The 1,153,433-nt window shown below is 42.6% G+C and overlaps 2 protein-coding genes, 1 non-coding gene and 1 pseudogene across 4 annotated transcripts; all 4 read left to right on the forward strand.

Moving 5' to 3' along the window:
• Window positions 1–163,602: 163,602 nt before the first annotated feature.
• Window positions 163,603–912,821, forward strand: LOC126336093 (mucin-19-like). Its single transcript, XM_049999574.1, has 5 exons — window positions 163,603–163,924; window positions 500,822–500,970; window positions 799,437–799,563; window positions 889,995–890,243; window positions 908,238–912,821. The coding sequence occupies exons 1-5, from the start codon at window positions 163,603–163,605 to the stop codon at window positions 908,402–908,404; spliced, it is 1,014 nt and encodes a 337-aa protein (XP_049855531.1). The 3' UTR covers window positions 908,405–912,821.
• On the forward strand, window positions 646,419–646,493 carry Trnas-cga (transfer RNA serine (anticodon CGA)). Its single transcript has one exon. It is a non-coding gene; the product is annotated as a tRNA-Ser (tRNA).
• LOC126337136 (5S ribosomal RNA) lies at window positions 734,341–734,458 on the forward strand (annotated as a pseudogene).
• Window positions 912,822–1,009,131: 96,310 nt separating the features above from the next.
• Window positions 1,009,132–1,127,008, forward strand: LOC126335557 (cytosolic endo-beta-N-acetylglucosaminidase). 2 transcript variants are annotated; one of them, XM_049998971.1, is made up of 12 exons: window positions 1,009,132–1,009,584; window positions 1,035,486–1,035,634; window positions 1,046,855–1,047,158; window positions 1,063,672–1,063,837; window positions 1,063,948–1,064,163; window positions 1,064,234–1,064,451; window positions 1,075,533–1,075,658; window positions 1,093,814–1,093,939; window positions 1,094,029–1,094,154; window positions 1,110,653–1,110,802; window positions 1,125,734–1,125,867; window positions 1,126,410–1,127,008. In XM_049998971.1, the coding sequence occupies exons 1-11, from the start codon at window positions 1,009,340–1,009,342 to the stop codon at window positions 1,125,855–1,125,857; spliced, it is 1,950 nt and encodes a 649-aa protein (XP_049854928.1). In that variant the 5' UTR covers window positions 1,009,132–1,009,339; the 3' UTR covers window positions 1,125,858–1,125,867; window positions 1,126,410–1,127,008. The 2 variants fall into 2 exon arrangements, with proteins under 2 accessions (XP_049854928.1, XP_049854929.1); XM_049998972.1 differs by lacking the exons at window positions 1,125,734–1,125,867; window positions 1,126,410–1,127,008 and having other exon boundaries at window positions 1,009,178–1,009,584; window positions 1,094,029–1,094,144.
• The last annotated feature ends 26,425 nt before the right edge of the window (window positions 1,127,009–1,153,433 follow it).

Here is a 1,153,433-nt window from a genome sequence, read left to right on the forward strand (position 1 = left end):
AAGGCAAAGGTTCCGAGTTCGAGTCTCGGTCGGGCACACAGTTTTAATCTGCCAGGAAGTTTCATATCAGCGCACACTCCGCTGCAGAGAGAATATCTCATTCTGATAAATATATTTAATCAACGAAGGTTATTTAAATCTGTCTATTATGTTAGATCCATCATTGAAACAAACCACCATGTCTCCAAATAATTTATTCCATTTATGTTGTGATGTGTGTACGTTCCAGTGACAAGGCAGGTTAGGTAGGCGGCGGATTGTTCGGCCATGAACGATCAGACACTGTTTGTGTTCTTAATTGCTCTTCTATTAGGAGCCAGAAATACCTGAGATATTTAAGTCTATAATTTTTGTGTATGTACGAAACACTATATAGAAAAAAATCACGCGAGTCTTGTTGGCTTCTGTTTCCGAACAATTATTCCCATCAACCTACTCACTAGCCTAATACAAGAGGAAGTTACTGAGTTAATAAGAGGCTAAGTTCCAGAATGTACCGAATAGTAAATATTGCAAAAATTTCAATACGCTGTACTGCAGCGTGCAGTTTGAGCACACAGTAGTCGTCTTCAAAGTGGTTTGCCTTCATGTCACGGCTGTTCTATTGTACTAAGTAGTACAATTTGCAAGCTGTCAGATTATCGCCGCACCTTTCAGAAACCTTTAATTTTTTTTTAGCTCTGAAAGGAGTGCAACACCGCAATGGCAAAACTATTCCACCTGGCGTACAAGATGTATAAGACAAGCGAGAATCCCTCAAATTCCAAAGTAAGCAGGTGCTGACAGTTGTGAATAGTACCCATCTAGCACTATAATAAGTTATAGTTGATCTATACTGACACGGACTGAATTATCTGCAGAAGAATGGAGAATCTTGCAGAATCCGGTGAAGATCAGTTTGCATTCTAGAGAAATTTAGGGACACGCAAAACAATACAAATCCTACAACTTCTCCTAGAAAATAGGTTAAACAAAGGCAGACCTACTTTTATAACATTTGTACGCTTTCTCTGGGTCTTTAACAATTTAGACTGGAATATACTCTTTGGAATTCTGAAGCAGTTGTAGGGAAAGGAGTAGAAGAAAAGGTTAAAGGAGAATAGGGGATTGGGACAAGGTATGAAGAGAAGAAAGATTAATTGAGTTCTGTAATAAATTTCAGTTAATAATACCAAATAATATGTTCAAGAATCACAAGAGGAGGAGGCATACTTGGAAAAGGTCGGGTGATACGGGAAGATTTCAGTTTGATTATATCATGGTGAGGCAGAGATTCTGAAATCAGATACTGGATTGCAAAGCATACCCAGGAATAGATATAGACTGAGACCACACTGTAGTAGTGATGAAGAGTAGCTGAAAGTTTCAGAGACTAATCAGGAAGAATCAATACAAAAAAAAAGTGGGATGCGGAAATATTTCGGAATGACGAGACGCTGGAAGTTATCTAAGGCTAAAGATACAGCAATAAGTATACCTCATTAGACAGTACAGTCGACGAGCAATGTACATCTCTGAAAAGGACGATCACAGAAGTTGCAATAAAGGTAACTGGGAAGAAACCATGGGTAACAGAAGAAAAACTTTAGTTGATCGATGAAAGAAGGAAGTACAAAAATGTTAAAGGGAATTCAGAAATACGGATATCCAAATCACTGAAGAATGAAACAAATAGGAAGTGCAGGGAAGTTAAGGCGAAATGGCAGCACGAAAAAAGTGAAGAAATGGAAAAAGAAATGACTGTTGGAAGGATTGACTCAGCACGTAGGAAACGCACAAAAACCTTTGGTGAAAGTAAAAGAAATGTTGCTAACATTAAGAGCGCAATGGGAATTCCACAGTTAAATGCAGAGGAGAGCGCAGATAGATGGAAGGAGTATATTGTAGGGCGAAGATTTGTTTGGTGTGACCATCTGACTTTCGGAAAAATATCATCCTCACAATTCCGAAGGTTGCGAAAGCTGAGAAGAGCAAGAGTTATCTTACAATCAGCTAAACAGCTCAAGCATCCAAGTTTCTGACAATAATAACATCCAGACGCATGGAAAAGAAAATTGAGGATGTGTTCGATGACGAGCAGTTTGGCTGTAGGAAAGGTAAAATTCTGTCGTTGAGGTTGATAATAGAAGGAACACTAAAGAAAAATCAAGACACTTTCGTAGGATTTATTGACCTGGAAAAACCATTCGTCAGTGTAAAATGATGCAATACGTTCGAGCTTCTGAGAAAATAGTGGTGAGTTATAGAGAGAGACGGGTAATATAAAGTACGTACAAGAACAACGATGAACGAACTGCTCGGATTAAAAGAGGCAAGTCTGTAGCCCCTGCTGTTCAATCTGTACATCGAAGAAGAAGTGATTGAAATGAAAGAAAGTAGCCGGAATGGAAGTAAAAGGATACCAATAATACGATTAGCTGATCAAATTGCTATCCTAACAGAAAGTGAAGAAGAATTACATGATCTGCTGAACGGAATGGACAGTTATCAATTGAAGACATGAAGTCAGTATATGAGTCTGCGATCATTTTATTTATAACACTTTTATTTTCACAAGTCCGTCTTGATAACATAGATTTCTTTAAAATTTATGACCGGCTTCGACTTACCGCCATCTTCAGGTCTGTTATAAATATAAATATTATGTAAGCGACCAGGTTCAATTAATTTAAATTAAGTCTATATAATTCTTACTGATGCATGAAATCTAAAATACAAAATATTTATAGCGACATTTGGCAGTCATACACACCGTTAAAATATTCTAACATAAATCATCGTCAAGTTAAAGATGTGCGTGCTAATGCTCAGACTGCGTCAGTATTTATACAAAAACCTAATGACAGCAGAGGGCACTTTAGCCAGAGTACATGGTAAACCAGTGTCGACAATATAAAGATTAAACTGCGGTTTGCATTGTCTTTAGTTAGAAATTTTGTTCCCCCTTGGCTAAACGAGCTTCTGTCATTAAAAATACATACTGATAAACTATATGTGAAATTAGACCCATACTTGAAATCCATAAACTGGACAAATAACACATAATACAGCCTTTAGCCTGGTTAGGTAACATACCACTTTTAGGAATGTCAGTATAAAAAGTATAAAATAAAAAACAAAAATAAAAAATCACATAATCTTCTTTCCTAAGACCAGTTAACAGTGAACGAAATCATAATACAATTAATAAATTAGTGATCCTTAACTAAAAAGAAAATTGATAGTCGATGTTATATTAGAGTGCAGCATCGATGGCGAATATGTCGAGACTTCTCTGCATGACGTCCTTGTTTTCCTGCGTTTGATCTCACCGAGCTTCTCGCCGCCACCGGCCGGCACAGGCCAATCCGCTGGGATGCTCCACGCAACTCAAACTAGTAGGTCTCTGAATATTTCAAAGTAAGCATTCCGGTTAAATTCGTTCTGTTCATTCAGCAGTAATACCGTTTGTTGTTTCCTGTGCACCTCTCCGAGCAGGTTCATTAACTGACCCTTTGGTACCCTATGTAACGCCCTCATATTACCATCTATACGTCCTACCGAATGTCTTTCTCTGTCCAAATGTGTAGCGAAAGCGCTCTTGTTTTGATTACATGTATGTTCTCTAAAACGAGTCTGGAAATTTCTTCCTGTCTGACAGATGTAAAAGTTATCAGGGGTCCTGGTAGCTAATCGTATAAACACCAGATCCCATACATTTTTTGCTGTCGGTGCCAACTTTGTGCCGTAGCTTACAACCAACTGTACCTTTCGTTTGAAACCCAATTTTTATTTTCGTTTTTCCGAAGACATGCGCAATTCTGCCTGAAAATGTACCATTGTATGACATAACCATAAACTTCTTGCTCTCTGGTTCTATTGGCTTCTTCCTGTCACATATTTTTGATTTTAGTTTATAACAAAGATTCATTACGTCACGATCTTTATATCCGTTTGCCCTGGCCTCTTGTTTAATCGCACTGAATTTCTTCTATCTCGTCATCAGGGTTAAGCGGCAATTTCAGCATCCTGTTAAACATAGCTCTGAAGTATACCCATTTATGCTTACTGGAATGACAGGCCATCGCATGTATAATAGTGTCAGTGGCCGTTGCCTTCCTAAATATGCTAATTTTATGTCCTCCATCCCTTTTAGTTAACCTAAGACATAAAAAACTTATACTTCCTTCTACTTCAAATTCTAGTGTTTAATTTTTTCGTGCATCTCAACCATCCTTTCTGCTATCCCACGTATTTCACTTCCGTCTCCTTTGTGCAGACAGACTAAATATCTTGAAGCAGAACGGTTTAGTGGAAACCAGAAAACGATTTATATTTCCAGTTTATAGAAATGTATGGCACTGCGTTTCACATTTGTACCTGTACTCATTTATATCTGAACGTGTGGCTTTCGTAGCCTGTCGTAGACAAAAGCAGAGTCAGGCTGACCCCATATGAGTACAGCAGAAACAGTGATCTTGTACTGAACTACTTTAGTGAAACTGTAGCGAGACATGAGGTAGAATCATGTTCTGACATGGGGCAGTAGTTAAGTCAACTGTGATCGACTCAGTGTCATCCACCTTGTAAAGTGAAACTGTATTTGTGTATATTAAACCGTCGCCGGCCTAATTAGGCAAAGTGATTCCAAGTAAATACAGTGTTGATCAAGAAGCCTAAGTGCTGTATGTAATTTCACTTGTTCCTGAAATATGTTTTTGTTACGGCATAGAGTCAAGCACCAGCACCCAAGTCGGGAACGATAGAGAAGAGATGGCAGACTTGGATACTTCGATTGTACGCTCTGTGTAGCACAGACTTGGAATTGTTTGCACTGGAGAAGATTTAATATCTGGAATGTCACCCTTTGGTTGCGACACATCTGTGTAATTGCGAAGTTAAGTATTGTATCTTCTCAGTTTGTAATAAAACTCATTAATATGATTTGCTTGAATTGTTTTTTCTAGAGAACCGATTACGTTTGATTCCTAGATACCACGTACTTGACGACGAGAATGGAGACACAATAGTTTTGTAAACTGGACACGAAACAATAGCGTTATCTTCCAATTATTTGTGAAGTAACTATTCATGAGCAACACAGATAAAAGCTTAACATTTTTTGGGAACAATCTCTCATTAACACACACTCTCTGTTTTAAAGCAGGAAAATAAATGTTCAGTACGCAGTACTACGCAACACGGGAGAAGCACATCTAAGTTGTACAGGAGGTAACTTTCACATTTTACTTTTCAAAGACAGTAATGCAGAAATGATCATAAAAGTGTTGCTCTAACCAGTATGATTACAGAATGTTTTGAAGTGGATTATACACTCCTGGAAATTGAAATAAGAACACCGTGAATTCATTGTACCAGGAAGGGGAAACTTTATTGACACATTCCTGGGGTCAGATACATCACATGATCACACTGACAGAACCACAGGCACATAGACACAGGCAACAGAGCATGCACAATGTCGGCACTAGTACAGTGTATATCCACCTTTCGCAGCAATGCAGGCTGCTATTCTCCCATGGAGACGATCGTAGAGATGCTGGATGTAGTCCTGTGGAACGGCTTGCCATGCCATTTCCACCTGGCGCCTCAGTTGGACCAGCGTTCGTGCTGGACGTGCAGACCGCGTGAGACGACGCTTCATCCAGTCCCAAACATGCTCAATGGGGGACAGATCCGGAGATCTTGCTGGCCAGGGTAGTTGACTTACACCTTCTACACCTTCTAGAGCACGTTGGGTGGCACGGGATATATGCGGACGTGCATTGTCCTGTTGGAACAGCAAGTTCCCTTGCCGGTCTAGGAATGGTAGAACGATGAGTTCGATGACGGTTTGGATGTACCGTGCACTATTCAGTGTCCCCTCGACGATCACCAGAGGTGTGCGTCCAGTGTAGGAGATCGCTCCCCACACCATGATGCCGGGTGTTGGCCCTGTTTGCCTCGGTCGTATGCAGTCCTGATTGTGGCGCTCACTTGCACGGCGCCAAACACGCATACGACCATCATTGGCACCAAGGCAGAAGCGACTCTCATCGCTGAAGACGACACGTCTCCATTCGTCCCTCCATTCACGCCTGTCGCGACACCACTGGAGGCGGGCTGCACGATGTTGGGGCGTGAGCGGAAGACGGCCTAACGGTGTGCGGGACCGTAGCCCAGCTTCATGGACACGGTTGCGAATGGTCCTCGCCGATACCCCAGGAGCAACAGTGTCCCTAATTTGCTGAGAAGTGGCGGTGCGGTCCCCTACGGTACTGCGTAGGATCCTACGGTCTTGGCGTGCATCCGTGCGTCGCTGCGGTCCGGTCCCAGGTCGACGGGCATGTGCACCTTCCGCCGACCACTGGCGACAACATCGATGTACTGTGGAGATCTCACGCTCCACGTGTTGAGCAATTCGGCGGTACGTCCACCTGGCCTCCCGCATGCCCACTATACGCCCTCGCTCAAAGTCCGTCAACTGCACATACGGTTCACGTCCACGCTGTCGCGGCATGCTACCAGTGTTAAAGACTGCGATGGAGCTCCGTATGCCAAGGCAGACTGGCTGACACTGACGGCGGCGGTGCACAAATGCTGCGCAGCTAGCGCCATTCGACGGCCAACACCGCGGTTCCTGGTGTGTCCGCTGTGCCGTGCGTGTGATCATTGCTTGTACAGCCCTCTCGCAGTATCCGGAGCAAGTATGGTGGGTCTGACAGACCGGTGTCAATGTGTTCTTTTTTCCATTTCCAGGAGTGTATAAGTATCTGCATTACGTACAACTCAATTAAAACATGCTGTAGGCAGTTATGTTTATAACAACACGGTTTTCTTTAGAATGACTACTACACTTCATAAACACTTTGACTGTAAGGAATTACTAAACTACTGGCTCGACATAAATCAAGGTTCCAGAAACTGTCTGCTAACTGAGTTTAGTACATGTACTTCTGACCAGGCATAGTACAGACAGATGCATAGATACGTGGGAATATCAGAATAAAAGCACTATTAAAAACCTGCGAAGAACAGAATAGTTGTGTCGTCCTTTAAACCGAAATGACGTATCAATATTTCTAATAATTACAACTCTATTCTGTTACTTCATATTGAGCAGAGCTTTAAATTAAATCTAAAAATGAATAACGTAATTAGTTCCTTTTCATAGCAATTGTTATTTGGGAATACTTTTACTGAACAGGTGAGGACTTTAATACAAACATTATTTAAACACTTGGAAAAATTTTAATTTCACGAAAACAGGTAACACTTTTGCAATGGTAATGATTCTGTAGTTGATTAAATATTGGATGGATACTTTAAATCATTTTAGCACCAAGAATAAGGACATAGCAAGGTGAATGATTTAGGATAAAATTAGTGCTCTTCAGACAAAGTTGGAATTAAACTGCTTATTATTTGCACGTTAAGCAAATTACTGGTCGATGGAAATAAGTACAATACTACCTGAAGGTGGTGCTGCTAGCGATCTACAGTGGTGCTAGTATGAGGTCGTCATGCTACATTATGGCACTTGACGTAAAATAGTTACGTCTATTCTCTTCTTGGTCCTGGAATTTTGTGATTCAGAGCAAGCAAAGAAACGACAAGACCCAATAGTCAACAAACATCTGCAACAGAGGAGCGATTATTTCATTCTTGCTGCTATCTTTGACCCCTCTGGCACTCAAGAAATTCACCGTTTGCGAGCTAGCCACCGACCACTTCTCTCACAACCACTTATGACATTTGTACTATCCCGCTTACATAGTTTCGTTATGGAGAGACTTCCCTCCGAGTTTTACATCTGAATAGTCTATGTAACCTGTGCATGATCCAGTTTTACACGTAACATTTTAACGTATTTACAATTTAAAAGAACAAAATTTTCACAATTACGTCAAAAAGTCAATTCTTGTTAAATAATTGTGCAGGAAACAAGAACAATTATTCAGTTACTGATGAACCAGAAAACATAGTGTAGCGGATGTTGCGTTATAAATAGGAAAACATAGATGTTACATTAAGTAAATGCTACCTACATCGAACATAAGTGTTGCATGCTCAACCTCAAACCCGAGTTACATGACTTAAACGTGAAACAAGTTTCACGTAACCAAGCTTCCGTAAGTAACTGAAACACATGCCACAATAGTCAATCTAGCTGGTATGTTCTCCATGTCTGTTAATGAATGCAAATGCTGCAATCTCGTTGAAGCTACAATCCCGTTTTTCTCAATCTCATTTTGTTATACAAGAAAAAGATAACGCGAATGGCTGAATAGCACTATCACCAAGCAATGACCTAGTCTAGTAAATTTTGTTCTGTATCTCTCAGAATTAAAAAATAAACAAGTTTTTCCTTAAGTTCATTCAGTTTTACACAGCTACCCATTACAATTTCAACACAAAGAAAGACACGAAACAATCAGATGTTGCTTATTGTACGTGTACTGTATAGTACGAATTATAAATCACTAAATTAGTAGTCCACTTGTTAAGGGCCCACATAGGTTGCGAAATTGAGTAGTTGGAGCAGCTACAACGGCTGTGACCCGGATGGGCATCCAGTCGAACTGAGCTTGGATTACAGATGCGTGTACATCGTTCCATGCTGCTTGCACTCTGAGCCAGCGCTAATCAATTGTGGTGGCTGGCGAGTGGGCACATACCACTCTCGGTAACCCGCCCAGTGGGTGAGAGGTGTGGAGAAGGCGCCGGGCGGGGCTGCAGTATCGAGGTACTGTAGATCTTGACAGCGCGCCAACACGCGGTCTTAAACTGACCCCTTCTCACGTCCTGTCCGAATAGATGCAAATATACCTTCACAATGTAATGGTACTTGAATTACGTAACCATTACGGCACCTCACCTCAGCCTCTCGATACCAGCAATACTCTACTGTGTTTCTATAGAAAGGTTAACATATTTCTGATTTGATTTCATTAATGTAGAGGTACTTTGATATATCGATATGTTTATATTTCAATGATATTATTCTTATGTGTACTTTTTCTTTTGTCACTATGATCTCTGTCGTGCTTGTAAATGGGCGCGTAAGCGGTTATTAGGGAGTCAAGTCTTGGTCATCATGTTGAAAAGACGCAAATTGTATTCATTTTATAACATGTGAACTTTAACAGTGAGGAAGATATTTTCACGTATGTTTTATATTGTGAAGTGATGTTTTGTGAGTTAAGTGATATTGCAACAAAAGTAATAAAAAAGAAGTGTAACTTAAATTTGGAGTGCTGATTACTTTTTTACATCACCATTATGTTTAATCCTCAAGAATGGTTTATGAAACACATCTATAAAACTTTTGAATATCGCAGAATATCACCTCGGCCTCTTTTCACCCGAGCTGGGAATCATCACCACCTAGATTTTCGACGATTGAGCCATGAGTTCACAACGAGACCAGCGTGGGAAACACGAAAATATGAGTGCCTACTTTATCCATTATTTCATGAACTGACTTTATTAACTGTGCTCTAATGACACCTGCCACATAATGTAACTTTGTTGTTGCCCTAAAATGCAATGTTTAGTACCGTAAGCAACACTACAATCATAATTAATTTTTTAGCTTTGTTGTGGTATAGTTGTTAGAAGAAACACACCCTGAATAAATTCACTTTTTCTCTTACACTTTAGGTCCAAAAAATGATTAGTAACCCTTTTTGTGATTTAAAAAGGAAGAGAACGTACTGAAGGATAGCGAGAGCTTACTTTGCCCGACGGGAAGAATAAATGAATATTTGAATGAATTTTCTGATCACAGAAACTTGTAATAAGTTCATAATCTGATTTCAAGAACGTGCAGATAACCCATCTCGTATGCTAGTAATGTGCTACGAGCCTGCGTGGCTGAGTCACTCAGTCATTTTTCAAAGTACCACATAGATAGAAGTCAAGAGGTGTAAGGTCTAGAGACCAAGGTGGTCATCTCCTCTTCGGCCGCTCCGGTTAGATTTCCATCCATGTAGGCTCTGACACCTCTGTGGTAGTCAGTCGGGACGCCATCTTGTTGTAGGTTAAATCTTTCCTTCCAAAACACTCCTAGGATGGCAGGTAAAATCAATGTTTGCAGCATTTGAAGATACACCTCACCAATTACGGAACCTTTAAAGAAGAATGCACCAATCAAAGCCCGCGATGACAGACTGTGCCACACATTAATGTTTGTTCAAATGAACGTGAAGATTTTCAGGGGCCCAGTACAAACTCTTGTGGCGGTGTACAGTTCCGTTCAGCTTGAATTGCGTCCCGCCAGACGAGATAACTATCCCTGCAAGCCGTTCTTCCTTGCGAAGCTTGCCTTCAAAGCACTCGCAGTAATCGATCCTGCGCTTCGGGTCGCCCTAGTTCATATCGTTCAGCGATATTGGAATGTACACTTTCCTCTTTGCAGCCTTCACGCTTTGTTGTACGCTTGATCGGTTTAGCCCGCTTTAACCTGTAACTTGCATCACAGATTCTAGTGGTGACCTTCTAAAATGTTGCAACACAGCAGTTCTGGAAGATGGACTTGTTGATGTTTTTGGTCGGCCAGAACTTTCTATCTGCACAGCATGAAGAGTAGCATCGGCTTCAAATTTAAGCAGAATACGATAAATTGTTGTACATACTGGTGGCTAAGTTCCGTACACATTACGCCATTGGCGTTGTACTTCCGTCAACTTCTTGTATTTCTAGTACCATTTCAATATGGCCCTGGTTTGCTCAAACGATAATCTTACTTCACTTATTGCTTCACTGCCGTCTGCTGGAAAAGATCTATTGAAACAAAATGGACTACGCTACTGTGCAAAATTGCAACGATGTCATTTGTTCCAAAGATATTAACTACCAAAGAATGTGTACATTTTTGCACTCTGTATTTGTTATTTCTTCGTAGTCATATCCGACAGTTTAGGCAATGAATTTCTGAACACTTTGTATACGAAAGAAGATAAGAAATGTAATCATTTAGGAATATAAGCTTAAGAGGAATAGAAAATACAAAAAAAAAAGAAATATAAAAGAACTCTGAAGATTAAACCGCAAAGTTTGAAACTGATAGTGCAGCAATAAACATTTAGTGTGATGTTAGGTAGAACTCCACTTATAATTGGTAAAATTGTTGTTTATTAAACCGCATCATCAGAGGAATAACGTTGAAAGGTCATTGGTATAGCTGTCGCTCCTAGTCAAAATTTGCTATTCAGAGAATATCGTCAACATTATAGTGGGCGAAAGGTATAGTAAAAGTGCTCCATATAAAATAGTTTGTGACACATTTAGCGACTGAAGTAAGATTTTTGCAACACTGCAGTACGAACTTTTGATACACATTGATATTGGGAAATGAAATTAATTTATAACTGACTGTCGAATAAAGAGAGAATATGAAAAATAGATAATCGCTATTCAAGATACCGTGTTTCCAGAAAGCAAATCGTTCTCTGAGGTGGAAGCTTTAGCCAAATTTCTTTCGCTAACACGCGGTTTCACTTTACATTATCATTGTACCCTTCAGCGTAATGCATATTTGAAATGAAAACTTGTAACCTGTTGCTGGATGAGGGATGATGCTCCCTTCCTTACCACAGCCTCACTTATAATTCATAAGTATCACGATTTTCTCCTTTTAACCGTTTCTGGTATTAGGTGTGTGATGAATATCCGTACATCTAACTTTTTTTGAGATCTGGAAGAGTTCAAGGACTGATTGCTTAGCATTCAAAGAAAAATTAGGAATGGTGCCATAGTGAATCATAAGAAAAACTTACCGATCTGTTACTAGCTCTCTAGGTAATTAATTGAATCAAGGGTATTAATTTGGCTTTATGAACATTTCTGAGTCTAAAGAAGCGATTTAATTTTGTGCTGAGAGTGCTATGAAACGAAACAAATTAAAGTTGCACTTTCGTCTCCCATCCCTTTCACACAGACCTCAGAAGGTGTCACCTAGCCACTGCGACTGTTCTTGCTGACGTTAGCCAACGCCCGTCTTTATGACCTATCGATATCATGATCGAACTAATTCCGAATGAAAGAATATCGCTGACCGTAATGCCGGCAAGAAACCAGAGCTCCGCAATTCACACCGCCCAGAACGACGTCGTAAAAGCACGGACCGCAGGTGACTTTATTGTTATCGGGGACATCGCAGTTTTATGGCTTGGAACACAAGCTCAGATCGTGCCTCAGACACCGAATGGCGCTGTCAGTATCACAGGGAAAGCTTGACCATCATTTAATGCCGGCTACTTAAAAGTGCATTTTTAGATGCAATACAGGCAACATGCTGTTATGTACCTAAGTGTGTATCTCAGTTCGCTTGTTCGAGACGATACAGATTGATTGCTAAATGTTGGGTGCTTACTGCTTCTTCTTCTTCGTCTACCTTTTGAGGCAATTAAACACCACGTGACCAGTCATCAGTACCATCTCTATCTAAGCCGTTTATTACTTCTTCAGCCACCTCAGTTGTGGGATGAATTGTTTTAGATGCTCTACTGTTTGCCAGCGTAGAATTTATACCATTGAAATGAAACTAAGACACAAGATCGACGACAATGCAGATGGTTAGGGGTACATGAAATAGATTGTGTAGGGTGTTTTAAGTCTTACATAGAAGAAACAGGCCACAGTTTCCACACTCGGTTAATGGAACACGTAAGCGGAAATAGTAAACAGCGTTCGGTAGAGACAGAAACCGTGCAAAGCACAAGACATAAAATGTAGAACAGCACATTTACGTAACGCATACATTCTCAAAAATACATTTCCTTAGCATACTGGAGAAACCTGAAATGTTCGGGCATCTCTCGATGGAGCCAGACAAACTGCACAATAAACAAAACCATTTTCAGATACTTAGCATTAATGAACTTTATAAAGACATTTTATGGACACATACTATCATATAGGCTGAGACCGTTACACCATTGCGATGTTTACACTGGCCGATGGAACCTGTCCAGCGACAACAAGACTAGACAATCAGCGTATTTGAAGTGCGCGCTGAAGGTGATTCCGAGCCACAGAAAACAACGCGCTGTCGTGGAACACTCGCAAAAGAAGCACACCCGCATACAAAACTGAAAAATTTGTTGGAGCCGTGAAGTGAGGGATTTTATTTCAAATTACTGTTAGTTTACTGAACGTAAATTGGTTTTATCTTTGTAATTGTTTTTTTTTAACGTACTAACTACTCATCTTTATCTTCAACATACAGAGAGCGGGACAGTACCTTCTTACGTGCGTGCCGGCGCTCCTTTATAATTTGCTTCGTTTTTAATATATGTGCATGAGTGACTTAGAGCGGCCTCGCGTAGGACTTAAAACTGAAGGGCTAATATTCAACCTCAATAGCTATTGCAAACACCAGAGTTTTCCAAACTTTTTGATCAAGGCGACCCCTTTCTAAAACACATAATTTCAGACTTTCGATAGGTACCGTATCAGTAATGTTAACGACAGGGATTCTGTTGTAACAAATAATGTTTTAAAGATATATTAATTATTTCAGAATCAAAACAGTCTCGGTAGCAAAGTTGTTTTATACCAATAACTCGTTTCGCCTTTCTCGGACATCCTCAGATTATAAAACCAGAAAATGATTTATTAGAAACAAGTAGAGGAAGAGGCATGGTCGTGTCTCGTACGACTACCCAGGTAAAATAAACTAAAAGTAATAGAAACTTACGCAAAAGTGGCAGTATATGTAACCCATCCGCCATAAAGCCATATAACATAGAAAACTGACGCAAAAGTAACTGGATATGCAACGCATCCGTTACGAAAACATATGAAATGGAAAGTGTTAAAAGAAAACCCACGGTATATCGTCCATAAGGTACAAGAAAGTGGCGGAAAAACTTTAAAACTATCGCTTGTTGCCTTGCCCACAACAGCGGACCCCGTATAGTAACACAGAATAGGACATCTCGAAAAATAACGCTGTATGAGTTGCACACAGCACATAACATCCGTTTGGCGCGCACACAAATCTTACGATGACAGAGCAGGATCCAAACCCTGGGTACAGAGCAGCAAAATCGGCGCAAGACTGGAGTAGAGCCTATTTACGGAATACAAAATATACATGAAAAGTGTAGATTAAGATGCATGTATGCAAATCTTTGCACTCAAATGAAACCGAAAATACATTAAGGTACCCCTACAGAAAGCAAAGAAATAGGTACAATGATGACATGATACATAGCGATTCAAAATACGTCATTAGAGCTCTCTTATACGGAGTAAAATAACTACGTTTTTACGTGCATTCACAAACCATGTATTTAAGATCAACTAACCCAACCATGAAAAAATCAGGATCAGAGTAAGTCGAAAATGTTGCAGGTTAAAGACGTACTTTCAGTAATTGTAAACAAGAATTATAAGTTATAAAATATAAATAAATAGAGTGACCTAAAAGAAAATAATTTTGCTAGAATATTAATGTATGTATTTCATTAATTTTATATTTATAATTTTTTTTATATTTGATTTATTTTATAATTATCTTTGAAACAGCTTGTCACAGATTCATAACTTTTCAACATTATTATGAATACAAAGAGTCATATGGGCTTGATGAGCATTACAAATCTGTCTTATATTAGCTCAGATGTAGGAAAAATTAACACACATTTCCTGGTGTGGATTTCTCATACTTCCACGTTTAACTGCTTTTGGATCAGTCATAATAAGAAATACACTTCAATACGAATATACTGTAGATAACTGCAGTAAAGTGAACAGCGCTCTTTTACTTAAGTGAGCGAATCTTGATGAAAAGAAATAAAAACGTTGCGTAAATCTGATTCTTGGTAATTAAGGATTAAAGTAAGGCTGTTCTTCCATTCTGCCAGTTCCTCCCCGTCATCAAGTACTAATGGATTTCTTATCCATCATCCTCTCTATAATTGCTCTAAATAGCTATGAATCAGTTATGTTACGAATTCCAAATTAAGCTGTCAATAGAACAACAGAATAATTTCTTGTCGAGAACTTTCAATATATTAGAAAGGAAAGATATTTTTGAGCTCCAGAGCTCATATTTCAATGCATATAATAATTCGGTTTGGCTTTCTTATTCAGACAGCTGTACCACTTCATCCTTAACACTTCATTCTCCATACTAAGCATTCTTCCCCCTGATAGTCAACACCTTTGTTATGTAGGGAAAGGCAACAAGCTGTTTTCCTAATCCTTCAAATATTTCAGCTGCAAGTCTTGACCTGAGGGGACCTCTAGTAATGTAATTTATCATTTTAACAGTCTTCCGAAGCAGATTTCTAATTCTTTCCAATGATCACGACAGCCTTAATGCTACTACTCGACACCAAAGCGTTCGGGATACCCGGTTTGGAAAACTCTGGTATACACATTTATGTTTATCACATACGTGCTTCAGATTAAGTACGCAAGGTCAAACTTAGCACGACTCTTATTTGTTGTGATATCTCAAGATGTTTAAAAATCTAAAGAAGTTTATAATCGTTGTAAAGACAAATGCGACAGTTTACTGCAGTTAAAAGTATTAGAATAAAAATACTTTTATCAAGGAGTTAATTCCACTTGACATCATGTTCTAATATTTCTGGCTTTACAGCCATCATATTTAGCTACAAGAAGCTCTTCTTAGAGCAGTTGAGAAGGCAGCAGTGGGAAGGTGACGTAATGTGGTATGAAGTACCCGTGACAGATGGTTTATTCTGTACGTGTATCGTGAGAAAGGCCTCCTAAATTGTGGTCCTCCTCCGCAGTTGACTGCTGCATTAGAAAGTAGCGAGCCAAAATGATAAATTCCTGTTGTTAATCTTAGAAACACTAAGCAATGAATTTACTTGCCTTTCATGTAAAAGAGTTTCTGAGTAGCAAGTTGAAATTCCATTATTTTAAAAGCTTTAATTAGCAACAGAATAATAAACAGTTACTTAACGGAAAGACAGGCGAATCCCTTCGGAGACCTTGGGGTTGCGGCTAGGTTAGATTGGGGAGGGGGGGGGGGGGGGGTAGTTGTTGGGCTGTAAATATTAGCGCTGGTCCGTTAGTTTCGGAAGACACACATGTTGTCTGAAGCGATCGGAATCAGTTAATACATAATTAGCAGCCTCTGGTTTGCATATGTAACAGCTCGATAGGCAGTTTCAGACGCCAGACGTGTTGTATGCCTTGGTCGCTATTGGTTAACAGTTAAATTAGCCATGTCTATTTGGACATTCAACTGAAACCTAGTTTTACATTCATTACGCGAACAGACACTTCATTCTTTTTTTTATTCTCTTTGAAAGTGTGAAGAATCGAAACTTTTCGTGATTCGTAAGCTTAACTACAACTGTGCAGCTTATCATATTCGGCTAATAAAAGAACTACTAGCACCCCGTTAAAAAATTCAAAATATAATAATTTTTACTGTATCAGTTCCTCGCTAATAGTTTATTGCAGCCTGAGGATAACGGACTTACGAGTACAAACAGTTTTATGCAGAGGGCACAACTGTACAATGCTGCAGGTTGATGAACACTATACAGTACCTTGCGTGTACTGCAGTCTTAGTGCAAATGTGATCAGCGACGCATCATCTGCGGTAACAGAAAGGCGGTATGAAGGGAGAAAATTTCCGAGGGTAGGGGTTCGTTATACACACTAAATCGCCATCGTTATCTCTCTCTCTCCTTCCCTTTCACTTGCCATAATATCAGTCTTTACCAACAGTAACAATTGCTGTGTAAATTTCCTATTGAAACAGAATGTAGACATCTGTTCTGTCTGCTTGACGCGGCTGCGCAAAAATAATACCCCACATGCAATATCCAAGCACGTAGTGCAGTTCACTCCAATTGACATTTTCTCTATGCCATCCTCATACTATTGTAATTTGAATGGTGAACAGTGGGTTTTAAAATCTTTGGTGGGTAATGTATATTTCCATTAATGTGGAAAGTTGGTCTGCGAGGTATACAGGGTGTTACAAAAAGGTACGGCCAAACTTTCAGAAAACATTCCTCACACACAAAGAAAGAAAATACACTCCTGCAAATTGAAATAAGAACACCGTGAATTCATTGTCCCAGGTAGGGGAAACTTTATTGACACATTCCTGGGGTCAGATACATCACATGATCACACTGACAGAACCAGAGGCACATAGACACAGGCAACAGAACATGCACAATGTCGGCACTAGTACAGTGTATATCCACCTTCCGCAGCAATGCAGGCTGCTATTCTCCCATGGAGATGATCGTAGAGATGCTGGATGTAGTCCTGTGGAACGGCTTGCCATGCCATTTCCACCTGGCGCCTCAGTTGGACCAGCGTTCGTGCTGGACGTGCAGACCGCGTGAGACGACGCTTCATCCAGTCCCAAACATGCTCAATGGGGGACAGATACGGAGATCGTGCTGGCCAGGGTAGTTGACTTACACCTTCTAGAGCACGTTGGGTGGCACGGGATACATGCGGACGTGCATTTTCCTGTTTGAACAGCAAGTTCCCTTGCCGGTCTAGGAATGGTAGAACGATGGGTTCGATGACGGTTTGGATGTACCGTGCACTATTTAGTGTCCCCTCGACGATCACCAGAGGTGTGCGTCCAGTGTAGGAGATCGCTCCCCACACCATGATGTCGGGTGTTGGCCCTGTGTGCCTCGGTCGTATGCAGTCCTGATTGTGGCGCTCACCTGCACGGCGCCAAACACGCATACGACCATCATTGGCACCAAGGCAGAAGCGACTCTCATCGCTGAAGACGACACGTCTCCATTCGTCCCTCCATTCACGCCTGTCGCGACACCGCTGGAGGCGGGCTGCACGATGTTGGGGCGTGAGCGGAAGACGGCCTAACGGTGTGCGGGACCGTAGCCCAGCTTCATGGAGACGGTTGCGAATGGTCCTCGCCGGTACCCCAGGAGCAGCAGTGTCCCTAATTTGCTGGGAAGTGGCGGTGCGGTCCCCTACGGCACTGCGTAGGATCCTACGGTCTTGGCGTGCATCCGTGCGTCGCTGCGGTCCGGTCCCAGGTCGACGGGCACGTGCACCTTCCGCCGACCACTGGCGACAACATCGATGTACTGTGGAGACCTCACGCCCCATGTGTTGAGCAATTCGGCGATACGTCCACCCGGCCTCCCGCATGCCCACTATACGCCCTCGCTCAAAGTCCGTCAACTGCACATACGGTTCACGTCCACGCTGTCGCGGCATGCTACCAGTGTTAAAGACTGCGATGGAGCTCCGTATGCCACGGCAAACTGGCTGACACTGACGGCGGCGGTGCCCAAATGCTGCGCAGCTAGCGCCATTCGACGTCCAACACCGCGGTTCCTGGTGTGTCCGCTGTGCCGTGCGTGTGATCATCGCTTGTACAGCCCTCTCGCAGTGTCCGGGGCAAGTATGGTGGGTCTGACACACCGGTGTCAATGTGTTCTTTTTTCCATTTCCAGGAGTGTATGTTATGTGGACATGTGTCCGGACACGCTTACCTTCCATGTTAGAGCTCATTTTATTACTTCTCTTCAAATCACATTAATCATGGAATGGAAATACACAGCAACAGAATGTACCAGCGTGACTTCAAACAGTTTATTACAGGAAACGTTCAAAATGTCCTCCGTTAGCGAGGATACATGCATCCACCCTGCATCGCATGGAATCCCTGATGCGCTGGAGAATGCCGTATTGTTTCACAGCCGTCCACAATACCAGCACGAGGAGTCTCTACATTTGGTACCGGGGTTACGTAGAAAAGAGATTTCAAATACCCCCATAAATGAAAGTCAAGAGGGTTGAGGTCAGGAGAGCGTGGAGGCCCTGAAATTGTTCCGCTTCTAACAATCCACCACGTTCGTGATGAACACTAACCGGTTGATGCTACGTACTGATGTGCTTGATGCTAGTAATGTAGAGCAATGAGTCGCATGTCAATACAACATTACCTTCCTCCAGTTGAGCCAACTGGCGGTGAATCGAGGAAGTACAGTACATACTGACGGAACTAAAATGAGCTCTAACATGGAAATTAAGCATTTCCGGACGCATGTCCAAATATCATCTTTTCTTTTTTTGTGTGTGTGAGGAATGCTTCCTGAAAGTTTGTCCGTACCTTTTTGTAGCACCCTGTAATTGTGTTAGTAACCTTACTGTTCCCCTACATCACATGATTGAGTGCGATACAGTTTGGTTGCTTAATTCACGCCTGTATTATCTCGGACGGTGTTTCTGAGACTACACTGAACTGGTAGGTAGGTTTCTGCTACCGCCACAAGCACGATATCGAAAGTACGGTATCTGGCCGCGGCGTGGCGAATCTCCCGTCACTCAGAGTAGCTGAGGCTTCCGGAGAACGTGATGGCCATTTACGTAGATCGGCCGGCATGCCGCTGCCCATTCACGTGCACGGCGACGCGCGGCGGTGTAATTAAGTGGCCAGGCCGCCATGTCGTCCGTGCGACGCGCCTAGTGGGCGGCTGCCCGCACGCCGCCCGGCCGGAAAATTAACTGCGCGGCATCGCCGGCGCACCAGTAATGAAGCACCGGCTCATGACGCCCCCGCGCGACCTGTCATCAGCACGGCCTTCACGCTCACCGCGTAAACTATGCCCGCCGCACTTCTTAGAATCTTAAATTTTTCCGTGCGAACCCTGATTTCTGTTATTTTATCGTGATGATCATTTCTCCCTATGTAGGTGGGTACCAACAGAATGTTTTCGTAATTGGAGAAGAAAACTGATGATTGAAATTTCATGAGAAGATCCCGTCGCAACGAAAAACGCCATTATTTTAATGTTTGCCTCTCCAATTCACGTATCATATCTGTGACACCAGCTCCCCTCTTTCGCTATAATACAAAACGAACTGCCCTTCTTTGTACTTTTTCGATGTCATCCGTCAGTCCCACCTGATGCGAATCCCACACCGCACAGCAGTACTCCAGAATAGGGCGGACAAACGTAGTGTAAGCAGTCTCTTTGGTAGACCTGTTGCACCTTGTAAGTGTTCTGACAATGAATTGCAGTCTTTGGTTTACTCTACCCGCAATATTATCTATGTCATCGTTCCAGTTTAGGTGATTTTTAATTGCAATCCCTAAGTATTTAGTTGAATTTACAGCCACCAGATTTGTGTGACTTACCGCGTAATCGAAATTTAGCTGATTTCTTTTAGTGCTCATGTGAATAACGTCGTTCTTTCCTTTATTCAGGGTCAATTGTCACTTTTCGTACTTTACAGATATATAAATCATTTTGCAAGTTGTTTTGATCACATGATTACTTGACAAGACGGTAAATAACAGCATCATCTGCAAACAATCGAAGACGGCTACTCAGATTATCTCCTATGTCATTAATATAGATCACGAACAACAGAATGCCTATAATACAAGGCCAATCCTCTCATCTGTTGTAAATAGGTTGTTTAGGTACTTATATTGGTAACGCCGCCGCCAGGTAGCGCTCTGTATGAAAATCACTGGCTGTGTTGTGTGCAGTCTGTGGCTGGTTTGCATTGTTGTCTGGCATTGTAGTGTTGGGCAGCTGGATGTTAACAGCGCGTAGACTTGCGCAGTTGGAGGTGAGCCGCCAGCAGTGCTGGTTGCACAAAGTTACTTGATTATATAAAGTTCCAAATGCTCTTGAAATTTATGTTGAGTTTTGTGTACATTGTGTGTTAAAAGGTGTAATATCAATTAAACTTCTTTGACGTGAATTTTATTTAAATTTGTGCTGTGTAGAAAATATGTGATGAAATAAGTCTAGCCCATGCCAAATTTTCAGTTTAGCAGTGACTTGCATTTGTAGTATTGATGAAATTATTCGGTTTTTCCAAAGTATTTAAGTTTGATGAGTGTAACAGTGTCTTTTGTATTTGTGAGAACGTGAATATCTTTCTGCTACTGCTTTTACCCAGTAAAAAATCTTCTTTTGCTTGTGACTGGGTTCATTGCACTTTCATATGAAAGAAGGATAGGCTGAGTTATTTCATTAAAACTGGAATGAGATTTTCACTCTGCAGCGGAGTGTGCGCTGATATGAAACTTCCTGGCAGATTAAAACTGTGTGCCCGACCGAGACTCGAACTCGGGACCTTTGCCTTTCGCGGGCAAGTGCTCTACCATCTGAGCTACCGAAGGACGACTCACGCCCGGTACTCACAGCTTTACTTCTGCCAGTATCCGTCTCCTACCTTCCAAACTTTACAGAAGCTCTCCTGCGAAACTTGCAGAACTAGCACTCCTGAAAGAAAGGATATTGCGGAGACATGGCTTAGCCACAGCCTGGGGGATGTTTCCAGAATGAGATTTTCACTCTGCAGCGGAGTGTGCGCTGATATGAAACTTCCTGGCAGATTAAAACTGTGTGCCCGACCGAGACTCGAACTCGGGACCTTTGCTTTTCGCGGGCAAGTGCTCTACCATCTGAGCTACCGAAGCACGACTCACGCCCGGTATTCACAGCTTTACTTCTGCCAGTATCCGTCTCCTACCTTCCAAACTTTACCTTTCGCGGGCAAGTGCTCTACCATCTGTGCTACCGAAGTTTGGAAGGTAAGAGACGGATACTGGCAGAAGTAAAGCTGTGAGTACCGGCCGTGAGTCGTGCTTCGGTAGCTCAGATGGTAGAGCACTTGCCCGCGAAAGGCAAAGGTCCCGAGTTCGAGTCTCGGTCAGGCACACAGTTTTAATCTGCCAGGAAGTTTCATTAAAACTGTCTACTTTTTCCTTAAAGGAAATGTTACACATTTCTATGACCAATTAGGCTGGAGACCGTGTTCTATTTCATTTGAGTAGGTTTGAGTAGTTAAAACAGTTTCTAAATTAGACCTGTTACTTTCTGTGTCTTTTCGTAAATTTAATTTCATGTCCGATAAGCAAAAACCCTTTAGGTCTTTCTCGGTCAATTCTGCAAAAATCGTTACGGATGGACCATTACACTGCATCTAAATACCATAATTGGTTACAAATATAGTTTTAGTAAATAAAGGAGAGGCAGTGTAGTGTTATAACTTGTTTCCAAAACTTAAAAAGCACTTTCGATGACTTCACTTTGATAGTGATAAAGAGGTGCCTGCAGATGGGACGTTGTGACTCTGTAGAAAGATAAAAGATCCTACCCTGACGGCATCAGCAAAGTGGTCTCCCGTAGAGAAAATGTGTTCGTAGCCAAGGTAACAATGTTGAGAGACGTAAAGAATAAATGTGTACGTGTTATTAACGTTTGTTTTACTTAAGAAGCTTTAAGAGTTTACAAGTTAAAAATTCGGATTCAATACTTTTTATCTCTCCCTCGTATCACGATGTACTGCAAATGAAGGGTATGGCTGACCTACTGTAAGTCTATGGTAGCTGTAGATAACAAATATTTCTGACGGCATCCTTCTGAAGACCTCACGTGGAAGTTCGGTAACAAAGCGCTTTGTGATCGTTGACTTGGCGGGCGCCTGTGTGGCTCATCAGTGCCCACAGTTTTGTTCGCCTGCTCTGCTGGATGCAGAGGAGCCGTGGTCGCGCCGGAATCAGTAGTCGCGAGGAGCGACGCTAATTCTGGGCTAAATGGCGCGTAAAAGCCTAAAACGTTGACGCGGGTTATCGGCGCGAGTTGTGCCGCAGATAGGGCGCGTTTATCATCGCTGAGCGCGCTGGCAGGGCGCCAGAACGCACCCGGGGGGCCGCTGCGGCTGCGGGCGCCGGAGGCCGGCCACCCCAGTGCAGGCTGGCTGTAGTGGAGCAGGGAGCCTTGCTTGTGCAGACCAACCGATGCCGTTCCGAAGGGGCCCCAACGCCTACCACTGCGTCTTGTAACGCTCTTCTTTCAATTATGTTTATACAACGCTTCATCCATTATACAAATGTTTGCCCTTTATGGATGAAATTGAGGAGAATCACACACAATATTAAAGTGTTAAAATATAGAGGAAAACGTCCTCCGTAGTAGACTGTAATGTGAACGGTCTTTATTTCAGTAGTGCGATTACAAGTTGTACTCAGTACCGACCTCTACATTTCTTACCGCAGCTGTTTCCTTGCTACCCATATTTGTATTTTATATCTGCTGATAGGTCTTCAGAAGTTTTTTTTTCATTTATGGGACGTATTTCTTAATATAAAATGTTTCTTTATTACTGGCTGCCGCTTCAATTGAAGCCTTGTTTACTAATAACAAGTAATTTCTATTACCTCATACTTATTTCATCACATATTTTCTACACAGTACAAATTTAAATAAAATTCACAAGCAGTAAGGTTCACACTATTCATAAAGTCAAAGAAGTTTAAATTCTGATGGAACAGTTTTTACTTCCGCTTTCGCTAATTTTGCTACTTGGTTACCATATACACTCCTGGAAATGGAAAAAAGAACACATTGACACCGGTGTGTCGGACCCACCATACTTGCTCCACACACTGCGAGAGGGCTCTACAAGCAATGATCACACGCACGGCACAGCGGACACACCAGGAACCGCGGTGTTGGCCGTCGAATGGCGCTAGCTGCGCAGCATTTGTGCACCGCCGCCGTCAGTGTCAGCCAGTTTGCCGTGGCATACGGAGCTCCATCGCAGTCTATAACACTGGTAGCATGCCGCGACAGCGTGGACGTGAACCGTATGTGCAGTTGACGGACTTTGAGCGAGGGCGTATAGTGGGCATGCGGGAGGCCGGGTGGACGTACCGCCGAATTGCTCAACACGTGGGGCGTGAGGTCTCCACAGTACATCGATGTTGTCGCCAGTGGTCGGCGGAAGGTGCACGTGCCCGTCAACCTGGGACCGGACCGCAGCGACGCACGGATGCACGCCAAGACCCTACGGTCCTACGCAGTGCCGTAGGGCACCGCACCGCCACTTCCCAGCAAATTAGAGACACTGTTGCTCCTGGGGTATCGGCGAGGACCATTCGCAACCGTCTCCATGAAGCTGGGCTACAGTCCCGCACACCGTTAGGCCGTCTTTCGCTCACGCCCCAACATCGTGCAGCCCGCCTCCAGCGGTGTCGCGACAGGCGTGAATGGAGGGACGAATGGAGACGTGTCGTCTTTAGCGATGAGAGTCGCTTCTGCCTTGGTGCCAATGATGGTCGTATGCGTGTTTGGCGCCGTTCAGGTGAGCGCCACAATCAGGACTGCATACGACCGAGGCACACGGAGCCAACACCCGACATCATGGTGTGGGGAGCGATCTCCTACACTGGCCATACACCTCTGGTGATCGTCGAGGGGACACTGAGTAATGCACCTTACATCCAAACCGTCATCGAACCCATCGTTCTACCATTCCTAGACCGGCAAGGGAACTTGCTGTTCCAACAGGACAATGCACGTCTGCATGTATCCAGTGCCACCCAATGTGCTCTAGAAGGTGTAAGTCAACTACCCTGGCCAGCAAGATCTCCAGATCTGTCCCCCATTGAGCATGTTTGGGACTGGATGAAGCGTCGTCTCACGCGGTCTGCACGTCCAGCACGAACGCTGGTCCAACTGATGCGCCAGGTGGAAATGGCATGGCAAGCCGTTCCACAGGACTACATCCAGCATCTCTACGATCGTCTCCATGGGAGAATAGCAGCCTGCATTGCTGCGGAAGGTGGATATACACTGTACTAGTGCCGACATTGTGCGTGCTCTGTTGCCTGTGTCTATGTGCCCGTGTTTCTGTCAGTGTGATCATGTGGTGTATCTGACCCCAGGAATGTGTCAATAAAGTTTCCCCTTCCTGGGACAATGAATTCACGGTGTTCCTGTTTCAATTTCCAGGAGTGTATCTTTCTTCAGGTGATGTGATGTTTTACCATGTATTCCATTTAATATTAGATGCATATACATCATTCTGAGAACAATGCTTTGCCTTCCTTATGTGGCCAGTAGCATATGTTACAGTGAATGTTGGGTATCTGTCGTCATAGTCCTTACCTTTTTTTAAAGTATAGTGTTAATTTTTGACCATTTCAAATATTTCGAAGTCATTCTCACTTTCATATGGTCTCTTACTCTTTGTTCAAACATTTCAGGTTCATATGTATTCATTTTCACTTTTCAACGTCATCGTCTCTTGGTCTTTTGTATTTACAATCAGCTGACTCCTAAAGTATTTTAGTTTATTTTGTATTTTGGTAACATCATATATTCTAAGTCATGAAGTACATGATGTGCCCTGTATTGGTTGGTACGTTTTATCGCAGGTGCCATTTGTTTGTTCCGTGTCTTGCATTTTATATTGGCTGACAGATTGAAAGGTGGTGTGGTCTCCTGACCTTCAATTCTTACATATTCCGTCCTCACAGTCGTATTCTGCACATCAAGTCGCTTCATTCAGACCCAAACTCGATAACGTGGAGTCAATTTTGTATGAATTACATGTAAGCTATATGCAATTCTAATTAGTAAATTGCAAGTGCGCACTGAGGTTGTAAAAGTCAAGGCTGGTGTACACAACATGACGGCCACGGGAATTTTCGTTGTAAAGAGGAAACCAGCCCACTATGAAGACCATCCTTTCAGAGGGCTGGATCAACAACATACGTACTTTGGCCAAAGCGACCACCCAGAGAGAAGACAGCTTTTGCCAGACCGAAGGGATAGCGACCCCCATGTTCGACTTAAAAGCAAATTCTGCTACATTGTGTGGTAGCGCGCGGAAGACGCATTTTTTCATGGACAAACTGCGTAGCTACGGAGTTCTCACAGGAGGACAGTATACACCTAATGGAGACGTTACATCTTTCTGCATTGGTCGACTTAAACGAAACGTCATTCTCCCATTTAAAAGAGCAGCACTGACTGGCGTAATATTTCTGACACAAAGAGTCAGAGGAGTGAGGGAAGATGGCGGATGATATACCCCTGATACCTTTCCAGAAAAAGGGGCCGTTGCATTGTCGCTCTTGGAGCGGGAAGACGTAACGAGGGCGAGTGTGCTCATACGTGTATGCAAAGAGCGAGGAACAAAGTCTCTCCTCAGTACTTCACAGGGAGAGCACCTCTGTCGTTAGCGAATTGGAGTTCACTCATAATGAGTTGCTCGCATTTAAGCGTTGTTCACAGTGTTGGCCGCCACATTTACTGTAAGGTGTAAACACAGATAGAGTACTAGTTAAATGCCTGCGAGCAAGCATTGAGTGGCATCGCAGTAGACTGATTATCTGATCGTTGTACCACGCCGATAGTCAGACTAGGGGTGGATAGGAGTCCTTGACTTCATCAGGGTGTACGGAGAGATTGATTGGCGGAGGTCAATCCAGATAGAAAGAGATAGTTGTGTACTTGGCAGCAGCGAGCGACGCAGGCAGCAGTCGTCCCACCACTATTGTGAACTACAGTGTATGCGAGCCCCATCTGTCCTCCCTAACAGTGCACTCCACTACATGTCTCACACGACCCCCTTGCCTGTACCTAGAAAAGTTTTCAACTTGTGTAGGCGCAGCTCTCAGCTGTTCTGCTTAGTAAATAACATTCTTAAAGAAAAGGGAGAAAAGAACCTTTCCATACTTTGTAAAATAATGGCGTTCCTATACATAAGAGGAAATCTACTGTTCCGAAAGGAACCCGGAAATTTATTAATTTTTTATAAGGAAAAGTTTCACTTTATTTCTCAGAATTTTTTTGCAATAAATAATATTTTTCGTTCGTTTAATGTTTTTCTTACACTAACTAGCAATACTCCCATTCTCAAGTATACCACTAGTTACGTAAGAATATATAAAACATTTTTGTGTCTTTTTCTTACAGCGGACGACTCCAGAAGATATTTGTAGCTGAATGTTTTTCAAGCAGTTCTTGTTGGAACATTAGTTCTGACTTCTGTAGAACTGTGAGGTGGAAATTGTTTCTTGCAGGAGCCAAAGGGTACTTGTTGGATCAATCCATTGCGCAACTTGACAAAATAAGACCCACACACTCGTAAGATGTTAAAAAACATTCTTCTCTTTTGGTCCAAATACTATTCTGATACCTTGTCTCTTCCATTAATGACTCTGGAATGTCCCATACGTTCTACTGAGTGCATGTCATAGCATAAATGTTACATGGTATTACCAATTTTATTACTTGATTCCAAACATTCTTACAGTGTTACATGTAACTATTTGTTTGCTTAAGGTGAGATGCATGTACATGTTTTTGGGATGATCATTTTGGCAACCTTGTGTCCAATAAGATGTACTCAGAAATGGGTGTCGGTTATCCTTGCAGTTAATTTCGTTTTGTTACATACTATCACTAATCATCCACTATGGCTGAACACAGTGTAGGCATACAGACATACAAGTGAATAAACTGGTCTCTGTTAGAGGATTCTGCTGGGTCATGAATGATACTTTTGTAAAGTGTCAACAGTCTTCTGAACCGTTTGATACCACCTGCCACGAATTCCTCTCCTCTGACAACCTCTTCATCTCAGAGTAACATTTGCAAACTATATCCTCAGTTATTTGCTGGATGAATTCGAATCTTTGTCTTCCTCTACAGTTTTTACCCACTACAGCTCTCTCTAGTTCCATGGAAGCATTCCATCTTGTCTTAACACATGTTCTATCATCTTGTCTCTTCTCCTTATCAGTGTTTTCCACATATCCTTTTCCTCTCCGATTTTGTGCAGAACTTTCTCATTCCTTACCTTATCAATTCACCTAACTTTCAACATTCATCTCTAGCACTACATCTCAAATGAATACATTCCCTTCTGTTCTGGTTTTCCCCACAGACCCTGTTTCACTATAATACGATGCTCTACTTCAGATGTACATTCTCAGAAATTTCTTTCTCAAATTAAGATCAATGTTTGATACTAGTAGTCTTCTCTTGGCCAGGAATGCCCTTTTTGCCGTTGCTAGTCTGCTTTTGATGTCGTCCTTGCTCCCTTTGTCATTGGTTATTTTACTGCCCAGGTAGCAGAATCCCTTAGCTTATTCTACTTCGTGACCATCAATCCATATATTGTTTCTTGCTCTTCTCATTTCTGCCACTTCTCATTACTTTCATCTTTCTTCGATTTTCTCTCAGTCCATATTCTCTACTCATTATATTGTTCATTCAATTCAGCATATCACGTAATTGTTCTTCACTTTCACTCAGATATCAATGTTATCAGCGAATCATATAATTAATATTCCTTCACCTTGAATTTTAATTCCACTCCTGAACTTTTCTTTTATTTCTATCATTGCTTCTTCGATGTACAGACTGAACAGAATGACTACATCCCTCTCTTACTCCCATTTTAATCCAAGCCCTTCGTTCTTGGTCGTCCACACTTATTATTCCCTCTTGGCTCTTGTACATGTTGTATATTACCCATCTCTCCTTACAGCCTACCCTTATTTTTTCAGAATTTAGAGCATTTTGCTTCATTTTACACTGTCGTCCAATTCTATGAATGTGTCTTGATTTTTTTTAGTCTTGCTTCCACTATCAACCACAACGTCAGAACTGCTTCTTTCGTGCCTTTACCTATCCTAAAGCCAAACTGATCGTCATCTAGCACATCCTCAACTTCCTTTTCCATTCTTCTGTATATTATTCTTGTCAGCAACTTGGATACATAAGCTGTTGAGCTGATTGTGCGATAATTCTCACACTTGTTAGTTCTTGCACTCTTCGGAACTGTGTGGATGATATTTTTCCGAAAGTCAGGTGATTTGTCGGCAGACTCATACAATCTATAAACTAACGTGAATAGTCGTTTTGTTGCCACTTCCGCCAATGACTTTAGAAATTCAGACGGAATGTAATCTACCCCTTCTGTCTAATTTTATCTTAACTCTTCCAAAGTTCTTCTGAATTCTGATTCTAATACTGGACCCCCTGTGTCTTCTAAATCGACTCCTGTTTCTTCTTTTATCACATCAGTCAAATCTTCCCCACATGGAGGCTTTCAATGTATTCTTTCCACCTATCCACTCTCGCATATGCATTTACAGGTGGAATTCACGGTGCACTCTTAATGGAAATGAAAATGCCTTGTGGCTAGGGCCTCCCGTCGGGTAGACCGTTCGCCTGATACAAGTCTTTCGAGTTGACACCACTTCGGTAACTTGCCCGTCGATAGGAATGAAATGATGATGAGGAGGACCACACAACACCCAGTCTCTGAGAGGAAAACATCTCCTACCCAGCCGGGAATCGAACCCGGTCCGTTAGGTATGACATTCCGTCGCGCTGACCGCTCAGCTACCAGGGGCGGACGCGCGCGCTCTTAACATCCTTGTTTTTAATGTCACCGAAGCTTGTTTTGACTGCCTGTATGCTGAGTCTGTCTTTCCAACAGTTATTTGTTTTTCAGTTTCTCCACATTTTTCATGGAACCATGTCGTCTTAGCTTTCCTGTACTTCCTATTTATTTCATTTTTGAGCAGAATGTATTTCTGTATTCCTGAGTTTCCAGGAACATTATTGACTTCGTGTCTGTCTCTGGTTGCTGAGTGGCCAGCGCGACTAAATTTTATACCTAACGGCCCGGGTTTGATTCCCAGCTGGGTCAGAGAGTTTCTCCGCTCAGGGCCGCGGTGTTGTGTTGTCCTTATCATCATCATTTCATCCTCACCGACACACAAGTCGCCGAAGTGGCGTCAACTCGAAAGACTTGCACCAGGCGAACAGGTGAACTGTCCACCAGTCGAGAGGCCCTAGCCACACGTCATTTCCATTTCCATTTACTTCCTCCTTTCATCGATCAGCTGAATTATTTCCTCTGTTACCCATGGTTTCTTCACAGTTACCTACTTTGAACCTATGTTTTTCTTTCCAACATCTGTCATGGCCCTTTTTAGAGATGTCCATTCTTTTTCAACTGTACTGCCTATTGAGCTATTTCTTAAAGCTTTATCTATAACCTTAGAGAACTTCAAGCCTAATTCGTCATTCCTTAGTACTTCCAAGTCCCATTTCTTAGCGTACTGATTCTTCTTGAGTAATGTCTAAAAGTTCAGCTTAATCTTGATCACTACTATATTGTGATATGAGTCCATATCTGTTCCTAGTTACTTCTTACAATCCAGTATCTGATTTCGGAATCTCAATCTGACCATGATGTAATCTAATGGAAATCCCCCCGTATCACCCGGCCTTTTGCAAGTATACCACCTCCTCTTGTGATTATTGAACATTGAATTTGCTATTACTATCTCAAACTTGTTACAGAACTCAGTTAGTCTTTCTCCTCTCTCATTCCTTCTCCCAAGCTCACATTCTCCTGTAACCTTTTCTTCTTTCTTCTACTCCTTTGCCTACAACTGCATTACAGTCCCCCAAGGCTATTAGCTTTTCATCCCCCTTTACATACTGTACTACCCTTTCAATATTCTCATACACTTTCTCTATCTCTTCATCTTCAGCTTGTGACGTCAGCATGTATACCTGAACTGTCATCGCCGGCGTTCGTTTGCTGTCGATGATGATAAGAACAACCCTGTCACTAAACTGTCGACAGTAATACACTCTCTGCCCTGCCTTCATATTATTATCGAATCCTACCCCCGTTATGACCATTTGCTGTAGCTGTTGATATTACTCTATACTCATCAGACCAGAAATCCTTGCCTTGTGCCAATTTCACTTCGCTGACTCCTACTCTAGCCAGATTGTGCCTTTGAATTTCCCTTTTCAGAGTTTCTAGTTTCCCTACCACATTCAAGCTTCTGACATTCCACGCCCCGACTAGTAGAACGTTATCCTTCCATTAATTATTCGATCTTTTTCTCATGGTCACCTCCCCCTTGGTAGTCCCCTCCTTGAGATGCGAATGGGGAGCTATTTCGGAATCTTTTGCCAATGGAGAGACCATCGTGACAGTTTTATTTACAGGTCACATGTCCTGTGGATACACATTACGTGTCTTTAATGCAGTGGTTTCCATTACCTTCTGCATCCTCAAGCCGTTGATCATTGCTGATTCTTCCGCCCTTGGGGTCAGTTTTCCACCTCTAGGACAAGAGAGTGCGCTGAACCTCTGTCCGCTCGTCCGCCTTCTTTGGCAAGCCCTTTGGTTGAATGAGAGTAACTCCTTATGTCGGAAGTCTTGGACACTGTAACACCCCCAATATGGAAACTGTAACGAAAGCCCTTTGGTAGTAAAACAAATAGCAAAATTAGTTATCCTGACATTGGCGGAAGCTACTGGCTACTAAATTAACACTATTGCAAGTTTGACTAACAGGAATTCTACGTAACTGTAGTCTGATTTAAAGTAGTTGTCAGTTAACAGGCAACGTGCTGCAGGGCTCCCGCCACCAATAAACCAATGGCAGGCGGCGCTGTCGGCTGCCACTGAGCTGCCACTTCGCTCTGATGAGCTGACTAAGGCATTGTGCCAGACAATCCTCACCGATCCGTTGTAGACGTGCGGGTGAGAGATTTGAGTGGCTTGTAGCTTCGCGTGTTTACGATGTCTGATGAAAGCAGTCGCAAGAGAGGGAGGCCGAGGCTGCACACTATTCGGAAACCTCCAAAAAGTGGCGGACATGGTGTCGTTATACGCAGTCAGGCGCTTGAATACGTGTGTTCCTTAAGGGAGTATTTTGAGAGAGAGAGGGATGCAGGAGGGCCTCTCGTTCCTTTGGATAATGTGGTGGAGCGAACTGCAGCTGTTCTGCAAGTTAGCGAACGATCAGTAATAAGGATCTGCAAGGAGAAATTCACGAAAGAAGGCTCAAGTGACTCATCTAAATTGGAGACAACTGGGAAAAAGAGGCGACTGGAGAAGAGGGTCACAAAACTTGACTCTTTTCAGGAAGCTGGCATTCGTCGTCAAATATACGCATTTTATTCGAGGAAAGAGTATCCAACACTCAAAAAACTATATGCTACCCTCACAGCGGCTGACCTGTTTCAGGGTAAAAAATCGTCTTTCTTACGAGTCGTGAAAATGTTAGGATTCTGCTATAAGTCCATCTCTGGCAGAAAGTTACTAATGGAACGCCAAATATTGCAGCCTGGCCATGCCGCTTTCTTAGAGAATTAGTGGGGAGACATTTTGATGACATCGCTTGGCTTGATGAAACGTTGGTGAATGCAGGACACAGTTTAAAAAAAGGCTGGACAGGCGGTACCATCAGCGGAAGTATGGCAGCTCCGACCGGCAGAGGAAAAAAGACAATTGTAGCACATGCCAGAAATTCAAAAGGTTTCATTCCAAATTGTCTGCTGCTGTTCAGTTCAAATAAGACCTCCGACTGCCACGAAGAGATGAACCACAATACTTTTGTGAAATGGCTTGAAGACTGTGTGCCCCAGAACTTAACAAAAATCTCTGTCCTTATAACGCTCCCTATCATTCAGTAATACAAGACAAAGCACCCACAAAGGCAACGAGGAAAAACGACATTGTTAGCTGGTTACAGAAACATAAGGTGCAGTTCGACTGTAATTTTACAAGGGCAGAATTATTAGAACTTGTATCGCAACACAAGCCAAAGAACCCGATTTATATCGTGGATGAAGTAGTAAAAAAATACGGGCATAAATTCTCAAATTGCCTCTTTACTATTGCCATTTCAACGCAACAGAGCTGATTAGGGCTCAGGTTAAGCGGCATATTGCTGCAGAAAATAAGAAATTCACATTAACCGAAGTGGGACGCCTTTTGAAAGAGGCAGTTGAAATTGTGACATCGGAAGACTGGCAGAAGGTAGTACATCAGGTGAAAGGAGTGATACAGGAACAATGAAGGTATCTTACAACAAAGTGTCGAAGACTTGATTATATCTGTCAATACAAGCAGCGAGACTGGTAGTTCCACTGACTCTGACTCTGAATTAAGCGGTGTTTTTGCATTGTCTGATTAGTGTGTAGTGTACTCATTGCCATTAAATAGTATGTTTGTGAATTTATTTCGATTAATTCTTATTCTTGTTGTGAGACTAAGAAATACTGTTTGGCCAGCTCTCGTCATCTCCTTATGGTAAGTTAGACTGAATTTTAATTATATTTCATTTTGTATATACACCAAGATGTTATTCAATGTGTGTAATAGTTTTCGAGATTTGCAATCTAAAGAAGAAAACTCTTCCAGGCGCGAAAATTTCTCACACTTCAATAGTTAATATAACAACGGCCCTAATCAAAATTAAGAAAATATATTTGATTTGCTTATAGATACCACTGAGACCGATACTGTAACTAAATTTCAATATATTTACATAATATTTATAGGAGATACAGATTTTAAACGTCATACTTGTTTCGAGTTCAGTACTGATAGGGTTGCTTAAAAATGCTGTTTTCAGAAATTTATATACAAGAAACGTGATGCACTACGAATACCTTTAAGGATTCTTTGCCGAGTGCATTATTTTGTTAATGAACGGAAAAAAATATTTTGCTGTGACACCAATAGTTTTTCAGTAATGACGTGATAAGTTAGAAGCAGTATGAGAAATCGAGAATTTAAATGTTTTCAAACAAATTAACGTAGCTCTTGTCCTAATTAAAATTAAGAATAGATATTTGACAGATTCAGGGACATTGTAGAGATACACATCATAAGTGGGTTCGAAATTTTTGACTTACTTTTTGTAGAAGATACAGGCTTTAAAACGATTTTCTATCGCCGGGGGTAGCGATGCGATGAGGCGGCTGCCCCCAGCCAGTGCTTGACGTGACAAGGCCGCAACTTCGCAGCGCAAACGTCAGGTGAGAACTACTTTAAATCGGACTGTAATAACGTTTATTATAACGAAAGGACTAAATGAAAGAATATCTGATGATACGAAACCTGAAATTTTAAATAAATAATTCAAAATATCCAACTTTGAACATGGCTGACGTTTGCAGCAACCGCATACACATATTTAAAAATACGTAAAATACAGTCAATCAGTTGCATGGGTTTTCTATATACCTTAGCCAGCTTTCGTCACCTCTAAGGGCGACTTCATCAGAAGGTAAGGTAACTACCTAAAATGATTTTTTTTCCCTTTATTGATTTTCAATTTCCCCCGAAGGGGGCGGGCTGGCAGCAGCTTAGTACGCTGCTTTACAGCCTACAGACTTTTTGTAAAAACGGAAGAAGAAAAGAAACAAGAAAAACAGGCCAGGAAACGGTGACATAAAGTGTAAAATGACGGAAAATTGTGGAAAGTTAAAGCAGAAAGCAAAGAGGTTGGCACAGGAGTCAGACAAGTAACACAGTAGACACACAATTAAAAAATATGGCGACAGTCTGGTTTCTGTTCACAAGGGATAAAAAACCACACTCAGCGACAGAATGATGGCCGTTCGCAACACTTCCCAAATGACACACAACACGTGACACTCACTGTAAAACACTGCAGAAAAAGTCGGTACAATGATGACACTCCCTAGCCAAGGGCAGACGGGGGACGTGGGGGAGGGGGGTTACAATGAATAAGTCTTATTAAATTGTTATCTAATAAAAGTTACATTAATGCAAACGAGTGTAAAACAAATAATACTTACATGAAGAACATATCGTCAAAGATGTACTGTGATTTAAGAACTGAGTTGCTTAAATTATACATTAATGTATAAAACATAATGTTCTTCAAAAGGTCAAACATTAAAACATAAGTAACACCGGTGTGGTGTAAGGAGACTGACTGTGTGGCAGCTAGTCACGCTGCCAAGTAAACGTAATGTGAGGCGCGCCACAAACGGGGCACTACTAACGTGAGCAAAACAATTTGGTACATCACACACTTTCTCCTTCCCCATGAACCGTGGACCTTGCCGTTGGTGGGGAGGCTTGCGTGCCTCAGCGATACAGATGGCCGTACCATAGGTGCAACCACAACGGAGGGGTATCTGTTGAGAGGCCACACAAACGTGTGGTTCCTGAAGAGGGGCAACAGCCTTTTCAGTAGTTGCAGGGACAACAGTCTGGATGATTGACTGATCTGGCCTTGTAACAATATCCAAAACGGCCTTGCTGTGCTAGTACTGCAAATGGCTGAAAGCAAGGGGAAACCACGGCCGTAATTTTTCCCGAGAGCATGCAGCTTTACTGTGTGATTAAATGATGATGGCGTCCTCTTGGGTAAAATATTCCGGAGGTAAAATAGTCCGCCATTCGGATAGGTTAAAGTTAGATATAGTGGGAATTAGTGAAGTTCGGTGGCAGGAGGAACAGGACTTCTGGTCAGGTGACTACAGGGTTATAAACACAAAATCAAATAGGGGTAATGCAGGAGTAGCTTTAATAATGAATAGGAAAATAGGAATGCGGGTAAGCTACTACAAACAGCATAGTGAACGCATTATTGTGGCCAAGATACAGTCCTGGAAATTGAAATAAGAACACCGTGAATTCATTGTCCCAGGAAGGAGAAACTTTATTTACACATTCCTGGGGTCAGATACATCACATGATCACACTGACAGAACCACAGGCACATAGACACAGGCAACAGAGCACGCACAATGTCGGCACTAGTACAGTGTATATCCACCTTCCGCAGCAATGCAGGCTGCTATTCTCCCATGGAGACGATCGTAGAGATGCTGGATGTAGTCCTGTGGAACGGCTTGCCATGCCATTTCCACCTGGCGCATCAGTTGGACCAGCGTTCGTGCTGGACGTGCAGACCGCGTGAGACGACGCTTCATCCAGTCCCAAACATGCTCAATGGGGGACAGATCTCGAGATCTTGCTGGCCAGGGTAGTTGACTTACACCTTACAGAGCACGTTGGGTGGCACAGGATACATCCGGACGTGCATTGTCCTGTTGGAACAGCAAGTTCCCTTGCCGGTCTAGGAATGGTAGAACGATGGGTTCGATGATGGTTTGGATGTACCGTGCACTATTTAGTGTCCCCTCGACGATCACCAGAGGTGTGCGTCCAGTGTAGGAGATCGCTCCCCACACCATGATGTCGGGTGTTGGCCCTGTGTGCCTCGGTCGTATGCAGTCCTGATTGTGGCGCTCACCTGCACGGCGCCAAACACGCATACGACCATCATTGGCACCAAGGCAGAAGCGACTCTCATCCCTGAAGACGACACGTCTCCATTCGTCCCTCCATTCACGCCTGTCGCGACACCACTGGAGGCGGGCTGCACGATGTTGGGACGTAAGCGGAAGACGGCTTAACGGTGTGTGGGACCGTAGCCCAGCTTCATGGAGACGGTTGCGAATGGTCCTTGCCGATACCCCAGGAGCAACAGTGTCCCTAATTTGCTGGGAAGTGGCGGTGCGGTCCCCTACGGCACTGCGTAAGACCCTACGGTCTTGGCGTGCATCCGTGCGTCGCTGCGGTCCGGTCCCAGGTCGATGGGCACGTGCACCTTCCGCCGACCACTGGCGACAAAATCGATGTACTGTGGAGACCTCACGCCCCACGTGTTGAGCAATTCGGTGGTACCTCCACCCGGCCTCCCGCATGCCCACTATACGCCCTCGCTCAAAGTCCATCGACTGCACATACGGTTCACGTCCACGCTGCCGCGGCATGCTACCAGTGTTAAAGACTGCGATGGAGCTCCGTATGCCACTGCAAACTGGCTGACACTGACGGCGGCGGTGCACAAATGCTGCGCAGCTAGCGCCATTCGACGGCCAACACCGCGGTTCCTGGTGTGTCCGCTGTGCCGTGTGTGTGATCATTGCTTGTACAGCCCTCTCGCAGTGTCCGGAGCAAGTATGGTGAGTCTGACACACAGGTGTCAATGTGTTCTTTTTTCCATTTCTAGGAGTGTAGATACGAAGCCCACACCTACTACAGTAGTACAAGTTTATATGCCAACTAGCTCTGCAGATGACGAAGAAATTGAAGAAATGTACGATGAAATAAAAGAAACCAGATAGTGAAGGGAGGTGAACATTTAATAGTCATGGGTGACTGGAATTCGAGTGTACCAAAAGAGAGAGAAGGAAACGTAGTAGGTGAATATGGATTGGGGCTAAAAAATGAATGAGGAAGCCGCCTGGTAGAATTTTGCACTGAGCACAACTTAATCATAGCTAATACTTGGTTTAAGAATCATGAAAGAAGGTTGTATACATGAAAGAACCCTGGAGATACTAAAAGGTATCAGATAAATTATTTAATGGTAAGACAGAGATTTAGGAACCAGGTTTTAAATTGTAAGCCATTTCCAGGGGCAGATATGCACTCTGACCACAATCTATTGGTTATGACCTGTAGATTAAAACTGAAGAAACTGCAAATAGAAGGGAACTTAAGGAGATGGGACCTGGATAAACTGAAAGAACCTGAGGTTGTACAGAGTTTCAGGGAGAGCATAAGGGAACAATTGACAGGAATGGGGGAAACAAATAGAGCAGAAGAAGAATGGGTAGTTTTGAGGTATTAAGTAGTGAAGGCAGCAGATAATCAAGTAGGTAAAAAGACGAGGGCTAGTAGAAATCCTTGGGTAACAGAAGAAATATTGAATTTAATTGATGAAAGGGGAAAATATAAAAATGCAGTAAATGAAGCAGACAAAAGGAATACAAACGTCTCAAAAATGAGATCGACAGGAAGTGCAAAATGGCTAAGCAGGGATGGCTAGAGGACAAATGTAAGGATGTAGAGGCTTATCTCACTAGGGGAAAGATAGATACTGCCTACAGGAAAATTAAAGAGACCTTTGGAGAAAAGAGAGCCATTTGTATTAATATCAAGAGCTCTTATGGAAACCCAGTTCTAAGCAAGGAAGGGAAAGCAGAAAGGTGGAAGGAGTATATAGAGGATCTATACAAGGGCGATGTACTTGAGGACAATATTATGGAAATGGAAGAGGATGTAGATGAAGATGAAATGGGAAATACGATACTGCGTGAAGAGTTTGACAGAGCACTGAAAGGCCTGAGTCGAAACAAGGCCCCCGGAGTAGACAACATTCCATTGGAACTACTGACGGCCTTGGGAGAGCCACTCCCGACAAAACTGTACCATCTGGTATGAGACAGGCGAAGTACCCTCAGACTTCACGAAGAATATAATAATTCCAATCCCAAAGAAAGCTGGTGTTGACAGATGTGAAAATTACCGAACAATCAGTTTAATAAGCCACAGCTGCAAAATACTAACACGAATTCTTTACAGACGAATGGAAAAACTAGTAGAAGCCAACCTCGGGGAAGATCAGTTTCCATTCCGTAGAAATGTTGGAACTCGTGACGCAATACTGACCTTACGACTTATCTTAGGAGAAAGATTAAGGAAAGGCAAACCTACGTTTCTAGCATTCGTAGACTTAGAGAAAGCTTATGATAATGTTGACTGGAATACTCTCCTTCAAATTCTAAAGGTGGCAGGGGTAAAATACAGGGAGCTAAAGGCTATTTACAGTTTCTACAGAAACCAGATGGCAGTGATAAGAGTCGAGGGACATGAAAGGGAAGCAGTTGTTGGGAAGGGAGTAAGACAGGTTTGTAGCCTCTCCACGATATTATTCAGTCTGTATATTGAGCAAGCAGTAAAGGAAAGAAAAGAAAAACTCGGGGTGGGTATTAAAATCCAGGGAGAAGAAATAAAAACTTTGAGGTTCGCCGATGACATCGTAATTATGTCAGAGACAGCAAAGGACTTGGAAGAGCAGTTGAATGGAATGGATAGTGTCTTGAAAGGAGGATATAAGATGAACATCAACAAAAGCAAAACGACGATAATGGAATGTAGCCGAATTAAGTCGGGTGCTGCTGAGGGAATTAGATTAGGAAATGAGACACTTAGAGTAGTAAAGGAGTTTTGCTATTTGGGGAGCAAAATAGCTGATGATGGGGGAAGTAGAGAGGATATAAAATGTAGACTGACAATGGGAAGAAAAGCGTTTCTGAAGAAAAGAAATTTGTTAACATCGAGTATAGATTTAAGTGTCAGGAAGTCATTTGTGAAAGTATTTGTATGGAGTGTAGGCATGTATGGAAGTGAAACATGGACGATAAATAGTTTGGACAAGAAGAGAATAGAAGCTTTCCAAATGTGGTGCTACAGAAGAATACTGAAGATTAGATGGGTAGATCACATAACTAATGAGGAAGTAATGAATAGGATTGGGGAGTAGAGAAGTTTGTGGCACAACTTGACCAGAAGAAGAGATCGGTTGGTAGGACATGTTCTGAGGCACCAAGGGATCACCAATTTAGTACTGGAGGGCAGTGTGGAGGGTAAAAATCGTAGAGGGAGACCAAGAGATGAATACACTAATCAGATTCAGAAGGATGTAGGTTGCAGTAGATACTGGGAGATGAAGAAGCTTGCACAGGATAGAATAGCATGGAGAGCTGCATCAAACCAGTCTCAGGACTGAAGACCACAACAACAACAACAACACATTTTTTGAAGTAAATCATATGTATAGCCAATATAGCTTTTAACAAAAATTTATTTTACAAATTATTGAGTATCATTTATAAATGCGCTTCAAACGGGATAAAATAGTACAAAGTTCGTTACGTTTTACGTAGCACAGGTAGAACCAGAGTTAAATATGACTGGAATTACATACATAACATTAGTTTATTACATGATACAAAATTTGAAACGAAAGCTTGCATAACTAGGGCACAGAGTTCATCTGGTAATGAGATTAGCTTATCAGATGTAAAATAATGATTGTGAAAAGCAGGAGAGAACCTGGATTATAAGTATCATAAAACTGGGAGTCCTGGTTTAAAAGCATTAAAGAAATTTCTATTTTTCAACTTTTCTTGTTCATTCAACATGTAATCTTTATTTGGTGTGTGCCTGAAAGTTTCAAGTTCTTCCAAGACATCAAGTTTTCTCCCTTTCTTTTCTCTATGCAGAATTGTCATTTCGTTTAATTCTTTAGGGTTATACCCTTTTATGAAAAGATGTTCTGCAAATGTTGAATTGTGCACATTAGTGCCTTTTTTGCCTAAAAAGATGTTCTTTGTATTTTACGTTTAAAGCTCTGCCTGTCTGTCCAATATAAAATGCTGGACATGTATTACAGGAAATTATATATACCCCTGAGCCACGTAACGGTTGGTTGGAAGCTTTTTTATTATGAATTAAATTTTTCTGTAAACTGCTATTTGTGGAGAAAGCAACCTTGTAGCCGTATTTTTTAGTTAAGAGACGCTGAATCATATACGATATTTTACCTACAAAGGGTATTGAAATGTACTTTTTATCATTATTATTACTTTAACCAGTACCTAAAGTGGTGACTCTTTCTTTAGATTTTTCTTTAAGGATGTTTTCCACTAGTGAGTGTTCATAGCCGTTATTAAATGCTGTTGTCTTAAGTACAACAATTTCTTTCTGCAGTTTTTCTGGTGATAAGGGAGTAACCACGGCAAAGTGAATTGCTGAAGGAAAGAAAGCTTTGCCGGCCGCGGTGGTCTAGCGGTTCTAGGCACTCAGTCCGGAACCGCAGGTTCGAATCCTGCCTCGGGCATGGATGTGCGTGATGTCCTTAGGTTAGTTAGGTTTAAGTAGTTCTAAGTTCTAGGGAACTGATGACAACAGATCTTTAGTCCCATAGTGCTCAGAGCCATCTGAACCAAGGAAAGCTTTCTTATGAGATTGAGGGCGTGTCGAGTGTCCAGGTACGGTATGGTCAGTACTCGTGGGTTTCTGAAAACGTCGAAAATTATTTTATTCTCTATTATCGCTAACTTCAGATCAAGGAAATTTAATTCGCGGCGTTCATTTTGTAGCACACACGTGAAACTATTTTTTTCATGGAGGTTATTAAACAAATTGAACAGCTGACTGCTTTTCAGATACATAAAATCCTTTCTTAACATCAAGCAATGTGCGAAGGAACCCCAAATGTTCAAAACTTTTGTGCAGAAAGCCGTTTCAGACAGAATTAATACTTTTCATAAAAAGAAATAAAGTTTATATGAAGAAACATATTATCTGTTTTTAGAGCTAACTAAAGCGTTCCGTTTACAATTTAATTTTCAAGTAGATGAATTCTGGATCTCTACCACTGACTGGCTAAACGATTTTAAAAATGTAATATCTGCTAGACACGAAAATAAACTAGGTAAATTAAAAAGTTTTGTACCTAATGTAGAAAAACGTGATGTTACAGTGCCTAAAATGTCTGACCATAAATTTCTTACAAGAGTGATAAACAAAACGGAAATACAATTTACCAGAGAACAAAGAACTCTCCTCGAGAAAGGGCTTAAACATAATGTAATGCCTAATGTCTCAGAGCCAGATGTAACTGAAAACCTATTTATAGATCTTAAGATTGGACTAGATAGTATAAAAATGGAAAGTGCACAACAAGTCAGAGCAGCTCACGATGTTTTTAATATTCTCAGTACAAACAATTTTTCTTGTCAGCCCTCTAAAAATTCAGATGTTAAATTAATCAAAAATATCAATGCAAAGTTAAAGCACAATGACGCCTTAGTTACTAAATCTGACAAAGGCAGTGCTATAATTGTCTCTAGTAAGAATGAATATATCTGTAAAACCTTAGAATTTTTCAACGCTAATAATGTACCTGAAATAGAGGAGGACCCTACTCCTGGACTACAAAAAGAAATTAGATGTGCTGTAAATGAGGTTAAACATTTGCTAAAGTCCTTTCAAAAGAAACAGCTGATAAACAAGAACCTCCAGATTCCCAAACTTGGTTCTCAATTCAAAGTACATAAAATAAACCACCCTATCCGTCCAATAGTAAACAATATTAGTTGCGGATCTCACGGTTTAGCCAGGTTTCTTCACGACAAGATTAAAAAATTGTACGTATTTCAGATTAATTATTCAATAACGAATAGCCGATCACTAATTTCGAAGTTCAAAAAACTCCAATATAACCTTAATGCTTCGTGCCGAATACGTCATTTAATGGAAATTTACTGTGTAGTTATGAAATTAACTATTTCTTGAGAGAACGCAGAAGTTAAAGGTGATTTAGTGATTTTATTAACAGTTGATTTTATTAACAGTGAACAGCAAGTTTACACCTAAATACGAAGCTTTCGGTACGTTGTCAGAAGAGTATTTTATCTCTGGAATTACGTCGTATTAGTTGTTGAATTTACACCGTAGCGACGCCTGGCGACGCTATATTAATTAATAAATCAACATCCTCGCAGAAACTACGATGTGGCAACGGCTTGAGTGATGGACTTTATACTTCAAGACTAGTGGACCCGACAGACGTTGTCCAGCATGATATTTCAAGCGATTAGGATATTAAACAAAGTACAAAATGAAAGACAAATACTATAATAATTTCTTTATTCTTTATTTTGAAGTAACATCAATTTTTGCTTTGTAGATTTCACACAACAATGGTGAATGCGAAAAGGCCCACTGATTGTCAGTGTCAACTGTTGTACCGTTTGACATGTGTAATTGATATGATCGACCACCACGGTCAGTGTCTCTACGAAGGTACAATGGATAACCATCGATATTAGTGATTGTATATTTATATAATTTTTTGGAAAACGTTTAGTACATTTTCATTGTCCATGCATGGCGCCATCATGTTTATAGCACCGCATGGACCACGAATCATGTTAGTGGTAACAGTCTCATACAATGCTTGATCGATACTCCGATCCGGAATTTCAGCTGAGATAATTTTATCAATTTCTTCAGACTGTATTTTGTCGACCAACCAAATCAAAATACGCGCGTCTGGCAAACTTTGTTTTTGCCATTCAACAGACTACAGCCAGCAACGTGTTTTGTCAAATCCAGGGTTATAAAGTATAATAAAGTACACAAACTATTTTAACTTTTGTCTGAAGACACGTGCAGTGATATTGTGCCGATCTATTGCAGTTTGACCTGTCAATAACACAATTTTAATTTCATCCCATTTTGGATTACACGTAAATATAATGAACAAATCTGGTCGTCCGTACGCGCTCACTAAAGTCATGGCGTCTTTAATATATTCTTGCATATTACTTGGGCTACCAATATATGATGATGGAAGAATATATGAAGTACCGATGTCGTTGATATTAGTTACTCCATGTGTGTTACCAACAACAGCATCACGCAAATGAATGTAATCCTCAGTTCGAAGTTTCGCTTGATTATACGTGATGTATCGTGATCGCTCGCATTCAATTTTCATATACATATCAACGATATATTGGTGAAATAGCTGGCGGCAACGGAGAATACGATTGTCTTCATTGGTTTCTGCACCAGCAAAGTAAAAATATAATCGAGACAAAAAGAAATTAATCGTGCATAAAAATGATATATTAGGTAATGACGTGTGTAGATTGTACCTGTTGCTAGATTTCTTTGTTTGATATTTAAATGATATCCATCTTCTCCTTCCCAAAATATCAATGGATATTGCAAAGCGTCGTAAGAGCGATGACTGTCTTCAGTCGTATGCACTGTGTTATCTCTGTGTTGGATCCGTATATCTCGACGTTCAAATGCGTCGCCAACCACAAAATTGAACAGTCATTCGCAAACCGGGCATAAGAACCACAGTTATTAAGCTCTTGTAAGCTTATCAGCTTGTTGCCAACAGGCGAAGCATATTTAGTTAATTGTTTCAGATCAAGGGAGTTCATCTCTGGCGGTAATCCGGAAGGATACCGCCCTTCGATTGGCCTTTCGGTTCTAATGGAAGCGTTAGGTATATTGCAGGTTGCAGTCACCCAGCAGCGGTCCAGCCAGCAGCGGTCCCAGCCAGCGGTCAACAGCGGTTCCTGCCAGCAGCCAGCAGCCAGTAGAAGTTCCTTCCAGCAACCAGCAGCCAGCTTGGTTCCTGCCAGCAGCCAGGAGCCAGCGTCCAGCAGCCGACCCAGCCAGCGTCCAGCAGTGGTCCCAGCCAGCATCCAGCAGCCAGCAGCAGCGTCTGCACCGGATGGCCAGCCAGGTCGCCACCCCCGCCAGCAGCAGCAGAGTGGGGTTTCGGCCCCAGTCTTCTTCATCGTTTCTCCGTCCCTTTTACTCTGTGTTTGTCGTCGCCTTGACCATCCCTCATTTGCTTCTTTGTCCTGTCCTGTGTGCTTCCCCTTATCATCATGTCAACCCCCACCACCACCACTACAGCCGCCACCACTGCCATAGTATATCAATCTCCCTCCGCCACTGCCACCAGTATCACATGTGTGCTCAATCCTCCCCCCTCAATCCATCCCCCCACTCCTCACTCTCCTGTCTCCCTCACTCTTTGTTGCTCCATCCCAGGCTCCTCCCTGCCTTGCCTCCTCTGATCCCTTCCCTCCACTCCCCCCATCTGCTCCTTCCGTTTCCACGGCCCACGCTCAACTTTCCCCTTCACCCACATTATCGTCTTCATCGTTACCGTCGCCATCGCCCTCACCATCTCCGGCGCCGATTCCAGCACCAGGACCTGCCCCTTCACGCCACCTTGCAGTTGCTCCCGTCCCCCACACCTCCTCTGCCCTAGCGCCACCAATGCCTCTTCTGCATCCAAAACGGCTCTGCCTCGTCCCCCTTCCCCAACCCATGATGCCTGTAACCACGCTCATCCTACTTACTCCCAGAAATGTAAGGCCTGGCCCCCTCCTAGCACTTCTGACCTCACTGTTCCTGTCCGCCCTCTGGACGCCCCCACCCCTTCTGGCAATTCCCTTCGCCCACCCCCTACATCACCATCGTCCTTCAGAATGTTCATCCTTTTCGGGGCCCCCACACCCTCCACCAGATATCCCTCGCCACCCGTTCCGTTTGCCAACTAAAAATGTATGCCACCTACTCCAACAACCAGGCCCATTTCACCTTCTCCCGTCTTTACACCCTCATCTAAATTGCTGTCATGTCACGACAGCACCGTATACTTTTCAACGACATCCGCTCCCTTCCCGGCAACAAAAACCTATTCCAGCACACCCTCGCCACCCACCATGTGGATGACTTCCTCCTCAATGCAACCTTCCTCCAACCCCACCACACTGTCCACACTTCGCCCTACTTCCCTCACCACTCCGATAATCCCCTCCTGATTGTGCGTGGCAGAGTTGCCATTGGTCACCACTGCCAGATCTCCGTTCAGCTCCAACCTCTGCTTCCTGACCCCACCAAACACCTGATCTTTAGTCTCTTCTTCCCCGGCATTACCGTCACCTGTGCCACCAATTTTGTCCGCTCTAACGCCCCTATTCCCTTCATCTTCCTCTCCCACATGGACCGTTCCTTCTCCTCCTAGATGATCGCCGGCGACCTCAACATCCATTGTCGTTCCGCCGCTCAGTTACGTCGGTGGCATTGGTTCCTCTCCTCCCTTCAAGATGATCTCATCCCCATCCCCCAGCACACCCGTCCCAAATCCAACTCCACTCCCGATGTTATCCTCTCCTCCCACAACCTCCTTGGCTGCATATCGGTGGATATCTTGGACCCTATTGGTAACGACCATCTCCCAGCCCTCCTTATCATTTCAGATAGTCAGCGCCCCCGCCCTACCCTCGTAATGGCCCTCCCCCGAAGTACATCCATGATTAGTCCCGTGCTGACTGGACTGCCTACCGGGATACCCTCTACACCCAGGTCGAAGGTCACCCATTCACCTACCACCACCCTGACGATGTAACCCATGCCGCCTACTTTCTCCAGCAGACCTTGTCTGTGGCGGTGGAGGCCCACTTTCCTACTGTCGCCATCCACCCTCATCATCCTACCTTACCCCCACAGGCCATCCTCCTCCTTCGTGAATCTTGCCATCTCTACCATGCCTTCCTCCACACGTATGACCCGGACACACTACAACGCCACCGGCACTCCAGCGACACATCCGAAACTTGCTCGCGGCTAAGAAACGCCTGGACTGGCGACAGACATGCACCCGCTTAAATGCTACTCTACCTATAAACTCGTCCAGGTTCTCGTCAGTTTTCCGTTGCCTTACCAGAACTAAACCCTCCCCCTACTATCCTCTTCTCCATGATGATCACCCCTTCCCTGCCACCTTTAGTAGGCCAATCACTTTGCCTCCTACCTCTTCGATGTGTTTTCCGTCCCCGATGATCCCCATTTCGATTACTCCCTCTTCCCGGATGTCCACAATCGAACTGACACCTCTGTCCCAACCCTCGCACCTGGTTTCCAGTACTTGGACAACATTGCACACAGAACTCAATGCCCCTATCACTACACAGGATCTCATTCCTACACTCCACACAAAACACCGCTCCTGGTCATGACTGTGTCACCTACCGTCATCTTCATGAATCTCCTGTCCCTTTCCTCACCACCCTGGCCAGGCTCTACAATGTAGTCCTGTCCACCGCTTACTACTCCAATCTGTGGAAAACCTCCCATATCCTGATGTTCCTTAAATCTGGCAAACCGCTGTCTGCCATCTCCTCCTACTGTCCCATCAGCCTTACCTCAGTCTTCAGCACGGTCCTGGAATCTATCCTCACCTGACGTATCCACCAGCATCTCCACCAGCATCGCCACCTTGCCATTACCCAGTGTGGCTTTTGGCCGTCCTTCTCTTCCAACGACCTTCCCCTTCACCTCATTCATCTCCTTTCCGAACAGCTTAATTCCCGTCGGCTCCGCAATCTTCCTGTCCCTGGACCTCGAACGTGCTTATGACCAAATATGGCATTCCGGTCTCCTCTTCAAGCTCCAAACCTTCGCCCTTCCCATTAACTACGTCCATCTGATTGGCTCCTTTCTCTCCCACCGTCCTTCCTACGTCACAGTCCATAACACAGACTCCTACACCATTTTCCCCTTCGCCGGTGTGCCCCAAGGCTCCGTCCTCTCCCCTCTTCTGTACCTTTTGTATATGGTGGACATGCCGCCCCCTATTCACCTCCCATCCACCTTCTCCAGTTTGCCGATGACACCGCCTTCCTTGCCCTTGCCCACACCCTGCAGCGCTCCCAACACCTCCAATCCCATCTTGACTGGTTCACCGCTTGGTGCAACCAGTGGTTGCTAAGGGTCAATCCCTCCAAAACCCAGACGATCATTGTAGGCAAAACCACCCCTTCCTTCCGCCTCCTTGATTTCTATCTCACCATCTATGGCCGTCCTATCACCCTCACCCCCACCCTCAAGTAGCTTGGCGTCACCCTCAACCGTCACCTCTCCTGGACCCCACATCTCCGGACAATCCAAGCCAAGGCACACTCCCAACTCCGTCTCCTCAAGCTCCTTTCGGGCCGTACGTGGGGTCTGGACCCCTCCACCATCCTCCACACCTATAAATCCCTCATCCGCTCTATCCTTTGTTACGCCCATCCAGCCTGGATCTCCACCCCCCCTACCTTTTATAAATCCCTTCAAATCCTTGAACGCCATGCTCTCCGGCTCGGCTATCGCATCAGTCTCCCCTCCCCCAAGCGGATCCTGTACACATCCCAAAAACTCGATCCTCCTCCCCCGCTTGTCTCGCCCATCCTCTCCCACCCCTGCCCGCTGCCGCGCCTGTATTCCCACGTTCCACCCGGTCTCCATCTCTGCACCCTCCTTACCCTCTACCAAGGTGGCTTCCGCCAGCTCCCCCTCCCTGATGATGTCCTCCTCCCCTCCTATCAACTTTGATCCTCCCCCCATTTCTTGTGTCCTTTCCATTAGTCACCCTCCCTCCCTTCTGTTTCCTTTTCCCCTGCCCCCTTCCTCCACCCCTCTTCCCCGGGCTTTCCCCTCCCCCTTCCTCCCTTCCCCCTAACTCCCCTGCCGATGGAATCTGCTCTCCCCTCTCCCTCTCCCCAGTCCCCCTCCTCCTCACTTGGCAGGTCCCCGGACTCATACACAGTTAGTGAACATTCACGCGCCGGAGATCAACGCCTCTTGTTTCTGTGTGTGCCGTCGTTTTTTTCTTAAGTGATTCAGTGTTATTCGTTCTGTGCACCTACATTCACGTGTGACAATTTTCGTCTCTGTATGTGTCAAAGTGTCTCAACAAATTTTATCTGGGACTCTATGCCCGTGAACGGCACCATGTATTTTAAAAAGGGTTTGTCTCCGTTTATATGTCCATCATCTTTTTTCTCTCGTTGTCTTCATTTGTATCTTTTGTGTTTCTCTGAGGCCATAGTCGGCGTAGTATGCTGCTGCAGGCCTGCCCGTAAACAGGTTTAACAGTAACAATAAAGAAAAAAATTCAAGGGAGTTGTTGCGGTACCGAATGGTGCAGTCGCTGTGGGTTCGAAATAAAGAACACCGACAGACTTCGAACACCAGTGCTTCAAGTTTAAACAAGGGCTGCTTACACTTTCCGGCGTGCTGCTCCATCGATACTCTGATATCAGTCTAAGGGAGATAGTGTCTGAAACTAATCAACCAAGCGAGTAGTTTGTTTTTAACAGTTACAGATCGCAGTCGCCGCGATCGATGGACGCTGTATCATGTTAACCAGACTGGAACAACCATCACCATTGAGCCGACACAAATACAACGCCACAGCATAATTTAAAAATTTTATGGAATGAAAGAAACATTACTTTACAAAAGTAGTATGAGCATCACCCACAAGGCAACATATGGACGTATTTTGTGGAAGAAATTTATAAAAATACACATCATCATCATCATCATCATCATTTAAGACTGATAACGCTGTAAGGCATAATCAGTCTTAAATGATGTTGATGATGATGATGATGTATATTTTTATAAATTTCTTCCACAGAAAACGCCCATATGTTGCTTGTGGGTGATGCTCATACTACTTTTGTAAAGTAATGTTTCTTTCATTCTTTCATGTGAATAAATATGCGGCTATTTTTACTTTATGAGCTTTCTGGGATTGATTAATATGCAGTTCAGATGTAAATTGCGCTTGGAACTGGAAATGGTCAGAAAGGGGGAGAATATCGGGTAGTATGAGCTGAAATAGTGAGCCGCTTGGCTGTAGTTTATTCGGCCAATCCGGGGTGGCTGAGAGGTTCTAGGCGCTACAGTCTGGAACCGCGCGACCGCCACGGTCTCAGGTTCGAATCCTGCCTCGAGCATGGATGTGTGTGATGCCCTTAGGTTAGTTAGGTTTAAGTAATTCTAAGTTCTAGGGGATTGATGGTCTCAGACGTTAAGTCCCATAGTGCTCGGAGCCATTTGAACCATTTTTTTATTCGGCCAGTCAGAGAAGATATCTTTCGCTCCCTTTCATACGGGGAATTGATTCCTCGCCTTCGTCTCTGGAATTCCATGGCCGGCCTTCGTGACTCGATATCGTACAGACTCGAAACTAATCAGTTATGTTAAGATTGTGTTACATTGCTCTTTGGAGGATAAGATTAATTTATAAACGGATGTGACTAGTCGTGGATGACAACTACAGATATGTCGAGTATTTTAGTGATAACTGAGACTTACTTTCCAGGAGTGTCAGTTCCGCGTGGCGTGCTCTGTAGTCATGTTCATGAAATTCCAGAGCCCCGAGAAGGCTGAGTGCCGCAGTACCTGAGTGAAAATTCAAAACCATTAAACATTGTGTAAATTTACAAACTACTTATTGACTGATTAAAAGTGCAGATTTTTGGATATCAGGTGGCTGTTAGAGTGGGAGAGTGCTGTTAAGTGTGAAACAAATAACACAAGTTGTGATTATTTTCACGCTTTCATTTTTGGTACTGCGTGTTAGGGCGGAGCGGGTACCAAACATGATACCACAAGTGTTTGATTCACGAATTCTTTTCGTTTAGTAATTACAGCTGGACTTAGTACAATGAACTCGTTGCAAGAATCGTGTGAATTACATACTGGAGAGACATATACCGACACTAGATGTTGCATTCAAGGCTTACTCAGAAGCAGGTTCAGGCTCAGATTGCTATATAGTAGTGTGAAGAGAAGGTTGAAGCTCAAGAGATCCGTCCAAAAGACTAAGTGCGGAAGGAAAAGGAATGCTAAAATACTGAGAAATGATGATGTGCCCTCTAAGGCTGTCGTTACTGAAATACTAAACTACCGTAGCAAGACGTTCGCCTGGAAACGACACTCATAGAAAATGGGCACAAACGTACAGGGACATTCGGAAAGTAGCTTTTTCATTGTTTTTTAAGGATGGGGTGATACACCAGGCGACTCAAATAAACGTAATATAAATCAGCAGCCATTGCCAGTCCTGTGACGGAAGAGGCAGCAGCGATGGAGGAATGGCACATGCACTGAACGCTGAAGGAGAGAGAACAGCAGAAGACCGGCGTGCCCGAGGTAACCGAGGCACCATCTATGAGGCGTGCCACCGCGACACCATCAACAAACTCTGGTCAGCCGTTAAACAAAAGCGACCAGAGCTCTTGAGTTCAAGTATTGTCCTGGTGGACGACAGAGCGCAACCATACACAGTAATGCTCACACAGGGTCAGATTCGTCGCTTCGGATGGGAGATAAGGGATGGCTCGGACTGCAGCGACGATCTTAAGCCACCGGACTTTCACCCTTTCCCTGCACTGAAAGCCGCACCCTCGGGGACAGTGCTGAGGCGCAGTACGCTGTACGACAGTTCCTAGGGACTGAGTGCTCCGAGATTTGCGATTAAGAAAGGCAGAAAAAAAAAATAACATTCCTTCGGAATTTATAAAAACAATGAGGGTAATTAAAACGAAACATAATTAGCGTCAGTGTTTAGAATCTATTAAACTGGAGACGTACCGAAGACCTTTCGGGAGGAAATCAAGCACACAATGCAGATATTTCTGACGATTATCGCACAATCAGCTTAGCAGCTAATGTGCACAACTTTCTGACTAGAGACATATACCGGGTGATCAAAAAGTCAAAATAAACTAGAAAACGCAATAAACCACGGAATAATGTAGATAGAGAGGTAAAAATTGACACGTTCTTGGAATGACATGGGGTTTTATTAGAACCAAAGAAAAAAAAAACCAAGTCCACGAAATGTCCGACAGATGGCGCTGGACAGCAAAACGTCAGTGACTGTGCATGATAATCGTGCATAAAAGGAGCTGTAGTGAGAGAGAGACAGAGAGAGAGAGAGGATCAGATGCGCCAGCAGTTACCTCAGTTACCTGAAAAAGCGCTTTTAGTGAAGCTGTATAATCAGAATGGGGAATGTGCTAGTTCAGCGTTACGATCCTATAGCCATAGGAAGGGGATTCGAACGGGCAAAGGTCCGTTGACAAATGCAGCTGTGGCGAGAACGGGTTGTTTAGACGATAGACCACGAAGTGGCCGACCGAGCACAAGGCGTGATGCTGCTGAGACAGTTCAGGAAGAAATGGACTGTAGCGGGTTCGCCTACGCACGGAGAAGTCAACGCTCGTGCAGTCGCACGTCTCACCGGCATTCCATACACTAGTGTTTGGTTGGCACTTAGGCGTATCCTCCGATCCTATCCGTACAAAATTCATCAGCATCATGAACTGTTACCTGGCGATTTAGTGAAGCGGAAGGCATTTGCGGTGTGGGCGTTTCAAAAGATGGCGGAAGATGACGATTGATTGAGTAAGGTATTCTGGACCGACGAATCTCATTTCACGCTTCGAGGGTCTGTCAGCGCCCACAACTGCAGAATTTGAGCTACCTATTATCCTAAAACTGTCGTGGAAACTCCATTGCATGACGAGAAAGTCATGGTATGGGTTGGATTTACCACATCTACCGTTATCGGGCCTTTTTTCTTCGAGGAAATGCGTGTTTCTGGTTTTGTAACTGCTACCGTTAAGGGAGGGGAGGTACGCCGATATGTTACAGAATCGCATCATCGCCAGCCTGGCTTATAAACACCTGCTGGAAAGTACGTGTTTATGCAGGATGGTGTTCCACCCCATACTGCTAGACGTGAAAAATCTCTTGCGCGCATCGTTTGGTGATGATCGTGTGCTCAGCAGTCATTTTCGTCATGCTTGGCTTCCCAGGTCCCCAGTCCGTGCGATTATTGGCTTTGGGATTACCTGAAGTCGCAAGTGTATCGTGATCGACCGACATCTCTAGGGATGCTGAAAGACACCCGACACCAATGCCCCACCATAACTCCGGACATGCTTTACAGTGCTGTTCACAACATTATTGCTCGGCTACAGCTATTGTTGAGGAATGATGGAGAACATATTGAGCATTTCCTGTAAAGAACATCATCTTTGCTTTGTCTTACTTTGTTATGCTAATTATTGCTATTCTGATCATATGAAGCGCCATCTGTCGGACATTTTTTGAACTTTTGTATTTTTTTTTTTTTTTTTTTTGTTCTACTAAAACTCCATGTCATTCCAAGCATGTGTGTCGTTTGTACCTCTCTATCTACATTATTCCGTGATTTATACAGTTTTCAAATTTATACTGACTTTTTGATCACGTGGTATATTATAGTGAAAAAAATAACGCTGATGATCTGTTAAATGACGATTAGTTTGGTTATAGAAAATGTTCACACGTTTAGCTTAGTGAAGGAGGCAAGATGTAAGATTAATTGAGAAACTTCCACTGCTCGCCATACCTCCGCCGAACGGTCAGCAGAATGTTTACTGTCAGTTTTCGTGGATTTGGTCTTTAACCGTAACTAAAACAAGAAAACCGCTTATGCAATGACTTCAGCGGCAACCTGAAGATATTCAAAGAAATGAAACCGGTAGTAACACAATTAATAAGTAATAATATAGTTGAAGTGGATCTATGAATCATTAAAATCTCTATGTTATCCCCCTCCCTGACAATGCATCCCCGCAACCCACATCACGGGCAGTAAAAATGGAAAAAAATGGCGAGTGTTAAGAAAATTTGTGTGTCCCAGTGTCCCAGTAGTTAGATAGGTAATGACAGATGAATTTTGTGTGTTTTATTGCTTTCTTATAATCGTTATGTATTACTTATGTTACTGTAGTAAATTTTAGGTTGTTGTATGAGATCTTATTTATCCCAGCTTATTTCAAAAGTTTTGACAAGATAAAATGTGTTGTACAATATCTATGTTGGATTTTTCATCTGTAAAATGCAGACTTTCGTTGTGAAATTTCTATATTGACAAAGTGTAGCTATTTTTTCCTCCAATTTTTATTCATTAAGTGGAGAAACAGCACAGATATTTTCTCCGTCTCTATTTTTACAAACTACTATTTAATTCAAATTCGAAGCTAACCAGTGTGATTTTATACATGTTGAGTTAATATGGGAAACAATGTAGCTTGTTCTCGATATGGAAAATTTTTAGACATTGTCAAGGAAGTAACTTTTCTGTATTCAGACAGCGTTTCTGCCCTTTTTTTATTTTGATGTTTGTGAGCGGCAGTTTTACCAACAGACAATGAAAATCGATTGAGCCACTGCCGAAATGAAATTCATAAATTTGAATATCGACTGAAATGATTGGTTTACGCAGTCTGAATTTATAAAACACTTCTCTCGGAAATGTATTCATGAAAAGAATGGCGCGCGTGACGTGAAAGAAGTGTAGTACAGTGAAGAGGGAGTGACGTGGTGGGGAGTAAAAAGAAAACACTTAGGAAGCAAGCCTTCTTCTCTGCCCCCTACCCCCTTTATATGTCCTCTACATCGAGCGGATGATCTCGTCTGCCACTCTATTCCCGGTCCCCCCCTGCCCCCCCTCTATCTCCCCCCCCCCCCTCTCTCTCTCTCTCTCTCTCTCTCTCTCTCTCTCTCTCTCTCTCTCTCTCTCTCTCTGCATCTCAGCCATTCTCCCCTCCACCTCACCACATTTAGCAATAGCAGTTTAACACACAGAAGCAGAGACGCGGCGGACGTGTTGTCAAAATACAGCGACAGGAGACGGGTGCAGGGGCACGGTTGCAGCAGCACCGCCTGCGGTTGACGCGTCGTAACGTGTGGCGGAGTAATGTGTGCAGGTAGCGTGCATACAGGCGCGTCCGTAGCATTCCCTGTGTGGCCTGTATAGGGAGCGTTATTGTTCTGAGGGAGATAACACCAGGCACACGACCGTCCGTCTGTCTCTCCCAACACTTGAAGGCTGCTCTTGTCACACTATAAACAACACACACACACACACACACTCACACACACACGCACACACACACACACACACACACACACACACACACACACACACACACACACACATACATGTGCGCGAGCGCAAAAATTTATAATTTTTTTCCTTTTTTTTTTTTTGTCTATCAAGATTTTGAAGAAACTAGCTATCTCAAGAGATAAATAAACCTGTGATCTTGGTCGGAAGTCAACTCATGGCAGAAATACACTGCTGGCCATTGAAATTGTTGGAAAACCAGGAAGAACAGCTAATATAGATATTTTACTTGTTGTGAGTGTATAGTAAGATAGGAAGAACACTCGATTAAAATTTTAGATGCATAGGAGGTACATAGCACTGAAATACCTGAGTCGAAACAAGGCCCCCGGAGTAGACAACATTCCATTAGAACTACTGACGGCCTTGCGAGAGCCAGTCATGAAAAAACTCTACCAGCTGGTGAGCAAGATGTATGAGACAGGCGAAATACGCTCATACTTCAAGAAGAATATAATAATTCCAATCCGAAAGAAAGCAGGTGCTGACAGATGTGAAAATTACCGAACTATCAGTTTAATAAGTCACAGCTGCAAAATACTAACACGAATTCTTTACAGACGAATGGAAAAACTGGTAGATGCGGACCTCAGGGAGGATCAGTTTGGGTTCCGTAGAAATGTTGGAACACGTGAGGCAATACTGACCTTACGACTTATCTTAGAAGAAAGATTAAGAAAAGGCAAACCTACGTTTCTAGAATTTGTAGACTTAGAGAAAGCTTTTGACAATATTGACTGGAATACTCTCTTTCAAATTCTGAAGGTGGCAGGGGTAAAATACAGGGAGCGAAAGGCTATTTACAATTTGTGCAGAAACCAGATGGCAGTTATTAGAGCTGAGGGGCATGAAAGGAAAGCAGTGGTTGGGAAAGGAGTGAGACAGGGTTGTAGCCTCTCCTTGATGTTATTCAATCTGTATATTGAGCAAGCAGTAAAGGAAACAAAAGAAAAATTTGGAGTAGGTATTAAAATTCATGGAGAAGAAATAAAAACTTTGAGGTTCGCTGATGACATTGTAATTCTGCCAGAGACGGCAAAGGACTTGGAAGAGCAGTTGAACGGAATGGACAGTGTCTTGTAAGGAGGATACAAGATGAACATCATCAAAATCAAAACGAGGATAATGGAATGTAGTCAAATTAAATCGGGTGATACTGAAGGAATTAGATTAGGAATTGAGACACTTAAAGTAGTAAAGGAGTTTTTTGATTTAGGAAGTAAAACAACTGATGATGGTCGAAGTAGAGAATATAAAATGTAGACTGGCAATGGCAAGGAAAGCGTTTCTGAAGAAGAGAAATTTGTTAACATCGAATATAGAATTTTGTATCAGGAAGTCGTTTCTGAAAGTATTTGTTTGGAGTGTAGCCATGGATAGAAGTGAAACGTGGACGATAGCTAGTTTGGACAAGAAGAGAATAGAAGCTTTCGAAATGTGGTGCTACAGAAGAATGCTGAAGATAAGGTGGATAGATCACGTAACTAATGAGGAGGTATTGAGCAGGATTGGGGAGAAGAGAAGTTTGTGGCACAACTTGACTAGAAGAAGGGATCGGTTGGTTGGACATGTTTTGAGGCATCAAGGGATCATAAATTTAGCATTGGAGGGCAGCGTGGAGTGTAAAAATCGTAGAGGGAGACCAAGAGATGAATACACTAAGCAGATTCAGAAGGATGTAGGTTGCAGTAGGTACTGGGAGATGAAGAAGCTTGCACAGGATAGAGTAGCATTGAGAGCTGCATCAAACCAGTCTCAGGACTGAAGACAACAACAGGAGGTACATAGGGAGCAAATTTCATTGCTCAGATCTGCCACCTTTAGCAGCAATAACGGCTCTAACCCTACTGCTCATCGAGTCAAACTGTAGGTTGATGGGTGGCGGATACGTCATACAGTGCTGCTTCAGTTCCGCGAAAGAGTTGAAGAGCCGTAGGGCCTGACGAATGATGGAGTGCCTGTCTCTCGACAATCATGGCCAGGTGTTTCCAGCTGGTGCGAGGTCTGAGCCAGGGCAGCAGTCGAGCTGCGTTCGTAACGAGGTCGGTCGTGACGACACGGAAGCATCCAAGCTAGTGTTCAAAAATAACAACATGGAGATCCTGAATACAGGATACGGCCACTGGAGTATGATACGAGAGATATAACGTGCACAGTTCAAAGTATCAGCTATGCGAACCACCTGACGCCCCCCTATTTCTTCAGGCCAGGTGATATTCCCATATGGCGATGACGAACCCAACCAGGCAACATTCGTTCTTTTGGGAGCCTCCACAAACAGATTCGTCCTTCGTAATGCTGCATATAGAAGCAGGACTCGTCTCAAGAAACGACGTGGTGTCATTCTTGCGTCCAATGATATCTGGGATCGCACCATCGACGGCGCCCCTCTATTCGTTGCAGCATCAAAGGAAGTCAAAACAGTGGTCGCCGGGTTGCCACTCCATGCTTGTCCAAATGGCCTTGCTTTATCCGTATGACAACTTCTTTTGCTACCAAGGTGTCTATTTACTGAGTCACAGTAGGTGAATGGACGTACGATCCTACACAGTAGAGCAAATAAAATATTTGTACTTCTTGGCGTTAGCCGAGTGACGCTACTGAGATCTTGCATGCTGCTGAGGCGATCTTCGTGAACCCAAGGATTCTAAATTCGAATGATTGTAACAAGTGCCTCTGTCGGCTGTGAACCTACTGCATTCTCATTGCGACACGTATTGGAAGACGTTTCTCCTTCGTAATTCAGGCATAATGCTATCTTCTCATAAACAGTCAGCAGTATTGTAATCAATAATTGAATGCTGTTGTGTGTGATTACGTTGAAATGCTAATCATGTGGCTACTTATACTGATCAGCCAAAACATTAGGACCACCAACCTACTATCGGTACAAGCCCATCGATTCGTAGGCGAGGAATGACTGCTAGACATACACACGCACAATGCATGTAGCGTCAGCTGGCCGTGTGTCGATGGGGAAGGCGCTCGATACGTCTTAATTTCATCGATGGGAGATTTTTATGGTCTGGAGGCTCGTTACTAGCTTTTGCAAACTGCACGACTTGTCGGGTGTTCAAGGAGTGCTGTGGTGAGTGTCTTCAACTCTTGATGACACCATGTCCAGACGCCTTGGCGTCGTTGCAGATGTCGGAGGTCGTAGTCTCGGGCACTGGTAAAACAGCACAGGCGGAAAAGATTGGCGGAACTAACATGAGGCTATAGTGCTGGACAGAGATCAAGAACACACAGTGCACCGAACACCCCTAACGGTGGGTCTGCGCAACCGACTATAAATGTGTGTGCCAACGTTAACACCACGATATCGGCAACTACGACTGAAGTGGGCACGTGACCATCAGACCATGGCCGGCCGGTGTGGCCGAGGGGCTCTAGGCGCTTCAGTCTGGAACCGCGCGACCGCTAAGGTCGTAGGTTAGAATCCTGCCTCGGGCACGGATGTGTGTGTTGTCCTTAGAGTACTAGGTTTAAGTAGTTCTAAGTTCTAGGGGAATGGTGACCTCAGATGTTAAGTTCCATAGTGCTCAGAGCCATTTGAACCATTTGAACCATCAGACATGCATACCCTTTCATGGAAGTCATGTTTCCCTGTAGTAGTGGCATTTTTCACCAAGATAATGCGCCATCTCACAAGACGAAGAGTGTGGTGCTGAGTTCCAGTTGATGTCCTGCCCACCCCCCCCCCCCCCACCCTCCCCCCAAATCGCCAGATCTGAAACCGATCTAAGACAGCTCGCAAGTGAGTGAACGTGGCTTTAGAGCTTATCGGTCTGCGGCCTGGAATTTACTGGATTAGATGACTTTGTACAAATGTGATATGTGGTGCCAACTCCCTTCAACGACTACTAAGGCCTCATTGCTTCCACGCTATGAAGCATCGCCCTTGTTATCCGTGCCGAAGGTGGACATTTCGGCTATGAGGTAAGTGGTCATAATGATCTGACCGATCATTATATATGTACATAGAGGAAGTGGGCGTACAGTCGGGTATCAATGGAGAAATCGAGATATCAATGGCAGTTTTCACTGTTGGGGCTTCAAATTTGGTTGGCTCTGAGCACTATGGGACTTAACATTTGTGGTCATCAGTCCCCTAGAACTTAGAACTACTTAAACCTAACTAACCTAAGGACATCACACACATCCATGCCCGAGGCAGAATTCGAACCTGCGACGGTAGCAGCCGCGCGGTTTCGGACTGAGCGCCTAGAACCGCTAGACCACCGCGGCCGGCACTTCAGATTTATTTTAGTGAAAATTAACAAATCTTGAACGACATATTTGAATTATGAGTACTTATTTTGATGGTTTCTGTGGTGTCACCGCCAGAGACCTCACTTGCTAGGTGGTAGCCTTTAAATCGGCCGCGGTCCGGTAGTATACGTCGGACCCGCGTGTCGCCACTATCAGTGATTGCAGACCGAGCGTCGCCAGACGGTATCTCTAGTCTAGAGAGACTCAATAGCACTATCCCAGTTGTACAGCCGACTTTTCTAGCGATGGTTCACTGACTTCTACCGCTCTCATTTGCCGAGACGACAGTTAGTATAGCCTTCAGCTACGTTATTTGCTACGACCTAGCAAGGCGCCAGTATCAGTACTATTCATATTGTGAATCATGTATCATAAAGAGCGAAGTTCTCCATTAATGGATTAAAGTATTCCACCAGCTATGTCCGTTTTTCTCAATTCTAATTCCCTTGTCATGTTCCAGACCTCACGCCAGGCTGCGTGAGCTAAAACGCGTGCATTTCGGCCTCCTTTAGTAACACGGTGTTGGCTCTCCTGCCAACCGCAACAGTTTCAATGATATGTCATGTAACTCACTACTATGCAATATACTGTTATACCGCATACCTTGTGCTTAAAGCCGGTAGTCTGTGGGGCACAAAGAGGCAGTGTAATATCTTCCCCCTGGGGCGTGGGACACGCCGATATTCATGTAAAACATCTTCAGTCCTACAATCCTCATGGGCCCACTTCTCGCACTTTAAACGTTGTATCCTGTCTAGTTGTCAAAGATAACCTGCTTCTCGGATCGATAAACAACAATTTAAGCAAATCTTATTAAAGAGTTTTATTGCGAAATGAAAATGGCAATACGTTGAGAAATACATATGTGTCGCAAGCAACGGGCCACATACAAAATAAGAAAGCTCTGCAGTATAACAATTGTAATGCAAGTGAAGTAATACAGTTGATACTTCTACACAGGTCGCTGGTCTTGACGCTTCTGTAGAACTGGCTGCGGCCAGTCGGATGCAGCGCTTATCTTATGTTCTCTTCACCCAGAGGCCGCTGCTGTCACGTTGTCATCCTGGAGAGGGGTCGATCAGCATGCAGTTGGCTGACGTCCTCTCACAGCCCTCTCTGCTCTAACCATCCCGACTTTACGCAGGAACATTGAATACTGTAGTCAGTCACCTAATTTCCTCGAAGCCCAGTAGGTCTCTTAGCAAAGAAGACAAGTTACGTTTGTTTGCCTCACACGTCTTCAGATTCCTCTGAATCTTTTTCCTTGTCCAACAAATTTTTTAACACGCTGGGGAAATTCTTTGTTGCATTGAGTTCATTTTTCTAGGGACACACTGTGATCATTGAGCATTTTCCTCTTCATCTGGTTGATGATGGTCTCGGGTGGTGAGGAACTGGCTTTACACACTCAGGTGATACAGTGAATGAAGGCTGTGATTGCCCTTCAGTCGACGGATCGGCATGTGGAGAAGAAGTTGTAACAGACTCTGTCATATTCTGAGCATCTGATATTATTCTTTCTCTTGTATCTGATGGTATACATTCCTCTTCGCCAAATGCATTTGCAATAAGCGGGAAATTGCCCGCCTTTTTTCTATCCAGATAGGTCATTTTGCAATGTTGCTGTTACAGCATATGCGAGTACGAACAACTGACCTCTTTGGTAGTGGATCGCCATTCTTCCCCGATATCGTTTGAGCCATACCATAATTTCCTGGCTGTATAAATGGCCCCACCTCAAATGCAAATATACTTCTTCATTGAGGCTTAATTAACCAAATTATTAGTGAGAAAATTATCTGAAACTTTAGATAAAATAATTGCAAATTTTGTATGTAATTACTAAATTGTTCTTATTAAAAGGGGTACACACAAGTAGCGTTCCGTTAAAAGCACATAATTCTTACACCACATATGTAAGTTATATGTAACGAAGTCATGGATTAATATGAGGTAGTTCCGGTTTTACCTCAATGCTTTTACCCAGTTTTATGCCAGCTTTACCTTGTGTGTAAAATTTCTTCTACATAAACAAGAATCGTTTAACATGGCATCAATCCATATAGTCTGTTCGAAGTATTATTCATTGTATTACTAGTTTCGGCTTGTAATACGACAGTATCAGTTCCTTACTGAACACAAAATATCAGAAAAGTAAGGTACACAACCACAAAAACAGAAAAATTCGTTTTGTTCAAAAATAACGAATCTGATTGTCGTATCGGCCGCCGCACAGCAGCCGTCAACTCGGCGCCTCGTGCCACAACACGCGCGGCGCACAGCGAGTGCCGCTGGCGCCGCACACGGTGTCAACAGCTGGCGCCAGTGAACGCGTCGTCGCTGGGTTACCGACAGCGTACACACCACTATCGACACGGATTACCCTGGCGGCGCTGCCCTTGCCACCAGAGTGAGCAACCGTATAAGGGCGCCATCTACCATCACTCTGGTTGGCCGGGCCTCCGGATTTAAGCGAGCTCCCTGAGCCCGTTTAACCAGTTCGATCTTCTCCGGTGACTGTGTTACTACCCGGCTGCTGGATTCACGACGACCGAACCGTACTGTGGCCTCCCTGGCTGTAAACATGCGACGCGTCGGTATCGACTGGTTGGCAGTAGTTTGGACTTGTATTCTCTGCTAGTGACTCTCATTTCTCCTTGGCGCTACAGCCAGCGAAGTGTTGTGTAGTCGAACTTAAGTTTTGTTTTGAGTGACAGAAGGTCAAATAAATTTGGTTATCACGGAATTTTTGTTGTGTTATAGTGCGGACATAGCACTCCTGCTATCAAACCTCATGACGACATTGAAGTTGCCAGCCGTCTTCATTGTCTAATGGACAGAAAACAGCGTTACCAACTCATAAAGAGAAATATGAGGGCCCGCATCTCGTGGTCGTGCGGCAGCGTTCTCGCTTCCCGCGCCCTGGTTCCCGGGTTCGATTCCCGGCGGGGTCAGGGATTTTCTCTGCCTCGTGGTGGCTGGGTGTTGTGTGTTGTCCTTAAGTTAGTTAGGTTTAAGTAGTTCTAAGTTCTAGGGGACTGATGACTGTAGATGTTAAGTCCCATAGTGCTCAGAGCCATTTGAACCATTTTTGAAATATGAGGGTTCCCAATTCCACCATTACAGGATCATACGCCAAATTTGTTAGCATATAAGGAGTGATCAAAAGGTTTCCATATGGAGCATACAAAGTCTGGATTCGGTGTGCCAACTGGGCAAAATCGACGTGAGCATCGAGGCATCTCACAGAATTACCAGGTTGAAGACATCGGACTGGTAAAGCTGCGCCCTGCTTCATCAAGAAGTCAGTAACAGCCTGCTGCACATCCTCGTACGAGAAGAATCGTCCACACTTCAAGGCCCTTCTTAAGTAACTGAAGGTATTACACTACCACTGGGAGAGGACTATAGTGTGGTGTCACCGCCAGACACCTCACTTGGTAGGTGGTAGCCTCTAAATCGGCCGCGGTTCGTTAGTATACGTCGGACCCACGTGTCACCACTATCAGTGATTGCAGACCGAGCGCCGCCACACGGCAGGTCTAGAGAGACTTCCTAGCACTCGCCCCAGTTGTACAGCCGGCTTTGCTAGCGATGGTTCACTGACTTCTACGCTCTCATTTGCCGAGACGATAGTTAGCATAGCCTTCAGCTAAGTCATTTGCTACGACCTAGCAAGGCGCCAGTATCAGTTAGTATTGATACTGTGAATCATGTACTGTCAAGGGCGACGTTCGTCATTAAATGGATTAAAGTTAAGTATTCCACCAACTACGTCCCTTTTTCTGAAGTCTAATTTCCTTGTCCTGTTGCAGACCTCACGCCAGCCTGCGTGAGCTAAAACGCGTGCCTTTCGGCCGCCTCTAGTAACACGGTGTTGGCTCTCCTGCCAACCACAACCACAGTAGGTTACAGTACGCTTGTTCGCCCAATGCTTGAATACTGCTCAGCAGTGTGGAATCCGCACCAGGTAGGGTTGATAGAAGAGATAGAGAAGATCCAACGGAGAGCAGCGCGCTTCGTTACAGGATCATTTAGTAATTGCGAAAGCGTTACGGAGATGATAAACTCCAGTGGAAGACTCTGCAGGAGAGACGCTCAGTAGCTCGGTACGGGCTTTTGTTAAAGTTTCGAGAACCTACCTTCACCGAAGAGTCAAGCAGTATATTGCTCCCTCCTACGTATATCTCGCGAAGAGACCATGAGGATAAAATCAGAGAGATTAGAACCCACACAGAAGCATACCGACAATCCTTCTTTCCACGTACAATACGAGACTGGAATAGAAGGGAGAACCGATAGAGATACTCAGTGTACCCTCCGCCACACACCGTCAGGTGGCTTGCGGAGTATGGATGTAGATGTAGATGATGTAGATATAGCGCAGATGCTCCAGAGTTCCCCACACGAGTTAGCTAACTTATGCATTATGTCATTGGCGATATGAGGAATGGCGGCCTGCGTTATCGTGAAGCAACAACACTCCTTGTAACACCATTCTACAACTGTGGCTCTCAGAAGGCATACTGCCCCATACACATTTTTGATTCTCAGACGGGCGTCAACCGGTGTTTGTCCTTCGGCAGCCAAGAAACTAGTAAGTTCACCTTGGTCCTGTTTGGACACATTTAGGAATAATGGCGCCGTAGCTGACGTTTCAGCATTTACCCGCCAGGGTAGCCGAGAGCGCTAACGCGTTGGTTCCTGGACTCGTGTAGGCGCGGTGGCCCCAGATCGAATCCGCCCGGCGGACTAACAACGAGGGCCGGTGTGCTGGCCAGCCTCGATGTAGTTTGTAGGCGGTTTTCCACATCCTGTTACGTGAATACTGGGCTGGTCCCCACGTTTCACCTTACACTAGACGTAGACAGCTGGGGTACAATGATTCCGTCCCGGGGGTATGGGGTGGCGAAAGGTAGAGCATCTGGCCACCCCTTAAAATTAACATGCAACGTCCATTTAACCGTAACGGCGGACCCCGCGTATCAGGATTAATGCTTTGAAAGAGAGAGTTGATGTTTCCGCATTTACAGCTCGCATGATGGAGAGACAGGAATGCCATGCTAATCCCTTGTCTATAAATCAGTTTCTACATACATCCTTGGAATGACAGTGCACAGCATATAGCTACAGCAATGTCCTCAAACGAAAACTTTCTGATCACCTTATAAATTGCAGGTTGCCATCAGGTGCATGACGGACGATACCTCAACCACTATTACTCGTTCCATTTCTTAGCCCATTCGTAAATCGAACCTTCTTCCTAATTCCATCTATTGCCCACAGTAAAGTCTTTTATGAATATTTGAGAGGGGCGAAGATTACAATAAACTTTGTAGTTTACTTAGCTTTTCGTGTTGAATTGACTCCAATACTTCTTTTCTAGGGGTGTGAATCTTAAAGCTGAAAATGTCACATCAGGTCCTCACGGTTGGTTTGGATTAAATAAATCTGAAGGTTGTTGTTGCAGCATTTATATTACGTAAATATATTTGCTCACTGTAACGTAGCAAGTTATTACGAAATGACATTCGTTGCTTGCAGGCGTTTGGTATGGTGGACGCAACATGGCTACGTCATTTTTCACTTTGTTCACAGCGTAGCTGACGCTGTCAGCCGTGATAACTTCATAGACTAACATTCATTCGGTACGAAAATTCATACCCTCTACGAATCTAAATAATCCGTATTAGTTATTTTTCGATTTTGTTCAAATTTGGTACACAGACTATTATTATCAATGCAATGATGTTGTCAAAATTTCAGATTTTTATTTATTATAGTTCCGGAAATAATGAAAATTAGCTAAAAGTCCTAAAACCGACGCTTATGTTTTAAAACCCAGTTAGGAACAATAAAAAATTGACTTTCATTATCATTTGAAGCCATTACAAAGTTAGCACTGCATAAAATCAATTAATTAGAATTTTCTTTTCAAAACTTTAGTTACTTTATATTATGTAATACAAAAATCGCTCAAAATTATTATTTGCTTATAATTTTACTGTGGGTGTGCATGACAATGATTGAAAGAGTGTGTGTGGTACACACGTTAAAATTTAATACGTCATTTTATATAAAGCCTTGTGCAAACTAACCGTGGGCAGTTATGGTGCAACCACGAATCAGATGACGTACGTCGATGTGAGCTTGCATTCATATAAGGACAGCCAGAATGAAATTTGGAGGCTCAATAAGTATATTTATCAATTTGGAAAATATTTTGCACTTCGCTTATTTTGATTAAACAATATACTAGAAAATGAAGTTATAATGACGTTAATTACCGCCAGGATAGTGATTGGATAAGGCAATTTTTGCCGCGAGGATGATCTGGAAGGTACATTCTGATTGGTCGCTCAGGTCAACAGCCAATCAGAATTAAGCTGCTCCAGCGTGAATGTAGTGAGGTGGGCTGAGAGTAGAGGAGCTCAAACAGTCGCTTGCTAACCGGCCTACAGATAACACCATGTTAGATAGCTTCTTAAAAATAGTCTATAAGATCAAGAACTAGTGAGTTCTTTTCTATTAGAACGTGTTATGACTGAAGCAATGGAGTTACGAATATTTTAATGAAAGTTTGGTGTTACTAAATTAAATAATTGGAGATTTATGAGGGTGTGAACTTTCTGGTCGTAGCAACCATTTCCGCGTGGCATATTTCGTGCTCTGTACGGAATACTTTTGGCGAACACTTCTTTCGAAGAAGACCACTGAAACGACCGAATGTTTGGTGGGACTGTGACTGTTCGATCGTGAAAATTTGTCGGGTCTGACTTGCAAAATTTCTGGCTGCTTTTCGAGTGAAAGTTTGTTGTACAGACAGTGAGTTCAGAACGATAACGTTTACAGTGTTAAATACGGACTTGATAGCATCGAACGCCCGATTTTTTGAATATGAAGTTTCAGGAACTGACTTTCAACTTGAGGTACGCGGCCTCTGTGTGGTAGTTATTAGGTAGTGGCTTCATCAACGCTGCTTTACTCTGCCTAGCACGAAATGAAATGATCGTATGGCACATGTATCTGCTTCTACAGAGTGAAGGGACGCCGGAAGGAAGGAATATCGAGGTAGGTGGACATTCGATAAGAGAGAGAGAGAGAGAAGTGACGAAGATAACCGGCCACGCCCCACCGCGTCACAAGTTTTCAGAAAAGCAAATGAGATAACATTGACCTGTCCAAAATTCAAGAACTGTTGAGGAAAGATAATGCTAGAGGATTATGTCCCGTTACAGTAGGACACCTAATTTCTTCTATCTTGTTTTCGAGCTCCTTATGCGAGATGTACGATGGTGGCAGTATAATAATTCTGCAGCCACTTTCCGGTTCTTCCAAGTTTTCCTATAGCGTTTCGCGAAAACAATCACCTTTTTCCTAGAGATTCCCATTTGCATTCACATAGAATTTCTGTAATATCCGTATGCTGATCATTCTGTAAACAAAAACGGGACTCCAGAGCCTGTCGCCAGATTCGAACCGGGGGGGCTACGCTGGTCGTGGGGAAGAGGATGGTGGGGGTGTGTCCATGGATAGCACAAGATGACAGTATAACAACATTTATTGATCAGCCGAATACATTGGTAGTTGGCCGTGTAGGCGAGGTTTGCTTCCACTCTTAATATTCTCGACGGCGTCGAAGGTGGCTCACACGTGCTCTCGCTGCTGCGACTGCAGCTGCTCTGCTGTAACCGGAATCCGCTGAGTTTACAGCGGCGCTCTGTTGTTATAGCGGCTGTGGGTGTGGCGTTGGAGACAGTCAGACCGGTCAGTGCCTTATCTTAGCGACCATCCCCGGCTCCGGCCACAGTGTTTGTGGAGGCGGCGTGCCAGCCGATGGCGACAGTGTGTTACCATAACGCACCCCAGGCGATGACTGCCATTACGGGCGGCTGCCTGCTGATGGCGTTGACGATAGTAACGGTGATGTCTACAGCGGCGGCGTTTCTCTGGCGCCTTCTACGTGACGACGTGTATTACGACGGTGCCTATTACGATGACTGCAGTGACAGTGACATCTCCGAGCTGGAGGCAACGCCTGAGTGACACAGGCTCTGCGTCACTTCGACGACTCGCAATGGTCAATGATGACGAGCTGGCTGCCGCTCGTTAAATACGGCTTTCTACCGCTGATGTTTATTACTCCTCCCCAGTAGATCGGTGGAATATTCTGCTGTTTCTCGGTTGGCGTAACTGAACCGATTACAGCCCTGGATGTTAACCCTACTGCTTCTTGTCACGTCCTCCATTGGTCGGTGACACAGTGTTCACCTCCGCGTTGCTTCATTCAGCGCTCCGTCGACCCACTTGCATCAAAGTACCATACTACTGAGACCAGTGCAGTAGAATGTAACACATATGCTACTTCTGGTCCCCAATATTCCCTGCACATTTTATGTAATTTCATTACTGTAAAAATCCTACCTTTAAGTAACTTAATCACTCTAATAATTCTGGATGGGTAGATCACATAACTAATGAGGAAGAATTGAATAGGATTGGGGAGAAGAAAAGTTTGTGGCACAACTTGACCAGGAGAAGGGATCGGTTGGTAGGACATGTTCTGAGGCAGCAAGGGATCACCAATTTAGTATTGGAGGGCAGCGTGGAGGGTAAAAATCGTAGACGGAGACCGAGAGATGAATACACTAAGCAGATACAGAAGGATGTAGGTTGCAGTAGGTACTGGGAAATGAAAAAGCTTTCACAACAATACAACCTTCTGCATAGCAAATCTAGAATTGCTTCAATGTCTTCCTGGAATATGACCTAGCAGCGCGGAGGGGCCGCGTGGTTAGAGGCGGCATGTCATGGATTGTGCGGCCCCTCCCGCCGGAGGTTCGAGTCCTCCCTCGGGCATGGGTGTGTGTATTGTTCTTAGCATAAGTTAGTTTAAGTAGTGCGTAAGTCTAGGGACCGATGACCTCAGCAGTTTGGTTCCTTAGAAGTTCACAGACATTTGAAAATTTTGAACATAATCTGACCTTGTTGAAATCCCAAACACTCACCAAGTATTCACGAATCTGTCGCTCAACTCTTGTATATGAGGTGTAATTTATAAACAAGTTAAACTTTCTTAGAATTCTCCCTACTACCAACCTTACGTGCTTCTTCCATTTCATATTGCTTTCTTAATAGACTGAGCGGACTAAGGCGCTGCAGTCATGGACTGTGCCGCTGGTCCCGGAGGAGGTTCGAGTCCTCCCTCGGGCATGAGTGTGTGTGTGTTTGTGCTTAGGATAGTTTAGGTTAAGTAGTGTGTAAGCTTAGGGACTGATGACCTTAGCAGTTAAGTCCCATAAGATTTCACACACATTGGAACATTTTTGTTGTTGTTAATAGACTCGAGTGTGTGAAACAGCACAATATTAATATTAAATGCAATATTGTAGGATTGTTTCTTCTACTCATCTCATTAACTTCAATTTTTCTGTATTTAGAGCAAAATGCCATTCATCACACGAAGTAAACATTCTTTGTAAGACATCCTGCATCTTTTGACAGTCACTGAACAACACCTTTCTGTGGACTACAGCGTCACCAGCAAACAATCGCAGAGTCACTGATTCCTGCTTACTCTATGCATCACATTATGTACACTGACGGAAGAAAAATCGCAACACCGAGAAGGAGTTGTACGACATAAGCAAAAGTTGGTAGACGTGTTTCTACATCTGAAAATGACGTCTATTAAAATTTAGCGCCAGCTGCTAAAAAGTGGCGCTATTCGTGTCATTATGAGGATGTAAACCAGGTTTGCTTTAAACACATGCTGTACCGGTCTTGAACGTTATTTACCTTTGAGATTGGACGTTATGAGTCGATGTTAATCAAGAACACCTTTAACGAGACAAAGAGACCATTATCAACATCTCACTGACTTTGAACCTGGTCGTGTAATAGTGCGACGAGAATTAGAAGTTCGTTCTCCAGTACTGCAGAAGGACTTTGCAGAAGCGTATCCACTGTTCATGTTTGCTGGCAGCGGTGGTCACAAGAATGCACGGTCGCAAGAAGACGTGGTTATGGACAGTCACGTGGTACTACCGAGAGGGAAGACAGTCGCATTCGGCTTATCGCTCTAGAGTACCTTACTATACCTGCAGCAAATATTTGCGCAGCAGTTGGCACCACGATTAACTGCTATTAGTCAGTTACATCAAGGACACCTCCGAGCCTAACGCTATGTAGCGTTCATGCCACTGACACCAAACTACCACTGTTTGCGATTTCAGTGGTGTGAAGTGACCTCTGATTAGAGGGCAGGGTCGAGGTCTATTCTGGTCTCTGATGAAAGCTGGTTCTGCTATGGTGCCAGTGATGGCTGTGTGTTTGTTATGGGAAGAACAGTTAAGGGTCTGCAACCAACCTGCCTGCGTGTTGGACACACTGCACCTACACCTTCACTTATGAGCTGCCGGCCGCGGTGGTCTCGCGGTTCTAGGCGCGCAGTCCGGAACCGCGCGACTGCTACGGTCGCAGTTTCGAATCCTGACTCGGGCATGGATGTGTGTGATGTCCTTAGGTTAGTTAGGTTTAAGCAGTTCTAAGTTCTAGGGGACTGATGACCGCAGTAGTTAAGTCCCATACTGCTAAGAGCCATTTGAACCATTTGAACTTATGAGCTTGGGTGCGATTTTATATGACAGCAGGAGAACTCTCGTGTTCATCCTAAGCACCCTGAGTACACATTTATGTGTCACTTTGGTGATTCGACCTACTGTGCTGCCATTCATGAACACCATTCCATAGGATTTTCCAACGGCACAACAATCGCCCGCGTACCACTCCTGTAACACAACATTCCCTACAGGGTGTTAACAAGTTGTCTTGGCCTGCTCGATCGACAGAACTGTCTCCAGTAGAGCACGTAGCGGACATCATTGGGCGACAACGTCATCCACAAACAGGATTAACCGTCGCTGTACTGACCGACTAAGTTCAAGAGGCATGGAACTGAATCCCACAAACTGATATCCGCCACTTGTACAACACAATGTATGCACATTTACATGCTTGCACTGAACATTCTGGCGGTTACAGCTATTATCAATGTACCAGCATCTCACATTTGCAGTGGCTTATCTCGCCCTCACATTAACTTGTTGAGCCGTGACGAGGTAGCTGGCGTCGCCGTTCATATTCCTGGCGCCATTGCTCGATCTGTCGTGTGATGTCCCTACGGTTTGAGGCCACTCAGATCTCTGCTCGAGGTCGTTGATGAGAACAGGGCGTGTTGTTGCGTTGCAGTTGGGAGTTGAGTAGTTGTACTGGAGCGAGGAGGACGGTGTGAGAGGCCCACCCGGCGAGTAAAGCGAGCACTTGCGCAAGCGTCTTGGGTACGGAGTCAGGCGAACGCTTGCTGGGCACATTTGTGGGCCGATTTGAATTCGTTGCTGACGTCGAGTGCCGTCTTCGTACGTAGGTAGCCTGGCCAGCCAGCTCTGGGACGTGGCACACGATGAGAGAGTTGAAGCCAGTCTCGCTGGGCTGAACTCTGGATCCCCTTTGGAACCGGTAAGCTTCAGCCTCGATTCGTAAACCTCAGTTAAATTTTGGATTTTTAGGGCCTAACTATTATATTCTTATTCATACCTATAGGTCTGTTGCAATCATTGCTAGTTCTAAGCTGATCTGTTTCTCCATCAGTCGTTTCCTTGAACTGTGGCTGTTGTTTGCGTTTTCTGAGTCGATACTGGCCATGATTGTTTGTTAACAGGATATCTTAAACTGTGTGAGCCGATGGTGTTTCCTGAGCCGGAGCGATAACGTATACCATCAATGCTGTGGTCGGAAATCCTCCCCCCCCCCCCACCCCCCACCCCGTCGTCACGCAGTAATACCCTTAGATGGTTGGGTTTGAGCCGAACTCCATGTCAGACGTCTTCGAATACCGTACAAGTACCTTTCTCTTTTAATACGGCTGGGTGCCGGTTTCGAGACACCTTCGAACATTGCGGACGTCATTGCTCTGTTAATTATATTGGCATAGGTGGCGCCTCGGTCTCAAAATCTGCAATTGCTGAGGCTATGTAATTGGATTTGGCAGCCTAGTTTTCTTCCGGGCGATTCTCCGTCGTTGTAAGGGCGGTGTCATACAGTGGCGCATGTGTGTCGTTGCATGTAATTAACCTTGCTGCGTTAATATTTCTTTTGCCGGTCTGTACCCAACAAAAAGGGGCTTGGAAGGCCGTCTCTCTCCTTTTAATCTTTCTTGTCCTTCTCATTTGGTGTAGTCTTGGGCTCCTTGCGCGTAAGCGTTCTGGTGCACCCGTTGTGAGGAGGAAATTCAAACACTCGGGTAGGTAACTGAAGCCGTGCCTCAAGACCTAACTGTTTTCTATTTGATAGCTCTGTTTACCTAAAGCTATTATTATTGAAGGCCTCCCTGTTTCATTTTAATTAAATTAAGAGCTATTTCGTAATTTGGTTTAGCTGAAACTCTTATTAATCAAGCCCTACCTGTTTTATTGCCCTGTTATCTACTTTGGATATCTTACTCTGTGTCGTAATTAACCGTTTCAGAGGTATTTATGTCAGTAATGTAGTAACAAAAAATGGTTCAAATGGCTCTGAGCACTATTGGACTCAACTGCTGTGGTCATCAGTCCCCTAGAACTTAGAACTACTTAAACCTAACTAACCTAAGGACATCACACACATCCATGCCCGAGGCAGGATTCGAACCTGCGACCGTAGCAGTCACGCGGTTCCTGACTGAGCGCCTAGAACCGCTAGACCACCGCGCCCGGCTAACGTAGTAACAGAAAATCGCACGTAATGGTACGTGGGTCCTATCTTATATTCTTTATCTACAATTGTAGGTTTCAGCTGTTATCTTGCAATGTTAATCACTTTTATATGTATTCTCGAATTTCATTACCCCGCATTATTTGTCTTCAGGTGTTGCAATTTTTTCCATTCGTGTATATACAAATGTAGAGCTCACCTATCACACTTCCACGAGGCACACCAGACGATACCTTTGTCCCTTATAAACACTCACCAAGCTGGAGAACGTAGTGGGATTTATTACATGAAAAGTAATCGAACCACTCACATACTGAAAACCGATTCCGTAAGCTCGCATCTTCGCTGACAGGCTGCTTTGGGGCAATGAGTCACATGCTTTCGAAACATCTGGGATTACGGGACCTGCCTGTTACCCTTCATCCATGGTGCGCACGATATCCGTGTGAGAAAACGCAAGCTGAACTTCACATAAGCGATGCTTTCGAAATCCATGCTGATATGTACTCTGAAGTTTTTCAGTCTCAAGGAAATTTATTACATTCGAAAGTAGAACATATCCGAGAAGATCTATTTTGTAGACGTATAAATTCTTCTTGTACCTTCCACTGTCATTATTGTTAATAATCTCACAAATATGGTCATTATTATTATTATTAGTAGTAGTAGTAGTAGTAGTAGTAGTAGTAATACCAGTAGTAGCTGTAGTAGTACAACATTTTTACTATTTGTGGCTGTAGCTGCAGCAGTACATGTAATACCAGATTTAGCTCCGTTAGTTCGTATTCACTGTAATTTACTCACACTGCCACTTCAGACACTTGTATAATTTTAATACTAGTTATAATATTAAAATTGTTATTTTTTAGATAACTATGATGTAACAGATACTGTGTGTGTGTGTGAAGCTATGGTCCGATATAACGGAGGACCTGATGTTCCTAATCAGATCAAGTTAAATTAAATAAATATACAGGGCGATTCAAAAAGAATACCACAATTCTAAAAATGTGTATTTAATGAAAGAAACATAATATAACCTTCTGCTATACATCATTACAAAGAGTATTTAAAAAGGTTTTTTTCACTCAAAAACAAGTTCAGAGATGTTCAATATGGCAATATCAACCCGACACTCCAACTCGTTCCACACTCTCTGTAGCATATCAGGAGTAACAGTTTGGATAGCTGCTGTTATTTCTCGTTTCAAATCATCAACGGTGGCTGGGAGAGGTGGCCGAAACACCATATCATTAACATACCCCCATAAGAAAAAATCGCAGGGGGTAAGATCAGGGCTTCTTGGAGGCCAGTGATGAAGTGCTCTGTCACGGGCTGCCTGGCGGCCGATCCATCGCCTCGGGTAGTTGACGTTCAGGTAGTTACGGACAGATTAGTGCCAATGTGGTGGCGCTCCATCCTGCTGAAATATGAATTGTTGTGCTTCTTGTTCGAGCTGAGGGAACAGCCAATTCTCTAACATCTCCAGATACTGTAGTCCAGTTACAGTAGCACCTTCGAAGAAAAAGGGACCAAAAACTTTATCGGCTGAAATGGCACAGAAAACGTTCACCTTAGGCGAGTCACGTTCATACTGAGTTGTTTCCCGCGGATTCTCAGTGCCCCATATACAGACATTGTGACGGTTGACTTTCCCGGAAAGTTGCTTCATCACTAAACACAATCTTTGAAACGAAAGATTTCTCTGTTTCCATTTGAGCAAGGATAAAATCACAGAAATCGATTCTTTTAATCTTATCAGCTGCATACAGTGCTTGAACCAATTTAAGACGATAAGGTTTCATAACTAACCTTTTTCGTAGGCCTCTCGATACAGTTGATTGTGGAATTTGCAGCTCTCTGCGAGTCGATTTTTCTGGGCTGCGAACAAATGCTTGCTGGATGCGTGCTACATTTTCATCACTCGTTCTCGGCCGTCCAGAACTTTTCCCTTTGCACAAACACCCATTCTCTGTAAACTGTTTATACCAACGTTTAATACACCACCTATCAGGAGGTTTAACACCATACTTCGTTCGAAATGCACGCTGAACAACTGTCGTCGATTCACTTCTGCCGTACTCAATAACACAAAAAGCTATCTCTTGAGCGGTCACCATCTTAGCATCAACTGACACTGACGCCTAGTCAACAGCGCCTCAAGCGAACAAATGTACAAATAAATGAAACTTTATAGCTCCCTTAATTCGGCGACAGATAGTGTTTAGCTCTGCCTTTTGTCATTGCAGAGTTTTAAATTCCTAAAGTTGTGGTATTCTTTTTGAATCACCCTGTATATTCTCGCTATTGTTTCATGCAGGAAGCACACGTTTGACTGTCACAAGACTCTCTCGCTAGTCCAGGCTGACAAGGGAAACCTACGCGTCGCCCCTGTAATGGCATGAACAGTTCTGAATTAATTTTTGACAAATTACTGAACAGTTTATTCCTGGCACTGAAAGGCGAAAGCTACTTTACCCTTGATGCTGTTATGACTAATGTAATTAACATGATTTCAGCAGAGTGGTATTTTTTTTCTGTGTGAGTATTTTTCTTACGTAATCATACCAGGGTGAAGAACCGCGTTGGAAGCCGAGCTGAATAATTTTTATATTTTTTGATTATGTTCGACAATCAGATTCATATATTCCACGTTATCCGTATTTCTAACCATGGATGAACCCTCTGATTTGTAAATGTGTGAGTGTCTCCAAACGCATGTAAACTGATGGGATCAGCACAGCTTGTTTGGTTTCTACAGTAAGGCGTGGGTATGGCAGCTGAATTTTCGCTGCCAGTTTGTGTCGCCAGTAAGACCGTGGCGTCTGCCTGTCCCTCTCCTTTTCGAGGCTTGTTTCTGCGATTGGTGCTTCGGACTACCGGCCAAGGCGAGCTCACGTTAAAATTTCCGACGTTCAATCGATGTAAATTGTGAGCAGCGGGCAAAGGCGTTATTTCAGTTACACGTTTTCCTACGCGTGGTCTGTGACGTGGGTGTTCAGACCGCTACCCGCCGGTCGTATGCGCCCGGCATTGAGGGCGGCGCACCCAACATCGTTCGTTCTTGAATTCTTTTTTTTTTTTTTTTTTTACTTATCTTTCATTTCCTCCCGAAATGGAGAGAGCAGGCCCAGCCTAGTGGATATTAGGCAGGGGGATCCGAGTCTGGAATACAATTCACCACAAGTTTTAACTTCGCCATGCCATTTTAGGATTCGCCAGCATTATCGAACGAGACCACTTTGATGCTCCACTTGTTGTGCCGTGGGGAGGCACAATGTTGCACACACACACACACACACACACACACACACACACACAGACAGACACACACACACACAGACCTCCAGAACTCTGAACACGGTGGCTCACTAGTCAACGTTGTTGTACCACTGTACTCCTTCCCCAGTTATGTGATTTGAGGTATGCATTATACCCTGGCTTGATTTTTATCGATGACACGGCGCGAACGCATCGCACTACGCAGCTGGAAGAGCTCACGCAACGAAAGGATATTCTCCGAATGGACAAGTGTGCCTCGACTTGAGTCCCATAGAAAATGTTTGGCGTGCGTTGCTGAGACGTATTGGAGCTCGTCTACATGCACCGTCGACCATCCAGAAGGTGTCAACCGCACTGCGGAGGAATAGAATGCCCTACCACAAGGGCTCGTTTTCCAGCCATGTGGGCAGCACGTCGGAGAGCATGCACTGCCGTCCACTGCGATCACACACTGTATTAAGAATCACGTTCTGCATTTTGTATTGTCCAAGAAGCCTTCATGAACAGCGGCGACGTCAGTGCAATTATTGTCTTTGAATCACTCATTTCTTTTCTTTTCGTTGCGTATGTGTTTCAGTTACCTTCTAAGGTTTTTACTTGCTTATTCTTGAATTGTGAACAATTGTGTGAGGTGAAATGAAAAGTTTAATGCCGCAATATTTCTCACCAAGTTGCAGCTTTTCACACACTTTCAACTCGCCAACATAAAAACAGCGCAATGGATAACGCATCTTGCCAACATAAAAAAGTGAAATAAGTTTATACACAACAATGTTAAATATTAACTCTCTGAAAGAACTTTAATCTTAAGAACAATATTATGAAAGTTTAATTGAAATTTTCTTTACATTCATCCTAAGCACAATAATATGAAAGTTTAATACGACGTTTCTTTACAAAATTGCTCCTACGCATACGTTATGATGTTGGCCAGTATTACGGAAAGCATCCGATTCCGGTCCAAAGTTCGGTACTATTTAGGATGATAATCAAGTCTACTGTGGATGGTTAGTCAAGTGACAATTTGAGCACAAAATTACCCAAGGCCGCTAGAGTTTACAATGGACGCAAGCTGGCGAACCAATAAAGTTTACGCCTCTGCACGTGGTATTTCCCTTAAGCTGCGACGTGCTGCTATCTGCAAGGCCGCTCTCTCCCACTGAAATTCCTACAAATGTAATCTCGCCTTTGCTGAACTTTCCAGCAAAAACTTTCCCTATGCTTCTCATTATGCGAGAAAACGTGTGCTCAGCCCTAGTCTTATTATGTGGCGATATGCATGTGCATGGTTGGAGAAGCATGTATATTAAAATGTCCTCTGAGTTCTAGCAAGAACAATTAACTAATTTGGCTGGTTCGTTTCTTCACAGTTGGAGCTAAACGTTGCTGCAGGTAATTTTAGCTGGAGTGCAGCCGCTGTGAACGCAGTGTCCACACCAATTTATTCTCTACATCGAATGGAGCGTTAAGCGCTCCGTTCTCCACTTGACGTCAGTTCAGAGAAGAGTCCACTCAAAATTTCTCTCTTGTCCTCTCATGGCAGAATTGCCTCCCTGCACTGGGGCTCCTTTTTCACATCACGGCTTTTTCCAGCCAATAGGAGCGTTCCTCTTATTTTGTAGGAACACTCTTTACCAATCGCAATGTCCCTTCTATTAAACTGCGTCGAAACTTCAGTAGTTTTCCCTTCCTAGTGAGTTTCCGCCAACTGGACGTTGTGCGCCCGTTCTAGATGCCTAAAGTACATTCACCTTTCCATGTGTCACACTCGCTGGACGATAATGCGTCGCTTTCTTTTGTTCGTATCCCATAGGAATTTCGAAAGATAGTTTCCTCAAGCTTCTTCTCTGCTCTTGTGCCGATTCCCTCTCTACAGGTGGCTCTCCAGCTTGAACCACCTGGCTTGGAATCGCTGCCCTCTTTCCTGCCACCCCTTTAAGTGGTCGACAGCGTAACTCCCGCAGCGCGGTTTCGCTACGCTACTGTGGAACTGGCTTCTCAAAACTAAAATCGAGTTGATTCACATTCCCTGTTCTACCTTCCACTCAAAGACATGCATTGTATTGGAATGGTGTGTTAATTTCCATCGACTGACTGTCATCCCTTTTGCCTGATGTATTGATAGGCAAATGATCTCATAACTGTCGGTTTACGTTAGGTGTCATCTTCACCTTCTTATTGCGATTTGTAAAGGTCTCATGCAAGGTGCGAATCTGACCATTTATTCTGCCACCTTACAACCTTCTGTACTGTACTGTATTCTAGTATGGTAGTTTTTTCTTTGTATGGTTGAAGTTTCATCCAGCTTTCTTACTAGGCAGTGATGCATTGTGCTAAAGTTACTTTCGTCATTACGTTTTGCAGACCACTGTATTTCAGTGTATTTCTGGGAACCCTATAAACTTGTTGTACCCTCCATAGCTGAGTGCTCAGTGTGATTGACTGCCATGTGCAGGACCCGAACTCGATTTGCTGTACAGCCACAATTTTTTTCTTGGTGGAGGAAGTATGACGTGATGCACTTGTCCTCGATCAGCCAATTGTGGAGCTTCTCGACCGAGTTGTGGCGGTACCAGCTTCTAAAGACTATTTTGCACTGACCGTCACTTCGCGTCAAAACAATTCACTATGCTTTTCAAATAGAGGAATTCACACAGGCCATCAACAGACCGTTACGTTTCGTCTTGTCACGTCAGAGTTTCTCGGGAAGATAGTTTTGACGGCGTCGTCGTCTGCTAACATCCGAAATCAACGTATACTTGCCGTCCACACAAAAAAAGTTATATTAGTGGACTTTGTTCTTTTCCGTCTTCTTAATTTTTAATTTAAGACAACGCTTTGTTTTCTTTAAAAAAATTTAGATGTTCCATAATGCCTTATATAGTTTTTCCATTGCGTATTGTATCATAATAGAGCTCAGACGCCTGAAAGCGAAAAATTATTTCGGTTTTACAGTAACAGAACTTAGCTGACGCCCACACTGCAAATAAATAAGAGCAGAAGTTTATCAAGCATTTTTCGTTAAATAATGTTGTAGGTAAAAAATTCAGCTCAAATGAAGGAGAAAAATTCAATTGTCTATGTCATTATTAGCTTCGTGATCTAGGAGTAGCATCTTTGACTAGTAATCGAAATCAGCTCAGTCTCTTGTTCAAAGGTCGAGACAGCATGAATATTGAGTAAAAAAAAGTTATTATCAGTAGCGGCCAATGACTTCCGGCATTAAGAAGTCGCCCTCGATGTGTCAACGGCCTTGTGAAAAAGGGTGGAAGAATGGACAGCTCTTCAGGGCTCTCTCTTGCCCATGAGGTGGGCAACTGCTCCTAAAATTTGGGTTACTCACCAGTGATCAACTGCTTAAGGCCTGCATTAAAGACACAATGTGTAACCACAGGGCTCTTAATTGACAAAGTGCCATTGGCAAAAGTTCCCGAACTAGTCCCTATTCGAATCTCCTGGATGTGCCAAGAGAAAAATATTGAAAAACCCAGGAGAGGATAACGTTCTACGAGTTGTTGCATGGAATAGCAGAAGTTTGAATGTGGCAGGGAAGCTAGAAAATCTTAGAAGTGAAATGTTAAGGCTCAATCTATATACAGTAAAGCAGGAGTAGGATTCATTATGAAGAGAATGGTAGGGCAGAGAGTGAGTTACTGTCAACAGCTCAGTGATACGGCAGCAAACCGACACCGAGAACAATAGTTCAGGTACACCAGTCCAAGTCGCAAGCACAGTGCAAAGAGATGGAAAAAGTATATGAGGATTCTGATCTGCTGATTTCGTAGTAATGGGGGTAGGAAGGTGGACTTAGTGGAAATAATGGAAGAAAGAGTTAAGAGAGGATATGGGTTTGGTAGTAGGAATGAAAGAGGAGATACACTAAATGAGTTATGAAATAAATTTCAGCTAGTAACAGCGAGTGTTTGGTTCAAGAATCACAAAACGAGATTGTATACTTGGAAAAGACCGGGAGATACGGATATATTTCAGATAAATTGTGTTATGGCCAGACGAGATTCCGAAATTATAATATGTATCCAGGAGCAGCTGTAGACTCACATTACAATTTAGTTATGATGAAAGTAGGCTAAAATTTAAGAGGAATAATCTGCGCCCACGGAAGTACTAAGAAATGAAGCAAAATGCGTGAAGTTAACTGAGACTATAGTTACAATGGTTAAGTTGAAAAGGAATGAACATCTCTTAAAAATGGCAAACACAGATGTTGAATAGGTGCAAGGATAGTAGCTGTGAAGAAACAATAGATAAGAGAAGAAATACTTCAGCTGATGGCCGAAAGAAGGAACTGCAAAAGTGTTAAGAGAAATAGAGAAATAAAAGCCACTTTTGAATGAAATAAATGAGAAGTGCAGGGAAGCTACAGCAAAATGGTTGCTTGAAAAACGTGAAGGAATCAAAAAAGGGATAATTTCCTTAAGGACTGACTCGGCATATAGAAGGATCAAAACAACCTTCGAGAAAATTAAACTCAATGGCCGTAACATTTAGACCGCAATGGTAATGCCACTGTTAAACGCAGAGGAGGAAGCAGATAGAGGGAGAAGTAGATTGAAGGCATATATCAGGGGCAGGGCTTGTCTGGTAACGTGATAGCAGAAGAAACAACAATCTTCTGGGAGAGGGGAGGGGGAGGGAGATAGAGGATCAACTATTATAATCTGAATTTAAAAGGACTCAGGACCACTTAAGATCAAATAGGCCAGAAGGGGGTAGATAACATTCCATCGTAAATTCTACAGTCATCAGTGTAAGTGAGAACAAGATGACTGCTCATGTGCAGAATGTATGAGATTTGCGATACATCATCACACGTTCGGAAAAATATCATCAACATAATTACGAAGATAGGAAGAGCCGACAAGTGCGAGGTTAATCTGACAATCAAAGTGGCTAATAAGAGTAAAATTCAAAAGAAGACAAAAGAAAATTTAGTATCTATTAGACGATGATCAGTTTGGTCCTAGGAAAGGTAGAGGCACCGAAGAGGCAAGAAAACGCAAGACACATTCATAGGATTCGCTGACCTTCGGCAATGTAAAATGTCGCAAGATATTCAAAATCTGAGAAAGGCAGCCGTAAGCTGTAGGCAAAGATGGGTCATAAACAGTCTGTATAAGTACCAAGAGGGAACAAAAAGATTGGAACACCAAGAATGAAGGGGTCGGATTAACAAGCACGTAGGACACTGATGAAATCTTTCGCTCCTGCTCTTCGATATATACTTCTAAGAAGCAATCGCGGAAATAAATGAAAGATTCAAGAATGGAATCAAAATTCAAGGTGAAAGGATATCAATGACAAGATTCGCCGATGTCATGGCTATCCTCATTGAAAGTGAAGACGAATTCCAGGACCTGTTGTACGGAGTGAACAGTCTAAAAGTAGAGAATATGAAATGGGAGTAAGTAGAAGAAAGATTAAAGTAATGAGAAGAAGCAGAAATGAGGGCAATGAGAAACTTAACACCAGGGTTGGTGATCACGAAGTAGTTGAAGTTTAGGAATTTTTTTACGTACCAAGCCAAATACTCCATTATCGATGGAGCAGGGAGGACATAAAACGCAGATTAGCACTGTCAAAAGGCATTCCTGGCCAAAAGAAGTCTAGGCGTATGAAACATAGGCCTCAGTTTGAGGGAGAAATTTCTGAGATTGTGAGTTCGGAGCACAGAAACCTATTGTACTGAAAGATGGACTGTGGTAAAACCTGAACAGAAGAGAATCGAAGGATTTGAGATGTGACACTATAGAAGAATGATGAAAATTAGGTGGACCTATATAGTACGGAATCAGGAGGTTCTCCGTAGTAACGGCGAGGAAAGGAATATATGGGAAACACTGACAAGAAGAAGGTACAGGATTATAGGACACGTTGACATCTTTTAATGGATCAGGAAATAATAGAATAACAACTGTTCTACTATAGGGAGCTGTACATGGTAACAGCTGTAGCGGAAGACAGAGACTGGAATATATTCAGAAAATAATTGAGGACCTAAGGTGCAATTGCTGCTCTGAGATGAAAGGTTGTCAACAAATACGAATTAGTGGTTTCGAGCCACAAAAAGCAGTCAGACGAGGGATGACCCAAAAAAATGGATAAGACTAACAGGCTCTATTTAATCTATTATAAAAATTGTTTGATATGTTTGTTTGTACATATTTTCGCTAACAAATTAATGTCGATGTTTTGAAACGTTGTTTCCTTAGCAGCAATTTACCACACAACTTTATCGTTGTTAGTTCCTTAATTCGGATACTGTGCTCCTACTTGTAGCACAGTCTCACTTCCACTGTTCGGTACAGGACTAAGGGAACAAACGTGGCGACACGGACAGAGTAATATCGCCTGAAATGGACGACTGCCTTGAGACGGGTTTGTTGACTCCACACATCTATGACGTCGGTGTCTGAGGGTGACCTGACAGTCGGCCTGCCTTTATGTGCCCGTCTTTGGACTCAACGCCGTGGTTTCCCTGTAGGCCTGGTGGAGTACTGCTGCAATTCATTTACACCACCGGCCATTAGAACTGCTGCACCAAGAAGAAATGCAGATGATAAACGGGTATTCATTGGACAAATATATTATACTATAACTACATGTGTGTACATTTTCACGCAATTTGGGTGCATAGATCCTGAGAAATCAGTACCCAGAACAACCACCTCTGGCCGTAACAAAGGCCTTGATATGCCAGGGCATTGAGTCAGTGCTTGGATGGGGTGTACAAGTACAGCTGCCCATGCAGCTTCAACACGATACCACAGTTCATCAAGAGTAGTTACTGGCGTGTTGTGGCGAGCCAGTTTCTCGGCCACCATTGACCAGACGTTTTCAGTTGGTGAGAGATCTGGAGAATGTGATGGCCAGGTCAGCAGTTGAACATTTTCTGTACCCAGAAAGGCCCGTACAGGACCTGCTACATGCGGTCGTGCATTATGCTGCTGAAGTGTAGGGTTTCGCAGGGCTCGAATAAAGGGTAGTGCCACTGGTCGTAACACATCTGCAATGTAACGTCCACTGTTCAAAGTGCCGTCAATGCGAACAAGAGGTGACCGAGAAGTGTAACCAATGGGACCCCATGTCACCACGCCGGGTGATACGACAGAATGGAGATGACGAATACACGTTTCCATTCTGCGTTCACCGCGATGTCGCCAAACACGGATGCGCCCATCAAGATACAGTAAACAGAACCTGGCTTCATCCGAAAAAATAACGTTTTGCCATTCGTACACCCTGGTTCGTTGTTGAGTACACCATCGCCGGCGCTCCTGTCTGTGATGTAGCGTCAAGGGTAACCGCAGCCATGGTCTCTGAGCTGATACAGCATGCTGCTGCAAACGTCGTCGAACTGTTCGTGCAGATGATTGTTGTCTTGCAAACGTCCCCATCTATTGACTCAGGGATCGAGACGTGGCTGCACGATCCGTTACAGCCATGCTGATAAGATGCGTGTCATCTTGACTGCTAGTGATACGAGGCCGTTGGCATCCAGCACGGCGTTCCGTATTACATTCCTGAACCCACCAATTCCATATTCTACTAACAGTCATTGGATCTCGATCAACGCGAGCAGCAATGTCGCGATACGATAAACCACAATAGCGATAGGCTGTGATCCGACCTCTATCAAAGTCGGAAACGTGATGGTACGCGTTTCTCCTCCTTACACGAGGCATCACAACAACGTTTCACCAGGCAAAGCCGGTCAACTGCTGTTTGTGTATGAGAAATCGGTTGGAAACTTTCCTCATGTCATCACGTTGTAGGTATCGTCACCGGTGCCAACCTTGTGTGAAGGCTCTGAAAAGCTAATCATTTGCATATCATAGCATCTTCTTCCTGTCGGTGAAATTTCGCGTCTGTAGCGCGTCATCGTCGTGGTGTAGCAACTTTAATGGCCAGTAGTGTACATATGCAGAGCCGTTTCTAGCGTTAGGCAAGACTAGGCGGGGAAAATGTAATGTGCGGCAAATGGCGGAGAAATTTAATTTCAAATTGGCGAGAAAAATTGAGGAAATGATGAGAAAAAAATGGGAAACAGGAAAAATTGAAACACCAAAATGTTTGGAAAACGTAAGATAACAGTTACTTAATAAGTCTACTTACTTCGATGAAAATTGAATATTTTGAAGGATGAGATTTATTCTCCATCCTAAAAATATTTCAATTAAAACAGAAATGAAGTAACACCACGATTATCCAGATGACCTAATTGGATGTTTCGTCATGCCTCGCAAAAGCGTAGCAGGATTTTCAAGTGCCGGCCGGAGTGGCCTAGCGGTTCAACGCGCTACACTCTCGAACCGCGCGACCGCTGCGACCGAAGGTTCGAATTCCGCCTCGGGCATTGGTGTGTGTGATATCCTTAGGTTAGTTAGGTGTAAGTAGTTCTAAGTTCTAGGGGACTTATGACCTGAGAAGTTAGGTCCCATAGTGCTCAGAGTCATTTGAACCATTTTTTTTTTTCAAGTTCAAGGAAAAATTCGTTCTCACCAAATAGTAGTTCCACACCTTTGACTATATTCTCTTAATTATATAAAATGAGTAACTGATGCCACATTCTGTCTCACCGGTATATTCAGTTGAGTTCTAGTTTAAACGTTCAGCTATTGTGACAGTTTCATAAACTGAAGACAAAAGATACGAATTTTAGGTCATTTGTTGTCCTCAATTAGGTTTAAAGGAATTGAAGACAAAGGATGAAAACTAAAGAGTATCGCCATAAAAAGAGGTTGTCTAATTACCTTAGTTTAATGATTAATAGTATATAATAGAAGATCTGCACTGCTGTACCGTTGGATGTTGGTGGTGGTGATGGAAGTCGGGGGGATATCGAGGAGACTGATTATAGTAAAAATACTGTGGTACCGATAGCTACGATGCCACGGCGTAGGTGCAAGTTCTTAAGTTGGCACTGCGACAGACAACGACGATAGCGCCCTCTAGCCGGCGTTGTGGAGCCCTACGAGCTCAGCTCCAGATTCAGCCCATTTGATCAAGAACATACGGCCGGGACACTTCGCTTCAGCTTCGCTTCATGTAGAGAGTGTGCTCAGCTACACAAAGTTATGTATGCCTCTGTATATATACCGGCACCAGTAAACCACTTTTACATACTTGCAGTACCGACGTGTTTTACCTCACCTGCTCCTACATGCTTCCTTCATTCGGCCAACCCTTCAGTTTGCAGGTGAAGATCCACGATAAAAAAAAAAACGGTGGCATCATTTTTACGTTCTGTCAGAAAAAATCTATCAAGGGGCCTGTACCTATGGGCGATTGTCACAAGCAGCGGACTTATTATCCATCTTGTTCTTGTTGCTGTGGTCTTCAGTCCTGAGGCTGGTTTGATGCAGCTCTCCATGCTACTCTATCCTGTGCAAGCTTCTTCATCGCCCAGTACCTAATGCAGCCTACATCCTTCTGAATCTGCTTGGTGTATTCATCTCTTGGTGTCCTTCTACGATTTTTAGTACCAAATTGGTGATCCCTTGATGCCTCAGAACATGTCCTACCAACCGATCCATTCTTCTAGTCAAGTTGTGCCACAAACTCCTCTTCTCCCCAATTCTGTTCAATACCTCCTCATTAGTTACGTGATCTACCCATCTAATCTTGAGCATTCTTCTGTAGCACCACATTTCGAAAGCTTCTATTCTCTTCTTGTCTAAACTATTTATCGTCCACGTTTCACTTCCATACATGGCTACACTCCATTCAAATACTTTCAGAAAAGACTACATGACATTTAAATCAATACTCGATGTTAACAAATTTCTCTTCTTCAGAAACGCCTTCCTTGTCATTGGCAGTCTACATTTTATATCCTTTCTACATCGACCATCATCAGTTATTTTGCTCCCCAAAGAGCAAAACTCCTTTACTACTTTAAGTGTCTCATTGCCTATTCTAACTCCCTCAGTATCATCCGACTTAATTCGACTACATTCCATTATCCTCGTTTTGCTTTTGTTGATTTTCATCTTATATCCTCGTTTCAATACACTGTCCATTCCGTTTAACTGCTCTTTCAAGTCCTTTGCTGTCTCTGACAGAATTACAATGTCATCGGCGAACCTCAAAGTTTTTATTTCTTCTCCATGGATTTTAAAACCTATTCCGAATTTTTCTTCTGTTTCCTTTACTGCTTGCTCAGTATATAGATTGAATAACATCGGGGAGAGGCTACAACCCTGTCTCACTCCCTTTCCAAACGCTGCTTCCCTTTCATTTCCCTCGATTATTATAACTGCCATCTGGTTTCTGTACAAATTGTAAATAGCCTTTCGCTCCCTGTATTTTACCCCTGCCACCTTCAGAATTTGAAAGAGAGTATTCCAGTCAACATTGTCAAAAGCTTTCTCAAAGTCTACAAATTCTAGAAACGTAGGTTTGCCTTTCCTTAATCTATTTTCGAAGATAAGTCGTAGGGTCAGTATTGCCTCGCGAGTTGCAACATTTCTACGGAATCCAAACTGATCTTCCCCGAGGTCGGTTTCTGCCAGTTTTTCCATTCGTCTGTAAAGAATTGGCGTCAGTATTTTGCGGTTTTGGCTTATTAAACTGATAGTTCGGTAATCTTCACATCTGTCAACACGTTCTTTCTTTCGGATTGGAATTATTATATTCTTCTTGAAGTCTGAGGGTATTTCGCCTGTCTCATACATCTTGCTTACCAGCTTTGTTAGTCCTGGCTCTCTCAAGGCTGTCAGTAGTTCTAATGAAATGTTGTCTACTCCCGGGGCCTTGTTTCGACTCAACTCTTTCAGTGCTCTGTCAAACTCTTCACGCAGTATCATATCTCCCATATCTCCGAGCTTTCATAGTGCTAAAGTTCTAATGGCCATTAGTCTACTTCCTCAGTGCGTATCCTTTACTCATTACTCCAGTTGCCTTAAGAGATTACCGCTGTGGGAGACACTATTCTCTTACCACCACGGAGCCCCTCCTTTGGTTCCTTGGGACGCCAGCGGCCCGGGGTGGGCAGGTGCGGTGTGGTGCGGCTGGCCGGGTCCGGGCAGCACGTAATAAACCGCGCCGGCGACGAGGCCGGCCGTTATTGGCCAGCGTATTTGCCGGAGAGGCCGCAGCCGGCGCCAGGGGGAGTCCCCGGGGCTCATATCGGCTCCAGCGCCGGGAGTCCCGCCGGCTCGCCTGCCAGTACTAACTAGGGGATCCACGCGCGCGTCAGGCGTGCCGCCTTGATTAAATAATCCCAGATGAACGCCGGGGAGCAATCTGGCGGCCGTGACGAGCAATATTTGCCGTCTCCTTTTATTGCTTCGAGGCGTCCATGAGTCACCGCATCTGCATAATGCCTCCGCTTGATGGGAGTCTCTCGAGGAGTACTTTGCCGACAGAAAAGTAGGGTGGGAATTGATTACTCTCCCCCTCTCACGTGGCCTAGAAGCACGTTACCACATGTCAGCAGGCAGTACTCAGTGCCTGTGTATAAATCTACATTTACGTCTGTATTCGGCAAAACCACTGTGAAGAACATAGCTGATAGTTCTTCCTACTCTAAGCGTCCCATTCGTATTTGGAGCGCAGGAAGAATGACAGTTTAAATGCCTCTCTGCTGTCTATAATTAAAATAATATCATCCTTGCCATTCTAAGACGTGTATATTTCTATTGTCTATTGTCAAACCACAATTTATGAAAGATGTTTATATTTTATTAATAGGATTACCTTTTACTGGCCATTGCCCCTTTTTAGGGACGCGTATATTTTACTTATTTCTACATAAGCAATGGAACTTTTAGCCTTTATTGTTGCACCTGTAGATTCAACTAACTACTATAATGCCTGTAAATGTAAAATAAATAACTTTTTTCTAAGTACTTCACGTCAGGAAAGTTATAAACTTGCCGATTTTTTGTTCTCGCACTTGGCAGCACTATATGTCTACTTGTAGTTCCTGGACGACAATGAGCTGTGATTTAGTTGTGTGGGTATGTTTGTTATGAACATATGGATGTCAATGTAAGATTAAGTATACTTCAGACTTTTTCAAGTAAGTGCAATATCGATATATTTTATGCTTCCCAATAATGGGACAATGGCATGTTACACTATCAATTATTGTTAATGTGCCCTATTCTTGAATACACGTATTATACAGAGGAGAACTGCATTTTACGTTCTTTATATCTGCTTTTTTTCGTGTTCTATTCGAATTTTAAGATTCCAACAGAATAAAAACATGCCGCGTGGACTTACACTCGAAGAAATTCTATCAGAACTAGCGAATCATCAAGAGAGTAAAGACGAAGATGATGACGTAGAATTGGCGATTATTCCGCCCGATGCAGATGTAAGAACAAATGAAGAAGGCATTGACAAAAATGTATTGAACAATGAGTATGTTGTACAAGATGTAGCCGGTACTTTAGAGAGAATCTCTCACTTTTGGATGTCCGACAGAGAATAGTGATGTTTTACCTATCAAAGAAAACATAATCAGTACCAAAACGAAGAGGACCACAAGGAAGCAAATTGATGGGAGGACAGATGAGCACAGATGTACGACTAGATCCAGGAAATCATTTCATTGTGTCAAGTAAAACACAGAAGAGAGTAAAACACAGTAGAGATGTGCTTAATGCAAGAAAAGAACAACAAAAATTTGTGATAGGTTCAATGTTGGTGTACATGACAAGTGTTTTGCTTCATTTCATACTGAATAGACATTCAATAATATTAAAACATCTTTATTTATTGTTTTGTGTTGTTCCTTACAATATTATGCATGGAGAATAAGGTTGTGAATTTGGATAGAGAAGGGCCGGTGCTTTATTGAAGAAGAGTTCTCTTCTAATGCTAGATCAGTTTAGTAATCATTTGAAAAATTCTATCAAAGAGAAACTGAGGCAGGGAAGTACAGAGCTTGCTGTTATTCCGGGAGGACTTTCTTCATACTTGCAGTCTCTTGATGTCTCTATAGATAAATCATTTAAATTGTGTATGAGGTAGGAATGGAACAAATGGATGAAACCCAACATGAATTCACGCCGAAGGAAGCTTTAAAACGATAGACAGTCAAAAAAGTGTGCCAGTGGATAAAACGGTCGTGGTCTAGAGAGAGAGAGAAGACTTTGTTATATCTTCCAAGAAGTGCGTCATAAATAATGCTGTTAATGGCAGTTAAGGCCATCTTATATATGAAGAGAACAACGATTACGACGAAGAGGAGGAACAAGAAGCAGATGAAAAAGAAGGAGGAAGAGGACGAAGGTCAGATGACGATTTAAAGGGATTTCAAAGGTGAGTTCGTTTTCATGAACTAATAATTTTGTCTAGAGTGGTTTTGGAGTCTAATAATAACAATGGTAAAAACGTTATTTTAAAAAAAAATTGCTTGTAAATTAAGGTGTGTCGTGTAGTCCGTAACGTCTTGCAGTCCTAATGTGGTAACCAGTTTCAGAGGGAACGCTGCCAGAGGAACACCATGCAGTGGATATTACCTCTCATACCAAGTCATTATATGATATGAGTTGCCGGATTATAACTGTGACTCATTGATACTGTATTTTGTGGGAGGCACAGATTTAAGTTTATGAGTATTTGAATCAAGTTGCGGATCCTACCGCCACTTTGAAATCTTACCAAGGTCCCACTGGATACCTGTGCGGATTTCATCACACAATATTGCATTGTAGTTAATTTCATCATCAGCGGAAAGTCTAAGGTTACTTTTATTATTTTCTGCTAGCCCACCAAGAAGAACATGAACCGTAATTGCCTGAACATACTTCTCTGTTACATACCCGAAGTCACTTCTAACTCTGTCTCCATCCTAGATAAAAGGCTGTGTCTTTCCTACTAAGAAATCCTCAATTCACTTACAAATTTCGCTTGATAGCCCATACGACTGTACCTTTGATAAAAATCGTAGGTGTCATACGATCCACGGATTTCCGGTTGTTGTGCAAGAGAACGAGTTGACTTTCGCGTGATCGATGTTTACGGCATCCATTGTAGTTAGCATAGAAGAGATCATTCTGTTCGAGGTACCGCAAGAGTGAGATGAGTCCTGGAGTCCTGCTCCCGCGCTATCGGAGCTTTAAAAGTAACAACTCAATATGTATGGTGTGTATTCGATGTTGTCGAGAAACACTTCCGTTACAAAGTATTCGTTGCTCTCTTGTTCCCTTACCGAAGGTCTTTACTTTGTTTCTCTTCGTTTGTTGCGCACAAACTCTGTATGAATGTACCTGTTAAAAGAATTACACATTCCCATATTTCCTGGTTTTTCTCTGAAAATATAAAGTGGCACCGCTTTGTTTCTTTTCCGTTACATGACGATTGGGATACACAATAAGAATCTCTACTAAATTATCATCAACGGGGATTCACATGAGTAGCAGGTATATCGAGACAATGTAAAATAGAACTAATCTCTGCGTTCAGTTTTTATCACAGTTTAATTTTACAATCAGTCTGAAATTATTGTAAGAAACTTTGGTAAGTCAAATTGTTTGATGTCAGCGACACAGTGTTCCTGTACAAGTCATTCTTGTTATCCACTGCATTTGAACTCATAGTACTAACGAAGCGATTTTTGAAGGGATTGATTAAATATATAGAAAAGCCAAAACAAACAGATGGAAAAAGCGCCAACATTAAGAGTACAATAGTAATTCTTCTGTAAACCTCGAGCGGGGAACAGGTGCCGGCCGAAGTGGCCGTGCGGTTCTAGGTGCTACAGTCTGGAATCGACCGACCGCTACTGTCGCAGGTTCGAATCCTGCCTCGGGCATGGATGTGTGTGATGTCCTTAGGTTAGTTATGTTTAATTAGATCTAAGTTCTAGGCGACTGATGACCTCATAAGTTACGTGGCATAGTGCTCAGAGACATTTGAACCATTTGAGAACGGGTAGGTGGAAAGACTCTACAAGGGAAGGAGCTTTGTATTGAAATGGGAGTCAGCATAGAAGAAATTGGCGTCAGAGTTTGGAAATATTGAGATGAAATAAGGCAGACGACACAGATAACTCTCCTTTCGGATTTATAAAATCATTAGAAAAAGTGCCACCCAAATCACTATGTAGGATAGTCTGGAGACATACCATCAGACTTTCGGAAAAATAACACCCACACATTCCCGAAGATAACGAGGCAGATAACTGCGAGAACTGTTGCACAGTCAGCTAAAGAGATTATGCGTGCACATTGCTGACAAGAATAGTAAACAAGAATTGGCGTTCTATTAGATGATCAGTTTGGTTTTCAAAAAGACAAAGGCACCAGAAAGGCAGTTCTGACGTTGCGCTTGACAACCGCAGCAAGACGATGCAAAAAGGTGCAGAACTTTCGAATTCTTCGAATATAGCTGTGTGCTGTAGGTAGGGAAGGTAAATATACAATGTATACAAGAACCAAGAAGGAAAAATAAGAATGAAATACCAAGAAAGGAGAACATGGACTGGAGAGTGTGTAAGGTAAAGTATTAGTTTTTCCCGCCTACTGTTTAATCTACTCATCGATGAAGGAACAATGTAAACAGAAGAAAGGCTCAAGAGTAGGATTAAAATTCAGGGCGATAACTATAACAATAGACTGGCTGGGTGAGATTAAGATATGTGAACACAAAATAAGCAGTCTTGCATATCCGGATGACTTAGTTATGATGGCAGATTCGATTGAAAGTTTGTAAAGTAATATTTCAGAGCTAGATCAGAAATGTAAGGACTATGGTATGAAGATTAGCATCTCCAAAGCGAAAGTAATGTCAGTGGGAAAGAAATATAAACGGATTGAGTGCCAAATAGGAGGAACAAAGTTAGAACAGGTGGATGATTTCAAGTACTTAGGATGCATATTCTCACAGCATGACAACATAGTGGAAGAACTGAAAGCGAGGTGTAGCAAAGCTAATGCAGTGAGCGCTCAGCTACGATCTACTCTCTTCTGCAAGAAGGAAGTCAGTACCAATACTAAGTTATTTGTGCACCGTTCAATCTTTCGACCAACTTTGTTGAATGGGAGCGAAAGCTGGGTGGATTCAGGTTACCTTATCAACAAGGTTGAGGTTACGGATATGAAAGTAGCTAGGATGATTGCAGGCACTAGTAGATGGGAACAATGGCAGGAGGGTGTCCAAAATAAGGAAATCAAAGAAAAACTGGGAATGAACTCTATAGATGTAGCAGTCAGGATGAACAGGCCTAGATGGTGGGGTCATGTTACACGCATGGGAGAAGCAAGGTTACCCAAGAGACTCTTGGGTTCAGCAGTAGAGGGTAGGAGGAGTCGGGGCAGACCAAGGAGAAGGTACCTGGATTCGGTTAAGAATGATTTTGAAGTAATAGGTTTAACATCAGAAGAGGCACCAATGTTAGCACTGAATAGGGGATCATGGAGGAATTTTATAAGGGAGGGGGGGGGGGGGCTATTCTCCAGACTGAACGCTGAAAGGCATAATCAGTCTTAAATGATGATGATGATGATGATGAACGATAAGATCCGCTGACTGATATCCTCAGTGACAGTGAAGAAGAATTACAGGACCTGTTGAACGGAATGAACAATCCACAGCGCATATACTATGGCTCAAGAGTAATAGACGGAAGACTACAGTAATGCGAAGTAGCATAAATGATAGGCGGTAAACTCTCATCAAAACTGGGGATTCTACGTAAATGAAGCGAACGAATTGTATTACACAGGAAGGAAATTGACGCATGATGGAAGACTTCCGTAGAATTTAAGAAGCAGGCTATCACGGACATTCCTCGTAGAATAATGTCTTCTAGTATCAAACGTAGGACTTAGTTTCACGGAAGAAATCTTTGAAAATGTACATCTGGAGCACACCGCTGCATGAAAGTGACTCAGTGAAAGTGGGAAAATCGAAAAAAATAATCGAATCGCTTGAGATATGGCGCTACAGGAGGATGCTTAGAATTAGGTGTATGGATAAGAAATGAAGAAGTTCTCCTCAGAATCTGCGAGGAGAGGAACCTATGGAAAACATTAACAAAAAGGAACAAAATAATGGAATGCGTGTCAAGACATCAGGGGGTACCTCCCATAGGGGCCGACAGGATACAATCCATAGGGCAAGGTTGAGATTGGAGTACATCCAACAGCTGAAGACGCTGAGTGCAAGTGCTACTCTGAGATGAAGAGATTGGCCTAGCAGAGAAATTCGTGGTGGGCTACATAAAACCTGCCAGAAGACTGATACAACCTTCACGAAAAAAAGAAAACATGTCTGGGAGTAAGGAACTGGAGGCTTACTAATACTGTCGACACCGCCCGAGTCGGACATCTAATGCTCCCGGAAAAGAAAACGTGGCGACTCACAAAATAATATTCAGCATATGGCATATCTACTGTCTAGGACGTTGAGAGAAGGAAACTGAATAGAAGTCTAAAACGATCGAGTCAGTATGACCAGCGCATGGGGAGGGAGTAACTAAACATTTCATTGACTTCGACTGCTAATTTGAGGAATACGTGAACTACCCCCTTGTCCGAGTCGAAAACTAACTGTGTGCGAGGAAGAAAACATGCTATTAACTGAATGTTTTAGGCAGCGAGCAAACAGTATTTAGCCTCGTAGAAAGTTCACTGCTCGGTGCGAACACATTCAACAGGTCTAAACGCTATGCTTACGTCAAATAGAACTCTGCAACGTGTGAGAGCAGATCAAGATGCTAATCCATACAAAAGGCTACAATTTATCTTATGTCTATTTCAGTACACTAGTAGTTATCAAACTTTATAAGACGTTTCAAATAGCAATAGTTCACCATTACAATTTCAAGTTTAATAGTTAACGAGATGCAGAAATATACATTTTTCGTATTTTACACAGACTACCTACCTCATACACTACTTTTTTTTTTTTGGTCATCAGTCTACTGACTGGTTTGATGCGGCCCGCCACGAATTCCTTTCCTGTGCTAACCTCTTCATCTCAGAGTAGCACTTGCAACCTACGTCCTCAATTATTTGCTCCACGTATTCCAATCTCTGTCTTCCTCTACAGTTTTTGCCCTCTACAGCTCCCTCTAGTACCATGGAAGACAATCACTCGTGTCTTAGCAGATGTCCTGTCATCCGGTCCCTTCTCTTTATCAGTGTTTTCCACATATTCCTTTCCTCTCCGTTTCTGCGTAGAACCTCCTCATTCTTGCCAGTCCACCTAATTTTCAACATTCGTCTATAGCACCACATCTCAAATGCTTCGATTCTCTTCTGTTCCGGTTTTCACACAGTCCATGTTTCACTACCATACAATGCTGTACTCCAGACGTACATCCTCAGAAATTTCTTCCTCAAATTAAGGCCGGTATTTGATATTAGTAGACTTCTCTTGGCCAGAAATGCCTTTTTTGCCATAGCGAGTTTCTCGCTGTTCTCATTTCTGCTACTTCTCATTACCTTCGTCTTTCTCCGATTTACTCTCAAACCATACTGTGTACTCATTAGACTGTTCATTCCGTTCAACAGATCATTTAATTCTTCTTCACTTTCACTCAGGATAGCAATGTCATCAGCGAATCGTATCATTGATATCCTTTCACCTTGTATTTTAATTCCACTCCTGAAACTTTCTTTTATTTCCATCATTGTTTCCTCCATATGTCGCTAATAAAGATAGCACACGATTCTCTTGTAGCATTTAAACATATATTTATACGCATATCAAAAAGAGTTTTGCATCACCCCACTCCTGAAGGTAGACGTTGACTGTGGATTGTATCACAGACAGTCCCTTTGATTGTTCAGAGATGTCACTAAACCCGCCCCGCGTATTAGACGGAGGGGGTCCGACAGCCGATTAGTTCTTCCACCAGGAAGGAGGTACACGGCTCGTGTTGTCTGTAGTTCAACCATACCTATATGATCAATACCGCCGTTCGATCGCGTCCGCGTTGTTAATTTGTGCCAGGAAGGGCTCTCAATAAGAGAAGTATATAGGCGTCTCGGAGTGAACCAAAGCGATGTTGTTCGGACATGCAGGAGATACAGAGGTAGGAACTGCTGACGACATGCCTCGCTCAGGTCGCCTTAGGGCTTCTACTGCATTGGATGACCACTACCTGCGGATTATGGCTCGGAGGAACTCCGACAGCAACGCCACCATGTTGAATAATTCTTTTCATGCAGCCACAGGACGTCGTGTTACGACTCAGACTGTGCGTAGAAGCCTGCGTGATGCGCAACTTCACTCCCGACGTCCATGGCGAGTCCATCTCTGCAACCACCACACCATGCAGCGCAATACAAATGGGCCCAACAACATACAGAGTGGAGCGCTCAGGATTGGCATCACGTTCACTTCACCGATGAGTATCGCATATGCCTCCAACCAGACAATCGTTGGAGACGTGTTTGAAGGCAACGCGGCCAGGCTCTACACCTTAGACACACTGTCCAGCGAGTGCAGCAAGGTGGAGGTTCCCTGCTGTTTTGGGGTGGCATTATGTGGGGCCGACGTACGCCGCTGGTGGCCATGGAAGCCGTCGCAACAGCTATCCTCCGACCGATAGTGCAACCATATCGGCAGCACTTCGTTCTTGATCGTCCACTCTTATTATTCCCTCTTGGTTGTTGTACATATTGTATATGACCCGTCTCTCCCTATAGCTTACCCCTTCTTTTTTCAGAATCTTGAACAGCTTGCACCATTTTATATTGTCGAACGCTTTTTCCAGGTCGACAAATCCTATGAACGTGTCTTGATTTTTCTTTAGTCTTGCTTCCATTATTAGCCGTAACGTCAAAATTGCCTCTCTCGTGCCTTTACTTTTCCTAAAGCCAAATTGATCGTCACCTAGCGCATTCTCAATTTTCTTTTCCATTCTTCTGTATATTATTCTTGTAAGCAGCTTCGATGCATGAGCTGTTAAGCTGATTGTGCGATAATTCTCTCACTTGTCAGCTCTTGCCGTCTTCGGAATTGTGTGGATGATGCTTTTCCGAAAGTCAGATGGTATGTCGCCAGACTCATATATTCTACACACCAACGTGAACAGTCGTTTTGTTGCCACTTCCCCTAATGATTTTAGAAACTCTGATGGAATGTTATCTATCCCTTCTGCCTTATTTGACCGTATGTCCTCCAAAGCTCTTTTAAATTCCGATTCTAATACTGGATACTGGATCCCCTATCTCTCCTATATCGACTCCTGTTTCTTCTTCTATCACATCAGACAAATCTTCACCCTCATACAGGCTTTCAATGTATTCTTTCCACCTACCTGCTCTCTCCTCTGCATTTAACAGTGGAATTCCCGTTGCACTCTTAATGCTACCACCGTTGCTTTTAATGTCACCAAAGGTTGCTTTGACTTTCCTGTATGCTGAATCTGTCCTTCCGACAATCATATCTTTTTGGATGTCCTCATATTTTTCCTGCAGCCATTTCGTCTTAGCTTCCCTGCACTTCCTATTTATTTCATTCCTCAGCGACTTGTATTTCTGCCGGCCGCGGTGGCCTCGCGGTTCTACGCGCGCAGTCCGGAACCGTGCGACTGCTACGGTCGCAAGTTCGAATCCTGCCTCGGGCATGGATGTGTGTGATGTTAGTTAGGTTTAAGTAGTTCTAAGTTATAGGGGACTGATGACCGCAGCAGTTGAGTCCCATAGTGCTCAGAGCCATTTGAACCAACTTGTATTTCTGTATTCCTGATACGTACTTCCTCTTTTCATCAATCAACTGAAGGATTTATTCTGTTACCCATGGTTTCTTCACAGCTACCTTCTTTGTACCTATGTTTTCGTCCCCAACTTCTGTGATGGCCCTTTTTAGAGACGTCCATTCTTCTTCAACTGTGTTGCCTACTGCGCTATTCTTTATTGCTGTATCTATAGCACTAGAGAACTTCAAACTTATCTCGTCATTCCTTAGAACTTCCGTATCCCACTACTATGACATCGTACACCTGTCGCACAAGAACGCGAGTAGGTAATAAATTCACTTCTGGCTTTCAGACACGTAAAGATATCTCCGTACATCCAACTTCCGATGAATGGTAAGACGACTGCTGTTACTATTTTTTTATGTAGAAAATACGACACCGTCAGTTGGTTTTATAGGTAATATTTTTATAGCAATCGATTTCAGTGTTCAGTTACACCATCATCAGGCTCCTCCATCAAAGAAGGGCCTAACAATGGTGTAATAAAACACCTAAATCGATTAATAAACAAATTATACCTGCAAATATAGCTGAAGGTTTCATTCGTACTGCATAAAGACGTAAAGATAATATCAACTGAAATTTTTCTAGAGTTCTTAGAGAATATGTTGTAGCGGAAGACCCAGATTCGTATCGTGGAGTTGGGATCTACTACTCATAGAGTAAGGCTATGTTTCCAGCGGCTCTGAAAATTGCTCCAAAATGTTCAACAATGTATTTTTTCTGTTTTTATGAACAGTTTGATATAGGCCAGTATGAAATGTTCATTACTGTTGTTATCTGATCTGGGAGATTGTTTATGAGAGTTTTGTTAGCTACAGAGATAACTGTTTTTCCTGCTACACGTCGTAATACCGCTTGGCAAATATGCGGACTTTGCTCAGAAACACTGGATTGTAAGCAAGTGCGTAATATTTTGGCGAGCATAATTAATCGTTGAATAGTACGTGAATATTTGACCTTAAGTAAACTGGCTTCGTCATGATTTCTTATCAGAAGGTTTTTGTTATGATGCACATACTGGAAGGCGGCACGTGGGCCTGCTCCTGTAATCTGACAAAAAATCCGAATGAGAGGAAGCGAATAGGAGGAGGTGAGGTAAAGCACGTCGGCACTGCAAGTAAAGTGAAAGTGGTTTTACTATAGCGTAAACATATTCAAACATATTATACAACTTTAGGTGATGAGCACTTAGGTGTGCAGCCAAAGTACAGGTAAGAAAGTCTCAATAGCAAGTTAAGCTAAAGCGATGGTTCTCAGTCGTCTGCTCTTCATGAACTGGGCGAAATTCGAACGGCGTTGGTAGAGCTGCCCAGTGTCGGCTAGAGGGCGCTGTCGGCGATGTAGCTCGTCCGCTCTCGTATTGCCAACCTACTCTGTGCCGTCGATACCACAAAGAGTGCTTGGTATGAATGAAAATTGCTCAGATATGTGTGAATTCGTAAGGGACCAAATGGCTGAGGTCATCGGTCCCTAGACTTACAACGTACTTTAAACTAACTTATGCTAAGGACAACACACACACACACACACACACACACACACACATGCTCGAGGGAGGACTCGAACCTCCGGCGGGAGTTTGTTAACATGGTGCCTCTAACGGCACGGCCACTCCGCGCGGCGGTGTCAACGAACTGTGGAGTGAATTTAAAGATGAATTTCAATTTTTGTGCCATTAACTGTTTAGCCAGGTTTTTGTGACTGTCTATTTTAAGGTACAGCACAGCTGGTTTTCAAAACACTTACCTCAGTTAGTTAGTGAACCTAGACTTGTTCGCTAGATGGTAGGAGTGTACGGACACACTAAAGCGTATCCTGGAATAATATTAGTATTGCTGATCGACTAGCAGTTGCAGCAGCTATGAGAAGTGTTGTGTTATGCACGTTTTACTTACTGAAGGTATGGAGTCTACTGATATTAAACGCAGAACGAAAATCAACAGTGATGATGTACATTTGTCACCAAGTCTACAAAATGTGGAGTGGGAAGTTCACAAATGGTGTGACATTAGTTGACGGTCCGCCCCGATAGCTGAGTGGTCAGCGTGGCGGATTGCCGTCCTACAGGCCCGGGTTCTATTCCCGGCTTTTGCGGATTTTCTCCGCTCAGGGACTGGGTGTTGTCTTCATCATCAATTTATCCCCATCCGGCGTGCAGGTCGCCCAATGTGGCGTCGAATGTCATAAGACCTGCACCAAGGCGGGCGGACCTGCCCCGTAAGGGGCCTCACGGCCAATGACGCCAAATGCTCATTTACATTTCCATTCGTTGACGGTGTTCCTCTTCCGAATTTGCACTGCTTTGCGATTCTGAAAACAATTGCAGCTGTTGAAGTATTACGATTTCAAACTGGCGAATAACTCTCGATGTTACTAAAAAAAAAAAACTGTAAATATTAGCTGTGGTTAAAAACACACAACATCGTGCATGTGCGCACCTATTCCAAATGTGTCTGAAACTTGGATGCTATGTTACCTATCTCCTGAATTAATACAGCAACATGCGAATGTAACTAACAGCTTCTGTGAAAATGAAAATCAACGCTCCTGTGAGAATCGTCACCGAAGAGAAACGTGGCACTCCTATCATTAAGCTGATACGAAGAGAACGAGTAAGGGATGGTCGCATTCATGGACACTTCAACCAAAATAAATTACTAATACAGTGATCAACAACGGTGATTAAACTGGTCCCCTTTTGGATAATCACACCTCATGAGTAATCATTATCTCAGCCCCGGTAGATTCAGGCCTCCTAATACACGAGCTGAAATCAAATCTAAATACCCATGATTTTTGTCTGCAAGAATTTGATTGCAAGATGAAAATGAACTCATCCGTACCGTTTTCGCAACTATTAAGACGAAAACAGAGCTGAAGTTTGAGTGCCATCGGCAGGAGCCATATTCACCAACCTGCTTCCGTGAGATTTCCATGTTTTTGGAGCACTCGAAGAATTGTAAGGCAGTAGTGTGTTGCGTGATTCAGGAGGACACAAGCCATAGCGCTGTTGCGTGAAACACTTGCTGAACACTTGTGCGGTGGGAAATCGAGGAACCACCCGAACAAGAGCAGTGGCTCCAAGGTCTAGGAGATGGCAATAGGTGGAAGAGCGCTGTTGTGGGCCCATGACCCTCCATACTGTACCCAAACGTTCTTTACGGCAGAGGTTGCCATGGCATCGCATCCTTTCATGGGCCAAATCGTAGAGTTACATTTATTAGGAATAGTCGCTGATATTCTGCATCAAATATGAGTAAAATACAGTGACAGTAACAGGCCTGAAGTCTGTTACCTTCCACATGCGCTACACTCGCTAGACCTCCACCCAAGATTTCCATGTGTTTGAATCACTTAGAAAAGTATTTGGTGGTTGGATATTCCATTCTGATGGAGAGGTAGACAGCACGGTATCCGTCGCGTTCCACAGACTCGAGAACGAAATTTTTCTTATAGGAAATCATGCACTTTAAAAGCAGTATGCGAATTTGCTTTGAAAGCGACAAATATTACGGCAGAAACTGTTATGGTTTTATGCTAATTGCGAACATTATATTACATTTTCTTTAAGCTACAGTTTTTCTTTGAGTGGCCCTTGTATATCCTGCCCAAGTTAAATTCACAAAACAACATAATTCCATCCCCGTTAAACACATTGAAACGTCCCCTCAGAAAAATTATAAATGACTGTGCTTAAATTGACACACAATATTTTTAGAGCAACGCAGTCTGACTTTTAATAATCCCTACAGAAGAATACCTCCCCCCATGAAGCATGGACCTTGCCGTTGGTGGGGAGGCTTCCGTGCCTCAGAGATACAGATAGCCGTACCGTAGGTGCAACCACAACGGAGGGGTATCTGTTGAAAGGCCAGACAAACATGTGGTTCCTGAAGAGGGGCAGCAGCCTTTTAAGTAGTTGCAGGGGCAACAGTCTGGATGATTGACTGATCTGGCCTTGCTACGCAAACCAAAACGGCCTTGCTGTGCTGGTACTGCGAACAGCTGAAAGCAAGGGGTAACTACAGCCGTACTTTTTCCAGAGGACATGCAGCTTTACTGTATGATTAAATGATGATGGCGTTCTCTTGGGTAAAATATTCCGTAGGTAAAATAGTCCCCCATTCGGATCTCCGGGAGGGGACTACACAGGAGGATGTCGTTATCAGGAGAAAGAAAACTGGCGTTCTACGGATCGGAGCGTGGAATGTCAGATCCCTTAATCGGGCAGGTAGGTTAGAAAATTTAAAAAGAGAAACGGATAGGATAAAGTTAGATATAGTGGGAATTAGTGAAGTTCGGTGGCAGGAGGAACAGGATTTTTGGTCAGGTGAATACAGGGTTATAAATACAAAATCAAATAGGGGTAATGCAGGAGTAGGATTAATAATTAATAAAAAATAAGAGTGCGGGTAAGCTACTACAAACAGCATAGTGAACGCATTATTGCGGCCAAAATGGACACAAAGCCCATGCATTCTACAGTAGTACAAGTTTATATGCCAACTAGCTCTGCAGATGATGAAGAAATTGATGAAATGTATGATGAGATAAAAGAAATTATTCAGGTAGTGAAGGGAAACGAAAATTTAATTGTTGTGGTTGGCAGGAGAGCCAACCGTATTTTTCTACAGGAGGCCGAAATGCACGCGTCTCAGCTCACGCAGGCTGGCGTGAGGTATGGAACATGACAAGGGAATTAGAATTGAGAAAAACGGAGTAGCTGGTGGAATACTTAACTTTAATCCAATAATGGAGAACGTCGCTCTTTATGGTACATGATTCACAATATCAATAGTACGGATACTGGCGCTTTGCTAGGTTGCAGCAAATAACGTAGCTAAGGCTATGCTATCGTCGCGGCAAATGAGAGCGTAGAAGTCAGTGAACCATCGCTAGCAAAGTCGGCTGTACAACTGGGGCGAGTGCTAGGAAGTCTCTCTAGACCTACCGTGTGGCGGCGCTCTGTCTGCAATCATTGATAGTGGTGACATGGCGGGTCCGACCTCTACCGGACCGCGGCCGATTTAAAGGCTACCACCTAGCAAGTGTGGTGTCTGGTGGTGACACCACATTCCTCCCCAGAAAATCGGCGTACGGTTGTGGCATAAGGCTTCCGCCCGCCGTGGGGAGGACCGCATGTTGACGTATGCGACGAGGTGGGGAGCCTAACAACAGGCGAGGCTGTGCCACCCGCACCCTGCCATTCGGACCGCGGGGCAAAATAGAAGGCAGCGTCGGTAACACCTGGGGCTGAGGCGAGCCAGTAGATGGGTCCCCGGGGCGCTGACCGGATGGCACCGTCGCTGAAAGCAGAGGGTGAGCGGCAGATCCCGTGCGACGACAGAGGCGCAGCTGATGGAGATGCCGACGCACCTCACCAGAGGCCCCCAAAACCAGATACATAGCGCTGCCGAGGCAGCGAAGAATGCGCCCTTCGAGCCAACGCCGTGAACCTCGGTAGTGGCGATAGTAGACAACGTCGCCTGGAGCACAAGCAGGAGTCTGCCGCAGCACAGGAACCTGATGCGGCGGATGTAGCAAAGACATCAAGTTTCGATGAGGGCGACCGTGGAGCAACTCAGCCGGCGAGCGACCATCTCGGGGCTGAGAGCGATACGAGGACAAAAAAAGCAAGAACGCGTCCTCTCGATAATGCGACTCTTTCAACTTCAACATCTGTAACTTGAAAGTCCCTACCAATCGTTCAGCGGCACCGTTTGCCTGCGGCGAAAACAGCGCGGACGGCAGATGTTGAATACCACTGGCCTTGCAGAATGACTGAAATTCTGCGGACATGAATTGTGGGCCATTGTCGGAAACAATAGTCTGTGGAACACCTTCAATGCAAAAGATAGCGGATAACGCTTGGATGGTGGCAGATGACGTCGTGGAAGACATCCGGACAACAAAAGGAAAATTACTGAATGAATCTACCACAACCAACCATCGAGCATTCCAGAAGGGACCAGCAAAATCGATGTGTAAGCGTTGCCAAGGGGAAGTGGCTTTTGGCCATGGAAAGAATTTCCGCGGTGGTGCTGATTGTTGTTCGGCACACACCATGCAAGAAGAGCATATATTCGTAATCGCGGCATCGATTCCGAACCAAGTACAGTGCTGACGAGCAAGTTGTTTCGTTCTCACTATACCCCAATGTCCTTGGTGGAGAAGCTGTAAGACAGAGGACTGTAACGAACGTGGTATCACGACCCTGGACTGATCATTATCAGAACGCAACAGCAGAACACCACGTCGTACAAAAAGACTCTCCTTGTGAGCAAAAAATCGGCGAACCAACGGGTCCCCGATCCGTGACTTTGACAAGGGCCATTGCGTAGCAACAAAACGCAGAACGGGAGCAAGGACAGGGTCGGCAGCTGTGGCTGTAGCTACACGACGAAAATCAATCGGAAACGATTCGACAACGTCATCGGTTTCGGCATCAATGAACATGCAATCAAGTTCGGAGGAATCGAATGCCCTATCCTCAGCAACAGGCAAGCGGGACAACGCATCGGCGTTTCCGTGCTTAGCAGTGGACCGATATAAGATAACGTAGCGGTACTGCGAGAGGAAAATAGACCAGCGAATGAATTTCTGCGCTGTACGTGGAGGTACAGGCTTGGTCGGATGAAAAAGTGGTGTCAAAGGTTTGTGGTCTGTGAATATGGTAAAATGACGACCATACAAGAAATCATGAAACTTTGTAACACCAAATACGAGAGTCTACGCTTCTTTCTCGATCTGTGAATAATTTCTTTGCGCAGACGAGAGCAATTTGGACGCAAAGTCAATAGGGCGATCGTGCGATCCATCTTTGTGTGCAAGCACAGCTCCGATCCCGAAATCCGATGCATCCACCATCAACAAAAGGGCTTCCGGGGATCGAATGGCGTAAGGCAAGTATTGGAAAGCAACGCTGATTTCAACTGGCGAAAGGCGCATTCGCATTCCGTCGTCCAGACGGACTGCGTAAGAGATGAAGCGAAGCTGAAATGGAAGAGGCATGCGGCACATATTTATTGTAATACGTAATTTTTCCCAGCACACTCTGTAGCTGCTTCAAATTCTGCGGCGAAGGCAAGTCTTGTATGGCACGAAGGTGCGTTGGACTGGGATGTATGCCTTGGTCATTGAGTACATGTCCCAAGTATGGCAAATCACGAGCAAAAAACACACATTTATCCTTTCGCAAGCGAAGACCATTTTGTCGCAAGACCTGAAATAATGTTCTGAGATTGGCCTAATGTTCTTCTTCCGTCTTTCCGGAGATCACAATATCGTCCCGATAATTTGCTGCAGTAGGGACCGATGCACAAACAGTTTGTAGATATTGCTGAAACAATGCAGGGGCGGATGCACACCCGAATGGTAGTCGTTTGAATTGATACAACCCAAGATGCGTGTTAACCACCAAATCGCGCTGGGATTCTTCGTCCACCGGTATTTGCAAGTACGTATCTGCTAGGTCCAACTTCGAAAAATATTTACCCGGGCACAGTTTGTCAAAAAGATCTTCCGGGCGGGGTAAAGGAAAAGTTGCAATCACTAGTTGTGGATTCACTGTTGCCTTGAAGTCCGGAAGGTTTTGGCAAAATTACTAAGGGTGATGCCCAGAGAGAAGCCTGCACACGTTCAATTACACCTTGTGATTTCAAATCGTGTAATGTTTTTGCGACCTCATCACGGAATGCGTGGGGAACATTGCGCGATCTGAAAAATTTCGGTTGCGCGTTTACTTTCAGTTCCAAATGTGCTTTATAGTTCTTAGCGCAACCGAGTCCTGGTGCAAAAATGTCTGCAAATTCTTCACATAGACAAGAAACACTGTCTGAAGGCACAGTCTGGTTCACTGAGAGGACCTGATTTACTATAGACAAGTTAAACAACTGAAATAAATCGAAACCAAACAAGTTCACTGCAGAAGAAGAACGAAGGACGTAAAATGACACAAGTTTTTTTTGTCCTTTATATGTTTCAAGAAGGCTGTACTGTTCTACCACAGGGATAAGTTGACCGGAATAGCTGGACAATTTAACATTTGCGTCACGCAACGGAGGTGTGCCCAGCAGTTTGTAAGTGTCTTGATTGATCAGTGAAACTGTAGCTCCGGTATCGAACTGGAATGGTATCACTTTGCCGTTAATGTCCAAGTCCACAAAAAGTTTATTGTCCTGCTGACGACAAGAGCGACTGTCTCGTGCAACGTGAACTAACAATGGTACATAATCACTTGCGACTTGACGGGAGTTCCGGCGATGTCGACGCACACAGTCACTGTTACAGAGAGTGGCACTGCGGGGAGAGTAATGAACTACATGAATTTCCATGGGCGAAGTTTCGCTAGCCTGAGTGTCCTTGATTCGATTCCGATTCCGGCGCTATGCAAAGGGCCTGGAACGTTTTGAGCTTCCGATCTGAGCTTTTTATGGCAAACACTCTGAACATGTCCTTTTTTATTACAATAAAAACAAATAGCTTGGTGTGATGGGCAATTCTCACGTGAATGTTTAGTAGCACATCACGGGCATGATTTGATCACTGCATTTGCTTGTCTGCGCGGCACACGAGGCTGAGAGCCTGGCGGAAGCGGCGCGGCCGGGCGCGAGGGCTGTTTACTGTTCCGTGCAGCTCGCCCGGCGGGCCGGTTACCGTGACACACTGCTGGCGAAGGTTCAAATGATTCCTGAGTCAAGTGTGTCCTGCCGATCCAATATGTCCATCACTTGTTGAAGGGAGGGATTTGCTAGTTTCAAAATCTGTTCCCTTATACGAACGTCAGAAACGTTCTGTGCAATTGCATCACGTACCATAGTATCTGAATAAGGGAGTCCACATTGACACTCGAAAGCACAATCCCTAGTAAGACCCTGCAAGGTTGCAACCCAATCCCTATTAGTCTGACCTGCCGTACGTTTTGTACGAAAGAAGGTATACCGTTTCGCAACTACATTGACTGATTCTTTGAAATATGCATCTAATGCAGACAAAATTTCTTCGTAGGACAGAGTTGCTACGTCACGTCGGGGAAATAATTTGACTATCACACGGTACGTGGTCACCCAGACGGATGAAAGCAGAAAAGGCTGCTGCTCGTTACCTTGAATTCTGTAGGCGGCGAGATGGAATCCAAATTGGCGTGACTACTCCGTCCAGCTTTCCAGTGCAGCATCGAAAGGTCGAAAAGTTGGTGCAACAGCGTGTTGTGGCTTCGTTAGCGGTGAAGCGGCTGCTGCCGCATCGTTTTGCATCGCACGTTGACCCTGGACGAGCTGTCCAAGGGCATCCAGTAAGGCCTGCGTCTGCTGATTCTGTAAGCGATAAAATGCGGACAGTACCTCTGGAGATTGTGGTGAAGCCATTACACAAGTAAATCAGGGCAATATCGATACGAACGCGGTTTTGCCTCGTCGCCAGTGTTGTGGTTAGCAGGAGAGCCAACCGTGTTTTTCTAAAGGAGGTCGAAATGCACGCGTCTCAGCTCACGCAGGCTGGCGACATGCGGGTCCGACGTATACTAACGGACCACGGCCGATTTAAAGGCTACCACCTAGCAAGTGTGGTGTCTGGCGGTAACACCACATTAATAGTCACGGGTGACTGGAATTCGTCATTAGGAAAAGGGAGAGAAGGAAACACAGTGGGTGAATATGGATTGGGGCTAAGAAATGAAAGAGGAAGCCGTCTGCTAGAATTTTGCACAGAGCATACCTTAATCATAGCTAACACTTGGTTCAAGAATAATAAAAGAAGGTTGTATACATGGAAGAATCCTGGAGATACTAAAAGGAATCAGATAGATTATATAATGGTAAGACTGAGATTTAGGAATCAGGTTTTAAATTGTAGGACATTTACAGGGGCAGATGTGGACTCTGACCACAATCTATTGGTTATGAACTGTAGATTAAAACTGAAGAAAATGCAAAAAGGTGACAATTTAAGGAGATGGGATCTGGATAAACTGACTAACCAGAGGTTGTACAGAGTTTCAGGGAGAGCATAAGGCAACATCTGACAAGAATGGGACAAAGAAATACAGTAGAAGAAGAATGTGTAGTTCTGAGGGATGAAGTAGTGAAAGCAGCAGAGGATAAAGTAGGTAAAAAGACGAGGGCTGCTAGAAATCCTTGGGTAACAGAATAAATATTGAATTTAATTGATGAAAGGAGAAAATATAAAAATGCAGTAAATGAACAAGGCAAAAAGGAATACAGGCGTCTCAAAAATGAGTTCGACAGGAAGTGCAAAATGGCTAAGCAGGGATGGCTAGAGGAGAAATGTAAGGATGTAGAAGCTTATCTCACTAGGGGTAAGATAGATACTGCCTACAGGAAAATTAAAGAGACCCTTGGAGAGAAGAGAACCACTTGTATGAAAATCAAGAGCTCAGATGGCAACCCAGTTCTAAGCAAAGAAGGGAAAGCAGAAAGGTGGAAGGAGTATATAGAGGGTTTATACAAGGGGGATGTACTTGAGGACAATATTATTGAAAGGGAAGACGATGTAGATGAAGATGAAATGGGAGATACGATACTGCGTGAAGAGTTTGACAGAGCACTGAAAGACCTGAGTCGGAACAAGGCCCCCGGGGTAGACAACATTCCATTGGAACTACTGACGGCCTTGGGAGAGCCAGTCATGACAAAACTCTCCCAGCTGGTGAGCAAGATGTATGAGACAGGCGAAATACCCTCAGACATCAAGAAGAATATAATAATTCCAATCCCAAAGAAAGCAGGTGCTGACAGATGTGAAAATTACCGAACTATCAGTTTAATAAGTCAGAGCTGCAAAATACTAACGCGAATTCTTTACAGACGAATGGAAAAACTGGTAAATGCGGACCTCGGGGAGGATCAGTTTGGATTCCGTAGAAATGTTGGAACTCGTGAGGCAATACTGACATCACGACTTATCTTAGAAGAAAGATTAAGAAGAGGGAAATCTACGTTTCTAGCATTTTTAGATTTGGAGAAAGCTTTTGCCAGTGTTGACTGGAATACTCTCTGTCAAATTCTGAAGGTGGCAGGGGTAAAGTACAGGGAGCCAAATGCTATTTACAATTTGTACAGAAACCAGATGGCAGTCATAAGAGTGGAGGGGCATGAAAGGGAAGCAGTGGTTGGGAAAGGAGTGAGACAGGGTTGTAGCCTCTCCCCGATGTTATTCAATCTGTATATTGAGTAAGCAGTAAAGGAAACAAAAGAAAAATTCGGAGTAGGTATTAAAATCCATGGAGAAGAAATAAAAACTTTGAGGTTCGCCGATGACATTGTAATTCTGTCAGAGACAGCAAAGGACCTGGAAGAGCAGTTGAACGGAATGGACAGTGTCTTGAAAGGAGGACATAAGATGAACATCAACAAAAGCAAAACATGGATAAGGGAATGTAATCAAATAAAATCGGGTGATGCTGAGGAAATTAGATTAGGAAATGAGACACTTAAAGTAGTAAAGGAGTTTTGCTATTTAGGAAATAAAATAACTGATGATGGTCGAAGTAGAGAGGATATAAAATGTTGACTGGCAATGGCAAGGAAAGCTTTTCTGAAGAAGAGAAATTTGTTAACATCGAGTATAGATTTATGTATCAGGAAGTCGTTTCTGAAAGTATTTGTATAGTGTGTAGCCATGTATGGAAGTGAAACATGGACGATAAATAGTTTGGACAAGAAGAGAATAGAAGCTTTCGAAATGTGGTGTTACAGACGAATGCTGAAGATAAGGTGGATAGATCACGTAACTAATGAGGAAGTAATGAATAGTATTGGGGAGTAGAGAAGTTTATGGCACAACTTGACTAGAAGAAGGGATCGGTTGGTAGGACATGTTCTGAGGCATCAAGGGATCACCAGTTTAGTACTGGAGGGCAGCGTGGAGGGTAAAAATCGTAGAGGGAGACCAAGAGATGAATACACTAAGCAGATTCAGAAGGATGTAGGTTGTAGTAGGTACTGGGAGATGAAGAAGCATGCACATGACAGAGTAGCATGGAGAGCTGCATCAAACCAGTCTCAGGACTGAAGACCACAACAACAACAAACAACAACAGAAGAATGGCCCTGACTAACATTAAACTATACTTTTCATGAATCACTTACCTCACAAAAATCTTCGTTATCTAACTACTGAAGTCACTAACTACTAATGGACATAGTTAGCAAATGAAAGATTTTGATAAAGAACAAACAATATATATATATATATATATATATATATATATATATATATATATATATATATATATATCAGTTCAAGATATCCAGTATCACAAATTTACTCTTTCTCGCGCACACACGTCCAGATCGTCCGCTCTTAACATTCTGCCTTCTCTCTCCGCACATCTACCACTGCTTGCCGCTCATCCCCGACTGCCCAACGCTACGCACTGTTAACAGCCAACTGCCCAACATTACAATAGCAAACAACAATGCAAACCAGCCACAGACTGCACAGCCAGTGATTTTCATACAGAGCGCTATGTGGCATTACTAATAAAAAACCTATACAACCTACTTACAACATATTCAGAAAAGGTTATACTGTTGACATGTCTAGTGTCTACAGCAAAATTTCGTACCATATTCTAGACCATCAATAGTACTGAATTACTATAAATAGAAACTATTTTATTTGAGTGAGAACATTATTAGGCATCTGGGGTGGAATTCTATCTATTATACACAACTTCAAGATTGAGAAATAGCTAAAATTAAGTAATAATAATAATAATAAATTTGGAGACATAATGAAGATCACGTAAATACAAATAAAACAAATAGGACGAGGCACTGACATTGAAGCAGTTAAAGCCAATTCACCTGTCATCTTTGTTAACAGCAGTAAGCCTGTGTACAAGTAATTATACAATCATCTTCAGCTTCTCTGCCATATTTTAGAGGCATTCTAAAGTTACTATTAAACTGTACAGGGCTTCTCAAATGTAAGTTTCTCATAATCGTTTGTGAAATTAAGAGATGTGTCCTAACGAAGACATCGCCATCTACATTATGCTCTCAACTTGAGCCCATCAAATGAACAGAAACACGAAATTTTTCATATATGCCTTACAGCCAACTCCATTAATAGGAAATTCTAGGCCATTGTAAAAATTTTAATAGAATCATCAGAAAGGCTTGTTAATTAGGGAAAAAGTCTTCTTTGTATTACTGATATGACTTGTATCGAAAGCACTGAAACGGCAAATCCAGTTAGTCTATTTCTTTGTCTCTGTGGGCAGTACCTGTAAGATTAGCAAGCAAAGATTGACTTTCTCGAATATGTTTGTCCTAGTGGCACTGCATATACTATGCCTTACGCCAAAAATTGTCCCCGCCAATATTAACATATGCTCAATGAAGAATTTATTAGTCACGGCTTAAATGAGTGCGCTAGTCCCTTTGAAGAGTTGTAGAAGATGTACAACTGGTTCCAAGCGGTCATGTGACCCTCCACAGATGACTTAGCTCATGGCAATGATATTGGGTCTTCAGAAACAGTGCAGTAAGATGGATCGATGTGGAGACGTGACGAAAGCGCAGGAGGGAGCTGCGTGTTCCCACGAACGTAGTTTCCCTGTTTGTTGGTGTATCAACGCCGACTGCCCAGCGTGTGTGCAAGGAATGAAGTAACACTCACAATCAAATAACATGGTGCAAGAATAGTAGCAATAAAGACCGAATCCAGCAGGGATCAAGACAAGTGTCCTATTTTGTAAGAGACACTCAGCTTCAAACTCGAAGGCAACATCTGCAGTGACGGCAGCGATGAATGCAGGTGTATCCCAACCAGTTTCTGAGCGGACCTTGCGAACGGCGCTGTGTTCAGTGGACGTTTGGAGTCGGTTATCTTGCAAAAGGCCGTTGCTCAAAGTGGCAAATGAAGTTGCACGTCTTCGGTGGGTTAAATAACACGGGAAATGCACGTTAAGTGTTTGTAGGCGTGTAGCATGATCCGAGAAGCCGTCACTTTGCTTTTTCTCACGTAGCACCTACCAGACGTGACAGTGATATTCTTTGTGTACTCATACGCGGTACAAAACATTAATCGTGCGTCGACAAGTCGGACACCAATCAAAGTAAAATAACAATTGTAAAACTCTGAAAATGCGCGTGGAATTAACTGTCATAACGGTAATTTGTAACGAAACAAAATAATAATGGTACAAGCAGACTTTGTAAGATTACTATATGGAATGTATGTAGTAATGTAGTTGTCCTTTTATTCTCTGGCGCAAGAAACCAAAAAGACCAGCGTTTGTGATTTATACTCATCGTGCATTTTTCTTTCATGTGTATAGTGACCTTCATGCAGAAGTAAAAATAAGATTTAGTTTCAAGATTTTCATTACCCTAGACAGACAATAAGAACGGCCGAACAATCGACCATTATTGGCAGACATCTTGCGTACGAATAATTTAATTGTAATTTCATTGCGTTCCGTCATCAACGGACACTTTCGAATACTCGCATCGTAATTATTAAAGAAAAGAAAATGAATACATTAATTTATTTCGTATTGAAGTAAAAACTAAGAACATTCAGTTCAGTACAGACATTGGCTGCTCCTCGGCAAAACAAAGATTATTATTGCGTTTAAAACAGGAAATACCTTTTTTAATTCAAAGGTCTCTTTTAATTAAATTTCACTAGGGTAAAGATATCCTGGAGCAATGTTTTAATGTGACAAAATGAAATATAATCGCTGAGAATAGGTTTACGTTATTTTGCCACTACGAATGCTCCACGTAGACATCAATTTTTACAAATTCTAAAAGCGCCTCACGCAATCCTATATAAACAAGGCGTTGAGTCACGCGCTGTTAAATAATCAGAGCTCAGAGAACTGTGTTACGAAAGTACAGATTCCGGTCCCCCGCATCATCATAATTCTTTCTTGAGTCCGCTCCGCGAAATAAGGGCTGTATTCACGCTCTTGCCGGGTGTAAACATCAAGAAAGTTAGGCGGTAAGATTTTCTTACACTCATTTCGTCACATTCGTTGGCAACACCATAAGCGTGCTTGAGACTGTGTCCGGACCTGGGCGGAAGCACGACATTTAGAAGTTTTTCGTACCATGGCTTGCGCAGAGAGCCCATTCACGTTGCCGTATACGTGAACTAGGATATTTATTTCAATGTTTCTCTGTGACCACGGATTGCTCTTTCTTCTAGATATTTGTTACGAATCTGCTGTGGATGCTGCCGTCTTCCTAGATGCCAACAGTCGCGTTCACAGGCCTACGCCCTCACCTTCCTGTTTCAGCGATCACTCAGCCAAGTATCGCGTTTTGACTGACCCGCTAAATCACTCTACCTTCAGCTCAAAAAGAATGTTTGGGACTCTTTGAAACTGCGGGTGTAACACAACAGTGAAAATGGCATTTGGAAAATAAGGGAGATTTTGCCGTTGATGAGTGATTTCAACTAGTTACAGAAACACCCCCGACTGAATTTTGGTATAGTTTTTTCTTTTTCTTTTCTTTTTCCTGTCATCAGTCTTCTGGCTGGTTTAATGCGGCCCGCCACGAATTCCTCTCCTGTGCCAACCTCTTCATCTCAGAGTAGCACTTGCAACATATGTCCTCAACTATTTGCTGGATGTATTACAGTCTCTGTCTCCCTCTAACGTTTTTGCCCTCTACAGATCCCTCTAGTACAATGGAAGCTATTCCCTAACGTCTTAACAAATGTCCTATCATCCTCTCGCTTCTCTTTATCGGTGTTTTCCACATATTCCTCTCCGATTTTGCACAGAACGTCCTCATTCCTTGCCTTATCAGCCACCTAATTTTAAAAATTCGTCTGTAGCACCACATCTCAAATGCTTCGATTCTTTTCTGTTCCGGTTTTTGGTATAGTTAGCGGTCGAATACTGCAGCACCCTCACCTTCATTTAATGATGGTGACCTAATGGATAAGCGTTCATCGCTACTGGACTGCTTAAAATCGAATTTTAAATGCGCAGTAATATTGCATTCAGAGAATAGAGACATGTTTTACTGCTAAAGATAAAATGGAGACAATCAGTACCATTGTGATACATTTTTGTTCCAAATTTAACTTCAGACTGATAGTACCCATTAGTTCCTTCTTACTTGACAACACTCCAGATGAATGATTTGCCTTCCGCTCCATCTATGGGATACTGCATTCCGCATTCAACTTTAGAGTGTGTTGTAAAAATTCGTTTTAACCGTTTGGTAAATGTCATTGTGTGCAATACTCTTTTTAGATCATACTTTTGTTTTGTAATAGCCTTGATGTCCTAATTATCACTATTCGTTGCCAAAATGACATTATCTTGCCTCAGCGGCAAGGTATTATTACTAAATTTCCTATCCATTTCCCCAGATATATCCTCCTGTTCTTGTGTACCTTCTTGCAAATGTTTGATGTCTCTCTCTCCCTTTCTCTCTCTATTTCTTATCTCAAATTCTAATCCAGTTCCTCGGTTTCTAGTTCTACACTGTGATGTCGCATTCTCGCGGTGTCTCTATCTTTAACCAGCTGCTCATAACATGTCCCATCGTCTTTAATCTCCTTTTGTCTTCAGTCTTAGCTTCAATAACATCGTTTAGTGTATCTTCGTTTACCTCAACTCTCATGTTATTCCTAGCATCTCCCAGTTCATCTGAATTTTCCTGCAGCCTGGCATCTGTTTTTTCACGGTCCTTGTTAATTCTTTCATCACGCTCACGCAACCGCTTCTCCCTGCTTTATTTTTTGGGGATAGTTCTTTCACGATCTTTTTTTTTCTTCTTGTAATACCTTCTCTATGTACATACTCTTTGTTTCCTCGTGCTCTCTTGTCTTTGTTCTCTTGGTACACCCTTAAATTTTCATTGAGTATGTTCTCTAATCGCATGTTGTTTTCCCATTTCTTTTGGCAAAGTTTTAATATTCTTGGGATATTTTCTTCATACTCTCTTTTAATTATTTGTGTAATTTAGTGTTCCTTGGACTATTTTCTTGTTTTCTTGTAATATCTTCTCTGTGATCTTTTTGTGCTTATGTGCTCTCTTCTCTTTGTTTTCTCGTAATGTTATGAGGAAACGAAGACAAGAGATCGCTGCAGCACAACGATAGCATCGACAAAATATCCTCCATGCTTTTTCTGATATTCTTAACCTTACAGTTGTACCCAAAGATCAACCTGACCTTAGAATATCTCGTTGCTGCTGAACATATGCAACACGACATACAAAGCCGGCTGACCCAATGTAGATTCAGTATTGAGTGGGACCTAGTACGGAACAACCGTTCGAAATTGTGAGACTGTTGGTTTCATTAATTTAACGAGAATACCTGTGATCCTGGAGTACATTATTCTGTCGCTGAGTGTCAAAATGGAATATAGAAATGACATTATACTAATGCAAGCACGGGAAGCTTTGTTAGAGGACCTCGATAGTGAAAGTGACGTAAATCCCTTTCCTGTTGCAAGTCATTCTGGAGCTGATGCCCCGGCAGCAGTTACTAACAATGCCGAAACTGAACCATCTGCCGAAACTTGAGACAGCGATGGAGAAAATACTCTCACCCACAATAAGAATAGGTATGTTGGAACATTGATGTTCCTACTAGAAGCGTCCTGGCAGTTGCTGTTAACACCAATACTTATTCCACGTTTTACAGCCAATTTGAAGAACGTGAAGTCAGAATATGGGGCCTGGAATTTAATGAGGGAGCAGTCAATTGTAAAAAAGCAAAAAAAAATTTCACTTTCAAAAAAGTTAATGTTCAAGATACCATTCTACATAGATTCTTTTCAGTGATTTTCTCGTGTGACGAATCAGAATAAAGTTCTTTCTCTCATAGAATTATATTACGCTTGAGGACTGCTCAAAAGCAGTAAACCAAATTTAGATGATTTAAGATCTGAGATCGCACGCCGTCACTGATATCGCACCCGTGGTGTAAGGTGTTGCATCTTTAATTAGTAATCAAAACGTCCTCGGCCCCGGATTCCAAACCTGCCACCGCTTACATTTTGATTAATAACCATCATTGGCGGCCGGAGGCTTTCGGCATAAGATGTCACTCTCATTCTGCCAACAGCCTTGTCAAAGAGGGCTGAAGGGCAGACAGCGTTTCAGGGCACACTTGTCCTTGGGGTGAAAGCTACTCCTAAAGGGGGGAAAATCAGCAGTGATCAACGACATGAGGACGCAGAAGACAACGGAAACCACTGCATTAAAGACAGGTAACGTGTATCCACAGGACGTGTGGCTTGTAATTGAAAAAGTGTCCAATGGCAAAATATTCTGGAATAGTACCCCATTCGGGTCTCGGGGAGGAGACCGCCAAAAGGGTGTGACCATGAGAAAATGATTTAATAACCAACGAAAAGATGGCGTTCTACGAGTCCGGTCGTTGAATGTCAGAAGCTTGAACGTTGTAGGGAAGCTAGAAAATCCGAAAAGGGAAATGCAAAAGCACAATCTAAATACAGCAGGGATCAGTGAAGTGAAATGAGAAGAAGACAAGGATTTCTAGTCAGGTGAGCATAGGGTAAAATCAACAGTAGCAGAAAATGGTATAATGAGAGCAGTATTCGGTGTGAATAGGAAGGTATGGCAGAGAGTGATTTCGAACCAACACAGTCAACAATAGTGTAGTTATGCATGCCGACGTCGCTAGCTAATGATGAAGAGATAGAGTATATGAGGATATTGAAAGCTTATTACAGTATATAAAAGGCAATGAAAATCTAATAGTCACAGGGGACTGGATGCAGTTGTGCGGAAGGAATAGAAGAAAAGGTTAGAGGAGAACGTAGGCTTAGGACTTGGAATGAGAGAGGAGAAAGACTAATTGAGTTCTGTAATAAATTTCAGCTGTTGTTGTTGTGGTCTTCACTCCAGAGACTGGTTTGATGCAGCGAATACTCTATTCAGACACCACAAGAGGGTCAGGTATACAGAAAAGGCCGGGGGATGAGGGAAGACTGCAGTCAGATTATGCCATGCTCAGGCAGAGATTCCGAAATCGGATATTAGATTTTAAGGCGTACCCAAGAGAAGGTATAGACTCAGATCAAACTATATTATTGATGAAGGTTAGGCTGAAGTTTAAGAGATTAGTTAGGAAGAATCAGTACACAGAGAAATGGGATACGGAAGTACTAAGGAATGACGGGATGCCTTTGAAGTTCTCGAAGGTTGTAGATACAGCAATAAGAAATAGCTTAGTAGACGGTACAGTTGAAGAGGAACGGATATCTCTAAAAAGGACAATCACAGAAGAAGGAAAGGAAAACATAGGTACGAAGTAGATAACTGCGAGGAAACCAAGGGTACCGTATGAATTACTTTAGTTGATCGGTAAGAGGAGGAAGTATAACAATTTTCAGGGGGATACTCGAATGCAGAAATCAAGTTACTATGGAATGAAATAAATAGTAAGTGCATAGAAACTAAGGTGAAATGGTTACATGACAAATGTGAAGACATCGACAAAGAAATGATTGTCTGAAGGATTCATTCAGCATATAGGAAAATCAAAACAACCCTCTTTGAAATTAAAAGCATTGGTGACAAAATTGATAGTGCAGTGGGAATTACACTGTTACATTCAGAGGAGAGAGCGGATGGGTGGAAAGAGTACACTGAAGACCTCTGTGAGGGGAAAGATTTGTCTGGTGTTATAGAAGGAGATTCAGGAGTCGATTTAGAAGAGAAGGGGGTTCCAGTACTAGGATCAGAATTTAAAACAGCTTTGGAGGACTTCAGAACAAATGAGGCAGAAGAGATAGATAACATTCCTGCAGAATCATTAGAGGGAAGTGGCAACAAAACGACTACTCACTTTCGTATGCACAATGCATGAGCCGGGTGGACTTTCGGAAAAATATCATCCACTCAATTCCGAAGACTGCGAGAGCTGACATGTGCGAAATTATAGCACAATCAGCTTAACAGCTCATGCATCCAATTGCTGACAAGAATAATATACAGGAGCATGGAAAAGAAAATTGAGGTTGTGTTAGGTGGCGATCAGTTTGGTTTTAGGAAAGGTAAAGTCGCCAGAGAGGCAATTATAACATTGTGGTTGATAACGTAAGCAAGACTAAAGAAACGTCAAGACACGTTCATAGGATTTTTCGACCTGGAAAATTAGTTCGACGATGTAAAATGGTGCAAGATGTTCGAAATGCAGAGGAAAAATAGGGGTAAGCTATAGGGAGAGACGGGTAATACTCAATATGTACAAGAGTCGAGAGGGAATAACAAGAGTGGACGGCCGAGAACGATGTGCTGGGATTAAGGAGAATCTAAGTCAGGTTCTCGCCCCTACTCTTCAGCCTGTATATTGAAAAAGCGATGATACAAATAAAAGAATGGTTCAAGGCTGAAATTAAAGTTCAGAGTGAAAGAATATCAAAGCTACTGTTCGCTGTGGCATTGCTATCCTGAGTAAAGTGAAGAAGAATTACATGATCTGCTTACTGGAGTGGACAGTCTATACAGTAGAGAAATGGACTGAGAGTAAGTCTAAGAAAGGTCAAAGTAATGACAAGTAGCAGAAATGCGAAACTCGAGAAACTTAACACCAGGATTGATGATCAAGAAGTAGATTAAGTTAAGGGACTCTACTGCCTAGGCAGCAAAATCACCAATGATGGACGGTGCAAGGAGGACATCAAAAGCAAGCAGCATTCTCAAAAAGGGTATTCATTGCCAAGAGAAGTTTACTAGTATCAAATATAGGCTTTTATTTGAGGAGAAATTTCTGAGAATGTACGTCTGGAGCACATCATTGTATGTTAGTGAAACATGAACTGTGAGAAACCCGGATAAAAGAGAATCTAAGCATTTGTGATGTGATGTCACAGAAGAATGTTGAAAATTAGGTTGTCTGGTAAGATAAGGAATGAGGAGGCCCTGCGCAGAATGGAAGAGGAATTCGCGGAAGAGATTGACAAGGAGAAGGGACAGGTTGATGGGATATCTGTCAAGACATCAGGGAATGACTTCCATGGTACTGGAGGGAGTTGTACCGCGGAAAAAAATTAGAGGAAGACACAGACTGAAATATATCGAGCATTAAGGATGTAGGTTGCAAGTGCTACTCTAAGATAAACAGGTTGGCACAGGAGAGGGATTCTTGACGGGCAGAATCACACCTGTCGGAAGATTGATGACTCAAACAAACAAAAAAAAGACAAGGATCTGACGATTCTGGTATTCTTGCAACAACGAGCGTAAAGCACGTCAAGTTTGTCATAGCCGCCTAAGGTTCGACAGTATACGTACATGGGCAGAAAGTCGCAAACACATAAACTGTCTCCTATTAGAGATGTATGGAACCTTTTGTAACTGCAGTTCATTGCGCTATCCGCATGTTTACTGTACTGTAGTTAAGCAAAACGATACAGTCGTCATGCTTACTATGCTACAGACGACCGCTTGTAGCAAGGTTTATGCGCCACAGAAAGCTAATAAACATGGTATGAAAACTGTAACGACAAATGAAGCCAGGAGGTGTTATGTAATGGTGATGTGTACACTGGGGCAATACAGAAGAAACAGTTTTGAACGTATACCTGGTACAAAGCAAAATTTGACCATGGACACAATTGGTTCACGAGAGTGCGAGTAAAAAGTCGTATTTTCTCTTCTTACAAATTAACGATTTTACTCACACTCAGAAAAGACAAACGTGACATACATCCTTCATTTTGATTTCAATCAAAACCAGACCTTCTATCTTATATATCAACCAAGAAGAAAGTATTTCTCCTTTTGTCAGCCAAGCATAGAGACATCACCACTAAAGAAACTGGAAAACCACAGATGGTGGTATAACATGAACAATTGAGGATCTGATACCTCTCATCAGTTATTCAGCATATCTTCCGTGGCGAGACGAACAAGTCTTTGGCCGCTTAGCCTATGGTCCACCCTAGTGTATCAGGCAGGTATCAGTGCAATGATTCAGAGTAGAATGGCAACTACAACTGTAACGACCCAAGACGGCAGTTTCTGACGAATCTCCATCTTTTTTATGTTATTTTACTTTATTTATTTTTTATTTTATTTATTTATTTGTTTTTGTCTTTTTAGTCACCAGTCTTCTGATAGGTTCGATGCGTCCAACCACGAATTCCTCTCTCGTACCAACCTCTCAATTTCAAAGTAGCACTTGCAACCCACATCCTCAGTTATTTGTTCCATTTATTCCAATCTCTGTCTTCCTCTACAGTTTTTACCCTCTCCACCAGCATCTGATACCCTGGAAATTGTTCCCTGATATCGTAACAGATGTCCTACTATTCTGTTGCTTCTTCTTTTCAGCGTTTTCCACATATTGCTTTCCTAGCCGATTCTTCAGAGAACTTCCTCATTCCTTACCTTATCAGGCTACTTATTATCAACATTCTTCTGTAGGGCCACATTTCAAATGCTTCGATTCTCTTCTGTTCGAGTTTTTCCACAGTCTATGTTTCACTACTATACAATGCTGTGCTCCAAAAGCACATTCTCAGAAGTTTCCTTCTCACATTAAGACCTACGTGTGATACTATTAGGTTCCTCTTGCCAGGAATGCCCTTTCTGGTCCACTCCTCATGTCCTTCTTGCTCCATCCGTCATGGGTTATTTTGCTGCCTAGGTTGCAGAATTCCATGACGTCATTTACATCGTGACCAACAATCATGATGTTTTTCGGGGTCTCATTTTTGCTGTTTCTCATTAATTCGTATTTATTGTCAGACTCTTCATTCCCTTCAGCAAATCCTGTAATTTTTCTTCACTTTCTACATCTACATCCACATCTACATTCATACTCCGCAAGCCACGCAACGGTGTGTGGTGGAGGGCACTTTACGTGCCACTGTCATTAGCTCCCTTTTCTGTTCCAGTCGCGTATGGTTCGCGGGAAGAACGACTGTCTGAAAGCCTCCGTGCGCTCTCGAATCTCTCTAGTTTTACATTCGTGATCTCCACGGGAGGTATAAGTAGGGGGAAGCAGTATATTCGATACCTCATCCAGAAACGCACCCTCTCGAAACCTGGCGAGCAAGCTACACAGCGATGCACAGCGCCTCTCTTGGAGAATCTGTCACTTGAGTTTGCTAAACATCTATCACAGTTACCAAATAACCCTGTGACGAAACGCGCCGCTCTTCTTTGGATCTTCTCTATCTCCTCTGTCAACCCGATCTAGTACGGATCCCACACTGATGAGCAATACTCAAGTATAGGTCGAACGAGTGTTTTGTAAGCCACGTCCTTTGTTGATGGACTACATTTTCTAAGGACTCTCCTAATGAATCTCAACCTGGTGGTACCCGCCTTACCAACAATTAATTTTATATGATCATTCCATTTCAAATCGTTCCGCACGCATACTCCCAGATATTTTACAGAAGTAACTGCTACCAGTGTTTGTTCCGCTATCATATAACCATACAATAAAGTATCCTTCTTTCTATGTATTCGCAATACATTACATTTATCTATGTTAAGGGTCAGTTGCCACTCCCTATACCAAGTATCTATTCGCTGCTGATCTTCCTGCATTTCGCTACAATTTTCTAATGCTGCAACTTCTCTGTATAGTACAGCATCATCCGCGAAAAGCCGAATGGAACTTCAGACACTATCTACTAGGTCATTTGTATATATTGTGAAAAGCAATGGTCCCATAACACTCCCCTGTGGCACGCCAGAGGTTACTTTAACGTCTGTAGACGTCTCTCCATTGATAACAACATGCTGTGTTCTGTTTGCTAAGAACTCTTCAATCCAGCCACACAGCTGGTCTGATATTCCGTAGGCTCTTACTTTGTTTATCAGGCGACAGTGCGTAACTGTATCGAACGCCTTCCGGAAGTGTAGGAAAATAGCATCTACCTGGGAGCCTGTATCCAATAATTTCTGGGTCTCATGAACAAATAAAGCGAGTTGGGTCACACACTATCGCTGTTTCCGGAATCCATGTTGATTCCTACAGAGTAGATTCTGGGTTTCCAAAAACGATATGATGCTCAAGCAAAAAACATGTTCTAAAATTCTACAACAGATCGAAGGCAGAGATATAGGTCTATAGTTTTGCGCATCTGCTCGACGACCCTTTTTGAAGGCTGGGACTACCTGTGCTCTTTTCCAATCATTTGGAACCTTCCGTTCCTCTAGAGACTTGCGGTACACGGTTGTTAGAAGGGGGGCAAGTTCTTTCGCGTACTCTGTGTAGAATCGAATTGGTATTCGGTCAGGTCCAGTGGACTTTCCTGTGTTGAGTGATTTCAGTTCCGTTTCTATTCCTTGGACACTTATTTCGATGTCAGCCATTTTTTTCAATTGTGCGAGGATTTAGAGAAACAACTGCAATGCGTTCTTCCTCTGTGAAACAGCTTTGGAAAGCTGTGTCATCCTCTGTTTCAAAGACATCATCATCCCGGAGTGTCTGGATATGCTGTTTCGAGCCACTTACTGATTTAAGGTAAGACCAGAACTTCCTAGGATTTTCTGCCAAGTCAGTACATAGAATTTTACTTTCGAATTCACTGAACGCTTCACGCATAGCCCTCCTTACGCTAACTTTGACATTGTTTAGCATCTGTTTCTCTGAGAAATTTTGGCTGCGTTTAAACTTGGAGTGAAGCTCTCTTTGCTTTCGCAGTAGTTTCCTAACTTTGTTGTTTAACCTCGGTGTGTTTTTCCCGTGCCTCACAGTTTTACTCGGCCCGTACCTATCTAAAACGCATGTTACGATTGCCTTGAACTTTTTCCATAAACACTCAACACTGTCAGTGTCTGAACAGAAATTTTCGTTTTGATGTGTTAGGTAGTCTGAAATCTTCCTTCTATTGCTCTTGCTAAACAGATAAACCTTCCTCCCTTTTTTTATATCTCTATTAACTTCCATATTCAGGGATGCTGCAACGGCCTTATGATCACTGATTCCTGTTCTGCACATACAGAGTCGAAAAGTTCGGGTCTGTTTGTTATCAGTAGGTCCAAGATGTTATCTCCACGAGTCGGTTCTCTGTTTAATTGCTCGAGGTAATTTTCGGATAGTACACTCAGTATAATGTCACTCGATGCTCTGTCCCTACCACCCGTCCTAAACATCTGAGTATCCCAGTCTATATCTAGTAAATTGAAATCTCCACCTAAGACTATAATATGCTGAGAAGATTTATGTGAAATGTATTCCAAATTTTCTCGCAGCTGTTCTGCCACTAATGCTGCTGAGTCGGGAGGTCGGTAAAAGGAGCCAATTATTAACTTAGCTCGGTTGTTGAGTGTAACTTCCACCCATAATATTTCGCGGGAACTATCCACTTCTACTTCACTACAGGATAATCTACTACTTACAGCGACAAACACGCCACCACCGGTTGCATGCAATCTATCCTTTCTAAACACCGTCTGTGCCTTTGTAAAAATTTCGGTTGAATTTATCTCTGGCATCAGCCAGCTTTCTGTACCTATAACGATTTCAGCTCCGGTGCTTTCTATCAGCGCTTGAAGTTCCGGTACTTTACCAATGGAGCTTGGACAGTTTACAATTACAATACCGATTGCTGCTTGGTCCCCGCATGTCCTGACTTTGCCCCGCACCCTTTGAAGCTGTTGTCCTTCCTATACTTGCCCGAGGCCATCTAACCTAAAAAAACCGCCCAGGCCACGCCACACAGCCCCTGCTACCCGTGTAGCCGCTTGCTGCGTGTAGTGGACTCCTCACCTATCCAGCAGAACCCGAAACCCCACCACCCTATGGCGCAAGTCGAGGAATCTGCAGCCCACACGGTCGCACAACCGTCTCAGCCTCTGATTCAGACTCTCCACTCGGCTCTGTACCAAAGGTCCGCAGTCAGTCATCGAGGATAGCAACATCATCAGCGAATCTTATCGTTGATACTCTTTCACCATGAATCCTTATTCCGCCCTTGAACGTTCTATCTATTTCTGTAATTGCTTCTTCGATGTAAAGATTGAACATTAAAGGCGAGAGGTAATATCCCCGTCTTACACTCTTTTTAATCTGAGTACTTCGCTCTTGGCATTTCCCTTTTAATGTTGCCTCTTGGTTCTTGTACACATTGCTTATTACCCGTTTTCCCCTAAAGCTTACCCCTCTCTACTCCTGGAAAAGATTGTCAACTGCAGGTTACAAGTGATTGTGAGGATCAGAATTTCTCAATTTGTTCAAAAGTCTCTGGTTGTGAACACTTCAAGAACTTCTTATGTTGTTAGTTCGAAGCGTTGATATGCCCATATTCGAAGGATAGAAAAACATCACTGGTATGCAGTAACTGCAGCAAGTCCTACTGCCCTCAACACAATGTAAGTAGTGCCAAAAGCACGGAAGTAATAAATTAATTTATTTGAGAATAATTGATAATATCTCAAAGTATTTGTCTAATGTGTGTATTCCATTAAATGAGTAGCATCTTCATCTAATCAAACAGCAAGTAAAATCATTAGATCCAGATCACTTTCAGTCTTCATCTGTAACCTCCCCGTCACTTATCGACCTTAATGACAGTGAAAAATTAAACCGCGCGTACCTAATGGAAATTTGGGAAAAGCACTCGTCGCCGAAGTTAATCTGTCGGTAAAGAGCGAGGAAAGGTTAAATCTAAATGAAACAATAAATGCAAATGAAATTGGTGGAAATAACTTTTGAAAAAGGATAAAGTTAATAAAGAAAGTAAATGTGCGGTCGTTACGTCAACAATTAACTGGCTTTAATTAGATACTTGAGATTTGGGGAAAATTACAGTCGCCAGTCCTACCGACAACTACTATAATAACTGAAAAAGAAAGGTTAATAGACATATAATTACCACTAAAAGCGTGGTAACTCAAGGTTGACACGTGTTGTGTGAAAACTGAATGTTTCTCAGAAGTAATAAATTTCGCTACACTCTGACTTAAAGTAGCAAAAGAATTAATAAAACCAGAAAGTTGAAAGTCAATGTAGTGACTGAAATTAATAGTGAACTTTGTTTCTGAAGCACTACGAAATTAAATTAAATACGATTAGTCGTGGGCTACCTCAACAATCATCTCAAAAGCAACTTGAATCTACGCAATTTAGAAATAAGTGATTTAACTTCGAACTTGAATTAAATGATTTTGAACAATTAACAATAGTAAAATTTAGTACATACCAAGCTGAGCTGCAGTCACAAGTAAGCTAAAATATGGTAACAAAACTCGCACTCTTAATTTGTGCTTGAATAATCTAAATATAGTTCTGTTTGTTGTTTATTGTAGCCAGCTATGAATACTTTAATTGAACTTTGAAATTAAAGCAGTCAAATGGAATGATATTACTTTAATGCTGGCGTTTGAATTTCAACGACACTCGGGTTCATTTCGGAAAAGGAAGGGACCTAGCTAGGTAATGCAATTGGGACAGTGAGTAACAGAAGTTCATGCTAAGTTGCTGTATTGTAGTGATGCAAATGGAACAATTTGAAAAGCTGAGGCCTGCCATACAGTTCTCAAACTTTACATGCTTTTAGTCTTCCTTGTTGGTTAACTGAAGGTTTGAAGTCGTCAATCGAGGAGGTGGCGACAATCACTTATTGTCGGCCATCGGTGTTACAGAAGCTGGATGTTGGCGCGCCTTCTTCTCGACACGGTCAGCAGGTGAAACGGGCTTTTGATGTGCGCCAGCTAATGTTTCCCCTCTGCAACAACGTGTCAGAAACTATCATAGAAAGTCGAGCGCAGTTACATGCTGCCAAACCCCGAAAGCGGGGCAACTCACGGGAGCGTCACTCAACACACCTGCTCCACTGCCCTACTCCAGCCAGACTCTGCTCTGCCCACGCTCCACGTGGCAGAGTTAACACTACCCAAGATCCTAAACACTTTGGTTCTCCACACGACCTATCGATGTAATCATTCGATAGCGTAGTTTTCCCTAGGCAAGACCCAGTGTAAAAATACAAATTATATTTACAAAACAAACCAATTATACATCGATACAAACTGTAAAACAATTAAAATATATAAAGACACCGAAATGTCATATCTTCAGATAACAAAAAATGGCTCTGAGCACAATGGGACTTAACTGCTTAGGTCATCGGTCCCCTAGAACTTAGAATTACTTAAATCTAACTAACCTAAGGACATCACACACATCCATGCCCGAGGCAGGATTCGAACCAGCGACTGTAGCGGTCGCACGGTTACAGACTGTAGCGCCTAGAACCCCAAGGCTACACCGGCTGGCTCAGGTAACAAAAGAAGAAAAATATTACAGTACAATAGATGGAAACTGGAGGATATGCATTTCTGGCATTACACATCAATGATACCTTTCCATGGAAGTTTTTTCTTTGTCTCGAATTTTGGATGCATTAATACTAATGTTGATTGAAAAAGTATATGACAGAGGTGACGTAAAATGCATTTTAGTAGTTGAGAGTCCAATTTACCATAAATTATTCCATGTTTAGGCAGTTTCTCCATCAAATCATTAAAGGTCACTATGACCCTGGTGCACAGTTCGTATGACAGTTACAGAGGTGTACACTACTAGGTTTAAGAGTGCTTCAAACATCGATTGTATATTTTCCCCTTTTACACTTGACTTCTCTCTAATTATTTTCACTGGTGTCGCAATGAATCCAGTTGAGTAACCTAAAGGGCTGTCGACCGATAATTCACAACCACCAATTCCTGAACCCTCTTTATCTTCCTGAACTACCTCCATTTTTCCAGATGATTCACCCCGAATACCTTGCTTTCGCCCAGAAGACATCCTGATTATGCACAATTAACTGACAAAAACTATTGAAGAACCACTTAGCAATCAAAACGCTCTTCCTAATTAACAAATAATTAAGTAAACTTTAAGTGATCTACATCAGATAACCTACAGTAAGATACTGGCTATCACCACCTAACATAGTAAAGATCAGAAGCTTTCCAAAAGATGGACCTAGCTGTTTGTGCGGTGGTTTATGTGCCTGGTTGATCCAGACAGCTACACCATACATGCAGCCACAACAGAAGGATATCTGTTGACAGACAGACAAACTTGCGGTTCTTGAAGATGTGCAGCGCCTTTTCAGTAGGGATCGGGAACAGCAGTCTTAATGACTGACTGATTTGGTCAACCGAAATGGCCTTGCTGTACTGGTCCTGCGAAGGGCTAAAGGCAACGGGGAACTAAATCTGGAACTTTCTCTGACGGCAAGCAGGTCTACTGTATGGTTAAATGATGATGGCATCCTCTTGAAGAAAATATTCTAGAGGTAAAATAGTCCCCAATTAAGGTTTCTGGGCGGGGGTACACAGGAGGATGTCGTTGTGAGGAGAAACAAACCTAGTGTTTTATAGAGTGGAAAATTAGATTTCTTAATCGGGGAGATAGGGTAGAAGATTTAAAAAGGGAGATGCAAATGCTGAATTAGATATAGTGATAATTTGTGAAATTCGGTGCCAAGAGAAATAGGACTTCTTGACAAATGCATACAGGGTTATAAATATAAAGTTAAATAGAGGTATTGTGGGAGTAGATTTAATAGTCAATCAGAATGTAGGAATGCATGTGAGTTACAATGAACGCCATAGTGAATGCTTTATCATAGCCAAGATAGACTTGAAGCGCACCCCTACAGCAGTAGTATAAGCTTATGTGCAAATTATCTCCAGAGATCATGAAGAGATTAAGTAAATGTATGTTGAGTAAAAGAAATTATTTAGACAATTAGGGGAAAGGAAAATTTAATTGTGATGGAGGATAGTAGGAAAACACAGAGAAGGCAAAATATTAGTTGAATATAGACTGAGGGAAAGGATTAAAAGAGGATTCCACCAAGTAGAATTTTGCCCAGACCACAATTTAATCATCACTAACACTTGGTTTAAGAATAATGAAAAATGTCGTACATACTGAAGAGATCTGGAGACACCATCATGTTTCTGATTATGTAATTTTTAAACCACATTTTAAATTGTAAGATATTTCCAATAGGAGATGTGGACTTTGATCATAATTTATTGGTTATGAACTGTTGACTGAAACTGAATGAATAGCATAAAGGTAGGAAATTGAGGAGATGGAAAACAGATAAGTTGAAAGAAACAGGGGTTGCTGAGAGATTTAGAGGGAGCATTAAGCACGTTTCAGAGGGAGTATTAGGCAATAGTTGCCTATAACAAAGGAAAGGAATACTGTAGAAGACGAATGGGTGAAGGTAGCAGAAATAGGTAAAAAGAGAAGACGTAGTAGAAATCATAAGATAAGAAAGGAGATATTGAATTTAATTGAGGAAAGGAGAAAATGTAAAAATGCAGCAAATGAAGCAGAGTGAAAGGGTATAAAGAAATCTAAAAATGAGATTGACAGGAAGTGTAAAATGACTAAACAGAAATGGTGACAAATATAACGATTTAGAAGCATATTTCACTAGGGCTAAGGTAGACACTTCCTACAGGAAAATTGAAAATATAGGAAGAAAATAGAAGCAGCTACACTCATGCTCATAAACTAAGGATAATGCTGTTACATGGTGAAACAAAGCTCTGGTGGGCAGTTTGAGGGTGTAAATCACCTCGGGGTATGACCTTGCGGTGTATTTGACCTGCGGTCGTCGTACGGTGGCGCTGGCAGCAGTCCACATACGCAGAGGTGTGTTGGTGCATGTCCGAGTACGGTTCAGTGAGTAAGTGTGCCGACGTTTTCAGACATGCTAATGGTGACTGTGTGTTGAAAATGGCTCAAAGAAGACATATGGACGACGTTATGAGGGGTAGAATACTAAGGCGATTGGAGGCTGGTCAAACACAGCAGGTCATAGCACAGGCCCTCCGTGTGCCAGAAAGTGTGATCTCAGATTATGGCAACGATTCTGCAGAAAGGAAACGTGTCCAAGCGCTACAGAACGGGAAATGTACAGCGTGCAACACCGCAGAAGACCGATATCTCACCATCAGCGCCCGCAGACGGCCACGGAGTATTGCAGGTAGCCCTGTTCGAGACCTTACCGCAGTTACTGGAACAGTTGTCTCCAGACACACAGTCTACAGACGGCTGAACAGACATGGTTTATTCGGCTGGAGACCTGCAAGGTGCATTCCACTGACCCCTGGTCACAGGAGAGCCCGTAAAGCCTGGTGTCAAGAACACAGTACATGGTCATTGGAACAGTGGTCCCAGGTTATGTTCACGGACGAATCCAGGTATAGTCTGAACAGTAATTCTCGCCGGGTTTTAATCTTGCGTGAACCAGGAACCAGATACCAACCCCTTAATGTCCTTGGAAGGGACCTTTATGGAGGTCGTGGTTTGATGGTATGAGGTGGGGTTACGATTGGTGCACGTACACTCCTGCATGTCTTTGACAGGCGAACAGTAACAGGTCAGGTGTATCGCGACGTCATTTTGCACCAGTGTGTCCGCCTTTTCAGGGGTGCAGCGGGTCCCACCTTCCTCCTGATGGATTATAACTCACGGTCCCACCGAGCTGCCATCATGGAGGATCTAACAACCCTACCACAACAAAAGGTCAAAATTTAATAATGATTGTGGTGTAGCTCACGCTGCTAAATACTGCATTTTCAGGCAACAACAAAGTTATTATGTGGAAGGTGTAATTAGAGCACAGTTAATAAAGTCATTTCATGTAATAATGAATAAACTAGACACCCATCTTTTCGTGTTTCCCACGCTGGTCTCGTTGTAAAATCATGGTTCAAGCGTCGAAAATCTAGGTGGTGATGATTCCCAGCTCGGGTGCAAAGAGGTCTAGGTTTTATTCTGCTATATTCAGAAGTTTTATAGATGTGTTTCACAAACCTTTCTTGAGGATTACACTTTTGCAGGACAATGGTGATGTAAAAAAGTAATCACCACTCGAATTTAAGTTTTACTTCTTTTTTATTGCTTTGGTTCCAGTATCACGTAACACACAAAACATCACTTCACATTAAAAAAAACATACTTGAAAACACCTTCCTCACTATTAAAGTTCACATTTTATAAACTGACTACAATATGCGTCTTTCCAATATTACGTCCAAGACTTGACTTTTTCAAGGTCCGACTCTCTAACTAAATATCTTGCGCGCCCAAAAATCAAGAGTTACAAGTACGTCAAAGATCATAGTGACAAAAGAAAGAATATACATAAGAATAATATCATTGCAACATAAACATATTGATGTATCAAAGTACCTCTACATTAATGAAATCGAATCTGAATGTCGTCTCAGAAACATGTTAACTACTTTACAGAAACACAGTAGAATATTGCTGGTATCGAGAGGTTGAGTTGAGGTGCCGTAATGGTTACGCAATTAAGTATCTCTACAAGGAGTACGTGGAAACAGATCAGGCGAATGGAATGGCCTGCCTGTTCTTCAGACCTACAGCTCATAGACCACGTGTGGGGATGCTCTCGGTTGAAGTATCGCTGCATGTCTTCAAACCCCCAGGACACTTTAGGAGCTCCGACAGGCACTGGTGCAAGAATGGGAGGCTATACCCCAGCAGCTGCTCGACCACCTGATCCAGAGTATGCTAACCCGTTGTACAGCCTGTGTACGTGTGCATGGTGATCATACCCCTTATTGGTGTCGGAGTACATGCTCAGGAAACAGTGGCGTTTTGTAGCACATGTGTTTCGGGACGGTTTTCTGAACTTATCACCAATACCGTGGACTTAGTGTCGTGTGTGTTCCCTGTGTGCTTATGCTATTAGCGCTATTATGGTAGTGCCACATTGTGTGGCACCACATTCTGCAATTATCCTTAATTTATGAGCATGAGTGTATATGAACATCAAGAGCTCGGACGAGAAAACAGTCTCAAGCAAACAATGGAATGCTGAGAGGTGAAAGGAGTATTAGAAGGTCTATGCAAGGTAGATCATCTTGCAGACAATATTACAGAAATGGAAGAGGACGCATATAAAGATGAGATGGGAAATGTGATAATTACGAGAAGAATTTGACAGTGCACTGGACAACCTAAATGAATCAAGCCCCCAGGAGTAGAAGACATTCCGTCAGAACTTCTGATAGCCTTCAGAGAGGTTCTTCATCTGGTGTGCAGGATGTATGAGATAGGTGAAACATTGTCAAACACAAAGAAGAATTTAATAATTCCAATTCTAAAGAAATTAGTTGCTGACAGGTGTGAAAATAACCGAACTATGCACTTTAATAAATCATGGTTGCAAAATAATAACATGCATTTTTTGCAGAAGGATGATAATATTGGTATAAGCTGATCTCGGAGAAGATCAGTTTTGATTTTGGAGAAATTTAGGAATACATGAGGCAACAATGACCCTACGACATATCTTATAAAGTTGATTCAGAAAAGCAAACCTACTTTTATAGCATTAGCAGGCTTAGAGAAAGCTTTTGCCGATGTTGACTTGTTACTCTATTTGACATTCTGGGGGTAGCTGGGGTAAAATACTGGGAGCGAAAGTCGATTTCCAACTAATGCAGATACAAGAGAGCAGTTGTAAGAGTCGAAGGGTATAAAAGGGTAGCAGTTGTTCAGAAGGGAATGATACAGGGTTGTAGCCTATCGCCAACATTATATAATCTGTGTATTGAGCAAGTAGTAAAGGAAACTAAACAAAAATTCGGAGTAGGAATTAAAGTTCAGAGAGAAGGAATAAGAACCGATTTCGTTGTAATTCCGTCAAAGACATCAAAGGACTAGAAAGAACAGTTGAATGGTATGGACTGTCTCTTGAAAGGAGGATATAAGATGAACACCAATAAAAGCAGAATGAATGGAAAGTAGTGGAGTTAAATCAGGTGATGCTGAGGTTGTTAGTTTAGGAAGTGAGACAATTGCAATAGCAAATGAGTTTTGTTATTTGGGCAGGAAAATAGCTGATTAAAGAACAGTATTAAATGTGGACTGTTAATAGCAAGAAAAGCATTTCTGAAAAACAGACATTTGTTAACATCGAAAATAAATCTGTCAGGAAGTCCTTTCTGAAGGTATCTGTGTAGAAGGTAGCGCTCTGTGTAAGGACGAGAAACAGTTTAGACAAGAAGAGAGTAGAAGCTTCTGAAATGTGGTGTTACAGAAGAATACTGAAGATCAGATGGGTAGACCGCATAACTAATAAGGAAGTAATGAAAAGAAGTGAGAAGAGAAGAAATTTTTGGCATAATTTGAGTAAAAGAAGAGATCAGTTGACAGGATATATTCTGAGACATCAAGTTTTCACCAATGCTCTACTGGAGGGAAGTGAAGGGAATGAAAATCGTAGAGAGTGACCAAGAGATGAATACAGTACTCTGATTCAGAAGGTTTTAGGTTTCAATAGTTATTTGAAGTGAAGGGGCTTGCAAAGGTAGAGTAACGTGGAGAGCTGCATCAGCTGAAGACCACAACAAAGATAACATCCAAAACCAAACACTAACGTCAACATTCATTATATCACACAAAATATTTGAGAAGGCGTGTATCACAAATTAAAAAGTTTATAAAACTCTAATTTTCAATAAATTGCGCGTCTGAATTGCTACCACAGTCACTGTTCAGCGCCGGCCGCTGTGGCCGGTCGGTTCTAGGTGCTTCAGCCCGAAACCGCGCTGCTGCAACGGTCGCAGGTTCGAATCCTGCCTCGGACATGGATGTGTGTGATGTCCTTAGGTTAGTAAGGTTTAAATAGTTCTAAGTTCTAGGCGACTGATGACCCCAGATGTTAAGTCCCATAGTGCTCAGAGCCATTTGAACCATCACTGTTTAGTTTTGTAAACGTGCACACTTAAGCATTCAATACTACAAAGCAGAAATCTAAAAAAAAAGAATTACAGTACTGTTTCTCACACCCTGCTAACGCAAAAGCGAATTTAAAATCATTTATCTGAAGAAGACTCTAGGAACAATGGTAACTGTAGCGCCAGCAGATCGTCTGCTGTCACCATTCACACAAGCACAAGGCGCGATTTTTGGCGTCCGTGCGGATGCTGGACCGCACCGCGTGTTTGGAGTATCTGCGTCACACCGTGGGTCAGGGTCCTTGGCGCGCCAACGTATTGTTGGCTGCCGTGGTGCTCGTAGTCCGCTAGTCGGCTACTCGGTGGAGCTGTGCAACTCATTCGTTCGCAGGTCCGCTGATACTAGAGCCCGCTGCTGTGTTAGATTGGAGTTTCACCAATAGCTCTCGAGGTCGGTGCTTCATGTTCCCAGTATTATCACTTCGCATGGTGTGGTGTAGTTCATCTGCGATATCCACATTCCTTGAACAGGTCTAGCAGCGTGTAAAATTACTTTGCCACTTCCTACTCTTTGTCTCGTTGTTACGGTCTGCGACCGTGACGTCATTTAATAACAGCGTCGTTTTCGGAACTCGCGTACACATTACAGCTTATGGGCCTACATAGATCTATCGATTTTAGTCACTCAAATTGCCCTGTGTAGTATAAAATGACTAGAAAACACTTCCCTGACAAGTTCTTTACGAATATTTGACCTGTTTAGTTGCAACAATCTCCACACATGTCTTTCTTTAGTACCTGAACGTCACTATTTTATACATGGAATTTCGTGTTCGCGCGTTCTGACAATGCACATTGACACTATTTATATCATTTTATATTTTGAAAACAGTTTCTACTCAAGATATACGAGATACTATTTCGCAGTGCAGTCCATACTGAATTGTTACTTCCCTTGGTTTTTGGGTTTCAAAATTATGTTGTACCACATTGTCCACAGTTTAAGATTCGTTATGATTCCATCCAGAAAACAGGTCCTAGGCACAGTAGCCGAGATGAAACATTACTGTCCCTCACTCAACAACAAGATGAAACCGCCCCGATTAAACTTCAGTATTGTTTGCGGTCGAGTACGTAACAGCTTGACCTCTATCTTAATGATCATGATTTAATGCAGGCCTGTTCAGGTGGCTGCTAGACAGCCATAAGCGTTGAAGCTCGCTCGCCGCCCCAGCAGTGAGCGAACGTGGTAAAATGTGGCTGTAGGACGTCATTTCGTAGCTCAGGGGAAGGGCAAACTGAGGGCTGTCTTCAGAGCAATGACAGCATGTTAAGATCTTCATAATGTTACACCCAAGCCTATATACTTCATGTCGTAGTAAGTAAAGTGTACAGTAGTTCTTTTAAAATCCACGAAAATCAGAAATGTGGCAGGTTAGACATTTCAAAACAAAGTCCGAGGAACCAGTATAATTTTGTAACAACAGTGCAGAATGCCTAGATATACGTAGAACTTACAGACTAGCAGTGTGAAAAGCAGTTGAGTGTTTCACGTGTGAATAAAACAATAACTAAATAAATGTTAATGTCAACTTAAACGTCGAAGTAAACGACGACATTCATAACAATCCCCCTACCATTATTCGCCGCGAGTCTGTAGGCTGCTCACTGCTGAGGTCTGAGCGCGAACCAGCTCGCGTGAGAAAATGTATGGACGAGTCGAACTGCACTTGTATTGTAGTAAAACTAGAGCAGTTTTGGCACAGTACACTAATGATGTAATAACTGGTGGAACTACCGATAGTACTGGAAGGGCAAGAGCCATAAATGAGTTTGTGAGACACAAACTGGGAACTGACGAATTCTCTTTGTTTTTTTGTTTAATTGTTTTACACATAAATAAAACTGCACAGCGTTCAGTGTTAGTCCGTTGCGTATTTGACGTCATCTGAAAACACAACTTGCATTTTATAAGTAAGAAAAATTAGTTCATCACGTAAATTATGCGCTTTTACATAACCAAAGCAATTACTTTTGGTGCAGTTTACATGCACAAACTAAAAAAAAGTGTAATTATTGTTATTATTTTGTACGCAATGGGCCTTTCTGCATCATTATGACAGGCAAGTGTCTCCTGTTATTACTGATAAGTGCGAAAGTAGTTTATGAATAAAAAAATAGTTTTTATATAAAATCGACAAAATATTGAGCGGAAGTTTGATACGTTTCTGCTTTCTCATTTTTTGGAGTAAACTGCGTTTTCTACATCTATATCTACGAGATTACTCTGTTATTTACAATGAAGTGCCTGATAGAGGGTTCAATAAATCACCTTCAAGCTGTCTGTCTACCGTTCCACTCTCAAACGGCACTTAAATTTTTCTGTGGGAGGCATAATTTCTCTTATTTTATCGTGCTGATCATTTCTCCCTATGTAGGTGGGTTCCAAACGAATGTTTCCGCAATGGGAGGAGAAAACTGGTGATTCAAATTTCATGAGAAGATCCCGTCGCAACGAAAAACCAATTTCTCTTAATGATTCCCACTGCAATTCACGTATCATGTCTGTGGCACTATCTCCCCTACTTCGCGATAATACAAAATGAGATGCCCTTCTTTGTACTTTTTTGATGTCATCAGTCAGTCCCATCTGATGCGAATAGCACAGCAATACTCGAGAATAGGGCAGGGAAGCATGGTTTAAACAGTCTCTTTAGTAGATATGTTGCACCTTCTAAGTGTTCTGCCAATGAATCGCAGCCTTTGGTTACTCTACCCTCAACATTATCTATGTGATCGTTCCAATTTAGGGCATTTGTAATGTAACCCCTATGTATTTAGTTGAATTTACAGCCTTCAGATTTGTGTGACTTGTCGTGTAATCGAAATTTAGAGAATTTCTTTTAGTACCCATGTGAATAATTTCACACTTTTCTTTATTCAAGGGTCAACTGCCACATTCTTATCTAAGTGATTTTGCAATTCGTTTTGGTCATCTGATCACTTTACAAGACGGTAAATGACAGCATCATCTCCAAACAATCTAAGACGGCTACTGAGAATGTCTCCTATGTCGTTAATATATATCATTAACATAACACTTCCTTGGGGACGCCAGATATTATTTCTGTTTTACTCGATGACTTTCCGTCTATTTCTACGAATTGCGCCCTTTTTGACAGGAAATCACGAACCCAGTCGCTCAACCGAGGGGATATTCCATAGGCACGCAGTTTGGTTACAAGACGCTTCTGTGGAACGGGGTCGATGCCTTCTGCAAATATAAAAATATGGAATGAATTTGACATCCCTTGTCGGTATCACTCATTATTTCATGAGTATGAAGAGCTAGTTGTATTTCGCTAGAACGATATTTTCTGAATCTGTGCTGAGTACGTGTCCATAAATCTTTTTCTTAGAGGTACTTCATAATGTTCGAACACAGTATATGTTCCAAAACGCTACTGCAAATCGACGTTAGTAATATGGGCCTGTAACTTAACGGATTACTCCTATTTCACTTTTTGGGTATTGGTGTGACATGAGCAATTTTCCAGTCTTTAGGTACGGATCGTTCTGTGAGGTAGTGGTTGTATATAATTGTTAAATATGGAACTATTGTATCAGCATACTCTGAGAGGAGCCCGACATGTATCCAATCTGGACCGGAAGCCTTGATTTTATTAAGTTCAAAAAATGTCTCTGAGCACTATGGGACTTAACATCTGAGGTCATCAGTCCCCTAGAGCTTAGAACTACTTAAACCTAACTAACCTAAGGACGTCACACACATCCATGCCCGAGGCAGGATTCGAACCTGCGACCGTAGCAGTCGCGCGTTTCCGGACTGCGCGCCTAGAACCGCGAGACCACCGCGGGCGGCTTTTATTAAGTGATTTAAGCTGCTTCGCGACACCGAGGATATTTATTTCTACGTTTATCTTGGCAGTTCTTCTTGATTGGAATTCAGGAATATTTACTTCGTTTCGTTTGATGAAGGAGTTTCGGAATAGTTTAAGAACTCTGCTTTAGTGGCACTGTGATCAGTAACTTCACCGTTGTTATCTTGCAGTGAAGGTATTCAATGCGTCTTGCCACTGGTATACTTTATCTACGACCAGATTCTCCTTGGGATTTCTACCAGACTCCGAAAAAGAGTTTCGTTGTGGAAGTTATTGAAAACATCTCGCATTGAAATACGCACTGTATTTCGAACTTCTGCAAAACTTTGCCCATCTTCGGGATTTTGCGTTCTTTTAAATTTGGCATGCTTTTCTCGCTACTTCTGCAACAGCGATCTGACCCGTTTTGTGTACCTTGGGGAATCAGTACCATCACTTATTAATTCATGTGTTATATATCTCTCAATTGCAGTCGAGACTATCTCTCTGAAATTATTCCACAACTTTTCTACACTTACATGATCAGATCGGAAGGAGTGCAGACTGTCTCTTAAAAAGGCGATAAGAGCATTTTTATCAGCTGTTTCAAATAGATATACTTTGCGTTTCCTTTTTTATGGTTGTAGGAGTTACGGTATTCAGCCTGGCAGCTACTGCCTTGTGGTCGCTAATCCCTGTATTCACCACGATACTATGTGTCCAGGATTATTTGTTGCTAAGAGGTCAAGTATGCATTCGCAACCATTTACACTTCGAGTGAGCTCATGAATTAGCTGTTCAAAATAATTTTCTCAGAACTACTTTTTACCAATTGTTCCGCGGTTTATTTCGTGGTGTCTCGAAGGCGATGCTTCCTAAAGTTCCCGTACTTCTTACCTGAAATGCGGGCTATAATCGAAATACAGTTTGTACTGATAACAGAATAACAACTGTGATAGAACGATTGTCGCAGTATTGATGTAAACCTTTCTGCAACGATTCATCTATTTGGGCAGTGATCGAGAGTCTGCCTGATAAGAGGGAGCGGACTGTACGCCCTTCACAGTGGGCGTGCAGGTGCAGACATGGCATGGCCGATGGACAGAGACTGATGGCTGTGCGGAGATCGCATCGGTGGAAGGGGACTGAAATTCAGCTTCATTCGATAAAGAGATGTATACTACGGCTCTAGAATCGAAAAAGGGACGGTCTTGCAAAATTCCAAGCTTAGGGTCCTGAGAACACGTAACATGCAATTATTATACTTAGTAGATTGCACCCATGTTTTAAATTTTTGGTTTGCATTTCAGTCTCAGTAGCTGATATCACTTTCCTTATTTAATGCTGCATTCAATATTTCCAGGTTCAAGGCCTACCTTACACATCAATACCTCTTTGAAAACATATTGAGTGTAAAATTTAACGAAAGTGAGCAATATTTCCATCTTTTTTATTTTTTTGTGTTGCCTTGAAGTCGGTAGTACATATTACATAGTGCGTTGATAGTGCTAAGAGTGTGCTGAAACGTATTTTCATGTTGTGGGACCTACTTGCACATCAGAACATCTTTGAAAAGTATGTTGTTAATAAAATGCAGCAAAAATTAACGAATTTTGTTCTTTTTTAATTTTTTCGGGTGTTATGGAAAATACCTTGCTTTTGCTTAAACAAGGTGCACCACGAACTCTCAACTCTGTATAATTTTACTCTGTTATTAGTTAGCCGCTTAGTGACCAGAAACTATGACAGCGGCCATAAACGAGACAAGTGTAAGATCTCACCATCGTAATTCAGAAATGTTGCTATTGTAAGACACATTAATTCGTGCTGAGCGTAATTACCAATCCTCATCACAGTCGGCCCCAGCAGACTCGCTGCCACTAATTTATCCCTAATGTTTCAGGTAATATTCGTCAGACTTTCAACACTGTATTTCATTCTGTATTGTACGGATGAAAGCTTCATACATTCATTGCGATTCCTTTCAGAAACGCTAAACAGCTAGCTAATTATGCTGTTATATCTACGGAAAAGTCTCTCTACCTACGACGCCGTGAAAGCGGAATTTTTCCCTGTTACTTCTGAAGTATGATAAACATATTTTGTTGAATATTGCGATGATTTATGTGTCCACACTCTTTATGACTCCAAATGTATTCGACAGATTCAGACCGAGGTTTTTAATACACAATCTTAGCCAGCAGTCACTTTACTTCTGAAATAAGATGATATACAGGGTGTTCCAGGAGGATTAGTCAATATAATATTCAGGACAGGAACAATCACCTCTCCCCCTCCCCCCTGGCCAAAAACAGTCTGGTAAACATGGGATCTAAAATGCATACATTTAGAGCTGTGAAAGCATTTCCATTTTTCATAGTGCGAGACACATTTCTTTTACTGCCAGGTTTTTGCTTTCCGTACTTTAAGGAGTGGTAGTATGGACTAAATCAAGAAAAAAATTGCCTTGAAAACATGAAGTCTAAAATGCATACCTTATTAGTTATCAGCACTTACGCAGTTGCCAGAATGAGATTTTCACTCTGCAGCGGAGTGTGCGCTGATATGAAACTTCCTGGTAGATTAAAACTGTATGCCAGAGTGAGACTCGAACTCGGGACCATTGCCTTTCGCGGGCACGTACTCTACCACCGGAGCTACCCAAACACGACTCAGGCCCCGTCCACATAGCTTCTGTAAAGTTTGGAAGGTAGGAGATGAGATTCTGGCAGAAGTAAAGCTGTGAGGACGGGGCGTGAGTCATGCTTCGGTAGCTCAGTTGGTACAGCACATGCCCGCGAAAGGCAAAGATCCCGAGTTCGAGTCTCGGTCCAGCACACAGTTTTAGCGTGTCACCAAGTTTCACTTACTCAGTAGAAGTATGAGTTGGACACTAGCGAAGATGAACAAGAGCCTGTAATTGTTAAGGTACACATTTTATAGCTCATATTTAAGACTTATTGCTTAGAGTGATCGTTATTGTCGAATCCCTGAATACTGATAATTACTTCTGGAACTATTTGTGTATGGGGTTACCATTTCCATAATCCGGTAGTTAAGCATCCTGAAGATAACCCCTCCAAATACAGTCAAAACGTCGCTTTTATTTTTATTGTTTTAATTTTGGCCTAATGGTCAGAAATGTTTTATTGAAATTGGCGCTTGCAGTGGAAGCCTACCAATTTATATTAATATTTCGTTATTTAACAGCCTTCCTGCTGTTGTGAGTTTGATGACCAGCAGACATATGAGAGGCGCCATTAATTGCACAGAGCCCTCTTCTTATTTCGAGATTCCACGTTCCACTGCAAGCCAAGAAAATTTTCTTTTTCTAATGTCTGTCTCTTGTAATGACCGTGGGGAATAAATTAAATTCTGATGTGATCATAAAGGAGGATGCGAGAAATGGGGAGTAGTTCATGTATTATGCAGGGTGTTACAAAAAGGAACGACCAAACTTTCAGGAAACATTCCTCACACACAAATAAAGAAAAGATGTTATGTGGACATGTGTCCGGAAACGCTTAATTTCCATGTTAGAGCTCATTTTAGTTTCGTCAGTATGTACTGTACTTCCTCGATTCACCACCAGTTGGCCCAATTGAAGGAAGGTAATGTTGACTTCGGTGCTTGTGTTGACATGCGACTCATTGCTCTACAGTACTAGCATCAAACACATCAGTACGTAGCATCAACAGGCTAGTGTTCATCACGAACGTGGTTTTGCAGTCAGTGCAATGTTTACAAATGCGGAGTTGGAAGATGACCATTTGATGTATTAATTAGCACGGGGAAATAGCCATGGCGCGGTATGTTTACAGCGAGACAGGTTTCCAGAACGAAGGTGTCCCGACAGGAAGACGTTCGAAGCAATTGATCGGCGTTTTAGGGAGCACGGAACATTCCAGCCTATGACTCGCGACTGGGGAAGACCTAGAACGACGAGGACACCTGCAATGGACGAGGCAATGCTTCGTGCAGTTGACGATAACCCTACTGTCAGCGTTAGAGAAGTTGCTGCTGTACAAGGTAACGTTGACCACGTCACTGTATGGGGAGTACTATGGGAGAACCAGTTGTTTCCGTACCATGTACAGCGTGTGCAGGCACTATCAGCAGCTGATTGGCCTCCACGGGCACACTTCGGGGAATGGTTCATCCAACAATGTGTCAATCCTCATTTCAGTGCAGTTTACGGATGAGGCTTCATTCCAACGTGATCAAATTGTAAATTTTCACAATCAGCGTGTGTGGGCTGACGAGAATCTGCACGCAATTGTGCAATCACGTCATCGACACAGATTATCTGTGAACGTTTGGTCAGGCATTGTTGGTGCTGTCTTGATTGGGCTCCATGTTCTTCCACGTACTCTCAATGGAGCACGTTATCATGATTTCATACGGGATACTCTACGTGTGCTGCTAGAACATGTGCCTTTACAAGTACGACACAACATGTGGTTCATGCACGATGGAGCTCCTGCACATTTCAGTCGAAGTGTTCGTACGCTTCTCAACAACAGATTCGGTGAACGATGGACTGGTAGAGGCGGACCAATTCCATGGCCTCCACCCTCTCCTGACCTCAACCCTCTTGACTTTCATTTATGGGGGCATTTGAAAGCTCTTGTCTACGCAACCCCGGTACCAAATGTAGAGACCCTTCGTGCTCGTATTGTGGACGGCTTTGATGCAATACGCCATTCTCCAGGGCTGCATCAGCGCATCAGGGGATCCATACGGCGGAGGGTGGATGCATGTATCCTCGGTAACGGAGGACATTTTGAACATTCCTGTAGCAAAGTGTTTGAAGTCACGCTGGTACGTTCTGTTGCTGTGTGTTTCCATTCCATGATTAATGTGATTTGAAGAGAAGTAATAAAATGAGCTCTAACATGGAAAGTATGCGTTTCCGGACACATGTCCACATAACATATTTTCTTTCCTTGTGTGTGAGGAATGTTTCCTGAAAGTTTGGCCGTACCTTTTTGTAACACCCTGTATTTACATCTCTCATACACCATATGGTGATATGAGCAAAACCAAAGAAAATAAAGAAAAAGATGAAGTCATTCAATACTAAGAGAAATCCCCTGAATTTCTATTACGCGATACCGTAAATTCGGACGGACACATAGATAATGTTGTGGGTAGAGTCAACCAAAGACTGCGATTCATTGGAAGAAAACTTAGAAGGTGCAACAGGTCTACTAAAGTGACTGCTTACACTACGCTTGTCCACTCTATTCTGGAGTATTGCTGTGTGGTGTGGGATCCGCAGCAGATGGGACTGACGGATGACATCGAAAAAGTACAAAGAAGGGCAGCTCGTTTTGTATCATCACGAAGAAGCGGAGATAGTGCCACAGACATGATATTTGAACTGGAGTGGCAATCACTAAAACAAGGGCGTTTTTCATTGTGGATCTTCTCATGAAATTTCAATCACCAGTTTTCTCCTCCGATTGCGAGAAAATTGCTTTGGCACCCACTTGCATAGGGTGATGATGATGGAGCCCCCCTGCGAATGACTGCTGTACTGCGCCGTCTGGGCTGCGTCTGCACTTCCTAAACATTTGCCCAGCTAATGTAAACACCTCTCGCAACCGGAAGAACAAGAGTTAGGAACTCTTCTGGTCGCTTATTCCATGCCGTTTGCCCTAAACTTAATCAAAAAGTGTTCAAATGTGTGTGAATTCCTAAGGGGCCAAACTGCTGAGGTCATCGATCCCTAGACTTACACACTACTTAAATTAACCTATGCTAAGGACAACACACACATCCATGCCGGAGGGAAGACTCGAATCTCCTGCGGGAGAGGCCGCGCAATCAGTGACATGGAGCCTCTAACCTCATGGCCATCCGCGAGGCTTAAACTTACTGCCGGTATGGTTCCTTTGAAAGGGCACGGCCGATTTCGTTTCCCATCCTTCCTGAATACCAGCTTACGCTCCGTCTCTAATGACCTCGTTGTCGATGGGACGTTAAACACTAATCTCCTCCTCCTAAACTTACGTGCAGTGTGCAAACATTAGGGATGACGGCCATCAATGAACCCACCGGTTTCCGGTTATGTCAGTTTTTTTAAAGCCATTCTAACGGAATATTAAAACCACTCAAACTAATTGGACCCTCAAAAAATCGATTTAATTTTGTGTAGTTATTTTGAGCCGCAAGGAGGTAAACTTCCTTGCCAAGATCGCTAATAATAACCTTTATTCTCGATGACAGCCGAGCGGGGTGGCCAAGCAGTTCTAGGAGCTACAGTCCGGAACCACGCGACTGCTCCGGTCGCAGATTCGAATCCTGTCTCGTGCATGGGAGTGTGTGATGTCCTTAGGTTAGTTAGGTTTAAGTAGTTCTAAGATCTAGGGGACTGTGACCTAAGATGTTAAGTCCCATAGTTCTCAGAGCCATTTGAACCCATTTTTCTCTGTGACAGGTTTCAGTAAACAATGTTACCATCTTTGGATTTGGAAAGTATCCAGTGTAACTAGAGGAAGAGGCAACATTTATAATAGGGGTAGTAATATGACGTGCTATAGCTTCTCGCCTTGTAATTGCTGTACTCTGGTGAGTTCCTTAAAAACTACGTTCACCAACTGTAGACGGTTCACATCGCAGTTGTCAGCCATTGTGAGTGAGTGAAACTGTTTTATCGTACCCACTAGGAGGAATGATAGTTACAGGTATATGGTTTTCAGTTTCAGTCCTATCATAATGAAGAAGTTGTTAATATATTTTATAAGCAGGCTCTTAGGTAATACATTAAACTGTAAAGGGATGTGTTTGTTGCCTATTTAAATTTAATTTTCTATTTTACTTTATTTTCTGTATTTCAAAATGATTTGTTACTAAAATAGAATACTACTATTCCATATTTGTATCCTAATATTCATATTTGTACAGTACTTTTACAAACTGGTTTATTTATAGGTATCTCTTCAGAAATGAGCCGGCCGGAGTGACCGAGCGGTTCTAGGGGCTTCAGTCTAGAACAGCGTGACCGCTGCGGTCGCAGGTACGAATCCTGCCTCAGGCATGGATGTTTGTGATGTCCATTAGGTTAAGTAGGTTTAAGTGGTTCTAAGTTCTAGGGGACAGATGACCTCAGATGTTAAGTCCCATAGCGCTCAGAGCCGTTTGAACTATCAGAAATGACTTCACGAACTCGAAGGAGTGGGACGAGTTTCCTGTGCAAACAGCAATTTCAAACGTTAAGAAAAGTACGATGGACTTTCTGAAGGCGTCAAAAACTCTCCAAGCTCCCAGGGCTACTCCACTTTTTTTTTTGTTTTAATGTCATCAGTCTACTGACTGGTTTGATGCGGCCCGCCACGAATTCCTTTCCTGTGCTAACCTCTTCATCTCAGAGTAGCACTTGCAACCTGCGTCCTCAATTATTTGTTTAACGTATTCCAATCTCTGTCTTCCTCTACAGTTTTTGCCCTCTACAGCTCCCTCTAGTACCATGGAAGTCATTCCCTCGTGTCTTAGCAGATGTCCTATAATCCTGTCCCTTCTCCTCATCAGTGTTTTCCACATATTCCTTTCCTCTCCGATTCTGCGTAGAACCTCCTCATTCCTTACCTTATCAGTCCACCTAATTTTCAACATTCGTCTATAGCACCACATCTCAAATGCTTCGATTCTCTTCTGTTCCGATTTTCCCACAGTTCATGTTTCACTACCATACAAAGCTGTACTCCAGACGTACATCCTCAGAAATTTCTTCGTCAAATTAAGGCCGGTATTTGATATTAGTAGACTTCTCTTGGCCAGAAATGCCTTTTTTGCCATAGCGAGTCTGCTTTTGATGTCTTTCTTGCTCCGTCCGTCATTGGTTATTTTACTGCCTAGGTAGCAGAATTCCTTAACTTCATTGACTTCGTGACCATCAATCCTGATGTTTAGTTTTTCGATGTTCTCATTTCTACTACTTCTCATTACCTTCGTCTTTCTCCGATTTACTCTCAAACCATACTGTGTACTCATCAGACTGTTCATTCCGTTCAGCATATCATTTAATTCTTCTTACCTTTCACTCAGGATAGCAATGTCATCAGCGAATCGTATCATTGATATCCTTTCACCTTGTATTTTAATTCCACTCCTGAACCTTTCTTTTATTTCCATCATTGCTTCCTCGATGTACAGATTGAAGAGTAGGGGCGAAAGTCTACAGCCTTGTCTTACACCCTTCTTAATACGAGCACTTCGTTCTAGATCGTCCACTCTTATTATTCCCTCTTGGTTGTTGTACATATTGTATATGACCCGTCTCTCCCTATAGCTTACCCCTATTTTATTCAGAATCTTGAACAGCTTGCACCATTTTATATTGTCGAACGCTTTTTCCAAGTCGACAAATCCTATGAACGTGTCTTAATTTTTCTTTAGTCTTGCTTCCATTATTAGCCGTAACGTCAGAATTGCCTCTCTCGTGCCTTTACTTTTCCTAAAGCCAAACTGATCGTCACCTAGCGCATTCTCAATTTTCTTTTCCATTGTTCTGTATATTATTCTTGTAAGCAGCTTCGATGCATTAGCTGTTAAGCTGACTGTGCGATAATTCTCGCACTTGTCAGCTCTTGCCGTCTTCGGAATTGTGTGGATGACGCTTTTCCGAAAGTCAGATGGTATGTCGCCAGATTCATATATTCTACACAACAATGTGAATAGACGTTTTGTTGCCTCTTCCCCTAATGCTTTTAGAAATTCTGATGGAATGTTATCTATCCCTTCTGCCTTATTTGACCGTAAGTCCTCCAAAGCTCTTTTAAATTCCGATTCTAATACTGGATCCCCTATCTCTTCTAAATTGACTCCTGTTTCTTCTTCTATCACATCAGACAACTCTTCACCCTCATAGAGGCTTTCAAAGTATTCTTTCCACCTATCTGCTCTCTCCCCTGCATTTAACAGTGGAATTCCCGTTCCACTCTTAATGTTACCACCGTTGCTTTTAATGTCACCAAAGGTTGTTTTGACTTTCCTGTATGCTGAGTCTGTCCTTCCGACAATCATATCTTTTTCGATGTCTTCACATTTTTCCTGCAGCCATTTCGTCTTAGCTTCCCTGCACTTCCTATTTATTTCATTCCTCAGCGACTTGTATTTCTGTATTCCTGATTTTCCCGGAACATGTTTGTACTTCCTGCTTTCATCAATCAACTGAAGTATTTCTTCTGTTACCCATGGTTTCTTCGCAGCTACCTTCTTTGTACCTATGTTTTCCTTCCCAACTTCTGTGATGGCCCTTTTTAGAGACGTCCATTCCTCTTCATCTGCCTACTGCGCTATTCCTTATTGCTGTATCTAAAGCGCTAGAGAACTTCAAACTTATCTCGTCATTCCTTAGAACTTCCGTATCCCACTTCTTACCGTATTGATTCTTCCTGTTTAATGTCTTGAACTTCAGCCTACTCTTCATCACTACTATATTGTGATCTGAGTCTATATCTGCTGCCGGGTATGCCTTACAATCCAGTATCTGATTTCGGAATCTCTGTTTGACCATGATGTAATCTAATTGAAATCTTCCTATATCTCCCGGCCTTTTCCAAGTATACCTCCGCCTCTTGTGATTCTTGAACAGGGTATTCGCTATTACTAGCTGAAACTTGTTACAGAACTCAATTAGTCTTTCTCCTCTTTCATTCCTTGTCCCAAGCCCATATTCTCCTGTAACGTTTTCTTCTACTCCTTCCCCTAGAACTGCATTCCAGTCGCCCATGACTATTAGATTTTCGTCCCACTTTACATACTGCATTACTCTTTCTATATCCTCATACACTTTCTCTATCTGTTCATCTTCAGCTTGCGACGTCGGCATGTATACCTGAACTATCGTTGTCGTTGTTGGTCTGCTGTCGATTCTGATTAGAACAACCCGGTCACTGAACTGTTCATAGTAACATACCCTCTGCCCTAACTTCCTATTCATAACGAATCCTACACCTGTTATACCATTTTCTGCTGCTTTTGATATTACCCGATACTCATCTGACCAGAAATCCTTGTTTTCCTTCCACTTCACTTCACTGAACCCTACTATATCTAGATTGAGCCTTTGCATTTCCCTTTTCAGATTTTCTAGTTTCCCTACAACGTTCAAGCTTCTGACATTCCACGCCCCGACTCGTAGAACATTATCCTTTCGTTGATTATTCAATCTTTTTCTCATGGTAACCTCTCCCTTGGCAGTCCCCTCCCGGAGATCCGAATGGGGGACTATTCCGGAATCTTTTGCCAATGGAGAGATCATCATGACACTTCTTCAACTACAGGGCACATGTCCTGTGGTTACACGTTACGTGTCCTTTTTAATGCAGTGGTTTCCATTGCCTTCTCCATCCTCGTGTCGTTGATCATTGCTGATTCTTCCGCCTTTAGGGGCAATTTCCCACCCCTAGGACAAGAGAGTGCCCTGAACCTCTATCCGCTCCTCCGCCCTCTTTGACAAGGCCGTTGGCAGAATGAGGCTGACTTCTTATGCTGGAAGTCTTCGGCCGCCAATGCTGATTATTTATCAAAAATTTAGGCAGTGGCGGTGATCGAACCCGGGAAGAAGACGTTTTAATTATGAATCAAAGACGCTACCCACTTAGGCTAGTAAAATCGGATTTGCCGGCTGATTTAGCCACTAAGATTAAACTGGGCGAAAAACTATTCTATCTACGAGCATGAGCAACAGTTGTCTGAATGACAACGAAAAGTAATTTTTTTAGACTTACCCGAAAGGATGGGATTTCAGTTTACCAAAGCCAGTAACACCCAGAAATATTTATTGGGTGAACGGACTGGGGAGGGTGGTTACGACTTTTCTACAAGCGCCACAAAAAGGATATTTCGACTCGAAAACGCACAATATCCTCATTTAATAGGTCTCTAGGTTTCACACGAGAAAATGTAGCAATATTTTTTTCTCTGCTTTCACATGAGATGGAGGGAAACAGCTTTCCTTCTATAACCGCTATTTTAATTGAGAACAATATTGTGAGGCCAAATCTCGTAAAGGGAGTGATCGATAATATAGATAATAATAACATTGAAAAAATTTTAATTAAAATTATCGATGTATAATCTCTCATGAGAATAATGCCCGCAGCAAAGTAGAGCTTCAGGGAAATCAAAGAGGGTTTTAACGCGGCTACTGTTGTTTCTAAATTCTACTATATAAACCATGCGCCGGTATTGTTGGTTCTCTTGCCCCTTTTTCTGCTCTATGAATAAGTATACGTAGCTGCGGCGAGCGATATAGCTTGCATTTCCGTGTGATATGCTACGTAATGGATCAGGGCACTTTTGTTAAATTCGAAGAAAATTGACTATATTTAATTTACACGTGACAGACTTTTGCCGTAAGATCACGGACTAAGACTATTTGAGGAATCGTGTGCGCGAGAAAAAGTAGCGCTTAGTGTTAAATTCTGTTACATACCAAATGACCGATAACAGGATCTGTGGATTATACAAAGGGACGTTAAATTGAATTACAGAACGAAATTCGACACTTAACTTTGTGAAAATAAAAGCGTACGAAGTTTGAGTGACAGTTTCGAAGTATACTAATGAACGATAGCCCTTTTTATAATATCTTTGACTTGCGAACTAAAAATATCACTGACATTTTAGTTGCCGAATTGTTGAGAGTAATTGTAGGATTAACCCTCCCTTTCTCTATATGCAAAACGCAATCATTGATAAACATTTAATTACTATTAAATGTTGTTGATAGAATAGCAAGTGTATTAGTCCACGATAATTACGGGGAAGCTGCAAACTGTATCTGTGGATTATGAAATATTACGAAGGGTAAACTGTAACTTAAAACCTATTTAACATTTCATTTCCAATTGGCCGAAATAATAATAATAATCATCATCATCATCATTTAAGACTGATTATGCCTTTCAGCGTTCAGTCGGGAGGATAGCCCCCTAATAAAATTCCTCCACGATCCCCTATTCAGTGCTAACATTGGCGCCTCTTCTGATGTTAAGCCTATTACCTCAAAATCATTCTTAACCGAATCCAGGTACCATCTCCTGGGTCTGCCGCGAATCATCCTACCCTCTATTGCTGAACCCATGAGTCTCTTGGGTAACTTTGCTTCTCCCATGCGTGTACCATGACTCCACCATCTAAGCCTGTTCGTCCTGACTGCTACATCTATAGAGTTCATTCCCAGTTTTTCTTTGATTTCCTCGTTGTGGACACCCTCCTGCCATTGTTCCCATCACCTAGTACTTGTAATCATCCTAGCTACTTTCATATCCGTAACCTCAACCTTGTTGATAAGGTAACCTGAATCCACCCAGTATTCGCTCCCATACAACAAACTTGGTCGAAAGATTGAACGGTGCACAGATAACTTAGTCTTGGTACTGACTTCCTTCATGCAGAAGAGAGTAAATCGTAGCTGAGCGGTCACTGCATTAGCTTTGCTACACCTCGCTTCCAGTTCTTTCACTATGTTGCCATCCTGTGAAAATATGCATCCAAAGTACTTGAATCCGTCCACCTGGTGTAAGTTTTCTCCTCCTATTTGGCACTCAATCCGTTTATATTTCTTTCCCACTGACATTACTTTCGTTTTGGAGATTATAATGTTCATACCATAGTTCTTACATTTCTGATCTAGCTCTGAAATATTACTTTACAAACTTTCAATCGAATCTGCCATCACAACTAAGTCATCCGCATATGCAAGACTGCTTATTTTGTGTTCACATATCTTAATCTCACCCAGCCAGTCTATTGTTTTCAACATATGATCCATAAATAATATGAACAACAGTGGAGACCGGTTGCAGCCTTGTCTTACCCCTGAAACTACTCTGAACCATAAACTCAATTTACCGCCAACTCTAACTGCTGCCTGACTATCCATGTAAAGACCTTTAATTGCTTGCAAAAGTTTGCCTCCTATTCCATAATCTCGTACAACAGACAATAACTTCCTCCTAGGAACCCGGTCATATGCCTTTTCTAGAAGTATAAAGCATAGATACAGTTCCCTGTTCCACTCATAACACTTCTCCATTATTTGCCGTAAGCTAAAGATCTAGTCCTGACAACCTCTAAGAGGCCTAAACCCACACTGATTTTCATCCAATTGGTTCTCAACTAATACTCGTACATTCCTTTCAACAATACCTGAGAAGATTCTACCCACAACGCTGATTAAAGAGATACCTCTGTAGTTGTTACAATCTTTTCTGTTTCCATGTTTAAAGATTGGTGTAATTACTGCTTTTGTCCAGTCTGATGGATCCTGTCCCGACTCCCAGGCCATTTCAATTATCCTGTGTAGCCATTTAAGACGTGACATTCCACTGTATTTGATGAGTTCCGACTTAGTTTCATCCAACCCAGCTGCCTTATTGCACTGCAATCTATTGACCATTTTCTCCACTTTCTCAAATGTGATCCTATTTCCATCATCATTCCTATCCCATTCTACCTAGAAATCTGAAACATTACTGATCGTATTTTCACCTACATGGAGCAACTCTTCAAAATATTCCCTCCATTTGCCCAAGGCACCCACAGGATTCACCAGCAGTTTTCCTGACCTGTCCAAAATACTTGTCATTTCCTTCTTACCTCCCTTTCGAAGACTGCTAATTACACTCCAGAATGGTTTTCCAGCAGCTTGACCCATAGTCTCCAACCTGTTTCCAAAGTCTTCCTAAGATTTCTTCTTGGATGCTGTAATTATCTGTTTAGCTTTGTTTCTTTCTTCAACATAACTTTCTCTGTCTACCTGAGTTCTAGTATGTAGCAATTTTTGATACGCCTTCTTTTTCCTTTTACAGGCTGTGTCATTCCACCAAGCTGTTTGCTTCATCCTACTTTTACACATTACTGTTCCTAGACATTCTTTAGCCACTTCTAGTACTGTGTCCCGGTACCTTGTCCATTCCTTTTCCAATGACTGTAATTGACTACATTCAACTAACTGGTACCTTTCTGAGATCGCTGTTATGGACTTGTGCCTGATTTCCTTATCCTGAAGTTTCTCCACTCTTATCCTTCCACATATGGACCCGACCTCCTGCACTTTCGGCATCACAATACCAATTTTACTGCAGATTAAATAATGATCAGTGTCATCAAAGAATCCCCTGAATACACGTGTGTCCCTCACAGCCTTCCTGAATTCCTGATCTGTTATTATATAGTAAATGACAGATCTGGTTCCCCTGCCTTCCCAAGTATACCGGTGAATGTTCTTATGTTTAAAAAAGGAGTTTGTGATTACTAAGCCCATACTTGCACAGAAATCCAAGAGTTGGTTCTCGTTCCTGTTGGCCTCCATATCCTCTCCAATTTTACCCATAACCTTTTCATACCCTTCTCTTTGATTTCCAATCCTGGCGTTAAAACCACCCATGAGCAGAACACTGTCCTTGTCCTTTACTCTAACAACTACATCACTGAGTGCCTCATAAAAACTATCCATCTTATCTTGATCTGTCCCTTCACAATGCGAATATACTGACACAATCCTAATTTTCTTGCTAGACACTGTCAAATCTATCCACATAAGTCGTTCGTTTACATACCTTATTGCAACTACGCTGGGTTCCATTTCTTTCCTGATGTAAAGCTGTACACCCCATTGTGCTATTCCTGCTTTGACTCCTGACAGGTACACCTTGTATTCTCCCACTTCCTCTTCTTTCACACCCCTTACCCGAATGTCACTAACAGCTAAAACGTCCAGCCCCATCTTACTTGAAGCCTCTGCCAGCTCTACCTCCTTCCCAGAATAGCCCCAATTGATATTAATAGCTCCCCATCTCATTACCATTTGTTTGCCAAGTCGTATCTTAGGAGTCCCTGGTTTGTCAGTTAGAGGTGGAGCTCCGTCACGTCCAAAGGTCCGAGGCATTTTGCCCTTATTGTTGCCAGCATCATATTTAAAGTACCAGGGAAGCAGGTTGCTAGCCTTACTTGCCCCGAGTCCCATTGGGTATTACCCCTAACGGTTGAGGGACTAATCGGTGTATTTGGTAGTCTTTGCCGTATGAGCTCAAAGGTGACCACGACCCCGAATATGTCCGAGATGCCCAGCCTGATTCCAAAGTAACTGGTATCCCGACTGTCGGGACCACTTACTTGACCACTCATACGTTGCCCGTGGTTCATGAACTAGGACATGACTACAGGAACCCACACCATGAACCACAGAAATAATACAAAATCAAAAACAGTGCAGATAAGTAGGAACGTCGGAAATAGGAGGTTGAAATAATAACTAACATCCAAAGACTTTGTTAACTATCTTGTCTTCGGTAACGCAGCAACGTCTAGAGTGAGCATTCACATGCGCAGAACAGATTTTGTGTTGTCAACACACATTGCCGGCCTAGTCACGTGTTCACGGGACGTCGTGTGTTTGTGTGTTTGTCCCTATAGCGCCCTGTATATTTAGAATGTCACTACATCCCTAGTACAGACGGATTATTTTCGTACGTGTCGTGGATTATTTATATATGTTGCGCAGACATTTTAACAGTATCCATTTGATACCGGGAATAAACAAGCTACGTAACTTTTAAGCGCAAGTGATATTGCATTCTGCTTCTTTGCGATAGATTTCACAGTTCAGATGGACTCGATTTTTGGCAGTTTTCGGTGTGATACGGCACTTTATAGTATTACAGAGCCTGACGTACATTTTTGCAGTGATAGTCCTGCAAAACGACTTGACAGTACGCTAGTACTTTTGAAAGTGTCCGAAAAACACTGAATTAGCCATTATGTCTGCGATTTTATCCCTGCTAATTAGACCTTTTTTCTGCTATTTATGCGTATTTATTTTCTCGTTTTTGCGACCTGAAACACAATTTTTCTTACTGGTGACACTTCGAAATATTTATTTAACGCATTTTACGTACTTGCTCCCAGTTTATTAAATAAACAATAGACTGAGTAGTCTATATACTTAATCGAAAAGTTGCTGATAAATGCATGGAGGATAGTATTTGCTGAAACAACTAATGATTCCCTTTCCTGTTCCACTGGCAAATTTACGAGAGGAAGCGATTGTTTGTAAGCTTTTGTACGAGCCGTAATATCTATTATACAGTCATAAAATCGTAGAAAAATAGGTCTACAGAATCAAGCCTTAATTATAATGCGTCTCGAAATTTTTAACATATACAGTGTCTCTTAGTAATATGATAACTATAATTAAAGCTACATGGTATGTACCCATGAAAAGTTACTATCCATCCTTTCACATATTTTTCTTTGCATCCGTAGCAACAACAGTAATTCACCATCGCTATTACACTATCAAGAAACGATGAAATACAACAAAAACTCTTGATATTATAAACTTTAAACGCTGCGGAAAGCACACACGCACAACGAAGTCCCAAAAACACGTGACAATCCCGGTTTAATGATCACAATATGCGCAGAACGCAATGCTCACTCCAGAGATATTTACTCTATGGCAGCAACAAATGAAGGGTGATCGACTGTGCAAAATGTCAACATTCATTATTATTAAAACCCGAAACTTAGTCGCCATTACAGTGAAGATGTTTGTGGATGCTCCACCTGATATGTAGGTATAGCGAAAAGTCGGGCATTTATGGTAGATAACAACATCAATATCTTACGTCAAAGAAGTCGACGACGGCAGATGGACGGAGGGCGGCTACAACTAGCGCCTAACGCGTCGCTCGAAGAAAGGGTATGAAACAATTATTACGTAATAAACAGTGGTGAAATATAATTAGGCCTATTGTGTTGCGTAATGAACAGTGATGTTAATACGAGAGAAGATCTGTTGGATCCTGAAATGTAAAATTTGAGTAGAACTTGTCTGGTGAGGAGTAATTACCGTATCTAAAGTGACGAGGTTGAAGTTGTAGGTACTTGTGGGAAAGTATTCCTACCTGTGTTGTCAGTATGACAACTGGAGATATCAGTATCAATAAGCGGTTTGAATTTCTACTGAAATCAAATCAGGAACAAATAGAGCTGAATAAACAACGTAATCTTAGATTTAAAGCCTTTAGAGAGGAAATTTTAGAACAAGCTTTTCGGGAGGAGATGTGAGGATTACAGAAACAACGAGATCATCAGGACCAATCATTTAAGATAGAGGTATTAAAGATTCTTAATGATCTAGAATAGCGCACTAGGAACAGCGATGATTACTTATCTACCGAGATATGTAAATTAACATTAAGTGTAAAATCTTCTTATGAAATGAGAGGAACATTGCAAACTTCGACCTCAAAATTAGAGGGGAATGTGGAGGAAATAAATAAAGAACAGACTGAAATAGTTGAACACGTAGATAAGTAACTAAACAATCAGAAGATTTAAAAATCACAAGTCAGTAGTATCTTGATGACTATTTTAGTAAACAGACGATGAAGATAGAGGAGGATTTCTCAGAATGGTTAGAAGCAAAGGCGAGGGAAGTTCACACGCAGGTTCAGAATGCCATCGAAAAAGCGACTCAGCAGAATAAACCAAATGCACCACGACGCAAGGAGGTAGATAGCGTGGAACAAATGAAAGCTCAATTCAGTCTTATTAAGATGAAATTTTTATCCGAGATGCCTATGTGTCAGGAATATGTAACAAATCGTTTGTCAAAAGATGAAAGTAGTCCCAAAAGGCAAAACGAATTTGAAAGATATCCGGAACCATATTTCAGAAATTAATCTTCCGTTAGGAAGCGAAAGTGGTGAGAGAGCGATCATAGTAATGGTAGAAGCAGCAATGACTCGGATCTTAAAGATCGATATGATGATCGCAAGTGGACTGTTTCTCTCTCTAAGGTTGAACATAGTATTTTTAAAGCTAAGCAGTTTCAAATTCTTTCGAGCGATAAAAATTCTATACACGCAATGGTGTTTATAAAAAGTATCAGAAATGTATTTCCGCGATCTTGGAAGGAACAAGACAAAATACAGTTTAAAGCTTCGAAGACTACTGGAGAAGTTTCATTGTGAGCATCGGAAGCGGCTGAAAATTGCAGAACATGTAGAGATTTTAAAAAATTATTCATCACGAAATATTGGTCGCAAAGCAAACAAAATCGATTAAGGAATGAAATTTATAGCCTGGGATTTTACGATCCCTCCAACAGATGTGATTTCAGTTTACCAAACCCAGTAACACGCAGAATCAATTTTTGGGTGAACGGAATGGAGGAGAGTGCTTACGCCTTTTCTACAAGCGCCACAAAAAGGATATTCCGATTCGAAAGCGCACAGCATCATCATTTAATAGACGTCTAGGTTTCATAAGAAAAATTTTGACAATATTTTTCATCTGCTTTCACACGAGTTGGAGGGAAACAGCTTTTCAGCTCACAAAATATATGACGACGAAACTGATCTCAGCATTGCGCACAGCCAAGTTCCCCACGTTGTTGAAAGAGAGGGAAAGCGACCAGTGGCACTCATGTCTTCAGCAGAGCATGGATCACTTGTGACCCTTGTCATCTCCACGAGTGGTACACATGCAGAATGGTTCAGATGGCTCTGAGCACTATGGGGCTTAACATCTGAGGTCACCAGTCCCCTAGAACTTAGAACTACTTAAACCTAACTAACCTAAGGACATCACACACTCCCATGCCCAAGGCAGGATTCGACCCTGGGTCCGTAGCAGTCGCGTGGTTCCGGACTGAAGCGCCTAGAACCGCTCGGGTCACAAGGGCCGGCACTGAATGTGCAAGTTACCATACAGAGAGATATATGTGTGACTTCTGCAAGTAAAATTACGTTAACAGTTTAAAACTGAAAATGGTATATTTTCTGTGTTTTCTATTTTGTTATTATGTTTATAGGGTTTTCTTTGAGAATGAATACCTAGATTTACCATTGTTTGTCTTAACTTTGATAATTTTGAAACGAATAGACTGTTCCATATTTGTACCCCATGATCTGAAAAACTAAAAATGTCAAACTTTGTATTAAGCCTAATTTAGAAATGTTCCTGACATTATGTATTCGAAAATGTAGGGAAAAAATACATCGCAAAGTTAGTACTGCAAATAGTTTGTTTGGTTAATGCGAAAATCCGAGGAAGTTATGTAAGAACAACAAAAGAAAATGGTATTTCATATGTGTACCACTTCCTTTACATATCAATCAGCTATAATACGCAGTATCAGGTAAAATATAAAAGAAAAACCAAAAAAATACTACATGCCTCGACAGACTGGTTATTGAATATCTCCTAAATAAGGAGCAAGAGTACCCTCTCTCGGAAATTGGCACGTACGTAACAGAATAGAAGATAGATTCATCAGCATGTCGAAATCAAAACAACCATATTCGTAGTTATCCATCACACACATGTGTTTGCTAAAACAGAAATAATGTCTGATGGGATACCGCAATCACTGGTTACACAATTTTACTTATGATCCATGTTGTTTGCAAAAATCTTTATTCACATGACCGGTTTCGGTTCCTCTAGAACTATCTTCAGATCCGCAATTTCGGTTTCACATGCTGCGTCACATGGTTCTAGATGAACCGAAACCGGTCATGTGAATAAACATTTTTCCAATCAAAATGCATTAGAAATAATGTTGTACACACATGTGTCTTATGTCACTCACAACAGAGCACATCATTGCAACCAGGGCACTCTTAGACTGGGAGCAGTGGCCAATACTGGAGAGACGTTGACAATTGGACCGTCGAGGTGCCACTAATGTAACGTGTATATTCTTTCTAAAAATAAATTTTATGATTACATTAGAACGTTCTAGCATGAACCTAGATTAAAGCAAAGGTTTACAAAATTATTGGCAGTAATCAATTTAGTCGGACTCTAAATAAGTTAGTCTTATAGCTTACCTGATACTGTATCTACAATTGCTTATACACTGTATAAATGTTTACCAAATCTGAAGATGGTATCACTCACTACTGAATCCATTTATCAAGAATAAAAGTTATCATTAGCAAGCTTGGCAGAGAAGTTTATCTTCTCTAATCCAACCGATTTGAAGGTTTTTGTTCCAATTGTTTCCTCCAATAAACTTAAAAATCGAACAAAGATTCAAAAATTTTGTTTCCCTCAATTTCAAGATAAATAGAACAGAATACGAAATTTAATAGGCAAATAAAAGAAAACAGCCCGACCACAGTTTGTTTCTTTTCTCGAAATGTGTTTTAAGTGGTTAACTACTGAGAGAAATCATCAGTATTCTCCTCTTGACTCTAATTTTGTTAATGTTGCTCAATAGTCATGTTGTAATCGCCGATCACACCACTACTTCAACATTACGAACAGTCAGCGAAAAAGGGTGATAACTAAGGACAAAAACTTATTTTTCGTCTTAATTTGTCCGCTTTCAAAGGCTGCAGGCGTATCAATGCAGTTATGTAAGCACAGGCAAAATACCAGCTGGTTTGTATTTTTTATTGCAAACTATAAATGAATTGTTAAATTTAAAGTTTAATCCTCACGTTATGTCACAAGTACTTTGTGGTTACTCCACTTTTTTAATCTATTAAAGCAAATGGAGTATTGTAATTCAGTGGTACCGCACTTAGTAAAATCTTCGAGGCTAGAGATGGTGGCATTCTGCAATACAACTAATGACCGACGACGACAATGAGAAACTACAACACAGACCGGATGGGCCTAGTCTTGACCAATGCATGTAGACGCGTACCATCTAATAGGCCGTGACACGTGGTAACAGCTACATTATTGTCTCAGCAATTCTGCAGCAATTCTTATGCTATGTGTAAGTTCCTCGGTTTTCTCGGCATTGTTGTTAAAAAAGCACTTGTCGCATTTTCAATTTTCTATAATAACACAGTGTTTCAAAACAATGCGAATTTTACGACTAAGTATTACTCCTTTGTCAAAATACGTTCATTCAAAAACGAAAACTTTGAGCACTGCTGCTATGTATAACTGGTATTTCGCTTTTACCAGGTTATAAAAGATAAATGAAAACATCTGTTATAACCGAGACCAAACAAATACCGATAAATACTGGTTATTCAGAAATAATTCATATGCGTCAGTTTTAACAGGTCGGTTTTTCCCACTCCTACTAAGCATCCAGCAGCCAGAAGTGCAGCTTCGTAGGACTCCGAAAAATAAATAAGTAAATAAATAAATATCCAACAGAAAGTGTTCGAATTGGACGCCATTTCGGCGACTTGCGTGTCCTGAAAGCCAATGGCACCCTGTTGTCCCCGAACGGTCTCCAATTCAAGTACTATCCGGGCCCAAAGTTGTTTATTTTCGGAGATCGGGCGGGAACTGGTGTTAAAAGCGTACCGAAAAATGTGTCTTAAGTCTTTCAAACAGCAAAACCAATTTATAACCTAGTGAGATCTTTACAATGAAAGAGACAGAATAACAACCCTGGCCGAAAAATGTACCATAATTACAACTGGTTTTAATGTTTCAATGACCTGTATTTTACTTCCATATTACGTATTAACGGGTTGAAATGTTATTGCAATTTTCGTCACATTTTATTGTTTTTACGATTGAAGATTATCTTATAGAGGTCACTCTAACCAGCGGAAAAAGTAGGAGACTGAAAGTACACTTGGTTGCGTGTATACACTTCCCTATTTTCCGATTTTATGTTTAATTCACAACGCTTGAACACTTGTCACTAAATGGCGTCCATGTGTATGAATGTCATGCGTGTTAATAGCGCTTTACCAAGCCGGCAAGTAGACCTAGTGAAAACAATTGCACCTGTATCAGGTATTAGCATAATCTTTTGTTTGCATTACCGTAGCATTTGAAGATGGTCGTTGTAGGCAGAAACTCACTGTGTCGAAACTAAAAGAGTAATACCTACCAATAAACCAATCACCGTCTCCGCTAACAGAACGCTAATGTCAGTGAAGATCCATATCGCAGTCCGTGTATGACGAGGCGGCAGAAGTCATGAGATATCCCCCAACATCGTGTCAGACCTTCTTTTTCCCAACGTAGCCCAGCAATTGGACGTGGTAAGGTCTCAACAACCTGATGGAAGTCAACTGCAGATACAATGAGTCTTGTTATCTCTGTAGCTGTCCATAATTGCGAGAGGGTTGTAGGTGCAGGATTTTGTGCACGAAATGACCTCTCGAGTATGTAGCATGTCGGGCGATATGGGTGGCCAAATCATTCGTTCGAACTGTCCAGAATGTTTTTCAAACCTATCGCGAACAATAGTGGCCTCGTGACGTGTGGTGTTGTTTGTGAACATGAAGTCCATGAAAAATGATCTCCAAGTAGCATAGCATAACCATTTTCAGTCAACGATCGGTTCTATTGGATCAGAGGACCCACTCCATTTGATGCAGCCTACACTATAATGGAGCCATCAACGGCTTGAACAGTGCTTGTTGACAAGTTCGGTCCAACCACTGTCTCTTACCATCTGAAACTGGGATTCATCTGATCAGGTTACGGATTTCCTGTCTCCTAAGATCCATCTGCTGTGCTTACGAGTCCGGATATGCGCTGCACTCAGTGTCGTCCTGTTAGCAAAGGCATTCGCGTTGGTCGTCATTAACCACAATTTGGCGGCACTGTCCTAACGAATACGTTTGCCGTACGTCCCACATTAATTTCTCTGGTTGTTGCACAAAGAGTTCTTTGTCTTTTAACAACGACAACCCTACGAAAACAACGCTGCTCTCGATAGTTTAGTGAGGGCCATCGGCCACTGCGTTGTTGTTGGTCAGAGGTACCACCTGATAGACAACGCGTCATGCAGCTAGCTTCCACTGCGTTTACGCATTCAAAGACTGTTAATTCCCGCAGTGCTGTCACAATCACATCGGAAACCTCTTGACTTGAATTACCTGGGCACAAATGACAGCCCCGTCAATTTATACCTGTTGTACACGATACTTCCGCCATCTGTTCACACGCATATCGCTGTCCCAAGACCTTTTTCACGTCAGTGTAGCCGCTACACAGCTTCACCATCCTCTTTACTCCGTTTATATGCGTATGTCTCACGAGTCCGTAGTGCAAACATGTGGCATTCAGTTTAACGGTGATAACTGCTCATAGTGTTTTTATTCATCTCTGTGGTTTCTCTAAAATGGATGGGCCGCATGCAGCCAGTAAATATGCTACACCCACTGCTTCAGTATGGCTGGACCTATGCCATGAGAGGCTGTGATTCTGATAATCAATCTTCGGAGGAAGGAGGGAGGTTGTCAGATTTTTGCATGGATTCCAGCAGTCCGCACTATTCCGTTGTGTCAATCTCTGTCACCATGGAAGCTCTTCTTTGGTGACAAAATTTGACCTACAACAACACCTATTCTTCTAGTTAGGTTTTTTCATATAATATGTTCAGTGCAGAAAATTCACCGATTTCTTTCCCAGTCTTTCTCTGATCTTCTCAGCATCCTTCTGTGACACCAATCTCAACGATTCGATTCTTTTTTTTCGGTTTTCTCACATGCCACGATTCACTTCCGCGCAATCCTGTGCTCCAGATAGACCACCTCCTACACCTGCGGCTCAGAAACGTTGAAATGTGTGTCATTTATAAGGGACCAAACTGCTGAAATGATCGGTCCCTCAACTTACACACTACTTACACTAATTTAAAGTAACTTATGCTAAGAACAACACACCCACCCATGCCCGAGGGAGGACTCGAACCTCCGGCGGCAGGGGCCGCGCAATCCGTGACATGGTGCCTCAAACCACGCGGCCACGAAACGCGGCCCTGCGTCTCAGATTAAGGCTTAACATTTGATGCTAGTAGACTAATTTTGGCGAGGATAACTTACTTTCGCTACGCTAGAATATTTCTTATATTCTACTTGCTTCATCCTTCATGCTTAAGTTTTCTTCAGGGGTAGCGAATTCCTTCACTTCTACTTTCGAACACGTGGTTAAATCCGCAGGACAGAACAGGTAGTTGGAATTATAGAAAGGGGCCAAAAATGAGCGGCTGTCAGTTACACTCGAACACATATAACTTTAATTGGTTGCCCAAACATTACAGCGCAAATTTCCGAGCTTAACTATCTGCTGAACGTCACACAATCGTATGGCTTAAGGGCACAAGCTCTTTAATTTTTAAAACATCTGAAGGCTCATGATTTAAAACACAACTACAATAATTTTAAAAAGGTAGAAAGCATAAGGTTTTATCCATAAATAGTATTTCAAATGAGGCTGAAGTCCCAAACTACCTAAGACTCGACAAGTAAGGAATTTTAATTTTAAAACGTATGAAAACCCATGATTTAAAACCCAACTAAAAGCGTACAAATTCAGACCATAGGCTATGTGCCATTAAAATACACAATGAATCATCAATAAGATAAGTCAGTACAGCCAGCGGCTCTCAGGAGTTTCCGGGGGTCTGTCAGCACTTGAAATATTAACGTTCTCTTAGGGGAGATAGGTAGTTGGCCAACTATATCCAATCCGCTGGCAACCTAACCAAGAGACAGTCAACGGACCAACCGACAATACGACTTGCTTTCCACCCGACCAGTACACAAGGAACTCCAAAACAAAAACGTAAAAGGCATTGCGCCAACAACCAAGTATGCATAAGCTGTGAAAACTACACACACATGTTGGACAGCGACAAGACGGTGAGGAAAGGAGACCGCCTGAATTTTATGTCAGCAACCAGCGCCGGTAATCGAACGCTAACGGCCACAAGGCAGAAAATTTCGCTGGTGTTCTTGGACTTCAAATAACCAAAATACAGTCAAACTCCAGCGGACGGTGGCCAAACTATCGCCAACTCGAACACTCGCTGTTGCTCACAGGAATACTCCCAACAGCCAACCATGAAAACCAACGGCACAATGTGAACAGACTAGCTTCGGCAATTAAATCACCACTCAACTTTGATGTCCTGGGTCGGTGAGCCACGTACCTCCCACTGGGTAGAGACCGCCAGAGGGCCCGGCTCTTTGGGCTGTGCGGAGATTTCCTGGCTGATCCACACCAACCGACCGACTGCCGCACACCGGCTAGCCGGAAACTATAAGCACCAGAGCAAAGGTAGTACAAGGTGCGAATATACACACCGCTGCTGCCACACGTAGAAAGAGATAGAATCATGGCATAACCGCGGGAAACCAAACGCAGATTAACAGTCAAGGTTTAAACCAACGCATAAGCTGGGGCCAGCACGGCTCATACTTCATGGTCCTCCATTTTCTATCGCAGCTATGCCGTTAATCTCATTTTTGCTACGCCTTTTTCTTCAGTGTACTTTGAATCCTTATTCTTTCCCAATAGAGTGTACATCCCAGTATAGTGAGTTTTGTACAGTGAGTTCTGTACATTATGTCAGGAGTATCATGAGCGAACTTTGCCGGTGTTCCTTGTCTCCCTGAATTTCCATCTCGATTAAGTTTCTGTTTGTTTTCTTCGGCTTTTCGAAGAATATTATTCTGGCAGCCACTTACAGATTGGTATTCAGACAGAGCTGCTTAAATGATAAAGTCTGACCCAGCGTAACGCAGACGCTACCGTATGAAAAGCATCCGGACCCGCTCTCTAACGCGGAATACACCAGTAGATGCCACGAGTGAAGGAACCGCCAGCAAGGGAGTAGGCGGAAAGTATTGTGCTGTTAGAAGAGAAGCAGCAAGAGCAGAATGGATCGGAGCAAACAGTTCAGAGAACTCTGGCATGGGCTGGTCACCAGAGTAATAAATCCGTCAGGGACACTTCAACTCTTTTAAAGCAACCGATGTCTGCCGTTGGTCATGCGACTGTGAAATGGAAGTTGACAACCACAGCTAAATCAAGCCTCGGAAAATCTCATTTACAGACGGAGGGAGACCGTCGAAAATTGCGAAAGGTGGCTGTAAAACATCGCACGAAATCAGCGTAAGGAATTACTCGTGGATTACAAAGTTCTATCAGCAGTCCAGTTAGGATGTTGAAACGAATGGTGTGCTACGACGGAGCACATTCTCATAAGCCACGCACTTCTGCATTCACCACTAAGCGGTGCTTGAGATGGTGTAAATAGTAACGCCAAGAGATAGTGGTTGAATGGAAAGGAGTGATCTGAAACGATGAATCACGCTGTACGCTGTGGCCGTTTGATGGATGGGTTTGGTTTTGACGAATTCATGGATACCGTTGTAGTTATGATGTCGTCCCTTTATTGCGCTTAAGAAACAGTAAATGCTGGAAAGTATGAACACATTTCATAGGATTCTGTACTGCGTACAGTAGAGAAACAGTTCGGATAAGATGGTTGTTGGTATCAGCGTGAGAATTCATCCTGTCACAAAGTGGCATCTGTGAGGTAATGGTTTGTAGGCAATAAATTCCTGAAATGGACTGGCATACACAGATAGAGATGGGGCCCCTCCACGCCCGCACCAACGTGGTGACCAAACCAAAAGTTCTACTGTCACCTCCGTCAACATGTTAGTTATCTAGTAAGTGGATTACAGGATGCTGGACTGTGATGTTATCCGTTCGTCTGGGTAAGACTACGCATTAACACGGCCCATCAGGTGATATATAGTGGACGAAACGCGAATGAGGGTAGCAATTTGAAGAGCAGAAGGAAAAAATGACACGGCTAGTGCCGTGGGAAAAAAAATCTCTGCGACAGGTTGGGTAGTAAATGCAGTAGTGACTTACTAGCTGCGATAGTTCACGCAAGGTTGGATTTGTTAGTATGGGTATCATGCATCATTACCGTGGCAGGCGATGGCGATGTATCCCAGTTGTTGCAGCTGCGGCATTCCTGGAACAATCAGGATCGTTATACAATAGTGGGAGATCGGCCATAGATCATCTCACTGTGTGGGGTGTGTGTGGAGCTTGTCTGCATGTAGTGTACGGTACAGCTTCCCTGCGTGGTGCCAGCTATTCAGCAAGTGTGTTCCAACTGGATATCCAGTTATGGTGGCTGATTAACAGGAGCTCACCTGTACCGTTGCGTTTGCGTGTTCTTGGTCATAGATGTTAGGTCCTGACAAGTATGTCATTTGGTCTTTCATGTTTCCATCTACGGTTGTGGTCGTAGTTCGCTAGATTCAGTATGAACGGGTTCTATTAATATCTGGAGTTTCGGTATAGTCTTGTGGTGAGTTTGTGGATTACCTCCGTGAGAGTCTCAAGTCGGTATTCCCGGTGAAGGTCCGCGATGCTTGTGTATCGTGGAGCATTGCTTATGACTTTGAGTATTTTGTTTTGTATGATCTGCAGACGCTGCAGGCGTGTCGGCGCATCGTATCTCTAGACAGGGGCTGCGTACGTCATCATGGGTCGAATAAGTGTCATTTACATGGACCTCGACACCCGTCTGTTCAGTGTGCTACGCCTGTTGAGCATAGGGTAGAGCTGTTTGACCCTGGCGCTTACTCGGTTGATCATGTGTTGTATGTGGTTCCCCCCAGAGTAACTTCCGGTCCAGCCAGACACCGGGGTATTTGACTTTCACGCGGAAACGTATTGGGTGTGCATGTAGAGTTATTGGTCTGCAGTATCGGTGTTTGCACAGTTGCTTCGGTCTTCTAGTGAACAGAACGGCTTCGCACTCGTTGACGTTTACTCTAACACCCCATTGGACTACACAGTCCGGATTCAATGAAATGGAACACCTTTTGGATGAGTTATTTATTTATTTATTTATTTAACCTGGCAAGATTAGGAACATCAGGCCCTCTCGTACATCTAACCAGGCATTCTACATATTTTACACTCATATGTTTTAGTAGGCATGTTAAACTACATCTAGTACAAAAAGTGAAATAAACGATTACAAAGGCACACCTCGAAAAATGCATACATATAGAGTTTATATTCGTAGATCATAAGTACTGTTATAATTAGACATTATTGAAGAGACAGATTTTAGATAGGAGGGCTGGCAGCAGGGAGTATGAGGGAGACTCATGGTGAAGGGAGGAGAAGAATAGAGAGACATGATGAAACATAATTAAGGAAATACAAAGGAAAGGAAGATTGCGTGGCTAATAGAGATAGATGAAGAGGAAGGCATCTCAGGAGCAAGATAGGAGACGCTAGCTTTGCTATTTGACAGATGAGAGGATTGGCCTTGTACATTAATTTTGTGGAGAACGTTATGAGGATGATAGTAGGAAATGTTTCAACTTCTTCTTAAAAGCAGCAGGAGATTAAATTTTGCGCAAGGTAAGGGGCAGTTTGTTCCAGAGGCGGACAGCGGCAACTGAGAAGGAGTTTACAGAAGTTTTTGTTTTGTGAGTGGGCACAGTTAGGATACCAAAGAAGAGTGACCTCGTGTTTCGATTATGATGGCATGACAGGTGTTTAATCTCTGAAGCAAGGTACTGGGGTGCTTGCGCGACGAGGAGCCGGTGAAGTAGACATAGAGCATGGTAGTCTCGCAATTTGTCCGGCCGCAGCCACCCTAGCTCGGATTATGAAGCACTAATATGATCATATCGGCGCACACAGGCATTCATGGTTAGTTCTAGCCGTCTTTTGTTTTCACTACTCATGCCTTGTTGAATTACATCACAATAGTGGAGGTTCGGTAGAACGAGTGCTTGCAGGAGCTGGCGTTTCAAGTCGTGTGGAAATATGTTCCGAAACATTTTGAGAGCATAGAGACAAGCAGACATCTATCGGCACACTGCGACTGTATTCTCCGCCCAGTTGAGATGCTTATCCAAAGTTACACCCAAGTTCTTAACTGCCTTCTGATATGGTATTGGAGTACCGTCGAGCAGAATAGGAGGTAGCCGTTCGCGGAAATCTGAACTTATTAATTTCTGATGGGCTATTAAGATTACTTGCGTATTTTTTTGCATTAAGTTTAACCCCCAGGTTTTTCGCCCATGTAACTACTGAAGACAGATCATCATTCATCTGAGCGATTGCAGTGTTTACATCTTCAGGTCTGACACTTAGGTAGAGCTGGAGGCCGTCGGCATAGAAATGATAGTTACAGGAGGACAGAACCGACGAAATATCGTTGACATATAAAGAAAATAAAAGTGGTCCTTAGACTGATCCTTGTGGCACTCCCGAAGAAATCTGTTTCCAGGAAGATTTTTCATTTACGCAGACAACACATTGCTGTCTGTCTTTTAAGTAGCGTTCAAAGCATCTCGTTGCAGTATCTGAGAAATTAAGCTCTTGCATTTTTCTGAGCAATATGTCAAAGTTAACAATGTCAAAAGCTTTGCTGAAGTCCAGTAGCGTCAATATTGTTTCCTTTTGGTTGTCGATGGCATATTTCAGGTCATCAGTTACTTTAATTAGAGCAGGGTTTGTGCTGTGATGTTTATGGAAACCGGATTGAAATTTGTCATATAGGCTGAATTCATGTACGTGTTCAGTGATTTGGACATGAACAATATATTCAAGTGCTTTGGAAACAGCAGGCAGTATGCTAATTGGTCAGTAATCACTAGGCAGTTGCGGATTTCCGATCTAAGGGATGGGTCGAATTATGCTTCTTTTCCATGCAGTGGGGTATATTCCGTTCACGGGGGAAAAATTATTTATGTCAGTTAAGACAGGTACTAATATATCGGCAACATTCATGGTTATACCGATACAGTCATTGCCTATCGCATTAGAAGAGATTCTCATTAATGATTTTCTTGCCGTATTTATTGTTATATGTTTTAGATGGAAGGTATCGTTGTTAGTTATCCTGTTTGGGGATTTTTGTGGACGATCACGTTCGCACTAGACCCCAGCGTCCAGCACCACTAACTTCCGGCTTTTGGGAATAATGGGCTGCTGTTCCTCCGCAGAGTTAGAAATAGCGGCTCCGAGTTACGAAAACTGACAATGGATGGGGGAGCGGTGTGCTATCATAAAGGCCAAGGGTGGACACTCCCCCCTCCATGTGCTGTCGTAAGGGCGAAGAGGCGAAGGGTTGACCAAACGCCCCTCCCCCCCTTCCCACACTAATGTTCACTATCAGGTATCCGGATATTTTTAATGCGTCGCCCTTCAGTACATCTATCCTTATTCGTTCACAATGTCCAGCTGCATTTATAATGTTGATAATGTGAGGCAATATTACCTCTTTTCTTGCATCTGAAGATAACCAGCGAACACGAGTACAGCCTAAGTGCCCGGTTTGGTATGATGCTCCGAAATACAGTTCCACTCCGTAATGTATAATCACCACAGCGTTGCGAGCACTCCTCGTGCTGTTGAGGCACCGCTGAGTGGGTACTGCCGCTGCCGGTATTCGAGCTGGAACGCCGATCTCGCCGCCGCAGGAGGTGGGGGAGGCGGCACGGAGCACGCATGCGCTCGGCCGGGCCGCCGTGCGCCGCGCGGACCGCCGCTTCCACCCCCGCCGCCTCCGCCGCCGCTGGCAGTACACCTGTGGCTGCAGACGCGACCGCCGCCGCCTGCAGCTCCGACGCAGCTCGCCCTGGTCCCGCGTGGCATGGCCCGACGCTAGCCGCCGCCTCCAGCGACCGACGCCTGCCGCCTGCCACCGCGACGCCAGTCACCCGCCTCTCGCTGTCGCCACCGCCACCGACACAGCTGCCCATGGCTTTCTCCGGCGTCGCCTATCTACTACTCGCCTCTTCAGCAGCATTCTTCAGCTACGGGCTAGCCGGTGAGTACCACTTCCTTATCGCCGTAGCCGTAAATCTCTGTCATCTCCTCACAAATGCTCTCTGAACTAAATGTAACTTTATCTGGTAACCAATTGAGGTGTATTGTCGGCGACTCTTAATTCTCACAATCGATTTCGAATATCTACAATTTTATCTTGTAGCAAACCAAGCCAATCGAAACAATGTAGTACACAAAAGTGATCCAAAATCAGTGCATTCATTGGTATCATCGCTACAATACTAAGCATGACAACACCTAGGAGACCTACCATAAGTAACGCATGATGGAACTACAGCTCTAGCAAGAACCGACAAAATATCGCTACCGTTCGATGTTAGCATTCATTAGCAAGTCTACACTAGTTTTTCCATAGCATATTATTATACTGACTAAGACACGAAACTGCGATAAGGGTTTTAACTCCATATTGGCCCAACACGATGATTTATATTACCTTCGGTAACCCAAAAAAACCGGAGGTCAGAACCGTACCTTAAACACACAACGGCTATTTGTGATTCCCATCCTTTTACAATAAACGTTGCCTAGGCCCTTTAGGTCTCAGATTTTGATCTGCTCATCCATTTTCACTTTCTCTAATTTCTTAAATTGCTCCAGAATAGTGCCATAACGTTTTTCCTTCTCCCTTTTGTTCGAGAAGATTGCAACCGTTGTGTTTCCCTCATATTCCTCACCAACGAGTATCTTGCCCTCTGTTGCAATGGACTCAACGAGAAAGAGGCACTTTTTAAGACTCTGTAACATAATCACATGAAAAATTAACTTAAGAAAACTCTTAGGTCAGCTGTATTTAGTAACATTATGGCTTTTTTAATTTGTGAATAGTTTTCGCCAAAACTAAAAATTCTTCGACACAAAACGCGCTTTACGCTATTTGTACACTTACTGTGCACAACACCAAGACACATACACTCGTTCGCGCTGAACGTTCGACAGCCGTAAGAGATGTTTGAGCTGGTGACCCAGTAACATTATTTAGTACATGAGGTAGTATCCAACAGATCCAATCACGATAGCATATGGATGCAACTTTCACTGATAGCAGTGTTTCTTTATAGGATCATGCGGTTTGACAACGTACAAATTATTTCATACTGTTAAAAAAAGTCTGGGAATGTCGTGCAACAAAAATTTGACCAACATGGACAACTCCTTTAAAAGAATAAATCTTCTCAAAGTGAAGTTTTGAATCATCCAAGACTCATGAGCTTACGGCACTTACACTTGTTGTAGAACCGAACAATGTAGCGAAGAACAATAGAAAAGTAGAATAGCATTCTTAGCATCAAATATGTTCTTCTTTCCATAGTTATCTATAAAAATAATTCATGTTAAATCTTGCAATATTCTGTCATAGTGCCACTAACTACAGTGAAATAGCAGGAGTTGAATAATTCGTTCCGTAGTTTGGAAATGAATATAAATAGATGATTTTCCAAAGCCAGAGTGAGCTGCTCCAGTCAGCACTTACGTAATATATTTCCATCAAGTTAATTGACAGATTTTCAACATAAATTTAATTATTACTTACTGTTAAACTTTTCTGTAAATGCAGACTTCCTGTAGTCATAATACTGATTCAAGCAACTCCTTCACCTTTTAGAGAGTGTTCCTTTCATCCAGCGTATTCATCTCAAACTTTATCAAAGTGTCCTAACAAAGTTTGCTGGACCCAGATTTACCTCTGTGAGTAAGTAATGTGTTTCTGGATATCTGGTTAAATTTTTGACATTCATGTTAGCTAATGATAGAGAATAAATGTTGCGGCAACTACTATGTCGGCGTAAAAATAGTCAAATCATAGTGTTTAATCCAATTACATTGTACGCGGACATCCTAAATTTTTTGAGCCTGTTGTGGTTGTCGCCTTTTTCTGTCGCTAGGTCTCTCTGGACTACGTGTATCTCGGTTTTCGACGGTTAGTACGCAACCTTACCTAAGTATTTCTCATTGTGTTCATCAGAGTTGTTCTTCTTCCCCTGTAAGTTCTTATCGCTCGACTCGTTTGTTTTTACTTCCTTAACTGCTTCAGTAAAAATGAACGTTTCTAGATTCTGAAACTGCAGCCCACCGGAAAAAAAACTTTATGACACTGGTCTGACAAAAATAATATTTTTTTGTCAATAATTCATTCATGTCTGATGAGGCTGAGTCTCATCGAAGAAAATTAAGGGGCCGTTCGGTTATATTTTCTGAGTATATGGTCTCATCTGGCTTCTCAGTAGGTAACTGAATTAATTTGGTTTCATACCCTTATTAAACTTTGTATCTGTATAGCACTGCATTGGTCCATTGATCGTGACCGGGCCAAATCGCTCAAGAAATAAGCGTCTAACGGAAAAACTACAAAGAACGAAACTTGGCTAGCTTGAAGGGGGAAACCAGATGATGCTATTGTTGGCCCGCTAGATGGCGGTGGCATAGATCAAGCGGATATCAACTGCGGTTTTTTTTAGAAATAGGAACCCCCATTTTTTATTAAACATTCGTGTAGTACGTGAAGAAATATACATGTTTTAGTTGGACCTTTCTTACGCTTTGTGATAGATCGCGCTGTAATAGTCACAAACATATGGCTCACAATTTTAGACGAACAGTTGGTAACAGGTAGGTTTTTCAAAATTAAAATACAGAACGTAGCTACGTTTGAACATTTTATTTCATTTGTTCCAGTGTGATACATGTACCTTTGTGAACGTATTATTTATGAGAGCGCATACTGTAGCAGCGTGATTACCTGTAAATAAGACGTTAATGCAATAAATGCTCAAAATGAAGTCATTCAACCTCAATGCATTCGGCAATACGTGTAACGACATTCCTCTCAACAGCGAGTAGTTCGCCCTCCGTAATGCTCGCACATGCATTGACAATGCGCTGACGTACGTTGTCAGGCGTTGTCGGTGGATCACGATAGCACATATCCTTCAACTTTCTCCACAGTAAGAAACCTGGGGACGTCAGATCCGGTGGACGTGCGGTCCAATCCACCTGTCATGAAATATGCTATTCAGTACCGGTTCAAGCGCACGCGAGCTATGTGCCGGACATCCATCATGTTAGAAGTACATCGCCATACAGTGAAACATCTTGTAGTAACATCGGTAGAACATTACGTAGGCAATCAGCATACATTGCACCATTTAGATTACCATCGATAAAATGGGGGCCAATTATCCTTCCGCACCCATAATTCCGCACGATACATTAACCCGCCAAGGTCGCTGATGCTCCACTTATCGCAGCCATCGTGGATTTTCCGTTGCCCAATAGTGCATGTTATGCCGGTTTACGTTACCACTGTTGGTGAATGACGCTTCGTCGCTAAATACACTCCTGGAAATTGAAATAAGAACACAGTGCATTCATTGTCCCAGGAGGGGGAAACTTTATTAATGCTGGATGTAGTCCTGTGGAACGGCTTGCCATGCCATTTCCACATGGCGCCTCAGTTGGACCAGCGTTCGTGCTGGACGTGCAGACCGCGTGAGACGACGCTTCATCCAGTCCCAAACATGCTCAATGGGGGACAGATCCGGAGATCTTGCTGGCCAGGGTAGTTGACTTACACCTTCTAGAGCACGTTGGGTGGCACGGGATACAAGCGGACGTGCATTGTCCTGTTGGAACAGCAAGTTCCCTTGCCGGTCTAGGAATGGTAGAACGATGGGTTCGATGACGGTTTGGATGTACCGTGCACTATTCAGTGTCCCGTCGACGATCACCAGAGGTGTACGGCCAGTGTAGGAGATCGCTCTCCACACCATGATGCCGGGTGTTGGCCCTGTGTGCCTCGGTCGTATGCAGTCCTGATTGTGGCGCTCACCTGCACGGCGCCAAACACGCATACGACCATCATTGGCACCAAGGCAAAAGCGACTCTCATCGCTGAAAACGACACGTCTCCATTCGTCTCTCCATTCACGCCTGTCGCGACACCACTGGAGGCGGGCTGCACGATGTTGGGGCGTGAGCGGAAGACGGCCTAACGGTGTGCGGGACCGTAGCCCAGCTTCATGGAGACGGTTGCGAATGGTCCTCGCCGATACCCCAGGAGCAACAGTGTCCCTAATTTGCTGGGAAGTGGCGGTGCGGTCCCCTACGGCACTGCGTAGGATCCTACCGTCTTGGCGTGCATCCGTGCGTCGCTGCGGTCCGGTCCCAGGTCGACGGGCACGTGCACCTTCCGCCGACCACTGGCGACAATATCGATGTACTGTGGAGACCTCACGCCCCACGTGTTGAGCAATTCGGCGGTACGTCCACCCGGCCTCCCGCATGCCCACTATACGCCCTCGCTCAATGTCCGTCAACTGCACATACGGTTCACGTCCACGCTGTCGCGGCATGCTACCAGTGTTAAAGACTGCGATGGAGCTCCGTATGCCACGGCAAACTGGCTGACACTGACGGCGGCGGTGCAAAAATGCTGCGCAGCTAGCGCCATTCGACGGCCAACACCGAGATTCCTGGTGTGTCCGCTGTGCCGTGCGTGTGATCATTGCTTGTACAGCCCTCTAGCAGTGTCCGGAGCAAGTATGGTGGGTCTGACACACCGGTGTCAATGTGTTCTTTTTTCCATTTCCAGGAGTGTAGATCACAATTACTTGTCCGAAATACTGAAAGCGGTGATCATATCTGAAGCATGACACCGTACGACAGTGGCTTGAATTTATCGCTGGCAGACTGAAATCACGGTTTAGTCACTGGAGATCGCTGAATAGCCGGCCGGCGTGGCCGATCGGTTCTAGGCGCTACTGTCTGGAACCGCGCTACCGCTACGGTCGCAGTTTCGAATCCTGCTTCGGGCATGGGTGTGTGTGATGTCCTTAGGCTAGTTAGGTTTAAGTAGTTCTAAGTTCTACGGGACTGATGACCTCATAAGTTAAGTCCTATAGTGCTCAGACCCATATGAACCATTTTTTTTACATCGCTGAATAAACAAACAGGTTCTCAGCTGTCTATTGCCATGAATGGATTTTGCTTTTCATTAGTTTCACTCCATTCATGTCGGTATTTTATTCCAATAAGAAACTGATTCAGATACAATATCTTGTAAACAACAATTTGTTTAAGATCATCCTTTAAAAGTTGTAGAGTAATAGTAATGAGATACGAGGAGTACATTGGTGTATTGTTACTATATGCTCATAAATATAAATACACATATTCGGCAACCAGTTTGAAGCTTTCTGGGAGGTTCACACTGTATGCCAGACGGGACTCTAACCTGGGATGTCTGTCTTTCGCAGCCAAGTACCCTACTGACAGAGCTGCCCAAGCAGTACCCAGGACCCGCCCTCGCAGGTGCGCGAAAAAGTAAAGCTGTGAGGACGAGTCATATGTCGTGTTTGGGTAGTTCAGTTTCTAGGGCACTTGACTGCGAAAGGCAAAAGCACCAGATTCGTGTTGAAGCCTCTCCGCTATATTTTATTTCTTTATGTAATTTAACCCATATTTACTACCTATTACCAAAAACAATGTACTTAAAAACTGATATCCAATATAAACTCGTGTATTAGTCTTTCGCTGAACAAAACCTAAATTCGAATGAACTGTAACTGATCTGAACGCAACTTGTCTTATATTTAACGAGCAACTGAAGTAAAACAGTTATCTGGCCCTAATCAAAATTTCCACTTGCCTCGCGTCTTGACAAAATTGTTGCAGAGTTCTCGAAAACACATCAGCAAATAGCAAGCAGACAGCTACTAAGCTACATTTCCATTTCTAATTAAAATTTCCAACTGTTGCATACCACATGTCGTAATGCGCGGGCTAATGATAAACAGTATGTGCGTAGAGTAATTATTCCTATGAAATTATATTCCAACAGAACGATTTTAGAATGAAGGATGTATCCGAAAGCGCGCCCGGCTAGCCGCGCGATTTAATGCGCTGCTTCCCGAGCGAGAAAGCGTGCCGGTCCCCGGCACGAATCCGAACGGCGGATTAGTGTCGAGGTCCGGTGTGCCGGCCAGTCTGTGGATGGTTTTTAAGACGGTTTTCCATTTGTCCCGGCCAATGCGGGCTGGTTCCCCTTATTCCGCCTCAGTTACACTATGTCGGCGATTGCTGCGCAAACAAGTTCTCCACGTACGCGTACACCGTAATTACTTTACCACGCAAACATAGAGGCTACACTCGTCTGGAATAAGACGTTCCCGACGGGGTGCACTGGGGGCCGAACCGCACAATAACCCTGGACTCGGTGTGCGGCTGAGATAGGGTGAGTGGTCTGCCGCAGCCTGTTGTGAGGTTTTGTACCACCGAGGACTACGCGGGGACGAGGTCTTTCCGTCGTTCCTAGGTCCTAAGTTCAATACATGTACTGAAAGAGGCAGAATAAAATTTCGCGTGATGTTCACACGTAACATAGGTCTGAAAAATAGTATACTTAACAAACAATTATTTAAAAATGGTTCAAATGGCTCTGACCACTATGGGACTTAACATCTGAGGTCATCAATCCCCTAGGACTTAAACTACTTAAACCTAACTAACCTAAGGACATCACACACGTCCATGCCCGAGGCAGGATTCGAACCAGCGACCGTAGCAGTCGCGCGGTTTCGGACTGAAGCGCCTAGAACCGCTAGGTCACCGCAGCCGGCTACACTCTGCTTTAAATTGGTTTTAATGTTCCAACTACCTGTATTTTACTTTCATTTTTCGTGGTAATGGTTTTAAATATTATTGCAACATTTGTCATATTTTATGGTTTTTACGATTGAAGATTATCTTATAGAAGACGCACTGACCAGCGGAAAAAGTAGGAAAATTGTAGCACACTTGGTTGTGTGTATACACTTCCTTGTTTTCCGATTTTATGTTTAAGGACATCAAACACATCCATGGCCGAGACAGGATTCAAACAATGATTCAAAGAGGGTACAATGTTAACAGAGAATTTCTATAAAAAACAAACAGCTTACTTAATTAATATGTTAGTGCATGACTCACGGAGGTAGGGTGGCCTTTATCTCAGCTTTGAGCAGAGTTACCTAGCTCCCAATAATCATTTGTACAAATTAGGTGCTCACTGCTGCAGTCTTACCTCAAACTCCTGCTCTTCAAAACCTATTAACATTATTCTAAATTTATATTCACCTCACTTTCCAATATATGCGTCATATTCATCCTTGCTGTTCTTTACAATAAATCTTTCCTCATCTAACAGATACAAATCACAAGTCGACACAGCACTACTAAATACGTCCATGAGCTACCACAGTACAACTAAGAATACACCAGACTGAGCTGAGGCAATGACTGTGCCACGACAACAGCAAAGACTGTGTAACACTAACGTTACTCGCTCCCTCTCTGACGTGCACATCGATAACACACAAAAACCAAAATGACACGACCACCTTACAGAGTTCAGCTGCAGTCCAGCACAATTTTAATGTACCACGAAGTTTCAAATCAGCACCCACTCAGTGCAGCGTGGAAATTCATTCAGAGAGCAATCAGCCTTTTCCTTGACTCATATACCACCTTCCTCATCGTTTATTCTATGGAAGGTAAAGTAGTATACCATGTACCGCAGTAAATCCTTACGCCACACGCTAATGACATGTGTCTTGCAAATCTTTTTGACGTTAAAAGGATGTATTGGCCTAAGAAGAACCGCCCCTTTCTGAAATTCTACGCGCTCTCCGCTTTGCGAAATCTATTTAATTTTCCGTACGCCATTAGGGAGCCGGGCGCCCCACCCTCTCCCCTGTATTTCCCCTGTGGTGTTTGCTGGCAGCGGTCCACGGTACGCGATGTTCGCCGTATGATTAACTGCCTCAAATACTCCCTCTAAGCGGAATGCGTTTTTTAATCATCCGCATCGCGCCGTCCTGTTGAGCTGATGCATGGTTGCTGGAGATGAAATATCTCCGTCATTAATTAAATGTCTTTGCGTTGGGCAAAGCAAAGAACGTATTCGAGTACACAAGCTTTTTTTCGGTTTGCCACGCCGGTTCCTGTTGGTACTCAGTTCATATAGAGACGTTGAGAGATCTTGGGTGCCAGTCAGCAAGGTTCACCATACTTACCACTGCTATCAGTGATGCCGAAGAGAAGCAGTGTTAGTATTTGGAAAAACTGGTTTCATTTCTCCAGTCAATAACATCCATGTGGCTACAGGGAGGTGTGCGAAAAACTGGCCTCGAGTACAGCTTGCTCGCCATTTACGCAAAAAATGATTCAAATGGCTCTGAGCACTATGCGACTTAACTTCTGAGGTCATCAGCGGCCTAGAACTTAGAACTCATTAAACCTAACTAACCTAAGGACATCACACACATCCATGCCCGAGGCAGGATTCGAACCTGCGACCGTAGCGGTCGGGCGGTTCCAGACTGTAGCGCCTAGAATGGCTCGGCCACTCCGGCCGGCTTTACTGAACTCATCTGCTCTTTTACTTAACATTACTTACTATGCTGAACATTATTTAATTGTGCTTGCACGCACTTTTGCGCACGCCCTAACATGTTAATAAACATTTTGTGTTGCTCTGCCGCATCCATTCTCAAAATTTCAGTTCGAATTTTGTCCTTCAGGTCTTATAACTTTGTTGGGTTATTTGTGTACACAAATAGAGAGTCAGATGTGGTTAGGTTCGGCAAAGGCGGCGGCCAAAGTCCCTTGCTGGCACTTCTTTCTTCCGTGAGTCATGAATTCGTGATATTGACTTAGGCGAGGTGTGACAAGTTAACCAAGCCTCTAGAAAGACAGCATAAGTACGTTCATGGGGGGGGTCAACTGTGCATAAAATTCCTCAAACATCGAGTACACGCGGCAGTGTGTACTGTTGTTCCAAAAAGTATGGGACCCGTAATCTGACATACTGGCTCGGCACCCGATACTCCGATTTTTTCAGCGTGAAGCTGATCCTTATAAATCCTATAGTGATTGTTTGTTTTCCAGTATCTGGTGTTCTTGGAGTTCACATCTCCTGTCAGCTGTAACCAGACTTCATCGCTCATGAAATACTGCAGAGGATCTAACATTCCACTCTAAATTGTTTCACATAGCCACTCACAGTAGTTCCTACGTTTTGCTTTGCCTTCTGCCTTCAGTTCTTCGACACATGCCATTTTGCAGGGCGTCATCCCTATGTGGGTCCGCAACTCGTGGTCTAGGGCCTAGCGTTACTGCCTCTGGATCATGGGGTCTCAGGTTCGATTCCCTGCCGGGTTGGGGATTTTCTCAGACCGGGGACTGAATGTTTGAGCTGTCCTCATCATTTCATCATCATTTGTGAGAGTGACTAGATGGGATTGTGTAAAAATCGGGACTTTGTACGGGTGCAGATGACCGCGAACAAACCAAACATCACGATCCCTATACGGAGTAAAACACGTTAATAGACCTACGTGAAACGTTCAGTTGTTGCGATAGTTTACTTGTCGACTTCTTTGGGCTCTGGATGATTTTTTTTATCAACTGACCCTGTAGTAGGCCTCTTTGTTACCAACTCCTGTACACTGCTGTCTGCTGGGACAGAAACTCCAGGAAGCTTCTTTGCAAAATACGTTCCGCGTTTCCTTAAATGAACCAGTAGACACGTATGCCTCCAATATTGTGATCCTTTTTTGGAGAGGATAAATCTCGCTGCATTATTTAATTCACACGTCTTGACCAAGTCGCAATGGCTTGCCCACTGACAGCAAAAGAAAAGTAGTCTCTTCAGCTTCGAAATGATAGACGACAATAGATGCACGGCAGTGCGCAGTCTAGTACTCGCGGCCAGTTTTCCGTGCGCCATCCTGCAATACTGGTAAGAAAAATCTCTGATTTTTACATCAAACATTAATTTATGATACTCATTTGCAAATCAACATACACTGACGCTTTCGAGCCTGTTGATCACTCGTTATCAGATTTTGACAAGAAGCAGTAGATTGTTTATTGAATTTTATACCTCGCATGGAGCTACGTCAATGAAACTGTCATTCGTACCAATCTCTGATGAGTGAAACTTCGTTCACTATACGCACTGTACTAAGCCTACTCTTAAAAATCTACAAACTGCAATGCAAGGTCTTCTGGATACGTGACGAAGCAATATTATTGGCACCTGTTTATGCGTTACTTGTAGAGTAACATCGCTTACAATAACTTGGAACCATGTTGATCTTTAAGGACATGATAACCGTACTACAGCATCTCATTTCAGAGACTGCAAGACAATCTCCAGTTCAACTATCGCAAGTCTGAATACAAAGAGGCAACAGGTTACGACTATAGTGACGCTAAAACATTACAAGCGGATCGATGCAATCTATTTCTGCAGATATCAATAAATTAGCAAAAATATTTCCAATACTGGAAGTTCTTAAAAATATTCTAAGCTAAATACAGGTGACTTCATCGTTGTATTGTACTTTCGTTCCCTCTTTTCAGGAATCATTGTGAGCAACCAAAGTATATAATTATATTAAAATTGTTGCGAAAAATGATAGAAAGGAGAAAGAGATTTGCCATATTTCTGGTATAATCAATTAAAATGTTCGACATACTGCCATAGTAGTTAGTTAAATGAGCAACCTTCCTTGGCTTTTAGTAGAGGAACAAAATACTGCCGCCGATACGGGCAGTGTTTTGCGCACCTTCAGACCAGACTGCTCTTACAAGACGTAGATGGCGTAATATTTTACTACAACTATAGTAAACGCAAACTATACCTGCAGTTAACAGTGAGGTAAAAAATAAGTTAACAGAGAAACGTATTGCCTTCTTTTAATTATGAACGTTGCAGAGTACCTCATAACCTCATTAGAATAACCATAATGTAAGGTTTATAGATAATGTGTTCTGCTTGCTATCATCTAACGACACGCAACATTGCAAAGGTGTGTTTGTTAACATTCTGCGGGAGTGCCAAAAGCCACTGTTACGTAAAAAAACGTTGTAGATTATTGTCACTCGTGGGTTCCATCATAAACTCAACCTTGAAATAATATATTAAAGCAGAATGTTAATGCGAGGACATTAGTTTTCTGGCATCTATATCTCTGTACACAACGTTCATATTACTCTGTAGGCTCTTAAGTTGTGGAGGGCCTATACAGAAGAGGTAGTGATCTAGCAAAGAATATATAGGGCTGAACAATACAAGCAGAGACACAGAATCTGCCTTCATACCCTGTAACTTCTTCCTTGACTCTTAGACATTCTCAAAGAAACCGATGATTCGATAGCGAAAATGTACCATCGAACATTCAAATAGGATCTAAAGTAACAATAGGGCAGATACATGAGTAGGCTTTCGTTCCATAAAAAGGCAGTTGCTTTTTCATTGTTTTATTTTGAATTTCATTGCGTCGGAATGGTGTTCTAGTGTCATGGCCATCATGAATTCTGATCGCTCCGATTACGAAGGCCTCCATTGTATTTCTCATTTAAGTCCTTTACCTCTTACAGTACTCTGCTTCCTATTTCCACATGTCTCTTCGTTCTCTGTACATTCGCTTCCGGCATCTCTCCCACATCCGTTACTCATGGAAAACTCCAGTCGCACTGGCTGTATTAAGTTGAAAAGACTGTATAATCTTCGCATCAGCAAATTTTGGACTTCTGAAAGGATTACAGCGCCTCACAGAGGTAATATCACGGGATTGCAAGAAATAGAAAACGTTTAAGTGTAAAAAAAAAACAATCTGATTTTTCCCACTAACATTTGTTAATTAGAAACTGATTTTCGATTTGTTTCTGTCATGAAGTAACAAACAGTTCCGGCATCTCTCCCACATCCGTTACTCACTAATAAGCCGAAAAACAGTTTGTTGTAAACATGTAGTAATGGGACCATATGCAGTTGGTTTCGTTTTTCCACCTACCAGTTTTCACGATACTGTAATACTAGTGTTGTTCTTAATTACTATGAAATATTCCTTCGAGCAGGCGTGAACTGGGTCGACTACAGCCGTTATGAAATACACGAAATGTATTCGCAGTTGCGAATATGGACAACCATCAACTGTATAAGGGAATGGAGGTAATGAAACTTTGTGGCGGACTGGAAACCCAACCCGAATTTTTTCTACCAAAACGGGTTGAAAATCGAGAAAGGTAAATACTAAAAGCCGTATTCGTGTCATGCAGCGTTGCATTACGTGAAAGATGTGCTGCATAAAGATAGTCAGCATATACAAATACCTGGTTATAACAGTATGTACGGATACGAAAGGAATCATTACATTGTCCCGGATGTAAAGCGGGCTACAGTTTCAATTCATTGACAGGTTACTGAGATAATCAAGTTCATCTAGAAAAGCGTGCAAAACGCTCGTGCGGCCCATACTACAGCATCGCTCGAGTCTTTGGGATCCGTACTAAATAAGTATACAGGTGATATTTAACATACACAGCGGAAGGCTTCACAAATAGTCACAAGGTTTGCTTGACGTGAGGAATAGCGTAATAAAAACATTGAAGAACCGGAAATGACAAACACCATCTATGCCTGGAAACACGATACTGCATACGTAACCGAACGAATAGGCATTGCAGCGACTCCAGCCGTTATGAAATACAGCAGTTGCGCATACGAGCTACCTCCAACTGTAGAATGAACTGACGACCTTCAAAATTTATGCCATACCATGACCCGAACCTGGATTTCCCGTTTCCCGTTAGCGGTCGCCTTAACAATTTCGGTGATCCGTGCACGCTTCGCGGCTAGTCTCAAACTTCCATATGTCGTTGTCCATGTGTCATTAACTTGCTTGCACTCTTACTTCTAACATACACAGGCACTGCAGTACGGAATTTATCATCTGATACCGGGGTGGCGACTTTCGATTAAAATGCGTCCGCTTTACGGAATTAGAGTACGTGTACGAGAGCAGGTTAATGACACATGGATATTTGGAACTTTGGGCCTGACTATGAAGCGCGCAAGGACAGCCGAAGTAGTCAAAGACGGTTTATCGGGTCCTGTAACGTGGACGACCCGATGACGTCGTGGAGAGGAAGCAGCCGAACGTCAACTGGCGGGTAGTGTGGAGGACAATTCACGACGTAACACTGGACACTGACGTCACGGCGATGTGGTATATCACTGTCAACGGTAAGCAGTTGACCAGATCAAGGCTACAAGCGATCCACATGGTAGACTCACCCACGTGCACGAGCTGTGGCGTTCAAGACAACGATGAACACCGTCTTAGCTGTGGAGAGTCTACAGCAGTGTGGCATTTAGTGAGCATACTTCCTTCGAGTAACGCCGAATCATATCGACCCCAATACTATCTTATTCCCGGATGAGACATATTACCCCACGCACTAATACTAATACAATGACGTGGCTTCATGGACATGCAGTGCATTATTTGTTTCAAGACGGCACTAAGGACACTTTGGACTTTTGGTACTATTTTGCAGGAACGACATTGTAAGGTCCTCCGTAACCCAAAGTGTCGACAGTATTTTTCCAATTAATTGTGGAGTGCGTTCCACGACCCTCCACGTAGCTGGAACATCGCGGGTAAGAGAAGCTAAAATTACAAGACGATGATAGACCACTACACGGTACTACGTGGGATCTACCTTGGTCATTAAGGGAAGTCATACCTGGATGATACAGCAGATGGAGAGTTTCGTCGTGAACCCTCACACTCTGTGGCAGTATTTGTCCCATTTCCTCTTTTTGTCCCTGGTGCGAAAAGGTCTTCGCAGTTTTTGTTTCCCATCCTGTGCAAGGTGTAGCACTGTTTAATGGTGGTTTGGATTCCACACTTCAGCACTTTGCTCTCTTTCAACTACTAGCATGCTTTTAGTTATGTGCGTCCCCAACTCGACGTAACGAGTGTACTTACTGGTTTTCAGTACCTTACTGTTAAAAAAAATTTAAAAAATGGTTAAGGCGACCGCCACTGACAAGCGGAAAGTTTGGGCTCGAGTCGCAGTCGGTCACAAATTTTGAATGTCGTCGTTCGACTCTACAGTTGAAGGTTAGCCGTATCCGCAACTGCGTGTACATTTATTGTATCCCCCGAAAGCGAAGAATAGTAATATACGGTACGCTGCGTGTCGGAGCCGACCGAAGCTGCGGTAACGAGCTACAGGATGAGCTCTTCACTTATGAGTTGTCCTTATTCTCCCTGGGTGATAAGTTTTATCATCGCGCGCTGAAAAGTAATATTTGCAATTTTTTTATGATTCTCTTCTCAATATCGGTAAACTTTCGCGCTTTGCTGAAGCAAGTTACAACCCACAGCCGCTAGAGGGTTCCCAATCGTGGCATGTAAAGTGACGTAGTGTAACGTAACTATGATGGCGAGTGACAGACCCTCTTCCTCAGCTTGACAATACCAGACCACGTACGAGCGCTGCAACATATGCAGCAAAAAATGCCTCCGAGCACTATGGGACTTCACTTCTGAGGTCATCAGTCCACTAGAACTTTGAACTACTGAAACCTAACTAACCTAAGGACATCACACACATCCATGCCCGATTCAGGATTCGAACCTGCGACCGTTGCGGTCGCGCGGTTCCAGACTGTAGCGGTTAGAACCACTCGGCCACCAACATCTGCAGCAACCCGACTCCTTAGGTTCACTGTCAACAGTCATCACCTATCCAGTCCCGAAATGGCACCATCCGGTTTACGTCGGTTTCCGAAATTTAATGAACACCGGCGAGAACTTCGCTTCGATAGCCATAAAGCGGTGCAAGCAGAGGTGAAGTTGTGGCTCCGTCAAAAAGTCAAAGATTCTACAGTGACGGTATCAACGAACTGGTCTATCGATCGGAGAAATTTCGTCTCCAGGGTGAGTGCTGAGAAACAAATATGTAAACATAAATAACAAAGGTGTAAAATGTTAACGAAGTTTTGCTTTTCATGTGTACACGGAATACTGGTGTGCATACAAGACACCGGCACGAATATGAATTGCACTTCCTGCTCCCAACACGGATTAATAATAATAAAAAAAAACTTGCACGTTCCACAGAATACAGACAAGATCTCAGGAACCAGTAGCAGGTACAGTTTTAAGAATACCATTCACTGGAATCTTAAGGTCAGAGAAAACAACTGTGTGAACCAACATGGAATGCAAAGAATTATGTATGTCACCTCGTTCCACAAACACTGTACTTTTCATCCTTCAATTAATGTATATCATTGAAAGTATTTATTTGTTTCAATAAAAAGATGTTAAGTTTTTTAAACAAATCAGGTAACACGTGTGCGTACCTTACTACCTTGCAAATATGATATCCTACGTGACAATTTGTTCCTTAATTAGGTACACCGATTACAGTTGTGACACTTCGCTCGGAATTTATTTCGCTTAAATATGCAATAAGAGATGGCTACGAAGATTGCGGTCTCGTGTTTGGATAACGTTGACCTCAACGAATTACAGGCTGTGTTTCAGTTACAATTTTGTCAAACTCATCGTTCATCCGCCAATCAGCTATCTTGGCTCTGGTATAGCACAAACCTTTATTTCTCCCTGACCTCGATATCCTCTACCTTACGTGCAGAGAACATTGTATCAGTGAAAAACACGTCTGTGCACAGTAATATTTTTAAAACGAATGACTTCTAAGAGATGCATCGTATTGTTTTAAGAAGCGATACTGTAAACAGTCGCGACGCACATATAGCGCTTTTTTTTTGTTAACATAATGCATCCTGGTGTCACGTTACAAAAAATCATCCAAGCAGATCTCCAACCATAGTGGCACTAAACGATAAAACATTTCCTTAATCGCCAAAATAATTTTATTTCTAATCTCATGGCGCGTTTCGTAAGAACCCTATCATTAGAACTATTAAAATCAATACAGACCATCTTTTCAAATCCTAATCCGTTGTTCCTGCGTAGTATACCAGACAAATGCCGCTATTGTAAATATGACACATCGACTGTGGCTCGTACATAAGTCCTTTCTTTGCTCTCCTATTCTCATGTAACTTGTATTAGGTTCAGAACTTCTGTCTCTAACCTGGTCGTAGGTTGTGTTCCAAAAATGAACAGCATAGAGACAGAAGTGATGACACTTTTTGCAGGACCTGACCATCATTTTGCAGGACAATGCTCAAGCAAGTACAGTGCAAGCTGTTACTGATTTGTTTGACTGATGGGGCTGCTAAGTGCCATACCACCTACTGCGCTCCCCCTACTAAGTTCAACTCGATTTCTAAACTGAAAGAAACACTTCACGGCATTCGCTTCAGAAGTGCTACAAATTCATCGGGCCATAGACCGCTCTGTTCGAAGTGTTAATACAACTGGCACAGCTAAGAGTATCCTGCGACTTCCGCATCACTTGCTACGGGTTATACACAATGGTGGTGACTACTTTGAAGGTCAGTAAAACTTTGAAACGCGTATCTATTTTGTACGAGCTGTAAATAAATAGTTGCCACTATTTAAGTTCCAACCCTCGTATATATCATAATCATCATCAGCAGCAGCCAATTCAAGCATTAAATGATGTGGCCTCTTCGAGTCGTGGATTCAGGTAGGCTTTCAGCAGTCTTCCCCAAGTGGGACGGTCTTGGGCAGTTCTCTGCCAGGTGCTACCGGCGATCTCCTTGATGTCTTTGTCCCATCTGTCTGGTGGTCTTCCTCTACGCCTCCAGTGCTCTCTCGGACTCCACTCCAGTACTAGCTTCGTCCATCTGTTTTCTTGCGACGTGGCCAGCCCACTGCCATTTCAAGGAACCTACTGTCTCTAAGATGTCATTAACCTTCGTCACAGACCGGATGTCATCTGCCCTTTTCCTGTCCTTTCTTGTATAGCCCAGCATTGATCTCTCCATGGCTCTCTGTGCTGTCGTAAGTTTTCCTTTTGTAAATGAGTTCAGTGTCCATGTCTCGCAGCCATACGTCATCACAGGAAGAATGCACTGATCAAAGACTGCTTTCTTCAAGTTTACTGGCATTTTTGATCTGAATAGACTGTCCTTGACTTTCACATCTCCAGCTGGGACCCATTTGTTGGACTTTACTTTTGTTTTGGAAAGGTTCATGTTCAAGCCAACCAGCTGACATTCCGATGCAAGATCTGCAACTAAGTTTTGGAGGTCCGCGAAGTCTTTGGCCAGTAAGGCAATATCATCAGCTAATCTCAAGTTGGTAAGCCTTCTTTCATTAATTCTAATTCCCTTACCATCCCAGCTCAGCTCTGACACAGCCATTTCCAATACAGCAGAGAACAGTTTTGGGGAGATGGGATCGCCTTGATTGACATCCCTCATGATGCGGAATTCTTGAGTTGATTCGCCGATGTTAACATAAGCTGAAGAATTCTCGTAGATATTCCTGAGCACTTCAATGTATGCTGCTCCAACTCCTTGCTCACTCAAGGCTTGGAGGACAGCTACATGGCTAACGCAGTCAAATGCCTTTTCAAAGTGAACAAAGGCAATGCAGAGAGGCAGTTGGTATTCATTCGCTCTGCTTGTCACTTCACTAACGGTCAGAATGTGGCCAATAGTGCTAAAATTGCTTCGTAATCCTGCTTGTTCTAATCGTTGGGCTGAGTCTAGGGTGGAACTAATTCGGTTTAACAAGATCTTTGTGACAATTTTGTAGAAAATTGAGGGCAAGCAAGCTGATAGGCAGGTAGTTTTTTGTATGACGAATTTCAGTTTCAAACGTTGAAATTTATTCCTGAAACTGAACTTAACTGTAACAGGTATAGATACATTACTTAAAGCAACAAATGAAAATTTGTGGCGATCTAGATTGGTCGAGGGAGCATGTTCGGATATCCAAAGTGATTAGGTGGGAAATCCGGATTCAAGACCATGTCCGTTACAAATTTTCATTTTTCATACGTCGCATTCAGAAGTACACCTAAACGTATAAATTTCAATTTGAGTTGTATTCCTATAAATGGCACGCCCCAGTGTACCATCGACCCTACTCCTGATGAGCTCATGAGGAAGGGGAGAGGTCATCGTTTTGCAACTTCGTAGTGATGGTGGGATGGAATGAAAGTCTAATGAGTACAGATTACGGATTGAGAATAAATCGAAAAAAGAAGAAAGTAATGAAAAGTAGCCGAAATGAGAACAGCACCAAACATAACATCGAAACTGGTGGTCACGAAGTAAATGAAGTTAAAGAATTCTGCAACGTGGGTAGCAGACTAACCTATGGCGGTCGGAGCAAGGCTGACATAAAAAACAACCTGGGACTGGCAAAGGCACTCCTGGCCAAAATAAATGTATTAGTGTCAAACACAGGTGTTAACTTGAAACAGAAATTTCTGAAAATTTGCATCTGGAACACACCCAGCGTTGTATGGCAGTGAGACATGGATATTGGGAAAACAGGAAAGAAAAATACTCGATGTATTTGAGAAGCAGTGTTACAGAAGAATTTTGAAAGTTAGGTGGACTGATAAGGTAATGGATGAGGAGGTTTTCCGCAGAATTGGCGATGAAAGGAATATGAGGAGAGCGCAGAGAAGAAAAAGGCACTGGATGACAGGATCTCTTTAGAGACATCAGAGAGTAACTTCTTGGTACTAGAGGGAGAAATAGAAGATAAAAACTGAAAGGAAGACAGAGCCTGCGATGCATCTGCTAGAGGGGCTGTAGAGAAAGATATTGGGATACACCCAGCAAATAATTGAGGACGTGGGTTGCAATAGCTATTCTGAGAAGAAAATGTTGGTACAGCAGAGAAATTTGTGGTGGGCCGTATGAAACCAGTCAGAACATTCAGGACTCAAAATAAAAGTGAAGCAAATACTCTGGTCGACTGTATTAAGATCTTCCAAAACACTTTAAAATTTCTCACTACCACGAGACCAAAAGAGGACGTACCATCCACATATCTTGGAAAGCACGCAGGTTTCAACGTCGCCGACTTTAGGACACGTTCCTCGGACTTCCCTTATGGAAGATTTCTAGGGACGTGGCCTGGAGTCGGCGACTCGTGACATTGGCCAGGTGACCCGCCTTCTGTTCCCAGGCGCTGCTACCTGCTACGTGATCATTCTTGTGCCAGCCCGACTGATCTGTGACACAGATGTCGCAACGCAGGGCACGAGTCAAAGCGTGAGGACCGGAGTCGCAGCGGGCCATTGCCTCGAGCTATCGATCTGGCGCTGTCTTGGCGACTCGGTGCGGCGGCCTGCCGGCCTGAGCTGCGTACCCTCCTCCTCTCCCCGCCCCGCACCCCTCCCCCCACCCCCCCCACCCACCGGCTGTGCTTCCCGGAGAACTTGCACCCCACAGCCGGCGGTCGGTGGCCAATTACCGCCAGGCGGCGCCTGCGGTGTTGCAGAAAGCACGTATCCCGCTATACCGCCATCGACGGCCACCTATACTGTAGAAAACTCCAGCAGGCGAGCGTCTGATCACGGTCCACTCTCGTATGACAGAGCCGATGTTGATGACTCTGTCGAAGGCGTTTGACTGTGCGTATGACAACACAGTCTTAAATGAGCGTAAAATTTATGGCTTTCGTAGTGTAATGAAGTCGTTAATTTTATATTTACCTCGTGCAAAAAAAAATGTGTTAGCTCAATCTTCTTCTGCATAGGGACAAATTAGCAGTGACGTTCCACAGGGTTCAATTCAGAGACCTATCCTGTTCTTGCTGTACACAGGGTGTTACAATAAGGTACGGCCAAACTTTCAGGAAACATTACTCACACACAAAGAAAGAAAATATGTTATGTGGACATGTGTCCTGAAAAGCTTACTTTCCATGTTAGAGCTCATTTTACTACTTTTCTTCAAATCATATTAATCATGGAATGGAAACACACAGCAACTGAACGTACCAGCGAGACTTCAAACACTTTGTTACAGGAAATGTTCAAAATGTCCTCCGTTAGCGAGAATACATGCATCCACCCTCCTTCACATGGAATCCCTGATGCGTTGATGCAGCCCTGGAGAATGGCGTATTGTATCACAGCCGTCCACAATACGAGCACGAAGAGTCTCTACATTTGGTACCGGGGTTGCGTAGACACGAGCTTTCAAATGCCCCCATAAATGAAAGTCAAGAGAGTTGAGGTCAGGAGAGCGCGGAGGCCATGGAAATGGTCCGACACTACCAATCCATCGGTCACCGAATCTGTTGTTGAGAAGCGTACGAACACTTAGACTGAAATGTGCAGGAGCTCCATCGTGCATGAACCACATGTTGTGTCGTAATTGTAAAGGCACATGTTCTAGCAGCACAAGTAGAGTATCCCGTATGAAATCATGATAACGTGCTCCATTGACTGTAGGTGGAAGAACATGGGGCCCAATCAAGACATGAGCAACGATGCCTGCCCAAACATTCACAGAAAATCTGTGTTGATGACGTGATTGCACAATTGCGTGCAGATTCTCGTCAGCTCACACATGTTGATTGTGAAAATTTACATTTTGATCACGTTGGAATGAAGCCTCATCCGTAAAGAGAACGTTTACACTCAGATGACGATTGACACATTGTTGGATGAACCATTCGGAGAAGTGTACCCGTGGAGGCCAATCAGCTGCTGATAGTGCCTGCACTCGCTGTGCTTGGTACGGAAACAACTGGTTCTCCCGTAGGGTTATCGTCAAATGCACGAAGAATTGCCTCGTCCATTGCAGGTGTCCTCGTCGTTCTAGGTCTTCCCCAGTCGCGAGTCATAGGCTGGAATGTTCCGTGCTCCCTAAAACGCCGATCAATTGCTTCGAACGTCTTCCTGTCGGGACACCTTCGTTCTGGAAACCTGTCTCGCTGTAAACATACCGCGCCATGGCTATTTTCCCGTGCTAATTAATACATCAAATGGTCATCTTCCAACTCCGCATTTGTAAACATTGCACTGACTGCAAAACCACGTTCGTGATGAACACTAACCTGTTGATGCTTCGTACTGATGTGCTTGATGCTAGTACTGTAGAGCAATGAGTCGCATGTCAAGAGAAGCACCAAAGTCACTATTACCTTCCTTCAATTGGGCCAAGTGGCGGTGAATCGAGGAAGTGCAGTACATACTGACGAAACTAAAATGAGCTCTAACATGGAAATTAAGCGTTTCCGGACACACGTCCACATAACATCTTTTCTTTATTTGTGTGTGAGCAATGTTTCCTGAAAGTTTGGCCGTACCTTTTTGTAACACCCTGTATAAATGGCTTTCCCACTTACGCTGATAAAACAGAAGCACTGCTCTTCGCTGATAATGCAAGTATCAAGTAAAGCCCAAAGGAGCTGAAAAGACAGAACGAGCAATAAATTAAATATTCAAAAGTATTATGTAAGGTACAATCAAAATGTTACCGTTTGCGGGCGTTGCTGCATCAACTCCGATGCGAGTATATAAGCAGGGACATGTAGGCAAGGAATTAGTGTAGCTCGCTGTTGAGAGGAATGTCGTTACACGTATTGCCAAATGCATAGTGGTTGACAGACGTCATTTTGAGCATTTATTGCATTAATGTGGTATTTGCAGGTAATCACGCTGTAACAGCATGCGTTCTCAGAAATGATAAGTTCAGAAAGGTACATGTATCACATTGGAACAACCGAAATAAATTGTTGAAACGTAGCTACGTTCTGTATTTTAATTTAAATAACCTACCTGTTACCAAATGTTCGTCTAAAATTGTGAGCCATATGTTGGTGACTATTACAGCTCCATCTATCAGAAACAAAAACAGTGGCCCAACTGAAACATTCAAATTTCTTAAGGTACTACACGAATATGTAATGAAAATGGGGGTTCCTACTTTTAAAAACGCAGTTGATAACCGTTTGACCTATGGCAGCACCATCTAGCGGGCCAACCATAGCGCCATGTGGTTTTCCTCTTCAAGCTAGATGAGTTTCGTTCTTTGTAGTTTTCTCGTTTTATGCTTATTTCGCGAGATATTTGGCCCGGTCACTATCAATGGACCACCATGTATAGCCGAACAAGACCAACATGCTGTCATTATTTTCCTGGCTGCTGATGGGTAGAAGTAAAACGAGCGAATCACATCGCTGGCCGGGAGGCTCCAGTCGGGGAAGTTCGGTCGCCTAGTGCAAGTCGTAATTCATTCGACGCCGCATTGGAAGACTTGCGCGCCGGTGGTGAGGATGAAATGATGATGAGAACAGCGCAACACCCAGTCCAAGACTGGGGAAAATCTCCAACCCGGCCGTGAGTCGAAACCGGGCCAACTTGCATGGAAGGCAAGAATGTTACCACCGAGCTAAGTAGGCGGACTGCTGATGGACAAATGCCACTAGACAACCATCCGAGAATGAAGAATGTGCATGGGGCACCATGTTCTCATTAACCACAGTTGCGCAATACGGAGCCAAATTCCGTGCTCGTCGCGATTCAATACAAGATGCTAGTCAACCATTACGGACAACAACAAGCACACTGTAGATGATGTGATTAGTCCTGATCTCCCCCCCCCCCATGCTATTAAAATACCTTCGGGCCCTTACAAAAGGCTTTGAAGGGTCGACTATACCTGTCGAATGACGATCTGCAGCAGGCAGTTATGGACTTCTTCATGCAGCAGGTCACAGTGTTGTACTAAACGGACATCTTCAACCTGGTGCGCCAATGAGATGATTGTCTCGATGGTCACGTCGGTTTTGACTAACTGGCGCACTGATCCTGGACTGGACGGCTTTCGAACGAAAGCTTTCTGATCACCCCACAATGGCAGGCTAGTCTTAGGAACGAATGTAACTTTGACATGATGTTTCACTGCCAAGTAACACACCATGATGTAACTTGGAGCATACAAGGAAAGAATTACCAGTATACAACAGAACGTACATTATGTTAGTCCTCTGAAAACTGCAAAATGGTGAAATTTGTAGATTATGGGGTGTGTTATCACCACAGGCAGCAAAGCATGCCCTGCAACGTGTTCCCACGCTCGTGACAAGTTTGGGAAGGAGTTAGTGTGGTAGGGCGTTCCATTCATCCACGATCAACCAGCGCGGGTGTTCCTTGTTGCAATTGGACATGCTACAGTACGCCTTCCAAATGCATTCAACAAGTGCACGATGGTTCAAGTGATATGGGACTTAACATGAGGTCATCAGTACCCTAGACTTAGAACTACTTAAACCTAACTAACCTAAGCACATCACATACATCCATGCCCGAGGCAGGATCCGAGCCTGGGAACCGCAGCAGGTGCGCGATGGCATTTAACTCTGGTGAACGTGCTGGCCACTCCATTCGGCGAATGTCACCTCGGTCGAAGAGCTCCTTCACCTTCGGAGGTAATTCAGTAGTGCATTGGTACTCACAAAAATGACGTTTGGACCGTATGCATTCCCTAAAAGACGCACATCAGGAATCAGTACACTCTCACAACTACGAAGACCGGTGAGAGTACCCTGTTCAAATATTTGGAGGTCTGTACGCCCATGCAACATTACGCCTCTCCACAACATTATAGCTGTTGTTCGACAGTGTAACTGGGTGCATCACCTCTTTCCACCTCTCAACACATCAGAGTATAAAAAGAATCACCTTTCAGACTGCTCTCATCCGAGCATTTCTCGTCGGTCAAGCCCCTATACTCTCGACAACGTCGTAAGCTGCGCACAGTATACCACCCATAAAAACACTGCACATCTTCACTCGTCTTCTCTCCTATCCACACATTTGTGTTTTAAAGTGATACTGGATAATTGTTGCTCACTTTCCTAATTCAGGGAGGGAGGATCTTTATAGCTTTACTCAGTACCCCATCTTCGGCCGTCACTTGTCTAAAAACAAATTGTAGTCAACATTAAATAGAAAACACTGTCTAATGCTCTGCAAAATTCTGATCACAAACATGGGCAATGCTTCTTCTTAGTCGATACTTCAAAAGATTGGCAGTATGATTTGTAACATTCTGTAGATAAAACATTTATTCCACTCACACAGGGGTACATTTGGTAGATATCTACTAATGACGATCCATGAAAACAGAAGTGTTTCTCATTACTACGCTTTCATTGTTTTCTTTTCTTCTTACCGCAACAGGCTATTCTCATGCATCATCAAATCACAATACCTCATCCCGCAGCTCGGTGCTTTTCATTCAGCAACCAGCAAAACAATATCTTCATCAACATCCCCAGTTTTCTCATTGATCTCCGTATTACTAACATCCAACATTCACTGACCAACTACAATAAATTTAAGAAAAATTGCAAACACTGGTTAATTTTTCGTTGGTAGTTGCCCTTTCCATTCATTGCAACCGCAAGAGGAAAATAGCTCAATACGTATCTCCACCTGAGGGGAACCAATGCACTACACGGCTCGCGTCTTACCAGTTTACAAGAAAACAGACACCACAGTTTATAGAATTCATTTATAATCACTAAACCCCAAAACATCACTGAACAACCTCATCACAGCATCTCAGTGACAAAACATTCCTTCCCTCAGAGTAATCAAGTCATCTTTATTTTCTGTTTCTGGAGTACCAAGATTGACTCAAAGTAGTAGACTTACTTGACTTTACGTAGAGTAGAAACGGACCCCTTAATGACGAAATAGCATTGCCGCAACTCGGCGTCCTAGTGCCCACCTCGTACATATCCACAAATAACAGTAACGTGCTGAGGGGATACTATTATTCTGACTTGCATGAATCCTCCATACTATGAATTTTATAGTGACGTTAAAAACGGTATGAGGCCAATATTCTCTATATAACATGGACCAACACACAGAAATAAAAGGCCACTGCAAAGACCCATTGTTAGAGTCTGCCCACCTGGATGGATAAGTATAGACTGAATCTACTTTACAAACACCGTCCTTCATTTATGGAAACTTCATTAGCCAAAAGAAATATGTCATTTCACATTTTGTTCCAAAAATTCTTTTTCAGAATCAAACTAAATCTTTATTCTAGTTAAAATGTGAAAAATACTTAACTACAAGATTATTTTCAACATCTTCAGGGCATGTGAAAAAGACAAATCAGCTTTAAAAACCATAAAAAATAAACTACTGTCAGCAGATAAAAGGACTGACTACAACATTAGAACAATTCAACAGTTGCAGAGCACATAAGACTGAATGTTTCCCATAACTTACTCTCCAAATATACAGTTGAGTCAGACAATATTTGTTTACAGTCGACTTTCTAACAAGAACAAAAATCAGAATGAACACATCATTAGAATATCACTAAGTTTTGCAGAAACTAGCCTATCCTATCACGGAAAACTAATTGACGTCGTTCCTCATATAAATAGCATACAGTTATAGAAAGATTACTCACCAAAAATATTTAAATACAAATATAAATAAGTTTTATTGTACACTTTACACTTACCACCTTTTGATCAGAAAATATCATATGTATAACAACTGTTATCCACTCTTAACTGACCTCCTCTCAGTTTGGTTTAACACATTGCTCCTCAAACATCGTATTACGTAATCCATTAAATACGAATGCAACACCGCTCTTCTCTGTATTGTCACAGAAACGAAGATAAGTTCTAGTTTGACACCTATCTAGAACTTTAGGCATACCTCCTATAAACTTTAGCAAGGACATGGCCTCTTTTGAATTTCCTGACTTTCTGGTACTGTGTAATATTTAATCATTATTTACAGGTAACTGAGTCACGACATGAACTAATTCATCTCTCTTCCACGAATCTTCACTCGATACCCTCTTGCTTATTACTAGTTCACTGTCACCAACACCTTTGAAAGATTCCAGCCCCTTCCCTAAGTTTTTGATAGCTAAGTACTTGTTGCTGCTACTGGCTTCGATCGTCAAAGCGTGCAACTAAATTTACTTTATTCTTCCTCATCATCCACATGAATCTCCTTTAATGTTTTAATGCATTATTAATTGTTAACTGACTGTGATGAACTTTGGCTGATTTTCATCCCTGAACTAATGCATCATGTGTATTGAGAGGACTTTAGTTATAGCCACAGGCACTTCCCAAACAGCTGTGAAGCAATCCCGTAAATTGTTATTCTGTTCCTTTAATTCACAAACACTGTCTTTCTGTTGTTCCTTCATTTCTTCCCTCATCTCTCTGAACTCTTTTACTCCTATAGACTAGGACCCTTTCTGCTCCCTCGTACTAATCTCCAACCGTTCTGATTTCTCTTAAATGCTTCTTGTTGTTCAGCAGACTTCCTTGACATTTCCGTGAAAGTAGCCTCTGACAGCTCTCCTATTCTTCTACGCAATGCCTTCAGTAATCCTTATTTGGCTTTCGTTAATCTGCCACAAATCATACTTTCTGTAATCATCGATGTTTGAAGAATCAGCCTTGGCATTCACTTGAGCCATCTCCATCTTCTCAAATTAGAAGAAAGATCATGGCTCGTTCAGTTGTGTATATACACTTACTTTTCCCTCGATAAATGTACGATTGGAGTAGTCAGAAAATGGCCTATATTGTTACGAAGTATCCTCCACATGCGCTATATAGTAACTTGCGGCATATATACATAGAAACTGATGGTTTATGAGTTGTGGTAGTCTAGACCTTCTAGACCTATACAGGACTGACAACCGATTCCCGTCTCCGCAGTTACGCCAACGTCCTTCTGAAAATTTCAGAAACCTCGCGTATATTTGTAGTAATGAAACTGACATGAACTCCGATGACAGGTGAAAAATCAGAATCATGGAAAATCTTCTTCATCGCGAAAGCGTTTCATAGTGAAGTTTTAGTGTTTCTTGTTTATCTTATCATTCCCCAGAACCGCGGGTGTTGTTTTACCTTACTCTAATGAGAAACTCTGGGAACAAGGTATTTATTTATTTATTTATTTTTGTCGACAAAATAAATGTTTTTCGAATTTTACCATGTCTTGTACTGAATTTTTTCAGATACTGTTATTTGCAGCTGTTAGTTATTGATTATCCGAAATCCTGTAAATTTATGATACTTCCTGTTCAGTACTTCCATACGAAGATTTTTGGTCTAATGTGCCGTACGTGGTTCCTGATTTCCCACTTCTCAAAGAATATTAATATTTAACTTCTCGTTTCCGTGTTGTAACTCGGTACTTGACACTGACTTATTAATTTGACGACGCATGAATCATTAGAACTCACTTGCTCGAGTGTCGTCAAAACAGTAAACATGATCCCAGAGAGAAATTTATAAGCAAACACAGGGATTAAACTTTATGGAAAAGCATTTTCTGCCTTGTTTTTTGCAACTAAAACATCGTTTCTAGTATTAATAAATATTTAACTTCAGTTTTAATTCTTCGCAATAACGACATACATTATTTGTGGGCATATTTAAAATAATTTATGAACACATGATTAATTTCGAGCGTTTAATATTTATCAAATAGCCGTTCCGCACTGCTATCGAAATCCGAGGCCACCGTCCGATAATTAGTTGTACGACGTGAATAAATTGCATCGGCAAGCGAACAAATATCGACGGACTGTAATTACGACATGTGGATTGTCCACGCGCTCGATTTAGTCAAACGCACAAATGTTACTCCAACCGTGAAACGAACAAAATGAATTCCGCCAGGCACGCAGCTACTGAATAGCGGTGTGAACAAATCGCTTAAACGCTTAGCCGAAACACACACCCTCCAACATTTCATGAATTTTAAAAGAGAAAAGCAGCTAGCAAACAAAACGTCACTGTGCCGATTTGCAGAGGCACGGTTTGCGGGTACTATCATTTGCGAGTGCTTCCATTCTGTCTAGGTTTATCGATGTTTCGTGGAACATTTTCTTCCGATCTAGGGCAATAATTTAGTACGAAACAGTCAGGCACTTTTTTAAAAGTTTTAAAACAATGATAGGCGGAAAAAGCGACGTCTTACATCTCTTTATAGCATCTTTAATCTTTTTATATGTCGTATTCTTCGTTTTCTTATTAACCCCGAAATACACATTATGAAACATTTTGTGTCCCATCCATTTACTGAAACGGCTCTTCAGTTTACTGCTTTCAATTGCAGAGGACGTGTATCCAATCAAAGTCCATGACTTTGGAAGACCCGCTGTGAAATGTTAACGACAACTGGAGGCATGCTGCCGAAATAATATAAGCGCTACCTTGCGCAATCGGTACTGATCATCGAAAATAATGCTACGTCATTTCTATGATTTTCGCCGTGCTGCTGCTTGAAAATTATACTTAAATTAGGATAAAATAAATGTGTGACTAGTGTCTCCCGTCGGGTAGACAGTTCGCCTGGTGCAATTCTTTCGATGTGACGCCACTTCGGCGACTTGCACGTCGATAGGGATGAAGTGATGGTGATTAGGACAGCACAACACACAGTGCCTGAGCGGAGAAAAACTCCGACCCAGCCGGGAATCGAACTCGGGCCCTTAGGATTGAAATTCTGTCGAACTGACCACTCAGCTACCAGGGACGGACATGAAATTATGACCAGTATGACATATCTAGAAATTGTTTCTTACCAAATCAGTATCCTGTCCACTACCCTAATAGTGTATAATTGTTGAAAAACAGAATTGCGTCCTAAAGTGTGCCACTTGCTCTTACGTGATAATGTGGATTCTAAAACGCCGCGGAACTAAGTTTCCCAAAACCACCGGATTCAGGTATTCAGATTGTAAGATTGTAAATTCATATAATACACGGGAGTAACATTTTTGTTGATAACGAAACTATTAATGGTATATGCGTAAACAATCCTTGCGATGGTTAGTGGGAGCTTGAAATTAAACTGATATGACCATTTAGTGGATAATTTTTAGGAAAGTTAATTTACTGGTCTCGCTTTTAGAAGAAAAGATGTTGCTGTACTGAAACACCGCTGCTCACTTAATACAAGGTCAAATGTACCCTCCCACTTTGGAAGTTAGACAACCATCAGTTTTAGAAATTTCTTTGCATTCTTTCTTAGTCTGTAACTCGAGACGAAGTGCACACACACACACACACACACACACACACACACACAATGCTTAATTCTTTTTAGAATCCGATATATATATATATATATATAAGGAGAAACCCCTAACTGAAAATAATATCTTTAGGAAACCTGAAATGGATCAGACCACACATTCTATTAGATACGGTGGCACACCATTGACTGAGAACATTTCACGCAATACTACGTGTATTCTCTACTGTGAACATCACACTTCTAAAATAAATACAGATGGGTCATATGCTCCAATACTGATAATGCGAAAGGCGTTTGATAACTGGAAACTTTTGATTACTTCGAGCCAAACTAATCAACTTATTGAATAACTCATCTCTTTCATCTTGCAATCTTGCAATCTTTGCTTGACATAACATCATCTCATATACAAGTCACACGGTTAGCAGTAATTTTAAAATCTATGTATTTTAGGTTACTGTTTCGACCGTATCAAACCATCATCTGCAGCTCGGTGAGGAGTACTAAACAATAACGGTGGTCCACCTGTGTTTCCAGTCCGTCCGAATGTGACCGTTTGATACAGGTTAAAATAGTAAACTAAAGCACAAAAATTTGAATGTACTTGGGAGAAAAAATTGTTTCACTAATATAAAAATCATGGTCATCTTCACATGACGAAAATGTTCTTCATCTGCCAACTGAAAACTTTTTACTACTGTAGCATTGCTTTTGAAGCTTCTTTTAGGAGTCCTTATGTTTCTTAATTAATTGCTACATAACAATGCAATCCAGAAGCACAATTTTGTGGTCTCCGGGTCAGTATTTTCAACTAAACTGATGGACAGCATTGTGCACAAATTTCTCGCTTATTTAGGAGGATACATGTAAACACGTATAGGCAAATCTGGAACCTGTGAATGTATCGAGTTTAATTTTCTGCTTCAAGCAATAATGAACCACGCAACGAGCAGCAGACGAGTTTAAACACTATTTCAGCTGCGGGTACGTACACTCCGAGAAGTCTGTATCAGATATATCAGACGGAAGCCCAGCCTAAAATAATAAACACAACGAACTAGATTCTGAAAAGGTAAGACCGCTTTCGCTGTTAGTCCTTTATTTATAAGCTCACCAGATAAGTTACGTATCGTATCTCAGAAGCGTGCTCTGTGATTTTATTTTTGATGTACTGTACTTAACGAAAATGTGCTGATTTTGTACGCTGGATCGTTCCATTACCTTCTTTTCGATCTGGACATGACCTGATTTTATTACACCTGATACAGCAAAAATGTGGGATGCGACACGGAGTACGAGCTTGTATAGGAGAGGGATGGCAAATGAGGTCGGCCACGTCCTTTCAGAGTAACAGTCCTGGAGCTCGTCTTTAGCGATTTAGGAAAATCATGGAAAGCCTCAAGCTGGTTGGCAATGACTAATGAGAGCCATCTCAGCTCCATTATTGCACATTTGTATTGCGACCGGTGGGTTTCCTTGAACATCCTTAGGTTTCCGAGTTGTTCAGAGAAACGAAACCGTTCTTGACACAATAAAAGTGCACTACTACAGCTGAGGTGGCTCTCGTCAGTCATGATCAGAAATGTCAGCAGTGGCCTCGACATTACTAAGCTTATTTCAAGCTGGTGTGTCTGCCTCCGTACATGAATGGGCAGAGTGGCTCACTTCCGCACCGAGTAACCTTATTCAATTCCCGGTACTGCCAAGGATGTTCCCTTGGTGATAGGACAGGAACAAGGTCCATTCAGTCTCGTGATGCCGAGTCAGGAGTTACCTTAATGAGAAGTTGCGGCACCGTGGTCTGTGGAACCGACAACGGCCGGGAGGGAAGTGTGCTGGCACCAAGCCCCTCCATACCACATCGAGAAGACGCCTTTGGCTGACGATTACATGGCGATCGGATGGTCCCGACTGGTTCGCCTGAAGTTAGAGCGGTGGAGCCTTGCTTTCTCCTGTCCAGTGTATTAGCGCTGCGCAACCTAGTTCTGTGTGTGTTGTGGGGCAATACCACAGTGACAATGTCGTATTTGAGAACGGAGTGCCGGTCGGTGTGGCCGAGCGGTTCTAGACGCTTGAGTCTGGAACCGAGCGACTAATACGGTCCCAGGTACGAATCATGCCTCGGGCATGGGTGTGTGTGATGTCCTTAGGTTAGTTAGGTTAAGTAGTTCTAAGTTCTAGGGGTCTGATGACCTCAGATGTTAAGTTCCATAGTGCTCAAAGGCATTTGAACCATTTGAGAACGGAAATGTCCACTCATAATGTTATGAGTTAAATTTGTTTTGCTTCTTACTTCTGAACTGTAATATAAACCAGTACAATTTTTACGTTATTATAAATATCTGGTGCTTAAACATCGATAAGTGAGGAAATGTATTCATCATAGCATGGCCCTGAACCAAAAAGCCAGGAAAGAAGAAAAAGGAAACCTAGTGGACGTTCCCCTTTATTTCATCTCCACATGACTATATAACGCGTGAGCTGCAAGACTGCGCCGAGTATAGCTCTCGCCTGCAGACCAGCGTTACCCTCTTTGGGGATTTTTGTATTTATTTGACTGTGTGTATACCTAATGGACAGAAGGTATCGAAACATTAATTTCGTATAAGTGGCAATCAATAGAAAACTGAAAGGCTTTACTTTGGAGGTAGTACTGGTATTGACATTGATACAAATGAAATAATAAACAGCCGCCAGCCTAATTAGGCATCATAATTTGAAACATTACGTTTCAAGAAAATTTAACACTCCTTTTGTATAGTGCAATGAATAAACACGACTCCCGGACGAACTGAGTAGTGGGTAGCAGTGGTTACTGTTTACACAAATCAGCAATCATTGGAATTTAAAAAGTTATTTCACTAATAGTATTAACAGTCGCTGTTGCAATCAATAGCTAACTCAGCTATAAGATGTTATTAAAGACCTCACGAGACTAAAATTAGGCATGACCAGTGTCCTGGTTCAACTAACATACAGACACCACAAATGAAGTTATATAATATTACACAGACACTTTTTATACTCACTGTTATGGAAATGCTTCAAATTTCTTTAGCAAAAGCAGTATTTAATATATCTTCCTTATAATAGAAAAGATCATAGTGGGGACCCATAAACTGAAACTGTCTTTAGAGGCAAATTCTGTAACTATTTCCGAAACAAAATGCAATTTTTCCACTATTGCTTTCTAGCCCCACTTGAAATAGTTTATATATTCATACTTCAAAGCAAGTAATTCAAATATTAAGTTCAATTAACTTCAGAAAATAGTTCACAGTAATAATCCAAGCAAAATTATTTTCATACAAGTTCAATTTGTGTGCCTTTCTCACTACCTGTGAAGCAGGCAATTTAACTAGCAACATTTATCCACTTTGGCACTGAACTTTGGCACATTTAATGCAGAAACAAATCAATAGTTATTCAGAAACAAGATACTCAGCCGGAGCGGTGGCGCAATAGTGGTGGCAAGCACGTGACGGCTAAACTCTTGCTGTTGAATGCTCTTTATAAATTCTTCTTGGCGGCGTATTATCCTCGTTTTAGAGCCATTCCATAATACAAAGAGCACCATACGACACCCAAAGCCACATCCGAGGCAATTTCAATATAAATTGGCTTTCAGCTGCCTCATTTGGCACCGTTAACTCGATGTTAACCGTACAACGGCTAGCCACTGACTGCGTAGAGTACTCACCCTGTAGCTGGCAGATCGACCGCCAAAACCACTTTTTAACGCGCGCCAGGCAGCTTCCGTAGCGGAGAGGGTTTTCTACACCTTTTGTGCTATACAAGACAAGATCCCTAAGCCTCAACCAGTTTTGAAAGTACAATTTCTCTTTCGGATCATACATTTTTTTTTAACTTAATTTTATCCATTGTTTACCAGTGTTTCGTCCGCGACTGTTTTACTTTCGTAAAATAAAGAACAAACCGCCTTCAGTCACAAGTTGCGTTTATTTATTGCACTATGCATTTCGAGCCCTGGAGGCTCATCTTCAGGTGCTTTTTAGTGATTTACTTCATGTGTTGTAGTTGTTTGCCTGTTGATATTACATTATTGGTTACAATGTTAACTGTAAGTTACTTTCATATTATTAACGCTGTTAGACTTATATTTACAATATACCATGTTGTAACCAAAAATGTAATATCAACAGGCAAACAACTAAAACACATGAAGTAAATCACTAAAAAGCACCTGAAGATGAGCCTCCAGGGCTCGAAATGCATAGTGCAATAAATAAATGCAACTTGTGACTGAAGGCGGTTTGTTCTTTATTTTTTTTTTAAGTTTCGTTATTTTTGATTATTATTTTAGTTTTCATAATACATATAATACAAACTTCAACTTTCTCTCTGCCAGTTCAATGACATTCATTAGAAAAGAACAAATACTTCATAGTCAAATACACCTAATTACACAGTATAAACTACTTACAATCGATATTGGTGTTACAACTAGAACGATTGAATTTTAACATCTGCCCCAATTCTCTTCTGTTGCAGTCAGCAAGACACCCGGACACGGTTATGCGTCCAAAAATTGCCTCTGAAGTCATAATTATCTTTCTGATATTGCTTCTGATGTATATTGTTCATAGTCTTTTAAGTATTGCATTGTATTGTAAGTCATCACAGTTTTGTAATGTCTTGTTATTCTTGTGATGATTGTTACCAGTAAATTATTATTATGATTCTGTTTTATTAGCAGTGGTGCCAAATGAGCATTGTGTGAATTCTAGAGTGAATATAACCCTACGTTCAGCGACAGAACTTTTAACCCTGTGATTTCCACAACACGAATTCAAACGTCTTAGAAACTGGGTCACTGGTCCACTGATATGCCTCTGTTGGCAATAATTCGGTTACAGAAATCTTGTTTCCTAAACAGCATTATTGTTTTGTCGTTTCTGTTTCTTGTAAGTGCCGACAGGGATGTTCCCACATTTCATATCAGTGCTCTTACGATATCAGCATAAACATTTCTGAGTGTCAGTTCTTTACTCGCCCTCTCTATAATCAGTGGTGTTTCTATTTTACCTCTGCAAGTTGTGGATCTGCATTTCAGTTGGTAAGTTACATTAATTTTGATTTCTGAGCTTATGATTACAATAGCGGGGTTAAATTTGAGGAATTTTTCAGGATTTGTGACCATGTCACGATTAGATAACTACTTCAGATAGTTTCAGTCGTAATAAGGACGTGTGCTATTGATGTAGTTTCAAAAAAGCGAGCTATGTTAAAGACGCGTCACGTGATGTGTTAGTCTCGGCATCCACATTGTGACTGTATGAGGGAACAGTGCAGAAATTTGGAAATTTGTGGTAACTTCCTACGGGACCAAACAGCTGAGGTCATCGGTCCCCAGTCCTACACACTTCTTGACCTAACTTAAACTGACTTACGCTAAAGTAAATGCCGAGGAGAGAGCAGATAGGTGGAAAGAATACACTGAAAGCCTCTATGAGGGTGAAGATTTGTCTGATGTGATAGAAGAAGAAACAGGAGTCGATTTAGAAGAGATAGGCGATCAAGTATTAGAATCGGAATTCAAAAGAGCTTTGGAGGACTTAAGCTCAAATAAGGCAGAAGGGATAGATAACATTCCATCAGAGTTTCTAAAATCATTAGGGGAAGTGGCACCAAAACGACTATTCACGTTGGTGTGACTTTCGTGGTGACTTTCGGAAAAGCATCATCCACACAATTCCGAAGACAGCAAGAGCTGACAAGTGCGAGAATTATCGCACAATCAGCTTAACAGCTCATGCATCGAAGCTGCTTACAAGAATAATATACAGAAGAATGGAAAAGAAAATTGAGAATGCGCTAGGTGACGACCAGTTTGGCTTTAGGAAAAGTAAACGCACGAGAGAGGCAATTCTGACGTTACGGCTAGTAATGGAAGCAAGGCTAACGAAAAATCAAGACACGTTCATAGGATTTGTCGACCTGGAAAAAGCTTTGGACAATATAAAATGGTGCAAGCTGTTCAAGATTCTGAAAAAAGAAGGGGTAAGCTATAGGAGAGACGGGTCATATACAATATGTACAACAACCAAAAGGGAATAATAAGAGTGGACGATCAAGAATGAAGTGCTCGTATTAAGAAGGGAGTAAGACAAGGCTGTAGCCTTTCTCCCCTACTCTTCAATCTGAACATCGAGGAAGTAATGATGGAAATAAAAGAAAGGTTCAGGAGTGGAATTAAAATACAAGGTGACAGGATATCAATGATACGATTCGCTGATGACATTGCTATTCTGAGTGAAAGTGAAGAAGAATTAAATGATCTGCTGAACGGAATGAACAGTCTAATGAGTACACAGCATGTTTTGAGAGTAAATCGGAGAAAGACGATGGTAATGAGAAGTAGTAGAAATGAGAACAGCGAGAAACTTAACATCAGAATTGAGGGTCACGAAGTCAATGAAGTTAAGGAATTCTGCTACCTGGGCAGTAAAATAACCAATGACGGACGGAGCAAGGAGGACATCACAAGCAGACTCGCTATGGCAAAAAAAAGGCATTTCTGGCCAAGAGAAGTCTACTAATATCAAATACCAGCCTTAATTTGAGGAAGAAATTTCTGAGGATGTACGTCTGGAGTACAACATTGTATGGTAGTGAAACATGGACTGTGGGAAAACCGGAACAGAAGAGAATCGAAGCATTTGAGATGTGGTGCTATAGAGGAATGTTGAAAATTAGGTGGACTGATAAGGTAAGGAATGAGGAGGTTCTACGCAGAATCGGAGAGGAAAGGACTATGAGGAAAACACTGATAAGGAGAAGGGACAGGATGATAGGACATCTGCTAAGACATGAGGGAATGACTTCCATGGTACTAGAGGGAGCTCTAGAGGGCAAAAACTGTAGAGGAATACAGGGATTGGAATACGTCAAGCAAATAATTGAGGACGTATGTTGCAAGTGCTACTCTGAGCACTTGGGTTAGCTCAGGAAAGGAATTCGTGGCGGGCCGCATCAAAACAATCAAAACAGTCAGTGGACTGATGACCAAAAAAAAAAAAAAAAAAAAAAAAAAAACGCCAAAGGACAACACACAAACCCATGCCCGAGGGAGGACTCGAATCTAGGACGGGGCTAGCCGCTCGAACTGTGGGAAGGCGCACAGTATAGGCTGCAGGACTTTTACATAGGTCAGGATAATAATGCGGGGCAATTTTAATCTTACGCATTGTAGTACAAAGCTTTTATTTTGAAAAACAAACGATGCGAGTTTACGCCGATATAGGAAGGATATACATAAAAGAACTTCCGTTTTCAATAGCGTTGGTGTTTTCAAAGTGTGTGCCGCAATTACAATTCCACCAGCTGTGAGGTATGTTCCGTAATAGCGTTTCCTTCCGGGAAAAAAATGTAAATCTAATGAAATCCATCTTAAATTTTGTGAAGTTTACGGGCCAGACGTAGTGTGTAAAGGGTGTGTAAGATACTTACGTTCCAAAATGGGTGAACCAATGTCCATGATGAAGAGAAAACTGATTGACTGAGTAAAGTGAACGCCGATCTGACTCCTTTGGTTATCGAAGAGCCTAGAGAAATTCACCTTCTCCGGGCTTTGTGTTCATTAAGAGTACATTAGTCGTACTCTTCTGTGCAAGGTTGTTTACCGAAGATTTGGGGTACAGGAAATTACTACCAGAGGGGTGCCTAAACTTTCTGAAGAACAACGGATCGGTGTATGGTAGCAGCACTGTCCATCTTGTGCGTTAAGAAAGGAGAAGGTGACGTTTTTCTCGATTAGACTGTGAAAGGGGATGAGAAGTCGGGGCGGTACGTGAATGCAGAAACGAAACTTCATTCAATGTGGTGGGACCATACTGGGTAACCGGAAATGCTTGAAAAGTGTAGCGAAACACTTTCCAGCAGGAAACTCACGGCGTCTTATGAGGCACAAGAAGAAATTTGCTAGTGGAGTTCTTGGAGAGAAAAGCCACAAGTAACGCTGAAAGCTACCGTAACATATTAACAAACTTCAAAAGGGCCATCCGAAACAAACCTCGTGGCATATTGAGCTCTGGGGCGATTTTCCGGTATGATAACACCCGCTCGCGTACAGTGGGACCTACTGCGACCAAACTGCGAGACTTCGATCGAGGACAGATTGTCGTGGCCCGGAAGCTGGGCATGAGCATTTCGGAAACTGCACGAGATGTCGAGTGTAAGAGGAGTGCTGACTGAGTGTCTTTGATTCACGAAAGTGAAACCACGTGCAGACGCCGTGGGGCTGCGCGTTCATCTCTTATAAAAGAAGTCGGGCCACGTAGGCTGCGGAGACTGGTAAAGCAGGACAGGCGGCGAACTGTGGCGGAACTAACGTCAGACTTCAATTCTGGGCAGCGTAGAAGTGTGTCTGAACACACAGTGCACCGAAACAGTCCTAACGACGCATGCATCTATGTTAACACCACGAAATCGGAACTATGACTGAAATGGACACGTGACAGTCAGCACTGGACGTTGGCGCAGTGGCACATCACTGCATGGTCTGATAAATCCCGATACCTTCTTCATCATACCGATTGGAGAGCGCGAATCGGTCTTCTTCCAGGGCAACAGCTCCTTGACACCTGTAATGTGCGGACACAAGTTGGCGGCGGCTCCATTATGCTGTGGGGAACATTTGCGTGGGCAACCATGGGTCCAGTGGAACTCGTGCAAGGTACCATGACGGCGAAAGAGTATCGTTGCAGACTACGTATACCCCTTTCATGACAATCATGTTTCCCGACGTCAATGGCATTTTAGAAAGATAATGCGCCGTGTTCAAATGTGCGTGAAATCTGCTAAGGTTATCAGTCCCTAAGCTTACACGCTACTTAACCAAAATTATCTTAAGGACAAACACACTCACCCATGCCCGAGGGAGGACTCTAACCTCCGCCGGGACCAGCCACACAGCCCATCACTAATGCACCATTTTCACAAGGCCGGTAGTCTGATGTAGTGCTTCGAGGAACACAGTGGCGAGTTCCAGCTGATGTACTGGCCCGCCAACTCACCAGATCTGAACCCGATGTAACACATCCTGGATGTGATTCAACGTGGCGTCAGAGCTCATCGCCCCCTCCCCGAAATTTGAGAGAATTACTAAGTTGTGTATGCAGATGTGGTAGCAACTCCCTCCAGCGACCTACCAAGGCCTCATTGATGATGATGATGATGATGTTTGGTTTTTTGGGGGCACACAACTGCGCGGTCACCAGCGGCCGTACCAAGTCCCAACGTTTACACGGTCCAGTTTTTACACATTCCAGTCTACCCACTGTCACGAATGATGATGATGATGAAATGATAAGGACAACACAAACACCCAGTCCCCGGCCAAGGCTTCATTGCTTCCACCCTACTACTTACCACAGGCCGGGGTGGCCGAGCGGTTCTAGGCGCTACAGTCTGGAACCGCGCTACCGCTACGGTCGCAGGTTCGACTCCTGCCTCGGGCACGGATGTGTGTGATGTCCTTAGGTTAGTTAGGTTTAAGTAGTTCTCAGAAGTTAAGTCCCAGAGCCTACTACTTGTCACCGCTGTTATCCGTGCCAAAGGTGGACATACCGACCGTTAGGTAGGTGGTTATAATGTTCTGGCTGATCAGAGTATGTCGACACCTTTCTGTTTGGAGCGTTGTCGAGCCGAGGATAACGTTGCAGGGCGCCACGGTTTGCACCACTATAGGAAAGTTGTAGGCACCTCTGAGCCAAATTTCAAGCTTTTGCCTCGCAGTGGGAGTCAATTACGGAATTTCGGAAAAGGGATCCTTTAATTATGTTTCGCAATGGCTTCCTTAATGGATGTGACGGGCTGCTTAACTACATAGTTCTGAAGACGATTACATATTCACCGAAACTAGTCATCAGAAAAATAAATATGCAGACGAGACGGCGAAATAAAGGACAAATTTAGACGAATATTTAGTCGACATATCCCACAGCTATAGAAATATTGCAGAGTCAGTATGGTAGCACTCGGTCAATGCTCTTTTTCTTATAGATATGAGTGGTGTCTGTTCAGTCACACAGGTCAGAGAGAACAGACACCACTCGCGATGAAGCAGATGGGTCGTATACATGAATAACTAGGGTGAAAAGATGGGAAGGAAACAAGGTGGGAAAGAGATGGGAAGGATATAATTAGCTCCATTCGTGTTGGGAATTGCGGCAATGCAACGGTTAGAGTTGAAAATCTGTGCCAGACCGGGAGTCGAACAAGGACGTTTTGCTCTGTAACGATTGTCGAGACAGCTAAGTCGACCGTTCTAGAGAAGCAGAGCAACCGTGTTCAAATACTGGTCCGGCACAAAGTTTCAACTTTTGCCGTTGTATTGCCGCAGTGCTGCTAGAAGTTATTTTTCTTTCCTACCTCTTTCCCACCCCATTTCCTTTCCAGTCCATTTATCCCATTACTCATGCCAAGTATATCTGCCAACTTCCTTGAAACGTCACACACAAAGCTGTATCTTGAGAGCTTGCACGTTTACATGGTAATATGTAAAATCTTAACTTTAAATGCAGAACGACACCTGCACTTCACAGGTAATCGTAGAAACTGTCTTGATTCGCATAGGAACAAATATCAGATACCCTTCTTCGTTAGAGACACAGTGCCCTCCTCCATGCAGTATAACTGTTACTCTAGGACGAACATCATCTTGTTCAAGTTAGGAGACAAGTGATCTGTAAAACAAATTTTAGGCCACTGTGACTCATATGTACCTGGCTACATCTTTGTTAATTTTAAATCTAAAACAGAATAATTAGAGCAGTACGATCTGGGTACGTTGTTTACTGGAAAATACGAAATATCCAATAGAATATTCCAGTGCCACTGAAACTTGGACGTAGAATGTCGTCGAATCTGAACTTGAGCAGTAAAGATGGAAACATGAACTATAGGCGATATCAGTAACTGGAAGAAATACCTTTCAGGCGATGTTTCTAGTGCGTATGTGGAGTTAACTTCCTTAAAAATTGTACAAATAGTACTTCCGTCCCTGTATGCTCCAATGACGAAGAAATCTCCTTACTATCTGTCACCATTGTACAACATTGACACAGAAATTGAAATCAAGACGTTCAACTATCACTTACAGCAAACAGAACATACTAATACCACTTGAGGACCACATTCACAGAGTCCGTCGTAGTGTATATTGTCACATACGACCACCTCTCGTCTTCGTCAGTCGGAGTTTGTGTCAAGATTCTTGTCAGAGATCCCATTTAGTTTGCAAATTAATTCCATCGTCTTCATTTGAGTTAAGTGGCTGTCATCAGGAAATGTAAACTAAACACAACGGCGACATAATCTAACTTCACATTGTTTCGTGTCATTATACCATTACAAGACGCGGTGCGTCGAACACTCACATCATTTACAGCAGTAACTGCCTCGCACAGGTTTCAAATGAGGCAGCAGTTACGTCGGTAATGGAAGCTCTCGCTTTCCCTTTAACTGAGGTCGCTAGCATGAATACTGTTAATTAACACCGCAGCCATTTAATGCAAAACAGTACCGACCCCATTGACTCTACGCAATACGAAGCTCTAGAAGTTTTGTTCTGCCACGAATTTTCTTCATTAATTGACATAATGTTCAAAGTAATTCAGCTGAAAGAGAAATGAATGGAACACAGACCCGTAACGACATTTGGAAAATGTTTCCGAGTTTAAAAAGCAGAAGCATACATAGTATCAAACTAAACCTCTCTTAATTAAGTTCTGATGGAAATATTGCTATCCATAAATTTAAGTGTTGATGCGTACAGTACTTTTATTTTAAACCCGTGTGGGTTTGAAATTTTTAATTGCCCTTGAGTTTGGTTTTTAACTATTCTACAGACATGTAAAACGCCATGTTACAAGATAAATAGGAAACAGAGATCTGCATCACTGTCTTCGCTTCAAAAAATTAAAGCAATTAGTATCATGAAGTGCCCTCGAAAAGATTGCAACTTGCATATATTGCTGAGAGTAATTCGATGGGGAACTTCTGCAGCAACACATGCGATAATACAGTATCTAAATATTGCTTAATGTTCCATTTATTAACGAAAGCGAATAATCACAAGAGATTGTCGCGCAGTAGCATTCATAACAAATTAATGTGTTAGCGATACTGTTTTCTCCTCAGTAATGTAATTGTATTTCCTGGCAGTTAACGTGATGTTATGATTTATTACTATCCGCTATCTACTCTGTCTCCCACAAGCTTCAAAGGGCTCTCGGAAGAAATCTTGTCGTTGTTTGTTGGGTACTCTCTTTCTCAGTGTCTCAATGACCGAAATGTAAAATAATGCAAAAGTTTATTAACGACCAACACACTTTTGGACTCAACATTTATTTATTGAGCTACTCTGTTACAAAAAGGTGAGCAGTCCTCTCTTTGGGTCCGCTTAGTTCAACATTCCCCAGAAGACAAAATACACCTGTCTACATTTTTTCATTTATTTTGAGGCAACTGTAAATGTGGTGGCAGCAGGGATGAAACTGTCCAAGTGAGCGGCTAATGTATACTAACATACAAAGGTTCCACACCTCTCGAAAAGTTCTTTACCGAGTCACGTTAGATTAGAGACTGGCAAACAGAGCAACGAGTACTGGAAAGTTATCGATTGCAAACAGTTCTCTTTGTTCTCCAGAACATACGCGAGTTCTCGATTTTCACTTCTCGCTTTTTCCTGTTATAGAACTGGTTTGAAAAGTTCTCAGAATCACCACGAGAGGTCAGCGTCAGCGCAACTAGTTTTTCACGTTACTTTCTTTGGACTGTTGCCTGTAAACACGTGCCACGTCAGTGTTCTTTGGACTGTTGCCTGTGAACACGTGCCACGTCAGTGTTCTTGGAAGAGAGCTGTGGTGGTGACGTGTCTCTGTTGTTGTTCGCGCGTAGTGATTTGCACAGATGGAAAAAAGTTGAGATTCGAGCAGTGATTGAATACTTCGTATAGAAGGGTATGAAAGCAAAGGACACTCATGCCGATTTCCAAAATACATTCGGGGACTCCGCTCCTTCATATTCAACTAGTGCCAGGTGGACAAATGAATTAAAATTTGGTCGAGAGAGCTTAGAGGATGATGCACGCAGTGGTCGGCCAAGATGTGTCACTACTCCAGAAATCATAACAAAAGTGCACAAAATGGTCTTGGACGATCGTGGATTTAAAAAGCATGAAGTTGATCACGCTTGCCAGATGTCGTCTGAAAGGGTATATCACATTTTAAGTGAAGAATTAGAAATGAAAAAATTATCTGCACGATGGCTGCTGCGACTCTTAACGCTAGATCAAAAACGGATGAGAATGGACAGGGATTGTGTGTGTAGATTATCTCCCCAAAGGGCAAACAGTTACTGGAGTATACTGTGTTAACCTCCTGGACAAATTGTAAAAAAAGATACGGGAAAAATGGTGAGGTTCAGCTAGGTAGAAAGTCATTTTCCATCAAGACAATGCTCGCCCGCACGCATGTGCAGTCGCTATGGCAAAATTACACGAACTAAGTTATGAACTGTTGACACACCCGCCTTATTCACCTAATATGACTCCGGCAGACTTCCATCTCTTCCCAAAACTGCGAATTTTTCTTGGTGGACGAAGATTCACTTCAAATGAAGAATTGATAGCCGGAGTTGACAACTGTTTTGCAGGCCTGGAGGAAACTTATTTTCGATATGGTATCAAGTCACTGGAACATCTTTGGACTAAGTGCACTAATCTACAAGGAGAATACATTGAAAAATAAAAAAGTTTCAGTGATGTAAGTAATTTTTCCTATTCCGTTCCGCATTTTAAACCACCCTCGTACTCCTACTACTGGTGCAATGACAGGCAATGTGGCACTCAGCCCATAATTAGTGATGATGAAACAAATTTCGTAGTAAACAGGTAAATTGCTACGTAGTGGATTAAACAGTGCCTGATTCATGCTGAAGGATATAGGTTCAAATCTCGATTGGTTTTTTAATTATTTTTCAAATATTTATAAAAATGGCTTTTGAATCATTATCGATATAATTTTTAAATCTTTATCGAAATAACTTTGATCATTATTTTTATTCTGTTAATTGGTTTAAATCTATTTTTTTTCTAAGCCGCTGTTTCATCACTTTAATCATCAAGTTAAATTTATTTACCCCTCCCCTTTATTCTTATCATTCCATTTTCCATTAGAATATTCGTCAATGAGATGTTAACAATATTTATGTATTAACTTAAATTTAATTTCTGCTATCTTATCATTTTATATATTCGTCTATGTTGTTGCTTTCATTAGTACTATTTCCATATTCGCTTGAATAACGTTTTGCCGTTTAAATTTTCATCTGCGTTGTTTTGTTCAAACACAACAAGGATGTGTGTTTAAAATGTTTGTATGACAATGAGGACGCAAAAGTTTTAGTTTTCTTAAGGGTCTCTGTTTTCGGGTCTCGCTTCTCAGTTCTCGAATGGTTCAAATGGCTCTGAGCACTATGGGTCTTAACATCTGAGGTCATCAGTCCCCTAGAACTTAGCATTACTTAAACCTAACTAACCTAAGGACATCACGCACATCCATGCCCGAGGCAGAATTCGAACCTGCGACCGTAGCAGTCGCGCGGTTTCGGACTGAAGCGCCTGGAACAGCGCTGCCACCGCGGCCGTCTTCTCAGTTCTCATTTCTGATTTTTCGTTTCACAGTTTTCGTTTCTTAGTTCTCGCTTCTAAGTTATCGGTGTCTGGATTTTGCTTCTCAGATCTCGTTTGTAAGTTCCCGCTTTATGGTTCTCAATTCTTAGATCTCGTTTTTCAGTTCTAGGTTTTGTATTCGTTTCCGTTGACGTAACGGGAAGACTGGAAGTGGTTTTGTAATTTCAGCCCGTCATGTGTTTTCAAACTGGTTTCTCACCGAAGTTATTATCGCTGTAAATTTTTCCGTGATCCATCGCTGTGCATTAATAGCATTTTCTTCTGTATCAGAACTTGCGTTTTTAAATCTTGCGCCTAACAATGCTCCTTTCGCTACAACGCTGTTGGTTTTGAGGTTTTCCAGTCTTCTGCCAATGGCGTCTCGACGATCTGCTGGGCCGGCCGAGGTGGCCGAGCGGTTCTAGGCGCTACAGTCTGGAGCACGCGACCGCTAAGCTCGCAGGTTCGAATCGTGCCTCGGGCATGGATGTGTGTGATGTTCGTAGGTTAGTTAGGTTTAAGTAGTTCTAAGTTCTAGGGGACTGATGACCTCACAAGTTAAGTCCCATTTGAGCCATTTGAACGATTTGCTGGCGTTGCTGAACACATCCCCTACTAGGTTCTATCGGTTTCACTGGTTTTTTGTAAGCCACGAATTAGTGGCGGAATTAGTGAGCCTGTGATGTAAGTTTCGCCTGACATGTACATGGTCAGTGAGTCAAAGGACTCCAGTATGGGAACACTGTTTTCTAGTATTTTCCACTTTTTGCCTTTAGGAAGTCTGGCGCTGTCTTTAAACAGTTTCTTACAACTCAAATAGGGCCTTTTTATTGCAACCTTTTTCTCTGCCATAGTAAGAATAACTTTCCATCTTGTTGGACAATCCTGCTTTACTTTTAGAATGTGGTAGCCTATCTTCACTTGAACTGTCTTCAGTTTTCCTGAAACCAGAGTACTTTGCTTAAAATATATAACAATGCCCCGACATTTTTTCAATATATTTCTTTCCATTGCCTCGTTCATAGTTAAAATACGTGCATGGACTAGACAAAGAGAGTGGTATTTTCTCAGATGCTCATTAACAGAATTTTTCATATTTTCTACGTTGTTACTAACAACAGTTACGATTTTGTCCTGAATACCTCACTAATTGAATGTTGAATTTACCAACATACAACCTTCGTGGTTGAAATGTGATACGAGCACACAACATCTTAATATATGAAATGGGATGTTGTTGCCTTATGTGATTTAGTGCAATCAGAAATTTATGTGTCTGCCTTTATAGCCAAAAAAAGCGCTTCATTCGTCTTTGACAACAGGTTGTTCTTGCAATATTCATAGAACTGTGGCAGCAATACTTCAGCAAGCTTTTTCCGGGAAGGCATTTTGTATTTTGAGTTCGGGTTGTAAACCAACTCACGGAACTCTTCATTTTCAATAACGAACAATGGTTGAAGATCTCTTACAAGCATTTTTGTCACTGCAGAATCAACATCGTTCATTTATTTAAGGCTTGTTTCCGAGTGCACAGAGTTTTAACTGCTGACATTTCTTGTTGAGTAAAAGTTTTTGATCACGAGTTGTTGTTTCACTCAAATTACCGGCAATGTTTTCTTGAGGCACTCCCACGCCTGTTGTTATCTCTTGGCCTTCGTCAGAACTGTCCACATTTGTCCTCATGACTTGAACAGTTTCTCTGTTCTAGTTGTATGTGATGAATACGCTGTAGGTGTTTCTCTCAATTTTAAGCGTTTTCAAAATATGTTAATTCCTTACGACGCAAGCTGCAAGACACTAAATTGAGTCCACCAACGTGGTCCTTCTCGCGTACAAAAAGTTCCCACACCTCAGAGTTATTACTTATTGAAGCCTTCATCAGTCCTGAAAATAATATTCACTATTTAAAACGCTCTTGACGGTATCACAGATGCAGACAGTAATTTTGGTCCCACGATAATAAAAATACACGGATACCGAAACGTCAAAAGTCGATATAACCGTTTATGTCGCTTTCATGGTGAACATGAACGTCACAGTTTCGGGCTGCTTCTCGAATACGTTCTGGGAAGAACTTGGCACAAACTTTTGTCACGGTGCTTTGAATACGCCTCTATGTAAATTATGAAAAGAAGAAGCCACCGTAATTAAAGCAAACTTCCCTTTGACCCTAAATAAGTTGTTGAATAGCAGCAGACAGCTTTTAGAAACTCTGAGATATCGAAAACTGTTAACGTAACAGTTAGTTGTTAGAACTAGTAACTGTGTTGGATGAGAGGATAGTTTGATCGATTTTGCTTGTAGTCGACATGTTTTATTTCTTACATCTAAATCTACGTGATTACTCTGCAATTCACAGTAAAGTGCCTGGCAGAGTGTTCATCGAACCACACTTCAAGCTATCTCTCTACCTTTACAATCTCGAACAGCGCGCGGGAAAAAACGATCAGTCACATCTTTCTGTGCGAACTCTGATTTCTCTCACTTTATTATGATTATATCTCCCTATATATTTGGGTGCCGATAGAATATTTTTGTAAGAGGAGAAGAAACTTGGTGACTGAAATTTCACTACAAGATCCTACGGCAACAAAAAACGACTTAGTTTTAACGATTAGCACCCCAATTCGTATCATGTCCGTGGCACATTCTCTCCGATTGCGTGATAATACAAAACGCTGCCCTTTTCCATGTACTCCGTCAGTCACATCCGATGCGGTCCACACGCTGCCCAGCAATACTCCAGAAGCTGGAGAACAAGCATGGTGTTAACAGTCTCTTTAGTAGACGTGTAGCACTTTCTAGGTATTCTGCCAACAAATTTCCATCTTTGCTTTGCTTTACCCACAAAATTATTTGTGTGATCTTTCCGGCATAAGTTATTCGTAACTGTAATCCCTAAATACTTACTTGAATTTACAACTTTTAGATTTGTGTGATTTATCGTGTAACAGGAAGTTAGCAGATTTATTTTAGTGCTCATGTGGATGACTTCACACTTTTCATTATTAAAATCAATTGTCCCTTTTTGCCCCACACAGATATCTTGTCTAAATCATTCTGTAATTGGTTCTGATCGCCTGATGACTTTGCAAGACGTAAGTGACAGCATCGTCGACAAATAATCTAAGAGGGCTGCTGAGATCGACGTCTATGTAGCTTGTGTGGATCAGGAAGAGCAGACAGCCTCTAATGCTTTCTTGAGAAACGCTAGCTCTTACTTCTGTTTTACTCGATGACTTTCCACCAGTTACTACGAACAATCTCCCTGACAGGAAATCACGATATCAGTCGCGCAAACTGAGGTGATACTCCCAAGGAACGGAATTTGTTTAGACAATGCTTGTAAGGAACGGTGCCGAAACCTTCTGCAAATCTAAAAATATGGATTCAGTTTGACATCCCCTGTCCGTAGCACTCATTACTTCGTGAGAATAAATATCTAGTTGTGTCTCAGAAGATCGATGTTTTCTGAACCCGTGCTGATTATTGGTCAACAAAGCCTTTCTTCGAAGTAATTCATGATGTTGGAGTACAGTGTACCTTCCAAAACCCTACTTCAATTAGACTTTACTGATACGGGTCTGTGATTCAGTGAATTGCCCCTGTTTTCTTCTTTTCGTATCGGTGTGACTTGTGCAGCTTTTCGTTCTTTAGGTACGGACTCAGCTCGCATGTGAACACAACATTCATAGTTCCTACCCATACTAAAGACGGTGGTGAAGACCTACTCTAGGCAGTAAATAAACATGGAACTGCGCCTGCTAAATAGACAAAAATGCACCAAAACAACGAATTTAAGCTAAAGAGCCCAGATGAAATTTAAAATAGGTCATCTCTTATGAGAACCGGTGCCAAACTCACCTATAAAAACAAGCGGTAAAACGGGGTCGGGTCTCTCCAACTTGCCGGTAAACGAGAAACAACTTCAATCTAACTAAATCAGTCCTCTCAACGGCATGTAAAGAGACGTTGGAATTCTAAAATATTTTCGAGAATAAAGTCCTCGATTCTTCAAAGTTACCGATAGAGTACTTTAATAAACAATCGGACGCACAAAGACTATATAATTTTAGTATGGAACATATTAAATGAGTAAAGATAAGACATTTCGAAAATTTCTTAGTAGGATACTAGGACAACATTCCAACGGTCATAGCTTCTACTTTTGTTTTAACAATAATGGACACTTTTCTATTATGCTGTGCTGTGATGCCAAAACTTACAGATTCGTTTCCTTTCTTGCAGTCGATTTTAACTACGATAACAGGTCAGTTGAAGCATTAGTTTGTGAAGTACTCCAGAAGCAAAACGCAACCAATTCCTTCATTCTGCCCGATAACAAAGTTGCTGTTACTGATGACAGCACCACTAAAGCAGGCTTACTAAACACGGTTTTCCGAGATTCCTTCACAAAAGAAGACGAGGTACATATTCTAGAATTCGAATCAAGAACGACTGCCAACATGAGTAACTTAGAAGCAGTTCCTTGGAGTAGCGAATCATCTTAAAATATTTAAGAAAGGCAAGACTTCCGGTATCATACAAGTCAAGTTATTTTCAGAGTAGCTCCATAATTAGCAGTAATATACAACTACTCGCTCGTAGAAAGATCCATTCCCCAGACTTTCACAAGTCACACCAATGCTCAAGAAAGGAAATAAGAGTAATCCGCTGAATACAAACCCGTACCACTAACGTCGCTTTGCAGTAGGATTTTGGAACACATGCTGTGCTCCGACATTATTAAGAAAACCATTTATTGACAAACAGCCAACACGAATTCGGAGAATATCGTTCTTGCGAAAAACAACTAGCTCGTTGCTCTCACGAAATAACGAGTGTTACCGACAGGGGATGTCAAATTGATTCCATATTTGTAGATTTACAGAAGATTTTGACAGCATTCCTCACAAACAACGTCCATCTAAAATGCATGCCTGAGGGGTATCGCCTTAGTTATGTAACTGGTTTCGTGATTTCCTGTCATAAAGGTACAGTTCGTAATAACTGATGGAAAGTCATCGACAAAAAGGGAAGTAATATCTGGCGTTCCCCATGGAAGTACTACAGGCCCTCTGCTGTTCGTGATCTACACTAACTACATAGGCGATGATCTAAGCAGTCTAGATCGTTATCAGATGATTGTGTTATATACCGTCATGCAATGTTATCACATGGTCAAAAGTAATTGCAAAATGGTTAAGACACTATACCTCTATAGTGCGAAAAAGTGTGAAGTCATCAACATGACCACTAAAAAGAATGCGGTAATTTCAGTTACACGATGAATCACACAACTCTAAATGCTGTAAATTCATCAAAATACTCAGGGGCTACAACTACAAATAACTTAAATTAGAACAAGCAAACCAGGGATCGTGATTTATCGACAGAACACTTAGAAAATGTAACAGGTCTAATAAAGAGACTGCTTTCACTGCGCTTGTCCGCCGTCTTCTGGAGTACTGCTGTGCGGAGTGAGATCCGCATCAGATGGGACTGACGGATGACATCGGAAAAGTTCAAAGAAGGGCAGATAGCTTTGTATTTTCACTAAGTAGTGGGAGGAAGTTTCACGGATATTATATTCGACTTGGGGTGGCAGTCACTAAAACAAAGGCTATTTAACCGCAGGAGAACATCATGAAATTTCAATCACCAGATTTCTCCTCAGAGTGTGTAAGTATTTTGTTGGCACCCACCTACATCGGTAGACATGATCATTATAATAAAATAAGAGAAATCAGAGCTGGCACGGAAAGATTTTGTTCGTTTTTCCTGCCAGCTGTTCGAGAGAGGAGCAGTAGAGAATCAGCGTAAAAGTGGTTCGATGAACCCTCTGTCAGGCACTTCACTGTGAGCTGCAAAGTAATCATGTAGATGTAGACAAATTGTTTCCCCCATATGTATTGTATCTCTGCATATCTAATTTTAAACAAAATTTGTGTACACAACAAGTAGTGCTTTGTTTCCTTCCTCGCTGTCGGTTTTAACAGAAACCATATGTATTATGAAAGTTTATTTATCGTTTGCAACGTCAACATGCGGTTTTATTTTATTCCTCGAATTTCGAGTTCTGTACCTTCAAAGTCGCAACGAGGAAGCGAAATCTGCGTCCGAACACAAATCTGAGGAATACCCAAAACTAGGGCGTATATGCAATTCTCAAACATGGACCGCGAAGAACTGGCGAGTTCGCAACTCGGTAATTGAGCTTATTTCACGAGAAATATAAAGATGAAACCGCTACATAAAACCATCAATGACACAGTCATTGCAAGAATGATACAGTACATCTGTACGCACTTACACTTTACCGTCAGATGTGCCACTGAATGGACCGATAGCGCTAGTTGGTGAAGCTGCAAAGATGGATCACTTCTGTGCTGGCTCCTTTCTCCGAAAAAAAAGCTCCTTATCAGATAACGAAAACAACATGTGACTATTGTTAAGCTACTCAGAGCCTAAAATATTTCATTTTCTGAACTGTCTCACATATGTATGCTGCTGCGTAATCTTACGATGAAGTTTGTCAAAAGCTACTAGGTGCCCCATACACTCTAAACAAGAAAGCTAAGACTTTATTCAAATCATTTGCTTCTAGAATAGCGTTGTTGTTTCACATAATAAAGTGTGTAGACTTTTCTCGTACACTGGGATATGTAGAAATTTCCCTCTGCCAACATCATATAAGCTGCACTGATAAGTTGCAATAGTTCTATAAGTAGTGCCGGAGGTACTAGATACTCCAGATAACACTAGATTTGAATGACGAACTCGAGCCGTCTGTTTGGTAGAATTAGAAACAGGACTACACTTTGAATTTTGTTCCCCTGTGCGCTCGGATGCACTATCTGGCGAAACACAAATGGCAAAATGGATAGTTATGTACTGACCTATTGCATTAATCTACAACAGAAATAATTCAGTGAAAGCTCCGTTTAAAGGCGAGAAATTATATTTCTAAAGCAGGAAATAGTGTTCTATTTACGGTAATACACGAATAGTTAGAAAACTGTGCCTTGCTGGGGGTTTAACTCCAATCTTTGCCTTTCGCAGTCAGTGCGGTAGCAATTACTACATTCGCGTGCGCCTCTGGAAGCGCCTGAAAGCTTTACTTGCCATGGACTTCACGTATTTATATTCTTTCCTTTAATTTACTTTTTTCTGTATGCGTTCTTTCAATATTTCGCATTATTTTATGTTATAACAGTGTAGTATACGTAGTTGTAATATATAATTAGGTAAGCCATATGCGAAATAAATGAAATCCCTATCAATTGCTCAAATAAAAGTTATGGTGAATGGACTTTCAAAACATACAGTATTGCACTAAAGAGGCTAGTATCAAAGGTCTACATTCAAAACTGCATACAGCGGGTTGAATCGGGTACGTCATTTACGACGTTACGGAATATACCTGAATAATTTCGTTCAAGTACATCTACATCTACATCCAACTCCGCAAGAAACCTTACGGTGTGTGGCGGAGGGTACCCTGAGTACCTCTATCGGTTCTCCCTTCTATTCCAGTCTCGTATTGTTCGTGGAAAAGAGGGTTGTCGTTATGCCTCTGTGTGGGCTCTAATCTCTCTGATTTTATCCTCATGGTCGCTTCGCGAGATATACGTAGGAGGGATGTTCTCGAAACTTCAACAAAAGCCCGTACAGAGCTACTGAGCGTCTCTCCTGCTGAGTCTTCCACTGGAGTTTACCTATCATCTCCGTAACGCTTTCGCGATTACTAAATGATCCTGTAACGAAGCGCGCTGCTCTCCGTTGGATCTTCTATATCTCTTCTATCAATCCCATCTGGTACGGATCCCACACTGCTGAGCAGTATTCAAGCACTGGGCGAACAAGCGTACTGTAACCTACTTCCTTTGTTTTCGGATTGCATTTCCTTAAGATCCTTCCAATGAATCTCAGTATGGCATCTGCTACACCGACGATCAAGTTTATATGATCATTCCATTTTAAATCACTCCTAATGCGAACTCCCTGATAATTTATGGAATTAACTGATTCCAGTTGCTGACCTGCTATATTGTACCTAAATGATAAGGGACCTATCTTTCTATGTATTCGCATCACATTACACTTCTCTACATTGAGATTCAATTGCCATTCCGTGCACCATGCGTCAATTCGCTGTAGATCCTCCTGCATTTCAGTACAATTTTCCATTGTTGCAACCTCTCGATACACCACAGCATCATCCGCAAAAAGCCTCAGTGAACTTCCGATGTCATCCACCAGGTCATTTATGTATATTGTGAATAGCAACGGTCCTACGACACTCCCCTGCGGCACACCTGAAATCACTCTTACTTCGGAAGACTTCTCTCCATTGAGAATGACATGCTGCGTTCTGTGATCTAGGAACTCTTCAATCCAATCACACAATTGGTCTGACAGCCCATATGCTCTTACTTTATTCATTAAACGACTGTGGGGAACTGTATCGAACGCCTTGCGGAAGTCAAGAAACACGGCATCCATCTGGGAACCTGTGTCTGTGGCCCTCTGAGTCTCGTGGACGAACAGCGCGAGCTGGGTTTCACACGACCGTCATTTTCGAAACCCATGCTGGTTCCTACAGAGTAGATTTCTAGTCTCCAGAAAAGTCATTATACTCGAAGATAATACGTGTTTCAAAATTCTACAACAGGTAGACGTTAGAGATATAGGTCTATAGTTCTGCACATCTGTTCGACGTCCATTCTTGAAAACGGGGATGACCTGTGCCCTTTTCCAATCCTTTGGAACGCTACGCTCTTTTAGAGACCTACGGTACACCGCTGCAAGAAGGGGGGCAAGTTCCTTGGTGTAGTCTGTGTAAAATCGAACTGGTATCCCATCAGGTCCAGCGGCGTTTCCTCTTTTGAGTGATTTTAATTGTTTCTCTATCCCTCTGTCGTCTATTTCGATATCTACCGTTTTGTCATCTGTGCGACAATCTAGAGAAGGAACTACAGTGCAGTCTTCCTCTGTAAAAAAGCTTTGGAAAAATACATACGCACGTCGCATATACGTACGTAGCACAATACTGTGAACATGAACAGATGATAGAGGGAATAAACTGTCGAAATTCATTGCCAAAAGGAATGGCATGTTGGTGACTGCGACATTAGAGGTGGAAGGAGCAGCGGCGAGGAAACGTTGTGGATGCCGACGAAGATCAGTATATGAAAAGTGTTGGAGGGATGTACGGGTGAAGTGGTTACAAAGAAATATAGGTTTATATATTTTATTTGAATGCTTCTAAGTAGCTGGTAGAGTAATAACAATTATGGAGCATAATCGCAGCCTCATAACAAAGCCTGACGCCATCAGCCCAGCATTTCACTTCCTGATGTACAGATGTTACTGGGAGGCTTGCGAGAACCAGCAGAATCCCAGCTGTACCGATCGATCTTCGTGCTTGTCCTTCTCCTCGCTAATGACGAACTCATTCTGGTGCTTCATTAGGAATAACTAAGCGAATTGCCACAGAAGGTAACTACCTCTTTAACAAGTCTGTACTGTGCAACTAAGCAAATATTTTAGTTTTATAGCTGTGGCACTCAATCCATAGGTTGCACACATAGAGTTCCTGAGATTCTCAATAAAGATTAAGCAACAAATTTCCGTAAAGTTAAGTTCCAGCTTGACCATATTCAATTAAATCAAAATGTATATACAACTTCTCCTATTGAAATTTCCAGCACTAGTTTCCTGACGTGTTCTACATACGTATTTACAATTACGAAGAAAGACGAAACGGAAAGGAAATGTACACTGATATCTAAAAAACTAAATTTGTCTTCACTGTCTTTTATACGAGTTGCTGAACTTGCGAGTTGGACCCGTAGCTGTGGGCCCAAACTGAGGTGTATAAAAATTTATGTTATGCAAATAATGTTTTTAAAATTTATGCGCACTCGCCTCCTTACGCTGCAAACTACAACGGGTATAAATCCAGTGGGGCAAGCGTCTTCCTTCACGGCTAGGCACACAGAATACCTGTCTTTCAAGATCTGCCATAGGCCTCCCGCCTTGACGTTCACGAGTATCTTTTCACTGCAAACAACGATTGGAGTTTTAACGTCTGTTTTTGTCTTTACATAGGCTTTCAGAGGAAGCAGTCAATTGTAGCCCATAAATTACAAATAAAAAACAGCAGGTTCTTGACAGGTCATTGAAAGCAGTTTTTGACCCTGTTCGAACAGCGCAAGAAATATAATTTCTTAATTCCGTTCACCGCAATCGATGCTTTTGTAAATTCTGCAACTGCTTCATTAATGATTTAAATAATGAAAAAGATCTCTATAATATGTTTTAATTACAGGAACAAACAGTGTTAGTGACAATTTACATGGGTGTGATATATAGCGGAGGAGGCACAATATATGTGAGAAGACAAACAAAAACAGTCTCTAACATTATCATATATTCCAAGATTTCTTTTGTCCGATTTTTCGATTTCAGTAGAACACAAAAATGACAACTGCAGTCCAAGAGAAGCAGAAAATCACACATGCAAACATCACAAAAAAGGATTTAAACAAATGCACTTGAAAATGAGAATACATTTCTGTTGTGCTAAGCGCGAAAAAATAATTAAATCGTTCAGTTTTTCATTATTTAAATCAAAAGGAAATATAGGTCTACTTTACATGACAGACGTCATCTTCGAACTTATGTCGTGTCTACTCAAGAATTACAGACATTTACTCTGAAACACCAGATAGCTTTCCCTTATGAAGGCAATTACGTAACTCGATCCCAATTAACACGATAAATATCAACACTGATTACGTTAAAAAATATTAAACATTAGTCTGTCAAGAATAAAAAGTAATGCGTATGTCGATCGTATTTCCAATAACATGTGAAAAAATTGTACTCATATGACAGTTACCATCATTTCTGAACTGTTTCATGCATCGCTAAGGGCATTTTTCAGTAAGATTAAAATATGTATTTACTCAAACCCTTTACAGAGAAAGTAAATTCAGATGTAAATCACGTCCGTGTTCATTTTGTACAATTAATTTATTCATTCACTGAATTCAAGAACACTTGTTTTACGATATGGCTTTGCTACACTCGGTACACCGACCAGGCCCCTTCACGTCGCATCCACAAGACTCTGCAAAGCAATGGATGACACGGCGGCCGGTAGACATACCTTGGGCCTTCAAACCTTGGCGTGGAGATCGTTTTTCATAGATTTAGAAAATTTGAATGTTATGATGTCCCATCTGATGGTATATGTTTAAGGTGTAGCCGTCTAAAGAAGTGGAATGTGGGCTATCGGAAGCTTCAGTTTGGTATTGGCGGGTGACGTGTCTCGGAAGGAGCGGGAGAGGGCGAGAGAGGTTAAAACTTTATTTTAGATGGAGATCAAGGCTTCAGCATAGCACTGAATGGATGTTACGGCAGTTATACGGAGATGTAAAGGCTTGCAAAGTATAGACTAGAATTGGGGGCTACATTAAAGCTGTCTTCTAACTAAAGATCACATCAGCTACCAAAATAACGCGACGTATTCAATTGTGGACATAAAGAGTTACATATTCAGTTATGAAATTTTAGCATGGCCATGAGTGGAGAGTAGGATAAACTCCAGAAATTTTGGGTGTAGTATTTGACGAGAAATTTTCTGTTTCATTTCAATCAAGAATGCGAAGTCGAGGAGTGCGGAAACTTAGCTCTGGGCGTTCACTGGGTGTTAGCTTGTTACGTTCACTTGTGTTAGCTTGCCTGTTTTTCAGATGTGTGTGAAATCTAATGGGACTTAACTGTTAAGGTCATCAGTCCCTAAGCTTACACACTACTTAACCGAAGTTATCCTAAGGACAAACACACACACCCATGCCCGAGGGAGGACTAGAACCTCCGCCGGGAGCAGCCGCACAGTCCGTGACTGCAGCGCCCTAGACCGCACGGCTAATCCCGCGCGGCTTAACGTGCCTCTGCAATGCCTTTGCGACATGGATACCGTCTACACTGAGCTTCTTCCTTCTTCTTGTAGACAAAGTAAAAGGCTTGTATGGGACCAAAGTACCATAGGGAACCTTTGCGACTAGACCTGCACTCTTGGTTACAGGAATTACGTTCTGGAGTAACCTGTCTTGGAGAAACAAAGATTTAATTGCACAAAAGTATACTGCGGGAATAATACGTAGCGTTCACCACGATCGTCTCATAGGCAACCGTTCAAGATTTACTTATTAGTATCACAGTATATACTTCCTCTCATAGCGTTTGTTGTGAATAATCCGTTGTAGTCCGGAAGAACGTCCACACCTACAGAATCTGTATTCGTTACCTTCCTCTCTCTTCATTTAAGCTGGTTTCCTCTGGTGAAGGAATACATAATGCTACCAAAACCTTTAGATGACTTACTATATTCTGTTAAATGACCGTCAGACAGCTAAGTTAAGTCTATTACAGTGTTTCTCCTGAGCAAATGCTTGTACTGCATAGAAGACCTTTCATTTAGCAAGTTATTACACGCTTAATTCTATTACAGAACTCAATATTCTGCAATTTTATAGTCATCTCGCAACCGTACTTTAAATCAAGTTAACTTAATAACGTATAAATTAGCTCATTCAGCGCAATTTCTGCATATAGTACAAGAGACATATTCACCAACTAACAGGGAGACAAACAACGTACTGACAACCATGTGAGCCGTGCTGTAGTTAAGATGGTAAACTCGTAAAAAGTTTGTTCATCTTCGTTGGTGCCACAGGCGTCTTTTTCTTGAGACTGCAGGAAATTCTGGAAGAGGATAGCACGTTGCCGGTTAAAGTTTGCTTTTAATGTTATTTATGAAAACAACATGCAACCCAAAAGACCAATATGTAGTTTCTCTAGCATATTGCAGTTTTTAACATTATGCAGCTAATTGACTCTTATAACTTATACATTAGTCTAGCTAAGCTTGAAAAGTATATCGCATGAAAAAGAAATTAAATTGTTAGTCATATGGAGAGAAGTGAATACAAAAACAAACAGTATGTGCACATCAGTGTGGCAGTGCAGGTTTAAAGTATACGTCAGATTCAAGAGTACATGGTGGATAGTGCAGTAACGACATGAAATAAAATAAACTGCTGTATCAAATACACACCAGGATGTGACGAACTGTAACAGTGGTCTAAGAAACGTGATCATGTTACTTATTAACGACACAGCCGAGGGCATTAACTGTAATCTTAAAATCAACTTTCCACAGATGGTGTTATCTATGAGAAACTTCTGTCCGCTACCAGTTTCAGTAACATGCAGTTAGATCTCGACGAAATATCAACCTCGAGCAAATACTAGCAGCTAACTGTTAACGTAGAAAATATACATCAAACTTTAATATTGTTTAACTGTAGCATTAATGAATCGTTCCCAGATTCATTCGTGTGATACTAATACTTGGGTGTTAACAGAATTAAAAATGTGAAGCGGAACATCCATGTAAGCTCAGCTGTAGGTAAAATAAACGACAGACTTAGATTCGTCGGCAAGATTTGCGAAAACTGCAGTTCATCCACAAGATATTTTGTACAGAGCAGCTGTACATATCACATTTAAAAATTGTTTAACCCTTTGAGCCCCAGTGGTTTCTGCCGGAAATCACCATTTTTATAATTGTTTTTGAGTACCAGTGCCATTTGCATGAAATCACTGCTGATACTGAAAGACAGAGACCTCTAGGGGCACAATGAGGTACTTCTACGAATTTAATGCTTCTTAGCAGTCACTTATAGCGTTGAAGCAACATCGGCACGGAGATTGTACAACGTGCTTGTAGGATATTCCGACATGCGGCTTTTTTGTACTATCCCTATTGAGGATATCAGTGAAACTATCTATATCTAAGTTGTTATTACGTAATACTGAGTCTGTATAACTGCCTTCGTGAGTATTTGCAAAACGAAACCACTGGGTCATCATGTAGTTGTAATATAAAGTTCATTAAATTTTAGACCGATTTTTCTTGTTATTTAGGACTATAATTTCTGTTGGGCGTTATGAGTTCATGGAAGTTTCGAGATGTCGCTTCTAGCCTAGGGAAAACGCGAATCTGCTTTGCAGTGAAATGATGGATGATGCAAAACTACATGTCCCAGTGGTTCCAAAGTGAAGTCGCTTTAAAACAATTGATATTTTACCGTTTGCCTATTTTATGTTATATTCGTTGCTTTCTATGATGATAGCGATTATTTTCTGAAAAATTTTATGTTATAAGCTGAAGTGCAACCACCTCCTTAAAACAATTTATTGTTTACTTTTTGCCAATTTCTTTTTTCATTTTTTGCTTACCATGATAATATTGGTTAACTGTGTTAATAATTTTAAAATTATATTTTTTCCCGTCCTGTTTAGGACACAAAGGGCGATGTGTATAGGATCCATATCAGGTCGGACTAGCAGCACTCATTGAGACATTGTCAGATGCTTGTTTGTCCATGTTATTTGAAATCTCTGCCACACTTTATAAGGGAAACGCGGTACATCTCGCAAGAACCACCTTAGATAACTCCAGTAACCTGCAGTAAGCGTATGACTCCACATATTATTCAGCCATCAAGCAATCGGTACCATAGATATTGTACAGGAGTACACGCCTTCTTCCCACGCTCCATCCATGAAAGGAGCCGAAAGAAACCTTAATATCCGGTAAAGTGTAGTGGTTAAGACATTCAAGTCAAAAATGTTTATGTGTTTTCTATTGGTGCCGCAGCTGTCTCTCAACATATTTCAAAGTAAGTCCATAGTACAGCCGTAAGTGTCGTAGATGATGAGGTTTGATGCCTTCACCTACATTTCGTCACAGATTAATAGCATCGAAGTAATCTGAGACACGTACATCAACGACATGTTAGAAATTGTTCTGGCCATGCGATCCCAGCCTAGAATTAGCAGTGAAGCCCAAAATCAGTATGAGCTCACGCCCCGGACTGATGGAAGTGATCAGCTTTCCTCTAGTTTCACGTGTACGTTCCAAGCTTCAAAGAGGCTCTCTTACTGTGCCACAGATCTAAAATTTTACGTGAGAAAGAATATATCGAAGCTTTAAACCTCATAACAGTATGCCCAGTCTTACGTAATTTCAACTCGTCAGAGTGCTCCTTGTTTAATGCAGTAAGTAAAGGAATGCGCATATTATATAGCCGTCAACAGTCGTACTGGAGTACACACCTTCCTCCCATGCTGATTCATTGTGACTCAGTATCGTAGCAAATCATCTAATCTGACATATCTTTGGGTGAAAGCTTTGAGGTCACACAGTGCTTCCTCGTACTTTCACCAATTGCGTCATAATTGTATGAAATCAGCGCTACACCTGTAGCGTAGACCGTCTTTTTATTCACTGCGTAAAAGCTCAAAAAATCAGTGCTGATCCGGTGCTCATTCTAAAGCTTCTCTGTTTATGGTCGAAGCAATTACCGCGATCGTTTATCCGAACTGTTCTCCCGAATAAACGACAATACTAATTACTAGTTCTGCAGAGCGCATGAATATCATTAAAACCGGAGATACGATCAGGTCCGTTGCACGCTGGCTAGTTCGTCCGTTTATGTTCACAATGACCTTTATATTCTATAATCCTACTGTTTACTGTTGCTCTAAATCTTTCGCTGAAGCTGTACGTGCGACATAAAATACTCCCAGCACCGTATATCGCTTTCGTTCCCGGGTATCCATTGTTAACGTTATGGATTTTGCACTTAGAACTTCCGAACTAGTTCTGAAGCCTTCAACAAAAATAACTTGGCGGTAAGCAGCCCTTATTTCTCCTATCTGGCAACAGACGGTATCTCACAATGTTCTTAGAGAGATTTTAATCGCGTTCATATTATAGTACGTACGTACACTGTAACAGGTCACGGATCTTTCGCTTGTTAACTTATTCCATTCTGCAACTTGTCCAAATCCTAAAATACCGATAGTCAGTCATGTGTATCTTAAAAATCTGTCAGCTCAGCACACGATGACAATGGCCTATAAGAAAATCTGAATGGTGTCCAATTCAGATTTACGATGTCAGCTGCTTGTCGGTTTCAGATGACAATGTTGTTACTGAATGCCGTGATAATGTGCTGTTATTAAACCACTACCACGACCCATTCCACCACAAACCTCTTCTCTTGTCACAGGCGTCTCTTCTTGGAATTGAACAAGCGTTCGATGTCCTGTGATAGACCAGCTGCTGTGACACGAACTACTGCTCACAGTTCTTCCTGCTGGAAACGCAATCCTTAGGGCATTTCTAGTATTCATTTTCCCACATACAGCTTCTATGGAATAAAACCAGGAGCTACTGAGGCCCGTGTCTTGGCGTTCCTGATCGGAAGCTGTCTCTTGGGTATAGCATCTGTGTAAGCTCTAAATTGGAATGCCAGAACTTTGCCTGAGTGCGCATTACCAAGTAAGGGACAGCAGTTAAACGTGGGTGTTACAGTATCGCCTCTGCAATATTAATGCACAGGGTGACACGTCTTCTACCACTGCACTGCTCTATAACAAATCATGTTGCTGGTCATTGTTCGGGATGCCTCTTAACTCGAGCTTGCTGATTATCTCGAGTTACTAGGGAAGGAAGACTTATCCCTTAACAGATTGTAAATACTCTCTCGTATTATCAACGTTAAAGATTCAGCTCGACATGGTGAAAGGCTAAGAGAGAAAGTGCGCTGAAGGTCGAGGCATACACCGTATGATAAAAAGTATTCGGACACCTTTTTGTGGACATTTTATGGGCTGCGTCCATTCTTCGCTCTATTGACGGCTTCAGCTCTGCTGGGAACATTTTAAGTGAGGTGTCCAAGTATATATGGAGGAACACCTGTCCATTTTTCCTCAAGAGCCGAAACCAAAGAAGGTAGTGACATTGGACGCTGGAGTCTCGAGCAAAGTCGACCTTGGAACTCATGCACTGTATGCACCGTACATGTTCATTGTACATTTCTGACATCTTCAGAAATGCCATTTTCGACTAGGTTACGATGATCTGAAAACGAGTTTCGGCCCAAAACTAGTCACAGAGTCAACAAAATGTAATAATTTTCAACTTTGGACTGGTTGTTCGTTCTACTGTCTCACCACAAAGGTATTCCATTGCGTTCAGTTCGGGGCAGGTCATTGCATACAGACCTTTGTCTTGCCAACGCTGTTTTATAACAGGGTGGTTTCTCATGCTGATACAGTCATCATCGGCGAACTATTCCTCTACAGTACTCAGTACACAATGTTATAAAAGTGTTCATATATTTTGGCATTGATCGTTTTCTTAAGCATAATCAGCGGACCACAATCTAATCGCGAGAAACATTCCCTTACTTAACACTATCTCCTCCGTGCTTCACAGTTAACACGACACATGGTGCCAGGTATCGTTCTCTAGGTATTTGGCAGACCCAAACCATTCCACCGCATTGCCACAGGGTATATCGTGATTCGTCACACAAAAGTACCCGTTTCTGTCCACTAGCCAGCGGCTTCACACTTTACTTCACCTCAAGAGCCACTTTGCGTTGACTAAACGTGTGGGTGCCTGACCACTCTGCCCCAGTCTTATTACCTCGCTGCGCTCAGTCATTGTGACAAGTGGACTGCGATTTTCTAAAGTACCCTCCAGGATCCTCGACGCTGCCTGTCGGTCTATACATGAGTCTGTCTGGTCTTTGTGTAACTGTGATTGTTTCTTCGACTCTCAACTTCGCAGTGTCATCACCAACAGCTGACAAGGGCAACTTTAGAAGGGATCAAATTTCCCTGATGGATTTGTTACTCAGATGACGTCTGGTGACTAGTCCACGATCGAAGTCAAACGTAGCTCCATACATGCCGACGTTTCTGTTAATGCCTCTATAATGACAGCAGAACATCACCGCCTCCTTTTATTCTGCGAGGTCGAGTCCTCGTGATACCTAGAGGTGAGTTCTGTATTACATTTGATCACCTAGTCTGTGTACTCTCCATCAAGTTATCTGCCAGTACGACAAGACAGATTGACGCAAGTACCAAAGTTTTTGTGATGTTTTATTAACTTGTCTGTTCCAGCCTTTTATGGACAATTGTCAGGTTACCGATGAGCCATCGAAATACCCCTGTGGATGACAGAAAGATATGTGCAGGGTAATCTTACCGATAACCACATCGTTCCCCGTAGGATAACGTGAATGTAGTTACAGGTTTCCCTAGCATACGTGAAACATGGGTGCTCTAATTCAAAAGATGATAAAATAGAGAGCTCATCAAACTACTGAATGAAACAGTGGTTACTACAAAACCCTATTCACTACAATCCCATATAGATTTCAAATTAATGTGGAGAATGACAGGAACCGTTACGTACATGAAATTTTCTTACAGTTTACATTGGAATTAAAATATCAGCACCTTGGTAAAGGTCAGGTAATGAGACTGAAGTGAATACATTGAAGTCATTTTGGGAGACAACTAAATTCGTGGAGGGCGTGCAGCGGTTGCCGAATGTAAACCTGAGAGAAAACAACTAGACACGGAAAAAACTCATTTACCCACTCACTACTTTGATTGAGCACCTACTAAGCTCAAGATTGCTAATAAATGTAATTGAATTAATCAATCAGGAATCTTCGCGTACGTGCTACAGCTCGGTTTGCGAAGACTTCAATTGTTCACCGTACTTCGCGTTATCGGTGAACTCGAATGGCGGCTGTTGTGACTAAAATTTCATCTGGCCTGCAATGAAGCATAATTCCCTCTGAGATCCCAGAATCGAAGCCCCTCTCCAGAGTTCTCCTAGCAAGAAGCAGGTTCAAAAATGGCTCTGAGCACTATGGGACTTGACATCTGAGGTAATTGGTCCCATACAACTTAGAACTACTTAAACCTAACTAACATAAGGACATCACACACATCCATGCCCGAGGCAGGATTCGAACCTGCGACAGTAGTGGTCGCGCGGTTCCAGGCTGTAGCTCCTAGAACCGCTCGGCCACTTTGGCGGGCCAAGAAGCAGGAATTTATCTTTTTGAGGGTGGCCTTTGTGTATGATTGTGATCAACAATGACAGTGATTCTTCCCAAAGCCAACCAACTACATTTATATTAAAAATGCACCTGTCTTCCTTACATAACTATTTTTAACATAATTTACCCATCGTTGGGGTTTCTAGCACTGCCCTGTTTCGCGTTTCGCCAACGAGGCCTTGTCCAGATACACAGAAGCGAGTTCGGTTCTCCCACTCCAGAATTATTTATATTATCCAAAGGTAGCTGCTCTTACTGTTTCTTAACGAACAACAATTAATTTAGTGCCAGCAGCACGGCTGTGTGTACCATAATCTTAAGCAGGAAAGAGCCCACTGGCCTCTTCTCTCTACATCAGAGATTTTATCTTTGCATCGTGTCAGAGCCAGCGGTTCCAAGAATATGGGCTTCCTGCAGGATGTAGGACATTGCTATATTGTGCTACCTCTCACTGTCGGCTGGCAACACGTCTCCTTGACGCAAACGGACTCTCCACGTCAAAAAAAGCAAAAAATAGCTATCCGTCGTTTACGGCACAAAAACGGACAGTGGCTCTCCAGCGGAGGTTGGGCTGCAACCAGTATACTTATCCCAACTCCTACATGGCTTCTCCTCCCGTTGCTTGCCCTTTGAAGAAGACTGAACCCCCTCCCCCTTCAGTGTCTGGTCACTATCTCGCTCTCTCCTATTCTCCTGGCCTGTGCTGAACATAAAGTCAGTAGGATCCGCCACTATACATTAAACCAATTCTGAGAATAAGAAATTACTAAGGAAATTTGGTAGTTAGTATGGCAGTCACTGACAATAACCGTAATTTTACTCTCATTTCTGGCTAGGAATTAATTTAAGAGGTGCTTATTTTATTGGAGTTTAGAAAAGAATGAACATATAGCACACTGTGTTTCAAGGGCGTTCCCACGGGTGGTACTACTTTCTGTAATTTTTTATAGGTCAACTACTTTTTGACTGGTTTTACTGTGTCTCCTAACTTTTTTCCTAACATCCCATGCCACTACAACTCCCAGCTTTATAATCCAGTATGAATATTTTCCCATTGGTTCGCCCCACTACGTTCCTCTCTGCTTCTCCTTCCAAGATGAGTTAACTATTCTTGCACGCTGAAGCATATGTCTCACTAGCATGACACTTGGTCTAGTTTCGGATTTCTACAGTCTTCCTTAACTGTACTGTTCCTTCTTTTTCTTCTTGTAATTTACTGCCCACTTAATTTTAACATTCTCCGATAGCACACCACCTCAATTGTTTACAATTCCTTCTTCTTCTCCTTGCATTTAAATGTTCAACGGTTTCACATAGAATTCACTTCTAGGAACTTCTTCCTCAGTTATTTATCTGAGAAATCTTTATTAAAATAGGTTTCCTTAGGCAGTGATAATTTACTTGTGATTTCTCCCTTGAGGCCTTCATTTGTAATCTGCCGTCCTGGACAGGAGAATTCCTTCCCTTCTTCCATTACAATATATTTCCAATTTTGATATTAAACAAATCGTTATTCTGCTTTCTATCACTATACATCGCTTTCGGTTTTGCTAAGTTTACTCTGAAGTGATATTCTGTGCTGTACATTTCTTTCAAAAGAAGAAAAAGTTTTCCATGCATTCAGCCAGAATGCCTTCCTTTGACGTGTAGGAACCTTCGCATTGATATCTATTCGTTTTGCACATATATCTCTCTTTCCATATTTTCTTTCATTTTCTTCATTGTTACTTCGACGCACAGACAGACTAGCTGTGGTTATAATCTGAAACCCATCCCTACACACTTCTGAACACGATCTCGTCTTTCTTTAGGTTCCATGTTTACTCTTCCTATGGTTCTTGTACACCTTGTAAATTATTCATTTATCTTCAGTCGTCGAAGTATGATGAGTATCTTATTCCCCCCAATACAGTCTAATAGATCACTTAATACATTTTCACTCATTACATTTCAGCTGCAGCAATCATCAGATTCAAACTTAGAACTCATATAAAAGTTGAGTGTCAGTAGCTGAAATGTCGTAATAAGTGAAAATATATTAAGTTATCTACAACGCTTTACACTGAGGAAGGGTGTCTTAACATCCAATTTCCAGAAAATTATTATCGTCACATTTGCAACGGTGGCATACGCCGATAAGTATGAAAAATTGCCTGATGATTAAACACACGGGAAAGAGAAAAACTCATCAATCCACAATGATAGCAGAGTTATTTACAGATTTCTCTCAGTACTCGTAATAAGTTAAGACACTCGTTTCACACATTCTCGACATTGACTCCAACAATTTTAGTTCTTATACCTGCCGTGAATTTCAGCAATTCTGAAGATAATTCGGCTATGTACCACGTATGAGATGGAGCAATGAAGTCTACAGGTCTGCAACTGCAACCGATTCGTTGTGTCCAGCTCATTTAGGTGCGCTGTTTTCGATAACAACTTTTCCCAGGGATGGACCTTCGGCTAATGTATATTAAAAACGGTTGTTACAGCAAAACTGTCAATTATGTTTTACCGATCGTTTTTTAGAGCTGCAATCAAACGGAGGCATGATTATTTCCGTTACACGAGATGTGCTGATGAGGTCGTTACGCGCTTTCAATAGAAAATACCGGCTAGCCTCGAAAATATTCCAAAGATTTCTTCTAAATGAAATTTAATTTGTATCCAGGGGCCCAATTTACGCACTTGTCTTCTTAACACGTGCAGTTATGAGTTTTTGTTAAGTTATTAATTTCTGTCGAACAGTGTTGAGCTTGTAATCAGAAACACAGTTCTGTGGCGCTAATTGATTGAAGTGTTTCCGTGAACGAAGAGAGAAAAAGGACACAAACAAATCGGGCTACGTAAAGTCGGGATGAAACCGTCGTTCGCTTAAAAGCAGGTAAAACAATAAGCAGCAAGGAACTTGCTGGAGAAACGGTGCTCTGATTGCAAGCGCGACACTGTTCGATATTACTCTTTGACGGTAACGCGTAGTTGGAAATATTAAGATTAAAAGCGCACTAATTACTCCCTTCACAAAAATACAATTAAATTTTGGGAAATCTTTGGGAATGTTTCAAACATAAGGGGTATTTTACATTGTAAATACCGTAATTTGCTACGTACGTAAACGAACAACCTAGACACAATTTGTTACGTAGCCTTCGGTTATTGCTTTATTCTCTGACAAAAACATGACTGCAATTCGAAATAAACAATCAAAGTGAGTTCTCAGCTGTTAAAACAATGAGGAACATCACGACATTCAGATTGTTTTTCATTCCTTGAGATCACGGACAGTTAATTTGAAAAGCAGAACGCAATAGCAACGTATATAAATGCAGTATGTGGAGGGGGAGGGAGGGGGAGATGAAAAAGAAACAAATATTCAGATAGGAAATAACTGAATTTCTTCCGTATGAGAAACCTGAACATGTTCATGAATGTTATAAGCCTGGAACATCGAGCAGTCCTTAAGAACAAACTAAATATGATAATACAGGCTTTCTAGTCTGAAACTCGCTGAAGACTTCTTCTCGGATTTTCAACAGAGGAAAATGTAGCGGTTCCTTCATATTAAGAATTCTTTCTCCCTGATACATTCACATTAGCCATAGCTGAACCCTCCAGAGAAAAAATTATAAATTTTCATGCGTTAAGTGTAGAGCTGTAAGACTACTGTGCCCTACCGAAGACTATAGAAAGTAAGTGTAGGCCGTGGTAGTTTTCCTAGTGGCCTTGGTCAGTTAAGGTCATAACCGTATTTCCTGTATGTTAGGTGTGTTATATACTTATAGGGGCGTCACTTCCTTTCAATCTCTTTGTTTAATATGTGATCAGTATCCTACTAGATTCCACTAGAAACGGTAAGTGATGAACCTTCTTGAAGCTGAGTGGCACGTATAAAGGGCTGCCCAACTTAAGGAATTTGTTCTACAATCAGTTACTCAAAAATAAACACTATCTATAGCAAAGTTGACATCGTCAATGTTTAATCCCGGTTTCATTGGGGAATTGTTGATTTGTAACGTCAGAGGAATGTTGTAGTAAGAACAAAAAAAAAAATCACAGATCTATCATATAGCACTAGAAAACGTCAGTTTCTCAAAAAATTTAAAAAAATAAATAACACGTAAAATTAAACAAAAACAAAAGACGCAAAACAAAAACACATCAAACATCTCTTCAGCATTTCGTCGAGATAATACAATAAGGCGAAAAATTCCTAACACCAAAAAGATAATTAATGCACATAACGAAATTTCGAGAATACATTTGTCTAGGTGGCATATCGAAAGACTTGCACCAGGCGAGCGGTCTAACCGACGGTAGGCCCTCGTAACACGCCATTATTATTATTTAAGTGATTATTATTGCAAATTCACAGGTTTATGCAAGCGCGAGATGGACCTTTGTAAATGTGAAATGCCGGTACATCAACAAACGGGGTAACCGCCAGAACGCTGAATGGGAGCGTGCTAAAGTGCATGTATTGTGTTGTACAGGTGCCCGATATCAGTTTGTGGGACAGAGTTCCATGCCTGTCGTACTCAGTTGGTCAATACAGGGACGGTTACTGCTGGTTATGGATGACGCTGGAGCTTTCGTCCGATGATGTCCCATAAGTGCACGATTGGAGATAGATCCGATTGTCGAACAGGCCAAGGCAACACGTCGACACTCTGTAGGACATGTTGGGTTACAACAGCGGTATGTGGGACAATGTTATTCTGTTGGAAAAAGCACCCTGGAACGCTCTTCACGAATGGCAGCAGAGTACGACGAATCACCAGACTGACATACAGATTCGTAGTCAGGGTGGTTGGGTTAATCACGAGAGTGTTTCTGCTGGCATTTAAAATCGCACGCCAGACTATAGCTCCGCGTCTACATCCAGTGTGTCTAACACGCAGACGGGTTGATTGTACGCTCTCAATTAGCCTCCTTCTAGCCAACAGACCGTATACTTCCACCACGCCTTCTAATAAGCTCTTACTTCAGGCCATTGAAGTGGCAAATTGTGGTGTTTTGGGGGCAGTGGAATGCACCCTACAGGGCATCTGTGTCGGAACTGTCCTTGAAGTGACCGAGTTGTTATGTCACTGTGGTGACAGCTGCTACACAAATTACTGTTGCAGATGTAGCGCTGCGCCAGAGCCATACGCCGAAGACGATGCTCTTCCCTCCCAATAATGCCACCTGGCCGTCCGGAGCCCTATCTCCTAGCGACTGTTATCAGTCTCGACCACCGCTGACAGCAGTCATGTACAGCGACTAAGTTTCTGCCAAGTCTTTCTGCAGTATCGCACAGGGAATATCCAGTTTCTAAACGATCTCTTCCAAACTCAGTCAGGTGCTGATAATGGCGTTTAATGTCACCTTAGAGGCATTCGTGGCTGACATCAACTCGCCACGTCCAAAGGAAGTTCGTTATAGCGTGTGTTTAAAGCAAACCTAATCTACACACTCATAGTGGCGCTAATGTGGCCCTCTCACGCGACTGGCGCGAAACTGGAACAGACACCATATTTTCAGATGTAGAAGCACGCACACCAACTTTCGTTTATGTCACTCTGCTCCTTGGTGTTGCAATATTTTCCCCTTCATGGAATAAAACATGTTCCTGTTATTCATAAACAACTTTCCCTTGATCATACTGAAGACTGTTCTACTGGGTTCAAAATAACAACAATATTTATATAAATATTTAATTTTTGCGCATGTAAACTGTACCAGAGCCAAAAATAATTGCTTTGGTTACGTAGAAGCGCAGCAGTTAAGGGGACCACACCCTGCCTATCTAACCCATGTTAATGAGGCAAGTATTTGACCCAATTCTGAAAATCTATTTAACGCAGGACCTTAATACTTTGATTGTATGTTACATGATGCTAATAGAGTCAACTGTACTAAAATCTACGTTATCCATTTTATAGTTTCTAAGAAATTCTTTTTTAACACAATATATTTACATTTTTCTGCAGAAAATATTTTTTGTGAATATTAATGAATGTAGTACCAGAGGTGGCTTTTATGTTATGCAGAGTATCTGAAAATTTCATTCATTTATCTATGATAGTTTCTGGTATAATGGAGCATATGTACTGAAAATTTTAGTTTGCGGGAAATTGACTTTGAAGAACTTTTGACATTTGTTACTTACACTAAATTAAAACTGTCCTGCTGCATATGATGGCCCTTCTTTGGCCTCTAGCTGGTCTTCCAGCTTCTTATTCGCCTTCCCGGATGTTTGTCTTGCTTTCTTGACCATATTAGATGCAGGCTTGTCTGCTTCGGCTATCTTGACTTTATCGCAATGTTACAGCCCAGTGATCATATTTTCACTAGGATGAATTCCCATCTTTTTCAGTACCCAACACCTTCCAATGTTACGACAATTGAATGTAATAACTGCAACATGATCTCCTAGTTTCACTGTATCCTTGCCTACAAATACAGTTTTACTAAGGCAGTTTCAAATTATACTGTTGAAACATTCATTTGGGTTCTGTGTCTGCCCGTGTAGACATTTCCTTAGAAGGCCAGGATGAGCCAAGTCTCTGAAAATAGGTTTAATTGCTGTAACAACAGCAGCAGGAAGAGAATGCTTGTGAGAATAAGATTCTCCAGTTGCCTGAGCCCTGTTGTAATTGCACCACGAGTTTTCTCCTGGCGGACACAATCCATGACATGGCTTATCTTCAGTAGAGGACTTATGAAATCACTCCGTCTTCAGGCCACAAGTGGCCCATCGGGATCATCCGACCGCCATGTCACCCTCAGCTGAGGATGCGGATAGGAGGGGCATGTGGTCAGCACACCACTCTCCCGGTCGTTACGATGGTTTTCTTTGACTGGAGCCGCTACTGTTCGGTCGAGTAGCTCCTCAGGTGGCATCACGAGGCTGAGTGCACCCCGAAAAATGGCAACAGCTGAAGGCGGCCCGCATGGTCACCCATCCGAGTGCCGCACACGCCCGACAGCAATTAACTTCGATGATTTGACGGGAAGCGGTATATCCACTGCTGCAAGGCCGTTGCCACTTATGGAAGAATCTCCCTTCATTACCTTCAGATTTTCTTTATTTCTCCTAATTGCCTAACCATAATATACCTGAAAGTTTTGTATAACAACTACTCGCAATCACACTTGAACAAAACTAACTCCGTGTTTGAAAGCGTGTTGTTTACAAACAGCAGAAACAAAAGAATGCCGACCGTAACATTCCAAGAATAGCCAACACAGTCGGGAGTAAAAAATATCCAAACGTGCAATGTAGGGAATATAAAGATCCAATATGTATGCAGAAAAGTGTTTGACACAAAAGAGGGCGTGGCACATAAACACACGTGTAGGACAATACTCTTTAAATGCTCGAAAAAAAATTTTTTTCAGCAATATCCTTTTCAGAGTACTTGAATAAAACCTTAATCTATGGAAATATGATGAAAACCGGAAATAAATTTTTTTAGACCTGCTCATAAATACAATTTATATTTTGTAAGGTTATAAAATACGCAATGGATTGGCAATGAACAATGTGCGGTTCTAATTAAGTGCAAAGTTTCACAACTTAGCTGCTACAGGAAACAGGTGTAGTGGCAGTCGTAACTTAGTGCAACTGAGCTCAATTAAACAGACTGCTAGGTCTCAAGGCATCTGTTATAATCCGTCAGCGGTTTTGCCGAACCATTTCAGAAACATTAAACCGAGAGAGGCGTTTTCAGTCCGCAAGAGTTCAGCAAAAAGTTAGACAAGAACTCGCCATTTCAATCTCAATGCGCTACAAGTTTACAGTGACCGTTTCTTAGTCAAGTGGCGAACAAGAAGATAATAACACTACACCCCGAGACGGTAAAAGCGTACACATTAAACGTAAAAGGTGAAAAAAGGGAAGAGATATCCACTGCGTGCTCCGGGAAACAGACTTTAAAATTTAAATAATGCAAGTTAACTTCAGCGCACCCTGACCTACAAATAAGACTTACCAGCAATTTCCGTGATACTCCCCAAGGCGATGCACTGGGTTTTTGTTGCTTTGATAGTAAGTACTAAACTTGTCTCTAGCTCGTAGTCGTGGCAGAGACGGTTGTTTCTTTCAAAATCGGATTATGTACAGTTTGTGTGATGATTCATGCAACTTATTGCTATAATTATCTGTTCTCTGTAATATACCTTTTGTTTCCACACCGAAGTTACCATTAAGTGCGTAAAATTACAGTTTTACCTTAGATGTCCCTAGCTACTTTCATTTCCTCATGCTTCTTCGTAAGTGATTCGAAACACATCACTATTCTTTGTATCACAAGACGTATTGCAATTTCCTCGGTGTAAATTATAGAGTTCTTACACATACCTACTAAGAAAAATTGCGTAACGGGCAATCAAAAAATGTCTGTTTGAGGATGTCGTTGTGGCTTATTCCTTCGTAGCGTGATTCCGATGAAGGTAGGGTCTAACCTGCTGGAAAAAAATAGTGCATCCCTTTAGATATTTCCAGGTCGCTCAGGATTTATTGTTGCAAGAGTACGTATGGATTACATTTACATTTACAGATCAGCAGCCAACCGTTATGATCTACCAGGCATCGACCCAAGCTGAAACACCGACACTAGAACGCAGTGTAGCCTTCACGGACGGAAATGTACGCGGTAACATTGCCAGTCAATCGTACAGGCGGCGAATACTGTCCTGGGACACACAGTGCCACACCTGCTGTTCACGTAGTTCTGTAAGAGTTGTTGGTTGGCGAGCCGCGTCAACCACTTCTCGTCTCGTCATATCACACATCTGCTCGACTGGAAAGAAGTCCGGAGGAGATCGTGCTGGCCAGGAAAGTTGCTGTACGTCTTGCCGAGCACGTTCAGTTTCAGGAGCAGTGTGTGAGCGAGTACTAGCCTGTGGGATCATCTAGTTCGTGTTGCAAGAGCGGCAAAAGGACTTGTCTGACAACGTTCTGAACGTACCGAGCGCTGGTTAGCGTACCCTACAGGAACACCAAATGTGAATGTGAGTTGTAACTTACCACGAACAAGACTGTAAAGACTGGGGTGAGGCTAGTGATTGCATTCTACGAGACAGCGCTCACCTGGTCTACGTAGTAGGCGCAAACCATCCTCACGTGCGTGTGGGCACAATATGCTTTCATCGCCGAAGGCCACTGTGCGCCATTCCATCTCCCAAGCGATCCTCTGAGACGGCGCCAGTGAAGCCGCACACGTCGATGCTGTGGCGTCAGTGAAATTCGAGCTGCAGGTATTCGTACCTGTAGTCACACAGCTAACAATCGGTTCGCAACGATCTGACGCGTCTAGCCTCACAAGCCCTCTTTATATCTACTGTGGTAGCTGTACGATCTGGCAATGCTGCACTTTCAATACGATGATCCAAGGGTGGAGGATGTGGGAGGGAAAGGCGCCTTTGCTGTGTGGGCTTCATGAATCTCGTCTACGGCTGTGAGGCGTTCACAAGACTACTGTGCAACTGGCGCACCAGTCCAACCTGTGTGGCTACTCTCCCAAAGGACCGTCCCGCCACTCAATTTGATTCCTGTCAAACTCGCTCAGTTGGCTGTAGAAAGCACGAGTGCGTCTCCGTGGCACAGTTGCGTGCTTGCTTCACGTACACGGTGTTACACAAAGGTACGGCCACACTTTCAGCAATCATTCCTCACACACAAATAAAGAAAATATGTTATGTCGACATGTGTCCGGAAACGCTTCCATATTAGAGCTCATTTTAGTTTCTTCCACCTACGCTCAATGGAGCACGTTATCATGATTTCATACGGGATACTCTACCTGTGCTACTAGAACATATGCCTTTACAAGTACGACACAACATGTGGTTCATGCACGATGGAGCTCATGCACATTTCAGTCAACGTGTTCGTACGCTTCTCAACAACAGGTTCGGTTACCGATGGGTTGGTAGAGGAGGACCAATTCCATGGCCTCCATGCTCTCCTGACCTCAACCCTCTTGACTTTCATTTATGGGGGCATTTGAAAGCGTCTACGCAACCACGGTACCAAATGTAGAGACTCTTCGTTCTCGTATTGTGGACGGCTGTGATTCAATACGCGATTCTCCAGGGCTGCATTAGCGGATCAGGGATAACATGCGATGGAGGGTGGATTCATGTATCCTCTCTAACGGAGGACATTTTGAACATTTCCTGTAACAAAGTGTTTGAAGTCACACTGGTACGTTCTACTGCTGTGTGTTTCCATTCCATGATTAATGTGATTTGAAGAGAAGTAATAAAATGAGCTCTAACATGGAAAGTAAGCGTTTACGGACACATGTCCACTTAACATATTTTCTTTCTTTGTGTGTGAGGAATGTGGCCTGAAAGTTTGGTCGTACCTTTTTGTAACACCCTGTATTTGCACCAAACTGAACCTTTCGCATGTGACATTCCTTGTTAAAGGTTGGAAACATATGAGCACTGGTAGCTATGCCACTACTGCTGTTCACCAGGTGGCGTAAACCGTGATTGGATCAAAATTGACGTCGTTTACCCAAGTGTACTACTTTTTTTTTCGGCAGTGTATGAATACCGAGATATAGGCCAGGGATTAGTGTCGTATTAGTGTCTTACCGAGGTGCGTACCGTAAATGCGGAGATCTTATTATGAAATATGTCGGAACAAGACGAACGTGCTGTTATTCTTTTCTTGGATGTCGAAGGACAAACACCGTTAGACTTCCATTGAAGAATGAATAGTGTGTAGGAGACAGTGTGCCTGTAGAAAACGACCGTTGCAGAAAACTGCCACAAGGGGTGCTGCTGATTCGTGGTAACACTCGCCCCATGTCGCAAATGTCGTAACGCAGAAGCTACGTCAAGCAGAAGACACTCGGGCACCCGCACTATAGTTCAAAATGGTTCAAATGGCTCTGCACACTATCGGACTTAACTTCTAAGGTCATCAGTCCCCTAGACTTAGAACTACTTAAACCTAACCAACCTAAGAACATCACACACATTCATGCCCGAGGCAAGATTAGAACCTGCGGCCCTAGCGGTCGCCCGGTTCCAGACTGTAGCGCCTATAACTGCTCGGCCACCCTGGCCGACGATATAGTTCTGACCTCTCCCCATGCCATTATCACTCCCTCGGTCCCTTAAAAAATCTTGAAGGAATCGACGATTCTTGACGGGATGAGGATGTGCAGCAGGCAGTTACAGACTTCTCACCACATCAAGACACGGTGTTTTGCCAAACGGGCATCATCAAACTGGTGCATCAGTGGGGTGATTGCCTCAGTGCTCATGGCGATTTTGCCTGATTGGCATATCGACCCTGGACTGCACGGCCTTCGATGAAAACTTCTTGCAACCTCTTATATGTTGCGTTGCTTTCACAATGAATAGTCTAATTCCATTGTTAGTCCATTGTTCCAGTTGAGAAAACCATTAATCTACTTTATACGCATTTCACAAATAGTGACGCCCGATATAGAACGAGTGACTTACCATGCATCGTCTGTTCGTACAATTTGTTGAACCAATCACTATCCGCGTAATATTTGAACTGATGCATGGGATCAACGAAGTATAGTTTTTCGTGAATCTTTGAGGAAACACAGCTGCATATTAATGGTACGTAGGCACACTAAATCATACTTCCCTTTCAGCTTATTTCGAAGTTCAACGAAGTTTAGTTTTTCGTGAATCTTTGTGGGATCTCAGCAGCATGTTAATGGTATGTAGGCAGACTAAATCATATTTCCCTTTCACCCTATTTCGCAATTCTCAGCGACGGAAAACGAGAAAGGTCAATGCCGAAAACATTAGGTAAGGGTTCATTAAATCACCAGTGTAAAGGTTACACAGTCTCATCTGCAGATAAAGAGGACTCCGATCTTATTTATACGTTGACAGGAACAGAATCGAAAGACTTCAGGCTCTTTAGCTTTGAAGCATTAATGGTGACCCAGGCACGCGAAACATACGTGATAAAAGAGTACACTATGGTGGTAATTAACGACCTATTTCCCGCTACATAGAAAATAGCGTGTTTCGAAAATAATCGAGATATTTTCATTCGTATCATCACATTGAGAACAACATCTGCATCTACGTCTACATGATAACTCCGCTATTCAGAATAAAGTGCCTGGCAGAGGGTTCATTGAACCACCTTCAAGCTGTCTCTCTACCGTTCCATTCTAGAAAGGAGCGCGGGAAAAACGAGCATTAAAATTTTTCTGTGCAAGCCCTGATTTTTCTTATATTATAGTCTTATATTATAGTGCTGATAATCTCTCCCTATGTAGGTGGGTGCCAACAGAATGTTTTCGCAATCTAAGGGGAAAACTGGTGATTGAAATTTCATGAGAAGATCCCGTCGCAATGGAAACCGCCTTTCTTTTCACGATTGCCACTCAAATTCACGTATCATGTGTGTGGCACTATCTCCCCTATTTCGCGATAATACAAAACTAGCTGCCCTTCTTTGAATTTTTTCGACGTCATCTGTCAGACCCACCTGATGCGAATCCCACAGCGCACACCAATACTCCAGAATAGGGCAGACAAGCGTGGTGTAAGAACTCTCTTTAGTAGACCTGTTGCACCTTCTAAGTGTTGTGAAAATGAATCGCAGTCTTTGATTGGCTCTACCCACAACATTATTTACGTGATCATTCCAATTTAGCCGGCCGTTGTGGCCGAGCGGTTCTAGGCGCTTCAGTCCGGAACCGCGTTGCTGCAACTGTCGCAGGTTCGAATCCTGCCTAGGGCATGGATGTGTGTGATGTCCTTAGGTTAGTTACACTGGACTCGCATTCGGGAGGACGACTTTTGAATCCCGCGTCTGGGCATCCTGATTTAGGTTTTCCGTGATTTCCCTAAATCGCTCCAGGCTACTGCCGGGATGGTTCCCTTCAAAGGGCACGGCCGACTTCCTGTCCTGTCCTCCCCTAATCCGATGACACCGATGACATCGCTGTCTGGTCTCCTTCCCCAAGCAACCCAAACCCAACCTTAGGTTAGTTAGGTTTAAGTAGTTCTAAGTCTCGGGGACTGATGACCTCAAATGTTAAGTTAAGTCCCATAGTGCTTAGAGCGATTTGAGTTTTGATTTCCAATTTAGATTATTTGTAATTGTAATCCCTAAGTATTTACTTGAATTTACAGTCTTCAGATTTGTGTCACTTACAGCGTAATCGAAATTTAGTGGGTTTCTTTCAGTACTCATGTGAATAGCATCACACTTTTCTTTATTCAGGGTCAATTGCCACTTTTCGCACCATACAGACATCTTATCTAAATCATTTTGAAATTCGTTTTGGTCATCTGATGACTTAACAAGACGGTAAATTCCAGCATCATCTGCAAACAAACTAAGAGGGCTACTCAGATTATGTCGTTAATATAGATCAGGAACGATAGAGGGCGTATAACACTTCCTTGGGGAACGCCGGATATTACTTCCGTTTTACTCGATGACTCGACGACCAAGCAATATCGTTCCTATTTCATAGTGGACTAGCCACTACAGATTTCGCCTGTGTAACTTCGGAGAACCTGAGACATCCGGCTTCGTTCCTACGTGCTCCTCAGTACAAAGTTATGCATTCAGCTTCTTGCTAAAGTAAAGGTGATCTAGTAAAACCACATTTTTGCAGTACCGAGAATTTTACCTCACCTGCTCCTACTCGCTTCCTACATTCGGCGTACTCTTCAGTTTACAGGAGCAGACCCACGCGCCGCCTTACAGGCGGAATACAAAATGGTTTATAAACACAAAATGCCCCATATAAGTTGGTACTCGGACACAACCATTCCAAACTGCAGACGCTGTTTAATCTGGGACAATTCCGGGTCTTTTTTTGTTGGGTAAGGTCTCTAAATAAAGCAGGCATCTCTGTCTAGATGTCACTGAAATTGGCTTCCTGATCAGTCGCTCATGGAAAACCATTCTCTTCATCCGAAGACTCAGGGCGCCAGCAATGACATTTTCGCTGCCCCTTATGTGTTTGACTAGAAACTTGACCGCCAAAATACGCACCGCCCATTTAACATTAGGTACTGTTCTACGAGGGCGTGATATGACACGCGAGAGCGTCTCATTCTCCAAGCTCAAGTAGAACTTGAACTTCTCTGTAACAAAGAGAATAGCAAGGGCCTCAAGCTCATAGGGGGATTACTTTGACTCAGTAGCTGTTAAAGCGCGTGACGCGTAAGCAGTGTGTTTCTGCAACAACACTGTTGCTATCCAACGAACTGATGCATCGGGTTGCAAGATAAACAGTAACTGAAATTGTGGATGGCCAATACTGGGGCATTACTACATTACCAAGCGCGCGTTTCAGTGCATCGAAGGCAGCTTACTGACTTTCTGTCGACCTGAACTCTTGCCTCTTTCTACGGAATAAAATGAAAGGGGCTCCCAGCTAGGCAAATTTTGGCACTAGCTTAAGAAAAAAGTGTGTCATGGCGACAAACCGAGCTATTCACTTTTTTCTTGGGTCTTCAGTCTTGACGCAGCCCTCTGCAAATTCCTCAAATGAAGGCCTATGTTTGATACCAGCAGACTTCTCTTGGCTAGAAAGGCTCTCTTTTGCCTGTGGGTGTCTGGCTTTTATATCCTCCATGCTCCGTCCATGAAGGATAATTTTGCTGCCTATGCAACGGAATTACTTTACTTCGTGATCACTAGTTTCATGTTAGTTTCTTGCTGTTATCATTTCTTTTACTTCTAATTTCTGCCGTCTTTCTTCAATTTACTCTAACTCCATATGCTGATCAGATTACACCGTTCATTCCGTGCAACAAATAGTGTAAATCCTCTTCTTCCACCGAGCATAGCAATGTCATCAGTAAACATTATCATTGACATACTTTCACCTTGAATTTTAATCCCCCTCTTCAACCTTTTTTTTTTATTTCTATCACTACTTCCTCGATGTATACACTGAACGGTAGGGGAAAGACTACATCCCTGTCTTACACCCTTTTTTAACTCGACCACTTCCTTCTTTCCCTTCTAGTCTTATTATTCCTTCCGCGTTCTTGTACATTATCCACCTTTCCGTATAACATAACCTCATTTTTCTCAGATTTTCGAATACGTTGTACCATTTGACATTGTCGAACGCTTTTTCCGGGTCGAAAAATCCTATGAGCGTGTCTTACATTACTGACCATTAAAATTGCTACACCAAGAAGAAATGCAGGTGATAAGCGGGTATTCATTGGACAAATATATTATACTAACACTGATATGTGATTACATTTTCACGCAATTTGGGTGCATACATCCTGAGAAATCAGTACCCAGGACAACCACCTGTGGCTGTTATAACGGCCTTGATACTCCTGGGAATTGAGTCAAACAGAGCTCTGATGGCGTGTACAGGTACAGCTGTCCATGCATCTTCAACACGATACTACAGTTCATCAAGAGTAGTGACTGGCGTATTGTGACGAGACAGTTGCTCGGCCACCATTGACCAGACGTTTTCAATTGGTGAGAGATCTGGACAATGTGCTGGCCAGGGCAGCAGTCGAACATTTTCTGTATCCAAAAAGGCCCGTACAGGACCTGCCACATGCGGCTGTGCGTTATCCTGCTGAAATGTAGGGTTTCGCAGGATCGATTGAAGTGTAGAGCCACGGATCGTAACATATCTGAAATGTAACGTCCACTGTTGAAAGTGCCGTCAATGCGAATAAGAGCAGACCGAAACGTGTAACCAATGACACCCCATACCATCACGCCGGGTGATACCCCAGTATGGCGATGACGAATACAAGCTTCCAACGTTAGTTCACCGTGATGTCGCCAAACACGGATGCGACCACCATGATGCTGTAAACAGAACTTGGACTCATCCGAAAAAATGACGTTTAGCTATTCGTGCACCGAGGCTCGTCGTAGATTACACCATCGCAGGCGCTCCTGTCTGTGATGCAGCGTCAAGGGCAACAGCAGAGACGGTCTCCGAGCTGATAGTTCATGCTGCTGCAAACGTCGTCGAACTGTTCGGGCAGATGGTTGTTGTCTTGCAAACGTCCCCACCTGTTGACTCATGGATCGAGACGTGGCTGCAGGATCCGTTACAGCCATGCCAGTCATCTTGACTGCTAGTGATACGAGGCCGTTGGGACCCTCCTGCACCCACTGATTTCACATTCTGCTATCAGGCAATGGATCCCGACCAACACGAGCAGCAATGTCGCGATACGATAAACCGCGATCTTGATAGGCCATGATCCGACCTTCAACAAAGTCGGAAATGTGATGGTACGTATCTGTCCTCCTTACACAAGGCATCACAACAACATTTCACCAGGCAACGCCGGTCAACTGCTGTTTGTATTTGAGAAATAGGAAACTTTCCTCGTGTCAGCACGTTGTAGGTGTCGCCACCATGCCAACCTCTTGTGAATGCTCTGAAAAACTAATCATTTGTATATCACAGCATCTTCTTCCTGTCGGTGAAATTTCGCGTCTGTAGCACGTCATCTTAGTGGTGTAGCAATTTTAATGGCCAGTAGTGTAATTTTTCTTCAGTCTTGCCTGCATTATCAACTTCAACGTCGGAACAAATTTATAGTACCTTTATCTTCCCTATAGCAAAACTGATCACCATCTAAGACATCCTCAGTTTTCTCTTCCATACCCGTTACGGTGTGGTAGTTAAAATTTTAGGATTCCCCTTCGTGCACAGGAGACACCGTGCAAGCCATCAAGATCAGTAAGCCTATAACTCCAGTATACAGGCACACAGCCGCCTCCCTCGCCGGCAGGTGTCTGCGCAGGTGCTCCCGGTAGACGGAGCCGCACCTGACGGCGACGCGGCGGGGGCGGCGGCTGATGGATCGCCGCGCGGCTCCTAAACCGGTGTAGCCGCCGTCCGCGCGGCGCGCAGCCACAACTCAGCCGGGCCTCTCAGCTTTATTACGGCGATATTTCCTGCGGCGACACCCTCCCCCCTCCCCCCCCCTCCCCCGGATCACCCATCGAACGCTTCCTCTCTCACTTCCCGCAAGCGCCGCTCACCTCGCCTCGCCTCTAAGTTACGCGTGCTGCTGGGAGACGTCGATGAGGGAGGTGCCGTGAGGTGGCGCACCAGCCACACACCTCACGGTGTAGGACGCCGCAGCCGCCGGCCTGGAGCGCCCCCGGAGACTCTACTTCGACAGGTCCTTCTTTCCAATTTCGGATATGCCATACCTTGCTCCCGCAAGGTTACCTCATTTTGTTTGAGAGCTTCCTTTCATCTTCTGCATGAGACTGCATTCTTTCAATATAAAAATCAATTGAATTTGACACAGTATTCTACGTTTTCAAAAACTTTGTTACAGCTCAAAAATATGATATCAACACATGACTTTAGACATATTAACTTCGTAACGAAATATTTTTCGGCTGCCTCCCTAAAAGAACTCGCCATTAAAATTGCTACACCACTAAGGTGACGTGCTACAGACGCGAAATTTAACCGACAGGAAGAAGATGCTGTGATACAGAAATTACTAGCTTTTCAAAGCATTCACACAAGGTTGGAACCGGTGGTGACACCTACAACGTGCTGACATGAGGAAAGTTTCCAACCGTTTTCTCATACACAAACAGCAGCTGACCAGCGTTGCCTGATGAAACGTTGTTGTGATGCCTCGTGTAAGGAGGAGAAATGCGTACCATCACGTTTCCGACTTTGATAACGGTCGGATTGTAGCCTATCGCCATTGCGGTTTATCATATTGCGACATTTCTGCTCGCGATGCTCGAGATCTAATGACCGTTAGCAGAATATGGAATCGGTGGTTTCAGGAGGGTAATACGGAACGCCTTGTTGGATCCCAACGGCCTCGTATCACTAGCTGTCGAGATGACACGCATCTTATCCACATGGTTGTAACGGATGCTGCAGCCACGTCTCGATCCCTGAGTCAACAGATGGGGACGTTTGCAAGACAACAACCATCTGCACGAACAGTTCGGCAACGTTTGCAGCAGCATGGAATATCAGCTCGGAGACCGTGGCTGCGGTTACCCTTGACGCTGCATCACAGACAGGAGCGCCTGTGATAGTGTACTCGACGACGAACCAGGGTGCACGAATGGATGAATCCAGGTTGTGTTTACAGCATCATGGTGGTCGCATCCGTGTTTGGCGACGTCACGGTGAACGCACATTGGAAGCGTGTATTCGTCATCGCCATACTGGCGTATCACCAGGCGTGATGGCATGGAGTACCATTGGTTACACGTCTCGGTCACCTCTTGTTCCCACTGACGGCACTTTGAACAGTGGATGTTACATTTCAGATGTGTTACGACTTGTGGCTGTACCCTTCATTACATCCCTGCGAAACCCTACATTTCAGCAGGGTAATACACGACCGCATGTTGCAGGTCCTGTACGGGCCTTTCTGGATACAGAAAATGTTCGATTGCTGTCCTGGCCAGCACATTCTCCAGATCTCTCACCAACTGAAAACGTCTGGTGAACGGTGGCCGAGCAACTGTCTCGTCACAATACGCCAGTCACTACTCTTGATGAACTGTTGTATCGTGTTGAAGCTGCACGGGCAGCTGTACCTGTACGCGCCATCCAAGCTCTATTTGACTCAATACCCAGGCGTATCAAGGCCGTTATTACGGCCAGAGGTGGTACTGATTTCTCAGGATCTATGCACCCAAATTGCGTGACAATGTCATCACATGTCAGTTCTAGTATAATATATTTGTCCAATGAATACCTGTTTATCATCTGAATTTCTTCTCGGTGTAGCAATTTTAATGGCCAGTAGTGTAGCTTCGAACTCTTTTTCGAATCGCTCCGTCTTTCTTTGACTCCCAAAGGCTGTCCAAGTAAACTGTGCTGGAAATGAGCATTTATACATCAGCAGCACAGTAGTCAATGGAAGCGAATAGTGAGCTGAACGTGCTTAGAGATCAGTAAATTTTGCATAGGGAGTAGCTAAGGTGCCAGAACCCTGTGCAGCCGTTGTCCTATCCTTTCTGCCTTATTTGATCTTAAGTCTTCCAAAGTTCTTTTAAATTCTGCTTCTAGTACAGAATCCCCTATCTCTTCTAAATCAATCACGTAACCAGACAAGTCTTTCGCCTCTTCAGTGTACTCTTTTCACATACCCGCTCTGTCCTCCGCATTTAACTGTGGAATTCCCATAGCACTCTTAGTGTTAACATTATTGCTTTCAATTTTACCGAAGGTTGGTTCGTTTGTTCTATATGCTGAGTCATTACTTCCAACAATCATACTTTTTCGATTTCGTCACATTTTTTATGCATCCATTTCACCTTAGGTTCTCTGCACTTGCTATTTATTTCACAGTTAAGATACTTTTATATCTGTGTTCCTGATCTGCTCTGAACATATCTGTGCTTCCGTCTTTCATAGATAACTGAAGTGTTTCTTCTGTTACCCTTGGTTTCTCTGCAATTACCTTCTTTGTACCTATATCTTTCTTTCCAACTTCTGTAACTGCCCTTTTTAGAGATGTCCATTCCTCTTCAACGGAACTGCCCACTGATCCATTCCTTATCGCAGGATCTATAGCCGCAGAGAACTTCATACGTCTCTCGTCATTCGTTGGTACTACCGTATCTCACTTCTTTGAGAACTGATGCTATCTGACTAGGGTTTTAAGCTGTAGTCTGCTCTTCACAACTAAATTGTGATCTGAGCATACATCTGCTCCTAGATATGCCTTACACTCCACTATCATATTCCGGAGTCTCTGTCTGACCATGATGTAATCTAATTGATATCTTGCCGTACCTACCAGTCTTTTCCTAGTCTATCTCCTCCTGCTTTGTTTCTTGAACAAAGTATTTGCTATTACTAGCTAAAATTTATTGCATGACTCAATTAGTATTTCTCCTCTCTCATTGCTATTACGAAGCCCATACTCTCCAGTAACCCACTCCTCTGCTCTTTTCCCTACAACCGGATTCCAGCCCCCATGGCTACTAGTTTTTTATCTTCATTTATACACTGAGTTCCACCGTTGAATATCCTCATATACTTTCTGTGTCTCCTCATCTGCGGTTTATGACGTCGAAATATACACCTGAATTAAAGTTACCTGTTTTCATTTTCTGTCAATTCTGTTGAGAACAATACTATTACTGAACAGTGCACAGTAACACACTCTCTACCCTGTCTTCGTATTCGTAACGAATCCTTCTCCCGTCATACCATTTGCTGTCGATATTACCCTACACTCGTCTTACCAGAAATCGTTGACTTCTTTCCATTTCACTTAACTTACTACACTATATGCACTCTGAGCTTTGGCATTTACCTTTACAGATTTTCTAGCTACCATACTACGTTCAGACTTCTGACATTGCACCCCTCGACTCGTAGAATTTTTTCCCTTCCGTTGGTTATTCATTCGTTTTCTCATGATCACCTCCCCCTTGGCAGTCCTCTCCCGGAAATCCGAATGAGGGACTAGTCCTAAACCTTTTTTCAAATGGTGAGATCATCATGATACTATTTCAGTTAAAGGCAACATGTCCTGTTGGTATAGATTATATGTATTTAATGCAGTGGTTTCCATTGGTTTTTGCATACCCATGCTGTTGGTCATTGCTGGTTCTTCCGCCTTCAGAGGCAGTTTCCGACCCGAAGTGCAAGAGAGTGCCCTGAAAGTGTGCACGCCTACACATGTTAGAAGTGTTGGTTTGCTTAATTTATTTTATAAGATAAGTCGCAGGGTCAGTATTGCATCACGTGTTCCAATATTTCTACGGAATCCAAACTGATCTTCCCCGAGGTAAGCTTCTACTATTTTATCAATTCACCTGTAAAGAATTCGTGTTAATATTTGGCATCCGTGACTTATTCAAGTGATAGTTAGGTAATTTTCACACCTGCCTACACCTTCTTCCTTTCGGATTGGAATTATTACATTCTTCTTGAAGTCTGAGGGTATTTCGCCTGTCTCATACGTCTTGCTCACCAGGTGGTAGAGTTTGGTCATGGTTGGCTATCAGTAGGTGTAATGGAATGTAGTCTTCTGCCGTGGCCTTGTTTCGACTCAGGTCTTTCAGTGCTCTGTCAAACTCTTCACGCGGTATCATTTCTCCCGTTCCATCTCCATCTACGTCCTCTTTCATCTTCATAATATTGCCCTCAGGTACTTTGCCCTTGTATAGGCCATCTATATACTCCTTCCGGCGCGCAGTCCGGAACCGTGCGACTGCTACGGTTGCAGGTTCGAATCCTGCCTCGGGCATGGATGTGTGTGATGTCCTTAGGTTAGTTAGGTTTAAGTAGTTCTAAGTTCTAGGGGACTGATAACCACAGCAGTTGAGTCCTGTAGTGCTCAGAGCCATTTGAACCATTTGAACTCCTTCCATCGTTCTGCCTTCCCTTCTTTGCTTAGAACTGGGTTTCCATCTGAGCTCTTGATATTCATAGAGGTGGTTCTCTATTCTCCAATTGTCTCTTTAATTTTCCTGTAGGCAGTACCTGTCTTAACCCTAGTGATATACTCCTCAACATCCTTACATTTGTCCTCTAGCCATCCCTGTTAGCCATTTTGCACTTCCTGTCGATCTCATTTTTGAGACATTTGTATTCCATTTTTCCTGTATCATTTACTTATTTTTTATATTTTCTCCTTTCATCTGTTAATTTCAATATCTCTTCTGTTACTCAAGAATTTCTACTAGCCCTCCTCTTTTTACCTACTTGATCCTCTGCTGTCTTCCCTATTTCGTCTCTTCTTCTACTATATATCTTTCTCCCGTTGTTGTCAATCGTCCCCTAATGCTCTCTCTGAAGCTTTCTACAACCTCTGCTTCTTTCAGTTTATCCAGGTTCCATTTCCTTAAATTCTCACTTTTTTGTTGATTCTTCAGCTTTAGTCTACAGTTCAAAACCAGTAGATTGTGGTCCATGTCCACGTCTGCCCTGTAAATGTCTTATAATTTAAAACTTTGTTCCTAAATCTCTGTCTAACCATTATATTATCTGTCTGAAACCTTCTAATGTCTCCAAGCCTCTTCCACGTATACAGTCTTCTTTCATGATTGTTAAACCAAGTGTTAGCTATGATTAAATTATCCATTGTGCAAAATTGTACCAGGCGGCTTCCTCTTTCATTCCATACCCCCATTCCATATACACCTAATACTTTTCCTTCTCTTCCTTTTCCTACCGTCGAATTCCAGTCCGCAATGACTATTAAATTTTCATCTCCCTTCACTATCTGAATAATTTCTTTTATCTCATCATACATTCCTTCAATCTCTTCGTCATCTGCGGAACTAGTTGGTATATATACTTGTACTACACTTTTAGGCATGGGCTTCGCGTATATCTTGGCTACAATGATGCGTTCACCATGCCATTCGTGGGAGCTCACGGGCGCTCCTACTTCTTTTATTCGTTATTAAAACTACGCCTGCATTACTCCTATTTGATTTTGTATTTTTAACCCTGTATTCTCCTGAGCAAAAGTCTTGTTCCTCCTGCCACCGAACTTCAAAAATTCCCACTATATCTCATTTTAATCTATCCATTTCCCTTTTTAAATTTTCTAGCGTACCTGCCCAATTAAGGGATCTGACATTCCACGCTCCGATCCGTAGAACGCCAGTTTTCTTTCTCCTGATAACAACGCCCTCTTGGGTAGTCCCCGCCCGGAGATCCGAATGGGGGACTATTTTACCTCCGGAATATTTTACCCAAGAGGACGCCATCATCATTAACCATACAGTAGAGCTGCATGCCCTCGGGAAAACTTACGTCTGTAGTTTCCCCTTGCTTTCAGCCGTTCGCAGTACCAGCATATCATGGCCGTTTTGGTTATTGTTACAAGGCCAGATCAGTCAATCATCCAGACTGTTGCCCCTGCAACTACTGAAAATGCTGCTGCCCCTCTTCAGAAACCACGCGTTTGTATGGCCCTTCCATTGTGGTTGCACCTACGGTACGACCATCTGTATCGCTGAGGCACGCAAGCCTCCCCACCAACGGCAAGGTCCATGGTTCATGGGGTGAGGGGAGCAGGGGTTGTCCTCATCGCGTACGTAATAATGCACGAGGCTTTTAAGCCTTTGGCTCGGGTTCGTTCCTTACTACAGTCCCACGTCTCTTTTTTATATCTCTCTGTTATTCAGTTTTAGGAAACCAAACGATGATCACTTTTGGCGACATCGACTCTGGAGGACCGCTTGAACTTTCGCGTGCAACGGCCCGATCGGCTAATTAACGTGGAAACGGTGCTACGTACCAATCCTTTTCTGAGCAATTATTTCTCGGCACAACCTACCCTGAAACACCCTTACTAGCTTTTCAGACTGTTTCTGAGCATGCTGTATATGGATGATCAGCTCGTTTCGGTTGGCAACAGCTGAACACGAAACTCTAGTAGCCCGAAGTCTTTCAACAGCTATTATCGATTCAGAACTAAGTTAATAAACAATAGGTTATTAGCTTTCTTTATGAAATCATCTACGCAATGGATAAAAGAATACAAAATTTTGATGACTGCAAGTAAAAGGCTTGAGTACAAATTGGCGTATTTATGTTTATACCATGGAATGAGAAGGTAAGTTAACTGCTACTTAATATTTTGATTCATTTCCGTGCAGCTATTCAGAAATGAAGTAAAATTCATCTGTGGTTATATCACGTCTTCTGTGTTCGGAGATATGTTGTTTATCCGAGTCCGATAGGTTTTTCTGTAGGTGAATATGCTGAAATTTGTTAATTACGGACGAGTCTCCATAGCTACGTCATATTAGACGGTAAGCCAGGTACCTAGCCTGAAGTTTCGTCGCCTACAGCTAGAACATCCTTAAAGGCTATGGAAATTTCTCATTGAAGCTCATACGCTAAGAATTCGAATTAAATTTGTGTAATAGTCGTTCAGCTACCGAAATCGTTTCCTTCAGCAAACCGATAGAAGTATGGACTGAATTCGTCTTTTTAAACCTTTAGTGTTGGAGAATCGACTAGCTACCTTCGCAGACTTCGTGGGTGTCTCAAGCAGCAATAGACGACGCTTGAGGGACAAAAACGTGCTCTGCAACTTGGGTAAATCGCTCCTCCACATCTGCATCTATAATAAAAAAATAAAAATGCAAAGAATGTAGGTATTGGTAACAAACTCTTGTACCGTATCTCTGCCAACGACTGTTTCACCGCAGGGGAGTATAGGAAAGCGCATCCATATTCATTTGAACAGGTAAGGCTCTGAGTAAACGTCTAAGCTTAAAATTCGGTCCTACGTACGTTATCATTTAAGAACTCTAACAAAGTTTCCTCTATTTTACTACATATGCAGTAGGCCGCAAAGGACTGCAACGTAGTTTACTCGGTTTAGCAGTAACGTTACAACGTCATTCATAGTAATGTGGATCTCCTGGATGCTAGGTTACTGTCCTTCCTTTATAATGGAAGAAATGTGGACTTATAAGTCAGTGACTAAATCGTTTGCCTGTGTTGTAAATATAAATGAAGCATAATCACAGCAAGACGTCTCTACTGGTACTTATCGGATCGTTCAAAGTCGTTTGTTTCACTGTTAATCCCTATGTGATCTTGGGAACAAATCACCTCTCCCGTAACTTCATTCCTCAAATCAAACATCTGAACCACACGGAATTCTCAGTCACTTACTATTTAAATACTGGCTACTACCATAGGAAGAAAGCGTGGCACAATCGTTTATACTCCCTCTTTCTACTTTTCCATCGGCTATCAGGAGAAGATACATTAATTATAACAATCACTCATGAACTAAAATATATTCAATGCTAAATGTATGATAGGTTTTGTTACGAAGCCGAACAACAGTCCGTTCTACATGTAATTCAAATAAAGACGAAATCTTAACTAATGTATTGTGTATTATATATATTCTATAACTCGTCTCCCTGCCCGTTAATTAATATGGCGTTTGAAGAGAGGAACTGCCTGCGAGTAATTAGCTAATTAAGAATAGTCGCATCATGAAATATCATCAAATGTTTAAATGCTGATAAAATTCATGAATTGTTGTTGTATTTTATGACGTGGTGGAGCTGAATTAATTTTTTAGGTTCAAAGAGAAGTCCCATGCTATAGAATCTATTGTAATTTCCTACTCGTTCATATCGACCCCTAGATGGGTCGAAATCCCTTTTGTAATTCTCTCTGGTCTCCGTTATAAAAATGAGGAATCGTACTTTTCTCAATTGTATTGCTCTCTCTTAAAAATAAATGGAATTGCAAAGACGTATCTTCATGCTGTGTCTGCTTTGGCAGTGAGCTCTCTGATGCTGCAATGATCTCTACATTTTGTGGTAGATCACGAAAGGTGGTGGTTGGCTAAGATGTCGAATTTATTATTGCAATATTGTGAATTGATCCGCATTAACTGTAGGTTTTAACGTCCCACTCTGTAAGGACGTTAATTTTGTTATTTTGTAAAGCCTCAAATTTCTGTAGCAACAGAAGTGTAAAAATAATAGAAGTAATCCACTAAATTACAGGCTCATATAGCTAACGTTGAGATGCAGCCGGATTTTAAAACATATATTGTGTTCCAACATTATGAATTACCTCGAAGGAAACGGTCAATTGACACACGGCCAACAACGGTTAGAAAACATCGTTCCTGTGAAACACAACAAGTTCTTTATTCACATGAAGTGTTGAGTGCTATTGACGAGGGATTTCAGATCGATTCCGTATTTCCGGATTTCCGAAAGGCTTTTGACACTGTACCAACTAGCGGCTCGTAGAGAAATTGCGTGCTTACAGAATATCGTCTCAGTTATGAGACTGGATTTGTGTTTTAATGTTAGAGAGGTCACAGTTCGCAGTAACTGACTGAAAGACTTCTAGGAAGCAGAAGTGGTGTTCCTTAGGTAGTGCTATAGGCCCTTTGCTGTTCCTTATCTATATAAACGATTTGGGAGACAATCTGAGCAGGCGTCTTTGGTTGTTTGCAGATGGCGCTGTCGTTTATCGACTAGTAAAGTCATCAGAGGATCAAAACAAACTACAAAACGATTCAGAAGAAATACCTTGAGTGGTGCGAAAACTGACAGTTGACCCTAAATTATGAAAAGTGGGAGTTCATCCATATGAGTGCTAAAAGGAATCCGTTAAACTGCTGTTACACGATAAATCAGTCTAATCTAAAAGCTGTAAATTTAACAAAATACCTAGGTGCTACAATTACCAACAACTTAAACTGTAAGTAACACATGGAAAACGTTGTGCGGAAGGCTAACCAAAGACTTCGTTTTATTGCCAGGACACTTAGAAAATGTAACAGACCTACTAAGGAGACTGCCTACACTACGATTGTCGGTCCTCTTTTAGAATACTGCTGCGCGGTGTGATACAGGGGTTGGGCTGGAAGTCATGAAATCATTAAAAGAAAGGCGTTTTCGTTGCGACGGAATCTTTTCACCAAAATTCCAATCATCAACTTTCTCCCCCGAATGCGAAAATATTTTGTTGACACCGACCTACATAGGGAGAAACGATCACCACGATAAAATAAAGGAAATCAGAGCTCGTACGGAAAGATATAGGTGTTCATTCTTTCCGGGCGCTATTCGAGATTGGAATAATAGAGAACTGTGAAGGTGGTTTGATGAACCTTCTGCCAGGCACTTAAATGTGGTTTTCAGAGTATCCATGTAGATGTAGATGTGGATGAAATAGTAGTGTTAAGTTAGAAATGTAATACAAAGCACGATTTACATGGAAGCAAATAATCGCTTGTAATTAGACAATAAAAGGACCGTACACGTGTCAACAGTATAATACAGAAGGAATGGGTAGATCACTATAAAATTTTATGGCACGCTGACATTGTCATTCAGAGATTACCTGCAGTGAATGACATGAAGATATGCATGACATTTATATGAGAGTATTGACGGAGACTCTAAACGTTACAAAGGTAGGAAACTCGGATTTGAATGGTATTAATGTGGAAGTGATATGGAAGCATAATGGAAAAGGAAGAAATTCTAAAGCATATATACAGTATTTCTTTAGTAATTTATATGAAAGATCACATGAACCACTAGGAAAACGGATGATGAAGTCCCCAAAATCCTCCCAGAAGAGATAAGAAAGCTATAAACGAGGTGCACAATGGCAAAGCACATGGTCTTGATGGTCTGATAATTGACATGCTCTTTACTTCGTGTATACAGAATGGCAGCATCCCAACCTGCTGGAACAAAGCAAACATAATCTTATTACATAGGAAGGGAAGTATTCACGATCTGAAGAACTACCGCCCCATTACCTTACTTTCTGCTATATATATGAAGTATTCACTAAGGTTCCGATAAATCGCATTAAATTGGCAGTGGAGACTGCACAGCCCATAGAAAAAGCTGAATTCTGCAGTGGTTTCAGTACAATTGAGCATATAAACTATACTAAATAACAAGCCAAGATTAACTAGAAATTTAATAACTTAGTACTGATAGTATATACGGCTGCAATGGTTTCATTTCGAAATCAATCACAAAAGCAATAGTAAATACTCAAATTTGCGCTGCGATACCTTTAAATGTCTTCATTATCAAAGAAACCGCATGTCACAGTCTTCTACAGTGTGTGCTGACTGTTGCTTTGATCGCTATGAATGACTGCTAAATGCAATACATTCGTCGGAGTACCCCAGTGTAGCATGAGAGGTCTCTGTCTTGCAATAGCATCGGTGGATCGATGCAAAAAGCAATGGTATTTTAAAAAATCGGTAAAATGATGGTTTCAGGCAGAAACCACTGGTACTCGAAGAATTAGTTAATAATCTCCCGTTTTAGCAAAATCATACAGATATTCTTGTTGCTTCCTGGGCCATCGCATTACGCTGAAAAGGGAGTAGATCTATATAGGCGTTGCCGACCGCAGCGCCGTATTCTACCTGTTTACATATTTCTGTATTTTAATATGCGTTCCTATACCAGTTTCTTTGGCGCTTCAGTGTATATCCTCCCTTCAAGACAATCTCCATTCCGTTCAACTACTCTTCCAAGTTTTTCGACGTCTCTGACAGAATTACAATATCATCAGCAACCTCCAAGTTTTATTTGTCCTCCCTGGACTTTAGTTCCTACTCCAAATTTTCTTTTGTTTCCATTACTTCTTGCTCAATATGCAGATTGAATAACATCGGGGATAGGCCACAGTCCTGTGTCACTCCCTTTCAACCAATGCTTCCTACCATGCCCCTTGACTCTTATAACAGCTATCTGGTTTCTGTGCAAATTGTAGGTAGCCTTACCTGAACTGTATTTTATATCTAAATCATCTTTCACGCCACCCAAACAGTTATTAAGAGTTTAATTTGGTACAGGAAAGCAGTCATGAAATCAGCTATTGTCTATATGTCTTTGGACATAGCGTAAGTTTCTCTGAGTGCAAGTAAAGGTAGGAACAGCTTAGCCAACTTTTGTGTATAGCAAAGGGGAACTCTACCGAGTCACAGAGACACCGACGAGTGATTACCTGTCGTTTTCGTTAAGATGGCGCAGACAGGTTGTGCACATTGACTGTCCACCGGATTCCAATCCGCAGCAGGGACTGAGGGTGAGCAGCGAGGAATCTCAGTGCTCTGGGAATCGTCGAAGACGTAACATACTATTTTAGCCCTTAGTGTTGTAATTTTGTTAAGTTTCAGCTTAACTGAGTCCTCAATTCATTTCTTAATAGGTTTCAGCTAATATAGAATAACTACAGACAACTTGTGTAGGCAGGAATTGAGAATAATTTCGCGACGTTTGGAATTTTTAGTAGTGTTTTCTATGTCATCTATAACTTTGTGGTTGTCGTGCATAAGGTCACGTGGATGTGTGAGCGTGACTGGATGCCTGAATCTGTTTTGTAAATGATTATGAGCAGTGCATATGGTTTTAACATTCGCTAGTCATCTTACGAAAAGAAAAGGCTACTGTGTTTCGTATAGATTTGAGTAAGTATTTCGTTTGGGATCCCTATCAGGTCGGGCTCTGAGCACTATGGGACTTAACATCTATGGTCATCAGTCCCCTAGAACTTAGAACTACTTAAACCTAACTAACCTAAGGACATCACCCAACACCCAGTCATCACGAGGCAGATAAAATCCCTGACCCCGCCGGGAATCGAACCCGGGCGCGGGAAGCGAGAACTCTACCGCACGACCACGAGCTGCAGACACCTAACAGGTGGGATTGAGGGAGTACATAGAAGCAATTGAGAGGCGAGCTGCTAGATTTGTTACTGGTAGGTTTGATCATCCAGCGAGTGTTACGAAAATGCTTCAGGAACTCGGTTGGGAGTCTATATAGGAAAGGAGGCGTTCTTTCCGTGAATGGCTACTGAGGAAATTTAGAGAACCAGCATTTGAGGCTGACTGCAGTAAAGTTTTACTGCCACCAACTTATTTTTCGCGGAAAGACCACAGAAATAAGATAAGAGATATTAGGGCTCGTACAGAGGCATATAGGTAGTCATTTTTCCCTCGTTCTCTTTGGGAGTGGAACAGGGAGAGAAGATGCTAGTTGTGGTACGAGGTACACTCCGCCACGCACCGTATGGAGGATTGGGGAGTATGTATGTAGATGTAGACTGTCAAAATATGTTGTGGAGAACTGCCAGTGCTTGAGTTACTTTGTGGAACCACGGAGACTTCCGACCGTCGAGGGGACGGAAGAATACCTGCGAGCGCGTCTGACAGCTGCGCCGTGTTGACATTTGACGTGGGGCCGCGGACAAACACGCGCGCGCGATGCTCCGCCCCCCCCCCCCCCCGTCACCCCCCCCCCCCCTTCCAGACCGCACGAGCGCTCGCCGGCCCGCGATACGCGAGATCCCGCGGCGACCGCCGGTGTGTAAACAGCTGCCCGCCGCCACGGCAGGGTCTCGCTGCGCCTCCGCAGCCGCCGCGCTGTAGCGGGAACTTGTAGAATCGAGTTACGCGCCGTTCCGCTGGCGGGGTGCGTCTCTCTGACAAGGCGAGAACACGGACAAGTTTCTCAGGCGCAGTTGCCGGCGACCGACGGATTAGAGCAGCTCTCTCCAGAATTGGATCTCAATGTTTGTTGTCTTTGCGGGGACCGACACCATAATTTCGCTAATTACTAGAAGCCGAAACGGCACTACAGTCTAGTTTATAAATTATGTGCGATAAGGGTCCGTAACGTAGACACAATGAAAACGATCTGCACTTAACTTTCTACGGTGTATACATGGTGCTACAAAAAGGTACGGCCAAACTTTCAGGAAACATTACTCACACACAAAGAAAGAAAATATGTTACGTGGACATGTGTTCGGAAACGCTTACTTTCCATGTTAGAGCTCATTTTATTACTTCAAATCACATTAATCATGAAATGGAAACACACAGCAACAGAACGTACCAGCGTGACTTCAAACACTTTGTTACAGGAAATGTTCAAAATGTCCTCCGTTAGCGAGGATACATGCATCCAGCCTCCGTCGCATGGAATCCCTGATGCGTTGATGCAGCCCTGGAGAATGGCGTATTATATCACAGCTGTCCACAATACGAGCACGAAAAGTCTCTACATTTGGTACCGGGGCTGCGTAGACAAGAGCTTTCAAATGCCCCATAAATGAAAGTCAAGAGGTTTGAGGTCAGGAGAGCGCGGAGGCCATGGAATTGGTCCGCCTCTACGAATCCATCGGTCACCGAATCTGTTGTTGAGAAGCGTACGAGCACTTCGACTGAAATGTGCAGGAGCTCCATCGTGCCTGAACCACATGTTGCGTCGTACTTGAAAAGGCACCTGTTCTAGAAGCACAGGTAGAGTATCCCGTATGAAATCATGATAACGTGCTCCATTGAGCATAGGTGGAAGAACATGGGGCCCAATCAAGAAATCACCAACAATGCCTGCCCAAACGTTCACAGAAAATCTGTGTTGACGTGATTGCACAATTGCGCGCAGATTCTCGCCAGTCCACATATGTTGAATTTGAAAATTTACAATTTGATCACTTTGGAATGAAGCCTCATTCGAAAAGAGAGAATTTGCACTGAAATGAGGATTGACACATTGTTGGATGACCCATTCACATGTCAATATTACCTTCCTTCAATTCGGAAAACTAGCGGTGAATCGTGGACGTATAGTACATACTGACGAAACTAAAATGAGCTCTAACATGGAAATTAAGCGTTTCCGGACAAATGTCCACATAATATCTTTTCTTTATTTGTGTGTGAGGAACGTTTCCTGAAAGTTTGGCTGTACCCTTTTGTAACACCCTGTATAAGTAAACCGAATAACCCGGTGGGCGAGGAAGACTTTTCTTGCATTCGTGATCAAAAAGTCAGTATAAATTCGAAAACTGAATAAATTACGGAATAATGTAGATAGAGAGGTAGAAATTGACACACATGCTTGGAGTGCAATGGGGTTTTATCAGAACCATAAAGATACAATTGTTCAAAAAATGTCCAACAGGTGGCGCTTCATCTGATCAGAATAGGAATAATGAGCATAACAAAATAAGACAAAGAAAAAGATGATGTTCTTTACAAGAAATGCTCAAAATGTCCACCATCATTCCTTTACAACTGCTGTAGTCGAGGAATAATGTTGTGAACAGCATTGTAAAGCATGTCGCAGTTTCGGTGAGGCATTGGCGTTGGATGTTGTTTTTCAGCGCCCCTAGAGATGTCGGTCGATCACGATACACTTGCGACTTCAGGTAATCCCAGAGCCAATAATCGCACGGCCTGAGGTCTGGGAACCTGGGAGGCGAGGCATGTCGAAAATGGCGGCTGAGCACACGGTCATCACCAAACGACCGCGCAAGAGGTGTTTCACGTGTCTAGCAATATGGGTTGGAGCGCCATCCTGCATAAACATCGTAAATTCCAGCAGGTGTTTATGAGCCAGGCTGGGGATGATGCGATTCTGTAACATATAGGCGTACCTCTCACCCGTCACGGTAGCAGTTACAAAACCAGAATCACGCATTTCCTCGAAGAAAAAAGGCCCGATAACGGTAGATGTGGTAAATTCAACCCATACAGTGACTTTCTTGTCGTGCAATGGAGTTTCCACGACAGTTCTAGGATTTTTGGTAGCTCAAATTCTGCAGTTGTGGGCGTTGACACATCCTCTGAGCGTGAAATGAGCTTCGTCGGTCTACAACACGTTACTCAACCAATCGTCTTCTTCCGCCATCTTTTGAAACGAACACACTGCAAATGCCCTCCGCTGCACTAAATCGCTAGTTAACTTTTCATGATGCTGATGGATTTTGTACGGATAGCATCGGAGGGTACGCCTCAGTGCCAACGAAACTGTAGTGTATGGAATGCCGGTGCGACGTGCGACTGCACGAGTGCTGACTTCCCCGTGCGTAGACGAACCCGCTACAGTCTCCATTTCTTCCTGAACTGTCTCAGCAGCATTACGCCTTGTCCTCGGACGGCCACTAAGGGGTCTATCGTCTAAACGACCTGTGGCTTCGATTCCCCATTCTGATAATACAGGTTCACTAAAATCGCCTTTTCAGGTAACGTCAACATGCTGCGACTGCTGGCGCATCTGATTCTATCTCTCATTACAGCTCCTTTTATACACGATTGTCATGTGCAGTCACTGAAGTTTTGCGCCATCTGTCGGACATTTTGTGAACTTTGTTTGTTTTTGTTCTAATAAAACCCCACGTCATTCCAAGCACTTGTGCCAATTTTTACCTCTCTACATTATTCCGTGGTTTATTAAGGTTTCAAATTTATACTGACTTTTTGAACACCCGGTACAACCGTGTAAATGTTATCCGTATAAAATGACTGTTGTGCTCTCAGTGTTGAGCGCTAGGGTGCCACCACATAAAGATTCAATCTCAGGGTAGATAGGGGATTGCTTCCCCTGTTCAATCACTTCACAACGGCTCGAGGTCCACTCAACCTGCTATCAAACTGAGTACGCGTGATCTCTCCCAGGGCTGCCGATCAGCTCACGGCCAACTAATCATCAACCTCATGAATCTGGCGCAGTTCTTACATTGGTAACGGCTGCTATAATTACAGGTTGTCGAGATTTAAGTGAGTTTGAAAGTCGTGTTATAGTCGGCGCACGAGCGATGGGACACAGCATCTCCAACGTAGGTCCGTATGACCATTTGAGAAGTGTACCGTGAATATTATGACTCCGGTAAAACATCAAATCTCCGAAATCGCTGTAGCTGGAAACACATCCTGCAGGAAAAGGACCAACGACGACAGAAGAAAACCGTTCAATGTAACAGGAGTGCTGCAGATATCAGTACTGGGATATCAGCAAGTGTCAGCGTGCGAACCATCCAAGGAAATATCATCGATGTGGGCCGAAACGTCATCGATGTGGGCTTTCGGAGCCGAAGGCCCACTCTTGTACCATTGACGACTGCACGACACAAAGTTTTACGCCTCGCGCGGGCCCGTCAACACCGACATTGGACTGTTGATGACTTGAAACATGTTGCCTGGTCGGACGAGTCTGGTTTGATCGAGCGAATAGACGTTTACTGATATGGAGACAACTTCATGAAGCCATGGAACCTTCATGCCAGATGGGGACTGTTATAGCTGATTGAGGCTCTCTAATGGCACCTAGGATGTAGAGTTTGAGTGATATGGATCCCTGACTGACAGGTTACACATACGTAAGCATCCTGTCTGATCCTGTCCGTTGTGCATTCCGCCGGACTTGTGAATCTCTAACAGGACAATGCGACACGCCACACGTCCAGAATTTCTACAGAGTGGATCCAGGAACACTCTTCAGAGTTTCAACCCTTCCACTTTTCACCAAATTTCAGAGATATTAACATTATTGGGCATATCTGGGATGCCTTGAAACATGCTTTTCAAAAGATATCTCCAGTCCCTCGTTCTGTTACTGATTTCTGGACAGCGCTGCAGGATTTCTGGCGTCAAATCCCTTCATCACTACTTCAGACATTGGTCGAGTCCATGCCACGTCGTGCTGCGGCAGTTTCCTTGACGCTCCAGTGTAAGATGAACCACAGCAAAAGCAAAACGACGATTATGGAATGTCGTCGAATTAAATCGGGTGACGCCGAGGGAATTATATTAGGAAGTGAGACATTTAAATTATAGGCCGCGCGGGATTAGCCGAGCGGTCTGTGGGGCTGCAGTCATGGACTGTGCGGCTGGTCCTGGCTGAGGTTCGAGTCCTCCCTCGGGCATGGTGTGTGTCTTTGTCCTGTGGATAATTTAGGTTAATTAGTGTGTAAGCTTACGGACTGATAACCTTAGCAGTTTAGTCCCATAAGATTTCACACACACACACACACACACACACACACACACACACACACACACACACACTTAAATTAGTACATTAATTTTGCCATTTGGGAAGCGAAATAGCTGATGGTCGAAGTACGGAGAATATAAAATGTAAACTGGCAACGGCGAAATAAGCGTTTCTGAAGAAGAGAAATTTGTTAGGACGTCCTTTTTAAAGTCTTTATATGGAATGTTGAAAAGTATGGAACTGAAACATAGACGATAAAAAGTTTAGACAAGAAGAGAATACAAACTTCTGAGATGTGGTGCTAGAGAAGACTGCTTGGGATTATATGGGGAGACCATGTAGTTAATGAGGAGGTACTAAACAGAATCGAGGAGAAAAGAAATTTGTGGTACAACTTGACTAAAAGGAGGGACCGGTTGGCAGGACACATTGGCATGGATCAAGGGATCAACAATTTACTACTGGAGGAAAGCGTGGTGGGTAAAAATCGTAGCGGGAGGCCAAGAGATTAATATACTAAGGAGATTCAGAAGGCTGTAGGTTGCAGGAGTTACTCGGAGATCAAGAGGCTTGCACAGGATAGGGTAGCATGGAGAGCTATATCAGGGAAGTCTTTGGACTGAAGACCACAACAATAACAACACCTGCATTTGGCGTGTAATGCCATTTTGCCAGCGAAGGCCTGGTTCCCTTTTCCCATATCAACGTCGTTAATGGCTTAAACTACTCTGATTATGTTTAGTGATTATCATTATACGGTTTTTGTCATTGTAATATTAAGACGAGGGTCCACTGGACCACATGTTTAGCCATTTAGATATTTCCCTTTTAAACGTACACGTAAGTATGTCGCTATAGGCCACGAAACCGGTCGTGTCCCATTGTAGAATATGATATAGCTGTACATTGTGTTCTTTGTGCACGACTTATATACCCGCCGCGAATTTGCACGCGTCCTCTGTCAGCGTAAACTCAGTCTGATGAATGGTGAACTGGACACTAGATTTCACGAGAGACGGACCGATCAGTGTAAAAAGAGAGGGTAAGTATTGTTTTGTTAGTAGAGTAGCAACTATAACATTCCTGAAATGAACTGTCCTGCCCTGCCAAATAGAACAGTTTTGGTATAAGGTTAAAACGTCGACTTCGCTCCGAACACCAGTGTTTCGCATCATTACCTTCACTGGTTTCGGCGCTGCCATTCCTCCACAGACATTTAGACACTTCATTGAAAGTGTACGCACCGAAGTTCAAGTTGTCATGAAGACGAAGGTTGGAAACACCGTATATTAATGTCCATTAAGAGCTGTCTGTATATTTTACTCCAGACAGTGTATTCGGCACGGATTCAACATCAAGAAAAGCGCAAATATCGGATATGTAGGCTGTTTATTAAGATACAGTATATTTTTTAAGAGGCGATGGTATAAATTCGAATAAAACATTCCGTACATAAAATGTCCCGTTTAGTGCTTACGGAAGTACAACTGATTACAGACGTAAGCATTTCGCGAGTTCCTATGGATTTATTTACTGTCATTTTTGTATTGAACTAAAAAAAAATTTCAAATATGATTGTGATTTATTGAGCTTCTGTGAAGTATAAACTGAACATGCCATAGTTTTGTTGTGATCTGTCCTTTGTTAACCTTATGTAGCTTCTTATGACATTATGACTTAAACTAATGTATACTCTGAATTATCAAAACAAACTGTAGTGTAAAGCTTCCAGTGATAATATGGCTGTAAGGGCAAGTTCCGAAAGCCAGTAAATAAAAAAATAAAAAATAAAGAAAACGGCCGCTAATCGTTTATTTGTTGTCCTGTTGTTTCCGGTTGCATGTAACACCACGTTGATAATTATTACACTGGATCCGTCCACTTACCACAGAACAACAAATTTTTCCCATCTATTTCTTGCACGGTATCTTCTGTAGCTAATGCGCGAACAAAATTTGGTACGGCAGTAAGCAGAAAAGAACAGCTGTAAAACGGGATGAAGAATACACGTAGAATAGCGTCAACGAAATTTGCCACTGAAGATCTCTTGCAAGTAACAAAGGCGAAACACATATGGTACGAAAAATTTGTATTATTCAGTTGTAATTGCTCGGATTCAAAGTAATACTTATCAACATAACATGCCTCACATGTTTACAAATGATAAGTATTGCGATAAGATATTTGCGTACGGATTTTGTAACAAAACGGAGCGGCTTGCAGTGAATACGGTGGATGATGTCCTAACTACAGATTACCTGCCGAAAGAATATTTATTACTGTTTTCTCAACATACTAGCGCAGTACTAAAAGTTGTGTCTCATCTATATGAACAGTGTGTGGCTGAAGTAGAACACAATATTCTGTTGGTAGAAGTAGGCCATCAACAAACACACCAGAATGTCTATGCGTGTGCGTGTTCCACACACAGGAATATGGCGGACACTGCAAACGAACTCCCTCTACACTAACCATTTACAGCGGGTTCACCATCTTCCAGGAGACGAAGATAGACGATCGGAGTTTTGTCGTTAGCTAATTGCAGATCGCTGAGTAATTTCATTAATAATGTTTACCGATGAAGCCACTTTCATTCCTGACGGTATCAATAACACTTGTAGCCCACATCGGTGCTTCGGAAAAAAAATTCTTTTTCGAGACACATTTGCAAGAACGCTTCTCTGAAAATATCGGTTATATGGTATGGTAATCAGTTTATTCGGTCTGTTGTGTTACCGCATTATAGCTGAAGGCCCCAAATCATTTGAAAACGAGCTGTCAGCTTTATTGAAGGAGATTCCTTTGGCTACAAGGATTTGTTCTTCCAGATTGCTGGGACCCCTGTACATTCTGGACCTCGGCTGACAAATTATCGTAGGCTCAGCAGAAATGATCTCGTTGCTTTGTTATCAAAGGTCATCGGACCTTCAGATTAGTGCCTGTGTAGGTGGAAAAAGTCTTCAAACAAAAGTAAACACAATACACAAATTGACCTTTCTTTTAATGAAAAGAGCTGCCCCCACTGCAGAGTAATGTTTTCTGTGGAAACTTAAAGGTTTTTGAATAAAATACAGTTTCTACACAGTTTACATCTTTATTCTTCATGTCTATGTACCTGTTTCTCAACACCATCTCCCTCGCGACGAAAACATTTCTTTCAACAAGAGATCATTTTGCTGATACCGTCACTATAGAATGTTTGATGCATAGCCAGCATCATCTCTCCTTGCAGCGATTCATCACTATCAAAGTGAGGTCCTCAAACGTTATCTCTAAGTTTCGGAAACGGTAAAAGTCGGACAGGGCCAAGTCGGAACTGTATAGAGGGCGATCGATAGCCGAGAACCCAAGGCGTCGGATTGTTGCAGAATGTCGTGGCACTCGTGTGTGCTCTGGCGTTGTCATGCTGAAGAAGAGGGTGCAGCATGTGTGGTTGGACTTTTCAAATTCGAAACTCGATTATATCACGCCGTTTCTCACGCGCCGACATAGTTCCGTTACACACTGAAATGTTTCACGCTACAATTCAGAGCCCTCCAGCGCCAGAGGACTGCAAAAATGTAGACCAGAAGAACAAAGTTGTAGAAAGCTAATAACGTTTTGTTTAAAAGTTTTAACAGGTTCGCGTAATTCGAGGCATTAGATTTCATCAGGGCCTTGTAACCTTGCAACAGTTCCAGCTTGTAGGGTCTGAATGTAGGGTGTTCCCGTTATACCTGCCACGCTAGGCATATTCAATCTGAGATGGTACGCCCACTCTAGGCATATTAAATGCTAATGTGGTGTGTCTCGTTGATTTACTCGGAGTGCGACTGTAAGACGACCGAACATGTATTTGTTTAGCGTTTCAGAAATTCTGTGGTAGATATCCCCTGACGAGAAACGACTTCGAAGAACCGACAGACTTACACGTAGTCTTTTTAGGGACTGCACAGCATAGTTCTCAGTAGATGAGATGCAACGTCGTCTCCGACCAGACGTACGCCAGCTCACCGGCTGTGGTGCTACGCCTGTTAGACCACCCTCGTGAGAGGGGCGCGGTACTCAACATCTCCCTCCCCTTTCAGTCGGGCCGCGATCGTATTCAGACAACGTACGCCCGGCAGATGACGCAGCCTCTGCCGTCGCCATAATGAACTCCGCCCGAGGGAGGCTCCCGAATGAAATGCGTTTGTTTCTGTTCAGAGCTGCGCTGGATTTCATCAGCCTGGAAGCCCCAGTTGCGTCTGTCTGGGATCCAATTTGAACGAGACGCCATGGAAATAACTAACGCGATTGAGCTGTGAGGTGGGTACAGGATGCAACTGTATGATCAGCATTGCTTACTTTAGAATCAGCAGTATCAATTCTGCAAAACATATTTGAATACAAAATACCAGGCGTTATAATTAATTTTCAGCTGCTCGCAGAGGTGCAGTGTGAACTGTAATTGTCGAGTGGCAGCAAAACTTGGTAGATATTATAAAGCGTTGATGTGGAATCAGCTTATGCTGGGAAAATTTTTTTCCGACTTTGGCCACTAGGTGCAAATCTGCCGCTGTGAATGCAAGAAAGGTGTATAGAAAAGTTTTCATATGAAACGATTAGGAACGGGACATCAGCAGATAATGTCAAACAAGTGAGAAAGAGATAATTTTGATTTTATTACACAGTTTGTTCAAGATGAATAGCGAAGACGTCGCCGAGATGCTGTATGGCATCAGATTTGAACCTGGAAGCCAAAATTGTAACTAATTTTTTCCAAGGTACATCGGTTCCATATTAAAACATTAGTGTATGTACCAAGCTACACTGCCATACGACAATTACAGCCCACACTGGAACTCCGTGAGTAACTGCACTTTAATTATAGCTACCCGGTATTGGTATTGGTAAAAAGAGGTAGATAGATCCATCTTTCAGAATCGGTTGTCTGAGATACGAATAATTGCACGACAATCTTACTGACATCAGCCTATTTTAGAACTACGGAATATTTCTATACTCGCGTATTTTGACCTTTTTTGGAAACTAGTATCTCCTGTATAGAAACATGGGCCCCGCGAAATTTGTGCATCCCAGTTCGCTGTCCAGAATGAACTTTCTCTCTGCACCGGAGTTTACCCTTGTTCATTCTGGTAACAATCCCCCAGGTTAGGGTTAAGCAATCTCTAAGTAATAACTTTTCTTCCAGGAGTGCAAGTCCTGCAACGAATGTAGTAGAACTTCTGTGAAGATTGGAAGGGAGGAGTTGATATCCTGGTGGAAGCAATGATGTGAGGGAGGCTTGTGAGCTGTGCTTGTACATCTCATCTGAAAGGCAAAGGTGTCAGGTTCGTGTCCTGATCCGACACACAGTTTTGATCTGCAAGGAACTTTCAATTCTCCAGTTCTTCCTTAAGATACAGTGGGCTCTTGGTACTGACATTCAAGTTTGCACAGTCTTCTTTGACATCTGGAAGGTATTTGGAGCAGTTCTTTACAGTCACTGATGGATGAAAATACGACCTTACGATAACTGCCTGTTGGCTTTTGTCTCGGAGTCTTCGGCAGACATTTGTTTAGCGACTTACATACTGTAGAGGGGAAGGCCGGCCCGTCTGGCTCAGGGGTTCTAGTCGCTTCAGTCTGCAACCGCGTGACCGCTACGGTCGCAGGTTCGAATCCTGCCTGGGGCATGGCTGTGTGTGATGTCCTTAGGTTAGTTCGGTTTAAGTAGTTGTAAGTTATAGGGGACTGATGACCTCAGATTTTAAGTCCCATAGTCATCAGAGCCATTTGAACCATTTTTGTAGAGGGGATGTTCGACAAGGATGGAAACTGTCAGGATGCGCCATATTAAAACTCGTCCGAGTTTCCCAAGCGATTTATTATTTGCAGCTACAGTGCCCCCATTCCTCTCAGTCTGCTTCAGCAAGTGCCGCAATGCTGAGGACACCACTTCGCTGTCTGCAAAATAGCTTGCCACGGAATGGCTGCCTCAGTGACCCGTGCAATGTCCTGCTGCGTGTCGGCCTTGTACGGCCGCGGGAATGTGACGACGTCAGGCTGCGTGGCAGTAGTCGACTCAGCCGTCTCTGTCCCTGTTGTCTCAGCGCCGTTCGCGGGAAACTGCAGGGTAGCCCACTGAGTGCTTCTTTGGTGTCGTGGTTAGGATCATGGCGACAACGCCTGCGATCCGACAGGCAAAACATGCGGCCCTTGCCTCAGGATGCCTCTGGTGTGTGTTGGGAGCCAACAAGACTACTCACGGTAGCGAGCTGTCGAGTGGCCCACCGCTGGCTGGTTATGGACCCCGCATTGGACTCAAAGGGTCGAACCAGCGACCTTCCGTGGACTGCAACGCTTGCACCCCATCTGCTGCTGCGTGTAGCTGGTGATGTGACGTGCCCCGCTGTCCAGGAGAGCTGCCACATTTAAATGCCTGCCACATTTAAATGCCTTGTTAGTGAACCGGCGCCCATTTATACGCAGCTGTGCGCCTCTGTTTTGCTAACGCGCTGCTCTGAATCATGTACTCGAACACCTAGGTAGGCCAGTGTGTCCCTTGTGCATGTAACTTGAGCCATGCAAACTGCAGCGTTTACTCTTTCCAGCAGTTCGACGGCCCTGTGGCCTCCATTCTACTTCCCAGCCACTGGTCAGCGTAACGTACTGTCAACAGGCCCGCACCTGGTTGTAACTCGTGCACTCAGAAACATTGCACTGTTGGTGGCAAAATGACAGATGTCAGACGTCAGAAACATTGTTAAATAAACGACCTAAAAGGATACCCACTCAGGTTTTTCGTGGGTACTGTAGTTCTATATAAACACAGAAACGTGCCATCGTATTAGCAGAGAACCACGTTATTGCTGTGAGGACATTGTTGAGATACTCCTTGGGTGACAAAAGCGGTATTTGGAATTTAAGTGTCTATTTGGTCTCCTTGTGCAGTTCTCTGATTGTATAGCATGCCTTCAGTGGATGACAGTGGACGGGTTTCAAACACCAGTATACAGTTTCAGGTTGTATAAACTTTCATCGCAATGCATTTTCCGCTCTCAGCAGAAAACATTTATATCATTTTGTCAATTGCCTGTTTATTTATTGTGGGAAATATATTCTTCCACTGATGTGTTATTTACGAGGTAGTTCATATTATATTGTGAATAAGTTTCGGGATCACAGGATTCCAGTTTCAGGGATTTGTAAAGTACCTTTTGAGCATTCGCGGACCTACACGTTAAAACTGTTGCAAGAAACCATAAATGATTGAAGCATCTATGCATTATGGAACAAGAACCAGCATGCAAAAGGATCGCTATTATTATTTGTGACTGTTGGTCACATTTGTCTCACGTCGACAATAAATAGTATCTTACGTAATGAGAACCTAAAGATGATATCTTACGAATCTCAAAAAATATCGTGCTATAATTTGAACATCGTAGTGAATGTCGTATCTGAGAGCAAAATATGAAGGGTCTCTAAACCGTTAGGATCAGCATTATACCGACAGTAGTTAGAGCATTTTGGAGTGAGGAACGAATGGTCGTAAAACAAATATTTCTGGCGGTAAGGGCTCTTGAGTGAGCAATGTGGATAAGCAACGAGTTCGTAAACTGTTTAAATTTCAAAGCGAACAAACTGTTTGTCATGTCACCGTCATTGTTACCTCCTTTGACTTAGCTGCTGTTTACAGTTCGTGACTGATTGTGAGACAATACTCGTGAGAAAAATTTGCACGTAAGCATCTTATGTATGATAAGGTAACGAGTAGTGAATGAAAAGTGGAAAGAACATACAGAGAGAAGTTTAATAACAAGTTTCAACGTCACTACAAGAAATTTCTAGCGGTTGAGATACACGGTCCAGTCACATTAACGCGACTACTGAGAATGTTCGACGCCAACGTACAATAATCATTCAAAGACGACAGGTGGTAACACTGACAGTGGATGGTATATAAAGAATGTCTGGGGGACACGGAAAACAGTGCAGTCGTTCTCTTAAAGTGATTTATCTGACGTCCATGATCATTAGCCTTCCGGCCAAGGGTGGAAGCACTTTGGGGATAGCTAAGTTTTTAAACTGTTTGTGTGCCGCCATGGTTCAAGTATATTGTGCATGACAAAACTGCGCTATCCGAAATTTGTGCCGAGGCAGCCGTGGAGCACCACGGTCCCTAGATGTGTAGGAGATGTGTACCCAAGAGGCTACCAACAGTGTCTCTTCAACGAAAGTTCAGTGAATGTAGCTGAGTATTGCTCTCTGCAGCTGACGCCTGGGTTATGCACCAATACTGACTGCTGTTCATCAGTGACGAAGGCTGGAACTTGGGTGCCATTACAGAAACCGAGTAACGACGGGTGATCACGTCTTGTGCTCCATCGGGCAGATGAGCGTTGGCGAATACAGCGTGAAACGTTTGGAAGGAAACACTCTGAAAGCGTTATTGTCTGTGGAATGTTTTCGTGACCTTCCCAGGGTGATTTCGTCATTTTAGAAGGCACAATGGATCACAACAAGTAAGCATTTGTTGGTGGGACCATGTTCTCCCCTAAACGCAGTTTATGTTCCCTCGGAACGATGGCATCTACCAGCAGGACAACTCAACGTGTCAAACAGCTCGTAGTGTACGTGCTTGGTTTGAAGAGCACCAGGCTGTGTTTGGTGTTCTCCCCTGGCCACCAAACTCGGATTTAAACCAAGTCGACAATCTGTGGGACCACCTCGATCCGGCTGTTCGCACCATGGACCCTCAACCGAGAAACCTTGCGCAGCTGGGCGCAGCACTGGAGTCGAAATGGCTCCATATCCCTCCTTCCGGCACCTCATTCACTCTCTCCCTGCACGTCTCGCGGTGTCCGCTCTGCAAAAGATAGTATTTCAGGCTTTTGGCAGATGGTGAACTGAACTCTGTAAAATTACGAGAGACCGGATCTCTCAAATGTATATGTTGTAGAAAGCAACAAAGAGAGTAGTGTAACCACCCCTTCTACGGAAGAAGTCACAATTTCAGTTAGCCACCATAAAATCAACTTGCAACCATTAAACATGGCAGTTGTGTTACTGCTTTCCAAATCCAGCCTTCAATGTAACGCATTTGGCATGCATGTGGAGATTTGTATAATTTAACTGTCAAATAACGTTTGCACATCACATCGCCGTCATTATGCAAATTCCCGTCATGCAATGGCTTCTTCATCCAAGGATAGATGACGAGTTCCCACATGCTCGTGGATCAACACGTTTTGGGTGCTCACATTGCTCCTTTGTCTCGGAATGACACCCCAAATGTGTCCATGGTGATTAGACGAATAAGGAAGTCATCTGGACTGGCTTATGGTGGTGCATTGCCGGCGTACACTTCCACCGACACACGAGGAGTCACACCGCAATCGGACTTTTGTAATTTTTTATGTTATGGTAAAGTTCACAAATCAAATATCAGTCACTCATTGAAGTTAGAGGCAACCCTAAAAAATTGTCGAGGAAATGGACTTTGAAGTTTTCCGAGTTTCTTAATACTCCAAAGCAAGGTCGTGTTTTCGATGTAACACATGGCTCAGTAATAGAACGCTCGTTTACTGAGTGTGCAACCAGGGCTCAAAAACTTTAAACAAATTTACATTTGCAATAAAATCTGCATTTTTGGGTGTGATGGTATTATAAATGACATGAAATGCATTTTTCATCAAATACGACATTTAGATATATGTTAATTAGCATATATTTAAATGACTTAAGTATACCAACTGAACGGGAAAAACGAAAAAATGACCGTAACGAGAATCGAACCGTCAACGCGGCGATTACATCTCGAGCAGTACTAATTACTCTCAATCTTTAAGTGTTTTGCTTTATATTCATAGGTTGTGCAGCTTTCTTTAAAAAAAATTATTGACCACGAATCGAAGACCCATATGTGACACGTCAGGATTTTATAAGAAAGCCACGGATCAGTTACAAATGCAGCTATTGCTATTGGTAATGAGGATGGTGCACTGAACAACAGTGCATCAATATTTACGTCATTTACAAACTAATAATTAGCCCTACAGCTATAACAAGTCATATATTTCTACGTTTTGTAGTGCCTCCATGCACGAGTGGCAAGCTGCCTCGGGCAGCAGGTCAGGTACGACAATCTGGATGAATGGACACAGAGGGGTTGCTCTATACTGACAGGTGTAATCCATATAGTAGTGTCTCTAAGACCATCAGGTAGTAAATTATGTGACGTATTTGAGGGAAGACCGTTGCATGCAACGAAAAAACAAACACCAGACTGATGGGTGTACATATAAGGTACCACATATGAAAATATTTCCACCTATACCTGTTACAACTTCATATATATGTTGTAACAGATACAAAGAATGGGTACAGCTCTTACTTTAAGGCGCTAACGATGCTCGGAAAACTACAAAGACGATTTTCTCAAGAACTTTTGGAGTCGATTGCTTTGAAAGACTGGTATTTGAGAACTGAGCTTCGCGTAACATAAATATAAGAAATTACAAAAAAGCTTTTTGCTGAGTGATGACCTTGTCAGTGCAGATTGTTGAGGCCCTTTCCCCATTCAAATGTATCAGCCCAAAGTGTTCCGCCAACTGACTATGCCATTTTTTTACTCGTCTAGCCGCCTGGTAGAGTATTATTGCGTGGATATTTCCGTATGTACCGGGACTGCAGAAATTTATCGACAATAAAAATTATGACTATGTAACTCTATGTTTTCGAGTGATATCTAAACATTTAGCCCTGATACACGATAGTTCCACAGATCAACCCTATCGTTTCATTTCTCCCTCTCAAAATTGTCGATCAAAATCATAAAAAAAGGAGCACCGTTCCACAGCGTCTTATCATCTAAAACCGCTGGCTTGATCGTTACATCTTTCGCTGCAACTTTCGTGAATAAAAGCTTTCGCACTGACTGTTAAAATACTGTTACTAAAAAGTCACTATCGGTTCCGCATCAGTGGAGATGCACCTTCAGGTGACAGATTTCTTCCTTTTATTTTAAACTGCCATGGCGTGACAATGTGAATGCTCGGTGTCAAGTCCCATCGTTGGCTCTAAGCATTCACTTTCCCGCGTGCAACGGTACTTTCGTGTTCTCGTCAATACGGTATCAGAACCTTTACGTTCTACCACTGTAAAGACGGAAGATCCGTGATTCGGAATGTCAGAACTGTGCAGTAAGTAGCGGAAGGAACACCACCACTCTCTCGGAGAGAGATTTTAACAGTGTTCAACCCAATGGTAAAGTATCGAACTATTTTTCTCCGGCTCATACAGTTTGTGGAAAAAGCAGTGAGAATAATTACTTTTAGAAACCTGTTATCAGACAAAGCCTGTTATGACAACAAACTGTTTCATTCAATAAAACGGTCGCCAGCCCAAATCGGGCACAGTGTCTACACAAAAAGATGAAGTCAACTTTCGACACCGAATAAGTAACTACTTTCACTTACTACGTAATTTAAACACAACCAGTTAATTTCCATCTACTGCGGTCACTTGGCAGTAAGTACTATTAATCCCACTTTCTGTTACTTATGGAATTTATCACTATACTTCAGAAATTATTTAAAGAAGACATACATATGTTTCCAGAAGGGTACAAAAAATATTAAACTTATAGCTATCATTCATATGACCAAAACTATTATTTAACACGACGAAATTTCATTTCTTTGGGACTGTTATTTGTTAATGTTTTACTAACACCAATATTTGTCTGGCTTTCTTTGACATGGAGAAGCAACACGAACAACTACTGCTAAGATTGTTGCAGTTAAACAATTATCTTACCTACTTTCAGAAATGCTATTGAAAACTTAACCTCCTGGTCACGCAAAGCGGTGGCCCTTAAACTGATACGTGCAAACTTTAGTATTAAATAATGATTTTCAGAATTTACTACCAAAATAATACAATTGACAATAATTTACTATTATTCAAGCTTCAATAAACATCAGGATACTCGGAATAAATTGGTTTAGGTAAGGATCCTACTGAGGTAAATGAAATAGGAAAATTATTGTTGAACAAAATGTTACATTTAACACTTACAGGGTGTTTCAAAAATGACCGGTATATTTGAAACAGCAATAAAAACTAAACGAGCAGCGATAGAAATACACCGTTTGTTGCAATATGCTTGGGACAACAGTACGTTTTCAGGCGGACAAACTTTCGAAATTACAGTAGTTACAATTTTCAACAACAGATGGCGCTGCAAGTGATGTGAAAGATATAGAAGACAATGCAGTCTGTGGGAGCGGCATTTTGTACGTCGTCTTTCTGCTGTAAGCCTGTGCTGTTCACAACGTGCAAGTGTGCTGTGGACAACATGGTTTATTCCTTAGAACAGAGGATTTTTCTGGTGTTGGAATTCCACCGCCTAGAACACAGTGTTGTTGCAACAAGACGAAGTTTTCAACGGAGGTTTAATGTAACCAAAGGACCGAAAAGCGATACAATAAAGGATCAAACAGCGGCCTCGGGTTTCCGTTCGCCGTGTTGCAGCTGCGGTCCAAATGACGCCAACGTCCACGTATCGTCTCATGCGCCAGAGTTTACACCTCTATCCATACAAAATTCAAACGCGGCAAGCCCTCAGCGCCGCTACCATTGCTGCACGAGAGAGATTCGCTAACGACATAGTGCACAGGATTGATGACGGCGATATGCATGTGGGCAGCATTTTGTTTACTGACGAACCTTATTTTTACCTGGACGGCTTCGTCAATAAACAGAACTGGCGCATATGGTGAACCGAAAAGCCCCATGTTGCAGTCCCATGGTCCCTGCATCCTCAAAAAGTACTGGTCTGGGCCGCCATTTCTTCCAAAGGAATCATTGGCCCATTTTTCAGATCCGAAACGATTACTGCATCACGCTATCTGGACATTCTTCGTGAATTTGTGGCGGTACGAACTGCCTTAGACGACACTGCGAACACCTCGTGGTTTATGTAAGATGGTGCCCGGCCACATCGCACGGCCGACGTCTTTAATTTCCTGAATGAATATTTCGATGATCGTGTGATTGCTTTGGGCTATCCGAAACATACAGGAGGCGGCGTGGACTGGCCTCCCTATTCGCCAGACATGAACGCCTGTGACTTCTTTCTGTGGGGACACTTGAAAGACCAGGTGTACCGCCAGAATCCAGAAACAATTGAACAGCTGAAGCAGTACATCTCATCTGCATGTGAAGCCATTCAGCCAGACACGTTGTCAAAGGTTTCGGGTAATTTCATTGAGAGACTCCGCCATATTATTGCTACACATGGTGGATATGTGGAAAATATCGCACTGTAGAGTTTTCCAGACCGCAGCGCCATCTGTTGTTGAAAATTGTAACTACTGTAATTCCGAAAGTTTGTCCGCCTGAAAATGTACTGTTGTCCCAAGCATATTCCAACAACGGTGTATTTCTATCGCTGCTCGTTTAGTTTGTATTGCCGTTTCAAATATACCAGTCATTTTTGAAACACCCTGTATATGCCAGTGATTGAAGATGGATGGTTCCCACGGTGATACACTTCTAAATAAGGTACTTTGCCTGTTACTGATGTCGAAGGTGGCGTGAGGCGGTGCTGCACAGTAACATTGCGCAGGTACGGCTGTTGATGTACATAGCTCTGTCTTCCTCTTAGTGGCGACAACTAAATTGGAAATTTCTGAGCTATTAATTTATTGCCGTACTGCGCCAGTCACGTAGAACACGTCCGAGGCCAAAACCCTGTGTTGCAGGTAAATTTGAGGCATCTAGTGCTTGACCAACGTAATGCGTGTTCACCACTTGCACGGCAGCTACCGACTGTCTGAGCCACTTGCGCGCCAAATATCACTCGCGCGCCCCACCACATTTTCCATTCCACCACAGTTCTGTTCTACCTATTATCCCTACACCTTTTCAATTTACACTTCTGCTTACAAAAACCCTAAGTATTAACCATATACAATTGCATGACAGCATATACACACAAAATTGACATAATTAATTACAGTTGTACTTGAAATATTACATATTTATTTACAAAATATGTTTTGATACATTTATCCCACCTACGTCAAAGAGGTTATATTTAGCAGATAAACTACAATTAGCAAAAGCTTACTCTCGTTATAGCATTTGCTTAATTTTTCAAAATTATTACAGAACAAAAAATATTTTAAATATACAGATTAATGGCAGCATTATATTTACAATAGCATTACACGCGCCATGAATGCTTAAAAATATAAAATAAAAACCTGTCACCTTAAGATGTATCACCACTGATGCAGAACCGGTAGTGACTTTTTAATAAACGTATTTTAACAGCCAGTGAGGAAGTTGTTATTCGCCATGCGGAACTTGACTGCCGTTTCCCGACTTCTAATATAATATATTGATATCTCTGTTTGCGTGTCCACGAGCTGTGGAGAAAGAGCCAGTGAGGAAGTTGTTATTCGCCATGCGGAACTTGACTGCCGTTTCCCGTCTTCTAATATAATATATTGATATCTCTGTTTGCGTGTCCACGAGCTGTGGAGAAACAGGGGTTTAACTGCTGCTCCCTAGATACGCTGCACCGCGGCCGTTAAGCCGTCGTCACACTGACCGTTCTGTCGCACGTTAACGCTGAGCGTGCCAAGTTCAACGCGCTGCTGAACGCTCAGGAACGATACGACTTGTGCATACGGTACGTGGGCCCCCAACGTGGTACAGACAATGGCATCGCACTCCAATGACAGTTGAGGGATGTTTCTAGTTCGTAAGTCTCAAAGGGCGCACGTAAAATTTCCACGTTAGCTCTATTAAAACGCACATTTCCTCCATCGTCCACAACCTACTCTCATAATATGCAAGTTACAATAATTCTTTTGCCATTATTTTATTGGAACGAATCACACAACTAACAACGGGTTTTCCAGTGATTCTCAATATGCTGGTGCTCAGAAACGGCATATATACATATAGGCTAGAAATGAAAGCCAATATGGCACCTCACAACTCTGTACTGAAGGGAGACGGCGTGCGTGTGACGTAGGTGGCGTTGTGCCATCTCATTGGTCACCGCTCGGACGCACGCTCAGGGTATCTGACATGCCAGATATTGCTGTGCACGTTCGGAAAGACTCCCGAACTTGCTATTCCACGCTATGACGTCAGAAACTCGGCACGCTCAACGCTCGGATGCACGGTCCGTGTGCCGACGGCGTTAGCCTTGTACCGCGCGCCGCCGGGGCCCGGATACCTGCGGTCGGCGTTGCCCTCGTTAGCCGGAGTCCACGCACCCCGCCGGCGTTGTTCGGCGGTCGCCCGCAGCAGTGCCCGAGTGGGAGCGCGCCACTTTGCGTGACGTCATCGCCAGGGCAGCGAGACCGCCGCAGTAGCGGAGCCTCTCGGCGAGACACCCGGTTCATTCTGTTAGCCCTGAAAGCCGCGTAGCACTCCGGCTGGCATGTTTTATGCACGACCTGCGCGACTGCCGACGTGCCTTTTCCAGGAACTCTGCTTTATTGGACAGCAGGGCATCTTATTGACTGAATGGCCCACCGTTCCAGCTACAGTTAAATTATTACCGGGGCACAGTTCTGAAAGCCGTCTTGCATCACTGATCTCCATTTGCGTGTAGACAGCCCTAAGGGAATAGGGGGATCCAAGCTGTGCCAGTGCGTGGAGATGCACTCTATTTTATTCTTTTATTGTAAATGACTAGTGTGATTCAAAAGTTAACAAACGCTAATATTCGTGTTTAGCTGTAAGCTAGGCTGAAGAAAAATTGAGACATATTCATAGGACTTGTCGACCTGCAAAGACCGTTCGACAATGTAAAATGGTGCAAGGTGTTCGAAATTCTAAGAAATATAGCGGTAAGTTGTAGACAAAGACTGGTAGTATACAATCCACACAAGAACCAAGAGGGAACAATAAAAGTCCAAGAACGACGTACTCGAATTAAAGAGGCTGTAAGGAATGGATGTAGTCTTTCGTCCCTACTTTTCCATCTATACAACTTACACATCGAAGAAGCACTGACAGCAATACAACAAAGCTTTATGAGTGGGATTAAAATTGAAAGTGAAGGGTGCCAACGATAAGATTCACTGCTTTGATAGTTATCGTCACTGTAAGTGACGAATTATTAGAGGATCTCTTGAATTAATGAAAAATGAGTACGGAATATGGGATGACAAGGGGACCCTCCATACTGTAAATCACGTATTCTGAAGGGCTTCAAATACGTTCTAGAGGCACTTACCTTGAATACCTGGCTATCCGGTTTTTAAGCGGCGCGCCTTCGTTTTTGAAACAATCGATTTTGAAGTTCATTGCTCGCTTCGTATACCCGTAAAATTACTCGTAGCGCAGCGGTAAAGTTTCGAATCCTGCTCGTATAAAAGGTGCGCGAAATTTTAAAGATATATCCTGTTATTAATTTGTTCAAATATTCATTCCGTTGGTGGTTTGCAGTTGGACTTCCAAAATGTTCGTACAACGGTCGCTTCTTGTATTACTTGAAATCGATCTCCGCCCATTATCGTCCCCTCTCCCGTGAATACCGTTACCCGCAACGGGAACCCCAGCTCCTAGTTGCGGGCAATGAGGATGGGAGTTGCATTCCTTTGTTCGCATCTAACTACAGCGTCAGTTGCTCGCGAAGCGTCTCTAGTGCCGTGTGTCAGAAAAATTCTGTGAAATGGAAGAGCCAATTGTTCCAGCAGTAGTGCAGCCAGAAGAAGATGCACAAGCAGAGGAGTTGAACGAAGAATCAAAAGATGAAATCACAAATTCCATTAAATACGCCGAAAATCTACTCCGCGATTTGAATCTCGTAACGAAAACACCACCTAGCGTTATCTCTGCCAATTCCGTTGCAATTGGCGATGAGATATGTATCGCAATACAGGATCTCTTGGACGAAAGATAGAACATTATTGATGGTGAATTGATAGATTTGAAAGATGAAGATGAACTAGGAGAATATGATGCGAAGCACAAACGGAGTGAATATTTCAAAACATTAATAACTGAATATATCTTTATTATTTCGCACACCTTACATTGTTTGTTGACGTTATCTGAAATAAAATTGAAAAATTCGGTCGACTTTGAAAAAAAAAGTACACGAGCGGTATTTGGACACTGTCCCACCGGCGCGGTAACCATGAACCTTTACCGTTGCGCTACGCTGACTTGCTGGAAGTATATGTAATGTTACTGATATACAAAGCGCACATTGAACTTCAAAATCGATTTTCTCAAAAACCAAGGCGCGTCGCTAAAACACCGGATAACCAGGTATTCAGGGTAAGTGTGTCTACAACATATACGAAGCGCATCAGAATCCGCTATTTACAGTATGGAGGATCCCCTTGTGGGAGTAAATCGGAGAAAGACGAAAGTAATGAAAAGTAGCAGGAATGAGTACAGCACGAAACTTTACAACATAATTGGTGAGCACGGAGTAGAAGAAGATAAGAAATTCTGCTACCTAGGCAGCGAAATAAAAAAAGACGGACATAGCGAGGACGACATAGAAAGCAGACTAGCACTGGCAAAAAGGGCATTCCGGGCCAAGATAATTCGAGGAACAAATTTCTGAGAATGTACGTTTGGAGGTCATCATTGTATGGCAGTACGATATGGACAGTTGAGAAAACCGGAAGATAATCGAAGCATTTGAAACATGGACTGTGGGAAAACCGAGACAGAAAACTATCGAAGCATTTGACGTGTGATACTACAGAGGAACGACGAAAATATCTGGGATGATAAGGAGGATTAACGAGGTTCTCCGCAGAAGCGGCGAGGAAAATTGTTGTTGTTGTTGTCTTCAGTCCTGAGACTGGTTTGATGCAGCTCTCCATGCTACTCTATCCTGTGCAAGCTGCTTCATCTCCCAGTACCTACTGCAACCTACATCCTTCTGAATCTGCTTAGTGTACTCATCTCTCGGTCTCCCTCTACGATTTTTACCCTCCACGCTGCCCTCCAATGCTAAATTTGTGATCCCTTGATGCCTCAAAACATGTCCTACCAACCGATCCCTTCTTCTAGTCAAGTTGTGCCACAAACTTCTCTTCTCCCCAATCCTATTCAATACCTCCTCATTAGTTACGTGATCTATCCACCTTATCTTCAGTATTCTTCTGTAGCACCACATTTCGAAAGCTTCTATTCTCTTCTTGTCCAAACTAGTTATCGTCCATGTTTCACTTCCATACATGGCTACACTCCAAGCAAATACTTTCAGAAACGACTTCCTGATACATAAATCTATATTCGATGTTAACAAATTTCTCTTCTTCAGAAACGCTTTCCTTGCCATTGCCAGTCTACATTTTATATCCTCTCTACTTCGACCATCATCAGTTATTTTACTTCCTAAATAGCAAAACTCCTTTACTACTTCAAGTGTCTCATTTCCTAATCTAATTCCCTCAGCATCACCCGATTTAATTTGACTACATTCCATTATCCTCGTTTTGCTTTTGTTAATGTTCATCTTATATCCTCCTTTCAAGACACTGTCCATTCCGTTCAACTGCTCTTCCAAGTCCTTTGCCGTCTCTGACAGAATTACAGTGTCATCGGCGAACCTCAAAGTTTTTACTTCGTCTCCATGAATTTTAATACCTACACCAAATTTTTCTTTTGTTTCCTTTACTGCTTGCTCAATATACAGATTGAATAACATCGGGGAGAGGCTACAACCCTGTCTCACTCCTTTCCCAACCACTGCTTCCCTTTCATGCCCCTCGACTCTTATTACTGCCATCTGGTTTCTGTACAAATTATAAATAGCCTTTCGCTCCCTGTATTTTACCCCTCCCACCTTTAGAATTTGAAAAAGAGTATTCCAGTCAACATTGTCAAAAGCTTTCTCTAAGTCTACAAATGCTAGAAACGTAGGTTTGCCTTTTCTTAATCTTTCTTCTAAGATAAGTCGTAAGGTCAGTATTGCCTCACGTGTTCCAACATTTCGAGTGAATCCAAACTGATCCTCCCCGAGGTCTGCATCTACCAGTTTTTCCATTCGTCTGTAAAGAATTCGCGTTAGTATTTTGCAGCCGTGGCTTATTAAACTGATAGTTCGGTAATTTTCACATCTGTCAGCACCTGCTTTCTTTGGGATTGGAATAATTATATTCTTCTTGAAGTCTGAGGGTATTTCGCCTGTCTCATACATCTTGCTCACCAGCTGGTAGAGTTTTGTCATGACTGGCTCTCCCAAGGCCGTCAGTAGTTCTAATGGAATGTTGTCTACTCCGGGGGCCTTGTTTCGACTCAGGTCTTTCAGTGCTCTGTCAAACTCTTCACGCAGTATCGTATCTCCCATTTCGTCTTCATCTACATCCTCTTCTATTTCCATAATATTGTCCTCAAGTACATCGCCCTTGTATAAGCCTTCTATATACTCCTTCCACCTTTCTGCCTTCCCTTCTTTGCTTAGAACTGGGCTGCCATCTGAGCTCTTGATATTCATACACGTGGTTCTCTTCTCTCCAAAGGTCTCTCTAATTTTCCTGTAGGCAGTATCTATCTTACCCCTAGTGAGATAAGCTTCTACATCGTTACATTTGTCCTCTAGCCATCCCTGTTTAGCCATTTTGCACTTCCTGTCGATCTCATTTTTGAGACGTTTGTATTCCTTTTTGCCTGCTTCATTTACTGCATTTTTATATTTTCTCCTTTCATCAATTAAATCCAATATTTCTTCTGTTACCCAAGGATTTCTAGCAGCCCTCGTCTTTGTACCTACTTTATCCTCTGCTGCCTTCACTACTACATCCCTCAGAGCTACCCATTCTTCTTCTACTGTATTTCTTTCCCCTATTCCTGTCAATTGTTCCCTTATGCTCTCTCTGAAACTCTGTACAACCTCTGGTTCTTTCAGTTTATCCAGGTCCCATCTCCTTAATTTCTCACATTTTTGCAGTTTCTTCAGTTTTAATCTACAGGTCATAACCAATAGATTGTGGTCAGAGTCCACATCTGCCCCTGGAAATGTCTTACAACTTAAAACCTGGTTCCTAAATCTCTGTGTCTTACCATTATATAATCTATCTGATACCTTTTAGTATCTCCAGGGTTCTTCCACGTATACACCCTTCTTTCATGATTCTTAAACCAAGTGTTAGCTATGATCAAGTTGTGCTCTGTGCAAAATTCTACTAGGCGGCTTCCTCTTTCATTTCTTAGCCCCAATCCATATTCACCTACAATGTTTCCTTCTCTCCGTTTTCCTACACTCGAATTCCAGTCACCCATTACTATTAAATTTTCGTCTCCCTTCACTATCTGAATAATTTCTTTTATTTCATCGTACATTTCTTCAATTTCTTCATCATCTGCAGAGCTAGTTGGCATATAAACTTGTACTACTGTAGTAGGTGTGGGCTTCGTATCTATCTTGGCCACAATAATGCGTTCACTATGCTGTTTGTAGTAGCTTACCCGTATTCCTATTTTCCTATTCATTATTAAACCTACTCCTGCATTACCCCTATTTGATTTTGTGTTTATAACCCTGTAGTCACCTGACCAGAAGTCTTGTTCCTCCTGCCACCAAACCTCACTAATTCCCACTATATCTAACTTTAACCTATCCATTTCCCTTTTTAAATTTTCTAACCTACCTGCCCGATTAAGGGATCTGACATTCCACGCTCCGATCCGTAGAATGCCAGTTTTCTTTCTCCTGATAACGACATCCTCCTGAGTAGTCCCCGCCCGGAGATCCGAATGGGGGACTATTTTACCTCCGGAATATTTTACCCAAGAGGATGCCATCATCATTTAATCATACAGTAAAGCTGCATGTCCTCGGGAAAAATTACGGCTGTAGTTTCCCCTTGCTTTCAGCCGTTCGCAGTACCAGCACAGCAAGGCCGTTTTGGTTAATGTTGCAAGGCCAGATCAGTCAATCATCCAGACTGTTGCCCCTGCAACTACTGAAAAGGCTGCTGCCCCTTTTCAGGAACCACACGTTTGTCTGGCCTCTCAACAGATACCCCTCCGTTGTGGTTGCACCTACGGTACGGCCATCTGTATCGCTGAGGCACGCAAGCCTCCCCACCAACGGCAAGGTCCATGGTTCATGGGGGGCCGAGGAAAGTAGTATATGGAAGTGATTTCCTGACGTCTTAGCAGATGTCCTATTTTCCAGTTCCTTCTTCTTGTCGCAGTTTTCCATATATGCGAGGAAAGTAGTATATGGAAAACTGCGACAAGAAGAAGGAACTGGAAAATAGGACATCTGCTAAGACGTCAGGAAATCACTTCCATGGTACTACTAGGAGCTAAAACACTCTTGTTTCTAAGTCTCCATCTATACTGAATCGTAATTCACAGGATTCATTCAATGAATGTGAGTGTGATGTCTGCCCTCCAAATTGCAAAGATTTACGTGGTCGTTCTACTTAAAACGCTCGGTAAATTATGTCGCAGATTACTGAAGCTTCTGTTTCCATTGACTGTTATCAGTATCCATTGTCAGTCCTTGTAACAGACACTGACGATCTAAACATCTGCCTGTATTTCGTAAAAAGTTTCTGAAGATGTTATCTCCATCATCCAACAGCGTCTCTGCGAACAGTGAAGTGCGTTGGAGGTCTGTTCGGCCGATTTAGTTTTTGTTACGTGTAGCTGGAGTCAGCCTAAACAAGTACTGCTCGTCACGTCTCTCATGCGTAGCACAGTGTCAACGGAAAGAATTGGTTTGCTTTCCGTTACAAACTAAGTTATTTTGAAAACTGGAATTTTCCCGTGCTCGCTCGATAACGCGGGCCAAAACTAATCTAGTACGATATTCGTTTAATCGATATTTATTAACAGGGACCGTAAAACGGGAAGGATAAAAAGCACGCCAGCCGAAATTTTTATCCGACTTTACCCCCTATCGTGTGCGCTACTGACTTACAGCACCACTACTCAATCGCGACTGGAGTACTTTTCTTTTTCATGGCTTACTGTCCCCGTTAATACGTAACGAATGGCGAACTAGACTAATTAGGGAGCGGTCTATCAAATGGCCTGCGACATAGGCTATTCATAAGGTGGAGTCCGCAGCCCGAAGCTACTGCTAACCGTGGACGAAGCTGGAGAAATACCAGATTTCCATCGGTGCTTGGTCAAACTCCGATACCTTAGGATGAATATCTGAACCTCTCTTGATGGGCTTTCAAACCTTCACCACGCCGGATGCTACGCCCTCACAATCCCTTCAGTGATCTTGTTAGATGTTTACATGTGCACCGAATGCACAATGATGATAGGAAAGTGGCAATAAACCATCCGGTGCCAGTGATACAAGCATCAAAACACATGCTTCACAGAACGTTCCTTGTTATCTGTATATTTTTTATTGAAATAAATTGTGAATATGAATTACAGTAGATGTGATTTGGTTTGGCCTACTGATGGGTACCATTACGCTATTTTTGTGCGTATTAAATTAGGTCACTAACGAGAGTAATCTTTTCTTTTGATGAGCCGATACAATCATTTATTTTGGGATGGATTTTAAGCTCACTGTTTCTCTATGTGACGGATGTATAGACCGGTATTTTAATTTTGTATGGCTACTAGGTGTTTCCTTTGAATTTTTCCTGCCGATTTATCTGATTTTCCTACGTAGAATGACCCAAAGAGATTTTTTTCTTGATTTTTCGTTTATTTCATTTTACTTTTGACGTGGTAATTCATCTTTTCTGTCATCAGAGTTTCAATTATGTTCGTTCAGTTTGCGTGCCTTTACGTACTTGTATGTCGGTCTTCATTTATGTTTTTACCTTTATGATCATTGATTTTCAGAAATTAGAGAATCAATATTAATTTATTTCGTCAATTACTGAGTTTTTGAACTCTTGTACAGTACTGACTTTTTAGATGCACTAAAGAGCCAAAGAAACTGGTATAGGCATGCACATTCAAATACAGAGATATGTAAACAGGCGGAATACGGCGCTGCTGTCGGTAATGCCCATCCCACACAAAAAGTGTCTGGCGCAGTTGTTAGCTCGGTTATCGCTTATACAACGACAGGTTATCACGGTTTAAGTGTGTTTGAACGTGGCATTATAGTCGGACACGAGCGAAGGGACACAGCATCTCCGAGGCAGCGATGAAGTGTGGACATTCCCGTACGACCATTTCACAAGTGTACCATGAATATCGTGAATCCGGTAAAACATTAAATCTCCGAAATCGCTTCTGCTGGAAAAAGATCCTGCAACAACGGAACCAACGACGAGTGATCAGAATCGTTGAACGTGACAGAAGTGCAAAAAAATGGTTCAAATGGCTCTGAGCACTATGGGACTGAACATCTCAGTTCATCAGTCCCCTAGGACTTAGAAGTACTTGAACCTAACTAACGTAAGGACATCACACACATCCATGCCCGAGGCAGGATTCAAACCTGCGACCGTACCAGTCCCGCGGTTCCGGACTGCAGCGCTAGAACCGCACAACCACCGCAGCCGGCGACAGAAGTGCAACCCTTCCGCAAGTTGCTGCAGATTTTAGTGCCGGGCTATCAACAAGTGTCAGCGTGCGAACCATTCAACGAACATCATCGATAAGGGCTTTCGAGGACGAAGGTCCACTCGTGTACCGTTGATGACTGCACAACACAAAGCTTTACGGCTCGCCTGGGCTCGTCAACACTGCAGTTATGTTGCCTGCCAGGACGAGTCTCGTTTCAAATTGTATCGAGCGGATGGACGTGTACCGGTATGGAGACAACCTAATGAATCCATGGATGCTGCATGTCAGCAGGGGACTGTTCAAGCTATTGGCGGCTCTGTAATGGTGTGGGTCGTTTGCAGTTGGAGTGATGTGAGACCGCTGATACGTCTAGATACGAAATCTGACGGGTGACACGTACGTAAGGATCCAGTCTGATCACGTGCATCCATTCGTGTCCATTGAGCATTCTGACGGACTTGCGCAATTACAGAAAGGCAATGCGACACCCCACGCGACCAGAATTGTTACAGAGTGGGTCCAGGAACACTCTTCTGAGTTTAAACACATACTTTGGCCACCAAATTCTCCATGCATGAACATTATTGAGCATATCTGTGATGCCTTGCGACGTGCTGCTCAGAAGATATCTCCACCCGCTCGTACCATCACTGATTTTTGGACAGCCCTGCAGGATTCGTTGTGTCAGTTCCCTCCAGCACTACTTCAGATACTAGTCGAGTCCATGCTACGTCGTGGTGCAGCACTGCTGCATGTTCGCAGGAGCCCTACACAATATATATAAATCTGAAAATCTCCGTATATTCTTCACCAATTGCGCGAAATTTTTGACACAACTTTGCATTCGAATATGCGTGTGTTTTTATACATCTCTTTTTAATATGTAAAAGTTAGTAATAAAAGTCTCGAAAAGTTGTTGACGGATTCACTCCAGATTTTCATACGATACTGTAATGAACATTTGGAAAGCCACGAAATATGAAACACTGTTACATAGGCAAACTATAATTTTGACTTAGCGATTTATGATTATAATACTAATACAGAATCTGAATTTGTAACAGTAATAAACAAGAGTCAAGGTGAGAAAAGGGAGGAGAGGTGGACAGAGGGGTGGGAGGAAATGGACATAGAAACAGGAAAAGAGGAGGTGTACAGAGAGAGAACGGGGAGAGGAGCTGGATAGGGGCAAAGAAGAAAAGTAGATTAGGATGTGTATCCACTTCCCATGTACCATACACTGACAACGTGTGCTTTCCCTCTTCTTTTCCGTTTAACTAGACTGAGCCACAACAACATGTAGAATTTTTAGAAATTCGAAGTTCTGTCCAAACAGCGAGAAAGACAATCTAACTCCTACGCTAACCAACCTTACTACCTTCAGCTGCTGTACTCTCATCACATCTCTCCTCCATCGATTTTACATTACTATATCAATTTCTGAAAACATAACATTTAACAACAAACATTACACACAATATCACATACATATAAGTCTGCATGTTTTGCATTTACATTATTCTTATATAATCACAGATATTTGTGTCACACTGGTTTACACAACATTCTGTTGTAAAGTCCACCACAGAGCCAATCAAGTCCCGTGGAATGCAGTAAGAAGTATATTCCTCTGGAGTAACAAATAAATAAAGTCTTCTACTACAGATAAATAACTGGAGAAATATCAAGGTGCTGATGACGTAACTCATTCGTAGCCATACATCTTTTAAAGCTATTCCAGCAACTGCTGTTGTTGCTGTGCTGGTATGCCCACAGCACAGGGGCGATTCTGTCGGACGCCCTGACGCTTAGACAGCCAGGCCACCAACTGCTTCCGAGCCTAACTTGCTGCGGTAACGCGGCTGCAGCAACAACAACAACAACAACAAGAGGAACAACACGACGACGTGCTAACGGGCGAGACTCATTACGCGGACAGAAATGCCCACCCAAGCCAACGGAATGTTCCGCCTTGCAGTGACGCCTGCTCCCTTCATCACTGCCAAGCAGAGCTCCGCTGCAGTCGAATTTCAGTGCTGGTCATCGCATAATTATCCTTCGTCCGGACCAACTTCTACAAAACGTGTTACTAGTTATGTTCTCAGGCTTTCATGGCCGTTGTCACTAAAGTTAAAATCTTCTGGATTGTTAGGCCGCTTCATGTTCTTTCAAATAATCGACGTTTCGACTCCCTTAGTGGAATCTTCTTCAGGATTTTGTGTTGTTCACTGTATAATGAGTGCTCAATCTACAATGGACACCACAGGACCCTAAAGAAGACCCCAGCAGAGGGGTCGAAACGACAATTGTTTGAAAAAATATGACGCCGTCAAACAACACAGAAGATTTTAACTTGATGTAACAAGTTGTGTCTCTTCAGACTTTTCCAAGGGGTTCTGTTCAATATGTGACTCTCGAAAGGCCGTTGAGTCACATTTTGTATGTCCCACAACATTTTCTCGAGGCAGTTGCTCAACAGCGACACCATTTTACGATTCGTAGGGCATATACGAAAAAAGTTTGTTTCAAGAGCAAGATCTTTCTGATATACTAACGAATACAGTGTCCCCTAAGGATGACATACTAATAACATCCCTGGCGTAGAGAAACAACTAAAAGTGTTGGAAACAATTAAGTCACCATGTTCGGATCGAATCGACATTCGGTTTTTCACAGAGTACTCTAATCCATTAGCTCCTTACTTAGCTTCCACTAATCGCGGAGTTGCCGAGCAGTTCTAGGCGGTACATTCTGGAACCACGAGACCGCTACGGCCACAGATTCGAATCCTGCTTCGGACATGGATGTTTGTGACGTCTTTAGGTTATTTAGGTTTAAGCAGTTTTAAGGTGTAGGGGACTGATGACCTCAGAAGTTAAGTCCCATAGTGCCCAGAGCCATTTGAACCATTTTGAACTTATCGCGGAACTCTCACCGACCGCAAAGTCCCATATGGTTAGGTGAGAAGCGCAGTGACTCCTGCATACAGAAAGGTTAAAGGAACGGACCAGCAAAATTACAGACCAATGCCCTTAACATCAGTTTGCTGCAGAATTCTAGAACATATTCTGAGTTCGAGTATAATAAATTTACTAGAGATTTAAAATCTTATGTAGTCGAATCAGCACGGTTTTAGAAAGAATAGCTGGTTCGAAACTTTTTCCTTTCTCATCACATGATTTACTGCTAAGGATGAAGGGCAACAGGCACACTCTATATTCCTAGATTTCCGGAAAGCATTTCATACTGTGTCCGAATGCAGGCTGTTAATAAAGACATGAGGATATGTAATAGGTTCCCATCCATGTGAGTAGCTCCGAGATTTCTTAAGTAATAGAACCCATTATTTCGTCCTAGATAGCAAGTGTTCATCAGAGTCACGCCTATAATCAGGAATGCCCCAGTGAAGTGTTATGGGACTGCTGTTACTGTCTGCATATAAACCATCTGATGGACACGGTAAACAGCAGTCTGCCGTTGTTTGCTGATGATGCTGTAGTGTACGGGAGGGTATCGAAGGTGAGTGGCCGTAATATGACACAAGATAACTTAGACAGAATTTCTAGTTGGTGTCATAAATGACAGCTAGCTTGAAATGTTGATATCAGATGTAACGAGTACGGGAGGATTATAGTAGGGAAGGCGAATGGTCGATTTCGATTTACTGTAAGAAATTTAGAAAAATGAGATCCATCTGTAAAGTAAAACTATATAAGACGTTTGTTAAGTATTGCTCGGTATCCGCACCAAGTCGGTTTAGAGGAAGACATCAAATCAATTCAGAGGCGGGCTGCTAGATTTGTTACCGGTAGCCGGCCGGAGTGGCCGTGCGGTTCTAGGCGCTACAGTGTGAACCGAGCGACCGCTACGTCGCAGGTTCGAATGCTGCCTCGGGCATGAATGTGTGTGACGTCCTTAGGTTAATTAAGTTTACTTAGTTCTAAGTTCTAGGCGACTGATGACCTCAGAAGTTAAGTCTCATATTGCTCAGAGCCATTTGAACCATTTTGTTACCGGTAGGTGTCAACAACACACAAGTGTCGCAGAAATACTTCGCGAACTCAAATGGGAATCCCTGAAGGGAAGGTGAAGTTTTTTTCTAGGAATACTATTGGGACATTTTAGGGAACTGGCATTTAAAGCTGACTGCAGAACAGTCCCACTGTGGCCAATGTTGGGTTCACGTAAGCAGCACGAAGATACGAGAAATTAGGGCTCATACAGAGGCATACAGACAGTCGTTTTTGCCTCGCTCTGTCTGAGAATGGAACACTAATGGAGAGATTGGTAATGGTACATCGTACCTCTGCCACGCCCTTTACGGTGATTTGCAAGGTATGTATGGAGATGTAGACAATCTAAATGTCCAATCGAACAACCGAGGCTTCTATTCAAAGGATTAATAATTCTTATGGGGCTTGTTTATGTGAGAAAGGTTGATTTAGTCATTGGTCTAGGAGCCAGAGTAATCATTACATAACAGTTAAAACATGCAACAACGTTTATAAGATTCTGAAAGACAAGATAGGAATGTCATGTATGTATCAGGCTATGAAATATTAAGCTTGCAAGTACAATTTTGAAAGATGGGAAATAAGTGCAAACCGGTAGACATCTTGAGTATCACATAAGGCTCTGAGCACTATGGGACTTAACTACTGTGGTCATCAGTCCCCTAGAACTTAGAACTACTTAAATTCAACAAACCTAAGGACATCACACACTTCCATGCCCGAGGCAGGATTCGAACCTGCGACCGTAGCAGTCGCGCGGTTCTGGACTGCGCGCCTAGAATCGCTGGACCACCGCGGGCGGCGAGTATGACAGAACAACAAAAAATATCGATCGGTTGCTGTCAGAGAGAAAATTGCTTTAAGGGCGTTTGATATGGCATTATTAGAGATACACCTGATGCTGCAAGTTGTTTGCACAGTGGGAGGTTGACGATTACTGCCTGTCGGGACTAGTCGAGGCTCGCGGTAGATAGTGACCGTAGCTTTATTTGATAACCAATTTCGGTTGAAAAAGTGTGGAATCCTGGAACATCCCCGCTTCAGCTTTGGGCATCATCGCAACAACTTCGCACAAACCTGTCACATCTCCTGCGTGCCGGTTGGCGGCGTACAGCTGTGACTCCTGCAATGCTAGAACGTGCGGACACTCTCATTCGAGGTGATGGACGGACCACAATCAAATACCTATCTGCACAGCTGGCGCCTTTTTTGGTAGTCCTGACGCTCTCATTCACCTGTTCGGGTACTCAAAGGCGAATGCCTGCTCGGTTCCTTCCCGCCTAACAGAAGAGCTTAAAGAGCAACGAAAGAGAATCTGTGTGGAGTATCTTGTGCCTTACAAAGCTGAACATGACAATGTTTTGTCGACAAGGGATGAAAGATGGGTTCATCAGTACAAACCGGGAACAAGACGGCAACACATGGTGTGGCGTCACTCTCTCTCCTCGGAGAAAAAACTTCAAAGCCCCGCCCTCAAGCGGTCAGGTCATACTGACGATCTTCTGGGACTCTTTATTGTTCTCCTCCATGGTGCAACGATCAGCACTGAAGTGTATTATGCTGTTGTTGTTGTTGTTTTTGTCTTCAGTCCTGAGACTGGTTTGATGCAGCTCTCCATGCTACTCTATCCTGTGCAAGCTTCTTCATCTTCCAGTACCTACTGCAACCAACATCATTCTGAATCTGCTTAGTGCATTCATCTCTTGGTCTCCCTTTACGATTTTTAGCCTCCACGCTGCCCTCCAATACTAAATTGATGATCCCTTGATGTGTACTATGCTACAGTCAGGAAATTAAAGAAGAGAAGTCTGCGTGCTCTTCGTCACAAAAGAGCTTGCGACCTTCTCCTTCTCCTTGGCAACGATAGGTCTCACATAAGTCTCCACAGCGAAGAGGAGCTCATAAAACTTCGCTAGACTGTTCTTTCTCATCCATCCTACAGCCCGGATCTCTCACCTACCGACTTCCATCTGCTTGGCCCAATGAGGGATGCACTGAGCGGGAAGCAGTACGTGGGTGATGGACAGCTTGTTGATGAAGCAGGCTGTTGGATCCGACGTCGTCCGACACAGTGGTACCATACATTCATATAAACATACAGACCCTTTCAGTAAGGTGGTGTAAGGCCGTCGCAGAGAACGGAGATTGTGTTGAAAAATAGGGTTTTGTAGCCAAAGGAGTGGGGAACAATGTGGCAAATTGGAATCCTGAATAGAACCATCCTGCTTTCAGAAAGAAAATTACTCATTGAACTCCCCTCTTATTTACGAATATCACATAACAGAGTTCCCAGAATCCAGACTATAGATATACAATTGAGCACAATAACATTACAACAAGTGTTCCGCGTGGCCACAAAAAATGTAAAGGCTTCACCACGTCTTCTCATCAACGCCTGCACAAGTTCAGAAATACCAGGCGTGTTCCGGATGCATTGACAACTAACCAAATGCGTTCTTGCTGTTTATCGACGCTGTCTACACGGCTGGAATACGCCAATGCTTCCAAATATCCCCACTCAAAAAAGGAAAAAGAAATCCAACTTATTCTATTCGGGGACCTTGGAGATCATGGTACTAGCGAACCACGACCAATACTCAAAACTGTCGATGCGCAGTTTATCGCTGAGATGATAGAATCAATCGTAGGCAGTTTATAACTTCGTAATCAACCCTTCACTTGCGGTGTTTCGAAATAAACATAGTCATAGATTCTAACACTCGCGCGACATTCGCATGGCTGCACTTGTGTGTACTTCCAATTAAGGCAACCATTACTTTCCAGACCCGCGTTTATTAGGATTATTTGCTTGTTTCAAAAATGGTTTAAATGGCTCTGAGCGCTATGTGACTTAATTTCTGAGATCATCAGTCCCCTAGAACTTAGAACTACTTCAACCTAACTAACCTAAGGACATCACAAACATCCATGCCCGAGGCAGGATTCGAACCTGCGACCGTAGCGGTCGCGCGATTCCAGACTGAACAGCCTAGAACCGCTCTGCCACACCGGCCGGCCTTGCTTCTTTCATTGTCCTCTACTCAACCCAGTGACATAATACGTTCCGTTTAGTTTCGTGGCTTTTATGTAGCGTGTTCATCTGTACTTTTCATGTTGTCTTTAGTAAATACGAGGAGTTATCTTGAACATGTCATGTCTGTTTCTGTCTCATTCTGGGTTGTCTTCAAAATAAATGAAAAGTGGTGATGCTTTTGTAACAGCTTTCCTTAGATAAATGGCGAGTTGCAAAATACTGTGATGCGTGCTATGTTAATTTGTAACCTATTCAATGATTTCATCTTTAACTTGTTAGAATGATGCATAAAGAGGGCCACCAAAGAACGGAACGAAATGTCACTGTAGGTTATATGAGGACGGCCGAGGCAGTTCGCATATGATGTGTAGTCCGGTAGAAACGGGAGACAGCCTACATAGGCAAGCGCCGCATTGCCTGCGACAAAGGCGCAATTCAGGTGAGGTTTCGGAGAGACTGCACACACGAATGAACCGCATTCGTCTTACATCACGTAAGTAATTCCCAGATGCACACCCATCCACCAGATGTGAGTATGAGCAGACACTCAGATCAGCAGGTAGACACCATAACAGTTCTAGGATAGTGGCTCAGTAGGTGTCCCAGGACTCATCTTCAGCAGAATACCGAAGCTGGACATTATACAAATGATAGTCATCATTCATTGGATTTAGAACTGTACCAGTGTTTACGGGTGGATCAGTGTAAATGAACGTTGAACTACATTACCAAGCGTGATCTTTATACTCCAGTTCAATTATTGCTCAAGTGTGTTGCCATCTGTTTCTGCTGTAGATGTTGCGCAACTCCATTGGGCCCTGTAACGAATCTATATAGATGCTTCGTGCGAGCAAGCCGTCCCATAAAAATAACTACTTCCAGTTTTAAACATGGCTGTTACTCATCAACCTTATACTAGTTTCAACATAGAATTATACTGCCAACCAGTTGCAAATAACTGTTACGTACGTTGACCTAGGTTTTGGCATCTACTAAGTGTGTCTTCATAAGAATAAAATTCTGATAAACCGTAAAATTAAATTGCGAAAAAGCAAAGGTCATTGATTATAGCAGCTATGCTCAAGTCAAAGATAAAATAAAACGTACCAGCCTTTAAGAAGTGCACCTAGCTAGGAGCATCAGACTCATGGTTTATAAAATTTTCGTTCTCATGAAGACACCCTTAGTAGGTATCGAAACCTAGCTCAATTTACCTAGCAGTTATTTGCAACCGCTTGGCTGTAAAATCCTGTGTTGAATAACTACTTCCGTGGAAATGGGTTCACGTCCTGCCACGTCAGCATGTTTGACGCCAAGTACATCTGGTAAACACGACACGTAGTATCGCGTTACTGGCTAAGTGTGACAAATCTACAATCATGAGGAAGGGCATACTCAGTATGCTTTAAGCAGCAGTGAAGACCTGGCAAAGCTATAATCTCGAAGAAGGAGCAGCTTGACTCCTGTAACCACTCTGTGCGCCAGGTGATCTTAGTGAAGGCTGTAACACAACAGAAAGGTTTTAAGATTTACTCTCCTTTTCTTATGGCTTTGTCTCATCGCTCCGTCCTCTTTGCGTTTTCTTTCCAATGTGATGAGGCGTTACAAACTCCTAGCGTACACGAACTCTTCATGATGCCGCATTGTTTCTCCGAAAAATAACCTCAGAAACACGATATCGTCGGAATTTCCACGGTTAGCTGAAATTTTGCGTTCCTTCTACTAAGGTTGGACGCTAATTCGCTCGCTACTTTTAACGACGTCTCAGAACTGACATCACCTTTGTTCTAGAGAACATCCTGGAGCTAATGACAAGTCATCTGCCGAAAAATAGCTAACGGGAAGTTCACAGAATGACCTATTCTCGTCCTAGCGTTGGACTGAACCGCAGGCATTGCCTACATCAGTGTTAGGAATCAGATCGTATGCAACTAGAATAATCCTCACTTTAAATTATTACACTCATGTTTTCCACTACACACACTTTTGGCGCAGAAGCACAGGATTTCTCAATGCATATTGGAATGAGTAAAAACTTCTTGTTAATAAATCATGCCTTAGTGTTGATAACCGTCGATGATCCATTAAATTAAGATTTCTCTCGGGAATACTTGAAAAATTTTAGGACACGCGTTTGGCTAGATGTTTCATTATTGTATCACTAGACGGGCAGAATAAAATCACTTATCCACTCTGCTACTAAATATGTAGTTTATCTTGTAGATAAAACTGTTATTGTTCTCTTGCAATTGCATTTGTAATATTGTTTCTGACGAATCATCTTTCACCTAACTGTTTTACACACATTGACTTGCGAAGGACGACAAACAGCTATTCTCATCAACGAGATATACAAAATAGCAGTAGCAAATTTGGTAGAAAATCCGAAGAAATTCTGGTCGTATGTAAAGTACACAAGCGGCAAGACGCAGTCAATACCTTCGCTGCGCAGTGCCGATGGTACTGTTATCGACGACTGCGCCGCTAAAGCGGAGTTATTGAACGCAGTTTTCCGAAATTCCTTCACCAAGGAAGACGAATGGAATATTCCAGAATTTGAAACACGAACATCTGCTAGCATGAGGTTCTTAGAAGTAGATACCTTAGGGGTTGCGAAGCAACTCAAATCGCTTGATACGGGCAAGTCTTCAGGTCCAGATTGTATACCGATTAGGTTCCTTTCAGATTACGCTGATACTATAGCTCCCTACTTAGCACTCATATACAACCGCTCGCTCACCGATAGATCTGTACATACAGATTGGAAAATTGCGCAGGTCGCACCAGTGTTCAAGAAGGGTAGTAGGAGTAATCCATTTAACTACAGACCTATATCATTGACGTCGGTTTGCAGTAGGGTTTTGGAGCATATACTGTATTCAAACATTATGAATCACCTCGAAGGGAACGATCTATTGACACGTAATCAGCATGGCTTCAGAAAACATCGCTCTTGTGCAACGCAGCTAGCTCTTTATTCGCACGAAGTAATGGCCGCTATCGACAGGGGATCTCAAGTTGATTCCGTATTTCTAGATTTCCGGAAAGCTTTTGACACCGTTCCTCACAAGCGACTTCTAATCAAGCTGCGGAGCTATGGGGTATCGTCTCAGTTGTGCGACTGGATTCGTGATTTCCTGTCAGGAAGGTCGCAGTTCGTAGTAATAGACGGCAAATCATCGAGTAAAACTGAAGTGATATCAGGTGTTCCCCAGGGAAGCGTCCTGGGACCTCTACTGTTCCTGATCTATATAAATGACCTGGGTGACAATCTGAGCAGTTCTCTTAGACTGTTCGCAGATGATGCTGTAATTTACCGTCTAGTAAGGTCATCCGAAGACCAGTATCAGCTGCAAAGCGATTTAGAAAAGATTGCTGTATGGTGTGTCAGGTGGCAGTTGACGCTAAATAACGAAAAGTGTGAGATGATCCACATGAGTTCCAAAAGAAATCCCTTGGAATTCGATTACTCGATAAATAGTACAATTCTCAAGGCTGTCAATTCAACTAAGTACCTGGGTGTTAAAATTACAAACAACTTCAGTTGGAAGGACCACATAGATAATATTGTCGGGAAGGCGAGCCAAAGGTTGCGTTTCATTGGCAGGACACTTAGAAGATGCAACAAGTCCACTAAAGAGACAGCTTACACTACACTCGTTCGTCCTCTGTTAGAATATTGCTGCGCGGTGTGGGATCCTTACCAGGTGGGATTGACGGAGGACATCGAGAGGGTGCAAAGAAGGGCAGCTCGTTTTGTATTATCGCGTTATAGGGGAGAGAGTGTGGCAGATATGATACACGAGTTGGGATGGAAGTCATTACAGCATAGACGTTTTTCATCGCGGCGAGACCTTTTTACGAAATTTCAGTCACCAACTTTCTCTTCCGAATGCGAAAATATTTTGTTGAGCCCAACCTACATAGGTAGGAATGATCATCAAAATAAAATAAGAGAAATCAGAGCTCGAACAGAAAGGTTTAGGTGTTCGTTTTTCCCGCTCGCTGTTCGGGAGTGGAATAGTAGAGAGATAGTATGATTGTGGTTCGATGAACCCTCTGCCAAGCACTTAAATGTGAATTGCAGAGTAGTCATGTAGATGTAGATGTGAACTAAAAAGCATGGCTGCAAATAACATTATTCTTATCGCTTGCTAAATATTCTCTAAAATGTGCATTAAACTAAGAAGCACACCGTAGTGTCATACTAGCACGTGTGCGCAGATTTACGTTAACTACATGAAAGCAGATATTTTAGTGGCGTTATTGCTACAATCATAGTACGTAGTATAATAAGGCTGCCAATCTGTGAAAGACAATGTTTGCTTTCGAATGAGTCAACTGCAATCGTTGCCGTAATTGTCTCCCGTCTAAACAAGTCTTACAAATTCCCAGACTTCTCTCCTGCGAAATTAATTTGAAGTATTATGACAAGTGAGACCGAAGTAATTGGATATTTCAAGGGGGTTTCTTATTATGTAATGATATTGGCGAAACAATTTTATCGGGTATAATTAACGGAGTTAATTTGAGGGAAACCTTTTTAAGCGTGCTTAATGTCAATCTAACGTGTTGATGAGACGATAAATTGCTATATTACCGGCGGGAAACATTTCACAAATTGGTGTAATATCTAACAAGACGGAGATGACAGGGTATATAAATATAAACCATGTTATTTATTTCACGTGGAATTTCACTTGTGGAGCATTGTTTGTATGAGGCAGCACCTCATTATTGTTTGTACTATAACTCTCAGAATATCCACAGTTTTCAACGAGTACTCAACATAAAATATAATGTTCATTGAGATGAAAGTTGTAAGTTAATGTCACTTGTAACAATATCAGATAGTTGCCCGAAGTTCTTCCAGTGTTCACGTGACAACATACTTCAGAATGTTTCTACTAATATTACATATTTCGAACCAATTTTTCGTTTAACAATAAATAAGAGTCAATAATTTCAAGTAGTTACTCTGGCATCATAACCTACAAAGTGCAAGTATTTATTCTGCTTTTGGGTCGAATGTTTGAACTCCATAGAAATTACACCACAGATTCCTGTCGGAATATACGTAGCCAAATGAACTGTTGGAAATGGACAAACGGGGTATCACATTGACCAACGTATAGTCTATTCTCGCAATGGAAGATTTAATTGCTTGAAAGTAATCAGGGTAATTAAAATAGTCAATTAGTAATTTGGGAAAATTTTTTGCCGAATTTTCACAATCAAACTAAGAGTGAGAACTGGACAGATGGGCTATTAAACTAACCGGCGTGAGGTCTAGTTTTACAGACAAATGTTTAATTACTTGATAGCAATCAGATTAATTAAGTAAATTAGAATATTCATCGATATATAAATATATCTCTTACTTTTCGAACAAAATTTAATAATAAGACAAAAAATGACCAGATGCGATAAGGGTTCCGTAGAAACTTAACTATGTCTACACACAGTCCATCCATTCCGGGAACCGCGAACCTCAACGATTTTGCCTCTTACTGTCATTGGTACTGGCAACATACCGGACCCAGGTAGTCAAGATTTCCGAGAATATTTTAATTTTAACTTTGAAGTCGGATACAAAATGACAAAAGAAATATTTTTTTCGTGTGATATGATTACAAATTAACAATTTTCTTTTTCCCTTTACTTGTACTGTCAAACCTTTCTTCTTCCCAAATTTGGAGAAGCACTTATACGTTTTTAAGGAGTGAGAAGCTTCTCTTTATTGACATCTCCGAGGGTCTGTAGACCTTTACATGTGACATACATTTTTATTTGATACATCTACCCGTCCCTGAGAAAACAGGTTTTCAAAAGTCGGACAGAAAAAACCACAAAGTTTTCCTACACACATCAAAAAACGTTTTGCATCACCTCAGTTGCAAAAATTTCGGAACCTGTACAGAAAATTGGAATGGAGATCATAAGCATCATTTCCGCACTTTTTATTGGTCATGAAAACCACACACTGCATGTTGTAGCACCATACAGCGGGACCTTAACAGGGTGTGGTCCAGATTGCTGAACACACAGGTAGCTCTAATACCCAGTAGCACGTCCTCTTGCATTGGTGCATGCCTGTATTCGTCGTGGCATACTATCCACAACTTCATCAAGGCACTGTTGGTCCAGATTGTCCCACTCTTCAACGGCGATTCGGCGTAGATCAATCAGCATGGTTGGTGGGACACTTCGTCCATGAACAGCCCTTTTCAATCTATCCTAGGCATGTTCGTTAGGGTTCATGTCTGGAGAACATGCAACATGGGAGTCCCTCTAGTCGAGCGATGTTGTTATCCTGAAGGAAGTCATTCACAAGATGTGTGCGATGGGGACGCGAATAGTTGTCCATGAAGACAAATGCGTCACCATTTTGTTGCCGATATGGCTGCAGTATCGCTCGGAGGATAGCATTCACGTATCGTATAGCCGTTACGGCTCGTTCCGTGACCACCAGGGGCTTACGTCGGCCCCACATAATGCCAGCACAATACATCGGGGAACCTTGCTGCACTTCTAAACATTCATGGCGGTGTCTGATTGTACTATATCGTGTCTCCCTACCACTTTCGCGCAACGACGCTCTGAGCGTGTTTTTTAGGGAATTAACTAGTTTGAACCTGGGACCTGTTGCTGGTAAGGAGACTCAGACCACACATGACATGTAGAATTCAGAAGAGTTCAGTGAGACTAGCGATTATATAACCAAATACTAAATGATCTCAGCGTCAGCTCCACTGCACTCCCTGTAAAAGACTCTTAATACTAACTAAATTTAGTGGAAAGGGTTCAAGGCTTTCCTATTTTTAGTTAGCTGGTAAAATAACGAAGAAAAAGCAGTTAAGTTTACCATTGGAAATTTTATTCTACTCACAAAACATCGTTTATAAATTGCACTATTGATAAAAGGAAATGTTTTAATACAGGATGGTAAAAACCTACTGCGTTCAACAAAAATGTGAACGAATATTCCCTAAATGGGTTTCCAAGTTCTACAATCAATCGAAGGATGACCTATGCCATATCACATCTATAATCTAGGTTTAAATTAAGTTTCACAAAAGAGAAAACTATCAAAATGGTCTACAGTGACCCTCAATTATCTTTAATTACTTATCTAACTTGTCGTTAATTTCAGTGGCTGATGTGGCTTCTCAATAGTTATAACAGAGAAATCATCGCGTTTCAGATTTTTACTTCAAGTGGCAAATGTGAACGCCATGCATTTTAATTAACGATCGACACTAGTATTACGCAAAAAGGGGTGTAACAGATGAGACTTCTGCAGTTCTGAGTGAAGCCTTATGCGCTCAAAAATGCGGCACCGCGTGCGTTCATTACCTTGTCGGTGTTTAGGCAGCGTCAGGGTGGCAGCGGCCGGCGCACCAGCCATCCAGCTCACCGTCTCGGAACCAACTCTTCCTAACTTCTCCTTACTACAATTTACCGAAGTTAGTTTAAAAAAACTATCTGGCTATGTTTTCATCTGACAAATCAGGGTCTCAATGTTAACCTTAAGCTACGCCTACAAAAATTCTGTCTATCCAATGAGAAACGTTATACTTTTCGTGGTGGGGCAATGTTTTTAAAGTTTGCAACGTAACAGAGACGCTAAAAAGTCTCACGATAAAACCTGCAGCTGGTGTGGTCCTTTTAGCGTTATCGTGAGATCTATACTGTTCTTCTGGAGGGCTCTATCTTTTAACATGGGCTGGAGGATTGTCCTAATGTAACAGACATGCGAGAAAGTCTCACGCTAAAACTTGCGGGTGGTAGTGGCCCTTTTTGTGTTATCGTAAGATCTATACTGCTTTTCTGGAGGGCTCTAGCTTTTAACATGGGCTGGGGGTGGTCCTTGACATACCTGAGACGCGAAACAGTCTCACGCTAAAACGTGCGGGTGGTAGTTGTACAGGTAGGCTGGGCCGTCCGTTCCTTGTCGTAGGGCCTTCTAGCTCAACACGGTTCTGCTCTCGGCTTCTGTCCTCGTTTCTCCCCTCGGAACTGCGTCTGCCTCACGGTGGGAAGGTACGACATGCATGTAGGCATTCTTGTGTTAGTCTGTGGTATTCCATTTGCTCACTCGTTACTCGTATTACTTTGGTTAATTTAATGTCACGATTTATTCGGAGCTATGTGACATACTAGTAGATTTGCTTATTATGTCAGGGTTTTCATGTAAGGTGTTGGATTTGCCTGACACCTTACACACTCGCTGAAAAGTGTGTCTAAGGTGTTCAGTCTGACAGGGTTGCCTCCAAATACGTCTCAGACGATTGTCTGGGTGAAGAGAATGTGATTCTGAGCGGTCCATTTGGCATGTTGTAGGGCTCATCTGTACCGCGCTGCATGGTGTCGTGGTTGCAAAGGTGGACCTCGGCATGGGCGTCGGGAGTGAAGTTGCGCATCATGAAGCCTGTTGCGCACAGTTTGAGTCGTAACACGACGCCCTGTGGCAGCGCGGAAAGCATTATTCAACTTGGTGGCGTTGCTGTCAGTGTTCCTCCGAGCCATAATCTGCAGGTAGAGGTCATCGACTGCAGTAGTAGCCCTTTGGCGGCCTGAGGGAAGGAATGTCATCGACAGTTCCTGTCTCTCTGTATCTCCTCCATGTCCGAACAACATGGCTTTGGTTTACTCCGAGACGCCTGGACACTTAGTGAGAGCCCTTCTTGGCACAAAGTAACAATGCGGACGCGATCGAACCGCGGTATTGAGCGTCTAGGCGTGGGTGAACTACAGAAAACACAAGGCGTGTACCTCTTTCCTGATGGAATGACTAGAACTGATCGGCTGTCGGACCCCCTCCGTCTAATAAGAGCTGCTGAAGCGTGGTTGTTTACATCTTTGGGCGGGTTTAGTGACATTTCTGAGCAGTGAAAAGGACTGTGTCTCTGATACGATATGCACAGTCAACGTCTATCTTCAGGAGTTCTGTGAACCGGGGTGATCCAAAACTTTTGTTGTTGTGTGTATAAAGGTTCGGTTTTTCCGAATGAGATATGAAACCCTAAAAAGTCAAATATTTTATGAACTGATTTGCCAAAATAAAATAGCTTATGCGTGTCTCTGGATGATGCTAGAAGTCATGTAAATGTTTTCTCTAGTAACTTTAAAATTCTGAGATTCTAAGTTACTCACTGAATCATTAAATTTTCAGTATGGTCCTGTTGTGCAGTATATCATTACGAGTGCCATTCAAATGCGTGCAAAACTTTTTTATATGTTTTATTTCTCACTTTTAGACAAAATATTTCATAAAAATACTTTTAAAATGTTTTAAATGATATTCTGCTACACTAAATGCTGGCAGTCGTTCAACATTTCTTTGTTATAATTCCGAGCGACATCTTTTTACAGACAGGGCACCGTCAGTGAAAAATTTAATAAGTACTACTCTCCTATGAAAAATCGCATTAGTATACTAACAACATGGGCTTCATTGGTGTACATCTGCTGATACTTCCACTCATATTACACATTCTTGGTTCACTATAAAGGCCTGGATTCTTCGAATTACACATTTCTCAGGATATATCCTATCATCGATCTTTGCTATCAACCGGCGGTGCGGTGCCGTGTGGAATGCCTTTAGGAAATTTGGAAAGAAGAATCCATTCGTTCACACGCATTTAGAATTTGCATTCCACGACGTATGGAGAAAACGTGTTGCATTCTGAATGTTTGTATTACATTCCCTATGCCGCTGCAATAACGGGTTTTAGATATCAGATATGTATCAATTCTTTGCGTTCTCATTATCAAGAGTGATCAGCGCTCTTTTCTAGTTACGTGAGGGTTTTCGTTGCCTGAGATTTTTCCTACAAACATGAACATTCGTAATGTAATGTGTTCACCATATGATGCAAAGCGAATTCCTTATTGCCATAGCGCCTTTTTCACGTTCAGTAGCCATAATGGGTTTCACATTTCTGGAGTAATTATTTGCTTATCTGAATTTCAGTCTCTTACGTGCATGCACTTCCGGGATGTATTTTAAATCGGGCATTTATTATTTCTTATTACCGTCTATTGCCTTCAGATGCAAAACTAGATTGATCCAAGACATAACTGACTAAACATTTGAATCCGATCAATCACTAGAGTCAGAACTTGTAGTACTTTCGCCCACTCCGATTGATGGAAACTGTCGTACGTCCCCCGCATTTATTCTTATACTGAGTGTCCTATATGGTGTTTGCCAAATTTCCCTCATTCACTCCTGCATCGGGTGCGAAACGATCTCCATTCTCGCAGATGTCTCCGAATGGTACCACTGAACCAAGACGAGCCCTTACCGTATTTTATTACCTTACTTGCTAGGTACACTAGAGCGGGAGTTATAATGTACGTGAACATTAATTACAGCTCTCTACGGTTTGTAAAGTTGTCCTCGTCGTCATCATCATCATCATCATCATCATAATCATCACCATCATCATCCATATTTCACACCATCTTTGTATAGGACTATTCCAGATTTCACAGAACATTACGAACTTTATGGTTCCGCATACAACTTTGTGCTACTTGTTTCTTTATGTTGCCAATCAGATTTCCATTAAGGCGTTCTCTTGGCCTTATCAAATCACGAGAAATCTAATGCAGAATGTTCATGATACATCTGTTTTTTCTTTTACCAATTTGCCGGTTTTTCTGGAGGTACTTGCTACGCCCATCACCCATTTTTCCATTTTTGTTATTGTTGTCCTCAGTCTAAAGCTGGTTTGATGCAGCTCTCCATGGCACTCTATCCTGTGCAAGCCTCTTCGCCTCCAACTACTGCAAGCTACATCCTTCTAAACTTGCTTACTGCATTCATCTCTTGTTCTTCCTCTATCATTTTTACCTTCCACGCTTCCCTCAAGTACTAAATTCATGCTCCCTTGATGTCTCAGTGTGTGCCCTACCAACCGATCCTCCTTCCAGTCAAGTTGTGTCACAAATTCCTCTTCTCTCCAGTTCTGTTCAGTGCCTCAGTGCCTCCTCACTACTTACGTCATCTACCGATCTAACCTTCAGTATCCTCCTGTAGTACCATACTTAAAAAGCTTCGATTCTCTTCTTGTCTAAACTATTTATCGTCCATGTGTCACTTCCATACATGGCTACACTCCATACAAATACTTTCAGAAAAGACTGCCTGACACGTAAATCTATACTCGATGTAAACAAATTTTCTTCTTCAGAAATTCTTTCCTTGTCATTGCCAGTCTACATTTTATATACTCTCTACTTCGAACATCATGAGTTATTTTGGTCCCCAAATAGCAAAACTCACTTACCACTTTAAGTTTCTCATTTCCTAATCTGATTCCCTCATCATCACCTAATAAAATTCGACTACATTCCGTTATCCTCGTTTTGCTTTTGTTGATGTTCATATTACATCCTCCTTTCAAGACACAACCAATTCCGTTCAACTGCTGTTTCAAGTCCCTTGCTGTCTCTGACAGAATTATAGTGCCGTCGGAAAACAGCAAAATCTTTATTTCTTTACCGTGGATTTTATTTACACCTGCATTTTTTTCCCTTTACTGCTTATTCAATATACAGACTCTTGTCTCACTCCCTTCTGAACCACTGTTTCCCTTTCGTGCCCCTCCTATAACTGCCAATTGGTTTTTGTAGGTACTGATTGTAAATAGGTTTTCGTTCCCTGTATTTTACCCCTGCAACCGTTAGAATTTGAAAGAAAGTATTCCATTTATCATTGTCAAAAGCTTTCTTTAAGTCTGCAAATGGTGTAAACGTACGTTTGCCTTTCCTTAACCTGTCTTTTACAAGAAGTCGTATGGTCAGCATTGCCTCTCGTGTTGCTACATTTGGTCAGAATTATAGGTCGGCTTCAATGAGCTTTCCGTTCGTTTGTAATGAATTCGTGTTATTATTTCGCAGCCGTGCGTTATTGAATTAATAGGTAGGCAATTTTCACACCAGTCACCACCTGTTTTCTTTGGAATCGGAATAATTATATTCTTCTTGATGTCTGAGGGAATTTCGCCTGTGTCATAGGTCTTGCGCACCAGATGGAAGAGTTTTTCATAGCTGGCTCCTCCAAGGCTATCAATAGTTGTAACAAAATGTTTTATACTCCTGGGGCTTTGTTTCTGTATTAAAGCATTCTCCCATCTCATCTTCCGCTATATCCTCCTCCATTTTCATAATATTTCCTTAAAATGTATCTCCTTTGTATAGACCCTCTATATACCCCTTACTCCTTTCTGCTTCCCCTCTTTGTTTAGGACTGGTTTTCCATCTGAGCTTTTTGATATTCATACAGACGGTTCTCTTTTTTCCAAAGGTCTCTTTGATTTTCCTCTAAATGGCATCTATATTACCCCTAGTGATTCATGTTCCTACATCTTTACATTTATCCTCTAGCTATTCCTGCTGAGTCATTTTGTTTTTCCTTTCGGGATCATTTTTTAGACGTTCGTATTCCCTTTCGCCTACATCATTTATTGTGTTTTCGAGTGTTCTACTTTCTTCAATTAAATTTAGTATCTCTTGTGTTACCTAAGGGCTATTACTAGCACTCGTCTTTTTACTTATTTGATCCTCTGCTGCCTTCGCTATCTTATTTCTCAAAGCTACCCATCCTCCTTCTACTATATTCTTTTCCTCTGTTCTTGTCAATCGACAGGAGTTCTCCCTCTGAAATACTCTACAATCTCTGGTTCATTCAGTTCATTCTTAATTTCCTACGTTTTTGCTGTTGTTTTTAGTTTTTAATCTACAGTTCATAACCAATAAATCGTGGTCGGAGTACACATCTAACCCCGGAAATGTCTTACAATTTAAAATCTGTCTTCTAAACCTCTGTCTCATTATTATATAATCAATTTGTAACCATACGCCTGCCGCTGTGGCCGAGCGGTTCTAGGCGCTTTAATCTGGAACCACGCGACCGCGACGGTCGCAGGTTCGAATCCTGCCTCGGGCATGGATGTGTGTGATGTCCTTAGGTTAGTTAGGTTTAAGTAGTTTTAAGTTCTAGGGGACTGATGACCTCCGATGTTAAGTCCCTAGTGCTCAGAGCCATTTGAACCATTTGAAACCTTGCGGTGCCACCAGATCTATTCCACGTATACAACCTGATTTCAATATTCTTCAGTCAAGTATGATTAAGTTATGCTCTGTGCAAAATTCTACCAGGCAGCTTCCTCTTTCATTTCTTACCCCAGCCTATTTTCAACTACTACTTTTCTATCTCTTGTTTCGTCTATTATTGAATTCCAGTCACCTATGAATGTAAAATTTTCCGCTGCCCTAATTATCTAAATAATTTCTTTTATCTCACCGTATACTTCTTAAATTTCTTCATCTTCTGCGGGGTTAATTGGCATGTAAACTTGTAGTCCTGTGGTAGGTGTGGCTTCGTGTTTATATTGCCTACAATAATGCGTTCACTATGCATTCATTAGTAAACCTACACATGCATTACCCCTGTTTGATTTTGTATATATAACCCGCTATTCAGCTGACAGAAGTCCCGTTCCTTCTGCCACCGAAATTCACCAATTCTTACTATACCTAACGTTAACGTGTTCCTTTCCCTTTTAAAATTTTCTAACCTACCTGCTCGACTAAGGCATCTTTTCCACTACTTGCCGGAAAAACCGCAATTTTTGAGGTTTTAGGACAGTTAACGTGCGTGTTTCGCTTCCAGAAGTTAGTGGCGGCAATATACGTACGATCCCTGTAGGTATTCCGTTTAATGCAACTGTGGGAATTAATCCTCACCAAAGCACTCTGTTACTGAACCGGTTTCATTTCAGTGCCTATTCGCATGTCATTTTCAGCTGTCGTAAGTATAAATATTCGTCAGTTGTTTCCTCTGTTATTCTCCTATGGCATATAGATTATATATTATTTTCGTCTTACTCTAACCTCCAAACTATCCGTCATACTTATTTCAGTTCTTTCTTCCTTTGGTGAAATAATTGTGGACACGAATCAAACAAATCGAACTAAAGATGCTTCGGATAAAATCCGTTCAAGCGTATTCCTTCGTCTCAGTTTAATGATCTAAAGACCTCTTCGAAGGCTGCAGATAGTAGATTAGACAAAGTAAGACTCCCAACCTCAGTTCCTATCTCAATTCTGAACTTGTCGCTCTCTTTATGTAATAGAATGGAAGATGTAGCCTAGTTATCTTAATTCTTTAGCAAACTTTCACAAACAATTAGATACTGTGATATATAAAGGTATGGAACACAGTTAGCAAACTGTATTTATGATCGGCTTACGATTAGAATACTACAACAGAATCTGAATTTGGGTTAACAATAGATAGGGCTCAAGGTCATAGACAGGGCGGGGAAGAGGATATGGACTGGGGAGTGGGAGGAACTGGACATAGAAAATGGAAAGGAGGAGATGGACAGCTCTGTTATACTTCATTTGCTCCACGTTTTTGGATTTTCAATAGTACACTAAGCTCTCTTCCATTGTAATGGTTCAAATGGCTCTGAGCATTATGGGACTTAACATCTTAGGTCATCAGTCTCCTTGAACTTAGAACTATTTAAACCTAACCAACCTAAGGACACCACACACATCCATGCCCGAGGCAGGATTCGAACCTGCGACAGTAGCAGTCCTGCGGTTCCGGATTGTAGCGCCTAGAACCGCACGGCCACTGCGGCCGGCTCTTCCATTATATTTTGTTTTATAATTAACCATTGTTTGATTCAGTTATTTCTGTTATAATGTCTCAAATGGGTGCAGTTCACTGTCCGCTCCCGATAGGCGGCGCTACCTGCGTTGTTTACGTAGCAGCAGTGCAGGCCACTGGGCTGATCAATCCGATGTTGTTCCTAGCAAGAAATACGTGCCAAAGGCTTGAACGTGTATAAGTATAATATTTGACTTGAGCAGATCTGCTCGAAATTTTGACCATTGCCTTGTCCCAATGTAATTTTACCTAAGCAACCTTTGTGTGCCATGACAACTGCCATCTTGGATAATAATTTTGTCAAACATAATTTTCTATGTATTATTTTATTGGGTTCCTTAGAATTTCATTCTGATGAAGACCTCCTTAGAGGTGACGAAACCTAGGACAATAAATCAAACAATTATCTGCAACCGTTTGGTTGTGTGTTTCCCATGCTGAAATTTTATAGCATTATTTTCTGCGCACAGTAGACAAACAGTTCGGAGAACTGACATATCCCCCGGCGTAATGCACCACCACTGAAGCGATGGGTTGTGTACAGTTTACTAAATGGGCTTGCCTGCCCAAAGCCCCGAACTGAACGAATCCAACATCTTTGGAATGAGTTTAAATGTCGACTTCGCTCTAGACGCAAGCGTCCATCATAACTACCTTCTCTGGCTCTGTGCTTGAGGAAGAATGGGCTGCCATTCCTACACATTCAGAAACCGCATCGGAAGCTTCCGCAACAGAATTCACTATGTCATGAAGAAAAGGGTAGATAAACTCCAAAATAATTTCCACTAACAGATTTCCTGATACATTTGATCAGATAGTGTATGGGTATACTTTCTTTGAGAAGGGAGAGATTATTTGACACCTGGTACGGCAGACAGGAGTAATTAATCTGGTTTTGGGTGGAACAGCAGAGACAGGACAAAACTATGTTACGCAAAACATATTACAGATGATATTTGGTGCATTAGATATTGAAACATCCCCTTACAAAAATTAATGAATTAGTGTGCTGAGAAACCTCTATGTTATTTGATTTTCAAACAATATTTTTAGCGCAACGCACTCTGACTTTCAATAATCCTTACAAAAGAATGGCCCTGACTAACTATAACCTATACCTTTCATGAATCACTTACCTCACAAAAATCTTCGTTACTCGAACTACTGCAACACAGCGAGCGACACTACTGCCAGATAAATAAAAGATTTTAACTACTGAAGGCACTAACTACTGATAGGCATAGTTAGCAAATGAAAGATTTTGACAGAGAACAAAAAATGTATTAACCTTAATAATATTAAAAAAATGGTTCAAATGGCTTTGAGCACTGTGCGACTTAACTTCTGAGGTCATGAGTCGCCTAGAACTTAGAAATAATTGAACCCAACTAACCTAAGGACATCACACACATCCATGCCCGAGACAGAATTCGAACCTGCAACCGGAGTGGTCGCTCGGCTCCAGACTGAAGCGGTTAGAACCGCTCGGCCACACTGGCCACTCCAACCGTAGGCCACTCCGGGTGGCCTAATATTCAAAAGTCATCATATAGTATTACAAATTTACTGTTTGTGATGGACACACGTCCAGATCGTCAGCTCTCAAAATTCTGCCATCTCTCTTCCCACAACCACCACTGCTGACGGCTCACCTCCAACTGCGCAACGCTACGCGCTGTTCATATCCAACTGACCAACACTACAATAGCAAAAATTCCAACAATTCAAACCAGCCACAGGCTGGACACAGCACAGTCAGTGATTTTCATACAGAGTGCTACGTGGCGTTACCAACATAGAAACCTAAACAGCCTGCTTACAATATGTAGAAAGAGTGTAATCAGTATCAAATCACTCATAAGACTAATGACTGTAAGGTGTCAGGCAAATCCAACACCTTCCATGAAAACCCTGACATGATAAGCAAATCCAGTAGTATGTCATATAGCTCCGAATAAATCGTGGCATTAAATTAACCAAAGTAATACGAGTAACGAGTGAGGAAATGGAATACCACAGACTAACACAAGAATGCCTAAATGCATGTCGTACCTTCCCACCGTGAGGCAGACGCAGTTCCGAGGGGGGAAACGCGGACAGAAGCCGATAGCAGAACGGTGTTGAGCTAGAACGCCCTACGATAAGGGACGGACGGGCCAGCCTACCTGTACAACTACCACCCGCACGTTTTAGCGTGAGACTTTTTCGCGTCCCTGTTACGTCAAGTACCATCCCCCAGCCCATGTTAAAAGCTAGAGCCCTCCAGAAAAACAGTATAGATCTTACGATAAGGCTAAAAGGACCACACCAGCTGCAGGTTTTAGCGTGAGACTTTTTAGCGTCTGTGTTACGTTGCAAACTTTAAAAACGTGGCCCCACCACGAAAAGTATAACGTTTCTCATTGGATAGACGGAATTTTTGTAGGCAGAGCTTAAGGTTAACATTGAGACCCTGATTGGTCAGATGAAAGCACAGCCAGATAGTTTTTTTAAACCAACTTCGGTAAATTGTAGTAAGGAGAAGTTAGAAGAGAGTTAGTTCCGAGACGGCGAGCTGGATGGCTGCTGCGCCGGCCGCTGCCGCCCTGACGCTGCTTAAACACCGACAAGGTAATGAACTCTCGCGATGCCGCATTTTTGAGCGCATAAGGCTTCACTCAGAACTGCAGAAGTCTCATCTGTTACACCCCTTTTTTGCGTAATACTAGTGTCGATCATTAATTAAAACTCATGGTGTTCACATTTGCCACTTGAAGAAAAGATCTGAAACGCGATCATTTTTCTTTTATATAGTTATTGAGAAGCCATATCAGCCACTGTAATTTACGACAAGTTAAATAAGTAATTAAAGATAATTGAGGGTCACTGTAGACCATTTTGATAGTTTTCTCTTTTGTGAAACTTAAATTAAATCTAGATTATAGATGTGATATGGCGTAGGTCATCCTTCGATTGATTGTAGAACTTGGAAACGATGTTTTGTGAGTAGAATAAAATTATCGATGGTAAACTTAACTGCTTTTTCTTCGTTATTTTACCAGCTAACTAAAAATAGGAAAGCCTTGAACCCTTTCCACTATATTTAGTTAGTATTAAGATTCTTTTACAGGGAGTGCAGTGGAGCTGACGCTGAAATCATTTAGTATTTGGTTATATCATCGCTAGTCTCACTGAACTCTTCTGAATTCTACATGTCATGTGTGGTCTGACGTCTCCTTACTAGCAACAGGTCCCAGATTCAAACTAGTTAATTCCCTAAAAAACACGCTCAGAGCGTCGTTGCGCGAAAGTGGTAGGGAGACATGATATAGTACAAACAGATACCACCATGAATGTTTAGATGACTACAAAACTATCTTCGATACAACAACCCACAACTCTTTTATTATGATATTGGCTGTCACTGTTTGGCTCTCGCGGAGCTCCCAAGTCATTCTAATGACAAGCAGCACCGTGACGGCGTCTGGTGTGCCGTGGCGGATTGCTCGCTTCACGACTGTGTGCTGTTAGCCCTACCGAGGCGACTTGTGGAGCTCGCGCGAAACCTACCGAGCAACATCGCCGGTGTAGTCTGATGCCGAGGGGGCGAGCCGCACAAAGCGGTGCGTCAGTTCTACGCGCTATCCCACCCCCGCAACAGCCCTCTCTGGAGATGGACTCTGGGGGCCGCAGTGCCTGGGGCGACGTGAATTACGACTCGCAGAATATGCTCCACCCCAGCGCCTCCCTTCAGACGTGATGTCCTTCCTCTCCCCACCCTGCTTTCCCCCCCCCCCTCCCCCCCAACCCCCCTTGAGCAGTGTTCGCAGACTGGGACAGCATCAGTCTGCTGTGTGCACTGTCTCTGACGCATCGGAGCTATTTCAATTTGTCGTGGGAAGCGCGGCGTGCATGCGTTCATCCTGTGTTCCTGATGCGTCGTCCCTCCCCCTTGCCTCGCCCTTCTCCCTCTCTAACCTTCCCGCCCTTGTACTCCCTCCGGTAAGGGTTGCGTGGCGCCGGGGGTAGCAGAAGCAGCTATTGAGAGACTCGCCTGCTGGCAACTTCCAAGAGCAGCCCTTACTCGAGGACTCTGAAATGCATTAGTCAGGGAGTTGTCTGACGCCCCAACACCCATTACGACATTTCGTCATTAGAATACGCAGCATCTATGTACAGATATTACATTTTATCGTCATAACTGAACCGTGAATTTACTTTCAAAACCTTTTCTTAAGAATTTACTTTATTTACTAGCGATTCATCAAGAACATTAACACCTTTAATCACACTATGTGAGCGTGGATGTAGTTGCCAGTGGGTAACTCATGAAACAAATCAAATTTCTTTCAACAAATGGAAATTTTATTCCTAAAAGCCTTTTTTTTAACAGATTCAAAATGATAATCAGAAAGCACGTTCTAAATATCAAGTTACAATTTATTCAGAGGCAGAAAGAACAAATTTTTGACAGTATGAGCTTTCGGGCTGAGAACCTTGCCGCTCCCTTTTAACATGGCCGTTGTCGCAACCGCTCACAACAACCCCTGAAAACCTACACTGGTTCAAAACACACCAGATTACTTTGAACTAAAAATATTTTAACAACTCACACAAGCACATAAACTATGCCCCAGTAGGAGGGATGGAAATGGTACAAAACATTAAAAGATTAACTTGCCACCGAAGGTGCAAATTGATCTTAAAAAAAACTCTTACGATGAAAGGATGGCAACTTTATATACTAAAATGATCATCTAAATAAACACTCACGAAATGCAGTCTTACATAAAATATGCAAGGGTGGCTAAACGTACTCTACATCACACATATACCGCCTTTCAACAAGATAGGCAGGATAGAAACATATTTCAGGATTTCGGCCGTTACACTTCAAGCAATAAATTCGTTAACACAACGAATCCGACAAACATGACAGAGGCAGCTATTAACGTACGACAGACCGACAGACAGACATTAGCTGCCTAAAATACGGACGCGAGATAGACGTGCAAGCTGGGGACGAGAGACCGACCAAGAAAACAAACAGAATTTAACAAGTAAATGTAACAACATATCACAAATCACGTAACTGCGAAGACCTGGCGCAGCACCCCCAAAACACTCTCCCGAACCGTCCGCTGCCAGCCGCTTCAACGGACGCAAGAAGGCGCGCCGATCTCCCGTCTCACGGCGCCGCAGCTCGCCCGGGCCAGCCCGATGTCGTGGGTTGACTCCTGCTACTCTCGTGTCGGCTGCAAAGCCACTACCCCTCGCTATACGGGGCGGCCCACTGGACTGACGTGGCGACCTCACATGCGCCGACGCTCAAGGCGGACACCTTGTGTCTCAGTGCGTGACCGAACAACCGATCGATCCAACCGCCAATGACCATTGCCTGCGCATACTCGAGCAGACTGGCGACCTGACACATACGCGACAGACAGACACTGACTGCCGCACACTGACCGGGCTGGCCAACTGACCAGACTCACCGCCTACCGAACTGATAGCGCCCCTTGAATGCACGTGAACAGGCAACCTTACCCCTTTCACACCAGGTGGAGACACCAAAGCTGAGATTGCCACAGCGGCGCCACCGCCAGAAACGGAGGGCGACTGCTTCACACCAAACGCTGCGGTGCCTTCTTCAAAACAGCATATCTTACCACGGCTCAATGACGTTGCTCAAACCATGATGGCGGTGACTCCCTATGGCAGTTGCTTGACACATGGCATCGCAAACGCAGTTTAAACTCTTTTTTGTAGTAGCGAGATTGAATGCATAAATTTGTGTAACGTAACAACCACGAATATCTTCAAAATACTTGACACTTTTTTGTCCAGATTGTGGTACTACTTTTCTGCCCTTATGACGGCTTAGCTTGATACTGGTCATTTGACCGAAACTAGTAGCAAACTGAGCAAAATGAAGGGCAGACGAAGATTTCACCGTGAATTTGAACAGTTATTTGATTACACTTCGTTCTTAAAATGGGCGTTCACCTTGCTCCAAAACACTACTGTTCTGTGCCTTGTAAAACATTACCTGATGTGGCGGACCCAGATTTTTCCCCCACAAAATATGGTGGACTGAATTACTCGAGGAATAGTCGAGAGTAGCGGCGAGAGCACAAGCCGGGCCAAATGCAGACATCCCAACGCTTTGTCGACACCAGAAGCTCAGCACTTACTCCACACCATCACCTCCGCCAATTGCTGAAACATCATCGTTTCGAGACAGTAAGACGGTTCATAGTGGGCCGTGTACACTATTTCAACCGGAACAAGACCTACCGTAACTTGTATACAGGGTGGCCCATTGATAGTAACCGGGCCAAATATCTCACGAAATAAGTATCAAACGAAAGAACTACAAAGAACGAAACTCGTCTAGCTCGAAGGGGCAAACCAGATGGCGCTATGATTGTACCGCTAGTGGCCCTGCCAAGGGTCAAACAGATATCAACCGCATTTTTAAAAATAGGAACCCTTATTTTTATTACATATTCGTGTAGTACGTAAAGAAATATGAATGTTTCAGTTCGACTACTTTTTCGCTTTGTGATAGATGGCGCTGTAATACACTCCTGGAAATTGAAATAAGAACACTGTGACTTCATTGTCCAAGGAAGGGGAAACTTTATTGACACATTCCTGGGGTCAGATACATCACATGATCACACTGACAGAACCACAGGCACATAGACACAGGCAACAGAGCATGCACAATGTCGGCACTAGTACAGTGTATATCCACCTTTCGCAGCAATGCAGGCTGCTATTCTCCCATGGAGACGATCGTAGAGATGCTGGATGTAGTCCTGTGGAACGGCTTGCCATGCCATTTCCACCTGGCGCCTCAGTTGGACCAGCGTTCGTGCTGGACGTGCAGACCGCGTGAGACGACGCTTCATCCAGTCCCAAACATGCTCAGTGGGTGACAGATCCGGAGATCTTGCTGGCCAGGGTAGTTGACTTACACCTTCTAGAGCACGTTGGGTGGCACGGGATACATGCGGACGTGCATTGTCCTGTTGGAACAGCAAGTTCCCTGGCCGGTCTGGGAATGGTAGAACGATGGGTTCGATGACGGTTTGGATGTACCGTGCACTATTCAGTGTCCCCTCGACGATCACCAGAGGTGTACGGCCAGTGTAGGAGATCGCTCCCCACACCATGATGCCGGGTGTTGGCCCTGTGTGCCTCGGTCGTATGCAGTCCTGATTGTGGCGCTCACCTGCACGGCGCCAAACACGCATACGACCATCATTGGCACCAAGGCAGAAGCGACTCTCATCGCTGAAGACGACACGTCTCCATTCGTCCCTCCATTCACCCCTGTCGCGACACCACTGGAGGCGGGCTGCACGATGTTGGGGCGTGAGCGGAAGACGGCCTAACGGTGTGCGGGACCGTAGCCCAGCTTCATGGAGATGGTTGCGAATGGTCCTCGCCGATACCCCAGGAGCAACAGTGTCCCTAATTTGCTGGGAAGTGGCGGTGCGGTCCCCTAGGGCACTGCGTAGGATCCTACGGTCTTGGCGTGCATCCGTGCGTCGCTGCGGTCCGGTCCCAGGTCGACGGGCACGTGCTTCTTCCGCCGACCACTGGCGACAACATCGATGTACTGTGGAGACCTCACGCCCCACGTGTTGAGCAATTCGGCGGTACGTCCACCCGGCCTCCCGCATGCCCACTATACGCCCTCGCTCAAAGTCCGTCAACTGCACATACGGTTCACGTCCACGCTGTCGCGGCATGCTACCAGTGTTAAAGACTGCGATGGAGCTCCGTATGCCACGGCAAACTGGCTGACACTGACGGCGGCGGTGCACAAATGCTGCGCAACTAGCGCCATTCGATGGCCAACACCGCGGTTCCTGGTGTGTCCGCTGTGCCGTGCGTGCGTGTGATCATTGCTTGTACAGCCCTCTAGCAGTGTCCGGAGCAAATATGGTAGGTCTGACACACCGGTGTCAATGTGTTCCTTTTTCCATTTCCAGGAGTGTATATCAACGTCCATCAACAGCCGAAGGTATTAATATGTCATTCTAACGTATAAGTACGTGGTATCAAGTAACATTCCGCCAATGCGGACGTATTTGCTTCGTGATACATCACCCGTGTTAAAATGGACCGTTTGCCAATTGTGGAAGAGGTCTATATCGATTTTGTGTATGGCTATTGTGATAAAAATGCCCAACGGGCGTGTGCTATGTATGCTGCTCGGTATCCTGGACGACATCATCCGAGTATCCAGACCGTTCGCCGGATAGTTGCGTTATTTAAGGAAACAGGAAGTGTTTGATCACATGTGAAATGTCAACCACGACCTGCAAATGATAATGTCCAAGCACTGTCTGGACTAATCCGCACATCAGCAGCAGAAAAATTGCGCGAGAATCGGGAATCTCAAAAACGTTGCTCTTGAGAATGCTACATCAACATCGACTGCATCCGTACCATATATCTATGCCCCTGGAACATACACACTGTGGGTCGACTATGGCTGCAATTTTTTACGAAAGCGCAGAATTTTAACTGCTGTACCTTGTTGGAATAATCAAGCGTCTACAAGGATGCCGTATTTCTTCCTACAGTCAATTTCAGGTACGACAGACATGCTCAGCCCCTGTCAGACGATGGAACCCGTTTCACCAGGGTGGGGGAGCCCTGTCCACCCTGACAGCAAGAAGAACAAGTCTTCCACCTCTCCATAGTGGTCATAATAAACCAAGACATTCTATATTTTGGTGCCCAATGCGGAATAAGCCAATGTTCATCTTGCCGGACTGTGACAGAATTAACCATTACATGAACAGTACATTACGATAAAGAGACAAAGAAACTGTACAGCTGGGTACAGGTTTCCCGCGAGCACGCAGAAGTAAGGGAAAAAAACGCGACGTAGCTAATTTCTGAAGTAGTGCTGGAGGGAACTGACACCATGAATCCTGCAGGACTGTCCATATATCAGTAAGAGTATGAGAGAGTGGAGATATCTTCTGAACAACATGTTGCAAGGCATCCCAGATATGCTCAATAACTTTCGGGTCTGGGGAGTGTGTGGCCAGTGGAAAAGTTTAAACTCGGAAGAGCAATTCTGGGCGTCTGGAGTGTCACATTGTCCTGCTAGATTTTCCCAAGTCTATCCGAACGCACAATAGACATGAATGGATGCCGGTGGTCAGACAGGGTGCTTACATACGTGTCACTATTCAGCGTCGTATCTACACGTATCAGGAGTCCCGTATCACTCACACTGTACACGTCCCTCACAATTCCAAAGGCTTTAAAAGTCAACTGCTGACACGCAGCTCCTCAGATTTACGAGGTTTTATCCATACCTGTACGCGTCCATCCGCTCGATACAATTTGAAGCGAGACTCGTCTGACCAGGAAACATGTTTCCAGTCGTCAACAGTCCAGTGAAAGTGTTGACGGTCCCAGGGAGGCGCAAAGCTTTGTGTCGTGCAGTCATAAAGTGTACACGAGTGGGTCTTCGGCTCCGAATGCCCATATCGATGATGTTTCGTTGAATAGTTCGCACGCTGACACTTCCCAGTATTGAAATCTGCAGCCGGCCAGTGTGGCCGAGCGGTTCTAGCCGCTTCAGTCTGGAACCGCACGACCGCTGCGGTCGCAGGTTCGAATCCTGCCTCGGGCATGGATGTGTGTGATGCCCTTAGGTTAGTTAGGTTTAAGTAGTTCTAAGTTCTAGGGGACTGATGACCTCAGATGTTAAGTCCCATAGTCTTCATAGTCATTTGAACCTTGTTTTTTTTTTTTTATCTGCAGCCGTATGTGGAAGGGTTGCACTTCCGTCACGTTGAACGATTCTCTTCAGTCGTCGTCGTCCCGTTCTTGCAGGATCTTCTTCCGGCCACAGTGATGTTGGAGGTATGATATTTTACCGCATTCCTGATATTCACGGCAGATTCGTGAAATGGTCGCACGGGAAGATTCCCACTTCATCGCTACCTCGGAGATGCTGTGTCCCATTGCTCGTGCGCCAACTACATCTTAAATCTTGATAACCTACCACTGTGACAGCAGTATCCGATCTAACAACTGTGCCAGGAACTTGTTGTCTTTTATAGGCGTTGCTGACCGCAACGTCGTATTCTGCCTCCCCACATATCTCTGTATTTCAATAGGCATGCCTATACCTATTTCTTTGGAGCTTCAGTGTATATTAAAAACCTAAACAATCAAAGTTAAATTATGTTGGACATTCGTCCGGAGAACAGACTTATCCAAAATAAGACATACCTTGCTTTTGGACCGCCACTTTTAGAAAAGCTTCTTGCAAATAAGCAAGTACGTGATGAAAATTAATGCCTCCTAATGTTTTTGTGTTACCTCAGAACTTTATGTGACGAAATCTCACGCTAGAAATGTGAAAACAAGTATTTTTCAATTCCGATTACTATGTCTGATGTAGAATTGCCTTTCTACACTACTTTTAAACAATGACGTAGTTGTACAAATTACTTTTGGTGTGTGTTCTATTAGGTAATATAAACTGCATCCCACTATCCGTAAATTAATGCAAAGAATGATTATCACTAACACTCACAATAATAGAATTTATATGAAGTTTTGGCTATGAAAACGATTCTTAATTTTTTCACAAAAAGTTCGTTTAGGCCTTAGAGTTGTTTCTTCCCTTGGCAATCCATAACTTGGGCCTGTCTCTGTGTCTACTGAAAAAATGATGAGCTGAAGTAAATCACTGCGGTGCAGTTTGCCTTATTTGTTCTTTTAACAGCCTGCATTCACAAATTCTTCTTTTTTTGCCTTTTTTCAAAAATGATAAACACTGTTCACGCAATGGTACAACGTGTGACAGTTCAGCCTTTTTACGAAACATATTTACTATTTAAACAGAGAGGATGAGCTTCAGTGAAATGTTTCATAAATAAATAAGGGCGTATTTTGCCGTTAGATTGAAACGATTCAACAACACAGTAAAAACTCGAACTAACATTTACTGTTTCTCGACATTATATTTTTCAGCGCTGTCGTACACCATGCCATTTGCCTTTAACAGACACTTTTTTAAATGACGTAATGTTTCCTCTATTAAATTCCTAATGAAATAATTTTAAGTTAACCTTGATGGGTTCTCCCACTTAATACTGTACACGTGACTGATAATTGCCTCTGGATTCTAATACGTAGATATTGTTAAACACAATGAAATTTTTACACTACATTAATTACTAAACTAGCACTTGAGCAAAATAAATTTATCTTTTTTCTTCAAATGAATCGCGTCTCTACATAGTCACATCCAAATGTACTCTATCCTCAATTGCTCATCATGGAACATCTCAAATAATGATCTCTGTGCGTCTCATCCTCCATCCAAGGCCCATGCAAGGTTCTCACTAGGCTGTAACACCACTCTCTGAAAATGAACACACTTCGCACGCCACGATCTCAGTGTTGACACTTCTGTTGCTCCAAGACCACCAGTTTCAACATTCTTATGCTGCAATCATCTGATCTTGTGGCAAATCTTACTAAATTGCCATGTTTATAAAAAAAATTCCATAAATAATTCACTGTAAAAATACGGTAACCAGCTGGTTGTGGCAAATGTTACTAAATTGCCATGTTTATAAAAAAAATTCCATAAATAATTCACTGTAAAAATACGGTAACCAGCTGGTTGCCGTATTTTTACGGTGAAATATCATTATCCACGGCCACGAAGCTCAACAGTCCAAATAAAATAGACGAATTGTTATAAATTCCATAAAGTTAGATGACGGCAGCGTAAGACAGTTGAAACTAGTTATTTTTGAACGATAAAACTTTCTACATTGCTTTCGTGCAGCACGAAGGTGTTCTTTTTTCAGCCATACCCATCCCTCCACAGCATACCATGAGTACCTTCAACACACACACTCTCTCTCTCTTACCGACAACTGCTTTTGACTCCTTTCTCATCTAAGCTCCATTCAGTAATATTACTGTCATTGGTAGCCAAACAGACGTACCACTCACGTGCAAAGATGCTCAAAATGTTAAACATTCCTAATAAACTGTCAAATATACTGAAAATACTGGCATTTCTAATTATATATAAATCTTTCATAACTATTTCCCCTGATATGTAAACCTTTCATAAGCAGTTTTTCTAACACGTACACCTTTCAACTAGGCTGATGCGGCGTTATGCTGAGCACGGCGTTACGATACCTTTAGCGTAGTCCAGCTTTCTGCAGGTAGCACCAGTGAAAATTCGCATCTGACGTGATTCAGAGTTTCCCCAGATGTCACTATTAAGCCGAAACCGAACTAATAGCACTGTGAAAAATAAAAGACAGCTGAAGGTTTTCACCATGAATTTCAATACGCGAGTATTGCTCGTCATACGGGGATCCCTGCCAGACACGATTGATAGAGAAAACAGAGAAGATCCAAAGAGGAGCAGTGACTTTCGCTACAGATTCATTTAGGAAATTCTAAATGGTCAATGAGATTGTCCAGACAACTCCATTAGCTGACTCTGCAAGAAAGGCGTTCTGCATAATGATGTGCTTTACTGTAACAATTCAGAAAGCGTCCGTAGCTAAAAGAATCAACCAGTATATTACTTAGTCTTGCGTACAAGGGGTTGACAAAAATTTGGGAACCCCAAAATCATAACACAACACTTTGATATAGAGTAGGAAAACCGTTCAAATTCAAACCAATTCCCAATCATCTCCTTTGGATAAATACTGATCCTGTATGGTTTTCAAGCCAATTTTATTCCTTTCTTCCTGCAAAACAGATCGGGAAATGATGATACAGGTGAAAACCGAGCACCGTTCTCTCCAGTATACCTCAAGAGTTGGGGATCGTGGTGAGTAAAGGAGATACGACAATTGGTTCTCGTGGCTCATGACAAAAACAGTCCGGGACCGTGGGAGCTGTATGTATAAGTGCTCTGTGGTCTTGGAGCGGAGTATCATCATTGGGGGACAAACGTTGTACGATGGGATGGACCTGATCAGCTAAAATGGTCAAGTAGGCCTTGGCAGGGCAGTAAAGCGACCACGCAGAGTTAAGTATGGGACCTGTGAAATACCACGGAACGCTGTTCAAATCATCAACGAATGCAAGCCATGTTTCACTTGAACTGTAAACAAGGTCAGAAGTTGGAAACAGTGTAATACGAGCCTCATCCGATCCAATGACATTGTTCCACTGCTCCACACTCCAGGTTTTATGGTTTCGGCACCACTTTTTAGCTCTAAGAGAATTTGCATCGCTGATAAGTAGCTTTGGAATTCCAGCTCGCCGTGTAGTTCTTGCTTCTGGAGACCCCTTAGTTCTTTGCTGACAGGGTCCGCGAGTGTATCTGAGTTCTACAGTGACTTTTGCAGCTGTCGTCCCATTATTTTTTGTCACAATCCTCTTCAGTGACTGAGTGTCAGGTGCACTCAACACACGCTTTCTTCCATGTTGTGACTTAGCGGATGTTTTCCCGTTCTCCCTGTATGCGTCATAAATCTTCGCTACTGTGCCTCTTAAAACACCAAATTCCTCGGTTACCTTGGTCACTGAAGGAGAAACCACACGAGCACCAACAATTTCCCACGTTAGAAATTTCTTACCGCGCACATAATGCGCTCGTAATTACACAGAACACTGTTCTGGCCACGAATGACACAACGTATTGAGCTCATTGCACAGTTGACATGCTACAGCGGAATCTGCAGGCTCTCCTAGCAACTTCATTTACGTTTAAGCATGGGTTTTGTCGCTGTGTTTCCACGCTTTTCTTCAATTCATATATTTCCACGAAAAATCCATGAAGGTAAAATTAGAGATATCCGAGCTCACACAGAGGCATTTCGACAATCGTTCTGCCGATGAGCCATTTGCGACTACAACAGGAGAGAGGAAAAGTGACAGTAGCGCACATAGTAGCCGCCGTCAAACACCGTCAGGTCGCTTGGGGGGTCTAGATATGCATGTAGAAATGGTTGTCGTTATATGGCTGCAGCTCCACAATGGGGAATTTCCGTCTGATTATCTGGAAACTTTTGCTCTGTTTCGAGTTCCTCCTAACCGCTCTGATCTTATTATCACGCTGTTTTCCTCCAACCTGTATAATAGCTGAACTGTTTACTGTAACAGCTGAGGCGACGATATCTCGCTCTGACGTCAGAGGAGACCACGGTTCAGATTCATAATTGCTTCTATAATTGGTTCTATACAGCACATCTAAGGTATGAAAAATAGCTTTCTGTGCTTTTCTCTTCCTTGATTGCGTTTTATGTTATGTAACCTGCAGCTGTTTCCTTTTTTCCGCTACTGAAAGACTTATTAAAAACATGTGATTTAATACCTCGGTAAATAAGTCGTCAAATATGCTTTTCGATCTCCCCAGCTGTATAAAAAGGACATGTATTTTTGTAAGGCTCTTCAGTGAGCGCAATCTGGTGATCATGACACATACACGTAATGGGTCGATTAGTAAAAAAAGTGTATATTTTGTTTGAGGTACGATGACGCTGTAAGAAGTGAACTACAGCTCCACTGACGAAGTTGGAGAGGTGGTAATATGGGCCAAAACAAAGAAAAAGTCTGTGAAAATTGGGCTCTAAAACTCATACTTTAAGAGCACTTATTCATCTTCGCTACTATGAAAAATATCACTTCTAATGAAGAAGTCCTTATAGCTCCTGGGTGACCGAGTAATAGAGCATAAATTGCCTTATCCGCTGAGCACAGCCTAAGCGAAAAGGCTGCCCGCACTAGTTGATCTGACCGATCGTAGGAACTACGATCAAATCCTAGGTAACAACTGGTTTCAGACATGTCATAGGCGTCTTTATCCGTGTACGGTTACAGTCAGCATCGGCTTCTCATTAGTGGTTTGCGTGTCTGTAATCACGGTGCGGGAGGTAGCCAGTGCTGTAACCAATGTGAACACAGCGAAGAAAGAAGAAGGTTAAACAAGAGATGTATGAAATTTCTGTTGCTTATATGAAAAACAAATGTCTGGTGTATAGGTACTATGCATAAGCTGCACTACATTATTGTGTTCTCAGTCCTCAACGATTAATTTACAGACAGACAGTTCTAAGAAATCAGCTCCTTAAGGCTTATAGGCAGTAAATATGTTGGAATCTGTGCTATACACATCAGACCTTTTCTTTCTGTTTTTGGTGGAGTTTTAAAGAACATGGTCAAGAATAATACATCTTTGTGCACATTACGGAGAAGTCAGCGTTTGAGATAACGTGCCAGGTTCCTCGACTATAAGTAAATATATCAAGGAGCGGTCTGATGTAGTTACAAATAAGGTAATGCATTATGTTATTCATAAATTAAAAAATAAAACGTGCTGTGACAGTTGATATGTGGTCTGATTCGTACAATCAGGTGCATTATTTGGCGCTTAGATCACGTCACATAAACGCAAATTAATCTCTTGTGCATAGCGTTTTATACACAACAAAAGAAACAGGGGTAACACACATCAAAAAAAGTTTTGAATCACCCCGGTTCCCAGTTCTCCTGAAAATAGACGTTGACTGTGGATATTGTATCACAGACACAGTCCTTTTGACTGTTCAGAGATATCACTAAACCCGTCCAAAGATGTAAACAACCATGCATGAGCGGCGCCTATTAGACGGAGAGGATCCGACAGCCGATCAGTTCCAGTCATTCCACCAGGAAGGAGGTACACGGCTCATCTTGTCTGTAGTTCAACTTTCCTAGATGTTCAATACCGCGGTTCAATCGTGTCCACATTGTTACTTAGTGCCAAGAAGGGATCTCAACAAGGGGAGTGTCCAGGCGAATCAGAGTGAAAAAAAGCAATGTTGTTCGGACATGGGGATACAGAGGAGACAGGAACTGTCAATGACATGCCTCGCTCAGGCTGCCCAAGGGATACTACTGCAATGGATGACCGCTTACTACGGATTATGGCTCGGAGGAACCCTGACAGCAACGTAACCATGTTGAATAATGCTTTTCGTGCAGCCACGGGACGTCGTGTTACGACTCACACTGTGCACAATAGACTGCATAAAGCGCAACTTCACTGCCGACGTCCATGCCGAGGTCCACCTTTGCAACCACGACACTTGCAGCGCAGTACAGATGAGCCCAACAACATGCCAAAAGGACCGCTCAGGATTGGCATTACGTTCTCTTCACCGATGAGTGTCACATATACCTTCAACCAGACAATCGTCGGATACATGTTTGGAGGCAACCCGGATAGGCTGAATGCTGTAGACACACTGTCCAGCAAGTGCAGCAAGGTGGGGGTTCCCTGCTGTTTTAGTGATATTATGTGGGGCCGACGAACGCTGCTGGTGGCCATGGAAGGCGCCGTAACTGCTGTAAGACACGTGAATGCCATCCTCCGACCGATACTGCAACCACACTGGCAGCATATTGGCGAGGCATTCGTCTGCACGGACGACAATTCGCGCTCCCACCGTGCACATCTTGTGAATGACTTTCTTCAGGATAACGACATCGCTGGACTAGAGTGCCCAGCATGTTCTTCAGACATGACTCCTATCGAACATGCCTGGGATAGATTGAAAAGGGCTGTTTATGGACGGCGTGACCCACCAACCGCTCCGAGGAATCAACGCCGAATCGCCGTTGAGGAGTGAGGCAGTCAAAACTAACAATGCCTTGATGAAATTGTAGATGGTATGCCACGACGAATAGAGGCCTGCACCAATGCAAGAGGACGTGATACTTGGAATTAGGGGTACCGGTGTGTACAGCAATCTGGACCACCACCTGTGAAGTTCTCGCTGTGGGGAGGTGTAATATGCAATAGTGGTTTTCATGAGCAAAAAAAAAGAGCGGAAATGATGTTTATGTTGATTTCTATTCCAGTTTTCTGTAAAGGTTCCGGAACTCTAGTAACCGAGGTGATGCATAACTTTTTGTGATGTGTGTATTATGAAAGAAATAAAATAAAGGATGAGTGACTGAATATTTTGTAGGATCTGTTGCATAAATTTGTTTTTATCTCTCTGAACGTTGCTAATATGGTAAAAGCCCTTAAAAATCACGACACGCTTCTTTGTGCTTCTCATTATACACTCCTGGAAATTGAAATAAGAACACCGTGAATTCATTTTCCCAGGAAGGGGAAACTTTATTGACACATTCCTGGGGTCAGATACATCACATGATCACACTGACAGAACAATAGGCACATAGACACAGGCAAAAGAGCATGCACAATGTCGACACTAGTACAGTTTATATCCACCTTTCGCAGCAATGCAGGCTGCTATTCTCCCATGGAGACGATCGTAGAGATGCTGGATGTAGTCCTGTGGAACGGCTTGCCATGCCATTTCCACCTGGCGTCTCAGTTGGACCAGCGTTCGTGCTGGACGTGCAGACCGCGTGAGACGACGCTTCATCCAGTCCCAAACATGCTCAATGGGGGACAGATCCGGAGATCTTGCTGGCCAGGGTAGTTGACTTACACCTTCTAGAGCACGTTGGGTGGCACTGGATACACGCGGACGTGCATTGTCCTGTTGGAACAGCAAGTTCCCTTGCCGGTCTAGGAATGGTAGAACGATGGGTTCGATGACGGTTTGGATGTACCGTGCACTATTCAGTGTCCCCTCGACGATCACCAGAGGTGTACGGCCAGTGTAGGAGATCGTTCCCCAAACCATGATGCTGGGTGTTGGCCCTGTGTGCCTCGGTCGTATGCAGTCCTGATTGTGGCGCTCACCTGCACGGCGCCAAACACGCATACGACCATCATTGCCACCAAGGCAGAAGCGACTCTCATCGCTGAAGACGACACGTCTCCATTCGTCCCTCCATTCACGCCTGTCGCGACACCACTGGAGGCGGGCTGCGCGATATTGGGGCGTGAGCGGAAGACGGCCTAACGGTGTGCGGGACCGTAGCCCAGCTTCATGGAGACGGTTGCGAATGGTCCTTGCCGATACCCCAGGAGCAACAGTGTCCCTAATTTGCTGGGAAGTGGCGGTGCGGTCCCCTACGGCACTGCGTAGGATCCTACGGTCTTGGCGTGCATCCGTGCGTCGCTGCGGTCCGGTCCCAGGTCGACGGGCACGTGCACCTTCCGCCGACCACTGGCGACAACATCGATGTACTGTGGAGACCTCACGCCCCACGTGTTGAGCAATTCGGCGGTACGTCCACCCGGCCTCCCGCATGCCCACTATACGCCCTCGCTCAAAGTCCGTCAACTGCACATACGGTTCACGTCCACGCTGTCGCGGCATGCTACCAGTGTTAAAGACTGCGATGGAGCTCCGTATGCCACGGCAAACTGGCTGACACTGACGGCGGCGGTGCACAAATGCTGCGCAGCTAGCGCCATTCGACGGCCAACACCGCGGTTCCTGGTGTGTCCGCTGTGCCGTGCGTCTGATCGTTGCTTGTACAGCCCTCTCGCAGTGTGCGGAGCAAGTATTGTGGGTCTGACACACCGGTGTCAATGTGTTCTTTTTTCCATTTCCAGGAGTGTATAATTAAAATATTTCGCCACATTTTCTATGAAGGTGGCATTTTCTTAAATCATGCTCCGAACATCGCAGAAAGGATAATTACTGCAAAATGCATTTTACAGTACATGAAGAAAAGTGTCCTCATCTCATTTTTTAAATCGCCTTTGAAACAAGAAGTTAGCATGTGTTGGAACTACTTGTACGGTGTCGTAGAATTCTTAGCCGCTTAGTATAGCGAAGTTGCTGCTTCAACGATGGAAAAGAAATGCTCTTACAGGTTCAAGGGATATGGTAATGAGCTTGTGAGAAGAATTTTAGATTTAGAGAAACCGTTTAGGTGAATTAGAAGACGAAAAACGACTTATAGTCCAGTTCGTGAGTTCTTTGGTTTCACAAACTTTAACACATCTGTAGTGTCATTGGTAATGAGCGTGAGGTGAATTTCATTAATGTATCCACTCTGCAGCGGACAGTCCGCTGACATGAAACTTCCTGGCAGATTAAAACTGTGTGCCGGACCGAGACTCGAACTCAGGACTTTCCCTTTCGCAGGCAAGTGCTCTATTGTCTGGCTTTTTTTAATTTTTTATAATCTCATTTTGTTCGATAGCGTTCGTTACGTTTGTTCGGTCTGGATGTCACATGACACGCGTTCAAGTTCGGTGTTGAGATGTTGACTGAGGTTTTTTGTTACAGAGGACAGCTAACCCTCTGACCGAACACGCTGAGCTATCGTGCCGGCACTATCTGAGCTACCCTAGCACGACTCACGACGCGTTCTCAACACTTCAATTCCGCCAGTACCTCGACTGCTACCTTCCAAACTTCACAAAAACTCTTCTGCGATCCTTGTATATCGGGTCGTGAGTCGTGCTTAGGTACGGCACGGTAGCTCAGCGTGTTCGGTCAGAGGGTTAGCTACTCTGTGTAATAAAAAACTGAGAGAACGTATCAACGAAGAACCTAGACGGGTTTCATCGGACGTGCTCCCCGAACAAATTCAACGAACAATATAGAACAGAATGAAATCAACCAAAAAAGAAATGAGATGGTAGAACACTTGGCCGCAAAGGACAAAGATGTCGAGTTCCAGTCTAGGTCTGGCACACAGTTTTAATCTGCCAGTAAGCATTAATTAATGTACTTAAAAAATTTGACAAGGATGAAAACATGCATTTGCAACGAAACAGTGTTACTGATGTATACTAAGTGATATGTATTTTTAACAGGAATTACGAGGGATTAAGTATCAAGCGCTGACTTTTGTAATTACAACCAAGCAGAAATTTCTAGGTTCCTTTTGCTGAGTTTCTGTGGCCAGAATATGCTTGATATAAATGAAAAGAAAGAAATGCTGAACTCTGTGCGACAAACGTAAGCAAGTTACGGATGTACAACATGCAATGGTGAAGGTAATCGGTTTTGTTTAGTTAGTTCATAGTGTCTTATTGAACACGGAAATTTAATAGTTCATATAATACTTCATCAATGTAAAACACATACTTATGAAATAGAAAAAGTTAATTTAAAAACTTTGTAATGGCTAGTTCGCACTTTTTCCCTCAGACAATTAAAGCACGACAACTAGTTTCGCTTGCTTTCTAGTTACCATGTTTTAATTGTGTGTGTAGAGAAATTGCGGTCTAGGAATTAAGAATGGTTTTATTTAAAAACATTCAGTTTCATAATTTACATCAAGTCCACCGTCTCCACCCTTAAGACACTAGTCTTAACTGAAATACACATTTTCCGGGTATGCCTTCAATATTTTACACATCAGTTCTTCTCCCTCTTCCGTTTATTAACAGAGAGCCTTCGAGTGCACTTTCGTTGCCACTTTGAAAGAGAAATCTTTTCAAGAGCTGTAAGAATAACAAATCCTCCGCAACAGTTAAAGTAGGGCGCAAATATGAAATGTGTTTATCAGGCTAGGGCGCAATTGTATGACGCATTTTATGTATCCCAGCAAAAAATGGCTGTGAGCACTATGGGACTTACCATCTGTGGTCATGAGTCCCCTAGAACTTAGAACTACTTAAACCTAACTAACCTAAGGACATCACACAACACCAAGTCATCATGAGGCAGAGAAAATCCCTGCCCCCGCCGGGAATCGAACCCGGGAACCCGGGCACCCGGGCACCCGGGCGCGGGAAGCGAGAACGCTACCGCACGACCACGAGCTGCTGTATCCCAGCAAGAAGAGCGCCTAGAGAACGTTGATTTAGGTGGCATCTTACTATCAAATCGCAGCAGCCAATTAAATCGAGAAAGAGCCAGTAATCTACTGCTGATCAACAGAACTATAAAATTTCTTGTTTTACAAACAAGTGAAATGCATGAATATACAGGGTGAGTCAGCTAACGTTACCGCTGGATATATTTCGTAAACCACATCAAATACTGAGGAACCGATTCCACAGACCGAACGTGAGGAGAGGGGCTAGTGTAATTGGTTAATATAAACAAAAAAAAAATGCACGGAAGTATGTTTTTTTAACACAAACCTACGTTTTTTTTAAATGGAACCCCCGTTTAGTTTTGTTAGCACGTCTGAAAATATAAACAAATACGTAATCAGTGCCGTTTGTTGCATTGTAAAATGTTAATTACATCAGGAGATACTGTAACCTAAAGTTGACGCTTGAGTACTACTCCTCCGCCGTTCGATCTTGTGTATCGGAGAGCACCGACTTACGTAGGGATCCAAAGGGAGCGGTGATGGACCTTAGGTACAGAAGAGACTGGAACAGCACATTACTTCCACATGCTAACACCTTTTATTGGTCTTTTTCACTGACGCACATGTACATTACTATGAGGGATGAGGTACACGTTCGACGAGCGTTTCATAGGACGTGGAGGATGATTAATTGGCCAGCCCGGTCTCCTGATCTTACACCCTGGACTTCTTTCTGTGAGGTACCTTAAAGGAGAATGTGTACCGTGATGTGCCTACAACCCCAGAGGATATGAAACAAAGTACTGTGGCAGACTGCGGCGACATTACACCAGGTGTACTGCGGCGTGTACGACATTCATTACGCCAGAGATTGCAACTGTGTGCAGCAAATGATGGCCACCACACTGAACATCTATTGGCCTGATATGTCGGGACAGACTCTATTCCACTCCGTAATTGAAAACGGAAACCACGTGTGTACATGTACCTCACCCCTCATGGTAATGTACATGTGCGTCAGTGAAAAGACCAATAAAAAGGTGTTAGCATGTGGACGTAATGTGCTGTTGCAGTCTCTTCTGTACCTAAGGTCCATCACCGCTCCCTTTGGATCCCTACGTAAGTCGGTGCTCTCTGATACACACGATCGAACAGCGGAGAAGTGGTACTGAAGCGTCGTCTTTAAGTTACAATATTTCCGGATGTAATTAACATTTTACAATGCAACAAACGGCACTGATTACGTATTTGTTTATATTTTCAGATGTGCTAACAAAACTAACTGGGTTCCATTTTTAAAAAAAACGTAGGTTTGTGTTAAAAAACATACTTCCGAGCATTTTTTTATGGTTTGTATTAACCAATTACACTAGCCCCTCTCCTCACGTTCGGTCTGTGGAATCGGTTCGTCAGTATTTGATGTAGTTTACGAAATATAGCCAGCGGTAATGTTAGGTGACTCACCCTGTATATGTTCTTCGCGTATTTTCTTTACAAAACCAGTCATCTCCTAGGTTTCAGTGATAGTATCTATTTAATATGTACGTAGTTTCCTATTAGTGATGGGCAAAATAAATCTTCTTTTTGGAAATGACACATCTTTTTTCTGTACTTTACTGAAATGCCAAATTATCTTCGATGCCAAATGAAACTATCTGGTTAGAGAGACCTTGTTGTATGCAAGCAGACTGAAGCGACGAATGAATTTCTGTACCAAGGCTGGGACTCTGACCCAGGCCTTCTAGTCGCTAGGCAGATGCACGAACCTCGAACCCACCCTGGCAAAGTGGCCTCACACCACTGGAGCGACTACGGCAGCTTGCCTCACCCCTCAGCCCAAATTCCCACTCAGGCCTCGGTCCACTTGGTTCCTCCTGTACTCGAACACCACTGCAGAGGCTATCCGAGCCGTCTTGAAGTAGCATCTGAGCGTCTCCCGAACGTTGGGTTTAATGTTAACTGTGTTGCGTAAGCATTCCTCGAAACGTTTCGTTTGTGTTCATACATAACTGCGCATCACGAGGTTGCGGTACACTAGGACATGAATTTAAGTCTAGGGCTGCAAAACCCATCGTGTCCTTCAGTTTAGTGATCGGTCACTTAAAATCGGCTGTCAACAGAGCATCACCATACCCCACGGCGTCCGCTTCCTAGATTGCTCTGCGTTACACGTTAACGGAGTTTGTGAAGTAATCCAATGTCTTTGTGTGTCACCTATGAGCGAGCAGTAGCCGGCAGCAGACGTGGCAACACTGTAGCGGCAAGTGACAGACGTCAACTATCAAGTAATTTTAATCGGACTTACAGACTTTGTTACCCCTTCAGTGGGTGAACTGTAACCGGTCAAACTTCCAGAGTTGCAGCACTTACTTTAAGAGCCCATGTTAGACATTAGAGGTCCACATTGAACCTCTGAAACTTTGGCGATGGCGTTCTGGTTAAGCCTGTAGAATGAAGGTAGCAGCAACCACAAATCAGCAAGTAGCCACCGTGAAGATTTCCAGCAATAGTGGCCGTAACGTCGGTAGCTGGTTATCATATCGTGACGTTTTCGCACAGCCACAAGAGACTTAATGCAATAATGCCCAAGTGTGTGAAAACCGATCGTCGTCGTTCCACGGATACACAACACGTTCGTGGAAAACGAGCGAGACAGGGGAGGGACACGGGGTGGGAAGCAAACCGGAATTGGGAGGAGGGCCGCGGAAGCTGGGGACTCTGCCCGTGCCGCAGTCTCCTCAATCAGGGCGAGAGCTCTTGTGACTCATCCCCTCCGCCCGCAACTACAACGGCGAACAAGATATGGCGGGGTGCGTCTCGGCCCTCGCGATAAATCCTGCCGGAGCTGCGCCGCGCCACGCCGACCGGCAATCTGCAACCTGCGCTATCGACCATTTCCCTCAGCTCTCATGGGGACGCGCCGCGGAAAGCTAAATGCCGAGGGGACGCCAAGATACCCAAAGGCGCGGCCTAAATTTAGCTGCTGGTCCTATCCGTCTGCGGTCGATCCTCGCTGGACAGAATATTCTAAACAGAAAGTACTGAAATAGGTGAAGTGATTTATTTAGAAAAATCTGAAAAATATCAAAAATTCCTGAAATGGAAACTTGGCTCACTAACACCGTCCAACCAGACCGTTTACAATGCAGATAAGTATTTCTACTCCTTTAATATAAGTAACCACCCTGATTGCTGTGCGCGTTACATCGTCAGTTCAGGAACGATGAGGTGAACCGACCCGGATCGCATCCTCGTGGTGGATTAACGTCGAGCGCCGTCGTGCCACCCAGCATGGATGGGGCTTTTAGGCGGTTTCCCACATCTGCCCAGGTGAATACCGGGCTGGTACCATTTCCCGCCTCGTTTACAAGATTCAAAGCATCTACAAAACTTTCGCCTTCTTTCATAAGAAAAACGCTACACACAAACATTTAGGGTGCACATGTTATATCATGGGAGTTCAAAATGGCTCTGAGCACTATGGGACTTAACTTCTGAGGTCATCAGTGCCCTAGAACTTAGAACTACTTAAACCTAACTAATCTAAGAACATCACACACAACCATGCCCGAGGCAGGATTCGAACCCGCGACCGCAGCGGTCACGCGGTTCCAGACTCTAGCACCTAGAACCGCTCGGCCACTCCGGCCGGCGTCGTGGGAGTAATGCGGTGGCGACAGGAAGGGCTACTGTCTACCCTTAAAACTAACCGTACCAAATGTGTAAACAGCCATCCCGTCCCTGCAACGATAGGGGACCAAGGCACAAGAAAAAGAAGACGATTTATTGACATGGAGCTGTTGACATGGTTTGTTATTTTAAGAGATTGGTTTCACTCTTGTGACCAACCCTTGATTCTAGGAACCTTAACTTTTACACATGGATATACAGACCGTTGCGGACACATCGCATGTGGAGACAGCTTTACTGATTGATTGAAGGAGTGAAGTGTCTTGTCCGAGGAAGACAGGTTTAAACCTGTCGAAACCATGGTGAAGAGTGTTTGAAAAGCACCATTTATTGCAACTGGTTGACTGTGTATTATACATGCTGTTCCGTGACATTTTCTTTAGTACTGCCATGTTCGAAATACAGAAGATTTATTCTTATTAGACGTAACATACGTTTTTGAAGTGTTTGAGCATAGTGAGACAAAGAGAGAGAGGGAGAAAGAAAGAAAGAAGAGACATAGATAGAGAAAGCTTCCCTTCCTCCTAAATAGTTTTCCATTTCTCGTGTGTTTTCTTGCTTTCATGATGGTCGAAGACGCTACATCTTTAAAACTCTTTCGGGGCACAAAGTACGTAATGATAATAGTGATTAAAAATATTATAAAGTTGATTTCTGTTTCTGTATTTATTATTGAATAAACTTTATTCGAGGAAATTAAATTCACTAATTAGACTACTCCGTTACAAGAAGCTTGGTACGATTAACATTTAAATATGGGACAGCCTGAACTGTTAAAAAATAGCAATTATCCATGTCTTTAACCTGAAATAACCAGTCATTTAAAAAACTTAAAATAAATTGATTAATATGGATGGAGAACTCTCCTGTATACTTATTAGTCCTGCTATAAAATCGCGTAGAAGTTAGAACACTTTAAGTCTTCTGTCACTAAAAGTGTTTGAGGGTTCGTTGGCAAAGCATTGCCAGCAGGCATCAGACACTGCCTTCGTTTCGTAGTTTCTTGATATCTTCTGTTGCAGCTGAAGAAAATGTGGTTAACAACTTCTTCAATGGCACATTCATATGAAAGAAATGTGATCATGTTGAGAGGGTAGAGATGCTGTCGAAATCCTCCGTAATTGAATCGAAGCCGTGCCCTTGTCACTGCCCGAAATTTTTGTACCACTGCGGCATAGTGCCTCCCTTTAATTTCGTAAGACGGACGGATATCTTCGTTCCATCGGGTCCTCATTATAAACCTTGTGTAGGAGATCGTTAGGTGGCACTTTATCATATTTCACTGAACTAGTGCACTCAGTTTCCTTCGTTGGATAACACGGATGACCGTCGAAACCGAGGTGAATATGTGACGCGAGGAAAGCGGTTGATCTTGGGAAGTCACATAGAAGACACAGCGAAAACGCAAGAACACAGAGCCACTGTTTAACACTCTTAAGCAGATAACTCTGCCGGAATGCTGAGCTTGCACGATAGGGAGAGAATTAATCTGCTACTGCTGTTGTCATTACAGACTAATTCGCATGTAAAATATTTTAGTCACATTTAGTAAACTGATTCAGGACATTCTTCTTTTCTTTATTCCTGCACCTTTCTGCCGGATCACGCGCTACTTCTGGACTTTGTCTGTACCTCAACTGTCTGAGTGCCGTGTTATTTATGTGAAATTGAGCCTAAGTATTCTAAATATTTTAGCTGAGGCTGGACTTGGGTACGAAAACGGTATCTATCTCAACGGATGAGGTAAACCGCCCGAAATACACAACCTGTCTGGCCAGAACATCGGCCCTCTTGCTAACACGCCTGGCGAATTCGTTTTGGGACCGGCGCACCTCACCGTCTCAGAAGCGGCGACTTAACACACGCGGCTACTCGGGTGGGTCAAAAACACTCATTCGTGACATTGACAATGAAACTCCCTTCCTGAGTGTTCCTCAGTCAACCAACCAGATATTAGGTTACTTTATTCATCCATTCTAAGATTATAAGGGCAAAAGTAACTCTGTTACGTTTCCATGATTAAACCACTGATCCAATTTTGTTGAAATTTGGTGATCTTCAGCAAAGCAACCAGCTATTGCAATATCTTATTCCTCCATACTAACATTATAAATGCGAAAGTAGCTCTGTGCCTCAAGTTTCCACGATCTGTCAAATCTAAAGGCCGTTGCTGAAATTGGAAAGAACGGACAGAAATTACTGTGGGGAAAGCAAACCAAAGAATGAGTTTCACTGGTAGAACACTCAGAAAATGTAACAGATCTACTAAAAAGACTGCCTACACTATGCTTGTCCGTCCTCTTTTGGAACACTGCTACGGAACGTTATCTGGACTTTACGACATTGTGTAACTCCTTAAATGCCACAACCAGAATTTACACTGTGACTCCTAAAGTTATTAAACTCTCCGATTAATGTAACAGGACTGAAAGCTTTTGCTGTGAATTGCACATCATGGACTTACTATTGGAAATAACGTACTATTGTATGTAGACTTTGAATTATTTTGGATGCTCAAATGAGACTAACATTTTTCTATAACGTTCCTCGACACAGTGAAACTGTTCCGGTTTCAGTAATATTTCAAAGAATCATTTCGAGAGTTACTAGCATTGAACTTACTAGTCAGTTTTGCGAGGTTAAATATCAATTTGGAGATGGCTGATAAGATGCCGAGTTTGTGAACATTACTGTTGCACTTCAACGCAGACGAAGTTTTATTTATTGTATACTTATATGGATATGGTGACTGTTCTTTCGGACATATCCGACAGAACAGACACCATATCCATATAAGTATATAGTTCTGGCAATACCGCCCATGACCTTCTTCTTCTGTGCGGATGCACACATATTACCCGAACTCTTATGGGACTTGGTAAGAAGGTCTTCCACGAGTAATGAGTATGTTGGGTATGGACACTACGAATGTGAGTCTCGCCGGAGGCGTGTGCGAGATAGTCCCTGCAGTCGCACTACCCTCTATGCCCTCGGTGGTTCAGATGGGCGGGGCACCTCCCTTACGCACAGCTTGCTGGAAATTCTTGTCAGCGACCATAACACCACCAGTACCAGTCTGACACATCAAGCACCAACTGACGCACATTTCTCATTTCATCGTCGACTTCAATTATGCTCGCACACGCTTACCGACCACGCGTTCTTCTCGACCTAAGGATTTTTACACCCGACTGCTTCGTTCCATATCCAGCAACAATATCGAACTCAGACATCCGAACAAGCGGTGTCACACGGTTTGGCGTCATATCTACCAGCCTTTTCTTTCCTCCAACGCCCGGCCAACATGGTACCACGTCGCAAGTGGAAAATTTTCCACAAATCAACGTCTTCACGCCATCGAACTAACGGACTCTCCACTTTGTTCCATTTGCCACCTCGTGGATGACGATGTCCATCAACTGACTTGCGCTGCCACCAGTGACGTCTGGAAACTTGCCCGACAGTTCGTTGCCTGTTACCTCCGCGTTCCGCCGGACTCGAATGACCCACGGACTTTTGTCCATCCTGAGGATACTTATTTCCCCGCCACCAAAAGTCATGCAATTGTCTGGGTCAAGGGGTGGACGATCACCTACATGCATAATGATGGCGACAAATCACGCCTTGATTTCTGGCAGTGCTTACAAACCGCCCACAGCGAAGTCGAGCACCGACCTCGCTACCATGCCTTCTCCGCCAATTACCTACACGCGATCTTTAAGTCACCCCCTCTCAGTTTGGATGGTGGCACACACCGACAGCTCCCCCCCCCCCCTCCCCCTGCTGACATTTGACACTCACTGTGCTACTTTCTATATTGAAACCCACAGTCGAGTAGGCGCATGGACACGCGCCTCTTTTCTGTCATGCACTATACCAGATGACGCTGGTTTTCCCGCACTCCACTGTATATTGCTTCACACCTCTTAGCTTACCTCAGTATTATTATTCTTTTTTCCTACACCTTGTTAATAAAAAAATTTCTCGCCTTGTACGAGCGTAATGTATCGTGTGATTTCCGCCGGAAGGATGGCATTTCTGTTGTATTTAAGCTTGTACCAATAAACTTATTCTGTTCGTTTACCATGTTCTTGGTAAGAAATAAAAAATTGGTGAAAAAAGGGTGGATAGAGCGTCTGCCATGTACGCAGGAGATCCCAGGTTGAGTCCCGGTGGCGGCACACATTTTCACCTGTCGCCGTTGATATACACTCCTGGAAATTGAAATAAGAACACCGTGAATTTATTGTCCCAGGAAGGAGAAACTTTATTGACACAATCCTGGGGTCAGATACATCACATGTTCACACTGACAGAACCACAGGCACATAGACACAGGCAACAGAGCATGCACAATGTCGGCACTAATACAGTGTATATCCACCTTTCGCAGCAATGCAGGCTGCTATTCTCCCATGGAGACGATCGTAGAGATGCTGGATGTAGTCCTGTGGAACGGCTTGCCATGCCATTTCCACCTGGCGCCTCAGTTGGACCAGCGTTCGTGCTGGACGTGTAGACCGCGTGAGACGACGCTACATCCAGTCCCAAACATGCTCAATGGGCGACAGATCCGGAGATCTTGCTGGCCAGGGTAGTTGACTTACACCTTCTAGAGCACGTTGGGTGGCACGGGATACATGCGGACGTGCATTGTCCTGTTGGAACAGCAAGTTCCCTTGCCGGTCTAGGAATGGTAGAACGATGGGTTCGATGACGGTTTGGATGTACCGTGCACTATTCAGTGTCCCCTCGACGATCACCAGAGGTGTACGGCCAGTGTAGGAGATCGCTCTCCACACCATGATGCTGGGTGTTGGCCCTGTGTGCCTCGGTCGTATGCAGTCCTGATTGTGGCGCTCACCTGCACGAAGCCAAAGACGCATACGACCATCATTGGCACCAAGGCAGAAGCGACTCTCATCGCTGAAGACGACACGTCTCCATTCGTCCCTCCATTCACGCCTGTCACAACACCACTGAAGGCGGGCTGCACGATGTTGGTGCGTGAGCGGAAGACGGCCTAACGGTGTGAGGGACCGTAGCCCAGCTTCATGGAGACGGTTGCGAATGGTCCTCACCGATACCCCTGGAGCAACAGTGTCCCTAATTTGCTGGGAAGTGGCGGTGCGGTCCCCTACGGCACTGCGTAGGATCCTACGGTCTTGGCGTGCATTCGTGCGTCGCTGCGGTCCGGTCCCAGGTCGACGGGCACGTGCACCTTCCGCCGACCACTGGCGACAACATCGATGTACTGTGGAGACCTCACGCCCCACGTGTTGAGCAATTCGGCGGTACGTCCACCCGGCCTCCCGCATGCCCACTATACGCCCTCGCTCAAAGTCCGTCAACTGCACATACGGTTCACGTCCACGCTGTCGCGGCATGCTACCAGTGTTAAAGACTGCGATGGAGCTCCGTATGCCACGGCAAACTGGCTGACACTGACGGCGGCGGTGCACAAATGCTGCGCAGCTAGCGCCATTCGACGGCCAACACCGCGGTTCCTGGTGTGTCCGCTGTGCCGTGCGTGCGTGTGATCGTTGCTTGTACAGCCCTCTCGCAGTATCCGGAGAAAGTATGGTGGGTCTGACACACCGGTGTCAATGTGTTCTTTTTTCCATTTCCAGGAGTGTATATCAACGCCCGTCAACAGCTGAAGGTATTAATATGTCATTCTAACGTTATTTATTGCTCCCTGTGCCCGCAATTTATCGCTCACAAATGGAGTTAGAGTGGTACTTCAATTCGGTGATGATACTACGTTTTATCTACAGCTGAGATAACTGACAATATAAAATTGCAGGAGAAAATTTCTGACTGTGTTGTCGTCCGTTGACAATCAACGAGGGATGATAATCTCTGAATCTATACATTGTTCCACCGCCCTCATGATAAGGCAATTATTTACTAAGGAAGTGCAAAATTATATCTAGACCCCTCGTCACCTAAGTACAGAACGTACAAGGATTGAAAAGAAGGAGAACAGAGTACGGAAAACTCTTGCTAGAAGATGATATTCGTAAGCGGAAGACCGGATAAGGTTTCCAGGTGGTACTTTAATGGAAAGGAAAATTGTGAGTTCATCGACTATATTGTCGTTTTCAGTCCTCTGACTAGTTTGATGTACTTCGTCACGCCAGTCTCTCTGTGTAAGTCTATTTAGCTTTCCGTGTCTACGTTCACACCCACCCACTTTAATCTTTTTCCTGTACTGAAGGCTTGGCCTCCCCCTACAATTTTTACCTCCTCACAAAATCTCCATAAATTATTGTATCAACTCATTCTTCTTTCAGTCAGATTGTGTCATGTAGTTCTTTTGCGTACGGTTCAGTTCTGTAGACTACCTGTTAATTACCATTTTAACCTTCGGCATTTTTCCATAACACCAAGTTTCAAAACCATCTTTTTGCCTTCTTGTCTGTTTTGTTTTCGCCCATCGAGCTAGGGTTAGTAGTGGTAACTCAGTGGATTCGGTGTCGGTAAAGTGGAGGTTCATATCATCTTCGGCCATTCAGATGTAAATTTTCTTTGGTTTCGCTCTACCGCTAAATGGCCGATTTCCTTCCCCCCATCATAGTCTGTTCTGTACTTCTAATGGCCTCTTGTAGGGAGGGCACTAAACTACAGTGTAAAGTCAGTGTATCACTGCGATATGAGGCCTCTACAGAAAATATTCACAGAACAGTTTTTCTAGTACTTTATGTTCGCAGATAACTATACTCATTCTCATAGTTGCTTTTATTTCTTATCTCAATCTGCAACTCCGCCGTCCTTAACTCTGCCATCATGGGCTGTTTTTTCCCAAATATCAAAGTTCTCTTGGTTTTACTATTCTAATTCAATCATCACTTGAGTTCGTTGGGTTACATGCTATTACCCTTGTTTTACTTTATATTAAGTTTATCTTGTACCTGTTTTCAAGACGTTATCCACACCCTTCAACTGCTCATCCACATAATCTGCGGTCTTTGATGCACCAGTAATGATATCGGAAAACCTTAAAGCTTGTATTTATTCTCCTTGAACTACAGTTTGTTGCCAAAATTTCATTTTGATTTCCTTTACTCTATGTACAGACTGCATAACATGAGGGGGGTTAAGCTACAACCCTCTCTTGGTTACTTTTCAGTGTCCCTCTCCCATTCCTGCTGTTCGAGGGGTTGTTCTCTAGTTTCTCTACAGTTTTAGGTAGACTTAGATCGTACTTTTTCCCTGATAGCAATTTTAAGGAGAGTGTTCCTGTCAATACAGAGAATATGAATCAAACTATCGAGAGTTTTAAGTGTAGTTGGCATACAAACATAAAAAAGTGCAATATGTATCAGATATGAGGGATAGCACCAACGCATCAAGATAGCTCTTAATATGCATAAAGTTCTTCTGCATTGTTGGCCGTTGTAGAAAAATTAACTATCGTTTCGGGCGTTGTTGCAACTGAGTTTCATCAGAATATTCCACGTAATACTAAGGCAGTGCCACTCAGGCATGTTGAATCAGGACGAAAGGTGGGGTCTACGTACTTTGATGGATTATAGTATTGGTTATTACGAACAAACAGCTTCAAATAAACAAGTGCCCTTTTCTTCACTATATCCGACGTACATCTGTTTGAAAATTACTGGGTCAGTAGCATGTTCTTATTTACCAGTAATCAGATTCGAATACAACAAAAGATTAGATTGTTACTTGAGACATTTGCTATCCTATAAGCGCAGGGAGGATAAAAAAAGAACTTCTGGGTCGTATTTTACACGCGTGTTCTCAAATTAAGAACCGTACTAATGAAGTCAGATCAGCAATTCAACGGCTGAAATATGCATTGTAGTTGACAGTGGAGTTTTTTAAATCTTTTGTGAGGAAGTATACACAATTAAATAAAACATTTGATCACAATGTATCATTTACTGTCATCTGCATTAGTCCTGTTCCCCAGTATTTTCGTCAGTTTTCTCGAAAACTTTAAAAACAGTTCATATATTAATAAGCCTTCTTTGTTCAGAATCACTGATATGGTCTCCTCTAAAAGCATGTTCCTTTCTTCATGAGTCACACAGTATACTAACGTTTCTCCTTGTCTCTGCATCTGCAAGCAAGGGTGTCATAAAACTCGTAACAGTTGTGAAGAACTAGGGTAGCTTATTTTATGAGCAAAATTCAGCCTAGATCACGTTTTTATTTAAATTTTATCATCGCTTTCTGGCAAATTTTCCCATATTGTGACCTAAAACTAGACTAAATAAAAATAAATACATTAACTATTTCGTAACATCTAAGTTATGTATAGTAATATGTGAAAGATATACATTATCTGAGAATCAGGAGGGCTCTTGCTATTATCGACACATCGTAACGACCGAAAACACAAAGAAACAAAAAAAAGACCAAAAACTCCAAGATTTTGTACAGGGTGCTACATAATCAATGACGTAAGTGGATGTTGTTGAAGGTACACGGTACTAGAAGCAAAGAAGTCTGAGTAATCATAGACTCTGAAATAAATACCTAAAAACTTATGAGCACTTCTTCATCTCCGATGCAATGAAACAAATCTTTTTTACTGCATGCTCTTTCCTTTACATATTCTAGACGTGGTGGTATGTGCCAAAAACAAGATAAAGTGTTCACTAAACATGGGCTCTAAAGTGCATTCTTTAAGGGCTGTGTGCAATTGTTCATCTTCGCTACTGTGAAACACATCTCTGCTATTGAACAATTGCTCACAATTCTTAAGGAATATACTTTAAAATTCATGTTTACTTATACCTTTTTGCTTCCTGACTCGTGTACTTCCAACTGCATGCATTTATGCCATTAATTGAGATATACGTTGTATGGCGGAGTGTCACTAACATACCTTTACTTTTTCGATATAATGGTAGTTCCATATCGAGTAATTAATGATGAGTGCTCTTTTGTTACTGGTACTCTTGCTGCAAAGGCTTATACACGAGTAAAATGTATAAAAATGTAAGTGTTTAAAAATGAAGGTATTTGTTTGCAATACGGAAGGTTGATTCTTTACTTGCATGTCCCATACCTGACGAACACCACTTGCAACGGTAGGCGAAATCTGGTTTATTTTTGCAAAGTGACGCAGTCTGCAATCAGAAATTAACTTCGACCGCGAAACCTGTAGGCGTAGGATACCTGGGAAAAGGAAAAACATTTCGATGTACACGTATTACGTTTGTCTAATATTTGATAGGTACCCTGAATTGTGTTTGTAGCTGGCGAGAATGTAACCCTTTAGAATGACTGTTCCAACGCTCGAAACGTCGCTTCGCTGACTGGTAGTAAAATACACAGGAAGCCATCACGCGCTGTGTGTCGCACGCCGCTGAAAATTCCGTCGCTCGCTGCATCCCTCCAAGAATTTAATTCAGTTATTTCATAACTCTGAGCTCAGACGGAAGAGGGCGCATCGAATATTGAGTTCGCTTCAGTCCCAAAGGGAAGGGCGTGGCACATTGTTTTCTGCTCTGCTGCTTCTCTCCGTCGATGTAATCGTGTTCCACGAACATTAATTCTACTTTAAAGGGACGCACTTTGAATACCCAAAAAGATGAATCGTCTCAGCGTCGCTCTACGGTGATAGACTTGTTTCACTATAGAAGAGGTATAGGAAATATTCTGTAATATTCACTTTACAGGTCGGCGAGTGTAAGTAAGTTTCTACATCTCATTATAAAACAGTACGTTATTTAGAGTTACGGTCAATTTCCTTAGCATTTTCTTGGATTAAATAGACCACACAAATTGTTCATTAGATTGTAAATAACTATTAAGAAATCACACAGAGAATGGTAAACATAGCCGATAGTTTCAAGGATTATCCGTAATGTAACAAGTGATGTATTGTAGGGGGGTAGGGGGGGGCGAAGGGGGGGGGGGGATGTGGAGTGAGAGTGTAGGAGGGTCTGTCACTATGCTTACGTAACAGGTCAGTGTGCATAGAGCAGCTTAGCAAGGAAGTGGTTCTGCTTACCGCTCTATATGGGCACTGCTGGCTGAAACACCCACCAAATGTAGACTCTCATCTGTCAGGAAGTTTGCCTGCTGTCATCTGGAAAACGTAGTGATTCGAAATACCGCGGTCTCGGAGTATTGTAGTAACACACATTTCTGTTTTCATTGGAAAAAAATTGAAAATGAGCAAATGCTTCGTGAAATCGTCTAAAAGTAAGAAACAAAAGAGATTAGACATGTGACGAATAATACTAGAAATCAAATACAACAAGTGAGGTTCGAAAAAGTTTGTCCAGTCTACCTTATTCCTTGGTTTTAGTTTTCAAGAAAGTCAGTAGGAATAATCCACTAAATTACAGGCCTATATCATTAACGTCCGTTTTGAGCGGGTTTCTGGAACGTATATTGTGTTGGATCATTATGAATTAGCTATAAGAGTACGGTCTATTGAAACAGTCAACACGGATTTAAAATATATCATTCCTGTGAAATCCAGCTAGCCCTTAACTCACACAAAGTTTTGGCTGCTAGTGAAAAAGGATTTCAAATTGATTCCATTTTATAAATTTCCAGAAGGCTTTTTAGCACTGTACTTCATAATCGGCTTGTAGTCACATTGCGTGCTTAAGGAATACCGTGTCAGTGATTTGACTGAATTCGTCATTTCCTGTGAGAGAGATCACAGTTCGTAGTAACTGAAGGAAAGTCATCAAGTAAAACAAAAGTGATATCTGGCGTTCCCCAAGGTAGTGTTTCTTGTCTATATAAACGAATTAGGAGACAATCTGCGCCGCCGTCTTACGTTTTTTGCAAATAATGTTGTCGTTTATCGTCTAGTAAAGTAATGAGAAGAGCAAAACAAATTGCAAAATATTTTAGAAATGATATCTGTATGGTTCGAAAATTAGCAACGACCCTAAATTATGAAAAGTATTATATCATCGACATGAGTGTTACAAAAAGTCCATTACACCTCTGGTATACGATAAATCTGTCAATCTAAAGACCGTAAGGTCAGCCAAATACCTAGGGATTATAATTACGAACAACTTAAATTGTAAAGAAAACACAAAATGTTGTGGGGAAGGTGAATCAAAGACAGCGTTTTATTGGAAAACACTTACAAAATGCAACAGATCTCCTAAATAAACCGCCTACACCACGCTTGTTCGTCCTCTCTAGGAGTACTGCTGACGGTGTGGGATCCTTACCAGATAGGATTAACGGGGTACATGTAGAAAGTTCAAAGAAGATCTGAGCGCAGTGGCCACGCGATTAACGGTGCCATGTCGTGTGTGTGTGTGTGTGTGTGTGTGTGTGTGTGTGTGTGTGTGTGTGTGTGTGTGTGTGTTGTTTTTAGCACAATTTAGTTCAAGTAGTGTGTAAGTGTAGAGACCGATGACGTCAGCAGTTAGCCCCTTATAAATTCACACACATGTGAACGTTTTTTTTTTTCTTTTTCAAGGAAGAGAAGCACGTTTTGTACTATCTGGACATAGGGGAGAGAGCGTCACTGGCAGAATACATGATTTGGAGTGGACATCGTTAAAACAAAGGCGTTTTTCGTTTCGGCGGAATCTTCTCACGAAATTTCAATCACCAACCTTTTCCGAATGCTAAAATATTTTGTTGACACCGACCTACACAAGGGAAAACGATCATAATAATAAAATAAGGGACATCAGAAGTCGCTCAAAAAGATATAGGTGTTCGATATACAGATCAAGAAAGAGCATGGAAGTATCAGTTAATACCTTGATTTTTATTTTTTATTTTAATTTTTTTGCAAGAAAGAAAGAATTCCACAATATCTTACTCAAAAGGCTTCATTGCGCAGTAGAGCTAGGCCTTGAAGAGATGACATTTCGACACTTCATTTTCATGTCTAGTAGCAGCTGTTAGCGAAATATTTCAATTTTCCCTCGAATTATTGATTTAGTTTGTCTTAATCACCCTGATTATTTTACAGAAATTCAGACTTTTTTTTTCAGGTCTGGGTATCACGCAGTTTGATATCTTTGCACAGTGTTGTTCGGCTATGAAAATTAGGACAGAAATCCATTGTATTTTTTAGGGACTCTTGTTTCGGAAATATAACTCTACGTGTAGAGAACTGCGTTAAATGTCTATGTTTGGTTTAACTACTTCAGGGTGGAGACGAAATTTTGAGATGTATTTTCGTCATAGTGGAGACAAAATTGTGATTTCCGGAATTTTTAAACACAATGTTGTCTAGAATAAATATAAATACCGATTTCGGTTGGAATCAGGCATCTTCAGGTCGTGAGGAGGAGCAATAGTATGTTTCAGTATTAGAAGTAAATGCTATCAGTGAGACCTTTTATTGAATGATATCATCTTCACAAGCATTGCGTAGCTCAACCAATACTTTTTACCAAACCTTCACACGTAGCGGAAAAATGCACTATCAACAATCACATCCAAAAGTAATTGTTGTTACGCACACACACACCATTCTATAAATACTTCTTGTTTGTCGTAAAGAGTAGTACATTGCTGAATATTTAAAAAAATTGTGAAGGCAACAGAATGTAACAAACTTCATTGAGTCGTGAAGTGTTCTTCGTGCTTGGATATACAGATAATTTCCATTTCAGCGCCACCGAACAAAGCATATAGGAGTAAGTTACCTACTATCTGTAAATAAAGAAACATTACACAGTGCGTTTCAGAAATAACATTTGAATGTTGCTTGCTTAAAATAAAATAGTATTTTGTCTAGAAAAGAGAAACGTCTACCGGCACATGATGGGGTTAGAGAGCATCAGCACCAGAGGTTACCGAACCTGCCCTTTATAATTCCACGATATTTTTCCCTGTTTTGGTATGGTTCCTACAACTGCTACGGAAATATGCCATCAGTGGGACGCAATGCAGGATTTTGGTAGCCCCATGCTAATAGTGATCGGTTTCAGCTGGCATCAGGCGTCTTCAGTTTGTGACGAGAACCAATAGTATGTTTCAATATTAGAAACAAGTGCTGCCATTGAGACCTTTTACTGAATGATATCATCTTCAGGAACACTAACGTACATCGTCATTCACATACCGGACGGCTACAATTAAAGTGCAGCTATTCACAAAGCTCTAGTTTGGACTGTAATTATCGTGTAGCAGCGAAACTTGGTAGGTATTCTAATGACTTAATGCGGAACAGATTTACGCTGGAAAAATATTAGCAGGTGCAAATCTGGAGCTGTGAATGACAGAAAGACGTATAGAATATGTATTAAAAAGAGGATGCGGGCAGAAGTGAGAAGGGCATACAGTTGATTTCATTATCAACTGTTGCTAACACAGTTTCTTCGATACGAGCACCGGAGATGTCGAAGAGCTGCTGCTGCCGTAAAACGAAATCATCCACAATTGCTCGCACTAGTTCAGGCTGAATGTGAGCAACACTTTCCTGTATACTGCCCTTCAGATCAGCCAGAGAGCGGACGTGTACCCGGTAAACGTGATCTTTTAGATATCCCCAGAGGGAAAAGTCAGATGGATTCAGAGCAGGTGATCTTGCAGGTCACGCATCTGGATAACCTCTGGATGTAACACGTTCGTTGAAGGTTGCACTATTCAGACCTTTAACTGGGCGAGCCACACGTGTTGCCCCGTCTGGCATGAAAACAGTGGTTTCCGTACAGTTCCACTCTTCCAGCGCAGGAAATCCGAAGAGGTCTCGAGAACGTGCAAACGTCACGGCACACCTGACAGACCCTTTCCATACATTCTCTTCAAAACAGAACTGACCGAGGATAAAAGTTGTTGTGAATCCACACTTTCCATTTCTGGCGGGCGTTTGCCTTACAAAGAGAGTGGCGTTCCGAACTCCTTGATCAGAATAAGCGGATGGAAACTATTTTTAATTTAATTCTGTGACGACACGTCCCAGAAAAGAAAATGTCAAACCCAAGTGCATGTGAATGTGTATTTATTAGTGTGGATATAGAGGAAACTCGGCGACTTGCTTGACATACGAAGTGCACTTGTGTCTGTGTCTTACTATAAATGTACTGTAAAGAAGTATTCCCCATTTCTTTAATAAATGCGAGCGAGATATACACGTGAAAACCCAATACTTTATTTTTAATAAGTTATTTTCTGTAGAGGATCCTTTAGCCGAAGTTAGACGTTTCCTTAAAATACACTGATGGAGAAAAATCGCTCACCAAAAACAAAAACAAAACAAAAAAATAAAAATGCAGAGTAATGAAATTTCTGGAACAGATCTTTCTAAATAAGATATTTAACTGATTAACATTGCAAGATCACAGGTTAATGTAAGCGTGAGGTAGGGTATAGCAAACGTGAAATGCTGGTACATTAACAACCGGTGTAACCACCAGTATGTTGAGTGCAAGCTTGTAAACGTGCAAGCGTTGTGTTTTACAGGTGCCGGATGTCAGTTTGCCAAATGGATTTCCACGCCTGTTGCACTTAATCGGTCAGTACAGGGACGGTTAATGCTGTTTGTGGATGACACTGGAGTTGTCGCCAGATGATATCCCATGCCTGCTGGATTGGAGACAGATCTTTTGATCGAGTAGTCTAAGCCACCATGTCGATATTTTGTAGAGCATGTTACAACAGTGGTATGTGGGCGAGCGTTATCCTGTTGAGAAACACTCCCTGGAATGCTGCTCATGAACGGGGCAGCATAACAGGTCGAATCACCAGATAGAAAAGCAACTGAAATCACTCACCAGAGGAAAGTCCACTGGACCTGACGGAATGCCAATTCGATTCTACACAGAGTACGCGAAAGAACTTGCCCCCTTCTAACAGACGTGTACCGCAAGTCTCTAGAGGAACGGGAGGTTCCAAATGATTGGAAAAGAGCACAGGTAGTCCCAGTCTTCAAGAAGGGTCGTCGAGCAGATGCTCAAAACTATAGACCTATATCTCTAACGTCGATCTGTTGTAGAATTTTAGAACATGTTTTTGTTCCAGTATAATGTCGTTTTTGGAAACCCAGAATCTACTCTGTAGGAATCAACATGGATTCCGGAAACAGCGATCGTGTGAGACCCAACTCGCTTTATTTGTTCATGAGACCAAGAAATTATTAGATACAGGCTCCCAGGTAGATGCATTTTCCTAGACTTCCGGAAGGCGTTCGATACAGTTCCGCACTGTCGCCTGATAAACAAAGTAAGGGACTACGGAATATCAGACCAGCTGTGTGGCTAGATTGAAGAGTTTTTAGCAAACAGGACACAGCATGTTGTTATGAATGGAGAGACATCTACAGACGTTAAAGTAACCTCTGGTGTGCCACAGGGGAGTGTTCTAGGACCATTGTTTTTCACAATATATATAAATGACCTAATAGATTGTGTCGGAAGTTCCATGCGGCTTTTCGCGGATTATGCTGTAGTATACAGAGAAGTTGCAGCATTAGAAAATTGTAGCGAAATGCAGGAAGATCTGCAGCGGATAGGCACTTGGTGTAGGGAGTGAAAACTGACCTTTAACATAGACAAATGTAATGTATTGCGAATACATAGAAAGAAGGATCCTTTATTGTATGATTATATGACAGCGGAACAAACACTGGTAGTAGTTACTTCTGTAAAATATCTGGGAGTATGCGTGCGGAACGATTTGAAATGGAATGATCATATAAAATTAATTGTTGGTAAGGCGGGTACCAGGTTGCGATTAATTGGGAGAGTCCTTAGAAAATGTAGTCCATCAACAAAGAAGGTGGCTTACAAAACACGCGTTCGACCTATACTTGAGTATTGCTCCTCAGTGTGGGATCCGTACCAGATCGGGTTGACGGAGTAGATAGAGAAGATCCAAAGAAGAGCGGCGCGTTTCGTCACAGGGTTATTTGGCAACCGTGATAGCGTTACGGAGATGTTTAGCAAACTCAAGTGGCAGACTCTGCAAGAGAGGCGCTCTGCATTGCGGTGTAGCTTGCTCGCCAGGTTTCGAAAGGGTGCGTTTCTGGATGAGGTATCGAATATATTGCTTCCCCCTACGTATACCTCCCGAGGAGATCACGAATGTAAAATTAGAGAGATTCGAGCGCGCACGGAGGCTTTCAGACAGTCGTTCTTCCCGCGAACCACACGCGACTGGAACAGAAAAGAGAGGTAATGACAGTGTCACGTAGAGAGCCCTCCGGCACACACCGTTGTGTGGCTTGCGGAGTATGAATGTAGATGTAGATGTAGATGTAGATGTAGACTGACGTAAACATTTTGCCGTCAGGCTGCCTAGCACAGCCACGAGAGTGCTCCTGCTGTCATACGAAGTCGCACCCTAAATCTCAATTCGAGGTATAGGTCCAGCATGTAGCATGTGGTCGGGTTGGACGCAGGGACCCCAACTGACCTCCTCCTAACCAACACAAAGCCGTCACTGATACCGAGGCAGAACCAGTTTTCATCAGGAAACATACCTCCAGCCTTGCATCCAATGAGATCTCGCTTGACACCACTAAAGTGGCAAATGGTGCTGTTTTGGGGTCAGAGTAATACACGCTACAGGGCTCGCAGCTGTCCTTCAAGTAACCTGTTTGTAACAGTGCGTTATGTCGCTGCGGATACAGTACAATATGTCAGATCCATACGCCGAACACAATGCCTTCCTTCTCGGTTGTGTCACGTGGCCGTTCGGAACACGGTCTTCCTGCGACCGTAGATTCTCCTGACCACCGGTGGCAGTAAACATGTACAGTTGCTACATTCCTGCCAAGTCTTTTTACAGTATCGTAGAAGGAACATACACCCTCTCATAGCCGTTTTATATGACCTTTCTCAAACTGAGTGAGGTGTCGATGATGGCACCTTTGTCACCTTAAAGGCATTCTAGATTAACAACTTACAACGGTATCTAATGGTTACTGCTAGTGTAGTTGCTCTTCCTAATCAACAGTACATACCAGCGGTCCTGTTGCTGCTTTGCCTGATATTGCTCTTAGCTTAGGTACTTGGGCTATGCACGGCTCTATTTGAAAGATTACCTCGATGTCGTCGTAGGGCTAGGCTGTGGACTTCTGCTCCTTAACAGAAGCGTCTTTTGGTTCTCTTTTCAAATGTGGACTTCGCTAATACATGCGATTGACCACTTTTAAACTAGCACAGTTTTTTAATATCACTTGCAATCAACATTCGAATAACGGGACTGGCACAATAGTAAACTGTTCATTAAAAAAATATCCAAGTATCAGAAAATATGAAATATTCGTGCTGTTTTCATTTGCTGTGTCACTGTGGTGAATACGATATTCTGACAGCCGGTCGGGGTGGCCGAGCGGTTCTAGGCGCTACAGTCTGGAACCGCGCGAACGCTACGGTCGTAGGTTCGAATACCGCCTTGGGCATGGATGTGTGTGATGTCCTTAGGTTAGTTAGGTTTAAGTAGTTCTAAGTTCTAGGGGACTGATGACCTCACAAGTTAAGTCCCATAGTGCTCAGAGCCATTTTGATATTCTGACGAACATCTACGTAATAAAAAGGTAGGAAAAACGTAATAAATGAATAAATAAAATAGATACAAAAAGGTAGATTTCAGAGATGATAGTTAAAGCGCAATACTATCCTTGAGATATCCTTTGTTGAAATCGCATGAAGCGTTTAAAAGCTCTTAATTCAGAGGTTCATTGTGAAAATATTTATTCACCATGAAATATTAACTTCTGCATTTTCGAAGATATTGAAATTTCGCTTGTCACTGGGTACATCTCAGTTTTCTGAGACCGTACTTGTATTCAGATTTGCTCTAACGCTTGAGTGTAAATTATTATAGATTCTAAAAGAGGTGTACCTAGCCTTCTTTCAATTTCTCTGACACTCCCCTATTTTTGACACTTCTTCTCCACAGAGAACACATGAGTAACAGGCGTCCAGTTTCCCAGCTTTGCGATTTTCCCATTTCTGGCGACGCTGCTCATCTTGGTACCTGGACTCGCCCGTACTGGCCACCCTGCCGGACGTCCTGCAGCGTGCCATGAGCCGTGGGTGCGCCAGCATTCAGCCAGACAACAAATTGGTCTTACCTCGTGCCAATACGGAGCTGCTGATTGGTGCGCCTAAATACCACATCTAGTCTCAATGGTAACTTACGCTCACGATCATCAGAGCGTATAAAGAAAACCTGATTTGCATCCTATCGCCACTCTTACGCGGCTAGCCGAAGTCTGAATCGACATCACCATTCAGAGCTACAAACATGCCTACCAACTTTCGTTGATGTCATCCATCTACTTCTTCTTTTACAGTTTCTTTTCTATCATTGTGTTAATCCATACAACATACGTCAATGAAAACATGCAAAATATCTTAGTGGTGAGATTTAGAGTGTATACCCTAGCTTTGTATTCCGTTTTAAGCACAGTATCTCAACGACCGACCCAGTTGTGTTCTTCAGATTCTGCGAGTTTGGTCGACCCGTACCCTTCACTGAACTCCAGCCAGAATGCCTTGTTTGTGTTTCGCTGCTTTTTATAGCTAAGTTCGACACCTGGCTCCTGCTATATCGTTTTCATTTTCACAGCCCGCACTCGTATTCCGTAAAAGACACATCCAACGTTTAGCAGCTCTAGTTGGTGAGATGGCCAATGAGGTCCTCGAAAACCCCATCACTGTTTCAAACTGAAACCCCCGTATCTGCTTATAAGGTATTTTGTATCCCAGGTGGAATAATTATAACAGAAGAGATTCTTTGTGCAGTGCCGAGGAGGAAAGGGATATATGGAAAACTTTATGTATAAAACGAACAAGAGTATGGAAGAAACGTTAACATGTTGGGGAACACCTCCAGTAGCACTAGAGGGAGTTACAGAAAAATTGTAACGGGAGAATGAGTTTGAACTAAAACCTTAACTCCGTCCGAACAGGCCTCGAGAGGCCCAAAGGTACCGACCGGCCGCCGTGTCGTCCTCAGCCTACAGGCGTCATTGGATACGAAAATGAAAGGGCATGTGGTGAGCACGGAACTCTCCCGGCCGTATGTCAGTTTACGTGACCGGAGCAGCTACTCCTCCGTCCAGTAGCTCCTCAGTTTGCCTCACAAGGACTGAGTGCACCCCGCTTGCCAACAACGATCGGCAGAACGAGTGGTCACTCATCCAAGCGCTAGCCCAGCCCGACAGCGTCGAACATCTGTGATCTGACGGGACCGTTGTTACCACTGCGGCAAGGCCGTTGGCAGTGAGTTTGAACTACATCCAAGAAATCATTGACAGCAATTGATGTTAGTGTTATTACGAAAAAATTGACAGCGGAGATAAACTCGTGACTGGCAGCCTCTAACAAGTGAGAAGAGACGATAAAATTCTCCGGGTATAAAGCTGCAATGTCAATGTTTAAAATTCCCTGACGTTCCGCCCACTGTTGTAAATGGCCATACTATGGGTGTTATTGCTAAAGTAAATAAGACCTTGGTGATGGCCACTTGTAAAAGTGGCCGAAACGTCGTAGAATTTTACATATTTACCATGTGGTCAATAACTCAGAATAATTTTATTGACTGTGGCAATGGCCGCAGAAGCCTACACTTGCAAGTCACTAGAATGATGACCAAGTCGAACCACTAAACTACACTAACTCCCGAACCTTCCACATGATGTGTCATCTCCTACTAACATGTTGTTGTTGTTTTTGTTGTGGTATTCAGTCCTGAGACTCGTTTGATGAAGCTTTCCATGCTGCTCTATCCTGTGCAAGCTTCTTCATCTCCCAGTACCTACTGCAACCTACATCCTTCTGAATCTGTTAATGTATTCATCTCTTGGTCTCCCTCTACGACTTTTACCCTCCACGCTGCCCTCCGATACTAAATTGGTGATCCATTGATGCCTCAGAATATGTCCTACCAACCAATTTGTGCCACAAATTTCGTTTCTCCCCAATTCTATGCAATACCTCGTCATTAGTGATGTGATCTACCCATCTGATCTTCGGCATTCTTCTGTAGGACCAGTTCGAAAGCTTCTATTCTCTTCTTCTCTAAAACATTTATCGTCCGTGTTTCACTTCCATACACAGCCACACTCCATACAAATACTTTCAGGAACGACTTACTGACACTTAAATCTATACTCGATGTTAACCAATTTCTCTTCTACAGAAACGCTTCCCTTGCCATTGCCAGTCTACATTTTATATCCTCTCTTCTTCGTCCATCATCAGTTATTTTGCTCCCCTACTAACATAGCTGAATAAAACTGGGACCTTACATACAAAAAACTGCAAAGCACAGCTCAGAAGGTAATTGACAGAGATACGCTGTGAGACGAACAGAAATGGAACTTTTATAGAAATACAGAGATTTATAATGGTCCTGTGGACATTACAGAAGGCGGGATATGGCTCTTCAAAGGCTGTGTGATCATCACAGACAGCAAAGCATCCTCTGTATAGTGCCCTCACACTGGCCACCAGCACGACTAACAACTGTTGAACGTTCGTTGGCGCATGTATACATTTTGCAGTACATCTCCCCAATGCATCCCACCCATCCTCGATGGGATTTTAGTCGATGGAACGAGCAGGGCAATCCATTCAACGAATACCCTCTGTTCGTACAGCTTCTACACCTGCTGGCACGAATTGTCGTCCATGAAACTGATGTTCAAATGCATGTGAAATCTTATGGGACTTAAGTGCTAAGGTCATCAGTCCGTAAGCTGACACAAAACCTAAATCATCCTAAGGACAAATACACACACCCATGGCCGAGGGAGGATTCGCGCACGGTCCATGACTGCAGCGCCTGAGACCGCTCGGCTAATCCCGCGCGGCTGATGAAACTGAAACCAGGGCCAAATGCTCCCATGGAAAGATGGACATGGTGAAGGAGCACACAGTCACAATAGCGTTGACCTGTGAATGTACAGTGTTTGAAGATTTGGAGCTCAGTGCGCCCGTGCAACATTATGTTACGTCACACCAGAACATCTGAACCAAGGAAACGACCAGGTTCGGCAATGTTTCTAGGTGTATTACGTGTTCCCACCGGTCGCTATATGACTACACGTCCACAACTAATACTCGGAGTGTATGCGAGAAGAGAACGCGACCTGACTCTTCGTCAAACCAGCACTGCTCTTGACAGCGTCGCAAACGGTGCGCCGATGTGTGGTTGTCAAAGGAGCACAATATGCTGCTCGTTGGGCGAAGAGAGAAACAACCATGCAGTCACCGTGCCACTGGGAAACGAGAGATTACGTGCCTTATATTCCTGTTAAATGTGGTTGGAATTACACACACTGTTTGTTGTCAGTTCCTTCTTGCCTGTTGCACAGCCGGCCGGGGTGGCCGAGCGGTTCTAGGCGCTACAGTATGGAACCGCGCGACCGCTCTCAGGTTCGAATCCTGCCTCGGGCATGGATGTGTGTGATGCCCTTGGGTGAGTTAGGTTTAAGTAGTTCTAAGTTCTAGGGGACTGATGACCTCAGAACAACGTTCCATAGTGCTCAGAGCCACTTCAACCATTTTGAACCTGTTGCACAGTGAAGCTGTCATCTGCTGGTGTAGTTAGAGTTGCGCTATACGAGAACCACGGTGTTAGTAGTTTTGGTACACTGCATGAATGACATAGTAAATGGGAAGATTACTGATAGTATTGGTAAGAAAAGAAACGTAAATGAATGTGTAAGAGAGAAGCCGAAAACTACAAGTCGTCTTTGTTTTATGTTCGTTTGATTGTTTTGCACATCATGAGAACTGTACGTCATTTAGCGTTAGTCCACTGTGTATTTTACATCTTTAGATATGTAAATTGTGCTTACTAAAAAGTAAAATTTTGTTGATCGCATAATGTCTGCACTTTTATGTAACCAAAGCAATTACTTTTGATATAAGTACAACTTACGCCGTGGACATAAAAATTTATATCATTATTGTTATTATTTTACAGTCAATAGAACGTTCTCCGTCATGATCAAGGGCAAGAATTTCTTATTACAGATAAATGTGAATATTGTTTATGATAACAGAAACATGGTTTATGTTGGTTCGACGAAGTATTCAAGAGATATCCGACCTATTTTTGCGTTTTCTTTCTTATTTTACCTTTATGTTGAAGAAATTGCGTTTTGTATAACTATGTGATAAATCTGTATTGTTTCCTTGTTTTTACTACAATATCCATCTGCTTCATATTACAAATCAACAATTTTCGAATAAAATCTGAATTAGCGACTGACATTTTCTATTTTGCTATAAATACCCCATATATTTCAGCAACAGACCGAAGGATAACTATGTAAAACAAAAATGTTTCGCACATTACCTAGCCCTTAATACATCCTTACTCAGTTTGACGGTTCACCAAATCAGGTTTTTAGGGGAATTTCGCAAGGCTGTGATCGCATACCTGAAGAAAGAAATCGTTGTGGCGTAACGCCCGATAGGTAGGCAACACACCTAACAAAGGAGTAATGTCGGTGCGAACTTCACCGATGAAAGCTAGTAGGTAAACTACCGTAGTCTACGGTAGCCCATGCTAATTTTATAACTCAAGCTGCAACTGACATGGTCGACCACCTCATCTCCTTCGAGCAGCAATGCCTGTGGTTCGCAACTCTTCCCATGCATGTAAAACTCCTGGGCTACAGTCGTCACACATCATTCACCTTTCCCGATGATTCTACCTCCTTTGAAGCCATCCAGGCCATGTTGAAATGATGGAGAGCAACGCCGCAGAGCGCGATAACTGCTGGCTAATTCACACAAACTCTCTTTCCCCGTTCTTTCAGCTGCGTCATATTGCGGTGCCTGCTGTATCTGGCACCATACTCACGCTTACGTCCTGACCCTGTCAACACGCTCCCGCACGTTCATTCGGTTTCAATGAGTAGTTAATATGCTACTTTATCAATCTCGGCATTAAATTTTGCTGAATAGCTTCCGACAGCCAGATGTTGCCTCCTCTCCTTCGCCTCCACGTTTGCGCGCAGACCGCCGGTGGAGCCGCAGCGGCTGAGAGAGAGAGAGAGAGAGAGAGAGAGAGAGAGAGAGAGGAGGGTTCGTGGCGCAGAGCGGAGCGGGGATCAATGCTCGCTGCGCCCACGCCTATTGTTATGCTCCGCTGCAGCCGCAGCACGCAGCACGCAGCACGCAGCACGCAGCACGCCTCGCATCTGTGCCTCTCATCTGCTGCAGTCGATATGGTGGCCAGCAAAATCGTACTGTGCAAACACGAGACGCTTTAGTCGTAACAGTCGTGAGCGATTGAATTAGGGACAGCTGCAGTGTCGGCGGCGAACCTTCCCGCCGCGCAGTTAAGAGGCACCATTCACCGTGTCACGTGACTGGGGTATCGTCAGGTGACTATGGTGCACAAGTTGAACAACACCAGGAATATCAGGGCAATTCGTCGTAGCCATTCCATGCTCACCTGTATGCCTCATAGGGACAAAATGGCTCTGAGCACTATGGGAGTATGGTCACCAGTCCCCTAGAACTTAGAACTACTTAAACCTAACTAACCCAAGGACATCACACACATCCATGCCCGAGGCAGGATTCGAACCTACGACCGTACCGGTCGCGCGGTTCCAGACTGTAGAGCCTAGAACCGCTCGGACACTACGGCCGGCTCATAGGGACACTCTGCGACGAAACAGGCACTCGACATTCAGGCACCGGACATTCACTGGACTTTCGGCGTGTTTTTATTCAGTCTTCAGTCTCCTTACTTTTTTGAGGTGGCGCGCCACATATTCCTGTCTTGCGGCACCCTTCCCGTCTCCAAGCGGCAATTAAATCCTGCGTTCTCAGTTATACCGACGAAAAAAATTCATGAATTGTGCGATACAAACGAAAATTAGTAGACGTGGTTTCTATTGAAGGACGATGTCTGTTCAAATTTTGCGCCAGTCGCATAACAGTGGCACTAGTGGTTGATGTTATTTAAGACTTCCTTAAATACGACAAAGACGCCATTGTCAATGCCTCACTGAGTTTGAACGAGGTCACGTAATAAGGCTACGAGAAGCTGAATGTTCCTTCTGCGTCACTGCAGACAGGTTCGGTAGGGCTGTAGTCACTAAATTGGTGGCAGCAGTGGTCTCAAGAACACCGGACTCCGGATAGAGTCACTAAATTGGTCGCAGCAGTGGTCACAAGAACACCGGACTCTCGATAGAGTCGCTAAATTGGTGGCAGCAGTATCGCAAGAACACTGGACTCCGGATAGAGTCACTAAATTGGTGGCAGCAATGGTCACAAGAACACCGGACATTGGATAGAGTCACTAAATTGGTGGCAGCAGTGGTCGCAAGAACACCGGACTCTCGATAGAGTCACTAAATTGTTGGCAGCAGTGGTCGCAAGAACACCGGACTCCGTATAGAGTCACTAAATTGGTGGCAGCAGTGGTCGCAACAACACCGGACTCTGGATGGAGACACTAAATTGGTGGCAGCAGTGGTCGCAAGAACAACGGACTCTGGATAGAGTCACTAAATTGTTGGCAGCAGTGGTCGCAAGAACACTGGACTCCGGACAGCCACGTGGTGCTATCGAGAGCAAAAGCCATCGTGTTTGGCGTATGGCTCAGACACACGTACTACATCTGCAACAGTTATTTTAGGAGCATGGGGCACCACAGTGACACAAGGAACTATTACTATAATGTTACTTAAAAACCGTCTTGATGGCAATTTTTTTTTTATTCATAAGACCGGTTTCAGTTCATTCAGAACCATCTTCAGATCTGATATTTCAGTTACAGGAGTAACCCGTCCAAATCCAGCAATTTTCAAATCGTACGTATGATGTGGCGTACCATGTGAAAATTGCTGGATTTGGACGGGTTACTCCTGTAACTGAAATATCAGATCTGAAGATGGTTCTGAATGAACCGAAACCGGTCATATGAATAAAAAAAAATTGCAATCAAGACGGTTTTTAAGTAACATTATAAAATCACTGGTTGCTGTTATCCCATAAGACATTATGTCTGTTTTTGCAAAGAACTATTACTAATCGGTTACTTCAAGAACAGCTCCAACATAATCGCTCTGTACCATGCAATCCAATGATCACAAATCAACGCCATTTGCGACTTGAGCAATGCCAAGCGAGAGCTTGTTGAAGGCCAGTATGTGTTTTGTCTTATGATGAATGCTATTTCTTCCTCGATGTCAGTGAGGACAGTGCGCTGTTTAAAAAGGAGGCGAGTTGAGAGCGTGAAACCAAACTGTTGGTGCGCTAGACACACCGGTCCGACACGTGGTGATGTGATCTGGGGTGCTATTTTCGTATGAGAGCACTCTCGCGATTATCCCATACACCATCACTGCAAAACCTTAAGTCAGCCTGCTGATTCGACCTGTTGTAGTCAAATTCAAGAACAGATTCCAGGGTGTGTTTTCCAACAGGATAACGGTCGCCCACAACATGCTCTACAGATCGTCGAAATTATTCCTTGCTCTAGTCTATAACGCAATCGAGCACATGTGGGACAACCATCGGATGACAGCTCTAGCGACAGCCGAAAACAGCATTAACAGTCCCTGTACTCACCGAATAAGTGCAACTGGCATGAAATTCCATCCTACAAACTGAGATAGGGCACTTGTACAATACCATGCATGTACGATTGCATGCTTGCATTTTGCATTCTGGCGGTCACAGTGGTTATTAATGTACCAAAATCTCGCATTCCCAACGTCTTATCTCGCGCTTACATTAACCTGTGATCTTGCAGTGCTAATAAGTTAACTACACTACTGGCCATTAAAATTGCTACACCAAGAAGAAATGCAGATAATAAACGGGTATTCATTGGACAAACATATTGAACTGACATGTGATTACATTTTCACGCAATTTGGGTGCATAGATCCTGAGAAATCAGTACACAGAACAACACCTCTGGCCGTAATAACGGCCTTGATACGCTTGGGAATTGAGTCAAACAGAGCTTGGATGGCGTTTACAGGTACAGCTGCCCATGCATCTTCAACACGATACCACAGTTCATCAAGAGTAGTGACTGGCGTATTGTGACGAGTCAGTTGATCGGCCACCATTGACCAGACGTTTTCAGTTGGTGAGAGATCTGGAGAATGTGCTAGCCAGGACAGCAGTCGAACATTTTCTGTATCCAGAAAGGCCCGTACAGGACCTGCCACATGCGGTAGTGCATTATCCTGATGAAATGTAGGATTTCTCAGGGATCGATTGAAGTGTAGAGCCACGGATCATAACATGTCTGAAATGTAACGTCCACTGTTCAAAGTTCCGTCAATGCGAACAAGAGGTGACCGAGACGTGTAACCAATGACACCCCATACCATCACGCCGTGTGATACGCCAGTATGGCGATGACGAATACACGCTTCCAACATTCGTTCACCGTGATGTCGCCAAACACTCGTCGCTGAGTACACCATCGCAGGCGCTCCTGTCTGTGATGCAGCGTCAAGGGTAAATGCAGCCATGATCTCCGAGCTGATAGTCCATGCTGCTGCAATCGTCGTCGAACTGTTTGTGCAGATGGTAGTTGTCTTGAAAACAACCCCATCTGTCGGTTCAGGGATCGAGACGTGGCTGCACGATCCGTTACAGCCATGCGGATAAGATGCCTGCCATCTCGACTGCTAGTGATACTAGGCCGGTGGGATCGAGCACGGCGTTCCGTATTACCCTCCTGAAGCCAGCGATTCCATATTCTGCTAACAGTCATTGGATCTCGACCAACGCGAGCAGAAATGCCGCGATATGATAAACTAAAATGGCGATAGGCTACAATAAATGAATAAAATGAAAACATAAGGCCGTTGCACAACGAAGGAATTATCCAAATGGGACGGATATCGGTGGATGTAAGGTGCATGGACAGACAAATGAATGATAACTATTTCAGAAAAATTGGATGATTTATTCAAGAGAAAGAGCTTCACAAATTGATCGCGTCGGTAAGGCGTTGGTCAATCTCTGGTCCGTATGCAAGCAGTTATTAGGCTCGGCATTTATTGATAGTGTTACTGGGCGTCCGCCTGTGGGATACCACTCGAAATTATGTTCCACTGGCGTGTTGGATCGTGAAAATTGCAGGAGGCTTGAAGGGTCTTGCTCATGACGATCCATATGTTCTCAACTGCCGAGACATCAGGCTACGTTGCTGGCCAAGACAGGGTTTGACAGTCACGAAGACAGCAGTAAAAATTCTCGCCATGTACAGACGGAAACTAACTTCCTAAAATGCAAGCGGGGCGTAGAATATGGATGTATCGCTGAGCCGTCAGTGCGCCGGGGTTGACAACCAAAGGGGCCCTGCTGTGGAAAGAACTGCTGCCCCACACCATCAGTCCTGACTCTCAGGCGAATTGTGGCCAACAGTCAGGTTGGTCTCCAGGCCTCTTCGGCAAGGAATCTCATTGGGTGGAGTAGAACCGTCTTCAGTGACAATCAGCGAAGACGTATCTGGAGACATCCTTGAGAATGGTGGGATATCAATCCGACTGTCGCACGTAAAACGGCCCAACAGCCAGGAGCCCTTTGGTTGTCATCTGCGGAATCCTTACAGCACAGCGGTACGTCCACGGTATTCTACGCCCCGTTTTGTTGTCCTTCAGGAGAAGCCATTCTGGACTTAGACTTCGCACGGTAATGACCGTCCGGACACGGCGAGAGCTTCTACTACTTGCCTTCGTGCTTGCCAAACCTTACCTTACCCAGAGAGGTCTACGGATCTCTCCTCTATTGAGAACATTCGGAGCATCGTGAGCACGACCCTCTAACCATCTTGCTACTTGGACGATCTAGCGCACCAGTTGGACAGAATTTGTCACGATATTCCGCTGGAGGACACCCAGTAACTTTTTAAATCAATGCCAAGCTGAGTTGCTTGCATAAGGGGCAGAGATGGATCAACACGTTATCGACATGCTCAATTTGTAAAGCTCTTTCTCTTGAATAAATCATCCAAAATGGTTCAAATGGCTCTGAGCACTATGGGACTTAACATCTGAGGTCAACAGTCCCCTAGAACTTAGAACTACTTAAACCTAACAAACCGCCTGTCGCGGTGGCCGAGCGGTTCTAGGTGCTCCAGTCCGGAACAGTGCGACTACTACGGTAGCAAGTTCGAATCCTGCCTCAGGCATGGATGTGTGTGATATCCTTAGGTTATTAGGTTTAAGTAGTTCTACGTTCTAGGGGACTGATGACCTCAGCAGTTAAGTCCCATAGTGCTCAGAGCTATCTGAACTTAACTAACCAAAGGACATCACAGACATCCATGCCCGAGGCAGGATTCGAATCAGAGACCGTAGCGGTCGCCCGGTTCCAGACTGAAGCACCTAGAACCGCTCGGCCACAACGACCGGCTTAAATCATCCATTTTTTCTAAAATTGTGATCATTTGTTCATGTACACATCGCAGCTACAGATTTCTTTCCCATAAGGACCATATTTGGATAATTCCTTTCTGGTGCGTGTATCTTTTTTTTCTGTCCAATCGTATAAAGGGTGTACCGCAAGTACCTCCACGCGAGAAAAACTGCCGCTTTCAGTCTGCAGTTGTTGCGAGATCAGTGACTTCTTTCAAGTGTTGCAGAATGTAACATCAAACCGAGAGTCCACAATGAAAATAGATCACTCGTCAATTTGGTCCTGGATTGTAAAATAGAAGCAGCACGGCCTCCTCCTTATTGGGAACAGAAACGACTGCCTCAGACATGTGCTTATGACAAAGCGTTCTATAAAGCGCAGAGATTTTATGAAAGCAAGTACACCATGGTTCAGTGCTCGAAACATGGGGAAACGTCGCGTGGTGTGATCATTCCCAGTGCCCGGGGATACGAGATACTAAAACCACATAATGTGATACATTATTTTTAGATAGCGCAGACATTGTAGTGGACAACTTAACGAGTAATCTATAACGTCAACTTTGGGAAGAAGACTGGTTAACGAGAAGAGTTGACCTTTGGCTTTTATAAATATTTTCTACACATATTTTGAGGCAAAACCTGCCTCTCACAAATGCAAATATATCGCCTTTTCCCTTAGATGATCGACATGTCTTGTGTTACTGCGTTTTTTCTTTCAAGGTATAACTTTTGAATAAGACATCTTTACTGCGTGATACATGAACCTTTCCAACGTCAAAGGAAGATTTTCTTCGCAAGCCGCAAGCTGATGCAAGGAACTCCACTGTCTCGTTTCCCCTGACTCATTAACGACTCACTCTTCCTTTCCGGTGAAACCAAGAGTGCTTAGTCATCGGCACATACCCGTTTGTCATATTCCAAAAACAACAGTGCCGCGGGGCAGAGTGTATTTCTATTGAATCTAACGAGTGAATAAAACTGATGTGTGAATTATTTCAGAGAGCTTAGAATAAGCCGAAGATGTCGCTGACGACATCTTTTATAAAATTGTAGAACACGATTTACGAACACATCAACACGGATTCCAGAAACAGGGATCGTGTGTTTGTTAACTTACAGAGCGCATCCTATACCGCTGCGCAGTGATATTAAACAAAATCTGAGCTTATGAAATATCTAAGCAGATTTGTGAATGGATTACGAACTTCACAGTGAATAGATTGCCACACATCGTTCTTAAGTGGGAAGGGATATTCAGACATGACCGTAATTTTATACACACGGTTGTCTGCAGCTCTCACGATACTCTGAAACTTAGTTTTTTGTGGCTAAACGTAACCGTTGGCCGCATAGGAATTATTAGTGTTACTATTAAAATTTACTAGTCTAGCGCAAGATAAGTATCGTGTCATATGAACCCCGTTTCAGACATGTGTTACAAACAGTCTTTTGTATATGTATCATAGTACACGTTACTAAAAATAAATGGTGGCTAATCAATTGAATTAGAATAGAATATTTTGTGTGCCATTCGTTAGTATTAGTGAAGCAATTACACTGGAGTTACCGCTAGCAACCTACACACAGTGGTCTGCAAATTGCACGAACTACCTTTTCGGTGGTGAAAAGACCAGATCGGCTGCCTAGGATTTAGTTTTTTAAAGTTATAGTCACACATCATTGTAGGGAAATATTCTCATCTAATAATGTAATGTGGGTGGCTTATAAACGTAGAAGAGTGTTAAAAAACTACTTCATATTGTGAGAGGTGGTGGTACAGAGAAAAATTTGCACCACACGTGGGCTGTAAAATGCATACCTTAAAAGCCATGAGCACCAGCTCATCTTCCCTGTTGTGAGACACATCCCTTCTACTACAATCTCGTTCTTATTGCCAAACATACTGACTGGTGCAATGCGTCGTTAGTGTTTATCAAATGACTTGTCCGTCCCGCTAGAGCAGGGATCATTCGATAACCGTCTGGTGATGTGCTTCATGCTTGACGGAGCGCCAGACTATTTTCTCCAAACTGGCAAATAGCACCACACACACACACACACACACACACACACACAGACATACACACACACGTTCAATGGTGAGTGGATTGGTCGTGGGGGTCCAGTACATTGGCCACCTCGTTAGCCCGCTCTTAATCCCTTGGAATCTTGGTTGTTGGGACTTGAAACCTACGGTGTATGTAAGTCCCATTAACGATGTATAAACATTACAGTACCGCGTCATCAATGCCTCTGTGACCAACCTGGAGTTTTTCAGAGGGTGTGTGATTTCCTAAGACGTAGAACAGAAACATGCCATACTTTCTGAGGATAGCACTGACACCTTGTTTAGCGATGCTGCACAAGAGCAGGCGGAATGTGATACCAAGCAGATTTTATTAGAAGTTATTCTGTTCACAATAATAGAACGTTGTGCTCTTGTTTGCCTGTCTGTTTGTTTACTGCATTCTGTAGGAGTTCGCAGTAGCAAAGAACTTGCGTTAGGAGAGATGTGTTTCACAATACTGAAGATGAGAAAGTGCTCACAGCTCTTAAGCTACGCGTTTAGAGTAATTTTATTCGACTTTTTTTGTTTCGAACGATAGTTATTTTCATATCCCTGGATACTGACTGTTCTCCTGCGACACTCTGTATCTACCACCTGTCTCTCCTAACAGTCATCAGATGGATTTTGTCTCGTATGCTGGCAGTTATCTGCAACTTGGTTTTTTCAATGTGTAACTGAAGTTGGCCCAAATAAATACTGCCCGTCACGTCTATCATGCGACCACCAGTGTCATACAAGACTTTTTTATGTTTTAACGTGGAAATTTCATTTGAATTTTCGTAAGTTATCAACGTGCGGGTCAGAGAGAGAGAGAGAGAGAGAGCAGATTTTGTTACTATTAAACAATCTTTGGTCTTGTTGTGACACAGTCTTTGTCTCTGCGCAATCTAATACATTCTTACTTGACATGTGGTAGACGATAGGCGTATTCAGAAGTATTTATTGTAAAAGTCATCGACGATTAATCTGATCGAATCTGAAAGGTGATATATGGAGGCTGGCAAAGCTTAATGCTTATAGGTGACAGTGTAGTGGGGGGTGGTGGGATCACTCATGGAAAAATTCCTGTAATAGTTGGCGTTAGAGGTACACCATTTTTAGATTGAAGTCATCTGAAAGGTACACCTGCTTAAAGGAATTCCCTCTAACAAAGGGGTCTCCTTCAGAGGACGTAATGTTTCCAAGTAGAGAAGGAATTAGCATATTTCATCAAAATATAAGACATATTACAGATAAAGTTAGTGAACTGCTTGTAGGTGTTGACCATGAAATGATTGGTATATACTTAAATAATGTGACAATTAAGAGGTTTCCTTTACCAGGATACAGATTAGCTGGCTGTTTTTCAGACAGTTACTTGCGGAGTGGGGGACTGGCCACGTACATAAAAAACAGTATTCCATTTAAGTCCATAGTCGTATCATGGCACTGCACTGAGCAGATATTTGAATGGTGTGCAGGGGCAGTTGAATCCAGTGAAACTAAACTCCTGATTTTTGTTGTTTGTAGGTCCCTTCAGAGTATTTCCGCTCAAGCTATGGAGGGTTCTTGATTCACTTCATAGGAAGTACCAGAAAGTAGTTGTATGTGGTGACTTCAGTATTAATTTTGTATATGATTGTGCAAGAAAAAGCATGTTAATACATCTCCTAAATTCATACAATCTGACGCAGATTGTGTTTTTTCCAACTAGGGTGCAGGGGAAGAGCAGCACAGCCATAGCTAGTATTTTTATTAATTCTTCATTTCTAGGTGGTCATTGTGTTACTAAAAGGGTGCATGGCCTTTATGACCATGATGCAGAAATTTTAACAATAAAAAGCTACTGTGCTCAAATAAATGTCACATACAAGTACGAACTAAACAGGAAAGCTTGTTCAATGGCAATAGAGTTTTTTAACCTTATTAATGAACAACAGTTACAGGATGTTTATAGTGCTGATAACATAGTTGACAAATATAATGCTTTCCTTAACATATTTCTCATGCTCTTTGAGAGTTGCTTTCCATGAAAACGTTTTAAATGGGGTACCATCAGTAAAAGGCATCCTGGGTGGTTGACTAGTGAGATAAGAATATCTTGTAGAGCAAAGCGAAAATTATATCAAAATATTACAAGTAGATACAATCAAGCTACCGTAGCCCATTACAAACGGTACTGTAAGGTGCTTAAAGTGTTGTTAGAAGGCAAAGAGTATGTGGTACGCAAATTGAATAGCTAATTCACTGGATAAAATTAAAACCATATGGTCAGTTGGGAAGGAAGCATCTGGTCAGCAGCCCAAGGTCGACGATATAGAGTTAGTTCGTAGTAAAAATATTTCTGTTACTGATAAATCACAAACATGCACAGTATTTAACAATCATTTTCTGAGCATTACTTGTGAATTAAATGAAATTCAGTTTCTCAGGGATTCATACAACTCTCTTGGCAAATGCCTTTCCAAGACTGATGTCTGAAATACTCCTCTGTGTCACCGACAAAGGGCATATTGAGTCAATAATTAAATTACTAAAGACTAAGGACAGTCATGGATATGATTGAGTGCCTAGCAGAATACTAAAGTACTGTGCTACACATGTTAGCCCTGTCTTTATCCATATTTGTAATTTTTCCTTTAGGACTCGTCAGTTTCCTGAACGATTAAAAGTATTCAGTAGTAAAGCTGCTTTATAAAAAGGGATAATGAAGACAATTTTAGACCTATTTCTATGCCCTCAGTGTTTGCTAAAGTTATTGAAAAGGCTGTGTATGTTAGAATAACTGTTCATTTTATATCACATGATTTGCTATAAATTGTACAGTTCAACTTTAGAAGTCCTTTAATAACTGAAAATGTTGTATTCTCTTTTCTCTGTAGGGTACTGGATGGGTTGAACAAAAGGTTTCGAACGCTAGACACAGGTTTTTATTTAAATAAGGCGTTTGATTGTGTTGATCACAAAATGTTGCTCCAGAAGTTGGACCATTACGGAATACTGGGAGTAGCTCACAATTCGTTCACCTCTTTCTTTAGCAACAGGCAGCAAAAGGACATTATTCACTGTGTTGAGAGTGGCTGTGATGTGGGGTCTGAGTGGGGTATGGTAAAGTAGAGGGTGCCCCAGGGTTCAGTGTTGAGGCCATTCCTGTTCCTTATTTATATAAATGATACGCCCACTAGTATTATGGGTAACTCTTTTGCTGATGACACCAGCTCGGTAGTAAAGGAAGTTGTGTGCAACACTGGCTCGGTTTCAAATAGCTCATTCTATAACATAATTTCATGGCATGTAGAAAATAAACCAATGCTAAATCATAATAAGATTCAGTTTTTACAGTTTCTAACAAACAATTAAACAAAACCTGAAGTTTAAATTTCACAGAACGGGCAAACTGAACAGTTCAAATTCCTAGGTGTTCAGACAGCTAGTGCACTGTCGTGGATAGCCCAAGTTCAGGATCTTGTTTGGATTCCTAATGCTACCATTTTTACTCTTCGAACGGTATTTGAAGTAAGTGTTCATTGGAAACGAAAGTTTGTCGACTTTACTTACTTTCATTCGCTTATGTCATATGGTATTATATTGTGGGGCAACTCTTCCCATCCTTAAAGGATATTTTTGGCTCAAAAACGGATGGTTCGGGCAATAAGTGGTGTAAGTTCTCGAACCTCTTGTCGACCCAAGTTCAGTAGTCTGTATGTTTGACTATATATATATATATATATATATATATATATATATATATATATATATATATATATATATATATGCTGTCATTTCTTGTTAACAATATTAGCTTATTCCCAAGAATAAACACCTTTCACTCAGTTAATACTTGGCAGAAATCAAACCTGCATTTGGATCGGACTTTCGTAACTCTTGTGCAGAAAGGTGTGAAGTATACTGCTGCATCCATATTCAACAAGCTACCACAAGAATTCAAAAATCTTTGCGTTCATCCATGCACATTCAAATCGAAACAACAGTTTCCTAATCGATCATTCCTTCTATGCTGTCGGGGAGCTGCTTGAAAAATTAAGCTGATACTTGCGTTGTATTGTTGATTGCGTTTACTTAAACTTATGGCTTGGGTTCATAAACATTTTATTTTTACTTGTTACTACTTTTCTGTTGTAATTTCATGTACTGACACGATCCATGACCCCGGAGAATTGCTCCGCAATTTGGTCCTACGAAACTTGACACGTAAATATATTCCTTGTTCAGAGCTGTGAGAAAGACCACCCAACTTCCCTGAGCCATACATTACCGCATCAACTGATCAAACTGTTTAGTTGCTATAGAAATTCTCTGCTAACATTATACTATTTTTAACTCATTGTTCACTTTGTTAAGCAGCCCAATGTATGTGTGAGGATCACGCGAAGTTTACCCTATCTTTTCGAATACATCTTCTAGTATCATTATCTTGGAATATTATTTCATAGGAACAGTTACTCTCTCCATGGCACTAATGGAAGAAGTTTTATCATTACGCTTTACCACAGTGCCCCATATGGTATGTTATTGTTTGGAAATTTTATTTAAAAATTGAAATCTACTTAGCCTTAATCTGCTTGGTGTTTGTTGTTGTGCTTTAGAGAAATCTGCAAAAAATGTTGTCAAGACGCGAGGTAAGTGAAATTTTCGATTGGGGTTAGATAACTTTTATTTTGGTTGCACATATTATAGAGGGGGATGTAAATTTGGGCCAAATTTCTACAGGAAAACATAGTGGGGAACTCACAATCTGATATTCGCTTAACGTATTAGAAGGGCCGTTAAAACAAGAAGAATAACCACTACTCCACCAGCTACTGACTAGCGCTTCTGCAGTGGTAGCAGTCAGTGCAGGCTACGGGGATGCTATCACTGCTGAAGCATTGGTTGTTCCTGGTTTCTTACTGCCCCTGATAACGCGTATCCTTGAAACGAATATTGCACTAGAATAACTTGCGACCGCTCTATCGAATGAGTACGTGAAATTCCGCTTTAAAAATCATTATTTTGTTATGGAAAACGAACAGACGGTTTGCGTTGACAATGGACATCACATGAACCAAGTGATTAGCAGTAGTTGTTTGGGCCGACTCCAGCTAAGCGCTTGAGAAACTAAATTCCAAATATCTTCCGAAACTGCGAAAATGCACCTGCAGACTTAGAAGAGACACATGGTGTACATATAAAATGACCGAATGAACTGTATATCTACTTCTTTCTTCAACAGTTAGGCGTTTGACTGTTACGGGCACTTGCTGGGGTGCCTCTGTTGTTCTTCTTTAGTTGCTGCTGAATCTCTCTCTCTCTCTCTCTCTCTCTCTCTCTCTCTCTCTCTCTCTCTGCGAGAAGGTTATTGATCCCTCGATCTTTCGACTTCGGACGGGAACAAGCGATATGCTCTAGTATTGAGGATAATGGGCGGGGGCACGTCGTCAATAGTGTGTGGATAAGTTCAAAATACGAATCGGTCGAGGACCGTGTCCGGATGGCCGAAGCGGTTGAGGCAACCGCTCATGAGAGGCAGTAAATCCAGGTTCGAGTTCTGGTCCGGGACAAGCGTGTATCTTTCCCTATTCACTTTTTTCGATGGCCACTGGCAGCTACTGTCTAATTCTCACTTAATTTGTATCTACTGATACTTTCCCTACTGGTCGAGATTATAATATAACGCAAAACATAGTGTGTTCCGATATGAATGTACGGATTTTGGAACTTATAGTACTTATTACATTCATCTTGCAATTATAAATAATACGTCACCTGAAAAGTAAACATAAAGAGCTTTTCTTCAAGTTTTCAATGTGACCTTATAGACTTCGAGTCTATAGCCGAGTTTTTCCTAAACCTTGATCAGCGTGCCTGGAGTAATAGTTGCAACAGTGCTCTTTCTAAAGTCGGGTAGATTAGCTGGTAGCGGAGGCAGATACACATATTCCTTCATGAAGCCACAAAGGTAAAAATTCAAATGGCGTCAGGACGAATGCGGCCGTGGAGATCACGCAAAACAACCTCTGTGATCCGGCCTCTAGCAGCAATGCAGCGGTAGGGTACAACATTGTTTAATCAATCGCGTACTCAGTTATGACACAGGTGGCGCACCATCCTGCTGCGAAATAAAGTTATGTTTTTCAGCTTCTTCTAATTGAGAAGAGAGCCGTAGTTGCAGCACATCAAGACAGGAAATAACAGTTACCGTTAATTCACCGAAAAATAAGGCCCATAAAACATTCCGTTGGGATATGACACAAAAAACATTGAAACTGTACCATCTCAAGGGGATTTGCTGCCTTCCAGATGCCCAGACTCTGTGTGTTCACACTTCCAGTTAAGCGAAATGTCGATTCGTCACTGCATCATTACGGACCAACATTTCGTCTGCAAAGGTGGAACTCAAACCGTAGTGTGTAGGGCTTAGAGTTGGTAACAACTGCAGATGAGAAGGAGGTAGCTGTAAACGTCTCCTTAAAAAGTCTCCATATAGACGTCAAATGAATTGTTAATTCATGACTAGCATTTCGAAACGATTTCTTGGATCTACACATGGAAGACTCTCAACCGCTCAACCTGTTCTTCAGTCGCTGCTGGGTCTTCCCTTTCTCGCAGAGGTACAGAAAAAAAATTATTTTATTTGCTCTTTCATTTGATGTATTGTTTATAGTTGTCAGTTGAATGTAATAAATCCTACAAATTCTTAAATCCTGTAATTTATTTTGTAACAGCCCGTATATTTGTATTTGAGGACTGTTCGTAAACTAATGTCTGGTCGGTCATGGAATAGAAACCACTGTCAAAATCAAAAATGTTTAGTTTGCAACAATTAGCCACATCTTCCACTTACATTTCTACACAGTCACCGCTCCGACTTAGACATTTGTCCTAGTGTTGTAAAGCCTCCCAATAACCTTGTCGTATAAGGCATCCGCCTGTGCTTTCAGCTAGTTCTTACGCTGGCCAGCAGCTCGTTGTCTGTGCCAAAATGTTGTCTTCATAGCCAACGATTCACGTGATCAGAGACGAAAAGCAGGGAGAGCCAGTTACGAGCTGTAGTGTGGGTGATCAAACACTTCCCATCTTAAACGCTGCAGGAGCACCTTCATTGCCTGTGCAGAGTGCGGCAGATAAACTTTTATGAGGAAACGCATGGCAGTTACGATATGTGTGCTTCATTATCTTAGGCGCCACATGTCACTAGCGCCTCATACTTGGTGGAAGACACTATTTATCTAGGTATCTTAAGCCCTCACTGTGCGCCCAGAAGTGAAAAGAGCGACGTGACGCTATCGACAAGTTTACTAGAGACATTGCCCAACACATCTGTGCAAAGCTACATCGTATCTTCACTGTGGTTTCCGTTTCGCAACACATCATATCCTACTTTCTGATTTGCCCTCGTATATACACTGAACAGCCAAAGAAGCTGGTATAGGTATGTACATTCAAATACAGAGACACGTAAACAGGGAGAATACGGCGCTGCGTTCGGGAGCGCTTTTATAAGACAGCAACTGTCTGCCGCAGTTGTTATATTAGTTATTGCTGCTTCAGTAGCAGGGTATCAGAAATTTAAGTGAGTTTGGACGTGGTGTTACAGTAGGCGCACAAACCATGGGACATAGCATCTACGAGGTAGTGGTGAAGTGGAGATTTTCCGGTACGACCATTTCACGAGTGTACCATGAGTATCAGGAATCCGGTAAAACACCGAATCTCTGACATCACTGCGGCCGGGAAAAGATCCTGCAAAAAGGGGACCAACGTCACCTGAAGAGAATCGTTCTGTGTGGCAAAAGTGGAACCCTTCCGCAAATTGCTGGAGATTTAAATGCGGGGCCATCAACGTGTGTCAGAGTGCGAACCAAAGAAAGATCATCGATATCGGTTTTCGAAGTCGAAGGCCCGTTCGTGTACCTTTCATAACTGCACGACATAAAGCTTTATGCTTCGTATGGGCCCGTGAACACCGACATTGGGCTGTTGATCAGTGGAAACATGTTGCCTGGTCGGACGAGTCTCGTTTCAAATTATCGAGTAGAACAGAAGTGATATCTGGCGTTCCCCAAGGTTGTGTCAAAGGCCCTCTGCTGTTCCTGATTTACATAAATGATCTAGGTGATAATCTGAGCAGCCTCCTTAGATCGTTTGCAGATGATGCTGTAATTTACCGTCTAGTAAAATAATTATCATCAGACGATCAATTCCAATTACAAAATTATCTCGAGAGAATTTCTATACGGTGCGAAAAGTGACAATTGGCACTAAACAAAGAAAATTGCGAGGTCACCAACATGGGTACTAAAAGAAATGTTATAAATTTTGGGTATACGATAAATCGCACAAATCTAAGGGCTGTCAATTCGACTAAATACCTAGGAATTACAATTACGACCAACTTATATTGGAAAGACTACATAGAAAATATTGTAGGGAGGGCGAAAGAAAGACTGCACGTTGTTGGCAGAACACTTAGAAGATGCGACGAACCCACCAAAGAGACAGCCGACATTGCACTTGTCCGTCCCCTGCTGGAATATTGCTGCGTGGTGTGGGATCCTTACCAGATAGGATTGACGGACGACATCGAGAAAGTGCAAAGAAGGGCAGCCAGTTTCGTGTTATCGCACTGATATGATAGCGAGTTAGGGTTGGGAGTCACTGAAACAAAGGCGCTTTTCTTTGAGGCAAGATCTATTTACGAAATTCCAATCACCACCTTCCTCTTCCGAATGGGAAAACATTTTTTTGACACCCACCTACATAGGGAGAAATGATCATCATAAAGAAATAAGAGAAATCAGAGCTCTAACGGAAAGATTTAGGTGTTCCCTTTTCGCACGCGCTTTTCGAGAGAGGAATGGTAGAGAAGTAGTATGTAAATGGTTCGATGAACCCTCTGCCAGGCACTTAAGTGTGAATTGCACAGTAACCGTGTAGATGTATATCGATCAGATGGACATGTGTTGGTATGGAGACCACCTCATCAATCCATAGACCCTTCATGTCAGCAGTAGACTTTTCAAGCTGGTGGAGGCTCTGATATGGTGTGGGGCGTGTGCAGTTGGAATGATGGAGAATCCCTGATGCGTCTATATACGAAAAAAATGTTCAAATGTGTGTGAAATCTTATGGGACTTAACTGCTAAGGTCATCAGTTCCTAAGCTTACACACTACTTAACCTAAATTATCCTAAGGACAAACACACACACCCGTGCCTGAGGGGGAACTCGAACCTCCACTGGGACCACCCGCACAATCTATGACTGCAGCGCCCAAGACCGCTCAACTAAACCCGCGCGGCTCTAGATACGAACTCTGCGACACGTACGTAATCATCTTGTCTGATCACCTACATCCATTCATGTACATTCTGCATTCCGACGGAATTGGGCAATTTCGACGGTACCATGAGACACACCACAGGTCCAGAATTGTTACAGAGTGACTCCAGGAATACTCGTCGGAGTTTAGACCCTTCCAATGGCCATCGAACTCTCCGGACATGAAAATTATTGAGTATATCTGGGATGCCTTGCAACATGCTGTTCAGGAGAGATTTCCACCCCGTCGTATTCTTACGGATTTATGGACATCCCTACAGGAGTCATGGTGTCAATTCACTCCGGCACTAGTTCAGACATATATTTAAAATGAATAAATTCCTCCAGCTGTATTTAAGGTGTAGATTTTATTTTGGCAAGTAATTTCAACGTTGTAACAACGCTATTTTCGGGCTAATACGCTTGTTGACGTCAACTTCGGCAGTTGCATGAAGTCAGTGGAGAGACAGCAACTAATTTCTTCATTTTTAATATAAATTTATACCATCTGACGTCCCACTGTCCTCCATTTCAACTATGGATGTACGAAGAGTTCAGACATTAATCGAGTGTATGTGCCGACGTGCTGCGGAGATTCTGTGTGCTCGCGGGGATAGTCAGTACCGACGTACATTACAGGTATAATATAGAAAATAGATAATAATATACATTAAATGAGTCCTTTCTCGGAAACATTCGGAAATGTTCAGATGTCCATACAAAGCTTGTCATATATCAGGTGATCAAAAAGTCAGTATAATTTTGAAAACTGAATGAATCACGGAATAATGTAGATAGAGAGATACAAATTGACAAACATGCCTGGGATGACATGAGGTTTTATTATAACCAAAAAAATACAAAAGTTCAAAAAATGTCCAACAGGTGGCGCTTCATCTGATCAGAATAGGAATAATTAGCATAACAAAACAAGACAAAGAAAAAGATGATGTTCTTTACAAGAAATGCTCAATATGTCCACCATAATTCCTGAACAATAGCTGTAGTCGAGGAATAATGTTGTGAACAGCACTGTAAGGCATGTCCGGAGCTATGGTGAGCCATTGGCATTGCATGTTGTCTTTGAGCATCCCTAGAGATGTCGATCGATCACGATACACCCCAAAGCCAATAATCACTAGAGATGTCGGTCGATCACGATACATTTGCGACGTCAGGTAACCCCAAAGCCAATAATCGCACGGACTGAGGTCTGGGGACCTGGGAGGCCAAGCATGACGAAAGTGGTGACTGAGCACACGATCATCACCAAACGACGCGCGCCAAGAGATCTTTCATGTGTCTAACAATATGCAGTGTTTTTTTGTTTTTCCTTGTTCTAGTAAAACCCCATGTCATTCCAAGCATGTGTGTCAATTTTTACCTCCCTATCTACATTATTCCGTGGTTTATAACGTTTTCAAATTTATACTGACTTTTTGATCTCCCGGTACTATTCGTTCCTGTCATATCCGTGAATATCGACACTGGGGAACACCCTGTATACGGCAGAAGGTCATCTGTTCTTTCGAATACGCCTCGTGTTTAGCGTGTTTGTCAGAAAATTAATCGGTCTAAATTGCTATACGTTACCACGTGGTACCACGAAACAGGATACAGCCAGCTGCTGCCTTTTCCAGTATTCGGTACATATTCCGTCGAGCTGCATATTCTGGTCACGCGGCCGTACCGCCACTTTCCGATACGGGAGGCGGTGCCGGAGTGGGTGTGGGGGCTGCGGTCGGCGGCGCACGTCCGCACTGGCGGCGCGACGCATCCATCAGCACGGCACGGCGCGGCGGCGCTGTCAGCGGCAGCGGGCGCCGGGGCCGGGGCAGCCCCCACTGGCAGCAGCACCACAGCCGCCGCCGCCGGTCCGGGATCAATGCGAGGAGGTGGGACCGGCACAGGCCGAGCAGGGCCACGCCGGCACCTTCCAGCTCCACGTGGCACACACGCTGCGCGGCAGGGAGGACGGGAGGCACAGGAGCTCACCGGACAAAGTGTTAGGCACAACCTCGAAGCAGCACACTGGTCGCTTTGTGTGGTGTCACCGCCAGACACCACACTTGCTACGTGGTAGCCTTTAAATCGGCAGCGGTCCGGTAGTATACGTCGGACCCGCGTGTTGCTACTATCAGTGATTGCAGACCGAGCGCCGCCACACGGCAGGTCTAGAGAGACTCCCTAGCACTCGCCCCAGTTGTACAGCCGACTTTGATAGCGATGGTTCACTGACAAAATACGCTCTCATTTGCCGAGACGGTAGTTAGCATAGCCTTCAGCTACGTCATTTGCTACGACCTAACAAGGCGCCATATTCAGTTACTATGGATGTATTCTGAACAGATAATTTTGTGACTCATGTACTGTCAAGAGTGACGTTCATCATTAATGGATTAAAGATAAAGTAATTCCGTCCGCTTTCTGAATTCTAATTCCTTGTCACGTCAGTATAGTCCTACCATCCTCTCGCCAGCTTGCGTGAGCTAAAAGGCGTGCATTTCGGCCTTCCCTCGTAAAACGGTGTTGGCTCTTCTGCCAACACAACACTTTGGACGACTGTAGGTGATGAGGAACTAGTACCAGATGTGAATGGACGATGGGTTTTGTAGGTAGGACGCTCCGTGGTTTACTGAGATGAATCTTGGCAGGCGCCGATAAAAATGTGCTGGCGGGTGGGGTTGAAAGTGCAAAAGTATTACAGTAGGCGTCGATAAACGTATGGAAATGTTCTCTTCAAAACTATAAACAAGGAAACTTACGACTATTAAATGAAAACGAGGGCTTATAAGACTTTGATTTATTACAATAATAACGATTACGAAGTAAGTGGCAAAATATGACAACATTAACATGACACAACCATGGATAAATATATGGCAAACACGTGGCAACATTAAATCCCTGGTGTACCTGACGTAGAGGGTCGGGTTTAAATATGCCAATAATGAAAAAAGAAAATTTCTTATAATCACAGGTTGCCTAGTGGCAACGGCCTTGCCGCAGTGGATACACCGCTTCCCGTGGGATAACCGTAATTAAGCGCTGTCGGGCGTGGTCAGGAATTGGATGAGTGACCATCCAGGCCACCGTGAGCTGTTGCCATTTTTCGGGGTGCACTCAGCCTCGTGATGCCAATTGAGAAGCTACTCGACCGAATAGTAGCGGCTTCGGTGAAGAATACCATCATAACGACCGGGAGAGCGGTGTGCTGACCCCACGCCCCTCCTATCCGCATCCTCCACCGAGAATGACAGGGCAGTCCGATGGTCCCGATGTGCCACTCGTGGCCTGAAGACGGAGTGATAGGTTGCCTAGTGGTTGTTACACGTTTAATAGAAATAGACCGTATTCGAATGGTTCAAATGGCTCTGAGGACTATGGGACCTAATATCTGAGGTCGTGAGTCCGCTAGACTTAGAACTACTTAAACCTAACTAACCTAAGGACACCACACACATGCCTGCGGCAGGATTCGAACCTGCGACCGTAGCAGTCACGCGGTTCCACACTGAAGCGCCTAGAACCGCTCGGCCACAGCGGCCGGCTAGACCATACTTTACGGACAATACAATAACACGCTACAGAAAGAAACACCTTAATTTGTAAGCATTTTTTTTAAAATATCACATTTTTATTATTAGATTGCAGAGCCAGACTATAAAGCAATCATAGTTTATGAACGCAACTAACCTTCAAAAAAGCTGAAAATCGTCATCTGAACTTTCTTCTTCCTTTTCTTGCCGTACTGTCTAAATCGTTGCAGTCATGGACTGTGTGGCTAGTCCCGGCGGAGGTTCGAGTCCTCCCTCGGGCATGGGTGTGTGTGTGTTTGTGATTAGGATAATTTAGGTTAAGTAGTGTGTAAGCTTAGGGACTGATGACCTTAGCAGTTAACTCCCATAAGATTTGACACATATTTGAAGATTTTTTTTCTTTTTATTCTTCCTCCTCTTCGTTGGTATCCTTCTCATCTTCATATACAGGTCGATCCACGAAAATATGCAAATATTTTAATATGTTATTCTACAAGAAAAACTGAAGAAAAAAGTTCATGTAAACATATGTCTCCAAATGTTTAGTTACATAGTTACAGCTAATAAAATATTTTTGCCTGAAATTCAGCAACTTCGCTAATATGAAACCAATGCGAAACTGTACAAGGTTAAAGTAAAGCACGATTTCCATTTATTTTGATGTTATTGATATGGTGAATCTAATAAAACATGTCCCAGATGTGTATCTGCAGTCAGGACATCCAAAGAAGCAAAGAGGTAATTTCTCAAAATTTTTAATTTATTAACTACTTGGCCTAATTTGTTTCTCAAATTCCAGACAATTGCGCAAAGTTTTCAACAGTATTTGTAGAGAATTTAATCTTCTAAATGTGATCGTAATAACATTGACTGAAACTGTATGAATGTGTCAGATAACATGCTTTTATTAATAACATAGCACACGTGAATTCATGTTAAACCGGGAAGAAACAAAGTTTATTATGTTCTGTCACTGGACAATACAGAAAACTAACTCGTTTCAAGGTTAGGAAACGAATGAAACAACACACTAACAATTGGCAACCACGAAATAAAAGCTTCTAGATTCTTAACGGAAAATAAAAAAAAATTACTTGTGTAATAATCCTTGCCTCTCTGGATGTCCTGGAAAAGTACTGCAGCCATAACTCTGTAACTAAACATTTGCAGGCCTATGTTTATATGAACTTTCTTCTTTAGTTCTAGTTGTAGAATAACATATTAAGGTATCTGCATATCTTCATGAATGACCCTGTGTAAGATTGTCATCACTGCCATAGACAGCGTGCACTGCTGCTGCCAGTTGAATCCAATGTTGCCAGATAGAAATAGGTTTATCACGGAGTCGAGTAATTTTTAAGACTGGCGGGAATTTAAAATCAAACACCGGAGATTTTTGTATTAATTTCGAGTATAAGACGCACCTGAATTTTGGAGGCAATTTTTCTAGGAAAAAACTGCGCCTTACCATTCTGTAAAATGTGGTAGTACTGCAGGAAGGATTACGTCATACCTGAGGGCAAAGCTGAAAGCATACTGTTCATTACTGTAAAAATGCTAGCTGGAAGTAATCAGATTGCAAAAAAGTGACTATAATTTCCGTACATCTCGTTTCGCGGCTGCCGCACAATCTCACAATAATATTTCAGGTGGTGACTGAAGTGGCTGCAGAATCTGTCACTGGCGGAATCAGTGACCCTTCCCAGCGGCTATGTCCAGATTAGCCGATATGTTTCCAGGTCTCTGACGCACCAGTTCAGGAGGCTCTAGGGCGTCTCTCAGTGTCGCAGTCAGGTTCCGGGTATTCGGTCTTGGTCTGACTGCCGGCCAAGTGTCAGTTAAAAAGTTTCACACCCGATATTAATTGCTACTGTCTGCAACTGCAGGTACATCTTAATCAGTTCCAGAGCGAACATTGTGCATAGGGACCTGTGGCGCAGTCATAAGGGGCTTTCTGACTGTGTCACATAAAGCTGCAGTTGTTCCATGGGTGAAACAACACAGTAACTACAGTCAGATTAAAGTTACTTGTTGGTTGACACTTCACACGCTGGAGCTGGTTTCCTCCAATCAGAGGCCTCAACGTCAAGTCCAATATACTCTACGTTGCCAGACTGTGACAGCAAATACTCAGTTCATTTGCAGTTCCTTGTCCGGCTTCATTTCTTGTTTCATGTATTTGGATCTAGAAAAAAATTGTGTTAAATCTTATGGGACTTAGGTACTAAGGTCATCAGTCCCTAAGCTTACACACTACTTAACCTAAATTATCCTAAGGACAAACACACACACCCATGCCCGAGGGAGGACTCGAACCTTTGCTGGGATTAGTCGCAATTCTGAATCTTGTAAGAAAACATTACAGACTAACGTTGACATTTGACAGCTTACCAAGCTCATAGGAAATATGATTATATATATCTGTAGTGTAAAAGTACTGTGTATTAACTTTTCATTCGCATTTTGTTCAAAGAAAAAATTGCTGGAGCCACAGTATCTGCTGCTTTGTTTCCCTTGGTGCTGCTTCTGACTGCACCTTAGGCAGAAAGTGATATCATTCTTTGTTGTATATTTTACGATAGTTATAGGTTTAATGAGATGTAATTGCTAATCAATTACTACTTTGAACATCTCCTTGTACTAACTTATTTTCGAAATATTTCTGTTGGAAAGCGATAATCAAGTCGTTCGTCATAATACGGTCATGTCATTGATCAGCAACCACTGTAGCAACTTTAGCTGTGTATTACAAGATCAATGTTAGTACCTGCTTTCACTTAGACTTTTTCTAGGAAGTCCGATTTTTTTTATAAAGCCAATACTGGCATAGAAATACTTTATTGTCTTCTCACGGTCACGCATCACTTTACACTCTATTAACGACGGAACGACAACCACTATTTACACTGATCCTCGTCCTCTCCATCAGTCAGTAGTAATCTGCCCTTTCTCAGTTCATTTTCTTCACTCACTACCAACCACATTCAAAATTTCAGAACAGGTAGGGTAGATTACTGTCGAATCATTGTATTTCGCATCTCGTGAGACATGATAACCACCTCAAAAACAACACACTCATAACGATGGTAAAGAAATACACAAGTTTTATACACAGCACTAGAGAAATAGTATTGGATCGTTTCGCACAAGACGAGATGATGCTTCACATATACAGCTATTCTCATCACAGATATGAGCCTACGTTAGATAAGCTTCACAGGACACTGCATGAGATCGAAATTTTGAAAGGCAGCAAATCGTCGTTGCAACTGGTTGTGACCAGTCATAAATGTGAGAATGTAGTGCAAAGTGATAGCATACCGTGGCGATTTTGGCCCACGTACATTCCAGACCCGCAGATGGTCGTTCAAATGTTCAAATCTAGTAAGACGCCATATTTTTTTTCATTTCTAAAGCTTTATCAAAATGGTTTTGATTGATGTGTTTATTCAGTTAAACATATTTTTATTTCTAATCCTTTGCCACGCCATCCTCATTATCGTACTGTTTTCTTTTTTATTTGCTTTTATATTTTCCTCTATTTTTTTATGTTGGAATCTACCTGCGTCACCTACAACCCGTGTAACTTAATGCCAGTCAATACTGCTCATCGGTTTATAATGCGTCAACTAGATTTGTTTGTATGAAGATAGTTTTAAGTAACCAATGAAAGCAAGAAATTTCAGTTTGCTTTTAGCGCTGGAACTGAAATTTTTCTGTCTTGATTTTGCTCGTAAAGGCTAGGTATGATCGCCGTGAACAAAGCGAATGTGATTAATAATGCTGCCGTATTTTGTTGCTCCCTTTTTCGCGGATACACTGCACATAAATTGACTGTGGCTAAATTATGACCTGAGTGTAATTTTGGAACTACAAAATGTGTCATCTGCCGCACTTCACTCATTGGTAACTTAAAGTAAACTGTCGACCGAGTGTTTCACGTTTCCGTCATACATCGCGTCAGTCGCTTCCAACGTGGTTCCACATTACATGTCAGTGTAGCAGTTCTTGTAAAGTTATGTTTGTGTGTCATATTTAAGGGGAGAGTCCACCCAAAAACTTAGCTTGCACACTGCTCGATCCGTCGTTGATCTCTACATAAGCATATCTTTCGGGAGGATCACAAAGGAGTGCTGGAAGTCCTGCTTTCTTCATCCTTCAGACATCTCATGTTGAACCGTAGCAGTTGCTACAGGAGCCAGAAGTTTCTCTTTTTCCTTTGGGACACACGGACCAAATTACACTGTGCTAACTACCATCTGGATTTTGTTTTCGTCGTCAACGTATCTTGCTGGTGGTGTTACGGATGTCACTCTCTGGTGCAAACCTGACCAGATTGGGTCTTTCCAGTCTGCCACGGATCATCGCAAATTTTTCTTGGACGTAATTGTAATCAGTAATGACAATTAACGTGGCTCACTCCTATCCTGATTTTGACTTCTTATACAAATATGTCAATTCGCTTTGAAGGAAGACTGTTATCGATACCACACTACGTAAAAATGCGAAAATTATTTTACTTCATCTCAATTATAAAACCCCTCTACAGCGCCACCACAAACTCCAAAAGGCGACCTCATCTACATTTTGAATGTGCTTCTCCACTCTATATAAACAATATAGTCTCGTTTCGCACTGTTTTTAATCATGCCAGCCGCATGGCGGCGCTGCAGTATTGAATTTGCAGAAAAGCGGCGGGAATTTCGTTACTCTTTGCTTGCACTCTTTCATAAGTCAATAAATCCTTCCCTTTAGTTCCAACAGTTTTCCGATATCGGAAAGCAGTACACACCAGCAGTGCAGGCACGTGGTATTTACAACGCAGCGACAAGCGACACTCTATTGGCTACATGCCCTAAGTGGTGTACGCAAAAACGAAGGATGAAGAAAAACCGCAGTAGCGAATGCAGGTATTAACTGAGTACTGAACGATCAAACTGCAGGTGACTTCCGTGCCAGGCTACTAACTTAACAGCCCATTAATGTCTTCAAGACCTCTTCAGCGCAAAGGATTCGTAACGTTATCCATTCAGTGTACCCAGAATTCTTCGCTCCAACCGAAATAATTCGTTGCTTCGAATGTTGCGTAAATCCTTTTCTGCTCCCACGGTTCGATAGTGGATTTTAGTGGTGCTTAAGTCCCTATGGGAACAAACTGCTGAGGTCATCGGTCCGTAGGCTTACACACTACTTAAATTAACTTCCGAAAAGGATACTGGGGGAGCCCTGCGAACCGTGGCAACGCGCTTCAGACCACGCGGCTGGGTTTCAGTATCAACGATACAGTATCGAGAGCTCCTCGAAAAATCGCATGTCATTTGACTATAATGATTCAAAAAGCGGGTTGCAAATGAGCATTTCGATCCCAATTCACATACAACTGCAAGGGGTTAAAGAATCAGCTTTTAATCTTCTAGGAAAGCTAATGATAACATTCAACTGAAACAACAAAGCAAATTAATTGGACATAACATGAATAATAAACGCAATAAATCATATCGAACTGAAAGTAACTGTAACCGCGAGAATACGTTACAGTGGCATCCTCGAAGGCATTACACTTTGTGTTATATTTTTTATTAAAATCCATAGCACATTAATGACACAAGACACGTCACGCATATATAGTACCAACGCGAGTCACTATGTAGGGCGTCAATCGAAAGCTCTTGGAAAGCCCGAAATTTCTCGACATGAAGCGTGAACTCAGCGACTCTGGATTTTTTTGCGTGGAGGGTATTTTTGGGGAAATGGAAACCGTGGGGAAATTTTTGGTGAAAAATATTGCTTTCCCGAAAATATGGGAAGTATTTGATGTGCCTAAACTTACTAGAAATGCTCTCCCTGATATTTTAGTTCAGATAAGAAATAACTGATTTTCTAGGGATTAACTAGCCGTCACTTTCTTCAGATCAATCAATTCATGTTCCCTTCCGCAGGGGGCGTTAGCCTCAACGGAGTGATATTTCTTCGTGACATCACTATGACGTATACATGCAAATTTAAAAGCGTGTGGGATATCTATCGGCTTTTGTGGTATTAAATATTTGTGGGCAGACGCCATTTTGCATTCAGTTGTTTTAGTAGAAACTTGTATTTGATGTGTTTTAGGCTATAACATATGTCCTATGAATACATGTTGTTATTAACTACTATGGCTCTCTCGAAAACGCATCGTTGTTGATGTTGTTGTTGTTGTTGTTGTCTTCAGTCCTGAGATTGGTTTGATGCAGCTCTCCATGCTACTCTATCCTATGCAAGCTTCTTCATCTCCCAGTACTTACTGCAACCTACATCCTTCTGAATCTGCTTAGTGTATTCATCTCTTGGTCTCCCTCTACGATTTTTACCCTCCACGCTGCCCTCCAATGCTAAATTTGTGAACCCTTGATGCCTCAGAACATGTCCTACCAACCGGTCCCTTCTTCTTGTCAAGTTGTGCCACAAACTCCTCTTCTTCCCAATTCTGTTCAATATCTCCTCATTACTTATGTCATCTACCCATCTAATCTTCAGCATTCGTCTGTAACACCACATTTCGAAAGCTTATATTCTCTTCTTGTCCAAACTATTTATTGCCCATGTTTCACTTCCATACGTGGCTACACTCCATACAAATTCTTTCAGAAATGACTTCCTGACACTTAAATCTATACTCGATGTTAACAAATTTCTCTTCTTCAGAAACGCTTTCCTTGCCATTGCCATTGCCACCATCAGTTATTTTGCTCCCCAAATAGCAAATCTCCTTTACTACTTTAAGTGTCTCATTTCCTAATCTAATTCCCTCAGGATCACCCGACGTAATTCGACTACATTCCATTATCCTCGTTTTGCTTTTGTTGATGTTCATCTTATATCCTCCTTTGAAGACACTGTCCATAGCATTCATCTGCTCTTCCACGTCCTTTGCTGTCTCTGACAGAATTACAATGTCGTCGGAGAACCTCAAAGTTTTTATTTCTTCTCCATGGACTTTAATACCTACTCCGAATTTTTCTTTTGTTTCCTTTACTGCTTGCTCAAGATACAGATTGAATAACATCGGGGACAGGCTACAACCCTGTCTCACTCCCTTGCCAACCGCTGCTTCTCTTTCATGCCCCTCGACTCTTATAACTGCCATCTGCTTTCTGTACAAATTGTAAATAGCTTTGCGTTCCCTGTATTTTACCCCTGCCATCTTTAGAATTTGAAAGAGAGTATTCCAGTCAACATTGTTAAAATCTTTCTCTAAGTCTCCAAATTCTAGAAATGTAGGTTTGTCCTTCCTTAATCTTTCTTCTAAGATAAGCCGTAGGGTCAGTATTGAAGCACGTTTTCCAACATTTCTGCGGAAGCAAACTGATCGTCGCCGAGGTCGGCTTCTACCAGTTTTTCCATTCGTCTTTAAAGAATTCGCGTTAGTATTTTGCAGCTGTGACTTATTAAACTGATAGTTCGGTAATTTTCACATCTGTCAACACCTGCTTTCTTTGGGTTTGGAATTATTATACTCTTCTTGAAGTCTGAGGGTATTTCGCCGGTCTCATACATCTTGCTCACCATATGCCAGAGTTTTGTCAGGACTGGCCTACCCAAGACCGTCAGTAGTTCTAATGGAATGTTGTCTACACCCGGGGCCTTGTTTCGACTCAGGTCTTTTAGTGCTCTGTCAAACTCTTCACGCAGTATCGTATCTCCCATTTCATCTTCATCTACATCCTCTTCCATTTCCATAATATTGTCCTCAAGTACATCGCTCTTGTATAGACCGTCTATATACTCCTTCCACCTATTTGCTTTCGCTTCTTTCCTTAGAACTGGGTTTCCATCTGAGCTCTTGATATTCATACAAGTGGCTCTCTTTTCTCCAAAGGTCTCTTTAATTTCCCTGTAGGCAGTATCTATCTTACCCCTAGTGAGATAAGACTCTACATCCTTACATTTGTCCTCTAGGGATCCCTGCTTAGCCATTTTGCACTTCCTGTCGATCTCATTTTTGAGACGTTTATATTCCCTTTTGCCTGCTTCATTTATTGCGTTTTTATATTTTCTCCTTTCATCAATTAAATTCAACATTTCTTCTGTTACCCAAGAATTTCTACTAGCTCTTGTCATTTTACTTGCTTGATCCTCTGCTGCCTTCAGTACTTCATCCCTCAAAGCTACCCATTCTTCTTCTACTGTATTTCTTTCCCCCATTCCTGTCAGTTGTTCCCTTATGCTCTTCCTGAAACACCGTACAACCTCTGGTTTAGCCAGTTTATCCAGGTCCCATCTCCTTAACTTCTCACCTTTTTGCAGTTTCTTCATTTTTAATCTACAGTTCATAACCAATAGATTGTGGTCAGAGTCCACATCTGCCCCTGGAAATGTCTTACAATTTAAAACCTGGTTCCTTAATCACTGTCTTACCATTGTATAATCTATCTGATACCTTCTAATATCTCCAGGGTTCTACCATGTATACAACCTTCTTTCATGATTCTTGAACCATGTGTTAGTTATGATTAAGTTATGATTTGTGCAAAATTCTACCAGGAGGCTTCCTCTTTCAATTCTTAGCCCAAATCCATATTAACCTACTATGTTTCCTTCTCTCCCTTTCCCTACTATCGAATTCCAGTCTGCCATGACTATTAAATTTCTGCCTCCCTTCACTACCTGAATAATTTCTTTCATCTGATCATACATTTCATCAATGTCTTCGTGATGTGCATAGCTAGTTGGCATATGAACGTGTAGTAGTGTAGTAGGCGTGGGCTTCGTGTCTATCTTGGTAAACAATAAATCGTTCACTGTGCTGTTTGTAGTAGCTTACCCGCACTCCTATTTTTTACTCATTATTAAACCTACTCCTGCGTTACACCTATTTGATTTTGTATTTATAACCCTGTATTCACCTGACCAAAAGGTTTGTTCCTCCTGCCACCGAACTTCACTAATTCCCACTATATCTAACTTTAACCTATCCATTTCCCTTTTTAAATTTTCTAACCTACCTGCCCGATTAATGGATCTAACATTCCATGCTCCGATCCGTAGGACGGCAGTTTTCTTTCTCCTGATAACGACGTCCTCCTGAGTAGTCCCCGCCCGGAGATCCGAATGGGGGACTATTTTACCTCCGGAATATTTTACCCAAGAGGACTCCATCATCATTTAACCACACAGTAAAGCTGCAGGCCCTCGGGAAAAATTACGGCTGTAGTTTCCCCTTGTTTTCAACCGTTCGCAGTACCAGCACAGCAAGGACGTTTTGGTTAAGGTTGCAAGGCCAGATCAGTCAATCATCCAGACTGTTGCCCCTACAACTACTGAAAAGGCTACTGCCCCTCTTCTTGTTGATATGATTTGTTATAATTAAATGTTAGGTGATATCAGATCGGCGGCGAAGAGCTTTCAGGAGGTGTAAGTAAAAAACACAGGCCCGGATTTTTTACGTTCACAGTTGTGTAGTCGATAAGAGCTCTCGAGTTGTTAAGTGAGATATAAGTGAAACTTACCGGGAGATTAAAACGGTATGCCGGACAAGACTCGAACTTGGGACCTTTTCTTTCGTGGTCAAGTGTTCCACTGTCTGAGATACCCAGACACGACAGGTCCCCTCCTTACAGCCTAACTTGCGTCAGTACCTCGTCTCCTACCTTCCAAACTTTCATTCTGGAAACACCCCCTGCTGTGGCTAAGACTTGTCTCCGGAATATCCTTTCTTCCAGGAGTGCTAGTTCTGCAAGTTTCGCAGGAGAGATTCTGTGAAGTTTGGAAGGTAGGAAAAGAGGTACCAGCAGAAGTAAAGCTGTGAGGACGGGGTGTGAGTCGTGCTTGGGTAGCTCAGAAAGCTGAGCACTTGCCCGCGAAATGCAAAGGTCCCGAAATCGAGTCTCGGTTCGGAACACAGTTTTAACCTCTCAGGAAGTTTGATATCAGCGCACACCCCGCTGCAGAGAGAAAATATCATTCTGGAGATATAAGTGGTGCAGTAATGGTAAATCAATAGAACAATAATAAAGCAAGACTAAAGGAAAGATGCTGCCTAGAGCAGTTTATTTATTTTTTTTCGATTCAGGCTATTGGTTTTATTTACAAGTTAAAAGTTTTAATTTGTGTGCTTCACTTGTTTGACATAACGCCCTGAACAAATAAATCCAGCTCTTCGAGGTGTCAACCCTGACAACAAACAATATTTCAAAGGAATAGGTACGTTTAAGATATTTAGGGAAAAGCTGCTTAAAGCTGTATCATTTTCGGAAATTTTTTTGTGTGCTACGAGGGAATTTTCAAAACTCAATCTAGAAGCGCTGCTTAAGCTACTCTACTTGTTCAGGAAGTGTCAGGGATGATAGTGAGGAATGACAATGGAACGTCTCTGACATCGCAGCTCTGTTATTGTTGTGCATTCGTTGTTCTAAGTGTTGCGTTAAATCCTCTTCCATACTGCTCTCCCACAAAACATATTCTGCCCCATCTCAGGTTTCAGGACCAAATTTTAGTGAAAGATCACTACAAAAGGCAATTTAACATAATAAATAATGCTTTATTTTGTAAGTAGGCTTTTAAGGTTTTTATATTGGATACGCCAGGTAGCGCTCTGTATGAAAATCACTGGCTGTGCTGTGTGCGGTTTGTGGCTGGTTGGAATTGTTGGAATATTCGCTACTGTAGAGTTGGGCAGTTGGATGTGAACAGCGTGTAGCGTTGCGCAGTTGGAGGTGAGCCGCCAGCAGTGGTGGATGTGGAGAGAGAGATGGCGGAGTTTTGAGAGCGGATGATCTGGACGTGTGTCCATCAGAGACCGTAAATTTGTAAGACTGGATGTCATGAACTGGTATACATATTATGACTTCTGAACACTATTAAGATAAATACATAGATGTTAAGTCCCATAGTGCTCAGAGCCATTTGAATCATTTTTTGAGGTAAATACATTGTTTGTTCTCTATCAGAATCTTTCATTTGCTAACTATGCCTATCAGTAGTTTGTGACTTCAGTAGATAGAATCTTTTATTTATCTGGCAGTACTAAAAATGTCTCTGAGCACTATGGGACTTAACATCTGAGGTCATCAGTCCCCTAGAACTTAGAACTACTTAAACCTAACTAACCTAAGGACATCACACACATCCATGCCCGAGGCAGGATTTGAACCTGCGACCGTAGCGGTCACGTGGTCTGGCACTAATGGCGCTCGCTGTGTTGCAGTAGTTCGAGTGATGAAGATTTTTGTGAGGTAAGTGATTCACGAAAGGTATAGGTTATGGTTAGTCAGGGCCATTCTTTTGTAGGGATTTTTAAAAGTCAGATTGCGTTGCGCTAAAAATATTGTGTGTCGGTTTAGTGATGATCAGAATAATTAAAGAGAGAAATGTTTGAGTACGTTCAGTTTTGCTCAGCTGTTTGAAAATCAAAAAACGTAAGGGTTTTACCAGCACTCTAATTCACTAATTTTTCTAAGGGGACGTTTCAATTTCAGTTAAGAGCAAACAATACACAACATTAAAAGAGAGATTATCGCAGAGAGATTGTGGCGTCAGCAGTGTTATTGCCATTCTGCTACATTATCTGTGACAAGAGTTAGCCGTGTCCAGAGATCTGTGTAATGCCCACCAGAGAATAGCCTGCTGTTCGCTCTGAGAGAGCACAGCCCGTGGGCGGTCCGGGTGAATGAGGCAACAGAAGGACGGCCCTGGAGCCTGACAGAGCGCTCGCGTTTTATGCAGATTGCCTGCCGAAGATGCTTGTATCTCTCCAAGAAGGGAAGAGGCTCTACAAAAAGCACTTCGGAGCTCTTTGGGAATGTTCTCTACTTCGTCATCGGCCTTCTGACAGACGACAGCGAAGAACTTCGTAGTAGGGTGCTGTGTCTCGTCATGTCGAAGGCCAGAAAGCCATACGGCCAGATGCAGATGCAATACGTGTTTATCAGGGCTCAATTTTTCTCCCTTCATTGAATTTCAATTCCCCCGGAAGGGGGCGGGCTGGCAGCAGCTTATTAGGCTTCTTTATAGCCTACAGATTTTTTAAGAACGGAAGAAGAAAAGAAACAAGAAAAACAGGCGATACAAAGGTAACTTAAAATGTATCATAGCTGTCAGGGCTCAAGTTCACCCTCTGCTAAAAACATAAATAGCCCTGAAACGTACCAGAAGTTCAGTGAAACGTTTCCGAGTAAAGGACACCGCTGACTTGTTTATAAAAAAAATGGTTCAAATGGCTCTGAGCACTATGGGACTCAACTGCTGTGGTCATTCGTCCCCTAGAACTTAGAACTACTTAAACCTAACTAACCTAAGGACATCACACACATCCATGCCCGAGGCAGGATTCGAACCTGCGACCGTAGCGGTCACGCGGTCTGGCAGTACTGGCGCTCGCTGTGTTGCAGTAGTTCGAGTGATGAAGATTTTTGTGAGCTAAGTGATTCACGAAAGGTATAGGTTATGGTTAGTCAGGGCCATTCTTTTGTAGGGATTATTAAAAGTCAGATTGCGTTGCGCTAAAAATATTGTGTGTCGGTTTAGTGATGATCAGAATAATTAAAGAGAGAAATGTTTGAGTACGTTCAGTTTTGCTCAGCTGTTTGAAAATCAAAAAACGTAAGGGTTTTACCAGCACACTAATTCACTAATTTTTCTAAGGGAACGTTTCAATTTCAGTTAAGAGCAAACAATACACAACATTAAAAGAGAGATTATCGCAGAGAGATTGTGGCGTCAGCAGTGTTCTTGCCATTCTGCTACATTATCTGTGACAAGAGTTAGCCGTGTCCAGAGATCTGTGTAATGCCCACCAGAGAATAGCCTGCTGTTCGCTCTGAGAGTGCACAGCCCGTGGGCAACAGAAGGACGGCCCTGGAGCCTGACAGAGCGCTCGCGTTTTATGCAGATTGCCCGCCGAAGATGCTTGTACCTCTCCAAGGAGGGAAGAGGCTCTACAAAAAGCACTTCGGAGCTCTTTGGGAATGTCCTCTACTTCGTCATCGGCCTTCTGACAGACGACAGCGAAGAACTTCGTAGTAGGGTGCTGTGTCTCGTCATGTCGAAGGCCAGAAAACCATACGGCCAGATGCAGATGCAATACGTGTTTATCAGGGCTTAATTTTTTTTCCCCTTCATTGAATTTCAATTCCCCCGGAGGGGGGCGGGCTGGCAGCAGCTTATTAGGCCGCTTTTTAGCCTACAGACTTTTTCTAAGAACGGAAGAAGAAAAGAAACAAGAAAAACAGGCGATACAAACGTAACTTAAAATGTAAAATAGCGGTCAGGGCTCAAGTTCACCCTCTGCTGAAAACATAAATAGCCCTGAAACGTACCTGAAGTTCAGTGAAACGTTTCCGAGTAAAGGACACCGCTGACTTGTTTATAGACTAATGTTTTGGCCTCTACTACACTACTGGTCATTAAAATTGCTACACCACGAAGAAGACGTGCTACAGACGTGAAAATTAAGCGACAGGAAGAAGATGCTCTGATATGCAAATGATAAGCTTTTCAGGGCATTCACACAAGGTTGCCGCCGTGGCGACACCTACAACGTGCTGACATGAGGAATATTTCCGACCGATTACTCATAAGCAAACAGCAATTGACCGCCATTGCCTGGTGAAACGTTGTTGTGATGCCTCATGTAAGGAGCAGAAATGCGTACCATCTCGTTTCCGACTTTTACAAAGGTCGGATTGTAGCCAATCGCGATTGCGGTTCATCGTATCGCGACATTGCTACCCACGTTGGTCGAGATCCAATGACTGTTAGCTGAACATGGAATCGGTAGGTTCAGGAGGGTAATACGGAACGCCGTGCTGGATCCCAACGGCCTCGTATCACTAGCAGTCGAGACGACAGGCATTTTATCCGCATGGCTCTAACGGATCGTGCAGCCACGTCTCGATCCCTGAATCGACAGATGGGGTTGTTTTGAAGACAACAACCATCTGCACGAGCAGTTCGACGACTTTTGAAGCAGCATGGTCTATCAGCTCGGAGACCATGACTGCGGTTACCCTTGACGCTGCGTCACTGACAGGAGCGCCTGCGATGGTTTTCTCAACGGCGAACCTGGGTGCACGAATGGCAAAACGTCATTTTTTTTTCGGGTGAATCCAGGTGCTGTTTACAGCACCATGATGGTCGCATCCGTGTTTGGCGACATCGCGGTGAACGCACATTAGAAGCGTTTATTCGTCATCGCCGTACTGGCGTATCACCCGGAATGATGGTATGGAGTGCCATTGGTTATGCTTCTCGGTCACCTTTTGTTCTCACTGACGGCACTTTGATCAGTGGACGGTGCATTTCAGATGTGTTACGACCCGTGGCTCTAGCCTTCATTCGATCCCTGGGAAACCCTACATTCCAGCAGGAAAATGAACGACCGCATGCTGCAGGTCCTGTACGGGCCTCTCTGGATACAGAAAATGTTCGACTGCTGCCCTGGCCTGCACATTCTCCAGATCTCTCACCAATTGAAAACGTCTGGTCAATGGTGGCCGAGCAATTGGCTCGTCACAATAAGCCAGTCACTACTCTTGATGAACTGTGGTATGGTGTTGAAGCTGCATGGGCAGCTGTACCTGTACACTCCATCCAAGCTCTGTTTGACTTAAGGCCTAGGAGCATCAAGGCCGTTATCACGGCCAGAGGTGGTTGTTCTGGGTACTGATTTCTCAGCATCTATGCACCCAAATTGCATGAAAATGTAATCACTTGTCAGTTCTAGTATAATATATTTGTCCAATGAATATGCGCTTAACATCTGTATTTCTTCTTGGTGTAGAAATTTTAATGGCCAGTAGTGTATAATTGGCCTTCATCAGGATTCCGTGTTACTACTGGGTCAGAGTCCTGATGAAATCTTATGTAGTGTAATTTAACCCTGATCGCAGAGACTTTTGATCAAGAACATAACTGAAATATATTTTTTGTTTTGAAAATAGCTTATTTTCAGCCGAGACACAAGTACTGCAGTACGATGTCTGAAATTTTGTCCGTCATAAGCATTCTTCAGATGATAAGGCAAAGAAGAGAATAGAAGCGTTCGAAATGTGGTGCTACAGAAGAATGTTGAAGATTAGGTGAGTAGATCACGTAACTAATGAGGAGGTATTGAATAGGATTGGGGAGAAGAGAAATTTGTGGTACAACTTGACTAGAAGAAGGGATCGGTTGGTAGGACATGTTCTGAGGCATCAAGGGATCACATATTTAGCATTGGAGGGCAGTGTGGAGGTTAAAAGTCGTAGAGGGAGACCAAGAGATGAATACACTAAGCAGATTCAGAAGGATGTAGGTTGCAGTAGGTACTGGGAGATAAAGGAGCTTGCACAGGATAGAGTAGCATGGAGAGCTGCATCAAACCCGTCTTAGGACTGAAGAGCACAATAACAACAACAACAACAAGGCAAACGTTGTGCTTTGAAAATTGACTGAGTAGCCTGTATATCCGGCAACAAATTTTATCATCCTAATTTCCATCATACTGTCAGCACTGTTTCAACCCCCAGCAAATTAAGTATTTGTTGAAGCAAAGATAACTTGACACTGTCGATATACCTGAGGTTTACCTCATGCAGGAAAGTCTTTGGGGCCCAGGCCAGGTGGGGAACACTATTGTTTTCTCTGCTGAATTTCGGCATGACATGAGATGGGAACTCCGTTATTGTAAACGTAGATAGCACTCTTTGTTTGAGCGTACATTTGTGTTTAGAGCTTCAGACAAAGAAAACTGGTTGGCAGCATGTCAGCTGGAGCATGGTGCGATCTGTGGAGGTGGTAGCAGAAACCTTTGATATTACGCATTTCCGACACAAAGTCAGGCAGAACCAGTAACTTGGATAGTATACAAGGGTGGAACATTAATAGTGGCAACTACTTGTTTACAGCTCGTACAAAATAAATGCGTGTTTCAAAGTTTTACTGGCCCTCAAAGTAGTCACCAGAATTGTGTATAACCCGTTGCCTGCAATGGGGAAGTCGTAGGATACTCTTAGCAGTGCCAGTTGTGTTGACAGTTCGAGCGGCGCGGTCTATTGTCCGACGAATTTGTAGCATTTCTGAAGCGAATGCCGTGAAGTGTTTCCTTCAGTTTTGAAATCGAACTCACTTATCAGACCTGTCATTCAAACCAGTCAGTAACAGCTTGCTCTGTACGTGCTTGAGCATTGTCCTGCAAAATGAAGAGCATGTCCTGCAGAAAGTGTAATCACTTCTGTCTCTAAGCTGATCGTAGTTTGTGTTCTAAAAATGAACAGTATAGGGAAAGATGTGGTTCTGCAGGACCTGACCATTATTTTGCAGGAAAATGCTCAAGCACATATAGCTTAAGCTGTTACTGATTTGTTTGACTGCCAGCCGGTGTGGCCGAGCGGTTCTAGGCGCTACAGTCTGGAACTTTGCGTCCGCTCTGGTCGCTGGTTCGAATCCTGCCTCAGGCATGGATGTGTGTGATGTCCATAAGTTAGTTAGGTTTATGTAGTTCTAAATTCTAGGGGACTGATGACTTCAGAAGTTAAGTCCCATAGTGCTCTGAGCCATTTGAACCATTTCTTTGACTGATGGTTCTGCTAAGTGCTGTACCACCTACCACACTCCCTTGACTTAAGTTCAGCTCGATTTATACACTGAAGGAAGCACTTCACGGCATTCACTTCAGAACTGCTACAAATTCGTCGGGCATTAGACCGCGCCGCTCGAACTGTCAACACAACTGGCACTGCTAAGAGTATCCTACGACTTCCACATTGCTGGCAACGGGTGATACACAATTATTGTGACTACTTTGAAGGTAAGTAAAACTTTGGAACACGATCTATTTTGTACGAGGTGTAAATAAATAGCTGCCACTATTAAAGTGTTAGATTATGCTGGGCACCAGTTTGAAACTATAAAGTTCGTTTTCAAGCCAGTACTTTTAAAGTCTCCTTAAAAGCGGTTCGTGCAGTTGAACTACAGACAGAAGATTTCATTTTTCTTGGACATGTATCGAGTGAATGTCAGGTTCTTGGAAATACGACTTCACTGTCGCTACAGCCTTGTCATAAACCAATTATAGCAAGCACTTGGCAGTATGTTGCTATGTTTTGTGGGGCTAGTATTTTCCGTAATCATCTCTAGTCTTTGCGTTAATTATCATTCGAGATAAGAGCCACATTCTGGACGTGTTATGGCCGCGAAATTTCGATTAGTTGAGTTTCGTGGTTCTTGCACTTCAATCTCACCATATGTATCTGTCATCTAATAATTCAAGGCGTATTGAGACCCACAAGGACGTCCTTGCATCCCGACGTTTTTCCTTGTAGACCTTTATACTCTCTCAGTGCATTTTACAATTCTAACTAACGTATGATTGCATGAGACTTGAACTTTCACTAATATGTGATCACACTTGGTACCTCTCACAATTTGGCCGCATGTGTATGTATACTGTCTATAAGTACAACCCACACTATTTTTTCTTATTTGACTTACGGTGTTGTGATTTATAGATCTTTAGCGGTTTCTCGTATCCAAGCCAATAATTTTCCGTACCTTTCCTGCCATGACTCGCCAAACGTTCGGTTACACACGTTTGCAACATACAACGCTACACAGACTGCCGTTGGAAATCAAAATGTGTTCTCACCGTACGATTCTACGAGAAGCAAGACAGACAGGGAACAGATAACGTCCGCTGTACACTTTAACAGGCCCAGTAAAAAAAATAGTTTCAATTTCAGAGCATAATTTTGTCAGTAAGTTCACTGTTAAAGTTCAGTGCATACAGATAACCTTGAGTTCAGGTCAGTAGCTTACAAGCGTCATCCTAGGAACAAATTTCGGCTATGCGCTTTCATTGTGCTTTAGGCTCTAAGAGTTATCACAATTAAAGTGAGCAGCAAGCATAACACTTTGATTTGTGTAAATTCTAAAAACGAACATAACAAAACAAGAATGATAAAAATTTCATTTTCACTGACAGCTGATTGACAGTGAGGTTTTTCTCAGTGGTTGGTGTAAATTACAGCACTTCTGTCAGATGGAAAAGTGACGTCCGAAACCAAAACAGCACATTGTTGTCACTGCGCTGAAAATAATTTTTTTTAGAACAAGAATCTAGACAATCAGTGGCGTCTCCAGTACGACTGAAATATCGTCATTCTCATAACTGTATTTTGATTAGGTGGCAGGAATGGCGAGGCTAGGATTGACAAATTTACTAACAGTAGTTTCTATGTAACTACTATTACCTTGTACCTTTGATTGAGTGTCGGGAAACGTAGCATTTTAGTGCTGTGGAGCATAACGACCGAGATGAAGTGCATGACGTGCCTCTGCTACCGCGCCCGATGGAATAGCGCCGCGATCACTATTGACCCTTGAAAGCCTTTATCCATCGTCGTGATATGTGTTGCGAGCCTTCTGAGACGTTATAGGCTCCCCAAAGGATGCTTGGTAAACGATGCAGGAGATAGGAGTATTGTTGGAGCAAGGGTGGAGAGAGTTAAAGCGACAGATGGTGCGGAAACGAAACTCCATAATCGGCCACATTAGGGACACCTGCCACAGTCACTATTCCCGACATGGTGACTCGAATGGATGCCAATATTCCTGCGGATCGGCGCATCGCAACTCAGTATTTGACTATCGGTGACCATTGGGAGGGCGTGTGTAATGATTGAGATCTAGGATATTCAGAGGTGTGCCCACGGTGTGTTCCACAGACGCTCAGAGCAAATAACAATATTTCAAAATGATGCCGTTTCACCTGAACTATAAGAGCAGTTTGAGGCCAATGGAGAGGCCTCCACATCACGGATATTTACAGTTGACGAACCCTAGGTGCATCATTTTGAGACGGAAATAAAAAGGCAGTCAGAGGACTGGCGATACTTACAGATACCATAACAGAAGCAATTCAAGTCAGCTCCCTCTGCTAGCAGTCATGATGACAATCTTTCGAGACAGTGATGATGTCATTCTCATGGATGTGTTGCAATTTAGTTCATACATTAGTTCAGTGACAAACTATAGGGTTCTATGAATGGGAGCCAGCACTAAATGTAGAAAAATGTTAGTTATTGCGGATGAGTAGGAAAAACAAACCCATATTATTCGGATGCAACATTAATATTCTGCTGATTGACATAGTCACGTCGTTTAAATATCTTTCCGAAACGTTGCAAAGCGGTATGAAATGGAACGAGCATATGAGTATTGTGGTAATAAAGGAGAATGGTCGATTTCGGTTTATTGGGAGAAGTCTAGGAAAGTGTTCTTCATTTGTAAAGATCACATATAGGACACTATTGCTATCAAATGTTTGTGGTCCATACTAGGGCGGATAAAAGAAGACACAGTAGCAGTGTTCAGAGGCGGGCTGCTAGATTTGTTAGTGGTAGGTTCGAACAATACGCAAGTGTAACAGAGATGCTTCGGGAACTCAAATGGAAATCCCTGGATGGAAGGAGCCGTTCTTTTCAGGGAACGCAGTTGAGAAAATTTAGAGAACCGCCATTTGAAGCTGATTGCAAAACGATTCTGTTGCTTCGAACGTACATTTCGCGTAAGGACCACGAAGATAAGATACCAAAAATTAGAGCTCGTACGGAGACATATAAACAGTCGTTTTTCCTTCGTTCTATCTTAGAGTCGAACAGGAAAGCAAATTACAAGTAGTGGTAGGTGGTGCGTTCCGCAAGAAAAAAAAAACTGTCGTAAAATGAAAATCTCCAATCGAACTATTATCTGAGTTGGCAGAATTTAATACATGAATTCTGTTGAAATGCTAAGGTAAACTGCCATGGTTAAACCTTATCCTAACAACAGTGGGACTCCCCTTTATGTGATAATGGAAGTGTGCCCTAACTGTGGCTACACTACAGGCTGGATATCTGCGTAATGTTTTCGCCCTAAGAAAGACTTAATGTTCCATTCTTTTTTGCCACTCAATGAGTGCTCCTCTCCTCTGCCAACGTTTTCGTCTTAGAGCAGCACTTGCAACATACGTCCTCAATTATTTGCTGGAAGTATTCCAGTCTCACCCATCTTCTACTGTATGGTGTTTACTCTCCATAGTTGCCTCAAGAACATGGAAGTTATTCCCTGATGTTTAAACATATGTCCTCTCTTCCTGGTCCTTAGTTCTGGGTCTTACTGTTCCCTCTTGGTTCTTGTAAATCACCAGTCTTTCTCTACAGACCCTGTTTTTCTTAGAATTTAGAACATCTAGCACCAATTTACATTGTCGAACACTTTTTTTCCGGTCGACAAATCCAATGAGGGTCTCACGATTTTTATTCAGTCTTGCTTCCACCAGGAAGTACAATTATTTGCTCTTGAGTCATCCAAATCTGTTTTAAATTCTGGTGTAACACTGGGTGCCCTGTATCTTGCCAGTCGACTCCTCATTTTTCTTCTATCACGTCGTTAGCCAAGTCGTCCCCTTCACAGAGGCTTTCAATATACTCTTTCCACGTGTCTCCTTTACATTTAGCAGTGGGATTCTCATTGACCTTGCTTTTCATTTCACCAAAGGTTATTTTGACTTTTCTACATGTTGAGTCAGTCCTTCTGACAATTATTTCTTTATCTGTTTCTTACATTCTTCAAGTAGCCATTTCGCCTTGGCTTCCTGCAGATGATTTTTTTCATTCATAATCGACTTGTATTTCGTATATCAACTGAAGTTCTTCCGTATCACACATTTTTGCCCCTGGATTCTTCCTTAATATTATATTAAACTTTATCGTGCTCTTAATCATTACTAAATTGTGATCTGAGTCTACATCTGCTCCTGGGTACGCCTTACAATACAGTATCTGTTTTCGGAATGCGTAACGATGATGTAATCTTACTACAATCTTAACGATATCTCGTCAATGTCGTCATATGCATTCTCTATCTCTTCATCCTCTATTTACAACTTGTATACCTGAAATATTGATTTCGGGGATGGTTTGCTATGCATTCTGATGAGAAGGACCCTATCACAGTACTGCTCGCAGTAACTCACTTTCTGCGCTACCTTCCTATTCATAAAAACCCTACTCCCGTTATAGCATTTTTGACTGCTTTTGATATCACTCTACACTCGTCTGATCAGAAATACTTGTTTTCTTTACATTTCAGATCACTGACCACCACATTTTACCTAGATTGAGCATTAGGATTTCATTTTCCAGATTTTCTAGCTTCTCTACTATGTTAAAACTAGTAACATTGCACGCTCCTACTTGAAGGATGTTATCCTTTCGTTGGTTAGTCTGTGTTTTCTCATGGTCACCTCCTCCTTGGCAGTCCTCTCCTGCAGATCCGAAGTGAGGAGTAATTCGGAGTCTTTTGCCAATGGAGAGATCCTCATGCCACACTTTCAGTTACAGTGAAGGGTCTCTGTTGGAATCCTATCATGTTAATTTCTTAAATCTGTTGTCATTTACGGCAAAAATTCCTCTTCTAAATTTATTGTGGTGTTTCTGACTCTATCTGGGAGGAGACTGAGCAGTGGAACGTGTTACTTTTACACATAAACAACAACGATCTGTCACACTACTACACTTCAAAACACAGTTTATATGTCATTCATGTCACAGTCTCATACGGAACCTATATCCACTTTCTTTTATATACTGTATACGATAAGATTCATCTCCCTTCCCTTCTGTGTGAAAGGATGAATGAGCAAATGTATTTCTAGTTGCATGCTCGATGGTAGAAGACAAGCCTGTCTGCAAGATAACAGTAGGACCAACGTCGGAGCAGGTAGCTACGCTTTCTAAAAGCAAAGAGGTTTCTGTTCTTAGTATGGCCCTGTCCGTTCCTTGTCATGTTGGTACATGAAGCTGCCTCTCTGGTCACTTCCGTTTGTATCTGTGAGGTACTCTCAGGAGGGGCCCACGGCAGTCGGTCCGCGGCGGGCGTCTGAAGTGGTAAGATCTCCGGCTAAGCGCGTCTCTGCTAAGTCCGTAGGACAATGGAAATTTAGTCACCTTAATTTCAGGTTAGATCTAAAATATCTTATGTTGTCTTACATTGCAACGCATTGTAATTCGAGTATGAAATTCAGAATATCTTCCAGTAATTGCTTTGTCACTACTTTGTGAGTAAAGTGGAACTACGTGTTGATGATCCGTAACTTTAAATAAGATCATCAATCTTAAATGCGAATGTGCGTGAGGTTATAACGTCTAGTCTTCACAATATTTTTCAATATAGCAACTTTCCTTTATATTCAACCCTTGTGGGGTGTACTGTGTGAGACCACTACCACGTGCTTATACAATTGTTTGACCCATCAGGTTAATAGTAAGACGATAGTAACCAATTCGAGGTATCTCTTTCGTAAATTGCTTTTCGATGTAATTTATTTTAATTATCAAAATTATTGTGGAGCTACACTCTTTGTGTAAACCAAGTTGACCACGTGAAGCATGTGGTGTAATCATCAAAGTAGCCCTCAGCTATTCTTTTCGGGAATATGTCACAGAGAGTTAGTATGAATTTAGTATACCAGTGTGTGGTAATTTCATGACAGACAGGATTGCGCTACGAACGTGACTTCCTTGGGTGAAAATTGAATCGGTTGGTTGTGGTTAATTTCCTCTTGCACATGTTTCAACGTTCTTCGTGTATTATTTTATGAATGCAGTGTTGTATGGAGTCTCCCAATCTTGGCTACATATTTGATGTGTTCCGTAAGATTACAAACTCACATTTTCACAATCCTAAATAAGGCACCAGTTTAGTTATGAATCAAATGTCCGAATATAAATTGATTTATTTCTTTTTATTTAAATTTTCAAATATATATATATATATATATATATATATATATATATATATATATATATATATATATATAATCACCGGTTGTTGTAAGATGACTATTATAATTAATGCTAGTCTGGTGAAACAGTTGCTCAATAATGCAAGGTTACCTTCCCCAGATAGCTCACAGCTTTTAACCGGCTTTTATTGTCTTCAATATGAGCACCGCTTGCAGCACAACTTAATGCATCAACATTACAACAGGCCATATGACCTATGGGTAAACAATGTGTGTCTTTAAAGCAGTGGTTTCCATTGTCCTCTGAATCCTCATGCCGTTGATGTTTCCTGATTTTCCGCCTTTTAGGGACAGTTTCCCTCCTTAAGGACAAGAGAATGCTGTGAATATGTAACCGAACTACGTTATTGTCATGTAGTTCATCCCAACGCATCGTTAATGTACACGTTCAGATGTAACCACTACTGCGATAAGCATCTACGTCCTCCATGATCTAAATCAGACATGACTGCTGAATGAAACAAAAGATAAAAATAATATGGAACACTTAGTGCTGTGAAGTACAAGTCGGCAAACACTATGCGATGACGAAACAGCCTCAATGTACGAGGAAAAGAGACGACTGCTGCGGGTCACATTCGCAAACTGAAAGTGTATTGTGTTATCCGCTTTGGTATTCATAGCTACAAGTGTCAGCGAGGATCAATGGCAAAAAAGAAGAGCAGCGACCAACGAGCAGCACAGGTCGCTCCTTCACAAAATAAATTATTTGTCCGCAAGGTACTTCGGGGAAACGACGTAGCTGCTTCTAGCGAACAGAATAAAAGTTCCGACCTCACTGGAATATGGCTTCTCACCCCCAAGGGGCGCGGTTCCCTGGGGGACAACTCCTCCAGGCTCTTCTTGTCCTCTTACATTTCCCCTTCACGATTCATAGCGCTATATGAGAAGACTTGTCTCAACTACATCGTTCTTGCCGAATTAGATTGTTCCTATCAACGCAGTTCTCGAGACGTTTGTGTCACACTGTCTAAAAGTTTTCTCTGTGGCTTTTCTTATTCAATACCTCCACTTTGGGTGGCCATCATCTACTCTACTTCTTCACCTTGACAGTGCCGTGCTGCGAAAAAGGAGTATTTTTGCTTTTTTGTATTTTATTTAGCTATGTCACGTTTCTACAAAAAGGCGGGGGGGGGGGGGGGGGACAGAATAATGAAAGTATTACACTAATTTGCTTAACTCACAAATATCTTGCTTTTAAACGTTGCTAGATGCCAGTCTCTTAGTTCTGTAAGACGATCTTCTCACATATTCCGGTATTGCTTGTAGGTTTTACCACAAAGACTGAATACCAGAAGAAACGTGAAATTCTGCTACAGATTAAATCCTCATTTTCTGACTTCTTGTGTTCGTTAAATTGCTTGTTCATATCTGAATTACGGCTTCTTCGCTCCACGGGGAAATGTACTAAGTTAGAACCACTTTCAGGAAAACTATTTCCATGACAGGAAGTTTCTCTTATTCGCCATTATGCTGCAGAATAAACGTTGCGTTTGGAAATTGATTCTCAATCGAATGAAATATTCTGACTGACTCATGTGAGCATAGCGTGATGCAGTACTGAAATATTCTCAAAATGGAAGCTGGCCGAAACCATCTCGTCTATGTCGGAATCATTAGCTTCGACTGGACAAAGATGAGGAACCAAATCAGCTGTGTCGTAGAAGAATCCACGTAGGTAGTTACGTCAAATAATTTAGGACAACCATGTAAAAGTAAATGCATGTGAAATGACAGACATTTCCAACTCCCTCCTCTCGAAAGAAGATAAGAAATACGGAAAGTAACATGACTCTTACGGTGGATGGAGGTCGCGCCACGCTAATATCCGCATGCTTGTACATCACTCCGAGTTCCTGTTATTAGGAATGTTCAGGAATGGTGACTCCTGAATATGCCTAATAGCGGGAGATGGGTATTGTTACCGACTATAAAATTATCCTTATGAGGAAACAGTACAGTGGTCGTACTAGATCGCCATCGCTCTTGCTCTTTGAAGAGTAACAGAGGTATCCATGGAATACAATGAAACTGAGGTCCTAGAAGCTAGGGCCACTTCCTTGTTTAGCCGCGTCTCATAGTTCCACCAATGACTAGTTATTTTCATAATACATTACTGACAAGTGGTGCTTCACACCTATTAATTATTCAAAAAGAGCCATGTTGAAAGTACCGACAGCACATGGATGGTGTTATACCGCAACGCGCTCCACATTACGCCGATGGAGAGATGAATCTGAGTGCAGAACATGCAGGAAGCTAATCCACGTGTGATATATTTACAAGCCTCAACGAATATGGTCAAAGGCTGCCGACTCGTCATAATCCGTCAAATTTATTTAATTTTCTAGTCATTGCTAACATAAATTTTGCCTTTTCTTGACATTTAATGCGCACTTTGTGGTTTGGTAGGTTAGTAATAAATTTAATATTCAGTCAAAAGTAACAGGAGGAAATATTAGTATATTGTTTGCCGTATTTTACGAGAGGAAACTATTTCTATGGTCAGCCATAAAGCAATGGGAAACATACTGGTTATAGTTTCTAGTCTGCAAGTCCACAGTCCTGTTCAGTCCACTGAAGGAAATGTTTATATTCTCTATTTGCTCAACGGGAACGGGACTATGATTATAAATGAAGATTTTGAGTTCGATTTATAGACGTATTTCGTAAAGTATAACACGCACAATATTGTAATATTCATTATGTTAATCTCTCTATTCTAAGCAGCACTGTGAGCAGTTCAGAGGCGACCTCTATAGTAAGTTCCTATTAAACTGTCGTCCACCCTGACCTCTGATGAATTACTCGCCTAAAAAGTGGATAATAACTGTCACCACTTGTCACGCGGATATGTTAACATTATGGGCGGCTCACTAACAGATACTACCACCAAATCTAAGCCATCCACGATAGTTTACAGTCCTCTCGATTTCACTTTCTATTATTTCTGGTACGTTTAGTAACAGCCTGTCTCTGACGTCATCCGAGGCAGCAGGTACTCCGGAGTTTTACTGACGCAAATCGTACGGTGGCTGGGTACGGAGTGAAGTGAAGCTTTGCCTTTCAGGCCGTATTAATATACATACGGGCGCAGCGGACGGCCAAGGGAACACCTGGTGTCATCCGCTCTATGCGCATGGTAGTAGCCTCTGAACGGCCGCATTGTCAAACCCATAATATTTTATAACACTTGTGTATAAATTTTGAATTTTCGTAATTTTTGTATGAATGTAGTTAACTTGGTTAAAATGAAAGAAAATTTTTTGGCTCACGTGCATTTAAACTTAGCCATCTAGAATTTTTAGAAAGGAACTAACAGTAGACCATGATCTCTGAACTACAAATTTAAAATACTTTGAGTTTATTATTATTTACATCTAGGTCCTGAAACTTGTTATACCTTCATTATTTAATAGGTTTCATCATGTGCTGTAATCAGAACTTTCTAGTATTAATATAACAGATACTTAATCTACAACAAATGAGGACTTTTTGTTCCAAATTTAGTTTTCAGTAAATTACTCGAAAACTATTAGAGGTGGCTCAGTGGGGTCACGTAGTTATTATTTTTATGTTGAACTAAGTCTAATATTTAGCGCCTTCGATTTTTCTTAAAAACGTGGATTCTGACCAAAATATTGTTTTCAACACGTTGAGACCTGTACCAGGTAATTTTGACATACATCTGCACATTATTACCTGTTTTTTGTTTCCTATATTTATTATTTAGCGCCACTTACTTTTTTTCTTAAAACGATGTATTTAGGGAAAAATACCATTTGATCAATTTGAGATTTGACAGTTTAAACATTAATATACTATAGCACATGCTGACAAAATTTTTAATTTCATTCATAAATAATGGTGCAGTACTTGTGTGCTACGCACAGCTGCGTTGTGGTGACGTGGCGCTTGTACCAGTGAACTGGGGTAAGTCCCGGCACATTCGCTCGCCTCTGTAGCTCTCAAATGGTACAACGCATGTTTCTCCACAACGTCTTCAACACGAACAACAGAAAAATTCCATTTCAGCTGAACTTGCCGTCCTGATTAATTTACGTCATCTACACCACATAATTTTGTACGTTGTCCATATATTACAGCAGCCGGTTATTTAAAGTATTAATATTACCTACATAGCCTCCGCTAAAATTCATAAAAGCGTTACATATAATTATCCATAATTATCAGCATCCTAACATCATAAAAATTTATAACACGACTTGACTGAACTGTTGATTACATAGAACACAACATGACAAAAAGACACAGCTTCTATCTTTCGAATGAATTGTTTTACAACAGCTCTAAAAAAATATCTAGTCTGCTGCCGAACATGCGCAATTCGTTCACGTCTCGATGAGATTTCAAAGTGGTGCTAAGACTGACAACTTACTTTTAACGTTCATAAATCAATAATCGTTCACTTCAAAACAGGAGTTAACGTACTATACTATGACAACAGTATCGAGGAGACACGGTTAAAATCAACAAATACTTGGGTGTCACAATTATCGTGAAATGAAATACATTCCTGGAAATGGAAAAAAGAACGCATTGACACCGGTGTGTCAGACCCACCATACTTGCTCCGGACACTGCGAGAGGGCTGTACAAGCAAATGATCACACGCACGGCACAGCGGACACACCAGGAACCGCAGTGTTGGCCGTCGAATGGCGCTAGCTGCGCAGCATTTGTGCACCGCCGCCGTCAGTGTCAGCCAGTTTGCCGTGGCATACGGAGCTCCATCGCAGTCTTTAACACTGGTACCATGCCGCGACAGCGTGGACGTGAACCGTATGTGCAGTTGACGGACTTTGAGCGAGGGCGTATAGTGGGCATGCGGGAGGCCGGGTGGACGTACCGCCGAATTGCTCAACACGTTGGGCGTGAGGTCTCCACAGTACATCGATGTTGTCGCCAGTGGTCGGCGGAAGGTGCACGTGCCGTCGACCTGGGACCGGACCGCAGCGACGCACGGATGCACGCCAAGACCGTAGGATCCTACGCAGTGCCGTAGGAGACCGCACCGCCACTTCCCAGCAAATTAGGGACACTGTTGCTCCTGGGGTATCGGCGAGGACCATTCGCAACCGTCTCCATGAAGCTGGGCTACGGTCCCGCACACCGTTAGGCCGTCTTCCACTCACGCCCCAACATCGTGCAGCCCGCCTCCAGTGGTGTCGCGACAGGCGTGAATGGAGGGACGAATGGAGACGTGTCGTCTTCAGCGATGAGAGTCGCTTCTGCCTTGGTGCCAATTATGCGTGTTTGGCGCCGTGCAGGTGAGCGCCACAATCAGGACTGCATACGACCGAGGCACACAGGGCCCACACCCGGCATCATGGTGTGGGGAGCGATCTCCTACACTGGCCGTACACCTCTGGTGATCGTCGAGGGGACACTGAATAGTGCACGGTACATCCAAACCGTCATCGAACCCATCGTTCTACCATTCCTAGACCGGCAAGGGAACTTGCTGTTCCAACAGGACAATGCACGACCGCATGTATCCCGTGCCACCCAACGTGCTCTAGAAGGTGTAAGTCAACTACCCTGGCCAGCAACATCTCCGGATCTGTCCCCCATTGAGCATGTTTGGGACTGGATGAAGCGTCGTCTGACGCGATCTGCACGTCCAGCACGAACGCTGGTCCAACTGAGGCGCCAGGTGGAAATGGCATGGCAAGCCGTTCTACAGGACTACATCCAGCATCTCTACGATCGTCTCCATGGGAGAATAGCAGCCTGCATTGCTGCGAAAGGTGGATATGCACTGTACTAGTGCCGACATTGTGCATGCTCTGTTGCCTGTGTCTATGTGCCTGTGGTTCTGTCAGTGTGATCATGTGATGTATCTGACCCCAGGAATGTGTCAATAAAGTTTCCCCTCCCTGGGACAATGAATTCACGGTGTTCTTATTTCAATTTCCAGTAGTGTACATTCCAACACAAAAAGAAAAAAGCGACATACTACAAAGAAATTCTCGAAATGGGATGGAAATCCATAGTTGTGATGTACGTGTACAGGAAAACAAATGATAACAATTTCAGAAAATGTGGATGATTTTTTTCGAGAGAAAAAGCTTCAGAAACTGAACAAGTGAATAACGCGTTACCCGGGTTTTGTCCTTATGCAAGGATTTATTCGCTGTAATCGGCGGTCAGTTCGAAGCGGGACTTATCACTGAAGACAGTTGTACTGCAGGTAATGAGATTCCAGGCCGAAGACGTGTCTGGATACGCTGGATACCAGCCTGACCGTTGCTCGCCATACGGCCTGACAAGCAGGAGTGATGGCCTGGGGTTCCACTTCATTTCATAGCAGGACCGCCGCCTTGGGTGAAAGCCATGGCAGTCTCAGCACACAGCGGTACGTCAACGATATTCTGTGCTCCGATTTGTTGCTCTTCGTGGAATTACATTTCAGCAACGTGGTGGCAGCTGGCTCATGGCGAGAATTTCTGCTGCTTGTCTTTGTGTTTGCTAGACCCTACCTTGGGCAGCAAGGTTTCTTTCTCCCCAGCTAAGAAAGTTTGGAAAATTATGGACGTAGCCCTTCAACGTCTCGGCCTTTTGACGATATAATGCTCCAAATGGACACCATCTAACACGATATTCCTCAGGAGACCATCCAGCAACTCCGTCAATCAACGCCAACCCGAATAACTGCTTGTATAAAGGCCAGAGGTGGACCAGTCCGTTGCTGACTTGCTCAGTTTGTGACACCCTTACTCTTGTTTAAATCACCCAATTGTATTCATTTATTTGTCTTTCATGTACACCACGTCTACCGATTTTCGCCCTATTTGAATAATTCATTCGTGGTGCGTCGGCTTTTATTTTAATGTTATTCTTTTTCTTTTAAAAGGATCACATAGGTTTAGTTGCACGTAAAGCAGCACATTGGGAAAATGCATTCAGTGCACAAAACAGACTGCTTACAAAACAGTCATTCAAGCCGTAGTGGCTTTTTGCTAACGAGTCACGGACGCACGCCAGAGAAGACTAACAGGGAATATTGGAGGTATACAGGTCTGTTTTGCTCGTGGGTGAGCGTAGCGGAGACACTGGAAAAACTGAACTGACAGTCACTTGAAGATAGAGGCCAACTATCACACGCTATATGCTGCTCACATTGGGACCGCGCAGACAAGATTAGACAAATTAGAGCACAGACGGAAGGGTCTCTGCAATTTTTGCAAGGTGGACAAGCAAGCCACCAGTGCTGCGTGTGGCAGGGATTCTCCAATTAAGCAACAGTAGCGAAGTTAATAAGGCTAATGAAGTTTGTATTATTTTTATCGACCAACCCCCCCCCCCCCCCCACATACCGGGTGATCAAAAAGTCAGTATAAATTTGCAAACGTAATAAAGCACGGAATAATGTAGATAGAGAGGTAAAAATTGACACACGTGCTTGGAATGACATGAGGTTTTAGAGAACGAAAAAAAAAAAAAACAAAAAAAAGATCTCTTGCGCGCATCGTTTGGTGATGATCGTGTGCTCGGCCGCCACTTTCGTCATGCTTGGCCTCCCAGGACCCCAGATCTCAGTCCATGCGATTATTTGCTTTGGGATTACCTGAAGTCGCAAGTGTATTGTGATCGACCGACATCTCTAGGGATGCTGAAAGACAACATCCGACGCCAATGTCTCACCATAACTCTGGACATGCTTTACAGTGCTGCTCATAACATTACTCTTCGACTACAGCTATTGTTGAGGAATGATGGTGGACATATTGAGCATTTCCTGTAAAGAACATCATCTTTGCTTTGTCTTACTTTGTTGTGCTAATTATTGCTATTCTGATCAGATGAAGCGCCATCTGTCCGACATTTTTTGGAATTTTGTATTTTTCGGTTCTAATAAAACCCCATGTCATTCCAAGCAATTGTGTCAATTTGTACCTCTCTATCTACATTATTCTGTCGTTTATTCAGTTTTCAAATTTATACTGACTTTTTGATCACCCGATATATACCTGCTGGTTATTATAAGTAAACTTTCCCTATTTAGCACGTTGTAACACGGTAACTAATTACTGTTCGAGTAGCAAACTTGTTCGGATTAATGTCCAGAGTATGCAGTGCATGATTTCCATGTGTCACAGCGCCAACGTCCAGTTCCAACTATTGCCACCAGATGCTGTGACCAGTCATGGTGATTCATAGTCTCACACACCTGACCAGTCGCAGTGCACTAGTTGACATGTCAACATGAGCTTGGACAAAAGGAGCAGGGCATTATTGGTGAAGTTCTGTTATCGAAACAACAGTAATGTTGCGGCTGCACTTCGAGAATAACGCCGGCTGAAAGGATTACCGAAGGGTACTCTTTCTCCACCAGCTGTGTGGAGCATGTTGAAGAAGTTCGAATCATCTGGAGAGCTGCACGTCGCTCCGGGAAGAGGCCGACGACCGGTTGCACCACAGGTGGTCGGTGAAATCGCTGTTGCTATGGCAAGGAACGCTGCGCGCAACTGCAGCCATGGACTGTGTGGCTGGTCCCGGTGGAGGTTCGAGTCCTGGGTGTGTGTGTTTGTTCTTAGGTTAATTTAGGTTAAGTAGTGTGGAAGCTTAGGGACTGATGACCTTAGCAGTTAAGTCTCATAAGATTTCACATACATTTGAACATTTGCTGCTCGCAATTTCCCGTTGTCAGGCAGTGCGCGTGATGTCTCACGACAGTTAAACATCCCATAGTCCACTGTACAGAAGCTGCTTCGAATCATTTTCAAATGGTATCTGTACAAGATCCACATCGTACAGCAGCGTGCAGCAAGGGACGCGCAACGACATGTTGACTTCGCTCTCCACTTTCTTGCATGGATTGAAGTAGAAGACGTCTCACCTTCGACCATCCTATGGGCAGACGAAGCTCATTTTTCTCTCACGGGTGAGGTGAACACACAGAAATGCCGAGTTTGGGGATCTTCACCTCCAGTCACTTGGAATAAAGTTCCTCTGTATGGTGAACGTGTCACCTAATGGTATGGCTTCACGGCTACATTCATCATTGGCCTGTTCTTTTTTGAAGAGGTTGACGCTCAAGGACCTAAGTGTAGTGTGACTGGTCAGCGTTACTGCGATATGCTTCGCTAGCATTTCATATCCTCCCTATGGGATAGAGACAGATTGAAATCAACAGTTTTCATGCAAAATGGGGTCCCGAACCGCACATCGTTCGTGAAGTTCATCTGCTTCTCCAAAACACATTTGGAAACGATCGAATTATCAGCTGATCGTTTCCAAATGCTTGACCAGTACGATCACCTGGTCTCACCCCCTGTGATTTCTGGTTGAGCGGCTACCTGAAGGACAGGGTTTACCGGGGGAACATTCACACATGTGCTGATCTGAAGTGCAGCATATCAAGAGAGGTAGCACAGCATACCTGCTTCATTCTGCTGTGCAGAATGCAGTCATCTGCTTTCAGGCTCTTCTGGACACTGATGGGCGCCATATTGAGCCCCTTTTATAGCAGTAATGGTACCGGTATGTAGTGATACGATGTGCCATAGCAGCACATTAAACGTGTTTGAATTGAATTGATTCTGCATTATTTCTGTTCCCCGTGTAAACATTTCGTCCTTGTACGGGTAATTAGTTTCCGTGTTATAACGTGTTAAATAGGAAAGTTTAATTATAACCACCTGGTACATTGTTAGCTGCCGTGGTACGTAACATGTTACACCTGCAGTGTGTATCGCTTGCATGACAGGATTCTGAAAAAGCGCAATATCGGCTATTGGCGGCCGGCCGATGTGGCCGAGCGGTTCTAGGCGCTTCAGTCTGGAACCACGCGACCGGTAAAAGATCCGGCAAGAACGGAACCAACGACAACTGAAGAGAATCGTGCAACGTGACAGCAGTCCAACCCTTCCGCAGATTGCTGCAGATTTCAATGCTGGGACATTAACAAGTGTCAGTGTGCAAAACAATTCAACGAAACATCATCGATAAGGACTTTCGGAGCCGAAGGTCCACTCGTGCTTACGCCTCGCCTGGGGCCGTCTACACCGACACTGGGAACATATTGCCTCGTCGGACGAGTTTCAAATCGTATCGAGCGGGTGGACGTGTACGGGTATGAGTACAATCTCATAAATTCATGGACCCTGCATCTCAGAAGGGGACTTTTCAAGCTGGTGGAGGCTCTTTAATGGTGTGAGACGTGTGCAGTTGGAGTGATATGCGACCCCTGATACGTCTGAATACGACTCTGACAGGTGACACGTGCGTAAGCATCCTGGCCGATCACCTGCATTTATTTACGTCCAATGTCCATTCCAACGGACTTGAGCTAGTCTGGCAGTACAGTATAGCTACAGAGTGGCTCCAGGAGCACATTTCTGAGTTTAGACACTTACGCTGCACACCAAACTCCTCAGACGTGAATATTATTGAGCATATCTGGGATGCCTTCAGAAGAGATCTCAACCCACTCGTACTGTTACGGTTTTATGGACGGCCCTGCAGGATTCATGGTGTCTATTGTCCCCGCAAGTACTTCAGATATCTGTAAGAAACACTCCGTCTCCAAGCCACAAGTGGACCATCGGGACCATCCGACCGCCGTGTCATCCTGAGATGAGGATGCAGATAGGAGGGGCGTGTGGTCCGCTCTCCCAGTCGTTATGATGGATTTCTTTGACCGGAGCCTCTACTATTATTCGGTCGAGTAGCTCCTCAATTGGCACGACGAGGCTGAGTGCACCCGAAAAATGGCAACAGCGCATGTTGACCCGGATGGTCACCCATCCAAGTGCCAGCCAAGCCCGATAGCGCTTAACTTCGGTGATCTGACGGGAACCGAAGTACCCACGGCGGCAGGGCCGTTTCCAAATATTTGTAAAGTCCATGTCAAATCGTGGTGTGGCACTTCCGAATTCTCACGGTAGCCTCGCACGAGATTAGGCATATGTACCAGTTTCTTTGGCTGTTCGGTGTAAATATGTAATTGAGTTTGTACCAAACCCTCAGTGCTGGAGTCCTGCTTGCATCTGCGCAGTTTTATACTCCTTCGCGCGTCGCACGCGTCAGTTAACAAGTGCAACCGACCAGACTGACCAACGCGTTGTTCCCTCGTTAATTCACTTGTCCTGGAAATTGACTCTCCGCCCGCAGACAGCCAGTGCGGCGATGGTTGGGGCCCGCTACACGCCCAAAAGCCGGGCGGGGGCGAAGCGAGACTCGCGCAACCGCAACCGCGCTTCGTTTTTGTGCGCGGCGGCCGGAGTGTGCCGTGACAGCGGCTCGCGGGATGCGTTATCCGCCGTCTGTCGGCGTGATTGATGCGCAACGCCGGCCGACGCCGCCAGATACCCCGCCGAGGCGAGAGCCGCCTCTCTGTTTATACTGCTCTGCCCGTCCCACGCTAACGAGCAGCGCGCGCAGCTGCCTAATGCCATCAAAAATCCGTTCGCCGTTTCACGACTCGCATAAATCTAGCGGAATTATCTTCCTGTCTCTCTCACTCCCTCTCTCCCTTTCTCTCTCTTTTTGTCCTCGCTCTACTTCACTACAGACACGTTTTTGTTTCCCTTCCTTGTCAATACTGTTCGCTACACAGCGAAAATCGTTCCTGAAATGCAGACCGCTCGGAAGAACGCAAACGTAGACACAGATGCCATGGCTCTGTTGACGTTTAGTTGTGTTGACGATGCTTTTCACTCGATTTGGAACTGGATTGTACGTATTTACTGCAAACAGCTTTGTTCAAAACCTCTGCTGATACGCACACAAACTGGACGCATGCTGGGGAAAATAAAGTAATATCAGTAATTCAAAATCGCCTCTGCCGTAATATTCCTTATTAAGACTGGCGGTTTCGATAAATTAATCCCCCGCTTTCAGGCATTCGATCATGAGCTGTCATAGGAACATAGACTAGTATTTTTTTAAATAATTGGCTTTGATTTTTACAACCTCACACGCACTTGTACAATGCAGAGTGATATACACTACTGGCCATCAAAATTGCTACAGCAAGAAGAAATGCAGATGATAAACGGGTATTCATTGGGCAAACATATTATACTGGAACTGACATGTTTTTACATTTTCACGAAATTTGGGTGCGTGGATCCTGAGAAATCAGTACCCAAAACAACCACCACTGGCCGTAATAACGGCCTTGATACGCCTGGGCATTGAGTCAAACAGAGCTTGGATGGCGTGTACAGGTACAGCTGCCCATGCAGATTCAACACGATACACAGTTCATCAAGAGTAGTGACTGGCGTTTGCTGACGAGCTAGTTGCTCGGCTACCATTGACCAGACGTTTTCAGTTGGGGAGAGATCTGGAGAATGTGCTGGCCACGGCAGTAGTCGAACATTTTCTGTATCCAGAAAGGCTCGTGCAGGACCTGCAACATGCGGTCGTGCATTATCCTGTTGAAATGTAAGGTTTCGCAGGTATCGAATGAAGGGTCGTAACACATCTGAAATGCAACGTCCACTGTTCAAAGTGCCGTCAATGCGAACAAGAGGTGACCGAGACGTGTTGAAACGTCCCCTTTGAAAAATTATACGTGACTGTGCTTAAACTGACACACAATATTTTTAGCGCAACGCAATTTGACTTCCAAACATCCCTACTAAAGAATGGCCCTGACTAACATTAACCTATACATTTCACAAATCACTTACCACACAAAAATCTTCCTTACTCAAGCTACTGCAATACAGCGAGCGCCACTACTGCCAGCTAAATAAAAGATTCAAACTACGGAAGGCACTAACTACTGATAGGTATAGTTAGCAAATGAAAGATTTTAATAGAGAACAAACAATGTATTTACCTTAGTAGTCATAATATATATATATATATATATATATATATATATATATATATATATATATATATATAACTTCATGACAACAATTCTTACAAATTTCAAAACTCCGCCATCTCTCTACCCACGTTCACCACTGCTGACGGCTCACCTCCAACTGCGCAACGCTACGCGCTGTTAGCATCCAGCTGCCGCTGCCCAACACTACAATGGCAGACAACAATCCAAACCAGCCACAGATTGCACACAGCACAGCCAGTGATTTTTATACAGAGCGCTACGTGGCGGCGGCGTTACCAATAAAAAAACCTAAACAGCCTACTTACAGTGTAACCAATGGCACCCCATACAATCACGCCGGGTGATACGCCAGTATGGCGATGGCGAACACACGACTCCAATGTGCGTTCACCGCGATGACGCCAAACACGGATACGACCGTCACGATGCTGTAAACAGAAACTGGATTCATCCGAAAAAATGACGTGTTGCCATTCGTGAACCCAGGTTCGTCGTTGAGTACACCATGACAGGCATTCCTGTCTCTGATGCAGCGTCAAGGGTAACTGCAGCCATGGTCTCCGAGCTGATAGTCCATGCTGCTGCAAACGTCGTCGAACTGTTCGTGCAGATGGTTGTTGTCTTGCAAACGTCCCCATATGATGACTCAGGGACCGAGACGTGGCTGCACGATCCATTACAGCCATGCGGATAAGATGCCTGTCATCTAGACTGCTAGTGATACGAGGCCGTTGGGATCCAGCACGGCGTTCCGTATTACCCTCCTGAACCCACCGATTCCATATTCTGCTAACAGTCATTGGATCTCGAGCAACGCGAAGAGCGATGTCGATACTTTAAACCGCAATCGCGATAGGCTACAATCCGAAACGTGATGGTACGCATTTCTCCTCCTTACACGAGGCATCAAAACAACGTTTCACCAGGCAACGCCAGTCAACTGCTTTTTGTATATGAGAAGTCGGTTGGAAACTTTCCTCATGTCACCACGCTGTAGGTTTCGCCACCGGCGCCAATCTTGTGTGAATGCTCTGACAAGTTAATCATTTGCATAACACAGCACCTGACACGTTCCACATCATTACGAAGTGTCGTATTCATGATCTATGGAACAAGTATTAATCTAATCTAATCTAATCTAATCTAATCTAATCTGTTAAATGTAGCGTCTGTAGCACGTCATCTTCGTGGTGTAGCAATTTTAATGGCCTGTAGTGTAGTTGCCACTGCTACTTGGTTTTATGCAACCCGCAACGCCTTCAAATACCATGCACAAGATCAAAAAAAATTGTTCATATGGCTTGGGTCTTCACTTCTGAGGTCATCAGTCTCCTAGAACTTAGAACTACTTAAACCTAACTAACCTCTGGACGTCACACACATCCATGCCCGAGGCAGGATTCGAACCTGCAACCGTAGCAGTCGCGCGCGGTTCCAGACTGCAGCGCCTAGAACCGCTCGATCACTCCTTGCCGGCACCATGCACAAGAATTTCAAATTCTCGCACACGCTGCATGAAAACTGTCAGTCCTGTAGCAAAAATGAACAGGTTCTTTTTGTAGGAAATGTAATCTAGTTAACTTTCTTGCTGGGATTCGTTTCCGCTAGAGGTCGCAGTTTTCGAATTATTCAAGAGAAACGTACAAAAATGACCATCAAACATGTTTTTCTTGAAGAGCCTGAAAACCATGGCCTCTAGCCAAAAAGTGTCCCTACACACGATAATTCAACATTAAATTTCCTGTCAAATTGTAAAGTTAATTTTTTTCTGTATGACTAATAGTTTGGGTGCAACGAGCAAGAGAATGTACAAATCTTGCACATGGTATTTGAAGGCATCGCAAGCTGCGTAACTCCCTGAGCTAGAAGCAACTGAATCACACTGTATTAAAAAAAAATTTAATTCTCTTACAAAATCATAGTACTACGTATTCAAATTTCTTAATACTAGACATTCTCTATGGAGCACATTATACAATATTCTCGAAGTTTCAACTGCTAAGCAGCCACCATCAAAACAGTTAAGCTTGTTGTGGAGTAACACGTCACTATAATGGTCACATCATACAAGTATGCTCTGACCTTTACTCCGATACGTGACACTCTGTACGTTGTGACCAGTACTACAACTAGATTATTGGATCTGTTGATGATATTTGCTCCGTCGCAAGCTTAATGGTACTGATGCTGACTCTTTATTCTGTAACAAACTTAATGGCTGTTCAAAATTGATAAGACTTTCGTGGCCACTTGTTGTCAAACTGCCTATTGGCTTCCGTCTCGGGTTCATCGGCCGACGTTCATCTGACGATTTTACGGACGTTTCGCCAGCACGAGTGGCTGGCATTGTCAAAGCTTCACCCTCCATTGCCGGTGAAGAACTGGAGCTGAGCTCGCGGCCGCAGACTATAAGTACCTGGTGCGCCAACGTCCGAGGGCTTCTCCGCGGTCATTTCCGGTGTGGTTCGCCTCTTGCTACATGCGACGGTCGTTCGCTGCAGTACGGGAAGCCAGGATCGGTTTACCTTAAGGCTTTCCTCTTTCTTGTTGAAGCTGTTCTCGTGTTTTTGTATTTTTACAGCTTCTCTGAACAAGCGGGTGTGATAGTGCTTCTCTACTGCCAGAACTTCCGCGTCGGCGAATTTTATTACGTGGTCGCTCTCACTCAGTGCGTGCTCTGCCATGACCGATTTCTCCATCTGCCCCAACCTGCTATGTCGCATACGTTCTTTGATCCTGGTGTTGACTGATCGTCCAGTCATTCCGACGTAAACTTGTCCGCATGTGCATGGTACACGGTATAATCCCGACATAGCAAGTGGGTCCCTTTTCTCCTTTGCCGATCTAAGAAACTCTTTAACCTTCCTTGTCGGTTTGAAAATCGTCTTTACGCCGTGTTTGCGTAATATACGACCGATTCTGTCCGTCACTCTGGGAATGTATGGCAGAAAGGCCGTACCAGACATTTCTTTTTCTGATTCGTTACTTCGCCGAGTGTTTGGCTCTGCTACACTTATAATTTGTGGAGCACCCATTGTTCCTCAGGACACTTTCCAGTTGTTGCATTTCGTGTCTGACGTGCTGCGGCTCACATATTCGTCCTGCTCGCGTTACGAGCGTATTAATCATGCCTCTTTTCTGGCTCAGGGGGGTGGTTTGATGGTTTGTGCAGGTATCGGTCCGTGTGTGTCGGTTTTCAACACACGTTGTTGCTAAACAATTTAAACTGGCCATCCTTCTTGTAATTTATGCAGTGAAGACAATATAAATGAAAGCCATTTGAACATATTCAAGTCACACGCATGCAGGTGACGAATCTGCATAGCGAGTATGCCATTATGAACTTGAACAACACTGGCTAGTTTCGTGTTATGTCGTACTAACACGATATGTAACAGCTATGAAAACATAAAACATTGTTAACAAAATAATATTCCTTTAAGGTCTCTTCTATTTGCTGTGGAAAAGCTAGGCACTGTCACATTTCCAGCATCTGAAGGTAATTCGACATAATCTGAATAATGTTGATGTACACTATTTTTTTTTCACACTAAATGTTCCACTACATCCCACATTCTGGGACCGTCGCTTGTTTCCATGGAGACCTTTTTCTTCTTCACATTTGCGGCAGGGCAGTTCATTTCTTCGATGTCATTGCATATGATTCTTCGTAGCGTTCGTGGTTACATTTCAGGCTCAGCCACAGAGATGAGAACGTCGTACTCAGGGCGAGTGCTCATCAGAGACAACGGTACCACCAGGAGTGTCCCAGAGAAGTGTGACAGAACACTTGTTGCAGTCTGATAGACAGGATGAGCTGCAGTTTGCGACTGTTTACTGATAACTCCTGGAATTCTTCGTTAACTCTTAGTAGTATCCCTGAAGGGAAGATGACCTTCTTATCGCTAAACACTTCTGAGAAAACATAGAAAACAGGCATTTGCAGCTGACTGCAGTACGATTCTAAGGACCGTGAAGACAAGATAAGAGATAGTAGGACTCGTACACAAGGTTATAGACGGTCGTTTTCCCCCGCTCCACTTGCGAGTGGATTGGGATGGGAAATCACTGGCACGCTCTACGTCCACCATGCGGTGGTTTGGGGAGTTTGTCTCTAGACGTAGGTGTAGACTACTAGTCTGTAATTAGCTCCTCCTAAGTAACCCGTCATACGGCGTATGACTATAATTGTATCGGCAGTTGTAGGCAGTGGATACGGGGTACTTTTTTATACCACAAACACAAAGACGTAGTTTTGTGGGTTAATTTCCGTCTCTAACGAATGTAATAAATGTCTTACTAAGACCAGATGCGTTTCGCTTTTTTTAAAAAGTATTTTGAGTAACATGGTTTTTTTCTATTACAATTTTGTTCGTTTTGATCATTAACAGTCCGCATGCTTGACTTATTATTATAAAAAGTTTTTATTGTTTTCACTACTCACGGTTCTTACTCCATTCTTCTTTGTCTTCACTCTGTATGTGTTGAGTTACTGCATTTGCACATAGCAGTTCCAGTGAGATAGCTACATTCGGCAGTTCATCTGTACAAACTGTATATGTGCAACTGCGGAACAAAGAGGCAAAAGAGCAAAGAAGACATCATGTACAAAGATATAGTGTCGCATGCGTATTGGTATCGGCTGTATTGTAGTAGTATTTATACAAGTAGCTGCTTTCTTAATAGGCAGAGAATTTCGAGACCGTTGTTGTTAGTTCTTAAATAGTTCTACTGGTGTAACTAAATTTGGTAACGTAGACGTATAGTTTTTTTCAGTAACTTTAAAATTTTTACCATGAGTGAAAAGTGTGGGCTCTGTCGTAGGTTTGTGAGTAGTGGATTACGGTGTGGGATTTGTTCAAAGTATTTTCATTGAGGGGAATGCAGTGGGGAAGCCAGTGGTCATTTTAGGGAGATCCTCTCCTAGGAATGTAGAATCTGCAGTAGAAACAAGTTAACAGAGGAGCAGGAGCGTTAAGATCTGTGCCCTTCAGGTGCAGTTACAATGCGCAAAGGAGGAACTAGATAGGTTGAGGAGGGTGAAGGGTGGTGGGGAATGGGAAATGGCAGTTGGCAAGAAGGTAGCTAGGAAGAGGAGGTATTCAGACAGTTTTACTTTTGCATGACTAACTGTCAGAGTTGAGTGGAGAGGAGCCTCGTGTAGCCGTAGATGTAGGTAACTTGCAGCAGTCCTCAGCAATTAGGAGGCCTAGGTTAATTGCAAAGTCTAGCAGAAAGAAGGTTCTGGTGCTAGGTAGTTCCCACGGTAGAGGTGTGGGCCAGCAATTGCAGGAAGTGTTGGGGAGTGAGTACCAGGTCACCAGGATTGTGAAGCCTAGTGCACGGTTGGCTCAGGTGACTGAAAGCATACGGGAGTTATGTAAGAATTTTACGAAAGAGGATCAGGTAGTGATAGTGGGTGGAGCAGGGAACAGTCTCGATAGGGACGGGGAATATGATGTCAGTGGTGACTTGGTTAAGGTAGCTACTCAAACTGGTGGCACTAATGTGCACTTCGTGCAACTGTTTCAGCGTCATGATCGGCCTCACCTTAATGCGGCTGTTAGGCGCGTTTATGTGGGGCTGGGGATGGCACTGATAGCAGAGGGCATGGGTCACATCTCAGTGGTGCCAGTTGGATCTATCAGTAGATGGGGTTTCACTAGGTATGGCCTGCACCTCAATAGGTATGGGAAGGGGAGGCTGGCTAAGCTGATAGGTGACAGTGTAGTGGGTGGTGGTGGTGGTGGTGGTGGTGGTGGTGGTAGTGGTATCACTCATGGAAAAATTCCTGTAGTCGTTGCTGTTAGAGCTGCACCTTTTTTAGACAGAAGTCAGCTGATAGGTATACCTGTTTAAAGAAAGTGCCTCTAACTAAGTGCTCACCTCCAGAGGATGTAATGTTTCCAAGTAGAGTAGAAATTAGCATATTTCATCAAAATATAAGATGTATTAGAGATAAAGTTAGTGAACTGCTAATAGATGTTAACTCTGAAATTATTGGTATATCAGAGCACCACTTAAATTATTTGATAATTCAGAGGCTTCCTTTACCAGGCTACAGATTAGCTGGCTGTTTCTCAAGGAGTTCCTCGCGGGGTGGGGAAGTGGTTCTGTACGTAAAAAACAGTATTTCATTTGAGCATATAGACGTATCACGAACTGCACTGAACAGATATTTGAAAGTTGTGCAGCATTAGTTGAATTTAGTGAAACAAAACTTCTAATTGCTGTTGTTGGTTGGTCCCCTAACTCCGACTTCAGAGCATTTTTGCTTAATTTAGAGAGGGTTCTTGATTCACTTTGTAGGAAGTACCAGAAAGTAGTTATATGTGGTGACTTCAGTATTAATTTTGTACATGATTGCGCAAGAAAAAGGATGTTGGTAGATCTCCTGAATTCATATGATCTGATGCAAATTGTGTTTTTTCCAAGTAGGGTGCAGGGGAACAGTAGCACAGTCACAGACAATATTTTTATTCATTCTTCATTACTAGATGGGCATTCTGTTAGTAAAAGGGTCAATGGCTTTTCAGACCATAATGCACAAATTTTAATATTCAAAGGTTTTTGTACTCAAACAAACGTCGTATGTAACTACGAACTAGGTAGGAAAGTTAATCCAACAGCAATAGAGAATTTTTCAAAACTTGTCGAGGAACAAGAGTGGCAAGATGTTTATAGTGCCGCTATTATAGATGATAAATACAATGCTTTCCATAATACATTTCTCATGCTCTTTGCTTTCCATTAGAACATTCTAAACGGAGTACTAGCACTAATGGGCAGCCCGGTTGGCTGACAAGTGGGACAATGATATCATGTAGAACAAAGCGGGAATTATATCAAAATGTTAGAAGTAGTCACAATCAAGCTACGGTAGCCCATTACAAACAGTATTGTAAGGTGCTTAAAATGTTATTAGCAAGGCAAAAAGTATGTGGTATGCAAATAGAATAGCTAACTCACAGTATAAAGTTAAAGCCGCATGGTCAGTTGTGAAGGAAGTGTCTGGTCAGCAGCACAAGATTGATGATATCAAATCAGTTCGCATTAATAATATTGCTGTTACTGATAAATCTGATATATGTACAGTATTTAGCAACCATTTTCTGAGCATTGTTGGTGAATTAAATGAAAATTTTGTTTCTACAGGAAATCATATAAATTTCTTAGCAAATGCCTTTCCGAGATTGACGTCTGAAATACTTCTCTGTGATACAGACAAGAGGGAGATTGAGTCAATAATTAAATCACTGAAGACTAACGACTCTCATGGTTATTATGGAGTGTCTAATAGAATACTAAAGTACTGTGCTGCACATGTTAGCCCTGTATTTAGCTATATTTGTAATTTTTCCTTTAGAAATGGTCAGTTTCCTGAGCGATTAAAGTATTCTGTAGTAAAGCCGCTTTATAAAAAGGGAGAAAGAGATAATTTTTGACTTATTTCTATGTCATCAGTGTTTGCAAAAGTTATCGAAAAGGCCGTGTATGTATGGTTAATTGATCATTTGATCACACGATTTGCTATCAAATGTACAGTTCGGCTTTAGAAGTCGTTTGGCAACTGAAAATGCTATATTTCCTTTTCTCTGTGAGGTACTTGATGGGCTAAACAAAAAGTTTCGAACGCTTGGCGTATTTTTTCATTTAACAAAGGCATTTGACTGTGTTGATCTCACAATATTGCCCCAGAAGTTGGATCATTAGGGAATAAGGGGAGTAGCTCACAATTGGTTCACCTTTTACTTTAGCAACAGGCAGCAATAGGTCTTTATTCACAATATTGATAACGGCTGTGATGTGGGATCTGAGTAGGGTACTGTCAAGTGGGGGGTGCCCCAGGGATCAGTGTTGGGGCCACTCCTGTTCCTTATTTATATAAATGATATGCCCTCTAGTATTATGGGTAACTCTAAAATATTTCTGTTTGCTGATGACACTAGCTTGGTAGTAAAGGATGTTGTGTGCAACACTGACTCCGTTTGAAATAGTGCACTACATGACCTCAGTTCATGGCTTGTAGAAAATAAACTAACGTTAAATCACAGTAAGACTCAGTTTTTACAGTTTCTAACACACAATTCAACAAAACCTGACCTTTTAATCTCACAGAACGGGCATATGATTAGTGAAACTGAACAGTTCAAATTCCTAGGTGTAGATAGTAAGCTGTTGTGGAAAGCCCACGTTCAGGATCTTGTTCAAAGACTTAATACTACCATTTTCACTATTCGAACGGTATCGAAAGTGAGTGATACTTCGACACGTAAATTAGTCTACTTTGCTTATTTTCATTCACTTATGTCGTATGGTATTATGTTTTGGGGTAACTCTTCCCATTCTAGAAGGATGTTTTTGGCTCAGAAATGGGCGGTTCGGGCAACAAGTGGTGTGAGTTCATGAACCTCTTGTCGACCTCTGTTCACGAGTCTGGGTATTTTGACATTGGCCTCACAATATGTATATTCCTTATTGTCGTTTCTTGTTACCAATATTAGTTTATTTCCAACAACAAGCAGCTTTCACACGGTTAATACTCGGCATAAATCAAACCTCCATTTGGATCGGACTTGGAGGTTTGCTCCTCAATTTGGTCCTACGGAACTTGACATGTAAATAAATAAAGAAAAAATTCACACCTATTTACAACACTGACATGTAATCAAAGGTGATAAAAACAAGTAAAAATACCTAACTTCTTCTATTAGATTCACAGTGGTATGTCTCACTGAATATTGTCCTTGGTTCTGAGTACCTGATTCTAGTAACTGAGGGTTGTGGCGCAAGAATAGATGACAGACTTTCAAGGATCATTCTGTCTTCACTGTCTTCTCTGGATCTCTGCTTGCAGCAACTTATAAAGAGGCGCTGAAGGGTACCACGTTGGTGAAGCTCATGCGGGGACTCCCGGTAACACGATCTTGGTTCGCTGTCAGACCACTTTAAACTCTGCATTGTTATCTGTTTCTTATTAGCTGAAATAAAATCTTCCATATTTATCTTGATTTCGTTCAAAACAGAAGCTTATTTTATCCCATTTTGTTAACAATTACTGTTTCTTGTACCAATCGCACTCTTTTAATTCCATCGCAAATGTGTTGCTCATACTCTGCTTGATGTTTTCTTGTATCCGTAATAATGGGCGGAATAAATGATCCTGTACGTGCTTCTAATTAATATAAAACAGAATATCCTGGTCACATGCCCAAGTTACACCTATGTACAAAAAAGGCGCTAGGAACAGGGGTGAAAATTATAGGGGAGTAAATGTTTTAAAACCAGAATTTAAAATATATGCAAGAATCGTATAACTCTACTTAAGCTGGCTAGGTAGCATAAAAAAATCATGCAACAGGCTAAGATAACTTTATGTGATACGCGCTTCTGAATTGTTTCCATTTTCAGAAATCGAAGTGCAAAGCCAGAACAAGTTTCAAATGGTTGAAATGGCTCTGAGCACTGTGCGACTTAACTTCTGAGGTCATCAGTCGCCTAGGACTTAGAACTGCTTAAACCTAACCAACCTAAGGACATCACACACATCCACGCCCGAGGCAGGATTCGAACCTGCCACTGTGGCGATCGCTCGGTTCCAGACTGTAGCGCCTAGAACCGCACGGCCACTCCGGCCGGCCCAGAACAAGGAGAGAGGTTTACCAGTCGTGCATCTAACATGAGTAGACGGACTGCCATCTCATGTTACGTGCGCGAATGGTAACGCACTTGGATTTCCGCCGATGGAAATAATTCCGAAACGCTTCAGTCGCACTTTGTGATAAATAAAGTTATTCTTCACTTGCTGTATGAGCTTTTATGTGACCCATCCAGCTTAACTACAGCTATATGCGTATTTACTAGAAAGGTCTCTTCCTTCCTAGGTGACTCTATGTCACACCTTTATAAGTAAGAATGTTAAGTGAATGAGTCACTAAAACGTTTTATTACTAGAAGAACACACTTAAGCAGATAACAGGAAAGAGAAGGGTGTGTCAACTAAAAGGATTGTTAGTAAAAATTCTCTATTTAAACTAGACTGAACTGCATGTGACTGCTTTAGTCTTTTATTAAACTTGCACCTGCTGCGTATTTAACTGAACTGAAATTTATCTGACTGCATGAAAGTTTAGTGGTAAAAATAAATGAAAGTCACCAACCTGCATCTGACTGCGTCTTTGGACTTCGCTCGTACACTCCTTCCCGTTAGGCGATAATAAAACATATATTCAACTCAGCCGTAGTGCAATGGCATAAAATTGTCATTCTACATAACTTTACCTATTTTTCCCCTGTTTGTTACTTAATAAAAATTCTGTCATGATCTGAATAATTTGGAAGCTGTGCAATGGCATAAAAATTATTTTACTCTGATAAATGAAATTATTAGCTTTACTCATGAGAACTTTACTTTAATGTACCTTTTGGTTCAATGCAAGCACAGGATGCGGAGAACGACATAAGGTGTGAGATGAAACTCTAATTTTATCTAAAACATATTTGCTGTTCAAACTTTTAAGCCACTTGTGGAAAACTAAAAAGAAAACTTCTGTAGCATGGATTTACGAGAAAGTTTCACAAATCGCTTATTGCATCAACAGTGGGATTTCTATCTAACCTTTAGACATTATTTAACCAAAGAAAACCTATTTTATTAATTATTCTTTCTTGTTTCCCCAGGTATGTGCCGAGTTTCGCTCAATATATAGCTTATTATGTGCGAAGCGCCAATTCTTACTTTGATGCTGTCACGACCCATCTGCCTCCTGCAGGGATCTAGCCCCGACACGAAACACGTCTGCTGCCTCTGCGCATCTCCCCACCACTACTCAAACTTTTACCGCGTGAACCTAGCTCTGTTAGCTGTCAAAGATCTTACTACTCGAAGATGTACTACTACTCGTCCAACCTTGCAGTTGGGAACTATCGACATTTTTCACTGGCTCTATCCTGATCGAATCTCAGCGTATACCTTTCAAAACTCGAAAATGTCGAGGCTCGCACTCGTCGCGTATGGGGAACAAGAGAAAGCTTGGGAGTGCTTTGTGAGAACCAACGTCAAGCAGCTGAGGTGTAGCTTATGACACGGTGTGCGCTCAGGGGCGCCGGCAGGCCGGGCCGCTCTAGAGACAGCGGACGCGTCCAGCTTGTTGGTAAATATTAGTCTTAGGCCACCCGCGTGACTCTTGCTCGGCGCCAGCAGCCATCCAGACGCAGACGAGAAGTAGCGGAGATCACGAGGATGTGAAGAGTGCAGCGGAACTTTCTCGAGGAGACAGGAGGATGTGAACTTTGGGACGGCAGCAGGAAGCGCACGGAACTTAGGTTCTTATACTGAGGGTTCCAGCGACCGAAAGAGCGTAGTCGAATCTTCAGTGTCGGCGGTAGCCGACAATACTGGAGAGGCACTTCTGTTCCGGCACCCTAGAAGAAGACGATAAACGCAGCTCCGTAGAGTGCCTCAGCTGGTCTTTTTGTAACACTTCATCTACTTCCATACACATACCCGGCAAGCAACCGTAAGGTGAACTGCCGAGGGTACTCTGTGCCGCTACTAGACATTTCCTTTCCTGTTCTAATCTCCAAGAGGACGAGTGAAAATGGTTCAAATGGATCTGAGCACTATGGGAGTTAACTTCTTTGGTCACCAGTCCACTAGAACGTAGAACTACTTAAACCTAACTAACCTAAGGACATCACACACATCCATACCCGAGGCAAGATTCGAACCTGCGACAGTACCGGTCGCGCGGTGCCAGACTATAGCGCCTAGAACCTCTCGGCCACTCCGGACGGTGTTTCCGAAGCATCTCCTTAACAGCTGCGTGTTGCTCGAGTCTACCCATAACAAATCTAGCTGTCAGTCGCTGAATTGCCTCGGTGTTGTCCTTTAATCCGACCTGCTCTGTATCCGAAAGACTCTAACTGTACTCAGTAACTGGTCGCAGGAGTGTTCTATATGCGATCTCCTTTACAATGAACCACACTTCCCTAAAATCCTCCCAGTAAGTCGACCATTCGCCTTCCCCACTACAATCCATACATTCCCATTTCATTTAATACTGCTCTGCAATATTACACTCACATATAGTTGCACTTTCATACTTAGCCGACGTGACTGCGCCAAGCGTGACTCTACTACTGCTGATGAGTTTTGTTTCCCTACTCATTCCCATTAAATGAAACAACAAGTTTACTGTTACCAGACACTGTTTATTTATCTCCACGACGCGTTTCAAAGGTTTAAACGTCCATCATCCGGTGGATTTACATTTGTTAATAAACAATTTTTGTGCGTGTTGTGTTACGATATTTTGGAGGAACTTATGGCACTGTCTAGTGGAGAAACAAAACACTTTTTCAGAACATGGTTTAGGGTTTCTTTCGACAAAAAAATTGAACGCGTATCGAACGGCAAACATAAAATATGTAAAATAAAGTACGTCCAGTGGTCGCAGGTCCCTTTCACAGTCGTAACACATCACATGTATACTATCATATTTTGTAAACAAACAGGGCGTCGGAGTCTATTTACAAAATATGATAGTATACATGTGATTTGTTACGACTGTGAAAGGAACCTGCGACCACTGGACGTACTTTGTTTTACTTATTTTATGTTTATCGTTAGATACACGTCAATTTTTTGTCGAAAGAGACCCAAAACCATATTCTGAAATAGTGTTTTGTTTCTCCACTTGACAGTGCCATAAGTCCCTCCAAAATATCGTAACACAACACACAAACAAATGTCATATGAACAGGTGTTAATCAGTCTGAAACGCGAAGTGGAGATAAATAAACAATGACTGGTAACAGTAAACTCGTTGTTTCATTTAAAGTCAGTAACAGTCATAGTAAAGCCTAACCTAAAATGTTCGCATTTACAGCTAATCATTCCGAATTAACTTACATTTTTCTTTTCTGGAGCTATCTGTCATTCATTAGACCAGCTAGAAATTTAGTCTGATTTATCTTGTTTCCTCCTACAGCCACTAAACTTCGACATGTTCCCGTGCACCACAGCATGATCGGCAAACAACCACAGATAGCTACACATCGTCCTCGCCAGATAACTTATGTATGTAGAAAATAATAGCCATCCTTTCACATTTCCCTGGGGCACTCTTGTTGATACCAGTGCACTGGCGAACGCTAGCTGTCGAAGACAACATACCAGGTTCTAATACTTAAGAAGTCTTCGAGCCATTCACATATCTGGGAACCTTTTCCACACGCTCGTACCTTCGTTGATAGTCTACAGTGAGCCACCGTGTCAAGAGCTTTCTGGAAATCTAGAAATGTGGTATCTGCCTGTTGCTCTTCATCCATGGTTCGCAGTACATCGTATGAGAAAGGAGGCAAGCTGTGTTTCGCTCTACGGTTTCTGCACGAATTTTGCTTCCATCCAGGGCGAGGGAGCTTTCATTCTGCATCCCTCCATAATCCGTGATTGCGATCCGTCTCTAATGTCCTCGTTGTCGACGGGACGCGAAGTACTAATCTCCTCACTCTCCCCTTCCTCCTCCTCGACTTGCATTAACCTGTCAGTAGTTGCTTGTTGTCTTCCTTGTTCAGGCTATTAGCAGATGTAGGCTGACGCACGAGTTTTTGACATAGATCCACAGTAGCAGGTAATTGTCCTGTTTTCAACTACCTCTCCAGGCTGAGACACAATGACGACTCCTGGACAGTGTAACTGAAGAAACCACTGAAACAAAAATTGTTAATAACGTGCTCTCAAGTGAGGCGGCGGCATACAGTTCAGGGTAACTTGGGATCTAGCGAACGCGAGTTTGAGATGTGCGTATCGAACTCGGGATCTGCCTCGGCAAATGCGGGCTGGTTCCCCTTATTCCGTCTCAGTTACACTATGTCGGCGATTGGTGCGCAAACAAGTTCTCCACGTACGCGTACACCATTATTACTCTACCACGCAAAAATTAAGAGTTACACTCGTCTGGTGTGGGACGTTCCCTGGGGGGTCCACCGCCGGCGGAACCGCACAAGAACCCTGGGTTCGGTGTGGGGCGGCGGAGGGGTGAAGTGGACAGCGGTAGTCGTCGTGGGGTTGTGGACCACAGCGGCTGAGGGGGGGGGGGGGGCGGAGCCTTTCCGTCGTTTCTTCGTTCCCGATTAACATAACAAAAGATAACATCGAATTCGAAGTCAATGTACGTCCGTATATGGGAATGCCGTGGTCACCAGTGACCCATGAGACAGTGTCAGCAGCCCATCAGGAGTCATCTCACATGACAATGGACAGGGAGTATCTCAACAAGCTATTTGGCATTTTAATTGGCTAGAATCTCGATCTCACCAGGCTATTTGGCATTTTAACTGACGCTGCTAGAATCCCGAGAACAATTTTACCAGCGCTAAGCTGTCCCTCCTTACATACCAGAATTAGATTCCTCACTTGTGGCTTTCACGGAGAAAACAATCCACGTAGAGAATCGATGCGTTTGCTCACGACTCTCTCGGAGCAAAAGCAAGTCCAGAGCGAGCCTGGCCACTTGTCCTCCGCGGATCCATCACGCAGCTGGCACAGCGTGGGCCGAAATGGGCCGAGCAGGGGAGCCTCTGCTGTGGGCAGCGGTGACCGCGACGTCGACGGCCTGCTTGCGTGGGCGCCATCCATCACCCGCGGCCATCTGCGCAGCTATGGCGGGAATGCGAGCCGCGGCCTGTCACGCAGCAAAAAATTAACATGGACCCTCGGGCCTGCGCTGCTCGGCCGGTGGGCCGGCCCTTCTCCGCGCGTTATTGCATTCTTCAGCGCCGCGCCGCGAAATGACACTTGGCGGTGGTCATTCCTCTGGAGGAGCGCGCGCCTCGCGGACTTCCCCGGGCACCGCTGCTCCTCGGAAGAGTGCGACCCTTCTTCACGCATTCCACTCTGCCGTGCAACGCTGTCAGCCCGCTTCCCAATTTCAGCCTGCTCCCAGTAATCTTCTGTGGTTTTCTGCAATAAGGACACACGGCAACAGTTTTTCTTTCAGCTGTATCGTTACCTAACCACCATAGTGGCAGACGACCTTTATGGTGAATCCGGCGTTGTTCCAGAGCAGGGCGGCCAAAACGTGCCCAACTTCACACGGCACGGGTCCAACGAGATATACGGGCTCTAGAACACTCTTGTGACGTCACACTAGTAGGCTTGTCCGGCACACTTCGGGAACGCTCGGCTAGTGCACGGCCCACGGAAAATCAGTACTTCCTTGAAAAGGTACCTACAAAAGGTTCTACTTTTGTCGTGTCCTGTCGATAACTTGCATGCATCGAAACGCGCACTAAAAAATTATTAAACAAGTCTGAAACAGTTACAATCTGTGACGCCTCCTATTGCTGCCTACTGGCTCTTCCACGATCAACGAAGGTATAATGAGATTTTTCCATGCCCAGCTAGCGCTTTCCATCTCGTCGAGATACTTGAAAGTGAGGCGATACGACACTATCTACATCTACATCTACATCTATGCTCCGTAAGTCACCTGACGGTGTGTGGCGGAGGGTACCTTGAGTACCTCTATCGGTTCTCCCTTCTATTCCAGTCTCGTATTCTTCGTGGAAAGAAAGATTGTCGGTATGCTTGTATGTGGGCTCTAATCTCTCTGATTTTATCTTCATGGTCTCTTCGCGAGATATACGTAGGAAGGAACAATATACTGCTTGACTCCTCGATGAAGGTATGTTCCCGAAACTTTAAGAAAAGCTCGTACCGAGCTACTGAGCGTCTCTGTTGCAGAGTCACTATCTGCCATTGCAGTCAATATTTCTTGATTTATAAACTTAAATTCAAATTATTACCATCAGCTAGCTGCATTGTATATAGCTTTCCGCCAGAGATCCTCATAAGCAGTTACTAGGCGGTCAATTGGTGTTTCAAAATGATGTGATCTCTTTGATTTTGTATAGCACTTATACATATAATTAATTCCTTCAAACATCAGACAGCTCATTTAACACAGTTCATTTGATATGATTCACTACGGTGAATAGCCTTACGTAAGCGCGATACTCTATGTCCAAACAGGGTCCTTAATCGAAAGTCAAAGAAATTTACTTCTAACCAGCCTGGCTTCGAATGAGGTTAACTATTTCACGCAGCGGCGCATGAACTAAGAGTCGCTAATGTCCAGAACTAACAGCTTGCACACTACAGTCTCGGTCACAAAGACTCCCAGGTGCTGAAGGCTCACAGAAGCTACAGTCCAACAGACGCAAGGACGTTAACAATACCTGCGTTGGGTTAATATAATAGTTATGAAACAAAAGGTACGTTTGCTACAAATTAGTTGAATAAAGCCCCTTGCTGCTTTGCATATAATACTCGAGGGTCAGTCCAAAAGAAATGCACAATATATTTTTTTTAATCCATCTTTTATTCTACATGTTTGAAAGTTTTACAGTTTGTAGATACATCCTTTAGGAACAATATTTTCATTTCTCCACATGATTTCCATCCCTCTCAACTGCCTTACGCTATCTCGGAACCAGAGCCTGTATATCCGCACGGTAAAATTCTGGACCAACCTGTTGGAACCACTGTTTCGTAGCGTGCACATGGGAGTCATCATCTTCAAACCTTGTTCCACGAAGAGTCTTTCAGTTTCCCAAAGAAATGATACTCACATGGAGTCAGGTCAGGACTGTAAGGCGGGTGTTTCAGTGTTGTCCATCTGCGTTTTGTGATCACTTCCATGGTTTCTTGACTGACATGTGGCCGTGCATTATCGTGCAACAGAAAAACATCCTGCTTTTGCCGATACGTTCGAACACGACTCAGTCGAGCTTGAAGTTTCTTCAGTGTCGTCACATAGCCATCAGAATTTATGGTGGTTCCACTTGGCATGATGTCCACAAGGAAGAGTCCTTCGGAATCGAAAAACACCATAGCCATAACTGTTCCAGTAGAAAGTGTGGTTTTGAATTTTTGTTTCTCGAGTGAATTTTCATGATGCCACTCCAATGATTGTCTCTTCGTCTCTGGGGAAAAATGACGGAGCCATGTTTCATCACCTGTCACAATTCTTCCAAGAAATTCACCTCCACCATACTCGTACTGTTCCAATAGTTCGCTGCATACCATTTTTCTTGTTTCTTTATGAGCCACTGTCAACGGCCTGGCACAAACCTTTTTTAACGCTAACGCTTTCAACATTCTGCAAACATTTCCTTCCCCTATCCCAATGTAGCGTGACAATTCGTTCAATGTGATGCGTCTGTCAGCAGTCACCAACTCGTTAAATCTCTGCACATTGTCTGGAGTGTGTGCAGTACGAGGCCTGCCGCTGCGATGACAGTCCTCAACATTGCCGTGCCCGCTTTCATCGCGTAACCTGCTCTCCCACCGTCTAACTGTACTGCGATCGACAGCAGCATCCCCGTACACCTTTTTGAACCGCTTGTGGATGTTTCCCACTGTCTCGTTTTCACAGTACAGGAATTCTATGACAGCACGTTGCTTCTGACTAACAAGTGTAGCAGCCATCTTGAAGACAAGCTGTGACGGCGCCACTCACGGGAAAAGGTTGAACAAAGTTTGAAAACAAGCGGGAAGGCTGTATCTACACACTGTAAAACTTTCACACATGCAGAATGAAAATTGTATTTTTACAAAAATAGTGTGCATTTCTTTTGGAGTGACCGTCGTACTCTATTCCATTGACTCTTATTATTGTTCTATTTAATTTTTGTGCTTTAACACGACAATTCGTGATGCTATATGAAATATGGGAATTCTTCATGGACAGTTCGAATAAATTGGAGTTCCGAAAGAGACCAGGTATGTTAGGAGAGGTTACAAAGCTACGCGCAGGAGGCGGCTACCGGTGCTCGTAAGGCCTGCACTCACGAGCTGTGACGTACGCGCCATGGCCTGTCTTCCTCGTGGGCCTTGGCCTGTACGTCGGGTGCGGGCCGTGTACCGATCAAGATCCACGTGCCTCGGCTTGGCTCGCTCCTTCCCGGAAGTACCCAGTGCAGTGCCACATTTCATTTATTACTGCGGTGCGGCATTTTTAAGTTTGTGCAGCTCTCTTCATTTCTGCAGAATCGCGGTATCAGCGCTGTCTACCCTTAGCTACTTGTAGATGGGACGTCCACAGGTCCAGTGGCTGTTTTCTCCAAAAGGGTAGTCTAGCGATCTATCGTCGGAAACCTTTAAAAATGAGTGGGAGTGACACACGAGAGGGATCAGAATTCTCTGTATCTACTATGCAGTTGCATAAGCAGTTGGCACTACAAATTTGCTACGAAGCGATCTTACAATACCAGACAGAAACAATATAAAGATTTAATTGACAATGAAAGGGCAAAAAATTCCAACCGTCCGTAGACGGGATTCATTGTTCAGTACATCAAGAAGCACTTTTCGCTGCCTCTGCAGCCATCCAGCAAGTGAAGATATTGCTGGTATGAACAGCTTTGTCAGCTGCAACAGTTTCCGGTGAAACTGAACTAACAGCATGGAGACTTCATATATTTGTGGCCGAGCGGTTCTAGGTGCTTCAGTCTTGAACCGCGTGACCGCTACGGCCGCAGGTTCGATTCCTTGACTTGGATGTGTGTGATGTCCTTAGGTTAGTTACGTTAAAGTAGTTCTACGTTCTAGGGGACTGATGACCTCAGATGTTAAGTTCCACAGTGCTCAGAGCCATTTGAACCATTTCACCTTCATATATTACTGCAAAGTACGTTGGTTCAGTCAACGGACACGTCTGGAACGAATTTTGGATTTGAAACTGGCTGTTGTTGAATTTATGAAGGAAAAAAGAGTGCAGGAATGAAAATCAGAATATTCGGAATGGATTGCAGTTCTCGGATTTTTAGTCGACTTGACTGCACACTGCCCACAATAACTTCTTTCTGATTTGAAAGGAATGCGTAGTAAAAGAAAATCGCGTCGTAGAAGAGACACGTTTTGCCGAATACAGTCCACTCTCTAAGCTCAATGTCGTTAAAGAAAAGGTGAGGATTAAAGAATTCATTGTGACCTTGAAATAATTACAAGGGCAGTTTCCTAAACGTTCTGAGGACGCTTTTGCTCTTAGTTCTGTTTTTAAGACTGTTTGCCGTTTCAGTTAAAAGTGCCCCTGTGCATGTAACTGATTGACCTGCAAAGTAATTCCCGTTTTAATGATAAATCATTTTACGTTAAAACTGTCCAGGGTATCGACATTGCTATAATCAGGTAGAGTTTCCATGTCTGCACAATGAAGCTGCAAATGTTCCACAATATTTCGATCGACATATTTGTGTGGAAGACCTTTTCTTTCATTATGCAACTAAATAAGTAACGATGAGTGCGAAAATCTGTGAAATTGTCTGTATCCGTCCATATGGCGACAGGCTCTACCGTATAAAAATTAGGCTATATTATGTCATGAACGCACCAAAGATAATTATATAATATTGAAAACTTGTTTTGTTTGTGAACTATAATGTTGTGAAGTATGAAATACAAAACCAAGTTGCGTGCACTTGCGACTTCACTGCGATTTAAATGCGGCTCGTTCGCAGTTTACAGCGTATTTGGGCCAGCGCACGGTCGTCGGTTCGAAATCTTGGCCACCACCGTTGTTCACCTTGCTTGACTAAATAGTTGCCACATTTACACGGCATTTTGTTACACCAGGAGTTCTGAGGCTAAGGTAATATTTCACAGGCCTCATTACGTAGTGTGTTTTAGCTGGAGGCCAGATGACGGCTCAGTATTACATGTCTACCGGAGGCAGATAACCTTCCCTGTCACTGGATCGAAGAATCGCTAAAACGAAAGTTTTTTTACTTTCCTCCTCGTCGTTCTGCTTGTGGCTGTGTTCTGAAATTCCTAGCGATGTATGTTTGCTGTTGTGCCTATCATCACGGAAGATTTTTCCGTATACGTTTCAGTTCTTGTGGCGAGATGGCGGCATCGGAGGCTGTTCCCCTAGGTGGACGGATATCGTTAAAACAGTGCGTTTTCGGGCCGGCCAGTGGCGGTTGAAGAGTACAGATACATGGCTGTCTGAGTGGTGTTCCAGTGTACATTGTGGCTCACGTGTCCACTGAGTTTTCAGCGAATGCCAGAGTATCGTCTTTTTGAACCTCCATCGTGATCCTAACGTTATCATGGAAGCTACTGAGGCAGTCAAAGGATTCCCCCAGTATATCACACCCTATGGTCCCACCACGAATGTTCAACAATAACAGCATCAAAACAGCCTCCTCCCCACTACTCTATTAGTTCGCACAGGTTCGTAAAAACCGAAAGAATGTACACTGTTTGGGTATAGAATACTTTTACCATTTCGCTGCAAGAAATCACAGAGGTGACTAAGTAGACGTACTTTTAGGGTAGTGCCATCTACAGCCTTGTATAGCGCACTGCCTCAGGGCTTGCTTGATGTTTGGTTGCATGTTGGAAACGGGAATTAGACAAGAAGACATAAGAATTTTATCAGTTCGAAACGAAATTGAAGACGTATTTCTTTTCGACACAGCAGATTCTCCTCCCTGTCTCTACGTAACATAAGTGACTAACTGCAGACCCCTTACTCTGGTACCTCAACGTTCGATTCATTTGCAGCAATTTTGGTTTTCAGTGCTTAAACGCTGCGTTAAATGTACATTCCCTTCACATTTTGTATTCTTACAAGCAAAATGTAAAGCATAAGGAATGAAGTGTTGGACCACACGTTTTGGTGAAAACAGGGACACTCTCTATTACTACAGATTTATTAAACACGCTGTTTAGGAATCTGAAGCCTGTATCTTATTTCTTGACTAGCTGAGTACCCAGCGTTGCCAATCTTCTTTAGTCTGTTCCTCCTTTCCCCCTCTCTGTCCATCTTCTCCTTCAATCCCTCTTTATCCATCTCCTCCAACACCTTTCTCTCTTCACCTCCTGCACTCCCATTCTCTATCCATCTGCTCCTGCCCTTTCTGTCCCTCTGCCCTACACCCTCTGTCCATGTCCTGCTCCCTGCTCTCTTTGTTCATTCCCTCCTCTCCCTCTCTTTGTCCATCTAACCTTATGTATCCATCGCCTTCATCTCCTCTCTCTGTTCATCTGCTTCTCCCTCCTACCTCTCCCCATCTCCTCCTTCTCCCTCGCTACCTGTCCGCCTCTTCCTCCTTTCTCCTCTCTCCAGGCTATCAAGCTCATCCCAGTAGTAGGGTGATGCTTCTTATCCAACACTATTTCTTTCCAGATTGAAACTAATATGTGCACCAAATTTGGATGAAAGCGTTCCATGGGCTTAGAATCAGCTTTTTATCCGTGGCCTTGCCCGCGTACGCAAGTTTCAAATATATTTCAAACATATTTAACGTATTTAATGTGTATTCTGACAAACATTTTACTTGCATCTCTAGTGACTTCCGCTCTGCAGATTCATTTTCATGCAGCTTAATGCTTAAGTGTCTCCCGAACTATAATTTTGCAGTTACATCCTGTGGTATACATATAGCTTCTGTTTGTGAAATGTGTTGTTACCGGAGTTAGTAGTAAAGAAGTATAATATATCAACGCCACGCACGATGCAGCAGCTTTTCAAGTATCTCTGTGTTCATGACGTAAAATCTCCAGAACTGTGTATTGTACAATGATATAATTCTTCTGGTACATTCAGTCGTATAAGTGAACACTGCCTGTAAAATATGTCGCGAATAGATTTAGTAGTAAAGAAGTAAGAAACTGAAACGTCAGGATTCATGTGGCCGTTTTACTGCATTAAAGTGAAAAAGTAGTAAAAGATGGACTTTCTTCCTTCCAACATTTTTCTGGGGTCGTCAGCGAGAAAACGTTTCGTAAATGTTGGAAATTATGTGTAAAATTTATTTCAAATCTCTAGGGGCTCTCCTTCTGTACTGGATGACGAAAGTATGGGTATTCTCGTGGTGGCTTGCATAGCTTTTTCGCACTTCTCCTCCCCCCCCCCCCTTTGCCCCACTTCTTCGGTAGGTAGGCAAGTCTTACCCCCTTAGCGATGATTTTTCAGAAAGTAAGAAATATATGTATCAGTGGGCAGCCAAAAGCAGACTGTTTTCTACATTTTACTCATTTGTTTGTTTGTCTGTTTTCACAGTGAAAATAACATCCATTAAAAAGTAAGAGATACTATAGATAAAATAGGTAGATCAGTGCTGATTTCGGAGCTTTAAAACCTAAAGGAAATGTATTCAAAAATAAAAAGAAGCTTTGCGCATAAAATAAGTTTTTTCCTCGTTTATGGGTATTGCTTATATGATGTTCCTCGAAAACGTTTTTCATAGAATTCTTTTAGGCGGCTAGTGTCATCTGTAAAAGTTTTACTGTAAACGAGGAATACATTCCACATTTTTGTTAAAGACAAAAGAGATGTTTTGTGAAAGACAAACTGTCTTAAGATTTGCATGTTTCTCCAGTTATACTCCTGCTTTCATTATTTGTCCGTCCCCTTAGCTGAGCGGTTAGCCAGTCTGATTGCCGTGCATCCTCGCAGCGTTGGAGATTTTCTCCACTCGAGGGCTGGGCAGCCTTTTGCCCTTATCGTCATTTCATCATCATCCACACGCAAGTTACACAACGAGGCGTCAGATGAAAAGACTAGCAGAACTTCCCCAGGAGGGGACTCCTGGCTAACAATGGCATGCGATCACTTTTTCATCATCCAATTAACACATGATTTATTATAGCATTTATCATCAACGTACGAAGTGACCATATCCATAAACGAATGTTATCTTCTCTTCTAAGAAATGTTCGATGCCGTAAGTGTTTGAATAAAGTGTAAGGTGCAATCACAAAGTATCATTTCGAAGGTGAGTGAGAGGTGAGTGAGAGGGTAATTATAAAGCTACTAGGATTAAAAGTATTATTTTTTACTCGTGGAAGTCGTTTGAGAAATTTCGTTACCTACCTTGTTACTATTCCTTATGGACTTACTTAACTTATTAACCCTCAGACGCCTACAAAAAAAATACAAATTAAAAAAAGAACTGCAGAAAGCATTTGGAAATGTAATAGGTTCTCTATTTACCAGCCAGGTGTCTCAATCGCTACGCCAGCGACGCTTCCGTTGAACACCTTATGGCTATGTAAGCCCTAGTCTTAACACTTTCTTTCCCCGTTATTTGGGTAAATATACGGTTAGGGACCCGACATGTGATGAAAAAAGGCTAGTTTTTAATTATTTATCGATTGTGTCAATTTTTAGTCGAATGTGCGTCATGGATGTGAGGAGTGACTTTCTCAAAAATGGAATGAGAATGAGCGAATACCGAGTGAAAGATCTTCAAGTTGTCCATATTAGGATGTACACAGGCGACCTGCCAAATATGAGCCGAATCGACTGGCCGCATGTAAGGTCTTCCCCTTGTCAGTGCTGCCTATAAACGAATCGATCAGTCGAGATCAATTGTTCGAGCCCTCTAAATTCAACAAAAGGTTCTCTCAAAGAGAAGAGTTCGCCGTATCTAAATTAGTGAGTGGTAAGCTACCCTGCTAACAGGAAAAAGGAACGTGTAAATGACAGCTTCGGCGCCAGGGTGGGAAGTGGCGGAGCTGCCTGTGTTGTGGCAACCGTTGTCGGGGATTCCCGGGGACCACGTGGCGCCGTTAGTCAGTGGCACCAACTTTCTGGACTGGGGGTGGGCTGGACGTGCCACGTGCTTAAATTCCCCCGTGCCTTGCTGAGGTCACGCAACGTACACGTGCTGTTCCCGGTGCGTGGTTCCACAGCCCCAAGTAACACCCCCTTCCACACCCTTCCCCCCCCCCCCCCCCCCCCCCCCACGCCGCTTTATCGGTAGTCGGTAGTTAGGCTGCTACGCACAGGGACGACAACCTAATTCTGTGCTGCACCTTGGCTTATAAAAGGGAGTGTATAGTTTCGTGACTATGGTAACTCGTAACGTTTTGCATGCTAGGACTCTGAATAAAATAAAAATCCTCTGAAGTATAACGAATCATCTTCATTACCATGCTACAGGCATCGACGTAGTCTGTGCCAAATAACTATGTACACTGCTGGCCATTAAAATTGCTTCACCAAGAAGAAATGCAGATGACAAATGGGTATTCTTTGGCCAAATATATTATACTAGAACTAACATGTGATTACATTTTCACGAAATTTGGGTGCATAGATCCTGAGAAATCAGTATCCAGAACAACCACTTCTGGCCGTAATAACGGCCTTGATACGCTTGGGCATTGAGTCAAACAGAGTTTGGATGGCGTGTACATGTACAGCTGCCCAAGCGGCTTCAACACGATACCACAGTTCACCGAGTAGAGACTGGCGTATTGTGACGAGCCAGTTGCTCGGCCACCATTGACCAGACGTTTTAAATTGATGAAACATCTGGAGAATGTGATGGCCAGGTCAGCAGTCGAACAATCTGAGTATCCAGAAAGGTCCGTACAGGACCTGCAACATGCGGTCGTGCATTATCCTGCTGAAATGTAGGGTATCACAGGGGTCGAATGAAGGGTAGAGCCACGGGTCGTAACACATCTAAAATGTAACGTCCACTGTTCAAACTGCCGTCAGTGCGAACTAGAGGTGACAGAGACGTGTAACCAATGGCATCACGCCGGGTGATCCACGCCGGGTGATACGCCAGTATGGCGATGACGAATACACGCTTCCAATGTGTGTTCACCGCGATGTCGCCAAACACGGATGCGACCATCATGATGCTGTAAACAGAACCTGGATTCATCCGAAAAAATGACGTCTTGCCATATGTGCACCCAGGTTCGTCGTTGAGTACACCGTCGCAGGCGCTCCTGTCTGTGATACAGCGTCAACGGTAACCGCAGCCATGGTCTCCGAGTTGATCGTCCATGCTACTGCAAACGTCGTCGAACTATTCGTGCAGATGGTTGTTGTCTTGCGAACGTCCCCATCTGTTGACTCAGGGATCGAGACATGGATGCACGATCGGTTACAGCCATGGGTATAAGATGGCTGTCATCTCGACGGCTAGTGATACGAGGCCGTTGGGATCCATCACGGCGTTCCGTATTCCCCTGCTGAACCATCCGATTCCATATTCTGCTAACAGTCATTGGATCTCGACCAACGCGAGCAGCAATGTCGCGATACTATTAACCGCAATCGCGATAGGCTACAATCCGTCCTTTATCAAAGTCGGAAACGTGATGGTACGCACTTCTCCTCGTTACTCGAGGCATCGCAACAACGTTTCACCAGTCAACGCTGGTCAGCTGCAGTTTGTGTATGAGAAATCTGTAGGAAACTTTCCTGATGTCAGCAGGTTGTATGTGTCGCCACGGGCGCCAACCTTGTGTGAATGCTCTGAAAAGCTAATCATTTACATATCACAGCATCTTCTTCCTGTCGGTTAAATTTCGCTTCTGTAGCTCGTCATCTTCGTGGTGTAGCAATTTTAATGCCCAGTAGTGTATCAGGCACACTCTTAGTAAGTATTTAGACTGGTCAACAATACAGTTATTTTCCACATCTGCACCTGCACAAAACTTCCCAAGTCACTGTATAGTGCATATCGGGGGTATGCCAAACTAACATTAGCAATTTTTCTAATGTTCCATTCGCATATCAAGTGCGATAACTACGCCATGTTTCTTTCGAGGATTGGCATTTAAATATTCTATCCCGGATGGTTTGAGAGCGCCAAGGCAGCTGTAAGTATCACTGAAGGAAAAACTGCAACCGATCACTTTTTGAACGAATGATTTACTTTACCGTACCTGATTTCTGAGTTAGCATACCATCAGACGGCAGGGAAGATTTCTCGTACAAATTTCACATTTATGTTTTGAGAACAGGTTTTGGTTTGTACATTAGTGCACTGCAGTTCATTGACGCGTCACATGTTGAATCATGAGTTGTTATAGTCTTAGCTAGACTACACAGCTGAACTAGCATCGTGTAGTTGTAGTGTTTGCCTCTGTCGCAGACAAACGTAAAAGGAGCAAGTTTGCATATATGCTTGATTGTCAAACATAATATGGTAAAAAAATTTATGGTTTAAAAATTAAAAAGAAAAATATTCGCCGGCCGCGGTGGTTTCGCGGTTCTAGGCGCGCAGTCCGGAACCGTGCGACTGCTACGGTCGCAGGTTCTAATCCTGCCTCGTGCATGGATGTGTGTGATGTCCTTAGGTTAGTTAGGTTTAAGTAGTTCTAAGTTCTAGGGGACTAATGACCACAGCAGTTGAGTCCCATAGTGCTCAGAGCCATTTGAAACATTTTTTTGAAAAATATGCAGATTACAAATTTCATATGATTAGGCCATAACTATTTCGTATCTAGGAAAGTGTAAGACATAGCTGGACAGGAAATTGAAAAAAAAGACTAATGTTAAAAAAACATAAAATACTTTAGGTGAATGAAACAGAGCATTCAAAGATCGGCTTTCGCTGTATTTGAAACAGGAAGTTTATAGCTAGTATCTGATACAACTTTTGACTTAAGGCAGAGAGATAAGCACTCTTAACATAATCAATCTACAATCTGAAGATAGGGCAGTGAGTTATTTTAATATGCACTCTGGGATTGGAAAACAAATGTATTGGGAGACAGACTGATGTGGAAGTGCGTTTAGCTAAGAACATAGATCTTAATTTCTGGACTGCCCTCACATGAACTTTTACTTCTCGTAATATTTTGGCCGTATACCTTTCGCAGTGAGCCGACACTCTAAAGGTACAGCACTCGTTCCCTCATTATAAGAAAAAGCAGGAAAAATGTATATCCTTGACTTACCTGACACATATGGGAAACCTGTCGTCCAGAATAGGCTGAAACCCCACCAAGCACAAAGTGAAAGATTTTTTCACTCTCTCAAAGACAGCAGTACTTATAGGTTCCATCAAATATGGAATAGCCTCTGCAAAAGTGGTCTAAAGTGACGGAACGAGTACTGCAGCTTCAGTCTGTCGGCTGACTCTGAAGCCAGCTGAAAGGTGTACGGCCGAAATATTAGGAAAAGAGGAAAGGAATTTATGCAGCTGCATTCCCGAAGTTTAACCCATCGATCACTGTGCTGTGAAAACAAGAAGGCCCACAAGAATGTTAAGTGTTGAGTTAAAAAGAAAGCTGTAAGAGATTACAACGTACCTGTCCTAAAACTGTTTTAATCAATGACGGGAACAAAAAATTTTTGCTGTATCAGGTGGTTTAGGGTAACAGATCAATGAAGTAAAATTAATTGCCAGATACCTAATTGCCAGGCTGTATACATCACCAAACATAATTTTAATTGCGTGTTCCGTGACGTAAGGGCTCGGTTATGAATCGTTGCACTGCGCCTTTGAAATCTGTTAATAAATGATAGGCCGGCCTAATGGACTATCAACGAATACTTATTAAACAAATAAATGTGAATTATGAGGTAAAAAGTACAGTATGCAGGTATCGTCCCTCACGACAGAGATGTGCCCTGACTACAGAATCAAGACTCACTTTCACGTTATTTATCATAAAGGAAAAGTTTATTAAGAATGATGGCCTTACATAGGCGAAAAACATACAGAGTGAAACATTGGAACAAGCTCCTAACATTTAAACAGCTCACTGAAGACTATTTGCGATGTCCGTATTTTTAAAACTCACTGACGTCTCTACTCTCGCTCTGTGATTACGCACTTTGAAAGCAGCAAAGTAATGCACTGAGATGTCTAAGCTCAAGCGTGCTGTACACCACGGTATCACTTAAACAACACATCGAATTTACTGGACCCACAACAGCTTCCTGACCTTAATCAACGAATTACAAAGAGTAAAAGGCGCCAAGTCATACAATCCTTGCTCTTGTTTCAACTTGTCACGTAACTAAGTACCTTGCTCAAAAAGATGTCCATCATTCGTTTACACAAACGTTTTACATGTTCGAAACATTTCAAGTATATACGTATATATTTGCAAATGCACTTGAATATCATTTCATTTTAGTCACATATTATCATGTAATCAATGTTTTAGTTCGTTATGAACAACGCACAAACCAGAACGGTAATTGCTAGTCAAACGTGCTACTTCATTTTCTCTTGCCAATTCCACGCGACGTTACTCAGATGTCTTCTTTCCAAATATTAATCAGCAAATTTTTCGTTAAATAAGCGTACACAATTAAAAACAGTCGTGTCAATAATTCGTGCAGTGTCTAACCTAATCGTTTATCTGGAGAACTCTGTTTTGGCACACACTGATAACATCAGATGCTTTATATTTATAATAAATAGATTCTCTGTTTATCAGTACGTCAGGTATGCTCGTTTTATTGCTAGTCTCAAGTGGTAACAGGTCAGGTATCTTCTATACTTATAGTGTGTCTGTAGCTATTGTTACTGTTAAAACATTTTCACATGCAAATGTTAATAACGTAATTGACAAATGAAGTTCAAACATGGTGATAATCCTCTAGGAACGCTGTCTTTACATTTTACGTCGCTCTTAAGGAAGCGGATTCAGTGTTTCTGATAAGTATACGAATTTTCATAATCTTGAGTTTGAAGCTCTTGTAACCGTGTTTTCTTATTTTTGGAGGAGTCGGCCTTGAGCGAAACGCAAGTTTATACTTTTCTTCTTTGCACAAGTATGTTTCGCTGAAAATTTCACAATCATCAGTGAGCTATTAAATAGAAAAAATACTTTTTACTACTTGTACACATACAAATTTTAGTATTTTATAGAGTGTTTACAGATACGAAAAACAAACGAAGTGTTGTACATCTATACCATGTTACCACATGCTATGGTCTTCCTAGTTTTTTATGTTTTGCGCCATACTTGCTTTTCTTTCAGTTTGTTACCTGCAGGCATATAGAACATAATCTAGAAAAATTATTTACTTCCTAATTTTACGACTGTAAATATTTTGGTTAAGATGCATTAATCAGTTCTTCCACACAGGGTAAATTGAACTGCTGAATATGATAATTTTTACAAAAAATTCGGAATGATGTTAGTATGTTTCATGTATGTTATGTGTGCCATTTCAGGACATCATTCTGTGTATTTTTAAACCAAATATCTTTAAAATCACACTGTGGGAAACTACGAACAATTGCAGCGCAAAGTTATATGGGACCTTTTCAACCAAAATTTTGGTGTGGAGAGAGGCATAGAGGCTTTGCGTTATGCAACTGCCGTAATATAGGATAATGCAAAGTAGAGTTGGGCAACACGATTCTTTTTCCCGATTCGATTCCTACGATTCAATCTCTAATTGCGAATCGATTCCTACGATTCGTTCACGATTCTTACGCGATTCATTCTAGTCTGCGATGGCACGATTCTTACGGAATGCAAAAAGTTCTACATCCTACTCTCAGATGGCATGACATGTCTGAAATTGTCAATGGGGTTAGAATCGAACGATGTCATGATAAGATATGCCAGAAATAGTTTATTTATGAGTAAACATGCATATGACGTTATACGTGTGATTCTCGATTTATACGTGCAATGCCTTAATTGATGAAAGGTCACGTTTGATTTGATTGCATCTATTGTTTTATTTCAATATGCCAGGAAAGAGGAGTCGATTTGTGCGAGAGGTAGTGCAAAATTACGTAATACGCCAGTTTGGTTGTGTGGCTTGAACGCATCTAACTACAGACGTCTGTTTTATAGTAACAAACTCTAGAAGTGAGGCAGACGTGGTTTGGCTCATATCATCCTATGTTTTTCTGTGCTAATATGTCTTTCCAAGCCACATCACCCTTGTAATTCACAACGCAGCTGACAGCCCTCCCACAAAGCAAATTTAGCTTAACTTTCATTTCTTATAAATAAAAAGCATAGGTATATTGCTTTTAATTTGGCTGAGATCTTGCCGCTGTCACTACTAATTACGTGAGAAGACGACATACTTCTAAACAGTAGGATTCAGTCGTATACAGTGACATAACTTCACTAAAATTTAATATGAATCTGAACACGATAACATTCGAAAACTCGAACTTGACATTATTAATTAAAAATCTTTTGTTTAAAGACGGTATTACACGGCGATCCGCCAATAAAGGTAATGGTTAGAGAGCCTATATTCTCTCTCTATAGACTCTGTAATATTGGTCTAGTACGACAGCCATCTAGTGGCAGCACTGGTGTGTAAAGAAAGTGTGTGTGTTTTGCATTGCATCTGCAACAAATAAGAGGTACGTATTTATTCATTTCTTGATTTTAATCGTGTGTATTGGGAGCTGTGTACTCGCTGTATATCGTTTCTGTCATCACCAGTTCGTGTATTACTCGCGCAAATTAAGCTGACGTCGGCGCGGTGGCTGATGGTAGCGACAGTAAATGGGAAATGCCTTTACGCTCGTTCCCGTCAGCCACCGCCAAGTGTCAGCTTGGTTTTCACGAGTTAGCGTTCACACTGGCGGCCGGGCCGAGCCGAGCCTGGCCGGGCCGCCGCCCGCTTCGATGCCAAACACACGGTTTTGAACTGCGGTGTTCACACTGGCGGCCGACACGGCGTGAGCCTCCAGGAGCCGAGCCGGCGACATCCCGAGTGTTTAATATTGCCGGCGCGAGCCTGTGGAGCAGCACCACAGCTTCTGCAGTACACGCATCACACGTCTCGCTTCTGCTTTCGTCACAAGTGTGACTACACACGTCTTTTATTTTAAGACGTTACCTCACATTTCACAATCAGTGAGGAAAAATTACGTTTATTATAATGATACATGCGAAATTACTTTTATTTCATTTATTTAATCTACCGTATTTACATGCATTTACAACAGTAGCTTGCCAGCGATCGCGGCATTGCCGCCACTGAACAGTTCGCATTTACTTGTAAACGGATACAGATATGAGTGCCACTGAGGAACGGAAATGTGTCCCTATCAGATGATAATGCATTGTAAAGTCATGCTGTGGCAGTTCCTTATCAGTGGAAACAGAACCACTGAGTCAAAGGGCATTATCTCAAAACTATTCGCCTATCAATCTGTCTATCTTACAAGGTAATGAAAATAATTCTGTGATGTTATCAACGTCTCCACATGATGAACCATCACCACTGCCAAGCGCTGCATCATGAAGCAAAAAGAAGAAAAAGGTTGGAAAATTCTGAAGGAGTATTTCTGCGATTCTTCGTTGAAGGCACAGCAAGACATTAACCAAAATGACGAAGCTAATTACTTCCTAATGATACTCAGGAGTCCCATAAACTCTCTTCCCCTCAGAGGTCAGCGTTTGTGAAATTTAAAATACAAAAGCATGACTACAATTAATTGGAGGTAGTGAATGCTGTACAAAGTTCTACTGCAAACCTAATCGTTATACACAATTTCCCTTCTGCAGTTGTACTTCTGCGAAAATTTGTGTTCTGTTTAGAAATTTTGTCTGGAATGTTCTGCAGCACATACTGAAATGTATTATGATTCATTATGTAATTTGAATAAAATTTTTCAGGATAGTTTTTAAGTTCTTCATATAAAGGAAAAAACTCTCCTAAATGTCTGTCGCTATTTATGGGATGAATCCATAACGTCCTAGTTCTTCTGTACTTCAAAACTCGACGAGTTACTGCAGAGTCAAAACAGTACCAATAAAAGAGTGAAGACATTGTTCTACACGACAGCACAGACTAGCTAAAGGCGAGCAACTGTTGACTGCAGCTGCGTTTTCTACTGACTTGCTTGTCAGCTGTCGAAGGGTGGGGATCTTCTTAAATTTATTTATTTGGCCTCCCGCCAGCCATTTAGCCAAAGAGTTGGGATTACCATGACAGTACAGCGCAGCCCGCCAAGGAAGAAACAAAACAATGACGAACAATGAAACGCGCATCTGTGTCGATCTACAGTAGTTTCATTACTTCTTCATTATTATTTCTTTCAAAGTAGACAACGAGACTACAGAATTGCGCTTCAGTTTCTGCAGTAAACGTATCACAAATATCCAGTTTGTTTTTGTGATTAGTTTTACATCAAATTTTATCAGACCTATCTCATTGACACTTCTATCTAGACACTTTATCTAGACAATGAGACCATTAAAATAATAAGAGGGACCGACACTAGGTCTGCGCTGATCACTAGTAATTAGTTCTTTTCTGCCCTGCATTATATGACTTCACTAACCCAAGCTGTAACCGTGCGAACTCCGTGGCTTGCGGACGCTGCACTGACGCCGCTGAGTAGCTCGCATTTCTTGAGACCAGAGACAGGTATCAGTGTCATTATCATTTCAAAAACTTTTTGGTACTTTTGGCTACATTTCATTCCCAACAGTGTATGGTCTAAAACGGATGTAACAGTAAGCTACCCGCTACATAACTTTTTCACTGCAAGATTTGTAAATAAGGTGCACAACGTTAACAAATAGCATCATTTCACAATGACTGTTAAGAAATATGGATAGATAACTGATTCAATACGAAGCTAAGATGTTGCACTACCACGTGTTCAAAAATCAGATTCTTTAGCGGCATACTTTCTTCAAAATAGGTTGGAAAGCGTTACGATAATAAGAAATCAAGCGAAACGAAAAGTAGACTTTTTCTTTTTTCACGACGTAAGTAACGCTTTCAAGGAAAAAATAAGTTCATAAAAGGACGTGGCGAAGTGTTATATACCGCTAAGAATTCTTAAAACATGAAAATCGGAGAAGTGTATTTTCCCCCGTTTCGCCGTCCCGGCCCGGCGCGGCGCGCAATGTGAATGCACTACACGTCGGCCTGAGCTGGCCAGGGGCGAGCCGACCCAGTACACGTCAGCTCAGCCCGGCCCGGCCGGCAGTGTGAACGCAGCCTAATATTACGGATCACGAAATTCGTTTCTTCGTTCCGAGCTTCCTTTGTTCACACGCATCCCCCAATCGACTGCCATCTGGCAGTCGTAATCATTCGGCACGACTCAGCATGATTCGGAAGTTGCCTTCGAAGCATAGCGTACTAAAGCCCGGTCCATACGCAACGATCTGTCTGCGCAAACATCGGCGCAAATGTCTGTACATGCAAAAGATCGCTGCAAATCTGGTGTGTTCACACGAGACAAACCCCAATCTATTACTCGCCTGCCACCTGTCGGTGCAGAAAAGAAATATCAGTGGCAAGCGAGTAAGCTCCCCATAAACGTCAAAAATTTAATTCAGTTATTTTGAAATATAAAAATGGAGGAAGTTCTGTTGTGGTCTGTGTTCGCAACTTGTGTTGCAAAAAACATCCAGACCAACCGAAGGAAACAGAAAAAGCGGTCAAAATGGTGTAGACAGTGGCTGCTAAAGCGAAAGCAGTTTTCTAACATAAATTTACTCCGAGAGTTGCAGGGCGAACCTAACGACTGGCGAAATTATTTGCGGATGGATGTCGAAACTTATAATTATCTCTTAAAGCTTGTAACCCCTCATATTATGAGAAAAAAATACTTGTATAGAGAAGGGCAATTTCTCCTCATGAACGGCTGGCGGTAACATTAAGATTCCTAGCAACAGGAAGGAGCTACAAGGATTTGGAATTTTCAACTGCAATATCGAAACAAGAGTGGAGTGAAATAATACCAGCAATTTCTCAATTAGAGCATTGTATCCTGCTGTCTTTTTGTCTCTGTCACTATATTCTCTACTTTAATCTTCCACAAACATGGGTGGTTTCTATATATTTCAATGAATTCACTTACAAACTCTCGAGAACACTGACGAGTATAAGCCATTTTAATGCCCTGTGCACACAAATACAAACAATAGACTGAGTAAACAGCTGTTTTGGGCCAGATTTGACACGATCTCCTGTCCACACGCTCCAACTTGTCTGCGCAGATGTGGTTTGAACGCACAGATTTGAGAGGTTTCGCTCAAACCTCCAACACCAACTTCCAGGTTTGCACACACCTCTGGTTGGTGCAAATCTTCTCTCCACACGCAACGATCTGTCTGCGCACATGTGATGTGCGCAGACATTTGCGCAGACACATCACTGCGTGTGGACGGGCCTTAAGAATCGATGAATCGTTGGAACTTCGAATCGTCACGACTGTGAAACACGCAATCGGTTTTTCGATTCTTTTGAACGACGATTCGTCCGTATCACGATTCGATTTGTATCATTCTTTATTTAGAGTCGTTTAAATGAACGGCACATTCACCAATCGCCACAACTCTAATGCAAAGCCGTAATCAGAAACTATGTAATAAAAAGCTTATGTTGTTATTTAGCATGATTATCATTTATAAAACACACTATACAGTTGTTGCTGAATATACAAACACACAGTTTACGATATTAGCTACCTTGAAACTATGGTCTATGAGAAATAAAAGGAAATAGATGTAATAACGTAGTCACACACACCGAATCGGAGAACAAGCGGCAGAAATGAGTGCAGACATTCGGTTCGAGGTACTCACGTGCGAGCAGGCGTTTCCCCGCCAGCTAGCCACGGTCGTGAAGCGCGACCATTAGCTCGATAACAGCCGCAGGTGGTGGGGGGAGATGGGGGGGGGGGTGGTAGCTAACATACCTTACAGGGCAGGTGAATTTACCGGCGTTCCCCGCGAGAGTTAGCCGCTGCCGAAAACAAGGGACCATTCTGCCTCACAGATGCCGCCGACAACGGTCTGAGTTCCGGCGAAATCCAAAGGGCGCGCGGTCGCCCGGAAACAGCTATGGCCGAGAGGCTGCGGGAAACCGGAGGCTCGCCGCAACGCTTCCTGCGTCGCCAAGTTGCCTACAGCGCTACGGTGGTTTGCTTCTCAGTGCCTGCTCTCGATATCATTTCCTCTGTTTTCAAGCACGCGCACCGGACACTTCCATAGTCGGAAGAAATATGCAAATGATACATAAACTCTATTTTGGTGCCAAGCAAGATCGTAAGAGATGGAAAAGAGCCACCATGGTACAACAACCGAGTTATAAAACTGCTGCGGAAGCAAAGGGAAATTCACAGCAAACATAAACATAGCCAAAGCCTTCCAGACAAACAAAAATTACGCGAAGCGAAATGTAGTGTGCGGAGGGCTACGCGAGAGGCGTTCAATGAATTCGAAAGTAAAGTTCTATGTACTGACTTGGCACAAAATCCTAAGAAATTTTGGTCTTATGTCAAAGCGGTAGGTGGATCAAAACAAAATGTCCAGACACTCTGTGACCAAAATGGTACTGAAACAGAGGATGACAGACTAAACGCCGAAATACTAAATGTCTTTTTCCAAATCTGTTTCACAGAGGAAGACTGCACTGTAGTTCCTTCTGTAGACTGTCGCACAGATGACAAAATGGTAGATATCGAAATAGACGACAGAGGGATAGAGAAACATTTAAAATCGCTCAAAAGAGGAAAGGCCGCTGGTCCTGATGCGATACCAGTTCGATTTTACACAGAGTACGCGAAGGAACTTGCCCCCCTTCCTGCAGCGGTGTACCGTAGGTCTCTAGAAGAGCGAAGCGTTCCAAAGGATTGGAAAAGGGCACAGGTCATCCCCGTTTTCAAGAAGGGACGTCGAACAGATGTGCAGAACTATAGACCTATATCCCTAACGTCGATCAGTTGTAGAATTTTGGAACACGTATTACGTTCGAGTATAATGACTTTTCTGGAGACTAGAAATCTAGTATGTAGGAATCAGCATGGGTATCAAAAAACACGATCCTGTGAAACCCAGCTCGCGCTATTCGTCCACGAGACTCAGAGGGCCATAGACACGGGTTCACAGGTAGATGCCGTGTTTCTTGACTTCCGCAAGACGTTCGATACAGTTCCCCACAGTCGTTTAATGAACAAAGTAAGATCATATGGACTATCAGACCAATTGTGTGATTGGATTGAAGAGTTCCTAGATAACATAACGCAGCATGTCATTCTCAATGGAGAGAAACCTTCCGAAACAAGAGTGATTTAAAGTATACCACAGGGGAGTGTCGTAGGACCGTTGCTATTCACAATATACATAAATGACCTTGTGGATGGCATCTGAAGTTCATTGAGCCTTTTTGCAGATGATTCTGTGGTGTATCGAGAGGTTGTAACAATGGAAAATCGTACTGAAATGCAGGAGGATCTGCAGCGAATTGACGCATGGTGCAGGGAATAGCAATTAAATCTCAATGTAGACAAGTGTAATGTGCTGCGAATACATAGAAAGATAGATCCCATATCATTTAGCTACAATATAGCAGGTCAGCAACTGGAAGCAGTTAATTCCATAAATTATCTGGGAGTAGACATTAGGAGTGATTTAAACTGGAGTGATCATATCAAGTTGATCGTCGGTAAAGTAGACGCCACACTGAGATTCATTGGAAGAATCCTAACCAAATGCAATCCGAAAACAAACGAAGTAGGTTACAGTACACTTGTTCTCCCACTGCTTGAATATTGCTCACCAGTGTGGGATCCGTACCAGAAAGGGTTGATAGAAGAGATAGAGAAGATCCAACGGACAGCAGCGCGCTTAGTTACAGGACCATTTAGTAATCGCGAAAGCGTTACGGAGATGACAGATGAACTCCAGTGGAAGACTCTGCAGGATCACGCTCAGTAGCTCCGTACGGGCGTTTGTTGAAGTTTGGAGAACATACCTTCACCGAGGAGTCAAGCTGTATATTGCTCCCTCCTACGTATATCTCGCGAAGAGACCATGAAGATAAAATCAGAGAGATCAGAGCCCACACAGAGGTATACCGACAATCTTTCTTTCCACAAACAATACGAGACCGGAGTAGAAGGGAGAACCGATAGAGGTACTCAGGGTACCCTCCGCCACACACCGTCATGTGGCTTGCGGAGTATGGTTGTAGATGTAGATGTAGAAAAAAGGTGTCTTAAGCTGATACTGCTGCTAGAACCTATAAATCGATGTACACAGTGGTATCTTTGCAGACGTTACCAAAATAATTCATATCAACACTGAGAAAAGCAAGGAAAATTGTGACGATAATTTTGTCAGACGATGCGGTTGGTGATAACTAGCAACAGGTGGGCAAACCCACTACCATTTAATAAATTTAGTGGCTGGTCTGCTAACAGAGTGATCCGATTGTGTACTGCTGCATTGTGTCCTTAAATTCTTTAAACAATAGTAAGCCAGATTAAGGAAATGTGAATGAATATCAGATATATATAAATATGAAATATTAAATAAATAGTAAACGATCAAACTGTATATTCTGTGTTTAACATCAAATATGTTTAAATTTGGTAAATAGTAAGAGTGGTGGTATAGAAGTTAAGAGCTGACATGATTACAGTAGCAGTTACGTGATATAGTTGAAGGCGGAGGAAACAGTATGTTTAGGGGGTCTTTCATTAGCTGTCCTTCATGGGGTTGAAATAACGCGCTTCCTATGATCTGCTTGTGCCAACGTGGAGTGCAGAAAATTGGACTTGGTTGTTTAAGAGTTACAGTTTGCGATTGTGGAAATGGCTTATAATGTGCCAGTGTGAACAGTTGTATTGAAACCTGAGATATCATATCTAATGAATCGGTTAGAAGTGGGAATTTTCTTAGATTAATGAATGCGTTTACTGAAAGATGACACTGAAACGCAGTAAAGGTTGCCCCTGTATTCTCTACTCGCACAAAATTGTGTACCACTACAAAACGTATCTAATTATCGTGAATATTATCAGGATTATAAGACCACCATTTTAGGTTACTTTTTTTCTCTCTGAATAAATTCAACACTGAATTTAAGTCTGGTGACAGGGTATCTCTTTGTGCTAAGCGATTATTCCCATTTTCAAGACACAGTGGGATTAGCGACCCTAGCTGTCAGTGGTGTCTGATTAAAACCAGTGGGGAAAGTCGAAAATTTGTGCTGGGCCGGGATTCGAACCTGAGTTTGTAAATGCTCTCGTCCTGTGGTGCTTGTATTACAGGGAGCATGACAAAATGTCGCTATCCAAAACAGGCACCTAGGCAATTGTGATACACCATGGGTCATAGATGACAAGCACGATATTGCAGTGTCTGTGTTATTCTGAATTATGATGCAATGTTCCTTCGTGCGGCGACTACAGCCGTTATGAAATACATGAAATTTACTCGCAGTTGCAAAGATGGACAACCATCAGCTGTACAATGGAATAAGAACAAAGAAAATTTGTGCAGGACCAGGACTTGAACCAGGATTTCTCGCTTATCGAAAGCAGTCAACTTACTTTGTTTTTAAGTTTTCTAATTCTTTGTTCCGTATTGTTCGTTGAGTTTGGTCGTAGCGGACATCCATTGAAGTCCCTTGTTGATTGCTTCACTCAGATTTTTTAATACAGCGACCAGACTACTCTCTGACCGAACGCACTGAGCTACGGTGCCGGCAACCATTTGGGTATCTGACCACATTAAAACTTTCGTACGACATTAACCATGTGTCTACAGTATCGTATCCGTCAGCAGATAGCGGACGAGTGACGTCCAAATAAAATGTCTCTCCTGTAAGGGAATATTCATAACGAATGTACGAGTACAGGTTGTGGACAAATGGTTGAAGACGTGTGGATGTTTGGGTCTGGCCGTGAGGCGTGCTCGGGTCGGCAAGTGGATTTGACAAAGCAACCTCTTTATGTTCTGCCAAGTTCACTGAAAATTCATGACTGGATCGTTGACGTTATTGGCATCACTTCGGATCAGACGCACAGTGCTTATTATGTCTTGGAGCAACGCTGCTTTTTTGTGAAGCTGCTTTCCCCGTTGGTGTTGGAACGGATTTTGCAGAAATTTGAAGGAAAAGCTGAATTCCACCATCGCGATAATTCGGTGAGTGCAGTTACCATTTCAAATGCTGATATTGATTATAAACAATTCAGAGTATTTAATTTGCCCCCTCAGGTAGAAAACTGCTGCTTAAAAGACGCATTATCTAAATATGGAGACATCAAGCAAATTCGTAATGAACCATGGTCAAGCCAACATAGATTGCAATGCTTTAGTGGTGTTCGTTCTGTCGATATGCATGTCAAACAAAACATTCCATCTCATATTTTGGTTTGTGACTACAAAGCAGTCTTTCTTGTGACACATGTAACGAAAGTGGGCATCTCCGGCAAAACTGTCCAGAAAAGGTGCTTGTATTGCAGACTAATTTGCAACAGCGTAAAAGGTTAATACTGGCTGATCTTGTGACCGAAAATCAGATGATGGGTGGTTAAGTTTCCAGCATTACGTGAAATGTGGACGACAGGCCACAAAATACTCCTGAAGCCTTTCCACGTTTACTCAGGAAAGACACTGTAGACAATCCGCCTGGAAAAAGTAGTATAGCCACTAACAAGAGGCGTCGAACTTGTGACGGCAGTAGCGCAGATGAAGAAGGTATCAACCTGTCGCTGAAAGCTGTAGGTGTCATTCAGAAAGCATTACTGGATACTACTGTTTCAGACGATATTGTCAGCATAGATTGAAACCCTGAGTCAAGTGTATCAGTAGACAGGTCGGGTACGCCACCATCAAGCGAACAGGTCGAAGTAACATCACAGTCCCATTCTATAGCTCTGGACGCGCCTGTAGATGCCAACGCCACAACCCCGCGCTGCAGATTCACAAGCGGTTGCAACTGAAAACCTCTTGCCTCGTGGGGTCTGCTCTGCACTTGAACAGTTCCATCACTTCTACCCATCTGCAGTCAGGCCTCGTTTTACCAGCCATCTAGTGTCCAGCCAATACGGTCACGAGCCGAGGAGAGGAGCTGGAGGCCATGTCGTGCTGCCAGGAACGACCCTCGCGTAGATCGTCCGCTGCCGTAGCCAAATAACGCCAGATTTCTCTGCACTGTGCTAACGGATACGTTCGTCGTTAGTCCCACATTTATTTCTGGTTATTTGACGCAACGTTGCTAGTCTCTTATCACTGACAGCTCTAAGCAAACGCCGCTGCTCTCGGTCGTTAAGTGGAGACTGTTGCACTTTGTCTTGTCCGCGGTGAGAGGTAATGCTTGAAATTTCGTATTCTCGGCATACCTTTGACTGTAGATCTCGCAATATTTAATTCCCCAAGATTTCCCAAATAGATTGTCTCATGCGTCTTGCTTTAACAACCATTCCGCGTTCGAAGTCAGTTAATTCCCTTCGGAAACGTTTTCAACCGAAGATCTTGAGTACAAATTACAGCTCATCCAATGCCCTGCCCTTTTATATCCTGTGTATTACTGCCATGTTATCGTTAGCCCACGGCTCTTTACAATTTGTACAGAAACCAGATAGCAGTTATAAGAGTCGAGGGACATGAATGGGAAGCAGTGGTTGGGAAGGGCTGGTCGGAGTGGCCGTGCGGTTCTAGGCGCTACAGTCTGGAGCCGAGCGACCGCTACCGTCGCACGTTTGAATCCTGACTCGGGCATTGATGTGTGTGATGTCCTTAGGTTAGTTAGGTTTAGTTAGATCTAAGTTCTAGGCGACTGATCACCTCAGAGGTTAAGTCGCATAGTGCTCAGAGGCATTTGAACCATTTGGTAGGGAAGGGAGTAAGAAAGGTTTGTAGCTTCTCCCCGATGTTATTCTATCTGTATATCGAGCAAGCAGTGAAGGAAACAAAAGAAAAATTCGGAGTAGGTATTAAAATCCATGGAGAAGAAATAAAAACTTTGAGGTTTGCTGATAACATTGTAATTCTGTCAGAGACAGAAAAGGACTTGGAAGAGCAGCTGAACGGAATGGACAGTGTCTTGAAAGGAGGATATAAGATGAACATCAACAGAAACAAATCAAGGATAATGGAATGTAGTCGAATTAATTCTGGTGCTGCTGAGGGATTTAGATTAGGAAATGAGACACTTAAAGTAGTAAAGGAATTTTGCTATTTGGGGAGCAAAATAAGTGATGATGCTCGAAGTGGAGAGGATATAAAATGTAGAAGGCCAATGCCAAGGATAGCGTTTCTGAAGAAGAGAATTTTGTTAACATCGAATACAGATTTAAGTGTCAGGAAGCCGCTTCTGAAGGTATTTGTATGGAGTGTAGCCATGTATGGAAGTGAAACGTGGACGATAAATAGTTTGTACGAGAGGAGAATAGAAGGTTTCGAAATGTGGTGCTACAGAAGAATGCTGAAGATCAGATGGATAGATCAATAACTAATGAGGAAGTATTGAATAGGATTGAGGAGAAGTTTGTGGGAGAACTTAACTAAAAGAAGGGATCAGTTGGTTGGACATGTTCTGAGGCATCGAGGGATCACCAATTTAGCATTGGACGGCAGCGTGGAGGGTAAAAATCGTAAAGGGAGACCAAGAGATGAATATACTAAGCGGATTCAGAAGGATGGAGGTTGCGGTAGGTACTGGGAGATGAAGAAGCTTGTACAGTATAGAGTAGCATGGAGAGCTGCATCAAACCAATCTCAGGACTGAAGACCACAACAACAACAACAACAACAACATCGTTACCCCACGATTTACGTCACCTCGGTGTACAAGTGAAGCAAATACGTGCTGAGCCATTAATTGCATGGCAGTGTAAATTTTATAGCAAGCGATAAACGTATTTTATATTCATAATTTTGTGGTCATCACCGAAAAAATGTTTCGTAAAGGTATGAAGCGATGTGTAAAGTTTGTTGCAAAGTCTCTAACATGTAAGTGCTCTAACTCTCAAATATTGGATGACTAAAGTATGGGAATTCGCACTGTTTTTTTCTTCCACACTCCCACCCCTTTGGTATGGAGGTGGTTTTTTCACCCACAACAATGATTTCCAGACAGTACATGATATGTGTACCGTTCAGTGTTTTAGGAGAGGATATGGAACATAGAAACATACATACAAGTATATGTACGTCACCATTTATAATAATTTGTATGGTTGTATGGGGAAATAAAAAAAAATCCGTTTGGAGGCATTGCTGTAACGTTTATGCAATGCAGCGCTACTACAGTGTACGTGTAAAAGCACCGACATGTCTGTAAGGACATTACCCTTACGAGGGGTGTTTGAATAGTCCGACAGATGGCATCATGTTAGTAGCATCTTTGGAAAGAACGCACACCAAGTTTCAGCCATATTGGTCTACTGCTTTGCGTTTGGCATTCGTGTGTATCAAGGAAGACGATTGATTGTAAAAAAAAGGCAAAACGCGTCAGGAGACTAAAGAGAAGCTTGATAAACATTATGGTGACTCTGCACCTTCGATTAGAACAGTTCATAAGTGGTTTCGAAATTTTTGGAGTAGCCATATTGGCACAAATGATGCTGAACGTTCTGGACGCCCTGTGGAGGTTACCACTCCAGAAATCATTGATAAACTCCATGATATGGTGATGGATGACAGAAGAGTTAAGAAGTGTGAGATTGTTCGTGCTGTGGGCATTTCGAATGAACGGGTACGCAATATTTTGCATAAAGATTTTGACATGAGAAAGCTATCCGCAAGATGGGTTCCGCGATTGCTCAGGCTTGACCAAAAACGGAATCGTGTGAAGTGTTGCAAGGGTGGTTTGGAGCTTTTCAGGAAGAATCCGCAGGACTTTAAGCGTAGTTTCGTCACTGCGGATGAAAAATGGATACCTTACTATACTCCTGAGACCAAACAGCAATCTAAACAGTTACCAAGGCGAAGACCATTATCTTCGACCGGAAAGTTTATGTCGACTGTCTTTTGGGATTCACGAAGGATAATCCTCATCGACTATTTGGAAAAGGTTAAAACTATTACAGGTGCATATTATTGATGGTTATTTGACCGTTTGATAACCGAGCTGCAAGAAAAAGGCTGGCGATTTTCCACACACCTCAGTAGTTGTGTTCGACAACACCCCCCCCCCCCCTCCCCCGCTATTCTCCACTCCAGATTTGGCTCCCTCGGATTACTGTTTGTTCCCCATTTTGAAGAAATGACTGGGGGGGACAAAGATTTTATACAAGCGAGTATGTGATTACAACAACTAATAGCTATTTTGCAGGCTTGAACAATTCCTGTTATTCGGAAGGGATCAAAAGATTAGAACAGTGTTGGACGAAGTGTATAAGTCTAAAAGGAGACTATGTAAAAAATAAAAAAGGGTTACCCCCAACACGTTGTAAGTAGGCTGTTTAGGTTTTTATGTTGGTAACGCCACGTAGCGCTCTATATGAAAATTACTGACTGTCCTGTGTGAAGTCTGTGGCTGGTTGCCATTGTTGGAATAGTCAGTATTGTAGTGTTGGGTAGTTGGATGTGAACAGCGCGTAGCGTTGCGCAGTTGGAGGTGAGCCGCCAGCTGCGTTGAATGTGGGCGGAAAAGATGGCGGAGTTTTGAGAGCGGACGATCTGGACGTGTGTCCATCAGAAAGAGTAAATTTGTATTATTGGATATCATGAACTGATACATATATACGATGACTTTTGAACATTATTAAGGTAAATACATTGTTTGTTCCTTATCAAAATCTTTCATTTGCTAACTATGCCTATCAACAGTTAGTGCCTTCAGTAGTTAGAATCTTTTACTTTGCTGGCAGTAGTGGCGCTCGCTGTATTGCAGTAGTTCGAGTAACGAAGATTTTTGTGAAGTAAGGTATAGGTTATTGTTAGTCAGGGCCATTCTTTTGTAGGGATTATTGAAAGTCAGATTGCGTTGCGCTAAAAATATTGTATGTCAGTTTAGTGATGATCAGAATAAGTAAAGAGAGAAATGTCTGAGTACGTTCAGTTTAGCTCAGCTGTTTGAAAATCAAATAACGTAAGAGGTTTATCAGCACAGTAATTCACTAAGTTTGCTAAGGGGACGTTTCAAGGTAAGTAGTTTTTATCATGCAGGGACTTTTCAAACGACCCTCGTATATTATAAACCTTCTTCACGTTCTGAAACGGCACTACAACGAAAACTCCCAGATGATGCTACTGGTGAGAAAACTGTTATGGAACATAAGTAGACTTTATGGTGGGATCTTTTCACAGAGCTCAAAAGGATGGGGAAAGGCACTACCTAAATTAAAAAAAGAAAAGGAAGAAAAACAATGTGCCGTGGGCGTACTCAGGCGCCCCGATTTGGACGCGGAAATTAAACGCGGTTTCGCTGAGTCGGCCTGTCAGGAACAAATAGAGGGAGCTCGCCGGCCTGGCGAGTTGAGCTGGCGCCAGCAGACCAGGCCAGTCTTTGTGGGCCGGCGCCACCTATTCAGGCTGTCAGAGGGCCAGCGCGTCTGATAGCGGGAGAAGAGGGCGGCAGGGTGCGTCGAGAGGGTGGGGAAGGGGAGAAGGGGTGGAGGGGGAGGGTCCTTCCGGCGCAGGACTCGCGGCCGGGGCTCATCACAGGCGGGCCGAAACAAAACACGGCTGCAGCAGAGCCTCCGGGAGATAGGGCGTCTGCCTGCCGCGATTAGCTGGCGGGCAACTGCCAGCCAGCTGGGGACTGCACGAGCGTCACTCACACCCGACACGCGCCGCTGCTGACCTACTTGTTTGTGTCGCCCTCACTAGAGTGTGACCATAGTGTTCGTTGTAGCTTTACAATTACTGAAGATATTTTAAATCAACCTGTGCAACTTTGGGGAATTACACATTATCTCATTTTTATTATGACCCTTTCCTGTCTGGGTGACAAAGCAATATTAGCTCACTTTCTTATCAGTCTGTTTTCCAACAGACAGGGAGCAGTATGTCGTCCTGAACGGGGTAACTTCAACAAAAACAAGAGCAACTTCAGGTGTGCCACAGGGCAGCGTAATAGGTCCTCTGCTTTTTACGATTTACGTAAACGATCTGGTTGATGGCATTGACAGCGGCCTTAGACTTTTTTTCCGCTGGTGCTGTAGTCTGCAGGAAAGTAGTATCACACGAAAGTTGTGAACAAATCAATGAGGATTTGCAGAAAATAAATGCGTGGTCTAGTGAATGACAGTTATCTCTCAATTTTAGTGAGTGTAACCTACTGCGTATAAAAAGACGAAAATCCCCATTGATGAACGAGAACAAAATAAATGCCTAGTCTTAGGAAGCGGTAAGTATCTGGGTGTTCAAAAATGGTTCTCAGCACTATGGGACTTAAATGCTGTGGTCGTCAGTCCCCTAGAACTTAGAACTATTGAAACCTAACTAACCTAAGGACATCACACACATCCGTGCCCGAGGCAGGATTCGAACCTGCGACCGCAGCGGTCGCGCGATTCCAGACTGTAACTCCTAGAACCGCTCGGCGAACCTGGCGGCTATCTGGGTGTGACTATTCCAAATGATCTCAAATGGAATGATCAGATTACACAAGTAACGGGTAAGGCAAACTCTATATTGCTGTTTATTGGTTGAATCCAAAAGCGATGCAGTCCTTCAACAAAGGAAACAGCTTACAATACCTTAGTTCGTCCTGTCTTACAGTTTTGTTCATCTGTACGGTACCCTTTTCAGTTGGGTCTGATTCAAGAGATTGAGAAGGTCGAAAGAAGAGCGGCAAGATTCGTGACTGGTACATTTAGCCATCTCGAGAGCGTTACAAATCTCATATAAACTTTGAAGTGGGACACACTTGCAGATAGACGGCGCGCTAAACGGAAGGGGATGTTCACTAAATTCCGAAATGCGATCTTCACCGACGATGTGGAGTATATATTATTACCTAAAACTTTCAAACCACGCAATGATCACCATTCAAAGATAAGGAAAATTAGAGCTCGTGCTGAGACGTTCAGACTCGATCCGCGAGTGGAACACAGGGCGGAAATATGACTTCTGCCCAAATTGTGCCCTCCGCCACACACCGCTTGGTGACTAACGGAGTATATATGTAGATGTAGATGGGTGTGGCTGAAAATGTCTGGTAACACCTGATGTCTCGCCTGCCCTGCAAGTCCGACGTGTTTTGTGAATAGAATCGGAATGTTTCCAGAATGAGATTTTCACTCTGCAGCGGAATGTGCGCTGATATGAAACTTCCTGCCAGATTAAAACTGTGTGCCTGACCGAGACTCGAACTCGGGACCTTTGCCTTTCGCGGGCAAGTGCTTTATCGACCGAGCTACCCAAGCACGACTCACGCGCCGTCCTCACAGCTGCACTTCCGCCAGTACCTCGTCTCCTACCTTCCAAACTTTACAGAAGCTCTCCTGCGAGTCTCGGTCCGGCACACAGTTTTAATCTGCCAGGAAGTTTCAGCATCGGAATGTGTTCAAGGAGTTATGCGAGTCGACGGGGACAGGTGCTGACAGTGAAAGAGGGGTGCGCGGGGGGGGGGGGGGGGATAATGTGTGCAATGCATGTGCACTCTCTTACACAGATGAAGCTACAGGTATTCAAAAGTATTTGTTTTGTTCTCTTGGTTTGTTGTGTATTATTATTTTTGCTCTTAAATGGTCCCTACGATACAATGCGTATCTTAGATATTGTCATTTTACAGACATTTGCCACATGATACAAATACGAAACTGTTCTACCTAATTTATCTTCCGAGCCCATTACCATTATTTGATCACCTGCAAACACAATTGTACTAAGATTATAAACGGTGCGCTGCTTTATTCTGCCATGTCTTTATCAATTCTTGTGTTTATAATGTGAAAAGCGTGGGTGGTAGAGGACAGTCTCATCTGGATTCTTGAGAGATGGCTGTCGCAAATCGACTTGCCTTTCTATTTTGATTTACTTGTGTACGTAAGTACTTTGAATTACACGTATTAGATGCAGAGGTATACCGTTCGTTTCTAAAATTTCCCATAATTTATCTTTGTTACCTTTGGCGCAAGTTTTCTTACTGTTGACAAAAGGTTTGTAGCTGGCATGATTCTATTCTCTTTGTTTTTCAGTAACTTAGCAGCCTGGAAAAACACTGTCCAAGCAAGATCATCCCATCTGAAATCCATTCTGTTCTTCTGTAAGGAAAGTTTTCGACAGTATCTTTAGTCTTATTAATTTTGCGTGTATCTACATCCTTCTGAATCTGCTTAGTGTATACATCTCTTGCTCTCCCTCTACGCTTTTTACCCTCCACGCTGCCCTCCAATACTAAATAGGTGATCCCTTGATGCCTCAGAACATGTCGTACCAACAGGTCCCTTCTTTTTGTCAAGTTGTGCCACAAACTCCTCCCCAATTCTATTCAATACCTCCTCATTAGTTATGTGATCTACCCATCTAATCTTCAGCATCCTTCTGTAGCACCTCATTTCGAAAGCTTCTTGTCCAAACTATTTATCGTCCGCTTTTCACTTCCACACACGGCTACACTCCATACAAATACTTTCAAAAACGACTTCCTGACACATCTATACTCGATGTTAACAAATTTCTGTTCTTCAGAAATGCCTTCCTTGCCATTGCCAGTCTACATTTTATATCCTCCCTACTTCGACCATCATCATTTATTTTGATCCCCAAATAGCTAAACTCCTTTACTGCTTTAAGTGTCTCATTTCCTAATCTAATTCCCTCAGCATCACCCGACTTAATTAGACTACATTCCAATATCCACGTTTTGCTTTTGTTGATGTTCATCTTATATCCTCCTTTCAAGACACTGTCCATTCCGTTCAACTGCTCTTCAAAATCCTTTGCTGTCTCTGACAGAATTACAATGTCAGCGCCGCACCTCAAAGTTTTTATTTCTTTTCCATGGATTTTAATACCTACTCTTTTTTCTTTTGTTTCCTTTAATGCTTGCTCAATATACAGGTTGAATGACATCGGGGAGAGGCTACAACCCTTTCTCACTCACTTCCCAAACACTGCTTCTCTTTCATGTCCTCGGCTCTTGTAACTGCCATCTGGTTTCTGTACAAATTGTAAACAGCCTTTCGCTCCCTGTATTTGACTCCTGACACCTTCAGAATTTGAAAGAGAGTATTCCAGTCAACGTAGTCAAAAGCTTTCTCTAAGTCTACAAATGCTAGAAACGTAGGTTTGCCTTTCCTTGATATTTCTTCTAAGATGAGTCGTAAGGTCAATATTGCCTCACGTGTTCCAACATTTCTACGGAATCCAAACTGATCTTCCCGGAGGTCGGCTTCTACCAGTTTTTTTTTTCCTTTCGTCTGTAAAGAATTCGCGTTAGTATTTTGCAGCGGTGACTTATTAAACTGATAGTTCGTTAATATTTTACCCAAGAGGTTGCCATCATCATTTAATCATACAGTACAGCGTTTGGTGAGGAAAATACCTAGTTCGTCATAGTTGCGCGTTTTTAACTGCAAGAGCATTATTGTGGTCCAATGCCTCTGAGTAAAGTACACAACAAATGGCGAAAAGTCCATTTCAGAGCTGTTCAAGATTTATATGCTTGTATGTATTCGCACTATTTCTCGCTTTAAAGAATATTCAAGTAAAACAAAGTATAAACTGGAGCCGTGAAACTTTATGAAAGAGCTCCTGCAGGTGTGTGACTCCAAATCTTCGTTTACCAGCCTACGCCAACAAAATGGCTCTAAACACTATGGGACTTAACATCTGAGGTCATCAATCACCTAGACTTAGAACTGCTTAAACCTAACCAACCTAAAGACATCAAACACATCCATGCCCTAGGCAGGATTCGAACCTGCGACTGTAGCAGCAGCGAGGTTCCGGACTAAAGCGCGGAGAACCTCTCGGTCACAGCGGCCGGCTACGCCAACATCGAGAGGGAATTCTTTGCGTATGTCGAATGGTAGAGTTCTCGCGTTATTGAATTTGGAAACTCGAATTATTTTATGAGTAATATATTCATGCATCGCTTTAGTGGATAACGTGTTAAAAAAACAACTACATACAAGAAAGTGTATCTCCTAGGGGAATACGATATCCCTAGTTGTACCTGAAATGTTGAAAGGTTGAAAGTAATAGAAAAATTGTAAACGTCCGTCGTGATATTCCACAATCTCCAAAGCATTTCTTTAGTCTATGAGTGTCTCACGCATATGAATCTCTGCTTCTTCGGATGTTTGCATGGAGCATGAGAATAAACAATGTGTGCATGAAGTTATTGGTAACGAACTAGGGCTGCGGTTAACAGGACTAACATGTGCAATGTTTTTATGCCTCCTTCCCAAGAGGAATACTTGTACATATCCACATCACAGATGAGACGTCGGCAATAATTGTATGTACCCGTCAGACATTTTCGCTCTATAAATTACAGCGGAAATGATTTTTATTAATTTTCCGACGACTTTTATTAAAAATATCGTGTTATGCAACTGACAAGATATTCAGTCATTTCATGAACGTTCCCCAAAACACAAGCCAGCAGTAATTAACGTAACAAACAAAAATTGTAGTAGACACGTCAAAAGCTTAAAAATATTTTTTCACTTGCAACTGTCAACATAAAAATACGTTCTCGTTTCACACGTGTAACGAAATGAGGTACTGACGGTGGCACAGAAATGCTGGAACATAATTAGACAATAAAAGTAAGCAGGAAGTAATGGCTTCCTAAAAACTGAGGAAACCTATTTTCATAATCGTTTCTGGAGATGTCAATAGCATGACACCTTCACAATTATTATGCTTTCTTAGTTTATATTTTCCATATATTCATCTGAAAATTTTCATGGCGTACTAGTACACAAAAAATAATTATCCTAACGCCTCAGTTAATAGACCGCTGCTCGATGTCCTGTGTAATCATTTTTTGGAACTGTAGTGGGTTTCGCAAATTCAGAGTTCTTCGTGATCTTACACTCGTGCGAAACGCGCCATGTCTCTCTCAGTGCCACGCCAGTTGCTCCCTCGTTCTTGGATGGATAAGCAGATCGTTACTCACCGCACCACTTGGCATGCTCGGCCGCTTCTCAATGGACGTGCATCAAGGAACGTCCGGCCACAAAGTTCCGACAGGACCCCTCGCCGCCGGCGCATTTCGCAGAGTGGATGCGCTGCAAGTCAGTCGCGAAATAGGCTGCCGATTGGCTTTCACTGATGACTTTCGTCGAACACGATTGACAATTTCGCCTTTGTCGTCGTCCGCGTAATAGGCACGAGGACGCCGGCTCTGCCATCTGGATTAGGGAGCGTTTGGGGAGGGCAGCAGTGGGGGAGGGGGAGAGGGGAGGTTTAGGACGGGCGTGGACCAGGAGGAGGGGCCAGAGGGGGGTGGGGAAGGAGGGTGGTCCCAATCAGGCTTCAGCTGCCCGGCGCAACACTCATCCGAGCACTGATTGCTGCGTCAGCCGATTTCATTATTGCGTGACCAGCAAGTGCTGTGACCGCTCAGGCGCGCGGGGCGTACCTTGACCTTATCTCCGCGACAGATGCTGTACCCGGCGTTTGACCTTGCTATACAGAAGCAGGACGAAAGTACACTCGAAAAATGTTGAGGGACCAGCATGAATTTTCACAATGGGGTTAGCAACCACGTTAATGTAAGAACGCACTCATTTGTTGTGCATACACATGCGCCCAGATCTTCAATGCATTGGGCTATATGTTAGACCGCACTGCAGTTCCTTCTCTAAATCCTCGCACAAACGAAAAAATAAGTGTCCAAGGAATAGAAAAGCAACTGGATTCACTCAACAGAGGAAGGTCCACTGGACCTGACGGGATACCAATTCGATTTTACACATAGTACGCGAAAGAACTTGTCCCCCTTCTAACAGCCGTGTACCGCAAGTTTCTAGACGAACGGAAGGTTCCAAAGGATTGGAAAAGAGCACAGGTGGTCCCAGTCTTCAAGAAGGGTCGTCGAGCAGATGCGCAAAACAATAGACCTATATCTCTGACGATTTGTTGTAGAATTTTAGAACATGTTTTTTGCTCGCGTATCATGTCATTTCTGGAAACCCAGAATCTGCTCTGTAGGAATCAACATGTATTACGGAAACAGCGATCGTGTGAGACCCAACTCACTTTATTTGTTCATGAGACCCAGAAAATATTAGATACAGGCTCCCAGGTAAATGCATTTTCCTTGACATCCGGAAGGCGTTCGATACAGTTCCGCACTGTCGCCTGATAAACAAAGTGAGAGCCTACGGAATATCAGACCAGCTGTGTGGCTGGATTGAAGAGTTTTTAGCAAAAAGAACACAGCATGTTGTTCTCAATGGAGAGACGTATACAGACGTTAAAGTAACCTCTGGCGCGCCGCAGGGGAGTGTTATGGAACCATTGCTTTTCACAATTTATATAAATGGCCTTGTAGATAGTGTTGGAAGTTCCATGCGGCCTTTTGCGGATGCTGCTGTAGTGTACAGAGAATTTGAAGCATTAGAAAATTGCAGCGAAATGCAGGAAGATCTGCAGCGAATAGGCACATGGTGCAGGGAGTGGCAACCGACACTTAACATAGACAAATGTAATGTATTGGAATGCACAGAAAGAGGGATCCTTTATTGTATGATTATATGATAGCGGAACAAACACTGGTAGCAGTTACTTCTGCAAAATATCTGAGAGTACGCGCGCGGAACAATTTGAAGTGGAATGTTCATATAAAATTAATTGTTGGTAAGGCGGGTGCCAGGTTGAGATTCATTGGGGAGTCCTTAGAACATGTAGTCCATCAACAAAGGAAGTGGCTTATAAAACACTCGTTAGACCAATACTTGAGTATTTCTCATCAGTGTGGGATCCGTACCAGGTCGGGTTGACGGAGGAGATAGAGAAGATACAAAGAAGAGCGGCGCGTTTCGTCACAGGATTATTTAGTAAGTGTGATAGCGTTGCGGAGATGTTTAGCAAACACAAGTGGCAGACTCTGCCAGAGAGGTGCTCTGCATCGCGGTGTAGCTTACTGTCTAGGTTTCCGGATGAGGTAGCGAATATACAGTTGCAAAATCAGTTGCAAAATGGTTTAGACAAGATATCTGTATGGGGCGATAAGTGGTAATCGACCGTAAATAAAGAAAAGCATGAGGTCATCCACAAGGTTACCGATAGGATTCTATTATACACTCCTGGAAATGGAAAAAAGAACACATCGTCACCGGCGTGTCAGACCCACCATACTTGCTCCGGACACTGCGAGAGGGCTGTACAAGCAATGATCACACGCACGGCACAGCGGACACACCAGGAACCGCGGTGTTGGCCGTCGAATGGCGCTAGCTGCGCAGCATTTGTGCACCGCCGCCGTCAGTGTCAGCCAGTTTGCCGTGGCATACGGAGCTTCATCGCAGTCTTTAACACTGGTAGCATGCCGCGACAGCGTGGACGTGAACCGTATGTGCACTTGACGGACTTTGAGCGAGGGCGTATAGTGGGCATGCGGGAGGCCGGGTGGACGTACCGCCGAATTGCTCAACACGTGGGGCGTGAGGTCTCCACAGTACATCGATGTTGTCGCCAGTGGTCGACGGAAGGTGCACGTGCCTGTCGACCTGGGACCGGACCGCAGCGACGCACGGATGCACGCCAAGACCGTAGGACCCTACGCAGTGCCGTAGGGGACCGCACCGCCACTTCCCAGCAAATTAGGGACACTGTTGCTCCTGGGGTATCGGCGAGGACCATTCGCAACCGTCTCCATGAAGCTGGGCTACGGTCCCGCACACCGTTAGGCTGTCTTCCGCTCACGCCCCAGCATCGTGCAGCCCGCCTCCAGTGGTGTCGCGACAGGCGTGAATGGAGGGACAATGAATTCACGGTGTTCTTATTTCAATTTCCAGGAGTGTTTTACTTCCCCCTACTCATACCTCCCGAGGAGATCACGAATGTAAAATTAGAGAGATTAGAGCGCTCACGGAGGCTTTCCGGCAATCGTTCTTCCCGCGAACCATACCCGACTGGAACAGGAAAGGGGGGTAATGACAGTGGCACGAAAAGTGCCCTCCGCCTCACACCGTTGGGTTGCTTGCGGAGTGTAAATGTAGATGTAGATATAAACGTTTCATAACATCTACATCTACACGACTTACCATAGGATGCCTTTAGATTTATGTGATTCGCTGAAATACACTATTGGAAATTGAAATAAGAACACCGTGAATTCATTGTCCCAGGAAGGGGAAACTTTATTGACACATTCCTGGGGTCAGATATATCACATGATCACACTGACAGAACCACAGGCACACAGACACAGGCAACAGAGCATGCACAATGTCGGCAATAGTACAGTGTATATCCACCTTTCGCAGCAATGCAGGCTGCTATTCTCCCATGGAGACGATCGTAGAGATGCTGGATGTAGTCCTGTGGAACGGCTTGCCATGCCATTTCCACCTGGCGACTCAGTTGGACCAGCGTTCGTGCTGGACGTGCAGACCGCGTGAGACGACGCTTCATCCAGTCCCAAACATGCTCAATGGGGGACAGATCCGGAGATCTTGCTGGCCAGGGTAGTTGACTTACACCTTCTAGAGCACGTTGGGTGGCACGGGATACATGCGGACGTGCATTGTCCTGTTGGAACAGCAAGTTCCCTTGCCGGTCTAGGAATGGTAGAACGATGGGTTCGATGACGGTTTGGATGTACCGTGCACTATTCAGTGTCCCCTCGACGATCACCAGAGGTGTACGGCCAGTGTAGGAGATCGCTCCCCACACCAAGATGCCGGGTGTTGGCCCTGTGTGCCTCGGTCGTATGCAGTCCTGATTGTGGCGCTCACCTGCACGGCGCCAAACACGCATACGACCATCATTGGCACCAAGGCAGAAGCGACTCTCATCGCTGAAGACGACACGTCTCCATTCGTCCCTCCATTCACGCCTGTCGCGACACCACTGGAGGCGGGCTGCACGATGTTGGGCCGTGAGCGGAAGACGGCCTAACGGTGTGCGGGACCGTAGCCCAGCTTCATGGAGACGGTTGCGAATGGTCCTCGCCGATACCCCTGGAGCAACAGTGTCCCTAATTTGCTGGGAAGTGGCGGTGCGGTCCCCTACGGCACTGCGTAGGATCCTACGGTCTTGGCGTGCATCCGTGCGTCGCTGCGGTCCGGTCCCAGGTCGACGGGCACGTGCACCTTCCGCCGACCACTGGCGACAACATCGATGTACTGTGGAGACCTCACGCCCCACGTGTTGAGCAATTCGGCGGTACGTCCACCCGGCCTCCCGCATGCCCACTATACGCCCTCGCTCAAAGTCCGTCAACTGCACATACGGTTCACGTCCACGCTGTCGCGGCATGCTACCAGTGTTAAAGACTACGATGGAGCTCCGTATGCCACGGCAAACTGGCTGACACTGACAGCGGCGGTGCACAAATGCTGCGCAGCTAGCGCCATTCGAAGGCCAACACCGCGGTTCCTGGTGCGTCCGCTGTGCCGTGCGTGTGATCATTGCTTGTACAGCCCTCTCGCAGTGTCCGGAGCAAGTATGGTGGGTCTGACACACCGGTGTCAATGTGTTCTTTTTTCCATTTCCAGGAGTGTATAATAGAATCCTATCGGTAACCTTGTGGATGACCTCACGCTTTTCTTTATTTACGGTCGATTACCACTTATCGCCCCATACAGATATCTTGTCTAAACCATTTTGCAACTGATTTTGCTCTTTCGATGACTTGACTATATGGTAGATGATACCATCATTTGCAAACAAATCTACGTTGACTCTCAGATTCTCTCTTAAATTATTTATATATGAGGGGGAGTTGGAAAATAAGTTTTCCCTGTCGACTGTGGTCAGAGCTGTGTGTGAAAGAAAAAAAAAGAGAATGATACATTAAAGATAAGACATATCATTATTTTTCTACACAATTTCCGAGACATTTGTTATACCGCTTTATAAGTTTCAAAAAGCCTTCCACCCAGAATCACCCTGCACCATACTGTATATCATCCTCTTGATCTTTTTTTTTTCTGTACCCCTTAGTGGCCAAATGTGCTGCATACCCTGTTTTATCAATGCGAACCTACTCCATCCGTTCTATGTCTCTGTGCAGTTTGCTTCAGGATTAATTCCCATGTGCTGTGTCACTTTCACCCTACCAACATTTCCATCATTAAAAGCAATAACAGAATCATTTACCCACCACCTTAGTGTCTTCATTCAAACAAAAACACATTTTGTCATGCGAATCCATGTAAGATTATTGAACGACTAATTGGGATTTTGTGTCTGACCATACAGACACCTCTTCAGTAATCAGGATTTGTCAGGACTCTCTAAACAGATTTTATGATATCCATGACTGGTGTTGGGATGGAATTTTTATGGCTGTATGAACTGTTTGAGTTCTGGGCATCGTGCTAATTGCACCATGAATCGGTTCCAGGAGGGAAAAGGTAGTGTACTGTTTTTTCAACAGTTGACACTCTGTGGAAGAAGGTAACGCATACTGCCTGCTTCATTTTCAATTACAGACGTCTCACCCAACGACTCACCGTGCTTTTTTTTCACCGCCACGTCTCCATAGACATTCTGCAGGCGCCTATGAATATCTGCGGCGCTCTGGTTTCCCGCCAAAAGAAACTCAATGGCAGCTCTTTGCACCTCCCTGCGGTGCTCTGGTTTCCCGCCAAAAGAAACTCAATGTCAGCTCTCTGCACCTCCGTTGCAGACGCCATTTCGAAGGCGACATACAGTGCCAGCATCCGTCGGAACTTCATGGAACTGTAGAGGGCGAAGTGGGATTATTCCATGGTAGCCCACAACAAATTCCGCATTTTTTTCAACCGAAAAGAAAACGAGTTGAATTTGTTATTTAATGCCCCTTATACAAATTGAACTACAGGATATCCAAGTTGTTCATCAGCTGTGGCACCCATCTATTTGAGCTCTTCCACATTCAAAGGAATTTGTAACGTGCAAACTTTTCTAATACAGTTAAAATACTTCGACACTGTAGACACATTGCATGTCACCAGAATCATGTAATTTATTTCGAAGTATACTTTATGTGAAAGAATTTGGTATATTTCATGTAGCTAAAAAGACACTACAACCAGAAAATGGGGAACATAGAGAAAATGGAATGCATTTTTTGGCTCGAAACGTAGTCTTTCAGTACCAGGCAAAAAAATTCCTTCTTCGAGGTAACGGTAACACTAGGTATTAATTTTCAGCGTTGATGAAGAACATTTTTGGTGTAAGCTTATAACTTGCAATTACTGTTGATTGAATTGGGTAGCTCTTTGTTGGACGCCACAGACAGATCGGAGCTCCCACCCAGGAGATGGACTGAAGGCCGTCCTCGCAGCAGCCCTCGCGGTCCGTCCGTCAAGAACTTCCCACCTCCCGCCCAGGCTGCGCCCTTTAATTAGTTCCCCCTCGGCCCGCAGCGTGTGACGCGTCTTGCGCAGGGCACACGGTGGGTCCCGCCCCTCCAAATTGCACTTTTGGCTGCCTTCCAGTTCCCCGACAGGCGGCGCTTAATGAGAAAGCCCGTGATACTCAAGCCGCCAGACCCCGCTACTCATTTCACGAGAGCCGCCCCGCTATTCACTCAGACGCGCCAACACTGCTGCGTTCAGCCGCACAGGGAGTGATGTACTGACTTTATACGTCTGGAAAGAGGGAACATGCCTATGATCTTGTTCCTTGCTAAGAGATGAGGTGAGTAATATAATAAAGAATAGCCTCTAATCAACTACCAAAGATTTCTACAAAGTGGAAAATGTGTTGTCGGAGAGACTCACTTGTCATCTCTTTAACACATTCGCTTCAACCTTTACTGACATAATTGCTGTCCTCATCATTTCATCATCATTCATGAAAGTGGTGAGTTTGGACTGAGCAAAGGTTGGGAATTTGGACGGGCGCTGATAACCACTTAGTTGAGCACCCCACAAACCAAACCAAACATCATCATCACCTTTACTGACATAATTGACAAGGCTGCGTCGAAATAAAAGGTTGCAGTGACACTGGCAGAGAAACGCTGCGTTCTGCAAGTATTTATAGACAGCTGCGTGTCACCGCCCATACCACGCAGAGTCTGTCCTTCTGCTCAATACTTACGACGGCATATGTCCTGAACTGTGTCTCGTGTAATGATTTAATTTTGTAGGTACACTGAGTGGCATATGCGGACATTGTCTGCAATATCTGTTTGGGAAGGAATTAGTAACAACGAAGCAATAAATTTAAACTGAAAACGGAAACTACTTCGATCATGGAAATGACACGGAAGGCCTAGTTCCTTTTAACTACCATCATTTATCCTTTTGACAAGAAACCTCTATTTATTTGTTCATTTAAGTAACATCAGGTCCCCTTTGAGGGAAACAGGTAGGAAAATTTTCCATGTTCAGCTTACAGACATTGCGGCTGTGCGGTTCTTTCTGTCCCTTTACGGCGAACCTGCACCTACCTGTGAACATTGTCTCAGCGTATCATCAGTAGGGAAGCCGAGCGAAACCTACTGTACTTCGGCGTGAACCAGGCTGCCATTAAAGTTACTAATCTACGTTTCGGGAGAAATTTTTCACACGAAATGAAAGGTTGGAAATTTTGTCCTCAATTAATATAACCTGAAACTTAAGTGAACAAGTATCACTGCCAAGCCTGTGCTAGTCTTAACACAGCCACTTACCATCCCTTTGACTCACGTTTGCAAGTTTATGGTGTTGTATTTCCCGAAAACGTAATAGTTGCAAAAAATACGCATTGGTTTTGATTGGGAATGCTCGACAAATATTAAGTCTGTCGGTACCAAATGCAGTCACAGTTTTTAGCCACCGACCTGATCAATACGCCACGCGGAATATATGTTTTTTCGTCACATAATTCACTTAAAAATTCCGAAATTTCTACACACCCATTGGGATAATTATGCTGTCACTTTCCAACACTTTTTATGTATGAAACACTGCTAGATCCGGCAATTTATCATTTTCATCGGAACCACTACTGCACACGTCAGATCTCTTTCATGGCTAGGCTCCCACCCTTCTTTAGAATACTCTCAGTCTTCTCTATCAGCAGAGAAAGGCGCGCGAAGAATATTGCTTTGCCATTGGTCAGTTTACTCAATAGTCAATAGCAAAACAACATCCTCCCGCCTCAATCCGCGCTTTTCCTCAATAACCAATTGCAAAATAGTAAACCTAACGACTACACTTTTTATCGACGTAATTATCTAATATGCTGAAGTTTTTCTTGTGTATAAAGTTATTTACTACTGTTATTTACACCTGAATTAACTTTCCCTTTACCATAAACTTCCTTTGCAAATCAGTTCTACAAAAATTCCCTTTGTCCATATCCACACTTCTTCGAAATGTTCTCACACTAAATCCTACTATATAACTCATTAAACAATTAAGTCTGTTAACCTTAAACCACACTCACGTATCATTCATACTGTTGAAACACATTTATAACATTTAACCTACACAAAAAGACATAACAACACTTTATGAAAATACTAGAACAGCTTATGAAAAACATTCTATTAATTTAGTGCACTCTAGTGGGCACACTCGAAACTAAAATCACAGTCCCCCTATCCAATACAGTCCTCTGTCGGCTGATACATAAACTACGTGTCGCGTCACCATCTGTCACTATCCAGCTCTGAGAGACATCTCCCACTTAACCGCCTCCAAGGCAGGATAGGTATACGGCGCTACGCCTCAACATGAAGGCAATCAAAATGGTGGATGACACAGTCATTAAATTACAGTAATAAAGGCCTCAAAGAAAATTCAAGGAAATAAGGCCTTCACAATATTAGCCTCCAAAAGAATTTAAATTACAAAAAATAATTTAAATGGTTTTTTTGCCGGCCGGAGTGGCCGAGCGGTTCTAGGCGCTTCAGTCTGGAATCCTGCCTCGGGCATGGATGTGTGTGATGTCCTTAGGTTAGTTAGGTTTAAGTAGTTCTAAGTTCTATGGGACTGATGATCTCAGATGTTAAGTCCTATAGTGCTCAGAGCCATTTCAACGATTTGAACCAAGTTTGGTTGAAATCGGTTCATTGTTTCATGAGGATATGTGGAATATACACAAACATATACATGCACACGTATATTTTTACACTGAAGAGCCAAGGAAACTGATATACCTGCCTAATCTCGTGTAGGATCCCTGCGGGCACGCAGAAGTGCCGCAACACGACGTGACAAGGATTCGACTAATGTCTGAGTAGTGCTTGATGGAATTTACACCACGAATTCTGAAGGGCTGTCCATAAATCTTTAACAGTACGACGAGGTGGTTTTCCGGTAATTAAACACAACAGTCCGGATACGTTTACTGATGAATTGACTGATATCCACCCCGTGTGTGGGCACTCTGCATGTAGTGGAAAAGTTGCGCGACGGCGCTGTGCCAGACTGTTTCGGAATTTCCTCCACCTGAGCCTCGTTTACGCTGCAACATCCTTACTGAATCGGTGGAAGTCCACGCAACAATATGCCATCAATGACAAAGAGGTTTAATGGTGCAGATTAAAGAGGAGTGGACGGTTTGGCACAGGTTTGTTTGATACACGGGTGTGCGTCACGGAAATACTGCAAGACGTGAGACTGGAAGATCCAGTGGAAGCCCACCTACAAAGTTTCAAGAAGCAGTAATAAGTCTGGAATCTAGAAGTCCTCTATAGCCCCACAAATGTCGTACGGACCGCAAAGAACCGATACCGCTAGGTAGCGCCAATCGAAGGGGATACTGAAGTAGTCATTCTTCCTTCGCTCGTTAAGTGACTGTGACAGGAACAATCCCTACTCGTGGTCTGTAGGAAGTACCCTCTGCCACGCATTTCATTGTGGTATGTAGAATATTAATACAGATACAGATATGACTTCTATTCTTCAATACAAACAAGTCCACTTCTGTTTTTTTATGCTTCTCGTCTTTCCTTAGTTGTTTCTATATTCTTTTTAGATGTGATTTATTAAATGTGACTGAATGCTGTTCATAGTCGTTTCTTTTTATTTGTGAAACAGCTTCAGTTGCTGATTATTCGTGCAAGTTTGTTTTTATATAAGAAATGCATAATAATACAAGATGCGCTATTACACTACAGTTTTCATTATTCTCTAGTTGTGAGATGAGAAACAACTTTTTGTAGCACAAGTTTCGTAAGGTTAAATTACTGTTTGTTTTTACCCACGCTTTGTGACCTTACTGGTGAATGTATGCCGTTCTACATAGCTGGCCAGTGTAACCAGGAGGTCCGATTTTCGCCACTTTTCGAACACATTTCGCCTTCACGTCTGACTTTCACTATTAACTGAGTTTTCATTTGCTATGCTTTCTATGTGTAGTGTTGCCAACTGTCATTCTGTGTTTTCGTTTCGTCTCTTATTTGTGTTGTGGTGTGGGTATGTAGCTTAAAATTATTTTGTTTGTTAAATGTGTGTGTATGTGCATTGTGCATGCATGCGTGTGCGAGTATGCTATTTTTATATTAAGTTATTATTTTGTCTGATTATTTTTTATATCTGTGTTTACTATCGTTTTAGGGGCTAGCATGTTCAATGAGTGACTAACGTGATCAGTGAGTTATTATTTACTTTTTTCATGATTGCAGTTTCTGTTTGTATGTGAGACTTATCCTACGATGTTCGGAGTTTTCTCTTGTGATTGTTCATCCTAAGAAGTTCCATATCCTGTTGTATATTGTATGGTACATGCACATACTCTATTAAATGTCAGTGAAGGTAGAATGGCTCTTTTCATGTTTCCAGCTTCATATGTGTTCTTTACACCTAGTTTTAAAATTTCAGCCTATCATTCCCACTAGAATGTCAGAACTGAAAGTCAATGAGTTCGAAAACGACGAAAATCGGACAGCCAGGGTTCGAAGACCAACTAATTACAATGCCGGAACGGCACTAATTGGGTCATAGATCGTAAGTAGAAACAAACAGTAATTTAACTTCACGAAACTTGTATTACAAAGATTTGTTTCTCATCCAACGAAAACAGGATAACAAAATAGCTTAACGTAGTCACAAATCTGTAATTATCATTTAATGAAATTATTATACACAAAAACAAACATGTATTAGAAGCTAGTGAAGATGCTCCACAGGAAAAAAAATACGAACAGGCTTTCAGTTAGTTCCGTAATACGAGTCAAGAATGGTTTACTTCTGTTGCTGCGCTACAGCGCCATTAAACGTTGTCGAAGTAATTCTGCAATCCCTTACTGTCATGTAAACAAGATGGCGGTTACCATGTACTGTAGTCACATTAGATGATCCAGTATCCATTCGTCAAGGCGCACGACCTTACCGGACTGCGGCTCCAGATCACCGTGCGACCACCTCAGTTTATCTGCTGTTTCCAGAGAGCTATGAAGGAGAACGCCAGGATACCTTCTTTAAAGAGGACACGGGTGATTCCACTACCCATCTTTACCATATCCTAGATTGTGCTCCGTTTCTTCGTTCTTGGAACTTATGCTATATTCTCGTAAGTCTTTCGACACTCTACTATATAGGACGAACCACCTAAAACTTGCAGCGCAAATATTGCGGAAATGTTAAGTGCTATTGACGTGCGGTTTTCATAAAATGCTTTGGTAGTAAGGGGATTGTATTGTTAGCCAATGAACAGATTGTAATAATACTCAGAAAATGTATTTTTTTAAAACTTTTTTTTAATTTTTTTAAAATGGAACACTGCCTAGTGATATTAACAGATTAAACGTATGGTAAATTAGTATATCGTTGGTGTTTGTTGCAGGAGTCTAGAGCGAGCTGCTTTCGAGTTATCCTATTTTGAGAAGTTCCCACACCGAAACTTGTGCTATACCTGTGGCAGCACACACTAAAGAACAACACAAGCATATACAATAGCTGTGGGGATTCTGACCAGTAACGAGACAACTGACCTTACCAGGTTGTGTTCAGAATGACCACCGGCAACGACAGTATACGCTTCCAGGCTGGTATGGGACGATTGCTTCACAAGTGCTAGGATTTTAAGGGAGATGTCCAAGCAGGCTGCAGGAATAAGTCGTTGCACATCATCGGTTGTAGTTGGTAAATCCTTTTAGACAGCGTCTTTCAACATTTCCCACATAAAGAAATCTATGGGCGTCAAATCCAGGAAACACACTGTCCAAGGTAATCGTTGCCCGTGCCTAGTCCAGCCATATGGAAACAGTTCATGAAGACATGCTGTGGTACTTCGTGCACTATGGGCTGGGCAGAAATGATGTTGGCACCACATGTTATTCGTATTCTGCAGAAAAAAATATCTTCTAGCATCCGTGGGAGATGGTTTGTTCGGAGCCTGAGATTCTTGTGCCCGTTCAGGGTTCCGCCTATGACAAACCTGCCTGTGGGCTGATGGATCACTGTGCTACTCCACACGTTTACACTACAATGATGTTGACGTTCCACATGACGAAGCCGACGGGGAGTGTCCACAGACGAATAGTGCATGTTTCGGCGGTTTACCTGGTCATGACTGGTAAATGTGCCTTCATAAACAAGACACATTATACATCTGGAGTATCCTGTACTGCCCATGAACAGGAGTTAAGACGACTTTCATAATCGTTTCCATGCAGATCTTGATGGAGAGAGATGTAACCCTATGTTGACGGAGAATGCGTAGGACATTTGCTGGGCTGATACCACTTACTCGTGCTATTTCGCGGAAGCTAACGTGCTGATCAGATGCAACAGCAGCACGAACATTAATTTGGCCCCTCTTCCGTCGTCATATGTTTCCCTCCGTTGCGTTTTCGAGGTGTTGCACTACCATTTACACGTAATTGACTGAAGATGCTGATAAGTAACTGTCCAGATCGATTGAATTCTATTGGGACATCTCGCCGCATACACCGTGCAACAACGAACTGCATTCTTCCCACACTCTCCATACGCCACGAGCATGTCGGCTTTTCCTGCGCTGGTAAATCCCATTATCCACTCACGATCTAGTGCTTCCACTGTCACACACTAACAATGTCGCAATGTACTGAAGGAACACATAAGCATGCTGTAAGCAGATATAAGAACATACATATCAATTACGCAGGTTGAATCGTACAAACAACTGTCGGTGTGGAAACTTCAAATTACGATATTTCGTAAATGACTCGTACTAGACTGCTGCAACAAACACCGCTGATTTTCTAATTTACCGTTGTTCTAATTTTTTAGTGTCAGTATAGATTGTTCCATGTAAAAAGTGTATTTTGGCTAGCAATAGCAGCCCCTGACTACTAATCGATTCTGTGAAAACTGAGCATCAGTAGAACTTTCCATTTCCGCAGTATTTGTGGTGCACGTTTCAGGTGATTCACCAAGCATAGATCACTAATAACTGAGATAGAACCATGAGGAATATATTCACAGATACACCAATGACTGGAAGAATGTTTCTTAGGCACCGCAGTACTTTACGCTGCACAGTGAGTATTCAACAGAGCCGAATGAAACTTCCGGTGTGACCCAAAACAGTGTTACAGAACCAATAACGTTCGCTATATGTATAAACGCATTACCATAATACAGCAGGACCAACGATTATTAGCTGACGTTGCTGTTGTCTACAGAAGTTCAAAATGGTTCAAATGGCTCTGAGCACTATGGGACTTAACATCTGAGATCATCAGTTCCCTAGAACTCAAAACTACTTAGACCTAACTAAGCTAAGGAAATCATACACATCCATGCCCGAGGCAGGATTTGAACCTGCGACCGTAGACGTCGCGGGGTTTCAGACTGAAGCGCCTAGATACGCTCGGCTACACCGGCCGGCTCTACAGGAGTCACTGGATGATCGTAAGGAAATGCTGAAAGGCTTCAACAACTTCCTTTGCTATCTGTAGTGAATTGTATCTTTCGTGAAGAATGGATAGAGCCAAGGCAGTGCCCATATCGAAGAGAAGGAGTCCGATGGTACCCAATTGCAAAAGTAATGGTAAAAGTCTGTAATTCGTAACATCATTTGTGTATTCGAGGATAATACTACATGTCGGTATGAAGTGGAACGATAGCGTGGTATGGAAGACAGATCTGTTGGAAGTGTTCTGGGGAAACTACGGTGCGCTTAGTTCTCGAGCACTGCTTGAGCTTTTCGAGTCTGTATAAAATAGCTTGACACGAGTCATCGAATTCAGAGACGCTCAACGGGCAGCAGTAATGTTTTGACACTTGATAAAGTAATGGCAAAAACAAACAATAAAAACTAGCAAAAATTAGTTAACAAAAGAATACTTCGATTTAACTCGTAAGAAGTCTTTCTTTCCATATTCACGATCTTCTCAACTGGTGGTATTCGCAGTTGGATGTTATATATATATATATATATATATATATATATATATATATATATATATAGAGAGAGAGAGAGAGAGAGAGAGAGAGAGAGAGAGAGAGTTGTGTAGAGATGACAGCGATTGGTTTATTTATAATGAATTATTGAAAATGACACAGTCGCACTATTTATTTTCCTGCCAACCGGTTTCAACCCGCGATGGGGTCATCTTCAGGGCAATTTACACCATTTGGTCGCACGCTGGAGTCGTCACCCTGCCTGCCTGCCTGATAGTTACCAACCGTGCACAGGCACGGTGATGACTCCAGCGAGCTATCAAACGGTGTAAATTGCCATGAAGATGACCCTATCGCGGGTTGAAACCGGTTGGCGGCAAAATAAATAATGCGATTGTGACAGTCATTTTGAATAATTGATCCTTGTACAGGGCTGCTTCGTTCGTCTTGCCGCTACAGCTTTCTTCCCAAGTCTCGACAAGCCATGTTAATGCATCTTGACGTCGATAAAAGCTCATCGATTCGGTGCTGTTAGGTTGCGGGCTGGCGTGTGTGGAGACGCCCCAACCACGGGGGATATCATCCTCAGTGAAGCCCGCCATACGGCCCAGCGACCCTGCGAAGTACTCGTCACCAAGCACTGTATAGTCAGTTTTGGAAAATGTATATAAAAATAGGTACAAATTCTAATGACGTTCCGTACAAATGTCTTTTATCGGTGGATATAATACGCTTATCACTGGTAACAGAATTCAGCATTCGAGCTGAAATATCATGCTACAACAAACCTCTTTCCTAGAGACTTATTGTACTGTCCCTTTGAGAGCACATGCTATTATTGCGTCCTTTGAACTTGACAAGCAATTTTGTTATTTGCTTTCGCGTTGCCACTTCGTTTGAAGTGAATAAGTTTGACGTAACAGCTGACCTTTAAAGTCACACAAGAAAGGTCTCTCTAACTACTCATGCCAATCACGTATTTCTGGTACAGAGTTCTCGCCATACTCCTATATGGATACATTTGGCCGTTCTTCCGTGTGTCAAAATTTTCACTTCTGCTTGCTATTTCTTTTACTAGCCCTGACCCTTATAACTACATTAGCCTCTCGTGCTCTGTTAGTGTGTCCAGTAAAATGATTGTTCCGTAACACACCTATTATGTAAGTTTCATACGTTCTTAACACAACTTATTTAAACATTTTATTACCGTGTATTAAAATCATGCTTGTGTTATGTGTAACTGTGTCCGCCTTAATGTAAGATACTCTTATCTTCTCATATCAATTGTTCCAACGTTTTCAGTGCAAACGATTCGACACCATTTCCTTTAACTATTCAGTTTCCACCGATCTGGAAATGCCAGCAGAGGAACTGTTACTTCGACGTTAGTTGAGTGACACATTTTTCACTAGCTTCCCTCCGAAATAATTACAACCTCTGAGGAGTGGGTATGAATACTGGAAGTTCAGGAACAATTGAGACCTTAACATGAACTGTCATTGAAATAAGTTATACTCAGAACATGTATTCTCACAGTGTGCAGATAAGTGTCAAGATCGAGGAGAGATAGGAAGCACTGTATGCATTGATAAGATCGTAAAGAAAACTGCTTGATAGAAATATCTACGCTTCCCTGCACGTATCCTGGATAGCTGAGAATACTATAGCATGGTGAAATTTGATCAATATGATGAACGTCACATATACATCGTATGCAGTCGTTCTTCACCATCTCAAATACTCAGGAGCTTTTCTTAGAAACACTTTGCAGAATAGCACTGCTGTAATCAGGAAACTGAATTACGACCATATGTAAAAGATTCATCTTTCAGATTCAAAGCGATGTCTTTCTAGACATTTGTAGGCTGTGGGTAAATGTTGATGCCATTCAGCGGGTAGAAAACTGATTTCAATTTTCATCTACTATCGGTCGTACGCTTTTCGAAGCAGGAGATAAACGTCTGCTTGTCCCATTTGTTTATTTTAACCTGGGAAAATTAGGATCTCAGGTCTTCTCTTATACCTAACAAGGCATTATATATATTTCATATTACGTATATTATGATAAGCATGTTATAAGTAACATCTAATGAAATGTCAGGTCTTTTCGGTGATACATTCCAGTTGGACACAAGGCTCTGGGTGTGCGAATCTACTGGGCAAGACTCATCAAATAACACTAAACGATTTTGTTCGCTAACACCAATTCCACATACAACTCGTTGGTACTTGTAGAACAGAAGCAATGTCAGCTCATATTTTATAATTAAAATAATCAAGAAAATACTGAAGACTGCAACTGCCACTAGCCTTTAAAATTTTACCATAAATAAGAACCCAACTACAGAATTATAAAGCAGAGGGTTTTCCACAACAGCCAAAGTTTCTTTAAATCACATGTACTCAAAAGAGGAAAAAAATCACTAATTACTTAAGCAATATCTAACGAGTGGCGGCCCTAAGTGTTTACAGTGGAAGATGTTTCATTTAACTTAACAATTTGAATGCTGCAAGAGGACCAGCAAACAGAGAGATTTTCACCTATTCCTGAATTATTTGAATTTACCTGGGTAACGGTTAGCATGCCACACTACGCAAATTCAAGAACAATGGTGCGCGACCAAAAGCGTAAGTTATTTTACCTAAACCCGGCGAAACACTACAACATTTGACGATTAGAATACAAGCAAGACATCAGTAAAAATCTCAAAGCAAGCTGTTACTAGAGCATTACAATCAAAATATGACCTAGACATAAAAATTTCAATTTATAAACAAATCTTATAACAGCAAACCTTAAACAGCGGGGAGAGGCAATTTCTTACACATTGAGTTGTTTACAGCACAAGCACTCGATGACTGGCGCCTGACGGTTACAACACATTCAGGAGCAGCTGCTGCTACTAAATCCAGTGGTCCAAACAGGTCGCTTGCCAGCCTAACTTATAACAGATCTTAACTGTACAAAAAAAAAGAAACAAATATAAACTCATATCCTCTAATACGGAAAAATAATCATGCATGTGCCAAAAGGTGCAGACGTGTGATAAATAAGTGCACATGGACTTACAAGAGGCTGAGTCCTTAACAACTCCATAAAACTGACTGCGAACTGATATACTGAAAAGCCAAAGAAACTGACGTAGGCATGCGTATTTAATTACAGAATTATGTAAACACGTAGGATACGGCAACGCTTATAGATCGGTTACTGCTGCTGCAATGCCAGGTTATCAAGACTTAAGTGAGTTTCAACGAAGTGTTATTAGTCGGCGCAAGAGCGATGGGACACAGCATGTCGGAGGTAGCGAGTGTATCATGAATATCACGAATTCGGGAAAACTTCATATCTCCGACATCGCTGCGGCCAGAGAAATATCCCGCAAGAAGAAGTCCAACGACGACTTAAGAGCATCGTTCAACGGGAGAGAAGTGCAACCCTTCTGCAAATTGTGGCGTATTTCAATGCTGTGTCATCAACAAGTGTCAAAGTGCGAACCATTCAACGAAACATCATCGATATGGGCTTCCGCAGCCGAAGGCCCACTCGTGTACCCTAAATGACTCCACGACACAAAAGCTTCAAACCTCGCCTGGGCCCGCCAACACCGACACAGGACTGTTGATTCCTGGAAACACGTTGCCTGGTCGGACGAATCTCGTTTCAAATTGTACCCAGTGGATTGACGTGTACGGATACGGAGACAACCTCATGAAACCATAGATCCTGGATGTCAGCAGGGGACTGTTCAACCTGATGGAGGATCTGTAATGATGTGGGGCGTGTGCAGCTGGAGTGATATGGAACCCCTGATACTTCTAGATACGACTCTGACAGGTGACACGTACATAACCATCCTGTCTGACCACCTGCATCCATTCATGTCATTTGTGCATTCTGTTGGACTTGAGCAATTCCAGCAGGACAATTCGACACCCCACACGTCCAGAATTGCTACAGAGTGGCTCCAGGAACACTCTTCTCAGTTTAAACACTTCCACTGCCCACCTAACGCCCCACACATGAACATTATTGAGCATATTTTGGATGCCTTGCAATGTGCTTATCAGAAGAGATTTCCACCTCCTCGTACTCTTACGGATTTATGGACAGCCCTGCATGATTCATGGTGTCAATTGCTTCTTCAGACTTTTAGACTTTAGTCGAGTCCACACCAAGTTGTGTTGCCGCAGTTTTGCATGCTCGCGACGACCCTACAGGATATTAGGAAGATGTACCAGTTTCTTTGGCTCTTCTGTGTAAAACCATAACAGAAAACACGACCTGGTCACATTAAAACATTAAAACAGGACGTATGCCTGCAGTTCAATATTCACAGATCAAATATGTAAACCGACACACTGGTACATTAACAAGGCAGATACTACATTTAATTTCACGAGGTAGTGTCAAGGCTCAAATAGTACAGTTGAGTACATCAGATGAAGAATAAGCTTCCACGAACAGTCGCAATTAATCTGATGCACGATCAATGATTCCCCCCACCCCCATCCCCCCCAAAAGATTGTGTGGATGAAGGCACCCATCACGGATTCGTAGCACGATGCGGTAGTTGAGTCCAACTCTCGCGGTTTCCAGGCTGTTAGCCTCGCTCTCTGTCCATATCCGTCAACGTCAACATGGGCGTGGTAGCGTTCACGTGGCAGTGGCTGCTCTCAAGATGTCATTTCCCTACGTCCTCCAACAACCAACCGCTCCTTTCGCATTCGCGCACCGCCTTCAAATCGTGCTTTCCGTGGCGCGCGTCTTTTCACCACAGCAAGAGGAAAAGTTACTGCCGCGTCAGCGTGGTTGGGTGCCGCTCTATCGATACAAACGTATGATCTAAAACAGAATACAACATTTAGAAATTACTATAATGCATTTGCTATTCGGGGAGCAAAATAACTGAAAATGGTTGAAGTAGAGAGTATATAAAATGTAGACTGGCAATGGCAAGGAAAGCGTTTCTGAAGAAGAGAAATTTATTAACATCGAGTATAGATTTAAGTGTCAGGAAGTCGTTTCTGAAAGTAATTGTATGCCATGTATGGAAGTGAAACGCGGACGATAAATAGTTTGGACAAAAAGAGAATAGAAGCTTCCCAAATGTGGTGCTACAGAAGAATGCTGAAGGTTAAATCACATAACTAATTAGGAGGTATTGAATAGAATTGAAGAAAAGAGAAATTTTTGGCACAACTTGACCAGAAGAAGGGATCGGTTGGTAGGACATGTTCTGAGTCATCAAGAGATCACCAATTTAGCACTGGAGGGCAGCGTGGAGGGTGAAAATCGTAGAGGGAGACCAAGAGATGAATACACTAAGCAGATTCAGAAGGATGTAGGCTGCAGTAGGTACTGGGGGATGAAGAAGTTTGCACAGGATAAAGTAGCATGGAGAGCTGCATCAAACCAGTCTCAGGACTAAAGACCACAACAACAATTTTCGGTCATCAGAATTACAACAATGAATACAATTTACAGTAAAGTATATTTAAAGTAAGGGCAAGACATTTGAGAATGGCTATGATGTAGGGTCTGAGTGGGTCACGGTCAAATGGGAGGTGCCCCAAGGACAGAGCTGGGGCCATTCCTGTTCCTTATTTATATAAATGATATGCTCTCTAGTATTGCAGGTGATTGTAAAATATTTCTGTTTGCTGATGACGCAAGCTTGGCAGTAAAGGATGGTGTGTGCAATATTGGTACTGTTTCAAATAGAGCACTTCACGGCATAAATTTATGGCTTATGCTAAATCACAATAAGACTCAGTTTTTACAGCTTCTAACACACAATCCATAAGAAGCCGACATTTTAATGTCACAAAACTGGCATATGATTAGTTAAAATGAACAGTTCAAATTTCTGGATATTCAAATAGTTAACATACCTCGAAAGCCCATGTTCGGGATCTTGTTCAAAGACTTAATGCTGTCATTTATCTTATTCGAACGGTATTAGAATTAAGTAACTGTCCGACACGAAAAGTAATTCGTTTTGATTATTTTCATTCACTTACGATGTATGACGTTATAGACTGAGGTAACTCTTCCCATCCTCAAAGGATATTTTTGGCTCAGAACCGGGAGGTTCGGGCAATAAGTTGTGTCATTTAGCGAGCCTGTTGTCGACCCTTGTTCATTAGCCTGGGTCTTCCGACATTGGCCTCCCAATATGTATAATCTCTACTGTCGTTTCTTGTTAGCAATACCAGCTTATTTCCTAGAATTAGCAGCATTCATTTAACTAATACTAAGCGGAAATCCATTTGGATCCCACTTCCTTGACTGTTGTGCAGAAAGTATACTGGTGCACCCATTTTCAATAAGGTAACACAAGAATTGAAAAATCTTAGCAGTAATCCACGCGCTTTCGAATCTAAACTGAAGAGTTTCTTCATGGGTCACTCCTTTTTAACAATTTTATTTTGTCTGCTATTACTTTTATGTTGTAATTTCATGTACTGACAAGCTTCTTGACCTTGGAGATTTGCTTCTCAGTTTAGTCCTATGGAACTAGACGTGTAAAAAGAAATGGAAGAAGCAGAAAAAGAAGAACACAATTAATGAAGATGGGAGGAAAAAATAGTAACGTGACAGGAAAAACGGAAACATTTGCTTTATTGTTTGACAGAGGGTAAACCGGCCATAAACGTTAAGTTTGGTGAAAAGCTATGTGTGTGATAGAAGGATTCTTCTAAACAGTAACAGGGCACTACATTGCGCGCAGAATGCACAATAACGTGTTGCAGAGGCGGGCAGCAGCAACAAAGAAGGAGGTTGTGACCATTTCTGTTTTATGGATGTGTAAAGCTATCTATATCTTCATCTACATGCCTACTCAGCAATTCACACTTCAGTGACTGGCAGAGGGGTCATCGAACCAGTTTCAAACAATTACAATACCATTCCACTTTGGTATAGCACGCAGGAAAAATGAACTCTTACGTCTTTTCGTGAAAGGTCTAATTTCTCTTATTTTAATACGATGGTCATTCTCCCTATCTAGATGGGCGCATTTATAGGATGAAGTTGGTGATTTAAATTTCGTGAAAAGATGGCGTGACAAAGAAAACCACCTTCGTTTTAATGATTGCCATTCCAACTCTTGCATCATATCAAAGACACTGTCTAGCATATTTCACAGAAACCCAACTGCCTCTCTTTGAACTTTTTCCATGTCCTACGTCAACCGTATCTGGTACGGATCCCACAACGCACAGTAGTATTGCAGAAGAGGACGGACATGGGTAGTGTGGGCAATACCTTTAGCAGACCTGTTGCTCCTTCTTTCTGCCAATAAAATACAGTCTTTCGTTTGCCTTCCCCTCATCATTTTCTAAGTAATCGAGCTTAAGTTATTCGTAATTGTAATCCCTAGGTGTTTACTTGAATTTACAGTGCTTAGATTTGTGTGATTTATCGTGCAACCAAACTTTAGCAGATTACTTTTCGTTTTTATGTGAATGACACCATACTTTCATTATTTAGGGACAACAGCTACTTACTGCAGTATGTAGATATAGTGTCTAAATCATTTTGGAATTGTTTATGATATGCTGATCATTTTACTAAACGGTGGATAACATCACAATTTCCTGACAATCTAAGAGTGCTGCTAAGATTGTCTCCTAAATCGTATATACGAGTAGATTACGAACAGCGGAGGGCGTATAACATTTTCTTTGGGAACACCAAACACCACCTCTGTTTTTCTCGATGAATTTCCGTCGATTACAAGAACTGTGCCCTTTCTGACGGGCCGTTCATGAAGTTCGAGCACAGTATATTTTCCAAACCGCTACTGCAAATTGACGTCAGTTTTACGTGTCTGTAATTTAGGGTGTTACTTCTGCTTTCTTTCTTAAGCATTGATGTGATCTGTGCAACTTTCCAGTCTTTAAGTACGGATCTTCCGTCATGCGAGCAGTAATATATGATTGCTAAATATGGAGCTGTTATATCAGCATATTCTGAAAGAAATCTAAGTCCTGAAAACTTTGAATCAGAAGGCTTGCTATTTATTAGATTATTTACGGTGCCTCGCTACGCCGAGAATACCTATTTCTAAGCTACTCATGTTGGAAGTCGTTCTTGGTTTTCTACATCTACATCTACATCCATACTCCGCAAGCCACCTGACGGTGTGTGGCGGAGGGTACCCTGAGTACCTCTATCGGCTCTTCCTTCTATTCCAGTCTCGTATTGTACGTGGAAAGAAGGATTGTCGGTATGCTTCTATGTGGGCTCTAATCTTTCTGATTTTATCATCATGGTCTCTTCGCGAGATATACGTAGGAGGGAGCAATATACTGCTTGACTCTTCGGTGAAGGTATGTTCTCGAAACTTTAAGAAAAGCCCGTACCGGGCTACTGAGCGTCTCTCCTGCAGAGTCTTCCACTGGAGTTTATCTATCATCTCCGGAACGCTTTCGCGATTACTAAATGATCCTGTAACGAAGCAAGCTGCTCCCCGTTGGATCTTCTCTATCTCTTCTGTCAACCCTATCTGGTGCGGATCCCACACTGCTGAGCAGTATTAAAGCAGTGGGCGAACAAGTGTACTGTAACCTACTTCCTTTGTCGTCGGATTGCATTTCCTTAGGGTTCTTCCAATGAATCTCAGTCTGGCATCTGCTTTACCGACAATGAACTTTATATGATCATTCCATTTTAAATAACTCCTAATGCGTACTCCCAGATAATTTATGGAATTAACTGCTTCCAGTTGCTGACCTGCTATTTTGTAGCTAAATGATTAATTCTGGAATATGTACATCGTCTTCTTTGATGAAAGAATTCCGAAAAACTGTTTTTGGAACGCCGCTTTACTGCGACCGTCACCGGTAACGTTGCGACTGCTGTCACGTAGCGAAGGTATAAGGGTAAGCAAAAATAAAATTATTTTTTAACATCCCGTAGACATTGAGGTCATCAGAGACGAAGAGCAAGCTCTAAATGATTCGAGGATGCGGATGAAGTCAGCCGTCTCCTCTCAAAGAAAATAACCCGGCATTTCCCTGAAACGATTTAGGGAAATCACGAAAAACCTTAACCTGGGTGACCAGACGCGTGTTTGAATAATTGTGCTCCCGAAATTATTGATTGTGTCTTGGCGCTGAAGTGCTTTACGTATGACAAGAATTTTCTGAAGGATTCCGAGACAGAGTTTCGTTGTGGCAACTATTAAAAGCATCTCGCATGGAAGTTCCCACTAAGTTTCAAATTTCAGTAGAACTCACCAAGCGTTTAAGATTTTGGGTTCTTTTAAACTTGGCATACCTTTTTCGTTGCTTTTGCAACAGCGTTCTGACCTGTTATGTTTTGACCTGCGTTTATATTGCGATGAGAAGACAGTTCCAGTTACTGTGATGATGCCACAATCAGTATACCTGCTCGTATGAAGGGCCGATATCGTCAAATAAGCAGATATCGAAGATTTAACTCGCACAAGCATTCATGGTTGGTTAGTATTAACCGTCTAGTGTTATCATTACTCGTGTCCTGTTGGATTATATCACTACCATGCCTACTCACTAGCACAAATGATAGTTCAATTTTATCCTCCACATCCTGCGGAAATAAGTTCCGAAACTGTTTGAAGGTCTGGAGCCAAGCGGTAGTCATCTTGTTCTTGGCGAAAGAATTCTCTGCCCAGTTTACACGCTCAACTAAGGTTACATCCAAGTTCGTCACAGTTTTTGTTGCAATATTGGAATACCGTCGAGAGGAGCAAGAGGAATCCGAGCGTGGACTCTGCTCATATTTATTTGTAGTGGTATACTAGGATTACATGGAACTCTTTCGCATTTCATTTGAATGCTAGGTTTTGTACTTATCTTAAACTTAAGAGAGATCATCGTTAATCTGTACGATCACATTATTAATATCTCAAGTCTGCAGCTTGGATTAAGCTGGAGATTTTTTTAAAATCTAAACATGCACGTTCGGGAGAATAAAGAAATAAACAAATAACAAGGTGTTTTGTATCATGTCATACTCAATTTTCTGAAAATACAACCGGTAAAAATTTTAACGCAACGGACAACACAATATTTTTTTGAACCACTACAGAAGGCGCCTACACAAGGCTTCATAGGCAGTACATAGCTTTTATATGCTTTCATAACCCAATATTAAATTGAGGTACTAAATTTCACCTATTATTTATAATGGAGAGAGCAAATAATCAGTCGAGGGTATGGATTAAATGATATTTATTCAGTAGAACAACTTCAGCAAAGACGCTACAAGCAAACCAGGTCAGGGCGGAAGAGTATTTCGCAAGTCTTTATCAAGTCAATGGGCATTAAAATCTCATACTGTTCCTAGTGGAACGAGTTCAAACCATTTATTTTACTTATCGCACAACATCGCCAACAAATCAGATACTTATGAGGGAGCACAAGAAACATCACTTCAATGCTATTCACGTGGCCAAGTCTCGGTAGCCAACAGAAATCCAGAAAAATACGGACACCCAAGATTATTCCTTCCCTATTCTACACTCGCCCACTATCGTATGATTATTCATCGTGTACAATACATTTGCAAACTGAAACTACAGTGGCGGTTGCTCTAACCGATTCCGTGGCGAGAAAGAAAGTTCACAATGAAAACATGTGAAAAATGAATAAAAATACCCCGAAATATTACTGTAAATGAAAGAGCAGATTAAAATACATTGAATGAGTGAATTTACTTTGAGCACACAGCTATAGTATGACTGTGAGCTTAAGGCCCATGGTGCGTGGCCTGACCAAGGCACAAACACAAAGTTCTACTGAAATACTATGCAATGCTCCTTCAGACATACATGCATTTGCGAAGGAAAATTGTATCGTGCTAGAGTATACATAACGTACGAGTTCAGGCTGTGACACATGGCCGTGGACATGTGGAAGTTTGCGTCTGGCCTTGATTCGTGCACGGATAGCTGAAGTTTGTCAGGCGAGCTTCCACGTAAAGCGGGAAATCTACGTTCGAGTCCCGGTCCGGCACAAATTTTCATTGTCGTCAATCCAATATAGAGCTGATGGTGGTCCATATTCGCAGTTGCGACCATATTTCATGTGTTTACGAAAACTGGGCTGGTATTCATCAACTTAGCTGTATTTTCGTACTTATTCAGTAATTTTGACGTGAACAATATACTAAAGAGCCTTGGAAACGACACGCAAGATGCTAATTCGTAGGTAATCACTAGATGATTGTGAGTTCCCGTTCTTAGGGAGGGTTCAAAAAATTGTTCAAAAATGTGTGTGAAATCTTATGGGACTTAACTTCTAAGGTCATCAGTCTCTAAGCTTACACACTACTTAACCTAAATTATCGTAAGGACAAACACACACACCCATGCCCGAGTGAGGACTCGTATCCCACGATCACTAGTATCAGAGGCAAGACAAAAGCAAACACTTAGTTCAGAGTTGTAAAATGATTTTAAAAAGTTGAATAAGTAGATATACTTACTTGAAATTATGTGCATTTACTGTCTGCCTAAATAACAACAGGGCCAAATAATTTGAAGAAAGCTGGACTAAATGACCCTGAAATATCACTGAACCTCTTTTGCTGTGCCTGTCACTGTCGATAGCAAATAAAACAACGGTTGAAACAGGAGAGTAATGTAAGATTATGTTGTACTATTACTGAATAATTGCTTGAGCACGCTGCACTATTTCGTCTGTATGTTCAAATAATGAATGACTACCTGCTTGCACTACAATAACCAACACCCAGAACGCTACCTCTCTGTTTGCCACTGTTTCACTAAAGTAATTCAATACAAGACTACTGTCACACATGCATACATTCACTAGTACATGAATACAGGTACAATTATAATCTTCATGTACACTTAAAACATGGAAACTGTATACAAGTAAAACTATATGAAATATTACAACAAATTTATAAGATGCATTAAATTTCATTTGCACTTGAATCACAAATTTATAGCGATGGATTTAAGAACATACAAAATATATGAAATTATCGTTACATTTGACGTTAATCATTGAAAATGCAGTGTGTTGTTTTGTTTCATAGGGAATAGTTGTTATAGTTCTGCTAAACAAGTCATCAGAGGACTATAACACCATTATTAAATAAATTGACTAGTTAGTACATCCAGTTCCTTAAAATGGAGTCTGAAAGATGTCCTTGGATTCACACTGAAAACTGTTCGTACTGGACTCAGAAAACGTAAGCTAGACATATTGAGTTATCCCAAAATATGATAAAGAATGAAATTATGGAATGACCCAAAGGAAAACATTCTAGCTCTTTCAATTTTACAAGAACAATATCTGACAACATCCACTTTGCAGATGAAGACTTGTATAGACTTTCTTGCAGTTCTGCTGTAAGCTCCGCACAATCGAATTTCCTGTCAATTTTTAATCTCAATACTTGATCACTGCCAACCTCTCCTGTCTGCATGTCCTTTTATTTTATGCGTACATTGGATGGAAACCTCTTGCAGGTTCTGAAGTGCACATACCAAAGTGCCTTTTCTTATTATAAATGTATAGACAGTGACCAGATCTTTCTAAATTAGGGTTAATTTACAATTTATGAAAACTTTTAATCATCTGTAAACAATAAACATCTGATAATATCACTGCTGAAAGGTCATTAATAAAAATATTAAAAAAGTTAAGACCCTTAGATATAACCTTATGTGTAATTAGTTAAGGTCAGGACTGATAGTTTACCACATCACATTTTTCTACTGATACTGTCTCTTTCCTGTTCAGCAGATACGACGTGAATTATTCTGCAGAATTTCCTGTGACACAACAATACTCTAATTTGCTTCAAATGCCTTCGTGATACACAAAAGACTTTTCTCCACCATGTGAAAATATCCACTTGCTTGAATAACTCTAGGCGCGTAAGAGTTCAAGAGGTGTGAAGCTGACACTATGTAGGGTGGACTTCCTCTCTCGCAGAGGAGCGTCAGGTATCCACTTCCAGCGCCACGACCTCCGCTGTTGTGGCTTGGCTCTGAGCGCTGGAGCAGCTTCCTGTGGTCGCTTTCCACTGCATCGCCCCCTCTGAAGCTCAGATTCCTTTCAAGGTGCAAAAACCGGAGCACCAGGCTCTACATACTTCTGCTATACAACGCAGTTCCGTAAATCTATTTTGACTAGGGAACTGTCGCAACCATTTTCCAGGCAAGAGTCAATAACTTCCTAATTCTCAGTTATATACTGCCAGGCAAATACAACTGAGACACGCAGAATACATTGTCGGATGTCAATTTGACTTCATACAAATACACGCCATTGGTGGGTATGTAAACCGCTGGAGCTACAATTCTCTATGACAGGTAGAACGGCCAACAGAGTCCTTTGGTGTTGTTTATGTTTAATGCTGTTATAAGGTTTGGCAGGGCATATAAGGGGCGCGAATAATTTCAGATGTTGAGCGATCACTCTGAAGGACACAGAGTGACAAAACGTTTCAAAGGGGCTTCACTGTGGGTCTCCATTTGGTTGCCTTGTCGAATCGCGCAGTAATTAGCTTTGTGAGGTATCCGGATGTGACACTGGCCATATGTTGGTTGCATTTTAATGTGAGAGCAGCATCCAGTCGTTAAGGCTTCAGTCGAACACAACCAGCCATCACAAGGCAGGCTCGCCGCATTATGCATCTCTGAACCCTTGCAAACTCACAAAATACAAATTATTGAACAGACTTTGCTACAAATTTCTATGTTTCTCTTTCCTTGTGGTTTCCAATCTCTATGTTTTTCGTAATTCGGAGGCGCCTGCTGCAAAAAACTGAGATAACATACCCCTTTCAGTTATAGAACAAACTCAAGTTAGGTGTATCTGGGATTGTGAAACATTTAAGATCCAGAAAGGCATCTGGTCCAGGCGGTATCTCCGCGAGATTATATGTTGACTATGTTACAAATATAGCACCATTCTTATCCATCCTCTATCAGAGATCATTAGAACAGCGGAAAGTTCCACAGGACTGGAAGAAGACCCAGGTCATAGCAATCTATAAAAAGGGTAGAAAATCGGATGCATATAATTACCGGCCAATTTCATTGACTTGGAGTTGTTGTAGAATCATGGAACATATTTTGAGTTCAGACATAATGACCTATCTAGACTTTGAGAAGCTTATCTGCAGAAACCAGCACGGTTTTAGGAAACAGCGGTCATGCGAGACACAGCTGGATCTCTTGGTGCATGATATACAACACGCTCTAGAGACCGGCTCCCAGGTTGATGCCATATTTCTCGATTTTCGAAAGGCGTTCGACTCAGTTCCGCACTGTCACTTGCTCCAAAAAGAGCGCGCTTACGGTCTACCCGATGACATATGCGGTTGGATACAAAGTTTTCTAAGAGACAGGGAGCAGTATTTCGTCCTGAACAGGGAGACTTCAACAGAAACAAGCATAACTTCAGGAGTGCCCCAGGGCAGCGTAATAGGTCCGCTGGATTTTACGATTTATATAAACGATCTGGTTGATGGTATTGGCAGCGGCATTAGACTGTTTGCCGATGACGCTGTAGTCTACAGGAAAGTAGTAAAAATTGAAAGTTGTGAACAAATCAATGATGATTTACAAAAAATAAATGCGTGGTTAATGACTGGCTGTTATCTCTCAATATTAGTTAGTGTAACCTACTGCGTATAACAAGGTGAAAATCCCCATTGAAGTACGAGTACATAATAAATGCCCAGTATTTGGAAGCGGTAACATCCGTCAAGTATCTGGGTGTGACTATTCGAAATGATCCCAAATGGAATGATCAGATTACACAAGTAACGGGTAAGGCGAACTCTAGGTTGCGGTATATTGGTAGAATCCTGAAGCGATGCAGTCCTCCAACAAAAGAAATAGCTTACAATACGTTAGTTCGTCCAGCCTTAGAGTACTGTTCGTCTGTATGGGACCCTTATCAGGTGTATCTGATCCAACAGATTGAGAAGGTCAAAAGAAGAGCGGGAAGATTCATCACTGGTACATTTATCCATCGCGAGAGCGTTACAAATCTCATAGAAAGTATGAAGTGGGACACACTTGCAGATAGACGGCGCGCTAAACGGAGGGGGCTGTTCACTAAATTCCGAAATGCGATCTTCACCGAGGATGTGGAGCATATATTATTACCTCAAACTTTCAAACCGCTCAATGATCACCATTCAAAGATAAAGAAAGTTAGAGCTCGTACTGAGGCGTTCATACAGTCGTTTTTCCCTCGCGAATTCCTCGAGTGGAACAGAGGGGGAGGGGGGAGGGCGGGGGGGATATGACTTTGACGAGAATTGCTCCCTCCGCCACACACCGCTTGGTGGCTAGGGGAGTATATATGTAGATGTAGATATGAAGAGTAGGTACACTCTCCCATTTTTCAGGTCATCCGTCTCCAAGTAAGTTACACTGCTACATGTTCCTTATTTTACACGGGCGTGTTTTATCTTAACTGTGACGAACCAGTCAGTTTACAGACACAGTATTTGTGATCTGTTTGTATGGCAACACTCTGACAGTCCACAGGAGAAGAACATCTACATCTACATTTATAGTCCGCAAGTCGACCAACGGTGTGTGGCGGAAGGCACTTTACGTGCCACTGTCATTACCTCCCTTTCCTGTTCCAGTCGCGTATGGTTCGCGGGAAGAACGACTGTCTGAAAGCCTCCGTGCGCGCTCTAATCTCTCTAATTTTAAATTCGTGATTTCCTCGGGAGGTGTAAGTAGGGGGAAGAAATATATTCGATACCTCATCCAGAAACGCACCCTCTCGAAACCTGGCGAGCAAGCTACACCACGATGCAGAGCGCCTCTCTTGCAGAGTGTGCCACTTGAGTTTGTTAAACATCTCCGTAACGCTATAACGGTTACCAAATAACCCTGTGACGAAACGCGCGGCTCTTCTTTGGACCTTCTCTATCTCCTCCGTCAACCCGATCTGGTACAGGTCCCTCACTGATGAGCAATACCCAAGTATAGGTCGAACGAGTGTTTTGTAAGCCACCTCCTTTGTTGATGGACTACATTTTCTAAGGAGTCTCCCAATGAATCTCAACCTGGTACCCGCCTTACCAACAATTAATCTTATATGATCATTCCACTTCAAATCGTTCCGCACGCATACTCCCAGATATTTTACAGAAGTAACTGCTACCAGTGTTTGTTCCACTAACATATAATCATACAATAAAGGATCCTTCTTTCTATGTATTCACAATACATTACATATGTCTATGTTAGGGGTCAGTTGCCACTCCCTGCACCAAGTGCCTATCCGCTGCAGATCTTCCTGCATTTCGCTACAATTTTCTAATGCTGTATCTTCTCTGTATACTACAGCATCATCCGCGAAAAGCCGCAAAGAACTTCCGACACTATCTACTAGGTCATTTATATCTATTGTGACAAGCAATGGTCCCATAACACTCCCCTGTGGCACGCCAGAGGTTACTTTAACGTCTGTAGACGTCCATTGATAACAACATGCTGTGTTCTGTTTGCTAAAAACTCTTCAATCCAGCCACACAGCTGGTCTGATATTCCGTAGGCTCTTACTTTGTTTATCAGGCAACAGTGCGGAACTGTATCAAATGCCTTCCGGAAGTCAAGAAAAATAGCATCTACCTTGGAGCCTGTATCTAATATTTTCTGGGTCTCATGAACAAATAAAGCGAGTTGGGTCTCACACGATCGCTGTTTCAGGAATCCATGTTGATTCCTACAGAGTAGTTTCTGGGTTTCCAAAAACGACATGATACTCGAGCAAAAAACATGTTCTAAAATTCTACAACAGATCGACGTCAGAGATATAGGTCTATAGTTTTGCGCATCTGCTCGACGACCCTTCTTGAAGACTGGATCTACCTGTGCTCTTTTCCAATCATTTGGAACCTTCCGTTCCTTTAGAGACTTGCGGCACACGGCTGTTAGAAGGGGGGCAAGTTCTTTCGCGTACTCTGTGTAGAATCTAATTGGTATCCCGTCAGGTCCAGTGGACTTTCCTCTGTTGAGTGATTCCAGTTGCTTTTATATTCCTTGGACACTTATTTCGATGTCAGCCATTTCTTCGTTTGTGGGAGGATTTAGAGAAGAAACTGCAGTGCGGACTTCCTCTGTGAAACAGCTTTGGAAAAAGGTGTTTAGTATTTCAGCTTTACGCGTGTCATCCTCTGTTTCAATGCCATCATCAACACGGAGTGTCCAGAATATGCTGTTTCGAGCCCTTACTGATTTAACGTAAGACCACAACTTCGTAGGATTTTCTGTCAAGTCGGTACATAGAATTTTACTTTCGAATTCACTGAACGCTTCACGCATAGCCCTCCTTACGCTAACTTTGACATCGTTAGCTTCTGTTTGTCTGAGAGGTTTTGGCTGCGTACAAACTTGGAGTGAAGCTCTCTTTGCTTTCGCCCTTACTTTGTAAACTAGTTAGCGTGGTTAAACGAATGAAACACAACTCTTGATACAGACGAAGAGGGACAGAAAAGCGTTTCTACACCTGTTTGGCGTTGTCTCAATTGATAATATCAGAGTATTAAAACAAGGATGTTAAAATGACGAAATCCTTGAAAACAAGCGAGGTATAAAAAGAATAGCAGGTTGCAAATTTTTGAGAATAATGTATATGAACACAGGCAACAACAAAAGAAGCGAGCGTTAGAAGAAAATGTTCTAGATTACTTAAACAAGTACCGGAACTACGTGCAGAGAATGCACAACGAAATATCGCCACCAAGAGGGAAGGAAAATGTTGGCATATCAAAGGGAAGTATGTTTCAGCAGGTTAGATAGCAGAATCGTAACTGCAATGAATCATATTCTCATAGAGTGCATGGAGAAAAAAGTAAAAGAATAAGAATGTAAGACATGAGACCGTTCGGCACTTTCTGTCTACGAAAGTGTGAAAAAAATTTTCCTGAATTTTCGTGTATGTAGTATTACTGGAATGTAACCAAAAAGTCATTCTTTGTAGTGAAACGTTTGACTGTTGAACCAGGTTTACAGAATGTGTTATTACAGGTAAGAATCTTTGAGAAACAAGTTAGTCACTAGAAAATTACAAACTAAAATACGTAGAAATATCGTTATATCGTGTACCGAAGCATTTGCTGACTATAGACGGCTTGGAACGCAACGTGGACGCTTGAGGGAGACGTATCGAAGAAGAATATGCACTCTTCTACAGTCTAACAGAATCTAGACATAAACGGATTAATGAAGAATCTGTCTTTACGCGAGTCGATTAAATTAACCTTCTTTGTTAGCGTCAACGAGTATTCGTGCTTACTTTCCTAGAAAATACTGAGTAGTTTCTAAATCACCTTCTGGTATTTAATAAATCATAACTATAACTGAAACTAGTATGCTTTAGATATATTTGGAAACTTTTATGCAAAGCATAGATCTATTTAGTTGTGTAACATTGATTCATGCCAAGGTCCAACGAAATTAGGATCTATGCGAATAACGGACATTTGTGGTATGCGCTGGGGACACAGCTGCTCTGAAAAGGTCTGGAATACATTACGATTGTTTTCCATTTTGTCCCGGAGAAATTGCCCTTTTCCTCCGCACCAGCGCTTTTCATTAAAATTGAATTAATGAGGTCCGTCGGAGTACTTCCCCCGTCGCCGCAGTTGAAGGAGAAATCCCGCAGAGGCTTCCGAAGCGAGTAACCAGCGCAGCGAATCAGTTTCTGGCTCTGATTTCAAGAGAATTTCGTTCACAGACTCTCTTCACATCAGAATGATTTATTGCAATTAAGATTCGTTTTGTCTGCAGTCTTTTTTTCGGAGTGGCAAATGTAATAAATTGTTAAGAGTGTTCAACATTTTCCCTGTCACTTTATTACTACTTGGAATAAAACTTCAGAAATGTTACTGATATTGTCAGGTTCGAAAAGCGTCAAGTAGACCGACAGTCTGTTTGTTCACAATCCAAGCTTGTACAGTCGTGGACAAAACGAGAGAGACCCTTCGCCTTTTCGTTATGCTGATCCACACAGCTTTAAAGTCTGCTACACAGCATACAAGGCAAGGAGACGAAGTGCTACCAACATACTATGTACAGGAGTGAAATTGAAAAACCATCCGAACTTTGTCAGACAGTTTTCAGTCACGTGTAAGACTATATTAATGCTGGTTAGTGTGTTAAACAACACGTAAATATAAGATATAAATGACAGAAGAAACGCTACTTAGTATAAACTGTACTAATAAAAATGAATTTCTTACACCACCAAGGGACCGGAAGTGCGATTAATTTCCGCTTATTAGGTCTACCTGTACACTAGGTAAACGAATTTTAAGGGTAGACAGACAGACGGTCAAGATAGTGAGACTAGTAGGGTTCCATTTTTACCGATTTAGGTGACGAAATCCTAACAACGAAAATAGCTACAGCAGTTAATGAAGGTGAGAGCCGCATAAACAATTCCCCCTACTCTTTATTCGAAATGTTCTAGTTGCAGTCGATACATCAGCATATTAACTGCAGCTACGCTTTCGATCGAAATCACATTTACAGAAAAGCAAATAAAATTCATTTGCTTATACATGTGGTAATTCAGATCCCAGTATTAATGCCACTGCATTTCGGAAGTGCCAGCATTCCCACTGCTAGCTAGCTTAAGAAACACTTCGGCTAATGAACGTTTTCTGCCTGTGGCGAGTCTAACGGAGAATTCGAAACATTGTAGAATACGTTTGGCAGCTACGTAGCCGTTTATTTCCTGGGGTGGTGCAGAATTATCCTACTGAAATTACTCGCTAATAACAGTATTTTGTTATTTCGACAAACATCCCGAATGATTGTCACATAAACGGTGACATAAAGGTAGAAAATTCACGTTTTTGAGTACAGAAAGCTCTATGCAAGAGAAACTGCGGATCATTTTGCCATTTTCAGTGCGAAATTGCTTGCATATTCATGTGTGGGGTAATAATAGAGGGCTTTTTTCCTGGTTTGTCTGCTAGTGTTGTGAAAGGTGTTTGCTACTGCAAGGGAGGTCTGGTTTGTTTCCGGTTCTAATCTCGATGGAGGCAGAGAGACTATCAGTAAAGCAATTGTGAGAAATTCTCGTGCCCACAATATGTTTTATTGTTACCTTTATCATGTACCGGCGGCCTGTGGATGTAAATATGAAAATCTTGTAGAATTTCAGACTTGTTACTGCCTACTTTTTCCGCTTCTGTCAATAAATGACTTGACTTAGCTGTGGCACTGAATGATTTTTAACTGAATTTTTTACTAAATCTGCGCACTTTCATGGTAGGTCAGCGACGGTAATCCAGTATGATTGGTCTGGATTTTGACACAGACCGTTTTGCGGCCAAATGCGCATAACATTTTGCTAATTCTTAACCATCTGGGGTACTTTGTTTTACTAAAACAGTTGTGTTATCTCGATAAGCAGAAATTCGCTTTTATTAGTACAGTTCATACTAATTAGCGTTTCTTCTTTCGTTTATATCTTATAATTACGTGTTGTTTAACACACTAACCAGCATTAATATAGTCTTACACGTGACTGAAAACTGTCTGACAAAGTTCGGATAGCTTTTGAATTTCGCTCCTGTGCATAGTATGTTGGTAGCACTTCGTCTCCTTGCCTGTTTTGCTGTGTAGCAGACTTCAAAGCTGTGCAGATCAGCATAACGAAAAGGCGAGGGGTCTCGTTCGTTTTGTCCACGATTGTACATTTCTAACCTCCTTGAACAGGCAGCACCAGGTTTCCCACGCAGTGCACGTTCAGATTCAGTACATACGTATTACGACGCCATTACTACTCAGCTGATAATGTGTTTGTCAGAAACGGGAATATGGTTATTGACATTCGCAACTCAATATTTCTGTTTTTAACGGTCGACAGGGAGCACAAAAAGATCATAATTGAATACAGAATTCAAGGAAACAACATCTCTCCAGATTCTAAGGTTGATTACTCAAAATCGGTATCAGAGGCGTGGAGGTGAACGATAGATGTTAATTTCAATTTTTTTTTCCTTTCCCTATTCATGCGATATCAGTAGGATAATGTAGAACTTTGTACTATTTTCCATCCAAGCATTCCAGTAGGCTGCTAGTGACATTTTCAAGTGGAAATTTTTGGGTGTAGATTCCCAGTTCCGGCAGTCCTCTGAGAATCGAGAGGAACCTCATAAAAACCTTCGTTGGAATCGAGAGGCTGGAACCATTCTAATCTATTTCTGGAAGCATTTTAACAATACTCCCACTCAAAACTTTAAATTAGTTTTGAATGTGTGTGTGTGTGTGTGTGTGTGTGTGTGTGTGTGTGTGTGTGTGTGCGTGCGTGCGTGCACACACTGCTGTTAAATTTCATTGGCTCGCTAGTGATTTTAGGCTTTATACTCGTATTCTTTCAAACGTGAATGAGCATTTGCACCGTCCAGTCTTACTGACCTCTTCAGTTACTGCTAGCCCGAAGGTGAACACAACTCAACTTCTAACAAAAACGTAAAATATCTTTCTCATGTGGGATACTCATTTTTTCTAAGGAAATAATCATATACTCAGCGTACCTGAACAGACTGTGTTGCTCTCGGTCAAAAGCTAAAGTCAAACGAATTTTCCACAGCCCTAATTATGTTGTCAGACAATCGAATAAACACAAGAAAATTTTATGCCGTGTCCAAAATATTTCTTTCTATATAATTATGATACACGGAGCAGTCACACGACGTTATGATCTAAAATTTCTGTTGTGGTAACGCACCTTAAGTCCAATTATCTATGTCAATTAATCTACAATGTACAAACTGTTCCGAGCCACCGAATACAGGGTACTTCGTAAAGTAATTGAAGGAAACATATTAGGCATTGAGAGTTACCTCGTAAGACCATTCCCGTATGTGACAGTTCAAGTCTGTACCTTGTCTTTTGAGTCAACATCAAATTTACGAGATTAAGTTAAAAGTCGAAGCAACTAAAGTAGCTTCAACACCCTCCATTGAAATTTATAGGGGTATAAAAATTCTATAAAACAAAAGTTCATTCGGTATTGATGGAATTTAAAAGCTGTTCTAACTTATTAATTTGGCGAAGTTTTTGTTTATAGTGATGTGTGTAATGCATCACTGGCACGGTGAATTATTGGTGATAGATTGAAATATGCTTTTATTGAATCTCTTCAAAACAAAGGTATCAAGAAAGACGTAAATAATTATGTCCCAGTTTCCTTACGAACATCTTTTTTCTAAGATATTCAAAAAAGAAGTGTACTCAAGAGCAGTCTCACATTTAAGTAGGAACCATTTACTCAGCACATCACAGTTTCGATTCTACAAAGATTGCCGAACTCAGAATGCTATTTACACACCCACTTATAAAATATTACAAATCTTCAGTAACAAAATATCACCAGCTGGCAGTTTTTTAGATTTTCCCAAGGTGATGATTATGTAGATCATTCTAATTTCTTAGAATCGATGGCTTTACACAAAATGTGTTTGAATCTTAATTAACAAACAGAATGTAAAACGTTGTGCTGCACAACTCGAACAGTGTTGGATGGGCTGGAGAGAAATCACAAAGGGAGTACCAAAGGCTTCAATTTTAATTCCTCTTCTATCCCTTACATATATAAATGACCTTTCACGTACACCAACAAGAAAAATTAGAACTTTTAGGCAAATGTTACTGGTATTATAATAAATCCCATTAGAGAGAAAGCGAAAACGTGATATTTGATTGTGTGTTTCAAAGAATTACTAAGCAATTCTCTGAAAGTGCAATCTCGAGAAAAGATGAGAAAACACACTACATTCAGTACCTCCCAAAAATAGTCATACCATGATCGTTGATGTAGCACATGAACAGGAGTCAGGAAACTGTGAATGTTGATGGAAACGTGAATTTGAAGAAGCTTGTTACTGAGCTTTTCAAACAATTAAGTTCAGCTAATTTCGTTTCTTATCATAATTGCTAATCTTGGAAACAAACAAATTGACCTCCTGATATGTTTTGCATATTTTCATTCAATAATGTTTAATGGAACAATTTTCTGAGGTGACTCACTACTTATAAAGAAAGTATTGATTTCACAAAGGGGACCAGTAAAGATGATGTGGTGTTTGCTGGCAGTTGTCATGTAAGTACCTCTTCAAAGACTTTAGGATTTTAACTGCACCGTCACAATACATATATTAGCTAACGACATTCGTCATAAATAACCAATCATAATTTGAGAAGAACAATGATGTCCACATCTACAAAGATGTATTACCAATAATTAAACGTTTCATAGGCTCAAAAGTACTTCAGTAAACAGCAACAAAACTTCATCATCATCTGAAAAAAATAGAAATGCCTGACAGGTAGCAAAGTAAGTTTCAAATCCAGCCCACAATAATTTCTGTAAACCGACTCGTTGCATATCATTTCGATAGAAGAGTTGTCTAGACGACCGATGGAACATGAAACTAACTGTAAATGTCAGAGTAGACACTGAAGTATTTCTGTGTGCTGTTCTTTAAACTAAAGTAATATTCAGTTTGTCACCTGAACCAGATCTTCTCTTCAGTGACATGTGGCTCTTAACGTGTCAGACTGCGGGACTTACCTGACAAAAATCATCATTAACTCATCACTGTTAACAAAAAAACAGATCTGTTATGTGCTCGTACATGCTGTTTTCGCAAGTAACTGAATACTTCAAGCATCTATGCATAACGCCCAAACGGATAGAGTCCATCCTGGGTAATCCATTGTTTTACCTTGAAAGTGTTAGCTAATATTGTATACTACAGAAAAAAAGGTCGTCATTAAAAGTATGTTATACTTGTGATACGGCATGTACGATCATTATTCATTGACGTAGAAACCTTTCAATTTTGGTGTCGTTATAATGCTCCGAGAGGCTACTCGGAACCAGAATATCGAAACGCTCCATGACCTCTCAAATATGCATACAGTGGTCCCACCGAAATGTTAATTTAAACTCAAACGACGAACCGTCTTGTGATCTCGACGGTTGAAATAAACACTCATAAAATGTTGATTAAGCGTAACATCTGCTAATTACAACGCCACTCGCACAGAGCACAGCTGCCTCATTGCGAATTCTCTTTGCTCACTCAAACTTCGCTGCTCCCCTTTGGCCTGTAAACGCAGTTTGTGAGGGGTTAACGAACGGATTCAGTTCATAAAATTATGTGGCTGACCTTTATACTAGTGGACACGTTTCCAAACGCCAGAAACATGTGCATGCAGATATCTGATCCTCGTGACAGGTCCCGTTTTTCACGTTTTCACTTTCTGTTCTTCTCCTAATGTTTCAGGTATTGCGTATAGCGTAAAGACTTATTTTATTTGCTCCACACCAATTCAAGGGAATGTTTCCATAAATTGTGCACAATATTTTCGTCCCACAAAGTCATACTTTATTAGAATAGATTACTGTTGTGGAAGGTCCTTAAGTTTTTACGAATTTGTACATATTCACGTTGCCAAAGCTTTACTTACAAATCAGCCAACAGATGCATGCTGCGATTCAAAGAATAAACACAAATTTTTGCAATGAGAGTTTATCTCTTGTATGTTTCCTCTATCTTCATATATACCTCGTCATTCACGTATAAACATTTTACGTCACTCAGTTCAATGAAGAAGGTACACAAATTCCTGTTTACCTTCTCTTAAAGACGTATCACGTACAGAAAATTTATTTCAGTTCCTTATAACTTTCGCGTGAGGACTGTGAAGAAAATTAACACAATGAGAAGCAAACATCTGTCGAATTTTGATGGTCTGAAAGCAGCTGTGTTTGGGGAACAAATTACAGTATTCGGCTCACTTGCTGTTGCAACACACAAATTCTTGTTACGGAGGCGTGCTGAAAAGTATTGCCTCCGAATTTTTCATTCCGTTCACTATATCGGCTGAAGTATTACATGTCAGGCATATTACTCGGTCGAATTAGAGGGCTCTGAACGGCAGCATGCAACATATCATCGATTCTGCGTAGTTTCACTGCTCTTCTACCCCACATTACGTAGATGCTCATAAGAGTAGCACATGAACATTCCACTAGTTTCGCCGTTTCCGAGGTATACGTTCGTAAGCTGTGTGTAATAACGATCTGGCTTTGGGGAAATCCCTTATCTCAGTGGATTTCTCCATATGCAGTGCATATCTTCGCTAGGGTATTCCCCTATCCGTCTCTGTTCAGCTAAATTTTTAGGAACTCGTTTTTTCCGCGTGCCGTTCGAGAGTGGAACGGTAGAGAGACAGCTTGAAGGTGGTTCAAAAAATTGTTCAAACGGCTCTGAGCACTATGGGACTTAACATCTGAGGTCATAATTCCCCTAGAACTTAGAACTACTTAAACCTAACTTACCTAAGGACATCACACACATCCATGCCCGAGGCAGGATTGGAACCTGCGACCGCAGCAGTCGCGTCGTTCCGGACTGAAGCGCCTAGAACCGCTTGGCCACCGCAGCCGCCGAAGGTGGTTCATTGAACGCTCTGCTAGGCGCTTTATTGTGAATAGCAGTGTAATGACGTAGACTTACATGCTCTTCTTACTGCGTCACGTGCCCGCAACGCCAATTGGAGACATTCAAGCTTGCAGCGAGCAAGGCTCATAATGTTTTGGCTGATAAGTGTATATTTAGTGGTACATCACCCATCTTTTACGCTGAAGAGCCAAAGGCACTCTTACACCTGCTTAATATCGTGTAGGGCCCCACGAGCACCCAGACGTGCCGCAACGCGACGTGTCATGGACTCGATTAATGTCTGAAGTAGTGCTGGACGGAACTGACACTATGAGTCCTGCAGGACTGTCCATAAATCAGTAAGAGTACGACTGGGTTGAGATCTCTTCTGAACAGCACTTTGCAAGGCATCCCACATACGCTAAATAATGGTCATGTCTGGCGAGTTACGTAGCCAGCGGAATTGTTTAAAATCGGAAGAGTGTTCCTGGTGCCACTCTGTAGCAATTGTGGAAAGGTGGCGAGTCACATTGTCCTGCTGGAATTGCCCAAGTCTGTCCGAAAGCACAATGGACATGCATCGTATGTAGACGTACCAGGGGTCCCATATCACTCCAACTGCACACGCCTCACACCATTATAGTGCCTCCACCAACTTCAGCCGTCCCCTACTGACATGCAGGGTCCGTGGACTCATGAGGTTGTCTCCATACCCATTCATGCCCATCCACTCCATACAATTTGAAACGGGATTCGTCCGACAAGGCAACATTTTCCAGTCAACAATAGTCTAATGTTGGTATTGACTGGCCCAGGTGACGCGTAAAGCTTCGTATCGTGAAGTCGTCAAGGGTACCGAGTAGGCTTTCGCCTCCGAAAGCCCATATCGGTGATGTTTCGTTGAATAGTTCGCCCGCTGACACTTGTTGATCGCCCAGCATTGAAATCTGCGGCAATCTGCGGAAGGGTTGCACTTATGTCACGTTGAACGATCCACTTCAATCGTCGTTTTGTGCCCGTTATTGCAGGATCCGGCAGCAGCTATGTCGGAGATTTGATGTTTTTCCGAATTCCTGATATTCACGGTACACTACTGAAATGGTCGTACGGAAAAATCCCCACTTCATCGCTACCTCGGAGACGCTGTGTTCCATCGCTCGCACGCCAACTTCAACACCAAGTTCGAACTCACTGAAATCTTGATAACCTGGCCCTGAGCAGCAGGAACCGATCTAACAATAGCGCCAGACACTTGTTTTCTTATACAGGGTGTTACAAAAAGGTACGTCCAAACTTTCAGGAAACATTCCTCACACACAAAGAAAGAACATTTGTTATATGGCCATGTGTCCGGAAACGCTTACTTTCCGTGTTACAGCACATTTTATTACTTCTTTTCAAATCACATTACTCATGGAATGGAAACACACAGCAACATAGCCTAGCAGTGTGACTTCAAACACTTTGTTACAGGAAATGATTGACACATTGTTGGATGAACCATTCGCAGAACTGTACCCGTGGAGGCCAATCAGCTGCTGATAGTGGCTGCACACGCTCTACATCGTACGGAAACAACTCGCTCGTCCGTAGCACTCTCCATACAGTGACGTCGTCAACGTTACCTTGTACAGCAGCAACTTCTCTGACGCTGACATTAGGGTTATCTTCAACAGCACGAAGAATTGCCTCGTCCATTCCAGGTGTCCTCGTCGTTCTAGGTCTTCCCCAGTCGCGAGTCATAGGCTGGAATGTTCCGTGCTCCCTAAGACGCCGATCAATTGTTTCGAACGTCTTCCTGTCTGGACACCTTCGTTCTGGAAATCTGTCTCGATACAAACGTATCGCGCCACGGCTGTTGCCCCATGCTAATCCATATATCAAATGGGCACCTGCCAACTCCGCATTTGTAAACATTGCAATGACTGCAAAACCAAGTTCGTGATGAACACTAACCTGTTGATGCTACGTATTGATGTGCTTGATGCTTGTACTGTAGAGCAATGAGTCGCATGTCAACACAAGCACCGAAGTCAACATTACCTTCCTTGAATTGGGCCAACTGGCGGTGAATCGAGGACGAAACTAAACTGCGCTAAAATGCGAAACTAAAATGCGCTCTAACATGGAAATTAAGCGTTTCCGGACACATGTCCACATAACATCTTTTCTTTATTTGTGTGTGAGGAAAGTTTGCTGAAAGTTTGGCCGTACGTTTTTGTAACACCCTGTATAGGCACCGCCGTGTTCCGCCTGTTTACATACCTCTGTATTTGGATGCGGATGCCTACGCTAGTTTCTTTGGCGCTTCAGTTTAGAATGGACCATTATGGATATCAGTTAGATGATGATAACCAAAGTAAACACTCAGAGTCTCGTCAGACAACCCACCATCGCTCTGTTGCAGCACCGACGACAGCGGCGGCGCCGCCTCCGGAGGCTGAGGAGGCGGTCGTGGCGGCCGTGTCGCTGGACGCCGAGGCGCCGGCGGCGGCCAACCGCAGCCAGTCCGCCGTCTGCACCGTGGCCGGCGTCGAGTACGAGCACGGACAGCAGGTAGGCCTCCGCCGGCTGGCTCTCTACACGGCGACAGTCTGGTGCAGGCGCCTCCAAACTTTTTAGTCCGCGGGCCACATTGACCCCTCCACGAAGTCATAAGGGCCAAGATCTACCTAGTGGGATTAAAGCACCCTAGCTCTCCACGGTCACCCTAATGTAAGGCTAAAGGAAACATGAAATCGCAAAAATCTAAGGTTGTGGGAATAGCTATCACTGAAACGAACTACGATTTTTATTTAACTGAGAAAATGGTCAATAGATTGCAGTGCAATGAAGCAGCTGGGGTGGATGAAATTAAGTCGGAACTCATCAAATACAGTGTATTGTCAGGTCTTAAATGGCTACACAGGATAATTGAAATGGCCTGGGGGTCGGAACAGATTCCATCAGAATGGACAAAAGCAGTAATCACACCAATCTTTAAACATGGAAACAGAAAAGATTGTAACAACTACAGAGACATCTCTTTAATCAGCGTTGTGGGTAAAATCTTCTCAGGTAATGTTGAAAGGAAAGTGCGAGTATTAGTTGAGGACCAATTGGAAGAAAGTCAGTGTGGGTTTAGGCCTCTTAGAGGTTGTCAGGACCAGATCTTTAGCTTACGGCAAATAATGCAGAAGTGTTATGAGTGGAACACGGAATTGTATCTATGCTTTATAGATCTAGAAAAGGCATATGACCGGGTTCCTAGGAGGAAGTTATTGTCTATTCTACGAGATTATGGAATAGGAGGCAAACTTTTGCAAGCAATTATAGATCTTTACATGGATAGTCAGGCAGCAGTTAGAGTTGACGGTAAATTGAGTTCATGGTTCAGAGTAGTTTCAGGGGTAAGACAAGGCTGCAGCCTGTCTCCACTGTTGTTCATATTATTTATGGATCATATGTTGAAAACAATAGACTGGCTGGGTGAGATTAAGATATGTGAACACAAAATAAGCAGTCTTGCATATGCGGAAGTTTGCAAAGTAATATTTTGGAGCTAGATCAGAAATGTAAAGACTATGATATGAAGATTAGCATCTCCAAAACGAAAGTAATGACAGTGGGAAAGAAATATAAACGAATTGAGTGCCAAATAGGAGGAACAAAGTTAGAACAGGTGGACGGTTTTAAGTACTTAGGATGCATATTCTCACAGTACGGCAACATAGTGAAAGAACGGGAAGCGAGGTGTAGCAAAGATAATGCAGTGAGCACTCAGCTACGAATTACGCTCTTCTGCAAGAAGGAAGTCAGTACCAAGACTAAGTTATCTGTGCTCCGTTCAATCTTTCGACCAACTTTGTTGTATGGGAGCGAAAGCTGGGTGTATTCCGTTTACCTTATCAACAAGGTTGAGGTTACGGATATGAAATTAGCTAGGATGATTGCAGGTACTAGTAGATGGGAACAATGGCAGGAGGATGTCCACAATGAGGAAATCAAAGAAAAACTGGGAATGAACTCCATAGATGTAGCAGTCACGGCGAACAGGCCTAGATGGTGGGGTCATGTTACACGCATGGGAGAGGCAAGGTGACCCAAGAGACTTATGGGTTCAGCAGTAGAGAGTAGGAGGAGTCAGGGCAGACCAAGGAGAAGGTACATGGATTCGGTTAAGAATGATTTTGGAGTCATAGGTTTAACATCAGAAGATGCACCAATGTTAGCACTGAATAGGGGATCATGAAGGAATTTTATAAGGGGGGCTATGCTTCAGACTGAACGCTGAAAGGCATAATCAGTCTTAAATGATGATGTTGGCACGTAATTTTGGTTGGTGGACGTACCTGACCGAAATTATGGTGTATTTTGTTCTGGCGAATTTCACCGACAAAAAAGTATATCACTGCACATTATTCACGAAAGCGTCCTGCAAAGTTAACGAAGTCCCAAAATCATTGCTAGCAACACTATTACTGCAAGACGTTACAGTGGTAGAGTACGTCAACGCATTGTTATTTCAAGCGGCGCAACAATAACTTTAGATATGCAGTCTACTTGTAGCGAGTTCTGTTGCGTGACTGTGTCTGTGGTGCAAGTGTCTCACGAATTTTTTTTAGTGTTTTATGCGCTGTACTAGTAGGTGAGACGACGAAGTGTGGGACAATTCAAAGTCTGAATTCGAAGACACAAGGAAAATCTGAAAATCTAAATACATATAGCACGACTTGAGTATTTTTTCAATGTATTTTACGGAACTACAGTGTAATTGTGAGTATTGAATTTAGTAATTAAAGTATCTTAAAAATAAATTCATTGCATTTTGTTTAGGCAGACTACTCCCTAGTTTTATTAGTATTAAATAGCATAATTTTATTTTCACGTTACAATCTTTTGTGAAGTTCTGTACAAATATGGAAAAGAAACGAAAGGCTGACAGCGAATGTAGAATTTTTAAAGAGCAATGGGGATGTCAATATTTCGTGGTGGAGTCAAGCAACAAACAAATGTGTATTATTTGCAACGAAGCAATATCAGTCTTCAAAGAGTACAATATAAAGCGTCATTATGAGACTAAGCATTCTCAGAATTACACCAAGTTTACAGGATGGGAACGATTAGAAATGTATGAGTCTCAGAAACGCCATCTATCGTATTGGTCGCGATAGGCCTCAAAACTCAATTGTTGGCAGTATGGGCACCACCTCAAATATTTGGCGGGCCGGATACCGGGGATGTCCGGCCAGCTAACGCGGACCGGTTTGTCGGCCTTCGTGGGTCGGTTTTGGCCCGCGGGCCGTAGTTTGGATACACCTGGTCTAGTGCATTGCGCTACAACACTTGACAACGAACTCTCTTTTATTTACTATTATTAACTGTATTATTCCAACAACTTTGCCGCAGTGGAAACACCAATTCCCGTCAGATCACCGAATTTAAGCGCAGTCGGGCTAGGCTAGTACTTGGATGGGTGACCATCCGGTGTGCCGAGCGCTGTTGGCAAACGGGGTGCACTCATCTCTTGTGCGGCAAAACTGAGGAGCTTCACTACTGGCCATTAAAATTGCTACACCAAGAAGAAATGCAGGTGATAAGCGGGTATTCATTGGACAAATATGTTATACTTGAACTGACATTTGGTTACATTTTCACGCAATTTGCGTGCACTGATCCTGAGAAATCAGTGCCCAGAACAACCACCTCTGGCCGTAATAACGGCCTTGATACGCTTGGGCATTGAGTCACACGGAGCGTGGATGGCGTGTATAGCTACAGCTGACCATGAAGCTTCAACACGATACCACTGCTCATCAAGAGTAGTGACTGGAGTATTATGACAAGCCAGTTGCTCGGCCACAATTCACCAATTCAATTGATGAGATATCTGGAGAATGTTCTGGCCAGGGCAGCAGTAGATCATTTTCTGTATCCAGAAAAGCCCGTAAAGACCCGTACAGGACCTGCAACATGCGGTGATGCATTATCCTGCTGAATTGTAGGGTTTCGCTGGGATCGAATGAAGGGTAGAGCCACGGGTCGTAACACATCTGAAATGTAACGTCCACTGTTCAAAGTGCCGTCAACGCGAACAAGAGATGACCGGGACGTGTAACCGATGGCACCCCATACCATCACGCCAGGTGATACGCCAGTATGGCGATGACGAATACACGCTTCCATCGCGCGTTCACCGCGATGACGCCAAACACGGATGCGACCATCGTGATCCTGTAAATAGAACCTGGATTCATCCGAAAAAATGACGTTTTGCCATTCGTGCCTCCAGTTTCGTCGTTGAGTACACCTTGGCAGGCGCTCCTGTCTGTGATGCAGCGCCAACGGTAACCGCAGCCACGGTCTCCGGGCTGATAGTCCATGCTGCTGTAAACGTCGTCGAACTGTTCGTGCAGGTGGTTGTTGTCCTGCAAACGTCCCCATCTGTTGACTCAGGGATCGAGACGTGGCTGCATGATCCGTTGCAGCCATGCGGATGAGATGCCTGTCATCTCGACTGCTAGTGATACGAGGACGTTGGGATCCAGCACAGCGTTCCGTATTACCCTCCTGAACCCACCGATTCCATATTCTGCTAACAGTCATTGGATCTCGACCAATGCGAGCTGCAGTGTCGTGATACGATAAACCGCAGTCGCGATAGGCTACAATCCGACCTTTATCAAAGTCGGAAACGTGAAGGTACGCATTCCTCCTCCTTACACGAGGCATCACAACAACGATTCACCAGGCAACGCCGGTCAGCTGCTGTTTGTGTATGAGAAATCGGTTGGAAACTTTCCTCATGTCAGCACGTTGTAGGTGTCGCCACCGGCGCCAACCTTGTGTGAGTGCTCTGAAAAGCTAATCATTTGCATATCACATCATCATCTTCCTGTTGGTTAAATTTCGCGTCTGTAGCACGTCATCTTCGTGGTGTAGCAATTTTATTGGCCAGTAGTGTACTAGACTGAGAAGTAGCGGCTCCGGGAGAGCGGTGTGCTGAGCACACGCCCCTCCATATCCGCATCCAGTGACTCCCATGAGCTGAGGGTGACACTGCGGCCGGCTAGCACCGTTTTGCCTTCATGGCCCGTTCAGGAGGAGGAGTTTAGTTCTAGTCTTATTAATTGTATTTTGCAAATTGTTGAATTCTGCCTGTGGAGTTGAAGTCAAAGTCTAGGCCTACCATGTGACTGATCGTGTTAAGAGAGCTTTGTTACTCTAAGAAGTTAAATGCGTTGCTCTTCGCGTAATGATAACAACTGAGAGGCTTCGCTCAGGATACTAAGTGTCTTCAGTTTGTAAAAAAATTGTTTGCTACCCATATAAAACTCCATATTAAATCCAATGGCGCATTAAAAATGGGTGCTGGAGTCATTGGTTACTACTACCTGTTACTTCTGACCTATTCATGGAATTGTTCCTAGTTGAAACAACTGTACTAAATTTTTGTTACTGAAGTCGTGCACAATGCAGTTTCAGGGTCTGAGCACCTATTTCAGGTGCAACCTACATTAAATTAAAAGGCAGCACATCTGCTTTGCGTAGCACATCCAGAGGGATTATGGGAAAGTGACCAAGCTAAAACCGCCTTTCAAATGCGCCTGACGTATGTCAATCACATGTTGCAAGCGTCAGCGAGGGCCTACAGTGGAGAGCCAACTGATGCCAAGTTTGCACAGCGCTGTCACTGCTAGGCAGCACGCAAATAAACATGACAGTTACTCGTAGTAAGCCCAAGGGACTCATCGTGCCGCTGGTAGACGGGACAAGCTGCCGCTTTCTTTATGAACAATATACATAAGAGCTATGGATGTCCCACAAACAGAAAATTATGCTGTTCAAGGACGTTAGAATCACTTCAGAAAGAAAGAAGAATATTATTTATTACATATTTTAACAGTCTCAGTAACAAACTGTCACAAATTATTTGTGAGAAATTCCAAGTGAGACTGCTGAAATAAGTTTACATACAAAGTGTGCAACTGTGCCATCTCTCATGAGAACATGTCGCCTATTATAACTCTGTATTAACTTCTCAACGTATGAACTTGAACAACGGCGAATAAGTACTCAACAGGTCTCTGACAACTCGTCAACTAGATCTGACTGTGAAGCAGTCCATGTGACCCTCGATATTTTCCAACCGCTACCGTACATAGGATATAACACAACTATGGCGAAACCATTGAAATAATTGTTTTGAGGAAAAGAAACTGGGAGGTAATTTCTCCGGCAGAAATTGTGTGTACGTTGAGGGTCGGCGAACAGAATTAATCGTCACGTGCCTTCCAGCATTTACAACCTTAGGAGGTATTGTTTTTTGGCCGAAGCATGAGCCTAACGATAGATATCACTTGTTATTTGGCTACCGAGGTAGCAGAATTCCTTCATCTACATTACTGGCCATTAACATTGCTACACCACGAAGATGACGTGCTACAGGCGCGAAATTTAACCGATAGGAAGAAGATGCTGTGATATGCAAATGATTAGCTTTTCAGAGCATTCATACAAGGTTGGCGCCGGTGGCGATACCTACAGCGTGCTGACATGACGGAAGTTTTCAACCGATTTCTCATACGCAAACAGCGGTTGACCGGCGTTGCCTGGTGAAACGTTGTTGTAATGCCTCGCGTATGCAGGAGAAATGCGTAGCATCACGTTTCCGACTCTGATAAAGGTCGGATTGTAGCCTATCGCGACTGCAATTTATCATATCGCGACATTGCTGCCCGCGTTGGTCGAGATCCAATGACTGTTAGCAGAATATGGAATCGGTGGGTTCAGAAGGGTAATACGAAACGCCTTGCTGGATCCCAACGGCCTCGTATCACTCGTATCACGGCCTAGCAGTCGAGATGACAGGCATCTTATCCGCATGGCTGTAGCGGATCGTGCAGCCACGTCTCGATCTCTGAGTCAACAGATGAGGCCGTTTGCAAGACAACAACCATCTACACGAACAGTTCGACGACGTTTGCAGCTGCATGGACTATCAGCTCGTAGACCATGGCTGCGGTTACCCTTGACGCTGCATCACAGACAGGAGCGCATGCGATGGTGCACTCAAATACGAACCTGGGGGCACGAATGGCAAAACGTCATTTTTTCGGAAGAACCCAAGTTCTGTTTACAGCATCATGAAGGTCGCATCCACGTTTGACGACATCGCTGTGGACGCACATTGGAAGCGTGTATTCGTCATCGACATACTGGCATATCACCCGGCGTAATGGTATGGGGTGCCATTGGTTACAGATCTCGGTCACCTCTTGTTCCTATTGACGGCACTTTGAACAGTGGACGTTACATTTCAGATGTGTTACGACCCGTGGCTCTAAGCTTCATTCGACCCCTGCGAAACCCTACATTTCAGCACGATAACGCACGACCGAATGTTGCAGGTCATGTACGGGCCTTTCTGGATACAGAAAATGTTCGACTACTGCCCTGGCCAGCACTTTCTCCAGATCTCTCACTAAATGAAAACTTCTGGTCAATGGTGGCCGAGCAACTGGCTCGTCTCAAATGCCAGTCACTACTCTTGATGAACTGTGGTATCGTGTTGAATCTGCACAGGTAGCTGTACCTGTACATGCCATCCAAGCTCTGTTTGACTCAATGCCCAGGCGTATCAAGGCCGTTATTACGGCCAGAGGTGGTTGTTCTAGGTAGTGATTTCTCAGGATCTATGCACCCAAATTGCGTGAAAAGGTAATCACATGTCAGTTCTAGTATAATAAATTTTTATAATGAATACCCATTTATCATCTGCATTTCTTTTCGGTGTAGCAATTTTAATGGCAAGTAGTGCACTTCGTGTCAATCAATCCTCATGTTAAGTTTCTCGCTGTTCTCATTTGTGCTATTTCTCGTTACTGTCGTCTTTCTTCGATTTACTCCCATTGCATATTTTGCACTCATTAGACAGCTCGTTCCAATTCAGTAGATCGTGTAATTTTCAGTATAGCAATGTCATCAGCGAATCGTACCACTGATATTCTTTCACCTTGAACTTTAATTCCAGTCCTGAACCTTTCTTTTATTTCCATCATTGCTTCATCGTTGTACAGATTGAACAGGGGTGAAAGACTACATCTTTGTTTTACACCCTTCTTAATCGGAGCTGTCAAAGAAAACCATCAAAACGACAGGTAGAGCGGTGTGCTGACCACACGTCCCTCCTATCCGCATCCTCATCTGAGGATGACACGGTGGTCGGGTGGTCCCGATGGGCCCCTTGTGGCCTGAAGACGGAGTGCTTTTAATCGGAGCACTTCGTTCATAGTCGTCAACTATTATTATTCCTTCTAGGCTCTTGTACATATTGTATATTACCCGTCTCTCCTTATAGCTTATCTCTATTTTTCTCAGAATTTCGAACATCTTACACTTTTTACACTGTCGAATGGTTTTTACAGGTCGACAAATCCTATAAATGTGTCTTGATTTTTCTTTAGTCTTGCTTCCATTCTCAACCATAACGCCAGAATTGCATTTCTGCCGCCTTTACCTTTTCTAAAGCCCAGGTGATCGTTATTTAACATATCCTCAATTTTCTTTTCCATTCTTTTGTATATTACTCTTGTCTGTAACTTGGATGCATGGGCTGTTAAGCTGATTGTGCTATAATTCTCGCACTTGTCATTTCTTGCAGTCTTCGCAATAGTGTGGGTGATATTTTTCCGTAAGTCAAATGGTATGTCCCGCCAGACTCAGACATTTTACCCACCAACGTGAACAGACGTTTTTTGCTACTTTCCCCAATGATTTCCTTACCTACCAACGTCCAAACCAAAGTAGACGACCACGTAGCACGAGTCTCCCGTCGTTCCTTACGTTCGACTTTGAATGCATGCGGACTGTAGCACACGTTACATGGTTCGAAGTAGATCTGAAAATGATCAAGTATGCTATCCAAACTAGTAATCTACGCAACCTGTTGTGGTCAACTACACGAAAAAATCTTTAGGTAATTATGGCGATATCTCTGTCTCCAAAACATTATATCTTCTTTTGTGAGGCAAAGTCCGCCCCGATAGCAGAGTAGTCATCAAAACAGTCTGTCACGCCAAGGGGCCCGCATTCGATTCCCGGCTGGGTCGGACATTTTCGCCACTCAGGGACTGGGTGTTGTGTTGTCCTCATTATCATTTCATCATCACCAGTGGTAGGCAGTGGGGAACCTCCAATGGAGTCACTTCCCCTAGACGCTCATGTGGTGGACCTATCTGATGAGAATTCCCCATGAGAAGACCTGCAGTAAGGCAGAACGCAAAGTTTCTCAGGCAAATTGGATGAAGGATCACTAGCGAAAGGCAATGAAAAGAAAAAATTCGATGACAAAACAATGCTTACGAAATGATGTGCATTTTTAAAATGCATTGTGAAGATGTTAGGAATGGGAAGTCTTCATTGCATCAGAGAACAGTCACCTAATCCGTATTACGTGCGTTTTAACATCCCCATTGAATGCTGTTATGGACCTTAATATCGCATATATTGGGTTCACACCTTCTTGTAAATGATTAATTGCTACCCACATTTCGCCGGACGGTGTGGCCGAGCGGTTCTCGGCACTACACACTGGAACCGCATGACCTCTACGGTCGCAGGTTCGAATCCTGCCTCGGGCATGGATGTGTGTGATGTCCTTAGGTCAGTTACGTTTAAGTAGTTCAAAGTTCTAGGGGACTGATGACCTCGGCCAACAGCTCATCTACTCGATCGGTAAACTCACTGGTCACGTGTGAAGCATGATTCCGAGTTGAGCCGCTATTTGGTACATAGTTTTAATTTACCAGAACGTTTCAGCTTAGCCTGTCAAACGTAGACGCGGATTGTGATGTACCCCCTGCCTGGTATGATGGCTCAGTAGAGGTACGATTCTCGGTGTCTTACACAGTCGCAAAAATACGCAACACACTAAAGAACTGTATTCAGTGGCAGCGTGGTGTAATACGTGCGTACTCTGCGATTAGTGTTAATGATTCATTTTTCACGCTCATCGAGAATCAGATGGCCCCCTGTAGGCTAGCCTGCCCTATGTTTTGACTCTGCAGGCAGTAACTGTGCTGAGTTTAGAGGAGAACAGTGTGTGCTACTTTCATTCTATGGTACAACCAAGCCCCACGGGCGAGTACGTACTCCTGATGAACGACCACAGCCATTTGGAAAGGACTGCATTATGGGACTGTGGGAACCTGGATGGACGTATCGAAGGGTTGCTTCACGTATTGGGCAAAATACATCGACGCTGTGTCGCTGTTTTCAGCAGCGGACTGTGGAGGCTTCCCACATCAGTTCCGGAAGTGCAAGCAGTGCAGACGACCACAAGATCGAGGAATTGTGAGAGCAGTGGTCGCCGACTGAACATCATCCAGAGAAGAAATGTGGCATATGTCGAACCTGACGTGTCACCAAAGACTGCTGGCAACCGCCTTCTTGCAGGAGGACTAAGATCGCATGTGGCTCTAGCCAACCCTATTAATGACACCGCGACACTGCCAAGCACGGCAACTCTGGTGGCGTGAAAGAGTCGATTGTTGTCTTCAGTGAAGAGAGGAGGCTCTGTAAGCTGGTGATAGACGTCCACCCGAGATGCCCTGCTAAACCCACAGGACAGGACAGGTAGCTTAAATTGTGGAAAGGGGCCGAAATAAGCGGCTGTCAGTTACAATCGAACATATAACTTTATTTATTTGACCAAACATTACAAGAGCCTAGAAAATTTAAAAAAAACCACAGCCTAAATTTTTGGAACATAATAACTGGCTGAATACGCCATACAATCTCACGCCTTAAGGTCAAGTCCACATTAATTTAAAATCAGCTGAAATCCAATAACTTAAGGCTCAAACAAAAATCAGAAATTTTAAAGGTAGAAGGCCTTATCTTAAATCAGTTCTTTCAATTAGGCTGAAGGCCCAAACAGTCTCACACCTTAAGAGCAAAACAACGTTAATTTTTAAAAAAATCAGCTGAAGGCCCATCTCTTAAGACTCAAACCAAAATTAAATTACTAAAGAGGCCTTACTTAGAAAGGTCTTACTTAAAGCAGTTATTTATATTAGGCTGAAGGCCCAAACAATCCACGCCTTAAGAGAAAAACAACCTTAATTTAAAAATCGGCTATAAACCATACAAATACAAAGAACAAATAAGAAAAGACAGTAAACCCAACGGTGCTCAGAAGTTTCTGAGGGTCGGCCTGGAATTCAAACACCAACGCTCGCTTAGGTGAGACATCCTCTATGCGACGACAACCCAACCGACACACAGTCAACGGACCCACCGACAAGATAACTTCCGCTCCACCCGATCAGCACACAACATACAGTTCAATGGAACAACGTAGAAGGTATTGGCGCCCACAACCAGTTAAGCATTGAGCTGTCAAACCACACACCATGCTTGACAGCGACAACACGATGAGGAAAATGCAGTGTCTGAATTTACGTCAACGGCCAGGGCACGTAACCGGAACGTTAACGGCCAAAAGGCAGAAGATTCCACTGGTCAACTTCAATTCAAAATAGCTATGTACAGTTGAACTCCACCAGGGGGTGGCTAAAATTTGCCAACTTGAAAACACAACGTTTGTGCTCGCGGAAATGTCCCAGCAGCCGACAATGAAATCCAAACGACACAATGTGAACAGTCGTGACTTGCTGGTACATTAAGTCAAAACTCAACTTTCGTGTCCAGGATCGGTGTGCCACAGACCTCGTAGCACCACACACTCCAACCGCACACAGACGCCGCCAGCTGCCCCGGCAAACCACGCGCCACGGAGATTTCCTCGCTGCTCCACGCCATCCCTGGCTTTATGGTTTGTGGAGGCAGGTTCCACCAGTTACAATTCGCGCTCACATCCGATGGTTCCGCAGGGAATGTAACCAGTGCCTTGTACAGTGCACAGGTTGGTATCCCCGTGCGACTGCTGTTTCTTCGACGGGAGGTTTATGTGCATTTCCAGCAAGACAATGTACGTACATACACGGCTGCTGCAACACAACGTGGTTTTATTGGTGTATATCAACTGCCCTGTGCTGCTGGGTCACCAGATCTCTCGCCAGTTGAAGATGTATGGTGCATGGTGCGGCGAGAACTTAATCGTTCTACAGAATCATCAAGAACCATTGCCTAATTACAACAAATGGTGCAAGACGCTTGGGAGAATCCATTGCAGGATTCATTCTGCACCTTTACGATTGTTTGGATGTGAGAATACGATACTGCGTAGCCGACAGAGAAGGGAGGAAGAGAGGTAAACGATGTACTGATGCCACTGTTTGGTCACGGTTTACTGTCATATTTGCTCTTCATTAGGTCTGAATTTGTTGTCATATACTCATAGAATGCTGCGAGGCCTGTCCCGTCACTTGTCAATAAAATAGCCTTGTACTTGAAGGTACTGCATTTTTTTCCGGAACCGGTATTTACGAGAAGCTCAGTAATCACTAGGTGACGAGAAACAGGAAATAGTAACATTTCCAGTTGATATAACGAGGCATTTATTAATATTTAAATAACTGACCATTGACTTGTGTGATGTGGCTAATACACGCGTAGAGACTCTCTTATTTGAAAGGCAACTTCATGCAGGAAATCTAAAATTTCATTGTTGAAGTTACCTCCATACGGTTCTTTCTAGCCGTTGCTTTACCGAAATCCCACTGCCATTAACAACACTGTACGTTTCGTTTCCGACCACTGATATAAACATGTGTTGGAGCAAGAACACTAACTGTTTTCTTTTCTTACTCTTTCCCTCATCGACTGGAAATGTTCTGGGCTAGAGTGTTTTTATATTAGATTTTATCTGATAACTCTGCAACGTACCGTCCACGTAAGTATTGTCGCATGTTCATAAGCAAAAATTATTTTTGTTTCTTTACCTTCACCTTTTCTGGTAATCAAAAAGAGATATTCTCACAAATCTGCTTGGAAATGTCATTTGTGCACTCTCCAACTTTTTCTGCCAGAATGGCTAAGTTTTGTATCGCGTGTCTGGAAGCCACGGCAAACAGTATCGTCATGTTTCAGTAGGCTTGCGAAATATGAAGCCTTAACAGAAAGTCGTGCAGCAATTAAGCGCGTATATGGTAGCATTTTCAAAGTTTAATCCCAATAGGAGAAAAATTAGGTTTATTCCTAACCTGCTAGATTATGTTAAGATCGCTTACCTTCCCTCGGACCATAAATGCGAGTGTTGGCACCAGACAGTACCACGAAAGAGATTCAGGCAACAGAATGATTACTTCTTTCGTGATCTCTCAGTAGTTTATGTTTTCTTTTCACTTCATTGGTCGAAACTGAATTAAATGTTCTCGATCGTTCTTTATGTCGGTGGTGAGGTAATAAACGAGTACATTGGCAGGCTCTGAGCACTATGCGACTTAACTTCGGAGGTCATCAGTCATCTAGAATTTAGAACTAATTAAAGCTAACTAACCTAAGAGGAGGAGGAGGAGGAGATTAGTGTTTAACGTCCCGTCGACAACGAGGTCATTAGAGACGGAGCGCAAGCTCGGGTGAGGGAAGGATGGGGAAGAAAATCGGCCGTGCCCTTTCAAAGGAACTATCCCGGCATTTGCCTGAAGCGATTTAGGGAAATCATGGAAAACCTAAATCAGGATGGCCGGAGACGGGATTGAACCGTCGTCCTCCCGAAGGCGAGTCCAGTGTGCTAACCACTGCGCCACCTCGCTCGGTGTAAACTAACCTAAGGACATCACAAACATCCATGCACGAGTACATTCTTCTTGCTTTCTTGATAACATTTTTGTCTCCGGTGATGAATGTCCCTGTAAGGGTGCAATAGTCAGTATACCCTGTCTCACTAGCGATATTCAGGAAAATAGCGATCTGAGTGTTTCCAGACAGCCTGACATATTTCTATCGCTTTTGGAATGTTGAACAAGTTGATGAGACATTTGTCTGTCAAGGTTTCTAGTACAATATAAACAGGCAATGAAAGTAAAGTCATTTGTATAAATAGGTCAACACGTTCCCCCGTGATAAGCAGTTTTAATTTTCGACTGCTATTCTGAGATTCTCTATGGATCTAGGACTTACAGTCCGATTACACTGTCGTATCTCGACCAAAACTCTCCAGCTATGCCAGTTGGTGTAGAAACTCATATCATAAACCACGGGCACAATAAAATTTGCACTGTCAGAGAATAATCTTTAGACACAAAGAATCGCCGACCATCGCGCCAGTATCTTAATAATACTTAGAAAGATACAACTTTCTAAAGTAGCCTATGACCTTTCTCAGCGTTCAGGCTATCTCCATACCAAGTAGCATCGGGACCGAAAACGTAACAGAGTTGAGTTACTTCCACAATTAATAATGCTGGTGCTATTATATTATGGAACTATGGATTAAGAACATTGAGAAGTCAATACGCATGTATTTCGTAGAGCATATCAACCAAGAAAAGAATTTTCAAAAGCATAGTGAAGTACAAAATTCAAAGAATAAATAACATTTTTCTCAGAGTAATTATTGTTCCATATTTCGCGTTATATTCTTCAAATCCATAGACACGTTGTACTACACACTTTCTAAAGTAGCCTATGTTCTTCCTCACCGCTCAAGCTACTTCCATGCCCAATTTTATCAAAATACGTTCAGCGATTTTTCTCGTAGAAGCGTTACAGCGATACCCTCGCGTTTATAATATTAGTATATCTCTGGACCTTTGTACTTGCTGTACGACAATATCACACTTGATCATGTCTGGAGGATAAGTGGAGGCAATAGTAGGAAGCATTTGCTGTGACCAGGGTACCGGAAAGAGCGTTATGTTGTCTAAGGAGCTTCTGGGGATTTACGAAGATATAGCAACTAATGGTATTCATACTCTACCCATCTGATCACCGTTACTAAGATTTTCCACATTGCTTGCATCCATGAATTCTTGTTGTGGCCCTAAGTGTTGTTTTCTTATGTTTCATTCAATGTCCGGTGGATATGCAACGATCGTCATTAACAAACTTGATTGATTTCAAAAGGCGAATGTAGTGTCTAGGATTCTCTTCCACGGTGTGTAAGGTACACCCAACATTACATACATTGCGCTGGCCACGTCTTTCATGAACTCCAGCCTTTATCAGCAGTAAATCATTCTTTACCAGTCCCAGAAAGTTTGCAGTATTATAGGGCGGGTGCGTAATCGTGTTTCTTGATACGCATACTGAAGATTCTGGATATGTTAGACGAAACAGAGCTAACATACTGGAAGGGAAATTCAGATGCTTAACATGCACGCTAATAAACAGTGCTACCTGGGCAGCCTGAAACCGAATGGGGGAGGGTGGGTTATCGTTCCGTCTGAGTTTGCTAATTGTACCCACTCACCTCGTAAATCCAATCGTCATTCGCTTCTTCTCTTGCAGTCTAGGAACAGCAGCTTGAGCATTGATATAATAAACAACAACTAACAAGGGTAACAAAGGAGTGCCAATTACCAAAATCCAAATTTTAGCCTGGTATAATCCATTGATGTATTTTTTAACACTTGCACTACACAAGGCTGCATTGTTACTCTCTTCACAAAATAAGAAATAAGTTGATACACTGATACATACAGTAACACTACACAATATAACACTACACAACAATATCATAATCGATATCAGTGCTACTCGATACGTGCTTACATTCCCGCACGAAAATTGTTTCTAAATTCTGAAGGAATTTACGGTCGCAGGTTCGAATCCTGCCTCGGGCATGGATGTGTGTGATGTCCTTAGGTCAGTTACGTTTAAGTAGTTCAAAGTTCTAGGGGACTGATGACCTCGGCCAACAGCTCATCTACTCGATCGGTAAACTCACTGGTCACGTGTGAAGCATGATTCCGAGTTGAGCCGCTATTTGGTACATAGTTTTAATTTACCAGAACGTTTCAGCTTAGCCTGTCAAACGTAGACGCGGATTGTGATGTACCCCCTGCCTGGTATGATGGCTCAGTAGAGGTACGATTCTCGGTGTCTTACACAGTCGCAAAAATACGCAACACACTAAAGAACTGTATTCAGTGGCAGCGTGGTGTAATACGTGCGTACTCTGCGATTAGTGTTAATGATTCATTTTTCACGCTCATCGAGAATCAGATGGCCCCCTGTAGGCTAGCCTGCCCTATGTTTTGACTCTGCAGGCAGTAACTGTGCTGAGTTTAGAGGAGAACAGTGTGTGCTACTTTCATTCTATGGTACAACCAAGCCCCACGGGCGAGTACGTACTCCTGATGAACGACCACAGCCATTTGGAAAGGACTGCATTATGGGACTGTGGGAACCTGGATGGACGTATCGAAGGGTTGCTTCACGTATTGGGCAAAATACATCGACGCTGTGTCGCTGTTTTCAGCAGCGGACTGTGGAGGCTTCCCACATCAGTTCCGGAAGTGCAAGCAGTGCAGACGACCACAAGATCGAGGAATTGTGAGAGCAGTGGTCGCCGACTGAACATCATCCAGAGAAGAAATGTGGCATATGTCGAACCTGACGTGTCACCAAAGACTGCTGGCAACCGCCTTCTTGCAGGAGGACTAAGATCGCATGTGGCTCTAGCCAACCCTATTAATGACACCGCGACACTGCCAAGCACGGCAACTCTGGTGGCGTGAAAGAGTCGATTGTTGTCTTCAGTGAAGAGAGGAGGCTCTGTAAGCTGGTGATAGACGTCCACCCGAGATGCCCTGCTAAACCCACAGGACAGGACAGGTAGCTTAAATTGTGGAAAGGGGCCGAAATAAGCGGCTGTCAGTTACAATCGAACATATAACTTTATTTATTTGACCAAACATTACAAGAGCCTAGAAAATTTAAAAAAAACCACAGCCTAAATTTTTGGAACATAATAACTGGCTGAATACGCCATACAATCTCACGCCTTAAGGTCAAGTCCACATTAATTTAAAATCAGCTGAAATCCAATAACTTAAGGCTCAAACAAAAATCAGAAATTTTAAAGGTAGAAGGCCTTATCTTAAATCAGTTCTTTCAATTAGGCTGAAGGCCCAAACAGTCTCACACCTTAAGAGCAAAACAACGTTAATTTTTAAAAAAATCAGCTGAAGGCCCATCTCTTAAGACTCAAACCAAAATTAAATTACTAAAGAGGCCTTACTTAGAAAGGTCTTACTTAAAGCAGTTATTTATATTAGGCTGAAGGCCCAAACAATCCACGCCTTAAGAGAAAAACAACCTTAATTTAAAAATCGGCTATAAACCATACAAATACAAAGAACAAATAAGAAAAGACAGTAAACCCAACGGTGCTCAGAAGTTTCTGAGGGTCGGCCTGGAATTCAAACACCAACGCTCGCTTAGGTGAGACATCCTCTATGCGACGACAACCCAACCGACACACAGTCAACGGACCCACCGACAAGATAACTTCCGCTCCACCCGATCAGCACACAACATACAGTTCAATGGAACAACGTAGAAGGTATTGGCGCCCACAACCAGTTAAGCATTGAGCTGTCAAACCACACACCATGCTTGACAGCGACAACACGATGAGGAAAATGCAGTGTCTGAATTTACGTCAACGGCCAGGGCACGTAACCGGAACGTTAACGGCCAAAAGGCAGAAGATTCCACTGGTCCACTTCAATTCAAAATAGCTATGTACAGTTGAACTCCACCAGGGGGTGGCTAAAATTTGCCAACTTGAAAACACAACGTTTGTGCTCGCGGAAATGTCCCAGCAGCCGACAATGAAATCCAAACGACACAATGTGAACAGTCGTGACTTGCTGGTACATTAAGTCAAAACTCAACTTTCGTGTCCAGGATCGGTGTGCCACAGACCTCGTAGCACCACACACTCCAACCGCACACAGACGCCGCCAGCTGCCCCGGCAAACCACGCGCCACGGAGATTTCCTCGCTGCTCCACGCCATCCCTGGCTTTATGGTTTGTGGAGGCAGGTTCCACCAGTTACAATTCGCGCTCACATCCGATGGTTCCGCAGGGAATGTAACCAGTGCCTTGTACAGTGCACAGGTTGGTATCCCCGTGCGACTGCTGTTTCTTCGACGGGAGGTTTATGTGCATTTCCAGCAAGACAATGTACGTACATACACGGCTGCTGCAACACAACGTGGTTTTATTGGTGTATATCAACTGCCCTGTGCTGCTGGGTCACCAGATCTCTCGCCAGTTGAAGATGTATGGTGCATGGTGCGGCGAGAACTTAATCGTTCTACAGAATCATCAAGAACCATTGCCTAATTACAACAAATGGTGCAAGACGCTTGGGAGAATCCATTGCAGGATTCATTCTGCACCTTTACGATTGTTTGGATGTGAGAATACGATACTGCGTAGCCGACAGAGAAGGGAGGAAGAGAGGTAAACGATGTACTGATGCCACTGTTTGGTCACGGTTTACTGTCATATTTGCTCTTCATTAGGTCTGAATTTGTTGTCATATACTCATAGAATGCTGCGAGGCCTGTCCCGTCACTTGTCAATAAAATAGCCTTGTACTTGAAGGTACTGCATTTTTTTCCGGAACCGGTATTTACGAGAAGCTCAGTAATCACTAGGTGACGAGAAACAGGAAATAGTAACATTTCCAGTTGATATAACGAGGCATTTATTAATATTTAAATAACTGACCATTGACTTGTGTGATGTGGCTAATACACGCGTAGAGACTCTCTTATTTGAAAGGCAACTTCATGCAGGAAATCTAAAATTTCATTGTTGAAGTTACCTCCATACGGTTCTTTCTAGCCGTTGCTTTACCGAAATCCCACTGCCATTAACAACACTGTACGTTTCGTTTCCGACCACTGATATAAACATGTGTTGGAGCAAGAACACTAACTGTTTTCTTTTCTTACTCTTTCCCTCATCGACTGGAAATGTTCTGGGCTAGAGTGTTTTTATATTAGATTTTATCTGATAACTCTGCAACGTACCGTCCACGTAAGTATTGTCGCATGTTCATAAGCAAAAATTATTTTTGTTTCTTTACCTTCACCTTTTCTGGTAATCAAAAAGAGATATTCTCACAAATCTGCTTGGAAATGTCATTTGTGCACTCTCCAACTTTTTCTGCCAGAATGGCTAAGTTTTGTATCGCGTGTCTGGAAGCCACGGCAAACAGTATCGTCATGTTTCAGTAGGCTTGCGAAATATGAAGCCTTAACAGAAAGTCGTGCAGCAATTAAGCGCGTATATGGTAGCATTTTCAAAGTTTAATCCCAATAGGAGAAAAATTAGGTTTATTCCTAACCTGCTAGATTATGTTAAGATCGCTTACCTTCCCTCGGACCATAAATGCGAGTGTTGGCACCAGACAGTACCACGAAAGAGATTCAGGCAACAGAATGATTACTTCTTTCGTGATCTCTCAGCAGTTTATGTTTTCTTTTCACTTCATTGGTCGAAACTGAATTAAATGTTCTCGATCGTTCTTTATGTCGGTGGTGAGGTAATAAACGAGTACATTGGCAGGCTCTGAGCACTATGCGACTTAACTTCGGAGGTCATCAGTCATCTAGAATTTAGAACTAATTAAAGCTAACTAACCTAAGAGGAGGAGGAGGAGGAGATTAGTGTTTAACGTCCCGTCGACAACGAGGTCATTAGAGACGGAGCGCAAGCTCGGGTGAGGGAAGGATGGGGAAGAAAATCGGCCGTGCCCTTTCAAAGGAACTATCCCGGCATTTGCCTGAAGCGATTTAGGGAAATCATGGAAAACCTAAATCAGGATGGCCGGAGACGGGATTGAACCGTCGTCCTCCCGAAGGCGAGTCCAGTGTGCTAACCACTGCGCCACCTCGCTCGGTGTAAACTAACCTAAGGACATCACAAACATCCATGCACGAGTACATTCTTCTTGCTTTCTTGATAACATTTTTGTCTCCGGTGATGAATGTCCCTGTAAGGGTGCAATAGTCAGTATACCCTGTCTCACTAGCGATATTCAGGAAAATAGCGATCTGAGTGTTTCCAGACAGCCTGACATATTTCTATCGCTTTTGGAATGTTGAACAAGTTGATGAGACATTTGTCTGTCAAGGTTTCTAGTACAATATAAACAGGCAATGAAAGTAAAGTCATTTGTATAAATAGGTCAACACGTTCCCCCGTGATAAGCAGTTTTAATTTTCGACTGCTATTCTGAGATTCTCTATGGATCTAGGACTTACAGTCCGATTACACTGTCGTATCTCGACCAAAACTCTCCAGCTATGCCAGTTGGTGTAGAAACTCATATCATAAACCACGGGCACAATAAAATTTGCACTGTCAGAGAATAATCTTTAGACACAAAGAATCGCCGACCATCGCGCCAGTATCTTAATAATACTTAGAAAGATACAACTTTCTAAAGTAGCCTATGACCTTTCTCAGCGTTCAGGCTATCTCCATACCAAGTAGCATCGGGACCGAAAACGTAACAGAGTTGAGTTACTTCCACAATTAATAATGCTGGTGCTATTATATTATGGAACTATGGATTAAGAACATTGAGAAGTCAATACGCATGTATTTCGTAGAGCATATCAACCAAGAAAAGAATTTTCAAAAGCATAGTGAAGTACAAAATTCAAAGAATAAATAACATTTTTCTCAGAGTAATTATTGTTCCATATTTCGCGTTATATTCTTCAAATCCATAGACACGTTGTACTACACACTTTCTAAAGTAGCCTATGTTCTTCCTCACCGCTCAAGCTACTTCCATGCCCAATTTTATCAAAATACGTTCAGCGATTTTTCTCGTAGAAGCGTTACAGCGATACCCTCGCGTTTATAATATTAGTATATCTCTGGACCTTTGTACTTGCTGTACGACAATATCACACTTGATCATGTCTGGAGGATAAGTGGAGGCAATAGTAGGAAGCATTTGCTGTGACCAGGGTACCGGAAAGAGCGTTATGTTGTCTAAGGAGCTTCTGGGGATTTACGAAGATATAGCAACTAATGGTATTCATACTCTACCCATCTGATCACCGTTACTAAGATTTTCCACATTGCTTGCATCCATGAATTCTTGTTGTGGCCCTAAGTGTTGTTTTCTTATGTTTCATTCAATGTCCGGTGGATATGCAACGATCGTCATTAACAAACTTGATTGATTTCAAAAGGCGAATGTAGTGTCTAGGATTCTCTTCCACGGTGTGTAAGGTACACCCAACATTACATACATTGCGCTGGCCACGTCTTTCATGAACTCCAGCCTTTATCAGCAGTAAATCATTCTTTACCAGTCCCAGAAAGTTTGCAGTATTATAGGGCGGGTGCGTAATCGTGTTTCTTGATACGCATACTGAAGATTCTGGATATGTTAGACGAAACAGAGCTAACATACTGGAAGGGAAATTCAGATGCTTAACATGCACGCTAATAAACAGTGCTACCTGGGCAGCCTGAAACCGAATGGGGGAGGGTGGGTTATCGTTCCGTCTGAGTTTGCTAATTGTACCCACTCACCTCGTAAATCCAATCGTCATTCGCTTCTTCTCTTGCAGTCTAGGAACAGCAGCTTGAGCATTGATATAATAAACAACAACTAACAAGGGTAACAAAGGAGTGCCAATTACCAAAATCCAAATTTTAGCCTGGTATAATCCATTGATGTATTTTTTAACACTTGCACTACACAAGGCTGCATTGTTACTCTCTTCACAAAATAAGAAATAAGTTGATACACTGATACATACAGTAACACTACACAATATAACACTACACAACAATATCATAATCGATATCAGTGCTACTCGATACGTGCTTACATTCCCGCACGAAAATTGTTTCTAAATTCTGAAGGAATTTACGAAAATAAGCACTAATGGGAAGGTGGTATATCAGAAGAAAAAAATAAAGCTAAGAAACATACATTGTTATACCTTAACCTACAGTGCAACCAAAGGCCAAACACATAATCAAACAAGAGAACATAAGAAACATGTATGAAAAAAAATACTAACAGGACGTAATATAGCATATATAAAGCCAAACAGTGTAGACAAGTGAAATGCACTTAAAGATAACATAACATTACCAATTGTAGTCTGAACACAGATAAAAGAAAATGATGAGAGAAAAAAAATATCCACCTAACTGCCCAAATCAGAATAAACATACCAGAAATACAGAATATTGAAATCACTACACTACACAATTTAAATATCAGTATGGGTAGAACTAACACATCACAACACTATCATATGCAGTTTATATGATCACAGATTTAGAGATAGGGAAAGAAAGCAATGTATGGGCCTAACATTTATTAAGTATTGTCACATGCAGCACACTATACTCATGAACGCACATTTAATGGATGGTGAATATTACCTGTAACTCACTTAGCACTGCCTGGAAGGGGCGAGGTTGGTGCTCCAGGATGGCAAATGTAAGGGAGGGGTTGGACAGCTATTGACAGCATCACGTGTGACGTCTGTTGCTGTAGAAATTATCTTCTAACCTCGTCTTGAACAGCAACATTAAGCTCCCTCAGGCCATGAAACAAATAGTGTGCACCCCATGATATTTCAGCCTACTTATATCTTCAGCTAAAGTTAAAAAGGGAGGTAACTGTGGCCTCCCTTACATAAATGTGACATACAAACTTTTGACATAACTTTATGACACCCAATCAGCAAAAACGTATCCTTAAATCAAGATGGTGTGTCAATATGTGGTAAATAATGAGTAAGAGAAGAATTATAATAATAAAGAAAATACAGCCTAAGGTAATATCATCGAGCACATATAACTATAACAACTTACAGAACATTTTATGATTCCATCACAGTCTTTAGTGAATGCAGTGACATTAAATTCTGTTTACGTAACTCAATCCTATAGTAGGGCCTGATAATTTCCACATTATTTTATATGGTCCCTTATATTCCAAGTTGAATTTTTTATTTCATCTGTTATCTTACTCGATTTTGTATGTGTCTTAATCAACAGCAAATCACCCACTTTGTATGAGATTGGGTGAACAATTCTATCATGACGCCGTTTTCTTTGATTTGCCTTAGCTTCTAGAGGCTGCATTGCTAATTTTATTTTATCATCCAAGGTCATAGTGGTCTTGGTGACATCCTTAAACCACTCACTACCATCCTGTCACGGTCGCCATATAATCGAATAGGGGAGGGTGGGGTTATCGTTCCATCTGAGTTTGCTAATTGTACCCTCTCACCTCGTAAATCCAATCGTCATTCGCTTCTTCCCTTGCAGTCTAGGAACACCAGCGACCATAGCGATGTTATCTTAATCGATATCAGTGCTACTCGATACGTGCTTACAAGCCTGTGTCATTCCTCGTCGACTTCCTGTAGATGAGTGACAGGCTCGTAGTTGAAATATCGTGCTTGATAGTAATCAACGAACGGCTGCCATTGCGAAACGTTATCTAATATCAAGTAAGTAGGAAAAATTTCAGGATGCAGAATGGTAAATGCTGTTGTTACTGACTCCTAAAATTGTAAACTGAACCAAGAACTTACGATCGCCCTCCGGTGAGCTGCCCGTCGCCTCCCTCAGAGAGACCCCCGAGCTCGCTTTTAACTTTTCCTCCGACTGAAGGGCGCTCTGACCTCTTGGCTGATTAGCCATAATGAAGGGCCCTTCACAAATAATCGATAAAGGCGCCGGAGAGCTTTCCGGTATCCTAGACGCCAAGAGACGTTAGAGGATAATCTTCTATTTATAAATCATTGCATTAGCCACTCGGGGGGGCCTTGTAAGTGGTGCGTGCAGATTATACGCTAAGGGCTTTAATATTTCACCAGAGAAGCGCTGCTTCGTCGTTGATAAAGATGATTCACTGCTGCAGGAAAATTGCCAGAGCCTACGAACTAGCGTTCTATCCACTAAAAAAGTAGCATGTTGGATACTCTTAGCGTGTTGCAGTATTAACAGCCGGAAGATAGACAGAAAATCTAATTTTAAGTCTAGTAGTCAGTTAGTCCAACGTGAGACAGAATAACATTCTGCAAGTCAGACTTTGCTGTGGCTAGGATGAATCATTACTCTTCATTAATATATGAAGTTTAACAGCAACGAACGAAGTTGCGGGCAAACGGCACTCATGAAGAAGTAATTCAACACTTAGCTTACTGTCTCTGAAATACGAACCTCTTCGTATGAAATAATACCAGTTCACAGTTTACACTAAAGAAATAAGCGTGTCACGTGTGTGAGCAATAGTTTTGCAGTTTTTATGTACGACGGTAACTGTTAGCAGGTGAATTATATGGCAGACGAATGCAAAGTGTCCGAGATCTTTGGTGTAAGAATTGTGCCAGATGTCCAGATGTTAGAAGACCGAAAATTATTTTAATTTACGGAACCAACGGTGGGAAATGACTATTTCGTTGGAATACGGTGTTGAATGAGCAACCTAAGGAACAGCACACAGACCACTGTGATCTCTCTGCAGAGCAATTTACGCTGTTTACAGTTCACTGTTAGACTTCTAAGGTGGCGCACTCAGGCTTCAAGACCTGCCAGAAATGCCTTTCAAGATCTGGTGCAGCTGGATGTACTATGCGGAAAAGGGAACGAATGTACGGAGAAAGTTTCGCTACAGGTGACATCTTATTTCTAAGATTTTTGTTACTGTGAATAAAAACTTACGAGAAACGAGGTCACTCAAGCATCAGAGGACTGGCTGCGGTTCTCGAGAAAGAAGTGTCTGCATCGTACCATTTAAGAGGCTGTTAGGTTGTGCGGGAGAAGACGCACATCTCAACTTGTTCACTAAATGCACACAGTGTGGAATCTACTGGTCGACAACTCTCATAATTACTGTGAGCAACCAAAGTGGCCAAGTGACTTTGGACCCAGATGTTACTTCTGTCAATTGAGTCTCCGACAAGGTGTTGTAGTGATGAACTCCTTTGATCGGGGATCAGACCTCTTTCAAGTTTAATGGTATTTACAATGTCCCTGGGTGGAGTGATGAAAATGCATTCGACGCACTAGTCTCACATCAGAAAAAAATTGTTTGTACACGTAGGCTGGACTTTGTATACACTAATAAGACTCTTTTATATGCGGTCCGTCTGGCAACTGAATGTTTCATGCCATACGAGTTTCAAAAATGGTTCAAATGGCTCTGAGCACTATGGGACTTAACCTCTGAAGTCATCAATCCCCTAGAACTTAGAACTACTTAGACGTAACTAACCTAAGGACATCACACACATCCATGCCCGAGGCAGTATTCGAACCTGCGCGGGAGTAGCCGAGCGGTCTTAAGCGCTGCAGTCATGGACTGTGCGGCTGGTCCCAGCGGAGGTTCGAGTCCTCCCTCGGGCATGGGTGTGTGTGTTTGTCCTTAGGATAATTTAGGTTAAGTAGTGTGTAAGCTTAGAGACTGATGACCTTAGCAGTTAAGTCCCATGAGATTTCACACACATTTTTTTACTCGCTCCTGTGAACGGGAACGCGTTATGCAGATCTTGGTGCCTTTTGCGTCTAGAAAAGGTAATGATTTTATTATTTTATATTCCTAGTTTTTACTGAGTTTAACGAAGGCGATCTTGGCCTGATATATTCGACGTTGCTCTTTGGCTACATTGTCTAAAGGATTCCTCTAAGAAACAGCAAAATTAAGGTATTTACTCTTTCAATAGTTGATCTGTTTATACATGCTTATAGGTTATACAAGTCTGCATAACGCGGCCGCGATTCTTAAATATGTGAATTTGTTCTCAGTTTTTTATGTAGATAAATTGAAGATGCCTAAATAAAGCAAAAGGCGTCGTTGGAAAATAAAAAAACTAAAATTTCAACAAAGACTGTTTTTAACCAATATTTATTCAGAGAAATGGGTCAACTCATTAAATTGTTGCAGTAAACATAAAAGTTACTCGTTGATTGACTGATTCAGAAAATGAAATGACTCACAGATGAAGGAAAACTATAATTACAGTTCATGATGTCATCGATAGTGAAGTTACTGCACATGGAATTATAGGCAGGAAGAAACTACCCATTCGAGGGATAAAATTCCTGAATACATTGTCTGCTCGTAATAAGTGCTAAAGGCACCTGAATCCTCTGTGGAAGACTCCTACTCGAAAAGTTAATGATCTTTCGAAGTCTGGCAGGCTCGTTCCAGGTACAAGATATCTACCATAAAAAGGAAACTGACATCGTGAAATAAACACATAAGTTGCGAGTTGCTCAGAAGAAATGGCACCGCAAATGCAAACCGTGACACTTCCAGAAATAGAACAGGGAAAGAAGCGGCAGGCTGTGCTGAAGGTCTTGCGATATGTTCACGATGTAACGTTCCCCAAATGGAGAACTCTGTCTGTTCCTCAACGCTATCGTCCGCTACTGGTGGAGGGGAGGAATCTCATGTTTTGCCATCGTGACAGCCGAGAATTTCTCCTCAAGTTCACAATTGCAAGAGAAGTCAGCAGAATTTTCTCCAAAAGTGCTTGTTACATTCTCTTAAACGGACTAGGAATTGGTATTGGACGGACTTTCACTCCGGTAGGCTGAAAATTCGTCTGGGCGTAAAATGCAGGTAGGTCACACACTGTCTACTGTAATATGGTAGTGGCTCTTTCTCTGCACATGCTTCTAGAAAAGACTAGAGCCATAATCCCCTGGGGACCAGTTGCCTGTGGCACAGCTCTGAGAAGGCGCTGTTGCCCGCCAGGAATTCCTCTCCTGCGCCAACCTTTTCATCTCGAAGTAGCATTTGCAACCTATGTCCTCAATTATTTGCTGAATGTATCCCAATCTCTGCATTCCTCTACAGTTTTCACCGTCTACAGATCCCTCTAGTAAACTGGAAGTTATTCCCAGATGTCGTAACACACATGCTATCATTCTGTCTCTTCCTCTTGCTTGGGAGCATCGTTACCTCCTCCAGCCTCCTCATCTGTTACGTTCTTGTGGGAATTCAGGAAACGCCCAGAAAATCCACTTGTCTGTCACCCTACGTGCTAAGTGTGCAGTCTGTCTTTCTCACGACTTTCCAGCAACGGGGACTCAAACGAGTTCCAATCTCCAGACTTCACAAACTCTGCTTATCCATCCTCAAAATTTCGGGTAATACAACATCAATAGGTACACTGCCGGAAAAAAGTAGACAACGCACACTTTGATCCGATGATGGCATATGCCACCGGGGAGGGATAGTAGATGTACTGATAATGTTTTCAGTGTCGTCTGCCAACTGAGAGCGTAGTGGCACAGCTACTAGAGAGCCATCTGTGTCTACACTTTAATAGACAAACTCGCAACTAGAGGGCTCTGTGTTGCTCAAACGTGTGAAGTAAGCAGGCAACAATGTAGCAGACACCTATTCGTGCTTCCTACAGCTAGCTGAGTAAGTGTGGCACAGCTACTAGAGCGCCATCTGTGTCTACACTTTAATAGACAATATTCGCAGCCAGAAGGCTCTGTGTGGCTCAAACGTGTGAAGTAAGCAGGCAACAATGTAGCAGACACCTATTCGTGCTTCCTACAGCTAGCTGAGTAAGTTTAAAGTGGGCCAGATTGCGGCGGGATAGTCGATTCAGAGGACTACAACGTATGTTGGACGTGCTGTGTCAGTTGTGCAACAACGTTGGTATGTATGGTCATTATCACACCCACAAACAAGGTTCTAGACGTCTGTACAGTACAGACGCTCGCCAGGATCGTCATATTGTAATGGCAGGAGTGACAGACCTTACAGCTAGCACAGCACAGAGGAGAGGGATTGTGAGCCTAAACGTGTGAACATGAACTGTTGCGAACCGATGGGAATACCGACATATACACTTCCAGTCCGTCTTGCACTCACACTGTACCATCGACGTGCACCACTGGACTGGTGCCGTCAGAGCATCACTTGGAAGATGGAATGGCGCGCCGTGGTCTGCAGCGATGAAAGCAGATTCTGCTGGCACACAAGTGATGGTCGTTTGTGTGTATGACGTAGATCTGGTGAGTTCTGTCTCGTAGAGCGAATTGGTCCAATGGCCCCACCCCTGGCCTTATGGTCTGGGGTGGAATAAGCTTCAATTCTCGTTCACCTTTGGTGTTTCTGGAGGGAATGCTAACCATCAGTCGGTACATGCAGAATACTGCAGGCCCATTCTTTCTCCCTTCTTCCAGCAGTAAGGTGATGTGTTGGTCTGACAGAATAATGCTCGCCCATACACCGTTGGTGCAATTTAAAGCCCTTTGCAAGACGTGGCGCAACTTCCCCGAGCAGCAAGATCTCTGGACTTCAGTCCAATCAAACACATGTGGGATCAGATGGGACGAGAAGGGATTCATGCGACTCGTCAACCAACAGGTGTTGCAGAGCTACATGAACAAGGCGAGTGGATGTGGCCTAACGTATCCCATGAAAACATTCGCCATCAGTATTATTGACTGGATGGTGCAGTAAGGGCGTGCATTGCCGCCTACAAAGGCTACACCATATACTATAGTTCAATTCTCTTATCTTGGGGGCTCGCACATCCCTGCCCAGACGCAGGAGACTGCTGCGTTCCCGGTTGCAAACGACGCACGCGCCGAGAGAAGCAGCGCCATAGTATAGTTCGCAGACTTACGTTTAGGAGGGAGTGCGCAGTTTATGAAGTAAAGCCACCACGGCCGCATTAACCCTTTCGCTGCTACAGAGACGTGCTCCCCGCATTCCGCGCTGTGCGCGATTTTGTCATCACTGCACTGCCCGCCTGTTCAGACACATAGTGTTCCTACTGCTTTGACACACTTATCATTCGATTTCACAAAAACTATATCGCCCAAAAATGGGATTTTTACACATCTTCTTGACTGATGTGGTTCATGGTGTGGGTTCCTGTAGTCATGTCCTAGTTCATGAACCACGGGCAACGTATGAATGGCCAAGTAAGTGGTCCCGACAGTCGGGGTACGAGTTACTTTGGAATAAGGCTGGGCATCTCGGACATATTCTGAGTCGTGGTCACCTTTGTGCTCATACGGCGAAGACTACCAAATCCACCGGTTAGTCCCTCAACCGTTAGGGGTAAAACCCAATGAGATTCGGAGCAAGTAAGGCTAGCACCCTGCTTCCCTCGTACTTTAAATATGATGCCGGCAACAATCAGAACAAAACGCCTCGGACCCTTGGACGTGACGGAGTCCCACCTCTAACTGACAAATCAGGGACTCCTAAGATACGACTTGGCAAACAAATGGTAATGAGATGGGGAGCTATTAATATCAATGGGGGCTACTCAGGGAAGAAGGTAGAGCTGGCAGAGGCTGCAAGTAAGATGGGGCTGGAAGTTTTAGCTGTTAGTGACATTCAGGTAAGGGGTGAGAAAGAAGAGGAAGTGGGAGAATACAAGGTCTACATGTCAGGAGTCAAAGCACGAATAGCATAATGGGGTGTAGGGCTTTACATCAGGAAAGAATTGGAACCCAGCGTAGTTGCAATAAGGTATGTAAACGAACGACTGATGTGGATAGATTTGACAGTGTCTAGTACGAAAATTAGGATTGTGTCAGTATATTCGCATTGTGAAGGGACAGATCAAGATAAGATGGATAGTTTTTATGAGGCACTCAGTGATGTAGTTGTTAGAGTAAAGGACAAGGACAGTGTTCTGCTCATGGGGCATTTTAATGCCAGGATTGGAAATCGAACAGAAGGGTATGAAAAGGTTATGGGTAAATTTGGAGAGGATATGGAGGCCAACAGGAACGGGAAACAACTCCTGGATTTCTGTGCCAGTATGGGCTTAGTAATCACAAACTCCTTTTTTAAACATAAGAACATTCATCGGTATACTTGGGAAGGCAAGGGAACCAGATCTGTCATTGACTATATAATAACAGATGAGGAATTCAGGAAGGCTGTGGGGGACACACATGTATTCAGGGGATTCTTTGATGACACTGATCATTATTTAATCTGCAGTGAAATTGGGATTGTGCAACCGAAAGTGCAGGAGGTCTGGCACATGTAGGAGGATAAGAGTGGAGAAACTTCAGGATAAGGAAATTAGGCACAAGTACGTGACAGCGATCTCAGAAAGGTACCAGTTAGTTGAATGTAGTCAATTACAGTCATTGGAAAAGGAATGGACAAGGTACAGGGACACAGTACTAGAAGTGGCTAAAGAATGTCTTGGAACAGTAGTGTGTAAAAGTAGGATGAAGCAAACAGCTTGGTGGAATGACACAGTCAAGGAAGCCTGCAAAAGGAAAAAGAAGGCGTATCAAAAATGGCTACATACTAGAGCTCAGGTAGACAGAGAAAGTTATGTTGAAGAAAGAAACAAAGCCAGACAGATAATTGCAGAATCCAAGAAGAAATCTTGGGAAGCCTTTGGAAACAGGTTGGAGACTATGGGCCAAGCTGCTGGAAAACCATTCAGGAGTGTAATTAGCAGTCTTCGAAAGGGAGGTAAGAAGGAATAGACAAGTATTTTGGACACGTCAGGAAAACTGCTGGTGAATCCTGTGGATGCCTTGGCCAGATGGAGGGAATATTTTTAAGAGTTGCTCAATGTAGGTGACAATACGATCAATAATGTTTCAGAATTAGAGGTAGAATGGGATAGGAATGATAATGGAAATAGGATCACATTTGAGGAAGTGGAGAAAATGGTCAATAGATTGCAGTGCAATAAAGCAGCTGGGTTGGATGAAATTAAGTCAGAATTCGTCCAATACAGTGGAATGGCAGGTCTTAAATGGCTGCACAGGATAATTGAAATGGCCTGGGAGTCGGGACAGGTTCCATCAGACTGGACAAAAGCAGTAATCACACCAACCTTTAAACATGGAAACAGAAAAGATTGTAACAACTACAGAGATATATCTTTAATCAGCGCGGTGGGTAAAATCTTCTCAGGTAATGTTGAAAGGAAAGTGTGAGTATTAGTTGAGGACCAATTGGATGAAAATCAGTGTGGGTTTAGGCCTCTTAAAGTTTGTCAGGACCAGATCTTTAGCTTACGGCAAATAATGGAGAAGTGTTATGAGTGGAACAGGGAATTGTACCTATGCTTTATAGATCTAGAAAAGGCATATTATCGGGTTCCTAGGAGGAAGTTATTGTCTGTTCTACGAGATTATGGAATAGGAGGCAAACTTTTGCAAGAAATTAAAGGTCTTTACATGGATAGTCAGGCAGCAGTTAGAGTTGACGGTAAATTGAGTTCATGATTCAAAGTAGTCAGGGGTAAGAGAAGGCTGCAACCTGTCTCCACTATTGTTCATATTATTTATGGATCATTTGTTGAAAACAATAGACTTCCTGGGTCAGATTAAGATATGTGAACACAAAATAAGCAGTCTTGCATATGCGGAAGTTTGCAAAGTCATATTTCAGAGTTAGATCAGAAATGTAAAGACTATGGTATGAAGATTAGCATCTCCAAAACAAAAGTAATGTCAGTGGGAAAGAAATATAAACGGATTGAGTGCCAAATAGGAGGAACAAAGTTAGAACAGGTGGACGGTTTCAAGTACTTAGGATGCATATTCTCACAGGATGGCAACATAGTGAAAGAATTGGAAGCAAGGTGTAGCAAAGCCAGTGCACTGAGCGGTCAGCTACATTCTACTCTCTTCTGCAAGAAGGAAGTCAGTACCAAGACTAAGTTATCTGGGCACCGTTCAATCTTTCGACCAACTTTGTTGTATGGGATCGAAAGCTGGGTGGATTCAGGTTACTTTATCAACAAGGTTGAGGTTTCGGATATGAAAGTAGCTAGGATGATTCCAGATACTAGTAGATGGGAACAATGGCAGGAGGGTGTCCACAATGAGGAAATCAAAGAAAAACTGGAAATGAACTCCATAGATGTAGCAGTCAAGGCGAACAGGCTCAGATGGTGGGGTCATGTTACACGCACGGGAGAAGCAAGGTTACCCAAGAGACTCATGGGTTCAGCAGTAGAGGGTAGGAGGAGTCGGGGCAGACCAGGGAGAAGGTACCTGGATTCGGTTAAGAATGATTTTGAAGTAATAGGTTTGACATCAGAAGAGGCACCAATGTTAGCACTGAATAGGGGAACATGGAGGAATTTTATAAGGGGGCTATGCTCCAGACTGAACGCTGAAAGGCGTAATCAGTCTTAAATGATGATGATGATGATGATTCTTGACTGATACCTTCCCTCCATAAATTACTTAATTTTGTTTATATGTTCAACGCAGTTATTTTGCAGCATTAAATTTTGTAAACCATTGCACGAAATTTTGAAGAGTTTTCAGAGGTAAAAGTCTATAGCGTATACTTTCCGTATGGTCGATTTTACTTGCCACAATGTTGAGAATGAAATTTGGACGAGATACCTGAATTTCATATAAAATTTACTGTATAAAAGTATCTCATTTAAGTACCAGAGAGGTGTCGTATGTGATATTGAGAAATATTCCGTCTTTCGCGACTGTAATAAAAGTTTTATTTATACCAGAGTCATTTCACTTTTTTCTGAAAAGTTCTGATTCAAAACAAAGTTGGCGAAGTACACAAAACTGAATTGTGGACGTAATAAAATATAGAAAATAAAATATGTTGTCAGTGAGCCGCAGTGCGCAAACAATTTGTGTTCGTCACAACGGACAGCAAATACTTGCCAAAACATAGATCAGACGGCGAAAACTTTGAATATGGTGATGTTGCCAAAGCAGCGAAGCAAAGAATTGCGTCAATCATGTAGCTCGGCAACGAACGAGCCGAAATTCTGCTCTAAATAATACTGTCGCAAAAGAATATATCTCAATATTAACTGTAAAACAGCGACTGCGGAAGAGAAGATATACAAACAAAACAGATAACATGAATATTGTATGTGCGTCTTTTCATTGTTTTTAATTGCTGTGAAAAGAAATATTGGAGGACAAAATTATAAAAACCGAAAACTTATTATGATTGTGACGAAGAGACAAAACACTAGAAATTTCAAAAAATTACATTCAAACGAATAAAATTCATGAAGTGAGACTCTTCGATATTGTTTTTGAATAAATAAATTATTAAGCACCGAACAACGTTTGAATTCAGAACTTTTCACGTCGCAGTCTAACACTTTAATCATTACGCTAACACAGCTCATCATTGAACAGCATTCCTGGGGGACTCGAAAATATCACGCAAAATACCGACAAACATTGTTGGTATTACTATGAATTACTCACGTTTCGTCGAACTACAGTTGGAAATAAACAATAACCAGTGTTCTTTATTGCGAAAAATCAGTTTGTGAGAATGATACAAACACCTTTCCTTGCTATCGTCTGAATTAGGAGGCTTATTGCTTGTTAGGTTTAATTAATTAAAATAATATAAAGCAATTGGTATAAAGAATGCTTTTTCCAAACTTTCTATAACAGGAAGTCTGCTATCAAGGCTTTGCTTTTGTTCAATTACTTTATTTATGACTGAACGTTTCTAAAACTGAAGACACTCGTCCGTGCTCTGCACTGCAGTCGATGTCTGGCAACGTGGTTCTCTGTTCATTGGCTGACTGTGTTTAGTGACGTCAGATGCGCAGAACGAACCTAAACTCGGCCCCCGTCGTAAATGACGCGCACTATAGTGTGGGTGCTTCAGCATGAATCGCCACCTGGTGCTCACTACCACTTGTGGTACTCATCTGTAAATGTAATGATTCCATGTTCCCCTTATGCACTGTTGCTGTCTTCAGTGAAGTGAAGACCTCTAAGGGTATGCAACAATTCTTTTTCAATTTTTTTACCCCTAGCAATGTGTATGTACAGTCGTTTAGCTACACGTGACTCACGAGTTATGCCACATGACATCAGATGCATTTCCTTTATTAACTATTCCAGAAGGTTTTTGAAAGTCTCTTATTTGATATAGCACATTACCAGACACCGCATTTGACTTGACATGTCCATTTCGTGTAACATTTGTGCCGCAACATTTCCATTCGCTGCCAATACTGCGTACCCGTCAGCAGCTGTTCCCAGGGCTAACGGCGCCTCGTCGCAGCCCGCGCCACTCGTTACGGGCAGGCATACAGAGTCTGGCGCACACCGACAGCCGTACAGCCGCGCAGCTGTCGCGCGGCCCACGGCGCTCGTTGCCTGCGCGGCGCGGCGCGCATCAAATATTTACGAGGTCGCGCGCTGATTGGCCGTCGCTCGCGTGCCGCGCTGCCGTGACTGGCTGGCACGCACGCCCTCCCTGCGTTCCGCCGCCTGGCGATCCCCGCCGATAGCGCGCGCGGCTATTTTCCCTGGGCGCCACTGACGCCCGTGTTTGCAGCCCGTAATGGATGTCGATCGCCGATAGCCGCGTGGCCGACCCCACCGACACCCGCCGTTTCTTTTTCCGTTCTGCTGTGCGCGTCGCAAAGTCTGAGCTGAGAGAACTTAGGGCCGGATGACTGACATCCACATCTACATCTACATCTACATGGATACTCTGCAAATCACATTTAAGTGCCTGGCAGAGGGATCATCGAACCACCTTCACAATTCTCTATTATTCCAATCTCGTATAGCGCCCGGAAAGAATGAACACCTACACTCCTGGAAATTGAAATAAGAACACGGTGAATTCATTGTCCCAGGAAGGGGAAACTTTATTGACACATTCCTGGGGTCAGATACATCACATGATCACACTGACAGAACCACAGGCACATAGACACAGGCAACAGAGCATGCACAATGTTGGCACTAGTACAGTGTATATCTACCTTTCGCAGCAATGCAGGCTGCTATTCTCCCATGGAGACGATCGTAGAGATGCTGGATGTAGTCCTGTGGAACGGCTTGCCATGCCATTTCCACCTGGCGCCTCAGTTGGACCAGCGTTCGTGCTGGACGTGAAGACCGCGTGAGACGACGCTTCATCCAGTCCCAAACATGCTCAATGGGGGACAGATCCGGAGATCTTGCTGGCCAGGGTAGTTGACTTACACCTTCTAGAGCACGTTGGGTGGCACGGGATACATGCGGACGTGCATTGTCCTGTTGGAACAGCAAGTTCCCTTGCCGGTCTAGGAGTGGTAGAACGATGGGTTCGATGACGGTTTGGATGTACCGTGCACTATTCAGTGTCCCCTCGACGATCACCAGAGGTGTACGGCCAGTGTAGGAGATCGCTCCCCACACCATGATGCCGGGTGTTGGCCCTGTGTGCCTCGGTCGTATGCAGTCCTGATTGTGGCGCTCACCTGCACGGCGCCAAACACGCATACGACCATCATTGGCACCAAGGCAGAAGCGACTCTCATCGCCGAAGACGACACGTCTCCATTCGTTCCTCCATTCGCGCCTGTCGCGACACCACTGGAGGCGGGCTGCACGATGTTGGGGCGTGAGCGGAAGACGGCGTAACGGTGTGCGGGACCGTAGCCCAGCTTCATGGAGACGGTTGCGAATGGTCCTCGCCGATACCCCAGGAGCAACAGTGTCCCTAATTTGCTGGGAAGTGGCGGTGCGGTCCCCTACGGCACTGCGTAGGATCCTACGGTCTTGGCGTGCATCCGTGCGTCGCTGCGGTCCGGTCCCAGGTCGACGGCCACGTGCACCTTCCGCCGACCACTGGCGACAAGATTGATGTACTGTGGAGACCTCACGCCCCACGTGTTGAGCAATTCGGCGGTACGTCCACCTGGCCTCCCGCATGCCCACTATAGGCCCTCGCTCAAAGTCCGTCAACTGCACATACGGTTCACGTCCACGCTGTCGCGGCATGCTACCAGTGTTAAAGACTGCGATGGAGCTCCGTATGCCACGGCAAACTGGCTGACACTGACGGCGGCGGTGCACAAATGCTGCGCAGCTAGCGCCATTCGACGGCCAACACCGCGGTTCCTGGTGTGTCCGCTGTGCCGTGCGTGTGATCATTGCTTGTACAGCCCTCTCGCAGTGTCCGGAGCAAGTATGGTGGGTCTGACACACGGGTGTCAATGTGTTCTTTTTTCCATTTCCAGGAGTGTATATCTTTCCGTAGGAGCTCTGATTTCCCTTATTTTATCGTGGTGATCGTTCCGCCCTATGGGTGTCAGCAAAATATTTTCTCATTCGGAGAAGAAAGTTGGTGATTGGAATTTCGTGAGAAGATTCCGTCGCATCGAAAAACGCCTTTCTTTTAAAGATTTCCAGCCCAAAACCTGTATCATTTCTGTGACACTCTCTCCCATATTTCGCGATAATACAAAACGTGGTGCCTTTCTTTGAACTTTTTCGAAGTACTCCGTCAGTCCTAACTGGTAAGGATCCCACACTGCGTAGCACTATTCAAAAAGAGGACGGGTAAGCATAGTGTAGGCAGTTTCCTTACTAAGTCTGTTATATTCTCCAAGTGTCCTGAAAAAAAAAAACGTAGTCTTTGGTTAGCCTTCCCCACAACATTTTCTATGTGTTCCTTCCAACTTAAGGTGTTCGTAATTGTAGTACCTAGGTATTTAGTTGAAGTTACGGCTTTTATATTGGACTGATTTCTCGTGTAACAGAAGTTTGTCGAGTTCCTTTTAGCACTCATGTGGATGACCTCACACTTTTCGTTATTTAGCGTCAACTGCCACTTTTCGCGCCATTCAGATATTTTTTTTCTAAATCGTTTTGCAGTTTGTTTTGATCTTCTGATTACTTTATTAGTCGATAAACGACAGCGTCATCTGCAAACAACCAAAGACGGCTGCTCAGATTGTCTCCCAAATCGTTTATATAGATAAGGAACAGCAAAGGGCCTATAGGCACTACCTTGGGGAATGCCAGAAATCAATTCTGTTTTACTCGATGACTTTCCGTCAATTACTACGAACTGTGAAATCGCAAATCCACTCACATAACTGAGACGATATTCCATAAGCACGCAATTTCACTACGAGCCGCTTGTGTGGTGCAGTGTCAAAAGCCTTCCGGAAATCCAGAAATACGGAATCGATCTGAAATCCCTTGTCAATAGCACTCAGCACTTCATGTGAATAAAGAGCTAGTTGTGTTTCACAGTAACGATGTTTTCTAAACCCATGTTGACTGTGTGTCAATAGACCGTTTCCTTAGAGGTAATTCATAATGTTCGAACACAATATATGTTCTAAAATCGTACTGCATATCGACGTTCAAGTATGGGCCTGTAATTTAGTGGATTACTCCTACGACCTGTCTTGAATATTGATGTGACCTGTGGACCTTTCCAGTCTTTGGGTACGGATCTTTCGTCGAGCGAACGGTTGTATATGATTGTCAAGTATGGAGCTAATGCATCAGCATACTCCGAAAGGAACGTAATTGGTATGCAGTTTGGACCAGAAGACTTGCCTTTATTAAGTCATTTGAGTTGCTTTTCTACTCCGAGGGTATTTACTTTTACGTTACTCGTGTTGGCAGCTGTTCTCAATTCGAATTCTGGAATATTTACTTCGGCTTCTTTTGTGAAGGCATTTCGGAAGGCTGTGTTTAGTAAATCTACTTTGGCAGAACTGTGTTCGATAGTATCTCCACTGACGCTCCAGCACTCGCTACGTCCTTTTAAACTCGAGGACCGCTCCACTGCACATGCGGCCACAGATACACAACGGCCGGAGACGTTGATCGGTGGCAAAGACGTACAACACGAGCACGAATTACACCTGTAGCGACAGTCTACCCACGTAGTGATATCGATCGGCCATTGCGAGCTGTACTGTGACGACGTCTTCGTAAGATTCTTACAGAAAATTCCGAATTCCCCAGTATTTGTCCAAGATGAAACCGCTATCCTTATTAATTAACTTGAAGCCTACAGTGTTTTGGAGCTATGTTGAGGACAAGTTTGTTGTGTGGGCCCCATTGTGAAGACAAATTACAGAGTTCTTTGACCATCTCAATTCCATCCATACTCAAATTCAGTTTACTATGCAGATCGAAAAAGACGAATGCCTTCCATTTTTGGATATTTTGGTACAATGAAAACATTATGACATTCTGGGACATGCAGTATATCGGAAACTGACGCATATGGATTCATATTTACGTGCAAATAGTTGCCACTGTTCTTCCCAGACGAACAGTGTTCTCAGAATTCTGATACACATATCACCGCTGACGTCATCACTCTGGAGGACGAGCTTCTACACTTGAACAGAGCTCAAGGCATTACGAACGAAACAAACGGTGCCATGAGGAACGGAGAAGCAGACACTTAAAGTTTCATTCCATGGTTTTCCTGACATATGTGGAAAGCCTGTCGTCAAAAATAGGATGGATTCTCAGGAAACACAAAGTAAAAGTGATTTTTCGCCCTCCACAAAAGACAGCAACACTCCTGGGTTCCATTAAAAATGATTTGGTTCTTCGGAAGCGTGATGTTTACAGGATCCCCTGTGAGTGTGATCTTTCGTACATCAGGCACGTACAGTCCGTGAAAGATGTACAGAACACCAGGTCACCTAATAAATAAGAGGTGCCAGAGCATTGCATTGATACTGGCCACTCTGTGGTGTATGACAATGTCAAAATTTTGCGACTTCATATATCTGGGACACAGTAGTGAAAGAAGCAACTGAAGTTCGGTTGGCGACGAATTTAACTAATAGACACCGGTTTCAGCTTGGATAAATCATGAGATCTGGAACTTTCTGTAATACAGCTTTCTGTAGTAAAGCTCCCAGCGAAACATTGACGTCTCAGCGTGAATCTGCCGCGCAGCCACAGACGTAATCCATGTTCATGTTGTCAGTCCGCGCACACTGAAGATGGCCGAAAGACACACAGCCGAAATACCAGATTTTTTTTCCTTTATTGATTTTCGATTCCCGCCCACCTGGGGAGGGTCGGGCTGACAGCAGCTTAATACAAACAATGGTTAGAGAACAACCAGTATATAAAAAGGCAATAAAACTGTGACTTTTTTAATAACAGGAAAAGGGCGGAAAGTTGCGGAACTTAAAATACAAAACACAGCGTTGACGATGGGGATGAAGACACACAGGAAGGAGACATACAAAATTAAAAAACACGGTGATAGTCTGGTTTCTGTTTGCATGAGATAAAAAAACACAACTAGCGACAGTATGGTGGCTGTTCGCAAAACACTGAACAATCACTTGAAACAGCACTTTAGAGGCGACCGAAATATCAGAAGAGGAAGTGGAATTTATGCGTCTGCGCACCAGAAATTTAACGGAGCACATACGTCTCCGATTTGTAGAAGGGGCATAGTCGGTAATGTACAGGCTGTTTCAGAGACATTAATCCGATGCACAAGACCAATTGGATGAAGACAGAAAGTTGTAGTGTATCGTAATGTACGGGTCGAAACCAAATGTTTACCTTGACGCCGGTTGTAAATCGCCTATTCGTGTGGTTCCCGGAACACGTCTCTCTCTTTCATTAGCTAATGTACGAGTACGTCGAATCTTTGCAGGGACAAAATGGCAATAACAGCTTTATATTCCCCGTTTCACGTTTAGCGTTCATTACCGCTGTAGCACTGCATTAAGAACATTTCTTAAGAATGACCTGTATCAACGATAGACCGGAAAGCAGCGGCTAGCTGGTATGGTTCCCATGAAAGGGCCCAGCCGATTTCCTTCCCCACCCATGACACAATTCGAGCTTGTGTTCTGCCTCTAATGACCTGGGTGTCGACGGGACGTTAAACACTATCTCTTCCTTCCTGTCTCTGGAGTCAGCGTAATCCGTGGTGGTTGCCTTCTGGACGTTCCAAAATACGGGACATCGTTCTTAGTAGGGTTGTCTGATCACCACAGAGCTATGCACGCTCTGAAACGTACTCCCACGCTGGCAACAAGTTTCGTAAGAAATTCTTGCAATAGGGAGTTTCATTCTTTCTCCAGTGAGATTGACAGCAGCTGAATGGTCGTTGGTGCATATGGACCTGCTGCAGTACGTCTTCCCAACACATTCAAAACGCGCTCGAGGGAGTTAAAGATGGGGGAATGGTAGGTAGATTCGGCCAACATCCTACAGTTCTAGGAACGCTTCAACTTCTGGTGTCCCATGCCGTCGGGCACTTTCATCCATAAAAAAGTCAGGGCCGAATGTATGCCGGAGAAGAAGCAGATCGGGACGTAGTATAATGTCACAATAACGGCGAACGGTGAGTGTATCATGTTTAAAGATTTGGAGGTCAACACGCCCATGCAGCATTATGCCTCCCCACAACATACAACCGACACGATAATGTTCGACTAAGGTGGTCGTGTCATCATATGACGAGCGCTGGGAACACCTAATGCACCCAGGAAGTTTGTCGAACACGATTGTAGAAGGTGTGATCAAGGTGTTATAGTGTGGGGAGCATAACGTTGTATGTGTGTACTGACCTCCAGATCTTTGAACGGGTACAATTACCGGTTAACGTAAGTTGTAAGTAGGCTGTTTAGGTTTTTTTATTGGTAACGCCGCCGCCACGTAGCACTCTGTATAAAAATCACTGGCTGTGCCGTGTGCAGTCTGTGGCTGGTTGGCATTGTTGTAATACTCGCCATTGTAGTGTCGGGCAGCGGCAGCTGGATGCTAACAGTGCGTAGCATTGCGCAGTTGGAGGTGAGCCGCCAGCAGTGGTGGACGTGGGGAGAGAGATGGTGGAGTTTTGAAATTTGTAAGAATTGGTGTCATGAAGTGATATATATATTATGACTGCTAAGGTAAATACATTGTTTGTTCTCTATTAAAATCTTTCATTTGCTAACTGTGCCTATCAGTAGTTAGTGACTTCCGTAGTTTGAATCTTTTAGTTAGCTGGCAGTAGCGGCGCTCGCTGTATTGCAGTAGTTCGAGTAACGAAGATTTTTGTGAGGTAAGTGATTTGTGAAACGTATATGTTTATGTTAATCAGGGCCATTCTTTCGTAGGGATTTTTGGAAGTCAGATTGCGTTGCGCCAAAAATATTGTGTGTCAGTTTAAGCACAGTCGTGTATAAATTGTTCTAAGGGGACGTTTCAAAGTGTGACACTGTACTGCTTACAACCTTTCCAGGAGTGCATTTTTATAGATAACAATGCACGACCGCCTCCAGCAGCACAGGTGGAGGAGCTCTAGGAACGAAAGGATACTTGGTGAATGTGGTGAATGGTCTGGCCTTCCCGTTCTCAAAAAGCTGCTGGAAGAGTAAAACGTTCCATAACAAGAACTCCTTACCAACGAGACGAGGTACTAGCGCAAGTAAAGCTGTGAGGACGGCTCATGAGTCGACTTGGATAGCTCAGTTGGTAGAGCACGTGCCCACAAAAGGGAAAGGTCCCGATTTCGGCACACGACCAAGAACGCAGTTTTAAACTACCAGCAATTTCCAACTCCTTACCAGAATTGTGGGTAGCATGGGAGCACGTTGCAGACTATACATTGCGATTTTACTATACTGTAGCGGTTCTTTCCACGTATGACTCAAGTTTCGGTGAGGTGTGTTACTTGGCAGTCACACACAATGCGAAAGTTCCTTTCGAACTCAAGTTTTGCACACCAATGTGTAAGAACAGCCACTGCTGCTGAATGTTGTTGTAAATTTTCTTCACTCGTTATTATAAACAAATATTAATAACCAAAATGAAATTACAGTTCTCATTTAACTTACTACATCTACATACGTAGTGCCCAAAACAGTTTACAATCTGTAGCGCAGGCCTCTCCAGGCTGTTTATTATCTAGTCGTACATTGGAAGAACGTATTTCTTAACTGCACCCTCTTGATGATTGTGACGATGGATATGGGATGAAAGGACATGTTTGCTGACCTTTCGGAATTTTAATATTGTTCTCCAGGTGGTACAGTTGGTCTCTTGTAAGATATGCCATTATATCTGAATATCTACCTGAAGCTTTCGAGATGTCATGACAAAACGAGGCACTTCCTTTTGGATCTTCTCTGCTTACTGTATTAATCTTACTTGGTAAGGAGTTTGACGAGTAGCCGTCACGAATCTCTCGAATCAGAGTTTTGTGATTCCTCATACGTGGATGACTTAAATTTTCTTGGAATTCTCCCGAAGTATCTAACTGTGACATACGCCTTTCTTACAAAAAGTTTGATGTGATTTACTTTATATCAGTCCTAACGACAATTTCAATATTTTTAAGGACTGCGCTTCCGGTGATTTAGTCCGTATCGGGTTATATAAGCGCCTTTGCTATAGTTGTCACTGCATCTCCGTATCTGTCGTCGTCTGTTTCTATCTTTCCACGTTTCCTCGTCTTTTTATATTTCTCATCATGGCATCCTTTACTCCATTTAACCAGGCAACCTTCAATTTCTTCCTTCTCTTTCTGACGTGAGGATACTACATCAAACTCGTGTTTGACTATCTCATCTGTAACTTGCATTATATGCACACCTGGCGAGCTTTGATTTTTTTGTAATCTTAATATTTTTACGTGGTCTCTCCGAGATATCCTAAACGATCTTCTGTAATAATCCATTTCCACACCTCTTGATCTACTGTAAGACGTAACCTACATTGTATTAATCAATACAGTACATTAAGGTCCAGAAGCTGCAGTGAACACCACCATGAGCAATAACGACGCACTCTCGGAAGAGTGCGGAAACATATTTTCACATGTAACTATTTCCGGCCGGTGTGGCCGGGCGGTTATAGGGGCTTCCGTCCGGAACCGTGCTGCTGCTACGGTTGCAGGTTCGAATCCTGCCTCGGGCATGGATGTGTGTGATGTCCTTCGGTTACTTAGATTTACGTAGTTCTAAGTTCTAGGAGAATGATGACCTCAGATGTTAATTCCCATAGTGCTCAGAGCCATTTGAGTGATTTATGCTAGCGTTGTTCTCTTGGAACGGGGCACAACCCTACGGAACGCCTTTTGGGAAATCAAAAAACTGTTGTTTCACGCTAAATGCTGCTTTGCACCACGTTCTGGATTTCATGGATGAATAAAGAAACATTCAGAAGATCGCTGTTGTCAGTAAAAATACAAAGGTAGTTGCGTGGTTTTGTGTGTGTGTGTGTGTGTGTGTGTGTGTGTGTGTGTGTGTGTGTGTGTGTGTATGCGTGTGTGCTACAGGCCAACGCAACTATCACTAGCAAGGAGCTTAAGTTTTAGTGAATCTGCTCGGAGTACGCTCTCAGTGTCCAGATCACAACTTTTGCTGCTGCCTCGTCGTGTGCGGGACAAGAGGGCGTGTTGCGGGTGGTAAGAGAGAAGCAAGAGGCGGGGCGAGCCGTGAGCTGGGAGTCGCCGCAGAGTTACGAGCCGAGCGGCAACTCCGGTAGGGTCACAAGAAGGGGCCAGGGGGGCGAAACTTGGCCGCAGCCGCCAACCACGCCCACACCGGCCGCCGTCGCCGCAAACGAGGACAAACCGTAGAACCGTCGAGTGGGGTGGCTGCTCTGTGGCCCTCTGCACTTCGTGGTGTCGTCGGGGTGAAGACATTTAGCACTGACAATGAAATTCGGATTTTCAAAGTAGTGTATGCCAACTGAATAATTGTAAATTGAGACTACGAAAACATCCGGTATAAGCCTCAAACTGTGACCAACTAATAATCAGTCAATAGCTTGGAAGAATGGCTGGTGGCGAAGTGAAAAACTCCCTCGATTGCAGTAAAACCTGTGTCTCCATATTGTGAAGATACACACCACCCCCAGCATTTGTCACGCTCCCTATCCTGTGCAAGGATCTCAGACTAGATTATAATCTCTTTGGCCCTGAGTTTAATGACAATTCATGGGTTGACCCCTTTACATAATTTACAATATATTGAATAATCTACCCCATTAATGTGTATTGCAGGTTCTCAAATTTGGTTGTATAATTACTGAAATGATAGCGGGATGTAATATCACAATGAAGTTTGTTCATTTAACAAACAAAGAAATCCAGTCTTTGTTACGAAAATGCATGTATACTCAAATAGACGACAAGTACAACGAGTTTCCATGAATAATTGTTGGCGAAGTTGAAGAGGGAGCCTGTCAAATGGTTGCAGTTCACTTTAGTCTACTGCGTGTGAGCTGATCGTCGTAACAGATTTCTAATTCGCTAATTTGTGGTACAGTGATCGAGTAAGAGAATTCGTTACGGAATCAAAGAAGTAAATCAGGTCTCCTGTGGGCGCTATGCAGCCAGAGGCGGTGCTGGGAGGTCAAAATAACTGAGTCCGTACTTTGCCAGAGCTGGCAGATACTTTACCAAAATCCTTGCTCGATTAATGTGGAGTGAGCTATTAGCAATGGATTACTCTGTAGGCTGCAATTATGACTGCTGTCTACTTAATCAGCTCAGCCGTGGAGGAAGTTTCGACAAGTCACGAAATCGAACCCGAGTCATGCTGACCAGCTGTCCAGATCTCCACTTACTCTGTCCGGAGTACCGAGACAGTGAGTACTCTTAACTGGACCGATCTCCCGTCTCTGCTTCCCGTCTCTGCTTTCTCTGTGGAAGAGAGAGAAATTCAGTTCTGGAATTTTCTTTTTTTGTTATTCACGTCAGTTATGTGCGTGAAATACTTACCTCCAATAGCATCTGCTATAAATGTCTTACAGAAAGGTGTAGAAATGATGAAAGACCAACTTTATGACGATTGTACAAACGAATAACCCAAAACGGAGTCCGATAGTACTAAATCTAAGCGCTGACATCGAAAGTTTCCTGTCGTCACATATTTCACAAACAGAGGTGCAATGTTCCATTTCGCGTCGCTCGTACATTGTATGTCTCTACTACTGTGTATAAATAAAATGTGCATTCCTTGCTTACTGCAGAGCGAACACGGACTCACAAATATGAAAAAAACCACTACTGTACTTCCACTGAGAAAAGTGCCGCACAACAGTAGCTTGTTTTCTCAGCGCATACTTTTCACCACGTGGGAGCACAGCTGTAACACTACTCGAGAATACATTGTTATGCTATCTGTTCCCAAAACTAGGAAAAACTAAACTGAATGGGATCATCACAGCTAGCTTATAAGACAATACTACAAAATTACCTATACTGCGGCATTACCTTACCTTACCCAAGTACAGAAAAGCCAAATTAAATGCAGTAGACAAGTGCTTATCCTTGAAATAATTATATCTGTTTTTTCCTTGAAATAATTTTATCTGTTGAGCCAGACTCAGTCGATTTAACCCTTGTGAAATGTTAATTCATCAAGCGAAAATAGTAAAAGTTGATATGACAGATCAAGCGATTCTGTGAATCTTCTGTGGTATCGAAAGTCTCCAGGTACGTTTACCAGATAACTAATTGGATGTATATGGTGCAGAAGAATTCTCACACTCGGACTTCACAGTGCGATTCCCAACGCAATAGCAATACAAAATTGTCAGTCAGAAAATTTCGTTGTGTGCATGTTTCTGCAGCAAATGGACGTTAAGGACTGGCAATTTGGGAACACTGTAATAACATGTACGGTAACTAACTCTGTTAGAAGTTTGCACTTGTGCTGTGCTGTTTCTGCAGTGGGTAGCGTTTTGGGTTAGCATGCTGAATGTGGAGGGCTCGATTCTAGGTCGACGCGTACCTGCTTTTATTTGCTAAATGTAGCCTGCGTGGCACGTTATGTGGCGACTTAATCGTCATACAGCGATTACAGTGGGTCTTCTACAAAACATTTGCACTTACATACTACGAACACAGAAAGAGGTATACAATCGTTTTCATTGTTCATCTTTTAGATAAGCCTTTTGCACGTTTCGGGCACGAATTGTTTAGCAGCACTTCATATACTAGATGCCAAACCTGCCTTCTGTGTACCCTCCTCCGGTGATCCTATCGATTCGTACCAACTATTATTCTTGCCACATTCAGGTTCATTATATTTTGTTACGAGCTTACTTCAGCGGTAGGGTAGCAACGGTTACAATTTATATACACTCATGCTCATAAAATAAGGATAATTGCAAAATGTGGTGCAACACAACGTGGCACTACACGAAACTGGCGCTAATAGCATAGGCACATAGGGAACACACACGACACAGTTATGTAAGTCCACGGTATTGGTGATAAGTTGAGAAAACCACCCCGAAACACATGTGCTACAGAACGCCACTTTTTCCTGCGCAAATACCCCGGCATCAATACGGAATATGATCACCGTGCACACGTACACTGGCCGCACGACGGGTTGGCATGCTCTGGATCAGGTGGTCGAGCAGCTGCTGGGGTACAGCCTGCCATTCTTGCACCAGTGCCTGTCGGAGCTCCTGACGTGTCGTCGGGGTTTGAAGGCGTGCACCGATACGCTGACCGAGAGCATCCCAGACGTGCTCGATGGGGTTTAGGTCTGGAGAACAGGCAGGCCACTCCATTCGCTTGATATCTTCTGTTTAGAGGTACTGCTCCACGATGGCAGCTCGGTGGGGCCGTGCGTTATCATCCATCAGGAGGGAGGTGGGACACACTGTACCCCTGAAAAGGCGGACATACTTGTCCAAAGTAACGTTCCTGACCTGTTACAGTCAAGACATGCAGGTGTATACGTGCACTAATCATAATCCCAGCCCACACCACGTCCTCGATACAGGTCTCTTTCAAGGACAATAAGGGGTTGGTATCTGGTTCCTGGTTCACTGGTTCACGCCAAATGAAAACCCGGCGAGAATCAGTGTTCAGACTATACCTGGACTCGTCCGAGGACATGACCTGGGGCCACTGTTCCAATGACCACATACTGTGTTCTTGACACCAGGCTTTACGGGCTCTCCTGTAACCAGGGGTCAGTGGAATGCACCTTTCAGGTCTCCAGGCGGATGTCTCTTCAGTCGTCTGTAGACTGTGTGTCTGGAGACAACTGTTGCAGTGGCTGCGGTAAGGTCCCGAGCGAGGCTACCTGCAGCACTCCGTGGCCGTCAGCGGGCACTGATGGTGAGATGTCGGTCTTCTTGTGGTGTTGTACACTGTAGACGTCCCGTACTGTAGCGCCTTGACACGTTTCCTGTCTGCTGTAATCGTTGCCATAATCGTGAGATCACACTTCGTGGCACACGGAGGGCCCGTGCTACGACCTGCTGTGTTTGACCAGCCTCCAGTGTCCCTAGTGTTCTACCCCTCAAAATGTCATCAATATGTGTTCTTTGAGCCATTTTCAACACATAGTCCCCATTAGCACGTCTGAAAACGTCTGTACACTTACTCGCTGCACCGTACTCTGACATGCACCAACACACCTCTGCGTATCTGGACTGCTGCCAGCGCCACCGCGCTTCGACCGCTGCGTCAAATGCACCGCATGGTTATACCCAGAGGTGATTTAAATCCTCAAACCGCCCACCAGAGCGTTGTTTTTGAGCATGAGTGTATATTATCACGATGGAACCGCTAATTATGCTTTTCAACATTGAGTCTGATACGCGCATGCTGTTTAGTAAGTATTTCATGTGTTATTATTATTATTGTTATTATCGATGGAAATGTGGAAACATCACATCCATTATCGTTAGGAAAACAGTGTACATCGAAACGAACATTTCCCACTTAGCAGTTTCGGCATGAATCATGCAGAACAAAAGCTGTTAGAGAGGTGAACCGGCCGCGGTGGCCGGGTGGTTCTAGGCGCCACAGTCTGGAACCGCGCGTCCACTACGGTCGCAAGTTCGAATACTGCTTCGGGCATGGATGTGTGTATTGTCCTAAGGTTAGTTAGGTTTAAGTAGTTCTAAGCTCTAGGGGACTGATGATCTTAGAAGTTAAGTCCTATAGTACTCAAAGCAATTTGAATTTTGAGAGAGGTGATGCTCGTTAGGTGGAACATCGCGCTACGACTAATGACGTGTGTATGCCGTATGCGCTGTTCACCAGACGGTGACCGCTAGCTAGCGGAGTAACGCGCCCGTGACAGATCCATGTACATTCGTACATATATCATATTTCTAAAAAATTGTGGCAGATGTATGGCATATGCAGAGGATAAATATCTGGATATGGTTCTGGTCTTTGGTGCATCTGGTAACTGGGTTGGTGTTTCCACTCGTGAATAAGCTGCTAGATACCCTGGTCATCCAGATAAAAACGTTTCTCGTTGTCTCGAGCTTCGCCTTCGGATGAAAGATGCTCTCCTGACACTTTTGTATGACAGTCGTTCACGGACTCTCCGTACTCCAATGAGGAAGCTATTCTGGAATTCATACTCCACGAACCCCAGCGAAGGACACGTAGTGAAGCAAGGAAGCTTCGTGTCTCGCAATGAACGATGATTGACGTGCTACAGAATTTATGCTGCACCTCTATCATTACTTTTTAACTCAATACCTGCATCCTGCAGGCCACTGTCTGCAGATGAAACTGTGTGAATGGTTCCAACAACAGGAAGGCAACAACAACTTCAAAAACTCTGTAATATAATCGGATGAAGGGTGTTTCCAATATGCACAGTGTCCACCATTGCTATGGGTGTGTCCTTAACCGGCATGTAGTCCGCGGCCGTGGACATCAGTTTCTCTTTGGGATGAACGTCTGGGCTGGAATAACTGGAAATAGGAACTTGGGTCCCTATTTGTTACGTGGGTGGTTGCCTGCACGACGGTATCAAGCATTTCTCTCAAAATATTTGCCAGACGCCCTCGCAGATGTTCCACTTCATGTTCGGCATAGGTTACGATTCCATCATGATGGTGCACTTCGACACTTTAGAATTACGACAGTAAATAGACAGAACACTTCCAGGGAAATGGATCGGGCGAGGAGGCCCAATTGTATCACCTCCGGGTTCATCTGGCCCAAATCCCCTGGATTTCTTTCTATGGGGACGATCGAAGAACCACGTGTCCTTCCACACATGTAGAAGAACTGGTACAGCGTTTTCTTGCCGCTCGTGTGTCTGTGGGTGCAGCCTCGCAGCAAAGAGTCCACAGCGGGTCGCACAGTGTTTTGACGTGCAGAGCGTTCGCTTCAAGCATCTGCTCTGTGGACAACGTATTCTTTTGTAAAAGTTATGCGGTCATGAATATCGGAATTATTACTGACATTATGTGCTAATTCATTACATGTGAGCGGCCGTACTGCGTGTAGAATAAATGACTGATGGATGTTTAGTTACTTAACTGCGCCCATTATCTTTAGCAACACGAAATTGATGTTGTTTTGGTAGTTATTCTGCCCTATAACAGGTCATTTGTTTCAGCTCTCTACTTCTGACTTGTCTGACTACGTGTCTGTTATGTTCACCGTTACAAAACACTGTACTATGTAAATGCCGGACACGTGTGGCTTAAGAATCGGTGTAAACTACAATATTATATTACAGAATGAAACTGGCAAATAAACACAAACACGGCTCGACCCAGAATCTAACACTCCACCTCCTGCATGCTAATCCAAAACGCTTTCCGCAGCAGCAGTTACCACACATGTGAATACAGTGTTGCCAGATAGCCAATCCTTAACGTCAATTTACTGCTGGAAATATGTGCTGAACGAAAGTACGTAAAATACGTTTTTGTACTGCTGGCATGTGAGGAATTGTGCTGCGAAGTCCGAGTGCGTGAATTTTTCTTCACAATGTATATACATTGAACCGAAGTAAGTATGCCGTGCTGTATTGACGAAGCTAGTACTACTGAAGAGTGACATTTAAAGAGGCTGATGAACATGGGACTTATACAATCATAGAGACGAGATTCATGATCAATAAACCATTGTCATGAGTTGACACTAAAGGCATTTCAAAAATGGTTCAAATGGCTCTGAGCACCTTGGGACTTAACTTCTGAGGTCATCAGTCCCCTAGAACTTAAAACTACTTAAAGCTAAATAACCTAAGGACACCACAAACATCCAGCCCCGAAGCAGGATTCGAACCTGCGACCGTAGCGGTCGCGCGGTTCCAGACTGCAGTGCCTAGAACCGCTCGGCCACCGCAGCCGGCACTAAAGGCATTTCTTCTGAGTAGATCATAAATGATTGTTCTAGATAATAGACCTTATATTGTGTTTGAGTCGCTTGTGATTCTGTGGACCTTAATTTATATCATTACGCTGAGGTGACGGTCGTCATTCGATAGCGATAAGCACTCATACAGATGGCAGTAGCTTCGCGTACGTAAGGTATAAAAGGGTGGTGCACTGGCGAAGTTGCCATTTGTACTCTGGTGATACATGTCAAAAAGTGATGGCCGTACCACGGAATCAATAGACTTTGAATCCAGAATGGTAGTTGGAGCTAGACACATGGGACATTCCACTTTGTAAATCGTTAGGAAGTACAATAATCCGAGGTACACAGCCTCAAGAGTGTACCGAGAATACCAGATTTCAGATATTACCTCTCACCATAGACAAAGCAATCACCTACAGCCTTCACTTAACGAACGGGAGCAGCGGCGTTTGCGTACAGTTGTCAGTGCCAATAGACTAGCGACACTGCGTGAAACAACCGCAGAAATCAATATGTGAGGTACCTGTGATCTAGGGTTTGTGTCTTTGATTAGAAACCAAAACGTCTTCCGTCCCGGGTTCGAATTCCGCCACTGCTCAAATTTTGATCAATAATCAGCATTGGTGGACGAAGACTCCCGGCATAAGAAGTCACCCTCATTCCGCCAACGGCCTTGTCAAAAAAGGCGGAGGGGCGGACAGAAGTTGAGGGTATTCTCTTGTCCTAGGGGTGGGAAACTGTCCCTAAAGGCGCAGAATCAGCAACGATCAGCGGCATTAGGATGCAGAGGGCACTGCAGACCACTGCGTTAAAGACACGTATAGTGTATCCAAAGGACATGTTGCCTGTAATTGAAAAAGTGTCATGATGAGCTCTCCCTTGGCAAAAGATTCCGGAATAGTCTCCCATTCGGATCTACTACAGAGGACTGACAAGGGGGAGGTGACCAAGAGAAAAAGATTGAATAATGAAAGAAAGCATAACATTCCACTAGTCTGGGCGTGGAATGTCAAAAGCTTGAACGTCATAGGTAAACTGGAAAATCTGAAAGGGGAAATGCAAAGGCCCAATCTAGATACAATAGGGGTCAGTGAAGTGAAAGGGGAAGAAGAGAAATATTTCTGGTCAGATGATTATAGAGTAACATCAACAGCAGCAGGAAATGGTATAACGGAAGTTATGAATACGAAGGTAGGGCAAAGAGCATGTTACTGTGAACTGTTCCTGTCAGAATCAACGGCAAACTAAAACCGACAACGATAATTCAGGAACACGTGCCGACGTCGGAAGCAGTACACGGAGAGATAGAGAAAGCATATGAGTATATTGAAAGGGTACTAGAGGAAGATGAAAATCTAATAGTCATGGGGGACTGCAACGCAGTTGTAAGAGGAGTAGAAGAAAATATTACAAGAGAATATGGGCTTGGGACAAGAAACGAGAGAGCAGAAAGACTAATTGAGTTCTGTAGTAAATTTCAGATCTTAATAGCCTATACCCTGTTCAAGAATCACAGGAGTAGGAGGTACACTTGGAAAAGGCCGGCTGATATGGAAGATTTCAATTTGATTACATCATGATCAGACAGAGATTTCGAAAGCAGATCCTGGAATGTAAGGCGTACCCAGGAGCAAAAATAGACTCAGATCACAACATGGTAGTGATGAAGAGTAGGCTGAAGTTTAATATGTCTGGAAGAATCAAACGCAAAGTAGTTGGATACGGAAGCTTTAAGCAATGACGAGATACGCTTGAAGTTCTCTAAGATCATAGATACAACAATAAGGAATAGCTCAGAATGTAGTACAGTTGAAGAAGAATGAACACCTCTGATGAAAGGAGGAAGAACAAAATTGTTCCGAGAAACTCAGGAATACAGAAATACAAGTCGCTGAGGAATGAAGTAACTAGGAAATGCAGAGAAGCTAAGACGAAATGGCTGCATGAAAAATGTGAACAAATCGAAAAAGAAATGACTCTGAGAAGGACAGATTCAACATACAGGAAAGTCATAACAACCTTCGGTGACATTACTGGCGAGGGTGGTGACATTAAGAGTGCAACGGGAATTCCACTGTTAAATGCAGAGGAGAGAGCGGATAGATGGAAAGAAAACCTATATAAGGGGAAAGATTTGTCTGATGTGATAGAAGAAGACTCAGGAGTCTGTTTAGAAGGGATAGGGGATCCAGTATTAGAATCAGAATTTAAAAGAGCTCTGGCCGACTTAGGATCAAATAAGGCAGGGGGGATAGATAACATGCCATCACAATTTCTGCTGAATGCCTTGAACAGTCTAATGAGTACAGAATATGAATTGAGAGTAAATCAAAGAAAGACGAAATAATTCAGAAGTAGCAGAAATGAGAACAGTGAGAAACTTAAGATCCGCACTGGTTAGTCACGAAGTAGGTGAAGTTAAAGAATTCTGCTACCTAAGCGGTAAAATAACCAATGACGGGCGGAGCAGGTAGTACATCACAAACGGACTAGCAATGGCAAAAAGGGCATTCCTAGCGTAGAGAAGTTTACTGGCACCAAACATAGGCGTTAATTTGAGGGAGAAATTTCTAAGAATGTACGCCTGGAGTACACCATTGTATGGTAGTGAAATACGGACTGTGGGAAGACAGAAGAGAATCGAAGCATTTGAGATGTGGTGCTACAGATGAATGTTCAAAATTAGGTGGGCTGTTATGGAATGAGGAGGTTCTGCGCAGCATCGGAGAGGAAAGGAGTGTGTGGAAAACACCGATAAGGAGAATGGACAGGATGAGAACGGACTGGAGAAGGGATAGGGTGTGTTAAGAAATGAGAGAATGACTTCCGTGGTACTAGAGGGAGCTGTAAGGGGCAAAAATTGTACAGGAAGACAGGAATTGGAATACATTCAGCAGATAATTGAGGAAGAAAGTAGCAAGTGCTACTCTGAGATGAAGAGGTTGGCACAGGAAAGGAATTCGTGGTGGGCTGCATCAAACCAATCAGAAGACTGATTACCCAAAAAGAAAGGACAGTGCAGTGAAATTTGGCATTAATGGGCTATTGTAGCAGACGATCGGCACGAGTGCTTTTGCTAACAGCATTACATCGCCTGCAGATCCTCTCTTGGGCTCGTGAAGACATCAGTTGGACCATAGACGACTGGAAAACCATCGCCTGGTCAGATCAGTCCCGATGACGGTTGGTAAGAGCTGATGACAGGATTCGGGCTTGGCGCGCACTGCAGTAAGCCATGGGCCCAAGTTTTCAACAAGGCACTGTGCAAGCTGTTGGTGGCTCCATAACGGTGTCGGCTGTATTTACATGTAATGGACTGGGTTCTCTAGTCCAATAGAACCGATCACTGACTGGAAATGCTTATGTTCGGCTACTTGGTGGGCATTTGTATCCATTCATGGATTTCATGCTCTCAGACAACGATGGAATTAATTAGAAGGAGAAACAGCATTGGTCGTATTTTGTTTTGTTTTGTTTTGTTTTATTATCCGCAGAATCGATTTTCGGTCACTTAGTGACCATCCTCAGTGCTGTAATATACAATTAAAATTGGTAGGAACTGGTATCAACAAGCTTAGAGCGATCACTTACGCGGATAATAAAACAAACAAAAATACGACCAGTGCTGTTTCTCCTTCCAATTATATCTATTATCTCGTCGTGATGCGCAGAACACTCCATGGCGTCGCCAATCAACGATGGAATTGTTACCGGGCTACAAAGGTACGCGATTGATTTGAAGAACATTCTGAACAATTCGAGCGAATGATTTGTCAACCCAGATCAATTCTTCCATGAATTAACACATGGAACAAGCCTAGGGAAATGCAACAGAGTACCGAGAACGCAATAACGCTGAAAACGAGATTCGTGAAAGAATTTTAATTTAGTACGTTTCCCATTTCCACTCTTCAAATACACATACAACATAATTCCAACTTATCTGCAAAGAAAGGAGTCAATGTGCGCATAGGAAGAACATCCTTTCCGAGAAGCAGCTTGACCGACCACAGCCAACAGTTTCAAACAACATTTACAGGTTTTCTTGCGCTAAAACGGTGGGGCTCCTTTGTACCCTGACGAAAAATTCAATGCACGAATGATGAAACTGAAATTCCAAATGTCGGTCGGCCTGTACGCTTTCGTGCTGTACGTGTTCCTTCACGTTTCCACTTCACTATCACATCGGAAATAGTAGACCTAGGGAAGTTTAGGAGTGTGGAAATCTCGCGTACAGACGTATGACACAAGTGACACAGAATCACCTGACCACTTTTGAAGTCCGTGAGTCCCGCGTAGCGCCCCATTCTGCCTTCTCACGATGTCTAACGGCTATTGAGGTCTCTGATACAGAGTACCTGGCTGTCGGTGGCAGGGAAATGCAGCTAATATGGAAAACGTATGTTTTGGGGGGTGTCCGGATACTTTTTATCACATAGTGTTAGTGTTAAATGTATTAAAAGAGTCTAAAATAATTATAACGTACGCGTACATGGGTTTGACCGAGGGCAGGAAGCTCGTTGTGTATATGAGCTATTAGGGTAGAGTATATGTAATTTCTTACATAACTTGATCTTCATTATATGGTATCCAACTTATTTATACGCCCGGACAGCCGTGCTTGTTAAAGCGTCACTTTCAGGAAAGGGAAAAAGACGCTGGCCCTAGATCGAATCGACCCGTTGGGTTTACGACCGGGGTCAATGGACTCTGTGTCGATACTTGGCGGCTTAGTGCATCCCATTAGACAAATGTCAGACTGGGACGCAAACTTTTAGAACACTTGCGATCCATTCCACATTAATAATACTATTCGCAGACAATTTAGGAACAGAAATTCCACAGAGTCGACATTATTGCCACTGTCAAGTGGGCCTGTAACGATAAAAGTAAGTTGTTTACTTCTAGAGTATAATAAGAATTATGCAGCTTACTTATCTGTTAGTAGTTACATGTTTTACGACTCAGGCGTTACGATGCATATCACATATGGCATGCTCGAGAGTGTGTTTTATTATCTCTTAGTGCTATTAGCTACATTTATAATAGCCATATAAATACTGAAACTTCCTGGCAGATTAAAACTTTCTGCCGGACAGAGATTCGAACACGAGACGTTTTCTTCTCACCGGCTGAGTTACTCAAGTACGACTCACGCCCCTTCCTCACAGCTTTACTTCCGTCAGTACCTCGCCTCCTACCTTCCAAACTTCACAGAGTCTCTCTTGCAAATCTTTCAGAACTACCACCCCTGGAAGAAAGGATATCGCGGAGACATGGCTTCCCGAGGCCTGGAGGATGCTTCAGAATGAAATTTTCACTATGCACAGCTTTACTTGCGCTAGTAGCTCGCCTCCTACCTTCCACAGAAGCTCTCCTGCTCTCTTGTCTCCGAAATATTCTCCGAAATATCCCTTCTTCCAGAAGAGCTAGAGCTCTGCACGTTCGTACGAGAGCTTCCGCAAAGTTTGGAAGGTAGAAGACTTAAGTATTCGCATAAGTGAAGCTGTGAGGAAGTATCCTGAGCCTTGCTTCCGTAGCTCAGGCGGTAGAACACTTGCTCGAGAAAGGAGAACGTCCGGACTTCTACTATGGGTCTGGCACATACTTTTAATCTGCCAGGAAGTTTCATATCAGCGCACACTCCACTGCAGAGTGAAAATTTGATTCTCATACAAATGCTATTGTGAATATCACTGAGAGATAATCAGAAACACGCTCCATGATGCAATACATAATGTACGTCATAACATCTGAGACTTAAATAACTACTGACGTATATGTAAGCTATACAATTTTATATCATACGTGTAAGAAACATAGTTTTATTGCACGTTTGTACGAAAAAAATATACGATTATTGTGGACTCACTTGATAATCGCAACAACGCCGGAAAGAGCTCGCAGCAATATACATATAACGAATTAATGAACTGTCAAAAGCAAAAACTTGGAATAATCTATAATATGACGTTCTTCCGCCTCAAATGTGCTGTGGGCTGAACGGAGAGGAGAATTTTGGATTTCTTCTAAAAATTTAAATTACTAACTGCAATAAAAGCAGGATAAAAGAACATTTTCTGTCCAACATCTTGTGCACAATGCACGTACTGAGAATAACTGTTATTTGCATAAGTATGAAGGGGCGTTCAGTCAGCAAACTAACACTTTATGAAAGCGGATTGTCTGAATTCATTCCGCACTCTTTTGGCTACCAAATTCTATTTGCTAACAAAATCTCTGTTCTGTACGACGGCCGCACGCCATCTTACTAGGGAGGCCTGTAAGCCCGCATGATACTACTGTACTGGTGGACGTCGGGGTCAGCGTCTTGCTGCATAAATTACCTGCGCGTTCTCCAAGTACGCGCAAGCAATCCAGCAAAGATGGTCCCCCGCTGATCTCTAAGGTTTGTCAGGCGGCAAGGAATCTTGCCAGCACTCATCTCTGACATTAATTATAACACTCTATATCGCAAGCACGTTTATTAAAAGGTGACCGGTTACGACCATCACATGATCATCTTTAGACGTACAATCATATTGATGGACAATGGCTATGAATGGGTAGGAAACCGCGGAATGACGACTGGGCAGTTAACTATTGTCATTCACAGGTTCCTGTTTCCATTCACAGCCATCGTACATCAAGATGGTTATAGGTCTGAAGATGATCATGTGACGGTCGAAATTGGTTACCATTTAATACGCGAGCCTTATGAGCTACACAGTTGTAATTAATTTCAAATACGATATTTCAATCACTGATTTCTCCAATAATTAAAAAACACGCCCTTGAGCTCCCCAACTGATGGATGCTTGTGTCATCACTACCGACAGAGACGTCAATTCATGTAGCAATGTGTTTGATTATGATTCGTCGACCCCTACGAATGAGGGTGTCCTCAGGTTCCAGCACCGTAGGAGTCAAAGCTGTGTCAGGCCGACCAGCACTCAGGAATTCAGACGGGTGTGCACGATCTTGCTACGATCATGATAAACGCCTCGTCCAACGACTCACCGCGCTTTTGTTCATTGTCAGGTCCCGTAGACATTCCTCAAGCACCATTTGACAGCTGTCTGCTTCGAACGCATATCCTTTACAGATGCAGTTTTGAAAACTACATATAGCGCGGCCATCTATCGGCACTACGTGATACTGCAGTGGGAATATTCCATGATGTCTGACAACAAATTCCGCATTTTCTCAACCGACAGCGACCGAGAAAAAAAATCTGTGTCGGATTATTTACTGAATTCCCCTCGTAAATAAAAAAATAGAACGAGTGAGAGGACGTTTAGTTTGGGAGCTGAGCTGCAGTTCTACATCCGGCTTAGGTAGAGATCACTGGTTGTGGCACACAGCTCCCACAGATTACAAGCGCTTGCAAGTCCGGCAGCTCACCACAGGGGAGGGGGTCTTCGGGGTATCCTGCAGTGACACAGTGGCGGCAGCCACAGGGCAGCGCGTATTTCGCGCCACGGGCGCCGAACCGCGCATAATCCACGTCTCTCCACCTCCACAGCCCGCAGTGCCCCCTCATCCTTCCCACCCCCCACCCCCTCCCCCACCCCGCATAAATCTCTGCGCCGCCGCCGGCGCTCGAGCTGACGCTTTTTGCAGGACGGACCGTGCCCTCCCGTAACAAATCGCCAGTCGCATTTTGCGACGAACGCGCAAAAAGACGCGGCTGGACGTGGCCGAGGTCGGAGGGAAGTGTAACTGGCGTGATTTCCACCACTGCGCTTGGCCGAGTGCCCGCAGCCTGGGCAGCGCGTCGCACAAGTTCCCTGCTGACGACGCTAGATCTGTGACAAAATTATCCGTCCAAGTAATTAAAGGACGTAGACAACACCAGGAGAATATAGGAACGTAAGGGCCGCTGCCGCCTGTTTTAGAAGGCAGGCGTCTTTCGTACAGTGGTTACCCCAGCCAGAAAGAAACCTTTGTTCATGTCGAAGTACCTTAATGAACAGTCCAAAAATTCTGTAATATTAAATGACCAAATAGCACAAGAGAAATCACAGAGTACTGCATACCTTCAGCTGTGAAAGTGCCCTGATTCGGTCACCGTTGCTGCGAGAACACCTCAGCTTAGTGCCGTTATGCCGCTCATCCAATGTTTAAAAAAAAAAAAAAGTCCAAATGTGTGTGAAATCTTATGGGACTTAACTGCTAAGGTCATCAGTCCCTAAGCTTACACACTACTCAACCTAAATTATCCTAAGGACAAACACTCACACCCATGCCCGTGGGAGGACTCGAACCTCCGCCAGAACCAGCCGCACAGGCTCGTCCAATGCATTCGGTCAATCCATAGATAATGTAGACTTCGGTCAACCCTTCATCGGTAAACGAATGTTTATCACTGTAGATATGCAATTCATACTGCCCAAAATAAAGAGACAAAAGCGATTGGTAACCTACAGAAAGCAAGATGAGGGCAAAGAGTTAATCTGTCATTACTATTTTCAACAACGAGTACCGCTGATGAGTAAATGGAATACGTTTCGTTCGAAACAATACGCATCACACATACCGTCGAAATTTACAACGTCTTGTAGATATTTTCAGTGCAATAGATGCACAAAAATAAAAACTGACGGTGCGAGCACCGGCTTCTCAAAGTAGCTTTAGCACCAGTCTTTGTCTTTCCTAGTTTTCACCCTCTACAGCTCTCTAATACCATGGAGGTTTTTCCCTCATACTTTAATTCGTGAATTACTTAGTGAACACAATCGTCATCGCTTTTAAGATTTTAATTTTCACGTTAAGACGGCCGGTTTGATCTTCTAAAGAGATCACTATCAGATCTGCATTCGTTGATGACAGCAGGAGTCGCTGGCATGGAGACCACTGCCAGCGATTCCTAACGTCCTAAAAGAATGCAGATCTGACGATGATCTCTACATAAGATCGTAACCGGTGATCTTAAAATGAAAATAAAAACTTAAATGCGACCACGACTGTGTTTACTAAATAAGTTATGATATTAATAGGTCGCTCTTTTCCTGGACGATGTTCCAAAACGCTTCAATACAGGTCCTACCAATCTATCCCTTCTTCCTGTCAGGGTTTTTCATACGTTCCTTTCTTCATCGATGCTACGAAGAACGTCCTCATTCGTTATCAGTCTACCTGATTTTCAACGTCCTTCTGTAGCCCCACCTGTCAGGCGCTCCAGTTTTCTTCTGTTTCACTTTTCCCACTGTCCATGATTCACTGCCATATAATGTTGTGCTCCAAAAGCACCTACTCGTAGCACATTCTCATGAATTGCTTCCTCAAACAATGACCTATCTTTGACACGATTAGATTTCTCTTCGTCTGGAATGGCGTCTCTCAGCATGCTTATTGTTTTCTCATTGCTTCATCCGCCATTTTGCTTCCAATGTGTCAGAATTCCTTAACGTCGTCTACCTCACAAACACCAGCATTAATACGTTTTTCGCCATTTTCATTTCTGCTACTTCTTATTGCTTGCGAGTGTTACAGGTTTACTCACAGTCCATATTGTGCACCCATTAGACGGTTCGTTCTACTCAACAGATGCTGTAATTCTTCACTTTCACTGAGGATGTCGTCAGCGAACCTCTTCGTTGATATCATTTCACCCTGAATTTTAATCCCAACTGTTGAACCTTATTCCCAATTAAATTAACAGTTATGTTGCTGTGTGCTTAGCGATGTTGTTTCTTAACTTATAGAACCGCTTGAACATTCGCTTCACCACCAGCAACCCAACATCGAAGTAATGAATGCCGGATACGTTGGAAGACTCGCTACACACACAGAACGATATCAAAAGTAAACGAAATTCTTGTGACGAAATCGTCGGTTGATTCAATGATCGGTTCATATTCATGTTACTTGAGAAGACCCCTGGAAGAAATCCAGATATCGTAGGCTAGGTGACTGCAGTGGTCTAGCAAGTTGGCTGTTTATTGACCTGTTCACAAACGGAACTATTAAGCAACTTCTGTCAATATCACTTCAGTGGGACGGCGCCCCCGTGGCTTCGTCGTACATTTTTCAAGAAGCGCCCAAATGTAATGCAACATTCATAGAAGCACTCTTCGAGGAATACGTAAAGCTTTATCAGTAAACTGTTTAACCCGTTATCTTAGACAAAGAAGAGAAAAAAGTCTTATTTTCATGGAAGCAAAGATTCTCGGGTGGACATCTGGCTTAACGCTGCACGATACCGTTACAAAACAGGAAGTTCGTAAATCATACAGAGTATCATCAGTAGAAGACAAGATGACGGAAAGCCGTCTGCTATTGTATGGAACTGAACAGCAGTGAAAAACTCCGGTTTTAGTTTGACACCGTTCCTCACAAGCGACTTCTAATCAAGCTGCGGAGCTATGGGGTATCGTCTCAGTTGTGCGACTGGATTCGTGATTTCCTGTCAGGAAGGTCGCAGTTCGTAGTAATAGACGGCAAATCATCGAGTAAAACTGAAGTGATATCAGGTGTTCCCCAGGGAAGCGTCCTGGGACCTCTACTGTTCCTGATCTATATAAATGACCTGGGTGACAATCTGAGCAGTTCTCTTAGACTGTTCGCAGATGATGCTGTAATTTACCGTCTAGTAAGGTCATCCGAAGACCAGTATCAGCTGCAAAGCGATTTAGAAAAGATTGCTGCATGGTGTGTCAGGTGGCAGTTGACGCTAAATAACGAAAAGTGTGAGATGATCCACATGAGTTCCAAAAGAAATCCGTTGGAATTCGATTACTCGATAAATAGTACAATTCTCAAGGCTGTCAATTCAACTAGGTACTTGGGTGTTAAAATTACGAACAACTTCAGTTGGAAGGACCACATAGATAATATTGTCGGGAAGGCGAGCCAAAGGTTGCGTTTCGTTGGCAGGACACTTAGAAGATGCAACAAGTCCACTAAAGAGACAGCTTACACTACACTCGTTCGTCCGTTGTTAGAATATTGCTGCGCGGTGTGGGATCCTTACCAGGTGGGATTGACGGAGGACATCGAAAGGGTGCAAAAAAGGGCAGCTCGTTTTGTATTATCGCGTTATAGGGGAGAGAGTGTGGCAGATATGATACACGAGTTGGGATGGAAGTCATTAAAGCATAGACGTTTTTCGTCGCGGCGAGACCTTTTTACGAAATTTCAGTCACCAACTTTCTCTTCCGAATGCGAAAATATTTTGTTGAGCCCAACCTACATAGGTAGGAATGATCATCAAAATAAAATAAGAGAAATCAGAGCTCGAACAGAAAGGTTTAGGTGTTCGTTTTTCCCGCTCGCTGTTCGGGAGTGGAATAGTAGAGAAATAGTATGATTGTGGTTCGATGAACCCTCTGCCAAGCACTTAAATGTGAATTGCAGAGTAGTCATGTAGATGTAGAGAGCGTCCACCCCCGGTAGCTGAGTGGTAAAAGTGACAGAATGTCAATCCTAAGGGTCCGGGTTGGATTCTAGACTGGGTCGGAGATTTTCTCCGCTCGGGGTCTGGGTGTTGTGTTGTCCTGATCATCATCATTTCATCCCCACCGACGTGCAAGTCACCGAAGTGGCGTCAAATCGGAAGACTTGCACCCGACGAACGGTCTACCCGACGGGAGGCCCTAGTCACACGACATTTTTTAGTTTGAGATCAGTACAACGATTCGTGGATCTACAGATTGACACCCTCCACGAAGATCTCAAGATCCCTGGCCTGCACCCTGATCAGGCACAAGAACGCATAAAATGGCGGCATGGACCCAAAACAGCGGGCCCTGGAAGCATGTGGGATAAGTGCTAAGGATGAAGAACAAGAAGAAGAAGAAGACTGGAAGTAACGGAAGTTGTTATAACCGGTACACACTACATGAAACTCGTATGAATTTCCTATTCATCCCAATGGATAACAATCTGCGGCAGTGCCATCACCTTTATAAGTTAACCAAAAATCTCAGTTCCGCATGTCAAGCTCTGTACTGTGAAATGCAGAATGGACATGTAGATTCAGTTAGAAATTACTGTTAGTCGTTTGACTTGGAGACTGGATTATTAGCCTACTTTTTAAACTTTCCACAAATGCATACCCCACAGTATAATCACCTGACAAAGTAAAGCTAAGGTCAAAACAATTTATGCTACAGAAGTATGTGGTAAAATATTTTTTTTTAAGATTGTTAACCATACATTTTACAGATCCTTCTCGACGCATGTTGTGAGTCATACACTCACCTGGCATTTACACCCTAGTGAAATTTGCAGTTGATTATGAGAGTGAATTTAGGATGAACAGTGTAATTTCTAGTCACAGTATTAGAAGCGAAAATAATTTCTATTTAGTATATGTGTCCCCGTCTAGGGTTCAGAAAGAAGTTTTATATGCTGGTGCAAATGTTTATATCACGTTGCTTGTAGGCACTCGGCAGGAAATTAGCGTACCTGATTTTCCACTTCTTCTACAGCTCATCGAATATTTGGACTCGGGAAATAAAATGGAGTTTAATAGTAATATTCATTGTAACCCTTTAAATTTTGCTTTATATAGTGTTAACCAACAAGGGTGGTAAAGTTAGGAGTACAATGGGAATTCCACTCTTGAAGGCAGAGGAAAGAGCAGATGGGTGGAAAGAGGGTATTGAAGAGCTGTATGAGGGAGAGAGTTTGTCTCATGATTTCATAGAAAAACAAATTGGAATCGCTACGGAAGGCATAGCGATCAAGTAAGTGCTCTGGAAGACATGGTACCAGTAAAGACAGGAGGGACAGATAACATTCTGCCGGATATCTAGAATCATTGGGAGTAATTGCAACTAAATGACTTTTAAAGTCACACAATTTCGAAGACAGCAAAGGCAGTTAAGCGCAAGAATTACCGCACAATCAGCTTTAACAGCTCATGCAGCCAAGTAGCTGACAAGATCTAAGCCGGAAAAAGATTGAGGATGCCGAACGGTCTGGCTTTAAAAATGGTAAAGGCACCAGAGTGACAGTTCTGACGTCACGCTTGATAACGGAAGCAAGGCTGAAGAGAAATCAAAGTATGCTCACAGGGTTTGTCGATCTAGTAAAATCACGTTTCGATGTAAAATGGTGAAAGGTGATAGAAACTCTGAGAATATAGGTGTGTAAGCTATAACAGTTCATTTCATCAAAATCTTTGTATGTATAATACCACAACATAACGTGAAACAGTTGAAGTATTGGTCACACTGCATCGCTTCCCTCAAGATGTAGACAGTCTATGTCACAGGGTAGGTCGCTGCAACACACTCGAACTTTTTTGGTATTTTAAGTTATTATTTCGATGGGGTGGCAGCTACCCAGAAGGATTCCAATTGACGTTAACATCGATATCCTAGCTAAAATTTGTGACTGTAAATGTCTCCAGAATCAAACGGACCATATGTTCTTTTTTAAAATATGTTTCCTTTCTTGCTATTGATTTTCTATTTTCATTTGAGTACATAATCTTCTAAGACTCTACATGTATGCTCTATACATGACCCGAAATGTAATATTTTTGATTAGAGTGAATGAAAAATTGCTAGAGTGTAATGTACCGTCGACATTGAAAGAATGGAAGATGAGCTCATTCGCACAAAGACGTAAAAACTGAAGCGGCTATGGATTCTTTCATGAACGGTCTCCATACTAATATGCAGAGATAGCGAAAAGTATGACGGTCATAAATGAAGATGGCTGGAAATTTTTTTTTTTTTGCGACTTTCTAATTCATGTCCATATAGGCGGTAAAAGAAGACAATTGAAAACGGAATTACAAAGAAAGTGAGTCACGTTACAACGTATGGGCAGATTATGTACAAAGTCATAAATAACAACATCATTGCTAGAGTAGATACACCAAATAGCTGCTTATAATAAGTAATCTTTATTTACGACAGACTATACCAAAATTATAATTGCAGGTACTTGAAAATGGCGATTAAGCCTAAACAGCCTGTAGTAAATAAAGATTACTTATTATAAGCAGCTATTTGATGTATCTCCTCTAACACTCGTGTTGTTATGAGACATATATTACGCTGCTGGCTTTAAAGAAGATCATAAATAACAGCTTAGGAGAGGAGTTAGAGGAGATGCTTTACACAAAATTTCGATAGGTTTGTGAACACTTACCGTGATTAGATTAGATTAGATTAATACTTGTTCCATAGATCATGAATACGACACTTCGGAACGTGTCAGGTTAATGAAAGATGTTTGTACAAGATATTACATTACACAAAATATTGCAAGACACTAATGCTTAAGTTAGTTTTTCCCCTCCCTTAATTTATATCTAAAAATTCAGCCAATGAGTAGAAGGAGTTGTCATCTAGAAATTCTTTTAATTTATTTTTAAATGTTGGTTGACTATCTGTCAGGCTTTTGATGCTGTTTGGTAGGTGACCAAAGACTTTTGTGCCAGCATAATTTACCCCCTTCTGTGCCAAAGTCAGATTTAACCCTGCATAGTGAAGATCATCCTTTCTCCTGGTGTTATAGCTATGCACACTGCTATTACTTTTGAACTGGGCTGGATTATTAACAACAAATTTCATAAGTGAATATACACTCCTGGAATTGGAAAAAAGAACACATTGACACCGGTGTGTCAGACCCACCATACTTGCTCCGGACACTGCGAGAGGGCTGTACAAGCAATGATCACACGCACGGCACAGCGGACACACCAGGAACCGCGGTGTTGGCCGTCGAATGGCGCTAGCTGCGCAGCATTTGTGCACCTCCGCCGTCAGTGTCAGCCAGTTTGCCGTAGCATACGGAGCTCCATCGCAGTCTTTAACACTGGTAGCATGCCGCGACAGCGTGGACGTGAACAGTATGTGCAGTTGACGGACTTTGAGCGAGGGCGTACAGTGGGCATGCGGGAGGCCGGATGGACGTACCGCCGAATTGCTCAATACGTGGGGCGTGAGGTCTCCACAGTACATCGATGTTGTCGCCAGTGGTCGGCGGAAGGTGCACGTGCCCGTCGACCTGGGACCGGACCGCAGCGACGCACGGATGCACGCCAAGACCGTAGGATCCTACGCAGTGCCGTAGTGGACCGCACCGCCACTTCCCAGCAAATTAGGGACACTGTTGCTCCTGGGGTATCGGCGAGGACCATTCGCAACCGTCTCCATGAAGCTGGGCTACGGTCCCGCACACCGTTAGGCCGTCTTCCGCTCACGCCCCAACATCGTGCAGCCCGCCTCCAGTGGTGTCGCGACAGGCGTGAATGGAGGGACGAATGGAGACGTGTCGTCTTCAGCGATGAGAGTCGCTTCTGCCTTGGTGCCAATGATGGTCGTATGCGTGTTTGGCGCCGTGCAGGTGAGCGCCACAATCAGGACTGCATACGACCGAGGCACACAGGGCCAACACCCAGCATCATGGTGTGGGGAGCGATCTCCTACACTGGCCGTACACCTCTGGTGATCGTCGAGGGGACACTGAATAGTGCGCGGTACATCCAAACCGTCATCGAACCCATCGTTCTACCATTCCTAGACCGGTAAGGGAACTTGCTGTTCCAACAGGACAAGGCACGTCCGCATGTATCCCGTGCCACCCAAAGTGCTCTAGAAGGTGTAAGTCAACTACCCTGGCCAGCAAGATCTCCGGATCTGTCCCCCATTGAGCATGTTTGGGACTGGATGAAGCGTCGTCTACGCGGTCTGCACGTCCAGCACGAACGCTGGTCCAACTGAGGGGCCAGGTGGAAATGGCATGGCAAGCCGTTCCACAAGACTACATCCAGCATCTCTACGATCATCTCCATGGGAGAATAGCAGCCTTCATTGCTGCGAAAGGTGGATATACACTGTACTAGTGCCGACATTGTGCATGCTCTGTTGCCTGTGTCTATGTGCCTGTGGTTCTGTCAGTGTGATCATGTGATGTATCTGACCCCAGGAATGTGTCAATAAAGTTTCCCCTTCCTGGGACAATGAATTCACGGTGTTCTTATTTCAATTTCCAGGAGGGTATATACTGTGAGGTTACTGTGAGGATCCCTAGATCCTTATACAGATGTCTGCAGGATGACCGTGGGTGGGCTACAGCAATTATTCTGATTACACGTTTTTGAGCAATGAATACTTTTCTACTCAACGATGAATTACCCCAGAATATGATACCATACGAAAGCAGTGAATGAAAGTAGGCATAGTAAGCTAATTTACTGAGATTCTTATCACCAAAATTTGCAATAACCCTAATAGCATATGTAGCCGAACTAAGACGTTTCAGCAGACCATCAATGTGTTGCTTCCAGTTTAACCTCTCATCAATGGACACACCTAAAAATTTTGAAAATTCTACCTTAGCTACAGACTTCTGTTCAAAGTCTATATTTATTACTGGAGTTGTGCCATTTACTGTACGGAACTGTATATACTGTGTTTTATCAAAATTTAAAGAGAGTCCGTTTGCTGAGAACCACTTAATAATTTTGTGAAAAACATCATTTACAATTACATCACTTAGTTCTTGGTTTTTGGATGTTATTATTATACTTGTATCATCATAAAAAGTAAAGTTGTCACTGTAAGAAAAGTTGCAGGGCGGAAGAAGACAATACTGTGATAAATAGAATGTACACCATCTTAGATGTAATGGACATGTTCACATTATCAGTCGATGAAAAGAGAGGTGGGACCACATCAAAACAGTAGAAAGATGAACCATTTTGTCTTGCCCTGATTTTATGGTTCCTTCTTGGCTAAGATACAAGTGCTGGTTTTAAGACAATTATGTATTAATTACATAGTTTCCTGAGTCGATATGAAAATATTCTGTAAATTGAAGATAATATTTTGAAAACTGTTGCACACGGCACAGCCAGTGATTTTCATAGCGCTACGTGGCGTTACCAATATAAGAAAACCTAAACAGCCTACTTACAAAATAATCAAATCACTGTGCACAAGCATTTTCATTTAGGTAAAACAAAAGTACAATATTACAAATAAAATTATTAATGTGCAACATAGTAAAAAAATTCATAAAGTGAACTTCAGCAAGCAATGTTCTACACGTTAGGTCGTTCAATAGCTTAAGGATCTTGTACATGCATTGGTTGAAAAAGTTAATTTAAATATAGATGCGACATTCTTCAAAATTCCAGTTTACTTTCCCCTTGTTGCAATTGTGTCTTCCTTGCTTCTTCTATTACTCCCACTCTCCTCCGTCCCCTATCTTTCTTTGTGTGTGTGTGTGTGTATGTGTGTGTGTGTGTGTGTGTGTGTGTGTGTGTGTGTGTGTGTGTGTGTATGTGTGTCTGTGTGTGCACCCACTTCAAAGTCTAAAACGTTGGACAGTCATGACCAGTGATATGAATTGTGGCCCTACTGCGCCTTTGGATACGAATCAAATGGTTCAAATGGCTCTAAGCACTATGGGACTTAACATCTGAGGTCATCAGTCCCCTAGACTTAGAACTGCTTAAACCTAACTAACCTAAGGACAACACACACATCAATGCTCGAGGCAGTGTTCGAACCTGCGACCTTAGCAGCAGAACGGTTCCGGATTGAAGCACCTAGAACCGCTCGGCCACAGCGGCCGGCGCTTTTTGAATATGTCTTTTAATAATGTGTCTTACTGCTGATTTCATGACCTAATTATTCAGTATATGTGAAAGGTTTTATAAGTTAATCACTTAATCACAAATGCTGTAAATCCAAAGTTACTGCTTTCTTTGGCTGTGTCCTTTCTCATCTCCCCACATTAAAGGACAGATACCACTCAATAAACTACTAGAAGGGAAAGGAAACATATAGTCAGAGCATCAATCACAAAAAACTAAAAGATGTTCATTGAAGTGGTGTATTATACTGGACGGAATCTAAATGGAAGAAAAATTATGAAATAAATGATATAGGATGGAAAGCAGTGACCCAGAGGAAGAGCGTTGGAGTGTAGAAGAGTTGACTATAACAGAAACAAGACTGAAATACATATCCGTAAAACTCCAGTTTGTATGCAGAAGACTGATAAATGAACTCTTTGTCCTGCAGTTACTACAAAAAATGTGGTTTCACATGCACGACACGTCTCATATTCCAATATTTCGATTTAGTGGTGCACCGCCGTTTCCAATTAGTGGCCACGTCACGTATTTCTTCGTCCGCAAATGTTAGACGGCCACGCGAAATTGCTGACCAACCGGCGGGGCGCTGCTCCTTGTCCCGTACAGCCGCTTCGTCACAGTTAGGGATAACGTCATACGCTATCCCTCGGGCCTCGGAGGGACGCTGTCGGCTGTGCAGGCCCGCATTATTCAGCGCGGAAGGCAGGTCGGACGCCGCAGGGGCAGGGATACCGGCCCGCGGCGCTCGTTAGAAGCTCCGAGCCGCTCTCCCGCTGCCGCCACAGGCAGTCTGTGTGTGCGCCTACCCCTTCTCTTTTTGTCGACTCCCCGCACTCACACATTTCTATCGTGCCCCGTCACACAATGGGAGTACGCACACAAAAACTGACCTGCTCGCGCAAGGGTGTCTGCGTAATAAATATGCCACGGACAATGTGGTCCAATCAACATTCGTTACTGGGATGCACAGCGAGGGAGGAAAAGAAGGGAAAAACACTTCTCCGCATTGTAGCACAAAGATTTATTTTCTCAACTCCCACAATGCTACGTACACACATTGTTGCCTTTCCGTATGCCGTATTGCTGCACTATACCGCCCACTTTTTTTAATGAAACGAATAATCATTATTGTGTTAGATCGAGTTACAGATATTCTCTTTACAAACAATTACAACTTATTCGTTAAGGGGGGCTGGGACGACCTATCCCGACAAAGTTAAATTTAGTGACTTGTCTTCCCTGTATTTCAGGAACCACTGTAGCCATTGACATGAAACTTTTACAGGACATTAAACTCTATGTTCTGAGTGTACTGAACTAAAATAGTTGCACTTCAGCCACTGCTTTCGGAAATCCAATTTTTTAATTTCACTGTTTGAATTTTGCGTACTTTTTTGTACGTTATCCTAAATAATTTTAATTATACATAACATAACGTTCTACTTTTAGTTCAGTAGATTGGGGATAGGTATGTTATTACCCCCTGAAAATTTTAATACTCTACTCGAAATGGTTTCTGAGATGCTACAGAAAATGTAAATTTTCAGGAACTGCTTCTAAAGTTTCAAAAGACTGTAACTCACTTAATATATGCTTAATTTTTTTTAATTTTTAGTGTCAGAAGCACCGTGCACCATACTGTATATCATCCTCTTGCTCTTTTTCCAAGTTTTTTTCTTCTTTTCTTCTTTCTCGACTCCTTAGTAGCCAACTGTGCTGCATTATCTGCTTTATCAATGCGAACTTGGTCCATCCGTTCAAGTTCTCTGATGCAATTTGCTCCAGGATTAATTCCCATTATTGAAAGCAATAACAGCATCATTGACCCCCCACGTTAGTGTCTTCATTCCAACAAAAACAGTTTTTGGTATACGAGTCCATGTAAGATTACAGAACGACACATTGAGATTTTGGGTCGGACCATGCAGACACTTCTTCTGTATTTTCGATTTGCCAGGTCTCTGTAAATACATTTTATGATATCCATGACTGCTGCTGAGATGGAATGTTTATGGCTGTATGAATTGTTTGAGTACTGGGCATCGAGGTAACTGCACCATGAATCAGGTCCAGTAGCGCAAAGGTGGTGTACTGGTTTTTCATCAGTTAACAGTATGTGGAAGAAGGTAGCCGGAATGCCTGCTTCATTTTCAACAAATCCTCAATATTATTACTAATGGCCATCCCATAATATTGCTGTAGTTCATCAATCAGTTTGTCTGTCAGCCTCGCTCTTATGGTTTTACCATCAGAAAGTTTGTTGTCTCTCAAACTTTGTTTCAACTTACTCGACCTGGTGCCCATCCTCTTCTGGACATGCCCAACACGTTCCAGTTTCTTGATAACCCTCTCACCATAAGTCTGAGCGGTTGTTACACTATTATATGCTTTTGAACCTCCATCACCAAAGACCTTAGTGTAACACACTTCCCTTCCATTCGCAGACAGACTAAAAATTTCAATAACTGCAGAGGCCTCCATTTGCCACCTGTTCCTTAACAATTTCTGTCACAGATACGCCCTTCTTCATTCCCTGACTTACACTTATGACAATGTTTGGTTAAAATCTGGAAATCTATTACCTTTCCAGTATCCACACTGCTCATAGTAGCAACAGAATTCTTAGAACTGTAGCTGCGCTTCTGGCAAGTACCGTCAAAAGCTACTGGTTTGTCAGTCATACCATCATTTATTTCAACAGCTTCGTTTGCAGCACCCTTCAATGAGTCACATGCAACAGATTCCACAACAGCTCCAATTAATCCTGAAAACTTGTCGATTTTACAAGGTGGGCGTGCCATATTCATCATGGCACACATTGTTTCTGCTGCAGTGTGTCCTTTGCCAATAGCTCTGAAGCCATAAAACCACCTAACATTCATTTCAAAATAATTATCTTTACACTCATCAGAATTCCAAAATGAATGAGTATATTTACAACTGGCACAATTAATGATACGTTTCCTGGCTAGTCCATTTGATACCTCACAGTCTTCACAGCCTTCATATAAACTAACTGTCCCTCCACAGATTTTACAACACACATATTCACCTAATACCCTTGTTAGGACGTGTAAATCTATCAGAATATAACCTACTTACCATTTACATCACTTCAGTTTTGAGAAAACTGTGTATCACAACAATTTATTTTAATCTTCGAAACACATATGGGTGTTTCTCTAGATACTGAAGAGTTTTCGTGTATTTCTTTGTCTGTGGCTTTACACGCCACATGTTGAACACAATTCGAAAATGTATTACAATGAAACCTACATTTCTTAAGAACACTTCGTTTTGCTATCTACTTAACTTTCCTTGGAAAAACTTTATCTCTTCGACATACAACGTGTGTTTATAGCATGAAACGATACGATTCTGTTTTTGACACTGCTACCAATGCAGACACGTAATTTAACCTTTATAACACAGCAGTCCACATCCTTCTGTATACAAAATTACCTATTTTATTAGATCTTGAAGTAATACACGAAAAAATTTAACATTGTCAACCGGTGTAGAATATATTTAAAAAAATATTTCCCATGTGAGTTTATTCGGAAAATTGCAAATTTTATAATGAGATAAACATCCGAAAATGTGAAAAAAATTTCCGGTTCTAGCTCCACTTAAGTCAACTTTTATTTTACTAATTAAATTTTTTTACTGAGGGATAAAAGCTTGATGTCCGCTTGTCACCTACATTCACCAGCAATTGGTTTTCCATTCCGATTCTACCTCTTTTTCGGTGTATCGTCTTAACCCTTCCTGAAAATCGTTATGTACGCCGAAAGCTAAATGCTCTGTGCGTATGCGGGAACGTTGCTACGCAGAGAATCCAGTTTTGAGAAGAACCGGTTGTCTCGATGGATGGAGTGCCACCGTTGTTTGTTGAAGTCTTGATTTCACTGACACAAATAAAAAGTGGCCAGTTAGGACATTAGGCAGTTATGTCCAATTTATTCAAGGCCATGTATAGTAATTTATATACATCCACGTGTTGGACAAGGATGTTTTGTCCAATCAAAAATTAAATATATTCCACGAAATCTTAATATACGACCACCCCACCTAAAGTCATAGCTCATTTCCAATAATACATCTGAGTACGAAAGACAAGCTGTAAGAATGAAAGAGAAGAAGTAATACATAGCTAGCAATACTTCACATGTCGCTGCCTGACATCTGTTAACTGCTCCACCAAAGAATCTGCTTCCCCACTTCGGCTTCCGCCTTGCTATGCTGCTCCAAAATATATGATTGACCCCCTGCGATCTTACGGAAAAATTGTTCCACATGCTACTAAGTTATAACTCTCTGGCCATACGGTAAGTTTGACACATACATTACACAAAACATGCCGCCATGGGCACAACGGGGACTTCTGTAAATGTGTATCATGCTAATACTTCTGGTTCTACTGGTATACCGTATATTTCATACATAAATCGCTTTTTCTTTTTTTCTCTCTGTGAGGGTAATTTGTTAAAGAAAATGTTAGACTCCACTCGGTGAATTTTTCTTTCTGATCACCGCACTTAGTTCGATGTTCTACCAGCGAGCAAATGCAGTACTTATAGTGCTGTTCCGGAATATCTGCAAACTGTCCATCAATAGCCACAACAGTCCTTCTCCGTAAAGTTCTCAAGCAATAAATATCTCTAATGTGAGAATAAAGGAAATATACAATTGAATACTTCTCATATAACTTTAGAAGCTCTAACATTTTTTACTCAGACAATGAAACAAAGCTTACTTAATTGGACAGGCAAAGTTCTAGAATTAACGAAGCGCCTTACTTTAGCAACACTTCAAATAAGTATGATGACGTGATTAACAATACTGTACAGAATACCACAACAACAACAAAATAGGGTAAAGAAAACTAAGGAAGTGTTACATGACAATCAGTTTGGCCTTAGGAAACGTAAAAGTACCAGAGAGGCAGTTCTGAAGTAACGCTTGATGATGGAACGTCAAAACACTTTCATAGGATTTATTGGCCTAGAAAAAGCCCTAGACCTCGTAAAATGGTGCTAATTGTTCAAAATTCTCAGAAAAATAGGCGCCAGCTATAGGGAAAGAGGGTAAATATTCAATACGTAAGTCATTGATGTTCTGAGACAAATAGGACGCCCATAATAATTAAATTTGTGTCTTACCGGAAAAGAGCTGAAGTGTTTGCTCAGAAAAGAAAACTCGCCAAGAGTGGGGTTACCCTGATGGAAGATCTGACGCGTGAAAGACTAAAAGTTTTGAACGCTGCGATCACACAGTTTGGCCTTCAAAATGTATGGACCCAGGATGACAGGGTCGTAGTCAAGACGGAAGGAGGGAGGAAAACGGTGACGAACATGCTCGAACTGAAAGACTGAGCGAAATCTCACGAGAAACAAAGTCTCATACTGTAAACTGTCTAATGTAAGTTAATTTTTATTCTTTCTTTTCATTTTTTTAGCTTAAATATTGCTCTGTTATTTCGATAAGTACCATAAGTATTTAAAATCAGTTAACTGTTTCACATAAATATTATTTCTTTATGTGTCTATCATAAGTGCTCATGTATATTCATATTGTCAGTCAAATGGGAATTAACATCCTCCATTAACAGGAATCTCCTTACAACTGCCTTTCTATATCTTTTATTTTCATCCTCGCCACTACCACTACTACTACTATTATCTTTTTCGTAACCACTACTGCCACTTTCCATCTTTCTTTCCGCTCCCTTCTCCGATACTTCCAGCCTGTTTTACACCTTTAGTCCACAGACGGTTGAGTCAGTCACGACCTTGGACACACCTGTAAATATGTCTTCCCCCGCGAAATCCAGCTTTTGTCCCTCTTCCGGTGAGCAGGTAAACGGAGCGCGCTCGGTCCTACAGGCGACCACAATGGGACGGACCGGGTCCGGCGGCGGGCTCTTTGTGGCCCACGCGAACGCGCAGTTGCTAACGGCTCACTTCGACGAGTTCTGTGACCTGCTCTGCCAATCGCTGTTCCATATTATCCTCGTCTCTGAAACTTGGTTGAAACCAAACATTTCTTCCGAAAGTATCCGAATCACTGGTTACTCTCTCATAAGGGCAGATCGTGCAACACAGCGCGGGGGTGGTGTGGGTGCCTATGTTCGCTCTGATCTGACACCTACTATACTATGCACATCGGATGCAAAGGGCGAAGGAGAAGCAGAGTTCTTGTTTTTCGAAATAAATACATCAAATCAGAAACTGCTAATTGGAGTAATCTATAAACCTCCAAACGTCGGTGGCATGTCCTCCTTTCAGTCTGCCCTGTCCTCACTCGTGACACAGTATGAACACATAATCATTATGGGCGACACAAACATCGACCAACAGTTAAAATCTCCCTCTGCAGAAAAACTAAGGCGACTGTTCCACTCCAATTATATGAGTTTAACACCGCTGGACTCAACTCATCACACGCCACACAGCCACACACTCATAGATATAATAGCAACAATGCGACCAGATAAAATAATCCGCGCCAATCAGACATCCGCTCCGGGACTCTTTACTCATGACGTGATATTCTTAAATTACTCAATGCATACTACCAAAGAAAAATCTCACCTGGTAACCTACAGAAACTTAAAAAATGTTAACTATGACGCTCTTCAAAAGGATTGCTCAGACATCCCTTGGCATAATATAAGCAATGAACCGACTTTAGACGGAAAAATTCGGCAATTATGATGCAAAATTATTGCACTGTATGATAAATATGCTCCTCAACGCACTGCCCGCATCTCGTGGTCGTGCGGTAGAGTTCTCGCTTCCCACGCCCGGGTTCCCGCGTTCGATTCCCGGCGGGGTCAGGGATTTTATCTGCCTCGTGATGGCTGGGTGTTGTGTGATGTCCTCAGGTTAGTTAGGTTTAAGTAGTTCTAAGTTCTAGGGGACTGATGACCATAGATGTTAAGTCCCATAGTGCTCAGAGCCATTTTTTTGAACCTCAACGCACTGTCAAGGTAAAGAGAGCTCCCCCTCCGTGGCTCACCACTGCATTATGCCAGTTAATGAATAAACGTGATGCTGCAAATAGGGCCTTCAAGCGTGACCGAGGCGTACGAAGCTTATAGGAAACTCCGAAACAGAACCAAGCATAGCGTGAGGAATGCCAAAATCAGACATGCCCGATCTGCCGTATGCGGCATATCAAAACCTGCTGCATCGTGGAAAAAGCTGCGCAGTTTCGGTATAGGGAAGCGAAGATCTGACGCTGTTTATCAAGCGTCTGCAGAAGAATTAAACGATATCTTCTCAACAGCTGTAAACTGCGACGCAGCGACAAATTACCAGCCCCAAGATATCAATCTCCCGAGAGACAAGTTTTTCCTAAAACATGTCACTACCGGCACAGTACACAAGGCAATTATGAGAATCTCTTCCGAGGCAGTAGGAAATGATGGAGTGAGCATTGGCATGATTCAGATCGTCGTGGACACTATTATTCCAGTTATCACATACATCTTCAACCTCTCTCTTGTCAGTAGTACATATTCTACTGAGTGGAAGCAAAGTTTAATTAAGCCTATACCCAAGACTGACAACCCTAAGTCGCCAGGTGACTACAGGCCGATCAGCATACTACCTGCAATATCTAAAGCCCTAGAATAAATCGTCTATGAACAGCTGACGGATTACCTCAAAACTCATAACATCCATGACGAATATCAGTCAGGCTTTGGAAAGCACCACAGTACAGCAACTGCATTAATCAAAGTAACTGATGACATTAAACATGCTATGGACAGACGTGAAGCTACTATCCTAACACTGCTTGACTTTAGCAAGGCTTTTGACACAGTTGACTTCGATATATTACAAATTAAAATGAACCATCTGAATTTCTCAAACAGCGCAATACACTGGTTCGACAGCTACCTCAAAAACAGAAGTCAACAAGTCATTTGTGGGTCGGAAAAGTCATCATGGAAAAACGTGCGCTCTGGAGTTCCCCAAGACTCGGTCCTTGGTCCATTACTCTTCTGACTGTACATTAATGATATTTCTTCAGTGATTCACTCCTGCAACTACCATCTATATGCCGACGACATCCAACTGTACATAAGTGCAAGCCCCAAGAACACTGCTGACGCAGTAGCGGGTATGAACGCAGATCTTTGCGCTATTTCTCGATGGGCACAGAAACTAGGTCTGAAACTAAACCCCAAGAAATCCCAAGTAATACTTATATCTTATCCAAAGTTAATCAGCCGGTACTTTCGCGAAACAGTCCCTCAAATACTCCTCAATGGCACCCAACTACCATACCAAAAAACAGTAAAAGACCTTGGAATAATCTTGGATGAACACCTAAACTGGGAAGAACAAACAGTCACAGCTTGCCGGAAATCGCTCTCCTCCCTACATGCAATTCAAAAATTTAGAAAAATATTTCCAGCCCATGTTAAACAAAAATTAGTCCAAACACTAGTCTTGCCTAATCTTTACTACTGTGAAGTAGTTCAACAGGGCACAAATAGTGAAAATTCTAGATGCCTCGAGCTAGTGATGAATGCTTGCGTTAGATACGTGTGCTATATTCGGTTGTATGATCATATCAGTCCTTCATACTCCCAGCTAGGTTGGATACGGCCACAATAGGCACGCGATCTCCAGTCGATGTGCTTACTTTATCGATATCTTAGCCACTGGTGCCCCAAATACTTATCTTCTCACATTAAACACCTATCATCATTCCACAATCGCAATACCAGATCGGATACGTCTAGCATCTTGGCTGTACCTTAACATAACACAAAATCTTTCTCCGTGTCATTCTCCATCTCAGCCATACGACTATGGAACGCGCTGCCCTGTGATCTGCGTCTTATCCAGAACTACTCAACATTCAAGAGGAAACTGAAAACTTATATACTAGGGACGGTATAGCCACCATTGTAGTGCCCCTCTCATCTCTTTCTTTCTCTTCTCCATCACAGCTTCGAATTTTACCATTCTATTTCTCTTCCCCTAACCTATCTACCTCTTATATATCTCTTTCACCCCATTCTATCGTCTTATGTCTCTGCTCGATGAGAATAACTCACAAGCTGCAAGAACATAACGAGAAAATTCCCAACTAACAATAGGACTGACATTCACAAAAGAAAAGTATGTTTACTTTCATATACATAGTCATTACTATTATTATTATTATTATTATTATCATTATTATTCTTGATTGCTATAATTATTTTTGATTGTTATAATTATCATTGTACTACTGTTATAAACTCTTTTTTTTTTCTTTAACATCAACACTGTGTAATACGTTATATGTCCTTAATGTTCTGTAGAAACTGTAACTCGTTCAATCTGAGTGTGCCTGGTTAGGTGTAAGAGAGGGCGTGAAGGCCCTAATCTTGCCAGGTAAAATAAATGCATAAATAAATAAAAAATAAATATAAGGGACAATAAGCTCGGAAGAATAAGAACGAAATGATCAGAGTTGAATGTGTAAGGCAAGGATACCGTATTTCAACTCTGCTGTTCATTTTATACATCAGAAAGCGATGACAGAAATAAAGAAATGTTCATATGTTTAAAAAATTAAGGTAAAGGAACATAAGTGAAGTTGCTACCCCCAGTGAAAATGAAGAGGTATTATAGGACCTATAGGATGTTGTTTTCACAACAACAAAAAATGGTTCAAATGGCTCTGAGCACTATGCGACTTAGCTTCTGGGGTCATCAGTCGCCTAGAACTTAGAACTAATTAAACCTAACTAACCTAAGGTCATCACACACATCCATGCCCATGACCGTAGCGGTCACCCGGTTCCAGACTGTAGCGCCTAGAACCGATCGGAGACTCCGGCCGGCAAACAACGAACACCTTGGATGGATTCAATAGCAGATTGTGTACCGTAATCCGTCACTCCACACAACGTTTTTCCACTGTAAAATGTTTACGCTCCTTACACCAAGCTAGGCGTCGTTTGCCATTTACCGGAGTGATGTGTGGCTTATGAACAGCCGCTCAACCATAAAATCCAAGTTTTCTCACCTCCCACCTAATTGTCATAGTACTTGCAGTGGATCCAGAAGCAGTTTGGAATTCCTGTGTGACGGGACTGTATAGGTACCCTCCTCAACTGTCGCCGGTGTCTGTCAGTCAACAGACGAGGTAGGTCTGTACTCTCTTCTGCTATACGTGTCCTTCTCGTTTCCACTCACTGTCACATCGGATACAGTGGACCTAGTATTGTTTAGGAGTGTGGAAGTCTTGCGTACAGACGTTTACACAAGTGACACAAAACCACCTGACCACGTTAGAAGTCCGTGAGTTCCACAGAGCGCCCCATTCTGCTCTCTCACGAAGTCAAATGACTGCTGAAGTCGCTGATATGGAGTACGTGGCAGTAGGTGGTAGCACAATGCACCTAATATAAAAAGCGTATATGTTTTGATGGTGTCCGAATGCTTTTGATCACATGTTGTATCTTAACACATCAGTGAATAATTATTTCATTAGTCATAGAGAGGATAAAATTCCATGATGAGGGAGAGTGAGGAATATATCCAAAAAATAATTGACATTGGGTGTAAACGCTCCTCTGGGATGAAGAGGTTGGGACAGGAGAGGAAGTCGTTTTGGTCGTATGAAGTCAGCCAGAAGACTGCCGAGAAAAAGAAATTAAAAACAGAGACATACTATTCTCTACCACATTATTTGGAAACGCAACTCACAGGAATATATTGTCAGAATACAGAATTTTGTCAGAACAATTATGTGATAATTGTATAGGAACTTACGAACTTATCAGTGGATTTCAAGTTTACCCTGTAGGACATCCTGGAGTCACTTCATGACAGACCTCAATAGTCTGAAAACAATTTAAAAATATAACCTGCTGTTACTAACATTTTCTTTTCTCAAAAAAGAGCGCAAACCTTGGATTCAGTACTAGGACCAAAAATGTCTCTACAAACGTTTCAAGGGCTTTAGTAAGGAAAGATGTCAGATACTTAAGTGCTTCCCATGGTACTTTCAGCATAAAGTCGACGTAGTATATCAGTCATTTCAGACACTGAATACATAGGTGTGATATTCTGTGATGGAAGTTACGCCAAAACGGAATAAAGAATACTTCTACATCTTCATCTACATAGTTACTCTGCAATTCACACTTAAGTGCCTGGCAGAGTGTTCATCGAACCATTTTCATACTATTTCTCTACCATTCCACTCTCGAATGGCGCGTGGGAAAAAGGCACACCGAAATCTTCACGTTCGAGTTTTAGTTTCTCTTATTTTATAATTATGATCATTTCTCCCTACGTAAGTGGGTGTCAACAAAATATTTTCGCATTCAGAAGAGAAAGTTGGTGAAGTTTCGTAAACAGATATCGCCGCAAAGAAAACCGCCTTTGTTTCAGTGACTGCTCAGGCAAAACAAAACAAATACAACAATCCACTTTATGCATATGAGTAAAAATGCACAGTTGAGGTAGATTATAAAACCAGGAGTCACTACAGATAATTTCTTTTATACCTTCCTTTCGAAGGATTTACAGACTTGTGTTAGTATGAACTTCTTGATATGTTTTGGAGTCGAGATTGAATCTGTAAAATATGACACTCTGTATTTTAGCTTTGATAGTAGATGTACAACTAACACAAGCCGCGCGGGATTAGCCGAGCGGTCTATGGAGCTGCAGTCATGGAATGTGCGGCTGGTCCCGGCGGAGGTTCCAGTCCTCCCTAGGGCATGGGTGTGTCTGTGTGGGTGTGTTTGTCCTTAGGGTAATTTAGGTTAAGTAGTGTGTAAGATTAGGGACAGATGACCTAAGTCCCATGAGATTTCACACCCATTTGAACATTTTGAAGTAAAACAAATACTGCATAAACGGAAATGGTTCACCATCATCCATTTTTCACTAGGGTAGTAATGACAGCCTTGTGTTTTCATTTTCGTACTTAGGGTGAGGAATTATTGGTTGTTTTTTTTATTTTTATTTTTTTATCCAGATGAACAGTGACCAGGCGCCAACGAATCAAACAGAATGGAAGTATGCTGTTTTCTGCCACGACACTAGTAGACATCGAATCAAATCTACTGATATGATTCTTTTGTATATCTAATAAGAAATGACGAAATAAAAATACATTGTATATAGGTATTTATGGGCAACTGCTTATACCGTTGAACGACATACCATCCGGAAGTTTAAACCATTCTCAAAGGACACTTGCGCATGGATAATCGGCGTTGCTGACATATACTTGCAAACAAAAAAATAATTAATTAAATTTGTTTTTGCGTGGCGGTAATTAAAACTTTGCTACTACTTGTAAAGCGTTTCCGAACGTTATATCCACGTAACATTTTTTTTCGTCGATGATTCTGGAAGCTTGGTTTCAGTTTCCTCGTCGTGGAATGGAAGTAACCTTGACAGAACTCGCCAAATATTAGTAGCATTAATTCATGTTTGCATTGAGTCAATATCTATTTCAGTTACAGGGCTGAGATATGACGTTACGATATTCGTAGAGTTCGTTGATACAGTAATGAAGGGTAACAGTATTTGCATCGATTCCTTGTTGATTAAAGGAATACACTGATAATGGCGTTAGCTTATGAGTTTGGTCTGAAAATTTGCGCCAACTGTTGCCCAGTATTTTTCTTTCCAAAATCAAGTCTAGAGTGACGTGAAATTTGGTCCTTTAAATCTGTGCACCACTCAGACGTGTGTCGGAACAAACCGACGTGCGTCTGAAAGCACCTTCACTAGTCGGAAACATGAGAGATCTTTAGGAAGGAGTAGCGGGTGGGGGGGGGGGGGGCGGGAGGGGGGGCGGGGGGGGGGCGGGAAGGAGAAAAAACGCTAAGTGGACGAAATGAGAGCATTCTATTTGGTCGTCCCTAGAGACAGATTTAAGCACCGGCCATTGGGACGGAGCTGGAGGTATCACGGAACGGTGTAAAACACATCTGTCTCTACGAGCAAGAGCTTTGCGACTCCCTATAACTGCTGCAGAGGGAAGACAGTGTCAGAGGGGAAGAGCGAGGAAGCGAGAAGAAGGGAACGAGAGGGATGAAAACAGAGAAAGAGCGACGAAGCCCGAGAAAGAAGAAAGCGGAATGGGATGGAGGATGACGGCGCCCGGGAAATAATGAGTCGTCAGAGGGGAAGGGGGCAGGAGTAGTGGAAGATGGTGGAGGTGGCGCCTAGTGGCGGTGGGGAAGGAGGAGGAGGTGGGAGGGGAGGTGGAGACGGTGGTGGGGGTGGGGGTGGTGGTGGGGGCGGCGCTGTGTTTGCGGCGCTGATTAATTCCGGCGGCGTTGCGGCCTGCCGGCCCGACGCTCGCTTCTCGCTTCTCGGCCGCAGAGTCTGAGCCGCACAGAGCTAGCCGCCTGCCGCTGGCTGATCTCCCAGACAAGACCGGCCGCCGGCGCCCTTAAAGAGGCGCTCCTTTACGTCTACCTCCGCGACTTTGTTCCCAGTAATCCCATAATCCCACACAAGGACCGGTAGCGCAGCGGGGAGTCGTGGCGGAGTGAGAGAGAGGTTTTACCCGCGATCGTCACACACACGCACGAGTAGCGTTATTGCCTGGCTGCAGCTCATTCAGTTCGCCATGATGTACAAGTATAGTTCAATTCTTTTATCTTGGCGGCTAGCGCATGCCCGCCCAAACGCGGGAGATTGCTATGTTGCCAGTTGCACACACCAAGAGAACCAGCGCCGTAGTATGGTTCGCAAACTTACGTTTAGGGGGGAGCGCGCAGTTTATGAAGTAAAGCCACCACGGCCGCATTAACCCTTTCGCTGCTACAGAGACGTGCTCCCCGCATTCCCAGCTGTGCGCGATTTTGTCTTCACTTCTCGCCTGTGCAGACACATGGTGTTCCGACTGCTTTGACACACTTATCATTCGATTTCACAAAAACTATTTGGCCCAAAAATTTGATTTTTACACATCTTCTTGACTAATACCTTCCCCCCATAAACAACTTAATTTTGTTTCCAAGTTCAATGCAATTATTATGCAGCATTAAATGTGGTAAACCATTGCACGAAATTTTGAAGAGTTTGCAGAGGTAAAAGTCCACAGCGTACACTTTCCGTATGGTCGATTTTAGTTGCCAGTAGAAATTTCAAAAAATTACATTCAAACGAATAAAATTCATGAAGTAAGACACTTCAATATTGGTTTTAAATAAAGAAAATATTAAGCCTCGAACAAGGTTTGAACTCAGCACCCCTGGCTTAGCAGCTTAAAACATCAACCATTATGCTAAAGCAGCTCGCCACTGTACAAACTTCTTGGAGTGTTTAAAACAATCACACAAAATACCGACAAACACTGTTGGTATGACTATGAATTACTCACGTTTCGTCGAAGTACAATAGGAAATAAACAATTACCGCAGTTCTTTATTGCGAAAAAGCGGTTCGTGAGAATGATACAAACACCTTTCCTTGCTATCGACTAAATTGGGAGACTTATTGCTTGTTTGGTTTAATTAATTAATAGAATATGAAGCAGCTGGTATAAAGAATTGCTTTTTCCAAACTTTCTTTTATAGAAAGTCTGCTATCAAGACATTGCTTTTGTTCAATTACTTTATTTATGACTGAACGTTTCTAAAACTGAAGACACTCGCCCGTACTCTGCACTGCAGTCGAGATCTGGCAACGTTGTTCTCTGTTCATTGGCTGACTCTGTTTTGTGACGTCAGATGCGCAGAAAGAACCTAAACTACGCCACTGTCATAAATGACGCGCACTTTAGCAGGGGCAGATCCAAAGGATGGTGAGGCGGGGGAATGCCTCAGCAGAGATCATTATCTCCCAAAAATCGAACTCAACACTTCGCTCTTAACGGAACTAAATCAACAGATGCAAAGGTAATATCCAGAGCACAGGTAACTGTGTTACGACCGTTGCTGTTTACAATATACGAAGGTCACTCCAAAAGAAATGGACACTATTTTTTGAAAATTGTGATTACCTCAATCCACAGGAAAAATAATTATCAGAATCTGACCTGTGAAGTCATCCAAAATTCTAGTTGGAAAACCACACTCTTTGTTATACTTCTCAATTGGTCACCATTCCACTTTGTTTATGAACTGAAAACTATAATATTCACGAGAAACTGCTCTGAAATTAACCGGAACCGACAAAATTGTATATATATTCTCTGAAAATTCAAAGACATCTAAGACAATACCTGAAAGGAATTAGAAAAAGTGACAGAATTTCGTGAATCACACACAATACTGTTAATAATTGCATGAACACTTCGGTGTGGAGGGGGGGGGGGGGGTTCACCAAGCACCTACCCACTTTTGAGTATAACCAGTATCTCTTAATACTACGACTCGTAGCAATACAATATCAAAAACTTCTATTACTGGGTAAACAGTCCCTACGTGATTTGACAGCTGACATTTATAATTCACCGTCACGTCAGGAAATGCACCAATACGGGAATAGCAGCTTTTACGTTATTGGTCAGAGCGCAAGCAGTTATGACGGTCACCGTAATTTTCGCGCGACGCCATATTTCGCGACAAAATACTCTTATTAGTCACTGTCATACATCTAGTCTCATAACAATACATAAAACTACATAAAATAAATACAGTAATTTTGACATGCAAGGAGAATTAGTTCTAATGAGAGGAAGAAGTTTGTATTTACTGGTGTTTCAACAATGACTACCAGGCAACTTTTAATTCACTGGTTGTAATTTTATTTTCGTTAGCAGAAAGCAAACATAAACTAAACAAAGAATTTATTTAAATAGAGTCTGTAATTCTTATACTTTTAATAGAGAAATTAAGTTCCTAGGGCAGGGGATAGCGTTCGGCGAAATCTCTTAACTTTTTGTTGCATACGAAGCGTTGCGTTGGGCAGCACGATATCGGCGGTTTACAATGATGAGAACAGGACACAGGCAGTTCCGCTGGTTAATCTTCTCCCGCGAAGCTGTATCATTAACCCCGTGGTGATTAACAAACTACAAGACGCCAGTATACGACCGTTGTTGACTTGTCCTTTCTTTCAAAGCACATTACGTGGACATCGCTCGTTTTTACATTTTATGTACTGTCCGTGACGCAATTGTCAATAATTACATATTACGTCACATTCATATAGTCTTAGCCACAAACACAGAGTTCATAGAATTGTTCTTGTGTGTGAAGCACACCGTAAACAATGTCCACTCTGTTCTCGCATTTCAAACTTCGATAACGTCACTGAACGTCATTTATATTGTACAGTTAATTAAAGTCTTCACTTTCGCGGCTTGATACAATTTGATAAACAACAGTTCCACCACCCAAAATCAATACCAACAAAGTTCATTCGCATAAAAGCACTGTTCGTGTCGGCCACAACAAAGTATTGTTAGCGGCAGTTTCACAGTCCGGTTTATTTGCTCTTAACGTTCGCTGGCGATGGCATTACATACCGCAGTGGTAAAGAGAACTAACAATCTGATAGTTCGGTATCACTGTCCATACAATTACGTATGCGTTTCATAAAACACAGTACTATTTTTCCGCGCACGCTTCACAGACACACCACCCACTATCCCCTCTACTACACAACAACCTTTCAACGATCGATATCACTATCTCTGTCCCCTGTCTATAGATGTTATATCGTTATCGTACATTACATAAATCTTTATAAATGTTATTGACTGCATTTTTCACAGTTAATACTATTCCAAAAGAGAACTTTACAATCTTTACGACAGGTACAAAGCAAGAAACATATATATCCATTGGCAAACGACATAATCACAATTACATCTTTACATTCAAAAACCACAGTGGAATGTTACATAATCACAATTAGAATTGCCCATATGAACAAATGAAAAAGAATAGAAATCTAAAGAAAATCACGAAAAAAATTTATATGCGTAATTAGCAATGCCTTCACAAAATCCATCTTTCATTCTACATGTTTGAACGTTTTACAGTGTGTAGATATATCCTTAAGGAATAATATTTTCATTTCTCCACATAATTTCCATCCCTCTCAACCGCCTTACGCCAGCTTGGAACCAGCGCCTGTACACCCGCATGGTAAAATTCTGGACCAACCTGTTGGAGCCACTGTTTGGCAGCGTGAACAAGGGAGTCTTCATCTCCAAACCTTGTTCCACGAAGAGAGTCTTTCAGTTTCTCAAAGAGATGATAGTCCCATGGAGCCAGGTCAGGACTGTAGGCGGGTGTTTCAGTGTTGTCCATCCGAGTTTTGTGATCGCATCCATGGTTTTTTGACTGACATGTGGCCGTTCACTGTCGTGAAAAAGCAAAACACCCTGCTTTTGCCGATGTGGTCGAACGCGACTCAGTCAAGCTTGAAGTTTCTTCAGTGTCGACACATATGCATCAGAATTTATAGTGGTTCCACTTGGCATGATGCCCACAAGCAAGAGTTCTTCGGAATCGAAAAACACCGTAGCCGTAACTTTTCCAGCAGAAGGTGTGGTTTTGAATTTTTTTTTCTTGGGTGTATTTGTATGATGCCACTCAATTGATTGCCTCTTCGTCTCTCGTGGAAAATGATGGAGCCATGTTTCATCACCTGTCACAATTCTTCGAAGAAATTCATCTCCGCCATTGTCGTACTGTTCCAAAAGTTCGCTGCATACCGTTTTTCTTGTTTCTTTGTGAGCCACTGTCAACATCCTGGGAACCCATCTGGCACAAACTTTTTTTAACACCAACACTTTCAGTATTCTGTGGACATTTCCTTCCCCTATCCCAATGTAGCGTGACATTTCGTTCACTGTGATGCATCTCCCAGTAGTCACCAATTCGTTAACTCTCTATACATTGTCTGGAGTGTGTGCAGTACGAGGCCTGCCACTGCGAGGACAATCCTCAGTATTGCCGTGCCCGCTTTCATCACGTAACCTGCTTGCCCACCGACTAACTGTACTGTGATCGACAACAACATTTCCATAAACTTTTTTCAACCTCTTGTGGATGTTTCCCACTGTCTCGGTTTCACAGCACAGGAATTCTATGACAGCACGTTGCTGTAGCAGCCATCTTGAAGACATGCTGTGACGACGCCACTCACGGGAACAGGTTGAACTAAATTTGAAGACAAGCGCGAAGGATGTAACTACACACTGTAAAACTTTCACACATGCAGAATGAAAACTGTATTTTTACAAAAATAGTGTGCATTTCTTTTGGAGCGACCCTCGTATATAAATGATCTATCAGAAAGCTTCGGATGCTTTTTAATGCTATTCGCAGATGATGCAGTTGTTCATACCAAAGTAGCAACGCCGGAAGATAGCAAGAATTTGCAGAACGACCTGCAGAGAATTGATGAATGGTGCAGACTCTGGCAGTTGACACTGAACGTAAATAGATGTAGCATATTGCGCATACATAGAAAAGAAATCCACTACTGTACAGCTACACTTTTGAAGACAAACAGCTGGAGACAGAGTCTACTATAAAATATCGAGGCATAAATATCCAGAGCGACCTTAAGTAGAATGACAATATAAAACAGACAGTGGTATAAGCAGACACCGGGCTCAGATTCATCGGAAGGATCTTAAGGAAATGTAACTCATCCACAACAGAAGTGGCTTATAAGGCGTTTGTTCGTCCGATTATTGAGTATTGTCCATTTATCTCGAATCCCTATCAGGTAGGACTGATAGAGGAGATAGAGAAGATCCAACGAAGAGCAGCGCGTTTCGTCACGGGATCGTTTAGCTGGCGAGAGAGCGTTACGGAGATGCTAAACAAACTCCACTGGCAGACCTTACAAGAGAGGCGTTGTGCATCACGGAAAGACTTACTATTGAAATTTCGGGACAGCACTTTTCAGGACTAGGAAACTTGTCGAAACGTTGCCGAGAAGAATTCTATAATGGAAAGTTCACGTTGAAATATCAACAATATTATGAAAATGATAGATTCCTACCTGTCCTAAAGATAACACATTGAGTTGCATACAGGCACAAGAAAAAGACTTTTACACACTGAGCTTTCGGCCAAAACCTTTTTTATATTCACAGAAGCAGTGTGCCTCACGCACATAAGACTGCTATCTCCATCCGCTCTAATCAGAATACCTCGCCAGAGCACCCGCAGAGAATGGTCATATGTCCGTGAAGTATGTTTGCTAGTGGTAATTTATGTGTGTGTGTTTTCCTTTTGTGTTTTCCTCTCTGACGAAAGATTTGGCCGAAATCTCACTGTGTAACAGTGTTTCCCTTGTGCCTGTCAGCTATTCAGTGTGTTATCTATACAGTGAGTAACAATCTATCCTTTTCTTGTAACTTCGTTTGTTACAAAGATAGAAACAGAAGCACATATTTTTGAATTGACGCCGTGCATTTTGATTTGGTAATCCGTTCCCCATCTTCAAAACTCGTTCGGAAAGGTATCACACTATACCATTTACGTAAAGGCCCAGTGTTTATAAATGTTACATCGAAATGACTTGAATTTCTTGTACGACGTCGGTAATTCAGAGAATGAGTTACATACATCGTCCCACGCTGTTATTGGGCAACAATAGCACTTTTTTCAAAAGAGAGAGTATATGGTCCGGGTTTCACGCTGATACAGCTCTGCTCGTGTGGTTAACAGGTGTAACGCAGTGAGAGATTGAAATACGGGGCAGCTGAAAACGTACTTCAAAGCTGAAGGCCTTGGGACAGTAGGATTCTTCTGGACAAAATGCGATTTCACTCTTTTCTGCAAGCTGAAAGAATATTTGGATGACAAGCGGTTTTCCAATAACGAGGACGTTCGCACAGCCGTTTTCCGAATGATGCTGTGGTAAAAGACCGGATTTCTGCCGTGAGGAATTGAACGATTAGTGGAAAGTTCGCACTATTAAAATAGTATCACGTATCTAAGAGGGCGTGTTGAAAAGTTTTGCCTCCGAAATATTTACGTGAAAACTTTTAAAGCTTTTTAAATAACAAAAAGTTATCAACTCTTTTCGTCTTTATTCTTTGTGTCTACGTATTTATTTCCCAAGGCGAAGTCTACATTTCTCCAAACGAGAAACCACTTTGTTGATAAGGTCACTGTAAAATGTTTTATTTCGTTGATGAATCCACAGCCTTACCTGTGCTTTCACCGCTTTATCACTATCAAAGTGAAATCCTCGAAGAAGTTCTTAAATTTGAGAAACAACTGAAAATCTGATGGGGCCAAGTCGGGACTTGTATGGAGTATAATCGATATTTAGTGAACCCAAAGAGTAGAATTGCATATGTCGCAGTGATAGTGTGTGGCCTGCCATTGTTAGTTAGGTTTAAGTAGATCTAAGTTCTAGGGGACTGATGACCTCAGATGTTAAGTCCCATAGTGCTCAGAGCCATTTGAACCATTTGAATTTCTTTGTTAATTCGGCGTTATATCTTCAATTATGAAATTTGTTGCTATAGTCCTCAAATCAAACTTGTGACACAAGTACTTCTCAAACTTTCAGATGAATGAGTTTCAGTGCTTCCTTTCTTTGGATTAAAATTTATTCAAAGTTATGTCAAAGTGATGTACTAAACACTATATACCGAAGCGCCAAAGAAACTTGCGTAGGCATGTGTATTCTAATACAAAGGTATGTAAACAGGGAGAATACGATGCTGCGGTCCTCAACACCTATATAAGACGCATTTGTTACATCGGTTACTGCTGCAGCAATGGCAGGTTATCAAGATTTGAGTTTTAACGTGGTACTATAGTTGGCGCACCATCGATGGGACACAAATCTCCGAGTAGCGATGAAGTGGGGATTTTCCCGTGCGACCATTTCATGAGTGTACCGTGAATATCAGGAATCGAGTAAAATATTAAATCTCCGACATCGCTACGGCCGGTAAAAGATGCTACAAGAAAGAAAACAACGACGACTGAAGAGGATCGTTCGATGTGACAGAAATGCAACTCTTCCGCAAATTGTTGCAGATTTCAGTGCTGGGCCATCAACAAGTGTCGGCGTGCGAACCATTTGAAGAAACATCATCGATACCGGCTTTCGGAGCCGAAGACCCACTAATACCCTTGATGACTGCACGGCATAAAGCTTTAAGCCTCTCCTGGGCCAGTCAACACCGACATTGGACTGTTGTTTATTGGAAACATGATGTCTGGTACAATGAGTCTCGTTCCAAACTGTATCGAGAGGATGGACATGTACAGATATGGAGACAACCTCGTGAATCCGTGGACCCTGCATGTCAGAAGGGGACTGTTTAAGCTGGTGGAGGCTCTGTAATGGTTGGGGCGCGTGCGGTTGGAATGATATGGAACCTCTTATACATCTAGAGACGACTCTGGCAAGTGCCACGTGCGTAAGCATCCTGTCTTATCGCCTACATCCATTCATATCCATTGTGCATTCCGACTGATTCGGGCAATTCCAGCTGGACAATGCCACACCACTCATGTCCAGAATCGCTACAGACTGGTTCCAGAAACACTCTTCTGAGTTTAAACGCGCTGGTCACCAAATTCCCCAGACTTGAGCGTCATTGAGCATATCTGGGATGCCTTGCAACGTGCCGTTCTGAAGAGATCTCCAGCCGCTCGTACTGCTGCGGATTTATAGACAGTCCTTCAGGATTCATGGTGTCAGTTCCCTCCATCACTACTTCAGTCATTAGTCGAGGCCCTGCTGCGTCTTGTTGCGATGCTTTTGCGTGCTCGCAGGGCCCATCACGATATTAGGTAGGTGTACCAGTTTCTTTAGTTTTTCAGTGTATTAACGAAGAGACGTCCATCAAACATCGGAAACATAATGTTATTTAATAACACAATCCCATTGACCTCAACTGCTAAGAACCGTACGGCAACCTCTGAATGAAACTAAATAGAGACACAATACTGAAGAATTTCACAAGACGACCACAAACATATTGGGTGCCCTGTATCCGATGATACACGCTCTTGTGGAAACATCATTTTATTTAATAACTCAGTCTCATAGAATCCAACTGCTAGGAATCTCGGTACTGCCATTGAGTTAAACTAGACAGGGATAGAATATATAAGGATTTCACAAGAAGACAACAAATGTATTGGGTGCCGTGTATCCGATATACGCGCTCTCTTGAAGTGAGCATTTACGGATAGGTTTACAAAACAACTTCATTCGTCAATTCAGACAACGTAACGTATAACAGAACGATAGAAGCGGCCCATGGCTCTACTAGAAAGGTAGTTGTTCCACGAGAAGATGAATAAGATACACATAAAGTCACTGGCACCTATACATACAACGTTACAGAAATTTGTGGCCTAATAACTTCCCGGAGCCAGCCGGGGTGGCCGAGTGGTTCTAGGCGCTACAGTTTGGCATGGGTGTGTGCGAGGTCCGTAAGTTGGTTAGGTTGAAGTACTTCTAAGTTCTAGGGGACTGATGACCTGAGAAGTTAAGTCCAATAGTGCTCAGAGCCATTTGAACCATTTAACTTCCCGGAAAAGGAAGGCGAAAACGATGTGCCTATTTATGAGAACGTATATCCCACTACCTTAGAGGAATTATAAATAGTATGAACAGAAATTAAGAATAGGAAGGCTATGGAATAGGATGGAGTAAGTGCAGACTTATGTAGATGAGAAATGTCAATATTAAATCAGACATTTCGGAATTCGATTAATAAATGTTGCAGTAGTCGCATGCCCGAGCTATGCCTCTATTTACAGATGGCGCGATAGATAGTGAAAATTATAGGGATACAATTGTTTCAATATAGGCTACAAAATATATGCTATAATATTAAGTGAAGAGTACGAGCGATCAAAGACGTTTCATAACTAGAACAATGAAAGGTACGATCATTTAAAGATGCCGCTAACGAAGAGATTATAACCTTGAAACTCATAAAGCGTTTGATGATAAAGAAAAAGTACTCGATTGAGTAACTAGGAAAACATTATGGGAAATCGTGATTCAAAGAGGATATTCGAATCACAAAGTTAAAATAATAAAATGTACAATAGGGATACGGTAACCATTGTGAATGTCGGGAATAGAAGGTACAGTAGAAAGATACGTATTACACAAGGCGTATGGCAGCGTTGGAGATTGTCTCCTATTTCGTTTAAAATTTATGGAGATGTTCTGATTGAATAATTAATGTATAAAATTAACAGATACATATATATTGTACCAAATTTTACACTGAAGACGATGCTATTTGCTGAAGATCAGATTGTTATAAGTAAAACTGAGGACTAGCTGGAAAGAATAGTAGGCCAATATATAATTCCCGGAAAGAACAATTAGTACACGCTTTTAGAGAATTCTAATTTACTCAAGAATTTTTGTTGCAACAGTGCGTATGGAGTATATGAAATGATTGAACACACAGGTCAATAGCGCTAGCGGTTCTGAGGTAACAGGTATCCATCCGTGCTGAAACACTAATATTAGTACGTGGTGTAACAACCATCGGCGGCAAAGCAGACGCTTACTTTGGCAACCAGTCGATCGTGCAGATGGCGAATACTGTCCTGGAACGTTATGGCACGTCTGTGCGATCTATTCAATTAGTTCTGTTCGAGTTATTGGTTGGGGAGCCGCACGTACCACTTCTCGTTCCATCATATCCCACACATGCTTGACAGAGACAAGTCTGGAGATCGTGCTGAGCAGGGAAGTTGCTGCACGTCTTTCAGAGAGCGTTGAGTTCCACGGGCAGTGTTTGGACGGGCAGAAAAACATGTCACCTTGTAATGCCATTGTAAATATATTACTGCCATTAATTTGTATATTTTAAATTTTTTTGTTCCATAAATATTTTTGAAAAATTAAGCAAATACTAAAACGAGAGTAAGCTTTTTTAAGTGTAGCTTATCTGTTTAAAATAACCTCTTTGACGTAGCTGGAATAAATGTATTAGAACATATTTGGTAAATAATTATGTAATATTTCAAGTAAATCTATTATTAATTAAGTCAATTTTGTATGTATATGCTGTCATGCAATTGTACATGGTTCATACTCAGGGATTTTGTAAGCAAAAGTCTAAACTGAAAAGATGTAGAGATCATGTAGGTAGAATGGAATTCCGTTCTGTAGTGGAATGGAAAAGGTGGTGTGGCGCGCGAGTGAGAATTGGCGCGCAAGTGACTAATATTGTCGGTAGCTGCCCTGCAGGTGGTGAACACGCATTGCGTTGGTCAAGCACTAGAGACACCGAATATACCTGCAAGACTGGGTTTTTGACCTCGGACTTGTTCTACATGATTGGCGCACTACGGCAATAAATGAATAGCTCAGAAATTTGTACTTTTATCGTCGCCACCAAGAGGAAGACAAAGCTATGTACATCAAGAGCCGTACCTGCTCAATGTTACTACGCAGCACCGCCACACGCCACCTTCGACATCAGTAACAGGCAAAGTACTTTATTTAGAAGTGTATCACAGTGTGAACCATCCAACTTCCATCAGTGTAATATAAGTGTTAAATGTTCCTTTGTGTTTAACCGTGATTTTCCTATGACATTTACCTCAGTAGGGTCCTTACCTAAACGAATTTATTCCTAGTATCCTGATGTTTATTGAAGCTTGAATAATAGTTAATTAGTGGCAAGAGTACTGTTTTGGTAGTAAATTCTGAAGGTCATTATTAAATACTAAAGATTGCATGTATCAGGTTAAGGGCCACCGTTTTGCGTGACCATGAGGATAAGTTTTCAATAGTATTTCTGAAAGTAAAGTAACATAATTCAAAAAAGGCTCTGAGCACCATGGGACTTAACATCTCAGGTCTTCAGTCCCCTATAACTTAGAACTACTTAAACCTAACCAACCTAAGGACATCACACACATCCATGCGCGAGGCAGGATTCGAACCTGCGACCGTAGCGGTCATGCGGTTCCAGACTGTAGTGCATAGAACCGTTCGGACACTCAGGCCAGCAAAGTAACATAATTGTTTAACTGCAACAATCTTAACAATAATTGTTCGTGTTTCTTCTCCATGTCAAAGAAAGCCAGACAAATATTGGTGTTATTAAAACGTCAACAAATAACAGTACTAAAGAAATTAAATTTAGTCGTGTTAAATAATAGTTTTGGTCATATAAATGATAGCTATAAGTTTAATACTTTTTTCCTTCTTGGAACATATTAGTATCTTCTTTAAATAATTACTGAAGTATAGTGATAAATTCCATAAGTAACAGAAAGTGGGATTAATAGTACTTACTGCCAAGTGACCGTAGTAAGTGGAAGCAGTTATTTATTCAGTGTCGAAAATTGACTTCATCTTTTTGTGTAGACACTGTGCCCTATTTGGACTGGCGGCCATTTTATTAAGCGAAACATTTTATTGTTCAACAGGCTTTGTCGGATAAAAGGTTTCCAAAAGTAATTATTCTCACTGCTTTACCCCCAAACTGTATGACCCGGAGAAAAATAGTTCGATACTTTCCATTGGGTTGAACACGGTTAAAATCTCTCTCCGAGAGTCGATGGTTTGGAGTGTTAGTGCTGCGTGATTTTGTGGTTGTGTTCCTGCCGCTACTTCCTGCACAGAACAGACATTCCGAACCGCTGATCTTCCGTCTTTACTGTGGTAGAACTTAAACGTTCTGATACCGTACTGACGAGAACGCGAAAGTAACGTTACAACCTCCCTATAGTAAAAGAGGTATGGAATTGGTCTAACAACATTCTGCACACACCGAGAACTGGTTAGCGTTCCCTCCAGAAACACCAGGGGGTGAACGAGAGTTGTATGTTTCCACATCTCAGACCGTAAGGCCCGGGGTGAGGCAGTGTATAATGGACGAATGCAATCTACGAGAGAGCAAATGACCATCAGTTGCATGCAGGTAGAATCTGCTTTCATCACTGAAGATCACGGAGCAGCATTCCATTCTCTGGCGGCTCCAATAGAGCCGTGCACGTGATGCTCTGGCGTAAGACGGGCTAGAGATGTGAATGCTAATAACTGCTTCGCAACAGTTCGTGCTGACACATCTGGGCTCACAAGCCTCTTACCTGTGCTATGTTAGTCTGTGGTATGTTAGCTGTACGATCTGCCACTGCTACCGTTACGTCACGATGATCCTGGCAGGCGTCTGTACTGCGTGCACGACCAGAACCTCGTGTACATGTTCACATGACCAGTGATACCAACATCGTCACACAATTAACGCAGCAGGTCCATCCCGTGTGGCAGCTGTCCGAAAGGACCATCTCCCTTCTCGGAAGGACATAGTTTGACCCCTTTCAAACTCGCTCAGTTGGCTATAAGAAGCACGAATACGTATCCGTCGCATGGTTGCCTGATTGCTTCAACGTTTGCACCACACTGATCCTTTTGGTTGTGAGAAATACCTATTAAGGGATAGACACAGCTCTATCTAACTACGCTGTCTGTTGTCGGACGATGTTGAGACCGCTATTATTTCACCTACTAACCCCAAGTGATATACGCTGTCATCGGTTCAAAATCGATGTCGTGTTTCCAGGTGCACTAACTTTTTTTTCGGTAATGTATGTCACAAAAGTTATGGGAAATTAAAATTTCCGTAAAGAAAACTAAATCAATATTTTAACTACTTGTCAACATATATCAGTTTTACATATGAAAAGGATTTTAAGACGAGTTACCCATTACATCAGAAACGGAAAGAAACAAGTATGACGATGTAATGCCACAATCAAAGCTGTGAGGACAGGGCCTGACTCGTGCTTGGGTGGCTCAATTTGTAGAGCACTTGCCGGCGAAAAGCAAAGGTCCCGAGTTCGAGTCTCGGTCCCACACACGGTTTTAATCTGCCAGGAAGTTTCATATTAGCTCACACTCCGCTGCAGAGTGAAAATCTCATACTGGAAGAATGATGTATTCTTCAAAGTAATGACTGCGCCTGCTTTTTTTTCAACGGATCTGAAACAAAGACGCTGATAAAAGTTGATCAAAACAAGATACAAACTGCTGATATGAGGTTCTTAAGAAAGTATGCCGTCAGGTAGAAATGCAAATGATAAAAATGAGAGAGGAATTGCGAATAAATTGGGACAAAAATCTTAATCCACAAAAATTACTGGAGACGCAAGTTGAGAGGAACCCGAAGGAGAGAATGGTTATACTATAGGTCTGAGGAAAGAAGCTACCCGATAAGTCATGTTCTGAAGCTGGAGAAGGCAGTAAAGAAAAACAAAAAGATAAAGCAAAAGAAGAGGAAGAGTTAGAAGACATACGAAGACAACAGCCGGCCATGGTGGCGTTGCGGTTCTAGGCGCTTCAGTGTGGAACCGCGCGACCGCTACGGTCGCAGTTTCGAACCCTGCCTCGGGCATGGATGTGTGTGATGTCCTTAGATTAGTTAGGTTTACGTAGTTCTACATTCTAGGGGACTGATGACCTCAGATGTTAAGTCCCATAGTGCTCAGAGCCATCTGAACGAAGACAACAGAAATTTCAACATCGAACCAACAGAATAGGAGCAATAGTGTCAGGTAAAACACTGAGTCTATGAACAAGAAAAGCTTGTAGAAGGAGATACGTTGGCAATACTTCACTCTCCTCTGCAGTTAGTTACAAATCGTTTGAAACACCCCGAATCATCTGATAAAGCTTAATACACTGTACATTTCGCTGCCCCTGTTCATCATCTGCGTAAACGGCAGAGCTGTACACATCTCTTCTGAGATGAGCCCAGAGGACTGAGATCAGTTGTTCCTGCATATCGAGGCCCTGCTCAGCCTACCCATCGTGGATCATATCAGTCCTTTAGGTGTCGTCCTACATTGGCAACAAGCGCTGGTTCGCCGTCTTGCATTAAACACGCTCCCCATTTAAGCCCCGTTACATGAGAACTCAATCGAAAAGTTCACTTTTCAGTTACATTTGTAATAAGTAGAACAACGTTTTATACTGAAGTGGTGGTGGTAGGTTCCTGACCAAACTGCTGAGGTCATCGGTTCCTAGGCTTACACATTACTTAATCTAACTTAAACTAACGCTTCGAACAACACACACACCCATGCCCGAGGGAGGACTCGAACCTCCGACGGGGGGAGCCGATCGAACCGTGGCAAGGCGCCTTAGAGCACGGCTACACCGCTTGGCATGTGGCATACTGAAGTCAGCGACGGTTCGCAACGACGCATTCTCAATTTTTCCGAAAACTGCTCGTTTGTGGATGCATGTTTACCAAACGTTTTTGCATCAATTATAACATATTTCACACGAGCCAGTTTTCGATATTAATTATGTTACCACCTGCATATTCTGCATCGGTATCAATAGTCAAATAGCACGAAGGGAAACTCATGCGACCAATTGATTGTTGTTCGGTTCGAGAGGGTATGACAGGAACAACAGTTCTGACGGTAGATACCTTATAAAATGTCAGAATTTTATGTAATTTTAGTACGAGGATGAGTCAAATGAAAACCTTAAATGTTTTTTTGAGATATTATTTATTGTGCAGAAGTGGTACAAAGCTGTATCACTCTTAAACATAATCTCCACCACGCTCAATGCAAGTCCTCCAGCGCTTACAGAGTCCATAGGTTTCTTTAGAAAAAAATTCTTTTGGTATTCCGCGCAACCACTCATGCACTGTGTGGCGTACCTCTTCATCAGAACGGAACTTCTTTCCTCCCATTGCGTCTTTGAGTGGTCCAAACATATGGAAATCACTTGGGGCAAAGTGTGGTGATCATGGTGGATGAGGAAGACACTCAAAATTCAGGTCTATGATTGTTGCAACTGTTGTACGGGCAGTGTGGGGCCTTGCATTGTCATGTTGCAAAAGGACACCTGCTGATAGCAATCCGCGTCGCTTTGATTTGATTGCAGGCCGCAGATGATTTTTTAGGAGCTCTGTGTGTGATGCACTGGATACAGTGGTCCCTCTAGGCATGTAATGCTCCATGTGATGCTCCATTCCTTTCTCGTTCTCTTCGTTTGGTGGAAGTGAACCCCAGTTTCGTCCCCAGTAACGATTCTTGCAGGGAAGCCATCACATTCTCGCTCAAAGCGCCGAAGAAGTTCTTCAAAAGCACCAACACGTCGTGCTCTCATTTCAGGAGTCAGCTGCCAGGGCACCCATCTTGCACACTTTGTGAAACTGGAGCACATCATGCACAATGTGGTGTGCTGACCTATGACTAATCTGTAAACATGCCTCAATGTCATTCAGTGTCACTTGGCGGTTTTCCTTCACTATGGCTTCAACTGCTGCAATGTTCTAAGGAGTCACAACTCGTTGTGCCTGACCTGGACGAGGACCATCTTCCACTGAAGTCACACCATTTGCGAACTTCCTACTCCATTCGTAGACTTGCTGCTGTGACAAACCGTTCTGAACCGTCATTCGTCGATGAATTTGGATATGTTTCAATAACAGACCGCTGTTCTTCCCTGATGCAAGTCGCAAGTGGGGCGGAAATCTTTATACTGATATTGCGACAGTATGTATGCATCTGCACTATGCTGCCACCTGCAGGCCATTCTGCACGCTGTTTGTAGTACGCGTACCAGCTTACACGATAACGGCACGAAATTTCGATTTGTTATTACAAATTTGTTTTCATTTGACTCACCCTCGCAGTATGTAGATGATGTGAGTTTAAAATACAAGTTCTCGACATCAAGGATCCTTTTCTATCTTGGTGGGGGAGCCAAAAAACTTCAAATCTTGCTACTTTTTTCAGTTTTTGTCTTTAATTTCCTCCCCTTGCGCCCTACGACCAAAAGTGTTAAGATCTTTCCTGTCGAGTGACTTTTTTAGAACTTGCAGTGGTTAAACGTATTTTTAGACCACATGCTTCCCCGACAGAGATGAAGGGGCTGGAGGATAGTGGGCAGATGGTGGCGGGTGCAGGTAAGTGTGTGGAGCTGGAGTGGATGGTGGAGTTTGGCGGGTCTCCCAAGAACATCAGCCCGGCTTGCCACTCATTTCTCCGGCTCTAACAGAAATGAACATTACAACTGATTGAGGGTGGGGGAGGGGAGAATTGGGGAAAGGACTGATGTTGCTGAGATTGATAAACGTTGACAATTAAAGGCATTTAGTATAAAGGTTTAAAAAAAGTTGTACAACTGAAATTATAGTGCTACGATCTGTCCTTCTTTGCAAATGTTCTGACAATTTGAGAAATTCCTCATTCCCTTAAAGCACTGGACATTGTTATGCATCTTCCGTAGTATAGTGCTTAACCACTGAAAACTATAGCAAATATAAGTCTCTAGTAGAAATCTCTACATATAATTGGCATGGAAAGCAGCGGAGAAACATTATAGGAAAAACTCTGAAAAACGTGGTTGCTAGGTCCCTAAGTTCCCCTCCCCCCCTCTCCATGTTAGCACCAGGTTCTCGAGAATGAAAACTTGTATTCTAGATTACAGACCATCTATATGAAAAGAAGCGGAAGTGTTGTACATAGAGGATAGCTTTTTGGTCGGTACTTCGGTCTAGTGGTTCGTTTTAGAATAATATGAACGAATGCGTAATAGAAACCACCAAAAATAGTTTCCGCCACTTCCTCCAGTTTTGATTGTTATACATGAGACTGTGTTCTGCACGTCATTTGTAAGTATGGAAGTTTACCCATTAGCAGCAGTCGCAGGTGTACTTGCTGAGAAAATCAGCAACCAGTTGCACAAAGACAATTTTATTTCTTGACCAGTTTCAGGCACCTAGTAGTTGTTTGCTTCCCTTTTAATGCTGCATACATTTACTAATTTTTTACGCTCGCTAGTAATGTGATAATTCTAGGAAGAGGAGATTACTGTTTAGCGTCCCGTCGAAAGCGAGGCCAATACAGATGGACCATAAGCTCGGATAAGGGAAGGAAACCGGCCGCGCCCTTTCAAATGAACCATCCCGGTATGGCTTGAAGTGATTCAGGAAAATCGTAGAAAATCTAAATCAGCATGGCTGGACGTGTGTTTGGACCGTCGTCCTCCCGAGTTCAGTGTGCCAACCACTTAGCCATCAGTAAGTGTCTTGTAGAAATATACCACAATCTCAAAAGTACTTCTACTGTTGTACTCATCAGTAAAGTCGTGAAGATTGTACCTGCAGATTTTATTTAATTGCAAAATTTCTGCGTTACATTCGCAATTGCCGAGTAATAGGAACCTTCGACCATTCGATTCGTGTGTCTATTCATATTGTACACTGTAGACTCAGCAGTATTTGGCTTGTAATGCAGCAACTACGTATCCCAGCCCCTAGAAAACGAAACAGCCAAATCTGTTAATGTTTTAACTCTGAGTCGGAGGGTAAGTAGTTGAGGGCCCCCACCACATCACCTCATCACATTTTGTTTGTTTGGTCGCCCAGATGTTAGTTTGAGATAGCTTTTATTTCAGAATTTAACTTGTAAGTGGTTTTTGATAAAACTTCTGCTTAAGGGTCGATTTCATTTACAGGTTGTAGGTGCGTAGTAGAGTAGTAACGTAACAGACAGATTGGGTGTGAAATCTTATGGGACTTAATTGCTAAGGTCATCAGTCCCTAAGCTTACAGACTACTTCACCTGAATTGTCCTAACGACAAACACACACACACCCATGCCCGAGGGAGGACTCGAACTTCGGCCGGGACCAGCCGCACAGTCCATGGCTGCTGCGCCCTAGACCACTCGGCTAATCCCGTGCGGATAACAGACAAAATTTTCCAGGTAGCAATGCTTTAAAATTTCAGTAGAATATTTGTTCCTGGATACATAACCATGTTGTGCCTTGCGACATGATTTTACACTTGGAAAATCCATAATTTTCACGAGTAGTTTTTGTAATTTCAAAAAAAAGAAAGACTGTAGTACATAAAAAGTGAATGCCACAGTTTAGAAATGGAATAAAAAATCGTAATAAAATTCTGTTGCTGACTACGGTTGTAAGTCTGACAAGACTACGGAGATGAAACGCTCTCTGCTACTAAAGTTCAGGAAATTTCGAACTTTTTGTAGAGTACTCGTCAGCCTTCTCATAAGTACCCGGCTGCCAGCCGTACGTGAGTAATCTTTGCAGGAAGCTGTGCGGCTCAGTAGGAAGGGTGTGCCTTTCGGCGTCCCCCCTACATGGAGCCAGTGAAGCCCGTAACGCGGGGGCAGCCGGGGCCGCGCGCCGTGCATTATTGAGGGGCGGCGCCGGCGTCTGCGGCGGACGTAAACGGGCGCCCGGGGGCGGCGCCGTCGTAAACTGGCCGCCAGGGCGCAGATTGAATCCGCCGCGCCTCCTTGAATATGCATGGCGGCAGGCGGCCGGCCTCTTCTTACCGAAGCCGGGGGCCGGACTCTGCGCGGGCCGCGACGCCGCCCCCACCTCCGCCCCCGCGGCTCGTTTTAATTAACGAACCGGCCACCAGGGTAGGCCGGGGCGCTGCGGTCGCCCTGCCGGTCGTATCGCGGGACCGGCACACGCGGCGCGCGCCGGAATTAGCTGCGATTCCCAGGCGCTGACTCGGCGTTCGCAGTGGAAACGGGAAACTGCAGGGTCGCGCTTCGTTGTGCGGTTCCTACTGCACTTTTCCTGCTGAGAAGTGCCACGGTATTGTTCCCACTTTGTGGGCAGTGGTCTCTGTGTTGCTCTGGATACACAAGATCTCGTTCTTAGGAAACTGGGTTATGCTCCTACTCCTTTTCCACTCAGCTGTGTCTGCTGTTTCAATTTATTTGCGGTAGAGTTCGAAGCAACTACGGTTTCACCTTCAGGCGCTTTAGCACTGCGGTGGATGTTGTATAGTAACACACAAACGAGGTGCGATCCAAAGGTATTTTCGGAGCGTTATATATCCGATTATGAAAGTTTATTCATCTTGTTAGTACCCACGCTCCCGATGTATGTTTGCATTTTCAGCTCTTTTGAACATTACCTCTATGGATGACAGTCGGGAAGGTATTGTATTGTATTGTATGCTAACCGGGGACCTAGAAACGACGGAGAGGCTCCGTCCCCGCCGCAGCCGCAGTGGTCCACAACCCCACGACGACTACCGCAGTCCACTTCACTCGTCCGCCGCCCCACACCGAACCCTGGGTTATTGTGAGGTTCGGTCCCCGGTGGACCCCCCAAGGATCGTCTCACACCAGACGAGTGTAATCCCTATGTTTGCGTGCTAGAGTAATGGTGGTGTGCGCGTATGTGGAGAAATTGTTTGCGCCGCAATCGCCGACATAGTGTAACTCAGGCGTAATAAGGGGAACCAGCCCGCATTCGCCAAGGCAGATGGAAAACCGCCTCAAAACCATGCACAGACTGGCCGGTTCACCGGACCTCGACACAAATCCCCCGGGCGGATACGTGCCGGGGACCAGACGCTCCTTTCCGCCCGGAAAGCAGTGCGTTAGACCGCACGGTCGAGAAGGTTATATGTGTTTTTCAGTGCTCGACGCATTTTCACTTTCGAAAAAGATGTATCTGAGAATTTGCGTTAAGTTTTGCTTGAATAATGGAATAAAGTGCAGCACTGGATTAGAAATGTTGACTGTGGCTTTTGCCGCATCTACTGAGTGTGGCAAGAGTTTGTAAATGGTATAAACGTTTCAAAACGGGTCGAGAAGACGTTCAAGATGACAACCGCCCTGGTCGCCCTAGCACAGCAGTTACTGTCTACATTGTGGAAGAAGTAAAGAAAATGGTTCTAGAAAATTGCCGAATCGCCATCGGAGAGGGTGCTCATGATGTTGGCATATCCTCTGGCTTATGACAAGCAATTATTGGATGTTTTAGGCATTAAACCTTTTGCAGCAAAGTTTCTTCCGAAATCGTTAAATTTGGACCAAAAATGACGTCGCGTAGATACCGCTCAGCAATTGTTTAATGAAGTCGAAAACGAACCGAACGTCTACAGAAGGTTTTACCAGGTGACTACCCATAGGTATAAAGCTATGATGTCCAAACCAAGAGCCAATCGTCCCAATGGAAGCTGCGTAAGAGCCAAGACCGAAACAGTCGATAAGTTCTATCACATATGAAGGTTCTCAGTACTGTTTTCTTCGATTACCATGGAATAACGCATCATGACTTTCTGCCTTATGGTCGTATGGTCAATAAGAAATACTACCTGGACGTTATTCATCGTTTACGGGAAGAAATCCGAAGAAAACGACCAGAACTGTGGCAAAACCAGTGGTGGAAACTGCGACACGATAATGCTCCCGCTGACACTTCAATGTTCGTGATTTTTTGGCAAAAAACAAAGCCGTTGTGGTGCTTCAGCAATCGTATTCGCCGGACATGGCCCCTGCGAATTCTTTCTATTTCCAAGGCTGAAGAGAACCAAGAAAAGACGTCGTTTTAATGAGATAAATAGAGAATCACTGAATGAGCTGAACATAACGAAAAGTGAGTTCCAGAAGTGCTTCCAAGAAAAAGCAATGACACAAGTCTACCATATCTGAGCGTTTGATTGGAATAAAGTTGATGTTGATGAATAAAAGAACATTCTTTAAGAAAAGCAAAAATTGCCTTTACTTGTTAATATCTCCTCGTACATTCTTTCAATGTACTCCAGCATCCTGAAAGTGGTAACTGTATGTCTTGTAAACGTAAAGCCGTTGTTGTCTCACAGTCGATTGCAAATAAACTGAAAATAAATTAAAACCATACAGACAGCTGTGTAAACAGGTAGTAAAATAGCTTTTGTTCTGCAACAGAAAGCACTTCACAGATGACGCCCAAAAATCCCAGCACCATTGTAAGTAACGAGCTCCACTAATGGTAGAAATACACTGGTTGTAATGTGTATAGGAAACATTTCTGATGCAAAACTGGCATGAACGAAGGATATTTCGGTGTGTGATTCTGACTAAAACGAAGTTCCCATGTCTGGCACCCAAGATGTTGTTGGAGGAACCTACAGTAGCAGCAGTAGTGGTAGTAATACTTGCAGTTGCAGTTATTTGACCATGTATCATGTTTTACGACGATATTAGACACCTCAGTTTGTTCTTACTGCTTTAAAACAGATATGCAATTTGTCTAAAAATTGACCTTAGCTTGAAATATATAAGACGAAACACTTTCAATGAAAGGCAGCTATGTTTACACTGGTAACTACTAATAACCAGCGTCAATAATCTTACAGAATACGCCTTGGTATACAAAAAATTGTACTACAAAAATACTAAGAAGCAATCATATATAAGAGAGATATACTAATTTTGAGTACATCAGTAATAATGCACCAACTACACGCATTTAAAGAAGAGTCTTTATTAACAATAGGGAATTAAGCTGTGTTCAGGAATACAATTTTTTCTGCAAGAAGCTGTAAATAGGACAGTAACTTCCCAGTTTAGTTACCAAGCTTAATGAACGGTAAAAATAAAACAAAAGAACAAAATATTACTCATCAATTACGTAAAGATTCACGCCTACTTCTAAACTCTAAACAGCCACAAGACAGTTTTACGAGAAAAAAGACCATCACACAGAGACAAATATGCCAGATTGTTTAAACACAGAATGATCCAGTGGAACAGTGTTAATTTCTGCAGATGTGTTGGCTTTGAAATTATTTGATCTCCGCTGCATCAGAGGAGAGTAGGTTGTTATCGTGGTTTCTCACAAAAGCTCTACCGTGCGTCTCCTCTTTGACTTTGACGGTGGGCTGTAGAAGGAAGGGACAAAGCTATCTCTGTACAGCACGACAAAAGGCAGGATGTCTAAGCATCGCTTCTCTCAAGCAGGACTACCAACAAATAACTTGGAACTTTCATTTCATATATCTTTTCTTCATTAAGAACACATGGATAGAAGCTGATTCCGGAGTTATACAGTGAAAGCAAAATTCTGAAGTAAGTGGCTTTTTCTAAGTATTTAGAGTGTCTAACCCTTTACGTGAGGGATGTTGAAAAAACAGAACAAAATGTTAATTTGTTTGTGATACAATGTCTAAACGTAAAACAAGGTTAGATACGACACTCAAATTTTACTATAAGTTGTAAGTGCTAGGCTCGTAGCTGATGAACTGCGATATCTGAAAAGTTAAGGGTTTTGTTTTGTGCTGAAGACAGACTCTCTGTTACAAATGAACGTCCCGATATTTGCCTCATACGATTTGGCGATATCACGGAAAATGTAAATCTAGATGTCCATATGTGGATGTGTACCTTTATCTCCTCAAAAAAGAGCGCAGTGTCTTACCAAGGTGGCAGTTCGCTTGGCTGCATAATTTGGGGCTGCACCGTGCTTACTGTGGAAGCGCAGTCAATACCTAGTCTGTTTTCACAATATCCAACCTATAGTCCAGATATACTTGGATAAATCATCAGCAACCGATCTTCAGTAGGCTATGGATCGGTACATTAGCCCGAAGCTCCCGCGTTACCAACACTTAACTGTCTGGCTAAGGGACAGACTTGAGGTAATTCGGAGATGGTGTATAGCATACAAATTAGTTTGACACTCATTTTAAAGAAAGAGCGGTGCGATAGAAATTCTACTGAGGAGAAACTAAGGAGTTTCATAGTTTGTGGGTCCTTCATTCTTGGAGACAAACAGGAACTGCTATACATCCATGTAACGTCAAATGATATCATGAAATACCATAGGCACCAAAATTCACCCTTTCAGAACATGTTATGTCTTTTGTACAACAACAAGGTAGAGTGAATGACGAACCACTTGTTACTGAGAGTACGCATAGTTTTGACATCTTGTAACGCATATCTATCACTTACTGCACTTGTGAAATGATACAGCCGTTCTACTTTATAACAAGCATAATATTACATTCTCTTAACAGGCCTTTATTGACTCGTGCTGTTTAAAACTTTATGTATGATTCACTGCCTAGCAAACAAAATATTTTCAGGATGAACAAAGTCGTTCAGAACATGACCAGATTTTAGTGTACGCATTTTAAGATTTCAGGCAATACTGGAGTTAGTGAGTATCAGAGTTGAAATATATGTATTATGAGACAATCCAGAGAATTTCACAGCCACAATATTTTTTTCGGGACATAACTATGGTAGATGCCTGTGTTCGTATCATGTGGGACATGCACCAAATTCGAAGTTTTAGGACACTGAAAACTATAAGCACTTTCTGTTCTAACGGAGTTAATCAAAGGTGTAGCTTACATTTAATGTGGTACAGTCTATATACTGAGCAAGCAGAAAAGAAACCTAAAGAGAAATCTCGAAAAGGAGGGAGACGAAATGAAAACTTTTGTTCTGCCGTAAACGGCAAAGGATTTGGAAGATTAGTGAAAGGAAATTGTATTGAAAGCGCATTAAAAAGTAGTTATAAAATCATTATAGATAAAAGTGAGACGAGAGTAGTGGAGTTCAGTCGAATTAGTTCAAGCATTGTTGGAGGATGTATAGGGGGGGTGGGGTCTACAAGAGTCTTTTTAAAAATAAATACCGTTTACTTTTAATCAAGGTAATGAAAGGAAACTTATTTTACTACATGTTTTGACATCTTAGTTATTTTTATACGTATTAGCCGTTTAAGTTGTCGTAACGCTCCACATGTCTTCCGGATGCTGAATTGCCGACAGGTTGTCGAACCTGTCATTAAATTTCTCTTTCAGTTCGTTATCATTTCCACAGTGCATTCCTACCAAAAAATCCTTAAATTTGTGAAAAAACGGTAATCACTTTGGATCATGTCCCGAATTTCAGGTACTTCCTATTTAAACTGCCGAAGGAAATCCATGCGTCACCACAGCGTGCAAGCGTTATTGTGAAGAAACACGATGCCGCTGGACAAGCATACAAGACATTTGTTTTGAACGGCTCAGCGTAGTCGGAGAGGATCAGACAGTCGGCTACTGCAGTTTTATTCTCCCCTGTAGGCATGAAGTCGGCGGCTAAGAAACCCGTCCAGTTCCAAATCACTGTGGCCATAACCTCTTCGGTCTTCAGTATTTGTATACCTTTTGTTTTGTTGGTGATCGTGAATGATGTTATTCCACTGCTGCTTTGTTTCTGGATTTTTATGCCAAACTCATGTCAAGTCATCTGTAACAGTGTGATTTAACTACTCTTCGCCATCCTTATCGTATGGAGTGAGAAAAGTTGGTGCAGCTGTAACTCATTGTTCATCTGTCAGAAATCGAGGGAACCACTTGGTGTACATTGTTCTACAGTTCAAATCACCACCGGCAATTTGAAAACGAAAAATTTCAGGAAAGCACAAGTTCCGTCCATCAACAGTGACAGGTCTATCCGTTGAACGCCTTCTTCAGTTCTTGAGTTGAATCCGTCAATGATAACTGGAGGTCTGCCTGATTGTTCATCGTAAATATTACTTTCTCTGCCACTGATTTTGATAAATTATTTTTCGAACTGAACCCTGCTTCAACACATTTCTATAAACGTCGGATGTACGTACATTTCTACAGGACAGACTTTTCTTTCATTCGTAAACGGTATTAGGCTACGATTCTCAAACATAACGTAATCTTTTACTTTGGCACGTATTTTAAAATCGAACAAATAAACGGTTCGTGCTCACTATCAACATCAAACTGGCACCAACGACTACGGGGCTCTTTGGCCACTTCTGCCTCGAGCACAACACATGCGACCAGCGGGTAGTCGTGATGCAGGCGCTGCTCCACCGGAGACTACACGCACCGAGGGACGCAAGTACGCCGCGTGTTTGGCATCGTACAGCCGACAAACATAAGCACGCCTGTTGATGCGCCAACCTCTCACAGGCACCGCCAGAGGCGCCAAACACGCGCACGAGCTCACGCTTTCATCTAAATCTACATCTACATGCCCACTTTTTAATTCACAAGTACCTGGCAGATAGCTCACTGAATCACCTACAAGTTATTTCTCTACCGTTCCAGTCTCGAACGGCACGCGGGAAAAGCGAGTGCTCAAATTTTCCTCTGCGACCTCTGATTTCTCTTGCTTTATCATGTACAGAAAATTTTCGCAACTGGTGGAGAATGTTGGTGATTGGAAATTCGCGGAACGATCCTGCCACAACGAAACATGCCTGTGTTTTAATGATTGCCTTCTTCATCCACATAGTATGTACGTAGCTCTCTCTCCTCTATTTCGTGGTAATACAAAACAAGCTAGCCTTCCTTGAACATTTCGATCTCCTCTGTCAGTAACATCTGAAATGGATACCGCACCGCACTGCAGTACTCAAGAACAGTGCGGACAAAGGTAGTGTACACTGTTTCTTTAGTAGACCTGTTGCATTTTCAAAATGTTGTACCAATAAATTATATTCTTTGATTTCTTTTTCTCACATTCTCCATGTTGTCGTTCCAATGTAAGTTATCCGTAATAGTAATTCCTAAGTATTTAGTTGAGTTTATAACCTTTATTCGCACGAAGTAATGGCCGCTATCGACAGGGGATCTGAAGTTGATTCCGTATTTCTAGATTTCCGGAAAGCTTTTGACACCGTTCCTCACAAGCGACTTCTAATCAAGCTGCGGAGCTATGGGGTATCGTCTCAGTTGTGCGACTGGATTCGTGATTTCCTGTCAGGAAGGCCGCAGTTCGTAGTAATAGATGGCAAAACATCGAGTAATACTGAAGTGATATCAGGTGTACCCCAGGGAAGCGTCCTGGGACCTCTTTTTTTTTTTTTTTTTTTTAACGTTTCATTCCTCCTCCTGAGGGGAGAAGGCGGGCTGTTTTAGGGCTTATCTGATTGCCCTTTATCAGCCAGGGGTTACAATTTTTATTATATTTATTTCCATTTTTACATGTTTTTGATAATATGCTACTATTTTACTATTTTATATTGAGTATCTTAGTTTTACATTAATTTTCTGTGAATATCACAGCTTAAATAAATTATCAGTAAGATTGGGGATAATAAAATAAGTAAGAGATTAACTTAGTGAGTGTTCCTTATAGTATATATACATTTATTTTCTCTGTGTTGTTATTCTGTGGTATCGTCTATCTTATAGTTAATCTTATGTGGTATCATCTATCTTATAGTTAATCTTACATCTAGGTGTACAGGTTCTCCTTTCCTGATTTGCAGTACTTGGAGCTGGTTGCTACAATGTTTCTTGTTGTCTTATGTCTAGGTTTACATGTTCTCCTTTCCTGTGTTCCAGTACTTGGAGTTGGTTTTTACAGTTTGTCCTTGTTCTAACTTATCTAAGTTTGTCTTAAGCTATTGTGTTCAGATCACTGTTTTGGATGTGATGTGTGTTGGATGCGGGGGGCTGTCGTGGTGCATTGAGTTATTTCTTTTGTATTACTGTCTTTCGTCTAGGTGGATGGGGGTAGTTTCTTCTTCTGTAAGTTGTGTCATCGTGGGTGCTAGGTCGGGGTACTCTTTTGATGTATTTTGCGCTACTGTACGTGCTGGGTAGGTGTATTTAGCTTTAGGGCGTCTCGTTATGCGTGGCTTGGTCGTCAGTATGTCTTCCATGTCGGGTCGCTTATGTAAGATGTGTGAGCCGTATCTTGCTCTTAGTTTTGCTAGTCTGGTCTGTAATGGGGTTATTCTCGTCGTTTCGTATACTTCAGAGCTAGGGGTACGGTGTGGCAGTTTGGCTATGCTTCGTAGTAGTCGGCGTTCTGTAGAGTACAGTCTGTTTGCTACTGTCTTTGGTATTCCACCCAGTGGTGCAGCGGCGTATTCGTAGATCGGTCTTACGTATGTCTTGTATGTGTGGATGGCTGTCCTGGTGGAGCATCCATATAGTCGTCCTTGTACTTGTCGAATTAACTGTTGTCGTCTCCTTGTTTTGTTGAGTAGGTATTGTAGGTGGGCTTGGTAGTTCAGGTGTTTGTCCAGGTAAACGCCGAGGTATCTCGCGGTGTCGGTCAGTTTTAGGGGCTCGTCCCATAGTCGGAGTGTTATGTCTTCCTGTTTTTGTTGCCGTTTTTTAGTCAGGTTGCGGTGTTGGAACAGTACTAGTTGTGTTTTTGTCGGGTTAGGTCGTATTCTCCATTTTGTCATCCAGGTTTCTAGCTTGGTCAGGTATTTTGTCGCTTTTTTTTGTATGACGTCTGTTCTAAGCCCTGTGCACCAATAGGCGGTGTCGTCCGCATACAGGGCAACTTTTTCGTGTTGGTCTGTCGGTGTTGGTATGTCATGTGTGTATAGTGCGTACAGTATCGGGGATAATATTGCACCCTGAGGGACTCCTGCCTCTGGAGTGAATGGTTCTGAGGTGGCTTCTTGCACATGTACTTCGGAGTGTCGTCCGGTGATTTGGGTCCTTATGAGGCGTACGAATTTTGGTGGCAGGCCTAGTTTCAATAGTTTGAATAGGAGACCATTGTGCCATAGTCGGTCGAAGGCGCGCTCGATGTCGAGGAATATGGCTAGCGTGCAGTGCGATCTATTGAAGCCTTGGGTGATGTCACATGTCAGTTTAAGTAGTGGGTCTGTGGTGGAGTGGTTGGGGCGGAAACCGGCTTGGAGCAGTGGGAGTAGTTGTTTGCTGTCGACATATTTTCGTAGTCTGTCGGTCAGTATGCGTTCGTACGTTTTGCCAATTACGTCCAGTAGTGAGATAGGTCGGTATGAGAGGGGGTTCGTCCGCGGTTTGTCGGGTTTGGGGATCATTATGGTCTTGCTTGTCTTCCATGCTATTGGGGTTGTTTCTGTTGTTAGGCAGTAGTTAAACATTAGAGAGAGGATTGGGATGATGGAGGGGAGGGGGGCGTTCTGAAGGTGGATACGTTTTATGTTGTTCTGTCCTGGGGCAGAGTTTCGTCCTGTCCGTATTGCGTTGGCTATTTCTGAGTCTGTTATGGGTTTGGTTAGTCCGGAGGTGTCTTCTGTTTCTGCTGTGGGGCTCGTAAGTAGGTCTGGGAGTTGGTTTTCGACGTGTTGGTAGAAGTCGTCGTCGAATTTATTGTCTGTTGGGAATGAGTGGATGGTTTGGAGCGTGTTTTGGAATATGTCTGCTTGGGTTTTTGGGTCGGTGTTTGGTTCGTTGTCTATTATTATTGTCTGATTTCTGGGTTTCTTTTGTCCGGTTAGCGTTTTGAATTTGTTCCAAAACTTTCTGCCTTCTCTATAGTTGAGTTGGCGGCATGTATCATCCCCCTCTTTTTGTTTGTGCTGGGAGATGATACGCTTTGCTTTTGCGTTAAGTCGGTTCCATTGTCGTTTTAGGTCTGGGTTATTGGTGCGTCTCATTTCACGTTGCAGCTGCCTTTTCTGTCTTATGATCGATAGCGCCTCCGCCGGTATGGTGGGTCTCCAATTCTCTATGGTTTTTTGGGGGATTGCCTCGTTTATTGCTGTTGCGAAAGTGGTTTCTAGACGTTCGGTCAGGTGTTCCAGGTCGGTGTTGTCTGTTAGGGTTGTTGGCGTTGCCAGTTCGTCTTGGATTACAGTTTTATACTTTGTCCAGTCGGCTTTTGCGTATATGCGGATGGTGCGTTGGGTGGGATGAGGAGGTGGTGGGTTTATGGCGGTTGTGGCGAATATGATAGGGAGGTGGTCACTGGTTATGGAATCTCCTAGGGAGGGATTTGTGAGGTTATCTGCCAGGATCGGGCTGTGGAGGATATGGTCTGGGGTGGAGGTACCGTTGTGTCCAATGAATGTTGGTTGGTCAAGGGCGAGTCTGGATATGGGTTCGTTTGTTAGTATGTCGAAGAGCGCTTGTCCATTGTCGTTGATTGCTGTGCAGCCTAGTTGTGTGTGGCGTGCGTTCAGGTCTGTCATCAGGATAAATTTGTTGTGCGTTGTCATCAGATACTGCAAGAAGTCACGAGGAATGGGGTGTCTGGGAGGGTTGTAGAGGCACGCTATTGTTAGCTTGCACCTCTGTTGCGTCCTAATTTGCACCACGACAGCTTCCGTATCTTGTAGGTGTTGTGGGAGGGGTACTTCTACTGCTGGGATGTTCATGTCTGTGTATATTGCTACACCTCCTCTGCCATCGGGTCTACTTTTGGAGTGACAGGTGTAGCGGTTTAGTTTACATTGCTGGTGGGGGTGCAGCCATGTTTCGGCTACACCAAGGATATGTATGTTGTTTTGGTGGATGCTGTGCATTAGCGCGTGCTTCTTATTCCTTAGTCCTTGTGCGTTTGCAAACATGATATTTGTTTTTTCGCGGTTATCCCTTCTCGCCGCCATCGCGATTCTAACTACTTCGTGGGGGTGGAGGGGATTGTTTACGTTGTGTCTGTGACGGTGACGTGTATCCTGTTGTTACTTTGGGTCACTTTCAGGTCTTTCCCTAGTAGTTGCCTAGTTGTTTGGCGCATGACGGTTCTTATTTCATGTTTTCTGTCCTGGAAAACGTTCAACAGGACAGTGGTGAGCGTGCGGATGAAGTCCTCTTTCATAACTGCTTCCGTCAGCAGCTCTTCTGTCGTTTGGGGGGGCGGGGCAGGTTCGTCAATTGTTTATATAACGGCCTGTGCATATGTGTTCACTGCCTCTTTGGGCCGGCTCTGGCATTTTAGCGATAACGCAGAGTGGCTATCTCCACAGTTGGCGCACTTCGTGTTCTGCGGGGGCGCGTTGCACCTTGACAATGCGTGTTCCCCGCTACACTGCGGGCATTTCTGTTGGGCAGTACAGCCGTGAGTTTTGTGCTCGAATGACAGACAACGGCCGCACTGTGCTGGTTGGGGGGGCAGGAGATTCGATGGTTCCACTATCCGTAATTTGTAGTCGATCGTGACACCATCGTTTAGCATCCTATCGATGGTGTTCGGATCGTGTGTCAGGACGCGGAATTTCATGGTCGGACCACCTGTTTCGCGGGAGGTAATTCGCCAGGTCTTGTGTACTTTGAGTCCCTGGTCCATCAGTTGTTGTCTTACCTCTTCCTCGTCCACCTCCTGCTCTATACCTTTTATTACAGCACTCAGTGAGGGTTTGTTTTGTTGCCTGTGTTGTAGGGGTTCTCTGGGTGGGAGTAGTTGCACCTTAATTTCTGGGGAGAGGTGGTTTCGGAAGAATGTTTGGAGGATTGGCGCGGCTTCATTCGAGGTGTATTTGAGTATTGTTGTGTTTCCCCTCCTTACATTAATGTTTACAATATTGGCTCTCATGGACGAGTTGGAGAACTGTTTGAAGATCGACGCCACTGAGTTTTGCGTTGCCTCACGTGGTAAGTTCCTCACTTCGTATGTGCTAATTTTGGGTCGTCTTGGGGGCGTGCTGGTGTAGGAACTCTGAGTGGATCCTCTTGATCGCGGTGTGTTGGGAGGTGTTTGGCTCCTTTGGTTCCGTTGCGCAGGTGGGATGTCATCTGGCAATGCTGGGCTGGTGGTCGTGGAGTTGTGATGGTCTGTAGTTGGTCGTCCAGTCATGTTGTAGTGGCTTTGTTCGTCTGCAGGCATGTTTTTCGCTCGGTGGTAATCAATGTATTTTGGCATGTGTGTGGCTTCACTTGGGTCGCTGAGTTCCCGCTTGGTTGGCACCTTGCGTTGCCGCCTGAAGGTATCCACGGGAGTGGTCAGTCCTATCTACACGTGCGCGGGTTGCGGAGCAGTGCTACCGGCCCTGGCACGGATATTACCCTATAGAGGAGAGGCAGAGCTGCTCTGCCGTGCGGCACTCGCTTGTGATTGGATCTGTGGCTTTGCAGTCTTAATTTTGTTTCGCTATTATTGCGAAACAGCGACAAATTTTGCTTTTTCGGATTTCAACGACATGTGCTTTTCCAGATGGTTGCCTTAAGAATCTTCCTTCTCTGTACGCTGCCGCCGGTTCCCTTTGTCTCGCTGCCGTCGGCGTCCGCTGTCACCCTCACCCGCACGCTTCGGCTGCCCCTCTGCTGTTCCTGATCTATATAAATGACATGGGTGACAATCTGAGCAGTTCTCTTAGGTTGTTCCCAGATGGTGCTGTAATTTACCGTCTAGTAAGGTCATTCGAAGACCAGTATCAGTTGCAAAGCTATTTAGAAAAGATTGCTGTATGGTGTGGCAGTTGGCAGTTGACGCTAAATAACGAAAAGTGTGAGGTGATACACATGAGTTCCAAAAGAAATCCGTTGGAATTCGATTACTCGATAAATAGTACAATTCTCAAGGCTGTCAATTCAACTAAGTACCTGGGTGTTAAAATTACGAACAACTTCAGTTGGAAGGACCACATAGATAATATTGTGGGGAAGGCGAGCCAAAGGTTGCGTTTCGTTGGCAGGACACTTAGAAGATGCAACAAGTCCACTAAAGAGACAGCTTACACTACACTCGGTCGTCCTCTGTTAGAATATTGCTGTGCGGTGTGGGATTCTTACCAGGTGGGATTGACGGAGGACATCGAAAGGGTGCAAAAAAGGGCAGCTCGTTTTGTATTATCACGTAGCAGGGGAGAGAGTGTGGCAGATATGATACGCGAGTTGGGATGGAGGTCATTAAAGCAAAGACGTTTTTCGTCGCGGCGAGACCTTTTTACGAAATTTCAGTCACCAACTTTCTCTTCCTAATGCGAAAATATTTTGTTGAGCCCAACCTACATAGGTAGGAATGATCATCAAAATAAAATACGAGAAATCAGAGCTCGAACAGAAAGGTTTACGTGTTCGCTTTTCCCGCGCGCTGTTCGGGAGTGGAATAGTAGAGAGATAGTGTGACTGTGGTTCGATGAACCCTCTGCCAAGCACTTAAATGTGAATTGCAGAGTAGTCATGTAGATTTAGTCATGTAGATGTAGATGTGTGATTTATTGTGTAATCGAAATTTATCGTATGTGGATGACTTCACACTTTTCATTATTTAGAGTCAATTCCCAGTTTTCGTACCATACACACATCCTGTCTAGATCACTTGTCAGTTGGTTCTGATGATTCGCAAACAATCGAACTTGATTATCTCCTTCCCTTTTCTCATTTTTAAAATAATTCTTCTTTCTTCTGGTTGACAAAACAAATGTACCATATGGGACTTTTTGTAGATTGTCTCCTATGTCCTTTACGTAGGCCAGGAACAGCAGAGAGCATAGAACATATCCTTGAGGAACGCCAGATATTGCTTCTGTTTTACTCTATGACTTTCAGTCAATTGATACGAGCCACGACCTTTCTGAGACGAACTCACGAATCTAGTCTGAGGCGGTATTCCATAGGCACCTGGTACGATTACAGATCGCTCGTTGGGAACAGTGTCATTAACTTCATGGAAATCTAAAAAGATGGAAAGAATCTCACATTTCCTACTCGCTACTTCATGGGAATAAAGAGCTAGTCCTGTTTCACAGAATTGATATTTTCTGAGTAAGTGTTACTATTTGTCAACAGATTAGTTCCTTCGAGGTAAATCACAGTGTTTTGATAGGATATGTCTTCCAAAATCCTACTGCAAATCGAAGTTAGTGATGTGTAAATCAGCAGATTATTTCCAGTTTCCTTCTTGGATATTTGTGTGACTTGTGGAATTTCCCGGTCCTCAGGTGCGGATCTCTAGACGAGTGATAGGCTGCCATTAATTGCTGGGTATTGGGCTATTATATCAGCAAGCTCTGAAAGGAACCTGACAGATATGCAATGTGAACCGGAGGTCTTACCCTCATTAAGTGACTGAAGCTGCTTCGCTACATCGAGGATACGACAGGGTACCGAAAAGACACCGAACATTTTTAAATTTTTTTAATTCACATTTAAAGCACAAACCTTCAGTCCTCTTCAAAGTACTCTCCTCTTGCACTAGTACATTTGTTTAATTTTTTATTTCATTTTTCAAAGAATTGTTCAAATTCATCTTCTGTGATGGTTTTCCTTCACCTTTGCAACACCAGCAAAATGCTTTTCTTTCGTGTCATTCTCAGGGGGAGGTGGAAGGAGTTGAAGAACAGGATTCATACCTCTCCGTTCAAGAATTATCGTACAGACAGGGCTGTGTTAGCGGGATCATTGTCATGATGGAAAATCGGTCACCCATCTGCCACACTTCAGGCCGCTTCCACCGCATGCTTTTGCGCAATATTTTCGAAACTTCTAAACATAAAGCCTGGTTAACTCTCTGACCCAGTGGAACAAACTCTGTGCGAGCGGCTCTCTTACATTTAAAAAACAAATCAGCATTGTTCTAATATTTAATACTATCTGAAGAACTTTGCATGAATTTTTCATGCATATGCCGTCGATAACATTTCGTTTAATTCATACCACATCCAGTCTACGCATACATAGACAAATCGGAATGAATGGAGACTGTCTCCCAGAGGGATGTCAACCGAATTTTTTTCTGCTTTTTTTAAATAGATGTACTTCCCGTTTATTTTCGGTGGGTTCGAATGTTACGACATTCATTCTCGCTAGAACAACCATGTGGTCACTAATCCCTGTATCCGTATGCTCCCAATTTGCTCAGGATTACTTGTTGCTAAGAGGCCAAGAATGTTCTCGCAACGACTTACACTTCCAGTGAGCTCCTGAACTAAGTGTTCAAAATAATTTTCTGAGAAAGCATTCAGTGCAATTTCGGACGACGTTTTGTACCTACCGCCGCCAACATGTTGAGGGTACATTGAAGTCCCACCAATTATAATTGGGTACCTATTTTAAATAAGACTCAAGTTTTCTTGAAACTGTTCAACAATTACATCATCTGAGCAAGGGGGTCGGCAAAACTAAACAATTATTGATTTATTCTGGTTGTCAATTATAAATTCTACCTAAACTACGAGGGCTGTTCGGAAAGTAAGACCCGGTCGATCGCGAAATGAAAACCACAGTGAAAATCAAACCTTTTATTTTATTCGCAACAGTCAGCCACGCCTTCCAGCCACCTCTCTAAATAGTCGCCGCTCCGACTTATACATTTGTCGTGCCCTTGTACAAACTTCCCAGTACCCTCCTCACAGGAACAGCCGCCTATGCTTTGCGCCAATTCTCTGCACTGGTCTGCCTTTCGTTGTTTGTGCCAAAATGTTGTCTTCGTAGCCAACGGTTCATGTGAGCATAGATGAACAACGCAGGGAACCAATTAAGGGCTGTATTGTGGGTGATAAAACAGTTCCCATCGAAAACGCTGCAGGAGCTTCACTGCCCCTGCAGAATGCGGCTGACGATGACGTTTAGTTTGTAGGGCGCTCAACTGTGCGGTCATCAGCGCCTGAGAATGTGTCTAACAATTGTCTTGAAGAAAGAAATACATGGCAATTATGTTATGTGGACTACATAGCTTCGGGCGAAATCTCTCACCACATCCCTATTCTTAACGGGAGACACTGATGTTTTAGAAATTTCTAAGTGATCACTTTGCGATCTGAACTGGAAAGAACGACGTGAAGTGGTCGCAAGCACACTAAAGACACTACCCAACACATCTGTGCAAAGTTCCATAGGGTTTTCGAAGTGGTTTCCATTTGGCGCCTCATCGGTTCTTACTTTCCGAATACGCCTCGTAACTCACAAGAAGTATTCACTATAATTTCATTACAAGGTAAACTACTTCTGACAGCAATAATCATTGCACCTTCAATTGTATTTAATCTATACTTTCTGAACACGGTTAGGTCTTTTGTAAAAATGTCAGCTGAACTTATTTCCTGCTTTAGCCAGCTTCAGTACTCTAAAGATTTGAGATTCAATGCTTTCTAATAGCATTTTGCGCTCTGCTTTTTGTCCAACGCAGCTACGACAGTTTGCAACAACAATATATATTGTTGATATGTGTACTCTTATCTTGTGTTATTCATGCACTCTTTGAAGCCCTTCCTGCACTTGCCCGAGACCCTCTGACTCAGAAAACGGCCCACTCCCTTCTACATAGCCCCTGATACTCGTGTAACAGCTTCCTTTGTGTAGTGGACCGCCGGCCAGGGTGGCCGAGCGGTTCAAGGCGCTACAGTCTGGAACCGCGCGACTGCAACGGTCGCAGGTTCGAATCCTTCCTCGGGCGTGGATGTGTGTATTGTCCTTAGGTTAGTTAGGTTTAAGTAGTTCTAAGTTTTAGGGGACTGATGACCTCAGATGTGAAGTCCCGTGGTGCTCAGAGCCATTTGAACCATTTTGTAGTGGACCCGTGACCTATTTAGCAGAACCGACGAGCCGATGTGCAGCCTACACGGTCGCAGAACCGTCTGAGCCTCTAATTCCGATCTTCGACTCGGATCTGTACGAAAACAGTACAACCGTTTCTGCTGGCAGTGTTACAGATGGTGAGCTCTGCCTTCCTCTCGCAGGCAGTTTTAACCACTTCAAACAGCCGCCCGAAACGAAAGAGAACCTCCTCCGATTAAAAACGGCACACATCGTTGGCACTGACATGAGCCACGATCTACAGCTGGTTCTTCATGGCACCGTGAAGCAAACTTCCTCCATCTTGAATGGCTCCTTGCGTGTACCAAATAGTGAACACTGGATTCCTTCCCTCCTTGGCAGCCACATCCCTAATGGGTCCCATTACGTGAGTATCGTTTGAGCGCCCAACTACCAGAAACGCACCCTCTGTGAATGCCCAGGCATAGCGGACCGACAGGCTTCCTCCAGAACGGGGCGAGCAACTGCACCTGCTTGAGGGACTTCGTCAGCTCCGAATGCCCAGGCATAGCGGACCGACAGGCTTCCTCCAGAACGGGGCGAGCAACTGCACCTGGTTGAGGGACTTAGTCAGCTCCGAATGCCCAGGCATAGCAGACCGACAGGCTTCCTCCAGAACGGGGCGAGGAACTGCACCTGCTTGAGGGACTTCGTCAGCTCCGAATGCCCAGGCATAGCGGACCGACAGGCTTCCTCCAGAACGGGGCGAGGAACTGCACCTGCTTGAGGGACTTCGTCAGCTCCGAATGCCCAGGCATAGCGGACCGACAGGCTTCCTCCAGAACGGGGCGAGCAACTGCACCTGCTTGAGGGACTTCGTCAGCTCCGAATGCCCAGGCATAGCGGACCGACAGGCTTCCTCCAGAACGAGGCGAGCAACTGCACCTGGTTGAGGGACTTAGTCAGCTCCGAATGCCCAGGCATAGCAGACCGACAGGCTTCCTCCAGAACGGGGCGAGGAACTGCACCTGCTTGAGGGACTTCGTCAGCTCCGAATGCCCAGGCATAGCGGACCGACAGGCTTCCTCCAGAACGGGGCGAGGAACTGCACCTGCTTGAGGGACTTCGTCAGCTCCGAATGCCCAGGCATAGCGGACCGACAGGCTTCCTCCAGAACGGGGCGAGCAACTGCACCTGCTTGAGGGACTTCGTCAGCTCCGAATGCCCAGGCATAGCGGACCGACAGGCTTCCTCCAGAACGGGGCGAGCAACTGCACCTGGTTGAGGGACTTAGTCAGCTCCGAATGCCCAGGCATAGCAGACCGACAGGCTTCCTCCAGAACGGGGCGAGGAACTGCACCTGCTTGAGGGACTTCGTCAGCTCCGAATGCCCAGGCATAGCGGACCGACAGGCTTCCTCCAGAACGGGGCGAGGAACTGCACCTGCTTGAGGGACTTCGTCAGCTCCGAATGCCCAGGCATAGCGGACCGACAGGCTTCCTCCAGAACGGGGCGAGCAACTGCACCTGCTTGAGGGACTTCGTCAGCTCCGAATGCCCAGGCATAGCGGACCGACAGGCTTCCTCCAGAACGGGGCGAGCAACTGCACCTGCTTGAGGGACTTCGTCATCTCCGAATGCCCAGGCATAGCGGACCGACAGGCTTCCTCCAGAACGGGGCGAGCAACTGCACCTGCTTGAGGGACTTTGTCAGCTCCGAATGCCCAGGCATAGCGGACCGACAGGCTTCCTCCAGAACGGGGCAAGCAACTGCACCTGCTTGAGGGACTTAGTCAGCTCCGAATGCCCAGGCATAGCGGACCGACAGGCTTCCTCCAGAACGGGGCGAGCAACTGCACCTGCTTGAGGGACTTCGTCAGCTCCGAATGCCCAGGCATAGCGGACCGACAGGCTTCCTCCAGAACGGGGCGAGCAACTGCACCTGCTTGAGGGACTTCGTCAGCTCCGAATGCCCAGGCATAGCGGACCGACAGGCTTCCTCCAGAACGGGGCGAGGAACTGCACCTGCTTGAGGGACTTCGTCAGCTCCGAATGCCCAGGCATAGCGGACCGACAGGCTTCCTCCAGAACGGGGCGAGCAACTGCACCTGCTTGAGGGACTTCGTCAGCTCCGAATGCCCAGGCATAGCGGACCGACAGGCTTCCTCCAGAACGGGGCGAGCAACTGCACCTGCTTGAGGGACTTCGTCATCTCCGAATGCCCAGGCATAGCGGACCGACAGGCTTCCTCCAGAACGGGGCGAGCAACTGCACCTGCTTGAGGGACTTTGTCAGCTCCGAATGCCCAGGCATAGCGGACCGACAGGCTTCCTCCAGAACGGGGCAAGCAACTGCACCTGCTTGAGGGACTTAGTCAGCTCCGAATGCCCAGGCATAGCGGACCGACAGGCTTCCTCCAGAACGGGGCGAGCAACTGCACCTGCTTGAGGGACTTCGTCAGCTCCGAATGCCCAGGCATAGCGGACCGACAGGCTTCCTCCAGAACGGGGCGAGCAACTGCACCTGCTTGAGGGACTTCGTCAGCTCCGAATGCCCAGGCATAGCGGACCGACAGGCTTCCTCCAGAACGGGGCGAGCAACTGCACCTGCTTGAGGGACTTCGTCATCTCCGAATGCCCAGGCATAGCGGACCGACAGGCTTCCTCCAGAACGGGGCGAGGAACTGCACCTGCTTGAGGGACTTCGTCAGCTCCGAATGCCCAGGCATAGCGGACCGACAGGCTTCCTCCAGAACGGGGCGAGGAACTGCACCTGCTTGAGGGACTTCGTCAGCTCCGAATGCCCAGGCATAGCGGACCGACAGGCTTCCTCCAGAACGGGGCGAGCAACTGCACCTGCTTGAGGGACTTCGTCATCTCCGAATGCCCAGGCATAGCGGACCGACAGGCTTCCTCCAGAACGGGGCGAGCAACTGCACCTGCTTGAGGGACTTTGTCAGCTCCGAATGCCCAGGCATAGCGGACCGACAGGCTTCCTCCAGAACGGGGCAAGCAACTGCACCTGCTTGAGGGACTTAGTCAGCTCCGAATGCCCAGGCATAGCGGACCGACAGGCTTCCTCCAGAACGGGGCGAGCAACTGCACCTGCTTGAGGGACTTCGTCAGCTCCGAATGCCCAGGCATAGCGGACCGACAGGCTTCCTCCAGAACGGGGCGAGCAACTGCACCTGGTTGAGGGACTTAGTCAGCTCCGAATGCCCAGGCATAGCGGACCGACAGGCTTCCTCCAGAACGGGGCGAGGAACTGCACCTGCTTGAGGGACTTCGTCAGCTCCGAATGCCCAGGCATAGCGGACCGACAGGCTTCCTCCAGAACGGGGCGAGCAACTGCACCTGCTTGAGGGACTTCGTCAGCTCCAAATGCCCAGGCATAGTGGACCGACAGGCTTCCTCCAGAACGGGGCGAGCAACTGCACCTGCTTGAGGGACTTCGTCAGCTCCGAATGCCCAGGCATAGCGGACCGACAGGCTTCCTCCAGAACGGGACGAGCAACTGCACCTGCTTGAGGGACTTCGTCAGCTCCGAATGCCCAGGCATAGCGGACCGACAGGCTTCCTCCAGAACGGAGCGAGCAACTGCACCTGGTTGAGGGACTTTGTCAGCTCCGAATGCCCAGGCATAGCGGACCGACAGGCTTCCTCCAGAACGGGGCGAGCAACTGCACCTGGTTGAGGGACTTAGTCAGCTCCGAATGCCCAGGCATAGCAGACCGACAGGCTTCCTCCAGAACGGGGCGAGGAACTGCACCTGCTTGAGGGACTTCGTCAGCTCCGAATGCCCAGGCATAGCGGACCGACAGGCTTCCTCCAGAACGGGGCGAGCAACTGCACCTGGTTGAGGGACTTCGTCAGCTCCGAATGCCCAGGCGTAGCAGACCGACAGGCTTCCTCCAGAACGGGGCGAGGAACTGCACCTGCTTGAGGGACTTCGTCAGCTCCGAATGCCCAGGCATAGCGGACCGACAGGCTTCCTCCAGAACGGAGCGAGCAACTGCACCTGGTTGAGGGACTTTGTCAGCTCCGAATGCCCAGGCATAGCGGACCGACAGGCTTCCTCCAGGACGGGGCGAGCAACTGCACCTGCTTGAGGGACTTCGTCAGCTCCGAATGCCCAGGCATAGCGGACCGACAGGCTTCCTCCAGAACGGGGCGAGCAACTGCATCTGGTTGAGGCACTTCGCCAGCTCCGAGCTGGCTCATCTATAGCAGCTCACGCCCGCCGCACCTTACTGATCCACCAGTCGTCACTCCTGGGATATTCGCCTCATCCGACGCCAACCTTACCCGGATCGGTACCTCGGTGGCCATCCGTGGAAGATACGTAGCAGCATCCGCGTCAGTCCGCCAGTCGTCAGTCTCTGAGTCTTCGGCCCCTCTGGTGATGGCCTTCCCCGGAACTGGTGTTCTTCTACGTCCACCTGCATCTAGCATAGCAGTTATCGTCACGATCTAAGTCGCAACGGACTGTTGTGATAACCTGCGCTGGTCCCAGCGGAGGTTCGAGTCCTCCCTCGGGCATGGGTATATGTGTTTGTCCTTACGATAATTTAGGTTAAGTAGTGTGTTAGCTTAGGGACTGATGATCTTAGCTCTTAAGTCCCACACGATTTCACACATAACCTGCGACACGACTTCGTCACGAGCCACGTCTCGACAGACTCTGGCTTCGCCACATTCATCTCTGACCACGAAGATCCATTTAAGATGTATCAATCGGAATCTACACTCTGTTGAACCTTTATCCTTGTGTTAATAAAATGTCACTTACATTCTGCTTGAGAAAGGATCGGATTTTGCGTGCAACCTATTACTCATTACACTTTACTCCATCAAACGGTGATGACGTGGGGCTTGAATTTCACAGTTCATCACATCAAAACGTATTTTACTTTGGTAATGACCTTTATAAAACTTAGGATAGAAATGATAAGAAAAGCTTTTTTACGGAATATTTGCATTAAACATAATTCTAGAGGTTAGGAAGCAATTTCTGAAAGTATTTGTCTGGATTGCAGCCTTACATCGGAGTGAAACATGGACAATAATCAGCGCAGGTAAGAGGAGATACAAGATTTTGAAACGTTGTGTTACAGAAAAATGCCGAGGGTTAGTTGGATACATTGATCAATATGAGAAGGTACTGAATCGAACTGGGGAGAAATTTATGGTCCAACATGGCTAAACGAAAGGACAGATTTGTCAATAAATGGTCGATGCATTAATGGACGGAAGTATCTGAGGATGCACGGGGGATAGGGTGGGGGTAAAAACTAATGAGGTACATCCAGACATGGATACAGCAATCAGGACAAGTGAATGTGATTTGCAGTAGCTGTGCAAAGATGAGGGCAGACAAGCCTGGGAGTACGCTTCGCGCCCGTTATTAGACTGGAGACTAAAACAACATCATTCCGAAAATCGGCAACATCGCACATAGGACTCTCGAAAATACTCCGACACAGTGCAAGTTTGCTGTTGGCATTATACGAATAATTTCCCTTGGGTAAATGAAACCGACGCTACAGTGTTTTCTACTTTAAACGTCGCTCTATGATAAAGTAATTACTGCGTTGTGCTGCGCGTTGTGAGCTGTCAGGGGCCTGTGTCATCGTTAGCAGCGCCACTGACCCACTTAAACCGGCGGAATGGGCGCCCATTTGGCTCCGCAAACTGCAGCCGTAATCGCATTACAAGTGGCGTTTGCAGTAACCCGTAAGTGATACGGTGCGTCGCTGCAACTCCACTACGCGCAGCAACAGGGGAAGCCAGCACTACGCTACAATCACCCACACCGCGAACCAGCCACGAAATATTTAAACCATTGTCAGCGTCGGCCTGTCAACTGCAATATCCTCGTGCCTGTACTGTTTAACATCAGCTTTTCACTTTCATGCAAGCATACAACAAATTCTTTCACAAAAACCTCCCAATCGATGTCAACAAATTTCATGTTATCAGAAACGCTTTTCTCGCAAGTTACCAAGTCCACATTTTATATCCTCTCTACTTCGGCCATCGTCAGTTACTTTGCTGCTTAAATGGAACTCGTCTAATTCGTTTGGTGTCTCATTTAAAAAATTGGTTTAGTACCTGGCGTTGGCCGGGTATTTATTTACTCCAGTCTTCTATTACTCCATCTCCTCCTCCACCTATCTCTGAGTGTCTATGTCCTGCCGCTCTCTCTCCATGTGCATCTCCCCTCCTTCTCTCTCTCCGTGTGCTCCTCCTCCCTCTGTCCACCTTCTTCCCCATTTGAGCAGCTCTTTCCCCCCTCCCCTCTATCTCTCTCCTCGCCCCTCTATTTCCTCCTCAACCCCCCCCCCCCCGCCCCAAGTCCTACACTCCACTTTCTTTATCCATCTCCTGCTCCCACTCTTTCCGTGCATGTCCTTCTCCACCTATCTGTGTCCATGTCCTTCTCCCCACACTCCTTGTGCTCATCTCGCCTCCCAACTTCTCTCTCCGTGTTATCAACCCATCCCAATAGGAAGTTGCTGGTTGTTACCCCCACAATATATCTTTCCAGATAGTAAATAATAAGTGTAACAAGTAGGGTTGAATTCTGTACAGGATTTTTGGCGAAGCTTTTCACCCATAGCTGTGCCCACGTACAGCCTTATGAAATACACTACTGGCCATTAAAATTGTTACGCCACGAAGAAAGGCAGATGATAAACGGGTATTCATTCGACAAATTTATTACGCTATAACTGAGATGTGATTACATTTTCACGCAATTTGGGTGCATAGATCCTGAGAAATCAGTACACAGAACAAAAACCTCTGGCAGTAATGACGGCCTTGATACGCCAGTGCATTGAGTCAAACAGAGCTTGGATGGCGTTTACAGGTACAGCAGCCCATGGAGCTTCAACATGATACCACAGTTCATCAAGAGTAGTGACTGGCGTATTGTGACGAACCAGTTGCTCGCCCACCATTGATCAGACGTATTCAATTGGTGAGAGATCTGGGAAATGTGATGGGCAGGGCAGAAGTCGAACGTTTTCTGTATCCAGGAAGGCCCGTACAGGACCTGCAACATCCGGTCGTGCATTATCCTGCTGAAATGTAGAGTTTCGCAGGGATCTAATGAAGGGTAGAGCCACGGGTCGTAACACATCTCAAATGTAATGTCCACTGTTCAAAGTGCTGTCAATGCGAACAAGAGGTGACCGAGACGTGTAACCAATGGCACCCCATACCTTCACACAGGGTGATACGCCAATATGGAGATGACAAATACACGCTTCCAATGTGCGTTCACCTAGATGTTGCCAAACACGGATGCGACCATGATGATGCTGTAAACAGAACCTGGATACATTCGAAAAAATGACGATTTGCCATTCGTGCACCCAGGTTCGTCGTTGAGTATACCATCACAGGCTCTCCTGCGCGTGATGCAGCATCAAGGGTAACCGCAGCCATGGTCTCCGAGCTGATAGTCCATGCTGCTGCAAACGTCGACGAACTGTTCGTGCAGATGGTTGCTGTCTTGGAAACGACCCAATCTGTTGATTCAGGGATAGAGACGTGGCTGCGCGACCCATTACAGAGATGCGGATAAGATGCCTGTCATTTCGACTGCTAGTGATACGAGGCCGTTGGGATCCAGCAAGGCTTTCCGTATTACCCTCCTGAACCCACAGATTCCATATTCTGCTAACGCGAGCAGCAATGTCGCCGTACGATGAACCGCAATCGCGATAGGCTACAATCCGACCTTTATCAAAGTCGGAAACGTGATGGTACGCATTTCTCCTCCTTACACGAGGCATCACAACAGCGTTTCACCAGGCAACGCCGGTCAATCGCTGTTTGTTAATGAGAAATCTGTTGGAAACTTTCCTCATGTCAGCACGTTGTATGTGTCGCCACCGGCGCCAACCTTGTGTGAATGCTTTGCATATCACAGCATCCTCTTCCTGTCAGTTAAATTTCGCGTCTGTAGCACGTCATCTTCGTGTTGTAGCAATTTTAATGGCCAGTAGTGTATGTTTAACATACTTCACAAATATTTGTACTTCACCTGTATCTCCAGTACATTTCACCCTGCAGTTTTGTTTTCACGGAACTCAATATTTATGATGTCGTAGCTCCTGAACTTTGTGTAGTACAATGAGATAATATTGCAGCATCAGGAGGCGGAATACGTGGGAATTGTTAGCGAATTGTGTTGCGAATGGTGAAGAAGTAATAAATTAAAACGTTAAGCACGATGCGGCAGTTTTTCACGCGTCTCAGTGTTTATGACGTCATATCTCCTAAAGTATGTGTCGCACAATGATATGTTTTCACAAGTACTCGCCGAGTTAGTGCGACGGCCTACACACCCGAAGATGGCGGCTAGGTGGACCGTCGAAATATTGTGTCCAGATGACGATATGTCCCGAGTGGAGACACGACATGAATACAACCAGTTGAGCCTGGGGCCTGGGAGGGCTGTGGCAGTTTAGTCCCTAGCAGCAGGAGAAAGTGAAGGTTGTCCTGGACGGTGGAGAGTTTTGATGCGGAAGGGCATCATGTTTTCCTCTTTAAAGGTGACTACGTGAAGGGTAGCCAGAGGCAACACGATTTCGTTCGTTGCATCTCCAGTGCAGTCAACCCGGCGAAGCATGGATGTTTCGCAACTAAAGTGCTGCTCCCGACCTGAATACAACCAATCATTACGGCGGGGGAGGTTTGCTGAGCCACCCCAGGCTTTACTATCGCGCTCTCTCGGCATCTAAGAGAAGCCCATCCAGCAACAGCGTGTTGCCGCCGCACCCCAAAGAACTCTAGGCACCGCCGCTGGCTTCTCCACCATATATCGAGGCGAACGTGCCAGCTGTGCGTGTGAATTCTACAAAAATGTTACTCCTCTATACGAATCGTTCGTGACCTAAAAACGATAACCAGTATTTCCATAACTAATGCATTTAGTCTCTAGCAGCAAACTACTGGACATTTCACGTAAGCAGCCCACAAATGTTAAGACTGTGTAATGCATTTACATTAAATATTCGGGTGCTCTGAATATGTGGTAGCTATCGCGTAGGTTAGAGCATTTGTTCGACACACACTTCCACTAGGCAGCTTGCATTATTGGTGTCCTTACACACTTGTATTCCTACTGAGTCAGAGATTACTAAAAATATTGACGAGAAATCTTTTGCAAGCCCCCGCTTGTCAGGATGAACAGTCTGTTTACCGTCGAGTGTAAATCAACTCCTATGCCACTAAGCAAGTGTTATATTAAAACAACAGGAGAAACACTTTTTAACCGCAATATCGTCAAGCATTGTTATTATATTTCTGTTAAAGAAAAGAACCAGTGTATCAAACGCAAAGTATTATCTACCTGTCTATAGCTTTAATTATTTAACAAGGAAGTCATGACACTCCTATACAATAGGTGCTATCACGTCTTGCAACTTACGACTGATTGAGTTCGTGCGTTAATTTTCAATTTATAGCTACAATATTTATCCTATACATACAAATAAGACATTAATTTGCTAATGACATTCTTTAGATATTGTAATACCGCACTGTGGATGCACTGAAAATCAAGTTAGCATGCCTAGTGTGACAAACCGTGAAAAGTGATGGAATAGACCACAATACAAGCGCAGAGAAATGGTAGAATTTGCTACTTGACGTTAAGATATCATTGTTTGAGTAATTGCAGGGCTGTCTTGATACGATTAGGGGCACTGCCTCCGCTGTACTGTGCACTAGAAAGGAAGAAAGACAAACTTTTATTACCCACCAAATTGATCGCCGCCTGACTATTTTGCATTACATTTTCATGCACTAATATTACATCCTCGCATAGTAACGCAATACTTACAACAACAAAAGTTCTGGGTACTTACAAAGTTTTTGATTATTGTGATTCTCCCACCCACGAGCACACATTTGCCAAAATAACGATGAGACGAGGGAACTCCTCCAAGCGCCGCACACTAGAAATGTAGCTTCACCAGTCACTATTATCCACTCCAGACCCAATAGAAACATTACGTCAAACAAATACTTCAACACACTGAAGCTAGCTCGTATTCACAGTATCCAAATATTTAACGTAAATGCATTAAACACTCTCGATATTAGTTAAGTGCTTACAGAAAATGTCCTACTGCGGATTATTACGGGTATTAATGCGATAATGCTGGCTACATTGTTTTAGGTTCAATCACACACGGTTCGCCTAGGGGACTAACATTTGTTGTAGAATTCACACTCGCAGCATCATGCAAAGTATCATACGTTAATATTTACAACCATTTTTTGTGGAATGCGCCATGACGTCAAACACACAAGGCAGTGTCAATGTTTCTCACCTCGTCATGTTTTGGCTCTTCCTATCAGTACAGAAAATCGAGGATGCACTAGATGAAGATCAGTTTGGCTTTAGGAAAAGTAAAGGCTCGTGAGAGGCACTTCTGACGTTACGCCTAATAATGGAAGCAAGGCTGAAAAAAAAAATCAAGACGCGTTCATAGGATTTGTCGACCTGGAAAAAGCGTTCCACAATATAAAATTGTTCAAGATGTTCGAAATTCTGAAAAAAGTGGGTGAAAGCTATAGGGAGAGACGGGTCATTTACAATATGTAGAACAACCAAGTAGAGAATAATAAGAGTAGACGAACAAGAAGTGCTCGTACTAAAAAGGGTGTAAGACAAGGATGTAGCCTTTCGCCCCTACTGTTCAATCTGTACATGGAGGAAATAAAAAAAAAGGTTCAGGAGTGGAACTAAAATTCAAGGTGAAAGAACATCAATGATACGATTCGCTGACGACATTGCTATCCTGAGTGAAAATGAAGAAGAATTACGTGCTCTGCTGAACGGAATGAACAGTCTAATGAGTACAGAGTATGGACTGAGAGTAAATAGAAAACAGACGACGTTAATGAGACGCAGTAGAAATGACAACAGTGAGAAACTTAACATCAGGATTCATGTTCACAAAGTCGATGAAGTTGAGGAATTCTACTACCTAGACAATAAAATAACCAATGACGGACGGAGCAAGGAGGACATCAAAAGCAGTTTAGCTATGGCAAAAAGGGCATTCCTGGCCAAGAGAAGTCTACTAATACCAAACATCGGCCTTAATTTGAGGAAGAAATTCCTGAGAATGCACGTCTGGTGTACAGCATTGTATGGTAGTGAAACATGGACTATGGGAAAACCGGAACAGAAAAAATCGAAGGATTTGATACGTGGTGCTACAGACGAATGTTGAAAATTAGGTGGACTGATAAGGTAAGGAATGAGGAGGTTCTGCGCAGAATCGTAGAAGAAAGGAACATGTAGAAAACGCAGACAAGGAGAAGGGACACGATGACAGGGCATCTGTTAAGACATGAAGGAATAACTTCCATGATAGTAGAGGGAGCTGTAGAAGGCAAAAACTGTAGAGGAAGACAGGGACTGGAATACATCCAGCAAACAAATCGTGTCGGGACGCATAAAACCAGTCAGAAGCCTGACGGAAAAAACAGGAAAAGAAAACAGTACAGAGCATACGGACTCTAGTGGTTCAGCAACCATTAATACACAGCACTCTAATATTTTAATATAAACGTGCATCTGCAGGAATGGACATATTTAGACATCCGCCAATTCTTGTTTTGGTGCTACATCTGCATTTAGGTTTATGCTGCCAGTTTCACAAGTTTCCGATTTAGCGTCCTATCAAACTGGCACTTTTTCCAGGCCGATTTTGTGTCCGAACAAATTTCAAATTTTACGACCACTTTTACCATTTTCCAGATTTACCAATTCTAGATACCGTTTACCAATTTCCGGATTTTGTGTCCTGCCATATAGTCCATTTCACAAACAATTTTACCAATTTCCAGATTTAGCATCCTACCAGTATACCAATCATACAGCCAATTTACCGACTTCCGACAAGAATGGAAGTATTTACACATCCACTAATTCCTTTTTGGCCACTACAACTGTATTTTGGTTTGTCCTACCAGTTTTACCAATTACCGTTTTATCGTCCTACCAAATTGCCAACTTTTCCACATTCTGAATTTAGAACTACCACTTTTCCAATTGCAAAACCAATACTACTGAGCCGTGCGTGGCTCATATTCGTGCCATCTAATATTTACCACATTGTTTTTTTACCGTACGGCTGGCTCGTCATTTTAATTTCAATTACTGGTGTCACTGAATTGATGTCTTGCCTGCCCATAAGTGGCAACAGCAGCGGGTATTGATATTAGCCCTACCGTATTATCTTTTCTGCACGGCTATTACTTCCCGGTCGTAGTTTATCGTGAAAGTGAGTTCGCACCTGGCAACCGTGGAGTTGGGACGCGGCAAAAGTGCAGTCGAGACGTAGCAGCAGTCGGGGACGGAGCACTAGGGAGAAGGCGCGGACAAAAAATGGTTCAAATGGCTCTGAGCACTATGGGACTTAACATTTATGGTCATCAGTCCCCTAGAACTTAGAACTACTTAAACCTAACTAACATAAGGACATCACACAACACCCAGCCATCACGAGGCAGAGAAAATCCCTGACCTCGCCTGGAATCGAACCCGGGAACACGGGCGTGGGAAGAGAGAACGCTACCGCACGTCCGCGAGATGCGGGAGAGGCGCGGACAGACAGTACTCGCCGATCGCTCGCGACACAGGATGAAATGTCCGACGGATGAAGATGGCAGCGGGATCGACCGTTGACCGTTGATCGGTAATTCAGTTGGTCGCCTCTTTGTGCGATGTGTGTTCGGTCTTTTGACCGTTTCTGGGCTTCGCCATGTAACCGCTCAACGTCATTCAATACGAACACGACGACACCCCTCGATCGACGTTAACACTCGTGTGTCACTCGTCTTCATACATGGCAGTGGACGTTTGAAAATTCGTAACGCTAACTCAATGCTCATCAATTGATTTAAATGTATTACCCGGCTGACTCTTAATTCAATTACTGCCACGGGGGTGAGGAGAAAGAACACATCCTGGTGGTACCAGCATTATGAGTATTTAGATGTTCGATTAATCTGAATGGTTTGCAATGTTCCAGCGATTCTATTCGAACTCTATGCTGATGTACCGACAAGGACCATTTTCTCAGATAAACATGCAAGTACGTAATGGATGTTCAGTTTCTCAATATAGTACGTCGCACTCACACATTATACATTCGCTGTAATAACAATTTCATGAATTTACATTTCTTGTTGTCCCACAATAATAGTTGGCTTAATATTATGACGATACGTAGCATACAACTTCCACAGATATTGTTTATCATGTAGTCAAGACTACTTAATGAAGCCAAAGTCGTGGATAAAATTGAAATGTAGTTTGTTTATTAACACTTTTCTTTTCACTAATTAAATATGTAATATGAATCGGGTTTGGAGGTGATGAAAGTATCCTACTTTTTTAGTATTTTTGGTCCCCGTTAATTAATATCTGGTAGTTAATAAGCGAACTATTTTTTATGCTGGCGCGTTGTTTGTATCAGTTACCTCGACAACCGTCCAAGGATAAGATTCTATTAATGTTCAGCGCATACGCGTTTCATCATTTTATAAAATTCCGAATTACATAAACTATACCTTTCTGTTGCGCACAACTTTCGTGGGTTCCACAACCATAATAGTTTCCCAAGAGTATTTTTCCCAGCTAACACAAAGTTCGAATTATGTTGTCGGATTCATTTTCACTTCACCCAACAATAAAGTCTCTGATCTCTTCGTCACACGTAAACGTGCTTGAAGAGTCTTTAAATAATCTCCTTAACGAATTTCGCAGTCACGTACCACTTTTTCATCGTGATAACTGAAGGTAGAGAGCTCAATAATGTATTACATGTTCTTTTATATGTATTAAAAAACAAACGCGCCCCTAAATCTTTCTGTACCGCTTGGTCTTTGCTACTTTGCTTTTTATTACTCTTCATTATATTGGTTCTTAGTAATACTGTGCAGTTATTAAAGTTTCGTATTACTTTCCCCTTTTTAATTCTTCCCCAATTTTACTCAACATGATGCTAATCGACACGCCTGCCCGCAAAGTACCGTTATAGCCACTGGGTCATCTTGCTGGACGTGGCTCGGTTCCTTCGTGTGCGGAGCCGTCGTGGCCAATCGGCAAGAGTTACCTGTGCATGGTTGGTTCCGAGCCAATGTGCCCGGATAGTCAAGACTCGTCCGACCGTTACTGACACACATGGTTTGAGTGGCAACTTCCTTGGTTGGTTGTTCGTCGGTCGTCTCGTCAGACGACATGTGTTTTGTCACCGACCGTCCTTCGAGATTGTGTGTGCGACCGCCTGTGATTTGTTCTAGTTGTTCATCAGTGATTCGTTTCACGAGTGTTCGAGTTTCTCGTGGCAGTGTTTCGTCGAACACTGTGTACCCTGTGTCAGTTCGACTGAGCAATGCCTTAAATGCTGTAATGCGTACTGCAGTAGTCAGTTGGTCGGCTGCGACAGAGCAGCGAGTGACTGTCTTCTTACCTTGTTCATGCTATCCGCCACGGCGTGTAGTTCCACAACCGTGGCGATTTTCATGTATCTTAGTCGTTATTGTGCCTTTGTTTATTAACACACGAGTATTTGAAGGCGAGTGTTACTGGTATCTTCGCCTCACGTAACTCAGGTAGTTGGTTGGTTCGTCGGCTGTCTGTCGCTTGGGTTGCCTCCAGATTAAGAAGCCGTTGGACAGGCTGCCTGTGTCACCTACACGGGCGTTAGTGTTACAATCCCAGGCCGACCCTTGGAAACTTCTGGGCGCCGTTCGGTGTGTGTTACATAGTAACATCTCTCTTTGAGTTTTAGTTATTTGGTTGATGTGTGGCATTCAGCCGAGTTTTAATTTTACAGGATATCTTTTAAGGCGTTAAGCCGTTAAATTATTGTGTTGATGTTGGCCTTCATCCGAGTTTTTTAACATCGCTTAAATTAATGTTCCTGTCTTGACCTTGAAATGTTTTAAGATAAGGCCTCATGCCTTTTAAATTGAAATTCTTCTTGCTAGGTCTAAGCCGTTAAATGATTGATTAACAGTCGGCCGTCAGCCAACTTCCATTAAAATTAAATTGCTAAAGCCTTCAGCCTGTTTAGGTTGAAGATTAAAAAAAAATGGGGCTTAAAAGGTGAAACTTCCAGAAGAACCTTGTATTTTAATTTCTTGCTTAGGCCTTGCGCCTTGGATTTTGAATATGACCTCCAGCCGATCTGAAGTTAATCAGCACTCCGTCGTCAGGCCACGAGTGGCCTTCCGGGATCATCCGACCGCCGTGTCATCCTCAGCGGAGGATGCAGATAGGAGGGACGTCGGGTCAGCACACCGCTCTGCCTGTCGTTATGATGGTATTCTTGACCGAAGCCGCTACTATTCGGTCGAGTAGCTCCTCAATTGGCATCACGAAGCTGAGTGCACCCCGAAAAATGGCAGCAGCGCCTGGTGGCCTGGATGGTCACCCATTCAAGTGCCGACCACGCCCGACAGTGCTTAACTTCGGTGACCTCACGGGAACCGCTTTATCCAATGTGGCAAAGCAGTTGCCCAAGTTAATCGGAAGAGATCGATTAAAACTTTAAGTTATTTTTTTCCTTGTGTAATATTGTGTGTGGACAAATAAAGTTTGTATGTTGAGTGCAACTGACAGAAACTCATTTTGACCTCTTTGCAGAACCAAATCCGCTCTGTCCTGGTAGCAAAGGCATTTCAATTACCAACTTCCTAACAGTATTATAATATCATATAGATGATAGTTACGAGAATCTGCTGCTGAATGGTCAGCTGCTAGTATTTTACAAACTGCAAGTGTGTGTGATGTTAGTGGTTGACAAGGTTGAAGATCTATAAAGAAAACGATTTTATATGACATATTTATTTACACACACATACACACGCACGCACATACGCCTGTATATAGTTTAAAAAAAAGACACACCAAGAAGAATTATAACAGAATGAAATTTTCACTCTACAGTGGAGTGTGCGCTGATATGAAACTACCTGGCAGATTAAAGCTGTGTGAAGGAGCGAGACTCGAACTCGGGACCTCTGCCTTTCGCGGGCAAGTGCTCTACCATCTGAGCTACCGAAGCACGACTCACGTCCGGTACTCACAGCTTTACTTCTACCAGTACCTCGTCTCCTACCTTCCAAATTTTACAGAAGCTCACCTGCGGACCTTGCAGAACTAGCACTCCTGGAAGAAAGAATATTGCGGAGACATGGCTTAGCCACTGCCTGGGGGATGTTTCTAGAATGAAATTTTCCCTCTAAAGCTGGGTGCGCGCTCATATGAAAGCTGTGAGGACGGGGCGTGAGTCGTGCTTGGGTAGCTCAGTTGGTAGAGCACTTGCCCGCGAAAGGCAGAGGTCCCGAGTTCGAGTCTCGGTCCGCGCCACAGTTCTAATCTGCCACGAAGTTTCAAGAATTATAAGACTTCGACGGAAATAGGTATATGTGATGTACATATACAACGAACATATGATTACCGTTTGAGAGATTTATTCAAGAGAGAGTGAGCTTCACAAATTGAACGAGTCAACCATGAGTTGGTCCATATCTGGGCCTTAAGCAAGCAGTTATTCGGCTTGTCATTGATTGACAGTCTTGTTGGATGTCCTTCTGTGGGATATCGTGCGAAATTCTGTCCACCTGACACGTTAGATCGACAAAAGCCGGAGTTGTTGGAGGGGCCTGTCCATAACGCACAAAATGTTCTCCATTGGGAAAAGATCCGGCAACTCTGCTGCTCAAAGTAGTCCTTGGCAATCACGAAAATAGGCAGCGGAAGCTCTCTTCGTGTGCGGGCTGACATTAGCTTGCTGAAATGTTAACCAAGGACGGCTTGTCATGAAGGCAACAGACCTGCGGGTAGAATATCGCCGACTTACCACTGTGCTGTAAGCATGCCATGGATGACAACCAACGCGGTGCTGCTATGAAAAGAAATCGAGGCGTCTCCACACAGGTCATCAGCCTGGTATCTCACTGACTGGAGTAGAGCTGTCTACAGAGATGAGTCCCGCTTCACCTGCAATCATGTCGTATAATTTATTGCCTGCACTGTTTTATTTGTACCAGTAAGTGGACTACGCCTATCAGTACAGACTACCCGTTTTGCGCCGACATGTTCACACTCCAGGTGAACATAAGCATTAATACATTGCTCTTTCCCCATGTACTCCGTGGTACTAATCAACCTAAACACATACAGTATGTGATGAAAAGTATCCGGACACCTAGCTAAAAATGACTTACAAGTTCGTGGCGCCTTCCATCGGTAATGCAGGAATTGAAAATGGTGTTGGCCCAACCCTACCTTGATGACAGCTTCCACTCTCGCACGCATACGTTCATTCAGATGCTGGAACGGAGTGGTGCACTGAGGAGAGGTATCGATGTCGGTCGGTGAGGCCCGGTGCGAAGTCGGCGCTCCACATCGCCCCAAAAGTGTCCTATAGGATTCAGATCTGGACTCTGTGCAGGCCAGTCAACTACAGGGATGTTATTGTCGTGTAACCACTCCGCCACAGGCCGTGCATTATGAACAGGTGCTCGATCGTGTTGAGAAACGCAATCGCTATCCGCAAATTGGTCTTCAACAGTGGGAAGCAAGATGGTGCTTAAAACATCAATGTAAGTCTGTGCTGTGATAGTGCCACGCTAACAACAAGGGTGCAAGCCGCCTCCATGAAAAACACGACCACACCATAACACCACCGCCTTCGAAATTTACTGTTCGCACTACAGACGCTGACAGATGACGTTCACCGGGCATTCGCCACACTCACACACTGCCATCGCATTGGCACATTGTGTATCGTGATTCTTCACTCCACACAACGTTTCTCCACTGTTCAATCGTCCAATGTTTACGCTCCATACACCAAGCGAGTCGTCGTTTAGCTTTTACCGGCGTGATTTGTGGCATATGGGCACCCGCTCTACTATGAAATGCAAGTTATCTCACCTCCTGCGTAACTGTCACAATACTTGCAGTGGATCCTGATGCAGTTCGGAATGCCTGTGTAACGGTGTGGATAGATGTCGGCCTATTACACACTACGACCCTCTTCGACTGTCGGCGGTCTCATTCACTCATAAGACGAGGTCTGCCTGTAAGCTTTTGTGTTATACGTGGCGCTTCACGTTTCCACTTCACTATCACATGAGAAACAGTGGACCCAGAGATGTTTAGCAGTGTGGAAATCTTGGGTACAGACGTCTGACAAAACTGACACCCAATCACCTCAGCACGTTCGAATTGCGTGAGTCCACGGAGCGCCCCATTCTGTACTTCTTTAATGTCGTTCAGTACAGTGTCCTCAGTGGTCAATAACAACATCTGAACGTATTGTCTTAACGCGTGTATGCATAATAGGTGAGAAAAGTAATAGAGTACCTCCTCATATCGTGACGCATCTCCTTTTCCTGTCGTAGTAGAGGAACTCGGTTTTGGGATTGACTTAATAAGTCGTTGGCAGTCCCTCACAGAATTATTGACCGGTGATGCGTCTATAGTCGTCCAGAACTGCGAAAGTGTTGACGGGGCAGGATTTTGTGTAAAAACTCTCCAGTTCGACCCTTCAGTATTGAATGGGATTTACGTCGGCGATCTGGGTGGCCAAATCATTCTCTCTAATTGACCATGATGTTCTTCAAACCATTCGCAAACAATTGTAGTCCACTGACATGACTTGTTTTCCATAACAATTCAATCGTAGTTTGGCTGCTTACGGTCTCCAAGTGACCGAACATAACATTTCCAGCCAATAATCGGAACCACCACCAGATTGCGCCAATGTCTTGTTGACAACTTGGATCGATGGCTTCATGGGGTTTGCACCACACTCGAACCCTACCACCAGCTCTCACCAACTGAAATCGGGACTCATACGAACAGACCACGGTTTTCCAATAGTATTAGGATCCAACCAATGTGGTCACAAGCCCAGACGAGGGTCTGCAGGCTAAGTTTTGCTGTCAGGAAAGCACTCGCGTCGGTCCTCTGCTGACAGATTTCAACACACTGTTCTAACGGATATGTTCGTCGCACAGCGATTGTTTCAAGCAGTGTTGCTTGCCTGTTAGGAGTGACAACTCTACAAGAACGTCGCTGCTTTTGGTCGTTAAGTGAATGACATCGACCACTGAGTTGTCCTTGGTGAGAGTTAATGCCTGAAATTTGATATCTGGGCATTCTCTTGGCACTGAGGATCTCGGAGTATTGAATTCTCTGACGATTTACAAAATGGAATGTGTCATGTGTCTAGCTCCCACTACCGTTCCGCGTTCAGATTCTCTTACACTACTGGCCATTAAAATTGCTACACCACGCAGATGACGTGCGACATTTAACCGACAGGAAGAAGATGCTGTGATATGCAAATGATTAGCTTTTCAGAGCATTCACACAAGGTTAGCGCCGGTGACGACACCTGCAACGTGCTGACATGAGGAAAGTTTCCAACCTATTTCTCATAAGAAACAGCAGTTGACCAGCGTTGCCTTGTGGAACGTTCTTGTGATGTGTAAGGAGGAGAAATGCGTACCCTCACGATTCCGACTTTGATAAAGATCGGATTGTAGCCTATCGAAATTGCGGTTTATCGTATCGCGACATTGCTGCTCGCGTTGGTCCAGATCCAATGGCTGTTGGCAGAATATGGAATCAATGGGTTCAGGAGGGTAAAACGGAAAGCTTTGCTGGATCCCAACGGCCTCATATCTCTAGCAGCGAGATGACAGGCACCTTATCCGCATGGCTGTCACGGATCGTGCAGCCACGTCTCGATACCTGAATCAACAGATGGGGACGTTTGCAAGAGAACAACCATCTGCACGAACAATTCGACGACGTTTGTAGCAGAATGGACTATCAGCTCGGAGACCATGGCTGCGGTTACTCTTGACGCTGCATCACAGACAGGACCGCTTGCGATGGTGTACTCAACGACGAACCTGGGTACACGAATGGCGAAACGTCATTTTTTTCGGATGAATCCAGTTTCTGTTCACAGCATCATGATAGTCGCATCCGTGTTTGGCGACATCGCGGTTAACGCACATTGGAAGCGTGTATTCGTTATCGCCAGATTGGCGTATCACCCGGGGTGATGGTATGGGGTGCCATTGGTTACACGTCTCGGTCACCTCTTGTTCGCATTGACGGCACTTCGAACAGTGGACGTTACATTTCAGATGTTTTACGACCTGTGGCTCTACCCTTCATTCAATCCCTGCGTAACCCTACATTTCAGCAGGATAATGCACGACCGCATGTTGCAGGTCCTGTACGGACCTTTGTGGATGCAGAAAATGTTCGACTGCTGCCGTGGTCAGCACATTCTCCAGATCTCTCACCAATTGAAAACGTCTGGTCAATGGTGGCCGAGCAACTGGCTCGTCACAATACGCCAGTCACTACTCTTGATGCACTGTGGTATGGTGTTGAAGCTGCATGGGCAGCTGTACTTGTATACGCCATCCAAGCTCTGTTTGACTCAATGCCCAGGCGTATCAAGCCCGTTATTACGGCCAGAGGTGGTTGTTCTAGGTACTGATTTCTCAGGATTTATGCACCCAAATTGTGTGAAAGTGTAATCACATGTCAGTTCTAGTATGATATATTTGTCCAATGAGTACCCGTTTATCATCTGCATTTCTTCTTGGTGTTACAATTTTAATGGCCAGTAGTGTAACCCCCGTGGCGCGGCCACTGAAGGATTAGAACTGCAATGTACTGGAGCATCCACTGCAGGCGCCACATCTGCAATTTTATTTCGTAGTGACACACTTGCGTCCTCTAGTTATCTACGTTTCTCTGCATAGCAATGCGTAAACTGAAACTGGTAGAGACCTGATGTACATGGAGCCGCTACACTTATGAAACCATCCCACCGCAGATGTCTCTGCAAGTAAACTCTTTAGAGATGCGACCCAGCTCGCTCGTCGTCCTGCTGTGCCACTGGCGCGCCAAAGCGCTGACGCAGGTCACGCGAGATTCGCGTCGCTGGACGCCAGGTAACCGGAACCCAGCACCGCAGGGAAGCTGCCTCTGATTAGGCCGCTACCTCGCTAATTAGCGGGGACGGGACCCGGCGGCACGGCGGCACGGCGCTTCCGCATCGGCACACTTCTAACCGCGTGCCGAGCTCCGCGTTTTGCAAACGCGTACGGATTGGTATTTACTATCCATACGCAACATGCATTATCATTCAAAGGACACAAAATAGAGTAACATGTTTTCTTGTTGCGATTATTAGAGTGGGGGGAGTACCATGTCGTCATTATGGTATTCTTAATAGCGTGCAATGTTTTCATTTCTTTTTGACAAGTAAATTGATAATGACGATGCTGGATTTTCCTCAACAAATATTACCACTTGAGGAACAATTTCTCAGAGATTACTTTGCCTATCACTCTCAGTGCTGTCATTTAGGATACTCCCTATAGCCTCCATTTTTTTTTTACAGTTAAATTGATCATGACGATCCTCGATATTTTCTCAACAAATAATAGCAAATGAAAAACATTTCCTCAAAGATTACTTTTCTATTACTCTACCCGGCCAGTGTGGCCGTGCGGTTCCACGCGATTCAGTCTGGAACCGCGCGACCGCTGCGGTCTGTAAGGTGCCTCTTACGTGAGGAAGACATTTTTACCAGTTTCAATAAATTATTCTCTCTTATTGATGTAGTCACGATAGTTAGGAAGTGCTGTAGTCCGTAGGCGGCCATGAGTCAGAGAGCATTCCCCACGCTGGCTGGCTGGCTGGGTGACGATACGACCGTATGTCGCGCGTCGTGGGGTGGGGCACGGCGCTGGACCGTAGCAGCAAGCGTCAGCCTGGGAAATATACATGACGGGAAGTACCGCCATCTTGGCGCCAAAGTCGCCGATTTTGTTAATTTATATTTCATAATTAAAGTCATTTATGACAACATGAATACTAGGAGGAGCCTCTGGGCGTTTAAAACTATTTATCATAATTTTGCCTCGTTAAAATTCACACCCGTTCATTACAAAATGCATATCTTAGTAAGTACGAACTTGATAGGAAATCCACGAACTGTGACGAAACTACTAAGAGATGCGGACTGCGTGCCAAAGTCGCCAGTGGGCGCTAAGAGTTCTTTCTGTCTTGTTCGATAGTAGCCACGCTCTCGGTTACGATTAGTTTGTGACGTGAGTGTTCCATTATTGATCTAATAGGAGTAAAAGTGATATTACGGCGTTCTGAATTTTAATTTCGAGTAAATAGATACTCCAGAGTTGACCGACAGCAATTTCAAATGATTAGCTTCCACACAGACATCCAATGCGCCAATGAAGAATCTGCACGGGACGACATTTACGAGAGTGCACCGCGCACAGGTAGGAGGAAATCTGACGACACGACCCAGCAAGGCGGATCAAGGAAGGTCCGACTTACACTCGCAAATTCCGGGTGGAAATGCTGACCCGTTGTACTGTACGTCACATATACCACCCTCTACGGACTCGCGGCTAAGCTGAGTAATAACAGTATCAGTTTAGAAGCGAGGAGATCCTGCAGGTCGCAGGTTAGAATCCTGCCTCGGGCATGGTTGTGTGTGATGTCCTTAGGTTAGTTAGATTTAAGTAGTTCTAAGTTCTACGGGAGTGATGACCTCACATGTTAAGTCCTATAGTGCTCAGAGCCATTTGAACCATTTAAAAATATTACTCTCACAATCTCATAGATTATTCTTAGTGATGACATAAGAAAATCTGTGTACCAGTTTTCTAATATCATTCTTAGAACTTCACTATCAGTTTTTAAATTTATGTGGTTCGTAGACAGCAATTTTTATTTATCAAAATTTTAAATAATTTTGGCAATGATGCATTTTCAAAAAATTTGTACCACATAAAGTTATGTTACAGTATTTACGAAGTGTGTAGCAGATTTCACCTTTTTTTATCTGCAATGGTTCAGCAGAAACTCGTCCTTGTAGCCTGAAAAATGTAAGTTGCGGGAAAGGCAAAAAGGAGATTGTGTTAGGATTTAAGATGTAAATAAGAACCTTAATGTTGGCCATAACCATACATTTGGTTTTCTTCGCTGTTATATATCGTTTTTCTTATATTGTAAGCCTTTCCAGCGTACCCTTTTGGTAATACCCTTCAGTGACGTTTCAGATATCATCAGTCCTCTTCAATAGGTTTACAGTGAAGCAACTTGCATCAAAACTTAATCTCGTAAGTGTGTTCATTCTTCCAGTGTTACCATGACTGAATACCGGACAAGCATCATATTAGCCAATTTTAACAAAGGTATATGAGCAAAACTTTGTCTTTGGGAAGCTCTTTCAAATGGCAAACTTCAGGCAAAAATAACTAACGGCAGGGAAAGATAACGCGTCGTAAACTGGCTCACTGCCTTTTACGCTCTTCAGACGCTTCTCTGACCACAGGAGGAAATAAACCATCGCAAACAAGGACTTAGTTGTGTAGAGAAGGAGGCGTGGCGCTACACATAAGTTGAAACAAGACGTCTTTTACATAGCTTGCGGTAGGAATTAAACTCTAACAATTAGGGACATAATTTCTAACACGCAGCAGAACTAAATGATGGTAAAAATCTTCAAGATTTTTGATCAAATTTGCGTGCACCCCCATTTATAATATTCTAATCACTAGCTTTGGAAAAATCGTTGCCCTTTTTGTCCTGGCGGTGGAAGAATCTGCCGCTAAGATTCTTCTTAACGTTTCTCAGGATATATCTGATCGTATGAAATCTCATTTTGTTCATTGATCCTGAGGCAGCTAACGAATCTGCAGTGAACAACACCAAATAGTGGGGCTTCCGCAGAATGTGAAGAGAATTATCTTGCTTTTTGTTTTCTCGTTTCTGGAGCTAAGCATTATCCTTGTTGTACACATTAATCGCTTTGTTTTTATTTTTGTTATTTCCTGTCTTTCTTTTACTGAATTTCGTCTGTATCTGATTCTTTGTACATTACTAATATCTTTGTGTATGTTGTTAGTGCTCTAACAGTATTATAATAATTTCGTATCCTGGGATCCCAAAATAAGTAAATAAATAAATAAAATGTTTAGAAATGCATGTTTTAAATAATTACCACATAAAAAATAAGAGACAGACAGGGAGCCTATCTTGGACCATTGTCTTTGACGAGCAATCCTCTTACGCACTGAACTATTACCTTTTTTAAACATTTATTTTTTAATGAAACCATTCCCGCTGTTTACTTTACTTCGATACCAACGAACGAACACAGATTTAATTAAATCGGACTGTATTAGATTCGACAAGAAGTATAGGACTAATGATGTGATTCCTAAATTTACATGTGTCTCAATATCAAGCCGACATCAGAAGTGGTGAAACGAACGCTAGAGTTTTAACCAACGCACTCGAAAATAGCTCTAAAGCCGAAATCGCTATATCCAAAAAAATAGAAAATGACAACGTACAGAAAAATGACAGCAATGATTTCATTCAGCAAGTGCATTAAACTGCTGCCCAAACCAAGGAAAACATCATTTGTTTTTTTATTTTTGTACGAACTTTAGACCCTCCTTCCACTCTTTCATTCATCTTGCATTCATCATATTCAAAACCCCCGGAGTTAGTATAGACTAAAGAAATATTCTTCTCTAGAAGTTTCTTCAATGATGGATAAAACACAAAATCCCTTTGTGTTAGTGTGTTTCTTCTAGACTTCGTGGGATAAAATTTTATCATCACGTCGAAAAAATTGCTTGCAGGTACATCTCTATCATAAGATAGAGGGCTATCAAAAAGTTTCCATTTGAAGGAATTGCTTCAGCGTACGTACGACGTATCGCGACTCCGATGCCGATCTATAAGCATCGACGTGTAGGCAACTGATTAGTGTGACATTCGAGTCTTTCGGATGTGCTTGCGATAAATGCGGACACGTGAACTGTGGCGACGTTCTTACCAAATGCTTCCAAACGTGACATACCTGCTGTTATTCTTTCCTAGCATCCCGAACGACAAACACCGATACACATCCATCAGAGAATAAAGAATGGTGTATGGGGTAGCATGTTTGTCGAAAATCATCGTTGTGGAATGCCGCGTCTTTTTGAAAGCTATTGTATTTGGGTAAATGTCAAGGCGACATCAGAAGTCGCGAGACAACCGCTAAACTTGTCACCATTGCGCTTGAAATGTCTACAGCTGAAACCGCGGTAGTGAATTAACAAATAACACAAAATTACAGTCATATGGTATCAACAATTCCATTCATTAAATTTATTATGACTTTTGTCCCTAACCAAGGAAATTTTTTTTTTTTTTTCTTTTTTTTTTTTTTTTTTTTTTTGCGTGCGAGGGGTATTCTTAAAGTAAGGCATGATCAGTCGCGAAGTGGAAAGCACAATGAAAATCAATACTGTTTTATTTGCAGCAGCTATTCCTCTACCTAGTTGCCACTCCAACTTACGACATCTGTCGTAGCGTTGTACCTACTTCAAATCGTTCAAATGGCTCTGAGCACTATAAGACTTAACTGCTGTGGTCATCAGTCCCCTAGAACGTAGAGCTACTTAAACCTAACTAACCTAAAGACATCACACACATCCATGCCCGAAGCAGGATTCGAACCTGCCACCGTAGCGGTAGCGCGGTTCCTGACTGTAGCACCTAGAACCGCTCGGCCACTTCGGCCGGTTGTACCTACTTGCCAACATTGTCACAGAAGGCAATTTTTTACGCTGGACTGCAACTCGTTGTCAGTCGCTTTCAAAGCCAGCCGTTCATTTGAGCAGGGATGAAAATCGGAGGGAGCCAAGTCCGGGCTGGTCAAACACTTCCCATCGAAAACGCTGCAGGAGCGTCCTCATTTCCTCCTGCAGTTTACGGCCGAGAACTGTCCTAAAGAAGGACCGGCGTGGCAGGTATGTTATGTGGAGTTGCATGACATCACGCGAAATCTCTCGGTAGGCGCCTGTACTTGGCGGTAGACACTTCTTTTCTAGGCATTTTTAGGCGTTCACTGCGCCATGAGATTACTAACGTGACGCTGTATACGGCCATACAAGAGACACTGCACAGTAAATCCATGCAAAGCTTCATTGGATTTTTCACTGTGGTTCTAATTTCGCTACTGATGGTTCCTTGTTTTCCGAATAGGCCTCGTATTTAAATTGGACTCTCATTCTACATCTACATCCATAGGCCGCAAGCCGCCTGACGGTGTGTTGCGGAGGGTACTTTGAGTACCTCTACCGGTTCTCCCTTCTATTCCAGTCTCGTATTGTTCGTGGAAAGAAAGATTGTCGGTATACCTCTGTGTGGCCTCTAATCTCTCTGATTCTATCCTTATGGCCTCTTCGCGAGATAAACGTACGAGAGAGCAATATACCGCTTGACTCCTCGGTGAAGGTATGTTCTCGAAACTTCAACAAAAGCCCGTACCAAACTACTGAGCGTCTTTCCTGCAGAGTTTTCCACTGGAGTTTATCTATCATCTCCGTAACGCTTTCGCGATGACTGAATGATCCTGTAACGAAGCGCTCTGATCTCCGTTCGATCTTCTCTATCTCTTCTATCAACCCTATCTGACACGGATCCCACACTGGTGAGCAGTATTCAAGCAGTGGGCGAACAAGTGTACTGTATCCTACTTCCTTTGTTTTCGGATTTAATTTCCTTAGGATTTTTCCAATAAATCTCAGTCTGGCATCTGCTTTACCTAGATAACAGAACCATTGACAATGACATGCTGCGTTCTGTTATCTAGGAACTCTTCAATCCAATCACACACTTCTTCTGATAGTCCATATGCTCTTACTTTGTTCATTAAACGACTGTAGGGAACTGTATCGAACATCTTGCGGAAGTCAAGAAACACGGTATCTACCTGAGAACCTGTGTCTGGGTTCCACATAATCGTCTTTTTCGAAACCCATGCTGATTCCTTCAGAGTAGATTTCTAGTCTCCAGAAAAGTCATTAAACTCGAACATAATACGTGTTCCACAATTCTGCAACTAATCGACGTTAGAGATATAGGTCTATAGTTCTGCACATCTGTTCGAAGTCCCTTCTTGAAAACGGGGATGACATGTGCTCTTTTTCAATGTTTTGGAACTCTACGCTCTTCTAGTAGACCTACGGTACACCGCTGCAAGAAGGGGGGGGGGGGGGCAAGTTACTTCGCGTACTCTGTGTAAAATCGAACTGGTATCCCATCAGGTCCAGCGGCCTTTCCTGTTTTGCGCGATTTTAATTGTTTCTCTATCCCTCTGTCATCTGTTTCGATATCTACCATTTTTTCATCTGTGCGACAATCTATAGAAAGAACTACAGTTCAGTCCACCTCTGTGAAACAGCTTTGGATAAAGACATTTAGTATTTCGGCCTTTAGTCTGTCATCCTCTGTTTCAGTACCATTTTGGTCACAGAGTGTCTGGACATTTTGTTTTGATCCACCTACCGCCTTGGCGTAAGACCAAAATTTCTTAGGATTTTCTGCCAAGTCAGCACATAGAAATTTACTTTACAATTCATTGAACGCCTCTCGCATACCCCTCCTCACACTACATTGCGTTTCACGTAATTTTTGTTTGTCCGCAAGGTTTCGGCTACATTTATGTTTGCTGTAAAGTTCCCTCTGCTTCCGCAGCAGTTTTCTAACTCATTCCACCCCTTCAGCCCCTCCACTCTTGCATGCATCTTAATTGAAACCTTCGGCGTTAGTAAAAACTGTTCTTGTCTGGACGTTTCTTCCCGTGGTGGATAAAACACGAACTGCCCCTGGGCTAAAGTTTTTCTTGGCGATTAAATGGGGTAAAATTTCACTATATCCTCGAAAGATTAAAGTTACGTAATTAATTACTTTGTTTGGTTGCACTTAAAAGTCTGTTATAGTAAGGATAGAAATCGTCACGTAGCAGAATCCCAGCTCATCGTTACTGGTTCGAACATAAAATGATTTACTCCATCGATCAAGTGCTAATCGACTGAGCTATCCTTCTGGTGTGGTTGTGTGGCGCGTTGACGTCCATGTGCAGCAGTCATTGCCTCCTAATAAACAAAAGATTAAATCAGTAAATTTTTGTTTTCGGGCTGACAAATAAAATTTTATTACTATACCTTGTAAATATCTGAAAGAAAAAAATTGCAGTTTTCACAAATGTTAAGAACTGCACTATGCAATACACAGCAATAACGGCGTATTTCATTGGAGACTGTCGAGTTCAGCTTAGGAGCAGACCTTCATTGGGTCCAGAAACTACTTCATCTAAGCATTTGCGTAATAAGGCTAGATGGAAATCATGTTACGTATGTGCAGCTAATACCAATGACGAAATAATGTACATCCGATAACTGTTATTCCAGTGACGCAAATCCATAGCTGAGATGGTTTTTCGATCCGATGACGGTCTGATCCTAGAACGAAATCGATCGAGTCTAATAAAATAGACCGACATAGATGTGTATTACATAATGGCGTTCTTAACAAAATTATTCCTGTGGATCAGAGTTACTGCAAATTACATGATGTGTTCGTTGAAAGTTAAGGTCAAATTCACACTGCTTCCTACATTTCCATATTGCATCAGTGAGTGAACAGTCGACTTTATTTGTTGTTACGTTGTATAACCACGATATCATAGAATATTTTCGTAAAGTACTTTTGATAGCTGGATTGAAAGTTTATTCTCGTTAACAATGTAATTTTTGCTAGGCAGTGATGTTATTTGTTTCACCGATATTATAATGTTGTTATTATTTGTATCTATGATGTCTTTTGCTTTTTGTATACTGTTTCAGTTTCCCAAAATGTCATTAAAATTATTTAGATAATTTTTTTGTTTGAGATCGGTTTCTTCATTAAGGACATCGTTTGGATATCTTTTGTGCTTGTATATATTTGTAATTCTTGCATTATGTTCATGGCATGTTCTTTTAGCTTTCTGTGTAGAACGTTTTCTACAGACGAATTTTCAATAGGTTTTTCGTGTTCTTTGTAGAACTTCTGATATAGACGAATGTTCGATAGGAGTCGTCGGCTTTGACCAGTGACATAGGAAAAAAAGCGACGAACGCCGTAAACAATATGGCTACTATAAAGTGATGTTATTGGCGATTTTTCTAACGGGCTAAGGTACAGATCAGTCTGTAACCACAACCAGATGTTTTTCTTTTAGTATCACATTCGTTAGTTTTGACAACTCACAGTCAAACAGTTACTTTCCAGCCTAACCTACACCTATGGCTAAACTATAGATCAATGCATCACCACAATTATTTTGCTTTCAAATTCGTTGCCTTCGCCAACTGACAAAACTGTATGTACATGCACCAAATGGTGGCGTGGCAGCAGCCATTCGCATTACGTCACTAGGCCACTGTCCAAAGCCGACGACTCTATCGAACATTCGTCTTTACCCTAACTCGTAATGTATTTTCGATATGTTGTGTTTGCGGTTTTGATTTCTGCGATGAAGGAAAGAAGCTTTAGTGATTAGTGTCACAATTCCCTGTGTGTTCTTTGAGTCTAACCCCAAAAATTTTGAACCAGTTGCCCGATATGTAATTTTGTGCAGTCGTTGCAGGAAATTCTGTTTGTATCTGGGTTGACAAAAACCGGGATTTTGGCTTTTCCGGATCGAATTTTCGTTTTCAGATTGTTGTTTCTCGGAAAACTAACTTTTTTATTGTTTTACTTAAGATTTGGTTCATTTTGATTGATATTTGTCTCAAGTATACTGTCGATAAGTAGGTTGATTTTTCCAGAATGAGATTTTTACTATGCAGCGGAGTGTGCGCAGATATGAGACGAGATACTGGCAGAAGTAAAGCTGTGAGCATCGGGCGTGAGTCGTGCTTCGGTAGCTCAGATGGTAGAGCACTTGCCCTCGAAAGGCAAAGGTCCCGAGTTCGAGTCTCGGTCGGGCACACAGGTTGATTTTTGTTCAGTTTTGATTTCTCTTGTTAATTTTGTGTATGGTTTCTATTTTAGGTATAGTGCGCTTTCTTACAGTTTGGTAACTACACTGCTGTTTAAATTACTTTGTTGGGCTATATATTGGGGTATTCTAGGTTCATTTTTCATTGCTTGGCGTTCTGAAGGTAAACTGATTACTCTGTTGCTTATTGAGTTAAAATAGGCGTTTTTTCGGTTTGGAATAACAAGAACTTCTACTGATTATGCGCTCTGTGGTAGTTAGTTTTGTATAGATTAAAAAAAGTGATGATCGTTATCACTGCTGATTTTAAGGTCAAGAAAGTTTATGGATCTGTTTGTTTCCGTTTACATTGTAAAGTTTAGTTTTGGATGCAAGTTGGTGGGTTCTTGATAAATGTCAAACCGAATATATTCAAGAACAATATAAAAAACACACAAAACCTAAAAATCAGAACACACATAAAAACTTAAATTAACAAATAAAACTAAACGAAAAGCAACATACTCTGGATAAATATCGAATGAATCAAACCTTAAACAGACCAACCTTAAAACTAGCTTTCCAAACAAATAACCATCTGAAAACAAAAATTCGATCTACAAAAACCAAAATCCTTGCTTTTGCGACCCAGACACAAAATTTCATCTAACGACTGCGCAAAATTCCATATGGGGCAAATTTGTGAAATAAAGCTTTAGACTCAAAGAACACACAAGAAATTGCGCCGGTAATCAATTCAGCTTTTCATCTGTATCTCAAAAATTAAAATTACAAAAGCAGAACATATGGAAAAATCATTATAAATTCCACAGAACACTGAAATAATATGCCGTGAACATCTTGAAGAACTAGAAATACGTATTTCTACAAAAAGCACATGAAACGGCATCGTTAGTGAATAAACTCATCTCAACATAAAAATTATCTAGAAAACTTCATAGATATTTTTGGAAACGAAAACAGATAAAAACACAGTAAACGAAAAAGAGGAGATAGTAATAGATACAAATCACAACAAAATTATAATAAAAATGAAACACAACTAGCATCAACGATTAGCAAAGATTACACTGTAAGCATAAAGTATCAACGAGAATAAACTGTCAGTCCAGCTGCCAAAAGTACTTCACGAAAATATTGTATACAATTAGAACTTAACTGATCATAACAATCTAACAACAGAGAGACAGTCAACTGTCTACTCACTGATGTTATATGAACATCTATTCCAAGTAGATGTAAGTTTATGTGTACACTGACCTTTGTGTACAACTTTACAAACGTAAGTTGACTCACCAAATGTAAAAATCTGCTAGTTTACTTGAGAACAGAGCTATAACCGAAATCAAACTTGTAGTAAGTAAACTATTGCAGCTTACCTGGAATTATTCGTTAGAAAATAGTCATTCTTAGAGACAACAATTCCAGACATGTAGCCACATAAATATTTTTTCAATATTACTTTTTTATATACATATTTGTGTGTTCTACGTTTATCACGAAATGTGAGCAGTTGAACAAGTAACAATATTTTCAGATTTGAGAGTACTGCCCTCCACGATCGATACGGCTTATTTGTACGCACTCACTTCCACTGCCGTACAATGAACAGTGCTAATACTTCAAGCACTTTAGTCCTCTAATTTCCCGTTAGCTTGATTGGAGGAGTAACGCTTCTGCCGAGAGATCCCTATACTACAAACTAGTGCACACAACTGCTCCATAGTATGCATTATTGCAGGCCACACCATTACAATAAAAACTTTCGTAGCAGCAATGGTTGAACCCGCAGCAATCTCCATCGTCTACTAAAACTTCATATCGAAAACCATCGCAGGAAAACGTAACACATAGTGTGTGCACTGAAGCGTTTCCCATTCAAAACAAAAATCTGATAAAAATATTACATTAATAAAGCAGCATGTGATAGAAGAAAAGTTGTAATTGTTCTGTCAATAGTTGCATTAAGATATTTAATAAGGAAATTAGATACCTTTTGTAAAGAAACAATCTGAGGGCTTCTTCATGATGCAAAGAAATAATTGCAAGTGTAATTTTTACCTTGTTGTGACAATTACTACTACATTAATATGTAGAGTTGGGATTCACGTTTACAGTGTCCACTATGGCGTCGATTACAGCCATTCGGGACCCAAGTGATGTAAGTGGGACGGGAAGTATCAAATCGTAACATAATTATTTCCAGAGGTCCTTCTTAAATCGTTACAGCTTCAAGATCCTAACTGTAGGAGCATTCATAATTTCCGTTACTTGATGCTGCCGCAAGAGACGAAGTAATTGGGATTTTTTCACCGTCTGACTTCCTTTCCCAGAAAGTGGCAATAAAGACAAGACAGTAACAAGCGGAATAAGTCATTATCTCGATATACTCTTTGTTTTTCTACGCTAGTAATGCCAATTTAAGAAAAAGAGGCAACTTCCTAAATTTCGCTTTGAAAGCGGCTGTAGTACTGCAGAATATAATACAGACAAGCCACACTTCCAGCCTTCCTTAAGATTGTGAGAAGTGGTGAGTCTCGAATAAGTATGCATACTGCATCAATCATTTGAATGCTATTAACAATTTCAAGAATTAGCTTCGTTGTGACTAGAATAAACCACTTTCTTCCGTGATGTTGAATAAATGCATTGGAATACATATTTCAAGTGGTATATAAGTTCGTCAACTTTACCTTAAACTTCATACTAGTTGCCACAGTAAGGTAACATGTTGCAAACTTTAAGTGAAATTAGTTTGTGTTTCTCAGATCAGAGCTATTATTAGCTTATCTTTTGACAGATTCTCTACTACCGTAGAAAGCTCAGTGGAGCAGTAGTTCACACCTATACGTGTATTTGGAAAACTTTTAATTACCTATTCACATATGCTGCTTTAAGTTGCTATGGATTTTCTAAATCTCTTAAAAGGAGGTCTAAAATGTTTCTGCCAATAATACAGGCGCTGATTCTCTCTCCTGGTCTGGCCCATCTCCACATATTTTTTACTATAGTGACTATAGTAAGTATGGCACATTAAACTCTATCTTTTGTACTGACCTCAGTGTCGGTTGCATATTTAACACCTAATCGTTCTTTGAACTTTTTATTTCTTAATTACATAAGATTATTTTCAAAATGTAATAACCAGACTACAAGCAAGGAAGACGACCTTGCGAAGTGTACATTGAAATTTACCTGCATGACGTTTTAAGTTGTGAATTGTATTGGTGCTAAATTGGTGCTAATGCTGGTTCCACGTACGATATAAGTGGCGTTGACATGATGTTTACTCTATAGTCAGGTACTGCATATGATGAATGGCCATAAACTGTGATACAGAATGCGTTGTGACTCATTACCATTGGGTAATAAATGATCACTTGAAAATGGCAATAACGTCATAAAGGTAATAAATGAAAAGTCACATGATGAAAGTGTTACCGGTTACTAACATTAAGATATTGTCTAAATTCAATTAAACAAAGTATTTCAAAGTAATTAAGGTATGTGTGCATCCTTTCCAGCAACTGCCGCATGTCAACTGTCCTTATACACATGAAAGTATGTGAATATAATGAAATATTACCCAGTTAAAATATAATTTATATTATTCATAAACTCTGTTACCCTAAGAAATCTATCTCTACAGCGAGGACCAATGTTTAATGGCACTTATTCCTCATAAAACTCCAATGTTTCATTAGGTCTGTTGTGAGTTAACGAGCATTTCGCTCTCATTTAAATATATGGCCGAATGAGTCAGTCTTCAGTAATTGTGAAACGAACCCTGTCGTCCAAGGACCCTGTGCCACAAAGTGCAAAGATTCATCACGAGACGGGGAAACTCACAGGCGTATATTGTCTATCGAGGCCTAAGTGCTATAGTGTGCGAGTGAGACAGACGCGAACCTAAGTCATAGGGAAACTCAGAAGAAGGCTTTTGTGGCCAAGGAGACTTAGCAGTGTCAGATATGGTGGACCTAAGATGGGCCATAAAGGGAGACATTTAAGGAAACTATTTAATTCTGTAGTCATGCAGTGAATCAAGTCACAGTAACCTTAATCTGTCATCCTCCATAAATTTTCATGGTGATCCCAATAAAACTTGAATATTGATCATATCTATAATAGTTTAGGATTTACTCTTAAAGTGAAATTAGTAAGTTTTGTAACAAAGATCTGAATGCTCCAATCTGAACTCTTTGGTCGGTATTAACGATCGACATTTCATATGGAAGCGCATCATTAAAATGACAAACGTTGTAAATATCAACTCTGTAACTTTATTGGTTTAAAAGATATAGTAAATTTGAATTATCAGTATTTTCAGTTAGACATCAGATCATCATTTCCTCCACACAAAACACACTCAACAATGACAGCATTACACCTTATTGGATCATTAGGTAATGGAATATTTATTCTAAAGTGTAGTGCATAACAGTTTCTTTTGTTCTTTATGTATTTATCAGGAACAACATTGGAGCAAGGCTACTGGCAGTGGCATTCAAAGCTAAGAAGTAAATTTTACTGATTTTATGTAAAGGAATTTCACGTTTATTATGTAATGGATATTTAGAACGTGAAGTGACCAAGGTTTGATTATTTAAATATTTTAAAATATAAAATAATGTAGAATAAGCTGTAGCCAATCAAATAGAAGGATTGAGGGAAGGTAACTGCTCTAGTCAGTTGAGAGAAGATGTTCGGCGCGCGGGAAACGCGGCCGGGGACGGCAGAGTACAGTTGGGGTTGAGACGCGAAAGCGGACAGTCGGTCTTTAGACAGCTTGGAAGTGAAACGACTCAGAAAATGTCGCGTTTTGTGGTATCACGGTGAGCAGCCGCGCGTCTGGTGTGAACTCTGACTTTTCGTATAGTTAACGAGGTGAAGTATCGAACTTGTAATTCGCGATGAGACTGTGAATGGTCGAAATGTGTCAAACGGATATGCGCTCGAGTGTAACAGCAATTCTAAATACGATCACATTTGCAATTAGTTTGCTTTTTCAATAAACATTATTCCAACCAAATCGTAAATGTGTGGCCTACATCATTTATGGGTCGTTAATTTAGTTCCCGATATTATTATTATTGTCACTGTATGGTACCTTAACTTCCTATTTCGCAAACTTGCCATCAGCCAGACAATTTAACCAAAGGGTCACAAGTGTCTAATTTAGGGCGAGTAATGCGGTACGTGCGGTTCAACTCTTGACGAGTTAGAGCCAAGACATTGTGACGAAGAGGAACCGCATGTGAGCCCGAACATCTATGGGATATTACCTCGCACTGTCCTGATCAAAACGCAAATAAAATATCTGGATTAGTAATTCAAACTCTTTTCCTTGGTATAAAGATGCGGATTCAAGTTTCACAGCGAATAATACACTCCTGGAAATGGAAAAAAGAACACATTGACACCGGTGTGTCATACCCACCATACTTGCTCCGGACACTGCGAGAGGGCTGTACAAGCAATGATCACACGCACGGCACAGCGGACACACCAGGAACCGCGGAGTTAGGCCGTCGCATGGCGCTAGCTGCGCAGCATTTGTGCACCGCTGCCGTCAGTGTCAGCCAGTTTGCCGTGGCATACGGAGCTCCATCGCAGTCTTTAACACTGGTAGCATGCCGCGACAGCGTGGACGTAAACCGTATGTGCAGTTGACGGACTTTGAGCTAGGGCGTATAGTGGGCATGGGGGAGGCCGGGTGGACGTACCGCCGAATTGCTCAACACGTGGGGCGTGAGGTCTCCACAGTGCATCGATGTTGTCGCCAGTGGTCGGCGGAAGGTACACGTGCCCGTCGACCTAGGACCGAACCGCAGCGACGCACAGATGCACGCCAAGACCGTAGGATCCTACGCAGTGCCGTAGGGGACCGCACCGCCACTTCCCAGCAAATTAGGGACACTCTTGCTCCTGGGGTATCGGCGAGGACCATTCGCAACCGTCTCCATGAAGCTGGGCTACAGTCCCGCACACCGTTAGGCCATCTTCCGCTCACGCCCCAACATCGTGCAGTCCGCCTCCAGTGGTGTCGCGACAGGCGTGAATGGAGGGACGAATGGAGACGTGTCGTCTTCAGCGATGAGAGTCGCTTCTGCCTTGGTGCCTATGATGGTCGTATGCGTGTTTGGCGCCGTGCAGGTGAGCGCCACAATCAGGACTGCGTACGACCGAGGCACACAGGGCCAACACCTTGCAACATGGTGTGGGGAGCGATCACCTACACTGGCCGTACACCTCTGGTGATCGTCGAGGGGACACTGAATAGTGCACGGTACATCCAAACCGTCATCGAACCCATCGTTCTACCATTCCTAGACCGGCAAGGAAACTTGCTGTTCCAACAGGACAATGCACGTCCGCATGTATCCCGTGCCACCCAACGTGCTCTAGAAGGTGTAAGTCAACTATACTGGCCAGCAAGATCTCCGGATCTGTGCCCATTGAGCATGTTTGGGACTGGATGAAGCGTCGTCTCACGCGGTCTGCACGTCCAGCACGAACGCTGGTCCAACTGAGGCGCCAGGTGGAAATGGCATGGCAAGCCGTTCCACAGGACTACATCCAGCATCTCTACGATCGTCTCCATGGGAGAATAGCAGCCTGCATTGCTGCGAAAGGTGGATATACACTGTACTAGTGCCGACATTGTGCATGCTCTGTTGCCTGTGTCTATGTGCCTGTGGTTCTGTCAGTGTGATCATGTGATGTATCTGACCCCAGGAATGTGTCAATAAAGTTTCCCCTTCCTGGGACAATGAATTCACGGTGTTCTTATTTCAATTTCCAGAAGTGTATTTCTGAATACTCGGTCGACCATACACGATATCCCCCACAGCCACCTCCCCTTGTAATTTACCGATTTTCTCTGATACAATTTTACACAGTACGGAATTTTTCATGAATAAAGTGACTGGCAGTTATATGTGTCGAGGGGCATGAAAGGGAAGCAGTGGTTAGGACGGGAGTGAGACACGGTTGTAGCCTATCGCCGATATTATTCAATCTGTATATTGAGCAAGCAGTAAAGGAAACAAAAGAAAAATTCGGAATACGAATTAAAATCCATGGAGAAGAAATAAAAACTTTGAGGTTCGCCGATGACATTGTAATTCTGTCAGAGACAGCAAAGGTCTTGGAAGAGCAGTTGAACGGAATGGACAGTGTCTTGAAAGGAGGACAAAAGGTGAACATCAACAAAAGCAAAACCAGGATAATGGAATGTAGTCGAATTAAGTCGGGTGATGCTGAGGGAATTAGATTAGGGAATGAGGCACTTAAAGTAGTAAAGGAGTTTTGCTATTTGGGGAGCAAAACAACTGATGATGGTCGAAGTAGGGGGGATATAAAACGTAGACTGGCAATGGCAAGGAAATCGTTTCTGAAGAAGAGAAATTTGTTAACAGTGAGTATAGATTTAAATGTCAGGAAGTCTTTTCTGAAAGTATTTGTATAGAGTGTAGCCATGTATGGAAGTGAAAGGTTGACGATAAATAGTTTAGACAAAAAGAGAATAGAAGCTTTTGAAATGTGGTGCTACAAAAGAATTCTGAAATTGGATATGTAGATCACATAACTAATGAGGAGGTATTGAATAGAATTGGGACGCAGAGAAATTTGTGTCACCACATGACTATAAAAAAGGATAGTTTGGTAGGACATGCTCCGAGGAATCAAGGGATCACCAGTTTAGTATTGGAGGGCAGCACGGAGGGTAAAAATCGTAGAGGGAGACCAAGAGATGAATACACAAGCAGATTCAGAAGGATGTAGATTGCAGTATGTACTGGGAGATGAAGAAGCTTGCACAGGATGGAATAGCACGGAGAGCTGCATCAAACCAGTGTCTGGACTGAAGACCACAACAACAACTGTTGCTGGGTAATATGGAACTAGTAAAATGTACACAAAATGAGATAAAAGAATGAACAGTACTGTGAGATACTTGATCTCCATTTAATGTGATACATAAGATTATGTGTTTTCGTAGACCAAATGAAACATCATTGAGCATTCAGAAAAATTTTATTTACATTTTCATTTGTGATATTCCTTCATTACATAGAGCAATACAAAGCAACGTTTTGAATTATGATTCATCTCTAGTAATTCCGTTGCCTGCGAACATTAAAGTCTGTCCTTCACCGCTTTTAATTTTCTGCGATGGAAAAAATCGCCACTCCAAAAAATAATTAGAGTAATGAAATTTCATAGGTACGCTTGTCTAGGTGACGTATTTAGAAGATTAACTTTGTAAGATCACACGCTAATGTAAGCGCGAGCTCAGCATTTGCAATCGTGACATACTGGTTCAATAATAATCGGTGTAGCTGCAAGAATGTTGAATGCAAGCACGCAAACGTGTATGTATTGTGTTGTACAGGTGCCGGATGTCAGTTTGTAGGATGAAGTTCCATGCCTGTTGCACTTTTTCTGTCAACATGGGGACTGTTAATGCAGGTTGTGTATGTCGCTAGAGTTGGCGTCCAGTGATGCCCCATACATGCTATATTGGAGACAGATTTGGTAAACGAGCAGGCCAAGGCAACATGTCGACACTATACCGTCTTGGGGTACAACAGTGGTATGTGGGCGAGCGTTACCCTGTTGGAAAAAAAACCTGTCGAGTGCTCTTCATGGATGGCAGTACAACAGGTTGAATCACCACACTGACGTACAATTTTGCAGTCAGTGTGTATGGGATAACCATGAGACTGCTCCTGCTGTCATACGAAATCTCACCCCAGACCATAACTCAAGGTGTAGATCCAGTGTGTCTAGCACGCAGAAAGGTGGGTGCAGGTATTCAACTGACCTCCTTCTAACCAGCACACGGCCATCACTGGCACAAATGCAGAATCGGCTTTCATCGAAAAACGCAACATATCTCCATCCTGCCATCCGATGAGCTCTCGTTTGATACTACTGAAGTCGCAAATGGTGGTGGTTTCGGGTCAGAGGAATGCACGCTCCAGAGCGTCTGGCTTGGAGGTGTCCTTGGGGTAACCGATTCGTAACAGTCCTTTGTCTCACTGTGGTGCCAGCTGCTGCATAGATTACTGTTGCAGTGAGGTATCGATAATGACGCCTTTGTCGCCTTAAAGACATTCTTGACCAATATCAACTTACCACGTCCATTCTCAAATGCAACTAACGCTCGTGGCCGTTACAGTATTTATTTAAAGCAAACCTGATTTCCAAGTTCACAGTGGCGTTACTAGCGCCACTCTTGAGCTTCTAGCGCGAAACTTGAATAGACATCATATTTCAATGGAGAAACACGTCTACCAACTTTCGTTTACGTCACGCATCTCCTCCTTGGTATTTCGATTTTTTTTTCCGTTAGCATAGTTACCGACGAGTGAGTCTTAGCCAACAAGACTGGTACATCAAATTTCGTAGCTGTTCTTGATTTCAACTGTGCACTCTCCTCAACTTTGGTTTAATGTACCGTTTAGCCACTTACAATTCTGAGAATGACAATGTGACTGTAGTCGTGCAAGAAACTGAATCTATATGCTTCACAAACGCGACAAGATGGGTGGAGGGAGGGGGAGGATTTTGGGTAACATTTAGCACCTTCCTCATACAGAATAACTGAAATCATTGAATCTCCTCAATGACTGTTCTTAAATGTCAAACAAATAAAACATTCTAATAAAACACTCTCCTATCCAGTACCAGGGTTCAAACAGGAGACGTACACCTTCCAGTTTGTAATTGTGAAATCTCCGATGAGTCTGCAACAATGACGACACAGTAGCGTTGCAATAATCACACAACAGTTTACGAAACAATAGAGTTGAGAGCGGGAACTATTCTTGAAAATATGAATGTTACATTCCTTTTCAAGAGGCTCTAGCTCTGATATCACATACCGTAATATTAAACGCAATTATAACGGAAAGCCATCGCAGTATTCTGTCAAAATGCCTCAGTTGCAGATTAAAGGTTGCACTGAATATTGGTCGATACTAGCCGATATCCTTTGAATTGATGAACGTGTGTGTTTGGTTAGCCTTCTGCTCAGTGCAGCTAACACACTGAAATTTAAAAAAAAAATCACATTTTAATTTTACCACTCGATATTCATAAACTGTACTAAGCGAAAACAGAGAAATCCTTCGCGAATGCAAATTGTAACAGAGTTTGACTGTAGACCAACAGGTATATGCTTCTTTTATATATCCTTGATATAGTTTTGTGTGGGTCGAGTGTAAAGAATGCCATTGTCTTGGTAGTTAAGAAGGCGTGCTGATATGTTAGCAGAAGTTCGATATAGACAGTGAGAAAGGAGCGGGAGGGTTTGGTGTAATCAAATGGTATAGGTTTCGTGATTACTTTGCACGGTGATGTTTTGAACTTTAATTTAAAACTTTCTGCGTTTATATTCCGTGCAAAGCAACCCGTTATAAACAACGTATTGACTGTTTCAGACTTGATAAGGCTAGTTGTTGCTGTTGTTGTGGTCTTCAGTCCTGAGACTGGTTTGATCCAGCTCTCCATGCTACTCTATCCTGTGCAAGCTTCTTCATCTCCCAGTTCCTACTGCAACCTACATCCTTCTGAACCTGCTTAGTGTATTCATCTCTTGGTCTCCCTCTACGATTTTTACCCACCACACTGCCTTCCAATACTAAATTGGTGATCCCTTAATGCCTCAGAACATGTCCTACCAACCGATCCCTTCTTCTCGTCAAGTTGTGCCACAAACTTCTCTTCTCCCCAATCCTATTCAGTACCTCCTCATTTGTTATGTGATCTACCCACCTAATCTTCAGCATTCTTCTGAAGCACCAAATTTTGAAAGCTTCTATTCTCTTCTTGTCCAAACTATTTATCGTCCATGTTCCATACATGGTTACACTCCATACAAATACTTTCAGAAACAACTTCCTGGCACTTAAATCTATACTCGATATTAACAAATTTCTCTTCTTCAGAAACGCTTTCCTTGCCATTTCCAGTCTACATTTTATATCCTCTCTACTTCGACTATCATCAGCTATTTTGCTCGCCAAATAGCAAAACTCTTTTACTACTTTAAGTGTCTTATTTCCTAATGTAATTCCCTCAGCATCACCCGACTTAATTCGACTACAATCCATTATCCTCGTTTTGCTTTGGTTGATGTTCATCTTATATCCTCCTTTCAAGACGCAATCCATTCCATTCAACTGCTCTTCCAAGTCCTTTGCTGTCTCTGACAGAATTACAATGTCATCGGCAAACCTCAAAGTTTTTATTTCTTCTCCATGGATTTTAATACCTACTCCGAATTTTTCTTTTGTTTCCTTTACTGCTTGCTCAATATACAGATTGAATAACATCGGGGAGAGGCTACAACCCTGTCTCACTCCCTTCCCAACAACTGCTTCCCTTTCATGTCCCTCGACTCTTATAACTGCCATCTGGTTTCTGTACAAATTGTAAATAGCCTTTCGCTCCCTGTATTTTACCCCTGCCACCTTTAGAATTTGAAGGAGAGTATCCCAGTCAACATTGTCAAAAGCTTTCTCTAAGTCTACAAATGCAACAAACGTAGGTTTGCCTTTCCTTAATCTTTCTTCTAAGATAAGTCGTAAGGTCAGTATTGCCTCACGTGTTCCAGTATTTCTACGCAATCCAAACTGATCTTCCCCGAGGTCGGCTTCTACTAGTTTTTATAAGGCTAGTAAGTCAGCAATATCGAAACATACAGGAAAATAGGACACAGCGTTGTAATAGATAATCATCTTACAATACTAAAAGAGACATCTTAGAGGAAATGTAAAAATTCATCCATGGCCAAAAGTGAAATAACGAGCTCCGAAACGAAGTTACAGACTTCAAGAACTCCCGTTTCTCCATCAAATTCAGTTCGGCATTGTTAAAATTAACAGTTAAGGTTACATACTAATCTGTGTTCCAGTAATATGTTTGTAATTCTTTAAAATAATTTACAACATCACATTTTTACAGTCCCACTTCTTGTAATATATTTCGTCTACCAACATCAGAGGAGTGACAGTAACATGTTCAGAAGACACTGCAGGTGGCTGGTAACAGCAGGAGTCACATACCGATAGTTAAATCGAAAGAAGCACTATTCTGACATGAGAGTTTTCTCAGAAACGTATCGATGACCCAGAAGAAGGCCACTGTAATCGTGGCCGAAACGTTGCTTTCTCCATTATAGTTTTTAATATTAGTTTTTAATATTATGATAGGGTATAATACTAATTAAACTTACTCTGGCAGCGGAAGCCTACGGAATTATATAAGCTTCGTTTTGACCTCCATTTTATTTCCAGTTCAAAGTAGAGCTACTGATGGTAATGTCGTGTTTTAAGTGTCTTTTGCAATTTTATGAACAGTGGTGACACATGGGCCAAAACCCATAGGAATGGAAGTGTCTGACTACAAGAAGACAGCCATTTCATAAGAACAAAGTTGGTTCAGTTGGCTCTGAGTACTATGGCACTTAACATCTCGGGTCATCAGTCCCCTAGGCTTAGAACCACTTAAAACTAACTAACCTAGGGACAGTAGACACATCCATGCCTGAGGCAGGATTCGAACCTGCGACCGTAGCAGCAGCGCGGTTCCGGACTGACGTGCCTAGGACCGCTCGGATACAATGGCGAGCAAGAACAAAGGAAGTGTTTTTTCTAAAAAGAAGTGAACATCAGACCATCTTACAACTGAATTTCTCTCTTATTACGTTACGTTCCTCTTTCCCTACAGGATGACCACTGAACATGCGATAATTGTACAGCACCACTTTAATATCTATGAGTACTTCAGTTAAATGTTTTTGTATTGTCATTGTGGCTAAAACGTGAGGTGTATATCTCGAAACACTTTGCTTCATTGAAAATTTAAATAAGTCAACAAATTTTGTGATTGTGAGGGGTCTCTAAAAAACCTTTACAAAGATGTAATATTTTCGGGATTGAATTTGAAAGAAGGTACGATACAAGAACTGTGTGATAATCTCTTATCGTGATTGTAGTGCACGAAATTAGTATAAATTGTAGCTCAGTTTAGAGTAGAACTGGAATGTAGCTTCTCCGACGAAATTATCTTTGGGCCAGTTCGTGAAATTAAATCAGATACCGACTGTGACAAAACATATTATTATTGGCAACATACGTATCGAGACGCCGGTGTTCCGACGCTGAAGGAGACTCCGGGCCGTAATGTTGCAAATAATTCACAGCTTGCGGTTAATTAGCGCAGGGCACACAGAGATTTATGGCTCTGCCAGCATGTTAGGGCGCAGCAGAGATTGATGCGTAATGCAATAATGTGAGACGTGACAAATGATTGATGCATTAGACGCAGGGTTTATCACTGACCACGTGGAACAGTCAACACTTGGCACCCCGCTGCTAGCAGGAAAATGTGGCACACAATTTGCCTTAGGTATCACTCGGTCAAACGACTTTCAGAAGTGAGCGAAATGCGAAATGTAATTATGTGCTTCATCTGCATCTTCGTGTGCTTAGTGGCTAGCGTGCTTTATAGAATGATAGTTCTGAATTCCAGTTTATTTTTTCTACATATCGCTCTTTTCATCGGAATGCTCTGAGTGTTCCCTTATATACAGATCACATTTGCTAGGAGTTTTCTGTTTCGTAAAATATATCTGAGAACATTTAAATGGACAAATGTGAGAATTATGAGTAAAACATTTGTGGGTTTGTAATTGCGTCGTGTTCGTGATAAATATGTTCTACGAGTGTATGTGGTGATGAAGTTTGGTTTCTAGGGGTCATCAGCTCCCGTACAAAGTGCCAATTTTTACGCAGTCCAGTTTTTACATAATCCAATCTACCCACTGTCAGGAATGACGTTGTTGAGTCTCAATTTTTACACAGTCCAGTTTTTACACAATCCAACCCAGCCACTGTTACGAATGTTGATGATGATGATGATGAAATGGTGAGGACAACACAAACAACCAGTCCCTGGGCGGAGAAAATCACCAACCCCGTCGGGAGCTCAACCCGGGACCCCGTTATCCAGAGGGAGCAACGTTAGTCTCCACTAGCCCAGGAGCTGCGGACAGGTGTGTGTGTGTGTGTGTGTGTGTGTGTGTGTGTGTGTGAGGAGGGGGGAGGAGGGAGACAGAGAAAGAGAGAGAGAGAGAGAGAGAGAGAGAGAGAGAGAGAGAGACAGTCACCCCTTGGTCTCACGGCATTTCTAAGAGATTCTGAGCACTTTTATTCAATTGAAGCCAGAAAGGAGTTTCGCTTTATTTCGGACTGTTTTTTTAGATACAACTGTGTATAACAAACAGTTCTCTAAGTTGCTTTCAATCAACATCCACGATGCGTTTCGATCGATTGGACCGTTATCTACAACCAGAAACAAAATTTCTTTACGTGCACATTTCTGCTTCACGCTTATTCTGAAAGGCTCCCCGTGATGTCCAGAGAGCGTTCGTTATCAGCAAAAATCAGGTGTGCCTCGTATAGAGCTTGCAATCCCTTGTAAAAGTGGCCGATACAAGGAATTTTTTTGCATCATTTTCCAAATCCCCCTTTTAAGAAAGCTTTTTTCCTTGCCCCCTACATCTTTTTACGCCATTTTCAGGTGATAAAAATCCTCTAAGGATATGTGAGGCTACAATATATATATATATATCCCTTTGTCGGAGAAAAAGAGACAAATGTGCCATTTATGTTAAACTGTGTCTTCTTTATAAATTGCATATTTGCATACTATCTCAATAAAGTACTGACAGCTAATTTCCTTGCTAATGTAGTATCTTCTAGTGACTAAATACGGTGCATGTATTTAATTGCCTTAATAAATAAGTTTGTTATTAGTCTTCTTGAGGTGATCAACCACTGTAATTGCAGAAACTCGCTATCTAGGGCTTAGTACATGGACCATAAATAACGTGAAGTATCTCACGTTGCAACCGTAGATAATGTTTGGGATTGTAGCAGTGGCAGAGGCAATATAATCTCAGAATTAGACAGTAGGAGGAGCGGCAGTAAATTTTTTCGCAGTTTAGAACGGGAAAAGGCACGACGCCTAACACTACTTTGAGTTTTAAATAACCTTGTGTTGTACTCTTCTTATTTGAGTGCGTATTCTATCGGGAATAAAGTGCCTACACGCTTGCATAATGCAAATGCGCAAGCTCGTAACGAGAATGTCTTTGACTTCACAGTTTGTAAATTGCTCAGACCATCTCTGACTGATGAATAAAATTAATTGCAATACAAATAAAAATAAATATTGATGGGAACAGTAATAATAAATGTGTGGAATTAAAAGGCGTAAGCACATTGCAGATTCTTGTATACACAATCAGGACAGAATCCATTTTAGTTGTCATACGAATCGAATTAGAAGTCCTGGCCTACACGCTACTGGGACATTAGTTTGTAATCATTATCAGAAAGCTCATTCTTTGTCAATCACAAACTATTTAAAACTTGTTAAATAATGGTGTTATATAACTCTGCAGTTTAGGACAATAATACGCCCTTCTTATTAAAATATGATTGTCACTCGCGTTTCTTTCGTCTATAGGAGATTATCTTCCTCTGAGAATTGAAAATCTGATTCATATTTCGTATAAAATACTGTTGGTAAAAATACTTTACGCCCGAGAATAAATACTCCTGACACGTGATATATTTATTATTTACATTTTCAGATTATTTTGAAATGGAAATTCTGTCATTGCCACATTAAACAGCTGTTCAAGCGCCATTGTTCTCAGTATGATGGCAGACTCTATCGACCAACGTAGAAAGCGAGCATAGTGATAGTAATGAATTGTACTGTACTGATATTTTCTACCCATTGAGCTTCATCACGGCGGATTTCTCATACTATAAAGAGAAATTACACTGATTAATACGCTAGTGTTGTCACGACTGTGTCGGATCTACTGTCATCCAACTTCCAGTCGTTATGTCTACATTTAGTTGACGTATTTCACTGAGGCTTATTGACGTATTATTATTCCTGTCAGACGGCAGACAAATGAAACGAACCATCCCAGAAAGTTGTTCATGTTTCTGTATTTCGTATCCAGTATCTGAGCTCGTTAAGTTTCCTTATTGGTGATGCTGGATGCCTCTGTAGACCAGACAGTAAACACAAAAAATTACTAACATAGCAGCAGCGACCGAAGGAGGTTATCTAGTGGTTAACTTCTTCCACACCCAACGATCAAGAACAAGTTTCGAATACACCGACCCATCGTCGTGATTTGCGTCTTCCGTGGTCAACGCTAATACCTTTTACTCATACGTGCTAGGCTCATTTTAGATGCATTGTATAAAGGCTTCGGAGTTGACAGATCGTTAAAATCTCTGATATACGACCAGTATTTGTACTTTAAACCAAGTTACTAGGTTAGGGTTGGCACCTCTCACTGTAATCTACATCAACCGTATCCTTGTGTGTCATCACTTCCTAATATCAAATGCGTGTAGAAATAGAAAATACCATGATTTTCTAACTTTATATAACCACAATTAGTTTATTTTTCGTTTAATTGACATCAAGAAAACATTATATTATAAAGTTTTACACAGCTCATAAAAACCTACAAAACTGATTCACTTATACACTCCTGGAAATGGAAAAAAGAACACATTGACACCGGTGTGTCAGACCCACCATACTTCCTCCGGACACTGCGAGAGGGCTGTAGAAGCAATGATCACACGCACGGCACAGCGGACACACCAGGAACCGCCGTCGAATGGCGCTAGCTGCGCAGCATTTGTGAACCGCCGCCGTCAGTGTCAGCCAGTTTGCCGTGGCATACGGAGCTCCATCGCAGTCTTCAACACTGGTAGCATGCCGCGACAGCGTGGACGTGAACCGTATGTGCAGTTGACGGACTTTGAGCGAGGGCGTATAGTGGGCATGCATGAGGCCGGGTGGACGTACCGCCGAATTGCTCACAGTACATCGATGTTGTCGCCAGTGGTCGGCGGAAGGTGCACGTGCCCGTTGACCTGGGACCGGACCGCAGCGACGCACGGATGCATGCCAAGACCGTAGGATCCTACGCAGTGCCGTAGGGGACCGCACCGCCACTTCGTGCAGGTGAGCGCCACAATCAGGACTGCATACGACCGAGGCACACAGGGCCAACACTTTGCATCATGGTGTGGGGAGCGATCCCCTACACTGGTCGTACACCTCTGGTGATCGTCGAGGGGACACTGAATAGTGCGCGGTACATCCAAACCGTCATCGAACCCATCGTTCTACCCTTCCTAGACCGGTAAGGGAACTTGCTGTTCCAACAGGACAATGCACGTCCGCATGTATCCCGTGCCACCCAAAGTGCTCTAGAAGGTGTAAGTCAACTACCCTGGCCAGCAAGATCTCCGGATCTGTCCCCCATTGAGCATGTTTGGGACTGGATGAAGCGTCGTCTCACGCGGTCTGCACGTCCAGCACGAACGCTGGTCCAACTGAGGGGCCAGGTGGAAATGGCATGGCAAGCCGTTCCACAGGACTACATCCAGCATCTCTACGATCGTCTCCATGGGAGAATAGCAGCCTTCATTGCTCTGAAAGGTTGATATACACTGTACTAGTGCCGACATTGTGCATGCTCTGTTGCCTGTGTCGATGTGCCTGTGGTTCTGTCAGTGTGATCATGTGACGTATCTGACCCCAGGAATGTGTCAATAAAGTTTCCTGGGACAATGAATTCACGGTGTTCTATTTCAATTTCCAGGAGTGTACAATGCCCTAGAGCCAACATTACTTCTACAAAAGCTACGGATATGCATCGTCCGGTGGTTACTGCCCTCTCCATTCTAACATATTTCGGATAAACGCTGTTGAAATATAAACACAAGACAATCGGCACATGAAATCAATACAAATGATAATATTTCAAAGACAAAGGCACCTCGACTTCGTTACACAAGATACAGAAATTCATCATTTTAGATATTTACGTACCACGTAAACCATAGGATGCATGGAAGATTTCTTATTTTCTGCTATATTTTGCAATTTTCTACCTTGTTTGAAGAGGATCAGCTTGTCAAGGTCAGTACTTCATTCGCATTGAAGGTAGTACAAATTAAACAATTAACTGGCTATGAGTCACTTATTTTTACAAAATCGCTACGACCGGACGAGCCTACTTGAAAATATTATTGGGGGACAAGAGACATTTTGTAAGGTCCCCCATGTGGAAGATAACTTCGTTTGTTTGTTTGTGAACTGTATTTTATCAGTGTCATGAATGCTTACAACAGCAAAACCAAAATCTGCGATGCCACCCAACTGCTTTAATCCTTGACGTCATCAAGTGGGTGGCGGACACACTTATTTCAAACATAGCCAGCTTGGCGACAATGACACTACCTATTACACCCGCGAAAAAACATGAAAATCAAGTGAAATATTTAATACCAGCAACAACAAAAAATGAAACTAACGGAACAATCGCTGAAAGCAGGGAGTTTTGGGCGGGGCAAACTAAAAATACAATACTAATAGCAGCATCATCCCAAAATAAATATTATTGTTGTGATCTTCAGTCCTGAGACTGGTTTGATGCAGCTCTCCATGCTAATCTATCCTGTACAAGCTCCTTCATCTCCCAGTACCTACTGCAACCTACATCCTTCTGAATCTGCTTAGTGTAGTCATCTCTTGGTCTCCCTCTACGATTTTTACCCTCCACGCTGCCCTCCAATGCTAAATTTGTGATTCCTTGATGCCTCAGGACGTGTCCTACCAACCGATCCCTTCTTCTAGTCAAGTTATGCCACAAACTTTTCTACTCCCCAATCCTACTCAATACGTCCTCACTAGTTACGTGGTCTACCCACCTAATCTTCAACATTCTTCTGCAGCACCACATTTCGAAAGCTTCTATTCTCTTCTTGTCCAAACTATTTATTGTCCATGTTTCACTTCCATACATGGCTACACTCCATACAAATACTTTCAGAAACGACTTCCTGACACTTAAATCTATACTCGATGTTAACAAATTTCTCTTCTTCAGAAACGCTTTCCTTGCCATTGCCAGTCTACGTTTTATATCCTCCCCAATTCGACCATCATCAGTTATTTTGCTCCCCAAATAGCAAAACTCCTTTACTACTTTAAGTGTCTCATTCCCTAATCTAATTCCCTCAGCATCACCCGACTTAATTCGACTACATTCCATTATCCTGGTTTTGCTTTTGTTGATGTTCATCTTTTGTCCTCTTTTCAAGACACTGTCCATTCCGTTCAACTGCTCTTCCAAGACCTTTGCTGTCTCTGACAGAATTACAATGTCATCGGCGAACCTCAAAGTTTTTATTTCTTCTCCATGGATTTTAATACCTACTCCGAATTTTTCTTGTGTTTCCTTTACTGCTTGCTCAATACGCAGATTGAATAACATCAGGGAGAGGCTACAACCCTGTCTCACTCCCTTCCCAACCACTGCTTCCCTTTCATGTCCCTCGACTCTTATAACTGCCACCTTGTTTCTGTACAAATTGTAAATAGCCTTTCGCTCCCTGTATTTTACCCCTGCCACCTTCAGAATTTGAAAGAGAGTATTCCAGTCAACATTGTATAAAGCTTTCTCTAAGTCTACAAATGCTACAAACGTAGGTTTGCCTTTTCTTAATCTTTCTTCTAAGATAAGTCGTAAGGTCAGTATTGCCTCACGTGTTCCAACATTTCTACAGAATCCAAACTGATCTTCCCCGAGGTCGGCTTCTACCAGTTTTTCCATTCGTCTGTAAATAATTGGCGTTAGTATTTTGCAGCTGCGACCTATTAAACTGATAGTTTGGTAATTTTCATATCTCCAAACACCTGCTTTCTTTGGAATTGGAATCATTATATTATTCTTGAAGTCTGAGGGTAGAGTTTTGTCAGGACTGGCTTTCCCAAGGCCGTCAGTAGTTCCAATGGAATGTTGTCTACTCCTGGGGCCTTGTTTCTACTCAGGTATTTCAGTACTCTGTCAAAATCTTCACGCAGTATCGTATCCCCCATCTTCATCTACATCTTCTTCCGTTTCCATATTATTGTCCTCAAGTACATCGGCCTTGTATATACCCTCATTATGCTCCTTCCACCTTTCTGATTTCCCCTCTTTGCTTAGAACTGAGTTTCCAAAATGGTTCAAATGGCTCTGAGTACTATGTGACTTAACATCTGTGGTCATCAGTCCCCTAGAACTTAGAACTACTTAAACCGAACTAACCTAAGGACATCACACACATCCATGCCCGAGGCAGGATTCGAACCTGCGACCGTAGCAGTCTCGCGTTTCCGGACTGAGCGCCTAGAACCGCGAGACCACCGCGGCCGCCAACTGGGTTTCCATCTGAGCTCTTGATATTTATACAAGTGGCTCTCTTTTTTCCAAAGGTCTCTTTAATTTTCCTGTAGGCTGTATCTACCTTACTCTAGTGAGATAAGCCTCTACATCATTACATTTGTCCTCTAGCCATGCCTGCGTAGCCATTTTGCACTTCCTGTTGATCTATTTTTTGAGACGTTTGTATTCCTTTTTTCCTGCTTCATTCACTGAATTTTTATATTTTCTCCTTTCATCAATTAATTCAATATTTCTTCTGTTACCCAAGGATTTCTACTATCCCTCGTCTTTTTATCGGCTTGATCCTCTGCTTCCTTCTCTACTTCCTCCCTCAGATCTACCCATTCGTCTACTACCGTATTTCTTTCCTGTCAATTGTTCCCCTATGCTGTCCCTGAATCTCTGTACAACCTCTGGTTTACTCAGTTTATCCAGGTCCCATCTCCTTAAATTCCTACTTTTTTGCAATTTCTTCAGTTTTAATCTACAGTTAATAACCAATAGATTGTGGTCAGAGTCCACATCTGCCCCTGGAAATGTCTTACAATTTAAAACCTGGTTCCTAAATCTATGTCTTACTATTGTATAATCTGTCTCATACCTTTTAGTATCTCCAGTATTCTTCCATGGATACAACCTTCTTTTATGGTTGTTGAACCACGTGTTAGCTACGATTAAGTTGTGCTCTGTGAAAAATTCTACCAGACGGCTTCCTCTTTCATTTCTTAGCCCCAATCCATATTCACCATGTTTCCTTCTCTCCCTTTTCCTACTGTCTAATTCCAGTCACCCATGACTATTAAATTTTCGTCTCCCTTCACTACTTGAATAATTTCTTTTATCTCATCATACATTTCTTCAATTTCTTCGTCATCTGCAGAGCAAGTTGGCGTATAAACTTGTACTACTGTAGTAGGTGTGGGCTTCGTGTCTATCTTGGCCACTATAATACGTTCATTATGCTGTTTGTAGTACGTTACCCGCACTCCAATTTTTCATTCATTTATAAACCTACTCCTGCATTACACCTATTTGATTTTGTATTTATAACCCTGTATTCACGTGACCAGAAGTCTTGTTCCTCCTGCCACCGAATTTCACTAATACCCACTATATCTCACTTTAATCTATCCATTTCCCTTTTAAAATTTTCTAACCTACCCGCCCGATTAAGGGATCTGACAATCCACGCTCCGATCCGTATTAACCCAAAAATCGAGCACACAAAATTGTCAGTTGTCAACAACCAAAGAAAGCAAAATAATTAGTACCATAAATTTAGCTTATCCTATATAGCGCAAACGTAGCTCTCGATTCCAGTAGCGTACGCAAAATTCGAAAACGGGAATTAGCAAATTTAACATGACCGATATAGCTCAAATGAAACGCACGATACCGAAAACCGTAACACTTATTTCGTCAGTTCGTTATTTCGATATACAAACAAAGCTACAAACGTAAACACAGGTACCTTATTCCATTACAACACACAACACTTTACAGTCCACATAACTGCAAGAACTTAGTCGACAACATTTCTTTCACCATAGCCGCGTACAATAACATCCTAGTAAATTTATTTGTCATATTCATAACTGAGAAAAAAGAAACAAACGGCACTAATAATTCCAAATACAAGCACCAATCGCCGGCCGAAATGGCCGAGCGGATCTAGGCGCTACAGTCTGGAACAGCGCGACCGCTACGGTCGCAGGTTAGAATTCTGCCTCGGGCATGGATGTGTCTGATGTCCTTAGGTTAGTTAGGTTTAAGTAGTTCTAATTTCTAGGGGACTGATGACCTCAGAAGTTAAGTCCCATAGTGCTCAGAGCTATTTGAACCAAGCACGAATCCACTAGCCACAATATTTATATTCGAAGTAACTCACTAGCGAACGGGCAAAAACAATTCCAACTACAATTTTGTACGCCCAACTAACAACGTTAAATGACTAACAACCAATTCGAAGCATACACATGGTGCACAAATTTATTTATGTTCCGTGATGTAGGTCAGCAATTTTACAAGTAAATGAATTTGAAGAGGTATAGTTTTATTTTTGGTCGCAAATGCACTCCTTAATTTATTCATGCATATGAAATCGTTTCGTGTGGCATCCATGTCAAGATTCATCGTTTAATCTCCATGGGCGTTGACAAGCTCCGGCGGTAATCCAAGTGTGTGTTTTTCCCTTTTTGCGTATTTCACCATTTTATCCAATGAACTAACGCTTTCAGAATCACTGCTCTGGACAATTTCATGAAACATACTTCGATGGAGAAGCAAGCGTTTCTTGTCTATACTTGATTTGTAGAAAGATAAAATATAATCTCAATGTTTGTTAGCACCAAGAAGAAACTGTTCAATCTGGTTTAAGAAGATGAATGAGTGTCGATGCGTAATTCCAAGAAGTGGATGGACGAATCCATTGTCTCATAATAAAATCTTCTGTATTCATCACACACTTCAATAAATGCTTGGAGTCATCGTATTTCTTAGAGATTTTTCTTTGACGGGGCAGTTTTAGGGGATCAGTATCCATATCTTTTCATTTTGAAATGGTTTCAGCCCAGAATGATTCCAGATTATTTCTCATAAATTTAATCTATGTTACAAGCATGCAAATTATCTTATTGACCTCCACTAATTGTAGGAACTTGCTCTGTAGTTGTTTCTTTACCGTATGAATCAGACCAAACAGTTTTACCAAAACTTATAAAGTGAAATAGAGATCAAAAGTATGTGTGTTGATTAAAAATCGGTTTGCTTTGGCCCAAGTGTGTAAACTGTAATTTTTTGAAATATTTAGAAAAAATTCTTGAAGCTTTGTATAAATGAACTACCTAAAGATATTGCCAATTACCGTATGGTCCACCTAGAGACAGAGTCGTTTCAGATTTGTAGAGGCATCTGCCTTTAAATGAAAAAAATGCTCTAATATTTTGCATGGAAGTCTAACAAAATGTATTAAACCCTTTACAACATTCATTGCCTTTCGACATTCCAGGATGACTTTCACAGCGACTTTTAGTGTCAGGTTTAAAGAGTATGCAAGGCACTGCACAAATACAGCTCTCTTCTCAATTTTCGTAGATTAGGCCTAGATGCCATTATATAATCCGGCCATGTTAGCTGAACCATCATAGCACTTGTATCTACAATTAGATGCAGGTAAATCTAACCGTCTTAAAATATCGATAATATTATCAAACATAGCCTTAGCTGGAGTACTTTGTGCATAGTATATCTCTACAAAACATTCTTCTATCTCTAACAAAGAACCAACAAATATTGTACCCACAGTAAATTGCCCTTTGGTGGCTACGTCTTTTGTTACATGTACCATGATTGCAAAATTCTCCAAACTTTTGTATAACATTCAATAATTTTCTAAGAAATGTGTGACTTAAAACAGTCAAGATTTCATTTTGTACATTATGGGATGTCCGTTTGTAAGTCACATTAAAAATAGCTGACTATCTTCACATCGAAGGTGTAATAAACTATCGTCAAATTGGAGGCAACTGCACTGCTAACTAACGGATGGAGAATATGATTTTTAGCAAAAAACTGGATTTTCTTTCATTTGCATCAGTTTTTCTTTTGAAATCTGGCTAAATGCATTGACATTCGATTTTAAGGATTTTAATTTCAGTGGAGCTTCTGTGTGGCAGCCTGATTTTTCAAAAGTTTTCCACTCGTTTACCGCTTTCTTCCAGTTCAAAAAGCCAGTTTCCATGAAATCATTTTCCATTTTATGAGAAAACTGAAAACGATTTTGTTCAGATATTTGTTTGTAAATTTTGCAAAAACGTACATCTTTTACCATACTATAATCGATGCATGCAAATTGCTGGCTTCATAACAGATGATAATTGAGATGTAACTACTACATTTTCGTCAATAATTTTGTCTTCGTTTTCACACACACTATCGTTGACACTAGCTCTACTTTCACCATTACTAACACTCGGCACTTTAGCACTTTTCTTCCTAATTGTAAACGTGTCCATTTGAAACCGGCCAATAAGGGACGAAAGCCTGATTAGTAAAGCGACGGAGTCACAGTAAGACTAACAGACCACTAACTCTATCCACTGTGTACCCTGTTACTGTACACGCCTCAGACGATAAGAGATTTAGACATAGACTGCCAATCGGAAACTTATATTTTGTCCATCTCTGATCGGTGACAGTTCAGAATGCTTACCATCGCTGCCAACAATAATTACGAAACAGTACCGTGTGCCGTAGCAATAAGAGACAAATGTGTGATTAGTGTTGATTCGTGTGCGGTGTCGTTCCTTGTGATCATCAGTATTATTTACAAGAATTAAGAAAGAATCTTTACCAGTTCCGGGTCCTTACAGCGTTTCGACTTTCATGTCACGTCTGCGACACATTAACGAATTACAAGTTTGTTTCTTTTATAAGTAGTAAGCTGGCTGCCATGGCTGTAAAATTGTAGTCGGTCACAAAGTCCGCCTATTGATTAGGTCGTCTCGGAAGGAATTGCTCGCAGTAGGGTTTCGCTTTAATCGTAACACTTCACTGGCTTGCACTCTGCCCTACAAGTTATCACCTTGTTAATAACTTTCCACTTTCTTCCCATTCAGCAGAACCTCAACTCATCGTTGTGAAAAAGCGCCGAGAACACTCGCCCCGAGAACTATTCGCCTAGCTCGTGAAATTAAAATGAGAGAGCTCCGGAGATAAAATCTGACGTGGCGAAAAGTTTACGCTATTTCCGTGAAACTGGCGTCTGCAGTGGCTCTAAACTTGGCGCCCCTATTCAAAATGATTTGCGGTTCGCTTCGTCCCGAGCCTTCTCTCCACTTGCTAACTGCTCCGTTCCCGCTGCGCGCATCCCGCGCAAAGTGCCGGCTGGTAGCGAGTTTCGATAGGAGGGAAACGCGAGGTTTCCCAGCGCCGCCACATTTTCCTACCTCCCGCAGTATTCAGCAGCGTCTGAATGGAAGAAGGAACGCTGGGCCATAACGGGGGGAGGGAGGAGGGGAGCACGGGCTGCAAGCAGGTTCCCGCGAAAAGCCACGCCGCGGAAATCGTCGTCGGAAATTAAAACGTTCTTATCGGGCGTCGTCAGCTATCAGAAGGCAAATGCTGCGGCGGTTTTGGACCTCGGAGGCGCCAAGCGAGGCGATACTTTCGTCTAACGTATGTCTCGGTGACAACTGCTGGTTGGCGTTGCTACGGGGAACGGCAAGGGAGCTCGTGTCGGCAAGCACGCTGAATCCGTTAAAGAGATATATTTCATTTATTTTTTAATTGTTTTACTTGATAATGTATATAAAATTCGGATTCAGTTTTTTCCCGTGTCAAAATACTGAAGCGTTGTGTCTATACTAATGATAAACTACAAAACCGTCGTGTGTGTGCACTGAAAATATTTGTCAAAAACTGATTGCAGGTAATAAGAAGTGTAACAGAATGCAATAAATGGTTCAAATGGCTCTGAGCACTATGGGACTTAACATCTGAGGTCATCAGTCCCCTAGAACTTACAACTACTTAAACCTAACTAAGGACATCAGACACATCCATGCCCGAGGCAGGATTCGTACCTGCGAGAGTAGCAGTCGCGCGGTTCCGGACTGAAGAGCCTAGAACTGCTCGGCCACCGTTGCCGGCAGAATGTAATAAGACTGTCCTTGAAAACTTTGGCTGTCTATTTGTGTGAACTCGCTAACGTCCAAAACTACTTGACTAATTTTCTATTTACTACGAGAACTGGAGCGTAGATGGAAGAACATATGGAGACGTGTCAAAGTACCGACATCGCTAGATCGTGGTCGAGCCGTAGAGCTTCGGCTGTTTTTCAGGGACTTCAGCTAAGTGGCTGGTCTATACAATGGATAACTGAGTGTTGTAAACGGGAAATGGAGCTGATTTGGAGAGCGGAGTTGCGGACTGAACGGCGAGCCTGGAGTCATGGACTGTGCGGCTGGTCCTGGCGGAGGTTTGAGTCCTCCCTCGGGCATGGGTGTGTGTGTTTGTCCTTAGGATAGTTTAGGTTAAGTAGTGTGTAAGCTTAGGGACTGATGACCTTAGCAGTTAAGTCCCGTAAGATTTCGCACACATTTGAACATTTGGACGGTGAGCACGACCGTGGCGTGGTTGACTGCAGGTAACTGTGGTCGCCAAGGGAGGACGCACCGAGCCCGGCAGGCGGTACTGTTGGACACAACTTACTCATAGGCAGTAAGGAGGACGGTGGGATTCTACGGCTGGTGGCGAAATTAAGTGGGTATATCCGCTAGTTGTTGCTCTATAGACCTGTATCACCGTGCCTCGATTGTCAGGGCAACACTTAAGACTAACGAACGTGCAGCTGATGTTCGACTACGGTATGTGAATCTGGCGAATCGGCAGATTTAATAACCAGTGAAGCGACGATTTTGCCATTCGATTGTACTCACGAACATAATGAAAATGTGGAACTTCCTGGCAGATTAAAAGTGTGTGGCACACCGAGACTCGAACTCGGGAGCTTTGACTTTCGCGAGCAAGTGCTCTACCAACTGAGCTACCCAAGCACGACTCACGTCCAACCCTCACAGACTTACTTCCACCAGTTCCTCGTCTCCTACCTTCCAAACTTCACAGGAACTCTCCTGAGAACCCGACAGTATAGCTTCTGTGATGAGATAAACTGCTTTTAATACCCCACATATTCTCTTGACATTCTGTCCAGTGAGTTCCTCTTTTCTCGGATATAAGATATAGGGTAGGTATTTTCAGAAAGACGACGAGGTGGCTTTCAAGGTGGAACGTTTCCTGAATAGTCAAATTGCAGAGGTATCTGCCAACTCATCGATCGTGGGGACGAAAACATCGCATTGAAGAGCTGAAACGAAGTTCTAACATCATCACCAAGTTTCATGGCATCAGCTTGATTTTTTCGAGGTATACTTAAAACTTCATGATTACTGATTCTTTCGACATGATACACTGCTCGGCAAAATTTTGATGACGAGATGGATAAAATAAAATGAGTTTTGAGCGAGTCTTGGAAGCAGAGGAAGAGTGTCATGACGAAACTAGGGGACTTCCAAGTTGGCGAACGGACTGTGTGTTCAGCGGCTTCTCAACGGATCACAGCTTCCGCCAAAGAGTGACGCACCCTGCTTAGTAGTACAACCCAGTTACGACAGCCAGGAGGTCACTGACAAGTTCCGCGGCACGCTATCCGCTGTAAAGAACAGAAATCAGCATGGAGAAGCAGTATTTAAGAACTCTCGAACCATCATGTCATCGTCGAACAGGTAGCCAGTAATGTCGAGTCTCTGCTACAAATGACGCAGACCCTTCTGCTGTAGCCGGGACACGAACCGTTGCCTGCCACCTAAGCCTCAGGGAGACGGCCAGCTCCGCGCCCGGCCCCACCGTCTCAAGACTCAAGACTGTCCAGGCACCATGGCACCATACCATCTCCCCCCCCCCCCCCTTTCTTCCAAGGCCCAAATAGAAGACTAGCACGCTCGACCTCGGGAGCGAGACACATTGCAGTGTCCCTATAGCCACTGTATTGTCAGAAAACACGGGAACCTGTGGACGCAGCAGCAGCCACCCAGCAGCGTAAGGCGCATTCAGTAGCCGGAGGCCGTCGCCTTTGCGAAGACGCCGTCATATTCTCCGCACCGTCCGCTATTGATTCCAATCAAGCCTCAATATACATCGTAACCATCATCGGGCTGTCTTCAGCTGCCCAATGTCTTCCCTCAGCAGAGAATCCTAGCCCACACTAAGCTATCAGAGCCATCCAGCTTTAATTTTAATAACTCGGTGGAAGTGAATGAAAGTGCACTAACATATTGACAGAAAGCTGAAAGTCAACAAGGCGTGAGGTCAACCTTCGTTAGCCCAACGCTCTCTACGCAACACGATACTATTAGGGGAACGGGAAAAGATAGTCATGTGTCAGTCAGCGAGCAATTATGGTGCACTGCTGCGGCGTTATTCATTACAGCATGGCCCAGATAAAATATCTAGAGGACACCACGTAGTGAAAAATCTTCAAGAAACTGGAAGAAGAACGGATTGTGACGAGTGTGGTACAGGAGTTCCGCATTGCTCACAGCATTATTTGACCTGCATGTGGAGCGTTGCGAACCACAGGAACCACTAACCAAAGGAGAGGATGTGGTGATGGTGATGAATTGGGTTGAGCGGAGTTCGACATTAGGGTCATCGGCGCACTGACGAAAAATCAGTAGGAAATCTCATTGGTGGGGACAAAGGCTGTCCCCACATGCAGAGCAGTTTATAACGTACTAAAGTCTGCCACCATTCGCCAACGGTTTAGGAATGAGGCCTGATAGTTCACAAAATTTCACCACTGTGTTAACACTAGTATCGGTATCTGCTAGGACGGTGGGGAGATCTCCAGCGAGACCAAGGGCTGCCAGATTATCAGGATAGAGGACACACAATATGCTGACCTGAAAGCGGCACGCCACAAACTTCACAGAAAGGTGGATCCCCCCCCCGGAGGAGGAAGCTATGTGTGAAAGGGCTATGCCCGAAGCGCAGTCTGGTAAGCAAAACCTCAAAGGAGAGGAGGTCGTCAAACACGGTCAACTACAGCAGAAGATGACCGCAACACTGTGCAGCAGGGAAGAAGGCGCCCCCGTCTAGCAGTGCGTGCACTTGCGACCACATTTAGCAGGAAAGCATTTGCGCTATCTCCCGCCCCACGGAAGTACAACAACTGCATGCGAGTGGTACCTTTGCCCGACGGCCAGTACGTTGTGTTCCGTTGACACCCAGCCATTGGCGACGCCATTTCTTTGGCGCCAAGAGCACACGGAGGGGACTGAAGACGAATGTGGTCGCGAGCTCTTCCCGGGTGAGAGCAGATTCAGTCTGAGTTGTGATTCTGGGCGCATCGTGATAGGGTCAGTCACGTAATGCGTACAGGGACGTCGCTTAACATCACTGTTTTGGTTGTCCAAGTGTTATGGTTTTGGGAGACATAACTGTGCACGGGTGTATTGTCATGCAAATATTTGGGTACGGCACACTCACCAGACAATTTTAGTGAGACACTGTACTCCTTCCAGCGGCGAATGCGTCCCTGACTTCATTTTTATGGGTGACAACGCACGACCGCACCGGAAAGCGCAGTGGAGGAGCTCTAAGATCGAGAGGACATTCAGCGAACGCACTGGCTTGCGGAATTGACACCATGAATCCTGCAGGGCTGTCCATAGACCTGTAAGAGTACGAGGGGGTGGAGAACTCTTCTGAACAGCAGGTTGCAAGGTATCCCTGATATGCTCAATCATGTTCGAGACTGGGGAGTTTGCTGGCCAGCGGAAGTGTTTAAACTCTGGTGCTGGAGCCACTCTGTAGCAATTATGGATGTGTGGGGTATGGCATTGTCCTGTTGGAATTCAGCAAGTCAACCGGAATGGACAATGGACATGAATGGATGCAGGTAATCAGATAAAATGCTTACCAACTTGGCACCTGTCAGAGTTGTATCTAGACATATCTGGGATCGCGCTATCACTCCAACTGCAAACTCCCCACACCATTATAGAACCTACAACAGCCTGAACAGTCCCCTGCTGACATGGAGGGTCCATTGATTCATGAAGTTCTCTCCATACTCGTACTCGTCCATCTGCTCGATACAATTTGAAACGAGACTCGTCCGACGAGGTAACATGTTTCCAGTCATCAACAGTACAATGTGGGTGTTGATGGGCGGTAGCGAGGCGCAAAGCTTTGTGTCGTGCAGTCATCAAGTGTACAAGAGTGGGTCTTCGGCTCCGAAAGCCCATATCTATGATGTTTCATTGGTGGTTCGCACGCTGACACTTGTTGATGGTCCGGCATTGAAATCTCCAGCAATTTACGGAATTGTTGCGCTTCTGTCACGAATGATTCTCTTCAGTGTTTGTTGGTCTCGTTCTTGTAGGATCTTTTCCCGGCCGCAGCGATGTCGGAGATTTGATGTTTTACCGGATTCCTCATATTTACGGTACACTCGTGGAATGGTCACACGGGAAAATGCCCTCTCGATCACTACCTCGGGGATGCTGTGTCCCATCGCTCGTCCGCCGACTATGACATCACGTTAAAACTCACTTGAATGTTGACAACCTGCCATTGTAACAGCAGTAACCGATCCAACAACTGCGCCAGATATTTGTTGTTTTATATAAGCGCTTCCGACCGCAGCGCGGCACTCTGCCTGTTTACATACCTCTGTATACCAGTTTCTTTGGCGGTTCAGTGCACAAGAACAGTGGTCCTACCCCTCTTCCCTGGGGTACCCCTGACGATACCCTCGTCTCTGACGAACGCTCGCCGTCGAGGATAAGCCACTGGAGTCTATAGCCACAGAAGTCTTCGAGCCTCTCATGTATCTGGAAATCTGTTCCACATGCTCCTACTTTCGTTAATAGCCAGCAATGGGACACGTTATCAATTGGTTTTCGGAAATCTGGAAAAATGGAAAGTGCTTGTTACCCTTCATCTATTGTTCGCGTTACACGACGTGAGAAAAGGGCAAGCTGAGTTTCGTACGAGTGTTGCTTTCTAAAACCATGCTGATTCGTGGACATAGGTTTCTCGGTCTCAAGAAAATTTACTATATACCCGTAGTATTATATGCCCTTAATATTCGTTCCAAACCTCTGCGAATCCCGGTAAACTGGTCTTCGGCGCTAATACGAGACATGAGTGTGCGGTTGCAGACCCCTCCGGACAGTGGTGGCCTTCGCCTGGGAGCTGCTCCCGGGCTGCAGTCCCACCGTTGGCAACTTGCGCGGCCTGGCGGGCCAGCTGCGAAGTGAGCCTTATCACGTCTCGCCGCTTGGCTGATTCGCAGACCGGGCCAGCGCTCCCGCATTATCGCGGCCACTTGTGCAAGTCTCCGCCGAGTCACCCGTAATTCCGGGGCGCTCTCCCACCCTCTTCTCTCGCCCTCCTTCCAGACCTGGCCATTCACTCGCCGAGACCGGCTCGCAGATTACTCCCCCCCCCCCCCCCCCCTTACCAAACCCCCAGCCCTGCTGATCTGACAAGTGCGCCGGCCGCAGCCGGGATCACCTGCGTCACGAGCCGGTAGTGTCAAGTTCCAGAGAGAGCCAAGTGCCTCTAAGACGCTGGATCAGTAGTCTGAGTAGGCTGCTCCACTGCTGCAACACTTCATCCCAGGTCTGAAAAGGCAATAGCTGCAGGGAACACGGACACTTCTGCGTATTATGTTTCTACGAGGTATCTGGTTTGAATGTTACAAATAACTGGAAAAAATAATATAAAAACAAATGTACTTCTACTATCATGAGTACAATTTCAGATGCTCCCCTAAACAAAACAGGAGCAAAATTCAACAGCTTGAGATGCACTACACTTACGAAAAAAAGAAATACCAGTAACCAAGAAATAGCTAATGTCGATTTATTAAATTTTAGGAATATATCTATCTACATTATAATTCTGTCAGAGACAGCAAAGGTCTTGGAAGAGCAGTTGAACGGAGTGGACAGTGTCTTGAAAGGAGGATAGAAGATGAACATCAACAAAACCAAAACGAGGGTAATGGAGTGTAGTCGAATTAAGTCGGGTGATGCTGAGGGAATTAGATTAGAAAATGCGACACTTAAAAAAAGGAGTTTTGCTATTTGGGGAGAAAAATAACTGATGATGGTCGAAGTAGAGAGGATATAAAACGTATACTGGCAACGGCAAGGAAAGCGTTTCTGTAGAAGAGAAATTTGTTAAGATCGAGTATAGATTTAAGTGTCAGGAAGTCATTTCTGAAAGTATTTGTATGGAGTGTAGCCATGTGTGGAAGTGAAACAAGGATGGTAAATAGTTTGTACAGAAAGAGAATAGAAGCTTTCGAAATGTGGTGCTACAGAAGAATGCTGAAAATTAGATGGGTAGAACACAAAATTAATGAGGAGATATTGAATAGAATTGGGGAGAAGAGGAGTTTGTGGCACAACTTGACTAGAAGAAGGGACCGTTTCGTAGGACATGTTCTGAGGCATCAAGGGATCACAAATTTAGCATTGGAGGGCAGCGTGGAGGGTAAAAATTGTAGAGGGAGACCAAGATATGAATACACTAAGCAGATTCAGAAGGATGTAGGGTGCAGTAGGTACTGCGAGATGAAGAAGCTTGCACAGGATAGAGTAGATGGAGAGCTGCATCAAACCAGTCTCAGGACTGCATACCGCAACAACAACAACAACAACAACGTAACATATGTAAATAAAAAACGTTACAAGTTCACCGATTTAAGTAAGCGCAATATGTGAATTGCTCGACATTAATAACGGGTGTAACCGCCAGACTGTTGAAAGCAAGCATGCAAACGTATTTGAGTTGTGATGTACAGGTGCCGGATGTCAGTTTGCAGGATGGAGTTCCATGCCTTTTGCTCTTGGTCAGTCAATACAGGGACGGTTAATGCTGGAGTTGTCAATTATGTGCTTGACTGGTAATCGACCACGCCAGGCCAACATTTCTACACTCCGTAGAGTAGTATTACTTAAACATCGATAGCTGAAACAAACTCTTTTGTCGATAGTGTCCTTAAAAGCAATCTGTATGTCGATTGACTACCGATTGTTCCGCGGAATATATCAAATGAAAAATAGCTTTCTAAGTATTTTTGTTGATTAAAGACAACAATACAAGATAAGTAAATTTTGTGCTATAAAAAGGAAAGTGCATAAACTTTTCCCCTTTAGTCCGTTTCGTTTTGCGTTAATTATTTCTCCTGCCTTGGAGAAAACCATCTCTGCATGAACTGAAGTCGCTGGACAGCACAACTATTTAGTGGTAATTACAATCAACATACTATTACATTTTACCCAATATTCTAATACCCAAGCATGCTTTTCTATTACAGGTTTTTCAAAACATGGAATCACTGACTGGTGTAGCTACATCGACGTTACGCCGTTGCTGATGTGGCAAAAAAAGTAGATGATCCGATATCAAACTGGCAGATGTACCAGTAGACGTGTTAGCGCTGGTCGCGGATGCTTCTTTTTCAGGCATTATTCTTGGTGTTGATGCGATTATTACACACCATTTCACATTTCCAATGATTTGTCTCGCATTTAATCTGTGATCGTGTAATGTAAATCACTTAAATATGTTACTTAGACAAATATATTCCGGAACTTTCATTACTCTATGTTACTTATTTTTTGGTGTTGCGATTTTTTTCCGTCAGTGTTTAAGTGACACCATCTGTGGACTACTTGTAGTAGTACGTTTCTCGAATCTTACTGGTAATTCCAGAGCCCTTTGCCTCTTCGGTGACTGTAATACCACTATCACATCGCATAGCTTTCAAGTCAAAACGTACGCACACACGCGCATACGCACGTGCGCTCAGACACACACACACACACACACACACACACACACACACACACACAAACACGTACCCACACATACACACTAACACACAGACACACAAAATTTCTGAATGTTCAACAACTGCTCTCTTTTCACAGGTCTGCTTTGTCTTCTTAGTCCACCGTCCGGAGACAACTGAATATCCCAGTAACAGATGAAATCACAGACCATAAGGTTAAAGGATGAAATAATTGTGGATAGAATGTTTGTTTGGAGAAATGTCTTGCCAAATATTTTACACATAGATATAAGAGCTGTGGCTAGATGTTATCAACGAAAGCCACCCAAGTCTTGCTAAGAAATATAAAATCAAACGCACCTCCACAGTTTAGGTAGTGTTAAAGAAAACTTGGAACACATACATCTACGCAAGAAAACGAGAAGTATTTAGAACTGAGTCAGAAAAAAATCCTTCTGTTATCAGGGCAACCACCGTAAACGAGATAAACCTCGACAAAGTTTAGCGACCAGATTGGAATGTTTTCCCTGACTCTATACTTTTGCCTGGTTTGTTGGACACTCGACATCATTCTTCGCCAAACTCAAGGCCATTGATATACAGGAATTTACCCACTATTTGTCGTAAGAAGAATGGAGACTTAAACCTCATCTAGGAAACAGATATGGACCGTCAGTGCACAATTACCTACCTGTGAATCTCGAGACTGACTAAGAAAGGAAAACTACAAACAAAAAAACGAATTAATGAGTAACAGCATCACCTAATGAAGTAAGAAGTTTCAAGAATCATTTTGAGTTCACAAAGAAAAAGAATAAAAGGGTAGCCTGTTCTGACACCATACAGAGAATGCAACAGAGACAAATTTTCCTTCGGTCTAACTTTGTATTCTTTCTTCTCTTTGTTATTGTTGTCGTTACTATTATTATTATTATTATTATTATTATTATTATTATTAGCGAATGTCTCCATAGGAGAACGATAAGCAGGTGATTTATCAATATTTCTTTAGGTTCTTCTTGTTTTGCCAATATTTCTTCATTTTCTCCCCAAAGGCCTTCTTTCTTTCTTCAGTCCACTTTAGTCGGTATGGTTTTGGTGCCGTCTCTGAAGTAAACTTCCACTTGTCAATTTTTCTTCTGAATGTATCCCTGTCTGATGCGTCTGTTATGTCAATTTTTGCTTTTGTCAAATCCTTCTTAACTTCAGTTACCCAGGGTATTGTTGCTTTAAGTGATGTCACATAGTCCAATAGACGTTTAGTTAACCTGTTTCCAGGTAATCTGTGTAGGTGTCCATAAAATTTCATTCGTCTCTTTCTGATGTCACTTTCGATATTTGAGTGAAACGCTCTCACTGAATAGAAAACTAGATTTACAAGATATTAAGAAAATAGAGAGAAAAATTATTAGGAAAATTCTGGGACCACGATACACACAAGATGGATACAGACTGCAGACCATCGAAACAACTGAAAAACTATTATTATTATTATTACTACTATTATTATTATTACTATTATTATTATTATTGTAAGTTCAAAGGAAGGAAGCAAATTGATTTGCATGTGAATAAAAGGTTATAAAACCTTGTAATTCTCAGAGTTCAATAAAAAAATATTTATTAAAAAAACTGGCTAACTCATATGAGCTGTCTCTCAGATATGATAATGTTTATTGACAGATCTACTATCAGTAAAACCAAAAACAGTGCATAATTTTACGTACGCAGTGGTTCTAAGTGTCTCAGAAATTGAACCGGTACAGGCACCTGCTTCTGTTATCCTCTTTAAAATCAATTTAAGATGACAATTCTATCTACATTTTTAGTTGAGTTTCGACAGTTTGAAAATAGTTAGAAACTGTTGTTCATTAGTTCATGATTGCCTCCTTGCATCCCCGATCGATTTTAAAGATGTTACGTAAAATGTAGTTGTAGGACGTTAGGATTATGTTTTGGCTTAGTGAATATTACAGTGCGCTGCCAAGCACCGATCTTTTTTCAGTTAATGTATACCAGAAATAGCTACATCAGAGAAACCAGCTGTACACTGATTGCCGATATCGGCGCAGTAACCACACAGATACTGCTGTTGTCCCACTTGCACGCAGAAACGTATTCAGTGCCAACGACCTACTGTTTCGCTGCCTGACGCAGTGTGGTCGGTTGCACGTCCGCTGATTCAGTTTCCCGCCGCTGATGTAATAGTCTGAATTCCGGCGAGCGGGAGAGTGCAAATAGCCGAGGCTGCCGGACGCGTAACTCGCATCTGTAACGCCGTTTCTCACAGCTGTTAACAGGCGCGAGTCCGCAATAGAGCGCTATTGCTGGCAGGACCACCGATGTTTGTTGCTACAGATGCAGCAGTGGGCGCATCGCTGCACTGCGGGATTGACCCCTGGACGCTATACGCGGCAGCAAATTGTCAGCGTATCTGGTAAATACGACTGCACTGCACCCACACGCTCGGTTTCGATGTCTTTACTCTCTCTCTGCCTTGCGTCACTCAGGAGTCTCACTGCTCTCTTGTGCACGGCTCGCAGTGGAAGCGATTTGCTGTGGCTTTCCTCCGACTTCTGCGTCTATATTCTACAAGCCACCTTACAGTTCTCTGCCGTACGCAAACGGTGAGCGGTAAATCTCCGTACGACTGGTCATTTCACGAACATATGTGGGCTGATTCAATCTGTCTGTCTACTCATCTTGGTAGATGCACTCTCAGAATCTTAACAATCTCCATGATGCATAATCGTTCTCTTGTACCATTTGCCATTAAAAGTAACTGTGTACTATCGTAACGATTTTGCAGTTATCAAACGAACCCGGGACTTAACATGCTGCTCATCGCTCTATCTGTCTCTCTTCCATATTCCTCTTCGCTCTTTCTGCCTCCTCCCCTCACCACCCCCCTCTTTCTCGCTCTTCTCAGTCATCAGTCTTCTGACTGGTTTGATACGGTTCCCAAAAATTTATCTCTTGTCGTCCATTTGCATCCAGCGTGTTCAATTATTTAATTATTTGTTGGATATATTTCAATTGCACAACTTGACTAGAAGAAGGGACCGGTTGGTAGAATATGTCCTGAGGCATCGAGGGATCACAAATTTAGCATTGGAGGGCAGCGTGGAGGGTCAAAAACCGTAGAGGAAGACCAAGAGATGAATACACTAAGCAGATTCAGAAGGATGTAGGTTGCAGTAGGTATTGGGAGATGAAGGAGCTTGCACAGGATAGATTAGCATGGAGAGCTGCATCAAACCAGTGTCAGGACTGAAGACCACAACAACAACATATTGCAATTTCTGTCTTCCTCTACAGTTTTTACCCTCTAAAACTCTCTCTCTCTCTCTCTCTCTCTCTCTCTCTCTCTCTCTCTCTCTCTCTCTCTCTCGTAGAATGGAAGTTATTCCTTGATGTGTCAACATTTGTCGTATCATCCTGAGTCTTCTTCTTGTCAGTGTTTTCCATACATTCCTTTCCTCGCCGATCCTGCGGAGAACTTCTTCAATCCTTGTCTTTTCTGACCACCTAGTTTTGAACATTCTTCTGTAGCACCACATCTCAAATGCTTGACTCTCTTCCCCTTTTCTCACAGGACATGTTTCACTAGCATATTGTGCTCCGCTTCAAAGGTACATTCTCAAAAATTTCTTCCTCAAATTAACCCCTGTGTTTGATACTAGTACACTTCTTTTGACCGTAAATGCTCTTTTTACCAGTGCTGGTCAGCTTTTTAAGTCCTTTCTACGTCCAACATCGATTATTTTGCTGCCTAGATAGCAGAATTCCTTAACTACTTCTACTTCGCGCTCAGCATTTCTGATGTTAAGTTTCTCGCTGTCCTCGTTTCTGGTGCTTCTCATTACTTTCGTCTTTCTTCGATTTACTCTCAATCCATGGTCTATACACATAAGAATTTTCATTCCATTAATCAGATCCTGTAATTATTGTTCGCTTTCACTGAGGATAGCAGTGTTATCTGCGAATCTTACCATTGACATCCTTTCACTCTGAATTTTAATTTGTTTTGTTTTCGTCATTGCTTGTTTGATGTATAGATTAAACAGTAAGGAGAAATACTACATCTCTGTCCCTTTTTAATCCGAACACTCCGTGCTTCGTCTTCCATTCTTATTGTTCCCTCTTGGTTTGTCTAAACATTGTATATTACATTTATTTCCCGATAGTTTACCTCTATTTCTCTCAGAATTTCGAACATCTTTTATCACTTTACATTGTCTAACGATTTTCCCAGGTCGACAAATCATCCCATGGACCTGTCTCGATTTTTTTCCGTTCTTGTTTCCATCATAACCGAATCAGGACTGGTTCTCTGGTGTCTTGACCTTTCCTAAACCAAACTGATCCTCTCCTAAGAGATGCTCAATTTTCTTTTCCAATCCTCTGTATGTTATTCTTGTCAGCAACCTGCCTGCATGAGCTGTTAAGCTGATTGTGCTATAGTTTTCGCACTTGGTATTTTCACAACTAAGTGCATCTACATCTACATCTACATCTACATCTACGTGATTACTCTGCTATTCACAATAAAGTGGGTTCAATAAACCAACTTCATGGTGTCTTTCTAACGAGCACTTAAATTTTTCTATGCGAGCCCTGAGTTCAATAAACCAACTTCATGCTGTCTTTCTAACGAGCACTTAAATTTCTCTATGCGAGCCCTGATTTCTCTTATTTTATCGTGATGATTATTTCTCCCTATGTAGGTGGGTGCCAACAGAATGTTTTCACAATCGGAGGAGAAAACTGGTGATTGAAATTTCATGAGAAGATCCCGTCGCAACAAAAAACGCCTTTGTTTTAATGATTGCAACTCCAATTCATGTATGATGTCTGTGACACTATCTCCCCTATTTCGCGATAATACAAAACGAGCTGCCCTTCTTTGTACTTTTACGATGTCATCCTTCAGTCCCACCTGATGCGGATCCCACACCGCACAGCAATACTCCAGAATAGGGCGGACAAGCGTAGTGTAAGCAGTCTCTTTGGTAGACCTGTTGCACCTTCTAAGTGTGGCAGTGAAACGCAGTCTTTGGTTTGCTCTAACCACAATATTGTCTATGTGATCGTTCCAATTTAGGTTATTCGTAATTGTAATGCCTAAGTATTTAGTTGAATTTACAGCCCTCAGATATGTGTGGCTTATCGCGTAATCGAAATTTAGCTGATTTCTTTTCGTACTCATGTGAATAACTTTACACTTTTCTTTATTCAGGTTCAATTGCCACTTTTCGCACCATACAGATATCTTATCTAAATCATTTTGCAAGTCGTTTTGATCATCTGATGACTTTACAAGGCGGTAAATGACAGCATCGTCTGCAAACGATCGAAGACGGCTACTCAGATTGTCTCCTATGTCGTTAATATAGATCAGGAACAATAGAGGATCTATAACACTTCCTTGGGGAACGCCGGATATTGCTTCTGTTTTACTCGATGACCTTTCGTCTATTACTACGAACTGTGACCTTTCCGACACGAAATCAAGAATCCAGTCGCAGAACTGAGGCGATACTCCGTAGCCTCGCAGTTTGGTTAGAAGACGCTTGTGAGGAACGGTGTCGAAAGCCTTCTGGAAATCTAACAATATGGAATTAATTTGACATCCCCTGTCGATACCACTCATTACTTCTTGAGTATAAAGAGCTAGTTGTGTTTTGCAAGAACGATATTTTCTGGATCTGTGCTGAGTATATGTCAATAAATCGTTTTCTTCGAGGTACTTCATAATGTTCGAATACAGTATATGTTCCAAAACCCTACTGGAAATCGACGTTAGTGATATAGGCCTTTAATTCAGCAGATTACTCCTACTTCCCTTTTTGGGTATTGGTGTGACTTGAGCAATTTTCCAGTCTTTAGGTACGGATCTTTATGTGAGTGAGTGGTTGTATATAATTGATATTGTATCAGGATACTCTGAGAGGAACCTGACTGGTAAAGAATCTGTACCGGAGGCCTTGTAGCCGGCCGGGTTGGCCGAGAGGTTCTAGGCGCTTCAGTCCAGAACCGCGCGACCGCTACGGTCGCAGGTTCGAATCCTGCCTCGGGCATGGATGTGTGTGATGTCCTTAGGTTAGTTAGGTTTAAGTAGTCCTACGTTCTGGGGGACTGATGACCTCGGAAGTTAAGTCCCATAGTGCTCAGAGCCATTTGAACGATTTGAACTGGAGGCCTTGCCTTTATTAAGTGATTTAAGCTGCTTTGTTATACCGGGGATGTCTACTTCTATGTTTCTCATCTTGGCAGTTGTTCTCGATTGGAATTCAGAAATATTTACTTCGTCTTCTTTGGTGAAGGAGTTTAAGAAAACCGTGTTTAATAAGTCTGCTTTAGTGGCACTGTCATCAGTGACTTCACCGTTGTTATCGCGCAGTGAAGGTATTATTGGGTCTTGCCACTGGTGTGCTGAATGACATTATTCAGAAAATCTGATGGTATTTTACCAGTCTCATTGATTTTACACACCAGCTTGAATAGCGGTTTGGTAGTCACTTCTCCCAATGGTCATAGAAATTTACATGGATATCCATCTGCCTTATTTGGTTCCAGGTCCTCCGGACCTCCTTTAACTTCTGATTCCAATACTGAAGCCCCTACCTCTTTCATACCGACTCCACTTTCTTCTTCTATCAAGTCATTAGGCAATTCTGATTTGCAGTTATTTGTCACCAACTGTGAAATTGAACAGCAATGAATGTGATCGTCTATTTACACGCAGCACTTCACATTTACGCTCAGTGTAAGCTGCGATCCCCTGTAACAATTTTATATCCTCTAGAAGTCTTCATCTTCCTATAGAGTTGTGGCACTTCCAGCTCGTCACACACAACAGCGTCGACTGCAAACAGTCTCACAAATCTTTCCACCAGTGAACAGTATCGGTTCTTGGGATTTTGCGCTATTTTATGTGCAGATTTACCCCTGTTAAGAACGAAGCGTTGAATTCGGTCAGCTAGATAGGCATGAACTCCGTCACAATTGTGGTCTCCAACTCGGTAAGTTCACACTTTGTTCACTAAATGACGATGTGAAACTCGAAGTTTGGTGTTTGATGTCGAAGTTCCTCAGTGTCAAGGAATACGTCATCAACCAGGATGCCGTTGTTGGCGGCGCCTTGGTTCTTATACGACGGAGTGCTGCAAAATATATCCTCAGAATTCTTTTACGTGAAAATTCTGAAAGATTTTCAAGTAAACCAAAGATTATTAATATTCTAAATCTTCATTCTACGTATATGAATGTTTGCACCCCGTGCAGCAAGAGGTCTCGGAGTCGTAGGGTGTAACATGGCGGTGTGCGCGTGCGAAACAGCGTGCTGTAATGTACAGAGGGGTCCAAAAAATAAATCCACTATAGAAAAGTCCATAACTGGCAAATTAATTGACGGAGTTGTCTCATCTTTGGTAGTGTAATAGTTTGTAGTTGCGGCATTCACCACATAAGCGTTGCATTGCGTTGTTTTTTTGTCAGATGACAGTCGCCGGATAGTCAGTGTTTTGTTCTTAGTTGCACCTAGTTACTCGAGTAAACATGGCTGCGCAAGGCTTACATTCTATGGAAGGAAGCCAGTTTTGAAGTGGTATTTTAAGTACGGAAACATTAATGAGGTTCAACGGCAATGGCGGAATGAGTATCAAACAGAATCACCCGACACGTTTAATGATTCGTCGCATTCAAGGCAATTTTGGAAGCCGAAGGCTGTGTTAAAGATGTACACAAAAAAAAAAAAAAAAAAAAAAAAAAAACGATCTGGGCGACCTTAACAGTAATAAGTCAAGCTAACTCCCGTCGTTTGTTGCAACAATTCACTCGCTCACAAGTGAGACAGTGTGCCCGTGAAACTGGAGTGAGTCGCTCAAGTGTTCTGCGAATTTTGAAGATAGCAAAGTGGAAGTGCTACATCCCACGATTGCTACACGCAATGAACGAGGACGACCCAGATCGTAGAATGGAGTACTGAGAGTGGTTCACTAACATGGTGCGCATAAAATTAAGAGTTTGCAGAGATGATTGTGTGGTCTGATGAGGCACAGTTCAAACTTAATGGTACAGTAAATCGCCACAATTGCATCTACTGGGCCGCCGAAAATCCGAGCGTCCATGTAGACAAAGCCTTGAATTTGCCAGGAGTAAATATGTGGTGTGGGTTGTCTTACCCGGGTTTGATTGGGCCATTCTTCTTTGACGGCACAGTTACCGGTGAAGTGTACCTTCAGAAGCTTCAGACATCCATTTTACCTGCCATCCGAGACTTTTATGGAGACGGAAGAATTTACTTTCAACAAAATGGTGCCGCAGCTCACTACCAAAATCGTGTTAAGGCGTATATCGACGAAAATCTACCAGGCAGATGGATAGGCCGTAGAGGTGCTGTGGAGTATCCACCTCGTTCCCCAGACCTAACTCTTCTGGACTTTTACCTGTGGGAAACACTGAAGGACGTCGTTTATCGACAAAAGCCACGCACACTGGACGAACTTCGAGAATCCATCGTACATTCATGTGCAAATATCCAACTGAACACGTTGCAGTCAGTAGTTCGTGCTGCAGTTCGAAGGCATCGTTTGTGTGTGGATGTTAATGGTGACCATTTCGAACACCTACAATGATATCTTTAATTGGACTTTAGGCTACACTTTCACCAAAAATGAGACAACACTGTCAATTAGTTTGCAAGTTACGGACTTTTAAGTAGTGGATAAATTTTTTTGGACCCTTCTGTAGTTTCAAATTCGAAGAGTGCATCTACACATGGAGCACCCCCTTCTTCAATATGACAATGCGACATCTGCAACAATCCGACGCGCTTTTGTTCTCTGTCGCCGATCGCCCTTCATAGAGTTACGACTTGGCCCCATCCGATTTTCATCTGTTTCCACAACTTAAAGAAGACTTTCAAAGACTCCGCTTTGATAGTGACAAAATGGCGCAAGATGAGCTGGGATTACGGCTCTATCAACAAAGTCAAACATTCTGTAACTCAACCACGGTATTACTGTACTTGGCCGTTATGGAAAACATGCATTGACGTTACAGTAAATATGTAGAGCGGTGAATAACGAAAATGCATCGCATTTTCAATGCTTTCAGGTCTGTTGTGCATATAGTAAAAACCCCGATTACGAGGCGTGGTTTTTTTTTAAGTAAGTACCGTTTTGAAATTTTAAAAGAGGCGTGCTAAGATATCTCAATAATTTTATTTTTACATGAAAGCCTGTACCTTAAGCTACTTTACTACATAATTTGCGTCAATATTGAGGCACTTGTCATAACATTTTGACTACGACATCGTCTTGATGACGCTAACCGCCCAGGTGTTTCTTCAAGTGCAGGAATAGATGGTAGTCACTGGTCGCAAGATCGGGGCTGTGCGGAAGATGATCTAGAATTTCCCATCGAAAAGATATGATGAGATCTTTGGTCTGATTCGCCACATGCGGACGGGCATTGTCTTGCAGCAAAAAGATGCCCTTCCTCACCTTTCCACGTCTTTTGTTCTGAAATGAACGGCGCAGATTGTGCAATGTCTTACAGTAAGCTGCTGTATTGATTGTCCCATTAAGAGCCACAAATTCCACTAGCAATACTCCTTTTCTGTCCCAAAAAACTATGCACATGATTTTCCGGGCAAATATTGTTTGCTTAAACTTCACTTTTCTGGGCGAATCTGAATGCCGCCATTCCATGGACTCTTGCTTTGATTCTGGTGTGACGCAGGCCACCCATGTTTCATCACCCGTAACAATTTGGTTTAAGAAATCATCACCGTCGTTTTGGTACCGCTCAAGGAAAGTCAATGAACTGTCTAAACGTTTGGTTTTGTGCACATCCGTCAACATTTTCGATACCCAACGTGCGCATAATTTTCGGTAATTCAAGTGCTCGGTCACAATGCCATACAAAACACTACGAGAAACATTAGGAAAGTCATCCCGCAAGGAGTAAATCGTAAAGCGTCTGTTTTCTCTCACCATTTAGTCCACTTCCTGCACCAAACTTTCATTAACGACCGAAGGACGCCCACTCCGTTGTTCGTCATGCACATTTGTGCGGCCATCTTTAAATGCTCTCACCCACATTCTTACCATTTCATCACTCATAATGTTTTCTCCGTAAACTGCACAGATCTCACAATGAATGTCGATCGCTTTTAGGTCTGTAGCACTAAGAAATCTTATGACAGCCCGTACTTCACAGTCGGCGGGACTCACGATTATCGGAGTCATCTTAAACACAAAGTACACAACGTAAACAAGAAAGTATCATACTGTAATGGCGTCGGTGCGTAGACAACATGTAGGGACCCAGTGCGCATGTGCAGAACACCGACTGCAGCACTGCGGCCGCGGTGTGGCAAAACGGTACTTACTTAAAAAAAAAAAAAAAAACACGCCTCATACAAGGTAACTCGCGATAAGCCGACCGACGTGACCTCACTCCCATGTGCAATAATATTGTGGTCGACTATTACAGTGACTATACCAACAAAGTGATCTCTCGTTGGGAGAAATGTCTTCGTCAGCAGGGTGACTGTGTGTGCAATACATATTTAGACATGACGATTCCTGGATGTATCCTAGAGATCCATCGTCTTCTCCGTGCCTGGGTGTATCTCGCAGCTGGACTATTGCTAGTGTGCGCAGAATGCCATGGCCGCTGGATGCGCAGGCAGCAGGGTGAGGTGAGCGTGGGGTGAGCGGTAGTGTGGGTGGGGGGGTTAAGGGTAGACACTGTAGGGGAAATCCCAAGCGCTGAAGGGGAAGTGCCATTCTACACTTAAATCTGTAAATATTAAGTGGAGCCTCTCCATGCCAACACTTTGCATGGTGGACATCCAAAAAGCTCTACTGTCGTCTCAGCTTTTGTTAGTATCAAAAAAACAAATTTGCCGAAAATGCAGAAATTTATTTTCGCCTGGTTCATTAACCATTTGTAACTTCCAGAGATGCATCATGAGTGGGAATTTTGAGTAAAACCTACACATTTCTCCGGTTGCCGCCTTAAAATCTGCTTCTTTCGCCAAAACACAGCAGAGCTTACACAGCATCACAACACTTAACACACCGAGCGAGGTGGCACAGTGGTTAGACACTGGACTCGCATTCGGGAGTACGACGGTTCAATCCCGCGTCCGACGTTCCTGATTTAGGTTTTCCGTGATTTCCCTAAATCGCTCCAGGCAAATGCCGGGATGGTTCCTTTCAAAGGGCACGGCTGACTTCCTTCCCCATCCTTCCCTAATCCGATGAGACTGATGACCTCGCTGTCTGGTTTCCTTCCCCAAACCAACAACAATCACACTTAACTCTAACGTGTTGTGGAGATGCAGTTGCAAAAGATTTCTGAGAAAGCGGGTTACTAAGTTTATTGGGGAACTGAGGAAAAGCATGGTCATTATCTTATGTAAAAGCGCATTCTCGGTGCAAAATAAACCTCTTCACTTATTTTGTTCCAAAACCGATAGCATTTCATATCGCAAAATACTCTGCGTGCCATTATTTACCAAAATTTCATTTCCATGTCTCAAACCTTTTATGAAGTATGACGAATGCTGTGGATATTTCATTCTGGCTTCATCGCTGGCGCGACGCAATAGTACATGAATGTTCTATGTCAGATCAGTTTTCTCGGGATCGGTGACAGATAGAGACCTCCAGCCAAGTCTAAAGAAATATTTGGTATTTTAGCTAAATTTCATACACTGCAACATATTATGTAATATGCATCAAACGCAAAATCATAGGGATCTGTTTTTCATTACAAAATTTTTCCAATTTCGCTCAGTGTCTTACTCCCACGTAAGTATCACAATGACGACATCTACATCTACATCTACATCTACATGACTACTCTGCAATTCACATTTAAGTGCTTGGCAGAGGGTTCATCGAACCACAATCATACTATCTCTCTACTATTCCACTCCCGAACAGGGACCGGGAAAAACGAACACCTAAACCTTTCTGTTCGAGCTCTGATTTCTCTTATTTTATTTTGATGATCATTCCTACCTATGTAGGTTGGGCTCAGCAAAATATTTTCGCATTCGGAAGAGAAAGTTGGTGACTGAAATTTCGTAAAAAGCTCTCGCCGCGACGAAAAACGTCTATGCTGTAATGACTTCCATCCCAACTCGTGTATCATATCTGCCACACTCTCTCCTCTATAACGCGATAATACAAAACGAGCTGCCCTTCTTTGCACCCTCTCGATGTCCTCCGTCAATCCCACCTGGTAAGGATCCCACACCGCGCAGCAATATTCTAACAGAGGACGAACGAGTGTAGTGTAAGCTGTCTCTTTAGTGGACTTGTTGCATCTTCTAAGTGTCCTGCCAATGAAACGCAACCTTTGGCTCGCCTTCCCGACAATATTATCTACGTGGTCCTTCCAACTGAAGTTGTTCGTAATTTTAACACCCAGGTACTTAGTTGAATTGACAGCCTTGAGAATTGTACTATTTATCGAGTAATCGAATTCCAACGGATTTCTTTTGGAACTCATGTGGATCATCTCACACTTTTCGTTATTTAGCGTCAACTGCCACCTGACACACCATACAGCAATCTTTTCTAAATCGCTTTGCAGCTGATACTGGTCTTCGGATGACCTTACTAGACGGTAAATTACAGCATCATCTGCGAACAACCTAAGAGAACTGCTCAGATTGTCACCCAGGTCACTTATATAGATCAGGAACAGTAGAGGTCCCAGGACGCTTCCCTGGGGAACACCTGATATCACTTCAGTTTTACTCGATGATTTGCCGTGTATTACTACGAACTGCGACCTTCCTGGCAGGAAATCACGAATCCAGTCGCACAACTGAGACGATACCCCATAGCTCCGCAGCTTGATTAGAAGTCGCTTGTGAGGAACGGTGTCAAAATCTTTCCGGAAATCTAGAAATACGGAATCAACTTGAGATCCCCTGTCGATAGCGGCCATTACTTCGTGCGAATAAAGAGCTAGCTGCGTTGCACAAGAGCGATGTTTTCTGAAGCCATGCTGATTACGTGTCAATAGATCGTTCCCTTCGAGGTGATTCATAATGTTTGAATACAGTATATGCTCCAAAACCCTACTGCAAACCGACGTCAATGATATAGGTCTGTAGTTAAATGGATTACTCCTACTACATACTGGGCACATCATAATGAACCTGACATATAAAGCTGTAGGTAAAGCAAAAATGTTGTTTTTTACCGAATCGTTTCTGTAAAATCATTTGAGAATGACTGCAGGGCGTGCACCACGGTTCTGTCACCGACAACCGACTGAAATTTCCCCTTCTGAATAAATGAATGAAATCGTCCAGCGTTTTGGACGAAAAGTGGTCACTGCGCATCGGCCACCACACCATACGTGGGCTATGCAACCTGCAACATGGCCATCACACTCGCACTCTGCTGCAGTTGAAACGCCTGGCCTGGCTACCCTCTCCACAGCGCTGACACTGCGTTTCCCACGAGTCTTGCGAAGTTGAGCTCCGCCGCCCAGGGTCAATACACCCCACTGAGATGCTGTTGCGATGGCTGTATCAGTTCTGGCTGCATTTCTGACCCCACAACCACCACAGAAATGGTATTTACACCTACCAACCAGCTCAAACCAAGGTCCTCCGCCTGAAATCCAAACATGTAGACCGGTTTGCTACGGTGGAAAGCCAATAACCACACTTTTCAGAATAACTGTTGTATGCCAACGGCCTTGGCGCTGTGGAAACACTGCGCTGTTGGGCTTGGCTAGGACTTGAGTGGGTGACTGTCGGGATCTTGCGGCGGCGTGGTTCTTTCCGTCCCTTTACGACGAACCTGCACCTACCTGTGAACATTGTCTCAGCAGATCATCGGTAGGGAAGCCGAGCGAAACCTCCTGTACTTCGACGTGAACCAGGCTGCAATTCAAGTCACTAATCTACGTTTCGGGAGAAAGTTTTCACACGAAATGAAAGGTTGGAAATTTTGTTCTCAATTAATATATTCTGAAACTTAGGTGAGCAAGTATCACTGACAAACCCGTGCTATTCTTAACACAGTCACTCGTAATCCCTTTCACTCACTTTAGCAAGTTTATGGTGTTGCAGTTCCCGAAAACGTAATAGCTACAAAAATACTGGTTGTTTTTGATTGATAATGCTCGCTAAATATTAAGTCTGTCGGTACCAAATGCAGTCACAGTTTTTAGCCACCGACCTGCTCAATACGCCACGCGGAATATATGTCTTTTCTCGTCACAAAATTCACTTAGAAATGCCGAAATTTTTACACACCCATCGGAATAACTATGCCGTCACTTTACCATACTTTTAATGTATGGAACACTGCTAGATCCGGGAACTTATCGTTTCCATCGGAACTACTACTACACGCGTCCGAACTGTTTCATGGCTAGGCTCCCACTCTTCTCTAGAATACTCTAAGTCTTCTCTACCAGCAGAGAAAAGCGCGCGAAGAATATTGCTTCACCATTGGTCAGTTTACTCAACAGCCAATAGCAAAACAACATTCTCCCACGTCAGTCCGTGCTTTACATCAATAACCAATCGCAAAATGTTAAACCTACCGGTTCAAATGGCTCTGAGCACTATGGGACTTAACATCTATGGTCATCAGTCCCATAGAACTTAGAACTACTTAAACCTAACTAACCTAAGGACAACACACAACACCCAGTCATCACGAGGCAGAGAAAATCCCCGACCCCGCCGGGAATCGAACACGCTACCGCACGACCACGAGACGCGGCCAATTAAACCTAACCACTGCACTTTTTACCGACGTAGTTATCTAATACGCTGAAGATTTTCTTCTGCATAAAGTTATTTACTATTGTTATTTATACCTGAATAAACTTTCCCTTTACCGTAACCTTACTTTACAAATCTATTCTACAAAAATCCGCTTTGTCCATATCCATACTTCTTCGAAATGTTCCTACACTAAGTCCTACTACACAACTCGTTAAACAATTATCTTCATATTAAACTTAAACCACACTCAAGCATCATTCATACTGGTAAAACTCATTTATAACATTTTACATACACGAAAGACATAATATCACTTTATGAAAATAGTAGAAAAGTTTTTGAAAAATATTCTATTACTTTAGGTCACTCTAGTGGGCACAATCGAAACTAAAATCGCAGTCCCCCTATCCAATATTGTCCTCTATCGGCTGATACATAAACTACGTGAGCAACTAGTCTCGTGTCGCCATCTGTCACTATCCAGCTCCGAGACACATCTCCCACTTACCGGGGGTATACGGAGCTACGATGTTTGCAAGTGGTGTACACTGTGCCCTTCTGAAGCCAATTGGGGAGCAACCTGATCGAGAGAGAGATCGGTCATGATAACTGACAACTGATAACTGCTGACGACATGTCTCTCCATGTCCGCATCTAATGAGGCCCATCGGCTGAGGATGACACGGCGGTGGATCGGTACCGCTGGGCCTTCCGAGGCTGGTTCTCACGGTGTTTGAGTGCTTTTGTTGATGGTAGAAGATGTATGCAGATATAATATGTTAGCATTATACATTCACTGCCGCGGTATGTGCTGTATTCAGTATTGTTCCGTATCGAGCAGGACAACCAAGGGAGACGTATTCGCAAATACTGCTCCCAAGAGTCTGAAATTCAGTTTTAATGAGCGTGATATGGACGTCGCGCTGCGGAAAGAAGTGAAAAGCTTTAGTTACTGTGCCTGCCAACCAACTTGTGGTGACTCTGGAGTTCGCACTTAGTTTCTTGTCACAGCCGCCTCTCTTTTCTTTTCCTGCCGCCGTTCGCGTTGCAGAGTGAGTGAAGCGCGAAGTATTGGGTCAAGATTTAATCCGGAAAGTTGCGTCGTTATCAGCGCGGCGCAGGCCGCTCTGGCGTCTGGGACATCGATTGCTCGCGGCCAACGCCTCGGCAATGCTCTCCACTGATGCTCGTCCCTTGCTTCGCCCAGCTCGCAGGAAGCGGAAAACTGCGCAGTACGGCAGCCGCGATCGTTCAGTTTAACATGCTTCTCGGAATAACTTCCCTAACACAGATTCAGCACATCTCAATAGCAATGCCGCCTCTTGCAAAATTATACCGGTGCTCTACAATGCGGTGACCGATAGCATTTTGATTTAAGAGAATAGTAATCGTAGCTAAACTGAAGGTGTTAATTTTACGTATGTAAACTGAACTGTTTAAATACATTTAAATTTTGTAATGAATCGTTTAAAATTGCAAGGAATAAAGTAATACGAAAACAAGTTGCAGGGGAAAATGAATCTAGGCCCGTAAATTGCCAATCTGTCACGACGTTCCGAAATTTGTTGCTCATTAGTATCTCATACTGAATGCACAACCGTTTAGAGAGTATGTCACCTTTTCTTACCACCAACTCAGGTGAAATATTCCAGGAAATTCATAGGTGCATCAACATTATTTATGGATCATATGTTGAAAGCATTAGACTGGCTGGGTGAGATTAAGATATGTGAATACAAAATAAGTAGTCTCGCATATGCGGATGACTTAGTTGTGATGGCAGATCCAATTGAAAGTTTGCAAAGTAATACTTCGGAGCTATATCAAAAATGTAAGGACTATGTTATGAATATTAGCATCTCCAAAACGAAAGTAATGTCAGTGGGAAAGAGATATAAACGGATTGAGTGCCAAATAGGAGGAACAAAGTTATAACAGGTGGACGGTTTCAAGTACTTAGGATGCATATTCTCACAGGATGGCAACATACTGAAAAAACTGGAAGCGAGGTGTAGCAAAGCTAATGCAGTGAGAGCTCATCTACTATCTACTCTCTTCTGCAAGAAGGAAGTCAGTACCAAGATTAAGTTATCTGTGCACCGTTCAAACTTTCGACCAACTTTGTTGTATGGGAGCGAAAGCTGGGTGGATTCAGGTCACCTTATCAATAAGGTTGAGGTGAAACTTCCAGGGAGATAAAAACTGTGTGCCTGACCGAGACTCCAACTCGGGACCTTTGCCTTTCGCGGGCAAGTGGTCTACCAACTGAGCTACCCAAGCATGACTCACGCCCCGTCCTCACAGCTTTACTTTTGGCAGTACCTCGTCTCCTACCTTCCAAACTTTACAGGAGCTCTCCGCAATATCCTTTCTTTCAGGAGTGCTAGTTCTGCAAGGTCCGCAGGAGAGTTTCTGTAAAGTATGGAAGGTAGGAGACGAGGTACTGGCAGAAGTAAAGCTGTGAGGACGGGGCGTGAGTCGTGCTTGGGTAGAGCACTTGCCTGCGAAAGGCAAAGGTCCCGAGTTCGAGTCTCACTCCGGCACACAGTTTTAATCTGCCAGGATGTCTCATATCAGCACACACTCCGCTGCAGAGTGAAAATCTCATTCTGGAAGGTTGAGGGTACGGATATGCAAGTAGCTAGGATGATTGCAGGTACCAGTAGATGGGAACAATGGCAGGAGGGTCTCCACAATGAGGAAATCAAAGAAAAACTGGGAATGAAGTCCATAGGTGTAGCTGACAGGGCGAACATGCTTAGATGGTGGGGTCATGTTTCGCTCATGGGAGAAGCAATGTTACCCAAGAGACTCATGGGTTCAGCAGTAGAGGGTGGGAGGAGTCGGGGTAGACCAAGGAGAAGGTACCTGGATTCGGTTAAGAATGATTTTGAAGTAATTGGCTTAACATGAGAAGAGGCACCAATGTTAGTGCTGAATAGGGGATCATGGAGGAATTTTATAAGGGGGACTATGCTCCAGACTGAACGCTGAAAGGCATAATCAGTCTTAAATGGTGATCAGTATCCTTTTACTCACATAGTTTTACTTTATCTATAGATTTTGAATATAAACAAACATCTTTTTAACTCAGTAATGTGTGGCAAACGATTGATTTCAGATCTTCCCTTACTAAAACTGCATTATATTCACATAAATTACTCTCAAGTGTTTATGAATTCTGTTTAGTACAATGTTGGAAAATATGTTATATGGCACTTGCCGCAAAAACGATCCTCTGTAGTTTTTAATAACTTGTGTATCGCATTTCTTACTCTCCTCCGACTTTTTCTGTTTCCAGAGTTTTTCAACTATTAATTTTAGCTAATTTCTTATCTAGAACCATTTCAAAAGTTCTGCTCTAAAAGCCTTCTCCACAATTTTTTTAACATGGCCACCCTTCAGCTACGGTTACAGAATAGGAGGTGAATAATATAGCCAACCAGTCGCAATAAACAGTTGTTTTCAATTGGCCTTCATCATGGTTTCAACGGATTTAAGCCCTTCTTCTTCAGAAGGACAAGAAACAAACTTCAAATTAGCAAACAGTCAGCGAGTTAGTAAAGCTGAGTCATCATGTAGCTCTTAACATACTCTGACGTGATATGTGATTGATTTTACTGATGCGACAAGCCCTTTATTTTAGGGGTCTTAACTTTTACAAATGGATGCACAGATCATTGCCGACACTTTTCGTGTGGAGATGTTACATCGCTTTACTAACTGACTGTTTGCTGACGAGAAGCTTCCTTCTTGTCCTTCTGAAGAAGAGGGGTTTAAATCCGTTGAAATCATGTTTAATGTTAATTGAAAACCACCATTTATTGCAACTGTTTGCTTGTGTAATGCACGTGCTCTTCTCCATTAGCTTTCTACGTTTTTAATAATTTCTGAAATTTCTTTGGTAGTTGGGTGTAAATCTTCTTCCGCATTATCATGAATTGGAGTATTCGAGGTTAGAAAGTGGTTCTGGACGAATAAGAAGCTGAGCAAAGTATTTTACAAGTTTTCCGAAATTTGCAGTGTTACGTATCCAAATTTGTAAGCCACGTCCTAGCAATGTAGCAGATCATCTGCAAAAAACGCTTTCATACTAAAATTCCCTTACTCGCTTTTTTTATCAGCATCTAGTCTTTCACTTGCGCTATAGAAACGATAACTAAATTGCATGTATTAATTTTACATTTATAAAGTGAATTGTTTAATATATTTAAAATTTTAATCAATAGTTGAGCTTTGTAAGAAATAAAATAAAACGAAAGAAAAGTTTGTACCAGCAGTAATCGAACACAGGTCAGTGAATTACCAAACATTGCACAACAACACTTTTTTCAGCTATGGTCCCATTACGATAATGGGATCTGTATAATGCCTCATACTCTGCGCTTGCACAATATGCTACCCGCAGTTTCAAAGCAAATACTGAGCCGATGCTGTGAGCAACGTAGCATTCTTAGTTCCGGGAGTAATCTCGTCACTCAAGGCAAACAGACAGCTGCATTCGATCTCCGAATTGGCGCGGCTGACCACAATTTCAGCATTCGACACTGATTGCTAGTCATCGCCGAAAAAGCGCTAGGAAGCATGTTTTCGTCCATTTTATTTGCAGGCAGGGATTGGGTGTAGCAGTGGCAAAGCCACTCAGAAGTAGGGAGGGGGAGGAGAGGGAGCTGTGAGGAGGAGGCAGGAGGAAGGCTGGGTTAGACTTGGTAGGAAGGGTAGACATCAGGAGGGGTAGGTGCTGGAAGTTGTGGAGGGAAAGGAGGTGGAGGGTGTGGAGATGGAGAGAGGGCGGGACACAATGGTAAAGGAACAGCAATGGGCTGGGGGTGGAGGGGAAGGGGGACACCAAGAGGTGGGGGTAAACAAGGCGGTGGATAATATACAGGGTGCAGATGTGTTCAAGGAAAAGGAGAAGGTGGAAAAAGGGGATGAGGTTGTAGCGGACGCGCATGGGGGATGGAAGGTGGATACAGAAGCCGAGGCAGAGTGCGTGGCGTTCAAGGATTTGGAGGGTCAAGGGCCTGGGAGGGGCGGGAATCCAAGGAACACTGGTATAACGAAGGATGGGCGGATCAAGGATTTGTAGGTGTGAAGGGTGGTGGAAGGATACAGTCCCCATGTCTGGCCAGACAGGATTTTCAGGAGATGGAGTCTCTGGTGAGCTTTGTTTTGGATTGTAAGGAGTTGAGGAGTCCAGGTGAGGTGGCGGTCGAGTGTGAGGCCTCGATATTTGAGGGTAGGAGTGAGGTTGATAGGACGGCCATAAATGGTTAGGTAGAAATCATGGAGACATAAGGAGAGGATGATGCAGTCTATGATGATCACCTGGGTCTTGGGAGGGGTCGATAGAGAGGAACCACCGGTTTTATCAGCAAATTGGAGAAGATGAACAAGCAGGGGAGGTTTGGGCATATCAGCAGTGTACAGAAGATAGAGGAGAGGGGAAAGGATGGAGCCTTGGGGCACGCCGGCGGAGGGATAGAAGATACAGGAGTTGGAATTGTGGATAGTGACATACGAGGGAGAACAGGAGAGGAAGGAAGCAACGAGACGGACGAAATTGATAGGGAGAGCATAGGTCTGGAGTTCGAAGAGGAGCCTGGGATGCCAGACACGGTCGTAGGCGTTTTGGAGGTCAATGGAAACAAAGATAGTGGAGCGATGGGAGTTAAGTTGGAGGGAGTTAAGGTTAATGAGATGGTCATCGGCTGAGAAGGAAAGCCAGAAGCCACATTCCTCCTCGTGCCAGCGAACCCGTATATACTGTACATCTGCAAACAAAGGGCTTCTGAGGACACAACCCGCAGATACCAACTCTTCCTCTTAGATATTGGCAGCGGGGCTGTAAGAGGAATAGTAGATACTACTCTTTAGCCAGTGGTGCCAGACAGAACAGTCTACTAACTTAATGGAGACATGACTAAATAGAGAAAACTATTTTGCAATTTAATTCAGATTTTAGAATGAGCTAATGCTAAAACTAAAATAACAGGAAAAAAACAAGTAAAAGGAACAGTGCACAAAAGTCAGCTATAGAAGAAATAATACGCTAGATGGGAAAACTGCACAATAGAATGAATAACATCCACAGAAAAGTCGTTTACCTTAAAGTTAAAATACAAAACGGCAGTGAAACAGGAATGCTTATCTGCATGTGAATGCTTAATACTGATAAACAGACTGGAAATACCAGAAAGAAGGGAAGTAAAAAACAGAACATGTATGGTGTTGGTTGTCTATTTCTCATATTAATAATGAATGAAATATAAGCTTTTCTCTTCCTGTGTGCAACTCTGTATCTTGGCTGTAACTGACAGAGTTCGTATGTTGTACCTAAGACGAGTAATATGTTCAAAAAATTGTGCCCTTTTCCAAGAAAATCTGAGTAGACCTATTCATATTAGTCCGACGATTTCGAACATAAAGTGGACAATATTTCCTGCTCTCCGTTCCTCAAATTATGAACGCATGTGCAGTCCTGTTTATTACTCATTGAACGCTTTCAAATAACACTATTACTCTCCTGTTTACATATTTATTGATTTGTATGGCAACTGTAAATTTGCGTGTTTCTAACTCGAGAATAAAACTCTCCTGTTCTTGTGTTTCTTAGGTATAACATGTACATGGAATAATTTATTTGCTTTAACAAAAGAACTTGCAGAAGCACAACGTTTTTGCAGGTATTGTGGCAAACTAAAACATGAAAATAATCGTAACAAATATTTGCGTGAAACGTGTATTCATGTATGTAGAAGACGCAGATTCCGTATAATTATGCTGTTTCCTTTTTCAAATAAACTTCGGGCGTAAAGGGATTTCTTTTCCTTTCCTTTTTGAGACTCAAAATTCCTCTCTGCGGTTCCTCCCGCACCTTTCCTCGGAGGCAGCTCTTGGAGAATAAAGCCCCCGTGTTAATGAAACAGCGGCGCAATTCCGTACAGAATCACCTCCTCCTCCCTTCCTCCCCCCTCCCCACTCCCCTTTACCACTCCACCCAACAAGCCTGCGGCGCACCGTTTTCTTTCATAACTCCGCGTTCTGCTTTGAGACGTTGTAATCCACGCTAAAAATATGAAACATCCGTGATATTGCAAGAATATGCGGTCATGACCGTTCTTGTACAACGAAACTGCGTGCAGCGTTTCATAACGTGGGCTGTTTCTCCCCCACACACCAATAAGTTTTTTTTTTAAGTGTTGAAAACTTACATTTGGTCTAGAATATATTTCTGAACTATCTCGTTGCCCCCTTTCAGCGGATGGCAGTATACAGTGCCGCAGTTTCTCAGCCTTAAAGCCTAAATTCGGCTTTCTTTATGTCGAACATTTATCTACGAAATTTCATTTCTACTATTTCCACGCAACGTCGCTGGCCACATTCCCAGATATGGAAGTGACTGCTACATCAGGTGATAACAAACGCCATACCCTCCTCATCCAGCACTGCTTTATCACAGCAGAAGTGAAACCGAGAATACATTGAATGAGACGTGTGCAGCTTGTTCTTTGGAGGTTGTCGACTCTGTCAAGAGCAGAGAAAAATATTCCACTGCAGTAATGAAAGTTGGGTACAGAATTTTTTCAGCACACTTAAAGAAAAAGAACATTTCTTGGGAATCATTTTACTCCATTACCAATAAAGTCGCGCACTTTAATCACAGAAATCATCCGTGAATTTGAATGTTTTTTCCTAGTAACACAGGAAAGCTGCATGCAGCTGAGAGGTTTTTCGTTTTCTAATGTAGTCATTGCCACCTCACTAAGCTGCCTTAATCGAGGTATATCGGATGCACAACATGTACGAGGGCTATCCACAAAGTACATTACGTTTTGGAATTAAAAATAAATAAAGTATTGAAATCTTTTTTTATTGTATACAGATGAAAGCCACACTTAAATACTACTTTTCTACATAGTTGCCATTTAAATTAAGGCACTTATCGTAGCAATGGACGAGCTTGGAAATTCCTTCGTCGTAATATTCGGCCGACTGCTCCTTCAACCACGTGGTTACCTCTTCTTGACGCTGTGCGTCGTCATCAAAACGCTGCATAGCCAACCACTTCTTCATTGCTGGGAATGAGTGGAAGTCGCTCGGTGCCAGGTCGGGACTGTATGGCGTATAAGGAAACAACTCCCACTAAAAGATTCGAGAACTTCACGAGTGGCATTTTCCGTGTGGGCCCTGGCGTTGTCGCGAATCAGCAAGATCTTTGAGGCCAAATTTCCCCTGCGCTTGTTCTGTATTGCTCTTCTGAGGTTGTGCAGAGTTTGGAAATACCTTTGAGAGTTTATTGTAGTGCCTCTTCCCAGGAAATTAAAAAAAATAACACCTTTTCTGTCCCAAAAGACAGTCGCCATCACCTTCCTTGCCGACATTGTCTGCATGCATTTCTTGGGTTTTTGCGGGCAATTTGTGTGCCCCCCCTGCATTGACTGCAATTTTGTCTCGCAGTTCACATGCTTAACACATGTTTCGGCACCAGTAACGATGCGATCGAGTAATGAGTCACCATCTTTCTCGTAAGCAGCCATTCTCTGATTTTTGTGAATCTCTGTCAAGATTTTTGGTATCCATCTTGCACAAAACTTGTGGTAACCAAGCTATTCGGTAATGATTTTGAGCAACAAACTTTGTGAAATTTGGGGAAAATTCATAGAGAGTTCCGTTATTGTGAAATTACGGTTTTCACGGACCGCGGCATCCACTTTTTCGACATGTTCGGCAGTCACTATGCTGGGTCTTCCACTTCGCTCTTCGTCGTGAACGTTAGTTCGGCCATTTTTAAATTTTATGACCGATTGACGCATTCCACCTTCAGTGATTATGTTGTCCCCGTACACTTCACAAAGCTGGCAATAGATTTCTATCATTGTGTCCAGTTTTTTGCAGTCAGAAACCTCATTACAGCACGCACTTCACACTTCGCGGCATTTTCAATTAACGCTGACATTTCAATCTGTCACAGTAACTCAAAGGAGTACAGCACGAACCTCTCACTAGCACGGCAGGATGCCGACTGAGCGGCGCAATGCCATGGCACCAAGATGGCCGCGCTAGCCCCGCCCCTAACGGACACAAACGAAAACGTAATGTACTTTGTGGATAGCCCTCGTATTTCGTCTTCTAGAAATTCTCAGTCGACAGTTGCAGTAGATTCAAAAGTAGTGGGTGTCCATGGTTTCCAGAAGGTCTACAGAATGATGAACCTGTCAATGTGGTGTGACACTGACTCAGTGACCGGCGACTACGTTCCGTTTACTTGGAGGAGGGTATATTCACTTCGGGATCGTAGCAACTATCTGAAACACCTCTAAAAATTCAGTCATTTTTAAACATAACGTATTACAAAAGGACAACTTTCTACAATGTCCATTTTGTAATTTCAGAGAGTAATGGTTGACCTTCTCTTTTTTTAACTTTGTGTAAGAAGAGGGTGCCGCTAAAATTTCGATGTACTGTAGAGAGCGACTTGAGGAACGAACTGTACATAGGATCTCACGTCTGGAAACATCATCTAAAGCATTTAGAGAACGTCAGAGCTATATGAGCCAACGACTACCAAAGAAGGCAGTAGCAAAGTGAGTTTATACGCAGCCGAATCACAAGCGGTAGTTCACACAGTTGGGCTGTGAGTTTCGAGGACGTTAGATAGCGTAAGATTCCGTCACAGTTGCTGCGTCGTTACGGGTGCTTGCCCGATGTACAGTTTTCCTTCATCTTCTCACTAAAGATGGTGGTTGCGATCACAATCAGGCCCTGTAAACTGCAATGCCCTTCCAGAATGAGATTTTCACTCTGCAGCGGAGTGTGCGCTGATATGAAACTTCCTGGCAGATTAAAACTGTGTGCCCGACCGAGACTCGAACTCGGGACCTTTGCCTTTCGCGGGCAAGTGCTCTACCAACTGAGCTACCGAAGCACGACTCACGTCCGGTACTCACAGCTTTACTTCTGCCAGTATCCGTCTCCTACCTTCCAAACTTAACAGAAGCTCTTCTGCGAACCTTGCAGAACTAGCACTCCTGAAAGAAAGGATACTGCGGAGACATGGCTTAGCCACAGCCTGGGGGATGTTTCCAGAATGAGATTTTCACTCTGCAGCGGAGTGTGCGCTGATATGAAACTTCCTGGCAGATTAAAACTGTGTGCCCGACCGAGACTCGAACTCGGGACCTTTGCCTTTCGCGGGCAAGTGCTCTACCAACTGAGCTACCGAAGCACGACTCACGTCCGGTACTCACAGCTTTACTTCTGCCAGTATCCGTCTCCTACCTTCCAAACTTAACAGAAGCTCTTCTGCGAACCTTGCAGAACTAGCACTCCTGAAAGAAAGGATACTGCGGAGACATGGCTTAGCCACAGCCTGGGGGATGTTTCCAGAATGAGATTTTCACTCTGCAGCGGAGTGTGCGCTGATATGAAACTTCCTGGCAGATTAAAACTGTGTGCCCGACCGAGACTCGAACTCGGGACCTTTGCCTTTCGCGGGCAAGTGCTCTACCAACTGAGCTACCGAAGCACGACTCACGTCCGGTACTCACAGCTTTACTTCTGCCAGTATCCGTCTCCTACCTTCCAAACTTAACAGAAGCTCTTCTGCGAACCTTGCAGAACTAGCACTCCTGAAAGAAAGGATACTGCGGAGACATGGCTTAGCCACAGCCTGGGGGATGTTTCCAGAATGAGATTTTCACTCTGCAGCGGAGTGTGCGCTGATATGAAACTTCCTGGCAGATTAAAACTGTGTGCCCGACCGAGACTCGAACTCGGGACCTTTGCCTTTCGCGGGCAAGTGCTCTACCAACTGAGCTACCGAAGCACGACTCACGTCCGGTACTCACAGCTTTACTTCTGCCAGTATACGTCTCCTACCTTCCAAACTTAACAGAAGCTCTTCTGCGAACCTTGCAGAACTAGCACTCCTGAAAGAAAGGATACTGCGGAGACATGGCTTAGCCACAGCCTGGGGGATGTTTCCAGAATGAGATTTTCACTCTGCAGCGGAGTGTGCGGAGTGTGAGTACCGGACGTGAGTCGTGCTTCGGTAGCTCAGTTGGTAGAGCACTTGCCCGCGAAAGGCAAAGGTCCCGAGTTCGAGTCTCGGTCGGGCACACAGTTTTAATCTGCCAGGAAGTTTCATATCAGCGCACACTCCGCTGCAGAGTGAAAATCTCATTCTGGAAACATCCCCCAGGCTGTGGCTAAGCCATGTCTCCGCAGTATCCTTTCTTTCAGGAGTGCTAGTTCTGCAAGGTTCGCAGAAGAGCTTCTGTTAAGTTTGGAAGGTAGGAGACGGATACTGGCAGAAGTAAAGCTGTGAGTACCGGACGTGAGTCGTGCTTCGGTAGCTCAGTTGGTAGAGCACTTGCCCGCGAAAGGCAAAGGTCCCGAGTTCGAGTCTCGGTCGGGCACACAGTTTTAATCTGCCAGGAAGTTTCATATCAGCGCACACTCCGCTGCAGAGTGAAAATCTCATTCTGGAAACATCCCCCAGGCTGTGGCTAAGCCATGTCTCCGCAGTATCCTTTCTTTCAGGAGTGCTAGTTCTGCAAGGTTCGCAGAAGAGCTTCTGTTAAGTTTGGAAGGTAGGAGACGGATACTGGCAGAAGTAAAGCTGTGAGTACCGGACGTGAGTCGTGCTTCGGTAGCTCAGTTGGTAGAGCACTTGCCCGCGAAAGGCAAAGGTCCCGAGTTCGAGTCTCGGTCGGGCACACAGTTTTAATCTGCCAGGAAGTTTCATATCAGCGCACACTCCGCTGCAGAGTGAAAATCTCATTCTGGAAACATCCCCCAGGCTGTGGCTAAGCCATGTCTCCGCAGTATCCTTTCTTTCAGGAGTGCTAGTTCTGCAAGGTTCGCAGAAGAGCTTCTGTTAAGTTTGGAAGGTAGGAGACGGATACTGGCAGAAGTAAAGCTGTGAGTACCGGACGTGAGTCGTGCTTCGGTAGCTCAGTTGGTAGAGCACTTGCCCGCGAAAGGCAAAGGTCCCGAGTTCGAGTCTCGGTCGGGCACACAGTTTTAATCTGCTAGGAAGTTTCATATCAGCGCACACTCCGCTGCAGAGTGAAAATCTCATTCTGGAAACATCCCCCAGGCTGTGGCTAAGCCATGTCTCCGCAGTATCCTTTCTTTCAGGAGTGCTAGTTCTGCAAGGTTCGCAGAAGAGCTTCTGTTAAGTTTGGAAGGTAGGAGACGGATACTGGCAGAAGTAAAGCTGTGAGTACCGGACGTGAGTCGTGCTTCGGTAGCTCAGTTGGTAGAGCACTTGCCCGCGAAAGGCAAAGGTCCCGAGTTCGAGTCTCGGTCGGGCACACAGTTTTAATCTGCCAGGAAGTTGCAATGCCCTTGTCTAAATAACTTAAGAGGCTTTTAGATTTATTTTTCAATTGTTTTCTGCTTTCGGAAGTAGGGGAGAGTGGGGCGGAACGGATCTCCTAACGTTTGAAGCAAATTTGCGAGGTTTTAATGACGAAAAACTAAAGAAAAATTAGGAACAGTTTAGTTCAACATTTTTGTTACATAATTTGGAAATGAAGGTAACGTAAGATAACATACTTCGTTTGCTATATCAATAAACTGAAAAAGTGTCTTAAATCGCGTTCCGCCTAGTACAAAGTGCTAAATGGATCCCTTTTTTATTTGTTTTTTAATTTCTTCGATGACACGTCTTGAAAAATAAGCTGGGCTTCACGGTCCTCACAACTCATGCGAGCACACGAGTTATGAGGCCACTGATTGCACTTCTGACATGCAATCCAGCCCTTAGCTCAAGTGGAATATAATACCTTACAATATGTACTTCTTCGTCGTCTTCTGGTGTTTTATTTTCTGTAAAGTCAATTTATTTCTCTTCTGTGTTTCTCTGCTTTGATTGAAGTCCTTTTCCTTTTTGCTATTACTTTTTTCTTCTCGTCTCGAGCTAGCAGCCTGATCTTTGCTGTATTCTCTTTAGAGTATTTAACTGCCAGGAAATTTTTGACCGCTTCTTGTAGCTAATTGTTGTCGGGAGATGATGAGAGACTAGCAGTTTTACCTCTCTTACTTGTTACTGATTTCTGGCCTTGTGTAACTTGCATATTGGTGTAACATTTTCCAGGCGGAAAGAACGGAAGCTAGACTCAGTGGAGTTACTAATGGAGTTACTGCGACTATCAGGCATCAAAGAACACCGAAGTCCATGTTCCAAATGAGTAGCTCCTTATTTGGCCCTGCAGATAGTTTTTAGTTCAGGGGATGGGTTTGAGAAGTCAATGGGAGTCGTAGTTTTTAGATTTTCTGAATGATTGACTAAAGTGTTTTCAGTGGTAGTCGCTGCTGCCTCTATCAGAATATCAGTCGTCGCAACTGGTGGAAAGTCGTCATCTGAGAAAGCATTCAAATTCACAAATACCAGTTTTGTCGAATCCTTTCATGGCACTTCCCATGTCTGCAGCATACATAAAAGCTTGACCAAACTAGGATGGAATTGGCCACAAAGTTAAGGGAAATTAGAGCTCGTACTGAGGCGTTCAGACAGTCGTCTTTCCCTCACGCGATCAGCGAGTGGAACAGAGGGGAGGAGAAAATATGACTGCGGCGCGAATTGTGCCCTCCGCCACGTACCGCTTGGTGGCTAGCGGAGTATACAGGGTGAGTCACCTAACGTTACCGCTGGATATATTTCGTAAACCACATCAAATACTGACGAACCGATTCCACAGACCGAACGTGAGGAGAGGGACTAGTGTAATTGTTTAATACAAACCATACAAAAATGCACGTAAGTATGTTTTATAACACAAACCTGCGTTTTTTTAGATGGAACCACGTTAGTTTTGTTAGCACATCTGAACATATAAACAAATACGTAATCAGTGCCGTTTGTTGCACTGTAAAATGTTAATTATATCCGGAGATATTGTAACCTAAAGTTGACGCTTAAGTACCACTCCTCCGCTGTTCGATCGTGTGTATCGCAGAGCACTGCGACATTCATCTGCCAACGTTGCTCGAAAATGTCCAACTGGAAACACGTCGACGTATGTGGTATCAGCATGATGGTGCACCTGCACATTCCGCAATTAACACTACTCTGACCCTTGACTGGATGTTCGACGGGAGTTTTGTAGGACGTGGAGGACGCATAAATTGGCCAGCCCGTTCTCCTGATTTTACACCCCTGGACTTCTTTCTGTGGGGTACGTTAAAGGAGAATGTGTACCGTGATGTGCCTACAGCCCCAGAGGATATGAAACAACGTATTGTGGCAGCCTGCGGTGATATTACACCAGATGTACTGCTGCGTGGACAACATTCGTTACGCCAGAGATTGCAGTTGTGTGCAGCAAATGATGGCCACCACATTGAACATCTATTGGCGTGACATGTCGGGACACACTCTATTCCACTCCGTAATTGAAAACGGAAACCACGTGTGTACGTGTACCTCACCCCTCATTGTAATGTACATGTGCGTCAGTGAAAAAGACCAATAAAAAGATGTTAGCATGTGGACGTAATGTGCTGTTCCAGTCTCTTCTGTACCAGTCTCTTCTACCTGTAGGATAGATCAAGATTGGAGACATGAATCTTCCGTCCACGGAACAACAAATTTCGGTTGTCACAGTATTTCCACTTTCTGAAGGTGTAAAGTACCTCACTTGGCACTGTCCTTTTTTGCAATAATTTTTGAGCGTTGTTTCAATACGACAGTTATTCCGCTCTCGTCACCGTCGTAAATTCTTTTTCCAGCTATCTTTCTTTTTTTTTTTGTCGATAACGTTAGTCAGTCTGCTAAAGCCTGTCCTACTGGAACTTTGAAGTCTACAGCACGCGCCCCTGATGAGGTTTCTGGTACGCTGAAACCGAAGTCAGCACGACGAGCCAGAAATCCAAGGCCACAGTCCATTTCCGTTTCATTGTGCAATGGATGCGGGCATCCGTATCGTTCTGCTCTGTACTTTCGTAGTCATACAACAAAGCCGCTTTTGTAAATCCTTGAGACATTTAATGAATTCTGACTCTCTCTCCTTATTAAAAATACATTGGTGTTTTGCACATATTTTCTTAGTTATTGATAGGGAATAGTTCTATTTCATTTCTTATTTATAGTTTCGAAGTTGTCAAAGGCACCACATATTGTTTCCATGCTTTTTTCGTGAGTCGTCGTTTCTTTAATTACCGATTCAACAGCTTGTTCTATATGCTTTGTACGCCAATTTCGTCTCTCCGTTTTCGGCACTTACTACGTACCACCTGGAAACGAGAAAAGGACAACATGTGGTAGAATTCCTCAAATGAAGAATGGAAGCCGACCCGGCCGGAACGTACTAATAGACCATTCCGCCCCAAGCGATATTTATTGAATAAACATTCAGTAACCACTGTGAAAATTTTTTTCCAACTGCATTGTACATAAAAATAGCTAAGAACATGCTTATTTAGGTGGACTAAACGTTGATTGTAAAGAAAAAAAACTGACAGGCTTATCTCAGTTGGAAATGGTTTAATAAGCTATAGCAGAGTAGCAAATTCCCTCACTTTTATAGCCAGACTGGTTGGCGGCAACAGTGACAAACTTACTGAACAATAAGTGATCGTGTCAGTTCGAGGGCACTCAAGACGAAATTAGACCGCCGAGACCGTTCTGCCCAGGTAGTCGATTCAGCTCCGGACTCCGTTATGTGGAATAGTCACAAAACTACGTAATTAACTTTTTGTTTGTTCGCAGGAACATGGCAGCACTTCTGGCACGCACTAAATCCTCCCGCCTCAGTACCATAGCACAGCCAAAACAGACAGCATAAACCACTGATACGGACATCGCGAACTAATTAGTCTTCCGCGGAAAGGAGAAAAAGTTGCAACAGTCCATAATGAACTGGTGCAATTGAACGGAGACAACGTACAGCCATATAGCTAAGTGGCTATGTCGGGCAGACTTTTCCATTGTGGTTAAATAAGTCTCGAGTGACGAAGAACGAAGAGGAAACTTCCTCGCTCTGTGAAAACAGGAACAGGTGACACTAGTGATAGAGATTGGCGTATCAGAAACGAAGCGATAGTGTGAAAGCAGCCGCTGATCAGTTTCCAAATATTGCACGAAAATTTGAAGATGATAAAGGTCGCCTCCTACTGAGTCCGAAACTGCTCACGTACACACAAAAATCTCGTTGAACCGTGGCAGCAGCAGAGATGTTGCAGCTGTGTCAGACAGTTACTGTCAGCTAGATTGTAGTATTATAGTAAGCCTTAACTGTCAAGATATTGAACCAGCGTTAGTGGTAAGGATTCGCCCTATTGGGCTTTAGTTCTGGGTCGCGTGACTCATCCGAAATAAAATATATCGCTCAGGATTACAGGCGTAATTTTAATGCAAGCGTTGAATTAAATACAGAGGGGTCCAAAAAAATGTATCCACTGTTCAAAAGTCCATAACTGGCAAACTAATTGGCGGAGTTGTGTCATCTTTGGTAGTGTAATATTTTGTAGTTCATGCAATCGCCACACAAGCGTTGTATTGCATTGTTTTATTTTGTCAGATGACAGTCGCCAGAGAGTCAGTGTTTTGTTCTTAGTTGCTTTTAGAACACCTACAGTGATATCTTTAAGTTGGACTTTAAGCTACACTTTCACCAAAAATGAGATAACTACAATTAGTTTGCAAGTTATGGATTCTTAAACAGTGGATTCATGGATACATTTTTTGGACCCCTCTGTATATTAATATTCGATTAAGTAAGAGATTATAAAGTTTTATATATTATTATGTATCAATTTACCGTCTTTGGGATATAAATATCTTATTTCACGTGCTACATAATGTGGAAAATATACACCAACGGAGTTACAGCTCTTTATTCACATATGTGCGAGAGCGTGCTGAAAAGTAAAGCGTCCTAATTTTTTTCATGAAAATTCTTAAAGATTTCTGAATAAAACAAAGGTTAGTAATATTCTACACCTTCGTTCTTCGTGTCTACGTATTTTCAGCCCTCTGCCGCTACAGCGCTCCGAATTGTTGCATGTAACATGACGAGATTAACGTAACTAAGTCGGTGCATGAGGAACAGCTTACTGTAATTGCGTTTCGAATTCGAAGAGTTCATCCACACATGGATCACCTTCCACCTCAGTATGAGAAAGTCAGACCACACACGAGCGCTGCGACGTCTCCAACAATCCGACGCCTTGGGACAAATGACAAAAACGAGACTGACCTATGTTAGAATCACGAAGAACTATCTGTCACTTGAACAATTAAAATATGTTTCTGTGGACCTATTTCAAGCAAAGGTCGATGACCTTCGTAAATGTTATTCAGGAATATACTGAGTCAGGGAGTGACTAAAGAACGAAAATTAAAGTTAATGATGAAAGTTGATAAAATTAATATGTAAAAGTACACTGAATAAAATTATTTTAAACACATTTTGAAGGGCCAATAATGAACGAAAGCGGGAAGATTATGTTGAAGGAAAATCTTACAGGAAGCCGACACGCTTATGTGTGTTTGTCACCAACAGAACAGTAAACGTATTGGCCGACAACACAAAGTACGAGGTATCCAGTGTGTTGCCGGAGCGCGTGTGGTGACTACCGTTCGGCTCCTGAGACAGCTGAGGACATCAAACTAACCCGGGTCAGCATTAGTTCGAGTTCCTTAACCGTCCCACTACTGGGACGCCAGCCACACACACCCTCCAGCAACATACTGGACGCCCGGTAGCCTTGTGCGGCGTGTGTGATCTAAACCTAATTTCCTAACCAGGTGCTGAATACTTTCTTCCTTATGTAAATCTATTCCCTCAGTACTTTGAAAATGTTGCAGATAAAATCATTTCCCCATTATCGAAGTATAAATTTATAAAAATTTCTGTACAGGTATACACTGGAAGCTGTAACTTATAAATTGAGAAACCGTTTCTGTATCTAATCTACAGGCTGAATATAATTAAAGTTAAACTTTGAAACCGCTGTGGAAATGATACCACTGGTCAGAATGACGACAAATTGCAACGGAATATTATCGGAGAAAAAAATTGTTACAAAATGTAAGCATCATTATTTAATAGTAGTCGACTAAAAATGACGAATGAGTCATACATCAAAGCCTAAGGTGAACGTTTGACGTTAAACAAACTGTACTACTCAGTGTGCATGGGTGAGCAGGTGTTATACTGTTAGTTACGTAAGTCCATCCATCACGGCAAAGTCATATCACATCGGATGGGAAAAATTGGTTTTTAATCGTCTGAGGCCAAAAATCGCAAAAAAGCTTCAATCACATCGGTTTTTAATTGTCCGGAGGCCACAAACCACATAAAAAGTATCAAACAAAATAAAATTATTAATTTTCATGTGACTGCCGCAAAACATGTTCAATATGCTGTCCACATTTTTCTGCAACTAGTTGAAATCGAGAAACAGCATGTTCCACAACTGATCAAAGTGTTTCCGGTGTCACGTTCAGAATGTGTTGCACAATGCTTGCTTTCAATGCAGCTAAATTTGCAGTCGGAACAGTGAACACAACATTTTTCAGACAGCCCCACAGCCAGAAGTCACAAGGATTAAGATCAGGCGATCGGGGCGGCCAGGTTGTAGGTAAATGGCGGCTCATAATTCTAGGATTTCCGAAATAACGCTTCAGCAGTTGCTTAACTGGATTTGCAATGTGTGAAGGTGCGTCATCTTGGATAAAAATGATCCCATCCACACATCCACGTTGTTGGAGCTGGAATGACGTCGTTGTGCAAAAGACACTCATAGCGCTTTACCAGTGACGTTACAGGTAACAGGACCGGAAGCACCTGTCTCTTCGAGAAAATATGGCCCCGTGACAAATGATGCTCTAAACCTGCATCACGCAGCGTCATTTTCCGGATGAAGTGTGTGGATTTTCCGTTGCCCATATTCGACAGTTCTGTTTGATGACATATCCTATCAGATGGAAGTCGGCTTCGTCTGTCCATAAAATATTACACGGTCAATCATTGTCTACCTCCATGGGAGCAAGAAATTCTAAAGCAACGATCTCTCTTGCTGGCAGGTCAACAGCAAGCAAGTCCTGCACATTGGTACTTTTGAATTCATAGCAAGCAAGGATGTTTCATAGGATTTCACTCACCGTGTTCATGGGTATGTCCAATGTTCGTGCAGTTCTCCGTGCACTACACTTTTGCACACCACCACTCATCACCTCCTGTGCTGCTGTGGCCACTGCTTCCACTGATGTCGAATCATTTCGTTTTCTACCTCTACCAGGTTGCACATCAAAAGAACCCGTCTTTTCTGATTTCCGAATCACTTTCTCCAGCCTCACGCCAGTCATCGGACCAATGCTTTTTTTTTAACCCTTCAGTGTCCGTAACTTCTGCAGAGCGTCGTGTGTGCAGTCATCATTCTTGTACTATAGCTTTACAAGCAGAGCGCGATCCTGCATTGAGGCAGTCATGGCAAACGTCGCACGCGCGGAAGGAGGAAAAGCCGTGTACCCGGCGTCTTTATACCAACCTCAATGGGTCGTGCTGATGACAGCTATTTTCATTTACATATTCTGACATATACGGCGCTATCTATTGATCAATTTTCAGACTATTTTTCTTCTTCTGCCATACGTTTCACCCTTTCCGCTACAATTTGACGTCATTCTGACCAGTGGTATTATTCTACAGCGTTTTGAAAGTTTAGCTTCCTACATCTACATCTACATCTACATCTACATCTACATCTACATGGATACTCTGCAAATCACATTTAAGTACCTGGCAGAGGGTTCATCGAACCACCTTCACAATTCTCTATTATTCCAATCTCTTATAGCACGCGGAAACAGCGAACAACATATATCTTTCCGTACGAGTTCTGATTTCCCTTATTTTATCGTGGTGATCTATTCTCCCTATTTAAGCCGGTGTCAACAAAATATTTTCGCACTCTAATTATAATCTCCCTGTACTTCGATAGATGCAGCCATTGTAGGCTATTGGACTTTTAGTTCAGTTTTCTATTGTAAAATTTTTAAGATCTGTACGTAAACATCTGTGTTGTAATGTATGAATTGTCAATCAATTACGTATAATTACTAGCCGCGGCTACCCTAGATTAAAAATTATTTCATAATTTAATATTTACGTCATTTCACGTATTTGCTTTCTAAATTTATTGACGTATGAATTTTAAAACAATACTTATTTTGTGTATTCTGGCAGTATCTCTCGCAGCGAAAGAAAATTACAGCTAGGACATCGAACTAAAGCGTAAAAACCGTACGTCACCCAACAGTGTGGGAGGAGGGAGAGGCAAGAGCGGATTCGTCTTTCAGTTTTATATTAACCGATGGCGTCGTTTAGGAAACCCGACAGGTTAAGACTACGGAGGTAAGCTGTAAGCTCCATCGCAAACAATAGCCCCATCCGGTCTGAAACGAGCCGTGCTGACGCTGATACCGGTCGGAAATTTACGGCCCCGGCGCGCCAGCAGGAGGGGTTCCGGTGGCCCCATTCTGGGAGGACCACACAGATTACGGAGCTGCAGCCGCCGCGGCCGCCGCAGCTGCCAACTAATTTCCATTATCGATATTCACTTAGCGGCGTGCTGCCGCGGCCGCAGTCGCTCGCGCCCCGGCTGCGTCATCGCTACGTCAGGCGCCTGCAGGAGCGGCTGCCCGCCAAACGCTTCCGCTAAGCCAACAGTGGCCAGCGAGTAGCCGACTCAGCCACGAATCTGCGCCCTGTCCACTTGATCGGAGCGTTCTACATTCTAAAATTCAAGTCGTAGTGACTTCGTCGTCAGCCTTGTTGTTTCTCATTGCTTACCATGTGCAATATTGCAGTGTCTTTTATTTATACGTACAGTTTCAGTACGTAAGAGGAATGTTCTAGAGAATTGTGTCTCAAACGTTGCATACCCATTTCAGTCCAGGACCGGACGAGAAATTACCGCCATTGGTGATGTTTTAACTCAATACAATGAAGCGTCTACTTTTACCAATCCAGTACTAACAAACTATGGATACACTGCATACTGATACCAGGTACAAGCAAATTCGTTACAGATCATTCTCATTTTTTTACTACAGCTCCACTGTGATACGTTGGTGTTCGAGGTGCACTTCTCTTTCTACTACGGTACTTCACACTTAGTTCTACATCTACATCTACACACATACTAAGCAAACCACCATACGGTGCGTGGCGGAGGGTACCTCGTACCACAACTAGCATCTTCTCTCCCTGTTCCACTCCCAAACTGAACGAGGGAAAAATGGCTGCCTATATTCCTCTGTACGGCCCTAATCTCTCTTATCTTATCTTTGTGGTCTTTCCGCGAAATATAAGTTGGCGGCAGTAAAATTGTACTGCAGTCAGCCTCAATTGCTGGTTCTCTAAATTTCCTTAGCAGCGATTCACGAAAAGAACGCCTCCTTTCCTCTAGAGACTCCCACCCGAGTTCCTGAAGCATTTCCGTAACACTCGCGTGATGATCAAACCTACCAGTAACAAATCTAGCAGCCCGCTTCTGAATTGCTTCTACGTCCTCCCTTAATCCGACCTGATAGGGACCCCAAACGCTAGAGCAGTACTCAAGAATAGGTCGTATTATTGTTTTATAAGCGGTCCTCTTTACAGACGAACCACATCTTCCCAAAATTCTACCAATGAACCAAAGACGACTATCCGCCTTCCCCACAACTGCCATTACATGCTTGTCCCACTTCATATCGCTCTGCAATGTTACGCTCAAATATTTAATCGACGTGACTTTGTCAAACGCTTTACTACTAATGGAGTATTCAAACATTACAGGATTCTTTTTCCTATTCATCTGCACTAATTTACATTTATCTATATTTAGAGTTAGCTACCATTCTTTACACAAATCCTGTCCAAGCCATCTTGTATCCTACTACAGTCACTCAATGACGACACCTTCCCGTACACCACAGCATCATCTGCAAACAGCCGCACATTGCTATCCCCTTTGTCCAAAAGATCATTTATGTAGATAGAAAACAACAGTGGACCTACCACACTTCCCTGGGGCACTCCAGATGATACCCTCACCTCCGATGAACACTCACCATCGAGGACAACGTACTGGGTTCTATTACTTAAGAAGTCTTCGAGCCACTCATATACTTGGTAACCAATCCCATATGCTCTTACCTTAGTTAGGAGTCTGCAGTGGGGCACCGAGCCAAACGTTTTCCGGAAGTCAAGGAATATGACATACGTCTGATACCCTTCATCCATGGTTCGCAAGATATTATGTGAAAAAAGGGCGAGTTTCGTTTCGCAGGAGCGATGCTTTCTAAAGCCGTGCTGATGCATGGACAGCAATTTCTCTTTCTCAAGGAAATTCATTATATTCGAACTGAGAATATGTTCGAGAATGCTGCAACTAACCGATGTTAAGGAAATTGGTCTGTAATTTTGAGGATCAGTCCTTCTACCCTTCTTATATACAAGCGTCACCTGCGCTTTTTTCCAGTCTTCGTCATTCACATTGTTTGACCACTTTGGACGCATCTGCCTCAGAAAGCACTGAGTCATGTGATAGTGCTTTGTTGTACACGAACAGAGCATGTATTGTCGCAGTTTTGTTCTCCTCCAAATGCGGAGGACGAATTACGGCACAATACTTTGCTCACCAATGGTCTGCGCCAAATTGTTTTAACTCTTCTAGTGGTGTGCTGTGTTACTGTGGCATGAGGGTATCAATATTTACCAGCAGTCAAAACCCTAATTACTTAACTTCAACGTAATTAAAAGGTTACAATTACTCCTTGAACAACTGTGAGAAAGTTCCATAGTGTGTGTACTGGATAATAAACCATCACCATCCGTTTTGCATCCGAAAAGGTACGAGGGCACCTCTCAGATAATGTAAAAAAATATGGTGTAGATAAAATCAAAATCAGTATTATGCAGGATTTTAACTGGATCGGAAACGGAATTTTTGTGTGGCTACTTAAAAGTCATCGTTAGTTTTCTAAAATATTAATACCCTCAGGTATGCACCCCCTACAGACTGTTGTATGGGTGCCCTTGGGTATTGGTACAGTTAGAGTGCCAGCAGAGAACGTAAATTCCTTATAGGTTACCACACACTTCACAGCCCCTTTTCAAAATCATCTCTTTTCACTGTAAAACCTATTCCAGAGAAAGATAGTAGTAAATTATCGTGATATTCTGCTTGTATGTGGGAAGAAAAGTACCTCACAACACACACAAAGAGAGTACCAGAAAACCTCCTATGCGAATATCTAAGTGGTATTGTCAATCATCTCAGTGGGTCCCGTGTGCTAGGATCAAGACGGGTGTGGAGGCCTGGCATTAAGACACACAACTTTAAGGGTTTCGTCCCAGTATTTCACAGTCTTGAAAAGACTCTCGACACTCGACTTCCTTTACCTGTATATGATACTAGGCTAAAACGGACTTCATCATTTCCAATTTGAGCCCATGCAGGTGTAGTGTAACACATGCATAATTTTTCTTCATCAGGCGTCAGACGAAACCTTCACACGTCAGTGTAGAGCACTCGGTGGCACTGGCCCAAATATTCCCTTGCCCAATTACTCTGTGCATCATGCTGCTAGCCTGGTAAGGGGTGGAGGATGCACCTTGTACCTCCACCAAGTTTTCATCTACATCTGTTCTGGCGGGCAGCGATATGGAGGAGGAGTTGTTCAGTCATAACGACAGGACGCGGAGCTTGAACACTGAGCCGCCTGGTAGCAGCGACCACCAGCAGGTGTTAATTTCACTACCTGACAAAAAATGTGAAGCACCCAGAAGACCCCTAGAATAACACTAAAAATTCGCAGAAGTATGCAGCATAGGCTGGTGCATAAATGATCATAGCTACAGTTCTCTGTGACAGTTAGAGTGGCCACCAGAGAGGACTATTGATGCCATGTAGTGAGGAGGAAACGTATTTGTGGATTGAGAGAGTATGTGATGTTATTTAAATAATTACAAAATCGAGTCAAATTACAAATTTAATGTTTGGAAGTATGTATGCACTGATTCTGTTGGAAGGGAGTTATGAAGTGATTTAGAATAACACTAAAAATTCGCAGAAGTACACAGCATAGGCTGGTGCATAAATGATCAGTTATGAAGTGATTTAGAATAACACTAAAAATTCGCAGAAGTACACAGCATAGGCTGGTGCATAAATGATCAGAGCTACAGTTCTCTGTGACAGCTAGAGTGGCCACCAGAGAGGACTATTGATGCCATGTGGTGAGGAGGAAACGTATTTGTGGATTGAGAGAGTATGTGATGTTATTTCAATAATTACAAAATCGAGTCAAATTACAAATTTAAAATTTGGAGGTATGTATGCACTGATTCTGTTGGGAGGGAGTTATTAAGTGATTGTACCCTCTCCAGAGGCAAATTGTCCAACTGCTCTTGTAATTCGTACTTGGTATCATGGATTCTAGCACAGGGACGGAGTAGACATCCGTGCTTGTGCCACACGTGTTCCATCGAGGACAGATGTGAAGATCTTGTTGGCCACTAGAATACCTCAATATCACCCTGAAAGTTCATAGAGACACGTGCCATATGTGGATGAGCATTTTCCTGTTGAAAAATCTCAAAGCTCGTAACACATGAAAACGCAAGGTGTCAGTGATGTATCTGTGCCATCACAGCTCTCTCAATGACTACCAGCCTCGAGATGAAGTCATACCTGACGGCACCCAACACCAGGATACAAGGAGTGACACAGTGGTGCCTTTCCAAAGCTTTGGGAGGATGAGACATCTGCTCAGGTCGCCATCACAGTTGCCGACGTTGGTCTGCGATTCATTGCTGAACACGATGGGACACCATTTACCAGGAATCCATGCATACGGGTGGCTTCACTACTCCAAAGACAGCTGTTCATTTGTGAACGGCAGCCCATGCATGGGACGGTAATTCCCTACTCTGGCTGCTGTTAGTCTCCGACCAACAGTCCAGGATGACACAGAATGTGGCAGGGAGTCCATCATTTGTTCTCGGTTGGCGAGCACAGATGTGAATGGAATGCGATGTGCTTCGTGTACAGTACAACGATCTAGCCCTGCGGTTCTCATACATAGTCAACGAGAATCTTGATAACGAGTACACCTACCTTCACGTTCCAATACAGTCCAACGTCGGGCCGCTGTGACTAAAAAATATCGAAATGTGAATGAATTCCTGAGGGAGCAAACTGCTGAGGTCATTGGTCTCTAGACTTGCCCACTACTTACACTAACTTATGCTAGGAACAACACACACATACGCCTGAGGGAGGACAGGAACCTTCGGAGGGAGAGGCCGCGCAATCCGTGAAATGGTGCCTCGGACAGCGCGGCCTCTCCGCACGGCTCGCTGTAACTTCTGGATGCCCCAAGAATCTGGGAATTTCACGACAGCTAGCAAAATGGAGACCTGCATTAGCGTCCCTTTCAAACTCTGTGAGGTGCTTAAACGCAAGTACACGACATCTCCCTGACATTTAAAGAGAGACCTCAATTTTTAACGCAGTTTGCAAGGTTCCGTGGTTTACCAATTGCAAAATTCTGGCAATGGTTGCCAATTGTAAGATGCTGGTTGTTTTCAACAACAATTGCAAGCTGTTGCTTGGTGTGTAAAAGAAAAGGATCTGACTGACAGGGTGCCACTGAAAATTAATACCTTGAATAAAAATAATATTCTTGCATATTAATGACAATATCAAAAAATGTTAATGAGTATATTCAATTTCATTATGAATGCACCTTGATTTTTTGACAAATCCATGACTTCAATAAAATGGCAAAGGTAATGTAAATTAGAACACTGGGAAGAGTTGTGGTCTAAATGACAACTGATTTATTCTTTTTAATATCAAATGACAAATGATGTCTAAATGAATGACACACAAACATTTTATCCGCCAATCGCTTTCAATAATATGCGGTCTATGATTGACAAAGTGATCAGCTGAGGATCAACGAACTGACACTAACAAGAGTGACTACCTCGTCACAGCAACAGCCACAGAAAACGTGTCTAGTATCGTAACAGGTACGGCACCTCGATCGATTTAAACTGTTACGTCTAAGAAGACCCAGCACATTACTGACTTTATTTACTGTGTAAAACTACATGAAAGCTCGTCCTTTGTGGGTGACTGCTAAAGAGATGTCAAGATAACGTTGTTTTAGATAGGAATAGTCACCAAAGTTTTCGCCTAAGAAAGTTTGTAGCGATGTGCTACAGCCAACTTTTTTTATTCCTGCCGTTAAAATTTATCATTGTGTACAGTAAAATAATTGTTCTTCTTCTCTTGGCTAGACATTTCTCCACTTCATGAAACACGCAAGCATGGGAACTTTACATATGACAGTGGCTTCCAAGAAATAAGTGCGTAAAAACACTGTGTCTTGCAGCATCGATAGCACAGGGAACGCGTTCAAATGTAGTTATTTTTTAGTAAGAAACAGACGGGAGTGAATATTCTGTGTTGTACCGAAAAACTCCCCTAAATTAGAAGCGAGCGTTTGCTGCGCAAAGAAGTGTAGTGAGATTCCGTGTTGCAACTACCGGTTACTGATAGAGATGTGTTAATGATGGCGCTACGTGTGAAGAAGTAACATTGCTTGTAAATTATTTATTACAAGCTCGACTCATTTTTTAACAACCAGCCACATCGTGAAACAGTCACACGAAAATAAGAGGTTTTTTTATCAGTGCTAACAAAATGCTTAAAGTTTTATTCGAGTAATCAATTTACTGCGGAAATATTTAATCCATCCGAGTACCCACTAGATTACAGAGGGATCACTATATTGGAGCGCTAAACTTATCGTTACTGGCAGTATAAAAATAATGAACAAAACAATATAATCAGTGTTAAACATTACAGTGTGAACACTGCAATTAGAGCGTGTATTTAGTGGCAGGATATATACGCAGTATTTAGCACAGATTACAGACTGTGATTTGCGAGGGCAACTTAAACCTGTACGAAGTAGGTAATTCAGATGATAGTTCGCAATCGACTGTAAAGTGTAATGGTAGGAGTGAGCACCTATAAAAACACTGAGACAGATAGTGGGTTACAGTTATGTGAAACATGGGCGTTCGCTCAGCCCATTAGCCACGTAATATTAAGTAGTGTCGCATGAATCGGTACAGGCTGGATCCTAGGACACAACCTTTGCCTGCAATGGAACAGTATCAATATTCTGCCCCTAAAGCCCTGTGCATTTCTAAGAGTGGGTATTTCACATCTGCAATTCTGTTTTTGGGGTCAGTGTTCTGAATTCTAACTACTCGTCGGTGTCGGAAAGTTGGTACAACGGTGCGACAAATTTCTAAGTCAGAGTGACAACTATGTAGAGAAGTAGCTGGAAGGCGTAGCAAACTGTTGCAGATAAAACACTTTTGATTTTGTCTGTGGTTTCCATTTCGCAACCTATCGGACCCTACTTTCCGAATAGCCCTCTTAATCAGAGGAATAGCTAGGATCAACAATTCCTTTCTTTTCCCTAAGTTAACATAAAGGCATCGTTTCTCGTCACCAGTAGTGATACAGGATAGGAGACGAAATTACAACATACAGTCTCGAACAGCAACAGTGAATTACAAATAAAAAACGACAAACGATAAACGAACTCAAAACAACCTTAATACCAACACGCAAAACAAACACTCAACGAACTTATGCACCAGCCTAACATTTCATTTCAGATTCATACCCTAAATACTGAAAGACCGGAACCTGCAATCCATGAGATTCATATTCCACTAGTTTGGTCGACAAGTACTTTCACTGTGCTGATTAGAGTCAGAACGATCAAGATATTTACGGTGATTAAAAAGTCACAAAGTTCTCGATTGCGCAGTAAAAAACAACACTGTGTCATATTTGTTGTCTTTGTGGAAAACAGAACTGTTTTGTTTATTTAGCATAGGGCAGAAGGACGGCTTTAATTACTCTGCATGTGTCCCCTGTGTGGTGATAAACGAGCAACAGAACACTGGCACCTGTTTCTGTGACTGTTCGCGACGGATTTTTTTTTTAATTCGTAGCACGTTTCCGTCTGTTGAGAGGTCATTTCGACGAAACTGCGTTTTTTTCTTGAGCGCAATTTGAACAGAAATATGGAATGTGATGTTCTGCAGTAAAAAAGTGAAGTACTACTTTTTACATCGGTAATAAATTCTGCCACACGAGCGACGTTCTTCTCCAACAGGGATTTAATAATAAAAGTTCAGTAATACTTCTGTTAATGAGAAACCTTCTGTCTCTGAATAATCCGGTATGCAAAGAGTCCCAGTCCACTGAGTTTTAATTTCACAGCTCGTGCCTGAAATGGATTCCATTTAAACACTTTTCTGGGTACATCCAATGTTTGTTGTACGTAGCTACTTCAGGTCATTCTGTTCGCACTGGACAGAGGGTGACACGTTTTGTACTGAAACCTTCTCGAGAATATAAATGTTACTTGGGAGACAAAACATTACAAAGAAAAGTATTCCAGGAAGCTATCAGTTTTCAAGTTACACAAGAAAACATGCGTTTCAGTTTAAAGCGGAAAAAATAATAGTGTCATTTGAATGAAGATGGCAACTGCATACGTTGTTTAAAATGACCATCGATAGGGAAACTGACAAGAGCGTTACTTGAGAAAGAAAATGTAAACTATGTGCTTAATTATGAATCATTTTTTGTGAGCCAGATGTAAAAAAAAGAAAATATGAATATTGTTTTGAAATGGCAAATATGGGCACAAAGTTAGTAACTAAAAGCAATAATATATCTCATCGTAAAATATGCTTTAGTAGTTTGGGCTTCTAACTGCTCTGACTATCATCTACATTTTCCATCTCATTATGCATAAATGGCTTGCCGTAAGATATGCTTGGGATTTTAACTGCACAGGATAGGTAAATTTACCGACCCATTATGCACAATTAGAAAACATTAATAGTTATTGCATTAGAAGCTCTATTATCAGTCATGGAATAAGACCCAAACACTACACTTGGCAAGAGAAATACAAATCAAAAACTCGAAACATTGTTTTCCACTGTTGAATCACAGTTTACTATTCATGTCCAATAACTTTGCAGACTTAATAAACCCAATATGTTCACATTACATTAATACTTGTTCCATAGGTCATGAATACGATATTTAGTAATGGTGTCAAATGTGTCAGTTTAACCTACGTTTACTTTACATAATATAATTATTTTTTTACAGTTACTACTTCAGTGTAAAAATTCATCACTATTGAGTAGAAGGAGTCGTCATTCAGAATTTTTTTAATTTGTTTTTTAAATGTTGGTTGGTTCTCTGTCAGATTTTTAATTCTATTTGCCAAAGGACTGAAGATTTTTATGGCAGCATAATTCACCCCTTTCTTTGAAGATAATCCTTTCTTTTAGTGTTGCAGCTATGCACTTCGCTATTATTTTAGGATTGGGATTGGTTATTAATAACAAATTTTACAAGTGAATATATGTATTGCAAAAGCACTGTGAATATCTCGAGTTCCTTAAATAAATGTTTGCAAGATAATCTTGGATAGGCTCCAGATATTATTCTGACTACACACTTTTGTGCAATAATATTTTTTTCTCTTAATGATGAATTAACGCCGGCCGGAGTGGACGAGCGGTTCTAGGAGCTACAGTCTGGAACCGAGCGACCACTACGGTCGTAGGTTCGAATCCTGCCTTGGGCATGGATGTGTGTGATGTCCTTAGGTTAATTAGGATTCAGTAGTTCCAAGTTCTAGGAGACTGATGACCACAGCAGTTAAGTCCCATAGTGCTCAGAGCCATTTGAATTTTTGATGAATTACCCCCACATATGATGCCATATGAAAGTAGTGAATGAAAATAGGCATAGTATGCTAATTTACTTATATGTTTATCACCAAAATTTGCAATAATCCCAATAGCATAACTAGCTGAATCTGTTTCAACAGTTCATCAATGTGTTTCTTCCAGTTCAATTTTTCATGAATGTACACACCTAGAAATTTAGAACATTTAGCCTTAGCAACACACTACTGTTCAGAGTCTACATTTATCAATGGTGTTATATCATTTGCTGTACAGAATTGTATGTACTGTGTTTTCCAAAATTTAGTGAGAGTCCATTTGCAGAGAACCACTTAGTAATTTTCTGAGTGACATTATTTACAATTTCGTCAGATGATTCTTGTATGTTGGGTATGATGATTATACTTATATCATCAGCAAAAACATCCAGCTTTGGTTCTTCATGAATATAGAATGGCAAATCATTAATACATGTTAAGAAAAAGAAGGGACCCTAGACTGAACCCTGTGGAAAACCATTCTTGATACCCTCCCAGTTAGAGCACTCTTCCGATTTTTGTAAATATCTATACTGTTAATTTCAACCTCTTGCGTTCTTCCAGGTAAATAAAAATTAATCCATTTTTGCACTGTACCATTTATACCACAATACTTAAGGTTAGCTAGAAGATTCACACAGTCAGAACCCTTTGAGAGATCACAAAAAATCCCAGTGGGTGTTGTTTGATTATTCAGAGCATTTTTCATTTGATCAGTGGAAGCACATTAGCATATTCTGTTGAAAAGCCTTTCTGAAAACCAAACTGTCATTTTATTAGTACTTTATTTTTACAAATATGTGAAGCTCCTCTTGAATACATTACTTTTTCTAGAATTTTGGATAAAGCTGGCAGAAGTGAGATTGTGTGGTAGTTGTTAGCATCAGACCATTCCCCTTTTTATGCAATGATTTAACAATAGTATATTCCAGTCTACCTGGAAAAATTTCCTGATTCAGTGAGGTACTACATATTTGGCTCAGACTTCTACTTATCTGTTGCGAACAAGCTTTTAGTACTCTGTTGGAAATGCCATTAGTTCCATGTGAGCTTTCACTATTTTCCTAATTTCAGTAGGAGAGGTCGGTTAAATTTTAGTTTTAACAAATTGTTTAGGTATTGACGCCTCCATATGCTGCCTTGCATTTTGTGATGAATAGCTGGATCCTTTTTTCTTTACAACACTTAAAAATGATTATTAAAAATGTTTCCTGCTTCTGACTTTTTGTTAACACATTTTTACTCGGTCTGATAGAAATACAGTCTTTCTGTGCTCTTGGTTGCCCTACTTCCCTTTTAACAACATTCCAAATTGTTTCCATTTTATTATCAGAGGTTCTAATCTCAGACATAATGCACATACTTCTGGACTTTTAATAACTTTTCTTAATACAGTGCAGCAGGTTTTTTTTAATTTTTGGCTGTTTCTGGAAAATAGAAATATTAAATTTTACATACTGTATGCTAAATTATTATTTAATAAACGATGAGTTGGTAAATATCAAATATATGTAACTAATAAAACATCTTTATTATTCTGCATCACATTTCAATGGAACAATACTTATCATCAGAGTCATGTGCTCAGTTACTGTGCTGGATAATATCAAACTGCTATAGTCTTTCTTTGATCAACAACAATTTCTTCATCTTCAATAAAGTTTACTTTTACGTCAAATAAGTAAGAATGAAGAAAGTAAAACAATACAGAGTATTATCATGGTTAAATCAAACCGTGTATGCTTGTGCAGTGTGTACATGAACTAAAATGGTTCAAATGGATCTGAGCACTATGCGACTTAACTTCTGTGGTCATCACTCCCCTAAAACTTAGAACTACTTCAACCGAACTAACCTAAGGACATCCATGCCCGAGGCAGGATTTGAACCTGCTACCGTAGCACCTAGAACCGCTCGGTCACAGAGGCCGGTTGCACAAACGACAGGCCAACGTAGATAAGTGGCGGAAAGTACAGACGGCTGCCTTCTACGACGAGGGTATCGGAAAGTTGGTGCAACGGTGCGACAAATGTCTAAGTCGGAGTGACAACTATGTAGACAGGAAGCTGGAAGGTGTAGCAAACTGTTGCAAATAAAACATTTTTGATTTTGTCTGTGGTTTCCATTTTGCAACCCATCGGACCCTACTTTCCGAATAGCCCTCTTAATCAGAGGAATAGCTGGCTGCACTCCTCCATTTATATGGCTGCACTGTCCGCAGGCCCTTTAAAATGATTAAAGTATTGCAGATCCATCTTTGCAGCTTCTAAAAAATGCATTTTTATTTTACAGAGGGGTTTCGTTTTATTCACTTAAAACATCATCTGCGACAGCCACTTTCGTTGGATTTCAGCTGGATGTGGAAGTTTCTTCTGACTGCATATATTGAGAATATTCTTGCGTTTGCCGCTCTGTTATCTCTTGCATAACTTCGCTTGGTTTGCACCGCTTCACATTTCTTGAAACATGCTATAATATTGCATCATTAATGTTTATTTGAGTTTCCAAGCTAAACACATGCAGGCGTCTTAGGCAATACCACACAAACGAAATTCATATAAAATATGCATTTACGCAGGAGAAAGTAAGTGATGCATTATTTTGATGTGCTTCTTACGTCATGAAATGAGCAGGGCTGGAAAATGGAGTAAAATTAGCCCAAAGGCTTCAGCGCCGAACTCAACACTAAGACAAAAACACGTGAAACACGGTAAAGGACCTCAATCCAGCTTCCAGTAATCCTTTTCGGATTTCATTTGTTGTCATCCGTCTCTTGGTCAGAGTTAGTCGAACAGCTCTGCGACCTTCTCGTGGCACAGCCCTTCTGGAAGGACCCGAGCTCATATTTGCTGGCACGCTATTGTTCAGATTTTGCTTCCCCTCACCACAATTCGTCCTGGAACCGCTGTTCTCCATTCAAATGTCTGTGCTATCTCTCAGGATGAAGCTGTCAAGTCCCTTATGAGAATGATTGGATCTTTTTCAAAGCCCAAAATTCGGGGATGAGCTCGGATGGGAAAAACGGACAAGTTTAAAATGATACCGGTATTTTAATTCTGAGTAACTTGTATTTTTCGGTATTTGTTTGGTCTCGTTTATAAATCCTTGAACTTGGTTAGAATTTTTCAATATTTGTTTGAAGTCCACGTTTATTACTGGAAGTAAAACGAAATGAAACACCATAAATCGGTGTTAACCTAGAGACGAAAAGAACCGATATAGCCGAAAACCTGTAATTCGCCATCCCCACGATGAGTTGCACGTGCACTTATTCTGGACAAAAAAATGGCTCTGAGCACTATGGGACTTAACTGCTGTGGTCATTAGTCCCCTAGAACTTAGAACTACTTAAACCGAACTAACCTAAGGACATCACACACATCCATGCCCGAGGCAGGATTCCAACCTGCGACCGTAGCAGTCGCACGGTGCCGGACTGCGCGCCTAGAACCGCACGGCCACCGCGGCCGGCTCTTCTGGACATTCAGCACACCAAGCAGCCATCATGTCCTCACACACACCATTCTTCGTCAGAAGGAATGGCTGGTCTCTGTAAGGGAAATAAACTCACATGAAGATGAAATTGTAATCAGTATATTTACAGCCTTTTCTGTTGACATATATTTAATGTGGATGCGTCGTGGTCCAAGGCGTAATTCCCTGACTAAGGTTTTGTTTTCCGATACTGGAGATATCCTCAGACTCAGAAAACAGTTACAGTCTCAAACAAACTGAGCAATCTGAATTCTTTACACGTGTCCACGCACCAGTCAGTTCATGACGTCATCAGACCTTTGCGTAATATCGCGGAGTCACGCTGACTTACGTCATGGAATTTTTTCTACTACTATGGTTCACAACTTGTCCACCATCAGTTTTTGTTATTTTCTGTCAAAGTTGTGTATGTATTTCTGAATCTCTACCGTCTCTGTCTACGTCCTAGCGTAGTGACGAATAGTTCATGATAAAACCACGGTATCAGGGATATGAATTTTGTGGATCCCAAGTTCCAGTGTACGATTTCCTACTTCCGATTATTTGTTTTCCCGTACGACAATTGCTCTAGTGTTATTTAGGGCTAGTGTTAATGTTTCTTTTTGTGGTTCTGTGTACACTTGGGAGTACATGCAATGGATGAAGTAGTCTGAAAAGCTTATAAGTGTGTTTCAGGATAGGTTGTGCTAAGAAATACTGTACTGGCCATTACAACTGCTACACCAAGAAGAAATGCAGAAGATAAACGGGTAATCATTGGACAAATATATTATACTAGAACTGACATATGATTACATTTTCCACGCAATTTGGGTGCATAGATCATGAAAAATCAGTACCCAGAACAACAACCTCTGGCCGTAATAATGGCCTTGATAGGCCTGGGCATTGAGTCAAACAGAGCTTGGGTGGCGTGTACATGTACAGCTGCTCATGTAGCTTCAACATGATACCACAGTTCATCAAGAGTAGTAACTGGCGTATTGTGACGAGCCAGTTGATCGGCCACCATTAACCATACGTTTTCAATTGGTGAGAGATCTGGAGAATGTGCTGGCCAGGGCAGCAGTCGAACATTTTCTTTATACAGAAAGGCCCGTACAGGATCTGCAACATGCGGTCGTGCATTATCTTGCTGAAGGGTAGAGTTTCACAGGGTTGAATGAAGGGTAGATGGTGGTGGTGGTGGTTAGTGTTTAACGTCCCGTCGACAACGAGGTCATTAGAGACGGAGCGCAGGCTCGGGTTATTGAAGGATTGGGAAGGAAATCGGCCGTGGCCTTTCAAAGGAACCATCCCGGCATTTGCCTGAAACGATTTAGGGAAATCACGGGAAACCTAAATCAGGATGGCCGGAGACGGGATTGAACCGTCGTCCTCCCGAATGCGAGTCCAGTGTGCTAACCACTGCGCCACCTCGCTCGGTGAAGGCTAGAGGCATGGGTCGTAACAAATCTGACGTGTAACGTCCACAGTTCAAAGTGCCATCAATGCGAACGAGAGGTGACCGACACGTGTAACCAATGCCACCTCATACCATCACGCCGGGTGATACGCCAGTATGGGGATGACGAATAGACGCTTCGAATGCGCTTTCCCAGCGATGTCGCCAAACACGGATGCGACCATCATGATGCTGTAATCAGGACCTGGATTCATCCGTAAAAAATTACGTTTTCGCATTCGTGCTACCATGTTCGTCGTTGAGTACACCATCGCAGGCGCTCCTGTCTGTGATGCAGCGTCAAGGGTAACCGCTGACATGGTCTCCGAGCTGACAGTCCATGCTGCTGCAAACGTCGTCGAACTGTTCGTACTAATGGTTGTTGTCTTGCAAACGTCTCCATCTGTTGACTCAGGGATCGAGACGAGGCTGCACGATCCGTTACACCCACGCGGATGAGATTCCTGTCTTCTCGACTGCTAGTGAAACGAGGCCGTTGGGATCCAGCACGGCGTTCCGTATTACCCTCCTGAACCACCGATTCCATATTCTGCTAACAGGATTTCGACCAACACGAGATGCAATGTCGCGGTACGATAAACCGCAATCGCGATTGGCTACAATCAAAGTCGGAAACGTGATGGTACGCATTTCTCTTCCTTACACGAGGCATCACAACAACGTTTCACCAGGCAACGCCGGTCAACTGCTGTTTCTGTATGAGAAATCGGTTGGAAACTTTCCTCATGTCAGCACGTAGTAGGTGTCGCCACAGGCGTCAACCTTGTGTGAATCCTCTGAAAAGCTAATCATTTGCATGTCACAGCATGTTCTTCCATTCGGTTGAATTTCGCGTTTGTAGCACGTCATCTTCGTGGTATAGCAGTTTTAATGGCCAGTAGTGTGACTGTCAAGGAAACTTGATACGTTTTGCAGCTTCCGAGTTAATTAGCGTTGACGTTACTGTATCAGGCCATCTCGCAAATTCAAACAGAGCACCAGAAACGAAGTCGTCAAATGTGTACCGACCAAGAGAGCGATAAAAAATTTGACATGGGGCAGTAGTAACGGTCGGACCGGAGGACAAGGCTCAGCGGTCTATTGCGCTGTTGTCTGTACTATGATGACAACTATCACTAGCTGCATCTGGCGGGACTTTTCCGACCACTGTGTATATCCCTGCTATCACTATCGACGGATGTCAGTCCTTTGGAGTGTTCAAATACTCACGCTCCTCGCTTGTTAGTTTAAATAATATGTCAATACCGTGCTTTCTGATTGCTCTGCTGATGCGATCTGCGACTGTTTCTGAAAATGGGAATAAAACATTCCCATTAGTTGATTCTTTTTCATTAGTAGCTCCAGATCATTTATGGTGTCGTGCCCAGTGCTTTTCTTTGTCAGAGTAGCCGTTTCATGTGAAGACACTTCTTAAATGACCGAGCTCGTCCTCCAAGTACAGAGTCTCAAAGTTACTTTTAGCTAGATACGCGAATGTTTCGATTTATTTTCTGCTTGGATGGCGAATGCAATGTCCGTGAAGATACCGACTCGTGCGCGTTGGTTTTCTGTAGATTTTACCCCTAAAGTTCCGTTTTCTAAGTATCTATATATCCAAAAATATTTGAATTTCTGTCTCTTTTTCACAGTAAACTTTGTGTTGCAACTAATATCATTCAGTAAACTGTATGAATTAACCGTATGCATTGGTTTAATGACAAAAATGGCTCTGAGCACTATGGGAGTTAACTTCTGAGGTCATCTGTCCCCTAGAACTTAGAACTACTTAAACCTAACTAACCTAAGGACATCACACACATCCATGCCCGAAGCAGGATTCGAACCTGCGACGTGGACGGTCTCGCGTTCCAGACTGAAGCGCCTAGAACGTCTCGGCCACACCGGCCGGCCTTCATGACACCAAGAAAATATTAGATACAGGCTCCCAGGTAGGTGCCATTTTCCTTGACTTGCGGAATGCGTTCGATACAGTTCGGCACTGTCGCCTGATAAAACAAAGTACGAGCCTACGGAATATCAGACCAGCCGTGTGGCAGGATTGAAGAGTTTTTAGCAAACAGAACACAGCATGTTGTTCTCAATGGAGAGACGTCTACAGACTTTAAAGTAACCTCTGGCGTGCCATAGGGGAATGTTATGGGACCATTGCTTTTCACAATATATATAAATGACCTAGTAGATAGTGTCGGAAGTTCCATGTGGCTTTTCGCGGATAATGCTGTAGTATACAGAGAAGTTGCAGCATTAGAAAATTGTAGCGAAATGCAGGAAGATCTGCAGCGGATAGGCACTTGGTGCAGGGAGTGGCAACTGATCCTTAACATAGAGAAATGTAATGCATTGCGAATAAATAGAAAAAAGGATCCTTTATTGTACGATTATATGATAGCGGAACAAACACTGGTAGCAGTTACTTCTGTAAAGTATCTGAGAGTATGCATGCGGAACGATTTGAAGTGGAATGATCATACAAAATTAATTGTTGGTTAAGGCGGGTGCCAGGTTGAGATTCAATGGGAGAGTCCTTAGAAAATGTAGTGCATCAACAAAGGAGCTGGCTTACAAAACACTCGTTCGACCTATACTTGAGTATTGCTCATCAGTGTGGGATCCGTACCAGATCGGGTTGACAGAGGAGATAGAGAAGATCCAAACAAGAGCGGCACGTTTCGCCACAGGGTTATTTGGTAAGCATGATAGCGTTACGGAGATGTTTAGCAAACTCAGGTGGCAGACTCTGCAAGAGAGGCGCTGTGCATCGCGGTGTAGCTTGCTGTCCAGGTTTAGAGAGTGTGTGTTTCTGGATGAGGTAAGGCCCGAGGAGATCACGAATGCAAAATTAGAGAGATTCGAGCGCGCACGGAGGCTTTCCGGCAGTCGTTCTTCCCGCAAACCATACGCGACTGGAGCAGGAAAGGGAGGTAATGACAGTGGCACGTAAAGAGCCCTCCGCCACACACCGTTGGGTAGCTTGCGGAGTATCAATGTAGATGTAGATGTAGATGTGGTGTGTGTGCGCGAGTGTACGCCCGAGAAGGGCCGTAAATTTAAGTGATGACCTCCTGTTCACGAGCGCTGTTATGGATCTCCTTTATTCGCTCTCCCAGATAAACTTTTACGACCGCAGGACCGGTCAAAGGATTAAGTGATCAGTAAGCAGAACAAACGGAATCCATTTTGCCGCTATTTTTCCCCTGCCTCGGTAGGCAGTCCCGCGGCGCAGCGCAGACTCGACCAGGGGACGCTGCACGCTTCCCAGCTGGGCCGCTCGCCTGACGTATAATGGTGTCAGTGGGGGAAGCGACCGCGCCCGCGGTGGCATTGTATTTCGGCCAGAGCCATTTCACAGTTCCCATTCGGTCCGCCTCACAGTTAAATTAGATTTACATAATAGGCTCATTGTTCCAGCGGCTCAACTGAGCACCCAGTTAGGCCGCAGAGGAGGGCGTGGGGTGGGCCGGAGGGTGAGGGGGTTAGGGGGTGGCTGGTGCGTAGGGTGGGAACGCAGCCGCAGCGGCGGGGGTGGTGCACCGTGGCAGCCAGACCCGGCCCGGCGGTAGCTGGGTATCCGCGCTAACGAGGAATCGATCTGAAAATATTATGAGCGGTGTCTGCGCGGTGTGGCGCGGACGACCCCGGTTAATCACCGGCTTTAATCTGCGCAGTGACGGCGCGGTGGCTGGGGGGTGCAAAGCGGGACCGCCGTGGGGCGCGGGCAGGTTATGGAGAACGACTGCAGCCGCTCCGCTGAATGTGCACAGCGGGAGGTAATAAAGTTCAGCGGCAGTGAGCAAGGGGAAGGTCATGCTGGAGGGAATGACACACGTACACACACACGCTCACTCTGGGAGAAAGAGAAAGGGGGTAGAGTGGAGTGAGAGGGGAGGCAAGGGGGAAATAGCAGCGTTGAGAATTAGTTGGAGGCAACTCCGGGTTGCCTACTACCCGTACGTGTAAAGCAAGAGGTTCTCACGTGGTTTCCCTATATCGGAAAATGTAGAAACCTTTCCAGTCAATGGAGCAAATTAGTGGAAAGGAATTTTTGGATCCGACTTCAATTAAACGGTCTTCATTTCATCTTGGGATTTCAACGTTTCCATCCTAGACCTTAGGCGCATCTGAGACATATACATTCATTTATACAAGTACCGGGTGGTTATAATTAATCTGTGTATTCCGAATGCTGAAGTGAGGGCTGTATACATCCAAGGATGCTTAAACACCACTGATACGTTCAGTAACGGGATAGACGAGGATGATCCTCGATTTCGGACCCGATATCCAAGAATTTTTTTCAGTAAAATAACAAATTACAGGACTGACTTTCGGCCTTTGGTGTACGCCCTTAATATTGGAATATGTGTTTTCTTTAAGTACAGATATCTTATGCAGGGGACACTACACGATATTGACAGAAGGAGCTCCAAACGTCACAGTTTTCAACCAAGAACAAAATTTCAAAAACCACATAGAAACTGGTGAAATTGCCTAACGTAATATGTGGAAATATTTTTTGCAAAATTGTTTTAACAAAATCGGCAACGGCCTTGCCGCAGTGGGTACACCGGTTCCCGTCAGATCACCGAAGTTAAGTGCTGTCGGACGTGGCCGGCACTTTGATGGGTGACCATCCGGGCTCCCATGCGTTGTTGCCATTTATCGGGGTGCATTCAGACTCGTTCTGAGAGGCGGCGTCCTGCTTCAGGCGTCATTCCTCACATTTGATCCTACTTGGTTGATGAACATGCATGCAAGAGTCTCTTGTTTTATTTACTTTGTTTGTCGACTTGTCACTTGTTTTGCGTGCTTCTTGCATGAGTGATTATGGCGTAGCTTGAAGTAATGCAAATAACACATCTACATCTACATCTACATCCATACTCCGCAAGCCACCTGACGGTGTGTGGCGGAGGGTACCCTGAGTACCTCTATCGGTTCTCCCTTCTATTCCAGTCTCGTATTGTACGTGGAAAGAAGGATTGTCGGTATGCTTCTGTGTGGGCTCTAATCTCTCTGATTTTATCCTCATGGTCTCTTCGCGAGATATACGTAGGAGGGAGCAATATACTGCTTGACTCTTCGGTGAAGGTATGTTCCCGAAACTTTAACAAAAGCCCGTACCGAGCTACTGAGCGTCTCTCCTGCAGAGTCTTCCACTGGAGTTTATCTATCATCTCCGTAATGCTTTCGCAATTACTAAATGATCCTGTAACGAAGCGCGCTGCTCTCCGTTGGATCTTCTCTATCTCTTCTATCAACCCTACCTGGTGCGGATCCCACACTGCTGAGCAGTATTCAAGCATTGGGCGAACAAGCGTACTGTAACCTACTTGCTTTGTTGTCGGATTGCATTTCCTTAGGATTCTTCCAATGAATCTCAGTCTGGCATCTGCTTTACCGACGATCAACTTTATATGATCATTCCATTTTAAATCACTCCTAATGAGTACTCCCAGATAATTTATGGAATTAACTGCTTCCAGTTGCTGACCTGCTATTTTGTAGCTAAATGATAAGGGACCTATCATTCTATGTATTCGCATCACATTACACTTGTCTACATTGAGATTCAATTGCCATTCCGTGCACCATGCGTCAATTCGCTGCAGATCCTCCTGCATTTCAGTACAATTTTCCATTGTTGCAACCTCTCGATACACCACAGCATCATCTGCAAAAAGCCTCAGTGAACTCCCGATGTCATCCACCAGGACATTTATGTATATTGTGAATAGCAACGGTCCTATGACACTCCCCTGCAGCACACCTGAAATCACTCTTACTTCGGAAGACTTCTCTCCATTGAGAATGACATGCTGCGTTCTGTTATCTAGGAACTCCTCAATCCAATCACACAATTGATCTGATAGTCCGTATGCTCTTATTTTGTTCATTAAACGACTGTGGGGAACTGTGTCAAACGCCTTGCGGAAGTCAAGAAACACGGCATCTACCTGTGAACCCGTGTCTAAGGCCCTCTGAGTCTCGTGGACGAATAGCGCTTATGGAGTATGCTAAAAAAATAGTAGTTTCATTTTTCTGGCAGCACATGAAAATATGGCACTGTAGGCAATCAAAATATGAAATATTTCCGTTCTTTACGTCACTATGATGTTTATCGCTTGGCGATGCGTGTTGTGATGTGACTGTTGGTGTAAAGAGTTAAGAAGGTTTGAAATTTTCCGTGTGAAATGCAATGACTATTCACAAGAAAGAACGTCCACTGTCAGTAATGTTTTTTTTTTTTATCAAAACGGCGCAATAGTAAGGCGGCATTGTAGGAATATCGTCACAGCTGCGCAGAAACCCCATTCCAATAAATGGACTAAAGATTATGATCCAGAAATAAAAATTATGATCGAGAAATCTGAAGAAACTGGTGACAGGCGGTGCTGCAGGAAGCGAGAGGCGGTCCATACTGGAGCTGTAACTGACTGTGCAGCACGTGGCTCATATTCTGCACCCAGTGCTCGAACTGTGTCACGCAAATTCTTTCTCCCTCCAATACTCATAATGTGCACCAAATAAAGGCCCAATATAAGCCACAATGCCGTGACTTTCCCCTTCGTCTACATCTTCATCTACACAGATACTCTGCAAGCCACAGTAAGGTGCGTGGCGGAGGGAACCCTGTACCACGACTTGTCGTTTCCCCATCTGTTTCACTCCGAAATAGAGTGAGGGAAAAACGACTGTCTCTACGCCTCGGTACTCCTGTTTTCTCGAATCTTATCTTCGTGGTCCTTAGGCGCGAGGAGCGATGGTTGCAGCAGAACCGTTCTGCAGTCAGCTTCAAATGCCGGTTCTCTAAATTTTCTCAATAGTGTTTCCCAAAAAGGTCGCTGCCTTGCCTTTAGGTATTCCGATTTTAGTTCTCGAAGCATCTCCGTAACACTTACGTTTTGTTAGACCCTACCGGTAACAAATCTAGCAGCCCTCCTTTGAATTTCTTCTATGTCTTCCTTCAATACGATCTGGTACGAATTTCAGACACTCGAGCAGTGCTCAAGAATAGGTCCCATACGTAGTCTCCTATACAGGTGAACCACTCTTTCCTAAAATTCTTCCCATAAATCGATGCTTTGACTTTGCTCTCATAGTTCTCACATGCTCTTTCCACCTCATATCGTTTTGCAATATTACGCTCAGATATTCAAACGACCTGATTGTGTCAAGCTGGACATTAGTTATACCGTGTCCGAACATTATAGGCCATGTTCTTCCTCCTAATCTGCATGAACTTATATTTTTCTACATTATGGGCAAGCTGCAATTCATCACAGCGACGGTAAATTTTCTCTAAGTCGTCTTGTATCTCCCTATCTTGTACCTTCTTACAGTCACTCAACTTCGAGATGTTATCGTACACCTCGGCATCACCAGCGAACAACCGCAGACTGCTGCCCACCCTGTCCGGCAAATCATTTATGTGTACAGAAAATAAAAGAGGTCATATCACACTTGCCTGGGCCACCCTTGTCCCTGATGAACACTCGACGTCGAGAATAACATACTGGGTTCTATTATTTAAGAAGTCTTCGAGCCACTCACATATCTGTGAACTTATTCCATATGCTCGTACCTAGGTTAACAACCTGCAATGGGACACTGTGCCAAATGCCTTCCAGAAACCTAGAAATATGGAATGTGCCTGTTGTCCATCATCCATAGTTATCAGTACATCATGTGGGAATATGGCAAGCTGAGTGTCGCACGAGCGAAGCTTTAGAAACTGCCAAATGTAGCTGGAAGAGGTAGAAGGCACCGTATTAAGAGTCGTCCGAGATTCACAGGTGATTTATTGATTCCAACTACAGTGCCGTGTTCCTCTCAGTCTGTGTCACCAGGTCCCGCAATGCTGAGGACACCACTTTGACGGCCCTGAGGCCTCTGTTCTACTTCGCAACTGTTAGTATGCGTAACTCACTGCAGTCTGGCCCCACCTGGCTGTAACTTGTGCTCAGAATGCTGCAAAAATCTAACTTTCCCTATCCTAAACGGTGATGACGCTACAATGCTGATTCGTGGGCTTAAGCTTCTTAGCCTCAAGAAAATTACTATATTCGAACTGAGAATATGTGTTCAAAGATTCTGAGGCAAACAAAAGTTAGAGATGTTGTTCTTTAATTTTGCGGGTCCGTTCCTTAACCGTTCTTATTTATTGGAGTCATCTGCGGTTTTTTACAGTCGTTTGGGACTTTGTGTGTGGAGAGAGATTCACGATAAACGCAAGCTAGGGAAGGGGCAAATGCCGTAGAGTACTCTCTGTAAAATCCAATTGGGATTCCGTCCAGACATGGTGATTTATTTGTTTTCAAATTTTAAAATTGCTTCTCTGCACCAGGTATGCTTATTTCTATACAGAATTCTGTCCGATGATCAAATGACGGTATGTTTGTACGGTTTTCCTGGATGAACAATTTATTGAACGTGAAATGTAAAACTTCGGCTTTCGTTTCGCTATTTTCAACTGTCACACCAGACTCGTCAACAAGGGACTGAATACGACTAGAATTTTCTCGGGTTCTCTGCCAGATCTTTTAATAACGTGTGACGGTGGTAGTTGTTGTATGCGTCGTGCATAAATCTTTTTACAGACACACGAATCTCCACTAACCTTCACTTGTCGTCGTTTGTGCGTCCCCTTTTGAAACTAGAGTGCAACAGTCTCTGCTTCCTCACATCTTACGAAATTCACTATTAAACCATAGTGGATTTTTTTCCATCCTTTATCCACATACTACACACGCAACTCTCTAAAGCACGATTTAAAATCTGCTTAAGCTTTGCCCATAATTCGCCTACATCCATCTTACTAGTACTAACTGATGCCAATTCACTGTCTAAGTCAGAGATTAACAACTGTTTATCTGCTCTGTCTTACAAAAACATTCTCCTAGCCTTCTTGACTGATTTATTAACATCGGTAATAATAGTTGCTGTAATGACATCACGAATGCTAATACCCATTCCTATACTGACAGTGTCGATAAGGCCTTGGCTATTTGTAGCTGCAACGTCTAAGATATACTCCTGGAAATTGAAATAAGAACACCGTGAATTCATTGTCCCAGAAAGGGGAAACTTTATTGACACATTCCTGGGGTCAGATACATCACATGATCACACTGAGAGAACCACAGGCAAATAGACACAGGCAACAGAGCATGCACAATGTCGGCAATAGTACAGTGTATATCCACCTTTCGCAGCAATGCAGGCTGCTATTCTCCCATGGAGACGATCGTAGAGATGCTGGATGTTGTCCTGTGGAACGGCTTGCCATGCCATTTCCACCTGGCGCCTCAGTTGGACCAGCGTTCGTGCTGGACGTGCAGACCGCGTGAGACGACGCTTCATCCAGTCCCAAACATGCTCAATGGGGAACAGATCCGGAGATCTTGCTGGCCAGGGTAGTTGACTTACACCTTCTAGAGCACGTTGGGTGGCACCGGATACATGCGGACGTGCATTGTCCTGTTGGAACAGCATATTCCCTTGCCGGTCTAGGAATGGTAGAACGATGGGTTTGGATGTACCGTGCACTATTCAGTGTCCCCTCGACGATCACCAGAGGTGTACGGCCAGTGTAGGAGATGGCTCCCCACACCATGATGCCGGGTGTTGGCCCTGTGTGCCTCGGTCGTATGCAGTCCTGATTGTGGCGCTCACCTGCACGGCGCCAAACACGCATACGACCATCATTGGCACCAAGGCAGAAGTGACTCTCATCGCTGAAGATGACACGTCTCCATTCGTCCCTCCATTCACGCCTGTCGCGACACCACTGGAGGCGGGCTGCACGATGTTGGGGCGTGAGCGGAAGACGGCCTAACGGTGTGCGGGACCGTAGCCCAGCTTCATGGAGACGGTTGCGAATGGTCCTCGCCGATACCCCAGGAGCAACAGTGTCCCTAATTTGCTGGGAAGTGGCGGTGCGGTCCCCTACGGCACTGCGTAGGATCCTACGGTCTTGGCGTGCATCCGTGCGTCGCTGCGGTCCGGTCCCAGGTCGACGGGCACGTGCACCTTCCGCCGACCACTAGCGACAACATCGATGTACTGTGGAGACCTTACGCCCCACGTGTTGAGCAATTCGGCGGTACGTCCATCCGGCCTCCCGCATGCCCGCTATACGCCCTCGCTCAAAGTCCGTCAACTGCACATACGGTTCACGTCGACGCTGCCGCGGCATGCTACCAGTGTTAAAGTCTGCGCTGGAGCTCCGTATTCCACGGCAAACTGGCTGACACTGACGGCGGCGGTGCACAAATGCTGCGCAGCTAGCGCCATTCGACGGCCAACACCGCGGTTCCTGGTGTGTCCGCTGTGCCGTGCGTGTGATCATTGCTTGTACAGCCCTCTCGCAGTGTCCGGAGCAAGTATGGTGGGTCTGACACACCGGTGCCAATGTGTTCTTTTTTCCATTTCCAGGAGTGTATTTCCAGGAGTGTATTTCCATTGCGTGTCGGCTGTCGAGCTGGCTGCTCAAGACAGTTTTCAGAAAACATGTTCAAAAGTATTTCGCATGACTGTCTGTCTGGATCCGGCCTACAATGAGTCCATAGATGTCCCAGTCTACATTCGGCAGGTTAAACTCGCCTGCAGCTAGTACTGCGTGTTCTGAATACTTACACACTACTGACCGTAGACTTTTTTTGAATAACTCTACACCTGCCACAATGGAATAGGGCGACAAGTAAAAACATCCAACAATTGACTTCGCCAGACCTCTTATACGCGGCCAGACGACCACTGTCACAGCAGTGAACTTCTACCTCAATAGAGGTAGAATTTTTGCCAACTGCCATGAAAACTCCCCCTCCTATGACCTCCAGTCTGTATTTCCGATATACGTTCCACGACTCGCTAAATATTTCGGAGCTTTCGACTTAGTCCCAAGAATAATTTGAGCGCGAGAACTTCCCTGGAGGGCAGGCAGTAAATTCGGGAACTTTAATACAAATACCGAGGCAGTTTACTGATACAACTGTGTGTCTTTATTCTGAACGCCGTTTGACTTCTCTTGCTGTGAATCGACTGGTGAAAGTTCATCAGAGCACCTCAAATTACCGCCTAACCTAAAAAAAGACATGTGTACTCCACAGATACTATGCTATCCGTGTAGCTGTTTCATTCGTGTAGTGCACAAGTGACCTATCAAGATGAGTCCTACAAATCCCCACACGATAACGCAGGTCCAGAAATCTGCAGCCAGCACCGTCACAGAGTCGAGGAAGAGCTTGATTGAGACCCTCCACTCGGTCCAAACCAAAGCACCCCGATCAGCTCTGGGAACGATGCTGCAAATTTCGAGCTCTGTTTGCACGCTGTGAACGGGGCCAGCAGTCTTCGCCACCTCGGGCAGCCGCATGTACGAACTGAGCATCGCCTCAGAGCTCATGCGACAGGCGTCGTTGGTGCCGACCTGAACCACAACTTGCAGACGACTGAACGCTACACCCCCTATAGCAAGGCCACCTCCACATCTCGGATGAGTTCCCCCGACAGACATACCGAGTGCACATTGGCTTTCTCTCCAGTCCTGAACGCTCTCTACCTAAGAGGCTCCTAACACGCCTAACGCTGGGGGTTACCAGTAAACCCATGCCCCCATGTGCCTGCTCGGACCCTGCTGAGGCAGCAGGCACCTGTCCACTACACAGAGCGAATGGGCGAGGCCAGGCGGCCAGTCTCCACATTTGCCCTCCGCCTCCAGCGACACGAACGCGTAGCCACCCACACACTCACCCTGCTGTGAGGGCGGATCCACAGCGTCATCAGCACCAGCAGGTGTCTCAGAAGCAGAGCCTGTGGGCAAAACAAATGACACCTGAGATGTCCCATGCCAACGTAACACGACATGGCCGACAGTTGCCTGCAGCTTATGAGGTGTAATCAGATTAAACAGGCACGAGACTCCACTGCCAGTCACCAGATTCGAACGTGGGACCTCTATCGCGAGGATAGTGGGTGTGTGATCATGGACGGCTCCTGATGACAAAATAACAACATTTCTTTGTCAACTGCAATTCACTGGTTGTTGGTTCTCTGGGCGAGGTTGCTGAGTCGGGAAATCATACTGAGGCCCTGTTGTAACTTACCAGAACCACCCTTATCATGCATCTGATCGTTCCTCCCACTTTCCTGCACCAGTACCACATTCTGACTGCTTACAGCGCGTATTATCACATGGTTGCAGAAAGTGGAACTATTGTTTTTTTCCGCATGCTCGGTGAGCTCACCGATTAATGAACATTGTATATAGGCTGTACTGCAGCACTCAGAACACCCAGCGTGTATGTATGTTCCACATCTCATCCTAAATCATTGGATCGATTTTAAACCAACTTCATACACATTTCACTTTTTGTCTGGAAAGAACCACTATGGGAGTAAGAGCCATCACCTCTTAAAGGGTTAGCGGCTATGGAGACTGGAAAAGGAGCGTAATGCACTGCGCGCAATTAAACAGACTTTATTCATCAATTGTTTGCAAATCAGAGCACTTAACTGCTTGTAACGAACTTTACAAATAATCTCAAACGTTTAGGAAAATTTTATTGCTTACGCTAGCCACTAAAGTATGAAAAGAAAACAGTTTATGGCTTACTACGTTTTCGCTGTTCCTGCAGTAAAACTGCCTCATTAGGCATCACGTTTTAATTTACTACTTCTTTACTACTAACTTTGTTCGGAACATATTTTGCAGATATTATCCACATATACCACTGAATGTACCTAAGAACTAAACCCTGGTACCACATGTACTTCAGGAGATACAACGTCATAAGCGATGAAATACATGAAAAATTAGGTTTACCTAAAACGGAGCGCACATTACTCAGCCTATAATCGACCAGTTTTTGATAATGACAGCACTTTTAATTGAATACATGCTTCATTAAAAATGGTTCAAATGGCTCTGGGCACTATGGCACTTAACATCTATGGTCATCAGTCCACTAGAACTACTTAAACCTAACTAACCTAAGGACATCACACAACACCCAGCCATCACGAGGCAGAGAAAATCCCTGACCACGCCGGGAATCGAACCCGGGAATCCGGGCGTGGGAAGCGAGAACGCTATCGCACGACCACGAGATGCGGGCTACATACATGCTTCATGTTAAGTATTTAACTTATCTGTACAGTAACCAGAAAATTGAAGCCGATTAAACAGGCGAATTCACTTCTTTATGAAACCTGGGTTTACTGGTTAATTATTATCCGGAAAGAAGCAATGTTGGGTTAAGAACCATAGAAGCATTAGAAGGAGGTGACATTAAAGCATAGTTCAGAAAAACCTGGAGCAATTTCAAACCAAATTTCTTAGATTCATGACTAAATATTTGCAAAAAATGCCGTGGGAGTAAGATTTTCCACTATTACTAGGGGTGGGAGTGTGTATGAGAAAGCATTTTTAAAAAGCTCAAAAACGACCGATTTTGATTTACTTCCTAAATGTAGTCGACTCAGAGAATTTCTGAAATTATGAAGTGCAGTTTTACCCTTATTTGTACTGTTCAGTGTGTCAACCAGGTCGCGAGAATGACTAATGCAGCATGTCAATAATTTGGGAACCTAAGATCAGTTCACACAGCTGAATATCAAAGTTAAATTGAACATCGTGTCAGGAGCCTAACGGAGTGAAACAGGAGTGAATCAGACATATATATGTCACGTACACAAATGTTCAACACCTCCTCCTAAGTCCCTGCGAATGATCCTGCTCTTTGGCCACAAATAATACCCGATAAAATAAGATAATTCTCAAAATAAAATGGACCAATTCAGATGAAAATACCTTCATATCCTGCTGACAGCATCAGTAAGTCCTTTATCGAGACGTATTATGGTAAGAAGTTACATAGTAACGCAATTCTTCGTTGTGATTGGCTTATTTATTCAAAATCTGGAGATTCGACATTTTTCTCACACAGTAAGCTTTTTAGTATAAATAGCACTGGGTTTAATGATTAGTTTTAAGGACTGGAGACATTTGTCGAGAAATTTACAGGGGCATAAAAAGAGTTCACATCACACACTTTCTTTAAAAAAGATTTAGATCTAAAAATGACTTACTAAAAGGAAATTTCAGAAGGCGAAAAACATTTCCAGAATTTAATATAATAAAAAACTATTTCAGATCGCCCATGCCTAAGATAGTACAAAAAATTGGCCATCATAAGACTCGAATCGACAGTAGATTTCAAAACGATATCATTAAAAGTTTGTCGAGTTAAAAACCAGTAAAGCTGAACTCGAGGTTTGAAAATGTACCTAATAATATTTTAGAGTAAGTACTAAATAAAAAATGGAACATAAAAATTATATTTTCTTGGTTTTTCCCTTTTCTTAGCATAGGCGACTGAGGGACACAGGCTGATTTTCTCACCCAGGCGCCCAGTATAGCCAAGACGGCATTGGTCACACCTGCAGTATATCAAAAAACGCGGTATTTGGTTTGGAAGTACGACAAACTAATTTTGTGAAAATAATTTCCAGGTCAAGATAACCTTTATAACTGTTAAGTACCCATTCCATATAGACAGTGCGAAATAACGTTTTACTGGTGAAAAAAATGTGACTAAAAGCAGTTTGGTGACTTCACAACTCTTGCGATTATCCCGGAACTATTGCATTTGTTTTCTATCTCAGTTAGAACTGCATTTACGTCTTGGTTCAGATATAGCGTGCCTTTTTTACGTACATAAGTACAGTAACTTTGAACCTCTGGATCTCGGCAACGGATAATAATATAGAAAAAAGTTTCAAGCTCTCCATAGACTATCATCTTAACAAGATATCGTAAAAATCTTGATGATTTGCCAGGATTAGAAATTATTGAGGTAGTAATACCCACAACTGGTACTTTTAGTATCTAAAAATCACGGTTTTCCAAGATTTTCTCAGGAACCGCACATGTTGCTATTATACGCCGCCTAAGGCAGATCTAGACTATTAAACCAGCCTAGTCCTCCAATGTGGGGTGTCGGAAATCCCTAGACAACTTTCAAACAAATCGTATTAATGAGTTTTATTACAAAAAGTAAGTGACAAATGACAATACTTAATTTTGACGATTACAGAAAAGTGTCACAAGCAAAGAGCGACATGCAAAAAAAGCAATGTTCTGCAGTATAAGTAGTTCCCAAGGCCTTGTTACATAGATTGTACAAGCAATGTAACTAGTATCGATGCTGCTATAGAACTCAATAATCTTGAAGCTACTCATCCGCTGAGCCGCGATCAGTCGGGTGTGGCGCATATGTCCTTTTCGCATGGGGGGCCGCTGTTGTACCGTTGTCGTCCTGGAACGGGGTGGGTTGGCGTGCGATTGGCTCACGTCTTCTCATAGCCATCTCTTCTCTGTCAGTCCCGATTGGGAAGCCGGTGCTTGACTTTACGCTGTAACATAGACCGCACTTTATTTTAATTACCTAACCGACTTGCTCACTATTCCTGGGCTGTAGGAAGTGTGCAATACTTAAATTTTGACCCTGTGTAGTATTTCCGTTCTTCCGATAGGTGTACAAATGGTCGCTGGACCATGGGCTATTCGAAACGATTGGCTCCTTATCTGTGCGATTAACAGAGAACCCGAGATATGACCCCTTGAAAAATCACGTTTTCGTGAGCGGCATTTTGGTACGTTTAAATATGAGTAAACCGTAGAATCGTGTCTTGTAAACAATGCATACACCCCTTAAACAAAGTTGACATCGTTTTACAAAATAATGTGGAAAAAAGATGCTAATTAAATATAAACTGACATTAAAATGTGGAAGGCAACCTACACTTCAGTCTAAAACGAAATACAGTTTTACATACTTGGTACCGCAAGTAATGTATTGCGTACTAGCATTTATGTTGCCATTCAGTGTCACACAGACACACAACTCTAAATGCGACGATATATCTTCTTCTACAGCGCTGAAATATCAAGTTTTCAAAATAATTATCTGGCAAGATGTGGTTTATTTTGACAACACAGATACATCAGTGTGACAGCTTTCAGAAACGATGTAGCAGATGTTTACCGCTTTCCTGCAGGATATACACAGTAAAGATACAGAACAGAATAAATGGCACACTAAATTTGCTGTTACCATTTGCAGGAAAATATCCACGAGAGAGTTTGAAAATTCACAAATGTGCGCAAAGAAAGCAGTTATTTGGGTTATGTACAGTATCTGAATAAAAATATCCGGACTACCAATAGTAGACATTAATACAGCGCGTGTCCACTCATCTCCATTATGACGGCTTGAACTCTATGAGATGCCTCAATGTCTATAGGGGAAAGTCAGCCCCTCTTCCTCGAGAGAGGAAACCAGCCAAGATAATGAAATCCATTGGCATCAGGTTGTGAGTCTGGGCAGGACAGTCCATTTCGTTAATGTTACTCTTCACAAAGCACTGCCTCACAGATGCTGCGTTATGACAGAGTGCACTGTGGTGACAATACTACACTACTGGCCATTACAAATGCTGCTGAAACGTAGGGTTTCGCGGGGATCGAATGAAGGGTAGAGGCACGGGTCGTAACACATCTGAAATGTAACATCCACAGTTCAAAATGCCGTCCAGGCGAACGAGAGATGACTGAGACGTGTAACGAATGGCACCCCCATACCATCAAGCCGGGTGATACGCCAGTATGGCGATGACGAATACACGCTTCCAATGTGCGCTCACCGCGATGTCGCCAAACACGGATGGGACCATCATGATGCTGTAAACACAACCTGGATTCATCCGAAAAAATTACGTTTTGCCATTCGTGCACCCAGGTTCGTCGTTGAGTACCCCATCGCATGCGCTCCTGTCTATGATGCAGCGTCAAGAGTAACCGCAGCCATGGTCTAAGAGCTGATAGTCCATGCTGCAAACGCCATCGAACAGTTTGTGCAGATGATTGTTGTCTTTCAAACGTCCCAATCTGTTGACTCAGGGATCGAGACGAGGCTGCACGATCCGTTACAGCCATGCGGATAAGATGCCTGTCATCTCGACTGCTAGTGGTACGAGGCCATTGGGATCCATCACGGCGTTCCGTATTACCCTCCTGAACCCATCGATTCCATATTCTGCTAACAATCATTGGATCTCGACCAACGCGAGTAGCAATGTCGCGATACGATGTACCGCAATCGCGATAGGCTACAATCCGACCTTTATCAAAGTCGGAAACGTGATGGTACGCATTTCTTCTCCTTACACGAGGGATCACAACAACGTTTCACCAGGCAACGCCGGTCAACTGCTGTTTGTGTATGAGAAATCGGTTGGGAACTTTCCTCATTTCAGCACGTTGTAGGTATCGCCACCGGCGTCAACCTTGTGTGAATGCTCTAAAAAGCTAATCATTTGCATGTCACCGCATCTTCTTCCTGTCTGTTAAATTTCTCGTCTGTATCATATCATCTTCTTGGTTTAGCAATTTTAATGGTCAGTAGTGTATCATTGTCTCCGAACTGTTCTCCCAATCTGTGCAGTACACAGTACTACAAAATGTGTTCACATCCTTCCATCTTTAGCGTTTTGTTAAGCGCAATAAGGGTAAACCACAAAAAAGACATCCATACCGTAACACCAACTGCTCCGTAATTCACTTTTGGCGGTATTACACATGAGGGCACTTTACGTTCTCCGGGTATTCACCAAACCTAAACCCTTCCGCCACACTGCCACAGGGCAGTCCAAATCACTCGTTTCCAGTCATCACGCTGTACAGTTGCACCTTTCGTTACACCATCTCAAGCGTTGCCCTACAGAAATGTTTGCCTTATAAGCAAGCTCCTCGACGATTTTACGCCATTCTGTTTAACTTACTAAGCACAGTAGTGCAAATCTGAATCTTTGTATGTGCTACAAAAAGTTCAGTCATAAATGATTCTTTGAACTAGTTTGATGAGATTTTTTACAGCCAAGGTGTGCAATGATCGACAGTTCCTGACCGTCAGTACAAATGTTTGCCTGTTTCTTGGTTTACCTGTGTTTACTTCTCCGCGTTTCCAATTTACAGTCACAACGCCAACAGTCGACTTGGCAGCGGTAGAAGGATTGTAATTCACTGATGGATCTGTTACTGAGTGACATCCAATGACAAGTCTACATTCTGAGTCACTGAGCTCTCCTGACCGACCAACTATTCTGTCACTGCTTCTCCACTGACCACGGAGTACACCAGAGCTCCTTTTATACTGGCGGGTCGGCCTCTCGTGACAGCTAGCGGTCAAAGTCGAATTACAAAGGGCTGTCCTGATCCTTTATATCAGTTTGTTCGCTGTTTCAGTTAATGACGTACAGACATCGAAACAGTTTACCCAACTACAGCAAGGTTCCCAGGTAGATGCCAAGTTTCTTGACTTCCGCAAGGCGTTTGATACAGTTCCCCACAGTCGTTTAATGAACAAAGTAAGAGCATATGGACTATCACATCAATTGTGTGATTTTATTGAAGAGTTCCTAGATAACAGAACGCAGCACGTCATTCTCAATGGAGAGAGGTCCTCCGAAGTAAGAGTAATATCAGATGTGCGGCACGGGAGTGTCGTAGGACCGTTGCTATTCACAATATATATAAATGACCTTGTGGATGACATCGGAAGTTCACTGAGGCTTTTTGCGGATGATGCTGTGGTTTATCGAGAGGTTGCAACAATGGAAAATTGTACTGAAGTGCAGGAGGATCTGCAGCGAATTGACGCATGGTGCAGGGAATGGCAATTGAATCTCAATGTAGACAAGTGTAATGTGCTGCGAATACATAGAAACGAAGATCCCTTATCAATTAGCTACAATATATCAGGTCAACAACTGGAAGCAGTTAGTTCCATAAGTTTTCTTGGAGTGGGCATTAGGAGTGATTTAAAATGGAATGACCATAAAAAATTAATCGTCGGCAAAGCAAATGCTAGACTGAGATTCATTGGAAGAATCCTAAGGAAATGCACTCCGAAAACAAAGGATGTAGGTTACAGTGCACTTGTTCGCCCACTGCTTGAATACTGCTCACCGGTGTGGGATCCGTACCAAATAGGGTTGATAGAAGAGATGATCCAACGGAGGGCAGCGCGCTTCGTTACAGGATCATTTAGTAATCGCGAAAGCGTTACGGACATGACAGATAAACTCCAGTGGAAGACTCTGTAAGAGAGACGATCAGTAGCTCGGTACGGGCTTTTGGTGAAGTTTCGAGAACATGCCTTCACCAAGGAGTCAACCAGTATATTGCTCCCTCCTACGTATATCTCGCGAAGAGATCATAATATCACAGAAATTAGAGCCCACACACAGGCATACCGACAATCTTTCTTTCTGTTGTGTTCTGCAACAGTTTATTGAACGTAACTTCTTCTATAATACAATAGCTGGCTGGACAATAGATGTAGACGTTCGTCGATCTAGCGGGAGATGTGGTTCCTCTCGGTCGGCTGGTACTTCGATCGGCGGTGCAGTACATAGGCTTCGGTGCTATCTTCTCGGAGAATCTGCTACAGCGGTTGCCATTAGCAGCGGACGAGGACTGGTGTGCCTTCGACCGGCCGGGTCCCTTATAGTGAGCTGGAGCCAATAGAAACCCGGCGTAGGAATGCGTGCCCGGATATGTCGCGGCGACCTCTGCAAGGAAAGGTTCATATAAATCGACTGGAATCTTCGGCATGTTTACCTGATGTCTTCGCCTGTTTGGCTGTTGGTTCCGTTCCCTCATAACGTGGCTGTTATGCGGTGCTGCCTGCCATTTAGGGGAACCCGATGGCAGACAGTACACTTTCCACGAACAATACGAGAGTGGAATAGAAGGGAGAACCGATAGAGCTACTCAGTGTACCCTCCGCCACACACCGTCAGGTGACTTGCGGAGTACGGATGTAGATGTAGGTGGCCACTGCAAAGCATCACTATTAGCTGGCCGACGGAAGTTATCTGCTCAGAGACCACAGATCTACATCCAGGTAGTATAGAGATCACTAGCAGTGATAATTGTCTGCAGTAAGCAATCGTAAGTAAACGTCGTACAGTTTCTGATGATGTAATGTTACGGAAGGTACAGGTTCCATTCACCACAACGTACCCAAATTCTGATCTTTCCCACATAAATTCCCAGCGTCAAGAATTAGCTCCAAGGAAGACATTTCCCCCTCTTTTCACGAAGTTTCGTAAATCATTCAGTTCAGTCTTTGCTGTTTACAGCTGTGAATGCAGTACAAAGGGCGGTCCGGTGCGAGAGTAGTTAAGAGTTAACTGAGATCGCGCCCGCGTTTGCACTCTTCAAAAGTTAATCCGGTGTGCTTTGCTCCGGGAATGCCGGCATCGGTTCGCCAATTGCTCGGCACGACACAGCTTCTTCTCAACTCCTCCGCCAAAGAGAAGGAGCGCTTTAATTGCAAATGTTTCCGCGGAGCTGTTCGTACAAGACCTCATCAGCTCTGAAGCCGGTGGCGAGCTTTCTCGCGGAACTGCACCACGGAATGTCGTCCTAGCGCCAGCCGCGAATGAATTCGCTCCAACGGGGACGCCGCAGTAAAATAGGAGAATATTACTTCCCCTTTCCCTCCCGCCCTCTGTCTCTCCCTCTCCCTCTTTCCCTCTGCTCTTTCTGCTCTGCAAATGTACGTTTTAAATTAATTCCAATTAAGAAGTAATTACGGCATTAATAAAGACGGGAGTGAGGCCGAACGTAACAGTGTTCACGGAGCGGCGGTGCTCGCTTTGATTAAAACCGCCGGGTGGTATCCGCAGCAGGCAGCCAGCACGCCTAACTGGAGCGGACCCAGGTGCGCTCCTGTGGCTGACTATTAAGAGGCGCTCCACGGCTCTGAACAGGGCCGCAAGCCGCGCCGGCGCAATAACGCGATCAGACTACTTGTTTTCGGGGGCAAAGGGAAACGCCCGAACCCAACTGGTCCTCAAACAACACCGCGTAACGCCGAGACGGTTGCCCTGCTACTTGTTGAGCTGTGTCTCCTGTTGATACTCGACTTCAAAAACAAATGGTAAGAAAAATGCTACAGGCACATCTTTTCGTCTGTGCCTTTATATCGTTGATAACAGTTCTTTTAATCTATGCCGTTACCGAAAGCAAATTTTTGTCACAACAGTTCACGTGCACACAATCTCTTCAGCGGTATCTCGATCTATACACACTGAAGTGCAAAACAACAGTACCAAGATAACTTTCGCGTGATGTGTCACTCGCAAGTAATATACATCTATGAAACTGACCACACATAGAAAGAACTGCGACAGAAAGTAGCTGAATATGCAATGAGACGAACAGAAATGACTTACTCAAAGACAATGATTACTCAGAAGTCACAGTGATTCATGATGTTTCCCTGGACACTACAAATGGCAGGACATTGCGGCGTGGTGGTGTTAAGAAGTTCGCTTGCACTGAGTGAAGCAAGCTGCCAAATTAATGTCCACCTACCACTACTGACAGCCTTGGGAGAGCCAGCCCTGACAAATCTCTATCATCTGGTGAGCAAGATGTATGAGACAGGCGAATTTCCCTCAGACTTCAAGAAGAATATAATAATTTCAATCTCAAAGAAAGCAGGTGTTAACAGATATGAAAATTACCGAACTATCGGTTTAATAAGTCACTGCTGCAAAATACTAATGTGAATTCTTTACAGACGAATGGAAAAACTGGTAGAAGCCGACCTCGGGGAAGGTCAGTTTGGATTCCGTAGAAATGTTGGAAAACGCGAGTCAATACTGACCCTACGACTTATCTTAGAAGAAAGATTAAGGAAGGGCAAACCTACGTTTCTAGGATTTGTGGACTTCGAGAAAGCTTTTGACAATGTTGACTGGAATACTCTCTTTCAAATTCTGAAGGTGGCAGGGGTAAAATACAGGGAGCGAAAGGCTATTTACAATTTGTACAGAAACAAGATGGCAGTTATAAGAGTCGAGGGACACGAAAGGGAAGCAGTGGTTGGGAAGGGAGTGAGACAGGGTTGTAGTCTCTCCCCGATGTTATTCAATCTGTATATTGAGCAAGCAGTAAAGGAAACAAAAGAAAAGTTCGTAGTAGGTATTAAAATCCATGGAGAAGAAATAAAAACTTTGAGTTTCGCCGATGACATTGTAATTCTGTCAGAGACAGCAAAGAACTTGGAAGAGCAGTTGAACGGAATGGATAGCGTCTTCAAAGGAGGGTAAAAGATGAACATCAACAAAAACAAAACGAGGATAATGGAATGTAGTCGAATTAAATATGGTGATGCTGAGGGAATTAGATTAGGAAATGAGACACACAAAGTAGTAACGGAGTTTTGCTATTTTGGGTGCAAAATAACTGATGATGGTCGAAGTAGACAGGATATAAAATGTAAACTAGCAATGGCAAGCAAAACGTTTCTCAAGAAGAGAAATTTGTTAACATCGACTAGAGATTTAAGTGTCAGGAAGTCTTTTCTGAAAGTATTTGTATGGAGTGTATGCATGTATGGAAGTGAAACATGGGCAATAAATAGTTTAGACCAGAAGAGAATAGAAGCTTTCGAAATGTGGTGCTAGAGAAGAATGCTGAAGATTAGATGGGTAGATCACATAACTAATGAGGAAGTATTGAATAGAATTGGGGAGAAGAGGAGTTTGTGGCACAACTTGACCAAAAGGGACCGGTTGGTAGGACACGTTCTGAGGCATCAAGGGATCACCAATTTAGTACCGGAGGGCAGCGTGGAGGGTAATAATCGTAGAGGGAGACGAAGAGATAAAAAAAACTAAGCAGATTCAGAAGGATGTAGGCTGCAGTAGGTACTGGGAGATGAAGAAGCTTGCACAGAATAGAGTAGCATGGAGAGCTGCATCAAACCAGTCTCAGGACTGAAGACCACAACAACAACAACCTCTGTATAGCGTTCGTTCATCATCCGTTGCTGTTCATTCGTAGGTAGTAAGCAGACGATGTTAAAAGCAGCGTTGAAGAAAACGATCGTTCATACTTTCTATTGCACAGTCCACGTTTCTCAGGTAACAAAATAAACCTGCAAATCTCTAACAATAATGGGCACAAGGGGATGCTTCCCTCCTCCATTGAAAACTCCATTGTTTTAAACTGTTATTTTCATTACAAAAGAAAAATTATCGAAAGTTTAGAATTGAAAATCTTTATAAAATAAGTCAGCACAATGAGAGTGCTATTACTGTTTTGATATAACAAAAGAAATATAAGCTGTTGTTGTTCCTATCTGAATTTACTTTCTTAAGTGTCCTTTAAGTACTTTTAATAGTTTTTTTATATCTCCGAAATTATTATAGGTAGCGGAATCAGATTTTGACACAAAGTTGGTCTGAATAACAGAAGGTCATGTACCAAATTTGGAATAAAACAGATAATATTTAACATCGTTACTTAGTTTCTTAGGTGAGGTGAATAAGTGATTTCAGTACGCGCCACAGTGAGCATTCTCACGGTCCACTTTAGCGACAGGTGTGGCTAATGACGCATATGGCAGGCCACAAGACGGCCGCCGCCGAACGCTACTGTACTGCAGGCTTCCAAAACAGCTTGCCATGACGTAACAAAACTTACTGCAAAAATCTGCAGTCGAGTAATAGCTGCCACGCTACAACATAATTCCGAAAATGAAGTGTCATCACCCCGGACAGTAATGCATGCTCTGCAACGTGTCCCATGTTTGCCTTGTAGTAGCGCGTTCCATTCCTCCGCCAGTGTGGTTGACACCTGCTGGATGGTCTTTGGTGCATGTGGATGTGTTGCAATATTTCTCTCCAATGCATCCCACACGTACTCGATGAGATGTAAATCGGATGAACGGCCAGTCTATTCGCCTAATATCCTCTCGTTCCAGGAGCTTCTCCACATTCGATCTAGTCGAGTATTGTCAGCCGTAACAATAGAGTCAGGGCCGAAGGCATCCCTGAAGAGACGCACACGAACAAATGCCACAATAGCGTTTACCGGTGAGTGCACCGGCTTCAAGCGTTTGGATGTCAATACGCTCATGCAACAGTAACCGCCCTCACCACCATGACGATCGCGGACGTATACCCGTGGGGCCAGGAGCGGCAAGAGTAATGCAATCATGAACACTGTCGAGCATGATCGTTTCTGTGGTCCAAGTGATACAGTGGGCGAGGGCACAATGTTTCATTCCCGTACTAACGTCCAACACGGTAAACTCCCCAGCCAGAGCTTTAGTAACGCTGTATTCCTTCACCAAGTGCGTCTTTTCATGGATGAGAATGCGTGACCATAGAACTAGGCAGAGGGTGCAGCTCTTGGAAGAACACAATATTTGGCGAAAGGACTGGTCTACCCGTTCCCCAGACAAATCCCATCAAGGGCGTGTGCGATGCGTTGGGAACACGGGTGGAAGCACGTCTATATGCACCTACGACCATCGAGAAGTTCGGAACCACCTCGGTGGACGAATAGAACGCCTTACCACAACAACGAAAAATTTTGGTAACATTTTATGGAAGCAGGGATCTTGTAATACATATAAAATCAATGAGAAAACTCTCTAGATCGTGATGGTACTTTACTAAAATAACAGATTTTGGGCTAGGCTTAGGCCATGTTGAGATAGTATCATCAGCTGAACTTCAATTTTGCTTGGCCTGTCGCCTTTCACACGGAGCAGATGACTGGCTGATAGGCAACACACATAGCATACAACCGTTGCAGTGTGCCTAAAACCCTCCTACTTCACAGCCAACTACACTATTGGCCATTAAAATTAGTACATAAAGAAGAAATACAGATGATAAAAGGATATTCATTGGACAAATATATTATTCTAGAACTGACATGTGATTACATTTTCACGCAATTTGGGTGCATAGATCCTGAGAAATCAGTAGCCAGAACATCCACCCGTAATAACAGCCTTGATACGAAAATGACACTAACACTATGGGACTTAAATTCTTTAGTCATTAGTCACCTAAAACTTAGAACTAATTAAACCTAACTAACCTAAGGACATCACACACATCAATACCCGAGGCAGGAATCGAACCTGCGACCGTAGCGGTCACGCGGATCCAGACTGTAGCGCCTAGAACCGCTCGGCCACTCCAGCCGGCCGGCCTTGATACGCCTGGGCATTGAGTAAAACAGAGCTTGGATAGCGTGTACAGGTACAGCTGCCTGTGCAGCTTCAACACGATACCACAGTTCATCAAGAGTATTGACTGGCGTATTGTGACGAGACAGTTGCTCGGCCACCATGGACCAGACATTTTCAGTTGGTGAGAGATCTGGAGGTTGTGCTGGCCAGGGCATCAGTCGATCATTTTCTGTATACAGGAAGAGCCGTACAGGACCTGCAACATGCGGTCGTGCATTATCCTGCTGAAATGTAGGGTTTCGCGGGGATCGAATGACGGGTAGAGCCACGGGTCGCAACACAATTTGAAATGTAACGTCCACTGTTCAAAGTACCGTCGTGCGAACAAGAGGTGACCGAGACGTGTCACCAATGGCACCCTATACCATCACACCGGGTGAGACGCCAGTATGGTGATGTCGAATACACGCTTCCAAATGCGTTCACCGCAATGTCACCAAACACGGATACGACCATCATGATGCTGTAAAAACAACCTGGATTCATCCGAAAAAATGACGTTTTGCCATTCGTGCACCCAGGTTCGTCGTTGAGTACATCGTCGCAGGCGCTCCTGAATGTGATGCAGCGTCAAGGGTAACCGCAGCCATTGTCTCCGAGCTGATAGTCCATGCTCCTATAAATGTCGTCGAACTGTTCGTGCAGATGGTTGTTGTCTTGCAAACGTCCCCATGTGTTGACTCAGGGATCGAGACGTGGCTGCACGATCCGTTACAGCCATGCGGATAAGATGCCTGTCATCTCGACTGCTAGTGATACGAGGCCATTGGGATCCATCACGGCGTTCCGTATTACCCTCCTGAACCCATCGATTCCATATTCTGCTAACAATCATTGGATCTCGACCAACGCGAGTAGCAATGTCGCGATACGATGTACCGCAATCGCGATAGGCTACAATCCGACCTTTATCAAAGTCGGAAACGTGATGGTACGCATTTCTTCTCCTTACACGAAGCATCACAACAACGTTTCACCAGGCAACGCCGGTCAACTGCTGTTTGTGGATGAGAAATCGGTTGGAAACTTCCCTCATGTCAGCACGTTATAGGTGTCGCCACCGGCGCTAACCTTGTGTGAATGCTCTGAAAATCATTTGCATATCACAGCATCTTCTTCCAATCTGTTAAATTTCCTGTCTGTAGCACGTCATCCTCGTGGTGTAGCAATTTTAATGGCCAGTAGTGTAGCTTCGCCAGGAAACATCAGCCAACGTTTTTCCTACAAGCAAAGTTGTTCCCCTTGAAAAATAAACTGTGTCCCATGCGAGAATTAGTTCGAATCATTGGGAAGGTTCCTGAGAATAATTTAAAAGTACCAGGACTATTCGTTTATTAAGATCCGACCGTCGCGAAATGGCAACAACAGTGAAGATCGAAATTCCTTTATTTGTAACAGCTTGCTATACCTAGCAGCTGTACCCTCGTCATAGCAGGTGCTTTCCTCCAGTTCTCTAAGCTCGCCTACAGCTCGTTGTCTGGGTGAAAATGTTCATTTCATAGCAACAGATTGATATGAGCACAGATGAAACTCTGAGGGAGCCAAGCCTGGGCAGTATGGTGGTTAAACAAACACATATCTTCGAAAACGCTGCAGGAGCGTGTTCACTGCCCCGCAGTGTGCGACCGGGAATTGTTATGAAAAAGAAATGTATGACAGTTTATTATGTGACCTGCATGAAATCGCTCACAGCACTGTGTGACCGTGCGGTTTGAGGGGCCCTGTCACGGATTGCGCGGCCCCTCCCGCCGGAAGTTCGAGTCCTCCCTCAAACATGGGTGTGTGACATTCTTAGCATAAGTTAGTTTATATTCGTTTAAGTAGTGTCTAAGTCTAGGGACTAATGACCTCAGCAGTTAGGTCCGTTAGGAATTCACACATCTGAACATTTTTTGAACATGAAATCACGCGAAATTTCTCAGCAGGCACTCACACTTATCGGGAGACACTGCTTTATAGGCATCTTTACGTGCTCACTGTGCGTTCGGAACTGAAAGGTGCAACGCGACGCCTTCGAAGGTGTGCCAGAAACAGTGCATAAAACATCCATGCAAAGCTTCACGGGGGTTCTATTTTGCTACCGATCGGAGCTTAATAAACGAATAGCCCTCGTATAACCACTCCGCAAAATGATAACCAAAAGCATACCTTTTGCAGCTGCGGTCTCACGGCCCGTAAGAATATGAAAATATGTTCTACTTCCGAACGGCAAGAGCGTCTCATGTAATAATTCCTTATTAACTAGCGGTTTCCATCGTCTGTTCATTTACAACAGCCTATATGAAAGGATGGGTGTTATTTCATTTGACAACACTATTAGGAAGTTGTCATACACGTTGTTGCAAGCAATTTTGTAATACCTGAACATGATCCAGTGATGGAAGGCTGTAGATAATAAAGAACTATTCTATCAGCAGTTCTTGGTGGCTTTGAAACATGTTTTTCAGTCACTATTTTTTTTCTGAACGACCAAAAATTTCTGCTTTATGGAACGAGGGTCAGTTTCTGGTTTCTGGTGGTTTCTCCGATGGGGAAGAAGTCTGTGCCAGTTCCTCTTCGTGTGTCGATAGTAGCTCCTTCTAGCTACCCAAAGCAGACGTAGTAGCCATTAGATGCACCGGGAAATGCCCATCTGTGTATATGAAAAACAATGCCCCGACTAATTGATTCACTGACTCATCATAGCACAGGCCAAACCACTAAGGACAGAAACCTGAAATTTGGAGAGGGATCGTTTAAGAACAGCTTTTTGAAAATATGGTGCTGTTACGGCAGTTTTGAAGACAAAGGTAAGAAAATTGCTATTTGATTTCTTTTATAATGATTTAAATCATTATTAAAGAGCTATTAGACTACTTTTAAAGCAACGTCTATAGGAACTGGTATTTGATTTCCCGGTTAGAAATTTAAAAAAATACTTGTTCCAGTGTTTTTCTAAATTCAGCCTCCTAAGGGAATTAAATACAGGATGAAAAGTTTTTTGAAATTATTTCATTGTGAAAACATTTTCAAAGCGAAATCTATGAATCTTTGTATTTGGTTTTTCTGTTATAAATTAAAAACTTAGTGTTTCAATGCTTTTAGAAATTCAGCATGTTAGGGGTGTGAAATAAGGAGGGGTATGCAAATTTTTAAGAAAGAATATAATTCCACAGAATATAATTCTTGCCTCCATTACCATCTCTCAAGGAAACAATGAGAGCCATACAAACATATTAATTAATGATTCGATCAGAATTTAGATGGTGTTTAACCAAATCTCTGAAACAGCTACAGAGGTTCGACTTAGGACAACTTTCTGATATGAGAGACTTGTCCATTTTAAGCATCGCTAGCGCCGATGAAGAAATTTCTCGTCGTGGTCATTTCGCAAGTTCTGAGTCCATCACAAACCTGATCTGTTACTCACTATGTGTTTATCTTTAATACTGAACCACATGTGCGGAACTGTATCGAGTACCTCCCGGTAATCAAAGAACACGGAAACACCCTGATGATCCGTTGGCTGCGGCGCTCCGAATCTTATGGACGAACATAGAGAGAGTTCTTCCACAAAGCCTCAGTTTGTGTAACCTTGTTTTTAGGCATGTTCTCCAGAAACGTCGTAATGGGTGCGGTATAGCCGTATAAATAGGCAAAAAATATCTTCAGTAGTGAGTCATGTGTGTTAACAAAAATATTGCAGAAGGACCCTAACATCAAAAGACAAAAACCAGTAGTGAGCTAACAGCTTTAGCAGGAAACATTGTGCGTACTGCTGCACGAATGTTAGTTTCCGCGGCCTCCGAGAGCAGAAGAACCACAGCGCTAGTATATGGTGCCACGTAATTTATCTTCTTTATTTAAGTAGCGTAGCCGGTGCGTAGCGAAAAAGTCGGGCCGCTTACAAAGCAGATGAATGGCCCTCGCTGACGTTGATTGAGAGGCCCAGTTTGCGTAAAATGAAAGAGCTCGTTTATTCTGAAGAAGCTCTTGCTGCTGTAACGCAAGGGGCAGCATACAACATTGTGGCGTTTCTCCGTTTGTTGCAAATGTTATATAAATTCCTTGGAGCAGTAAAGTCCTTATTCCCCTTAAAGTTCTTCTAAATTATATTTCTTTTTGAATGCCCATCACGTTTCACATTGAAGAATCTTTCCAGCTGTCAGAATTTATTCTTTCTTCTTATCTGCCTCCGCTCACATTACGATCAGTCTCTTTGCTCCACTCCCACCCCCTCCATCTCCCCCCCCCCCCCCCACCCTCACTCTCTGTCCATTTCACCCTTAGAATGTTCTTTCCAGTGTCGGAGACATTTATCAAGCGACATCAGATCCACTCCATCTAATATCACTGTACCACAGCTGAATATCGACATCACGCTGAATACTTTTTTCATTTTTGTAGGTGTCCTTAGACCATTTATTTATTTATTCATATAGCTCTCTAGAAGACTGTAGTATGTCCTAACTATAGAGGGTGTTAGTGGAATAAGTGTAGATATTTCTACTGATCACTGAGGACTACAGTGTACTGAAAAATATTACATCAGCATTTACCTCACTTGCAGACTAATTGTTATAGCTACTACGAGTAGGATGTTTTTAGGTTGGTTAATACCTCCAAGTACGCTTGGCACAAGTTCGTCATTAATGTTTATTTTCCCCTGGCGAACAGGTCAGATGTTGAAATGCTGACACGTGGACGCCAAATGGGAAATCCATTCTGACAAGCGCTACGACGGCGCAGAAAACGTGAGGCAGTGAATTACGTGAGGTGTTTCCGGGAAGACTGTTAGATGCAGAGAAAAAACAGCTGACATTCCGAAGATGGTACATGTTGAAATACAAGTGTTCACAATACCTTGTACAAACAAAAGGATTCAATCACACTTAATGTATAACATAGTGTGTATTAGAATGAATTCAGAAAACAAAGAAACAAGTAAAAATATAACATTGTTGTTGTTGTTGTCTTCAGTTCTGAGACTGGTTTGATGCAGCTCTCCATGCTACTCTATCCTGTGCAAGCTGCTTCATCTCCCAGTACCTACTGCAACCTACATCCTTCTGAATCTGCTTAGTGTACTCATCTCTCGGTCTCCCTCTACGATTTTTACCCTCCACGCTGCCCTCCAATGCTAAATTTGTGATCCCTTGATGCCTCAAAACATGTCCTACCAACCGATCCCTTCTTCTAATCAAGTTGTGCCACAAACTTCTCTTCTCCCCAATCCTATTCAATACCTCCTCATTAGTTACGTGATCTATCCACCTTATCTTCAGTATTCTTCTGTAGCACCACATTTCGAAAGCTTCTATTCTCTTCTTGTCCAAACTAGTTATCGTCCATGTTTCACTTCCATACATGGCTACACTCCAAACAAATACTTTCAGAAACGACTTCCTGATACATAAATCTATATTCGATGTTAACAAATTTCTCTTCTTCAGAAACGCTTTCCTTGCCATTGCCAGTCTACATTTTATATCCTCTCTACTTCGACCATCATCAGTTATTTTACTTCCTAAATAGCAAAACTCCTTTACTACTTTAAGTGTCTCATTTCCTAATCTAATTCCCTCAGCATCACCCGATTTAATTTGACTACATTCCATTATCCTCGTTTTGCTTTTGTTAATGTTCATCTTATATCCTCCTTTCAAGACACTGTCCATTCCGTTCAACTGCTCTTCCAAGTCCTTTGCTGTCTCTGACAGAATTACAATGTCATCGGCGAAACTCAAAGTTTTTACTTCGTCTCCATGAATTTTAATACCTACTCCAAATTTTTCTTTTGTTTCCTTTACTGCTTGCTCAATATACAGATTGAATAACATCGGGGAGAGGCAACAACCCTGTCTCACTCCTTTTCCAACCACTGCTTCCCTTTCATGCCCCTCGACTCTTATGACTGCCATCTGGTTTCTGTACAAATTATAAATAGCCTTTCGCTCCCTGTATTTTACCCCTGCCACCTTTAGAATTTGAAAAAGGGTATTCCAGTCAACATTGTCAAAAGCTTTCTCTAAGTCTACAAATGCTAGAAACGTAGGTTTGCCTTTTCTTAATCTTTCTTCTAAGATAAGTCGTAAGGTCAGTATTGCCTCACGTGTTCCAACAATTCGACGGAATCCAAACTGATCCTCCCCGAGGTCTGCATCTACCAGTTTCTCCATTCGTCTGTAAAGAATTCGCGTTAGTATTTTGCAGCCGTGGCTTATTAAACTGATAGTTCGGTAGTTTTCACACCTGTCAGCACCTGCTTTCTTTGGGATTGGAATTATTATATTCTTCTTGAAGTCTGAGGGTATTTCGCCTGTCTCATACATCTTGCTCACCAGCTGGTAGAGTTTTGTCAGGACTGGTTGTCCCAAGGCCGTCAGTAGTTCTAATGGAATGTTGTCTACTCCGGGGGCCTTGTTTCGACTCAGGTCTTTCAGTGCTCTGTCAAACTCTTCACGCAGTATCGTATCTCCCATTTCGTCTTCATCTACATCCTCTTCCATTTCCATAATATTGTCCTCAAGTTCATCGCCCTTGTATAAACCTTCTATATACTCCTTCCACCTTTCTGCCTTCCCTTCTTTGCTTAGAACTGGGCTGCCATCTGAGCTCTTGATATTCATACACGTGGTTGTCTTCTCTCCAAAGGTCTCTTTAATTTTCCTGTAGGCAGTATCTATCTTACCCCTAGTGAGATAAGCTTCTACATCCTTACATTTGTCCTCTAGCCATCCCTGTTTAGCCATTTTGCACTTCCTGTCGATCTCATTTTTGAGACGTTTGTATTCCTTTTTGCCTGCTTCATTTACTGCATTTTTATATTTTCTCCTTTCATCAATTAAATTCAATATTTCTTCTGTTACCCAAGGATTTCTAGCAGCCCTCGTCTTTGTACCTACTTTATCCTCTGCTGCCTTCACTACTACATCCCTCAGAGCTACCCATTCTTCTTCTACTGTATTTCTTTCCCCTATTCCTGTCAATTGTTCCCTTATGCTCTCTCTGAACCTCTGTACAACCTCTGGTTCTTTCAGTTTATCCAGGTCCCATCTCCTTAATTTCCCACATTTTTGCAGTTTCTTCAGTTTTAATCTACAGGTCATAACCAATAGATTGTGGTCAGAGTCCACATCTGCCCCTGGAAATGTCTTACAATTTAAAACCTGGTTCCTAAATCTCTGTCTTACCATTATATAATCTATCTGATACCTTTTAGTATCTCCAGGGTTCTTCCACGTATACAACCTTCTTTCATGATTCTTAAACCAAGTGTTAGCTATGATTAAGTTGTGCTCTGTGCAAAATTCTACTAGGCGGCTTCCTCTTTCATTTCTTAGCCCCAATCCATATTCACCTACTATGTTTCCTTCTCTCCCTTTTCCTACACTCGAATTCCAGTCACCCATTACTATTAAATTTCTGTCTCCCTTCACTATCTGAATAATTTCTTTTATATAACATTATAGAAAACTAAAGCCTACAGTTATTCCACATTTAATTTGAACTCTATGTAGCCAGTGTCTACCTCACAATACGCGTCGAGTCTCCCTATATACATAGACGCTCGATGCAATACTACTGTAATCATCTGTACTACTACGGACGCTTCTGCGTTAAGTGTCCTGGGGTTCAAATGGCTCTGAGCACTATGGGACTTAACATCTAAGGTCATCAGTCCCCAGGACTTAGATCTATTTAAACCTAACAAACCTAAGGACATCAGACACACCCATGCCCGAGGCAGGATTCGAACAAGCGACCGTCACAGCAGCGCGGTTCCGCACTGGAGCGCCTAGAACCACTCGGCCACAGCAGCCAGCCAGGGTGATCAGAAACAGTCTGAAAATTCTGTTCTGAGAAATAACTGTTAAGGAAATACTTCACCCTGTTTCCGAGTGAAGTTAGCTAATGACGTCGTTGCGGGCGCAAATTCCAGCTGTTGTAAGGGTTGAAATGCAATAATGCAGGGACGTCCGTGGGTCCCTTACTTACCACTCGTTAAAGTGCTCATTACCAATTAAAATGTGCTTTTTTCGGAAGTAATAAACTTAAACTAGGTGAACAAAAGCTACGTTTGTTGGATTTGAAGAAAGCAAACGCAGAGCACATATGCTGACACTGCCTCTGGCAGGCTGCTTGAATTTGCATGTGCTCCAACCTGACTGACTAATTTCAATGCTAAATGACTCGGTGAAGGCGCAATGTACCGAATTTTTTTCTTAACACTTTTTACTCACCACAACCTGCCCTGCAACATCCTTACAAGATTTTTAGACTATTTACGATCCTCTTTTATGACTACAGCTATTTTTACGCCTACTACCTAGAACAATAGATAAAGGAAATTTTCACAGTGTGGTTTATGCTGTTTCCTGATCTTCTCGAATGTCTAAACCAGTGGTTACCTCTTCAAGTTACTTACCGTCGTCCTGGAGGAGACCAGCGGCTGTGAAACGTGATCTGCTCCAGAGTGATATGGTAGGATGTGTTTGCAGTTAGCGTCTGTCACCCCTCGTGACGTCAGAGCCGGTGGAGTCTCTGGCTCTGATGACTCTGATAACTTAAATCTACTAGTCCTTTAACTAAGTTTGATGTTATACATTTCTGCGTGCCCTGTGTCAAGCTCTTTATCTTCAGCTATAATCTAAATTGCTTTCACCACAAGCACTTACCCTTGATAGAGCTTCTTTCGTCGAGTTATTGCGTGATGTGGCGTAGAGATGACTGAGATTGGACAAATTTATGTAACACTGCTTCTGTAGTGCTATCTTAATACTCACTATTCGTTGAGTCCTCACTAGTTTGTTCTCACTTTCAACCATGCAACAATGGCCTGGGAGGTCACTTAAACAAGTTATCCGAAAATACTTCAAAAGCTTTACCTGTAATCATCAGTCATCCTTTGATATTTTAGTTCCAACTCATGTGCTAAACTCATTTTAATTAGTACAGCAATGAGCTAAGATTTTGTGTTACATTACTCGCATCTAAATAAATAATTTGGAATCTATTCTGCTGTAAATATTGTACACTTTTCCATGACGTTTCGTTTTTGAATATAAATCGTATACATTTGTTTTTTGACAATAGCTGACAATTTTGGATTCGGACGCCTACCGTATCTCAAAGTTTGTATTAACTTTCGATCGGTTGTCCTAAAGTGGAAAGCTGTAGTATCATTCCACTTACCACAGTACATTCCTCGTAGGTGGCACACACATGATCAAGGAAGACATCCACTATGCAGCAACAGAAATGAAGTTACTGAACCAATCAGTCTCAAAATGTATTCATTCCATAATCATATGCATCCCTACTGTAGTATGATTGTTTCGTATATGCACACAGATATAACACAAATATGCAAATGGGCTCGAAAATGGTATGATCACATTCTGAAACCACGTCTGTTAATGAAGACACATCAATTGAAACAGAGATGGTGTATTCTTACTACATTCTAAGTGCTACGGTGTTGTAAGGCCTCTACTACTGCAGCATGAAGGAAATAAAGCATCACAAATTTTAGTTACGTGCCATGGTTTCAACCTAATATTATCGGAGGAATCGAGGACTTAGTGATTTCTACACACGGAAGCATACTCGTACATACGGCTGAGTCAGTCTTTGATCGGGCTTCTATCCGAGTGAAGAACGTAGGTGCCTGTGAACATCAAGGACATGCGTTTCATTCTCTTCTCCCTGTACCTCCTTTTATTCATCTCTACCGAAAACCTGGACAGTTTTATTGCAAATCATGTGACAGGTTACAGTAATAAAATACTCCCACATGAAAACGGTAACAAGCGAGGAACTGGGAGCAGTAGGCCCTAAGGTGATAGACCACAAAAAACATAACACATCAAACAGAAAAGATAAACTGATTTTATTCAGCCAGTTGTGACTACGTTATTATGGTTTTTTTGCACAAGGAAAATTTGACAAGCTCAGATGAATATTTACCACAGTTCAAAAGAAACCGCAATGAACGTTTTCTGTTTCAAATGTGATCAATATTAGAGATTTCAGATCTTAACCTCGTGCAGAGCTTCACCTCACCAGGTGGTTCCGTCTCAAAACAAATTCAATAACAGCACAGTATGAGTTCAGGTGCTACAGGAACATATGGAAAACATTTCAACTAACAAATGTTCCATAATAATATTTCATCAACAAATATTTACTCAATACATCAGTCAACACCCGTAGGTAGACCAGGTGACAACAGGCAATGAGCAACTTTATATACAGGTATATCAGGACTCTCGTAAGTAGGTTGCGGTTGTCTCCTTGAAGAATCAGACATTATAAACAAACAGCTATACATGGAATTACGTCGAATTCAAATATCAGCAAAGAGAGAATGTACCAACATCCGTAGCTGGGTTTTGAATTGTGGTAACTCAGACTGGTTGTGTAGGAGAATGTATAAATAAAATGTAACCAACAACCCCTACATAGCTTGTACTGAAACAGCACGTACTGAAATTGAACTCACATAAATCCATAGTACCAAATAAATTACATATAACCAGAACATATAATATTCATAAATTACCAACAGGGCTGAAACCCAACAGACAGGAACTAGACAATCCGTCGCGAACAAGTAGGAACCCGTAAGCTCTTTAAATAAAATCGGGGTTAATTCAAAGTGAAAACAACAAAACACACAGACCACCAGATGATAGTCTGAAAACTGTTTGTCCAGCCTGCACACTAAGGTGTTCACCAATTAAGTCCAACAAGCCCCGATCACTGCGGCTCACTAATCCAACTTTCCTTCTGAATTCAGTAGACACATGTAACAGACAAGATTCGAAGGCCGTCTTCCATCAAATACGAGAGAGGTGCTTCTCAGGCTCGTAAATCTATAGAATAGCGAATCACACACCCACTTGTAGTAATAATCAACTTTCACAAATGCTCGTAGCATCCCAAGTGCCACATGACTGACAGCACTTATCCTGGGTCATCGTGCAGTAATCGATGGTAATCCACTCAGAACGAGCTCATATACGGTCTGGCGGATAGCGCACCAGTCCCCAGCGAGTGGCGAAGGAATTTAATCAGACATCACTCAACAACCAATAAAGAATGTAGCCTCAGTATTTTATTAGCAAAGTTTTTCAAGTGAGGAAGCCTGTAACCGCTCTCATATACGAGGTGTACCAAAAATGTTTCGTATGCCGGGCGGAATGACCAGTTCGTCATTTTTCAAGAGGTAAATCGTGTTCAGAAATACATTTTTTGGGACTGTGTGGTATCGAGGCTTGAAAATGGTAGCATTGAAACTTCTTCCGATTGTGTTTGGCATCCTCATTAGTTATACATTCTGTTACTTGTCTTTGTAGAGGGGTACCCGATCAGTGCTTAGTACTTAGCGCTCCTGCACATGTCTGGACCCGGATTTTGTCCGTTACACTCTGATGGCTAGTCAATTACGTAACTAATTAGGTTACGACGTCACCATTGTCAATATTCTATGCGCCACAGTGTAGCATTTCTGTAGAGTAGTCCTCTCTTGAAAAACGACCAATTTGCTCTCCAGTACAATATCCATGGCTTTGTTATGCATACACCCTGAATGCTCTAAAATAAAGAAGTCTAGATTTTTATGAAAAACACCGTTTGAAAACATATATTCTGAAATTAAAATTGAGCTCACGTTGAAGTTTATTTGTGCGAACGTTGATCATCGCCCATCGCCTGGATTAACATCGAGCTAACTCCACAAGTGTACATGTCCAAGTGTATTCGCCTGCTAATGCTAAGCTTTCTCCGATAGCGTTCACGCCTGATATTTATAACTCAAATTTATTGACTTTCGACTGTTCTATCGATTTCGCCTCGTTCTATCTACTCGACCAGATCTAAATTGAATAACGCTTCGTGCCGTTTGAGCTCTATTTTTTTTTTCAGTTATAAAACAGTACTGAGCTAAGCCCTTTCACGAGAATCAGTTCTGAGTTTTCCGACTACTGCAAAGACGCTCGTCGAAATCTCTTTTATCCAACAACATGGCGCCAACCCTAACATCCATACGGTAGGCAACCCACCAAACTCATCGCGTTTGCAGGGTTGCTGCTTCCCATTGGAACGGCGCACACATCGAATGCCCGCCTCATCACTTCATCGCCAATGACACTTGCACACTCAACGTTCTCTTCAAGTAATAATAACCATGACGAGAACAAGTGATTTCTGAAAGACACAGTCGTCGAATTAGTAATACGCATTATTTTGATCTTAAACACGTAAATTGTGTGATCCATTTTGATGACAACTCTTTAAAGTAAAGTAATGCTACATTAATACAAATCATTCGCGATAAAGGAAGAGGCGAACACCAACATAGTGGTTCCCTGTTTTAAAAGGGTATCTGGAAATTTCATAGCGTTTTAAAATTTCGCTTTACGTAGGTTCCACACATGAAGAAAAAATGAGAAGATTAGGCATACCACTACATAAATATGAAACAACAGTGTTTCTATATTACCTTTTACGATTATGTGCATAATAAGATGTTTCAGTACTGCTTCTTGAAGTACAGATTTCCTTAGACATTAGTAGTCCTTTCATTCCATAGTATTCCTTTTAAAGTTAAAATTTTCTTTGGAGACTTCCTTAAGTTTATACTACTTGTTATGCATCTGGTTTTAGAAAATAGGGCAAAATTATCAATCAAGGCAGTTGCTGTCAATGAACCTATTTTTCTTCACATTTGTATTGATAGAGATTTATGATTTCCATTGTCACTAGTTTTACTCCATTCTTTTTTCCCTTTCTTCCTTTGTGTATATCAATATTCATATACTCGTCTGCCAAAAATTACTGTGAAGATGAAACACTACCGTCTTCTTTGTGAGCAGAGATAGTAGGTATGTATATTGACATAAGCTGCCCAATTGAGATATTTATATTTATTTATTTCCAGATTATTATAGAGAGCACGCGCCCATAATTGGCAACATCTTGTGTGTACTGTCTTCTTAGCGCATACCAAAGAAGTTTGCCAGTAACGTAACATAATTATCTTATTGTAATTGTGTAGAACATTTCTAGTGGAGAATATTAGCGGTCTTGATAAAATATTTCAAAACTGAATTAATTACAGTCTTGGCCACAAAAAAGTATTTATTGCCAATGGTAACCCGTTGCGGTCAAAATTTAACCATCTTCAGACCGTGTTACAAACAAATTTTATTGAATTTTTCGACGGCTGCTTCGTGTTACGTTACTGTAAACCACTATTTCACAGTATGTTTTACAGTTTCGACTGATTATGTGTTTTATTATTGGCTGCTTTGATGGGTCCGCGACGTTTTATGACAGTTTCGTATTTGTAACTACTTTTATCGAATTTTTCGACTACTACATGATACGTAACTGTAAACAATTATTTTATAGTTTTGACTGCTTATGGTCTTTAGTTGTGGCCGCCGTGATGGGTCCATGTCATTTTTGCGACAGCTTTCTGGTGCAGTGCTTCTTTTGAAGTAACGTATATTTAGCACACTTATTTTACTTGTTGGTTATTTAGTCACATTCGTCTGTGCTATCTGCATTTCTACATCTTTCTTACCTGCATGCCAGTACTCCTTAACAGCTAATCGCTGCCGCAATTCTGAGTTCACTTTCAGGTGAAACGTGCACACCGACACTTCTACGACAGCTCCATGGCTTTATTTTACCGGCACCACAATTTACAAGCATTGTGAGACATCTGACACGCACTGCTACACGCCTGCCTGCTTACATGCCGCTACATTTTAACGACAGTTTATGTCCGAGCTCTGAAAGTGTCTTGCGCCGGATGGTGCATATCGATACTTCCATGCCATCTCCGTGGGAACCAATTCATACACTTAAGCAATACATTGGTTACTCTCGAACAGTTGACGTCCGTGGATTCAGTATATCCGCTCCGTTCATCGTCACCACATCCCATCGTGGGTATAATTTCTTTCTTTTAACTTTCGTTACATTTCATATTTTTTATATCTTACTGTTGTTATCAAAGGGCCCTTTAATCAATTCTGTACTCTTATTCTAGTGTAATATGGCCTGGAGATGGTCACATTTAGACCTAAACCGGTTACTATTGACAATAAATATATCATTTCGGTCAAAACTGTTTTAATTCAACTTTAAAATACTATACATCAGCGGAATCAGCATACAGATTCGAGTTTGTAACTTTCAATGGCGATACGCTTTACACATCGCGTTTTGACAGTTACACAATATGAATTGGACATCTCCATTAACAGTTACACACCTTCCAAATCTATCTGCTGATTACCACTGGCATATGGTGAGATAATTCTATGTACGTCATTGACAAACGTCTTTGGGATGTGCTAAGAAAGGAGTACCGTATATACAAAATGCTTTTGATGATGGACATGTGTGCCCGATATTTGTCAGGTAATAAATAAAAATATTCTTTATGGGCAGTTAAAATGTGGGGAAAATATGCTGTACTATGAGTCCCATAGGAATGGCTTCCACAAAAAAAATGCCTGAACAATTTTATCGACACTTGGTGCAAATACATACAGAACAAGGAGGGAAGAAAGAAGATTGGGTTTTAAGGTCCGGATGGCGACGTGAACGTTAAAGGCTTGGACTAGAGAAGCGTGGGAGACGAAATAGATGGTGTCCTTTTTAAAGGAACCATACTGGTAGCATGGGGGACGAAATAGACTGTGTTCTTTCAAAGGAAACATACCAGTATGTGCACTAATCAACTTAGGGACGCCACGGAAAATATGTGGACGGTGCAATGAGGCATGGTTCACTTGATTGGGAATCTAGTGTTTGCGCTTCCTTCATCGATGATAAAAGTGGAGCTTAAACAATCGTAATGTGACATCCTCATCTTTCCCCCACACACAATGTTACGTTGCTTGTTTAATAGATCACTCGGCCAAGATTTTATTTGTTCTTGCTCTTGTAAGGAAAACGTAAAACATTTTGTTTATTCACATTGTAATAGATTTCGAAAAAGTCCTGCACTTTTAAGAACCACGTAAAAATTATTTTCAGTTTGGGCTATATTTATTCCTGCTATCTGATGGAAAGCTGGGTAAGGACTACGGAAGGCAAAAACGCTCCGGTGAGTTAGGCAAAGATGGAGTTGAACAATCTGTCGATTCTGCGCCGTGCGCGGTAACATACAGTTGGCGACGGTTGTGGCTGGCAGCAGCGAGTGTGTCGGAATGTCGAGAAGGCGTACCAACGGCAAGTGGCGGCGCCTTGCTGACGCAAGGCTGGAGTCAGCTTCGCAGCACAGCGAGCTTACGTATCGACTGGCGTACTCTGCCCACAACCTAGGCTGGTGGCAGGGGGCTTCAGATGCACCCGAGTCGAACCTAGGACTATTGCACACTGGTTGGAGTATCAAGCAATGGCACCCACTGGGAGGCCTCACCGCGCTGGTTCCAGTTCGAAGCCTGGAGCCATCAGGACTTGCAGATGGCTCTTAGACCAGCGGCTTTGCCTAGCTGACGGCGCAGCTCGTTGAAGTTGCAGATGACTGACAGCACGTCCGAGCGATGAGTGGATTGAAGAAAAGGCCGTACAAATGCACGGCGCTGGTGGAGTGAAGAGGGACGATACATAATGAGGTGACGAAAGTCATGGGATACCTCGTAATATCGCGATGGACTTATTTTGGCCCGGCGCAGTGCAGCAACTCGACGTGGCATGGACTAAAGTTGTTGCGAGTCCCCTGCAGAAATATTCATAAATGCTGCCTCTACAGCCGCCCATAGCTGCGAAACTATAGACACCTGCGGAAAGTCGTGCACGAAATGACCTCTCGATTATTTCGGCAGATCTGCGTGGCGAAATCATTCGCTCGAATTATCAAGCATGTACTTCACACTAATCGGAGCAATTGTGGCCCGATGATATGACATCGTTGGTTGGGAACTGAAGTCCATGAAGACTGCAGATGGATGGTCTCCATAAAACCTATCTGCAGCCAGTTATCGGTTCAGTTGGACCAGAGGATCCAGTCCATCCCATGTGCGTAGGTTGGAACACAAATAGTGGCAACACTACTATGGAGACACTGTGCAATGGAATCTACTATTGTCGCTCATAGCACACGTTGTTGTCATACCATCATTACCTGCGAGCAAATGCACTAGCGCGTCCCACGTGCGGACAATCGAGGGAAACACAGTCACTTGTGAGCGAGCGGTCTAACGTAACGGTGTCACTACGTTTTCGAAACAGGAACAACGGAGTTGGATCAAGATCAACGTGCCAGAGGTCATACAGCATGGCAGTGTCATCAAGGTCTCAAAGAGGAGTGCGAGGAATCGTCATTGCCTTACAGAACAGTGACACGTTGGGTAAAAGCTTTCAACGAATGTCGGCAAACTGTGGCAGACGTGCAGGTCGTCCTAGCGTCTCTGAAGAAGAAGTGCATGCTGTTGTCGCGTTAGTGGACAGTGATCGACGCCATACGATAGGTGATCTCTCCCACGAGTTAGCGCATACGACAGTACTTCGCATCCTGAAGAAACAGCTGGGCATGCAAAAAATTGCATCACGATGGGTTCCGCATGACTTGACGGAAATGCAGAAATGGATGAGTTACGATGCTGCTCAGACATACCTGGAGCGCTATGAGCGCGAAGGAGAGGCTTTCCTATGACGTATCGTAACACTGGGTGAGACGTGGGCCACATCGTACGAGCCAAAACTGAAACGCCAATTCAACGAATGGCTCATTATGGGTCGCCGCGAAAGCCGTAATTGCGTTAGAGTCCCAGTATGGTGAAAGTTATGGTGATTCTCGTGTACGACTGTGATGTTATTATCCTAACGCATCACGTTCCTCCGAGGCAGACCGTCATAGCACAGTATTGCTGTCCGTTTTGGGAGAATCACCTGCTACCAGCTTTGCGAAAAAAGCCGCGACACTTTCTGCGCAACCCACCCATCATTTTGCGCTACAATGCGCGGGCGCATACAGCGCAAGCTGTGGCTGCTCTGTTCGGCGATGGGACCGGGAAGGACTGCACCATCCGCCGTACTCCCAGAACTTATGTGCTTGTGACTTTGCTTTGATTCCGAAGATGAAGGAACCACTTCGTGGCATAAGCTTCAGAACTGCTCCAGAGATTCGACAGGCAGTACACCGCTCCATTCGCACCATCAACAGATCAGGCTCTGCTAACGGTATACTACGCCTTACACATCGCTGGCAACGGGTTCTATACAACGCTGGTGGCTACTTCGACAGTAACAGGTGCAAATAGGCAACTCTTTTGTATCGGTTCTGAATAAATAGTTGCAGCTATTTAAGTTCCAAGCCCACATCATTGTGGAGCCGCAACGAGCTTGCTCAGTGCCTGGTTGGTACTCGGCTCCGTAGATTCGTGGGGCCTGCGCCACAGTTCACACTGCCACGGCTCTTGACAACTGACATCGCGATTCACCTGACCGGGCCAAGGTTTCTTACTCGTCTACGCACCAACCGATATGGTGACGAGCCCAGGAGGGGTAAATGGAGCCCGTTGGCCACTACGCTTCCCGTGGGGACAGGTAATGCCTGAAACCTGCTACTCTCGGCACCCCCTCGGCACTGCGGAGATCGGAATATTCAATTCCCTCACGATTTCCGAAATGGAATGTCCTACACGCATAGTTCCAGTTATTTTTCTCGCGTTCATAGTCCGTTAAGTACCGTCGTGCTGCCATAATCACGTCGTGAACATTATCACATTAATCACCTCAGTACAAATGACAACTACTCCAATGTACTGCCCTTCCACATGCTGTGTACGTGATACTAGCGCCGTCTGTATGTGCGCATATCGCTATTCAATTACTTTTGTCACATGTGTATATATTCCCTGGCTACGTGTGTTACGAAGGTAGCTCGATTAACGCCATTTAGCCGTCTGTGAAACGTTGCTTGATGCTGCAGCACCAGCAATCCAGCTGCTTTGTGGAAGCCATGCCACCTGTAAAATTACACAGGTCACTGACCTACATAAAACAGAGGTGGTGGGGGATGCCGCAACCACTTTGAGCAGCTGCTGTTGTCTCATGCATCTGTTAGGACACAGTGCCTCATATCCCAACAAGTGTTTTCGGATATATCGTTAAAAAAATGTTTTTCTTTATGGTTCTTCATGTGGGTTTGCAGCGGTCAAACATGTTGCTCTTCATTCAAAAAGTTAAAAAACAACATTTGGAGCTTTGCATGTATAGGGTGAAATAAATTCATATGTTTCTAAAATTAGTAAATGATGAATCTGACAGTGTTTATATAAAATTAAAACTGTGGCTTTCTACTTTGTTCATTTGGAAACAAAAAAAATTAAAGGGCTGTAAAAATGATATTTTAAAGGCGTTTCACATAGTTAATGATCTGAAACTTCCTGGCAGATTAAAACTGTGTGCCGGACCGAGATTCGAACTCGGGACCTTTGTATTTCGCGGGCAAGTGCTCTACTATCTTTTTTTTTTTAATTACAGCGCCTTAGACCGCTTTTTTACCATCTTTTTTTTACGCTCTATCCATCTTTTTTTTAAATTAATATAGATAAGGAAGGTAGGAGAAACAGAAACCTTTATTATTCACAAAATAAACATAGTACGTCCTGAGACATGATAACTGTCCCAGAAGGAACCTCGCTGCCGTCCTACTATGCAGCATGAAGTAACAACAAAATCAAAGTGGGGCCACCTCCGGCACCCTAAAGAAAATGAATATGAAAACAGAATTTGAAGTACATCCATTTGCTAACTGTTCAAGCGTGAGTTTTTCGTAGGTCGCATACTCGCATAGTGTTCTTAGTCGATCACATTACTTGGTCGGTTTCACAACGAAAGCACCGCGCTCATCTTTGCGCACCCGGCACACCCCAAGTATATGGCGGGTCCGCAAAAACCGTTATGAGGACATTGGCATAACAATCCTTGCACTTTTGTAGCCGTAATAGTTTTGTGTGTCCATCTTGCAAGTATTGCCAGTAATCCAGGACGTTCAGTACGTTCTGACGTGTGTCTCTGTAGATGTAATGGACCGTCATACCTGTGATCCACGCCACGGCGTTCGTCTTATGACGCGGAAAATACGTTTCCTCTGGGAAAAATACTATGTCAGAACAGACTGCCGTATAGATAGTGGGCCTCATGAACGCTATTATCTTTCTTGCGAGGGTCCAGACAGCCAATGCCTCGCCGCAGATCAGCCGATGGTCGTCCGTATCCAGCACGCCGCACTGCTGACACAAGGGCGATTCCGCCAAATGTATTGCGTACTTTTTATCATTTGTAGGGTATTTTCGGTTGACGGCAATGTACCACGTTGATCTGACTGATGTAGGTTGGTGGGGGTGGTGGACCGTGCACCACACCACGTGCCAATTAACAGCTGGATGTTTGCGTTCCACCCTATTCCGGGCGATCTGTCGAAGAAGCAGATGGTACACGTCCTTCGATGTCGACTGTCGGGTCGTCGGTAAACGCTCTCTAACGTAACTGTGTTCCACGAAGAACGTGCGCACATACGTTAAAGGGGGCGAAATATGGCGGACACTGACTGGAGAAAGATGCGATGTTGCTACGAGTTCTTCGATGATCGTCCCCGTAAGCGAGTGATTCCTATTGCGCCACCGTTTGAGCATAGTATTAATATACATGGCACGCGCCTTCTCGTGCACGTTCACTAAACCAACGCCCCCCTCTCGCACTGGGAGGGTAAGCGTGTTGTACTGTAGCTTAAAGAGTTGTCCCAGGCATACATAGTACCCAAAAGCCGCCTGAATCCTCATAGCCATCGTGCGCGTCAAGGGGAGAAGGTGTGTCAGGTGGCACATCATGGGCGCGAGATAAAGGTTGAAGAGTAACACCCGCTGCAGCTTATCCGTCGACCGTAGGGCGTTTAGTCGTACTGCCGTGCGGACTCTGAGTAACAGTCTTAGGTAGTTGTCCGCAGCCGTTCCCGCTGTCTCTGTATGAAAGGTGATAGCCAAACAACGGAGGGTTTCCACCGCAGGTATGGGTCCTTCCGTTCCTGGTTCTAGTCCACGCCCCACATGCATGAATTGTGATTTTCGGAAGTTGACCACACTTCCAGCTGCCATCCCATACGTCTGTAGCCAATCCAGTGCTGTTTGAGTCTCCCTCTCATTCCGTACGAGGAACACAATATCATCCGCGTATGCTCTGCATTTGAATGATAAATGCCGTAGGGAGATCCCGGTGAGACGGCGGCGAAGGCCTGCGAGGCACGGTTCTAAGGCGATCGCATAAAGGAGGACCGACGAGGGGCAACCCTGTCTCACTGATCTTAAGATCTTAAAATACTCCTCCCTTCGTTGACCACCATCGCTGATCTGGCGCCGTGCAACAGCCGCATCACAGCATTGGTCAATAATGGCGGGACACACATCCAGTTCATCTGTTCATCACCGCCGCGAGGTACATATGATCCACGCGATCAAAAGCATGATCGAAATCTTGTGCAACCATCGCCCCCCGGAGGCGGCGTGCAGCCGCGAGGGCGACGACGACACGATAGTCTCCCAAGGCTGTGTGGATACTACTGATGCCGCCAAGACAAGTCTGATCGGCATGTATTCGATTCTCCAGCGACTTTTTGATACGACTTCCCAGGATGCGCATGAAGATCTTGTAGTCACTATTAAGGAGGGTCAAGGGGCGATAATCACAAGGCCGTTTGCCACCACGGAGCTTCGGTATCGGTATCATGAGCCCTTCCGTGAATTGAATGTGAACCGGTACTTCTTGCCGCAGAAGCGCATTAAACGTACATAGCCACATCGGTGTCATAATGGTCACAAGGGCACGGTAAAATTCCAACGGGAATCCGTCTGGACCTGGGGACTTGTTGCAAGCACCTCGTGTAATCGCTTCCTCCAGCTCTTCACACGTAATTTCAGATTACCCGTCCGCTTCCCCGTTCATTCTCGTCGCTTCTGGGATCTCTTCCAGGACGTTCCCCAGCTCCCTCTGACCCTCCCCGTTGCTCGCATAGAATCTGCTAAAATGATCCGTGAAGGCCTGTTCTATGCCCCTTTGTGTTGTAAAACGACGGGCATCGCCGAGATCGATCTCATGTATTAAATTCCGGCGTCTTCTTCGTCTTTCCTTTATCACATAATGCATCGAGGGAACCTCGTATGGCAGGAAATCCTGCGACCCCGCGCGTGTCATCGTACCTGTCATCCTCTGCGTCGCAAGTTGTACCAGCTTCGCCTTAACTCGATGTACGGCCGTCTGGCGTTCTGGTGTAGGTGGTTGAGCTAACAGTTCCCGGAGAACCGTAAAGTAAAAGTCAGTGGTCATGCGCTGCCATTGAGAAACCTCCTTCCCGTAACCTATTAAGGTCCTCCGTACAGCTGGCTTCGCGCACTCAATCCACCACTGCAGGACAGAACCGAAAGAATTTCGTCGACGGAGGCAGCCATGCCACGCGTCCTCCACCATGCGTCGGCATTCTGCATCTCGCAGGTGGGAGACGTTCATCTTCCAATTACCCCTCCGTCTCCATGCCTGCTGTCTATCAAGGTTAACAGTACAAATATATGCCTCGTGGTCTGTAAACGCTGTCGGCCATATTTCTGCGTCCACCGTCGACATTGCTAACGGCCTTGAAACGTAGATCCGGTCCAAACGGCCCGCGGAGAAGCTAGTAAAAAATGTATATCCTGGTTTGTTCCGATACTTCAGGTCCCATGTATCGACTAATTCAATCGCGTTGACCAGCTCCCTAAGTTCTTGGCTAGTAGTATAGTTAGGTTGTTGGTCCTTTCTGTCGAGCACACAATTAAAATCTCCGCCAAGTATGCAACCATGGTATCGTCACTGGAACAACAGCGTAACCTCATGGGCGTAAAAATCTGCTCAGTCCCTTCTCTTATCCGAGCCTGACGGTGCGTATATGTTGATCAAACGTATTCCACCTATGGTCACGGCCGTACCACGGGCAGAAGGCAAATACTCTACTTCGTCAGCACGTATCCCTTCCTTTAATAGTATAGCTGTGCCAGCGCCTCTCTCGTCACATGGGGAACAGTAAATTTCGTAATCGTAAAAGTCCGAGGGGGGAAGTACCCGAACTTCTTGTAATAGTGCTATGTCTAAATCCGCAGCCTTTATCATGTCACTGAGCATCTTGATTTTTACCAGCGTCCCAATGCTATTGATGTTAACAGACGCTATCCGATAAGCTTGTTGCATGGCGGTCAACGTAGATAGGGCACCGAACGTTCGCTAATTTTGCCGTACATAGGCTGCTGTCGGACTAACGCCCCCCGCCGTCCCCTCACATGGTCTGCCATTATTCCGTGCACTCTGCCGGTCTTACACCGGGAGAGTGCGTGGCAGCAGTTCCTCCTGCATCATCTGTTCCCCACGTGGGTGGCGCTTCTGACCAGTCCTCTAGTGTTCCATCGTTGTTGTGCGGTGCAGCGCCGTAGCCTCCTCAGTAGCCTGTTGCCGTCTATCGAGCTCCTTCGCTGTGTCTGGAACATCGTCAGCGGTAGGTCGTACCGCCGTCACGCTGGCCAACGTTGCATCCACGCTAAGCAGCTCTTCTGTATCCATGGTCGTCTGTTCTGTACCCGTAAACTGCTCAGAATTGTCTGCTAGATCAGAGTGATCCTTCTCCACCGTGAGGCGGCGCTTCTTCCGGCGTTTTGGTGATCGCTGTTTACGTTGCCGGGCCTCGGAATCAGAGATCAGCATGGTCTCCAGTTGTTTCGACGTCTCCAAATGCCTTATCTGAAGGGGCCGCAGGCGGAATCGAAGAGAGGGCGTCCTGTGACAGGACAGGATGTCTTGAAACTTGCCCACTTTTCAGCCACCGTTCCGTAAGGACGCAGGCCGTATGTCACCAATTCTTCTGGCACTTCGAATGGAAGCTCAAAGACGCGGATCGTTCGGAGGCCCATGCCGGCGTGTTCAACCGTTACCGCTCCAACATTCCCGTCCGAATGACAGAAACGAAATTTTGTCGGTGTCGAAGTAGTAGGTCGTCACATGCCGCTTCAGTAATGAGCTTGACATAGACCACGCTGCTGACTATAGATAAATGTATTCCAACTAGAACGTCAGGTTCGATTTTCACCTCGTCCCGTAAATAACGTTCAATCTCGTTAAGCCTTCGGTCGAGCATATTCGTTATTAAAACTAAATTTCAGTGTCGATTTGCGGAACGACAAGGCCATGATTCGCTCTATGTATACCGCGACACACCGCTACACACGTAACGTAAACACCTCTCGCGCAGGGACGTAAACACCGTCCGAACCGCTGCGCCGCCGAAAGCAGACTGAAGTGAGCTACCCAAGCACGACACACGCCCCGTCCTCACAGCTTTACTTCTGCCAGTACCTCGCCTCCTACCTTCCAAACTTTACAGAAGCTCTCCTGCGAACCTTGCAGAACTAGCACTCCCGAAAGAAAGGATATTGCGGAGACATGGCTTAGCCACAGCCTGGGGGATGTTTCCAGTTTGAGATTTTCACTCTGCAGCGGAGTGTGCGCTGATATGAAACTTCCTGGCAGATTAAAATGATCTTACAGAGAAACACGTCACTTTCACTAAAAGTTAGCCTTCACTGGGGAAAACATTTAATGGAGGAAAACGCTAGGTTTGCTTTACGGTTACAGGTTGTATTCACACGGTGCAGTCACAGTAATGAGACCACCGCCTATGTTCGATATCCAAATGCAACAACCACTCACAGACGGCAGGAGGGAGCACTTGCAGTGGATGATGTATGAAACGTGTCCGGGGAGGGGCGAGGGGGAAGCGGAAAACAATGCAGTCGCTATTATAATGCGGAAACGGATTGATTAATCTGACGTCTAAAATTACATGATCATTTACTTTCGGTCCACGTGCGGATGCATTTCTGAAATGGCTAAGTTGGTAAATGTTTGTGTGCCACTGTGGTGAACGTATACCAGCATGCCAAAATGGCGCCATCCAAAACCGGCGCCGAGATAGTGGTGGTGCACCCTTGGTCACAGATGACAGAGGTGTACAACGGCAACAGAGATGTGTACGAGGGAACAGACTTGCAACGTAGCAGTTGACCGCCCACATGAATCAAGGGTTAGCAGTAGTGTCTCCTCAACGCCCGTTTAGCGAACGTTGTTGCCTGTGGGCCTCTACAGCCTGCGCCGGGATCATGTACCAATGCTGACTGCTCCTCAGTTCAATAAACTTCACCAACAGCCGTATACTTGAGGTTATTTTATATCGGACGCAACCAGTTTCGGCAATTCAGCTTGCCATCTTCAGGCCCCATACGCTTTTTTTCGAATCAATTAGCTTACCATATAGGGCCATAAAACTGGATCCCAGACTCCCAGTCGTTGTGCAATTGAGTCATACGAAAGGGTGACACCAACTCTGTATGAATCAATTGCACAACGATTGTCATTCACGGTATCCAGTTTTACGGTGCTATACGATAAGCTCGTTGATTCGAAAAAAGCGTTTGGGGCCTGAAGATGACAAATTGAATTGACAAAACTGGTTGTGTTCGAAATAAAATAAAATAACCTAAAGTATACGGCTGTTAGTGAAGTTAATTGAATTTAGAAGTAGGTACTAGCCGATGTCCCCTGGCCATAATGGACCGACCGATACTGAATATTGACTGACTTTCATCGGCAACGAAGGCTTGCATTTGTACTTCAGTATTGCAATTGGATGTCTACCGAGTGGAGATAGGTAGCCTTTTTAGGTGAATCCAACGTTATGCCTCATCGGACAGTTAGCTGTTGGCATGTGCTATGTGAAATGTCAGAAAGCAAACACCCTTCAACAATCACCGGAAGGGTACAGGTCGGAGGAGGGAGCGTTATAGTCTGGGGAATATTTTGTGGCATTTCCTGACTGATCTCGTCCTTATGGGAGGCCAAAGGATCAAGACAACTCTGCATCTATCCTTCGGGGCCATTTCCTCCCCTACATGTAGTATCTTTTTTCTCGAAAGGATCGCATCTATCAGCACAACAGTACGACGTCTCACACCTCGCAATCTATGTGTGTGGTTCGAAAAGTACTCATCTGGCCACCAAACTTGCTGAATTTAAACCCAATTGAGAATCTGTGGGATTGACTCGATCGGGGCTAGCATAGCTAGCCATGCCACTGGCGTCAACATACCTGCATATCCCTATTCTTACCTCTGAGAACCTTAGTCTCCACATGCGCATCTCGCAGTGGCGCCTTGGTAAAGGTGTTATTCAGCCTTTTCACAGGTGACTGAACAGTGTATGAGGATAGGGCTGCATTGTGTTGTATCTGTGGAGCTGAAGGTAAGTGTTGTAAGGATGGTGGGAAGACGGAAAGGGAATTGTTACGTCTGCCACGGACGGCCCCTGCCAGGCAGACTATACTCAAGACACCCCTGTGTACCATATAACATAACAGAAGCACTTGCAGGCGCAACCAAGAGGAAAACAACTCTTCAAAACAAACAGAAGTTGCTAGAGACTAATGCGAACCTTTTTCTGCAGAGGTCGCCTAACAGATACAGGGAAAGTTGGAGTAGTCCGCCAACCTCCGCCGGCTTTATAAGGCCAGGGCAGCAGCAGTACAGCCAGTTCTTCGCCGAGCTAGAACCAGCTCCGACGCACCTCACCACCTCTCTTGATGAATAATCGTTTACATGTTATTTGTCTTCTTTGTGTATATAGTGAGTGTTCGAGAAGTGTAGTTCAGTTTCAATGAACGACATTATACTGAGTGTTCTACAATACTGAGTGTTCTTCAGGAATAGGAATCGTCGCCATATTATGCACAAGAAAGGGATGGATAAAAACGGAAGGTGGAGCCCTGATATGCTGAAGGGTAAGTGGGGGAACGATTACTGCGAGAGGTTGGACAAACGGGGCCCTTTCATTATGCTGGAGAGCGACAAGGATTGTAGGATCTCATTTTGCACACAATCTCCTGGAAATGTGACACCTTTGTATAAACTTCCATTGTAAAAGGAGTGTACAACAAGTAATGCAACACATTTGTTCTCACCCAATTCCGGTTGAAATATGTTGAATTTGTTGCTGGACATCGTTAAATGTTTTCGCTTCAGCCTTAACTTCCGAAAGGTGGCGACGCCATACATAGCCTTGAAAATCGTCTCTGTAATGGAGACGCCTCTAAAGCAGACAACTGTTATTGATTTTCTTTTGGTGGAAAACCACCATCGCAGATATTCATAGGAGCTTCATGGTCAGTGAACAAAAGCGCGCCGAGTCGTTGAGCGAGGCGTGTGTGATCATCGCAAGAAGGTCGCACAAAGCTGTCAGATCTCTCGGGTGCTGGCCCACCGCACACGGCTCCAGCTCCTGAAGTCTTGGAACTTGCGCAAACCCCCATTCGAGGTGACCGACGGATCACAATTAAACACGTCGCTACTCAACTACACGCATCCAATTATAGTGTTGGCGCTCTCGTTCACCAGTTGAATATTCAGAAGTGTGTGTCCACAGAAGAGTGTGTCCCCTGGATTCCTCGCCGCCTAACAGAAAACGATAAAGAGCAACGAAGGACAATTCGTTTGGCCCAACCAAGCATTCACTCCGCGTGAAGCAGTACGTGGACGATAGGAAGTTATTGATGCAGCAAGACGTTGGCCCCAATGTAATCCGGTAAAGTAAAACCGCAGAAGCATGCAAGACGCTGCCAGTAAGTTGTTGTAAGGCTGCCGCACTGAACGGAGATTATGTTGAAAATCAGAGTTTGGTAACCGATGAATAGGGAATAATGTGGTGTAATGGAATCCTGAATAAAACCAACGTGCTTACAGAAAAATAAACTGCGTTATTTACACTACTGGCGATTAAAATTGCTACACCACGAAGATGACGTGCTGCAGACGCGAAATTTAATCAACAGGAAGAAGATGCTGTGATATGCAAATGATTAGTTTTTCAGCACATTCACACAAGGGTGACGCCGGTGGCGACACCTACTACGTACTGACATGAGGAAAGTTTCCAACCGATTTCTCATACACAAACAGCAGTTCACCGGCGTGGCCTGGTGAAACGTTGTAGTGATGCTTCGTGTAAGGAGGATAAATGCGTACCATCACGTTTCCGACTTTGATAAAGGTCGCATTGTAGCCTATCGTGATTGCGCATTATCGTATCGCGACATTGCTACTCGCGTTGGTCGAGATCCAATGACTTTTAGCAGAATATGGAATAGGTGGGTTCAGGAGGGTAATACGGATCGCCGTGCTGGATCCCAACGGCCTCGTATGACTAGCAGTCGAGATAAGAGGCATCGTATCCGCATGGCTGTAACGGATCGTGCAGCCACGTCTCGATCCCTGAGTCAATAGATAGGGACGTTTGCAAGACAACAACTATCTGCACGAACAGTTCGACGACGGTTGCAGCAGCATGGACTATCACCTCGGAGACGATGGCTGCAGTTACCCTTGACGCTGCATCACAGACAGGAGCACCAGCGATGGTGTACTCAACGACGAACCTGGGTGCACGGATGGAAAAACGTTATTTTTTCGGATGAATCCAGGTTCTGTTTAAAGCATCATGCTGGTCGCATCCGTGTTTGGCGACATCGCGGTTAACGCACATTGGAAGCGTGTAATTCTCATCGCCATATTGGCGTATCACCCGGCGTGATGGTATGGGGTGCCATTGGTTACACATCTCCGTCACCTCTTGTTTGCATTAACGGCACTTTGAAACGTGCAAGTTACTTTTCAGATGTGTTACGACCCGTGGCTCTACCCTTCATTCGATCCCTGCCAAACCCTACATTTCAGCAGGATAATGCACTACCGCATGTTGCAGGTCCTGTACGGGCCTCTCTGGATACAAAAAATGTTCGACTGCTGCCCTGGCCAGCACATTCTCCAGATCTCTCACCAATTGAAAACGTCTGGTGAATGGTAGCCGAGCAACTGGCTCGTCACAATACACCAGTCAATACTCTTGATGAACTGTGGTATCGTGTTGTAGGTGCATGGGCAACTGTACCTGTACACGCCATCCAAGCTCTGTTTGACTCAATGCGCAGACGTATCAAGGCCGTTATTATGGCCAGAGGTGGTTGTTCTGGGTACTGATTTCTCAGGATCTATGCACCCAAATTGCGTGAAAATGAAATCACATGTCATTTCCAGTATAACATATTTGTCCAATGAATACCCGTTTCTCATCTGCATTTCTTCTTGGTGTAGCAATTTTAATGGCGTGTAATGTATCTCGCATGAAGATGGGTTACTTGATTTTGATGTCATATGCGTTGCGGCAGTAGTGTTATGGAGCAGCGGAGAGTCACAAGTGGTGCGTGGGAGGGCGAGGCCAGGTGCCCAGTAAGCGCCCGCCGCTGCGCTATTTGGAGTCCGCCCGCAGACGCGGCTGCAGGTGCGCGCCGCTAACAAGCCGGCCAGCACAATGGCCACTAATTGACGCGCCGAGCGCCCACGAGGGCTTCATTAGGCGCCCGCCGCCTCGTCTATCCGATTAGTTCTCGCCGCGCTGGCGCTATCTTAGCGCCAGAGCAGGGGGCCGGGGGGGGGGGGGGGGGTCGCCAGTAGACGCAAGATAACATCCCGTGACCACCCGACACTCAGCCACTCCTCAGCTGCCCTCGCTCTGTACAGCTGCAAGCGTACGAGGTGGCAGGCCAAGAAATAACACAAGGGGAATTCCGAAAGCAAGTTACACGTGTCGCTCCCACGGTAACAGCATTGTACGGTATTAACAGCAACTCAAAAGGTACTCCAAAGCAAAAATATGCGGGACAGTACGATTATTGTGAGGAACTTGTCTAAACTGCACACTCATTCACCGAGAAAGTGTTGCGAAATATTGATCAAGCTCAATGCCGCATAGTGCAATGGTGCCAAGAATTGGACTAAGGCCACACAGACGCCAGTGATTCTCATCGGGAAGTGTGGTTGCCACGGATTGATAATGGAAATAATACCTGAGGTAACAAAAGTCATAGAATAGCGATATCCACATACGTAGATGGTGGTAACATCGCTCACACGAGGTATAAAAGGGTAGTGCGTTGCCGAAACTGTGTTTTGTACTCAGATGATTCGTTTGAAAAAGTTTCCAAAATGGTTATGGCCAAACGCGGGAATTCATATGGTTCAAATGGTTCTGAGCACTATGGGCCTTAACAGCTGAGGTCATCAGTCCCCTAGAACTTAGAACTACTTAAACCTAGCCAACTTAAGGACATCACACACATCCATGCCCGCGGCAGGATTCGAACCTGCGACCGTAGCTCTCGCGCGGTTCCAGACTTTAGCGCCTAGAACCGCTCGGCCACTGCGGCCGGCCACGCAGGAATTAACAGACTTTGAACGCGGAGTTGTAGTTGGAGATATAGGCAAGGGATATTTCATTTCGGAAATAGTTGGCCAATTCCTATATCCACAGTGTCGAAACTGTGCCGAGAACACCAAATTCCAGGCAATTCTTCTCACTACCAACTGGCTTCATTTAACGAGCGAAGGCAACAGCGTTTGAGTAGAGATGTCAGTGCTGGCAGACAAACAACTCTGCGTGAAATAACTGTAGAAGTCAACGTGGAGCGTACGGCGAAGGTATCCATTAGAACAGTGTGGCGAAATCTGGCGGTAATGGGCTACGGTAGCAGACGGCCGACGCAACTGCCTCTGCTAAACAGCACGACATCGCCTGCAGCGCCCCTCCTGCCCTCAGGACCCTAGCCGACTGGGTCTGCTGCACACTCGATCCCAACAATCAGCTCTTACCAAAATAAATTGTCAGCAAAGAACTGTGCAAGCTGGCGGAAGCTCCATAACGGTGTGGGCCGTTCTTACATGTAATAGACTTTGTCCTCTGGTCCAAGTGAACCGATCATTGACTGGAAATGGTTATGTTCTGCTACTTGGAGATGATCTGCAGCCATTCATGGATAGAATTTTATGGAAGACAATGCTCTGTGTCACCGGCCACAGTTCTTCGAGACTGGTTTGAAGAACAATATGGACAATTCCAGCGTATCATTTGGCCACCAGATCGTCCGATACGAATCCCATAGAATATTTATAGGACGTAATTGAGGGGTCATTTCGTGCACAGAATCCTGCACCGGCAACATCTTCGCAATTATGGACGGCTGTAATGCAGCTTGGCTCATTATATCTGCAGGGGACTTTTTGAGTCCATACCACGTCCATTTGCTGCACTACGTCGGTAAAAAGGAGGTCCGACGCGATGTTAGCAGGTATCACACGGCTTTTGTCACCACAGTGTATTAGGGAACGTACAGAGGCATGTAGGCGTTCTTCTCTCAGTGAACAAGCTGCTGTAATAGGAAAGGAAATTGTTAATACTAATACGATCTATTCCCCATCACACAATGAACAGTGACTTGCGGAGTGTGTTTGTACATGTACATGTACATTTGACGTATTCTCCCCCTACGTGCATATGTTACTAAGCTGGGTACTGAATCGGGAAAGCATCATTTGCATTGCAGACATTATTGAGTAGCTTGCTAGAGGCTTGTTCTGCTTCAAGTTAGGGATACAAAAAGCAATGGAAGCATTCTGCCTAGGCAGGTACATAGCGAAAAGATGTTCGATGACCATCGTCACACAAATTAGAGAAGATGAAAAGCACTATGCCTTGTTTTCCATCTTCAGGGAAGCTTAGTGATTAGACCTTTTGAAAAATATGAAATAACGCCATTCACTCTACTGCGGCGTGTGTACTGTTTTGAAACATTCTCGCAGATTAAAATGGAGTGATCGACTGGGATTCGAACACAGAACCGTTCATTCACTTGCAACACGTATTTTTTATACGTTATTATTAGTTTTTAATGAAAGTTTTTGTTAAAACACATATTGTAGAAAAGTACAATCATACATTGATACCCTAATTGAATAAATACATTTGTAGTAAAATTTTCATTCGGTTTTTGATTTCTCCTTCTTCACTCACTTCCATCCCAGAAATGTACAGAAAATTGTTACATCTGAAAAGTAATTCTACTGTAAGAAAATATATCGGTCCGGCACACAGTTTTAATCTGCCAGGAAGTTTCATATCAGCGCACACTCCGCTGCAGAGTGAAAATCTCAAACTGGAAACATCCCCCAGGCTGTGGCTAAGCCATGTCTCCGCAATATCCTTTCTTTCGGGAGTGCTAGTTCTGCAAGGTTCGCAGGAGAGCTTCTGTGAAGTCTGGAAGCTAGGAGACGAGGTACTGACAAAACTGTAGCTGTGAGGACGGGTTGTGAGTCGTGCTTGGGTAGCTCAGATACTAGAGCACATGCTCGAGTCTCGATCCGGCACACAGTTTTAATCTACCAGGTTTTAAATATCATATGTGTTTCTCAGTATTTGCTAGCTGCATCTTCATGCTCACAGAAACCTATTAGCGTCTGTATTCGTGGGCCCAAATTCATTTTTCTCGTAACTGGTTTTCCCAAATAGTTTTGAGGGAAGATTTCTGGTTAGTTGGTATTCTAGGAGACATTGTGAGAGCTAGAAATTGGGAGGTAAAATTGGAAATTTGTGATAAGCTCCTACTGGACTCAACTGCTGAGGTCATCAGTCCCTACTCTTACACACTATTTAATCTAACTTGAACTAACTTACGCTAAAGACAACACACGCACCCATTCCCGAGGAAGGACTCGAACCTTCTACGGGAGGAGCCACGTCAACCGTGGCAAGGCGCCTGAGTCCACATGGTTACCCCGCGCCGCTAAATTGGGAGGTAAATAGCAGTTCTCCGTAGGTACTACCTTCCTTTAAATGAAAAAAATGTATAATACCAAGATGAAATTGGCGTTTATTTGTAAGAAATGTGATGTACAGGATGTATACCTAATACATATATGAGATGTCAATGAAGTATCTACGAAGGTCACTTGTGTGATTTACACAGCTGTTCTCGTTTTGTTGGTGGCCATTGAGATCGCTGCAGATGGATGTATAAACTATCTAATCAAAATATCCGGACACATCTTAGTGGACATTAATATGGGGTGTATCCACCCTTAGCATTTATGACGCCTTGAACTCAGCTGGTGTCGCTTTCAATGACGGATCTCAATGTCTAGGGAGGAATAACAGCCCATTCTTCCTCAAGAGCCGAAACCAGAAAACATAATGATGTGCTGGGGTCTAGAGCGAATTTGACGTTGTAACTCATCCCAAAAGTGTTCCACTGGGATCAGGTCAAGACTCCGGGAAGACAAACCCGTTTGAGGAGTGTCACTGTCCAAAAACCACTCTCACACGGATGATGCTTTAAACCTGGGTGCCATTCATGCTGGCACTATCATCGTCTCCGAACTATACCTTCATTGTAATGCAGTACACTGTGCCGTAAAATGTGTTCGTATACTGGCACAGTTTACGTGTCTACATCGTAACACCATCTCCTCCGTACTCCACTGTTGGCACTACACATGGCAGCAGTTAGCGTTCTCTAAGTATTCGCCAAATCCAGACCATTCCTTCGGAAAACCATAAATTATAGCTTGATTCATTACTCCAAATCACTTGTTTCCAATCCACGGTTCAGTGACGTCACCCTTTACACCAGCTCAGGGATCGTTTAGCACTGAGTACAGAGAGGAACTGCTGTACCACTGTAACCTGTTCTTTTTAACTCCCTACACGCAGTCAGTGTGCTAGCTGGACTGCAGCTCTCGACGGTCCCTGTCCCTCACTACTTAAGGTCTATCTTATCTTGGTTTATATGTGGTTCTTCGTTCGCATTACCACTACACAGCCCCATCACATCGATTTGGCCAGCTATAGAAGGATGGACGTATCCTTGATGTACTTGTTACTCGGGTAACATTTAATGACTAGACCATATTTGAAGTCATTGAGCTCTTTTCCCAAAATGAAATCTAGTCGTTATTTGCACAATTAGGAAATTTACTTCGCTTTTCTGGTTGCAACACATTAATACGAGTGAAATGAAAACCTTGAATTTGTAATAACAAATCGAAATTTCGCGCCGTTATCCTGTAAGTTGGTAAGCGTGCTATAAACAGTGTGCAGAATGGCCTGTAGGTGGCTGCATAGTGCAGATGCACACATACCGTCACAGTATCGTTATAAAGATGGCCGCCCCACTTGCGACTTGCACCAGGGAAGAACAGCGTTCAGTTTTTGCGTAATGAAGTTGTGAAACCTATTGAAATTAATCGACGAATGGAGGTTCAGTACGGTGATGCATGTTTGTCACAGCAGCAAGTCTACGAATGGACTAGGAAGTTCGCAAACGGTGTGACTTCAGTGGAAGATGCTCCTCGTCCAGGTCAGGCACAGTGAGTGGTGACGCCACAGAACATTACAGCAGTTGAAGCTATAGTGAAGAAACACCGCCGAGTGACACTGAATGACATTGCAGCATGTTTACATATTAGTCATGGGTCAGCGCACCACATTGTGCATGATGCGCTCCAGTTTCACAAAGTGTCTGCAAGATTGGTGTCACAGCAGCTGATTCCTGAAATGAGAGAACGACGTGCTGGTGAAGAACTTCTTCGGCGCTTTGAACGAGAAGGTGATGGCTACCTTGCAAGAATCGTTTCTGGGGACGGAACCTGGGTTTACTTCCACCAACCGGAAACGAAGTGAGCGAGCAAGGAATGGCGCCATTCCTCATCACCAAAACCAAAGAAGTTCCGAACAGAACCATCAGCAGGGAAGGTTCTGCTAACTCTCTTTTGGGACGAAAAAGGCGTCATTTTGGAGCATTACATGCCTACAGGGACCACTGTCACAAGTGCATCATACACAGGTCTCCTAAAAAATCATCTGTCGCCTGCAGTCAAATCAAAGCGTCCTTTTGCAACACGACAATGTAAGGTCCCACACTGCCCGTACAACAATTGCAAGAATCACAGACCTGCATTTTGAGTGTCGTCCTCATCCACCATACTGACCAGACCTTGCCCCAAGTGATTTCCATATATTTGGACCAGTCAGAGACGCAAAGGGAGGAAAGAAGTTCCGTTCTGATGAAGAGATACGCCACGCGGTGCATGAGTGGCTGCGCGGACTACCAAAAGAATGTTTTTCTAAAGGAATTTATGCACTTTGTAAGCGCTGGAGGACTTGCATTGAGCGTGGGGGAGACTATGTTGAAAAGTGATAGGGTTTTGTACCATTTCTGCACAATAAATAATATTTAAAAATATATTTAAGGTTTTCATTTGACTCACCCTCGTATATCATTTTCAGAAGCCTACAAAATTTGCGGTATTATAAATCGTCAGAACTTGGCTGTACAAGATGTAAAGTATAAGAATTATATTACAGAAACATACTTATTATTGGTTTAGCAGATATCAATGTCTTCTTCACAGAACATAAAACAATGGCTTGTCCAAAGATTTAAATATTGCACGCGATAATTATACACACAGATCTTTATAATTTGCTATAAGTAAATTACAATCAAGTTGTCGTGTTAGCAGCACGGAAACAATTGTAAAAGCATATAAAAAGTCTAAATGATATTAATGACAGCAATAGCTTATGTGGAACAGTGTGTAATTTTTACTTTTATATGTATGTCATATATAACTTAATTCATATACCTTATCTATAATTTTTACATGTTTCTAAATGCGTTCATTGCTGCTAAATATAGCCAAGTTGCAGTGAACTATAATATCCTAAATATTGTAGGCATCTGAAGATGAGAGATTAATCGATTGAAATTGGTAAAGAGATATCAATTTCCTGATTGTGCAAGTGAAGACTGAATTTTTTTCTGACATATGTGCCAGCTGCCGAGAAAATGAAAGCTACGAATAAAATCGTACAGCTCTCCTGTCCGACCCACACTGTTGTTGCTACTTTTCTACAGACAACACTACTCGCCAACTCCTTTTATACTAGCGCGTCTGTCTCACGTGGCATCTAGTGGTCCATTTCGCTTTACATGGGGATGTGCAGATACATTTGAACAGACAATGTGGCGAGTCTGCAAATCAACAGCTTGCATAGAGCGTGAATATGCTTACCTTCCATGCAGGAACGAACTTTTCTCCAGGGCTGGGATGTGAGCATACTCAGAATAACTAGAACAGGTCTCATGTGTGGTGTACTTGTCACGTTGTGAAACGATAATCCTGCAAGTCTTGGCAACTGTTATTCTACTTAGGCAGGCGCACAGAGAAGAAGTCTGCTGCTTCGTCACCGCAGTGAAATAAACGAAAAAAAGATGCGAAGCGATGTGAAAACAATGATTTCTCTTAACTGCCAGTATTTCTCCCCAAATTTTACAGAGTTCACAGAAATCCTCCTCCGTGCTTGAGGGGACTGGTACTACTGAAAAAATCACCTAGGTTGTGCCTAATCATTTCTCCGCAGCATCGTTTCACCCAGGAGCGCTAGTACCGGCAAGCTGTAAGGATCAGTCACGTTTGGGAAGTAGGAGAGACGTACTGGCGGTAGTGAAGCTTTGAGGGGACCTGCGGGGCTAGTCGTATCTGCACAGGCGAGAGCAATGTACACGAGAAGCTAGGCTGCGGCTCCGAGGTCCTGGCAGGCATGCAGAATGTTTCAGCACGAAATAACGTTTTTCAGCCGATCTGAACTGGTGTGTTGGTACTTTCATCTTTGTAGTTATCAAGAACGACAGGGTGGCGCCCGAGTGCTAGACTGCTGATTCTCGCCCGTCAACTGTCATCTATTATTCCGAAGTTGCGAGATGTGTCCGCTTCAAGAAACATTAGCAATAGTGGAATCGTACTTGTCTCCTGGTTCATTTAAGGAAACGCGGAATATACCACCAAAGAGCGGTATACCTGACTTGCTGACGCTGTGATCGCGGATGTTCCATCACAAAAGATCCAGACTCCAAAGAAGTCGACACTTGAATTGTCGCAACAAGTGAATATTTCGCTTGTCTTATCAACGTGTTTTACACCCAATGGGAATGAAGCCATACAAAATTACTTGTGTCCAAGAACTAAAGGAGGAAGATAAGGCAAAATGTGTGAATTATTATACGTGGATGTCAAACAATTTAGAGTTGAATGTTGCATCCACTGCGGTGTTTCATGAGTGATGAAGTATGTTTCCATCTGACAGGAACTGGTCAACAAACAATCCCTACACGTATTGTAAATTATAGATTTCAGCAATCAGTCGTCCTTTTTAAATTTTATTATGCAGATCTAGATTTCGGCTAGAAGCTAGTCATTCTCAGTGCAATATTATTTACGCTCAAACAGTAGTATTCAATGAACTGTGGGTGAAGCCCGATCAGCACGGACTTACAGGCTTTGAGCGTAAATAATAGTGCATTGAGAATGGCTAGCTTCTAACGGAAATCTAGACCTGCATAATAATAAAAAGGACGACTGATTGCTGCAATCTATAGTTCACAAGTCAATATAACTGTCGCTGAGTGCAACCGCTTTCCGAATGGAAAGTAGCCTGCTGAATCCCTACACGATTGTTGCGGAATCTCTTCACGGAGAAAAAAGATCGGAGTATGGTGTGCCGTGTTAGTAAGTCGGATTGCGGGCCCCATATTTTTTGAAAGAACACTAAACACTGCTGTGTATACGCAATCTTGGAGAAATTTTACGCATAGTTAACCACACATAAAGGTTCGTATGCTGTCTTTGAACAGGGTGGGGCGATCTGTCACACTTCACAGGGTCAAGCTCATGAATTCATGAAAGATTCACAGAAGACAAGACTGTCATCAAAGAATTGTGGTCGCCGCATCGCCGGACCTAACCATTAGTGACTTTTATCTGTGGGACAGTCTAAAGGGAAAAGTGTACGCAAATAATCCAATAACGTTAGAACACTTGAAGAACAATACTCATGATGAAATACTGAAAACTGATGCGGCACATGTTAGGGCGCACTGAAGCACAAGGTGGTCATATTCAGCACCTGGTAAGATCAAGGCAGTAAATATAGACCTTTTCATTAGTTTATTTATTATTCCTCTGTTATATAATTACTACTGTTCATCTGTTTGTTGAATCTCGTAGTGGCGGGCAACAATTTGTGCGTAATTGGCTAACAATCTGTACTCGGGGCCGTTTTTCCATGCAGCACTCTGTACTTTCAGCACTACATTTAAAACTTTTCAGTATGTGATTTGTTTTCAGAGGTACCACACTTAAATATCATCATCAGCATATTGAGAATGGACTTTGAGCAATCTGGAAAAGAAGAGAATCGGCGGCCTTCTGAAGTGATGTTTCATAATTACGTTCTAAATTACGTGGAATGACAATGGAAAAAACGCTTCCACACAGAATCGTCGTGGAAAGAGTTACGTGATGACGAGTAACTACAAGAAGGGACTGGATGGTAGGACACGTCTTAAGACATCAGGGCATAACTTAAATGGCTGTAAAGGGAACTGTAAATGGCAAGAGTTTAGGGAAAGTGAAGCATTGGAGTATTTTCAACAAACAGTCGACGATGTTGTGGGTAAGTACTACTCTGAGATTAACAGATTGGCACAGGAGAGGAAACAGTAATTGGATGGCATCAAACGATTTAAAAAAACTGATGGAAAAAAGCTATAATACTCACAGCAGTTCTTATGTCGGTGTTGTATGAAACCACAATCGCAATCGCGCTATTTTACACACTGGGTATACGCCCGTGCTTCTCAACGGAAGTTCAGAAAGTGCCTTCGCATGTCATCGCTTTTTAGGTTTCCTTACCATAAATTCGGTTTCCGTAGACAAAATGGAAAACAGCAGAGATCCGTTGGAAATAATCTGAATTTATTGTAGATCGGACTGCACAATAGCCATTATGAGCGCTTACATCACCCAGTGCGGTCACATCAAAAGTGTGCTGAAACACGTATATATCTTTCAGACTTGAATACAAAGTCACATCTATAAACATATTGAGTAAATGAACCAGAATATCTGGTACAATACGAACATGAACTTCTTTAGTTCATGTTCGTATTCTATCAGGTATGCTGCTTTCTCCTACACTGCAACATCGTCCGCAAACACACCTTCCCAATCTGCAGGTTTAGGGCCCAGAAAGTGTCGGTCAGTCTGTTCCCGCGGGGGAGGCACGGACGAGCTGAGTCAAGACACTGAGTCAGTCACTGAGTCAGTCTCACTATGCGGCTCATTTTGCGGCTAGTGTTAGTCGGGCATTCGTATCGTGCGACGGCGACAAAGGTACCTACTCTAAGCGTACAGTACTGTATTTTTCGAACCAGCTGCAAATTCTACAGAGCTTTTCGTTATCAATTTATGAATACTAATTACTTTGTGTCGGTGGCTTTGTTATTATAAAATCAAATATGTTTGTGTGCCCTGTTTGATATTTCTATAGAGAAAAAGAAAAAAAAAACGGAAGACGGAAACCGTGAATTTAAAGTTGAGTGGATCGGGATTCCGCTTTTATTAATAACTTAAGTAAGATTCTCGCCTGTCTTATTTGTCAGGTGAACTTGGTTCATAACAAGAAATCAAACTTGGAGTGACGCCTTATAGCTAAAACATGCCGTTTAGTACTAAATGTCCTATTGGCGATGCAAGGAAGCAAGCAGTTGAGGAACTTCAGATGAGTCAAGGAAAACCAAGTTCTGTATTCAGATACTGTATACAACCTTCAACCAATATCATACGTTGTGCAGCCATCGCATTTATCGGATCGCAGAACGTTAGGCCCCAGTGTGATATTTTTACTGCAACAATTTTTCCGGTGCACGTTGCCCCCTTATCAAGTGCTACGAAACAAGGACGCCATTGAATAAATCGCAATACAACACGTACGAACAACCATGTAAAAATATTTATATCGCGTTGCATTGCAACATACCTAAAGCTTCTGTGCTGTTAGGCATCGTCAAAGGTAAAATCTAGCAACACACGCGTTATCAAAAGTACAACTCTTCGTAGAACATTTAGTGTTGGTGTCTTATACTCTCAAGGCACAGTTGTAAACTAAAGGCAGCCGCTTTCACATACCAAAGACAGTACTTTCCCTTAACGCCTACGTCACATACCCCCCAATGTTGCTATTATCATAAAATCTTTGCGCAGTAAAAGTCTCGTCCCAGTAAATTATAAAAAGCAATAGTACACCTATATTGAAAGTTGTGTATCCACACAAAATGGCCAACGGAAAACAAACCAAACGCCACTAATTCGAATAAGTTGGTGATCACTTCGCAAGGAGGACATCAGAAAAGTGTGACCAGAAATGCCTTTTGAACACCACTGTCTTTTCATTTAACACGCTGACTTATTCCCTTCTTAAAGCGCACAAAATGTCTACTTTCTCTAAATTTGACAACAACTAGCCTTTACCCTCATACCGTAATATCCTCCGACTGATTATGATGTTACACAACGAAGGCTGCTCAATCCTGAGGTACTTCGCCACCGCCGATGAGCCATTATTATACTCTTTAAACCTTACTTTAGTTTCTTTCCGTTTGCCTCACGTACTTCGTTTCATAATCATGACGCTCTTATTTCGTAAATTTTCGTTTACTAGGACGAAACTTTTAATGTCCATATATGTTATGATCGATAGATTTTACGATAGACAGTAGTATCTTTGGGGACTGTCACGACGAGTTTGCAGGAACGTACTATCTTTGGTAGGTAAAAGCAGCTGCCTTTACTTTACAACTACAGAAGCTTCCGGGCACGTTATATTATAAAACTAAACTCCATCCGAACAGGCCATGAAGGACCAACGATATCGACCGACCGCCGTGCCGTCCACAGCCCACAGTCGTCACTCGATGCGGAAATGGAGCGGGCAGCGCACCGCTTTCCAGGCGTGTGTCAGTTAACGAGACCTCAACCGCTACTCCTTACTCCTCGGCCTCACAAGGGCCGAGTGCACCCCGCTTGCCCACTGCGCCCGGCAGGCCGGACGGTCACCCATCCTAGTGCCAGCCCAGCCTGACAGTGCTTAACTTAGATGATGTATGTTATAGGACGGTACAAATATTTTGTTTGGTTGTCTCTGCAAGACTATTGCAATTTATTGATTTGTTTCCTTGTTTTATAGCAATTGATAATGGGAAAATACAGTCCCGAAACATGTTGCGGAAAAAAACGTCACGTATTTTATAGCTGGTAGAGTAACGTTCTCAGTACCAATGTTAATATTGATAGTTTTGTGATTGATAGAGGGTTTACTAAAAGAGAAAAATATCTGTGCACAACAAGCTTCTTTATGGACGATGCAATGATACGTAACTATCTCGTCACTAATTTTTTTCTTCACACTAGCAACAAACTCTTACCTTACGCTGCTCACACTTTTCACCCGTCTGTTAAAAAGTTGCTTTATTAATGCATCCGGAGAACTGTCTCTGAATTTTGAGAATAGATAGTCTAAAAAATTAGAGTTACGATTGCCTGTTAATACAGTGAAAGACAGAAGTCAAAATGACTTCGAATGTAACCAGTCAGCAAAGTCGGAGATCTTAAACTAGTTTCAGCTTTATCAATTGCAGGTAATTCATATAGTCCAAGTTTGACATTTTCTACGACTAATGTTATGTACAGATCCTAAAGAAAAACTTTTAACTTTATTGGCACTCAGAGGTAAAACTGTAAATCAGTGCAAAGGAAAACATTTATTTTTTCCACTAAATTACACTGTATCTGTTTCAACAGACGGGTGAAAAGTGTGACCAGGGTAAGGAAAGAGTCTGTTGCTAGTCTGAAGAAAAAAATTAGTGACGAGATAGTTACGTATCATTGCATCATCCATCAAGAAGCGTGTTGTGCACAGATATTTCCGGAAGATATTTGCCAACTTATGGATTTGTTAGAAGAAGTTCTTTCATTCGAAAACAAATTACCTATTTCTGCTCAAGATATTAAAAAAGAAACTTTCATTTCCTTTCCAAACTTGATGATACACCGCCAAGATCATAATTCTATGATTACCTTCTGCTATTTCAAACACCTATTTTAAATATGAGGAAAGCTTCTCTAACCGTTTTTGAGGAATTCAGAAACAACAAAGCGACATTAGCCTTTATTTAAAAAAATTAAAAATAAAAACTTGTAATACTACCATAACAGAATTAAATTTTTCCACTTAATATTGAAATTAGCAACTCTGAAATTCAATTGCTACATTTAAAAAATAAAGCTATTTGGAGCTCGAAATTTGAAAGCATTTGTGTTGACATAGCTACATAAGAGAAAAACAAGTGTGAACATAGTTTGCAGCTCAAATAGTCTGCTCTGAAAGACTTTTAGAATGAGCATGATTTGTAACACCTCGAATAGTATTCCAGATTCTTTTAATCAGCTGCAATGAGTGGCGTTTGTTGGTCTTTCGTCTTTTGGTCTAGACATTCATGCGAACTATCATTTTCAAGCAGGAACGTCATCAAGAGTTAATTCATAAGTCATGTTATAGGTGAGAACCTGGAATTGTGCCTGAAATTGAACACAACATACGTGCTTGACTTACCCAAACATTCTAAGGAGATGCAACGCTTGCTAGTATTTATCAGTAATAGTAATGATTTAATTTTTTGGATACCTTACCATTTAATTTTATAAATAAATACTATAGTTATTAAGTGCACATTTGTAGTTCTGTCAGGATTTTCCGTAACAGCAGTGAATGCTGATATTGCTAATTTTGTAATTGAGGATGTCAAGGTCTGAATTTTGAAATTTCAGCATTAATATTGATAACAGCCGTCTAAACGTGGGAAGTGACTAAGCGCACGAAAGCACGGCCAATTTTAGTCACGTTTGACAGTGGAATAGTTGTATCCTGTCACATGCCGGAAACGTGGTACTCGGAACTACGCAACTTCCCTTGCCGCAGTAGATAGTGGTCGCTCGCCTTTGTTGATAACAAGCAGGCGCAAAGTGCGTGCACGTGGCGCCCCAGGAGTGATCAAGAGACGCTGTTCGTATATTAGTATGATACTGTTTACATTTTATAACTGGACTTTAAATACAGCAATAAATTTGCAAGAAAGGACCCTTATCATATTCTCACGCTACCTGAGAGACCCATTTCTGGACGTAGTGAACTACGTAAGCCATAGGGGTGTTAACTGACAGGACCAGTAACAGAAACATGGATTTTGGGGCGTCATATTTTGCGTCGATGGGGTATGCTATGTTTTTGTTTCTATGTTTAAATTGTAGATGTCTTTCCTGCATTCCATTGAAAGTTGTGATAATTGTAGTGAAGTTGGCGAGTGTGCTGAAGATCGCTGTCCTGTTGCTCTGCTGTGCCCAAGATGTCACCGTCGGCACTTTACTTTTTCAATGGGCCTACGGTGACATCCTGAAGTGTACAGCTGCCCGAGGACATCGCACTCCGGTTTTCGGTGAAGCCAATGAATACGATACGACAGTCCTTTTTTCTGAACATTTTACATTCCATTATTGTATCTACGGCCCTCATGAGAACACCTCCAATCACACTGTGACTTTGTCTTCAAATTTTTAATATAGGCCGTTATTAACAACAACAACCGCGGCTGAAATCCACTATTACCGTGAGGATCCAGTGAATTCACCGATTTTGGTTTTGCTAATGTTTTTATTTTGTTAGTGACGTCATCCATCCGTTGTTTCTTGAAGCATATCCGTGTCCCCAGTTCGCGATTGTGTATGGACCAGAGAAGGGGACCCGTCCATCATATTAGACTGCATTTCGGCTGTTTTATTCGATGACATATAGCGTTTTAGCTACGTTTTGTTCTGACGGGCAAGGAGTGTTAGATACAAAGTTCCGAGCTATTTAGCGCCAATGTTTTAGTTGGACGTTCACCTGAGAATGTAACTTTTCGTACCATGAAACTGGTAGTTATCTAAAAGTAAAGCGCTAAAGACAGCTCAAGCGGTTTTTTAATACCCAAGAAATTATTGCTATTTGATTCGGGGAACTATTTGAAAATCTAGAGCGCTATTGGTGAGAGAGGGTAGCGATGACCCTTCTTGATATACTTATTAGGTCGTAGTTCTTGTTTCAGACGGTTCCTCTTATTATCACAGGCTCTGTGAGCAAAGTGTAATTGATGCGGTAGCCTAGCGATGTATTGTCATGTACCTTGATGTAATGATTCTGCACTTGGCGAAAAGAAAGTGTCCAGTCAGCATGCACCAAAAAATATCTAATCGACCTGAAATGTAGTTTACTATTGAAATTTCGAGAAATCACTCTTCAGGAGGAGTAGAACAACATAACAACATATTACTCCCCCCGCCCGCACAAACCAAAGATCTTGCATATTGACCACAAGGAGAAAATTAGAGAAATTAGAGCCAATAAAGAGGCTTACCGACAATGCTAGCGTTCGTAGGGGTCCCATGACTGTGATCTGAATATACGAGAATGCTGTGCATGATGGCGATGGAGGACCTGAGAGGAACCCTTACTCGTTTTTTTCGCTGGGCCCTGAATAACAAATGTTCAAATGTGTGTGAATCCCTAAGGGACCAAACTGCTGAGGTCATCGGTTCCTAGACTTACACACTACTTAAACTAACTTGCGCTAAGGACAACACACACGTCCATGCCCGAGGGAGGACTCGAACCTCCGGCGGGAGGGGCCGCCAGTCCGTGACATGGTGCCTCAAACCACGCGGCCCCTCCGCGCGGCCCCTGAATGACCGTACAGGCACGTCACGTACCTCGAGTAAGAAAGTGGGTAGGTGTGGAGCCAGACATGTATCAACGAGGGCAGTACAAGAAAGTCTGGAGCACCACGAACTGCGATCATTGTTACAGTTACCTTTGACGCGGCAACAGGAAGGTGGAAGCCTTAAGTGGTTCGATGAACGTCAACACTGCAACCAACAGAGGCACCACGTCGTCTTCTGAGAAGTGTCCTGACTCCCCATACAGTTTCAGACCATGAGGACAAAGAACGTTGACAGGTTGCATTCTTCGTCGTGGTATGTGCCCAACAAATGGCGTGCTGGTGTTGGGTGGTATAGGCCAAACAAAAAGATCAACTTTTGGTTCGCAAAGCTACTTATCTCGACAGCCATCATTACATTTCTGATGTGTCCTGTGTTCGATGTCTCCGTAAAGTTATCTTTCAAGAACATAAAGGAAGACTACATGTTAGCCATGCTGACCTGACCTAACTCGGTGCACAACGTCATCTCCAGGTCACTCACTCACTGGAAACATTCGGTCATGGGTTGCGGAGTGCCATTTTCCAGCCACTACGACTGATAAACTCTAACAGGAAATAGCGTGGACATGGAATGCATCCGTATCTTTCATCCTGGCTCTCTTCGACTCGATGCTCAGCGGGGCTAGAGCCATTACTGCTGCCACACGTGGCAGCCCTGTCTGCTAAATTTTGTCCACTCCAAAATTAACTAAAACTTTATCATGGGCTCTCCCTACTATTATGTATAAGCACAACGAATAAAATTTCGTTATTCGCTGTTGTTTTAATTTGAATGTCTAGCAAGCAGTGTAACCATTTTGGCTTCCCGCTGAGTATCACGTCGCGCCCACACGACTGTTGCAGGTGGCTCGCTCCGACCCCTGCGAGCTCTGCCTGTGCTTGGCGGGAGACCTGTTCTGCTGGTGGCAGGACTGCCCCACGGCGTCGCCCGCATGCAGGCAGAGCCCCGCCTTCGCCGCCGCCTGCGCAGGTCAGTCGTACCAACATCTAAACCCATACCGGAGCACACCTTCTTACAGCACGGCTCTCACTTGGGCGATAATACTCAGGCTATTCGGAAAGTAAGTTCCGATTGATCGCGAAATGGAAACCACTATGATAATCAGAAATATTTATCTGCAACAGTTAGCTATAGCTTCCAGCCGCTGCTCTCCATAGTCACCACTCCGACTTAGACATTTGTCGTAGAATTGTACCAACTTTCCAATAACCTCGTCGTACAAGGCAGCCGCCTGTGCTTCCCGCCAATTCTCTACGCTCATCTATGGCTCGTTGTCTGTGCGAAAATGTTGTCTTCATAGCCAGTAATTAATGTGGGCAAGGATCAAACACAGAGGGAGCCAATTACGGGCCGTACTGGGGTGATTACACACTTCCCATCGAAAGCGCTGCAGGAGCATTTTCATTGCCCCTGCAGATTGGGACCGAGAGTTGTCACGAAGTAGGAACCGTATGACAGTTATGTAATGTGAGCTGCCTAACATTAGGCGAAATCTCCCACCAGGACCTCATACTTGAGGGGAGACACTATTTTCTATGCATTTTTATGAGCTCACCATAAGCTCAGAACTGAAAAGAGCGAAGTGACACAACCGACAGGCATATTAGAGACACATATGTGCAAAACTGTACTAGATTTTCACTGTGGTTTCCATTTCTTGACCGATCGGAACTTACTTTCCGAATTTCCCTCGTATACGCGATAGATATACAGCGCGAGTTTTGCGATACGACGCAGAAGCAGCCTGTATTGACGGAGCGCATAGAAACATAGTTGGAGTGATTTAATCATATCGTACTGGTAAGACACCTATACAGTTCTCCGTTGTATCGTCCGGTGCAACACGGAATGCTGGTTGCTGCGAGCAATTCTATCCTGTGATAATTGGAGAGGGAAATTTCAACTCATCTCAGGTCACTCAAAAAATTGTTTTATGTACTTAGTTTGTCAGTAAAACTTTTACTATTCGCATAAACAATTAAAAATCTCTGCCTTGGGATTTTATTGTCTTCCGTGTGCGGAACATTTTTCATTCTGTTTTGAGGAAACTATTCGATAAAAAAACAGTTGAGTTCTTAGTCTGTTAACGCAGATTAATAATGAGCTGTTGCCAGTGGTTATTTTGATATTTTCAAATTAAGTGAAACACACACATATTCTGAGAAGTTTGAAATAAAAACTGTAGTCGCTGCCCTGCTTTCATTTGGTGCTTATTAGATCACACGATTCTGTGTACCAAACGTAGCTAACACATCGAAATTGATTAGTTTTACTCAATAATACACCACCTGGCGTGACAGTCTTCGCTATTCCACTTTCGCAACAACTTCGTTGGGGAGAAGCCTGCTGCCACATCTTTGCACTGGCGTTTGTCCTCCCCATGGCAACCACTAGTGTGCCTATCGACTTTACAACAACTTCAGTAGGAAGAAGGCTGCTGGCTCATCTTTGGAACAGCGTCCAACTTCACCATGGCAACCAGTGGTTCCAAATGGTTCACTGACAGGCCGTGAGAGGGCAACCCATGTACTGCCAAACCGAAGTTCATTTATCCTACATATTTAAATATTTTTAAAACTTCTTAATTGACAATAGCTGTTTAATAAGCTAAGTTTAGTGTGTGTTTATTTTTATTTCTTGACAATATTTTACATTGTTATTCGACTTATTACTGATGGGTTAGTAATGACATCATGCCGTCAGAAGTGGGCGGAGCCTCTATTATACACTCCTGGAAATTGAAATAAGTACACCGTGAATTCATTGTCCCAGGAAGGGGAAACTTTATTGACACATTCCTGGGGTCAGATACATCACATGATCACACTGACAGAACCACAGGCACATAGACACAGGCAACAGAGCATGCATAATGTCGGCACTAGTACAGTGTATATCCACTTTTCGCAGCAATGCAGGCTGCTATTCTCCCATGGAGACGATCGTAGAGATGCTGGATGTAGTCCTGTGGAACGGCTTGCCATGCCATTTCCACCTGGCACCTCAGTTGGACCAGCGTTCGTGCTGGACGTGCAGACCGCGCGAGACGACGCTTCATCCAGTCCCAAACATGCTCAATGGGGGACAGATCCGGAGATCTTGCTGGCCAGGGTAGTTGACTTACACCTTCTAGAGCACGTTGGGTGGCACGGGATACATGCGGACATGCATTGTCCTGTTGGAACAGCAAGTTCCCTTGCCGGTCTAGGAATGGTAGAACGATGGGTTCGATGACGGTTTGGATGTACGGTGCACTACTCAGTGTCCCGTCGACGATCACCAGAGGTGTACGGCCAGTGTAGGAGATCGCTCCCCACACCATGATGCCGGGTGTTGGCCCTGTGTGCCTCGGTCGTATGCAGTCCTGATTGTGGCGCTCACCTGCACGGCGCCAAGCACGCATACGACCATCATTGGCGCCAACGCAGAAGCGACTCTCATCGCTGAAGACGACACGTCTCCATTCGTCCCTCCATTCACGCCTGTTGCGACACCACTGGAGGCGGGCTGCACGATGTTGGGGCGTGAGCGGAAGACGGCCTAACGGTGTGCGGGACCGTAGCCCAGCTTCATGGAGACGGTTGCGAATGGTCGTCGCCGATACCCCAGGAGCAACAGTGTCCCTAATTTGCTGGGAAGTGGCGGTGCGGTCCCCTACGGCACTGCGTAGGATCCTACGGTCTTGGCGTGCATCCGTGCGTCGCTGCGGTCCGGTCCCAGGTCGACGGGCACGTGCACCTTCCGCCGACCACTGGCGACAACATCGATGTATTGTGGAGACCTCACGCCCCACGTGTTGAGCAATTCGGCGGTACGTCCACCCGGCCTCCCGCATGCCCACTATACGCCCTCGCTCAAAGTCCGTCAACTGCACATACGGTTCACGTCCACGCTGTCGCGGCATGCTACCAGTGTTAAAGACTACGATGGAGCTCCGTATGCCACGGCAAACTGGCTGACACTGACGGCGGCTTTGCACAAATGTTGCGCAGCTAGCGCCATTTGACGGCCAACACCGCGGTTCCTGTTGTGTCCGCTGTGCCGTACGTGTGATCATTGCTTGTACAGCCCTCTCGCAGTGTCCGGAGCAATTATGGTGGGTCTGACACACCGGTGTCAATGTGTTCTTTTTTCCATTTCCAGGAGTGTATATAGTAAGACGTGCACTGGTTTCTCCAGTAGTGATTCTCCAGAAGAAAGAGGTTCCTACTCAATGGTAATTCTTCGTTTTATAGCTTCATAACTTTATGTATTTTCTTTAATGTACGTAGCCCTCTAATGAAAGCTTTGTATATACGACTTGTAGGTCTGAAGATGACTACAGTAGTGGTCGAAACTGGTCACCTTAATAAATAAATCGTGATCAAGACTGTTTTTATGGTAAACATCAAAATTGGTTTTAACCCTAGATTGATTGGTTGGTATGGGTGAGGGGACTAAATAACGTGGTCATCGGTCCCATCGAATTAGGGAGGGATCAGGAAGGATGTCGGCCGTGCCCTTTCAAAAGAACCATCCCGGAATTTGCCTGAAGCGATTTAGGGAAATCACGGAAAACCTGAAGCGATTTAGGGAAATCACGGAAAACCTAAGTCAGAATCGCCGGACGCGAGTTTGAAGCGTCGTCCTCTCGAATGCGATTCAGTGTGCTAACCACTGCGCCACCTCGCTTAGTCTTTAACGCTAGATGGAGAGTCACAACTCTTTCCACTCTCGTGTAAATACGTGACACATTTGAAAGTTTAACAAAGAAATTCGCAAACAGTCGAGCAAATTAAGAAGGTATTTTATTTTATCATCGCTACCAGTTTCGGCAATTCATTATGCCATCTTCAGGCCCCATATGCACCTCTCAGGTGTGCTCAGTTTCAGTCATGTTTTTGAAGCAAGCAGCCGGCCGTTGTGACCGAGTGGTTCTAAGCGCTTCAGTCTGGAACCGCGTGACCGCTACAGTCGCAGGTTCAAATCCTGCCTCGGATGTGGATGTGTGTGATGCCTTAGGTTAGTTAGGTTTAAGTAGTTCTACGTTCTAGGAGACTGATGGCCTCAGATGTTAAGTCCCACAGTGTTCAGAGCCATTTTTTGAAGCAAGCACTTCAGAATTCACAACCAACAAACAAACGGCCCCAGTATGCCAATATCAATTATTTTTGACAGGTGCATATGGAGCCTGAAGATGGCATAATGAATTGCCGAAACTGGCAGAGAAAATAAAATAACTCTCAATTTGAATGGCTGTTTGGCGAATTTTTTCGTCGAATATTTGACCTGCCGCTATTCCGCTTCGTCAATGGACCAGCAGAGACATTTGGAAGTTGTCCACGATGAAGCCGGCAGCGACCCGCCACACGGGAGACTACTGTCGCCTGCTTTGTCTGTTGCTCCTTGCATCGCTCCTATGGGAACACGAGTGTTGCTTGGATAACTATCACTTTGTATGACCTTTACTGCAACATGTCGTCTCGCATATCGTGTCACCTCAGCGAGAACAGTGCCTACCACCACCCTGTTTCAACGCTCACGTGCCCCAGGCAAGTGTGAAAGGATCGCTGTTGTTCTCCACACACATAAATGATTTGGGGACATGGTGGGCAGCAATCTGCGGTTATTTGCTGATGATCCCGTGGTGTATGGTAAGGTGCCGTAGTTGAGTGACTGTAGGAAGATACAAGACGACATTGACAAAATTTCCAGTTGACGAATGACAGCTAGCCCTAAATGTGGAAAAATGTAAGTTAATACGAATGAGTAGGAAGATCAAATGTGTAATGCTCATATACAGTATTACTAGTGTCCTGCTCGAGACAATCAGGTCGTTTAAATAACGTTGCAAAGCGATATGAGATGGGAGAATCTTAGGAAAGAGTGGTTCACCTGTAAAGGAGACCGCATACGGGAAGCAGGTGCGACCTATCCTTAAGCACTGTTCGAGTATTTGGCATCCGTTCCAGGTTCAAAAAAATGGCTCTGAGCCCTATGGGACTTAACTTCTGAAGTCATCAGACCCCTAGAATTTAGAACTACTTAAACCCAACTAACCTAAGGACACCACACACATCCATGTCAGAGGCAGGATTCGAACCTGCGACCGTGCCAGGTCGGATAGGAAAACATCGAAGCAATTCAGAGGCTGGTTGCTAGAGTTGTTACTGGTAGGTCCGAACAACATGTAAGTGATACGGAGATGCTTCGATAACTCCAACGGGAACCCCTGATGGAAAGGCGTCGTTCTTTTCGAGAAACACTATTGAGAAAATTTAGAGAACTGGCATTTGAAGCTACGAGAAATTAGGACTCATACGGAGGCAAACAGACCGTCGTTTTCCCCTCGTTCTATTTACGATTGGAAGAGGAGAGGAAATGACAAGTGGTGGTACAGCGTACCCTCCACCAGGCACCGTACGGTGGCTTGAGGAGTATTTTTGTCGAGATAGATGTAGACGTAGTGTACACGTTTTCACTTTGTTCTGCTCATCCTTCAGTACGGAGGGTGTCTGCCTAGCTCCAGGAAATTGCAGCATATTGAGAGGAATACGGCATCCTGTGTCACCTGGTTGCCATCGTGGAAATCAATCCCATTGACCACACACACTGTAACACCACATAAGCACGCAGCAGCAAAAATTTGTCACCGACAGGGGACATCACGTTAATACCATAGGATTAATTTTGGCCACAGTTCAGCGAGGAAGAGAGTCCACAACTTTCTTTAGGAACGCCAGACCAGTTCAAACTATTGATAATTCGGTACAGCTGTTAAAGTTTTGGGATTTTTCATTAATGTATTTCCAATATAGTCCCACTGGATTATGGTCGGGTGGCTTGAGGGTCGGTCGAGGTGCGACAGGGTACTTGAATGTTTCCAAAACTGGGAACGTTTGCGTGCATTCTGGTGAAGACGGCAACTGTCATCTTGGAAAACGGTTATCTTCAAGCTGTCTTGAAGATGTGGAACAAAGGGCAACACTGGAAACGTTACAAAAAAATTCTGGTTTGTGTTCATGGTAACCTGAATGTATGAGTCGAAGTTGTGGTACGACAACCACCACTAAAACATCACAGATTCAACTGTGGCTTGAATTAGTATCTCCACACATTACAATGTAAATTGCCTCATTGGGCCATCGGCGTTCTCGGCGCTTCGCATCATTTGAAAAGTAACATTACCATCTGTGGGACCGCCTCCAGTCGGCTGCTGTACAGTTCGAAGAAATTAGGAGCTTTCAGCCGGTCGTCGTCAGCTACACTCCACAATATCGTGACTGGATACTGGAAATCAGCTCTGAGTACTCGCCAGCGGATCCTGTGATATCAGCTCCAACTCGCCATCTCCGTATGCTCGGAGACTCTGCTCGTGAGTTTTCGGCACTGCCCATCTGAAACCTCATCACTTTAGTCTGTTGTCTGGCCAATACACGAGCTCGCAATAATAACCGACTACTCGTTGCATTGCCACTATACATGCAACCTTTGACGATTATTATATGCTGACCGATGAGTAAGCAGTACACAGTGTTCTCCTTACACACACACACACACACACACACACACACACACACACACACACACACACTTGCGTGTGTACGTATATGTGGACTCCTCTGAGTGTGCATGTTTCTCTATGCATATGTAAAAACTTGTTTCGAAGACTGCTGTAAATTTACTTTAATATTTAATCTCTATTCAGAGACTGCCTAACAATTACGTTGGCATAACTCATACTTTTGACACATCATTGGGTCTGTGACGGTAGCACAAGAAAATAGAACCCTGTGGGATTAGCCGATTAGCTAAGCGGTCTGAGGCGCTGCAGTCATGGACTGTGCGGCTGGTCCCGGCGGAGGTTCAGTCCTCCGTCGAGCATGGGTGTGTGTGTTTGTCCTTAGGCTAATTTAGGTTAGGTTGTGTGTAAGCTTAGGGACTGATGACCTCAGCAGTTAAGTCCCATAAGACTTCACACATTTGGACATGGAAACAGAACATAAGAGCGAGGTGTATCCTCTAAATCGTGAGTAATTATTAAAAGAAATTTACAGCAGTCTTAGAAAATGTTACAGGAATGAATGATAAGTTACCCAACTCGCTCTTAGCCCATAAACCCAAGTAGCCATCATCAAAATATCGTAGTGAAATAATACCTCTATGCCCAGTTTTCTTATGACGGAACGTACATACTCTCTTATTTTGATGTTGCAATAAACAAGAATACAACCACTCTGTTTGCATTGGAAGAAATTTGTTTTTTATCTGAACCTGTACCACACCATCGAACTTATTACAGATATCCTCTAATGGAGCACACTGGAATTGTATACACCACATCGTTTAATTTCCGTCTTACACCCTCCGTAGTCCCACAATAACCATTTTCCTTACAGGTCATCTGACAGTCAGGCATTTCGTCTTCCCTTAAGACAGTAAGATCGTGCACTCATCTTCCGTACTAAATCACGATTAGCCTTACTCCACTACTCTTCACTAACAGAGAACAAGTCTACGAGTAGGGAGCGCCTGTAGCACCACCGTTCCTCCGACTCGTCATAATTTGTGGACCTGTAGTGAGAAGGAAGAAAGCCGGTGCATCACTGACTTAACATCGGCACCTTGATTTCTGATCATTCAACATTACACTCGCACGCACTCCCTTTCTTAGCTCTACTTTACACCTGGCAGTTATCCTCAAGTGAGCCATTGAAGACTTTTTCTTTTACTTTATTGCTATTTCATTCCCCTTGCCACATGTGGGTGAGGGTTAGCGAGGGGGGGGGGGGGGGGGCTGTCAGCAGTACAATATTCTGCTCTGTAGCCAAGAGCATTTTCAAAATATAATAGAAATGAGAACAAACGTTGTTAAAGGAGAAACATTACACATGATTTTAAAAGCAACGAATAGGATGAATTTTGTTGCCATATACGTAAAATATTTCTGAAAGTATTCGTATGGAGTGTAGTCTTGTATGGAAGTGAAACATGGACGATAAATAGTTTGGACAAGAAGACAATATAAGCTTTCGAAATGTGGTGCTACAGAAGAATGCTGAAGATTATATGGTTAGATCACATAACTAATGAGGAAGTATTGAATAGGATTGGGGAGAAGAGAAGTTTGTGGCACACCTTGACTAGAAGAAGGGATTGGTTGGTGTGACACGTTCTGAGGCATCAAGGGATCACCAATTTAGTATTGGATTGGAGGGCAGCGAGGAGGGTAAAAATCGTAGGCGGAGACCAAGAGATGAATACACTAAGCAGATTCAGAAGGATGTGTGTTGCGGTAGGTACTGGGAGATGAAGAAGCTGGCACAGTATAGAGTAGCATGGAGAGCTGCACCAAACCAGTCTCAGGACTGAAGACCACAACAACAACAACAACTACTACTACAACATAAAAATCATTAGAACTGTTAAAAATCAAAGGACGAAAATATACACATTTTAAAAACACACTGCAGAATAGATTTATTTCTTCTAACAAAAGCACTAAAGTTTCATTTAAAATTTGAAGGACCTTCACTGGGTGGGAAGGATTTCAGGAGGAAAGAATATGTTTCATAGAGTTGAGAGGAATGGGTAGAAAAGATAAGAGTATGTTAATTATGATATTATGGAGATTACGGTAAGTGTTGGGTTTGACAGTGGGGAGACAGATGATGGGAAAGGCAGAGGGTGAGGAAGAGTTTGGTGTTTGGGTAAGGTAGTGGTAACAATAGAAAAGGAATGAGGATGGATGGAGGGCGAAAAGGGAGAGGAGCCTTGATATGGAGAGGGAAAGGTAGGGAAGAGTCAAAGATGGCAGGAGGGATAAATATCGGGGCAGATCTTACTGTTTGGGAAAGGCAATGGTTGAATTTTCTTTGGGATAGAATATGGAGTGTGTGTAGCTGTACGTATGGTGGGATATGTTTGTAAATGAGCAGCAGCATGCCAGGGTTAGTGATCAGAGGGGAGACAATGAGGTTATTGAAATCTAGTTTGATGATAGTATAGGATATGGAGAGGTGTTCCATGTTAATTACGATAGGTAGGAATTTGATGAGGTAGAAGAGGACCCATGTGAGGGGAGAGAGACGGATGCTCAAAAAAAGAGATGGAGTGCATGACGTTCGACGATTTGAAGGGACTTACAGATCTTTCCTGGGGAGGATAACAGTGCATCATTTTCATAGCATGGGCTTGGTCGGATCAGGGTTTTGTAGGTGTGGAGAATAGTGGAGGGGTGTAATCCCCAAATTCGGCCAGTTGTTAGTGTTAGCCGATAGTTAGTAGGTGACGTTTTCATAGTAGTTGCTGGTCGATGGTTAGTCCAAAACATTTTTCTAGATTATTTAACTAGATAGGGTGGTCGTAAGTGGTAAAGTAAAACTTATGGAGACGAGGTTTTGCAGAGGTTTATATTGAGGAGCCACTGGCTGCACAAGGAGGTAAACTCATTGAGCTATATTTGGAGGAATCGTTGAGATTTCTCGAGCGTAAAGGGGAGAGCAAGGAAAGCGGTGTCATCAGAATTCTGAGGGAGGTGGACTTCTGAAAGTGGTTTGGCCGTATCAGGGGTGTAGAGGAGATAACGGAGAGGAGAAGGACGGAGTCTTGGGGCACTCCTGCAGTGGGATGAAACGTACGGTAAGACCAAGACATCCTCCGTTACACAATATAAAACGCGCTATGAATGTTCCGCGCATGTGTGAAGGTCGTAACAGACTGACCACACTACGGTGCGACAGCCCCGTCGGTAAACTGCGGAACTCAGCTGTCCAGAGCGTTGCCGTTTGCCGTGGCCATCAGTATACTCTGTCGTCTTCACTTAAAGTATCTCTTGGAAATGAAACGGCACCACACGTTATCTAACTGGTAGCCGCAGACACGGTTCATCAGACATTCCGACATTCGTATTTCCACATGTTCCAGAAAGATGTTTCTGCGGCCAAAAATTGTTTCATTGTATTCCATTGAATTTCCGATGCAGATATCATGTCTGCCAACAGCAGACTTGCTTGGTTACAATAGCAACTGCAATTTCAATGTGGTTTTGCCTTTGGTTTTCCCTGTATAAGCTATACCACACTGTTAATAACAAATTTCCTTCACTGATTCCAACAAGCTGCAATTCTTAGATTCTCTTTGTCAACTTCCTGGTACTTGATTTTAACAGATAGTGCGTTGTTAAAATGCCAAGCAGAATATCCATTTTGTCCAAACACTGTGTTTATACGGGCAATCTCTCTGAAACAACTTAATTTATCTGTGTGAACTCTGAGTATAAGCGTTTTAAGCACACCCATTTTTGCGAAGGGTGAAAAGAGCTCGACGATTTTTTTTTTTTTTTTTTTTGACCCGTCAGGCATCTGACTGGTTGGAAGTGACCCTCCACGAATTCCTCTCCTGTGCTAACCTTTTCATCTCAGAGTATTACTTGCAACTCAAGTCCTCAGTTACTTATTGGATGTATTCCAATCTCTGTCTTCCCCTACAGTTCTCACCCTCTTCACCTCCCTCTAGTATCATGAAAGATTTTCCCAGATGTCTTAACAGGTGTCCTATCATCCTGTCCTTCCTTCTTGTCAGTGTTCTCCACATACTCATTTCCTAGCCGATTCTATTGAGAACTTCATCTTTCCTCATCAGTCCACCGTTCCGATGCCCTTCTCCTTAGGTTTTCGCACAGTCCATGTTTTACTGCCTTACAATGCTGTGCTCCAAACGTACACTCTCAGAAACTTCGTTCTCAAGTTAAGGCCTGTGTCTGATACTAGTAGGCTTCTCAAGCCAAGAATACTCTTTTTTTTTCAGTGCTGGTTTGCATATGATGTCTTCCTTGTTTCGTCTGGCATGGGTTATTTGCTGCTTAGATACCAGAATTCTTTGACCTCGTCTACTTCTTGATCCTCAATTCTTATGTTACGTTACTCGCTTTTCTTATTTCTGCTACGAGGGTCACTCCAAAAGAAATGCACACTATTTTTGTAAAAATACAGTTTTCATTCTGCATGTGTGAAAAATTTACAGTGTGTAGATACAACCTTCCCGCTTGTTTTCAAACTTAGTTCAACCTGTTCCCGTGAGTGGCGCCGTCACAGCATGTCTTCAAGATGGCCGCTACACTTGACGTTCGTCAGAAGCCTCTGAAGACCTTGCTGTCGTGCGCCCAAAACCCCTCTTCGTCAGAAGCAACGTGCTGTCATAGAATTTCTGTGTTGTGAAAACGAGACAGTGGGAAACATCCACAAGAAGTTGAAAAAGGTGTATGGAAATGCTGCTGTCGATCGGGGTACAGTCAGTTGGTGGGCAAGCAGGTTACGTGATGAAAGCGGGCACAGCAATATTAAGGATTGTCTTCGCAGCGGCAGGCCTCGTACTGCACACACTCCAGACAATGTGCAGTGAGGTAACGAATTGGTGACTGCTGGCAGATGCATCACAGTGAACGAATTGTCCCGCTACTTTGGGATAGGGGAAGGAAGTGTCCACAGAATACTGAAAGTGTTGGCGTTAAAAAAGGTTTGTGCCAGGTGGGTTCCCAGGATATTGACAGTGGCTCACAAAGAAACAAGAAAAACGGTATGCAGCGAACTTTTGGAACAGTACGAGAATGGTGGAGATGAATTTCTTGGAAGAACTGTGACAGGTGATGAAACATGGTTCCATCATTTTTCACCAGAGACGAATGGAGTGGCATCATGCAAATTCACCCAAGAAAAAAAATTCAAAACCACGCCTTCTTCTGGAAAAGTTATGGCTATAGTGCTTTTTTCAATTCCGAAGGACCCTTGCTTGTGGACATCATGCCAACTGGAGCCATCATAAATTCTGAAGCATATATGACGACACTGAAGAAATTTCAACCTCGACTGAATCGTGTTCGACCACAGCAGGATGTTTTGCTGTTTCACGACAACGCACGGCCGGGAGCGATCACAAAACTCGGATGGACAACACTGAAACACCCGCCTTACAGTCCTGACCTAACTCCATGTGGCTATCACCTCTTTTGGAAACTGAAAGACTCTCTTCGTGGAACAAGGTTTGAAGATGATGACTCCCTTGTGCACACTGCCAAACAGTGGCTCCAACAGGTTGGTCCAGATTTTTACCGTGCGGGTATACAGGTGCTGGTTCCAAGATGGCGTAAGGAAGTTGAAAAGGATGGAAATTATGTGAAGAAATGAAAATATTGTTCCCAAAGGATGTATCTACACACTGTAAAACTTTCAAACACGTAGAATAAAAGATGGATTTAAAAAACAAACAGTGTGCATTTCTTTTGGAGTGACCCTCATATTTCTCATTATTTTCGTCTTTCATCGATTTACTGTCAATCTGTATTCTGTGCTCATTAAACTCTTCATTCCATTCAATGGGTCCTGTAATTCTTCTTCTCATTCAGCGAACGTAGCAATGTCATCAGCAAATCTTATCATTAATATTCTTTCAGCCCGAATTTTAATCCCGTAATTTAATCTTTCTTTTATGGCCGTCATTGTTTCTTCGATGTTTGGATTGAACAATATGGGCGACAGACTACATCCGTCTCTTACATCCTTTTTAATCCGCGCACTTTGTTGTTCGTCTCCAACTCTTATTTTCCCTCTTGTTCATATTGTACTTTACTCGTCTTTCCCTGTATCTTACCCCTACTCTTCTCAGAATTTCAAATATTTCGCACCATTCTACGTCCCCGAACGCTTTTTCCAGGTCTATAGATTCTATGAATTGTCTATTTTCCTCCAGTCTTCCTTCCACGATCAACCGCAAGGCCATACCTGCGTCTCTGATGTCATTATCTCTTTAAAGCCAAACTGATCTTCAACTGATAGACCTTCATTTTATTTTCCATTTTTGTGTATATCATTCTTCTCATCAACTTGGATGCATGAGCTGTTAAGCTGGGTGTATGATAATTCTCGTACTTGTCAGCTCTTGCAGTCTTCGGAATTGTGTGGATGATATTTTTCCGAAAGTCAGATGATATGTCGCCAGATTTATATATTCTACACACCTACGTGAATAGTCGTTTTGTTGCCACTACCTCCCCCCCCCCCCCCCCCCAATTGATTCTAGAATATATGGTGGAATATTATCCACACCTTGTGCCTTATTTGATTTTAAGTCCTCCAAAGGATTTTTAAATAGAGACCCTAGTATTGCATCCCCTATTTCTCCTCTATCGACCCTGTTCCTTCTTTCATCACGTCATCAGACAAGTCCTCACCCTAATACAAACCTTCAACTTACTCTTTCCACCTATCTGCTTCCTCCACTGCATTTAACAGTCTAATTCCGATTGCAGTGTTACTGTTACCTCCCTTGCTTTTAATTTAACCGAAGGTTGTTCCGAGTTTCCTATATGCAAAATCAATCCTTCCGCCAATCATTTCTCTTTCGATTTCTTCACATTTTTCATGTTGCCATTTCGCTTTAGCTTCTCTTCACTTACTGTCTATTTCGCTCCCATGTTAAGTGTATATCTGTGTTACTGAGTTTCCCTGAACATTTTTGTACTTCCTTCTTTTATCGAGCAGCTGATGTATTTCTTCCGTTACCCATGGTTTCTTCGTTAGCACCGACTTCGTACCTATGTTTTTCTTTCCAGCTTCTGCGACGCCCTTTCTAGAGATGCCCATTGCTCTTCACAAGAGCCACATAATGAGCTATTCGTTATCGCAGTAACTATAACCTCAGAGAACTTCAAGCATATATCTTCATTCTTTCGTCTTTCCGTTACAAATACTGGAAGCAAGGAATTTTAAGGTACAGCAGTGCAGTATGGTTAATAGTCCATAACAGAATTTTTTGTCCTTCGTTAGGAAAAAAAGTCATTGATCGCTTCTCGAAGAGTGTTTCTTAACTTTTAGCCGGGACAGTTCTCTTTCTGTGATACCTGAGCTTCTCCTGGCGTAAACTATGTTCAAAGTACTTACGGGCATTCAGCCAGGTTGAATTTTCGACAACTGCCGATATTTCGGCGGATGCACACTCCGCCATTTTCAAGGCTTAACAGCGAAAGTTAAGCCTTGAAAATGGCGGGGTGTGCATCCGCCGAAATATCGGCAGTTGTCGAAAATTCAACCTGGCTGAATGCCCATAAGTACTTTGAACATAGTTCTCTTTCTGTTCTAACAGTAACTAACAGTACTCCGTCCGTCCAAAAAGCTCTGAGACTGATTTTATTCCTCGCGCAGTAATTATACTGGCAGGTTGAATTAACAACTGTAATGAACAGATGTGAATCCGCCCGTGAACAGACATTTCTTAAGTAGTGCACGTGCGGCTGTAAATGGCAACTTGTTGCTACAGACGGCAAAGGAGCAACCAATTGAACATCCCTACGTAAAGTGTTCAAGTCATACTCCAGTATGTTTTGGAGAACAGAAGGTGCAATGTTTGTGCCACAGACTTTGATTCCCGGGCAGAAACGACTCGTGCACATCGGGTGCAACTTGATTGAAGAAAAAAAGCGGACAGTGTTTTTCTGTAAAATTTATCATGGATGACTAAGCTTGGTATTATCAGTACGAACCTTCCACAAAACTAAGACGTGAAAAATCGGTCTCTGATGGTTCATCCAGACCGAAGAAGGCGCGAATGTGACGCCCGAGTTGGTCTTTTCTGACAGATTCACATGGTTGAATTAACTTTCTGTTTATTAATCCAGTCTTGAAATTTCCTATGCTGACGGGATATTTTTCTTCCATGAGGACAGCGACGTGCGGCTCGCTTCATCTCCTCTCCCACGCTGCCTCTTAGCTGCTGCCAACTTTTGTCCTAACCCCACCCCCTCTACCTCCCACGCTTTCAGCTTTCAAACACCCATCTTTAAAAATCTGACAGATGGGCGGCGCAAACTCATTGGCTCCGGAGAGGCTGCTCAGGAACGCCCACTTCCTCTCTTGCGTTCCCTTTTGGAGCATTCTTTTCTTAGTTCTCAATAAACAATGACTTCACATAAACTAAACTTATTTACTCGCTCCTAATTTTCCATTCATCGTCACTTTGACCACCGCAGTAAATTTTCGCTGAGCATACCTACTCGTGATATAAAACAATAAACTGGTAGCCAAGATCGCAGGAATTCTTTTTATTCCATGACTTTTTTCGCAAGAGTACTTTTTATTTTTTATTCCATGATTACCGGTTTCGGCGAAACTAAAGCCGCCTTCATCGGATCTTAGGACACATGCAGGTTACAACATCAAGGCAGGCAATGGTGATATTAATAGTTGCTTATAACACGAAGGCTGTACTCGGGGTGTGCAGCTATCACAGCAGATCTTTCATGATTATTTCGACAAAGTTTGTGAAAATCAATCTGGGAAATATTCTGACAACTCTGCTACCATACAATGAAGTAAGATTTTGTCAGAAACTGTTACGTTGCAGTTTACCGCCAAGAGTTTTGCCGCCAAGAGCTGTTGGTAAAATTTCATTTTTGAACAACCAGTTTCGGTCCACGGACCATTATCAGGTTCATAGAAGCATTTACAACAACATATTAGGTGAAGTAAAATCAGTGGCGCCAGGTAATGAAATCCTTAAATTCGACACTTCTTCTGCACCGTAATAGAGATAACAGTGTCAGATTCATAGAGTCTATGACGCCATTTATTTTGTATTGCCTAATATCTTGTAAACAGTTTTATGATAATCCGTTGGATCAGAACTCGTTGTTCAGTGCAGAAATTTTATCAGTTGCTCTTGGAGGTAATTCTTGACGTTCTTCAGATAATTACAAGCTGTACGGCATCATCTTCTGCAAACATTTCGCCTCCTCAGTGGACTCTTCAGTACACATTAGCTAGTCTCTATTGCTTCACCTTGCAGAACAGTTAACCCGATGAAACTTGGGACATCATCTCATGCATTTCTGACCTTGAATACACTTCACGCTTTTTGTCTGGTGTATTTCACTGTCTTACAACTTCATCGAACTGACAGACTCATTTATCGAAAAGGACAACAACATAGATAGTAGCGATCATTCAGCTTCCCTTCAACAGTCACCAATTCCGTCCTTCTGTTTTACCTAACTGCTCACAATAGTATTATGGCAGTAGCTGGAGAGGTGCAAGTCTCGAGAATCGCCGCTTTCTGTTTTCTTTCACCAGATCGACTATCAACCCATTGGTGTCGCATCTGGCCACCACAAACAAAAGCGAGACTCACCGCTGAACTCCACAGAACGCTGTTCAGTGCTCCAGTGGGCTCCTGCTCTGTACCATTCACGTCACTGTTGCTTGTATTACTGCATCTCTAGGTATGCCAGTCACCTGTTCCCGATGGTTCGTGGTGGCGCCCTGCCTGTATTTCAACGGTTGGCAATCTGTGCGTCTGGACCAGTGATAGGACACTACGTTCTTTTTGTGAAGTCCTCGTTGGGGGTACTGGTTCGACGCAGTGCTTCGCAAACATCCAGTCACCTGGTGGCGAATTTCTTCCCAGACACACGCCTCCTTCAAGTCTTTGAATTCTCGGCCAGAAAAAACTATAGAAAAACGGCTGTACACGTCGTAACCTCAAGTCGCTCTGCATTCGTTATGTCGGTGAAAAGAATAGTTAAATGAAAGTATTTGTGGGTGTAAAGTTTCACACTATTACGGTAGTTACTACCAAGCTTTACTCTAAACTGTACGAAGTCTGAGAAGTTGACACACACACACACACACACCTTATTCATAACAGTAGCCAATTTATGTTAATCCTTCACCGGAAGTTTACTGATTGTTTCTTCTAAAATTACTCGCTCAGATGTTGTTAATACTAGCCTCAGGGAACAAAATGTTCAAGTTCGCGAGTAAGCAACACGCCACGCGGAATTACTTATTTCAAACGTTAATAAAAGTTCTGAATTCCACTCTGTGCTTTAAATCGAACAGTTAAGGGCACTTCACAAACGTTTCAGAGCTGAAATATCACAATGTTAATCATTTTCAGTGGAGCACATACTAGTATATCTCATCACTATCAGATCCAAGCCAGGACTCTGCTCATCTCTCTAGAGAAAGAGGCTTCTAGTTCAGCAAGAAACGCGCGAATATGCTAATTTCTAGTTGCTAGAGAAACATCACAGCCAATCGGAAAGCAGCATCAAACCCGCTCAGTCTCGCGCATGTATACAGAACCAATCAAAATATGTCACTGAGTCATAGCTGTAAAATAACATAAAAAGATCTTGAAAGCCCACAAATATACAGGTAAAAGTAATTCCCTCCTAACAAAACTACTTTACCGAATCATAATCTCATTTCCCCAGTACTATAAACTGATGAAACAGTTTATAATAAATTCCCCGGTGCGAATGACAAGCACGCATGTCATTCTCTGACACTCCACACGTGACCTATTATTTCAATGCGCTGTATAAAAACTTTAAATAAAACAGTATTTCAATGTTCCACATTCACATCATCTTTCAATCCCATAACGAAACACAATAATAGTAGTAATTAATAAACAATTAGAAGATTAAAGAAACAAAACTGGGGGTAAAATTAACAGTATTGTGACTACAGCTACAACAGTGTCCGTCAGGTAGTGACCTCTATCATATCGCACAGAAACTACATAAACTCGATCCATCTGACGCCACCTGTCTTGCGCGTTACTCATACTACCCGTCTAATCATTATGTAATGTTCCATTTGAATACGCATGATGCATACTTGTCTAGCTAGCCTTCTTGCCATACTGTTTTCCCTGATTCCATTTAGTCACAATTGGTTCTGAAGTTACCAAACAAAATACATGTGCGGTCTATCGGTATGATTCAGACCGACGGACGGCTATAGACTGCAAGGTTTACACAGCTATTTTGAAAAGTGATGAAAATTACACAACCGGAAATAAATGCAACCCCATCAAGGAGAAGATAATCTTATAAACAAATGATGTGACAGGCGCTTTATCATTGTAGGCTTATATGTAACAAATTCTAACCTAACGAAACAGACGTGTCGTAGAACAGGGTGCGCAATGAATAACATCAGTGCACAGCGTACCCCCTTCAGGTACATGCGGTCGTGTATTCTCGCATGTAAAGGACCACAAAGGTACCAAATGGCATCTTGCGATAGATTGTCTCAAGTATCTATCACCCGTTGTTGCAATGAGGTAGTGATTTTTCCAGGCTGTGGAGAACGAGTAAGTTCCCGCTTCACTATGTTCCATGCGTGTTAACGAAGAACACGTCGCGTCTCCGCAGCTGTATTTGGACGTGCATTGTCCTGCTGGGAAAGCACATCACATCGAACAGATGGCAGTAGAACTGAGACAACTATGTGTTCAATATTACATTACCCTGCGGAAATACCAAATGCCACCACCAACTGTAACTGATGGCCCCATCAGAGTGGGGATGGGGCCTGTGTCGTGTGCTAATACACTCCAGCATAGATGGAAGTAGGCTGTTTAGCATTTACGTTGGTAACGCCACGTAGTGCTCTGTATGAAAATCGCTGACTGCCCTGTGTGCAGTCTGTGGCAGGTTGGACTCATTGTTGGATTATTCGCTTGTGTAGTGTTGGGCAGTTGGATGTGAACAGCGCGTAGCGTTGTGCAGTTATAGGTGAGCCGCCAGCAGCGGTGGACGTGGAGAGAGAGATGCCACAGTTTTGAGCGCGGGCGATCTTTACGTGTGTCCGTCAGAAAAGGAAATTTGTTAGAATGGATGTCATGAAAACACTCTAAGGTAAATACATTGTTTGTTCTCTATCAAAATCTTTCATTTGCTAACTATGCCTATCAGTAGTTAGTGCCTTCAGTAGTTAGAATCTTTTATTTAGCTGGCAGCTTTGTCGCTCGCTGTATTGGAGTAGATCGAGTAACGAAGATTTTTGTGAGGTAAGCGATTCATGAAAGGTACAGTTATTGTTAGTCAGGGCAATTCTTTTGTAGAGATAACTGAAAGTCAGATTGCGTTGCGCTAAAAATATTGTGTGTCAGTTAAGTTATGATCAGAATAAGTAAAGAGAAAACTGTCTGAGCACGTTGAGTTTTGATCAGCTGTTTGAAAATCAAATAATGTAAGAGCTTTTTCAGCACTGTCATCCTTTACATTCAAAGGAGAAGTTTCATAGGTCGCTCACCACATCATCGCCATAAACATGTGAGTTCATCATCAGTGTACGGACAGAACCCACTCTGGACACAGTCCTTGAGTGCGTTGCAATTTCTCCGGGAGTGTATGTTTAAAAATGTTCAGCAAACGTCGATGATCAACTTTGCTATAGACCGTGTAAAGAATTCTCATTACCCTCCAAACGCAAGAGAGTATTGGATTAAAGTTGTCTGGTATAATAATTCACAGAACTTGTAAAATTGTTTACTACTCATCTTCGTCTCTTCTTTGTAGGTTTCCTTGATGTTTCTCAGTGGCACATATGTCTAGAGTAATGTTTCCTGTTTAAAGAGGAGAAATCCAGACTCATGGTCTTGAATTTGCATTGACTTTAGTAATGATTCATTGTGACTCTTTTTCTCATTATTATTTCAATCTTTTAATACTATCTTTTGAAGAATACATCATTACATGCATATTCTTGAATAATTACAGAAACATTTTTCAATAAAATATCCACCTTAGCACCATATCGGCTCAAAACACATCTTTTTCGACCACATATTACGAAACTCTTCCCACAACCCCTGAAAATGCGCCATAAATTCAAAGAGATGTTTGAAATCAATCTGCACAAGCAAAGAGAATTTTAGAAGTAATTTCTGATTTTGATACCTGACATAATAAAAATTATAAATGATCATAAAAATTGAAGAAATAGTAATAATATATATTATGGATATTTTTCAAAATTACGAGTATAAAATAAGTTTGCCCAATTTGATAATATAACAGTCCTCTATTAGGAACAACTTTACATTATATATTTCATATTTGAATACAAACTAATTATACTTAACCATCTGGTTAAATGTAAATGAAAATTTAAAAAAATAATCATGTGGAATAGTTGTCATTGGATCGGGTGGTGACCTGATTGTACACATCGCGTTGTATATACAAACCAGAAGTTTACCACCGACTAGTCCCACTGAAACACATACAGGTACATTCTCTGCGCTTATTCTCTTATAACGTTCAGGTAATTGTTGACAATACATATTTCGCTTTGTGACATCAAGTCAAGCATTTAAGCAAATTCTTGAAATAAATATTTGTAACTTGCTAGGTTATTAACTACAAACGGCCATATCTATATTCGCGCCACGAGGTGTTTAAATTCAAACTTGCACTAGCAAACAAACACAAGATATTAATAAAAACAACAACAAAATCTGTTTAGTCATTTCGTTATAAGACAGAAAATATCTTGTAGCTAATCATCACTGTCGTTTATCAAGCATGTATAAGATCAAAGTTTTTATCTTCGGAGCCAAAGTAAGGAATTTTTAATAGGGCTAATGAATAGAATGGACGGCCTACTCAGGATAGATTGATAGATTAAACTGATAGATGAAGTAATCTAAGCTAAAGTGATGAAGAAAAGTTAAGAAAATTTCGGTTTAAGGACCCGCTGACGTCGAGAGAGACAAGAAACAAGCCAAGTCCGGAGAAGAACGGGAAAGGTAATCAATCAAAGGAACCATGCTGGTATTCGCTTTAAGTTATTTAGGGAAATCATCGAAAATCTAAATCTCAATGACCGCACAGGGATTTTAACCGCCGTCTAGTGAATTATCAATGTGCCACCTAGCTTGGCGAAGTGAAGAAGAGTTGTATGAGAGTGTCACCGCGGTGTGTTAGAGACCATAAGTAAAATAAATGAAAAAATCGTGCGATTAGACAGGTTGGCAGATGGAAGAGATACACTACGTATGCAATGGCACAGGAGAAAAATGCTTTCTTTAGTAAAAGAGCGTAACTTGTACCCAGTAGGACTAAGTAACAGGTTAATCAACCTGTGACTCTGTGAAGCAGAACTGATCGTAAGGGAAACTTAGGTTATGTGAATACAAGGAATTTTAATCAGAGAACGTGTGTGTGGCATCCAGAAAGGTACTGGTGTGGACAGAAGAGAGTCGAAGTTATCAGGACAAAGGAAGATAGGAATATATAAAGCAAAGGGGTCAAAATATTAACAGAAGATATGAAGAGGAGGAGGGTGAATGAAACTCAGTAGAAAACCAGGCCACTTGAAATGAAACAATGGCATTGAACAAGAAATTCTTGTTGAGTAGTAACAATAAAGATTCGTTGGATTTGCATGGAAAGCCCTGCAAGTATTGTTTTCAGTCACGATACGAGCTATTCAGCACATACATTAACAATTTATAGAAAAGTCTTGAGAGATGTACGAGGTGCGACAATAAAGTAATGAGACTGATGTGAAAAAAATGTTGTTTACCTTTTAGTCAAGTTTAATTATGTCTCCTTCAAAGTAGTTCCCTTCTGACTGCACACACTTTTTCCAGCGCTTCTGCCATTGGTAGTAACATTTCTACAACTCATCTTCTGTAGTATCCTCCAAGACCCACGTCACACTTTTTGGACATCTTGTGTTGTTTGAAAATGGTGTCCCTTGACCGCCATTTTGACTCTTGGAAATAGAAAAAAGTCGCACGGAGCGATATCTGGTGAATAAGGTGGCTGTGGTAGTACTGAAATTTGTTTTGAGGTTAAAAATTGCTGTACTGACAGAGCAGTATGGGATGGCGCTTTATCGTGATGCAGAATCCAATTATCAGCAATATTGGCACGGACACGAAGAACTCTTTTACGAAGTCTTTCTAAAATTTCTTTGTAGTAATATTGGTTAACTGTTTGTCCTGGAGGCACCCACTCTTTATGAACAATTCCCTTGGAATCAAAGAAGCATTTCACTTTCGACTTTGACATGCGAGCTATTTTTGGTCTGGGTGATCCCTTCGAGCCCTATTGCAAACTTTGACGTTTTGTCTACGGATCGTACTGAAAAACCAAATTTCTATTACCAGTGATAACACGCTTCAACAATTCTGGATTGATTTCCGTTTGCTATAACAGATCGGCTGCCGTTTGCTCTAACAGACCGGCTACCACATTTTTCCGTGTTTCTCGCTGTTGTGGTGTGAGATTTTTGGGGACCAATTTTGCACAAATCTTTCTCATACCAAGATCTTCAGTTATTACTAGACGAACAGTTTCTCGATTGATGTTCAGTTCTTCTGCAATCATTTTCACGGATAATCTTCGATCAGATCGTACGAGTTCAGGCACCCTGGCCAAGTTGAAATCCGTCCGTGAGGTTGATGGTCGTCCACTGCGGTCTTCATCTTCAACATTCGTTCTGCCTTCACTAAACATTTTATGCCAACGAAAAACTTGAGCTCTTGACATAACCTCCTCTCCAAAAGGCTTCCGAAGCTTACCGTAAACTGTCGTCGCGTTTTCGCCCGATTTAACGCAAAAAGAAATTGCATACCGAAGAGCAATATTATGCGCTTTCATTTCCGTGATGAGATAACAAACATGTGTTATCTTATTACAGCACAACTCATGACTGAGCAGTTGCATCGATGTGCCGCTTGGACTAGAAACAGCTTATAGGCCAAAGATATTGTGCCTACGGAAGCTTGCAGAGTTGACACATCTTGCAAAGAAAATTAGTCTCTTACTTTGTCACACCTTCTGTAAATGATGAAATTGTATCGCAAACTCTACTTTTTTGCAGGGAGGTATCATACGCACGCCACTGCTATAGTAACGCAATCATCAGTAAAGCATATTTTTAAGTAGGTGCCTTTTCTAAGTAGGGTCACCACGTCGCTTTGGTCGACGACATACGCATGCGCTGCGTGCTAAGTGCCATCACCTACTGGCGCTCCACAGATGCCACAACAGAATAAATCGTCCACGTTTACGTATTGTTTTTCTTTTTTTTTGCTTTTTTAAAAAATCCTTCGATAAACATAAAATCAAGTGTGAAATGCATGCAGCCATTCGTCTTCTCCATGCAAGGATGTGAATCCGGCTTCATCGGCTGCTTAGTGAAGGTATCGAGAATGTGGACGATGGAAAGGCGATAGGATGGGTTAGAGCAGTGGTCGCCAAACTGCTTTGTTCAAGAGCCTCAGAAGTTGAGTCCCATAGTGCTCTGAGCCATTTGAACCATTTTTACTGGTTCAAATGGCTCTGAGCACTATGGAACTTAACTTCTCAGGTCATCAGTCGCCTAGAACTTAGAACTACTTAAATCTAACTAACCTAAGGACATCACACACATCCATGCCCGAGGCAGGATTCGAACCTGCGACAGGAGCGGTCGCTCGGCTCCAGACTGCAGCGCCTAGACCCGCACGGCCACTTCGGCCGGCCCATTTTTACTAAACAGACAGTTTACACTAGTCTTGTCCGTTCTCTTTTGGAGTAAAGCTGCGCGATCTGGGATCTTTACCAGATAGGATTATCGGAGTACATCGAGAAAGTTCAAAGAAGAGCAGCCCGTTTTGTATGATCGTGAAACACGGGAGAGAGTGTCGCGGACATGATACCGGATTTGGTATGGACTCCATTAAAACAAAGCCGTTTCTTGTTGCGGCGGAATCTTATCACGAAATTTCAATCACCAACTTTCACCTCGGAATGCGAAAATATTTTGTTGACGCTGACGTACGTATGGAGAAACGTTCATTATAATACAATAAGGGAAATCGAATATCGCACGGAACGATATAGGAGTTCGTTTTTTCCGAGTGCTGTTCGAGAGTGCAATAATAGAGAATAATTGTGAAGGTGGTTTGATGAACCCTCCGCCAGAAACATAAGTGTGATTTGCAGAGTAACCATGTAGATGTAGATGAAGAATTTCTTGTAGAAACTGATCGTTTTGTCCCCAACTGCGAATACATCTTCAAGGGGGTTGCTGATTCAATGAAGATACGATTCACACCCTAGCTCGCCACTGACTAAGTTAAAATTTCATTCCTGCATGCCACCACGCAGAAGTAAGACGCCATTGTTTTCGAAACTTGTACACTATTTGCCGCTCTCAGCTGCTGTCGACCGACATTGCTATCGTCCTACGGTGGAGGAACGGTACACATCTTCTTCACACTACGTAAGCTACAAGCGCTCTGGAATATTTCCTCCGCATATGGGGACGAAACGGGTTTCCACAGTAAACTCATTCGACCGTAGCATAATAGCACCCAATATTTTCCAAATGGAATGTCTACATTTTACAATTAACCGTCTTATTTACAAAATTAAACCTGAGGTCGTCAATCAAACGTTCAAACTGTGAATAACGAAGACATAGCAACTTATTTTCCAAGCAAGACATCCTAGTAGGCAAAACATCATTAATATTCCTGTTTTGTTATATTCTTCTCATCAGCATTAATTTCTGTTTTTACTCTCTGCCACACAGCCCACCAAATTAAAACTGTTTCATCATTTTGGCAGGTACAATACGGCGCCTCAGATCAACCGTGACGCTTAGTAGAGGTTGTCGCACAGCTTACTCCTGAAAGGATCCGGCTGCGAGCACCAAATTGCCACACGATTTTGTTACGTATAGTTAAAGTAGCGTTCACTACACAATGAGAAAGAGAATTTAATCTTAGTACTGTACTATTAGAGAATGACAATTCTTTGATAGCAGAGATTTACTGTCCACAAACAGACACTTCGTAAAAAATCAGCTACTGTCTTTCGTTATTGGAAATTTAAACACAATTTGACTGAACATCGTAGGCTTATTGCTGTAAATAATACATTTGTTTTCAATTGTTTCCATCTCATCTACGCCAGCTGCACGGTAATAACATCCATCTGTGTGCAAGTGTGTACAGTGCGCTGACTATACCGTATCGCGGGAAATTCTTCACGAAATACCTGTACCCGCTCATCATTTCTCTACTGTAAGCCGACGAGCATACGCGGCGGGCATCAAACAGCTAAGAGTACCTATTGACTCTCTCCGCATTATTCCCCGGAGGAAGAGATTACGGAGCTATTACCGAAAAATGCCAATATTTCCACACTTTTTCCCGCTTACCTCTTTGATGAATAAGTTACACTACATAGAACTTGTTACGGCTGCAAGGAAATGAGGCTACTTTTAGGACAAAATGAAAAAAGGGGAACGAGCTTAATTCACGTTCACTGCACCTTCTCTACTTTCGTACTGGCGTTCCTACTAGAGAAAGTGTTTCTTTTAACCGGGAACAAAGCTTTTCGGAGGCTAGTTACAGATTGCATATGAAGGGCTTATTTCAATAGAGGTATAAGCTCATTTTTGTTCATTCTGAGATACAGAGTCCTAAAGTTAAAACAGCGCTGAAAAATCTCCAGTTGAGATACCAGAAATATTGAAGTATATATACTTGAATATTGAATGAATTACCCGTCTTATTTACAAAATTAAACATTAAGTTTTCAAGCAAACTTTCAAACTGTGAACAACGAAGACTTAGCAACTTATTTTCCAAACAAGATATCTCAGTAGGGAAAACATCATCAATATTCCTTTTTTGTTACATTCTTGTACTTGACTTCTTATACTTGAATATTTCTGGTATCTCAACTGCAGATTTTTCAGCACTCTTTTAACTTTAGGACTCTATGTCGCAGAATGGACAAAAATGGAGTTGTACCTCTATTGAAATAAGCCCTTCATATAATAACTGCCGTAGAGGATGAAGGAATACTAAAAATTTCGTATTATATGTTGCACGATTCAAAACCCTTATAAGATGCTGAAAGAAAGAATCTACATCTACATCTACATTCATACTCCGCAAGCCACCTGACGGTGTGTGGCGGAGGGTACCCTGAGTACCTCTATCGGTTCTCCCTTCTATTCCAGTCTCGTATAGTTCGTGGAAAGAAAGACTGTCGGTATGCTTGTGTGTGGGCTCTAATCTCTCTGATTTTATCCCCATGGTCTCTTCGCGAGATATACGTGAGAGGGAGCAATATACTGCTTGACTCCTCGGTGAAGGTATGTTCTCGAAACTTCAAAAAAAAAAAAAAAAAAAAAAAGCCCGTACCGCGTACCGAGCTACTGAGCGTCTCTCCTGCAGAGTCTTCCACTGGAGTTAATCATCTCCGTAACGCTTTCGCGATTACTAAATGATCCTGTAACGAAGCGCGCTGTTCTCCGTTGGATCTTCTCTATCTCTTTTATCAACCCTATCTGGTACGGATCCCATACTGCTCAGCAGTATTCAAGCAGTGGGCGAACAAGCGTACTGTAACCCACTTCCTTTGCTTTCGGATTGCATTTCCTTAGCATTCTTCCAATGAATCTCAGTCTGGCATCTGCTTTACCGACGATCAACTTTATATGATCATTCCATTTTAAATCATCCCTAATGCGTACTCCCAGATAATTTATGGAATTAACTGCTTCCAGTTGCTGACCTGCTATATTGTAGCTAAATGATAAGGGATCTTTCTTTCTATGTATTCGCAGCATATTACACTTGTCTACATTGAGATTCAATTGCCATTCCCTGCACCATGCGTCAATTCACTGCAGATCCTCCTGCATTTCAGTGCAATTTTCCATTGTTACAACCTCTCGATATACCACAGCATCATCCGCAAAAAGCCTCAATGAACTTCCAATGTTATCCACAAGGTCATTTATGTATATTGTGAATAGCAACGGTCCTATGACACTCCCCTGCGGCACACCTGAAATCACTCTAACTTCGGAAGACTTCTCCCCATTGAGAATGAGAATCTCATTTATAAGTCACACTGCGAAAACAAGCCCTAAACATAACACCGTCCGGCAAAAACGTTTCTAGACAGGTCTTACTCCTCTTGTATAAGCAACGGTAGCGCAGTAACTACGGAGACAGCTTGAACTAACAACTGTAAACCAGTCAGTTGTGAGCAGGCAGTGTTAAGCCTTGAGTACTTAGGGAAGGGGACGTTACATTGTTAGTCAACCACCCTAAATTCCACTATTCCGTATTTTCTTCAAAGGAAGTCATAGTTCACGTACTAGTTAATTACAAGGTCTCCAATGGTAAGTCACATAAAAATTAAGTGCAAAATGTCCTATTTTATACTCTTTACTGACAAACCATACTGTTGGGAACGGCGAATTGGTACCAACTGCAATGCATAAATTTTACGAAGGCTTAGTAATATAGGGTTAAATAGTGGAAATGCACACGCAGAGTGTGAACGTAAATCGCAACGGAGATCATGTTTAAATCAAGTTTTAAGTTCTCTAGAATGTGTCGAGGAAGAGAGAACTCTGTGTTATTTCTGTCCCGTACACTTTCACTCCCGAACAAACGTGTGGGCGCCTGCTGTGATATGACGGAAAAAAAGGGGAAAATTCTGTTCTGGAAAAAACCATCACGGGTGAATAGACTTGGTGAAGTCAATACGAACCTACCACAAAACGAAAACGTGCAGAAATTCACATGACAACATAACCGCCATTCAAGTCAATGTGACACGTGAGTTGATGAACAACACTCCAAAGAAGAACTTTTCTAACAGTGTCACATGGTTGTATGAACTTTTTGTGTGTTGTACTCAAGTGACTGAAACCTATGTAGAACACCTGAATCATAACTTTTTGTCGATTTCTATTAATCCAATCTCGAAACATTTTTATACTGACGGGTTAAACAGTTAAGACTGCAGAAACGTTTGCATTGGAACAGAGCACGTGACAAACTGGCTTAACCTTCCATTTTACATAATTTCGCACGAATTACTCAAGGAAAGTCGTTCACACATCTGATTGTGTTCTACTACAAAGCCTTTCGAGAATAAGAGGCTTACGTAATTGATTGTTAAATAAGAGCAATAACCTCTTACGTTCAGTTACTTTTTTTTCGCCATTAGAGGTTTCGAATGGGAAAGCGTATTTTCAGAAGACGTGAATTCTTCATTATACAAATGTGATTACATGTTAGGGGTCGTCATGACTGAATCTGAGGTAACAATTTACAAGGAAATAGTGTATCATGACTACGTTTATGAAACAAGTTACGGAATAAATAAATTATATCGAATGTGAGTAGTATTAATGTAATTTTATTGTTTGCTGATATTACATATTTTGGATCAGGTAGTGCATCTTCTGGTGCAGCACTAGAGGTAATGTACGCTGATTACTCCCTTCTGTTTTTATCATATCTCTAGTGCAGTGGTCGCCAGACTTTTTAGCTCAAGAGCCAAGACTGATATTGTGGAGTGGCACCTCGGGCTGCATATGTATTGATCTTAATATTAATTGGCAACCTACGTAAATTAGTATGTTGTGAGCCCCCCAGTAGACAATCTACAGTAACGGCGTGATAGGTTGGTCACCATCGCCCAATTACTGATCGTCAAAAATCGGCACCACGCAGAGCAGTTCGTGTCGATTATTTCCTGTTTCACATTGACGCCCCCACAGCGATACCAAAGTTGTGAGACTAAAATTGCCTGAAAAAGCATCGTTGTGTAGTCTCTGTGACCGGATGATTCACTGGTTAATAACAGTATTAGTACTTATAATAATGAAGTAAAGAGGATCTGCCTTTTTGCAAGTGCATACTTGGCGTTTTGCTTTAATACCCAAACATATTTCACCACAGTTGTGGCATCCTCAGTGGGGTTTCTTCCTTTTATTTTTTCCTGAAATACATATAGATTTTATTTAGGTTACGAAATGAGTTACATCGCGTTTAGTTGTAGTTTAAAGTGCATATATACTTCTCCTTTTGTTCACATTCTGTGTGTCCTGTGGCTGCCAAGCAAAATCAACCACAGGTGTCTTAATAAATTATGTCATATGCAAACATATGGATGTTTGACGAAAGTGTGTACTTCCAGATGTCTACGCACAGGTCACTCAGTTCGCCTAAATTACGTGGTGTCAGTGCTTTGTCGACTCGGAACTCGCGACTGATAAGTGTCCTAGATCTATTCCGGCAGGTGTAAGGCGACTTTGGTGGTAAAGACATCAATATGAGTTCCCTATCATGCTCCACGAACCACTGTTGCACGAATATGTCCTTATGCTGCTGGAAGACGCCATCTCTGAAGGGGAAGACATCAAGTGTGACTGGATGTAGGTGGTCCGCAATAATGTCCAAGTAGTCCACATCTCTCACAATCTCTCGGATTAGTACCACAAGACCATTCACGTCCAGGTGAATGTCTGCCTTATGTTGCCTCCATAATACTATTGTGGCGTGGTGCATGTTTCGAGCAGCCGTCCTCCTGGACGCCGACCTTTCTGAACACGACCATCATCCTGTTTTAACAATGAAAGTGATTCATTCGATGACATGACACATTTCCATAGATCAATGATCAATTCTTGTTACCCCGTGTCCCTTGCAACTGTAACTGAATATTTCCTAGAGTGAACATGGGAACACACAGAGATCGTTTGCTGCACTTGCCATGTTCAACAGTTGTGGTCGAAGAAACTCATGACATCACCGTCATTGTGCCCTGTCGTCGCATGGGACACAGACCACCAGCTACCCTACTTTACAGAGCGGCCAAGTCTCCGACTTGCACTTTCCGCGAGGAGTCGTGGATGTCCAACACACTGTCGCCAACTCGTGATGTAATCAGCCTACAACCACTTTCCATAGAGGCTCACGACAGGACCACGTGAGCAGCCGACCAGCATCACCATTTGCGTGGTGCTCGTTCTCAAGCACTTAGGTCAAAGTACATCACTGGCCATTCAAATTGCTACACCAAGAAGAGATGCAGATGATGAACAGGTATTCATTGGTCAAATATGTGATACCAGAACTCACATGATTACATTTTCACGCAATTTGGGTGCATAAATCCTGAGAAATCAGTACCCAGAACAACCACCTCTGGCCGTAATAACGGCCTTAATACGCCTGGGCATTGAGTCAAACAGAGCTTGGATGGCGTGTACAGATACAGCTGCCCATGCAGCTTCAACACGATACCACAGTTCATCAAGAGTAGTGACTGGCATATTGTGACGAGCCAATTGCTTGGCCACCATTGACCAGATGTCTTCAATTGGTGAGAGATCTGGAGAATGTGCTGGCCAGGGCAGGAGCTGAATATTTTCTGTATCCAGAAAGACCTGTACAGGACCTGCAACATGCGGTCGTGCATTATCCTGCTGAAATATAGGGGTCCACAGACATCTAAAGAAGGGTAGAGCACCGGGTCGTAACACATCTGAAATGTAACGTGCTCTGTTCAAAGTGCCGTCAATGCGAACAAGAAGTGACCGAGACGTGTAGCCAATTGGACCCCATACCATCACGCCGGGTGATACGACAGTATGGCGATGACGAATACACGCTTCCAATGTGCGTTCACCGCGATGTCGCCAAACATGGATGTGACCATCATGATGCTGTAAACATAACCTGGATTCATCCGAAAAAATGACGTTTTGCCATTCGTGCACCCAGGTTCGTCGTTGAGTACACCATCGCAGGCGCTCCTGTGTGTGATGCAGCGTCAAGGGTAAACTCTGCCGTGGTCTCCGAGCTGATAGTCCATGCTGCTGTAAACGTCGTCGAACAGTTTGTGCAGATGGATTTTGTCTTGCAAACGTCCCCATCTGTTGACTCAGGGATCGAGACGTGGCTGCACGATACGTTACAACCATGCGGATAACATGCCTGTCATTTCGACTGCTAGTGATACGAGACCGTTGGGATCCAGCACGGCGTTCCGTATTACCCTCCTGAACCCACCGATTCCATATTCTGCTAACAGTCATTGGATCTCGACCAACGCGAGCAGCAATGTCGCGATACGAATAACTGCAATCACGATAGGCTACAATCCGACCTTTATCAAAGTCGGAAACGTGATGGTACCCACTTCTCCTCCTTGGACGAGGCATCAGAACAACGTTTCACCAGGCAGCGCTGCTCAACTTCTGTTTCTGTATGAGAAATCGGTTGGAAACTTTCCTCAAGTCAGCACGTTGTAGGTGTCGCCACCGGCGCCAACCTTGTGTGAATGCTCTGAAAAGCTAATCATTTGCATATCACAGCATCTTCTTCCTGTCGGTTAAATTTCGCGTCTATAGCACGCCATCTTCGTGGTCTAGCAATTTTAATGGCCAGTAGTGTAACTTATATCAGTGTATTTCCCCATATGCGTCCCATATAGTCGCCAAAATGATTCCTCATTCCTCTGCAGACTGCTTGTACACTTTCGTCACCGTGTTACGTTGCCGCAACGTCATCATGTGGCATTCAGTCTTATATATTTATGTTCAAACACGTGGAGAGAGCACGCTGTTTGTTTGTCATCTATAAATGATTCACTACACCACACTGAAACATTAAAGATGGTGAAAACTGGGAGTACCCTCACAGGATAACGCTACAGCCAGTGCACGTTCAACTAAATGCAGCAGCAGTAAGATAAATGAGATCATATAGCAGTCAAAAAACCAGGACGACTTTACTAGTTTCCCAGCTTTAAGAAAAACACAACAGATGATCAGCGATACTTCTCGTGAGCGTAGAGCAGAGTTCTGTTGATTAACTCTCTCAGAAAAAAAAGCAGTCAAATGTTTCTAATGTTTGATCATAAATGTTTAACAATCGCTCGTCTTACCAACAGCTACTATCAGTCTCCACATAACCTCCAGTTACAAATTGCCTCCAGTATTTTTTCTGTTTCTGAGACAAACACCCTACCACTCAGCCTGTTGGGTAAGAAGAAATATAATGTACGTGATTCTAGGGTTATAACAGAGCCTTCTTGTCTAAGTGGTACTGGTCATGTGCGATCTATAATCCTCAAAATTCTTAATCTTGAAAGCGCATTATGTGCCTTGTTATTCTTATATTACGGCGTTCTAAGGGCGTACTTGACATCGAAAACTTATGCTTTGCAAAGGCCTCTGCTGATCTCGCATCAGCCTCGATCTAGAAACTGATCCAACTGCTTAATGTTTCCTCAGACAGCTGCGTGTCCAGTTGACGAATATCGCTCAAAATAAAGAGAAAGAGAGGGAGAGAGAGAGGGAGAAAGAGAGAGAGAGAGAGAGATGTTCTTAAAGAAACGATGTTCTTTTAAAGGCTTCGAGTTTAATACAGACTAATGATAAATTTTGCAGGGACCAAAGAAAAAATAACTTTTAACCAATTCAGCTCGTTTTCCTGGCTGGTCATACTTCAGACAGAGACTACGAGAAACGCACCGTCTTTACGAACACGAACTTTCTCTTTCTTTATCTCTCTCTCCCTTCCCGTAAAGGTCCCTCCGCGGTATGCTATATAAATCAATAAGCGAGGATGAAAAGAACATGCACGTGGACACTGATGCAGAATGAAAGAAAGTATGAATAATTCATAGCCGCACGCGCGATTCAAAAGCACAAGTAACCGCGCTTTATCAAAGACTTGACGGAACAATATTATCGGTAGGCGGTGGAACTGAAGCTCTTTGAAAATGTAAAATTATTTTACTCGTATCCAATGTAAGAAAAAATTTAATACCGCGCTTAAAACCATCTATGCGGCTCATGACAACTTTACGAATTCATTCCCGAAGTTTTATTTCATAACTAGAATTTCAGTATCCTGTGTGTTTAAAAGGATTCATCCGAGTTTACATATCTTCTCCAGAGATTACAACAGAAACTTGCAATACATTATACTTATACATAGCATTACAAAGTTTTGTTTTCAAACGAAAGACCCTATTTCACTAGGGTATATGTGTTACGTGAGTGCACATGCAAAATTCGTGTAATTATTACCGTAAGTGGACGTCGTTCATGGTGAGTACTGTTCCCCTTACGAAAACGCTAAATACGGAATGGTGTGAATAAATTTTACGGTGTTGTGCACTGCGTACAGTAGAGTGGCAGTTCTAACAGTATGATACGGTGAATTTATCAGCCTATTGCATAGCAAAAAAAATTGTTCAAATGGCTCTGAGCGTTATGGGACTCAACTGCTGAGGTCATAAGTCCCCTAGAACTTAGAACTACTTAAACCTGACTAACCTAAGGACATCACACACATCAGTGCCCGAGGCAGAATTCGAACCTGCGACCGAAGCGATCGCTCGGCCACTCCGGCCGGCATGGCATAGCACCCTCTCATGAAACATCAGGTTTGTGGACAATAACTTTCCCGGAATGGATTGGCCTGCCAGAGTCCGGACATGTACCCAGTGAAATAACAGCACCCAACATTGCCATCTTCTCTTGTTTCGGCTCTTGATTTGTAATGATCGACCGGCATTTGTAGATGTTTCTAGTAGTTCTTCTTGTCACGTAGCAGCAATTGCAGCTCTGAATCTTCCATACTGAAGCAGGATGATGTCATGCGTTCTTCATCCTTGAGATTACGGACATTCATGTGTGACCTCCCGCTATCCAGGAATGAAGATAAGAGTTTAACAACCGCCGACAATGTCATAAAAGGTGAACAAGCGCGGACTGTGCAAGATCAGGGAGTAAATCGGCAGTGTCCTTTACAACGGAAACATCCCGGCACCGGCCTTAAGTGAAACTCTGGAAAACCTACGTCTGAGTGGCCGGACGGGGGAATTTGAGCCACCATCTTCCAGAATACAAATCCCTGGTCTTACCTCTGCACTCACAAATTTGATTGCAAAGAATTTTTAAAAATTGTGATACAGTCTTTTAGGACGACGGATGATGGTAAATGTATCAATTTGAAATAATGTTACTTAAAAACCGTCTTGATTGCAAATTTTTTATTCATATGACCGGTTTCGGTTCATTCAGAACCATCTTCAGATCTGCTATTTCAGTTACAGGAGTAACCCGTCCAAATCCAGCAATTTTCACATGCTCCGTCACGTATAGCAGATCTGAAGATGGTTCTGAATGAACCGAAACCGGTCATATGAATAAAAAATTTGCAATCAAGACGGTTTTAAAGTAACATTATAAAATCACTGATTGCTGTTATCCCATAAGACATTATGTCTGTTTTTGCAAAATCAATCTGAAATGAAGTATGCTGATTAGTGAATGACAGTCGAAGTTTATGAAGACCTGCTGTGAGAAAGTCCTTCCGGCGCAGTTCAAGAATCTACTAATGATGGAAGAAAAGGTCGCAGGAAGATGAATATGACACGAGAACTTGGACGGTATCAACAGTGTCCCCCAGCTGGAATCCCGAGAACATGTCATCAGCAGTGCGCGCCAGGACAGCCCATATTCACTCTGAATTGTTGTTTGTCCGATACAGCATACTTATTGATTATAGTATATCTAGTTGCTAAAAATTTAGGATAAGCAAACTAAATGAACATGTAGGAAGGTGCGTCATAAGGAAATGAGGCTAGAAACCTTCCATTCTGTGTTTAGAAGTAGATGCGTACCCACCCAGTCGTAACTAACTAGTAAAAATTTAAATTTTGTAACTTCGTCAATGTTAACAATTAGTAATAAAAACACTCAGGAAAGTGTGGCTCGCTGATCACTTAAATATAAAAAAAGAACAGCCACTCCAGTAACACAGTAAAATTTTCTCCCTACAAGTTCAGAGAGCAAATCGGAAATTTCCCAAAACGTAAACACTACTTAACTCCGTTCAGGCCCATTGGTACCAACCGACCCCTTCTCATCCTACACCAATGACGTCGTTGGACTCTGTGTGGAGGGGCATTTGGTGGCGCACCGCTCTCCTGTTGTCAGTTGTCACCTGGAACCACTAAGGCTCGGTCAGGTAGCTCCTCAGTGGTCATCACAGAGCTGAGTGCAACCCGTACTAGTCCTCGAGCTGAGAAACAATTCCTGGCAGCACCGGGGATCGAAAGCAGGTCCGCACGGCAGTCGGCTGTGCTGACCGCTCAGCCATGGAGGCGGACACAAACTCTGAGAAGCCGTAACACATTCATCACATTTTCACCTAAAATACAGGACACAACCAGCTGGTAAACTAGCGTCCGCCCTCTTGACTGATTATGAAGTACATTTAGTTAAAGGGTGACGAACTGTAATCTGTACACCACAAGGATCACACACTAGAGGGTCCTCCTGCCGGAATAGGAAGCCATGCGTCAGTGGAATGTCCTTTCCGAAGGGGAGTGAGAAGAACTTCGTGTTGTCTCGTTGGCTGGAAGGAGTTACGCCACTATCTGATAGTTAGTTTTACCAGCCACTGCTCACTGCCTGTTACTTCCAGCCACTCTTATTCCCAGTGACACGTGAGACTGTATCTCAACAGCGAGGATATAGAATGTAAGGGAAAATGGCAGCGAGTCACTTAATTTGGAAGACACGCCTCCTTGGCCGTCACATCTGGTGATTCACTTCCCTGAATTCCCTTTTGCCCTGATACTCAGCCTTTGCTGGCGGAGAAGGAAGTCCTGATGTTATGGATGTAGCTGTCCATCTGCTACAGTCCCCTCATGACTGAATATAACCCTGTATCACAGACAGTAAACTCGTTCAGTAAACGAATGTTGAGGTCACAACCAAGATGGTTAAAATGGCTTTAAGCACTATGGGACTTAACATGTGAGATCATCAGTCCCCTAGAACTTAGAACTACTTAAACCTAACTAACCAGAAGACATCACACAAGCCGGCCGGGGTGGCCGAGCGGTTCTAGGCGCTACAGTCTGGAACCGCGCGACCGCTACGGTCGCAAGTTCGAATCCTGCCTCGGGCATGTATGTGTGTGATGTCCTTAGGTTAGTTAGGTTTAAGTAGTTCTAAGTTCTAGGGGACTGATGACCTCAGAAGTTAAGTCCCATAGTGCTCAGAGCCATTGACATCACACACAACCATGCCCGAGACAGGATTCGAACCTGCGACCGTAGCAGCAGCACGGTTCCGGACTGAAGCGCCTAGAACCGCTCGGCCACAGGGGCTGGCCACAACCAAGAAGAACAGCTAAGTAGCCAAGACAGTCCCACTGCTCAGACTCATCTGTAAATGCAGCTACGTTGTTTTGTTGTTCATTTAAAATTTCAGTAAAATTCGAATTATAAAACATACGCAGGAGTGCAGTCTGTCCTGCACTGTAATAAGTCTAAAATTGTTCTTGGCTTCTTCAGTAACCAAGGCGACACATTGCTCCGTCCCTGGCTCAGTATTGGTATTTGCAAGACTCCAAAAGCCACAAGATCCTGTTTTGCATTGTTTCCTTAAGCCTTCGTTTCTCGCCCACGAGTAGTGAAAATTGCTTCCACGGGAGGGCGAGCAACGGTTTGGCATGTCAGTGAATCTGGAACGCTAGAGAAACCATGAGCTTGACGCACCATAACGAGATGCAGCCAAGGAGAAGCTTCCTAGCCTCAGCACAGGAGCTAGGTATAAGGCTGGTCCTACAGGAACCTTTGGCCAGCCTAGTCCCTTCATGGTGGATAACATCAAGTACCTTGATATAACTTGGTCTCGCTGATTCATAAGATGTGCATCTATAATCTAACCATGCTTTATCAAACTGGGGGAGACGCTTTCTGCCTCCTCCCTATGACCAGTGAATTGTGCCTTGGGAGACGTTGCCTTGTGACACCATAGCTGCGTTAGCGAAGACAAGTCAAATACGATGCTCAAAAACCGAATCTTTGAAATTTAGAACTATGCCCCTTATTTGCACGTCAGGTATATTACAATGATGACGACACACTTATCACTAGTAAAACAACGGGAGTCTACTTTTCTTATCTTTGGATGGTAAGCTACAACTGGCGAATTGCTATAGCTCGTTGGAGGAACTGCAAAAGACTGTAGAAACATCCGCAGGTGAGGAATAGTGCACTGAACTCCTCAAAGTGGACAATATCTCATTAATAGCAGCTAGGTGGGGGTGGTGGGATCACTCATGGGAAAATCCCGGTAGTTGTGGGTGTTAGAGCTGTAGCCTTTTTAGATTGAAGTCAGCTGATAGGTATTCCTGCTTAAGGGAAGTCTCTCTAACAAAGAAACCACTTTCGACAAAGCTTAGGTATCCGATTAATGAGGGAATTAGTATATTTCATCAAAATATACAGGGTATTAGAGATAAAGTCAGTGAACTGTTTATAGATGTGGACTCTGAAATTATTGATATATCTGAACACTTCTTAAATAAGGAGATAATTCAGAGGCTTCCTTTACCAGGATACAGGTTGGCTGGCAGCTTTTCTAGGAGCTCTTTGCGGGGTGGGGGAGTAGCCATGTGTGTGAAAAACGGTATCCCATTTGAGCCAATTGATATTTCAAAGTACTGCACTGAAAGAGTGTTTGAATGTGCAGGTGTCGTTAAATTTAGTGGAGCTAAACTTGTTACTGTTGTTATTTATAGATCCCCAGACTCCGATTTCACAACATTTTTGCAAAAGCTAGAAGAGGTTCTTCACTTTATAGGAAATACAAAGTTATATGTGGTGACTTAAATATCAATTGTATAAGTGATTGTGCAAGGAAGAGGATGCTGGTAGACCTCCTTAATTCATATAATCTTATGCAAACCGTATTCTTTCCAACGAGAATGCAAGGGAACAGTAGAACAACCATAGACAATATTTTTGTTCATTCCTCATTACTAGAAGGGCATTCTGTTAGCAAAAAGGTGAATGGCATTTCAGATCATGATGCACAAATTTTAACTCTAAAAGATTTTTGTGATGCATCACGTGTTAAATATAGTCATCAGCTGTTTAGGAAAGCAGATTCAGTTGCTGTAGAGAGATTTATAAACCTCATCAAGGAACAAGAGTGGCAAGATGTTTATAGCGCTGATACAGTAGACGATAAATATAATGCTTTTCTCAAGACTTTTCTCATGTTCTTTGAAAGTTGCTTTCCGTTAGAACGTTCAAAACAGGGTACTAGCACAAACAGGCAGCCTGGGTGGCTGACTAGAGGGATAAGAATATCTTGTAGAACAAAGTGGCAATTATATCAAAACGTTAGAAACAGTCAAAATCTAAATGTAGCAGCCCATTACAAACAGTATTGTAAGGTGCTTAAAAAAGTTATTAGTAAGGCAAAAAGTATGTGGTATGCAGATAGAATAGCTAAGTCTCAGGATAAAATTAAAACCATATTGTCAGTCGTAAAGGAAGTGGCTGGTCTGCAGAGACAGGTAGAGGATATAGAATCAGTGCGTAGTGGGAATGTCCGTGTTACTGATAAGTCGCATATATGTACAGTATTTAATAATCACTTTCTGAATATAGCAAGTGAACTAAATAGAAACCTAGTCCCAACAGGGAATCATATAGCGCTCGTAGAAAAAAGTGTTCCGAGACTGTTACCTGAAATGCTCCTCCATGATACTGACAAGAGGTAGATTGAGTTAATAATTAAATCACGAAAGACCAAGAACTGTCATGGATATGACCGGGTATCTAGCAGAATACTGAAGTATTGTTCCATGTATGTTAGCCCAGTACTTAGCCATATCTGTAACTTTTCCTTTAGGAGTGGTCGGTTTCCTGACCGATTAAAGTACTCGGTAGTGAAGCCACTTTATAAAAAGGGAGACAGGGATATTATTGACAATTATAGACGTATTTCTGTGCCATCGGTGTTTGCTAAATTTATCGAGAAGGTTGTATATACAAGGTTACTGGAGCATTTAAATTCGCATAATTTGCTGTCAAATATACAGTTTGGTTTTAGAAGTGGCTTAACAACTGAAAATGCTATATTCTCTTTTCTCTGTGAGGTTTTGGACTGATTAAATAAAAGGTTGCGAACGTTAGGTGTTTTCTTTGATTTAACGAAGGCTTTTGACTGTGTTGACCACAAAATATTAATGCAGAACTTGGACCATTATGGAGTAAGGGGAGTAACTTACAATTGGTTCGCCTCTTACTTTAAGAACAGAAAGCAGAAGGTAATTCTCCGAAATATTGAGAGTGGTAGTGATGTTCAGTCCCAATGGGGCACTGTTAAGTGAGACGTTCCCCAAGGGTCGGTGCTGGGCCCACTGCTTTTTCTTATTTATGTAAATGATATGCCTTCCAGTATTACAGGTGATTCAAAAATATTTATGTTTGCTGATGACGCCAGCTTGGTAGTTAAGGATCTTGTGTGTAATATTGAAACATTATCAAATAATGTAGTTCATTAAATAAGTTCGTGGCTAGTTCTGCAAGGTTCGCAGGAGAGCTTCAGTAAAGTTTGGAAGGTAGGAGACGAGGCACTGGCAGAAGTAAGTCTGTGAGGACGGGCGTGAGTCGTTCTTGGGTACGTCAGTTGGTAGAGCATTTGCCCGCGAAAGGCAAAGGTCCCGAGTTCGAGTCTCGGTCCGGCACACAGTTTTAATCTGCCAGAAAGTTTCAACAACGGAAGGAGTTTGTCGGTCCTTCCTTCGTTTGAGGAATTACAAAACGGTCGCGTCCTTCGCATTATATTGGAAATATCTGGAAGGATTTCCTTTATTTTCAGAATGTTGCAGCATGGTTTACTTAATTTAGTCGTAACAAGGTGCAGTATCACTAAGGTCCTGAAGTTCAGTCCACAACTTTCTGTGATAAGACAGTGGTGACGGCGTGCTGAAACCAGGTTAGCGGTACCAGCAGTCCTGCCGAAATGCTGCGTCATTATCTGGGCGAAGTTTCTTGCTGTTGTGAGGATATCCCCCATTCAGTACAGCTGCTATAGGTGGCGTTCTTTACCTTATGGAAATCCTTCTAATAACTTCCCACACTCATACTGAATTGATGGAATGGTTTAATCAGGAATTCCTGCCATGATCGCTTCTTACTCCCTTAATAATATGATGACATTGTGCCCTCACCATTCGAAAAGCACTAGATGTGTCCCTTGTTTTGTGGTGTATTTATTTCTTCAAGGTTTTACGGTTTTCGAAACTCGACAGATAGACAAAGTCAGTGTGCTGCGTGAATCAGTGTTGCAGAATAAGCCAGCGGTGAGCAGGACGCCGGTTCACACGGAGGCAGACGTACAGTAGCAACCGGACCATAAGGTGAGCGTGCAGAGGGGAGGAACGGATCCTACTCGGCAGTAATTGACATATCTAATACTAGGAGGAGCCTTTGTGTCATCAGGTCTTCGCTACAATAATAACGCCTTGCAGTAAACCCATAAATTCAATAAACAAATTAACATTGTTAACTTACCATGGATGTACGTAGGTTTAAGGAGTAGTAAGACGCAAGCATGAGATTTCGGCTGTGTGCTGAGCTTTCCAGTTGGCGACAGCATGTACTAGGAGCTTGTTGATATGTGAGAGTCTTCGACTGAATATATTCAGCTACTGTTAAACATAATATGCGGGATCACCATGCTCTCGGAACTTATTAAATTTATGAAAGGAATCGTTTCATAGTACCAAACTATGCTATTTTACGGTGCTTCCAAATAAACCTATTGTAATGCCATCCTGGAAATTACACTCCTGGAAATGGAAAAAAGAACACATTGACACCGGTGTGTCAGACCCACCATACTTGCTCCGGACACTGCGAGAGGGCTGTACAAGCAATGATCACACGCACGGCACAGCGGACACACCAGGAACCGCGGTGTTGGCCGTCGAATGGCGCTAGCTGCGCAGCATTTGTGCACCGCCGCCGTCAGTGTCAGCCAGTTTGCCGTGGCATACGGAGCTCCATCGCAGTCTTTAACACTGGTAGCATGCCGCGACAGCGTGGACGTGAACCGTATGTGCAGTTGACAGACTTTGAGCGAGGGCGTATAGTGGGCATGCGGGAGGCCGGGTGGACGTACCGCCGAATTGCTCAACACGTGGGGCGTGAGGTCTCCACAGTACATCGATGTTGTCGCCAGTGGTCGGCGGAAGGTGCACGTGCTCGTCGACCTGGGACCGGACCGCAACGACGCACGGATGCACGCCAAGACCGTAGGATCCTACGCAGTGCCGTAGGGGACCGCACCGCCACTTCCCAGCAAATTAGGGACACTGTTGCTCCTGGGGTATCGGCGAGGACCATTCGCAACCGTCTCCATGAAGCTGGGCTACGGTCCCGCACACCGTTAGGCCGTCTTCCGCTCACGCCCCAACATCGTGCAGCCCGCCTCCAGTGGTGTCGCGACAGGCGTGAATGGAGGGACGAATGGAGACGTGTCGTCTTCAGCGATGAGAGTCGCTTCTGCCTTGGTGCCAATGATGGTCGTATGCGTGTTTGGCGCCGTGCAGGTGAGCGCCACAATCAGGACTGCACATGACCGAGGCACACAGATCCAACACCCGGCATCATGGTGTGGGGAGCGATCTCCTACACTGGCCGTACACCTCTGGTGATCGTCGAGGGGACACTGAATAGTGCACGGTACATCCAAACCGTCATCGAACCCATCGTTCTACCATTCCTAGACCGGCAAGGGAACTTGCTGTTCCAACAGGACAATGCACGTCCGCATGTATCCCGTGCCACCCAACGTGCTCTAGAAGGTGTAAGTCAACTACCCTGGCCAGCAAGATCTCCGGATCTGTCCCCCATTGAGCATGTTTGGGACTGGATGAAGCGTCGTCTCACGCGGTCTGCACGTCCAGCGCGAACGCTGGTCCAACTGAGGCGCCAGGTGGAAATGGCATGGCAAGCCGTTCCACAGGACTACATCCAGCATCTCTACGACCGTCTCCATGGGAGAATAGCAGCCTGCATTGCTGCGAAAGGTGGATATACACTGCACTAGTGCCGACATTGTGCATGCTCTGTTGCCTGTGTCTATGTGCCTGTGGTTCTGTCAGTGTGATCATGTGATGTATCTGACCCCAGGAATGTGTCAATAAAGTTTCCCCTTCCTGGGACAATGAATTCACGGTGTTCTTATTTCAATTTCCAGGAGTGTGTTTATTAGAAATTAGGTATCCGCTGCCAGATCCTCATTTGGGGACAACCACTGCAAGAGCTTCACAGAACATACGTATTAGAAAACCCTACACACCTTTTCACTGAGGCAGTCCTGTAAAGGATCATCTGAACTAGCGCAGCATCTGGAGGGAAGATTTGACCAGTACAGTGTGTGTCACCCGTATCACTTTCTAGGGAATGGCTATTGGGATGAGAAAATTGCATGGAGTTTCAAATACACGAGGTGAGTATGCAAGCTGTGAGGTTGTTAGCAGATGGCCGTTGCAGAGCATAATACAGGCGGTATTCATAGATGGTCTGGAATCTTCGGAATGGTTTCATCAGCGGTTTGCTGAATTACCGTCGTAATGTCATCTATCAGTTACTGGACGCTGTCGTGATGTTCAAACACACGCAGTTGACTATAAAACGTCTACATAGCCTCCCTGAGAACTTACTTTGACGGATTACTTTCGTTCATTCTTTACTCTGCCAGACGTATCCAAATGGAGCAACAGTTGGAAATACAAATCGCTGACTAGCTTCCGCAAGATCTGGAGAGAATATCGTGAGATTTGTGGCAGAGAACGGTCCCATAAGCAGTGATGAAGTGCCTGCTCTGCTCCGTATTCAGGTCAGACGGCGAAATCAGGTCCTGTACATAAACGGTGGAAGTGGCAACAGTCAAACTTTATTTTGCTTTGTCGTATCCTCCGTTTTACACTCATAGTTTTCACAAGAATTACACAAAGTCAACCGTTCATGTATCACATAGGTTCTCAGCAGTTCCTGCATTTACGTTCCCAACGAAGGAGAAGTGAATAGAGCAGCTGTACAACAACATCACTGAAGGCCTGAAGGACTGTATCTTCATTAGAGGGCAGGTATAAGGTGCATAGTGCGCCATACATGTCGCACGCACTGTTGCAGCAACTGCTTACGAGTAGGTGTTGACGAGGAGAAGCAAGGAGTGGCATTGACGAATACCGTACCAGCACACTTAGCCCTCTCGCCACTGCTGTCGTCATGTTTGCGGAGGCATTGGACCCGTAGTTCTGGGTTGTCAGACTCTTTAAAGTGGGTTTTACTGAAAACATCGGAACAGCGCTCTACACTGTGCCAAGAGTTCCTCCACATGGACTTTAAACCCATTTAGGTTCAACTGCAGTAAGGCAGCCATCTTGACAGTGACGTTTCCTATGTCAGCCTTTCATTCTTGCTGCTAGTACTGCTGACGTACAACAGTTGAGGGCGGAGATGGAAGACTCCTTGGTTTTGTCTAATAGACTTTATAATCCAGTACCTCAACGTACGGGCCCTCGCCGCATTCATCAGTCAACACGAGTGTTTGATAGTCTGATGGTTTTGCACTTGGCCTTTTATATTTTTCGTTTGTTCCTTTGTTGTTTCCTTTTCATCGGCCATGTAGGCGCTGATTGCAATTTTGGCATGCTGCTTGTTGTATTTTGTGATACTCTTAGCTGAGGCGTGACTGCTCTTTTGGCGGCATCGGAGCTTTGCGTAACTGGTGCGGAAGTCATGGAAGCTTTGCGACTGTACTTGCATACAGTCGTGACTGAGCTGGTCGTCTGCGTTCGCGCAGACATGTCGGCCTTGGCAGCGGGTTTCTTAACTGTTAAGTCAACGAAAGTGGTGAAAGTGGTCGGCTGCATCGCCTCGTAAAAACGTATGGGCTATTTCGTAAATTTTACTAGTTTTTCTGTTCAGCTGCACAGATATCTACCCTGCAATGTGCTGTCTTTGGCCTCAATAACATTGAGTCGTTCATCGTCGAGAGATACTAGGTTGAACCGAGCGAGTTGGCGGAATGGTTAGCACACTGGACTCGCATTCTGGAGGGCGACGGGTCAAACTGTAAGTAGGCTGTTTAGGTTTTTTTTATTGGTAACGCCGCCGCCACGTAGCGCTCTGTATAAAAATCACTGGCTATGCCGTGTGCAGTCTGTGGCTGGTTTGCATTGTTGTCTGCCATTGTAGTGTTGGGCAGCGGCAGCTGGATGCTAACAGCGCGTCAGATCAACATGGTACATTGCCGTCAACCGAAAATACCCTACAAATGATAAAAAGTACGCAATACATTTGGCGGATTCACCCTTGTGTCAGCAATGCGGCTTGCTGGATACGGACGACCATCGGCTGGTCTGCGGCGAGGCATTGGCTGTCTGGACCCTCGCAAGAAAGATAATAGCGTTCATGCGGCGCACTATCTATACGGCAGTCTCTCCTGACATAGTATTTTTCCCAGAGGAAGCGTATTTTCCGCGTCATAAGACGAACGCAGTGGCGTGGATCACAGGTATGACGATCCATTACATCTATAGAGACACACGTACTGTAAGTAGGCTGTTTAAGTATTTTTATTGGTAACGCCAACACCAGGTAGCGCTCTGTATGAAAAATCACTGGCTGTGCCGTGTGCAGTCTGTGGCTGGTTTGCATTGTTGTCTGCCATTGTAGTGTTGGGCAGCGGCAGCTGGATGCTAACAGCGCGTAGCGTTGCGCAGTTGGAGGTGAGCCGCCAGCAGTGGTGGACGTGGGGAGAGAGATGGCGGAGTTTTGAAATTTGTAAGAATTGGTGTCATGAGCTGATATATATATATATATATATATATATATATATATATATATATATATATATATATATATTATGACTATCCCCCCCATGAACCATGGACCTTGCCGTTGGTGGGGAGGCTTGGGTGCGTCAGCGATACAGATGGCCGTACCGTAGGTGCAACCACAACGGAGGGGTATCTGTTGAGAGGCCAGACAAACGTGTGGTTCCTGAAGAGGGGCAGCAGCCTTTTCAGTAGTTGCAGGGGCAACAGTCTGGATGATTGACTGATCTGGCCTTGCAACATTAACCAAAACGGCGTTGCTGTGCTGGTACTGCGAACGGCTGAAAGCAAGGGGAAACTACAGCCGTAATTTTTCCCGAGGACATGCAGCCTTACTGTATGATTAAATGATGATGGCATCCTCTTGGGTAAAATATTCCGGAGGTAAAATAGTCCCCCATTCGGATCTCCGGGCGGGGACTACTCAGGAGGATGTCGTTATCAGGAGAAAGAAAACTGGCGTTCTACGGATCGGAGCGTGGAATGTCAGATCCCTTAATCGGGCAGGTAGGTTAGAAAATTTAAAAAGGGAAATGGATAGGTTAAAGTTAGATATAGTGGGAATTAGTGAAGTTCGGTGGCAGGAGGAACAAGACTTCTGGTCAGGTGATTACAGGGTTATAAACACAAAATCAAATAGGGGTAATGCAGGAGTAGGTTTAATAATGAATAGGAAAATAGGAATGCGGGTAAGCTACTACAAACAGCATAGTGAACGCATTATTGTGGCCAAGATAGATACGAAGCCCACACCTACTACAGTAGTACAAGTTTATATGCCAACTAGCTCTGCAGATGACGAAGAAATTGAAGAAATGTACGATGAAATAAAAGAAATTATTCAGATAGTGAAGGGAGACGAAAATTTAATAGTAATGGGTGACTGGAATTCGAGTGTAGGAAAAGGGAGAGAAGGAAACATAGTAGGTGAATACGGATTGGGGCTAAGAAATGAAAGAGGAAGCCGCCTAGTAGAATTTTGTACAGAGCACAACTTAGTCATAGGTAACACTTGGTTTAAGAATCATGAAAGAAGGTTGTATACGTGGAAGAACCCTGGAGATACTAAAAGGTATCAGATAGATTATATAATGGTAAGACAGAGATTTAGGAACCAGGTTTTAAGTTGTAAGACATTTCCAGGGGCAGATGTGGACTCTGACCACAATCTATTGGTTATGACCTGTAGATTAAAACTGAAGAAACTGCAAAAATGTGGGAAATTAAGGAGATGGGACCTGGATAAACTGAAAGAACCAGAGGTTGTACAGAGTTTCAGGGAGAGCATAAGGGAACAATTGACAGGAATAGGGGAAAGAAATACAGTAGAAGAAGAATGGGTAGCTCTGAGGGATGAAGTAGTGAAGGCAGCAGAGGATAAAGTAGGTAAAAAGACGAGGGCTGCTAGAAATCCTTGGGTAACAGAAGAAATATTGAATTTAATTGATGAAAGGAGAAAATATAAAAATGCAGTAAATGAAGCAGGCAAAAAGGAATACAAACGTCTCAAAAATGAGATCGAGAGGAAGTGCAAAATGGCTAAACAGGGATGGCTAGAGGATAAATGTAAGGATGTAGAGGCTTATCTCACTAGGGGTAAGATAGATACTGCCTACAGGAAAATTAAAGAGACCTTTGGAGAGAAGAGAACCACGTGTATGAATATCAAGAGCTCAGATGGCAACCCAGTTCTAAGCAAAGAAGGGAAGGCAGAAAGGTGGAAGGAGTATATAGAAGGTTTATACAAGGGTGATGTACTTGAGGACAATATTATGGAAATGGAAGAGGATGTAGATGAAGACGAAATGGGTGATACGATATTGCGTGAAGAGTTTGACAGAGCACTGGAAGACCTGAGTCGGAACAAGGCCCCCGGAGTAGACAACATTCCATTAGAACTACTGACGGCCTTGGGAGAGCCAGTCATGACAAAACTCTACCAGCTGGTGAGCAAGATGTATGAGACAGGCAAAATACCCTCAGACTTCAAGAAGAATATAATAATTCCAATCCCAAAGAAAGCAGGTGCTGACAGATGTGAAAATTACCGAACTATCAGTTTAATAAGTCACAACTGCAAAATACTAACGCGAATTCTTTACAGACGAATGGAAAAACTGGTAGATGCGGACCTCGGGGAGGATCAGTTTGGATTCCGTCGAAATGTTGGAACACGTGAGGCAATACTGACCTTACGACTTATCTTAGAAGAAAGATTAAGAAAAGGCAAACCTACGTTTCTAGCATTTGTAGACTTAGAGAAAGCTTTTGACAATGTTGACTGGAATACTCTTTTTCAAATTCTAAAGGTGGCAGGGGTAAAATACAGGGAGCGAAAGGCTATTTACAATTTGTACAGAAACCAGATGGCAGTCATAAGAGTCGAGGGGCATGAAAGGGAAGCAGTGGTTGGGAAAGGAGTGAGACAGGGTTGTAGCCTCTCACCGATGTTATTCAATCTGTATATTGAGCAAGCAGTAAAGGAAACAAAAGAAAAATTTGGAGTAGGTATTAAAATTCATGGAGACGAAGTAAAAACTTTGAGGTTCGCCGATGACATTGTAATTCTGTCAGAGACGGCAAAGGACTTGGAAGAGCAGTTGAACGGAATGGACAGTGTCTTGAAAGGAGGATATAAGATGACCATCAACAAAAGCAAAACGAGGATAATGGAATGTAGTCAAATTAAATCGGGTGATGCTGAGGGAATTAGATTAGGAAATGAGACACTTAAAGTAGTAAAGGAGTTTTGCTATTTAGGAAGTAAAATAACTGATGATGGTCGAAGTAGAGAGGATATAAAATGTAGACTGGCAATGGCAAGGAAAGCGTTTCTGAAGAAGAGAAATTTGTTAACATCGAATATAGATTTAAGTGTCAGGAAGTCATTTCTGAAAATATTTGTTTGGAGTGTAGCCATGTATGGAAGTGAAACATGGACGATAACTAGTTTGGACAAGAAGAGAATAGAAGCTTTCGAAATGTGGTGCTACAGAAGAATACTGAAGATAAGGTGGATAGATCACGTAACTAATGAGGAGGTATTGAATAGGATTGGGGAGAAGAGAAGTTTGTGGCACAACTTGACTAGAAGAAGGGATCGGTTGGTAGGACATGTTTTGAGGCATCAAGGGATCACAAATTTAGCATTGGAGGGCAGTGTGGAGGGTAAAAATCGTAGAGGGAGACCGAGAGATGAGTACACTAAGCAGATTCAGAAGGATGTAGGTTGTAGTAGGTACTGGGAGATGAAGAAGCTTGCACAGGATAGAGTAGCATGGAGAGCTGCATCAAACCAGTCTCAGGACTGAAGACCACAACAACAACAACAATTATGACTATAAAGGTAAATACATTGTTTGTTCTCTATTAAAATCTTTCATTTGCTAACTGTGCCTATCAGTAGTTAGTGCCTTCTGTAGTTTGAATCTTTTATTTAGCTGGCAGTAGTGGCTCTCGCTGTATTGCAGTAGCTTGAGTAACGAAGATTTTTGTGAGGTAAGGGATTTGTGAAACGTATAGGTTTATGTTAATCAGGGCCATTCTTTCGTAGGGATTTTTGGAAGTCAGATTGCGTTGCGCCAAAAATATTGTGTTTCAGTTTAAGCACAGTCTTGTACAATTTTTCTAAGGGGACGTTTCATAACCTGCATCCAGTCATCCTGATTTGGGTTTGCCATGGTTTCCCTAGTAGCACCAGGCAACTGCTGAGACGATTTCTTTGACAAGGCACGGCCGATTTCCTTCTCCAACGTTAAAAATTTCGAGCAGAAGCTTCGTTTCTAATGACCTCAATGTCGACGGGACGTTAAACCCAAATCTTCGTTATTTTTAGATACTGGTTTTATTTGATTTTAATTCACTATGCAACATGTTTCATAGCATGCAGGAGATCGATATACGCCACTGCTGCCTTGATTCTGTTAATGGACGTCAACAGTCGCGGAATCCTGCGTACAAGATGTAGAGAACAATTGCCGCTGATTGTCTCTTTTTTCACTACTGGTTCGATTTTGGTCTTTGAGCACCAGGGCCTCTATTTCTCTTCATATTCTTGCTTCTTCACGGAGAAATGTTCTTCGTCATTTCGTCCCATTATTCCTTTTTCGTCTGGAATCTTCCTGTGTCGCCTGTAATCTGCAACCAAGTGCCAACCATGATTGTTCTGCGGTTAGTGATGCGACAGTTAATGAAGCCAATCTGAGTATAGTTTCAGATAACCAACGATAGCAAGAAAGTTGTAATTTTTCTGTCTTGTACTTGCTGGCAGAGGTTAATTGTAATCGCCATGACAAACCAATAGTGATTTTAATCCTGCAGCAGATTTCTGACGGCCGTTTCCTCAGATACACTGCACATGACCCCATTAGGGTAGGATATGAGTTTAAATTCAGAGGTGTGTATGTGTGCATGTATTTAACCAGGGACCTAGAAACTACAAAGACTTCGTCCCGCCATAGCCCTCAGTGGTTCACAACCCCCCAACAGACCACAGCAGTCCACCCACCCCACCACTGCCGTCCCACACCGAACCCAGGCTTATTGTGCGGTTCGTCTCAAATCTAATTATGATGTACGTGTACATGGAGACAGTGTTTGCAAAGTAATCGCCAACATATTGTAACTGAGGCGGAATAAGGGGAACCAGCCTGCATTCCCTGAGGCAGATAGAAAAACTCCTAAAATCCGTCCACAGGCGGCCCGCACAGTGGACCTCGACACTAATTCGTTGGGCGCATTTGTGCCGGCGACCAGCATGCCGTCCCACTCAGGAAGCAGCGCACTAGACTACAGGTCTAGCCGCGCGGGCAAATTCACGGGTACGAAACACTAGTCTACCGCTGTTGCGTCGTTGATCACTTAATCAGCTGCCGAATGGTTGGTTGGTTGGATTTGAGAAAGGGCCAAACTATGCGGTCGTCAGTCCCTCCAACCTTGGAATAACTAAAGCCGATAAAACCTCACACTATAAGAGGGAACTACAATGGCCATAAAATTACAAATGACAGAGAAGGAAGGAAGATGGCGGAAGAAGAGAGGGGGTAAAGAAAGTAACTAGTGACAAGGGCACGAAGGAAGAAGCACAGGTAGACAAGATAGACACTCCAGGTAAAACAGATCTCATAAAGATGGTCACGAAGTAGATGAAGTTAAGGAATTCTTCTACCTAGGCAGCAAAATAATCAATGACGGACGTAGCAAGGAGGACATCAAAAGCCGACTAGTACTTTCCAGAATGGCATTCCTGGCCAAGAGAAGTCTAATAGTATCAAATATAGATCTTCATTTGAGGAAGAATTTTCTGAGCGTGTACGTTTGGAGCACAGCATTGTATGGTAGCGAAACATGGGCTGTGGGAAAACCGGAACAGAAGAGAATTGAAGCATTTGACATGTTGTGCTACAGACGAATGTTGAAAATTAGGTTAACTGATAAGGTAAGGAATTAGGAGTTCTGCGCAGAATCGGAAAGGAAAAGAGTATGTGGAAAACACTGACAAGGAGAAGGGACAGGAACGTAGCACATCTGTTAAGACGGCATGGACTAACTTTCATGGTACTAGACGGAGCTGCAGAGAGCAAAAACTGTAGAGGAAGACTGGAACACATTCACCAGATAATTGAGGACGTAGGTTGCATGAGTTACTCTGAGATGATGAAGAGGTTGGCACAGGAGAGGAATTCGTGGCGGGCGCATCAAACCAGTCAGAAGACTGTTGATGACAAAAAAAAAAAGAAAAAAAGACCTCCGGAGTACCTTAAGGCTCTATGGAGATAAAATATTTTTCAAGTACATGCTCTCACACTGTACTTTTATACACTGAATTATGAAAGTTACTATCGTTTATTCCTAACAAGTCCGCTCCAAGCCGGAGTTCGGGTATACTCAGCTTATGGGATTTCTCTGTAATTACGAAATGAGTAATTAGCCCGTCGCCTGTAGAAAAACTATATGACTTCTTTAACGTAATGTGAAAGAGACCCAGATTCCGTCTTGCAGATAAAATTGACTCACTGTCTGTGAAGTCGACCAAAAATTCCTCCGACGATAGCTTCAATTACTATGATTGATGAAGGCCATTTCTACTAATGATTTTAAAATAAAATATGACTCAGAATATCTAAATAATGCACACGACTCTCATCAATATTTTGCTTTGAAATTATATCTTCAGCTTAAATACACTTATGTGAATCAGTAATGAGCCATAAAAATTGCAGTCTCAATAGGAATTGATAGGAATCAATGAATCATTTTGCACTGTTTCGCCACATTTATACTTTTGCAAAAGAAACATTTTAATGTATTATGACGTATTTGTGTCATGTCTCTGGTTCATTTACAATCATTTGCTCTGTTATTTACTGTCTCCGGCACTTTGCCTCTTTATGAATTATAATATCTTCCTTGTAAGAGAGGAGGAGCCACAATAATCAGAGCTTCTTGACTTTCGTGCAACAACGCTTCCTAATACTAGGATCGAACGATAACTGCAGCAATAGCGCAGTTAGGGAGCTAAAGACAGCACTGTAGCCACTGACGTTAGTAGTTCTAAACTTTCTGCAAAAAATTGTCTGTATGTGAGAAAACAGAATATACTGATTTCAAAAACTTTCTCCTAATGTAGTGTGTACTTCAGGTATTATACTCGATTGCTGAGCAATACTGGCTGTTGATTGACCCTGTGAACGCATGTGAACCCTCTCGTGAAATGAAACTTTAACATGAAATGCAAGATTTCAAATAAAATAATTCATCTCATTAATCCCAAAAGGAAGTAATTGTGTGCTGAGTGAAAATTATGTAACTGAAACGCAGCACCGTAGTGCATTATGGCCGTTGCACAATATAAAGTGCAACGTTTGACTTGGAATAATCACAAAAAATAAATCACTTTCCTACTCGGAAGGGAGCAAATGCTTGAAATTACCAATACTGTTCACTGGAAATTAATCTGTTTGCTGGCACAATACCTGACAACCGCAACTAGACACTGTTTGCCCAAGAATGCAACATGAAGTCATCCCTGAAGTAAAAGTGACTTACGTCTTGCTCAGCATTCTGTTTTTTGTGTCTCGAGTACTGGTGTTCACAAAAGCAAGTACAAATCAAGAGATGCGGCAGCTAAAGATAAATAATCTACTCCAGATTTGCTTGTCAGAGAGAACTTGTGACTTCCTAGGTGTTAGATACAATGCACACACGTAAAAATCTTCTCAACTTTACAGTGAATCAAGGAGGTGGGTTTTGCACTAAAGTAAATCCATCTTCAGAAATCAAACTCTGATTACTGGGAAAAAGACAGCACAGCATAAGGAGTTTCTTACAAAATTCTCTCATTACAAGAATTATAAACTTACCTTTAAATTCCTCCAAAATCTTCTCCATCAATATAGAGAACAGAGAAGTACTATAAATGAGTTTCCATCTTCATAATAAAGTATTCCAGACAGTTTCTTCCAGTTTCAGAGCTCTCTTTCTCGGAACTCAACTGCTCGGTACTATATCTCAAGTAATATTGTCCCAGCGCTGCACAACTGCTTGACTAGCAAGTCAACCATAGATAAAACTAAACACAGAGTCAGAGATTTTATTCACTACTCAGGCAATGCGATCATTCATCTTTGTCCCAGTATGGTAAAGGTGAAGTATTTACAACAGCAGGGCGTCCTAGAGAATGGTCCAAGAAATACAATAATTTCAAAGGAAATATCTTTCTGGTAGAAACAGAACGACTGATGTTAAGTTTTCTAGAAATAAGTTAAGTACAATTCGCTAGATGTTGATAGACTGCTAGCAGTTCATTTTGTGTTAGACAAACGAATGGCTTTGTACGGATTCGGATCGAACAGATGTCCCGTTATTGACATAATACAAGTTGAGCTCTTATGAACACAAGGGAAAAGAGCGGAGCAAGAACCTTACAGCCGCTCCTCGTAAACCGTTTAGTCAATCTTAAATATCAACTTTAATAGTTTATATGTCGGAACGCTAAATTTTCTCATTTTGAGAAGACAGAAGGTGCAACCTGTTTTACTTGCTATACTCATTCTAAAGACAATTTCTTTATTTAAAAACAACCGGTTTCGACAGACTTTGCTGTCATATTCAGTTCTTAAAAACTTTTTTGTTATGAAACGTGTTCATTTTAAGTTGTAACTCACACTAAGTTGTCATTTGGATAAAAAACAGTACATTATAAAAGTTTTATCATATCTAATTTAAAAACATAAAACACCTTGTGGAAACGGCCACGTCCCTGTATACACCGCTTACTGATAGCTGTTACGTCATAAAAACACAGTACACAGTAGGATACCTGGTCACATAAGTTGTCATACATCCAGCTTGCGTAAACAGATGTGCTAGTGTGTACTCTGTTTTTGTAAGTTTGTTGGAATATGACCAGCTTATTAAACAGATATGCTAGTGCACACCGTGATTTTGTGACATAGGAATCATCTGTGAGCGGTATGGACATGACCATTTTCGCAAGGTGCTTTGTGTTTTCATATACTTTAGTAATGACAGAACTTTTATAATGTGCTGTTTTTTATCCACATGACAACTTAGTGTGGCTTCCAACTGAAAATGAACACGTTTCATAAGAAAAAACATTTTTAAACCTGCAGAAGACAGCAAATCTGTCGAAACTGATTGTTTTAAATAAAGAAATATTTATGCCATCTTGGCTTTAAACGTTTTTAGCAAGGATATTCCACAACTGCTTGGAGAAAAGTAATCAACAGCATTACGTCCTTGAGGAAGTTAATAATTTGTACATCTTTCGTTTAATTGTTCCCCATTTGTCGGAGAAAACGAGGTATCAAATGATAGTGTCTCCGATTCGTGGCGCCGAGACTGCAGAGCCTGGCGCACTGCTGATAGCATCTGCTGGCGCTGCGGCTGCGGCGGCATCGCTTCCATAGAGGAGTGGACGTCTTTGTTCCGGCCCATTGCAGACGCTCCCTCTGAAAATGGTTTCTATGTCCCCGGGCTATGCGGAGGGGAGCGCAAAGAAAGCCAGCCGACTGCTGCAATCGAGTACTACGCCAGTGTGCGATTTCTCCGTCGAACATAGCCGGAGGACTGCGCGGAGTCCATAGCACGACTTCTCTACGTCTCAGTTATCTAACGCTTCGCCCAACTTATTCATTGGCGCAAATAGAATATAAAACTTTTTTTTTATCGTGTAGTAAAGCAAAGGCGCTCCGAACACACCAGTGAACAACGGGCCACATATTCTAATGAGACAGTCAGCAACCTGAGCCCAGAAGTGCCATCATTGTTTTGTAGGTGTCATCGTTGTTTTGATAACGCTTTATGGGACAAAGCTATCAAATATTTTATCCGTTTCTCGAACGATGTTGGTTCAACTGGCTCGGAGCACTATGCGACTTAAATTCGGAGGTCATCAGTCGCCTAGAACTTAGAACTAATTAAACCTAACCAACCTAAGGACATCACACACATCCATGCCCGAGGCAGGATTCGAACCTGCGACCGTAGCGGTCGCTCGGCTCCAGACCGTAGCGCCTAGAACCGCACGGCCACTCCGGCCGGTTCTCGAGCAAGGAAATAGGTTTCAACACAAATAGTTACGAATGGGTTTGCAACAAATCTTACGTAAATGTTGGACTGTTGTAAGAAACTGCGACTGCTTATGACAATAAAATTTCTAACAAATTAATTCTGCGCGCTAGTCACTCTTTTTATTTCATCCCACAGAAACGTTTCGAGAGTTTACACTTTCATCTTCAGGTGGAAAAATGATATTGTTTTACATTTGTCGATCATTGCACTCTCGAACACCACTTGGGAAAAGCGAATATCTCCGTAGGAGCTCTGATTCCCCTTATTTTATTACCACGATCACTTCTTCCTATGTAAGCGAGAGTGACAAAAACATTTTCGCATCCAGCTAGCAAAACTATAGCACAATGTCACTGTTCCACCAGAAGGTGAGGGTACAAACTCTTGAAACGCGTCGTAGAATGAAATACAGAAAGTGACTGATGCAAGTAATTGTTTTAATTTAGCTTTTTTAAGCAACAAATCTATTAAACAGACTGCCTTCACTGCGCTTGCCCATTCTCTCCTGGAGTATTGTTTGCACGGTACGTATATGTATGGAGGACATCGACAAAGTTCAAAGAAGGGCACTATCGCCAAATAGGGAAGATACTCTCACAGTATGACACTAAAGTTTAGATATCAATTCTTGAAACAAAGGTATCGCTGTGACGAGATATTTCCACGAAATTTCGATCACCAGCTTTCTCCTCAGAGTCTGAAAACATTTTTATGACTCCAGGATAGCAGGGTGTGCGCTGACCTGAAACTTCCTGGCAGATTAAAACTGTGCGCCAGACCGAGATTCTAACTCCGGACTTTTACCTTTCTAGAGCGCGTCTCCTACCAGCTGAGCTACCCAAGCACTACTCACGACCCATCCTCACAGTTTTTCTTCCGCTAGTACGTCGTCTCCTAAAAGATGGTTCAAATTGCTCTGAGCACTATGGGATTTAACTGCTGTGGTCATCAGTCTCCTAGAACTTAGAACTACTTAAACCTAACTAACCTAAAGACGTCACACACATCCATGCCCGAGGCAGGATTCGAAACTGCGACCGTAGCGGTCGCGCGTTTCCAGACTGTAGCGCCTAGAACCGCTCGGCCACCACGTCGTCGTCTCCTAACTTCCTAACGTCACAGAAGTTCTCCTTCGAAACTTGCAAGGCTATCACTCCTGGATAAGAGGACATTGTGTACACGTGACTGAGCCACAGCCTGGGGGATGTTTCCAGAATGAAATTTTCACTCTGCAGCGGAGTGTGCAATGATATGAAACTTCCTGGCAGATTACGATTGTGGGCCAAACCGGTACTAGAACTCGCGACCTCTGCCTCTCCACCGCAGAGTGAAAATTTCATTCTGGAAACGTCCCCAAAGCTGTGGCTAAGCCGTGTCTCCGCAATATCCTTTCTTCCAGGATTGCTAGTGTTTCAAGTTTCACAGGAGACATTCTGTAAAGTTAGTAAGGTAGGAAACTAGATAATGGTGGAAGTAAAGCTGTCAGCTCAGGTCGTGTTTGGATAGCTCAGTCGGTAGAACAGTTGCCCTTGAAAGGTAAAGTTCCGGAGTTCGAGGCTCGGTCTCGCTCACAGTTTCTGTTTTCCAGGAAATTTCATGTTTACGACTCCCACTTACATAGGAAGAAATGACCACAATAATAAGATAAGGTAAATCAGAGCTAGTACAAAATGATTTAGGTGTTTGTTTTTCTCACTTGCTATTAGAGAGTGAAATTATCGAGAAATAGTCTGAAAGCGTTTCCATGAATCATTAGCCAAACACTTATGTGTGAACTGCAGAGCAGTCATGTAGGTGTATATGTAGGCAACGGTAGCGCCAACACAATCAGCGTGTTTCTTCGTTATCAGTTAAGTCGCGTTTACATTATGGATCGCAGCTCAGTGCGAGAATATCGGTTTTGACCTGACCATACGGGTATGCACGGCTGGATGGAAATTTAGTATATGAAATGGAAAAATGGTAACGAGGAAACTCTGCATGTCCCGTCATCCGGCCTGCTGATGTTCGTAGCTCTCTCCCTGTCTATATGTAATCTCCCTAACCACTCAACGACGTCACAGTTGCTTCCAAACCTGCAATGGCAGCACTTACTTGGAAGTCACACCTGAAAAATATCGCAAAACCAGTGTCACCGTGCGACTTTCTTCAGTAGGCCCATTTCAGGTGTCTTTCTTGAAGATTGCAGTTACCTTTTTTGCAGCAGCTCTTTAGTGTGCACTCACAAAAACAAAAACATCTATTCTCTGCCATTACTTCTAACACATATTTCGTATTCTGAAAAGATTCACTCACATACGACATCTACATCTTATTAGGTCAATTTTTGGCACGTATTTACATTAATTTTTTATATTTTTTTACTTTAGAAATACGACGGTTAATCAGTTTAAGTTAGTGTACAATACTCAGTATTCACGTTTATTAGTGTCATTTAGACTCGATACATTGAAGGTAGCAGTTTTTATAGTTCTGTTAGGTCATTTTCGCGTGTACGTATACGTTTGTTTGCATTATAAATACGAGGGATAATCAGTAGGTATAGCTTAGCGTAGGTTACTGTTTAATTCTTTAATAAGTTCACTAGATAGTCCCTGGCAGTTTACTGTATGTCACGGTTGTTTTCTTTAGTATTCACTAGATAGCCCCTAGCAGGAAAATAAGCACCAGATCTAAGTTCTACAATACATTTTTATTGTTTCTCATTGTTGAGTGTCCTTTCTGCCAACTAGAATGTAGCTGTTAACACTGTGTGGCAGCAGGTTTCCTCAAGTTTCTTATAGTAAATCACATATTAGCTAGATGGATAGGGCCTGTGTCTGTTGTGTACGGGTGCAGGAGGAGTTGGCCACAGTCCAAATGCATCTGGAAGCTTTGTTGGCCACAGTCAACAGGCTCCAGAGTGCCATCTTGAGGTGCGGTGGGGATGGGGTGCCTGGGGCAGCCTCTGCTGCACTAGATGTGCAAGGGGGGGGGGGGGGGATGTAACAGTACTCTGTCACTGAGCCAAGTTCCTAGACAACAGAACGCAGCATGTCATTCTCAATGGAGAGAAGTCTTCCGAAGTAAGAGTGATTTCGGGTGTGCCGCAGGGGAGTGTCGTAGGACCGTTGCTATTCACAATATACATAAATGACCTTGTGGATGTCATCGGAAGTTCATTGAGGCTTTTCGCAGATGATACTCTGGTGTATCGAGAGGTTGTAACAATGGAAAATTGTACTGAAATGCAGGAGGATCTGCAGCGAATTGACGCATGGTGCAGGGAACGGCAATTGAATCTCAATGTAGACGAGTGTTATGTGCTACGAATACATAGAAAGATAGATCCCTTATCATTTAGCTACAAAATAGCAGGTCAGCAACTGGAAGCAGTTAATTCCATAAATTATCTGGGAGTACGCATTAGGAGCGATTTAAAATGAAATGATCATATAAAGTTGATCGTCGGTAAAGCAGATACCAGACTGAGATTCATTGGAAGAATCCTAAGGAAATGCAATCCGAAAACAAAGGAAGTATGTTACAATACGCTTGTTCGCCCACTGGTTGAATACTGCTCAGCAATGTGGGATCCGTACCAGATAGGGTTGATAGAAGAGATAGAGAAGATCCAACGGAGAGCAGCGCGCTTCGTTACAGGATCATTTAGTAATCGCGAAAGCGTTACGGAGATGATATATAAACTCCAGTGGAAGACTCTGCAGGAGAGACGCTCAGTAGCTCGGTACGGGCTTTTTGTTAAAGTTTCGAGAACATACCTTCACCGAGGAGTCAAGCAGTATATTGCTCCCTCCTACGTATATCTCGCGAAGAGACCATGAGGATAAAATCAGAGAGATTAGAGCCCACACAGAGGCATAGCGACAATCCTTCCTTCCACGAACAATACGAGACTGGAATAGAAGGAAGAGCCAATAGAGGTACTCAGGGTACCCTCCGCCACACGCCGTCAGGTGGCTTGCTGTTTATGGGTGTAGACGTAGATGTAGATGCGACTGAGGTGGCCGGCCCACTCTCACCTCAGTGTGGGTGGCGGACTGTGTCGAGGTCTCGAGTCTCAAGGCGAAGGATGCATGGGGGACGCAGGCTCCTGCCAAATCCCATACACTTTCCTAATAGATTCAGTGTGCTATTTGATGCTGGGTGGAGGCTGAGTCGGATCAGAATGCAGCTTCTGCCAGGATAGTGGCCGCTGCTTCAGCAAGGTCCGGACAGGCAAGTGGGGGTAGGGGTTTGTTAGTTATTGGGTGCTCCAATGTTAGGCGGGTCATGGAGACCCTCAGGAACACAGCGGCTAGGGCGAGTCAGAAGTCCAACGTTTACTCGGTGTGCTTGCCGGGGGGCCTTGTCCGGGATGTGGAATGAGGCTCTTCCGGCGGCTATCGAGCCAGCTGCAGATTGTTGCACATGTCGGCACCAACGATGCCTGTCGTCGGGGTTCCGAGGAAATCCTTGGATCCTTTCGACAGCTGGATATATTGGCGAAGGCGGTCCGCATCTCTCGAGGAGTGGAAGACAAGCTGTCGATCTGCAGCGTTGTATCCAGGGCGCACCATGGTCCTCTGTTTTGGAGTCGAGTGGAGAATCTAAACCAAAGGCTACGTCGACTCAGTGACGGAAATGGTTGTAGATTCCACGATCTACGCTATGGGGCGGAAGGTTGTAGGACGGCCCTCGATAGGTCAGGGGTGCACTACACACAGGATGCAGCCACATGAGTAGCACAGTACTTGTGGCGTGCACAACTTATCCGAATCTGCGGAAAAAATTAATATTTGCGTCAACATTTGTAAAATTCTAATTCCTCTCTCTCAAACCCCACCCTATGGGGAGAGAGGGAGAATTTTAGTTTTAAAGAATCAAAATTTACGAAGTAAATAAGTATTTTTTATTTATCCGTAACTATTTTTCACGAAAAAATGAGAACATTGATTTTCTTGAATTACTGCGCTAGCTACCAAGAATCAAAACAAATGTTTAAGACAAAATGTACGTGTTTTTTATGTAGAATCTGATTCTGCAATTAAAAAATGGGGGTTCCCATTCGAAATTTTAAAGTTGCCTCCCGGCCCACCCCCAGGAGGCTAGGGTGGTGGGCTAATTTGAGCACCAGCAGATGTTCCCCTAAAAAATAATCAACTTTGGATTCTACACCTTTTTTCGTGTGAAGCTTATTTTTCGAGTTATTCTGGTTTGTCAACTTAAAATTTACACCCTATATTTCATTTTACACAGTAGTGCCTACTTGGTTGCAACAGTCAGGTAAATAGAAGTCAAACCGTCTTCTTTCCTTGGAGCGCGAACTGACAAAAAGCTATATGTAGACAATAGTATTATACAAACATTTTTCCAGATCTGTCCGTCAGGGCATTTGAACTATCGATAGTATTTCATGGGACTAATAACCACTAAGACAAAAGACGCACCAAGAAGCAACTATCCGAATCTATCCGGATAGGCAATAACATGGACAGATAAACAAATGATTACAATTTCAGAAAAGAACTGGATGATTTATTCATGAGAAAGAACTTCGCACACTGTGCAAGTCAATAACGCGTTAGTATACCTGTGGCCCTTATGCAAGCAGTTATTCAGCTGTGCATTGATTGATAAAGTTGTTAGATCTCCTTCTTAGGGATATCGTGCCAAATTCTGACCAATTGGTGCGTTATATCGAAATAATCCCCAGCACGTTGGAAGTCCATGACAATAACGCCCCAAACGTTCACGATTGGGGAGAGATCCGGAAACGGAGCTCGCCAAGATGTGCTTTGGAAAGCACGAAGACAAGCAGCAGAAACTTTCTCCGTGCGCAGGTGGGCATTGCCTTGCTGTAGTGTCAGCAGGGCTTGCCAAGAGGGCAACAAAATGGTTCAAATGGCTCTGAGCACTATGCGACTTAACTTCGGAGGTCATCAGTCGCCTAGAACTTAGAACTAATTAAACCTAAGTAACCTAAGGACATCACACACATCCAGGATTCGAACCTGGGACCGTAGCGGTCACTCGGCTCCAGACTGTAGCGCCCAGAACTGCCCGGCCACTACGGCCGGCCGAAGGGCAACAAAATGGAGCAATAGAATGTTGTCGACGTACGGCTGTGCTGTAAGGATGACAACCAAAGTGGTCTTGCTATAAAACGAAATCGCACCAGAGACCAATCACTCCTGGTTGTCGACCTGTATGGTGGGCGACAATTAGTTTGGTACCCTAACACTGTCTGGAGCGTCTTCAGACACGTCTTTAATGGCCATTGGTGCTCAGTCGAAGCGGGACTCATCACTAAAGACAATTTTACTCCAGTCAATGAGGTTCTAAGACGAAGGGGTTTCTGGAGATACTTTGGACAGAAGTCGGATACCAGCCTGACTTCCACCCACCACACGGAGCAACAGCTAGGAGTGATGGTCCCGGCTGCCATTTCCTTGCGTAGCAGGACCCCTTTGGTTGTCATCTGCCGCCCACTCACAGCGTAACGGTACGTCGATCACGTTCCACGCCTCGTTTTGTTGCTCTGCACAGAAGCCGTCCTTGGCTGACATTCAGCAAAATAATGCCCGCCCCCGCAAGGCGAGAGTTTCTGTTGCTTGTTCTTAAGCCTGCCAAACCTCACCTCCACAAGCACGGTCGCCGGATCTCTCTCTGAGAAAAATCTGGAGCTTTCTGGTAACCGTCCTCCAAAACGCTCCGGATTTTGACGATCTAACATGCCAACTGGACAGAATTTAGCACGATGTCCCTCAACTGGACATTCAACGATTCTTTTAACCAACACCAAGGCGAATAACTGTTTCATAGAGGCCAGAGGTGAACTAACGCATTATTGACTTGCTCAATTTGTGAAGCTCTTTCTCTTGAACGAATCATCCAGTTTCTCTGAAACTACAATCATTTGTTTCATCTACCTTGTTCCGTCCCATTCGGATAATTCCTTCGCGGTGTGTCTTTTTTTCTTCTTAAGAGTTGTAAGTAGGTTGTTTAGGTTTCTATGTTGGTAACGTCACGTAGCGCTCTGTATGAAAATCACTGGCTGTGCTGTGTGCAGTCTGTGGCTGGTTGGCATTGTTGGAATATTCGCTGTTGTAGTGTTGGGCAACTGGATGTGAACAGCGTGTATCGTTGCGCAGTTGGAGGTGCGCCGCCAGCAATGGTGGATGTGCGGAGAGAGATGGCAGAATTTTGAGAGCGGACGATCTGGACATGTGTCCACCAGAAAGAGTTAGAATTTTTTATTCAGGTGACAGAATTGGCGCATGCTGTATTGCAGTAGTATGAGTAACGAAGATATTTGTGAGGTAAGTGATTCATTAAAGGTATAGGTTAATGTTTGTCAGGCCCATTCTTTTGTAGGGATTATTGAAAGTCCGATTGCGTTGCGCTAGAAATATTGACTGTCAGTTTAGTGTTGATCGAAATAAGTAAAGAGAGAAATGTCTGAGTACGTTCAGTTCTGATCAGCTGTTTGAAAATCAAATAACGTAAGAGGTTTATCAGTACATTAAAATTGATAAATTTTTCTAAGGGCACGTTTCAGAGTGTATGTGTGTCAGTGATCACTGACGAAATGTATGAGAGAAACAGGCAATTAACAAGGACGCCCGGAGGATTTAAAAAATCCTTTAATACTGGAGATTCGTGGAAATACTGGAGAGTTAGTTACAGTGTCGTAACATTCTGCACCCCAGCAAGGAAAGTGACACAGATCGAAAAAGGCCAATTTTAATTTATGTCACTGAAAAGTGAAGTGCCTCAGCGTGCTGGATTTCTGCCAATAATACTCTCTTGAAATTTAAAGGAAGCTTATACTACTTCAATTAAGTTTTATAGAACTAACTCTTTAAGTCGAGTTTCCTCAAGTATTACATTTTTTAGTTGTCATTGTGTTTGCTGGCGTGCGAATTGTCCGTCACAGGTCGCCAACGTCACTATCACGTAATACGGAAGAATTATTGCCAGAGATGTCAATTCTACTCACCCTAAATGGAAGTACATCAATAAGCGTAATAGCAAACATCCAATCCGCACATGTAAACACTGTACATGCCAATCGAAAGTTAACACGTTTGGTTTTAGGGAGAACAGTCAATAGGAAGGTCAAACTGCCTCACTCGACTGGTACATCGCTGTTCAGAAATTAAGGAGAACTTCGCCAAGTTCTGACACATCGGAGGTAGAGCGCGGAGAGAGGCAGAGACTTATCTGCTAATGAACACGGTTCCTGCTCTAAGGGTCCACATTTTCCTTCACCGCGAGGCCGGAGTAATAAATATCCAGCTCTGAACATTAGTGCCCGCAGCCATCTCTAGAAACCGTACCTATCCTGATCATTAAAACTGTTAATTTCCTTCCCCTTTGGAACTCTGGAGTCACTTTAACTTTTATTTTTTAGGGAAGAGAATCTTTTCATAAGTGAAGCCTAATAAAAAGTATCACCCTATCTTGCTCGAGAAATTGATTGGACATTTTTTAAAACGTGGCTTGGAAGCCTGCGTGCTTTGAAAGGATCCTTCAGAGATGGTTTATAGCTACAATATTTATAATAACCTAAAGCCGTATCATATCAGTATAATTTAGACTTAAAAACATGTGAGATTTTCAAACCTCGACAAAACCAAGAGCTGGATAATCTGCACTGATTCTGCTAAAATTTTCGTATCATCAGTTTTTGATGAAATTATTCGTTTCCAACTGTATACGGATAAGAATAAATCTAATGACAGATTACAGGCTTCTACCGAACATGATCTTTTTATCTTTATTCCTTGCTTCTCATACAGATACATCGAAAAAAGGGTCATAACTCCAAAAAGAGTAACTTCATCCTCCAGAAAATTTGCTAAACCTTATCTTATTCCATTTACTACAATTTAATGATAATAAACTTATAACGAGAACATGTATTATTACACCCAAACGAAAGACCAGTTAATGCAACGTGATACTGCTGCTCCGAGACCAAACGGTATGAGGGAGCTCTTTCTATCGCAAAAGAAAACGAATCGGCGACGCGTACCGAATGCAGAGCGCCTTAATAATGCGACGAGCGTTCTATACGTAATTAAACACTTTTTTTCTGAAAGTAGGTTGATTTTATTCAGGATTCCAATACGCCATATTATACACCACTCTTTGAACTACAAAACCCTATTTTTCAACACAAACTCCGCTCATTGCGACCTTACTGGCAGAGCCTGTACATCCGCATTGTACCACTCTACTGCTCGACGTCGCAGACATCTTGCTGCATCCATAATCCACTTGTCCACAAAAAGAATATTCCAGTCACTATAGCGAAACACAATGTTTCTGGAAAATAGTTCGTTCCCGAATCCAGATCGAATTTCAGAACTCCTGTATCGGCTTCAATTTCCATGTGGTACTGGTTTTTGTAAATGCTTATGTCAGCTAATGTATTATAGGATATGGGTCTGGCAAAAGGAAAACAAAATCTGTGCCAGTACACAAATCAATCAAAGAAATGAGCAACATAGGAGTAAATAAAATGAATAAACGTTGTTGTTGTTGTTGTGGTCTTCAGCAAAGAAACTGGTTTGCTGCAGCTCTCCATGCTATACGATCCTGTGCGAGCCTCTTCATCTCCGAGTGACTACTGCAACTTAAATATTTCTGGCCGGCCCTAGTGGCCATGCAGTTCTAGGCGCTACAGTCTGGAGCCGAGCGACCGCTACGGTCGCAGGTTCGAATCCTGCCTCGGGCATGGATGTGTGTGATGTCCTTAGGTTAGTTAGGTTTAATTAGTTTTAAGTTCTAGGCGACTGATGACCTCAGAAGTTAAGTCGAGTAGTGCTCAGAGCCATTTCAACCATTTTGGACCATATTTCTGTATCTGCTTAGTGTATTCATCTGTTGATCTCCCTTTATGATTTATACCCTTCACGCTTCCCTCCAGCGCTTCCTTCCCTTCTTCTAGTCGTGCGACAAAATCCTCTTCTCCCCAATTCTGCTCACTACCTCTTCATTAATTACGTGTTCTACCAATCTAAGCCTCAGCATTCTTCCGTAGCACCACATTTAGAAAGTTTCTATTCTCTTTTTATCTACACTGTTTATCGTCCATGTTTCACTTAAATACATGGCTACATTCCATAAAAATACTTTCAGAAAATACTACCTGACAAATCTATATTGGACGTCAGCAAATCTGTCTTCTTCAGAAACGCTTTCCTTGCCATAGCCAGTCTACATTTTATATCCTCAGTACTTCGACCATCATACGTTATTTTGTTCCCGAAATAGCAAAACTCATTTACTACTTTAAGTGTCTCATTTCCTAATCTAATTCCCTCAGCATCCCCTGATTTAATTCGACTACATTCCATTATCCTCGTTTTGCTTCTGTTAATGTTCATCTCAAATAAACGTAAGTAATAATATTCTCTTTTTGATTTCATGTAATACTTTGCCTCAGGCCCAGCAGAATTTGGGCAACATTGCAGTACATTAGGATATGCTCAGATTTCTTTGTTTTAGATGTGGTTCCAGCTGCTTTTGGCACACAGAAATAACAGTCTGTTGTGTGACGTTGGTTCCCCCCAAATCACGGAAACACCAACAAACGTGTGAGGTGATCCTTTTAACCAGACTGTCAGGACTTTAACACATGTCAACATAACAGCATATGTAGGGAGCCCATATTTTGTCTTGGTCACCAACCTTGCATCCAATGTAAGGTTCACAGCACTGCTTTTCAAGACGATTAAATTTTCGTTTTTACTATTTCAGAGTTAACTTACCAGAGATATAACAAAAAGAATGTAGGTTATTCATATCGTGAAGAGGCATTTTTTTTGTGTGAATTCACCCAAAACACAAACCTTGACCATCCTACAGCAACTCACTTCATAACTTCAGAGCTCTCTCACTATTATTACTGGTGCAACAAACGCAAAGCAATGAGCTGCAACGTGAGCAAGACTCATCGGTCTCCGTATCCTGGCGGTGAACGTCGGAACTGAGCAACACGTTTGTAATTCCTTGGATATATTTCTATTGTTTACCAAAAGCTATGTCCGCTAAATTAAATAAAAGCAAGTTAATTAAATAATACAAAGCTAATCAACATGCAGCATTTTCAAATTATTTTGTGGGTAAAGGGTACCGCATCACGAAAACTGAGCCCAATAGGCAAAAACGGAATTCATTTTTGAATTCAGTAGCCATGACTTTGCTAAGAACACCATTCACATTCTTTATGACAAAAATGCTGTTGACCTCTCCATCATCCATGTATTTCTTTCCGCAGAGTGGATCGTTCATTGGACCAAACAGATGGAAGTCGGAATGCCAGAGGTCCAAGCTGTAGGGTAAATGAGGAAGAAGGTGGACGAGGAAGAACAGTTCAATGAAATTCTGCAAGCTCCCCTCGGGCGTGCAGACTTGCATTATTGTGGAGGAGGAGAAGTTATTTTTGATTTTCAAGTGACGAATATGCTGAAGTCCAACACTGCAGGAATCACAGCTGTATGCGACCAGACAGCACGCTGGAGATTGGACAGATTTGTACATCCTTGCTGCGATTATGACAGACGCGTCGCCCAACGACTAACCGTGATTTTGTTCGATACCAGGTCTCCGTAGACCATCTGCAAGCTCCTACGGATATCATCGATGCTCTGGTTTTGCGCCAAAAGAAACCCAATGACATCTCTCTGCTTGGGACGCACTTACCGTACAGACATCATTTTAAAGGCTATGTAAAGCGCTGCTACTTATCGAAACATCATGAAACTAGGGGGACTGAAGCGGGAATATTCCACAATGTCCCGCAAAAAACTCCGCATTTTTGCAACTGAAACAGCCCGAGAAATAATATGTTGGCAAAAAGGATCACAAACGTCTCAAAAATGTGATCGACAGGAAGTGCAAAATGGCTAGAGGACAAATGTAATGATGCAGAGGCGCCATCACTAGGGGTAAGATAGATACCGCCTACAGGAATATTAAAGAGACCTTTGGAGAAAAGAGAACCACTTGCATGAATATCAAGAGCTCAGATGGAAGCCCCGTTCTAAGCAAAGAAGGGAAAGCAGAAATGGAAGAGAATGTAGACTAAGAGAAATAGGAGATATGATACTGCGTGAAGAGTTTGACAGGGCACTGAAAGACAGAAGCTGAAACAAGGCCCTGGGAGTAGACAACATTCCATTAGAACTACTGACAGCCTTGGGAGAGCCAGTACTGACAAAACTATACCATCTGGTGAACAAGATGTATGAGACAGGTGAAATTCCTTCAGACTTCAAGAAGAATATAATAATTCCAATCCCAAAGAAAGCAGGTGCTTACAGATGTGAAAATTACCGAACTATCAGTTTAAGTCACAGCTGCAAAATACTAACGCGAATTCTTTACAGACGAATCGAAAAACTGGTAGAAGCCGACCTCGGGGAAGATCAGTTTGGATTACGTAGAAATGTTGGAACACTTGAGGCAATATTGACCCTACGACTTATCTTAGAAGAAAGATTAAGGAAAAGCAAAACTACGTTTCTAGGGTTTGTAGACTTAGAGAAAGCTTTTGGCAATGTTGACTGTAATACTCTCTTTCAAATTCTGAGGGTGGCACGGGTCAAATACAGGGAGCGAAAGGCTATTTACAATTTGTACAGAAATCAGATGACACTTATAAGAGTCGAGGGGCATGAAAGGGAAGCAGTGGTTGGGAAGAGAGTAAGACAGGCTTGTAACCTATCCCTTATGTTATTCAATCTGTACATTGTGCAAGCAGTAAAGGAAACAAAAGAAAAATTCGGAGTAGGAATTAAAATCCATGGAGAAGAAATAAAACCTTTGAGGTTCACCGATGACACTGTAATTCTGTCAGAGGCAGCAAAGGACCTGTAAGAGCAGTTGAACGAAATGTACAGTGTCTTGAAAGGAGGGTATAAGATGAACATCAATAAAAGCAAAACGAGGATAATGGAATGTAGACGAATTAAATCGGGTGATGCTGCGGGAATTAGATTAGGGAATGAGACACTTAAAGAAGTAAATGAGTTTTGGTATTTGGGGAGCAAAATAACTGATAATGGTTGAAGTAGAGAGGATATAAAATGTAGACTGGCAATGGCAAGGAAAGCGTTTCTGAAGAAGAAAAATTTGTTAACACCGAGTATAGATTTAAGTGTCAGGAAGTCGTTTCTGAAAGTGTTTGTATGGAGTGTAGCCATGTATGGAAGTGAAACGTGGACGATAAATAGTTTGGACAAGAAGACAATAGAAGCTTCCGAAATGTGGTGCTACAGAAGAATGCTGAAGATTAGATGGGTAGATCACATAATTAATGAGGAGATATTGAATAGAATTGGGAAGAAGAGGAGTTTGTGGCACAACTTGATTAGAAGAAAGGATCGGTTGGTAGTGCATATTTTGAGGCATCGAGGGATCATCAATTTAGTATTGGAGGGTAGCGTGGAGGGTAAAAGTCGTAGAGGGAGACCAAGAGATGAATACACTAAACAGATCCAGAAGGATGTAGGTTGCAGTAGGTACTGGGAGATGAAGAAGCTTGCACAGGATAGCGTAGCATGGAGAGCTGCATCAAACCAGTCTGTGGACTGAAGACCAGGGAACACCGCTCGCATTAGTCAGTGGAATGTGGAAGCGTATATTTGCTCGACCACAGCCTGCGCCCCGACACCGCTACAAAAGTTAGCCTGGCTCTGACATCATAAATAGTTTTGCCGTCAAAGGCATTCAACATTTTCTGTAAACAGTGTCAATGCCTTTTCACTCACATTGAAAAAACATACTTTTCTTGACTACATTGTGGCGAGACAATGACAGAATTGCCATATTGACTCTATTTCAAAGCCGTAACATTCTATCTAACTTTTCATTATTTTTTCCGTCCATGTGGATTATCCACAAGACACAACTATTCCATAGCTTTTGGAAGTAAGGAACTAATCTCTTCACTAACTTATAAAGATTTTTATATTGGTACACTATTCTTATTTATACAGTTGAACGAAACACATACAATTAGTTGAAAGGAAGCCGTATGAGCAGCCTTATTAGCCATAGCAGACTGACACTTGATTTACATTATTGTGCCACTTGTCTCAATAGAACAAAATATTTTTTCTTCCATAATATCAGTGCCATTCCTGTACCAGCCCCTCTAAATATGATACTCTGTGACCTTTACACTGATTTTCATTGCTGCACCTACATGTCCACAACTCCAACCTGAATCCCAAAGAACATCATTGGCGGTAATTACAACTACGGTTGCGTGCCAAATCAGTTCCCACCAAACGTAATAGTTCACCATACAAACAAATTCCGCCCTCCGTGTGCCAGAATACAACTGAAATATTTCACCGAAGATTAATCACTGCGTTATTGAAAAGGTGGTCTCATTTGCAATTTTACGATGAACATTTTATTTTTTCGCGTAGTGTATCTGACTAGTGATTATCTATCCTTTTTTATATACAGTGTTAGATTCAACATAATTATGAGACTTTTTTTTATCTAAAACTGTTTTCTGTTCCTTTTAAAATAGCCCCATATTATAAATTACATGAATATCAATTTTAAAATGACAACTCAATGCAATTAGCTATTTTGATTCAGCGTTCCATGTGCACATCTTTCATCTTCAGTTGCATTTATTTACAGTGAACATAATTTACTTTTTTGTATTTGTGGCATTATTTTCTGCAAGGCTGTACTCATTTTTTGATTCGTAGTTATAACACACACACACACACACCACTTTTCATAAACTAACATACAACTGCAAACAGTTTTCAGATCTATCAGAAATCATGTATACAAACAATCACCTTACGCCCGTTTCAAATACATTCATCTTGTAACGAAGACATCATCCTATAAAATCAGTAGTAGATAGGACAGTGATTGGTTCAACTTATTTGAATATATCAGCTGATATTCGCAACAGACAGGATTATGCCTAAACTAAAATATTCTCGTTGAAACTACATTAGAATATTTCTTGGTTTACTCCTATTATACTCTCAGGTTTCAGCTTCAAGACTTATATTGAGATGAATGATCATTAACATTTCTGTCAGGTTGGAAATTGCTAGTAATGAAACACTGTAGCATGTTTCAGAAGCAAACATGCCTCAACCCGAGTACAGCAGGAAGCAGTTGCTTAACTTAATGCGCTGTTTCGTTGTCTGGACGCCCTACTAAATCAGATTACTGTAAGCACATCAGTGTAATTATAACTGCACTGTAAATAGTTTATGTACTTAGACAGTGTTTGTATAAACAATAATGAAAAGTTATGCCAGAGACGCATTTTTATTAGTGCTTTGTTATGTGAAGTGCATAGTGTATCTGTAGACTAGTTAAAGGCAATTTTTTAAGAAGAAATAAAGAAAACTTCGTGTCTCGCAACACTACAGGAATTAGAGCCTTTGGGACTCCATAAAGTCTATGAAGACACGTCTCCTTTATCTGACCCGCTGGAGCGAGTAAGAAGTGCACTGCAGTTCTGAAGTTGACCTTATTACGTGTAATTAAACAGAACTTGCTCAGACCAAAATATTACGTTGCTCCATAACCGTTCAAACTCACGTGCTAATTAAACTCCACTTTCCTCCACATCAGAACTTGAAGTGAAGACTTCGCCAGTCCTTTCTCAGTACACAGTAATTAAAGTGTATTATGCAGTATTACTAGAAATGACTAAAACTTCGCTATTAAGACTGAAAGCGTACTTGAGTACATATCGAATTGTACCCTTACCCGACAGTACCTCTGATTTCCTAGAATATTCGACTGTGCACATTAGCTTCGGAGTATGGGAGAATTGTCGTACCACACCCGACTAGCGGTATCGCGGAAACTGCGAGGGCTATTCTTTTATTACGTTCCAGTCGGTAGCGAAAAGGAAATCACAATGAAAATAAAAAAAATGTTTTATTTCCAGAAGTTTGTTACACCTACCAGCCACTTTTCTACATAGTCGCCACTACGACTTACACATTCGTCGTAGCGTTTGTGAAGAAAACGGTTTCTGGAGATTTACTGTGACCGTGAATTTGTAATCAGAAAATGTTAAAAGCAAAACTGCACGAAGTAAATTGATATTGTATAACACCAAGAACCCGTCATACTGCCAGAAACTTCAAAAGCTAATCTCTGTTTGAGAAGTTTCCCAATACTGTTAAAATTCTGACATTAAAATCCTTTGATAGTGGAAAACAGTAAAACACTCTGAAGCTAGTTTGATAAATAAGGACACAAAATACTTACCAGTAACAGTTAAACCCATGTAAATTTACATGAATGAATGGAAATATGAAGTGGCATGTAAAGAAAGATCGCGTAGTTTTACAACTGTTAGATTCACAGTTCCTTCTAATACGCTAACTTGAACCAATGGCGAGTAAGCTACATCTTTGTAATTGGTCGGTGTAAATAACTTCAGTGGCAGATGAATCAAGTTACACGTCTGGCCACATTTCACAGTACAGCACACAAATTCTCCTGCATAAACTACTGTATATGTACCCTTCCCCGAAACGCAAGCAATGACTACCACAAATACACCGAAAAGCAAAAACAAATAAATGATGGCAATAATTACTGTTAGCGGTGGGTCAAAAATCACTGAAGGTGAACAGTCTTTACAGTGCACTATTTTTATTTACGGAGAGAAACATTAAGAGGTAGTCTATTACAAAGCAAAAAGAAATTAACTTGTTTACAATTGTGAGTTTCTCGAAGAGAGGAATGGTTTTGAATCTTATCTGTTCTGGGTCGGGGTGATGTGGCAACGGAGGTAGAAGCAGTTTCAAGTTGCTGATGTGAATCCTACAAGTTCATCCAGTCGTACACTTGGCATTAATATATTCTCTTTCCTTACATCCTGTCTCGGCTGGCGGTGGTAATAAGTTGCACAGCATCCAATTGCCGTAGGCCGGAACAAAGTAACTGTTTATCCAGCACCTGAAGGTCGTATTAGTTTAACTGAAACTTTCACACACGATAGTTTGGCACAGTCCACGTGACTTGTTTAAATTAACATTCCATTTGCTATAATTTGCCAATTGCGAAGCTAGACAGTTCATCTACTGTTAATATTCATGATTCACAATACCACTGTTCCCGCGAAACAGTCAGTTACGTAACAACACTGTTCACTCCATTACTACACACAATACTTCCTTTCGTACCGCCACGCCTACGCGCCATCCGCGACTGTGTACCACACACTGTTAGACTCGACAGCTATCGATACCTCTCGCTCCACAGTTCTTACAACACTTCTGCCTATGGCATTCCCCTTCACACAATGCATTTAATAAAATTATCTGACAGATCATCAGAAAAAATCTAAGTCCTTACATAAAGAACTCGTATAGAAAACAGCAAAGTTCTACACTATACAACCAAATGAAAAATTTTCTGCGTCGTCAGAAATATACCTACGAAGTACAAGGTAGTAAAAGAAATATAAGTTCTACACTATACAACCAAATGAAAAATTTTCTGCGTCGTCAGAAATATACCTACGAAGTACAAGGTAGTAAAAGAAATATATATATATATATATATATATATATATATATATATATATATATATATATATATCGTTATTAGTCATGGCTTCACACTTTGCACAAACTTGCCAGTACCTTTATGATTGAAGACTGCCTCCTGTACTTTCCAGCACTTCTCTACGCTGGTCTCAGTTCGTTTTCTGTGTCAAAATGTCTTGATAGCTAGCGGTTCACGTGAGCAGAGATGAAAATCAGAGGTAGCCAAGTCGATTCACATCGAAAACTCTGCTGAGGCGTCCTCAGTGCCGCTCCAGTGTGCTGCCGTAAATTGTTATGAAGAAGGAAATGCATGACAGGCACTTTAAGCGGGGTTGTATGAAATCAAGCGAAACCTGGCAGAGGGCACCCATAGTTGGTGGGAGACACTATTGTTCTAGGCCTCTTTGGGTGCTCACTGTGTGCTCACAACTGAAAAGAGTGATGGTGACACGATGAGCAGGCGTACTAGAGACACAGCTCAATGCATCTGTGCAAAGCTTAATCGGATATTAACTCTTGTTTCCATTTTGCGACCTATCGAACTTTACTTTCCGAATAGACCTCATTGCTCGAGCGGCAACGCCATAGTAGAACGTAAATATGTTTTCAGGTAGTGAGAAAAAAATCGAAGCTATTGAGCCTGGTAATTGCTCCTTAGTCGACACCAGTGAATGGAATGAATGGACATCAGGTAATTTAAAACATCATTCAACATTAAAAAGAATAACACCTTTATTTCACTTTCAATTAAAAATTTTCTTTTCACTTTGCTGTCCAAGAAAACAGTGAGTACACTCAGATTTCAGCAGCCTGGAATTACGTGAGCAGTCTTTTAACTGTCGAAATGGTTTCAAATTTTAACGGCTTGACGTAAGGTACAATAGTAACTGCTCCCAAGGTAAAGCCGCAGTAAAATAAACAGTATTAAACAGTCAAAATACGAATCCACGGAGAAAAGCACCCTTAAGAATCAGACAATAGAGCAGCCAAAAAAAATACTTATTTACAGAATACGCGCAGATGAAGGCTGACCCAACTAACACATTTGCTGCCCAAGCCCAGACATCAAGGTGCTGGTCTAAACTGGCCGATAGCACTGAACGCATGCCGTGATTGCAGAACAAAAGCCCTGCAGCAGTATAACCTTTTATCACGCCTCTGAATTTCAGATGTATGCCTAGGCGCACCTGTTGTACGGGTTAACATATAACTTAGTCAACATATAATAATTATTCAGTACGAAAGCCGATACGAAACAGAGAGTAGAATGGGCAGGTTTCATGACAGTCAGTTAAAGCAAGCTACAAATGATGGAAATAAAGCAGCTTTAAAATTTACTCCCTAACTTTGATCATTACTGTGACAATGGTTCATTAACAACCTGCAGGGCTAAGTTAAGATAAACTGTTTCAATTATGGTTTGCCCAATCTGCTTCTTGAGTCAGCTATTAATGCCACAGATCTTATACATAAAAGTAGCGCACGATAAAAATATGTTGTCTTACCGACACAGTGAACGAATGATTGCGATTTCATATAATAGATAATTATGCAGCATGTGAGGGCTTTGTAATCAAAAGGTAGCTACTCAAAATAAACACCTCTAATAATATTATCGCTACGAACTGACATTAGGAGCACAAACGTCGACATCGAAATAAGCCTATTTAAACAGCCAAAGACACTTGAGACGCACTACAGAGTGCAAAAGTCTGGATACACCACTATAAAAGTCGCACGGGGTCGAGAATCACAATGGCGTCTGGTATGGAGTGTTCGTAGGTGAGTGTGCTACTTATAGGCGCTATGATGCCACTGGCGGCCGTCTTAAAATCCACCATCTTGGATTTGCGTTACGTCTTTCAGATGCGAAGGGGGTCATGTGGCACGCCACTTTGAACTACCTCTTTCGCAACAATACAAATGTGAAACATGTTTCAAGACATCTTTATTTGTGTAGGATTTATGACCTGTTAAAGTTTAGGACACTTGTCAGAGTTAGGATTACAGCATATGCTTAGTATGACCTCCATTGCGCTGGACACACAAACGGACTCTTTTTTGGCAGTCCTGCCGCACTCGTAGCAAGATTTGTGGATCGGCAGAGGCACATGCCTCGTCCATACGCTGGCAAAACTGGGCTACATTGTTGATTTTTACCTCATACATAGTTGATTTCGAATGTTCCCACAGATACAACCCAATAGGTGTAAGATCAGGTGACTATGGTGACCATTCGACAGGAGCCCTCCTACCTACCCAGTGACCTCCCTCCAAACCGTTCGTCCAGAAATTGTGTGACTTCATTAGCATAGTGGTGAGGTGCACCGTCTTGTTGGAAGACTGTTGAGAAATCGCCCTGCAGGTTCAACAGCGTTGGAAGCACGTTATCAGGGAGCATGTTAAATACCTCTCCCCACTCAAGGCTCCGTCAATAAACACTGCACCCACGATTCTCGTGTCCCCAATCACACCCAAACCGTCACCTTTCCACCAGCAGCAACTTAAAAGGGATCCAACCACGAGAGGTTTGAATCTGACCAGTAACAATGATTCTGCTTGTTTACTTTTCCTTGTGTATAAAAATTAGCTTTGTCACTGAACAATATCTGTCTTATGAAGTTTGGATTCCTGTTACACCGATCCAGAGGCACTCTGCAAACATCACCTGCCGATCAGGATCATCGTCTCGCGAGATGGATGTTGCAACTTTAACTTTTACGGTGACATTGGCGTGTGTGCAGCACGCTGACTGACACCGAATAGTAATGATAACTAGCGTGTACTGCGATGTCAACTGTTAACAAACGATGCCACGATTGCTGCCGCAGTCTCCTCGTCGCTGTGTGTTCTTGGCATTCACTGAGTCACTTGTCCACCACAGAGCTTGTTGCACGAAATTTGTCCGATAACGTGGGTACTGTCATATGTGAAATGTCGTTTCTCTCTGGATGCCGGGCATTGACGTCAGCAATAATCACTCTGGTACTTCGACCACCACTCATTAACAATTTCAATACCTTCTGCTGTGTAGGTGCCATTGTGGATCACCTAAAACAGTAAACAGAGTTGACCACCGTCTTGCAATTACATAACTGCTACACAAATAAATATATCTTAAAACAGATTTCACATTTGTATCTCTGAGAAAGAGGTAGTTCAGAATGATGTGTCACGTGATCCCACTCCCACCTGAAACGCACAACCCAAATTCAAGACGGTGTATTCCAAGGTGGCCGCCGCTGTCGTCGTAGCTCCGGTGTAGATACCATTACGATTCTTCACAGCGTTTGACTTGTAAAGGGGTATATCCAGACTTTTGCCTCATCCTGTACTTTAAATGCTAAAATTGCCTACAGTTTTCAACATGCTTCCCTTCACCCAATGTACAGACGGTTACAGCCATATCCCCAAAGTGTCAGACGCTGTAATCGGACCTTGCCCTAGCACGCAACGACAGACACTTAGTGGCACGCGAAGGTAAACGACTAAAACACATTGAAGTGTCAACATTAGAAATAAAGGAAAATGGAAGCACCAAGTTTACTCTCAGTATCATAGAAAGAGCAAGTTTCTACGAGCGTGAGTCAAATGAAAACCTTAAATATTTTTAAATGTTGTTTATTGTGCAGAAGTGGTACAAAGCTGTATCACTTTTCAACATAATCTCCCCCACGCTCAATGAAAGTCCTCCAGTGCTTACAAAGTGTATATATTCCTTTACAAAAAAATTCTTTTGGTAGTCAGCGCAACCACTCATGCACTGCGTGGCGTACCGTTTCATCAGAACGGAACTTCTTTCTTCCCATTGCGTCTTTGAGTGGTCCAAACATAAGGAAATCACTTGGGGCAAAGTCTGGTGAGTATGATGAATGAGGAAGACACTCAAAATGCAGATCTGTGATTGTTGCAACTGTTGTACGGGCAGTGTGGGGTCTTGCATTGTCACGTTGCAAAAGGACACCTGCTGACAGCAATTCGTGTCGCTTTGATTCGATTGCAGGCCGCAGATGATTTTTTATGAGATTTGTGTATGATGCACTGGTGACAGTGGTCCCGGTATTCGTGTAATGCTCCAAAATGGTCCGTTTTTCTTCCCAAAAGAGAGTCAACATAATCTTCCCTGCTGATGGTTCTGTTCGGAACTTCTTTGGTTTTGGTGATGAGGAATGGCTCCATTCCCTGCTCGCTCTTTTCGTTTCCGGTTCGTGGAAGTGAACCTAGGTTTCGTCCCCAGTAACGATTCTTGCAAGGAAACCATCACCTTCCTCGTTCAAAGCGCCGAAGATGTTATTCACAAGCATCAACACGTCGTTCTCTCATTTCAGGAGTCAGCGGCCGTGGCTCCCATCTTGCAGACACTTTGTGAAACTGGAGCACATCATGCACAATGTGGTGTGCTGACCCATGACTAATCTGTAAACATGCTGCAATGTCGTTCAGTGTCGCTCGACGGCTTGCCGTCACTATGGCTTCAACTGCTGCAATGTTCTGTGGAGTCACAGCTCGTGCCTGACCTGGACGAGGAGCATCTTCCACTGAAGTCACACCATTTGCGAACTTCCTACTCTATTCGTAGTCTTGCTGCTGTGACAAACATGCATCACCGTACTGATCCTTCATTCGTCGATGAATTTCAATAGGTTTCCCACCTTCACTACGCAGAAACCGAATAACAGAACGCTGCTCTTCCTTGGCGCAAGTCACAAGTGGGGCGGCCATCGTTATACTGATACTGTTACGGTATGTGTGCATCTGCACTATGTTGCCACGTACAGGCCATTCTGCACGCTGTTTGTAGCACGCTTACCAACGTACAGGGTAAAGGCGCGAAATTTCGATTTGTTGTTACAAATTTAAGGTTTTCATTTGACTCAAAAAAATAGCTCTGAGTACTGTGGGACTTAACTTCTGATATCATCAGTCTCCTAGAACTTAGAAGTACTTAAATCTAACTAACCTAAAGATACCACACACATCCAACCCCGAGGCAGGATTCGAACCTGCGACCGTAGCGGTCGCGCGGTTCCAGACTGTAGCGCCTAGAAACGCTCGGTCACTCCAGCCGGCTCATTTGACTCAAACTCGTAATTAAGATGAAGTTTATGCCAGCTCAACAGGCAGTTTAAATAACACTCACAAAGAAATCAGTGGCATTTTTTCGCTTTTCCTTTTTTTTTAAAAAAAAAAAGGGGTAGGTAAGATACAATATATCGAGGCTCAAACCTAGTGTAATAGCCTAAAGGCGCTTTTTGTGTACCATAACGCACAGCGCCGCAAAGAAAACCAGAAGCAATTACAGGGCATGAAGTGAGAGATTGCCCACATATAATCCGCCAAATTCCCAATACGAAACACTTGACTTTCCAGCCAGCCAAGAAGTAAAGCACTGACCAAGGTGAAGGTGGAACCAAACCATCTTCCACAGCTTGGCAACGCTCAAGAAGGCGCTGCGGCAGGACCACCACGAGCCCCGGCACATCACACTACGGCAAAGCAAATGCCAAATCCAACTGCTCGGCTGTATGGAGAAGCACTCCGTATTGTGTCCCAGGTGCAAACTACCAAATGGGAAGTCGGAATTAATTACAACTTAGAAGATTTATTCTGAAAAAAAGGTTAACGCAGTTCGGCGTGATCACTTGTTTCAGGTCAGTAGCCAAAGCTCATTTCCCGTAACAGCGTCCCGACTGAAACCTGCTCCGTATTCCAGGAGGTCCACCAGGCGAATCCCCTTCCGGCCCGCGACGACGCGACCATATCACGTGGGACTACATCCTCTGTCGACTCCAGCGGTATGACTGCTGCCTCTCTTGTGGCGCCCCCACTGTGAGCACTTTTGAAGTATGCCACGCTACTGCCACTGAAGTATTTGCATACGGTGCTCGAGAAGACGGTGGCCACGTCTCACGTGCGGCGGCCGCGCTGCATGAACGCACGGCGTAACACTTCGTTGTCACTACTCACTTCGCGTCCACTTTCTCACCAGACGCCCGTAATTGCCAGAGCGCCGTAGCCTAGCGTCACCTAGCCGTCTCAAATAGCCGGTAACGGAAGAACACATTTCCTGTCGAAAACGGAATCGATACGAGCCATCACGGTTCAGCTATGTGTACAAAGTTAATTTTTCGCAGAGAAACCACCTGCTCTCATCAGTGCAATGGCGAGAATGTCGAGTTTAGTGAGTTATTTTTAGTGAGTTATTTTCGATGTAAGCAGAAAATCGATTATCCGGAATTTCGTTCCCGTTTGACATTATTGAGCCATAAAACCAAAGAACAAAACTCCTTTAGCTTGAAGGGGGAAACCAGATGGCGCAATGGCTGGCCCGCTGGATGGCGCTGCCATAGGTCAAACAGATATCAACTACGTTTTTTTAAATAGGAACGCCCATTTTATTACATATTCGTGTAGTTGTAAAGAAATATGAATGTTTCAGTTGGACCACTTTTTTTCGCTGTAATACTCACAAACGTATAACTACGTGGTATCAGGTAACATTCCGCCAGTGTGGACGGTATTTGCGTCGTGATACATTATGAGTGTCAAAATGGACCGTTTACGAACTGCGGAAAAGGTCGATATCGTGTTGATGTATGGCTATTGCGATCAAAATGCCCAACGGCGGAGTGCTATGAACGGTGCTCGGTATCCTGGACGACATCATCCCAGTGTCCGGAGCGTTCGCGCCTGATAGTTACGTTATTTAAGGAAACAGCAAGTGTTGAGACACATTCGGAACGTCAACCACGACCTGCAACAAATGATGATGCCCAAGTAGATGTTTTAGCTGCTGTCGCGGCTAATCCGCACATCAGTAGCAGACAAACTGCGCGAGAATCGGGAATCTCAAAAACGTCGGTATTGAGAATGCTACATCAACATCGATTGCACCCGTACCATATTTCTATGCACCAGGAATTGCATGGCGACGACTTTGAACGTCGTGTACAGTTCTGCCACTGGGCACAAGAGAAATTACGGGACTATGACAGATTTTTTGCACGCGTTCTATTTAGCGACGAAGCGTCATTCACCAACAGCGGTAACGTAAACCGGCATAATATGCACTATTGGGCAACGGAAAATCCACGATGACTGTGACAAGTGGAACATCAGCGACCTTCGCGGGTTAATGTATAGTGCAACAGTAGGGGTCGAAGGATAATTGTCTCCCATTTTATCGATGGCAATCTAAATTGTGCAAGGTAGGCTGATTTCAAAATGGCTCTGAGCACTATGGGACTCAACATCTGAGGCCATCAGTCCCCTAGAACTTAGAACTACTTAAACCTAACTAACCTAAGGACATCACACACATCCATGTCCGAGGCAGGATTCGAACCTGCGACCGTAGCAGTCACGCGGTTCTAGACTGAAGTGCGTAGAACCTCATGGCCACGACGGCCGGCTATCCTGATTTCCTACGTAATGTTCTACCGATGTTACTACAAGGAGTTTCACTGCATCACAGAATGGCGATGTACTTCCAACATGATGGATGTCCGGCACACAGCTCGCGTGCGGTTGAAGCGGTATTGAATAGCATATTTCATGATAGGTGGATTGGTCGTCAAAGCAACATACAATGGCCCTCACGTTCACCGGATCTGAGTTCCCCGTATTTCTTTCTGTGGGGAAAGTTGAAGGATATTTGCTATCGTGATCCACCGACAACGCCTGACAACATGCGTCAGCGCATTGTCAATGCATGTGCGACCATTACGGGTAGGCGAATTACAGCGCCGCCTGTGACAAAGCGAAAAAGGTTGTCCAACTAAAACATTCATATTTCTTTACGTACAACACGAATATGTAATAAAAATGTTGGTTCCTATTTTTTAAAAAAAAACAAACGCAATTGATATCTGTTGGACCTATGGCAGCGCCATCTAGAGAGCCAACCATAGCGCCATCTGGTTTCCCCCTTCAAGCTAGACAACTTTCGTTCTTTGTAGTTTTTTCGTTTGACGCTTATTTTCGAGAGCCCGGTCACGATCAATGGGCCACCCTGTATGTTAAGGCTCACCGGACATTTGACCATCTTCTTCTGTGCGGATGCACAAACAGTGCCCGAACTCTTACGGGAATCAGCAGTAAAGCCGAGAGTAATGAGTATGATAGACAGGGGCACTATGAATATAGTGCGGGACAGTAAGCTGCGAATGTGGGTCTCACGGGAGGCGTGCAAGAGATAAGTCTCTGCAGTCGCACTGTCCTCTACGTCCTCGGTGGCTTAGATGGATGCCGGCACGGTAGCTCAGCGTGTTCGGTCAGAGGGTTAGCTGCCCTCTGTAATAAAAAAACTGAGTTAATGGATCAACGTCGAAATTAAGAACGGGTGTCTTGCTGCGTCCGCCCCGAGCAGATGCAACGAGCGAAACGAACTAAATGTGACTTTAAAAAAATGATAGAGCGTCTGCCATGTAAGCAGGAGATCCCGGGTCGGGGCACACATTTTCAACTGTCCCCGTTGACTTATATCAACGCCTGTATGCAGCTGGGGGTATTAATTTCATTGTAAATTTCACAATAATCATAGTTGACCGTTCATTGCAGAACTATTTCCATAACAGAATTCTGAACTATTTCGCAATGTCAAACTGCAAAAGAGTGCTTGTCACTATTTCTCATGTAAGCGAGATTCAGAAATGGTTTGTTTGGAGGGTACAGTAAACAGTACAGTTCAGTTTAAATAAATACACCAGTCATCCAAAACAAAATGACCATTTTGCACCGCTCGAAAGCCCCCTGGTCACGTTGAGGATGTGTTACATCAACATCTACATCAGTCGTACTCGGCATCAGACCTATCGCCCACTAGTGAGTTTTCCAGCTTTTGGTGGTGGGCGGTGGCCAGTAGGAATTTTCATAACATTTTAAAGTATTTGGCGAGTGATTATTAATGTATACTTTAACTTGCTGTAACCCTGCTTTATAAATTGTAAGAAGTAAAGTTATTTCCGTACAAGGCACCATTACTGTGGAGCCGGTGGGCTGTTAGAAAATTTTATTATTAACAGGGACACAAAACTGTGCGATAGGTAAAACAGATTGACTATCTCTGATCTGCATCAGTACGCCACAAGCCACCTACAGTACTTCTGGTAGCACTAACTGACCCTCCCTTCCTGTTCCACTAGTGTATGGTGGGTGGGAAGGATGATTACCGGTAAGCCTCTGCATTAGATATAAAGTTACACGGTAAGGAAAATATCTAAGTGGAGCAAAGACGAATTGAGAATCATTTTAGAGATCTGAAAGTGAGTAAAATGATGGAACAGGCGCAAGTGTTTCGGGCATTGTTGAACATGGGCTTCCACAGCAGACGATCCCTGCGTGTTGCCATGTTAAACTAACGACATAGTGAATTACGATTTCAGTGCACACGGATTATCGAGGCTGGACCATGGGTCAGTGAAAAATTGTCGCCTGATCTGATGAGTCATGTTTCTTGTTACACCAGGTCTATGGTCGCGTCTCGATACGCTTCCACCCATGTGAATGTCTGCTTGAAACATTTACTGCACCACGAACGCATGCCATTGGATGCAGTATTATGTTATGGGAACATTCACCTGGGCTTTCAAGGAACCTGTGACAGTAAAGGAAGACAGTATGACAGCTATGGAGTGCTTGAACATTATTGCGGACCACCTGTAACCTTTCATACTTGATGTCCTCCTCGACGATGATGACTTATTCCAACAGGATAATCGTCTGTGTCACAAGGCCAGAATAGTCCTGCAGTGGTTTGAGAAATACGACAGTGAACACATGTTGATCCCTTGACTACCAGATTCGCGGGATCTGAACCATACGGAACAGATCTGCACCAGCTTCTTGCCCACAAGACATCGGCCACTGATTTACGGGAATTGTGTGACCTGTATGAAACCTCTGGTGCCACATATCTTCAGAGACCTGCCAAGAACCTGTCTAATCTATTATCTAAGATCGCTGAAATTTTGCGTTCCATAGATAGACCGCCATACTGTTAAGCAAGTGGCCTTGTGTTTGGGCTGCTTTGTCAAAACTGCTGATCACTCAAAGCTTAATGATCATACTACAAATATTTATCGAGACACACCGTTTATGGCAACACGGTCAGAAACAATCAACCCTTTCGTGACCAGTGGGACCTATGTGTCCCTCATACAAATTTATTTCCTGGAGATAACAGAGATACGAAAGTCCCACATGTGTGTGGAGCTGCGACTTAGTGTTGATGCAGCAACTGTTCGCTCATTGTTTGACACTTAATTTCCAAGATGACGCTTTTTGTTTCTTATGTGAATGCGTGCCTTGTGTTTTGGCCATTTTACGTTATTTATTCCCGTCTGCAATAGATAAGCCTAAACTGAGAGCTTTATCAATAAATATGTGCATAGATATACTTATTTGTAGGAACCAATGTAAAAAAGGGAAAAACAGCATGTTTTGAGGAAAAGAGACACTGACTTGAGAAATAATATACATATGATTCGGTTTTGCTATCATAATTATCTTTGTTTCTTCGAAATTACTTTCATAAGAGCCAAAAAGCCTTTGATATATAAACGCCGAAGCGTAGTAACACCAAACGGTCTGGTTATTCCTGGACGCCTATTACAACTGCGAAACTACTGTGACGAGGTTGCAGTCGCTGCAGAAATAACTGAGCATCGCGTCGTTGTGCCGTTTTTACATCGCATTCAGCGGATCCATACTTGAGACGCGTACGGGGGAACTTCTTATCACTTATGTCTATACTACTGTGTATCATCGTTAACGTACAATTAACGCTGTAGGAAAACCAAACAGGAGACCGAACCGAGAAGTACTGAATGTAGTCTTAAGGACCGAGAGTAAAGTAAGCATTGCTGTTGTCGAGAGCAAATACTGTGAATGAATGGAACAAACACGACTATGTTTCCAAACAAGGCGCACAGCGCATACCGTCGGTGTATGCACTACTGTGCAGACATTTTCCATGCGACACTGATACAGAAGGCAGGAAAACCAAACGAAACCTTATTACTCTTACGACGAGCCCCGGTGACCACCGGTCCCTTACACCAAATACTAGGAGAATATTCTAGTTCACCTTCATATGCAGAGTGGCCCATTGATCGTGACCGGACCACATATCTCACTGCCTATCATACTCATTACTCTCGGCTTTACTGCTGATTCCCGTAAGAGTTCGGGCACTGTTTGTGCATCCGCACAGAAGAAGATGGTCAAATGTCCGGTGAGCCTTAACATACAGGGTGGCCCATTGATCGTGACCGGGCTCTCGAAAATAAGCGTCAAACGAAAAAACTACAAGGAACGAAACTTGTCTAATTTGAAGGGGGAAACCAGATGGCGCTATGGTTGGCCCGCTAGATGGCGCTGCCATAGGTAAAACGGATAGGAACTGCGTTTTTTTTTTAATAGGAACCCCCATTTTTATTACATATTCGTGTAGTACATAAAGAAATATGAATGTTTTAGTTGGATCACTTTTTTCGCTTTGTGACAGATGGCGCTGTAATAGTCACAAACATATGGCTCACAATTTTAGACGAACAGTTGGTACCAGGCAGGTTTTTTAAATTAAAATACAGAACGTAGGTACGTTTGAACACTTTATTTCGGTTGTTCCAATGTGATACATGAACCTTTGTGAACTTTTCATTTCTGACAACGCATGCTCTTACAACGTGATTACCTGTAAATACCACATTAGCGCAATAAATGCTCATAATGATGTCCGTCAACCTCAATGAGTTTTGCAATACGTGTAACGACATCCCTCTCAACAGCGAGTAGTTCGCCTTCCGTAATGTTCGCACATGCACTGAAATTGCGCTGACGCATGTTATCGGGCGTTGTCGGTGGATCACTATAGCAAATATCCTTCAACTTTACCCACAGAAAGAAATCCGGTGACGTCAGATACGATGAACGTGCGGGTCTTGGTATGTTGCTTCGACTACCTATCCACCTGTCATGAAATATGCTATTCAATGCCGCTTCAACCGCACGCAGTGAAACATCTTGTAGTAACATCGGTAGAACATTACGTAGGAAATCAGCAAACATTGCACCATTTAGATTGCCATCGAGAAAATGGGGGCCAATTATCCTTTCTCCCATAATGTCTCACCATACATTAACCCGCCACGGTCGCTGATGTTCCACTAGTAGCAGCCATCGTGGATTTTTCGTTGCCCCATAGTGCATATTATGCCGGTTTACGTTACCGCTGTTGGTGAATGACGCTTCGTCGGTAAATAGAACGAGTGCAAAAAATCTGTCATTGTCCCGCAATTTCTCTTGTGTCCAGTGGCAGAACGGTACACGACGTTCAAAGTCGTCGCCATGCAATTCCTGGTGCATAGAAATATGGTACAGGTGCAATCGATGTTGATGTAGCACTCTCAATACCGACGTTTTTGAGATCCCCGATTCTCGTGCAATTTGTATGCTGCTGATGTGCGGACTAGCCGCGACAGCAGCTAAAACACCTACTTGGGCATCATCATTTGGTTGACGTTTCACATGTGGCTGAACACTTCCTGTGGTGAACGGTCCTGACACATGGATGATGTCGTCCAGGATACCGAGCAGCATACACAGCATACGCCCTTTGGGCATTTTGATTGCAATAGCCATACATAAACACGATATCGACCTTTTCCGCAATTGGTAAACCGTCCATTTTAACACGGGTAATGTATCACGAAGCAAATACCGTCCGCACTGGCGGAATGTTACGTGATACCACATACTTATACGTTTGTGACTATTACAGCGTCATCTATCACTAAGCGAAAAAAGTGGTCCAACTAAAACATTCATATTTCTTTATGTTGTTGTTGTTGTTGTTGTTGTTGTGGTCTTCAGTCCTGAGACTGGTTTAATGCAGCTCTCCATGCTACTCTACCCTGTGCAAGCTTCTTCATCTCCCAATACGTACTGCATCCTACATCCTTCTGAATCTGTTTAGTGTATTCATCTCTTGGTCTCCCTCTACGATTTTTACGCTCCACGCTACCCTCCAATACTAAATTGGTGATCCCTTGATGTCTCACAACAAGTCCTACCAGCCGAACCCTTGTTCTTCTCAAGTTGTGCCAGGAACTCCTCTTCTCCCCAATCCTATTCAATACTTCCTCATTAGTTACGTGATCTACCCATCTAATCTTCAGCATTCTTCTGTAGCACCACATTTCGAAGGCTTCTATTCTCTTCTTGGCCAAACTATTTATCGTCCATGTTTCACTTCCATACATGGCTACACTCCATATAAGTACTTTCTGAAACGACTTCCTGACATTTAAATCTATACTCGATGTTAACAAATTTTTCTTCTTCAGAAAGGCTTTCCTTGCCATTGCCAGTCTACATTTCATATCCTCTTTACTTCGACCATCATCAGTTACCTTGCTCGCCAAATAGCAAAACTCATTTACTACTTTAAGTGTCTCATTCACTAATCTAATTCCCTCAGCATCACTCGACTAAATTCGACTACATTCCATTATCCTCTTTTTGCTTTTGTTGGTGTTCACCTTATTGCATCCTTTCAAGACTACATCTACATCTACATCCATACTCCGCAAGCCAGCTGACGGTGTGAGGCGGAGGGTAAGACACTGTCCATTCCGTTCAACTGCTCTTCCAGGTCCTTTCCTGTCTCTGACATAATTACAATGTCATCGGCGAACCTTAAAGCTTTTATTACTTCTCCATGGATTTGAATACCTACTCCGAATTTTTCTCTTGTTTCCTTTACTGCTTGCTCAATATACAGATTGAATAACATCGGGGAGAGGCTACGAACCTGTCTCACTCCCTTCCCAACCACTGCTTCCCTTTCATGTCCCTATGCTCTTATAACTGCAATCTGGTTTCTACACAAATAGTAAATAGCCTTTCGCTTCCTATATTTTAGCCCCGCCACCTTCAGAATTTGAAAGAGATTATTCCAGTCAACATTGTCAAAAGCTTTCTCCAAGTCTACAAATGCTAGAAACGTAGGTTTGCCTTTTCTTAATGTAGCTTCTAATATAAGTCGTAGGGTCAGTGTTGCCTCACGTGTTCCCATATTCCTACGGAATCCAAACTGATCTTCCCCGAGGTCGGCTTCTGCCAGTTTTTCCATTCGTCTGTACAGAATTCGTGTTAGTATTTTGCAGCCGTGACTTATTAAACTGACAGTTCAGTAATTTTCACATCTGTCAACACCTGCTTTCTTTGGGATTGGAATTATTACATTCTTCTTGAAGTCTGATGGTATTTCGCCTGTCTCATACATCTTGCTCACCAGATGGTAGAGTTTTGTCAGGACTGGCTCTCCCAAGGCCGTCAGTAGTTCCAATGGAATGTTGTCTACTCCTGGGGCCTTGTTTCGACTCAGGTGTTTCAGTGCTCTATCAAATTCTTCACGCAGTATCATATCTCCCATTTTATCTTCATCTACATCATTTTCCATTTCCATAATATTATGCTCAAGAACGTCGCCCTTGTATAGTCTCTCTATATACTCCTTCCACCTTTCTGCTTTCCCTTCTTTGCTTTGAACTGGGTTTGCATCTGAGCCCTTGATATTCATACAAGTGGTTCTCTTTTCTCCAAAGGTCTCTTTAATTTTCCTGAAGGCAGTATCTTTCTCACCCCTAGCGATACATGCGTCTACATGCTTACATTTGTCCTCTAGCCATCCCTGCTTAGCCATTTTGCACTTCCTGTCAATCTCATTTTTGAGACGTTTGTATTCCTTTTTGCCTGCTTCATTTACTGCATTTTTATATTTTCTCCTTTCATCAATTAAATTCTGTATTTCTTCTGTCAACCAAGGATTTCTACTAGCCCTCGTCTTTTTACCTACTTGATCCTCTGCTACCTTCACCACTTCATCCCTCAAAGCTATCCATTCTTCTTTTACTGTATTTCTTTCCCCCATTCTTGTCAATTGTTCCTTTATCCTCTTCCAGAAACTCTCTACAACCTCTGGTTCTTTTAGTTTATCCAGGTACCATCTCCTCAAATTCCCACCTTTTTGCGGTTTCTTCAGTTTTAATCTACAGTTCATAACCAACAGATTGTGGTCCGAGTACACATCTGCCCCTAGAAATGTCTTACAATTTAAAACCTGGTTCCTAAATCTCTGTCTTACCATTATATAATCTATCTGAAACCTGTCAGTATCCCCTTGGTTCTTCCATGTATACAACCTTCTTTCATGATTCTGATAAAGTCGGACGATCATGGCATACATCCGACATGAGGTAACTCCATGAACAACAATCAGGTGAATTGATTTCTGGGGCCCTGGGAGGTCAAGAGTGACGGTAGAGGCGGCGAAACACGCGATGTCTGTAAGTCATCTTTCATACGTGTAGCAATACGGGGTGGAGCGCCATCCTGCATAAAAGCCGTACCTTGCAGGAGATGTTTATCAGCCAAGCTAAGGATGGTACGATTCTGTAAAATAGCGGCGTACGTCGCACCGACACGCAGACACTTTGTAAAGCAACTTCTCGCACTGCGGTTGATGTGGTAAATTCACACCACACTGTGATTTACTCGTCATGTAATGAGGTTTCTACGACAGTTCCAGGATTTACGGTAGCTCAGATTCTGCAGCTGTGGGTGATCTTCTGCTGCATCACTAGCATGTTACTGTCCAACGCCGGTTTTTGCATTCGTGTTCTGTTTCAATAACACCTCAAACCCCACGCCATTTCAGGCATATCTGCCAAGTGCTACCTCTGTACCTACATAATTCCGTGAATCAGCACGTTTTCAAATTTAACGGGCTTCTGAGTATATATATATATATATATAACCATAGAGAAAATCCTTCCCATAGATGGAAATCCGCTACCGATAATCCTTACAATCGTAGCCGGTGACAGGTATAGTAGCCGTTCTCGTGGAGGATACACATAATCGTACTTTGGCTTACACCATGTTAGCGGGCAGCGTACCTGGAGCTTTTCCAGTTGGATCCGGTCTTCCAAATCCGGTTAGGCACACCTCGCCGCCTCACTGCACGTTCTGTGTTTGAAAGGACCCATGAACACACAAATGCCCAAAATGGCCTTGAAATGTTGTGTGATGTGATAGGTGTCTGTGAGGGTACTTGTTTTGTTATAGCCGTTCTGGCTCTCGACCATTTCCATCTCCTTGGCCACAAATTAACATCATATCGACTTGTTCCCGACATGAATAACGGACCATTCTGCTGCTTACAGTACGCTGCGTCAACCACACAGCCTGCAATACACAAGGAATACACAGCACGTGGCCAGAGGAACTTCCATTCGTCAGCGCCATCTACCGCGGTGACGATGGATTTCCGGACACATATTCATAGAACCGTTTTTCCTCCATTTGGAATAAGGAATGTGTCCCTGTCGTTTGTCGTGTGTGTGTGTGTGTGTGTGTGTGTGTGTGTGTGTGTGTGTGTGTCTGTGTCTGTGTGTCTCTGTGTGTGTGCATGTGTTTGTGTGTTAATGCAGTCGCTCAAAAACGCATTACTCATCACCTCTTTCATGCGACGCCGAGCGTCGATAGAAAGCGTAGGTTTGTTGTCCGAAACAATCAAAATTATTTTTAAAGCGGAATTTTATATGCCCTTTGGATAGAGCAGTCCTAAACCAGTCTATCGCGACATTTATTTTATTGATATGGCGTGCTGAAAAACACCGCTTCCGAATTTTTTACGTAAAAACGCTTAAAAATCTTTAATTACATAAATGGTGTTAACATTCTACATCTTTATTCTTCATGAGTACATGTGTATTCCTACCCACCAGCGCAGCCGAGAGCGCTAATGCGTTGTTTCCTGGACTCGGGTAGGCGCGCCGGCGCTGGATCGAATCCGCCAAGCCGATTAACGACGAAGGCCCGTATGCCGGCCAGCCGGGATGTGGTTTTTAGGTGGTTCTCCACATCACGCTAGGTGAATACCGAGTTGGTCCCCACGTTCCTCCTCAGTTACGCGACATTTGAAGACGTTCGCAGTATTACATGGCTCACACTAGACGCAGACATCTGGTGTAGGCTAATTCCGTCCTGAGAGGTTCCAGGTGGGGACAGGAAGGGCTTCTGGCCATCCTCTGCAACTAACACGGCCAACTCAATAGTAACCAGGCCGAGAAAGAACGAAAGAAGAAAGAACGTTCTTCATCATGATAAAAGGTATACATATTTATTCCTCAACTAGTCAGCCTAGAAACAAACAAATTTCTCCTAGAGAAAGAGACCTGTTTTGTTGTTAGTGTCACTGTAGGGTGTTTGTCCCTGCTGACAAAGCCACAACCTCATCTTTGCTTGCATCGCTTCATCATTATCAAATGAAGTCCTCGAGAGTGTCCTTTAAGGTTTGAAAACAGATGCAAATTGGATGGGGCAAGTCGGGACTATGACAACGAACGCAGAGCGTCGGATTGTTGCAGATATCGCGGCGCTCGTGTGTGATCTGGCATTGTCATGCTGAAGCAGAGGGTACTACATGTGTGGAGGAACTCTTCGACTTCATAACTCGACTATAACACGTTGTTTCTCTCTCAACTACATAGTTTACACACTGCCCTGTTGTACGCTACAATTCTGGTCCTTTTGCAGCAGAAGGCTGCAAATTTGTAGACATGAATAACAGAGATGTAGCATGTTAATAACTTTTGTTTTATTTTAAAAAACTTTAAGAATTTTCACATTAAAAATTGTGAGGCATTGCTTTTCAGCATACACTCGCTTAACAGGGACAGTAAAACAAGAAAGATAACCAGTACTTGAGCAGCGATAACACCCCGTGACCTGCGCTGACTGCTCTGCTACTGTAACGCAGTAACGCTGTTCAGTCTACTGGTTATTCTTCATGTTTCTGTCCCTTTTACGACCACTCTATCGAAAGGGTACTTTTTTTTTTTTTTTTTTTTTTTTTGCTGCACAGGAAGCTACCCTATCTGTCCAAACTGGGTGTCAAATGAAATACGTGATGATCATTATTTGTTTGGCAGACTACAGTTACACACTGCCGAAACAACAGATGTAGTGCCCCAGAGGAGTGCTGGAGGGAGTCGCGGTATTTATGTGCCAGTCATCAAAATATTTTAATTTTTTTAATGGACAATGGTAGCTGATGAAATAAGAGGTAGTACTGGTTTGGAAGTGTACTCGTCTACTGAACAAACTGCACGCATATTTTTACATCGAAAACGAGCTTTCCATAAGCTATTGTAATGACTTTTCCTCAGTTGTTTGTTTTATAATTGCAAATGCTACTGCATTAGCATATTAGTGTAAACTCCCCTATATTTTGCCGCCATTAAGACCAGATTTTAATATGGCATCAAAACTCGAAACTCGCCACTGATTACGGTTCACTGAAAGAAGAATAGGTTAACAGGTCAGGTGAAAACAGACGGGCTGGCTGTGGATCACAAATTCTGTTTGTGACTGGCCTTCAGCTGCTGAATTGCACCTCGCCTGTCGAGCTGTGACGGGCACTAGTTAACCGCCACCAGTACCATTGTTACCTTCTCGATTACACTGTCTGCGCAGGTATAGTCCAGCTTGTTTCGTGCGCCCTCTACCTATCGCGGAAATATCGTAACGTTGGACCTTAAACACCAGATGTCCACTGATTTTTCGGGAGGACGACGGTCCAACACCGTGTCCGGCCATCCTGATTTAGGTTTTCCGTGATTTCCCTAAATCGCTCCAAGCAAATGCTGGGATGGTTCCTTTGAAAGGCACGTCCGATTTCCCTCTCCGCCCTTCCCTAATCCAATGAGACCGATGACCTCGCAGTTTGGTCTCTTTCCTCAAACAATCCAATCCACTGATTTACATCAGAGTGTAACATCGACCCTTTCAGTTTGCTATGCCACCTCAAAAACTGACCCGAATACCCTTCGCCGTTGCACAACAGTCTGCCTGTGTCCGCAGCTGTAGCTGAGAACAGCTCGATGGCGCTGCTGGGCGGCTCACCGGGGCCGGACATGGTGACGGAGGCGGCCGCCTGGCCCACCACGGCCGCCGCCGACGTCGGCGACGACACCGCGGACGTCGACGCCGCGGCGTCCAGCAGCGACAGCACGCCGCCCGCCGGCGTCGACGGGGACAACTCCAGCGACACCGCCGCGCCGCCCCCGCCTGCGCCCGCCTCCACCGCCCCCACGGCCTGCCACGTCATGGGTACGCTCTCGTCTCCATTCATAGTCGGTATCTGTGTCTTCCCCCTCTTATGCGTCGCTTCGGAACCGTACCCAACGCTCTATCAGGTCTGACACAGGTCGGAATTTGCATCTGCCGTTTCCATTGATTTCCGCTGTCATTACAACCATTTACAATTCAGCGAGATGTGCAATATCATTACCATTAAACAACATCCATATAAAATGTCTATATTCAAACGCCACTTTCTACAGTAGGTGGAGAGTCCAGCTCCATCCGTGTCAACAAGGAAGATACTCGCTGTGTAAAGCATACGGCAAGAAAAAAGGAATGAAAGCGAGATAGTGTTAATACTTTCATCCTTCTTTACCTCCTCTGATGACGTGTCACTGAGCACATTTGTACTGTGCATGCAGTACACGTGAGGTGCCTAGTTGTTTCCACTGTCGTGTGTGGAATACATAAGTTCTTGTACACTTCACTAACCTGCTGTCTTCATGACGATGATGTCCCCACCGCAGAAAACAGCACGCAGGTCGTGGATTCTTCTTCTTGAGGCTGAAATTAACTTCGCAAGGAACTGCTGCTACGAATAAACTGTAGCTAATTTGGGATGCCACTCGCGTTTTTATTGATGCAGACACGAGAAACTATTCTTGATCACAACGTATTGAACATATCTTTCCACAGTCGTCATATCTGGCTAAAATAACACGAAATACATCCTGCTACAGACAACATATTTGTCTACTGGAACCGTCAGAAATGGAGAATAAAATTGCAAGAATCAAAAACTACTATTACAGTCAAGATGTATGTACCTAGCGACGGTCGGAACTGCAGTAAATAAAATTGCATGAAACAAATACTGCTGTAACAGGCAACATGTCTGTCTTCTGGAACGGTCAGAACTGGGGAGCCGGACTGCCCGAGACACTTCGCGCGCCAAGCCAGCAAGGCGTGACCCGAACGCCACCGAAGTGCATCGGCAGTAACATCGTCAGTCTTTTGTTTTAGTAATACCTTGATTTTAATAATTTTGAAATGACGGATTGATAGCTGGCTGTTGAGAGATGTTTATTTTAAAAAATGAAGTAATTTGGATGACAGGTTTAATTAATAATAGCAACTAAAGTTTAACGTTTTGGCGCCCTACTGCCGAACGCAGCAGCCAGTCACAGAGCAGCAGCATCATGCAGGCGGTCTTTCTCACGGGAATGGTACCGAATCTAACATCTGTCACCGGTACCTCATCGCATATTGCGTCAGTTCTATGCTTCTTGCATCTCCACTGTCCTGGGAATAGCTTCCTGGAGCCTAATATGATGGCTGAATATGCCAGAAATATTACAAGCACGAACTATGGTGTTGGAGCCGCGACGACATGACGTTTTCGTATCGTCACGTGACAAAGTGGCTCCGAGAGCAACTGCCGCCGGCCGTCCTATATTGCGGGAGCAGAGGGCCTTAGCAGTACAGCGTCACTGGAGACGTGGCTCAGCGGACGCACACCATAGGGTCAACCAGAGCCCGTGCAACCGTTATCAGCATCATATGGAAACTTGCCATTCCATTACCAACCTTGATAACGCCTTGGAGTGGTATCGAAACGTCCTGCCACACACAGCTTCTTGTGGGCCTTCAAACTTGCTGGACCAGGAAGCCACACTCGCCTTATTTCACTTTATGGACGTAAACTCGGCCACAAGTTGAAAACGATGTTAAACAAGTCTCATCCGACCAACTAACTTTCTTCTGTGCTCCATTGTCCAGGATTTATGGCTTCAACACCAGATTTTTCTGTTGTGATCATTTGCGTCACTGACGTGTGACTTTGGAATTCCAGCTTCCCCTGCGATTTCCCGTTAAAGGAGCTCCATTCGTGTTAGTTGGTGCTGACAATGTTCACAGGTGCTTCATTCGATCCTGCAGTGACTTTTCCAGTTTTCGTCACAGTCCTCTTCCATGACCGTCTATCACGATCGCTCAACACGCAGTTTCGTCCACGCTGTGACTTAGCGGATGGTGTTTCTTCGCTTTCCCTGTTTCCGGTATAAACCTCCGTCTTGAAACGCAAAACGCTTCTGCTACCTTGATTCTGAGAGCACCTACCACACAACGACTAACAATTTGCCCACGTTCGAATTCAATTAACTCCGACACATTGCACTCACAACTACACAGGACACTGTTCTGACCACAATGGGCCTACTGAGGACATTAAAAAAAATGTCGTGTAGCACAACGGCCCGGTGCAAGTCTTTCAATTGGATGCCGCTTGAGCGACTTCTGCATCCTTACAACCAACGACATCAGGTCCTTCCCGGACGGTTACCCATCCAAGAACTAGCTAGGTACAATGTGGATTAACTTCGTTAATGGAGCAGAAACCGGTGTTACCAATGTGGCAAGGACTTTGGCTGCTGAAGACACTGCACAGGCGCCACCTGTTCTTATATACAACTGTACAACCTACAGACTTGACTAGTACGTGCATTTACATCTACATCTCGTAATCCCTGACACAGTACTCGTTAAATCCTGTGCTATGGTACGTGAGCGGGATCCACCTTATGAGAAAGGATTTTCGCATAGATATCGACCGTGTGTACCTGAATGGTGGCAAATCAGACTTACATCCACTCTGTAATAACAATGATCCGTCAAGTAAGTTCGAAATCCAATCACACGCCAGGATGGATCAAAAGCAAACCAGAATATGCTACGGTCGCCAGCCTAATTTGGCATTAACTGATTTTCTTCCTTGTACAAGTTGGTATATATTCATGCAAAACAACAAGTTGTAACACTGCATAATATAGTAGAATTTTAGAACCAGAAAATCTATTGAACTGATAGCTTCACGTTCTGTACTGATATGAAAAATCATGAATACATAACACTACACTATAATGCTTCCCACAAAACTTTATACTGTCTATTAATCTGATTAAAATCGGGCATAGGTTACCCTACAAATTGTACTTTCATTCCACACACATAATGTCAATTTTGATAAAGATAAAACACTGATAAATTTTGACTTTTATATTGACTTCAGAATTCAAATGAATGAAGGGGGGACCCTGAATCTGTTATAATCGCTGTATTTTAAAAAATGATTACTGAATTTATTATTCATTCAAGATTTCCAGTATATAAATTACTACTCTTTTCATCTTATTTACTGCTCATTTAAATGCCTTTAAATCTGTCTCGAAATGGTAAACTTCATTACTATGTCAATACTAAAGTTATCTTTCGACTTCGTTAGACCTTCGCTATTCATTTACTGGTTCATTAACAAAACAGTTCTTTAAACACCATTCTAATATAGCTAGTTCTGCAAATAATTATTATTAACACAATTCTTAATTTTCGTTTCGGGACACTCGGATTGCACAACGTTTGGAAAGGACCCTGTCTAGGTTAGTTGTGAGGATAATTAAATGATGGAAACGTTCTGGTAAAATTTAGTTTATTATTGCACCAAACAAACACAGTTAACTCTCTGATTCGTACGAATACAGTACTAAAAGTTTCAACTTGCTTGTATCGATGCGGCGGTTGGCGGGCGGCAAGATGGCGAGGCACAGAGCACACATACAACCACAGCTGTGGCTCTTAACGTATCGGCACTTTAATTCTTCTTAGCGCCGCAGTACTTTTCCGTTTAGTGCCTATGGAATTTTGCCATGCTGTGTGGGCGTTGGAACGGCATACCCGAGGCTCAGCGAAGCTACGTCTTCCAGGAGAGCCTCCTCGCTCCGGAAGGTGTTGCTCAAACCAGAGCCAGACTCCAACTACTGCTGCTGAGCCCGTTGTGCCGTGCAGTGCCCGCGCTCATTTTCCCGCGCTCACCTGCCATCCACCTTTTACCGCTCCCTTACAGACAGGGTATTCACCCGAGGTTTTGCATTCTACATATCCTACCACATTGTCTACATATGGACCAGACGCACAGTTACAATTTTAAACATATTACAACAGTTTCAATGTTTGTTACATTTCAATTCTATTACAATATTACTTGACATTTGACATAAAAATTAATATTCGCATTGAAACATATTTACTGTTTTCTTAACATAATGGCATGAAACAAAAAGAAATGAAATCAAAACATCAATTACACAAGTTTATCGTAAAATCAGATGAAAATAATTACTTATTTGTACGATAGTACAGAGTCGTTGTTGTTACCGTCTCCATGGCTATTCTCCAAATTAACTTAAGAGCCAGGCAGAGGATTTATAGAACCACCCGCCAGGGTAGCCGAGAGCGCTAATGCGCTGCTTCCTGGACTCGGGTAGGCGCGCCGGCCCTGGATCGAATCCGCCCAACAGATCAACGGAGAGGGCCGGTATGCCGGCCAGCCTGGCTGTGGTATTTAGGCGGTTTTCCAAATCCTGCTAGGTGAATACTGGGCTGCTCCCCATGTTCGGCCTCATTTCCACGCCTCGCAGACATATGAAACACGTTCGCACTTTTCCATGGCTTACACTCGATGCAGACAGCTGTGTACACTAATTCTGTCCCAGGAGTTTGGGGTGGCGGCAGGAAGTGCATCCGGCCACCCTCTGCAACTGACACTGCCAAATCAATAGTCACAAGGCCGATCCCGCATTGGAGCGGGAGTAAGGCCTCAAGCAAATGATGAATGATGAGAGGATTTATCGAACCGCCTTCACGATAGTCAAGAATACATTTTTGAACTTCCTCTCTACACCTACATGATTATTCTGTGATTCATATGTAAGTTATTGCGAATGCAATTATACATTGCCTACACGATTCACTTGTAACATACGAAAGTTTATGCCGGAGCATGATTCGAACCCGGATCTTCTGCTTTACGTGAGTGGTCACCTTAACCGCTTAGGCTACCCGTGCATGTCTTATAGCTATCTCCAGACTTTCATACGTCATAGCGTCTACGTCCCACAGTGCTCGCACACAAATCGCACGATTACCGCACAGGGAAAGACATCGCATTTGCTAGTCAGATTGCCTTGCAGTAGGGCAGTGTCTGTAGTTTTCAATGTCTGTGTAGCTCGATGCAAAGTTCGTTTGGCATGCATGCATGCATGCATGCATTAAATGTTTGACCGGAGATTCGTGAAACCACTTTCAGACTATCTATCTTCCACTCTCGAACAGGACGTAGAAACAACTAAATCCTTCTGTGCGGACTCTGATTTATTTTGTTTTATCACTATGCAAGTTTATACCTATGTAGTTAGAATTCAACAAAGTATTTTGGCGTTCGATGTGGAAAGGCGGTGAGTGTGACTTCGTGAAAAGATCTCGCTGCAATGAAATAAGCATTTGATTCAATTATTGTCACACGCTTATCTTATTGGTGACACTCTCCCCTGTTTAGTGCTAACTTAAAAAGAGCTATTCGATCTTTTTCAGTGTCCTCCTTCAGTAAGGATCCCATGTTGCACTTTAGAAGTGGACTGAGAAACGTTGTCTAGACATTCTCTCTGGTAGACTTGTTACACCTCTGCCAATTAAAACGCAGTCTTTGTTTCGCCTTCCACACATCATTTTCAGTGTACTGTGTTGTCCGCAATTATAATCTGTTGGTGTTTAATTGAATCGGCATCCTTTAAATTTATGTGACTTGTGTAGCGGAAATTCAATGGATTTTTTAGTACTCATTTGGAGTACTTTTTATTCTTCAGGGTCGATTGCCACATTTCGCAAAATGCAGATATATTGTCTAAATCATTTTGTGATTCGTTATGATTTTCTGACGACTGTACTATACGGTCGACAACAGCATTACTGCACACTATCCAAGGTCTAGTTTACGCTTTGCGTTGCGGAACTGTTTAGAAACTGCAACGCAAGTCACTGCGTAGCATGGCCCGCAGGTGGCAAAAGTCTTTGGCAAAACTATAAATTTTGGGGCATTTAGAGCTTTCACTACACGATGCTACCAGTTTCGTGTGTTTTAGGTTGCGTGAGCTTTTAAAAAAATGCATCATGGAATATGAAACAGAGGAAATTTCTGGTTTTTGAGTAGCTACGCTATTGGTGCTTGTAGGTTGTTAGTGACAACTCCTCGTGATTTGAACATCGAAGGATTGACAGTATCGGAATCACTGACAAAAATGCCTTCTCTTGTAAATACACTCCTGGAAATGGAAAAAAGAACACATTGACACTTGTGTGTCAGACCCACCATACTTGCTCCGGACACTGCGAGAGGGCTGTACAAGCAATGATCACACACACGTCACAGCGGACACACCAGGAACCGCGGTGTTGGCCGTCGAATGGTGCTAGCTGCGCAGCATTTGTGCACCGCCGCCATCAGTGTCAGCCAGTTTGCCGTGACATACGGAGCTCCATCGCAATCTTTAACACTGGTAGCATGCCGCGACAGCGTGGAGGTGAACCGTATGTGCAGTTGACGGACTTTGAGCGAGGGCGTATAGTGGGCATGCGGGAGGCCGGGTGGACGTACCGCCGAATTGCTCAACACGTGGGGCGTGAGGTCTCCACAGTACATCGATGTTGTCGCCAGTGGTCGGCTGAAGGTGCACGTGCCCGTCTACCTGGGACCGGACCGCAGCGACGCACGGATGTACGCCAAGACCGTAGGATCCTAAGCAGTGCCGTAGGGGCCGCACCGCCACTTCCCAGCAAATTAGGGACACTGTTGCTCCTGGGGTATCGGCGAGGACCATTCGCAACCGTCTCCATGAAGCTGGGCTACGGCCCCTCACACCGTTAGGCCGTCTTCCGCTCACGCCCCAACATCGTGCAGCCCGCCTCCATTGGTGTCGCGACAGGCGTGAATGGAGGGACGAATGGAGACGTGTCGTCTTCAGCGATGAGAGTCGCTTCTGCCTTGGTGCCAATGATGGTCGTATGCGTGTTTGGCGCCGTGCAGGTGAGCGCCACAATCAGGACTGCATACCACCGAGGCACACAGGGCCAACACCCGGCATCATGGCGTGGGGAGCGATCTCCTACACTGGCCGTACACCTCTGGTGATCGTCGAGGGGACACTGAATAGTGCACGGTACATCCAAACCGTCATTGAACCCGTCGTTCTACCATTCCTAGACCGGCAAGGGAACTTGCTGTTCCAACAGGACAATGCACGTCCGTGCCACCCAACGTGCTCTAGAAGGTGTAAGTCAACTACCCTGGCCAGCAAGATCTCCGGATCTGTCCCCCATTGAGCATGTTTGGGACTGGATGAAGCGTCGTCTCACGCGGTCTGCACGTCCAGCACGAACGCTGGTCCAACTGAGGCGCCAGGTGGAAATGGCATGGCAAGCCGTTCCACAGGACAACATCCAGCATCACTACGATCGTCTCCATGGGAGAATAGCAGCCTGCATTGCTGCGAAAGGTGGAGATACACTGTAATAGTGCCGACATTGTGCATGCTCTGTTGCCTGTGTCTATGTGCCTGTGGTTCTGTCAGTGTGATCATGTGATGTATCTGACCCCAGGAATGTGTCAATAAAGTTTCCCCTTCCTGGGACAATGAATTCACGGTGTTCTTATTTCAATTTCCAGGAGTGTAATAATACATCTAAGATGATTGAAAATCTCTGTCAGCGTTTGGAAACATCTGGAGATGTTCGTAGCTTAAAATGAAGACAACCTGAAGAGATTGACTTCAATAAAAACACAGCTACGAAAATCCGGAACGTACCCGAAAAATACAATGTGGGACTAGCGGTGGAAATAGCAAATTTAACACGTACGAAGCGAAAAGCTTGGTGTTCGAAAGTGGGCGAGCTGATTAGGCAAACTTCACTCTATGACCGACAAACCCGCCCACTGCGAAGAAATTATCCACATGGGACGGAAATCAGAAATGTGCCGTACATGAACAGACAAACAAATGATTACAGTGTAAGAAAAATTGAATGATTTGTTCAGGAGAACGAGCTTGACAAGTTGAGCAAGTCTGTAAAGCGTTCATCCGCTTCTGGCCTTTATGCAAACAGTTACTCGGCTTGGCACTGATTGACAGAGTTGTTGGATGGTCTCCTGAGGGATATCACACCAGATTCTGTCCAACAGGCGTGTTATATCGTCAGACTCCTGAGTTGGTTGGAGGACTCCGCCCATAATGCTCCAAACATTCTTGATTGGGGAGAGATCCGGCTATGTTACTGACTAAGATATGGTCCGGTAAGCACGAAGACGAGCAGCAAAAAATTCTCCCCGTGTGCGAGCAGGCGATATCTTGCTGAAGTGTAAGCCCATGGCGGCTTACCATGATGGGCTACAAAACGGAGCCCATAATATCGCAGACGTACTGCTGTGCTGTAAAGGCGTTGCCGATGACAACTAAAGGGGTCCTGCTATGAAATTAAATGGCACTTCAGACCATCACTCCTGCTTATCGGGCAGTATGTCTGGCGACACTCAGGTTTGTATCCCACCACTGTCCAGGGCGTCTCCACATACGTCATCACTGGTATCGGGGTTCAGTTCGAAGCGAGATTCACCACTGAAGACAATCTACTCCAGTCAATGAGATTCCAACCGAATGTGCCTTACACCATTGCCAAGTTTTTGGTCCCTTTTTCTTCGAAGGTGCTACTGTAACTGGACTACAGTATCTGGAGATGTTAGAGAATTGGCTGTTCCCTCAGCTCGAACAAGAAGCACAACAATTCATATTTCACCACATTGGCACTTATCTGTCCATAACTACCTGAACGTCAACTACCCGAGGCGATGGATCGGCCGCCAGGCAGCCCGTGACAGAGCACTTCATCACTGGCCTCCAAGAAGCCCTGATCTTACCCCCTGCGATTTTTTCTTATAGACGTATGTTAAGGATACGGTGTTTCAGCCACCTCTCCCAGCCACCATTGATGATTTGAAACGAGAAATAACAACAGCTATCCAAACTGTTACGCCTGATATGCTACAGAGAGTGTGGAACGAGTTGGAGTATCGGGTTGATATTGCTCGAGTGTCTGGAGGGGGCCATATTGAACATCTCTGAACTTGTTTTTGAGTGAAAAAAAACCTTTTTAAATACTCTTTGTAATGATGTATAACAGAAGGTTATATTATGTTTCTTTCATTAAATACACATTTTTAAAGTTATGGTATTCTTTTTGAATCACCCTGTATTACAGGTCTTAAAAAATTACATTTTAAATCAATAAATCCAATAAAAATAGTAATGAAAGTCTTTTGATTAGATTTAGAAATTAAAATAAGTATGTTGCTGAGTTCCACGAGTTTTAGACCTGAACCCTTCTGCATAACAGGTTAAGGCGCTAACCACTGCGGTACTTTTTTCCCCAAAAGCTTTTATTGTATTAAAACACAATGAATTACAGTCTTATACATAAGTTGATACACACTCAATCACTATCAAACCATTCTTCAAATGTGGAATATGAGTATCAGCCACCGCACAGCTTGTTCGTCAAAATATAAGATTTTTGTCTCTTTATTCCGCTTTTTTTCCTGCAGTACATACAACCTCAGCACTACCGGCAATTACTTTTTCTCCCGCTTTCTTTACTCTTCTTATTGTCCAAAGCAAAACGCCAGTACTAGCCTGGACTCTTTACCCTCTCTGTTGCCTCTTCTGACATAAATGTAGTCCCATTGTAAATAACCTCTCGTGCCTGGCTGTGCAGAACTCCTCCTATGACGGAGGTAGACGGCAGTGGACTAAGGCGACCTCCCCTTCCAGACAAACGAATGAACTCCCCCAGCCCTTTGAACGAAAATACTGCACTATGCATCGGCCACCATATCCTGCACAGACCCTACAAAAAGGTCTGTTTGAAGATCTTGTATGAAAAGCTAGCAGATCTCTGAGCCATTTCCAGTTTGGTACATTGACAGCATATGTAAATCTACGTACTACTGGATCCATACCAGTTTTTTTGGCTAATCCCGATTTCATTCGACGTTTCATTTGTGCTGACTATATTTTATACCATGTTGTACGTATTTCAGATGAAAATGCACCCGGGTTGATACTTTTCCATACAGCATCCCGTTCGATATTTCTGCATTTCCTTTCTATTTCGGTTCTCCCTTTATGTTCTTTCTGTAAAGTAATGTCTCTGGCCGTTATCTGTTACGAATCAGTGACCTCATTGTTGAGTTACCTTATTTTCACAAAATATGTCCTTACATGTTGGAGCCATTGGTTTATTTTGTTTACACATCTATTAGTGCTCGGACACTTTCGGGTCTGAGAATTTCAAATAATTTATATGTAATATTATCTGCATTTTCTTTCGAAATACCATCGGTCCTTCTTATCAAATGTGCAGAAGCCTTGTGTTTTATGTCATCTAATCTAAAACCTCCATTTTTGGTATCTAGAGTGGCTGTTCTTGTTTCTACTCTGGATACTTCCCCTTTCCACAGGTATTTGGTGACGGTTCACATAATATTACTATCATTTTGAGTAACGAAAACAGCTGCGCCATTTAGTAAGTTTCCGAGATTTTTTGTTCTCTGCATTTGGTTTATATTATTTGTCTCCTTGAATTTCTCCAGTCACTAACTGTTATCTCCATTGGACAACTGGTCGGAGTGTTTCCAAGCGCTTTACACTGAGTTACTAACTTTGCCAATCTATGTTAATTTGCTGGTAGCCTCGTAGATTTAAAGTTTGCTTTTATTTTCATTGGTGTTTGCTCCTGACATAAGACACTAAATTTTTATAATTAGGAAATAGCACCATAATTTCTCAGTACGACACCTGCATTAGACCTGCACGAACATTACGAAGGAATCAGTCTAAGTATAGGACAAATAAGAGCGTAGAGAGAGGGCTTCTTTCAGGAACTTCTCATCTCAATTCCATCTGCTTCGGTTTTTGACAGTTGGCTGATATATTAGCACTGATTCCTGTTGCAACGTTCCAGAAAACCCATTCTTCCCATAGTTTCAATAGAAAACCTATGGTCCACCTAGTCAAAACCCTTATGAGAATCAGTGAACAAAAGTGCGCATTTTATATTAGTCCTAGAGGTTACAGTAATTAAATCTCTATATGCTGCTATGCACTGGAACATGGTTATCCCAACTGCACATGACTGATGTTACTTAGAGTCTTATTGGCCTAACGCGAAAGTCTACTGTTGCATACCTCAGTTGAGAGCAGGGACAATTCCCTTGCTTATTTCAGACTGTCTTGTAAGACATTTACTTGCAATAATGATATGCTTAGGTTCCACTGATTCCTGAACCGTCAAATCGGTTATGTTGCAAGATTGAGGCAATGCCGCCGTCGTCAGTGAAATACACAGGAGTTGTTTAAACTTTAATCAAAGATCTTTCCAGACTTTGTGACATAGATTCTGTAGATTCTGCTACAATACTGCGGAACCACACACTTAAGTTTTAAGTCAGTGGCTAGGCGCTTTAATTAGAGACATTAAAATTCGGAATCAGATCTTTGTTGTTCAAAATACGCTTAAAATCACATCCAATAAAAAGATCTTCCATATATCTTTGTAATAAATAAACAATTTCGTCTTTAAAAAATCTTGCCCTGTTCTTTTTATTTGAAGTTCTTGTAGGATCACACTGATTAATAATTATACCAGATTCTAATCTTTCAGTTTCAGGAACAGGTATCCCTTCTCCGATTAAGTTGACCGTCTCTGTAAATGGTCCGAGTGAAACACCAAATATTTCAGCATATCCTGCAATCTTAAAATCAAACATCACTGCTTCTTGCAACAAGCTTACCCATTACGGATATTTTAGAACCCATGACTGTTAATTGAATGTAAATACATAAAATTGCAAACTGTCACTTTTTTAATAATTATTTATTATTCCATGAACCGGTTTTCAGACTTTTTCAGATTCTCCTTCAGATGGTTTCTGGGAGTTACGTAATTATTTCAAGCATAATACTGGGTGCTGGCTCTGTGACAAGAAGATGGAACACGCTTTAATGTATCGTCATGACTATTGTTTATCTGTCAATATGGATGCAAATTTAGTTTTTTACTTACTGCGACTGTATGGTCGACTTTTTCCGATAGCGTCCATGTGTCTGCTTTCATTTTGATGGCCAGTTGGTATATCATTTCACACACTTTTACCCAAGTGGCCATCAAAATGGAAGCAGACAGATGGACACTAACGAAAAAAGCCGCCCATACTGTCACAGTAAGTAAAAAAATAAATTTGCATCCATACCGATAGATAAACAATATTCATAGATGTACATTAAAGCGTGTTCCATCTTCTTTTCCCAGAGCCAGCACCCAGCATTATTCTATAACCCGTTAATCATAAGAATGAACCTGATATAAACAAACACAAACGCGATGATTGGTCAGGAGCCGTAGCACACGTACACTGGTGTTGTTACGCTCTTGGAAGTAGCTCCTACTTATTTATTAGATATATTATTACTAAGTTACGTTAAATTAAACTTTAATATATTCAGATGTATTAACAGCCATCAACATTTTTCTTAATCAAGCTTTAGCTACATAGTTTTTATTTCAAAAATCGCGTGCAGTCACAGCCTCTGCAGCGTTGTACTTTGATTGTTGCGCCGTTAATGCGCAGTATGAAAATGGCTGAGGTTGCTTTCTGTTCCGTAGTGAAACACGGTTAAAAAGTGCCGAGAAATAGGTTGTTCTTCATGTTTTTTATAAGTTTACGGAGATAATCGTCTTTGAAGTTTTCTTAGCGTTTTATGTAATGCAGTTTATACACATACCCCCACTGAACATGTAGTGCAGTCGGTAGAGTAATGGAATGTGCACTAAACGTGGTTGTTAGTACGATGGTTCACACTTCCCCTATAACCTGTTCTTTCTCGTTCAGTTTGAAATACCTACGTCTCGTAATTATAAAACTCATCATTTTTATCAATAATGCACGTCTTCTTGTTTCTAATTACATATTGGATGGAAAATTCCTGTTTCCATTTCAAATACAAATTCTTAAATATCGATGTTTTTATGAAAGACTGTTCATAAAAGTTGTTTAAATTAAGAAAACATAACAATTTAATTTTTAAGGCAAAAATGAAAAAGGAAATCCTCTTTACTTGGACATGTCCATCGTTTTATACCACAGAGGTAGATCAGTACCATATAAACATGAAAAACAACCATTTTAAGAGCATCGAGCACATCAAACAAATGCTGCATTTTTACACTTGCTACTGTACCATTACAATATGAACCCAACAGAACTGATCTGGAGCCAAGCTGCGGGATTTGGCCCAAGAAGTAGCAAGACTTAACCTGTCAGACGTACTGAAACTAACGCACACATGTTTTTCACACGTCACTTCCAGAGCTGAAATGTATTCCTCGGATTCGGATAAGGAAGGAGCTAAGAGATTACCAGACGACTGACTGTAAGTAATACCTTCAGTGGCTTCAATATTTAACTATACGGTGAAATCCTTCAATATTCTCTTACCTTGCACACAGCTTATGCAGAAAAATTACCCTGTGGTTCAGTCAGGAATTTTCATCATTCTTGTTTTTAGTTACAATAGTACGTTAGCTAGAAACGATAACGTGTTGCCGTTTTTGTCTAGTCGGCTACGGAACGTATTGTGGAAGATTTGCAGTGTATTATTTCATTCTGCTTAAAATTAAATGGCAATCGAAGCTGTATTGTCCCTCTGCTCGTCTCTTTTTACATGTGAACTGCAGCTGGCCACGTCACTGCACGCTTGCTGTACCACCTGACCGGTCAGTGCTGTCCAAGTTAAATGCGCCGATGTAACTGTTGTCCTGTATTATCGCTAAGTCAATGTGCGCGTTATCCACAGCACAAAACATACCCTTATTGTCGTACTTGGCGGTACTTGAGACAGCTTGGCTGCAGTCCCACGTGAATGTGGTACCAGCAGACGCGGAAGAACACACAGTGCAATGTTTACCTCATGTTTATTCTCATGATGAAACTTCCAGAAACCATCTGGAGATGAACCTGAAAAGGTTCGAAACCCAGTTCATCGAATAATAAATAATTATTCAAGAAAGTGGTTGCAGTTTTATGTATTTATGTCACTGAGTAATGTAAATATTCTTTTACAGCAGCAACTGTTAGTTCTTATGTTATGAGGTTAATATTTACTGTTGTAATCGTATAGTCTTTCGCCATTTTATTTTCGTCTTTAAAGAGAAAAATATAAAAGTCAACAAGAATATAAATAACTACACCAATAATAAAGAAGTATATGAGTACATGAACAAATGAATGGAAGTTAATAAGTCATAAATCCCGCTGTCATTGTAATTTGCAATAATATATTCTCGAATAAACATCACTTCAGTTTCAAATTACTTTAGATGTCTCTTTTCGATGTTGATTTCAGCAGAAATGAGTGGTTATGTGTGACTAATTTTTTTTTAAATTCCTCTCTTGAGATGTTATCTTAACTGTCTCATAATGTAAATTTTTTAGACTTCTTGTTCTCCTTCTCACGTTTTTGTTTCTCTTGATTACCAGAAATATTTGGGTTTGGTTGTGACTTCATCTTGCGTTGATCGACGTCTTGAGTCACCGTGTTTGCCTTCGAAGTGTCCTTGTCTGGCACTGTTTCCATAGTGATTGCAACAGTTCCGTGTCTTTGCTCTTCTTGGCTGTTTATATTCTTTTGTAGTTTCCACTGGACTGTCTGGGACATTGTGTATTTCTACAACAAACCGAGGCTGTTTCTGCTGTATCATTTCTAGTTCTTCTGAGAACGACGTTCTTGTCACAGTTTCAGGCATTATTTTGTACCGACCGGGTTGCCTCTGCTGATCTCGTAAGTTCCACTCACGTGCTCTCTCTTTCCTCAGATTATTCAGCATTCAGTGTTTCTGTTTACAGGCGGAGTGTGATCTGTGGGAGAAGTCTTCACCTCAACAGTCGTCAGTTGTCTCTAGCGGCTTCTTTTTGTTTTACAGATGGCATTCACGGACAGATGAGCCTTGAGCTGTCTCTGTTTCTAAGGGAGAAAACTCTTTGTCAGATTTGATGAGCATATCAGAAGTAGCTACTATGTCACTAATAACCGTGGTATTTCGCTACTCGACAAAACATCACTCAGTGTAAGTTTCTGGCGCTGAGTTAAATTATTTTTCAGCACAATAACACGGCGTAGACAGTCTTGTCGGAAGTTGCCTCAACCATTGCAAATGTGAAACGCCGGGACATGGCCAGAACATACAATGTGAGTTTTGTGACCATGCACATAAATCTAAGAGAGAATATTTGCCTTTATTTTCATTTCCACTGCTGGATACCGTTGAAACATTGCAGTTCATACAGCGCTGACCATCCTTCATTAATCATAGATTTCACCTCTACGTTTTTAGAATGAGTATCTTTAATTAACTGCTTATTAACTTCGATCGTGATGTTCAACACTCTCACAGTTTTATATGCGTTATCAGCTTTTCAAATAGAGACATTACTTTTCAATCTGTCTTTGTGCACAGATTCAGCTACGCTACCCCACTTCCCCAACATCTTGTTAGCCGTCAAGGGAATAAGAAATTTAAGAAAGACACACTAGTTATCAGAATTAATTGCGTTGTGTGTACAGAATGATCATTTATTGCAATTAGCTCCGTTGGCGAGACGTATATTTCCGGGGCGGTAGGTTGAACCGGGAGAGTTTCCTTCTCGAATGAGAACAACAGAGTATTTTTTCATATAGTGTCAGTCATTTTTTTCAGTGGCGAACAATATCCGGTCACAACTGAAATTTCTCCAAAACCCGATGTGTGGATCGGATGAACACACTAAAAAGACTATTCACCGTGTTGGCAGCTAGAGCCGAAATGTTCCACATGCCTGTCGCAGGCGAATGTGCTTGCTGCTTGTTGAGATGTTTTGTTTCTCAGTTAACACAGTTTAACGTTGAAATGTTAATAATATAACTACATTTTTAATTATTTTTGAGATCGATCCGAATTATTAGCGCTGTTTGGTTGCTAGCCAAAGATATTACTTTCTATGACACTAGTACACCTATGCTGTAACGGTGATGGTTCTGGTATTCCACTAGCAACAATGAATTGCAGTCCTAAAAATTTTGGATTCCTTTAAAATCGAGCAAAACTTTTCTAATCTAAGCTGATCTCTGTGATTAAAATAGCTCTATGTGTGACGCTGAATCGCGTCTAGTGCAGAAGGAATCTGTAGTGTTTGGTTTGTGTTGTGTATGAAACGCTTGTATATCGTTAGGTGTCATTAGCATCGTGGTGTGTGCGTGTGTGTGTTGATTTTTGTGGTTATCATGTGTGATGAAATACGAAATTAAAGGGCCAGATACAACATTTTGGATCCAGACACAGCAAAAGAGTCGGACAAGGTGAACCGAACAATTGGTGCAGTAGCCTGGAAACGGCGGCCGGTTTGGGCGTCACGTTGGAGGAAACCGACTCCAGCCCGTTAACTGTCAACTGTCAAGTAATTTAATCCGACGATAGTACCCAATAATGTCAAAGAATCTGCGAGAGAGATCTTTGTAAAAATTGATTAAACATCAAAGTTAACTAAATGGTCTGAACTGCTTAGGAGGAGAACTGCCAGTATATTGACAAAGTCAGTTGTGTTATGGATGTGACGTGAGCATCTGCGTATCAATGGTCTCAGCAAAGAAGCAACATGTTTGACTAAATCATATGTAAGAGCTCGAATGTTGCTCACTTCTGAATGTAAAGGTAAACTTCCTTTACGAATTTTTGTAAGGCTATACTGTCTTCACACAGCACAACCGTGTGGTCTTAACCTCTTGTTGATCTATTGAGGGAAAGAGGAGAAGTTCAGGAATGCGGAAGTTCTAAGTCGCGCACGTCGTGTAGGGTCGTAATCACTCCTCCTGGTATGACTTAGCAGAGCATCTTGCTTGCGGGTAAATGCTCATACAACATCTGTAGCTCCGCTGACTTTATCAGTTTACTGGTGGCTCTCCCACTAAGCAGTTTACTTAGTTTTGAAGTTGTATCACTTTTTACTTAAAAAAAGTCCATCTGGCAGATATTTAGATACTAATTGATATTACATTTCACGTGAACATTACTGCTTTCTTTCAGCACAATCTTTCTTGAATCTATTCGATGTTCAACCAAAAATATTCTGAACAGACTGATGGCGTCGCCATGGGCAGCCCTCCGTCTGCCTTGGTCGCCAACGTTTTTATTGAGGATTTCAAGAAGAGAGTGTTTGAATTATGTGCCATAAACCAACGGTATTTTGGAAGTATTTGGGCGATACTTTCGTAGTGTGGCCTCTTGGAAAAGATAGATTAATGGAGTTTGTGCTTCTTGGGTTCATTGTGCAACAAGGGAAAGACGGTTGTCTGTCATTCTTGGATGCCTTGATTAGAGAAAGTAATGATGGCTCTCTGGGGAGTTCAGTTTATCATAAGCTCACTCATGCTGATCTGTGTTTACGAGTGCCGAGTTGTCATCATCTGTCACAGACTATAAGTGTGTTTAAAACAGTTTCACACAGAGCTCACACCGTGTTAGATACAGACAGTTTGCCTAAAAATCTCTCCCACCAAAAGAAAACGAATATTCTACCCTGCATAGTAACAAACAACTATCAGTTAAAACAAATAGCTAGGAAGTGTATAAAGAGAAAACCATGCAGACATTTCGTTTAACGCAGCAAGAATCCTCCATTAAAATCACGTGACATTGGTTTTCCGCCCACCATATGAGGTTGCAGATCTTCTGAGATCAGTGGATGGTCCTAATTTACAACGTATCTTGCCAGTGTGGTATGGTTTACACAGGTCAGACGACATGCACCACGAAAGAATGCTGCGCTGAACATTAATGCTGCACTCGCCTTTTGCAACCAAGCAAATCTACTATTACCGAACACTATATTTCCAGTGGTCTTCAATGGAATTTTATAAATCAACGATTCAGCACCAGAGTAACATCTTTTTGGGACTCCATTAAGAAATAAGACGTGGACATGCGACTGAAAATTTTTAAATTCACAATATTATTGACGTTATTAAAAGGAAAATCCTTCTTTCTTTGTTTCAGGAACTGAATACAAGATAGGTGAAGTTCTGCCACGAGATACAGGAACATGTCTGGAATGTGTGTGTGATTCTGAAGCAAGGGTCACCTGTTCACCTAAAAACTGTGCAAGCCATGACGATTTCCATGCCGCCAACAGCCTTGACATGTTTGATGTTGATACATTCTAGGACTATTATTTGCCTAATATTCTTTCAGATAGCCCACATATGTAGTGCTATAAAGTGTGTATGTTGTATCTGAACTGCCTTTCTGTAAATCTTTCAACAGAGTTAATAAGTGTGTATGTGGTACAATATTGTTCCAGTCACGTTATGTGAGTTTAAAATGGCACTAATTTTCAATCTGTACTCCTAGAACATCACTCAGTGTACAATGCATTTAGCACTGAGACATGTTCAACTGCCTTATGACATCATTGTATGTAATATATATAATTAATGAATGGTACATACAAATCAGGCACAATTATTCATTCTTTAGCTACTTCTCGAAAATCAGAATGATTAGAAGTATAATTTTCTTCAGAACAAAGGTCTCATCATTAACAAGGAAAGTCATTTACAGCTCATTCCATCAACCAACCATTCGCAACAGTAAGGACTCAGACAATGTACACATAATGCAAAAATTCTCCAAAATGTGGTATTATAACAATGGCACATTTAAGTTGCTTTCAGTAAATAGATTGTGAATAAAATCTCTTAAAGCATCAGTTTTGACAATGTATTTTATGTGTACAGACTCTCAGTAACTTAAAGGCGACAGGTAGAGTCAGTCAGTAATGAAACTATTGTGCTGCTGCATAACCTACAAGCAGTTAACTGACCAACATCAGACAGTCTCTACTTCTTATTTTGATAGTGTTCTTTCTATGTTGTCAAGTCTCTGAAATGTCTGACAATACAATGCTATAGACAATCTGACGTTTGGCATTTAGCAATGGTCACAGAAAAGACTTATTTCAACATCATAAATGATCATTACAATTTTAATTAATTTCTCAAGTATGTACACATTCTGTAAAGCAACATTTCTTACAATTAAATAAAATTCCCATTTTTAAGAACTTTTTATTGGATAACACCAACATGAAACTAAACACAGGCGATGCAGAAAAAGTGGAAATGTAGCATATTACCTGTTACAACAAAAAGTCTAATATTTACAACTATTATTGGCAAAACTGCTGGTTATGTTTGGATTTCAAAATTTTGGTTGAAAATGCTTATTCTTAATCAGTCATACAACTATGGACTTAATTTTGTCATTGTCACTTGATAATTAAACTTTTGAAAGCAACTGTATCATTTGTCTATGACATTAAAACCAACTGATAGGTACATCATTTTCATGTGTATTCAAAAAAATGTATTTTATGCAATGTTACAAAGTGTTTTGACATTCACAGTATGTTTTCGTTTGCAAGCATCGTTACTCTGAATTTTTTAATGATAAATCATCACATAAACATAAAAATATAGAAAATAAAGTTTTAAGTAGCTTTACACTTATAGCTGTCATATTCACTACTCTGGAACTGTTTCTTCGTCAGGAATGGTACTAAAATCAAATACATCTAATTTTCAAAAATACTGTGCTGTTAGTTTGCAAAGATTTACTACCAAGTTAACAAACACAGTTACAGTTTCTTCATGATTTTCCAGAGTTCATCATTTCCATTACCACCCACCACTTTGCAAAGGTGCAACATGGAAGCAGAGTAATACTATTTTACATGTATCAGTGTAAAATAAAAAACTATTACTATTAGACCTATTTTACCAAGTAGAGAAAGGAAAGACAAAAGGACCAAATAGACTTCAGAATTATTTTGTTATATGGAAAGTGAGGTACATTTGAAAATAGGATGTTTATACCATACCATAACAAACTTAAATTAGATCTTTTCCATATACTTCTTTTGTAGAATACTAACAGTACTAGAAATAAGATCAAAATTCTGTTTTAAAGTGCAATCTGAGAAGAAAAGTTGTCAAAGATGCTTAAAGCCCAGAAATATTTATCGTGAAATCTTTACAATGTATGACTTTTGTGCCAAATGTTTACCAGTAGTATAAAAGTATAAGGTAGTGTTTTCTCAAAATGAATGTTCACTGAATGATGAAACTCGGCACACTCACTGAAGCATATGACATCTTTAAAAAATAGACTTTTATCAATATCATATTTGAACAGAATTACTACATTTAGTTCTCCGATCACATGAAGATATGCTTTTAATGAAACACTTTTATTAAAATCCAAGATTTTCGCTGTATTGGTGACTTCACAACATCACAATTCTTCAAACAGCAAATACGCTTCAAAAATACTATTTAAACCAAAAATTGTTAGCATTTCAGAGATCTTGACTTTGTTGCAGTTCCTGAAGAAACAATAATACACATCATCAGCAGTTCATATTTTTAGTGAGAGCAGCAATGTAGCGCACATGCTTGAGGACAATATCAGTGAGGTAATACTTCATTGATCCACTGGACTAATTTGCAGTTTATCTTCAAGTACTACAATATTTATACACATTTTATTTTGTGTAAATAGCAAATATTTACCAACTTGTATAATACCTTAATCCAAAAAATGCATTTAAAATATATAACCTCTGAAAGCTACATTTTACTTAGCTGAATGCACAGATTTTAATTATAATGCTGTAAATATGTCTCCTACAGAACTTTTCCAGCATAAAAATAGGTGTATCGCAGCTTTAAGGAAGATTTTAATTATGATAAAGTATAACAATGTAAAATACATGTAGACACAGGAAAAATGCAGATACCATTGGTGATAATTATTTTTTAGAACTTTAATGTAGACATCAGTAGCAAAAAGCTGCTAACAATCATAAATGAAATTTACATATAACTTATCAAAGATTCTGGTTAAAAATTTCAGTTTTAGAAAAAGTACCAGAAATATTGAAGAAGGTAAATTTTTTGCTATGAACATCAGACAGACTTCTCAGATTATGACGTGATATATGTACAAGCTGGGAAAACTGATTTTCAAGAAAGTAAAGGACTTTTAAAGTATTACACTTTGATGTTTTAGATACTTTGTGATATACATACTAACATATATACACTATATGAACCAATCATACATAGTTCAGTATGAAAACAATATATTTCATTTCAGGAGATATGGCTTAACAAACATCATTAATAGCAAAATGGCTAAGAGTCAACCTAATCACTAGCTGTAGCACGAAATACTTAACATAACATTAAGTTATTTATGTACAGCCAGATACTCAAGAACTAATCCCCAAATATTTCACACTCTCTTAAGAGTTGATAGATGAGTTTGTGAATTCTTGTGTACATGATATCATTAATTGAATTGGAGAGTTTTTATCCAAGGCTATACCAGTGTGCTACATACTTATTAATGGTTGTTAATTGTTTACTGGAAGAGATTTATAAATACTAAATGATGGAGATAACATTTCTTAGGACAGATTTCCTGCATTTCATTCAATGTGAGATATGTGAAGAAATGATTAATGTGATGATATTTATATGACATAGAGCAGTGATAAGAAGTCATTTATTTTGTTGATGCCTAGTAATTTAGAGCTGTCTCTTTTGATATTGAATAAAAACAATAAACTCTCATTGGTGCAGATTATTTTAAAATAAAAGGTAGAGACATCAGTGAATCATTCTTTAGCAACAGTATTGATGCAACATTATGATCACTCATATCATTCATGTGAAGGTAGATTTAGGAATAATTCGAAAAGAAAACAATATTATATTTGAAGTTGGTGTTACTGGTGCATCTACTGCTCTTCGTGAGCTAGCCACTTGTCATATAAGACATATAATTTGTATATAAAATGTACAAGTTATTAGCATGCAGTCCTTGATTTTTATAAAGATATATAAAATGATTGAAGATAACTACAGAAAATTATTATATATTTTCAAATATTTTATTATCCTGTGGTAGTATGTCAGTTTACTGTAACCTAGAAGACAGAATTTTTTTCTTTTGTAGGAAAAAATATTTCAGAATCAGTGCATAATTTCGTTTATATACCAATAGTTAATGTAAAAGATTAATTTAATAAAAAGTAAGAGTGAGTGATACTTTTTCATTTGAAGGGAGTGTACTGAGTAATATAAGTAACTTAATAAGTAAAATATGTAGCTGTAGAAATTATTTCATGTAGTTATGATGCATATATAACATGCAAATATAACAACAGTCTATGTACTCTCAAACTATGGAATCAAAAAACCACTTTGTAATGCTAAAATTGCTTGACATTCTGTCTTTCATACAATAAGCAGCACCATGTTAAAACTTCTTGAATTGTACATTATAGTATTATGTCCATTGCTATATTATGTTCCTGCAAATAGTGTTGGTAATGTTATGAGAGGCACTAAGTAACTGTGAAGGAACTGTGACATTATAATGTAATCCAGATGTCTTCCATAATTCATAAGTTGCTGCTATTGTATTATCTTTCATTAATATGTATATTACGTTTTACACAATGTTTTCAGACTTTCGATATTGTAACACTACTGAATAAACAAGTTTTAAAGCTGATACACATTTCATAAGCAAATGCAGTGTGCAGTTGTTAGTGAACGTTCATCATTCCAAGGTAGGTATTGTCTTCTTCTCCTAGAAGATATTACAAGTTTTTAATGAATTTATATTTCAATGTGACACTTTTGACTGAGGTTTCATTTTTCACTAGTAACTAAAATTCATTGATTTAAATCTTAACCATCAAAGTTTTATGCAGACATACTTCATATATATCTAAAACAAACAACAATTCTGGATTACATGACCAGATGTAATTCATAATGCACATGTTTCTTTCAACATTGTTCTTATAACGAAACTTTGAAAGGATGTTTGCTCACATGTGTGTGCATGTTCACAAGTGATTTTATTTTTTTTGTCTCATCTCATTTTAAGTTTCGAAACATGTCAAGATATAAAAATAATAACATATGAGTACAGGAGAATAATAAATCAGTCAAAGATCGAGAATTGTAGGGGATTGCTCAAAGACATGAACTGGATACATGTTTACAATACTTCTGACTCAAATAGAAAACAAAAAACATCCATTAATAAAGTTACTGGAAAAGGTGACTGTATCTCATATCAGGAACAGTTCTGATGTCGGCAATGTAATGCTTTCAAAGAACACTGCATTATATAGAAGCCAGTACTCCTGAAATCTGAGAAGCTTTACTATGAGAAAAAGATAAATACAACAGGCAACCAAATAAAGCTATATGGGATATAGCGAAGACAGAGTCAGATGGTGACAACTCTAAAAATAAACAATACATTGGTAACAAGTGCATGACTGTTGCAAACCTCTTAAACAAGTACTTTGTTTCTATTGCTGGCAGCTTGCGATTATCAGGTCGGTAAACAGTACAATGGAATATCTGAGACCAGTCTCTACACACAACTTCAGTAAAATGGAAATAACACTCATGTCTTCCAAAGAACAAGCATCCATCATAGCATCCTTAAAAATCAAAGTATTCTAGTGGTTATGGTAACATATCAATGAAGTTAATCAAAAAGTGCTCATGTGAGGTGAGTCCCATCTTAGGTAATTTGTGTAATCAGTCTCTTTGTCTTAGCAGTGGAACATTTCTAGATTGGCTAAAATATACTGAAGTTAAGCCTCTTTACAAGAAGAGGGATAAAGAGATACCGTCAAACTAGCGACCAATTTCACTATTGCAGCTTGTTCTAAAATATTTGAAAAGGTTGTGTTCAAGGATCTTCTTAAGCATATGATCACAAATAATATATTGTCCAAGACACAGTTTGGATTCCTTAAGAGATCCACTACAGAGAAGGCCTATTTATTACAGTGAGAATGTACTTATTTTTTTAAATAACAAATTAGAGGCTACTGGTATTTTCTGTGACCTGTCAAAACCACTTGACTGTGTAAATAACAGCATTCTCATAAGTAAATTAGAACATTATGGTGTCAAAAGCAGTCCCATAAAATGTTTTGAGCCTTATCTAAGTAGCAGGAAGCAGAGGATGTAATTGTGAACTTCATTGTGAAGTTGGCATGTGAAGGGTGCTGTCGAGGATGAAATACACTGCTGGAAAAAAATCTGTAACACCCTTAAGGACAAGCTCATTTTATTGACAAGTGGGGTGACAAATAGTTCATCATTGCACCTGCATATAATAACAAATTCAGATCAAGTGAAACACACATCAAAGTAAAGGGAGCTCAAAAGATAGCATCAATACCCAACATATTCCTGCTGTGGCAATGCAGGTGTGTATTTTCAGAAGGAAATGCAAAAGATTGTCCCAAGTATCTTGCACCTTCTGTAGCAATTCGACAGTTGTTCTTTCAGGCCCTGAAGAATAGGTAAGTTCCTGCAAACACCAAATGTGAGCATAAGTTGTAACTGAAGGCCCAGTCACTGTGAATACTGGGATGTGTCATATGTGTCATGGGTAAATACACTCCAAAACAGACAGTTCACCAGGCCTTACACATTCTAACACAGACATCATCTGAGTAATCAGTTAAACTTCACAATGCTTGAAGAAATTGACTAACTTAATAACAAGTTTCTGTCAACTTTAGAAGGCTGACTACTTATCTTTTATAATGACAATCGCAACCATGTTGCAAAAACTGTACAATGGGCTGCTTAATCCACTTCCAGATGGTCCTGGGAAGTTAACATTGAGGACATGGCGTTTTAAATAAAAGTCAACCCCAAAAATACTCGATTTGACAGTTGTGTATTTTCTCAAACAACATAGTTACACGGACCTTTTGTCACAGAACAACTACATAATCTGAACTTTTTCTTTTATTTGGCACTGCTTATACACTTCCTCGACAATACATTCGCAGATAACTACACATTCTGAATTTTTTATTTTATTTGGCACTGCTTATACACTTCCTCAACAATACATGCTCTTTTGCTGACATTATTTAGAAAATAGATGTATCAAACTACAATTAGAAAGTTTCACTAGAAAAAATATTGTGTTAACACAGTTTTGAGGTAAACAAATATTCATTTTTAACGATTACACTTTCAAGTATAGGTTTTTAGTTTTGAGACGAAACTAAAGTGACGAAATGCGATTAACAACAGTTGACTCAAAATCACAGATTTTTTATTAATTACTCAATAAATTTTGTGCAAACATAAACTGGAGGACTTTGCAGACCGTGGAATAAGATTACAAGCTTCACATTTTATACAGAAACTTTATTTTGTCAAAAGCCCAACAAGGTCGTTTGTTTGTATAGGAAGTTGTTGGAGGTGGTAAATATAATATTAATTACAGATATTCTGAATCTGGCATCTTTAATAACATGGTTCCCTAAGATCCTGTGTGAGTACTTACATCTGATGTCGTGAAACATGTCGAATTACAGTAGAGCGTCGATTATCCGAACGTCGCTCAACCGAACGACCGCTTAGCCGAACTGTGTACTCGCTCGCACCTGTTACTCTCCCACCCTACCGTCCATCATCCCCCTCACTCCCAAACCAAGTTTCCCACAGTAGTCGCACCAGTGGGCCACCGCTGGCGGAACATTGCTTCTAATGGGGCCTTCACAAGCCACTGCTGACCGGCCAAGGCGCCAGTTGCTGTGTTTCAACAATGGGCACACTTCTGTCGGCTTGGCACTGACAGTAGAAGTAGCGGAAGTATCAAAGCTGTTCACAGCAACAGCTGCGCCAGCTTAGAGTTAAGGCGCGCCGCTCCGCACAGTTTAAAGGATTGCGCGCCCCCAAGAAGAGCTTCTCACAGTGCAAACAGTCACCTTCTGTTCTCTGTTACGACCACTTGTGTGCTGCCGCGTGAAGAAGTGAACTTGACGATACAAAATGCTTAAACGTAAACGTGTTGTCCTTTCTATGAGGGACAAGTACGAGATTATTAAAAGGTTAGAAGAAGGTGAATCTGCAACCACTTTATCCAATGAGTACAAGGTGGGGAAGTCGACAAGTACGGAAATAAAAAAAAAACAAAAGACGAGCATAGCAAATTTTTTAGCTATGCTTGATTCTACTGATGGATCAACAAGCTGTAAAACTATGAAGCTCGCCAATAACACAGATCTAGACGATGCTGCACACAAGTGGTTTACACAAAAGAGATCGGAAGAAGAACCTATCTTAGGTCCCATTCTATGTGAGCAGGCAATACAGTTCAACAAAAAACTTGGAGGGCCTTCGAACTTTAAAGCGAGCACGGGCTGGTTAAAACGCTTCCAGTCAAGACACAGCATTCGTCAGCTAACAATACAGGGATAAAAACTGTTGGCTGATTCTTCAGAAGCTGATTCTTTCAACGTCAAACTAAGGGTCAGATTACGCTCTCGAAAACGTTTACAATGGTGACGAAACTGGACTTAACTGGAAAGCTTTACCGAGAAAAACTCTTGTTTCACGTCATGAATTAGCAGCACCTGGTGCTAAAACAAGCAACGACCGTATTACAGCTTTGGCTTCTGCTAATGCTACTGGAAGTCACCGACTGCCTGTGTTTGTCATTGGTAAAAGTAAAAAACCGCGTTGTTTCAAGCACGTTAATATGTCAGCCTTGCCTGTTGTGTACACCTCACAAAAGAGTGAATGGATAAGTAGTACGATTTTTATGAAGCGGTTTCTGGACGTTTTCGTACCCTCTCTAAAAGCTCATCAGCTAAAGAATGGGAAGAGGGAGTAAACACTACTTCTCCTTGACAATACACCAACTCATCTGTCATATGATATTAAAAAAAAAAAGACGAGTTCATAAAGGTAATATTTCTTCCTAACGTAGCCTCCTTATTACAGCCCATGGATCAAGGCGTTATTGAGACTTTCAAACGATATTACAGGAAAGAATTGTTGGGTAAATTCTTATTAGAAAGAGAAGAGGATGGAGAAGAAAGTCTCTTAAGAAATCATAAGAATATTGACTTGAAAGACGCGTCCTACATGATCAATGCAGCATGGAATAGTGTAAAGGAAGAGAATTTGAAGAAAGCCTGGAATAAAATTTTGGACACAGAAGAAAATTCACAAGGTATGATTGAAACTGACGAACAGAATGATATGTCCGAAATTTTCGGTATGCTAAAAGAAATAGATTGCCACGAATGTGATGAAGAAGACGTTCATGAATGGATGAATATCGATGATGCAGATCCAGAACACTAAATCATACAGGACAGCGAGATTGTAAACATCGTCACTGATAAAGATGTCGCTTCCAGCATCTCATCAATCAGTGTTCCAGAAAGTGAAGATGGAAGTATACCAACAGCTTCTGAGGGGTTCATTTGTTTAGATAGTCCCTTGCGATGGTTTGAAGCCCACGATGAAAGTGAGCAGTTTCAGATATCTGTAATGAAAAAAGTACCTGACTTAGCTGCTCGTAAGCGTGTAGGCTTCCTTAGACAGACCAAAATAAAGGATTTTTTTTTAATTGTTAGTTTTGTATACTGTGTATATTGCTCATGGAAAATGCGTATGTAATATGTATATATTTTTGTTTAATAAACTGTGCCACATACTATATATCCCTACTGAAGTTGCATTTGTATGTTACTTTTTAATACTAAAGGAGATGCCAGTTTTTATGAATAAATTTACTGTACAGTACTTCTTTTTGGCAAAGAAACATGTACAGTTCGATTATTGGAACAAACCAGTTTTTCCGTACACACATGTCCTTCAATTACTTCGGATAATCGACGTGGTTTTGGGGTAGCGTCTTTGATTCATAATCAAAACGTCATCGGTCCCGGGTTCGACCCCCGCCACTGCTTAAATTTTGATAAATAATCAGCATTGGCGGCCGAAGACTTCCGGCATAAGAAGTCAGCCTCATTCTGCCAACGGCCTTGTCAAAGAGGGCGGAGGAGCGGATAGAGGTTCAGGGCACTCTCTTGTCCTAGGGGTGGGAAATTGCCCCTAAAGGTGGAAGAATCAGCAATGATCAACGACACGAGGATGCAGAAGGCAATGGAAACCACTGCATTAAAACACGTAACGTGTATCCACAGGACATGTGGCCTGTAATTGAAGAAGTGTCATGATAATCTCTCCATTGGCAAAAGATTCCGTAATAGTCACCCATTCAGAGGGGACTGCCAAGGGGGAGGTTACCATGAGAAAAAGATTGAATAATCAACGAAAGGGTAACGTTCTACGAGTTGAGGCGTGGAATGTCAGAAGCTTGAACGTGGTAGGGAAAATAGAAAATCTGAAAAGGGAAATACAAAGGCTCAATCTAGATATAGTAGGGGTCAGTGAAGTGAAGTGGAAGGAAGACAAGGATTTCTGGTCAGATGAGTATCGGGTAATATCAACAGCAGCAGAATATGGTATAACAGGTGTAGGATTCGTTATGAATAGGAAGGTAGCAGAGGGTCTGTTCAGTGACCGGGTTGTTCTAATCAGAATCGACAGCAGACCAACACCGACAACGATAGTTCAGGTATACATGCCGAATTCGAAAGCTGAAGATGAACAGATAGAGAAAGTGTATGAGGATATTGAAAGGGTAATGCAGTATGTAAAGGGGGACGAAAATCTAATACTCATGGGCGACTGGAATGCAGTTGTAGGGGAAGGAGTAGAAGAAAAGGTTACAGGAGAATATGGGCTTGGGAGAAGGAATGAAAGAGGAGAAAGACTAATTGAGTTCTGTAACAAGTTTCAGCTAGTAATAGCGAATACCCGGTTCAAGAATCACAAAAGGAGGAGGTATACTTGGAAAAGGCCGGGAGATACGGGAAGATTTCAATTAGATTACATCATGGTCAGACAGAGATTCCGAAATCAGATACTGGATTGTAAGGTGTACCCAGGAGCAGATATAGACTCAGATCACAATATTGTAGTGATGAAGAGTAGGCTGAAGTTCAAGACATTAGTCAGGAAGAATCAATATGCAAAGAAGTGGGATACGGAAGTTCTAAGGAATGACGAGATATGTTTGAAGTTCTCTAACGCTATAGATACAGCAATAAGGAATAGCGCAGTAGGCAGCACAGTTGAAGAGGAATGGACATCTCTAAAAAGGGCCATCACAGAAGTTGGGAAGGAAAACATAGGTACAAAGAAGGTAGCTGTAAAGAAACTATGGGTAACAGAAGAAATATTTCAGTTGATTGATGAAAGGAGGAAGTACAAACATGTTCAGGGAAAATCAGGAATACAGAAATACAAGTCGCTGAGGAATGAAATAAATAGGAAGTGCAGGGAAGCTAAGACGAAATGGCTGCAGGAAAAATGTGAAGACATCGAAAAAGATATGATTGTCGGAAGGACAGACTCAGCATACAGGAAAGTCAAAACAACCTTTGGTGACATTAAAAGCAACGGTGGTAACATTAAGAGTGCAACGCGAATTCCACTGTTAAATGCAGAGGAGAGCAGGTAGGTGGAAAGAATACATTGAAAGCCTCTATGAGGGTGAAGATTTGTCGTGATACAAGAAGAAACAGGAGTCGATTTAGAAGAGATAGGGGATCCAGTATTGGAATCGGAATTTAAAAGAGCTTTGGAGGACTTACGGTCAAATAAGGCAGAAGGGATAGATAACATTCCATCAGAATTTCTAAAATCGCCGGACGCGGTGGTCTCAAGGTGCTAGGCGCGCAGTCCGGAACCGTGCGACTGCTATGGTCGCAGGTTCGAATTCTGCCTCGGGCATGGATGTGTGTGATGTCCTTAGGTTAGTTAGGTTTAAGTAGTTCTAAGTTCTAGGGGAATAATGACCACAGCAGTTGAGTCCCATAGTGCTCAGAGCCATTTGAACCATTTCTAAAATCATTAGAGGAAGTGGCAATAAAACGACTATTCACGTTGGTGTGTAGAATATATGAGTCTGGCGACATACCATCTGACTTTCGGAAAAGCATCATCCACACAATTCTGAAGACGGCAAGAGCTGACAAGTGTAAGAATTATCGCACAATCAGCTTAACAGCTCATGAATCGAAGCTGCTTACAAGAATAATATACAGAAGAATGGAAAAAAATTGAGAATGCGCTAGGTGACGATCTGCTTGGCTTTAGGAAAAGTAAAAGCACGAGAGAGGCAATTCTGACGTTACGGCTAATAATGGAAGCAAGGCTAAAAAAAAATCAAGACACGTTCATAGGATTTGTCGACCTGGAAAAAGCTTCCGACAATATAAAATGGTACAAGCTGTTCGAGATTCTGAAAAAAGTAGGGGTAACTATAGGAGAGACGGGTCATATACAATATGTACAACAACCAAGAGGGAATAATAAGAGAGGACGATCAAGAACGAAGTGCTCGTATTAAGAAGGGAGTAAGACAAGGCTGTAGCCTTTCGCCCCTACTCTTCAATCTGTACATCGAGGAAGCAATGATGGAAATAAAAGAAAGGTTCAGGAGTGGAATTAAAATACAAGGTGAAAGGCTAACAATGATACGATTCGCTGATGACATAGCTATCCTGAGTGAAAGTGAAGAAGAATTAAGTAATCTGCTGAACGGAATGAACAGTCTAATGAGTACACAGTATGGTTTGAAAGTAAATCGGAGAAAGATGAAGGTAATGAGAAGTAGTAGAAATGAGAACAGCGAGAAACTTAACATCAGGACTGATGGTCACGAAGTCAATGAAGTTAAGGAATTCTGCTACCTAGGCAGTAAAATAACCAATGACGGACGGAGCAAGGAGGACATCAAAAGCAGACTCACTATGGCAAAAAAGGCATTTCTGGCCAAGAGAAGTCTACTAATATCAAATACCAGCCTTAATTTGAGGAAGAAATTTCTGAGGATGTACGTTTGGAGTACAGCATTGTATGGTAGTGAAACATGGACTGTGGGAAAACCGGAACAGAAGAGAATCAAAGCATTTGAGATGTGGAGCTATAGACGAATGTTGAAAATTAGGTGGACTGATAAGGTAAGGAATGAGGAGGTTCTACGCAGAATCGGAGAGGAAAGGAATATGTGGAAAACACTGATAAGGAGAAGGGACAGGATGATAGGACATCTGCGAAGACATGAGGGAATGACTTCCATGGTACTAGAGGGAGCTGTAGAGGGCCAAAACTGTAGAGGAAGACAGAGATTGGAATACGTGAAGCAAATAATGGAGGACGTAGGTTGCAAGTGCTACTCTGAGATGAAGAGGTTAGCACAGGAAAGGAATTCGTGACGGGCCACATCAAACCAGTCAGTAGACTGATGACAAAAAAAAAGAAAAATCGATGCTCTACTGTAATAAATTTGCTTCACATGAAATAATAGAATTTTAGTAATTAATTTTCAGATTACAAACAAGTTGCAATTTGGTGCTAACATTAACATGACATCTTCACTCAAATGCCTGATTTCAAAATGATGGATTATTGGTAATTACAGATTCTGTCTAATTACTTTTACTTTGCAGGCTTGTAAGCTAAGTGCATGAGATATCAATTATCATCATATCATAAATTATGGTGCAAAAGATGTTTCATTACATACTGTGTTCTGTGTAATGTGTTTTGTGTAGTATACCAAAAATATATCTTGAGCAGTATCGAACATTTCATAAAGTGTCCCTCATTAAGTCCTATTACACAACATCCTCATCATCAGTTCCATGTATAACATGTAAGAGATGGTGTCTGAACCAGTGCCAAAAAAGTTACATAACCAAAGATAAAACAAATAATTACACTAACTTTATTGATTAATAAACCTACCAGTTTTCAATATTTTAAAAGCAAAGAGGTTCCATAATTTTCAAGTTCTAATCTATCATTTACAAAATATTGCAAAATCGTAATTCGTAGCTGCTACTTACAACAGATAGCAAAAATCTCGAGTTCTAGCCTACTACTTACAAAAGAATGCAAAGATGAATAGATTTCAGCTGAATAACCACTTTTTCTTAAGAAATCTGAATATTTACATAGTAAAGTCTCTCTTTACAAATTATGCATAAAAATGTGTAATGATTCTTATATTTGGAATCTTCTTTTGTCCTCGAACAGGGTGGAACATCTAGTAGATTTCTGCAGTTGCTGTCTGTCTGTTCCACTAATTGCTTGATATGTCCCCTTTAAAAAATAGTAAATTACTGTGCTGGTAAACCTCTTACGTTATTTGATTTTCGAACAGCTAAGCTAAACTGATCGTACTAGACATTTCTCTCTTTACTTATTCTGATCATAATTAAAATGACACACAATATTTTTAGCGCAATGCAATGTAACTTTCAATAATCCCTACAAAAGAATGGCTCTGACTGACAATAACCTATACCTTTCATGAATCACTTACCTCACACAAAACCTTCGTTATTCGAACTACTGCAATACAGCGAGCTCCAATACTGCCAGCTAAATAAAAGATTCTAACAACTTAAGGCACTAACTACTGATATGCATAGTTAGCAAATGAAAGAGTTTGATGGAGAACATACCATGTATTTACCTTAATAGTGTTCAAAAGTCATAACATAGATATCAGTTCATGACATCCAGTCTTACAAATTTCCTTTTTCTGACGTGAGAGTCCGCTCTCAAAATTTTGCCATCTCTCTCCCCACATCCACCACTGCTGGAGGCTCACTTCCAACTGCACAACGCTAGACACTGTTCACACCCAACTGCCCAACACTACAATAGCGAATATTCCAACAATGTCAGGCAGACACAGATTGCACACAGCACAGTCAGTGATTTTCATACAGAGCGTTATCTGGCGTTACCAACATAAAAACCTAAACAGCCTACTTACATAGCCCCCATGCTCCCGACAAAAAATTTTACAAATTGTTTGTGGCAGTGCCCAGTACATTTTTTTATATTAATGCTAACAAATACATATATCAAATGCAAACAATTATTGATACACTGTTGGTCAAAAACAAAAATTGTCCACTGTCCATAAAGACAGTCCTGATCATTCATCACAGTAGTAATTACATTGCATAAAGTCTGATCAGTAAAAGAAAATGCCCACAGAAGTAGTGGATTTCCATGCAGTCTTGAAGAAGTAGTGTTGTCCTTCCAATGGGAGGGCAGTGCTGACTCTTGACATGCAGACAGGTAATGGGCCACAATAGAGCACACCCACAGCAGAGGCAGTTCAAGTTTTGAAGAATATTGGTTGGTAGGTCACCACAGAACAGACCCACTGTAGTCCTGGTAGAGATTATGGTATTGGTGGGCCACCAGAGGTGCAGACCCACTGTAGTCCTTGTACAAATAATGGTATTGGTGGGCCATCAAAGATGTAGACCCACTGTAGTCCTGGTAGAGATGGCTAGCAGCCATCCGTTGCAACTGTGCTGGTGCACAATCACCACTGAGGAGTCTTTCACTTAATATAGCAAATCCATAAGCCACCACTTGTGCGATCACAAAAAGTTTTTTGAAATGTCCTTAAAACCAGCAATGCTGGTAACCAGTCCCTTGTTGAATTATCAACACACATGCAAACACTAACAGTCCCTTTTCTTTCACATATTGTGCACATACTATGACCAACACAAATATGTGCAGTGAAATGAAAATACTTAATCTGAAGAACTGGTGTCTATACAATTACAAATTTACGACATAAGAATACATTTACAAAGGTACAAAATACATCATGAAAGAATATAATAGTACAGATAATATTTGTAGTAGCACGAGCTTTACAAAAGAAAAGAAACAAACATATACATCAGTGTTACAGGAATTATGACATAAGTAAATATATATAAGATCAGAATACCTTTCGAAACATCAACTTCACACATGAGCATTAAAACAGAACTGAATAAATAATGTCTAAAAATCTTTACAGAGTAAATAACATATTATTAGTAAAATTCTACAACATAACTCTTATCAGATAAACACATAAAGACAGGAAGAACACAAATACACAAGGGTACATAAACACATAGAGGAAAAACACAAAAAGAAAGGACAGTGTTTGTTTTCAGTATGACATTTGGTACTGCATTGTTTATTGTATTTGATTTGCAAACAAAACTTTCTTTACTTCTTGGAGATCTCCCTTGTTTATCATTATTCCCAAAAAGTCCTATCTATACCTGTTGTCCCTTAACCCTACTATTTTGTTCATATCCTCTTTCAAAATACTTATTCTTCATTGTACACTACTTTTTTTCTTATAGCTTCTCAATGCATGTCTTCCAATTCATTGCAACTCATTCTCTTATATAGACTATCCCCTCTTACGCTAACTTAAATCTATTGAGCTCTGACATATATACTAAGGGACAAGGCAATGGACGAGCACAAAACAACTAACACAAACAGCAATGATAAAAAATGCAAACTGGCAAAGCAAGCAACAGTATATCTAAATTAGCAAAGCAGATGCAACATTACAACTAATATGAGCCAATGTGCAGCTACAAGAAAATAAATCAGTAGTAAAACTGGCTTAGCAGAGTAACACAAAGTAAAATTCAGTAGTACTATGCCAGGCAAACTTCAGCAGCAAATGCAGTAACTTATGTGTAAACTTACAAAGCTTAAGCAGAAAAAAATATTACAGTAAAGACAGGAAATGTCTAATATCTAAATCAGCTCTTAACATTAGAGTGATGCATCACAAAAACTTACTCTATCAAAAAACTTACCATTGTTGAAAAAATTGTGAAGGGAAATGTCTATATGTGCTCTCTTTTCTAAGAAAGTAGATCACAAAGTTATTCTTTACTGGGTATGTAGACAGAAAACTTTTCTATTAGTGCATCTATTAAGTCTTATTTTAACCAATGCTGCAGTGCAGCTAGAAACTAGATATTAAACAAAATGAGCAAATATATACATAAAGCAAGGATTGAAATGTCGTTCACTAGCCATATGGCATTTCATAAGGCAGTAAAAAATCTCTCAACTAGCAAGACAATAGATGTAAAATGTTTCTCATCATTTGATTAGGCATTTCAGTAAATATCAGAAATTACGAGCATCAAAGTGTAATCATATATTTTCAAGTATGAGTGTGTCGTATTTGCGATGCTTTCTACACAGAAATGTCAATAGCGAGGATAATCGCCTCTCCTTTTTTTGTTGTGCCTCTGAAATTCACGGCTTTTCTTTTTTCCAGGTGACTGTCATGTAGCTGGGCACATACACTGCATTACGTCAAGGTCTCTTAGCTTTTTAATAGAATTATTTACGGCAACATTTTCCTCTACAGTGACAATCTCATGTAAAAAGTTCACAGGTCGATAAATTACAGTAGAAATGCAAAGAAACGAAATCTCATGAATAACAGTGTTGTGCTACTCACATTCACGCATGGACACACATGTCATAACTCTTAAAGTAAGATTCTTGGTTTCCAACATCCTTTTTCACAAACGAGAGTCCCTACTTTCTATTCATTATTCATATACATATAAACACGTAATCACAATCCTCATATAGCATCAGCTTATTGATCATAAACGTATCTCAACAGCATGAAATATATCGTCGTCGTAATAATAACATCATAAAGAGGTCAATCACATCTCAAAATCGTCACAGCTTCTTTCAGTAATTTCAAAATCTTCAATAAAGTCATCTACCTCAAATGTACTTCTAAAATCATGATCCCTTACATATTACAATTTCAAAGCTCTCATACTACCACTGTGGTTCCGAAAAAGTATGGATAGTTGACAAAGTACAGACAAACCACAACACTGTGTGCTGTTCACACCCAACTGCCCAACACTACAATAGCGAATATTCCAACAATGCCAACCAGCCACAGATTGCACACAGCAGAGTCAGTGATTTTCATACAGAGTGCTACGTACCGTTACCAACATAAAAACCTAAACAGCCTACTTACAGGCTGTCAGAGTTTTTCTTTTACTGTTAGCATCATCACTGCGATACCACAGTCCACTATGAGTGCGCAATATTACATGTTAAGTCTGGGTTGGGATAAGCACTCAGGTAGATAGATATTCGTGTGAAAAAGTAATTGGTAATAGATGAAAAAGAACATAATGTATGACCAGTGGTCGTATTATAGTCACAAAATATTTAGATTCTTACCATCATTCATTCTATATTAGCTGCTACAGGAATTTTTATCTGTTTTCTGACTGTGTTCTTGTCTTTGGATGTTGTCTTTAGTCAAAGTTGTGGGTTCACAAGTGAAGTTATATGCTATAGATAAATTTACAAAATCAAGTTCATTATTTCAAAAGCTTCTTGTAATGTCCCTATGAAATGTAATGTTATTGTAATATTCTGGCCGCAAGTACCACGATGATGTGCACCATAATTGAGATGACAATGCAGTTTGCTGTGAAAAAAGAGTCTTTATGCTTTTTGTAATTGTTGGATACAGGAATGCCGATTGGAGATTGTTTGTTTTTGGGAGGTCAGATAAGTTTGGATATGGACGTAATTTGAAGTGCAGAGGAGATACAACTTGTAATTGCAGTTACCGAGTATCGAAAATTTATTTTTGTGAAAAAGAAGGTACATGTGATCTACGAACTTTTATTTGGTGTTGGATCCCTGTACTTTCATAAAACGATTAGTGTGTTTAGCAGTACAGTTCATGGTGATTACTTCGCAAATTAACAATACTGGGCGAATCTGTTACTATCACAGCCCAAACGACACACAGCATTTCGCCATCGGCTTATGTGTTCAAGATGTTCCCTAAACGATCAGTTTGTTAGTCAGAAGATATCACACTGCCACTGTTGTTCAACCTTTTCATTCTGAAAGTGTTTCCATAAAATCTTATGGCGATTGTGAGTACTTCAACTACCAAGAGAGACAGAGTCTTCAGTGCGAGTTGTAGCAGTTTTCTCCGACTTTACCTGGCGTTCTCTGAGAACTGGAGGAACGGAAACCTCCAACCGCCAACTCATCCTGTACATAACACGTTCTCTCCTTACAGCAGACATGCAGAAAAAATATTCACCTACAGTCAAATTTATTCACAGATTTTTATATTAGACAAGTACAAAATTTAAAATGCATGCATCTAGGCAAAAGAAATCAAAAAAGTCTTTAAATGCAACATATATCTTATCTGTGTCAAAGTCAAAGGTCAAGTTAGTTACTTTTTTTCTTTACTATGTAGCAGTTCATTATACTCATATGCTACACATTCTTTTTGTGAAAAATCATACTTTCAAAAAGTATAATGTCGACTAGTTCTACAGTAAGATTTGTCCTAGTTATGGTATTTATGGATACATGTTAAACACAAGAAAACTTAGCACAAAGTTTTCTGTAAATAAGACCAGTAAATCTTACTGAGTTAATTACTAATTTTTTTCATTACTTGAACTAACCATGACAGTAGTTGATAATAGCACTGACCAATTTACAGAATGAGGGGAAGATGCAGCACTGATATACCAAAAAGAAGAAAGGTGCTACATAGCTATGATGTGTAATGCTCGCCACGCATTTGACATACTCATACAGAGATTGTATGTCGTCTTGAGGTATACACGACAATAGTTACACATACAGAATAAGGCAAAATTTATACATAAAATTACAGGTTACTATTTAAAAAAGGTATGGTCTCTTTTTTCGATAAGTTTTTATCAGTATTTAGCATTGTTTGCTGGCCTATAGGTTATTAACTCTGTCACATTTCGCAGACCAAATAGCCTGACAGATCTTGGATACAGAAATCTATAAGCTTTATGGTTGTTGTTGCCTTGCACTCTGAATGCCTGAATATAAATTTCAAGAATTGATTAGGACTTTTTAGTTTTAAAAAGCATCATATCATCTATTCTGAAGTGTATCTGTTTCAGTCTTTTGTCATGTCTCTGTCTCCTAACATTTTCCTAAGTTTCTATACTTTTACTAACAACCTATTCTCTCTCCTGATTGCTCATGCACTTGTGTGCTGGGAATTCCAGTATTTTACCAGTTGCGTAGGCTTGTCTGCTACTAAACAAAATCTCATAAAGGGGAAAACCCTCTCAAGGAGTGTTGGATACTGTTCAAGATGTCGTCAAACTCGCTTACACAACCAATTCAGCTGTTATGGTTCCTGCTACAATAAGTATTTTGTATATGTATCATTCTATCATTCAGCAGAGTTTACAAAGGTTGGTAGCCAGATATCAAAATACGGTCTAGCCCTTCATCTTCTATAAATGATTTCCATAATCTAGAAGTGAACTGTATCCCATAATCAGCCAATATCTTTTTCGGTTTTGCTACATTAGTGTAGTAGTTCCTCCTAATTTTGAAGATAATGTTCCTGTTTAGCTGCTTTCTTAAGTGGGTACAATTTTATAAATTTCAAAAATACATCAATCATGACAAAGACATAGCGCAAACGATCTTTAGTGTTTGGTAAAGATCCATACAGATCTACTGAGACAAGTTCATGTCAGTCTTTTTGCAGAAGATTCTGCAGAAAACTTCTGCAAGTTTGATTCGTTACTTTTACTTTTTGGGTCTGTTATAGTTCGCTAACAGCTTCCTAACTCTCCTAGCGATATCGTAGAAATACTTGTGTGTGTATATTTAATTAAGGCATCAATGTATTGTTCAGGCCAACATAATTTCCAAAACTCACTGTCATTACTGTTTCACCCAAGTAAAATCCGTTTGTATACTTTATAATACTTTCCTACTTTTTCTGATAACTCTTAACTAGCTTCCCATGGCTTGTCGTTACAAATCTCTCTAATTTCTTGCTCATCACTTACCCCTTTTAGACACATAATCTTGAAGTCTTTCTCACACTTCCCACTACCATCATCAAAATCATCACCCGCTGGAAGTGTTGATAGTGCGTCGGCGATTAATTTGTCCTGCCTTTGATATACTTAATGATGTAATTGAATTGTTGGAGGAAGAGAGCTGTCCAGCCATGGTCTAACTAACGCCCCAGTATTTAGATCAGTGCTTTATGGTCTATGTAGACCACAGACTGAGGTGCAGAATATGACAAAAGCCCAATAAATAGCTAACAGTTCCCTTTCAGTTACAGTGTAGCATTTCTTGTGTTTTTGTAATGTTCAGCTAGCAAAGGCGATGGCTCAGTCTCCTAAATGGCAATTTACTTCTACTTCTTGGGAAAGGTGAGATCGCAGCATAGTTACTGCTATCTGCCATGATACCAAATGAAATGGTAAATCAGATCTGTATAATATTTTACTGTTACACAACTGTGACTTTAGGTTATCAAACGTTTCATGGCAACCTTGGAACCATCCCCACAGAGCATTTTTCTTGAGTAGTTTGTTCAAACAGGATGCATTTAAAGCTTGAGTAATCAGGAATTTTCGGTAGTAACCACACAAGGCAAAAACAGACTTAAGTGTTTCTTTGTTTACGGAATTGAGAATTTTGTTTTGGCTTCGACTTTCTCTTAGTCTGGCGAAATTCCCTCTTCTGAGATGCTGTGGCCAAGAAATTTTAGTTTTTCTCACTAAATTTACATTTTACTTGTTTTAGAAGCACCCAGGCTTGCCTTAATTTGTTACAAACTTCCTTCTATGTATTGAAATGATTCTCCCAACGTTCCCCAGTGATCATCAACATAAATTGTTAATTTAGTCAGAAGTTTCTTTCCTAAAACAAAATCTAAAGCCTTAATAATCTCTCTTACCGAAACATTGAGTCAAAAGGGTATAATACAATATTGGCAGCTTTTTTCCTCATAGAAAACGCAGTAAATTTCCTTGAATTTGGTTCCAGTGCTATCAGATGAAAGCCAGAGGTGAGGTCCAAACCACACTCATGCTCATAAATTAAGGATAATGCTGATACATGGTGAAACAACTCTCTGGTGGGCGGTTTGCGAGTTTAAATCACCTCGGGGTATGACAATGAGCTGTTTTTGACCTGCGGTCGTCGCATGGTGGCGCTGGCATCTGTCCACATACACAGAGGTGTGTTCGTGCATGTCAGAGTATGGTGCAGCGAGTAAGTGTGTAGAGTTTTCAGATGTGCCAATGGTGACTAAGTGTTGAAAATGGCTCAAAGAACACATATTGATGACGTTATGAGGGGTAGATAACTAGGGCGACTGGAGGATGGTCAAACACAGCATGTTGTAGAACGGAACCTCTGTCTGCCACAAAGTGTGCACTCAAGATTATGACAACGATTCCAGCAGACAGGAAACGTGTCCAGGTGCTACAGTAAGGGACGTCCACAGTGTACAACACCACAAGAAGACCGATAACTCACCATCAGTGCCCGCAGACGGCCACAGAGTATTGCAGGTAGACTTGCTTGGAACCTTACCACATGCACTGGAACAGTTGTCTCCAGACGCACAGTCTACAAACGACTGAACAGACATGTTTATTCGCCCGCAGACCTGCACGGTACATTCCACTAACCCCTGGTCGCAGGAGAACCTGTAAAGCCTGGTGTCAAGAACACGGTACATGGTCATTGAAACATTGCTACCAGATCATGTTCATGGAGAAGTCCAGGTATAGTCTGAACAGTGATTCTCGACGGGTTTTCATCTGGCGTGAACCAGGAACCAGATCCCCTCTCCTTAATGTCCTTGAAAGGGACCTGTATGGAGGTCGCGGTTTGATGCTGTAGGATGGGATTGTGATTGGTGCACGACACCCCTGCATGGCTTTGACATGGAAACTGTAACAGGTCAGGTGTATCGAGACGTCATTTTGCACCAGTATGTCTGCCTTTTCAGGGGTGCAGTGGGTCCCACCTTCATCCTGATGGATGATAATACACGGCCCCACCAAGCTGCCATTGTGGAGGAGTACCTTGAAACAGAAGATATCAGTCGAATGGAGTGGCCTACCTGTTCTCCAGACCCAAACTCCATCGAGCATGTCTGGGATGCTCTCGGTCGACGTATCACTGCACGTCTTCAAACCCCTATGACACTTCAGGAGCTCCAACAGGCACTGGTGCAAGAATGGGAGGATATACCCCAGCAGGTGCTCGACCACCTGATCCAGAATATGCCAACCCGTTGCGTGCCCTGTGTACATGTGCATGGTGAGCATATCCCATATTGGTGTCGGGGTACATGCGCAGGAAACAGTGGCGTTTTGTAGCACATGTGTTTCAGGACGGTTTTCTCAACATGTCACCAATACCGTGGACTTACAGATTTGTGTCGTGTGTGTTCCCTATGTACCTATGCTATTAGCGCAAGTTTTTTGTAGTGCCACGTTGTGTGGTTCCACATTCTGCAGTTTGAGTGTCGTCATAAACGTCATATGTTAGAATTCATATATGAGCTCGTCAACACTCTCGGGAAGATCTGATTCTCATTTTAGAAATTTTTTCAGGTGTCTTGATTCTAACACTACTCTGACACTACTACCATGTTTAGAACCCAGTAACAAAGTAATGTTACACTCACTAATACTTATCTCTGTAAAATTACTTTTCTACGGTTTTTCGTCTACAGATTCGTACCCCATATGGTTTTATGAAAAAAGGGTCATGTGGCTTTAATCTGAATCTGCACTCATGATTCTTTACCTTACCACATTTCCATCTAATACATCATAATAATCTTGTAACAATTCCCTCTATTTATTTTTGATCAGGATTTAATTTCTGAGGCTCTTGTAATTTTGCTTCAACTAGGCTACTAGATTCGTCATCATCGGACTTTTCCCCATTATCTATTGTCATCTGCAAAACTCACTTCTAGAATTTGAAAGCTGCTGTCTCCTCAGTTTTGAATGAATATATTTGTTACTGAACTTATTTCCCATTTTGCTTCTGTAAATATAAATTTCCGGTTCACCCAATCAAAACTTGCCACTTTCTTCAGTGTCCACTTCATATCTAACAACACATTTTCGTTCAGGTCAGAGACAACAAAACAGCCTTTGTGAAGTGAATATTTTTATATAGAAAGATAAAAGTACTTACCTATTTATAATTCTCCTAACCTTGCAAGTGGCTTCTCTTATTTTTATTCCAACAATTGGTAATTCTACGAAATCTTTACTTAGTTTAATTTAGTCCCTTAATTTCCTTGATATGGCACTTTTGGGACTACCTACATCAATCAAGCTACAGCCTTGCCAACCTTCAGTCTTACTATGAATGTAAGGACTCCCATAAGTTTCAGTTTCTTTGTTTTCCTGGTTTTCATGTAACAAATCTACTGTTTCTCCAAAATCCTGATCTGTCACATCCATGGCTGTGCGGTGGCCGAGCGGTTCCAGGCGCTTCAGTCCAGAACCGCACTGCTGCTGTGCTCGTAGGTAAGAATTCTGCCTCCGGCATGGATGTGTGTGATGTTCTTAGGTTAGTTAGGTTTAAGTAGTTCTAAGTCTAGGGGGCTGATGACCTCAGATGTTAAGTCCCACAACACTTACAGCCATTTGAACCATTTGATCAGTCACAGCATTTTTCCCTTCCGGTTGTATTTTGCTAAGATCCCCCTGTAGCGTGACGATTGTCAGAAGTAAATTTGTCAGTAGTCACAGAGTCATGTTGGTCTGATTTTACTGGCTTAAAGAGACGAGACTCCTCACAAATTGTTTTAGTTTATTTCTGATTTTAATCTTGTCACTATACTGCTTTTAGTGTCTCATCAGACACACTGTCTGCACTATTAAACCTTGTATCCACTGGTGGATTACTGAACTGTACTGGTAAAATATAATTCTCAAGTTGAAGATTTTCAGAGCCTCTATCACTGCTACCTACCTCATAATCATTAAATTCATATATCATTCCATTGAATTCTCCATCAAACTCTTCTACACTACAATTACCGTCATCATACTCATCAACACTACTCTCAGATACTACATTCCCAACATCCTCATTGTTCAATACTAATACATCTTCAACTATTTCCACGACATTATCTGATCTTCCAGTAACAACGTCGTAACTCCTAGCAAAATTTTCTGCACTACTCATTAATCCACAATTCATAAAAAGCACTATCTACTTTAGTTTCTTCTTCTGTAATGATCTCTTCATCTAAAGCTACTTCTTCCACTGACACATGTTTGTTATCATTTTTACTCTCTGTACCTTTCCTCATTACTTCCAAGAACTATTTATTGAATTGATCTTTGTTCATCTGACGTGTTCTGTGACTACCTCTATTAAGTGATGATCTGAAATCATTCTGTCTATAAGACAGACATCCCTGATTCTTATCATGTCTTATCTGGTTGCGTCTAGCATGGTTTTTGTTCAAGTATTTCTCCCCAAATTCATAGGCTCCCAATGGGATGTCTAATCGTTTAAAGGTATATTCCTAACATCATGCGGTCTTTGGGTATCATTCTGTCTGTTGTTGCTCACCGCCCCCAATGACCTATTTCTGTTATCAAAACGACTATTCCAGTTTCTGACTCTATCATTGCCATCACACTTTCGTTTGTTTTGATTGTGATGGAACTCGTTGTGATTACTACAGTAATTTCTCCTCTCCTAGTTTCCACCATTGAAGTTATGAGCCCATCTTCCATGTGACGGTCTTTCATAATTATTCTGATTAAAATTTGGTCTCTTATTTCTTTCATATGGTCTGTCTGGCTTGAGCATGTATTTGAGAAATTATTCATCAGACTCATCTCACCCACAGAACAGTCCCCACTTAATTCTATTAGGTAATCTACGTTTCATTGCATGTTTGTGTTAATTCGTCGAATGGCTAGTTAAGATGAATTAACTTTCGAGCTGCTTTACACAGAACGATTTCATGGTACCATCACTCTCTCTATAGATTGGACCGTTCAGGAACTCACTTTTAATTAGCGCTTCTTCTGCTTCAGACCACAATTGCGTTAAGAAACACTTTTCCAAATCATTAAATGTCATTTCAGAACTGGTGTTCTGTTTGGTAAATTTTTATCAAACTTTATTTTTAAAGCATCGGTCATGTTACACATAAAGTGAAAGTCGAGAGATCTATCTTCTTATCTCGTGTTTTCTACTGAAAATCTCGTGCTTGTACTCTTGTTAACTATACCATTACAGAGATCGCCTAAGCTTTATTTTTTGAATTGGTCCTGTGCGCAACAAGTAACTTACTTGGTCTTTCTGCTGTCATTGCTTGATCTGCTGCATTCCATTATTTAACAAAAACATAAAAAACATATTATTCATGCTGAGTGCAATGCATATGTAAGTAGGCTGTTTAGGTTTTTTTATTGGTAACGCCGCCGCGACGTAGCGCTCTGTATGAAAATTACTGGCTGTGCCATGTGCAGTCTGTGGCTGGTTTTTATTGTTGTCTGCCATTATAGCGTTGGGCAGTTGGCTGTTAGCGGCGCCTATCGTTGCGCAGTTGGAGGTGAGCCGCCAGCAGTGGTGGACATGGGGAGAGAGATGGCGGAGTTTTGTAATTTGTAAGACTGGATGTCATGAACTACCATATATATTTTGACTATTAAGGTAAATACACTGTTTGTTCTCTATTAAAATCTTTCATTTGCTGACTATACCTATCAGTAGTTAGTGCCTTCCGTAGTTTGAATCTTTTATTTAGCTGGGAGTAGTGGCGCTCGCTGTATTGCAGTAGTTCGAGTAACGAAGATTTTTGTGAGGTAAGTGATTTGTGAAACGTATGGGTTATTGCTAGTCAGAGCCATTCTTTCGTAGGGATTTTTGAAAGTCAGATTCCGTTGCGCTAAAAATATTGTGTGTCAGTTTAAGCACAGTCTTGTATAATTTTTCTATGGGGACGTTTCATATGTCGACCCTTAGCCAAGGATACCTCACTGGAATCTTCTGATTTTTTTCCTTGTAGTTTGTGTAATTAGTGTAGCTTTTGTTTATTGCTAGCGCATAATCATAGAGAGAATTTCCTTTGTAGTTGCAGTCTTTCATTGTTGTACAGTAAAATAGTTGTGGCATGCATGTAGTTTTGCACGAAGTATTTCGCAGCTGCGCTAGCAATTAACTAGTTATTATTTTCAGTGCTATGTTAATGTGTTTTCTTATTTTGCTCTTCAAATTGTGCTTTTCTGTGTTGTCGTGTGAAATATTGTGACTATAATGGCGTGAGAAAAACGTACTACTAGGCTCCAAAGTAAACTGAGAAATGACAGTGAAGACAAAAGCAGTATGTTAGCGCCACCGAGTACTGAATTAACTAATGTTCAACGTAGTAATTTGGTAATTGTACATAGGGAAATGGAGCCGGCTGCAAACAATGGTGTAGAAAGTGAAACAATTAGTGAACAGGGAAGCATTATCGATCGATCGGTTGGCAACAGCTCGCCTCAGGATTCCGAAATGACAGGACACATTCTTGCAAATACTGTAGATTCAGGTTTTGCGTCCTCACCGTTTTCTCAAATAAGTCAAGACACATTTTCTGTTTTTCAAACTGCGAATATTGCCGGTTCAAATGCATTGCCGAATAGCACTAAGGAACATGTTTCAGACACCAGTGCACTGTTATTACAATTAATGCAACAAATGGGACAAAAGCTTCAAAAGTTAGACACAATGGAACAAAATCAGAGACAAACACAGCAACAGTTGGACACAATGGAACATAATCTTCAAAAGTTAGACACAATGGAACAAAATCAGAGGCAAACACAGCAACAGTTGGACACAATGGGACATAATCTTCAAAAGTTAGACACAATGGAAGAAAATCAGTGACAAACACAGCAACAGTTGGACATAATGGAACATAATCTTCGGAAGTTAGACACCACACCTGAACAAACACGTGAAGATTTAACTACTGAGTTACATAACATTGAATCGAAATGTCAAAAAATCTGTACTGACGTAAAAACACAAATTTGTGAGCATTTTCAACCTATTTTTTCGCTGCATGAAAACGCATTACAGAATCACGAAGCAGCCATAAAAGAATTGCAAACTGTTGTTCGTGAAAATCACGACACCTTGCAAGCTAAAATGGACTCAGTTGCATCCACCGATTCGGTTACGAAACTTGCAAGAACTCAGGAAAACTGAAAGGACACAGTAGATTCGATTTCAACACAAATGGACACTCTGAAACTTGGTTCAGAAAAACACGCTGAGGAAATGTGTTCACTATCGGAGAAAGTAGCCGAACTTTCGGATCAGTTCACTAATTTATCTACGAAGGTAGATGATAATCTGAATGACACAAAACCGGTAGTCTTTAATGACACAGAAGAGTGCGAACAAATTAGGAAATTCAAACAAAGTCTGAATCAAATTAGTACGCAACACCAAAGAGAAATCCAGGAAGTACTAGATCAGCTGACACAGGTAATACAACAAATACGTATTTCAGACGACACTCGCGCTCCAGTCAAGGAAGAGGGCCATAGAAATACGGAACAGCCACAAAATAATAACACAGGGCATTTCGGAAATCATGAAAAAAATTAGCAAGGTACACCGAATTTTGAGATGGAACCGCCGAAACGACGTAACAATGACCGACATGCGACTGGCCGGCATGATGATTTTGACTATAAGCTGTTCATTACTACACGTAAATTCAAAACATTTAAGAATTCTGGCAACGACATTCATCCACAAGCGTGGCTTCATCAATTCTCTCATTGCTTTCCTCCCAACTGGTCATTAGAGCACAGATTAGAATTTATGTGTGGCTACTTGGAGAATGAACCAGCTGTAAGAATGAGATCGGTCATTCACGATTGCCACAGTGAAGGAGAATTTTACCATGCCTTCCTCTCAGCATACTGGTCTCAAGCTACACAAGACCGAGTAAAACATGGCATCATAATGATGAAAAATTTCGAACTATCTGAATTTTCAAGTCTTGTGAAATATTTTGAAGACATGTTACATAAGAATCCCTATCTTTCAAACCCATACAGCGCGTCAGAACTCATTCGCATTTGCTTAATCAAATTGCCTGAACATTTACGGCATATTATTTTGGCAGGCCGTTGCAAAGACGACATTGAAGCTTTTCAGGGACTCTTACAAGAATTAGAAATTGACATTGACAATCGCGGAACGCGAAAACAGGAACACAACAATTACAGGTCACATCCGTCGCAATTCCGCGATGAAAGAAATAATAACTGGACACGCAAGGCTATTCTCACAACACAAATCGTGACCAAAACAGACACCACCCGTATGACAACTGTTGGCAGAGTTGTAATAATTACAGGAAAAGATCACCTCTCAGCAGTAATGAATATCACAGAGACAATCAGAGAAACAGACAATACGGGAACCAAAATAATTATTAACAAGGGAGACGGAATAACTTCAGACGCAACGGTCCAGCGCGCAGTTACGATTCAGGGAGAAATTCTCCACCACGTGACCGACAAGAAATTAATTACAGAAATTACCGACATGGCGACAGACGATATAATCGTAACGACAGACCTGAATTGCATCAGAACTGGCGGGATTCAAACAGAGCAGGGCCCTCTCGGCAAGGTGAATTTGTAGAAGTTAGGTCTCCTAATCCCAATAACGACGCGCGCCAACAAAGAGGTAACAGACAATGACTCGCACCGCAGGCAGCCGCTTGCGCCGGCTGGCTCACAGAAAAATAACATAGACGCTAACCTTGAGAAAAATTCCAGTATTCTTTAGCGACGTATACCGCATGATAATTGCGTTGAGACTGAAACTCTGTGTACTAGGAAGAGTAAAGGTTTACACCACATTTCACATGTAAAACCGTTTATTGCAAGATAATCTGCTTTATAACTTAGTCTCTACCATAAAATTTTTCACTTCACGTTACTAGTATGCTTTGTCAGACTTAAGAAACTGTTACTATGCAACAATATTTGAAGTTAAATATCCAGTCTAGAACTTTGAGAACTTATTTAGACAGTATTTACGAATGAATTGTTACAGTGAACAGACGACACAGTGTTATTGTGTGTGTACATTCTTGCTTGTTAGGGACACGATTACGTAACGACCATAAGGCTCCCATACTTATTTACCATTACTGCTAATGAGATTTTAATGCAAAATTTTGGTTTACTTGAAAATACATTCTGGATTTAAAGTACTTTCTGAAAGATACCAGATGACACAGTGGTTAGTTTATGTGACAACTACTCGATTTTATCATGACGCTACTAATGAGTGACAATTTACAATGTTGCTTTTGCACTGTATCTGTTTTATATCTGCACAGTTTTTCTGTATTGTTCTGGAAAGTAAAACATGTTTTAGTAGTAACTTTTGTGGTATAGCTACAATGAGGCAGCCTTTATCGTAGCACAACAATACGTTAATTTATAGTACTTTCTTGATCACGGTAAGGTACGTAAGAACTACGATATCTATACGAAAAGCGTTTCACTTTCGTTTATGATGAGGTAAGTACATTGACTTCAGCAGAACTTTGCTTACAGAGGACGATAACTGCGACAGTTCCACAGAATTATCTTACAACAACGCACAATTTAGCGCTACAGTACACGTATTTGAGTGATTAATTTTGTACTTAAAACATTTATTTTTAAAGATACTTGAATTACAATGATACAAAGGTTTTCCGTGATACATTTCATTCCATTGCTGTAATCTGCAACACCTGAGGATATAATTACATTAATCCTCAGGGGGGTACACGCTTACTTTGTGTACCATGTGTATGGCAAGCACAAGGAGCCCTAGCTAATATGGTATTTGCTTATACAACTTTACACATCGGTACCACATTTCTCTAACACATAAATTACACAGCTATCTGATCATTTAACTGAGAGAAACAAACATTAATTATACTACATCAGTGACAGATGTTTACATAATTACACAATTGGATAGCTTCACACTTACGAAATTGTATTTTGTCTGTACTTTGTGAACTGTTCATATTTTTTCAGAACCATTGTGATACTATGAGAGCTTTGAATGACATATTTGGTATGGGATCATGGTTTTTAAAGTATGTTTGAGGTAGATGACACTTTTGACATGAGCAGAGAATTTTTTTTAGGTTTTGAAATTATTGCTGAAAGCTATGACGTTTTTGAGATTTGACTGAGGTGTTATGATGTTATTATTACGACGACGATGTGAATTATGCTGCTGAGGTATGTTTAAGCTGATGCTATATGAGTTATTTGGTTATGCTACATATCTGTTATGATGAAATATTGAAGAAGTGTCGACGAATATGTATATGTATAATAAGGTAAGGAATAATGAGTAATGGTTAGGGACTCTGATTTGTGGAAAAGGTTGTTGGAAACCAAGAATCATACTTTAAGAGCTATGAAATGTATGTAAATGTGTGAATGTATTACAATGCCGACCAAAATTTTTTGGACACTGTTATATCAATAGGATTTTGTTTCTACAGATGTGTAACGCAAATTCTTGACCTGTAAAATTTTTTATATGAGACTGCCACTGTAGTGGAAACTGGTGTCGTAATATTTCGGTAAGAAAAGTTAAGTGACCACCTGCACGTAATGCGTCATGGGCACCCAGCTGGGCGACAGCCACCTGGAAACAAGCCATTAGTGTGTGTCTTTCAGAGGCACAGGTAAAAAAAAAGAAAAAAAAGGGGGCCATTATGCTCGATATTGACATTTCTTTGTAGAAAGCGTCGCAAATACGACACGCTCAAACTTGAAAACATATGATTATACTGTGGAGCTCTTAATTTATGATATTTACTAAAATGCCTAATGAAACGATGAGAAACATTACACGGCTATTGTCTTGCTAGTTGAGAGAAATGCCATATGGATTGCTTTATATATTTATTTACTCATTTTGTTTAATATCTAGTTTCTATCTGCACTGCAGCATTGGTTAAAATACAATTTAATAGATGTACTAATATAGTTATTTTATGCCTACAGATGCAGTAAATAATAACTTTACGATGTACTTTAAAAAACGAAGGATCACAAAAAGACTTCCCTTCACAGGAACTGCATACATAATTTTCTTTTCAAGTACTTGGTAATTTTTATGGTACGATGACTTCTTGTGGTGAACCACTTTAATGACATAGATATTAATATGTGAATAGACATTTCCCTTTTCTGCATTGTTGTCTTTACTGTAATATTTTTTCTGCTTGAGCTTTGTCCTGTTTAGTTATAAGCTATTGCATTTGCTGCTGCTGTGTGCCAGGCGTAATGTTACTGAATTTGACTTTGTATTGCTCTGTTAAGCCAGTTTTACTAGGGATTTGTTTCTCTTGTTTGCTGCACAGCGCCTTATATTAGTTGTAATATTGCAATTGCTTTACCAATATCCATTTTTTTGGGACATTGCTGTTTTTATTAATTTGTTTTGTGCTGCTGCTTTTCCTCGTCCCTTAGTTTAGCATCTGAGCTCAGTAGATTTAAGTTAGCTTAAGATGGGGTAGGCTATATAAGAGAACGACTTGCGATGAATTGGAAGAGATGCATTGAGAAGCTATAAGAAAATGATTTGGCCAAAAAAGTAGTGTACAGTGGAGAAAAACTATTTTTGAAAGAGGATGTGAGCAAAATACAGAAAGCATGCTTGGATAGGATATTTTTGGTGGAAACAAATGTTGAGATATGACGAAAGATCTACAGAATGAAGTTTTGGGTTAGACTGCAGTACCAAATGTTACACTGAAAACAAACCCTGTCCTTTCCTTTTGTGTTATCCCACTATTTGTTTCTGTACCCTTGTGTATTTATGTTCTTCATGTCTCTATATGTTCATCTGATAAGACTTATGTTGTAGAATTTTCTAATATTCAGCTACATTCACTATGATGAGGAATACTGTTATCCTCAAATATAATTTGCATTAATAATATGTCGTTTTCTTTGTAAATATGTTTAGAAATTATTTGTTCTGTTCTGTTTTAATGCTCATGTGTGAAGTTGATGTTTCGAAATTTATTCTGATTTTTTATGTATGTGCTCCTGTCACAATTCCTGTAACACTGATGTATATGTTATTTCGATTCTTTTGTAAAGCCTGCATTACTGCAAATGTTATCTGTACTATTATGTTCTTTAAAGATATATTTTGTACCTTTGTTGTTGTATTCTCATGTTATAAAATTGTAATTGACACCAGTTCATCAAATTAAGTAACTAGTAAATTACATTTCACTGCACACGTTTCTGTTGATCATAGCATATGGACAATATGTGAGAAGTAGGGACTGATAGTGTTTGCACGTGTGTTAATAATTCAGCATTGGGACTGGATAACAGCATTGATGGTTCTAAGGACAATTAGAAAAATAACTTTGTGAGTGCACAAGTGGTGGTTCAAGGACATGCGATACTGTCTGCAAGACTCTTTGATGGTGATTGTGCACCTGCACAGTCGCAACAGTTGGTTGCTAGCCATCTCTACAAGGACTACAGTGGGTCTACACCTTTGATGACTCACCAATACCATTATTTCTACAAGGACTGCAGTGGTCTGCACCTCTGGTGGTCCACCAATACCGTAATCTCTACCAGGACTACTCTGTGACGACCTACCTACCAATATTCTTTAAAACTTCGACTGACTCTGCTGTGGGTTTGCTCTGTTGTGGCCCATTACCTGTCTGCATGTCAAGAGTCAGCACTGTCTTTCCGTTGGAAGGACAACGCTGCTTCTTCAAGACTGCATGGAAATCCACTACTTCCGTGTGCATTTTCTTTTACTGCTCAGACACTGAGCAAAAACACTGCTATTTTACTGTGATGAACGATCAGGACTGTCTTTCATGGACTGTGAGAAAATTTTAGCTTTTGAGCAACATTGTATCAATAAGTGTTTGCATTTCATTTCTTTGTTATTGTAATTATGAAAAAAATTTTCAAATCTGTATTGGCCACTGCCCAAAACAATTTGTAAATTTTTTTATGGGGAGCATGGGGGCTATGTAAGTGGGCTGTTTAGGTTTTTTTATTGGTAACGCCGTCGCCACGTAGCACTTTGTATGAAAATCACTGGCTGTGCCATGTGCAGTCTGTGGCTGGTTTGTATTGTTGTCTGCCATTATAGCGTTGGGCAGCTGGCTGTTAGCGGCGCCTAGCGTTGCGCAGTTGGAGGTGAGCCGCCAGCAGTGGTGGACATGGGGAGAGAGATGGCGGAGTTTTGTAATTTGTAAGACTGGATGTCATGAACTACCATATATATTTTGACTATTAAGGTAAATACACTGTTTGTTCTCTATTAAAATATTTCATTTGCTGACTATACCTATCAGTAGTTAGTGCCTTCCGTAGTTTGAATCCCTTATTTAGCTGGGAGTAGTGGCGCTCGCTGTATTGCAGTAGTTCGAGTAACGAAGATTTTTGTGAGGTAAGTGATTTGTGAAACGTATAGGTTATTGTTAGTCAGAGCCATTCTTTCGTAGGGATTTTTGAAAGTCAGATTCCGTTGCGCTAAAAATATTGTGTGTCAGTTTAAGCACAGTCTTGTATAATTTTTCTAAGGGGACGTTTCACATAGTTCATTCATAAAATCTTCCTCGAAAAAATTATCTTCACAAATAAAATAAGTAGCACAATTCACATCAGGTGACAGCTTACAAACACTTTTCCGCTTCAGAAGCAATCCTTGAAGTATTTTTGGAAACCTATTGAAATGGTTGCTACTAATTTTCTCCGTTGAACCGACGTAATATGCAGATGAACAGCCAGGGAATTTACAGGAGTATTTCTACATCAATTTGTTCTGTTGATTTTTCTGAAAACATAAAATTCTTCATCAGATAAAACTACTACTAACATATCAAAGTTGTCTGAGTAAACAAACAGAAATCACACAGCTTCATTCACGACAGAAGAGAATACATTTCATTTCTAGACCACGAGATTATTTACTGAAAATTAAATGTCTTACCTTAGGATTAGTTGCGTAAATTTTTTCTACAGGATAATCTCTTCAGTTCCACAGTGCACTTTATGAAATTGAAAATAATAAACCTGTGTATAATGACGATGAGTAGTATGTAAATATGAAACATATACAAAGACGACTGTAACTGTGGACTTCAGTACAGAGCAAGACGATATAATAGCAATAACCGCCATTGGAGAGTTCTCATTGGTCAATTGCAGCTTTGTTTGACTCATAGCTCCTCTCGTGGTCTGGAAGGAACTACCTGGCTTTTTGCCTCTTCTCCCATACAGCTTTAACCCCTGTGGTCTGCTCGACCTCAAATGGGCTGAATCCGGAGGGACGCTCGTAGAGCTGCATAGCGCCGGCTACAGGGCGCTGTCGTCTGTGTCGGTGTCGTAGTAACAACCTACGAACTTGCACATACGCCGTGGCATCGTAGCCATCGATACCACATCCCTCCCCCCCCCCCCCCCCCCATCGTTGAGTCGGGCTTCCGACGGCGGGTGGAGGGACCCAGGGGTGGCGCGCAACTGAGGGGGTGGACAGCGGAACTATGATGTGTAGCAGTAAGGGCAGATCTCTCGGATGGTCAAACAATACAGAGCATTTGTACCTTTGTGAGGGCGGACGGGGAGGGTACGGAGCGAAGTTCAAAATGGTTCAAATGGCTCTGAGCACTATGGGACTTAACATATGAGGTGATCTGTCGCCTAGAACCTAGAACTACTTAAACCTAACTAACCTAAGCACATCACACACATTCATGCCCGAGGCAGGATTCGAAACTGCGACCGTAGCGGTCGCGCGATTCCGGACTGAAGCGCCTAGAACCGCTCGGCCACCGCGGCCGGCTACGGAGCGAAGTGAAAGGTTGTTTCCGCAGGCATATCAGGTTTGCTTTAAACACATACTGTAACGGTCCTGAACGTTTATAGCCTTTGATATGGGACATGGTGCGTTGATGTTAGTCAAGAATGCCTATCAGGCGACGAAGACGTCATTATCAGTGCCTCACTGGACTTGAACGAGGTCATTTAACAGGAGTACGACAAGCTGAATGTTCCTTCCTCAATATTGCAGAAGGACTTGGCAGAATGTAGCCAGCGTGCATGATTGAAGACCGTTTGTAGTTGACGAATTCCTTCACAAACTTAGGCAACACACTTCGTTCCTTACACTGTTTAATGTATTTCATTGCAATACTTGTTTTCACAATCTTTAAAGACGTATCCACATTCTGATTCGCATAGCGACAATAACATTGCAAACATACTATTTACGTACGTCAGTTACGACTTACAAGGGGAAGGCCTCAGACACGGCCAACCGATTCGGCTCAAATTTGGCAGGTCGCTTGAGTACAACCTAAAACGAAGGACTCCAAGATATTTTGGGTCAACGCCCCCGCAATTTTGAGAAAATCACCCCTAAAGGTTACGACGAGCAATCGACTCAAAATTGGAGGGATCGATAGATAATTGTAAGTAGAGCATTTTTCATCATCAGGTATGGGGTCCACAAATACAAACTTTTCCAGAAATCTAGGAAAGAAACTTTTACAACTGCCGTTTCAGTACCCACATGGTAAACGCTTTTTGGCGACAGCGCCGATAGCGCAACGGATAAGATAACTCGCTGGGAATCGGTAAACTCAGGTTCGAATTTCCTAGAAACCTTCATGGTATAGTATTTCAGTATCAACAAAAGTCATTTCGTTTGCCAGCTCCAAAAATCGCTCGACGATAGCCGCTCATATCAATCTGGAACGCCGAGAAACAGAACTGCTTGCTTTCAGTAGTGCATTGATAAAGCATCTGTCTTGCATCACTTTTACAAACCAAAACACAGCGTCGGTAATACTGTTACAGGCTCCCAAATATACAAGCTGTGTCACCTAATGTTACCGCTGGATCTATTTCGTAAACCACATCAAACACAGACGAACCTATTCCACAGACCGAACGTGAGGAGAGAGGCTAGTGTAATTGTGTAATACAAACCATACAAACATGCACGGAAGTATGTTTTTTAACACAAACCTACGTTTTTCTAAATGGAACCACGTTAGTTTTGTTAGCACATCGGAACATATAAACAAATACGTAACCAGGGCCGTTTGTTGCACTGTAAAATGTTAATTACATCCGTAGATATTGTAACCTAAAGTTGACGCTTGAAACCTCCGACGTTCATTTGCGTGTTGTAACAAACACGGGCCACGGTCGGCGAACACCATCTGCAGGGACATGTTTACGATGACGACCATGTTTACGAGTGTGGCTGTAGTGCACTGTTGTGGTTTGGTCTAGCTGTCGCAGTGTCCGCATGTAGCGCTTGCTGCTATTGTTATTCTGCATTCTTCTCCGCACGCAGACCAACTGTAGTACACCATGTTACCAGACGTCTGTGATAGTGTAGTGTTGTAGGAACTGTGACCATGGTGTATTCGAACTCTGAAAAGGCAGAGATGATACTCATCTATCGCGAGTGTCGACGAAATGCAGCTGAAGCCTGCAGGGTGTATGCAGAACGGTACCCGGACAGAGAGCATCCAACGTGCCGCACATTGCAAAACATCTACCGCCAACTGAACGCAAGAGGTATGGTCGTAGCACGCAAACGGGTCCGTAACGGGCCCGTCACAGGAGAAGCGGGTGCAGTTGGTGTGTTAGCTGCTGTTGCCATGAACCCAGACATGAGTACACAGGACATTGCGAGAGCCGGTGGACTGAGTCAAAGTAGTGTCATGCGCATACTGCATCGTCACCACTTTCACCCGTTTCGTGTGTCGCTACATCAACAATTACATGGTGATGACTTTAATCATCGAGTGCAATTCTGTCAATGGGCATTAACAGAGAATGCGTTGCAGTTCTACCTGTTTACCGATGAAGCGGGTTTCACAAACGACGGGGCAGTGAATCTACGGAACATGCATTACCGGTCCGTGGACAATCCTCGCTGGCTCAGACAGGTAGAGCGACAGCGACCGTGGACTGTAAATGTATGGTGCGGAATCATTGGCGACCACCTCATTGGTCCTCACTTCATTGCAGTGGCCCAAACAGCTGCAACATACATCGCGTTTCTGCAGAATGATCTACCAACGTTGCTCGAAAATGTCCCACTGGAAACGCGTCGACGTATGTGTTATCAGCATGATGGTGCACCTGCACATTCCGCAATTAACACTAGGCTGGCTGACCCTTGACAGGATGTTCGACGGGCGTTTCATAGGACGTGGAGGACGCATAAATTGGCCAGCCCGTTCCCCTGATCTTACACCTCTGTACTTCTTTCTGTGGGGTACGTTAAAGGAGAATGTGTACCCTGATGTGCCTACAACCCCAGAGGATATGAAACAACCTATTGTGGCAGCCTGCGGCGACATTACACCAGATGTACTGCGGCGTGGACGACATTCATTACGCCAGAGATTGCAATTGTGTGCAGCAAATGATGGCCACCACATTGAACATCTATTGGCGTCACATGTCGGGACACACTCTATTCCACTCCGTAATTGAAAACGGAAACCACGTGTGTACGTGTACCTCACCCCTCATTGTAATGTACATGTGCGTCAGTGAAAAAGACCAATAAAAAGGTGTTAGAATGTGGACGTAATGTGGTGTTCCAGTCTCTTCTGTACCTAAGGTCCATCACCATTCCCTTTGGACCCCTACGTAATTCGGTGCTCTCCGATTCACACGATCGAACAGCGGAGGAGTGGTACTCAAGCGTCAACTTTAGGTTACAATATCTCCGGATGTAATTAACATTTTACAATGCAACAAACGGCACTGATTAGGTATTTGTTTATTTGTTCAGATGTGCTAACAAAACTAACGTGGTTCCATTTTTAGAAAAAACGTAGGTTTGTGTTAAAAAACATAATTCCGTGCATTTTTTTATGGTTTGTATTAACCAATTACACTAGCCCCTCTCCTCACGTTCGGTCTGTGGAATCGATTCGTCAGTATTTGATGTGGTTTACGAAATATATCCAGCGGTAATGTTAAGTGACTCACCCTGTATATTACCGCGCTAGTCGAAGGGTGTACATCCTCCATTATTCAGATTATGCATCTGAAAGATATGACACTACAAACAATAACTAGTTACCACGGCATCAACAGACGAGCTAATTACTACAAACTACATGCAGCACTCGTCATACGTTACTTCGGCGCATTAAAGATGAAAACATCACTACACGTATCCGCGAGGTTCGCGGCAGCTTAATGACGGCAACAAACTCTTTCCGATTGACTTTTATATGGCTCGTGCTGATCACTTTCACTCTTCCAGGTCCACAACTATGATATGACGAACTGGCAACCAGGACAACAGAACTCTCCCTGAGTGCATTCTATCCCATGCCTCGTTGTAAACAAGCGTCGCGAGGTTGGCTATCTGTGGTCCCTCGTGAGGAATTCGTAGCACTCTTACTCGGAGTTGTTTTCATGTGACAAGGATTAAAAGTTTAATACTTTACTAACTCACGGCGTTTGGGAAATTACATTGCCTACCTTATTATTATTATCATTCTTTATTGATTCACTTACCTTATTAATCCTCCTATCCCTATCAATTGAGAGATGGAAAAATACAAACGAAAAGAAGAATATCTGCAATTTTCAACAACAGATGGCACTGCAAGTGATGTGAAAGATATAGAAGACAACGCAGTCTGTGGGTGCGCCATTCTGTACATCGTCTTTCTGCTGTAAGCGTGTGCTGTTCACAACGTGCAAGTGTGCTGTGGACAACATAGTTTATTCCTTAGAACAGAGGATTTTTCTGGTGTTGGAATTCCACCGCCTAGAACACAGTATTGTTGCAACAAGACGAAGTTTTCAACGGAGGTTTAATATAACCAAAGGGCCGAAAAGATATACAATAAAGGATCTGTTTGAAAAATTTCAACGGACTGGGAACGTGATGGATGAACGTGCTGGAAAGGTAGGGCGACCGCGTACGGCAACCACAGAGGGCAACGCGCAGCTGGTGCAGCAGGTGATCCAACAGCGGCCTCGGGTTTCCGTTCGCCGTGTTGCAGCTGCGGTCCAAATGACGACAACGTCCACGTATCGTCTCATGCACCAGAGTTTACACCTCTATCCATACAAAATTCAAACGCGGCAACCCCTCAGCGCCGCTACCATTGCTGCACGAGAGACATTCGCTAACGATATAGTGCACAGGATTGATGACGGCGATATGCATGTGGGCAGCATTTGGTTTACTGACGAACCTTATTTTTACCTGGACGGCTTCGTCAATAAACAGAACTGGCGCATATGGGGAACCGAAAAGCCCCATGTTGCAGTCCCATCGTCCCTGCATCCTCAAAAAGTACTGGTCTGGGCCGCCATTTCTTCCAAAGGAATCATCGGCCCATTTTTCAGATCCAAAACGATTACTGCATCACGCTATCTGGAAATTCTTCGTGAATTTGTGGCGGTACAAACTGCCTTAGACGACACTGCGAACACCTCGTGGTTTATGCAAGATGGTGCCCGGCCACATCGCACGGCCGACGTCTTTAATTTCCTGAATGAATATTTCGATGATCGTGTGATTGCTTTGGGCTATCCGAAACATACAGGAGGCGGCGTGGATTGGCCTCCCTATTCGCCAGACATGAATCCCTGTGACTTCTTTCTGTGGGGACACTTGAAAGACCAGGTGTACCGCCAGAATCCAGAAACAATTGAACAGCTGAAGCAGTACATCTCATCTGCATGTGAAGCCATTCCGCCAGACACGTTGTCAAAGATTTCGGGTAATTTCATTCAGAGACTACGCCATATTATTGCTACGCATGGTGGATATGATGAAAATATCGTACTATAGAGTTTCCCAGACCGCAGCGCCATCTGTTGTTGACAATTGTAACTACTGTAATTTCGAAAGTTTGTGTGCCTGAAAATGTACTGTTGTCCCAAGCATATTGCAACAAACGGTGTATTTCTATCGCTGCTCGTTTAGTTTTTATTGCCGTTTCAAATATACCGGTCATTTTTGAAACACCCTGTACCTTGCCGTTGCGCTATCGGTGCTGTCAGCGAAAAGTGTTTACAATGTGGGTACAGAAACGACACTTGTAAAAGTTTCTTACCTCGATTCCCGGAAAAATGTGCGTTTTCGGACCCCATACCTGATGATTAAATATGCTCTGTTTACCATTACCTATCGATCCCGCCAATTTTGAGTCGATTGCTCATTATAACCTTTAGGGGTGATTTTCTCAAAACTGCGGGGATGTTGATCCAAAATATCTTAGATTCCTCCGTTTTAGGTTGTACTCAAGCGACCTGCCAAATTTGAGCCGAATCGGTTGGTCGTGTCTGAGGCCTTCCCCTTGTTAGTTGTTTCCAGCAAGAGTTCTGAAAATACGGTAACTGCTAATGTCTACTAATAATTACCAATAGGTATTTGAACGCATACTAAGGAGCAGTAACAGAGGAAAACAAATCTTGCTCCTAAAATCTGTGAACACGGCAACGGAAGGGTTGACGTAACCACAGCCATTAGTGAATCTCTATGTTCCGCGCACCGTGCTTGTGTCAGAACTAATATTCACGTTGTGGCTAGAAACACCATTACGGTCATCTGGCTATTTTCACGACGATTTCAACTACAGTGACATGAATCATTAGCCCAGATGTAAGATTTTATTGTCTCTCCATTCTGTATCAGTGTAAATCTCTGCTTGTATTCTGCACGAAGCAAAGGACGTGCGTTCCATTTACGTGGTTGCCAACACTACAAGATCGATGCGAGATTGCCCTGTTTACATCTATGGTGGAAGGAAACATTCTGCCACGTTCGCGTAACACTGCCCCCAGAGATTCTTCTAATTCTGACTAGAGCTTCTTATCTCCGCTTCTCTGCTCTGAAAATTACAGAGGAAAAGAATACTCACAGTACGGCAAGAAAAATCAGCAAAGGATATATTTTTTGCCAAAGAATAGGACAAACTACATAATAGTTCGTATTTTATCCATCCTCAGCAACTGTATTTGTGTGTAACAAAATACTAGCAACCAGCTGCATAAAAGAAATTTTTTTTTTTTTTTTACCGGCATCGGACACTTACCGCCCTTCTTCAGAACGTTATTCCTGTTGTTAATACTCGCAAATAATACGATAGGAATAATCTTCTGAAGAAGGGCACTAAGTGCCCGAAACCGGGAAGCAATGCAACTTGTTTCTGCAACTGGCTGCTTATTATTTCGTTATAAACCACAGTACTCTCGTCCGTTTAACTACCAGAAATGTGATGAGCTACAAAAAAAACAGTTCCTTTAAATTCATTTAGTAGTAGTAGTAGCTTATTCATCCGTAGATCTCTTTTACAAGGATATTGGACACGTCTTGGTATTACAATTTAAGTACAACAAAAATAAAGTAATTCACACATACAGACATGTATGTACTTACATGTATAGTCTGACAAGAATTGAACATGTCGGCTTGGCCCTGTAGTAAGAATCATCAGAGGTACAACTCTTGCCTGTTTTAAATACACTGGAAATTTCCCTGATGCGATGGATTCATTTATTACGTTTGCTGAGGGCACTTGTATGCTCTCTGAGCGTTGATTCAGTAACCGCAATGGTACTTCATTTAAGGTTATTGACTTTTCATTTGTTAGATCTTGTACACTTTCACTGACTTCAAACTCTGTGGTGCCAGTGACATCATTTTTGTAAGTGCGTAATGATTTGCAACTGTTCTTTTAGTATTTGCGAATTTCTGTTGTAACTACCCCGCAATACATGCAAAAATGCTAATTCACATAGTCTGATTGATGGTGTGGATCATTTATTACTTTGTCCCCCTCCCTTACCAGTATGTTATTATCCCTTTGTTTGTCTTTCCCTAGTTTCTTTTTTTATGACATTGGAGACCTCTTTGCTTTTCTCCTCTGCAGCAGTCTACAATTCCTTCTTTTTGTATGTATCATAATAATTTAATAACTGTCATTATAACTCTAGTTCAGGGAAGTGAGGTATTTAAGTGTTTGGGAGAACTTTTAATACCTGCTGTTACAAATTTGTTTTTGTGGGGCACTTTTGGAAACGTCTTTCCGAAGTTCAACTTAAATGATGTTGAGAATTTCACGATTAAATTGGTTTCTCTACACACTTCATCCCAGTTTCGGGTTTCTAGTTCGGTAGAAAACTAATATTTACTATCAAAAACAGTTTTGATCACAAATTATTTATTCTGGTGACTGGTTTCAACCACAACCGTGATCATCTTCAGACTAATTAGCAGAAGACTCCTTCTGGTGGTAAATCACTACTGATTACTGTAGCGAGTAATGATTTACTACCAGAAGAAGGTTCTTGCTCATTGGTCTGAAGATGGCCACAGCTGTGGTCGAAACCAGTCACCAAAATAAATAATGTGTGACCAAGACTGTTTTTGATAGTAAATATTAGTAACAACACTGATCACTGGTTGCTCCCACGATGTATTCAAAAGTAATTCTCTAGAAAACAATTTGTAGTTTGGTAAATGTGTTTTGAAGGATTCCAGTTTAGGAAATTTTTCGATACCCGATTTTACTGTATCTCGGACATATTCTGAGTCGTGGTCACCTTTGTGCTCATACGGCAAAGACTACCAAATCCACCGGTTAGTCCCTCAACCAGTAGGGGTAAAACCCAAAGGGACTCGGGGCAAGTAAGGCTAGCAGTCTGCTTCCCTGGTACTTTAAGTATGATTCTGGCAACAATCAGAGCAAAATGTCTCGGACCTTTGGAGGTGATGGACTCGCACCTCTAACCGACAAACCAGGGACTCCTAAGATACGACTTGGCAAACAAATGATAATGAGATGGGGAGCTATTAATATCAATGGGGGCTACTCTGGGAAGAAGGTAGAGCTGACAGAGGCTGCAAGTAAGATGGGGCTGGACGTTTTAGCTGTTAGTGACATTCGGGTAAGGGGTGAGAAAGAAGAGGGAGTGGGAGAATACAAGGTCTACCTGTCAGGAGTCAAAGCAGAATAGCACAATGGGGTGTAGGGCTTTACATCAGGAAAGAAATGGAAGCCAGCGTAGTTGCAATAAGGTATGTAAACGAACGACTGATGTGGATAGATTTGACAGTGTCTAGCAAGAAAATTAGGGTTGTGTCAGTATATTCGCAATGTGAAGGGATAGATCAAGATAAGATGGACATTTTTTATGAGGCACTCAGTGATGTTGTTGTTAGAGTAAAGGAAAAGGACAGAGTTCTGCTCATGGGTGATTTTAATGCCAGGATTGGAAATCGAACAGAAGGGTATGAAAAGGTTATGGGTAAATTTGGAGAGGATGTAGAGGCCAACAGGAACGGGAAACAACTCTTGGATTTCTGTGCCAGTATGGGCTTAGTAATCCCAAACTCCTTTTTTAAACATAAGAACATTCACCGGTATACTTGGGAAGGCAGGGGAACCAGATCTGTCATTGACTATATAATAACAGATCAGAAATTCAGGAAGGCTGTGAGGGACACACGTGTATTCAGGGGATTCTTTGATGACACTGATCATTATTTAATCTGCAGAGAAATTGGGATTGTGAGGCCGAAAGTGCAGGAGGTCAGGTCCATATGTAGGAGGATAAGAGTGGAGAAACTTCATGATAAGGAAATCAGGTACAAGTACATAACAGCGATCTCAGAAAGGTACCAGTTAGTTGAATGTAGTCAATTACAGTCATTGGAAAAAGAATTGACAAGGTACAGGGACAAAGTGCTAGAAGTGGCTAAAGAATGTCTTGGAACAGTAGTGTGTGAAAGTAGGATGAAGCAAACAGCTTGGTGGAATGACACAGTCAAGGCAGCCTGTAAAAGGAAAAAGAAGGCGTATCAAAAATGGCTACATACTAGAACTCAGGTAGACAGAGAAAGTTATGTTGAAGAAAGAAACAAAGCCAAACAGATAATTGCAGCATCCAAGAAGAAATCTTGGAAAGACTTTGGAAACAGGTTGGAGACTATGGGTCAAGCTGCTGGAAAACTATTCTGGAGTGTAATTAGCAGTCTTCGAAAGGGAGGTAAGAAGGAAATGACAAGTATTTTGGACAGGTCAGGAAAACTGCTGGTGAATCCTGTGGATGCCTTGGGCAGATGGAGGGAATATTTTGAAGATTTTCTCAATGTAGGTAAAAATGCGATCAGTAATGTTTCAGATTTCGAAGTAGAATGGGATAGGAATGATGATGGAAATAGGATCACATTTGAGGATGTGGAGAAAATGGTCAGTAGATTGCAGTGCAATAAAGCAGCTGGAGTGGATGAAATTAAGTCGGAACTCATCAAATACAGTGGAATGTCAGGTCTTAAATGGCTACACAGGATAACTGAAATGGCCTGGAAGTCGGGACAGGTTCCATCAGACTGGACAAAAGCAGTAATCACACCAATCTTTAAATATGGAAACAGAAAAGATTGTAACAACTACAGAGGTATCTCTTTAATCAGCGTTGTGGGTAAAATCTTCTCAGGTATTGTTGAAAGGAAAGTCCGAGTATTAGTTGAGGACCAATAGGATGAAAATCAGTGTGGGTTTAGGCCTCTTAGAAGTTGTCAAGACCAGATCTTTAGCTTACGGCAAATAATGGAGAAGTGTTATGAGTGGAACAGGGAATTGTATCTATGCTTTATAGATCTAGAAAAGGCATATGACCGGGTCCCTAGAAGGAAGTTATTGTCTGTTCAAGGAGATTATGGAATAGGAGGCAAACTTTTGCAAGCAATTAAAGGTCTTTACATGGATAGTCAGGCAGCAGTTAGATTTGACGGTAAATTAAGTTCATGGTTCAGAGTAGTTTCAGGGGTAAGACAAGGTTGCAACCAGTCTCCATTGTTGTTCATATTATTTATGGATCATATGTTGAAAACAATAGACTGGCTGGGTGAGAGTAAGATATGTGAACACAAAATAAGCAGTCTTGCATATGCGGGTGACTTAGTTGTGGTGGCAGATTCGATTGAAAGTTTGCAAAGTAATATTTCAGAGCTAGATCAGAAATGTAAGGACTATGGTATGAAGATTAGCATCTCCAAAACGAAAGTAATGTCAGTGGGAAAGAAATATAAACGGATTGAATGCCAAATAGGAGGAACAAAGTTAGAACAGGTGGACCGTTTCAAGTACTTAGGATGCATATTCTCACAGGATGGCAACATAGTGAAAGAACTGGAAGCGAGGTGTAGCAAAGATAATGCAGTGAGCGCTCAGCTACGATCTACTCTCTTCTGCAAGAAGGAAGTCAGTACCAAGACTAAGTCATCTGTGCACCGTTCAATCTTTCGACCAACTTTATTGTATGGGAGCGAAAGCTGGGTGGATTCAGGTTACCTTATGAACAAGGTTGAGGTTACTGATATGAAAGTAGCTAGGATGATTACAGGTACTATTAGATGGGAACAATGGCAGGAGGGTGTCCACAATGGGTAAATCAAAGAAAAACTGGGAATGAACTCTATAGATGTAGTAGTCAGGGCGAACAGGCTTAGATGGTGGGATCATGTTACACGCATGGGAGAAGCAAGGTTACCCAAGAGACTCATGGGTTCAGCAGTAGAGGGTAGGAGGAGTCGGGGCAGACCAAGGAGCAGGTACCCAGATTCGGTTAAGAATGATTTTGAAGTAATAGCTTTAATATCAGAAGAGGCGCCAATGTTAGCACTGAATAGGGGATCATGGAGGAATTTTATAAGGGGGCTATGCTCCACACTGAACGCTGAAAGGCATAATCAGTCTTAAATGATGATGATGATGATGATTTTACTGTTATTATTTAGCAGAAATGGTCTGATAATCCAAGAGCTTTTACGGCTACAGCACAAATGCCCCTTTCTATATTTGTCGCCATATGGTCGATTACTGATGCAGTCATTGCAGCAACTGTTGTTTTACTATTGTCAAACAGGGACACAGCAAAACTCTGAAAAATGTGCTACTGCTTTCATTTGTTATTTTTGTGTTTATAATTAAGTCTCCACACAAAATTATGTTAACTCTTGTACTTGGGACTTGATTTACAACTTGTTTTAATTTACTGAAATAAGTGTCCATAGTGCTACTAAGAGATAGATAACCACACAAAATTACTAATTTCTTGATGATATCAAACCCTTTTAACTCTAAAGTTGACATTTCAAAATGTTTGTCCTCACCTTATGTACTAAGCTCATGTCCTGATTTGAACTCTGTTCCTTCTCTGGTATTAATGCACGATCCTCCATCATATGATGTAGTCCTGCCATATTACCACAAGAGTATGTCCTTTGATATAACGGTTGTACTACATGTTGGATTTCTGTGTCGCTACACCAGTGCTCAGGTGACACAAGCTACTGCACATTTCAAAGACTGGAGTTCAATTTCACATTGTTGCGTTTTATTATTTATTGATTGCATGTTTTGCTGAAATATCAAACGTTACAATTTTTCTTTGTGACATTTAGTATGTGTGCCATTTGGTGTGTTCTAACTTGTGAGTGACTGGAGTTTTTTCAATTGCTGGAGGTACTCTTTTCCTGAAAATCACACAAGCCTTTACTAAAACAAATAAATATTCGTAGCTTTATGTGATCACTCTTTGTTAATGTCAACATATTCTCTTGCAAACCTCCCAATTGATTATTTTAAGAATGCTGTTCTATTATGGGTCTTAGTGCACTCTCTGTACTGCCCTTGGACTTAAAGTCCGTCGATTCAACACTCATATAGCGATACTCGATATTATATTAAAATCTTAATGAGATATAAAAACAGCAACAATTATTAATTTCTTGCGGCCTATGTTGAGGTTGTCATTTGGGCTTTTACACTCCCTTTACCTCTGTCCAACCCTATGCCGGCATTGTTTGAGCTCTGACATTCTAGTCACACACTTACCAATGTTCAGCAGCTATTCCCATCCACATTATTCCTCATCCCACCATCCTTCCCTCCCACACGCACCACACGTTCTAGAAAGTAACCATTATGCCAAAAAAGATCCACTACTCACTCACTGAAAACAGCACTGTTACCTGTATCAGAGCATCGCACACTCCTTCGTCAGCTGTGTTTTACGTGAGAAAGTCAACATTAGTTTGATTATTGTTGTTTTTTAAATACTCAATAAGCAGTTGGCTTAAACTGTGAAAATTAATTTGTACTTGAATGATAGTAAGCTGAAGAGCATCAGCTTATGGCTGCTGCGAGCCAACTTCCCCATGTGGGAGTATGAAATCAGAAACGGAAAAAGAGAACTCGAGATATACAAACATTCTCTGCGACCAATGTAAAGTGCGTACACCGGGCAGCATCTGGGAAATAATATTTAGAATCCATTAAGCTCCAGGCAGCTACTGCAATGTCTATACTCTTGTGCCTAACTGCATGTCATTGTCATTGTTAAGAAGGTCGCAGCCAACAAACTCCAGAAGACTGGAGCAACTTACACGGGTTGAATAAAGTTGCACAGCTTCACCGCCAGAGGGGTTTGCTCCACGTCGCTACCTGCAATCTGGGGAAAGAAGGCGCCGTGCCTGCCTTTGCCGGACTTCAGCTGTTTCTCTGTCATTGTTCGTCATCCGTTCTTACACTTATATAAGGCGGTGTCAGATGAAATCGAGACCGATAGAAAAAAGTAAGAAAATTGTTCATTATTTCAAAAGTAATCGCGTAACTGTTTGTACATTCATCTCACGGTGAGAAAAGACAGTCAATGCCTTCATAGAAAAATGTTTGTGGATTCCTAAAGAACCAGGGGTGCGTCTTTCTTCAGGTCTTCTAAAATATGGATATCACATGGGAGAAATCTAGACTGTATAGAGGACGTGTAAGGACTTCCCAGCGGAACTTCTGCAGAGTACTCGAAACAACGTTGGCAACGTGTGGACCTGCCTGTATGTTGCAAAAATTGCTTCGAGTATGCTGCAAAGTTTCGCTGGCAAGCCCTTACACGTCCTCCATGCAGTCTCGATTTCTCCCCATGCTATTTGCATATGTCTGGGGCCCTAAAGAAAGATTTGTGGCCGTCGAAGGGGATAATGCCTCGGTACAGTCATGGTTCTGGAGACAACCGTCAACAAGTTCACAATGGGGTGAATGTATTAAAAGTTATGGCAATTGATCCTGAAATAATAAACAGTTTAATTATTTTTTACAGTTTGTCTCGTTTTCATTTGACTGCCCTTTATACATCGCTTTATTCAGTGTACCTTCTAAGCACCACCACTACTGCCTATACTATCCCACCATATACTACGGTTTTGAAATGACAGGAAGCTAGGAGAGGGGAGTGGTGACGTACTGAGCATAAATATATTTACCTTTAAACAAATTTACTTATTTTCCACAGAGGCCAAACTTAAAATAATACAACGACAAGAAGTACTTATTCGGTACACAAGCCAAGTTAAAGACAGAAAGTACGAACCATTAAGCTTCGGGAAATTCCAAAATATGTTAGCAAAACTTAAAATGTTTCTATAATGGAGCATAATTCCTTTTTAAAATCATATCCAAACAAATTCTTTAAGATTTATAAACATTAGAAAATATCATCGGAGGCACTCACTGAATTAAGAACAGTTTTACAAGGTGTATAAAACGTCAAAGGATTCAAGATAATAGAATACTTATAAAATTACGAAAGAGAGCATTAACAATCATTAGGTGTTACCCATTACTTACAGGAGCACAACGCTCAAGGCAAGCAAAGGGTCTGAAGCATATGAGTATTGTGCCTGAGAGCGGAATTGACGGTTTGCACACTGTGTGGAAGGAGACCGCAGAGCGTTAAAAATATTAACGCACGCTCAGTATATTGCGCAACACACTGTACACTATAACGATACTATGCAATACACGGTAATTCCTGCCGAGGTTTCCTGGTTTGTGAACATACAACCAACTTACACAGTGATGGCGTATGAATACACATAAATCAGCGTGTGTAGAATGTAACCGAAGCCATTTTCCCCACATCGCCACTTACTCTTGGTTTTCTTTTTGCAGCACAAGCGATTGCAGCTGCAATACATACGTACCAGCTCTACATCGTCGAGTGCCGACATGTTCGCTGCGAAAACAGAGTTCTGAAGCGCGCCGGACATAAATAATGTGCAACAAGACTGTACGGTTCTTGGCCTCGCAGTTGCGCACAATATATTGACAGAATATTGTTGCGCAATAAATGTTGAGCTTGTGAGGCGCCCATCAGCCAAATACGGTAACTAGGCCGTCGCCCCAGACAGTTGCTCCATTCAGTAGATATTCTGAAACACACTCACGAGAAAATACCTTACGTTTACATTTCATAAATGGTTAACAGAGCAGAATTTACATAACAACAGAAATTACTACACGGACATGGACATTTCTAACCTTATACCTTTTATACGTTATGGATGGGAACACTGCGACTGTGATGAATAAAGGTTTCCAGAAATTACTGCAACCAGTCGCCTTTTGTTTTATTCTCCATTTTTTATATTCCAGTACCGGTGTCGAATCGCTTAGCGTTTCATCATCAGATGGTACTTATTTCTTACAAGTTTGCAGCACTGTTGGGTCGTGTACCTGTGGCAAAATGTATAAACGAAACACTGAATGTGTCGAAAATTATTCACATAATGAGACCAATTTATTTGCATTACATAGAATTATTAGTATCAACTTGTTTTTTCTTGGTGCTCACGTTGTTTTGGAAAACGTAACGTATGTTTTCCAATGGCGTTAATTTTACACCATTCACAAATTTAGCCACAGGTAACAGCTAGACATGCTTTACAAAATGTAAATAAACCAAAGAGCGTAATTAACTTATGTTCTAAGAGTCTGTGTTGGAGCAGAGAGCTGCTACGCTCAGCACTTGCGTTGCACATTGGAGACAGTAAGTATATATCTATTTATATTATATTATTTATTTCGAAAACACCATGTATTTATATTACAAATTTGACATGGACTATTTAGAAACTCTGCTAAACGACGAGTTTGGATAATATTTAATGTACAATTTTAGTGCTGAAATTACGTTTGACATTAATCTTCATGATAAATAAACACTGATCATTACTTACAAAATAAACATTAGGGTTCTGCAAGACTTTTTTGTCCAGAGTTGCTTAGTTTTTTAGGTTTAAAGATTATTTGAAATTTTGAAATAATGTGTTGTTTGCTAAGTCACTTCGTTCGTAGTGTGGGATAATTTATTGTTATGGAGTAAAACCTCTAATTGTTCCGGCAGATCTACCTGTTTTTGTTTGTGTACAGTGTGTAGAATATGTAGGTTCGTTTTGATATCTGCAATTGCATGACTATCAAAGTTTTTGCAAACAGAGCACGATAATATGCAATCTCTTATAATCGAGTAAACGCTTAACGCTGGCACGTCATTAATACCGAGATGCTGGAGCACATTAAGGACTTCAGCAAAGCAAGGTTTAGCAGTGCAAACCAAATGAGCATATGGCAAGAACATCAAACGAAATTTAAAGGAAAACCACAGACGTTTTCTCGTACTGCGGCGGCTATTTAACTGCGTGGTGCTCACGTTTGTTCCTCCGTCGGTCCCAGGAAAACAAAGATGATGTTTGTGGCCCCGTCAACCCCCCAACGCAGCAGGAAACAGCACTAGTCGAACTGCAGACTTGCAGAGTGTGCTGCGGCGCCGCACAGACAAAGGGAAGCAGCGACTCTCTAGCCGACGTAGACAGGCTACCCAGGGTAAACAAGCGCCGAGCAAGCACAGCGAGCGCGGAAGTCCACGGGTAGTGCGCCTAGTCCGAGATCCAGCGAGGCTCAGCCACAACAGACAGACCTCTGTGTGAACTAACAATGTCCGACTGCTGCCCTGGCCAGCATATTCTCTATATCTCTCACCAACTGAAAACGTCTGCTCAATGGTGGCCGAGCAACTGGCTCATCACAATACGCCAGTCACTACTCTTGATGAACTGCGGTATCGTGTTGAAGATGCATGGGCAGCTGTACCTGTACACGTCATCCGAACTCTGTTTGACTCAATGCCCAGGCGTATCAAGGCCGTTATTACGGCCAGAGCTGGTTGTTGTGGGTACTGATTTCTCAGGATCTATGCAACCAAACTGCGTGAAAATGTAATCACATGTCAGTTCTAGTACAATATATCTGTCCAATGAATACCCGTTTATCATCTGCATTTCTTCTTGGTGTTGCAATTTTAATGGCCAGTAGTGTAATTCTCTACCCTTCCACACACTAACAGCGCGCTGGAAAAACGAACACAAATCTTTCTGTGCGAGTTGTGATTTCTCTTACTTTATCATGATGATTATTTCTCCTTATGTATATGGACACCAACAGAATATTTTCGGAATCAGAGGAGAAAGCTGGTGCCTGAAATTTCACAAGAATATCCTGCCGCTCTGAGAAATCACAGATCATTTCAGTGGCATTCTCCCCCCTATTTGTGACAATGAAAAACGAGCTGTCCCTCCTTGAACTTTTTGGATGTCCTCTGTCAGTTGCATCTGATACAGATCCCTCCGAGGAGGGCGGACGGGAGTGGTGTAAGCAGTCTCTTTAGTAGACCTGTTGCATTTTCTTTCCCCACAGCGTTGCCGGCCGGAGTGGCCGTGCGGTTCTAGGCTCTGCAGTCTGGAACCGAGCGACTACTACGGTCGCAGGTTCGAATCCTGCCTCGGGCATGAATGTGTGTGATGTCCTTAGGTTAGTTAGGTTTAATTAGTTCTAAGTTCTAGGCGACTGATGACCTCAGAAGTTAAGTCGCATAGCGCTCAGAGCCATTTGAACCAACCCACAGCATTATCTTCTGAATCTGTGCTCACTATTTGTCAATAAATCGTTTTCTTCAAGGTAACTCATAATGTCCGAACAACACCATATGTTCCAATAGCCTACTGCCAATCGACGTTAGCAACATGGGTCTGTAATTCACCGGATTACTCGGGTTTCCTTTCTTGGTTATTGGCGTGACCTGCGCAACTTTCCAGTCTTTAGGTACGGATCTTTCGACGAGCGAGCAGTTGTATACGACTGCTAAGTATGGAGCTATTATATGAAGGGCTTATTTCAATAGTGGTACAAGTCCATTTTTGTTCCTTTTGAGATACAGAGTCCTAAAGTTAAATGAGCGCTGAAAAATCTGCACTTGAAGACACCAGAAATATTCAAGCATATTGCTTCTTGCTAGAGATGGACCTTGTTTGGATCATTAATTTCAGAAGCATTATAGGCAGAAAAGTGGAGGTAATGGACTTGTACCACTATTGAAATAAGCCCTTCATATCAGCATGCGATGAAAGGAACCTGACTGATGTACAGTCTGGACCAGATTTATTGAATGATTTATGCTGCTTTGCTGCACCGAGGATATCTACTTCTAATATGCTCATGTTGGCAGTTGTTGTTGATTAGAACTCTAAAAAAATTACTATATCTTCTTTGGTGAAGGAGTCTCGGAAAACTGCGCTTCGTAACTCAGCTTTTCTGGCACTCTCATCAGTGACATTACCATTGTTGCCGTGCAGTGACGGTAATGATTGCGTCTTGATCCCTATTTGTTCAAGTTCATTTGTTGCTAAGAGATGAAGCATGGTTTCGTAACCATTTAAACTTCGAGTGGGCTCTACAACTAGTTTTTCTAAGCCATTTTCTGGAAAAGCTTTAAGTACCTTTTATGCCTACCGCCGGCTTTAAACATGTATTTTCGCCAACATATCGAGGGTACATTGAGGTCAACACCAAGTACAACTGCATGAGTGGCGTATCAATGTGAAATAACACACTGTTCAGCAACATATCATCTACGTCTGTGAGTCGGTAAAATGAACCAATAATTAATTATTCCGCTTGTCAGATTCAACTACGCACACTAACTCACGGGAACTATCTACTTCAGCTACACTACTAAGTAAACTACTTCTGACAGCACTCCACTACTAACTGTATTTCATTTGTCCATTCTGAACACGGATAGGTTCTTTGTAAAAACAAAAAATTTTGCTGGAATTTCCGGCTTTAGCTATCTTTCCATATCTATAATGATTTGAGCTTCGGTACTTCCTATTAGCGCTTGGAACTCTGGTTCTTTCGCAACACAGCTACGACAGTTTGCAGCTGCAATACCGATTGTTTATAGGCCTACCTTCCCGTGTTTGCCCTACACCCTTTTAGACAGACGATATTTCAGTAGTTCCCTGAAATTCTCCAACCTAAAAAAAAACCAGTCCCCTCTACGCAGCCCCTACTACCCGTGTAGCCGCTTCCTGTGTGTAGACCTATTAAGCTAAGGCCGGAAACTCACCGCCCGATATCGCAAGTCGAGAAATCTGCAACCTACAAGGTCGCAGAAATGCCTGAGCCTCTGATTTAGGTAAACAAGAATAGAAGGAGTGATCCATCAGGAAACTCTTCAGTTTCGATTTGAAAGCGCGTGGGTTACTGGTAAAATTCTTGAATTCGAATGGCAACTTATTGAAAATGGATGCAGCAGTATACTGCACACCTTTTTGCACAGGAGTTAAGGAAGTCCGATCCAAATACAGGTTTGATTTCTATCGAGTATTAACCGAGTGAAAGGTGCTTATTCTTGGGAATAAACTAATTTTAGTAACAAGAAACGACAATAAATGGTCCAAATGGCTCTGAGCACTATGGGACTTAACATCTGAGGTCATGAGTCCCCTAGAACTTAGAACTACTTAAACCTAACTAACCTAAGGACATCACACACATCCATGCCCGAGGCAGGATTTGAACCTCCGACCGTAGCGGTCACGCGGTTCCAAACTGAAGCGCCTAGAACCGCACGGGCACTCCGGCCGGCAAACGACAATAAGGAATGTACATATTGAGAGGCCAATGTCAAAATACCCAGGCTCATGAACAGAGGTCGACAAGAGGTTTGTGAACTCAGACCACTTATTGCCCGAACCGCCCGTTTCTGAGCCAAAAATATCCTTGCAGAATGGGAAGAGTTACCCCAAAATATAGTAATATACGACATAAGCGAATGAAAATAAGCAAAGTAGACTAATTTTCGTGTCGAAGTATCACCCACGTCTCAAACCGTTCGAATAGTAAAAATGGCAGTATTAAGTCTTTGAACAAGATCATGAATGTGGGCTTTCCACGACAGCTTACTATCTATCTGAGCACCTAGAAATCTGAACTGTTCAGTTTCACTAGTCATATGGCCGTTCTATGAAATTAAAACGTCAGGTTTTGCTGAATTGTGTGTTAGAAACTGTAAAAACTGAGTCTTACTGTGATTTCACGTTAGCTTATTTTCTACAGGCCATGAACTGGGGTCATGCACTGCACTATTTGAAACTGAGCCAATGTTGCACACAACATCCTTTACTACCAAGCTAGTGCCATCAGCAAACAGAAATATTTCATAGTTACCTGTGATACTATCATATCATTTGTATAAATAAGGAACAGGAGTGGCCCAAACACTGATACCTGGGGCACCCCCCCCCCCCCCCACACACACACACATTTGACAATACCCCACTAAGATCCCACATCACAGCCAATATCAACATTGTGAATAATCACCTTTTGCTGTCTGTTGCTAAAGTAAGAGGTGAACCAAACCAATTGTGAGCTACTCCCCATATTCCGTAATCGTCCAACTTCTGGAGCAATATTTTGTGATCAACACAATCAGTTGTCTTAGTTAAATCAAAAAGTACGCCAAGCGTACGAAACTTTTTGTTTAGTTCATCCAGTACCTCACAGAGAAATGAGAATATAGCATTTTCAGTTGTTAAGCTAAAATGCTACATTCTGTCGAAGACAACACAGGTGGTGAGTTCTGCCTTCATCTCATAAGCAAGTCTGGAAGTCTTTATCACTTCTGCCAGCCAGCCAAAACCAGAAAGAATCTCATCCAATCCAAAGCGACCCGTATCATTGGTACTGACATGAGGCACCACTCGCAGTTTCCTACACCATGTACTCTTCGTGGCATCCAGGAGAACCCTTTCTACATCTGGAATGATACATCTGGAATGACTCCTCTCTGTATGAACACAGAGTGCACACTGAATTCCTTCCCCTCCTTGACAGCCATATCTCTAAGTGGCCCCATCAAGCACCTAACACTGGAGCTCCCATCTACCAGTAAACCCAGTGGAGAGAATGGCTGTGAGAACTGGTTTGGAGTCAGCGGAAGGAATCACTCGTGAGTTTCAAAGCTCTACCAGCAGTCCAACTAGCACAGAAACAGTGCATATCTAACTAAGGAGGATAGGGTACAATGGTCGAAAAAGAGCAGCACATTTCCATAGTCACTGCTACGTGACACATGAAGTGGTAGATGGGGCGACTCCATTGGACAGTGCATGACTGGAAACGAGTAATTTGGAGTGATGGATCATGTAGAAATCCGATTAATGGGTTTGGATTAGGCGACTCTTTGGAGAACGCTACCTACAATCATATGCAGCACCACCAGTGAAGTACAGAGGAAGTCACGTTACGATATGGGGTATTTTTCGTGGTTAGTCTGTGGGGCCGTTGCTGTGCGGCTGGTCCCAGCGGAGGTTCGAGTCCTCCATTGGGCATGGGTGTGTGTGTTTGTCCTTAGGATAATTTAGGTTAAGTAGTGTGTAAGCTTAGGGATTGATAACCTTAGCAGTTAAGTCCCATAAGATTTCACATACATTTTTTTGTGGTCCCGTTGTTGCACTTAAGACCACGCTAAATGCGGAAGGATATATTTTACAGCCTTTTGTACTGCTTTTGGGGACGATGTTTCTTTGTATCAGCATAACAATGCATTCTGTCATAAAGCACCATATGTGGTTGGTGGAGAATGAAATTCTTGACATGGACTGGTCAGCCCAGAGTCTCCCCAGCTGAAGCCAATGGAACACTTTTGGGATGAGTTACAACTTGGATTTCGCTTCAGACACTAGCGTCCAGCGCCACTACCTTCTCTGGTTTCGGCTCTTGAAGAACGGACCACCATTCCTTGGACAGATATTCAGACATCTCATTGAAAGTCTCTTCAGCAGAATTCAATCCATCATAAAGGCGAAAGGTGGATATACCTCATATTAATGTCAAGTAAACTGGATTAACGATCAGACATACATTTTCAGATATATGGGGAGAAGTCATAGAGTTTCAGTTATCACCTACAAAAAAAAAATATTCAAGCTGTGACTATGAAATTTGGTGATGGTTAAGTCCTTCTCAACAATACACCCTTCAGTCATTTTCCCAATGATGGATGACTTAATTGTACAATCTTGTATTGTGACCATTTAGGAATGTTCCCTCTAGAAAATCACCTCGTTGTCATTCTGAAAATGCCTGTCATGCAATAGTACCTTCAGCTGTGGAGAGAGGAAGAAGTCACTGGCTTTGATGTCAAAAGAATATGGGTGAGGGGGGTAAACAATTAACAGCCTGAAGCACCAGCATGTATGACTATTATGTGCATGGGTACCTGCAGAAATTAACCCAATAGGAGATAATATTCTAAAGTTGCCATTTTTATGTGACTGATTCAGTGACTTGGAGGCTATATCATACCCCAAGAACTAAATTTAAAAGAAAGTACACAAAACATGTTATATTTCAGATGGTTGATAATTTCATATCAATATTTTTGAAGGTAAATTACTTTCATACCTATGTAACAGGTACACATCCTTCATTCGTATATGCAACGTACATCTTTTTATATAATCAGAATGAATATTGATCTCAACTTCTTTGATTTAACGATCTGAAATTACAGCGCCATATGATTAAATACAGCGCATCTAAAAGATTAGGAAGAAAGGCAAAAATAAATTTGGTCATATACCAAAAATATTAAGTTTATCCCAAAAACTAAAATAAAGGAGTAAAGGAATTCAGAAGTCTTGAGAAAATACCGCTCATGACAGTGTTTAACCACCTCATTTGTTACACACATTGGATGACCGTTAATTGTAATAATTGTATACGGAGTTAAAATTATTTTTGGCCAGGTCTAGAGCTAGCTTTAAAGAAAAAATAGTCATCTCGTTTCTTGAGGATCTCCTTAAATCCGTTGCTTGAATTTCTTGACGTTGTCTTGTACACCTGGACGTCCTATAGGTTGACGTGTTTGTAGAATAATTTAGATGATAAAACTGATTCTTACGCAATTTTCACATTTAATAGTCCAAGGTGCCTTGCTGCCATAAATTTCCAATATTCACTCAGTGAAATAAATTCCACTTGTAAGCAATTCCAGAAAATTTTACGTTTCTCCTTCCTTCCTTCCTTCCCGCCACACACACAAATGCAAGCCAGCTGCACCCAGTTAACATCGTTCCAAAGTACATCAGTAAAGATATACTTCTACTAACATTGAAACAGAGAATATTAAATCTACAATAATTTACAAAGAAAAGACTTTAACTCAATAGCACAATTTGTTGTGAATGCTTTGGCAGTTAATCACGAGGATTTTAATACTCTCACCCCAGGAGGCATTTTTTGGATCTTACACTGACAGTTCTGGGTTTCCTACAGCTGTCATTATCTGGATTGGCTGGAGAGTCGTCTAATCTAGAAAACCCTTGTGTGTAGCCAGCACACAGTCAGATACTTATGTAGCTGCCTCTGATGCGTAGTGCACGCCTGGTCCATTTAGGGGATCCCTAAAGTAGTGGGACAAGGGGGGCATCACTGCACTCTGCATTGTTGCCAAATCTATCCAAGACGGCGGATTCAAGATGGCGGCCATAGATGTGGCAATCTCACACTGGCATCAAGATGGAAAGTTAAAATAGATCAGTTGGGCTACTTCCATTAACCAAGTACCACCCACCTTCAGCCCTCCCCTCTCCCCCCCTTACACTCCCCTCCTATCCCAATCCCCATACAGCAATTCATGGGAAAAGACCTCGGTCTGAACAGGCTGCCACACAGTATGGAAGTAAGTATTTTGTATGCAGTGTGCAGTATTCTTTATTTAAACAAGTGGAGTTCTCATTCATTGAGCCCTAGACAGTAGCTCTGTCCATATGTTCATCTTGAAGTATGGAGGTCAACTAACCTAGTTCAAAACACCACAACTCGAGAGGGTGGACATAATTGTTTACTGTGTATTATGTGTTCAATGGAAGAGACATCTGTGCTGGAGAAGGAGAAGTTTAGCAGGTTATTAGCTTTAATCATGCAGCTGAGGTCTGTGTTCATAGCCAGATGCACGATGCCTGGAAAATGATGATATATTCTGAATGTATGAAGAATGATGAATATGCTTCACCAAATAATGAAGATGCAGCAGGACAAGGCAATGTTACATTTCACAATTCATACTGATAAATGCATGTGTTGTAACTACAGATCATTAGATAAAAGACCAGTCAGTCTTCTGAAGCACAAGAGGCAAGACGTTCACTCACGCTAGCACGGGCATCTGCATGTACTATTGTCCGCAGCTCAGGGTGTGCGGTAGCGTTCTCGCTTCCCACACCTAGGTTCCCTGGTTTGATTCCCGGCGAGGTCAGGGATTTTCTCTGCCTCTGGGTGTTGTGTGATGTCCTTAGGTTAGTTAGGTTTAAATAGTTCTAAGTTCTAGGGGACTGATGACCATAGATGTTAAGTCCCATAGTACCCAGAGCCATTTGAACCATTTTTTTGCATGTACTATTGAGGAAATGCTAGTGATGAGCCTCAGAACAGTATCCATAGCCTCCTACACAATGAGTGGAAAGAAAATATAATGGATGAGCATAAGGTGACTACTCTTCCACAATTTGCGATCTCATTACACTTTTTATTCCGAGGAATACCGCCACACTTGAACACTGACTCTGAAAAGAGTCTTGTGTAACCTCTCAGTCTTTATCCCAGAGACACTTCTCGCTCGTTTATGGGAAATACCATAGCTTTCCCTTGTCTCTGAGCATGATCTGCTTCAGGTGTCATTAAATCCAAGTTAATATACCTCTAAATACACTTTCAAAAAGCACACTGCACACTATTTTGCTTCAACTTCGTAATGTATACCGCCACACTTGAACATAGACTAAAAAGATCACAAACAATTCTGTTGGGAGAACACCCGCAACCGAGCATTATAACGGAGGTTGAAAATACCGGCCGGCCAGAGTGTCCGAGCGGTTCTAGGCGCTACAATCTGGAACCGCGCGACCGCTAAGGTCGCAGTTTCGAATCCTGCCTCGGGCATGGATGTGTGTGATGTCCTTAGGTTAGTTCGGTTTAAGTAGATCTAAGTTCTAGGGGACTGATGACATCAGAAGTTAAGTCCCATAGTGCTCATAACAATTTGAACCATTTGAAAATACCGCTTCAGTTGTAAATTTCTTTATTTTCATAAAATTTACAACTGAAGAGGTATTTTCAACCTCTGCTAAAAGGATCACGACATACTTATGAAACTCCCGAGCCTTCGTTCGTGAGACTCTTCGCGCGCTTTTATGGGAAACAGATCACGAAACCGATATCATCAGCAATATCCGATTCTGCATGCCAAAACAACGATATTTGGAAGTCGAAATAAATATCCCACAGCTGCCGATGAGTTCATCCCTTTTCTGAAACGCTCAGTGTGGTTCGTTTATACACTACCGGCCATTCAAATTGCAACATCTCGAAGATGACGTGCTACAGACGCGAAATTTAACCTACAGGAAGAAGATGCTGTGATATACAAATGATTTGCTTTTCAGAGCATTCACACAAGGTTTGCGCCGGTGGCGACACCAACAACGTGCTAACATGAGGGAAGTTTCCAACCGATTTCTCACACACAAACAGCAGTTGACCGGCGTTGCCTGGAGAAACGTTGTTGTGATGCCACGTGTAAGGAGGAGAATTGCGTACCATCACGTTTCCGACATTGATAAAGGTCGGATTGTAGCCTATCGCGATTGCGGTTTATCGCTCGCGATATTGCTGCTCGCGTTGGTCGAGATCCAATGACTGTTGGCAGAATATGGAATCGATGGCTTCAGGGGGGTAATACGAAACGCCGTGCTGGATCCCAACGGCCTCGTATCACTAGCAGTCGAGATGACAGGCATCTTATCCGCATGGCTGTAACGGATCGTGCAGACACGTCTCGATCCCGGAGTCAAGAGATGGGAAAGTTTCCAAGACAACAACAGTTAGACGACGTCTGCAACAGCATGGACTATCAGCTCGGAGGCCATGGCTGCGGTTTCCCTTGACGCTGCACCAAAGACAGGAGCGCCTGCGATGGTGTACTCAACGACGAAACTGGATGCACGAATGGCAACTCGTTATTTTTTCGGATGAATTCAGGTTTTGTTTACAGCATCATCATGGATGCATCTGTGTTTGAAGACATCGCGGTGAGCGCACATTGGAAGCGTGTACTCGTCATCACCATACTGGAGTATCACCCAGTGTGATGGTATGGGGTGCCATTGGTTACACGTCTCAGTCACCTCTTGTTCGCATTGACGACACTTTGAAGAGTGGACGTTACGTTTCAGTTGTGTTACGACAAGTGGCTCTACCCTTCACTCGATCCCTGCGAAACCCTACATTTCAGCAGGATATTGCACGACCGCACGTTGCAGGTCCTGCAAGGGCCTTTCTGGATACAGAAAATGTTCGACTGCTAGATTGGTTGCCCTATCTTGCTCGAAGCAGTCTGTAGAGGCTCCTACGCAGCGCACAAAGGATGTCTTGTGACTCTCTGACATCATGGAACTTCCTATGAATGGAGCATTCCGATTGGTTCCTACTGAATTTGCGCCAAATTTCTGATGCCAGTCTGGGACAGATGTCCACCGCTTTCTGCAGATGCACAACTTACGAGACTTTCAGCGGCAAACTATTTTGTACAGATCGAAAAAATTCAGCTCTCATATTGCACAGGCAGTTCAACCCTGCAAAAGTGGTATACAGCCTATGAAATATGGAAATCAAAGCCATACACACTTCCCCAATTACACTGCTCTGCTACTGTCGAGGAATGCTTGAATTTTTCGTTGTGAACTCGACCTACAACCAGGATATATCACCACAAACGATTGTACAATCATACTATATCGATGTAGTACACGTTATTCGTATCACGCAACATACAAAAGCATAACTTCTGCATCCTGGAAACAGCTTTCGACCATCAGACACTCATACGAGTACATATAGCACGAAGATGGACAGTTTACCCCCCTCCCCCCAAAAAAAATAAACATTAGCACATGCAGTGTATGCGTCACAGCAGTCGGTATTTCCTGCAAGGTCGGTCGGTCATTCAGCCACGAGTCAAGTGCCCCCCAACACACGCTGGTCTGATGCGCGATCAGAGCGCCCTCGGCGGACAGTGGCCACTCTACGAACTCATGTACAAAGGCTGGGCTGGTTCGCACGGCATGAAGATGTCTGGTGATCGTACTGTTTCCGATCTGGCCTGCTTGCTGCCATGGTTTTCTGCAAGGAGTTTCGACCATCCTAAGACTTTGATATTACAAGAACATATGTATTTTCACATGGTTTGTCAGAATACCGTATCATTTATGCGACAGTTCCCGATATCAAGCACATAGTATAATCAAGCATAGTAAAATTCCGAAAGTAAAAAGTGGAAATTATATCTCTAGAAACCCAAGACTTTAGTAAGTCTTCGTGTGGGATGTGCTGCAAAACCACTAACTAACTAGACACTTAAGTCATCTGCAAAGATCATTAAGTGGAAACTCGAAATTAGAGAAAACTGGTAGTTACACTCATATTTTTTAACAAATACTGATGTCAGTGATATAACGGATTCCAGATCACCCTTGTACTTTACAAAGTCAACTAAGATGTTTCTCATATCTAGGGGACCAGCAAATGTCTCTTCCATCTGTGTTTCACCACCTACAGCCACACAAAGCACATCACAATCTATATCCTCTCAACCAAATAAAGAAGGGAAACATGCAGAATGGCACTACAAATAGTCAACCGGTCAATTTACATCTGAGTGAATAACTGTACAGCGAAAACTCTCGCACATATTGAAGCTTCCCAAATGTCCACAGAAAACACACGTTGATCCAAAGCCGCCCTATGGCAGGACACAGGTATTTTCTTAGCACATGTTGGAACAATTACTACAGTAACTTTACATCCCAACACATACTTTATAGGCCTGCTGATCACAGTAAATGCATCACACATCCCCTACTGAGTATAATACATCACCAATAATTGATAGGCGTTGTCTCCAAACAATACTGAGTGAAAATCCTCGATGGATGAACATGTTTCATTTGTTTTTATTGCAAGTGTTCCAGTGTGTCTTAGGATGAGGAATGTAATCGTCTTAAAAGCAACCAGCAATTAAAAACATGATCGCATCGTCTATGTTACTGTCACACTGCATAACGACTGGTCTTGTTTCTATGGGCACACACAAGTGTCGCTAACGATATCCATGTTAAAAACTGTACAAGCTTTATATATCGAGGTTGGTATTGCTTCCTAATGAAATGGTCCTCCACACAAATACCGTGACACTAAATATATATGGTGGTTGTCGGGGTGTGTTTTAACAGACTGAAAGCGTGGGTGCATGTCGCCATCAGTCTAAGTTCTTAATATAATCATCATACTCATCGAATTTAGAAAGTGATTTGGTTAAGGAACGTGGTGTTAAACTGGTATTTGCAACTTCCTCATGCCACCATAAGGTATATCTCATGCTAACAAACGGTATTTGTAATGCATTCTGTCTTGATGCCTGTCAGAGGTTCAATGATATACCCAGTGGGTTATAGTTGAGGCAGGATGATCACACAGAGGAGATAATGTGCTACGTTTCAATCACTTTAAAAATGCAATGCTAGATTGAAGGCATAACAAATGTACAGACTTTTGTGATCAATGCAGTGACCTTTCAGGTATATAGTGTTACACTTTGTGGTAGAAATGCTGACTGCAATTTGGAATCAAATCTTTCCATTCAACCACATACTTGCGTTCAATCCTAGGGAGATGTTTTTTAATCATTACAGCCATTGGTGAATCATATACGTGGCACCTTTTTCAAACCTATCTGGTAAATACCCCTCTTACAGTAATAATCCAATGTGGTTTCAGACGGTCCCTCTGCATCTTGTAACTGTTCGTCAGTCTCTGTCCCGTCATTCCTATGGCTTTGTCCATGTGATCGTCCCAATTTATGTCAGAACTGAGCAGAAGTCGCAGAACGCTATATCTACCAACTTCTGCAACCTGTGTAGTAGCAGGGCGAGCTGAGTTAATGCGACAGGACTCAGTGGAACTGAGAACATGTTGTCATAGTTCTGCCAATCCTGTTCAAGTTTTTCCATGCAACAAGAGGTAGTAGGAAAGACATCACAAGTAGTTACGAGAACTGGAAGAAGGCTGAGGATTTTGCTACTCCTTTGTAATGCGTCTTCAAGGTACATACAGGTACTGCAGTCCATAGGAGATCTAAATCCAACAGGATACATTCATGTCTGTCACCCAAACAATCTCTCATCGTCATTATTTTGTACCATCCAACAGAGATATGCTATTAACTATAAAAAAATCTCCTCTTAAGATTTTACCAGATCTCTCTTTCCCGAAATATTGGTAACTAAATAGCATCTGTGTGCTGGTATTGAATATGTGTTGTGATCCCGTAAATAGGCATGTATTGGTCCACTCAGTGATTGAACTCACTCACACAGACCACTGTAAAGTTTCATTGCCTGTACTGTATGAGAACCATCCCGCATACTATCAGTCGCAAGAGAGGGTCCCTGTGTTGTTGTTTCAGACACTGTTTTTTCCCCTGCTGTTACATATCGAAGCAGTGTATGACTGCTGCTTTGTACACTGCCATACATTTTGTTTTACCACTATGGCTTCAAGTTCGGTGTCAGATCTGATCCATTGGCTCTCACAGAAAACTGTTCATGGCACTGTGTAAATTATGCTACTGCTCTCGTAACACAGAGGATGATTGAAATAAAAGACAGATGCAGTGTTTCTAATTAGCAAAAAGTATGTGTAAGATATCACAACACGTGGAAACTGGGAGAGTTTTGTGGCATTGTGGAACATTTCCAGACAGCTGTCCAAAGGCGATGACCTCTACATTATTTTCATCATGGCAGCAATACTAACAACCGTTACGAAATTGTTTCGAATGAAAATATGGATACGTCTTTAAAGATGGTGAAAACAGATATGGCAATAAAATACGTTAAACAGTGTAAGGAGAGAAGTGTGTTGCCTAAGTTTGTGAAGGAATTCGTCAACAACAAACGCTCTTACGGGGCATATAACGTAAGAACTGAAATGGAGAATTTGGGTCTAGAGAGTAGAATACCTGAGTTATATATCGTTAAGGATAATGAGAGTAGAATAGCTGAATTATATATCGTTAAGGATTGCCTGAATGAAGTTTCATACAGTTTGTATTTGTCACTAACGAAAGCTTTCAAGGAAATGTGTAATTTTCAAATTGACAGTTTCTGACTTTTTGTTAATGAAGGACTGCAGAATCGTAAGGAGGAAATCGCGATTAGGCATGAGAAAAAACTGGCACAGGAGGTTAGTAGAAAGGAACCTAGGAAGCCATGCATGGTACATAGGAGTGACATAAAGTTCTACGAAAGGGTTGTTAATAAAACAGAGATCACGTTTTCTTGCACAGAAAAGCACTTGTTAAACAATGTGCTTAAATATAATGTTACATCTAAGCTTGATGACGAGCGGACGATAGAAAATTTAGTGGTCGATTTGAAAGTCGGACAAGATTGTGCGAAAGCTGAGAAAAGTAAGCAGGCGCGTATTGCATATGAATGTTCAAAATTAATGGAAAAAGAACGTAAGAAGGTTACAAACAAAAGAAGAATATAGGATTATAAGGGGCTTTAACATGAAGTTGAAGCAACATGAGGCCATTATCACCAAGGCTCACAAGGGAAACTCAGTTATTGTAGCGTATGTTAGCGAGTATATTGATAAGACCATGCAATTTTTCAATGCGAATAACATTGTACAACTCGGGGTAGACCCCACGAATAGTCTGCAAAAAGGCATCAGGGATGTTCTTAGTAACACAAAATGCCTTGTAGGGGAATACAAAAAGAAGACATTAATTAGCACGAATCCGAAACCACCTAAGTTACATAGCCAATTTAAGGTTCATAAAAAGAAGCATCCAGTTCGTCTGATTGACGACGGTTCCTATTAGTGCTCATCTTAAATTAGCTGGTTTTCTGCAAAATAAGTTAAGGGAGGTGTATGTGTTCGAACATGTTTACACGATAAAAAATTCCTGGGAGTTAGTAGAGAGGCTTAAAAGTATATCATGCTCTTCTGTGACTAGCGTAGTGTCGCTCGACATAGTTCATTTATATTCCAATGTCCCAGTTGACATCACTCTCGATATCATAGAACGAAACCTGTGCTATCATAAAAAATATCAGCGCAGCAAACGTCTGAGATGATGGCGCTATTACATATAATGCTGAGGTACTATTATTTTGAATTTAATGGGAAGATCTATGAACAACCATATGGCCTGGCTGGGCTTATTGCCGACATTTTTATCAATTCAAAAGAAACAAGTTTTTTCAACAGCATTATGGACGTTAAAGATAATTATTCGATTCTATGCACGATAAGTCTATGATTTGTTGTTTGTGGTTGATGGGTCCCATAAGAAGCTGAAGCTGTTACATACTCATTTTAATTCGATGAATGAAAAAATGAAATTCACAATGGAACTAGAGAATAGTAATAGAGAGATTAATTACTTGGAGTTGTCACCGATGGGATGGAGTTTAATATTTACCGAAAGCCTACGTTTATGGATTGCGTCATTCCCAACGGGTCGTCGCATCCGTGGGCACAGAAAATGGCTTTTTTCTATTCGAGTGTACACAGGGCAGTAAATTTACCTCTTCCCCACGCTAACTTTCAAAAAGAGGTGTGTACCATACAAGAGATTGCCGGTTATAATGGTTATAGCCCCAACATTGTTGATGTAATTGAGTGCAAGACGAGAAAGACATTTTCCACGTTGACGTTCTCCGTGAGCAACAGGGATGAACGTAAGAGATTTATGGCTATTCTGTTTCTAGGTAACATATCGTATAAAATGCAACGTGTGCTCCAAAAACACGACTGTAGAGTAACATTTTCCACCAACAATAACTTAAAACGGAGTTTTGTGTGTTTTGGCAATAACAATTATAATAAGCTATTGCAATCAGGAGTCTATAAATCGAAATATAATGTTTGCTCGGCGTTTCACATAGGTCAGTCGGATAGATCTATAGCCATGAGATATAAAGAACATATGCCGTCGAGGATGGGTACAAATAAGAATGGGTCAACATTTGCCGGCCACATAATTGAGGAAGGATTTACGGCTCAACCTGTCAATGACACCGAGCTATTGTGTAAAGAAGCCAAGTGTATGACATTAGATTTACTGGAGGAGGTGCAGGTATGTAAGCACAAAATGAGTGACAGTAGGTATTTGCTGAATGATTAGTGTTATTTGAAAAGTTCCAGCTTCCTTGAAGGTTTTCAGCCCGATTGGGCATAGCAGATAGACACTAGCGGTGATTCGATTGTGCCATACTGTTACATAATTATTTGAGATAAACTTACTGTTTATGGACAATGCTCCAGTAGGAAATTGTCGTAAAGAGGCATGAGCTGTTATTATGTTAACAGTAGTTTGTGTTGAGATAGTTATGTTAATGTGCCTTTCATTGTCTTGGGCCATGTTACCGTACTTACGCACTAGTCTCCTATTCGTAGAACTATCATCATTCATTAGTAGTGTGCCTATGTACGATTAAGGTGGGCTGGTAGAATTAGCCCTATAAGCTGTTATAGTGTATGATGTAATCTGGAGTTTTATTTGCATATAATAGCCCTGTTTTTGAATGATACTTCAAACAGTGATGCAAACTTCGTTTTATGAATTTGTTAATGATTGACCACTTCAATGATCGTATGCAACAGCTGTCTGCCACTGCGGGAGAGTTAGCGAGAAGAACGTAGTGCGCGCGGGGTGGCAAATTGTCGTGCTGCTGTTGTAACAGCAAGGAAAGCAAATAGTCAAACCCTAGCGCGCGGTATGGTGAAAATGAGCAGCGTGGGGAGAGATGTCGCGAGAGGCGGCAACTCGGCGACAGAAGAAGAAGTTTCCCCCGCTCCCGCCCTGTACATCAAGTGCAGGGAGGTCGAGAGATGGGGCAGGGCTGCGACCAGGAGGTTGTCGTTGAGTCCGTCGACTCCGACGCCACCATCGAGCTCTAGGCCACGAACTGGACGACTACAGGGCCCTGAAGGCCCTTGTGACCGCTCACACAGTGGACGCCCCGAAAGAAGTGCGATGGGTCAGAAGATTCGTCGCAAAGAAGTCACCAAGGCGCTCCTGAGGGGACTGCCTTGGATTCTTACGGAGCGAGCAGTGAAGGAAGGGCTGCGCCGTCATGGGTTTGTTGGGGCAACCGTCAGGTTGCACGACAAAACCAATAAGAAGAAACCGCCGCTGTTTATTGTCGCCACACCAGCGCCCCCCCCCCCCCCCATCCCCACCTGGACACGAGGCCACAGTGCTTCAAGTGCCAGGAGTAAGGGCAGGTGGCAAAGCACTGCCGCAACGCCGCCAGGTGCGTCAAGTGGAGGCGTCAGCATGACACCTGCACCTGTACCAGCACCAAAGACGTCCAACCGAAGTGCGCCCTCTGCGGCGGTGAGCACGCCGCTAACTGGCGCGGATGCCAGGCCTTCAACGGCCGAAATCCCGCCACAACTCAGGAAACGGCGATCCAGGGAAAGAGCAGACGCCGCAGAAGAGGAAGACGGCAACGTCCTGCAGCCGCTTCGAACAACGGAAGGGCAGATGCAACAGCGAGAGGAGGAGGCAACGCCGAGGGAACAACGGCGGCACACGGAGGAGAGGCGACGAGGTCACTGCTCACGTGTGACCGCCTTCCCCCGCCGCCAGTGGCAAAGGCGGTGGAGGGGGGCGGCGGCGCGACGCAACGTGTGGGAAGACGGCGGCGACAGCTGGTCCCGAGGACGTGCCCTTAGCGCCAGGATTTCACCCGGAACAAGTCCCGCCCATTCAACCCCCTCCACGCCTATCCGTAGTGTAAGGCCCTCCCCTAAACAGCCGCCAGTTGCTCAAAGTGGAAGCTACATCAAACTTGTTATCGTCACAGTCCAACACACGTTACACTGTGATGAGAGTCACTTATGATAAGAAATTTAAGTTTTTCTGGATAGTAATATAATATGAATGTGCATTATTTAAGAAATGAAAGTATTTATAGAGAATTGAAGCATAGCCAGCAATAGAAAACAAAAAATTACGTGATGTTATTTAAGGGCAATAGGGACAAATTTTCATTAAGTAATTCACTTTTATAATACGTTTATTTGAGGGAAACAGCAGAGCAAACATACCATGCGAAAAAAATGGTCTTGAATGTGTCATGTCGGTAGTAAAGCCACGGATGCAGTCGACTAACTCTGTTGTCCAAAATCAACGTTATATGGAAATAAGTGAAAGTCGTTTTGTTTATGTAGGCCCTCATAGAAGCTCACAAAAATTAAAAAATATAAGAATGCCATGAAGTAGAAATGCCTAATAAAAGCAGTAAGATATTTGCTTATATGCCATATTTCGTTAGTATTTGCATGGGTAATGAGTGAATTTTAACTTGTAAATTCTTCGAATGCCATAAATGAGGTTATAAACAATTGTGGCTGTTTCTGTGTGATTAGTGTCCTATATGCTGTTGCTAACGTCTCAGGAAAATAATCTGTCGTTATTCTTTCTCCTGTCTGTTTTCAACCAAAAGATTTATTAATTTCGTAAATGTCATTCAAACCATTTCTTAAAAATAATAATGATGATGTGAATGTTTGTCACAGAGCACTTATGGAGGATATAAATGCTGCAGTGTTTCAAATGTGTGTGAAATCTTATGGGACTTCACTGCTAAGGCCATCAGTCGCTAAGCTAACATACTACTTAACCCAAACACACACACCCATGCCTGAGGGAGGACTCGAACCTCCACCAGGACCAGCTGCACAATGCAGTGATTCACGGCTGTAAAACGTCCTGCATGCTGTGCTCACGCTTCTTCCACCCCTAAAACTTGTCAGCAAAACTATTCAGTGAATAAGACGCAAAACAGCTTGGATCGATCTAGCAAGAACAAAGTAATCTTGATGCCATCTGGAAGTATAGTGAACGTTGGTGCTTGTTTCACATCTACTGTCTAAGTTCTGAAACAATTGTCAAATATACTATGGTTCCTGTTTCTCCAAGCAAATTATTCTTTGAGGGTAGGTTTTTCATGTTGTAGCTTTGGGTGTTTTTTCTCACATAGAAGTATGTTTCTTCATAGGCTAGTCATCTGAATACTGAGTTCCCGTATTTAAAGAATTCAGTGCTAAATTGTTTTCTCTTATGTTTGCTGTGGAAGTACCTGAGACAGCTGAGGCCAATTGTGCACAGTTTTTGTAATGTGTCTTTTAACTACCTGGCAAAATTTAAGACCTAGCAAGATATTAATGTAACATTCACTCCAAGTGCAGCCGAACGCGGTAAACCACGTGGGTCAACTGAAACGATGCCCAAGCGCCGAACAAAGACCGGGAAAGCCGGGGGTGAGTGGGTGGGACTTGTTCCGGGTGAAATCCTAGCGCTAACGATTCTTGTCCCGATGGCGACTCGGCCCTCCAGGAGGCGGAAACAAGATTCCGTATGGTTCTCCACGCGGAGATGGAGGCCGCCTGCCTCAGTCTCCGTGAAGCCCTCCGCCGCAACACAAACAAGGAGACGCAGACGGAGGAGCAGCACAAGACGACGGGCCGGCAACAGAAGCAACTCACCCCAGTCGTGACCAAGCCACACAAACGGCCTGGCCGAAGAGGATGACCATCAGTCAAGCCACACAAGCCTCGTCAGAAGTCAAAGGAGCGCCGGCAGCGCATAAGGACACAAGCGTCCAGATCAAGGAGTTCGTAAATCACTGCGCCTACCCTGTAGACAGCGAAATCCTGGATGTCACCAACCCCAACTTGTCGACCGCGACGAACACCAAGTGAGCTTCCTGCAAAGCGGGGAGCTCATAAGAAGAAACGAGGAAGTCCGACAGGAGAAGTACAGAAAAGAGCAAGAGGCGGAGCGTGACAGAAGACGCGAAGCCGCCCTTGCCCGCCGTGAGCGCCAGCGCCAACGCTGGCAACACGGCAAATAAAGAGAAGGCAAGCCATAACAAGCAGTTCTGGCCGGGTTTTGCAGGTTTTCCTTGGCCACTAAGGTAAATACCGGAACTGTTCCCAACAAATCCCTGCAAATAAATTCCCAATTCGGAGACCCCCTTTTTGCACCCCAGTGAGACAAATAAGAGTGCCAAAACAGAAAAACCTTACCCCATGGTTGAAAAGAGCTAAACGCACGCTCTACAACAGCGCGCCCTTCTCCATCTGAGAAGGGAATGAAAAGTGCAAAAACAAAAAAAAAAAAGACCCAAAGACCAGTCTGAAGAAGACAGCGAGGCAATATCGTCCGAGAATGACGCGAACATCTGGCTGCATTCCCGAATATCCAAGATGTCAACAGATCGCCGGGAAAGCATGAAGAATTACAGCATTTTAACTGTTGGACAGTCGTATTAATAAGTATCTCGTCCTTGAGTTGCAGTTGTAGGCTTGTGATTAATATTTTATCGTAGATATCGACTACTTTCGTGATAAATGGAGCGTTGTAGCTCTGTGTATGGAGTGCCAACTATGACGCGCGGGATGTAGCACATTTGACGACCATGTGCCTAGTGTAACAGATGTTGTGACAGAGGACATATGGTGCCATATGTAGTTTTATGTATTATCGAAACAGGCTTATGTCTCCTGAAATTATTTTATTTTATTCATTGTGACGCAGCCGCTGGGCTAAAACGTTTTTCATTTTTAAAAGCTTCTGTAAGCAATATGTTATCACATACGTAATTTTAGAAGTTTATGTATAGATTGTGTTACTATTCTACACATTATCTTGATCACTTTTTAGGACTTCTGAAGGAGGCTATATTATTATAGCTGAAATCATAGTCAAGATGTACTATAAACATAATTAGTGCAACTGTGGACTGTCTTTCATTCGAAACGATGACCTCTACATTTCCTTTTCTGTAACTCACTGATTACGCTACATGGAGCTGACAGCAGACCTGCTTTCCTCCATGAGCCATCCATGTAGCATGTACAGATGCACAGACATACAGAAAATAGAGCAAATTCACTGCATATGTAGAATATGTTTTTGGAAGTGACTGGATACATTCGAGTACAGTGCTATACTATAGCATCTGACCAGAAGAAAACAGTGCATTTGAGCCAGTTGGTGATAACTGTACTACATCTACAAGTAACTTTAGAATACATGGGAAGTACTCAACTCATGATGCCATGGGCAGAAGTGACACAAAAGTGATAAAATAACGAAAATATGCATAAACTGAGAGAAAATTCCCTGAAATGCGGGAAAGTTGAGGGATTACTTGCATATCTTCTGCTTGGTGCAGGACAATTCTTGTATATGGGAATTAGTATGTGGTTGCAAGAAGAATACCAGAAAAAATTGACATGGAAGCACCAGGGAAACAGTCATTTCTCGTTGACAGCGATAACACGGCTGAAACAGAATTTTTGACGTGGGTGACCACCAAATGATTAGTAATGAATTGATATATTTCGGATCACAAGCCTAGGTGTGAACCCTGAGATATCGGCAACCACCTTATAGATGTTTATAAAGTCACCTTAGCTAAAGAGTGTTGTATTGCCAGCTGGTGTGACTGCAGTAAACAGCTACAGAATGGATAGCATGTTTGACCCTGTGAAGGACTCATTAGGTGTTCTAAACCCTAACAAACAGTATTTACAATGAACTTCTCTGCACACACCACAAAAAAGCATTACAAACAGTTGCTGCATTGTTTTATACAACATTCTACTGTATGTCTATTGAGGTAGTAGTGATGCATGCAAGTGGGCTGATGTCTTTGATCCTTTCCTGGAAAATAATACCATCTTCCTCTAAACTGACTTGCATCTACATTAAAGGATGACAGAGTGTGGATGGAGTGATCGGTTGAGATGGAGCTATAACGAGGTGTGATTTAACTGTAGACTGGTGATGCATTCTAGAGAGAGGTAGATATTGCTGCAGGCCATTTAACGCAATTTAACCGTTTTTTCCATTGTTCCCTCAGGGTATGTTAGTTGTGTGGTATAACCTGCGTCTGAGCAGTATACAATTACTTGTTCTGTACGTGACTTAGAGCACTATCTATCTTTGATTGCTACCAACAAACCCCTTCATACCATAGTTATCAGAAGACTTCCAACTCATGTGTGATGATGGAACTTGTCCAATGATGAAAACCTGTTTCGGTACTTTCTTCTAGATGAATGAAGATTTGTGTGACGTACTCCATTCTGCTGCCACATCTTGAGGAATAAAATCGAGTCTTCAGTTTCATAATTATAGTAGTGGGACAACCTTTGTATGGCCCCACACTACATTCTTGCCAAATTTATTCAAGATGGCAGATCCATGATGACGGTGGTAGAATGTAAAGTGGAATTAGCCGACGTTAAATTTGTTTTTCTAATGGAAGAGTTGCCTGGAATATTGCACCAGCTACTTGTAGACGATTATTACCTTTCGGATTTAGACATAAGGCAAGACTTCGCCGGAATTTTTAATAAAATGGAGATGTGCGACTACCTAATCTCAACTCACGACTTCTGTTGGAAGGAGACCATCAGGAAAACAGCAATGTGATTGTGGACAACGATAAGACAGATGGTATAGACTGTTTAACGTGGATGAGATCCAGTTGTAGAGTACAGGTATACAACAAATGAAAATGTCAAATCACAAGTCCAGGAGTAAACAAAGTTATCGGTAACCATCTTATATACTTTATAAAGTGCCCAAGAACGCGACTACGGGAAACTTTTGCGTCTTCTTTGGCTAAGGAGCATGACATTACCAGGCTGGAGGCCACTATATACAACTACAGGATGGTTCGTGTGTTCGACCCCGTGCAAAGCTGTTTGAGTGTATTAGACACTAACAAGCAGTATTTACAATGTGCTCCACTTTACTCTGTGCCAGCTGCGTCCATGTGTCGTCAGCTAACTAATAATTTACAGAACAGTTGCTATGTGGTGTTTAACAACGTTCTGCAATTTTTCTAGTGCAAGTAAGTCTGCCGGGCTCTCGAGACCGAGAAAAACTCATAAGCTTTGCTCTGTCTGCATACAGTTTTAATTATCTATCTGTAAACTACGAAGAGGTTCTTAACACAGTCTCCAACAAAGACAATATTAGTATTACGCAGAAGTGTTATGTTAAAGCAAGAGAAACTTATTTTTCTCAGTCTAGAACCCTGTTTTTCACAATACCGTCCGATATAGATATCGCCGAATTGGGGCTCTTTCCTACAAATTATGTTATACCCCAAGTCTGAGCATTCGGGAGGACGACGGTTCAATCCCGCGTCCGGTCATCCTGATTTAGGTTTTCCGTGATTTTACTAAATCGCTCCAGGCAAATGCGGGAATGGTTCCTTTTAAAGGGCACGGCCATCTTCCTTCCCCGTCCTTCCCTAATCCGATGAGCCTGATGACCTCGCTGTCTGGTCTCCTTCCCTAAACCAAACAACCCAAGTCTGAAGAAAAAAGGACCAATGTATCAAACAGACGTAAACCTTTCCCCATTACATAAATTACACTTTTAAGTGCAGTTAATGAATTAAGTGTACAGAAACGAAAACTGGAAATGGAGGACCTCCAAGTAAAGAAAAGGAAGCTGGAGTATATGAAGAAGACAACTGCTATAAAGGAAGAATATAAGCTGCGATTGGAAAAAGGAAGAAGCTATTGCCGATGTGAACGCCAGGTTTACGTGCAGATTTAAACATTCTGTATGGAAAAAACTGACAACGACTGGGGAATACAAAATATTGGCATTTACAGTAAACAGCCATGCAAACTGGTCACGTGTTGGTGTACTGGCCAAAATCAGTGGAATCGAGAATGTTTAGTATTTTAAGGGATACACGAAAAATGTGTTTATTAAGCTCTATTCCCATTTGGATCGGCTTAAAAATGATGGTTATATTTTATCTAAGCGTGGCGAGCTGGATGTTGTCCACGTAGCTACACAACAGCCATTTGCCGAGTTTAAAACTGATGGAATAACTACATTTAATGGCCACTCATTTGCAAAAGTTGCAAAGTTTAAGTTCTATACAGAAATCCCGGAAGAATGTAGAGCAGAAGAGTTGCCAACATACACACAGGAAGACGTGGAATACTTTAACATTAGCGTCATTGAGGAGATACGAGGACAAATTAAAATCCCCGAATGCTCTCGTCTAGAAAGCTGCAGGAGGGAATAGAGTTAATAGTTAAAGCCATAAAACATATATTTTACAGGAAGATAAATAGATTTGTGTTATAATTTGAGAATATACCTTCTCTGTATTTGTCATATTACTGGTTGGAGAAAGAAATAGACTTCAATGAAACGTTATTCAACATATTTTCTTCTAACTACAGACTCAGGTTCTTTTAACATATCCTGCACTACTCCGCGCCTGTAAAAACCTACCCCTTCTGTGAAAAGTAGATTTACTTTAAATGGATCCCCTTTTACTTCCTTAATAGTGTCGGCGTTTACTCTCCGGTCCACTACATACAAATCAAAACGTCTCTCTAACTTCTCACCCTCCATAATAATCTTTGTTTCTGCAACTCTATCCAATGTTCAAAATTGGCTCTGAGCACTATGGGACTTTACATCTATGGCCATCAGTCCCCTAGAACTTAGAACTACTTAAATCTAACTAATCTAAGGACATCACACACATCCAGGCCCGAGGCAGGATTCGAACCTGCGACCTGTAGCAGTCACGCGGTTCCAGACTGAAGCGCCTATCCAAGGTGTTGTCAGAATTATGTAAATCATTTTCTTCTTCTTCTTCCTCTTCCGACCATTCTTCCTCCTCTAATAGTTTCTCCTTTAATCTATCCACTACTTTTTCCACTCTATTATTTTCTTCCTTCTGCACTTCTGATGATACTTCACCAGTTATTGTAATAGTCCCACAATGTACGGGTAGCTTTGCGTCTGTTTCGCAGTGCTGATTCACCCCCATCTCCTGATCAGATTCTTCCCTTTCAGTATTTAGTTCCTTCTTAACACGGTATTTGTGGTCTTTATTTGGACTTTCCCTTTCACGAAATGCTGCTTCATTTTCTAACTAAATAAATTGCTTTTCATTGTCACTCTCCTCTGCCTTCCTGATTTCACTAACATTACTTCCAAAACGTTGTTTAGTAGTACCTTCTTTACAAAGGGCGTCGCTAGCGGGTTTAATGTGCACGGTTGCAGCCTGCAAACGCTAGCATCATCACAGACCGCTAACCGTTTCCCTGCTGTGTGACGTCATTGTCTCTGACGTTTCTGTCACTTGTCGGGCCGCGCCTACCCGTTACGTCATCAGACTGCAGCTGACGGTAATCAAAATATTGCACTCTGTCTATGAACCTGCTTCCAGCAGCACCTCCCCTTCCTCTTCATCTACGCCGGTAACCAATGCCTCTTTGTACGCCTATTCTGTTTACATTGACCTACGCTCTATTGTCATTCGGTCTAGCAGGAGGCCTAAAATCTCTCCTAGTATTTTCTTCCTCTTTTAAAATATTTTCAACTCTTTCTATATAATATACAAACCGGTCAGTATCATCCCTGTGTGCAGAAAGTATTTTATTTCGGCAATACAATGGCAATTTATTTTGAATCCCCATAATAATTTGTTCTGTTTCTACTTTGGCATTCAAATAGGACAAAGTAGTAACCCACTTCTGTAAAAATCTTTTTATGCTATCACACTTGGGATCGTATTTTTCCTCTAACCAGAATTTATTTAAAACCTCCATTTGCTTTCTCTTTCCCCAATACTCGTCGAAAAAAGCCTGTTTGAATTCCGCTAATCGGTCATATTTATTGGAGGCCAAGTTTCCCCAAGTTCTTGCCTCTCCCATCAAATTTGAAGTGATGAATCCAATCGTCTGCTTATCACTCCATACTTTTGGCAAAACCTCATCGATATCACTCCAAACTTCTTTAGGGTGAACATTTTTACTGGGATCAAATTTCAAAAATTGCCTATGATGCAAATACCCAATTTCAGATGACTCCACGACACCATTAGATACCACACAACCATTACTGGTGTTAACATTCTGCTCTGCTTTGGTTAGTCTATTTTCATGGTTACACGGTTGCTCATTCACACTGGTACTGAATTGCTGGGTGTTAGTTTCTGTGTTAGTAATCTAACTAGCAGCTTGCATACCAAACTTTGCATACACATCTTTTCCTTCTTTGATTTTATTTGCTAAAACAGTGTGACTTTCCTCACGGTGCTTTTCTACATTATGGACCTGTTCATTAACTTTGTCTAATTCTAAATGTAACTGCTGCTTTGACTGTTGGTTGCCCTCAGTAACTTGCTCATCTGTGCAGTTAATTCACTTTTCACCGTTACCATAGCGGTTTTACATTCTTGCCTTACCTGATTAATGTCACTTTTAACATAGTTACTGAACTCAGTCATAACATTCTTCAAGGAATCCCTCAAATTCGAAATTTTATTTTCCATTCTGGATTCCATCTCAGCTGGCAAATTATTGAACCTTTGGTTAACCTCCTACATCAAGCCATCTACAACAGTATGAAACTCATTTATTTCAGAACTGAAGGAAGCCTTTATATATGAACCTATTTCATTCATTTTAGTATCCATATCAGTACCTAATTTATTCATTTTAGCATCAATGTCATTACCCATTTTATTAATATTGGTATCAATATCAGAACTTAATGAAGATTTTATATCTCCTTCATATGTTTGAGAATATTTGAAAACATACCCGAAACACTATCTTTTGGTTCACAAGCCAATGACATTGGTTCCTGTTTCATTTCTTTAACAGTAACAGGTATATATTTAGCATCGACTTCCACCGCGCTCAGTTCATTATCTACACAATATGTAGATGACACTGACTCAAGTAAACCACTGTCTTCTGTTTGTGATACATCAAAACTGAAATTACCTATCACTGAATCATCTTCGTAATTTACATTACCTGAATCTACCTTCAGCTTCTCATCTACTATTTTCTGATTGTTTTCAGCCATTCTGTAAAGTTTCTTGGCACACACACACACACACACACACACACACACACACACACAGACACACACACAAAACTGTAGGTAGAACATTACTTATCGTTGGCCTCGTCCGATTGACTGCACGGCGAGATGAAACTGGGGGTCTGTCCACCAAGCTCTGCCTAGGTTGAACGAGAATACGGGTCACGGCTACCAACCGCTCCGTGTGTCGGTCCACTGCAGTAGAAACAGCGCCTCTCGTAGTTCAGCGGTCGCGTATTGTCCTACTGCAGTTTCCTTGCACACGCATGTGAGCACTCCACGGTCTCACTTGACATTGCTGCTTTTGTAAAGTTCCTACACTTCCGAACTTTATTATTGTTTTTCCCGGCCGGTGAACCAATTGCGGCATGGCGGGTTAGAAAAATGCGTCGTCAGTGTCTGTTCACTGTCTCTCGTCGTACTGTTCACTACAAAAGTTCCTCCTACCTCAGTACGGCATCAGATCACCAGCCCGTTTCTCTACATGTGTAGATACTGTTCAGACGATGTTAAAAGCAGCGTAGAAGAAAAACACTGGCAATACTTACGTTTGCAAAGTCCGCGTTTACTCTGGCGGCAAGCTGTCCTCTAATATCTTATAACACAATTTTCGGGTGGAGGGCGATTGCCTCATCTCTTTAGAAAAATGACAAAATACTGCAGCGAGTTCTTTTATTTCTTTAGGTTCAAAATTAAACACTTGCCATCAGCCCAAACTTAATTAACGAATAACATCACTGTCCTCAGCTCACAGTTCATGCAACGCAGTACACACACAAGGCAGCCAGAAATGTACTTAAGTCCGACCTGAATTATTATGCGATTTACAGACATTACTCTGCTACAATATACGAGTTTCACATTCGGTCCTTTTTCAGTGGATTTCTATTAACAGAAATTGCTCGCCAAAAACGGGTATGAAACTTGCCATTCGGAATTCTACAAAGGCCGACAGATCACTTCACAAAACTCAGATTTTTCACAATATGTCCATGAATGCAACTGCTTTCATGGCAATACAATCCGGACGGGAGAAACCAATAACTTCTTCATTTTAATCATAATGTAGACGGCCACGCCCAACATGACCTGCACGTCCGATAGCTAGCCATCGACTGACTCATTGCCGTTCCTTCCAGGGCCTATAACTACTTGCAATGCGAGGGAAATGCTTAACGCTGATTGGTTCTTCAAAATAACCAGCCAATCAAAACAGTTCTCTGAGTTCTTTCTCGCTCTAAAACTGTATTACGACAATCAACATTAACAGATGCATTAATGTCACTTCATCATGCAAATATTAATAAAATGTTTAACAAACCCAAACGAAAAGAAAACTAATCTTGAAATAACTTTAGAAAACTATTGTTCTGTAAATGGCTCTTCTGGTTGCCTTCTTACAAAAGCAAGTACCCTTAGACATACGTCATTAGCAAGGTGGGGAAATTACATTTTTCATTGCAACTTGCTTGCTTAACACTTTCCCATGACATAGTTACATAATGTTTAACATGAGATAATATTGAATTTTCTCGTATGTCCCACATACACTCTCACTCTTTCTCATTTACTCACACAACACATTAAATGAATTTTATATTACGAAAATGAAAAATAGTTAACATTTTTAATTATGAAAATTCAAACAAATTTGACCTAACATTTTGTGAACTTCAGTAATGATTCCAAATGATACTAAAAGACAAACTGTTATGAACCCTAACTGACTAATGTTACATGTGTCGGTTTGGGGTGTTTTAGGTAATTTTCTCTAAATCTGAAGGTATCTCAGCTAGATAGCTGAGCTTTTAATACAACCTTCCTTTTAATAACAAAGGGCTGTATATTGACTTTTAACAAAACTGAATAATATTTAATACTGTGTATTTAGATTCTAAGGGGCTTGAATATTCTGTCCCTCGAATTGACACAGGCATCGCTTCCCACAGCTAGGCTAGTGACAAGTGCAAATGATTCGCCCTAAGATACAAGTTGCTGTTTCTATCACTGCCAGCAGCTCCAAAGCTACGAGCCGTACTGCAAAGTACTGCGGTAAATGCTATTGCGTATTGATTTGATTGACTCATGACGTTACAATACTACTGCTATGCAAGCATTATTGCTGTGTGTTTCACATCGAGAAGTATAGCGAAAACGGCATGATATCCTGGCAAACCATGTGAAATTGCATATGTTCTTGTAATCCCAGTGTCTGGAGAGTGGTGTAGGAAATAAGCAAGCAAGCAGGTCGGGGCCAGAAAAGGTAACGCCTTTGTGGCAAGGGGAAACAAGCCTGTCTTTATACAACAGTTTGGAGAGTGACTTCAGTCCGCCGAGGGCGCTCTGGTCATGCATCAGGAGCAGATGACTTGTGACCATTGGCTGCAGTTGATGACTGCCCGACCTTGTGGGAAAGTATCTAGTGCTGCGAGGAGTATACTTACGATGCATGTGTTAGTGCTCTCTGTCTTTGCAGTATATGTACGAGTGTCAGGTGGTCGATAGCTATATGAATGATGCAAAAGGGGCGATTCTGTATTGCACAGGATGCAGATTGTATGTTTACTAAATCGATACAGTACACGAAGATATATTGTCGGCTTGGAGATCGGTTTCACTCTCTAATATTCAATCTTCCATTCTCAGTGGCAGAGCAGTGTATTTGAGTCCTATGGTGCATGTGCTTATGATGTCTGTCTTCGCAGTATATGTATGAGTGTCTGGCGGTCGTTAGCTATATGAATAATGCAAAATGGGCGATTTTGTATGGCAGAGGATACAGATTGTATGTTTACTAAATCAATACAGTACGCGAAGATATATTGTTGGCTCGGAGATCGGTTTCACGCTCTAATATTCAAGTTGCCGATCTCAGTGGCAGAGCAGTGTAATTGAGCAAGTGTCTTTTCATATCTGACGATCTGTATGCCACTTTTGCAGGGTTTAACTGTCAGTGCAATCTGGCAATGTGCCCAAAATAGTTTTGCCACCGGAAGTCTCGCCTAGCAGACTGCACTGTCACACTGGCATTACCAGTAATTTGGAGGGTGAATTCAGTCAGAGCCGATCAGAATGCTCCATTCATTCACAAGACATCCTTTGTGCTAGGATGTAGGAGCCTCTGCATAGTGGCGAGAACATTTGCCGTTTCTGAGATGTATGTTGAAAGCAGGATGTCGCGATTTCTAGGAAGGGTAACATGTGATGGATGGGGTGCCTCGTTAGGGCCACCAGGAAGATGTTATTCTGGGCTATTTTCTAAACAGCTCTCGTCAGGACAAGACTTTCAATACAGACACATTGAGATCTCACGAAATTTCCTACAAAAGCGACTATTAACTATTTCTGCACACACTTTACTATTTCCAAGAGGTACAGTTGGCTTTTATTTACATAGGCATGTGACGTCAGTATAACATTGAGAACCTTTAGATGCAACTGCGCAGGTGAGCTACTATGCAGTCATCTCTCACTTGATGCTTGACTTGCAGGTAGACATCAGTCTCAGTAAACATATACAAGGCTTCAGACATCTCCTGTTAGGATTGCTAGGATCAATGTACCCTGTGCTATTCTGGGAAACATTGCAACAGATTTCCATAGCATGACCTGTGACGTCAGTATAAGTTTGAGAACCGTTTAGCTGTGTCTGCGAGGATGAGTCGCTCAGTAATTAGGTCTTCACTCTACTGCAGGTAGAGAGGCATCAGGCCAGCAATGGTAAAAACATGCACATCCAGAGGGTCACTTGGCTCTTATTTACATAGACATGTGATCTCAGTATAACACTCAAAGAATTCTAACTGTGTACCTGAAAATAGATGCGACTTGCACCTGCCTGATGTAGGCTGTAGTGGTGTGAGAGAGGTGGCTTACACTCTGGTGGTGGCTCATGAGGGTGTCAGCTTGTGCCCGTTGTAACCTCTGATACGTTGCAGTTGACGATAGTTCGAAGGTGTTTTTTATGTGCAATGAGTGTTTCTCCAGTGCATTATTTTTGGCTCTTAAAGTGTTGTGAGCGTATTTGCAGAGCCTTTCACATGCATTATTTCGGTGATTTACGAGTAGTTTGGAGGTCTGTAGGCTATATACAGCATTCATTGGACAGTTTAGAATTAGTGAGTATGTTTGGAGAGCGTTACACATGCATTATTTTGACAGTTTTCGAGTTGTTTTCGCTTCTTCACATCGGTGCACTGCATAATTTCGGCGATTTACGAGCAGTTTGCTGGTCTGTATGCTGTGTACTGCATTATTTCGGTAATTTACGAGTTGTTTCCATGTCTGTACATCAGCGTGCCTCATTATTGCGGTGATTTACGATTAGTTTGCACGTCTGTGGGCTATGTAGTGTGACTCCTAGCATGTCAGAGCGAGTGATTTGTATCAGTGTAGTAAATATACTATGTCGAATCCATCCTTAAATAAATTGTTCCAGAATAAATAAAGTACAGTCGTTCCTAGCCAGCAGCCCAGAACAGGCTGAGTCCTTTACCCACCATTTCCGCCCCCCCCCCCCCCCACCTCCACCCCCCAAGATCGCAGTTGGACGACAGTGCTCCCTGGTGGAGTACTGTGTACTAGGTCAATTGGACTCCAGACCTCATGGTGGACACACTGGATGGAGCTACTGCCTCAAATTGTTCAAATGAACTGTGCATGCAAAATAAAGACTTACCTCCATCCTATCCAGCACAAGCTGAGTCCTTTTCCCGCCATTCCTAGGAAGAGGTGGCAGTCAGGTGACTTAGGTTAGTGGAGGCGACCCAAGTGACCCTTTTTCCCGCCATTTTCTTAAGTTAGTGAAGGTAGCCATGGTGTGTTGCACTGCCCTGCTGGAATTTGAACTCCCACCATTTTCTGGGGCATTCCGGGGGGGGGGGGGGGCGGGGAAGAGGGGATGTGGTTAGGTTAGTGGAGGTAGCCGAATTGACCTATTTTCCAGCCAAAATTTGAACTTCCCACCATGAGGTAATTGCGATGTTGTCATATCTACCACTGCCATGTTGGATCCGGCATCTTGAATAAATTTGGCAACAATGCAAAGAAGGGCTTTATGAATGTTGTCTCACTACTAATGACGGTGATTCTAAGTTAGTGGGAAGTGTTTGTGAGTACTGCAATCCCTGTGTACAAATGCTTTACAGGTGTCCTGTATATGGAGTTAGTGACAGCATGGCGTGTAACTGTAATTTCACATGTCAAACACCACTGCTACGCAATTGTCCGTTTCCTTGTAAGAGGCGCTCTCCTTCACCGATGATGATTTCAAAGGACTGATGCGAGCATAGTATAATTTTTGAATCATGACTGGATGTGAACAATGTCTTGGAGACGCACCATAATGCAGAAGAAAAATCCTCGTCCTTCTTCCAGCTCCTGTAACTGCTGTTAATGTCTTTTCTACTACCTCTTCTTGCAGGAGAAAGCTTGTACATGATTAGCTGAACAATGACAGGTTCTCCATTCCAGCGAGTGGACTAAAATCGGAGTCCTGTCGCATTAACTCAGCTCACTCTGTTTCTATACAGGTTGGAGAAGGTGGTAGAAATAGCGCTCCCCGACTTCTGCTCTGATCTGACATAAATTGCGACGAGCACAAGAACAAAGTCACAGGAATGGCGGGGCAGAGACCGAGGAATGGTTACAAGATGCAGAGGGACTGTCGAAAACCACGTTGGAGTTTTGCTGCATGGGGGCATTTACCGTACAGGTTTGAAAAAGGTGACTCGTTTCGAGATATGAGAGTGCCATGAATATGATTCAACAGTGGCTGTAATCACCAAAAAAACATCTCCATATGATCGAACCCAATTATATGGTTGAATGGAAAGACTTGATTCCAAATCGCAGACAGCATTTCTACCACAAAGTGTAACACTATAAATATGAAAAGCCAGTGCATTGATCACAAAATTGTATACATTTGTTATACCTTCAATCTAGTGTTGCATTTTTAAAGTGATTGAAACATAGCACATTGTTTGCTGTATGTGATCATCCTGCCTCACCTATAACCCACTGGGTATATCACTGAACCTCTGACATGGCATCAAGACAGAATCCATTACAAATACTGTTTGCTAGCCTGAGAAATACCAAATGGTGGCATGAGGAAGTGGCAAATATCGGCTTAACCCCACGTTCCTTAGCAGAATCACTTTCTAAATTCGGTGAGTTTGATGACTTTACTAAGAGCTTACACTGACGAGACATGTTCCCACGCTTTCTGTCTGTTAACACCCCCCCCCCCCCACCCACCCACCAACTATATCCAGTGCCACGGTATTTGTCTGGCGGACCATTTCATTCGGCAGCAATACCAACCTCGATTTATAAAGCTTGTACAGCTTTTAACATGGATATCGTTAGCGATACTTGTGTGTGCCCATAGAACCAAGACCAGTTTTCATGCAGGGTGACAGTAACATAGCCGTTGTGATCGTGTTTTTAATATCTGGTCGCTACTAAGACGATTATGTTTCTCTTCCTAAGACACACTTGTACCACTTGCAAGAAAAACAAATGAAATATATTCATGCATCGAGGATTTTTACTCAGTATTGTTTGGTGTGACCACCATTCAATTATTGGTGAACTATTATACTCATTAGGGGATGTGTGATAGATTTGCTGTGAACAACAGGCTTATAAAGTATTTGTTGGGGTGTAAAGTTACTGTAGTAATTGTTCCAACATGTGAAAAGAAAATTGCTTTGTCCTGTCGTAGGGCAGGTTTGGACCTGACATGGAGAAATGAGATTTCAGTGCATCGATAGCCGTAATGGGAATGAAATGTTTCTTACATGGAAAATTATGCCCAGTTGTAAGGGGGCTGTAGATATTTATATTTCCAGAGCTGTAGCCATAAGGACGGGGTTTATCGATGCTTTTCTCAGCGCCGAATATCATCAGACTGAGGCTGCAATTGTAATTTACAATTCTAATTAGCGTGATAAATATGTGGCTGGTTTCCTAGATAGATTCCGCCAAAAATACGGGAGCGCATGGAGGAGATCCTGTGGCCAGAATGAATGACATTTCTGGCCTACGGTGGGAGCTTCCATTAAGCCACCCCACCTGGAAAGGCTGGGTACAAGAATGCAGCTGACCTGTGTCGCCCTCTAGGTGGCTGAAGAGGGACTAATACTCAGTAATGTCTTGGGCAGCCTTTGTGGTCAACGTGTGTTTTCTGTGAACATTTGGGAAGCTTCAATATGGGCGAAAATGGTTCAAATGGCTCTGAGCACTATGGGACTTAACATCTGTGGGCATCAGTCCCCTAGAACCTAGAACTACTTAAACCTAACTAACCTAAGGACATCACACACATCCATGCCCGAGGCAGGATTTGAACCTGCGACCGTAGCAGTCACGCGCTTCCGGACTGAGCGCCTTAACCGCGAGACCACCGCGGCCGGCTCAATATGGGCGAGTGTTTGCACTGGACATTTAGTCAGTCTCATGTAAATTGACCGGTTGACTGTTTGTATTTCCATTCTGCACATTTCCCGTCTTTGTTTAGCTGAGATAAGATCGATTGTTTTGTGTTTTGTGTGCCTCTAGATGGTGAGAAACAGATGGAAGAGACGTTTGCTGGTTCGCTAGACGCGAGAAACACCTTAGTTGACTTTGTAAAGTACAAGGGTGATGTGAAATCCGTTATATCATCGACATCATCATTGGTTAAAAACATGAGTGTAACTATAATTTTCCTCCAATTTCGAGTTTCCACTTAATGATCTTTGCAGACGAGCTAAATTTCTAGTTACTCAGCGGTTTTGGAGTACATCCCACATAAAGACTTGCTAAAGTTTTGGGTTTCTAGAGATATAATTTCCACTCTCTATCTCCGTAATTATAGTATTCGAGCAATTGGTAGCATTCTGCTATGTGAAACTTCCTGGCAGACTAAAACTGTGTGCCGGACCGAGACTCGAACTCGCGACCTTTGCTTTTCGCGGGCAAGTGCTCTCCCAACTGAGCTACCCAAGCACGACTCACGCCCCGTCCTCACAGCTCTACTTCTGCCAGTACCTCGTTTCCTACCTTCCAAACTTTACTCGTATCAGTGCACACTCCGCTGCAGAGTGAAAATCTCATTCTTCTGTGTTCTTGATATCGAGAACTCTCACGTAAATGGTATAGTATTCTGACAAACCATGTGAAAATACATATGTTCTTGTAATCCCAATGGATTAGGAGGATCGAAACTCTTTGCAGAAAACCACTGCAACAAGCAGGCCAGATCGGGAACAATACAATCAGCGGACACCTTCATGCCGGGCGAACCAGCCCAGCCTTTGTACATGAGTTCGGAGAGTGACCACTGTCGGCGAAGGGCGCTCTGATCACGCATCAGACCAGCGTGTGTTGGGGGGGCACTTGAGTCGTGGCCGTTTTTCACGCCGGATTATCGACCGACCTTGCAGCAAATACCGAATTCTGCGACTGTTTACACTGCATGTGCTTATGTGTTTTTATTTATTTATTTTTTTTTTTTTTTGAATCATTCATCTTCGTGATATATGTGAGTGTCTGGTAGTGGAAAGCTATTTCCAGGATGCGGGAGCTATGATTTTGTGTTGCATGATACGGATAGTGTTAACTACATCGATATGGTATGGTTGTGCAATCCTTTCTGGTGATATAGCCTGCTTTGAGATCGTTTTCACGCCGAAAAATTCAAGCGTACCTCGACAGTAGCAGAGCAGAGTCATTGGGGAAGTGTCTATGGCTTTGGTTTCCATATTTCATAGGCTGCAGACCACTTTTGCAGAGTAGAACTGTCAGTGCAATATGAGTGCTGAATTTTTTCGATCTGTACAAAACAGTTTGCCGCTGAAATTCTCAATTTGTCCTGCAGAAAGCGGTGGACCGCGCTCCCACACTGGCAGCAGCAATTTGGAGTAAATTCAGTAGGAACCAATCAGAATGCTCCACTCATAGGAAGTTCCATTATGTCAGTGAGTCACAAGACATCCTTTGTGCAGTGCATAGTAGCTGTACAGACTGCTTCGAGCAAGATAGGGGCCGTGACATCTTCTGTTTTCGAGTGTTCGTAGACAAGTCCAAGCAGAACATCCTCCTCTGGTTAGGCCAGCTGGGATGCTGTCACCTAGCCGCCATTGTGGCTTTAGAGTATCCTCAGACTAGCAGTTATAGGACATCGAAAAGGGCTCTGAGCACTATGGGACTTAACGTCTGAGGTCATCAGTCCCCTAGACTAATAACTACTTAAACCGAACTAACCTAAGGACATCACACACATACATGCTCGAGGCAGGATTCGAACCTGCGACCGTAGCAGCAGCGCGGTTCCGGACTGAAGCGCCTAGACCCTCTCGGCCAGCGCGGCCGGCTAGGACATCGAAATTTCATAGAAAATTCCAGCCGTTTATCTCGTCTGCTTCGAATGCTGTTTGTGATTTTTTTTCAGTAACTTTTGTGGGATTCGAAATATGTCATGAACTTTTATATATGTAACTGATCTTATTTTCCCGTCTGTGCTTAGAAACTAGTGTGCTTCTAAAAGTGAGGAATATAAAAAATTAGAGGCTTAACGTCCCTGACTCCAGCAGCAAATACAAACTAAGCTCACTCTGCGATTCAGAAAAGTTATGAACACCACAGCAGTTGTGGGACTCAGAAATTTCTCTCTCTGACAGTGCCTTCAAACAAGCAGCTAAAACTCGAAAGGTGGTGGGCGTTCTGTTTAAAGTTAAAGAGATATTTATTGTAAATTTGGATACTGTAGACGGTACCGGTTTCGGGATTTATTTCCCTCAAAAGCGCGCGAAGTGCCCCAGCGATGAAGACTAGGAGGTTTCATTAGTGTGCCGCAATCTTTTTGAGTCATTGTTCAAGTGTGGCGGTATTCCTCGGAATAAAACGTATAATGACATCGCAAATTGTCGAAAAGTATTGACTACCCGCTCATACATTATCTTTTCTTTCCACTCATTGTGCAGGAGGCTATGGATACAGTCCACAGCTGAGTCCTTGCATGTGGTACAGTTATTAAATTCACTCCTTCTCGTCAGCAGCGTTTCCTCCATTGTACACATGCTTGTGCCGGAGTGAGTGAACGTCTTGTCTCTCGTGCTTTGGAAGAAACTAGTCGTTTATCGTATGATCTAGAGTTACAGTAGATCCATTTATCAGTATGAATTGCCAAGTGTAACTTTGCCTCGTCCTGCTGCATCTTCATTATTTGATGAAGCATATTCGTCTTCTTCATACAGTCAGTAAATACCATCACTTTCCAGGCATTCTGAATGTGGCTATGGACACAGTCCTCAGCAGCATGATTACAGCTAATAACCTGTTAAACGTCTCTTTCTCCAGCACAGGCATCTCATCCGTAGTCAACAATTACATCTATCCTCTGACTCCAGCAGCAAGACACAGACTGGAAGAATTTCCCGCAATTTTTTCCCTAGGACGCCATATTGGATAATGTTACGGGAGGGGAGGATGAGAGGAGAGGGAGGGTCAATAGCGCTGTCTAGCTGTGGTGGTGTGAACTATGTCAGTTGACCTCCACACTTCAAGGTGAACATATGTATAGAGCTACTGTCTAGTACTCAATGAATGACAACTCCAATTGCTTAAATAAACAATATACCACACCACATAAAAATAAATACTTATATCCAGCCTATCTGGCAGCCCAGCACAGAGTCCCTTTGACACTAACTTTCAGTTTCGCATGGAGAGGGGAAGGGGGATGTGGGAGGGGTAGTGGTGGAGTTAGGTTAGTGGAGGTGGCCCAATTGACCTATTTTCCCGCCAAAATTGACAGTGCGACGTCGTCACATCTATGGTCGACATCTTAAACCCGCCATCTTGAATAAATATGGCAAAAATGCAGAATGAGGTGGCGCCCCCTTAGTCGCACTACTCTCTACAACTCTTAACCTATGGCCCATGTGTAGGAAGTGACAGGATAACTTTTCACATAACTCTCGGGGTCTGTAGTTCAAACCTTCTACCTGACTCAGAACGAGGGGGCCCTGCTCTGTTCTGGGGACAAAGCTGCAGATTGTGAGGTTTGTTGAAACTTCAAGAGCAAGGATGGTACCCTCAACCATCTCTCCTAATTGTTGGAATGAGCCAGGTATGACCACAGAGCCCAGACAAAAGGCGTCATTTGTTCCAATGTTCACCACAATCTATAGTTGGCTGCACCCTGATCTACATCTACATCTACGTTTATACTCCGCAAGCCACCCAACGGTGTGTGGCGGAGGGCACTTTACGTGCCACCGTCATTACCTCCCTTTCCTGGTCTAGTCGCGTATGGTTCGCGGAAAGCCTCCGTGCGCGCTTGAATCTCTCTAATTTTACATTCGTGATCACCTCGGAAGGTATAAATAGGGGGAAGCAATATACTCGATACCTAATCCAGAAACGCACCCTATCGAAACCTGGAGAGCAAACTACACTGTGATGCAGAGCGCCTCTCTTGCAGAGTCTGCCACTTGCGTTTGCTAAACATCTCCGTAACGCTATCACGCTTACCAAATAACCCTGTGACGAAACGCGCCGATCTTCTTTGGATCTTCTCTATCTCCTCCGCCAACCCGATCTGGTACGGATCTCACACTGATGGGCAATACTCAAGTAGAGGTCGAACGAGTGTTTTGTAAGCCACCTCCTTTGTTGATGGACTACATTTTCTAAGGACTCTCCCTATGAATCTCAACCTGGTACCCACCTTACCAACAATTAATTTTATATGATCATTCCACTTCAAATCGTTCCGCACGCATACTCCAGATATTTCACAGAAGTAACTGCTACCAGTGTTTGTTCCACTATCATATAATCATGCAATAAAGGATCCTTCTTTCTATGTTTTCGCAATACATTGCATTTGTCTATGTTAAGGGTCAGTTGCCACTCCCTGCACCAAGTGCCTATCCGCTGCAGATCTTCCTGCATTTTGCTACAATTTTCTAATGCTGCAACTTCTCTGTATACTACAGCATCATCCACGAAAAGCCGCAAGGAACTTCCGACACTATCTACTAGGTCATTTATATATATTGTAAAAAGCAATAATCCCACAACACTCTCCTGTGGCACGCCAGAGGTTACTTTAACGTCTGTAGACGTCTCCCAATTGAGGACAACATGCTGTGTTCTGTTTGCTAAAAACTCTTCAATCCGGCCACACAGCTGGTCTGATATTCCGTAGGCTCTTACTTTGTTAATCAGATGACAGTGCGGAACTGTATCGAACGACTTCCGGAAGTCAAGGAAAATAGCTCCTTCAAAGGCTGCTGGAATAACCTTTTCAACATGCTGTGTGAAGCCTCCAGGTATACACTCTGCGTATAATTGGTGTTCCTCCCCATTCCTTGCTTCCATTTCCTGAAGGGGTACCATTATTCGCCATACGTTTGAACTGACGATGATTAGTAGATTCCTACTCATTTGCTTTCGCTTCCCCTTGATGCAGGACAGAACAAGTGAGTCTCACTGGCTTAGTTTCGGTTTCAACGGAAGACAACACCTCGAACTTGCTTCCATTTCCTGAAGGGGTACCATTATTCGCCATACGTTTGAACTGACGATGATTAGTAGATTCCTACTCATTTGCTTTCGCTTCCCCTTGATGCAGGACAGAACAAGTGAGTCTCACTGGCTTAGTTTCGGTTTCAACGGAAGACAACACCTCGAACTTGTTGGTCAGTTGGATGGTTGCAACAGCCTGAGTGCTGCCTGATCTCTGTCTCTGCTGTACAGGACGTCTAAACCCAACGCTGACATGCCACTCGCAGTCAAGTGGACAAATAATGATCGGATTTCCTGAAGGAGAGACAGTATCCACAGGAGAGGATGTTACTTGAGGTACGTTTGGTACCTCAAGTACGCAATACGTGATAGCTCTCCCATCACACCCACTCATAACAGCTTGTAATCGCGTGACAGCAGTAAGGGCGATTTCCATCCCCTTACGAATAGCAATCAACTCATCCCCTGTCCTAGAACAGCAATCACAGTGGGGCTGCATTACGTCTGGTAACAGAATACCAAACAGATAACTTTCAGCTGGTGCAGTATTTAACAGAACAGTAAACAAATAACTTGATGTCAAGCTTCCTGCATTTATTTTAATTTGCGAGTTTGATATGGTACAAATATTACCAGTAATGTTTTAGAACGAGATATCTGTTATAACAACAGAAAACTGGTACAAGGTATACCGCTTCTCTTAAGCGCTATGCAAGTCATGGTAACTAAGAAATTTCGGCAATAGCCTTAGTTTACCGTCAGTGTAAACAATATACACTCCTATTTACAGAGAGAACTAACGTGACACGATAAGTTACACATTTGCAGTAAATGTAAATCGCAAACACTGATTTATTACGAAATTTTAAAAAAATAAATAAATAAACGCCCCTGAACTACGAAAACCTTTGTAATTGAACGAACGTCTCAAGAATATATCTCTTTTACATAAATATGTTATTAAATTTGGGAACTATTAGCTGAGAACACAGACATACATGTCTGTAGTTGTGAGCGGGGATACTGTGGCCAAAGTTTCTGAAAAGCAGAGTAATACAGATTTTCTTTAAAACGGGATGATAAAAATTATGTTCAGACTATGTTTTCGCGCCTAAAATGCTCAGTGATATTTTTCTGTATGGTTGGTTTCCAATATTTCATTCTCACAACGACGGCGTTCACTCAAAGATCTTTCCAAGTTGGAATGCCAAGAAATCTGAAGTCAAATTGAACGTCCCCTTAGAAAAATGATACAAGACTGTGCTTAAACTGACACACAATACTTTTCAAAAATCCCTACAAAAGAAGGGCCCTGACTAACATTAACCTATACCTTTCACAAATCACTTACCTCACAAAAATCTTCGTTACTCGAACTACTGCAATACAGCGAGCGCCACTACTGCCAGCTAAATAAAAGATTCAAACTACGGAAGACACTAAATACTGAAAGGTATAGTCAGCAAATGAAAGATTTTAATAGAGAACAAACAGTGTATTTACCTTAATAGTCAAAATATATATGGTAGTTCATGACATCCAGTCTTACAAATTACAAAACTCCGCCATCTCTCTCCCCACGTCCACCACTGCTGGCGGCTCACCTCCAACTGCGCAACGCTACGTGCTGTTAGCATCCAGCTGCCGCTGCCCAACACTACAATGGCGAGTATTTCAACCCCATGCTCCCCACAAAAAAATTTACAAATTGTTTTGGGCTTTGGCCACTAGAGATTTGAAAATTTTTTTCATAATTAAAATAACAAAGAAATGAAATGCACACACTTATCGATACAATGTTGGTCAAAAGATAAAATTTTCTCACAGTCCATAAAGACAGACCTGATCTTTCATCAAAGTAAAATTGCTGTGTTTTTCTCAAAGTCTGAGCAATAAAAGAAGATGCACACGGAAGTAGCGGATTTCTAAGCAGTCTTGAAGAAGTAGTGTTGTCCTTCCAACAAAAAGAAAGTGCTGACTCTTGACATGCAGACAGGTAATGGGCCACAACAGAGCAAACCCACAGCAGAGTCAGTCGAAGTTTTGAAGAATATTGGTATGTAGGTCATCACAGAGTAGACCCACTGCAGTCCTGGAAGAGATTATGGTATTGGTGAGCCATCAGAAGTGCAGACCCACTGCGGTCCTTGTAGAAATAATAATATTGGTGAGTCATCAAAGGTGTAGACCCACTTCAGTCCTTGTAGAGATAGCCAGCAGCCATCTGTTGCGACTGTGCAGGTGCACAATCACCATTGAAGAGTCTTGTGGATAATATCGCATGTCCTTGAACCACCACTTGTGCACTCACATAGTTATTTTTCTAATTGTCCTTAGAACCAGCAATGCTGTTATCCAGTCCCATGCTGAATTATTAACACACGTGCAAACACTATCAGTCCCTACCTCTCACATATTGTCCATATACTATGACCAACAGAAACGTGTGCAGTGAAATGTAATTTACAAGTTACTTAATTTGATGAACTGGTGTCAATTACAATTTTATAACATAATAATATAATAACAAAGGTACAAAATACATCTTTAAAGAACATAATAGTACAGATAACATTTGCAGTAATACAGGATTTACAAAAGAATCGAAATAACATATACATCAGTGTTACAGGAATTGTGACAGGAGCACATACATAAAAAATCAGAATAAATTTCGAAACATCAACTTCACACATGAGCATTAAAACAAAACAGAATAAATAATTTCTAAACATATTTACAAAGAAAACGACATATTATTAATGCAAATTATATTTGAGAATAACAGTATTCCTCATCATAGTGAATGTAGCTGAATATTAGAAAATTCTACAACATTAGTCTTATCAGATGAACATATAGGACATGAAGAACATAAATACACAAGGGTACACAAACAAATAGTGGGATAACACAAAAGGAAAGGACAGGGTTTGTTTTCAGTGTAACATTTGGTACTGCAGACTAACCCAAAACTTCATTCTGTAGATCTTTCGTCATATCTCAACATTTGTTTCCGCCAAAAATATCCTATCCAAGCATGCTTTCTGTATTTTGCTCACATCCTCTTTCAAAAATAGTTTTTCTCCACTGTACACTACTTTTTTTGGCCAAATCATTTTCTTATAGCTTCTCAATGCATTTCTTCCAATTCATGGCAACTCGTTCTCTTATATAGCCTACCCCATCTTAATCTAACTTAAATCTACTGAGCTCAGATGCTAAACTAGGGGACGAGGCAAAGCAGCAGCACAAAACAAATTAATACAAACAGCAATGTCCCAAAAAAATGGAAATTGGTAAAGCAATTGCAATATTACAACTAATATAAGGCACTGTGCAGCAATCAAGAGAAACAAATCCCTAGTAAAACTGGCTTACCAGAGTAATACAAAATCAAATTCAGTAACATTACGCCTGGCACACAGCAGCAGCAAATGCAATAGCTTATAACTAAACAGGACAAAGCTCAAGCAGAAAAAATATTACAGTAAAGACAACAATGCAGAAAAGGGAAATGTCTATTCACATATTAATATCTATGTCATTAAAGTGGTGCACCACAAGAAGTTATCCTACCATAAAAATTACCAAGTACTTGAAAAGAAAATTATGTATGCAGTTCCTGTGAAGGGAAGTTTTTTTGTGCTCCTTCGTTTTTTTAAGTACATTGTAAAGTTATTATTTATTGCATCCATAGGCATAAAATAACTATATTAGTACATCTATTAAATTGTATTTTAACCAATGCTGCAGTGCAGATACAAACTAGATATTAAACAAAATGAGTAAATAAATATATAAAGCAATCCATATGGCATTTCTCTCAACCTGCAAGACAATAGCCGTGTAATGTTTCTCATCGTTTTATTAGGCATTTTAGTAAATATCATAAATTAAGGGCTCCACAGTATAATTATATGTTTTCAGGTTAGAGCGTGTCGTATTAGCGACGCTTTCTACAAATAAATGTCAATAGCGAGCATAATGGCCCCCTTTTTTTCTTTTTTTTTTACCTGTGCCTCTGAAAGGCACACACTAATGGCTTGTTTCCAGGTGGCTGTCGCCCAGCTGGGTGCCCACGACGCATTACATGCAGGTGGTCACTTAACTTTTCTTACCGAAAAATTACGACAGCAGTTTCCGCTACAGTGACAGTCTCATATAAAAAAATTTCACAGGTTGAGAATTTGCGTCACAAATGTGTAGAAACAAAATCCTATAAATATAACAGAGTCAGAAAAATTTTCGTCAGCATTGTGATACATTACGCATTTACACACATTTCATAACTCTTAAAGTACGATTCTTGGTTTCCAACATCCTTTTTCACAAACCAGAGTCCCTAACCACTACTCATTATTCCTTACCTTATTCGTCGACACTTCTTCAATATTTCATCATAACAGATACGTAGCATAATCAAATAACTCATACAGCATCAGCTTATTGATCATAAATATACCACAACAGCATAATACACATAGTCATCGTAATAATAACATCATAACACCTCAGTCAACTCTCAAAATCGTCGTAGCTTCCTCCAATACTTTCAAAACCTAAAAAAAAAAAATTCTCTGCTCATGTCAAAAGTGTCATCTACCTCAAACGTACTTTAAAAATCGTGATCCCACACCTAATACATCATTCAAAGCTCTCATAGTATAACAATGGTTCCGAAAAAATATGAACAGTTCACAAAGGACAGACAAATACAATTTCATAAGTGTGACGTTATCCAACGGTGTAATTACGTAAACATCTGTCACTGATGAAGTAAAATGTTTGTCTCTCTCAGTTAAATGACCAGATAGCTGTGTAACTTATGTTTTAGAGAAATATGGTACCGATGTGTAAAGTTGTATAAGTAAATACCATATTAGCTAGGGCTCCTTGTGTTTGCCAAACACATGGTACACAAAGTAAGCGTGTACCCCCCTGAGGATTAATGTACTTATATCCTCAGGTGTTAGAGATTACAGCAATGGAATGAAATGTATCATGGAAATCCTTTGTATCATTGTACTTCAAATATCTTTAAAAATAAATGTTTAAGTACAAAATTAATCACTCAAATACGTGTACTGTAGCGCTAAACTGTGCGCCTTGTTGTAAGATAATCTCTGTGGAAGTGTCGTAGTTATCGTCCTCCGAAAGCTAAGTTGTGCAGAAGTCAATGTACTTACCTCATGATAAACAAAAATGAAATGCTTTGCTTATAGATATCGTAGTTACTACGCTTATTGCTGTGATGAAGTAAGTACTGTACTGTAACGTATTGTTGTGCTACAGAAAAGACTGTCTCATTGTAGCTATACCACAAAGTTACTACTAAAACATGTTTTACTTTCCAGAATAATACAGAAAAACTGTGCAGATATAAAACAGATACACCGCAAAAGCACAATGTAAATTGTGTCACACATTAGTAGCGTCGTGATATAATCGTGTAGCTATCAAAGAAACCAAATGCTAAGTCATCTTTAATCTCACAGAAAGTACTTCAAATAAAGAATGTCTTTTCAACTAAAGCAAAATGTTGCATTAAAATCTCATTAACAGTATATGTTCTAAGTATGTAAGCCTTATAGTCGTTACGTAATCGTGCAACTAACAAGCAAGAATGTATAAATAACAACACTGTGTCGTCTGTTCACTATAACAATGCATTCGTAATTTCTGTTTCAAAATGTTCCCTACGTTCTAGACTGGATAGTTAACTTCAAAACATTGTTGCATGTTAACAGTTTCTCAGTGTGACAAAGCATACTAGAAATGTGAAGTGAAATGTTTTATGGCAAAGACAAAGTTAAAAAGCAGAAGCAGATTATCTTTCAATAAACGGTTTTACATGTGAAATGTGGTGTAAACCTTTACTCTTCCTAGTACGCAGAGTTTCAACTTGAACGCAAATATCATGTGGTATACGTCGGTAAAGAATACGGGTATTTTTCTCAAGGTTAGCGTCTACGTTATTTTTCTCTGCGCCAGCCGGCCCAAGCGGCTCCCTGCGGTGCGAGTCATTGTCTGTCTCTTTGTTGGCGCGCGCCGTTATTGGGATTAGGAGACCTAACTTCTACAAATTCACCTTGACGAGAAGGCCGCGCCCTGTTTGAAGCTCGCCAGTTCTGAAGGAATTCACGTCTGTCGTTTTGTCGGTAGTTTACATAGTTTCTTGTTTGTCGGTCATGTGGTGGAGAATTTCTCCCTGAATCGTAACTGCGTGGTGGACCGTTGCGTCTGAAGTTATTCTGTCCCCCTTGATAATAATTATTTTGATTCCTATATTGTCTGTTTCTCTGATTGTGTCTGTGATATTCATTACTACGGAAATGCGATCTTTCTCTGTAACTATTACTCTGCCAATGGTTGTCATATGGGTGGTGTCTGTTTTGGTCACGATTTGTGTTGTGAGAATGGCCTTGTCGTGTCCAGTTATTGTTTCTTTCATCGCGGAATTGCGACGGATGTGACCTGTAGTGATTTTTTTCCTGTTTTCGCATCCCACGACTGTCTGTGTCAATTTCTAATTCTTGTAAGAGTCCCTGAAAAGCTTCAGTGTCGTCTTTGCAACGCCCTGCCAAAATAATATTCCTTAAATGTTCAGGCAATTTCATTATGCAAATGCGGATGAGTTCTGAAGGGCTATATGGGTTTGAAAGATATTGGTTCTTATGCAACATGTCTTCAAAATATTTGACAAGACTGGAAAATTCAGATTGTTCAAAGTGTTTCGTCATCATTATGCTATGTTTTACTCGGTCTTGTGTAGCTTGAGACCAATATGCTGAGAGGAAAGCATGATAAAATTCTCCTTCACTGTGACAATCGTGAATGACCGATCGCATTCTTACAGCTGGTTCATTCTCCAAGTAGCCACACATAAATTCTAATCTCTGTTCTAATGACCAGTTGGGAGGAAAACAATGAGAGAATTGATGAAGCCACGCTTGTGGATGAATGTCGTTGCCAGAATTGTTAAATGTATTGAATTTACCTGTAGTAATGAACAGCTTATAGTCAAAATCATCATGTCGGCGAGTCGCATGTCGGTCATTGTTACGTCGTTTCGGCGGTTCCATCTCAAAATTCGGTGTACCTTGCCAATTTCTTTCATAATTTCCGGAGTGCCCTGTGTTATTATTTTGTGGCTGTTCCGTATTTCTATGGCCCTCTTCCCGCATTGGAGCGCGAGTGTCCTCTGAAATACGTATTTGTTGTATTACCTGTGTCAGTTGATCTTGTACTTCCCGGATTTCTCTTTGGTGTTGCGTACTAATTTGATTCAGACTTTGTTTGAATTTCCTAATTTGTTCGCACTCTTCTGTGTCATTAAAGACTACCGGTTTTGTGTCATTCAGATTATCATCTACCTTCGTAGATAAATTAGTGAACTGATCCGAAAGTTCGGCTACTTTCTCCGATAGTGAACACATTTCCTCAGTGTGTTTTTCTGAACCAAGTTTCAGAGTGTCCATTTGCGTTGAAATCGAATCTACTGTGTCCTTTAAGTTTTACTGAGTTCTTGCAAGTTGCGTAACCGAATCGGTGGATGCAACTGAGTCCATTTTAGCTTGCAAGGTGTCGTGATTTTCACGAACAACAGTTTGCAATTCTTTTATGGCTGCTTCGTGATTCTGTAATGCGTTTTCATGCCGCGAAAAAATAGGTTGAAAATGCTCACAACTTTGTGTTTTTACGTCATTACAGATTTTTTGACATTTCGATTCAATGTTATGTAACTCAGTAGTTAAATCTTCACGTGTTTGTTCAAGTGTGGTGTCTAACTTCCGAAGATTATGTTCCATTGTGTCCAACTGTTGCTGTGTTTGTCTCTGATTTTGTTCCATAGTGTCTATCTTTTGAAGCTTTTGTCCCATTTCTTGCATTAATTGTAATAACAGTGCACTGGTGTCTGAAACATGTTCCTTAGTGCTATTCGGCAATGCATTTGAACCGGCAATATTCGCAGTTTGAAAAACAGAAAATGTGTCTTGACTTATTTGAGAAAACGGTGAGGACGCAAAACCTGAATCTACAGTATTTGCAAGAATGTGTTCTGTCATTTCGGAATCCTGAGGCGGGCTGTTACCAACCGATCGATCGATAATGCTTCCCTGTTCACTAATTGTCTCACTGTGTAAACCATTGTTTGCAGCCCGGTCCATTTCCCTATGTACAATTACCAAATTACTACTTTGAACATTAGTTAATTCATTACATGGTGGCGCTAACACACTGCTTTCGTCTTCACTGTCATTTCTCAGTTTACTTTCGAGCCTAGTAGTACGTTTTTCACACGCCATTATAGTCACAATATTTCACACGACAACACAGAAAAGCACAATTTGAAGAGCAAAATAAGAAAACACATTAACATAGCACTGAAAATAATAACTAGTTAATTGCAAGCGCAGCTGCGAAATATTTCATGCAAAACTACATGCATGCCACAACTATTTTACTGTACAACAATGAAAGACTGCAACTACAAAGGAAATTCTCTCTATGATTATGCGCTAGCAATAAACAAAATCTACACTAATTACACAAACTACAAGAAAAAAATCAGAAGATTACAGTGAGGTATCCTCGGCTAAGGGTCGACATATGAAACGTCCCCATTGTAAAATTTATACAAGACTGTGCTTAAACTGACACACAATATTTTTAGCGCAACGCAATCTGACTTTCAAAAATCCCTACAAAAGAATGGCCCTGACTAACATTAACCTATACCTTTCACAAATCACTTACCTCACAAAAATCTTCGTTACTCGAACTACTGCAATACAGCGAGCGCCACTACTGCCAGCTAAATAAAAGATTCAAACTATGGAAGGCACTAACTACTGATAGGTATAGTCAGCAAATGAAAGATTTTAATAGAGAACAAACAGTGTATTTACCTTAATAGTCAAAATATATATGGTAGTTCATGACATCCAGTCTTACAAATTACAAAACTCCGCCATCTCTCTCCCCACGTCCACCACTGTTGGCGGCTCACCTTCAACTGCGCAACGCTACGCGCTGTTAGCATCCAGCTGCCGCTGCCCAACACTACAATGGCGAGTATTACAACAATGCCAACCAGCCACAGACTGCACACGGCACAGCCAGTGATTTTCATACAGAGCGCTACGTGGCGGCGGCGTTACCAATAATAAAAAAAAAAACTAAACAGCCTACTTACAAAATGACAGATAATAAACCACTATAGGAAAAGTAAACAGCGCAACCAGACCTCTTGTGCGTAAAAGGAATTACGCTTGAACAAGCCCAGTTACGAGTGAAATGTGACTCCCTACACTTTAGTCTATAAGCAGAACAATTAGTTTATCCGTAAATCATACAAGCTGAGAAGCTCATGTTTGGAGCAACTGTCTTGGCGAACGATGGCTTCAAGTTTGTGACGTTAAGGCAACGCCCGTTTTATACCTCTACGGTAAGAGCAACAAGAATCACATTGTACACAGCAAATATGATTACGCTAAATCTGCACTTGATTACAATACGTTCACCTCGGAACGCAGTTAAAAGAGGTGTTTTTGTTAGGGTAACGCAATTTAGTGCTCACGCGAAATGCACATCAGAATTCACTGTGATGTGAAATACACATTCCCGATCTGAATTCTGTGTCATTCATTTATCGATATTCTTCAATTATTTTTTTCTGTGCAGATTCACAAAAACTTTTTTTTCTATACGGGCGCACAGTAGACTAATGTTAAATAAAACTCGAAAGCCTCTCACTTATAAATCGTAGGACACAATATTTGGCTTATTACTGTAAGAAAGAAGAAGCAGACAGACAGTTAACTGTGTATTCTCTCAAAATGATCTAGCCTTTTTCCCCTCTCTTCGTGGTAGTAAGATGTTGTACAATGTCTTTTGTGGAATTTCCTTGTGTTTTCCTAGGTTTTTACGAATCGCAATCATAATCTCCTATTATGCTGAAACTCTCGACGTTATAATTCACCACTGAATAACTGTCTTCCTAAAATCAGTATGGACACTCTTTATTTTAATATAAGGCAAATGAAAACAACGAGCACTTGCGAAACAAATTTTAAATCTACCGCCTTAATATATATGTGACGATCAGCTGTTTCATTAAGTTTGGGAATATGTTGCAGGTCTACCATTATCTACGCTGCAATAATTGCACGGCTCTGTGAAAAGTCTAATTAGCATTTATCAGCTATATTTTTCACGCTTACAGAATTTTAATTAGGTACGTGAGCAAATTCAGTGTTGATTTCATCTTAATGCTAGTTTATAAGGTAATATTTTGATAGGCGACAGTGAATTAAAGTTTTCATGCTTAGCACACCGGGGAGTTGGCACCCATGCCGGATCAGTTCTTTGTGACGCGTAAACACGACGCTATGCAATGCGTCGGGAGAAGAGCGGTGTGAGGCGGTTTTATCTGAGTAAACGATGAAGTGTTTCGACATACCATTGCGTCATTTGGTTCAATTAAGTTAGTTAACCAAGACGTATTGTTCTTCGCAAAAGCTTGTTGAATATTTCGGCAATGACAGAAAACTTGGGAGTTATTTGTGAACCGCTGGACAAACTGGAGCAAGTTCTGTCATGGAAAAACTACAACACGGAGTGGTCTGGTTATGTGCGCTCACTTTCTGGAGTAACTGACCATTGTGCAAGTGGGACACAGAAATGTCATGAACCTGTTCTACGGCCACAACCACGATGCATGCGAAACAGTGTGCCACGAACGCTAGTGTGTCATGATATGCAAGGAGGATACTTAGAAGATAGGTGCGTATAAAACATTATCGTCATTTATTGGGCATGACACACATATAGAGCACTAAGTTAAAAAAAAAGTAAGTACCGGTATGTATTTGTATACTTCACTTATAACGTAAACATAAAACGTTTAACCAAGAAACCCAAAGAAATAAAGAAAATATATGTATGCAATGCCCCCCCCCCCCCCAATACATAACTCACATAATTAAAATACATTACGAACTCATTCTATTATTTAGTTATCAATTATATAAAATGTTACCACTTTGGCCCACCAATTTCTTTTGTCTGAATCAAATTCTGAACAAAGGGGACTACTGAAACTAGTATAACTGTTCTGGCAGAAATCATATTATCGTAGTACAAGGTATATCTTTATTTCATGCTTTGGTTCTTTCATGCTAATTGGTTTACACTTATCAATAATTCATCGAAATTATGATGGGAAACATCTCTGACATGTTACCACACTTTTAATCTAGCAACAGTATTGTATTTCATTTTCTCACGTGTAACATCAGTCAAGCGTCATTTTAGAAATTCAATCCTCGAAAGCTGATTTCCCCCCCCCCCCCCATAGTTATTCATTCTTTGTTCTATTTGAATTGTTTGTGTGAGATAAAATAGCAGAGTCATCCACTGATTGAGATTTCATATTACATTACAGTCCAGCTTCTCCCAGTTAGTGACCAGGTTGAACTACTCAGCCTACATCAAACTGGAAGAAGGCAGTAGTGTATCACTCCATTAGTGCCATACCTAGTAAAGAAAGTTATATATTATTGAGATTAACATTCCACTTGAGGACCTCATTCCAGTGCATCAATTACAGTACTGTCCTCTCCTGATTATACATAAATGTTTAATGTTTGTAAATCTGATTATGTTACATCCATTTTCCCATTGTGTTTCTCTGTGCAATCCTGTAACATTGTGAAATATCCTTGGGCAAATAAATTATAAATGACAGTTATTTAAGTTAGAAGGATATAGAAAAAACATCAGATACAATTCTTCACACTGAAATTTCTTATTATTTTGTCGTATCGAGTCTGTGGATCACTAGAAATAAAGGTATAACTGACTGAAAGTCTTTTAAAAGTGTTATTGGTATAGCTTCTCTGTTTGTGTATGGGACTCCATCAAAAAGAGTTTTAACAATTTTATAACCATGCGGCTAGCCATCCACCATCCAAAAGAGCTAAAGGGTAATCAACGTATTTGTCATTTAACAACAATATAACTATGAAAACTTTCACACGAAAGAAGATTTTTTTCAAATAGGAATTTAGTAGTTACCCTTTTCATTCCTTGGGTGAAGTTTTCTATTGGTTACCTTGGTTAGAACTTCTACTGCGCTAAATGTATATATCAGACCACCTCTGGAATGTTGGTTGTGACAGACTGATCTGTAGTGTGGCCCGAGGTCTAGGTTAGGTTGAAAAGTTACAGTTTGATTGTGAGCTGGTGAAATCAATGAATGTGAAAGCAAAAATCTGGTTGTAGTATCATATTGACTGACACTAGAGCCTAATGTTTATGTTCATTTGACAAATACAAGTGTGATCCAATACTTGAATTTAGTCCTGCTTTTGTTCTGTAAAAATGGGTTGTTCAGTTTTACACTCTTTTTTCCCATGTTTCTTCATCTGCTTATCTGTATGTAGAACTGCTGTCTTAAATTTTACATGTTGTGGTTTTGTATCCAAATGCTTCCACTTTAAAAGTATGTGGAAATCAATCAATCCACATCTGCTTCATAAATCATCTCCTGATGGACACTGTAAGAAAACTGTCATTCATACAAAGAAAACATTTGATTACACACTCTGTAATGAGAAGTTGTATGCTGTTGTTGTAAATTAGGCCTACTTCATAAAACAGTTTTCTTTAACTGGGTGTAATCCATTGTAGTGGATGCTGATCTATTGAGTTATCCTTGTAAGGAACTCGGAGATGAAGCCATGTGACTCTGAAATAAATGTAAAACTGAGAATAGTACATAAAAATAAGTGTACAAAGAAAAAAGAGAAAACTGAGGGGATAAAATATACTTTCCTCATTGAAGTTCATATTAGCTGATGTCCCTACTGTACCCCGTCATTTGGATTCATTTTAGGAAATTATAGTTTCTGTATAACTGATTAATTATTATTACAATATAAGTTAGGCCTAATCCATGGTCATAACTGACACATAAGTACTGACACTTTATCGCAAAAGCAACCACTGTTCAGTAGGAGACAGAGACTTGATTCTTTCCAATTAAGGAAGTGCTTGTAACATAGCTTACAGTGCAAGTAGAAACTAAAGATTTTGAAATCTTATCAGGGAGAAGACTATGTCTTAAGTTCTTTGAAAGTATTTTGCTCTTTGTAGTTGACAAACGTAATCCATTGTAAAGTCCACACATTCAAATATTGAATGTTTTCACAGAAAGTATCCTTAATTTATCTCTGCTGTAGGTAACTAGTGTTGTAATTATAGTCCAGTTATGAACTGACAGTTGTCTTCTGTTGTTATTATCTGGGACCATTTTTCCTCTGAATATTGCTGTTTTATTCTTGATATTTTTAAAATTGTGTTTTTAGTGTGTTCATAATGCACAATGCTATGGGCAGTTATGTAGCCTGGCACAAAATACAGAAAAATGTTTTAACAGAAACAGAAGTGTCTTTTTTAACAGTATAAGGGAAAGATAAAGTGCAATAGAGTGAAACTCACTGCTCACTGTAAAGATGACACGTTGAGTTGTAAACAGGCACAAATAAAAGATAGGTACATAGTTAGCTCTCAGCCAAAGCCTTCTTCAGAATAGGAAAAAAAAAAAAAGCCACACACACACACCATTCACATTCACACAAGTAAGCACACCTTACACACACTTGACTGCCACCTGCAGTAACTCAGACTGGAATCCAACTGACACATATAGCAGAAGCAGCAGTATGCAGGGGACAGGGAAAGGGAAGGGATAGCAAGATGCAGATGGGATGAGAAAAGAATGCTGTCTGACAGAGCATGCAGGGACTAGGCTGCCATCAAGTGCAGTGTTGGGAGACTGTGGTATGGGGAGGTGGCGAAGGGGGGAAGCTGAAAATGATGGTAGTGGGGAAGGTGAAAGGTGGGCAGGTGCGTTGGCAGAGAGCAGCACACAAACTGGGTGAGGGGATGAGAATAGGGAGGAGATAATGGGATAGAAACTGGTGGGTGAATGGTGTGGGGACAGTAGGTTACCATAGGTTGAGACTCGGATGATTTCAGAAGTGGAGAATGTGTTGTAAGGTAACTCCCATCTACACAGTTCAAAAAAAGCTAGTGTTGGAATGGAGGATTGAAATGTTCCGCTGTATGTTGTGCCACTGTGTGGCCTACTTTGCTCTTGGACACAACTTGGTGGTTGCCATTCATCCTGGCAGACAAGTGGTTGGTAGTGATACCAATATAAATAGCTAGGTGCAATGAGTTGAGCAGAGATGGTATATGACATGGCTGCTTTCACAGGTGCTGGGTGGGTGGATTGAACAGGTCTTCCACCTGGGTATTCCACTGAGGTATGACCCCTGTTGTAAGGGATTGGGATTGGGAGTGACATAGGGTGTGGACTACAATGTTGTGGAGGTAGAGCAGTTGATGGAACACCACTTAGGAGGTGTGTGAAGAATGTTGGGTAGGATGTCCCTCATCTCAGGGCACGGTGTTAGGTAATCAAAGCCCTGATGAAGGATGTGATTCAGGTATTCTAGTCCAGGGGGATGACAAAGTGGGCACTCCTTTGTAGCTGGTTCTTGGGGTTAGTGGGAGAATTAGGCGTGTGTGGAGAAATAAAATGGGATATCTGTTTGCAGACTATGTCTGGGGGATAGTGCCTGTCCGTGAGGTCTTCGTGAGACCCCCAGCATATTGGCCAAGTGATTTATTGTCACTGCAGATATACTGTCCCCAGATGGCCAGACTGTATGAGAGGGATTTTTTGGTGTGAAGGGGTGACAGCTGTCAGAATGCAAGTACTATTGGTGGTTTGTGGGTTTAATGTGGGCAGAGGTGTGGATGAAGCCATCAGGCAGGAGGAGGTCAACATCCACAAATGCGACACACTGGGTTGAAGTATATAGGAGAGGTGTTGAAGTTGTAAAAGAACGAGGACAGTGGACTTGACCCTGAGTTTAGATCATGAAGACACCATCAGTGAACCTGAATCAGACTAGCAGTCCACATTTTGGGGGGCTAGGAAGGTCTCCTCTGGATGGTCCATAAACAGTTGGCATAGGAGGGTGCCATGCAGGTGCCCACAACTGTGCCATGGATTTGCTTTTATACCTTCCCTTCAAAGGAGCTGTGGTTGTGAGTTAGGATAAAGTTAGTAAGGTGTGTGAGAAATGAGGTACTGGTAATGGGTTTGGACTCGCAAGGACGCTGGGCAAGGTAGTGTTCAATAGTGGTAAGACCATGGGCATAAGGGATTTTGGTGTGTAAGGAAGTGATGATTGTGGATCCAGGAGGTAAAGGGATGGGGATAGTGGAGAGTCGGTGAAGGAAATGGTTGGTGTGCTTTACGTGGGAGGCTGGATTAGAGCATTTGGTGGGAAGTATTGGTCAATGATGGCCGAAATTCTTTCAGTGGGAGCATAGTAACCAGCTATAATGGAGTGTCCAGGATTGTTGGGTTTGTGGATTTTGGTTAGCATGAAGATGGTGAGTATGCGGGATGTCATAGTTGTGAGGAGGGAAATGGATTCAAGGGAGAACTTCTGTGGAGTACATGAGGTTTTAAGCAGGGATAGATGTTATGTTGGACTTCTGGGATGGTATCACTCTGGCAGATTTTACAGGTAGAGATGTCAGATGATTGGCAGAGGCTTTCTGTCAGTTGGTCACTGCGATAACAGTGGTGGAACCTTTGTCTGCAGGAAGGATGATTAGCCTAGCTCAGGATTTGTTTTGAGGTTGTGAATGGCTGTCCTTTCTTCTGCTGAAAGTTTGGTGTTCTGGGGAAGGATGGCGAGGCCAAGTTTTTGAAATGTATTTACAGCAATAAATAGCTAATGCCCCAGTGAGATAACATATTTAATTAGGCTATGTCTAATCATCATATACTTTTTTTCCTTTCTTTTTGGTTCACCACTTTTCTGACTGGTTTGATAATGGCCTGCCACAAATTCCTCTCCTGTGCCAATCTCTTCATCTCAGGGTAGCACTTGCAACCTATGTCCTCAATTATTTTCTGGATGTCTACATCATGTATTCCAATCTCTGTCTTCTCTACAGTTTTTGCCCTCTACAGCTCCCTCTAGTACCATGGAAATCATTCCCTCATGTCTTAACAGAAGTCCTATCATCCTGTCCCTTCTCCTTATCAGTGTTTTCCACATATTCCTTTCCTTTCCAATTCTGCACAGAACCTCCTCATTCCTTACCTTATCAGTCCACATAATTTACAACATTCGTCTGTAGAAACACATCTCAAATGCTTTGATTCTTGTCTGTTCTGGTTTTCCCACAGTCCATGTTATATTCCAGATCTACATTCTCAGAAATTTATTCCTCAAATTAAGGCCCATGTTTGATACAAGTAGACTTCTCTTGGCCATGTACACTCGTTTAGTGATATTAGAAATTGTGATGGAATGTTATCTAACTCTTCTGCCTTAATTGAACTTAAGTCCTTCATAGATCTTTTAAATTCTGATTTTACTACTGGATCCCCTGTCTCCTTTAAATCAACTCTTGTTTCTTCTTTCAGCACATCAGACAAATCTTTGCCCCCTCATTGAGGCTTTCAGTGTATTCTTTACACCTATCCGCTCTATCCTCACATGTAACAGTGGAATTCCCATTCCTCTCTTAATGTTACCATCCTTGTTTTTAATGTCACCAAAGGTTGTGTAGACGTTCAGGTATGCTGAGTCTGTCCTTCCAACAATCATTTCTTTTTCGATTTCTTCACATTTTTCCTGCAGCTATTTTGTCTTAGCTTCCTTGTGCTTCCTATTTATTTTATTCCTCAGCAACTTATATTTCTATATTCCTGAGTTTCCTGGAACATTTTTGTACTTCCTCCTTTCATCAACCAACTGAGGTACTTCCTCTGTTGCCCACAGTTTCTTTGCATTTACCTTCTTAGCTCCTATGTTTTTCTTTCCAACACCTCCGATGGCCTTTTTTAAAGGTGTCCATTCCTCTTCAATTGTACTGCCTGCTGAGCTTTCCATACTGTTGCATCTATAGCCTTGGAGAACTTCAAGTGTATCTCATCATCCTTAATACTTCCGTATCCCACTTCCTTGCGTACTGATTCTTCCTGACTAATTTCTACAACTTCAGCCTACTCTTCATCACTACTATATTGTGATCTGAGTCTATACCTGCTCCTGGGTATGCCTTACAATCCAGTATCTGATTTCAGAATCTATGTATGACCATGACATAATCTAACTAAAATCTTCCCATATTACCTGGCCTTTTCCAAGTATACCTTTTCCTCTTGTGATTGTTGAAATTGAAATTAATTATTGTATACATACAGCAAGCCTACTGCCTCTCTCTCATCACCTCAAATCATTTATAGTCCTGCTTATTTCTATCCCTAGACCATCGTACTTAAGCAGATTCATCTGTCAGTCATTAAGGAATGATTAAAACAGAAAAAAGCAATAGTAGAGACCATTTTTGTATTAATGATCTTTACTCAAAAATAACATAGTATTATATCAAGTAAGTGTGATTGTAGTTTTGCCTTTGAGTGTTATTAACATGAGCCAGCAGAAGAAGATTATGCCCCGATGTTCAAAGGCAGTTGCAAATGAAAAATATATCCACTCAGCAGGAACCCGTGTTTTAGGAACAACTGTTGGAAACTGTAAAAGATTGGAGATCCACATTGTAGTCCTGACAGCAATGAATGGTGTAGGAAATAACTGTCATTGATGATATACTTATCTCATCATCAACAAGAAGATGCATTCTGATCAGTAGTCTGCAGCCCCAATGCATCCCTAAGATTTATGTGCATAGGGGCAGCTGAAACTGTTCAGAATGGTCATATCAGTGCTGACAATGGGGAACCATGCTGTACTACCATTACCAACTCTTCACTGAAGGAATCTATTATCTAGCTATCAATAGTTCCTCACTTGACCGAGGAACATCACCAGCAAATTTTATCATTTACGTGTAAATTTTTGTGTGTATTCAGGGCTGGAGAAGAGACAAAGCAGACCAAAAGACCCAGTATGAAATACCATGAAACACCATATCAGCGTCAGTGATTATTACCCTCCCACCCCCCCAAAAGGGGGGGGGGGGAGAGAGGGAGTGGGAGAGAGAACAGTCATCACTCATATAGGGTGGGTGAAAACTATCAGAATGTCCTTGGTCCTCTCCCATGGTCTTCACAGAGGTAAATAAAAATGGCTCATGGCATTTTTGCATTGACTGCCAGAGAATTAACCAGATCGCTGCTTGACAACTTTGCAGAAGTGTGTTTATGATGCAGTTCTTACCCTGCTCTGGTACCTGATTCTGAATAACATTAAGAATTGATGGTGACATAAACATTTTTTTTTGGTTGATATTCTCTATTTCTTCTGTTAATCTTAGGTGTTAAACGATGGAGACTTATGTCTAATTCTCCATAATCAGTAAAAAATGAAGATTTTGGAAGTTGCCTGTTTCAGGGCTGAATTACATTTCCGTTGGGTACTTCAAACAAATCACAATTTAGTCTGCAGAGTTCTTGTTGATTTCTGTAGAGGATACTTTTGGTTACCAAAAAAGGTTGCAATAGGTGAGCATACCTAAAAGTGCTGAAATAGTTTTACAGCAGATTGATGTCAGCAGTATAGGAGTTTCCTGACAGTCATTCACATCTGGCCAATGACCCTTTACTGTAATAAGAGGAGCAAATTCCTATACATAATTTATGTAGTATTATTCAAGTATGCTGTAAAATCCAATTGCCTTTCTTCTAGTGGTTTGGTTGACTTTATATTCCACAAGTCACTTATATCAGTGACTGTCATTTTGATATTCATGCAGTGATTGAAATTATAAACTGTGTTATTATCCTTAGTGAAACAAATTGGAAAACTGAATCTTTATTTCATACTCTTTGTCATCATCTGTTTTGATTCCATTATTTTAAATTGGCGAAGAAGCTCTCTGCTTTTGTACCGACTTTCTAACATGGTTGTTGAACTAAAATGGTTCTTGCCCATCCATCACAATCTTGTTGAGGGTATACATGTTTGAAGTTTGTTATAAAGAATTCTCAAATTTTATCAACTGATCACCTTTGGTCATTCTCAGATGTTTGCTTTGTTTTCTGTATCATGCTTCGCCATGTCCTTTTTCATATACATGGTGATCAGAAACAGTTTATAAGGATGTTACAGGGTGGGTTGTGATGAGAAGGGAGAAGGAAAAAATGATACATTGCCCTGTTTCTGAGTTTATTAGTACTGAAGTACCCAATCAGACCATTGCAAGTAAAGATTCAAATGGCCTGTCAGAGATGATGTCACCAAACATGCTCTTCATTTGATTTCCTAAAACTGAACAAACATTGGATGGGACTAGCGTAAAGATCGAACCCGAGCCAAAGGCTGAGCAGTCTTGTGTGCTATCATGTATGCTCTGAGAACAATTGACACAGTCTGTATCTGGTAGGCTGCTTGAATTTGCATGCAGAGTGGCCTGATGCTCTGGAAACTTCAATGCTAATTAACTCAGAAACATCACAATGTACCAAATATTTTTCTTAACTATTATTTCTCAGTACCATCTATGCTGCAACACCCTTGCAAGATTTTCATACTGTTTCTGACCACCTTGTACAAATGATAGTCTCTCTCATTAATATGCTAAAATGGAGGGAATACATCTGTAAGGTCCTCCAGGAGGTTTCATTCTTTGAGGGTGGGCTTATCATTTGTCTATGTATATTGCCATTTTTTTTTTTTTAATGTAGCACCTTAGCATTGGCTTAATACCTTACTTGTAACTCCTTTATTTTAATTTTTTAAGATTTCTATATTCTTTATTGTCAGGTTTTACTTTATACTCTTTGTGATTTTAATGAGCGCAGCCATCTTTAAAATCTTTTATTAATATAAAACAATGGATAACCCAGGGCGGAATAATGACAGTGTTATGTAAAGGATCCCCCCCATGAACCATGGACCTTGCCGTTGGTGGGGAGGCTTGCGTGCCTCAGCGATACAGATAGCCGTACCTTAGGTACAACCACAACGGAGGGGTATCTGTTGAGAGGCCAGACAAATGTGTGGTTCCTGAAGAGGGGCAGCAGCCTTTTCAGTAGTTGCAAGGACAACAGTCTGGATGATTGACTGGTCTGGCCTTGTAACAATAACCAAAACGGCCTTGCTGTGCTGGTACTGCGAACGGCTGAAAGCAAGGGGAAACTACGGCCGTAATTTTTCCCGAGGGCATGCAGCTTTACTGTATGATTAAATGATGATGGCGTCCTCTTGAGTAAAATATTCCGGAGGTAAAATAGTCCCCCATTCGGATCTCCGGGTGGGGACTACTCAAGAGGATTTTATTATCAGGAGAAAGAAAACTGGCGTTCTACGGATCGGAGCGTGGAATGCCCGATCCCTTAATTGGGCAGGTAGGTTAGAAAATTTAAAAAGGGAAATGGATAGGTTAAAGTTAGATATAGTGGGACTTAGTGAAGTTCAGTGGCAGGAGGAACAAGACTTCTGGTCAGGTGACTACAGGGTTATAAACACAAAATCAAACAGGGGTAATGCAGGAGTAGGTTTAATAATGAATAGGAAAATAGGAATGCGGGTAAGCTACTACAAACAGCATAGAGAACGCATTATTGTGGCCAAGATAGATACGAAGCCCACACCTACTACAGTAGTACAAGTTTATATGCCAACTAGCTCTGCAGATGACGAAGAAATTGAAGAAATGTATGATCAAATAAAAGAAATTATTCAGATAGTGAAGGGAGACAAAAAATTTAATAGTCATGGGTGACTGGAATTCGAGTGTAGGAAAAGGGAGAGAAGGAACTGTAGTAGGTGATTATGGATTGGGGCTAAGAAATGAAAGAGGAAGCCGCCTGGTAGAATTTTGCACAGAGCACAACTTAATCATAGCTAACACTTGGTTTAAAAATCATGAAAGAAGATTGTATACATGGAAGAACCCTGGAGATACTAAAAGGTATCAGATAGGTTATATAATGGTAAGACAGAGATTTAGGAACCAGGATTTAAATTGTAAGACTTTCCAGGGGCAGATGTGAACTCTGACCACAATCTATTGGTTATGAGCTGTAGATTAAAACTGAAGAAACTGCAAAAAGGTGGGAATTTAAGGAGATGGGACCTGGATAAACTGAAAGAACTAGAGGTTGTACAGAGTTTCAGGGAGAGCATAAGGGAGCAATTGACAGGAATGGGGGAAAGAAATACGGTGGAAAAAGAATGGGTAGCTTTGAGGGATAAAGTAGTGAAGGCAGCAGAGGATCAAGTAGGTAAAAAGATGAGGGCTATTAGAACACCTCGGGTAACAGAAGAAATATTGAATTTAATTGATGAAAGGAGAAAATATAAAAATGCAGTAAATGAAGCAGGCAAAAAGGAATACAAATGTCTCAAAAATGAGATCGACAGGAAGTGCAAAATGGCTAAGCAGGGATGGCTAGAGGACAAATGTAAGGATGTGGAGGCTTATCTCACTAGGGGTAAGATAGATATTGCCTACAGGAAAATTAAAGAGACCTTTGGAGATAAGAGAACCACTTGTGTGAACATCAAGAGCTCAGGTGGAAACCCAGTTCTAAGCAAAGAAGTGAAAGCAGATAGGTGGAAGGAGTATATAGATGGTCTATACAAGGGCGATGTACTTAAGGACAATATTATAGAAATGGAAGAGGATGTAGATGAAGATGAAATGGGAGATACGATACTGCGTGAAGAGTTTGACAAAGCACTGAAAGACCTGAGTCGAAACAAGGCCCCCCGGAGTAGACAACATTCCATTCGAACTACTGACGGCCTTGGGAGAGCCAGTCCTGATAAAACTCTACCATCTGGTGACCAAGATGTATGAGACAGGCGAAATACCCTTAGACTTCAAGAACAATATAATCATTCCAATTCCAAAGAAAGCAGGTGTTGACAGTTATGAAAATTACCGAACTACCAGTTTAATAAGTCACGGCCGCAAAATACTAACGCGAATTCCTTAGAGACTAATGGAAAAACTAGTAGAAGCCAACCTCAGGGAAGATCAGTTTGGATTCCGTAGAAGTACCGGAACACTTGAGGCAATACTGATCTTACAACTTATCTTAGAAGAAAGATTAAGGAAAGGCAAACCTACATTTCTAGTATTTGTAGACTTAGAGAAAGCTACTGACAATGTTGACTGGAATACTCTCTTTAAAATTCTGAAGGTGGCAGGGGTAAAATACAGGGAGCGAAAGGCTATTTGCAATTTGTACAGAAATCAAATGGCAGTCAAGGGACATGAAAGGGAAGCAGTGGTTGGGAAGAGAGTAAGACAGGGTTGTATCCTCTCCCCGATGTTATTCAATCTGAATATTGAGCAAGCAGTAAAGGAAACCAAAATAAATTCGGAGTAGGTATTAAAATCCATGGAGAAGAAATAAAAAGTTTGTGGTTCACCGATGACATTGTAATTCTGTCAGAGACAGCAAAGGACATGGAAGAGCAGTTGAATGGAATGTACAGTAAGTCGGGTGATGCTGAGGGAATTAGATTAGGAAATGAGACACATAAAGTAGTAAAGGAGTTTTGTTATTTGGGGAGCAAAGTAACTGATGATGGTCGAAGTAGAGAGGATATAAAATGTAGACTGGCAATGGAACGGAAAGCGTTTCTGAAGAATAGAAATTTGTTAACATCGAGTGCAGATTTAAGTGTCAGGAAGTAATTTCTGAAAGTATTTGTATGGAGTGTAGCCATGTATGGAAGTGAAACATGGACGATAAATAGTTTGGACAAGAAGAGAATAGAAGCTTTCGAAATGTGGTGCTACAGAAGAATGCTGAAGATTAGATGGGTAGATCAGATAACTAATGAGGGAGTATTGAATAGGATTGGAGAGAAGAGCAGTTTGTGGCACAACTTGACCAGAAGAAGGGATTGGTTGGTAGGACATGTTCTGAGGCATCAAGGGATCACAAATTTAGTATTGGAGGGCAGCGTGGAGGGTAAAAATCGTAGGGGGAGACCAAGAGATGAATACACCAAGCAGATCCAGAAGGATGTAGCTTGCGGCAGGTACTGGCAGATGAAGAAGCTTGCACAGGATAGAGTAGCATGGAGAGCTGCATCAAACCAGTCTCAGGACTGAAGACCACAACAACAACAATATGGAAAGGATAGTAGCCACTCACCATACAACAGCGGTGCTGAGTCGCAGATAGACACAAAAACAAGACTGTCAGCAAGTAAACTTTTCGCCAAAAAGGGCCTTCATCAGAAATAGACCGCGCGCGCGCCCACACACACACACACACACACACACACACACACACACACACACACACACACTCTCTCTCTCTCTCTCTCTCTCTCTCTCTCTCTCTCTCTCTCTCTCTCTCTCTCTCTCTCTCTCGTGACCACAGTCTCTGACTGCTGAGGCCATACGGCAAGCAGGAGTGCATTATGGAAAAAGCAATTGGGTGTTGGGGGTAAGGAGGAGCCTGGGGCAGGGAGGGGAAAGGATAACAGGGTGGGGGGGGAGGAGGGGAGGGACAGTAAGGTGCTGCTTATGGGAGCATACAGGGATGAGGTGGAGAGAGGGTAAGGCATCTAGTGCAATTGGGAGGTTAGATGGTGGGCAGAGGGGGGGGGGGGGGGGGGGAGGAGGGGGGTGCAGAAAAGGAGAGAAGTGAAAAGACTGTGGACGTGTTGGTGGAATACAGGACTGTCTAGTGCTGAACTGGGGATAGGGAAGGGGCTAGGTGGATAAGGTTGATGACTAACGAGGGTTGAGGGCAGAACGGTTATGGGAATATAGGATATATTGCTGGGAAAGTTCCCACCGGCACAGTTCAGAAAAATTGGTGTTGGTGGGAAGGATACAGATGACACAGGCTGTTAAGTATTCATTCAAATGCAGTAAATCGTTTTGGGTGATCCAGCTGTTACTTGGCCACAGTTTGTTGGTGGCCATTCAAGCAGACTGACTGCGTGTTGGTTGTCATGCAGGTGGTGGTGAGAGGATGTATGGGACAGGTCTTGCATCTAGGTCTATTATAGGGATATTAGCCATGAGGCTCCTCACGACTCTTTTTATTATCATCAGTCTACTGACTGGTTTGATGCGGCCCGCCACGTATTCCTTTCCTGTGCTAACCTCTTCATCTCAGAGTAGCACTTGCAACCTACGTCCTCAGTTATTTGCTTGACATATTCCAATCTTCCTCTACAGGAAGAGAGAGATTAGAAGGAAGGGGTCTGGGAGCAGGGGTGTGTGAGGATGGATGAGGATATTGTATAGGTTTGGTGGGTGGCAGAATGCCCCTATGGGTGGGATTGGGAGGGTGGGGGTGGGAAGGATAGTTGACTGGACAGTCCTCATTTCAGGACACGGTGAGAGGTAGTTTAAACCCTTGCGAAGAATGTGATTCAGTTGCTCTGGTCGTAGGTGCTACTAAGTCATGAGGGGAACGCTCCTCTGTGGCTTTAGGAGTAATCTTGTAGATGGCCCATAAATAGGTTGGCATAGGACGGTACCATCCAGATGCCTATAGCTGTACCCCAGATTTTATTGTAAATGATGTCTTTAAAGGAGAAGTAATTGTGGGTAAATATGTAGTTGTTATCGTGACTAGGAAGTAGGTTGTAGCTTTGGAATCCATCAGGCATTGGGAAAGGTAGTGTTCAATAGTGGTATGGCCATGAGCATTATTGTTGTAAGGGAGGTGGCGTCAACAGTGACGAGCAGGGCACCTTGTGGTAAAGGGACAGGAACCATGGGAGAGTGGATGGAGGAAATGGTTGGTATCTTTTATATAGAATAATTGGTTTTGGGGAAGAGGTTGAAGGTGTTGGCCTACAAGAGCAGAGATTCTCTCAGTGGGGCACAGAAACTGGCCACAATGGGACATCCTGGGGGGGTTGGGTGTATGGAAATTGAGTAGTAGGAGTGAGGGGAGTGGTAGGATGGAAAGGAGGCTAGCCAGAACCCAGTCCCCCATATTGTTAAGTACTGTGTTACTGCTTTGCTCATGGAATCCCCCCCCCCCCCCCCCAAATGGTTTTACCTTCAAATTATCCACCTCCTGCTGCAATCCCTCCTTCCACAGTGACCCCCATCTGTTCATATTCCACCAGTCCATAATCCTCACCAGCACAGTCCTGCAGAACCAAGTCTTTCAGATTCAAACCTCCTTGCAATACTTCCTCTCAATCTGTAACATTATTCTCCTGCTGTGCAATCCCAAATTCATGGAACCCATATCACACACGGAAACTCTTGCCCTCCAGGTACTAGAGGAGCATCCACAATGCTCCCTCAAAAAACTCTCCACCCAGTTCATTTCCTACGCCTGTCTTCGGCTATCTCTACAAAAACCTCCAAACCTCTCCCACATCCTCTTATAGCGGACAAACCCTGTCTCACACATATATCCCATTTACCCCACCTTCAAAAACTCACTCACACCACAATACAGAATCCAGAACATAAACAGACCCAAAACACAGTCGTGAACCTATCCTCCAAAAGCTTATGCCCCACTCTCAAATTCAGTCATGCAGTTCTCATTAAAGATCTTCTCTCTCCCTCGCAGACCCTGCAGTGGAAACACTTTTTTGCCATTAATCCTACCAATCAGATTCAACAAAGGACCAGTGTTGAACCCTGCCTGACTCTTCACTCTTCCAACCAACCATGATCCACCCCCACTGCCCCCAGATCACCTCCTGTTGACTTTCCAGCATTACATAACCTCAAACCTTCTCTCACCATCTTTCCTCAAATCCCTCAATGTGCAACTAACTTTAGATCTGCAGAAAGATCTGCAGTCCACCACCTAAAACTGATCCTGATTTTAAATCCTACCTGCTGACAAAGGCTCCACCACTGTTGTTTTGAGCTACACAGATTACCTGTCAGAAGGATTCCACTAGCTATCACATTCATCCACATACTAACTCTATCACAGTCCCATTCCAGAAATCCAGCAGAATCTCTGAACTTCCCCGTGGAGTCCACTATCTCCTCACTCCTACCTTCTACATGCTTCGTGAAGTCCATATATCCAACCACTCAGGATGCCACATTGTAACGAGTTACTTTGCCCCCCACTGAGAGTGTCTCAGCTCTTGTAGACCAACACATTCAGCCTATTACCCCCATCCTAACATCCTACATAAAAGGTACATACAGTTTCTTCCACTGACTCTCCTCAGTTCTTGTTCCTTTACCACACTATTATTTGCTTGTCATTTTTGCTGCAATCTCCCTTCACACTAGCGTCCCTAAAGCCCATGACCTTACCATTATTGGACACTACCCTTCCCAATGCTGGACGGATTCCAAACCTACAACTTCCTATATCCTCACCCACAATTACTTCTCCTTTGAAGGCATCACCTACAAACAAATCTGGAGTACAGCTTTGGGCACCTGCATGGCACCATCCTGTACCAACCTATTCATAGGCCATCTGGAGGAACCCTTCTGAAACACCCAGAATCCCAAACATCTCGCCTGTTTAAGATTCATTGATGACATCTCCATGATCTGGATTGCAGATGAGGACACCCTATCCACAATCTTCCAGAACCTCAACACCTTCTCACACATTTGCTACATCTAGTCCTCCTCAGCCAAACAAGCCACCTTCCTCAATGTTGACCTCCACATGAAAGATGGCTGCATAAGAAGCTCCCTCCATATCAAACCCACCAACCACCAGCATACCTCTTCTTTGACAGCTGCGACCCATTTCACACCGAGAAGTCCATTCCACACGTCTTAGCTGCCCATGGCAACCACATGTATACTGTGGAGCAGTCCCTCTTGAAATATACCTAGGGTCTCACTGAGGCCTTCGAAGACTCTAATTACCCTCCCAGCCTTGTACAAAACAGATGCCTGCCCTATTGCTCCAGCCACCCCCCGCCCTCCCCCAACCTCCCAAAGTCCTACCATATGGACACAGAGCAGCATTCCCCTCATGACTCAGTACCACCCAGGACTGGAGCAACTGAATCACATTCTCCACCTGGGTTCTGACTACCTATTTTTGTGTCCTTAAGTGAGAAATGTCCAACCCACTGTCCTTCCCAGCTCTCCCACAGGGATATTTTGCTGCCCACCGAACCTACACAATGTCCTTGTCCATCCCTACATAACCCCTGCTCCCAACCCCTTGCCTCATGGCTCATATCCCTGTAATAGAGCTAGAAGCGAGAACTGTCCCATACATCCTCCCAACACTACCTACTCCAGTCTGGCTGGTCACAAGTATCACCAATCTCATCAAAGACAAGGCTACCTCTGAAGCCTGTCATGTGATCTACAAGCTAAACTACAACCACTACGCTGCATTCTACATGGGCATGACACCCAATAAGCTATCTATCCGGATGAATGGCCACCAACAAACTGTGGCCAAGTAACGGCTGGACCACCTGGTTGCTGAACATGCTGCCCAACACAACATTCTTCGTTTCAATGACTGCTTCACAGCCAGTGCCATCTGGATCCTTCCCACCACTTCCTCTGAACTGTGCAGGTAGGAACTCTTCCTGCAATATATCGTATGTTCCTGTAAACCTCACCCCCCCCCCCCCCCCCCTGCTCTCAACGTTTGTTAGTCATTGTCCTTACCCAACATTGCCCTTACCCATCTAGCCCCCTCCCTGTTCCAATTCCAGCACCAGACATTCCCCTATTCCACCAACACACCCACAGTCTTTTTACTTCTCTACTTTTCCACTGCCCCCTCCCCCTGCTCTCCATTTAACCTACCAACTGCACCTAGCTGCCCTACCCTCTCCGCAGCTTGCCCTGTATGCTCCCACAAGCAGTATTTTGCCATCCCTCCCCCCTCCCCCTCAACCCTCATCTGATATTCGTCCCCCTCCATGCCCCAGCCTCCTCCACAGCACAACAATCTGCTTGCTACTCCCATGATGCACTACTGCTTGCAGTCTGGCCTTCACAGCCGGAGATGGAACAGTTTCCTTTGCTGTTGTGACCAGGGCTTGTTGGAATTCTTCCCAGCACTCTAGATCTAAGGATTCAGATTTACGAGCGAATTCTCGATAGGACATCAGCTTCTCTATGTCAAATCTATCTTCTTTGCCAGTGTTTTTATCGAATTTCTTGAAATTAGCTTAATTTTAATCTTTGAAACTTAGTGATTTGAATCCAGGTTGGCTTTCCTCAAAACTTCAACATTCTGGATCTCTTCTTGTACTTTTTGGGTGATGGCAATGTTATCAATTTTATATTCTCCAATATTTGGATTTGGGCATGACCAAGTTTTCTGTTTTTGTGGCAAGTGTTTGAATGCTGTTGATTTCATGACTAGGTTAAAAGCTTTACGCAATTCCACGAGTCTCTCTCCATTGGGGTTGGTTCTTTTATGGGCTGGGTAATTTCCAACAATGTCTGGGAATTTTCTCTCCTTGCTAAGTTGTGCATTGAAATCTCCGGCCAGGATGATGATGTGTTTATCTGAGATCTTGGGTAGGAGGTCTTCTAGTTCTCCCCAAAATTAATCTGTTCGTTTCTGATCTCTCTTGTTTGCCTGGTTGGTAAGTGCATGAACATTCACGATGCTGGAAACTTTGTTTGTGCTTCGGAAAGAAATAGTAGACACTTGGCTATTTCGTGAGCTAAAGTCTATGATTGAATCTAGAATTTTCTTGTTGACTATAAACCCTGTGCCAAGATGAGGAAATGTTTTTACAACGTGTTTGTCTGTTCTACCTTTAAATATTCTGTACCCTCCTGACTCAAAGATATGTTCATCTGTGAATCTCATTTCTTGAATCGCTGCAATTAGTGTATTATGTTGCTGCAGGATATGTGTAAGTTGTTTTAGTTTACCAGCCTTCAGAAGTAGTTGGCATTACAGGTGGCAAAGTAATTTGGGTGTTTGTGCTTAATCTTAGCCGGAGTCTCCGATACTGCCAAACATGTTGGTGCAGGCTCCCTGAAGACCTGCATGCATCGTCCAAGATGGCAGTGGATTGGGTACCACTTGGGGTAGTAGCATTTCCTGAGCTTTCCTCCATACTTTTCTCAGTTGAAAAACTATTTTTTGGGGTCTTACAGAGAAGTTATTCCAATTTGATTACTTATTTTTACAAAACAAAGATCCAATGTTGATAATGTTTATTTCAAATAGCTTTGTTATGTTGTAAAATGAGTGTTTCAGTAACCAGTCCTAAATGCTAACTGGAAAATATTATAGGGCAAGGACTAAGTCATATTGAAAGTTTATTAAAAAGTTTTAATGTGTTATTTTATGTGAGTTTACAGTCTGAGAGACAAAGTCTTAATGTATCGAAGTCCAATTTGTCTCTAGTGCTATGAACGGGAGTATCTTTCCTCTGTGGTGTCAAAATCACTCAAATTGGTTTTGACATAAACTAGTGCTGTATAGATGTATAGGTTTACAAAAATCTGTATCTTGAGCTTGATAAAGTGTGCTCAATAATATTCCTTAGGGCTCACTTTGTTCATTATTGTGATTACTTTTTTTTTCATTATCAGAATTTCACTCATATTCATGCATCAGTATGCCACAGGAAATATATGACTGGAAAAAAACTAAAAAATGCCACATTTTTCATTTTATTTATTTACATCTTATGACCTTCATTGGACCATTCTAGCTAACTTTGTACCAAGAGTTTTTCAGTTTCCTGTCAGCCCATTACTTCTTCATTCTCTCGGATCTCATCCTTTCTTCACCAGAAATCACCCTTCCTATTGTCTGTTTGTTGATTCTTGTGTACAGTCTGGTTTGTTTGTCTGCAAGTTTCCTGATTTTGTCAGTTTTGTTTCTTAGGTCTACCAATGTAGTCTGTAGCTCATCCATATCTTCCTTGATTTCTGTAATCCACTTAACGTTGCACTTACTATTCCACCATTTTTCTGTTATTCTCCTGATGGTCCTGCTGTTTGGTGCTCTGATTAGATGTCCAAAAAATGAAACGTGTTTCCTCCTGATTGTACTCATTACCAGTTCTATTTACTTGTAGACTGTTTCATTTGTAGCTACTCTCCAGTGGCCATCTTTCTGGTATGATTTGATGATGCATGTTCTGATGATTGTCCTCTCTATTTTGAGTATTTTATCTATTTGTGCAGTGTTAGTTGTTTTGAAGATGGTTTCACTTGCATCTGTTATTTCTGGTTGAGTGACTGTTTCGTAGTGTTTTAATTTTGTTGCTGTTGACAGGATCTTTTTGTTGTAGGTGTTCTTGGTGATATAATGTGCTCTTGTCAATATGTTTATTCTGTTATGCCATGTTGGCTTTTCATTGAGGCTATATGTTATGATTTCTCCCAGATATTTAAATTTATGTACAATTTTCATTTCTTGGTTTCCTTTGGCAATTTTGTTTATGAGTGGTGGATCAGTTAACATGATGACTGTTTTTTCAAAGGATATTCCAAGACCAGTTTTCTGTGTCATTTCCTGTAGTGAGATAATTGTTGTTTGGTTTCCTGAATACTGTTGAACAAGAGAGCAAGGTCATCAGCAAATCCTAGACAATTTAAACTTACGTTGTCTTTGGGTCTTCTAATTTGGATGTTCTTTGGGTTAATTTTGTACCATTCCCTCATAATAATAATAATAATAATAATAATAATAATAATAATAATAATGTCGTGTGATGAGGGCCTCCCATCCGGTATACCGTTCGCCTAGTGCAAGTCTTTCGATTTGACGCCACTGTGGCGACTTGCATGTCAACTGGGATGAAATGATAATGATTAGGACAACACAACACCCAGTCCCTGAGCGGAGAAACTCTCTGACCCAGCCGGGAATCAAACCCGGGCCCTTAGGATTGACATTCCGTCGCACTGACCACTCAGCTACCAGGGGTGGACCACCATTCCCTCATTATGTGTTATAAAGCACAGATGAGCAGCAGCGGTGCCAAGCAATCTCCTTGTCTTAAACCTTGTTTTTATGATGAATGGTTCAGAGAATTCCCCCTGAACTTAACTTTTGATGCAGTGTTGGTTAAGGTGACTTCTATCAATCTGATTAATTTTGTGTGGGGTCCGAAATTTCTTAAACTTTCAGCATTGAAGGTCTATGGATAAAGTCATATGCTTTTTTAAAGTCCACGAAGGTTATTCAAGAGGTTTATTTTGTTTCTATAAATGTGCTATGGCTAATTTTAAAGTGGTGCTCTGTTCTGCACTGCTTTTCAAGGTCTAAAGCCTCCTTGATATTCACCTAAATCTTCCTCAAGTTGCTCTTTGCTCCTCTTTTTAATTCATTTTCATTAATGATTGCATCTGTAAATTTCCACAAAAAGTAGCACACTCCTGCTGTTCTCTTGTAGACATGGCAAATATTTATCCCAGTTTAATCAGTTTAATTTGTAATTAATGTGAAAGCCCAACAGTTTAAGTGATATTTTTTCTACAGTGTTAGTTACCCCAGAATTAGTTTCTATTATTAGATTATGAAGGAGTTTATTAGAAAAAACCCAATCCATAGGTAGTCGCAAATTTTCTGAGTTGCCTAATGCAATTCTATTGTGTTTTGATGTACACAGAGGTGACAAAAGTCATGGGACAGTGATATGCACACATGCAGATGGCAGTAGCATCATGTACGCAAGATATAAAAGGGTAGTTGTCATTTGTACTTGAGTGATTCATGTGAAAAGGTTTCAGACACGACTAGGGACCCACAAAGGGATTAACAGACTTTTAACACAGGGTTGTAATTGGAGCTGGATACATGGGATGTTCCATTTTGTAAGTCATTAGGGAATTCAATGTTCTGAGATCCACAGTGTCAAGAGTGTTCCAAGAATACCAAATTTCATGCATTACCTCTTACCATGAACAACACAGAGCCCAGCAGCCTTAACTTAACGACTGAGAGCAGCAATGTTCAGTTAGAGTTCTCAGTGCTAACTGGCAAGCAACACTGTGTGAAATAACTGCAGAAGTCATTGTGGGGCATGCAATGAACATATATATCTTAGAGCACTGTGGCATAATTTACCATTACTGGGCTATGACAACAGACAACCAATGCGATTACCTTTGCTAACAGCATGACATCGCCTGCAGTGCATCTCCTGGGCTCATTACCATATTGGTTAGACCCTGAGTGACTGGAAAACTGTGGTTTGGTCAGATGTATCCTGATTTTGGTAAGAGCTGGTGGTAGGATCTGAGTGTGGCACAGACCCCACGAACCCATGTGCCAAGTTGTCAACGAGACACTGTGCAAGCTGTTGGTGGCTCCATAATGGTGTTGGCTGTATGTGCATAGAATGGATGGTATCTTCTGGCCCAACAGAACTGATAACTGACTGGAAATGGTTATGTTTACCTATTTGGAGACCATTTTCAGCCATTTGTGGTTGGTTGGTTGGTTGGTTGGTTTGGGGAAGGAGACCAGACAGCGTGGTCATCGGTCTCATCGGATTAGGGAAGGATGGGGAAGGAAGTCGGCCATGCCTTTTCAGAGGAACCATCCCGGCATTAGCCTGGAGTGATTTAGGGAAATCACAGAAAACCTAAATCAGGATGGCCGGATGCGGGATTGAACCGTCGTCCTCTCGAATGAGAGTCCAGTATCTAACCACTGCGCCACCTCGCTCGGTGCCATTTGTGGACTTCAGCTTTTATGGACGACAATGTGCCACGTCACTGGACCACAGTTGTTTGTGATTAGTGTGAAAAATATTTTGGACATTTCAAGTGAATAATTTGGCTAACCATTTTGCCCGATATGAATTCCATTGAATATTTATGGAAAATATTCGAGAGGTCAGTGTGTGCAAAAAATCCTGTACTGGTAACACTTTTGCAATTAAGAATGGCTCAATATTTCTGCAGGAGACTTCCAATGACGTGTTGAGTCCATGTCATATCGAGCTGCTGCACTGTGCCAGGCAAAAGGAGGTCTGACATAATGTTAGGAGGTATCCCATGACTTTTGTCACCTCAGTGTGTGATGAGCTGTATTGTGGCCAGGGCTGGTTCAAGAACATTTTTCCACAAAAGCTTCTTGTCTTTTGGAGCCCTGCCCATTTTTGTTCATATGATAATGTATGCATCCCTTACAGATTAGGCTTTAGGCCTGTTCAGTATGAGGAATGAGCTATGATTGTGGGATGTGTGATCATCATGTTACCAAATTGTCGAGCCGTCATTTGCCAGTAGATGAATCCTGATGATACCCTGCTTGTTTATTCAAGAGCTCCATTTGGCTACATAGTGGCAGAATGGACCCCATACCAGACCTCCCCTTCTCAGAAAAAATCTGAGGCAGTACCAGGTATCAAACACGGGTCCTTCTGCACTATAGGTAGTAAAACTAATGATTAAGCCATGGAGGAAATCTATTAATTATGAAACACATTGCATACAACAATACGAGAGAAGGAAAGTTGCTACTCTCCGTATAGCAGAGATGCTGAGCCGCGATAGTCACAATAAAAAGATTCACACAATCATAGCTTTCTGCCATTAAGGCCTTTATCAGCAGTAGACACACATACACACACACACATAAACACACACACTCACACAAGTGCAACTTACTCACACATCTCATGTGTGTGCAAGTTGCACTTGTGTGTGTGTGTGCATGCGTGCGAGTGTATGTGTATGCGTGTCTGCTGCTGACAAAGGTCTTAATGGCCAAAAGCTATGACTGTGTGAATCTTTTTATTGTGCCATCGCGGCTCACCATCTCCGCTATACGGTGAGTAACAACTTTCCTTCTCTCGTATTGTTACATTCCATCCTGGATTTTCCATTGTTTGACACATTGTGTACAAATATTCCACTTTGTTGTTCGGCACCCCACACAGCTCTACTACTTGTGATACATCCACTATAGAAATCTTGCACTTGGGGCACCTCTGGCTCAGCTTGATATCCTAAGGGGCAGCTTGTGTCACCTTGTGACCTTAAACCAGCTCTGGTCATGTTACCTGCATAACACACTGCTAAACTGGCTCATACATGGTAAAGTAAATCATGACAACTTTCTGTATCTATGCGAAAATATGACTGACATTGGATTCCAGGTAGTATGTGTCAAAATCGTAGGCAATTATAAAGAAAAAAATAAAATCATTAATGCAATGATGAACTGAAACGGTCGAAGACCAAGTCCTGCGGCACTCCAGTCCAAACTTCCTTCAACTAGAAGAATCTGTTTTTAAGTGAGACTTTTGCTTAAATATGACTTGATAAAGCTAAAGATGGGTTTGGATGACACAAAATTCCAGTTTTGCAAGTAGTATGTTAAAGGGTATACAGTAAAAAGTGTTTCTGTGATTACAGAAGTACAACACATACCAAATCCTTGTTAGCAAATGCAGTTAACATCTGGTTACCAACTTCAGTGACAGCAGTAGTAGCATTTTTATCATGTTGTTATTCACTGTCTGTTAGAGAGATGATCATGCTTTTAGAAATAGTTATTTAGCTGGTTGTGCACAAGGGACAAAACTTTTGAGAAAACTGGAACAATAGAAACTGGTCACTAGTTTTTGAGAAGATGCTTATGCCTCTTTTTGAAACTTGGATAACTTCAGCAGTTTTGAGTGCATCACAGAAAACTATGTATTAAAAATGAAAACAAGAGACTGACAGATAAATATGTTTTTTTTTTTAATTATATAATTTGAGAACGAATATCAGTCGATACTCCAGGCAGTAGAGAACCATGACATTGTTTTTATAATATCCTGGGTGATGATAACATTTCAGGGCAAGACATCCCTTGTATGTGGTTCACTACGAAGCAGTTAGAAACTCTACTTGTTCAGTAAATTCAATAATAAAGAGCTCCATCTCATTTTTGCGGCTGCAGTGCGGATAATTTAAAAATCTGGTATGGAACAACTAAAGACACTGTGACTCAAATTCGAGCTAACAAATGATCAAGCTTAATAGAATCCTATCACCCGGACTATTTATATGTTGCTGGGAAACCCTTGCAACGTATTTTTAAAAAAAGTAAACTTCTTAAAAATCATGCTTACTGCACAGTAGACGTGAAATAAATCATAAAACTGCAGAAAACATGTATTAATCATACCAAATCCTTCAGTAACTACTGTCACCAACTATTTGAAAAGAAGCTTTCCAAACATTGTAAGAAAGTTTAGTGACGCAGTAATAATCTCTCGCTGACACAATCATGTGGGACAAGACTTTTGCTGATGATATAGGGATCAAAGAAGACAAAATTAAAATGAAAGGATGATATTTTAAATTTTGTCGTCAAATGTTCTTTTACAAATATAAAGCAGGAAATACTGCCACCACCCCTTTACTGTACCACTGCAAAGATGAGTGATGAATTTACCATTGTTAGTTATGCTGCAAAAGAAGAAATTGTTAATTTTCAGTGAAGCCCAAGGGCTTGAAAGAGTGCACATACCAAAACAGTTACTTATGAGTATTTATTAACTTTTAACAAATAAGTACAAGAAGGAAAATATTGCAGATAGAAATGGAAAAAAGTGTAAATAAATACTGAGATAATGCCATAATGCTGCAAAGAAAGGAAAATATATTTAAATTTAATATCCCGTTAATAACAAGATAATTAGAGCAAAAGCTCAGATTGGAATAACATGGGTATGAAAGTTGTCTGTCTTGTTTATGGGACAACTTAGTATTCAGTTCAACTGATTAAGAAAGCAAAGAAAAATTTAATTGAGAGGTATGTTAGCTACCGTTAACACCATTCCCCTCCTCTTTATGAAAGCGAAACCATTGTCTTAAACACCGTAGCATCTTACTCTGCACTAATGAAAGTGGTGATGGCTGGTGCAATTTTGTGTGTGTTAAAAAGCCAGTACAGCAGATAAACAGGGGAAGAGAACAACAGACAATGTAAGCAACACATCGATTGCAAAGAGAGATGAAATACTGATGAATATATAGATATTACCCGAGAGCTGCACATTAATATTCCAGGACTGAGCAAATAGTATGCCTTGTTATAGAAGGGGCAACTGGAGAAGTAGCAAAATATAAGTATTAAAAATGGAGTCAAACGACAGATCACTTCTAGTGTGTTGTTGAGTATATTCTGCAGGAAGTATTTTATGCCTAGACACGAGGGTGTGTCTTCTTCTGCCTATTATTTGTCAATGTGTTACTTTACTCATGCTAATACAATGTTTGAAATAGTTTCTCCACTCCTCTGTATCACATCAGTTACTTTCCTATCTCTGTGTGTGACAATAGTTCTCCTCTCTTTTATTTTTCAGGTACAGTCCCACTTCTTCCACCTTTTGCTTTACTTACTTATTTTGTAGTCCTGGTTGTATTATTCTTTGTGTCTTTTTAATTGTTATTATTGTCCAGTCTTTCCTGATTTAGCTTGTTTTTCTTGTATATTCACTATATTGTTGAGAGCTATTACTGGCAACCTTTTGTAAACTGGAAACTTTGTCAAACTCTATTAACTGTTTATATTCTGGTCACTGGTCACGTGCCTCTTTGCATTGTTTTTGTCATGGTTCAAAATACTTTTGTGTGATCTTGAATTCATGTTTTACATTTATCAGATAATTACCGTTTAGTATTCCCAGTTCAATATCGCCTTTCGCTGTTGATCACTGTTTACTTTCCACTTATATTTTATTAAAGAAGATGTTTTGGAATATTATATGTTTTACAAGTTTTGTTTGTTCTAGGTTCCTAGCAGACAGTACTAAACATGATAGTTACAGATTTTTCCACTGGACAGGGATTGATACATTTGTCTACTTCAGCCATCATTTTGTTACTATACCTCCAGTTGGGTGGATCAATGCTGCTCATTTACATGGAGTGAAAATCTTAGGTAAGATTTGATTAATAAGAACACCATTTTAAGCATTTAACAAGTGCTGTGATCAATATTTTACTTGTGTATTTACTTTACAGTGGGCATTGAGTAGTGCTATACAGATGGTAGAGGATCTTAAACTGTGTATCTGGGAGTGAGGAAGTATTAGTTATGTATGAATTCTTAGTTTCTTTTAAGAGATGTAAACAACTTACACTTTAAGAAACATGTTAATTTTATAGTAACTTTTAAAAGTGACAAATACTGCTTGTTAACACATACTGAAGTGACACATGAAATTGTATATCTCACCCTCGACTTCCTACGTTTTGCTGTACAATAAGACAAACAACTAGGAAACTACTAAGCTCTTCTTCAGTTTCTAGTAAGGTTTCATGCCCTAAAACTGCATGTAATCCCATTAAAAAAAAAGAATGCTAAAAAAAGAGATCCAGCGATAGTGCCAGCTTATTCCAATCCAATTACGAGTGCATTTGTTTATCAGTTGCCCAAAAACATAAATCTCAAAGTGAGGTGGTGTTCAAACCACATCCTCTCATAAACAACAAGATGTACATTCTCCAACACCAGTGACATCTCGAATGAAAACCAAGTAATAAGTATGCTCAGATGGGGTAGCAGCAAATGAGGTCATAGTAGTTGATCTCATATAATTTCAGCCCACAAGTTGGTAGAGAGTCATAATTGGTGATCTAAGATTATCTTGGATTATAGGTTTTAATCACTCCAGACATGGCATCTGTATCAGTTGAAAACATCATCAGGAATGTAGGAGCCATCATGCATAAATCATACAGACAGTAGGAAGTGTGGCTCTGTATTATTGTGCTGGAATACCCATTGTAAGAATTGAACTCTGGGCCCAAAATTATTTGTTGCAATTGCTTACACTTATTGTTTGTGATACTTTAATAGCCAAATGCCACAGCCATGTCAGCAGCAAAAGTATGACATGCTTTCAGCACCTATTACTGATATTTTCTCACAGCTGGTGGCATCACCAGAGCACTTGTCCATCATCCGCATGACAACAGCATTGCAGTAAGCTGGCATACAGGATGCTGAATCAGCAGTCACCACTGCATGGTGCAGCTGCCAGCAGCAGCAAATTAAATGGGCATCAAGGTGCTATTTTATGCGCCCATCAAGCCACCAAGGCATAAATCACTCAGTCACACCATTGGGCCACTACGTAGCCATCCATTCTGCTTACACTAGGCAGTCATTGTTTGTTCATCAACTGCCAGCTGTACATCAAGGTCTGGACTTTGATACCCCCTGTGCCATCCTGACTCTCCACTGCTTCTGCCACTGTGGTCACAGATTGCACTGCTGTGCGCAGGAGCTGATCTGAATGGTTGTAATAGCCAAATGCCACAGCCAAGTCAGCAGCAATTGCATCTGGTGTAGCAGTGTATAAGATGCAGCCAGCCTAGTGCTGCCACCTTCAGGCTTCTCGCCATGAGCGATGTGGCACCACCACTTTGATCTGTATGCCATATGCCAGACCACACCTTGCAGGACATGGGTGCCAGTTTGCCTCCAACAAAGTACTGGAAGACCTGTTGTTTGGGAAAGAGTCTATCTCAGCTGCTGTCATCTTGCTGACTCGATCATGACTATCGTGTGTGCAGTTCGGACTGAAAAATTTCCCATCCTTCCAGTAACAGTCTCATAAAACTAACTGCTGTAATATGGAGTAATTTCTGCTCCACCAGTACTCTTCAAACTGTTTTCTTTGATAGGAAAGTTAATGACTGCACATTGATAAATCTTTTCCAGCTCAGTCTGAACTCTGGGCTCATAATCACTTAGACTCTTTTGCTTGCAAGACCTTGGGCAACTTTGAGTCAACAACAGTAAATTTCTTTCAGTTAAGAAGTGGCCTTTACATATGTGTCACTTTGTAGGCACTACATGACAGTAGATTAAATGTCTCTCAAAATGGTTCAGATGGCTCTGAGAACTATGGACTTAACATCTGAGGTCATTAGTCCCCTAGAACTTAGAACTACTTAAACCTAAGGACATCACACACATCCATGCACGAGGCAGGATTCGAACCTGCAATCGTCGCAGTCGCGCGGATCCGGACTGAGTGCCTAGAACCGCTAGACCACTGCGGCCGGCTTAAATGTCTCTTGCAGGTCCATATAATGAGCAATATTCCATCTTCCACAACTATTGATGAACTTTAAACAGTGGTGAATTTAAGTGCGGATATATCGCAGACAGTTGTTTATTATTCTTCGTGGTAGCAGTTCCAGTGTCGATGCAGGAAACAGTATGTTAAGAAGTAAAAGCCTTTTACATCTCATGGTACACAGTGTATGAACCCGTAACACTTTTATGATTTTTTTTTTTTTTTTTTAATTGGGATGTCCTGTATAATATTGTGTTTCCATTGATATATTTTGTGCTAATGACATTTCAAATTTTCTACAAACCCTGTGTTTAGTAATGTTGTTATTGTTGATGTTGCTGTTAATTGTACAATATTTAAAGAGGTATTAGTGCAGTAAAACACTATATTCATAATTTAATACTATGTTCTAAACCATTTGCACAAAGATGATCTTCATTAGCAAAATCTCTTGGGCATACAACTGCATCAAGTGGTTTCACATGCATGAGCCCTTGGCTGGAAGCTGTTCTGCTTAATGCTCCACAGCCATTATCAGATGTTAACTGAATGTGGTTTCTGGCCTCATCATTAAATAGAGTCATTACCATCTGGCTGTGACAGCACTGATTCTCAGTCAATCACCACAGAAGGCAATGTCTTCAGACTGAATCTGCTGTGCCCACTTTAACCATGTGATGCATGTATTCCATGTTGTCTTTGCCTGCAATTCGCAGTCTGCATCGAGGGTATTATCAGGTATTGTGATCTTCATAACTTCTTTTATTATGCTATCCCAGAAATTTTTACCCTTTCTGTTTGATGCATATATTGTTCAATGCAATTTTATGTCAGTTATTCCAATTTCTCTAGATAATGTAGTTGTAGACACCTCTGTTTTTAAATTGTTTAAAATATACATCCAGCATTATTCTGTCATGTGAATGGTCTGCCAAACTTAATACTGTACACCTTCACATGTTATTTTGTTAATGCCAGAAGATTTTTGGTCTACATTATTTTTCACTGACATCACTAGTTTGCATATATATTTTAGCTGTAGGTCTGAAGACTAACATGATGTTATGATTCTTCACGAGCCAGCTATCTTCTCTGTTACTGAACCACAGAATGACAAAATCCACTCATATAGATCAGTATCACAACACTTGTAGCCTTCACCACTTGGCTCAAAAATTCACTCTGTTAAGGCCTTTAAGGACAGAAGTTGTTTCTGATGCCAGATCTTACCACAAGAATTGATCCATCTGTCTTCTGTGAAAATGGCTACAACAAGCAACAAATACTGCAAGCAATTTCAGTATGCATACATCAGCTGAACACCACTAAGCAAATGAACAAGAATTTTTGTCTGGTCATTCTGTGATTCAGTGACAGAGCACATTAGACCTCAGTTCCTAAAGAGACATAATGTCAGTCTTCATGCTTCCAGCTAAAATACGCCAACCCATGGCACCTGCGAAAGATTAAATAGATATCAGAGCACTTGGCATTTACAAAATAGCATATTAATGTGGACAGTAATATGTACTCAGTAGAACAATGCCAGATTGAACAGAAGTAGTATCTGTGACTGTATTATCCAGAAAAATTAACTGTAGCTGAACATGTTGTGCAAAATTTACATAAAATTGCATTTGATGACATCTCTATCATCATGAGAGTAGTGGTTCCTGGAATAGCATAAAAACAAAATTATTCAGATCAAAATATCTAATAGTATCTTCAATACAGATGGTGACCTCCCTCAGGATCCTACTATTGCGAAATTACAGCAGGTGTGACAAACCCTAGTAGAAAACATTGCTGTGTGCAGCAGTGCACCTAGCACCAGTGCTATGACATCCAGTATCATGGCTATGAAAAGACAAGGCCAGCAACCACACAGCAATGAGTTATCACTTAACAGTGGCTGAGGAGCATTCACTCAAGAGTTGGTGCATGTATATTAGCAAATTGACAAGTCTGGAAGCCGAAATGATTTTATCCAGTCATATTGCAACAAAACCATGCATTCAAATACAGGATGGGGTAAATAAAAGTGGCCTGGATGAGTGGATACGATTGGATTTCTCTGTATGGATACAACCACACCCTGTGATGCACACACCATTTGTATGCCTGCCACATGATCCACAGCAGTTCAGAGCGTAGTGGGGGCTATGTCATTGTGAATGGAGGAGTGCAAAGTGGCAATAATACTCACAGCGGAGCATGGGGTGTTCGTTGTGGAAGGTTTTGTGACCAACAAAGTCGTGGAAATGGTGTGGTCAGTTGTTTGCCGAGAAGTTTAATGGTTTCAAAGTGCCAGCCAACAAAGAGTGCCATGCAATGCTTAGCCTGAAAATGGCACCAGTGAGGATCTGTTTTGAACAAGTCAAAGAACACTCCAAAAAGTGGCTGCAGTTCACCATAAAATGCTTCAGAGTCCCACCAAATCAACCTGATGCTTGTCCCAAGAAATTGTCTTATGTCGATCATGTGGACGGTTACTCCACTTTGATCTGCACTTGCATTGCTACTGAGTGTGTGTTGTTCGTACATTAAAACCAGGAGATGCTCCCCCAGTTTTGTGAGTAGATGTTGGCTGAGATGATAATGAACAGCTTCGATATTTATGTGTGATGAAGCCTGGTTTTACCTGAGTGGTTATGTCGACTCTCAAGAGTTGTAGGTTCTGGGCAGCAGAGAATCTGCATAACTTCCACGGAACCCCATTGCATGATCAGAAGGTTAGGGTTTGGTGTGCAGTGTCTGCTCACTGCATTATTTATTCCATTTTCTTTAATTAGACACTGACTTCGGCACGTTATATTGCCAACATTTTGAAACCATTTGTGGCAGCATTAACAGAGGAGGAAAGGACCTACAGTTACTTCCAAAAGGATGAACCAGCTGTCCATACAGCTGGCTGAACCTTGGAGCACTTTTACACAAACTTCACATCTGACAGAGTTGTTAGCAGAGGTCAGTCTGGTCGTGGCCCTTGCTGACCATCCATGTGATCTGATCTGCCACTGTGTTATAGTGTGGGGAGCCCTCAAGTCTAAAGCGTATCATAAAAAACCCCATAGTCTTCAAGAACTGCAGCAGATAATTTTGGATGAAACTGCAGCAATTCCAGGAGTCCAGCTTCAATCCGTCCTCAGCAACTTCCTGATCGAGGTCCAAGAGTGCCAAGAGATGAATGCTAGTCACTTTCAACATCTGCTATAGTCAGTTTAGTGCTGTATTTCCTTTCCTCTGCTGTGTTTCTTTGTAACTGGTAACTCTTCTCTCAGGGCCACTTTTATTTGTCACATCCTGTATTGTAATCACCATGATTTCTGTATGTTGCTTCATATGAACTTTGGTTACTCTAGCCAGTTCATAGTTTAACGTGCTGCTGGATTTTCTCGAAACAGAGTTAATGTAAGGCAAGAAACTCAAAACATTTTGGGTGCACTGCTTTATGCCATTGCAGAATGCTGTCAGTTTCCAGAGAATGTGTGGTTAACCCAGTTGTGAAAGTGGGTGTTGTGCATAAGGCAGAACCCAGTTTTGAGCTGACAACCCCTTATGACTGTGGAAAAAGTCTGAATTATCTGAATGTCAAACAGTTTCATAGTTTGGCACACTGGCCGTTTGTGCAGTTTGCTACTGTAAACTGTGACATTTAAGTGTGCAGGAGGCAAAGGACAAGGTTCAGTGTTTGGTTGAGTATATAGTTTCAGTGCATCAGGACATATTGTTATCCCATTAGACATACAGGAAATCTTTGGTGAAATGCTAATAGTAGGGGAGAGATTTCCCCTACCCCCAAGAACCAGGGACCTTGCCATTGGTGAGGGGGCTTGCGCACTTCAACGATACATATAGCCGTGCTGTAGGTGCAACCACAAATGGGTATCTGTTGAGAGGCCAGACAAATGTGTGATTCCTGAAGAGGGGCAGCAGCCTTTTCGGTAGTTCCAGGGGCAACAGTCTGGATGATTGACTGATCTGGCCATGTAACATTAACCAAAATGGCCTTGCTGTGCTGGTACTGCGAACGGCTGAAAGCAAGGGGAAACTACATCTGTAATTTTTCCCTAAAGCATGCAGCTGTACTGTATCGTTAAATGATGATGGCGACCTCTTGGGTAAAATATTCCGGGGTAAAATAGTCCCCCATTTGGATATCCGGGCAGGGGACTACTTAGGAGGACGCTGTCATCAGCAGAAAGAAAATTGGCATTCTATGGATTGGAGCTTGGAATGTCAGATCCCTTAATTGGGCAGGTAGGTCAGAAAATTTAAAGCGGGAAATGGATAGGTTAAAGTTAGACATAGTAGGAATTAGTGAAGTTCAGTGGCAGGAGGAACAGGACTTCTGGTCAGGTGAATACAGGATTATAAATACAAAATCAAATAGGGTGACTGCAGGAGAAGGTTTAATAATGAATAAAAAAAATAGGAACACAGGTAAGCTACTACAAACAGCATAGTGAACGCATTATTGTAGCAAAGATAGACACGAAGCCCATGCCTACCACAGTAGTACAAGTTTATATGCCAACCAGTTCCACAGATGACAAAGAGATTGATGAAATGTATGATGAGATAAAATAAATTATTCAGGTAGTGAAGGGAGATGAAAATTTAATAGTCATGTATGACTGGAATTTGATAGTAGGAAAAGAAAGAGAAGGTGAATATGGAATGTGGGTAAGGAAAGAAAGAGGAAGCCGTCTGGTAGAATTTTGCACCGGGCATAACTTAATAGTAGCTAACATTTGGTTCAAGAATCATGAAAGTAGGTTGTATACATGGAAGAGGCCTGGAGACACTGGAAGGTTTCAGGTAGTTTATATAATGGTAAAACAGAGATTTAGGAACCAGGTTTTAAACTGTAAAACATTTCCAGTGGCAGATGTATACTCTGACCACAATCTATTGGTTATGAACTGTAGATTAAAAGTGAAGAAACTGCCAAAAGGTGGGAATTTAAGGAGATGGAACATGGATAAACTGAAAGAACCAAAGTTTGTAGAGAGTTTCAGAGTGAGCATTAGGGGACAATTGACAAGACTGAGGGAAAGAAATACAGTAGAAGAAGAATGGATAGCTTTGAGAGATGAAATAGTGAAGGCACCAGAGGATCAAGTATGTAAGGAGACGAGGGCTGCTAGAAATCCTTGGGTAACAGAAGAAATATTGAATTTAATTGATGAAAGGAAAAAATATAAAAATGCGGTAAATGAAGCAGGCAAAAAGGAATACAAACATCTCAAAAATGAGATCGACAGGAAGTGCAAAATGGCTAAGAAGGGATGGCTAGAGGACAAATGTAAGCATGTAGAGGCATGTATTGCTAGATACTGCCTACACGAAAATTAAAGAGACCTTTGGAGAAAAGAGAACCACCTGTATGAATATCAAGAGCTCAGATGGAAACCCAGTTTTAAGCAATCAATGGAAAGCAGAAAAGTGGGAGTATGTAGAAAGTCTATACAAGGGCGATGTGCTTGAGAACAATATCATGGAAATGGAAGAGGACGTAGATGAAGATGAAATGGGAAATATGATACTGCATGAAGAGTTTGACAGAGCACTGAAAGACCTAAGTTGAAACAAGGCCCCAGGAGTAGACAACATTCCATTAGAACTACTGATAGCCTTGGGAGAGCCAGCCCTGACAAAACTCTACCATCTGGTGAGCAAGATGTATCAGACAGGGGAAATACCCCCAGACTTCAAGAAGAATATAATAATTCCAATCCCAAAGAAAGCAGGTGTTGATGTATGTGAAAATTACCGAAGTACCAGTTTAATAAGTCACGACCACAAAATACTAACATGAATTCCTTACAGACAAATGGAAAAACTGGTAGAAGCCGACCTCGGGGAAGATCAGTTTGGATTCTGTAGAAATGTTGGAACACGTGAGGCAATACTGACCCTACAACTCATCTTAGAAGATAGATTAAGGAAAGGTAAACCTACGTTTCTAGCATTTGTAGACTTAGAGAAAGCTTTTGACAATGTTGGCTGGAATACTCTCTTTCAAATTCTAAAGGTGGCAGGGGTAAAATACAGGGAGAGAAAGGCTATTTACAATTTGTACAGAAACTAGATGGCAGTTATACGAGTCGAGGGGCACAAAAGTTAAGCAGTGGTTAGGAAGGGAGTGAGACAATGTTGTAGCCTATCCTCGATGTTATTCAATCTATAAATTGAGCAAGCAATAAAGGAAACAAAAGAAAAATTCAGAGTAGGAATTAAAATCCATGCAGAAGAACTAAAAACTGAGATTTGCCGATGACATCGTAATTCTGTCAGAGACAGCAAAGGACCCGGAAGAGCAGTTGAATGGAATGAAAAGGACGATATAACATCAACAAAAGCAAAATGATGATAATGGAATGTAGTTGAATTAAATCAGGTGATGGTGATGGAGTTAGACTAGGAAATGAGGCATTTACAGTAGTAGATCAGTTTTGCTATTTGGGGAGCAAAATAACTGATGATGGTCAAAGTAGATTTAGACTGGCAATGGCAAGGAAATCATTTGTGAAGAAGAGAAATTTGTTAACATTGAGTATAGATTTAAGTCTCAGGAAGTTGTTTCTGAAAGTATTTGTATGGAGTGTAGCCATGTATGGAAGTGAAACATGGATGATAAATAGTTTGGACAAGAAGAGAATAGAAGCTTTCGAAATGTGGTGCTGCTGAAGAATGCTGAAGATTAGATGGGTAGATCACATAACTAATGAGGAGGTATTGAATAGAATTGGGGAGAAGAGAAATTTGTGGCACAACTTGACTAGAAGAAAGGGATTGGTTGGTAGGACATATTCTGAGGCTTCAAGGAATCACCAATTTAGTATTGGAGGGCAGCGTGGAGGGTGGAAATCGTAGAGGGAAACCAAGAGATGAATACAATTAGCATATTCAGAAGGATGTAGGTTGCAGTAGGTACTGGGAGATGAAGAAGCTTGCACAGGATAGAGTGGCATTGAAAGCTGCATCAAACCAGTCTCAGGACTGAAGGCCACTACAACAACATGGAGAGATATCAACAGAGTTGAGTTTTGAGTGAGACATTGTCTTGGGACAGATAAATTGATTAGAATGTTGCTGTGGGTGGAAAATTTTGAGCACAGCTTACAATTTTAATCTTCCAGGAAGCTCATTATTGATACTTACAACATTGGATTAGAGTTTGTACTGCTGTCAAGCATTTTTTCATCAGGAATAGTGGACCGAACACTGTCATTTTTCCAAACTGTAGAAGTGACTCGTGTAAGTTAAAAGTGACAGATTAATTGTTTTGTAATTGGTATTGTATATCAACTATCCTATTCTTTTCAATGACTGTTAACGTATGGTGTTTTTAAGTGTTATTCCGTGAATAGTGCCTTTTAAACACACAAAAAACATTTGAAAGAATGCATACAACCCTAACTTATTTGTATATCACCACAATGTATCAACAAACATTATGTACAGAGACACCTTTGTCTGTGTCATAAATCATCAATACTGTTGTAACACTTTTCATTTTGCACCCTTGCTGACAATTTGTTACGGGTCCATACACAGTAGTTTTTTCAAGAAATTAACTACAATAATCAAGCAATGCATTAAAAAAAATTATTTCTCATAAACACTTCTGCATTTTAAAACACCTGAAAGCAGTGGTAACTCGCACTTTGTGAAGAGTGACATTCGACACATTTTCCTAACATGAATCATAGCCTGTGGTTTTTTGGTCATAAGTATTGAGATATAATGACATAACATCAGGTCAGGTGCATAGGATGGGTGAGGCACCAATTTCATAGATGATTTAAAAAAATCTCATTGCCGTGGGAGCTAGTATATTGCTTTTCTTCTACTTCAGGTGTTTTAATAAAATTCGAGAGACCAAGCAGAGTTTCGCATACTATTCAGCACTTGCTGTATGTTTGGTAGCAAGAGGAAAGTGGTCAGGTGTCCCAAGTTTTCTCAGAGCATCAATGTTTCTTTGCATAGTGCTCTTGAAGACACTACAAAGTTGTGACAGTGTCAAGAGAGAGCCTGTTTCTTCCAGACTAGTGAAACATATCTCAAATTTTCATCCTGGAAGTGATGGATATTTGAAGGAGCCATATCAAAAAACAATGACATTTTTGTACATTTAAGTCTTTTTGTAACCCCCTCCCCCCCTCTTCCCCCAATTAAATGACAAAAAAATCATTCCTGAGATATCTATCTCGTGATATGACTGTTTTTCCAGTTGCAGCTTTTACACCGTTCTCATTAATGTCAGATCATTCTAGGTTCTTGCCAGTACAGTGTACAAGCTAACACTTCCACATTCTCCAACAAACCAGCATTGTAGGTATTTCTACAGTGCCACCAATAAAAGCCGTTGGCGAAAGGTTTTTACTGTATGTCCTGAATGATCAACATCACTTATACTTATAGCTATACCTATTAACTTTCTCAGTTTTTCTTCCATTTCCTTGATCACTTTTTCATGCAAGAAATAGTACTTTATCTACATTGACTGCCATAAGGAAGACCCAGCGTTGACTCCCATTATTGATTAATATTTTCTATGGTGGTAAAAATGAAACAGAGTCCTCTTAACCTTGTGCGCACAACCTAAAGATACTTGAAAGAGAGAGTGAGAGGCTCTGATTTTAAAATCTTCCATTGACACTTGAGAAGGACATGAGCTAATCACTTGCCTCTCTGATACTGTTTCAAATGATGTCCCAAGTAGGAGAAAGATACATTGTTAGTGGTATTCACGCAGGTTCCTTGAACTGCTTAGTAAGTTTAGAATTTTATATTTAAAAAAAGTCTGCTTTCTGATACAATATCAAATGTTTGAATGTGATGCCATGTCAAAGTAAGTTACTAGTCAAATGTCCTCCCTAAGTGCCCAACACTATACCATATATTTGTGTATTAGCATTTGAAAAACTGATACTCTTTAATATATGCAGAAATATAGAAATTTTATGATACAATTGTGAAGACTGTTTCCTCATAATTGCCACCACATTAAATCATTATCCTACCCACTGTGCTTATATTTATGTTTTTCTTCTTTGTTTCAGGTACTGTAATAACTGAATGGAAAGATGGAGAGAAGATGTGGGAAGAGATTTTAAAGAGTGATGAAATTTGGCAGTCCTTTGCAAAAGCACTTTGTGATATATGCCACCACTACAACTTTGATGGTTATCTTTTAAATATTGAGAATGTAATTGCCCCAGAACTAATGGAAAAGTTTCAGAAATTTGTGAACTTATTTGTTGAAACTCTACACAAGACTGTCACTACTGGGGAGGTTATTTGGTACGACAGTGTCACACAAGATGGAAAACTTGCATGGCAGAATGAACTAAACATTTTCAACAGGTAACAAAATTCAGCATAATATAATGTCTGAAACACACAATTTTCAGAGAAACATACAATAGATTGTTCCTGTCATTTTTACTTCAAATTAAAGTAAAAGTAAAGATGCAGGTAGAGTGCTTTGCTGTCATCTTTATAGTCTATGGCATGCCAAGATACGACACTTCATTTTCAGTGCTGTTGTGCACCAAATGTGAGTTCAGAATAGGCATGCTATATCCAGATATAAAATTCATTCTTTGACTGAAGAAGAAGCTAGGTTTCTGGATTTTGCTGTGACAATGATGAAATCTTGGTTTGTATCACATATCAGATTATGAGTGAGAGTTAATGTAATGACACCACATATACACAATCAAAGAAAAAAATCTAAGGCTTTACTTCCTGCTGAAAAAAATAACGTTCGTAGGAAGGACACTTATCACCAAATCTTTGCCTTGATGAGGCATTGCCATACTTAAATCTACTTTGACCTATTACAAAAATTGTAGTAGTAGTAGTAGTAATAGTAGCAGTAGTAAGTAGTATTAGTTGTTGTTGTTGCAGCTGCTGTCTGTGAACTGGTTTGTGCAGTTATCTGTGGTAGTCAATTTCTGCACATAAATACTGCAGTGTACTTCCACTTGAATCTGCTTGCTATAATCAAGCCTTTGTCTCCCACTACATTCTTACTGCCAACATTTCACTGTAGTACTAAATTAACTGTCTGCTAATGCCATGTTATGTGTTCTGACACCTGTCCTCCTTTTAGTCAAGTTATGTGATTTGTTTACTTTCTCTCCAGTTTGATGCAGCATTTCTTCATTAATTTTTCTGCTCTACCAATCTTATCTTCAGCATTCTTCTGTATCATCAAATTTCAAACAACCACATTCTCCTCTTGTGTCTACTGCTTATCATCCATGTGCCACTTCTATTTAAGGCTACATACCACTAAATGCTAACAAACTTCCATTTTCCATAAAAGCTCTTCTAGGTATTGTCTGTCTGCATTTTATATCCTCTTTACATCTTCCACCCTCAGTTATTTTGGTGCCCAAACAGCAAAATTTGTCTCTTATTCCATTCCCCCACCCCAACTTGTCTCCTGTTTTACTTCCTAATATTAAATGTCCTATCCTACCATGTCCTATCTTAATATTCTATTAAATCACCTAATTTAATCTGATGACACTTAATAACCCTTTTATTGCTTTTGTTGGTGCTCATGTTATAACCTCTGTTTAAGATACTATCCAAGCTGCTCAACTGATCTTCCAATTTATTTGCAATCTTTTTACAGAATTCTTTCCATATTTCTCCATGCTTTGCTTTATTGCATGCTCTATGTACAGATTGACTAACATGAGGGACAGGCGACAGCTCTGTCCCAGTCCCTCCACAATTACGCCTAGTTGTCATGTCCTTTGACTCCCACAACCACTGTCTGCTTTCTGTACAAGTTGCTCCCTGTATTTTATGTAAAAATTTCATAGAGAGTATTCCAGTCAACTTCATCTATAAAAACTTTTTCTAAACTTACAACTGCTATAAATGTAGATGTTTTTTTCCTCCATCTGTGTTCTATTGCATTGTGTTTTCCTGCATGTGTCTTTAACTAAACTGCTATTCTTTCAGGACAGTATCTGTTAGTCACTTCATTATTTTGTGGATGATTAGTTCTCCCACCCTCTATAGATAATTACTTCTCCCATGGATCTTAGCAGTCCTGAAGGATTTTTTTGTACTCTGGGTGGTTGGTTTTCTGTTAAAGTTTCTTTCCTTTGTATTACTCTTCTGTATATTCTGTTGACCCTTCAACTTTCACTTCTTTACTTAGCACTCATTTGCCATCTGACCTTCCAGTGTTTATATAACTGCTTAGTTGTTTGTATTAAAAATAAAGATTCCAAGACTTACCAAGCGGGAAAGCGCCGGCAGACAGGCACATGAACAAAACACACAGACACACACACAGAATTACAAGCTTTCGCAACTGGCAGTTGCTTCGTCAGGAAGGAAGGAAGGAGAGGGAAAAATGAAAGGGTGTGGGTTTTAAGGGAGAGGGTAAGGAGTCATTCCAATCCCGGGAGCGGAAAGACTTCCCTTAGGGGAAAAAAAGGACAGGTGTACACTCGCACACACACACACACATATCCATCCGCACATACACAGACACAAGCAGACATATTTTGAAAATATGTCTGCTTGTGTCTGTGTATGTGCGGATGGATATGTGTGTGTGTGTGTGCGCAAGTGTACACCTGTCCTTTTTTTCCCCTAAGGGAAGTCTTTCCGCTCCCGGGATTGGAATGACTCCTTACCCTCTCCCTTAAAACCCACACCCTTTCATTTTTCCCTCTCCTTCCTTCCTTCCTGACGAAGCAACTGCCAGTTGCGAAAGCTTGTAATTCTGTGTGTGTGTCTGTGTGTTTTGTTCATGTGCCTGTCTGCCGGCGCTTTCCCGCTTGGTAAGTCTTGGAATCTTTATTTTTAATATATTTTTCCCATGTGGAAGTTTCTTTCTGTTTTATTTACATCGTGCTTAGTTGTTTGTTTATTCATATTGTTAGGATGGAAATCATTGGAATGTATATCAGCCTTCTCAGGTGAATGCCCCGATATTTTGTTTACCATGACAGGCATAGGAGATATGACCTTTGTGATAAGAGATATCAGTGCTTGTTCAGTAAGTTTTATTTGTTCATTCTTTTCTCATGCTTTTTGAGAGTGGAATGGTAATGAAATAATGTGACAGTGGTTCAGAGAACCCCTTGCCAAGCACTTGATTACAAATTTCAGAGTATTCATGTGGATGTGGATGCAGATGTTAAGGGAGGGGAAACAGGAAGGAGGGAGGGATCTAAGAATGGATAGGAGTACAGAAGTCCAAAATAAATTAATTAAAAGCTTACAAAGCATTCCTTACTTAGGTCTATGCCACAGTTCATTTGAACGTGGGACAGAGAGAAAGGAAGGAATGTTTTCAGAAGGAACAGTGTATAGGTCCCCCTCAGGGAATTTCCAGCTATTTCTAGAAAACTTGGATGTTTTGTTGTGCTATCTGTCAGACAGGGGGAAGCAAATTATCATTTGTGGGGATTTCAATGTTGATTCCCTGAAAGAGTGTAATAGGAAGAACGACCTTGTACTACTACTCAGTTCTTTCAATTCGAGCTCCGTCATTGATTTTCCTACTCGGATAACAAAGAACTGCAGGACATTGATAGATAACTTTTTTATAGACCAAGATAAGTTTAAGGACATAAATGCTTATCCTGTTGAGAATGGTCTTTCGGATCATGGTGCACAGCTAGTTACAGTACATGACATAGCTCCATGCAGTATATCAAATCAGAATTTCAAAGCAGTGCGTTCAATTTAACAATATAAATACTGCAAACTTTAGGGAAAGCCTAAAGCAGCTAGACTGGGATGAAGTGTATATGGAACCCGATGCAAACTTGAAATATAACTTATTTCACAATACATTTTTAAGGGTATTTGAAAATAGTTTTCCCAAGAAAGTAGTTAAACATAATTCCAAGAAAACGTATAAAAAACCTTGGCTAACTAAAGGAATAAGAATATCTTGCAACCGTAAAAGAGAACTGTATCTAACAGCAAGAGGGAGTACTGACCCCGAAATTGTTCAATATTATAAAAACTATTGTGCGCTACTAAGAAAAGTTATTAAAAAGTCCAGAAGCATGTGTATCATGTCTGAGATCAGTAGCTCTGGTAATAAAATTAAAGCAATTTGGAATATTATTGAAAGGGAAACAGGGCAACCAAGAGCACAGGAAGACTTTAGTGCCATAAAACTGAATGACAAGTGTACTAACAAACAATCTGAAATTGGAAATATTTTCAATAATCATTTTTTAAATGTTGTGGAGAAAGTAGGATCTAGATCTCCACTAGAAGAGGCAAGACTTCTAATAGAAGAGGCCATACCTGTGCAGTTTGAAACAACTGTATTTCCACGAACCTCTCCCTCTGAAATCAGTAAAATAATAAGCTCACTGAAAAGTAAAAGCTCTTATGGAATTGATGGCTGTTCCAGCAAGATACTTAAAGATTGTTCCCCACAGATAAGTAGGATTCTCAGCCACGTATGTAATAGCTCTTTGGAGCAGGGTGTTTTCCCCGATAGACTGAAATATGCCATTGTAAAACCATTGCATAAAAAGGGGGATACGTTGGATGTCAACAACTATCGCACAGTCTCTCTTCTGACAGCTCTATCAAAAATTTTTGAGAAAGTAATGTATTCAAGAGTAGCCTCCCATATTTGTAAAAATAAAGTACTAAATAAGTGTCAGTTTGGTTTTCAGAAAGGCTTTTCAACAGAAAATGCTATACACGCTTTCACTGATCAAATATTAAATGCTCTGAATAACCGGACATCACCCATTGGTATTTTTTGTGATCTCTCAAAGGCCTTTGATTGTGTAAATCATGGAATTCTTTTAGATAAGCTAAATCGTTATGGTTTGAGGGGGGCAGTGCACAAATGGTTTAATTCATACTTAACTGGAAGAATGCAGAAAGTTGAAATTAGTGGTTCATGTAATGTTAAAACAACAGCTGATTCCTCAAACTAGGGGGCTATCAAGTATGGGGTCCCACAGGGTTCGGTCTTAGGTCCTTTACTGTTCTTGATATACATTAATAACTTACCATTCCATATTGATGAAGATGCAAAGTTAGTTCTTTTTGCTGATGATACAAGTATAGTAATAACATCCAAAAACCAAGAACTAAGTGATGTAATTGTAAATGGTGTTTTTCACAAAATTATTAAGTGGTTCTCAGCAAATGGACTCTCTTTAAATTTTGATAAAACACAGTATATACAGTTCCATACAGTAAATGGCACAACTCCAGTAATAAACATAGACTTTGAACAGAAGTCTGTAGCTAAGGTAGAATTTTCAAAATTTTTAGGTGTGTCCATTGATGAGAGGTTAAACTGGAAGCAACACATTGATAGTCTGCTGAAACGTCTGAGTTCAGCTACATATGCTATTAGGGTTATTGCAAATTTTGGTGATAAGAATCTCAGTAAATTAGCTCACTATGCCTACTTTCATTCACTGCTTTCGTATGGCATCATATTCTGGGGTAATTCATCGTTGAGTAGAAAAGTATTCATTGCTCAAAAACGTGTAATCAGAATAATTGCTGGAGCCCACCCACGGTCATTCTGCAGACATCTATTTAACTATCTAGGGATCCTCACAGTATATATATTCACTTACGAAATTTGTTATTAATAATCCAACCCAGTTCAAAAGTAATAGCAGTGTGCATAGCTATAACACCAGGAGAAAGGATGATCTTCACTATGCAGGGTTAAATCTGGCTTTGGCACAGAAAGGGGTAAATTATGCTGCCACAAAAGTCTTTGGTCACCTACCAAACAGCATCAAAAGCCTGACAGATAGTCAACCAACATTTAAAAATAAATTAAAAGAATTTCTAGATGACAACTCCTTCTACTCATTGGCTGAATTTTTAGATATAAATTAAGGGAGGGAAAAAAACCTAACTTAAGCATTAGTGTCATGCAATATTTTGTGTAATGTAATATCGTGTACAGACATCTTTCATTAACCTGACACGTTCCACATCATTACGAAGTGTCGTATTCATGATCTATGGAACAAGCATTAATCTAATCTAATCTAATGGACTGTAAATACGGGGATATAAAATAATATGGTTACATAGGTTTTGAGAGGAATGATAGAGGACAGTAAAAAAAAAAATCAGAAATTAAATGAGAACATATAGTTTCAATGGAAACTGCTAGATTTATTTATAATGTTTTGGGAGAATTAAGTAGAAGAATAATTGAGGTGATCATGCAAAAGAGGTAAGAGAAAGGATGGAGGAGAAGCTGGCAGTGAATAAATGTAAGACTAAATTGTTTGAACAATTTTTACAGGGTAGAGGGTGTATTAATGGATGGAGGGGAAAAATGGATGGAGGGGAAAAAAAAAACAACTTTTAAAGTGTCTATCTAAACTGATTACTTTGTAAGTACCTAGACAGAGTATAAATGAAATAAAAAAAGAATGTCTAACAAACTGTACATTCAAAAGATACTCACTTCAATTAAAAAGGCAACTCAAAGGAAAAGTAACTCAAAATTTATTTTTTCTGTTGCCAAGTGATCTTCCACTGGTTGTCAGGGAGGAAAAATGAGAAAAAGATGACATAACAATATGTTTTAAGCACTCTAATATTTTATCCAGAATACCAAGTTATTTTGTACTTCTGTCATGTGTCTTGGCATAGAATCTATGAGCAGTCAGACATAACAGCCTGCAGAATTAACTTCCTCTCAGATGTCAAGAACACAGCTCCAAAGGGTGTCCGTTGCAGTAATTTGGTTTCATGGCCAGGTCTCCGTTAACATTCTGGTGACCTCAGCCCACATTTTCTACAGGGTTCATATCAGCAGCCAGTGGCATTCACTCCATGACATTTACACCAATTGTGGAGAGCTGATGCTGAACTTATGCAGACTTATGACCGGGAGAATGATCCTGTAGCTGGCCAGCCGGCTCATCAGCCATCCAGCCTGGCTGGCCTGTAACTCTCAAGCCACAGCAAGCAAAGCTCCGGCCGTAAAGCCCCGCTCCTCCTTCGAAGGATCGAACATTTCATCTACTCTACCCATGTCTGTAGTATAAACTAGTCCAGCTAGAGATATTTTGCTATAACATGAGCAGGCACATTTGCTTTTGATGTTTCATTCAAATATTTAACAAAAAATAAGTTAAAGAATACACTCATGATAAACACAGCTACCACAAAATATTTCAGCCAACTAGCAATTGCACAACACAGGAAACTTTTCTTTCATGTAAGCACTTTACATTAGACCTTGCCTTAAGGAAATGTGTGTTCTACCAAGATAACTAAGTGTATTTTAAAAGTAAACAGTTTTAATGGCAACTTACCGTTTAATTGTGTATATGTAGGATATTGTTCACATTTTGAGCACTTATAATGTTTACTCAGTGTTTCTGAAACAATAAATGCTGCACAACGGAAATTACATTCTAGTATGGCCCTTCATTTCCGTTGAAATGATGCACAATTGCACTGTAATTCAAAGTTAAATGTTTCATAAAGGGCTCACAGAATTGCTTTAACTTCTTTACCATTCCACAGATGTATGAAACTTGAGAAAAATGCATGCCAAAATCTTTATTTGCGAATTCTAATTTCTCTTATGATATTACAGTTGTAATATCATCTTTGTACAGCGGTGGCAAGAAACTCTGCTGGCAAAGCATTTTTGGAACCCTATAAATATAGAATCAATTTGAGAGCCCTGTTTTCAGTATGTCATGCAAATAAAGTGCCAGCTGTGTCTCACAAAAGTGATGATTTCCAAATCCATGGTGGTTTCATGTCAGTAGATAATATAATTTGGACTATTTCATAATGTTGGAACAAAGTGTTTGTTCACATGTCCTGCTACATTTTGATGTCAATGAACTCAGTGGATTACATGTATTTTCTTTCATAAGTTTTCCAGTGGTGTTTGCAACTGTCTGGTCTTCTCCCTAACCATAAGTACTCGAATACTCCTCATGCTGTTGTACGAAAAGTAATTAAGCCACTGCATCATTGGTGCACAAGAAGCATGTCTAAATCATTAGTCCACTCAAGAATGACATTGCCTGTAGAAACATAATCGTCCTGCTAAGACTATGGCAGGGTCATGACAACATAATGGAACATGCCTGGTGATGCTGTGATAGTTTTGTTATGTCCTGGAATGACAGAGAATTTTCTTGCAAATTCACTTGGTATATGGGGCTTACTTTCATGCAGCAACTACCACCAGTCTCACTGTCTATATTGCGAATTATTTGTACCAGCCATCACAGGGGCAATGATGGGGCAATGAACTCTGCCATTGCTCCATGAAAATGTTGACGCACAGTAGAGAGCAAGAGGCAATAGCTCTCAGTTCCAAAGTAGTGTGACAGTAACATTTTACCTTCTCTGTGACAGTGCTACAAACAGCTGTATCAAACTCGGAACAATGTCTTTAGAAATTTTGTCTTCATAAGATGTCTCGCTACATTACATACACAGTAAATCTACAGGTAAGAAACATAAAATACTGCAAAACTGCTACTGAAAATATGCAGATCTGTTAATGAAATTGTATCACTGTTGTTGTTGTTGTTGTTGTGGTCTTCAGTCGTGAGACTGGTTTGATGCAGCTCTCCATGCTACTCTATCCTGTGCAAGCTTCTTCATCTCCCAGAACCCACTGCAACCCACATCCTTCTGAATCTGCTTAGTGTAGTCATCCCTTGGTCTCCCTCTACGATTTTTACCCTCTACACTGCCCTCCAATACAAAATTGGCGATCCCTTGATGCCTCAGAACATGTCCTACCAACCAATCCCTTCTTCTGGTCAAGTTGTGCCACAAACTTCTCATCTCCCCAATCCTATTCAATACTTCCTTATTAGTTATGTGATGAATACTCTGTTAACTGTTTCATTCAGCAACTATTCTCACAGCCACATTGTCATATTGCATTATAGTGCAGTAAAGCTACTTGAGTATGACAAAAGAGTTCATGTTTAATTAAGATAGCCATTTGTTGTATGGTATTATGATGAGATGCCAGTTGTATTAGTGTAGTGCATATCATTAATGTTTCTCGTTAGGTTATTGAACAAAACAGACACAAATATCAGAGAAATTGTCAACAACATATTCCACAACGCTGTCGAAGACAGTCTGATGATGCACAGGTAGTTTTACGATTCCACACATTTAGCAACTCACTGATTCCGAATTAAGCCATGTTTGAAGCACAGTTGTTGAAACATGACAAACAAAAGAAAACAAAAACTAACATTCTCGGTGGTTGATCGATAAGGGGTGAAAAAGGTGAACACGTTTGTGCCAGATTAGAAGACATGCAGTAGGTTTGTTTGACAACCAAGCTCCTTGGTGCCATCTTCTTGTTACTTTGCAATTGTAAGGCATCTCATTTGTTGGCAACAAATGCCAACTGTGAAGGACATGTCCCTGTTAAGCAGTCCACAATACAAAACACCTTCTTTGTGCCAATATATATAGACACACACACACACACACACACACTCTCTCTCTCTCTCTCTCTCTCTCTCTCTCTCTCTGTAGACATATACAGGCCATTGTTTGAGATAATGTTTGTTATGGCTTACCCACTATTTTCTCCTTGTGAAGTTACCATACAGTACTTCAAATCACCATCAGGCTGCAGTAATTTAGGTTTACTGTGACCTCTGTGAATCTATTATAACAAATGCCACAATCAACCCTTTGTATGGGCATAGATGACTTCCTTCCCCATGCTTCCCAGTTCAAGATTCTGCTTTGCATGTAATCTCATATTCGACAAGCCGTTGTACTATAACATTCCTCCCTTTCTTTTAACCTCATTATGACTACTGAAGGCAAGTGTCGCACGAAGGTTAATTGGTTGACACACTTACCAGTTATTGGATATACTGTCACTGACAATAGTAGGAAATCGCAGAAATGTCCTTCATCAATGCCTGTTTGTCTTCCTAACTGTGGTGATTAATTTATCTCAAAACTATCATACTTGAATCAATAAAACTTGACTTGCTCAATAGTGCTCACTCCGTACAGGGCACAGTTGTTTTGAACTGCCTCCACTGCTTTTGCCCTTTTATTAAATACAAGCAGAACACAATGTCACAAATGCCAGACTTTACTGTGTTTTAGACTCCTTTCACTAATCCATAAACGTTGCTTCTCATAATGTAAAAGATGAGAAATATTCAAGTCGTCATGGTATGAGTTGTACTACAAACTTGAACAAAATGAGACCATAATCAAACATTCTCACAGAAACAGGCAATACAAAATGCTGAAACAAAGTACACTATCATACACCACGTTTCATAATGTTATACTTGGTAATTTGAGTGCCAAAAAGTCTGCTGGATATCTTAGGCTCAAAGACTGATGCGTTGCGATCAGTTGGGCGGATGCTGGTCTGTATCAAGCAGCCACACTGATGGCACTGAAATTGGTCTTACCATGGCTGACACCCACAAGCCCTTTCACAAACATGTTTCCACAAGATTTTAGTAGTACTGGCTACTTAGAAAATGAGTGAAACTGTCTCTCACCTTCTGTCAGACTGATGTTCTTAGCAGACAGACAGAATGCAGCTTCAAAAAGAAAGGGAAAGGATAGGTTTGATATCACAACTTTGCATTCACACTGCATAATGTTGACTACTAGACCACAAATAGGTTATTCACAACAGCTCAAGTGGAAGTCAACATTTCTTGTTCCATGTGCTGCATGTCCTAGGCTCATGTAGCATACCACATCCACATCTACATCTACATCTACATCCATACCCCGCAAGCCACCTAACGGTGTGTGGCAGAGGGTACCTTGAGTACCTCTATCAGTTCTCCCTTCTATTCCAGTCTCGTATTGTTCGTGGAAAGAAGGATTATCGGTATGCTTCTGTGTGGGCTCTAATCCCTCTGATTTTATCCTCATGGTCTCTTCGCGAGATATATGTAGGAGGGAGCAATATACTGCTTGACTCTTCGGTGAAAGTATGTTCTCGAAACTACTGAGCATCTCTTCTGCAGAGTCTTCCACTGGAGTTAATCTTCCATCTCCGTAACTCTATCGCGATAACTAAATGATCCAGTAATGAAGCGCGCTGCTCTCCATTGGATCTTCTCTATCTCTTCTATCAACCCTATCTGGTGCGGATCCCACACTGCTGAGCAGTATTCAAGCAGTGGGCGAACAGGTGTACTGTAACCTACTTCCTTTGTTTTCGGATTGCATTTCCTTAGGATCCTTCCAATGAATCTCTGTCTGGCATCTGCTTTACCGACGATTAACTTTATATGATCATTCCATTTTAAATCACTCAAAATGCGTAATCGCAGATATTTTATGGAATTAACTGCTTCCAGTTGCTGACCTGCTATTTTGTAACTAAATGATAGGGGATATATCTTTCTATGTATTCGCAGCACATTACACTTGTCTACATTGAGATTCAATTGCCATTCCCTGCACCATGTGTCAATTCGCTGCAGATCCTCCTGCACTTCAGTACAATTTTCCATTGTTACAACCTCTTGACATACCACAGCATCATCCGCAAAAAGCCTCAGTGAACTTCTGATGTCATCCACAAGGTCATTTATGTATATTGTGGATAGCAACGGTCCTACGACACTCCCCTGCAGCACACCTGAAATCACTCTTACTTCGGAAGACTTCTCTCCATTGAGAATGACATGCTGTGTTCTGTCACCTAGGAACTCTTCAATCCAATCACACAATTGGTCTGATAGTCCATATGCTCTAACTTTGTTCATTAAACGACTGTGGGGAACTGTATCGAACGCCTTGTGGAAGTCAAGAAACATGGCATCTACCTGGGAACCTGTGTCTATGGCCCTCTGAGTCCCGTGGACGAATAGCGTGAGCTGGGTTTCACACGACCGTCTTTTTCGAAACCCATGCTGATTCCTACAGAGTATATTTCTAGTCTCCAGAAAAGTCATTATACTGGAACTAATACGTGTTCCAAAATTCTACAACTGATCGACGTTAGAGATATAGGTCTATAGTTCTGCACATCTGTTCGACATCCCTTCTTGAAACGGGGATGACCTGTGCCCTTTTCCAACGCTTTGGAACGCTACACTCTTCTAGAGACCTACGATACACCGCTGCAAGAAGGGGGGGGGGGGGGGGCAAGTTCCTTCGCGTACTGTGTGTAAAATCAAACTAGTATCCCATCAGGTCCAGTGGCCTTTTCTCTTTTGAGCGATTTCAATTGTTTTTCCATCCCTCTGTCATCTATTTCGATATGTACTATTTTGTTATCAGTGCGACAATCTAGAGAAGGAACTACAGTGCAGTCTTCCTCTATGAAACAGCTTTGGAAAAAGGCAGTATTTCGGCCTTTAGTCTGTCATCCTCTGTTTCAGTACCATTTTGGTCACAGAGTGTCTGGACATTTTGTTTTGATTCACCTACCATTTTGACATAAGACCAAAATTTTTTTAAGATTTTTTGCCAAGTCAGTACATAGAACTTTACTTTCGAATTCATTGAATGCCTCTCGCATAGCCCTCCTCACACTGCATTTCGCTTCGCGTAATTTTTGTTTGTCAAGTTCCCTTTGCTTCCGCAGCAGTTTTCTAACTCGGTTGTTTTACCACGGTGGCTCTTTTCCATCTCTTAGAATCTTGCTTCCACATACTCATCCAACGCATATTGTACGTTGGTTTTGAACTTTGTCCACTGATCCTCAACACTGTCTGTACTTGAGACAAAATTATGTGTTGAGCCATCAGGTACTCTGAAATCTGCTTTTTGTCACTTTTGCTAAACATAAGAATCTTCCTACCTTTCTTAATATCTCTATTTCCGGCTGAAATCATCGATGCAGCAACTGCTTTATGATCGCTGATTCCCTGTTTTGCGTTAACTGTTTCAATTAGTTCGGGTCTGTTTGTCACCAGGAGGTCTAATATGTTATTGCCACGAGTCGGTTCTCTGTGTAACTGCTCAAGATAGTTTTCAGATAAAGCACTTAAAAAACTTTCGCTGGACTCTTCGCCCCTGCCACCCGTTATGAAAGTTTGATTCTCTCAGTCTATATCCGGCAAATTAAAATCTCCACCCAGAACTATAAAATGGTGGGGAAATCTACTCGAAATATTTTCAAAATTATCCTTCAGGTGCTCAGCCACAACAGCTGCTGAGCCAGGGGGCCTATAAAGACATTCAATTACCATGTCTGAGCCTGCTTTAACCGCGACCTTCACAAATAACAAAGCATGCTTATTAAGTTAAAACCTGCAAATTTGTGAAAGAAGCTAATGGAGGATGGTGATTCTTTAAATTTTGAGCAAAATAATGTTGAATGGTAGTAACAGAATGACACTGAAAATAAGAACTATAAGACTTCTGCTCCTGACAGTGTGGTGTCATACTATCAGTACTGGAATCTAGGCGAATTTGGACCCAGATGGAACTCTTGCATAACAGTCAGTGTAGAACTAAGCTTCTAGAGCTTCTCCAGTGATCAGTACTGTAATCTTAGTCATACACTCAGGTGATGCCTAACCCAATTCACATTACTCTGTCATTCTGAATAAAAATTTATATTTAATCAAAGACTGTCAATGGAAATAAGTTTCATATCAGCGTGCACTCCGCTGTAGAGTGAAAATTTCTTTCTAGAAGTTTCATCAGGTTTTCATTTATGTATTTTCAATCAAATTACCCACTGATACAGATTATGTACTAAATTTCTTTTTGAGTTAATTAATGCTTATATTTGTACAGCTTCATTCATTACTACATTTCCAGTCTCCATATTTACAGTGCTGTAACTTCAGTCTTAAGAACTGGGGGATGCTGACTTAGATTTTCAGACATCCTAAAGGGAGAATATGAAGACTGGATATAGTTTGATTTTTAGAGGCCTCAAGTCAGTTTTCTGAACAGACTGGAGAGAGTTCAAGGGGCATAGCTAGATGTTCATGGTCCAGGAGTCTCCAGTGTCCATAGGTTGTGCAGTGATACACTATGTTGTGTATCATCAGTTACCTGATTCAAACACTGCATGATCTAAAGAAAATTGTAAAGTAGTGCCCAACCAAATGAGTCAATGTAGTTGTTAAGACACCGATGTCATATTTAGGAGCATGGAATTCGCTTTATCCAGCTGTAGTGATCTAGATTTTCTGTGGTTTTCCTAAATCATTTCAGGCAAATGCCAGGATGAATCCTTCAGCAGCTATCCTATCCTCATAAAAACATAATTGTATATTTTATTTATATGTATGTTTTGAGCTGTGTATTTTCATTGTATGATGATGAAGACAAAGCCTGTATCAGTGTGAGTTGATCCCCGGATGTATAAATAAATGAGTAAATAAATATTGGACGACAGTATTTGGTCCTAGTTACAGTTACAGAGATTTGTTTGTTTTGTTTATCATTATTGTGTCCAAATATGTATGCACTGAGAAGTTCAAAATAAATTTAAATTGGTATACAAAGGGGGAACCTAAAAGAGTAATTAAAAAATCTATATTTTGTGTCATTGTTCTGTAAGCTGGCGATACTGTTACCGGTGATGTAAGGAATGCTTGCAGGTGACATATTACTACAGAGAAGCAAAATGCAGCTGCAATACAAGTTCAAAATGGTTGCCCCACTTGAGCTCTGCACCAAGGAAGAAGAGCATTCTGCCATGCCTTTTCTGAACAGTGAAGGTACAAAACCTGTCGAAATTCATCAGCAAATGGGGATCCAGCGTGCTGATGCATGTCTCTCATTGCAGCAACTGTGTGTGTGGAGCAGAAAGTTTGAAAATGGCATCACTCAGTGCCTGGGTCAAGCACACTGTGTTGTGATACCATATTGCAGCTGTTGAAGTCATTATGATGGAAAATCAGCACATGATGGTGTGTGAAATAGCTGCACATTTGCTTTAGGTGTGGTTCAGCACAGCACATTACATCATTCGTGAAGTGATTAAGTTTCACAAAGTGTCTGCTAGAGGGGTGTCACCGCAGCTCCCTCTACAACTGAAAACAGCAACACACTGATGTATGCAAAGAACTTTTGTGGTACTTTGAAGTAAAAAGTGATCATGCTGAGTGAACCACAATTTTGGACCACTCAAAGAGGTTTTCATTTGACTCCCCATCATACATTTAAAATGTGATGAAAATCATCCACAATGTTTTTGTGGTGTAGTGCCACAGAAATTCCAATAGCCTTATTTTTTCTAGATTCCATACCCTTTTCCTCAAGGGAATTTCAGATGAACCATTCTTCAAGATGTTTGCATTTATTAACCATTCTTATTTTTTTTTATTTTCTCACTTCAGACTGTTCTTGTAGGCTTTTTTATGTTTGTCTGTTTTGGTTTTTACTTTGTGGAGGAGATTTTGAGACCAAATTTTTCTGCTTGTTTTTGTAGTGCTAGAGTCTATTCTTTGGCATGTTTCTTGGTATCAGCTAGTAGAGTGGTTTTGTCTACAAAGGCTATACAATTGACTCCTATATCTTAGTTTTGTGTTTCTAGTTGGATTCCACTATGGTTCTTTATGTTCCACTCTGACTAATTGTTGTAGGGCACAGTTAAGTAACAGGAGAAGAGTCATCTTCTCCTTGCTGTATTACAGTTCTTATCTCAAGAGAGTCAGAGAGTTCTCCCGTTAATTTAGAGTTCTCCTGTTAATTTAGCTTTGGAGAATGTGTTGGTAACAGTTTCTGTGATTAGGTTTATGATATTGTTGTCTAGGTTTAGTTCTTTTAGACAGGCACAATGAACAAAACACACAAACACACACACAGAATTACTAGCTTTCGCAACCAATGGTTGCTTCTTCAGGAAGGAGAGGGAAAGACGAAAGGAAGTGGGTTTTAAGGGAGAGGGTAAGGAGTCAATGAGTCATTCCAATCCCGGGAGCGGAAAGACTTCCCTTAGGGGGAAAAAAAAGGACCATCGGTTGCGAAAGCTAGTAATTCTGTGTGTGTGTTTGTGTGTTTTGTTCATTGAGCCTGTCTGCCGGCACTTTCCCGCTTGGTAAGTCTTGGAATCTCTGTTTTTAAATATTTTTCCCATGTGGAAGTTTCTTTCTATTTTAGTTCTTTTAGTGTAGAGATGAGGGATTCCTGCTCTCTTGAATCGTAAAATTTTTGAAAGTCACTGGAAGTGATAACATACGATTTTGCTATTGATTTTTGGTAGGCCATGAGGTTTTGAAATTTAGAATTTGTTCAGCACAGGATCTTCCTTTCCTAAAACCCATTCGATATTCTTGAAGTTGATGTAGTTGAGGTTCTACTGTGTTTAGTAGGACTTAAAAAAATTGTGTGTCACATCTGAGGGTGAGATTCCTCTGTAGTTGTTGGGGGTTTGTTTCGGACTTATTCATTTCGAATGTGTGAATGAGGGCCATTTTACATTCAACTGGATTCTTTCATTTATTAAAATTCTTCAGATATGTTTTGGAGACACTTTATGACATTTTTGTTGTCAATTTTCCAAAGTTCGGCCTGTTTGAGATTCAATATGGTTGTTTTTAGGGTAACTGGTTCCAAGCTTAGAGTTGGTTGTTGTTGAGGTGGTGAAGTCCATTTTTTCCTGTAGGTTCTTCACAGTTAAGGTGGCTTCTGAAATATTCTGCCAATACTTTGCAAGTATTCCTGTTGTTTTGGACAATATTTCCAATTTTGTCTGGGAGTTGAAGGGTCGGTGTGCTGTCTTTGGTTATTTTTTGTCTAAGTCACTTAAAATTATCTGCATAATTTTGAAATAGGAGTTGCCTCCCCCCTCCCTTTTCTGTTGTAAATCTTAAATTCTTATTTGATACATAATCACACATTGATTTGTATTTGATTAACAAGTGTTCTCTTTCTGCATTTCAATAAATTCCAGTTGTTACTGCATTTTCAGGATATTTTTTGACAAGTGTGATGGCATTTTCCTTAACTATGCATGGAGTGAACGACATCTTCAGAACTCTGTTAAAAATGCAGGCATTCGTGGGTATGATGTTTATGTTGGTGTAGATGTCTTTGGTCGCAAGTTTTATGGAGGTGGTGGATTTCAGACTAGAAAAGTTAGTGTTTCTTATAATGCATTTTTAAAGCTTAATCATACTATTTCGTAATCATTATCTTTACAGAGTAGTTATCCAAATAGTTCCTTATAAAATGAAATTAATTTCAGGCTGTGGAGCTAATCAGGAAACATAACTTGTCCATTGCAGTATTTGCCCAAGCCTGGGTGTATGAATGCTTTAAAGAGTCAGAGTCCTTTATACACCGTGAGTATGCTTTTTGGCAGACGCTATGGCCATACCTCTTTGTGCATGGACCTACAGACCTTCCTTTCTCAACATCATTTTGTCAAGGCAGTGGACATAAGTATTTCTCTGAAGGACGGGTATGTGACTTTTTGAAATAGGAACAATCTTTACCTACTCAAGCATCTACTGAATATTGTTTTGTTGCAGATGGTGTCAGAAACCAATTGGTACAATCTGCGCAGGCAGCAGTACCAACCATGTGCAACAACTTGCTTAAACCATCGTTACAATATGACAGCTGAAGAACACAATAAGAGCAGTGGTATATATCCACCTGTAGAAGACACTGGTTGTATGATTTACTATACAGATGATGCATTTCAAGGAGGTGGATGTCTGTTACTTAAGTGGTCTCGTATAGAAAGGTGAACATTTATCTTTCTGTTCTCCCTAAAGCTACTGATAACTTCTGAAACTGAATTCATATTTGCTTACAACTTCTTGTACTTTACAGAAGATTTCTGAATGTGTGTGTGTGTGTGTGTGTGTGTGTGTGTGTGTGTGTGTGTGTGTGTGTGAGAGAGAGAGAGAGAGAGAGAGAGAGAGAGAGAGAGAGAGAGAGAGAGAGAGAATGGGCAGCATGTTGCCATTTTTTTCCAAAGGGCATTTCTTAATTAACTTGAAGAACAAATAACAGAGGTGAATGCCATCATTATGGGATAGTAAGCTCAAGACTATGACAGACTTCATCATCACTGAAAGAAAAGCTGGTCAGTATGTTACAGAAATTAAAGTCACACCCAATGGGTGCTTAGGTAGCAACCACTGGCTATTGATTGCTGACCTAAAAGATGTGCAAGTGCCAAAATTTAAACAAAAGGGAATGCCAAAGATTAAGACTTGCCTGTTGAAGGACATGGAAAAGAAAAGTAACTATGAAGCACGAATAACAGCCACATTACCCAAAACTGAAAAAGGTGGAGTTGAAGAAGAATGGTCTTTATTCAAAGAAACCTTTGTCAAAGAAGTCATGGACATCTGCAAAAAAATAAGTGCCACAGCTTAGAGAAGGAAACACCATGGTGAAATGATGGGTGGAAGGCAACTGTAAAAGATAGGAACATACTGAAAAGAAAATTAGGCCATGAAAAAACAGAAAACAAATGATAGATGAAATGAATTAGCAATTGAACATCTATCGGAGGAATGCCAGAGAAAGAAACTAGCTGTAAAAAGACTGATCCAGGAAGGAAAGGAAAATTACTGGGAAAACTTTACTACAAGAGGAAGATTGTCAGGGAAGTATGAAATTACCATACAAAGTACTAAAGAGTAAATGAAATCAGTATGTAAATATCCTTGCACTGAAAACAGATGACAGTAACTTAATATGAACAGAGCAAAGGATCAAGGATGAAATGAAAAAGTACTTCAACTTGCTGCTAAATGAGATGGGGACAACTCAACCATCAATGACTGTAGAGTAATTAATGAATTCCAGACCAACGGACACCCATTAAAATGGCATGAGGTAGACATAGTGTTAAAGAGTGTGTGGAATGGAAAGTTGTCAGTCTTTGATGATCCCAGCTCAGGCTTAAATTGGCTGTATAGAGTGTTATCAATGATTCCGGAAGAAGACAAAATCCCAGAAGATTGAGTAAAGGACTCATCATCTCTCTGTTCAAAAAAAAGCAATCAGTGAAAATGTGGAAGCTACAGAGGCATCATGGTGCTGTCACACACCCTGAAAATCTAAGGTTGTTTTTTTTTCCCAGTAAGAATGCTGGGGAAAAGCACTGGGAGTATGGAAGAAATCTTCTGACTGCATTTGTGGACATTGAAAAAGCATATGACATTGTTCCTCAAAACAAGATATGGAAATGTTTGGAAGACCTAAAGGTGCCAAGGACCTAATTGTTAAAGTCAAGATGCTATACGAAAAGTGTTACAGCTATGTCCAGATAGGCAGTGGACAATCAGAATGGCTTGAAGTAAAGAGAGGTGTCCAGAAAGGAAGTGCTCAATCACCACTCCTGTTTGTAATAGTAGTGGACGAGATAATAAAATGATTGGAACAACACATTCAAAAATTTTGGACTAAACGTAAGTGAAATGAAGACAGTAAAATTGACCATCAACAGGCTAGGAACAACATCAAATATATTTTTAGGAGGAGTTAAAGTAGAATCTGGTTCCCATTTCAAGTACCTAAGAAGCATGATCTCAAATACAGCACCATTAAGCAGGAACTACTCAGCAGGACACAGAAAGCATCTGATTTTTATAGTCCAATAAGAAATCTTCTCTAGGATAATAAAATGCAATGAAAAGCAAAAACTACCATGTTCAACAATTATTTTGTACCAATCCTTACATATGGTTTAGTAACATGTATCCTACTAAACAAAGAACTCAGTAGAATTCTGGCAACAGAAGTGAGATTCATTAGAACTATGAATGAAACAACTACAAAGGACAAAATCAGGAATGAGGTGAATAGAAAAGTAGTTGGTATTGAGGTTCCCATTACCAGTGTCATAAAGAAACACGGGCTTCAGTAGTATGTGCACATAATGAGAATGAGCAGCGAAAGACCTGCCAAAAAGTATTTTAACCTAAATCTCGTAGGAAGATGACCACAGGGAAGACCAAGAAAATAGTGGATAGAGATCAGATGTGAATGAGAAAGGACACAAATGGGAAGTTGTCCTGAAACAGACAATGTATGAAGATGGAAGGAGATAGCGAGCATGTGTTCACACACCCGGGACTGTTGATTAGTGATCATGCTCATATAAAATGCCATACAGAAATTGCAGCAAAGCTGGTATATGACATGGCTGCTTTCACATAAGGGCATTTCAAAACAGACATTTGCATAAGTGAACTCCAATGGACTATTTGTGCTATAACTGCTAATAGAAAATGGATCCATTCCTGTACTTTTGAAATAAACTAGACACCAGAATATTTGATGAGAATTCTCTCTCTCTCTCTCTCTCTCTCTCTCTCTCTCATTTTCCTGTATCCTCAAAGTACCTTACATGGTACAGTAAAATACTTTTTTCTCCCTCTGACTTCTTTTAAAATATATGTCAGTCAACATTCACAGTGATGCCTTATTTATGTTCAGATACTCTGTTGAACACAGTGGAAGAATGTTTACTGTTTTGCACTTCAACTACTTCAGCACTTCCACCTGTTTTAAACAGTTAAAAAGATCTGATAATACTGACTCTACTATAAATTTGAGATATAATTGCTAATAAACTGATATGATATATGTGTTGTATCTCTGCTAACAGACTGCCCATAAATCCCTTGCAATATTGCTTCTCGTAGACTTGAATTCCTCTGATGTACGCTGTACTAACTACTTGCTGTCACTGAAAATAACAATCCAGACAAATGCTGTTTCTTTGCTCACCACAGTTTTGTCAAAGTAATTCAAGACGAGACTAATGATTCTATCAGACCTATATGCCTTACTCCATATATTAGAATTGACATACTGAGAGTGTACAAACAAAAGTGAATTATCATCATTAAGTAACCTGTACATTATGACAAACTGACTGAATTAGCACTGTTCACTGGCTATCAAAATATTGGTAGGATATTAACATATGCTATTAATATTTGAATAAAATAACTAATATTAAATTGTTATGAAATACTGAAATTTAGAGAGGTGCCTTTGTGGAAAATTGAGGGCCAAAGAAACAGCAACTTTCATTGCATCCGTGGTATCTTATTGCTTAACCTCTGTTCTCTTCAAGTGTAGGTGAATTTGAGTTCTGGCATAGGATCTACATGCATTGAAAATGACTTTGCAATAACAGTGTGATTTATTGTAGTAGCAGTAGCCTGTCAATGTGGTATTTGCAGCTAAACGTGTATGATTCCACAGTCAACTTAAGTAAAATGACAAGAAATTGTGACTGCGAGGAAATCTGAGTCTGAATGGAGATAAAAAAAAAAAATTTAGCTGTCTATTGTTCTTTTGATTAACTGTTTTGGTTTTCACAATCCTTTAACTTTTGTTAATGTTCATGTGAAATTCTGCTACAAGATATATGATTAGAGATACAAGACAGTGTTTGTGCAAAGGATGGATCCCTGGAATGTGTTCTTAGCTGAAGTGTGTGTCACCGCTGTTGTTGCCAGTCTGTCATGTCATCACATTGCAGATGTTTGACAGTCTGTGGGAATAGGAAAAGATGACAGGCACAGGCACTATCTTAATGCACTGTCCTGTTGTGTAGAAATGTTCACTGTTAAATTTTTTTCAAAACTCACTCAGGAAGGGCATGAGATTGGAATGTGCTGGATTTAATATTTAGACACAGTTTTCACACTCAATGATGGACACCCATGTAACTATGTAATTTTACTGTGTGTCATCACTTTTATTCTTCCAACAACAAATGCTTTAGCCCTCCCTGTGACAAATATTACAGTAAATAATTTATTCTTATTCCAGATTCTGTGAAAATGAAAAATTGCTAAACAGTCACTTCTCAGTCTCTCAGATGAAGTGGCACTTTTAAGTATTTTGTGTCTATTCTGTTAATGCAGTGTGCTTTGGCATCCATTGGTGATGGGGCCTGGTGCTTCTCATAGATTCAATGTCTTGATAATCTTCTGTCTTGTGCACTGGTTTCTTCTGTTTTGAATCTTGTGTGCTTGTAATTTCCCCTCTTGTGGTTTTCCTTCTTTGTTGTGGATATAAACTCATTTCTTCTCAAAACTTCATCCTTAACAGCAACAATACTGCTATTATAGTTATTCTGGAAACTTCTGTGTTTCTCTATTTTTGTGTATCAAAACTGCTTCCTCCAGTTCACCACTGTTACCCTCTCACCCATGTAAAATTTTCTGACTTTTCTACAATGTAAACCACTTCCCCTTCCCCAAAATTAAAAATGAGTGGTAATGATTCACAACCTGTACAGTGCTGTCCATGTTAACATTACAGTGTTCCAGCAACAAATAATTCATTTCTCTTGTTACTTCTTTGTTAATAGAAATTTATCACACATAAAACTTTTTCTACAGGATCAAAGCATATGATGATTACACAAAAATTTCTGTACAATTAAAGTTACGCAATATGTTACAACCAGTTTAAAGGTTCACTGAATTTAATTTACAACTTAATACAAGGCGAAGAAAAAGGTTTAGGTATGTATAAATATGTATGACTTTTACTAAACATGTAGTCGAACACCAAAAACCTATTTGTGTTGAAGTAATTTTCGATAGGTATGTGGGAGTTTGGGTCCTTATCGTTGTAAATAACAATCCGTTGATCCACTTCTTAAAACAATGAGCACATTTATTGTCACACTTCAGATATACGTCATTACACATTGAAACCCCCCCCGCTCCCCCCCCCCCCCCCTGCAGTGCGGAGCACGAGGCTCTGGTTGTTGCGGGAGGAGGGTGCAGGTGTTGCGCCATCTTCATCCGGAGGGGGAACTGGGCGGGGCAGAGCCGAGATTCGAGCACTTTTGGATGAAAAAATCTAATCACAGTACTACACTGGTGGGAGTATGCGGCAACCAGTTCGTGAGGTGATAGAGGGGGTGGGGGGAATAGACAGAGACGCGGGGTACAACACACGTTCAGTGCCCCCGTGGCGTCAATGAAAGATTGAAGGAGGAAAGGATCTAAGGAATTGGGGATCGGTGAGGAGTGGAGGACGGAAAGTTGGAAGGTGTCATCGTCGGCGGAGCGGAGGGGGGTGTGGATGACTAAGAGAGAATCATATGTGGTATTTATACAGATGTCAGATGGTGAAAAGTGTGAGATGTCGATGGAGACGGTAGTGGGTTGTTGAATGTCGGGTGAGAAGTTTGTGATGGGTGTAGCAGGAGAGGGTGGGGTGAAGGGCATGGATCCCGGACTCTGCCCAGTGAGGGTTCACAGCATTGGGGAAGGGGCCGTGGCCACCGTCGTTTCGTCCCTTGAGGAGGCGGCGGTGTGGAGGTCATTGTCTGTCGTGGTCGGTGGCGTTGGGTTTGCTGGAGGTGTTGTCATCTGCAGTGACCCACACCAACCTGACTTGAGACACTGACACTGTCGAGGGTTTGCCTTTGATACAGATGTCGAATGTATTCGACGAGCGCCTAAGTACTATTTAAGGGCCTGTGTATGGGGGTTGCAGGGCGGAGCGCTCTGTATCGTCCCTGAGCATCACAGCTTCACACGTGACTAACCGCTGGTGCACGAATGTTTTAGGCGGAGTGTGTGCTTTTGGAGTTGGTGCTCTCTGTGCCCATATCATCTGTCGTATGTTCTTGATCAGCACAAGGTATTCGATGGTATATTGGAGCAGTGAAGGCTTGACAAACTCAGCTGGTAGGGTCAACTGCTCGCCATAGAGCAGTTCGGCCACCGAGCACTGCAGGTCATCTTTATATACAGAGCGGAGGCCTAGCAGTACCCACAGGAGGGCATGTAACCATCATTCCTTGTGGCACATTAGCGCTGTCTTTAATGTGCAGTGCCATCGTTCCACTAAGCCGTTGGATTGGGAGTGGTAGGCTGTCGTGCGAACGCGGCCAATGCTGAAGAGCTAACACATTTTTGTGAAGAGGACAGCCGCGAATTGATGGCCTTGGTCTGTAGTAATGGTTTCGGGGCAGCAGAAATGTGCAACCCATGTGGAGAGGACAGTGTTGGCGACTGTTTAGGCCGAAATATCAGCTAGAGGGGTTCCCTCAACCCATATAGTTGTTCTGTCAATAAAAGTAAGCAGGTATCAGTAACCATACATCTGGGGAAGAGGGCCAACAATGTCGATGTGGATGTGGCGGAGTCTGCCGGAAGGCGAGCGGAAGACGCCTGAGGGGGCCGTGAAGTGGCGTCTGACTTTGGGCCACCGGCACAAAATACAACTGCAACACCAGTTGTGACTGTCTTTGCAAAGCGAAGGCCATACGAAATGCTCAGCGATGATGCGCGTAGTTGTGCGAACTCTCACATGGGCGAGCCTGTGCAGTGCGTCAAACACTGAGTGACGCAAAGAGGAGGGGACGAGGGGGTGTGGCACACCAGTGGAAATGTCGCACCATAGCTCTGAGCGTGTGGCAGGGATCGTCTTGCACGCCAGGTGCAGAGAATGATTATTGTCAGATAAAAGGCTCGCCAAGGAGTCATCATTAGTTTGCATCCAAGCAAGAACATCAAAGTCGATTGAGGAAGATATGCCCGAGATCCGGGAGAAATAATCAGCGGCTAGGTTTGTGGTCTGTAAAGATCGTGAGGGGACGTCACTCAACGACTTTGTGGAAATATGTAATGGCTTTGTAGACAGCTAAGAGCTCTCTGTCGAAAGCGGACCATTTGCACTGAGAGGGAGAACGTTTTTTTGAAAAGAACTTACGAGGTTGCACGACCTCTCCTCTATGTTGTTGAAGTACTGCGCTGACTCGCATTCGGGAGGACGATGGTTCAATCCCGCGTCCGGCCATCCCCTGATTTAGGTTTTCCGTGATTTCCCAAAATCGCTCCAGGCAATTGCTGGGATGGTTCCTTTGAAAGGGCATGGCCGACTTCCTTCCCCGTCCTTCCCTAATCCGATGAGACTGATGACCTTGCAGTTTCGTCTCTTCCCCCAAACAACCCAACCCCAACTGCGCAGATAGCTATTTCACTAGCGTCCGTGGTAAGCAAAAGTGTTGCATCCGGGTGTGGATTGGCAAGCGTGATGGTTTCTGTGAGTGCAATTTTGAGTTTTTTTGAAAGACACAAGCATGACCTCTGTCCATGGCACACGTCTGTCGCCTGACGTTTGTGGCCCGCACAGTGCCTCTGTGAGAGGGACCTGTAGTTCGGCGGCTCTTGGAATGTGGCGGCGGAAAAAATTGATGATTCCTAAGAACCGGCGGAGCTCATGGTATGTTTCTGGTATCAGCAGCTGTTTGATAATGTCTGTTTTCTCTTGTGTGGACCGGATACCATCAGCTGAAACTGTGTCCCAGAAAAACAACAGAATCCTGTCTCAGTTTGCATTTGTCTTTGCTGACGATCACACCGTGGGATTGTAATGTGTCAAACAACACCCAGATGTGAAGCTCGTGTTCCTCGCGAGAGGAAGAAAAGATCAAAATGTCGTCCAGGTACGCGTAGCAGAAAGGTAGGGATATCTTGTTCGTACATTGGTATTTGGTAATACGCTTTCTCACACTGAAATTTTTAGCACTTGCCAACTGAGAAGCGAAGTCCTGAATGTTCGGTACTGGATAATTGTTCATGATTGTGCGGTCATTGAGATGTCTATTGTCGCCACAGAGTCTGTAGGAACCATCCTTCTTCGGTGTGAGATGAATCAGTGATGACCAGTCACTGGAAGATGGGCGTACAATGCCTGCTTTTAATAGGTTTGAGATGATTGCTTTCGCCACTTTGAGTTTGTGTGGATTCAGGTGTCGTAGTCGGTGTCTGACCGGAGGGCCCTCGAGTTTGTGATATGCACCACTCGTGATTGATAACATGCTATGCGTGCGGAGTGCATTGTTAGTGTTCAGCACTCGTGCAATGAGTCAATGATTTGGGTGCACGCCGGTTTGTGCGAAGAGCAAATACCTCGAAGTGAGGCGAGTTCAGATTTTGTGCTCTGTAATATCTGTTCGGTACGCTCGATAATGGAGATGAACTCGGCGTGCATTTGCTTGAGTTCACTGATTTCTTGTCGTTGTAGTAGCACGTCGCAACTCTTACTAGTTAACTTGGCCACAAGAAGAGTACATTCAGTCTGCAATAGTGAAATGTCAATGTTTGTTGACCGAATGGGTGATACAGATGCAGTGGCCGTAAGGGCGATAGTCTTCTGTGAATGTTGGTGGACTAATGTATTTCGCGGAATGTCTAGCAAAAATTTGTAGTGTCGCAGAAAGTCAATGCCTAAGACCGGACAAGTCACCTGTGCCACGTGAAAAGTCCATGAAAACTTCAAGTCTTTTGACAGTTTGAGCGTTACAGGTGCCGTACCTAACACATTGATATGAGAGTCATTAGCCGCGCGTAATAGTCTGGGCGAGGAAGTTAACATGGTAGGTGTGAGAGCTGGGGGTATTACACTTGTATCTGCACCACTGTCAATGAGGAATTTAGTTCCTGAGGTGAAGTCAAGAGCGAATAGACAACCGTCGGCGCTTACCGTGTTAGATGCTGTTGCTGCTGTAAGGCGTCTTTTTTTCCTGTGCGTGAGACGCTGCGCCTATGGTGCCTCGCAAGCTGCGTTTCCACTGCGCAAGGGCTGTGGCGACATTTCGTGGCCATGTCGCCGAAGCTGGCGTGGAACCAACACAGCGGCCAGGCTGCATTAGGCAGGGCTGATGTAGAGCTCCTGGTGTCAGCTGTGTCCATTGTGGAGTGCTGCAGTGCGGTATTGGTTGTCATGGCAGATGTGGTGGAGGCTGTATCTGGTTCCTCGCGATGGCATGTCACCACTGTTGTAGCGTGAGCGCTGAGGAAGCGAGCTTGCCCGAATCCTGGAGGGGGAAGGGGGGGGGGGGTGGTGTGCTGTCGAGATCACTACCCCCACTCTTCATGCTGTGTGCTCACCTGTTAATAATCCTGAAAGCTCGATCCACGACCGAAAGCTTCTCATCCAAAGTGCTGTTGGTGAGCGGCAGGAGCTGTAGTTGTAATGCTTCCAGCGTTTTGATGAGCCACATCGACCATTACGCTGTATCGAGTAGCAAATCAACAGATGCGAGGGTGCGAAGTCGCTATCATAGTCCCAATGGGGTGAGGTTGTGCAGGTGTTCCTCGTGAATGATATGATGAATAATCTCATCCGGAGTACGAGAAAATGTTTCACAAATGAGTCATTTCGTGTTCGTATATTTCGGTGAAGGCGGCGGGCTGATCACAATGTCGCTAATCAAATCAAAATGGTCATGCAAATGTCCCACCAAATACACGAAGCGTGATTCTTCTGAGTCGATGCCTGTGGCAGCGAAAATAGAGTTGCCTAACGTGAACCATGTGTTGGGCTGCGATTTTGCAAAAATCAGCAGTTTAGGTAACTTAGTTGGTTTGGAATCCATGACCACTGGGTGTGTAAGAACCACAGGTGTGGGAGCAGTCAATGTGGCGTCTACCGGGGGCTGGGGTAGGCACGGGGGCCCGTAAACTGTTACACCCCTCAGATCTGTCGTTACTGCTCTCTCATGTCTATCAAAAGTGGACGAGGTACTAGGAGTGGTCACATTCACAATACAATGTTCAGTTCGATCAGAAAATTGAGGCTGTGCGTAGCCAGGCGTGGAACCGATTCGCGGCGCAGAAGATGTAGCAGCTGTGTAGTGGCACTGCTTGAAAAGTTGGTGTAAAGTTCTGATGCGGTTGCGCACCCCTGAGCGTGCGACATTAGTGGTGGAATCTCCGGATCTCTTTGCACACTTTGTCCTGTATGTTCGAAAGAACAATCTTGAGGCAAGATTGCGGGCGGTACGTATGTGTTTCTGTGAGTGTTGTGGTACTGCAATCCACTCGCAGGTCGCAGGGCCATGAAATGTTTGATGTATAGAGTCCATGCATAGTGCAGGTGGGTGACATGGTCGGATTCTGACTGTAGAAATCGTACGGTGGTACACCTCATTGCGTGGGCCACATGACAATACAGGCAGTTCACTCGTACACACACGATTGTTAACTCAGGTAGAACATGGAAAGAGCGTCGCAAGCTGTTGTTGGGGTCACCAATGTGGGAGTATGGGGCCTTATCGTTATAAATAACAACCTGTTGATCCACTTCTTAAAAAAATGAGCACATTTATTGTCACACTTCAGATATACATCATTACACATCGAAAGTACCACATAGACGGAACATAATGACCGCCTTGGCCCAAAGAGTTTTTGTGCGCCAGTGATGTTATGGCACGTCAGTGTTGCCACAGGTATAACATGTAAGTGAATAGAAACAGATGGATCAAAGGAAATAGAGTTCAGAATTAATTCTATATAGTTTTACATCTTTATTCTGCGAATCACTCTGAAACTCATGGCAGAAGGTACTTTTTATTGTACCCCGTATTCCATTCCATTCACAGATGGTCAGATTTTCATGTTAGCCTGTGACATATATTTAAACATCTTCCTGTTAATATTTTTCAAAATTTCAGTTACTTACTCTCACCAATCAAAAAGCCTGTGCCCATTTACACTGCCTTTCTTTGTGTATGTTAGTTCTACATTAATCCAACCTGATACAGGTTTCTGACATCCTATGGGTGAATTATAACTTTCCATTTGTTTCATCTACAGCTAAGCGTATGTGATCAGTCAGTTCAATTTCCTGTTAAAAAGTTTGCTAATGCACACAGTCAGTGAGCTATTGCAATGCCATAAGTTAATCTGTAATCTTCTGTGAGCTTGATATTGTAGTCAAAATTATATATGTGTTTGGTAAGTGGATTTTCTAATGTTTTTAATGTATCCAGAATGAAATTGTCACTCTGCAGCTGAGAATATAATTTTATTCTAGCACTGCTGATGAAGTTAGTGAAGCTGAAGCTGTTCCAAGTGCTAACAAAACTGAAAAGGAACCTTCCCAAAAGGAAATGACTGATATTCAGCCAAAACCATTGGATGCTGTGTTGTCATGCAAGAGGTAATGACCAGAGAAGTATAAATGTTGACACTTAAAAAATAACATAAAATTATTTTCTGGCCATCTTACCATATGCTAACAAAGTGCATATTAGGTTGAAATTTTTTATTTCATATTAATTTTATGTGTTTCTTATGTATGTATTTCAAACAATGGAAAATCCAGGCTTGAATAACGATAGTATTATGAAAATGTGAAGGTGTTGAGTCACAGACAGTGGAGATGTTGAGTCACAAACAGGCACAACAAAAAGACTACTAAACACATAATATTTCATCCAGAAGGCCTTCTGCTGAAATAGACAACACAGACAGACATTCAGCAAATGCGGTTCACACACACACACACACACACACACACACACACACACACACACACACACACACACACACACACCATACACACATGACCACTGACTGTGGTTGCTGAGTCCAGTCTGGCCATGTGCGTGTGAGCTGCATTTGTACGAATGTGTGTGTGTGTGTGTGTGTGTGTGTGTGTGTGTGTGTTTTTGTGTGTGTTTGTGTATATGTTGTGTATTTCAGATGAAGGCCTTCTGGCTGAATGCGTACATGTTTAGTAGTCCCTTTGTTGTGTCTGTCTGTGATTTATGTATTTATTTACTAGCTGAGTATCCAGTGTTGCCCCGGTATGTATTTATTCTAATCTTCGATTAGTCCAGCTCATCCCTCTCTCCCCGTATGTCCTTCTTGTTCTTCACCCCCTCTCTGTTCATCTCCTCCACACCATTTTTCTGACCACCTGCTCCACGTCCTACTCCTCCCCCTCCCCCCCATCTCTGTCCAACTCATCCTGCCCCTTTACCTGTCCATATCCTCCTCCCCATCTCTCTGTCCATGTGCTCTTTCCCTCTCATCCATCTCCTCCTCCCCCTCCAGTTCCATCTCCTCCTCCCCCTCCAATTCCATCTCCTCCTCCCCTCCCCCTCTCCCTGTCCATCTCTTCTTCCTCCAACCCATCAACCCATTCTCCGTCTATTTCCTCCTCCTCTCCCTGTGTCTGTCTACTCCTCTCCCGTTTTCTCTGCCCATGTCCTCCTCATCCTTTTCTCTGCCGATCTCCTCATCTTCTGTCCATCTCCTCCTATTTCCCTACTCTGACCATCTCCTTCTCTCTTTGCCCATCTCCTCTTCTCCCCTATCTGCACCTATCTCCTCCTGCCCCCTTGCTGCCTGTTCATCTCATTCTCTCAGCCCCACAGTATTTCCATCCAGATTGTAACTAATATATGTATCAATTTGATTGCGATCATTCAATTAGAATGGGCTTCTACCTCATTGCCTTGCTCGCATATGCTTATTTCAAATATACACTGATGGGGGGAAAAAATAATAGCACTAAGGAGTGGTGCAACATAAATGAAAGTTGGTAGATGTGTTGCTACACCTGAAAGATGATGTTTATTCAGATTTTGCTTTAAATACATGCTAGAACAGTTGTGAGCATTATTTACCTTTTGAGATAGACGTGGTGGATTTATGGCAGTCAAGAATGCCTTTAAAATGACCAAGACACCAATATCACCAGCTCAGTGTGTTTAGACAAGGTTGTGTAATAGGTCTATGGTAAGCTGGATGTTCTTTCTACAGTAGTGCAGAAAGACATGACAGGAATGTAGCCACTGTACATGATTGCTGACAGTGGTGGCCACAAGAGTTTACAGTCACAATAAGACTAGGCTCCAAACAGCCATGTGGCACTGCCAAGAGGGAAGACCATTGTCCTTTGTGTATGGCTCTGGTGCATCACACTGCATTTACAGCAGCAATTTCAGCAAGAGTTGACACCGGACTGACACACGAACTGTTACAAACTTTAAGGACAGCTCCTAGCCAGATGCTCTGTAGCTTGAATTCCACTGCCCCAGGTCATTGCTGTGTTTTTGATATTAGTGATGCCAGGCGAGAGCTCATTGGAGGGCAGGGTGAAGGCCTGTTGTGTTTTCTGATGAAGGCTGGTTCTGTCTCGGTGCCAGTGATGGCTGTGTGTTGGTTAGGAGGAGGCCAGTTGAGGACCTGCAACCAACCTGTCTGTGTGCTACACACATTGGACCTCCACCTGGAGTTATCGTCTGGGGTGTGATTTCGTATGACAGCAGGAGTGATCTTGTGGTTATCCCTTGCACCCTGATTGCAAATTTGTATGTCAGTCTAGTGATTCAACCTGTTGTGCTGCCATTCATGAACAGCATTCCAGGGTGCATTTTCCAACAGGGTAACGCTCACCCACATACCACTATTGTAACCCAACATGTTCTACAGAGTGTAAACATGTTGTCTTGGCTTGTTCAATCACCAGGTCTGGCTCCAATCGAGCATATATGGGTCATCATTAGAAGACAACTCCAGTGTCGTGCACAGACAGCATTAACCACCCCTGTATTGATCGGTTAAGTGCAACAGGCATGGAACTACATCCCATAAACTGACATCCAGCACCTGTACAACAAAATGCATATATGTTTGTATGCTTGCATTCTACATCCTGGCAGTTGCCCTGGTGATTAGTGTACCAGAATTTCACATTTGCAATGACTTATCTCATGATTACATTAACCTGTGATCTTGCAACGATAATCCCCTAGGTATTTTACCTAGACAAATGTATTTCTGAAATTTTGTTGCTCTACATTAAGACTTTTTTGATACTGCGATTTTTTTTCCATCAGTGTATTACACATATATTTAATATTTTTCACACATATTTGTACATATATTTCCCTTGTATCTCTAACAAATTTCAACCCACTGTTTCCTTTACATGCAAAAGTAAAGAAGTAATAAATTAAAACATTTTGCATCATGCTGCAGCTTCACACGTATCTCAGTGTTTATGAAGTCACGTCTCCTGAACTATATCTTGTACAGTTATAAACAATCTAAGAGAAAAGAAACAATGCACCGCAAGGAATTATCCAAATGGGACGGAAATCAATAGATGTGATATACATATACAGACAAACAATGGTTATAACTTCAGAAAAATTATTATTTATTCAAGAGAAAGAGCTTCACAAGTTGAGCAAGTCAGTAATGTGCTGGTCCACCTCTAGCCCTAATGCAAGCAGTTACTGTTGTGGTTGGCAGGAGAGCCAACACAGGGTTACTAAAGGAGGCCGAAATGCACGTGTTTTAGCTCACGCAGGCTGGCGTGAGGTCTGGAAAATGACAAGGGAATTAGAATTGAGAAAAGTGGACATAGCTGGTGGAATACTTAACTTTAATCCATTAATGGAGAACGTCGCTCTTTATGGTACATGATTCACAATTCACCTTGCTAGGTCGTAGCAAAATAACGTAGCTGACGGCTATGCTAACTATCGTCTCGGCAAATGAGAGCGTAGAAGTCAGTGAACCATCGCTAGCAAAGTCGGCTGTACAACTGGGGCGAGTGCTAGGAAGTCTCTCAAGACCTGCCATGTGGCGGTGCTCAGTCTGCAATCACTGATAGTGGCGACACGTGGTCCGAAGTATACTACCGGACCGCGGCCGATTTAAAGGCTACCACCTAGCAAGTGTGGTGTCGGGCGGTGACACCACATTCTTCCCCCACAAATCGGTGTACGGTTGTGGCATAAGGCTTCCGCCCTCCGTGGGGAGGACCCCATGTTGACGTATGTGACGAGGTGGGGAGCCTAACAATAGGCGAGGCTGTGCCACCCGCACCCTGCCATTTGGACTGTGGGGAGCTAGGAAACACCTGAAAACCTGCTCCAGGGTGCACGCCAACATGCGGTGTATGCGCCCGGAGGGAGACAGGAAGGGCCGAAGGGTCGACCTCCATCGGGCCGGTGCACCCGCCGGGCGAAGATGACATATGGTCCGCAGCGGGCAAGTGTTCCATGTCGGAGGACAACTGGTCACAGGAAGCGATCGGCGGCGCGTGACCCAGGGAGACGCCTGGCGGTTGCAGCGACGCGTCCACTGCGGGCGTCGCCGGCGGGAGAACAGGCGGTGGCGGCGGCGCGTTGCCATGGGGCAAAATGGAAGGCAGTGTCGGTAACACCTGGGACTGAGGTGAGCCAGTAGATGGGTCCCTAGGGCGCTGACCGGACGGCACCGTCGCTGAAAGCAGATGGCGAGTGGCAGATCCCGTGTGACCACAGAGGCACAGCTGACTGAGATGCCTCACCAGAGGCCCCCGAAATCAGATACATAGCGTGTCCGAGGCAGCGAAGAATGCGCCCTTCGAGCCAACGCTGTGAACCTCGATAGTGGCGATAGTAGACAACGTCGCCTGGAACAAAAGCAGGTGTCTGCCGCTGCACAGGAACCTGATGCGGCGGATGTAGCAAAGACATCAAGGTTCGATGATGACCGTGGAGCAACTCAGCCGCTGAGCAACCATCTCGGGGCTGAGAGCGATACGAGGACAAAAAGAGCAATAACGCATCCTCCCGAGAATGCGACTCTTTCAACTTCACCATCTGTGACTTGAAAGTCCTGACCAATCGTTCAGTGGCACCGTTTGACTGTGGCAAAAACGGCGCGGATGTCAGATGTTGAATACCATTGGCCTTGCAGAATGACTGAAATTCTGCGGACATGAATTGTGGGCCGTTGTCGGAAACAATAGTCTGTGGAAGACCTTCAATGCAAAAGATAGCAGACAACGCTTGGATGGTGGCAGACGATGTCGTGGAAGACATCCGGACAGCAAAAAGAAGAAAATTACTAAATGAATCTACCACAACCAACCATCGAGCATTCCAGAATGGACCAGCAAAATCGATGTGTAAGCGTTGCCAAGGGGAAGTGGCTTTTGGCCATGCAAAGAATTCGCGGCATCAATTCCGAACCTAGTACAGTGCTGACGAGCAAGTTGTTTCATTCTCACTATACCCCAATGTCCTTGGTGGAGAAGCTGTAAGACAGAGGACTGTAATGAACGTGGTACCACGACACTGGACTGATCATTATCAGAACGCAACAGCAAAACACCACGCCATACAAAAAGTCTCTCCTTGTGAGCAAAAAATCTGCGAACCAACGGGTCTCCGATCGGTGACTTTGACAAAGGCCATTGTGTAGCAACAAAACACAGAACAGGAGCAAGGACAGGGTCGGCAGCTGTGGCGGCTGTAGCTACACGACGAAAATCAATCGGAAACTATTCGACCATGTCATCGGTTTCCGCATCAATGAACATGCAAGCAAGTTCGGAGGAATCGAATGCCCTATCCTCAGCAACAGGCAAGTGGGACAACGCATCTGCGTTTCCGTGCTTAGCAGTGGACCGATACAAGATATCGTAGCGGTACTGCGAGAGGAAAAGAGACCAGTGAATGAATTTCTGCGCTGTACGTGGAGGTACAGGTTTGGTCGGATGAAAAAGCGATGGCAAAGGTTTGTGGTCTGTGATTATGGTAAAGTGACGACCATATAAGAAATCATTAAACTTTGTAACACCAAATACGAGAGCCAATGCTTCTTTCTCGATCTGTGAATAATTTCTTTGTGCAGATGAGAGCAATTTGGACGCAAAGGCAATAGGGCGATCGTGCGATCCATCTTTGTGCTCAAGTACAGCACCGATCCCGAAATCCGATGCATCCACCATCAACAAGAGGGGCTTCTGGGGATCGAATGGCGTAAGGCAAGTATTGGAAAGCAACGCCGATTTCAACTGGCGAAAGGAGCGTTTGCATTCCGTCGTCCAGACGAACGGAACAGTTACTCAGCTCAGCATTGGTTGATACACTTGCCGGATGCCTTCCTGTGGGATATCATGACAAATTGTGTCCAATTAGTACATTAGGTTGTCAAAATCCCAAGTTGGTTGGAGGACCCTGCTCATCATGCTCCAAATGCTCTCAGTTGGGGAGAGACGCAGTGACCTTGCTGGCCTGGGTATGTTTTGGCAAGCATGAAGACAAGCAGTAGAAACTCTCGCTGTGTGCAAGCAGGCATTATCTTACAGAAATGTAAGACCAGGATGGCTTGGTCTATATTATCATCAGTGTAGTGCTGTGCAGTATGGGCGCTGCAGATAACAACCAAAGGGGCCATGCTATGAAAGGAAATGGCACCCAGAGCATCACTCCTGGTTGTCAGGTTGTGTGGGAGGTGACAGACAGGTTGGTGTGCCACCACTGTCTGGAGCATATCCAGTCATGTTTTCATTGGTCGTAGGGGCTCAGTTGAAAGCAGTACTCATCACAGAAGACAGTTCTACTCCAGTGAATGAGATTCTGGGCCAAATGAGCCCAACCCCAAGTAAATGGGCTTGTTGGTGTACAGAGGTCAATGGTAGTCATTACCAGGGACACTATGAGCTCAGCTCGCTCTCTGTGAGTGACATTTTAATTGTCCTTGTGCTCACTGAAGCACCAGTTGCATGTCGGGTTGATGGTGATGGTGATGGTGATGTATCCAGGGCTCTGGGTGCTTTTCCGACAGTTGATTGGTCCTCTCATTTTGTCATCTTTCTAAGTTCACTGCTTCGTTCTTGATGCTGAATTTGGTTATGGTCCACCCATTCCTACCAACATCATCAAATAGTGGAATTGCTCCTTTTCAAGTGTCAAGCAACTCACCCATTACTCCAACCAGCTTCTTCGGTCCAATTAAAAACATGTCCTCTCTCAAACACTGACACCCGCAGAAATATTTCAAGCCCTGTCTGCGAGGCATAGTTACTGTCCAACAGAGTACACGGGGTTAAATTCATAAAGACTTCGTGTCCTGGTGTCCACATGTCCCCTGTTTACTATCCTTGTGAGCTGCATGGTGAAACTGCGCTGTACCATCAGGCATTCATCCATTGACCACCAACATTTACAATTTTGCAATTTACATCACTACCAGCTTCTTCGAGTCCAATTAAAAACATGTCCTCTCTCAAACACTGACACCCGCAGAAATATTTCAAGCCCTGTCTGCAAGGCATAGTTACTGTCCAACAGAGTACACAGGATTAAATTCATAAAGACTTCATGTCCTGGTGTCCACATGTCCCCTGTTTACTATCCTTGTGAGCTGCATGGTGAAACTGCGCTGTACCATCACGCATTCATCCATTGACCACCAACATTTACAATTTTGCAATTTACATCACTACCGGTATGAATGTCAATTAATGACCAATTAGCATAACTCCTTCATGGTGGGTCTTAGAGTGTAATTTTGCTGGTACATGCAGTGGTGTCCATGAACCCTCTCTGCAAAATGTTTCTCGAATGTGGTTAGTAGTAAGAAAGTAATAAATTAAAACATCATGCTTCATGCAGCAGTTTTGCTGCATAAACAGTAAAAAAGTTGTAAAGGATAAACTGTTTTCCTTTCATCATTTTGTGGGGGTTGTCAGCAAGAAAAAGTTTCGTAAAAATTTGAAATTATGTGTAAAATTTGTTGCAGGTCTCTTAAGTGTTCTCATTCTCAAGTACTGGATGACTTAAGTATGGATATTCGTGCATCGTGGGCTACACTACTTTTGACTCCCACCTCCACCCCTTTGAATGCTAGGTGTATATTTCTTCCAGAGTGATTCTTTCAAGACAATAAGCAGTATGTGTCCCAAGTTTAGTTTAAATCGGTCCACTGGCTTAGAAGGAGATGTGGAACATGCACATGCATGAGCGCACACACACACACACACACACACACACACACACACACACACACACACACACACACACACATACTCATTTTTAGAATCTGTAAGGATTTGTTTCGTCTGACAATATTTCTGCCAGAACACAAACAGTCTAACAAAAATAAGCAAAGCACCTAAAAGAGTAGCAAGAAACAAAATGAAACTTCACTGGTTGAGAGGCAATATGATGTTATTTCAGTGATTCCAAAATGAAGTCGGATTTACAAAGGATGTGGTAGTATGAGCGTACTGGTTACCATGACATTGCCCCCCTTGTAGCCTATATGCATACAGTGATTTGGTTCGAAAGTGTCATAAAGCCATTGTATCCTCTCTTGAGGCAAGTTGGCCCACAGCTGTGGTAACTGGTCCTTGATATCCTGGATACTGACAGTAACAGGGGGAGTTTCTCAGCTCGAACAGGAATTTCATGTTCCAGTTGTATTCAGCTTTACATATCATTGTGATTATGCTGGTGAAAGCACTGAACTTTGTTTTACTCTTAGTTTGGCCACTATCAGCCTTTAAAAAATGTACCTGAGGTTCCTTAACAAAATGCATGAAAGAATATGCAGTATCATAATAGGCTTATTTGGTGAAAGCAGTGTCTGGACATTCCTCAGAACCACATTCTTGAGCTGCAAAATCAAATGCCACTTGAATCACAATCTTGAATTCAGCAGCATGTTCTGTATTGTTGTGCCCAGCTACTGCCAGGAATATTGAAGGATGGGCTGATACACTTCAGCGGACAGCTGGTTATGAATAATAGAATGCATTTCCATTATGAAAATTCTGTTTCCTAATTTAGTGTCAAAATCACTGCAGGGAGTCCTTACAGGGGCTGTTATACTTCTTGCATATATTTTGTACTAGCTTAGTGCCTGCTGCTTTGCTCGCATTGACCTGTACAATTTTTTTCTTTTTCTTTTTTCTTTTATTTTTGTGTTGTTACACCCACTGCTCGTGTGTAAATCTAGATACTGTGCAAACAGTGGTGTAAAACAAAAAACAAGTTGTAAATAAAACAGAAAGAAACTTCCACATGGGAAAAATATATTAAAAACAAAGATTCCAAGACTTACCAAGCGGGAAAGCGCCGGCAGACAGGCACATGAACAAAACACACAAACACACACACAGAATTACAAGCTTTCGCAACTGGCAGTTGCTTGCACCACCTACTCCAGTCCTGTAACCCGGAAGGTGTACACGATCAAAGGGAGAGCCACATGTGAAAGCACCCACGTGATTTACCAACTGACCTGCCTGCACTGTGATGCTTTCTATGTGGGAATGACCAGCAACAAACTGTCCATTCGCATGAATGGACACAGACAGACAGTGTTTGTTGGTAATGAGGATCACCCTGTGGCTAAACATGCCTTGATGCACGGCCAGCACATCTTGGCACAGTGTTACACCGTCCGAGTTATCTGGATACTTCCCACCAACACCAACCTATCCGAACTCCGGAGATGGGAACTCGCCCTTCAGTATATCCTCTCTTCTCGATATCCGCCAGGCCTCAACCTCCGCTAATTTCAAGTTGCCGCCGCTCATACCTCACCTGTCTTTCAACAACTTCTTTGCCTCTGTACTTCCGCCTCGAATGACATCTCTGCCCTTAACTCTTTGCCTTTAAATATGTCTGCTTGTGTCTGTGTATGTACGGATGGATATGTGTGTGTGCGTGCGAGTGTACACCTGTCCTTTTTTTCCCCTAAGGGAAGTCTTTCCGCTCCCGGGATTGGAATGACTCCTTACCCTCTCCCTTAAAACCCACATCCTTTCATTTTTCCCTCTCCTTCCCTCTTTCCTGACGAAGCAACTGCCAGTTGCGAAAGCTTGTAATTCTGTGTGTGTGTTTGTGTGTTTTGTTCATGTGCCTGTCTGCCGGCGCTTTCCCGCTTGGTAAGTCTTGGAATCTTTGTTTTTAATATAAAAAACAAGTTGTTGTGGTTATAGCTTCAAAATTGCCTTAATAGGGACATATTTTCAAAAAACTCTTAATCCCTGTTTCTGTCCCTTAGTGGTGAAATTCTGAAAAATCACTTCTTAAATTATGCATATAGCATAAGATCAAAACCCTCTCCAGATTTCAGGTATCTATCCTTAGCATTATGAGCTGGGCAATGATGAGTCAGTTAGTACATTTCCTTTTATAAGTAGTGATTGCAGAAGAAATATACATCAAAAGGCCATGTGTATCTGGTTGTTTTTGGTGGAATGATTATGCATTCAGTGTCTTTGCCTGCAAATAAATCATGTAATATTTTTGTATCCTTGTGAGCACTCCAAGAATCACAAAGTAGTGTACACTTCTGGTTATTTGTGACATTGTCATTAAAACATTCACACAAAAGGATTTTAAATGCTTGTTTCTCATTTTCCCAGTTGTGCTGGCCTCCAAATGTCTTTCTAACTTTTGGGCCAGAAATTATGTCTTAAACACAAACATGCAGTTTATTTGTTAACTGCTTACTCATTGAAAGTTGGACATCCATTATATAAGTGTGAGTTGTATTGTGTACAGATTAGTGTAATGTAGCTGTTGATTTTTCCTAGTTTTTAGATAGCGTCACGCCAGAAGTTAGCTCATAATTAAATCCACTTTAATCAGTGTTCCAAATTTAGTGTGGATATACTGGAAACTTGCAGTTTTCTGGTGTACTACTTTGACAGAATGGACCTCAGACTAGTGAATATCTGGTGGTCTTCCTGTACGTATCTGGCTGACATGAAAGCAGTAATGTACGTATGGCACATTCTGCATTTTTTCTTGAGACATGCTGTAAAAGCTGCAGAACATTTAAACTTGGCGGTACCAGTTTCTCTTGTTTTTTTGCATAGCCAGAAGTTTCATATGCCAGTAATGGACTTATTGTCCTTTATTCCTTGCTATGTCAGAATGAAGTGGAATATGTTGTTTTATCTCCAATTCTTTGATTGCTGTGTTTCTTCAGCATGTATGTTCATAATGACATTTTTCACTTAATCAAATATTACTTTGAAGTTCAATATGCTCTTCTGTATCGAACTGTAGGTCACAACTTTATATGGAGGCATATGATAATCATCGTAAATACGTTCAAAATGTAAAATACTAAAAGTATTGAATTTCTTTTCTAGTGAAGGTTCATAGTCACCATAACTGTGAGCTTATCTTTGAGGAGTACTGTTTCTGCCACAGCCACTAATTTTTTTTAATTTTTTTTATAATATTCGTTTTTCTCAATAATTAGATCTGCCAAAAACACTAAGAAATTGTCATCAACCCATTCTAGATCATCTTACTTTGGATAATGCCTTCTTAATGTGGATACCACAATATTGAAAATGTTCTAGTCAGTAATGGATTCATTCATTTTTGCTTTATATGTATGATAATACTGACAGAGTATATACCTATCCTTTTTTCCCCCTAAGGTAAGTCTTTCCCCTCCCGGGATTGGAATGACTCCTTACCCTCTCCCTTAAAACCCACATCCTTTCATCTTTCCTTTTCCTTCACTCTTTCCTGATGAAGCAGCCGCCGGTTGCGAAAGCTCGAAATTCTGTGTGTGTGTTTGTGCGTTCTATTTATTGTGCCTATCTACCGGCGCTTTCCCGCTTGGTAAGTCTTGGAATCTTTGTTTTTAATAATACTGACAGACAAATACTAAACTTGTCAACTAATTGCTGAGGGAACTGATGGACTGGTGTGTTAACCCACTCTCCCAAGACCGCAAGCACTGCTGTGTACAAACTGAGAGTAACACAATCACATGCTGTCGCCAACGTAGTTAGAAATATATTATGGGTTTGTCTACAAATGTGTAACTACAAATACCTGTTTGAACATAGAGATGTCCCTTGTAAGACTGAGTTGATGCCCAAGCTGATCCCATTTATTTTCTATCAGGGCCAAGTCTGAGGAACCTGTTTGCCACAGGAGTACTTCAACATCACACAGACAGTTCATAGAGGCAAAAGTCGTGTATGGATGAGTATTGTCCTGTTAAACAATGGCATCACAGTACTGCCATATGAGAGGTACCCTATATTAGGACACGAGATGTCCATTGGGTACTGCTGTGTTTTCAGTCCTCTCCATCACTACTAGCCATGACTTATAGACATACCCTGTGGCTCACCATGACACCACAGGAATAACACTGCTGTGTCTCTTCAAAACAGTGGAAAAAGGAACATCTTCCTAGGTTGGTGCCATACTCACCAGTGATGGTCAGCTGGTGTGGTGCGGAACAGCGATTCATTGCTGAACACAATGCAGTGCCAGGCATCAAGGCACCACTCCAAAACCAGCCATTTGTGTTGTGTTGTCATTGGTAACCTACAAATGAAAGTAATTCCCTAGTCTGGGTGCTGCTCATCTTTGACCAGTTGTAAGGAATGACGCAGAATGTTGCACGGAGTCCATCACTTGCTGTTTGGTGGCAGGCATAGGTGTGAAGGGGTTACGATGAGCAGGGTGCAAAATATGGCCATTTTCCCTTATTGTATACAGATGTGATTGACTACTGCATTCACATTCGCTAGCAGTCTGACGCTAAGCTATTGTTACAGACAAATCTGGATACTGCACTATTTGACTAGCTGGACAAAACAAAACCCACAGTGAGGCCATACTCAAACCCTGTCAGGTGCTGATAATGGTGGCTCACATGAGTATGTGGTGTGTCCCTGTGCTTCATAGTGATCACTGTATGCCTGATGCTGTTCATGCCTCATATTAACCTGCGAAGCCTGGTAACAGCAATAAACTTGAACAAAACTAATGCACTCTGGTTGCCGCTCTACATGTGACAGAAAATGACAACTCAAATTATTCACATACCTGCCAATGGTGTGTATGTGTGTGAGGTTACATTGCTATCTAACCATGTTTTTTGGTGCTTCATCTTTTTGTCAGGCAATAAAACTTAAATGTTGGAGATTACAGGACACTGTGAATATCCTCAACATTGACAGATCGTGCACTTGGGTGCCCTCTGCCATCTGCTTACACCCCCCCCCCCCCCCCCCTCACCACCTCAAAAAAAAAAAAAAAAGATGTGGTAGAGAGAGAGAGAGAGAGAGAGAGAGATATTATGTTACTCGAGGACACTGATAGTGATAAAGTGATAAATGCCTTGGTTTTACAGAACAGTTAAGACCCTGGGCACATAGTCAGGGTTCAACTACATGGCCATCCTGATTTAAATTTTTCCTAGTCCATTATTGATATCAAGCATATGCCAAGCTGGTTCAACCAGGAAGGCCATAGTCTGTTTGCTTTTAAATTTGCATTCCAAACAACATAAACCATGACCTGCAGATTTCACTGTCAGTTCTGTTAAGAAACAGTATAAAGACATTTGTGTCCAGGTATGATTGGAACAAGATAGAGCCCCTACGACCATTTCAGCTAAGTCTACATTATAGTGCTACAAACACTATGAAAAACTGGTCAGATGCAAGTAGGGCTTGTGTACAGAGGGTTTTGTGCAAACTTATTTACATTTATAGACAGTTCATCGATTCAGGGAATCAAGAATCTTTATCGTTTTTGCCCTTATCAACAAAGATATTAAGAAGATACCAGTCCCAGGAATTCCATGATTTTCAAGAAGATTTTAATTTCAATAATACAAATGTGACATAAAGTAATGTAGGAGGCAAGCAACCATTATTACAGTAATCAGTGTTTCTCCATTAACGCAGACTAGGTCACAAGTGTAAAAGTCAAACATCAGGCAAAGAATGACTTCATTGTTTATATCAAACAATGGAAAATCCAGGATGGAATATAACAATACCAGAGAAGGAAAGCTGCTACTCACCATATAGCGGAGATGCTGAGTCGCAATAGGCACAACAAAAAGATTCACTCAATTATAGCCTTCAGCCATTAAGGCCTTTGTCAGCAGTACACACACACACACACACACACACACACACACACACACACACACACACACAAATGTAAACACAACTTGCACACACGTCTGTAGTCTCAGAGAGCTGAAACTACACTGTGACAACTACAGTGTAATTTCAGCTCTCTGAGACTGTAGGCATGTGTGCAAGTTGCGTTTCCGCGTTCGTGTGTGTGTGTGTGTGTGTGTGTGTGTGTGTGTGTGTGTGTACTGCTGACAAAGGCCTTCATTGATTATATGATGCATTTCAGAATTTATCCACAAATATTCTGCAAATATAAGTTTCACATATAACCTGAAACACTATATCTACTTGCAGCAATTGTTTCTGGATATTTGTTGATGGATAAATTCCGAAACACGTCTATGAGTAATAAAGTCATTCATTGCCTGGTGTTTGACTTTTACCATTGCAATCCAGTCAGTCTGAATGGAACTACTGATTGTTTTACCATCAATTTGATGTTGGATAAAAAATTATAAAAGAAATATTTTTTCATGTGGTATAATTACAAATTAACAGTTTTAGGTTTTTTCCTTTGCTTGTACTGTGAAACCCTGTTTATTGCCAAATTTCCTGATTCTATGCCAATGGGAAGTACCCTATAGGTTTTGATGCTGAGTGAGTTTGCAAGTATCAAAATGAGCGACATAAATGGCCATATATTTTGATTACATTGACTTAGAAGCTGCAATCTCTTACACTGCCAAGGGACAATAGATCTTAGTACATGGCATAACATGATACATCCATCCATTCCTGAGAAAAAGGATTTTTAACAGTTAGAGAGACAGACAAACATACAGATAACAGAGTGATACTGTAAGGGTTCTGTTTTTACTGATTGAGGTTCAGAACCTTACGTACACAGTATTGAAGGTGCCATTGTAACTCAAAAGTAATACTGTTACAGATAAAATATTATGTTCAAACCTAATAAGTCCCAATATCCAAATGATACAGTCCTGTAATTGATGCACTTCAGGAACATTATCTGGCCAACTATTTTTGTCGTAGATCGTGTCACTACTGGGCACATTTGATTGCCCAGTTCTCAAGACCTTTTTCTATACATGTACAGCTCAAAGTAATTGTGTCAAATAGGCTGATGAGAAGGGAATAGTATTTCTTGAAACAAGAATAATACTTTATATGTTTGACAGCCAGTGGTTACCATGAATCAAATGGATGGATGGCTGTTGCGATGTGATGCTGCAGTATTGATCATACTTAACAATGTTGACAGCTACTAATTGTGGGTGCTCAGAACATGTGTGAAGCTGCGAGGATAGGTCATGGGTAATGCTTGTGTAGCTTAGTCGGTAGAGCATTCACCCGCAAGAGCCAAAGGTCCCAAGTTCAAGTCCCAATCCAGCACACAGTTTTAATCTTCCAGGAAGATTCATATTAGTGCACACTCTGCTGCCGAGTAGAAATTTCATAATGTGTTGCCATTGTTCTAGGATGCAAGATTATATCCATCTACTAGCACACACTTATAAGCATATTCGAGGAATATGAAACACTACTGTATATACCTCAGAATGCCGAAGCAGGTTATGCTTATACCTTTCCCTACTCATTCCCCAGAAACATCACTGATCTAACATTAGTACAAAAGGATACCTAAGCATTATCCAGCAGTAAATGTTAATGTTTTATTTAACTTTGTGAGAAACAATTTAGGAACTTCCCTTGATTGGCAGGTGTTTGTTCAAAGGCATTTCATATATATGGATTCCACAGCAGACTCGCTGTTTTAATAGATTCATTCCTTTTCACACATTTATTTAGATATCATAGTGATAACCTCCTGTTAGATAGTTTTATCCAAGGGAATGGCATGTTAAAAGGCTGAGTATTAAATGTTATTTTCTTTCCTACTAAATTCAGTAGAATTAACCCTACAATAACTGTTTTTCTGGTCGTCATTGATGGACAGTTTTGTACTATAATGCTCTTCTTCCAGCATAACAGCGATGACTCATTAGTTGTACTAGATGATTAGGATGCTGGAGAGTGAACAACAATAACATTTTTAGATATCTCTATAGAAGCCTGTTTTTATTGCTTTTAACCTTTTGTAAAGTCTTTTCAATCAACTGAAATTACAAGTACGAGATACCACATCCTTCAGTGGAAAAATCCCACTGTTAGTATTTTTGTGAAGGTACATGGACAATTTAATTCTTTCTTGAAAATACTCTTACAGCACTCTGCATCTTGTTTTCTCCCAAAACAGCCAAGGATAAACCAGAAAAGAATCAAGCATGAGGTATGCATATCTGCTGAGATTAAAGTGTCTTGTGCTAGGGAGAGAGAGTGCTATCTAATTCATAGAATAAGCTGTTGTCAAAAGTTGAAACTCTACTCTCACTAGTAATGGAAAAATTCTCCCACCTGTTGATAGTAATCCAAACGAAATAGAGCCTGCATAAAATAGCTGTCAGAAATGCTGACACTTTCAAATCACTGGACCCCAGATTTAATTATTACTTCCTCACCCTGTAATCAAACATTGCACCCCCTAATAAACAACCAAATACAATTCCACTTGCTTTGCTTGTACAAACACCTAATGAACATTAGTTAAGAAAATATAATCCGTAAGATTGCAAAAATCTTTCGAGTCACTTATAAATTGTAATTTACCGACTATAATGATGTTTGTAGCAGAATATTAAAATCTTGTAGTGACTTACTAGGATTACCCTACAGGTATCTTTGTGACAAATCAGTGACTCCCGTACAGACGCAAATATGCTGTATTAACACACATATATCCAGCTGGGTAGAATCAAACCACCTCTGATTACAGTTAAATATCACTCCTTGCAGTCACTTTTGAGGATGTGGCAGAACTCTCACTCTTTTCATTGAGGTGGACTTTTTGGCTCTCCAGCTTCGCTTTTCATTAAGGATACTCCACAGAGAAAACAATAACTCACCTTTCAAATGAAGTCTTGGCAGAGCCTTTGATTGTGTGGGCCACAATATTTAACTTGGAAAACTAAAGTGTTGTGGCACTAATGGTGTCCCTTTTACATGGATAGACGTTTCATAGCATAAAGTAGTGTGTCTCATTAGTAGGCTGTATCGTGGGTGTGAACCTAACCTCAGAATAGGTGAATATAGCATGTGAGTGCCCACAAGGACTGGTGCTGATCCCTCCCTTGTTCTTAATGTATGTAAGTGATCTTCCAATGACTTAAAAAGAGTAGTTCATAAAGCTAATGTTTACTGCTGGCACAAGTATACTCATCAACTCCACAGCAGTGATGATAGCTGAACAGGCCTACAACTAACAGTTTAAGCCCTAATCTCACAAAGACTCATATTATGTGATTTCAAATGAGCATAAACTGCCTGCTAGCATCAGTAGTAGACATTATTACTTATTTGTTTAGCATATGACAATAGAAACTGAAATACAAATAAATTACATGAATTGCATAATTTTACAAAATAAATACAGCAAATGAAGTAAATCTACAAATTAAATAATGTAAAATCTAGGATGGATCGCACAATTCACAAAGTCCAACGATGTGGCCAGAGATGAGCGTTCCCCTTGTGATTCAGTGCCACTCTGGACTGGAGCAACTGAATCACATTCTCTGCCAGGGTTTCAGTTGCTTCTTGTTGTGCCCTGAAATGGGGAATACAGTATGCAGATTAAGTTTTTGATTTGACCATCTTTTGTTAATGTATACCTTGAATCATTCTACATCCCTGATGCCCAAAACGGAATATTCAATGTTCCTGAAAAAGATATTCCAATTTGTATTGGGGAGAAGTAGGTATTGTAAGTAGAGTATACAAAACAACATTGAACACTGCTTGCTTTTCAGATAATGTTAGTCTTTTTTTTTAAAAAAAACTTTTTAAAGTATTTTAAGAAGGCCTACACATGCTTTTTGGCAATTATGAAATGCCTTAGGAACATTCAACTGTAATGTAAGTTAAATAAGTACGGAGAGGAGCATGCACATTATTGCTGTACCTGTGGTAATGGTGATTCTCTGTAGTATAAAAGATTAGAACATCCTTCTTCTCTTGTGTTGCTGTGTGTTAAAAGGCTCTGGGACATTTGTCCAGTCTAAATATTTAAAGAACACATTTCTGCCACAGGTTGTACTGGTTGTTGTTTATTTTTCCCCTTCTTTTGGAAGAAGGAGCAATGCAGATTTCAATTTGTAATATATTTTTACAAATTGCTTGCAATTCTATCATTTGCACCCATCTTTAAACCAAAATTTTGGCTTGCCAGAGATCAACAAATTATTGCTTATAGCGTTTGATTTGAGTGTACTTCTTAAACGTGCTAAAAACTCAACCTTTTTACCAAATATGACAGGGTTTGTAAAAGTAAAAATTTAAATCAAGTTTTTTTATGAAAAGGATAACCTATAAATGCCCTGCCAAATTTATGATTAATAATAGTGTGGTAAGTACATTAACTTGTAACTTTATTTTTTTCTGAAATACTGGTATGTGGCTTGATAGTAAAACTACCATTTTTGCTTGTGTGCATATGTGATTACAGTTTCTTCATATTCAGATACAATAAATAAAATACAATTTCTTTACATTCATTTTTTTCATTTCATTTGTTACAGTTGTCATGATGAAACAGATGTCCCCAGTGGAGATGCAGCCCCATCAGTAGATGCTATAGTTGAAGCTGGGGAAGCTACTCGGAGACCTGATCCAGCACCTGAAGTACCAGAGTCCTTTTATAAGAGGTAGAGTTCTGAAAATTGGCTTTAATTTAGACAAGTCTTAACCACAAATGATATTACAGTTTTTTTAAATGTACTGTGTAATTTTTCAGGCTGATAATATGCAAGTTTGAGTGGTCTGGCCTGTTATTAGTGTCAGTAGCCATAAAAGATATAAACCATTTGGATGCAAAACTGGATATAATGTTTTTAATACAAGAAAGCTCAGGCAAGTACAGGTTTGTGTTGCAGACTGTTTTTGCATGTTTCTGTGTTCTAAGATGTAAGGAGGCGCATTGTGTTAATCAATTCTGATTACAAAATATTAATGGCGGTAAATTTTTGAGATAATGCATGAAAAAAAAGTGCTTGTAATCTCTGCTAAACAATGCATGTCGCTTGTGCATTTCCACTATCATGTATTGGTTGCAGTTATGGTTCTTTGGAGACTGAGTATTAATATACACACCTCAAAACTTAAAATGTTTGGCCACTTTTACTATTTCTTATTGGTACAAGACTTAGAGTAAAATACTGGATTAATTGTGGTTAATGATACTTTAAAGCAGTCCCCAATATGCATATCATTTAAGAACTGAAGTGAATACATTGTTTAGTTTCCTGTACAATAATGACTATATCATTTCAGAAATAATTAATCCTGTCTTCTGATTTAAACAACATTGCAGACAATTTCAACAGATCAAGAATAACAAAGGTCCAATGATAAAAATGTGTGGCATACCTTTAAATTTCCTCCATGATGCGTTATCATCCTTACATTATATGAAATACTTTCTATAACTTGTTCAAATAAGTTGTAGTCCAGGCATGTACCTAATCAGATCTGTTGAACAAGTAGCAGATGATCCCAACTGGTGACATTTTCACAGTTAGAAATTTTACAATATATTCACAGACATTTTAAATAAATGCCTTAGTTGAACATTTGTTTGTTTTGTAATAGGCAAGTTGCACAGGAAACCAATGAAGACTAACTCTGATGTAGTAAACAGTTTGAAATCTGTTACATAATACTTCCAGAGCATTGCAAGCTGCATGAGAGTAAACAGTCCAGTTCACAAACTGTCAGAGTTCCCCAATAACAACCACAGTCCAAAATACGAGCCCCATAAACCTGTAGGCAAGGACCTACACCACATTGATAACACACTGGTAGTGAATAATGAGTGAAAAAACTCTTTATTTGTAGAATCATGCCAAAACTATTAAACAACTGGAATCAATAAATGCTAAGAAGTTGCATAACATGTCAGCAAAGATAAGAAACAACGTCCAACAAAGAAACACATCACACACCCTGACATCAGTTTGCACAAGTGCACAAAAAGTAACTCTGCCACACAGCCCCTTCTTGAAGTGCAGAGCCTGTTGGATATCTTGATACCTGATTTTAATCCAATGGTTGGCTCTTGTGTGCGTCTCGGGAGCGGTGACGCTATTGTTTGCAGTGGTGATGTATCTGTCAGTTGTGGTGCTGTCTCGGATAATGTGGGAGGTATCCGTTCACTTCATTCTGCATTCGCTACGTCTTGATGTACAGGTGTGGCATCTGAGATTGATGCAGTAAAACTCACACTGGCTTGATGCATTTCATCAATACCTTTGCCGAAATGCCATTGTTAAACATCTCCATGATGTGCTTGTCTGTTTGTAACATTATGTGAGAGCAATCGTGTAAGTCTTTGTGTACAAACACCTTATGATTGCCAAAGTGGGAAGGCAGTGAGCAACATATATTCATGCAGTGACATTTCAGCAGCTGCAGCCACTGTGTGAGGTGCTCTGTGTTTGGTAGTGAGATTAGTACTAAATAGTCTGCTGGAATCCACAGTGGTTTGCAATAAACCATCTCAGCCCCTGACATACCATTGTCACATTTGTGAGCTGTTCACTGGCCTAACAACACCAATGGTAACACTTCCGTCCATCTCACTTGATGGCACATCAATGCTGCTTTCAGAGTTCTGTACTACCATTCCACCTGGTAGGGTGATAGCTAGTCATGTGGCATTGGAAACGGCACATTTTGGCCAACTCTGCGAACAGTTTGCACTCAAACTGGAAAAACTGGCATTCTTAATCAATCGTAACATGGAGAGGGCACCCAAAACATGAGACCCACATACACTGAAACTTATTTGCTGTAGTTTTGGCTGATGTATCAGCTGTTGGGGTTGCCTCTGCCTACCTTGTACACCTATTTATGGCAGTAAATAAATACCTGTAACCCTTTGACAATGGAAGAGGTCTGACCCAGTCCACATGAACGTCTGTGAATCTAGCAGAGGTACCTTGAAAATTTCCAATATCAGTGTGCACATGTTGGCCCACTTTGCTTCACTGGCAAGGAATGCAGAAACGTACCCAAAGGCACAGGTCTCTTTTCATACCAGGCCACAAAAAGCAGCATGTGAGCAACTTAATTGTGGCATTGGTTCCTGGCTGTGAAAAGATGGGAGCACTGCTCTGAAATGTATGGTCTTGGTTTTCCTTGAGTAATGTCACAACCAGAGCTTCAGCTGAGACTTAGGAATTGGAATTTGTTTGAATTTCAGATCTGTAGGCAGGTACTTTAATAGTTGCTGTAGTTCTGAATCCACAGTGTATTCCACCAGAAGCTAGTCATAGTCTACAATCTCTGAAATCCCACAAGTGCCACTAAATTCTCTGCACCTCCTACATGGTGTGTGCCTGTTGTAAACTGGCTTATGACGCAATATAAGGGAACTGTATTGGTGAGCACTTATTGCTAGTGTTTTTAAAGGCAGGTGTTATAGTTTTTGGTCTGAAAACACACTCATTGATCTAGCTTCTGCTAATTGCTTCGTAGATCGTCAACAGTTCCATGTCATACCCGCTCCACTTTTGTTGTGATCCTTATAACTTCTTGGAGAAAAACTACAGTGGCGCCCATTGGCCTACTAAACACTGGTGAATTGCTGCCCCAATTGCCGACTGGCTCGCATCCACAACAATAGCTAACTGTGCATAGTGAATTGGGTGAGCAAGCAACACTGCCTGGCTGAGGCTTTGTTGTAGGTCACTAAATGCTTTGTTCATTTATGGTGTCCAGGTAACTGGCCACTGATCCTTGGCCCACCACCGATGGCATTGCAATTGATTCATGACGGCCTTGGGAAAGCTTATATGCAGGAATATGCTGTTTGTCTCTTCAGAAGACACTCCTGAGTGGCACCACAACAGTTGGCAGTAATGTTGCACATGCTGCTCAGTTTCCATAATGACAGTGGGTGGTGCCACTGTATTTTGATACACAAACTGTGATTGCCTAAGAATTTCATAACTCCACTTGTCAGTGATGATCATGAAGTAAAAAGAGTGATTCCAAACATGCCAGTAACTATTCACCAGTCTCCTTCCTCTATACAGCATTTTCCTAAATCAAAATGCAGGAAAATTCTGTAAGGAGGAAGCAGCTAGCAAATAATTATTGATAAATGTGGAATCATCCTTTGTGCAGAGACCTCATTTCAATACGTCTGCAAAATTAATGAAATTTAATTATGTGCTATATGTAAGACTGAGAACAATACACAGTCTGCCCAAAAAAGTCAGAGACTGATTTTATTCCTGGCGATGAGGAACATCAGTGCCATAACTATGGGGGCAGCTTCAACTAACAACTGCAAACAAAAACTTTGTGTTTCAACAGTCAGTGTGAGCAGACAGTATTGTGTCAACATCATTGTGTCACAAATTGTTATGGAGCATCATCTGTAAATCAGGTGCTCAAGACATTCACCAAAATGTTGTGAAGGAAAATGTGTGTAAAGTTTTTTCACACCTCCACCTGAAACAAAAGTGGTGATGTTTGTATGCCTGTCATGACTTGATTCTAGTGGGAAACATGGACAGTTCTTTCTCCGAAAAAATCATCACGGGCGATAATAGTTGATGTTATCAGTATGAATCTACCACAAAATGACAGAGTGCAAGAATTCACATGAAATATCAGCACTTTGACACCATAACCAACTTTCAGAACAGTGTGATTCTTGGATTGAACAGCAACCCAAAGAAGGCCTTTTCTGACAATTTCATATTGTTGTTTGAGTTTTCTGTGTGTGGTACTGAAGTGGGGTAAGACACTTGAAGCATGAAAAACCACCATTTCAACTTTTCTATATTTTGCACAGGACAGCAGGAGCAGGTTTGATATGAGCATGTGGACCAGATTGGTCAATATAAATAATAAAGCAAGGAATTTCAAAAACAACTCTGAAGGGTTTACTTACGAAAAGAGGTACAAATTTTAATCATGTGCGGAAGCAGCTCTCTATGCTACTCTATCCTGTGCAAGCTTCATCATCTCTCACGCTGCCCTCCAATATTAAATTGGTGATCCCTTGATGCCTCAGAACATGTCCTACCAATCGATCCCTTCTTCTAGTCAAGTTGTGCCACAAACTTCTGTTCTCCCCAATCCTATTCAATACCTCCTCATTAGTTATGTGATCTACCCATCTAATCTTCAGCATTCTTCTGTAGCACCACATTTCGAAAGCTTCTATTCTCTTCTTGTCCAAACTATTTATTGTCCACGTTTCCACATCCATACATGGCTACACTCCATACAAATACTTTTAGAAATGACATCCTGTCACACAAATCTATACTCAATGTTAACAATTTTTTTCTTCTTCAGAAACGCTTTCCTTGCCATTGTCAGTCTATATTTTATATCCTCTCTACTTCGACCATCATCAGTCGCTAAAGCGGAGTTATTGAACGCAGTTTTCCGAAATTCCTGCACCAGGGAAGATGAATGGAATATTCCAGAATTTGAAACACGAACATCTGCTAGCATGAGTTTCTTAGAAGTAGATACCTTAGGGGTTGCGAAGCAACTCAAATCGGGCAAGTCTTCAGGTCCAGATGGTATACCGATTAGGTTCCTTACAGATTACGCTGATACTATAGCTCCCTACTTAGCACTCATATACAACCGCTCGCTCACCGATAGATCTGTACGTACAGATTGGAAAATTGCGCAGGTCGCACCAGTGTTTAAGAAGAGTAGTAGGAGTAATCCATCTAACTACAGACCTATATCATTGACGTCGGTTTGCAGTAGGGTTTTGGAGCATATACTGTATTCAAACATTATGAATCACCTCGAAGGGAACGATCTATTGACACGTAATCAGCATGGCTTCGGAAAACATCGCTCTTGTGCAACACAGCTAGCTCTTTATTCGCACGAAGTAATGGCCGCTATCGACAGGGGATCTCAAGTTGATTCCATATTTCTAGATTTCCGGAAAGCTTTTGACACCGTTCCTCACAAGCGATTTCTAATCAATCTGCGGACCTATGGGGTATCGTCTCAGTTGTGCGACTGGATTCGTGATTTCCTGTCAGGAAGGTCGCAGTTCGTAGTAATACACGGCAAATCATCGAGTGATATCAGGTGTTCCCCAGGGAAGCGTCCTGGGACCTCTGCTGTTCCTGATCTATATAAATGACCTGTGTGACAATCTTAGCAGTTCTCTTTGATTGTTCGCAGATGATGCTGTAATTTACCATCTAGTAAGGTCATCCAAAGACCAGTATCGGTTGCAAAGCGATTTAGAAAACATTGCTGTATGGTGTGGCAGGTGGCAGTTGACGCTAAATAACGAAAAGTGTGAGATGATCCACATGAGTTCCAAAAGAAATCCGTTGGAATTCGATTACTCGATAAATAGTACAATTCTCAAGGCTGTCAATTCAACTAAGTACCTGGGTGTTAAAATTACGAACAACTTCAGTTGGAAGGACAACATAGATAATATTGTGGGGAAGGCAAGCCAAAGGTTGCGTTTCATTAGCAGAACACTTAGAAGATGCAACAAGTCCACTAAAGAGACAGCTTACACTACACTCGTTCGTCCTCTGTTAGAATATTGTTGCGCAGTGTGGGATCCTTACCAGGTGGGATTGACGGAGGACATCGAAAGGGTGCAAAAAAAGGGCAGCTCATTTTGTATTATCACGTAATAGGGGAGAGAGAGTGGCAGATATGATACGCGAGTTGGGATGGAAGTCATTACAGCAAAGACTTTTTCGTCGTGGCGAGACCTTTTTACGAAATTTCAGTCACCAACTTTCTCTTCCGAATGCGAAAATATTTTGTTGAGCCCAACCTACATAGGTAGGAATGATCATAAAAATAAAATAAGAGAAATCAGAGCTCTAACAGAGAGGTTTAGGTGTTCGTTTTTCCTGCGCGCTGTTCGGGAGTGGAATAGTAGAGAGATAGTATGATTGTGGTTCGATGAACCCTCTGCCAAGCACTTAAATGTGAATTGCAGAGTAGTCATGTAGATGTAGATGTAGATGTAGATGTAGTTACTTTCCTCCCCAAATAGCAAAACTCCGTTACTACTTTAAATGTATCATTTCCCAATCTAATTCACTCAGCATCACCCGACTTCATTCGACTACATTCCATTATCCTCATTTTGCTTTTGTTGATGTTCATCTTATATCATCCTTTCAAGACACTATCCATTCCATTCAGCTGCTCTTCCAAGTCCTTTGCTTTCTCTGACAGAATTACAGTGTCATCGGCAAACCTCAAAGTTTTTGTTTCTTCTCCATGGATTTTAATACCTACTCCGAATTTTTTTTTTTTTTTGTTTCCTTTACTGCTTGCTCAATATACAGATTGAATAACATCGGGGAGAGGATACAACCCTGTGTTACTCTCTTCCCAACCACTGCTTCCCTTTCATGGCCCTTGACTGCCATCTGATTTCTGTACAAATTGCAAATAGCCTTTCGCTCCCTGTATTTTACCCCTGCCACCTTCAGAATTTTAAAGAGAGTATTCCAGTCAACATTGTCAGTAGCTTTCTCTAAGTCTACAAATACTAGAAATGTAGGTTTGCCTTTCCTTAATCTTTCTTCTAAGATAAGTTGTAAGGTCAGTATTGCCTCACGTGTTCCGGTACTTCTACGGAATCCAAACTGATCTTCCCTGAGGTTGGCTTCTACTAGTTTTTCCATTAGTCTCTAAGGAATTCGCGTTAGTATTTTGCGGCCATGACTTATTAAACTGGTAGTTCGGTAATTTTCAGATCTGTCACCAACTGCTTTCTTTGGGATTGGAATTATTATATTCTTCTTGAAGTCTGAGGGTACTTCGCCCGTCTCGTACATCTTGCTCACCAGATGGTAGAGTTCTGTCAGGACTGGCTTTCCCAAGGCTGTCAGTAGTTCTAATGGAATGTTGTCTTCTCCCGGGGCCTTGTTTTGACTCGGGTCTTTCAGTGCTCTGTCAAACTCTTGACACAGTATCACATCTCCCATTTCGTCTTCATCTACATCCTCTTCCATTTCCATAATATTGTCCTCTTGTAAATTGCCCTTGTATAGACCCTCTATATGCTCCTTCCACCTTTCTGCATTCCCTTCTTTGCTTAGAACTGGGTTTCCATCTGAGCTCTTGATGTTCATACAAGTGGTTCTCTTATCTCCAAAGGTCTCTCTAATTTTCCTGTAGGCAGTATCTATCTTACCCCTAGTGAGATAAGCCTCTACATCCTTACATTTGTTCTCTAGCCATCCCTGTGTAGCCATTTTGCACTTCCTGTCGATCTCATTTTTGAGACGTTTGTATTCCTGTTTGCCTGCTTCATTTTCTGCATTTTTATATTTTCTCCTTTCATCAATTAAATTCAATACTTCTTCTGTTACCCAAGGATTTCTGCTAGTCCTCATCCTTTTACCTACTTGATCCTCTGCTGCCTTCTCTATGTCATATCTCAAAGCTACCCATTCTTCTTCCTGTCAATTGTTCCCTTATGCTCTCCCTGAAACTCTGTACAACCTCTGGTTCTTTCAGTTTATCCAGGTCCCATCTCCTTAAATTCCCACATTTTGGCAGTTTCTTCAGTTTTAATCTACAGTTCATAACCAATAGATTGTCCACATCTGCCCCTGGAAATGTCTTACAATTTAAAACCTGGTTCCTAAATCTCTGTCTTACCATTATATAATCTCTCTGAAACCTGTCAGTATCTCCAGGCTTCTTCCATGTAGACAGCCTTCATTTATGATTCTTGAACCAAGTGTTAGCTATGATTAGGTTGTGCTCTGTGCAAAATTCTACCAGGCGGCTTCCTCTCTCATTTCTTAGCCCCAATCCATATTCACGTACTACATTTCCTTCTCTCCCTTTTCCTACTACTAAATTATATTAGCATAACTATTTTTAGTGACTATTGCTCCATCATCAGATGCTACACACTGTAACCAGAAAGGGAAGACTTGCTGTAGTACAGTGTTAACATTATAAGGCAGAACAGTTAAAGTCTTGGCTAATGGATGCTTAGTCAAATGGTTTGTCAAGTCAAGGCTGTGGAATGAGTGGACCATTCAATTGTAATATATTTAACTCAGGCATGTGTTGCATGGGGATCTGCAACAGAGGATACGTTGCTACAATGCTGTAGGGGGGGAGCGGGGGGGGGGGGGGGGGGGATCATGACTGAGATTTTCAGTACAAACATGAGCATGCACACTTATGTGCCGGAGCTGTCAGCAAAATACCTGTCTCGCCAGCACAGAGGAAACTAAATTTTGCTTAACAGCAGGAGAAGGTGTCACAGCTGACTGTTACGTGAACTTGTGTGGATGGTGAAGTAAAGTAACATGTCACTGTTAACTGAACCATCTGCTTCCATTAATATAGAAGCCAGAAAATAGAAATGACACAGAACCATGGTACAATGTAAAAATTATGGTGGTACTACATTAAACAAATTTGTACTAAAATAAAAATGCATTATGTGGGCAATAAAAATGGGCAACAGAGTGGTGGTACCATACCGTATATAGCACAGCAGTCTGAAGTGCTCATAAAGATAATAAAATGAGACATAAAAATCTATTTGGAGGCCAAGAATTGCAAAATCAAAAGTTAGGTCTAGAGTGAACAAGCAAGCAGAGACTAAAATCCTGGTGGGAGCTAAAGTATATGAAGTTAAATAAAAAACAGGTATAAAACACAAGCATCAAAACTATATCATATATGTTAAAGAGTATGGCTCTGTGTGTGTGTGTGTGTGTGTGTGTGTGTGTGTGTGTGTGTGTGTGTGCGTGTGTGTGCGTGCGTGCGTGCGTGCGCGCGTGCGCGCGTGCGTGCGTGCGTGCATATACAGGTAATAACTAGTGTAACCTGAGATGCCCATAGTCAGATATCAACCAAGTATGAAAATTAAGATGTAAATGGATTTAACCTATGAACAGTGCATGGGTATATGTGTAGCAACAACAACCAATAAACATGACACAATTAGTTATTAAAAACAAAGATTCCAAGACTTACCAAGCGGGAAAGTGCCGGCAGACAGGCACATGAACAAAACACACAAACACACACACAGAATTACGAGCTTTCGCAACTGGCAGTTGCTTCGTCAGGAAAGAGGGAAGGAGAGGGAAAAATGAAAGGATGTGGGTTTTAAGGGAGAGGGTAAGGAGTCATTCCAATCCCGGGAGCGGAAAGACTTCCCTTAGGGGAAAAAAAGGACAGGTGTACACTCGCACACACACACACACATATCCATCCGCACATACACAGACACAAGCAGCTTGTGTCTGTGTATGTGCGGATGGATATGTGTGTGTGTGTGTGTGTGTGTGTGTGTGCGAGTGTACACCTGTCCTTTTTTTCCCCTAAGGGAAGTCTTTCCGCTCCCGGGATTGGAATGACTCCTTACCCTCTCCCTTAAAACCCACATCCTTTCATTTTTCCCTCTCCTTCCCTCTTTCCTGACGAAGCAACTGCCAGTTGCGAAAGCTCGTAATTCTGTGTGTGTGTTTGTGTGTTTTGTTCATGTGCCTGTCTGCCGGCGCTTTCCCGCTTGGTAAGTCTTGGAATCTTTGTTTTTAATATATTTTTCCCATGTGGAAGTTTCTTTCTGTTTTATTTACATTGACACAATTAGTTGATATACAAATTAGTGGACCTATGAGGTTATATTATTCTGTGTGTGATTGTACACTAGTTTGCAAAAATTTCAGACAATGGAAAATCAGGATAGAATGTATGTGCATCTATTGTTGACAAAGGCCGTTGGCCGAAAATTTTAAGTGTGAAGATCTTTTTGTTGTGCCTATCTGCGACTCAGCATCTCCGCTATATGTAGATTGCAGAAATTTGAGAGAGATGAGTGTAGACTCAGCATTGTGCTGCTTTAGGAACTTGGAATTGTTGAGAATGAACTTATGTTTGAGCATAGTTTGCTCATTAAATGTGCAGTCTGGCATATGCTGGCATATGTTACAGATTGTAGAGGATTTCTCTCTCTTCCAGAAATCCAGGACTTGTTCTTTGGATTGAAGATGAAGGGTATTAAGATTTTTGTGGACATCAGATATTAAATTGTTGAAAGCCTCAAAAAGATTTGTTAGAGGCTGATTCAGAATTACCTACATCCTGGCGCTTCTCAAATCTAAAGGAAAATGCATATATGGTTTGTCGGACGCACTGACATTCACAACTATCATACTTTATTTCGTAAATACCTGATTGCTTATACAGTTTTTTGTTGTGAATGGCTTAATTTTAGGCCTACTTGGTTTAGCATATGCAAACTAGTGATAACATCAGCCTTCTATAGCCATTTGCATAAATTTACATGTGTGGTACCCAGATACAGGAGTTTATAATACTTCTTCAATGTGCATTCTGATCAATGGGTATGAGGGTAATTTCATGCTCTTCGTACATTGCATTTGCCAGATGAGAGAATCACTAATCTGTATGGGATAACCATTAGTGTTCACAATGAATTTAATGATCTAAAGTTCTTTTTCATAGTTTTGTGTGTTTAAAGGCACTCTGTGTAGTGACTACAACATAAATATAGTGACGATGAATTATGTAAATGACATTTGTGGCTGACTCTTTCCTACAGATATCATATGTGATACAGTTATCACATATGGATATAATAAGGTCTAAGTATGGCAAAGACTCGTTATTTTGATGCTGTGTTGTGAACTGCATTTGTGGGTCTGCTCTGTTGAGATCATTTTGAAGTTTGATAGCCTGCTCTTTTTTGCCACTGTATTAGAGCAAAATGTTAACGACTTTCTGATGATAACATATTATATCATTCCTTTGGGTGGAATAGATGTTAAAAATTTACATTCTATGTGGTCAGTAAGAATATTCACTGCTGTGCGGGTGATGATTATTCCATGGCAATTCCTTTTAGTTCTTTGTGTAAAGTGTCACTAAATTGGTAATAATTATGACTGAGGACAAGCTTGTGAAACATCAAAAACTAACTGACAATCTGAGTTTGCAGGTTGCTATGTTGTTTAAGATTATTTTCTGTAATGGAAATAACTTCCATTGGAGGTTATTTCTATACATGCTGACTACATTCAAACTCACCATGTACATGTTAATATTAACTGAAATGTCCATAAGGTATGGAATATGCTCATCTCAGGTTCTGATGGCATATGAAGTTGGATAATAAGAAAGAAGTTAAATTCTTTAGGTAGCTATTAGTCAGGACAATTTATGGCATCTACCATCAGTCTAAGTGGAGCATCATGTTGATGGGATTTTAGTGTGCCTCCTTTTTGGGTGTCAGAGGCTATAGAATTTTTTTTAAGATATCAGATGTACACTCCTGGAAATTGAAATAAGAACACCGTGAATTCATTGTCCCATGAAGGGGAAACTTTGACACATTCCTGGGGTCAGATACATCACATGATCACACTGACAGAACCACAGGCACATAGACACAGGCAACAGAGCATGCACAATGTCGGCACTAGTACTGTGTATATCCACCTTTCGCAGCAATGCAGGCTGCTATTCTCCCATGGAGACGATTGTAGAGATGCTGGATGTAGTCCTGTGGAATGGCTTGCCATGCCATTTCCACCTGGCGCCTCAGTTGGACCAGCGTTCGTGCTGGACGTGCAGACCGTGTTAGACGACGCTTCATCCAGTCCCAAACATGCTCAATGGGGAACAGATCCGAAGATCTTGCTGGCCAGGGTAGTTGACTTACACCTTCTAGAGCATGTTGGGTGGCACGGGATACATGCGGACGTGCATTGTCCTGTTGGAACAGCAAGTTCTCTTGCCGGTCTAGGAATGGTAGAACGATGGGTTCGATGACGGTTTGGATGTACCGTGCACTATTCAGTGTCCCCTCGACGATCACCAGAGGTGTACGGCCAGTGTAGGAGATCGCTACCCCCACCATGATGCCGGGTGTTGGCCCTGTGTGCCTCGGTCGTATGCAGTCCTGATTGTGGCGTTCACCTGCACAGCGCCAAACACGCATAGGACCATCATTGGCACCAAGGCAGAAACGACTCTCATCGCTGAAGACAACACGTCTCCATTCGTCCCTCCATTCATGCTTGTCGCGACACCACTGGAGGTGGGCTGCACAATGTTGGGGCATGAGCGGAAGACGGCCTAACGGTGTGCGGGACCGTAGCCCAGCTTCATGGAGATGGTTGCGAATGGTCCTCGCCGATACCCCAGGAGCAACAGTGTCCCTAATTTCCTGGGAAGTGGCGGTGCGGTGCCCTACGGCACTGCGTAGGATCCTACGGTCTTGGCGTGCATCCGTGCGTCGCTGCGGTCCGGTCCCAGGTCGACGGGCATGTGCACCCTCCGCCGACCACTGGCGACAACATCGATGTACTGTGGAGACCTCACGCCCCATGTGTTGAGCAATTCGGCGGTACGTCCACCCAGCCTCCCGCATGCCCACTATACGCCCTTGCTCAAAGTCCTTCAACTGCACATACGGTTCACGTCCACGCTGTCGCAGCATGCTACCAGTGTATGCCACGGCAAACTGGCTGACACTGACAGCGGTGGTGCACAAATGCTGCGCAGCTAGCGCCATTCGACGGCCAACACCGCGGTTCCTGGTGTGTCCGCTGTGCCGTGCGTGTGATTATTGCTTGTACAGCCCTCTCGCAGTGTACAGAGCAAGTATGGTGGGTCTGACACACCGGTGTCAATGTGTTCTTTTTTCCATTTCCAGGAATGTATATGTACATTTATGAAAGCAGCTTTTGTTTCATTGATATATTTGTAAGTAAAGCCAAAATAGCAGACTTCATTGTTAGTGCTATTAATAAAATTATGTTTTTGTTTTTAACACATTTGGCTTCATGAATGATAGCCAGTGTGAGACCTTTGTCAGCACGCACATCAAGGGCTTTATTGTCCTCAAAAAAGCAGCTAAATTCTCCTTCCACTTTCAGAAACATTTATAATCATACGATAATTTGCTTTAACAAGGAGGAAATTGGATTATTAAATAAAGGCCTTTTGTACAACACACATCCTAACTTGAACCATGAAGTAGCAGGAAACTTGGTCCCTTATATCACTGTAGCTAAGGCCCAAGTCAAATTTTGGGCTACTGATAAAACCATCGTTTCTGTAAAATTAAATAAGGCTGTTAACCAAGAGCTAAACCAGTGACATAAACTAGTACATTTTGAGCCACTAATAAAGATCCATAGCACTTTGCTGGGGATCAGCAAGTAGCCCATAGTATTAATTAAAAAAAATAAATAAAATGAATAAAAAAAAGGAGGCCAATAAAGCCCTGGTCATACATGCTGACAAAGGACTTACTTTATTTGTTATTCCTGAAGCCAAATACGTTAAAAAAAACATGATTTTATTAACAGCACCAACATTGAACTTTGTTGTTTTGATCTGACTTCCAAATATATCAGTGCAACAAGAACTACTTTCAAAACTGTATATGAATACCTGCCCTTGTCTTAGAAAAGAATCCTATTAGGGACCTAAAAATCTTAATTTTGTGGTAAAGTCAAATAAAGCTCTGAATTATGCCTCAAAATATTAAAATGCCCGTTTACTTACTAAATGCTGTTACACAGCAAATTGTATCCTGATGTATTGTTTTATCAGAGAGAGTTTGAAATACCTCTCTCTGCATATAAATATCTAAAAAGTAACAAATTGTTGTTTACTAGAAATTGGTTGCTGGCGAAGCCCATTTTGATATGTAATATTCACAAAATAAAGTGCCCACCTCTGCATGAATGCAATGATTTATCAATGAAGCTGTAAGTAACACCATGTCAGCTGTGGGCTGTTAAATTATCTATAGCATACATGCCTCATATGGCTACATAGGACTCAGCCACTATACATATATCAATATCAGAATAACAAAAGTTGACTACTAGACTCGGAAATGGGTGATTTGGCAATTCACTGTCACTGACATGCCAAAATGGCAGCTAAAGCAATAGCTGTAAAATTCAGTACTGAAGCCCATATAATGTTTTCTGTTGCTCTGCATTTTAAAACAATGAAACACACTTCTCTGTCTGGTAGCGTACTTGAAAATGTGACAGTTTTAGATTGACAGGGGAGGACCAGGGGTGTTCTGAACTATGGGTTGCCAAAGATACCTGTAAATGTTGGGCTTCACGTTATTTATGATGCTGCCAATCACACCAAGAGCAATTCCATGGTAGCTGTTACCAATGCTTTGTGCACTCAGTTTCGTCTTGTGTTGTGTGTCTGCTCATTGTTTTATTTTTTTATTTTGAGTATGCTCCTCACAATGCCAGAAGGTATCAGCAGTCTTTGTGACCATGTGTCTGGTAGCATTCATCTCACTTTAGATGAGGAGAACCCTACGTTATAGTGATGCAACGCTACGTCATTGTGACGTAAATAACCTAAATCGACTACATGAGTATGTGTAACAATCTTTGCAGCTGTACCACATAGGTTGCACCGTTTCTACACATGTATTTACATTTAGCTTCCACGTTACCATGCAATCTCTATGGTACAACTGCAAAGATTGATATACATACTCATGAAGTCAATTTAGTTTATTTACGCCAAGATGACATAGTGTTACGTCACTGTGACTTGCGAAGTATGTATGTAGATGTAGATAATGTGAAAACTAAATGTAAATAGATATGTACAAATGAAGTGACAGCAGTTGTGTGGTATACTCATTCCTGTTGAATTACTTATTAAGCTGTAATCTCAACAATCTTTGATGTTATTGTGTGCTTCTTCATGTAGTGAATGCCTAAACAAAAAAAACAACAACAAAAAATCCGATTAATCGTGCATAAATCACATGGATAGAGAGAAATGACATGCAAGTTACATTTACCAGCATTTTAAGCAACTGAAAGCAGTGAGTGCTGTTGCCATTTTCAGCAATATGGAAATAGCTATAGCAATCATGCCAATCATATAAAAATACAAAACACTTTAATTTCTCCCTATTTCATGTTTCTGTCCACATGATTTATGCACATTAATCGGATTTTTTTTTTTTTTTTTAAATGAATACTCGCATTTTTTTTACTTTCATTGTGGTTATGGTCCCTTCATTCAGCTATTTGTTACATTCATGAAACACACAGTAACATCCCAAATTCTTGGGGTTAGAGCTTAACAATTAATTATTTCATGTTTCTGTCAACACAATCGTGCACTATTCATGGGATTTTTTAAAAATGACTATAAGATTTTTTTGGCTTTCGTTATGTTCATGAAATACCCAATAACATCCCAAATTCTTTGGATTACAGCTTAATAATTAAGTATTTCACATTTCTATCCACATGATTTATGGACAATACATTGGATTTAAAAAAATGGTTGCAAGTATTTCTTTTTTTACTTTCATTTTGGTTCCTTCGTTCAGACATTCATTATGTTCAAGAAACACACAATAACATCCAAAATTGTTGGGATTCCAGCATAATAACTAATTCAACTGGGCTGCTGTAACTTTTCACATTACTGTGCAATCTCTGCGGTACAACTGCAAAGATTGAAATACGTACTCGTGAAGTCGTCAGAGACAGCAAAGGACCTGGAAGAGCAGCTGAATGGAATGGACAGTGTCTTGAAAGGAGGATATAAGATGAACATCAACAAAAGCAAAACGAGGATAATGGAATGTAGTCAAATTAAGTCAGGTGATGCTGAGGGAATTAGATTAGAAAATGAGACACTTAAAGTAGTAAAGGAATTTTGCTATTTGGGGAGCAAACACCACATCATCTTCTGTTTTTTACAATGACATATTTTTGCAGTTGCATTCAGTGGTATATGTGAATACTGTCTGGCAAATGTGTTGGTGACAGAATTTGTAGTAAAGAAGTAATAAATTGAGAGGTCATGTGTGATGCAGCAATTTTCTTGCATGAGCAGTGACAATGTCATAAGTGATAATCTTTTTTCTCTTTCATCATTTTGTAGGGGTGGAGGGGAAGGAGTGGGCGGGGTGTCAGCAAGCAAAGGTCTCATAACGTTTTGAAATTACATGTAAATTTGGTTGCAAGTCACCAAGTGCTTCCAATCAAAAATACTGGATGAATATAGCCTGGCTATTTGTGTATTGTGAGCTACATGATATTTTAACCCCTACCCTTGGAGAGAAAGGTGGAGTGGTGGTTCTTTTCAGATGGTAAGTGATATACAGTGTGTACCAAGTTTGGATGAAATTGATCAGCAGGAGGAAACATAGAACAGACCGACATACTCCCATCCTTATAATACGTACAGATTCAAATATTAGAGGCAGTGGCCACCATTGATATATCAGAGAAAGCATTTTGTAAGGCATTTAGTGTTAGTTGGTGTTTTTGCTGAATTTTTATTTTATTTATTTTTTGTTTATTTTCTAGCATGAAAGAATTATTGGATACATATACATCATCTCCTGGTGATGAGGGTGTGTATCCGTACCCGCAACCGGACATTTTAAATAAAGAAATATTTGAGCTTTATGGTAGATACTTACCGAAACCTGCTGAAAACAGTGGCTGGAGAATCAAGTAAGTATTGTGAAGTGCTGAACAGCAGTATTTTTACAGAAAAGAATGTAAAATATTGGTATAATACTCTAGTAGAGTTCAATCTATAAGTACCTCATTCTCATTGGGATGTTACAGCAGAAACTTCGAACCATACAGCCTCGTTTCCTAGTGCAGGAAGTCTTAGTATAGCACAAGGAATAGGAAATCAGCATTAAAAATAATGTTTCCATGATATTCCAGTGTAAAATCAGAAACGGAAAACATTTGATTCATCATAAGTGCTTGAAGTGACATTCCATTATGTATTATGATGACCTCATTGTTATGAGGGGCATTCAATAAGTAATGCAACACATTATTTTCTGAAAGTAGGTAGGTTTCCTTCAGGATTCGAGTGCACCATATTATTCTCCACTCTTTGGCTGCAAAGCCAAATTTTTGAACATAATCTCTGTCTAATGCGATGGCCTTATGCCACCTTACTGAGGGGACCTGTATGCTCACATGGCGTCATTTTACTGGTTGATGCCAGAGACAATGGCTTGCTTCCCATCGTACATATACTGTTTCCCGTGGAGAGCACCTTTCATTGGTTCAAACATATGGAAATCAGAAGGTGTGTGATCCAGATTATAGGATGGGTGAGGAAGAACAGTCCAATGAAGTTTTATGAGCTCCTCTCTGGTGCGTAGACTTATCTGAGGCCCCATGTGGTCATGGAAAAGGAGAAGTTTGTTTGAATTTTTGTGGTGATAACCACACAGAAGTCATTTCGTCAGTTTTATGAGGGTAGCACTGTACCCTTCAGAGTTGATCATTGCACTATGATGGGACATCAAACAGAATAACTGCTTCAGAGTCTCAGAAGACTGTCACCATGACTTTTCATGCCGAGGATTCAGCTTTGAACTTTTTCTTTGGAGGAGAGATGGTGTGACACCACTCTGTGGATATCCATTTTGTTTCTGGTTTGAAGTGATGAACCTATGTTTCATCACCTGTAATGATTTTCATCAAAAAATTGTCATTAATAGCCTCATAACCTGAAGCATTTATTTACAGGTGTTCCTTCATTGTTCTTTATGGTTTTCTGGGGGGTGATGAGAAATGCAGTGGACATATGCTTTTACGTACCACAACTGGTGCTATCAGCACTACCAACAGAGACATCCAATTGTGCAGCAAGATGTTTAATTGTGACCCATTGATTAGATTAGATTAGATTAGAATGAGAGTGCTCATAAGTTCCAGGAGTAATAGGTTTCTGTGGCCAGCCACCACCTGGGAGGTCAGACAGGTTTGCACGACATTGGTGCAATGATGACAGGCACCCCTCCCAATGGCTCACCATGCTTTCGTTCACTGCCAAGTCTCCATAAACATTCTGCAAGCCTCTAAATGTCTGTAATACTCTGATTTTTCACTAAAAGAGACTCGGTGCTTCAACTTTTGTTTTCCTGTCATCATCAGTTCCATTCAATATTACAGTATGTTGATTATTTTTACTTTTGGGCCATCTAACAACAACTGATTGAAATGTGATTTTCATGCCGTACATGTTTCACTTTTATTCTCTGCAAGGCATCTTCAGTGGCAGGTTTCATCAATGTTGTTCTACATATTGTGCTTTTGTTCCATTTGTGGCACTGTTCCTACACTGTGAAGTCTGAAAAACAAAATTTCAAATGGTAATTATAAGAAGGAGAATAGTGCCAAAAATGGAGTAAAAACACAGCATGTGGTACAACATTGATGAAACCTGCCACTGAAGGTACCTTGCAAAGAATAAAGAAAAAAGGTGTATAGCATTGAAATTGTTTTATTCAGTGGTAATGAGACAGTCCAAAAGCAAAAATTATCAACACAGTATAAAATCAATGATAGTTGTCTACTTGGAGCACACCTCTGTTACAAACGGCATTTTGAGGCTACGTGTGGAGCCACCGCCTATCGGAACTTCATGAAACTATAGGGCTGAAGCAGGATTATTCCAAAATGCCCAACAACAAATTCTGGATTTTTTCCACCAAAATGGGCAAAGAAAAGAAAGTTGTTGCACTGCTTATGAGAGGACCCTTGTAAATGTAACTTGATATCTGTGACTGAAACCAACAACAGTAAAATGGTGAAAATGATTGTGTCTTAAATGTGACCAGAAATAATTTTATCATGTGTGGTAGTAGTGTAAATAATTTTTTGGGTATTTTTCTGATTTTGACAAATGATATGTTTCTCTTCATCTAACTTGTCTGATTCCATTTTTACATACAATATTGCAATAATAGACCTAACTGTAATTTCTACCTGTTGTAAGCAATGATCTTATGTATACTCCACCTTTATGTTTCTGTCTAGTTTATTAAATGATAATATAATAATGTACGGAAATTCTGGTTGTGAATTACAAATTATTGAGGAATAAGGGATATGATTGACCAAAAGGCGGAAGCTCTATGTTTTTGATAGGTACACAAACAACAGGTATAGAGCTTGGCTAGCTTTCAGAGTGCAATTCCTTTTTCAAGTTTGTGTGAGAAACATGCACACAAACACATACACACTCACTCACTCACATTCATGCCGGTCTCCCTACATTGTGCTCAACCAACTTCCAAATCTTTCCTGGCCCAAGATGAATGTTCTGGGGTGAGGTGGTGTTGAGTGGGCTGAGGGATGGAAAGAGGCAGAAGGCAGGACAGGGGTTGGGGAAAGTGGCTTGTGGAAGAGTGGGGAGGCACCGTGTGCGCGCGTGCGCACACACACACACCCACACACACACACGAACACACTCTCTCTCTCTCTCCCTCTCTCTCTCTCTCCCTCTCTCTCTCTCTCTCTCTCTCTCTCTCTCTCTCTCTCTCTCTCTCTCTCTCTCTCTCTCTGTTGGGTGAGCTCCCACCTGCGCAGCTCAGAAAAGATGGTGGTCATGGGGAGGATTCAGATGGCATCCATTGTGAAGCAGCCATTGAAATTTCACATGTTGTGCTTTGCTGCATGTTGTGCCACTGAGTGGCCCACCTTGGTTTTGGCAACAGTTTTGCGGTGGCAATTCATTCTAGTTGACATCTGGTTGGTTGTCATACCAACGTAAAACGCTGTGCAGTCAATGCAGCAAAGCTAGCATATAACATGACTCCTTTCACAGGTGGTTCTGCCTCTGTTGGGGTAGGATAAGCCTATGACAGGACTGGAGTAGCTAATACTGTGTGGGTGGATTGCACAGGTCTTGCGTCTCGGTCTTCCACAGTTGTGTGATATCTGGGGCAGAGGACTTTTTGTTTTGGTTTTCGGGCGCAAAACTGCTATGGTCATTAGCGCTTGGGCAGAGGACTGGGGGAGGGGGTGGCATAGGGTTGCTCTAGGACATTTTGGGAGTTGGCTGGGCAGTGGAACACCACTTTGGGAGTGGTTGGTAGTATTTTGGATAGGATGTGCTATTTCAGGCCATGATGATAGATAATCAAAGCCATGACAAAGGATGTGTTTCAGTCATTCCAGTTCAGAGTGTTATTGGATGACAAGGAGGGTGCTTCTTGTGATTGGTTCTTGGAATGCATTTGAGGATCAGATGTGTGGGAGGATCTGACACAGGAGATATGTTTGTGAATTAGGTTAGAGGTGTTTGCAAAGGTCTTTCTGAGGCTTTCAGCATATTGGGTAAGGAAGTTATCATCGCTGCAGATGCAGCTACCATGGGTGGCCAGGCTGTATTAGAGGGATTTCTTGGTGCGGAGGGTACTGTTGGTGATTGGTGAGTTTGATGTGGAGCAATGTGTGGATGGAGTAATCTGACTGGATGAGATCAAGATCTAGCAAGGTGCCGCCAGGTGAAGTGGATGGTAGAGAAAATGTTGAGGTTGTGGGGTAATGAGGATAAGATGTCCTTCTCTGGGTCCATATTATAAAGATGTTATCAATAAACCTGAACCAGACCAGCAGTTTGGTGTTTTGGGAAGCTAGAAATGTTTCCTCTAGTAGACCATGAAGATGGCATAGGAGGGTGTTGTTGGTGTCCATGGCTGCGCTACAAATTTTTTTGCATACCTTCCAACATAACCTCCAATCCCTGCTGAAATCCTTAGGCCCTTCCCAGAACCTCTCCCCGGATGCCATCTCCCTACTTACCCCAACAACAGCCTACATCCCACCTTCTACCTGCTTCCCAAAATCCACAAACCTAACAAACCTAGGCCCCCTATTGGGCCTGATTACAGTGCCCCCATTGAAAGAATGTCAGTCCTTGTCGATAAACATTTCCAAGCATTGGTCTTAAACCTAGCCTTCCACATTAAAGATACCAACCACTTCCTCAACCAGCTCTCCACCATCCCCACACCCTTACCTCCCAGTTTCGTGCTCACCTCTGTTGATGCAAAATCCCTATACACCATCCTTAATGCCCATTGCCTTGCTGTGATTGAATACTACCTCTCCCAATGTCCCGTGGATTCCAAACCCACCACTTCATTCCTCGTACACCTGACCGACTACATCCTAACGCATAACTACTTCACCTTTGAGGGGAAAGTATACAAATAAATTCATGGTGCAGCCATGGGCACTCACATGGCACCCTCCTATGCCAACCTTTTCATGGGCCATGAAGAGGAAACATTCCTAGCTAGCTTCCCAAAATCCCAAACTCATGGTCTGGTGACACCTTTATAATCTGGACCCAAGGCCAGCACACCTTATCCTCATTCCTCCACAACCTCAACACCTTCTCTCCCATCCACTTCAGCTGGTCCTCCTCTACCAATCGTACCACCTTCCTAGATGTCGATCTCCTCCTCGCAGATGACTCCATCCACACCTTGGCCAACATTAGACCCACCAATCACCAACAATATCTGCACTTTGACAGCTGGAACCCCTTCCACACCAAAAAAATCCTTCCCACACAGCCTGGCTAACCATCATTGATGCATATGAGTGATGAAAACTCCCTCACCCAGTGTGCTGAAAGCCTCACGAAGGCCTTTGAAGACAGACAATACCCTCCAGAAATAACTCACAAGCAGATCTCCCATGCCATATCCTCACAAACACCTGATCCTCACATCCATCCCAAGAACCAACCACAAAGAAGCTGCCCCCCCCCCCCCCCCCCCCGGTCACTCCATATCACCTGGGACTGGAACAACTGATCCATGTTCTTTGTCAGGGGTTTAATTATCTATCATCATGCCCTGAAATGAGGAGCGTCCTACCCAAGATACTTCTATCCCCTCCCAAAGTGTTGTTCTGCTGCCCACACTACCTCGACAGCATCCTAGTCCATCCCTGTGCCACTCCCAACCCCAGTCCCCTGCCACAGGGATTGTACCCTTGTGGAAGACCCAGATGCAAGACCTGCCCAATCCACCCACCCAGCACCTCCTACTCCAGTCCCGACATAGACTTATCCCACTCCATCAGAAGCTGGGCCACCTGTTAAAGCCCCCCCTGCGGGTTCGGGGGTTAGAAAAGGCCCGCGGTATTCCTGCCTGTCATAAGAGGCGACTAAAAAGAGTCTCAAACTTTTCGGACTTATGTGATGCTCCCCTCTTGGGTTTGACCTCCAATTTTTCCAAATTTCCATTGTTAGTGCGTGCCATTTGGGGAAGGACACCTTATGTGGTGTTTTTCTATTGGTCCATCATGCACGACCATCTTGCATCCTACCTATTGTCGTGTGGCGGGATTTACATCCAACTTCTTCTGGGTTGCCTCTTTCTCATCTGGTGCGCAATCCCCTTCTTAGCGCCCACGACAACTGTGGACCCTTTCAACACCTAAAATCTAGGACGGTAGCCAGTCCGTTGTGGTGGGGTCGTCATGTACCCTCTTGGTGGTAGCGCCTGACCACGCAGGGATCGCACTACAGATGCCAGAGCTGTTTCCTCCCCATGCATGCCAAGGAGTATGTGTCCATCTTGTCTGGGGCACGGGGACTCTGGGCAACGGGATATCGGCCAGGTACCCGTTGCTTTGGCTGGGTGGCGCCCTTGGGGAGAGCCCTCGTTCGGAGTAGGTGGCATCTGGGCGGATGTGGCACAATGAAGCGCAATAAATCACACCAAGCTGGTGGTCGCACGGCCACCAGCGTCTCTAAGCGAGGCAGAGTTGACTTTGATGCTGCGCAATATGACCCTCAGTCGTTCCGCTCATTGGCTGCGCCGTGGGAGGGACGCAGATCTAGTGCCAAGCCGGAGCCTTACGTACCACAATACCTTGTCTGCAGCAGGACTGATGGTGACTCCTTTCTTACGACAAAGCCTCTGTTTTTTGTGGAACACCTGGAGGGTAAGTTTGGGGAAGTGGCGGGGTTGTCTAAAATGAGGAATGGGTCCATCCTCCTCAAGACGTCTTCCCCAGCCCAGTCAGGAGCGTTGCTCTTGTGTGATAAGCTGGGAGACGTCCCTGTTACCATCACTCCCCACAGTAGCTTAAATATGATCCAGGGGATTATTTACCATCGTGACCTATTGTTACAATCTGACGACGAGCTGAGAGCTGACTTGGAACGACGTGGTGTGCATTTTGTCCATCGTGTACATAGAGGACCCAAGACTAACAGGGTGGCCACCGGTGCCTTTATATTGGCCTTCGAGGGTGCTGTATTGCCTGAGAAGGTCAAGGTAATGGTTTACCATTGTGACGTCAAGCCATACGTCCCTCCCCCGATGTGGTGCTTCCAGTACTGGAAGTTTGGGCATATGTCCTCCCATTGCCCATCCAGCGCCACATGTCGAGATTGCAGACACCCCTCTCATCCCGATTCTCCATGTGCGCCTCCACCTGTTTGTGTCAACTGTGGGGAACACCACTCTCGGTGCTCGCCGGACTGCCCCGTTCTTCATAAGGAACGGAAGATAATGGAATTTAAGACCCTGGACCGGCTTACTTATTGCGAGGCAAAACTGAAATTCGAAAGGTTGTATCCTGTCCCACTTCGAACATCTTACGCTGCAGCCACGTTATCGTCGCCCTCACGGGCGGCAGTTGTCGCCTCATCTGTGCCGCCTTCAGTGGGCCCTCGGGGCCGTACATCTCTGTCTGCCCCCTTAGTGTCTGGGGGCAAGCCTTCCTCTGTTGCCCCCTTAGCAGTTGGTGGCAAACCCTCTTCTGTCACTCCCCCGTGCATGCTTCGGGAGTGACATCTGCTCAAAAACCGGGGGGCTTAATCCCTCCCCCTCGCCCTCCTTCTCTGCCGGCGTTGCCTCTGCCAGTTCCTCTCTCGCGGAAGGGGTCCCTCGGGGCCCTCCCTTCCTCCGTTTCTTCTCCTACCCAGCCGGATGTCAGCCAGTGGCTGAAGGTTCCGCCACCTACTGGTCGTAGGGCTTCTGCGTCGTCGTCAGCAGCCTCCGATGCTCCTTCAGAGAAGCTGTCCCAGCCCTCTAACCCAAAGGACAGACGCGAGAAGAAGGAACGGAATGTGTCCAAGAAGAAGGACGTTCCGGCGGTTTCAGCACTGCCTGCTGTACATAGTTCTGGCTCTGGGGATGAGATGGAGATCCTCGCCTCTGCCGCGGATCTCGCCCTGACGGAACCCTCGGGGGCCTTTCCTATGGACGCAGCTGACTCTCGCCCGGTGGTGGCCGTTGGTTCTGAGGCGCCGTCTGCCTCCTAGTCGCCTTCATGCCCTCCCAGTCCCTTCCTGCTTCCATTCTCCAGTGGAATTGCGGCGGTTATTTCCGCCAGATGCTTCTGGGCGTTTCCCTGTTCTCTGCATTGCTCTTCAGGAAACTTGGTTTCCAGCAATGCGGACCCCCGCCCTTCGCAGTTATCGAGGATACTATAAGAACTGCACTGCCTGTCAACGAGCGTCAGGTGGAGTTTGCCTCTTTGTTCACCACTCAGTCTGTAGCTCGCCAGTACCCCTTCTGACGCCTTTAGAGGCAGTCGCTGTCAGGATTCAGCTCTCGCCGGCTATTACTGTTTGCTCTGTTTACTTTCCTCTGGATGGGGAGCTCCCCCGACATGTCTTGGCTGCGCTGCTGGCTCAACTCCCGCTACCATTGCTGCTTCTGGGCGATTTCAATGCCCACAACCCTCTATGGGGTGGGACTGTCTCCGATGACCGCAGTCGTGCCTTGGAGCATGTGTTGGCTCAGCTCGACCTTAGCCTCTTGAACACCGGTGCTCCCACGCATTTCAGTGTGGCCCATGGCTCGTTCTCGGCCATCGATCTCTTTCTTTGCACCCCGGACTTGTCCCATCCCTCCACTGGAGAGTGCATCCTGACCTGTGTGGTAGTGACCATTTTCCCATCTATTTGTCACGGCCCCAGTGTCATTCTTCTGGGCGCCTGCCCTGCTGGGCTCTCAACAGGGCTGACTGGCCGGCTTTTACTTCCACTGCCACCATTGCTTCTCCTCCACAGGGTGACATTGAGGAGGTGGTCCGTGTCTTGACCACTTCTGCGGCCGAGGCTGCCATCCCCCGAACTTCTGGACTCACTCGGAGGAAGGCTATCCCCTTGTGGTCGCCGGAGATTGCTGAGGCTATTCGCGACCGTAGGTGGGCTCTCCAGCATCACTGGCGGCACCCGTCTCTGGAGACCCTCATCGCCTTTAAGAGGCTCCGTGCCTTGACCCGTCGTCTTATTGCACGGTGTAAGCAGGAGCGGTGGGAGAGGTATGTCTCATCCTTGGGCTCCCGTGTCTCCCCCTCACTCGTGTGGTCCCACATCTGGCGGATTTATGGATACCAGACCACTGTGGGTGTCCCTGGAATCTCCCTGGACGGCGCTGTCTGCACGGACGCTGCCGCCATTGCTGACCACCTTGCCGCGCACTTTGCTACGAGCTCTGCGACTGCAACTTACCCCCCCCTCCCCCCGCCTTTTGCTCTCTAAAGGAGTGCACCAAGTAGACACCGTTATCATTCCGCACGCGTCGTTCTGAAAAATACAATGCTCTTTTCAGCGAGAGGGAATTCCTCACTGCCCTCGCCGATTGCCCTGATACAGCACCAGGACCGGACTGCATCCACGCGCAGATGCTGAAGCATCTCTCCAGGGACTGCCAGAGACATATCCTCACCATCTTTAACCGCATTTGGAGCGAGGGCGTGTTCCCGTCACAATGGCGAGAGGGTGTTATTGTCCCCATCTTGAAGCCCAGTGCGGATCCTCTGGCGGTGGACAGCTATCGTCCCATTACCCTCACCAACGTGTTGTGCAAATTGCTCGAACGTATGGTGGGGTGGCGTTTGTGTTGGGCCCTTGAGTTGCGTGATCTCCTCGCTCCATCCCAGGTTGGCTTCCGTCAGGGCCGGTCTGCTGCGGACAATTTGGTGCGGCTGGAATCTGCTATCCGTATTGCCTTTGCCTGCCATCAGCATCTCGTTGCTGTATTTTTTGATCTGCGGAAGGCATATGACACCACATGGAGGCATCACATCCTTGCTACGTTGCATGAGTGGGGTCTTCGTGGTCAGCTCCCAGCTTTTCTTCAAAACTTTTTATTGCGCCGCTCTTTCCGGGTGCAAGTCGGTGCTGCCTCTAGTTCATCTTATATACAGGAAAATGGGGTCCCGCAGGGCTCGGTGTTGAGCATTTCCTTATTTCTAGTGGCCATTAATGGTCTGGCTGCAGCCGTGGGGTCGTAGGTGTCTCCTTCTTTGTATGCCGACGACTTCTGCATCTCATTTAGCTCGACGACTATGGGAGTCGTCGAACGCAGGCTGCAAGTAGCCGTTCGCAAGGCAGCATCATGGGCTCTGACTCATGGTTTTCAGTCCTCTGCACGAGTTATGCGCTTCTGCAGGCATCGGACGCTCCACCCTCATCCTGAACTTTACCTCGACGGCCACCTACTTGAAGTAGTGGACACTAGCTGCTTCTTAGGACTCGTCTTTGATGCCCGGCTCACATGGGTTCCTCTTATTACTCAGCTGAAGCAAAAGTGCTGGCGGCACCTCAACGTCCTCCGCTGCCTGAGCCACGCGTCTTGGGGTGCAGATCGCTGCACACTGTTGCGATTGTACAGAGCCCTTGTGCAGTCCAGGCTTGATTATGGGAGCCTGGCCTATGGGTCTGCATCACCCTCAGTGTTGACGTTGTTGGACCCCATACACCACTCTGGGGTTCGGCTTGCAACTGGCGCTTTCCGTACGAGCCCCGTGGATAGTCTGCTGGTGGAGGCCGGGGTTCCCCCGCTGCGGATTCGCCACCATCGACTGCTCGCCGACTATGCTGTCCACTTGCATTGCTCGCCGGGCCATCCAAATCATCGCCTGCTTTTCCCTGCCATGGTCCTCCCTCAGCCTGAACGGCGACCTAAGTCTGGGCTTTCCATTGCTGTCCGCGTCCAGTCCCTGCTGTCGGAACTGGGGCATTCCCTCTTCTGCATCCTTTCTGGGTCCGTGCACCCATGCCTCCCTGGTGTATGCCCCGTCCATCCGTCTGGACTTGGCACGGGAACCCAAGGACTCAGTTCCGCCTGTGGCCCTCCGTCGCCGTTTTCTTGCGCTCCTCGCCTCATTTTCAGGCTGTGAGCCTGTCTACACTGATGGTTTCCTGGTAGATGGTCATACTGCCTACGCTTTTGCTCACGCTGCCCATGTTGAACAGCGCTCCTTGCCAGCTGGCTGCAGTATTTTTACTGCAGAGCTGGTGGCCATATTGCGCGCTCTTGAGCATATGCGTTCCTGCTCAGGTACGTCCATCGTCATCTGCAGTGACTCCCTGAGCAGCCTCCAGGCTATCGACCACTGCTATACCTCTTCTCCTCTGGTATCCTTTATTCAGGAGTCTGTTTTTGCCATTACCTACTCTGGTCGTTCGGTGGTCTTGTGTTGTGTGCGTGCGCGTGTTGTGTGCGTGTGCATGTGCGTATGTGTGTGCATGCATCATCTCCTGCCACAATATCCCTGTCCAATTTGTGATTTGTGTCCCCACATCAGCTAGTTGTGTGATGTTATCTCAAGCCCTAGTCTATGAAATTGCATTCCCAGCCGTCTGCCACCTGCCTCCTCTACCTGCACTCCTAGCCAGTGTATTGATGTCTCCCCACTCTCCCATGAGCTGCTAAATGTTAACCCCCAACCCCATTCCTGCCTCCTGCCTCCTGCCTCTCTCTCTCTCTCCATCCCTCACCCCACCCTAGTCCACCCCACTCCATCCCACACCCCCATTTCACTCCAGTACACTCACAGTGGGCCAGGAAAGAGCTGGAAGTCGACTGAACACAATTTAGGGAGACACTGCCCACTGTTGTGTGTGTGTGTGTGTGTGTGTGTGTGTGTGTGTGTGTGTGTGTGTGTGTGTGTTTGGGAGGCGGGGGGACATAAATTCATAATTTTTATGTGGTAACAATAACAAATATATTGCATCCAAATATATTCCCATTTGACAGGTATGTCACACTCTTACTTTCCTAAAATTGTACTATCTGTAAATCTTTTACCATATTTGCAACACTTGAGGTATATGGAATTCAAAGTAATACCTTCCTGCATTCATTTATGACATTGTTTGTGCAATAAATGTAAAGGTTTTGGCATAAATAGACAAAAATGCCCATTACTGTATTATTAAATGATTAAAAAACAATCATTGGAAGCAGTCACATCCATAATATATGTAACAGTATGCATACAAAGCAATTTAAAGTGGTACAGCCACATAAAACTAATTGCAGGTAAGGCAATGTCAGACTGACATTTACCGGAAGAATACTCAGGAAATGCAGTCCGCTAACAAAGGAGGTTGATAACTATACACTTGTTCGAACAATACTCGAATATTGCTTATCAGTCTCAGATCTGTACTACCAGAGAGGACTGTGAGAAGAAATACAGAAGATCCAAAGAAGAGCAATGACTTTTTTGTGGGCTTATTTAGAAAGTAGGAAAGCATCACACAGGTGCTCAGCCAAACCAAGTGGCAGACACTGCAAGAGAGGCATTTACCATCACACTGTGGTTTCCTGTTAAAATTCTGAGAGAATACATTCCTAGAAGAGTCAGTCAGTATATTGCTTCCTTGTACACATATCTTGCAATAGGACCATGTAGATAAAATTAGAGAGATTCGAGATCACATGGATGATTGCTAGCAGTCATTCTTCCCATAAACCATCTCCAACTGGACCAGGAAAAATGAAAGTGACAGTGGTACAAAAAGTCCTCTCTACCACACAGTGGAAGAGGGCTTGTAGAGTATGGATGTAGGCGTAAATTTTCAGTCCACTCCTATTTGTCAGAAAATGACTTCAGCTGCAAGGTTCAGAACCCATCACTTCTGAAAATTTGTGAAACAGTGCCTCTTCAGTTAGGTTTTTATCAGTGGGAATAGGTTGAAATCAGCATATGCAAGATTGAGAAGCTTGGATGGGTGATCCAGTGTTACATTCTTGGCAAAGTAAAATTAAATTGCTATGCAAGTACATTGTGAAGCAGAAACACCAGTTTATTCTCTAACCATATTTATGTACTTTGTTACCTTAACACTTTGTAAGCTGTGGACAATGGCTGCATAAAGTTCCATTGTCACAATTTAAACCTCTGAGTTTAATCCATAGTTGAAGACGTGTTTAGCAGATTTACATTTTGTCCACAGTTGTATGACAAATAACAGTTTTAAATGGCAATCATGATCTTGTGATCAGCCATTTCAGTGGGATTGCTTGCTGTTGACATGCAAGCTTCCCTCTGGTCAAGGGACAAAATTCTGGAAAAGATGTACCGTATTTACTCGAATCTAAGCCGCACCTGAAAAATGAGAGTCGAAATACAGGGAAAAAAATTCCCGATTCTAAGCCGCACCTGAAATTTGAGACTCGAAATTGAAGGGAGAGAATAGTTTTAGGCCGCACCTCTAAATCGAAACAAAGTTGGTCCATTGTAATGTGAGAGACAATTTAGGTCGAATGAATGACGATACAGCTACAGTAGTTTGGTGCGAGTCGTAAGCTTAGCAGTTAAGCTTTACCAGGTAGCCATTGCTATGCATCAAGCGCTCCGTCCGATTTTCCTTTTTCACGTGATTCGTCTGGTATGAATCGATTGCTTATTTTGCTTTGATCTGATAAGTGCTGTTTTCTTTGTTATAGGTGTTTACGTCACTCGAAGTTGAAAATGCATTACTGTACTGTGTCATGCATTGTTTGTCGCATTCTGATAGTGCGTGTTTACGGCCTGTCGCCGCTCTCGGCCTTGGCTTGCTTTTGTGCGCGCTACAGCCGCTTACAGTTAAAAGAGAGAGAGAGAGAGAGAGAGAGAGAGGGAGGGAGGAATCGTCGCATTAGCGAAACAATGGCAAGAGACTGCTATTTGTTGTTACTTACACTGCTGCTTTCTTTGATAATGATCAACAAGAACCAAATAATAGACTGCGTATGATAGAACATGTTCTGAACGAGAGTTAGGCGAAAATTGTTCTCCTTTAGAAAATCTTTGCGGCCGCTTCTTTAGTACACCAAATTCTGCACAGAAATTAGTCATATTAGATTTAAAAATCTAGTCAGTTGCCGTGCTTCATTTCTGACTGTATCACTATTAGCCATAAGAACAATACGAATATAAACATGACACGATACGTATATTCTTCCGCGTTTGCTGTTGTCTCACTCTAGTTTCGTAGTTTATTAGGCAGACAGGATTTAAATGAGATAGCAGCAAACACGATGGAATACATGGCAAAATGTTTATATTCGTATTATTCTTATGGTGAAGAGAATACTGTATGTGATTCACATTTCATCAGGTTCCTATTAGCAACCATCTCTCCTCACAGGTAGGAAATAATTCAAAACATACAGTTGGCAATATTGACAAACATCCCAAACAGTCTTGCTATTCGGATTTTCGTAGTACATTGAAATTCTGCTACGTTCGAAGATGAACAATACGGAATTGGTATTTACTTCGTTGGATAATGTATGAAAATGCAGTGGTCGAAACTTGGGGCGGAGAAAAAAAGCTCGTCTTCCTCTCTCCCTCTCTCTCTCTCTCTCTCTCTCTCTCTCTCTCTCTCTCTCTCTCTTTTTTTTTTTTTTTTTTACTGACGCAGAGGGTTTTGGCGCCAGTATTTATCTTTGTGCCTACAAAGGATGCCTGTGTAGGGCTACATCTATTCGTCGGCAGAAGTTAATTGTGGCGGCACCTACCAACATTTTTCAGAACCTCCGCTTGCGTTGCACTGGATTCTAAGCCGCAGGCGGTTTTTTGGATTACAAAACCCGAAAAAAAAGTGCGGCTTAGATTCGAGTAAATACGGTCATGGAAGCGGCCATGTGTCTATTGTAGAGTCATCTGTAGTGCTTGTGATGTGTTCAGTTAACTAATTTTTACTGTCAGTTCTCTGTGGTTTTTCATTATCTCATTTAAGTAGGTTCTCCAACATCTGCAATGACTCAAAATGTTATTTTCATAAGAATATTTTTAAAAAATCAAATGTTGGCACATTTTGTGTTAATGAGCTTTAAAAATCTGACAATGTAAGAATATTGTCAGTCGCAGTTCCAGTTAATGGTAATTGGGAACTTCTTGTAACCTTTCCCTGGTAGACTTCACTTTTAAAAGTGGACTGGGATTTTTGTGTGCTTATTTCATTTTCATTTATTACAAGAAATATTACAGTATTTTGGGACACTCACACTTGTCAGGGCATAAGACCATTACTTAGAAGAAGGTGCATGTGAATCCCGCCCCAGTCATCCCAGTTCCTGTTTTCTGTGGTTTCTCAAATTCCATCAGTCAATCTGTTCCTTGGCTAGGTCCATGGTAATCCCTTTCTCCCTCCTTGCCTAATTAGCTAATAATGAATCTGTAGCAAGCTCACTGTCCATTTAATGTTAAAACCTTAAATTATTATTATTATTATTATTATTATTATACTGTCATACAGAGCTGTAGACAGTTTCTATTTTTCCATTGTGATAAGTAATTGTAGTGTATCATATGATCATATTCTGGGTTGCTACATACACACTGAATTTTCTTTTACCTTTGATGTTTCAGTCATTATTTATTCCATGTAAATGGAACAATTCTGGAGATAGGAGCAAAGCTCAGAGATCCAGGGACAGAAATGCTGTTGGGATATTTGTCACTATACCCATATGGGAGACGTTACCGATTATAATGTGTTCAAAGTAAGTATGTGCTACAAGATTTTGGTGAACATATATCTGTGCTCTTGCAAGTCACTGAATTTAAGTCTACAGAACCATGTGTCACTTAATGTAGAAATTACTAACAAATATGTATTGATTGGAAAGACAAGTGAGGCATGAATTGAACAAAAAAAAGTGTAGGAAAACAAAAGAAAGTGAAGAAATAATGTAAGCTGCAAGTAAAAGATGTTATTAGAGAGCTTACCACCGAGAACCCAAAAACTTTTATTAATGACGGGTTGCAAATCCAGATATAGATCTTCTTTTGTACCCAATGCTCAAACTATTATTAGTAAAAGCTACTGTGATCCTTACAGTAATTTCATTAATAAGCAATTCAGGATCACTGTGTTCTGATTTCTTTTCTTTATGTCACTACTCAAGAAGAGAGAAAGAGAGAGGGGGAGAGAGAGGTAGAAAAAGATAACTTTTTTAGTGTACAAATTTAATTTTTTTAGAAGCAACTACAGTAGTTTGTTAATTTTAACTAATTAGTCAGTTATTTGTATTTTCTGTTCCAGTGATACAAGACATTTTGAGCCCATGACCAAAGATTTTGAAAGTAGAAGTAATAGGTGACAAGAACTCAAGAGAATAACAATTATCTGTTGTAACTGTAGTGCTTTATCAGTGACCATAAAATTTTATGAATGGAGAATGGATTGTGAAATAAGATGATTGTCATATCTAGTATAATTTGTTCTGTAATATTATTATTGTCTTTTCCCATTATTTTGTTGCTGGTCATGAAATATCAAATTATCAATAGTTCATTTTTGTATGTCTTTAAAATTGTCTCTTAATGGCATTTAAACTGTGTGTGGAAGCAACAGGAAGTCAGGTACAAGAAATTAATGAAAGCGTCCATGTCTTGAGTGTACTGATGTACATATCAGCAAAACATGACATGTTACTGTGACATACATATCAAAAAGTTTGATTTCAATGTAATGGGTAAAAAATGTTGGAGGTATAATTTTATAGAGGATAAGAAGAGAGAAGAATACAGTTATTCTTATATTATAAAATGTAAGCAATTTGTATTATATATTTGTTATTGACAGTGAAGTATATTTTATCTTGGCTTACAGGTTGCATTAAAAAAGTAAAAAAAAAGGAAGTTATTGAGAGATGTTGAGAATCTGAGAAGCTCCCTTGTCACTAGAAAGATAGTGAGAATCATAGCATCTGCAAATCCTGTTTTGTGATACTGCATTGCTACATTTCCTCTTCATTCCTTTGTTCTTTCTCCAAACATTGAGACTTCTTAAAAATATACAAGTTTGTAATGTCCACAACCATTTTTTGTAAAAGAGAACACCACCATTGTGTTCTGTAATGTATTTGCTGCTGCTTGTGTTGCTGTTTGGGACATGTTTTGTAAGAAAAATCACGTCTCAATTAATCATTACATTCTGTAAATAAAAGGTGAGTTAAGGAAATATCTCCAGGAAGAAAGAACCAAATGGATAAAGAGGACCATACTGTACTTATTTTACTTACACAGTTTGAAAATGGGTTACACTAAAATTTTAAAGAGGGTTATGTTCTTTTCTTTCATATTTATTTAGCTGCCTCTTACATTACTTCAAGAGGTCCAGCCCTGGTCTAGGGTAGTGTCTTTGACTGCTAATTAAAACATCCTAGGTACCTTGTTTGAACTGTGTCACTGCTTAAATTTTGAATGAAGGCCCTCAGCAATGACAGTCAAAGACTTCCGGCATAAGAAGTCACGCTCATTCTGCCAATTGCCTTGTCAGACACAACTGAGGATTGATCAGAGTTTTAGGCCACACTCTTGCCTGTGGGGTGGGAAACTGCCCCCTAAAGGCAGAGGAATCAGTAATGATCAACAACATGAGGATGCAGAAGACAGTGGAATCCACTACATTAAAGACACACAATGTGTATCCACAGGACATGTTGCCTGCAACTGAAAAAGTGTCATGGTCGCTCCATTGACAATAAATTCTGGATTGGCCCACTTTTTGGAGGCCCAGGAGGGAACTGACAAGGGGAAGGTGACATGATAAAAATATGGAATAACCAATGACAGGATAACATTCTACAAGTGAGAGCATAGGGTTCAGAAAAGACCCTTTTTTTTATGGCTGGGAGGACAGAAAGAAACCAAGTTTTAAGAGAGGTCAGGACTGAGACAAACGTTCGGTTTGAGAAAGAAACCAAAAAACTTAATTCTAGCTTATTACATCAGCATAAACTGCTATTGAAACCCACGGGAGGGTGTCTGTCCACTGGCCACCATGTGCCATGATTGCTGCTTTTAAAGTGCGGTGGAACCTTTGCTCTGAGGATGGTAAGCTTTCGTACAGAATCTGTCTACATCGCACAGATGACAGAGCCTTGTGAAGAGGTTCGCTTCAAACTGGTGCCCCTGGTCCATTGTTATAGAGGAGGGACCGCCAAAACGTGAGATCCACGACTCGATAAAGGTGTGGACTATCGTTGTGGCAGAAGCGTCGGTGATGGGTGTGGCCTCGATCCAGCGGGTCGCTCTGTCTGTCATTATGAATAAGTAGTTATATGGGCCCGCAGGGGGTAGGGGTCCCACAATGTCAATGTGGACGTGGCGAAAATGTTCGGTAGGTACATCAAAGGGGACGAGATGAGGGTGGGTGTGACGGGAAACCTTGCTACATTGGCACGCCACACACACTTGTACCCACCGTTTGCTGTCCTGCTGTACGCCAGGCCGCACAAAATGTTCAGTCACAAAGCAGATCGTGGCCCGGGTGTGCTAAATCATGGAGTGCATGGAAAATGGGTTGTCGCATGGACGGAGGTCATCTGGTTGAAATGTCACACCTTAGTGTAAGGTCTGAGTCTGGGAGCGGACAGTTTTCAAATCGAAGAGTTGAGGTTGAGCTATCAAACTGAACATGAGTTTCACGTTCAGTCCACTGGCGGCCTTCTATTTCAGTGAAGGATATGTCAGCTGAGACCACTGTGATCCTCGACCAAAAATCAGCGACCACATTATCGGAACCGCGAACATGTCGTGCATTGGTTGAAAACTGTGAAATGTATTCCAAATGGCGAAGTCTGCAAGGGGGTGCATTGGTGCTTGGATTATGGATCGCCTCCACAAGGGGTTTGTGGTCGGTGTAAATGACAAAGGCACGTCCCTCGAGGTCATCCTGAAAGTGGCGAATGGCAGCGTAAACCGCGAAAAGTTTTCTATCAAGAGCTGACCATTTAATCTGAGCAGGTGACAGTTTTCGCCAAAAGAAGTGTAGCGGTTTGACAGAACTACCTATATGTTGGTGGAGCACGGCGCCGACTACTGAGTCACTTGCATCTGTCGTAAGCGAAAGCTGTGCATCCGGCATAGGATGTGAAAGTCACTGCTGTCTGAACGGCCGTTTTGAGTTTGTCCAAAGTCATCGTTATTTCATCTGCCCATTGAACTTTGCACGTGTCTGAAATATTCTTCCCGCGGAGTGCATCGGTAAGCGAAAGTTGTAATGCTGCGGCATGGGGAATGTGTCTTCTATAAAAATTAACCATGTTTAGGAGCCGCCGTAACTCTTGAAAGTCATTCGGTCGTAGGACGTTGGTAATTACTTCCATGGAAGGGGGTGGTGGAGCGAAACCTGCAGTGGAAACCACGTGTCTGAGGAAAGTTACTTGTGAAAGCGCAAGTTGCAATTTGTCCTGCTTGATTTCAACACCTGCGCCTTACAAAGCGTCTGTGACAGCACGTAAATGGGCTGGATGATTCTCGCTAGAGGGTGAGAAGATTAAAATGTCATCTAAATATCCATACGCAAAAGGGAAAGGTCGTAACACCTCGTCAATAAATCTCTGCCAGGTTTGTGCGGAGTTTTTTAACCCTAAAGGCATGTATAAGTATTCAGAGAGCCCGATCGGTGTGATAGTTCCCATCTTTTCGATATCGTCTGGTGCCATCAGTATCTGATGGTACGCTTTCTTACAGTCTATCACTGAGAAAACCTGAGAGCCATGTAACCACTGTGTGAATTCTTGAATATGTGTCACCGGGTAGCTATCCATGATTGTTCTGGAATTCAAAGCACGCAAAGTCTGTACGTGCCATCGGGTTTATCTACTAAATGAATAGGAGACGACCAACTGCTACTAGAGCGTCTGATTATGTTGGAGTCTGAGAGCTCGGATATGATGGCACATGCACTCAGGAGTTTTTCTGGATTAAGCTTGCGGGTTTTGTGTCTGATCAACGGTCCCGGTGTTGCGAGAATATGATCTACAGTACCCGTTGTTACTGCGCATACTGATGTGTGGAGGTGTCGACCTGACTGTCTTAGCGGGGCAACACAGGGAGACGCTGGACTGACCTGTATGTGGCTCCCCGAGGGCGTTGGTGTGGATGTGGTGGCGGTGGCGACACGTGTGGCGGCAAAGCTCGGAATGGGTGTCGTTACTGCAACCGGCGCCTCGTAGGTCAGTGGTGGAGGCATCGTAGTGACAGCTACAGGCGATGAGGGCACGCGTAAGGCATATCTGATGTTGTGGTGGGTTGTGGGTGGCAACCGGGCGCCGCTCGATAACCCTCAGCACCGCGGCATCATGCTGGGTCAGCGATGTATCAGCCATGGGCACTGCGTCCGTGGCATCAGTAGCCCCGGCATCATGTCGAACACGGCAACCAGAAAAGGAGCAGTCCGGCAGCAAAACAACGTTGTGGGGCGGAGTAAGAGATGCAATTGTGTGGTCGCAGGAGTCAATTTCAGCGTGTAATACACAAAGACAGCACCGAAGAGTGCTTTTGTCAACGATGAGCACTGAGGATTCACGTTGGAGCCCAATGAGAGAAGACGTGGTTGTAGCCGAATCGACGGAGAGTGCCGCACAACGGCGACCTTTCTCGATGATGGAAGATGAGGTGGTGGTGGTGCGTGTCGAGAATGGAATATGAATGCCTGATTTTGAGAGAAAAGAAGAATTGTTGATGTCCACTGATAGCTTGTAGTGACGGAGGAAGTCTATACCAATGACTGGTTCATCAACTGAAGCTAAGCAGAAGGACCATGGGAATGTAGTACCAGTATTGAAATCGAGCTGGACGAGAGGTGTGCCAGTGACAGGAATGCGTGTGCGGTTAGCCACAAAAAGCTCAACAGGTGGAGCAGAGTCAGTGGTAGGGGTCATAGAGGCAGATAATATACCCATTTCTGTGCCCGTATCAATTAAGAATGAAGAGTGTAATGTATGATCATACATGCACGGGCGTGCAGACGGCGTTGGAAGGCTCGAAAAATTAGAGCACGAATGGAGGCGCAGAGGTTCATTAGGACAGAGTGGCACACCTAAACCGCTCAGACCGTGGAGTTTAAGCTTTGCAGGGCGCACGGCACTTCGCGGCTTTATCACCGAATGTTGCATGGTACCAGCAGATTGATGACAGAGCCCTGTTGCTGTTGGTAGAAGCCACGGAGTCATCTGTCCACCGGGCGCGGTAGGTTTGGTGTGTGGTTTAATGCTGGCGCACATAGCCAGTTGTGTGGTGCACATGCAGAGTTGCCAATCTCAGTTGGCAAAGAGAGTGTCATGTCCTGCGTGGTCGCCGGGGGATGTAGGAAGGTGTAATGATTGTACGATGAAACTCTGTTGGAACCAGAAACTGATTCATGGGATTTGAATAGGGTATAAGCTTCATCTGCTAGGCACAGCTTAGCATTTAGGTGAAGGTGTCTCTGTGGCAAGAGCGTTAACTGCAAGGTTAAAAGGAATTTATCCAACCAAATAGTCCAAAAGGAGTCGTCAGGCAGGGCTTCCTTAGGAACCATAGCTCGTAAGTATTGCAGTACTGGAATAGAGACTGGTCTCCGGGTGGTTCGTGATAAATTGCTTGGCATAACAATTCAGTTTCGGAGCATGAAGCACGCTCGATAATAGCGTGTTTAAGTGCAACATATTTGTCATGTGCAGGTGGGTCAAGTATAATATCAGAAAACAACTCTGTGAATTATGGTGGTGACTGACGAGGAGAGCAAATTTTGTGTTATCCTCGTGAATTAGGAGAAAATGAAAAATACTGTCCACAATGGTGAACCAGATGCATGAATTAGCCTGATTAAACGGCAGTAAGTCAGGCTTGTGAGCTGGTGGATAGTACAGTGTGGCAGCAGACGAGGGTGGGCAACATGATGCCGGTACCAAAAATTGGGCTGAGGAAACGGGGGCAGGACCCGCGTTAGCGGTGGGCAATGACTGACCTGTACTCTACGGTGCGGAGATGTGTGACACAGGTTGGTTGTAGAGTCACTTGAGACATTGCTGCGGTGCACGAAGAGCCGTTGAGGCGATGTCCCACATAGCCAGGTTGGAGTCCGACACGGCAGCGGTGATCGATTGCACCGGAATTGCGGGCGGCGGTGGGAATGCATGAAAAGTACCTGAGTCAGGCACAAAATACACTGAAAGGTCGCCGTCGAAGCGCGGCACGGTTGCAACTGTCGCGGTTGTCATGTTAGCGGGTGGAATCATCCCCCAACACGCGGCACAGCAGGCACGGCAGAAACCGTGGTTGGCGGTTGCGGTGGGAAAGTGGTTTTGAATAGCCTTTTGAGACATACAGAACTGGTTTGGCGTTGAGTCCAGTGTGAAGGTAGTGCACTGTCCACGATTGGTGGTACACACAAATTGGTCCGTTGTGTAACATTTAGCGATATATCACAATTCAGTTCAAACAGCGAAAAATGTTGTGCCATGGAGTCAGGAAAACGGCGATTGTGACATGCCTGAGTCGAAAGCACTGTCTGTAGCACTGTTAACTTTGTAACAGTTAACGGTCACACGAGGCATTGAAGAATTCCATGTGGGTAAACACACAGTCGGAGCATTATTATGCGGAAGTACTGTGGTAAGAAAACCGGATTCTAAGTCAATTAAAACGTCCGTAGGAGGCGGAACCGATAATCTGGTGTTTGGCACGGTATCGTTGTTCGGATGCATTGTCGGTGACATAGTTTGTTCAAAAATTCTGTGACTGAGCAGCAATAACTCGCGTTACACGGAATTAACTTGTCTGGGGTCGCCAGTGTAATGATTTTGTAGGTATTGAGTCCCCTAAAACAACTTCTTACAGCACAATAACGATTTATTCAGATAACGTTCACAGGTTAACATAACAGTGCAAGAGTAAACACTCGACTCTTCCAACTCTCTGGCGAAGCAGACCCAAAGATCGTAAATATAGCAAAGACATGTACATAGGTATGCACGGAAGTACAAGTTATTACTGTACGATTGCTACAATGGTAATCAATAAGCCAAAAATTGATTATTTTAGGACACTCCTCAGAGACATTCACTAGACATGTTTACAGTGCTCATGGCATGAATGAAAAAATATAACACTTTCGCTAATAAAGTGCTTACCTTATTTGAACACTGTTTCCCCCAAAAACTAAACAAGGTTAGAGTAAAATCTACAAAGAAGCCATGGACCACTCAAGGAATAGAGGTATCTTGTAAAACATAAAGAAAACTGTACCTGTCAATCCAAAACAGTTCTGATGTTGATGCTACACCACATTACAAGGAAAAGATAGTCATATCAGATAACAAAATAAAGACAATATGGGGGTATAGTGAAGGAGGAGACCGGTAGAACCAGACATGAAGAGGGACAAATAACATTAAGAGTAAATGATACATTGGTGACAGATGAGTGTAGTGTTGCAGTACTTTTTAACAAACATTTTATAACTGTTACTGAAAAGATGGGTTTGTCAGGTTCTGCAGATGCTGCTACAGAATACCTCAGACCAGATATTTCAAGTAACTTCCATAATAGGAATTTGACCGTCACTACGCCAGCAGAAGTAATGTTCATCATAAAATCTTTAAAATCAAAAGCATCTAGTGGGTATGATGAAAGGGTTAACGGAAACGTCTGATTACACCCGTCTGCTTTGACCAAAAACGTCACCAATATGGCAGAAACGACTATTGACAACATCTCCCATGTTGCGACTATGACGTCATTATGTAAACATGACAACAAACACAAAAGTAGATCGGAAAACCATCAAACACACATTCCTCAAAAAATATAATGAAACTAATGGGACAAGCGAGGAAATTGGGTGTTTTTGGGTGGGGATAAACTAAAAATAAACACACACCACTAAACCAAATGACAAAAACGATAAAACAAAATGACCACAACCTTCCCAAAATCAACTAAAAACAATATTCACTGGAATCGAACACTTCCCTTGACAATATAGGTCAACAGAAACTACCGATACCAAATCATGAAACCCAAAACTACAACCATGTCCTCAATCATCACTACCTCAAAAAGCACAACAAAACTGGAATCAAACACTTCCCTTGACCTGTTATCCTTACAACATCTCCACATATAGCTGTCCCTGATCAGAGATGACGGAACTTTAATAAGCCTCATTTCTTCACAACACACTGAACACTTCACAACTTCAGCCAACAGGCCGAATAGCTGAAGAAATTTTATTAGAGACAATGCACTGTCCCCCTCATTGCCGACAACCGAAAACTGTTGACATTGTCAGTCATATCCATATCTACCAAAGACATAAACAAAGCAATTTACCAAAATTCACACACGATGAACAGAAAAAAACTACAATAACGTCGACATAACAAAACCAAAATCATTAACTCACTGAAAAATATTCCACTGAAAGTACAGTTGCCACCGATACTACACACGTACAATGCTACCACGCAAATGAACCCCATACGCCACTTGATACGCTAACCATAAACACAACACCAGAGAGAACCACCGACTGCAACAATACGCCACTTATAAACATGCCACACATGTAAATTAAAACCAAAAATATCACCTAATACACAACACATAAACACACCACCAGAGAGAACCACTGATCACATCAAAATGACACCTACAAACATGCCACTCTCACAAACTAAACTCTGCGCTGTTGTGACATCACACACCACAACAGCCTTACATCACAGGTCAAAGCCGACATGTGGAATTGGACACTTTGGTTCACCCTCTTGCCCTGTTGGTACAGCCGCGAAAATGGAGAGTAAGAATCTAGGTCTTAAGTCGCAGAATGAAACTGGAGTATGACCATAGTGACACTCCACAACGATTCCGAAACAGTGCAACTAAGTTGCACAACCACCCTATTCCGACGAAGACCAGATCCCAAATCCCCTGCACCCGTGCAATGCATGATCGAAACCAATGTTACTCAGCTCCCCACTACATTCGAAAAACCGCGTCAGCATTCAGCGCTGACTCCAAAATTCCCCACATTATCTCAGAACATCATTCGCACCAATAGCGACTGTTCCCTGCAATTTCAAGCAGGGCTTTATGACGTCAACTGGTCTCAGTTTAAGTTGACTAATCATGCCCCTGCTATTTAGCTGAGGGCACAGAACTTTCCACTTGACTGGCTACAAAAACAACATGCCTAGACCACCGGCCGTCTGTAGACAGTCGTACCCAGCAGGGCACAGTCCACAAGTTTTCTCAGAATCAGGAGAACAATACAGTCAGCGCCAGCAGTCTTTGTTCCAGACACAACGGAACGGTAAACACACAAACTGTGGCGACACTCGGATGGCTTGCACGTTATTTTTCTCTGTATACAATAATGAAACTCAGCTGAAGTCAGTCACCCCACCAGGTGCTCAAACCCATTGATGTATGATCCTCTCTGTATTCGCAGAAATGCAGCCGCCTACGGAAACGCAGTGTGCCACGTTTTCTTGTGCTCGCCTTGCAATGGGCCACCCAGGGAAGTAACAGAGGAAACTAAAAGCAAGACCACATTCAGTTAACAACATGCATAGCAATCAATTGAAAAGTACTATGAGCTCTCAGTACCTATACTTGTTCGGCCTGTTACCACCATGCAATGACATACAACATTAATAAAATTGATGGCAATGAGAGGTGACATGCAAAAGAAGGCATGGAACCTCTCACATGCTCACCTATTTTTAGAAAGCCGAAAGTAATTTGAAGCCATTGTTCATTCATGGCTTTCAAGTGACTTGTAATAGTAAGAGCATTTCACAATGTTATAATTGGAAAATACACTAAAGTTAATTGCATGTTTGAGAATTTGTATTGAGGATGAACCTACAAACACAGTTTTTGCACTTTTTTACTGCATTATTTTAACATTTATGTCAAATACTGGTTTTAATATATTGTAGTAATTTATTGGTAAGCTGCCTGGCACCAGTCTACATTGAGAGAAGTGCTCATCATAATAAAATAAGAGAAATCAAAGCTCGCATGGAAAATTTTAAGTGTTCATTTTTCTCACATGCAATTCGAAGGTAGAATGGTAAAGTAATAGTTTGAGGGTTGTTCGATGAACCCTCTGCCAGGCATTCTGAGTTACAGAGTGATCATGTAGATATTGATGTAGATATTTTAATCATGTAGGCACAGATACTTGACAAAGACATATCCAAAAGGGAAGTAAAATACTGAGTAAGCTAAGCAGTCATAAACTGTAAGGACTGATCTAAAAAATATGCTCGCAAGTGTGTTTTAATGTGAAGGAATAATATTGAGTTTGGCCTTGTGCGAACGCAAGTTTAGTAAGGAAAATAATTTAACAGACATTAGAGGTTATAAAGTTACTGTAGTTAATAATGATAATTAAGTTACATGAAAGCTTTTGTCTTGCGGGGAATCTGTGGTGTAACATGGGATTATCCTCTTAGGCCAACAACAGATCCTTGTGAGAAGTGAAAATGTAGTTTAGGTAGGTATTACGTTGGAACATCACATTGTGCATGATCTTATTTTATGTATGTGCAGATGAAGTGTAAGTCATGTCATCTCTGAACATCGGCAAGGGACAACTGTGCGTAAACCATTCCGCCTGCTATGGTGGAGTTCTTCCTCTTTGCACATTGCAGTTTGGTTGTCTCTTGAAGGTCGAGGAACAAAGATTGCATGCAAAAGAATGTAAATAATGATAAACAACTGAAAAATAATTATAAGATCTATCATGTGTTCGATTGCTAATTTCAAAGCAAGACACACATATGTTGTAATAGTTTGTCATGAGCTATGAGATCTGTTCACCAATTGTTGTGATTGGAGGTGTGTGCAAGAAACAGTGGATGTAAAATACACAAGAGTTGTCATTAACCATAAGTAGTCACATAACAGAGCACACAATGTGGATAGACTTATTTTTATACTCCCTAAAAATACCCACGTTGTGAAATACTGACCGGTATAGTGGAACTCGTTGCTATATCAATTCACATTTGTGGACAACCTGTACGGGCAACAACATAACTAAAACAAAATCACTGGGTGACTTATGGACCCACATAACTACTCAAGGGTTAAGCCGTTTACATTATTTACTAACTTGGACAGATTGAAGCCCTTTCCCAGCACCCTCACATCCCAACAAAGTGAATAAGTCCAATGGAATGATTATGTGACACTGCATAATAGGACCACAAAAGTAATGAACTTTGAGAATAGAGATTGCAAAGTACTTACAAGATAAAGTTCACACACACACACACACACACACGCGCGCGGAGTTCCAGATTTACCGAGTAATGTCCTATTCTGACTTAGTACCATGAAAGGATACTGATGGAACATTTCAGTATGTGTATTACAAGTACTAACATGTTGAATACAAACACTTGACTTTTTTTTATCAGCCATTACATCTATATTATTGGTTTTTTACAGAATGTTTGTTGTTGTTGCGGTCTTCAGTCCTGAGACTGGTTTGATGCAGCTCTCCATGCTTCTCTATCCTGTGCAAGCTTCTTCATCTCCCAGTAACTACTGCAGCCTACATCCTTCTGAATCTGCTCAGTGTATTCATCTCTTGGTCTCCCTCTACGATTTTTACCCTCCACATTGCCCTCCAATACCAAATTGGTGATTCCTTGATGCCTCAGAACATGTCCTACCAACCGATCCCTTCTTCTGGTCAAGTTGTGCCACAAACTTCTCTTCTCCCCAATCCTATTCAATACTCCCTCATTAGTTATGTGATCTACCCATCTAATCTTCAGCATTCTTCTGTAGCACCACATTTTGAAAGCTTCTATTCTCTTCTTGTCCAAACTATTTATCGTCCATGTTTCACTTCCATACATGGCTACACTCCATACAAAACTTCAGAAATGACTTCCTGACACTTAAATCTATACTCGATGATAACAAATTTCTCTTCTTCAGAAACGCTTTCCTTGCCATTGACAGTCTACATTTTATATCCTCTCTGCTAGTACCATCATCAGTTATTTCTCTTTCCAAATAGCAAAACTCCTTTACTACTTTAGGTGTTTCATTTCCTAATCTAATTCCCTCAGCATCTCCCAACTTAATTCGACTACATTCCATTCTCCTCGTTTTGCTTTTGTTGATGTTCATCTTATATCCTCCTTTCAAGACACTGTCCATTCCATTCAACTGCTCTTCCAAGTCCTTTGCTGTCTCTGACAGAATTACAATGTCATCGGCGAACCTCAAAGTTTTTATTTCTGCTCCATGGATTTTAATACCTACTCTGAATTTTTCTTTTGTTTCCTTTACTGCTTGCTCAAGGCTACAACCCTGTCTTACTCCCTTCCCGACCACTGCTTCCCTTTCATGTCCCTCGACTCTTATAACTGCCACCTGCTTTCTGTACAAATTGTAAATAGCCTTTCGCTCCCTGTATTTTACCCCTGCCACCTTTAGAATTTGAAAGAGAGTATTCCAGTCAACATTGTCAAAAGCTTTCTCTAAGTCTACAAATAATAGAAATGTAGGTTTTCCTTTCCTTAATCTTTCTTCTAAGATAAGTCGTAGGGTCAGTATTGCCTCACGTGTTCCAGTGTTTCTACGGAATCCAAACTGATCTTCCCCGAGGTCGGCTTCTATTACTTTTTCCATTCGTCTGTAAGAATGTACACTACAAATAATCAATTTCTGAGTAGACTTGGGTCTCATTTTGTTTTGCGGCTGCAGAATTCTGATCAGCTTAGTCCGCCACTGCCCTCTATCATGCACTAGACACTGGGGTTTGTGAGTGAAAATGCTTGAAAGCGCCATTGAAGTGTCACCAAGAGAACAACGTGAAAAACTTCCTTGCCATCATAACACTAATTTCTTTAATTATCCTTGATAAGCAGAACAACAGAATAGTAGTCCGGTAAAAAATAATTTGAGATCATAGACAAAGTAGTCAGCACATATTTCAAGCACACAAGAAAGCGGAAGCATGACCTTCAAATAACATGGAGAGTATGGTAAATGTGCTGTAAAATCTAACAGGGACAACACACATGTGGATTTAAGCAAACATCTGTAGAGAGTGAAACTGCAAGATTCCAGTCTGTTCAGCACAAAGAGGGCTGCCAAGGATCTAACAACCAAGTACTAAAAAAATTTTAAAAACATACAAGGTATAAACATTATTGTAGTCATCAACCTTTAGTCCCAGGTCCTACAATCAGAATCAATTATTCAGGATACAACACACAGGAAAGCAATATTAACACTAAGCTTTACATTTTGAGTCACTAGAGAAACCATTTGTTCTGGAAATTAGCTGATGTGACAAGAAGTATACACAGTGAGAAACAAGTGAAGAAAAGAAGGCTCACTGTTGAATGAACAGTATGGCATGATGGAACAGATGGACACCAATTGGAAATTTTAAAGTAGACTGAAAACTTTTTGTCACTATGTCAGAGAGTGCACTAGTCAGAAGCTGATATTAACACACACTAATTATCAATTCTCCAGTTGAAAGATTTCCCCTCCCCCTCTGTGTAAGTTCCAAACTATTCATCTCCTCCTATGGTAGTACCAGAGATAATTGGAGTGAGAATGTTACTGGGAGCTCAGTCACTGATTAAACAGTTCTAACAAATTTCGGAGTGGAGCACCAGTTAGATGACAGTTGTGGTCATCAGTCCAGAGATTGGTTTGATACAGCTCTCCACACTAGTCTATCTTAAATTTTCACATAATGGAAAATCTCATATAAAGAGCGACTAGGAACCTGCTACACCGTATGTGCCATTTGGCTTCTCCCACCCAAACCAGTCCCTCTGAACTGTGGAGATGGGAACTTGCACTCCAGCACATCCTTTCATCCCGCCATCCCCCTGGACTGAACCTACGTTCAACAACCTCACTCCCATTTACTTTTCTGTGTTCTCCTCTTTCCCTTTTCATCCTACATCTTTATACTATACACCTCTTTACTTCTGTATGCATCCTCTTTGGTTTGAGCTGGCACAGTACCTACAGTAGAATATCTTTGGCTTCTCTCTGACAACCATGCCTCCATCCTTGCTACCCTCCCTGTTTTCCTTTCCCTGTTGCTTCATAACCTGGGTTGTGAGTAACTAAATCCACTTTCCCTTCTTCCCTTTCTTTCCCCTCTCTCCTCCATGATGAAGGAACATTTATTCCGAAAGCGATGAACTTAAATTTTCGGTTGTTTTTTGTGTTTCTATCGGCTGTACTGAGCTGAGGTAAGTACTGGCCAGCCCCTCTATCTCTTTGTTAGTAATTGTTTTACATTTTCACATCTCTATTATTACTGAACCCTACGTTCTCTTGACTTGTTGTCTATAGTCAAGTCTCAATCGCCCTCTACAGTTTTAGCCCACACTCTTGTTTCCTTTTCTTAGTACTGTGGGATGTAACCTATGAACCTATGGGAAACGGGAATATGGATGACTGTATACACAACATACTGTTCCCATAAATGTTTATACATACATATATTTCAGCACAAAGAAAGATACGTCTGTACACTGTACAAAGTACAAAGGTTCACTGGAATGTTAACATGGCAGCTGGTCAGATAAATCGACTATGCGTGAGAAAGTATCGATCAGTGAAAAGAAATCAGGGGGAATGTTTTCCGTGCCTTTGATGTAGCGTATGTCTGTAGTAAATTGAGAGACCAGGTCGAAGTGGGGGAAATGCCTTGGGGCTGGGTCCTCAGGAGGGTTGCAGAAGCTGTCCGCAAGTGGTTTGTGGTCAGTAAGGATGAAGAAAGAACGGCCCTCGATGTCAGGGCGAAAGTGTTTGACGACTTCAAAGACTGACAGAAGTTCTCTATCAAAAGCAGAATATTTCTTCTGTGCTGTATAAAGTTTTTAGAGAAGAAATGAGGGGGTCAACCGTGTTTCCTTTGCATTGCTGTAATACTGCCCCTACTGCGATGTCACTGGCATCTGTAGTGATGAAAAACTTAGCATACGAATCGAGGTGAGCGAGTAATATGGCGTGAGCTAACGCTGTCTTTAGAGCCCTGAAGGCCTCTAGCATAGGTTCAGTCCAACGCACTGGCTTAAGGCCCAAAGTCTGTTTGCCAGACAGCGAGTCCATCAGCGGGGCCTGCACCGCAGTGCAGAAGGTAGATGTCGGCGGTAGTGATTTACAGTAACCAGGAAACGTCAGAGTTCTTTGTACATAGCCGGAGGTGGCAATGATGTGACAGCCTGCACGCGGGATTTGGGAGGCTGTGTTCCATCTGTGGAGACGGTGTAACCCAAAAATGTCACAGAAGACTGGCGCAATTAGTTTTTTCTTAATGCAGACGACAAGGCTGTGTGTGAACTGGTGATCCTAGCATAGTGACAGTGTAATGTACCGTTGAGTGTCTCATCTTTTACCGGTGCTGCAGTAAGCGATGGACAGGTGATTTCAGGGAGCTAGTGAAGGAGATGGTAGTATGATGAATCACCTGCAATCACTTCAATGTCTGCATTGTTGGGATGGTGCAGGTGCCCGTAAGTAGACAGCGATTGTGAAGAATCAAGCACGTGTTTATTGCGAAGATGTAGGAGGAGACTAAAATCTGGTATATGGATACATCTCAATTGTTCGGTCAGTAGTCTGAGCGAGAGCATTTAAGTTAACATCGAAAACTACACTCCTGGAAATGGAAAAAAGAACACATTGACACCGGTGTGTCAGACCCACCATACTTGCTCCGGACACTGCGAGAGGGCTGTACAAGCAATGATCACACGCACGGCACAGCGGACACACCAGGAACCGTGGTGTTGGCCGTCGAAAGACGCTAGCTGCGCAGCATTTGTGCACCGCCGCCGTCAGTGTCAGCCAGTTTGCCGTGGCATACGGAGCTCCATCGCAGTCTTTAACACTGGTAGCATGCCACGACAGCGTGGACGTGAACCGTATGTGCAGTTGACGGACTTTGAGCGAGGGCGTATAGTGCGCATGCGGGAGCCGGGTGGACGTACCGCCGAATTGCTCAACACGTGGGGCGTGAGGTCTCCACAGTACATCGATGTTGTCGCCAGTGGTCGGCGGAAGGTGCACGTGCCCGTCGACCTGGGACCGGACCGCAGCGACGCACGGATGCACGCCAAGACCGTAGCATCCTACGCAGTGCCGTAGGGCACCGCACCGCCACTTCCCAGGAAATTAGGGACACTGTTGCTCCTGGGGTATCGGCGAGGACCATTCGCAACCGTCTCCATGAAGCTGGGCTACGGTCCCGCACACCGTTAGGCCGTCTTCCGCTCACGCCCCAACATCGTGCAGCCCGCCTGCAGTGGTGTCGCGACAGGCGTGAATGGAGAGACGAATGGAGATGTGTCGTCTTTAGCGATGAGAGTCGCTTCTGCCTTGGTGCCAATGATGGTCGTATGCGTGTTTGGCGCCGTGCAGGTGAGCGCCACAATCAGGACTGCATACGACCGAGGCACACAGGGCCAACACCCGGCATCATGGTGTGGGGAGCGATCTCCTACACTGGCCGTACACCTCTGGTGATCGTCGAGGGGACACTGAATAGTGCACGGTACATCCAAACCGTCATCGAACCCATCGTTCTACCATTCCTAGACCGGCAAGGGAACTTGCTGTTTCAACAGGACAATGCACGTCCGCATGAATCCCGTGCCACCCAACGTGCTCTAGAAGGTGTAAGTCAACTACCCTGGCCAGCAAGATCTCCGGATCTGTCCCCCATTGAGCATGTTTGGGACTGGATGAAGCGTCGTCTCACGCGGTCTGCACGTCTAGCACGAACGCTGGTCCAACTGAGGCGCCAGGTGGAAATGGCATGGCAAGCCGTTCCACAGGACTATATCCAGTGTCTCTACGATCGTCTCCATGGGAGAATAGCAGCCTGCATTGCTGCGAAAGGTGGATATACACTGTACTAGTGCCGACATTGTGCATGCTCTGTTGCCTGTGTCTATGTGCCTGTGGTTCTGTCAGTGTGATCATGTGATGTATCTGACCCCAGGAATGTGTCAATAAAGTTTCCCCTTCCTGGGACAAGGAATTCACGGTATTCTTATTTCAATTTCCAGGAGTGTATTTTCTGTGCATGGTCAGAAAAGTGGGACAGACAAACATTCCGCAGAACATCGCCGTAAGTTGTGTTGTTACCTGTCAGCGTGCGAAGACGACGAAGTATTTGAAATAGTGTATGGCCGCCAAGTTCTTCAGTGCAGAGCAATTTTTCAAGTACGGTAGCTTATCTTATGACTGTGACAAGTGTGTTACAAGCACACGCTTGATAGAAGCTTTCAGTGCTTGGGATGTCTTGTACTTACGTAGCCATTTACTCGTTAAGTACAGGCCCCACATAACTGTATTTACTTTGGCGAGAGGTTGCGTTGGCCAAGACCATTTGGCTCTCAAGGTGGGCGAATAACAGTACTGGATTACCTGGCCGGAAGGGTGGGGTTTCACTGCAGTACGACCAAAGATCACATTTGCCGCTGGTAATTCAGTGATTGACGTGGTAGGCGTTGATTACGCAACACAATGGCCCACGGGTAATTCTGGGCGGCGCGATTTACGCAATAATTTACGCGCGACGCGTTTTATCGTGCCGACAAGCCATTCAGTTTTTTCCGACGTACGATGCCATCGTTACAGAGAATAATTGGGAAACTCGGGGTCAGCAGACATCGTGTGTAAATGCAATTTATTTTAGCACACTACATATCCGCCCCCGGTAGCTGAGTGGTGACCGCGACAGAATGTCAGTCATAAGGGCCTGGATACGATTCCCGGTCGGGTGTTGTGTTATCCTAATCATCATTATTTCATCCCCATCGACGAGCAAATCGCCGAAGTGGCGTCAAATCGAAAGACTTGCAGCAGGCGAACGGTCTACCCTAGTTACACGACATTTCCATTTCCAGCACACTACATAACAGTTAATACCAAAGAGCAATCGTAATCATTAGACTGCTAAGAACGTATGTGTGCAGGGTGAACATTACTAAAACCGACGAATTGCAGGGTCGGATTCCTGACTGGATATGTAGGAAAAAAGGTCCTTTGAATATGTGTTCGGAAATGCATCATTGCCACGATAGATGGCGCTGACGAATGACAGTTCACCTTACGACGTGCCGTGTGTTCCTTCCGTATTTCAGGCTGTGTTGTTGACGCAGCGTCCTGTAAGCAGTACGGTCGCAGGTTCGAATCCTGCATGTGTGTGATGTCCTTAGGTTAGTTAGGTTTAAGTAGTTCTAAGTTCTAGGGGACTGATGACCACGGATGTTAAGTCCAATAGTGTTCAGAGCCATTTGAACCATTTTTTTTTTTTTGTTTGTGACGGGGAAAAAGCCGAGATGGTGTTTGCGTACGTCCAAGCAGACGGAAACAGTCTGGAGGCTATACCAAAACAAGTACCCTCACAGACACCAACCGCTTCACACAACATTTCACGTTTGCCCTATCATTGGTCCTTTGAGGCAGACGAATGAGCAGAGAGGCGGCGGCCTGTGCAGACACTACACGTGGAGGACCGGGTTCCACAGGATACTGAGACGAATTCTAGTATAAGCTCCAGGCAAGTGGCCCGCCAGCGTGACGTAAGCCAAAGTACGATCATGCGTGTCCTGTATCACAACCGCTTTAGTCACCTGCAACACGCGGTACGTGGTCAGAACTACTGTCATTAGTCAGCGCCGTCTGCCGTGGCAATGATGCATTTCCGGACACATGTTCACTGGGTTTTTCCCCAATTTCCAGTCAGGAATCACTCCCTGCAGTCTGTCGGTTTTATTGATGTTCACCCTGTATACAGGGTGAGTTAGGAGGAAAGGTACTTGCTTGTGATGATAGTATTAGTGATTCTTAAAAAAGGACTTCAGGTGGACGTATGCCCTATTCCGAATGGTTTCCGAGATATAACACATTTAATATCTCTTTCGTACTTTTTCCTTGAATAATTCTAAAGCGACACCCTCCAGCGAAAACGTGTCGCAGTACAAAATTAAAGACATTCAGTTTCCTACCAAAATTGTTCTACTCATTATTTCCCTACGACTAAAATTTTCTTTGAAGTTATTTTAAAAGTTTAAAGTAAACAATACGACTCTTAAGATTTCAAATGGAAATGAAACTGAATAAGCAACTTTCGAAATAAATCCAATATAAGAACAATAATTAATATTAACATTATTTATATTAATTTATCAGCGTCCATCTTCTGCTTTCCGTTACTTCTATTCGTGTGGGTCTGTTAACCCCTGTTTGGAATCAAATGGCACTTTTATAATAAAGTGATCCCATTATATTCTTGTGTTCTTGACCTTAATGATCTCTTTAGTGTTTTTTTTCCGACTGATGTAGCTACAAGGTCAATCTGGAATTCCCCAATGCAGTTTCACTTGCTGACACAGGTCATTTTATTTTCTCAATTTGGTCCTGAAGTGTGTTCTCGACGTAGTTCAGTTAACCTTCCCCCGTTTTTGTTTGTCCTCTGGTGTGCTGCGGAACCGCATACTATTCCCTCATGTTGATTTTCCATTCCAACGTGTACCTTATGATGGCCCATGAATGTCTTTACTTGTCTGTCTGATATGCTTTCCAGTTTGCCGGCTAGCTCCTGCCAGAAACAGTCTATTAGTTTCTTGTCTTTTATGTTCTCGTCGTTAATGGGTGCGGCTCCATTTACTGTTGTATGTTTTTTGTTCCTTGCTCGGATTGTCAGCGTTTGTATCCTTCTTGACATACTCTTCACCTCAGTTACGCCATCCTGGTACCTTCAATGTACTAGAACGCCTTACCAATGCCTGTAGGTATGTATTTTTCTTTTCCCTCTCTAAAACCTGGTTTTCTTTTCAACACTGCGAAGCCTTCTGATTCCAGTGTATCTTCAGCACTGTATCTTGTTTCTTGCGCGGCTAGTGGCATCCCTTTGCTTCTCTCTTTCATCTCATATTCAACTGCTTACCGGTCGTGCTCAATGTAATACATTTATGATCCCCATTCTGAAACCTTTTTAATTTTAATTTTTATCTTTTTCGAGGTTCTTGCGAGCATCCACTCTTCCATTACTTTTCGGCAGATCCCTCAGAACCCGAATGCATTCGTGGACAGGGGATCGCCCCCATGGAGCAACCTCGATTTAATTGTCGATCGATTCCATGAACTAAAAGGAATGTTTGTTGGGACGGCTTGCATCCATCCAGTTAACCCCAGAAGGTGAGTTTAATCAGTCCCTGACAAGCGCAAACATAAGCTCCCTAACATGTACTGTCGCTACCTGAAGTGTTTCGGTGGCTCTCTGCCGTTGAGTAGTGAAATTCCTCCTTAGAGACCGTTGGACCGGCTTCGCATTTGTTAACTGTAGGGAGGAGCCCTTCCTTGTCACAATTAAGACTTCCGAGACTCCATGCTCCGATTTATAGACTATTACCTTTCCTTCGGTTATTCAGTCGTTTTTTCCATGGCCACCTCCCACTTCACAGTCCCCTCCCGGTGATCCAAATGGGGAACTAATCCGGAAGCTTTTGCAAGTGGAAAGATTATTATGGCACTTTTTTTGCAATGACAAGCTACATGTCCTGTGGACACATATTACGTGTCTCTAACGTAGCGGTTTGTATTGCTTTCTGCATCCTCATGACGTGACTAGAAATTCTAGAAGAAATTATGGTGCGGCGAGATTGCGTAGCCATAGCCTAGGTAGTTGTTTTCGGAATGAGCGTCTCACTCTGCAGTGGAGGCTGTGCTGTTTTGAAATTTATTAGCGCATTAAAACTGTGTGTGAGTCCGGGTCAGTTTTAATCTGCCAGGAAGTTTCAAAACAGCTCACTCCCCGCTGCAGAGTGAAAGAGTCATTCTGGAAATTTAATTTGCAAGTACATTAAGTGCTAGGGAGAACGTCAGTTCTGAACGTTGGCCTCGATAATTACAGGTGCTTTGCAGGTAGAATAAAACGCGAGTCTCAATTCTGTTGGCAGTGGAACTTTCTGTACAAGTTACAGCTTGCTGCGTCAACTCAACGGCATGCAGTAACGCGAGGTGGAATCTTAAAATCTCCGCTTCCAACAGTCACGTTTGAAAGTGCAGTATAAAAAGTGTCGGATAATAAAGCTGTGTGTTTATCGCGTTGGTTTTAATGTGTGTGTTCTTGAAGCGAAAGTGACGCAAGAGCCGTTACTTGCGGGCGGGAGAAACAGTTTATTGAAAAATTCTTGAGCTAAATGAACTGCCACGTACGTATCCGTTACGACAAGAAAATTTCAAGAAGGCTACGATCATCTCACGCAACCATGCAAAACATAATTTTTGAGTAACAGGAAATATTAGTCTTTTTCTGCACTTTCTGTATTATCTTAATTGTTACGCTTTCCATACCTTTCTCGATCTCGACTAGCTCTTTTCTGTCTTGGTTTAAATTTCTTTATCTGACGTGGTAGTCTCTCTGGATCCATTCTTTGTAGATGCTAATTCCATTTCTTTTGGTTTTCATCCAGTTTTTCTCTCACACTTCAAATTTTCAATTCCTTTCGAATACCTTAATTTCGTATTTTATATGTTTTTTACTTTCCTTCATCACTCTGTGTCTGTTGAAAATCCGTCCTATTTTTGATGCCTCTCATCAAAAACAGGACGGATTCTCAACAGGCACAGAGTAAAATGGGCGGTTCTAGGCGCTTCAGTCTGGAACCGCGCGACCGCTACGGTCGCAGGTTCGAATCCTGCCTCAGGCATAGATGTGTGTGATGTCCTTAGGTTAGTTAGCTTTCAGTAGTTCTAAGTTCTAGGGGACTGATGACCTGAGATGTTAAGTCCCATAGTGCTCAGAGCCACATAGTAAAAGTGATTTTTCGTCCTTCACCCAAGACAGCTGCACTTGTGGCCTCTGTCAAAGAAGGTTTGCTGCTCCGAAAATCTGGAGTTTACAAAATTTCATGTGAATGTGGCCTTTCTTATATTGGACAAACAACCTGTACTGTCCAAGAAAGATGTACAGAACACCGGAGGTACACACGACTTTTACAACCTAACAAGTCGGCAGTGCCAGAACACTGTGTTGACACTTGGCACAGTATGTTGTATGACAACGTCGAAATGTTGGCGACTAAATCATCTTCTTAGGACTCGATAGTCAAGGAGGCAATTGAAATTCGCTTGGCGTCGAATATAATTAATAGAGATAGCGGTTTCAACCTCGATAAATCATGGAATCCGGCACTTGCTGTAAGAAACTCACAAAGACGCCGTCACAGTGCAGCTCACAAAGAAATATCGACTTGCCTACACAGATCGACTGCGAAGTCGTAGATGTAACTCGCGCATTGAGCACGTCTCTGCCGCCATCCACCGTCTCTGGCGCATTTGCATCTGTGGCCGCATGTGCAGTTGCGCGGTACAACAGTATAAAGGGACGAAGGGAGCACTGGAGCGGCCCCCGCCCCCTGCCACGTCTACACTGTTGTGTCCCCCCTACCCTCCATCTCTACACCCTTCATCTCCTTTCCGAAAGTGGCTTCCGTCAACTCCCCCTCCTGGATGATGCCGTCTCTCCCTCCATTTATACCTCCTATCGACTCTGATCCTCACTCCCCCTCCTTTCTTCTGTCCTTTTCCCAGCCTCCCTCTCCCCCCCTTCCATCCTCTTTTTTTCCCCACCTACCCTCTCTCTGTCCCCTTCTCTCCCCCGAGTCCTTTTGCATTTCCCTCCTCTGCCTCTTCTCATTCCCTCTCGTGTCTGCCCTGCCCCTCTCCCCCCTTATGTCCTCTCCCTCCTTGGTTCCCTCCCTTTCGTTTTTTCCTCTCCTCCCTCTTTGTTTTTCCCCCTCCTCCAGGTCCCCCCCCCCCCCCAATCTGCCTTTGGCTCGGGAGTCTCATATTTGTGCCGCCATTTTCGTGCAGTGTTTTACAGTGAGTGATCCGTGTTGTGTCTTTTGGGAAGTGTTGCAAACGGCCATCATACTGTCGCTGGGTGTGATTTTTTATGTCTTGCAAACAGAAACCAGACTTCGCCATATTTTTTTAAACTGTGTGTCTACTACGTTATTTGTCTGATTCCTATGTATTTTATTAACATTGCCAACCCCTTTGCTTTCTTTTCTGCGTCTTAGTCTGGCGCATTTTCAATTATCCTTGGCTGAGTAGTGAAAGCCAACAACTGCTTTTGTGACTGACTGGTAACTTTCCGAATACAACTAGGTTCCTGTTGGTGTGTCAAATGGAGCAGCTGTGTTATCTCTTATTTTGGATAATGTGTTTCGAAGTTTAAAGTTCTGCTGTGCGTATCACTACTCAGGTGATCTTGTGATATTTAGTCAAAATTTTCAGGAGCATCTGGGCCATTAAAGGGTGGCTCTTTAATGTTTTGAAGAGGCGGAATTTACCATTAAGCCGTCTGAAGTAAAACTTGCACGGTCCGAAATCTACTTCCTAGAGTACATAGTATTGGCTGTGAGAGTTGTCATCAGCCAGAGCGGATAGAAATGTTCCGCACCTGTCTACTGCATAAGAGTGTGAAAACAGTGGGTCGTTTTATAGGCATGGCAAATTTTTAGGAAATTTTCCCTGAATCGCTCAGTTAGCACCCATACTTAACGATCTGAGAAGAAAAGGGAGAAAATTTCAGTGGCGTTCATCCCAGTATTTGTAGTTCGAAGTTTTAGGATGCTGCAGGAAGCGCTCCTGTGTTGGTCATGTCCAATTTTGAGACCGAATATATTGTGCAAATGAGCGCATGTCTTGGGGTTGCCTCTGTCCTTCAAGAACATCCATCTATGAGGCAGCCTTTGCCCCATGTGTCTCACAGTCATTCTCCTCTGGAAATTAAATACTCGTTTTATGAACTCGAGCTGTTGTTGGCTTTAGAAAAGTTCAAGATGTATTTAGAACACTGTATTGCCAACTGGAAATTGATAACCACGTCTTTAGTTTGGTCCTCGTAAGACCAGGGCGGTCAGAGTGGATCTTCATTTGGGTGGTTAAGATCTCTGCATTTCATTTTAATGTCAAACATGTTCGTGTAACTGAGAAAGCAGTTGCTGTTGGTCTTTGCCTTACGTTTGTTGTGGAGATCGCGTGGGAATTGGAGGAAGAGGGATAAGTTCAACACCAAATTAGGTGAGGAGTGCGCCCCATTTTAACGGAGCTTCAAGGATGTAGCGAAACAAAAAGATGTGAACCAGGAGTTGTCGCCAATTAAAGAGTGGTTAAAAAGGGTGAGGTAGTAAGACAATATGTTCTAAGGGGAAATATCTTGTGCTATCCAGCTTGGTCATGATGAGGAGATAATATTGTATTATCGTTTGAAATGGCTCCATGCCTATTCAAGTACCATAATGAAAGATCCATAGGTGGCCACTTGGGCAATTACAAGACAAGGATGAAGATTTCTGAAAAATTTGTTTGGAAAGGTGTGGAGAGGAAAAGTAGGGAAGTTGGTCCAGTCATATAAGACCGGTTGTCTAAGGACAGGGATTTTCTCTGCCTCGTGTTGACTGGGTGTTGTGTGCTGTCCTTCAGTTAGTTATGTTTAAGTAGTTCTAAGTTCTAGGGGACTGATGAGTATAGATGTTAAGTCCCATAATGCTCAGAGCCATTTGAACCATTTTTGACTGCTGGCCTCCGATGACGTGCAAGTACCGATGCCGAAAATGTGTATACATTACGCTAGTTTGCATGTACATGTTTTCATTGGTTAATCCCCATTAGGAATATCATGGCACCAACGACTGTTAACTGTTTACAGGGAACTTCCTGGCAGATTAAAACTGTGTGCCAGACCGAGATGAACTCGGGACCTTTGCCTTTCGAGGGCAATTGCTGAGCGACCCAAGCACGACTCACGCCCAGTGCTCACAGCTTTACTTCTGCTAGTACCTCCGCAATATTCTTTCTTCCAGGAGTGCTAGTTCTGCAATGTTCGCAGAAGAGCTTCTGTGATGCTTGGAAGGTAGGAGACGAGGTACTGGCAGAAGTAAAGCTGTGAGAACGGGGCGTGAGTCGTGCTTGGGTCGTTCAGATGATAGAGCACTTGCCCGCGAAAGGCAAAGGTCCCGAGTTCGAGTCTCGGTCCGGCACACAGTTTTAATCTGTCAGGAAGTTTCATATCAGCGCACACTCCGTTGCAGAGTGAAAATCTCATTCTGTTTACACGGAATTTATGGTACGTTTGGACCATGTAGAAGATTAGTGTGTCTCGCGTCCTCAATTACTGCCGGCCGCTGTGGCCGAGCGGTTCTAGGCGCTTCAGCCCGGATCCACATGGCTGCTACGGTCACAGATTCGAATCCTGCCTCGGGAATGGATGTGTGTGATGTCCCTAGGTTAGTTAGGTTTGAGTAGTTCTAAGTCTAGGGGACTGATGACCTCAGATGTTAAGTCCCATAGTGCTTAAAGCCATTTGAACCATTTGAACCTCAATTACTGTTGACAAAATTTTTAATCAGTATCTTAGGCATCGTTTGTTTTTCTTTCCTTATGCTTCCTTTGCAGATTTTTTGATAGTTTTCTGAATATTTGTCCATTCTTCTTCAGTGATGTTTAAGATTGTTAATTGTTATAATTCTTTTCTTAATCTAGTCTGATACAAGCCCTTAATACTTCATCCTGGAGTAAATATACCTTTACAGACCTACTTGATATTTTTGGTTCTGCTGACTCATTAACTTTGAGGGATGTCATACAAGGCAACTGATTTCTGTCTTACCTTCCTCCAGTGAATCAACTGCTGTCAAAGTTAGGTTCTCTCTTTCTGTTTTTGTCGCAGCTGTTAAAAACTTTCGTATTCATAATTCTTGATACATTTGTCCCGTTTTATGTTTACGTTGATTGCTCCAACTTCATTTGTTCTTTCTTCTGTACTGTGCTATACAACATTACATGTTTTCCAACAGATTTACTACCTTCTAACTTCTTCTTAGTTTCTGAGACAGCTGCAAAATATCTGTTGTTGTGAGAATATTTTTGCTAATTTTTCTCCTTTGCAAGTAATTCCACTTGCATTTCAAATAGCAAATCATACTTTCCCAGATATCCGTTTCCTCTTGCCCTTTTCTCGAGGTGGAGTCGTCATAGACCATCCATTCCGTTTTCTGGCATTTCCTCTACTGATACTTGGTCGTCGGAGGCATGTTAGTTTGGCGGGGTACACTATGACTAGGTGAGGTTGACATTTGAGTAAGAGAGGCTTTATATTCGCATAGAAGGGACGCAGGAGGCGAGGCAGTACGTCAGAAGCGAGTCAGGTCGATGACACTGTCTGCCGAGTGACGATACACTCTCAACAAAAAGCAGACTCAGACAGAAAACCAAAGGAAGCGGGACTAGCATATTCGTTAGCTCGTGAAATATTTTGCTAGAGATTCTACTTCTTTTACAACCGCACGTAGTGTGGGATCCACACAGCAGTTAACAGCCTGTTAAGTGAGTATAGCAGAAGAAGGGGGGCTCACTCGATCATTACGAACCGAGCATTTCGCCACAGCCCCATGCTAACTGCGTTTAAATACGCCAGCTCTCGTTTTGAGTTGATGATTAGGATCAATGGCATTCACAGTAATAAGACTCTATTCCATGATTACGATACTGTAATGAATCTATGTCCTGGATGCTTCAGTACAGGGCGTGGACTAGCTGAAGATGTACTCAAGATGATGGCCTTCACCTGATGAACTTCATGTTGCTCGCCATCTACCATTGACTGATGGGGAAACTGACTGTCTTCCGACGACACTAAAATGCAGAGAATTGCAAATACCGGACTTCGACGAGGAAACCAGCAACCCATGTTCCTGTTCAACACCAAGACGCCTCTGGATGCTGACACCTACACCTACATCTACATCGACATCTACATCCATACTCCGCAAGCCACCTGACGGTGTGTGGCGGAGGTTACCTTGAGTACCTCTATCGGTTCTCTCTTCTATTCCAGTCTCGTATGGTTCGTGAAAAGAAAGATTGTCGGTATGCCTCTGTGTGGGCTCTAATCTCTCTGATTTTATCCTCATGATCTCTTCGCGATATATACGTAGGAGGGAGCAATATACTGCTTGACTCCTTGGTGAAGGTATGTTCTCCAAACTTCTACAAAAGCCCGTACTGAGCTACTGAGCGTCTCTCCTGCAGAGTTGTCCACTGGAGTTTATCTGTCATCTCCGTAACACTTTCGCGATTACTGAATGATCTTGTAACAAAGCGCACTGCTCTCCATTGGATCTTCTCTATCTCTTCTATCAACCCTATCTGGTACGGATCCCACACTGCTGAGCAGTATTCAAGCAGTGGGTGAACAAGCGTA

The sequence above is a fragment of the Schistocerca gregaria genome, chromosome 2 (genome assembly GCF_023897955.1).
Source record: "Schistocerca gregaria isolate iqSchGreg1 chromosome 2, iqSchGreg1.2, whole genome shotgun sequence".
Classification (NCBI taxonomy): Eukaryota; Metazoa; Arthropoda; class Insecta; order Orthoptera; family Acrididae; genus Schistocerca; species Schistocerca gregaria.

What these genes read in the sequence shown, in the direction of transcription:
- LOC126335557 (XM_049998971.1), top strand. Translation starts at nt 1,009,340, where the DNA reads ATGACAGAAAACTTGGGAGTTATTTGTGAACCGCTGGACAAACTGGAG. An exon ending in GAACTAAACATTTTCAACAG is followed by an intron (nt 1,047,159 to 1,063,671) that starts GTAACAAAATTC and finishes CTGCATTTTCAG; the next exon opens with GATATTTTTTGACAAGTGTG. An exon ending in GTGGATTTCAGACTAGAAAA is followed by an intron (nt 1,063,838 to 1,063,947) that starts GTTAGTGTTTCT and finishes AATTAATTTCAG; the next exon opens with GCTGTGGAGCTAATCAGGAA.
- LOC126336093 (XM_049999574.1), top strand. Translation starts at nt 163,603, where the DNA reads ATGCGCTCGGCCGGGCCGCCGTGCGCCGCGCGGACCGCCGCTTCCACC. An exon ending in CTTCAGCTACGGGCTAGCCG is followed by an intron (nt 163,925 to 500,821) that starts GTGAGTACCACT and finishes GCTCTGTTGCAG; the next exon opens with CACCGACGACAGCGGCGGCG. An exon ending in CACGGCCTGCCACGTCATGG is followed by an intron (nt 890,244 to 908,237) that starts GTACGCTCTCGT and finishes TCTTTGTTTCAG; the next exon opens with GAACTGAATACAAGATAGGT.